We start from the raw sequence: 812,500 nt of genomic DNA, 5'->3' as shown, positions 1-812,500 counted from the left end.
TATACTGCCACCTGCTGCCATCAATTGTTACTAACTGCAACTAATTAACTGTAACTAACTGTTACTAATTGAACTTTCATTGTTCTTTTTTTCACTACCCAACATGTAACATATGGATACATTAAAGCATAGAGTATAAATCATTAACAAAGGTAAAACAGACTGTCTACAGGTAGAAAGGAAAGTGAAAGGAGAGAAAGGGAAGGGAAAGAAGGGGAGGCGAGAAGGAAGGAAAGAATAAAGAAGAGAAAATTATAGATGTCGCATGGAGTCATCCGAACAGATCACGGACTAACCTAGTTTATTAATCTATTTGTGGCAAGTCCAACGAGACACTACTGACATAGTGGATATTGCAGGGACTTGAGCAACAGGCCACAAGGATACTGCAGCCCGCAACCCACCCCCCCCCCTCTGTTTTTTTTTTTACTCCCAAGATGAGGGGCAAGTCCGGAAGGGGAGGCGGAGCTACAGTCAAATCCCCTCGCCGAAGTTTAAGCCCTACACACGGCCCGATGAATAGGTACGTGACTCAGGGAGGAGATGGTGAAGGGGCTACTTCAGCATCAGAAAAACAACTAAATACAAAAGGGCGACAATCAGAAAAAAAGGAAAGAAAGGGGCACACTAAGACACTGATGGATAGCAGTACCATATCAGAAATGAGAGAGGATCAGGAACTCGAATTAGACCCACCCACTAGAGTCGAGCAACAGAACACGGTCCAACTACCAACAAAAACAGATGTGGAAAGAAAGTTTGCGGCCTTAGAAAACTCATTAAAAACAGAAATGGCAGTAATCCATAAAGACATGGGTCATATGCTCACAAGAGTGGAAGAGGTGGAAAATAAAACAGATCTCCACGCAAAAATGATTGAAGAACTGAAAGGAGAAATTAAAACCCTGAAATTAGAGCATAAGGAGCAGGCTTACAGAGCAGAAGACCAAGAAAACAGGGATCGGAGGAAGAATCTAAGAATCCGAGGAATCCCCGAAACCCTCTCAGACAGAAAACTTGAAGGAAGTAATCGGTCGGGTCTTCAACCCAATCATCTTAAAGGAAGAATCCAACGAGATCAAGATTGAAAGAGTATACAGAACAAGGAGACCACAGGGAATGTCGATCGATACCCCAAGAGACATAATTGTCCGGTTCGAAAGCTGGGAGGTAAAAAATCATATCTGGAGAAACCTGAAGGGGAAACCGCCAATTACCTTAGAAGGAAAGGAAATCCAAATTTTTCAAGATCTTTTGCAGGAAACCCTGAGAAGATGAAGGACATTAAAACCCCTATTAAAAATACTGCAGGAACAAGAAATCCAATACAACTGGTGCTTCCCAGCATGCCTGATGGTAAAAAGACGCGAGAAATAGACTGAAATGGAGATAAAAAATATCAACTTCCTGACCTACAATGTTCGAGGTTTGAATTCACCTAAAAAGAGACGGATAATACTACAAGAACTAGAAAGAAGTATGGCCGGAATAATTTTTTTTTACAGGAAACACATATCACACAGGACTCAAATGTTAAATTATATTCTAAAAATATCCCAACGTGGTATTATGGAGATTCACCAATCAGAAAGGCAAAAGGAGTCGCAATAGGATTCAGGAACAACATCTGTTTTGTAACAGAGAAGAGAAAAACTGACCCAGAAGGACGCTTTCTCTTCTAAACAGGGTAAACAGTTTAAACAGGGTAAACTGATACTGGCTGGAGACTTCAATTTCCCCATGGACCACAAATTAGACAGTACATCAGAAGTACAGGAAAGAGAAAAATCACAATTAGGGAAGATCAAAAAGAAACTTTTCGAATATCAATTGGTGGACGCATGGCGGGTGCAACATCCGAGCATAAAAGACTATACATATTACTCTACAGTTCATGGAACGTACTCCAGATTGGATTACATCATGGTGGAACACAGAAGCTTAGAGGAGGTAATAGAAACAACAATAGGAGTCACAACAATATCAGACCATTCCCCAGTAGGGTTGAAGATGAAAATACATGGGGAACCCATGGGGCGAGGTACATGGAGAATCAATGAAGACCTATTAGATGACAGCGAAACCAAAAAAACTATAATGGAAGAGATTGCAAATTACTTTGCGGAGAATGATACTCCTGATTTGTCAAGAGCAACTATATGGGAAGCACATAAATCTGTTATTAGGGGTAAACTATTATCGATTGGGGTAGGAAAAAAGAAAGAAAGAAACGAAAACATGATGTGATTGATAAAAGAAATTCACAACCTGGAACAAAGACACAAAAACCAAGCTGAAAAAGAAACATATAGGGCTTTGACCCTAAAAAGAGACCAATCAAAAGAACTAATGGAACACGAAGAGAGAAAAGAACATAACAGGGTATTGCAAAATAGATACAAGGATGGAAACAAACCGGGTAAATTCCTCGCTAACATGTTAAAGAAAAAGAAGACTAAATTATATAGAGAAAATAAAAAACGATAAGGGAGAAGTAAAAAATACGACAACAGATATCGCGCAAGCCTTTTCGCAATATTATAGTTCACTTTATTCAATAAAAAAGCAAGAACCACAATCCAAAAAAGAAGCAAGAAGGAAGAAGATTCAAGCCTATTTAAAAAGAGCTAATTTACCACAAATCACATCTAAACAACTGAGAGAGTTGGAAAAAAAGATAACGCAAGATGAAATCAGGACGGCCATGAAAGATACACCTTCAGGAAAAAGTCCCGGGCCAGACGGGTTCACGATTAAATATTATAAAAAATTTCAGGAACAATTGATACCAAAGTTCTGTGAGTATTTGAACAAAATCGGAGAAGATGAAGAGGTAAGAAGAGAAACATTACGAGCATATATAGCAATAATCCCTAAGGAAGGAAAAGATAAAACCAATTGTTCAAGCTATAGGCCCATAGCCTTATTAAATGCAGATACAAAAATTTACGCAAAAATCTTAGCCAGTACATTTAAAAAATGCATGACTCTTTTGGATAGACCCAGATCAGACCGGATTTATTCCGGGTAGAGAAGGAAGAGACAACAGTATTAAAACATTATTGATGCTGCCAAAGAAGAAGCCCGGTGGATCCCCAGTATTACTCCTGTCGATTGAGGCAGAAAAAGCATTCAACAGGGTAGACTGGGGATTTATGATGGATACGATGCAGCATCTAGGATTGGATCAAAAATTTATATAATGGGCCTACGGCAACGGTTAAGGTCAACGGGAGACTCTCACCAATTTTTGAGATGTACAATGGAACGCGCCAAGGCTGCCCGCTCTCGCCACTCCTATATGTCCTGTCATTGGAACCCTTTTTGGCAACCCTGCGAAACAATCAGGGGATGGGGGGGCGAGAGTGGGGGATAAAGAATATAAAATAGCGGCGTACGCCGACGATATTTTAATGTATGTAACAAACCCTAAGGCGACTCTGGCGAATATAATTAAATAAAAGACTATGGAGAACTCTCTAATTTCAAAATAAACCCTATAAAAACAGAAATATTAAATATTGGATTGGGAAAAAACAAAGTTCTTGCTCTTCAAAGAGAATTTCCATTTACGTGGGTAAAAGGAGAACTATCATACCTGGTAATCAAAATAACATCAAACTATGAGAGAATATACTTGGCAAATTACATCCCATTAATAAATGAGATAAAGGTTGAAATAAAAAAGATAAGTCTACAAGCAACATCCTGGATGGGTAGAATAAATATGTACAAAATGGTGATATTACCTAAAATAATGTACAACTTCCAGATGTTACCTATTGTGATCCCTCAGAGTTTTTTCAACATAATAAAAAAAATGCAGATAAAGTATATTTGGCAAAATAAAAAGCTGAGAGTAAATCATACACTAATGACCAGGAAGAGAAAGCACGGTGGTTTAGCTTCTCCAGATATAATAAGGTACTACAAGGTGGTAATATTAGCACATATGGTAGAGTGGACAAAAGAAAATAGGGAAAAAAAGTGGGGTGAGATAGAAAACACTTTAAGTAAAACTATACTGCACAAAAATATTTGGACACCAAGTAAGTTTAGGAACACTGGATTTAGAATCACACGAATTGACTAAAAACGTATTTAAAGTATGGGATGCACTTCAGAGGGAAAATTGGGTGTATAATTCACCCTTGATTTCGCTCACAGGAACTAAATTTTTTATACCCGGAAAATAAATATATTTCAAAACAAAAAATCCACAAGTTAAAGACATCACTATAAAAGGGAAGATGAAAACAGCACTAGAATTAGAGGTTTCGAAAGGGTGGAAGAAGAGAGAATGGGAACTATTTCAATTACATCATTTTGTAAAGTCGTTGCGGCAACCAATTCGAGACGGAGGAGAACTAAACCCATTGGAAAACCTGTGTGCCACACCACGCCTGGGACATGAACACCATCCAGATGAATTATAAATTCCTGGCGAGGTGGTATCTAACCCCAGTGAGAATTCAGAAATATCAACCGGATAGCTCGCCATGTTGTTGGAGAAATTGTGGAGGGAGAGCTACGATGACACATATATGGTGGGAATGTCCAAAAATAAAGAAATACTGTCTGGAAATAGTCAATCTTATAAATGAGATAATAGAAGAGAAGATAGACTATAACATGTTGACATGTTTATTCCACATCTCTAAAACCCCACAAGGAAACAATACACAAAAACAATAATCCCAAAGCTTCTGAATGCTGCAAAGGGACTGATCCCAAAGAGGTGGCTAGGCCGCGAAGGACCAGATATAAGAGAATGGTTTAAACAAGTGGATTATTATAGCAAAATGGAATTTCCTAGGAGCAGGGACAAAGACCAAATCGAAAAATTTAATAATATCTGGGGCGTATGGAAAAAATTCAAAACCTCGGACAAATATTGGGGGAAGATGTTAGAAGGCACAGGGCCCTGAGGTAGGAAGACGGGGGACAAACTGAAACAAACCAGAGGGGGGAGGGAGGGTGAAAAGTTTGAGTAGGAAAAGGGGATCTTTTTGTAGTTTTTAAAACTTGAAATAAATATGTTTCTTTTTTCTATATAAACGTATAAAAGAATGGAAAAACCCACAATGATGTGAAAAAGGAAGGGATAAAAATTGAACTGCGAAGTTGAAATAACCCTCCCATCAAATCATAAATAATAATCAAATCACTGAAGTGGAAAAAACAAATAAAAAACAAAAGAGGGAATAGAATAAAAAGAGGAGAGAGAAAAGAAAGTTTAGAGAGGAAAGAGAGAGAGAAGAGAAGAAAGAGGGTGGATAGAGAGAGGGAGGGACACAGAGAGAAAGGGAGTAGAGAGAAAAGAGGGTAGAGAGAAGGGAAAGAGAGAGGGGGGAGAAAGAGAAGAGAGAGAAGAAATAGATAGAGAGAAGAGAGAGAGAGGGGGAGGGAGAGAGAGAGAGAGAGAGAGAGAGAGAGAGAGAGAAAGAAAGAACGAACGAGAGAAGAAAGAGAAAAGAGAGAGGAAAGTGAGAGAGAGAAGAAAAAGAGAAGAGAGAGAGAAGAGAAAGAGAAGAAAGGAGAGATAAAGATGAGGGAAGAAAGAGAGAAAGCAAGAGAAAAAAAGAGGGAGAAGAGAGAGAGAGAGAGAGAGAGAGAGAGAGAGAGAGAGAGAGAGAGAGAGAGAGACAGAGAGAGAGAGAGAGAGAGAGAGAGAGAGAGAGAGAGAGAGAGAGAGAGAGAGATATTCAAGTAGGACTTTAGACATTTTTCTTTCGAGATAACACTTGGAGTATATTTGTAGCATATGGAGGAGATGGTGTAAGGAAGTTAGTGCTATAAAATGATCTTAAAACCATAGATGAAAGGGTTGGGAGGAGAAGTATGTCTGCAGTCCCCTGCATACCGGTTATAATAAAATGTTACATATGGAAAATAGTGCACCAACTCCCTGCATATACTTTGTTAAACATATTTTCATTAATTAAAGAGAGCAAGAGAGAGAAGAGAATAGAGAGAAAAGAGAATAGAAAGAAGAGAATTGAGAGAGAGAGAGAGAGAGAATAGAATTGAGAGAGAGAGAGAATAGTAGTAGAGAGAGGGGGGAGAAGAGAGGGGGGAGCAGAGAGAGAAGAGATAATAGAGGGAAGAGAATAGAGAATAGAGGGAAGAGAAGAAGGAAAGAGCGGGGGAGAGAGAGGGAGAGAGAGAGAGAATAGAGAGCGATTCACCAAAAATACAGATAAAAAATTATAATTTAATTTTTTTTTTTACATATATGGGCAACATTATCAATATAAATAATTAAAAACAAAAAGAAAGAGGAGAGAGAGAGAATAGAGAGAACATGGACTTATGCCCATTCCCCTCTATATTACCCCCTTCTTTTTTCTTATAGAAACTCAACTGCTTTGGCAATGGTAACATGTATGTGGTCCTGCCAATAAAAAGCTTATTTGAATTTGAATATGAATAGAGTGAGAGAGAGAGCGAGAGAGAAGAGAGGAGAGAGAGAGAGGAGAGAGACAGAGGAGAGAGACAGAGGAGAGAGAGAAGAAACTAAAGAGAAGAGAGAATAGGGAGAAGACAATAGAGAAAAGGGAATCGAGAGAGAAGAGAGAATAGAAAGAAGAGAGAAAGAGGGGAGAGAAAGAGAGAGATAAGAGAGAGAAGAAAGAGGGAGTGAAGAGAGAGAGAGGAGAGGGAGAAGAGAGAGAGAAGAAAGAGAGGGAGAAGAGAGAGAGAAGAAAGAGAGGGAGAAGAGAGAGAGAAGAAAGAGAGGGAGAGAAATAGAGAGAATAGAAAGCAATTCACCAAAAATACAAACAGAAAAAAATTTATAATTACATTTTTTTTACATATATGGACATTATATAAAATAATCTATATTACATTTTGTTTTGCATGGCTTTGAAAAAAATCAAATCCACTTGTCTTCAATATGAAAAACAAACAGAAAGAAAGAAAGAGAGAGAGAGAGAGAGAGAGAGAGAGAGAGAGAATGGAGATAGAGAGAGAAGATAAAAGAGAGAGAGAGAGAGAGAGAAGAAAGCGAGAGAGAGAAGAGAGAGAGAGAGAAGAAAGAGAGGGGAAGAGAGAGAAGAAAGAGAGGGGAAGAGAGAAGAAAAAAGAGAGATAAGAAAGATGAGGGAAGAAAGAGAATAGAAAAGAGAAAAGAGGAGAGAGAGAATAGAGAATAAAGAGGAGAAAATAGAGAGGAGGAAGAAAGACAGAAGCGATTGAGAAAAAAGAGAGAGGAGGATAGAGAGACCGAGCAGGGAGAAAAGAGGAGCGAGAGAAGAAAGTGAAAGAGAGAGAGGAGAGAGAAGAGAGATGAGAATAGAGAAGAGAATAAAGAGGAGAGAATAGAGAGATGAGAATAGAGAGATGACAATAGAGAGAAGACAATAAAGAGAGAGTATAGAAAAGAGAATAGAGAGGAGAATAGATAGAGGAGAATAGATAGAAGAGAATAGAGAGAAAAGAATAGAGGGATGAGAATAGAAAGGAGAGGTGAGAAAGAGAAAGAAGAAAGAGTTTAGAGAAGAAAGAGTTTAGAGAAGAAAGAGTTTAGAGAAGAAAGAGTTTAGAGAAGAAAGAGTTTAGAGAAGAAAGAGTTTAGAGAAGAAAGAGTTTAGAGAAGAAAGAGTTTAGAGAAGAAAGAGTTTAGAGAAGAAAGAGTTTAGAGAAGAAAGAGTTTAGAGAAGAAAGAGGGGAAATAGAGAGAGTGTGAAGTAAGAGAGGGGAGGGACAGAGAGAGAATAGAGAGAGGGGGGAGAGAGAAGAAGAAAGAACAAGAGAGAAAAGAGAAAGAGAGAGAGAGAGAGAGAGAAGGAAGAGAGAAAAAAAGAGAAGAAAGAAAGAGCGAGAGAAGAAAGAGGAGAGGGGAAAGAGAGAGAAGAGAGAATAGAGAGAGAGAAAGAGAAGGGAGAAAAGAGCGGGGAGAGAGAAGTGACCCATCATTGGTGTAAGTGAGAGAAATAGAGACCCATAATTAATGTAAGTGGGAGGAATAGTGACCCATCATTGTGGGTGTCAGCTGAAGGAACAGTCCCCATCATCGGTGTCGGTGAAAGGAATAGTGATCCATCATTGGTGTTAGTGGAAGGAATAGAACCCCACTGTTTGTGTCTGGCAGGAAGAATGCCCCATCTTAAATGTCAGTGGAAGGAATAGTGATCCATCATTGGTGTCAGTTGAAGAAATGTTGACCCATCATTGGTGTCAGTGGAAAGAATGATGAGCCAACATTGGTGTCAGGATGAATAGTGACCCATCATTGGTGTCAGTGAGAGGAGTCATATCCTGTCAGTGGAAAGAATATTGAGCCATAAAGTGAAAGGAATGGTGACCCATTATTGATGCCAGTGGAAAGAATAATAACCCATCATTGATGTCAGTGGGAGGAATAGTTACCCATCATTGCTCTCAGTGGAGGAATTGTTGGTGTCTGTGGGAGGAAGAGTATCCCATCTTTGGTGTCAGTAGAAGGAATAGTGCCCCAACGGTCGGATAAAGGCACCATTAATGGCTCACTATTCTTTCAACTGACATCGAAAGTGGGGAATGTTCCTTCCACTGACACCATTGATGGGTCACTAATACTTTCTTCTTCCTGCTAGACACCCATAATGGGCAACTATTCCTCCCACTGACACCAAAAACGGGATACTCTTTCTTCCACAGACTCCAATTCCTTCCGCTGACATCAATGATGGGTCACTATTCCATCCACTGACACCTATGATGGGTCACTATATCATCCACTGACACCTATGATGGGTCACTATTCCTCCCACTGACAATAATGGGGACTATTTCTTCCACTAACACTGGCAAATGGGTAACATTCCTCCCACTGACACCAAAGACAAGGCACTCTTCATGCCAGAGACGCCAAAAATATTAAAGGGTTATGCAACTATCTCTCAACCTTTGAAATCCGTCCCATTTCTGTACTAAAAAAAACTAACATTTTGAAGATAATTTAATTTTCTCGCAGACCAGGGGTATCTGAACTGTGACCCGTTGGCCGGATGTGGCCCTTTGCTTGTCTTTATCCGGCCCTTGGGGCACTATTCCTTCCACTGACACAAATGATGGGTCAGTAATCCTCAAACTTACATTATGGGTCACTATTTTTTCCACTGAAACCAGTGAAGGGTAACTATTCCTCCCACTGACACCAGTGATGGGTCATTGTTCTATCCACTGACACCAATAGGGTACTATTCCTCCGACTGACACCAATGATAGGTTCCACTATTTCTTCCACTGACACCAATGATGGGTCACTATTTTTCCACTGACACCAATAATAGGGACTATTCCTCCCACTGACACTAATGATGGATTCCACTATTACTTCCACTGACACCAATGATGATTCACTATTCCTCCCACTGACACAAATTCTGGCTTACTATTCTTTCCAATGACACCAATGGGGTATTATTCCTCCCACTGACACCAATGTGTCAATTTTCCTCCCACTGACATCAGTGATAGGTCACTATTTCTTCCACTGACACCAACAATGGGGTTTTATTCCTCCCACTAACATCAATGATTGGTCACTATTCCTCCCACTGACACCAATGATGGGTCACTATTATTTCCACTCACACCAATGATGGGTCACTATTCTATCCACTGACACCAATGATGGGTCACTATTCTATCCACTGACGCCAACAATGGGGTATTATTCCTCCCACTAACACCAACAATTGGTTGCTATTCCTCCCACTGACACCAATGAAGGGTCACTATTATTTCCACTGACACCAATAATGAAGCGCACTTTCACTGCAGTATATTAAAGGGTGTTAGTGCCCTTTTACTGCAGTGTATTGAAGTGCATTAGTGCACTTTTATTGTAATATAAGTGCGTTAGTGCACTTTCACTGCAGTATATTGAAGTACGCCAGGGCACTTTTACTGCAATATATTAAGGGCGTTAGTGCACTTTTACTGCAATATATTAAGGGCGTTAGTGCACTTTTACTGCAGTATATTAAAGTGCGTTAGTGCATTTATACTGCAGTATATTGAGGTGCATTAGTGCACTTTTTGCAATATATTAAAGTGCAATAGTGCCCGTTTACTGCAGTATATTAAAGTGCGTTAGTGCACTAGTATATTGAAGTACACCAGGGCACTTTTACTGCAGTATATTGAAGTGCGTCAGTGCAGTTTTACTATAATGTAGTGTGTCAGTGGAGTGTGTCTGTGTAGTGAGTCCTCAAACTAAAGTGCACCAAACACCACTTTCCATTGAATAAAATGCATCCAAGTACACATTTCCCTGTCCATATTACATTTTGGTAATAAGCCCCCCCATCATGTCTGGAAGACCAACAAGGAGAGGCAGACATTCTCATGGTACAGCATCTGTGTACACAGGAAAAGGTGCACATGGTCCGTCCTCAGGCAGGACACAATTTCCTGTTTAGTAATGTTGCCTGTGCTATCCAGCCACAGCATGCAGAGGAGGTGGTGGACTGGCTTACTAAACCATCCTCATCCTCTATCAGCCAAGCAGAGACTAGTGCGCAGTCCACCACAGCTGCCAGAGCAGCTTATTGTGCCTCCTTGTCCACAGCTACTCCTGCCATAACCCCAGCATCATGCATGGAGGAATCAGCTAAGTTATTTGAACGCAGCATCAGCCAATTGCTCCTTGACTATGCACAGGCATTACTTGATTCTGAGGTTGAGGAAGGTAGGAACATGAGGCTACAGGGAGGGGAGAACACAGAAACAACAAATTGGCGTTAGTGTTCCCCCAGCCGCAGCGTATTGCCAGATTGGGGCTAGTGATGAGGAGGATGGGACCTGGGTGCCAGATAGAGCAGAGGAGAAAAGTGAGGGTGAGGCACAACCCCAATGAGGCAGCCACCCACCTATTTGATCAGATTGTGGAGCCGTTATCTCCCGGCCCACTTCGCACAGCTCAGCTGTCTGGGGCCTTTTTTTAGCACATGTGCAGCTCATCGCAATGTTGCAATTTGAAAACTTTGCCTCAAGCATGGCTAAAACATTAACCATTTGGGTACCACATGCTTGACAAGGCATTTAACCTTCCACCACTCAGCCCATTGGCAAGAGCACCTAAAAGCCACACAAGAGGCATGCAATTCTGCTCCTTTTCACCTTTCAGGTCTACCCCTGCTACATCTGATGACCTCTCAGCAGCCTCCGCTGACAAGGCTGATAGTATAGCGAAGGGTGTCACAGGTCGTTGCAGCACGTCTGCCAGCAGCGCACCACCAGTTGTAGAGTATTGCAGGCAAATTTCTCTGTTCCAGCTGCGGCAACAAAAAGAAAAAAAATAGTCACTGCCACCCACATGTCCAGCATCTAAATTCCAGCTAGTCAAAGTTGCTGGCTTTACAACTCCTGTCTTTCCTTCTGGTGGATTCTGCCCCTTCTGTGAATTTGTAGAATGTGCTGTACCACAATGGCAGGTTCCCAGTCTCTATTTATTTGCATGTAAGGTCATTCCAGCTCTGTACTATCTTGTGGAAGGCAATATTGTGGCATTGTTGGGCAAGGCAGTCAGCTGCAAGGTCCACATTACTGCTGACACGTAGTCAAAGTAGCAAGGTCAGGGACGATGTATTTCTTTCACAGCACACTGGGTAACTCTGCTTGCAACTTGGAAGGATGCAGGACAGGGCTCAGTGCTGCAGCTTATTTTGCCGCCAAATCTCCATACAGCAGGTGGTGATGTGAGATTTGTCAGTTCCACCCCCTCCTCTTCCATGCCCTCCTCAGCTGAATTGTCCTATGAACCACAAGTACCCTCTAAGCATTCAAGGGGCTTTTCAATATTTCAGGCTAAAAGATGCCATTGCTTCAGCTGGTCTGTCTAGGGGACAGGAGCCACACCAGAGCAGAGATTCTTTTAGCTCTGCAGGGGCAGACCTAGAGGTGGTTCATACCACGCCAGCTTAAGAAAGTGGTTCCACCTTCAAAAAAAACAGGTGTCTGAAAACATCGAATTTCCCCCTTGGAAGTGGGACTTTAAAGGCGACAAGCACACCAAATAGTTAAAAAAGTACAATTTTTATTACAAAAAGAAGTAGAACATTACAATAAAAGCATGTCTGTGCAATAACATATGTATATGGTAAATATTGAATTTATAGATGTGATACAAATACAGATACTTGATTGTCTCTAATGCGTTTCTGGCTTTAAACACCTTTCTTCAGGGGTAATAACAGGGAGATCTGTATTCACATATTAGTTCTATTAATAGAAAGCATACAGCATTATAAAATACATCAGATAAGAAGTAGTGAAAAAAGGCATATGTTCATCATTTAAAGTCAACATGCCGTTTAGCATATTGTATGATCCTGCAGTGAAGCGGGGGACTCCCCTCAGGGCGGGGGGAAATCCCCTCAACAACATGCAATGCAAGGGGCTTCGCGCCATGGCACACCACAGAAAACCCCATTTGTGCGCTGGGTATCGGGCAAATGCCACAAAAGGCAAGGCATCTCAATAGGTAGATAGGAGAGAGAGGGAAATGCCTCCTCTCCATCTTATGTTATAATAACAAGTTTTAATTCACAAGTGCATTAAAATACATACAACAGCACTGAAAAATAATAATGGCAGATCAAAAATCAAAAAGGGAGAAGGGTAAGGTTTTCATGTCCTTGATGTCTTACATTTTGCGGCTTCTTTTGAGGCGGACTTCCGTAGAAGAGTCTATGGCCTCAGGGGCAGTTGGCTCTCCAGTTTACTTGTCCCGCATACCCTGTGGCAATTGACCCCATCCAGGTCTCTTGCAATTATGTGCATGATCATACAATAAGCTTAACGGTATGTTGACTTTAAACGATGAACATATGTTTTTTTCACTATTTCTTATATGATGTATATTATAATCCTGCATGCTTTCTAATGATAGAACTATTATGTGAATACAGATCTCCCTGTTGCTACCCATGAAGAAAGGTCAGAAACGCGTTGGGTACATTGGAGACAATCAAGTATCTGTATATGTATCACATCTATTAATTCAATATTTACCATAGCACTGCACAGACATGCTTTTATTGTTATGTTCTACTTCTTTTTGTAATAAAATTTGTACTTTAACAATTTGGTGTTCTTGTCGTCTTTAAAGTCCCACTCCCAAGGGGGAAATTCGTTGTTTTCACCACACCAGCTTGAGCTAGGAATGGTGGTGTGTGATAATGGCACTAACCTTCTGTCCACCCTTCGACAGTGAAAGTTGACACGTGCCATGCTTGGCACATGTCCTCACTTTGGTGGTACAGCATTTCTTAAACAGGTACCACAGGTTGGAAGATCTGCTAAAGCAGGCCAGAAGAGTCTGTAGCTATTTCAGGCAGTCATACACAGCCAAGGCTCGGTTGGCTGAAGTTCAGCAAGAATTCCTCATGCCCGTAAACCGCCTGATTTGTGACATGCCTACCAGGTGGAACTCAAGTTTGGCAATGCTGCAGCGGCTGAACATGCAGCAGAGGGCTGTCAATGAGTACCTGTATGAGTATGGCACAATCACAGGCTCAGGGCAGCTCGGCTTTTTTTCCCCCCATGCCAATGGCTACTGATAAAGGATGCATGCACTGTCACCATTTGAGGAGGCAACAAAGATGGTGAGCCGTGACAACAAATGCATCAGTGACACAATCCCCCTTGTGTTATTGCTGGAGCAGAATCTGCATGGCATTATGGACAGGGCACTCGAGGCAGAGCAGCGGGAGGAAGAGGAAAACTTCCTTTCCTCTCAAGGTCCGCTTTATGCAGACACCATTCTTGCGATGCCACAGAACACACAAGAGGCGATGGGGAGGAGGATTCTGGCTATTTTGAAGGCATTGAAGCAGAAGACATACATCAAACCTTAAGAGATGGTTTTCCGTTCTCAGAACCCTTGGGTGTAGTATGTGGCTGGGAGGAGGCAGTTCCAGATAACGTAATGTTCAGTGACCACGGGGACTCCGCTTCTCATGCCTCCACAAACTTGTGGTGCATGGCTTGCTCATTCTTCAAAGCTTGCAAAAGGACCTGAGAATTTGTAGCATCAAGGCGCAGGATTCTTGAACACAGCTACAAGGGGAAAGTCTCAGAAATCATCCCATCCCCACAGAAGGAGGAAATATCTTGAGGACACCTTAAGAGGAGTTTATGTAACGCCTTTCCAGAATTTGGTAGGTTACAGTCTCATGAAAAAGCTAGTTTTGAGGCTTCTGTTGGTCAAGAGAGAAGGGGGCCGCCTTAGTGATGCATTTCAAAATTTTTTTAGTTCTCGGGGCCCAGGGCTGTCAGCTTCCACATCCCATCGGCAGCATCTGTATTCATATGGTGGGAGATTATCTAGGGGAGAAAACAGACATGAAGACCTTTCCAGTTGACGATCCACTGGGTTACTGGGTCATGCGAATAGACCACTGGCCAGAACTTGCCCAGTATGCAGTTGGGCTGCCCTGCATCCAGCATGCTTTCAGAATGGGCATTCAGTGTTGCCGGTGGTTTTGTAACAGATAAAAGAGCATGTCTGTCCACAGGCTCCGTTGACCAGCTGACATTTACCAAAATAACTCATTCCTGGATTAGCAGCAGCTATCAAGCTCCTGATGCTGATTAAGTGTTTTTGAGATGTGGAATCTGTGCAAGACTTTATTGTGAAGAAATATTTTGGTATACGTTTAATGGGCACAATTAACACTCAAGGACCAATTTTTCTGCACCCGTTTTATCCTTTCAATTGTTTACAGCAAGGCCAATTATTGCTTTCATCAAGAGTACCCCTACAGGGTTATGGTGTGAAGGCACCAATAACACCCAAAGCCCAATTTTTCTGCACCTGTTACTTCTATCTAAAGTCTGCGAAACAGACACCAGAATTTATCCAAAAAATCTTTAATCTTGTTCCAAGTGCACTGAATTGTGGTCTCATCCTACAGACTGCCCCCCCCCCCCCCCCCAAGCCGCTGTTTATAAAATAAAGTTTGCAGGGAAAATGTCAATTTTTTACTTTATAAATGTCATTTTTGCTGCAACAGATGCTATACATGGTACAGATGTGCCACTTTACAGGCAGACTAAGGGGACCCCCAGACACTTTATTTAAAGGAATTTTTCATTTATGTTTGTTTCACTTTAAGCATACGTAAATCACTGCTCATTTGTAAATGATCTTTTTTTACAAGCTTTTTTTCATTGATACATGTCCCCTAGGGCAGTGGTCATCAACCCTGTCCTCAGGGCCCACTAACGAGCCAGGTTTTATGTATTACCTTGGGGAGATGCAGACTAGAATACTGCAATCACTGAGTAGCAAATTATATCACCTGTGATGTATTTCAGTTATTTTGCAAACCTGGCCTGTTAGTGGGCCCTGAGGACAGGGTTGATGACCACTGCCCTAGGGCAGTACCTGGACCCTCATACCCTTTGTATGCCCAATAACTTGCATATAAGCCTTCAAAATGGACAATTTAGATTTTTCCAGTTCGGGTCCCATAGACTTCAATGGGGTTCGTTGTTCGGCTCCGAACATTTGCGATGTTACAATTACTTTATTAAAAAAGAAAAAAGTGTCCCGCGATGTACATCCATCTTCAATCACGTCGCCTGAGGGACACGAAAAATAGAGGCGTCCCACCGACTGCTGTCTCTTGGCTGACAGCTGTTATATAGGCAAGGGCGGGGCCACCCGGTTATGTAACCAAGTGACCTTGCCCCTTTTGCCATCATGTGCCGTCAGAGGGGGCGGGGTCACACGGTTACGTCAGCGAGGTAGCCCCACCTTTGCCTATATAAAACAGCGGTCACAGCGAAGAGACAGCAGTCGCTGGGAGGCCTCCAACGGAGGCAGAGTATTTTCGTTCTTTTCTCATTCTTCAGGTCCGTCAGGCGGCGTGATTGATGGATGTACATTGCCAAAAACTGTACAATTGTCAAAAACTGTCATTTGTGTTTTTTCCTTTTTGACAATTTTTTGGCGAATGGGTAGGGGGTACAATGTACCCGATATTCATTCACATGGGGGGGCAGGATCTGAGGGTCTCCTTTTTAAAGCAGGCTTCCAGAATCCGATAAGTCCCCCACAACCACTGAGTCAGGGTTGTGGGGACAAGGTGTTTTGGGGGACCCCAAAGCACCCTCCCCATGTTGAGGGCATGTGGCACGGTTAGGGGGGGAGCGCTTGCTCGTCCCCCCCCCTTGCTAGCCTGCTTGTTTGGATAAGGGTCTTGTGTGGATTTTGGGGGGGCCCAGGCCAATTTTTAAAAAAAATTTGGTGTGGAGTTCCCCTTAAAATCCATACCAGACCCGAAGAGCTTGGTATGGATTTTGGGGGGAACCCCACGCTGTTTTTTAAAAATTTTTTGGCGTGGAGATCCCCTTAAAATCCGTACCAGACCCAAGGGCTGGTATGGACTGGGGGGACCCACGCTGATTTTTTCCTTGTTTTTTTAATCTATATTGCCAGGAGCAGGCAATATTTACAGCTGCTAGCAATTTTAAATGACATTTTTCCTTTAGAAATGTAATTTTGCTGTGGCACTGTAAAACACATGACACAGATGCGCCACTTTACAGGCAGACACGATATTTAAAGGAACATTTCATTTTTATTGTTTCACGTTAGGCATGATTAAAAGTACTGCTCCTGAAAAAATGGTAGTTTTAATTTTTTTTTTGTTGCATTGATACGTCCCCTGGGGCAGTACCCAGGTCCCCATACACTTTTAATGGCAATAACTTCCACATAAGCCTTTAAAATTAGCACTTTTGATTTTCATGTTCGTGTCCCATAGTCTTTAATAGGGTTCGCATGTTCGTATAAATTTTTTGCGGCCCATCCCTACTTGTGAGATTTTTTCATTTTTCTATTGGTTTTAATTAAAGTTGCAGATTTATAAGCAGTAAAGCACTATGAAAGTTTTTGTATTTGCTTTGAGCAGAAGAGTTTCTTGATAAATATTGGTGGTTTGTGGCTGTTCTGAGAGTTAAGAACACAGGGAAATCCAGTATTAAAAAAGTTGTTGATATTCTAAGGTGATGGATGAGACCCCTTAAAAGGGAATGTGCATAGTGACCTAGAGTATTTGATAGGTCAATACAACCAGGTGAGCGCACTGCGTGAATGGTGGTGGAACTCACTTTGGAAATTGCATGTTGGAGGAGTTAATTTATGCACAGTGGATATAGTGTATCATCACAATAAAGATGATGAAATGTACACTCACCGGCCACTTTATTAGTTACACCTGTTCAATTGCTTGGTAACACAAACTGCTAATCAGCCAATCACATGGCAGCAACTCAATGCATTTAGGCATCTAGACGTGGTCAGGATGATTTGTTGAAGTTCAAACCAAACATCAGAATGGGGAAGAAAGGGGATTTAAGTGACTTTGAACGTGGCATTGTTATGGGGTGCCAGACACGCTGGTCAGAGCATTTCAAAAACTGCTGATCTACTGGGATTTTCACACACAACTAGCTCTAGGATTTACAGAGAATGGTCAGAAAGAGAGAAAAATATTCAGTGAATGACAGTTGTGTGGACAAAAAAAATGCCTTGTTGATGTAAGAAGAGAATGAGGGGGAGTGGCCAGGTAGTGTGAGCAAGTGAGAGGTTGATGTGTAACGTCATGCTCCCGCCGATGATCAGCTTAGCTAGGAGAATACCAGGCACTTTTTCTCCTTCTCTTATGGCTCGCTTTGTTGGGGATTTCCCCACTGACTACTGACTGACGTTGTGCTTACAGAAGCTTCTTCCACGCCCTGCTAATTGAGCAGACAGGGCTTCGTGTTATCTGCCTTCTACCTTCTGTGATCTACTACACATCCCAGAGTGCACCCTGCAGTCCCATACGGTCACGAGAGCGATGGGGAGGTGTCTCAAGGGAGCTGAAGAGAAAGGAACTGCTGGAGAGACGAGAGAGAAGGGCATACAGGAGAACATCACTAAGCCCCAGCTCCAGACAGGGAAAAAAGACACGGGAAAGGAGGCAGCAGCGAGGCTGGAAGGATTTTCCTGGAATGCGGCTCTGGACTTAAGCGGGATACCGAACAAACCTGGTATGTCTACAGCATTTAGCATTCCTAGCTGTCTAAAATGTTTACCGAAGCCCCAGCTGAAACAGCAGAGGTGTCAGAGGAAATTAGGAGATTTGGGAATTCTGTGAGTGCTGCGAGTTCTGTCCCATTTGAGGAGACGGAGGGGGCTATACAAATAGAGCAGACCGTGGAGGCGGGAGTGGAAAAGGAGGGGAGTACAACTTCAGTTGCTTCTGGTGCTGCTGCTCTGCCTCTTCAGGCTGATTTAATGAGAAAGCCGACAATTAGGGATGTGTTCCTGGCGGTACAAAATTAACTATACCCTGACATCTCTATCCACTCAGTTAAACTATCTTAGGAAGGATGTGATTGTTATGCGCCAGGACATGCAGAAAGTGCGTGAGCTAACATCAGCTGTGGAGGGGCGAGTTGCCACTTTGGAGGTCTAATTCAGAGAGATTTTAAGGAAATGGTTTTGCAATCTGGTCTCTGTGTAAATCGCATAGATGACTACAAGAATAGACTCAGAAGGAATAATGTTTGAATCCTTGGTATACCTGAATGCCTGGAAGGGGGGAAGCCAATTGAGTTCAAAGAGCAGTGGTTGCTGGAAGTGTTTGACAAACAAAATTTCACTCCTTTCTTTGCGGTAGAGAGAGTGCACCGTATTCCTGCTATCCCCCACCTCCAGGTAAACCCCCTAGGCAACTCATCTTAAAAATGCTCCTCTACAGGGACAGAGACAAAATTCTATCGTTGGCCAGTATCAAAGGTAACATTGAATACAATGGTTCCAAAATTTCCGGACTAATCTGCTGAGGCTCAAAGGCAAAGAGCTCAATTTACAGATGTTTAAAGACGCCTTCGGGATATTCAAATTCAATATGCCATGCTTTATCCTGCTAAACTAAGGATTATAGCTAGAGGATAAACTTTTTTTCTTTGATAGTTCCAAGGCGGCAGCATCCTGGCTAGATAAAAATGAGCAGCACATGTCATCAATTATCAGCAGTACTAGTTCTTGTGATGTGCAGGGAAATGGAACTGTTTAGAGAGGGGGGGGGGGGGGGGGGAGGGGGGAATACTCCCTTAACCACTTAAAGAGGAGTTCCCATTAAAAAAAAAAAAAATAAATAAAAGTCAGCAGCTACAAATACTGCAGCTGCTGACTTAATTGGACACTTACCTGTCCCAGGGTCCAGCAATGTGGAGGATCGAAACCCCGCCTTTTCTCCTCCGTTCGGCGGCACCAGCATTGCAACTGTGGGCGCTGGGCTGTGGCTTCACAGCCGGGCACCCACTGCGCATGCGCGAGCGGCGCGCCGTGATTGGCTGCTCAGTCATCTGGGACCTGTAATGCGTCCCAGATGATTGACAAGAGGGAGGGAGCAGAGCTGAGCCCTTCCTGTGCCGAGGGGAAGTGATGTCATCAGCCCACGAGGGACCCCCTAGACTACGAGGGACGCCCTAGCAACAGGCATTTAGAGGTGAGTAAAAAAATAAATTTCCAAATGTTTTTTTTTATTTTTTTTTTTAGGCACATTCATGTATTTTTTTTTTTTTGGCTGGAACACCACTTTAAGGACTAGCCTTGTTTTGGATTTTAGGTGTTTATATGTTTAAAACCGTTTTTTTTGCTAGAAAATTACTTAGAAAAAAAACAATATATAATGTTTGGGGGTTCTAACACCCTAGAGAATAAAATGGCAGTCAATGCAATACTTTTTTTGGCACCGTATTTGCGCAGCGGTCTTATAAGCGCACTTTTTTTGGAAAAAATTAACTTTTTTGATTAAAAAATAAGACAACAGTAAAGTTAGCCCAATTTTTTTTAATATTGTGAAATATAATGTTACGCCAAATAAATTGATACCCAACATGTCACGCTTCAAAATTGTGCCCGCTCGTGGAATGGCGTCAAACTTTTACCCTTAGAAATCTCCATAGGCGGCGTTTAAAAAATTTTACAGGTTGCATGTTTTGCGTTACAGAGGAGGTCTAGGGCTAGAATTATTGCTCTTGCTCTACCGGTCGCGGCGACCCCTTACGTGTGTGGTTTGACTACCGTTTTCATATGTGGGCGCTACTCACGTATGTGTTCGCTTCTGCGCGCGAGCTCGTCGGGACAGGGCGCTTTAAACAAATTTTTTTTTTCTTGTTTTTTTATTTTTTCACTGGATCACTTTTATTCCTATTACAAGGAATGTATCCCTTGTAATAGAAAAAAGCATGACAGGTCCTCTTAAATATGAGATCTGGGGTCAAAAAGTCCACAGATCTCATATTTGGACTTAAATGCAAAAAAAAAAAATTTAAAAAAAATTGTCGTTTGAAAAAATGACAAAAAAAAAAAGCCTTTAAAGACAAATGGGCGGAGCTGACATTACAGCCATCTTAGCCTCACTCGTCTCCATACTCAGGAAGTGACAGGTCCCAACCGCCTCCGCCGCTACCCGCCGGCTCCAGTAAGCGGTGGAGGGAGTGAGAGAGTGGCGGGAGGGGGGTGGCACCTCTCCCGCCGCCGATAACGGTGATCTTGCAACGAATCCGCTGCAGAGACCACCATTATCGGAAACAAGACCGGCTCCTGTAAAGATGGATACCTCGGTTGTGGCAGCAGTTGCTGCCGTTACCGAGATATCCACCTTCAAAGTGCCGACGTATATGTACAGGAGCCGGTCGGTAAGTGGTTAAAAAGCAACTAGGATGCGATAAGGAAATGTGATTGGGAAAAGTGTTGTTTTTGTTTTACTTCTCGTTTTTTTTTTTTTGGTTTCCTCTTAGCTCTCATTCCCCCCCCCCCCCCCCTTTCCTTCCCTCTATCTTTTTTTTTCTTTTCCTCCGTTAATTCTTCTTTTTTTAAAATTATATTAACAGGAGCTAAAGGCAGGTTTTTCTGTTGTGCACGGGTACTAATTGTATAGAAGGGATACACAAATAAAGAACACATCCACTGTAGGGCTATATGCCCAGGCTCAAGCCTGGATGGATTTTTGTTCTCCCTTATTTTTAATGAATATTCCTGCTGCTCTAGTACCCATCAGACATTATCAAGAATAGGTATGTCCCTGGGTACAGACAGTTCTTTCTTGGGTCTCTAATATTCAATATCTAACCAGAGGGTTATCAGACCATTCACCCATAGTTGTAACGTTAGATAAAATTAAGCCTAAAATTAGGACTAACTGGCAGGTCCCCGCTTTTTGGTTTAAAACTCAACATGAGGCGGATTCAATGAATTGGGTCCTAGCAGAATTTTTTCATATTAATGACAACTCGGCTTCACCACAGGTGGTATGAGATACCATGAAAGCCTTTTTGAGGGGACTTCTGCTTAAAACCATAAGTGCTTATAAAAAAACTAGAGCGGACATACATGCAATGGAGGACTTGGTGGCCACAGAGAAAGGCCTAAACGAGACATTTTCCATAAAATGGTTCTATTGGAACGAATTTTATTATTCTGAAGAATACGGAAGGCTGGTGCCTCAGCATCCCAGAGGGGGGTCCTCTATGGAAGACGCCGGGGGGGGGGAATGGCTGCGACTGGAGGATACCAACTCCCCGCTCTTCCATTTCCTTCCGCAACGCCCCCCCCCTTTTTTTTTCCCTTCCCTCCCCCTCCTCTGCACTTCCTGTCTCATCTTTTTTCTCTTTCCTTGTACTGTCTAAGCTTTCAGCAATAATATGCTATGCCCTCACCCCCCCCCCCTTTTTTTTTTGTTTATTTTTTTGTTGTTTGTTTCGAGCCACTCACTTACGGGCTCAAATCTTTCCCCTTTCTTTTCTTTTTAGTTCTACATACCCTAAACTTACAAAGGCATTTCGCTGTAAAAAATGGTCATGCAGGATGCAGAGGTGTCCAGTTACATTAATACATGATATGATTCCCCTCTGATAGTTGGGACCCCCTCTTTTCAGGGTGATCTACTTATGGGACTTGGGGGAATGTCTTCTTTATTGTGATGTGACTGATTTGGTCTCTGTATTTTTGCATGTTTACCTTAAATAAAGAATTTATAAAAAAAAAAAAAAAAAAAAAAACTAGCCAGGAACAGGAATCCCTGTTAGCAGCTGAGGCGCAGCAGAAAGAAGCTCAGTATATTCATGACTCCACTATTACTAATTGTGGGGCTTGGAAGGATGCACAATCATCATACTGACAGGTTTCTATGAAAAAGGACACGCGGTCTGGCGTAAACTGGAGGGATTAGAAAGCTGGCGCTCTAAGGGCCTCCAATATATAACACAATTGTACTCACATAATATTCTATGCTCCTTTCAGGATTTGCAAGAATCTTTTCATTTACCCCATGATAGTTTTTTTAAATACCATATTTATCGGAGTATAACATGCACTTTTTTCCCCTTAAAATCAGGGAAAAATCGTGGGTGCGTGCTATTTGCCGATCTCCCACTGATTGTGAGTGGAGGAGTGAGCCGCCGAGATACACATAGCTGAGTGTACTTGTCTAGACTCAGCTCCGCTCACAGTGACGCCCAGTCCCGCCCTATGATGGACACAACACAGGGACTGGGCGTGACTGTAAGCAGAGCCGAGTCTAGCCTAGTACACTCGGCTATGATCTCGGCGGCTCTCAGCTCCGCTCACAGTCACGCCCAGTAGCGCAATTGGACTTGTGTAATGTCCATCATAGGGCGGGACTGCGAGAGGAGCCAAGAGCAGCCGAGAGCCGCCGAGATACACAGGACATCCGGCTCTGTATCTCGGCGGCGCCATTTTTAAACTGGAAGGCTACACTGACAAGTCTGCAAATGACACTGGGGCAAGGCTGCAATGACAAGGCTGCAAGTGACACTGACAAGGCTGCAAGTGACACTGACAAGGCTGCAAGTGACACTGACAAGGCTGCAAGTGACACTGACAAGGCTGCAAGTGACACTGGATAAAGCTGCAGATGGACACCGATAAGGCTGCATTGATGGGCATTTAAATGTAAGTTTTTTCCTTAAACTTCCCTCCTAAAAGTTTTTTTCCATAAAATTCCCTCCTAAACGTGGGGTGCATGTTATACGCCGATAAATATGGTACTTACAACTACGACATGCGGTCCAATCTCAGTTTAAAGGGGAAAAGAAAGTGATAAAACCAATGCCACTTCTAACTTTATTAGCACGGACGACTGAAAAAAAAAAAAAAAAAAAAAAAAAAAAAAAAAAAAGGCTTGATCTCATCTCTATATGGTCAACTTACGAGATCATATCGAGATGAGGGTGTTAGCCAGGGCAGAAGAGGGTGGGAGCTAGATATAGGGAATATTTCAGATGATACTTGGCAAATAATATTAGAAATGATACCCCTAGTTTCATTATCACCAGCACAATGTCTGACCCAATTATTTATAATATACATGGTATATCGAACACCGGTCAAACTATTTAAGTGGGGTAGGCGTGATTCCCCGGACTGTCCACAGTGCCAAAAATCACCTGCTGATTTAATACATATGTTGTGGAATTGTCCTAAACTGGCTAAATATTGGTGAGAGACCTTTAATACAGATATCCATAAGGACCCTAAAATTTGCCTGTTGGGCTACCTTGAGGAAGAACTTATGCCCCATGAGAGTCTGATACCAATTAGCAGACTACTGTTTATGGCACGAAAGCTAATTGCCCTAAGGTGGATATCTCAGAGTGCACCTTCTTTTGAGGAACGGCGCCTTCAGGTAAACAACAATATTCTGAAGGAACGACAGATCTATTGTAACAGAGGCATACCCAATTACCTGTACAAACTGGAAACCATGGATTTCGGTTCCACGGTTATCCCCATCCTCACTGGCTTTTGCTGATCTTTAGAATGGTGGGCAAGCATAGTTACGGATAGTAAAAATGGTACCAGACCGAAAATGGAGGTAGAGGGTAAAATCAGCGGGTAGAGAAGAAACTACTGACTTAAGCAGCCGGCAGAGGTCACTTTTTACATAGGTACAGATACATAGAATGCTACAGTGGGCAGGAAATGTAAAAGTCATTTGATTTGCTTGTGGTGGGGTTTTTTTTGTGTTGTATATTTATGAATATGTTATTATTTGTGGTTAAATACTTGTTATGTGGATTAGAGAATATATGTAAGAAAAAGAAAGAAAAACTGAGAATTTGCAGAGGATTGACCATATGTAATATATTAGAAATAAGGAATTTCTGTACAAACTGTATAAGTGATAAGTACTATATCCAATAATAATAATAATGTATTTTGGTTTTTGCAATGATGAAAATGTATAATAAAGTAGTAAGGAATTAAAAAAAACAGAGGAGAATGGTTCAAGATGATAGAAAGGAAACAGTAACTCAAATAACCACTCATTACAACCAAGGTATGAAAAATACCATCTCTGAACGCACAACAAATCAAACCTTGAAGAAGATGGGCTACAGCAGCAGAAGATCACGCTGGGTGCCACTCCTGATAGCTAAGAATAGGAAACAGATGCCTTGAAGAATTAAGGAAGTTCTGCAGGAAAAAGGGGGTCCAACCAACGGTATTAGCAAGGTGTACCTAATAAAGTCCATACTCCTCCTAGAACTGTGCTACTACCCCAAAATATCCCATAAAAGACAGGATGAGATGGAGACTCGTGCTCAGATATGGGTAGGAAATACTGCGCCAATCAAAGAAATTCAAACAGCAGCCAACACTACAAATTGACCAAATTGTGCAAAGTATTAAAATGTGAAAAGTGTAGCGCTAAAGTGCAAAACCTCTCAGCAAGAGAAGTTATAAAATAATAAAAAAGATTCCAACACTCAAGTGAAAAAATTGTACCAAGTTGTAAAACTATACAGGTATGCAGGGTTAATTATAAATGTGTAGTCTAATTGCTTAGACAGACAATCATTCATAGGATAGTGCAAAAATGTGAAGCTTTTAAACAGCTCTAGGAAGTTACCGTGAACAATTAATAAAAAATATAATACAATAAAAAGAAAGAAGTATGGGTGACAAAATGAATGGTATTTACCCACTAAGTGATAATTTGAAATGACTGTCTTAGATATAAAAAAATGCAGCAGGTATACATGGCAATAATAAAAATAATGATAATGAGATGTCCATAATTCTAATAGGAGGTGTAGTCATCAAAAGGAAGCATTGAAACTTGTCTAGTCCCAAAATTACTTCGTGTAAATAGAATGAATTCAGTATAATATGGATGATATTTTGATAACTCTTCTGCAATACTCCGAATTAACTTATGGGATAAAGCACTCTTACCGACTTGGGTGGACTCACAGGCCGTCGGCGGTGAGTCAAACAGGCTTGCACTGTCTTAAGGTAACCGACAGTATGGGGATGGGCCGTACACTGCTGGGCTTCCTCCTCAGATGGGGGACCCGGGTCCTGCCAGGATGGTTCAGACGATCAGCAACCTTGCCAGCATTGGTGAACCATGTATGGGAAATAAGCAACAAAGAGCCTCCATATGGTGTAAATCCAAATAGATCAATTGGTGTTTATTTGATCAATTACGATCATCAGAAATTCCATAAAAGCGTATAAAACAGTAGAATCGATTCCAACAAATAAAAAAGTAAGCGTGGTAAGGGTGGCTGGGTACAGCAAAGCACGAGTCTCCATGAGATGGAGACTCGTGCTCAGATAGCCCCAGAACTCAGGCATTCATATTGACTTAGGCCTTTGTAAGAGACGTAACCATGTCAATTACAGGTATTGATTCCTTTTAATGGATGGATCTAATAAAATCGTATAGGTTTTATTGTTGCGACATCATGATGCAGGATTTTTTTTTCTCTTTGTATTGTATTCTATTGTACCTAAGTAGTGAGTAACTTCAGCATGTTCAATTAAACTTTGACAAAAAAAAAAACAAAAAAAAACTGGAAGCCGATTTCTGGTTTCTAAGCACAGCTGCACCAGGATTTTGCACTCTCCAGTTTTAGTAAATCAACCCCAATTGCATAATTAATTTTGAGACTTCACTTACAGAAACAGCGCACCCATATATTTGTATAGTTATTCTGGTGTCATTTATCTTGGCATTATAGAGAGTGCAGTGTTCTAATTTTATGTTTATTTTGTCTGGTTAATGTTCATACATTGTTTACACTGAGTGCAAGAGGAGTTGTTTTTATATACTTTTTTCAATATGCAAATACATAAAAACTTAATTTATGGACACCTTTACAAAATGTATGTTTACTAGCATGTTCAAAAATCTGTTCTTTTCGTTTTTTTGCAGTCAGTGAATTTTTTTTCTTTCAATTTTCCTCCGGGAATTTTTTTTCTCACTCCAAAAGAGCCTTCTGCGTCTTCTTCCTCTTCCCGTGTACGCTTTTTCTTTTCACCGTGTTCTCGTAACTCCTTGAAAAAAGATACAGTTTTATTCTCAGTATGGCATATACAAAAAACTAGGTTGTACTAATCAAGACTGAAAGGAACCAGAAGACCAAAATGAGTGACATAGTATACAATGTATAGGAAAGTGAAAAATATTAGAAATTGTATTGATACGTAAAAATCACTGTGAAACTCAATAGGGGAAGATAATGGGGATACTGAAAAAACAAGACAAACAGCCAGAGACGCCAGCATCAAGTCATCTCTGGATGTGGCTACGAACAGCACAGGTTTTATTGTTGCAACATCACAAACATGAAAAACAAATAAACAATCGTCCGGACGCCAAGAATCTGTATATGGATGCACATGCTACGTCAATGACGTATGAAATAAACCACAATTGTGAATGATAAGGCATTGGCATCCATATAGGGGTCCCTGGGAGGCTCAAGCCCAAGGTATAAATGGGAAGGGAGGGAGGTAGGGGAAAAGGGAAGAGGAAAAGAAAGGGAAGGGAACTGTGCCTTGAGAGAGAACCAACTGATATATAAGGGGAACTTCAGCAAAGTCAGTATCTACTGATGATGGAGAAAACAGCCTAGATAGAAAATGATTGCATCTGGAGGAAAAAACGTAATTGCTGAAAAGAAAAAAATGGTTTGTGATCATTCCATATAGATTGCCAGAAACAAAATCCTATGATAAAGTCATGGGGGCAACACCCCTATAATGGCAAAAAGGAATAAGGTTAGGACCAGGTACACCTGGATGTTGAGGGATTTGAGGCAGTTCATAAATACTGTCCTTTCCTGGTATGCTCTTGCATTGGATGTATCATGAGTAGCGATCAGACAAACCAGTGTATGATGTAAACACAAACAACTCCGGGGTCTGTTGCCAACAATCCTCTCTATCGTGCACAGTGTCACAAGCAATTTGAAAACTAAAGATTTAGCATACAATACCCCCCTGTAATGATGCGATCCATCTCAGGTCCACATCCGAGGTACTGCTTCGTAGATACGAACAGATGTCCTCCGTTATGCTTGAAAACATACTATAACGCACGATGCAGGTGTTAATCCGGTGCATAATATTCCTCTTGGTGGTAAACAATCTCCACCTGGAGATTGCTGTCAGCTTCCCCCAACCTCTCGTGCATGCTGTGGGTGGACTTCTGGGACACGAAGGAAAGGAGGCGTCACATGACGCTCATAACGTCAACGCGTTTCACAATGAAGATCACGTAGCTTGGTCTGGACGTACAGGCGGGCATCTAGCTGTTCCTTATAACGGCGTCACGCCGTAGAGGAAGACTGTCCAGAAAACAAATGTTAAAGGAACAACATGCATAATGTCCAATGCCCTTGCGATCGTTGTTCGTCTCCAATTTCAAACAACAATCATGTAATGCAAAACACATGGAATTTGTATATATCCGTAAGGGGAACTGATAAGGGGAAGGAAGGGGGTGGAGGAGAAAAGGAAAATTTACAGGAAACACTTAAAGGGAAGGAGGGGGGGGGGGCAAAAAACATGGAAGAGGTGCTATGGTCAAGATTGTATAGAACACATCCTGTATACAGTAACATAATGTATATGTCTGAAGTGTCCCATGACAGCAGACAGTACTCTAAATATACGCGCCCACATCCGCCGGCACCAAATGCATGCACAGAGTGAAAACATATGGGCGTGCCTACACAGGGTACAAACCACGCCGAGAACCACAAAATGGGTATGTCTCCAGAAAAACCTGCAAATTCAATTCGGTGTTCAAACCTAACGGGAAAAGCAATTTTAAATGGTAGATCCCCCATTTTTCTTTCTGCAATAAAATGCGATTAAAATCGCCTCTCCTCGGAGATAATTTCAATGTATAGATTCCTGTCACAGTCATGCCCTTCAAAATTCCATCATGGTACTGGGCAAAAATGTTTAGACAACGGCTTTTCAGGATTAGCTTTAATTTCACGCATATGCTCTCCTATTCTAATTCTTAGGGTGCGTTTTGTCTTCCCTATGTACATTTTCTTACAGGTGCATGTTATCATATAGACCGCCCCAGGCGAGGAGTAATCGATGAGATCCCTCATCTGAAATTCCCTCCCGCCAAGGGTATCACGGAATGACTCAGACCTATCCACGTAAGGGCACACCTGGCACTGTCCACATGCCCCTGCTTCTCGGAAAGTCTGAGAGCCATGTGGTATCATCCTTCTTGAGCTCAGATTTCATCAGTAAATCGCCCAAATTTCTGGCATGTCTGGCTACCATGTTGGGAAAAGGGCCTACCAGTTTGGCCAAACCTGGTGTACTTGTTAATATACCCCAATGTTTTTGGAGTATATCTCGGACCAACTCCCATTGCGCGCCAAACTGGGTGATGACCCTTATGGGGCCCTGGGATACAAGCCCTGATTTATGTGTCTACAGTGGGAATCACCAAAAGATCATCCCTACTCCGCATCGCTACCTTGTGTTTCGCTCTCTTAAGTTGATTATGGGCATAGCCACGTTCCCTAAACCTTTTGTAAAGATCTTTACTTTTTCTCCTGTATACTGTGGAATCAGTATAGTTATGTTTTTTATACGGAGGAATTGTCCCACCGGTATACTGTTCTTGAGCCAATGGGGGTGGTGACTGTCTGCTTGTAGGAGAGTATTGGCTGATGTGTCCCTCCTGAACGTACAAGTAGAAATGGTTTGATCAGAAATTGAGATCCATAGATCCAAAAATGAAATCTTAATTTTATCAAAATTATAGGTCAAATGAATGTTTTAAGTATTAACGTTAAGTTGGGCCATAAATTGATGTAGCTCAGTGAGGGTATCCTTCCATATCAATAGAACATCATCGATGTATCTTAACCAAGTATGTACATGGTCAAGATACATCTGTATTATAAAGACCTGCTCCTCCTCTCATAGTCCCAAATGGAGACACACATTGGCCGGAGCCCATGATGCTCCCATTGAGGTGCCCTTGATTTGTTGATAGAATTTAGATAGAAATTGAAAACAATTATTTTCAAGTGCGAAATCAAGAAGCTCTAAGATGAATTTTTTTTCGATAGGCACATCCCGGATAATGACGGTGCAGAAATTCTTCTGCTGTTCTCAAACTGCAATGATGTGGTATTGAGGTGTAGAGGGACTCTACGACCACCTCCACAAGCCAGACATCATCAGGGATTCGCAAATTGTTTTAGCCAGGACATCTCTGGTGTCTTGAACATATGATTGCAATTCAGTGACCATGTCTTTTAGTAATGCATCCAGATATCTACCGATCTTGTCCATAGGGCCCCAATGGCCGACACAGTATCCCTGTATTCTTTTTTCTTGTCTTTTTTTTCCTTTTTCTTTTCTCAAACCCCCCCTCCCTCTTTTTTTCCCCTTTTGGCCCCCCCTCCCCCCTCGATAATTATGAAGTCCATACAAAAGCACCACAAATACATATTCTATACTAAAGAGATAAAGGGTATTGATTTCAGCCTTGGTTATGCTTTCCCTTATCTACTTAAGTGTATTTGTTAGAATGACTAACTTTGAAGAATTGCCAATGTAAACTTTTTTCTTTGAAAGAGACACTGGTCCCTTTAAAAATTTAAAACTTGGGCGGTAACCATACGCTAACATCATGATAAAAGGGAGTATGGTTTGCCAGACCAAGCAAAGTCCGAGATGAAGCAACCAACAACGCTGCTTCGTCCTATGTGTGATGTGAGAATGATGGGATACTGGCGTCCGTGAGCTATGGCCACAGCAGTGATAGCGGGACACAGATGCAAGTGCTGGCTGAGTAACGAGTTAGACGAACACCGTTACGGATGTACAACCAGATGTATCATTAAAGCAATAGTAACAGCCACAAGAATAAAAAAATTGGGCCCCCCTGCAGGTTTAAATTATAATGTACTAATATGCTCTGCATACTAGCACATTATGACAGACTTACCTGCACAGCCCTGTCATTGCTTCCCGGCCCTTCATCTTTACCCGGTCTTGTTTGCGAGCTCCGGTTCTTTAAATGGCCACAGTGATGTCACTCTCAGACACAGGAGCCCCGACCACAGCACATCGCTCTGCATTCTATGGCATACTGGATGTCCTGAATGCAGAGCGTTACTATGCATGCGCGGGTGACATCATCGGCTATTGCCAATGTGAATATCTCCTAAAAGGTACACGTTTAGGAGATATTGATTGTACCTACAGGTAAGCCTGATTTGAAGCTTACCTGTAGGTACAATTAAAAAAAAAAGAGAGTTTACTAAAGATTTAAGCAGTAGCACATACTAGTGGCAGTCCTAGTTTGTCTTGATGCATTCAGCACCAAAGTACCTAGTCAATATTACCCAATAAGCAAGCACACCTGCATAAAATGTATAATGTAAATGTTTTATTTAAAAAGATGTTCAGATCAGCTGCAGCATACTTATGCTGCAGCTAGTCTGAACATCTTTTTAGAAAAAACATTTACATTATAGCATCTAAAGGCCCTGTTATTTACTTGCAACACATGTTCACTATTTTGGTATCAATTTCTTAAGTGATTTGCCTCACAAACTTGAACATCTATTTACCAGGTTAGGGGTCTCTAAAACTTGCAAAACAAAAATAATTAAAATACATGGTTAAAAAGAAATAAGTTAATTTCATCTATATACCTAGAGGCATTTAGGACATCCAAAAGCCACTGCAGGTGAAAGTAAAATTTCACTTCAAAGTTCTATGTATATCTTACACCTCACATTTTTTGTTTTGAAGCTAATATATTGTAGATTATTGTATCTTAAATAAAGGGTGACTCGAGAGAACTCTTTGGATAAGAGGAGCACGGCTGTTAACTTCTCACCTCAGTTCCGGCCCGCCTCGAATCCTGCCCACCTCACACTGCTTGCATGCATTGAGTGGTGTTCAGCGTGGCCGGATCTAGGGAGTGATGCACAGCACCCCCCTCCCCCCATGGATGCTGTGCTGGCCCCAGTGTTAAATTTGTCAGCAAATTTCAATTTAGTTATAGTCTTGATTAAAATTACATTTTAGTTTTAGTCTCATTTTAGTCATCTGCAATTGTTTTAGTTTTTAGACATATTTAGTCGACTAAAATCTCCAGTACATTTTATTCGAAAATTTTAGTAATCTAAAATCTAATGGATGTAGTTAAATTGTAATGCATTAAAGTGTTTGTTAATGTAATTTTTTTTTCTTCTATAGTTACCTCTGATATATCACAGTAAGCCCCCCAGTGGATGTCATTTATAAAAATATGCTATATAATGGCTTACTTCAGAGCGCCGTTTGGCGCTCAGCTGACTGTCCACTGGTCTCCTCTCCCGATGTGATAGCTGCAGGGGGAGGTGCTGGGAACCCCCCGCTGACGTCAGCCGAGACAAGGAGAGGAGAGGGGAGGAGGAGACCGGCGGGCAGTCACATGAGGGCCGAAAGGGGCCCTGAAGTAAGCCATTATACAGCATATTTTTATAAATGACATGCACTGGGGAGATTAGTGTTATATATCAGAGTTGAAGTATAGAAGAAAAATACTTTTTTTTTAAAGCAGGAGAGGATCAGGTGCTGTCAGGCAGAGAGCGGATGGGGGAGCGCACACAACACACAGAGCAGGCTTTGAATGACGGGGGCACGTACGGATGACTCCGGTGTCAATGCTCAGCAGCCCTGATACATCAGAGTCAGCGTAGAGAGGGGAGGGTAGAAACTAGCAAGATCAGCCAGTGTTTTTTAGGTGTTACAGGGGGCCAAATGATAGCACAAGCACTGTGCTGTATAACATGCTCTAAAGGAATAGGATCCAATTTTTGTTTTTTTAACACTAGTTTTTTTTTAACACAGGTTAACACTTTAAGCGTTTCTCTACAATTTCCAAACTCGTTATACAATGGCTATAAAAAGACTACACATGACTGTTATTATTATTATACAGGATTTATATAGCGCCGACAGTTTACGCAGCGCTTTACATTAGGGCAGACAGTACAAGTACAATACAATTCAATACAGGAGGAATCAGAGGGTCCTGCTCGTTAGAGCTTACAATCTAGGCGTTAAAATGTAATGGTTTCTGTGATGTAAAAACATGACAAAAAATCATTCCAGAACTTTATCCACCTTTAAATGTGACCTATAAACCCCGTACAACTCAATTGAAAAAGAAACTGAAATCTTTTAGGGGTTGGGAAGTAAAAATAAAAAACAAAAATAATGTGATTGCATAAGTGTGCACACCCGCTAAAAACTGGGGATTTAGCTGTGTTCAGAATTAAGAAATCACATTCAAACTCATGTTAAATAGGAGTCAGTACACACCTGCCATCATTTAAATTGACTGATTAACCCCAAATAAAGTTCAGCTGTTCTAGTAGGTCTTTCCTGACATTTTCTTAGAGCATCCTACAGCAAAAGCCATGGTCCGCAGAGAGCTTCCAAAGCAATAGGGGATCTCATAAGTAAAAGCTATCAGTCAGAAGGGTACAAAAGAATTTCCAAAGCAGTAGATATACCATGGAACACAGTGAAGACAGTCATCAGGTAGAGAAAATGTGGCACAACAGTGACATTACCAAGAACTGGATGTCCCTCCAAAATTGATGAAAATGCGAGAAGAAAACTGGTCAGGGAGGCTGCCAAGAGGCCTACAGCAACATTAAAGGAGCTGCAGGAATATCTGGCAAGTACTGGCTGTGTGGTACATGTGACAACAATCTCCTGTATTCTTCATATGTCTGGGCTATGGAACAGAGTGGCAAAGAAGAAAAACATCCAGGCCTGTCTAAATTTTGCAAAATCACATCTGAAGTCTCCCAAAAGCATGTGGGAAAATGTGTTAGGGTCTGATGAAACCATGGTTGAACTTTTTGGCCATAATTCCAAAAGATATGTTTGGCACAAAAACACTGCACATCAGCAAAAGAACACCATACCCACAGTGAAGCATGGTAGTGGCAGCATCATGCGTTGGGGCTGTTTTTCTTCAGCTGGAACAGGGGCCTTAGTCAAGGTAGAGGGAATTATGAACAGTTTCAAATAACAGTCAATATTGGCACAAAACCATTTAGGCTTCTGCTAGGAGGCTGAACACGAAGAGGAACTTCATCTTTCACCATAACGACGACCCAAATCATACATCCAAATCAACAAAGGAATGGCTTCACCAGAAGAAGATTAAAGTTTTGGAATGGCCCAGCCAGAGCCCAGACATGAATCCGACTGAAAATCTGTGGGGTGATCTGAAGAGGGCTGTGTACAGGCAATCTGACTGATTTTGAGTTTTTTTTGCAAAGAAGAGTGGGCAAATATTGCCAAGTCAATATGTGCCATGCTAATGGACTCATAACCAAAAAGTTTGAGTGCTGTAATAAAATCAAAAGGAGCTTCAACAAAGTATTAGTTTAAGGGTTTGCACACTTTTGCAACCATCTTATTTTGTTTTTGTTTTTTATTTTATACTTCCCTCCACCTAAAAGATTTCAGTTTAAAAGAAAAAGAAGGTATCCCCCGTGGGGTTTTAAAGCAGCAAAAAATTATGAAAATAATAGGTTGTTACTTGAGAGTTTTTTTATTAATGGAACTTAACCATAATGGTTAAAATAGGAGCTGTGCTACAGGAGATAACACAAATGAAGCTGGCACAAGTATTATACAATGATCAAGCGCTAAAATAGGATGATAATCCTGACGCGTTTCGACCCCGTTGGGTCATCTTCAGAGGATTGAGGCGCTGTGACAAAATTTGCGTATTAGAGTTCATGGATGTGACCATAAAAATACAATATAATATATATATGTTTAACAGTATAATTACCAATCACATTGTGTTTGAGCAATTTCTCCTGAGCTTGTAGTTCTCCGACGTCTCCCCCACCGGGTCCCGACAGGAGTCCCCTGCCGTCCACCACGTCAACAGGGGAAAAGGGGGGGTTAATCGTCCATGCGTGTCTTACAAGGAGTCACACCAAGTGGATATCTCCCAAAACTGGGGAGGAGCATAGGGGCAAGCGAGCGAGACCTGCAGCCAAAGCATCAAATAACAGACAACTGTACCGTCAGTGCGTTCGGTTTAGCACGGATAGAGATATATGTATCATGTGTCATTTTTTGAAAAAAAGAGATAACTCTGTAATTTATTTAATTAAATATTTGTTGGATGTTGTCTGTACTTGGGGTCAGCGATGTATGAATATTCCTATAGTGATGATAGTAACAAAAAGGGGGGGAGGGGAAGGGGTTAACAAGGGTAAGTAGGACTGCATATAGATATCAGTATATCAGAGTATGTAATGTAATAGGTAGATATACTGATATCTATATGCAGTCCTACTTACCCTTGTTAACCCCTTCCCCTCCCCCCCTTTTTGTTACTATCATCACTATAGGAATATTCATACATCGCTGACCCCAAGTACAGACAACATCCAACAAATATTTAATTAAATAAATTACAGAGTTATCTCTTTTTTTCAAAAAATGACACATGATACATATATCTCTATCCGTGCTAAACCGAACGCACTGACGGTACAGTTGTCTGTTATTTGATGCTTTGGCTGCAGGTCTCGCTCGCTTGCCCCTATGCTCCTCCCCAGTTTTGGGAGATATCCACTTGGTGTGACTCCTTGTAAGACACGCATGGACGATTAACCCCCCCTTTTCCCCTGTTGACGTGGTGGACGGCAGGGGACTCCTGTCGGGACCCGGTGGGGGAGACGTCGGAGAACTACAAGCTCAGGAGAAATTGCTCAAACACAATGTGATTGGTAATTATACTGTTAAACATATATATATTATATTGTATTTTTATGGTCACATCCATGAACTCTAATACGCAAATTTTGTCACAGCGCCTCAATCCTCTGAAGATGACCCAACGGGGTCGAAACGCGTCAGGATTATCATCCTATTTTAGCGCTTGATCATTGTATAATACTTGTGCCAGCTTCATTTGTGTTATCTCCTGTAGCACAGCTCCTATTTTAACCATTATGGTTAAGTTCCATTAATAAAAAAACTCTTTCAAGTAACAACCTATTATTTTCATAATTTTTTGCTGCTTTAAAACCCCACGGGGGATACCTTCTTTTTCTTTTTGACATTAATCGGGGTGTGCAGCACTTTATATCTTCTCAGTATGTGTCTCTCCCCTTTTTTCAAGATTTCAGTTTATTGTTCAACCGAGTTGTAGTTTATAGGTCACATTAAAAGGTGGAAAAAGTTCTGAAAGGATTTATCTTTGTCTAGTTTTTTTACATCACAGAAACCTGACATTTTAGGGGTGTGTAGACTTTTTATATCCACTGTATACTCCTGGAGTGAAAAATCTAAAATGTTATTTATGGTATTAAGGTTTGAACATGCACTACAGACACAGATTTAGTCGCTATACGTCTTTCTTTAAGCAAAACCAAGTTTTGTTACAAGAATATTGCTATTTTGACAGAAGTGTAACGTTAAAATAAAAAAAATGCTTTGCATGATGATGCTACCCACCATGCAGTGCACATTTACATGAACTTTAACAGTTCAAGAAACTGAACAGAAGTTCTGTTTAGTTTCTTGAACTGTTAAAGTTCATGAAAATGTGCACTGCAAGGTGGCATTATCATGCAAAGGGTTTTTGGGGTTTCTAGAACGCAGCAAAACATTTCTTTTACAAAAGGTTTTATTAATATGCAATCCAACAGTTAAAGAACAATATCTTGAAGGTTACAGCACATAATAAGCCAGACGTGACTAAGTACAAAGACAAAAAAGTAATACTACTCCAGTCCCATACACAGTGTCCCTAAGCAGGGGACAATCGATTGACACGGTTTGAAAGTAGGCTTTTAAAGTGGATGCATGGACCAGATCCAATAGGGTGAAGAAAAGAAAAGGAAAAGAAAAACAGGAATGAGGAAATAGAGAAAAGAAAAGGAAGGGGAGTCCACGGGGCCAGCGCCAGAAAAGCGCTAAATAGAGAAAACGGCATTATTATCAAACCTAGAAGGTTGGATATGTGTGACCGGAAGGAATTTACCGTGCGTGTCCGAGAGGATAGCTGTCAACTTCTCGTTCACCATATCATTCATGCGATTCTTAACCGCCTCAAAACTGAGTACAGGAGTCTTCCATTCCCTCGCAATGGTTAATTTAGTTGCAGTAAAAAGATGTTGAGCCAGTTGGCGCTCCGGACGAAGCAAATCGGCAATTGGTTTGCCAAAAAGAGCTTCGTAAGGATCCCTGTTGAGATTAAAATGAAAAATATAGCGAAGAAGAGCATAAACTCTGACCCATAACCTGTAAACCCTTGGACATGACCACCAAATGTGTTCCATAGTGCCCTCCTGCGAACATTCTCTGAAGCAAAGTGGGGAATAAGTGGGGATAAAATGGGCCAGTCTAACCAGTAGTACCATCTGTATAAAACTTAGTAGGCATTTTATAATGAGAATATTTTTGGAGCATTTTAAAAGTGCAATAGTCATGGTTTGCCAATTCTCTGGATCAAGCTGCCTCCCCAATTCCCTTTCTAATTACATATTATAAATTCTCAATTGATTCTCTTTAGAGGAGATTATTGATGAATAGATTATTGAAATTAGTCCCGGGGAGTGTGGACGGGCCCCACACAGGCTCTCAAAGGGGGTCAAAGTATACGGGGTGGGTCAGGATTTTATCAGCTGCTGAAAAAAAATGTCTAATTTGCAGGTAACTAGAATATTCTCGTAAGGGAATATCGTGGGAAGATCATAGGGCGTCAAATGGGGGTGGGGGTGAAGATAGAATATATATCAAGAAACCCATTTGCGACCCACCAGAATTGTGCAGGGTTTTCACACCCTGGGGGGAATAATGGGCAGCGGATAAGACAGAGTAAGGGGAGGTGGGGTGAGATCAAATCCACAGAGTATTTGACTGAATCCTACAGTTGAAGGGAATGGGCAAGACACGGTCCTAATATGGTCAGGCGATGAATTGGGGGAAGCCAAGGCATGGAAGATACGGGTATAGGGTGAGAATCCAGAACATCAATAGTAGCCAACATCAAAGTGGCAACTGGTATGTTTAATGAAGGTGGGCCAATGTGGCAATATTCATTGCTGTATAGTAGGCCTGTAAATTGGGAGCTGAAAAAGACAGCCAGCCATTTATCCTACGGGAGTACAAAACCTGTTGATTGATCCGGGGTCAATGGGATCCCCAGACAAACTGCAATAGTCTGCGTTGATGTATACCTAAAATGTGAGGGGGGGACTGTTACAGGCAATACTCGAAAAAAATAAAGTAATTTTGGGAGGTAAGACACACGGACAGCAGCTATCCTGCCAAACCAGGACAGTGGGAAATGAGTCCAAGAGGACATGACGATCAATCTCCTGAATAAAGGTGGAAAATTGGCTCGGTACAATCCTTCGTATTTTGGAGTAAGGCGGATTCCCAAGAAGGGCAAAGAGGAGAGCCAGTGAAATGGAAAAGCTTCTTTCAGGGCCGCCAACTCAGGAGGAAAGAATAACCGACATTGCCTTGGATCCAAAAGAGTTGACATGGAGTCCCCGAAAGGGACGCAAAAGTATCCAGGAGGGAATAGTAAATTGGGTAGCAACATTCTATGGGAAGTCAAGGACAACAGGTTATCATCTGCGGATAGAGATATATCTTATGTAGAGAACCTGCTACCCTTTATGTCTGGATGGGAATGGGCCGCCTCTGCCAAAGGTTCCAAAGCAAAAATGAACAAGCGTGAAGAGAGTGGGCAGCCCCGAGTACCCCTTTTAATAGAAAAGAGACAACTCAAATCCATAATACTTAATTTTAGCCTGAGGGGTTTCCATCTCAGGAAGGAGGCTCCGAAGCCAAAGTGGCGGAGTACAGTTATAAGGTAAGGCCAGGACACGGTATCAATTTTGTTCACATTGAGAGACAAAAGCATTGATGCTATGTGACGGTTATGGGCTACATGTTGCAGTTGTATTATTTAGGTGAGGAAGGAAAGAATTTAAATGGTTTTCATATCTATATTAATAAGGTAAATGGGCCTGAAATTGGCCCAAGATGAGAGGTTTAGGTATCATCACAATGTTGGCAGTCAAAAGGTTTGATGTAAAGGCCTGGCCGTTTTTAACGGAATTAAACATAGCTGTCAAGTGCGGAGCCAGAACGTCAGACAACTTCCTATAATACAGTGCCATGAAGCCATCCGGTCCAGGCCGTTTGCCTACCTTCAGGTTTTTAATACATTGGAGGACTTCCGACACTTGGATATCTTGATTCATAAGAGAAGTGTGGTCTGCAGACAACGTAGGTAGGGAGAGACGGTTCAGAAAGGAATCCGTATCTTGGGTGTTAGTCTGATCAGGAGCGGAATATAATGTGGTAAGACAGTGGCAAAATTCTTCTAGGACCCGCACTGGGTTACCAGCAAGAACATTAAGGCGAGTGCTTAAAGTGAAGGGGGTAAAAGTACGCAATCTGTTAGCCAGCATCTGATTTGGTTTGTTCGCCTTAGCCTACCATTGCTGGCGGGGACCAAAGCAAGGTGCGTTCGGCACCATCAGTATGGCAAAGACCCAGCTCAGAGCCAACTTGGTCAAGGAGCTTGCAGTTAGCAGGGGTAGGGGATAGCTTAAACCCTGTTGAGAGTGCCTCCAAGCGTGTCTCAAGGTTACATTGTCTTATGTGCCATTCTCGTTTCCGTTTAGCAGCTAATTGAATAATATGACCCCTAAGAACAGCTTTATATGCTTCCCAGAGGGTCATATGGGAGGAAATATTCCGCAGAGGCTTTCACGATATCCGCCTGGACCTCCTAAAATGACAAGTGCAAGTCTTTCATGACTCAAGGAGAGTACTGTGGTTTATTAAGGATAGCGTGACACGCGTGAGTTCATGATCCGACCACAGGGCCGCGAAAATGGACGCATATACTACCAAGGGAAGGTGTTTCCGCAACATAACCATATCATCTATTCTAGAGTTAGAGTGATGTAGGTGAGAGAAATGCGTATAGTCTTTGCCCAGAGGATGAAGCTCTCTCCAGAGGTCAACTAAATCATGAGATTGTAGAGTGATTTTTTTGGCATCAGGAGACGGAGCATTCTAGTCCGAAGCGGGGTGCAAAGCCACATTTGAATCGCCCGCTAGAAGGAGGGCCCCTTTTTGGTGGGATGCCAGCAGGCAGCAGATTCAGGTCAGAAAGGGTCCCAGGGCTGAATTAGGAGCGTAATAAGTCATGATTGTGACCTCCGTATCCTGAATGGTACCATGCAGCAAAAGATACCGTCCAGATCTAAGATCTGTTTAGTGCAACTAAAGGGTACTGATTTATGAAAGGCTACGAGCACTCCTTTTTGCTTGGTTGGGCCATTGTCCATAAAAACCTGCAGATACAGTGCGTCAAAATATTTGGCACAGGAGGAAGAAAAGTGGGCCTCCTGTAGGCAAGCTATATATGTTTTTTGAGGTATTTAAAAACCGTCACTCTGAGGGGAATTCAAACCCTGAACAACCAATTTAGTGTCATGGTGGAAAAAAGAAGTGACATATAGCAGTACTTTCCAGCACAGACCTCGCAGACTCAGAAGAGAAGGGAAAAAGGAAAAAAGAAAGTCTAGTAAAGGGCGAAAGGATAAAGGTCAAAAAAAAAAAGGGACATCAAAAGGCCAAGAAGAACTCTGGACATGGAGAAGCACTAATGCAATAAGAAGTGGGAAATTATCCCAAATGAGGTTTGAACATTGGCCAAGACAAATGTCTCAGCCAAGTTCCGGCAGAGTGGAGGGAGCAGTGGCCCGTAGGAACCACTCGGCAACATTATATAGTAAAATTGCGAAATGGAACCTAGGCACGAAACATAAAGGTTGCATAAAGGCACACAAGGCTATATATGCAGACTGGTACTCTACCAGACTGAGAAAAAAAAAAAAGGTCGGGGGTTACAAGCATCTTGGACCATCCCTAACTCAAGCAGGGGGGCCCAGGGCTACAAGCCCTGTAAGCAATATAGAGATTTTACAATGACACATAAGTCAGATAGGAACAATGAACATTAAACAGATAGGTCAGATAGGAACAAGAACATTATTAAACAGTAGGCCAAATATTGCCTGGGTCCATTCGACTGAGACTCAGTGGTGATGAGTGCACCCCCCTGCCAGCAAAAAGCAAGGAGTTGTCATCAGGCAGAGGAGACCGCCAGGCTCATAAAAAGTTGGTATTACCACCAGGTGGAAGAATGTCCTCACCCCCCGGAGTGCCCCGGGAGATCACTTAGAAAAACTTAGAACGAACAACTATAGCATTGGCCCCAAAGTGACGAGACATAAAAGGATGTGCACAAAGATTAAACACTGCATTAAATTTTCAGAGAAAAAAAAGTCTTAGCTGTAGCCACCCAGTTCTGCCACCTCTCAGCTTGGGCAGACCCCAGGTGAGAACTCAACATACAAAAAAATAAATAAATAAAAAATAGTTTAGATGTGGTAAACAGCCTTAGGGGATAAAAAGCACAAAATGACAGGGCCAGGGCTAGGCGATCTGGAGCCCAGAGATAGTATACCACGATCAATGGGCTATGGCCAGCACCAATCAAACAGCCTGGCTGGAAACCAGGCTCAAGGAGAAGCAATCAACCCTGAGGGGCAAAGGTGGGGGGTGTCATCCCTTTGGCTCATCCTGAAAACGTTGCGCTTGAAGGGAGCATAATGCTTGAGAAAAGTGTTGGGATAGTCGCGAAGGCTGAGATGATTTGCAGGGGGGTTGAGATGATCTTGGACAGGCTGATGAAGATAGAAACGTCCAGCTGCAGTTCCTGGAAGTGAAGTCTCAAATCAGGCATGGAAGAGGCATGAAACTGGCAGCCTTGGTGAGAAAAGGAGAGCTTAAAAGGGAACCCCCATCTGTACTTTATTCCTTGGGTCTGCAATATCCGCAGATACAGTTTCAACGACCTCCTTTTGGAGATAGTGACAGGAGAATGGTCTGCAAATAAATTGGAGGGAATTGCTTTGGAAAGAAAGATCTTGGCATTCCCTGGCTGCCTGCAGAAGACTCTCTTTAGTGCGATAATAGAATTTGATAATGTCCCTTGGCGGGCCGTCAGTTGGTTTGGGGGCCAGAGATCTGTGAATGCGATCAAATTCTAGATGCTCAAGGGGGATCCCAGGTGCCAGTTCCTGGAAAAAAAAAGCAGTGGAGGTGCCTTGTAGGTCTGTAATGGCCTCAGGGACTCCGCGCGGATGCAAAGGTTATCTCTGCGGGCCCCATTTTCAGCATCTTCCAAACTTTTCAAATAAGTGTTCAGCTTATCGAGCTCTTCATGACCCTCAAGGGCCATGCTTGGTAGGTCCATGCCTTGCTCTAATTGATTAGTGCGGTGGCCTAGCTCTTTAAGACCTTTCACTAGGTCAGAGGAGAGCTTGCGGGAGGCTGTGGTGATTATGTCCCGCACTATAGAGCAGAATTTTAATAGGGTATCAGAGTCTATTGGCAGATACCCTATTAAAGGGGAACTGATGAAGGCTGACAGCAGTAGAGACTGGGATCCGCCATGGAGAGCCGCATTGAGTCATCTGGCTCCGGAGGTTCGGGCACCATCTTGACTTTATCCCTTAGCAGCAGGGGAAGCCTTCGGCTGGGAGCAATGTTTCTGACAGTGCGGCGCATACCCGCTGGAGGCCTGTTACGTTCCGGAGCAGTGGGAGCTTACTTGCCAGTGCCTGTGAGGATGATGTGCCCTGTCAGCCGAGTTTAAGTAGTCCGACGGCGCGGAGCGAGGTATCTAAACCGCCATCTTCCCCGATTGCGCGCATGCACCCTCCCACAGCAAAACATTTCAACAGCTACAAGCACACTGCACAAGCACGGTCATAATAAACCAATACTCTAGGGTAATGCTTATTTCTACGATAAGAATCAGTTTACGGTCAGTTTATTATTATTCAAACAGTTCTAAGTCTCAGATACATTCAAAGAAATAGTGCACAGTTTACAATAATGCCATTAGAGTGTGGATCATAACAGTCACCATTTTTATCAACTTCCCGCTCTCTCTCAGCATTCGCAAAGAATAATAGAAGTAAATATCACACTAAAAAGACAACTAGGCGCAGGACCGTACCGTTAGGCTGCCTTTTTGACAGTTATGGATCTATTTTTCTTTTTCATTAGTGTGATATTGTCAAATTTGTCAATGCTAAGAGAGAGAGGGGAGTTGATAAAAAGTGGTGGTTGTTAGAGTTCCACATACTAATAGCATTGGTTGTTGTAGCCTGTGCATTTTTCCTTTGAATTTAAATTGAAAATTAAAGCTGTTGAAAATATTGATTCTTCCGCAATAAGCACAACCCACAAGTATTAGGTAGGGGTGTGGAAAATGCTCGGCGCATCGATGCATAACAACTCTGCCCTTCTCGATTCGGCATTGATGCGGTGACCAGCGTAATCGATTATGAATGATGTCATTCTGGCTCCTCCCCCTCACAGCAGTGTCTTTGCTGGTGATGACAAGCCACCAATCGGCTGGCTGTGCCTGACGTTGTTTCCCCATCATTGGATGATGTAGCCTCAGCATGCTGCCTCCATCCATGCTCTCCCCCTCCTCAGGATTTGTACCTGTGGACAACGACACCTGTCATCTCCCCGATGGGCGGGCGCAGAGCCGCACGGAGCTGTGAGACACAGATCACTGTAGCTGTCATCACATCCGTGGGATGAGGCATAGAGTCGGCTTCAGGAAATGAGCTGTGAGGAGAGGAGGGGGGATGGTAAGAGTGCTCCGGAGGCGAGAGATCAGCCTGTCATGTTTGATATATGTGCGGGGTGAGTGTAAAGTGGCACATCCCCCACCTCTGCTACACCTATCCAGTGTGTACTGTGTGCCTAACACATTGGGGCTGAAAAAAAAAAAAAAGTTTCACCAGTGCTAAACTGCAGATCATGCAATGATGAATAGACAACTGAATTAATGTAAACTGAACCCAGTGCAGCTGTACAACTGGAAAAAGTGACATGCAAAAAGTGACAGGCTCTTTTTAGTCATTCCTATTATATCTAAAAATGTACTGGTCATCTAGTCCAGTCCCTTCATGTTTTTTTTTTTTTTAATAAACGGTTTTTCTTTATTACTGCCACTGATGGATTGACTTCATTCTGCTCTTAACCCATTGAGCGCTGACTCACATTGGGGGCTGCACTGTGCACACTGTCTAATGTCTTCCTGAGATTTGCCTATAATCTCTCCCCTCTGGAAACATATACTGATCTGCAAGCAGTATATTTCTTGCTGATTGGAATGTCCTCCATTTTTTTGCACCAATGTTGACCTGTTTACTATAAGTTGCTGCCAAAAGAAGCAATGATTTGTTAGTGATACTGAATGGTATTATTTTTTCTTTTAAATAAAAACCTGTACTATGTCCACAGTCTCTGATCATCTCCTGCATCATGTCCACAGTCTCTGACCATCTCTTGTATCATGTCCGCAGTCTCTGACCATCTCCTCTAGTATTTTGGGGGGAGCCTGGAGCTCCTAAGTTGTTGCTGCTGTGTCTAGACTTTGCTGCATGCAGGGAGTGTTGTCTTTTTTTTTTTTTTTAAGAACGGATAAAATAAAAAAACTGAGTTCTCCTGACTGCTTGAATTTTTTTTAATGAAAACTGTGCGCAGTAATAGTGATGCATCGTGGAACTGAATCGAATCGTTGACATGATAATTGTAATCAAATCGAATGGCCAGTGAAGATGCGCACCTCTAGTATTAGGTATGCTTCTTATGTTAGAAATAGAAATACCTGGAGAATAAAAACACTTATATTTGTTTTTATTCATTTTAGGAAAGCACTTCGTACCAACATGTTCTATGCTGCCAGCCTCTAGAGGGGTGACTTGTGACACCGAATACCCTCTCTGTGTGTGGGGCAATGTGGATTTTATTACAACATACTCCTCTGCCTTTTTTTTTAAGCAGTTCCTGAATATTTTCATCCGCCACAACAAGGGTTTTACAAACAGTAGGGTTGACAAAACAAGTAGATGCTGCACGTGGCGAGAACACATCAGCTGGATCCAAGAATGAAGCAAAATGCTGGTTTACATTCCCTTTCATTCCCTGTGCAATTGTGACAAGGTCTTGGTAGATAGTGTTCTGTTTAAGGTCCTCAAGGTGGCTGAGGATATCAAAAAAGGGCAAGGACATGGAGTCACTCTGGAGGGTTTTAGTATGTTCCACAAAAGGCAGCAGTAGGTTATGCAAGGATATGACGCTTATGCGATTCACTGTAATGTCGCACAGTGCTCTGAGGAGGCCTGTAATGCTGCAGGGCTCTGGCTGGTGGTCTGAGGAGGCCTGTAATGCTGCACAGTGCTCTGGACAGTGGTCTGAGGAGGCCTGTAATGCTGCACAGTGCTCTAAACAGCGGTCTGAGGTGGTCTGCAATGCTACACACAGTGCTCTGGATGGTGGTCTGAGCTGAGGAGGCCTGTAATACTGCACAGTTCTCTGGAGAGTGGGCTGAGGTGCCCTTTAATGGTGCGCACAGTGCTCTGGGCGGTGGCTGCAATGCTATACAGTGCTCTGGACGGTGGTCTTAGGAGGCCTGTGATGTTGCACAGTGCTTTGGATGGTGGTACGCAGAGGCCTGTAATGTTGCATAGTGCTCTGGATGGTGGTCTGAGGGGAGGCCTGTAATGCTGCACAGTGCTGGTCACAGGTCTGAGGGGAGGCCTGTAATGCATAGTGCTCTGGATGCTGGTGGTCAGACGAGGCCTGTATAACGCTGCACAGTAATTGATGGTGGTCTGAGGGATGGCCTGTAATGCACAGTGCTCTGCATGCTGGTGGACTAGTCACTGGTCAGAGAAGGCCTGTAATGCTACACAGTGCTGGATGGTGGTCTCAGGTCTGGGGGATGGCCTGTAATGCACTGTGCCCTGGATGCCAGTTGTCAGAGGAGGCCTGTGTGCACACAGTGCTCTGGACTGATGGTGGTCTGAGAGGAGGCCTTAGGCCTGCTGTAATTGTAATGTACACACTTACAGTGGGTGCTCTCTGCTCTGGACGTGGGCAATCATTGTGACGTAAGTCAGGACTGGGACGCTCGTCGGAACTCGGGAGGCCTGTAATCCTGGCTGCAGTCGCTTGCTTGCTGGGAGCAGAACCAGGCGGAGCTCCATGGAAACCAGAATTTAATTCACAAGGGTAAACTTCCCTACCTCACATTTTCATTTTGTGTTCGTTAGTTAACAAAAACGGAATTGATTCCTCCTCCCAACCCGCAGAGTTCACAGGCTGGGCAGAGGACATGCAGGAGAGATCTTTGTCACGCACATAGCTGGGATCAGATTGTCTTGCATACAAGCTCCATCTGCACAGTATTTAGCTGCTTGCTATGTTGCTGTTCTGACCTGTGAAAGCCCTAGATTGGATCAGTAGCATAGTTTCAGTAGCCAGCTACACACTGTGCAGGTGGAAGCTACATTTGTAAGAGAAGCTGAGCTCAGCAATGTGCTTTGTGGGGACGAGGAACTGTCGAATGCCCTGCTAGCAGGGACTGCCCTGCTGACTCTTATCCTCCACCCTTTTGACCCCATCTGCCCTATTGGCCCCTCTCCTCCGCTTTACTGAACCCTGCACATAGCCCTGCTGACCCTGCCCTGGCCTCGCTGACCCCTGTACACTGCCCTGCTGACCCCATCATAGTAAACTGCAGTTGATGAAAGAAAAAAAAAATGTCCCTGCAAGGCAATGTCATAATGTGCTAGTATGCACCTAAAACAAAGCCCTCCAGCAGCACGCTGTCACTGGTGAGAGAGCTTCCACCTTCACCCGGTCTTCCTTCCAGGTATGGCAACTGTGCAGGTTTAGGAGATATTCACAGTACTTACAGGTAAGCCTTATAATTGTTTTACCACTTATACCTACAGGTAAGCCTACCACTATAAAATTGCAGGAATTGGGATGATCTGAGGTGTGAAGGAGCAGGAATAGGGACTGATCTGAGCTGCAAAGGTGCAGGAATTGAAACTGATCTGTGGTTTGAAGATGCAGGATTGGGAGTGGTCTAAGGTGTGAAGGTGCAGGAATTTGGGTGATCTGAGGAATGAAGGTACATGAATTGGGATGACCTGAGGTGTGATGGTGCAGGAATTAGGCTGATCTGAATTGTGAAGGTGCATGATTTGGGGTGATCTGAGGTGTAAATGTACATGCACTGGGATTTGAGATCTGAAGGTATATATATTGGGCTGACCTGAAGTTTGTAGGTGCTGAAATTAGAGCGGATCTGAATTGTGATCGTGTAGGAATTGGGGCTGATCTGAGGCATGAAGGTGCCGGAATATAGGCTGATCTGAGGAGAGAAGGTGCAATAATATGGGCTGATCTGAAGTGTGAAGGTGCAGGAATTGGGGTGATCCGATGTGTGGTGGGGCAGGATTGTGAACATCTGGTGAGCAAAGGTGCAGAAACTGGGGTGATCTGGTGAGCGAAGGTGCAGGAATTGGGGTGATCTGATGAGTGAAGGTGCGGGAATTGGGGTGATCAGATCACCTCAATTCCTGCACCTTAACTCATCAGATCACCCCAATTCCCGCACCTTCACTCATCAGATCACCCCAATTCCTGCACCTTCGCTCACCAGATCACCCCAGTTTCTGCACCTTTGCTCACCAGATCTCCCCAATCCTGCCCCACCACACATCAGATCACCCCAATTCCTGCACCTTCACTCATCAGATGTGTGGTGGGGCATGATTGGGGTGATCTGGTGAGCAAAGGTGCAGAAACTGGGGTGATCTGGTGAGTGAAGGTGCAGAAACTGGGGTGATCTGATGAGTGAAGGTGTGGGAATTGGGGTGATCTGATGAGTGAAGGTGTGGGAACTGGGATGATCTGGTGAGTGAAGGTGCAGGATTTGTAGCAATCTGAGATATGAATGTGCAGAACTTGGTACTCATTTGACCTGTGAAGGTGCAAAAATTGGGGTGACATGAGGTGTGAAGGTGCAGGAATCTGGGAGAACTTTATTAGGTTGACTGATATCAAGTCACATTTTTTTTCCAACTGTATACTTACACCGAATATGTCAGCTGGGTAAAGGTAGCAGTTACCATTTACTTTACCACATACAATTTGTTTTCGTGATTGAGCGTGAAAAATTTTAATTTTGTTTATGTAGCTGGCACTCTCAAGTTCTTTGAAAACACTCTGCTCAAAAGGTTGCCTACCCTTGCTTTAGAGATACATGTAAATGCTCTCAACATTGATAAACTTTTTACCCACATTTATTTTCTTTATTTTAAAAAAGGATACAGACACAAACTCTTCAAAAAAGAAAAACCTGTCAGAAACCGTGAATCAGACCGAGACAGAAGTGCAGTTAAAATCAAACTTGTTTAATAGTAAAATGTAAAACAGGTCAACGTAGTCAAATCATAGCCAGAGTTTGGTAAACGGGACGGATAGTCAGACAAGCCAGGATGTCGGGGAGCCAGAGATCAGTGTACTTCAGGACAGGCCAGGAAATCAGAGAATAAGCATAGTGAAACAGCAAGCAGGATCAGGAAGCAGAAGGGACATCAGCCAAGCAAGTCTTCAACGGGTACACAGGAGAGAGTCTGTGGATGTGTTGACCAAGGCGAAGGCAGAGAGGGACTGAACTGAGCAGCTTAAGTAACCAGCAGAATTAACAGGATAACATCAGGTGAGTCACTGTGGAAAAGATTGGAGCTAGCAATTAACAGACAGCTGAATGGCCTGCTCGGCGTAGGAAGGGCTGAGCTCAACCCTGATAGTACCCCCAGAATGCACGGAGGAGGACAGGGGCATGTACGTCCGAGGATGAGACCCAAGAGCGTTCCTCCGGACAGTACCCTTTCCAATGCACCAGGTACTGTATGCGCCCACAGAACCTACAAGTGTCAACAATGAACTGTACTTCATACTCCTCATGGTTCTCAACCTGTACTGGATGAGAACGTGGCACGGAGGTGGTAAAGCGGCTGCAGACCAAAGGTTTTAATAAGGAGACATGGAATACATTTGAGATACGCATATTGGAAGGAAGGTCTAAAGCGTAAGCCACTGGGTTAATCCTGCGGAGAATAGGGAAAGGCCCAATAAACCGAGGTGTCAAATTCAGCGAGGGAACACGGAGTTGGAGGTTGCAAGATGACAGCCAGACCCTGTCCCTAACTGCGTAGGAAGGCACAGGCAGACGCCTGCGGTCAGCATGGAGTCTGTACCCATCATTGGCAGGACGCAAAGCCTCCTGGACGTGTGCCCAAGTGGAACGAAGACCACGGAGGTGCTTCACTAACGCAGGGATGCTGTGCGGAACAAATGAGTCAGGCAACATGGAAGGTTGGAAACCATAGTTTGCCATAAATGGGGACAATCGGGGAACAGAATTCAAGACACTATTGTGAGCAAACTCTGCCCAAGGTAAGAGGTCTGACCAGTTATGATGGTCAGAAATATAGCAACATAGACACATTTAACATAAACTGCATTAAGGACTGGTTGGCTCATTCTGCGGTCCCATTAGACTGCGGGTGATTCGCAGAGGAGAAAAAGCTGAATTCCCAACTGCGCACAAAAGGCTCGCCAGAACCGGGACACAAACTGAATACCCCTGTCTGAGCTGATCACCTTGGGTAGCCCATGTAAGCTAAAGATCTGAGCAAAAATGGAAGCCAGTTCCTTAGATGTGGGCAACTTAAGTGGAATACAATGAGACATCTTCGAAAACCGATCAACCACCATAAGGATAACGGCGTTGCCCTGAGATTTGGGAACTCCACAATAAAATCCATGGACAGGTGGGTTCAAGGCCTCTCTCCACTGGGTATGGGTTGTAGGAGGCCCACTGGAAGGTGTCGTGGTGTCTTACTCTGAGCACACACGGAACAAGCAGCTATGAAGGCGGCTACATCAGCACATAGACTAGGCCACCAGAATTGTTGGGAAATGGCCCAAAATAGTTAATTCTTCCCAGGGTGGCCAGCAGCCTTGGGAGAATGGTAAGTCTGGAGCACAGCAGTATGGAGACTCTCAGGGACAAAACAGCGGCCACAAGGTTTCTCAGAATGAGCATGGACCTGAGCGGCAAGAATTTTGTCACCCAAAGGAGAAGTGAGACTGGTGCGAACCGTAGCCAGAATACGATCAGAAGTAATCATAGGAAAAGGAACAGAGTCCATCTTGGAAGTGGAGGATAACTGTCATGACAAAGCGTCAGCCCTAACATTCTTAATACCGAGTAAGAATAAGACAATGTAATTGAAACTTGACAAGAAAAGAGCCCATTGCGCCCTTCTGGGAGAGAGGCGTTAAGCCTCAGACAAGAACGTGAGATTCTTATGGTCAGTAAGAATGAGAACTGGCACACAGTGATACCTTCGAGGAGATGACTCCATTCTTTAAGGGCTAAAATGATTGCCAACAACTCTGTCCCCAATCTCATAATTGCATTCCGCAGATGACAATTTCTTGGAAAAGTAGCCACAAGGATGCATAGCGCTCTCAGAGGTAGGACGTTGAGGCAGAAGGGCGCCAACTCCAGTCTCAGAAGCATCAACCTCAAGGATAAAGGGTAACATAGGATCAGGATGTACAAACACAGGAGCAGAAACAAAGGCAGCCTCTGGAGACTCTCAAAGGCCTTAATGGACTCAGGAGACCAACTCTGTGGGTTATCGTCCTTTCTGGTCACATCAATCAAGGGCTTGACCAGAAACGAGAAGTTACGAATAAACCTTCGATAATAATTGTCAAAGACAAAAAAAATTGCAGACGACGTATACCCACAGGATGGGGCCATTGTAGGACTGCTAAAAGTTTCTCTGAGCCAATCGAAAAACTGGCAGTGGAAATGACATAACCCAGGAATGTAACCTGTTCACGCTGGAACTTGGACTTCTCCAATTTACAATAGAGATTGTTATCTCTCAGCTTCTGAAGCACACAACAGACATCTGTGTGGTAGCTCTCTAGGGACTTGGAAAAAATTAGGATATTGTCAAGATAAACCACCACACATAGCTGCAATAAATCTTGGAGGACATCGTTGATAAATTTCTGGAAAACTGCCAGAGTGTTATGAAGGCCAAATGGCATTACGAGGTACTCATATTGGAGTGTTCTGGTATTAAACGCAGTTTACCATTCCTCACCCTTCTCGATTCTCACGAGATTGTATGCTCTTCTCAAATCCAGCTTTGTGAAAACCGTTGCTCCCTTGAGGCAGTCAAATAACTCCATAATCAACGGAATTGGATAAGTATTCTTAATTGTGCAACGATAATCAATACAAGGTCTCAGTTCACCACTCCTCTTCTTCACAAAGAAGAAACCAGCACCAGCAGAAGAAGAGAATTTGCGGATGAATCCTCGAGAAAGTGCATCTGCAACATACGCCTCCATGGCCTTATCCTCCGAGACAGACAAAGGGTAAACCCGGCCACGAGGGGGTATGGCACCAGGTTGAAGGTCAATTGCGCAATCATGACCGGTGTGGAGGCAAACTATCGGCTTGACCTTTGTCAAAGACATCGCTAAAATTGCGGTACTCCTCCGGCAGGGAGGAGAGTGAAGAGGTGCATAGGACCTTAGCCACATTCTGGAAACATGTCTTGCTGCATTGTGGCGACCAAGAGAGAACCTCAGCACAAAGCCAATCAAAAGAGGGGTTGTGCCTCTGTAACCAAGGCTAACCAATAAACAGCGGAAACTTAGGTGAGGAAATAACTTAGAATTGGATTATCTCATGGTGAAGAACCCCTATAGCCATGGACAACGGAACAGTCTCATGAGTCACATGGGCTGGCTGTAGAGGATCATCATCAAGAGCCTCAATGGCAAGTGGAGTGGCACGAAGCTGCAATAGAATCGAGTGCTTAGATACAAAGGCAGCATCAATGAACAGGCCTGCAGCCCCAGAGTCAATTAGAGCCTGTAACTTGACGGACGACTCAGATCAAGAAAGGATTACCGGGACCAGAGGCTTATCCTTCTGGATAACTGGGGACGAAACAACGCCACCTAAGGTCTGTCTGCTACAGGACCTCAAGGTTTGGGCGTTCCCTGGACGGATAGGACAAGACTTAAAAAAAGTGACCTGCCTGGCCACAATAAAGGCACAATCTCTCCCTCCTCCTAAAGGTTCTCTCATCCGCAGTGAGACATGTGAAGCCCAAGTACATGGGTCCATCTTCACTGACCGACTCGGTAACAAGAGGAATGGGGAGCTGAGGGCGGCAAGGGTGGGACTGCAAAGCTCGGAGAAAAATGTACAGGAGGCTTCCGCAAGGGCTCCTTAAAAGAGAGAGTCTCTCTGAGTCTGGAGTCAATGAGGATGGTAAACGTGATCAACTTCTCCAGCTCAGTGGGTATATCTCGGACTGCTATCTCAGCTTTGATGCTATCTGAGAAACCATGAGAAAAAGCAGCCACAAGGGACTCATTGTTCCACACAACCTCTGCTGCCAGAGTACCGAATTCAATGGTGTAATCGGCAACAGTTTTCTTACTCTGACGGACATGAGGCACTTGGCAGCAGAAGCGGAGCATTCGGGAACGTCAAATACCCTTTTAAAGGAAGCCACAAACTCTGGGTAACTCAGGACAATGGGTTTTTGCGTTTCTCATAGAGGGTTTGCCCAGGCCAGGGCTCTCTCAGAAAGCAAAGATATTACAAAACCTAAATTGCTGCTGTCCGTGGGAAACGCCTGAGGCAGCATCCCAAAGTATACCTCAACTTGATTGAGAAACCCTCTGCATTGAACTGGATCGCCCCCAAATCATTGGGGAAGCAGAGCGGAACCAAACATACCTCTTATAGAGGTAATATTCAAGGCGGGTGCCTGCACAGACTGGAGCAGCAGCAGGGATGGCCTGCAACACAGGTTGTACCGGAGCAGCCAAAGTGGGAAATTCCAGGTGAGCCATGTGATTCAGGAGCGTCTGTAAAGCTAAGGCAAACTGATCCATACAGTGATCGGGGTCATCCAACCTGAAAAAAATATTACCAAGTTGATTGACTGCATCTTCTGAATTCATGGCCTTCGCCTACTTTTAGAAACCATGAATCAGACCGAGACATTAGTGCAGTTAAAAATCACACTTGTATAATAATAATAATAATAATAATAATAATAAAAGGTAAACAGAGCAATGTAGTCAAATTATAGCCATAGTTCGGTAACCGGATGGATAGTCAGACAAGCCAGTACGTTGGGGAGCTAGAAATCGGCATACTTCAGGACAGGCCAGGAAAATCAGGAAACCGGAGAATCAGCGTAGTGGAACAGCAAGCAGGATCAGGGACTTGAAGGGACGTCAGCCAAGCAAGTCTTCGACAGGTACACAGGAGAGAGTCTCTGGATATGTTGACCAAGGCGAAGGCAGAGAGGGAATGAACTGAATAGCTTAAGTAACCATCAGGACTGACAAACAGGATAATATCAGGCGAGTCACTGTGGAAAAGATTGGAGCTGGCAATTAACCAACAGTTGAGCTCTGAGAAGGAAAGGCTGAGCTCAGCCCTGACAAAACCCTCCCTGAATTAAAAAAAAAAAAAAAAAAGTCATCAAAACATTTTAATTACCATTTTCCATTTCTTGGTGTAGCAGATAATTCTCCAAATATTTGTATCTTGGCTTAATTTTATTACTCAAGTGGACCTTAAAACGCAGAATATTCACACACTCCAGGATGACATAATAGGGGGGGGGGGATTTATTAAAACGAGAGTGTGCAAAATCTGGTGCAGCTCTGCACAAAAAACAATCAGCTTCCAGGTTTTATTGTCAAAGCTTAATTGGCTACCATGCACAGCTGCACCAGATTCAGAGTGTTCATTTTTTTGGAAATTTGTGTGACAAATGCCTCTGTACATCTGTGGACCAGGGAGAGTCCTTTTTAATTATTTTTTTTCAAATATTTTTGAAGCTACCAAGATTCATCCGAACCTTAGCCACTTGCTTACTGGGCACTTAAACCCCCTTCCTGCCCAGGACAATTTTCAGCTTTCAGTGCTGTCACTCTTTGAATCACAGTTGCGCGGTCATGCTACACCGTACCCATATGACATTTTTATCATTTTTTTTTTTAACACAAATAGAGCTTTCTTTTGGTGGTATTTAATCATTTTTTTTTGTTTAGCAAAAAATAAAGTTTTTATAGTTTGTTATAAAATTTTGCAAAGTTAATTTTTTTCCTTCACTGATAGGCTGCACTGGTGGCTACTGATAAGGCAGCACTGATAGGCGGCCCTGGTGATGCGGCATGGATTGGAAGCACTGGTGGGCGGCACTGCTTAGCAGTACTTATGGGTACTGGGTAGGTGACACTGGTGGACACTTATCTGTGTGTGGGACAGATTGTCTGTTTACACAAGCCAGTAATCGGCTTTTCTTTTCTCCTCACACTGTTAGAGTGAGGGGAAAAAAAAAAAAAACAATTACCGTATTTTGTTTACATCATATGATCAGCTGTCATTGGCTGGGATCTTGCCAATTACTCTGATCTGTGATCAGCCGGGTCTCATGGACTTGCTGCAGGGAGCACATGCACGGGAGGACGTACATGGATGCCCTCCCGGCAATTTAGGCCCACGCTGTAGCCGTCTTTTGCCTATAGCATGCGCACGAAGAGGTTAAAGTGCCACTAAAGGAAAAACTTTTTTTTTAGCTGTGGATAAAGCAGAGAGGGGTTAGAAAACCTGTCAGTGGGAAGCCCACAAGGCAGTGATAAGGGGTATCCTTATACAACATGGTTCACGACTTAAAAAACAGAGGACTAAACAAATGACACTACTGATAAAGAAATTACAGACACTAGAGATTGCACATAAACAGACCCAGACCAGACAATTGGGGACTGAATTGGATACGGTTCATGCACAGATCAATGATCTACTCCATTATAAAGCCAAAGCAGCGATGCAAATTACCAGGAAAAGAGTATACGAATCGGGCAACAAATGTGGCAGAATGCTGGCACAATCTCTACAGACTAAAAGGACGGCATCCTATATACCACATATCTATTCACACTGCGGCCACAAAATGACACTTCCTCAACAAATTACAAATGAATTCAAATCTTTCTACGAAAAACTATATAACATCCCCACGACAAGCCCACCAACAGAGCGAATGAGGGAATATCTAACTAACTCCCTAATGCCCACATTGTCCAACGAAACATGCAACTTACTAGAGGACCCTATAACATTACCTGAACTACAAGCAGCGATAGGCAGCACCAAAACGGGGAAGGCCCCGGGCCCAGACGGTCTAACAGTACAGTACTATAAAACTCTTCTGCCATCCCTGGGGATCCACATGGTGGAGCTGTTTAATAGCCACACAGAGGGGGGCGGGTTCCATGACTCCTCCTTGCAGGCTCAGATCTCGGTCATCCCCAAAGAAGGGAAAGACCCGACCCAGTGCGGAAGCTACCGGCCAATTTCCCTGCTCAATACAGATATCAAATTATTCACTAAAATAATAGCATCTAGACTACAGCTACACCTCCCACACCTAATACATCTAGATCAAGTAGGTTTCGTGCCCACTAGAGAGGCGAGGGACAACACCATTAAGGTGTTGAACCTAATTCATATAACCAACCACACAAAAATACCGAGTGTCTTTGTCAGCACAGATGCTGAAAAAGGCATTCGACCGTGTAAACTGGGCCTTTATGTTCGAAACACTCCGACACGTAGGGGTTGGTAGTAAGATGTTAAGATGGATTATGGCAGTTTACACAACACCCTCCGCCAGAGTCAGAGCCAACGGGATGCTGTCAGACCTGTTTCCGATTACCAACGGAACGAGACAAGGTTGCCCACTTTCCCCCCTCCTCTTTGCCCTATCTCTCGAACCCTTCCTATGCCATGTAAGATTAAACCCCAACATTAAGGGGGTGGAGATAAACCAAACCCAATACAAGGTATCTGCCTATGCGGATGACCTCATGTTCTCACTTACAAACCCAACAATTTCCCTACCGAATCTGCTGAAAGAGCTCGAACTATACGGCAGTCTCTCCAATCTAAAGATAAACTTCGCCAAATCGGAAGCTATGGGAGTTGGAATACCACATTCACGGTTGTTGCACCTCCAATCCAATATTCACTTGAAATGGAATAACAAGACCCTAAAATATCTAGGTACACAGATTCCCCATAATCTATCACAGCTCTATGAACTAAATTTTCCACCACTACTTAAAACGACAAGGGAGCTTCTAAACAAATGGGGCGCGGGCTTACACTCCTGGGTGGGAAGGTGCAACATACTGAAAATGTCCATTCTCCCCAAATTCCTCTACCCTATGCAAGCACTACCCGTGAACATACCTACACCTTTTTTCAAGAAAGTACAATCGATGTTCTCGGAATTTGTTTGGGCTAAACAAAAACCGAGATTAGCTCACAAAATTTTGGTTCTCCCCAAGCAATACGGTGGCCTAGCACTACCAGACGTTCGTGCCTACTACCAGGCGGTTCATCTGGGTAGATTGATCGACTGGTGTCGACACCAAGAGACCAAGCTCTGGACTAGTTTGGAACAAAACCAAAGCCAAGTCCCTCTCCGGAGAGCTCCTTGGTGTCACACGACTATCCCGGCGGAGACCAAGAGACACCCTTTAATAGGAAACACCATACTTGTCTGCGCTAGACTGCTTACGAGGACAACCCTGTCTTCACTGAACACCCCGTTATACCCAATACTAGGGAACCCGGTGTTCACACCAGGACTACAAGATCTGGTATTTGGGAACCTGGCTAGGTTGGACCTTTATCAAGCCTCCCACTTTAGTGCAGGCGGGCGCTGGAAAACAACCGCAGAACTCACGGACCCAACAGGCACATACAGACTGGACTTCCTGAGGGCACTTCAACTGAGTCATTTTCTCAAAACCATTCAACCCCCAACGAACGAACAGGTACTCACCACATTCGAAGACATATGCTCAACCCCGGGGGCTCTACCACACACACTCTCCCTGACCTACAATATCCTCAATACTCCCCCAACAGTTTTTGTCCTACCGGGACTGACCAAATGGGAAAAAGAGCTGAACTGTAGGATTTAGCCTAGCCAAGAAACAACAAATTCTGAAGTTCACACACAAATCCTCTATATGTTTAAAACTCAAGAGACGAACTATAAAATTCTATCACACTGGTACAGAACCCCAACACAGTTAAGTAGAATATTCCCGGCAACATCTGACCTTTGTTGGCGATGCCAAACGGAATAAGGGACACTATTACACGTCTTTTGGTCATGTCCTGATCTGACAAATTTCTGGCAAACGGTAAAGCAGACCATACAGAAATTTACAGAATACATTATAGCTGTGACCCGGCATTCTTCCTCCTGCATGCGGCAAACATTCCTATGAAAATATATAAAAAGTCAGTGCTGCGCCATCTACTAGACGCAGCTAAGGCATGTATTCCCTTACATTGGAAGTCTACAACTCCACCACCCATAGCATTATGGATTAAAAAAGTAGAAGAGATTAAACATATGGAAGATCTCATCCATACAGCGCAAAACAGACAAGAGAAATTCTCCAAAACATGGCAGTTGTGGAACATGTTTATATATTCCAATGAAGGACAGGCTTTACAAACAACTATACCGACTTAACTCGGTTTGCTGCGTGCTGGACACAGGGAATTCAGTAATGCTGCTGCACTATATCATAATCTCAATTCGATCCATGAGCCTGGGGACTCTCTCCCCATCCACTTCCCCCCACCCCTGTTTTCCCTTATACTTCCCCCCACACTATACTTTTTCTCTTCTTCTTCTCTTTTCTACCTCTTTCTTTTCCTGCTTGCAGGACCTCTCCACCACTTATTGGAAAAAGGAAAAAAGGAGAGGGGGAACACATGGGACCGTACTAATTAATTCGCCATGATTCCGCAAACATAATAGCCTTGAATGTGTTGTGTCATGTAATAATCTGTGGTGGAGATTTACTGTTGGATGTATTGATTGGTCCATGTGGACCCACTCTGTCTGTTATAAATAAAAAATTAAAAAAAAAAAAGAAAACCTGTCAGATTTTATTGCTATCTATGCATCTGTTAGAGAGATTCACTCTATGTATCCTATTTACCGTCATCATCGAAAGTGAAAGTAAAAGAAAAGAAAAGAAAAGAAAAAAAAACAAATTTTGGGTTGACAACAGGAGAATAATAGTCTGGAAATCTTCCAATGGGGCCACCAGATCCAGAAACCCTGGTGACTTGCAGGGATTCCCTTACTGTTTTGGCTAAGGGACAGGAAGTGAAGGGAAATTTCCCCCAAGGGACACAGATTGCAAAAAAAGAATATGACAAGTATTATAACCCTTACTTATTCTATCCAAAATGAACAGAAAAGGTTTTGCCTTTAGTTACACTTTACAGTGACATTAAACCTTTTTGTTTTTTAATATAACAAACATGTCATACTTTTACACAGAGCAGCCCTGATCCTCTAATGCTGGGGTCCCCCCTGCTGGCACCTCAGTTGAGGCCCCTCCTCTTTGGTGAGGGCCACCACAGAAACCCGCTTTCTATGGGGGCACCCATGCAGGCATTTCGGACCTAACCCTCGCCACAGCATTTGATTGGCAGCAACGGGAGCCAATCTGGCCAATGAGGGAGACAGCGGCGAGACCCGTTGCTCTCGTGAACGTTGCTGGCTCAGATCGGGCTTAAGTTTATAATAAAAAAAAAAAAAAAAAAAAAAAAAGGGGGGGGGGGGGAGATTATGCAGCACAGAAGGTTTTTTTTACCTTAAGGCTTTAGAACAACTTTAACCCCTTCCCGACCAACCGCCGCAGTTATACTGTGGCAGGATGGCTCCCCTGCGCGAGCCGTCGTAGCTGTACGTCGGCTCTTTAAGATGCTTTTGCAGGCGCGCATAGCGTGTTGCCGATGCGCGTGCCCGGTGCGCGCATTGACTGCCGGGCACACAGTTAACCCCTTGATCGCCCCCACCTAGGGAACACAGTTAACCCCTTGATCGCCCCCATTTCTTGTAGTTGGCCACCAGGTTCACACACATCTCAGGAGAGATTTTGTCCCACTCCTCTTTTGCAGACCCTCTCCAAGTCATTAAGGCTGATGTTTGGTAACTAGAACCTCTAAGAACTTTCTATGGGATTAAGGCCTGGAGACTGGCTAAGCCACTCCAAGACCTTAATGTGCTTTTTTTCTTGAGCCACTCCTTTGTCATGTAATGCTGGAATAACCATCCATGACCCATTTTCAATGCCCTGGCTGAAGGAAAGAGGTTCTCACCCAAGATTTGACAGTACATGGCCCCGTCCATCTTCCTTTTGATGCGGTGATGTTGTCCTGTCCCCTTAGAATAAAAATACCACCAAAGCAAAAAGTTTCCAGCTTTATGTTTGATGGTGGGGATGGTGTTCTTGGGGACATAGGCAGCATTCTTCCTCCTCCTCCAAACACAGTGAGTTGATGCCAAGAGCTTGATTTTGGTCTCATCTGACCACAACACTTTCACCCAGTTCTCTTCTGAATCATTCAGATGTTCATTAGCAAACTTCAGACAGGCCTGTACATGTGCCTTCTTGTGCAGGGGGACATCGTGGGCGCTGCAGGATTTCAGTCCTTCATGGCGTAGTACCAATTGTTTTCTTGGTGACTATGGTCCCAGCTGCCTTGGGATCATTGACAAGATTATCCCGTGTAGTTCTGGGCTCATTCCTCACTGTTCTCTTGATCACTGAAACTCCACCAGATGAGATCTTGCATGGAGCCCCAGCCCCAGGGAGATTGACAGTTTTGTGTTTCTTCCATTTGCAAATAATCGCACCAACTGTTGTCACCCTCTCAGCTGCTTGGCGATGGTCTTGTAGCCCATTCCAGCCATGTATAGGTCTACAATCTTGTCACCGACATCCTTGGACAGCTCTTTGGTCTTGGCCATGGCGGAGAGATGGGAATCTGATTGATTGCTTCTGTGGACAGGTTTCTTTTAGACAGATAACAAGCTGAGATTAGGAGCACTCTTTGAGAGCGTTTATCTGTATAGAAGACACCTGGGAGCCAGAAATCTTGCTAATTGATAGGGGATCAAATATTTATTTCACTCATTAAAATGCAAATCAATTTAGAACTTTTTTGAAATGCGTTTTTCTGGATAATTTTGTTATTCTTTCTCACGCTGTTAAAATAAACCTACTATTAAATCTATAGACTGATCACTTCTTTGTCTGTGGGCAAATGTACAAAATCAGCAGGGGATCAAATACTTTTTTCCCTCACTGTGATTTGTTGTTAAAGTGGATGTAAACCTTCACACAGTGACCAGCCTCAGATGATACACAGAGATGAAACATATCTCCCTACAAAAGTTTTACATGTAGATCTGCTGTCTTCAGCTTGCTAAATTCTTTAGAAAGTGCACATTGTGTTAGAATTTTTTCTTCCTGTTCAGCAATTGGCATACACTGTGTGACAGCTGATTGGAGGAAAGGCACACCCCCCCCCCACTCCACATAGGCAGAGAAAGGAAAGAATGTGCAGAGTTGTGCTGTGAATTGACCAGGGTACCATCAGAATCAAGGACCCATCAGATTTGGTAACGGAAGTGACATTCCGACCCCCACTGTGCATGCGTCCCACATGCGTTCCAACACTTTTCCGACATCACACACCAGCGAAACAGTCAAATAATGTAAAGGAAGTGATGTTCCAAACATAAGAAATAGTTACTGCTCATGCGTGCCACCACTTCTATTTTTGCGGGGCAGGACCGTGCACCAATTACAGAGCCCCTTCAATAAAAAAGCCCATCCCAGCTTATATAAACAGACCTCCACAGAGCCCATCAGTTTGTTGGACTTGCTGCTTCAGTTTGCTTCAATTCATCTACTCTATATTTCCATGTTGGTAAGTATGAATTACTTAGCTTAAACTGATTATTGCCCTTTTTGTTTTCACAATTATTATTGTCTCTCTCTCTCTATATATCAGTGATGGCAAACCTTGGCACCCCAGATGTTTTGGCACTACATTTCCCATGATGCTCAAGTACTCTGCAGTTTAGTTGAGCATCATGGGAAATGTAGTTCCAAAACATCTGGGGTGCCAAGCTCCGCTATCACTACTCTCTCTCTATATTATATATATATATATATATATATATATATATATATATATATATATACACACACATATACACACACACACACACACACATATACACAAACATACATACACACAGTATCTCACAAAAGTGAGTACACCCCTCACATTTTTGTAAATATTTTATTATATATTTTCATGTGACAACACTAAAGAAATTACACTTTGCTACAATGTAAAGTAGTGAGTGTACAGCTTGTATAACAGTGTAAATTTGCTGTCCCCTCAATAATAACAACACACAGCCATTGTTGAAACCACTGGCAACAAAAGTGAGTACACCCCTAAGTGAAAACGTCTAAATTGGGCCCAAAGTGTCAATATTTTGTGTGCCCACCATTATTTTCCAGCACTGCCTTAACCCTCTTGGGCATGGAGTTCACCAGAGCTTCACAGGTTGCCACTGGAGTCCTCTTCCACTCCTCCATGACGACATCACGGAGCTGGTGGGTGTTAGAGACCTTTCGCTCCTCCATCTTCCATTTAAGGATGCCTTACAGATGCTCAATAGGGTTTAGGTCTGGAAACATGCTTGGCCAGTCCATAACCTTTACCCTCAGCTTCTTAAGCAAGGCAGTGGTCGTCTTGGAGGTGTGTTTGGGGTCATTATCATGTTGGAATACTGCCCTGCGGCCCAGTCTCCGAAGGGAGGGGGATCCTGCTCTGCTTCAGTATGTCACAGTACATGTTGGCATTCATGGTTCCCTCAATGAACTGTAGCTCCCCAGTGCCGGCAGCACTCATGCAGCCCCAGGCCATGACACTCCCACCACCATGCTTGACTGTAGGCATGACACACCTGTCTTTGTACTCCTCCCCTAGTTGCCGCCACACACACTTGACACCATCTGAACCAAATACATTTATCTTGGTCTGATGAGACCACAGGATGTGGTTCCAGTAATCAATGTCCTTAGTCTGCTTGTCTTCAGCAAACTGTTTACAGGCTTTCTTGTATATCATCTATAGAAGAGGCTTCCTTCTGGAATGACAGCCAAGCAGATCAATTTTATGCAGTGTGCGGCATATGGTCTGAGCACTGACAGGCTGACACCCCACCCCTTCAACTTCTGCAGCAATGCTGGCAGCACTCATACGTCTATTTCCCAAAGAAAACCTCTGGATATCACGCTGAGCATGTGCACTCAACTTCTTTGGTCGACCGTGGGGAGGCCTGTTCTGAGTGGAACCTGTCCTCTTAAACCGCTGTATGGTCTTGGCCACCGTGCTACAGCTCAGTTTCAGGGTCTTGGCAATCTTCTTATAGCTTAAGCCATCTTTATGTAGAGCAACAATTATTTTTTTTCAGATCCTCAGAGTTCACTGCCATGAGGTGCCATGTTGAACTTCCAATGACCAGTAAGAGAGAGAGCGAAACCACAAAATTAACCACGCATGCTCCCCATTCACACCTGAGACCTTGTAACACTAACGAGTCACATAACACCAGGGAGGGAAAATGGCTAATTGGGCCCAATTTGGACATTTTCACTTAGGGGTGTACTCACTTTTGTTGTCAGCAGTTTAGACATTAATGGCTGTGTGTTGAGTTATTTTGAGGGGACAGCAAATGTACACTGATATACAATATGTACACTCACTACTTTATATTGTAGCAAAGTGTCATTTCTTCAGTGCTGTCACATGAAAACATAATAAAATATTTACAAAAGTGTGAACTTCTGTGAGATACACACATATATATATATATATATATACACACACATATACATACATACATACATATATATATATATATATATATATATATATATATATATATATATATATATAAAATATTTTCTTATATTTTTTCATATGACAACACTGAAGAAAATGACACTTTGCTACAATGTAAATCTAAATACACCAAATAATTGCCTATTATGTGGTGTATTTTTCTGAGCTCACAGTCTTCTACATTTATAGGTATGGAGAAGTGGGAAGAATATAAATCGCAGAGATTCCGTCTTAAGAAGTACGCCTCCAAATGTACAATAAAAGGTTAGTATCAAAAACACCAGTAACTTAATTTGGTAAGATAGCTTTGTCATGAATATAGCTGTTAATTTCTCCCTTTCATTTCATCTTCGAAGGGAAAAAAAAGTAGTGAAATCCAAAGAAGTGAGGAGGCTCTTTAGAGAATTTCATTCATCTCTTATGGGCGGTCACTCAGGAATCGCAAAAACAAGGATGGGTGTGTCGTCAAGATTCTTCTGGCAAGGCATGACCAAGGATATTGAGAACTGGGTATTCACCAATTATTTTTGTGTTTTGCAAAGTTTGAAAGCGTTACACGTGTTAACAACTGATTTCTTACAGATCCAGGAATGTGACAAGTGCCAGAGGATTGGAAAGCCTTTTGCAGCGTCCTATATATTGCAGCGTATTAAGGTAAATATATGCTGTAGTTTTACTTTATAGATACAATTTTTTTTTTAAAGACACAAATGTAATCATCGTTTCATCACATTAGGAGTATGCTGTCTGGGAGCTCGTCGGTACTGACTTAACAGGCCCTTTCCCCAATACAGTGGATGGTTTTCAATACATCCCGATTGCTACTGATTACTTTTCCAAATGGGTGGAGGCTTATCATCTCAAATCAAAAATCTGCTGTTGAGGTGGTACAGCATCTTTGCTCCAGGATCTATCAACATGGTTGCCCCAAATTCTTTCAGACCAGGGCATTACTTTCCATTTACCATTGTTGTAAAATGACTTAATCTGTTTCTTTTGACTTTCTTATAACTGAACCCCCCTTTTTTTTAAGCTCAATGCCAGGATGTGCTGCCTTCTGGGAATCAAAAGGAGAGCGACGGCTGCATATCACCCACAGACTAACGGCCTGGATGAAAAAAACAACGATAACATCAAGCAGCAAGTTTTATTCCATTTCGTAATATTAGAACTTTGGTCCACAGGTTTCACTAGAGTAATGTTGTTCATGCATTTGACTTGTTTCTTATAGTTGAGAAATGCCACATTATTTGCAAGAGTTGTAAATGTGTTTATCTTGCATTTGGATTTATTCATTCATTCTAGAGCTCTCAGTAAACTAGTCAACGAATAGCAAAACAATTGGGATATGTATTTGGACGCCACGCTGTTTTTTTCTTTAGGATCGAAAGTCCAAAGCACAATGAAGCATTCCGCCCTTTCTTATAAATTATGGAAGGAGGCAGTTTTCTCCTCTGCAGTTATGGCTGACCTGCCTGTGAGTTTTATCTGTATTTATAATCATTTCATTTTTAACCACTTCAATACTGGGCACTATCCCCCCTTCCTGCCCTGACCAATTTTCAGCGCTGTTGCATTTTTGAATGACAATTGCGCAGTCATGGAACACTGTACCCAAACAAACTTTTTATAATTTTTTTCCCCCACAAATAGAGCTTTCTTTTGGTGGTATTTTGATCAACTCTGGGGCTTTTATTTTTTGTGCTACAAAAAGACAAAAAATTAAAAAAAGAAAAAAGTTTTTGTTTCCGTTACAAAACTTTAATAAGTTTTCTCCTTCATTGATGGGCACTGATGAGGCTGCACTGATGGGCAATGATGAGGCACTTATATGCAGCACTGATGGGCACCGATAGGTGGCACTGACATGCAGCACTGATAGGTGCACTGATAGATTGCACGGTTAGGCAGCACTGATCAGGAGGCACTGGCAGGCATCACTGATGGGCACTGAGTGCCATCCCCATTGGGCATTGACTGGCATACCTGGTGGTCCTGGGTGGGCATCCCTGGTGATCCTGGGTGGACATCCTCGTGGGGGCGGGGCGCACTGATAATCAGCGCAGACCACGTCAGGAAAGCAGCTGATCGGCTCACCTCTACTCGTGTCTGTCAGTGCGAGTGGAGGAAAAGCCAATAAACGGCTCTTCCGATTTACATTGTGATTAGCTGTGATTGGGCACCGCTGATCACGTGGTAAAGACATCAGAGGCTCTTCACCAAGATCGGAGATGCGGTATGTCAGACTGACACCACCGATTACCTCGCTGCGCACCCATGTCTGTCCTTTTAGCTTTATATAGAGTATTGAGGGGAGTGCCTTCGCGCTACTATGGATAAATGAAAAAAATTATTGAACAATTTAAAAGTGAAAGTGCATAAATAAATGCAGCAAAATCTGTTAGTGTAACACAAACCACTAATCAAATGAAATAGATATAAGGTGAATTCGCGCAAATATTAAAAATGTGTCCAGCTAATCAGTTAAAATATTTCAGGAGAGTATTTGACTTATTTCCATATTGGATAAAAACAAGTGATACATAAATATCTATCTCTACTAGAAAATATTCAATAAATAATATTAGTAACAATAGTGATATCCGTATGTGAATTCTCAGTGTTTTACATATAATAGTGTCAATAATAAATAAATATATGTACAGGCAAATGAAATATATATAGATGGAATAGATATAACCTTGTGAAGCTGTACTCAATAAGCTTCACTTTAAATTATCTCTATGACAGTGATGAGGGACAAAATTACGGAAATCCAATAGGTATTGTAGTGGATAGAGGATAACAAAGTTCTGTAAATGTAGGATCAGGTAAGGATGATTAATTCCAATGTTTCTACTGTGGCTCCTTTATCTATCTGGTCTCCCAGAACTCTTACCTCAATATTAATAATAGCATACAGTTACCGCCGTCACCGCTGGGGGGATCCTATACTTTTCCTAAACAGTGATCATCACTCCTCTGGATGGTATATCGTACTGCTATTTCCTCTCAGATAACCACGATCAGTCATCCACTCCTGTTATGCGGGGCAGTACCTCAGTGAAGAGGGGACAGGGAGAGAAAGGGGCCTCCAATAGTGCAGTATGTCAGGTTTTTTTTTTAAACGTATTTATTAACCACTTGCCGACCGCCGCACGACTATATACGTCGGCAGAATGGCACGGGCAGGCAAAATGACTTACAGGTAAGTCCTTGCCTGCCCGCGGGTGGGGGGTCCGATCGGACCCCCCCCCGGTGCCTGCGGCGGTCGGCAAATCTCCCCCGGCGATCGGTGGTGAGGGGGAGGCCATCCATTCGTGCCCCCCCCTCACGATCGCTCCCAGCCAATGGGATCATTTCCCTGCCTCTGTATTGTACACAGAGGCAGAGGAAATGATGTCATCTCTCCTCGGCTCGGTATTTTCCGTTCCGGGCCGAGGAGAGAAGACTGTAATGTGAGTGCACCAACACACTACACACACAGTAGAACATGCCAGGCACACAAAACACCCTGAACCCCCCCCCCCCCCCGATCCCCCCCCAATCACCCCCCCCCCCCTGTCACAAACTGACACCAAGCAGGTTTTTTTTTTTTCTGATTACTGTATTGGTGTCAGTTTGTGACAGTTACAGTGTTAGGGCAGTGAGTGTTAGGCCCCCTTTAGGTCTAGGATACCCCCCTAACCCCCCCTAATAAAGTTTTAACCCCTTGATCACCCCCCGTCACCAGTGTCACTAAGCGATCATTTTTCTGATCGCTGTATTAGTGTCGCTGGTGACGCTAGTTAGGGACGTAAATATTTAGGTTCGCCGTCAGCGTTTTATAGCGACAGGGACCCCCATATACTATCTAATAAATGTTTTAACCCCTTGATTGCCCCCTAGTTAACCCTTTCACCACTGATCACCGTATAACCGTTACGGGTGACGCTGGTTAGTTCGTTTATTTTTTATAGTGTCAGGGCACCCGCCGTTTATTACCGAATAAAGGTTTAGCCCCCTGATCGGCGGTAATATGCGTCGCCCCAGGCAGCGTCAGATTAGCGCCAGTACCACTAACACTCACGCACGCAGCATACGCCTCCCTTAGTGGTATAGTATCTGATCGGATCAATATCTGATCTGATCCGATCAGATCTATACTGACGTCCCCAGCAGTTTAGGGTTCCCAAAAACGCAGTGTTAGTGGGATCAGCCCAGATACCTGCTAGCACCTGCGTTTTGCCCCTCCGCCCGGCCCAGCCCAGCCCACCCAAGTGCAGTATCGATCGATCACTGTCACTTACAAAACACAAAACGCATAACTGCAGCGTTTGCAGAGTCAGGCCTGATCCCTGCGATCGTTAACAGTTTTTTTGTTAGCGTTTTGGTGAACTGGCAAGCGCCAGCGGCCTAGTACACCCCGGTCGTAGTCAAACCAGCACTGCAGTAACACTTGGTGACGTGGCGAGTCCCATAAGTGCAGTTCAAGCTGGTGAGGTGGCAAGCACAAATAGTGTCCCGCTGCCACCAAAAAGACAAACACAGGCCCGTCGTGCCCATAATGCCCTTCCTGCTGCATTCGCCAATTCTAATTGGGAACCCACCACTTCTGCAGCGCCCGTACTTCCCCCATTCACATCCCCAATCAAATGCAGTCGGCTGCATGAGAGGCATTTTTATGTCCTCCCGAGTACCCCTACCCAACGAACCCCCCCAAAAAAGATGTTGTGTCTGCAGCAAACGCGGATATAGGCGTGACACCCGCTATTATTGTCCCTCCTGTCAATCCTGGTCTTTGCATTGGTGAATGTTTTGAACGCTACCATTCACTAGTTGAGTATTAGTGTAGGGTACAGCACTGTACAGACTAGGACACACTTTCACAGGGTCTCCCAAGATGCCATCGCATTTTGAGAGACCCGAACCTGGAACCGGTTACAGTTATAAAAGTTACAGTTACAAAAAAAGTGTAAAAAAAAAAAAAAAAAAAAAAAAAACACAAACAAAAATATAAAATAAAAAATAATAGTTGTCGTTTTATTGTTCTCTCTCTATTCTCTCTCTCTCTATTGTTCTGCTCTTTTTTACTGTATTCTATTCTGCAATGTTTTATTGTTATTATGTTTTATCATGTTTGCTTTTCAGGTATGCAATTTTTTATACTTTACTGTTTACTGTGCTTTATTGTTAACCATTTTTTTGTCTTCAGGTACACCATTCACGACATTGAGTGGTTATACCAGAATGATGCTTGCAGGTTTAGGTATCATCTTGGTATCATTCTTTTCAGCCAGCGGTCGGCTTTCATGTAAAAGCAATCCTCGCGGCTAATTAGCCCCTAGACTGCTTTTACAAGCAGTGGGAGAGAATGCCCCCCCCCCACCGTCTTCCGTGTTTTTCTCTGGCTCTCCTGTCTCAACAGGGAACCTGAGAATGCAGCCGGTGATTCAGCCAGCTGACCATAGAGCTGATCAGAGACCAGAGTGGCTCCAAACATCTCTATGGCCTAAGAAACCGGAAGCTACGAGCATTTTATGACTTAGATTTCGCCGGATGTAAATAGCGCCATTGGGAAATTGGGGAAGCATTTTATGCACGTTTGTGCGCAATTGTAAAGCATGTCATGTTTGGTATCCATGTACTCGGCCTAAGATCATCTTTTTTATTTCATCAAACATTTGGGCAATATCGTGTGTTTTAGTGCATTAAAATGTAAAAAAGTGTGTTTTTTCCCCAAAAAATGCGTTTGAAAAATCGCTGCACAAATACTGTGTGAAAAAAAAAAAATGAAACACCCACCATTTTAATCTGTATGGCATTTGCTTTAAAAAAATATATAATGTGTGGGGGTTCAAAGTAATTTTCTTGCAAAAAAAAATAATTTTTTCATGTAATCAAAAAGTGTCAGAAAGGGCTTTGTCTTCAAGTGGTTAGAAGAGTGGGTGATGTGTGACATAAGCTTCTAAATGTTGTGCATAAAATGCCAGGACAGTTCAAACCCCCCCCAAATGACCCCATTTTGGAAAGTAGACACCCCAAGCTATTTGCTGAGAGGCATGTCGAGTCCATGGAATATTTTATATTGTGACACAAGTTGCGGGAAAGAGACAATTTTTTTTTTTTTTTTGCACAAAGTTGTCACTAAATGATATATTGCTCAAACATGCCATGGGAATATGTGAAATTACACCCCAAAATACATTCTGTTGCTTCTCCTGAGTACGGGGATACCACATGTGTGAGACTTTTTGGGAGCCTAGCCGCGTATGGGACCCCGAAAACCAAGCACCGCCTTCAGGCTTTCTAAGGGCGTAAATTTTTGATTTCACTCTTCACTGCCTATCACAGTCTCGGAGGCCATGGAATGCCCAGGTGGCACAAAACACCCCCCAAATGACCCCATTTTGGAAAGTAGACACCCAAAGCTATTTGCTGAGCGGTATAGTGAGTATTTTGCAGACCTCACTTTTTGTCACAAAGTTTTGAAAATTAAAAAAAAAATTTTTTTTTTTGTCTTTCTTCATTTTCAAAAACAAACGAGAGCTGCAAAATACTCACCATGCCTCTCAGCAAATAGCTTGGGGTGTCTACTTTCCAAAATGGGGTCATTTGGGGGGGGTTTGTGCCACCTGGGCATTCCATGACCTCCGAAACTGTGATAGGCAGTGAAGAGTGAAATCAAAAATGTACACCCTTAGAAATCCTGAAGGCGGTGATTGGTTTTCGGGGTCCCGTACGCGGCTAGGCTCCTAAAAAGTCCCACACATGTGGTATCCCCGTACTCAAGAGAAGCAGCAGAATGTATTTTGGGGTGCAATTCCACATATGCCCATGACCTGTGTGAGCAATATATCATTTAGTGACAACTTTGTGCAAAAAAATAAATAAATAAATAGTCACTTTCCCGCAACTTGTGTCAAAATATAAAATATTCCATGGACTCAACATGCCTCTCAGCAAATAGCTTGGGGTGTCTACTTTCCAAAATGGGGTCATTTGGGGGGGGTTTGTGCCATCTGGGCATTTTATGGCCTTCAAAACTGTGATAGGTAGTGAGGAGTAAAATCAAAAATGTACGCCCTTAGAAATCCTGAAGGCAGTGATTGGTTTTCGGGGCCCCGTATGCGGCTAGGCTCCCAAAAAAGTCCCACACATGTGGTATCCCCATACTCAGGAGAAGCAGCAGAATGTATTTTGGGGTGCAATTCCACATATGCCCATGGCCTGTGTGAGCAATATATCATTTAGTGACAACTTTTTGTAATTTTTTTTTTTTTTTGTCATTATTCAATCACTTGGGACAAAAAAAATGAATATTCAATGGGCTCAACATGCCTCTCAGCAATTTCCTTGGGGTGTCTACTTTCCAAAATGGGGTCATTTGTGGGGGTTTTGTACTGCCCTGCCATTTTAGCACCTCAAGAAACGACATAGGCAGTCATAAATTAAAGGCTGTGTAAATTCCAGAAAATGTACCCTAGTTTGTAGGCGCTATAACTTTTGCGCAAACCAATAAATATACACTTGACATTTTTTTTACCAAAGACATGTGGCCAAATACATTTTGGCCTAAATGTATGACTAAAATTGAGTTTATTGGATTTTTTTTATAACAAAAAGTAGAAAATATCATTTTTTTTCAAAATTTTCGGTCTTTTTCCGTGTATAGCGCAAAAAATAAAAACGGCAGAGGTGATCAAATACCATCAAAAGAAACCTCTATTTGTGGGAAGAAAAGGACGCAAATTTCGTTTGGTTACAGCATTGCATGACCGCGCAATTAGCAGTTAAAGCGACGCAGTGCCAAATTGTAAAAAGTGCTCTGGTCAGGAAGGGGGTAAATCCTTCCGGGGCTAAAGTGGTTAAAAAGCATATACTCTTACACAAAACAAAGTTAAAAAGCACAGGGAACAAATTAGGCGTTGTTCCTCGCCTTCTCACGTCACTTCCGGCCGCGGCTCTATCCGGCCAATCCCTACGCGTTCCGTTGTTTCACACAACTTCATCTGGGGAACTGGATTGTCTATTGGACCATGCCTTTATAGTTAAATTCCGGAAGTGGTTCAGCGGCCATTTTGGGGGTGGGCGATATGGAAACATCGCAGGCATTTTATTGTAGTCTATTATAGAGGTACATTGCGGTCACTATTTTCCTTGATGCTAAGTCTACCGTCGGCCATTTTTTGTTAGTTTAGTGTCCGCAATGTAGGTATAAGACCACGACCATTCTTACAATTGCAATATTAAGCTAGTCAGGCTGCACTCTATAATTCGGAAGCTATTTGAGGCCTGTAAAGTTAAATATAAATTTCTTACTAGTGAGTATATATCTCACTGGTGGGATAGGTGCCTGATATAGTCGTTCAGCTTCTGTTTGAGGAGATAATGCATACTGCTCCATATATATAGTATTAAACATTCTTGATTGCGTCATCTGATCAATCTTTATCAAAGTGTATATCATAAGGTAAATTTTTTGTATTTTACACACTGACCTATTAATACATAAACAAATAAAAATGATATTTCTTTATCTCTCAATGGTAAGTTATTATATGCTAAAATTAATTAGAATATTTAGTAAATAATTAAAATTCATTCATAAATGTATCCCAGAGCAACAATGTGATTACATTATGATTTAGCATATATATAAAATATATAATATATAATTTCCTCTTAGAGGTATCTATCTGTTTCTAGCACATATTGGCTACATATATATCCATTTTGTTATGAAGCTACTCATAAATGGGGTGTGGGTATAAAAATGGCGTAAATACAGTAAAAATAATGTGCATTAAAAATTACTTAAACAATTCAGATCGAACTCTACGTTCATTCCCCCAGGTGTTAGTGTGCGCATAGCGCATATCCATTTGGATTCCTTCTGGCTGATTGTCCTAATTTTGTGACTACTTTTCCATGCTTTTTGGTATTTATCAATGCCCCAAAATTGTTTTGAGGGATCTTTATGTTATGTTTCAGTAAAAAATGTTTTGATACAAAATGGCTTACCAAAACATAATGTATGTTTTGTATATGTTCCTTTATCCTTACTTTCAGTGCTCTCTTGGTCCTTCCAACATATTGTAAATTACAGCTGCACTGGAGAACATATACAACTCCTTCCGTATGGCAGTTGATAAAGTCATGAATTGTGTGTACTTGGCCCGTATTTGTGGCTGTAAACTCCGTTCTTTTGCCCTGAAACTTTTTTGCATGACGACAGGTGTAACAATTTTTGTAAGGGTAAAATCTTTGCCATTGAAGAAGGTAAATGTTGGTTTCCTTGGCGGTTCTATTACTGATTTGACAACCAGGTCCTTAATCGTGGGAGCTCTTTTATAAATAATGTTCGGACGTTCCGGTAGTATCTTGTTTAAATCTTTGTCATTTTTAAGGATGTGCCAGTGACGTTTAATGATCCTGGCCACATCCTTATATTGGGTATTATAGTCCAATATTAAACTCGGTGCTTCCGATAACATTTTCTTTTTTGGTTTATTTTGTAACATTTGGGTTCTCTCAATCTTTTCAACGTGTTGTATTTGATTTTTTATCCATGACTCTTTGCATCCTTTAGCTTTAAATCTTTCACCTATTGCCAGTGCTTGAGATATATAATCTTCATTTTTGGTGCAGTTCCGTTTCAACCGAATGAATTGTCCTTTTGGTATGTTGTATAACCACGGTTTGTGATGACAGCTCTTTATGGATAAGTAACTGATAACAAATAGTATGTATAGTAGAGACCAACATTTGCAGTGTATCAATTCCACAAAGGCCTTGCGTTAATCGTTTGCCGCAATAGAAAAGGATATCCCTATTGAGGTGCAAGCAAACTCGCTATTCTAATAGCTTCCATACATCTGCATTGCATATAAAGTGCCTTGTTCTGTTTCCTCAATCTGTTCTTCCTTCATGTAGTATAAATTTTATATTTTAAAGTTATGATACCTCTAATTGGTTAACTTAAATCTTGAATTTGTAAGCTTTCATTAGAACCATCACTAAATGTCCTGCAAACCATAGATGACAGGGGTTGCAGTCACTGGGTTCTTATTTTGCTAGTGTGACCCTGTTGGTTATTTGGCCGTGCCCTGTTGGTCTGGCCTTTTTAATCTGTTGGCTGCTCTGGCCAGCTGGTTTCAATATTATATCAAAAACTATAGAGGTTGAGTTATCGCCTTATCAGAAATGCCTGTGAATGTATGATTCAGATATAGGAATATTGCTATATATAAGGAAATATCTTGTAGATTGCACCCAAGTCTGAAGACTAAATCCATTGATATTTCACTTTCATCATGTAAACCTAGCCTAAAAGGTAATTTTATACAACATTTTAATAATTTAAAAGATCAATACATAGAAGTCTGGCTTTCCACATGGCCATCTATTATGCCATATTTTAATTAAAAGGTTTTGATCACTTAAATTTTTTTAGATCAGGCATACTCCACCTGTATTAGTTTAGCATACAATAACATTCCTGCAGTCCAAAGTTTTTTTTTTTTTTTTTTTAACAGTTAAAATGCTGTGGGCTGGAGAGGATGAGGGCTCGGTGGAAACAATTGTCGGACCATACAAGCTGTTTGTGTCGCCTTTCCATACGCTGCATGGGATAGAGTTGCTGAGTGATGAGGTAATAGACTACACTGTTTAAAAAGCAAAAATCTAAGCTGGTTTTATATATATATATATATATATATATATATATATATATATTTAATATATATATATATATATATATATTGTAATAGTGAGAGTCCCTGTCGCTATAAAAATGGGGTTAAAGTGGACATAGGGTATGCACATTTGCTTGAGGCAAGGCTTCAGAGCATAAATGTGGACTGGAGAAAACTGCTTTTGCAGCTTTCTCCAGGTTTTGAGATCCACCAGCAGATTGACTGGTCAGGTGTGTGTTGGGCTATTTGTAGACACCTGACCATAGTTCTGGGCTCCACCCTCCCGAGGAGTCCAGGCAAGCAAGGGAGAAGTGTGCATGTCTGCACAGGTCTGTCAGAGTAGACAGAGGGTTCAAGCCTATGGGCTGGAAAAGGAAGCTGGAAAAGAGTGCTGAGGTACTGGGTGTACAGGAAATCTGTTATAGAGCCGAGAGGGCTGAAGCATGTGTACAGGAAATCTGTTATAGAGCCGAGAGGGCTGAAGCATAAGTTTGAGCAGCAGTGCTGCTAAAGAGAGCCAGGTGGCTTGGTATTTCTGATTGAACTTACATTGTTGCTGTGGAAAGCTGAAACCCCTGTGTGGGCAACACTTCTGTTATCGGACATTTTCTTTCTTTAATAAAAGTGGGCAACTTTTACAAGCCCTTAAAACTGCATATCTGGCGTGGACTCAGCTCACTGGTAAGCTCTACCTTTAAGCTAAATGAACCCCCAATGTTACAATATATATATATATATATATATATATATATATATATATATATATATATATATATATATATATATATATATATATATATATATATATACACACACACACATATATATTCTCTCTCTAATATTACATACATACAACACATATATATATCGTTGCTGGTGGAGCACATTGCAGGGGCTTCTATCCCTAAGTGATTCTTTCTACAAGTGATATGCCCTTCAATCTCTGCACTTCAGCGATTGCACGAAGCAAACAAATATAGCAATCTGCACTGGAAAGCACCTAACAGACTGCAGGTGACCCTATCTCTCTATTAAGCTCTCCTTCCACTCTAAACATGCACTCTCTACCACTCCTTCTGACACTCATGTCCTCTCTCCTCAAACTCACTTACCTTCACCCCCCTCTCCACCCGCCTGCTTATACATATCACCCTGCCTTCTGTCCTCTCCTTACTACTGCTCCTATCAACTCTTGCTCATTCTACATCATATACTGATAAAACCTCCAGTACTCTGAGACATGTCCCTTCACATAAATCACATTCCCACATTACCTCCCTCACCCTCCTGCTTCTCCTAATCTCTGGTGACATATCCCCAAACCCTGGGCCACCATCATCTGTCTTTGCCCAATGCTCCCATCCCCCTACACCCTCTGGCAGGAGCCGCAACCCACAGACCTTGGTCTCTATTCCTCTTTCCAAAACCAGCCCCCCCTTTTCCTGTGCCCTGTGGAATGCACGCTCTGTCTGCAACAAACTCACCGCCCTTCACGACCTCTTTATCACAAATTCCTTTAACCTACTTGCCATTACTGAAACCTGGCTTCATGAATCAGATACTACTTCTCCTGCTTCCTGCTCCCATGGGGGCCTTCTCTGGACTCACTCCCCCAGACCAAGTGGATGGAAGGGAGGTGGAGTGGGAATCCTTCTAGCCCCATGCAGCACCTATCAGGTACTTCACACACCTCCCTCTCTGACCCTCTCCTCTTTTGAGGCACATTGCATTCGTCTACTCTCTCCCATTTCTCTAAGAATTGCTGTCATCTACCAGCCCCCTGGACCAGTATCAGCCTTCCTTGATGACTCCTCTGCCTGGCTACCCTACTTTCTCTCTTCTGAAATCCCCACAATTTTTCTCTGTGATTTCAACATCCCTGTTAACACTAACACTACTAATACTTCTAAACTTCTCAGTCTAACCTTATCTATTGACCTGAAGCAATGGATACAGGCTCCTACCCACTCCAACAGCAACACCCTTGACCTTGTCTTCTCCTATCTCCGTGCAACCTTTCCAACAATCCTCTCCCACTCTCTGATCACCACCTTATTAGTTTTGCTCTCTCCCTGTCTTCCACCTCCTCTCCCTCCAACCGCCTAACAGTTAGACATAGAAACCTTCGCCACCTCAACCCTTCTCTTCTCTGCTACTGATCACCTCTATGACAAAATCTTACCTCTGTCCTGCCCCAACCTAGCCACTTTCATCTACAACAGCTCACTGTCTTCCCCCCTAGACAAGCTTGCCCCCCTCACAACACGCAGATTTAGGCCCCGACTGCTACAACCCTGGCAAACAGATGACACCAGAAGTCTCAGAAAACGTATCCGCGCTCTTAAGCGCCTGTGGCATAAGACTAAGATCCAGGAAGACTTCACACAATATAAATCTGCCCTCCTAAAATACTATTCCTGCCTTCACACTGCCAAACAGACCTACTTCACTTCATTACACTCATTAACACCTTCTCATCCAGTCCACATCAACTCTTCTCTACCTTCAACACTCTACTGTCCTCCACTGCTTCCACCCACCAACTCACTCACTGCCCAGGAGCTCGCCAATCACTTCAAAACTAAGATTGATACAATTCATGAGGAGATTGCCAATGCGCAAAAACCTCCCCCATGCAACACCCCATGTCCACAGATACAATCATAACTTCCCTCATTCAACCCTGCTACTATTACTGAGGTTGCTAAACTTTTATCTAACACTCATCTAACCACCTGCCCTCTGGATCCTGCTCCCTCGCAAATGCTACGCTCACCCACTGACTCGATCCCCTTCAGTCTGGTTTTCGTCCTCAACACTCCACGGAAACTGCTCTCCTTAAACTCTCAAATGACCTACTAACGGCTAAAACCAGTGGACACTATTCTGTACTACTTCTCCTGGATATCTCTGCTGCCTTTGACACAGTGGACCACCCCCTCAATAAACTCCACTCCTTTGGTCTCCGTGACTGTACTCTTCGCTGGTTCTCATCCTACCTATTCCACCGCTCCTTCATTGTCACTTACAACTCTACTTCCTCCTCTCCTATTCCTTTCTCCGTTGGGGTCCCCCAAGGTTCTGTTCTTGGACCTCTCCTTTTCTCAATCTACACCACCTCCTTGGGTCAGTTGATTGATTCCCACAGCATTAAATATGAACTCTACGCTGATGACACCCAAATCTATCTCTCCACCCCCACCTCCCTCCAGCTGTCTCCTCACCCATTACCAACTTACTAGCAGACATATCAGCCTGGATGTCCCATCACTTCCTCAAACTCAACCTATCCAAAACCGAGCTCATTATATTTCCTCCCTCAGGTGCCACTTCCCCTGATTTCTCTGTCATTATCAACTGCTCAACTATCAACCCATCTCCCCACGTCAAGGTCCTAGGTGTAATCCTGGACTCTGAACTAACCTTTCGACCCCACATTCTATCACTATCCAAAATTTGCCGCCTCAATCTCCGCAACATCTCCAAGATACACCCCTTCCTAACCAATGTCACCACAAACATTGGTTTACCTCTAAATAGGCTATCCCCACTTCAGTCCATCATGAACGCTACTGCCAGGCTCATCCACCTCACAAACCGCTCAGTATCTGCTACACCCCTCTGCCAATCCCTCCATTGGCTGCCACTCAGTCACCGAATTAAATTCAAGATACTAACTATAACTTACAAAGCCATCCACAACCTGGCCCCCAGCTACATCTCTAACCTAGTCACAAAATACCAACCTAATCGTTCTCTTCGCTCCTCCCAAGACCTCCTGCTCTCAAATTCCCTTGTCACCTCATCCCATGCTCGCCTTCAGGACTTCTCCAGAGCCTCTCCCATCCCCTGGAATGCTCTACCCCAATCCATCCGATTTTCTCCTACTTTATCCACTTTCAGACGATCCCTGAAAACTCTTCTCTTCAGAGAAGCCCATCTGGCCCCCACTTAACAACTGTACATTAATCTTCTCAATCAGCACATCACCCACAGTTATTACTTCTTGTATCTCTTGACCTTCCTTCTTTGATTGTAAGCTCTAAGGAGCAGGGCCCTCTGATTCCTACTGTATTAAAGTGTATTGTATTTGTACTGTCTACCCTCAAGTTGTAAAGCGCTATGTAAACTGTTGGTGCTATATAAATCCTGTATAATAAAAATATATAAATATATATATATATATATATATATATATATATATATATATATATATATATATATATATATATATATATATATATATATATATATATATATATATATATACATATACATATACACATACACACATACATACACACACACACACACACAGTTGTGCTCATAAGTTTATATACCCTGGCAGAATTTATGAGAAATAGAATAACACAAAAACATTTAACTCATGGTTAGTGTTTGGCTGAAGCCATTTATTATCATTCAACTGTGTTTACTCTTTTTGAATCATAATGGCAACAGAAACTACCCAAATGACCCTGATCAAAAGTTTACATACCCTGGTGATTTTGGCCTGATAACATGACACAAAGGGGTCTGAATGGCTACTGACCACTTGCCAACCGCCGCATGCCGATATACGTCGGCACAATGGCAGCGGTGGCCAAATGGGCGTACCTGTACGTCCCCTTTAATTGGCAGGGCTAGCAGGTGCGCGCACCGCGTTCAGCGTGACCGTGCCCGCGGAAACTATGTCCGCCGGTCTCCCGGCGATCGTGCCACAGAGCCGCAGAATGGGGAAGCGCCTATGCAAACAAGGCACTTCCCCGTTCTGCCTTGTGACATGACAGAGATAACTGCTCCCTGTCATCGGGAGGAGTGATCACCATCATGTGAGTTGAAGCCCACCCCCCCACAGGTAGAAACACTCCCTAGGACACACTAATGGTTAACCCCTTCCCTGCCAGTGTCATTTAAACAGTAATTAGTGCATTTTATAGCACTGATCGGTATATAAATGACAATGGTACCAAAACAGCGTCAAAAGTGTCCGATGTGTCCGCCATAATGTCGCAGTCACGCTTAAAATCGCCGCCATTACTAATGAAAAAATAAAAAATAAATAAAAATGCCAAAAAACTATCCCCTATTTTGTAGACGCTATAACTTTTGCGCAAAACAATCAATATACGCTTATTGTGATTTTTTTTTTACCAAAAATATGTAGAAGAATACATATCGGCCTAAACTGAGGAAAAAATTTGTTGTTTTTTAAATATTTTTGGGGGATATTATAGCAAAAAAAAAAAAAAAAAAAAAAAAAAAAGGTCACTCTTTTGTTTATAGCGCAAAAAAATAAAAAAAACGCAGAGGTGATCAAATACCACCAAAAGAAAGCTCTATTTGGGGGAAAAAATAAGGACGTCAATTTTGTTTTGGTGCAACGTCGCACAACCGCGCAATTGTCAGTTAAAGCGTCGCAGTGCCGAATCACAAAAAGTGCTGTGGTCAGGAAGGGGGTAAAATCTTCCAGTGCTGAAGCAGTTAAAGGTAACCATCCTCACCTGTGATCTGTTTGCTTGTAATTAGTGTGTGTGTGTATAAAAGGTCAATATGTTTCTGGACTCCTGACAGACCCTTGCATCTTTCATCCAGTGCTTGCACTGAAGTTTCTGGATTCTGAGTCATGTGGAAAGCAAAAGAATTGTCAAAGGATTTGCGGGAAGAGGTATTTGAACTGTATAAAACAGTAAAGGGATATAAAAAAAATATCAAAGGAATTGAGAATGCCAACCAGCAGTGTTCAAACTCAAGAAGTGGAAAATGAGGGGTTAGGTAGACCAACTAAAATTTCAGCCACAACTGCCAGGAAAATTGTTTGGGATGCAAAGAAAAACCCACAAATAACTTCAGGTGAAATGCAGGACTCTGAAAACATGTGGTGTGGCTGTTTCAAGATGCACAATAAGGAGGCACTTGAAAAGAGATTTGCTGCATGGTCGAATCGCCAGAAGAAAGCCATTACTACGCAAACGCCACAAAGTATCCCGCTTACAATACGCCAAACAGCCCAGAGACAAGCCTCAAACCTTCTGGCACAAAGTTATTTGGAGTGATGAGACCAAAATTTTGCTTTTTGGCCACAACCATAAATGCTTAATTTGTAGAGGAGTCAAAAGAAGAGCACACACCGGTCCAGGCAAATCTTCAGGTGCAAATGGATTAGGTGCAGACCCCGTCTCACCACCATCCAATACGAATAAAATGAAGAAATGGTCACACTCCGAATTTCCAAAAAACTTGCTTGATGTACCTTTATTGTCACAAGTGTATCAGACAAACACAGGACAAGTAGCTGACATGTTTCACAAGCGATAGCTTGCTCGTGCACATCGCTTGTGAAACATGTCAACTGCTTGTCCTCTGTTTGTCTGATACACTTGTGACAAAGGTACATCAAGCAAGTTTTTTGGAAAGTCAGAGTGCGACCATTTCCTCATTTTATTCGCATTGGAGAGGAGTCAACAAGGCCTATGATGAAAGGTACGGAGGTAGATCGCTGATATTTTGGGGATGTGTGAGCTACAAAGGCACAGGAAATTTTGTAAAAATTGATGGCAAGATGAATGCAGTATGTTAGCAAAAAATACTGGAGGAACATTTTTGCCTTCATCAGCCAGGAAGCTACGCATGGGACATACTTGGACATTCCAACATGACAATGATTCAAAACACAAGGCAAAGTCGACCTGTCATTGGCTACAGCAGAATAAAGTGAAGGTTCTGGAATGGCCATCTCAGTCTCCTGGCCGCAATATCATTGAGCCACTCTGGGGAGATCTCAAACGTGAAGTTCATGCAAGACAGCCCAAAAATTTACAGGAATTGGGAGGCTTTTTGCCAAGAGGAATGGGCAGCTTTATCATCTGAGAAGAGAAAGAGCCTTATCCACAAAAGACTTCAAGCTGTCATTGATGTTAAAGGGGCAATACACGGTATTAAGAACTGGTGTATGTACAGTTTTGATCAGGGTCATTTGGGTAGTTTCTGTAGCCATTATGATTTAAAAAGAGTAAACACAGTTGGTAATAAACGTCATCAGCCAAACACTAACCACGAGTGAAAGAAATGTTTTTGTGTTATTTATATTCTCTGAAAAATGGCCAAGAAATCATAAATTCTGCCAGGGTATGTAAACTTATGAGCACAAAACTATTATATATACATACACACATATATATACACATACAAACACACACATACCAGAAGACATCCATGATAGAGAGGATATGGCAAATGGGGTGGTGCATTATCGCAAACCCAGAAATGTTGAATTTGAAGAAGTATGGGAGTTTACACAAACTGAGAAGGCAGAGTTAAGGTATTAAAAGACCAGCTAGCAGTTATGGCTATGGGAGTATTAACCCATGATCCACAATTGCGCCAGGCAATGCGAAAAGCCAGAGTTTTTTTTTTTCACAAGAAAAATTTTTTTATTCAAGATTTAAACATTACAAGCGATGCATAGGCACATTTAGATATGGTAACAGTATATATGTAGTCACAAGATAGATGATTAATTTTTCACATAGACAATAGAAAGAAGTATGAGAGCAGTACATGACATTTTAGCAAAATATTGGTGTAGAGGTAGCAGATTAAAACAAATCAATCAAGAAGGTCTTGTGGGAGGGGATGGGGGGGGGCGGATTAAGGATACTTAAAAGATGAGGGGGAGGCAAGGAGGGAACCACAAATACCTCAATAGCTTAACTGAGCATATACACTAGGTGAAGTTTAAAGAAAACTCAATCATGTTGTATAATCATACAGCTGGTACCTCAGCGGCAACTTGGACATCATGCACAACCTCAGCACCCCATGCGTCTATCCAACCTGACCATATCTTATCAAATTTCTTGGGGCAGTTACGATTAAGATATGTAAGTTTATATAGTGGGAGTATAGAATTCATTGCTATGCGCCATGAGGATACTCTAGGGGGTGATGCATCCTTCCAATGGAGAAATATTTCTTTTGGGGCATAGAACTAAGCATAGCTCAAAAATAGTTTGGTATATTTACCTCTAACATTGGGATTGAAAATGTTCAACAGCATTGCCTTAGGATGAGCCCCCACATCTACGGAGGTAACCTGATTGAGAGTGTTAGCTATTTCCATCCAATAGTCTCCGAGATGAGGACAAGACCACACCATATGGAGAAAGGAGGCGGACTCTAGACCACACCTGGCACAGGCCACTGGGCTGTCAGTTGTAATAATTGTCAGACATTTTGGGGTGTAATAGGCCCTGTGGAGGAACTTGACCTGCATAAATCGCTCTCTGGCCAATATCGTGTTAATCACAAAGGAGGATACACACGTTTCCCATTCCTCCTCTGATAAGTCAGGAATGTCTGCTTTCCACTTGACCAGAGTGTTCTCAAGTTTCTTTGTAGGGGGTATGGACAAATGAAAATAGAGAGTAGATAATGGTCTATCTATGATTTTGGCTGTAAGTAATCCCTCCACAGGGTCTGATTCTAACTGGAGGAGAGATAGAAACTGTTTTCTATAAGCATGTCGGAGTTGATAATATCTAAACAGCATTCAACCTGGTAGTGAGTAAGCGTTTTTGAGATCAGAGAAAGTTCTTAATATGCCACCCATCACAATGTGTTTTAGCTTAACAATTCCCTTTCTTGCCCAGACTTGGGGGTCTGGGACTGACTTCAAATGCGGAAATCGAGGGTTGCCCCACAGGGGGATGTGCGGGGAGAACCTCTCGGGATTGTTAAAACTATTCCTGGCCCTGTTCAAAACTGTAATGGTGGTGCTCATCAGATCCGTAATGCCAGGGTGGGATTACATCCCTCTGAACACCACATTGCTGAGAGAGGAGTAGGACCCCATGATGGCGGCTTCCAGGGTCACTGCCGGGTTATCACGTGGTTGAGAAAACCACCATCTAACCGTCACCAGGACGGCTGCCCAGAAGTATACCTGGAAGTCCGGTAAGGACAAACTCCCCTGAGTAACGGGCAGCTGGAGAGTAGTCATGGCCAGTCTTGGGGGTCTTCCGTTCCAGATAAAGGAGGATAATATACTTTTCCTTGTCAAAAGAAGTTTATTGAGTATACAATATTATAAAGATACATAAAGTAAGTTTACAAGGATCTATAAAGTAAGCTCATTGTTTTACAGTAGGGATTATATAGGTAAATATCATGAAATTTCAAATATTAAACATTGGGTTCACGTAAACCTAAATTAAAGATATATATCATTTCCTTAGTTACTTTTGTAGGTATTTAAATGATTTATACCTACTATATATATTGTTTACAGGTAGAGTGTATACAGGTCAAATAAATTCTGATAATGAGCTTTAATCGTAAGGTGGAGATAATATACTTTTCAATTTAGCAAAAAATGAGGCTGGGCGGATCAAGGGTGAATTTCGAAAAAAGTACAGAAATTTGGGCAGGTATATCATTTTAATTAAGTTTACCCTCCCTACTGGAGAGAGGGGAAGGGTTTTCCATGTTATACATTTTTGTGAGAGATTTTTTTAGTAGTGGCTGAAGATTCAGTTCAAAATATGTAGACAGTGGAGCTCTAACCCTTACTCCTAAATATTTAAATTCAGATGTCCAGTTTAAGGGGATAGCTTAAACAAAGGAGCGCCGCCGTCACACCACTCACGGCGTGCCGGCTCAGGAAACGCGTCGCATATCGTGTGACGTCATCATCCCGTGTCTGGATCGGCTGCTTACCAAGCCTCCCTTTGGTGCCTGTCTCCGGATGTGTATCTCGGCCGTCCACATCCAGCGTTCTTAGACTGCCCAGAGCTATTTAACATCCACCAGCCGAGAGATGACTCCACGGATCCCCTGGATTGCCCTGGGACAATTTTAAATGCCTGATACTTTCTACTCAAATGTGAGTGTATTACCAGCTGTTGCTGTTTCGTTTTAATAAATTGTTTTAACAGTCTGCACCCAGAGGCGCCTCCTTTTCCTTGTCTTACAGTGCATTGGGATAATGGCTTTCACTCCCTCCGGAAGGCTGCCCTGAATGTGGACTCTACACATTACCCCTGCCTTTTCCACCTGCAGCTCTTATTACGGACTCACCTTCCACTCATTGCTACTATGAACTGTTAACCCTTTCATCCATTATATACCTTTTATGTGCATCATTGTATTATTGGATTTCGCTGTCCATTGTTGCGCCGAATACTTGTTATACAGTTTAAGGGGATACCTGTCGGTAGGTTTTGACTGGATGCACTTAATGAGAAAATTATCGATTTTCCCCAATTTACCCTAATGCCCGAGAACATGCCAAACTCATCAAAAATAAAGGTTAAGGACGATGATAGTGAGTTATTTGTTCGTATGCGTGCTTAGGGATTATGGTATAGCATCTGCACCCAGCCAATGAAGCGAGGGCCAAATCCAAATTTGCGCAGGACAGCCCAGAGGTAGCGCCACTCCACCGAGTCAAAAGCTTTCTCCACATCAAGAGAGGCCACTACCTCCAGACCGTCCCCGCCTGCCCTAGAAAGGCGTGTAAGGAGACGTCTGATGTTTATATCCGTCCCCCTTCCTGACATGAATCCAGACTGGTCTGGATGGACCAGTGCCGTGATCAGAGTGTTCAACTGTCTAGCCAGTACTTTGGCGTCCACGTTAAGGAGTGATATTGGCCGATACGAGGCGCACTGATCAGGGGGCTTGCCAGGCTTAAGAATGACCACAATGACCGCTTCAGCCATAGTCGGGGGTAGTGAGCCCCTCTCTGTGGCTTTTTGGAGCATTAACCTAAACGAAGGAAGAATTTCTTCAGCGTATGTTTTGTAGAATTCGGCTGGAATTCCGTCTGGACCTGGTGTCTTACCATTCTGCAAGGAGGCTACTGCTCGCTGAATTTCTTCTAGTTGAATCGGGCCATCTAACGCTTCCCTAAACGTGGATGTCAGGCAAGGGAGCTCCACCCCATCGAGATACGCAATCAGTTCCTCATCCGAACATCCCATCCGAGAACCATAAAGGTCCCGATAGAATGATGCAAATTTATTGTTAATGTCTGCGGGATCAGTCAAGATCGTTCCGTCCGAATTACAAATAGTTGAGATAGTCACCGGGGAGGAGCTTTCCCTCACCAGCCATGCCAGCATACTGCCTGTTTTTTCTCCATGTTCAAAAATTCTTTGTGACTGGTGTAAGAATTTGGTTTTTGTGGCCGCCGTGCGTAATAGAAGAACATCTCTCAACGCTGCCTGGAAGTCTGAGTATATCCCAGGGGATCCCGTCGTGGAGTATTCCACCTCTAATGCTGCCACCCTTCCCTCGGCTGTCCGTTTCCCTAATCAGATCCTTCCGGATCTTACGGATATGTGTTTGAAAACTGCACCTAGTAAAGGCCTTAAATGCGTCCCAGGATGTGGTCAGAGTCACGGATTGGTCTAGGTCTCTCCAATAATGTATCACCTCGGATCTATAGGGTTCAGATACTCTAGAGTCAGTCAACCAGAATCTGGACAATCTCCATAGATTCTCCCCTGGGGCATTGGACACACAGAGCTTTAAAGCAAGCGAGCGTGGTCGGATATGCCATGGGGGAGTATATTGATGTCTCGAACCATGGGCAGGACAGACCCCCCCACATATGCAAGATCTATCCGTGACAGGGTCTTGTGGGAGTCTGAGTGACAAGTGTAGGCATGTCGAGAAGGATGACGCCACCTCCACACGTCGGTCAAGTTAGACGCCTCAGCCCATGAGGACAACTCTGATGGCGAACCCGTCCCCGGTGTGAGCCTATCCATTGCAGCGTCCGGGACCAGGTTGCAATCCCCCAGCATTACCACATTATCTGTACCAAAGGCAGCTATTTTTAGAGATAATTTGATTAAGTACCCTTATAGAGGCGGGGGGGCAGGTACAGTCCCACCACAACCAACTCTAATCTGTCTACAATGGCATATAAGATTACAAACCGACCGTCAGGGTCAAGCTCCAGCGCCAGCAATCTAAAGTTCACTAAAATGCTAACCCCCCTAGAGTAGTTAGTATACGTGGAATGGTATTGGTGTCCCCCCAGGGTCGCCTTAAACTCAGAAGTTTACTTCCCATCAGATGGGTCTCCTGTAGTATGCAGATTTGGGGGTGGTATGTTTTGAGGAATTGGAACACCAGTGACCTTTTAACGGAGGAATTCAAGCCCCTGGTGTTCCATGAAATTATGGTACAAACAGCCATCTACGCTCAAGATCAAATTTTCCATCCATATATCACCATATAAGAACAGATGCAAGGCCCGGACCTTTAACAAGGTCAGGACATGGCACCTGGCGCATCTTGTGACAAACATAAGTACATCACTTGTGAAAAAACAGCAAATCAACAAATTATAACAAAACTTTCCCAACTAAGCCCCCCAACCTCGGCCCAAACCTCGGGGAGGCTCAGGATCCCAACTCAGAGCCAAGGCAACAGCAACCACAGTGCAGCAGTCAGATGATGGAGAACAACCAGTCCTCAGCTGGAGATCGGATCATAGTAAGTGGGTGCAGTCTCCCGGCTGCAGCCGGGGGCACAAACTTAAACCTCAACGTTGCCCGAACAGTCATATTTTCTTGGCCATGACCGACATTATCGGGGAAAATGGGGGGGGGATATGCAAAGAAACAATCGACTCCCACTCCTCCTGTTAGAACAGCTCAGGGAGCTAATAGATATCTTGGAAGCCAGTGGACCCCCGGGCTCCGTCTACCATAAGGCACATTGGTATAAATCGCATAGGGAGCCGTCTGGGTCAAGAGTGTTGATCAGGCCATTAAATAAAGGAGGCACGTCTCTAAACCACCAGTCGGCCATGGCACACGTAACTAGAAATAAACAAAATTTTCTTGTGCGGTGAAACTTATCTGCGAGGTAGCGTGTCAATCCACGTGGAGGCATCCTCAGGAGAATTGAAGAACCGCACCGATTCACCATCCTCCACTCGCAATCTTGCCGGAAACAGCATACTGTATTTGATATGCTTGGCTCGAAGTCTGGCTCTCACTGCGTCAAAGGATTTCCGTTGTTTCTGCGTTTCCAGCGAATAATCTGGAAAGATCAGGAGTTTGGCATTTTCAAAGCGGAGTTCTCCCTGTGCCCTCGCCTCCATCACCAGGTCACGATCACGAAAGTGAAGTAATTTAAAGATGAAGGTGCGGGGTGGCGCACCTTGTGGGCCCTTGGTGAATGGTATGCGATGTGCTCTTTCCATGGTGAAGAATGGTGAAAACCGTGCCGAGGGGAGCAGTTGTTGCAATAGACGTTCAGCAAACGCAGTGGGGTCCGTACCCTCTGCTCCCTCCGGAAGCCCCAAAATTTGCAAGTTGTTCCTTCGGTTGCGATTCTCGGCATCTTCCGCCCTGGCCTCCAACACTTTAACCTTGGTTTTTAGCACATGCAAATCAGCCCCATGATCACGTACCGTGTCTTCATTTTGTGAGACCCTCTGCTCCACCTCCATGCGGCCTCTCAGGGTATCAAAATCCTTCCTGATAAACTCCACATGAGTCTGTTTATGATCCACTCTTTCTGTTAGGGAGGTTATGGCCTGCATTACAGCTTTGAAATCCGCCGCCAGGTCTGGGAGCCGCACCGGTTCGGTCGATCAGCCGGCCTGGTTCTCCATGTGGGCAGAGAATTTAGGCGAGACCGCGGCTTCGGCCCTGTCTGCGGTTCTCAGCGGTGCGGCCTTTTTCCGAGCTTTTTGCTGGGAGTTCCTCCTGTACATACCCCAGAAGTGTCTCAGGGATGAAGGGGGCACAGGACGGTTGTTCTGCTGGCGTTTGCACCCCAAGGAAGAGGATTTATTTCCGGTCCGCGCCGGCCTGGTTCTCGATGTGGGCAGGAGAATCAGGTGAGGCCACGGCTTCGGCCTAGTCCACGGTTCTCGGCGGCGCGGCCTATTCCAGAGATTCTTGTTGGGGGGATTGCTCCTGTACACACCCCAAATGTGTCTCAGCGGTGAGGGGGGGTACAGGAGGGTCTTTTCCCCGGTGTCTGCACCCCAAAATAGGAGGATTTTGCTCCGATCCGCAGGAGCTCAGGCCTCACACACCTGCTCCCTTCTGCCATCCCGGACATGCAGCTGGGGATATTAGAGACATTTCAAAAAACAGTTGGCAGGGCTTGTTACTTTCACCAGCACCCAGCCAGAAGAAGAAATTCCTGTGCTGCAGTCATCCCCCATTCAAGAGGCTCCACCCGCCACAGATGCCTATCCTGGGCATAAATGGACAGTAACAGCCTACAACCCAAGTACAGACACAGTCCAGCAGGAGACCAGAATTGGAGGGTCCAGTCAGTATGCAGAGTTGAAAGCTGTAGTGATGACTCTTCAGGAGGATCCTTCTTCCCATGTCACTATCTACACTGACAGCTGGGAGGTTTTTAAAGGACTGACAACTTGGATGCCCACGTGGAAGTCCAATGAATGGATGATTCATGGAAAGGTGGTGTGGGGAGGCAAGGAAGTCTGGGACTACATCTGGAAGGAAGCTCACTCTCGCACCATAAATGTGGGGCATGTTGATGCACATATGCCCCTATTCCCTGACTTTGATTACTATAACAGAGTTGCAGATGAAATGGCCAGAGTGAAGGCAATTGTGCCAATTGATCCTGTCTTGATGAACTTGGCCAACTGAACCCACAAACAATCTGGACATTTGGGGCAGAAAGCAACATATGAATAGGCACAGCAGAGAGGATTGCCTATGTCCATGGACATGATAAAGACTGTAATAGGGAACTGTACAGTGTGTGGAAAAGTGCAACAATGGCCATTGCAAAAGTACTCCACCGGGTCGATTAAGAGGGGAAATAGGCCTGCAGAGATCTGGCAGATTGACTTCATTGGTCCCCTGCCCCAGGGAAACAATAGACTGAGATATTGTTGCACTGCAGTGGACATCTATTCAGGACTTTTGCTTGTTCATCCTTGCAAACGTGCAGAACAAGCCGTAACGCTTCAACTGCGCCAGTAACTTGTCGTTGCTTATGGTTGTCCCAAACAAGTCCAAAGTGATAACAGCTCACACTGATCAACAGTACATCAGTAGGCCAAAGATTCTGGAGTGTACTGGTTGTGCCACAGTGCCTGTGATCGGGTCCTCACACAGGCAGTCGTGTTGTTAAATTCTAGGCCAATAGCCAAAAGCACACCATATGAGAGGATGGTGGGGGCTGGGATGCAGATTCCACAGCTGGAGTGCAGAGTTCAGTATTTACATAAGGTTCCTGAAAGAACAGGGCTCAGCAGGTACCATGTTACTGCTTCCCACGACCTAAAAATCAAGAGTGACAAATCTGAAGCTGAAGCCTATCTAGGAATGAGAGGGAATCTGGCAGGAAGGTTTGAAGTTATATTTGCATTGGCAGATGAGCTTCAGGATAGTGGCTGGGACTCTGGTTAGTGGATACTTCTCAGCAAGAGTGGAAAGTGAGGCTGTATAACATCAAACCTTCCAAAAAAAAAAAAAAAAAAAAAAAAAAAAAAAAAAAAAAAAAAAAAAAAAGATCTTCTGGGAAATATCAGTATATTTCCTTTCCTCCCTATTGATGTTCTTTGATAGGGTCAGAAGTGGATACAGGCAGGTGGCAAAGTGTTGGTCAGAGATCCAGACAAGACGCTAGCTAGAGGTGAGATTGTAACTGAAGGGCCGGGGTCTACTGTTTATATATCATTAGAAGGAACAGATAATCTGCTTTTTTCCCACTCCACAGGCTGTCTCTAAATTTGATCTATAGGAAGACCAGAGAAAAGTGGTTACATAATGGACAGAATGATGGAAGACCGCAAGAGCTGTGGAGAGCAAGGCCTTTCATGTATTACAAGCCTGGAGCTGTTTCTAAAGAACTTTAGAATGGACTTTCTAAAGGAACTTTTAGCCAAAGACTGAAACACCTTTTCAGTGACAGAAATATGGGAGGGGGTTGTATTCAAATAAATGAATGTGCAGAATGAGTTATTAGTAATGAAGAGATTTTCTGTATGTAGTCTGAGAGAAAAATCAAGGGTGGAATGTGTTGTGTTTGATGTGAAATATGATTTTTCTATAAGACTCATAGCATTCTGGTTTCACAGTAGATATTTCTCAAGCAAATGCTGTTGTATACAATGGGATCATAGATACCACTGTTGTATTCTGTTGGCAGTTTAAGAACAGCCTATTGTCTCTATAGCTACGGTAAACAGGTAAGAGAATGCCTTTCAAACTGAAGCTACCGAGATGTAAGTTAGTTGGTTGTGAAGGTAATCGAGTTTGTAACCATTGTGAACAAGCTGTTAATTAAAAAACATGACGCCTTAAACACATGCCTTAAACACAGGCCACTCATCATGCATTAACACCAAAAGACTCATCTGTAATCAGCAAACAAGAAGGTGCCTGATCTCAAAAAGCCTTGTTGTCAACAGAGATCACAAACACAGTAACTGGAGCTAAGTAACTTTTAAGTGTATTTCTACTGTTACAGACGATAGGCTGTTTATTTGCTAGGCATTTTATTTGTTATAGATATCTGTCAGTCTTGATTTGTATTCCCAATATTATAATAGTTTTGTATGTACAGCATTTTTGTATAGTAAAAGCACGTTTACACACTGCAGAGGTCTGAGTATACCGCAACGTAACCTTGCTAGATAGATGCAAGCAAAACACTATACGGTGCTACTACTTCCTCCATGTTCCAGCACTGAAAATGTGCTTTTATCACTTTTTAGCGCTGTAGCATTAAGGATATAGCAAAGCTTCCAGCTACAGCATGAAGTTGAAGAAAGCTTTTAACTATGCCCTGCATGCTCCAGCACTGAATCAAGGCCCTGGGCTGTTATTCAGAAATACAAATATAAGCAAAAAAGACGGGATTTTCCATATTGCCACCCTGGGCGGCTTTACAGTAAATCCTGGTAATAAATGTTAAATGCTGTTACAAATGTTAAATGTTATTTTACAGTTTGCTACGGAGTTCCTTTCGACAAGGACAATTAATACAGTGAAGACCTCTTCTGAAGCAGTGGCGAATGTACAACTGGAAATAGCTTGTGCCCTACTGCAGTATAAAGGTCAATTATATCACACACAGCATGAAAGCGGTGTCAGGCAAAATTGTATTCATAGGCAAAATCCACACATATCTAACCTCCCTGGCGGTATGATTATTTCGGATTTTAGGTGCTGAAAGCGGTACAATTATTTTGCATGGAAATTTGGCGTTTTATATTGTAGGCCTGTAATTCTTAACAATAACACACTTAAATCTGTCCAAACAAGAGTCTAGTAGATATCCCGGGTATGATAAAGTTTGAAACACAAAAACATAAATTATAATATAATAAATAAAAATAAATAAATAAAAAAAATATAGATAATAATAATAAAATAAATTTCCCCACGATTCACTATCGCTCAATTCTGCAAGTGTTCTAATTGACTATCGCTGTTTTCTAGCTGGTCTAAAGCCACTTTTGACGTAAAGGGACACTTTTTGGTTGCTATGGACAATCTCCTGGAAAGGCAGAAAGAACAGTATATATAATCTAAAACTGCATGCAGGGCAAAGGACAAGGCACTGGGGACAAAAGGGATGTGAAATAATTTCATACAGTACTGTAATCTGTAAGATTACAGTACTGTACGTGTTATGATTTTTACAATTTTTTGACGCTCGCAGGGAACGGAGCCTGGCAAGGAGAGGCTTTGGAGGAGACAGAGCCCACGGACACTGCGGGGGACATCGCAGGATCCTGGGGACAAGGTAAGTAACGCCGCACCAGGATCCTGAGATGTAATCCCGAGTGTGGCTCGGGGTTACCACTAATGGGACTGAATTTTAACCCCGAGCCATACTCGGGAAAACCACCAGGGAGGTTAATAGCCTAGCTAGAAACGTGTTTATTATATCACTCCAAAAATGGTAAATGTTAAAATACACATTGCCTGACATTTTTTACATGTTGCACACATATGCTGGGGGTGTGTGGTGGTTTGTTTTTTTAATTGTGTTTTTTCTTTTTTTTTTGGTGCAATGTAACTCCATCACAGTAGTAGGTATGGAGAGAATGTTGCGTGCCAATAACGATATGAAAGATGCGTATGGTCAGCAGTAGGTGCTGGAAGTCTTGATGCAAGAAAAGTATGGTGCCTACGTCTCTATATGAATGGAGATGCGTGAATATACAGTAGCAAGAGGAGAAGTCGTGATGTATGGAAAGTATGGCATGTACTTCTGTGTGTGTGTTTAAGCAGTAGTAGGGATGAAAGTCTCGAGGTATGTAAAAAAATGGTGTGTACTTAGTGTGTGAATTGAGATACGAAAGGTGTGTGAATGGTCAGTAACACGGGTTGAAGCCTTGGGCTTGGCGTTATTGCTTGAATTCATTTGCCAATTCAACCTACGTGAGTGACTGTGATACTTATGTGGTTAACCAGAGAGTGTTCTATTTTTGTGCAAAAAATAAAATACACATTTGTGTTAAAAACAAATAAATACTAATTACAGAGTGTGACAGACCTAGCCAGGATAGGTGCTTTTGGAGGGGACTAGGAGCAAGCCTCCTACCCACTGACTATGGGCCCTGGCTTTTAAGAAAAAACTACTCTTAGGGAAGTGGGGGCCCCTTAGAGTGGTCTTGTTAATATAAAGTTCATGTCTCCCCAAAACATACAGACTCTGGAAATCTAGCCCCAGGATGCATGTTTATGGCCCAGCTGACCCTTCAACAATAACTGCTTTACGGCAGCCTAAGTGGGTGCTCATGGCACTCCCAACACATTGACTGCTCTCAGCCAATCACAGCACTTACATGATAGAGATACCATACCACCTCCTGGGCAATAAAGTCTATCCATAGGATCACTGGGAGGCAGTGTGAAGGGGTTAAAGCCCAACTCTGGGCTCCTTAGTAGGGATAATTTTGGGTTTAGCTCTGGGTTTGTTTGACCCTGGAAGGCGGCTGTCAGCTCCTGGTCAATGACATTCAGGCAGGGGATACCCAGCCCACAGATGCATATACACAGGGGACGTGGATACTTATTATACTCTCGCCTAGCAGTAAGAAGGGTCGCTGGTTTGAATCCCGACCACGACACTACCTGCCTGGAGTTTGCATGTTCTCCCTGTGCCTGCGTGGGTTTCCTCCGGGTGCTCCGGTTTCCTCCCACACCCCAAAGACATGCTGGTAGGTTAATTGGATCCTGTCTAAATTGTCCCCGGTATGTATGAATGTGAGTTAGGGACCTTAGATTGTAAGCTCCTGGAGGGTCTAGGGACTGATGTGAAAGTACAATGTATATGTAAAGCGCTGCGTAAATTGATGGCGCTATATAAGTACCTGAAATAAATAAATAAAATAAAAAATACATTTTGGAAAGAGTGCAAGGAAGTATCGTGCTATCCATACAGTAAGACTCAAATGTTGTCAGTGGACGTCTAAACCTCGCAGGAGGTCCGAACGCGCAGGGAAAGTGATGACGCAGTAACGCCTCACAAAAATCCAAGGTGAAGCATCCACTCGGTTACATCAGAATTGATATTGAAGGCCATGTTTCAGTCAAAATATTAGAAACTTGAAAGCAGCCTGTCTCAAGTAACCCATGGAACCGGCCAACGACAAGACCCGAGGGCAAACATGGATTGCCCAAGATGGGGTATAGAGGAGAATAATGAAAAGTGTATACTGCACTGTGACCCCGCAATCCAGCAGCCGGCACGGCTGTAGACAAAGAGCTAAGTAGGTAGAAAATAAATAAGTGCAGCGCTATGATTGCAAAAAAAAAAAAGGTAAAAATTGTATGCGATTCAAACATATATGTGACAAAATGACACAAACTCTAACATAATAGATGTGAATGGATATTAAGCAATGTGCTAATATAGTGACTGCACTACACACAAATGTCCAAGTTGAACGAAATGATGAAATACAGTCCAGTTAGGTTTGTGATCCAACACACATGTGAGAAGTTCCTGGCATTCCTGGGAATCTTGGAGTGAAAAAATGGAAGCAAACACCACCACCGTGAAAGAGGGAGGAGGCTTACCAGATAATATTGACTTGGCGGGGCATATACCACCCAAGTCAACAAGGCTTGTTGGGTTCAAACCACCCAATGGGGGACAGCAGATCCTGGAACTCCGTCAGTCGATCAGCCTTAGACGGTCATGAGATGTTAGCTGGAGGCTCCAGGAGTCTCGGAGAGCATGGAAACCTATTGTTACAGGAAGGGTATCATGTAATAGAAAAAGGGGGCTGACATAGCGTGATACCGTTTAAAAAGGAGGTTTTTTTATTAAAAATATAAATTCAACACTCACATTTGGAAGAAATTGATACAGTATGTAAAAGCATGAGGAGTTGTTAATGGAAGGTCCACCCAATGCGTTGACTGCACAGTCGTCATCTGGCATTTCGACTGTGCAGTCGAAACGCATTGGATGGACCTTGCGCTAACATCGCTTTATGCTTTTACATGCTGTATTAATTTCTTCCAAATGTGAGTGTTGAATTTATATTTTTAATAAACCACCTCCTTTTTAAAACGGTATCACACTATGTCAGCCCCCTTTTTCTATTACATGATACCCTTCCTGTGACAATAAGTTTCCATGCTCCCCGAGACTCCTGGAGCCTCCAGCTAACATCTCCAGGATCTGCTGTCCCCTATTGGGTGGTTTGAACCCAACAAGCCTTGTTGACTTGGGTGGTATATGCCCTGCCAAGTCAATATTATCTGGTAAGCCTCCTCCCTCTACCACGGTGGTGGTGTTTGCTTCCATTTTTTCACTCCAAGATTCCCAGGAATGCCAGGAACTTCTCACATGTGTATTGGATCACAAACCTAATTGGACTGTATTTCATCATTTCGTTCAACTTGGACATTTGTGTGTAGTGCAGTCACTATATTAGCACATTGCTTAATATCCATTCACATCTATTATGTTGGGGTATAGAGGAGACCTGTTGGTGGAAATAGCTGGATAGTTGCAAGCAAGGATGCTGACAGAAGCGTGGGGCCTATGGTAGGGTGCTTTTTAAGAAGCGAGGGCAAGGCCTGAAAGCACTAAGGAGCCCTACGAGGGAGGACGGTGCTAAACTGCTGCTCTGAGTCCAGAGCTTTTAAGCACCGTGTTTGCACCAGTCAATTACCCGCACCAAGTGAACAGCTTGAAAGTACTTCTTAATTTCCAGGGCCACGATACTGCCGTATAATTTGGAAAGGGTTAGAAGACACCTTTGAAGCCTGGGCCGTTTAACTTAGTAAAGAGGGCTTTATCTGCCTGAAGTAGGAGGAGGGAAGATGGATAGGAAGAGCCTGAAACAGGTACAGAACTTGGGCAGTAAACTCATCTATACAATGTTACAACATCCAAACCATGAATGTAGGCCTTGATGCCACTTGTCGAGAAGGTTATGTACTGCACTTAGAAGATGAGGAAAGTTCAGCGCAAAGGCATTAGTTAAGACTAGGGGGATACGAGTACCAAAATACTTCAATGAAAAGGAAGTCCACTTGAATTTAAAACTGAGCTGCAAATTATGCAGCTGAGTGGAGGGCACCCAGACCCTCATGACTTCTGACTTGGAAAGGTTAATTTTCAGGTTGGAGAAGGCTCCATACTGCCAAAATCCCTGCAGGAGGTTAGGTAAAAAGACCAGAGGGTTGGTCAAGGAAAAGAGCATGTTGTCCACATAAGTAGAAACTTTGCAGTGAGAAGCCCCCAACCACAGGCCTGTAATATTCTCATTCAGCCCGACCCTACTCAGGAACGGTTTCAATGTGAGAGCGAACAGTAATGGCGAGAGGGGGAAACCTTGATGGGTACCATTTGATATTGCGATAGGTTCTGAGAACATGGCATTCATTTTGAAGAGGACTTTGGAGTAGTGTACACACTGGAAATCCACCGAGTCACCCTTTCTCTGATGCCCAGCTGCTGAAGGACCGCAAACATGAAGCTCCAATTCACCGTCAAATGCTTTTTCAGTGTCAGTACTCAGAAAAAACACAGGTATTTTTGGCCAACTTGCTCTTTTAATAAAGCTTCATTATTTGCTATGAGCCTTTTTCTCTGTGCTTTACTTATTACAGGTTTATGAGGGAATAAAAAAGGACCCAGGAAGCAATCCATAACCTTTGACTATATAGCATCATTGCACAGACCTGTTTGACCATCTTATAATGAGAGGTCAAACAATACTGGTGAATGATCTTGAGCCACCGGGAATGCACTTTTAAATGTGTGAACTACCAGCACTTAAAAGAGAAGGGATTGTAAAATCTCGCTTTTAAAAACCAAAAAAACCCAAACATGTTATACTTACCTCTGTGCAGTTGGTTTTGCACAGAGCAGCCCGGATCCTCCTCTTCTCGGGTCCCTCTTCACTGCTCCTGGCCCCTCCCTCCTGACGAGTGCCCCCATAGACCAGCAGCTTGCTATGTGGCACCCGAGCTGCAGCCCTGTGTGTCCATTCAGACACGCAGCTGCCGTTCGGCTCCGCCTGCTCTCTCCTGATTGATTGGTTAACTGACTTTGACAGTCGTGGAAGCCAATGGCACCATGGCTGTGCCCCAGCCAATCAGGAGGAGAGTGCTAGACAGCTGAGGGAACCATGGACATCGCAGGACAGAGAAGGGGCTAAGGGTAAGTGTGTGTGTGGGGGGTGCTGTTGGGCCTGCTACACACAGAAGGTTTATCTTAATGCACAGAATGCATTAAGACAAAAAACATTTTGCCTTTACAACTCATTTAAGAGTGGATTTTTTTGCACATTGTTGCACAGTGGACACAAATACTGTTATGGAATTGTGTTGATTTATGTGAATTTTGTTAAGCACAAACACAGAGAGGTTATACACATGAATTTTCAACATTTGTTTTAATATGTTTTAGTCCAAACAGAATATTTGCCACAGTTGAAGTTACCCATTTCTGACATAGGAAATTGAAGATGTTGGGATGAAGAGACAAATATTCCTGGTCAAGGTGGTCACCACTGGGGAAATCCACCTTCCAATTATCATTTCTTAGGATGTGAACAGCAGAGATTGCTGGACAATGTTTCCCCTTCCATAAGATAATCGGTCTTACTTTCTTTAACCACTTAAAGTAGAGTTCCACCCAAAAGTGAAACTTCTGCTCATTTGTCTCCCCTCCACTCTGGTGCAACATTTGGCACCTTTTTTGGGGGGGGGGGGCGGATAACTTTCTGGAGACCGGGCCATGGCGAATTACATCAGCAGCTCGGCTCCCTCCTCCTTGCCCCGCCGCTGGGCCAGTAGGAGAGCGCAACAGTGCCTTGTGCTTGCGCAGTAGGGATCTGGCGTGAAGCCATAATGCTTCACTACTGGATTCCCTTACCGGGATTGGCAATGGTTGGTGGCAGCACCCGACAGCTGATGGAATAACAGCTGCGGGGGCGACGTTGCTGGACTCCAGGACAGGCAAGTCTCCTATTAAAAGTCAGCAGCTGCAGTATGTGTAGCTGCTGGCTTCTAATTTTTGCAGGGGTGGGCAGACCTCCGCTTTAAGGACGGGAAGGATTTACCCCCTTCCTGACCAGACCATTTTTTGTGATATGGCACTGCATTACTTTAGCTGACAATTGCGTGGTCGTGCGATGCTGTACCCAAATACAATTTATGTCCTTTTTCCCCACAAATAGAGCTTTCTTTTGGTGGTATTTGATCAACTCTGTGATTTTTATTTTTTGTGCTATAAACAAAAAAAGACCGTCCACGTTGAAAAAAAACTAAATTTTTTATTTTCTGCTATAAAACAAGACGAGAGGCACCGATCTGGAAAACTGACACCCTCTGCCGCAGGGGCTTGATAAGGTTTGTAACTAGTCAGCACATTAAATCACATGTTATGATCTGAAGACATGTGTTCTGTACAGTACGATAAAGTAATATCCCAATTTATTGAAGGTTATTAAAATACAAAATGTAGAACGAGCCAAGGGGGTGAAGAAAACTCATGTAAAGTACCTTAAAACCTTCTTGTTGGCATCTTTTTTCCATAGTTCTTCCTTCACATTCTATGCATGGGGAGGCAATTTAAATCCATACATAGCAAGACAGACATTTTCTCATATATATTTCAATGCACTTAAAAGATAAATAATAAAAAAATAAATAAAATAAAAACTTACAACACGGGCAAATCTTTGAGCTTCTGCTACCCTTTCATTCAGCAACATCACTTCTTCTTCTTGTGTAGGGAAGGCTGGAAGCTTTTTACCAATTATATGTTCAATCCTTTGAAAGAGCTCAACATCATACCTTGGAAAGGAAGTACAGAACTTTTAAACAAACAACCTTTTTACAGTTTTAATTAAAAAAAAAAAAAGTGTCCAAAAATGTAACATTTCAACAATATCAAATCTAGTGCACCATTTAAACTATTTTTAAAACATGGTGGTCCCTATCTCCTTTTCACTGGCTAGGTAAACTCATTAATAAGAGTTACTAATACTTACCTATAGCCAGATTAGTTCTCACAGTGAACCGAACACCCCTCGGTTCGGTTCGCACCAGAACATGCGAACAGGCAAAAAGTTTGAGCGAACATTGGAACCCTAGTAAAGTCTATGTGGCACGAACATGAAAAATCAAAAGTGCTAATTTTTTCAGGAGCAGTGATTTTATTAATGCTTAAAGTGAAACAATAGAAATAAAATATTCCTTTAAATATAGTGCCTGGGGGTCCCCTTAGTCTGCTTGTAAAGTGGTGCATCTGTGTAATGCCTCAGCAAAATTACATTTCTAAAGGAAAATATTGCTTGTGGCTGTAATGTATTGCTTGTGGCAGTAATGTATTGCCGACTCCTGGCAATATATATAAGAAAAACAAGGAAAAAATTGGCATGGGCTCCCTCCCCCATACAAGGCCCTTCATGCCAAAATTAAAAAAAAAAAAAAAAAAAGCATGGGGTCCCCCTCAAAATTTGGCTCTGGCATAGATTTTGAGGGAAACTCCAAAAGCACCGGAATCTGGAAGCCTCTTTTACCATTGGGCCCCCAGATCCCACCCCCCCATGTGATTGGATAGGGGTACATTGTACCCCTACCCATTCACCAAAAAAAGTGTCAAAAAGTTAAAACCACAATAGACAGTTTTTGACAATTCCTTTATTAAAAAAAAAAAAAAAAGGTAAAAAGAAAAAAAAAAAAAAAAAAAAAAAAAAAAAGTGTCCCGCGATATACATCCATCGTCAATCCATTCAAACCATGCAATCCTCGCATACCGAGCTTACTGACCAATTAATTCAGGTGCAGTTACTCCTGGATGACCTAGAAAAATGCAGCCGCCGACAGAATATACACCTAAGGGGTGTCCCTGAGTCCATTTCACAATCGGAGCTCTGCTCTACTGTAACCTCGATTTTCAATCGCTACCTAGACTGCCTGCAGGATATGGAAATCATTATTGACTGAGTTCACAGGACACTGGGCCCACAATCGAACATGTCTGACAGACCCAGAGATGTGCACTGTTGCCAACACTCCTTTAACCTTAAGGAGGAAATCCTACGGCGGGCCTGGAATGTAGGCATCTTAGAGTTTGACGTTGCAGCTATTCACCTCCTCCCAGACATCTCAAGGATGGTCTTGGAGAGAAAGGTCTCACTTACAAATTGTCCGTAAAAGCCACAATATCTTCCCCATTTCAGTGCTCCTGAATCTCTTTACATTTGCGGAGATAGATCCGGTCCCCGTGCCCAACTGGCTCTTGATAACCATACCACAGAACCCGCAGCATCACCCCCCTGATGGCAGACCTCAGAGAAACCGGAACAACCGTCGCTCCCAAAGAGGCCTGTCTCAAGCTCACCTGGAACCGGTCCTGTGATAGTATATTGAGATAAATGATACTGGCAACCAGTGGCGTCCCGTCCATGGGCGCCGCCACCTCTCTCCAGCCACCCCCTCTATGACCAATGGCCGCCGCTGCCACCCCCTATTTAGGTGCCTGGCCCCTTTTCAGACTCCTGAATTACAGCAGCTGGGGGCGTTTTTGAAGCACCTGATTAGAGCCATAGGCTCTAACTGGCGTACAAAAAGGTGACCTACGAGCAAAATGCTTGGCACTCGCAGTTCACCCAGGTGTGTTAGAACAGCGAATGAATATTCGCTTTCCTAACACTGAACCGCCTCTCCGCCAATCAAGTGCTCGGGTCTGTTACCCGTCACCTGATAGGCGTCCAATCAGAGCGCCTGTCCTTTCAGCCAATCAGGAAGAGAGGATGGGAGGAGATGCATGGAGGACACCGCTCGTCGCCGTCACCCACTGCCCCACCAAGGCAGGGTAAGTCCCAGGCAGACAGCGAGCGGGCGGGGGGGGTCACAGCGGTGGCATTCGATGGCCACGGTGGCTGCGTTCGATGGCCGTGGTGGCTGTGTCCGATGGGGACAGTAACGGCATTTAATAGGCACAGTGGGGCTGCAATTGGGGTTTTTTTTCAGAATTTTTCAGTTTGCTTGCGCCCCCCAAAAAATTTTGAGCACCAGCTGCCACTGTTGTATGTTGAAATCCCCCTTTCCCTCCACCCTCATGTTGCTCCTGAGCCTCCACTGATGTTCTAGGCAGGGCCTACCTCAGGGCTCGTACAAGTAACCTGAAGAAACTTGAACAGCCTGCTTCGGCTTACCAGTGCACTAGAACAGGCACTACAGCGGGTTTACCTGCATATACAATGTGACTATCACCGTCGCCCCCTCCCCCCTTTCTCTTTTTTTTTTATTACTCCAAATGGTAAATTCGGCCTTTATATGCAATAGAGCATGTTAGTTGTGCTCACTGTTGAGTCATAGGGAATAGTCCTCTGCATTGGGTGGAGGGGCGGTCTGGTCCTGCCATCTCTGATCCACCTCTTATTCTACCCTGGTAGAGGGGCTGTTCGTGACCGGGGCGGGACCAGCCGGCACTGACCAGACGGAGGACCTGGAGACCTTGCACCTCAGTAGTATGGTTGGAGAGGAAAGGCTATGCCCCCTGACCAGACACTGATGGGGATAACGGGACTGCAGTGGACTGCTGCTGGGAGGCTGTGTCTGTTGAGTTAATATAATTTTTTTTTTCTTTGCTGCCTCTATCTTAAGACAGTTTCATAACCTCTCCTATGCGCTCATTAGCTATCCAGACCTCTGACATATACCACGACAGGTGGGACCCATTTTGTGGGTTGCTCCCTGACTTGCCACTGTGAGACAGACAAGTCTCTTTAATTTGGGCCTAGCTACTAATAACGGAGGCTTTTTGCTGGCTTACTGGACACCTACTGAGCCCCCAGCGAGCTATTGTGGTTACGGTCTCTGCTGCACATTCCAAAGGGGATCATGTAGCACACCAGGAGGCTCTTGAATTTTAGTTTCGGGACCTCCTTGTCCACTTGACCTGAGTTTTGCATCCCAGAAGGTCGCCATTGTCGGCACTCCAGAATATATTTCGGTGTTTTTTCAGATTTTCATGCGTTTTTGTTGTCTGGATTTCCAAATGTTTATCTGACACGACTGTTTTAACTTCCATGTTTATAACGCTACACCAGATGAATGTTAGCACTGTTGCGGGGGTCCAAAAGGTAGGGGCTCTGTGTCCAACTGTGCCCTACCACCTCCCACATTAAGGATACTCTGCCCTGGTGGCAGTAGTTCTCCTTTAAGGAATTCCTCTCTTTGCTAAACCTCATGTTCCCCTTACCCCATATATCTTTCTCTGCTCCATCTTTCCTCTTCTCTTCTATTTCTCACCCCATTTCCAACTATCACCTTCTCCCCTCCATTCTCTCTACCACCCCCCCTCCCTTTTTTTTTCTTCCTCTCGCCACCTAGGGAGTAGGTATCTGTAGACATCTTGATGTTATGGCTATCAAATTCCTTTCCTGGAATGTTAAAGGGCTGAATATCCTTGAGAAATGTACCAGCTGTCTAGCCAAACTCTGGAGACATGGGGTACATATTGTAACCAAGAGACTAATTTCAGGGCAGACAGGGTCCCCAGACTAGCTAACAAGCATTTCCCGATGGCCTATCATAGCCCATCCACACCTTCTAAATCTAAGGGGGCAAGTATTCTTATATCCAACTCCCTTGACTGGCAATTCCTTGATGAACACCGAGATCAGGAGGGTAGGTTCCTGCTCTTGAAGGTCAAATTCGATTCTCATACATTTACCCTTGCGAACCTCTTCCTTCCCAACATTAACCAACTTGCAGTTTTTGATCGCACTGGAGTCTTTCCTTGAAGGCACTTTAATCTGGGGGGGGGGGGTGTTAACTTCACCCTAGATTCCTCCGCGCACTCATCCTCCCTACCGAGAAGTGCATGGCTTCACACCTGAAAGACTTGTTGCATGATCAATTGGTTGATACCTGGAGAATTTTCCACCCACAAGAACGAGACTACTCCTATTCTCCCACCCAAAGCTACTACCTAATTGTTTTTACTAAAACACTCTGCGATAACATTAGCCTCTAGGGTGGATATCGGTCAGATGCTATCTGACCATGCTCCAGTTTTCCTGGAACTTACTATCCCACACCCTTCCCCTAAGACACCAACTTGGCGCCTTAATGAGACGCTTCTTAGAGACTCTGATACAACAGCAGAGATACTTAGAGAACTCCATTCATATTTTGCAAATAATGCTGGCTCCGTATCTAACCCTCTCTCTGTGTGGTCTGCTCATAAATGTTACATTAGAGGGCTCTTCATAAAGCATGACCATGTAGCTAAACAACGCCGGGCCAAAACTATCTCACCTAACAAAACTCAATACCCTGGAAAGGCAACATAAAGACAGACCTCACCGTACAACTGAAGGGGCGTTGGTCCAGCTTAGGGAGGCAATCAGGGCGCATTCCATGTATGAGGCTAAACATATCTTACTCAAGGGCCGTCGCTCCTTCTACGAGTACGGTGACAAATTTGGCTGTTTGTTGGCCAACGCCTTGAGAGTAAAACGTACTTAATCATACATCCCCGCTCTACTAACCGCTGCTGGGTCTAAAATACATGCCTCGCCTGATCTGGCAGAAACTTTGAGATTTCTACTCCGAGCTTTACAACCTGGACTCTAGTCAACAGCCCCTTCCCTTTCAACCATTCAGGAATACTTACAAGAAGCCAATCTTCCTTCTCTTACCAAGGATGACCAGGAGATGCTATCTCAGCCTCTCACGGTAGAGGAATTCACATCCGCCATAACGGATACCCAGCCTGGGAAGGCTCCTAGGCCTGATGGTTTTACACTGCTTTACTATAAAACGTTTCAGACTCAGCTTAATCCACAGTTTACCACGGCCTTCAATGCCATTTTAGAGGGGCATGATGTCCCTTCAGATATGTTACGTGCATCCATCTCTGTAATCCCAAAACCAGGAAAGGACCCACTGTTGTGTTCTAGTTACAGACCCATTTCTCTCCTAAATTGTGATATTAAACTTTTCACAAACATTTTATCCTCCAGGTTGAATGGCTTACTGCAACGCTTGGTTGGGACAGATCAGGTTGGCTTCATACAGATGAGAGAGGCAAGAGACTACACTATCCGGACATTGAATGTCAGAGAAAGCAAAAAGATCCCGCATCCCTCTTCTACTCCTGTCCACTGACGCTGAAAAGACGTTCAACAGGGTAGACTGGGTGTTTCTTCAGGAGACACTCGTACAGTTGGGATGCCTAGGCCTAGCCTGGCTTGGATCTCAGCGGTATACACTAATCCCACAGCTACAGTTCAGGTGAATAGACAAGAATCTGATGTTATCAATTTCAAACGGCAACAGACAGGGCTGTCCCCCTCTCTCCACTGCTATATATCTCTCTCTCTCTATATCTATCTATCTATCTATCTATCTATCTATCTATATATATATATATCTCTCTAGAGCCTTTCCTTCGCCATATAAAAGATAACCCTAATGTTGGTGGTGTTCAAACTGGCCAATACCAGCACAAAGTGGCAGCGTATGCAGACGACCTTCAATTTTTTTTATTACTAAACCCTTAACCCCTTTGCCCTCACTGCTGCAAGAATTGAAACCGTATGGCACTCTTTCCAAGTTTAAGGTTAACCTCCAAAAATCGGAGGCGCTTAATGGCTCTATCGGATCACACTCTGATGGGTCTACGGCCCTTTTTTCCATTTAAATAGGCCACTAGTTCAATTCAATACTTGTGAACTAGAATTCCTGCAAACTTGAAGGACGTTCTCCCCCTGAATTGTCGGCCCTTCCTGTCAAAGCTCACTTCATATCTGAAGAACGGGGACTCCCTTGCGCTCTTGGTTTGGCCGATGCAACGTTTTGAAGATGAATTTGATGCCAAAACTCTTGTATCTGTTACAAGCCCTGCCAGTTAAAATACCCCAGACTTTTTTCCATGATGTACGTTCAGCCTTTACCAAGTTTCTTTGGCACGGCAAACACTCTCAAATTGGCAGGGTGTTGCTGTTGAGGCCGAAGCTCAGGGGAGGAATTGGCTTCCCAGAACCTGCCCTATATTACACGGCGACACACATGACGTGGGTAGTTGATTGGCGTCATGGGGACTTGAAGCTTTGGGTAGCACTAGAACAGGAGGTTGCCCGTGTTCCACTGGCTGGCCTACCCTGGGCAGGCAAGCAAGCAACTTCCCACTTGCCTACTCATCCGCTAGTTGGTCCCACTCTTTCCGAGGTGGAAAGGTTCTTTTGTTTATCAAACTTGTTTAGCTTTCCCTCCCCCATGAATCCAATTGTTGGACATCCGGGATTCCATCCGAGCCTATTGGACCCGGCTTTTACCTCGCAAGCTCCAAAAGGGCTCTTACGTGCCTCCCACTTTCTATGGCCCACGGGCTGGGCCCTTACTAAGGCCATAGTAATGGGTCAAACACCTGTTGCACTAGACCTATGGAGAGCTATACAGCTCTCTCATTTCCTTAGCTTCATGCTCAAACATACACTCTTCTACCAGCAGCTCCACCCATTTGACAAAATTTGTTTGAGTGATGGCCCAATTTGTAGATCCCTTTCTACATCATACAGAATTTTGTTGGACCTTCACGCCACCACTGACCCTTCTTTCTTGGCAAAGTGACTTGCAAATCACATTTACTGATCCACAAAAGGAACGTATACCTTTCTTTTACGTAAAAGTCATCGCTCTGTAGTAAATATCAGGAAATTTCATACAAACTAATCAGTACAGTGTGAGAAGAGAGGGGGAGAGATTGGATGGCATCAGCGCTGTGGGCTGGATCTGTAGTGCCCACAGCGCTGCTCTGTGACAATTGCAGTCACATCCAGCCATCCATGCTCAGCCATCCCTCCATACCCTGCAATACCCAGCCATACTCTGCAATACTCTGATACCCAGCCATACTTGGCGATACCCTGCAATACTCTGCCATACACAGCCATACCCAGCCATGCTCGGCCGAACTCAGCCTCTGTATGTGGCCAGGCTGTGGAAGTCTCACACATGTGGTATTGCCGTACTCAGGAGTAGGAGAATCTATTTTGGGGTGTCATTTTTGGTATGTACATGCTAGAAATATTGTATAAATGGACAACTTTGTGTTAAAAAAAAAAAAAAAAAAATTAGTTTTAACCACTTCCTGCCTGCCGTCATACAATGTCCTTGACTTTGTGTGGGGATATCTGAATGATGCCTGCAGCTACAGGCATCATTCAGATACCAGCTTTTTCAGCCGGCGGTTCCCTACACCATAAGAACGATCATAGCAGCTGTTCCACTGCTTGATCGTTCTTACGGGAGTCGCCCTCCGGTGCTTCTACCAACTCACAGCTACGATCGAATCCAGGATCTTTTTTTTTTTTTTTTTTTTTGATTTCAAACTTCCCAGCCTAGGAGGTGAGATGTGGGGTCTTATTGACCCCATATCTCACTGTAAAGAGAACCTGTCATGCCATATTCCTATTACAAGGGATGTATACATTCCTTGTAATAGGATTAAAAGTAATCAAAAATTTTTTTTTTGGAAAAAAGTGTCAAACTAAAATAAAGTAAAATGAACAATAAAAAAAAAAAAAAATTTTTTTTTTTTTTAAAGCGCCCGTCCCGTGTGCTCGCATGCCGAAGCGAACGCATACGTAAGTCCTGCCCACATATGAAAACGGTGTTCAAACCACACATGTGAGTTATCGATGCGAACGTTAGAGCGAGAGCAATAATTTTGGCCCTAGACCTCCTCTGTAACTCAAAAGATGTAACCAGTAAAAAATGTTATAGCGTCGTCTATGGGATTTTTAAGTAGGGAAGTTTGGCGCCATTCCACGAGTGTGTACAATTTTGAAGGGTGACAGATTAGGTATCTATTTACGTGGTGTATCTTCATCTTTTACATTATGCAAAAACATTGGGCTAACTTTACGGTTTTGTTTTTTTCTTTTTTTTTTAAGCACAAAACTTTTTTTTTCAAAAAAAAAAAAAAAAACGCGTTCGAAAAAGTTGCAACAACCGCCATTGCATTCTCTAAGGTCTTTGCTAAAAAAAACATATATATAATGTTTTGGGGTTCTATGTAATTTTCTAGCAAGTAGATGATTTTTACATGTAGGGGAGAAATGTCAGAATTGGCCTGGGTGCTCCAGAACGCCTGAAGGTTCTCCCTGCATTTTGGGCCTCTGTTTGTGGCCACGCTGTGTAAAAGTCTCACACATGTGGTATAGCCATACTCGGGAGTAATAGCAGAATGTGTTTTGGGGTGTAATTTGTGGTATGCATATGCTGTGTGTGAGAAATAACCTGCTAATATGACAATTTTGTGAAAAAAAAAATAAAGAAAAAAAATCATGATTTTGCAAAGAATTGTGGGAAAAATGACAACTTCAAAAAACTCACCATGCATCCTTCTAAATACCTTGGAATGTCTTCTTTCCAAAAAGTGGTCATTTGGGGGGTATTTGTACTTTTCTGGCATGTTAGGGTCTCAAGAAATTAGATAGGCCGTCAGTACTTCAGTGATCAATTTTTAGATATTGGCACCATAGCTTGTGGACTCTATGGGGTTGATTTACTAAAGGAAAAAAGACTGTGCACTTTGGAAAGTGCAGCTGTACACTGCAAGAGCAATTGTTCCAGAGCTTAGTAAATGATCAGAAGCTCTGCTGACTTTCATCGACCAATCATGTGCAAGCAAAAATGCTGTTTTTTTTATTTTCCTTGCACGTGATTGGGTATTCTTTGCAAAGTGATGCTTTACCCCATTTACTAAGCTCTGGAGCAGCTGCACTTGCAGAGTGCAATTGCACTTTCCAAGGTGCACAGGGCTTTAGTAAATCAACCCCTATAACTTTCACAAAGACCAAATAATATACACCAATTTGTACTAATTTTTACCAAAGATATGTAGCAGTATAAATTTTGGCCAAAATTTATGAAGAAAAATGATTAATTTGCTAAATTTTATAACAGAAACAAAGAAAATTCATTTTTGTACAGAATTTTTTTTTCTTCCTTTTATAGCACAAAAATAAAAAACCCAACGGTGATTAAATACCACCAAAAGAAAGCTCTATTGTAGTATAGTGTTGTATGACTGAGTAATTGTCATTCAAAATGTGAGAGCACCGAAAGCTGAAAATTGGTCTGGTTAGGAGGGGGGTTTAAGTGCCCAGAGGTCAAGTGGTTAACCTAGTTCTGTCAGCCTGACAGAAGCCTCTCTTCGAAAACATTAGGATCTTCCTTTGGTAAATTTTTCCCTGAAGGTTGCTTTGTTTGGCGACTATAGCTTCTGTGCATTGTTTTGGAGCTAGTTTTCTTTCATAGTTTTGCATCCCCAACCTTCTTTTTTTTTCAAAATGAGGACCCTTTGTCACCCTGTATCACTTCCTAAGTGTCAGGAAGATCCTACCAGTAACAGGCATCCTGAGCGTTAGCACCAGGCAGGCTATTTAAACCAGACTTTCACACTGAGATCTTGCTGTCTGCTCTACAGCATTACGTGTGTTTTGATCCTTGAAAACCTGTTCCTGTGCTAATCCCAGCTTGCTCCTGACTATCCTTGTTGTCCTCCTGCATCCGACCCCGGCTTGTCTGACTACTATTCTGCCTGACCCTCTGGCACCTCCACTGTCTGCCTGACTTCCGACCCGGCTTGTCTGACTCTCCGGCTCCAGTCTGCTGCACCAGCCTGCTGATCCAGCTCCCTCCAGGTTCTGGTCTACCTTCCGGCTCAGTCTGAGGTTCTTCTGCACAGTTCTTCCAGAGTTCCAGACCCATCTCCTGCCATTGATCCTGCCAGGCACAAGTGCCACTCGACTCCTGTACTTTCTGTTCACCCTACCAGGGCCCTCGAGTCGGAGCCGGAAGAGAGGCCATCCCCTGCAAGTCGGGCTCGTCCACATGGTACGTGACACTAAGAAAATCGCTCTGCATTTTTTGACGTGGTTTGGATTGTACGTGTCTCTCATCTGTTATGGCCTCTTTCCGCATGTCAGACTTCCTGTGTGTGATATTTTTGATGGCCCATGTAAAAGACTGGCGGCTTCCTCTGCCATTGTTCCATGTTGGAATAGACAGACTGTTGTTCAAGCCTATGCCGTTAAGGGTCAGGCACAATGTTACAAACCAAACCAGGACAACGGCTTCTGGAGGAGACTGCAGGGTAGCCTCTTGACTACTGACTATGGGTGCTGGGTTTTGAGAGGGCTCTATTTTTTGGGAGGTGTGTGCCTGACCTTTTGGAGTGGTTTTGCTTTGGATTCGGGTCAGTCTCCCCGAGACTCTGGGACCTAGGACCTGGAAACATATTTGGGGTCTCTGTGCCCAAACCAGCAATGACTGCTTCAACCCCCTCCCCTAGACTCAGAACCTCTAAGCAGAAGATTATAATCAGCTTAAAACAACCTGATACTGAGGTCTCCATCTGCTATGTGTAATTTGTTTATTAAGGTGTCTTTGGCACTTATTGTATAATTCCTTATTGTATTCCTCCTAGGTGTGAACTACCATTGTTAACTGAGCCACCTATGGTTTTTGTCTGTCTGCTAATGCTCCAGTGTTGCCAACCTACCAGATTGAAATTTACTGACACAACACCCAAAATTTACTGGCACAGCCACGTTTTACTGGCATTTCCAAAAGTTACAAAATTACAATTTTAAGCGCAAATTACAATATTTAGGCTACAAACAAATACAATATGCAATTAGCAATTTGAATTAAGGTAGATAAGGCAAAAAACATATTTCTTATTTTATTTTTCGATATAGTAAGTAGCTCAGGGACAGGACTCGGGAGAGCAAAAAATTTGAATGGGGACACAAAAAATTGACTCTCACAGTAACACCGACAGCAGTGTGCAGCAGCACAGATGATGATGTGACCTCACTGACACAACACACAGGGCTGGTGCAAGGATTTTTGACACCCTAGGGGAAACCTAATTTTGCCGCCCCATTGGCTCCACCCCTGACTCCACCCCCCCTTTGCCCTGCCCATGTGACAGAAGGTGTTACTATACAGGAAGCATCGGCTTTGCTTTCTCTAGCGCTGGCTCCAGTGCCATGTTGCACCTCTAATTACACTACCGATTGTACTAAGTTAGTTACATGCTGCAGACTGCAAAGCATGCAGATGTGGAGGGAAACCAGCGGCCGAGAGCCCCTAGGCAGCAGTGCGCCCTAGGCGGCTGCCTTGTTTGCCTAGTGGTAGCACCGGCCCTGACAACACATCACCTCCTGAGTCACAGTGACAGTCTCTCTCCAAGCCAAGTGGTTCCTCTAGTACACTTCAGGCTAAACAGTAATGACAGTCCTGGTCCCAGCCCACCTTGCTCCCATACCACAGACCCGCACACGAGGCTCAGGCCGCTCTGCTTGGCTCCACTGCACCATAACATCACATGACATGCTCAGGTACCGCCTCCGCCAGAGCCACCCAATCACACTGTAGCAGGCACTCAGATGGTCTCAGCCGGCTCCGGACCAAGTCGAGCATCACAGCCATATTTTTTACTGGCAACATTTTACTTTTACTGCCAGGAGAAAAATTCCTGTATTTTACTGGCTGTCTGTAAAAATACTGACGGTTGGCAACACTAATACTCTTGGAGAGCGCTGATCACATGTGCTCTTGGATGTCTGAATGGTTCTATTAAGAATCATGGACTTCAAATCGGATCCATTCGAAAAAGTTGTCAGCCAAAATGGATGGTACCTGATAGGCCTGAGGAAATTAACGATTAATTCCTCGATTAATCGTTAATTTTTTTGATCGATCAAAATTTTTTTGATCGGTAGGCTGCCTGCCCTGGAGCCACTTTGGGCCAAACTGTGGCTGTAGCACAGCGCTCCACTCCCTCCTCCTCCACTATATGTCATACACAGTCTGCGTGCAGCTCCCGCTGTGTCTCCGAATGTGAAAACTTTAAAACTTTGGCCGCGCTGTGAGAAAAGTCCCTGCCCTCCTCCTAGATCAGCTCGTGTGATAGACGCAGTGTTCTGTTTATCACACGAGCTGATCTAGGAGGAAGGCGGGACTTTTTTCACAGCGCAGCCAAAGTTTTCACACTCAGCGGGAGATGCCCGCAGACAGTGTAATCTAGGGACAGGCACTGACTACAGCGAGGCTGCGATTAAGGACACGGCGAGGCTGCGATTACGGGCACGGCGAGGCTGCGATTACGGGCACGGCGAGGCTGCGATTACGGGCACGGCGAGGCTGCGATTATGGGCACGGCGAGGCTGCGATTACGGGCACGGCGAGGCTGCGATTACGGGCACGGCGAGGCTGCGATTATGGGCACAGTAAGGCTGAGATTATGGGCACAGTAAGGCTGTGATTATGGGCACAGTAAAGCTGAGATTATGGGCACAGTAAGCCTGAGATTATGGGCACAGTAAGGCTGAGATTATGGGCACAGTAAGGCTGAGATTATGGGCACAGTAAGGCTGAGATTATGGGCACAGTAAGGCTGAGTTTATGACGTGTGACATCCTAGCCATGCCCCGCTATGTCTGGCTTCGGCTGATGCCATAACAACGGTGCTAAATCAGCTAAAAGTAGTTGGATCTGTATGTGCGTTATAATTAATCAAAATTAGTTGATTAAAAAAAAAAAAAAATCGATTAATCGAACATGAAAATTTTAATCAGTAACAGCCCTAGTACCTGAGCCTCACTGGGTAGGAGAGAAGATTCCTTGAGGTTAGTCTGTAATGCAGCCGTAAGACGCTGGACCCTGCGTAATGGAACCCTGTGCATTGTTAGTTCTGACCAAGTTGCTTTCCTGCAGGGTACTATACAGGTCCAGGGGAGTGGACCCCATATACTGTGCTAACAGCTCCTCCCTGGCAGAATACATGATGCATTTTTTGAACTACAGTTCTGACTTCCTGAAAATGTAATTTGACTTTTCTCTTCAAATGGTAAGGAATTTCACAAATGTAATTAATAACCGTTTAGCGTTTTGTGTAGGGGGGGGGTGTACTTATGGGGGATTTTTGTCGATCCCGGAGTTCTGCTTTAAACACATGTTTAAATAAACATGTTTTGCATAGATACATGTGGCAAAAGCACATGTTTGAAAGAACATGGGTATCGGTGCACTTTAAGGAGTTGTGTGTCCAGAATAGCATGCATTTGGTCTGCAGGAACTGGATGCCTATGTACTTGGCTAATCCTGCAAAACTAGTATGGGACCAGGTGCAGTTGAGCAGGTGCATCACAATATACATGTTTTATAATGCTTACTTGCATAGGCACATGTTTGCAGGGGCACGTGTTTGCATAGTGTGTTTACATAAATGTATATACATATTGCATAGTTATATGTGTTTGCATGGATGCAGGTTTGCGTAAACGCATGTTTGCATAAACACAAGTTTGCATAGATAAGTGTTGCATAACATAGGTTGCATAAATACGTTTCATAAACGCATGCTTATCACATAAATGCATGTTTGCATGGGCACGTGTTGCATAAGCGTGTGTTTGCATAGACACGTGCTTTCGTATTTTGCATAAACACATACTTGCGTGCTTCCATAAATGCATATTGCTTAAACGCATGCCGGCATGTTTTCATTTGTACTGCATACGTATATGCTTACTTGCATTGTACTGCATACATATGGGCTTACTTGCATTGAACTGCATACATATGGGCTTACTTGCATTTAAACTGTATACATTTGTGTTTATTTGCCTTGGGATACATACATATGTGCCTATTTGCCTTGAACTGCATGCATAAAGTGAATGAATATTTATATACCTTCATGTTTGCATACCTAGGTACCTACATAACAGCATACCTGGGTACATGCATACCTAAAGGGTTGCATAGTGGTAAACCAAGGTTGTTTTAGGCCTGCATCCTTGGAGGACTGTGTACCAAGTTGCCTAATATAGTCGCTATGTTATTTACCTGTTATACCAGTTGAATGGTTCCAGATGAGAGAGGCAGCTGGGGGAGGCAGGTGCACCGCTCTCAGGTTCAATGATCTGGCAATATCCACATCTCCCGATGGGTGTCAGGTGCATCAGAGCCACTGTGGTGTTTCACATGGTGGAGTTTGGCATTGCAGTGTTTTCTGACGCATTCATTTTTCATCCGATGGACTGCGGCCGCATCATCTTTATCATGCCTGATCTCTGTTGATCAAAGCCTAAGCAGGATCAAGCCTGGTTAGTATATGGATGGGGAACTGCCCGGGAATACCAGATGCTGTAAGCTTTTCCCCACCTGTGTGAGGGAGGCATCTGAGGCTGCTGTGTTTTGAGAGTATCTCAGGCTAGAGGATCTTAGGGCAGTTTCTGAGGTGGTTTGCTCCATTTTTAGCCGGCAAAAGCTTGGAGGTTAGGTACACTTCTTTGGGCCTTCTGGGTCTGCCACAGAGTTGTCAGTCTTTTGCCTTGCATTTGACTCTTAGAGCAGAAGGTATGGGCTCATTATGAAAAAAAAAAAAAAAAAAACTCAACTGGTAGCGGTCCCAAAACCAAATGGGGACATAAGGCCTATCTTAGATCTTAAGCCGCTGGACATCTTTTGGTTTCTTTTGGACTCTGTCCATTTAGTGTTGACCTCTCTGTGAGAGGTAGATTTCGGGGTCCATAGTCATCAATGAAGCAAATATTTATGTGCCGCTTTTTTCCAGGCTCATCGAGGGTTTCTGCAATTGGAGTGCAAAGTCGCCTTTTTTCATTTTTGTGAATCTGCTCTTCGGGCTCCCAGCCCCAGTGCTGGACTTGCTGAAGATGCAGGGGGTGCCAATCGCAGTATACCTCAATCGTTGCTCAGAAAGCAGTCCGTTCCAGTTTTTCCAATGATACATTTCTACATACAGTCCTACTCCAGGTCTTTTGTAGATGAACGCTCTCTGGTCTGGAGCATGAGGATCCAAGCATTGGTTTGCCGGGGGACTCTGTTCCCCGGGTGGTGCAGAGCTCAGATTGGTGGTTGATGGTTTGGAATCTGGAGAAGGTAAAATTCTTCCTTTCAGGAGTTTGGAGAATAATAACCACTAATGCCAGTCTCTCCAGTTGATTTGAAGGCGACTACGGTTCAGTGGACTTGGTCACCACAGGAGAGAATACTGCCCTTAAACATCTTGAAACTTTTGGCCAGTACACCTTGCTCTGGATTATTGAATGAATCAGTTGTAGATTCAATCCAACAATGACTCTACAGTGGTAAACATCAACCATCAGGGCAGCACCAGAAGTTGTGCGGCTCAGGAAGGTGAACCACATTCTGCATGGAGGGCAAAAGAGCAGGTGCTGTCTGTCACCAGTACATATCCGAGATATAGAGAAATGACAGGGAGGGTTCCCAGTCATCAGCAACTAATGCCTGGAACACCCGGCCCCAGTTTGAGACATTTTTTGGCAATCTGCCAATGTTGGGGAACTCTGCAGGTGAATCTAATGGATTCCAAGTTCTACAACAAGTTGGACAAGATGTGTCCAGGACAAGAGTCCCACTGGCAATAGGGGTAGATGCACTGTTAACACCTTAGGGACCAGTTCTCCCTAATTGACACCTTCCCTCTGTTTCAACTACTGCAGCATCTTTTGAATCCGGGAGGTGGTAACACCGATAATAGCATTATCCAAATTAGCCCAGAAGGGCTTGGTACACTGACTTAGACTTGGAAGTAGTCGTTCTTGGTCTTACATCATGATAAAGGCGACGTTTCTTCCGCATCCATCTTTAATGCCTAGAGTGGTTTTTAGGTTTCACTTGAATCAGGACAGTATTTTGTCTTCTTTTCTAATCCTCAGTTGGCAGGAGTAAGATCGCTGGAGGTAGTTCAGGCAGTCAGGATTTACTTGAATTGTCAGCGCAGGTCAGGAATCCTGGTTTGTGCTTGTCAGGACTATTGAGGTTAAAAGAATTCCTAAGGCCTCTGCATATCGTATATTTTTCATATATATTTTATGAACAACTCAGAAGCCATCTTGTTCCTTTACGGAGTTCATGTTTTCTTTTTTAGAGTCCTTCACAAGGAGACTTAGAGTTTTATCCTGAATTATCCTAGGTCAAAAAAATTAAAGGGACCAACCTCGGCCTGAAAGCTAATGTTGATGTTAAAGGCTAATGTTATGTTAAAGATGAGGTTAACGCCAAGATCTCAGATATCACTGAACAGAAAGACATCTATATATTTTTTCCTTCTTAACTGAAATAATAACAGTGTTTAAAAAAGTGCCTTGTATAATCAAGTACAAATCATATTAGCAATAAGTTATATGGTTATTAGAGTAATTATATATATTTTTGAGTGAATAGTTTTACCTATATATTTGGTTAGTGTATTTTTATATATTTTCCAAAATATAGTCACAATATATTATTTTGATATATTCATAAAATATATTGGTATATCTTTTTTTCATATTAACATAAGGATCGCATGATTGTAACATTATGAATATTTTAAAATGTATGGAGTTTCTGGGAGTAAGAATTCTCCTGAAAGAATACATGAGGTTTTTAAGTACCCCATTATTTAACTCAAGGAATTTAAAGGGAAAAGGTAATTTATATGGGCTACACATTCTAAAAAAAAAAAAATAATATCTGAGTTTTAGCCAAGAAGTCTAGGAAGTTGACACATAAGAGACAGCTCTAGATATTGAATAGTCTCTTTAACCAGTTGCCGACCACCGCACGCCGATGTACGTCGGCACAATGGCACGGGCCAGCATAAGGGCTTACCTGTACGTCCCTGCCTGCCCGCGGGTGGGGGTCCGATCGGACCCCCACCCCCCATGCCTGCGGCGGTCGGATTAGCTCCAGGAGCGATCCATGCTGAGGGGGAGGCCACTGATTCATGGCCACCCCCTCTCCCCCAATTCAAATGACAAGCTTCCTCTGCTTCTGAATTGTAAACAGAAGCAGAGGAAGTGATGTCATCGGTCCTCGTGAAGCCTTTTCGTTCCGGCTTCCGAGGAGAAAAGACATCCAAGTGCACCAATACTACACTAACAGTAGAACACGCAGGCACACTATTCACCCCCCAATCACCCCCTGTCAACAGTGACACCCCGTTTTTCACCGAAGATCTCTATAGATCTATTGTGGACCAAAGCAATTTGTATGCTGGTCAATACATCACCACTAATCCCCAGTTCTCCCTTGCCAGTGATTGGAAATCAATTACGGTTTGCGAATTTAAGATCTTTCTGGGCCTATCCCTCCTCATGGGCATAACCAAAAACAGTGAGTTGAGGTCATATTGGTCCACTGACCCAATTCACCATATGCCCGTGTTCTCTGCCTCCATGACCAGGGCACGATATGAGCAGATGTTGCGGTTCATGCACTTCAACAACAATGAACTCTGTCGTCCTCGTGGAGACCCTGGATACGATCGGCTCTACTAAATTCGGCCCCTCGTAAACCACTTCAACCAGACTTGCAGACTTGTTTACTCCCCATCAAGTTGTCTGCGTTGATGAGTCCCTGATTAAGTTTTCTGGCCGCTTGTCATTCAAACAGTACCTTCCCAGTAAGCCTGCCAGATACGGGGTCAAGATGTATAAGCTCTGTGACAGGGCCACAGGCTATACATGTAGTATTATGGTTTACGAGGGAAGAGATAGTCACGTAGAGCCAACAAACTGCCCTGACTACATAGGAAGCGCTGGCAAAATTGTGTGGGACTTGGTGTCACCCTTATTCGGAAAGGGGTACCACTTGTACGTAAACAATTATTACACGAGCGTGCCACTTTTTAGTCACTTGTTTGATCACCAGATTGGAGCATGTGGCACAGTGCGATCTAATCACTGGGACTTTCCCCAGCGGCTTGTAGATTCCCGTCTTAGGCTGGGTGAGAGAGCCTGCTTGAAGTGTAATTAACTTGCTCGCTATGAAGTGGAGGGATAATAAGAATGTTTTCGTTCTTACCTCCCTTCATGCAGATACGACGGTCCAAATTACTACGGCGACTGGTGTTGGAGAAACCCCTCTGTGTCCACGAATATAACCAAAATATGGGAGGGGTGGACCTCAATGACCAGTTGTTGGCGCCGTACCTAGTTGCCCGTAAGGCCAGACGCTGGTATAAAAAAAGTGTCTGTATACTTATTTCAATTGGCTTTGCTGAACGCTCACGTGCTATACAGGGGTTCAGGACGGACTGGATCCTTCCTTAAATTCCAGGAAGAGATCGTCAGAACCCTTCTGTTTCCAGACGGTGCTCCACCTCACCTTCCCAAACCAAATGCAGTAAGCCGGCGGCATGAGATGCATTTTCCTTATGTCCTCCCGAGTACCTCTACCCAATGAGCCCCCCAAAGAAAATGTGTCTGTAGAAAGCGCTGATATAGGCCTGACATCCGCTATTATTGTCCCTCCTGTCCTGACAATCCTGGTCTTTGCATTGGTGAATGTTTTGAGCGCTACCATTAGCGTAGGGTACAGCATTGCACAGACTAGGCACGCTTTCACAGGGTCTCCCAAGATGCCACTGCATTTTGAGAGACACGAACCTGGAACCGAACCGTTAAAGTTACAAATAAAAGTGTAAAAGAAAAAAAAAATACACAAAAAATATATAAAATAAAAAAAAACAAAAATAGTTGTCATTTTATTGGTCTCTCTCTCTCTATTCTCTCTAGTGTTTTGCTCTTTTTTATTGTATTCTATTCTTGCTTTTCAGGTATGTATTTTTTTTTTTTATACTTTACTGTTTGTTGTGTTTTATTGTTAACCATTTTTTTGTTTTCAGGTACGCCATTGAGCTGCAGCGGGGATTTATTTATCTTGACAGCAACAGTGTTTGCTCCCACGATACATAAAGCCGTGACTCCAGTACTGTTGGAGGTGATTTCACCACCACGGTTAAAAAAAAGAGCATATACGCCCTAGCATGGGGGCAGCAGGGGTGGAGGAGCAATTTGCTTCTAACTTTTGGGGCGGATGCCCCCATGTTTCGGCATATATAAATGGTGCATGTATGCCCATCATTAGAAGTGGGTGGATGAAATGGAGGTATTCTAATGGTGGGCATACCCACCGATCAATCTCTTTTTCGTTCAGTCCACAGGCTGCATGAAAAAAGAGATTACAATATATGCCCAACAAGGACTAGCAACGTACTGGTATGTTGCTGGGACTTTGAGTGGTTATACCAGAATGATGCCTGCAGGTTTAGGTATCATCTTGGTATCATTCTTTTCAGCCAGCGGTCAACTGTCATGTAAAAGCAATCCTAGCGGCTAATTAGCCTCTAGACTGTTTTTACAAGTGGGAATGCCCCCCACCTTCTTCCATGGTTTTCTCTGGCTCTCCTGTCCCAAAAGGGAAACTGAGAATACAGCTGGTGGTTCTGCCAGCTGACCATAGAGCTGATCAGAGACCAGAACGGCTCCAATCATCTCTATAGCCTAACGAAACCGGAAGCTACGAGCATTTCATGACTTAGATTTCGCCGGATATAAACAGCGCCATTGGGAAAGCATTTTATCACACTGATCTTGGTGTGGTCAGATGCTTTGAGTGCAGAGGAGAGATCTAGGGTCTAATAGACCAATTTTTTCGAAAAAAAGAGTACCTGTCACTACCTATTGCTATAATAGGGGATATTTACATTCCCTGAGATAACAATAAAAATGATAAAAAAATATATAAATTAAAGGAACAGTTTAAAAATAAAATAAAAAAGCAAAATAAATAAAAAAAAAAAAAAAAAAAAAAAAAAAGCACCCCTGTCTCCCCCTTGCTCTTGCGCAAAGGCAAATACAAGCGTCGGTCTGGCGTCATATGTAAACAGCAATTGCACCATGCATGTGAGGCATCACTGCGAAGGTCAGATCGAGGGCAGTAATTTCTACAGTAGACCACCTCCATAAATCTAAATTGGTAACCTGTAAAAGGCGTTTAAAGGCTTTTAAAAATGTATGTAGTTTGTCGCCGCTGCACTTTTGTGTGCAATTTTAAAGCATGTCGTGTTTGGTATCCATGTACTCGACCTAAGATCATCTTTTTTTATTTCATCAAGCATTTGGGCAATATAGTGTGTTTTAGTGCATTCAAATTTAAAAAAGTGTGTTTTTTCCAAAAAAAATGCATTTGAAAAATCGCTTCGCAAATACTGTGTGAAAAGAAAAAAATGAAACACCCACCATTTTAATCTGTAGGGCCTTTGCTTTTAAAAAAATATATATAATGTTTGGGGGTTCAAAGTAATTTTCTTGCAAAAAAAATAATTTTTTCATGTAAACAAAAAGTGTCAGAAAGGGCTTTGTCTTCAAGTGGTTAGAAGAGTGGGTGATGTGTGACATAAGCTTTTAAATGTTGTGCATAAAATGCCAGGACAGTTCAACCCCCCAAATGACCCCATTTTGGAAAGTAGACACCCCAAGCTATTTGCTGAGAGGCATGTCGAGTCCATGAAATATTTTATATTTTGACACAAGTTGCGGGAAAAATACTTTTTTTTTTTTTTGCACAAAGTTGTCACTAAATGATATATTGCTCAAACATGCCATGGGCATATGTGAAATTACACCCCAAAATAGATTTTGTTGCTTCTCCTGAGTACGGGGATGTGTGAGACTTTTTGGGAGCCTAGCCGTGTACAGGACCCTGAAAACCAAGCACCGCCTTCAGGCTTTCTAAGGGTGTAAATTTTTTGTTTCACTCCTCACTACCTATCACAGTTTCGGAGGCCATGGAATGCCCAGATGGCACAAAACCCTCCTAAATGACCCCATTTTGGAAAGTAGACACCCCAAGCTATTTGTTGAGAGGTATGGTGAGTATTTTGCAGATCTCGTTTTTTGTCAGTTTAAAAAAAAAAAAAAAATTATTTTCTTTCTTCATTTTCAAAAACAAACGAGAGCTGCAAAATACTCACCATGCCTCTCAGCAAATAGCTTGGGGTGTCTACGTTCCAAAATGGGGTCATTTGGGGGGGGGGGGGGGTTTGTGCTATCTTGGCATTTTATGGCCTAGCCTCCCAAAAAGTCCTACACATGTGGTATCCCCATACTCAGGAGAAGCAGCAGAATGTATTTTGGGGTGTAATTTCACATATGCCCATGGCCTGTGTGAGCAATATATCATTTAGTGACAACTTTGGGCAAAAAAAAAAAAAAAGTTTCTCATTTTCCCGCAACTTGTGGCAAAATATAAAATATTCCATAGACTCAACATGCCTCAACAAATAGCTTGGGGTGTCTACTTTCCAAAATGGGGTAATTTGAGAGGGGTTGTGCCATCTTGGCATTTTATGGCCTTAAAAACTGTTATAGGTAGTGAGGAGTGAAATCAAAAATGTATGCCCTTAGAAATCCTGAAGGCGGTGATTGGTTTACGGGGCCCCGTACGTGGCTAGGCTCCCAAAAAGTCCCACACATGTGGTATCCCCGTACTCAGGAGAAGCAGCAAAAAGTATTTTGGGGTGCAATTCCACATATAACCATGGCATGTGTTTGCAATATATCATTTAGTGACAACTTTTTGTAAAAATTTTTTTCTTTTTGTCATTATTCAATCACTTGGGACAAAAAGATAAAACATTCAATGGGCTCAACATGCCTCTTTGCAATTTCCTTAGGGTGTCTACTTTCCAAAATGGGGTAATTTGGGGGTGGGTTTGCACTGCCCTGCCATTTTAGCACCTCAAGAAATGAGATTGGCAGTCGAACTAAAAGCTGCGTAAATTCCAGAAAATGTACCATAGTTTGTAGACGCTATAACTTTTGCGCAAACCAATAAATATACACTTATTGACATTTTCTTTTACCAAAGACATATGGCTGAATAAATTTTGGCCTAAATATATGACTATATATGACGCACCGATTGGGAGGAAAACTGGCGCTGCTCGCGCCACCAACACCGCGTCAAACGGCCCGGAAGATGAGGCCACCCCGCCCGCGGACTCTCCTGAAGCCACGGCCTCGAGTTTGGAGCTCCTCTCGCCCCTTCTTTCAGGTGAGGCAGACCTGTTCTCGGATGCTGACAGTCAGGCAGAGGGATCTGTACCACGGCAGCCTCCCTCACAGAGATGCTGAGCTGCTTCTATGTTGTCTGCAGCTACCACTAAGCTTTCCAACCAACTCACTAAAGAGATCCGTGAGCTGGGGAGCTGCACCAATGATCTAGATGACAAGATGGATGCGGCCATAACTGTGATTGTAAATCATGAGCAAGATATAGCTGACATCAACCCTGCTGCGGCTTGAGGACTTTGAAAACCACGTTCGCCGCGGTAACCTCCGTTTGCGTGGTATCCCTGAGATGATTACAGACCTAACCTCTACCGCGATGGCGCTGTTTCAGGAACTGGTGCCCGCCATTCCTATTGACCGCATCCATCGGGCCCTGGGAACAAAGAGGCAGGAGGGTCCCCCCAGGGATATCATTATCAAGTTTATATATCGCACAAAAGAAACCCTCCTGATGGCGGCCAGAAATAAACCGGAGCTGTGCTTCCAGGGCCACCGCTACCAGCTTTTCTCTGACCTTTCCCAAATTACTCTCCAGAAGAGACGTCAGATGAAGCCATTCACTACAGCCCTGCTGAATAACCACATCAAATACGCCTGGGGTTTCCCTTTTCGGCTGTCCTTTGACTTTAGGAACAAGAGCTACTCTGTTGGCACCCCTGAAGAAGCCCAGACGATGCTGGAAGCGTTACACCTTCTTCCCCCCCCCCCCGGAGGAACTGGCCCTGGCCCGTCACAGCCCCCAGGCTCAACAGGCCCCGAATCAACTTGGCCACCTTTGGGAGAAATCTGCACGCAAGAGATCCCGACACCGCTCCCCTTCACGTCCTGGTCCCCCTAGTTCCTCTCCGGGCTGAAAGTACTACTGGAATGCCATCCTGGTTTCTGCCTTGGAGTCTGACCTCCTGACCCTGCCACCTCTTGTCGTGGCTGTGTAACCTTCTTCCAGTTAACCCATTGCCATTGGGTTCCTCTACCTTCTTTTGATGGCTGCGTTACATTGTTTTCCCCCACTTTTTTTTTTGCTCTGAAAAAAAGCAAAAAATTGCACTCTCTCAAGACTACTCCTGAGTGACTGTGTAAACTTACTCGACCCCCTGAGGAGCGTCCTACCCTTACCCAAAGTTGCCTAGTCCATGCTCACTGACTATACCTACTGCGCTAGACATGCTGCCCTGAGCAAGTTACAAGTTACTGTTGAATGCTCTACTCCCATTCTTTTTTTTTTTGACATACTGCCGTTTTTTGGTACTACTGTTGACCCCCCTTTTTTTTTTTTTTAAAAGAAGCCCACTATGGGTTAATGACGTACAATTTAATTTTCTAATGTTTACCGGGTTCTGGGGACTGAATTGTTATGCTATTGTTTTCTGTATGTCTGCATCATCCTAGACTGACCCTTGGGCTTGCCTTCTCCCCCCGCCGGTACCTTTCGGGCTGGCGGCGGTGTGAGGGCCTGCCTTGCTCTTTATGTGCTATACTTTGCACGTCATGCTCGGTGACATCTTTTCTCATGGTCTCTAGGATCCTGCAGTTGATCCCGGGGAGATTGGGGTTACAGCACCGGAACTGTGTCTCTCCCCCCCCCCCCAATCTCTCAGAGAGTTTATGGTTTGAATTCATAGTTCATGATCTGCTGACCTATGTGGCTCTCCCCTTTGTGTATGCTATGTATGTCCCCGAATTTTTTATTTATTTTTATTTTATTGTTTTATTTTATTTTTTTGTCCTGTATGACTTCCGCGTCATGGACTGCATTTTCTCAAGACTCCTCCTGAGTGTCTGTGTAGACTTACTAAATCCCCTGAGGAGCGCCTTACCCTTACCTAAGATGCCTAGCCCATGGTCACTGGCCAGGCCTACTGCGCTGGACACGGCACCTTGAGCAAGTTACTGTTGAATGCTCTAACCCTTTTTTTTTTTTTTTTTTTAAAGAGGCCCATTATGGGTTAATGAGGTAAAGTTTAATGCTCTAATGTTTACTGGGTACTTAAGACTGAATTTTTATACTACTGTTTTCTATATGTTTACGGCATCCTAGATTGACCCTTGCGCTGACCTCCCTGCCCCCGCTGGCCCCTTTTGTGCTGGCGGCGGTGTGGAGGCCTGCCCTGCTCTTTATATGCTATATTTTGCACATCATGGTCTCTAGGATCCTGCAGTTGACCTCGGGTGGTTGGGGTTATGGCACTTGAACCGTGCCCCCCCCCCAGTCTTCACTCATAAAAGGAGTTTATTGTTTGAATTCATAGCTCATGATTTGCTGACCTACGTGGCTCTCCTCCTTGTGTATGCTATGTGGCCCCCCTTTTTTTTTTTTTAGTTTTGTCCTTTTCTCTACCTAAGGTGCATATTCCCCCGTCCTCTTCCCTTCCCCCTCCCTCCTCCCCCCTTATCGTAGGTTGGGCGGAATTCTGGCTTCCTGCTACTCCTAATACCCTTCTCCCCTATCTCCACGGGAGCTATAATTTGTCATGTTTGCAGCCATGTGTCCGGTGGGGGAGTTACCCCCCTGGACGTCCCTCACTACTGGGATGTATTCCACCTGTTTGGTGGTCCCTTCTCGCAGCTTCTACATGTTCTTTTCTCTCCAGTCTTCACTTCCCTTTCTTCTCTTTTCTTCCTCCCATCCTTGTTCTGCTCACTCCTTGGGTCCCAGGGCCCGTCGGGGAGCCGGCCAGTCACCTTCTAGGGAATCTGTAGGGCCTCTCTCTGTTGGGGAGCCCTTTTACACCTCCACACTATGGCCACCCCTCAGTTGAAAATACACTCACATAACATCCATGGCTTTAATTCGCCCATCAAGCGTTCCACCATCTTAAATCTCAACTGGTAGATATAATATGCCTACAGGAGACAAGGTTCGCGCAGTCTTCCACTCCTAGGTTCCACTCCTCACATTATCCTCAGTTTTATACTGCCTCGGCCACTGAGAAACAGAGGTGTCCTGATCGCATTCAAACGCAATCTTTCTTTCAATTGCGCATTGGAGCTTGCTGAACCTACGGGCCGCTATCTACTCTTACAGGGGATATTATGGGACCAAGAGGTAACAATTGTCTCCTATGCACCTAACCGGTTTCAGCACAGGTTTTTCTCCCACCTCTCCAATGTCTCTCTCTTTCTCAGCACCAGAAGGGTTTACTCCTTTTTATGGGTGATGCCAATATCACTCTCAACTCGACCTTGGACAGACTATATGCTCAGGGGTCAACCCCCTCTCACGAGGCTCAGACGCGTGCAGTCCTGCAAACCTTTGGGTTAATAGATGTCTGGAGGTAACTCCATCCTACGGACCGTGATTTTACCTACTATTCCAACACTCATGACAGTTTTTGCAGGATTGACCACATTTTCATGAAGATAGATCATCTTCCATTGGTCAGCAAAATCTATATTTTGTCTTCACCATGGTCGGACCATGACCCCTTGGTTTTTTTGTTGTTCTCTCAGGCCCTGCTAGATGCCCGTTTTTATGGCGAATTAATTCGTCCCTACTGTCTACCCAGGCCACGAATCTACAAATCCAATCTTTCATACAAACATATTTTGCTGACAGCGTCGGCCTGGTCGCTTCAGTTGTGTCCCTGTGGGAAGCCCATAAGGCTACAGTGCAGGGTCACATCATTCAACTCGCTTCAGCACGTAAACAAGACAGAGAACGTCGCATCACAGAGTTACAGTCTCTCCTGACAGGCCGCGGATGCACTTTGGAAGACACGTCCCACTGCTGCACACAGAAAAGCACGCGACACTCTGGCGACAGAGCTTGACCTTCTCCCCACCTCCCGAGCTGAAAAGGCCCTGTGGTGGTCTAAACACAGGTAATATACCTGTGCAGACAAACCAGGTCCTATGCTGGCCAAGAAACTGAATTCGTTTGGGAAACCATATAAGCCTATTCGACTCCGGATGAGATCTGGGGGGGTCTTACCTCTAACCCTGAGCAAATCCTATCTAGATTCTCTGAGTTTCTCTCCGCGCTCTATACTAAACCAGGTCCATTCCCTCTACAGCAAGCAGAACAATTCTTTCGGGACCTAAATCTTCCTTCGCTTCCAAGTGACGCACATGAAGCTCTCAACGCAAACATCTCAGAAGCTGAAGTCCTTTGAGCAATCAAGTCCCTGAAGCCCTCTAACGCTCTGGGCCCAGATGGCTTCTCTGGGCTTTATTATAAGTCGTGTCCTGCATTGTTAGCACCTCACCTTGCTAACTACTTCAACGCTCTAAACCAGGGCTCCTTGCCTTCTCCTGATGCCTTCAGGGTCCACATCGCAATGGTCCCTAAGAAGCCTGTCGATGCGAGTGAACCCCAGGCCTCCAGGTCGTCATTCAGAAGCAAGATCGGTCGGAAGATTCTAGGTATAATCTTGAGCGGCCACATTAATCAATATATAGGCCGCCTGGTCCACAGAGATCAAGTGGGCTTCGTCCCAGGGAGGCAGGCTGGTGATAACGTCCGCAAGGTTGTTCATCTTATGCAGCATCGGAAGATCCCGGGCTTCTTTCACTCCTTACATATGTATAAAGCCTTCGACACCTTGTCATGGGAATATTTGCAATTTGTACTCTCTCGCTGGGGTTTTGGGGAAGCCTTGCTGACTTGGATACAGGCTCTATACTCGGTCCCTACAGCTACGGTGAAATATGCAGGGCACTTTTCAGAGCCCTTCTCTATCCATAGGGGCACGAAGCAGGGGTGCCCCCTTTACCCTGGCTTTGGAACCCTTAGCACTTGCACTTTGTGCAGACCAGAACGTGACGGGAATCCCCTATGCAGGTCATGAGTTCAAGCTAAGCCTTTTTGCCGACGACGCTCTTCTGACCTTGACTAACCTCCTTACTACCCTCCCTAACTTGTTACGCCTCTTGACACATTTCTCATCCATTTCAGGCCTTCATATCAACTTAGAGAAATCTGTAGCTCTAAATGTCTCCCTAGACCTTGACCTGGTAGCATGCCTGCAGTCCCACTTCTCCTTTCGTTGAACAACCACTTACATTGAATATCTGGGAATCCGACTGATGCCCACTTACTCTTCTCTATTCTCTGTTAACTACTATCCCCTACTTAGATCCTTAACCACTCTTCTGCAGACTTGGCAATTTCCACACCTGTCCTGGTTAGGTCGAATCCATTCTGTAAAGATGACAATCTTACCAAAATTTCTGTACTTTTTCGCACCCTACCAGTACGGGTCCCCTCCCATTTTCTCCGCCTACAGAGCAGGATCATGTGCTTTATCTGAGCTAATAAACGCCCTAGAATTTCTAAGGCTACTCTCTTTACACATAGACTGCAAGGTGGTTTGGGAGTTTCCCCAAGTCTCTAAATATTATCTGGCAGCTCAGATGTCCCAGAAACTTCGGCCAACCTCATTGAGCCCTCTTACGATACATAGCCTAAAGCTGTGGGACTCAGATATACAAGCTCCCTTATGTCCCCCTTCCTGCTCCTGCTGCCCGTTACAAATAACCCATTGTTCACCCGGGGCTCGGCCAGCCCCATGCGTTCGCGTGGTGGACCTCACGGGGCCTTACCCAGATACGCCATCTACTGACTACACGTACTCCATCGTTGTGGTCTGCATTCTGCGAATCCTATGATGCTCCCCAGACAGAATTCTTTCGTTTTCTTCAGATTCAGCACTGGATAGCTACGTTCCGACGTACCCCCTTTCCAGACATCTGCTTTTGAACACATCTGTCTACATACCCCGGGTTTCCCGGGCCTCATCTCCACCCTCTACATAGCTTTGAGTAATCGATCATCTCCCCCCTCACTCTCGTGTCCCAGTGGGAGCGGGATCTGGGACATGGGATTGATCCGGCGGACTGGAGCAAGGGCTGGTCTTCTGTAGCCAAATGTTCCTTTAATACTGCTATCTTGGAGGCAGCAAACAAAGTGCTATTGTGGTGGTATTGGGTCCCAGCACGTATTGCACATGCCAACCCCACCTCTAGCGATTGCTGCTTCCGGGGATGTGGCCATCGTGGGGATGTAATTCACACCTGGTGGGCCTGCCCACAAATAGTGGGGTTCTGGTCCAGAGTATTTGGTTTGTTTTCTCTGTTCCATTTAAATGTCCGTAAAGAGGCCAAATTTGCACTATTACATTGCCCCATACCGGGTTTGTTTGCTCGTCAGCAGAGATTGGCAACCTATCTGTTCATAGCGGCCAAATGGGCGATTGCTCAAGCATGGAAAAAAACCTCAGTCCCCCTTCCAGGAAGTGAAAAACCGCTTGACATCCACGATGTTCAATGAACAAATGTCTAGTATACTCAAAGACTAGACATGTGCATTCGTTTTCGTCCGAATGCATTTCCGTCCGAATGCATTTTCGTCCGAATTTCAAGTATTTTCGTTATCGTTTTAACAAACGATAACGAAAGTGCAGAATCCGAAAAATGAAAGATCCGACATAAACAAATGCTTTGTTTTCGTTGCTACAACAGTTTGATATAGATAGGAGATTCGACATGATGATGACAATAACAATCTGTGTCCATCAAACCTGTGGTCGAATGTGCCTAACCTTAGCTCTATTAGTCCAAGATTATTCTACATAGAGAGAAAAGATTCGACGCAGGGGAGAAAAGATTCGACGCAGGGGAGAAAAGATTCGACGCAGGGGAGAAAAGATTCGACGCAGGGGAGAAAAGATTCGACGCAGGGGAGAAAAGATTCGACGCAGGGGAGAAAAGATTAATAAAAATAATAATGATGATGATGAATGTTATTGGCTGATTGTAACCAAAGAGGAGGAGCAGTAAAATAGCTAGAACTAAGTACACACGTACTTTGGCTTATGGTGTCTGTTGAAAGTTCTAAGAAGATTCGACGGAGCAGGTAAACTATACGGCGTCGTACAGTTTAGCTGCTCCATCGAATCTTCTTTGAACATTCGACAGACACCATAAGCCTTCAATGACAGATTCGACCTTAATCACTTGCCAACCGCCCCATAGCCAAATGACGGCTGCAGGGCGGCTGGATAACTCTGGGATCAGGTCATATGACGTGATTCCAGAAAACTGCTCCCGCGCGCCCCCTGGGGCGCGCACACGGGAACATCCGTGACCGCCGGGTCCTCCATCACGGTAAACGGCCGCTATTCGTGGCCATTTACCATGTGATCGCTCCGTCAAATGACGGAGCGATCACATGTAAACAAACCGGCGTCATGTCATGACGCCGGTTCCTCCCTCCCCTCTCTGTACCGATCGGTACAGAGGGGGAGAGATCGGATGGGAGCCGCGCTGTGGGCTGGATGTGTAGTGCCCACAGCGCAGCTCAGTGACATGTACAGTCACATCCATGCTCAGCCATCCCCACATGCTCTGCAATGACCCTGTGCAATACTCTGCAACCCTGTGCAATACTCTGCAATGATACTGTGCAACCCTGTGCAATACTCTGCAATGATCCTGTGCAACCCTGTGCAATACTCTGCAATGATCCTGTGCAACCCTGTGCAATACTGCGCCATGCTCCGCCAAACTTTGCCATGCTCAGCCGTACTCGGCCATTGTATGTGTAGGAGGAGCAGGAGAATCTATTTTGGGGTGTCATTTTTGGTATGTACATGCTATGTGTTAGAAATATTGTATAAATGGACAACTTTGTGTTAAAAAAAATGTGTTTTAACCACTTCCTGCCCGCCGGCCGTCATACGACATCCTTGACTTTGTGCGGGGATATCTGAATGATTGGTGCAGCTACAGGCATCATTCAGATATCATCTTTTTCAGCCGGCGATTCCCTACACCATAAGAACGATCATAGCGGCTGTTCCACTGCTTGATCATTCTTACGGGAGGCGAGAGGGGACGCCCCCCCCTCTCGCCGCCCTCAGGTGCTTCTACCGACTCACCGCTACGATCGAAGCCAGGATCATTTTTTTATTTCAGGCTCCCCAGCCTAGAGGTGAGATGTGGGGTCTTATTGACCCCATATCTCACTGTAAAGAGGACCTGTCATGCCATATTCCTATTACAGGGGATGTTTACATTCCTTGTAATAGAAATAAAAGTGATCCGAAAATGTATTTTTTGGAAAAAAGCCTCAAACTAAAATAAAGTAAAATGAACAATAAAAAAAAAAAATAAAAAATTTCCCCGTGTGCTCGCAGTCAGAAGCGAACGCATACGTAAGTTGCGCCCACATGAAAATGGTATTCAAACCACACATGTGAGGTATCACTGCGATCAGTAGAGCGAGAGCAATAATTTTGGCCCTAGACCTCCTCTGTAACTCACAACATGTAACCAGTAAAATTGTTTAAAGCGTCTCCTATGGGGATTTTTAAGTAGCGAAGTTTGGCGCCATTCCACGAGCGTGTGCAATTTTGAAGGGTGACATGTTAGGTATCTATTTACTCGGCATAACTTCATTATTCACATTATGTAAAAACATTGGGCTAACATTACTGTTTTGTTTTTTTTTGAAAGCACAAAACGTGTTCGAAAAATTGCTGCGCAAATACCGTGCGAGATAAAAAGTTGCAACGACCGCCATTGTATTCTCTAGGGTCTTTGCTAAAAAATATATATATATAATGTTTTGGGGTTCTATGTAATTTTCTAGCAAATAAATTATGATTTTTACATGTAGGAGAGAAATGTCAGAATTGGCCTGGGCACTCCAGAACGCCTGATGGTGTTCCGTGCATGTTGGGCCTCTGTATGTGGCCACGCTGTGTAAAAGTCTCACACATGTGGTATCGCCATACTCGGGAGTAATAGCAGAATGTGTTTTGGGGTGTAATTTGTGGTATGCATATGCTGTGTGTGAGAAATAACCTGCTAACATGACAATTTTGTGAAAAAAAAAAAAAAAGAAAAAAGAAATCTTGATTTTGCAAAGAATTGTGGGAAAAAATGACAACTTCAAAAAACTCATCATGCATCTTTCTAAATACCTTGGAATGTCTTCTTTCCAAAAAGGGGTCATTTGGGGGGTATTTGTACTTTTCTGGCATGTTAGGGTCTCAAGAAATGAGAGCCGTCAGTACTTCAGGTGTGATCAATTTTCAGAGATTGGCACCATAGCTTGTGGACTCTAACTTTCACAAAGACCAAATAATATACACCGATTTGGGTTATTTTTACCAAAGATATGTAGCGGTATACATTTTGGCCAAAATATATGAAGAAAAAATTACTAATTTGCAAAATTTTATAACAAACGAAGAAAAATGCATTTTTTTTTACAGAATTTTCGGTCTTTTTTCTTTTATAGCGCAAAAAATAAAGAACCCAGCGATGATTAAATACCACCAAAAGAAAGCTCTACTGTATTTGTGTGAAAAAAAGGACAAAAAATTCATTTGGGTAGTGTTGCATGACTGAGTAATTGTCATTCAAAGTGTGAGAGCACCGAAAGCTGAAAATTGGTCTGGTTATTAAGGGGGTTTAAGTGCCCAGTGGTCAAGTGGTTAATTTGGATTTTCGGATAAATGCAATTTTTAACGAAAAACTAAATAAATAAAAACGAATTTCGGGAGTAACTAAAATTAATTTTTCGGATGAAAACGAAATTCCGAAACAAAATATTTCAGTGTGCACATGTCTATCAAAGACATGCATGCCAAGTTCCTTAAAGTTTGGGAGCCTTGGCTGGCATATGGCTTCCCCGAACTTCCTCTGGCTAGCATGGGTCGACTGACTGGTTTCCTGGATGGTCCCGGGCGCCCCCCTCTTTTTTTGCTTTCCCCCTTTCTCTTATTCTCCCCTTCTCTTTCCTATTTATCTCTGTTCTTCTCTTACCAGGGCTCCTAGCCCGCCATTTTTTTTTGATTACTAACAGAAGCCCAAGACGAACTTACTGCAGAATGCATTATGTCCTGGTCTTTCCTGCACTTCTGGGGGTCACCCCAAATTACGTAAGTTGTACCCAGGATTTCTATGACTGTTAATTAGGAGGCTGCCCTCCTTGGTTTATGTTGTAATCCCTTTTGTTTTTGTCTCTTATGTGCCAGTTCCAGCCCCTGCGTGGGCGATCTAGGTGCCTTTGACACTGTATGCTTAATACTACTTTTGTAATAAAACATATTGAACCAGAAAAAAAAAAAGTAGAAAATATAATTTTTTTCCAAAACTTTCGATCTTTTTCCATTTATATCGCGAAAAATAAAAATCACAGAGGCAAATACCATCAAAAGAAAGCTCTATTTGTGGGAAAAAAAACGCAAATTTCGTTTGGGTACAACATTGCATGACCGCGCAATTACCAGTTAAAGCAGCACATTGCCAAATTGTAAAAAGTCCTCTGGTCTTTGGCCAGCCAAATGGTCTGGGGCTGAAGTAATTAATAGTTTAACTCAAAAGGTTATTCAGAAATTAAATTGGGTATGTTAAGCAATCCAATAACGCCACCTATTGGACACTGTATAAAGGTTCGATATTGCCCCTATAGATTTTGGGCAGTTAATTACATATGTTTGACATCACTTACGTCGTGAAAAGCATTACCACACCCATTCCTGGGGGTTATATAGACTGGAAACATGACAGGGAGGAGAGCTTTAGACGGAGGGACGAGAGGAGAAAAACCAGAGCGGAGAGATGTAGGAATGAGGATAAAAGATATCCTTTGGGACACCCAGCTGATATATCTCAAAACAAAAGAGTCTTAATCTCTGGTAAAGTATTAATCTTATATTTTTACCTGTTGGTGATTGAAGTGTTTTAACATATACAAAACCATTTATAATTATGGCATAGCAAGCATATAGCATGATATAATTATATTCCAAATATTAACAGAAATACACATTTTTGTATGTCTTTATAAAAGCTAATACCAAAGTCTGCACAATGGATTTGTCGTGATGTGTTTAAAAATAAAATCTAAATTTATTTTTACTTTAAAATAAGTCTTGGTTAAATCACTAAGTTTGTATACGGTTAACAAAATTGTCCATTTACTGTAAAAAAAGAGGTTTGAGCTTGAAGGCCTATTTGTTTGAAAAGATATCTCAACGCCTTAGTTTGTTTTCATACGTCTGTAAAGCCACGGAAAGCTATTTACGAAGCCGTCATGAAGTGTTTGTAACAAGAGCTTGTGGTAAAATTTCTCTTCCTATGCATCACCCATATAATTGAAGGTATATTTTTTTTGTAGCATCACCAATTATATCTGATATTATTTTATACTGAGCTTTTAGTAATATATATTATAATATATACACACACACACACACACACACACACACAGCTGTATTCCCCTTTTTTCTTCAAACTAGCATGGATAAACAAATTTGATTTGGTTGATTTGTGGAAAGATGTGAAAATCTCCTGCATAATTCCATAAATGTGATAAATAAATGCAGCGCTAAGTGTCATTAACCATGCGTTTTTCTGTGGTTAAACAAACGTATAATCAAACATGCGTTTTCAGTGATTATACAAACATATATTCAAACCTATCACCTTTCATAGGTAATAAGGATGTTCATCCGAGAAAATGTGATGGTGATTCAAAAATTATAAGTGAAAAATAAACAAATTATAAGTGCAGTGTCTACACACATGAATCATCTAATTAGAATAATATATATCACCCTACATCACAGCAGTGTATAGTAGTATATAAAGGAATAAAGTCCATACATAAAAAACTCTAGCAATAACGCTGTGCAAACTGTGGCACTGATGAGATCCCGTAGTGATTGTTACATCTGGTGGGCAATCTTCCTGCATACAGATTTCATATAGAAATAGTAAGGTGGATGCGCTTACCAGAAGGGATGGACACTCTCAACCTACGGCGGGGTGTCATAAGGGCTTGTGGATCCAGATGATCCTATGGGTGTTCACTGGAAACTCGGTGAGGCGTGCCAATGGACAGTACCGGAAATTGCATACACAGCGACTTCAGAGACAAGGTAGACTGTAGGTCATCGGATGGATGGATGGATTCACCTCTCCCAATACGCTGGTGGCCGAAAGGATGTAGTTCTCACCACGTCACAATGTCATCCACATAGGGAAAAAAAAGGGAATCTCCACATGGTGCATGAACCGATAAAAGCAGGTTTATTTGAAATCATCAGCGGTACAGCAGACGTTTCACAAGCATCAGATAAAAAAAGTTGAACAAGTGATCACAAGTTGAATAAAAATAGGATTGGAAATTAGCATGGTAACAGAGTAACAGCAGTCAGCAACCCGACATGTTTCGGACGATTGTCCATCTACAGGGGACAATCGTCCGAAACATGTCGGGTTGCTGACTGCTGTTACTCTGTTACCATGCTAATTTCCAATCCTATTTTTATTCAACTTGGGATCACTTGTTCAACTTTTTTATCTGATGCTTGTGAAACGTCTGCTGTACCGCTGATGATTTCAAATAAACCTGCTTTTATCGGTTCATGCACCATGTGGAAATTCCCTTTTTTTTCCCTATGTGGATGACATTGTGACGTGGTGAGAACTACATCCTTTCGGCCACCAGCGTATTGGGAGAGGTGAATCCATCCATCCATCCGATGACCTACAGTCTACCTTGTCTCTGAAGTCGCTGTGTATGCAATCTCCGGTACTGTCCATTGGCACGCCTCACCGAGTTTCCAGTGTACACCCATAGGATCATCTGGATCCACAAGCCCTTATGACACCCCGCCGTACGGTGAGAGTGTCCATCCCTTCTGGTAAGCGCATCCACCTTACTATTTCTATATGAAATCTGTATGCAGGAAGATTGCCCACCAGATGTAACAATCACTACGGGATCTCATCAGTGCCACAGTTTGCACAGCGTTATCGCTAGAGTTTTTTTATGTATGGACTTTATTCCTTTATATACCACTATACACTGCTGTGATGTAGGGTGATATATATTATTCTAATTAGATGATTCATGTTTGTAGACACTGCACTTATAATTTGTTTATTTTTCACTTATAATTTTTGAATCACCATCACATTTTCTCGGATGAACATCCTTATTACCTATGAAAGGTGATATGTTTGATTATATGTTTGTATAATCACTGAAAACGCATGGTTAATGACACTTAGCGCTGCATTTATTTATCACATTTTGTATACGGTTATCATACTGGTGATGCTTGCTGCTGATTTACACTTTTAAGAGAAAACATTTTTTAGTAGCGCAACAATACTTTTCTCTCTTTATAATTCCATAAATATAATACTGTTAATATTTCAGTATAAATATCTGACATGCTGCAGCAGAGCCCAGGAAGAGCAAGAGGCATCCAAGTTAACCATTTTTTCATTGGATCCACCAGTTAATTATTCAAGCCTATGGCCCTTTTTGGTGAGAACGCTCACTACCAGGTGTGTGGCCATCCGCCATCAGGTGTAAGTGGCTCAGGTTTTTAAGGCTACTACATGGTCTTTGGTTCATACATTCACAGGATTTTACCAGATGGATATAAAAGCCACGGAGGATACTGCTTTGGCCTTAGTATGTTACAGGCGGCAGAATAAGTCGTTCTCAGGTGGCAGTTTCTGTAAGTGTCTCCCTCCCCTCAAGGGCATTGCTTTAGGACATCCCACATAGTAATTATTATGGCTGCTATGTGACCCGTGATGTTCAATAAAGAAAATTGGATTTTGTCTACAGCTTAAATGTAAAATCCTTTTCTTGGAGTACATCACGGGACACAGAGGTTTTTTTAATGAGAGCCCAGGCTGCCACCAACAAAATGGCCACCTTGTGAGGCCACATAAAAATGGCGGATGACTTCAGCCAATAGGGCCCCCAGGGCTCGCTCCCCCCCCTTGCAGCGAGTGCCGCCCTCATCACAACAGAGGGCGGCTGGCCCATAGTCAAGATGGTGGCACTGGAGCCTGCCCAGTAGGCTGCAGAGCTGTGGACTAAATTTGTGGCCAGTCCGACCACGTGGTGCACTCTGACCCACGGGCGGGGCCAGTGATAGACACCGGTCCAGACAGCAGCTCCGAACAAAAGCCCTAGCTCATGGCTGGAGGACCAAAACACCCTCAGGGGGCACCGAAGCAAGCCCACACGTCATGATCCCTCCCCGAAGGGAGCCCACCTGCCGACAGCCATGACAGGATGCCACAGGGCAGTCAAGGCTGCCCCCGCACCCACTACCGGACCACCAGGTGACATTCGCCCACCAAGGGACCCAGGTAGGACATGCGATCGACAGCACTGCAGGCAAATCCAGCGTCTCAGGGGAAAACTGGGGTGGGGGGAGTAGACCACCACAAGGTTAGAAGGGAAGAAGGGGACCCCACAGGACCGACAACCCCAGGGACTACCCATACCCCAAACCGCGTCCAGAGGTGGAAGGGAGGGAAATTTTCTACTTAGCAGTCGAGCAGAGCGTACAGGTAAGGCTTCTGTGACAGATCATCCTCTCCACCAAAGAGGAGGGCTGTCAGCCAGGGGTAGCACAGACTATAGGCGCCCAATCATATATGTCCCCGTGAGACATTTAACTCACTGGCTGCCCTGGTCCGTGGAGCATTTAACTCGCGGCCAACCGAGTGCAGAGCTAAAGAAAAAAAAAAAAAGCTGTGGAACCAAAAGATTCAGCAGGACAACAAGTCTATACTTTTGAAGACACTAGGCACAAAATGACTGGAGGCCTATAGCTGAGGGGTTTTTTTGCCCAGAGAGGACTACCCATAGGAGGTGCCAAGTCTTTTTCTGCCTAGTGTCCTACTCCTGTAGGTGGGGCTATAAAACCTGTCTGGTCAAGGATAAAGAAGAGGCAGCTGTGTCCGTCAATGAACGTAAGAGAAATACACTTCATGGAATTTTAGTGCACACAAACAATATAATACCCAACTGTTTGGGGAAAATATAAAAGATGTTACGCTGAGTCAAGAGAGACCTTACATGTCACGCTTTAAAATGGAGCACGGCCATGGAATGGCGACAAATGATGATACCTAAAAATCTCCATAGGCGAAACTTTAAAAGCTTATACAGGTTACCAGTTTAGAGATACACAAAAGGTCTGGCGCTAGAATTATTGTTTTCACTCTGACATTCTCAGCAATATCTCATATGTGTGGTGTGATCATGTATCAAGTACGGGTTTTCATTTGCACATGAGCACAGGGGGATGGGGCACTTTAATTTATTTTATTTTTTATTATTTATCATCAACTATATAGCTATCATAAGGACAGAACAGAGAAAATTGAGTATTGTTCGTGATACTGTTTTTATTTGCACTAACATACAATTTTTCAGGACAAGCTTCCGGGGTATGTCCCCTTCTTCAAGGTCCAAGCAGTACTGATTCACAAATTTTTAAGCAGACTGGTAAAAAACAAAACAAAAAAAAAAAAAAAAAAAAAAAACACCACATCTCTGAGGGAAAGGAGAGAGAAAAAAAAAAGAGAAAACCAAACACATACAAATCAATGGTAATAAAGATAGCAGAGATAATAAGATAAGACAGAGGGAGAGCTATAGAATGGAGGGGGAGGGGGGAATGATAGTCATAGAGGGGGTCGTAAAACTTTAGTATAATGGGTAAGGAAACCAATATCTAAATTCAGGCCATTATTTTTTGTGTCAAAAAGAATTATTATTGTGTTTTTTTTTTTTTTTTTTTTTTTAACATTCTGCTTAAAAATGTGTGAATCAGTACTGCTTGAAGAAGGGATCATACCCCGAAAGCTTGTCCTGAAAAATTGTATGTTAGTGCAAACAAAAAAAGTATCACGGTACTCAATTTTCTCTGTCACAATTGCACTAATACGGCTACAATCACATCAAGTACAAGGGATGAAGAACATTCCTAGTGAGCGCATGGGCAGTGACAGAATTGGGGTCTATTAGATCTCTCCTCTGCCTTCAAAGCATCTGATTAAACCAAGATAAGTTTGCCCTGATGCTTTACAAGCCAGGAAAGGCATGTAAACAACCAAAACTGGAAGTGATGAAATCTTGGTCTATTCCGGTCTCATAGACTAGCCCTCTAAATTTCCACTAGTCTGCTTGCATTTGGCGAGTGAAAAAAAGCTTAAGGGCAAGTGAAGCGGCATTGATGAGCACAATTGAGGTGGCAGTGATGGGCACAGTTGAAGCGGCATTGATGAGCACAGGTGAGCACTGTGGAGCCGCTGGGATCACTTTTACATTATAGAGCATTACCAGCAACAGCCATGACCCTGGCACTGAAATCTAGTACGTCCATTAGCAGAAAAAGATTAATGCGAGTGTGCACTTTTGTTGTAATAAAATGGATGGCTTTACACGCTGCTACACTATGGGGTTTTCTCCCGTCTCTTCTTCATATTTTTGAGTACATTTTTCCTGACCAACTCAAGGGATACAGCCCAAAGGGTACAGCCAGAAATGGAGGCATTTACCTCATGAGGGCTGATGACCATTTTGCAATAATTGTCATATTATTCTGATAAGCGGGTTGGATGTGGTTGGTTGGCACAATGCTGAGATTTTTTCATTCACTGGGAAATACGAATTGAAGTTTGGAGTGCATTTACAGCGGCATTCACTTCCTACCCCCCCCCCCCCCCCCCCCCCCGGCTCTCCATCTGCCCCAGGTGAAACACTATATTTACTTAAACTGCATGGTGCAGAATCTGGTGCAGCTCTGCATAGAAACCAATCTGCTTCCAGATTTTGTCAAAGCTTAACTGAACAAGCTGAAGTTAGAAGCCAATTGTCTACCATGCACAGCTGCAACAGATTCTAAGTGCACCTGTTTTCGTAAATCTCCCCCCTATTGGCCTTCCAGCCCTTAACCACTTAAGGACCAGCCTCATTTTGGAATTTAGGTGTTTACATGTTTAAAACAGGTTTTTTTGCCATAAAATTACTTAGAACCCCCAAACATTATATATTGTTTTTTTTTTTTTTTCTAACACCCTAGAGAATAAAATGGTGGTCATTGCAATACTTTTTTTCACACCGTATTTGCGCAGCGGTCTTACAAGCGAGCTTTTTTTGGAAAAAATTCACTTTTTTGAATAAAAAAATAAGACAACAGTAAAGTTACCCAATTTTTTTTATATTGTGAAAAATAATGTTACACCGAGTAAATTGATACCCAACATGCCACGCTTCAAAATTGCGCCCGCTTGTGGAATGGCGTCAAACTTTTACCCTCAAAAATCTCCATAGGCAACTTTTTACCCTGTAAAATTCTGTTTATTGAACAAATACAGGAGATTACATACAGTGTAAAGTCTTGACGTACATTACATTCAATATATAAAACTGAATATGTAAAGAAACTTTTCCCCTATTTAAATATATTTTCATGTAAGACATTCACATTGGTATCTTATACATTCTGCTATATTATATTTGACTCCATTTCTCTATCATGAGCACATTTTGTAATATGATGTGGGAGAGGGACCCCGATCGAGAACAGAAACACCGTAGGTGCAGGGCCCGTAAGCCAGGGTGGCCTAGATCCTGTCGATGCAGGTATCCGGGGAACTGAGCCACCTCTCCCACACTTTTTCATACTTGGTGGGGCATCCTCTATGGGAGTAAATTATTTTTTTATATGGCAAAGAATTATTTATTTCTAACACCCATTGTGAAAATTCTGGTGGCGTGGGTCTCATCCATACTTTGGCTATTACCTTGCGAGCCGAGAAGAGAAATTCATGTAATAATATTTTGATAAATTTGTTAAGTTCCGGGTCAGGAAAAATTCCTAATAAGCACGGTTTTGGTTGTAGCGTGATGGGTGAACCCATGGTATCGTGCAAAAATTTTATAACCTGGGACCAAAACTGTTGGATCTTAGGGCAATGCCAGATTAGGTGGAAGAAGGTGCCCACGGCTTGGTTACACATTAGACAGTTAGCAGATTGGTTACTTTTGTATCTTGAGATCCTAAGTGAAGTGAGGTAGGATTTGTGTGTGATGAAAATCTGTGTGAGCCGGTCTGATATTTTAGGGGATACTAATTTACATGTATCTAGTGCATCGCTCCACTCATCATCTTCTATAGAACCCACTTCATCCTCCCATCTAGTTTTCAGAGCATAGGCTTGAACAGTTGCCTGTGGAATAGTTAACATGGCATAGAATTGAGAGATCATTTTTTTGGGGTCTGGGAATTTTATGGCAGCCATTAATGGGTTATCTTTTAGGGTAAGGTCATCTGCGGGGTATTGTGTATGAAAAGCATGCCTTAGTTGTATGTATCTAAAAAACATGGAGTTAGGTAATGCAAATTCAGATTTTAGAGTTTCAAATGTTTTCAATTTCCCATTGTTTGTTATGTGCGTCAAGTATATTATTCCTCTAGAACTCCACACCTCGGTGTCCTGCATGCGTCTAAACTCAGAGAGGGACTCATTGTGCCATATGGGAGTATAAATGTTCGGTGATTCAATATGAAGTTTTTTGGATGCTATATCCCAGATTTTCTTATATTGATATAGTGAAGACCTGCGGTCCGTCCCCACACCCTCTCCAGCTCTCCCCCCCATCATTGATAGCACTGGGTCTAGAGTCTGTTGTATCCATTTTGGGCATACAAGGAATAAAAATCTTTTCCGGTCTGTTTTGTCAATATGAAAAATTTGCGAAAGCTGGGATGCGAGATAGTACATATTGAAGTCAGGGAGTGCCAGTCCAGCAAGGTCAGTGGGGTTCAACTTTTGCCAAGGGAGTTTGTGCCTAGTTTTACCCCAGACAAATGGCTTAAGTAGAGTTTCCATTATTTTAAAGTGTCTGAGTATCAGGTATACAAGTGAGTGCCAAATCATGTACAAAATTTTTGGTAGTAGGACCATTTTTATTAGGTTAATTCGGCCCGTCACTCCAAGTGGAAGACGCGCCCATATCTGGGTTTTCTGTTTAATCATATCGATCAGTGGTGTTATATTGAGTGTGATGTATTCTGATGAATCCCGAGTCGTTTGTACGCCTAGATATTTTATTTTGTCTACTCTCTGCAGAGCAAGTGTGGCCCTGTCTCTGTTTAGTGGGAAGCTATCTAAAGGAAGTATTTGGGATTTATCCCAATTGATCCTTAGACCAGAGAATACTCCAAAGCGTTTTATCAGGTCCAAAGCTATTGGCAAGGATTCCTGTGAGTCATCTAGGTACAGCAGAGTATCGTCCGCATATGTGCTGATTTTTTCCACTACCTCACCCCTCCGAAGTCCCACTATACCCGGGTGTGCACGTATTGCAATTGCCAATGGCTCTGCTGCCAGGGCATATAACAAAGGCGATAGAGGGCACCCCTGTCGCGTACCTCTAGATAGGGGAAATTGATCAGATGGCCAGCCATTTGCCACTACTCTTGCAACTGGGTTTTGATAGAGGAGTTGGACCCATTTTATAAATCTGGGACCAAGTCCAAATCGAGCTAGGCAGGTCCAGAGATATTTCCATTCGACAGAGTCGAACGCCTTGGCTGTATCCAGGGCCACAACTATTCTGGACCCTGGATTGTCATGTGTTGCTTGCAGATTGATAAACAATCTACGGAGATTAAAAGATGTATTTCGCCCTGGCATAAAACCAGTCTGGTCTTCATGTATTAGGGACAAAATGACTGTATTTAGATGTATGGCTAGTATTTTTGCTATTATTTTTACATCCACCTGTAACAAAGAGATGGGGCGGTAGGACTCCGGAAGGTGCGGGTCCTTACCGGGTTTGGGAATTAGTACTATTGTAGCCTCTCGCATAGAAGCTGGCAATTCAGAGTCAGTAAAGATGGAGTTGTACAGTTTTAGCAGTCTAGGAATAAATATTTCTAAATGGGAGGAGTAGAACTCTACTGGTAGTCCATCGGAACCAGGGGCCTTAGCTTTGGGGAATTCCGCAATGGCTTTAGTGATTTCTTCTGCTGTCAATGGGGCCTCTAGGGTCTCTATTTGAGCTTCCGTTAGGTGGGGGATAGTAATATCGTCTAAGAAAGCTTCCATTAAAGTATTATCAGTTGGGGCCTTGGAAGTATAAAGTGTAGTAAAGAAGTCTCGAAACATTGTTGTGACTTGGGCCGGTTCCGTCATCAGAGTACCGTCAGAGGAGTAAAGCGAAATTACAACTGGGGGTCTGTCTTCGCAATGTACAAGATAGGCTAGTAGTTTACCTGCTCTTTCCCCTTGCTCAAATAACCTTTGTTTTTGGAAAAAAAGTTTTCTTTTAGTTTTTTCGTACAGAAGTTGATCAGTGGCCCTAGAACAAAAAGTTTGGGATTGTTTGCCTTCTCTGGAGTGGGGTCTTCTGTAAATGCCTTTTCTGCTGAAAGCAGACTCTCGGTGGCAGCAGTAATAGCTGCCCCAGAGGAACGCTTTAATTTGTTAATGTGTGTGGTAAGTGTCATACGAGCGTGTTTCTTGAATGCTTCCCAGACTATCTGAGGGGACGCTGAGCCCTCATTGGTCTCAAAGAATTGTGTCCAGTGTGAGGAGAGGTCATCTTCTGCTGGAAAAAGAGTCAGCCAAAAAGGGTTTAGTCTCCAAGAGAATGGTGGTCTATTATGATGGATGGAGAGTTTGACCCAATATGGGCAATGGTCAGATAATGATCTAGGAGAAAAACCTGCATCAATTAATCTGGGGAGGAGTGTTTTAGAGATTAATATTAAATCAATACGAGACATAGTTCGGTGGGACGCGGAGAAGCACGAATACACCCGAAGCGAGGGATTCCTGCATCTCCACGTGTCAACCAGACCAAAATCCAGCAACAGTCTTGCAAATCTTGTTTGATACTGAGGGGCGTTAGATATGGAGGAGCTAGTCATTCTGTCTAGTGTGGGGTCCAAAACATTGTTGAAATCACCCAACCACATCGCTGGCACATTAGGGTGTAAGGCCATAAAATTAAACCCCTCTACCAGACTGGAGGTCTGAAATGGTGGAGGTACATAGAATGCCATTAATAAAATCATTTCACCATATAGCTTAGCCTTTAAAAAAACATATGGACCTTGTGGATTTGATACCAAGCCATGGAGCTCAAACTGAGTGTGTTTGGCAATAAGAATTGAAACTCCTCTAGAGTGTGTGGTGTGCACAGAATGGTATGCCCACCCCAACCAAGGGCGTTTGAGCGCTCTTTGAACTGAGCCCTCTGCATGTGTCTCTACCAAAACCATTACGTCTGCTCGTTGCTGCTTGAGTAAAGCAAATACCGCCGACCTTTTGATTGGATCCCTCACTCCACGTACATTCCATGTGAGAAATGTCAAAGCAGCCATGAGGTAAGATATTTGGAATGTTGAGCTCCATGACTTCCACCCACCACTAAATATTTTCTGAGAGTCAGCATGGTCAAATAAACAATAGGGTGCATCACTGCATCTCCGACATCTTGATGCCAACGTAATATTAGCATACTGAGCCAAATATAGGGATTTCTTCTTACAATATAGTATATATTACATCCCCCCCTCCCTGCCCAGCACATTTCCCAACCGGTGCGGGCTTTGCCCTGTAACTGCCAACGTGGCATGAACATCGTCCAACCTACAAAAAGAGTATGATGAACAAAAAGAGTAAGAAAAATTACTGGTGTTGCCAAGGCAGAGAGAGTAAACCTCATCTCCACGATGGCAACAACTACACGCTGTATGTCGTCAAGTGTTGTAATCCATCTTGGGTTGGATATCATAGGGCGAAACTTCGCTGCATAACAAAGCATAGTGTAGAACTGAGCCCACTTGCTGTAGTGAGCCCATTAGCCAATTGCTTCCCTCCGCCGGAAAGGTATAGCTAAAAAATATATAAGATCAGGTTTTCACACCAGACGTACTTTTTGTGGGTCATGGCGCCCTACAAACTTTCTGACCAGTTATGTCTTCGCAAAAAGGGAGTTTAACTGACCCCTGTCGCACCAATATCCATCCAAGTGGCACACATACACGGAGGGCCTTACCGACACCTGATGTTCATGAATCGTGTGCGAAGTTTTTACCGCTTCAGGGCAAGTATAACAGAGAGCAATGTCCATATGCAGTCAATTGCCCCATCTCGCTGACACGAATTAGGCAGGGTCATCCTCCAAATAGACATAAGCAAAAACCATGACAACCAAAACTGAGAAAAAATAATAAGAGAAAAATGTGAGAGATTGAGTTTGGTATTTAAAGGTTAAGGCACTTATCTCTATGCATCCCTCCGCTCCAGCCACGCAATGGCCGCTTCAGGATCCTCAAAGAAGTGAGCTCTGTCTTCTCCTTCTACTCAGGCGGGCTGGAAAGAGCATTGCATATTAGATATTTTTAATGCGTAGGCGGCGCTTCGCTTCCGTGAAGGTCTTGCGCTTTCTTTGTACTTCTGCAGAAAAATCTGGGAAGACAGCTATCATTTTATTGCCAAAGGGGATATTGCCTTTTTCACGGCTGAGACGTAATTCGTTGTCCCTGTAATTGAGGAATTTGGCGATAAAGGTGCGAGGCGGTGCACCCACCGGTGGGGGTCTACCTGACATTCGATGTGCACGTTCAACAGTAAATGTGGAGGAGAATGCTGCTCTGCCGTATGTGTCACATAATAAAGTTTCCAGGAACTCCGGGGGGTCCCTTCCCTCTACCCCCTCTGGGAGGCCTATGAATCTGAGGTTACACCTCCGGATTCTATTTTCCAGGTCATCTTGTTTTTGTAGGAGCTGGTTCACCTGTGTCTGCATGGCCTCGCTAGAATGCTGAAGAGGGGGGAGGGAGTCCTCCATCATGCTGATTCTAGTTTCTGTGACCCTCTCCCTGAGCTTCTGGAAGTCCTGCCTCACCAGTGAGATATCCACTTTAACCTCCTCTATTCTGGCTGCGAGGGTGGATTGGCACGCAGCAATAGCTTCCTGACAAGCAGTGATCGCTTCTAATACCTTAGTGGTGTCTGCATTTGCGGCCGTCTCCCCTCTCCTCGTGGCGCCGCCATCTTGGCCTGGGGAGTCCCGCTCCTGATGGCGATACTGATCGAGCTTGGCTGTCGTGGTGGCCGTTTTTTTGGCGGCGACATGATGCCAGCGATTGCCCTGTGTTGGGTGGTGTTTTTGGGGCGTCTGGAAGCAGCGATGCCGGCAGGATGTGCAGGAAAGGATAGATGTCCGGCGGAGCTCAGCGGCTCAGCGTCCTATTCCATGCCGCTCCAGGCCATGCCCCCCTCCATAGGCAACTTTAAAAAAAATTCTAAACTCCCACCACCGATAAAAGTGATCTTGCGGAGAATCCGCCGCAGAGACAACTTATCTGAAAGCCGACCGCCGCACGAAAATGGGGATACTGGTGTTAAGCAGCTAGCTGCTGCCATAACAACGATATCCGCCAGCAAACTTTGGACGTACATCAGCGTGCGGCGGTCGGCAAGTGGTTAAAGGAAGCAGGAAAGTCACATAGTCCCAAAGTTTAACGAACAAAGGGAAGTCTGTTCCTAAGATAAACAATGGTCTGATGAATCACATTTTCTCTTAGAACATGTGGATGGCTGGGTACCAATTACCCATTGGGGAAGAGATGGCATCAGGTGTCACGATCAGGCTCAAAGATCAGTTGCTATAGCAGTACTTCCACCGACCAGCAGGATAGGTATACAAGCGGATCACCCTGGTGGACGACGCGGGCCCACCTGCGGTGTGGGGTCTAAGTACTAACCGGGGTTCACCAGAGCTCCTGATGGTGAAGATTAACTTAGCTGCATGTTAGTACCAGGTCACGGTCCTCAGGATTGCTCCATTAGGCAAGTAAGCCAAGGTCCAGAAGTGGATATAGCTGGTAAGGATCAAACAGAGGCGTAGTCAGTAAACAAGCCAAAGGTCAGTAACGAGTAGTTGCTGGTTTGGATCAGGCAGAAGCATAGTCGAGGAACAAGCCAAGGGTCTGTAATGAGTGGTAGCAAAGATAGGAATTACAGCAGGAAAGAGAGCGATATGGGCTGGAGAGAGCACAATAATCTGGCAAACAGGAAGTGCAAAGACATGGCTTAAATCAGGAAGTTCATGGGAGAAGCAAAGGATTCAAGGTTCAACAGAAGTCAAGGCACAAGGCAGGGTTGTCCAATGGATCAGACAGGGTGCTGTCGTCCAGCATCTTAGGTACTGTAGTTCAGTGAGAATAGCCATTGCCAGTCACAGCAGAAGTCCAAGGCTGAAGACTAGGCCCTGACAGGACTCCCCCCCCCCCCCCCCCAAGGATGCCCCCTTACGTCTTAAAGCCAGGTGTGTGAGAAAATCTCTGGTGCAACTCTTATTATTCTAGGGGCATGAACATTCTCCTCAGGCTCCCAAGAATTTTCTTCTGGCCTATATTCTTCCCATTGGATCAGATATTGTAATTTGTTCCTAAAGACTCTGGAATCAAGAATTTTCTCCAACACAAATTCTTCTTTACCCTGTACCTTAACAGGTGGAGGAGGTGGAAGAATTCTTCCAAAAAAAGTATTTTTCACCAAAAGCTTTAAGTAATGATATGTGAAAGGTCCTACAAATTTTTGCCCCAGTTCAGCAGTTGCTAATTTTTAGTAGATAACCAAACTTTGTCACCCACATGAAATGTAGGAGGTGACATGCGATGTCAGTCAGCAGCCTGCTTGTAACAGTACTAAGCCTCATTCAGGATATCAATTTTCCCCGAAACTCCTGTAGTGTAGTCCATGGGTAACAGCAAGAATAGGAGTTGAGATAGGGAAATCAGGAAAAAAAACTGGATGATACCCGATGTTTAGGTAAAAAAGACTTTGAGAAGTGGAGCCATGTTTAGAATTGTTATAAGCAAACACTGCTGTAGGAAGATTTTCCACCCAGTCATCCTGAAGATAACTGACAAAACATTGAAGGTACTGCTCCACAGTTTGATTAGTCATCTTGGTAAAATTAGTCATCTTGGTGAACGGCCACCGACTAAGATAGTGGTCATTTGTTTTAAGGGAGGTAAAGCTACCACAAAGTCAATAGAAATTGACCCCCACGGTTTTGATGGAACAGGGAGCGGCTGGGCGAACCCCAAAAGAGAAGCTCGGGGGGTCTTATTGCGTGCACAGGTCAGGCATGAGGCCACATTGCTTTTGAAATTTCTCTTGTAACGAGGCCACCAAAAGAAACGTGATAAAAGTTCTTCTGTCTTAGAAAACCCAAAATGTCCCACAAGTTTAAAGTAATTAATTAACCTGAGGGCTTCAACCTGTGCCAGGTACATAAGCACATTGTCTCTGAGTCCAAAGGCCATTCTCGTATTCAAGATTAATGTCCTTAGGAGGATGATTGACAAGTGGGTCATTCTCATAGCCCCCTTTGAACTAAGGATGTCTTGAAACTTGTGGACCCTAGGAAGTTCTTTTGAGAAAGGATTGTACATTCAGAGTCGCCTTCCTGGAGAGGCTTAGACAGCATCCTTGATACGGCATTGGCCTTACCATTCCTTGATCCAGGTCAATATGAGATAATAAAATTGAACCTGCAAAATAGAGACAAACGTGCTTGTCTAGAAGACACTATTGGCAGAACGACTGAATTCTATCAGGAACCATGAATCAGACCGAGACAGAAGTAAAGTTAAATCACACTTGTTTAATAATAGGGTAAACAGAGTAAGCATAGCCAAAACAAGCTAGAGTTCAGTAACCGGATCGGGTAGTCAGCCAAGCAAATGTCAGAGAGCCAGAGATAAACGTATTAGTACAGTAAGCAGGATCAGGAGCCAGAAGGAACGTCAGCCGAGCAAGTCTTCAACAGGAACGCAGGAGAAAGTCTCTGTGATGTTGACAAAGGCGAAGGCAGAGATCAAGAGAGCTGGACGGCTTTAAGTAGGCAGGACTGACGAGCAGAATCAACAACAGCTGGGTAACTGTGGAGAGAGATGGGAGCAGGCAATTAGCCGACAGCTGAGCAGCCAGCTCAGAGAAGGAAGGGCTGAGCCCAGCCCTGACAAATTCCAAATTTTTAGGATCAGTGAGAACAGTTACAGGATAGATGCCTCCATTCAGAAAAGGCTTCCTTAATTGCCAGCAAAGTCATAATTCCTTTGGGCTGAAGACATTAAAATGAGAGAAGTAAGCACAAGGATGAAGCTGCATCTTTTCTCTGAGAAAGGATAGCTCCCAAGGCAGAGTCTGAGGCATCCACCTCCACGATAAAAGGTAGTTTGGGATCAGGATGTACCAATACTGGTGCAGAAGTGAAGAGTCTTTAGCTTACTAAAAGCAGTCTGTGCCTCAGATGACCACACAAAGAATACCCCTTTCTTTGTCAGCTGTGTAAGTGGTGCTTTTACCTTAGAGAACTTTCTTATGAATTTTCTGTAGAAGTTGGCAAATTGTTGCATTTCCTTAACATTCAATCTACCACTGCTTTGATCTTCTCGGGATCCATTTTCTCTCTCTCTCTCTCTCTTGGGCTTAGGGATAATGAGTTCCCCGCCTTAGGTGCATTGCTTTAGGACATCCCACATAGTCATTATTATGGTGCTCTGTGTCCCGTGATGTACGATAAAGAAAAATGGATTTTTAAAACAGCTTACCTGTAAAATCCTTTTCTTGGAGTACATCACGGGACAAAGAGGTCCCTCCCCTCTTTCTGGGATCGTCATTGTTTGCTACAAAACTGAGGTACTTCCGGTATAGGAGGGGTTATATGGGAGGAACCGTCTTACTATTGGTTGCCAGGGTCCAATCACCTAAAGGTAAGCGTATAACCCACATAGTCATTAATATGGTGCTCTGTGTCCCGTGATGTACTCCAAGAAAAGGATTTTACAGGTAAGCCGTTTTAAAAATCAGTTTTTTCAAGCACTCCTGTCCCCGCGACCTCATGCGCCAAAGAAACCACGTACGCAAGTCATGCCTGTAAACATCAACAGTGTTGAAATAACACATGTGAGGCACCGTCGCGATCGTTAGGGTGAGAGCAGAGAGCACAGTGATGCTCCTTCAGGTTACTGGAAAAGATGAGAATATTATCCAGATAGGCAATCACAAACTGGTCCAACATATCCCGAAAAACATCATTGATGAAGTGTTGAAAAGTTTTAGGAATGCTGCAAAGGCCAAAAGGCATAACCAAAAACTCAAAACGCCTATATCTGGTTCTAAATGCAGTTTCCCATTCAGCTTCTTGACAAATGTGGACAAGGTGATTTACCTCTGCAAGTCTAGTTTTGTAAAAATTTTTGCAGAACGGAGTCTTTGCAACATTTCAGAGATCAAGGACAGTAGATAATGTTTTTTAATAGTGATATTATTCAAGTCCCTGTAATCGATGGATGGCCGCAAGGTAGAGTCTTTCTTTTCAACAAAGAACAGGGCTGCTCCTGCAGATGTTGAGTGTCTGATAAAAACCCTTCACTCTAAATAGGTTGTTTGCCCCACGCTGGCCCAAATGAACTATTTCCATAACTAAGCTATTCTAGAGCAGTCAGCACTGCATCATACTGTTGCAGCATCATATACATACAGTATGCAGCACTGTGCTCCAGCAGGAGTATGGCATATGTTGCCAGAACAAAATCGATTTGGGCTGAGTGCTTCTCAGACATTCTTAGGAAGCCTTGTATAATTATGCATAAATAGAAGGCTTCCTCTGTTTATCTGATGTGGAAATTATGACATCATCTACCTGCCTCTACACTAGTTATCATATACTCGAGTATAAGCCAAGTTTTTCAGCCCATTTTCTTGGCTGAAAAACTCCCTCGGCTTATACTCGAGCGAACTGTACCTTTCATTACAGAAACAGAGTGTCTCCCGCTGTGCAATGCATTCTGTTCGGCCGTCCATTGTAACAAAGCCCCGCCTCCACCTCGTCTGTGATAGGGGGAACACTGATACAGTTTCTCAGCATCGTATCAGTGTTCCTCTATCACGGACGGATGAGGAGGAGGTGGGGCTTTGTTTCAATGGACGGCTGAACAGACTGCATTACACAGCGGGAGACGCACGCTGTTTTAGTAATGAAAGGCATCTCCCACTGTGTAATGCAGTCTGTTCAGCCGTCCACTGAAACAAAGCCGCACCTCCTCCTCGTCCGTCTGTGATAGAGGAACACTGATATGATGCTGGGAAACTGTATCAGTGTTCCGCCTATCACAGACGAGGAGGAGGCGGGGCTTTGTTACAATGGACGGCCGAACAGAATGCATTACACAGCGGGAGACGCACGCTGTTTTAATAATGAAAGGTACGGCTGCAAATGGGCACAGTGAGACTACAACTGGGCACATTAAGACTACAAATGGGCACAATTAGACTGCAAATGGGCACAGTTTACCCAGTAGCTGCTGCATTTTTCCACCCTAGGCATATACTAGAGTCAATATGTTTTCCCAGTTTTTTGTGGTAAAAATAGGTGCCTCTGCTTATTTTCCGGTCGGCCTATACTAGAGTATATACGGTAACCACTTCATGGAAAATCACGTACCTGTACTTAATTTTATTGAAGTGGCTGTACTGGGGCGATGCCTGCAGCCAGAGGCATCACCCCGGTACCGTTTTTTTAGAGCTAGCAGACGGCTTTTGAGTGAGAACAGCCGATACGTCTAATGAGCCACTCGGCTGTTCTTACAAGCAGCAGGAGGGGATGTCCCCCTCCTGCCACCTTATGCGGCTCTGCCCGGGTCTCCTGTCCCACTGGGAGACCCGAATGACCACCAGGCACGCATTCCGGCTGGCCGGAGTCCCGATTCGGCTTTGATCGGGCCTCCAATGTAATAACCGGAAAGCAGCGTCACTTCCAGTTACTCGGCAGCCAACTGCACCAATTTTAAAAAATCTAAGGTATTCAAAAAATAGGATTTTTTCATCATATTTACCTGTAAAATCCTTTTCTTTGAAACGGGACACAGAGTTAGGCTTATTATTCCTTACTTACTGGGTTATACCCTATCTTTAGGTGAATGATCACTGGTAGAACAAAGGTCTTAGACAGGAAGTCTGACCCTATATACGCCTCTCATAAGGAAGTATTTCAGTTTTGTAGCAAGCACTGAACTCTCAAAAGAGGGGAGGGACCTCTGTGTCCCGTGATGTATTTAAAGAAAAGGATTTTACAGGCAAATGTGATGAAATAAAACAATTTTTCTTTATCATACATCACGGGACTCAGAGGCTATTATTCCTTACTAACTGGGACGTCCCAGAACAATAGTCTTGAGGGGAGGGAGACACCCTGCCAAAAATCAAATCAAAATAGTCATAAGACTTTATACGGCAGCCTGTAGTACACTACGGCCGAAACCCGAATCCTCGGCTGCTCTAACATCCACTTGATAAAATCTTGTGAATGTATGCACTGAAGACCAGGTAGCAGCCTTTACAAATCTGAGCCATAGATGCCTGATGGTGAAAAGCCCAGGAGGTCCTCACACCCCGGGTAGAATGAGCTCTCACCCTAAAGGGAAGAGCCTTATATTTCAGACCATAGGCCTGAATGACCAACTGGCAGACCCAATGGGCAATGGAAGCTTTGGAAGCTGCCTGCCCCTTCTTGGGTCCCTCCGGCAAAATAAAAAAGGAGTCTGAACCTCAGATCTAGACAAATAAACACTGACTGTCCAAACTACGTCCGAGGAATGCAATCGTCTCTCTTCCGCCGAACCAGGCTGAGAGAAATAGGAAGGCACAATGTCTTGATTCAAACACCACCTTTGGCAAGGATGGAATAGGATGCACCACCACCTTGTCATGGTGAAGGATGAAGTATGGTTCCCTACATAAAAGTGCCGCCAACTCCGACACCCTTCTAGCCAAGGTGATGGCCATCAGGAGGTCTAGCTTGCATGACAGCAAAATTAATGGAATTTCCTTGATGGGCTCAAATGGTTGTTTCTGTAACACAGACAGCACCAAATTTAAGTCTCAAGGACACATAGGTGACTTAATGAGGGGAAGCAAACTAGTTGCCCCCTGCATAAAGGTTTGGATCAGCGAATGGGCAGCTAAAGGCCTTTGGAAGAATGCAGACAAGGCTGAAATCTGACCCCTGATTGTACTCAAAGCCAACCTAATTTCCACAGCCAACTGTAGAAAAGAGATCTCTCCCAATCACATATTTCTGAGGATGCCATTTTCTGGTGTCACACCAAGCAATATAAGTCTTCAAGACCTTATAATAGATCTTCCTAGTGACCGCTTTCCTGGCATTCACTAGGGTAGACACCACCGGTCCTGAGATGCCACGATCCTTCAACACCTTGACTTTAATAGCCATGCCGTCAAATTTAGAGACTGAAATTGGAGTGGAATATAGAACCTTGAGACAGTTGATCAGGGCAGCACAGAAGCGTCCATGGCCCGTCTATTTCCAATCCCCCGATCCCTAGGAACCAGGGCCTTCTGGGCCAGGGCGGTGCTCCCAGAATGACTGGAACCCCTTCTCTCTGAATCCTGTGCAACAAATGTAGAAGGAGAGGCATCGGGGGAAAGCATAAACCAGGGAAAACTGGCTCCATGGAACTACCAAAGCATCTGCTCTGATTGCCAGGGTATCCCTTGTTCGGGACACAAACTAATGTAGCTCGTTGTTGAACCTGGATGCTAATAGATTGACATCTGGCCATCTCTAGCACTGGCAAGTTTCCCGGGACACGTTCGTGTGTAGGGACCACTACCCTGGGCAGATCTGCTGAGATAATCTGCCTTCCAGTTCTCTACCCCAGGGATATGGACCGCAGATATTCCAGACCAATATGTGGTTCACCTCCTCCTGAGCTGAACGACTCCTGGTACCGCCCTGTTGGTTGATATAGGTCACCGCCGTGGCATTGTCGGACTGAACCTCGATAGAACAGTCCTGAAGCTCCACCCATCCAGGGCCGTAGGGCCAGATGTACCGCCGGCAACTCCAGGATGTTGATGGGCAGGCTCTGCTCTTGACTATCTCCTCTGAGCCCCTATAGCAGAGATATGCAATTAGCGGACCTCCAGCTGTTGAAAAACAACAAGTCCCGTCATGCCTCTGACAGCCACAAGCATGACACCCAGAGGCAGAGTCTTGCTATGCCTCATGGGACTCGTAGTTCTGCAACAGCTGAAGGTCTGCTAATTGCATATCCCTGCCCTATAGGGTCGCTCTCCAGCCTGAGAGGCTGGCGTCTGGTCAGCACTCTCCAAGACACCCGAAGAAAGGATCTTCCCCTTTGTAGGTTCTGATGCTGCAACCACCAGCTTAGGCTTAAGCACGACCGGGAAGATAAGGACATGGGATAATCCAGGGCCAGCGCTCTCCTGGTCCAAGCCGACAAGAGGTCTTGCTGTATAGGCCTGGAATGGAACTGGGTGTAGGGAACTGCCTCGAAGGAGGACACCATCCTTCCCAGAAGACTCATACAGAGCCGAATGCAGGCTTGTCTGGTGCTGCTTACCCGACACACCTGATCCTTCAGGGCACAGATCTTTACAGGAGGCAAAAATACCCTTACCTGGACCATATCTAGGATCAGACCTAAATACTTCAGACTCTGAGCTGGTCCCAAGGCTGACTTTTCAGAATTTATGACCCAGACCAGTTTTTCTAAATACCGCACTGTGCAGGCTACGCTCGGTTCTAGGGCCTGCAGTGAGTGATTTCTGAGCAGGAGGTCATCCAAGTATCCGGGCACCAAGATCCACTGAGCCCTTAAAAGACCTAGTACTGGTGCTAGGACCTTTGTAAACACCCAGGGTGCTGTGGCAAGCCCAAACGGCAGTGCCACACACTGGAAAGGACGTTCCTCTGCTGCAAATTGCAGGAACCTCTGATGAGGTTTAAAGATAAATAGATGAAGGCTAAAAAGTCTACCATCTGGAGTGAGGCTACTACCGAGCAGACTGACTCCATTCGAAAAGGACTGGAATAAATACTGGTTCAGGGATCTTAGATCCAAAATGGGCCTTGTGTACCCATTTGGTTTTTGAACCGTGAACAGGTTTGAACAAAACCACGCACCCCTTTCGGATACAGGGACCTGTATAATCACTCCCTGATGCCCGAAATGATCTAGTGCCTGAAACAATAAGTCTTTTTGGTGAATCTGAAGGAACGTTGGATCTTAGAAACCGCAGAGGAGTAAACCGCCGCAATTCCAGCTTGTAACTGCGGGATACTGTCGAAATGACCCACTCGTCCGGAACCACTGTTCTCCAAACGTCCGCAAAGTGAAGCAGCCTTTCACCCACCAGATAAGAGTGGGGGCACCCCCTCAAAAGGAGGGCTTGGTGCCGAGTTTAGAAGAGTTTTGGACCCAGGGTTTCCTCTGGCCGTGCGGCTTGCCCCTGGCTCTAGCGCCCTGTTGGTGGCAGAACTGCCTTGGTGCTAAGACACCTGAGGAAGCAGTCCCTGAAATTTTAAATGAGGGACGCCTGGTCCTTCCCTTCACAGGAAGTAGAAAGCTCTTCCCTCCAGAAATCTTTTGGATATATTTGTCTAAATCATCAAACATTCCCCATGGAAGGGGATCCATGCCAACAACTTCGTACAAGGAAGCTCAGCTGACCAGTTCTTAAGCCACAGAAGCCTGCACATGTGTACAGACAGGAGAGCCAAAGGAGAGACCTGCTGCATTGAATCATTCAAGGCATCTACAACAAAACACAGTGCTCGAGGTATATCCGCCTTACTATGAGCAGGAACATCTTCCTGGTTAGATCCGTTAGGCAGTCTGACCTGATCTTTTAAGGGCTGGCAGACTCCAATTACTGCGACAGCTGGCTGAATAGCTGAACTGGCCAAAGAAAAGGAAGCCCTTAATAGTGACTCCGGTTTCTTGTCAACAGGGTCCTTCAAACCCTGTGCGTTATCCACCGGACAAGTTAAGTTCCTGTTTAAGGAAGAGACTGCCGCATCTACGGATGGCATGCTCCATTTCTTAAACTTTTCCTCCATGGGATATAAAAAGGGAAAACGTCTTAGGAAGAATGAAAATCCTGTTAGGATGTTCCCAGTCAGCATACACCGCCTATTCCAATAGTGGGTGCAAGGGGAAAGCCTGTGCAGCCTGAGGAGGCCTCAGGGACCCCAAAGAGGACCACGGAGGCTCAGAAACCTCAGCAGGAGGTAACAAAGGCAGAACAAACCATCTCGGTAAGAGCCTGGATCAAAAGCCTCTGCGACTGGGAGGCAAATACCAACTAGACATCATCTGGCCCAGATTCCTCAGAAGCAGACTCACCTGTCTGGCCCTCCACAGAATCCTTAGCATTTAGCTCTTCCCCTTCATCAACCCATTCCTGCTCCAATTTGGAGGATCAGGGGAGGGGAATCTGTCACGCTTCTTGCCACCGCAAGATGGAGGCCATCATGCCAGCAATCCTGTCCTCTAACCCGGCTAGAGCTGAGGACAGATCATTCCTGGTGACAAAGGCTGTAGCAGCAGCGTTGGCAGTATGCACAATACCAGACAGGTGCAGCGGCTCAGATTGCCCGGAAGTCTATGGTCTTTCAGGGGATACAACCCTAGGGTATTGACTAGGCTCCTCAGGATCTACTGACAACATAGATGTGCCCTTCCCTGTAGTATTAGCTTAGCCCGTTTCCTTTTTTTTTAAGACATTGAAAGCCACAAGAAAGTAGTACCTGGGCTTAGTATTTACACCACCTCAGAAGGGAAACCCTTTAAAAAGTGTAAGTAAACCCCCTTCTCGTTTTCAGCCAAGGAAGCTACCATCTTTGCCTCTGTTTAATCTACAACTGCCATGATGCTGCATATGTGATCAGTTATGACACTAGCCATTAGATGGTTTGACAGTTTGGTTGAGAACACAACCAATGGGAGTGTTACATTTCCACCTGTTTTATAATTTTGGGTTTACTTCTGCTTTAATAGGGCTCACGAAGTCCCTATGCAACAATTCTGCTAAGCACTTTACCCTACCAACCAACACCTGGAGGACTTGCATGACCCGGGTAAGGAGAAATGAACGGCTTTAGTGAACTGGCTTCAGAGCCTGCTCTGTGTCCCACAGCTGTCCCTTGGAAGCTCCGCATGTCAGCCACCTTCTGTTTAAATAAGATGGCTGTGCGCCGGGACACGCGGTCACGGCAGAACTGCGCACGCCTACGTGCTCCATGGAGAACACGCGTGCGCAATGGCGAATCCCCGTGCGCGGACTCATCCATAAAAATGGCAGCCAAAGCAACAGGAAAAGGTACCAATAAAACGACAGCAGCTAGCCCAAGCTCCCGCCTGCGATCACCGCCCCACTGGTGTCTAGCACAGATTGTTACAACACATGGGTAACCCCACAATAAATAATAAGGGGGTTTCACTTACTCGTTCAGGCGCAGGGCAACCTTAGAAACTAAGAGCCCAATATTAACCCATCATGGCGGGTTCTGTCATTTGAGGACCTTCAAGGACTGAGTACCCTTTTCATGTTTTAGGGTCCACTCGCTTGGACCTGTACAGCACCCTGCAGGAATGCATTAGCTCTGTAGTGTCCAGGACACCACTACACAGGGTCCAGTGCCTGAAGGTCGCGTTACAGGCAAACCTCGCAGGATCCTTGCAAGGCTTCTTTGCAAGGTTCGGATGCCATCTATTTAAGCTTTTCTCCAATGAATCAGATCGGTCAATCCCTTGATTCATTAAAGAACCAGATTTTGGGACTCAAGACCTGGAGCTCAAGAGAGCTCAAACAAACGTGCCCACCCACCTTGCAGACACTGGTAAAAAACATAAGTACTTCATATATGGGAGGGTTCATATAGGGGCAGACTTCCTGTCTAAGACCTTTGGTCTACCAGTGTCCATTCATCTAAAGATGGCATATAGTCCAGTCAGGAATAATAGTCTAACCCTGTGTCCCACAATGTACGATAAAGAAATGCCGATTTTGCAGAGGAGGGGTTTGGGGTTTAGACCCCAGATGCCTCCATAAAAAGAATACCTGTCACTACCTATTACTGTCCCAAGGGATGTTTACATTTCCTATGACAGAAATAAAAGTTAGCAGAATTTTTTTTTTTAAATGAACAGTGTAAAAATACAAAAAAATGTAAACAGTGTTCAAATCACACATGTGAGATATTGCCGCGATCGGTACAGTGAGAGCAATAACTCTAGCAAAACACCTTCTCTACAACTCTAAACTGGTAATCGTTAAATTTTAAACGTCGCCTATGGAGATTTTTAAGTACCGTAGTTTGTTGCCATTCCATGAGTGCGTGCAATTTCAAAGTGTAACATGTTAGGTATCTATTTACTCAGCGTAATATCATCTTTCACAATATGCAAAAAAAATGGGCTAACTTTACTATTTTTATTCAAAAATTTGTCTTTTGAAAGATTGCTGCGCAAATACTGTGTGACATAAAATATTGCAACAACCACTATGTTATTCTCTGGGGTCTTTGCTAAAAAATGATATATGTTTGGGGGTTCTGAGTATGTAGTAAAAAATACTGGTTTTAACTTGTAAACAAGTGTCAGAAATATGTGTGTAGGTGAAGGGAACCACTGACAATCCAATTAAGTTTGCTGCACCTGAAAAACCCTGAATACCAGGAATGAAAAGTGATTGATAGTGTAAAGGTGTGCCGATTCTATGTAAAAGGTGGGAAAGAAACACAGGGATATAAAATATATTGCACAATAATGTTCCCAACGTGGATACAATGGGATAATAGGAAACAAGTGTGTGGTCTAGATTGACCTGTAACACATGTGTATAATCAAAAAACAAACAATATGCAATTCAAACACAACGTGTATATAATCTAAAAACGGAAAAAAAAAAAAAAGCTGACAAGAGTAAATATATATCAGCAGTCTCTCTTAGCTTCCAAAAAGTCTATGTGAAAGCAAATCAAATTCAGCAGAGTGAATGGGATGAATTGAAAACACATCCAATTATATTGTGAGTCCAAAATCGAACAGATGCCGATCCCAAGGTGTGTGGATCCTTTAGTATGAAGACACCACCATGCTCAAAATTAATAAAAAATTGGATGCTTACCAGACCCACATTGGTCACAAGCATGTGTGCTGATCCACAGCTTAGGGATGCATTCCTCTGTCTGCCGTATTTCAGAGATTCACATTGGACAACAGCTCCCAGAAGACCCGGGTGGATGAGTAAGCATGGATGCTCATCTGCGCCTGATAAATTGGATTCCTCTATACCTTCCTTGAATGGCTCAAGTGGATCCCCGGTTAACAGCTCGTGATGAATGATGAAAAATTGGAGGAAGACTAATAGTGCATTATCTTTTGATAAAAAATCTATTTAAAAAGCACTTAAAAAATGTTACAGCAAAAAATTGCAGTGCAGACCGTGTTCTCTGATGTTACAACTGGCTCCTTCCAACACGTTAACCCTAAGAAGGCATAAACTGGGATCTCCCATTGTGTCCACATTATTGTGCAATATATTTATCACTGTGGGTTTTTTTTCCCACCCTCTACATAGAATCAGTGCACCTTTACACTATCAAACAAGTGTCAGAAATAGGCTTGGTCTTGAAGTGGTTAAAGTAAAATTAACCTTGAATTTGGCTTTGGCTTTAACAGGGGATTTCCCCTAACTTATATCTTTAGGATCCTCTATCAACAGAAGATAGTTTCAGACAGAGACATTAAAAAAAATCTGAGTGATATTAACCATTCCATCTCTATCCAAAACTTGAAAAAATAGCTTTAGATATACTTTTAATAAGTTTGTATCATTGTATTTATAGCTGCAATGATTAAAACTACTTACTGTGTTACAAAAGTAATTGCTTTTCCTGACCTTCCAGCACGCGCAGTCCTTCCCACTCTGTGTATATAATCCTGTGAAAGAAACAGTATTAGAGTTCTAACCAAAACTTTCCCATCACTGCTGTCACCTTATTTTTACCATAACAAACTAAATAGATTACAAATCAACTATGCATCACTATACATCTAATATATACTGTAAGCAATTAATGGAAAATATACTATAACTGTCAAATGTCTGAGAAAATAAGTACTGGAAATGAGCTAAATGAACTGTGTGCATTGACAGCGAGGGTTTCACTTGTTGCAGAAAAATGCTGATAAGTGAAGGAGGAAAAAAATAACTTACATAAAAAAAAAAAAAAAAAAGTGTGTATATATATATATATATATATATATATATATATATATATATATATATATATATATATATATATATATATCTGCTTGAGCCCCTGCCACAAATAACCTATAGAGTAGACAGTGCACGCACCCAGACCTTGACTGGGAACCTGAGCTGCCTGTGCAGGTCCCTGTCAAAGGAAGGGGAGGAGCTGCTTCCAGATGTGGCCTTCACCAGGGACAGAAAGAAAAAGGGAACCAAGCCACTTCCTTCCTATACCAAGGAGGGGTCCTGAGGGGCAATCTAGCACAGAACTCTACCAGTTGTTCCCAAAGAAGCCAGTAAGGTAAAGGGGCGGTTGGAAGAAAATGATAGTCTTGATGACTTTAAGGTGCAAGGAGTACAAAACTTAAGGCATGAAGGCCTGGATCTCAAAATCTTTGTACAGATAAAGAAAAAACACCCTTTAAGAAAGGCCTGGCAGCTCAGAGACCCTCCTAGTGTAAGTGATAACAATAAGTAAGGTTACTTTTTGAGAAAGTGTTGCAGCTTACCAATCCTTTTTTTTTTTTAAATCAGATAATTTTTATTGTAAACAAAAAAACAAAAACAAACAGTGTATACATGTTAGGACACAGAGGTAGCAATTTTGATGACCAGCCGGTCTTACATATATGTTTATACTGTAATATTTTTAACAGCATCGTCAGAAGTAAAGATAGGAATGTATAAAAAGGCAACTACGTTTGTGATTCTTTGGTCTTGTTATATGTCGTGTGTGTCCTCCTGGTGTCTTTGTTCCCCCTACTGCTTCAGGGCCTACCAGGTCCACTGAGCAGTACGGGGACACCGCCATCCCCTAAAGAGCGGGGGTCAGCTTACCTATCCTTAAATGCTGGGGCTGCATTTGTTTTATTTCTTTTGTTTTTCCCCCCTTATATTCACTTAGAGATTTGGCCAGTAACACTTCCTGTCTTAGAGTGCCTACACTCTAGATCAGGGATATGCAATTAGTGGACCTCCAGCTGTTGCAAAACTACAGAGGTGCTGTTGCAAAACTACAACTCCCTTCCTGCCTCTGCCCCGGGTGTCATGCTTGTGGCTGTCAGAGCTATGCCTCATGGGACTTGTAGTTCTGCAACAGCTGGAGGTCCGCTAATTGCATATCTCTGCTCTAGATGAAAGATCACAGGCACCTCTGAAAAACAGCAAGGTTAATCTGGGGGGGTGTCTGGAATATAACTGAGTGAGGAGTGTGCATTAGGAGCTCCTGCATTCCGTTACTTTCAAAAGTGATCCAGGGCACTCATTCTTTACTTTAGAGCCTCAGGTATATAATGTCAGGGGGGCAGGAGTACATGGGAGAGACATCAGAACCTAAATATCGGCTGTTATTTCTCTTCTCCCCTAGCTACAACCAATTCCCCCCCAGCAGCCAAAATGGCGCTGGCCTATGCTGCTTTCTCCAAGGTGCTCACTCACTGGGGACACGCTCTCCTGAGCCTTGCGACTGGACGAAGCCACACTCCCAGGACTTCACACCCATGAAGCCCACATCATAGGACACTCTCCCTAAAACTGCTACGATAGCGCCTCCAACACCAACTGCTGACTCCCCCTCTATCCCTGCCAAGCTGCCAGCCGACCTGGGGGAACTCCTGCTGCATTTTTCCATTTTTTTTCTTTTTTTAAAGAGGACATCAATACCACCCAGCGGTCGTCCCACATGAACAAATTGGGGGCGGCATCTCAATTGCTCCAGGCAGTGGAAACATGGATTTCAAGACAGCCTGTCTCAATTAATCCAGCTGCAGCTGCAAATTGAAAATCGCAACTGCCAGCAAAACCTACACCTTAGGGGGCTCCCCAAGGCCACCCCTCCTGTTCATATACAAGACAGTTCTGAGCATCTTTACCCGGTTGCTAGGGATATGCTGGAAGGTGACACTGAAATAGACTGGGTTCACCAAGCCTTAGGCCCACAATCCAATGATCCCTGGTGTCCTAGAGATGTCATACGCATACACTTATACGCTATAAAAGAAGCCGTACTGGATGATTAGTGAAGGTAGTAGCACTGCATGCAATGTTTCCACTTTCCATTTAGATGACTGGCTGCTCTACCTTCATGACATAGACACCTGCTGTCCGAGGTTTGCGCATCAGATGGGAGTTTGTTACACTATTGTACGCTGTTTGAGGGCTTCTTCAGCCCACAGGTTTCTCTCTAATGTTATTTGTTGAGAAGTACTGTATATGACCGATTATTTCCATATTTAGATCCATGACCGTCTATTCAACCAACACAAAGTGGCACATTGTGAAGTGGAAGAAAAATGATAAATGGTTTTCAAAATTTTTTACAAATATGTGAAAAAGTGTATTCAGCCAAAAGTCAATACTTTGTAGTACCACCTTTCGCTGCAATTACAGCTGCAAGTCTTTTTGGGAATGTCTCTACCAGCTTTGCAAAATAGCCCAAGCTCTGTCAGATAGGATGGAGAGTGTCTGAACAGCAATTTTTAAGTCTTGCCACAGATTCTCAATTGGATTTTTTTTGCTTTGATCTAAACAATTTCATTGTAGCTCTGGCTGTATGTTTAGGGTCATGGTCCTGCTGGAAGGTGAACCTCTGCCCCAGTCTCAAGTCTTTTGCAGACTCCAGTAGGTTTTGGTCTAAGATTGCCTGTATTTGGCTCCATCCATTTTCCTATCAGCTCTGACCAGCTTCTCTGTCCCTGCTGAAAAAAAGCATCCCCACAACATGATGCTGCCACCACCATGTTTCACGGTGGGTGTGGTGTGTTCAGGGTGATGTGCAGGGTTAGCTTTCCGTCACACATAGCGTTTTTCTTTTAGGCCAAAATGTTCAATTTTGGTCTCATCTGACCAGAGAACCTTCTTCCACATGTTTGCTGTGTCCCCCACATGGCTTCTCGCAAATGGGACTTCTTATGGCTTTCTTTCAACAATGGCTCTCTTCTTGCCACTCTTGCATAAAGGCCAGATTTGTGGAAGGCACGACTAATAGTTGTCCTGTGGACAGATTCTCCCACCTGAGCTGTAGATTTCTGCAGCTCCTCCAGAGTTACCATGGGCCTCTTGGCTGCTTCTCTGATGAATGCTCTCCTTGCTCGGCCTATCAGTTTAGGTGGATGGCCCTATCTTGGTAGGTTTGCAGTTGTGCCATACTCTTTCCATTTTCAGATGATGGATTGAACAGTGCTCCGCGAGATGTTCAAAGCTTGGGATATTTTTTTATAACCTGACCCTGCTTTAACCCCTTCATGCCGACCATACTCAAATATGCATTCTCGGCTTGAAGGGGGTTATATCAGGGTGATGCATGCAGCTGCATGCATTACCCTGGTACCATTTTTTTTTAGCGCCAGCAGTTGGCTTTCAAGTGATAACAATCAATGTGGCTAAAAGCTGCTCGTCTGTTATCCTAAGGAGCGGGAGGGGACATTCTCTCTCCCCCCCCCCCCCCCCCCCGTTCTCCTGTCCAGCCAACACGTCTGCCACCTGGCCAAAGACCCGAATGAAGCTGGAAGGTGTGAATCTGCTTCGATTGGGTCTCCACTCTAGGACCCGGAAGCGATGTCATGACATAACTTCCAGTTCACTCGGCTACCAATGGTGCCGATTTTAAAAAATCCCTAGTATTATTCCAAAAGGCCGATGTTGGCGTTTTGAATACTTTTAAGTGCAAAGAAGGGCCTTGGGGTCTTATAGACCCCAGATCCCTCCATAAAGGGTACCTGTCACAGGCTGAGAAGTGGTAGGTGACCCTGCGCTACGGTTTCTCCAAGCAAATATAGGTGGGAGTAATAATAAACGCAGAGGAAGTAGGTGTCCTGATATCCCAAGTATGTAAGAACACATTTCAGCTATTTCTTTATATTTCAGGCGGCTTAAGACCTTGACACTTGGACATTATAACATTTCTCAACGCCCAATTCAACTTTATATTTTATTTTTTTACATTAATGAGGCAGAGGGTGTAGCACAACACCCCATTTTCATTGTAGTAAGGCTGTTTCACTGTTTACATTGACTTTCTGCTGAAGTATTTTTTAACATTTGGCTTTAGGTCTGGTGGCAGGCCAAGTCTCTAATAATTTCATTTTATTTCTTGGCTCCCAACTGTCACTCACCTTTCACTCTACCTTACTAAAGAGGAATAACGCCACACCTACACCTTTCCAACTCAATTTTACCTGTCACGGGCTATTACTGTCACGAGGGACGTTTACATTCCTTGCGACAGCAATAAAAATGATCATAATTTTTTTTTTTTAAAGAGACAGTGTAAATAACGGACAAAAAATAAAATGGCAAAAAGAAAAAAAAATGTAAAAGCACCCCGTCCCACCGTGCTCACGCGTAGAAGCAGACGCAAGTCACGCCCGCAAATGTAAAGGTGTTCAAACCACATGTGAGGTATTGCCACGATCGTTCGACCGAGAGCATAAATTCTAGCACTAGGCCTTCTCTAACTCTAAACTAGTAGCCTGTAGAAATGTTTAAAGCGCTGCTATGGAGATATTTAAGTAGCGTAGTTTGTCGCCATTACACAAGTGTGTGCTAGTTCAAAGCATGAAATGTTAGGTATCTATTTACTTGTCGTAACATCATCTTTCACATTATACAAAAAAATTGGGCTAACTTTAATGTTTTGTTTTTTTTAATTCATGAGTGTCCTTTTTCCAAAAAAAAAACGATCACCATTTTATTCTTTAGGGTCTTTGCTAAAAATATAATGTTTGGGGGTTATAATTAATTTTCTAGCAAACAATATGGACTTTAACTTGTATATATATATATATATATATATATATATATATATAAATTATATACATATACACACACACAAATAAATGACTGCTCAGTCCATATCGTGACTGAAGTAACTGGAGTACTGCTTGGACCTTGAAGAAAGGGACATACCCCGAAAGCTTGTCCTAAAAAATTGTATGTTAGGTCAAATAAAAAAAGTATCACGGACAGTACTCAATTTTCTCTGTGACTGAAGTAAAAAATTCATCCAGTGGAACAAAAGAAAAAAAAAGCAACCACCGCCACCAATGAATTAAATGGCAGCTCACCTCTGGGAATGACCGTAAGGTAACATCTCCTATCTCTGAGGAAGTCATGTGCCCAGGGATGCAACATGTCGGTGGAGCCTTGTGACGTCACTTCCGGTGTCTACAGTGTACGGAAGTGCGGTTGTTTTTCTCCATACCTGTAGTGCGGATCTTACCAAATTTTAATGTAAGTAGTTATTGAACAAATGTGTTATACTTTATTGGCAATAGAGCGCTATGGTTATTTTTGCTCTCTGAGTGATTATCGATCAAGAGGCATGGTACTGGAGAGTTCAAGCAGGCGTGTTGGAGCTTTTGCAGTGGGGACCCTAGCAGCTATTAATTGCGTTTTAAAGCTTTGTTTGACCTTACGGTCATTCCCTGAGGGGAGCGGCCAATTCATTCATTGGTGGCAGTGGTTGCTGTTTGTTCCTTTTGTTCCACTGAATATATCTTTTACTACAATCACGATATGGACTTAGCATTTATATCTACAGTATCTCACAAAAGTGAGAAACACCCCTTTACATTTTTAAAATATTTTATTATTATTTATTATATCTTTTCATGTGCATGTGACAACATGCTAGGAAATGACACTTTGCTACAATGTAAGGTAGTGTGTGTACAGCTTGTATAACAGTGTAAATTTGCTGTCTCCTCAAAATAACCCAACACACAGCCATTAAAGTCTTAACCGCTGGCCATTTTCCCTCCCCAATGTCATGTAACTCGTTAGTATTACAAAGTCTCCGGTGTGAATGGGGAGCAGGTGTGTTAAATTTGGTGTTCTCGCTCTCTCTCTCATTCTGGTCACTAGAAGTTCAACATGGCACCTCATGGCAAAGAACTCTGAGGATCTAAAAAAAATAATTGGTGCTCTACATAAAGATAGCCTAGGCGAAAGAAAAGACCCTGAAACTGAGCTGCAGCACAGTGGCCAAGACCATACAGCGGATTAACAAAACAGGTTCCACTCAGAACAGGCCTCGCCAAGGTCGACCAAGGAAGTTGAGTGCACCTGCTCAGCGTCATATTCAGAGGTCGTCTTTGGGAAATAGACGTATGAGTGCTGCCAGCATTGCTGCAGAGGTTGAAGGGTTGAGTGTCAGTGCTCAGACCATACGCCGCACACGGCATCAAATTGGTCTGTGAGTGGACAAGAAAAAAAGCCACCAAATCCCATCCTACCACAACTGTATGGTGAATAGTAACCTGATGCTAGCTGCCACTTTAAAAATTATATATAGAAAATCTGAATCACCCCTAAGGGTCCTTTCACACTGAGGCGGTTTGCAGGCGCTATTGAGCTAATAATAGCGCCTGCAAACCGACCCGAAAGTGCCGCTGCTTTCATTCCAGTGTGAAAGCCCCGAGGGCTTTCACACTGGAGCGATGCGCTGGCAGGACGGTAAAAAAAGTCCTGCTAGCAGCATCTTCAGAACGGTGAAGGAGCGGAGTGTATACCGCTCCTTCACCGCTCCTGCCCATTGAAATCAATGGGACGGCGCGGCTATACCGACGGCAAAGCGCCTCTGCAGAGGCACTTTGCGGTGGTTTTTAACCATTTCTCGGCCGCTTTACCGCCGCCGCCCACTATCATGGAGGTTATCATGCGACCAATGGTATCCACTGCTAAGTGCACCGAACACTTTCCTTGAGATAGTGATTCCACATATAAAATAGGAAAAAAAATGCTCCAATGGCGTGATATCGTTTTAAAACATTTAATTCAAACTAAAATCAACACATATGCACTCACATGGTGAATAAAATCAACTAGGCACTTCACAGCAAATGGAACTGTATCACAGCAGAACACAGCAGAGCATGCAGTAACACTAGCACAGGACGGCCACAGCGGACCCAGGGAGTGTGAATGCCGGCGATCGTCTCACCCGTTCGCAGCCCATGTTCCTCAGCTGATCCCTGCTCCATCACCCGTCACACCTTCCTCTAACAGACGTCTACTTTTGCCGTGTAGCCACGGACCGACATGTTTCATCACAGGGACTTAATCATGGGGTTGGCTACTCGGCAAGGCAATCATGGCTTTATGCAAATTTCGATGTACAATGGGCGGGCGTCAATCGTTTGGCGTCTACACACTTCCTGTGTCCCCGTGTCCATAATACATCAGCAAAACTCCTCGAAGATCAAATATATAGGTGGAAAGCATTCATTATAACCAAAAGCCAGACCAGATCTATATACCATTACTGATGAGCCACCTTAGATCTGGTCCGGCTTTGGGTTATAATGAATGCTTTCCATTGTACATCGAAATTTGCATAGCGTTTGAATCAGTCGCTGACAGTCAGGAGCTTTTTTTCCTGTGAGTCTCACTAGTGTACCAGTAAATTTAGAGACCAAAATGTCAAATCGAAGGTACACTAGTGAAGAGGCCTACAAGTTTCTGAGCATGACAGATAGTGAAGAGGAAGTCACTCATCTGTCAGATTCATGCTTATAATAAGATCCTGTAGACAGCAGAGGCACCCTGACAGATAGCTCTGACGACAGAGTTGTGGTCCCTGCCAAGGTCAGGCGTACCCGACCCCGTTCTGCTGTCGTTGAGGTGCAAGAACCGCAGGGCTCTCGTATGGAGCAGAGCGGTCTAGTGCACCCTGGTCGTAGTCAAACCAGCACTGCGATTGTGTGGGACTTGGTGTCACCCTTATTCGGAAAGGGGTACCACTTGTATGTGGACAATTCTTACACAAGCGTGCCACTTTTTAGTCACTTGTTTGATCATGGAATTGGCACATGTGGCACTGTACGATCTAATTGCTGGGACTTACTCCAGCGGCTTGTAGATTCCCGTCTTAGGCTGGGGAGAGAGCCTGCTTGAAGTTAAAAATTTGCTCTCTGTGATGTGGAGGGATAATCGGAATGTTTTCGTTCTGTCCTCCCTTCACGCAGACACAACGGTCCAAATTCCTATGGTGATTGGTGTTGTGGAGAAACCCTTCTGTGTCCACGAATATAACCTTAATATAGGAGGGGTGGACCTCAATGACCAGTTGTTGGCACCGTACCTAGTTGCCTGTAAGGCCAGTGTCTGTATACTTATTTCAATTAGCTCTGCTGAATGCTTATGTGCTATACAAAGCTTCAGGACGAACTGGATCCTTCCTTTAATTCCAGGAAGAGATCATCACAGCCCTTCTGTTTCCAGACGGTGCTGTGGCCCAACTTCCAAATACATATGCAGTAAGCCAGCTGCATGAGAGGCATTTTCCGTATGTCCTCCCTGGTACCCCTACCCAACGAGCCCCTCAAAGAAAATGTTGTGTCTGTAGAAATTGCAGATATAGGCATGACACCCGTTATTATTGTTCCTCCTGTTCTGACCATCCTTTACATTGGTGAATGTTTTGAATGCTACCACCCACTAGTGGAGTATTAGCATAGGGTACAGCACTGCACAGACTAGGACACACTTTCACATTGTCTCCAAAGATGCCATCGCATTTTGGGAGATCCGAACCTGGAACCGAACCGTTACAACCGTTACAGTTACAAATAAAAGTGAAAATAAAATCAAAATCAACCAAAAATAGTTGTCGTTTTATTGTTCTCTCTCTCTCTCTCTCTCTCTATTATCTCTCTATTGTTCTGCCTTTTTTTTTACTGTATTCTACAATACAATATTTTATTGTTACTATGTTTTATCATGTTTGCTTTTCAGGTATGTAATTCTTTTATACTTTACTGTTTACTGTGTTTTATTGTTAACCTTTTGTTTTCAGGTATGCCATTCAGCTGCAGCACTGATTTATTTATCTTGACAGCAACAGCGTTTGCGCCCACGATCAGAGACTCCAGCGCTGTAGAAGGTGATTTCACCATCAGTTTAAAAAAAAAAAGGTCTACTGCAATTGCTGTTTACATATGACACCAGGCCAACGCTTGCGTTCGCCTTTGCGCGTGAGCACGGGGAGGACAGGTGTGCTTTTTTTTTTTTTTTTTTTTTTTTATTATATTTTTAAACTGTTCCTGTAAATCTAAAAAGGTAACCTGTAAAGGCTTTTTAAAGTATAAGTAGTTTGTCGCCGCTGCACGTTTGTGCGCAATTTTAAAGCATGTCGTGTTTGGTATCCATGTACTTGGCATAAGATCATCTTTTTTATTTCATCAAACATTTGGGTAATATAGTGTGTTTTAGTGCATTGAAATAAAAAGTGTTTTTTTTTTTCCCCAAAAAAATTGCGTTTGAAAAATTGCTGAGCAAATACTGTGTGAAAAAATATTCCAACACCCATTATATAATCTGTAGGGCCTTTGCTTCAAAAAATATATATAATGTTTGGGGGTTCAAAGTATTTTTCTTACAAAAAAAATCATATTTTTCATGTAAACAAAAAAAAGTGTAAGAAAGGGCTTTGTCGTCAAGTGGTTAGAAGAATGGGTGATGTGTGGCATAAGCTTCTAAATGTTGTGCATAAAATGCCAGGACAGTTCAAAACCCCCCAAATGACCCCTTTTTGGAAAGTAGACACCCCAAGCTATTTGATGAGAGGCATGTTGAGTCTATGGAATATTTTATTTTGCCACAAGTTGCGGGAAAATTACAAATTTTTTTTTTTGCACAAAGTTGTCACTAAATGATCTATTGCTCAAACATGCCACGGGCACTTGTGAAATTACACCCCAAAATGCATTCTGCTGCTTCTTCTGAGTACGGGGATACCAAGTGTGAGACTTTTTGGGAGCCTAGCCGTGTGCAGGACCCCGAAAAACCAATCACCACCTTCAGGCTTTCTAAGGGCGTGAAATGGTGATTTCACTTACTTACTACCTATCACAGTTTCGGAGGCACTGAAGATAAGATAGCAAGATAGCACAAAACCCCCCAAATGCCTCCATTTTGGAAAGTAGACACCCCAAGGTATTTGCTAAGAGGCATGGTGAGTATTTTGCAGATCTCATTTATTTTTGAAAAGAAAAAGAAAAAAAATGTTTTCATTTTGCAATTTTCAAAACTATTTACTTTCCAAAATGGGGTAATTTGGGGGGGGGGGGGGGGGGGGGGGGGGGGGGGGGGGGGGGGGGGGGGGGGGGGGTGCTATCGTGCTATCTTGGCATTTTATGGCCTAAAAAACTGATAGGTAGTGAGGAATTAAATAAAAAATTTACACCCTTAGAAATCCTGAAGGCGGTGCTTGATTTTCGGGGTCCTGTACGCGGCTAGGCTCCCAAAAAGTCTCACACATGAGGCATCCCCATAATCAGGAGAAGCAGCAGAATGCATTTTGGGGTGTAATTCCACATATAACCATGGTATGTGTGAGCAATATATCATTTAGTGACAACTTTGTAATTTTTTTTTTGTCATTTTTAAAACACTTGCGACAAAAAAAATAAAATATTCAATGGGCTCAACATGCCTCTCAGCAATTTCCTTGGGGTGTCTACTTTCCAAAATGGGGTCTTTTGAGAGGGGGGGGGGGGGGGGGTTTGCACTGCCCTGCCATTTTAGCACCTTAAGAAAATAGATAGGTAGTCAAACTAAAAGCTGCGTAAAATCCAGAAAATGTACCCTAGTTTGTAGGCAAACCAATAAATATACGCCTATTGACATTTTTTTTACCAAAGACATGTGGCTTAATACATTTTGACCTACCGTATATACTCAAGTATAGGTCGATCTGAATATAAGCCGAGGCCCCTAATTTACCACAAAAAACTGGGAAAACTTATTGACCTGAGTATAAGCCGAGGGTGAGAAATGCAGAAGCTACTGTAAGTGGAAAAGAGGGTCAACAATGCCCATCTGCAGCTGCATACCTCAATGTGTCTATTGCATACCTCCCTGTGTCCTGTGCATGCCTACCTTTGTCTATTGCATACCTCCCTGTGTATGCCTACCTGTTAGAGCTGCACGATTCTGGCCAAAATGAGAAATCACAATTTTTTTGCTTAGAATAAAAAGATCACGATTCTCTTGACATAAATTCTTTCACATTATACAAAAAAAAAAAAAAAAAAAATGGGCTAACTTTACTGGTTAGTGTTTTTTATTTATTAAAGTAATTTTTACCTAAAAAAATTGCATTTGAAAGACCGCTGCGCAAATACAGTGTGACATAAAATATTGCAACAATCACCATTTTGTTTTTTTAGAAAAAATGATTTTAACTTGAAACCAACAAATGTCAAAAAAAGTTTAGTGTTTAAGTGGTTAAACTTTTTTCACTTATACACAAAGTCTATTCCATTGACAAATTGTTACAATGTTTATACTTAAGTTCAACTGATAAAGAATGTTTTGATTCTTGGCAGACTGCACAGTTTTTCTCTTCCTTTCTTTTGGGCTGTGGCTTCAGAAGAGCAGAGAGAATGCATAGAAAAAATTGTGAAACACTTTAGTCAAGATCGCGATAACGATTCTTGACGATTAATTGTGCAGCTCTACTACCTGTGCAGATCTACCTACCTCACTGTGTCATGTGTATACCTCCCTGTGTCCTGTGCATGCCTCCTGTGCCAATCTGTGTCATGTGTATACCTCCCTGTGTCCTGTGCATGCCTCCTGTGCCAATCTGTGTCCTGTGCATGCCTCCTGTGCCAATCTGTGTCCTGTGCATGCCTCCTGTGCCAATCTGTGTCCTGTGCATGCCTCCTGTGCCAATCTGTGTCCTGTGCATGCCTCCTGTGCCAATCTGTGTCCTGTGTATGCCTCCTGTGCCAATTTGTGTCCTGTGCATGCCTCCTGTGCCAATCTGTGTCCTGTGCATGCCTCCTGTGCCAATCTGTGTCCTGTGCATGCCTCCTGTGCCAATCTGTGTCCTGTGCATGCCTCCTGTGCCAATCTGTGTCCTGTGCATGCCTCCTGTGCCAATCTGTGTCCTGTGCATGCCTCCTGTGCCAATCTGTGTCCTGTGCATGCCTCCTGTGCCAATCTGTGTCCTGTGCATGCCTCCTGTGCCAATCTGTGTCCTGTGCATGCCTCCTGTGCCAATCTGTGTCCTGTGCATGCCTCCTGTGCCAATCTGTGTCCTGTGCATGCCTCCTGTGCCAATCTGTGTCCTGTGCATGCCTCCTGTGCCAATCTGTGTCCTGTGCATGCCTCCTGTGCCAATCTGTGTCCTGTGCATGCCTCCTGTGCCAATCTGTGTCCTGTGCATGCCTCCTGTGCCAATTTGTGTCCCGTGCATGCCTCCTGTGCCAATCTGTGTCCTGTGCATGCCTCCTGTGCCAATCTGTGTCCTGTGCATGCCTCCTGTGCCAATTTGTGTCCCGTGCATGCCTCCTGTGCCAATCTGCAGCCTCCGTGTGCCGCTCTGCATCCACTGATCAGCGTGTCATAAAAACATTCGACGGCCATTCCAGTGTTCAAAAGCCACGCCTCCTCCTCGTCTGTGATAGGCAGAACAATCAATTTCCCAGCAGTCAGTGTTCAGCCTATCACAAACATCCTCTCATCCTCATACCACGGACGAGGATGAGAGGATGTCCATGATAGGCTGAACACTGACTGCTGGGAAATTGAGTGTTCTGCCTATCACAGACAAGGAGGAGGCGCGGCTTTTCAACAGTGGAATGGCTGCCGTCTGTCTGCATGACACGCTGATCAGGTAGGCAGACGGCGGTGACTTTATATATAACTCGAGGGGGCTCTTTCAACCTAAAAAAAGGGCTGAAAATCTCGGCTTATACTCGAGTATATACAGTAAATGCATGACTAAAATTGAGTTTATTAAAAAAATTTATAACAAAAAGTAGAAAATATAATTTTTTTTCAAAATTTTCGGTCTTTTTCCATTTATATCGTTTAAAAAAAAAAAAAAAAAAAATCACAGAGGCAATCAAATACCATCAAAAGAAAGCTATTTGTGGGAAAAAAGGACGCAAATTTAGTTTGGGTACAGCATTGCATGACCGCGTAATTACCAGTTAAAGCAGTGCAGTGCCAAATTGTAAAAAGTGCTCTGGTCATTGAGCAGCCAAATCCTCCGGGGCTGAAGTGGTTAACTGAGCAAGTGCACCATCTACATTATTATGAAGGCAATTGGTTCCACTAGATTTTAGTTCAGCGTATAAGAGTAAGAGTAAAAGGGGAAGAATATAAATGCATGCCACACTTTTCACATATTTGAAAAAAAATGTTGAAAACCATTTATCATTTTCCTTCCACTTCACAATTATGTGCCACTTTGTATTGATCTATAACAGGGGTCTACAAACTTTTCAAACAAAGGGCCAGTTCAATATCCTTCAGACTCTAGGAGGGCCGGATTGTAGCCAGCGGGGGCAGAAAATATCCCGGACATGTATACTGTCTTTTAGACCTGTGCTTCCATACCAATGCCTAAAGATCAATGATCCCTCTTAACAGCTAAAATTCCCTTCCTATACAGATTACTACCAGTAAAGCCTAGTAAGCACGGGCCGAATGTCGGGCGGCATCGGCCAGCTCAAAACCAGCCGACATTCGTCCCGTGTTTGACAGTCTGACAGAAGCCGAAAACATGACCAAAAAAGGTCTGCCGGTGGGCTCCCGATAAGCGTTTTCAGCCAATGGCTGGGAATGCTGACTGGGAGTGTTCTGGTGGGGGGGGGGCGGAGTCCCCCAGTCAGAACACAATAACACAGCAGGGGAGATCACTGTACTAACATCACATAGTTGGTACTGCAGCTACTCCTGAGCTGTCAGTTTTTTGTTTTTTTCTTTCAGCTCTGCTGGGTTGAAAAAAAAAAAAAAAAAGCAGTGTGTAGTAAAACTGGAAGGGGTTTCTGATTCGCTGACCAAATATTTTCTTATTTAAACATAAAAACAACACTACTTGCATTCTACTGAAAACAAAAATTAAGGCCAGTTACAATGTTTACACCCCTCGTTACCCAGGTAAATAATACACTTCTGAGGTGAATGGAGCTCTCCTAGCTCTCCTTCTGGTTGTGAAGGGAATGCTGGCGCATTTGGCTGCCGCTCCTCACACCAATTACTATTTTTTTTTCAACTTTTTGACTTTCTTAAATTCTGACTTAAATTCCTGAAATTCTTTTTTTTTTTTTTTTTTTTAACAGAAAAGAAGTTTTATTGAACAATAAGACAGTACAGGTTTAGAAGGAGTCATACATAGGATTGTTGATACATACAAATTTAGAATTTTCCAATAATATCATTTTGTTTCTTTATATGGGTGTTGACTATTAATATATCATATTATCGAGTAACCAAGGAACTTATGAGATTCACATACGCTAATACGGGTGAGGTAACCACATAATCATTCACCTGAAAACCAGAACAAAGGAGGGTCAGAAAGTCTCCCCCTGTGTGATATTGATTAGTCCCCAGCTCTCTGGCAGAGAAAAGGAGGAGGTGGAAGGGGAGATGCGGAGAGCGGGGCAGGAATAGGAGAGGATGGGGGGGGGGGGGGGGTGTGGGGCTGGAGTGGGGGTATGGGGAGGACGGGGGGGGGGGGAGAGGGGGGAAACACCATCCACCACATCACACTTTAATGATAAGTAATTTTTATTCCCCCTTTGTCCCTCCTCCCTGTCTCTGTCTTCTCTTCTCACCCTCTTCCTTCCAACTTCCTCGTGTCACATCAAAGTTAGGTATTTAACATCATTTAGGTCACAACTCGTTATGCAAGCTAAATTACAAGTGTTCGCCAGCCTAGTAGGGCGATAAACCACGACAATGCTCATCCACATGCATTTACCCAATTTGACCAAATTTTGTCATATTTCTGTGGGCAGTTCCTGCTTTCATAAGTGAGCCTATACAGAGGCAAAACACCATTGATCGACTTTTGCCAAGCTGCTATAGATGGGGGTTCTTTTTGTTTCCACCTAAGGAGTATTTCTCTCCTAGCGTAAAATAGGGAGTAAGTAAGGCAGAGTTTAATATAGCGGTCTCCCTCTATATCTTCTAAGTGACTCAGTAGCATAGTAAGTGGGTTAAGCGGGATTTTGATTCCACACATGTTACCTAAGGTATCTGCCACTGAGGTCCAATAGGGGCGTAGCTTAATGCATGACCATACTGTATGAAAGAAGGAGCCCACCTCTACTCCGCATCTGTTACAACTGGGGCTGAGCCCTGGGTAGATGTTAGCCAGCCTTTGTGGCGTGTAATACGCTCTGTGGAGGAATTTTAGTTGAACAAACCTGTCTCTAGCTGCAATCATAGAGGGGATAAAAGCCGTCAGGCACTCCTCCCATTCCTCCTCCCCCAAAGAAGGGATATCAGCTTGCCACTTTGCCATTCACCTATTTGTTTTAACATCGTGTGCCACTGTGAGGTACATGTATAGAGTTGAAAGAGGCTTGTCCAACATTCCTGAAATTAGGACACGCTCAATCGGGTCTGGTTCGAGCGTTACCTGGGAGGGAAACTGTGCTCTAAGAGCGTGGTGTAACTGCCTATATCTAAAGAAAATGTTTTGTGGCAACGCATGGCTCATCCTCTCGGAATGAAATTATACCCTCCCTGCGGATAACTTGTTTTAATTTAACAATCCCTTTTTTGGCCCAACTTGCCGGATCGGGGATAGTCAAAAGGTGGGGGAGCATGGGATTCGCCCATAGTGGGGTATGTGGGGAAATAGAGGATCCCCCCAGGAGGGCGGCTCTGGAAGATCTCCATACCTGAATGGTAGCCCTCATAGGACCTGTAACCTCAGCACTAGCCTTTACTCCTCTATACGGTAGATTAGACAAGGCTGCGTAGGAGCCAAAGATAGCTGCCTCAAGGGTGACTGCTGGGTTAAGTTGGGGTTGCGCGAACCACCACCTCCCCGTTACTAGAACAGCAGCCCAATAGTACATCAGGAAATTGGGTAATGCCAAGCCACCGCTAGATAAGGGAAGGTGAAGTATGTGCTTTGCAACTCTCGGGGACAATCCTGCCCAGATGAAGGAGACCACTATACTTTCCAACCGCAGAAAGAATGACTTAGGGATTGTTACAGGAGTGTGCCGAAAAAAAATATAAAAATTTTGGCAGGTATTTTTAGGAGATTTCCCCTCCCTACTGGGGTCAGCGGGAGAGACTTCCAGGTAGAACACTTCTGTTGAAGTTGAGAAAGTAAGGGGAGGATATTCTTGTCAAGGTAGCCTGCCAAATCCCTACCCACTCTCACTCCCAAATATTTGAGTTCCTGTGTCCACTGCAAAGGGGTACCAGTGTCTAGCAGGGGCATTGTTGGGTTCAGGGGGAAGAGGACTGATTTATTCCAATTAATTTTGATTCCGGAAAAGTAACCAAATTTGTCGATAATTGCTAGGGCATCCACCAAGTACAAAAGGGAGTCATCCGCGTACAATGAGAGTTTCTCCACCAGAGGGCCTACACGCAGTCCTCTGACCGAGTCATCCGCCCGCAGAAGGGCTGCAAGGGGCTCCAATGCCAGGGCTTACAGCGCCGGGGACAACGGACAACCTTGTCTCGTACCTCTCCCTAGCGTGAACGCCCCGGAAAGCGTCCCATTAGTGCGGATTCTAGCAGTTGGGTGGGAGTAAAGCAGTTTGAGCCACGTTAAAAATTTGGGTCCGAACCCAAATCTGCCAAGGACCTCCCAAAGGTAGCCCCACTCGACCGAGTCGAAGGCCTTCTCAGCGTCGAGTGAGGCCACCACTCCCTGCCCATCCGAGGGGGTTATTGCTAAATGTGTGTGTAAGCGTCGGATATTTATGTCTGTCCCCCTCCCAGGCATAAATCCCGTCTGGTCAGGGTGAACTAGGGCTGTAATGACCGAATTTAGTCTGTTTGCCAAAATTTTTGCAAGAATTTTTGTGTCTACATTAAGTAGAGATATGGGACGGAAGGATGAACAAAGGATAGGGTCTTTTCCGGGCTTGGGGATAACAATTATTACCGCCTCATGCATGGAGTCTGGAAGGTGTGCTTCCTTCATGGATTTGGCAAATAGTGTTTGAAGTTTAGGGGCAAGTTGTTCGGCATAGAGTTTGTAAAACTCTACCAGGAAACCGTCCGGTCCCGGTGTTTTGCCTGTTTGCATCATTTTCAGGGCCTTGTGTATTTCCGCAACTTTAATGGGGCCATCCAGCTTGGCAGCATATGTTGGGGTGAGAGTCGGGATGTCTACCCTGTCCAGGTACTATACAAGTTCCTCCATTTCATAAGACACCCTAGAGCTATATAGTGATTGATAAAAGGAGGTGAATTCCCGGTTAATTTCGGCTGGGGAGGACAGCAGTGAATTACCTGCCGCCCGAATCTGTCCTATAGACATTACCACCGTCTGCTCCTTAGAGAGCCAGGCTAAAAGGTGACCTGTTTTTTCCCCTTGCTCGAATATTCTTTGTGTTTGATGGAGGAGCCTCTTCTGCGTCAGAGATGTCCTTAACAGGAGAGTGTCGCGCAAAAGAGACTGCAGCCTGGCATAGGACTGTGGACTCGAGGACCTAATATATAATGCTTCCTGCCTTGTCGTCTCGAATTCTAGGTTAGTGAGTTCCTCCCTACGTGCCCGACGGACCTTGGTTATTATTTTTTGGTATTGTCCCCTAGAAAATGCATTAAAAGTGTCTCATACGGAGGAGGCCGAGGCTGTACCCGCATTTATCCCCCAGAACGAGTCCAGTTCCTCTTTGTATTTCGGCTCCACCTCCATATCCGAGACCCAATACCTTGACAGTCTCCAAAGTCTGTCTGAGGGAGCCAGCGAGAGACCTAACTCCAGTAGGAGTGGAGCGTGGTCCGAAATACCTCGGGGAAGGATCCTAACATCACGAACCTTGGGAAGAACCGGACTACACGCATAGACAAGGTCAATGCGGGAGAAGGTTTTATGAGAGGCAGAGTGGCATGTAAATGCTCTATCCTGAGGAAATTTCCATCTCCACAGATCAACAAGGCCATATGTGTCAGCCTGGAGGAGGAAGGTAAAGGCCTGCTATTACCCAGGGAGTATGGTGGATCAGTGCATGAATCACCACAAACCTACCATTAGGGTCCAGAGCCAGATCGAGGAGCCTAAAAGGGAGTGATTTGAGGATTAGAATGCTTACCCCTCTGGAAAAAGTGGAGTAGGTCAAATGGTAGTGGTATCCCACCCACGGCTTTTTAAGGGACAGCGTCTTCTTTCCAATCAAATGCGTCTCCTGGAACACACAGATGTGAGGTTGATAGGACTTGACAAATTGGAATACCAATGACCTTTTAATAGGTGAGTTAAGTCCTCTGGTGTTCCAGGAGATTATCTTAAGAGAAGACATCTAAATGACTAGTGAGTAAGTTAGGGTGACTAATATGCAAGAAGCAGTCCCCGATCTGGCCCTCAGACCCACCAAGATCCATAAGGGAGTTTGAAAACAATAGTTCTGTGACATTAGCAATTATCATCAGTACTGTCTTATACCATAAAGAGAAAAAAAGAAAAACAAATAAACAATAAAGGCAGCACAGGGCCTGCAACGACAGACCGAAATAACCAGTGAACCCTCCCCCCCACCCCGCCCATCCCCCAATGCAGCAGAAGGGCATCTCTCCCCAAGAAAAAAAAAAAAAGAGCTAGCTAGCTCAACTTGAGGGCAATGTGCAAAAGGCGCACCTCCTCTTTAACCGATGTGCATAGAACAGTCCGGCAAAAAATAAAAACGGAAGAATAACTTGTGTAAATCACCCGGATCCCCGGGGGCTCATACTTCAAACCTGGGGGTCTTGGTAAACCAAACTAAACGACAAGCTGGAAAAACAAAGTCAAAAATCTCCCCCCAGATTTGTACTGCTGAATCTGGCTAAAGTTCCTGGTCTGCAGTGTCTTCATAATAAACTCAGGCTTCCCACCGACCCTCAAGCTTGCACACAGGATAGTCAAGTTCGTCGGTATGCATGGCCTCCCAACCTCGAGGGTGGGTATATGATGTGTCTGTTAGTAAGGAGTGGAAGCAACTATGGGATAGATTTCAGAGGCAGTGCCTGACGCTTCCCCCCTAGCGTCTCAACGGTTTCCTACGAAGCTAGAATCCATGGCAGGAGCATGCCTTCATAGAGATAGCAGGGGAAGCTGCTGCTACCGACTCCCCCTCCCCCCCCCCCCCCTCCTCAAGGAACAGGGGTGAGCAATCTTGCCTACCCGGAGGGTCAGTTAGAAAACGTGTCCTGATGGGGATGCAATCTCAAGCCACATTTCTCCAGTGTAGGAATGCAGGAGGAGGGGGGAGGGGTGTGCGCCCGCCATACAATCACCAGAGCCACGCTTTTTAGTTCACTGCAACGTGTAGACTCCCTCTTACATGAGGCTAGTTACCAAGTTCAGGGTTGGGAGCAGGGATTGCAGACCAGCAATACACCAGGAAACAAAAGTTACAACATACCACATTACGGCTCAGTTAGGGAGCGACTTGACCCACGCCGCGGCATCTCTTGGCGAGGTGAAAAACTGGACACGTTCCCCATCTTGAATGCGTAACTTCGCGGGGAAAAGCATGCTTTATTTTAAACCTTTCTGGCGTAGCATTCCGCGTACATGATCAAATGCTTTTCTCTGGCGCTGAGTCTCCACTGTGTAATCAGGGAATATAAGAAGTTTCACGTTTGCAAATTTTAGCTCTCCCTGCAGACGAGCTGCCCTCAGCACAGTATCCCGATCCCGGTAGTGTAGCAGCTTAAATATAAATGTGCGAGGTGGATTCCCCGGGGGCCCTCTGGTAGCTGGGATGCGGTGAGCTCTCTCAATAGAGAAATGTGGAGAAAACTTTGCCCGGGGAAGCAAGGTTGGTAGTAGGCCCTCCATGAATCCCACCGGATCTTCTCCCTCTGCTCCCTCTGGGAGGCCAAGAACCCGCAGGTTGTAACGTCTGTTGCGGTTCTCGGCGTCTTCCGCTCTGTTTTCCAGGTGCTTTACCTTTAGTTGTAGAGCTCGGATGTCCGGGTGTTGTTCCCTCAGGGCGTCCTCCGTATCTGAGACCCTTCTCTCCACTTCCATCACTCGTTCCTGAAACTTATCCATGTCTCTACGGATGAGCGCCGTCTCTGTCTGAACATGCTCTATTTTAGTAGTCAGAGCAGCCTGACAGGTGGAGATTGGCGTCATGAGGGCCTCAAACGCCGCCGAGCCCGCCTCTATAGCACCGGCAGGCGGCGGGTCCGTCTGAGTTTCCATGTGGGACGCCTCATGGGGGGTAGGCCGCGACGTGTGTCGGGTGCTTACAGGGGTGGCAGCGTTCGATTTTGTCCCTGCTTTTCTGCCTGCGGGCATCGCCCGAGCCTCTCCCCAAGTAGCCACTGAAAAGTATGTGCAAGACGAGCCGTTTACACCAGGATTTGCTCAGGATAATACCGCCGGAGAGAGGAGCGCAGTTAACAAGCGACCGCTCTCTGCACCATCTTGGACACCCCCCAAAATTCCTGAAATTCAAACTACTAGGATAGATTTATCGGATTTTTAGATCCCTGGATTGATGTCTCTGGTCTTTGTTCTCTGTGATTGGTTCTCCATAAGTGACTGCTCCCTGTCTCACAATCTGCCCTAGGTTGCTGCTGATTCTCCTCCAAATCTTCCCTGGATAACTGGACCTCCATCCTTGCCCTGCATTGGACCCATTTCCTTGCACTGCACGATGAACAACTGGACATTTTTTTACCCCTGCTGTACCCAGATCTCTCAGTCATGCTGCTCAGGTACACTGCACTGCAACTTCTGTAACTAAAACAGAACTATTTTTTGGCTAAAGGCGCATATGATCTCTGATGGAATATCAGGATTTTACATCCCAATGTTACAAGCATTGTGGCTCAGGATGCGGTCTCGATTCCTGCTCATCAGCGTAAGGCTGCATCCCACACTGGCACCAACTTTCACTGACATTCTCTGACTCCACTCAGATTCCCATGGATCCCCAAGGAAGGCCAGATAAACACTTCTGAACACTTGCTCTGCTAACAATAAAATTTATAAAACTCTGGTTCGGCCACATCTGGGAGTATTCTGTCCAATTCTGGTCACCAATCCTCAGAAAGGATGTGCTGGAGAGAGTTCAGGGAAGGGCAACAAAATTAATAAGGGGGCTGGAGGACTTTAAATATGAGGAATGACTATAAGCACTAAATTTATTCTCCCAGAGAAGAGACACTCGAGAGGAGATATGCTAGCGATATACAAATATCTCTTTTCGAATATTTTATTGGTAATTAACAAGCATCTGTTACAAGCATTTCAGTGCAAGGTATTGCGTGTACATAAAACAATGTGCATCTCGACAAAACAATATAACGGTGGTATAATACAATTAGGGTTTCAACAAGTGGGCACTCTGTCAGATAACACAGGGTCCAGTACTAGCCGACAATGTAAATATTAAGAGGGAGCAAGGTCCCTAAGTTAGTTATAGAGGGCTGTTGGAGGCTATTCATTTGGAGTCGGGCACAAAAGCAGCCAAGACCATCTCCAGAGACAGAGTACAATACCAATGGTTATTGAAGGTAAAAAAAGGGGGGGGGTATAGAGGGGGAGAAAGGAGAGCAGGGTAGAAGGGATCAGAAAGGAAGAAGTGAGGGATAGCTGAAAGGGGGGATAGGTCGGTCGGGCCACACGGCACAGGTGCAATTTCAATAATTGTCGATGGTATTTATAATGGTCTCAGGGTTCTAAAAGGCGTTTGTCTATATCAATGGGCAAAAAATGCTCTATCCATGGTTGCCAGATTTTAAACTGCTGGGGGGCCTTTTCTAGGTTTGTCGCTTCAATCTCGCTATGTATCATTGCCTGGGTGATCCTATTTTTCAGTTCAGCTATATTGAGTGTGGGTGTCTTCCAGGCCTTAGCAATCGTTTGCTTGGCTGCGGTGAATAGGTGAAGGAGGAGACGTAGTTGTGCTCTGGTGTAGTCTTACGGAATAAAATTAAGCAGGGCTATAGTTGGGTTTGGGGCCATGGTTATTTGGTGGAGAGTAGAGGCCATTTGGAATATTGTCGCCCAGAAACGCTGCACAAGTGGGCACGTCCATCAGATGTGCATGTGCGTGCCTCTGTCCTTGCAACCCCCAAAACAATTCGGGGGATACTCGGGCAGAAATTTAGAGATTCTGGTTGGGACTAGATACCATCGCATTAGCACTTTATAGTTTGCTTCTGAGGCTACAACATTTTGGGATTAATTTTTTGTGTTGGTCCAAATGGTTGTCCAGTCTTCCACCTCTAGATCAATGTTTAAGTCTCTAGACCATCGCTGAGCATAGGTGGGGAGGGACCAGGGTGGTGACGTGAGATGGGTATAGAGGCGAGAAATAAATACCTGGGGCATGCGGGTCCGAGTCGCACATATTCTCAAATTCGGTTAGATTATCTAGTCCAGAGCTAGATTTTATAGTCGTTTGAGCGAAGTATACAATTTGAAGGTAACGGAAGCACTCTCTGTGTGGTAAATGTGCTTGCGATTGAATAGCTGGAAATGATTTTAAAGTATTGCTACTAATTAAATCACATATGCGAGTCAGACCCGCCTGGGCCCAGGCTTGGAATGAGGCTGGTTCGGTGTACGCCGGGTAGAAAAGAGGGTGACCGAGAAAGGATAGGAGTGGAGAGTGCGGAGAGATCAATCTGAAGGGGATCCTCAACTTGTCCCAGAGTTTAAGAGTGTGTTGCGTTACTGGGTTGATTATAGGGCTACGTGCCGTAGGGGGCAGCCATAGCAAGTTGGTTACAGTGATTGGGTGAAGATCAATAGCTTTAAGAGGTGTTTAACACTTTAAGAGGTGTTTCGGACTTAGAATGATATAGTATGGACTGGGCCAGTCGGGCCGCGTGGTAGTATTGTAGAAAGTTGGGTATACCAAGGCCTCCACTCAGCTTGTTACGAAGTAAAACCGGCCTAGCAACTCTGGGTTTAGTAGGGCCCCAAATATACTTGAAGACTTGGCTTTGTATGACCTATGGTAGTAAGGGGGGATCGCAATCGGGAGAAATCTATATAGATACAGTAGTTTTGGCAACAAAGACATTTTCACAGCTGCAACACGTCCTAGCCAGGAGACACATAAGGGCTGTCAAACGTTAAGTAGGGAAGATAGCTGGGTTAGCATTGGGAGATAATTAGATTGGAACAGGTTAGATGGATCACTAGTCAATTTAAATCCCAGGTAGGGTAATGATGAGGAGGACCAGTGAAAAGGGAAGTTTTGTTGGAGCAGCTCGAGATCAGCCTGTGGAAGACACACATTGAGGGCTTTGGATTTCGTTTGGTTAACTTCCAACCCGGAGACCAAAGCAAACTTATCTAAGGTATTCATAAGTTTAGGTAGGGTAGTGTGAGTTGACGTAACAAACAATAGTGCATCATCGGCAAAGAGACACAATTTGTGTGTGGTTGAAGCTACCTCTAGACCTCGGATATCAGGGTTCGCTCTGATCAGGGCCGCTAAGGGTTCGATCACGAGAGCAAAAAGTAGGGGGGATAGGGGGCAGCCTTGTCTTGTTCCTCGTGAGATGGGAAAAGGTTCTGAGCGAAACCCAGAGTATTGTACGTATGCTTGTGGGTGGGTATATAGGGCTCTGATCCAACCAAGAAATTGCGGGCCGAAGTCCCTGCGTTGGAGGATGTAAAACAGATAGGGCCAGGAGACTGTCGAAAGCCTTCCTTATATCTAGGGAAAGGAGATGCATTGTTATTTTGCGAGAACGGGCTAAGTGTTGCAGAAGGACTACACGTCTAACATTATCACTGGCTTGCCGTTTAGGTATAAAACCTCATTGATCTTTATGTATCAATCATCCAATAATCGGATTAAGGCGTAAAGCTAAAATTTTGGCCAGGATCTTTATATCCACATTTAAAAGATATTGGTCTATAATTAGATCACAATGTATTATCAGCATTTGGTTTTGGAATCATAGATATGAGCGCCGTCAATGTGTCTCGACCAAAGGAGTCCTGTCTGAGCAAAGCATTAAAAGAATTAGTGAGAAAGGGGGCTAGCTCGGTTGTAAACTTTTTATAATAGAGACTGGGGAGGCCGTCCGGGCCCAGACGTTTGTGGGGTTTAAGTGTCTTGATGGCTGATATAACTTCCTCGACTGTGATCGTACTTTCCATAGACTCACGATTGGTGTCTGATAGTGTAGGGATTGGCAGGTTAAGAAAAAGCTTCTCTGCCTGACGCAAAGGAAATGCAGCCTTTGCCTCATATAGGTTCGCCAACTGTTTACGGAACTGAGAGTACCTTGATCGGGTTACTAGTAACCGTGTCTTTAGCCAATCTGAGTCTAATGGGAACATGAACACGATCCGGCCTACGAAGGCGTAAAGCTAGGAAGGTATCTGGTTTATTAGCTTTAGTGTAAATCGTGTGATTGGATCTACGAATAGTTTTATCAGCCAATTCGGATAGAAGCATATCTAGTTCAAGTTTAGTTTTTTCTAAAATGATTTAATGTGCATCGGTAGGAGAGGATTGAAATTGGAGAAAGCTATTATGGAAGTCTGACTCAAGCTGCTGCAGCTTAAGGATTCTATCTCTCTTGAGATGTGATGCAACTGAGATACATGTGCCTCTTATCACTGGTTTATGTGCCTCCCAAAGCAAGATGGGGGAGATGTCCGGGGTAGCATTGTGTGTAAGGTAGTCTGAGGGCGATTTGGATATCCAGACAGTACGACTGGTTGGTTAAGTGTGTCATTCATGCACCATGATCTATTGGTGGCTTGTGGTATCAAGGATGATACCGTGGTGACCACAGCACAGTGATTCGTCCATGTAATTGGTTGGATATGGGAATGAAGTAGGAGTGGTGCGGATGCTATAGGAATAAAGATATGATCAATCCTGGAGAAGGAATTATGGGGGTGTGAGTAAAATGTATAATTTTTCTTTGTGGGGTTGCATTCTCTCCATGTATCTAGGAGGGTGGCCTTTTGTAATTGTCAGCGAAATTGTGTAGAGGGGGTGTAATGCTCTGGAGTATAGGGTGACTTATCCATGTGTGGCTGAAGTAGCGAGTTGGAGTCGCCACACAGGAACAAGGTTCCCTTACAATGTGTCTTTACTACCTGCAGTAAGTGTGAAAAAAAGGGGTTTGGATTTGTATTGGGGGCATAATAGGAGACAAAAGTTGTTGCAACATCCTGCAACAAAACCACTAGAATTAGGTACCGACCTTCTGGGTCTTTTATTTTAGACAATAGGGTGAGTGGCATGGAGTGATGGAAGGCCAGCAAAACCACTCTATGTTTTGTTCCCACAGAAGCGGTAAATACCTGTGGGTATTTAGAGCTAAAAAAGCTCAGGGTGCTACGTGTGGAGAAATGGGTTTCCTGGAGGGCTATTACACTGGCTTTTAGAGATGTAAACGTTTGAAAGGCCTTCACCTGTTTATGTGGAGAATTAAGTCCCTTAACGTTTAAAGTTAATACATTCAACGGGGCCATTTATGGGTGCATGGGGAGATGTTATTAGGGGACCCGAGGCCCATGTGAGCCAACCGACCAGAGAGAAGAAAAAAGAGTAATAGTGTAGAGTAAGAGGAAGAAAAGTGAGAGAAGAGGGGAGGGGTGAACAAGAGGTGTAGGGCAAAGTACTGAGACATCTTCATAGTGGGGAGTCAATGGGTCAGTAATGCCCGACCAAGTAGCGCACCAACCCTGCGACCAGCTGGCTAGTCAGACAGCGGGTGTGCCGTAGAGGGGGGGAGCAGTGACTGCTCCCTGCTGCAAATGGGGATAATAAGATCAATTTAATACGTTTAACGCTGCAAATATCAAAGGTGTATCGAATAACAGCAAAAAATTGAGTAGAATTACGTTTATAAAACAGAAAACTGCATAAATAGGTGTCCTCTTGGTGCCATTCCGATGAAAAGATGAAATGTGGGTGGGTAATAAGGGAGTGGAAAAGGGGGTAGGAGGGAGAGGGGGTGGGTAATTGGAGAGGGAGGGGAGGGGGGAGAGGGAGGGGAGGGGGGAGAGGGAGGGGAGGGTGGAGAGGGAGGGGAGGGGGGAGAGGGAGGGGAGGGTGGAGAGGGAGGGGAGGGAGGAGGGGTGAAGGGAGGAGGAGAGGTGGGAAGGGGATGGGGGAGTAATCTGAAGGGATTTAGTGAGGTATACTGGGTCTGAATGAGTATCATGCCTAAAGATATAAACGGTAACAATACTAAACTGCTAAAGACTAAGGGTGGGAATGGCAAGGTTGCGGGGTTAGTCAGGCTTGCTAAATAAAGACCTGCATAAATTTGAGTAACAGTATACAACTTAAAATGGTATAATTTAGTTTACAAAACAATAAAACAACTGAACCTGAAAGGGCCCTGAAGATTAACATCCAGGGCGTTGAGAGAACATAACCGGCTGTAAGGCGTCTAACAGGTCTCGGTCGTAGGAAAGTCCTCCTGGTGCACTTAGAACTTAGTCAGTTTCCGTGGGTGCAACTGAGAACCTGCATGCAAGAAAGGGAATAAGAATAAGACAGCTTTTGTATGCTCAACGAAGAGCTTGAGATTTCGGGCTGAGATGGCTGTTTCCAAGTGATCGAGCTGGGGTTCCTTTCCGGATTGAAGTAGGGTCAGGATAGCCTCATTTCGGGGTCGTGGTGTACGGGTGGGAGGCTGAACGGGCCGGTGTGCGAGGAAGCAATGTTTCCGACTGGTGGACCGGAGGGGTCAGGTGAAACGATTCCAACAGCCGTTGTAGCGAATCTGCCGTGGTGCAAGAGTGCTGTTGTCCTTGATAGGAGAACTGCAGGGCAAATGGGAACCGCCATGTATACTTAAGCTGGTGTTGTAATAAAATTTGCAGTTGGGGTTTCATGGCGCAGCGCTTTGCAATGGTGAGGGGTGCCAGATCAGAGAACAACTGATATGTGTGGTTCTGGAACTGAAGGGAGTTCTTGTTGCGGGCTGCTGTTAGTAGCTGTTCCTTCGTGCGGAAAAAATGCAGCTTGACAATAATGTCCCGTGGTGGTCCATCCGCCTGGCAAGCGCCCTGTGGATCCTATCAAACTCAAGGTGCTCGACAGGCATGGGGGGTGCAAGTTCCTGGAACTATGCAGTGGTAAATGATTGTAGATCATCAATCGTCTCCGGTATACCACGGAGGCGTAGGTTGGATCTGCGAGAGCGATTCTCTGCGTCTTCCAGGCGAGAAAGTAGCATGGAGTTCTCCTCACGGAGGGCTATTTGCTCCTGAGCCTGTTCCTGTAAAGTTAGTTCCATATCGTCAACCCTAGTTTCTAGATCTGCCGTGCGTTGACTCAGCTCACGGATTTCACGTGTCAGACTGTTAGTGATCTGGTCTGAGGTTGTCTTTAGGGCCTTATGGAGCATTGTCTCCATGAGTCTGAGAAAGTCAGATTGAGACATACCTGACTGTGGGAGGAGAGGGGAACCACCAGGATTAGATTCCATTTCGTTTTCGTCATCGCTGTCTGCTATGTCAGAGAGGGAGAGGGTGCAGATTGTTCTGTCAGGGCCCGGGCCTTCGCCGCCATCTTGGAGGAGGCAAGGGCTAGCTCTTTGATAGGTTTTGGCTTTGTTTTGCCTCGATGCCCTGTTAGGACCATACTGGAGGGTACACTGGTGATCGGGGAGGCGATCTCTGGAAAAATGAGGCTGAAGAGACGGTTCAGTTGACTGTTCGGGTCCCGTATATGCAGCGGGGAGTGCGGAGCTCTACAGAGAAGCGTCTGCCATGTCGAGCCTCACGCATGCGCCCCCCGATATACAAATATCTCAATGGTAATCCCTGTGTAGGTAGGAAACTATTCAGCCTCTGTAAAGAGGACGCATGGCCACACGATGAGATTGGAAGAGAAGCAGTTTAACCTTAAGGTGCGTAGGGGGTTTTTCACTGTCAGGGCAGTTAAGGATGTGGAACTCTTTCACAACCAGTGTTGTCAACAGGAAGTATTGATAGTTTCAAAAGACTCTTGGACGTGCATTTTATCGAACACAATATACAGGGATATGGGAAATGATTATCTACACGAACACACACACACACACACACACCAAAACAGGTTGGACTGGATGGACTATTGTCTTTATTCAACCTTACCAACTATGTAAGTTTAAGATCACACCTCCAAAACACGTCAGTATCATTTAAGACCACATAAGCAACAATTTAATATTTGACCAATAAAGGGTCACTTGTGAAGATTACAGAATCCCACTATTCCAAATACATATTGTATTTACAATTTATCATTGCAATTAAATTAGCCACTAATAACCAGTATATCATGGAATTTCTTATCCAAAGGTGGGCTACTCTACTCCCCGGTTCTTTCAGGGGAGTAGAGACAGATTGTGTGTTCATAAGTATGAACACCGATCTCTCTCTCCTCCTAAACAGTCCCATCCCCCCTACAGTTAGAACACACCTAAGGAACACAGTTAACCCCTTGAGCGCCCCTCGTGTTAACCCCTTCCCTGCCAGTGACATTTATACAGTAATCAGTGCATTTTTATAGCACTGATCACTGTATAATTGTCATCAGCCCCAAAAATGTGTCATAAGTGTCCAATTTGTGTCATAAGTGTCCAATTTGTCCGGTGCAATATCGCAGTCTCGATAAAATTCGCAGATCACGGACATTACTTGTAAAAAATAAATAAATAAATAAAAATGCCATAAATCTATCCCCTATTTTGTAGATGCTAAAACATTTGCGCAAACCAATCAATATACATGTATTGCGATTTTTATTACCAAAAATATGTAGAAGAATACACATCGCAAAAAATGGCCTGGTCATTGAGCAGCCAAATCTTCCGGGGCTAAAGTGGTTAAACTCACCTTAGAGTGGGTCGGAATGTCGAAATTTATCACAACATCCACATGTGGAATATCAAGACCACGACTTGCAACATCAGTGGCAAGGAGAACTGAACGAGATTTTGCCTTGAACTTGTTCAAAGCTCCCAGCCTTTTGTTCTGGAGACAAAAGAAAAATAATATAAATAAAACAGCTGCAAAAGGTCATATCCATAGTGTACAATTAACCATTTTGTTAAGAATGTGCAAAAAGCCAATGCTCGGTTTTAAAAGATAAGGTCACCTTTGGGAACACGTTAAATGTTCCAGCCATTTTTTTTTTTTGTTTTGTTTTTTTGGAGCAGGTCTTTGGGCAGCGTTCCAGCCATTTTTAGGGTAGAACACATAATATGTTCCCACTCCAACAGTGTCTCGCCAATCTGCTGTATCTAGTGACAGCAAGCGGGGGTTATCGGTTTTTATTACTCTTTGGGCGTTCTCCACATGTCCACTTGAGTGGACAGCATGCGTTTGAGGTTTGAACTGAAGAAACAATTCAGATGGTATTTGCTTCATTATTCTTTAGGGCTTTCTAACACGCTCTGCACGTGAACTATTAGGCCTCATTCACATGGGATGTTTTTCTTTTCCAATGTAGTTATTGGTTTTGACATAAGAAAATACAAGATACATTCTGAAAATCCCTGAAACTAGAAACATATCTTGGCCAACACGGCCTACAAGACATAAAGAAGTAAAGAAAATATAATGCGAACATAACTATCACAATAGTTAGAGTGCCACACATGGGATGTTTTTAATGTTGCGTCTAAGGGCGTCTGCCAATTTTTTTTTGCGTCTAAGACGCCTCTGCATGTTAGTCTATGTGTCCATGCACACATAAACGTCTAGAGGAGTTTAGAGGCAGAGGCATTTAGAGGCGGAAGAAAGCCCACTGTCGGCACATCCAGGAGCAGCTGCTCTTTGGCACAAAAAAATGCTCGACATGTGTACATGCGTGTTAGCGCGTGGTAATGCTAGGCACATTTAGGTCTCGAGAGTCAATTCATGTCAAAGACCAGAATACATTCTGATAAAAAATAAATTAATGCCCAAAACACTTGATGCGCCACGTTACACGTGTTTACAAGCGTCAAGCATTTTTTTGAAGCCAAAACGCTGCTGCCAGGAAGAAGCAAAACATCCAGTATGCATGAGGCCTTACTCACATAATGGAACTTATCTGCACAAAATTACCGTATTTATCGGCATATAACACGCACTTTTTTCCCCTTAAAATCAGGGGAAAATCGCGGGTGCGTGTTATATGCCGATCCCCTGCGATCCTGACCTGTCAGAACTAAAAAATCGCTGACCGCGATTTGAAAATGGCGCCGCCGGCGCCGAAATACACAGTGCCAGTCCTCGGCTCTTCTCGGCGGCTTTCGGTTTCACTCGAGCGCCGCCCGAACCTAGCCGAGTATACTCGGCTAGTTTCGGATAGCTCCGCTCACCGTCCGAGTGGAACCGAAAGTAAACGAGAGCCGCCGAGAAGAGCCGAGGACCGGCTCTGTGTATTTCGGCGCCGGCGGCGCCATTTTCAAATCGCGGTCGGCGATTTTGAAGCTCAGAGGCTTCAGCAAGACTGCACTGGGGCAAGGCTGGACTGGACACTGGGGAAGGCTGCACTGACATGGCTGCACTGACAAGGCTGCACTGACAAGGCTGCACTGACAAGGCTGCACTGACAAGGCTGCACTGACAAGGCTGCACTGACAAGGCTGCACTGACATGGCTGCACTGACATGGCTGCACTGACATGGCTGCACTGACATGGCTGCACTGACATGGCTACACTGGCAAGGCTGCACTGGCAAGGCTGCACTGGGGCAAGGCTGCACTGAGAAGGCTGCAATGATGGGCATTTAAATGTAAGTTTTTTTCCCTTCAACTTCCCTCCTAAAAGTTTTTTTTCCTTAAAATTCCCTCCTAAATTGAGGTGCGTGTTATACGCCGGTGCGTGTTATACGCCGATAAATACGGTATGTTTTTGTTACAAAAACTGCAAATTGCATTCTGATGGCAGAAATACATCGATTTACAGGCAACAAAAGTGCATTTTAAGTGTATTAAAAAAAAAACTGTCTCAGTAATTGTATGAACTGTAGCTGAAATATATCCAGTAAAGCATTTATTCCAGTTTAGTCGACACATGATTCATTGTAATTTCCACCTAAGATAGGACACAGTAAAATAGTAAAATATAGTTACAATACAGTATGTTTCTTTAGGGGTTAACATTTTTTTTTTCCTCCAATGGTCCCCTCCTATAGAAGTACTGGCAAGATATTCCTAAGCTGTTCAGCCTTTCCGACTTTGTACGCCATCTTGGTTTGGAGAAATTTTTCTTGCACTTACAATGGCTTTCCAGTGGGTGGAAGAGTATGGGGTGACACACTAGAGTCCACTGTAATGGATGATATGCAACTATACAATTAGAACCCATGCATATACAAGAAAACCGCTTTTAAATAGCTGTCCACCTTAGTGACCATTGTGCATTAAAGGGGTAAAGAATGCCATGTGTAAGCTGTTTTTTTCTTGTCGATTTTGAAATGTGGCAAAAGGTACTATTATGAGTTAACTGAGAAATATACCTAATTCCTTTGGTGGCTCACCATATTATATGTGGATGATTGTATAGTTACTTTAGGTTAGAAATGCAATATAATGGAGAGCATACTCGGTGGTGGTAGCCCAGCAGACTACAGAAAACTCAGACCAGTGCCTGGTGCAAGGCTACCACTGAAAGCATAATCAGAAATTCATGCTTGTAAGGATTGACTGTAGTTCTTCTGTCTCTGCAGGTAGACAAGCGTGTCCACCCTCTGCAGCAGTGGTTAACTATGGGGACTATCACAGAATAGACCAGGTTTAATCAAAAATAGTAAACTTTATTAATAATCACATTAAAAAGTTAGTGTTAATGCATAAAGAACCACATCCATCACCAAGTAAAAAGTCAACGTCCCCACAACAAATAACCCTCCAAAGACATTAATTGGTAACCACATCATGTGGATGTACGAGTCAGAACCATCCTTAACCACTGACTCATCAATACCCTATAGTGTGTATCACCTCCCAGGAATAGCTAATAAGGACAGTAGTGGCAAGCCAAAATCTGAGTAAAAAGTACAATAAATGTGTTGAAGACTGAATTGTGTAGATTACAGTGCCTTGATAAAGTATTCATACCCCTTGACATTTTCCACATTTTGTCATGTTACAGTTGTGGGTACTGTGGGGGGCCTCCGGGGGTTGCAAGGGTGTCCCAGTTGGATCACAGGGTGTATGCTGGCTCACTGTACAGCCCACTTAGACCGAGATATAGCTGCAGGCGCTGTCAACGGATCTGTCACTGTTGCTGGGTGCGTCTGTCAGCTGGGCAACAAATAGCCAGATAGAGAGTGGTGGAGGTATCAGGGCCTCGGGTGCATAGATGTGAGCCTCAACTTCTCACTGGCTCAGTAGCAGACCCCACGCTTCCTCCCACTAGGTGGAGCCGGTGCTCAGCGGCTTGTAGTTGTGGGTACAGTGGCCGGTGGGGGAGGAGGGCCAAGGGATTTAGTTTGAGCATTAATGGGGGTGTGCGGAGGCAAAAACACCAACATGTTTCGTCCACTAGCGTCAAATAGCGTCAGGGTTAGTTAGCACCCCTCCCAGCCAGGGTCAGTTAGTGCTAGATCAGTGCCACACTATCGCAGTCACAATATAAAAGTCACTGATCGCCACCATTTCTAGTATAGTGTCTGAATGCATTAGTATGATAGCAATCAGAACTATACTAGTTTCCCCATTAGTATAGCGTCCCCAAAAATGCAGCGTTAGCAGGATCAGCTACAATCACTGCCAGCACTCGCATATAGCCGCCCCCAACTCCCAAACAAGTGCAGTGTCAGTATAATTTTTCTGATCACTGCCACCTCTGATACACTGTACACAAAACTGCAGTGTTAGAAGATGAGGCCCAATTTCTCCTAGCACTAGTGGATAATGCTATTTCTAGATCGTAAGCAGTCTAAATGCTAGCCAAGAGCTCTTTTTCCCATTGTCACCACTAGATACCTGTAAATTTAACACCGAAAAAGTCCTAAAAAAGGTAGTGCGGAGGCCCACAGAATTTTGAGCATGACCGATGAGAGCAAAAGACCTCACTGTCAAAATCCATCTCGAACCTGTAGAAAACAGCGGCACCCTGACAGCTAGCTCAGACAAATGGAAAACAGGTCCCTGCTAAAACTGGGCATACTTGACCCCAAGATAAGGGGCTAGAAAAGAATAAATAATGCTTATATGCAGCAAAGTGCCAGTACTAGAGCTGCACTACCTTTTGGTGATCTGGCAAGCACCAATGGCCTAGTATATCCTGGCCTTTTAGACACCAGCACTGCAATACCCTATGGTGAAGTGGAGGTCACAAGCAGTGCAGTACAAGCTGGTAAGGTGGCTTAACACTCGTAGCGATATGCAACTGCAGCCAACAAACCCCTAGTAGCCTTCCAGAGATGGCCTTCGAGAGATGTTTGCAAACCCCAATTGGCTGACCCCAGATTCAACAGCACCTGTTATGAACCCATTCACAGCCCAAACCAGTGTTTAGGTGAAATCCGCAAACTTAATGTTCACCGAAGACATCTACAATTTGATTGTGGGCCAAACTAATGTTTATGCCCTACAGTACATCACCACCAACCCAAATGCACACCTTGCCAGGCCACCTGAGTGGAAACCTACCACGTTTTCTGAATATAAAACTTTTTTGAGCCTAACGCTTAACATGGGCATTACAAAAAACATGAATTACTGTCGTATTGTCCCACAGACCCGATTCATCATTTGCCCATGTTCTCTGCTGCAATGGCCAAGCATAGGTATGAGAATTACAATTACATGCATTTTTATTACAATATCCTCTGTCATCCTTGTGTATACACCTCAACAAAACATCTGCATGGACGGGTCCTTTGTAAATTTTACTGGCAGGCTTTCAATTAAGCAATATTTCCAAAGGATGCGGTGCCAGATATGGAGTCAAACTGTATAAGCTCTGTGAAAGGGCCACAGGCTATATATATGTTCTAGAATTTACGATGAAAAAAAAAAAAAAAAAAAAAAAAAAAGTAAGCTGGTGCCCCCCGGATGCCCAGACTACATGGGAGCAGTGGCAAGATAGTATAGGACTTGGTGTCACCTTTGTTCTGAAAGGGGAACATGGACAACTTTTACACAAGCGTGACACTTTAGATATTTGTTCATTAAAGAAATTGGCTGCTGTGGCACATGCAACCCAGTCGAAGCGGCTTCCCCCAATGGCTTAACACCCCGATTAGAAAGGGGGGAGAAAGCCTGCTTGCGGAACGAAGAACTACCCGCGGTGAAGTGGAAGGACAAACAGTCTTCCATTCACGACAATCCAAATTAACACAACATCTGGTTTCGTTTAAAAGCCTCTGTGTTTACGACTATAATCTTTATGCAGGAGGAGTAGACTTCAACAGCCAAATAATGAAGCCGTATATAGCTACCCGCAGAGCTAGATATTGGTACAAAAAAAGTGTCTATATATTTATTTCAGTTGGCTATATGCAATGCTTATGTAATTTACAAAGCAACTGGAAAAACTGGATCCTTCCTAAAATTTCAGGAAACGATCACAGCCCTTTTGTATCCAGAAGGCGCTGTGGTCCAAAGCCCAAACCCAGACTGAGTTTGCAAGCTGTTTTAGGGGCATTTTCCAGATATCCTCCCATCAATAGACTGATGTGAATGGAAAACATTAGATATACATACACCCAACATTAGAAGAGTGGGTGAATGTGTGGTGGAAGCTTCTAATAGTGGGCAATAGTGCCAGAGATTTCTTCATCCACAATCGATTGAATGGAGGAATCTGAATGAAAAAAAAAATTACATCTCTGCCCAACATTAGGAGTGTGGCAGAAACTCCTAATGCTGGCCATACAGGTAATGTTTTTAGAGGCCCTAAGATGCCAGGACTGTAAAAAAAAAAAAAAAAAAAAAAAAAAAAAAGGAATCCTTTTTGTAAAGTAGACACCCCAAGGGATCTGCTGAGGGGCATGTTGAGTCAATGGAAACATTTTATCTTAGCCACAAGTTTTTGGAAAATTAAAATTTTTTTTTTTATTTTTTACACAAGGTTATCACTTTAATGAGATACTGTATTTCTCACAAATGCCATGGGTATACATATAATTACAACCCTAAAAACACATTCTGCTACTTCTCCAAGGTATTGGGATACCACGTGTATAATTTTTTGGGAGCCTAGCCACGTACAGGGGCCCAAAACAAATGACCACTACCTGTTAGAGTCTGAAATGATGAGGAAGGCTTCTTTTACACCTTACTTGGGACCCCAGGTAGTGCGAACAGAAGGCGCAAGAGTGCAGAGTGGTACAAGTGACTGTAGGTCTTGCAAGTAGCAGAGCAAGTATCCATGCCAGGCAGGAAAGGTCATCAGTAGTCTTCAGTGAAGCGGGCAGGCTGGTAGACAGCTGGTGAATAGCAGGCTGGTAGACAGCTGGTGGATAGCAGAATGAAGCAGGCTGGTACTGGCAACAGCGGGCAGGTGAGGCATGCAGTGGTAGCAGACTGTAGAACAGCAGGAATTGTCAGGAAGCAGAGTCAGGCAAGATGGTCATACACTGGCAGGGCAGATCAGGTACAGAGAAGCAGACAAAAGCGCAGTTTGGGTACAAGCCAGGTCAGGAGCCAATCAGTGGAAGAGAAACAAATGGAGCAGACAGAAGCGGAGGTCATGAACAAGCCGGGGTCCGTGCGGGTTGATGAAGCAGAAGCACTGGGAGCCGTGGTGGGTGAAGATAATGCCTGGACACATTCCTGAAGACGGTTGTAACCTTCCTGCAGGTTTTTAACTGCTTGCGTAAGTGCTGCAAGGTGATCACACCGGTGGTGGCTGGTGAAGTTTTAAGATGGGGGGGGGACCAGACCAGCCCCTTCCTTTTTGACCCCTCCCACTTCTAATAAGCCACACCCCTTATAGAATCCACCCACTCCGTCCTCTGTATTCCACCCATAGTGTCAGGAGTATTCAGCGCAGCCTCACAGGACAGAATATACAGCTCAGCCTCACAGGACATATTGTATACAGCTCAGCCTCACAGATCTTGGTAAGATAGACAGACTCCAATTCCTCAGCTCAGCTCACAGCACCAGAAGACATCCACTAAAGCCCGTCAGCCTTCCCTGTACTCTCAGTTGTGTGTGAGGGCAGAGAAGGGTTGTTGGTGCAGGGGGGCAGGGTTATCGCAGGTCTATCAGTGTACGACGTTCAGCTGCTTGCTCTGCTCAGACTGCCTCCTCCCCTTATTTTTACATTACGTTCTCTCGTTCCTCCAGCACAGAATGCCATCCTCTGTCTCTCTATTCCTGGCTCTCCTGCTCACAGCTCTCAAACTTTTCCATAGTCACTGTGAGCAGGGCGGAAGCTGGAGAATAAGGAGCAGCTCAGTAGAAGGAAAGTGGAGCAAAGAGGATTCTGAGCCAGCCGTGATGTGGCCCCAATGCACAGGCAGCGAGGGACACTTACAGACTCCCTTGAAAGCAGCCTGTCAGAGGAGCCCGGGGGGGGAGAGAGAGAGACACTCAGCGATGCACATTACTGTCACCTCCGATCCCCGCACTCACCTTAAATACACCTCAGACTCAGCACTGCCAGCTCCGTGCCCATCCGCCGCATCAGTGATCCGCTCCCTGCCTTGCCTCACATTACAGGGTCCCAGTCCGTCACTCTCCGCAAAACAGTGAGCCACCTGGGAAACTGGAAATGATGCTGCAGTGCCAAAAAAGCACCGCCCATTCGTCCTCCGGTCCCGGCCAATAAAAAAAAAAAAGCACAGGAGCCAGAGGCAAATCAGTTTAGAGTGGGGGTGTTTGCGGGTGCATAGCTTGTGCCCCGAACATGCCCTAAACACAGACAAATCAGCTGATTGCAAGCTGGGAAGCTTCCCATAGACCGCCATGTGTCTGGCGCCTGGAAAGTCTTAACGTGACCTCTTTTTTTTTTTTTTTCATTTTATGTTTGTGAAAAGCTTGGGGGGGGGGGGGGGGGCGGTGCCAATGCGCCCCTATGGACGGGCCGCCACATTTCAGCCATGGGAGAGGCCCCGCATTCAGGCTCGGACGTTGCTGCTTTGTACTATCACGTATACATGTGTGGCGCAAAATCTTAAAGCAGATCCTATTGTACTCAAATGTCTATATAGTCTTTTGTCAGACAGCTGCAATGCAGCAACCATGAGAATGGGGTAAGAAAGTCCAGTGTATCAGGGCCAGCCTCATGCAGGGAAGCAGAAGCTATCTCCAGGATATGCAAGAAAAGAAAAGAATGCAGGCGCCTCTGAGTACAGACTGTTACATTTTATACTGGTAAGTCACATAGTAAACTCACATTTGAGATTGAAATGACAGACACATCAGTGGTGATTTACCCAGTGAAGCATCCATGGCACTGGTCTGCAAGGGGAGTCTTCCTGGCCGGCAAGATGGTGGTGTAATGAAGGAGAGCTAGAACTCTCCTTGGACGCAGCGCTGGTCAGGATGACGTCACTGGCTTGGCCGTGATGCATTTCTGAGCTAGGGCACTCTGGTGGTGGAAGGTGTGCGTGCTCCTTTCTCAAGCTATCTAGCTTGAGAAAGGAGCATGCATACCTCCCATCACCAGGGTGCACTAGCTTGGAAATGAGTCACGAGCAAGCCAGCGACATCATTCCAACCAGCGCTGCGGTCCAAGGAGTGTTCCAGCTCCGCTCCATTACACCATCTTGCCATCTATGAGAGTACACAGAGCAGCCAGGGCGGCTCCCCTTGCGGACCAGTGCCATGGATGCTTCACTGGGCGAATCACCAAAGATGTAGGTCTCACCAGTAGCAGAGCGGGTATCCATGCTATGTAGGAGAGGTCACCAGTAATCTTCAGTGAAGCGGGCAGGCTGGTAAACAGCTGGCGAATAGCAGGCTGGTAGACAGCTGGTGGATAGCAGACTGAAGCAAGCTGGTACTGGCGACACTGGGCAGTTAAGGCATGCACTGGTAGCAGACTGTAGAACAGCAGACACAGCAGGATGTGTCAGCAAGCAGAGTCAGGCAAGCCGGTTCATACACTGGCATCTGTCACCTGTGCACGCTGATGTACACGTGTGCGTGCACCTCTGCGTGTGCTCATATGCATGTGCATAAGTATTAGCCAAATTCCTACATGTACGAGAGGAAGCAGAAATTATCTTGTGAACAGGCACAGAAGTCCGTCCAGAGGAACCAAGTTATCTACTGAAACAAAAGGTACCGTGAGCACTAGGGAAAACTTGGCTGCTAGCACTAATAGATGACAAAACTCCCTTGGATATAAATACAATATAGTGCAGAGCTCCACAACGCTATAAAGAATCCCAAATATACAGTGGGTATAGAAAAGAATCCACCTCCTTTAAAATAATCACATTTTGTTGCTTTGCAACCTGAAACAGACAGTTTTTATATTATCCAGCTGTATTTACTAGTGCAACTTATAACATCCAAGTTTAAAATAGAACACCAACATGTCAGAAAAAACAGACCCACTTATGTCAGTATTTTGTTGCACCACCTTTTGCTTTAATTACAGCCTTTAGTCTGTTGGGATAGGTCTCATCTAACTTTGCACATCTAGACTTGGCAATATTTGCACACTTTTCTTTGCAGAACTGTTCAAGTTCAGTAAAATTTGATGGTGACCATTTGTGGACTGCAGTCTTCAAGTGATTCCACAGATTTACAGTGGTTTAAGTATGGATTCTGACTAGGCCATGCAAGGCTATTTACCGATTTCTCCTTCAACCACTGTGTGGTTGTCAGAGAACTCACAGTTTCCGTCTCGGTGCAGCAGTGACTAAGGGCCAAGTGCGGTGTCCCCGACAGATGCGAGCGAGTTCCGGATTGAACGTGCACACCTGCGCACCCGTACAAACGTATGCACGCACCTGCACAGCCATACGAGCGGGTGTACGTTCTCACGCACGTTCACATCCACCAATTCCGGCGTTCAGCGCCATATATAAACAAAGTCTTTGCCTGACACTAGTGCTGGATCGTCTTCAGCTAGTTCCTAAGTTCTTGATTCCTGTGTGACCTGTTACCTTGCTCCTGACTACCCGGCTTCCTTGACTACTCTTCTGGATTTCCCTTGTCTGTCACCTGCCTCTGCTGACTATACGGACCCTGGCTTGGACTCTACTGCGGCTCTGCCTCCTGACTTTGTACCTCGCTGCCTGCCCGTTGCCGACCTCTGCCTGACCTTGACCACGAACTTGCCTACTGTTTTGGATACCTCGCTGCCAGCCAGTTGCCAACCTTTGCCTGTCCTGATGTTGCAGCTGTTCTTAAATCCACACCTACCTGCCCGGCTTCTACAAAACAGTTCTGGTGATCAGCCTTCCCATCTTCTCCTGGAGGATCCTGAATCTCCTAGTTCCAGTTTTCCAGCCGCAGGCACCTGCACCCTTCCGTGCCCCGGCACTCCCTGTCCTCACTACCAGGGGTGTCAGGACCGGAACCGTGCGAGAGGCCTCCCTCAGCATTCAGACTCCGCTGTAAGGTACGTGACAGTGGTCATTTTTGCTATGTGCTTTGGGTCATTGTCATACTGGAAGGTAAACCTACTTACCATTAACAACTTTCTGGCAGAGGGCAGCAGATTTTACTTAAGAATTTGACGGTATTTCGCCCCATCTTTTTTTTTCTATCCTAACACATGCTCCAGTCCCTGCTGCAGAGAAACATCTTCATAACAGGATATTACCACTGCCATGCTTTACTGTAGGAATTGTGTTATTTGAATGGTGAGCTTTATTGGATGTTCGTCAGACATATCATTTGGTGTTAAGGTCAAACAATTCAGTTTTAAACTCATCTGACCATAACGCCTTTTTCCATGTGACCTTAGAATCTGCAAGGTGCTCTTAAGGTGGTCAGATGAGACTAAAATTGAGAATCAGATGCGGCGTGTCAGGCTCCTCCCACGCATTTTGTGCGCATGCATATCTTCAGGGGACTGCAGGCCTTGAAGGGCAGGTTAATTTAAGATTTTGTTGTGGCCAGCCATACCTGATCACCAGGCCTAAGATCAATTCCCTCCGTATTTTTTTTTATCAAAAAAAAACTTTGACTTCCTGTGCCTTAGCCATGGTTTCTTGTAATAGTTTATTATTAGAACCGAAAAAACGTACTGTATTTTCGACAGCAGGAACAGGACATTCAGGAACTGCAGCATTCAAGAACGAAGGAGAAAACCCATAATTGGCGAAAAATAGGATTTTTGTACTTGCCCTAAAATCCATTTCTCTGAGTTTATTGATGTACACAGTGCTCCATATTCAGAACCATAGGGTTATATCACCCCCCTACAGGAGTAGGACACTAGGCAGAATAGAGACTTTGCTATGCCTATGGACAGTCCTAGCTGGTATACTTCCCCCTCTCGGCTATAGGTCAGTTTAGTAACAAGCAGTGTCAGCAGTATCAAAACTGGGTGCTGTGTCAGTCAATGAACTCAGAGAAATAGATAATACGGTAAGTACAAAAATCCTATTTTATCTTTCGTTCATTGACGGACACAGAGCTCCATATTCAGAACCATAGGGACGTCCCCAAGCAGTGCCAAACATGAGGGGTGGGACAACAAAAAAATCCCAAGGCTAAACACAAGAGCCAACCAGGTAACAGGAGCTCAAACAAAAACACAAAAAAAAAACCAACACTGTAGCCCAACCTGAACAATACACCCCCACAGAGGGAACAGACCTTCTAAACAGCAGTCTGAAAAACCTTGTGGCTAAAAGGAAGCATCCGCAGATGCCAATACAAGTGTGCACCGATGACCAAATGGCGGTCTGGCAAACCTGCACCACTGGCACCGAAAGACGGAAGGGCCAAGAAGCACCAAGCGCCCGAATAGAGTGCGCTATTACAGGGAAAGAAGGAACCTGACCCTTGATAGGATAGGCCTGAGTCACAGTCTGTCTGATCCATCTAGAAATGGGTTGAGGAAGAAGCGGCCTGTCCATGATCAGAGTGAGTCTGACCTCCGAAAAGATTCTGTGGGATGAGCAGGCCTAGGACACAAAGAACTAGGGATGCACCGAATGGTTTTTTGGTGCCGAAACGGATACTGAAAACCGATACCGAAACAGCACCGATACTGAAAGTGACGGTTTTCAAAAATATTTTATATATTATTATATAATTATTATTAAATATATAATATATTTTTATACAGGAGATGGTCAGAGACTGGGGACATGGTACAGAAGATGGTCAGAGACTGGGGACAAGGTACAGGAGATGGTCAGAGACTGGGGACAAGGTACAGGAGATGGTCAGAGACTGGAGACGTGGTACATGAGATGGTCAGAGACTGCAGACATGATACAAGAGATCAATGCAGCCTCACCAGGGTCCCCCACTGCAGCCAGCCAGGGTCCCCCACTGCAGCCAGCCAGGGTCCCCCACTGCAGCCAGCCTGTGCAGGGGAAGAGAGAGGAGAGCCGCCGCCTGGTTGATTAGAGCGCCGGGAATATCACAGCTTTCATTTCAATAGCTGTCTGTTCCCCGCAACGCACCGTCACATACAGCCCCCCCCCCACATCCGGGGAACTTTCATAGACAGATCAGCCGTCCAATCTTGGGACGGGTGATCTGTCTATCAAAGTTCCCCCAGACAAGGGGGAGGAGCTGTATGTGACAGGTGGCTCCCCCCTCTTCTACGCTATAAGAAGCCCCGTGATAGGCGGCACCAGGGGTGGGTCGGAGCCTACCCAGGCCCCGCCCCATTTTCGGCTCCATTATCGTCCGTTTTTCTCTTTCGGCAAATTGCAGAAAATGCCATTTTCGGCTATGTGTCGGCGGCCGAAATTTCGGTGCATCCCTACAAAGAACGCAACACAATGTTCTCATTCAAATGAAAGTCAGAGACCACCTTAGGTAGGAACGACAGGTGTGAACAAAGAAACACCTTATCTTTGTGGACCACCAAGCAGGGGGTACGACAAGATAACGCTGCCATTTCCGACACCCTGCGAGCAGAGGTGGTAACCACCAAAAAAGCTACTATTTGTGACAGTGTAAGCAGGGGAATCTCCCAAATATTTTCAAAGGGAGGCTTCTGAAGAACTGCGAGCGCCAAGTTCAAATCCCACGGCAGTAGAGGAGACTGCACCGGTGGAATTAGATGACGAACCCCTTGTATAAAAGTACACACCAAGGACTGTGTGGCCAAGGGTCACTAAAAGAATATCGCCAAGGCAGACCCCTGGCCCTTGATGGTATTCAAGGCCAACTTCTACTCAACACCTTGTTGAAAGAAGGTCAAAATCAGCCACCGAAAAGGAACGAGGGAGAACACTAACAGACTCACGCCACGAAATGTACGCTTTCCACTTATGATGGTAGATCCTCCTAGACTTAGACTTCCTAGCCTTCAGCAGTGCCGAAATCACCTGGCTTTCGACAGGCCATCAAAGCCAGCGATTGTTAAGCAGGATAGAAGATCGGCCCTTGAGATAGCAGGTCCTACCTGAGAGGCAGTCTCCAAGGGACGTCGGCGACCAATCGCACCAGGTCGGCGTACGACTGGCAAGGCCAGTCCGGGGCTACCAGAATGACTGGAATCCCTTCGGTCTCGATCCTGGGCAGAAGAAGAAGCTTGATAGGAGAAAGATCAGATCATATGATACTGGCCCCATGGAGCCACCAGAGCATCTGTGGCATTCACCAGAGGATCCCGCGACCTTGCCACAAACCTATGTACCTTTCTGTTGAGCTGTGACACCAACAGATCCACCTGGGGGGTTCCCCACCGCAGATATATCTGATTTAACCAGTCCGGATGAAGGGACCATCCCCTTGGTCAAACGCCTGCCGACCGACATAGTCCACCTGCCAATTTCCACTCCTGGAATGTGTACAGCGGAGGGGGCCGGAACGAAGCGTTCTGACCACCGGAGAATGACGGCTACTTTCAGAGCCCCTAACACACTTTTTGTTCCGCCCTGGTGATTGACATATGCCATCGCCGTGGCATTGTCTGACTGGATCCGTACCGGGAGCCCCCGGAACCAATCCATCCAGTGAACCGGGCATAGACTGATCACCCAAAGTTACAAGACAATGATCGGCAGCCTGGATTCCTATAGCGTCCAACAACCCTGAGCGGAGCTCAGTCCCTGGACATTTCCCCACCCAGACAGACTGGCATCTAGTGACAACCGTCCGAAACAAGGGGAGAAAAAGCTTGCCCTGTCGAAGAGCTGGAGAGTGAAGCCACCAGACCAGGGAACCCCTGGTTTCCCGGCTCAGCCAAATTAGATTGTCCAGAGACTTTGGACACTTGTCCCATTTCACTAGGATCTCCCATTGGAGGGCCCTCGTATGGAACTGTGCAAATGGAACCGCCTCTAAGGCAGACATCAGGCCCACACGCATGCAAGTCCAGAGGGAGGACCACCTGCTGGACAACAATAGATGAATCGCAGCATGCAACTTCTGAAGTTTGTCTAGAAGAACAATGGCAAGAGCTGAATCTGGAGTCAGACCCATATAATCCAATTTTCTAGAGGGAAGCAGGGTAGTTCAGAAGCCAACCAAACTCCTACGGGGGGGGGGGACGTGTCCTGGAGTCCAGTCATCCATCCTTCTAATAACCGGTGCCAGTGCTGTAAAAGTGCGAAGCGGGTGCCCGGGTGATTGGCGGAAGCTCCGGGTCATGCCCAGCGGCAAACCTAGAAGGTCCAAGTCGGCAGCGGCGCACTCAGACGGGGCAAAGACCAGAGGCCAGGCCGCCATTACAGCGCACATGGCTTCCCAAACAGAGGCAGCAGATTCTCCTCCAGCCACGGCCGCTGATCTTGCTACAGCCATGCAAACAATTGCCACGGGCCAGGCCGTGCTGATGGACAAAATTGATCATGTCCAGACTAACGTGGATGTCAGGTCACCTGTATCCAGGTGACAGATGCACCATGTTGGGGTCAGGAGTGCACCTCTATGATAGTGGACCCTAAGGCTGACTGCTGCGGATGGAACTCGGGGTGGTTCAGGAAGGCAGGTCCCCTGGAGCACCAACACGGATCCCACAGTGAGTTCGAGCATAGAATCCCCAAGGCGCGGAGTCTAAGAGCCAGCAGGTGTTCACCAGAGCCTCTAGTGGTGAGGATGGACTGGGCTGCAATTGGCTCCAGGTCGCTGCCCCCAGGGTCTCCCAGCTCACACTCACAATAGGCTACAGGAGGATGGAGAGGAAACAGCAGCCCAGGACAGCAAGGGATAGTAAGGAGGAAGCCAAATGTCGGGGCGACTAGCAGACAAGGATAACAGAGAACACGCCAAAAGTCAGGGTCACAGGCAAACAGGGATAGTCGAGAACGCGCCAAAGGTCAGGTCACAAGCAGACAGGGATAGTCGGGAACACGCCAAGATCGGTAACAGAGACAAACTTAGAGCACACGGCAAACAGGAAGCCAAACACACAATATTGCAAGGCAGGCTTGGAGAATACGGTGTTAAATAGTGGTTCCTGTTGAGGCTAGGGTGGAGCTACACAGAGGGAAGATTACTTAAGCATGCAGGTGTGAGAGTACAAGCCTCAAGGCTGATACACAGACCAGGTAAGAGACAGACAGGTCATGAATGTATTACTGCAAGGTCATGACAGTGGACTTTATCCACAGAGACCTTAACTCCTTCCGCGGCCGCTTGGTGGAGGTGGAGCAGCGGGTCTCGGTGACGGAGGACACAGTGCAGGACCACTCTGGAGACCTGCACACACTAAAGGCAAGAGTGAAGGCCCTGTGAGAATTCTGCAGAGGACGCCGAAAATCGTAACCGGCGTAACAACCTGTAGATCGTCGGCCTCTCGGAAGGAGCTGAAGGTACAGACCACACCGCCTTCACAGAGCGCCTTCTTAAGGAACTGCTCCCCAGGGCATGCTTCTCTCCCTTTTTCACTAATGAAAGAGCTCACCATATGCCAGCTATGCGAGGACCGCAGGGCTCCCCTCCTCGCACATTTATTTTCAAATTGCTGCATTTTAAGGACAGGGATATGGTACTGAGAGAAGCCAGAGCAATACAGGCTCTGAAATTTGAGAACACGCGGCTAATGATATTTCCTGATTTTTCCATGGAGACCCAACGACAGCGTAAATCATTTGATGCAGTTCGCGCCAAATTGGGGGCCAAAGGAATTAAATACAGGGGTGTTGGGTTTTTTTGTTCAGTTTGTACACAATTCTACATTTAAAAGTCAGTTTAACCAATGTATTACATACTGGGTATTACACACGGAGGGGGATCTGCAGGTTGGTACAAATGGTGTGACGGTGGGCGGTCCATTAGCTATGGTAGTGTTCCCTCTTATTTTTGAAGTGATGATGTGGTTCAATGTCTATGTGTAAAATAGTGTCCTGGAACACCAGGGGCCTAAATTCTAAAATCAAACGGTCATTGGTGTTCCGGTTCCTACAGAGACAGTCCCCTCATATCTGCATACTCCAAGAGACTCATCTGATGGGAGGGAGAATGATGAGTCTCCGTTGACTGTGGGTGGGCCACGCGTACCATTCCACATACTCTAACCTGGCAAAAGGGGTGAGTGTGCTGGTGCGTAAATCCCTCCCCTTTCAATTGTTAGCACTAGATGTGGACCCTGGTGGGCGATACGTAATTATTCATGCACATATAATGAATCTGGAGACTGTATGTCCCCCCCCAGCTTCAATCTACTTCCTATACCAGCTGGTCTCCAAAATCTCACAATATGCCACTGATAATGTTCTGCTGTTGTGAGACTTCAACATGGTCCCGGACCCTGAGATGGATAGACTGTCCCAGTCGTCTGGCTCTGCTACTGACCTTAAGGCGTGGGAAGAGGCATTTAATTTTACTGATGTATGGCGGTGGAGACAACCCCAACTGAAGGCCTTTACCTGCCACTTACAAAACGTTTTCCAGGATAGACCTGGTTTACTTTGAGGGAATGGTCCTGTCCAGGATAAAAGACATTACTATCCTCCCCAGGGGAATTTTGGATCATGCCCCGTCTCCCTGCAGCTTGAACTGGGGTGCCCTGCTTCGGGGGGTTTGTGGCGATTCTCTAGATTCTGGCTGACTCGAGGGTAGATGTCCCAGGCAGGGCTGATGTGAAAGAATTTTGGAACACCTGGGATAGGTCTGTCCCCGTCCCTGATGTCTGGAATGCATTTAAAGTTTGTATGAGAGGCAAGTTAAGGGAACATATCGGCAATGTTCGCAAAGGAGCCCGCAGGGAGCTCGTGGGGGCAGAGGCTAGGGCTGCAGAGTTGGAGGCTGCTTATGTTAGAGACCGTACCCCACAGGCATATTCATCTTTTACAGGAGGCCTTGAGGGACGTCTCCCTCATACGTACATCCATCACAAAACTACACCTCCTACATCAGAGTCAGAGGATCTTTGAACAGGGGGAGAGGAGCGGTCGCCTATTGGCTTGGTTGTCAAGAGAGTACTCCTCCCCAGTGTCCATATCCCATATCCAGTCTCCCGACGGGGAAATCCTAACGGATTCTTCCCAAATTAATGACCAATTTGCAGCTTATTATCAAGAACTTTATAGTTCTGGAGTGCGGTTCACTGAACCAGAGCTGCAGGCATATCTGGAAGGGATGGATTTACCATGCCTTACAGAAACTAGCAGGGAGAGACTGGATAGCCCCCTCACCCTTAAAGAAATCAAACTGGCAGTCAGATCCCTGCAGAGTGGGAAGAGGCCGGGACCGGATGGATACCCGGCGGAATTCTACAAATATGCGGACGGGAGGTGTTGCTGAAGGCCCTCTAGGGCGGAGCCCTCCCCCCCTCTATGTTGGAGGCAGTGATTGTTGTCCTCCCTAAGCCTGGCAAAGATCCTGAACTGTGTTCCTCCTACTGGCCAATTTCACTTTTAAATGTGGATTTAAAAAAACTTGCTAAAGTTTTGGCCGTTGCCTAAATTCAGTAATAACAGCCCTAATCCATCCTGACCAGTCTGGGTTCATGCCGGGCAGAGGGACAGACATAAACATACGCAGAATTCTGATACATTTAGATGTTGCACCGGGGGACAGCCCAGGGGTGGTGGTGTCTTTGGACCCCGAAAAAGCGTTTGATTCAGTTGAATGGGAGTACCTCTGGGCTGTCCTTAGGAAATTTGGATTCGGGACAGCTTTTATTGGATGGCTGCGTCTGGTGTATGCCTCCCCCGAAGCCAAAGTGAGTACTAATAACTCACTTTCGAGAAAATTCCCACTGGGCAGGGGTATCAGGCAAGGGTGCCGATTGTCACCTGGGCTGTTTGCTCTGGCTGTGGAACCCTTGGCATCGAGGATTCGGGCAAAGCCTGCGATCCAGGGTATCCAGCTGGGAGTGGTGGAGGAGAAAATATCCTTGTATGCAGATGATACTATCCTGTACTCCTCCTCACTCCCAGTGGCCTTGAAACTGGTCAATGAATTTGGCTCTTACTCAGGAGTTAGGGTTAATTGGGGAAAATCCCTGATCTATCCCCTAGATCCTACCAGGCCTAGGCCTCCCATTCAGAGTCAGTTTGGGTCGACAGCTTTAAGTATCTGGGAATTCGTCTGGGGGGACCGGTGGCCAAGTATATGGATCTTAATCTAAATCCCTTGTTGGCGCAGTTTTTGAAGAAGTGCGCAGACTGGAGGTCACTTCCTCTAACGCCAGTAGGGAGAGTGAATTTAATTAAGATGGTTTTCCTCCCAACGTTTCTCTACCCGTTTAGGAATAGCCCAATACCGATCCCGGCCTCTTACTTTACTAAAATAAAAAGCATAGTCAGCTCTTTTCTGTGGTTGGGAAAAGTGCCAAGATGTCCACACTACAGTTGACGGTGGGCCGGGGTGGGGGGGTTATCCCTCCCCAATTTTCAGGTATATTACTGGGCAGCCATATTAGTGACAGCCAGATGGTGGTTCTCGCAACCCAGGGACAACATGGCAGTAACCATGGAGGCTGCGATATTAGGATCATATGCCGCACTCAGTAACCTGGTGTTCTGGGGAATCAGGGCCTATCCCAATCTGACGACCTTAATGCGCACTACCATTACAGTCTGGCATAGGGCTAGGGCGAGTTATCGCTCCACAGGTAAATTCTCCCCTCGTACACCTCTATGGGGCAACCCTAATCTCCCTCATCTGCATAGTGTACTAGACCCACAGGTCTGGGCACCTAAAGGTATAGTGGGACCTAAACACCTGGTAACGGAGGGTAGGCTGCAGACATTCCCGGAGCTTAAAGAAAAATACGTACTGCCCAACTGGATGTTTTTCCGCTTTTTGCAGGTAAGACATGCATTTCAGCATCATTCTCCTGGTGGTATTACCCTTGAGTCGAACCCTGTGGAACGATTACTGACCACAAAAATTTTGACAGCGCCCCTTTCATCAATTTATTTTCACATATCAACCTCTAAGCCCACAAAACTTACTAAAACATTTATGAGATGGAAACGAGATTTGCCATCTCTTGAGGAAGAGGATTGGGAGACATGTGTCTCTTCATACGTCTCTAACATAATCTCTGCTAAAGACCGATTCCTGCAACTAAAATTCTTGCACAGGTGCGGAGACTCGGAGGCCTCCTTCATACATATGACATGGTGGTCGTGTCCCTTGTTGCAGGGGTTCTGGGAGCAGGTTCTGGCAGACATCATAAGAGTGTGAATATAAAGAAATGAAAAAATGATAGTTCATATGGGAAATGATGGTATCAAACCGGAGGTGTGATTCCTCTTTAAGTCTTCAGTAAATCTTCTATGGATCTTCCAAGACAGTGCAGAAATAGCAAAAGGGGGCCACTTACTAGATTTGATGGATCCCCACCACAGAGATCATGCGAGCCTGAACAAACTCCTCTGAGGGTCAGGAACAGCTGGTCTTTGAGTAGAGACAGACTTCCCTCCATGCTTGGTAGTTGAAATTTCAGAGGCGGCAATCAGGAACACTCTCCTCCATTAGCTGCTCCAGCAAGACCACTCGTAGTAGGAAATCGTATATTTTAAAAGAAAAAGAGGCGCTTCATTGTGCAGTAGTTTAAAATGCTTTAATCCATGAAAAGACAACTGACATCAAAGCATTGGCAGGGTAAAACACCGTAGCAATTAAAAAACACAGCCGACGCCGAAACCGATCAGCTGAGAGTGTGGTGACGTCATAGTAAATGCTTCACTGGAAGATGCTATATTCGCTGTTTTAGCAATAGGACTCTGAATATATCGCTTTGGTTGTAATATATTAGGGTTTATGAAATTATATACATTATCTGTGATGTGCTTTAGCTAGAACATACTAATTTTGTGGCTGACAAGGAGGATGGTTGGTTTCATGTCCATGCACATAGTGGGCTGTGCAGGATGTGATCCCAAATACATTTCCGGTGTCAACAATGCACTGAGGTATTTAAAGGTGTGGTGGGCGACGTCTGGCCATAGCCTCCTCTCCCAGTAGATGCCTGTTTAGGAGAAACGTAGCGTTGGGTGGAGCCAGAGGACCTGACATCACCACACTCTCAGCTGATTGGCTTCGGCTGTGTTTAATTGCTACGGTGTTTTACCCTGCCAATGCTTTGATGTCAGTTGTCCATTCATGGATTAAAGCATTTTAAACTACTGCACAATGAAGCGCCTCTTTCTTTTAAAATATACTATTTCCTGCTACGAGTGGTCTTGCTGGAGCAGCTAATGGAGGAGAGTGTTCCTGATTGACGCCTCTGAAATTTCAACTACCAGGCGTAGAGGGAAGTCGGTCTCTACTCAAAGACCAGCTGTTCCTGACCCCGAGAGGAGTTTGTTCAGGCTCGCATGATCTCTGTGGTGGGGATCCATCTAAATCTGGTAAGCAGCCCACTTTTCCTATTTCTGCACTGTCTTAGAAGATCCATAGAAGATTTACTGAAGACTTAAAGAGGAATCACACCTCCGGTTTATGATACCATCATTTCCTATATGAACTATGTTTTCATTTCTTTATATTCACACTATTATTTGGTTTTAATTTGAGTAGCGCACTGAACTTTTCTCTTTATACTGTACAAAACCTCATGTTCAAGGTTTTTTAGTTGCAGCACTCAGGATTATTTATGTTTCATATATTTGCGATTGTGTGTTTTTTATGCACTTTTAAAATAGATTTTCACTAATTTAAATTTCACATTGGTTTATCACAGTTGGGGGTAGCGCGGAACGTTTACCGTATATTCTGGCAGACATCAACCAGGCAGCGGGAACTTCGATCCCACTGTGCCCTCGAGCTCTGCTGTTAAATGTGTTGGCCGACTCTGGTGTGGTTAAGTACACAAAATTGTTTATAGCATACTCTACATATTACGCCCGCAGGGAAATTATGCTGAAGTGGAAGTCGGATGCACCGCCCACTGTCACCACCTGGAGAAATACTCTAAATGCTGTCTTACCCCTGTATAAGATAACATATCAACAGTAATTGTCCGAGTATATTCAAAAAAACATGGTCCTCATGGATAGACTCCTGGGGATCCCTCTCGCTGGAGGTTCCTCCACCCAGTCCAGAAGTGGACCCTTAGGTTAACCCCGCAGGGGTTGGATGAATACTGAATCAGTGAGTGTTAAAGGTGCCCTTCCCCCCTCCTGCCCCTCCCTCCTTCCCGATCCTGTCTTGACCCCACCATCATACATATTTCATAGCCAGTCGTTCTGGGTCATCCCCCCCATCCCCTTGTATCCCTATCCCCTTCCCCCCCCTTGGGGATAATCCTCCCACTATAACCATTTGGAACTCACTGGTTCGGGTGAGGGAGCCCCCCTGCAGTGATGCTATGCTAACTGAATTTGCAGATTTTACTAGAAATTTGATAAATGATTACTGACAATGCAGTTACCTGTGAGATAATTTCTGTAACCGTGCTAAATCTATATGCCTTTTCCTCTTTGTATGATATATTGTAAACTGACGTGTATATTTTGGTTGCAATAAACTTACCTTTGTTATAAAAAAAAAAAAAAAACTCCTACAGGGTCTGAATAGTGATCTCCACCTCGTCCATCAAGGCAGAAGAGGACTTAACCCACAAGAGGAGATCGTTCAGGTAGCCCAACACTGCAATCGCCCTCTGACGTAGCAATGCCAGAACCAGGGCCAACACTTTTGTGAAGACCCTCGGGGCGGAGGCAAGACCAAAGGGTAATGCCACAAACTGATAGAGGAAACACTGATGTTGGGCACATATTGGAATGTGCAAGTAAGCATCCTTGATGTTGATAGAGGCTAGAAAATCTACCTAATGTAGGGATGCCACTACCATGCGAATGAACTCCATTCTGAATTTCTGTACCCGCACAAAGCACTTCAGGGCCTTGAGGTCCAGAATCGGACGAACCTTTCCCTGTTCTTTGGGACCGTAAACAAGTTTGGATAAAAACCTTGAAACCGTTCCGATACCGGGACAACCAATCCCTGAAGCAACAGGTCCTGCACAGCCCCGAAGAGAGCCTGCAATCAGTCCAGGGACAGAAGTACATTGGAAGTAAAGAATCTTTCCGGAGGGCAAGAACGAAACTATCTTGTAAACGGACAGAATCACTTTGTGGACACATTTGTCGTTTACCAGGGATGTCCATGGATCCGGAAAACCAACGAAGACGTCCCCCCACCCTGGGCATGGGTGATGGCGCACCTTCATGCTGACAGAGCCTTGTCCGTGAGTCTAGAGAATTCCGTTCTCGGCTTGCCCGACCAGGGCTGCTTGGAACCTTCCAAGGAGGGCTTGACAGTTTTGGATCCCTTGTCAGACCCTAAGGGACGAAAAAAAACTTTGTGTGCTGAGAAAAAAGGGCGACAAGGTTTTTTTTAGCCTTCCGAGACTGTGGAAGAAAGGTGCTCTTAACCCCCTGTGAGACTTAATGATGTCATCCAGGATAGCCCCAAACAGGCGATCGCCTTGAAAGGGCAAATCAGTCAGAAGTTTTGTTCGCAGACAAACACTTAAGCTACAACACACGCCTATGCACCACTGATGGCTTAGAAAGCAAGGGAGCCACCTCCTAAAGAGGCATCGCAGACAAATTGCAGCCCCTGGACCAACTGGTCCACCAACTCAACAAAGGCAGGGGAAATCTGCTCACCCTCCAGACCATGGCGCAAAAGTTTAGCCCAGTCGGAGTTTGTGACACCAAGGCAATGGCCAGGACCGGCCTCAGCACTGAACCAGCAATAGTGAACATATTGTGAGCCAGACTCCACATTTCTGTCAGCCAGATCCTTAAAAGCCAGGGATTCCTCTACCGGAATCATGACTGCCTTGTTCAGCCTGGAGACGAGGTCCACCACTGGTGGGACAGTCCGCTTCTTTAAAGGGATACCTTACCATAAAGCATTTAAGAACCACAAAAACATTTTGGTTGCTCCCAATCTTTATAGACAAACTTGTCAAAATAGGAGGGATAAGGGAACACCTTTGCCGTGCAAGACAGCTTGTTGGTGCCAAAAAGGACTGGCCACCTCTGCAACCACTTCAGCTGCATCCTCCATCTTCAAAGTCTCCCGCATGGATGTAATCAGTGCATTAACCAGCGCCCTCTCGGGTGCAGTCACAGCTGTGGAGGAATAATCCTCACTATCTGAGAGATCAGGGAGAGTGGCTACAAACCCCGAAGGGTGGGCCCCATCCGCAGTGGCAGAGCCAGATTCAAGATCTGACGAGACAGATGAGGCAGGGGAGGGCGCTTTCTGCCGGCTGGCCCACAGCCAAGGCCACCCGGGAAACAAAGGACTCCGGGACCGCCATCAGTGCATCAATGGAAGGCTGGGACCCTGAGGGACCTGCTGCCTCCAAGAGGGAGTGAGGTGGGGGAAGCATGCTCCTTAGACTCCATGAGTTAATGGGGAACCCACCAGCAAAAAGTGTCTAGCACCTCTAGGGGACTCACTCACCACACCAGTATCACCACAGGGCACCCGAAGCAGAGCACCCCACAACCTGCAGCAGAGAGAGGCAGGGACCCCACCAGAACTCACCACCCCACCAGAATAGCACCAGCGTGCACCAGAGATGGCCTGTATCCACGTGCAGCATCCAGGGAAAAAGGAAAACCCAGGCGTCAATACCAGGAGAAAAGGAGGAGCCCCCACAGCCATAATCGTCGCCCAGAGGCTCTGCCATCATGGCCGCCACTCCTAATGCAAGCAAGACCAACCAAAAATGGCGGCCGGACTACACAAACATAGGCGCCGGCACATGGAAACACTCATGCCTCAATGCAATGGCGCCAACCACGGCAAAATGGCTGCCACACACGGCGCCCACGAAGCTCCCAGGAGGGACCCCTGGATCCCAGGCCACATCCACAAAGGAAGGAGGGATCCGGGCACAAGACCACCACCAACTGCCAGTGCCCACCCCAGCTGGGAAGTTTGTCTCAGCGGTGGCATGAAATGGAGCTGTCGGCCAGGAGGAACGTTGCGACTCGGGCCAAGACCCGATCGTATGCGACCTCTCAAGGTATTTAACTCGCAGGCCAGCCCACGCCCATGTCAGGAACCATGAATCAGTCAGAGACAGAAAATGCTGTAAAAATCACACCATTTAATATAGTGGTAAAAAAGATACAAATAGTAAGTGTAGTCAAAATATAGCCAGGGTTCGGTAACCAAATTGGGTAGTCAGAACAATCCAGGAAATCAGGGATTTAGAGATCAGAGTAGTCAGAGCAGCAGACAGGATCAGGAACCATAAAGGACATCAGCCAGGCAAGTCTTCAACAGGAACACTGCAGAGAGTCTCTAGATATGTTGACCAAGGCGAAGGCACAAGAGATCTAACCAAGCAGCTTAAATAGCAAGCAGGGCTTGTTAACGAGCAGGATATAATCACCAGGAGAGTCACTGAGAAATGATCAGTGCTGACAATTAATCGACAGTTGAGCAGCCTGAGCTCTGACAAGGATGTTGCTGCCAACCTAGCACGGAGCTCTGGTCTACGTGTGCTCGCTGGCCAGATTGGGGGGCCCATTGGATTTAGCTATCCAGCTCGTCACCCGGCAGTTGATTGTAAATCTTACAGAAAAAACTAGGAAAAAAAAAAAAAAAGGACATTCAAAAGGAAAAAAAAAGTGTCAGAACCGGAGATCCCGGGAGGGAACTAGGTCCTTACTCCTGACTTGCAGAAAAAAAAAAAAAACTGAAGATCTATAGCGAAGAGGGGAAAGAATACCAGCTAGGACTGCCCATAGGCCAAGTCTCTTTTCTTCCTAGTGTCATACTGTTGAAGAGGGCGATGAAAACCCTCCGAATATGGAGCGCTGTGATCAGTAGTTTTATGGTTTCGGTGTGCCGCAAATTTTCGGGTACAAAAATTTTATCCTCATACCACAACAGTCCATTCTTTACTTGCAGGGTTATCCCAGAGGGTGACAGAATTCCTACAGATGCCTGCTTAAATCGAGACAACAGGTCCTACTGCAACAGAAGGAAGTTCACAGAAGGCGGAATAGTATCCGAGGAAGCAGATTCTTCAGTAATGCCAAATATGCGAGACAGAGCGTCTGGCTTTGTGTTTTTTGACCCTGGTCTGTAGGTAATATGAAAACTAAACCTGGAGAAAAAGAGCCCAAACTACAAAACATCATGAAAGAGGGCGCACCGACCTAGTGCATTATCATAACTAAATCTTTATTAAGAAAGTAAAACAAGTGGGTACTTCACAAACACGTGTTTGACAAAAGCATGTCCGGAGACACAGACGGGACCGCCTCCAATACACCATACTCAGCTGATGGCATGGGAAGACCTCTAAGTGTCCACATATTGCTAACTTGTTTGGATGGTCAGGCCCTCTTCCTCAGAGCTAAAATTTGTGAATCATACACTACCTACTTATATACCATATTGTGTCATTGCAACGTTTCATTAGTGCCACGTGTCATCAGTGCCATCTGCCAGTGTCACGTGTCATCAGTGCCATCTGTCATTGACACCTGTCAGTGTCACCTGCCACATCAGTGTCACCAGTGCCACGTATCAGTGCCATCTGTCACCAGTGCAATCTGCCAGTGTCACGTGTCATCAGTGCAACATATCAGTGCTATTTGTGATCACTAAGAATGTCACAAATTATTTTCAGCCAAAGAGGCAAACAATATTCTTGCGGGCGACGAGAGCAACGGGGAGCTCTCCGCTTTGGATTCCTCACAGTCGGATTCTAAATCTGACGTGGACTACAAGCCTGTCCCAAGCAGTGGAACACTGACAGCCTCAGAGGAGGATGAGAGTCTACCCGCCAGACGAAGACGTACTGGTGAGGAGGCAGTGCCATCCACCAGCACCGCAGTGCCATCCACCAGCACCACAGTACCTCGGCAAAGGTCACGTACCAGTGGGGTGTCACCTCAGTCCCAACGGGTTAGGTCCCATGCCAGCCTTCCCTATTCCCTTCAGAACCCTTTATGGCTTCCTCCTAATTCAGGAGAAGCCATCATTCCCCCTTTCACTGCCCAGCCAGGAGTCCAGGTGGACACACAAAATTTTTCACCAATTGATTTTTTCCACCTTATTTTTACTGAGGACTTGCTTGCATCAGTTGTGGCCCAGTGCAACCTATATGCCCAACAATTTGTAGCAAGTAACCCAACATCCTATTATGCCCGTCCCTACGAGTGGAGAGCCCTAACAGTGGAGGAATTAAAAAAGTTTTTGGGCCTCACATTCTGTATGGGACTAACCAAAAAAAATATGTTTTACGTTCGTATTGGTTTACCCTCCCCATCCACCACATGCCCATCTTTTCCTCAGTAATGCCCAGGACCAGATATCTCATGATTATGAGATTCCTACACTACAATGATAATACCCAGTGCCCTCCCCGAAATGACCCAAATTTTGACAAGCTTTATACAATTCGGCCATTGCTAAATTATTTTGCTGATATCTTCCCCCAGTTTTTACCCCAGACCAACACATATGCGTGGATGAGTCCCTTGTCAAATTTACTGGCAGACTGGGCATAAAACAATTTATTCCCACCAAAATGGCTTGCTATGGGGTGAAGATGTATAAATTGTGCAACCGAGCTACAGGGTATACCTATGCCTTTATGGTATACGAAGGGAAGGACACCCAGCTACATCCCCCTAATTGCCCAGAATACATTGGATCAAGTGGGAAAGTCGTTTGGGAACTCGTAAACCCACTCCTGGAGAAAGGCTACCATTTGTATGTGGACAATTTTTATACTAGTTTGCCCCTGTCCTGCAACCTTCACAGAAAAAACACTCCAGCATGTGGCACCGTAAGGAAGAACAGGAAGGGCTTTCCTCAAAACCTCGTCAACAAGAAGCTAAGAAGAGGGAAATTCTGGCTGTGAAGTGGAGGGACAGAAGGGATGTATACGTTCTCTTATCGATCCACAATAATACCTTCGTGGAGATCACCAGGAGGAATGGCCGAATCCAAAAGCTAACATGTATCCACGAATACAACATGTTCATGGGGGGGTATGGACTTAAACCACCAAATGCTCGAACCCTACCTTGCCACAAGACGAACATACCAGTGGTATAAAAAAAAGTTTCCATTTACTTGTTTAAGTTGGCCATATACAACAGCTACGTTATTTATCACAAATCAACTGAAAGCCCCAAATCCTTCCTTGGCTATCAGGAGGAAATCACCACTGCCCTTGTATTCCCAAACGGCCCACAGAAACCATTCGATCTGATGTGATTAGCAGACTCACCGAACGTCACTTTCCTAAAAAAATCCCTCCCAGACAAACAGGCCAAAAACGGCAGAAAAAATGCAGGGTGTGCACCAAAGGAGGAGTGAGAAGAGAGACCATTTTTTATTGTCCCCGATGTCCTTCCCAACCAGGCCTCTGCATAGTTGACTATTTACGCCGTTACCATACTAAACTAAATTATTAGTGAAGTATGGTAAACATAACCCTCACTTCCTGCTATTTACCTTCACACCCCTTATGCCTCTACTTGCTCTGTAACTGACCCTGGCTTGTAATTTGACCACGCTTCTGCCTGCCGATTCTGTTCATACCTCTGCCTGATCTGGAACTGACCCTGGACTGTTTGACCATCCTTTTTGCCTGCCTCTTGGACTGATCTTGTACCCTGCCACTGGACTAGTGGGATTCATAACACAGGGGTCTCACATAGGTGAGGGGCTCCAGAATTGTTTTTCTGGATGAAGAAAACCTTTTTTTTGTTTTCTCATTCCTAGATTAGGGTCTGGAGACTCGGAGGCTTCAAAGAGATTTGGGTGGGAGAAGCCTCTACCCCTGTCCTCATTCTGTCCTGAACGAGGCCCTACTTCTGCATGCTGCCTGTAGGACCTATGCCATCATGACTCTACCTGTCGCACAAACTGACCACACCACATGGATGGACCATGTTCCTGCCTACTATCAGGATCAATATTTTGGCACTGCTTACAATCTCTGCCTGCACTGACCCTGGACTGTATATGGACAGTATCCCTGCCTGCTGTTTGTACTGACTATGGACAGTGTTCCTGCCTGTTGCCTGGACAATTGCGTTGGCTTTTGCTGACCAAGTCCCTACCTGCTGCCTGGACCAGTGCTATCCTCCTGTGGACAACTGTGCTACTAAAACCACAGGTAATTTTTTTTACTCTTTGCTCAGCAGAATGTATTTTGGGGTGTAATTCTTGGTATGTGCATGCTATGTGTTCCCTGTATGTGGCCAGGCTGTGTAAACATCTCACACATGTGGTATCACCGTACTCAGGAGTAGCAGAATGCATTTGGGGTGTCATTTTTGCTATGTACATACTATGTGTTGGAAATAGCTTATAAATGGACAACTTTGTGTAAAAAAAATGCTTTTTCATTTTTTTGCTCGTTTTTCAAAAACTTCTGGAAAAAAATTAACCGTTCAAAAGACTCATTATGCCTCAGATTATACGTTGGGGTGTTAGCTTTCCAAAATGGGGTCATTTTGTGGGCGTTTCCATTGTCCTAGTGCTCCAGGGCCTTCAAAAGTGTAATAGGTAGTCAACAAGTCAGATGTGTCATTTATGCTCCTAGAACACCTGATGGTGCTCCCTGCATGTTGGGCCTCTCTATGTGGCCAGGCTGTGAAAAAGTCCCACACATGTGGTATCGCCATACTTAGGAGTAGCAGAATGTATTTTGGGGCGTCATTTGTGGTATACACCTGCTATGTGAGAGAAATAACATCGTAATAAATTACAATGACAATTTTGTGGGAAAAGAAAAAGACTTCATTTTGCAAAGAATTGTGGTAAAAAATTACAACATCAAACGCCTCACCATGCATCTTACTAAATACCTTGGAATGTCTGCTTTCAAAAAAGGGGTCATTTGTACTTTCCTGGCTTGTTCGGGTCGCAAGAAATGATAGGTCACCAGTACATAAGGTGTGATCAATTTTTTATGATTTGCACCATAGCTTGTAGACTAACTTTCACACAGACCAAATAATATCCACTAATTTGGGTTATTTTTACCAAAGATATGTAGCAGTATAAATTTTGGCCAAAATTTATGAAGAAAAATTAACAATTTGCAAAATTTTATCACAGAAACTAAGAAAAATTTGTATTTTGTTTTTCAAAATTTTCGGTCTGTTTTCATTTATAGCACAAAAAATAAAAAACCCAGGATGTGTTCAAATACCACCAAAAGACAGCTTTATTTGTATGAAAAAAAAGAAGGACAAAAAATCATTTGGGTACAGTATTGCATGACTAATTGTCAAACTGTGAGAGCACTGAAAGCTGAAAATTGGTCTGGTCACGAGGGGGGTTTAAGTGCCCAGTTGTCAAGTGGTTAAAACCTCTACTGCCTTAAGTAGTGCACTAGCATGAATTTAAAAGGGTAATGTTATATATACACCAGTCATATCTTTATTAACCAGTTGCCAACCAGGCCATAGCCGAATGATGGCTACAGCACGGTCATAACTCTGGGAGGTCAAGGGTGTGCACATGGGAATGTTCGTGACCGTCGTGTCTCCCAGATCCGGCGTATCACAGATCATGTTAAAGGGCCAATGACAACTGCCCTTTACCACATGATCAAGCCGTCCAATGATGGCGTGATCACTTGTAAACAAACCCGAGCATGTCCGGTTCTGCTCCTCCCCTCTCCTCACGCCAATAGGTACAGCGTGTGAGGAAAGGGGGGGAGCCAGGTGCAGCAGCGCTGTGGGTTGGTTTTGAACTTTCCACAGCGCTGATCTGTGCCCATCCATGGCTCATCCATGCTCCATCCATCCCCATCAACGGCTCACCCGTGCCACATCAGCGCTCATCCGTGCCAATATCCGTGCTCATCCGCGTCACATCAGTTCCTCACAAAAGTGTAATAGGTAGTCAAATTAGATGTGCAATTTATGCTCCTAGAACACCTGATGGTGCTTCCCTGTATGTTGGGCCTCTCTGTGTGGCCAGGCTGTGAAAAAGTCTCACACGTGGCACCGCCATACTCAGGACGAGTAGCAGAATGTATTTTGGGGTGTCATTTTTGCTATGTACATGCTAGGTGTTGGAAATAGCTTATAAATGGACAACTTCGTGTAAAAAAAAAAAAAATGCGTTTTCATTTTCTTTCCACATTTTCCAAAAACTTGTGGAAAAAAAATTACATGTTCAAAAGACTCATCATGCCTCATAGAATATACGTTGGGGTGTTTGCTTTCCAAAATGAGGTCATTTTTTGGGCGTTATCATTGTCCTGGTGCTCCAGGACCTTCAAAAGTGTAAGAGGAAGTCTAGAAATTATATGTGTAATTTATGCTCCTAGAATGCCTGATGGTGCTCCCTGCATGTTGGGCATCTGTATGTGTAAAAGTCCCACACATGTGGTATCGCTATACTCAGGAGTAGCAGAATGTGTTTTGGGGTGTAATTCGTGGTATGCATATGCTGTGTAAGAGAAATAACTTTATATGACAATTTTGTGAAAAAAAGAAAAAAAAATCATTATGCTAAGAACTGTGGGAAAAAAATTGAAACTTCAAAAAACTCACCATGCCTCTTACTAAATATCTTGAACTATCTACTTTCTAAAAAGGAGTCATTTGGGGAGTATTTGTACTGTCCTGGCCTGTTAGGGTCTCAAGAAATGAGATAGATATAAGAAAAATTACTACTTTGCAAAATTTTATAACAGAAACGAAGAAAAAAAAAAAAGTATCAAACTTTCAGTCCTTTTTCATTTATAGCGCAAAAAATAAAAAACCCAGAGGTGATCAAATACCACCAAAAAAAGCTCTATTTGTGTGAAAAAGGACAAAAAACTTTCATATGGGTACAGTGTTGCATGACTGAGTAATTGTCATTCAAAATGTGAAAGCACCAAAAGCTAAAAATTGGTCTGGTTAGGAAGGGGGTTTAAGTGCCCAGCGGGCAAGTGGTTAATAAAAAAAAACACCTTATGATGGCCATGCCTCTTTCCAAAAAGGGGTCATGGGGGGGGGGGGGGGGGATTTGTACTGTCCTGGCTTGTTAGTGTCTCAAGAAATAAGATAGGCCGTCACTACATCAGGTGTGATCAATTTTCAGTGATTGGCACCATAGTTTGTAGACCAACTTTCTTTTCACAAAGAATATGATATGAAGCAGTACAAGTTTTGGCCAAAATTTTGAAGGAAAAATTACTCATTTTGCAAAATTTTGTAACAAAGAAAAATGCATTTTTTAAACAAATTTTTCAGTCTTTTTTCATTTATAACGCAAAAAATAAAAAACCCAGTGGCGATTAAACACCACCAAAAGAGCCGTATTTACGTGAAATAAAGGACAACAATTTCATATGGGTACAGTGTTGCATGAATGAGTAATGGGCATTCAAAATGAGAGAACACTGAAAGCTGAAAATTGGCCTGGTTGGGAGAGGGGGGAAAAGTGTCCAGTGGGCAAGTGGTTAAAAACACTATAAAAACCTGTTAAAACTTCATTATGTACCAATATGATAAACAAGAACAATAATAATAATGATGATAGTAATAAGCGCATATTTGTGTCACATCACAGATACAATAAATCCATAAAATAACATCATTATGGCTAAGACAGATATTGACACGGAGTAAATAGAGTAGATACAAGGTTACAGGAATGGGGGAAGTATATACCATCACTCCCATAATGTGATCGTCGAGAGTAATACGTAGGAGGGGGAAGGAGAGTCCATGTTTATTAATGAAGGTAAATCACAGCTTTGGACCGCCATGGGCATTCGCAGCACATACCTCTATGTCTGATATTACATAACCCAAAAGTGGGATGCGTATGAATCTTGCATGGTCTCCCAAAGATACATCAACTCTGCACCTCCTATTTCTATGACTTCTGTAGAAAGAATTAGGCCAGAGAACTGAATACTCTGGCATTCAAACTCACACTTCTCGGGCTTAACTTATAGTTCATGCTGTCAAAGTCGGGCCAGAACACTCCTGACATGTCCCTGAATCTCCAACATAGCAGAAAATATCAAGATGTCATTTAGGAACACAATGACAACAAAATCCAAGTAGTCTCAGAAAATATAATTAATGAAGTGCTGAACTGTTTCCGGGGCACTGCAAAGGCATTGCCGTATACACAAAGTGTCCAAATCAGGTGCGAAAAGCAGTCTTTTCATCACCCTCATGTACATGCACCAGGTTGTATGCCCCACATAGACCTAATTTCCTGAAGATGGTGGCAGATCGGAGCCGCTGGAATAGTTCTGGTACCAAGGGTAAAGGGTCACAATTCTTGACCGCGATTTTGTTCAGTTCACGGTAGTCCACACAAGGACGAAGGGAATGGCCTTTTTTTCTACAAAGAAAACCCCAGCTCCAGCTGGGGAATGTGGAGGGAGCCTTTCCTCAAGCTGTCATCACTGTACACCTTAAGTGCTGAAAGCTCAAGTTCTGTTAAAAGAAAGATTCACCCAAATAGTGTTTACGCACCAGGTAGAAGCTCAATCAGGCAATCGTATTGTCTGTGGGGAGGAAGAGTTTCGGCTTCCTTTTTACTGAATACATTCCAGGAAATCACAGTAATCTGCAGGAACCGATAAACATGACTCAGCATCAGAGTCCATACACATCAAAGTAGGCAGGTTAATTGGTGGCTTGGAGAGGCAGTGCTGCTGGCAGTAAGAGGATAGAATCTTGATTCCTCCCATGCCCCAGTTAATGCGGGGGTTGTGCACCTGTAGCCAAGGCATACCCAAGATAACAGGGAACAGAGGTGAAGCTATGACATCCAGGCGCAACAGTTCTTTATGTATTACAGATATAATGGCAGGTGATGGAAGTTTCTTGAGTAACATGGCCAGATTTAATGCGTGACCCATCTGCGAGCTGAATGGACAGTCCATGAGGCTTTAAAATGAGCAAGAGTTCCGCACTTAGGAATGAGATGAACTGCTGCCTCCGCAAAACAGATTTCACAAGTATATATATAGCTCTATCTCTCTCTAATATATATATATATATATATATATATATATATATATATATATATATATATATAGCACTTTTTTGTGCTTTTGCGCATTTAATGGACTTTCTAATAACTCAATATCCCAGTTGAATTGGATTATTATGTTTGTACACTAATTGATACCTATACCTCATTAATAGGCACACATTACACCATTTAACATTTTTTGGATCACTATTTTGGTATTATCACTTGTTCACACAGACACTGGGTATACATACTTACTCATACCATATCTGGGCTGCACCAAATAATTTGTATACCCATTCATTTATTTAATGTGATTCTTGCTGGATTTTACACACTAGTTCATACACGGCTTCTCAAATTTGGGATATATTTTCCTTCTTATCCCTTTCCATTTACCACACATGTGAAGCTCTTAGTCCATGAGACTTTGGTTGCAGGGGAATCTTGTGTTGTGTGGCATATGCCAGATCAATGAAGCAGCTACAGGCTCCAGAATCTATTATAGCAGGTGCCTAGATGACCCCTGCCGGAAGCTGCAATGAGATAAGGATAGGCAGGTGAGAGGAGTTGTGCGATAGCAACAACTGGCTGGTAGAAGAGAGAGTTAGACACTTATGGTGCTTGGCTGAACAGGTCCTCACATAGTGGCCATTCTCTCCGCAGTACAGACACAGATTTTTCTGAGAGGGAAGGGCGAAGCATACTGAGTTGCATAGGTTCTGATGCATCAGGAGCAGGTGCAACACAGTGCTGGACCCAGAGAACTGGCAACTCATGGCATCATCCATATAAGCCGGGATGGACCAGATGATCTCTCTGACCTGCTTTCTCTTAAGCGTCGATCGATCTGGACCGTCAGGTTTATTAAAAGCTTCCAGAGAATCAGGCACCCCCACTCAAGCCAACTCATCTTTTAACGGCTTAGAGAGAATTGATAGCGGAGGTCTGCATCATTCTAATTGGTATCGGCACTGAAGTGTCTGAAGTCCGTTACAGAGTGGTCTGCCACTCTTGCTGGAGCGTATGGAGAGCCGTCTCAGAAGTTGGTCTGCTGGGGATCCTTATACAACTGTGCCATGGCATTGAATATTGCCAGAGTTGACGGGGACAGATTTGCCTGTTCAAGCAAGTGATGGGCACTGGACTGGGTTCACCTTGCAGTAGGGAGAGGACATACCCCACCTTGGCAGCTTCAAGTGAGAAGGTTTGGGGCTGTAATGCAAAGTACAGTTCACAGGCATTACAAAAAGCTCTGAATTTACTGCGATAGCCCAAACATTTTTCTGGAGTCAGGACTCTGGGTTCCAGGGGTAACCTCACCACAGCAGGTGGTCCTCCAAATGCAGTTGATGAAGCAGAAACACTGGGAGCCGACGTGGGTGAGAAAAATGCCTGGACACATTCCTCAAGCCGGTTGCAACCTTCCTGCAGGTTTTTAACCGCTTGCGTAAGTGCTGACACAGTTCATCCATGGGAGAGGTTCCTCATTCAGGCTCGGACATGGCTGCTTTGTACTATCGCGTAGGTACCAGGTGGTAGCAGAGCCTGAAATGATGAGGAAGGCCCCTCTAACACCTCTGAACTCTGGGCCCGTTAATATGAACAGAATGCGCAGGAATGCAGGGTGGCACGAGTGCCTGTAGGTCTTGCCAGTAGCAGATTGAGTATGCCAGGCAGGAGAGGTCATCAGTAGTCTTCAGTGAAGCAGGCAGGCTGGTAGATGGCAGGCTGAAGCAGGCTGGTACTGGCGACAGCGGGCAGTTGAGACATGCACTGGTAGCAGACTGTAGAATAGCTGGCACAGCAACATGCGTCAGAAAGCAGAGTCAGGCAAGCCAGGTCATACACTGACAAGATATTTAAGGTACAGAGGAGCAGGCAAAAGTGTGGTCTGGGTAGAAGCCGGTTCAGGAGCCAAAATCGGTGGAAGAGAAGCAAATGGAGCAGACAGAAGCGGAGGTCAAGGACAAGCCGGGGGTCGGTGCAGGCGGAGTTCAGAGGGTGGTCACACAAGCCAGGTTAGCAACTGGAATCAAGATACAGAATAACAGGGTCACAGGATACAGGTAAGGCTGAAAAGACAAAGCAGCATTGATCCTGAGCACTGACACAATTTAAATAGCCCATTGGGTGCCAACATCTGTCACCCATGCACATGCGTGCGCCCATATGCATGCGCATACTTATTAGCCAAACTCCTACATGTATGAGAGGAAGCTGGAATTAGCCTGTGAAGCAGCACAGCAGTCCGTCTAGAGGAATCCTGTTGTCTACTGGCAAGCCCTTCCTGAAAACCACCTTTATGCCCCGTACACACGGTCGGACTTTGTTCGGACATTCCGACAACAAAATCCTAGGATTTTTTCCGACGGATGTTGGCTCAAACTTGTCTTGCATACACACGGTCACACAAAGTTGTCGGAAAATCCGATCGTTCTGAACGCGGTGACGTAAAACACGTACGTCGGGACTATAAACGGGGCAGTGGCCAATAGCTTTCATCTCTTTATTCTGAGCATGCCTGGCACTTTGTCCGTCGGATTTGTGTACACACGATCGGAATTTCCAACAACGGATTTTGTTGTCGGAAAATTTTATCTCCTGCTCTCCAACTTTGTGTGTCGGAAAATCCGATGGAAAATGTCCGATGGAGCCCACACACGGTCGGAATTTCCGACAACACGCTCCGATCGGACATTTTCCATCGGAAAATCCAACCGTGTGTACGGAGCATTAGGCTTTCAAGGGGGGGAATTTCACTAGGCTCTCAAAAAAGTCTCACTTTTGGTATCCCAATAAACGGGAGAAGTAGCAGAATGTGTTTTGGTGTGCAATTCCACATATAGCCATGACCTGTGTGACAATTATCTCAAAGTGACAACTGTGCAAAAAAATTCTATATTTTTCAGGAGGGCGAGTCATGGACAGCCAAGTCTCTCATGCAACATCGCTGGATCGAGATGGGGCTTAGTTAAAGTGGAGTTCCACCCACTTTTACAACTCTTCAGCATCCCTCACTAAACTGTGCACTGTAAACAAATTGGATATTTTTTTTTTTTTCTCAGCACCTACTGTATATCTGCTGTATTCATTTTTCACTTCCTCCTCCCTGGCCGTGGCCCATCGCATCATTTCCTGTTTGCAATGCCTTCTGGAAAGGGGTGGCAACTTCCTCTGACACTGCCGTTGCTATGGAAACCTGACCTGAAACCTATTACACTGCTTGTGCTGCACTGCGCATGTGCGAGATCTGCAAGGATGAGATCCAGGAAGAAACACAGTCTGGCTTCAGATGCCCACACTTAAGATGGTCACGGCCTGCTGTAAGTTTATAAAATGACAAACTTCTGCTATAAACTAACAAAACAGACCTTGGTTTACAGACTAACTTTACTAGAATACATTAAGCTTGTGTATTATAGGGGTATTTTTATTTAAAAAGTATAATTTCGGCCGGAACACCACTTTAAGTATTAGGGGGGCTGAGGGGTGCTGTTGCGCACTGAAGGTTTTTTAAATAAAAAAACCTTCTGCCTTTTAAGATAAAGGTTTTACATAGCTAAAAACAGACCATTATAAGCACCCATGCCAGTGATTAACGGTTTGTCTCATCCCTGTAAACAGATACATCTGCAGGACAGCAAACTCTTTTGAAAAAAAAAAAAAAAAACAGCCTTAATGGGCAAAGAAAAAAAAAAAAAAAAAGGAGGGACTTTGGACTTTTTAGGCACAGTAACACCAAGTATATCACAAAAATAGTTTATTGAAAAAACAAACATAGATAAAACATTAATTGTTAAAAAACCACAAGTCATCTATATACATGAATACTTAATAAAGTTGTTGCTATACAGAACCATCTATATGTATGAGTACTCGGACATGAGGATAGCCATCCAAGGTAGGTAGAGGTCCGAGAGAGTGGCTGGATAGCAGATCTGTTCTATATCTGTTGTTGCTAGTGATGGTAATGCTGTGTCTTTGATATATTGTTGTATATTTTCTTGATATCTTACCGGATCTGTATTTGCTAATTGGTTTGGTAAATTATATAGATTATTATAAAAAGTATGGAATGCTTTCAAGATACCTTTTGGATCATATATCATTTCATCATTATCTGCTTTGATTTTAACAATGGATGAGGCGTTAATTCGCTGACGTAAAGCTCTTGCCAGTAATTTACCCGGTTTATTGCCATGTTGGTAAAATAACGTACGATTTTTATCCCTAATTTGTAATGTCTGCTCATTAAGTAGATTTTGCAGTTCCGTTTTCTTTTCTGTTAATTCTAATAATATTTCTCCAAGAGGATTTTGCTTATGCTGAGTTTCCAGTTTAGATATCTCCTTCAGGAGGTGGGTCGTTCTATTCCTTTTTGCCTTTTTTAGTCTAGCCCCATGCTTTATGAATAGGCCCCAAACTACGCATTTCAACGCTTCCCATTGGATCAAAAGGGAGGTAGTATCGCTTATATGATCTTTAGAAAAGTTTATTATTGCCCTCTTTATTTCTGAAACGCATACCTCATCAAATAGCAAATTATCATTCAATTTCCAGGTACCTCTTGAGCTCCTCTCCCTGGAAATATCTAATACTAGAAATATCGGTGCATGATCTGACCATATGGCACTGCCAATTTCAGAGGAGGAAGTCACAGCTACTCCCAGCTGATTTATCAGAAAGAAATAGATTCTGTGATAAGTACCATGAACCTTGGAGTGGAACGTATAGTCCCTTTCCAGGGGATGGAGCGCCCTCCATATATCGACCAGATGATGCTTAGCCATTACTTCCCTAAATTTGACTTTATCCTTAGCCTTCTGAATTATTAATGTTGCTGAAGTATCCCTATCATTATCCAATATAAAATTAAAGTCTCCCCCAATTATCGTAATCCCTTCCGCTTTTTCCATAAGATCTGTGATCAATTGTGCTCCTACTTTAGATTGTCCCTGGTTAGGTAAATATACATTAATAAATGTATATTTCTTACCAAATATTAGGAGCCTAAGAAATATTGCCCGACGGTCTCTATTTCTCCATTCTTCCAAAACCTGATGTTGGAATGACTTATGTATCGCTATAGAGGCTCCTCTCGATTTTGAATATGCGAAGGAGTCATGATACCAAGCGTTATAATATCCCTTTTGCAACTTGGGTATATGGTCCGCCCGAAAATGGGTCTCTTGAAAAAAAAAAAATCACATTTACTTTTTGTCTGTGGAAAGAGTACAGAACCTGCGCCCTCTTTGCCGCTGAATTGAAACCTCTAACATTATAAGAGCATATTTTAATTGAGTCCATACGGAAAAGGAGAAAAAAAAAAAAAAGCCACAAATCTGTTACCACTCACCCCAATCAACCCAGCCACACAACCTATCTACTCACTATCTATTCGACTCCTTCGAGTCTAACCTTACCAAGTAAGTTCCCTAGATTGGGGAATAAAAGGATATCCTCCCCAGGATTGAACGTGCCTAGCCCAGGCTATATTTTTATTCCAAAAAAAAAAAAAAATTACCCCACCATATCAGTTAAAAAAAAACTCCTCTAATCGGGCATATTATATAAACATGTATCCTTAAAGAAATATATATATCATATATCACCCATATATCCTTAAAGAAAAAAGATAAAATAAAAAAAAAAAAAATTATATAAAAAAAAATAGATTAATAAATAAATTCTGTATCCATTACAAAATTTAGTGGGAGAGGGAAAGAAAAAACAAAAAAACAAAAAAACATGAACCCCCAAAATAGTCCCCCTATCCCACCCAGTAAGTTAAAGAACCTCAACCGGATCAACTATCTAGTGTGATATACAAAATAGTGCACATATAGGAACAACATTTTCATTTTTCTTGCCATAACCCCTACCCCAATATATATCAAGCCTTGTACGAATACCTTAAGGGAAAAAAATCCCCCAACCCCCACGCCCTCCCCACGCCAAATACCAGTCAAACCTTGTGCATCACTGGTGCCTAGTGAGTTATAGTGGAATATTGCCAAACATAAAAGAAAAACATGAAAACCCTAAAAAAAAAACCCTGTCCCACCCAGTAAAGTGTAAACTTGAGGACAGTCAGCCATATCTACTGTCCAGTGTAGAAAAAACATGAACCCCCAAAATGGTCCCCCTATCCCTCCCAGTGAGTTAAAAAACCCTCAACCACATCAGCTATCTAGTGTGATACACAAAATAGTGCACATATAGGAACACCATTTTCATTTTTCTTGCCTTAACCCCTTCCGCCATATACATCAAACCATGTACAAATACCTTTAGTGAGGAAAAAAAAAAAAAAAAAAAAAAAAAAAAAAAAGGGGGGGGGGGGGGGGATCTCCCGACCCCCATGCCCAAAAAATAAAAATAAAAAAAAAAAAATAAAACCCCACCGACCAAACATGATAAAGATAATGCGCATTTAAAAAACTCTGAAAAACTATCAGGAACATATTTTAACTTCTAACAAATAATCCATCTCAATCATTTGCAAAAAAAAAAAAAAAAAAAAAAAAAAAAAAAAAGATCCTCACCAACCCAACCTAATAAAATAATGTACAATTTTACTCTAAGAAATTATCAGAAACATATTTTGACTTATAACATATAGTCCATCTCAATCATAATACTAACTAACAAATAAAAAGCAAAAAAAAAAAACACAACATTTTCATTTTTCTTCACTTAAACCCTGCCCCAGTATACACCAAAACGTATTCCAATACCTTAAGTGGGAAAAAAAAAAAAAAATACAACAACAAGGACCCCCCCTCCCATCCACCACTAAAGCTTTCTATCTTTCTCTATGTTGTCTCCAATCCAATCCCTGATATGAATGTGGCCAGTCCAGCAAATGAATCAGGGGTAATTGCAGAAGTCTAGAAAATTCAGGGAGATCATTAATGTCCCGAAAAATAACCCTTCGGCCGCCTTGATGAACAATGACCTGGAAAGGAAAACCCCATCTAAATAGGATTTCCCTTTCCCTCAACACATCCAACAATGGTTTCACTGCTTTTCTTCTTACTAGCGTGTATTTTGACAGGTCCTGCAAAAATATAATCTGCGCACCCTCATATTCAAAATCCCGGTGCCGCCGTGCCGCTATCATAATTTTTTCCTTAACCTGAAAAAAATGTATTCTACAAATCACATCTCTAGGTTTTCCTGAATCATTGACTTTAGGGCCTTGGATTCTGTGGACTCTGTCAATCTCTATTTCTGTCTCCCCTGGACGCTCCAGCAATGAATTAAATATATTTTGGAGAGTTTTCCTAAGGTTCTCTACATTCACAGTTTCAGGAAGTCCTCTGACTCTTATATTGTTTCGTCTACTTCTATTTTCGAGGTTGTCCGTGATATTTATTATGTAGCTCAAGTATCGATCGTGTTCTATCTTTTTCTCTTCTAATAAAATCATTTTTTGATCCAGATTTACAATTTTAGTGTCCATGATCTTATTTTGCGTATCAGTCAGAGATGTTTTCAACGTTTGTATTTCAGATTTATAAGATGATTCTAATCTGTGTATGTATTTATCCATATCTTCCCTGGTTGGTAGAGCTTTTATATATGTCTGTAAATTCCACATGGGGCCTCCTTCTGCTCCCTCCATATCCATCATAAGATGCTGTGTGTGCTCACTAGGGCTAATACTTGTTCCATGCTCTACTTCTCCAGCTGGAGATGAGAAATTTAGCTCAGTTAGGATAGAGCTATTTTGTTGATCCTGTGGTTGTTGAAAAAAACCTTTAATATCTGACTTTTGTGCTGATGCGGGTTTAGGGGAATATTTAGCTGACCCTCCCAATGATCCCCTTTTTGTTTTCTGGGAATGCGTGCTTTTAGGAGGCATGCTATATTTAAGGTATACAGCTATAAGTGAGTAAAGCTCTCACTTGTACCCAAATTTTACCGCCCTTATTTCACTATGTACACTGTCTCTTTTAGAGTTCGTTTCAACAAATGTAATATTCCTTTACCTCATTTAACAGAACCAAATCAGGTAATGTTCATCAGATCAGATCAGATATTAATAAATAAAAGGCACTTTTTACCTTGCCTTATCCGACTTCTTATAGTCTCTAGTAGAGTACCTTGTATATATCTGGAATAACACTATTCCCCACTGCTGTTATGGAGACTCTTGAGAAAAAATCATCCAGGGTTATATCAGTAACACTGTTACCTCTGCACTCCAAGGGGATTAGTTTTCCCTTTTCTTTTCCTCCTTTTTCTTCTGTCTCCACTCCTTCCTTCCTCTCTCAAAAAAAAATAGAAGAGAACTTTCTGCACACGCGGACTCTCCCTCCACCCGGTCTGTGGGATCCCTCTCTCCGAGCGGTTGAATGAACGCGGTGGAGCTCGAATCGGCGGGACTCGGTTTAGCTCGTGCTACACGCGGACTCTCCCTCCACCCGGTCTGTGGGATCCCTCTCTCCGAGCGGTTGAATGAACGCGGTGGAGCTCGAATCGGCGGGACTCGGTTTAGCTCGTGCTTTCACGGTGAGACTCGGATCTAGCCGCTCATTCTCACCGCTTCCTCCTTCCGCAACACCTCGTCCTCGATCCTCCGTGGATCCAATAGCCTAACACCAGGGCTTGAGAGCAGGAAAGGGCACAAAGACAGGCAGCTGGCTTGGAGAATTGTTTGTTAAGCAGTGTGCTGTATGGGAGGACTGGGGAGGTCTATGGAATCATTAAAGACATGCAACAGCCGATTGCCTGGGCTAGTGGAGCGAACTCACTGCACGTCCATCCTGGTCAGTTCCTCCTCCCCCACTCACTAACTTCCTCGGCTGGATAGCAGATTAACAGAAAAAATATTTCATATTAGGAAAGTGCTCAACATATTACGCGTGCCTTCACGCTTCTTCAGGAGCGAATAATATTGTGGCTAATGAGATAGAGTAATATAAATTACTATACAGTAATCTAATAGCAAAGTAAACAAAAAAAAAAAAGAGCATAAAAACAGTAGTACAAATAATTCAAAAAACCCATGCTGGCCAGACCACATCGGCAAGGGGCAGGCAACCAAAGGGAGCAATGAAAAGTCACCACGGGGGGTGTGCAGAACATGGTATTCTAGTGTATATAAGGTATAAATAGTAACTGAACATTTGCAATTTATTTTATTTTATTTAATTTTATATTTTAATTTACTTTTATATACTTCCTTGTAGGCTAGGTGAATTTCTTATACATATATTGGACCACACGTGTTCTATACTCTACCCAGTCTTTGTGTACCGTCCCCTTCTTCTACAACTTTGTGTCTCTTTTTATGAATATACATATATCTACCATAGTAAGTATCTATTACCTTCCATTTTTTCCCCCTTTCTCTCCTTTTAACCCCTTCCTTCCTCTTCCCCCTCCTCCTTACTTTATAGATACCTTTTCCTACCCGGCCACCATTTATGGGCAACTTATTGCAAATGTTCAGTTACTATTTATACCTTATATACACTAGAATACAATGTTCTGCCCCCAAGGTGACTTTTCATTGCTCCCTTTGGTTGCCTGCCCTTTGCTGATGCGGTCTGGCCAGCATGGGTTTTTTAAATTATTTGTACTACTGTTTTTATGCTCTTTTTTTGTTTACTTTGCTATTAGATTACTATATAGTAATTTATATTACTCTATTTATCTCGTTAGCCACAACATTATTCGCTCCTGAAGAAGCGTGAAGGCACGCGTAACATGTTGAGCACCTTCCTAATATGAAATATTTTTTCTGTTGATCTGCTATCCAGCCACTCTTTCGGACCTCTACCTACCTTGGATGGCTATCCTCATGTCCGAGTACTCATACATATAGATGGTTCTGTATAGCAACAACTTTATTAAGTATTCATGTATGTAGATGACTTGTGTTTTTTAACAATCAGTGTTTTATCTATGTTTATGTTTTTTAATAAACTTTTTGTTATATACTTGGTGCTACTGTGCCTAAAAAGTCCAAAGTCCCTAATTTTTTTCTTTGCTAATTTAGTTCTAGGACGTGGCACTTTTTTACTGTCCAGGTATCCACAGTACCACTCTGTGTTATAATACATTTACATTTGTGATTAACAGCCTTAATGGGTGGATAACCAGATGAAAATGGAAGAAAGAAATCCTAAAAAAACAAAAAAAACAAATGCAGACAACATATCGAAGAATTTTTAAGCTGCAATATAATAAATGTTGTCATTTTATTAAAAGCAGTATTAAACCCAAAAGCAAACCGGTTTAAAGAAGTGGGCTGCCAAAACAAAGAAGTGTCGAAAAATGTATTAATCCACATGGATGAACTGGTTGTAGCCACTTATTCATTACCTTGCCATAGCGAATGGTTCAGATGGCAAATTTTCTATATCAATAACTGAATGATAATGGGAAATGCTTAGAACAGTTCATAGTCCAGAAAGACATGTACCATATTCCTTAAACACAATCAATATGGGTTAGTCCTCTCTGGAGTAGCATGAAAGCATATGTCACCATAGTTTGCCATTAGCATCCTTTTAATGCAACAATGACACAATCAAATCTAGTCATTCATTCTCTAGCAGACCTTGATCTAGTGGGGAAAAGAAAAACACAGCTCCTTCCTCCGTGAATCTTAACAACTCTTTGCTCTGTGTGTTGCTATAAATTCAGAACAGAAAACCATAGTTTAACTCTGTATCATTTATGTCATAACAAGTAACATACAGTATGCCCCAGTGAATGGGATCAAAATGTAACGCTGCAGAAATGTACTGGTAATAGGAATACAGTCAGCTCAGTTTTACAAGTTAGCTGTGCACAGCTCCAGTCAAGCAGACACATACTGTACATGCAAACTTAGCCGACCCACACAAAAGGCAATGAATTCCTCTATAATGTCAATAAAGCAGCCAGCTGTTCTTACCCACCACCAAGTCTTGGAACTGTGGTGGGGAAGCTAATGGCCAATCCTCCAAAAAGGAGTTAGTGTGCATGCTGGAATCATATTATATTCAGTTATATGCCATCATCTCCCTCAAGATGTAATCTGCTGTTGAGGTGTTCATTGCAAATACATATGTGGACTCATGTTTGCAGAGTTCAAAAATCATAATTGGCAGCAATTTCCTAAGAAAAAATTATCCTAACTGATGTAAAATTAAGTAGCGAATTGTGTCCCTTCACTGACCAATCAAACATCCTCAAATATCTGTGCATTAGTCCCTTAAAGGTGCTAATAAATTTATTATCAGAGACAGGGCAAAATCATAGGCATTGGTTATATAAGTTAGTAAAACATGGCCCAGTTTGGGAGAAATCAACATCCTCTTAAGCTGGTTATACATTATACAATTTTCTTATTAAATTTCCTTTACATTTAACTATGTAGCATAAGGGCCTGCCTTGCATACAGATTGAAAGTGTTTAGGTTTCACATATTATATAGTTTTGGTAAATCAAAAGGAAAATTATACAAAATAATTGTATAATGTATGGCCAGCCTTAATTTCTGTTCACATCTCACAGGTGCAATAGAGCACATGTTATTTTGTGCGTTTTCGTGCATTACATTTAGGGCAGCCTATCAGTGGCGTAGCATGGGGGGGGGGGGGGGGCAGGGGGACCGTTGCCCCGGGCGCAGTGACAGGCGGCAGATTACCAGTAGCTCTTCTCCTGCACTGTGCAGTTTAGGAGACTGTGAGCTCTTCGCTATGATGAAGAAGTAGTTGCGGTGCGGCTTAGGCTCCAGCAGTAACACTGACACCGCAGCGAGTGAGTGACTGAACAGTGAAGACGGTGATGATGCCAGGGATTGTGACCGTGCGGCGAGTGGGGGGAACTTATGGCAGGCGACGCTCTCCATTACACGTCACTCCCAACACATCTGGTCCAGGATCCCCACTCGCTGTGCCCGTTCTCTTAACCCGCCTCACAGCCCGGACTTCCGCCGCTCTCCTGAGTCTGACTCCTGCTTGTCACAGAGTGAGCTGCTACGCAGCCCCGGCACTCTGACCCTGCACCGACCGCCCCAGGACTGTCTGGAGAAAACCCAGGCCAGGAGGAAGAGGATGCGGCATCCACATAGACAGAAGCCCTGGCCCCCTCCACGCAGCCTGCACGGACACTGAGTACTCGCTCTGTATTGCATGGTGGCAGCCGAGCCAAGGAGGGGGGCTGAGCTGAGGGGAAGAGAGCTTTGTATTTGAGGGGGGAGATGTACACAGATGTAACTCCTCAACCCTCGCACACAGCGCACCCACTCAACCCTGCATGCCACGAACAGTGCACCCACTCAACCCTGCATGCCACGAACAGTGCACCCCCTCAACCCTGCACGCCACACACAGTGCACCCCCTCAACCCTGCACGCCACACACAGTGCATTCTCCTCAACCCTGCACGCTGTATAGGGTGCACCCCGCTCAACCCTGCACGCTGTATAGGGTGCACCCCGCTCAACCCTGCACGCCACGCACAGTGCACCCCCTCAACCCTGCACGCCACAAACAGTGCACCCCCTCAACCCTGCACGCCACAAACAGTGCACCCCCTCAACCCTGCACGCCACAAACAGTGCACCCCCTCAACCCTGCACGCCACAAACAGTGCACCCCCTCAACCCTGCACGCCACACACAGTGCACTCTCCTCAACCCTACACAGAGTGCACCCCGCTCAATTCTGCACGCCACACACAGTGCACCCCCCTCAACCCTGCAAGCCGCACACAGCGCACCCCCTCAACTCTGCGCACAGCACACTCTCCTCAACCCTGCACACTGTACACAGCGCATCCCCCTCAACCCCGCACGCCACACACAGTGCACCCTCCTCAACCCTGCAAGCCGCACACAGCGCACCCCCTCGACCCTGCAAGTCGCACACAGTGCACCCGCTAAACCCTGCATGCCGCACACAGTGCACCCCCTCAACCCTGCATGATGCACACAGCGCACCCCCTCAACCCTACATGCCACACACAGCGCACTCTCCTCAACGCTGCACGCTGTACATAGCGCACCCCCCTCAACCCTGCATGCCACACACAGTGCATCCCCCCTCAACCCTGCATGCTGTATACAGAGCACCCCCTCAACCCTGCACTCCATACACAGAACACCTCTGAACCCTGCACTCTGTCACCTCCACAGTCTGTGGTGTGCAGGCAGTGAGATGATATGCTGTAACCTTAAGCAACCAATCAGTGGGTTGTAATGATGTGCTGTAACCTCTAGCAACCAATCAGTGAGCTTTAATGATGTGCTGTAACCACTAGCAACCAGTTAGGGAGCATTAATATTGTGCAGTAACCTTCAGCAACCAATCAATGAACAATAATGATCTGCTGAAATCTCTAGCAATCAAGTGAGCAATAATTATTTGCAGTAACCTCTAGCAACCAATCAGTTAGTAGTAACAATGTGCAGTAACCTCTAGCAACCAATGGGTAAGCGTTAATTATGTGCAGTATCGTCTAGCAACCAATCAGTGAGCAATAATGATGTGTGTAGTGGGCAGTGTAGGAATCAGGTAGTGTAGTGGTCAGTATAGGAATCAGGTGGGTCAGTGTAGTGGTCAGGTAGGTTAGTGTAGAGGTCAGTGCATAAATCAGGTAGGTCAGTATAGGAATCGGATAGGTTAGTGTAGTGGTCAGGTAGGTCAGTGTAGAAATTAGGTTGGTCAGTACTACTGTACTAGTGGAAGGGACTCAGGGAGTGTTAAAAGTCTGCGGGTTAGGGGGCGCAAAATTTCTTACCTTGCCCCAGGCGCTGACAACCCATGCTACGCCACTGCAGCCCATTCATTTCAATGGACTGCCCTATGCATGAGAAATGTGCAAAAGTGCCTGACCTGTTTTAAAAATTGTGCTGCACCAAAACCTATGGTAAAGCAATACCCTGCATTTTGGCGAGCAAATTTGCAAGATGCGTGGGGGTTCCATTCAGGGTTGATGTCATCACTGCATGTTTGCAAATGGGCAGCACGTTTTTGTGCAATACAGGAAAGCGTGCAATAATTCAAACATTCCTGCAAATCACAGGGGTAAACAAAACCTTACTACATAATCCCCTCTACCAGTTTTTGGTTTCTTTTTAGAAAGAAAATCAGGGGCTAACCCCATTTTAACCTCATGTGGTTGATTTATAATGAACTTGTCTGTTCCCTCAGTCAAAGAAACAGACAGGCCCCTATTGCATAGGGTTATATAAATGGATGCTCAGAGGTAAATATGATAGATCAGGGCTCAAAATTTCAAGTCCTGAGCTACTAGCCAGGACTCAAGGGTTACTCGTCACCATTTGCCCCACCCAACCCCTACCCTGCCCCTAATTCTGACCCTAAACACGCCCTCATAAATTATCTCCTGAAATTACCCTTAAAATGTTTTATGCAGAATTAAGCAACTTGTCCACCAATGCAGTCTCACCCGTGTCCACCAATGCAACCTGCCCGTGTCCATCGTGCTGCCTACCTGTGTCCATCATGCAGGGGAGCAGAGGAGAAGAGGATTGCTGGCTGGATCATAAGAGCGCCGAGGGACATTACTGGAGCAGCTTTGATTTCAATTGCTGTGTGTTCCCGCCGCTCGGCGTCCCATACAGCCCCGACCCCTGGCCAGGGAATTTTGATACACATCACTCGTCCCGGGTTGGACGGGTGATCTGTCTATCAAATTTCCTGGGACCAGGGGGCGGGGCTGTGTGTGACAGAGTGCGGGGAACACTCGACTATTGAAATGAAAGCAGCTAGTGATGTTCCTCGCTCTCTGAATCATCCAGCCAGCTCTCTCCTCCTCTCCGCAAGCGCTGGGAAAAGGACTCCAATACAACCGGCCGGCAGTGCTCGTCCATCCCCCTCGCTCCCAGGCAGCCCTTCCTCGCCAGCCCTCAAAATTCACTCGCAAAATGCAAGTAGGTGAGTCATTTTTGAGGGCTGTGATAGATTACTTTATTTTTCACCTCTGAAAGATTCTTTCCCTGGACACCCAATAACTGTACTTTACTTGTCCTTTGTTGCTCTTGTACTTGAAGTTGGCTGTTTTTCGACTTCCTATTGATTCTTTCCTAATTGTTGTTCGTCAAAAAAAAAAAATTCTTTCCAGTCTTGTCGTCACTGTTTTTCTTGTGGTTGTTAAAAAAAAAAAAAAAAATAAAAATCAAGTTATACTTACCGGTAACTTGTTTTCCAAGAGTCTTTCAGGACAGCACTTGAGAGAGTGACTCCTCCCCTTGCAAACAGGAAACCCCTCTTACACCAAACTTTAAACGGAGGCTCCTTTCCACACATGGTCAGTAGTAGTAGTAGAGAACCTCCGGCCCCAAACTGGAACACATAATCGAGATATGATTAGTCACAGTATAATAATATTTATATATATATATATATATATATATATATATATATATATATATATATATATATATATATATATATATATATATATATATATATATATATATATATATATATATTACATATATACACACACACATACAAAAGGGGGGGTGCTGCTGTCCTGAAAGACTCTTGGAAAACAAGTTACCGGTAAGTTTAACTTGAATTTTCCCTAAAACGTCTTTCAGGACAGCACTTGAGAGGATAATAGAGACTTACCCCCCTAGGGAGGGACCACAGCCTGCAGAACCTTTCTGCCAAAAGCCTGATCCCCTGCTGACAGGAGATCCAGTCTGTAATGACGGACAAACGTTAATTAGCTTGACCACATAGCCGCCTTACCAATCTGATCTGGGGTGGCACCAGCTCTTTCTGCCCATGTAGTGGCCTGGGCTCTCGTTGAATGAGCCCTAACTCCCAGCAGGGAAGATAAACCCATTTGAGAATATACTACAGAAATAGCTGTCTTAAGCCATCTAGCCAATGATCCTTTCGATGCTTGTTGGCCTTTTTTGTTTGCAGAAAAAAGAACAAATAATGAATCTGAAGCTCTAAACCCTCCTGTTACTTCCAAATAATGTAATAGGATACGTCTTACGTCCAAGTTGTGAATCTGCTCTTCCTTTTCAACCGAAGGGTTAGCACAAAAGGTTGTTAGAGTAATCTCCTGAGACCTGTTACTAAAGCTTGCCACTTTTGGCAAAAACACTGGATCTACTTTTAGGACAACTCTATCAGGAAAAACTGACAAAAAAGGCTCTTTTACTGATAGGGCATGCAGTTCGCTAATTCTTGTTGCTGAAGTAATTGCGACCAGAAAAATAGTTTTCCAAGTTAAATTCTTTAGGGATATGGCCTGTAAAGGCTCAAATGGTTCTTTTTCCAGAGCTTGCAGAACCACCGAGAGATCCCAATTTGGGAAATGCCTCACCGGGATGGGTCTAGACCTGGAAAGTGCTTTGAAAAATCTCATGATCAGAGTTTCTGAAGATAAAGATCTCTCCAGATAAACTCCCAAAGCGGCCACCTGCACTTTAAGAGTACTGACCGCAAGATTCTTGTCTGCACCTTTTTCCAAAAACTCCAGCACTGAAACTAGGTCTTTAACCTCCCTATGTTCTGAAAGACAGAAAGAAACATAGACTTTCCATACTTTGGCGTATATATCCCTGGTTACCTTTTTCCTACTGGAAAGCAACGTAGTAGTTAAATGTTCTGAAAAGCCTTTGCTTCTCATTAATTGCTCCTCAGATACCAGGCAGTGAGATTTAACCTGCCTACATCTGGATGATGCACTGGTCCCTGAATCAACAGATCCTGACTGAGCGGAAGATGCCAACATGGTTTGATTGCCAACTGAAGAATCGTGGAAAACCAAGCTCTCTTTGGCCAATATGGAGTAATCAAAATTATTGATACTCTTTCAGTATTTTTCTCAACACTAGTGGGATTAACCGGAATGGAGGAAAAGCATACCCCAGGTGAAAATCCCACGGATGTGCCAGAGCATCTATCCCCTGAGAGCAATTGTCTCTGAAGGGAGAAAAAATTTGGGAACTGCGTGTTTTGTTTTAAAGCAAACAGGTCTACCTGCGGAAGGCCCCAAGTACTAGTGATTAATGCAAACACCTCCCTGTTCAGACTCCACTCTGATTCCTGAACCTTCTGTCGGCTCAGATAATCTGCTACTTCGTTTAATGTGCCTTTGAGATGGACTGCGGATAGAGATAGTAAGTGGTTCTCCGCCCACTCCAGAATCTCTACTGACAGTAAGTGAAGAGCCCTGCTTCTTATGCCTCAGTTTGTTCAGGTAGGCTATGGTAGTGGCATTGTCCGACAAAATCTGGACATGGCAACCTATGAGGTCTTGAGAGAAGACAGCTAATGCTAGGGCAACCGCTTTTAGCTCTCTCCAATTTGAGGATTTTTGGGCCTCGAATTGGGACCATGTTCCCTGTGCTAAGGCTAGACCCATGTGGGCCCCCCATCCCCGCAAACTGGCGTCTGTAGTGACCAAAGCTGACCTCTTTGCAGTACCACCTGACTTTTCCACCACCAAAGTGAACGTTTGACTCTGGTGGGGATCTTTTTTTTCGTATCCAAACTCTCTGTCCTGTGGTTCCATGTTCTTAGAAGGAACCTCTGGAGAGCCCTGAAATGCAGCCTTTCCCATTGGATGGCTGGCATAGAAGAGGTTAATGTCCCCAGAGCCGACATAACCTGTCGGACTGAAATCAGTTGATTTGTAGTGTCGTCATTACCCTTTGAACCTTGATCTTTTTCTCCTATGGAAGAAAAATATTTTGCTCCACCAAATTTATCAAGTAACCCAGAAACAGTACTTGCTGAGCTGGAATGAAATTCGATTTTTGAATATTCACTATCCTCCCATGTGACTCAAAATGACTGCGGGCTCTGTTCAGATCCTCCTGCAACTTTTCCTTGGATGGAGCAAAAAAAAAAAAAAAAAAAAAAAAAAAAAAGGAGGAGGTCGCCCAGATATGGAATTACCGCAATCCCCTGGAGTCGAAGAGGGGCGAGAGCTTCCGCCATTATTTTCGTAAAAATACGAGGAGCTGACGACAGGCCGAAGGGAAGGGCCCTGAACTGAAGATGTATAATCTCTTTGCCCATATTCACCGCAAACCTCAGGAATCTCTGGGACTGAGGTGCTACAGGAACAAAGATAAGCATCCCTCAGATCAATTGATGCCATAAAGCAATCTTTTGTCAGAATGTTCCGGACTGTGAAAATTGAGTCCATACAAAACTTTTTGTATAGGACTGACTTGTTCAGGGGTTTTAGGTTGAGGATAAGATGGAAGTTTCCGGATGGTTTTCTTATCAGAAATATGTGTGAATAGAAGCCCTGACCCTGTTCTTCTGGGGATACTGGTATCACTACCCTCTGGTGCCTCAGATCCTTTAAAAGGTTCTTCATGGCCAGAGCCTTTGTTAGATCCCTTGGTAAGTTTGTTACAAAGAATCTTTCTGGCGGGCGATCCGAAAACTCTATTCTGTAACCTTGGGACAGCATGTCTAAAATATATTGACTTTCTGTCATGCTGGCCCAAAGGGGGAGGAAACTTTGAAGCTTTCCCCCCCCACTGGTACACACAAGTCATTGCGTTTTACTGGAGGCTGCAGGAGGATGGAAAAGGACATTTCCTTTTCCCTTCTGCGATGCCCAACTTTTTCTTTTCTCCTGGGGTTTGGTTTGTTCTTGAGCCCTTTGGGAAAGAAAAACATTTAACTGGCTGCTTTTTCTTTTTGATAGGGAAAGACTTCTTTTTATCAGCTGTTTTATCTAGAACCGCATCTAAGTCAGGACCAAAAAGCAAGTCTCCCAGGAACGGTATCCCACACAGCTTGTTTTTGGATGCCGCGTCCCCCGGCCAAGTTTTCAACCACAGAGCCCTTCTAGCCGAGTAAGCTATGGCAGTAGATCTAGCTGTCATTTTAATTGATTCCACTGATGCATCAGATATAAATTCAACAGCATTGGTGAGTCTGCTGAGATATGGGCCTTAAGTTGATCTAACCAGAACTCCATATTCCTGGATACCACCGTAGTCGCCATAGCAGGTTTAAGATTTCCCATGATGGATTGCCATGCCCTTTTTAGTAGCTGGTCCATCCTTTTATCCATGGGATCTCTTAACACCCCCATGTCCTTGAATGCCAAATCTGTTGACCTCGAGACTTGGGAAAACGCGGCATCTAGTTTGGGGCTTATGTTCCAAACCGCCGCTGGATCATCACCAAAAGGGAAACGCCTTTTTAAGGCTTTGGGAAAGAAAGGTTCTCTATGGCTCTGTCCACTCTTTCTTAATAGTCTCAGAAATAACAGAGTACTGGGAAATTGCGATTTTTGTGTTCGCTGAGCCCTGCATACATTTTGTCATGCAGAGATAACTCCTTTCTTTCCTCTTCCAGACCCAGTGTGGTATAGATTGCCTTTAACAGGCCATCTACCTGTTCTAAAGACAATTTAAATTTTGAAGGTAAATTTTCTCCTTCCTTCCCCTCATCAGAATCCTCAGATTGAGAGGGGGAATGTCCCTCTGGGGTAGGAGATGCCTCAGTCTCCACCGTCTGGACTATAAGTGAGCCTTGAGAGGACTGTGAGGTGGTAGGCTGACTCAGGGATGGGTTTGCTAGCGAAGAGCGAAATGATTGGATAGTCGCATCAAGTTCTTTTTTAACAGATGCAATCAAGTCGCTGCAAGCAGAAGAAGCTTCTTCTTTAACTAGCAAATCAATACAGGCTTGACATAACGTCTTCCATCCTTCAGGTAGTTTGGATTTACATGAAGGGCATTTCCTTTTTGCCACTGGATCAGAGCTCTTGGCCTGCCATAAGACAAAATGAAGAAACCATCCCAGTGAGACAACCTGTCCTTTTTCCAAGGATGCTCACCACAGGTGCACAGTAAGAACTAAACTGCTTCGTGCCTAGACAGGCCCCTGCCACCGGGGGGGGGGGGGGGGGGGGGGGGGGGGATATAGAGAGAGAGACCCCACAGTACAAGGAGGACAGTATACAACTGCCCCTTACCTGGGCCTTGCTGGTGCCTGTGCCTGACCCACTCGCTGCCGCCATCGATTCCATCGAGGAGCGCTTGCTGTGTTGTGTGGCTAAAACGCTGGTTCCGGACTCCAATAGCGCCAGTCCGGAACCGCTAAATAAGCACCAGCCCCATTCCTCCCCTTTCCCTCTGCGAATTCCAGTGGAAATGACGCCTGTTCCGTGGGTGCCGCCCCCTTCCCGGATGCCTCACTTCCGGCGGATGGAGCCCTGCTGCCATCCCCAAGATGGCGGCGGTGAAATAAGCAACAGGCGGTGGACCGGAGTAAATAATAAACGGCCACCGCCTGCCTTACCGCTGCCTAGGATCAGGTGCCCACGAAAGTCAGACTCACCCTGAGCCCAGATGAAGAGGGGAGCCCAGCCAGCAGCACCTAACCTCAGCTGTGGAATGGGAGGAACCGCTCTCATGAGGTAAAAAAAGCATTTGGTGAAAACACAGGAAACCTGAGCTCCCAGGACCGCACCTGAGAGCCCTGACTTCCCCACGAAGTGTTCCCTCTGGAGGAAACACAAAAACTGACAATGTGTGAAAAGGAGCCTCCTTTTAAAGTTTGGTGGAAGAGGTGTTTCCTGTTTGCAAGGGGAGGAGTCACTCTCTCAAGTGCTGTCCTGAAAGATGTTTAGGGAAAAATGGATTTTTAAAACAGCTTACCTGTAAAATCCTTTTCTTGGAGTACATCAAGGGACACAGAGCACCATAATAATGACTATCTGGGTTATATGCTACCTTTAGGTGATTGAACACTGGCAACCAATAATAAGAAGGTTCCTCCCATATAATGGAAAAAAGGGGGGGGGGAACTGCACTAAGTGATAGGTTGTAAATGAAACACCTAAAATATGATAATATATCAAGTAAATAGCATAGTGAAAAAGCAGCGACTGACAATATGACACCCATATATCACTAAAAATAAAAAAAACAGAAGAATCGCGCTAATCTAAATTACAAATAAGTGCATAGAAACAGTGAACACAAAAATAGGAACAGTGTCAAATGCAAGCTAAACTGAAATTCAATATAAATGAACTCAAAAAATACGGCGGCATCCAGGGTTGACCACCCATGCGACCTATAAGTCCATATAAATAGTGAACTAAATAATAGTCTCAAATGGTGGCATCTATGTGTAACCACCCATGTGAAAGGGGATCCAAGTGAATAAATAATATTCCTCCGTGAAAAGCAGTCCACCACCAAGAATGGAAGGGGTTACTCCTTACCGGAAAGCCATGATCCCCCACTACAGAGGATCATAACTAGCAAAACAGCTGAGACTTGAAACTTGCATCGGTATCAACTACGAGGTCATCAAATCATTAGGGGTAGTGGACCAACTATAGATCCAGTGTCTGTTCTGTCCTTCAGAGTCCAGCCATCTTGGTATGAAAAGCAATTATAGATGCCTGCACTCTCCACCATCGACACTAGCAATGGAACCATCAGCTGTAAATGACAGCTCAAGTCCAACAATAAGCCCACGAATTGAAAGGATCTCTTCCTGGGTATTTTATCTTGCTACACAGTTCTGCTACACAGTTGAGGGGAGGGAACAGAGTATTCCTAGACCACTTTTTAGGCCCAGACTTCTAAAGCTGCTTGCAGCACACTGTGGCCAAAAACAGTCTCCCTTTGAGACCTAACATCCAGTTGATAAAACCTGGTGAATGTATGAACCGAAGACCAGGCGGCCGCTTTGCAAACCTGAGCCATAGACACCTGTTGGCGGACTGCCCATGATGTACGAACTCCTCTAGCAGAGTGAGCTTTGAGATATCGAGGTGGAACCTTGTGTTTCAACTCATAAGCCTGGATAATGACCTGGCGAATCCACCTAGAGATAGTTGAACTAGTTGCTGCCTGTCCCTTTTTAGGACCCTCTGTCAGTTCACCACATCCAGTGCGTGAAGCGACCTTTCCTTCTTAGACCCAGGGTTGGGAAAGAAGGAAGGTAAAATGATATCCTGATTTAAGTGAAAATTGGAAACCACCTTAGTTAAAAAATCTGGGCGGGGTCGCATTACCACCTTGTCCTGATGTACAAACAGAAAGGGTTCTTCACAAGAAAGGGCGGCCAATTCTGACACCCTTCTAGCCGAGGTTATGGCCACCAAAAAGACCAATTTCCTAGTTAATAGGATCAAAGGAATATGCCTAATAGGTTCAAAGGGTTGACTCTGTAGAGCTGATAGCACCAAGTTCAAATCCCAGGGGCATAAAGGCAGCTTAACTGGCGGCCTTAAGTGCAGCACCCCGTGAAGGCTCGTACCAAAGAATGAGATGCAATTGGCCTCTGGAAAAAAAACAATAAGGCTGAAATTTGTCCCTTAATGGTCCCTAGCGATAGATTTAAATCAATTACTGTTTGAAGAAAGGCAAGGACCCTCCCAATCGAATACTTGCGACAGTGGTGTATTTAGGTTTTGTGCTGCCCTAGGCCTGATTAAACTCATGCACTCCCTAATTTAAATACGACCCACCCTTCCTGTCCAGGCCACACCCCTTCCTATTTAAGACACGACCTGTCATCTGTAAACCACACCCCTTCCTCTTTCGTTTCATGGGCACAGCGGCTGCGTTTCATGGGCACAGCGGCTGCGTTTCATGGGCACAGCGGCTGCGTTTCATGGGCACAGCGGCTGCGTTTCATGGGCACAGCGGCTGCGTTTCATGGGCACAGCGGCTGCGTTTCATGGGCACAGCGGCTGCGTTTCATGGGCACAGCGGCTGCGTTTCATGGGCACAGCGGCTGCGTTTCATGGGCACAGCGGCTGCGTTTCATGGGCACAGCGGCTGCGTTTCATGGGCACAGCGGCTGCGTTTCATGGGCACAGCGGCTACGTTTCATGGGCACAGCGGCTGCGTTTCATGGGCACAGCGGCTGCGTTTCACGGGCACAGCGGCTGCGTTTCACGGGCACAGCGGCTGCGTTTCACGGGCACAGTGGCGGAAATTGATGGGCACAGCGGCGGAAATTGATGGGCACAGCGGCGGAAATTGATGGGCACAGCGGCGGAAATTGATGGGCACAGCGGCGGAAATTGATGGGCACAGCGGCGGAAATTGATGGGCACAGCGGCGGAAATTGATGGGCACAATAGCTGCGTTACTAAAGCTGCCTGGGTATATAATTTTAATTGGTCCTGACTCCTGGCTCGCTGTTTCAATCCATCTATTTTATATAGATGGATTGAAACAGCAAGCCAGGAGTCAGGACCAATTTAAAAACTTGAATACCCAGACAGCTTTAGTATATATCTATTCACTTGCTCACATCAATTTGTACCTGAGGGTTCCCGACGCCACCGTCCTCTCTCGCTCCTCTGTTAACAGAGAGACCCGTCCCGACTCCCGCCCCGAGCTGGAGAGCATGCAATGATGCCACACAGAGGTGGGTAGGTGGAGCATTAGGCTCCACCTCCACCAGTTAAGTTATGTCCAGGGCACCAGGTATGGCCATTGGCCAGTGACACCTAGTCAGTCATGGTCCGTTTTATGGGGGCGGAAGTTGCTCCCCCCTCGCCGGCCAAGTACGCGCCCATACTGCCAGTGGTGAGTGCCGATATATAGCAAGGCAAACTGGCCGCGGGAGGCTATAACTGAGCGGGACATGGGGAGGACGGGTCGAGGGGGTTTTTGTGCGGGGGGGGGGGGGGGGGGGCGGCAAAAAAGCCGCCGCCCCCTGCAAAGTGCCGCCCTAGACCTAGGCCTTGTTGGCCTAGGCCAAGATACAGCACTGACTTGCGAGGGTATCATCTTCTCCTCTCGCACCAGGAAATGTATGATTTCCAGACCTTAAGGTAAATACTTCTAGAAATTGGCTTTCTAGCATTTATCAGAGTAGACAGAACAGACCCTCTGATACCACGGTCTTTCAGCACCCTGGTCTCAATAGCCATGCCATCAAACTCAGCGACTGTAAAGAAGGATGGTATATGGGACCTTGAGACAGCAGGTCTGGACAGTATGGGAGGCACAAAGGGTCCTCCACCGCCATCCTCACAATCTCTGAGTACCAGGACCTCCTGGGCCATCCTGAGGCCACCAGAATTACTGCTTTCTGTTCCTCCTATATCCTGCGTAACAAGTGCGGCAGCATCTGGATCAGAGCAAAAGCGTAAATTAGGGAAAACCGATCCCAGGGAATCACCAATGCATCCGTCCCTACAGCAAGTGGATCCCTGGTCCTGGATACAAAGCTGTCCACCTTGGCATTGAACCTGGAGGCCAGGAGATCCACCTCTGGCACCCCCCAACGCTGGCAGACTTAGGTAGTCTGCCCGCCAATTGTCCACACCTGGAATAAAGAATGCCGACAAACGGCACGTGACTTTCTGCCCAAATTAATATGTGATTTACTTCCCTTTGGGCTGCCCGGCTTCGGGTGCCCCCTTGGTGGTTGATGTATGCCACAACCGTGGAGTTGTCGGACTGGACTCTGACCGGAAACCCCCGCAAAATAGGAGAGCCAAACAGCTGCCCGGATTTCCAGCAGATTGATGGGCAAGGTCTTCTTTACTTGGGACCATTTTCCCTGTACTGAGTCCTCTTCCAGGACGGCTGGCGTCCTAGTCACCACTTTCCAGGTTACAGGCGGAAAGGATTTTCCACCCTTCAAGTTGTTGGTTTTTGACCACCAAGAGAGGTCCTGTTTTACCTGTAGGGATAGAGACATGGGATGATCCAAGGTTTGAACAGACTTGTTCCAAGCTTCCAGGATAGTCTTTTGGAACAACCTGGAGTGAAACTGCGCATAAGGAACTGCGCTGAAAGATGCCACCATCTTGCCCAGCAGCCTCATGCACAGTCGAATTGAAGGCCTTCCTACCCTTGTGACTTCTCGGACCAGCTCCACTATGGACCTGACCTTTAAGGGAGGTAAAATTACCCTTTCCTGGGTTGCATCTAGGATTAGGCCTAGATATGTCAAGACATGAACTGGCCGAAGGGCTGATTTGTCCGTATTCAGGATCCAGCCTAGGAACTTCAGGAAACGAACAGTAGTTGAAACGTTTTCCACTAAGGTGGAGTAAGACTGGTCCCTTAACAGAAGGTCGTCCAGATATCCTACCACTGAGATCTTTTGGGACCTTAGAAAAGAGAACACTGGAGCCAAAACTTTTGTGAAGACTCGAGGGGCCGTGGCTAGACCGAACAGAAGTGCCACAAATTGGAAATGACACCCCTCTACTGCGAAGCGGAGAAACTTTTGATGCGGACCGAAAATTGGCACATGTAGGTACGCATCCTTAATGTCTATGGATGCTAAAAAAATCCTCTCTTCTCAAGGATCCGATTACTGAACAAACCGACTCCATACGGAAGGTTCGGACGTTTAGAAAGGAATTTAGGGACTTGAGGTCCAGAATGGGCCTTACCTCCCCATTTGGTTTGGGCACTGTGAGAATAGGTTAGAATAGAATCCTTTGAATTTTTCCTTGTGTGGAACCTCGATACTTACCTTCTGCCTTTCTAGCTGTTCTAAAGCTAGGAATAGGCTTTTCTTTTTTATTGGGTCCGATGGGACTCTGGATACCAGAAAACCGATTCGGAGGAAAATCCCGGAACTCTATTTTGTAACCTTGTGTTACAGTGGAAATGACCCACCTGTCCTGAATCAATTTTCCCCAAGCGTCTGAACAGCCGCAGTCTGCCCCCCACTTGCAAGAGTGGGGGGCACCCCTTCATAAGGAGGACTTGGAATTGGTTTTGGCTGGCTTCTGGGTCCAAGGTCTTTTTTGACCCCGAGGTTTCTTAAAGGTAGGCGGTTGAGGCCATCACCTCTCGGGAGAAGAGGTGCCTGGCCCGGGAGTGTTGGGAATCTTAAAGGAAGGCGGCTTATTCCTTTTAACTGGAAGCAAGGAGCTCTTTCCTCCTGAGATCTTTTGGATATATTTATCCAGATCTTCTCCAAACAAACGCTCACCATGAAAGGGAAAAGACGCGAGTAGCCTTTTGCATGGCATCTTGGCTGACCAGTTCTTTAGCCACAAGACCCTGCGCATATGGATTGAGAGTAGCGCAAAATGAGACATCTGCTGGATCGAGTCCTTTAATGCGACTACCGCAAAACATAAAGTGTGAGGAAGTTCTGGCAATTCGTCAGAAAACTCCTCCTGAACAGGTAAGTTCCTGACCAATCTTTTAAAACGGTCCTTCAAGGACTGACAAATATCGATAGCCGCAACTGCCGGTTGTACTGCTGACCCAGCCACTGCAAAGGAGGCTTTTAGTAAAGATTCCAGCTTTTTATCCGCCGGATCTTTAAACCCTTGGGCATTATCCACTGGACAGGTTAAGCTTTTATTCACTGATGAAAATGGCGGCATCAACCAAAGGCGTATCCCACCTTTTTCTGAATTTTTCCTCCATAGGGTATAAAAAGGAAAACCTTTTTGGAGGCAAATATATTCTGTCCGGGTGGTCCCAGTCAGCGTACATCACCTGCGCCTGGATGCACAGGGAACGCCTGGGAACCTTGCTGAGGCCACAAGGATCCCAACGTAAAACAGGAAAGTCCCAGTTCCTGTACTGGGAGTAACTTAAACCCTGCTCTCACCATCTCAGCCAAAGATTGGATGAATAATTTTTGGGATTGGGAAGCTGACATTGGTTCCTCGGAACCTGAATCCCCCGCCGAGGATTCTTAAGCCTCTGCTTCCTCCCTATCTTTTACGGCCACCTCCTCCAAATCTTCTGCCCATTCTGGATTCAAATCACAAGGACCCAGCTGGCAAAGAGTCCTGGTGCTCTAGTGATTCTCCACTGGGACCAGGCTCAGGAGATAGAGATCTATGACGTTTCTTCCCTCCCTGCGTTACTGAGGCAATCATACCCGCTATTTTGCCTTCAAGGCCAGCTAGGGCTGATGCCAAGTCATCCTTAGTAACATAAGCCGATGCAGGGATATTGGTAGTGGCCACAATGCCTGACAAATGCAATGCCTCAGGCAGGCCAAATGCCGCAGGTCTTTCAGGGGAGATTGACGCTGCGGTGGCCTGAGGTTGATCTCCTGTTTTTGAAGGAGTCACTTTAACCCTTGGACTTGCCCTGCTCCCTGTACCTTGTTTTCTGGAAGACATTGCTTACAGGGTTTGAGGGAAAATAATATATATATATATATATATATATATATATATATATATATATATATATATATATATATATATACATATACACACACATACACGTATATTCATATATATACACATACACACACTCTTGTGCTAAATAGCTGAGCCAAGCGTATAGCAACTATCCCGGCCTTTAACGTGTTGCAAATGCCCAACTCACGTGCCCAGACCTTTGTGTCCCACCGCACTAGGTTCCTAGCTCTTGCGAGCCTACACTGACAAGCAGCAATAACACACGCGGACGCTGACTTCCCTCATATGCGCGCCGCCTCGTGACACATGCGCACGGCCGCGGGGAACATCACGGCGCCCACACAGCCATGCCGCGATGCATGCGGCAACCTCCCCGCTCCACGCACGCCGTATCGCATGCGGCGCATATCCCCGACGCACGCTCCTACTCACGTGCCCGGAACCCACGCCACCATGCGGGAGACACCCGCCTAAGTGCACCTTGTGGTAGTTTGTAACCTTCCATACAGAGGGAACATAAGGCACAGAATTTTGGCAAAAACACCACATGTTATAGCAACACAGTAATACAGTTTAGTCCTCCAGAGGGAGCACTCACCGATCCTCGCTGCAGGGCCTGGAACAGGCCCAATCTTCCCCCATCACCATGGGTAGCGCCACTGAGGACCTTCAAGGACCGGGTCCGCCTTTGTTTCTGGGTCCACACCCTTGGACCTGTAAAGCACCCTTCTGATTTCCTTGGGCAGGAGATAGACCAGGAATACCATACAAGGGTCCAGCGCCATAAAGGACACATTACAGGCAAAACCTTGTTCTTGAACCAAGGCTCGGGTACCATCCACTTTAGCTTTAATATGCCATCCGAATGGATCCAATTATAACATCCTCACTGGGACATTATTGAAGAATCACTTTCAAGAAACTGGCAAAAAACTAAAAAGGTACTTCCTGTATGGGAGAGGGTTATATGGGAGCAACCTTCTTATTATTGGCTGCCAGTGTCCAATCACCTAAAGGTAGCATATAACCCAGATAGTCATTATTATGGTGCTCTGTGTCCCGTGATGTACGATAAAGAAAACTCAAATTTACTTTGGTAATTACCTTCACTGTCACTTCATGTTATCTTCCTTTGGGATAGTCCAACTCCTCCCCTTAAAAGTTAACCTTCTTTTCAACCTACTCCTCCCTCTTGCTGAGGAGAGTCTGAATATTTCTCCCTTCTCCCAATCTTCCAAGTCACTCAGATTGTTTAGTCACTTTTAAGTACCTTCCCATCATCTTTTCTTAAAAAATCATTGTATCGCAAAACTTTAACTTTCCTTAACCACTTGCCGACTGCAGCACGCCGATTTACACCGGCAGAATGGCACAGGCAGGCAAAAGGGCGTACCCGTACGTCCCTTTGAATTTAGCGCCTAGCGGGCGTGTGCCTCGCTAACTCGATGTTCGCCGGTGACCCGTGATTGCAGCGAGAAGAGGCAGAATGGAGAGATGCCTATGTAAACAAGGCATTACCCTGTTCTGCCTAGCAACATGACAGGGATCTACTGCTCCCTGTCATCGGGAGCAGTGATCTCTGCCATGTTGTAGTGAGCCCACCCCCCCCTACAGTTAGAGCACATCCAGGGAACACACTTTACACCTTGACCACCCCCTAGTGTTAAACCCCTTCCCTGCCAGTGTAATTTATACAGCAAACAGTGGCTATTTGTAGCTCTGATCGATGTATAAATGTCAATGGTCCCAAAACAGTGTCAAAAGTGTCCGATCTGTCCGCCATAATGTTGCAGTCCCAATAAAAAACAGATCACGCCCATTACCAGTAAAAAAAACAAAGATTAATAATAAAAATGCCATAAATCTATCCCCTATTTTGTAGACGCTATAACTTTTGCGCAAACCAATCAATATACACTTATTGCAATTTTTTTAACCAAAAATATGTAGAATACATATCGGCCTAAACTGTGGAAGAAATTTGTATTTTTATATATTTTTTGGGGATATTATAGCAAAAAGTTAAAAATATTGCTTTTTTTTTCAAAATTGTCGTTTTTTTTTTTTGTTTGTATCGCAAAAAATAAAAACGCAGACGTGATCAAATACCACCAAAAGAAAGCTCTATTTGTGGGGGGGGGGGTGGGGAAACGTCAATTTTGTTTGGGTACAATGTCGCACGACCGCGCAATTGTCAACTAAGGTGACGCAGTGTTGAATCGCAAAAAATGCTCTGTTCAGGAAGGGGGTAAATCCTTCCAGGGCTGAAGTGGTTAAATTGGTCTAATGCTTTGTCTTTTTTTTTTTTTTTTTTTTATATAATAGTTTGCAGGTTACAGGTTGGCATCCATGAACTGGGGGAGGATTTGGTGAACACTTCGTTTTATTTAGGTGTACGTTAGGTTTAAGCCCAGCATGTTAACTATTTTTGACTACTGAACAACCCATTGGTTTAATGATACGGTCCTTTCAATGTATGAATACGAAACAAACACGCACTATTATACTACCATTTGGACCACATTCAAACACCACTTGCATAGGAGTTTTGGTAGATCCTGAATCTCAGCATAGCACAACTAAAGTGCACTGCTAACTACTAAACCACAAAATCACTAAGTACACAATTGTAATATTCAATTCCATGTTTAACAGCAGTAACCCTGGATAGTTAGAGAACAGAATATTTTTACACCGCTTCTTTAACATAGCCACAAATAGAAGTAATATATTTTCAGAAATCAATTACCTGACTCATTTGTCCATGAAGAGGGATGGCAGTAAAACCAAGATTTCGCAATAATGAGGACACTCTCTGAGTGTTGTTACATGTGCTGCAGAATATCATAAAAGAGTTTCCAGCCAACTCATTCAAAATGTACACTAAATAACTGTCCTGGAAGAGAAAAACACACAAAAAAAAAAAACTTACACGATGAGAACATTTTCATTTCTAACTTGAAGTGGTTGTAAACCTCAGACATTAAATCTGAATAAAGCACATATTACTATAGCCCCTTCCCTCCAATCAGCTCTAAGGGTTCTTTCACAATGGGGCGAGGGTCCGGGTAAAGTGTTGCAGCCTCAGCGGCGCTTTGTAGCCTCTAGCGGCCGAAAAAAGGGTTAAAAGCACCCATGTTGCATCGCTTCGGAATCGCTGCCCATTCATTTCAATGGGTAGGGGCGGTGTGGGAGCGCTGTATACAGCGCCCCCGCGCCGCCCCAAGGATGCTGCTTGCAGGACTTTTTTTCCCATGCCTCAAGCGCACCGCCCCAGTTTGAAAGCACTCAGGCTTTCACACTGGGGAGGCATGAGAGGCGCTTTTCAGGCACTATTTTAAGCACTTAAATGCCTGAAAAGCGCCTCAGTGTGAAAGGGGTCTAAGAGTGCTTGTACAGTGTGTAACTGCAGATCTCCACCCCCTGATTTGAGAGTCTGACAAATGCTTTTCATCCCTGAGTTTTACAAAGATGTACAGAACAAATGGCTGCAAATACACAGGTACAGCTTATATGGGAGGATGTGTTCCACTGGGTAAAAAAAAAGGGTTTACAACCACTTAACAGGACCCAATGCACGAAATGAGCCATATAATTTATCACAGTGTGTATAGGAAACATATTTTACAATGAAATGCCAAAATACAAACTAGAAACCTTGTCATCAACTTAAGAAATTACAGGTAAAAGCAAAGAGAAATGTAAAATATTAAATAACTATATAGTGATATTAATTATAATAAAAAAAATTAAACGCTGTCCCCTTAAGCGAGTCTGCTGCCTGACAACATATCAGATCACATCACAGATAGCAGGGACAAGCAGCAATCTTAGCGCTTTGTCGATGCAGGCTTTTGCAGGCAAAGAACATGCAAACAATATTTTAAATTCACAAATAATCTTAGGGGTAGATTTTTGTTTACAGGGTGTCCCTTACCATTTCTGGCGTCAGCATGATGGGAACATGAATTACTTTTTGGTAGTTGTAATAAATAGAAGAAAAGTCACTGAATATTTATTGTTTCAAAAAGAAATGTACACAAAAATACGTGCCCATTTTTGCCGTAAAATCCAGGTATTAATTAGGTTTTAATGAAGCCATCTCTTTTGAAAGTTATTTTTGCCAGTCAATTGCATTGATGTACAAGTATATACACATTTAAGGACTATTGAACCTTTACTGGAGGTATTGAGTGAGACAACACACTAAGCTTCATTCCCAACAATGCCTTTTTTGTGATCAATCTTGTATAGACGTTTTGGTAAATGTGCATCATACGATACATACAAGGGCAACATCATAACACTGAAATTTTAAGTATAGATATTCCAAACAAAAATTAATCATTTATGCTCTATATTTTATGATACATACATATGTAGCTGTAGCCAGGTCCCAGCTAAATTGCTTGTGCCAGTGGGGGGGATACACTAGCCACAATGCATCCTGAATGCAGAGTGAGAACCTACAGAAGAGCACAGCATCTAGGGGCACGTAGTGCAAAGAGCCAAATCTGCACTGGGGACTGATAGTCGTAGACTACAAGTTCCAGCTGGCTGAATGGAGAGAACATAATGCTGGGGGAGGTGATAAATAGTCATTCAGCTAAGAGGAGAGACCTAGACGATCGGAGGAATGCAAAGCTAGCACTGAGGCCTAGGCAGCAAGGGAGAGCCTCCGTTTGTCGTGTGTGGACCCATCTGTCATTGGCAGCTTCTCGTCGTTCAGGTGACAAATTGGGGGTCACCCTCAGATCATAGGATCTTCAGGAGTCTGCTTCACTATCTCCCCACTATTCATTTGAGCCTGCTATCATCTGGATTGGTGAGCAGGCAAAATCCTATCCCCTTTACACCCCAAGAGTCACTGCATGCAGACACCTTTACCTTGTTTCTCTTTGCTAAAGTCCTAATAAGGAGACACTTTACATTTTTCAAGGTGATGCTTCAAAAAACTGAGTGCCCAAGTTGATGTTTTTATTTACTATGTTGAGTGGCACCAAAATCGGGCTCTAATTAGAGACATTAAAAGGTACTGACTTTTGTCTGATATCTGCCTGCTTCCCTTGGTAGCCTTAAAATTGATTTCCATGTTTCCTGTCACTTTAGTTTGTTGGAACCAAGCTGGTTCAAATTAACAATTTCCTTCACTAACTGCTGCACAGGCTCTTAACACTTTATGTACTGCATGTAGCTTCTGCTACAACAGTACACAATGCAGGGTTCCAGCTGTGAGACAGACTTCCCATCTCACAACCAAAACAATATAGAGTCAGTCTGAGTGGCGCTCAGCCATTCAAAGGCAGCTTTGTATTCTATGAATGAAAAAAAATGAGTTGGACAGCGTGATGTCATCAGCCTGCCCCTCCAACCCCAATTAGAGGAAGCTTTGTATTCGATCACGAAAAACAAAGCTACATATAAAGACTGACTCTGCATTGTTCCAGGTGTGAGACAGGAGGTCTGTCTCTGGACCCCAGCTCTGTGTACTGTGTGTAGCTGAAGCTACAAAGCTACAAAGTGCAGAACTTTGTGACGGAAATAGTTTGGACCAGCTTGGTCCAAACTATTTAAAGTGACAGGAAACATGGAAGTCAGCATTAAGCCCACAGCAGTCCCCCTGTCAGAAGACAAAGGCACAGCAGGGGAGATCGCCACGCCAATATCGCTTTTGTTAGCACAGCAACCTGTTTTTTTGGGGGTTTAGCCCACTGGGATTTAACCAAGGTTGTTTCATCTCTGGTTAATATTGACCAAACAGGTTTTATGTAGGGAAAGTCTACAGATACGAATTTAAGTAGACTTTTTACCTATTTACAACTTCCCAACATGGAATCACCCACTAGAATTATAGCGTCTATCGACATTGAAAAAGCTTATGATTCAGTCGATTGGCAGTTAATGCATAGGGTGCTAGAACAAATGGTTTTCGTGCCTGTGTCTAGAAAATGGATAACCATGTTGTGCAGATGTCCCAGTGTGGAAGTACATCTGGGGCTTTCTATCTCCCCCTTTGTCTGGAGGGGCACCAGGTAGGGGTGTCTCCTATCCCCCTTCCTTTTTGCCCTAACCATGGAGCCCTTGGCGATTGCCCTTAGGTTATGACAGGAGGTTGACGCTATTAGGGTGGGTAATATTAGAGGATGTCTTGCACTGTATGCAGACTATTTGATTTTGTTCTATAAAGACCCGGGAGGCTCCCTGCACGCTGCATTGAACATTCTGAGCGAGTTTACATTATACTCGGGCTTAAAAGGAAAATTGGAACAAGTCATCTATATTGCCGTTGGATTAGGGTGCCAAGGGGGTAGCTGAAACTAATCTTCCATTGCGATGGGTTTTTCCCTTTTGGGAAAAAATTTGGGAGTAAAAAATCACCGCAAAGGTTCAAGATTACATACCTCAAAATCTACTTTCCTTAGTGACATTTCTTAAACCAAAATCCAGGCCTGGAAGAAGTTAGCCTTGTCCTTGATAGGGAGCATAAGCTTACTTAAGAAATATAAAATAACTGGAAGGATTTTCATTTTAAGACATTCTCCGACATGGGTGCCCAAATCCTTTTTCAAAAAGCTAGACGGGATCATTGGTTCTTTCCTATGGGCGCCTAGGTCCCCCAGAATAGGGATAAAGGTATCACAGGAACCCTGGGGTCAGGGGGGTCTGGCCTTGCCAGACGGACAAAAGTATTACTTGGCAGACCAAATGGTGTTCGCCCCTCGTTGGCTGCTGGCAAATGATGGGAATTTGGCTATTGTGTTTGAGGCGGCACAACTGGGGTCATATGAAAGTCTACGGTTGGCTCTCTATAGAGGTCCTAAATACAATCTCTCTCTTACTTTAACTATGAAGGTCACTATTAAAGAATGGGAAGCAAACTGGCATGTCCTAGTCATCTGGGCATTTCACCCTCTGCTCCTTTGTGGATGAATCCTAGATTATTTCACTTCTATGACCTACCTGACTACATAGTGTGGGAGACCAAAGGCATTATAACTAGAGAAGGGGAACTTTTAACTTTTGAACAGCTTAAGGAAAGACAACCTCCCAAACTCCTATTTATTTAGATTCTTTCAACTACGCCATGATTTCCAGGTTCCATTTTGGGACATGGGGGTTGAACCACTGCCTTCTGATCTAGAGACTTTACTAATGGATGAAGATCTTTCTAAAACCCTATCGGTGACATTTAAGAAATTCTTTAAAAAGATGCCTTTGGGAGGGCGTGGCCGGATGTGAAGGAGAGAAGACGTGCTGCGGCTGAGCTCCGCTCTCACATAGATCCTGATACCGATCCTGGCTCGAAAATCTCACCTACCTCCACCTAATCCGGCACCCTGGGGTCCAAGAGGTCCCTCAACACCAAGCGGACCCCCCCGCCACCTCCGGGTAAGACCCGTTCATCATCCGCGGCCTATACCCGCTCCTCGGCCGCCGCCATCTTGTCCACGAGGCCTCCTATCTCCACAATGTCGGCTGGTACACAGACACAAACCCTCTCTGAGCTGTCTGCAGCACAAGCAGCCTCACATGCAGAGCTTCTAGCCGCCATAAAAACGGGCAATGACTCGGTCATGGTTAAGATAGACCATCTAGTCACCGATGTCAGCCTTATAAGGCACGACATGGACAAATTTAGGTCCCGGTTTGCTGAGGCTGAAGGCCGCATTTCCCAGCTAGAGGACGATACCAGAGCTGACTCCAGGGACCTCCGTGCCCTGCAATTGCAAGTGAAAGCCCTGCAAGAAAAGTCCATAGACACTGAGAACAGACTGAGGAGGAACAACATTCGTGTCATAGGTCTCCCTGAGAGGGCAGAGGGGTCTAAACCAGCTGAATTTGCAGAATCCTTCCTCCTCTCTCTCCTGGATATCCCTGCCATGCCTCCCACATATGTAGTGGAGAGGGCCCACAGAGTTCCCCCTGCTCCCCCTATACCCGGAGCCCCGCCGAGACCATTCCTCCTCAGGCTCCTTAACTACAGGGACCGGGATAAACTGCTTGCTGCAGCCAGGGAGAAGCAAGAATTACGCTTCAACAACGCAAAGATAATGCTCTTTCCCGACTATTCCCCAGAGATACAGCAAAGACGCCGATCGTTCACGGAAGCAAGAAGACGCCTGAGAGACAAAGGATTAAAATTCAGCTTACTTTACCCTAGCAAGCTTCGAGTGATCGATGGCGAAAGAGCTCACTTCTTCATGGATCCTGAGGCAGCTCTCTCCTGGCTGGATGGTCGTGGCTAAATGGCAGCTCTGTATCCCCAGGTACTGTGACTTGACTTAATTAACCGGCAAGTTCCAATCCTCCTATTTTCCCTCTTTCCACTTGGATCTACCATCAATAATCTTTACTTACCCTCTGGGTCATATTACCTGCTGCGGATTTCCATTTTTCAAGGTTTCCAAGGGATACGCTGAGATTCTGACCCCATCTTCACTCGCATTCCAAGATGATCCCATACTTTTTCTTTCTTTTTTGCTAGACTTTTATTTTTCTCCCTCCTCCCCCTTTTTTCTTATGTCACTATTTCATTCCACAGCTCCAATTGAATAAGTCATTCAACGTGTGTGTGAACTGAGCACTATATTGAGAGCCGGACTGCTCGGCCTCCGGTTGAGCGAACTACACAACTGCCCAACAGGTTTTCCACGCAGCAGAACCTCACTTCCCCTCCTGCACTCCCCCTCCATCTGCCCCCACTTGGTGGCTTTATATCACTCCACGGTTGAGGGGAATAAAATAACTTTCACACCCCCTACCAAGACCACGGACTGGTCTCTAGTAAAAACATTACTGAGTGATAACCCTATTTAAGGGTACACCTACAGTTAGAAGTTGGTTTTTTCTTTTTTGGGTAAAACTATTCCCGCTCTCCTCCCCGGTTTTAATTTCTTTTTCTTTTGGAGAGGAGATGGGAATCAGTAGGATAAGCACTCAGTGCTTGGGTTGTTTATGTTTTAGTTTGTTGTTTTTATTGTTAGTGTTTAAATGGTTGCTGCAGTGGTCAATTGCTACCGCCACACGGTGGGGTTACTCGGGGATTTTGCTGTCTGTGAGTTGCCCTCCCATATGCCCCTCCTACTATCCTGTCCTACATCGGTCCCCCTTCTACGAATGGCTACCTCCCTAACTGAAAAATTTACTGTCCTCTCATGGAATATCAGAGGCCTGAATTCTAAATTCAAACGCGCACTATTAACCAAATACCTGAAACTCCACTCCCCTCATATTATTCTTCTCCAAGAGACTCACCTCACAGGCAGCAAGGTTCTGACACTTAAAAAACCCTGGATACAGAGGTCCGTGCACGCTACATACTCCTCCTATGCAAGGGGGGTCTCAATACTAATTGCCAAGAAATTCCCATGTACAATTGAGGAGGTATGCACTGATCCCCAGGGTAAATTTGTTATTTTGGTGTTTAAACATTGGTCTCAGAGATATATTGTGATTAATATTTACATACCTCCACCCTTTTCTCCAAGCCTTCTCTATACAGTCCTGGAAAAAGCGGCCCCCTTTTGCCCTGGGAAACTTTTGGTAATGGGGGATTTTAATGCTATTCTCTCCCCAGAGATGGATAGACCTGCCCCTCCTAAAAGCCACAACTCTGACTTACTCTCCTGGGCACAGGCAATGGGCTTGGAGGAGATATGGAGATGGAGACACCCTGCCCTTAGGGCTTACTCGTGCTTCTCGGCTTCCCACAAGACTGCCTCAAGGATAGACTTAGCCTTCTCTAACCAATCACTGTTAACAGACGTAGTGGAGGCCTCCTATCTTCCCAGTGGCTTATCTGATCATAGCCCTCTGGTTGTGGAGTTCCGCTCGTCTGCATGTCGCGATGCGGCTTTGTGGAGGCTGGGGGCACAGTGGATCTCTCACCCTGAGGTGGCTGACATTATCCCGCCCGGGTTGGCGGATTTTTGGGATCACAATAGGGAATCTTCATCTCCGCAAATAGTCTGGGACACATTCAAGGCCTACACCAGAGGCCTATACATTTCCACCATAGCCAGTGTTAAGAAACAGCAGGGCCAACAAACTCAGCTACTCCAACAGTCAGTTGATAATCAGAGTGCAGTGTTCAGTGCAGACCCCTCGCCCTTTCACTTTGATTCGCTTAATGCAGCACAGAGTGCATTAAACATACATATGTCAGAGGTCACCAGGCTAGACATACACAAAGGTAGACAGAGGTTCTTTGAGCAAGGGGACAAGAATGGTCGCCTCTTGGCTATGATGGCTCAACATGACCATCCACTCACAACTGTCTCCAGTTTACGCTCCTCTGAGGGAGATGTAGTGACGTCCCAATCTGCAATATTGGAGGCTTTCGGTGCTTTTTATGGGAAGCTTTATGACTCCTCTCTCCCCTCCGATTTCCGACCCGAATCACTACAGGACCTCTTGGATCCGCTGGCTCTCGGTTGGCTCTCGGACGCGGAGAGACAGTCACTGGTCCAGCCTTTTACGGCACAGGAAGTCCTAAATGTTATCCGCTCCTTCCCCACTGGCAAGGCACCAGGGCCAGACGGACTCCCAATTGATTTCTACCGAACTCACTGTGAGCTGCTGGCACCCATTCTAGCCCAGCTATATACTACCTGCTTGTCCAAGGGTGATTTACCCCCATCAATGTACCAGGCATACCTAACCTTAATTCATAAGCCCCCCAAGGACCCGGAGTTATGTGCATCATACAGACCGATCGCATTATTGAATAACGATCTTAAAATCTTAACCAAACTCCTAGCCTCCCGTCTTTATCCTTTGCTGCCATCAGTAATCGATCCCGACCAAACAGGATTTATGCCCACGAGATCTACTGATGTAAATCTCAGAAGACTCTTCACAAATATCCATACCCAACATGAAAATTCGGGGACAAGGGCCATTGCCCTGTTGGACATAGAGAAGGCTTTCGATACGGTGGAGTGGCCCTTCCTCTGGGAAACCCTCCGGAGGATGGGCTTTCCACTGAAGTTCATTTCGTGGTTACAGACTATATATAAGTGCCCCACCTCTTCGATACGCCTTGGCTCCAGTTTGTCATCTCCCTTCAGACTGTTTAGGGGAACTAGGCAGGGCTGCCCTCTCTCCCCGGCCCTGTTTGCCATAGCCATTGAGCCGGTTGCTGAAGCCCTACGTACATCGCCCCATATTAAGGGGCTGCGTGTTGGCTTGCTGGAAGAGAGGGTAGCCCTGTACGCAGATGATATGGTCCTCTTTCTTGCAGATGCAGGCCCATCGCTCCAAGGAGCACTTTCAGTTCTAGACACATTCTCTGAAGTTACAGGCTTGAAGGTTAATTGGTCAAAATCCACCCTATTTCCAATAGACCAGGAGGCTAGGAACACCTCTCCCCCTGACAGTCCATTAAGTTGGGTAGACACCTTCAAATATCTTGGGGTTCGGGTCTCATCTCATGCCCAGGACTTCATTAAACTAAATCTTGATCCAGTGTTGGATGATATGAGACCCAAACTCAAATCATGGAGCAATTTACCCCTGTCAGTTTGGGGTAGAGTAAATCTCCTCAAAATGAAAATTATTCCCAAACTCACCTATCTTTTTCGTCACTCCCCGCAGTGGATCCCCAAGTCATTCTTCACCAAACTCAACCAAAAATTCTCAGATTTCTTGTGGGGCCCCACCCCACCTAGATACAAACTGTCTACCTTGATGAGGCCAACATCTCAGGGCGGCATGGCTTTCCCGGACTGTTATAAATATTTCATAGCCTCACAGTTAGTGATGGTGGTCTGGTGGTTAGTCCCTGACAAAACCAATGCGGCCTCAGCTTTGGAGGCTACAGTGGTGGGTTCCTGGGAGACCCTCCAGCTCTTAATACATAGAGGTCCACGCGCCCCTCACCCACTAACCCCATCCATGCACACTACCCTGCGAGCATGGCGAACGGGTCTTAATATTAGTAAACACAAACACTCTGAACCCTCCCCCAACGCCCCGTTATGGTCAAACCCCAATCTACCACATTTCCTTAAGCTTTCAGACCCCCAAATATGGACTAAATATGGCATCAAACTAATTTCACATGTTATATCACAGACTTCGTTGCTTTCCTTCGACCAGTTGTCCGCAATGTATAACCTACCGAAACACTACCAGTTCCGCTATTTTCAACTTGCACATGCATTTGCTGCCCAATTTCCTCACTCCTCTTGCATCCTGACTCAGTCCGAGCTGGAGAGGACGCTCAGATACGGCTGCACTGAAAAACCTACTTCGCGTTTGTACGCGCATCTGGTCTTTGCGTCCGTACCATCTCTGGATGGACTCTGGTCCCGTTGGCAACGCGATATCCCTGCGTTGGATGACGATGACTGGGATGACGTCTGGGATTTCCCCTTCAGGTCACTCGTTTCCATAAGAGACAGAGTGGTACAATTTAAAATTGTCCACAGGGCCTATTATACCCCACATAGACTACACCTTATGAACCCTCAGCATTCTCCGGCATGCTGGAGATGTGGCATGTCTCCAGGAGACTTCGCACACATCTTCTGGCACTGCCCAAGACTACAACAATACTGGACAGAGGTACTTGATCTAACTAACAAAGTGGCCTCAACCAACCTTTCCCCTCTGATGGAGATATGTATACTGGGTTTGTTAGAAAATCTTGTTCATACCATAGCCAAACGCACACTGATCAGTCTACTACTCTTCTATGCCAGGAAAAATATCACAATGCAGTGGAAAAAATCTAACCCTCCATCAGTTACGCAGTGGAAACATCTAGTTAATGGGAATCTCCCGCTATACAAAGACACTTATGCTAACAGAGGTTGTCCTTTGAAATTTGATAGAGTCTGGCGCAATTGGATGGAGAAAATGAATATTTCTTAACAAACATGGTTTTACAATAACTGTCAGGTCAAAATACTGATTAGAATAGCGTGCTTCTAGACCCTTCTGTCTGTAATTTCAGGCTTGTATATCTCATGGTATTTAACTGTCTATTTCCCTCTGAGGAGGACCATTTGTATACCTTTACTATTGCTATGTAATTTGGCAACCAATGCTGTCGGACGCCTTATGTAACTAGATGTGGTGTTGATGTACTGTAGCAACCAAGTGTAACTGTTTGTTTGTTTGTTTCAAAATCTTAATAAAAATATATTTAAAAAAAAAAAAAAAAAGATGCCTTTGGCAGTAAACAGATGTAGAGAACGATGGGTATCTGAAGTACCTGACATCCAGGGAGAAGACTGGGATGATATGTGGGATCAGCCATTTAAACATCTTGTATTAGCCAGGGATAGGTTTATACAGTTCAAATTTATACACAGGATTTATTATACCCCAACTAGATTAGCTAATATATACTCTTCTTTTCCAGCCAGCTGCTGGAGGTGCTCCTTTTCTCCAGCTAATGCTGACCACATTTTTTGGAGGTGTCAGCAGATTCAAGTTTTTTGGTCTGAAGTCACCTCCTGTACAGCGGACATCCTGCCAGTTCCAGTTCCTGTGCCATCAAGAAAATGTCTGTTGGGCCTGGTGAAGGAGGTTGTACCTTCCCAGGCACACAGAACTTTATTAAATATATTATTAATTTTATGGGAGGAAGGCAATACTTTTACATTGGAAGAAGACGGGTGCCCTTACTTTGTTCTTTTGGAAGGGGTTGGTGAATTCTGTGATGCCCTACTATAAAGGTGACCTATGTATCCAGAGGATGTCGAAAAAAATTTGATAAGGTTTGGCAAGCCTGGTAGAATTCTGATGTCACTGTAGGATAATGTGGCTGGTTGGTTCTTAGTTGCATTAATAGCCTATTCAGTACACAGGCATTAGTTACTTTTCAAGAGTATATAGTAATGACAATGTGTTTCCAGTCACCCTGTTTACGTTGTTTACAATGTTTATTGAATGCAATTGTTTTAAAAGGTCATTGTTGATTTACATTTAAATATCTGGTGCATATTTTCTCCTAGCATGGACAATATACAAGTACTGGACTAAGCTGGTGGTTGGGGTTGTTTAGGGGGAGAGGGGATAGTAGACTGGGGTGTTTGGCAGGTTTTCTAGTCAGTTGGACTAAGTTAGTTAGGTGTAAATTGTTGTATGTTTTTGGGCCCTGCGTGGTCTCAGAAGCGGATTGGTGTTGTGCCAGCGCAGCTTCAAGTGTTGTATGAGGTGTATAAAAAACTTAATAAAAATAATGAAAAATAAAAATAAAAATGATTTGAATAAAGGTTCTAACAAGGGAAAGTTAATCCAAAAGTTTATGAAACAGAATGCATAAAGCAGAAACCTGCTCCTTTAAGAGGTCAACAGAATCAAACGTGCACCAATAGAAGGGGCGCCAGACCATATATTCTAGTCCATTTAATGTACTGGTTTATGCAAAAAAAAAAAAAAAATACATTTCAGGGACCAAAAACTCCCCCTTCAGATCTACAACAGAACACAATATAATATTAATGTGACTAATATAATCATAAAAGTCTAACATAGAAAATCATGGGTAACACTATATACACAGACACCAGAAATAATCATATGCATTATTTGTCACACCTAGGAACAAAGGTGCTGGTATATTGTTTAATTAGGTGCATCAAATAATGCCTCTTGGCCTAGAACATCTGCAGGAATATTGTTTAAGTGTCACGGTACTATTTACAGTGAGCTTACAGGTGAGCAGGTGACACGGGATCCCCCAGGGCTTGAAGTCTAAGGGCCAACCAGTATTCTGCCAGAGACCCCCTCACGAGGGTTTGGGCTTAGCTGCACACTGACCCCAGGTCACGACCCCTGGGTTCACCCTGCTCGCTAGGGTAGTACCAGAAGACAGTGTCAGACAAGGATGGATGGATGAAGCAAAGGATAGCCGGAGAGCGAGCCAAGGTCATGGCGGGCTGCAGACAAAGTAATCAGAAAAAGCCAGGTCAGTACACAAGAGATCAGTTCACGAGAGGTCAGGTTAAGGCAGGTTACACAAAGGGAGCTCAGAAACAAATGTTTCTCAAGCAACCAGTAGCTGGTCAGAAGGGATTAAAATAGAGAAGCACATGAGGAGCTGGACAGGAAGTAGCAGGAAGGAATCATATTAAGCAACAGGTGGAGCCGGCGACACCAATAGCTTCAGAGTGCAGCAGAGCTGAACACAAGCTAGTGGAACAGGAGGTGCCAGTCGGCCTACAGCAGTAAAGGTGAGACACAGATCAGCTCCACAGCTGATCTGTGACATTAAGGTTAAAACCTAGTATACACAGGCCGAATGTCGGGCGATATCAGGCAGTTCAACAGAAACCAGACGACATTTGGCCCATGTGTATGGTAGCCGGGCCGGCTTCCGAAGGGTAGTGACTGGAAAACAGTCTGCCGACCGGCTCCTTGTCAGCGCTCTCAGCCAATGGTCGAGATAAGATAAGTGCATTGTACAAAGAATTTGCCTATATAGGGTAGCTAATTGAACTACAAGAGTTACTAGCTAGCAGCATTTGTGTGAGCAATCAAGCCAAGAAGCCACTCAGGCTTGGTGACCCTTATTTAAATGAAATGGTGGGGGATATCCAGAAGCTCAGACTGGTAGGATTTAGAGCGTATATAATTACTATAAGATGCAACGTCATGAGCAAGGCTTTTTTTCTGGCGGAACGCACCGGAATGCCATTCCGCCACCTTTCCCGGAGCATTAATTTGCCTCCTCTCCTCCTAATTGTATAGCCTGCACCCTGACCTGCTGCTCGCGGAGGGATCAAACACAGGGGAACCTCCGTCAGAGCACTCCCCCTGTATCCTGTTTAGCCCAGGCTCCTCCTCCTCCTGTGTAGCCTGCTGTGGTGGTCTGAACTGGGCTGGGTGGTCTGTGGACTGGGCTGAATGGTCTGTGGACTGGGTGGTCGGTTTCCTGTCTGGGCTGGTGGTCTGTGGACTGGGCGGTCTGTGGATTGGGCTGTCTCTTTGAGGGACTAGACTGGGCTGGTCTGTCTCTTTGCTGGACGGGTCTGTGGCTGTCTCTTTGATGTACTTGGTTCCCTGTTCTCTAAAGGGGCAGTTCCAGGGGTGGGTAGGGGCATGACCTAGGTGTGTTCTTGCACCCTTTCTCTGAGAAAAAAAGCCCTGGTCATGAGTAACAAAAAGATAAGTGTGTGCGCTAGGGAATCAATGGCGGAATCAAACAGTAAAAAAAAAAAAAAAATGTGATCCACCAGAAAATAATAGCTGGTGCTCAAACGTGTTTGTGTCCAAGAATCTTGTGTCCAAATTTCATATAAACCTCAATGTGTTTGTCTTTTGCTGATTCATAGAAATGTTCAAAGTATAACTAAGGCAAAACTTTTTTAGTTTTGGATGGAGTGGGGAGGGAATAGAACTCCTGTCAGTTTTTTAATACCGTTTGTGCCCCCGTTAAAAGTAGATGTAAACCCAAAATGTATTTATTTATTTTTTTGATGTCATAATGTACAGTATAAAATTTCCTATCATTTGTGCCCAGTCTTGCCACGAAGAGTTAATCCAGCTCTGAGCAATCCTCTTTTATTGTTCAGTGAAATAAAAAGACAAACAGAGAAAAACTTTGTCAAATCCTCCCTCTTGCTGTGAGTGACGTGTGATTTACATATCTCGTGCACTAGCCTAAAACATGCATTATTTTTTAATTCCCACCCCCACTCCTTTCTTCAGCAGCTCTGCAAGGATTGGCTGTTTCACGCCTCAGCATGATTTGGCATGCTAAAGTCATGTGGTTACTTTCCCGTCTTTTCACTGGATGTTAGAGATCATAGCAGAAGTTCAGTGTAAGAAATACACTGGAGAAAATGCATATTGACAAGGGGAGTGTAGAGGTGGGCGGGGAGTCTACTGACATCATGACTCCACCCACCTAGCTCCAGACAACAGACCCACCCACAGAATCTGCAGTTTTTTGGGTCTCATAACAGGCAGAGGGGAGACATTTGACAGGTAAAGATTCATGCAGGAGGCATGTATAACCTTATAGATAACCCCTATGGCAGTAGTTTAGAAAGGATGGCATTGGGTTTACATCCACTTTAAGTAGATTCAACCTCTCTAATTTTCCTGTTTACCATTATCATTAAAAGTGAAAGTAAAAGAAAATCCTAAATTGTTGTCCCCAGAAAAGTAAGAGCTGGGAAATCTTCCAATGGGGACACTAGTTCTGGTGACCTGGGGGTCCCCAAGAAATTCTCTAAACTTGAAGGGATTTCCTCTCACTTCCAATTTGGCTATTGGACAGGAAGTGAAGGGAAATCTCTGCCATGGGATACAGATAGCAAAAAAAAATCTGACAGGGGTTAGAATGTTCTACTTTAAAAAAATGAAGTGTCCAAAAAAACATTTTTTTAAATCACTTTGTGTGTTCCACAAGTGCTTAAGCAAACGTGGATATTTGTAATCCTTAGAGTCCCACCAAAACACATATGGGTATACTCTCGCCTGAAAGAAAATTACCTTTCAGCAATAAGGACTTGCAGACATACCCTTTTAGAGCCAGGATAAATGCTATCACTCCTCCAATGGGGGTAAAGATGTTGAAGCTTCCATGATAAAACCGCTTAGACAAACTCAGGGAAAAACACAAAAGTAACAACATAGTGCTCACCGTATAATTGGTATTTAACTGAGTAAAATAAACATGTGAGATTTAGCATACATGAAGCTGAACATTGGAGTCAGGCTGTGTATCAGCATAACGCAAAAATCAAAGCCAGTCTACTCTCTCCCAGGGCAGTTCCTCCTTCTCACTGCGATCACATGTCAGTTGTACAGTTTTCATTCAAAGCCATTGTGTACTATTGTAATCTCTCTGATTGGTCATAGTATCCACACGGTACAGGGCCAAACACAGCAGACCATACCATGTGACAGCTGTTTTACAATTGTACAAGATGGCACATGAATGCATGCCATTCATAAAACTGATTGCTTATACAGTGATCATCACAGTAATAAGCAATTATACTGTAAAAAAATCCTGATCACCTCCACAGAGCAGTCAAGTGTTCACTATCGTGACATTATGCTGCTCTGTTCCCATTATGTAAAAAAAAAAAAAAAAAGGTTGGGGGCATAGCCAGCACGCTCACCGGATGGCAGGATAGGAGCCAAGGTCTGGAGCAAACAAGGCTACCAGCAACGATTGAGGGATCCGACTAATACCCGCATCACCTCCGCACCTGCCTGGCTCATGCAGGAACACAGTGGCAATGTCCAAAAAACAGAATGATCGGTGCACTTAGAAACCGACAGCATTCTTCTTTCAGCCCACGCGAGGAGGACAAGATGTTGCTGCTGCTACTCTGGCCCCTGCATCCTCTCTTCTCTGCTTACAGGGCACTATACAGACCTACCAGATGAACAGCTTGGGGCTGAAGGAAACCATGGTGAGGCCTCCTCACCAAACCAACCCTTATTGCCTATTCCATTATGTGCCAGCCCAGCTCAAGCTAGCATATGACTGGATGATGACCTGCAAGAGAATGAGCTGAGCCATGCTGCCAGTGAATCCACAATGCACACTCCCTACCGCACCTCCATAGCCTTCATTCCTACCCCAAATCAGCCAGTGTTGGATACTCTGCTGAAAGACATGCTATTATCCCAATTTATTACACGCTGATTTTGCCACCCTGACTCACAAGTTCTCTGAAATACACTCATAAGGTGAGAGAGTAAACTATAAGAGAATTCTATGGGGGAAATAACCACTACAGTAAACAATTTAGTGGACACCCATGACTACAACTTGGAGGCAAGGCAGTGGATACAAGAAAAAATAGATCTGGAAGATAAGTAAAGACCAAATTCATTTAAAGCTGCAGAGGATTACTGAATCAGTAAAAACAGGCGACTTAATGCGTTACGCCAAAGATATGTTCAGTTTCTTCCTACCTGAAGCAACTCCTTTACATCCGACTATAGACCGCATCCATCGCCTGCCCAAGCCTCCTTACCTACCAGAAAACATTCCGTGTGATGATATCACGCGCATCCATTTTTTCCACATTAAAGAGCAACTCCTAGTGAAGTCCAGATCTCTGACACTTTCCAGCACCCTATGCAAACACCCAACTGTATGCTCTCTCCACATAAATCCTGGTAATAAGGAGACAACTCGATATAGTGCCACAATCACAATATCCCTCTACAAATGGGGTAACCCCACTATGCTCACTATTTAAAAAAATGGGATGTCACATAATATTACTAGAATGTAAAAGAGGGGGATACTAATGCGCAAACCAAAAGGGCAAATTTGTTAAATAACCTAACAAAGTAGCTGCCAACATAAAAGTGATCTCAAACTCAACAAAATTTTAGATTGTAAGCTCCTATGAGCAGGGCCCTAAAATCCAATTGCTAAATGTAGCACCATATATCCTGTCCAAATTTTTTTTGAAGCTATTATTATTTATTTCAGGTACTTATATAGCGCCGTCAATTTACGCAGCGCTTTACATATACATTGTACATTCACATCAGTCCCTACCCTCAAGGAGCTTACAATCTAAGGTCCCTAACTCACATTCATACATACTAGGGACAATTTAGACAGGATCCAATTAACCTACCAGCATGTCTTTGGAGTGTGGGAGGAAACCGGAGTACCCGGAGGAAACCCACGCAGGCACAGGGAGAACATGCAAACTCCAGGCAGGTAGTGTCGTGGTTGGGATTCGAACCAGTGACCCTTCTAGTAAATGTACATTTTTTTTCTGCTGGTAAAATAAAAGTACATTATTGAGCTTTGTTGTGGTGACTTTTTTTTCTCTTTAGTTTTTGTGGTTTTGGGAAAGTGCAATATTTCTTATCTTATTTCTATATGTATTTGTGCACCAAAAAACAAATCGCTTCGCCCTGCTTCACACTGATGCTACTTTGAAATCACGCTACTTTGCTGGAAGTAGCACGATTTCAAAGTAGCAAGGTCAGCGTGATTTCAGGTGCTACTTGATAGACATCCATGTGGCTTCATACACAGATGTCTATTAAAGTTGCACCTGAAATCGGCAAAAGTAGTGCAGGAACTACTTTAGCAAATTGGTGTGGTGCCAAAGTCGGTGTTGCATCGATTGAAACATTACAAGTGCTGTAAATAGTCATGAGATTTGATCTCTCAAGTCGCATGACAAATCGCTACAATGTAAACCTAGGCTTCTGCACACCTGCAAGTAAATGATAAAGGTGGAATCTTTATATATAACAGCTGTGGAGAATTGCAGGTAATGAATTCAGCTGGTGGATAGGCAGTGTTGTATGTGTCAGCTTTAGTTCACATTGGTGCGATTTGACATGTCAAATCGGTGGCAATTGCAGTGTTTTAATTGGTGCGACTTTGGGGTGCAATTTGTATTGGTATCAGTGCAGAAACCTGCACAGATGTCTCTGAAATTCCCCCTGCAGTCAGGACAGACATGCGGGAATCAAATTGGGTGAGTTCAGCTGAACGATTTCCTCCCACTGTCAGTGTGAACCAGGGCTCAAACTGGGCCTTTTGTTTTTGTCATTCACCTGCTGCTATCCCAGGGACACCATTTCTTATCGAACGCCTTGAAATATGATAAATACAAATTTGCATGTTTGCAAATAAACAAATAAAATTCTAATCGTGGTTGCGATCAAATATTCGCAGCAGCGATCAAAAGAGCGTGGTTTCGCCTTCTGACCCAGAAGTAAGTCATTGTAATCACCCGGAAGTTCATGTGCTGGTCAGGATCTCCATTTAGGTGGATATGGCGATGTCCCTCTTTAGCAAAGAGGAGGTGCTGCTCATTTTTCCAGATAAGGGTATGATATGTACTTGTGCTTAATAATTTTGGGGTGGATGTGGTAGTTAGATTTGGTGTGGGTGGGGTTCATTGATTTGTTTGGCATCCCCACACATTTGCTTCCAGCCCATGAGCACACATCACTTCCTGCATTTGTTCTGCTGATGTAAATGCAATTATAAATGAGAGCTCTTTTCTATTAAAATATATATAACTTGTTTCACAGTTGGGTGACTTTGGACCTCCGAGTTGCTTGACAAGTTGTACCCCATGATTCTCAATGATAACTAGGGATGGGCCGAACACCCCCCTGTTCAGTTCGCAGCAGAACATGCGCACAGGCAAATACTCACACAAGTGAAGGGGGACCCCTTCTTAATGAGTATAACTCAATACTGCGACCCTTATGGCCACTTTATCATACTACAGGGACTCTGGCATACACAAGACATCACACTATGTGCCCTATACGCACCAAATGTTAAACATAGCTGTCTAAGGTTTATGCTCGTGTTTTCAAATCAAATACCGGAGTTTTGGTGGTGGGCGGAGACTTTAATCTCATCCAATTATCCATGGATGCCTGGAGGGCCCTCCACGCAGGCGATCGGCAGTATACATTTTACTCCGCATCCCATCGCACACACTCTCGGATTGACTCCTTTTTTGTTAATAATCATACACTTAAACTAACGCGCACAGCTCAAATACTCACTATTTCTTGGTCAGATCACGCCCCTATTTTACTCACCCTGGATTTGGGCAACCCTAACCGTAGACCCTATAATTGGAGGTTAAATACATTCCTTCTCCAACACCAGCCTGCCCAAGTAGAATTAACCACTACTCTCAAACATTCTGGGAAGCCCATAAGGCAGTTCTTCGGGGCAAGTGTATAGCACTTTCTTCTGCAATGAAAAAAGATTCCCTAGCCGCAAAAGTAAAAGTGGAACAGGAACTTGTAGTTCTTGAACGCAAACTCCAAGTCACCTCCACAATACCCCTCCTCAGGAAAATAATCCATCTACGTTCAACTCTCAAGGATCTCGCCCTAGGTCGCATAGAAAAGGCACTGACCAGAATGAAACAAATATTCTACGACAAAGGAAATAAAGCACATACCCTTCTAGCTAATAAATTACGCGAAAAGTCTCACGTGCAAACACCACACCAGATTAAAAACAAATCTGGCCAATTGATATCCCACCCTACAGAGATTGCCCATATCTTTGCAGACTTCTATAAAGATCTCTACAATAACCCGGACATACCCAGTAACCCTCCCTTCTCAGAACTATCCCAAAATATGCGAGAATATTTTGAACGAAGCGGAGTCCCTCAGCTCACACCATCTGACCTGTTGTCGTTGAATGCACAGGTCATTGACGAAGAGATAGAATTGACTGTTAAGTCCCTACCAACTCACAAGGCCCCAGGCCCAGATGGATTCCCTTATGAATATTATAAGACGTTTCTTCCCATACTACTCCCATATATACGCAAACTATTTAATGCTTACCTTCACGACACTCCCATACCTCCAGATATGCAGCGTTCCTTTATCACTTTAATTCCTAAACCAGACAAAGACCCCTCCTCATGCGCTAACTATAGACCCATAGCCCTACTGAATTAGAACCTTAAAATTTTCACCAAATTACTCTCCAACCGCCTTAATATGATTTTGCCCTCACTGGTCCATAAAGACCAAGTGGGGTTTGTCCCACTTCGGCAAGCAGGCGACAATACCAGAAAGGTTATAGATTTAGTGGAAGTGGCGAACAGGGAAAACATGCCGTCCTTGCTACTAAGCTTGGACGCAGAGAAAGCTTTTGACCGCTTGGGGTGGCCTTTCCTGTTCGCCACGTTACAACATATGGGATTCCGGGGCTTGTTTTTACAAGCAATTAGATACCTTTACTCCAACCCCCCCCTCTCAAGTCAGGACCCCCTTTGCACTCTCCACATCTATTTCTGTTGCAAATGGTACTAGACAGGGGTGTCCACTCTCACCCCTGCTATTTGCACTTTGCGTCGAACACCTGGCTGCGTCCATTCGAAATAATCCAGACATACGGGGAATATCGGTAAGGGGTAAGGAGTTTAAAAACTCCCTCTTTGCCGATGACGTTATTCTTACATTGACCCAGTCCCATACTAACCTCCCGATTTTGCATGTAAGAATTGGATCGCTTCAGTCTTCTTTCGGGTTATAAAATGAATGCATCAAAGTCAGAAGCATTGCCTATTAATATCCCCGAAGCAGAGGTCACACTTTTAAAAACCAACTTTCCCTACACTTGGAAATCGACCGCTCTGAAGTATCTGGGAAACCACATCACCTCAAAATTTAACACTTTATACCAAGAAAATTTCCCTCCCCTCTTCCGCTCCATCAGATCCTCACTGCTTCAGTGGAAAAAACATCATATTTCCCTACTAGGATGAATCGCTTCAATTAAAATGACCATCCTCCCGAGGCTCCTATATCTCTTTCAAACGTTGCCCATTCCAATTCCATACAGCTGAAAAAACTCCAGTCTGAACTACTCCATTATGTCTGGAATTACAAAAGACACAGGATACCAAGCTCAGTGATGATGGCGTCACGTAATGAGGGGGGGTTTAGCGGTCCCCAACATCCTCAAATACTATCAAGCAGCTCAGTTTCGAGCAGTAGCCTCATGATTTACCCACAAATCACATAATAAATGGACAGAAATTGAAAAACTATGGCTAGCCCCCATACACCCGAATAATCTACTGTGGAGTGCAAATGCGGATGTAGCCCCTGATCGTTTGCTAGGTCCCATGTCCCAACTGAGACGGACGTGGCGTACACTGGCTTACTCTCACGGACTGTCATCAGATAAATCACTTCTGACCTCTCATCTGTAATCCTAAGGTGCCGGATAGCCTCACTTACCAGATGTCCCATTCTTGGACATCCTGGAATTTATTCCATTTTGGGAACTTGGTAGACCCCAGGACACGCAAACTATTAACATTTTCTGACCTACAGGCCAAATATGAACTCCCCAAACAGGTATTCTATGGATACCTGCAAATCCGACACTATGCACTCACTATAGCTCCTGATCTACAATTCTCCCCTCCATCTCCATTTGAAATTATAATTTTAGCTGGTACTGCACAGAAGGGCCTCATATCGAGTATATATAAGATTTTGAATGCATCTTTTCTAGAAGAACGAGGCAAAACATTCATATATGATTAAATGGGAGAAGATCCTCGACGAGGAAATCCCTATAACACAATGGCAGACGATATGGTCCCAAGCTGCAAAGAGCTCAATATGCACATTATACAAAGAGAATTCCTATAAAAGTCTCCTACTCTGGTACATGACCCCAGAGGTGATCCATGCTATTTTCCCCAATAGCTCTGATAAATGCTGGAGATGCCGGGGAGCAAAGGGCACTTTTCTACACATATATTGGAGTTGCCCATTATTAACCCCATACTGGACCGCTGTCCAGCAGTTATTAGCTCACCTTCTGCAAATACATGTCCAGGCGTCCCAAAAATTCTTCCTGTTAGGCTTATCGCCGCTAAAACTCCCTAAGCCACACAAGAAATTAGTACGCCATTTACTCACAGCAGTGCACTGCCTTGCAGCGTTACACTGGAAAAGCTGTACTCCGCCCTCTGCTGAGGATCTCTACACCAGAATTAAGGATGTAGAACTGATGGAGAAAATGACGACCAGAATACAGAACAGATTGGAGACACATAACAGGGTCTGGGAGCTATGGCATCTCCGGGAGGACCCACCATCATCAGCTATTACCCCCACTTGGATGACTTCTATACCCCCTCTATTCCTTTCTTTCTCTATTACCTCCTATTTTTCAATACTGCATACTCCTGTGATTCCTATAATCACAGACTATAAGTTACAGTTTAATAAAAGTATTAGCAATACCTACATGTCACACTTTCTTGTACCAGCTTCTGGCCTTACGGGCAATTGGGTACGGCGCCAACAACTGGTCGTTGAGGTCCACCAATCCCATATTTTGGTTATATTCGTGGACACAGAGGGGTTTCTCCACAACACCAGTCGCCGTAGTAATTTGGACTGTCGTGTCTGCATGAAGGGAGGTAAGAACGAAAACACTCTTATTATCCCTCCACTTCATAGCGAGCAAATTATTACACTGCAAGCAGGCTCTCTCCCCCAGCCTAAGACTGGAATCTTCAAGACGCTGGGGAAAGTCCCAGCGATTAGGTCGCAGGGTGCCACATGCTCCAATCTGCTGATCAAACAAGTGACTAAAAAGTGGCACGCTCTTGTAATAATTGTCCATGTACAAGTGATACCACTTTCCGAATAAGGAAAAAAAAATCAACTGTTTCCACCTGAATGCCGGGTTGGCCAGTGAATGGGGGAAGTACGGGTGCTGCAAAAGTGGTGGGTTCCCAATTAGGATTGGCAAATGCAGCAGGAAGGGCACTATGGGCACGACGGGCCTGTGTTCGTTTTCTTGGTGGCAGGGGGACACTACTTGTGCTTGCCACCTCACCAGCTTGAACTGCACTTAAGGGACTCCGTGTTACTGCAGTGCTGGATGTACGACCAGGGTGTACTAGGCTGCTGGTGCTTGCCAGTTCACCAGAAGGAATAGCAGCGCTAGTACTGCTCTGCTCCATATGAGGGACCTGTGGTTCTTGCACATCGACAGAAGAAGTTCGGGGTCTGGTACGCCTGACCTTGGCAGGGACCACAACTCCGTCGTCAGAGTTATCTGTCATGGAGCCGTTGTCGTCTACAGGATCGTATTCTGAGTCGGAATCTAACAGATGAGTGACTTCCTCTTCACTATCTCATGCTCAGAAACGTGTAGGCCTCTTCACTAGTGTACCTTCGATTTGCCATTTTGGGCCCTAAATGTAATGGTACACTAGTGACCACGACCTCTTCATCACAAATTCCTTTAACCTACTTGCCATTACTGAAACCTGGCTTCATGAATCGGATACTATTTCTCCTGCTTCCCTCTCCCATGGGGGCCTTTTCTGGACTCACTCCCCCAGACCAAGTGGACGGAAGGGAGGTGGAGTGGGAATCCTTCTAGCCCCATGCAGCACCTATCAGGTTCTTCACCCACCTCCCTCTCTGACACTCTCCTCTTTTGAGGCACACTGCATTCGTCTTTTCTCTCCCATTTCTCTAAGAATTGCTGTCATCTACCGGCCCCCTGGACCGGTATCAGCCTTTCTTGATGACTTCTCTGCCTGGCTACCCTACTTTCTCTCTTCTGAAATCCCCACAATTATTCTTGGGGACTTCAACATCCCTGTCAACACTAACACTACTATTACTTCTAAACTTCTTAATCTAACCTCATCGCTTGACCTGAAGCAATGGATACAGGCTCCTACCCACTCCAACGGCAACACCCTTGACCTTGCCTTCTCCTATCTGTGCACTCCGTGCAACCTTTCCAACAATCCACTCCCACTCTCTGATCACCACCTTATTAGTTTTGCTCTCTCCTCGTCTTCCACCTCTTCTCCCTCCAACCGCCTAACAGTTACACGCAGAAACCTTCGCCACCTCAACCCTTCTCTTCTCTACTCTGATACTGATCACCTCTATGACAAAATCTCCCCCCTGTCCTGCCCCAACCTAGCTACTTTCATCTACAACAGCTCACTGTCTTCCTCCCTAGACAAGCTGGCCCCCCTCACTACACACAGAATTAGGCCCTGACTGCTACAACCGTGGCAAACAGATGACACCAGAAGTCTCAGAAAACGTAGCCGCGCTCTTGAGCGCCTGTGGCATAAGACTAAGACCCAGGAAGACTTCACACAATATAAATCTGCCCTCCTAAAATACTACTCCTGCCTTCACACTGCCAAACAGACCTACTTTATCACACTCGTTAACACCTTCTCATCCAGTCCACGTCAACTCTTCTCTACCTTCAACACTCTACTCTGTCCTCCACTGCCTCCACCCACCAACTCACTCACTGCCCAGGAGATTGCCAATCACTTCAAAACTAAGATTGATACAATTCATGAGGAGATCGCCAATGCGCAAAAACCTCCCCCATGCAACACCCCATGTCCACAGATACAATCATTACTTCCCTCATTCAACCCTGCTACTACTACTGAGGTTGCTAAACTTTTATCTAGCACTCATCTAACCACTTGCCCCCTGGATCCTGTTCCCTCGCAAATGCTACGCTCACCCTCTGACTCGATTCTACGCTCTCTAACTCACATTTTCAACCTCTCCCTCTCTTGTGGCATCTTCCCAAACTCTCTAAAACATGCGCTAGTCACCCCCATACTAAAAAAGCCCTCACTGGATCCCACCAATCTCAACAACTTACGTCCCATCTCCTTACTCTCCTTCTCCTCCAAACTTCTTGAAAGACTGGTCTACAACCGACTAAGCGACCATCTGACCATGAATAAACTTCTTGATCCCCTTCAGTCCGGTTTTCGCCCTCAACACTCCACGGAAACTGCTCTCCTTAAACTCTCAAATGACCTACTAATGGCTAAAGCCAATGGACACTATTCTGTACTACTTCTCCTGGATCTCTCTGCTGCCTTTGACACAGTGGACCACCCCCTCCTCCTCAAAAAACTCCACTCCTTTGGTCTCCGTGACTGTACTCTTCGCTGGTTCTCATCCTACCTATCCCACCGCTCCTTCAGTGTCACTTACAACTCTACTTCCTCCTCTCCTCTTCCTTTTTCCGTTGGGGTCCCCCAAGGTTCTGTTCTCGGACCTCTCCTTTTCTCAATCTACACCACCTCCTTGGGTCATTTGATTGCCTCCCACGGCTTTAAATATCTCTACGCTGATGACACCCAAATCTATCTCTCCACCCCCCAGCTCTCTCCATCTGTCTCCTCACGCATTACCAACTTACTAGCAGACATATCAGCCTGGATGTCACATCACTTTCTCAAACTCAACCTATCCAAAACCGAGCTCATGATATTTCCTCCCTCAGGTGCCACTTCCCCTGATCTCCCTGTCAAGATCAACGGCTCAACTATCAACCCATCTCCCCACGCCAAGGTCCTAGGTGTAATCCTGGACTCTGAACTAACCTTTCGACCCCACATTCTATCACTATCCAAAGCTTGCCGCCTCTGTCTTCGCAACATCTCCAAGATACGCCCCTTCCTAACCAATGACACCACAAAGCTTCTAATCCACTCCTTGGTCATCTCCCGCCTTGACTAGTGCAACTCCCTCCTCATTGGTTTACCTCTAAATAGGCTATCCCCACTTCAGTCCATCATGAACGCTGCGGCCAGGCTCATCCACCACACAAACCGCTCAGCGTCTGCTACACCCCTCTGCCAATCCCTCCATTGGCTGCCACTCAGTCACCGAATTAAATTCAAGATACTAACTATAGCCTACAAAGCCATCCACAACCTGGCCCCTAGCTACATCTCTAACCTAGTCACAAAATACCAACCTAATCGTTCTCTTCGCTCCTCCCAAGACCTCCTGCTCTAAAACTCCCTTGTCACCTCATCCCATGCTCGCCTTCAGGACTTCTCCAGAGCCTCCCCCATCCTCTGGAATGCTCTACCCCAATCCGTCCGATTTTCTCCTACTTTATCCACTTTCAGACGATCCCTGAAAACTCATCTCTTCAGAGAAGCCTATCTGGCCCCCACCTAACAACTGTACATTTATCTTCTCAATCAGCACATCACCCACAGTTATTACCTCTTGTATCTCTTGATCTTCCCTCTTAGATTGTAAGCTCTAAGGAGCAGGGCCCTCTGATTCCTACTGTATCAAATTGTATTGTATTTGTAATGTCTACCCTCAAGTTGTAAAGCGCTACGTAAACTGTTGGCGCTATATAAATACTGTATAATAACAATAATAATAATAATAAATAGTGAGACTCACAGGTAAAAAAAGCTCTTGACCGTTAGCAACTGTATCAAAACGCTACCAAAAAAAAACTGTTAGCGATCGCAGGGATGAGGCCTGACTCTGCGAACGCTGCAGTTATGTGTGTTTAGTGTTTTGTAAGTGACAGTGATCGATCGATACTGCACTTGGGTGGGCTGGGCCGAGGGGCAAAATGCAGGTGCTAGCAGGTATCTGGGCTGATCCCGCTAACACTTCGTTTTTGGGAACCCTAAACTGCTGGGGTCGCTAGTATAGATCTGATCAGATATTGATCAGTTCAGATACTATACCACTAAGGGAGGTGTCTGCTACGTGCATGGGTGTTAGTGGTACTGGCGCTAACCTGACGCTGCATGGGGCGACGCAGACCCCATCTGACCTTAAATCCTAACTTATATCACCGCCGGGCGATCTGGGGGTTAAAACTTTATTAGGTAGTATATGGGGGTCCCTGACGCTATAAAATGCTGACGGCGAACCTAAATACTTACCTCCCTAACTAGCGTGTCGTGTGACACTAATACAGCGATCAGAAAAACGTTTGCTTAGTGACACTGGCGACGGGGGGTGATCACGGGGTTAAACCTTTATTAGGGGGGTATGCTAGACCTAAAAGGGGGTTAACACTAACTGCCCTACCACTTATAACTGTCACAAACTGACACAAATGCAATAATCAGTAAAAAAAAAAATGCTATTGGTGCCACTGTGACAGGGGGTACAGGGGGGTGATGAGGGGTGAAAAGTGTGCCTAGAGTATTCTACTGTACGTATGTTTGGTGCACTTACTTGATGTCTTCTCTCCTCTGCGCCAGAACGAAAGAACGACACGAGGAGAGATGACATCACTTCCTCTGCCGCTGTTTACATTACAAAGGCAGAGGAAGATTGTCATTCGTTGGGAGCGATCACGAGGGGGTGGCCAGCAATGAGTGGCCTCCCCCTCAGCATTGATCGCTCCCCTAATGATGCCGACTGCCTCGGGCACCGAGGGAGGCAGATCACGTACCAGGTACATGATTTTGCCTGCCCGTGCCATTCTGCTGCAGTATATCTGTGTTAGGCAGTCAGCAAGTGGTTAAAAGTGCTAGCGCTAGTGCCGGCTATTAATGAATTGTCAGTCCCGACAATACAAAAAAAAGTTAATTGATAAAAACGGCCAGGGATCCCCCACAGTGCATTACCAGGCCCTTTTGGCATGTAATTACTACGGCGACTGGTGTTGTGGAGAAACCGCTCTGTGTCCACGAATATAACCAAAATATGGGATTGGTGGACCTCAACGACCAGTTGTTGGTGCCGTACCCAATTGCCCTTAAGGCCAGACGCTGGTACAAGAAAGTGTGGCATGTAGGTATCGCTGATACTTTTATTAAACTGTAACTTATAGTCTGTGATTATAGGAATCACAGGAGTATGCAGTATTGAAAAATAGGAGGTAATAGAGAAAGAAAGGAATAGAGGGGGTATAGAATTCATCCAAGTGGGGGTAATAGCTGATCATGGTGGGTCCTCCCGGAGATGCCATAGCTCCCAGACCCTGTTATGTGTCTCCAATCTGTTCTGTATTCTGGTCGTCATTTTCTCCATCAGTTCTACATCCTTAATTCTGGTGTAGAGATCCTCAGCAGAAGGCGGAGTACAGCTTTTCCAGTGTAACGCTACAAGGCAGTGCACTGCTGTGAGTAAATGGCGTACTAATTTCTTGTGTGGCTTAGGGAGTTTTAGCGGCGATAAGCCTAACAGGAAGAATTTTGGGGACGCCTGGACATGCATTTGCAGAAGGTGAGCTAATAACTGCTGGACAGCGGTCCAGAATGGGGTTAATAATGGGCAACTCCAATATATGTGTAGAAAAGTGCCCTTTGCTCCCCGGCATCTCCGACGCTGGTACAAGAAAGTGTCTATTTATTTCAATTGGCTTTGCTGAACGCTTATGTGCTATACAGAGCTTCAGGACGGATTGGATCCTTCCGTAAATTCCAGGAAGAGATTGTCAGAGCCCTTCCGTTTCCAGACGGTGCTCCACCTAACCTTCCCCAACCAAATGCAGTAAGCCGGCTGCATGAGAGGCAATTTCTTTATATCCTCCCGAGTAACCCTACCCAACGAGACCCCGAAAAAAGATGTTGTGTCTGCAGCAAGCGCGGATATAGGCGTGACACCAGCTATTATTGTCCCTTCTGTCCTGACAATCCTGGTCTTTGTATTGGTGAATGTTTTGAATGCTACCATACACTACTTGAGTGTTAGTGTAGGGTACAGCACTGCACAGACTAGGCACACTTTCACAGTCTCCCAAGATGCCATCGCATTTCGAGAGGCCCGAACCTGGAACCGGTTACAGTTACAAAAAAAAGTGTAAAAAAAAAAAAAATTATATATAAAATATAAAAAACAAAAATATCAACAAAAAATCCTTTTATTGTTCTCTCTCTATTGTTATGCTCTTTTTTACTGTACTCTATTCTGCAATGTTTTATTGTTATTATGTTTTATCATGTTTGCTTTATAGGTATGCAATTTTTTTTATACTTTACTGTTTACTGTGTTTTATTGTTAACCATTTTTTGTTTTCAGGTACGCCATTCAGCTGCAGAGCAGATTTATCTTGACAGCAACAGCGTTTGTTCCCACGATACATAAAGCCGTGACTCCAGCGTGTCGGAGGTGATTTCACCACCACAGTTAAAAAAAAAAAAAAAAAAAAAAGAGCATATATGCCGAAGCATGGTGGCAGCAGGGGCAGAGGAGCGATTTGCTCCTACCTTTTGCGGGTGGATGGCCCATGCTTCGGCATATATATTTTAAGCACAGGTTGCGTTAAAAATTTTTTATTTTTTACTATGTTGGTTTTTTTTGTATTTGCTTTGCAGGTATGGTAAGTCTTATGCTAGGATTTTCCAATGGAAAATGTGTGACAGGACCTTGTTGGAAATTCTGACTGTGTGTAGGCTCCATCACACATTTTCCATAGGAATTTCCGACACACAAAGTTTGAGAGCTTGCTATAAAATTTTCCGACAACAAAATTCGTTGTCCGAAATTCTGATCATGTGTACACAAATCTGACGCACAAAGTGCCACACATGCTCATAATAAATTAAGAAACGAAAGCTTTTGGCTACTGCCCCTTTATAGTCCTGACGTACGTGTTTTACGTCACCACGTTCAGATTTTCCGACAACTTTGTGTGACCGTGTGTATGCAATACAAGTTTGAGCCAACATCCGTCGGAAAAAATCCATGGATTTTGTTGTCGGAATGTCCGATCAATGTCCGACCGTGTGTACAGGACATTACTGTTATACTGTAATGTTACTTTGTTTTATTGTTAACCATCATTTGCTTAGCAGGTACGCCATTCAGTTGCAGAGCGGATGTATCTTGACAGCAACAGCGTTTGCTCCCACGATACATAAAGCCATGACTCCAGCGCTGTAGGAGGCGATTTCACCACCACAGTTAAAAAAAAACAGCATTTATGCCGAAGCATGGGGGCAGCAGGGGCGGAGGAGCGATTTGCTCCTACCTTTTGGGGTGGATGCCCCCATGCTTTGGCATATATAAATGGTGCATGTATGCCCATCATTAGAAGTGGGTGGATGAAGGGAGGTATTCTAATGGTGGGCATACTCACCGATCAATCTCTTTTTTTTGTTCAGCCCACAGGCCACATGAAAAAAAAAGTTTACAATATATGCCCAACAAGGACCAGAAACGTACTGGTATGTTGCTGGACTTTGAGTGGTTATACCAGAATGATGCCTGCAGGTTTAGGTATCATTCTTTTCAGCCAGCGGTTGGCTTTCATGTAAAAGCAATCCTAGTGGCTAATTAGCCTCTAGACTGCTTTTACAAGCAGTGGGATGGAATGCCCCCCCCCCCACCGTCTTCCATGTTTTTCTCTGGCTCTCCTGTCCCAACAGGGAACCCGAGAATGCAGCCGGTGATTCGGCCAGCTGATCAGAGACCAGAATGGCTCCAATCATCTCTATGGCCTAAGAAACCTGAAGCTATGAGTATTTCATGACTTAGATTTCGCCGGATGTAAACAGCGCCATTGGGAAAGCATTTTATCACACCGATCTTGGCGTGGTCAGATGCTTTGAGGGCAGAGGAGAGATCTAGGGTCTAATAGACCCCAATTTTTTCAAAAAAAGAGTACCTGTCACTACCTTTTGCTATCATAGGCGATATATACATTCCCTGAGATAACAATAAAAATGAATAAAAAGAAAAAATGAAAGGAACAGTTTAAAAATAAGATAAAAAAGCAAACTAAAGCACCCCTGTCCCCCTCTGCTCTCGCGCAAAGGCGAACGCAAGAGTCGGTCTGGCGTCAAATGTAAACAGCAATTGCACCATGCATGTGAGGTATCACCGCGAAGGTCAGATCGACGGCAGTAATTTTAGCAGTAGACCTCCTCTGTAAATCTAAAGTGGTAAACTGTAAAGGCTTTTAAAAATGTATTTAATTTGTCGCCACTGCACGTTTGTGCGCAATTTTAAAGTCGGTCTGGCGTCAAATGTAAACAGCAATTGCACCATGCATGTGAGGTATCACCGCGAAGGTCAGATCGACGGCAGTAATTTTAGCAGTAGACCTCCTCTGTAAATCTAAAGTGGTAAACTGTAAAGGCTTTTAAAAATGTATTTAATTTGTCGCCACTGCACGTTTGTGCGCAATTTTAAAGCATTTCGTGTTTGGTATTCATGTACTCGGCCTAAGATCATCTTTTTTATTTCATCAAACATTTGGGCAATATAGTGTGTTTTAGTGCATTAAAATTTAAAAAAGTGTTTTTTTTTCCCAAAAAAATGCGTTTGAAAAATCGCATGCGCAAATACTGTGTGAAAAAAAAAAAAAAATGAAAGACCCACCATTTTAATCGTAGGGCATTTGCTTTAAAAAAATATATATATGTTTGGGGGTTCAAAGTAATTTTCTTGCAAAAAAAATAAATAATTTTTTCATGTAAACAAATAGTGTCAGAAAGGGCTTTGTCTTCAAGTGGTTAGAAGAATGGGTGATGTGTGACATAAGCTTCTAAATGTTGTGCATAAAATGCCAGGACAGTTCAAAACCCCCCCCCCAAATGACCCCATTTTGGAAAGTAGACACCCCAAGCTATTTGCTGAGAGGCATGACGAGTTCATGGAATATTTTATATTGTGACAAGTTGCGGGAAAAAGACAAAAGACAAAATGATATATTGCTCAAGCATGCCATGGGATTATGCGAAATTACACCCCAAAATATATTCTGTTGCTTCTCCCGAGTACAGGGATACCACATGTGTGAGACTTTTTGGGAGCCTAGCCACGTACGGGACCCCGAAAACCAAGCACCGCCTTCAGGCTAAGGGTGTAAATTTTTGATCTCACTCTTCACTGTCTATCACAGTTTGAGGCCATGGAATGCCCAGGTGGCACAAAACCCCCCCAAATGACCCCATTTTGGAAAGTAGACACCCCAAGCTATTTGCTGAGAGGTATAGTGAGTATTTTGTAGACCTCACTTTTTATCACAAAGTTTTGAAAATTGAAAAAAAAAATACATTTTTCTTGTCTTTCTTCATTTTCAAAAACAAATAAGAGCTGCAAAACACTCAGCAAATAGCTTGGGGTGTCTACTTTCCAAAATGGGGTCATTTGGGGGGGTTTTGTACTGCCCTGCCATTTTAGCAACTCAAGAAATGACACAGGCAGTCAAACTAAAAGCTGTGTAAGTAACAAAAAATGTACCCTAGTTTGTAGACGCTATAACTTTTGCGCAAACCAATAAATATACGCTTATTGACATTTTTTTTACCAAAGACATGTGGCCGAATACATTTTGGCCTAAATGCATGACTAAAATTGAGTTTATTGGATTTTTTTTTAATAACAAAAAGTAGTTTATAGCGCAAAAAATAAAAACCGCAGAGGTGATCAAATACCATCAAAAGAAAGCTCTATTTGTGGGAAAAAAAGGACGCAAATTTTGTTTGGGTACAGCATTGCATGACCGCGCAATTAGCAGTTAAAGCGACGCAGTGCCAAATTGTAAAAAGTGCTCTGGTCAGGAAGGGGGTAAATCTTTCCGGGGCTGAAATGGTTAAATTACTTTTTTTTCCTTTTAGAAATATCATTTTGCTGTCAGACAGTTCTAAACACGGGAAACATGCGCCACTTTACAGGCATACTATATATAGTATAGTATATATATATATATATATATATATATATATATATATATATATATATATATATATATATATATATATATATATATATATATATATATAGGGGGGGTGTCTATATATATATATATATATATATATATATATATATATATATATATATATATATATATATATATATATATATATATATATATATATATATATATATATATAGACACCCCCCAGGTACAAAATTTAAAGGAATATTACACTTTTATTGTTTCACTTTAAGCATTATTAACCACTTGAGCCCCGGACCATTATGCTGCCTAAGGACCAGAGGTCTTTTTCCAATTTGGCACTGCGTCGCTTTAACTGCTAATTGCGCGGTTATGCAATGCTGTACCCAAACGAAATTTGCGTCCTTTTCTTCCCACAAATAGAGCTTTCTTTTGATGGTATTTGATCACTTCTGCAGTTTTTATTTTTTGCGCTATAAACGGAAAAAGACCGAAAATTTTGAAAAAAAATGATATTTTCTACTTTTTGTTATAAAAAAAATCCAATAAACTCAATTTTAGTCATACATTTAGGCCAAAATGTATTCGGCCACATGTCTTTGGTAAAAAAAATGTCAATAAGCGTATATTTATTGGTTTGCGCAAAAGTTATAGCGTCTACAAACTAGGGTACATTTTCTGGAATTTACACAGCTTTTAGTTTATGACTGCCTATGTCATTTCTTGAGGTGCTAAAATGGCAGGGCAGTACAAAACCCCCCCAAATGACCCCATTTTGGAAAGTAGACACCCCAAGGAAATTGCTGATAGGCATGTTGAACCCATTGAATATTTATTTTTTTTGTCCCAAGTGATTGAATAATGACAAAAAAAAAAAAAAAAAAAAAAATATTTACAAAAAGTTGTCACTAAATGATATATTGCTCACACAGGCCATGGGCCTATGTGGAATTGCACCCCAAAATATATTCAGCTACTTCTCCTGAGTACGGGGATACCACATGTGTGGGACTTTTTGGGAGCCTAGCCGCGTATGGGACCCCGAAAACCAATCACCGCCTTCAGGATTTCTAAGGGTGTAACTTTTTGATTTCACTCTTCACTGCCTATCACAGTTTCGGAGGCCATGGAATGCCCAGGTGGCACAACCCCCCCCCAAATGACCCCATTTTGGAAAGTAGACACCCCAAGCTATTTGCTGAGAGGCATATTGAGTCCATGGAATATTTTATATTTTGACACAAGTTGCGGGAAAGTGACACTTTTTTTTTTTTTTTTTTTTTTTTTGCACAAAGTTGTCACTAAATGATATATTGCTCACACAGGCCATGGGCCTATGTGGAATTGCACCCCAAAATACATTTAGCTGCTTCTCCTGAGTATGGGGATACCACATGTGTGGGACTTTTTGGGAGCCTAGCCGCGTACGGGGCCCCGAAAACCAATCACCGCCTTCAGCGTTTTTAAGGGCGTGAATTTTTGATTTTACTCTTCACTGCCTAACACCGTTTCGGAGGCCATGGAATGCCCAGGTGGCACAAACCCCCCCCAAATGACCCCATTTTGGAAAGTAGACACCCCAAGCTATTTGCTGAGAGGCATGGTGAGTATTTTGCAGCTCTCATTTGTTTTTGAAAATGAAGAAAGACAAGAAAAAACTTTTTTTTTTTTTCTTTTTTCAAATTTCAAAACTTTGTGACAAAAAGCGAGGTCTGCAAAATACTCACTATACCTCTCAGCAAATAGCTTGGGGTGTCTACTTTCCAAAATGGGGTCATTTGGGGGGGTTTTGTGCCACCTGGGCATTCCATGGCCTCCGAAACTGTGATAGGCAGTGAAGAGTGAAATCAAAAATTCACGCCCCTTAGAAAGCCTGAAGGCGGTGCTTGGTTTTCGGGGTCCCGTACACGGCTAGGCTCCCAAAAAGTCTCACACATGTGGTATCCCCGTACTCAGGAGAAGCAGCAGAATGTATTTTGGGGTGTAATTTCACATATTCCCATGGCATGTTTGAGCAATATATCATTTAGTGACAACTTTGTGCAAAAAAAAAAAAAAAAAAAAAAAAAATTTGTCTCTTTCCCGCAACTTGTGTCGCAATATAAAATATTCCATGGACTCGACATGCCTCTCAGCAAATAGCTTGGGGTGTCTACTTTCCAAAATGGGGTCATTTGGGGGGGTTTTGAACTGTCCTGGCATTTTATGCACAACATTTAGAAGCTTATGTCACACATCACCCACTCTTCTAACCACTTGAAGACAAAGCCCTTTCTGACACTTATTTTTTACATGAAAAAGTTTTTTTTTTTTTGCAAGAAAATTACTTTGAACCCCCAAACATTATATATTTTTTAAAGCAAATGCCCTACAGATTAAAATGGTGGGTGTTTCATTTTTTTTTTTCACACAGTATTTGCGCAGCGATTTTTCAAACGCATTTTTTGGGGAAAAAACACACTTTTTTAAATTTTAATGCACTAAAACACACTATATTGCCCAAATGTTTGATGAAATAAAAAAGATGATCTTAGACCGAGTACATGGATACCAAACATGACATGCTTTACAATTGCGCACAAACGTGCAGTGGCAACAAAATAAATACATTTTTAAAAGCCTTTAAAAGCCTTTACAGGTTACCACTTTAGATCTACAGAGGAGGTCTACTGCAAAAATTACTGCCCTCGATCTGACCTTCGCGGCGATACCTCACATGCATGGTGCAATTGCTGTTTACGTTTGACGACAGACCGCCGCTTGCGTTCGCCTTAGCGCAAGAGCAGGGGGCGACAGGGGTGCTTTTTTTTTTTTTTTTTTTTTTCTTTATTATTTTTTTGCTTTTTTATCTTATTTTTAAACTGTTCCTTTCATTTTTTTTTTTTTTAAATCATTTTTATTGTTATCTCGGGGAATGTAAATATCCCCTATGATAGCAATAGGTAGTGACAGGTACTCTTTTTTGAAAAAATTGGGGTCTATTAGACCCTAGATCTCTCCTCTGCCCTCAAAGCATCTGACCACACCAAGATCGGTGTGATAAAATGCTTCCCCAATTTCCCAATGGCGCTATTTACATCCGGCGAAATCTAAGTCATAAAATGCTCGTAGCTTCCGGTTTCTTAGGCCATAGAGATGTTTGGAGCCACTCTTGTCTCTGATCAGCTCTATGGTCAGCTGGCTGAATCACCGGCTGCATTCTCAGGTTCCCTGTTGAGACAGGAGAGCCAGAGAAAAACACGGAAGACGGTGGGGGGGGGGGGGGCATTCCCTCCCACGGCTTGTAAAGGCAGTCTAGAGGCTAATTAGCCGCTAGGATTGCTTTTACATGAAAGCCGACCGCTGGCTGAAAAGAATGATACCAAGATGATACCTAAACCTGCAGGCATCATTCTGGTATAACCACTCAAAGTTGTGAATGGCGTACCTGAAGACAAAAAAATGGTTAACAATAAAGCACAGTAAACAATAAAGTATAAATAATTACATACCTGAAAAACAAACATGATAAAACATAATAACAATAACAATAACAATAAAACACTGCAGAATAGAATACAGTAAAAAAAGAGCAGAACAATAGAGAGAGAGAATAGAGAGAGAGAACAATAAAACGACAACTATTTTTTTTTATTTTATATATATTTTTTTTTTTTTTACACTTTTTTTGTAACTAACTTTTATAACTGTAACCGGTTCCAGGTTCGGGTCTCTCAAAATGCGATGGCATCTTGGGAGACCCTGTGAAAGTGTGCCTAGTCTGTGCAATGCTGTACCCTACGCTAATACTCAACTAGTGTATGGTAGCGTTCAAAACATTCACCAATGCAAAGACCAGGATTGTCAGGACAGAAGGGACAATAATAGCGGGTGTCACGCCTATATCCGCGTTTGCTGCAGACACAACATCTTTTTGGGGGGGGTTCGTTGGGTAGGGGTACTCGGGAGCACATAAAAATGCCTCTCATGCAGCCGACTGCATTTCGTTGGGGGATGTGAATGGGGGAAGTACGGGCGCTGCAGAAGTGGTGGGTTCCCAATTAGGATTGGCGAATGCAGCAGGAAGGGCACTATGGGCACGACGGGCCTGTGTTTGTCTTTTTGGTGGCAGCGGGACACTACTTGTGCTTGCCACCTCACCAGCTTGAACTGCACTTATGGGACTCGCCACGTCACCAAGTGTTACTGCAGTGCTGGTTTGACTACGACCGGGGTGTACTAGGCCGCTGGTGCTTGCCAGTTCAATAAAAAGCTTCCAAAAAAACTGTTAGCGATCGCAGGGATCAGGCCTGACTCTGCGAACGCTGCAGTTATGCGTTTAGTGTTTTGTAAGTGACAGTGATCGATCGATACTGCACTTGGGTGGGCTGGGCCGGGCGGAGGGGAAAAACGCAGGTGCTAGCAGGTATCTGGGTTGATCCCGCTAACACTGCGTTTTTGGGAACCCTAAACTGCTGGGGACGCTAGTATAGATCTGATCTGATCGGATCAGATATTGATCCGTTCAGATACTATACCACTAAAGGAGGCGTATGCTGCGTGCGTGGGTGTTAGCGGTACTGGCGCTAACCTGACGCTGCCTGGGGCCGGTGCTTGCTAGTTCACCAAAATGCTACCAAAAAAACTGTTAGCGATCGCAGGGATCAGGCCTGACTCTGCGAACGCTGCAGTTATGCGTTTAGTGCCTTGTAAGTGTCAGTGATCGATCGATACTGCACTTGGGTGGGCTGGGCTGGGCCGGGCGGAGGGGCACAACGCAGGTGCTAGCAGGTATCTGGGCTGATCCCGCTAACACTGCGTTTTTGGGAACCCTAAACTGCTGGGGACGCTAGTATAGATCTGATCGGATCAGATATTGATCCGATCAGATACTATACCACTAAGGGAGGTGTACGGTGCGTGCGTGGGTGTTAGCGGTACTGGCGCTAACCTGACGCTGCCTGGTGCTTGCTTGCCAGTTCACCAAAATGCTACCAAAAAAACTGTTAGCGATCGCAGGGATCAGGCCTGACTCTGCGAACGCTGCAGTTATGCGTTTAGTGTTTTGTAAGTGACAGTGATGGATCGATAATGCACTTGGGTGGGCTGGGCGGAGGGGCAAAACGCAGGTGCTAGCGGGTATCTGGGCTGATCCCGCTAACACTGTGTTTTTGGGAACCCTAAACTGCTGGGGACGCTAGTATAGATCTGATCAGATCAGATATTGATCCGATCAGATACTATACCACTAAGGGAGGCGCATGCTGCGTGCGTGGGTGTTAGCGGTACTGGCGCTAATCTGACGCTGCCTGGGGCGACGCATATCACCGCCGGGCGATCAGGGGGCTAAACCTTTATTAGGTAATAAACGGCGGGTGCCCTGACACTATAAAAAATAAACGAACTAACCTGCGTCACCCGTAACGGTTATACGGTGATCAGTGGTGAAAGGGTTAACTAGGGGGCAATCAAGGGGTTAAAACATTTATTAGGTAGTATATGGGGGTCCATGTCACTATAAAACGCTGACGGCGAACCTAAATATTTACCTCACTAACTAGCGTCACCAGCGACACTAATACAGCGATCAGAAAAATGATCGCTTAGCAACACTGGTGACAGGGGGTGATCAAGGGGTTAAAACTTTATTAGGGGGGGTTAGGGGGGTACCCTAGACCTAAAGGGGGGTAATACTCACTGTCCCAACACTGTAACTGTCACAAACTGACACTATGCAGTAATCAGAAAAAAAAAAAAAAAAAAAAAAAAAAAACCTGCTGGTGTCAGTTTGTGACAGGGGGGGGGGGGGGTGATTGGGGGGGGATCGGGGGGCGATCGGGGGGGGGATCGGGGTGTTTTGTATGCCTGGCATGTTCTACTGTGTGTGTAGTGTGTTGTGCACTCACATTGATGTCTTCTCCCCTCGGCGCTGGAACGGAAAATACCGAGCCGAGGGGAGATGACATCATTTCCTTTGCTGCTGTTTAGCATACAGCAGCAAAGGAGTGTTCCCATTGGCCGGCGGCGATCGCGAGGGGGGGGCCACGAACGGATGGCCTCCCCCTCATCTCGGATCGCCGGGGAACAGAACGGGACCGCTTCGGGCACCGGGGGGGGGTCCGATCGGACCCCCCACCCGCGAGAGGCAAATCACGTACATGTACGTGATTTTGCCTGCCCGTGCCGCCTTGCCGACGTAAATCGGCGTTAGGCGGTCCTTAAGTGGTTAAAATCACTGCTCCAGAAAAAAGGCCGTTTTTAAAACTTCTCCAATCAGGTCTCCAATCACTTTTTATGACAATAACTTACTTTGGATTTTGCAGGTTCGACTTCCACTATTCCAGCATATGTGATCTGACAGGCATTATTGCCAGCAATAGCGCTGCTTTCCATTTGCATTAGCGCTCAGTTTCTGAGAGTTGAAGTCTTTTTGGCCTTTTTTGAGAGCTATTTTATGGCACTGCAGGATGATTTTTTGGCGCTATAGTAAATGACCCCCAGTGTGTCCAAGATATTCCAATGGAGTGCCCAAAAGTTATAAATAATAATCATCAGATGAAGATTCGTGCACACGTTTAAAATTTGTGAAAAAAGTCCCATACACAGTGCTATCCAATTTGTGACAATCTCTTTAAATGTGAGATGTAGTTCATCAAATAAACGAGTGACACCGTCCAGCCAATCTCAGGTGTGCGTGGTAATATTTCCCCCAGCCTCTCACTTCATAAGAGAACAACGAGCCTTACTGACTGATCCACACCACTCCTATGGATCCCTTTTTATACTGTGCCAGGTCTATCTCCAGAGCGTTTCAGACTCTCAGCCAAAATACCGTCAAATACCGTTCAGTATTATGAAAAGGAAAGGGAGGTCTCCATGGTGTAGTAATTAGATCAACAAATTTAATAAAAGGTAATTCACTTACAGTTAATAGGATAAAAACCAGTGTGTATCATGTATTATTCCCGATCTCGGCCGCGTCCGGAAACAAACGTCGGGTGACATTACACCTTTATTTGCACATGCGTTTATGCCATCGATGCATGTCTTTTATTCACTTATTGATGTTCTTGGTTTGGACTTATTATTGAATTGGATCTACATGCAATTATGCGAAGCTTAGTCACTTCTTAGGACACTATTGAACATAGTTTTGAAAGCCGATTTTTGTTTGCACATTTATTCATGTATTGTTATAGCATTGGTTTGTTAATCATTTGCTATACAATTTATATGAGAGATTAATTTCTAGGACGCTCTCATTTATTTGGATCCTTCCCTTTGAAAATTTCCAAGTAATCGTTTTATACATTAGGGTTATGAAAATGAATTACAAGTTTTAGATGTTTATATTTATCCTTTATGAAGCGTCACATTTATTTGTATTAGTAAGCGCCACATTACCTGCTATTACTAACATAATATTAATACTGTGAGCAAAGGCTTGGCGCTCATTCATACCTGGGGCATCATACCTGAGCCGCTACCACAAGCGTCTACGCATATACCTCTAGGGAAGGTATTGCCCTCCTGGCACAATACCTCTCCCAAACCGCAATGCAGGAACAAATAACTTTCTAACGGGTCCCTCCTTCACTTCAAGCTTCAACCATATTAGACCTTGGCTCCAGATGATGCCATAAAGTGTCGCAGCCTTGGCCTTATGGACTCTTACCCCTTTGCATAGTTGCTGCGTATGCCGCCGCAGTCTTAGTCTTGTTTTGTTCAACTTCAGTTTCTTATGGTTTTCTTTCCTTTTTCAGTTTCACTATGGAATGCACCACCTACCACATCTGTTCAACAAGTAGGAATTCATCTCAGGGCAACTGTGCATGTGGATGTCATTCTTCATATCTCAAGACAACGTAATTGCTCAAGCACTGGCAAAGGTCCTCAACTGTCATGGACTTAAAATCCTCTAACATCAAGGGTTTAAAAACGGCCAAACGGGCCTCACTGTGGAAAACTGCCTTAGAGCAGGACTGTGACATCATATGTGCATATTTCCAAAGCACGGCAGCTCTGCGTACGCGATACAATTGTCTTTCATCTCCTGGACTGTAGTCTAGATCCCAATGGTCGCCACACCATTCTAGTTTACACAATTGATACTGTCACTTATACATTGGTCTCTCTATGCTCCCAATTCCCGACAAATGCACTTCCTGAATAAACTCAAAGCGAACAAGACGCATTCAAAAAGGTCATATTCTGCTAATGGGTGGACTTTAACATTGTTCCTGATCACCAGCTAGATTCTTCCTCTTCTCACTCGAGGCTGCAATCTCCCATGTCTAAATTCATTAACACCAACGATCTCTGATGTTTGGAGGTGTCACCACCCACTGGAACACACCCACTATACTTTATTTTCAGCGACACATAACTCCTATTTGCGTATTGACCAATTTCTGGTGGAAAAATAGCTACTTCAAAATCCGAACACCATCTCCTGGTCAGATCATGCTCCCATCTGCATATCTCACAACGTGAACTTCTGTTCTACTATCCCTACAATTTGGGGAGCCAACACGTTTGTACTTCGATCATCCCCTTATGCTGAAAATCTCCATAAACTGCTGAAAGAATTTTTGCAGCATAATGTGGGATCCATACAGGAATCTACAACTTTGTGGAATGCGCACAAGGCGTTCATCAGGCGTTTACTAATACAAATGAGTTCAAAACATTTGACAATAAAAGGTCTAAAAACTCATATCAAATGTCATATTAATACCAACAAACATTGTCCACTGCAAATATGCATGGCTATTAGTCGAAATAGAGAGCTTAGGTTAATACGTTTCGTGGAAAGCATCGCTTCCTCAAGACCTCCTGCCTTTTACATAATATATTCTAAAGACAAGGGAAATGTAGAAATGAATATTTAACCGCTTGCCGACCAGCCACCGCAGTTATACTACGGCAGGTTGGCACGGCTGTGCAAATCCCCGTAGCTATACGTCGGCTCTTTAAGACACTATAACAGGCGCATGCGTGCCAGCAGCGTGTCCCCAGAGCCAATGCGTTCTCGTTCTGTCAGGAGCGATCGCGGGTGCCTGGCGGACATCGTGCCCGCCAGGCACGCGCAATCGCTCCTGACAGAACGAGAAATGGGATCTGTGTGTGTAAACACACAAATCCCGGTTCTGTCAGGGGAGTGGAGACAGATTGTGTGTTCCTACTAAGTAGTACAACGATATGTCTCCTCCCCCAGTCAGTCACATCCCCCCACAGTTAGAAACACACCTAGGGAACACACTTAACCCCTTGAAGGCCCCCTAGTGTTAACTCCTTCCCTGCCAGTGACATTTATACAGTAATCAGTGGCTATTTTTAGCTCTAATCGCTGCATGTTAATGGTCCCAATAAATTGTCAAAAGTGTCCGATCTGTCCGCCGCAATGTCAATCCCGATAAAAATCGCATATCGCTGCCATTACTAGTTTAAAAAAATAAAATAAAAATGACATAAATCTATCCCCTATTTTGTAGACGCTATAACTTTTCTGCAAACCAATCAAAATACGCTTATTGCGATTTTTTTGTTTTTTACCAAAAATATGCAGAATACATATCAGCCTAAACTGATGAAGAAATTTGTTTTTTTACATTTTCTTTTGGAATATTATAGCAAAAAAGTACAAAATATTGTGTTATTTTCAAAATTGTCGCTCTTTTTGTTTATAGTGCAAAAAATAAAAACCGCAGAGGTGATCAAATACCACCAAAAGAAAGCTCTAGTTGTGGGGGGAAAATGGCCTGGTCAGGAAAGGGACAAATCCTTACGGGGCTGAAGTGGTGAAGTTACAAATCATCAAGAAACATAATTGAGTTTGTTTATAATAATCATTAAGTTAGAAAGGCACATGGTATCTATCCCCAAAGAGAAGCATGGGTTGGAGAGAAAAGGAGAATATATATAATTATTCTACCTTTGTCCAGGATGATTTCATACATGTATAATAAAAAATTTTCAGCTGCCAAATTGTATACGAAGATTTAATAGTGGGAAACCATGTGATGTTGGTAAAGGTCTCGCCGTTCTGTGGGAGAGTGATCATCCCCAGAGTGGAGAGCTACAAAGGATGTAAAATATACAGTATAATAAAGGAGCATATGCCGATAACTGGCAGATAGGTTGAAAGTGAGAAATTGTGTTAAAGGGTGTGAGAGGTTTATGGATGAGGGCGTATAATGACACAACACAATGCAGCATAATTATGGTTTAACAGGTGTGAAAAGGTAGGCTTAAGATATTAGTGAGACCTGCGAGCAATGTGAAATGTTGCCTTATAGGTGAAAAACTAATAGGTTTGTGAGCGCTTGTTTGTAAGGTTATATGTGAGTGAAAAACAAAAGCAAAACTCTAAAGTAAACTCAATAACATGGATAAATCAATATGTGAAGGGTGAGCAAGTGTCAGAAGAAAGGAATAAAGAGTGATGGTGAAACCAGCCTAATGTAATATAATCTAAGAGTGACTCCTTTCCATTAATGATAGCATGGTAAATGCTGCAGTATAAAATGCTTGTGGAAGAGCACTGGAGCAACCACTCAGTGTGATAGTAATATGATCAAGGCTGGTTTGATTGCCCAAACCTGCCTGTATATTTACACCTTGGGAGGGGATCGTCTCCGGAGGCCTCCCATAGCAGTCGGGCGGGGACCAATATAATGGTCCCAGGCACGATTGCAGTGGGAGGGCTCCGTCCCCACATCAATTCATGAACCCCTAATGGAAATAGGGTAAGGTGTGCCCTGGAAAAAAGGGGGTGATGGGGACATGCGTGCCTGTGTGTGCTGGGTGGGGGTGAGTGCCTAGGGTGATGCGGATGAAATCGCATCTTCTCGGCGTATGTCAGAAGTTACAACTCGAGGAATGTCACTTCCGGAGGGTAAAGCGTTCCAGAGTGGAAGCGATGATCCAAATCGCAGCAGCAACAAATCCAGACTCCACAAACGTTGTTAGTTGGGAACTGATGGACCCACCGGAAGTGACGTTCGAGTTGTAACTTCCAGCACAGGCCTAGATGATGTGGTTTTGTCCGCATGATCCTCGGTACTCCCCCCTGCCCAGCACACATGGGGATGCATGTCCCCATCAGCCCTTTTCCAGGGCACACCTTACCCAATTTCCGTTGGGGTTAATGGATTGGGGTGGGGAAGGAGCTCTCCCACTGCAATCGACCCTGGGACCATTGTGTTAGTCCCCACCCGACTGCTATGGTCGGCCTCCGGGAGAATCAAAAAGGAGGGGGGAACAAGTGCGCAAAACCAAAGTGAACAAAAGGAATAAATTAAGGATGAGAGAAGCCGACAAACATATAAAAAGTGTTCCCACACAAAAAAACAATAAAAGATAAAAGAAATATGTGGCGCTAACTAGAATATAGAAGTAAATCAAATATCATAAAAATAATGTGACTAAATTGTGTAGCTAATGACAATTCTTCAATGTGACATCAAGTGGCTAACAGAATAATAACGTGTAGAAATAAATCCAATAAACCTCATAAAGTGCATAAAAGTGAAAAAAAAATTGCATAAAGTGAAAAAAAATTAACATGAATAAAAAAAAAAAAAAAAAAAAAAAAAAAAAAATCGCATAAATAAGTCCAAAAATGTAGAAATACAGTCTGTGAATCCAATAAAACTCATGAGGCACATAAAAATGAAGAAAATCACATATGAAAAAAATTGCATAAAGTGACAAAAGTCGCATATAATAGAATAAAATTGCATAAAGTGCAAAAAAGTGCAAGAAAACCACTAAGTCACCCTTTGATGAAGTCACGTGAGCAGTGACGCAACGTTTCAGGGAGGAGTCAGGTGTTGTCACTTTCAGGTCGCGGCCGAGACCAGAAGTACTCTGTCCTGTGCTGTTTATCCAGTTTTTTTTAATGTAAGTTACAAGGTTATGTTTTGATAAAACTGTGTTGGATTACTACACGATGGGGTTATTCCTTTATAATGCATGCCCCCACCTTATTACTTGGCAAGCCTGAAGCCTTCCATCAGAGACCCGCCAGTACTGGGACGATTGAAGGAGATCGATCATTGGATCACATCTGCTTCCAGACTGCAGGCTTGACTTGACCCGTAGGGGTCTTTAATAGAGGTGAGTGGCTGGGGGAATCATGTGGTGCACCACGGTTTGTCGGTGATTGGAGGAATTTGAAACCGATCATTCTCTGCACATGCAATTTGTTTTTTTTGCATGAACTGTTATATGAAGATTGCACATGTTGGACTACACACCTTTATTTATTGAATTAGTGGTTTTCTTGCACTGTATGTGATTTTTTTTTTTTTTCATTTTTATGTGCCTCGTGAGTTTTATTGGATTCACTGACTGCATTTCTACATATTTGGACTTATTTATGCGATTGTTTTATTCATGCAACTTTTTTCACTTTATGCGATTTTTTTTTTCACTTTTATGCACTTCATGAGGTGTATTGCATTTATTGAAAGTTATTTTCTACATGTTATTATCCTGTTAGCCACTTGATGTCACATTGAAGAATTGTCATTATAGCTACACAATTTAGTCACATTATTTTTGTGATATTTGTTTTTCTATTATATTCTAGTTAGCGCCACATATTTCTTTTATCTCTGGGAGAATCACCTCCCCAGGTGGGGTATATGTACAGACAGGTTTGGACAATCAAACCAGGCTTGCACCTCTTACTATAACACTGTGTGGTTGTGCTTCATGTCATTACACACCCTCATCCATAAACCTAACACACCCTTCAACACAATTTCTCACTTTCAACCTCAGCCAGCTATCATCATATGCTCCTTTAATTATTATATATTTTTTACATCCTCTGTAGAGCTCCACTCTGGGGATGATCACTCTACCACGGGCCAGCTAGACCTTTACCAACACCACATGGTTTCCCACTACCATATCTTTGTATACAAAATATATATTATGAAATAATTCCGGACAAAAGGTAGAATATATATCATTTTTAATTGTTCTCCTTTCCTCTCCACCCTATGCTCCTCTTTGGGGAGAGACATCATGTACCTTTCTAACTTACCGTATATACTCGAGTATAAGCCAACCTGAATATAAGCCGAGGCACCCAATTTTAACACCAAAAACTGGGAAGACTTGAGTATAAGCTTAGGGTGGGAAATGCAGCAGCTACTAGTAAATTTTCAGGATGCGGTGCGGCACGGACAACACAGACTGCCGGCATCACTGCGCCAATCAATGCAGCCTTACTGCCCATCATTGCAGCCTTACCATGTCTCACTGTGCCCATCACCGCAGCCTCACCATGCCCATCCTTGCAGTCTCACGCCCATCATTGCTGCCTCATTGTGCCCATCATTGCAGCCTCACTAGTATCGAGTGCAACTGTACCCATTCATGCAGTCTCAGCAGTCAGTACCTGGATTGCACAGCGGGCATCTCCCGCTGCATCTCGGAGCTCGGTCTGAAATGTTTGGCTGCGCTGTGACAAAAGTCCCGCCCTCCTCCGACACCAGCTCGTGTGATAGACGCAGTGTTCTGTCTATCACACAAGCTGCTCTAGGAGGAGGGCGGGACTTTTGTCACAGCGCGGCCGAAAATTTCAGAGTCATCTCCGAGACACAGCGGTCTCCCGCTGTGTAAGGGAGGGAGAGAGAGAGGGAAGTGCTGCAGCCACAGTTCAAAGCGTCACTCGAGTATAAGCCGAGGGGGGCTTTTTCAGCATAAAAAATGTGCCAAAAAAGTCAGCTTATACAAGAGTATATACGGTAATGATTATTATAAACATCCTCAATTATGTTTCTTGATAATTTATGTGCACTTATGTGAGAGACAGGCGGTCCCGGGGAAGTGCTGTTTTCTACAAAAAGGTGCCGACCTAAGCTCTCTATTTTGACCAATAGCAATGCATATTTGCAGTGGACAATGTTTGCTGGTATTAACATGACAATTGATATGTTTTTAGACATTTTGTCAGAAATAAAATATTTGTATTTTTGTATAAATGAATGTGTGATCACTGCAGGGGTATTTTAAGTCCTACCATTTACGGTTTTGTGCTATATATTTTTAACAAGCATGACACATATTTAGTCGAAAACCTCCCCTACACACTTCCAACAAATAAAACAAATAAACTTTTGTTAATACAAATGAGTTCACAAGCTAAAAAAAGGACACAATGTCTTGACCATTTACTCTCTTCTATTAATAGAATAGAGAAATTAAATAAATCCCAAACCCATTGTGACCACAAACAACATCTACTCTCTCTCCACCAGGAGCTTAGAACTCTGTTGGATTCTTATGAGATATCACAACGGAAGTTGCGTGCCACTTACTACACAACCAGTAATAAAGCTGGCAAAGCCATGGCCGCGCACATACGGGGTGCGAGATGTTAATCCAAAATCCCATTTTACTCCACCCTGTAACTAAAACCAAATTTGTTGACCCCCCCCCAAAAAATAGCAGAAACCTTCAATTGGTACTACAACTCATTAGACATCATTAAGGATGAGCCGAAACCACACAACCCACCCCAGAATTTATTAATGCCTTCCTAAATAACATCAAATTGCCCTTCTTATCACCTGAGCAATTGCTAAACTTGAATAAGCCCTTCACCCAGTCAGGGATCTGTTCCGCTATAGATTCCCTACCCAACAAGGCCCTCGGCCTGATGGACTACCAGGGGAATACTACAAGCAATATAAAACTATCCTGGCCCCATATCTTTGTAATCTATTCAACAACACTGCCTCCTTTTCTGTATTTCCTGAGGATATGTTAAGAGCACCGATTATAAATCAACCAAATCCAGGAAAGGATCCCTCTGTCCCTCAATTTCCATCCCATTTCCCTGCTTAACTCTGACCTTAAAGGGGATGTAAACCTGAAAATATTTTTTTATGAAGACTTCTACCTGGTACAGTACAGGATGTCAAGTCATCTGTGCCCAGTCTTGCCATGAAGAATTAAAGGGGTTGTAAACCCTCATGGTTTTTCACCTTAATGCATTCTATGCATTAAGGTGAAAAACCTTTTCTGCTGCTGCAGCCCGTTCCTTCCGATGACATGGACAAGCACAGCAGCTCCAGCCACTGTCTTTGGTCCTCATTGGATAGATTGATAGCAGCAGAATCCATTGGCTCCCTCTGCTGTCAATCAAATACAGTGACACGGCGGCCAGGGCTGAGTCCTGCTGTCTGTGTCAATGGACGCAGCAGCAGGACTCGGAAGGCCGCCCGCCCGCACGAGTACCCCCAGGGAGAGTGACTCTCTATGGGGGGCACGGGAGAAGAGGAGGAGGTGCCAGGAGCACCACATGGGGGGACCCCAGAAGAGGAAGATTGGGGCCACTCTGCAAATTCACTGCACAGAGGTGGTAAGTATAGACATGTTTGTTATTTAAAAAACTAACCTTTACGATCACTTTAATCCAGCTCTTATTTTTTTTTTTTTACTATGATAAAAAATGACACACAGTTTGTGTCGCCACTTTCCCTACTGCTGTGACTGACATCTGATTTCCTTATCTCATGCACAGGGAGCAGACAGTCTCTACAATTCCAGCTTCACATCCCCCTCCTTTCTTCTCCAGCTCTCCCAGGATTGACTTCTCCACACCTCAGCATGACTGGGCATGCTGAAGTCATGTGGTGCCTTTCCTGCGTTTTGACTGGAGGTTACTAATCATGAGGCATAATCCATGGGATCAGTGTGACAGAGAAGGAAATATATGGTGCTGTGCACCTCCCAGGACGCAAGCACAAAAAGGGGACACAGACAATTGATTGAGGGGAGGTGGATCTAGTCAGAGCTGGGCAGAGAAGTCACATTGATTTGTTTATTGCTGTGGTGAAGTGTGTGTGTTTCTGAGGTAAACTGCTACCAGTTGCAGCATTGATTTTAAATCACAAGGCTGTGTTATGTGGGGGTGGGGTGGATGTCTCACTTTTCATAGATTAGACCCAGTAAGGCTGGGTGGGCTCAAAGCTTACAATCTACCCAGGTCACCTGACTGCTCCCACCAAGTCTATATCGAACTTTATTTTCTTGTACAGACATCACACTCTGTACATGACTGAGCTCTCTTCTGTACCTGGCCTCTGTACCTGGCCTCTGTACCTGGCTGTGCCCTCCTCTCTAACCAACTGTGCTCTCTGTACATGGCTCTCCTCTTTATGGCATATGCGATGTCTCTGTACGGCACATTGTATATTCTGTCCCCTCTCCTTTATGTGCGAGGTGGATTGTCGCTGCAGTTTATTGTTCTTAGATTTAACTTCTGAAAAATGTGGACTATTAGGCTATAATGTGACCCCAACACTTCCCCATCGCCTCTATAGATCTTCACACAGCCGATTACTGGCGTTTACAGAGCGAGGCAAAATCTGACTGTCACATTCTGCCTCCGCGCTTTACAGATAGTCGAATAACGCCTTCAGTTGGATAATACATCAGACGATCGGCGCATGCGCAGTATGTAACGTCACTCCAGCTGGTCTCCTGATCAGCTGGAATCACGTAACTGCGCATGCGCTGTTTGTCGATGCATTATACGACGGGAGGCATTATTCGACAGGACACCTTTTTACTTTGATAATTACATAAATAACTGGAGCCAGCCGGAAGGCCGCCGCAGTGACATCAGTTGGACATTCCACCAACCCCTTGCTATGTCCAGTTGCAGTCACTGCAAATGCACATTGTGTTATACAGACCTCAATGTGTACTGTGTTATGTATGGTACAATGTATAACATTAATAAGGGGCATGCTGATGGGTACATTTTATGTTAAGGGGCACTCTGATGGCCACAGCAAAATGTGCCCATCACAGTACTCCTTTACATTAGGTGTCCCCATTACAGAGCCGCCTTACATCAGTTATTCCCAGAGTGTCCCCCTTACATCGGGTGCTACCAGCAGAGTGCCCCCTTACACTGGGTATTCGCATGCGCGGAGAGCGATTCTGACACCCGACGCTCTCCGCGGTTTGCCTCTCGTCAGATATTGCATCTGATGAATAGCGCATGCCCAGCGTAAACATCACGCCAGCTGATTGGAATACTAGCTGAAGTGTGCATTCGCAGTTCGTCAGATGCAATATCTGATGGGAGCCATTTTGACAGGGGGGCCGAGAGCAAGCTCGGCTTCTGCCTGGAACATGCTCTGCTTCTCCTGTGCGTGCACTTTTCACTCCCCAGGCGCGAGGTTAGTCACTGCGACGCTGCCTGGCCAAGGGGAGTGTAGAGGTGGGCGGGGAGTCTTGTGACGTCACGACTCCGCCCGCCGGAAAATAGACCAGCCCACTGATTACAGAGTTTTGTGGGGCTCCTACTGCAGAAGGAGGTGACATTTTGAAGGTAGGAATACACGCAGGAGGCATGTATATACATATAGATGAAACCTATGCCATTAGCTTATACATGATGAGCGGTGGATTTACATCCACTTTAAAGTATATACAAAGATTATAGCTTTCAGAATTATGCATATCCTACCTAACTTAATCCACAGGGACCAAACCGGTTTTATTGGGGGGAGACAGACTTCCAACACCACCAGACGCTGATAAACGTTATACATTTTGAACACAAACTCCTCCTCTCCTTGGATGCAGAGAAGGCAATTAATAGGAGTACATTGGGCATACCTGAGAGCTGTTCTCCAGAAGTTTAGATTTAGAGACAGAATTCTGTCGGCCATTATGGCGTTATATTCGAATACTTCAGCCCAAGTTTATGTTTCTGAGATGCTCTCCACATTAGGGCTGCAACTAACGATTATTTTCATAATCGATTAGTTGGCCGATTGTTTCGATTAATCGATTAATCGGTTGATAAGCTTAAAAAAAAAAAAGTGTTGTGCATAATTTAGTTAATTTGTAAAGTTTTAAAAAAAAAGGCAATGTATTCTTAAATATCTCTTTGCAGTGGTAAATATAAATAACTATATAGTTAGGGGGCAACATATCTAATCCACTCTGAGAATAACAGACAGAAGAGACATACTGTATATACTATTAGAGGAGAGATATACTGTATATGCTATTAGAGGATATATACTATTAAAAAAGGGGTGAATCTGGTAAATATCATCAGACTCAGAGATCAATTTTTTTTTTTTTAAACAATGTCTTCCTTCAAAAAAAAAAAAATGGCATTTTAAGAACGTTTGTTCGATTTTCTAATCGTTAGTGGGGTCAAATTGACGTTCATTTTCAACCACAGTGACAATTTGGAAATGTTAGAAAACTTCTTGGTCAAAGGAATTTTCAGACGGTGTATGTGGTTTTCGTTCATTTTAAAAACAATGTTAAAAACAAGTAAAAATTTCAAACATTCTTTCATTCAGCAAATGTACAAAGATTTTTCGTCTGAATATTCTTGTCTGAAAATTGATCCCTGTGGCCAGCATAAGGCTCGCTACACACCTATGCAGTTTGCTTTTGATATGTTTCTGTAGTGCTTTTTGCTGTGCATTTTGATTTTTGCTCACGTGATTTTGCTGCAATTTGCATTTTTTTGCATTTTATGGCCAATTTGTTGTTGGGCAGATTAAAAAACACAAATTGCTACAAAAACGCATTACATGCTTTTCTGCAGCTTTTCCATTGAAGTGTATTGAACCAAAAAAGCACAGTTTTGCATAAAAAAAAGTCCCTGACCTTTTCCAAATACGCAGCGGCTGGAAAAAAGCATAGATGTGAATGTGTCCCATAGGAAACCATGTAAATGAACTGCAGTCCGTTTCTGCAAAAAGCACCAAAAAACACATAGATGTGAACCAGGTCTAAGACGTTTAGTAACATAATGGGGTTAAAAAAAAAACTAAAATTAGCCCTTTATAGTACAAAAAAAGCAAATAATCTCTATTGTAAGGGGTTCATTTTTTTTACTGTAGAACGGTGATAGTAACATTTACAGTAGCGATTATTTGCTCTTTTTTGTACTATAAAAGGCTCAATTTAATTTTTTTAACCCCATTATGTTACTGGCCGATTAATCGATTATGAAAATAGTAATCGATTATTTTCATAATCGATTAGTTGTCGATTAATCGATTAGTTGTTTCAGCCCTACTCCACATATCTAAAAGGCACCAGGCAGAGGTGTCCACTGCTCCTCTTGATGTTTAATTTAGTTATGGAACCCCTGGTGGAAAGCATTAAATCTCACCCCTACATTACTGGGCATCAAATTGGTTCACATGCACACAAAATGAGTCTCTTCGCAGACGATGTTATCCTTATGCACACAAATCCCTCTGTTTCCCTGGCTGCAGTACAAGACACGCTGACACAGTATGGTAACATTTCATACATTTAAGGTGAATTCAATCAAATGCCATATTCTCGATCTCAATATTGATGGCACGACATGCAACTGGCTGCAAGTAACCTATCCTTATGTGTGGGTATATGATACCTAGCAAATACTTCAAGTCCACTAAGGGGCTGTACAATTAGGATTTCATACCCTTTAGATTAAAGTTTGCACAGGATTTCGCTAAATTAGCTCATTTTGAATTCTCCTGGGCAGATCTCACCTAGCACCATTCATAGTTACATAGTTGGGAAGGTTGAATAAAGTAAACACTAAAGATAAGGGAGCCCTCAAGGTGCTGCCCAATACAATTGTATAATTGCACTGCTAATTCTCAAAAATGAAAATGAAAAAACAGGGAAAAGGAAATAAATATGGGATGGGAGCTCTCGGTAAAAGCCATATCTGTAAATAAATTATAAAAAACCTGATTCAGCTCAACCATCCCAATAACCATTAACCGATAACGCAACTCACTGTACATATCAAAAATATAAATATTTTATTATATCTATATAAAGACAAAAATGAGAACCAAAATTAAAATCAGTATCAAATAGGCAGTGACATACATACCGTAAAAACACTGACCACATCCTGTGAACATAATATAACCACAGTATCAAAACCAATATTTATGATGTATGTAGAGTGCCCCAGGCTCAATGGGCCCCTATAGGGGAATTCATTTAAATAGATATATGCAAGAAACCAAGGTATATGGCTAGTGATCCTGTGAAAAGGGGCTGTTCATAAAGGATCCTTGTTGGTTGAACATTGTAAACAAAGTCGACAAATCCAATGAATGCTCAAGGAAGTGGACACAGTCCAAGCTATAAGCAACACAATGGGATGATGATAGGATAGCGTAGCTAGGTTTGCTAGGTATAATGATGGTTAGAACAGTGGTCCAGAGGAGGTATCAAGATTAAGGGTTGTAAAAGGTTTTATAGACGATATCAGAGGTCTGCTGTAAACTACTCTGTATCCTTTAACTGCCTCCCTCACACCGTATTTATAATCGACAGACAAAATCACAGCTACCAGTTCCGGTCCTGTAGGGAAAAGTTGTAATCCATGATAGAAATACACGAGAGGAATGATCAATACCAAATCCAAATGTTTGTGTGTATACTTATCAGATCCCATAGAGCAGTGGTCATCAACTCCTGTCCTCAGGGACCACTAACAGGCCAGGTTTTATGTATTACCTTGGGGAGATGCAGACTAGAATACTGCAATCACTGAGCGGCAAATGAGATCTCATTTCAGTTATCTTGCAAACCTGGCCTGTTGGTGGGCCCTGAGGACAGGGTTGATGACCATTGCCATAGAGCATCATTGTCTTTGAATGGGTAAGAAAATCTTTCTTTAAGATATGCCGTTCCTTAGGTGTCAATATGAATAAATGGTCAAAAGCAAGGAGGTGGTCAGTGGGTATAGTCTGACCAGTTTCGCCGGTCTCTGCTGGCTGCTTCAGAGGCAAGATTGAATGCGGTCCTGTCACCACGTGCATCCCCCAGGCTTAAAATGGCTACTGTGGCATGCCTCCAACACCCCCACCCACGTCACAGCATATCATGTGCGGGATCACCGTAATAAGACATGTGTAGCGGCATCACCACCGCAAACATTGGGAGACACCCTCCCGCATCCCACACGGCAGCACAGGCGCACTGGATAATATCACTACCTATAAAATTATACAGATTGAGCATTAGTGAGATTCATGTTAATCTCCACCAGAGGGAGTCAAATCACATGCGACATATACATAAGGCGCAGCAAGTTTGGAAACCGCAACAGAGCGGCAGGACCCACTCCCCAATTCAAGCACCATGGTGAATGAAAATAGAAAAAAATTCACATATAACAAAAAACTTAATATGTACAGTGAGTTAAGAAAAAAAAAAAAAAACAAATAATCAAAGCCCCAATTATTTAAAAAAAAAAAAAAAAAAGAGACAAAAAACTCAAACTGTAATTTAAGACAGGGGCATTAGTGGCCTCCAACTCCCAAATCCAACTGGCTTTGGAGGACCAGCTGATCAAAAATTCCCCCCCCCCTTTTATCTTGGGGGATCACTTCAAGAACCAAACACTTGAGACAATGGGGGTCCCTATCATGTTGTAAACATACATGTCTAGGGTAGGCGTGGCTGGATGTGATTGAGGCAGGACAGGTTTCCATTGAGCTCCTCAGCATCCTGATTAATCCGACTCCATCATGGGGTAATCCTTCTCCCCTGTGCCTTATCATCCCTGCATCCGGGTGACTAGCGGGCTCCATTCAGACTCGAAATTCGGCGCCAGCACAACAGACTGCCCGGTCTCAGAAAAACAAACCCGCGTGGGTGGCTGTCGCCATCTTGCCAGAGCAACCAGTGTGGTCCCCGTACAGCGACAAGCCTGCAGAGAGAATGGAGGGAATGAGAGAATGGAGGGAGGTAAGCTTGCCGCAGGTGGGACCTCATCGCCTGCTCCTTCTCCCCCTTCTACCTTTAAGGGATCTGCCAGTCAGGGAGCCGCCTCACAGCGGGCGGGGGACCTTCCGGCGGATGACATTACTGGGCCGATCCTGACAGCCATTGATGCATCCAGGGCAGCCCTCATGCTGAGGATCGACCATCTGGCCTCTGAATGTACCCCAAGACATGATCTTGACAAAATCAGGGGCAGGTTGACAGGAGCAGAGGGGCGAACATCAGAGGTGGAAGACTCCTCAACCACACATTCTGCTCAACTGGCTGAACTGCGGGCCCAGGTGGGTGCGATGGCGTACAAAATGGAAGATGCTGAAAACAGACAGCGTCGCAACATCAAAGTGGTGGGCCTTCTAGAAAAGGCTGAGGGGAATAATCCGGCTCAGTTTTCAAAACAATTCTTTCAATATCTACTCCAGCTGCTGCTCCCCTACTTATGTGGTGGAAAGGGCTCATCGTGTGGCCACAGGCGAGCGCCCTCCAGGAGACCTTTCCTGGTGCGGTTCTTGAATTTTAGGGACCAGGACCATATCCTGACAGAGGCACGCAAACGGGATGAGTTGCAATATGTGAATGCCAAAATAATGCTTTTTCCTGATTTTGCTGTGGAAATGTGGTAGAAACCGCTCTTACACTGAGGTTCGCAAGCGTTTGAGGCTTAAAGGTCCCAAATATAGCATGCTGTATCCGAAGTAAATTACAAGTGGAATACCAAGGTACTGTAAAGCTTTTTGAAACATCAGGAGATGCCACGGATTGGCTTAATACTATAAGTTTGTTTTCTTGCTGCTAACTCTGTTACAGGAGTTGTTACGCTTGAACATGCGGCCAGGCAAGGTTCCTGATCTATCAGCCTTCCACATTTGTGCTCATATGTTTCTTTTATGACATTATTTTGTTCAACCTTCCTAATCTGCCTTCTTTATTATGCTGGGTGCAGCTGCTGTTCGTTTGTATCAGAAATGTCTGAAGCCTTATTGCCTATCGGAGTGGGATGACGCATCCTGTGCTCTGGAGTCAAAGCATGAGCTCATGGACAGCTCTATAGTTATATACTTTTTTGTTTTTCATTTTTTTTGCCTGTGTTATTTTTATTTTTTGATCTAAAGGAGGATGTTTCCACTCAGGGACTTCTGCAGATAACCACTGAGTTGTCACAGATAAGCTGCGAAGCTGATCTGTATCTCACCTTTACTGCTGTAGGCCGGCTGGCACCTGTTCCACTAGCTTGTGTTCAGCTCTGCTGCACTCTGCAGCTATGGGTGTCGCCGGCTCCACCTGTTGCATAATATATGATTACTTCCTGCTACTTCCTGTCCAGCCCCTCATGTGCTTCTCTATTTAAATCCCTTCTGACCAGCTACTGGTTGCTTGAGCAACATTTGTTTCTAAACTCCCTTCGTGCAACCTGCCTTTAACCTCACCTCTCGTGAACTGATCTCTTGTGTACCGACTCGGCTTGTTTTAATTATGTTGTCTGCAGCCCGCCCTGACCTTGGCTCGCTATCCGGCTCTCCTTTGCTTCATCCATCCATCCTTGTCTGACAGCGCCTTCTGGTACTTCCCTAGAGAGCAGGGTGAACCCAGGGGTCGTGACCTGGGGTCAGCACGCAGCAAAGCCCAAACCCTCGTAAACTGGCCCTTAGACTCCACGCCCTGGGGGATCCTGTGTCACATGCTCGCCTGTGGGCTCACTGTAAGTAGTACCGTGACATGAGTGCTGACACACTAGCCATTGTCCAGAGATTGTTACTATGGGTTTTGGGTATAAGCTGAATGCCAGGTTTACGTTTCCCTTTTTTGTTAGGTATTACAGCTATTTATTCTAGTTACCAGGTGCCATCTTGTGGGGAGTCTATGCAACTACATCTTACCAACTATGCTTTGCAGCCTCTCTGGAGTACATATTACTGGAGTCCTTAAATTGCACTAATGGCTATGTCGGTTAATGTACTGTCATGGAATACAAGGGGCCTTCATGGTAAATTTAAAAAGAGCGGCTGTTTGCTTATTTGAAGGCAGCTAGAACACATTTTCTCCTGCAAGAGACCCATTTGGATGGGAGCAAGGTCTTGTCCCTACATAGGCCATGGATACAGAAAATGTATCATGCCTCATACTCCTCTTATGCCAGAGGAGGGACTATTTTGCTTAGCAAAAGTGTCCCTTGCACTGTTCAAAAGGTGATTTCTGACCCGGGAACGCAATATGTGCTGGAAATTTCCAAGATAAAAATGGTGCTAGCCTGTGTGTATGTTACTCCAGCTTTTCACTCACAATTATTGTGTGATATGTTGGTAATCTTAGCTCCAAATATAATACTACCATTTCCTCTCTCCTAACTTGTGTTTTTAATGCCAATCTAGATGGCGGGCTAGACGCTACAAATCTATTATGGTGGATGGTTTTCAGGTGGGATGGTATAGGAATATTCTGATACACTAGGTACTAGTTTACAAACCTTATACTTGTACTGCTTTGAGAATAGGGCCTTGCCTTCCTCCATGTTGGACGCTTATGTGGTTCTCATACCGGGTAAGGATCTAATATGCTGTTCCTCATATGGACCAATAGCCCTCCTAAATGCTCACGAAGGTTTTGGCCACTAGATTGTCTGTAGTGCTTCCATCCCTAGTGGATTCTGTCTTTTCTATGTTTTCCCGCCTTGCGTGGAGAGGTTGTTTACTTTTTTCCTCTTTTTTGTGTTTTTTATACTATGCAGAATATTAAAAGAAGAAATCTGAAAAAAAAAACAAAAAAACAAAAAACAAAAAACAAAAAAGAAAAAACAAAAAAAAAAAAAAAAAAAAAAAAAAACACACCCCATCTTAAGGCCCCATTGGCTAGATGTAAGTCTCGATCACATAGATGTGTTCTTGGAACAGTTTATGAACAGGTCTAATGGTCTTCTGCACGTAAAATAAGTTGCAAGAACACATAATTACATAAACTACCCTAAAAGTGCCACGATTGGCCTTCTGTCTACAGTCCCTTTTCACAGGATCACTAGCCATATACCTTGGTGTCTTGCATATATCTATTTACATGAATTCCCCCATAGGGGCCCATTGAGCCTGGGGCACTATACCTTACATCATAAATATTTTTTTTGATACTGTGGTATATTCTCTTCACAGGAGGTGGTCATGGTGTTTTTACAGTATGTATGTCATTGTCTGATACTGATGTAAACTTTGGTACTCATGTTTGTCTTTATATAACTATAATAAAACATTTATATTTTTGGTATGTACAGTGAGTTGCTTTATTGGTTTAAGATTATTGGGATGGTTGAGCTGAATCAGGTCTTTTAGCATTGAGTTACAAAGGTGGAATAAAAGACAACAGTCCATCCAGTTCAACCTGTGTAGGCAGAATGCATGTATAAAAATAATTTCCCATATCCCCGTATATTGTTTTCGCTAAGATGCTCATCCAAGAGTCTTTTAAATCTAACCATACTTCCTGCCCACACCACCGATTGTGGAAGGGAGTTTCACTTCCTTAAAGCCCTGACAGTGAAAAACCCCCTACGCAGCTTAAGATTAAACAGCTTCTCCTCCAGTCTTAACGTGTGGCCCTGGGACTGAAAGTTTCATACATACACTGGGATCATCATTGAGATATTTGTATAACGCCATCATATCTCCTCAAGCGTCTCTTCTCCACGGAGAATAAATTTAGCGCTTGTAGTCGTCCTCACAATTAAAGTGGCTGTATTGTCCGCTTGTACATTTTTACCTACAGGTAAGCCTATAATAAGGCTTACCTGTAGGTAAAACGAATATCTCCTATATCATCTTGCATGCAGCTGTTGACGTCAGCGGCGCCGCAGTGAAGGTCTGGCGTATCGTGTCGGAACGGAGGGCTACCGTGCGCATGCACAGGAGTGACGTAAATTGCGGCTCCAGTCACGCACATCGTTGGACCCAAAAGAATCGCCAAGGAAACATGTCAGCTGTGACCGATGGGCCCTGTGGGAGCATCGTTCCAAGGTAAATATTTTATAATGAGCTAGTATACGCATACTAGCTCATTATGCCTTTGCCTTACAGGTTTTTTTTTTTTTTTTGGGAATACAACCGCTTTAAGGTGCTCCAGTCCCCATATTAATTTAGTTGCCCTTCTCTGGGCTCTCTTCAGCACATCCCTTATGAGGGTTGGTGACCAGAATTGGATATACTCTATATATACTCTAGATGCGTCCGAACCAGAGACTTATAAATTGGCAGAATAATAGTTTTATCTCTGGCGTAAATTCCCTTTTTAATGCATGCTAATATTCTGCTGGCTTTAGTAGCCGCAGCTTGACACTGCAATGCTATTGCTCAGTCTTTCTTCTACTAGAACCCCTAGATCCTTCTACATCCTGGCATCCCCCCTAGAGGTTCTCCCCCTAATGAGTAACTTGCGTTTATATTTTTTTTCCCCCATTTACCTTACATTTTTCAATGTTAAACTTCATTTGCCATTTATTCAGGACCTCTTTTAAAGTTTCTATATCCTGCTGTGTTATTGCCCTGCATATTTTTATGTCGCCAGCAAACACTGAGATTGAGCTATTTATCCCAGCCTCTATATCATTTATATGAAATTAAACAGAATTGGTCCCAGGACAGAGCCTTGGGGTACCCCACTAACCACTCTAGACCTTTCTGAGTATACGTTATTTATTACAACTCTTTGGACACAACCCCATAACCAGTTTTCTATCCAAGAACAAACCTTATGGTCCATGCCTACAGACCTCAGCTTGTAGATTAGCGTTCAATCAAGATGAAGGTACTCCTCAACTATTGTATTTCTTTTGCACTCTCCCAATACACATTCCAAGCTCCTACCTCTCCTCTCTACAAAGGCTCCTAAACTCCTATGTATGGCAGGGGAAAAAAATCTGTAGTGTGCATAACAGACTCCTTAAAAACAGGTTGGTTTTGCCACTAGCGGTGATTAGAGTATCCGATAGAGTGTCACCAGCCTTCACACTGGGAGAGGGGAACCAGGCAGGGCTGTCGCCCCTGCTCTTTGCCATAGCGATTGAACCCCTGGCCACTTTAGTACATATTAGTTCGCATATCACCGGGTTTCAGTATGGAGAGCTACATAAGATCATTCTCTACGCCGATGATATGATGCTATCCTTAGGAGACACTTCCTCATCCCTGATTAGTGTCATGTCCATAATCTCAGAGTTCAAAAGGTTCTCATGTCTTCCCATCAATTGGACTAAGTCAGTCTTAATGTTGCTGGACAGCACTCCCGGACAAGCAGAATCTATCACGTTCCATCCCATTAGTGACTTTTCAGATATTTGGGCATTCAAATCTTCCCTACTATTCCCTACTACTATACTGCCATATTAACTATTCCAAATTAAACATCTGGAATCATCTCAAATGTCCCTGGCGGGGAAATCTAACCTAATTAAAATTATACTTATGTCCCAACTCCTATATGTTCTTCCTAATACCCCTGTGGTAGTCCCCTTAAAATTGTTTCGGGTGGTTTATCACCTGTTCCGGTTGTTACTTTGGGTTGCCCGTCCCCCCAGAATTAAGCTGAAACGGCTACAATTTCCCAAAGACAGCTGCGGCCTTCCCATCCCAAACCCATGGATCTATTACACAGCCGCTCAACTCAAAACACCTTATAGGTGCCATGTCTCCTGCCCTTGAGGGTTCTTCTGCCTGTCTCCTGCTTGTTGGCACTGGTGTTGACTTCATCCCAGCTGGACTTGAGTCTCAAGCATTTCAGAAACCCAACAGGGGGAAGCCTACCTATGCTTTGATCCAGAAGATCTAGAATAAATCAAAGCATTTGCAACGGCTGGTTACACGGCATACAGCCCGATCTGGGGAACATTTATGCTGAACTCGACAAAATCTAACAGGAGGGGCGTGGCTTGGACATGGCAGAGTTTAGAAGCTCATGGCTAGAGCTCCCGACTCCCGACCAGCTTAACACGGCTGAAATAAACATATGACACACACTGTGGCTTGAAATGACCTACCAGAGACGACAGAGAACCGGGGGATCAATGAAAGTGAGCCCAGCGGCATCTATCACCCATTACATGCAATCCCCAGCGGCCGCAGCGGCCTCCACTGCAGCGACACGTGGCGGGAGAGGACCGGTGGACATCCCTACTACATCAGTGGCCTTTCTAGGATTTATGTTCCGGACTCGCTGGAGGGATTTCCATCTCTTCTGGCACCCCCGCTCAGCAGCCCAAGTGGACCGGAGGAGGCCTCCGCGGTGTCGCTGCAGGCCGACGCAGACATGAGGACCCTGTTGCGGGGACTCCCCACAAAGGCCAACAGAGGCCCTGATGATGAAAATGGAGCTCTCATATCTATCTTCCTGGATGTGTCCAGAGCAATGCTGCAAAGGAGGGCTATGCTTAAGACCCTGCTCGAGCAGCTGCGGCGGGCTGCACTGCCATACCGCTGGGGTTTCCCACTACAGCTAACAGTTCGTAAGGGTGGTTCCTCGTTTACGATCCGCCGACATGCAGATCTACCGGACCTGTTCAACTTTCTGGACATGGAGCCTGTCCCCATACCGGATTGGCTCCAGCTGCTACCCATCAGGGAACCACGCTCTGCACCTCGGGCTTCCAGACCGGGCTTGCCTCGTCAGTCTTCCAGAAGAAGAGGTGACCAGCCGCCAGCAGGAGCACAGGAGCCTGAAATGTAATCTTCCGAAGCCACTACCATGAGCCTGAAATGTAATCTTCCGAAGCCACTACCATGAGTGCTTTTCCAGGGTCACACACATCACAAACTAACATTTATCTTTATCTTTGGTTTGGGCCCATGTTTAACATTCTGAGCCGCGCTGAGAGAAGAAGCCCATAGGCCTCATACCGAGTGTCCTGGGCGCCCCCCCTTCCCTCCATCCTGGGACCGAGCCTTATATGCACCTCACAGACATGCGAGTTACTGGCAACTTATCTGCAAGAGTACTGCAGCAAGGATCCTAACCCACCTAGAGATCTCTGACTTTGGACTTCGAGTTGGGGGGGTGGGGGGTAGTGGGTGTTTGATGCCGCAGTGCTGTAGGACTCAATGTCTATGCTGGGGGTGGGCTAGGTGGGGAGGTTGCAGGCCTTGAAATGCTCCATGTTTATTGTATGCTCGTGGGGGGGTCTGTTGGGGGAGTAATGCATTTGGATCTAGAGCTGCAGCACTATTGTAAGGGGCCATGAAGGGGCTTCCAGGGCTGGGTTTCCAGGCCCCTGCTTTCCTCTCTTCCCTTCCTCACTCCACTTCCCTCCTCCTTTTCCCTCCCTCCCATTGCCCCTCCTCCCCTTCTTTCCCTTACTCTTTCCATCTTCCTTCCTCCCTTTCCCCCCTTTCTTCCTCTTCCCCCTAACCTTTCCCTTTTCCCTCCTTATCTCCCCCCCCATTCTCTACTTCCTTCTCCCACTCTTTTCTCCTCTCCCTCCCCCCTTCTTCCGCCTCCCCGCCCCCTCTCCTCCCTTTTTGTTTTGTTTCTTCTCCTCCCCTGGTTCTCGTGGACCACCCGCCCCCCCCCCCTCCCCTCGAAATTTTGGGTCATGTTCGCACAGGATGGGAGCATATACCCTATACACAGCTTTCATTGGGGAACTTTTCTCGGGCGCCTGAGTCATGTAAGGATGCTTCCGTGGCCTTAACCCGTGCATCCCATTTGGACTACCAGAGGGGAGCAGTTAGCTGGACACAGAAGGTATCATATCTGACTAGCCAGTGGGGGATCCACTTCGTGGGAACCACTCCAGGCGGACTGAGCAGGCCGGCTCCACTCTCCAGGTAGCTCCTATCTATCTCTCAACTGGTGCAGGGGACAGGAACACCACAATTTGGTTGTTAATAATGATGTGTGTTTTGCACCCTTACTGAACTTTTTCTTTTTAAATATAAACTTTCAGTTGTTATGGGTTCTATATTTTGTTGATCTCTTTTTATTCAGCTGTTTAACTGTTTAGATACAAGAGCTTTGTGAGGTGCTTAGCTCTTCGCAACCCATTGGGTGGGTCAGATAGGGAGCCTCCAACCCCTGTTGTGTTCAACCACTTTCCTCATGGGGTGGCACCCATTCAGTGACCTTTGTTTAAGGGTTACAGGGGTGCCATGAGACTAGGTCTCTCGTACGCCCAATGCGTATTAGTCTTCCTTTCTTGTTTTTCCCCCTTTTTCCCCTCTTCACCTGCTTTCTCTAGTTCACAGTCACTTCTTCCTTGTACTCTCTAGTCTCCGTACCCTTTCCTGCCTCCCCCTTTTTTTTTTTACTTTCTCGTTTGCATCCTCCAGTCGCAGTCATGCCCACAGGTAAAACGGAGCCTGTTCGCCTTGTTTCCATCAATGTGAAGGGACTGAATACCTCTGAGAAGCGCTCCATGGTGTTAACTAATCTAAAACATATGAATGCCCAAGTGTGTTTCCTTCAGGAGACCTACTTCCGTGTGGATAAAACACCAAGACTCCATGACCGCCTTTTCCCGACAGTGTACCACGTCTGCTCCTCTGACTCTAAGTCAAGGGGTGTAAGCATCTTGATCCGAGGCTCTACCCCATGGCAGTTTAAGGATCGGTGGGACGATGCAGAGGTAAGAGCTCTCTTCGTGAAGGGGACGCTTGGGGGATTTCTGATTACCCTGGTCAAAATATACCTCCCCAATTCCAACCAGATCTCCTTTCTGGAATCAGTTATGTCTAAACTGGGAGACATCGCTGAAAGAATGGTGATTTTTGGTGGCGACATGAACTTTGTCATGGACCCGTCTTTGGACTCTACCAGGAACACATCTCAGATCTCTTACGCAACACTGAAGTGCCTTAAAAGGAACTTCCATGCGTTCCACTTGGTGTGGCGGATTCTTTATCCAAATCACAGGGACTAAACATTCTATTCGCATCCTCATAATTCCTCTACCAGAATTGATTGGTTCATGCTGCCACAAGCACTCTTGTCTAAGGTCACCTCATCCTCGATTGGTTCTATTACTTTTTCGGACCATGCCCCGGTTTTTGTAGACAACGACTTGCTCCAGCCTGCAGTGAATCAGTGGACATGGAAGCTTAATGACTCACTGATCCAGATGCCTGAGGTGGCCGAAGAGGTGTCCAGGGAACTGAGACAGTTCTTTTCCACGACTGTGGGCCCCGGGGTTGCCCCGACAATAGTCTGGGAGGCACACAAAAGCTACATCAGAGACCTTCTGATCAAAATAGGATCTCGAATCAAGAAAGAGCACTCAAAACATATCGCAGACATTTTGGAAAAAATCAGATCCCTAGAAACAACCCATAAACATTCTTTAGCCTCCCAAACCCTCCTTGAATTGACTCCGCTCCCTGGCCCTGTTTAGGGCAAAGGCGGTGATATCTAAATGTTGCCGATCATTTTATGAAAACAGCAACAAATGTGGGAAAATGCTAGCTCGGGCCCTGAGAGCTCAGCGGGCTCGCACATTCATTCCTGAACTTCTTAACGACACCAACAACAAAGTCCACACTACAGAAGGTATCGCTAAACTGTTCCGGGAGTATTATACAGCTCTGTATAATCTCCAATGCCAGACATCTGAAGAGGAAAAATCTTCCGAGCGGAGGAAAATCTGAGAATACCTGCATAGGTCTGGCCTCCCCGGTCTTTCGGAGGTGGAGTTGTCCGAATTAGAAAAACCTATCTCAGCGGATGAGATGACCTTGGCAATGGCGCACATGCAATTAGGCAAGGCACCAGGCCCAGATGGTCATTCACTTCTTTACTACAGGACCTTTGGGGACCTGTTGACTCCACAATTTCTCTCAGCATATAATGCGGCAGAAGGGACACCCCTCCCAGGGGACGCATTAAGAGCACACATTACAGCGATCCCGAAAGAGGGTAGGGACCCATTACGTTGCCAAAATTATCGGCCGATCTCATTGCTAAATGTAGATCAAGATTTTTACAAAAATGTTATCTATGTGTCTGATCGACCTGATACCACAACTGATCCACTTCGACCAAGTCGGATGTGTCCCTACAAGGGAGGCGCACGCCAATACAAGAGCAATCAACATTATCCACGCTGCACGGACGCGGAAAATCCCACTGTTGCTCCTCTCGACAGATGCCGAAAAGGCATTCGACAGGGTGAGCTGGCCTTTTCTGTTTGAAACCCTCCGTTGTATAGGCTTGAAGGAGCGCATGTTGAATTGGGTACAAGCTAACTATTCTTGCCCATCAGCTCAGGTCAAGGGTCACCTCTATTCTACAATTGGGATAGCAAATGGGACGAGACAGGAGTGTCCCTTAGCACCCCAGATATTCGTTATCACTCTTGAACCCTTCTTACGTCTCATCAGGGACAACCCAAATATCACTGGTCCTCGCCTCAATGCCACACTGTCCCCGAAAATTGCGGCATTCGCAGACGACCTGCTTTTCTTCCTGACCAGTCACCTTGCTTCTATCCCAAACTTGCTTAACCCTTTCATGACTATAGCATGATATGACACGTGTAGAGTCTGACAAGCTGCACACCCCGGATAGTAAATCTAAAAAAAGAGAGAGGAGTTTTCCCTGTGGTTTTTTTTTTTTTTTAGCAGCAATGAGAATCACAAGAAAGTTATTTAAAAAATGTTATTTATTATCAAAAAACAATTGGACAAAAGTATACAAAAGTTAAAACATGAGCTCTGGTATACCTTGTGCGAAACCATGGGATAGGGAAAAGGGGAAACACATAGTAGACAATACCAATTGCAATACAGATATAGAAATCCCTTCTTAGATTCTCAACTTGTAATAATCAAATTGGTTGTATAGTCTCATGTACGAAAAAAGCCCCGAAGCATTTCGACCTAAGTGTCTACGGTCTTCAAGGGGTTCTCATATTTCTATAGATACATCAAAAGTCTAGTTACCATTATGCATATTATGATATGCAGTTAAAATTGTAGTACATCTCTGATAAACATTAAAGATGGTTGTCACGTCATATTTACCCTCTCCATCGAATAGGCTCGCTTAACCAGACACTTCTTTAATAAAAAACACACAGGAGGTAGCAAGTAGTTTCCCCATTGAAGATCCTGGAAAGTACTGCTTGACAGTCCTCACCTCCACCGCGAAGGGGGCTACCCCCAGCCGTGAGGCTTACAAGTGGTCACACCTATTCGGGCACCCCAAGGGATGAGGCGGCTGGGAGCAGGCAACACCTGGAAATCATCACAATCATAATTAATATCTACTGAATTTCATAAATTGATGGTAGATATGATATATATAATATCTACTGAATTTTATAAATTTATTGTAGATAATATGATATTTAGGCTTAACGGGAAAATAATTACTAAAGAACAACAAACCTCCTTAGGGGTTGAATCATACTGAGTATATGTATCCTGAAAAAACATGAACTTTCAGATGATAATATTCAATTCTCGTGTAATATTGGATATTAGCATGTGCACTTGACAAATGCTAAAACTGCTAGATTACGACTAATGTGATATTCCAGCAAACATTATTATGAAATGTGGTGGTGAATTTACTAATGTGAAATTAACATATAATGAAATCTGAGTTCCTGACACGTGATCATATATGATTCATAGTATATTGTAAATATACTGTGTGTAGTGTTCACAAATGTGAGATAATTTAATGAGGTTATAAGGTTGTTGGGATAAGTGAAATGAAGTGAAGAATAAAAATAGATTAGCCATCAGTGTAAAAATATGTGCTAACAATTTAATGATTGTGTACCATTAATACATATGGTGCTCAAAAAGAAAAAAATATAATAAAAAGAGAAACTAAATTACGTGCGTGAATAAACAAAGTGAAGATGCAACCGTGAAAACATCAAAAAAGTGCACTTAAAAAAATATATAATAATTAAATACAGGTGAGTGCTAGTGAATGCAAAAAAGACCTTATTTGATACCCGATTGTTGTATGGGACTTGTTTGGAACGTTAAGGCCCCTCCAATGTGAGGCATCAGGCCCATAAATTTGGTTTAGGTAGACTCTAAATAGAAAAAAGGGGCATACAAATTGCTTAAAAGAGGTATGTGTAAAAAAGTGTGTACAGCAGCAATGGTGCTCAATCACCATCTGCTGCCATACATTCTTACCAAGTAATCTCAGGGGTGCCTGGATTCAGCATAGATGCCTGGACTCTGCATCAGCTCTGCTCATCAAGGGTGAAACAGAAGTATCAATGGTATGTGCATCTGTTATATACCCTACTTGCTAAATAGATGATCATCCACAGGTGGCCAACCTCCCAGTATCCCTATCCCAAAGAAGGAGGGGCCACCAGGCCGCTAATCGCGGCTCTGTTGTGGCCACCTCGGCGTTCCAGAAGGCAAATGTGCCACGGACTTTTCCGTCGCCTCCGATGCAACTGGTGTGAATGAGGGTGTGCATCGCGCATGCGCGGCCAAGGTATACCTCCGCGACGTCCAGGAGACCGTACCGCGCAAGCGCGTGACGTCATTCCTCAGTCCGGCGGCGAACACAGAATGCCACCGGCAGGGTTAGAGCTCCCCACAGTGGATGATGGACAAACTGTAGGTGCTATTCAGTAGGGGGAGATGCTTATAATTTTCACGTCCCCCCCACCCTGCCGGGAAGCCAACAGGACTAGGGGGCACCCCACTGAGGGCAGAGGGAGGGAAAGGTTGCAGCAGTCCAGGTTCTGGGGACAAACAAAAACATTAAAACATGAAGAATCAAGAAGTAATGCAATGATATTAACAGGTACATAATTATTTTAAAATTTGTACATTATTCAAAATTGATAGAGTATAATCATTACATTATTCATGAATTAGTGTTATACTGTATCATTGCTTTATTAGTGATATAACTGATATGTTACTATTCCTTATATTAAATATTGTAATCATGAGTAAGATATATATATATATATATATATATCTCTCTCTCTATATATATATATATATCTCTCTCTCTATATATATATATATCTCTCTCTCTATATATATATATATCTCTCTCTCTATATATATATATATCTCTCTCTCTATATATATATATATCTCTCTCTCTATATATATATATATCTCTCTCTCTATATATATATATATATATCTCTCTCTCTATATATATATATATATCTCTCTCTCTATATATATATATATATCTCTCTCTCTATATATATATATATCTCTCTCTCTATATATATATATAATCTATCTATCTATCTCTCTATATCTATATATATATATCTATATATATATCTATATATCTATAGATATATCTATATATCTATAGATATATATCTATATATATATAGATATATCTATATATATCTATATCTATATCTATATCTATATCTATCTCTATATCTATATATATATATATCTTACTCATGATTACAATATTTAATATGATATATATATAGATATATCTATCTATCTATCTATAGATATATATATATATATAGATATATATATAGATATATATATATATATATATATATATATATATATATATATATATATATATATATATATATATATATATATATATATATATATATATATCTATCTATAGATAGATAGATAGATATATATATATATATATATATATATATATATATATATATATATATATATATAAATTAACAGTACATTGTGAATAATCCATATGGTAGGTATAGGCATGAATGTACGAATATATACAAACTTTTTAAAAATGTATATTCGAGATATGTAATAACCAGTATTAGCCCCGCGTATTCACGGGCATGAACACAAATGCATAAAACACAGGAGCCCCCCCTACAATGGCAAAAGTGTTTATTCACCTATAAAAATTATTATTAAGAAACAGAACAAGCAAGGCTCTAAGGGTTTAAGTTTTTGCCCTGAACAAAATTTTGACTTATTCGAATTGGTCACTCATCTGCATCTTTTTGCTCGTAAGTTACGTTTGAAATGTCAGTATGACACTATACCCAATGAAACAGATACCATTGATTGGTCCCAATACACCATGAAGGAATTCAAAGCATTGCGTGATTTGACCTTGTTTTTCCAAGAAAGTAACTCTGATGACTTGATAGATCAACTTGATCTGGACAAGTTATTTGAAGAAGTTAATAAGTCCACCATTAATCCAATAACATTGTTCAAAAAACAGTCAACCAAATTTCCACCCTTGCACACCAATCCAAATGTACCCTCTTTTTTGCGACAAACACTAAGGGATATAGCTAATATTTCCTGTAGCTCCAATATTCCAGGCAATTTATCGGTAGAAGAGAATAAAGCACTTAAATCCCTATGCATGAATGACTCTATAGTAGTGAAGCCATCGGACAAAGGAGGCAATGTTGTCCTGATTGGACAACAACATGTACAAAACAATGTGCCGCAACATACTTGATAATAGGGAATGGTATAAAACCATTCATATCAGACAACTAGAAAAGTCCAATCAGGCATTTTACAAATTGATGGATAATGCATACAAAAATGGAACCATCAATAAGGATCTTTATGACTTTATTCATATAAAACATCCCAAGACACCCACCTTTTATAGTATTCCTAAAATCCACAAAAACCCCACCCATCCCACAGGTCAACCCATAGTGTCAGGGAATGAGGGAATTTCTGAAAATTTCAGCAGGGTGATTGACGCATATCTTCAGCCTTTCGTAACAGCATTGCCTTCCTTCACGAAGGATACAATACACTTTTAACAGATGATAAATGAATTGAAACTTTCTGAAAACTCCATCTTGGTCACAATAGATGTGGAAGCCTTGTATTGCTCAATCCCACACGGGAAAGGACTCTTGGCTATCCAAAATGTACTGCAGCAGGGATCACGCGACAACAACGCTCTTAACAGTTTCATCTTAAGTTGGACTTGACCACATTTTGAATAACAATTACTTTTGTTTTGACGGCTCCCACTACCTCCAGGTGCAAGGCGTAGCAATGGGGACTTGTGCCCCATCCTACGCCAATTTGTACCTGGGGGAGTGGGAGCGGTCACTTTTCAGTGACGATCCTACGCGCATTATCATGCGCTTTTTGCGACAGCACAAACAAATTCGCAAAACATCATTGAGAAACACTGGTCAATTCTTACAGACGATGATATTGTTAAGCATTTTATCCCTTCAGTTCCCTCGATCACTTTAAAAAAGTTGCGTCCCTAAAAGATAAACTGGTAAAAAGTGAATATCGAAAAACTCGGAAAAAACATTGTTCAATATATGGAACATTTCCATGTGGACATTGTGCTCATTGTCAATGGATTAGAAAAGAAAAAAAAGTCTTCGCTCTCCCTAATGGTCAGGTGTTTAAACCCAAAACACTATGTGGACTGCCAGACTCCAGCAGTAGTATTTAATGACATGTGAGTGTGGCGCGTTTTACGTAGGCAAAACAAAGCAAAGGTTCTGGTGTAGAACATCCAAGCACGTCTACAACATGGAAATAGGGAATATCTATCTCCCCTTTGGACGACAAGTGGTCACCCAGCACCATTACAAAATGCCAAAATTTGCTTTCGCCGCCCTTGACCGGATACATATTCCGGCGAGGGGCGGCGATTGGAACAAAAAGCTGTTACAAATTGAACAGAAATGGATATACAAACTTGGGGCTACTATATAGCCAGGCCTCAATGAGGCAATTTCATATGTTCTATTTCTTAAAGGTTACAGTTCAGGAAAGACCAGTTAATTTTATGCGACCGTAGTGGCATGAATATGGATGCATTGGATGGAGGAATTTTCTCCATCATAGAATATTATCAGCTATCACCGATCTCTGACTTATGAGATTTTAGGTGACAGATGGATTCTCTTAATAACATACATTTTTGATAGGTGGGATTTGAAGCTGCATTTCCTCCTAGCTTAGGAGCAAGCATAGAATTGCTTGTTCTCTTAATAATAATAATTTTTATAGGTGAAAAGACACTTTCGCCATTGTAAGGGGCTCCTGTGTTTTATGCATTTGTGTTCATGCCCGTGGATACGCAGAGCTTATACTGGTTATTACATCTCTCAAATAAAATTTTTTTAAAAAGTTTGTATATTCGTACATTCATGCCTATACCTACCATATGGATTATTCACAATGTACTGTTGTTCATTAATATATTTATCTTACTCATGATTCCAATATTTAATATAAGGAATAGTAATATATCAATTACATTACTAATAAAGCAATGATACAGTATACCACTATATCATGAATAATGTAATGATTATACTGTATCAATTTTGAATAATGTGCAAATTTGAAAATAACCAATTATGTACCTGTTAATATCATTGCATTACTTTTTGATTCTTCATGTTTTAATGTTTTGTTTGTCCCCAGAACCTGGACTGCTGAGACCTTTCCCTCCCTCTGCCCTCAGTGAGGTGCTCCCTAGTCCTGTTGGCTTCACGGCGTCTTGCCGAGAAAGTTCCCCCGGTGGATAAGGACCCCCCTCTACTGCGCAGGCGTTGCGCTTGCGCAGTACGATTGACTAGGAGCCGCTGAAAATAGCCGAAGCTGAAAAACTTCAATCAGCTGTACACAGCACCTGCACCCTGGATCCAGGTTCAAGCCCCACCATCCAAGTGGACCTAGAGGGAGAAAAAAAAAGTGCTGAGCGCAGCAAGGCGAGCCTGCGAGGGGCCCTCTTACAGGCACCGTGTACAGATGATTTCTATTCTATTTGGCTTCGGCTATTTCCGCCGGATCCTACTGCGCAAGCGGTAGAGGGGGGTCCTTATCCGCCGAGAGGAACTTTCTCGGCAGAACACCGGCAGGGTGGGGGGGACGTGAAAATTATAAGCGTCTCCCCCTACTGAATAGCACCTATAGTTTTTCCATCATCCACTGTGGGGAGCTCTAACCCTGCCGGCGGAATTCTGTGTTCGCCGCCGGACTGAGGAAGGACGTCACGTGCGTGCGCGGTACGGTCTCCTGGACGTCGCGGGGAGTACCTAGGCCACGCATGCGCGATGCACACCCTCAATCACGCCAGTTGCATCGGAGGCAACGGAAAAGTCCGTGGCACATTTGCCTTCTGGAACGCCGAGGCGGCCTGGTGGCCCCTCCTTCTTTGGGATGGGGATTCTGGGAGGTTGGCCACCTATGGATGATCATCTATTTAGCAAGTAGGGTATATAACAGATGCACATACCATTGATACTTCAATTTCGCCCTTGATGAGCAGAGCTGATGCAGAGTCCAGGCATCTATGCTGAATCCAGGCACCCCTCAGATTACTTGGTAAGAATGTATGGCAGCAGATGGTGACTGAGCACCATTGCTGCTGTACACACTTTTTTACACATACCTCTTTTAAGCAATATGTATGCCCCCTTTTTCTATTTAGAGCCTACCTAAACCAACTTTATTGGCCTGATTCCTCACATTGGAGGGGCTTTAACGTTTCAAACAAGTGCCATACAACAATCAGGTATCAAATACGGTCTTTTTTGCATTCAGTAGCATTCACCTGTATTTAATTATTATATTTTTTTAAGTGCACTTTTTTGATGTTTTCACGGTTGCATCTTCACTTTGTTTATTCACTCACGTAATTTAGTTTCTCTTTATTATATTTTTTTCTTTTTGAGCACCATATATATTAATGGTACACAATCATTTCATTGTTTGCACATATTTTTACACTGATGGCTAATAAATCTATTTTTATTCTCCACCTCATTTCACTTATTAACCCAACAAACTTATAACCTCATTAAATTATCTCACATTTGTGAACACTATACGCACAAGACAGTTTATTTACAATATACTATGAATCATATATGATCATGTGTCAGGAACTCACATTTCATTATATGTTAATTTCACATTAGTAAATTCACCACCACATTTCATCATAATAATGTTTGTTGGAATATCACATTAATCATATTCTATCAGTTTTAGCATTTGTCAAGTTCACATGCTAATATCCGATATTACACGACAACAACACCAGAATTGAATATTATCATCGGAAAGTTCATGTTTTTTCAGGATACATATACTCAGTATGATTCAACCCCTAAGGAGGTTTGTTGTTCTTTAGTAATTATTTTCCTGTTAAGCCTAAATATCATATCTACAATACATTTATAAAATTCAGTAGATATTAATTATATATATCATATCTACAATAAATTTATGAAATTCAGTAGATAATTATAATTGTGATGATTTCCAGGTGTTGCCTGCTCCCAGCCGCCTCATCCCTTGGGGTGCCCGAATAGGTGTGACCACTTGTAAGCCTCACGGCTGGGGGTGGCCCCCTTCGCGGTGGAGGTGAGGATGGTCAAGCAGTACTTTCCAGGATCTTCAATAGGGAAACCACTTGCTATCTCTAGGTGTATGTTTTTTTATTAAAGAAGTCTCTGGTTAAGCGAGCCTATTCGATGGAGAGGGTAAATATGAAGTGACAACCATCTTTAATGTTTATCAGAGATGTACTACAATTTTAACTGCATATCATATTATGCATAATGGTAACTAGTCTTTTGATGTATCTATAGGAATAGGAGAACCCCCTGAAGAAGACCGTAGACACTTAGGTCAAAATGCATCGGGGCTTTTTTCGTACATCAGACTGTACAACCAATTCGATTATTACAAGTTGAAAATCTAGAAGGGATTTCTATATCTGTATTGCAGTTGGTATTGTCGACTATGTGTTTCCCCTTTTCCCTATCCCATGGTTTCACACAAGGTATACCAGAGCTCATGTTTTAACTTTTGTATATTTTTGTCCTATTGTTTTTTGATAATAAAAAATAAAATTTTTTTAATAACTTTCTTGTGATTCTCATTGCTGCTAAAAAAACCCACGGGGGAACGCCTCCCTCTTTCTTTAGAACCCTTTCATGACTAAGCCCATTTCTGACATTTAGTGTTCACAAGTTAAAATCCGTATTTTTTGCTAGAAAATTACTTAGAGCCCCCAAACATTATATATTTTTTTTAGCAGAGAATCTAGAGAATAAAATGTCGATTGTTGCAATATTTTATATCACACGGTATTTGTGCAGCTGTGTTTTAAATGCAACTTTTTTCTTATTTTATTTTTATGTTAATAAATTGTGTTTAAAAAAAAAAAAAATTGATCACTTTTATTGCTGTCACAAGGAATGTCTAAAAGACCCCCGATCCCCCTTTGCAATTCAAAGTATTCAGATCGCCGTTTTCGGCAATTCTGAATACTGTATATTTTTTTTTAAAACCGGCGCCATTGGCAGCCGAGTAAACGGGAAGTGGCGTCAATCAGTGTTTACAATCAGGAGACTGGAACAAAGCCGTTTCCGGCTTCATTCCAGTCTGTCACTAGCAGCGGGAAGTGGCGGATGTTGGATTGAACCTCCTGGGTGGACGGGCGGCCCAGTAAGAGCGGCAGGAGGGGGGGGGGGGGGGATGTCCCCTCCTGCTCCTCCGGGATAACAGCCCAGAGGCTTTTAGCTGCATCGGTTGTTGTTCCTGGAAAGCCGATCACAGGCTCTAAAAAATGGCACTGGAATGATGCCTACAGCTGCGGGCATCATCCCGGTATAACCCCCGAAAGCCGAGGCCGCACATCTGCGTAAGCTCGGCGGGAGGGGGGGGTTAAAGTACTGAAGATATAATGAGGCTTTGTCATGGTTCCGTATTTACTACTAAAAACTACCAGCACTTGCTGTCTCTTTGCCTCCATCCCTAGCTGCATTGCTCCGGGTAGACTTTCCTTTTAAATGGGCAGCTACCCACATTAAATACCTGGAGATCCTGTTGTCAGACAAGAAAGAGGAACTCTTCCTCCTCAACTTGCCTCCTCTTCTAACAGCCATAACGAAAGATCTACAGGAGTGACAACATGGGCTGTTCTCCTGGTTCGGTCGCTGCAGCATAGTAAAAATGAATATCCTGCTTAGACTGTTATATCACTTCCAAGCACTACCTATACAGGTGCCGACCTTCCTAAAAGCGGAGAACAGAGTGTTGGTTCATTTTGTGTGGGCCCGGAAACCGACACGGCTAACCCAAGCAGATCTCAGGCTCCCAAAGCTGAAGGGAGGCTTGGCCCTGCCGGATGCCTATCTCTATCACACGGCATGCCATCTAACCCGTATACTAGATTGGTGCTGCCACAGCTCCCTGAAACAATGGGTGCAAATAGAACAATCCCTAACAGGGGCCCACCTCGGATCGTTGCCCTGGTGCCAGAAGCCCTTGCCAAAATGGATTTCAGACCACCCCACGGTAGGGGTGACAATACAGACGGCTTGGAAGGTTTTCCGAGGCGTGTCGGTCACGCCGCCCCCATCCCCACTCACCCTGGTAGTGAGCAACCCGGCTTTCACTCCGGGTCTCCATGATCCTAGAATTCGTGGATTTGAAACAGATTGAGAGATCACAGGGTCGAAATTTCCTCACTAATGGACAATGGAGAAATAGGCAGCAAATAATGGACGATCCGGCCCTGAGTGGGCTCTTTCTGGCAAAAAGGTCCAGCTGTCCCACTTCATTGGCTCATTCCCCTCCCCGGCCGCCTATGAGAGGCAATTAACCCCCTTTAAATCACTGTGCCTGGATCAGACACCTTTGAGACATGCAATATCCCTGACATAACTACTGGTATCGCCGCCCCTGGAGTATAGGCCTCCCTATATTTCCAGGTGGGAGCATGAATTGGATATACAATTGACGGAGAAGCAGGTAGACAGGATCATTCTTTTCACCCATAAGTCCTCTATTTGCGCAAGACAATAAGCGGGATACAAAATACTGTCCCGTTGGTACTATACATCAGAAAAGATACATAGGATGTTCCATATGCACGGACCTATGCTGGAGTTGCGGGGAGGAGATCGGAACGCTCCTGCATGTCTTTTGGATCTGCCGTATCTTACAACCCTTCTGGGTAAAGGTACACCGCATCATCCAGAAATTCACAGACTGGATGCTGCCAATGTCCCCCAAGAAATTCCTTTTGCACCACCATGAGATCCCAAGTAAGAGATATAGAAAATCCATATTGCCGCTCTTAATCACTGTGGCAAAGAGCTGCATCCCTTTGAATTGGAAACTCAGGTGCTACCCTATGGGAGGCACACAAAGCTTACATTAGGGGTGTCCTCATCTCCATTGACGCGGGGAAAAAAAATGAATATTTTAATAGAAGGGATACACAGATTAGAACAAGGACACAAAAAACATAAAGGACAACACCAGGAGATATTCCACAAATTAGTAAATAAGAGAGAGGAAATTAAGGATATAATGGAACAGGAGTCCAAAAGGACATTCAATAGAATAGCAAAAGAAAGATACCAATGGGGAAATAAAGCGAGCAAACACTTAGCGAGAATGTTGAAAAAGAAAAGAGAAATTGATTATACTGAAAAAATTCAAAACAAGAACGGGGAAATGGCATATACAACTAATGAGATAGCGAATGTGTTTAGGAGCTATTATGGGGCCCTATACTCCTTAGGTCAGAAGGGACAACAAGAAATAGAGAAATCTGAGAAGAAGATCAAAGAATTCTTAAAAAACGCCAGACTGCCTCACCTATCAGCAAGCAACAGGTCCATATTGGATAGACCCATAACAGAAGAGGAAATCCATAAAGCATTAAAAGATTCTGCCCCGGGTAAAAGCCCAGGACAGAGGAGTTTACGACCTATCTCAAAAAATATAAAGAGATTTTAGTCCCGAAGCTTTGTCAGTATATGAATGGGCTAGGTGTAAATTATGAAATGGGCGGGGAGGCACTGTCTGCGTCAATAACGGTTATTTTGAAGGAGGGGAAGGACAGTACGCTTTGTTTGAACTATAGGCCAATATCCTTATAGAATGCAGATACCAAATTGTATGCAAAGGTATTGGCAACTAGGTTGAATGAGTGGATGACCGACCTGGTTCATCCGGACCAGGTTGGATTTATCCCAGGGAGAGAAGGGAGGGACAACGGTGTGAGAACGTTGCTCCTACTTCAGACTATTAAAACTAGGATGGGGACGTGGCCGGATGTGAACGAGGCAGCACGCTTTTCTCAGAAGCTCCGTTCATCCTGGCATACTCCGTGATAAAGGAGCACTTTATCAGCAAATCTGCCATCACAATCTTGCAGGGGAAGGTGTCTGGAACACAGGAATGCATTCCTCGGCTTTCAAAAAGAACCAGAAGGCTGCTAAAGACCCACACCAAACACGCTCCATGAAGGAAGGGGACAGAGACTCTGCCCCCGCCATCTTGCCTGCACGGAGCTCAGCAAAGCGCGCCAAGCAGTCAACTGTGACGATGGCGACGGAGAGGGCTGCTGTGGAGCTGGGACCAGACGCTGAACTGGCAGAGGACACACTGGGGGCTGTGGGCACAGAGGCTATTAGACTGATCCTAGAAGCCATAAATACCAGTAAGTCAGAACTAATGGGCAGGATTGACCATCTATCTTCAGAATGCACGCTGATCAGGAATGACAGATAAGATCAGGGGGCGGCTCTCCACGGTGGAATCCAGGGTCTCTGATGTGGAGGATGTTTCTCACTCTCAGGGGGTTAATCTGGCTGAGCTAAAGGACATGGTGCTTTCCCTTCAGCGCAGAGCAATAGATGCTGAAGACAGACAGAGAAGGAATAACATCAGGGTGGTGGGCCTGCCTGAGGGTGTTGAAGGTGACAAGCCAGTCATGTCTGCTGAGGCCTTTTTCAAGCAAATACTATCGCTGGAGGATTTACCCCCAATATACGTTGTGGAAAGAGCACATGGAGTACCCAATAGGCCGCAGACCGCCTAGAGCTTTTCATAGGCCCCTGCTGGTTCGGTTTCTGAATTATAGGGACCGTGACATGATCCTGGCCGAATCCAGAAAACGCAAGGAGCTCAAGTATGAAAATGCCAGAGTAATGTTTTTTCCGGACTTCTCGGCAGCTACGCAACAGCAACGCAGATCTTTTAATGATGTCCGCAAGCGTTTAAGAGACAAGGAAAGCCAATACAGCATGCTGTATCCAAGCAAGCTCCGGATTCAATTCAAGGGCAGTGTGAAATTCTTTGAAGACCCCGGAGAAGCAAGTGATTGGCTGGATAAGGATCTTTCCTGACCTGTCATGGTAAAATGGCCAAATACTCCTGGATTCTACAGTTGCACCTGTTGTGTTTGTTCTGGGCTCTTGTTCTCGATTTCCCAAAACTAGAGCATCCATGGAGCAGGGTACAAAGTCCTTGGGGTCTATATTCAGATATATGCAATGATGAACCCCGCAGTTTTTTTTTTTTTTGTGTCTTTGAGATCTGCATCTAACTAGGTAAGCTGAAGTAGTTTATGGTGGTAAGGGACCAAGGGAGCCTCCTCAGGTCCCCAACAGTAATGACTTTGGATGTTTCTCATAATTTACCTGACTAGTCTATCATGCTGATCGGGGGAGACTACTGGTTTAAGTATGTTCTGTACCCGCAAATGTCGGAAACACATATGATGGTGGTGTAAGTATAACTGTTCACAGAGGATTTTCCCCTTGCTATCTGGATATAGATTCATTTCTAATCAATCACTATCTCGGTTGCTCCATTTGTTCATGAACTGGAGTGAAAGAGTCAAGCGGAATTGACACAGTGCTGCAGAACTGTTTGCAACGACCAGACCTTACAGGAAGTTTTTTGCTGTTTTGGGAAGAAGCTGCATACCGGAACTGTTTTTGTGTTTATTTTTTTTTTTTCTGGTATAATGGCAGGGGGGGGGATGTTTTATTCGTCACAGCTCAGATATTTGTACCCACTGTTTGGAGTAAGAGTTCTGCACGGTTACTAATAGTCAGTACCGTTGTGAGGGAACAGGTAGGTCCCCTGGCGTTCCATAATACTGGTCCTACGGACCTTTGCATGTCATGGCTGATAAAGTAAACAGTGTCCTGGAACGTCAGGGGACTCAATAATAAATTCAAACGGGCCTTAATTTTCCACTATTTGATGCATTATAAGCCACACTTAATTATATTGCAGGAAACCCACCTAAAGGGAAGCAGAGTTATGGCACTGCGCATACAGTGGATCCAAAAAGCTGTACATTCTACATATTCTACATTTGCGAGGGGAGTCTTCATTCTCATCAGTAGGTCGATCCCATGTACTATCCACCAAGTGATTACGGACCCTGGAGGCAGGTTTGCTGCAGTGGTACTTGATATCTTCAATAGTCGTATATTGATCATGTGTATATGCCTCCTCCTTTCCAGGTTCAAATTTTGTATGATATGTGGACTAGGCTGGCTCAATACATTCATTTACCCCTGGTTGTGTTGGGGGATTTTAACGTGGTACTAGACGCGGCGTTGGATTCCTCCAACCCGGCCAGGGCAAGCTCTGCAGATTTGAGGGGCTGGGCCTCAGTGGCTGGAGTGGTGGAACTATGGAGGTGGAAACATCCATTGGATAGATGCCTCTCTCATGTTTCAACAGCCCATGGATCCGCAGCAAGAATAGACTTAGCATTTGGCAACAATCTGATAATGCCGTCAGTGGAGAGCATTGACTATCTGGCTGGGGTTCTGTCAGATCACAACCCTCTGTCCCTTACTCTGACCTTCCAGTCGGGGGGGGGCTGGCGTTTATCCCCTAGTTGGTTGCAGCACGAACAAGTTGCTGCCCAGCAGTATTGGACTGTTAACATTGACACGGCAGATCCCCCAGTAATTTGGGATGCCTTCAAGGCGGTTGCCAGGGGGGAATGTGTATCGGCCATTAAGACTGCTAGAATTAATGACAATGAGGAATACAAAAATTTACAACAGGAGGAGAGAGAATGTGCTAAGGCATATGCAGAGTTCCCTGAGGAGAGCTCTTATAGTTCCCTTCTGGAAGTCAGAAAGCGACTGTCACTATGGGTAAAAAGTCAGACTAAGGCAGAATAGTCTCAGAAAATGCACAAGGTTTTTGCTGAAGGAGACAAAAATGGGAAGCTCCTGGCTATGATGGTGGCGGATCACCCCCCGATGGCGCATATTCCAGTTATTAAGGACAAAGGCGGGGCGTTGGTAAGTGATCCGACACTCATTATGCAGAAGTTTGTTGATTTTTTTCTCCTCACTATATTCTTCTATTCTCCCATATGATGCGGCGGAGTTAGATAATATACTTCAGAAACTGCCTATACCCAGATTGTCGGAAGAAGACTGTGCCCTATTAGAGACCAAAATCACGGTTAAGGAGATCGAGGCTGCAATGTTTGCTTTCCCACCTAACAAAGCCCCCGGGCCTGATGGCTTCCCTGCAGATTTCTATAAGGCTAATGCTGAAGTACTGGCAGTTAGATTTAATTGATTACAAGAACACTGTCTAGAGCGCTCCTCTCTACCGGATTCAATGATGGAAGCATATATGATTCTTTTGCCTAAACCTGGGAAGAACTTGACTGACTGTGCATCTTACCACCCAATTGCCCTCCTGAATACAGACCTTAAAATTCTAACCAAAATATTAGCAACCAGACTTGCCCAAGTTATACTAACAGTAGTTAACATAGACCAAACTGGGTTCATGCCAGGCAAGTCGACCGACACCAGCCTTAGGAGACTGTTCACGCACCTACAACCCCCCCCCCCCCAAAACTCTGAATCTAGAATTGTGGCTTCCATAGATATAGCAAAGGCCTTTGATTCAGTAGACTGGCAATTTATGAGTAAGGTATTGGAGGTTAGGATTCGGCCCATACTTTAGGAAGTGGATCTCCATGTTATACAAGAAACCCAAGGTGGCTATACGTATGGGTAAGGCAGTATCCCCTTTCTTTACAATTAGTAGAGGTACCAGACAGGGCTGTCCATTATCCCCTTTACTTTTTGCCCTGGTCAAGGAACCATTGGCTATCGCCTTGCGTGCCTCTAAAAAGATTCAGGATATTAGAGTGGGCACAATTCATGAAACAGTAGCATTATATGCTGACGACATGCGCCTGTTTCTTGAAGACCCTAGGAACTCACGGAAGGTAGTACTGGACATACTAGAGGAGTTTGCCAGGTTCTCGGGGATACAGGTGAACTGGAGTAAATCTTCAATCCTCCCATTAGATGCCAAGTCAAAAAAATGGGGTGGATCCAGAGTTACCATTACAATGAGTATCGTCAATGAAATACTTGGGGGTAAAGGTTACAGCTAATATAAATATGTCCCTGAATCTGCTCCTTTTGGTGACTTTCCTTAAACAAAAAATTCAGGCGTGGACTAGACGTCCATTGTCCCCGATAGGCAGGATCAGTCTGCGTAAAATGAAGGTCCACCGGTAATTTTATATTTTTTGAGACACGCACCAGTGTGGATTCCAAAATGGTATTTCAAACAACTAGACAGATTGGTGGGCTCATTTTTATGGGCCTCCTAGAGTCGGGCTCAAGGTACTTCAGGAACAGGGGGACAGGGGGGGACTCCCAGACTGGCACAAGTACTATCTGGCAGGGCAAATGGTTTTTGCCCACAGATGGTTAATCAAGGATGAGGGTGACGCCGCCACAATGTTGGAGGCAGCTCACTTGGGGTCTTTCGAAAGCTTACGCATGGCACTATTTAGGGGTCTTAAATGTGAATTACCGTTAACAACTACTATGAAGGCCACGATTAAAGCGTGGGAACTGGCGGTGCATCTTGCATCCCCCGGCTTTCAGGGCTTTTCACCCACAACCCCACTGTGGATGAACCCCACGTTACAACACACCGGATCCCATGATGTGGGCGGTAAAGGGAGTCAAAACACTAAGATATAACCTCCTTTGGCGACCTTCTGACTTTTCCCCAGTTAAAGACGAGACATGACTTGGAGAATACATACTTTTTCCGTTACTTACAAATTAGGCATGCATTCCAGTCAATTCAGGGACCGCAAAGTGGAATCTATTCCATCAACTCTTGAATCCATATTATCAAAAGAGGATCTATAAAAGCCCCTTTCTAAATCATATAAAGAATTTTTTAAAAATACACCCAAAGCTGTAGCTAAAGTCAGAAGTAGTTGGGAAGCTGAAGTTCCTGAGTTGCGGGGTGAGGATTGGGATGAGATGTGGATTCAGCCGTTTCGCCATCTGGTATCAGCCAGTGACAGGTTGATCCAATTCAAATTCCTTCATAGGAGCTATTTCATCCAGCCAGGTTGGCTAAGATTGTTGGGACGGTGTCAGCGGAATGCTGGAGGTGTGCTTTTTCCCCAGCAGACGCCAGCCACATTTTCTGGCACTGTCCACACAAAAAGATATTGGGAGGAGGTCCTTTCATGTGTTTCGGACCTTCTCACAGTCTCCATTCCACTAAATATCAGGGTTTGTCTGTTGGGTTTGGTGGTGGAGGAGGTGGTTCAGACTAGGGCTTTGAGAACATTGCTTACTATACTGCTGTTTTACGCCAAAAAAGCAATATTACTTAAATGGAAAGATCCAAAGGCTCCAGAAGTTGCTTTCTGGAAGATGCTGGTGAACATGATGCCCTTTTATAAATCTACATACCAAGCTAGAGGGTGTAGAAAGAAATTTGAAAAAGTTTGGCAGGCATGGTATGGTTCTGATAATACAGTGGGATAACCAGATAAGTGTAATGATTAAGCCTTAAAATGAGGTGTCATTAGGATTTAACGCAGGAATTCTCCAGATAGTTATGGGTAATGGTGGTGAGTACTGTTAACAGAGGATTGTAGGCTCATAATGTAATATAGATCTGTAATATCTCAGCGGTGTGTAGATTAGTCATGAGATTGGTGGAGAACTCAAATCTCATTGTTCAAAACTGGGCTGTGACGTTAAGGGGGGAGGGGGGGTTACTTTAAGAAATAGTTAGAGGACTATGTTAGTTTAGTCTTCTTTTTTGGGCCCTGCGAGGCCAAGATTGTAGGGTTTAAGCCAATTATGGCTGTCCTAAGGTTGTTATTTTTATGTATGTTTTTAAAATCTGAATAAAAAGAATTTTCAAAAAAAAGACGATTAAAACTAGTAGGCCCCCAGGTCTATTCCTGTCGAAAGATGCCGAAAAAGCATTTGACAGGGTAGACTGGACTTATGATAAAAAGGTTGTAAGTCCAATGGATTGAAGTACTGTACAATCATCCTTCCGCCTCCGTAAAAGGTGAACAGCGCGTCCCCCCCCCCCTTTTGTTATGGAAAACGGAACCAGGCAGGGGTGTCCGCTGTAACCACTTTTGTTTGTGCTGACTTTGGAACTCCTGCTGGCTTCAATTCGTAATAACCCAGATATCAAAGGGATTAAGACGGGGGAAGAAGAGCACAAGCGTTTGCTGACGATGTGCTGTTCTACATCTCAAACCCAAGGATTACGATTCCAAATTTACTAAGGATACTAAAACAGTATGGCGACATTTCAAACTTCAAAATAAGCCTTAGTATATCTGAGATCTTAAATATAAATATAAGTAGACAGGAAGAAGCGAAATTGCAAAAAGAATTCCATTTGCTATGGAGGAAGGACTTAAAATATTTGGGAATCAGATTACCTCTCTAAGGAAAATATATTTAATAAATTACATCCCCTTGTTAGATGAAATTAAGAAGGAAATACAAAAAAATATCAACTCGACCTCTTTCCTGGATAGGGCATATTAACACGGTCAAGATGTTATTGGTCCCGAAAATTTTATATAAGTTCCAAATGTTGCCTTTATCACTACCACAACAATATTTTAAAACTCTAAAAAGTATAATATTGAAGTTTATATGGCAAAATAAAAAAAACGAGAATCGCATCCGCCGTACTTGGATAGGGGAAAAAACAGGGGGGCTTAGCCGTCCCAGATCTCAAAAAGTATTATATTGCACCAGGGAAAAGGTCTATTGGGGGGAATAGGATAAAAAAAAAAAAAAGACAATGCACAGTTGAAAGATTAAAAGATGGGCAAAATAAGCACTTATCAAGAATTAAGACTTGACATGGATTTAATAGTGATTGACAGATTGCGGTACCGCCAGTTGTAGTTATGTAGTAGTTAGTAAGGTTGAATAAAGACACCAGTCCATCGAGTTCAACCTGAGCGAGTGTGGGTGCGTGTCTACAATTATCCCTATTTTTATTTAAGGTACCCATATATATCGTACACTGACATCGGTCCCTACCCTCAAGGAGCCCACAATCCAAGGTCCATAACATTCATATACTAGGGCCAATTTTGGACAGAAGCCAATTACCCTACCAGCATGTCTTTGGAGTGTGGGAGGAAACTGGAGTACCCGGAGGAAACCCACGCAGGCACAGGAAGAACATGCAAACTTCAGGCAGGTAGTGTCGTGGTTGGGATTTGAACCAGCGACCCTTCTTACTGCTAGGTGAGAGTGCTACTCACTACACCACTGTGCTGCCCACAGTGGTGTAGTGAGTAGCACTCTCACCTAGCACTAGGAAAAAATTGCCTCACCCAATAAGAAATGGGGAAGATTATAGGCCGCTGGAGCGGCTTTGCATGAGGGAAAAATCAAAGAATAATATAGCTCGTATATACAAAATAATAACAGCCGGGGATGACCTGGAAGTTCTGCCATATATCAAAAAAATGGGAAAATGAATTGGAATCACGTAGCAATAAACACACTATCGAAAAGATTATGAAACTAACACATAGTTCTGCTGTAGATACAAAGACGGTTGAGATGAACTACAAGTGCCTGGCAAGGTGGTATGCGACTCCAGATAAAATAAGTAAATACCAACCGCGGAAATCCTCTGAGTGCTGGAGAGGGTGGAAGGCAGTAGGAACAATGGCCCACTTGTGGTGGGACTGACCCATAACTAAAAAAAACTGGAAAGAGGTTTTACAATTAATACAGGAAACGACCAACAAAGTAATACTGGAAGATCCTTGGACATGCTTGTTCCATGGGGTGAATGGCTCCATTAAACAATATAAAGCATCTGTAATCCCCACTCTGATTAATGTAGCATAAAGTCTCATACCTAAAAAAATGGCAGGAAGCTGGCAGCCCCAAAATTCGGGACTGGATACTCGGTATAAATGAACCATATAACCTGGAGAGTTTAAATTATAGTTGGGAAGAAGCTGGGGTAGACCTAAAGGACAAATGGGAAAGTTGGAAAGTGTTTAAAAAGAGATGGAGATACGTCGAGGTAGTAAGTCAATTACAGAAGTGGGTAATGGTCGAAATGGGGGAAAATAATAGCTGTAATAGTAATTGTCCCTTAAGCATGGGGGGGGGGGTCCCTGAAGCATGGGGGGGTGATGCGGGGTGGGAAATAAGAAAAATGTTATGTAAAATTTAAGATGTAAGTAAACATGTGTTTTGTATTGTACAATGACATTTTTAAAAAATAAAAGAATAAAAAAAAAAAAAAAACAGTATGAATGGCTAAGTGCCAGAGAAAGTACTCACTGTTACGCTGTTTCAGTAAAACTGGGGTTCAATGTACCAATGATAGGATCTGTTAGATGATAGCCATGAAGCTGTATTTCAATCCTTCAAGGTTATCTTCACATAAAGTTGTTTTAAATGAGGTTTTGCTTGGTAGTAGTAGTTTTCAATCTTTGAAATACCCTGTCAATACCCAGTGATGCTCTATAAAGCCAGAGACAGAGCAGGCCAGCCGGCCTATCTTAAAGTCCCTTTTCAGAGATCTTGAGGCTTGTGTGTGAGTTCCATTGCTGGACTGAACAATGTGATGACGTCACTTGATTTATGCGTTTCGTCCTCCAATCAGAGGACTTCAGAATAGGGAGGGGTTATGCAGATGCTCCTTTTATCTTCCTTAGTTCGGACTTCATTGAGCTCCCAATTAGGCTAATTGTCAACATGTTTTTCCACTTAGATCAAGTACATAGAGATTAGGCATCAATAATGGTGGACGGCTTAGCATGCTCTTGTATAAGTGATAATTGCATCTTGTGGCCAAATTTCATATCTAAGTTAATGTAATCTCTCATATGGTATGTCCAAAAAACATTTAAGAATTAATTTATCATACCGCATACTGACTGATTTTGCTATTGTTGACACTTGGCGCCACAACCATCCGCACACTAAAGTTTTCTCGTGCTTCTCAGCCAGTCACAACACAGTGTCACGCATCGATTTCATTTAAATTTAAAGGTCCCTGACACCTAAACTGGGAGATGTGGGCAGTGCTCCAAGAATACTTTCGGATCACGCCTCCTACTGGGTCACGCCCCAGCTCCTGAAAGCCTCCCCTGCTCCAGTGTGGCGGTTAAATCCATTTTGGCTGTTAAATCCATTTTGGCTGACGGCTCTGCAGGACCAGGATGACATTCCCGCGGAACTACAATACTATTTCACAGCCAACAGGGACTCAGCCGCTTATGACATGGTGTGGGAGATGTTTAAACTCCACGTCCGCTCCCTCCTTTCCACCCGTATCAATAGAGTTAAGCGGTCATCGAAACTTATTGTCCAACAGGCTACAGAACATCTACAGGTATTGGAGGAGGCATTCAATCAGGACCCCTCACCCAGCACTGCCAATGATCTTAAAATTCAGACGCGACAGGTCTCCCAATTACACATCGAAAAAGCTAAGCAACGCATCTTTTTCTGTAAACAAAGGAGTGTTTGAGTATGGAGAAAGATCGGGCAAACTACTTGCATATCTTGCTCATCTAGGTGCGCGTCCCCCTGTGGTGGTGTCGTTGATAGATCCACAGGGGAACGACATTGCTGATCTGCAACAAGTGGCGGAGGACTACCTAGCGGGAGTTAAACTTCCTAGACTGACGAACAACCAGCTTGAACTCTTGGAAGCCCCTATTACTAAGGAGGATATCTCCTGTTTGGCCGCATCTAAGGCCCCAGGATCGGACGGCTTACCACTCAAATTCTTTTTTTTTTTCTTTGCAACCTCAGTGATTCTATTAGAGACTTAATCCACTTTGTCAGTGTCATCTATGTCTCTTCTTTTTTCACATCATTTGTAGCTTTCTATGCAGGTATACAAAACATTTATTAACTTTAGCGAATACAAATTCATCATACAAATCTTCCTTTCTCTTTTTCCCCCAAATAACCCCATCCCTTACCCCTCTCCCCTACCCCTTCACCTCTCCCTCCCTCCTACTTCTGTGCACACTTGGTTGATTTCGCTCTTTAATCAAATCTGGTTCTCAAACCCTCAGTAATACTCCATGATTTTTTAAATTCCTTCCAACTTTGCCAGTTTTTCCCCCTACTGAATCGGCTTCCCACCCATATCCTCCTTCCTCCATATAACGAATGCCTTCCACTGCATCAACCCACTCCCAAATTGATGGGCATTCTGCCTTCTGCCACTTTTTTGGGATGATTTTTTTTTAGCCGCATTTAGCAGGTGTGGTACCAAGGTATCTTTATACTTTTTGACCTCCCCTCCTATTCCATGGTGTAATACTATCCAGGGGTCTGCTTTTACTTCTATCTTTGTTATTTCTTTAATAAACCCCAGGATTTTTACCCAGTAACTTTTAATTTCAGGGCAGTCCCACCATATGTGGGCAATATTGCCTATTCCTTTACACCCCCTCCAGCATTCCGATGTTTTATCCTTTTGGTATTTACAAGCTTTATCTGGGGTGACATACCAGCCCATTAGAATTTTATAATTCATTTCAGCAACATTGGTGTCAATCGACGAGCCGTGGTTCAGTTCCAGTACTTTCCTTAACCTATTACTATCTATCTGCGATCCTAATTCTTTTTTCCATTTTGTGATGTATTAAGCTACCTCCCTACTACCCACCGTCAACCCCATTTTATACATTTTACATATTATGCCTTTAGTACTATTCGCCAGACATAGCTTTTCCAACTCTGATAACTCCTCCCCTGACCTTATTGGCTGTGGCAGGCGATTGACAAAATTACTTAGCTGAAGGTATCTCCAACGATCTAACACCCATGTTTCTTTGTTGTGCTTTAATTCGTGAAATGCAACAATCTTCCCTTCTTTTATTATGTCTCTCAATTGTGCCTTTTCATTCTTAATCCAGCTACCGCCAATTTCCCTTTTCCCCGGTGCAAAATAATCGTTTTCCCAAAGTGAAATTAAAGGGGAATTATATGTCTTGTTTACTTGTTTATATACTGTGTCCCACACTCTAAGGACCACCTTTGTCAGTGTGTGTGTGTGTGTGTGTTACCATCTAATACTCTATAATGTGGGGGATTCCAAATTATGTGTCGTAAGTGTGCCTTACTCAAACTATTTTCTATATTCACCCATCTCTTCTGTTTATTCTCTCTAATCCACTCGATCGCTCTTGACACCAATATTGCCTTATAATAGCCCTGGATGTCAGGCATCGCCAGACCCCCTTTCTTTTTTTCCTGTTTTAAAATATCAAGAGACACTCTAGCCCTTCTATTTTTCCAAACTGTTTTCATTATAATTGATTTAAGTTTTCTAAGATAAAACTGTGGGATAGCCAGTGGGAGCATCTGTAGTTTGTAGATGATTTTAGGTAGTAATATCATCTTTATGGCATTAATGCGTCCTACCCATGATAATGGTTTACTTATTATCCTTTTACTCTCAGCTTTTATTTCGTCTAGCAATGGAATAAAATTTAATTTATAGATCTTTCCTAGTGAGTTTGCCAACTTTCTGCCCAGATAGTTTATTTCTTTTTTTCCATATAAATTTAAATTCCTTTTTCAGCTTACTTTCCTCCCTCTTACCCAAATTAATATTTAAGATTTCAGATTTTGCCGAGTTTATTTTGAAGTTCGACACTCCTCCATACTGTCTCAAAACTCTGAGTATGTTTGGCATTGTAATTCTCGGGTTAGTTATGAAGAGCAGAATATCGTCGGCAAAAGCCGCGACCTTATGCTCCTCATCCCCAACCCTAAAACCCCCAATATCCAGATCCTCCCTAATCACCGACAACAAAGGCTCCAGGGAAAGGACAAAGAGCAAAGGAGACAGGGGTCACCCCTGTCTCGTCCCATTTTCCATTTCGAATACCTCCGAAGGGGAACCACTAATTCTTATCAAGCCCGTAGGATGGTTATACAAGGCACGTATCCTATTAATCATTTTCGGGCCCACTCCCATATATTTAAGGGTTTGGAACATGAACCCCCAGTCTACTCTGTCGAACGCTTTTTCAGCGTCTATAGACAAGAGTAGACCTGGGGGTCCCCTGTCCTAAATATGCTGCAATAAAAGGAGCGTTCGCACACCCTTATCTCTCTTCTCTTTTTGGGGTAAACCCTACTTGATCTGGGTGTATCCATTCGCTCATACTCTCTTTCAACCGGTTTGCTAAAACTCTAGCATACAATTTCACATCTGTGTTGATCAGCAATATTGGCCTATAACTAGAACAGATCGTAACGTTTCCCCCCTCTTTTGGAATGACCGTGATCTCCGCTTTAAGTGCCTCTCTACTTAGCTCAAAATCCGTGCCCAACCCATTCATGTATTCGCAAAGTCTAGGGGATAATATATCTTTAAATTTTTTGTAATAAACGTTAGTAAATCCATCTGGACCCGGACTTTTCCCTGGAGCTGACTCAGATAATGCTCTATTAATCTCCTCTACCATTATCTGGCTTTCTAAGTTGTCCTTATCATTCTCAGTAATCTTCGGGAGGTTAGCTTTATTAAGAAATTCTACTATCTTCTTTTTTTCTGTACTCCGTCTTGCCTTCTAATTTTGCCTACTGAGTATAAATCCTTATAATATTTCCTAAAGGATTCCCCTATTTCTTTCGTTGTATGAACCATAACTCCTTTGCTATTTTGGATTTTTTCTATATAGTTTCTGGCTTTTTTTCTTCTTAAGATTTTAGCTAGTAGTCTGCTGCTCTTGTTTCTACTCTGGTACCTTTCTTTGGCCACCTTGTAAAATGCTTTTTTTGTTTCTATGTCTATACGATCTTTTAGTTCCTCTCTTTTTAGAATTAATTTTTGATGAACCCTCTTATCTTGGCCCAATCCTTTCTTATGCTCCTGCTCCAGATTATATGTTTCTTCAGTTAATTGTTTGATTTGCTCTTTTGTTTCCCTTTTCCTTCTTGCTCCCATTTTTATTACTATCCCCCTAATGTAAGCCTTGTGGGCCTCCCACAGGGAGGACCCCGAGATCTCTCCTGTATCATTTATTAAAAAATATTGTTTAAGTTCCTGCTCTATTTTCTTTACATTTATTTCATCTTGTAAAAGATCTTCTAATCTCCAGCTTACTGGGGTTCTCTGGGTTTCTGAAACATACATTCCCATACTGACCGGGGCATGATCTGACAAGGTAGTAGCCTCTATCTTGGATTCTACTACTCTATCTAAAAGTGAATGTTCAGTCCATATATAATCAATCCTAGAGTACGTCCCGCGCACTGGGGAGTAGAACGAAAAATCCTTATTTGGGTTCATAATCCTCCATATATCCACCAATTGACAGGAATATAACTTCCGTTTTAACTTTCTCAATTTCTCGTTCGTCATCCCCAGTGCACGCGACGTACTATCTACCTCCGGTACCATACATAGGTTGAAGTCTACCATCATAATCAGACCACCCTCTTTAAACTCCATTAATTTTTCCAGTGTTTTCACTAGGAATCCACTAGCCTCTTTATTCGGTGCATATACATTAGCCAGCGTACATTTCCATCCCTCCAGGGAGCCCTTCAGGAAGATATACCTCCCTCCTGGATCTATTAATCTCTCATCAACCTTAAAATTTACACCCTTTGCTATTCCTATTGCCACTCCTCTTGCCCTTGTTACTGAATCCCCATAAAACCAGTTTGGAAAAACTTTTGACCATAACTTAGTCTTTGAATAACATGTTAGGTGGGTTTCTTGGAGGAACACAACCTTGGCTTTGCATCTCTCCAATTCCCCCAATATCTTGTGTCTCTTCATGGGCGTGTTAAGGCCCTTTACATTATAAGTCATAAAATTTAACTTCCTCATCTCCTCATGTTTTTTATGTTGGACAAGCTAACCAAAAATTTTTCCTTTTTCTTTTTTTTTTCTTTCCTCTTTCCTTTTTTCTTCCCTGTACACAGAATTTCCTCCCTCCCCTCTCCCACCCCCCTCCCCCCAGCCACCTCTTGGCTCCCCATTCACCAGGCGCCATGGATACCATGGAGCTTAACGAATCTCGTATTGAGGTGAGAGTCCGAGTGTGCCCCTTACCCCCCCCCCATGCATGATGTTTTTAGCAGAAAGGGGTAGTCCAGTATCCACGGTATCTCCTCCCCCACCTTCCCCGCATTGCCACTCTCTTCCCAGCTCTACTTCAACAACTTTCTTTTATCTCTGCTCTATTCCCCCTACTCCTCTTCTCCTCCCCCTCTCCCCCCCCCCACGTCTTCTCTCTCCCCTTTCTTCTCTTTCTCCCCTCTCTCTCTCCCTTCTGTAAGCTCCAGATCATTCTTCCACCCAACCCGGCAACTCTGGCTCTTGCATATCCAGTCTGTCACAGAAATCCTTCAGTTCTTCAGGGAACCTCAGTCTTGCTGATCTTCCATCTTTAAAGCCCATTAGACACGCCGGGAACCCCCAGCTATATTTTATATTTAGATCTCTCATCTGATCTAACAGAGGTTTCAGGAGCCTTCTCCTTGCTAGAGTTTCGGGCGCGAGGTCTGTATACACTTGAATCTCTGACCCTTCAAATTTTAACGGGGGTTTACTTCTCATTTTAGATAGAATTGCCGCTTTGTCTTCATAATATCTGAACCTAATTATTACATCTCTGGGCCTCTGGTGTTCTGAATTATATAATCTTCCCACACGATGAATCCTTTCTGTTTTGGGGAACTCCACTACTTCTTCTCCAAGTAGTGGGCCTAATAGTAAGGAAACCACGTTCCTCAGATCTTCTCCTTTATTTTCTGGGACAAAGCGGAGTCTTATATTCTGTCTTCTTTCTTTGTTTTCATGATCCTCGATCTTGTATAGGATTTTCTTCTGATTTTGTCTGGAAATTTTTATTTGCTCTTTGAGAATCATTATCTCCATTTCTAATTCCTCTGTTTTTTTCTCCATTGTTTCTACTCTTTCTAGAAGGCTTCCCAGGTCTGCTCTCACCAGGCCTATTTCTGATTTTATTGAATTCTCAAGCTTTTTGAGCATATCACACAATTCCCCTTTTGAAAGCATCTGGACACTTGTTCTTCTTTCCTCCACCCGACTTATTTCCACTTCGCTTTCCATTATTGAGTTCTCCCTGGACTGGGCCATCTTGTCCCCGGCTTTGTTTGGGGTTCCCCCTTTTCTCTCCGTCCTTGATCCTCCTTGAGCCTCTTGCTCCCCACCTCTTGGGCTCACTCCTTGGGACAAACTGTTTTATCATGCTTCCAGCAGTCTTGTCCTTTGGGGTTTTAGGTGCTCCCCCTTTTCCTGACTTGGCTGCTGCTTTATTCATCGCTCCCTTCTTTCTTGGCCCTCCTGTTTGTTTCCCCAGTCTTGAATCTGGCTTTCTCCCTTCACCTGTGAAATTAGCCTCCTGCGGGGGCTGGACCAAGTGAATAAGCCCAAGAGATAATTTAAAAAAAAAAAGAAAGGGGGTGGGTCTATTTTTTTGGGGGAGTCCTTATTCCGGGCCATATTTCAACCTGTCTCTTCTCCTTTCTATAAGCACGAGTGACCGGGGGGGTAACAATTTTGTGACCAACAACCGGATCCCTCCACACACCCGCACCTCAAAGATACCTCGGTCAGTCTCTCCCCACCTTGAGCTCTTTTATTAGCCCTTCCAGATATATATAATTTCACAGTCCTCCTTTCATTTTTATATGCAGATCCTTTAATTTGTATATTTCTTTCAATCCCTTGTTTTATTGAGCCAATACATAAGATGGAATTACTTGCTCTTTATGCTCACCTCCTCTCTACAACCCCTCTCAGGTTTACAAAGGGTGAACTTCCATAATTTCCTCATTCCCCCCTTGCAGTTACAAACAGGCTACTATTACCTAGATCAGCAGAGAATTCAGATGTTCCAGTACCTTCAACTGCGAGCCTCCTTATTGACTCCTGGCTTCTGATTTAAACAATATACCGGAATATCACATAGAGAGAGAGGAGAAAAACAAAGCTGTTTCTACGTTACCAACTTCTGGGTTCAGGGGAGATCAATGCTGGTTCCACAGCGCTTAGAGAGAGGTGCGGGTGAGGGGGAGGGGGACGTCGTCCAAACCTCATGTACTCGCCGTCTGCTTCTTCGCTTAGCAGCCGGACGCCGTATTCTTTGCTTCCTTCTCTAGTCTGCTCTGCAGCGGCATGTGGAGCTCTTTCTCCTCCTCCCCCGTTGGGGTCTCTCAGCAGCGGCGTACGGGGATCTTCCTTTCTACCTCGTAGGTGTGCATAGTTCTCCTTATGCAGCGGCAGCCGAGAGCGCACGCTACGGGGATCCTAGGAGAGCCCGCTTCTCCGGCAGACACTCTCTCCTCCCTCCCTCCGTGATGCGCGCTACGTCATCACGCCCCTCTTGAGACACAACTCGAATTCTATGCCACCTACTCTGAAATTCGAATCCCTAAACTCTACGACCTGTACAAATCCATATTTGATACAGGTATTCTACCCCCCCTCCATGAGAGAGGCCCAAATTGTAATGATTCCAAAGCCCAGTAAGGACCCTAAATACCCGGAATCGTATAGACCTTATAACCTGCTACAGGTTGATGTTAAGATACTGGCTAAGATTTTAGCCTCCCGCCTTAACCAGGTTATTCTGTCACTGGTCCACCCTGACCAGACAGGCTTCATGCCAGGCAAAAATACTGCAATGAACATTCGCCGCCATTTCATGAACATTCAGGGGTCCCATGATGAAATCGGCTCGAGGGTTGTGGTGGCTCTGGATGCCGCCAAGGCCTTCGATTCTGTGGAGTGGAATTACCTGTGGGAGTGCCTCTCGGGATTTGGCCCCAACTTTATTCGCTGGGTTCAGCTCCTATATCAATCCCCAAAGGCTAAGGTGTTTGTGAACAGCTGGCTTTCCGAACAATTCCCGCTAGAGAGAGGGACCTGACAAGGCTGTCCTCTTTATCCCATGCTGTACGCACTGGCTGTGGAGCCATTGGCCATCATGATTTGTGCAGACACTAGCACCCGAGGCCTTAAGATAGGGAACCTGGAAGAAAAGATTGAGATGTATGCCGATGATACGCTCCTATACCTGGTGGACTTGGGTCCCTCTCAGGTTGCAGCCCTCTACTCCATAGAACGCATCAGTAGCCACTCGGATTTGAGTATTAACTGGTCTAAATCCCAAATGCTTCCAATTGACCATTTCCCTTCCTCGTCCACATCCCCTCCACTGACCCTCCCAAGGGTCTCCTTGATCAAGTACCTTGGTGTGCAGGTCACCAGATTGCAAGTAGACTACACATTCTTGAACATTGAAACCCCGTATGCCCTGATCAAGACCAAGACACAGACTTGGGCAAGACTACCCCTGGGTGTTATAGGACACGTCAGTTTAGTCAAAATGATACTCCTCCCAAAGATACTTTATTTAGTGTGGCATGCCCCCCTATATATACACCACAAAATTTTCTCAAAACAATCAAATCTATTCTTAATTCATTTTTATGTCGGCACAGTAGACACAAATTATCTTGGAAAATCCTGAAGAACCCGGTGACGCTGGGAGGAGCCGTCCTGCCAGACTTTCAGGAATATTACCTTGCCTCCCCAACTGTCCCATTTTTATATCATTTTGACGAACGCGAGCTACCACGATACCAGTTACTACTCTGAGCACCCTGATGACCTAGCCCATACCCCTCTTCAGTCAGTCCTCAGAGCCCTGTTGACAAGACGTTCCCCCCACCACAAAACAGACATGCTGACGCACCACCGGAGGGTATGGCGGGCGACACTACAAAAACTCGGGACCCCGCTGGTCCGCTCCCACACACCTCTCTGGTTCAACAAGCATCTACCTGAACGGTTGTCCATCCCAGACCCTGCAGTGTGGATACGCCATGGGATCTTGAACATACAACCAGGTCATGACCACTACGGGACTTAAAACATTCCAAACGCTAAAGTATGAATTTTCCCTCCCCAACTGCCTTCTTTTTAGATATCTACAACTCCGCCACGCTATACAAACCCAGTTTACTGGCTCCAACCCATCCCTGGCAGTTCCCTCTATAGTAGACATAGTCACAGGTACTGAGCCAGCCAAACTATTCTCCACTCTATACTCCGCCATCCGTCTCCCCAGTGCCATGGCTGCCAAGACTAGATGGAAGGTGGACGTTGGACTGATTGAGGATGGGGATTGGGATGAGATTTTAGAGGACGTGAAAAAGTATCCCCCAAACTATCAGACCGCCTCACGCAGCTGTATATTATACATAGGACGTATCTGACCCTCCAGAAGCGCGTTTTAAACTCATGTACAAACCAGGATGCTGCCAATGCGACCACACCCCAGGCTCCTTCTACCACCTTATATGGTCCTGCCCAACTATCCAAGCATACTGGATGCAGGTGATACGCTTCTTGCACGACCAGATGGGCTCTCCTGCTACCCTAGACCCAAAAATGTGCCTGCTCAGTCTGTTGCCGGACTTAGACGCTGACAAACCCCTCCGTACCTTTTTACATGAGACACTATTCTTGGCGAGGAAAGCAGTGGCCCGTAGGTGGATGCAGGCCCTGCCCCCTACAATCCAATGCTGGAAAAAAGAGAGGTTAATGACACTCTTTCATATAAGAAACTGATCTATGTACATAGAGGGTGTTCGCTTAAGTACAAAAAGGTCTGGAGCAGATGGTGAAACGTGTACTTAATATGCTCACTCCTCATTTTCCCCCTTCCTTTTTTGTTTTCTCCTTTATATATATATATATATATATATATATATATATATATATATATATATATATATATATATATATATATATATTAGGGCTGAAACAACTAATCGATTAATCGACAACTAATCGATTATGAAAATAATCGATTACTATTTTCATAATCGATTAATCGGCCAGCAACATAATGTGGTTAAAAAAAAAACTAAAATGAGCCCTTTATAGTACAAAAAGAGCAAAGGATCGCTACTGTAACTATTTCTTTCACAGTTCTACAGTAAAAAAAAAAAAAAAAATGAACCCCCTTACAGTAGTGATTATTTGCTTTTTTGGTACTATAAAGGGCTAATAAATGGCACCTTTATATCTTGAATCGAGTTGAGAGGTCAAATCGATTCAAAATTTAAGCAAATTGATTTTCTTAGATTTTTTTTTTTTTTTTTCACCGCGCCGGTCCTGAGGTGCTGCGGGCATGAGTTTTTAGGCGAGGCCGCGGCTTCGGCCTAGTCCGCGGCATCCGGCCTAAGTCGTGGACTAGGCTGAAGCCGGGCCTCGCCTAAAAACTCATGCCCGCAGCACCTCAGGACCGGCGCGGTGAAAAAAAAAAAAAAAAAAAAATCTAAGAAAATCAATTTGCTTAAATTTTGAATCGATTTGACCTCTCAATTCGATTCAAGATATAAATTGATTTTTTCCCCAGCCCTAGCAGAAATAGTCTTTTTTCTTGTGGGGTCTCTATGGTCCAGTAGAGATTCTCTGTCTGTTTCCATTGCCCTTTTTTTGCCATTCACAATACTCTATGTGAATAGCCTCTCTCTGAAGTGTTTGTACATCTGATATGCTTCTTTACGAAATTGGTTGATGTCAGAGCAGTTTCTTCTGATGCGAAGAAACTGACCAACAGGAATACCATTTTTCAAGGGAATCGGATGGTGACTTTCTGCGTGGAGAAGTGTATTTGCTGCAGTTTCCTTTCTGAATGTTCGTGTAACAAATTGATTTCCTGCTATCGCGATGTTTAAATCTAAAAAGGAAATTTCCCTGGTGTCAAAGGTGAATGTCAATTTGATAGTCTTATTGTTATTGTTTAGCTTTTTGATAAAGTCCAGTAAATTGGATTTCGGTTCCACTCCAAACAATAAGATCATCATCGATGTATCTTAACCATTGTAAAACATGGCCAAGGTACATCTCTGCAGGATAAACATCGATCTCCTCCCAAAATCCCAGGTGCAAACAAGCATAAGCCGAGGCAAATGGAGCTCCCATGGATGTCCCACGGATTTGATTTTTTTGTTAGTTCTAAGAAATTGGAAATAATTATTATTCAATAGAAAGTCTAAAAGTTCCAGAATTAATTCATTCTGGTTCTCCATGATAGGGTAATGAGTTTCCAGAAAATGTGCCACAGCTTTAAATCCCGAATTGTTCGGGATGGATGTGTACAGCGATTCCACATCCACCCCGACCAAAATGGCACCTCTTGGGGTTTCAATCTCTTTAATTTTTGTTAGAACATCGCGTGTATCTTGTACAAAGGAAGGCAAAACCATTGCTTTGATCATGTCATCTAAGTATTTACCTATTCATTCTAGAGGGCCGTTGACAGCTGACACAATGGGTCTTCCCGGTGGACTAATGGGATTCTTGTGCACTTTGGGTATAATATAGAAAGTGGGAGTATTAACCAGTTGCCGACCGCCGCACGCCGATGTATGTCGGCGCACAGGCAGGCATAAGGGCTTACCTGTACGTCCCTGCCTTCCCGCAGGTGGGGGGGGGGGGCGATTGGATCCTTCCCCCGGTGCCTGCGATGGTCGGATTAGCGTCAGGAGCGATCTGAACTGAGGGGGAGGCCACTAATTCAGAATGTTTTCGTTCTTACCTCCCTTCATGCAGACACGACTGTCCAAATTACTACGGCGACTGGTTTTGTGGAGAAACTCCTGTGTCCACGAATATAACCAAAATATGGGAGGGGTGGACCTCAACGACCAGTTGTTGGCGCCGTAAGGCCAGACGCTGGTATAAAAGAGTGTTTGTATACTTATTTCAATTGGCTTTGCTGAACGCTCATGTGCTATACAGAGCTTCAGGACATACTGGATCCTTCCTTAAATTCCAGGAAGAGATTGTCAGAGCCCTTCTGTTTCCAGACAGTGCTCCACCTCACCTTCCCCAACCAAATGCAGTAAGCCGGCTGCATGAGAGGCATTTTCCTTATGTCCTCCCGAGTACCCCTACCCAACGAGCCCCCCAAAGAAAATGTTGTGTTTGTAGAAAGCGCAGATATAGGTGTGACACCCACTATTATTGTCCCTCCTGTCCTGACAATCCTGGTCTTTGCATTGGTGAATATTTTGAGCGCCACCATACACTAGTTGAGTTTTAGCGTAGGGTACAGCATTGCACAGACTAGGCACACTTTCACAGGGTCTCCCAAGATGCCATCGCATTTTGAGAGACCCGAACTTTAGACTGGTTACAAAAGTTACAAAAAAACAAAAAAAAGTTGTTTAATTGTTCACACTCTCTCTATTCTCTCTATTGTTCTGCACTTTTTTACTGTATTCTATTCTGCAATGTTTTATGGTTAGTATATTTTATCGTGTTTGCTTTTCAGGTATGTAATTTTTTTATACTTTACTGTTTACTGTGTTTTATTAACCATTTTTTGTTTTCAGGTACGCCATTCAGCTGCAGCGCAGATTTATTTATCTTGACAGCAACTGCATTTGCTCCCACGATACATAAAGACGTGACTCCAGCGCTATCGGAGGTGATTTCACCACCACAGTTAAAAAAAAAAAAGAGCATATATGCCGAAGCATGGGGCAGCAGGGGCGGAGGAGCAATTTGCTCCTACCTTTGCTGGTGGATGCCCCTATGCTTCGGCATATATAAATGGTGCATGTATGCCCATCATTATAAGTGGGTGGATGACGGAACATTTTCTAATGGTGGGCATACCCACCGATCAATCTTTTTCGTTCAGCCCACAGGCTGCATGGAAAAAAAAAAAAGATTACAATATATGCCCAACAAGGACCAGCAACGTACTGGTATGTTGCTGGACTTTGAGTGGTTATACCAGAACAATCATCTTGGTATCATTCTTTTCAGCCAGCTTTCATTTAAATGCAATTCTAGCGGCTAATTAGCCTCTAGACTGCTTTTACGAGCAGTGGGAGGGAACATTTCCCCCCCCCTCCACCATCTTCCATGGTTTTCTCAGGCTTTCCTCTAACAGGGAACCCGAGAATGCAGCCGGCGGTTCCACCATTTGTCCAAAGAGCTGATCGGAGACCAGAACAGCTCCAATCATCTCTATGGCCTAAGAAACCGGAAGCTACGAGCATTTCATGACTTAGGTTTCGCCGGATATAAACAGCGCCATAGGGAAATTGGGAAAGCAATTAATCACCAAGCTAGGCAGTGGAATAACGTCCTTACAGGATGTCTCCAATTTACAAGCTGACCTCAAAGCACTGTCTAATTGGGCGACTATGTGGCATATGAGGTTTAATGTTGATAAATGTAAAGTTATGCACTTGGGGGCTAAGAATATGCATGCATCATACATGCTCGGAGTACAACTGGGGGAATCCATAGTGGAGAAGGATCTGGGGGTTTTGGTAGATCATAAGCTCAATAATAGCATGCAATGCCAAGCTGCGGTTTCCAAAGCGAGCAAAGTCCTTTCATTAAGAAAGTACTTTCTTAATGAAAGTATGTATTATGTATTAAGAGCGGTATGGACTCCAGAGAGATATAATTTTGCCCCTGTTCAAATCATTAGTAATACCTTACCTGGAATATGCAGTTGAGTTTTGGGCATCAGTTCTCAAAAAGGATATCGGGGAACTGGAGAAAGTGCAGAGAAGAGCAACCAAACTGATAAAGGGCATGGAGGAGCTCAGCTATAAGGAAAGATTAGAGGAACGGAATTTATTCACTCTTGAGAAGAGGATATGATAAACATGTTCAAATATATAAGGGGTCCATATAGTGAATTCGGTGTTGAGTTATTCTCTTTACGGTCAACACAGACGACACGGGGCACTCTTTACGTCTAGAGAAAAAGAGATTTCATCTCCAAATACGGAAAGGTTTCTTAACAGTAAGAGCTGTGAAAATGTGGAATAGACTCCCACCAGAGGTGGTTCTGGCCAGCTCAGTAGATTGCTTTAAGAAAAGGCCTGGATAATTTTCTAAATGTACACAATATAACTGGTTACTAACATTTATAGGTAAAGTTGATCCAGGGAATATCTGATTGCCTCATGGGGGATGAGGAAGGAATTTTTTCCCCTGCTGTAGCAAATTGGAGCATGTTCCGCTGGGGTTTTTTGCCTTCCTCTGGATCAACTGTGACTATCAACTGTTGGGTATATTGGATTGTACGATATTTTTTATTTATTGTTTTTAACCTCCCTGGCGGTTTTCCCGAGTGTGGCTAGGGGTTAAAATTCAGGACCATTAGCGGTAACCCCGAGCCACACTCGGGATTACATCGCAGGATCCTGGTGTGGCTTTACTTACCTTGTCCCCGGGATCCTGCGATGTCCCCCGCTGTGTCTGCGGGCTCCGTCCTCCTCCGAAGCCTCTCCGTGCCAGGCTCCGTGGCTCCGTTCCCTGCGAGCGGCGCGACGCACGGGGGCGGAGCCTGGCGGCAAATTCAAAAAAGTGTAAAATCATAACATACAGTACTGTAATCTTACAGATTACAGTACTGTATGAAATTATTTCACATCCCTTTTGTCCCCAGTGCTTTGTCCTATGCCCTGCATGCAGTTTTATGTTATATATACTGTTCTTTCTGCCTGGTAACTGGAGACTGTCCATAGCAACCAAAAAGTGTCCCTTTACATCAAAAGTGGCTTTAGACCAGCTAGAAAACAGCGATAGTAAATTAGAACACTTGCAGAATTGAGCGATAGTGAATCGTGGGGAAATTTATTTTATTTATTTATTTTTAATTATTTATTTTTATTTATTATATTATAATTTATGTTTTTGTGTTTCAAACTTTATCATACCCCGGATATCTACTAGACTCTTGTTTGGACAGATTTAAGTGTGTTATCGTTAAGAATTACAGACCTACAATATAAAACGCCAAATTAACATGCAAAATAATTGTATCGCTTTCAGCACCTAAAATCTGAAATAATCATACCGCCAAGGAGGTTAAGGTTTAACTGGATGGACTTGTGTCTTTTTTCAACCTAACTATGTAAATCACACCGATCTTGGTGTTGTCAGATGCTTTGAGGGCAGAGAAGAGATCTAGGGTCAATTTAAAAAAAAAAAAAAATTATTAATATTAATAATAATAATATTAATAATATTAATAATAATAATATTAATAATAATAATAATAATAATATTAATAAAAATATTAATAATAATAATAATAGGTACCTGTCACTACCTATTGCTATCTTAAGGGAGATTTACATTCCCTGAGATAATAAAAATTATAAAAAAATAAATAAAAAAATGAAAGGAACAGTTTAAAAAAAAAAAAAAAAAAAAAGAAAAAAAAAAAAAAAGCACCCATCCCCCCGTGCTCACTCGCAAGCGTCGGTCTGATGTCATATGTAAACAGCAATTGCACCATGTAAATATAAAGTGGTAACCTGTGAAGGTTTTTAACCACCTCAATACTGGGCACATACACCCCCCTTCCTTCCCAGACCAATTTTCAGCTTTCAGTGCTCTCACACTTTGAATGACAATTGGGGCGGCACAGCGGTGTAGTGGGTAGCATTCTCGCCTAGCAGTAAAAAGGGTCACTGGTTCTAATCCCAACCACGAATCTACCTGCCTGGAGTTTGCATGTTCTCCCTGTGCCTTGCGTGGGTTTCCTCTGAGTACTCAGGTTTCCTCCCACACTCCAAAGACATGCTGGTAGGTTAATTGGCTTCTGTCCAAAATTGGCCCTAGTATCTGGACTTGAGTTGGGGACCTTGGATTGTGGGCTACTTGAAGGTAGGGGCCGATGTGAGTGTGCGATATATGTGTGGAGCACTGCGTAAATTGACACTATATGGGTACCTTAAATAAATAGGGATAATTGTGGACACGCACCCACACTCACTCAGGTTGAACTGGATGGACTGGTGTCTTTATTCAACCTTACTATGTGACTCAGTCATGCTACACTGTACCCAAATGAAATTTTTATCATTTTGTTCACAAATGGTGGTGGTATTTATTAACCACTTCATTTTTTATTTTTTGTGATACAAGCGAAAAAAGAGCAAATATTTTGAAAAAACAAAACAAAAACAAAAAAAAAAAAAAAAATCACATTTTGTCGAAAATTTAGGCCAAAATGTATTCTGCTACATATCTTTAGTAAAAAAAATCCTGATAAGAGTATGATCATTGGTTTGTGTGAAAGTTATGGAGTCAACAAACTAAGCTACGCATTATTGAAAATGTATCAATCCTAATGCACTGATGGCCTATCTCATTTCTTGAGGCCCTTAAAATGTCAGGACAGTACAACTACCTCCCAAATAACCCCTTTTTGGAAAGAAGACAGTCTGAGGTATTTAGTAGGAGGCATAGTGAATTTTTTGAAGTTGCAATTTTTTCCCCACAATGCTTTGGAAAATTAACCCCTTCCCGCCGACCGTACGCAGATGTGCGTACTCGGCTTTCCGGGGTTATACCGGAATGATACCTGCAGCTGCAGGCATCATCCCAGTACCGTTGTTTAGAGCCGGCAATCCGCTATCCGAGTATAACAACCGATGCGGCTAAAAGCCGCTCGGCTGTTAAACCGGAGGAGCGGGAGGGGACGTCCCCCCCTCCCGCCGCTCTTACCGGGCCTCCCGTGCGATCGGGAGGCCCAGTGTCCAATCGGCGGCTGGGGGCGGGCTGGAACGAAGCTGTGGGCGGCTTCGTTCCAGCCTTCTCATTGTAAACGCGGAAGCGACATCATGACGTCACTTCCCGTTTACTCGGCTGCCAATGGCGTGATTTAAAAAAAATATACAGTGTTCAGAAATGCCGTTTTCGGCGATCTGAATACTTGAAGTGCACAGGAGGGACCGGGGGTCTTTTAGACCCCCGATCCCTCCATAAAGCGTACCTGTCACCACCTATTACTGTCACAAGGGATGTTTACATTCCTTGTGACAGCAATAAAAGTAAAAAAAATAAAAGTTAAAAAAAAAAAAAATTTTTTAAACACAATTTTTAAGTATAAAAATAAATAAAATAAATTAAAAAAAAAAAAATGTTTAAAGCGCCCCCGTCCCTGCGAGCTCGCGCAGCAAAGAAAACGCATACGGAAGTCGCGCCCGCATATGTAAACGGTGTTCAAATCACACATGTGAGGTATTGCCGCGATCGTCAGCGTGAGAGCAATAATTCTAGCACTAGACCTCCTCTGTAACTCAAACCTGGTAACCGTAAAAAAAATTTAAAGCGTCGCCTATGGAAATTCATAGGTACCGTAGTTTGTCGCTATTCCACGAGTGTGCAATTATAAAGGGTGACATGTTTGGTATCTATTTACTTGGCGTAACATCATCTTTCACATTATACAAAAAAATTGGGGTAACTTTACTGTTTGGATTTTTTAAAATTCAAGAAAGTGTCCCTTTTCCAAAAATTTGCGTTTAAAACACCGCTGCACAAATACCGTGTGATATAAAATATTGCAACAATCTCCATTTTATTCTCTAGATTCTCTGCTAAATATAAATATATATATATATATATATATATATATATATATATATATATATATATATATATATATATATATATATATATATATATATATATATAATGTTTGGGAACGCTAAGTAATTTTCTAGCAAAAAATACGGATTTTATCTTGTAAACACCAAATTTCAAAAATAGGCTTAGTCATGAAAGGGTTAAGAAATATATTTTTTTTTTCTTCACTAAATTGTCATATTTACAAGTTATTTCTCACACACTGTGCAGGAGTAATTGCAATTACACCCAAAAATACATTCTTCTACTCGTCCCGAGTATGGCGATACCCCATGTGTGAGACTTTTCCACAGCCTGGCCACATACAGAGGCCCAACATTCATGTAGCACCATCAGGCGTTCTAAAGGCATAAATAACACCCCAAAATACATTCTGCTACTCGTCCTGAGTATGGCGATACCCCATGTGTGAGACTTTTCCACTATCTGGCCACATACATAGGCCCAACATGCAAATAGCATTTCATTTCCTGAGTATCTATCACATTTTTGAAGGCCCTTTAGCACCAGGACAATGGAATTACCCACAAAATGACCCCATTTTGGAAAAAGAACACCCCAATGTATATTCTATGAGGCATAATGGAGTCTTTTAAACAAGTAATTTCTTTCCACAAGTTTTTGGAAAATGTGGAAAGAAAATGAAAACTTATTTTTTTCTCACAAAGTTGTCAATTTAGAAGATCTAACACATAGCATGTACATAGCCAAAATTACACCCCAAAATACATTCTGCTACTCGTCCCGAGTATGGCGATACCCCATGTGTGAGACTTCGACTACTTGGCCACATACATGGGCCCAACATGCAAGTAGCACTTTCAGGCTTCCAACACTTGTATACACCAAAATTTTGCACACCAAAATTACACCCCAAAATACATTCTGCTGAGCAAAGGGTAAAAAAAAAAAAAAAAGGCTCATCTGTGGTTTTATCAGGCAGGAATACCGTTCAAGAGCAGTTAAAGCATTTGTCCAGCCAAAGGAAATGTCCAGGAATTGTCCAGGCAGCAGACAGATAGGGAAAAGTATGAACATGGTTCAGTACAGTCCAAGGTTTAGCAGGCAGATCAGGCGGCAGGCAGAGGCATGGCCAGTTCAGGCAGGAGCACTATAACATTGGGCCTTGGTCAGGTAAGACCTGAGGACAGGGGTAGAGGCTTCTTCCCACCCAAATCTCTACGAAGCCTCCGAGTCGGCAGACCCTAATCCAAGAAAACTAAAAACCCGGAGAAAAACGTTTTTTCCACTCGGAAAACCTTTTCTGGAGCCCCTCACATATGTGAGACCTCTGTACTGTACAGTGGCAGGGAAAATGATCAGTTCAGGAGGCAGGCAAAAAGCATGGTCATTTAACAGGCCGAGGTCAATTCACATTGAAGGCAGAAACTTGTTTGGCAGAGGCATATTCGTTACCAGTCCGGGTCATTCAAAGAAATGGCAGATAGTGGAAGCTGGAAAAAAAAATCATCTTCACTTTACTGATAGTGTAGTGAAGTATGATAGCTCCGATATCACTCTCCAATACAGAGGCCTGGCTGGGAGGGACATTGGGGACAGTAGTATCGGGTGTCATGGCGAATTCCTCTACTTAAACACACGCATTTTTTGGGGGGGTTTGCAGCCTGTTTTGGTAAGAGGGAGGATTTCGGGAAAGTGCCTTTCATGGAGTCTGGCTAATGTATCGGAGCAAATTAGTTGAGAGGCTTGGCCACGGGGATAGAGAATGGCTGTGATAATGTCTTCTTGGAATTTTAGATAGGTTAGGGAACGTTGGGTGCGCTTAGAAAAAATAATATGAAATTGAACAGTGCTAGGTTGCATCAAATAAATGGCAACTTTCTTGTACCAAAACAGTGATTTCCTGGTGGGCAAGTAGGGCTGCATCATCTGGTCGTTCATATCCCCCCCCCCTGTGTATAGGTTATACTATATATGCACACATTTGGCTTCTGGATGGGGCCTTTTCTTCTCTGCAGTTCCAAGGTGTAATCATGCATTGTGCAAAGGATGTAGACATCTCTTTATCTCTCCACTTCAGCACTAGTACCTCTTCAGTCCGCATACTGGCCATTTCACCCCGTTTCAATTCCTTGGCGACCTATCTCTGTGGGAAGCCTTTGCGGTTGGTCTGTGCTGTCCCACAGGCCAGTGTCTTCTTTTGGTACAAATGGCGGAAAAGTGGGAGACTTGTGTAGAAATTTTCTACGTATAGGTGGTAACCTGTCCCAAGCAATGGTTCGATCAGCTGCCAGACAATTTAACCACTTGTTCCCATGTAGGTAGGGCATTCAGGGGGGTTTAGCTGTCTGTCTTTTCCCTCATAAATGATAACGTCATATGTGTAACTCGTAGCCCTGTCACACGCCTTATATACACGCCACATTGGGCTCTTTTACTGAGGAGGTATTGCTTCCGGTGAAGTGTACTAGGGATTCATCTACACAAATATTTATATCAGGGGGTAAACATCTGCTTGAAGCTGGCGCAAAAAAATTGATTAGGGGCCAAATTTTGAATAACTTATTATAACTGGGATGATTTTGAGGGGGCATTGGGCATTGTTGTTGAAATGTAAAAATCTCAATCCTCTCGTAACGGGTTCTGGGTATCAATGACGAATAGACTGGCATGGGGTAGATAGGTTGGGTAGACCAGTAGGCATGGAGTTAATTTTTTGTCAGCCCCATGATGAAGGTTAGGCCAAGGAAAATTTTTAATTTTTCCACGGTGAGGGGTTTCCAAACAAAAGGATGGGCATATAAAGAATTTGGATTGTTGGCTGGTGTATAGATTACATTGCTCCAGAATGTAATTTAGGAGATCATCGGTAAAAGATAAGTGAAAATAATAAATTGAGGTTACATTTTCTGACTGTATCTGAGGGCCTGGCTGGGCTGTAAAAGGGGGAATTACAGGTTCTACTGATGTATCCGGAAGCCATGCTGGCTACAGTATCACATCTGGGAGGCTAGTATAGGCCCCTGCCTCATTGATGGGATGCTCCGTTGCTAGCATCTGGCCTATCCTCTAGGTAGGTTGCAGAACTACTGGTGGATGCCTGCCTATCCCGGAGTGCTGCACTACTGGTGGATGTCCTGGAGTGCTGCGCTGCTGGTGGATGTCTGCGCCTGCTCATATCTCCCAATTCTCCTTGTCAGGATTCCATCTTCCTCAATTTCCATCTCGGGGCCACTGTCTTCCATTGGCTCATAGTCGCTATCAGAGTCTGACGGAGAGTTCCCAGCTACTCTCGTCCGACATACTCTGGAGTATCTGGAGAGCCTCCTCGGCGTTGTAGAATCTTTTGGTCATGTTGGCGGGAGGAAGATGTGCCAGATGGCGGGCGGCTAGATGTGCCTGATGTTGGCGGGCAGCTGTGCCTGATGTTGGCGGGCGGCAAATGTGTCAGATGGCAGGCGGCAGATTGCCAGATGTTGGGCAGATGTGCCGATGATGGTGGGCAGATGTGCTGATGATGGCGAGCAGATGTGCCGATGATGGCGAGCAGATGTTCACTTTATGACAGGTGTTTTCACTGTTCTGGGGACACTGATCTCCCGGCTGCAGCACAGATCTCTCTTCCTCTCCTCACTGACAGGCTCTGTGTAAGGAGAGGAAGAGATGAGATTAGTTACAACCGCTCTCTATTTACATTACATGACGACTGATTGGACACAGTCATCATGTGATCAGGAGGGCCAATCACAGAGCCCTCCTGTCTTGTTAAACTCTCCTGTCTCTGGGGGGCACAGGCAGATCAGGATCGCACCGCTGCATAGGTACGCAGCGGCACGATCCTTGTTAGATGTTACCCCTCCCCCTATGTTTACATTACGATAACTGTGATTAGACACAGCCATTGTGCGGATCAGGAGGGCAAATCACAGTGCCCGCCTGCCGTTCCGAGATGCAGCGTGTCCAGTGGATAGAAAAATCGCTGTGCAAATACTGTGAGAAAAAAAAAAGTTGCAACACCCACCATTTTAATCTGTAGGGCCTTTGCTTTGAAAATAAATATATAATGTTTGGGGGTGCAAAGTAATTTTCTAGCAAAAAAAAATTTCATGTAAACAAAAAGTGTCAGAAAGGGCTTGGTGTTCAAGTGGTTAGAAACGTGGGTGATGTGTGACATAAGCTTCTAAATGTTGTGCATAAAATGCCAGGACAGTTCAACAACCCCCCCCACCCAATGACCCCTTTTTGGAAAGTAGACACCCTAAGCTATTTGCTGGTAGGCAACCAATCACCGCCTTCAGGGCAAAAAAATAGTGATTTCACTTACTCACTACCCATCAGTTTCGGAGGCCCTGAAATGTAAAGAAAGCACAACCACCCCCCAAAAAAAAAATGACCCCATTTTGGAAAGAAGACACTTCAAGCTTTTTGCTGAGAGGCATGTTATGTCCATGGAATATTTGATATTTTGCCACAAGTTTTGGGAAAATTAAATTTTTTTTTTGTTTTTGTTTTTTTTTTTTACACAAAGTTGTCACTAAATGATACTTTGTTCAAACATGGCATGGTTATATGTGGAATTACACCCCAAAATACACTCTGTTGCTTCTCCTGAATATGGGGATACCACATGTGTGAGACTTTTTGGGGGCCTAGCTGCGTACAGGACCCCAAAAACCAAGCAGCGCCTTCAGGCTTTATAAAGGGATAAAATTGTGATTTTACTCCTCACTACCTTTCACAGTTACAGAGGCCCTGAAATGTCCCGATAGCACAAACCCCCCCCCCCCCCAAATGACCCCATTTTTGGAAAGTAGACACTCCAAGGTATTTGCTAAGAGGCATGTTGAGTATTTTGCAGCTCTCATTTATTTTTGAAATCAAAGAAGAGAAAACTTCTTTTTTTTCTTTTTTCAAAACTTTGTGACAAAAAGAGATCTGCAAAATACTCAACATGACTCTCAGCAAATAGCTTGAAGTGTCTTCTTTCCAAAATGGAGTCATGGGGGGGGGGGGGGTTGTGCTATCTTGACATTTCATGGCCTCTGAAACTGATAGGTAGTGAGGAAGTGAAACCACCATTTCAAAAGCCTGAAGGCACCATTTAGAAAGCCTGAAGGCGGTGATTAGTTTTCGGGGTTCACAGCTAGGCTCCCAAAAAGTCTCACACATGTGGTATCCCCATACTCAGGAGAAGCAGCAGAATATGTTTTGGGGTGTAATTTCACAAATGTCCATGGCACGTGTGAGCAAAATATCATTTAGGGACAACTTTAAATAATTTTTTTTGTCATTTTTCAATCACTGACAAAAAATAAAATATTCAATGGGCTCAACTTGCCTCTCAGCAATTTCCTTGGGGTGTCTACTTTCCAAAAAAGGGTCATTTGGGGGGGGGTTGTACTGCCCTGCCATTTTAGCACCTCAAGAAATGTGATAGGCAGTCAAACAAAAAGCCGCGTAAATTCCAGAAAATGTACCCTAGTTTGTAGACACTATAACTTTTGCGCAAACCAATAAATATGTGCTTGACTTTTTTTTTTACCAAAGACATGTGGCTGAATACATTTTGGCCTAAATGTATGACTAAAATTTAGTTTATTGGATTTTTTTTATAACAAAGTAGAAAATATCATTTTTTTAAAAATTTTTGGTCTTTTTCCATTTATATCGCAAAAAATAAAAATCGAAGAGGCAATCAAATACCATCAAAAGAAAGCTCTATTTGTGGGAAAAAAAGGATGCAAATTTTGTTTGGGTTAAAGATTGCATGACCACGCAATTACCAGTTAAAGCAGCGCAATGCCAAATTGTAAAAAATGCTCTGGTCATTGAGCAGCCTAATCTTCCGGGGCTGAAGTGGTTCATTCGTCTTAATTCAAATTGTTATGATCATCCAACTGCCAATCAATGGATTTTAGATCTGTTTGCACCAGTTCCAAGAATACACTGATCCATTTGTTTTCACTTATATTTGGCATCTGTCAGGTCACCTGTATCCAGGTGACAGATGCACCCCGCTGGGGTCAGGAGTGCACCGCTATGATAGTGGACCCTAAGGCTGACTGTTGCGGATGGAACTCGGGGTGGTTCAGGAAGGCAGGTCCCCTGGAGCACCAACACGGATCCCACAGTGAGTTAGAGTATAGATTCCCCAGAGCGTGGAGTCTAAGAGCCAGCAGGTGTTCACCAGAGCCTCTAGTGGTGAGGATGGACTGGCAAGACAAGGATAACAGAGAACGCACCAAAAGTCAGGGTCACAGGCAAACAGGGATAGTCGGGAACACGCCAAGATCGGTAACAGTGACAGACAAACTTAGGGCAAAACAGGAAGCCAAATACACAATATTGCACAGCAAGGCAGGCTTGGAGAATACGGTGTTAAATAGTGGTTCCTGTTGAGGCTAGGGTGGAGCCACACAGAGGAATGAATACTTAAGCATGCAGGTGTGAGTACAAGCCTCAAGGCTGATACACAGACCAGGTAAGAGACAGACAGGTCATTAATGTATTACTGCAAAGTCATGACAGCATCTTTTTAGATTTAATTATCAGATGCATTTTTCTTTTCCAAGGATTCGTTATTCTATCGGTTTCATCTTCAGGGGGGTCATCATCATTTTCATCCAGCAGTTCAATAAGTTCCTGCAGGGATTGTTTCTCCCTTTCACTTTCAGCTGAACTTAAATCTTTATGTCTTTGTTCATGCATCATTGTACGCAATATCTTCCCCAAAAAGAGGCTGATATCTTTAAAGACCTCAAATTCCTTCATGTTAGTGGATGGAGAAAATGAAAGACCCCTCTGAGGTAATCTGATATGATTTTTCTCTAGATTGAATTCTGATAAATTAGTTTCAAATCCTGTTTTTGGTTGCTTTCTGAAATTACTTTATCTATTCCTTCTGACTGCGTGTGCATCTGTGGGTCTTTCCCTGCATTTTGAAATAATTGCTGGGTATTTCCTTGTTTGATTGTTTCAATTTGTTTATATTTTGTTTGGGATTTAGATTTTTCTGTTCCTCCTGAGAGGTTTCCTTGTCTAAAAAAACAAAACAAAAAAAAACAACATCTGATCTCATCGCTATCAGACGATAGTGAACCCTTTTGGCGTTGGTTTTGTCTATTGCTTCTCAATCCATTTTTCCTTCCAATGCCGCGTACACACGATCGCACATTCCGACAACAAAATCCATCCCCCCCCCCCCAAGATGTTGGCTCAAACTTATTGCATACACACGATCGCACAAAGTTGGTCGGAAATTCCGAACGTGAAGAACGTGGTGATGTACAACACGTGCAACGAGCCGAGAAAAATGAAGTTCAATAGACAGTTCTGCTCTTCTGCGGCACTTTGTGCATCGGAATTGTGTACACACGATCGAAATTTACGACAATGGATTTTGTTGTGGGAAAATATGAGAATCAGATCTCAAATTTTGTGCAACGGAAATTCCGATGGAAACTGTCTGATGGGAGCCTACATGGTCGGAATTTCTGACAAAAGGCTTCCGTCGAACCTTTTTCCGTCGGAAAATCCGACCGTGTATATGGGGCATTACTCTTGTTAAATCAAAAATGTAATCTTTGCTCCAGTCATCTATATTGCGATTAAATTTTTGTTGTTTAGTTATGCGCAAGTTCCTTTGCATTTTCTCCATTTTTTTTTTAAATGTCATTGTATTTAATAAACTCTAAATTATCTTTAAAGGCATCTAATGCCTTTGAACTCTCATCAAACTGATCTGCTAATTCCAAAAGCTGTAGTTCCTCTTCTTCAATAATAAGTCACATAATCTCAATACCGTGATTAATACACTGTTTTTTTCACATTTTTCGAAGAATCTGGGATTATGTAAATGTTCAGCGGGTATTACTTTCTCTCTAAGGCCCCTAGGAATTATGTTATTTTCTATGTAGGAATCAAGAGATGAAATATCCCTTTTTCCTATTCAGATGTTTTACAGTTATTTTTTGTGATTTTTACATTTTTAATTGTGTCCCCAGTATCATCAATTTCTTGTTCGGGGTCTCTAGAGAATGCTAATTTGATATCTGTGTCAGTATCACCTATTTTATAAGCCATCAGTCTGTATTGAAAAAAACACATAAAATGTTTTCAAGTAGTATACAGGTGTCTGTTGATCAAAAGGTCGTAACTATGCCCTCTATGAATGGTTTAAAGAAACCCCATAACTATGAATAAAAAAAAAAAAAAAAAAAAAAAAAAAAAAAAGAAAAAAGAAAAAAGAAAAAACGGAACACCGTTTATAGAGGGGTAAAAAATCCACTGACCCACCTGTGTGGTGTGGTTGTTCTTTTAATGATTAGCATAAATTAAATTGGAATAGTGAAACCACACTATCAAAAAGAAAAGCACCATAAACCAAGCAGTGAAGTCTGTATAAATGACAGACTTCCCAAATAGGACACCTTTATACTTTTATTCTCTGAAAAGGGACTAAGATAGGCCGGCTGGCCTGCTCTGTCTCTGGCTTTTTAGAGCAACACTGGGCATTGACAAAGGGATTGAAAACTACTACAGTGGAACCTTGGTTTATGGGTAGTTAAGCGTTTTGAAAGACAAGCAACTTTTTTTTTTTTTTTTTATTTCACACTTGGTTTGCGAGTGTTGTCTCGCAAAACGAGCAGAATTCAAGCTATCGTGCGGTGCAGTACCGCATTTGGCCAGAGGTGCGGGGACGCCGAGGACACTCGGAATGGTTCAGAGCCGTTCGGAAATGCTCTGAAAACACTCCGTTCCCGAGTATTTCCGAGTTCAGCTGAGCTGTTCCGAGTATTTCCGAGGCTCTCCACCCCCCCCCACCTCTGGCCACATGCGGTATTGCATGTAATAGAAGTCAATGCAAAACTAATTATCTTTGTTTCCGTTGACTTCTATGGGGAAACTTGCTTTGATATGCGAGTGCTTTGGATTACAAGCATTCTCCTGGAACAGATTATGCTTGTAATCCAAGGTTCCATTATATTACCAAGCAAAACCTCATTTACAGCAACTTTATGTGAAGATAACCTTGAAGGATTGAAATACAGCTCCGTGGCTATCATCTAACAGATCTCATTGGTTCATTGAACCCCAGCTTTACTGAAACAGCGTGTACTTTCTCTGGCAATTAGCCATTCATACCGTTTTAAATAAGGCTGAATTGCTGAGTTTTTGACTGGAAAAATTATGATACTTTACTTTAGCCACTGTGAAATTAATACATCTACAAACACTGATCTGTATCCATTGAAATAAAGAAATCTGCTGTCTTGAAAACACAAGCAAGATTCCACATCAGCGGTCTCTAATCCTCTCTAATCAAGGATTTAGTATCTATTGCTATCTTCACTGTGAAATTTATAAGGAATGGTTTGTACTACATAACTGCCACATTCTTTGATCAACATTTAATGTGTTTTGCCACAACCATTCAATATCTATATTGAGGAAATATTTGCTGCTTTAAATCAATGACCAATTACAATACATAGGATTACAAGGAGATATTACTCGGTTATACACAGAAAGTTACCTCCATCAGGACTTGATAGAACCGTGTCTATTTTTGATTCCATTTTTTTGGCCATTTTTGAGCTTGATCTTGGTTATTAAAGATATCCCTTTGTCTTCAATATAATTTTGGCAATTGCTACCTCTGCTCAGTGTGCACTTTATCATAAATGGGAATTCCTATAGTTTTTTGATATCTGAGATAATTATGTTTATCATTAAATTTCCAGCATGTGGGTTGATAATTGTCTTTTTAACAATGTTTTGTACATGTTATATGTTTTATGTTTTCTAAAAGTATAAAGGTGTCCTATTTAGCAAGTCTGTCATTTATACAGACTTCATTAATAAATTATTTGAATCAAACTGCTTTTTTATGATGCTTTTCTTTTTGATAGTGTGGTTTTACGATCTCAATTTAATTTAAGCTGTAGATGCAACCTGTCCATGTATGTATCAGACTTGCTTGAACTGTGATTCGTTTATAGATGTGTTTAATGGTATTCTGGGGGGACATGAACGGATGTGAAGGCAACAAGTGTTTCTCAGAAGCTCCACATCTTTTCTGTAAAACATACGTTTTGGTTTTTTTTTTAGCTTTCCTGCCCAGTTTCCATCTCTGGTGGTACAGGATCACATCTGCAACATCCTGGACATGCAAACGGCGGCATCCAAACTGGGGTACCAAGCGCAGAAAGATCAGCGTCAGAACCGCTCTGCACGAGGCCAGGGACAAGGCTCCACCTCCGCCATCTAGCCTTCTCCCCAGACATCCAAGAGCACCAAGAAACAGGCAAAGAATGGAGAACGTGACTGCGGATCACAGCCCTGGGGCTTCCTCATCAGCTTCTCCAGAGCTGTTGATTGCTCTGGAGACCATAACCAGACCCATCCTAGAGACTATCGACACCAGCAAGGCTGCAGTGATGGTAAGAATAGATCATCTAGTCACTGAATGCACGCACATAAGGCATGACTTGGATAAGATCCAGGGCCGGCTCACTACAGCAGACGACAGAATATCTGAATTGGAAGTTGCCTCCCATTCTCAGGGCTCTCAATTATCTGAGCTTCAAGATATGGTGAGATCAATACAAGGGAGGGCCGATGAACACATTGCGAAAATCAAAAAGGGCTGCATTAAGCACAGTGTTTCCCAGCACTACCAGGAGTGCCACAATAGGGACCCTACGGGTACTTCATTTTTGATCATCGACAAATTCGTCCCACATTGGAGGGGCGAATCTCGTCTCAGGGGTGTGTCGGGGCTATTCACCACACGGCATGAATGTTGAGTGGGACATTGTTTCATTAGCCGTGCGTGATGTGCACCTCCGCTCTGGAGCCGCGACACATCTCTGGTTCTTTGCCTTTGAATACATTATATATGTTTCTGAATTAACGTGATGTTCGGGGGCTGATTATAATCCATGCTTTAGTGCATGGTCTGTGGGGGACAGGATCATTGATACTTTCCCCTTAAGGGGTGGGCTATTCAGGGGGGGGTCACATCCACTGGTTACCCAGTCCTATACCAATGTTTATGTTGATAGAAATAAAAATAAAAACTGAAAATAAAGGAATCTATCATACTTTTTATGTCCTCTTTCCCTTTGAGGCTGGCATTGTGGCGCTGCCTCGCACTCATATGGAGGTTTGAGCACGTATTACTGTGCCAGGGCCGTAGGGTTTGAGAGATATGGTTATTTTCCCTTTCTGACCCTTTTATTTTGGCTATTCATGCCAATTCCTTTGTTCCTTGTGCTGGTAGGTTATCTGGGGTGACACCTTCAGTGCTTTATATGTGCGCTGCTCTATGCTAGAATGTTACCGGACTTAGGAGGGTGTGGTTTGGCTCCTTAGAACGAGTGGCCAATCACTAAGAGCCAGGGGAGATGACGTCAGCCGCTGTGCTGGCCGCTCCACACGAGGCTTGGAAAGCAGGCTCTGTACGTGTGGGCGGATGAGACACCAGCTGCTGATTGGCTGCTGGTGACCATTTCCTCCCTAATGACAGTGTATACGAGGCTTGGAACGCAAGCCGCGCTGCTATTACAGTGCCTACCTTTCCTTAAGCTCTATAGGCATTAATTTTTATGATAGGATCATTTTTGTCATTTTCCCCACATCTTTGGTTTCTTTAGTTGTGTCATTATACATTGAATATGTATTTTATATGGATGTTTATGTCCTCACTGATTTTATACTTCGGGTTCCGCCATGTTGGGGGCGGTCCCAGGTAATTTGTGAGCTTTTGTACAGTCTGTACGTAACAATGTGGGGAGGCTGTTTTATGCCCCTGTTGAAGACTCTGTAGTTGAAACGCGTAGGGATAGCGTTCTCAGCTTCCCACATTGCTATTTTTTAGTCGCTTGTCATCACTTTTTACCTTGTAAAGGTTTTTATCCAATAAAACCCCTCGTTTTGACCTACACCATGTGGAGTCCCCTTTTTCTTTTTCTCCATGGTTCCCATGTTTATTAGTTCCTCCCGACCTGTCTGTTCCGGAACTGGAGGGTGCATGTGATAGTGGCCCGGCTTCCATCCATGACAACTACTTCACATCGGTGACCGTGATCTACAGGACATCATTCGGGTGGACCATCACGGGAGGTTACCTCCTCATGCCTAATAGACGTACTGCTATACGGCAGATACATCCTACGGATCCGGTAAGGGTACCCAACCTCCTTCATTGAAGATGTGTGGCCTGTTACCTACAGTTGCCTTCTATGAGTGTCAATCCATCCTCCAGGGTTTACAGCTCCTCTCCCACTAAGAAGATTTCCACTGACCCTATTTTCATGGACTCTGCTCCCCGGTTATCTCACATTTCACTATAGACATTTTAATCATACCTGATCGGTTGTTTTTTGCACTCTTGTCACTTTAATTCACTTTTTCACAGGTGTACATAATTTTTCCACCCAGGTTTCAAAGTTCATGCTGGGTGATCTTAGCACTGCACTTATTTGTACATTGAGCGGACTTGGTTTGTTTGTGTGCCAGCTGCTTTTTTATTTATTTTGTTCTGAGGGCTAGTGCATTTCTTATATTCTGTTAATTTTCCACATAAGGCTGCCCGGCCTGATGTTTCCCTGCTGACTTTTACAAAACTTATGTGGATGTGCTGGCTCCTAGACTTAATTTATTTTTAGAGCATTGCTTGAAACAGTAAAGGCTTCCGGAGTTGATGCTAGATGCATATATGATTCTATTGTTAAAGCCTGGTAAAGACCCTTTGCAATATTCATCATACCAGCCTATTGCCCTTTTTAAACATGGATTTAAAAGTATTAACAAAAGTGTTAACGAATAGGCTTGCTGGGGTTATTTCCTCACTAGTCCATATTGACCAGACGGGCTTTATGCCTGGTAAGTCTACAGACACAAATATACAAAGACTTTTTACACACTTACAACTTCCGAATCTTGACCCCCTCAGTAGAATTATAGTGCCAATCGATATTGAAAAAGCGTTCGACTCGGGCAAATGACAGTATATACTTAGGGTACTGGAGAGGATGGGCTCTCACTCAGGTCTCCCGACAATGGATCTTCTTTATTGTATAGTAATCCTAGGGTGGCGATAGGGCTTGGGCATCTAAGTCCCTTTTCTTTTCAGTGGGTAGGGGCACTAGGCAGGGGTGTCCCCTGTCCCCTTTGCTCATGATGGAAGCACTGGCGGTTGCACTTAGATCATCCCGGGAGGTAGAGGCTATTAGAGTAGTGAACATAAATACCTGGCACTTTATGCAAATGACTAGCTGTTGTTCCTAAAAAAACCCAGGGAAATTGCTGAAAGTGGCACAGAACATAATGAATAACTTCACTACTTTCTCGGGTTTGAAAGGTAACTGGAACAAGTCATCTATCTTGCCATTGGATGAAGGGGCCAGGGAGGTGGCGGACCCTGACCTGCCGCTGCGGTGGTTCTCTTCCATTACATATTTGGCCATTAAACTCACGGCAAATATCACTGATTATATGTCCCTTAACTTGTTACCCCTAGTAACCTTGCTTAAACAGACAGTCCAGGCCTGGCAGAGGCTTCCTTTGTCCCCGAAAGGGGGAATAACTTAAGATGAAATTCTTCTGTCATAATATTTTTTTTTTTTTTTTTAAACATGCCCCTACATGGATTCCTAAATCCTTTTTCAAAAAACAGGATGGAATCACAAGTTAATTTCTATGGGCTCTTAAACCACCCAGAATAGGGGTAAAGGTATTGCAGGAGCCATGGGGTCAGGGGTGTCTAGCCTTGCTGGATTGGCGGAAATATTATTTAGCAAGTCAGATGGCATTTGCCCATCGCTGATTAACTTCAGGTGATGGGGATTCAGCTACAGTATTAGAGGAAGCTCAATTGGGGTTGTACGAGTCCCTGCGTTTGGCCATCTATAGGAGGTCCCAAGTCTGATCTTCCCCTTACATTGAAAGCCACTATTAAAGCTTGGGATGAAGCGGTCAGGTTGGCTTGTCCCAATCATCTGGGCTTTTCTCCTTTGTGGATGAATCCCAGACTGCCTCATTTTTATACTTTTACAGATCCCATGGTGTGGGTGATTAAAGGAATCAAACTCCTTAAGGATATTACTAGGGATGGGGAATTGTTAACCTTTGATCAGCTCAAGAATAGACATGACCTTCCAAACTCATATTTCAGGTTCCTACAACTCAGTCATGCTTTTCAGGACCAGTTTAGTGACAAGATCATGGAGTCCCTTCCTTCTGATTTAGAAGACCTGCTCATGGTTGAAGAACTTCCTAAAATGCTTTCTGTAATGTATAAAGAATTATTTAAAAAGAGACCATTAGCTGTAACAAAATGTAGGGAATGTTGGGAGGCGTCTGACATTCAAGGGGAGGAGTGGGATGACATGTGGGACCACCCCTTTCAACATCTTGTTTCTGCATGAGATAGACTGATACACTTCAAATATTTGCACAAACTTTATTCTACACCAGCCAGATTAACTGTTATTTATCCGTCTGTCCCAACTGACTGCTGGAGGTGTTCCTTTTTGCTGGGGGCTCCTGACCACTTCATCTAGGGGTGTCCCCAGATCCAGATTTTTTGGACTGAGGTTACCTCCTGCATTGCGGAGGTTCTAGTGGTGGCAATTCCATTAACGATTAGAGTATGTTTACTGGGCCTGGTGGAAGAAGTGGTTCCATCACAGGCACATAGAACTCTACTTCATATCCTGTTGGTCTATTGTATGAAGGCCATTTTGCTACGTTTGAGGAAACCGGGTGCCCCTAGCTTGCCCTTCTGGAAAGGGCTTGTGAATTCAATGATGCACTATTACAAGGAGACTTATCTATCCATAGGATGTGGGAAAAAAGCGGACAAGGTGTGGCAGGCAAGGTATAATTCTGATATTACTGTGTGTTAACAGGATTTGAAGATTTCTTAGGCCGAGTACACACGATCGGGATTTTGGTCGGAAAAAGATATAATGGCTTTTCCGACGAGATTCCGCTCAAGCTTGTCTTGCATACACACTGTCACACAAAAGTTCTGTAAATTTTCGACCGTCAAGAACGCGGTGACGTACAACACTACGATGAGCCAAGAAAATGAAGTTCAATTCCGAACATGTGTCGAATTGTTTCTGAGCATGCGTGATTTTTTGCGCGTCCAAATTGCATACAGACGATCGCTCTTTCGGATAGGAACTTTTTCCGACCGAAAAATAGAGAACCTGCTCTCAATCTTTTGCTGGCTGGAATTCCGCCAGCAAAAGTCCGATGGAGCATACACACGGTCACATTTTCCGACCAAAAGCTCACATCGGTCTTTTGCTGGTGGCATTTCCAATCGTGTGTACGGGGCATAAGAGTTCATCCCTTTAATCAACCGTTTTAGGGGCGGGAGCTACTTAATGTCTTTGTGTATAATGGGGTCAAAATAACCTCTGGGGTTTTTCAGTTGCTATAGATGGAGTTTACTGCAGGAGATGAATGATCTATGCACTATTAACCTCAGTTTCAATTAGATGATTGCTGCATTTCTCATTTCTCCGGACAAAAAACTGTTATATGTGTGCATGAGTGAACTGAGCTTTGGGTTGTTGGGAGGTGGAGGGAGGGGAGCAGGGGGAGGTTTCTCTAAAAACTTAGGAGTTTGTTAGTTTGGCTGTTATCTGTAACTTGTTGGACCATGCTTGGCCGTGTGAGTGAATTTGCGTTGTATCGATTATTTTCTACTGTATGCCTTTCATAAAACGTAATAAACAGAATAAAAAAAAAAAAAAAAAACCTGGAATGGGAGGGAGAATGTCTTATGTACCCGTTTCTTTATACCCTTTGTACCTGGTGTTTTCTAAGTAAAAACCTTGTTTTTTTGTTTTTGTTTTTTTTTTTTAAATCAAACACCACATGTTGGTTGACGGCTCTGGGCTGGTTGACATTGAAGATTATTACCACTCCACGATCCTAGCCTAGATGAGAGATTGTAAATATGTGTCCAAAAATTTGTAGAGAAAAATGGGACTCTAATTGTGCCTCGGAGGAGTATAAACAAAATGAGTTACAATATATTTATACAAGAGTAATCAAATTTTTATTATTTAAAGAAGTTTAAAGTACATTACAGTCTTAGTAATTTAATTTGAGTTCAGGGATGTGCTGGTTCCCAACAAATTATACAAGGAATGGCCTACGCGTTTCACAGATATTCCGCTTCGTCAGGGCCTTGCGGATACCACAGATGAAAGAGTCATGTGAATTCTACAAATAGAGTCTTAATTAGTACCATACATCATGATTAGTATGAATACATAATGATGCAAATAACATACATGTGTTGATCTGTTTGTCTTTACATGGATTCATATCTAGAAATATATACATTGCAACGAATATTAAAAAAAACTTTTTTTTTATATTAAAAAATATTGCACATATAAACACAACGATAATCTCTATATATACCCATTGGTGTACAGTCATGTTTTGCCTATAGTGGTTTTAGTATGGAAAATCAAGTAGATAGAATTACATATTTATGTGGTAATCTAATAAAATGCAAAATGCGAAGTTTTAAGGACATGCCCCTCAACTCACAGAAAAGGATCGCACATGGAGAACACCAGCTCAGTGGGACAGAGGAGGCCTGGGAGCCCGTGGGAATACTCCTCCCCAACCTGGTCAGACGATAGGAGGTAGTGAGTTCAGTGATCAAAAGAAAAAAAAAAAAAAAAAAAAGAAGAAGGAAAGATAGCCCCTAGGGCAAGAGAATATATATTGAAGATTACTCACCAAGTAAATATACTGGGATTAGACCAAACCTAATTGAAAGGTTGAAGCACCATTAAGGGCAAAAAAATGGTTGTTTCCAAAGATTATACCGTTGGTTTCAATTATGATGAAAGGTGTTGTATATGCGAGCTTTAAAACACGTCCCAGGATTAGACTATCATCAGCTGTAAACTGTGCCCTCTTTTCCACTCTGGGACGTGTTTTAAAGCTCGCATATACAACACCTTTCATCATAATTGAAACCAACGGTATAATCTTTGGAAACAACCTTTTTTTGCCCTTAATGGTGCTTCAAGCTTTCAATTAGGTTTGGTCTAATCCCAGTATATTTACTTGGTGAGTAATCTTCAATATACATTCTCTTGCCCTAGGGGCTATCTTTCGCTTTTTTTTCCTTTGATCACTGAACTCACTACCTCCTATCAACCATCTGCATGTTTAGGGGCCCCTCCTTTTTCGTCCATCCAGGTGTGGGAGGAGTATTCCCACAGGCTCCCAGGCCTCCTCTGTCCCACTGAGCCGGTGTGCGGTCCTTTTCGGCGAGTTGAGGGGCATGTCATTAAAAGTTCGCATTTTATTAGATTGCCACATAAATATGTAACTCTATCTACTTGATTTTCAATACTAAAATCACTTTAGGCAAAACATGACTGTACACCAATGGGTATAGAGATTATCGTTGTGTTTAAGTGCAATATTTTTTTTTTTTTTTTTTTTTAAATAAAAAGTTTTTATTAATATTCATTGCAATGTATATATTTCTAGATATGAATCCATGTAAAGACAAACAGATCAACACATGTATGTTATTTGCATCATTATATATTCATACTAATCATATGATGTATGGTACTAATTAAGAATCTATTTGTAGAATTTACATGACGCTTTCATCTGTGCTATCCGCAAGTCCCTGACGAAGCGGAATATCTGCAAAACGCATAGACCATTCCTTGTATAATTTGTTGGGAACCAGCACATCCCTGAACTCAAATTGAATTACCAAGACTAATGTATTTTATACTTTATTCTTTAAATAATAAAAATGTGATTACTCTTGTATAAATATATTGCATCTCATTTTGTTTATACTCCTCCGAGGCACAAATAGAGTCCCATTTTTCTCTACAAATTTTTGGACACATATTTACATACCTTTCTGGGATGGTGCCTCTGTAGGAGTATTAGTGTTCCACGCTCACCCCGCTCCTATACATAAATGAGAGATTGGTTCACATCGCCATCTAACACCCACTGGTGCACCCTAGAACAAACAACAGTTCTGGAACACAATCTGATGCTGTAGTTACATAGTACGGGCCCAAATCACCTCCCACTAATTACAGATCATACTCTAGCTGGGTGAAAGTTCTTAGCCTACCACTACCCCACAGTTCCACTGAACATACCCCTATCACTCCTACGTCTGTTAATACCAGATGCACGTCTTCCATCCTTACTAATGGCCTCCCATAGATTGCTAGTTAATATGTACATTTTTTTTTTAAAAAGGGTAATTTATTCTTAAATATCTATATGCAGTGGTAAATATAAATAACCAACATATGGTTAGGGAGCAAAATCTCTAATCCACTCTGAGAATAACAGACAGAAGAGATATACTGTATATACTATTAGCGGTTGAATCTGGTAATTATAAGACATCACATTTTTAATTTAAAGGAAAAAAAAAAAATCAAGACTGGTTTGCCGATTTTCAGACAGAACTGTAATATATTATATTATATTATATGTTTTAATTTAAAGAAAAATACAATGTCTTCCTTCAAAAAACAAATGTCATTTTAAGAATGTTTGTTTGATTTTCTAATAGTGGGGTCAAATTGACGAAGAAGCAGAATAGAAAACTTCTTGGTCGAAGGAATTTTCACACAGTGTATGTGGTTTTCATTCAGAAACAACATTCATTTTAAAACTAAATGTTAAAAGCAAGTAAGTTTCAAATGACATTCTTTCATTCAGCGAATGTACAAAGATTTTTCGTATGCATATTCTCGTTCAAAATCAATTAGTGTATTGCCAGTATAAGGCTTGGTTCAGACCTATACAGTTTGCTTTTGATCCGATCCTACAGTGCTTTTTGCTGTGCATTTTGCATTTTTGCGCACGCGATTTTGCTGCTTTCAGCGTTTTGCATTTTTTATCCTTTTTTGGCCAACTTGTTGTTGGACAGATTAACCACTTCAGCCCTGGAAGAATTTACCCCCTTCCTGACCAGAGCACTTTTTGCAATTCGGCACTGCGTCGCTTTAACTGACAATTGTGCGGTCGTGCGACATTGCACCCAAGCAAAATTGAGGTCCTTTTTTTCCCACAAATAGAGCTTTCTTTTGGTGGTATTTGATCGCCTCTACGTTTTATTATTTTTTGCGCTATGAAAAAAAAAAAAAGAAGAGCGACAATGGCGGCGATCTACAATTTTTATCATCACTGCGATATTATGGCGGACACATCGGACAATTTTGATACATTTTTGGGACCATTGGCATTAATACAGCAAACAATGCTATAAAAATGCATTGATTACTGTAAAAATGTCACTGGCAGTGAAGGGGTTAACACTAGGGGCGATCTAGGGGTTAACTGTGTTCCCTGAGAGGTAATTCTAACAGAAGGGGGAGGGGACTGACTAGAGGAAATTACGGATCGTGGTTCCTAGCCAATAGGAACACACGATCTGTCACTCCTGTCAGAACAGGGAAGTGTGTGTTTGCTCACACTCGTCCCTGTTGTGTCTCCTGCTCACAAACATCAGCACCCCGAACTTCTTCCATTTAAGGATTATGGAGGCCACTGTGCTCTTAGGAACCTTAAGTGCAGCAGGAATTTTTTGTAACCTTGGCCAGAACTGTGCCTTGCCAAAATTCTGTATCTGAGCTCTTCAGGCAGTCCCTTTGAGCTCATGATTCTCATTTGCTCTGACATGCACTGTGAGCTGTAAGGTCTTATATAGACAGGTGTGTGGCTTTCCTAATCAAGTCCAATCAGTATAATCAAACACAGCTGGACTCAAATGAAGGTGTAGAACCATCTCAGGGATGATCAAAAGAAATGGACAGCACCTGAGTTAAATAGATGAGCATTACAGCAAAGGGTCTGAATGCTTAGGACCATGTGATATTTCAGTTTTTCTTTAATAAATCTGCAAAAAATATCAACAATTGCTGTGTGTACATTGAGGAAAAAAATGAACTTAAATGATTTTAGCAAATGGCTGCAATATAACCAAGAGAAAAATTTAAGGGGGCCTGAATACTTTACGTCCCCACTGTGTAAAATGTGTGTGTGTGTGTGTGTGTGTGTGTGTGTGTGTGTGTGTGTGTGTGTGAGATATATATATATATATATATATATATATATATACACACACACACATACATACATATACATACACAGCCAGAAGTAGGATATATGGGCATTATAGCTAGGCGTCCGACATAAAACTATATGAAGGGTGGAAGGGAGATATACTTTTTTTATATTAAAGTAGTACTTGTGCGTGTGCCCAACGGCCGCGATGTCCGCCGGGCACCCGCGATTGCCCAGTAACCGAGCAGGACCGTGGATCTGTCAGATGGGAGGAGACCGATGGTGTGTTCCTTGTACAGAGGAACACCGATCGGTCTCCTCCCCTTGTGAATCCCCTCCCCCCATAGATAGAATCACTCCTTAGGAACACATTTAACCCTACAGCGCCCCCTCCTGGTTAACCCCTTCATTGCCGTCACATTTATACAGTAATCAATGCATTTTTATAGCATGGATCGCTGTATAAATGTGAATGGTCCCAAAAATGTGTCAATTGTCCGATGTGTCCGCCGAAATATCGCAGTCACGATAAAAATCGCAGATCGCCGCATTTACTAGTAAAAAAAAAAAAAAAACTAATAAAAATGCTATAAATCTATCCCCTTATTTTGTAGACGCTATAACTTTTGCGCAAACCAATATAGGCTTATTCTTCTACATATTTTTGGTAAAAAATAACGCAATATGTATTGGCCTAAACGGAGGAAAAAATTTGTTTAAAAAAAAAAAAAAATTGGATATTATAGCAAAAAGTTAAATATTGTGTTTTTTCAAACTTGTCATTCTTGTTTTGTTTATAGCGCAATAAATAAAAACCGTGGGGGTGATCAAATACCACCAAAAGAAAGCTCTATTAGTGGGGAAACAATGATAAAAATTTAATTTGGGTACAGTGTTGTATGACTGCGCAATTGTTATTCCAAGTGTGACAGCGCTGAAAGCTGAAAATTGGCTTGGAAGGGGGTGAAAATGCCCTATATGGAAGTGGTTAAAGTATTTTTTTTTTTTTTAAACAAACATGTTATACTAACCTGCCCTGTGCAATGGTTTTGCACAAGACAGCCCTGATTTTCCTCTTCTGGGGTCCCCCATCGACGCTTCTGGCTCCTCCTGCCTTCAGAGTGCCCCTATAGCAAGCTGCAAAGTGTAATATAGAGTGCCCCTATAGCAAGGTAAAAAAACATCTGACTTTAGAACAGTGGTTCTCAACTCCTGTCCTGAGGACCCACTAAGACCTGATTCACACCTATGCATTTTTAGTGGTTTTTGCATTTTGCAGATTTGCACTACAGAACGTGTTCCATAGGAAACCATGTTAAATGGACTATAGTGCAAATCTGCAAAAAGCACTAAAAATGTATGGGTGTGAATCAGGCCTAAAAGGCCAGATTTTAAGTATTACCTTGGGGAGATGCAGACTAGAATACTGCAATCACTGAGCAGCAAATTATATCACTTGTGATGTATTTCAGTTATCTTGCAAGCCTGGCCTGTTAGTGGGTCCTGAAGACAGGAGCTGAGAATCACTGCTTTAGAACCACTCACTTCCTGCCCAGGACTACATGTCCCATGAGGCATTGCTCCTCACACATTCACATTTACAAGTTCTCAGGCACTTACAGCTCAGTACACCGTCCATACATGTCAGTATGTGTGCTGCACTGCATTTCCTGATATGTAAACTAATAAGGCATTCTGTATGCTGGCCGATTAATCGACTATGAATATTAGTTGACAACTATTTTCATAATTGATTAGTTGTTTCGGTCCTACATTTGATTGCTCTGCATTAGCTATGTCATGTTGTTTTATATGTATTCCTTTTTAAAACTCAAAAAAAAAAAAAAAAAAAAACTTATTGAACAGGAAAAAAAAAAAAAGTAATATACTATTAAAAAAAAAGTATTTTTACATATTGTCCCCACTCAGTGTCTCTGATCACTGCCACACAAGTCATATGGTGACGCTGTACTGCTCTGGTGACAGTATGTTGTTGTGGACATTTTATTAAGATGTATTTAATATGTATTGTCACAGTGTCTCCCAGTGTTAGTTCTCCTGCAGCCTGCTCTAAAGAGCGGACTGGGGCAGACGGACGCCAGTTGAGACCAGTTTTGGTAGTGAAAAGCTTCCTGTAAAATGTACAGAAGTATTTGCAGATTGTGGCTATGTCCGCCAGCGAAGGGCCCCTGTGCAGGGTGTGTTCACTCTGCAAGACATTATCGGTTATGTGGGATGTACACTCGTGTGTATCTGATCAGCATGTAGAGAGGCTATGGCGTATTCCTGCAGATAATCTCCCATCCTCAGGAATGCTAGTATAAACTGCATGCGTTGTTCTCTGAACATTGCAGACTAAGGAATTACGCCAACGGTAAAAACGGGAGTCTTTGGGAGCGTTATGGTCGGACAGTGTTCATGATTTCAAGGCCAGCCATGTGGTTTTCTTTATCTAGCTGAAGATGATGACTTAGAGACGGGGGCAGGAAATCATACACACTGCCCCTGTACAGACACGCCCAGACCTTGCCCTAATCATTGTTTGAGATTTGTATTAATCCTGTTTGAAGGAATGCCTGTGCTTGCTTGGCTGATTGTGAAGCTATCAAGCCTCTATTGTTAAGTACTATAAATAAACAAAACACAAAGTCTCCAGAAGAGAGTCTGCCTGTGGAGCGAAGGATGGTGGATCATGTCTTTACTTGGGAAGATACGGGAAACAGGGGTTTACTAAAATGCATTATACCAAGAGGCTGAAAGGGCGCTTGATTAGCACAGGAGACATGGATTACGCATAGTGTAAAGTGGAATTCCCACGTCAATGTAAAAAAAAAAAAAAAAAAAAAAAGTATTCGATTTCTTAATTTTCCCCCAAAAATTGTGACAAAATTAACAGCTTGGGAAAAAAAAAAAAAAAAAAAAATCACCATGCCTCTTACCAAATACCTTGGACTGTACTTACCAAAAAGGGATTATCTTGGGGGGTATTTGTACTGTCCTGGCATTTTAGGGCCTCAAGAAATGAGTACAGTACATCAGAATTGATCCATTTTTAAATACATATACACCATAGTTTGTAGACTCCATATGAATATGCTACAATTTATAATGTTGCACATTAAATGACAAAAAATTTGAAATAAAGTGACATAGTACAATAAAAGCACAAAAAAAGTATTTAGTGCAATCTTGAGTGCTTCGTGCTTAATCCCAGGGACCTCCCTGTATATTCCACCAGGTGCTGTAATAGCTATACACCACACTCACCAGGTGTCGGTGGTGACTACCTTGCCTTACAGCAAGGAGAGTCAACAAGGCTTTTAGGTCTCTAGGGGGACCTGTCCCAAGGTTCCTGATATCTCCTGTGGCTCTCAGGGATCCTTGCTTCTCCCCTTTGCGATCCATTATATTCTCTCCAGCGTTGTTGGGCAGGTAGAAAATAAATGGAGAGACAGCCTTTCATCGTGTAAAATTCTCTAGGTATGTTTATTTTAAAATCACGATTAAAAAAAGGCATAACAAATGCAAAAATAATAAAAATCAGCCATGTAGAATGTGCAAAAAAGAGACGCTGCCTATGCTCTGGCGTGCATTCCACTTGCTAGGGCGGAAGTGAACGCAAGGGAATTTCCCGCTTTTGAAGACGTTGCTGATGACGAAACGCATCAAAATGGTGCTCCTGTGCGTCACTTCCATCCCAGCAATTGGAACACACACTGGAGCATAGGCAGCTCCCATCTTTTTTGCACATTCTACAGGGCCAATTTTTTAGGATTATTGCATTTGTGATGATCTTTATAATCGTTATTTTAAAACATACCTAAGAAATTTTACACTATGAGAGGCTGTCTCTCCATTTATTTTCTACCTGCCTAACCACACTGGTGAGAACATACTGGATTGCAAAGGGGAGAAGCAAGGATCCCTGAAAGTCGCAGGAGTTAATCAGGAACTGAATTGTGGGACAGGTTCCCCTAGAGACCTAAAAGCCTTGTTGACGCTCCATGCTGTAAGGCAAGGGAGTCATCGACACCTGATGAGTGCGGTGTGTTGCCATTACAGCACGTGGTGGAATATACAGGGGAATCCCTGGGATTAAGAAAGAAGCACACAATATTGCACTGTTACTTTGTTTCAAATTTTTTGTCACCAATGTTACATAGTAAGGTTAAATAAACCAGTCCATCCAGTTCAACCTCAGTGAGCGTCCACAATTGTCACCATCACCACGTCCCATCAACTATATATTATTTTTTATATATTTAAGGTACCCATGTAGCACCATCAATCTACGCAGTGCTCCGCACACACCCACACCGGTCCCCACCCCCAAGGGGTCCACAATCCAAGGTCCCCAACTCACACCCATACACCAGGGCCAATTTTGGACAGAAGTCAATTAACCCAACAGCAGGTATTTAGAGTGTGGGAGGAAACCGGAGTACCCGGAGGAAACCCACGCAGCCACAGGGAGAACATGCAAACTACAGGTAGGTAGTGTCGTGGTTGGGATTCGAACCATCAACCCTTTTTACTGCTAGGCGAGAGTGCTATCCACTACACCACTGTGCTGCCCTATCCACTACACCACTGTGCTGCCCAAAGTGTAACATTATCAATTGTAGCAAGTACTAGCATATTCATATGGTATAGCAAGCGCTGCCTGAGATTGTTGATTAACCCTTTTCTGGACATAACAGACAGCAGCTGCACACATTAGTACCACCGCCTGTGCATCCACCTTGTGCGATCTAACAAGGACCCCGGGGGGGGGAGCAAATAGAGGACTTCAGCTGTTGGCAAATTATGTGTTTGAGTCCTATTTGCTGCAACAAAGTCCCTTGGGAGATTCATGTGGTTTTCAATCAGGGATGGAGTATCTAACCCATGATACAGTATGTCACAATAGTGAGTACACCCATCACATTTTTGTAAATAATATATCGTTTCATGTGACAACACTGAAGAAATGACACCTGCTACAATGTAAAGTAGTGAGTGTACAGCTTGTATAAACAGTGTAAATTTTCTGTCTCCTCAAAATAATTCAACACACAACCATTAATGTCTAAACCGCTGGCAACAAAAGTGAGTACACCCCTAAGTGAAAATGTCCAAAAAAGGCCCAATTGGCTATTTTTCCTCCCCAATGCCATGTGACTCGTTAGTGTTATCAAGTCTCAGGTGTGAATGGAGAGCAGGTGTGTTAAATTTTGTGTTATCGCTCTCACATACTGGTCACTGGAAGTTCAACATGGCACCCTCATGGTAAAGAACTGAGGATCTAAAAAAAAGAATTGTTGCTCTACATAAAGATGGCTTAGGCTATAAGAAGATTGCCAAGACCCTGAAACTGGTCTTGGCCACCTTGCTGCAGCTCATACAGCTGTTTAACAGGACAGGTTCCACTCAGAACAGGCCTTGCCATGGTCGACCAAAGAAGTTGAGTGCACATGCTCAGTGTCATATCCAGAGGTTGTCTTTGAGAAATAGACGTATGAGTGCTGCCAGCATTGCTGCAGAGGTTGAAGGGGTGGGGGGTCAGCCTGTCAGTGCTCAGACTATACGGTTATCCCAGAAGGAAGCCTCTTTTAAAGATGATGCACAAGAAATTCCAAAAAACAGTTTGCTGAAGACAAGCAGACTAAGCACATGGATTACTGGAACCATGTCCTGTGGTCTGATGAGACCAAGATAAACTTATTTGGTTCAGATGGTGTCAAGTGTGTGTGGTGGTAACCAGGTGAGGAGTACAAAGACAAATGTATCTTGCCTACATTTAAGCATGTTGGTGGGAGTGTCATGGTCTGGGGCTGCATGAGTGCTGCCATGCACTGGGGAGCTACAGTTCTTTGGGGGGAACCATGAATGCCAATATGTACTGTGACATACTGAAGCAGAGCATGATCCCCTCCCTTCGGAGACTGGGCCACAGGGCAGTATTCCAACATAACGACCCCAAACACACCTCCAAGATGACCACTGCCTTACTAAAGAAGCTGAGGGTAAAAGGTGATGGACTGGCCAAGCATGTCTCCAGATCTAAACCCTATTGAGCATCTGTAGAGCATACTCAAACGAGAGGTGGAGGAGCGCAGGGCCTCTAACATCCACCAGCTCTGTGATGTCATCATGGAGGAGCGTAAGAGGACTTCAGTGGCAACCTGTGAAGCTCTGGTTAACGCCATGCCCACGAGTGATAAGGCAGTGCTGTAAAATAATGGTGGCTACACAAAATAGACACTTTGGACATTTTCACTTAGGGGTGTACTCACTTTTGTTGCCAGCAATTTAGACATTAATGGCTGTGTTTTGAGTTATTTTGCGGGGACAGCAAATTTACACTGTTATACAAGCTGTACACTCACTACTTTACATTGTAGCAGGTGTCATTTCTTCAATGTTGTCACATGAAAAGATAAAATAAAATATTTACAAAAATTTGAGGGGTGTACTCACTTTTGTGAGATGTATACGCACCCATTTTGTTTGTATTACAGAATATAACTAATAACTAAATTGAAAATGATGGTAGGGTTACTTTAAGTCATTAACTAAAATATGTAATTTTATATAGACTTCACAAATAGTGATTAGGAGAAGCAGTAATACCTTAAACTTGGAAGGGATGAAAATGTAAAACTGTTGAAGTTTTTCCACTGTCTGGTACTTTGAGGATACTGCACATTTAACTGGGTCTTTCAATGCAGCGCGTTGTAATTTTTGCACCTGTTTCAAAAAAATTAAAATAATTTTAATGCTGGATCCCAGAACAAAATTACTCAGAAAGGGGGGGTGGGGGAAATCTGACTATTTAAACTTTGTAACCTCCAGATAATCAAAATAAAGTTATGATTTTGTATAGAATATCAGTATGAAAAACTGTTCATTATCTCTTTTCTCCAATACCATAACAATTTGTAATTTCCATATAACTAATTAATCAAGATGGTGAGTCCTTCAGACCTATTCAATGTAATAGTTTAGATGTCCTAGTGACCACACAGATGCCTGCTATACTGTAAGGGCAGCCACTTGCATACAGCAATACTGCAGTCTCCACACAAACACATCCACGAGCAACATGTTGCAGTCAGGCAACTTAGCTTAAAACAAGGTCCCAAGTCTCTGGGTTCCTCTAGATTTGCGGTCTGCAACCCATCGATCGTGAACCACCTGAGGACCGCGGGCAGGTGACAAGTGGATCACGAAGAGATCCCCAGGTTGCCAGTACTGCTTTTCTCTGACAGCTTCAGAGCGCGCAGGTGCACACTCAACCAATCCCAGCCTGCAGAGACAGCCCTGCGGGGCTGATGCAAAATGTGGACAAGGAAAGATTACTCCTGTGCTAGTGAAGGGTGTGTTAGGTTTGGATTGGTAGTATTGTAAACTGTAGAGGAACTGAAAGGGATGGTATTGCGTGTCCCGCTGCCCAAATTGACCCCGGGGTGGTCAGAGTAAGACTATATGGAGAAAGGTGGATGGAGGGCGCGTGATCAATTGCTCACATCAAAGTGTGTATAATTTATTCATATATAATGAAATAAAAACAAATAAATAATACCAATACTACGTTTCATGCAAACAGGTAACAAAATATGCAAAAAAAAGGAAAAAATAGGTTAAAAGTAACACAAGCCCATGTAGTCTCTTCACTAGCTCTGCATCATGCTATGAAGTTTCATTTGTCTGCTTACCAGTGTCCTGAGGGATCCCTCCCAGGTCACCTCCCTGGTCTTTTCAACACTGTGCCTTCCCCCTCTTCAGGTCCACCCCACAGTCTCACATCAACAATTCAAAAGAGAACACACATACCGTTAACATACCACATAGGTAGGTGTGTTTACATATCTAGTTACCAGTCCGTCATCTCCCTCTTTTTTTTGTTTTTTGCAACCAATACCTCTGCATCTTTTTCGCATGCACAGCTCACATGCACTGTTACTCTCTGATTCATTCACATCTGCCACGTGTGCATGTGTATATATATATGTGCATTTATATACATAATTGTATACATATTTAAATGTATGGTTGTATCTGTATTGCCACTTCTGTGCACTTAGGTGTGCAACTTATACTTACCAGCTTGCACCCATTTTCTGTACCCATTAACTTGCACCCATCTGTACAAATACACATACACACACACACATATACACACACATATACACACGCACGTACATACATATACTGGGGCACTGGCCCTCCCCCCCGATCCATCAAAGGCATACGTGGCTGCGCGTGACGTGTGAGAGGAGGGCCTGTGGGGATCAGAATATGGAGCTCACTTTCCTGCGCCATTCTGCATAAGTAAAGTATGTTTGTGCCTTTCTAACCCCCCCAATACTACACCCTCCTAACCTCCCTGCACGATGCCGTACTGACCTGCCGGCGCCACACACTCCTGACCTCCCTGCACCATGCCCTCCTGTCTTGCCTGCAATATGCCCTACAGACCCCCCTGTACTTAGCCATCCTGTGCCCCTACACCATATCCTTCTGACCCCCCTGTACCGTGCACTCTTAGCCCCCCAATACCATGCCCTCCTGACCCCCCCCTGGACACTGCCCTACATACTACAGACCCCTGGACACTGCCCTACATACTACAGACCCATGGACACAGAACTACATACTACTGACCAGTAATCAGAGCAGATAGCCAGGCCTGAAACTAATCAAAGAAATCAGCCTGCATTACCAGATGTTCTGCTGTGAGGGTAACCAATTACTCCAGCCATGAAAAGACAAAATTGTGAGTGAAAGTCAATGCCGAATTTCTCACTGAAGCTAAATTATTCATTAGTCCGTCTTTACTTTTCATTGGGGCTTGCTAGTCCATTTCTTAAAAAGAAAAAAAAGGGCCACCCGGTGATCTTTGATCTCTTCCATGTTGTCCACCTCTCAAAAGATTGCTTACCCCTGCTCTAGATGCTCATCCGCAAGTAATGCATGGCTATTGATGGGAAACACAGATAAAACAAAAAAAAAAAAAAAAAAAACACGCTTGGAGGCTCTGGGGGACATCTGGCTACCTAGTCGAGTCTACTGATGGACAAACATGCCTGTCCTTACCAACCCCTATTGAATGCAATCAGATCCCTCATCACAGATCTGAAATTCCTATACCAAACGTAGTGGTTTATCACCCACATTTGAAACGCATAGCGCACTTGATACCAAAACTTGATCCTTAAGCTCAGATAATCCTACTCCTTAGGAAAGGTATCTTTCAAGTTCATAAAGCAAGAGCTCAAATTAAATGGTCCTCGTTCGACCACAAACAAGCCCATTAATGCAAAGTTCACTATAATCCTCAAAACAGATTTCCTTGAGAAATTTTTTTAAAACATTTGTTTAAAAAAAAAATACAACACAAATCTCAGTTTACCTTTTTTGTCATGGTGGCAGAGAAAAGAAAAGTTTTACGATCTTGCGGAATAACCTTTAGAATTTTATCTACCTGAATATAAAAAAAAAAAAAAAAAAACACACCTTTTATTAAAGCATATACATCTTCCTACCATTGCCAAGCATTACAAAACAGCAAAATAGATAAATTAATGGAATCTAGGTTCCCCACAAAGCGCATCTTGTTTTCTGGAAAAAGATAGGCATGCCCTATGGAGCAACTAACACACATACAACAGATCCAAAAAAAAAACAAAAACGAAAAATTGTATACTCACATTTCTGCAATTTTCTTTTATTGAAACATCTTCATGGCAGCATACACTGGGTTGTGACTATGCACCCACAACCTGATAGGGCTGGTTAGCTATACATTTTAGACAGGAACCCACTGCAGCATTCTCCGTATCCATCACCTCAAATGGTGGGAATCTGTATGCTTCCATGAAGATGAGCCAGGAAAGGAAAATTACGGAAAGGTGAGTATACAATTTTCCAATATGCTGGCGCATCATGGCAGCATATACTGAGAATTAACTCGCCAAATGGGTGGGTGCTAGAAAGTACAATTTTATTAAAGAGAAACAGAAGAATTAGCTTGAATAACTGTTTCCCCAAACTCCACAGGTTTGAGCGGAACAGGGTCCACTCTTTAATGTGACAAAATGTTCTTGGAAGACAAAGTTACAACCTTACAGATCGTCTCCAGACATACTCTGCAATATGCTGCCCAGGAGGTTCCACCGCCCTAGTAAAGTGAGCCTAGAAGCCCTCAGTTACCCAGAGTTGCTGTACAGAATAGGCCTTTTTGATGTTTTTTTAGAAGCCATCGTGCATGAAGATGCCACTTGACCTTTCCCAAGGCCATGAGGGATTATTAGGAGATTGTCCATCTTCCTAAATGAGTTATCCAGCGTACACACGAGCTGACTTTTCTATCGGACTGGTCCGACAATTGTGTGTGGGCTTCATCTGACTTTTTCAGTCGAAAATCTGACGGACTTTAGTTTGGAACATGCTTCAAATCTTTACGTCTTAACTCCGCCGGACCCAGAAATCCGCTTGTCTGTATGCTAGTCCGACGGACAAAAAACGACGCTAGGGCAGCTATTAGCTATCAACTTCCTTATTTTAGTCCAGTGTATGTCATCACGTACGAATCCGTCAGACTTGTGTGATCATGTGTAGGCAAGTCCGTTCGTTAAAAAGTCAGTCGGAAGTCCGCCGGACCAGTCCGGTCGAAAAGTTTGCCCGTGTGTACGCGGCCTTAGTTGCCAATAGATGGGACTAATGTTACATTCGACGTCCCAAGGATGTGGTTCTCCCTGCTAGTTAAGCAATGCTGGTAGTATTATTTCTTGGTTGAAGTGGAACGAGGTGGCCACTTTAGGTATGAAGCGATCTGCGGGTCTCAGAACCACTCTATCTGGGAAAAAAATAAAACTAGGGGTTCTTTATCATTAATACTGGCATCTCAGACACTGAAGTTGCTAAAGTTATGGGACCTAACATTAAACTTAACCTTCCTCATCGCCATAAGGAGATTGAATCAATAGGGTGAAAAGGAGAACACGATAGTGCCTCCAGGACTACAAACAGATCCCATGATGAAAATGTTGGCTTTCTAGGGGGCCTGAATTTTAAGCATGCTCTCAGGAATTGTATGACAAGAGGGTTCAATGCCCATTTTACCCCTGTCATGGTGGATAAGGAAGAGACCTGGACTTTTAAGGTACCTAAACATAGGCCTTTGTCAAGCCCTAATGGAAGGGATTTAAGAATTTGCGATACATCAGGAGACAATGGATTCCAACATTGCTGTTGAGCAAATAAGGTCAATCTTTGCCACACTTTCCAATAGGTATTGTTTGTAGTACTCTTCCTGGCTTGTAGCAAAGTAGATACCATCTCTCGAACACCCTTGCTCTAAAAGCCTATTCCTTTCAACTTCCAAGCTGTCAGGTGTAGTCTTTCTGCCGCTGGGTGTAGAAACTGGCCCTGTGAAAGCAGGTCCAGTGTTACTGGAATAGGCAATGGGTTCTCTATGCTCAACTGTAGGAGTGTTGTGAACCATGGGTCTTCTCGGCCAAAATCGAATTACTGCCATCACTGTGGCCATCGGTCTCCTAAGTCTGGATAAAAATCTTGCAATCAGGTGTTGGGGAAAAGATATACCCCAGCTGAAAATTCCAAGTATGGTGTAAGCAGTCTATCCCCTCAGCTGTGAGATAAGGAGCTCTTGCTAGTTACCTTGCACACTTGGCATTCGCAGGAGTTGCTGCCAGATAGATATCCGGAACACCCCAGGATTTGGTTATTAGAGAAAAGGCCTCGTGACTCAGACCATTCGTTGTTTGATAAATTCCTGCTCAGATCATCGGCCAATTGGTTCTGTGCTTCTGGATTATATATAGCCTTCAGATCCGCTAGATGCACCTGGGCCCAGTCCAGAATAGGGCAGACTGCCCTCGAGTGTGCGACTTCTGGTGCCACCCAGCCTTTGGACATAGGCCACCGCAACCTTGTTGTCCATACATAGCAGGACACTCTTCCACCTCAAGGATGAGCTGAATGCTAGGAGTACCTGAAAGGCTGCCCTGAGCTAAAGAATGTTTGAGACTATGCCTTATGGCTGGAACTGCCAATGTCCCTGGGATGCCTTGATTGTGGGCACCCCCACTCTTCCAGGCTGGAATCCAATGTGACCATCTCCAGCTGCAGAGGGACAATATGACAGTGTTTCTTACAACTGTGAACATGAGTCCACCACCACAGACTGTTTCACTTCCTCTTGGATGAAGATCTTTTGACGCCTTGATGCTCCATTCCACTGCAAGAGAAAATAATTTTTTAATATTCTTGTGTGCCACTTTGCCAGCTGGGAAGGTGGCGGTCATTGATCCCAGTACACTTAGACAGGCTCTGGCCATTAGAGAAATGGCTGCCAACATCCTCTTCACTTTCTGAATTAAAGGTTATTTTTTTCTTGGAGAAGCTCTATTACGTTAGCCTGGGTATTCAATTTTGCGCCCAAAAAGACCATCTGGGTTGGTTGAATATTGCTTTACTTCTAGTTTATTATTCAGTCGAATCGGAGTGTGAAAATCTGTATTTTCCAATGAGAGATTCCTGGTTGACGGCTAGAAGGATGTTGTCCAGATAATGGACTCTCAATCCTTTCTCTCTCAGGAATGCTATTACTGGCAATAGAACTTTTGTGAAGGGTCTGGGAGCAGTTGAGATTCCAAATGGCAAACTTTGAAGCTTAAATGTTGTCGATTCATCTCAAACCGAAGAAATCTTTGGAAGACAGGATGTATGTGCACTTCAAGATAAGCTTCCGATAACTATGGACAGCATCCAGTCTCCTAAGTTCATTAGTAGTAGAAACAACTGAAGGCTCTCAATTTTGAAGGATTCAACCTGAATTCTTCTTTTGAGACTTTAAATCTAGGACTGTACGAAGGTCTCACGTTTTCTTCTTCACCAGGAGCAATGGAGATTAAAATCATAAATCCTTTCCCCTTTTGGGGGAACGGCATCTCCATAACTGCGCGCTTTTGAACTAGCTCCAGCACATACTTAACAGCTTTTTTTTCCAATGATGACGGAAGTCTCACTGAAAATGGCCTCTGGGGAATCTGCCTTTGAATCTCTATTTGTGACCCAAATGAATGCTGAATATTGACCAAGGGTCTCCTATGTTGTCCGCACAAACCTGTACAAATAGTTTTAGTCTGGCTCCCACTAACATAAGCAAGACGGGCGTACCTTTCAAAAGGACTTCAGCTGGTCCCCCAAAGAGGAAAATCTGGATTTTTTGCAATCTCGTAATAAAGACCGGGCATTTCTCCTATTTCTTACTTATATACTTATTTACTTACTTATTTACTTACTTATTTTCTTTCCGGGTCTAGAACGCTTTGCATCCTTGTATCTTTCCAGGTGGTTACATCTGCAAGATGGGCCCTACTGTGGTTTCCGCTGCCCGCCAGCAACCTTGGACATGGCCGAACCTAGTTTAGATCCAAAAAGATTAGTTCCATCACGGGGTATCTTGCATCAATTTGTGCATCCGCTACCGAGGGCTTCAGCCACAAGGCTCTTCTAGTTGTCACAGAGGCCAACATTGTGCTGGTGGAGGATCTATTTACATATACTGATGCCTCTGCCACAAAATCTCCTGCCAGCTCAAGTTCTTGAAGAGCCGTTACAACCTTTTCCTGGTCTGCACCTTCCAGTAGAGACTTCTCGATATTGGAGGTCCAGCTGGAAATCGCTTTCCTCACAGCAGCTAGAGAAATAGCTGGTCTGTAAGCACCACCTGCTGCTGTTTATGCCATTTTAAAGTGATATTAAAGTTGTTAATTTGGTTTAAAAATAACAAACATGTTATACTTGCCTGTTCTGTGCAGTAGTTTTGCACAGAGCAGCCCAGATCCTCCTCTTTTTGGGTCCCTCGCTGGCGCTCTTGGCCCCTCCCTCCTGCTGAGTGCCCCCATAGCAAGCAGCTTGCTATGGGGGCACCCAAGCTGAGCCACTGCTCTGTGTGTCAATTCAGACACGGAGCCACAGCTCAGCCCACCCCCTCTCTCTCCTCATTGGCTCACTGACTTTGACAGCAGCAGGAGCCAATCGCGCCCCCTGCTGTATCTCAGCCAATCGGGAGGAAGCGTCCTGAACAGCCAAGGCTCTTGTGCAACATTGCTGGATTGAGATAGGGCTCAGCTAAGTATTAGGGGGGCTGCTGCACGCAGAAGGTTTTTCATCTTAATGCATAGAAAGCATGGAAAGCATGGAAAGCATGGAAAAAAAACAAAAAAAAAAAAAAAACCACCTTCTGTCTTTAGAACCACTTTAAAGTGGAGTTCCAACGACATATAGCCATTTTTTTTTTTTTAAATCCATCTATTATCATCATACTATTATAATGTGCCACTCATTAGTCTTCTAAATTGCGCCGCTATAGTTAATATTTTATAGAAAAACAAACCTTATATTTCTTCTTGTGTGCTCCCATCTTGCTTGTGGGCAGGCGAAGCCCACAAGGATAATCAACTGGGGAAATAACCAGCATGCACTGCCCGATATCGTGAATGCGCATTATCCACACCTCGCAGCACAGATACTGAGCGGCGGTGATGCCCACTGCCTCCTGGGAATCATGACAAACATCTCCCAGCAGATAGTGCGCCGCCGGATATGACACACATAGCTGTGGGTGGAAGAAGGCAGAAGTGATAATAAAAAGCTTAGAATCCTGGCAAGATAACTAAAAAAAAAAAAAAAAAAAAAAATGCCCATTGCTGACACTATGGCCAATATCAAAGCTATCGAGAGGAAGATAAAAAAAAGTGGGTGGAACTCCACTTTGAGGTCGAGATCTATCTTGTAGTCCAGTACATCTCTGAAGGTTACAGTGTCCTTCATGGGCAAGGTTACATGTCTGGCCAGGTGCATTCGCGAGGCATCAACAACTGGTGCAGAAATTAATAGATTAACATTCGGTTCCTTTAACAGATATAATTTTGCTAGCCTGTTAAAGCTAGTTTTCTCATCTGGTTTTTGCCACTTGTCCTTAATGAGGTCTTCCAATTTGTCTACAAATGGAAAAGATTCCGGTTCCTTCTTAAGATTCTGAAAATATTTCCTGACTTTGCGAGGGGTTTCCCTCAGCTCCCATCAACAAATCGCTTCTTTGACTGACTTGGCAAATGCCTCAGCCAATGTAAAGTCGAATCCTGCAGAAACGTCTAAATCTTCACTATCGAACAAATTATCTGACCTTTGAGGTACACAGGGAACTGCAGAAGATGTACTCTGAGCTAATACTTCAAGGATTGACTCCCGCACTGATTCTCTAATGCCATGTTACTTCTCTAGCATTCGTTTCTTTCTCTTTGGTCGTCTCCTCAAAGCAATAACGACAAGCCAATTTTTCTGGAGGTGAGGAGGCCCCGCATACCCAAAAGGCGTTTGCCGCAGGACAGGCGTATTGACTGCGGGATGAGGGACGGTGATGAGACGAAAGATTTTTCCATGAGGTGATGATGGCAGGAGGCGGACCTGGATTGGCTTCTCTTTGATCATACGCTTTGCGTCTTGAATTTTAAGATCTTGATGACCTGATAGGGCTGTCCAAAAATGACAGCATTAGTGGCAAGGCTCTCTTTTTCGCACAATACTCACTACTTACCAAAACCCCCTACCTTGCAGGTGCAGGATGGTCTGCTTGGGCAGCAGCCTCCATGAGCACTGAAATAGAAAGCTTCAAGACCTGAAAGATATAAAAGATACTCTAGAAGGAAAGAAAATGGCAGTCTACAGACTTGCATGCAATTATAGCAAAGGAAGTGTCGTTAAGAAAGAGGAGATAATACAGTAGTCCCCAGCAAACCAGCTGCAAAAATACCAGCAGGAGATATAAGGAAAGAAGCAAGTTTATTAAATATACTGCTGAACCGGCAGAAATGGCATCATGCCCGTGCATGTGCACTAGTAAGACGCAGGACCCGGTGCCATCTTAGAAACTGGCAGAAAGGGTTCCTGATGTTACATATGCACAGAAGCTGCAGAACACCTGGCCGCCATTTTGGAAGAAGGCAAGAGAGACCTGAAGGACTACAAGGCCCAGAGAAGAAAGTAGGAAAGTAGGGTGATAAAAGGGGTGAAAATTGGAGACCACTGCAGATTTAACAGGCCTATTTAAAATTTGTATAAGTCTAGCCAAAACATACCCCCAAGGCCATCAGACTCGGGTTCCTCCCATCTAGCTCATTTAGAGACTGGACAGGCAAGGATTTCTACCGGGGGGGGGGGCTCTGAATCTGGCTGGGGCAAATGGGGCAAGGGGTGCCGAGCTATCCATCCAGGCCTAATCGGGTAAAGACAAAAAGGAGAATGCTGCGGTGGGTTCCTCTCTAAAATGAATAGCTAACCAGTCTTTAGCTGGTTGTGGGGCAGAGTCCAAACCCAATGTAAGCTGCCATGATGCGTCAAGAAATATAATTTTTATCTTAACAGCATCCTTTTCTTTCAGCACATTACAGGAAACAGGACTCAGTATACTGGAACACTGGGTTATACTTTTACCTTCAGGAAATTGGGCACAGGCACAGCAGCTCTGACAAGACAGCCCAGTAGAATGCCTCTGTCAAGGAAATCGTATGCATAGTCATGCACAAAGACATGCACTTGCTAATAAGAATTCCCGAGTGATAACTAAAGGTTCCCATAAGAATTTGCGAGAGACAACTAAACGGTCCTTGACTCACTAACGTACCTGCGCACGTGCTCATGCGTGTTAGCGTGAATGAATACTTGGCTCCCTCTTGTCTATTTAAATTGGCTCTATAGACCAGGAGATTGCTGAGTGGTCATCAGCTTCTGCTGTCTGTGACCTGATCCTTTGCTTGTTCTTGTGTATATCTGGCCTGTTTGACTCTGCTCTTTCCTGATAAACGTATTTCTGACCACACCGTTGTGCCCGTTCCGGTGCCTTCTCTGCTCGCCTGATACCAACCCTGGCTTAGCTCCGACTCTTCTCTGGATTCGATTTTGTGCCTCTGCTGCTTGGCCATTAACAACATCTGCCTGCCTGACCACCCGAGACCCTGAATCTGCCTGCTCACCCGCCTGGTTGCTGCCTGCGGTACTGCACCTGATGCTGTGTACCTGCATCACCAGTCTGCCTGCTGTTCTGCATCAGTCCACGAGCCTGCCCGCTGCTTGGCACCTGCAGCAATTACCGTCTGCCCAGGATCTCCAACCAGGCACCCATGCCACTCTGTGCCCAATTATGTCCTGTCGCCACCTTCAAGAGAAACAGGACAGGAGGTGTAGGGGAAAGCTCTCCCATCAGCTCAACCAGGTACATGACATCCCCCTACTCCCAGCAGGCCTAAATTTTGTAGCAGGCAACAATAGGAATAGATCATTAAGACACAATGGGGTAGAGATCTGTATCCACTAATCTACTCCAAGAAAAAAAAAAAAAAAGATTAAACAGGTGTAAAAAAAAGCCTTTTTTTTATTTTACAGTCCCTGTCCACAGGGACTGTCTGGAATGACAAACCAAACTGGACTGACGAAAGCTAAAGGGTAAACTTTAACAGAACACCTGCTAACATTTGACTCTTAAAAGTACTCAAGGGCATATATGGATCAAGAATGGAGAAACAAAAGAATGCTTCCCACAGAGTACTTTCTGGGATGGAAGGCACATGCCTCACACCAAGCGAAGTAAACCATCCAGGTGTGACAGTAGCCTTTGCAAAAATGTTCTAGCCTTCAAGAACGTAAGGATGAACAAATCTTAGAAGCCCCTGTCCCTCAAGACCTGGGCTTCAACAACTAGGCTGTCAAAGGCAGCTAACTAGGAGGAGGATGGTAAACCATTTATTGAGAGAAAAGATTCAGGCAACTCAGAAGAGCCCACATAGAGTCTGCCAGGAGCCGTCCAAAATAATGGGATTTTTGTACTTACCGTAAAATCCCTTTCTCTGAAGTTCATTGACGGACAAAGCACTTTGATCTTGACCTTAGGGTTATATCGCCACCTTTAGGAGAGGAAGAACACACACAAAAAAAAAAAAAAAAAAAAAAAAATCATAAGCACAGTACCGCCCAGGGGGCGGTCCTACTGGCTATAACCCCTCACTCTGCTCCCAGCAGCTCAGTTCGTCAAAAAGCAGTACAAACAAATAGGAGGGATGGGTGCTGTGTCCGTCAATGAATTTCAGAGAAAGGGATTTTACAGTAAGTACAAAAATCCCATTTTCTCTTTCGTTCATTGACGGACACAGCACTTTAATCTTGACCTTAGGGACGTCCCCAAGCAGTGGCAAAAATGAGGGGTGGGAACACAGAGAAAATAAACTCCAACCACAACAAAAAGAACACCCCATCAGAGGAGCCGCAACCCCAGGCGGCCGTCTGCAAAACCTTACGGCCGAAGCATGCATCCGAAGATGCACCAACATCGACCTTGCAAAATTTGGTGAAAGTGTGTACCAGGTAGCCGCCTTACACACCTGTGAAATGGACGCTTGATGCCGGAAAGCCCAGGAAGCACCAATTGCCCTGGTGGAATGCGCCGTGACGGGAAAGGGAGGCGCCCGCCCCCTTATGGCATAAGCCTGAACAACAATCTGTCTGATCCACTGAGAAATGGTAGCCGGCGAGACCGCCAGGCCCTTCATCGGACCAGCCACCGAGACAAACAGACTCTGACCTCCGGAAAGGAGCCGAAGCAGATAGATACACCCGCAGAGCCCGGACCACATTCAAAGAATGTAAAGCAACCTCCTTGGGATGCGACGGCCGAGGACATAAGGACGGAAGCACAATGTCCTCATTTAGATGGAGGCTGAAACAACCTTCGGAAGAAAAAGAGGGCTTGTGGATGATCAAATAAGGAGACTTGCATTACAAGGCTGCCAACTCAGAAACCTATCGTGCAGACGTAACAGCCACTAGAAAGACTACCTTCTGAGAGAGCGTCAATAAAGGTATCTCCCTAATGTTTTCAAACGGCGGTTTCTGAAGCACCGAGAGCACCAGATTCAGATCCCACGGGGGCAGCGGCGGGCATACCGGAGGAGCCACATGCCGAACCCCCTGAACAAACGTACGCACCAATGAGTGAGTCGCCAAGGGCTGCTGAAAAAAAAAAAAAAAAAAAGAAAACCAAAAGGAGGAGCCTGAGAGGGGGAAAGGCATAAAAACTAGCCGATAATGCCCCCATGGGGCCAACAACGTGTATGACGCGTCCGCCCAGGGATCCTTTGACCTGGCCACAAATCTCTGCACCCTCCGATTGAGCCGAAAGGCAGATCCACATCCGGCATGCCCCACCGTAGGCAAATGAGCTGAAACACTTCCGGATGCAGTGACCATTCCCCTTGGTCCATTAACTGACAACAGAGGTAGTCCGCCTGCCAGTTTTCTACACCCAGAATGCACACGGCTGACAGAGCTGGGACGCGCCGCTCTGCTCACTGTAGGATGTGGGAGACCTCCAGCACCGCCGCTGAGCTCCTCCTTGTCCCTCCCTGAACATTGACATACGCCACCACCGTGGCGTTGTCTGACTAGATCCTGACCGGACGACCCTGCAGCCTCTGCGACCATGTGGGAGAGGCACCGCCTGATCACTCGCAGCTCCAGCACATTGATCGACAGATGGGATTCTTCTTGCGTCCAGCGACCCTGGGCCGACTGGATGCCCCCAATTCCCCCCCAGCCGGTCAGGCTGGCGTCCATCGTGATCAACGTCCAATAAAGAGGAAAGAATGATTTCCCGGACCAAAGGGCCAGGGACCTGAGTCACCAGAGGAGCAAAGCCCTGGCTAGCTGGCTCACCCAGATTTAATAATCCAGGGATGTCGGAGACTTGTCCCATTTGGACAGGATCTTTCTGCAAGACCCGAGTGTGGAATTGAGCATACGGTACTGCCTCGAAAGTGGCTACCATGAGGCCCAGAACTCTCATGCAAAAACGCAGCAACGACCACCTGTGGGACATCCGCAAACGCACCGCAGATTGGAGAGTCTGCAGCTTGAAGGAAGAAAGACTCATGCCTTCGAGGAGTCCTGAATCAACCTCAAGTACTCCAAGCTTTGTGTCGGCAGCAACACCGACTTCTGGAGATTCAACACCCAGCCAAACTCCTGAAGAGTCTGCATGGTGATCTCCACATCCTCCCTTAGTTCTGAGGCAGAAGCTGCTCTCAGGAGGAGGTCGTCCAGGTAACCCACGATCGTGATCCCTCGTTGTCTCAGCAACGCCAGAATCAGGGCCAGCACCTTGGTGAAGACCCTTGGTGCTGACGCTAAGCCAAAGGAAAGAGCTACAAATTGGTAGTGCTCGTCCCTGAACACAAATCGCAGAAACCTCTGGTGTCTGCCGTATATGGGGACATGCAAGTATGTGTCCTTGATGTCCAAAGATGCCAGGAAATCCACCTGATGAAGTGCAGCGACCACAGAAGGAACCGATTCCATCCTGAACCTCCGAACCTTCACAAAACAATTGAGGGCCTTAAGATCCAGGACCAGACGGACCCCTTCCTTCTTCGGGATTACAAACAGATTGGAGTAGAATCCCTGAAACCTTTCCGACATCAGTACAAGCACTATCACCCCCCACAGTAGTAAGTCCTGTACTGCCCCAAAAAGGGCCTCCAGACGAGCCAGAAGAAGAAGGTTGGAGGGGAAAAAAACCTGTCTGGCAGACAAGAAAGAAACTATCCTGAAAGAAAGAGTCCACCGGTCTGCAAACAGCTGAAGGCGACCTCCCACACGAGATTCGGGCGGGGGCAAACCTTCATGCGTAAGCTTTGTTCGCAGGCTTGTTCGGCTTGCGATACCAGGAACGCTTTTGTCCCTCAGCGGCCACCTTGTCGGACTGGGAACGCTTACCCGTCAACACGGGCGGACGAAAAAGCGGCTTCTGAGCGGAAAAAGAGGGCCCCTGCCTACGGCGTGGCTCCTTAGCCTTTCTGGACTGTGGGAGCAAAGTACTCTTTCCTCCAGTAACATTTTTAATAAGGTCATCCAGCCTCCCACCTTTGAAGGGCAACTCCACCAGCGCTTTCTTAGATGTCTGGTCCATAGACCAACACTTGAGCCAAATCAGCCAACGCAGCACTACTGCTGATACTGAGGCTCTAGAAAGCAAAGGGGCCGTATCCAGGGCCGCATCACAAATATACTTAAGGCCATGCACCAACTGGTCTGCCAGTTCCACACAAACTGGGGAAACCTGCTCCTTCCCCAAGTTGCGGTGCAACAACTTAGCCCATTCAGTAAGTGTTTGTGACACCAGAACCGTGGCCGAAGCGCCAACCCTATCACCGTAAACATGGACCGGGCAACCGCCTCGGCCCTTCTGTCGGCAGGGTCCTTGAAAGAGGAGGACCCTTCCACCGGAATCGTGGTCACCTCATTTAATCTAGATACCGGGGGGGTCAATTACCAGAGGAGATGTCCATTTTTTCAGAAAACTCTCCTCAAAGGGGTAATGCACTGCCATTCGCCTCAGTAGAGAACCAGCAAGTCTGGGACAGCAAAAATAGCAAACTGTGCAGATAAAATATATAATATAATAATTACAAAGTATTTAAGAGGTATAAGGTGGTATGGAGGACAATGTTGGTGGATATGGGCCCGGGGTCATAACAGGATATTAATTTCGATGCCTTCATTTAGGCCTCCTGGCGAGAAAGTGTGTAGATCCTGCAGTTCTCTCGTTCGCACAGCCGCTTATAGCGTTCGGCGGTAGGGAAAGTATGTGAGAGAGATTCTATAACCCACACACGTAGTCCAGAGGATTTTTGCTCGTGACATTCTTTAAAGTGTCTAGGTACACTGTTTGTCACAGCCTCTCTCTACAAAGTTGCGATGCTCTCCAAACCGTTTGCAGAGTGTACGTATGGTGCAGCCTACATAAAGTAGGCCACGCAGTCATGTGGGACATTAAACAATGTTTTCAGAACTGCAGGCAAAGAAATCGGGAATTATGAATTGCCTTCCTTTGTCAGGTAGACCAAGAAAGATTGCAGCCACAACTGGTGGAAGAATTGCTCAGGATACAAAGGAAAAAACACAGGTAACCGCAGGAGAAATACAGGCTGCTCTCCAAAAAGAAGATGTGGTTGTTTTTAACCACTTAACCACTTCAGCCCCGGACCATTTGGCTGGCCAAAGACCAGAACACATTTTGCGATTCGGCACTGCGTCGCTTTAACTGACACTTGCATGGTCGTGCAATGTGGCTCCCAAACAAAATTGACGTCTTTTTCCCACAAATAGAGCTTTCTTTTGGTGGCATTTGATCACCTCTGCGGTTTTTATTTTTTGCGCTATAAACAAAAATATGCATTATTTTTTACTTTTTGCTATAATAAATATCCCCAAAAAATATATTAAAAAAACAAAAACTTTTTTCCTCATTTTAGGCCCGATATGTATTCTTCTACATATTTATATTAATATATAGGCTATATATTAATTAATATATAAAGGCTTCCATCAGATCAGTGCTGTACTGCTCTGGACCTGTAAAGCACTCTGCTTCTAGCTACACACAATATGTGGGGTGGTTGGAGAGTTCCATCAATAGAACACAATGCTTGTAATGTGACTTACAGGACTCACATCCTCCCTCTCGGGGGACTCCAGGTAATGCCTTTAACCAGAAAGCTGCACCTTATAAGCTCTTTCATTTAAGGATTCTTGCTTGAAGAAAAAACATCTCTTTGTAAATACAGAAAGTAATTGGTTTGCTTCTCTTAACAGGTAGAAGACTTTAATTCTCCTAGAGCATTAGCAAAAAAACTGAGGTATGTTGGGAGTGACAGGAGTTATTTCTGAGCGATTCCAAAAGCTTTGTTGTTTGGTAGCCAGTGTTGAGTCTCCTGAAGGTAACTGCATCTCAGAAAATCTTCTCAGTTCACCCAAAAAATGGTTTAGAGAACTAGATTAAAACGCCTTTTATTCCCATGTGGCAAGTGAATATAATATAGAATAATCCCTTCAATGTATAGATAATGTCATGGTACAGAATTTATGGGAAGCTACCCAACGAATTGCAAGTTAAAGTGGAATACAGTTAATGCATGGCATTAGACTTAAAAGCTCAAACCTCTGTTTCAAAATCCATGTTGAGAATTCGGTCAGCTTCATCCATTACCAAGTACTTAATGGATCTAAGGTTGAATCCTTTTGTGTTCTCTAGGTGGTCAATAAGACGTCCAGGTGTAGCTGAAGAGAAAAATAAATTTTTTCAGTTCAGAAGACAGGAGCTAATTGTTGTTAGCCTTTGACAATGACAACATTTTAACAAACAGTCAAAGTAACATTAAACACATTTTATGCAACGTAATCTTTATTCTCTAGTATTTCAGAAACCGTTAACCCATTGCTCCAAAATTGCACATTCCACTTGACATTTAACCGGTAACCACCCAGCCTATGGCAAGGACGTCGACTGGAACCTCATCGTCAATCCGAGCAGAAATCATATTACGTCCTACCGGATCGCGCCCAGCACAGCGGTGCGATCTGTCACCGGCTGTGTCTACCAAATATAGCCAATGACCGGTAGCCACACTGGCAGCAAGCATGTGACTACTGTAACCAATCACTGCAGGTCACATGACAGTTGTAAACAATAGATGGCTTCCTTTCAGGTCATCCACTGTATGCAATTGTGTTGCTAGCTGTGATTGGTCAGTGTGATCACATGGAACAGACTGGACCATTCCCAGCCCATCTGTACTATGTGATTAGCTCTGACCAATCCCAGCTAATCACAACAAAAGAAACTGAATGAATCAACTTCATTCAGTAAAATGTTTGCATATAGCAATCTATATGCAAAAAATGTGTAAAAAAAAAAAATTTAGCACTGATCACTTCCCCAGAGGAGTACTTTGTTACTATGGTAACAATGTAATGCTCTGGTCAAAGTGTATTATAAATATATAAAAATTGTCCCTGATCACCGCCACACCCCTTATATGATGCTGTACTGCACTGGTGACAGTATGTGAGCACAAATTTAAAAAAAAAAAAAAAGGTTTCTTTAACCACTTGACAACTGGGCACTTAAACCCCCCCTCCTGCCCAGACCAATTTTCGGCATTCAGTGCTCTCACACTTTGAATGACAATTACTCAGTCATGTAATACTGTACCCAAATTATTTTTTTGTCCTTTTTTCATACAAATAGAGCTTTCTTTTGGTGGTATTTCATCACCTCTGGGTTTATTTTTTGCGCTATATATGAAAAAAGACCGAAAATTTTTGGGGGAAAAAAAAAAAAAATCACACTTTTCTTAGTTTCTGTGATAAAATTTTGCAAATTATTAATTTTTCTTCATAAATTTTGGCCACAATTTATGCTGCTACATATATTTGGTAAAAAAAAACAAATTGCTGGATATTATTTGGTCTGTGTGAATGTTAAAGAGTCTACAATCTGTGGTGCAAATCTCATTTCTTGCGACCCGAACAAGCCAGAAAAGTACAAATACCCCCCAAATGACCTCTTTTTTGAAAGTAGACATTCAAAGGTATTTAGTAAGATGCATGGTGAGCTTTTTGATGTCATTTTTTCCCACAATTCTTTGCAAAATTAAGATTTTTTTTTTTCCTCACAAAATTGTCATTGGTTATTGCTCTCACATGGCATGAGTATACCACAAATGACACCCCAAAATACATTCTGCTATTCTTCCTCCTGAGTATTACGATACCACATGTGTGAGACTTTTTCACAGCCTAGCCACATAGAAAGGTCCAACATGCAGGGAGCACCATCACGTGTTTAAGGAGTATAAATTACACATCTAACTTGTTGAGTATCTATTACACTTTTGAAGGCCCGGGAGCACCAGGACAATGACACATGGCACTAATACGTGGCACTGATTCCACATGACACTGATGTGGCACTGATGACAGATGGCACCAATACGTAGCACTGATGACACGTGACACTGATGACAGATGGCACTGATATGTGGCACTGGGGACAGATGGCAGTGGGGACAGATGGCACTGACAGGTGATGTGGTCACTTTATTTTTTTTTTCCCCTGACACTCACCGCTGCAGCCATTAGCTCTCCCTCCACACACGCCGTCTCTGTGAGGAGGGAGAGCCGGCGATGAGAGATGATCTCATATGTTTACATATGAGAACATCTCTCATTGGAAGCTCCAAATCGCGCTGTAATCGGCCGCTGTGATTGGCCATTTATAGCAGTCTGACTGGCTGTGTCCAAGGTACACGGCCAGCACAGAATTTCCTCAATGCGGGAGCGTGCATTGCGGAAGTAAACAGGAGGATGTCCAGGGACGCCCTCCCGGAAATTGGCGTCCACGGTGTAGCCGTCTTTCGGCTATAGCGCGTGCGTGAAGTGGTTAATTTTCCAAAAACTTATAACCAAAAATGACAACTTCAAAAAACTTGCTATGCCTCTTAACTAAATACCTTGGGCTATTTACTTTGCAAAAAGGGGTAATTTGGGGGATATTTGTACTGTCCTAACATTTTTGGGCCTCCAGAAACCAGATAGGCTGTCAGTACCATCAGGATTGATCAACTTTCATATATATTATAGTCTGTTGACGCTATAACTTTCCTACAAACTAAATAATATACACTGATTTGGTCTATTTTCACCTAAGTATAAAGCAGAATACATTATGGCCTAAATTCATGAAGAAAGATTATTTTCAAAACTTTCAGTCTTTTTTCATTTAGCAAAAAACAAAAAACCCAGCGGTGATTAATAACCACCAAAAGAAAGCTCTATTTGTGTGAACAAAAAGATAAAAATTTAGTTTGGGTACAGCGTTGCGTGATCGCAATTGTCAAATTGCGGAAAGCTGAAAATTGGCCTGGGCAGGAAGGGGGCATAAGTGCTTGGTATTTAAGTGGTTAAAATGAAAACAAAAAAAAAAAAACACAAGGTTATTTCTCCTTTAGAATTTCTACATACAGTATAGTTCTTGTAAATGTTCAAATTAAATGTAATGCCAAAATGCTTGCAAAAGAAAAGGAATTTTAACTTATCCGTAAAGTCCAGATTTTGGAGGACAGCACGGGATAGGCTGGATATTCATAGACCCTGGGTTATAGGCAGCTATCCTACAGGTGACTGGACACTGGCAAAACCTTGTTGGACACACCCTTTGGTCATACCCCTATAACCCTACCTAACTGAGTCTCCAGGGTTTTTTTTTTTCAATCACTTCAATACAGGGAACTTTCACCCCCTTCCTTCCCAGACCAAATTTTCAGCTTTCCAGCACTGTCATGCAATGCTGTACCCAAATTACATTTTTATATTTTTTTTCCCCCACAAAATAGAGCTTTCTTTTGGTATTTATTCACCACTAGGTTTTCTATTTATTACTAAATAAATGTAAAAAAAAAGACAAATATTTGAAATATTTGTTCTAAAATTTTGTTTTCTCCTTCACGGACGGTCACTGATGAAACTGCAGTGATAGGCACTGACAGGCATTTTTGATGGGCACTGATTGACATCCGTGATGGACACCGCTGATGGGGGCTGTGCCTCAGGAGATCCGCCGATCGGCTCAACTCTGCTCACGCCTTTGCAGCGCAGACTGAGGAAAGCCAATTACTGGCACTTCCTGGTTACTGTTGTGATCAGCTGTGATTGGTCACAGCTGATCATGTGGTAAAGTGCCTACGTCATAGGCTCTTTATCAAGAGCAGAAATGCAGTGTGTCAGAGTGACACACCACAGCTGAGCCACCTTGCGGACCTCATTCCGCAATAGGCCGGTAGGGAAGTGGTTAAGCAAGCAATGCAGAGTAGCACAGGATCAAAGGGCTGATTGCCAGTGTCCTATTCTGTACTTAAAGATATGGAATTTACAAGCAATCTAATAGTACAGGATGGATATTCATAGACCCTGAGACATCCCCAAATAATTAATGAGAAGGATGGGCAACAAGGCAAAGAGAACTGTGCTCTTAAGCTCAACAAAAACAAAATGTCAAACTTAAAGTGCTGCTACAAGAACATTGCAGCCAAATACTGCATCTGCGCAGGCTTGGACGGCCACCTGATAGACCTTGCAGAAGGTATGAATTCAACTGAAGACCAGGTAGCAGCCTTAAGGAGCTTAGCAACAGAGGCTTCATTTTGGAAAGCCCAAGCACATCTACCGATCTGGTGAAGTGGGCACATAAAAGTGCTGGAGACGTTTTATACATTTGAGGGAAAGCTCATGAGATATCTAAATCCATCTAGAAACACTGGATTTTGAGGATGAATGTCCTTTATGAGATACTCTTGGTAGGACAGAGTCCATTTCCCCAATAGTTATTGGACAGGCCCTTGATGTCTCTAAAAATACCCAGACAATGAAAATCAAACTCTTTGACATTGATCTCAAACATAGCCAGAGTTTGGTAACCAGGAGGGGTAGTCGGAACAAGCCAGAGAAAAAGAAGTCCAGAGATCAGCAAAGTCGGGTGCAGCAAACAGGATCAGGAACCAGAAGGGAAGTCAGCCAAGCAAAAGTCTTTCACAGGACAACACAGCAGAGAGTCTGGATATGTTGACCAAGGCAAAGGCACAGAAGATCTGATCTCAGGAGTTTATATAACCAGCAGCTCTAGCCAACGAGCAGGAAATGAAGACCAGGTGAGTCACTGTGGAAGAGGAAGGAGTCTTTGGCAATTAACCGACAGCTGAGCACAGAGCTCTGAGAAGGAAGAGCTGAGCCCAGCCCTGACAGGTTTAAGGTTGATATGAAAATTAGGTTTTTACCTACAAAAAGTGCATTTATTTATTTTATTTATTTGAAGTGAACTTATCCTTTAAAGGAGCTCAAGACCAAATTCTGGTCAAGTCCTTATTGTAGGAAGACCAAAAGCGAGGTAGTGTGATATTTCTGGGAACTAAGTATCTGTGTTTACACCAGGCAAAAAAGATCTCAACAGCATCTGATGTCAGTGCTAGAAGATCCTTTGTCCTGACTACAAACAGGGGTAAACTGCAGTTTAACCTGGAGGTCAATATGTCCACATCTAGGGTCCCCCATTTCTGACACAGAGAATAAACATCTTGGGATGAAAGGCCTATTGCCCTTGGTCCAGGCAGTAACCATGGAGGTAATTTGTTTAAGTTTCCACTCTTGGGATGTGAACAGCAGAGCATACAGGACAGTAGTTTTCCACCCATAAGATGATCAGACTTACTTCTTGTAGCCCTGTTGATTGATATAGGCCACAGTTGTGTTGTCTAAATGTAAAACGAAAAAAAGAGGTCAACTGATGCAGAGCTAGATTTATTGTTTTGAGCCCAAGGATATTGGAGAATGATGTTTTCTGAACTGCTAGAGAATGGGAACCCCCCACCCCAGCCTTTGAGGCTGGCATCTGTTACTAACCCTACATGGGCATGGTAGAAACAACTTCGCTATTGTCAAGGCTGGATTCAAGATGCACCAGGCAAGGGAGTTCCTTGCTTAATTCAATTACAGCCTAGGGAGATAGAGCAGGAGCATGTTTGTTCCAGACCAACAGGATGTAGGGTTGGAGAGGCCTTGAATATCATTGAGTGAAGGAAAAAGCCTCAAAATGAGGACACCATGAGACTCAGAACGCTCAGAATTTCATTGAGGGATGTCTATTAGAACTCTAAAGGCTTCAGCATACCAAGACATTTTGGACAATTTCATGCTTCCAACTTTGTAGGAACAGTTTGTGGATCGTCCCTTCCTGTTACAAAATGACTGCACACCAGTGCACAAAGCAAGGTCCATAAAGACATGGATGAGCGAGTTTAGGGTGGAGAAACTTGACTGGCCCGCACAAAGTTCTGACCACAACCCGATAGCACACCTTTGGGATAAATTAGAGCGGAGACTGCGAGCAAGGCCTTCTCATCCACATCAATGCCTGACCTCACAAATGCACTTCTGGAAGAACGGTCAAACATTCCCATAGACACACTCCTAAACCTTGTGGACAGCCTTCCCAGAAGAGTTGAAACTGTTATAGCTGCAAAGGGTGGGCCAACTCAATATTGAACACTACAGACCAAGGCTGTGATTCCATTAAAGTTCATGTGCGTGTAAAGGCAGGCACCCCAATACTTTCGACAATACAGTGTGGATATACAGTTATGCTCATAAGTTTACATACCCTGGCAGAATTTATGATTTCTTGGCCATTTTTCAGAAAATATTAATGATGACACAAACTTGCATTTCACTCATGGTTAGTGTTTGGCTGAAGCAATTTATCAACTCTTTTTAAATCATAATGGCAACAGAAACTACCCAAATGACCCTGATCAAAAGTTTACATACCCTGGTGATTTTGGCCTGATAACATGCACACAAGTTGACACAATGGGGTTTGAATGGCTATTAAAAAGGTAACCATCTTTACCTGTGATTGGTTTGCTTGTAAATAGTGTGTATTAAAGGTCAATGAGTTTCTGGACTCCTGACAGACCCTTGTATCTTTCACCCAGTGCTGCACTGACATTTCTGGATTCTGAGTCATGAGGAAAGCAAAAGAATTGTCAAAGGATCTGCAGGAAAATGTTGTTTAACTGTATAAAACAGGAAAGGGATATAAAAAGATATCCAAGGATTTGAGAATGCCAATCAGCAGTGTTCAAACTCTAAATCAAGAAGTGGAAATTGAGGGGTTCTGTTGAAACCTAACCACGGTCAGGTAGACCAACTACAATGTCAGCCACAACTGCCAGGAAAATAGTTTGGCATGCAAAGAAAAACCCATAAATAACTTCAGGTGAAATACAGGACACTCTGAAAACATGTGGCTGTTTCAAGATGCACAATCAGGAGGCACTTGAAGAAAGATGGGCTGTATGGTCAAATCGCCAGAAAAAAGCCATTACTATGCAAATGCCACATAGTATCCCACTTACAATAAGTCAAACAGCACAGAGACCTTCTGGCACAAAGTCATTTGGAGTGATGAGACCAAAATTGAGCTTTTTGGCCACAACCATAAACGTTACATTTGGAGAGGAGTCAACAAGGCCTATGATGAAAAGGTACACCATTCCTACTGTGAAACACGGAGGTGGATCGCTGATGTTTTGGGGATGCGTGAGCTACAAAGGCACAGGAAATTTTGTAAAAAATGGCAAGATGAATGCAGTATGTTATCAAAAAATACTGGAGGAACATTTGCATTCACTAGACAGGAAGCTGCGCATGGACATTCCAACATGACAATGATCCAAAACACACGGCCAAGTTGACCTGTCATTGGCTACAGCAGAATAAAGAGAAAGTTCTATAGTTGCCATCTCAGTCTCCTGACCTCAATATCATTGAGACATTCTGGGGAGAAGTCAAACATGCTGTTTATGCAAGGCAGCTCAAGAATTTCCAAAAACTGGGAGGCTTTTTGCCAAGAGGAATTGGCAGCTTTACCATCTGAGAAGGTAAAGAGCCTCATCCACAAATACCACAAAAGACTTCTAGCTGTCATTGATGTTAAAGGGGGCAATACACAGTATTAAGAACTGGGTTATGTAAACTTTTGATCAGGGTCATGCGGGTAGTTTGTTGCCATTATGATTTAAAAAGATTAAAACACAGTTGATTGGCTTCAGCCAAACACTAATCACGAGTCTAAGAAAAGTTTGTGTTACCATTCATATTCTCTGAAAAATGGCCAGGAAATCATAAATTCTGCCAGGGTCTATAAACTTATGAGAACGTGTGTGTGTAATATATATATATATATATCTCTCTCTATCTATGCAGAGAGGGAGAGAGAGAGAGATACACATATACACACACAGGGAGCATATCGCTATCTTCATAAAGGGTGAACAAGCAAATAAGGAAAGGTGTACAACATCTAAACAATGGATGCAAATCTAGAGTGCTGTGAAAAGCCAAACCATACTCTAATAACGCACATGAATAATACAGTAGATGAATAAAAAAAGTGTCCATAAGTGATGTCACACAAAACAGCAGTCCATAAAAATATTAGTAAAAATGCCAAAAGTCAATTCCAAAACATTAAAGTGCATGTGCAAAAAAAACAAACAAACAAACAAAAAAAAAAAAAAAAAAAAAACAGAGTTAGGTACCTGGTAACTCTTTTTCTAAGAAGTCTTCCAGGGCAGCATCCGAGAGATAGGCTCCTCCTCCCTAAAACAGGAAACACATTAGTCCACCATTATAAATTTCACAGTCTTGCCTGCATGCCTCAGTTGTGTTAAAGCACCGAAGGAATTCCCCGTAAGCTCAAAGCTCCCCCGCTGTACCTGGTATCTGTCATTTCAAGGGTGGGAACTAGTGCTGCCCTGGAAGACTTCTTAGAAAAAGAGTTACCAGGTACCTAACTCTGTTTTCTCGAATCGTCTTCCAGGGCAGCATCCGAGAGGATGTATCAAGCAATACTTACTAGGGTGGGGTTAGAGACTGGAGCACTTTGCGACCAAATGCTTGGTCTTGGTCAGACAGCTGGTCTATCCGGTAGTGCTTTGCGAAGGTACTGAAGCTCGACCATGTCGCTGCCCTGCAGATCTGCTCCGGAGTTGCCCCTGCCTTCTCTGCGACCGAGGTTGCCCAGGTTCTAGTTGTGTGCGCTCTGATTTCACTAGGTGGCGTGAGATTCTGTGCCTTATAGGTAATCTGTATGGCCATCCTTATCCATCTGCTGATGGTACTTTTTGAAGCTTGTTTCCCTCTGTTGACTCCTGCATAGAGAACGAAAAGGGAGGTCATTCTACGCCATTCCTTCATTCTTTCGAGATACGCTATGAGCGTGTTCCTTACATCTAGTTTACTGTAAATGTCCCTTTTCCTACTATCCATGGTTGTTGGAAGTGAGGGTATGACGATGTTTTGGGTTCTATGGAAGAAGAGACCTTGGGTAGAAAGGCCGGATCTGGAGAGAGAATTATCTTGTCCAGATGTATCAGACAGTATGGTTCTATTGTAGACAGAGCTTGGATTTCGCTCACTCTTCTGGCGGATACTAGGGCTAGAAGGAGCGCAGTTTTTAACGTGAGGTTTTTGTCTGAGCTTTCTTCCATAGGTTCAAACGGAGAGGAAAGAAAGCCCTTAAGTACCGTGCCCATGTCCCAGGTGGGAGTTCTGTACACTTTGTCTGGTCTAGTTCTTTTAAGTGCTATAAGGAATCGTCTTATCAGCGGGTCCTCCGCTAGTCTAGTATCCATGACCGAGGAGAGTTCAGCAACTTGTACCTTCAGGGTACTTGGCGATATGTTTTTGTCTGCACCATCTTGTAGGAAGTCCAAAATTGTTGTCATTATCCCGCTGTTGGAGATTGGTCTGTTTCTGTACCAAGAAACAAACTTTTTCCTTATTTTCTCATAGATAGCCCTCGTTACCGGCTTCCTGCTGTTTAAGATGGTGTTGATCACTCTGTCTGACAGTCCTTTGTTCTGGAGTTTTACCCTCTCAGTAACCAAGCCGAGAGCTTCAGGATCTTGTGGTTCGGGTGGTTGACCGGGCCCTGTGATAGTAGATCCGGCCGGTCCGTCAGTGTCAGCTGAGGTTGTATGCTGAGGTTTTTCAAGTGACTGAACCATGCTCTCTGGGGCCAGTGCGGTGCTATTAGTATCACCGTTGTTTTCTCTGCCTTGATTTTTTGAATTACCTTTGGGATTATGGCAGTTGGAGGAAATGCATAGCACAGATGCCATTTCCAGCTTTGGTTGAAAGCATCTACCCCGCTGTTGCCATCTGTAGGGTCCAGGGAGAAAAATATCGGAGATTTTGCATTTGTGTTGGAAGCAAATAGATCTACTTTGGGTATTCCCCATTTTTGAGTGATTTGAGCGAAGGTTGTTTGGTTCAGTGACCATTCTGTTTGTCTTATCGTTTTCCGGCTCAGGAAATCTGCCAATGTATTGTCTGTTCCTTTCAGATGAATACCGGATATCGATCTTGTGTTCGCTTCTGCCCATAGTAGGATTGATTGTGTCAGCCTCATCAAGTTTTGGGACTTTGTACCACCTTGTCTGTTTAGGTATGCGACGGTCGTGGTGTTGTCTGATAGTACTTTTACATCTCTCCCCTGTAATGCTGGCTTGAAAGCTTTTAGTTTTCTTTTTTTTTCCTTTTTTTTTTTTCTTTTTTGCCACGTCAGTAAGCTTTGATTCAGAGACTAATTTTCAGAATGGTGTTCATATATGTCTCTACATCAGTAACATCATTGTGGCATTTCCAAATTTGCTCCATTTCCCCCCCCCCCCTTGAGTATTATTGCGGCATAAATTACAAGATATATGTGATTATAGCAGTACCACGCTGCAAAATACATATTGTACATTCTATACCTTTAAAAAAAAAAAAAAAAAAAAAAAAAAGCCACATTTTCACGAACCCTCGTATTACTGCTATAGGTATAATGTAGTTAATACTTTTCTTTCTAAGAAATCCCACCCCCCCTCCCTCCTATGACCCCCCATCCTCCCATAATCCCCTCCCTTGAACCCCTGTGATTCCAGAACACGTCCGGTAGACTGCATAAGGTCGTGTTTTTATTTTCTCTCCGCTCTGGGCTCTAAGCTAATCCTAACTCGGCCTCTCCCCATTAATGGGGAGGCAGGTATTCTCAGCCCTGGGATAGCACTGTTGACGGACAAGGCATTGTTTGAGCCCACAAATTCCACGTTCTTGCAAACTTGTTGTAGTTGCCAGACCTAATGTAGAATGTTCTTTCGCTCCACACTGAGGAGTTGACAGCTCCTGTCCACTCTTCCGGGGTAGGGGGAGTCCTGGATTGCCAAAACTGTGCGATTAATTTTCTAGCTTGAAATAGACATCTTGCTACCGCTACCTCAGTACTGCTGTCTCTCAGTCCGCTGGTAACACATCCCAACACACAGATCTTAGGGTCTAGCTCTAGATTAACTTTAAACGTGATGTTTATTTTCTTTAGAATTTCGGGCCAATACCTAACTAGTTTTGGGCACCTCCAAAACATGTGGATCAGGTCTCCTGTTCTTCTGCATCTAGGGCATTCGTCATTAGTTCGGCGACCGAACAGAAAGAGCTTTTTTGGTGTGTAGTAGGCTCTATGCAGCAGCATCAGATGGGAGGCCTTTTGTGAGGGAGAGACCGACACCTCTGGTCCCAGATCAAGAATCCTTTTCCATTGTGTGTCCGTTATCTCCCCCACATCAGCCGCCCACCTGTCTCTGCCCCCCGAAGAACACACTTGCATATTTGTTTTCTTTATTAGCTGGGTATATATCTCTGAGATTAGCCCCTTGAAGGTCACTGATTTAATTATTGTTTGTAATAGTGGGATCTTACACCATGTGGGGGGTAGCCTTGCGAACTGCTTTCCCAAGGCGTGTCTAATCTGTAAATAACTGTAGAATGCACAGTTTGGCAGCCGGTACTCTTGCCGCAGTTCCTCAAAAGGCTTCAGGGTGTCCCCCTCATAGATCTGTATCAGACGACATACCCCATTCCTCTCCCAATACTTGTTCCTATCCACAGATAATAGTTCCTGCAAGTGCTTGTTGTTCCATATTGGTGAGTATTCTGTTATTCCCTTATACCCCATTATTCGCTTGGCAGTCTGCCAGACCCTAGTGATCATTTTAAGTATCGGAATCTCTCTTTGTAGTGAGTCTGCCTCAAGCGCTTCTACTAGAGAACTATGTGGACTTCCCTGTAAGATAACCTGGGCGTTCTTGCTACCCCCTCCATCGATGGCGCATCCCCCGAGTTGCTGTAATTGGGCTGCTAGAAAGTAAGTAAACGGGTGGGGGACCCCCAGTCCCCCCTCCGTGACAGGGCACTGCAGTTTTTGTAGGCCTATCCTGGCCTGCCCTTTTTTCCAAATTAGTTCCCTAAAAAGGGATTGGATTTTTTGGAACCACTTCTCCCCGATCCATACTGGGGAGTTGTGGAGCAGGTATAACAACTGAGGCAGCCATACCATTTTAATCAAATTGGCCCGGCCTGCCACAGAGAGGGGGAGTCTACTCCAAATATCGCATTTTTTTCTAAATTTTAATAGAAGAGGGGCCAAGTTATCCTCGATAAACGCACCGGGGTCCTTGGACATCACAACGCCAAGGTACTTCATTTTTCCCGTGATTCTCAACTGGGGCAGGCTCGTTGGAATAGCATTGGCCAATGGGTCGACCGGCAGGAGCGATGATTTCTCCCAATTGATGGTCAATCCTGAGAATTTCCCGAAGTCCTTCACCAGGTGCATTACTTCCTCCAATGAGGAGGTCGTATCCCCAAGAAAAAATAGGACATCGTCCGCGAAAAGGGCTATTCTCTCCTCCTCGCCCTTCCTGTGGAAGCCCTGCAGTACAGGTGATGATCTCACCGCTCCGGCCAATGGCTCCATGGCCAAGACAAACAACAGAGGGGACAAAGGGCAACCCTGTCTAGTCCCTCTTTCGAGGGGGAAGCTTTCAGAGTAATCGTTATTTATCTTAAGTCTTGCCTTTGGATGATTATATAGGATTTTTAACCAGCTAATAAATACGGGGCCGAATCCAAACCTCTCTAATGCCCACCAGAGGTATTCCCACTCCAGGCTGTCAAAGGCCTTGGCGGCATCCAAGGACAGTATGGCTCTAGACCCCGCGTTCTCCGCTGGGACCTGAAGGTTCAGGTATGCCCTTCTGATGTTAATGCTGGTAGACCGACCGGGGATAAACCCCGATTGGTCTGAGTGTACAAGTTTTACAATGCACTTATTTAACCTGGACGCCAGCACCCTTGCTACAATCTTAGCGTCTGAGCACAGCAGTGATATCGGTCTGTAAGAGGTGACCTCCAATTGGTCTTTCCCCTCTTTTGGTATCACCACTATGTCGGCCTCCGACATTGACAGAGGTAGCCTTCCGTCCCCCGTCGTCTGTTCCAGTACTTTTAAAAGCTCCGGAAGTAAAACCTCCCCGTACTTCCTATAGATTTCTAATGGCAAGCCGTCCGGGCCAGGAGATTTCTGGCCTGACAACTCTGCAACAGCCATTTGCAACTCTTCCAGGGTCAGAGGAGACTCCATCTCACTCCTGTCCCCCTCCGAGAGCACAGGCAGAGCTACCCCCTCCAGAAATCTATCCATATCACGCCGGTCCGACCCCCGGCGTGACCTGTACAGGTCCTTATAAAACGTGGAGAAAGTTTCTAGGACCTCGGCAGGGTCTGAGGTAATCTCTCCAGCCGGCGTCCTAATTGAAAAAATGGCCGATGGGGATAGGTTAGACCTGGTTATAAGTGCCAACATCCGGCCTACTTTCTCCCCTTCGCCATAGTAATTTTGTTTCTGGAAGAGTCTTTTATTTTCTGTTCTTTTATTAATTATCTCTCTGTACTCCTGTTGTTTGCTGAGCCATACCTCCTGTTTTTCAGGGGTTGGGTCTGCCACGTATTGTGCTTCTGAGTCCATGGCTTCCCTACTGGCTCTCGCCTCCCATTCCCTTGACATTTTCTTTACTGCAGTGACCTGCTGATAGAGCAATCCCCTGAGGTATGCTTTTAAGGTGTCCCACACTATCCCCGGAGGGGCTGTACCTGAGTTAAATGTTACAAACTCTTTTAATTTAGATATAACTTCTTCTGGACTGCTTATTAGCTCCAACCATATTGGCTTTATTGACCACCTTTTCTGATTGGGTCTAATGCTAAGATTTAGAGTCAAGGTCAAAGGAGAATGATCAGAAATACCCCTCGGCCTATACTCTATATTCCCTATTAGTTGCAAAGCCTCATTATTGCCTACTGCCATATCTATACGCGATAGAGTAGAATGTGATCCTGAATAGCAGGAATACTGCCGAGTTTTTGGATTATGGGATCTCCATAGATCACACCACCCAACCTCTGCCAGGAGTTGGCCTAACCGGCCCTCCGATAGCCTTTCCACCCGGTTCAAAGGTGGAAACCTGTCTATTTTATTATTCAAAACTGCATTGAAATCTCCCACCAGTATTATCGGTACGTCTAACCTGCTTTCCACAAATTCCAACAGATCTAAAATGATTTCTGTTTTAAACGGAGGAGGAATATATATATTTGCTATTACTAGAGGCATATTTTCCACAACGCAGCTCAGGAAGACATAGCGTCCCAGCTCGTCAATTCTGGCTTCCCTGCAGGAAAACGAGATACTTCTCCCCACCAGTATGCTCACCCCTCTTGAGTACGAAGTGTAAACTGAATGGTACTGTTCTTGAAATTTGTAGTTCCGAATATGCAGTTTAGTATCATTGGTAAGGTGGGTTTCCTGCAGGCAAGCCAGCTCGACGCCATAGGCTTCCAGTGCCGCAAAAACTGCTGCCCTTTTGGCGGGGTCAGCCATGCCCCTGATGTTCCAGGAGCCTATCTTTAAGGTTTTAAAAGGCATCTAAACAAAAAAAAAGAAAAAAAAAATTGAACAAGAAAGGTCCAGAGAAAGAGCAAGAAGAAAAAGTGCTATTCAGAAAGAGAAAAAAAGGCAACTCCTTAATACATTTGTGAATATCAAAATTAGTCGTGGGCGCTGTGGTTGTGCTGACAAAAAAAAAGGAATAGAAAGAAAAAAAAAAACAAGAAAAAAGAATAATAGAAGGATAAGTGGAAAAGGGCGGGGGGGCCCCCGCGTCCAGGGACCCCCCCCCCCTACATTTCTTTGACTGCGAATACAGACCACCTGTGCTTATATACTTTACTTTTGCTATTGTGAGCCCGCCTGTCATAACTCTGTGTACCTTACGATCCCCCCGTTGTCTACCCCAGTGACTCATTATAAGCCCCCCTTCCCCCCAACCCTCTCCTTTATGCAACCCCCTTCTTACCGCCCTACTTCGTGACCCCCTCCCCTGCCTAATTAGGCTAGCCCTAGGGGCTACGCTTGTGACCTTTTTCCCCCCTCCCAACCACACAAAATATACCTCCCCACGCATGCACTGATCCATGCCACTCCCCCAAACCCCCAGTGCAACATTTGGGACACACAAAACTAGTGGAATCATGTTTTTCATCCATGGTTCCATCTCACATACCCCCCCCCCTTCCCCCCTCCTCCGTGCCAACTGCTCATTATTGTGAGAAAGGAGAGATAACAAAAAAAAAAAAAAAAAAAACCCCGCTCCTTCCTCCTTTCTTGTCCAAGTTTAGATAGCCTTGTTTAACCCCTAGCCCTGCAGACCCGCCTTGTTATCCTCCAGCCACTTTGTTGCCCCCGCTGATGTGTCGAAAAAATGGGTAGTCCCTAAGGCGGTAATGCGTAGCCGTGCAGGATACAACAGGGCATATTCTATTTTATAAGTCCGTAGGTTGCGCTTAATATCCCTGAATTCAGCTCTCCGCTTCTGGAGGTCCGGGGAGTAGTCAGGAAAGAATGAAATTCTGGCTCCGTTATACAGGATCTCCCCCAACTCCCTGGCCCTACGCATCAATGTCACCTTGTCTCTAAAATTAAAGAGCTTCATTATTATTGGCCTAGGATGCCCCCCTGACGGCGAGGCCCTGGTTGGCACCCTGTGGGCTCTTTCAATGGCGAAGAGATGAGAGAAGGTTTCCGTCCCGAATGTTCCCTTGAGCCACTTCTCCATGAATTCCTCCGGGTGGGGGCCCTCGCACCGTTCTGGTAGGCCTACCACCCTCACATTGTTCCTGCGGGATCTATTTTCAATTTCCTCCATTTTAACTTTATGCCAACCCAACTGTGTTTTCAATGCCTTGAGCTCTTGCTTCAGTGGGGCTAGTTCATCCTCAGCCTGACTAACTCTCTCCTCCAGAGCAGCAGTTCTAGCAGTAGTCCTTTGCAGTTCTTGGCTTACTCTAGATAATTCTTCCTTTAGCCCCGTCAACTGATCGCACAAGTCGCTTAGGGAGGCCTTACAGGCATTAACGGCACATAGGACGTCTTTTAGAGTGGGTTCAGCTTCTGCTGGTGTATCTTGCGGAGCAGCATTGTTAGTTGCTAATCCCGCAGGCTCACCCACGGAGCTTTTACCGCTCGTCATTTTTGTTGTGTGCGTTGCTGCTGGTCCTTTTCCTAGGCTCTTCCTGTCCCCTGAACCCCCCGCGTGTAATCTGTCCTGCTGCTGCTGAATGTTTTTTGATGGTGATGAGGCGGAGGGGTGCGCAAATTTTTCCAGTTTAGCCGCCGCGGCAGCTGCTGCCTGGTTCATCTTTTCTTTTGAGGTACGGGTCATTTGGGAACAAGTATTGTCCTGCTGCTGCAGTTCCTCACCCTTCTTTCTGGTCATAGCTGTTTTTTATAAGCGAGGGGGAGTGTATTGGAGAGTTAAGCCGCTCTTGGAATTGATGTCTACCCCCCCCCCTCCTCTCGCCGCTCTCTTCGCCTTTCACTTGTTCTGCCTTCCTTCCCACTATATTGACTCAGCCCCAACAATGTCCTTCTGGTTTACAGCTGTCGCTAGACTGGCTGCCTGTCCCAGAGTGGCCGGTGTTTCAGCTCTGTTGAAATTATATAATATAGCGAAAAGGTTAAGCGACTTTTGCAGCAATACAGCCCTTCACCAACCGGCGAGGGGATATCTTCTCCCTAGTGTACGCAAATCGCTATGTGCCGGTATGTCAAATTGCCCCGGACTGCCAGGACCTGTAACCAGTAACGATATAGCCGGCTGCCCAAGCCCGCCCGTACCTCCACCCCCCCTCGTCCGTGGCAGTTCGCTAGTGTTTTAGAAAAAAGGCAGTCCACCTCTGTGTTGACCTGTGGGGGATGGTACCTTAGTGCTGCCAGGGCCTGGGCAGTGCAGGGACGCTTCTAGAGGCGATTCCTCACGCTAACGGCGCATGCTGTCCCCGCCGCCTCTTCCTGTTGGAGCCGTTGCCCGGGTAACCTAGCCCAAGCTCCTCCTCGCCGCTCCGAGGGCTCTCGTCCGTGTCCTTTCCAAGCGGCTGTACCGAGGCGCCGCCGGCACACTCCGGGCTGGGCGGCGGTGAGAGAGCCAGGCAGCCAGGCAGGAGAGACGCTGCGGGGGAAGGAAGACTCGTACAGCCAGTCCAGAGAGCCGAGATGGGTCCGGTAAGCACGGAGGTATCGGGCTGGGGGAAGCACAGTCAGCCCTCCTCTCACTCCTGCATCCGGTCACGCCCCCCTTCCACTTGAAAGCTTTTAGTGCTTCCCCCACAGCTTTCAGCTCTCTCAAGTTTGAGGAGGCTTGGGACCATTTGGATGTCCATTTCCCTTGTGAGCACAGCCCTTCCATGTGTGCTCCCCATCCCAGGGCGCTTGCATCGGTGGTGATCCTGACTGGATCGACTTGAGCCCATCTGCGCCCCTCGATGTACCGAAGTGGGTTGAGCCACCAGTGGAGTGTTTGTTTGACTGTGGCTGGGACGGGAATGGACTTGTCTAGGGATGCTTGCCTGCCATCCCACTGAGACAGAATGTAGTTCTGTAGGGGTCTCATGTGAATCTGTGCCCAGGTGATGGCTGGAATGGAAGACGTCATCAGTCCTAGTATGGACATTCCGTGCCTGATTGTTGTGGAATGATTCCTTAACAGGGAGGTAATTGCCTGTGTAATTTTTTCGTCCTTTTCCTTTGTTAGGAAAATTTTTGACAGTCTGGAATCCAGCACATATCCCAAGTATACCACTCTCTGGCTTGGGGTCATTTGAGATTTTTCTGCATTCACTATCCATCCCAGGTTTTGCAGATAGAAAACAACTTGCGCACAAGTATGGCCTAAGATTTCTGCCGAGTCCGCAAAGAACAGTAGGTCGTCTAAGTACGGTATTATTCCAATACCCTGCTGCCTTAAACCCTTTAACGCTTCCGCCATTTTTGAGAATATTCTTGGTGCCGAAGGGGAGAGCTGTGTACTGTAGGTGCAGAGTAGATGCTGGCCCCTGAATTGCGAACCTCAGGAAATTTTGATGATCCTCCCTTATGGGGACATGTAGGTAGGCATCCTGTAGGTCTAGTGTTGCCATGAATGTCTCCCGCGGCAGGATGTTCCTGATCGAATAGATAGATTCCATTCTGAATCTCTTGTATTATATCCCTCGGTTGAGTGGTTTGAGGTTTAGTATCAGTCTTAGTTTGCCTGACAGTTTTCTTTTTGCGAAGATATGAGAGTAGAAGCCCCTTTGTTCCTACTCTTGAGGAACGTGACGTATCACCTTCTGATCCAGCAGGTTCTGCAGGGATTCTAAAAAACCTCTTGCTTGGTTGTTGTCCTCTGGTAGCATGGTTGCTAGTTATTTGGTTGGGGGGCGGGTGGAGAATTCTATTGCGTAGCCGTCCGCTATGGTGCGCAATATGAACTTGTTTTTTGTCTCCTCCCATTGGCGGGAAAAGGCCGCAAGTCTGCCCCCCACCTGGAGACAGTCATTGTTTTTTGTTCTTTTGGTTAGGAGGCTTGGGGATGAATTCACCTTTGCCTTTTTTGTTTTGTTGACCCCAGCGCTTCTTTGCCCCTGGCTTGTTAAATTTCTTAAAATGCAGAAAGGGCACCTTCCCTTGTTTCTTCTTGGTTTGAGGGAACCCCTTATTCTTTGCTGCAGTCCTATCCAGGACTGTTTCTAGTTCAGGTCCAAAAAGTAGGTCTCCAGTGAATGGGATCCCACATAATCGGTTCTTGGAAGGGGCATCCCCTCCCCAAGATTTCAACCACAGGGCTCTGAGGGCTGAGTTCAGTAGTGCTGTGGTCCTAGAGGATATTCTGACAGTTTCCTCTGAGGCATCTGCTAAGAAGGCTGCCGCTCTAGTCAGTGTGGGGATGGTTTTTATTAGTTCTTCCCTGGGCGTGTCATTTTCCAGCAGTTCTTGTAGCTGGGTTAGCCAGATTAGCAAAGTCCGGGCTGTGCAGGTGGAAGCAATAGCCGGATTTAGGTTTGCCGCCCCTGCTTCCCATGCCCTTTTCAGGAGGGCTTCTATTTTCTTGTCCATGGGGTCGCTTAGGGTACCTGCGTCATCAAAGGCCAAGTCAGATTTGTTTGTAATTTTTGCCAGAGAGGCATCCACCTTGGGGCATTTAGCCCAAGTTTTGATGTCTGCTTCCGCAAACGGGTATCTGCGTTTGATTGTGGCGGGTATAACGTTTTTTCTCTGGGTCTTCCCATTCTTTTTTGACTATGTCTTTAAGGGTTTGGTGTACAGGGAATGTTCTTGGCTTCTTGGGCTGTAGCCCCTTGTACATCCTGTTGTGTATAGTGAGCTCTGCGTTTTTCTGTTCTTTAATGCCTAGAGTGTCTGTGATGGCTTTAAGAAGACTATCTGTGTCCTCTGAGGGAAACAGGTTGCAGTCTGCAATGTCATCTTCCTCCTCTGAGTCTGAACAGATTCCATCTTCCGATTCAGATTGCTCGGATTCATCTGAATCCACCGCTTGTTCTGCCTGTACCTTGTTACCTGCCGGAATGTATGTTCCGCTGGTAGATGGGATACTGGCCTGACCGACACTTGATGGCGCTTTTAATTTTTCAATGGCTGAGCATAGTGGCGCCATGGTGCTCTGAATTTCTTTCTTAAAAGAATTGAGCAGGTCTTTCAAAAATCCCTGCGATTCTTTGGCCACCATTTTGTCTATGCATTTCTGACATAGGGGTTTTTTCCAATCTGGGGAAAGCCTGTGGCTGCATGAGGCACATGTTTTGCCTTTCGCCTTTCTTTCCTCGGGGTACTTAAAAGACTTAGACAGGAGGGTGGGACTTTGAATGAGGCGCGAGGTGTGTAGGGCCAGGCGCCTCCATCCCCAATAATTTGGACAAGGAACAAAAAAGGTGGGACTTTAAATGAAACATGCACTCCAGGAGACAACACCGCCACCATGAATATGGCAGGTACCCAAAAATAGAGCAGAACCAAAGACGTTAAGTAGAAGCATCACATGACATCGATTAGCATAAAATAATTTAATAATGTAAGATTGTAGAAAAGGTACACATTGTAACATGGTCCATATTGGTACTATAAACAACCTGGATCTAAGAGAGCCGAGTCTTACATCATACATAAAATGTATCATAAATACAAAAATAGTTTTATATTGTAAACATTGTATATTGTAAACATTGTAGAAAGCAGTTTCATAGATAACAGGTCTCAATAACAATCCATTGTATTCTTAGTTGGTAAAAAATATATCCAATTTAAATGTAGAGTAGGAATAAAGATAAAAGCTGATGCAATTATAAACAACGGGGGGCCAAATAATGGCTCATAATCCCATAGTAGAACAACTTAATTGGTTCATGCCATAAATAATGTAGATAGCCAAATTCACTGAGGTGTGTCTCCATAGTAGGTGATTATCGTCATCGTTGATTGGTATGGTCCAATTAGTATGTATATAGTAGTAGGGTAATATGGTATAAACGTAGGGGCATCTATTGGCTCAACGCGTTTCGTGGCGAACGCCACTCTTCAGGAGCAAGTATGAGGTAGGTGTCTATGAGTATTAAAGAACATCCATATTAAAAAACAACTAAAATAATATTGTATATTTAATCTGTGTAAGTGTGGAGGAGGGGAGTCTTTGCCTAGAAGCAAGCATAGTAAACAAAGTCCCCGTGAGGCAGGTGGTGAAGCGTCAGACATGATCAGCCACCAGGATCCTCTGCTTAGAGGGCCTTTTTAACTGCTTCCTGCATAAGCTCCGGCCCCGCCCCCAGCTGACCCCGTGCAGGTTGGTGGATACACCTGCACATGCCGCTGCCTTTTGGTATACTCCTCCATGGTACTGATAGGAAGGGACATGTATCAAAGGTTAATTTGTAACCTAAGTGTATATATTTGCTTTTTCTTTTTTTTTTTTTAAACTCTAGCCCCCGGAAGTCCTGAGTGTCCCGCTCTATCTCCTCCCGGAGATAGGCTACGGGAAAATGGCTGCCACCCGGAAACGGTACCGCCTCTGCTCCGGCGCCATCTTGGCACACCCACAGAGCCTCCATGGAGAGGCCTGCATGGCGGCGTGCCGAGGACGCCACCGCGCGGAGAGCGGGCGGCCGGCCGGACCAGCAGCATCGCTTGGGCATGGGAGGGGATGACAGAGTCCTCCTGCAGCCTGGGGGGATGATTGCAGACCCCTCAGTAGGGGCGAAATCTCAGGCTTGAGCAAGGTTGCTCAGTGCTGCTCCTGCTCGCCCTCCCAAGGCCCGTTGGGCTGTATGGGATGCTGGCAGGGGGGTCTCCTGCAACAAGCACAGAGATACAGTGAAAAAATAACAAACATTCTTTGCAGCTCCTGTGGGTCCGGAGGAAACACAAAACAACTGAGGCACGCAGGTAAGACTGTGAAATTTATAATGGTGGACTAATGTGTTTCCTGTTTTAGGGAGGAGGAGCCTAACTCTCGGATGCTGCCCTGGAAGACGATTCGAGAAAAATAATAGCATCAGCGTGCAAATAGTGCAAAAAAATCCACATGCAAAAAGGCAATCAAAAATAGTGTAGTCACACTTGCTTCCACCATGCAAAATTCACCAGAAATATGCCCTAGCACAGGGTTTCTTAAATAATGCAAAGCCTGAAAACATGATTTGTTTGGGCACCTTGAGGACTGCAGTTGAGAAACAGTTTCAGCTCACCTTAATCAAAGGCAACAAGGGTCTGACAGTGCTTTTGGTATATATATATCCTTAGTGGCAGATCACATTCCACTCTCTTCTCCTTTCTTCAGAACATAAAGCCAAGGACAAGATAAGTGGGGCAGTAACTATGATGGTGAGCATTAATAACTCTCCCACTGTACCGTAATAATCCTCCTCCACTCATCCATGCTATAGGGGCCTGCGTGCAAGTTGGAAAGCAATGCAGACTTTCTAGGTGGTGTTTTCTTTGGGCTTAAAGTGTTGCAGGAGAAAGACATTTTTCCCATTAGTCTACTGGACTGCAGTGCTACACCAGGAATCCCCTTTAACCACTTAAGGACCATGTCTCATTTTTAAACGTGATGTTTACAAGTTAAAAATTGTTTTTTTTGCTAGAAAATTACTTAGAACCGCCGAACATTATACATATATTTTCTAACACCCTAGAGAATAAAATAGCGGTCGTTGCAATACTTTTCACACCGTATTTGCGCAGCGGTCTTACAAGCACACTTTTTTTGGAAAAAATACAACAGTAAAGTTAGCCCAACTTTTTTTTGTATTGTGAAATATGTTATGCCAAGTAAATTGATACTAAACATGTCACGCTCCAAAAATTGCGCCCGCTCCTGGAATGGCGACAAACTTTTACCCTTAAAAATCTCCATAGGCAACGTTTAAAAAATTCTACAGGTTGCATGTTTTGAGTTAGAGGAGGTTTAAGACTAGAATTATTGCTCTACCGCTCGTGGCGATACCTCACATGTGTGGTTTGAACACCGTTTTCATATGTGCAGGTGCTACTCACGTATGCGTTCGCATCTGCACGCGAGCTCGGCGGGACGGGGCACGGTTAAAATTTTAATTTTTTTCTTATTTAATTCCACCTTTAAAAAAAAAAAAAGTGTCACTTTTATTCCTATTACAAGGAATGTAAACATCCCTTGTAATAGAAAAAAAATGCATGACAGAAACTCTTAAATATGAGATCTGGGGTCAAAATAACCTCATTTACACTTAAATGCAATTAAAAAAATTATATATATATATATATTATATATATATATATATATATATATATATATATATATATATATATATATATATATATATATATATATATATATATATATATTTTTTTTTTTTTTTTTTTCATTTTTAAAAAAATATTTTAAAAAATGGCCCTTTAAGAGCTATGGGCAGAAGTGACGTTTTGACGTCGCTCCCGCCCCCCCACCGCAGAGCTTAGTAAACACTGATGTCCCTCATAGATGGAAACAGGCCGGTATGCATCTTTGATGTCTCTGGACACCAGAAAATTCACCTAATGAAGAGAAGCCACTACCGAAGGGATGGATTCAATTTTGAACTTCTGCACCCGCTCAAAGCAATTTAAGACCATGTAGGTCCAAAATCAAGTGAACCCCATCCGTTTTTGGGACAGTGAAAAGGGTTGGAGTAAAACTCCCAGAACACTCCAGGCTCTGGCACAGGAACTATCGCTCCAAGGCGCCAAGACAAAGGGCAAAGATTGAAGGGAAAAAGTTTCTCTGAGAAAACAACCCTTCACCCTGAAAACGGGTGGTTACAAACCTTCATACTAAAGAGGACTTGTCCACAAGCTTGGTGGATTGGTGCATCCAGGAGTGCTTGGTCATCACCCACAGGAGCCATGAAGGGCATGGAGCCTTGTTCAAGGAGCTAGGGGAATGGAAAAGCCTCATGTGAGCAGCAAATGGAGGGCCCAGACTACCGAGGCGGTTCAATCTCCTTCCTGGCCTGTGGGGAGGTAGGTACTCCTCTTCCACGAGGCTCTTGATAATGTCATCAAAAGGTAGCATTGAAGAGACGGTCTCCCTGGAAGGGCAGATCCGCCAAGGCCTATTTAAAAGTCTGGTCAGCACACCAGCATTTGAGCCCAAGCCCCCACTGAAGCACTACTGCCGAAACGTAAAAGAATGGATGCAGCACAAATTTCAGGCCCTGGACTAAGTGGTCCACCAGATCCATGTACACCTGATCCACTTGGTACAGTGGGCAAACTTTGCTGCAGGACCTTGGCCCATTCAGTAAGCATCTGAGACACCAGGACCATGGCCAACACAGGCTGCAACATCGACCCCGCAATGGTAAAGATAGAGTGGGCGACCAATTCTGCCCTGTGATCTGCAGCATCCTTAAAAGGAGGGAGACTCCTTCCCCAGTATCACAGCTGCTTTATTTATCAAAATAGGGGGATCCACCACAGCAGGCGAGGTCCACTTCTTCAGAAGGGCCTCCTAAAAGGGGTAACGTACCGCCAAATGCTTCAGAAACTTCCAATCTTTGTAAATAAACTTTCAACGTATGCGGGGTACGGAAAAACCTTGAGGGACATAGCCAGTTTGTGCATACCAAAGGGGACAGTTGCATCATGGGGCACTTCAGCAAAGTCCTCAAATTTAACCACCAATTTTGCACCTTTCTCCTGTGTGATTAGAGACCAAACTTGACCTTGCTGTCTGAGGAAATAGGACAGATCTTCAGAGCCCGCAGAAAACACATAGCCTGCAGCAGCGGAGTCCAACTCTGGTTGCCTCCACCCAGGAAATAAACAGCTCCAGGGCCGCCATCAGCACATCTAAGGGGATAGAGGACCCTGCTAGACTGACCATCGCAGGGAGTACCCACACCTCACACTGTGCCAGGCAGCGAAGGGAGGTGACATCTAATAACCGATCCAGCGAAGCACGAGGGTAAGGCTCCCATGACAGAGCCTCCTCTTCACCAAAGTGAAGCTGGCGGTCGGGGTAACATTGTGACACAGACTCAAGGCCCCTTTCATGTGTGTCCCCACGAGACATTTAACTCACTGAACGCTCCGGTCCAGGATGTCTGCCAATAAATGGAAGATAAATATATATTATAAATTGTTTATTTTCATCAATTTACAAAATGCAAAGTGGGCAAACAAAAATGTAAATCATATCAATATTTGGGGCGACTATCCTTTGGCTTTAAACTAGCAACAATTCTTCTAGGCATACTTGCACACAGTTTTTGAAGGGATTTCGGCAGGTAGGTTGCTCTAAACATCTTTAATTAACCACAGATTTTCTGTGGATGCAGATTGCCTCAAATCCTTCTGTCTCTTCATGTAATCCCAGACAGACTCGATGTTGAGATCAGGGCTCTGTGGGGGCCAAACCATCACTTCTAGGACTCCTTGTTCTTCTGTACGTTGAAGATAGTTCTTAAAGTGGTTGTAAACTCAGACCAAAAAAAAAAAAAACCCTGCAAGACAAAAAAGGCATAATGAGCTAGTATGCATCGCACACTAGCTCATAAAATACTTACCTTAGATCAAAGCTGTTGCATACCGCTGTGACCAGCGACATGTCTCCCGGAGTTATTTCCGGCTCTGCGGGCTCCGGTACTGTGATTGGCTGGAGCCACGATGAAGTCACTCCCGCACATGTGCACATGAGCCGCCGGTCAAAGCGCAGCTACTGAAGAAAGGGCACGAGCAGCCGTTTCTTCAGTGCCCATGTGTCGATGACGTCGGCACATGTGGATACAGTGAATATCTCCTAAACTGTGCAAGTTTAGGAGATATTCACAGTACCTACAGGTAAGCCTTATTATAGGCTTACCTGTAGGTAAAAGTGGTCTAACAGGGTTTACAACCACTTTAACGACATTGGTTGTAGGTTTGGGGTCATTGTCATGCTGCAGAATAAATTCAGTGCCAAACACCTCCCTGATGCTATAGCATGATCAATAGGTACCCTACATGAAGGGACAGAAGGATTTTAAGCAACCTACATCCACAGAAGATCTGTGTTTAGTTTATACATATTATAGTATGCATTGCATACTAGCACATCATGTTAAACTTGTAACAAAGAGATTGCCCGTGCCCCCACCTATAACTGGCCTTCAGAGCAAGGAGCACATGGAAGAGCAAACACATGAAAGACAAAACCAGAGAATATTCCCAGCTCAACTCACCAACCTGTCTGCTTACCAACCAAATTAACCTGTCCAACAGTATGCGTTAAAAACAGGGGTTAAGTTCGCACACCTTTGCAAATGCATGCGTAAGTCGTGCCATTGTGCTATGAGTGTTGTCAGGTATGCTCAAGAAACCAATTTTAATGCTGCGTACATAATCTATATTGTCGTTTTTAACCTTCCTGGAAGCCATATCTCTTCATTTTCAATAAAAACAATCAAAATAAAGCATGCTTATGTGTTTACTTTAATGAGCAGAAAGTCAAATATTAAAATTTCCAATGCCTTTACCTATAATTATGTGAGGCTTTTTTGCAAGGGTCAGGGCTTGCGACATCATATCAATTCCACCTACAATAGCCGCTAAAATGACAAAAAAAAAAAAAAATTAGTCATGCAGTTAAACCAATTTTGACCTGTAAATTATGTATCTTGGAGAACAGTGCAGGACACAGACTGGATATTCATAAATCATGGGCTATAGGCAACTTCCTTCAGGTGATTGGACACAGGCAAAAGAATTTATAACAATATTTGTTTGCCCATGGGACACATCAATAGAACGTGCTACTGATTTGATTGCATGAAAACATAATTTAAAACATTTCAATGGAAATATACCGTAAATACTTAAGTATAAGTGGAATTTTTCAGCCCTTTATTTGGGCTGATAGTGCCCCCCTCGACTTATAATTATAACTTACAATATTATTGGCACTGCGCTACTTTAACTGGTAATTGCTTGGTCATGCAACGATGTACCCAAACAAAAACTAGAGTTAGACTTACCGGTAACTCTGTTTCTAGGAGTCGTCCAGGACAGCACTAGAGAGACAGGCTCCCCCTTCAGAGGCAGGAAACACATATTCAGATCTTTAAAGGGCGGCTTCCGTCCCTCTTCCTCTTCTTTAACCGAGAACTTCCCCGGAACGGCATCTGAAACAAAAAAAAACACTTGTCCAAAGTTATAACAGCATGTAGGGAATCCCTGCTGTCCTGGATGACTCCTAGAAACAGAGTTACCGGTAAGTCTAACTCTAGTTTTCTCTAGTCTGTCCAGGACAACACTAGAGAGGATCAAGAGAGAACATACCAGATTTAGGGAGGGGGGACTACCACTTAGAGGACTTTTCTCCCAAAGGAGCTTGGTCTTGCGCTGAGATAAGGTCCAATCTACTGTGTAATGCTTCATGAAAGTCCAGTAGTTTGACCATGTTGCTGCTCGACAGATTTGTTTGTGTTGCTCCAGCTCCCTCCGTCCAAGAAGCCGATAGTGCCCATGTGGAGTGAGCCATGGGGGAAAATGAACATTCCTTTTTTTTATTTTGTAAGCTTCCACAATAGCTTGTTTAATCCACCTTGCGATTGTGCCGTTTGAAGCTTGGAAACCCAATTTTTTTCCCGAATGCAAAATAAATATAGCATTGGATCTTCTAATGCTTTTCGATAGTTCCAGATACCGTAAGACACAGGTTCTCACAACCAGTTGATGCAATTCTATTTCCTTTGGATTGGTTGGGGACCCACAGAACGAAGGCATAACAATTTCCCGAGTCCTGTGGAATTTTGACACTACTGTAAGGCAAAAAACCTGGGTCTGTGCGTAGTACCAGCCTGTTCTAAAAAATCTGCTGGAAAGGCTTCTTAATGGAAAGTGCCTGCAGCTCGCTAATGCGTCTAGCTGTGGATTTGGCCACTAAAAAGACAGTTTTGAGCTTGACCCATTTTAATTACAGCTCTTCCTTTTGTGACCATTTTATCCAACCTTGCAATACTGGTCGACAGGTCCCATTTTGGCAGAATCTTGAATAGAACAGGTCTAATTCTGGCTAACCCCCTTAAAGAACACGCTAACTAAGCGGGTCTAATGGCAAAAATGTCAAGGCGGTGGGGATACCCACAGACACCTTCTTGGTATTTAACCATGAACAAAAAACTTTCCAAAATTTAACATAAATTGCTTGGGTTACTTTCTTTCTACTTACTAGAAAGAATTGTGTTTATCACCCTGTCCGAGAGCCCCTTAGACTTCAGGAGGCTTTCTTCAGACACCAAGCTGACAATTTTGGAGTCTGTATTTTTGGTAACAGAACTGGGCCCTGGGACAGCAGATCCTTCGGCTAGTGGTTCTGTATTGGCAGAAGAGGCTGTGGTTTTCCAGCGTGGAAAACCACAGCCTCTTCGGCCAATACGGTATCACTGGTACGCACTTGAACAAATTTCCTCAAGACCAGAGGAATACATTTGAACGGGGGGGGGGGGGGGGGGGGAGTAACATATGGGAAAGGCCCACCTCTGGGCCAAGGTGTCTATCACCTTGGCCCCTACTCCTCATTCTAGCGAGAAGTACACCGGAACCTTGGCATTTGATTTATTGGCGAACAAATCCACCTCTGGGAGTCCCCATTTTTCTACAGCTAGACGGTCTCCCTGTTTAGTAACCAGACTCGTACACTTGGTGTCGGCTCAGAAAGTCTGCCAGATGGTTGTCCACTCCTTTTAGATGGACTGCGGATATTGGACTTCAGGTTTCTCTCTGCCCAAAACAAGATGGCACTCATTAGTGATTAAGGACGGACATCTTGTTACCCTTTGCTTGTTTAAATAAGAAACTGCTACCACACTGTCCGAGAGGACTTGTATGTGGTGACTTTACAGCTCTCTAGAAAATGCCCTTAGCGCTTCCCAAATTGCCTGTAACTCCCTCCAGTTGGCTGATCTTTGGGACTGCACCTTCTCCCAGCGCCCTTGGGCTACTCTTGACCCCCCAGCCCCAAGCAATGGCATCCGTAGTAATATGGACGGGCACTGGAAGAGACCATAATAGACCCTGCACAAGGTTATCTTCGTCCCTCCACCACCACAGAGACCTCTTGGTCTTTGAAGATAGGCGGAAGGTTGTGTCCAGTGATTCCTGCGCTCCTTCCCTGCTGTACAGGATACCCACTTCAGCCCCGGAAGAATTTACCCCCTTCCTGACCAGAGCAATTTTTGCGATTCAGCACTGCGTCGCTTTGACAATTGCGCGATCGTGCGACGTGGCTCCCAAACAAAATTGACATCCATTTTTTTCTCCCACAAAGAGCTTTCTTTTGGTGGTATTTGATCACCTCGGCGATTTTTACTTTTTGCTATAATAAATATCCCCCAAAAATATATAAAAACTATTTTTTCCTCAGTTTAGGCCGATACGTATTCTTCTACATATTTTTGGTAAAAAAAAAAAAAAAAAAAAAAACGCAATAAGTTTATTGATCGGTTTGCGCAAAAGTTATAGAGTTCACAAAATAGGGGATAGTTTTATGGCATTTTTATTAATTTTTTTTTTTTTTAAATGGCGGCGATCAGCGATTTTTATTGTGACTGCAACATTATGGCGGACACATCGGACATTTGACACATTTTTGGGACCATTGTCATTTATACAGCAATCAGTGCTATAAAAATGCACCGATTCCTGTGTAAATGACACTGGCAGTGAAGGGGTTAACCACTAGGTGGCAGTGTAGGGGTTAAGTGTATTCTAGGGGCGTGTTTCTAACTGTGGGAGGGGGGGTGGCTACATGTTACATGTCACTGATCTCTGCTCCGATGACAGGGAGCAGAGATCGAGTGACACTCACTAGGCTGTTTACATCAGCATCTCCCCGCGACCCGACTCACAGAGCTTGGCGCGGGCACACGCCCGCTGGCCACCTCTTAAAGGGCAACGTATGTGGTTTCGCCTGTACGAGCCCTTCTGCCGCAGTATATCTGCGTGAGGCAGTCGGCAAGCGGATAAAGACCCGACATAGCTGAGCGGAGGGAAAACTGCCAGATTGTTTTGAAAAAAGGCGGCAGTCGCCTTCACCTTTTTTACCTTCTCCTCTGATAGATCTTCTGTGTCACAGAGTTCACCAATAACCCCAAGTACTGGAAAGCCTCGTACACGATTTGATTTTCCGCAAAGCGTCAGAAAGGCGTTGGCCAGGAATTTGTGTTGCATACAAACGGCACACAATTGTTGGCCAACAAACACGAACGTAGTGAAGTACTAAGTGGTTTTTCATCTCTTTAGCGCCACCCTTTGGGCACCTTCTGCTAATGTTGTATTTGGTGAGCATTGATTCCGAGCACGCGTGTCTGTACTTTGGACTTTTGTCCAATGGACTTGTGTACACACGCTCAAAAAATCCAACACACCATTGTCCGCGGATAATTTCTAAACCTACCATCCAACATTTGTCCACGGAAAGTTGGCCAACAATTGTCCGATGGAGCGTACAAACAGGTCAGATTTTCCGCCAACAGCCTGTCATCACACAATTCTCGTCGGAAAATCCAATCGTGTGTATGAGGCTTTAGACCCGTGTCAGGGTTAGGTTCAACTTCTCCCTTTTTATCAACCACACCAGTTTCTTTAGAAAGGAAATGGCCACCCGCAGATTTCCTTGTAATTGGAGCACGGAGGGTGCAAAAAAATAAAAGGTCGTCCAAGTATGGGATGACCGGTACCCCTTTCAGTCACAGGGGAGCCAGTGCCTCCGCCAGGATTTTCATAAAAATCCTGGGGGATGAGGATAGGCCGAATGGTAGGGCCCTGAATTGAAAATGTCGGACCTGCCTTCCCCACTTGATTGCCACCCTCAAAAATTTGAGATTCCTCGGGGATCGGGACGTGTAGACAGGTGTCCCTCAGATCGAAGGAGGCCATGAAGCAATCTGGGGGAAGAATTTACTTTACCGAAAAGATTGTTTCCATCCGAAATTTTTTGTAGGTCACCCATTTGTTTAGTGACTTGAAATTCAATATTAGGCGGAATTTGCCCAGCGGTTTCTTTACTACAAAAATGTGAGTAGAAACAGTGGTTTACTTCTTGCTGTGGCACTGAAACAAGAACCTGCTGGTCTATCAAGTAGCCAATTTGTGACAAGGCTGTAGTCTGAGGATCCCTGGAAGGCGTGGTTACGAACGTCCTTGGGGGCAGAGTGCCCTTGAACTGGATTCGATAGCCTTCCCCGATTATCCTCAGTATAAATGTGTTTGGGGTAGTCTTTTGCCACTGTGGGAGGAACTGCCCCAATCTCCCTCCCACGGAAACCAAATCACTGGGATTTGGTGTTTTTTTTTTTTTTTTTAGAAGAGAACCTTTAGGTTTTCCCCTTCCCCTCTGTTTTTAGGGCTTGATCCCTTAGAGGTCAATCCCTGCGACGGCCCTAGTCTTTGGGGACAAAAAAAAGTTTCCTAGGGGCTTACTTTTGATTGGGAAAGTCTTTTTCTTGTCTGCAGTACGGTCTAGAACTTTTTCTGGATCCTGCCCAAACAAGAGGTCTCCTTCAATTGGGATGCCACACAGCCTAACCTTTGAGGCCGGTCCTCCGACCAGGATTTTACCCATAAAGCTCTGCGAAGGAATTGATAAGGGCAACAGTCTTCGCCGATAGCTTGACTGACTCAGCAGAGGAGTCTGCTATATAGCCTGCTGCATTGTGCAGCATGGGAAGGGAATCCAAAATTTCCTTCCTGGGGAGGTCACACTTTCCAAATGGCCTTGTAATTGGTCCAGCCAGACCTCCAAATTAAGAGCCACTATTGTTGTAGCCATTGCTGGTTTTGGATTTGTCATGGCTACTTCCCATGACCTTTTCAGTAGTACCTCCATCCCCTAATCCATGGGTTCCCTAAGGACACCCATGTCCTCAAAGGCGAGGTCTGTTGATTTGGCGCACTGGGAAAGGGCTGCGTCCACTTTGGGCATTTTGTTCCAAACACAGGCGGAATCCTCACTGAAAGGGAATCTCCTCTTCAGACTTTTGGGGGAAAAAAATTTTTTTTTTCTCCGGTTCCACCCACACTTTTTTTAATAGAGTCCACCAGTGCACTGTGTACTGGAAATACCCTGTTTTGGTCTTCTTTGAGGGCCTGATACATCTGGTCATGTAGGGACAAGGAGGCCTGCTCTTCTTTGATCTCTAGCGTCTCGTAGCTCACCCCAATAAGGCATCCACCTCCAGGAGTGAGAGCCTGTATCTGGGTGAACTTGTCCCTTGGCTCGGAATATCTTTGGATGATGCAGTCTCACTTGGCTCATCCAAAGAATCCGATTCCTCTCCCCATGATTCGTCACCCACCTCTGGGGCAGAAGGGGGGGGGGGATAGCAGCTGGTTGTTTTGGGGTTTCATGGTTTGCCAGCATCAACTTAATGGCCTTCATTACCTTCTGAACACCAGAAATCAATTCTTTGCAAGCCCCGTTGCCTCCTTGTAAACCAATTTATCAATGCAGTGCTTACTAAGGGGCTTGTTCCACCCTTCCTTGAATTTGTTCGTACATGACGGACACCTCTTCTTCCACCCTGACCTCTCCGGTTCTTTGGGCTGGGCCTGAGACAAGAGAAGAAGAGAAGGGTGGCATAGGAAGGGAGAAAAAGACAAGCTGCCGTCAGAAAAAAAAACCTTAGCCAATCAGTGAGTGTACCTTCACCAAACAACTATGTGCACCCCACCAGCTGCTGACAGGATTCACATGACTCTTTAGCCCAGATCGAGTCTAAAAAAAAAGAGTGCCGTAGGTGAAAGGCACCCCAGTGTCTGACTACCTGCACTGGGTCAGCCCCACTGCCACCTGGTTCAGCTGGATCCATGCTGTCTTTTTCTTGTTGGAGCATTGCGCTGTGAAAACGAATAGCTGGCATCCTATCTTTTGGCAGGCGTTTTTAAAAGAAGCACCATGGCTCCGGCGAGCCGCGTGACACGGAACCGGAGGTGGTGCGCCAGAAGTCCCCGCCCTCCTGCATTTCACAGACCTGAACTCTAGGCCTACGCCCGCCCCCTGCCAGAATATAGTATCCTGCCAGCCATGCGGGAAACGTCAACCCTCCCCGGGCTATCGTGGAGTAGGACGCTAGTACCAGCTCACCTGCAGCCTGACCGGGGGATCCAGATGCCTGCCACCTTTGCCCAGGTATTTGCAGACCTCCTTCCCTTCTACCATAGGTAGCACCCAGACTCAGGGAAAGGAGAGCTCCATCCAGCCGCCTCCTCTGGTAGAGGAAACACAAAGACTGAGGAAAAGGGACAGAAGCCGCCCTTTAAAGATCTGAATATGCATTTCCTGCCTCTGGAGGTGGAGCCTCTCTCTAGTGCTGTCCTGGACAGACAACTAGAGAAATTTATGGGGTTTTTTTCACACAAATAAAGCTCTCTAGCGTATATTTATTGCTTTGCACAAACATAGCATCTGTAAACTATGGTATACAGAATCTTACAAGAGCGAGTAGACCACTCACAATTTTGTAAATATTTTATTATATCTTTACATGTGGCAACACTGAAGAAATGACACTTTGCTATGTAAAGTAGTGAGTGTACAGCTTGTATAACAGTGTAAACTTGCTGTCCCCTCAAAACAACACAGCCATTGTCCAAACCACATGCAACAAAAGTGATTACACTACTAAGTGAAAATATCCAAATTTGACCAAAAGTTCAATATTGTGTGGCAACCATTATTTTCCAGCACTGCCTTAACCTTCTTGGGCATGGAGTTCACCAGAGCTTCACAGGATGCCACTAGAGTCCTCTTCCACTCATCCATGATGACATCATGTCTTTGTACTCCTCGCCTGGTTACTGCCACACACGCTTGAGACCATCTGAACCAAATAAGTTGATCTTGGCCTCATCAGACCACAGAACATGGTTCCAGTAATCCATGTCCTTAGTCTGCTTGTCTTCAGCAAACTGTTTGCGGGCCTTCTTGTGCATCATCTTTAGAAGAGGCTTCCTTCTGGGACAACAGCCATGCAGACCAATTTAATGCAGTGTGTGGCGTATGGTCTGAGCACTGACAGGCTGACCCTCCACCCCTTCAACCTCTGCAGCAAAGCTGGCAGCACTCATACGTCTATATCCCCAAATACAACCTCTGGATATCAAGCTGAGCATGTGTACTCCACTTCTTTGGTCAACCATGGCTAGGCCTGTTCTGAGTGGAACCTGTCCTGTTAATCCGCTGTATGGTTTTGGCCACCGTGCTGCAGCTCAGTTTCAGGGTCTTGGCAATCTTCTTATAGCCTAGGCCAGCTTTATGTAGAGCAACAATATTTTTTTCAGATCCTCAGAGTTCTTTGCCATGAGGTGACATGTTGAACTTCCAGTGACCAGTATGAGAGTATCTTAACCACAGATGCTCCCCATTCACACCTGAGACCTTGTAAATTAACGAGTCACATGACACCGGGGAAGGAAAATGGCTAATTGGGCCCAATTTTCACTTAGGGTGTACTCACTTTTGTTGCCAGCAGTTTAGACATTAATGGCTGTGTAGAATAAAAGATGAAAAGCAAATATATAACTGTATGTAAGCATATATATATATATATATATATATATATATATTCCACAGTAGCACTCTTAAATGTACAAAAAAAAAAAAAAAAGTCTTTTATAGTGAAATATATTTTTAATATATATATATATATATATATATATATATATATATATATATATATATATATATATATATATATATTTTACGGTGAAAGTGTCATTTAATATATAAACTATATATTACATCTATTATATGTCTTGTAAATCCACACCAAAAAAAGACCATCCTTATCAAAAAGTGCAAAAGCAATAGGTGTATATGGGAGATCAACTCCAGTTAGTTAACAAGCTCACCAAATGAACAACTGCTGTAAAACGCCACACTCCATTCACATGCTCTGTGTTGCAATCTCACCACTACTTCATTCGCACAAATGAAGTAGTGGCGAGATCGCAACACAGAGCCGCTCGGCAAGTTTGGTACCATGTTACAAAAGGGCTGGTTTTAACTATATTTGTATGTGCAATATGTATTTTAAATGAATCAATAACAGGCGTGGCTTGAGCATGACCAAGTGAGGCAGCATAGCAGCATAGCACCACAGCTCCTCACAGAACGCAGCTTCAAAAAAAGTGTCCACTGGGGCTTACACAGCCACTTTTGGGCACACAGAGGGATGTCTCAAAGGCCGCAGGGCATACTCGCAGCCATGCAACACAGTGAAGGCTATCCAGGGCCATCCATAAACGCCTTCTTCACCGATGGAGGACAGCCAGCCACATAGTGGGGTTTCCAAGATGGCGTCCAGCCGCAGCAGAGGTAAAGATGCTCCTCCCATAGCCCACTCCTCTCTGCAGTTGGCTGTCTCACCTATCACATTGCCGAGGATGGTGAGTGATACGGCCTCTCCAGAGTCCCCTGCCTCCTCCACCTCCCAAGACCTGTGCTCAGAGGTTTCAGAGCTGCATGGGGACAGGGATCTGAGGCAAAATATATGGTCTCTCCCTACCAGGGAGGACCTGGAGCAATTTGCCTGTGGGGTATAGAGAAGGCCCTGACACGGGAAACTGAGCAACTTAAGACAGATACCACTCAGCTGGGTAATAGACTAGAGACAATGGAACAAAGATTTGAGGATTCCCTTCCCACTATTACCCAGCTCAGAGACAAGCGTATGACACAGGATCAACAGATTGAGGCCCTGTTGTGCCAGCTAAACGACTATGAAAACCGTAGTCGCCGTTCTAATGTCCGCATTCATGGGCTGCCCGAGGCAACTGCTGCCAAGGACATTAGCCCTACACTACAAGATATATTCAGGGAGATCCTGGATTTGTCGCCCACCGAACCTACTGAAATTGAGAGAGCGCACAGGGCCCTCAGACCAGCGTCGCAGGATGTTGCAAATCCCAGAGCCATAATTTGTAAACTATACAAAGTTTACGGTCAAAGAACAAAATCATGCAACGCATGCATAAGCGCCCTTATTTTGATTTTGATGGGGCTCGCCTGTTTTACCAGGATTTGTCTCACTGCACACTGATGCAACGCAGAGCTCTTCATCCTCTCCTGGACATTATGAGGGCGGCGGGCGCAACTTATTGCTGGGGATTCCAATTTCAACTCCAAGATACGAAACACAGAAAGTCTGCAATGTAAGCACTAAGGATGACCTCCCCCACTTGCTCTCTCATCTCGGATTGGAGCCTGTGGATTTCCCGGATTGGCGTCACTCCATGGATGTACCTCCCGCAGTGGCAGCACAACCCTGGCTCCAGGCATGACCTAAAAGACGCTCCAGAGGCCATAAACATACTTCACAAGGTACCTCACAGGCTGCTGCCCATTGAGAGGTCTCAGGATTCTAGGCTGAAGAAATGTGCTCCCCTTGAATTTCCAAGTGTCCTTAAAGCCATAAGAGACCCCTTGTCACCCTTCTCCACCTGGACGCCTCTGATTAGCCATGGCTACGGTTAAGGTAGTGTCATACAATGTTCATGGTCTCTGTTCTCCAAATAAGCGTAATAGGTTATGGCTCGAACTGAGGCGACTTAAGGTGCTGGTGCCATTTCTGCAGGAGACACACTTTACAGATGGTTTGACTCCCAAATTGCTTACCCACATTTTTCCACAGTGGTACCTTAGCAATTCCCCAAAACCAAAATCCTGCAGCACAGCTATCGTTACCCATAAGAACTGTCCATTACAACCCATAGACCACTACACAGACTCTCAATGGCGTTATGTAATTTTGAACGGAACCATCATGGGACAGTTATACACATTTGTGACACTATACGCCCAAAACTCACAACAGCTGACATTTATAGACTCAGTTCTAGATAGATTAGCTAACTTTAGGGGAGGGCAAACTGGTCCTGGGTGGGGATTTTAATGTCAGTCCAGACACTTCCTTGGACACCTCAGTGAACCGCTCAACGCATTCTTATGCTTTCCTGAGGCACTTTCACAGTTCCCTTCAGAGCCACACATTGATAGACTGTGGGAGGGCCCAGCATGCCTCAGAAGGACTATAGTTACTATTCAAAGATCCACGGGGTATAAACACAAATCGACCTACTGCGGACAGATCAAGACTACCCTGGAACTGCTGGTGGATTCCACTATAGAACAGATAACCATGTCCGATATGCCCCAGTGACCCTCATGCTTTCATTGCCTCACCAGTTGGCCAAGGCCTGGCATTAGAAGCCAAATGAGAACCTGCTAGATGATCTCAGGGTAGTGACGGGGATAGGGGAGACTTTAACCCACTACTTAACCAAAACACTAACGGGGAGGTCACCGACGGGATATTGTGGGAGGGCCACAAGGTGAGGCTCCTTCATTGCTTGGGGCTCCGATCTGAAGGAGAGGCAGGCGAATTTCCAGCAGGTCCTTGGGGCCCTGCAACAAGCTGAACTGGGTCATAAGCATAAGAACTGGGTCATAAGCTCCGACGCTTGACAAAATTATGCACACTCTTCTCTAAACTCCTAGATCATCGAATTAGCCAGCGGTTGCGTTGTGGCACACAAGTACTACGAGTATGGTAACAAATGTAGTAGGATGTTGGCTCAGGCACTCAGGAAAAACCTCATGTTGTCACATGTCAAAGAGCTACACTCTTCCTCTGGTGAACGGGTACAACACACCTCAAGAATCGTAATAATGTTTCATGACTATTATGCAGCCCTATATGATCTAGACTCGAACACCTCCCCAACAGAAACCGCACATAAGCAAGCACGCATTGAGGCCTATCTTTCCTCCTCGGGCTTTACTAACTTGTCCTCTGTGCAGAAGCCCGATTTGGAGCTTCCTATATCTCCCTCCGAGTTGCTGGCTACAGTGCACTCTCTCCCTAACAGAAAAGGCCCTGGTCCTGATAGATACACGAAGGCTTGCTACTTAAAGTTTTTTTTACACAACTGCAGGCCCCTACGTGTACTTCTTTTTTTAACTCTTGCTACTAATGAGCACTTTCCGCTGCGGGCCTCGCTAGCTTACATCTGTTCTAACAAAGGAGGGGGAAGGATCATAGCCTCTTGCAGAGTTACTGTCCGATTTCTTTACTGAACACAGACCTGAAGCTATTTGCCAAGATCCTGGCCAATCGTCTTAAACACTTACTTCCTGAGATAGTCCACCCTGACCAGACAGGGTTTATAATAGGCCGGGAAGCAAGAGACAACTCCATCAGAGCTCTCCAGCTCATTCATTGGGCCCATACACACAATCATCTGCCTATTTAATTCTTTCAACTGAGAAGGTATTTGATCGTGTGGACTGGGATTCCTTAGGACTGTGCTGGTGAGGCTGGGCTTAGGCCCGCATATTTTGTGATGGAATGCGGCACTTTAGACGTCTCCCACGGCACAGGTTAAGGTGAATGGAGGTTTATTCTCAGTGTTCCCTATTGGGAATGGCACTGGCCGGGTCCTGGAGCCCTTGTTGCAGAGAATAAGATCAAATCTGAATATCAGAGGGGTCCCCGTAGGCCACACGGAACATAAGCTTTTCAACTTATGCGGACAAAGTCTTTTTCCACATTGTGAACCACACTGTCTCACTGCCTAACCTACTGGAGGAATTTTCAGCCTATAGCCAAGTCTCCAATTTCCAGAATAATTACACCAAATCAGAAATTCTGCCCATTACTGTCCCTTCAGCGATTAACTAATTTTCTCCAAGTCCCTAGAGAGCCACCACACAGATGTCTGTCATGTGTTTCAGAAGCTGAGAGAGAACAATCTCTATTGTAAAATCGGAGAAGTGCAAGTCCCATCGTGAACAGGTTAAATTCCTGGGTTATGTCATTTCCACTGCCGTTTTTTTTTTTTCGATGGACCCAGAGAAACATTCAGCAGTCCTACATGGCCTCAACCCGTGAGTATACGTACTCTGCAACATTTTCTTGGCTTTGGCAATTATTATCAAAAGTTTATTCGTAACTTCTCATCTCTGGTCAAGCCCCTGACTGATATGACCAGAAAGGACGGTAACCCACAGAGTTGGTCTCCGGAGTCCATTAAGGCCTTTGAGAGTCTCAAGACTGCCTTTGTTTCTGCTCCTGTGTTAGGACATCCTGATCCTAGGTTACCCTTTATTCTTGAGGTTGATGCTTCCGAGACTCGAGTTGGTGCCCTTCTGTCTCAACATCCTACCTCAGAGCACTACAAGTCCTTGTGGCTACTTTTCAAAGAAATTGTCACCTGCGGAATGCAATTACGAGATTGGGGACAGATTTGTTAGTGATCATTTTAGCCCTTAAAGAATGGAGACATTTCCTTGAAGGTACCACTGTGCCGGTTCTCATTCTTACTGACCATAAGAATCTCACATTCTTGTCTGAGGCTAAACACCTCTCTCCCAGAAAGGCGTGATGGGTTCTTTTATCAAGTTTCAATTACATTGTCTCATTCTTACCCAGTACTAAGAATGTAAGGGCTGACGCTTTGTCGTGACAATTTTCCTCTACTTCCAAGATGGAAAATTTTCCTGCGATTCGTCCCGATCGTATTCTGGCTACAGTTCGCACCAGTCTCACTTCTCCTTTGGGTGACAAAATTCTTGCCGCTCAGATCCATGCTCCCCGAGAAACCTTGTGACCGCTGCTTTGTCCCCAAGAGTTTCCGTACTGCCGACTTACCATTTTCCCAAGGCTGCTGGCCACCCAGGGAAGTATCAACTATTTTGGGCCATTTCCCAACAATTCTGGTAGCCTAGTCTACGTGCTGATGTTGCCGCCTTCGTAGCTGCTTGCTCTTTGTGTGCTCAGAGTAAGACGCGACGCCTTCCAGTGGGCCTCCTACAACCCATACCCAACAGAGAGCGGCCTTGGACCCACCTGTCTATGGATTTCATTGTGGAGTTACCAACCGCCAGGGCAACACAGTTATCCTTATGGTGGTTGACCGCTTCTTGAAATTATGTCCCATTGTATTCCACTTAAAAGGTTGCCCACATCTAAAGAATTGGCTTCCATTTTTGCACGGGAGATCCTTTGTTTACATGGGCTACCCAAGGTGATCGTCTGACAGGGGTAGTCCATTTGTGTCTCGGTTCTGGCGAGCCTTTTGTGCACAGTTGGGAATTCAGCTTTCTTTCTCCTCTGTGTATAGCCCACAATCTAATGGGGCCGCAGAACGAGCCAACCAGTCCTTGGAGCAGTTTCTACGTTGCTATATTTCTGACCATCATAACAACTGGCCAGACCTCATACCTTGGATGGAGTTTGCTCACAATAGTGCCATGAATTCTGCTTCCCGATTGTCCCCGTTTATGGCAAACTATGGTTTCCAACCATCGATGTTGCCTCACTCATTTGCTCCTCAGAGCATTCCTACGTTAGGAGAGCATCTCCGTGGTCTTCGTTCCACTTGGGCAGAAGTCCAGGAGTCCCTGCAATATGCCAATGATGGGTACAGACTTCATGTTGACCGCAGACGCATGTCTATGTCTTCCTACCAGGTTGGGGACAGGGTCTGGCTGTCATCTCGCAACCTCTGACTCAGTGTTCCCTCACTGAAGTTGGCACCTTGGTTTATTGGATCTTTCCGTATTCTCCACAGGATTAACCCAGTGGCTTACGCTTTAGACCTTCTTTCAAATATGCGCATCTCAAACGTATTTCATAACTCCTTATTAAAACTGCATCTGGTCTGCAACCGCTTCACCACCTCGGTGCCATGTCCTCATCCAAAATAGGTTGAGAACCATGAAGAGTATGAAGTACAGTCCATTGTTAACTCCCATAGGTTTCATGGACGCATACATTAACTGGTGCATTGGAAAGGGTACGATCCGGAAGAAAACTCTTGGGTCTCATTATCAGACGTACATGCCCCTGTACTCCTCCATGCTTTCCATAGAAGTTTTCCCCTCAAACCTGGTGGTCCTCCAGGGGGATGTTGAGGAGGGGGTACTAGCAGGACTGAGCTCAGCCCTTACTTCTCAGAGCAGGCCGCTCAGCTGTCAGTTAATTGCCAGCTCCAATCTTTTCCACAGTGACTCACCTGATGTTATCCTGTTAGTCAGTCCTGCTGATTACTTAAGCTGTTCAGTTCAGACCCTCTCTGCTTGTGTACCTGTTGAAAACTCGCTTGGCTGACATCCCTTCTGGTTCCTGAGCCTGCTTGCTGTTCCACTATGCTGATTCTCTGGTTTCCCGATTTCCTGTCCTGAAGTACGCTGATATCTGGCTCCCTAACGTCCTGGCTTGTCTGACTATCCGTTCTGGTTACCGAACTCTGGCTATGATTTTACTTTGTTGCTCTGTTTAACATTATTATTAAACAAGTATGATTTTAACTGCACTAATGTCTTAGTCGGATTCATGGTTTCTGACAGTACGTGAGTGCAGGCCGGGGGGTTTAGGATACAGCTAAAGAGCAAAACCTAAGACTCTCCAGCAATTGTTCAAATAGATAAACATTATGCATAGCATCAATCTGTTGAAAAAAACCTCATAGAAAGCCCAAATATTGGCTCCCGCCAAAGAGTGAGAAATTCACCCCTTGGGCGACAGTACAACACCCGCAGATTCACCCAGTCGAAGAAAGCGCTGACGCATCTGAGAACGCACTAAGAACTCCCCATGCCCGGACATAACTTGGGCCACATTCATAGATGAATTGGGCCGCATGCAGCCCATGGGCAACAGGTTGGACACCCCTGCTCTAAATACAGTTTCATTAGATATTTGAACTTGAAATCCCTGCTCTTTGAAAATACTAGATTTGGTCACTAACTGCTTTTGCTATAACTCAGAAATATCTAAAAAAAAATATAATATAATATAATATAATATAATATAATATAATATAATATAATATAATATAATATAATATAATATAATATAATATAATATAATATAATATAATATAATATAATATAATATAATATAATATAATATAATATAATATAATATAATATAATATAATATAATATAATATATATATATATATATATTTGCAGTGCTGTCCTTTAAATAAAATATACCAAAAGTTCAAATCATACCTGTAAAGTGCACAAATAACAGTTTTGCAAAATATAAAAATATAAGTAGGTAAGCAAAATAGAGTCCCAAACTCTAGATTTCAAACAAAATGAATGTGTTAGCACACCATGTGAATTGCAATTCAAACAAAATGAATGTGTTAGCACACCATGTGAATTACAATCCAAGGAAAATCTTCCACCGCCACAAATAATTAGACCCCCTTATCACATGGAGGTCTACTGCTCTTTTCCCACATACTCTACATGGGTATCAGGGTAGCCAGCTTATGACCGATCTCCCTCAAAACCTCTCCTCAGACCAATTTGCTCCATATACCAAATGAGAGAGTTAAGAAAAGCAAACGCCACATAAAATAACTCAATCCACCAGTTCCACGCAAGCCAGGGGAACTTGCTCCCCACCAAGGCCATGGGGAAGGAGTTTGGCCCACTTCGTAAAGGTCTGAGACACCTGAGCAGTGGCCACAAATGGCCGAAGGGCTGAGCTGGCAAATAGTAAACATTGTGCGTCCAATTCCGCCTTCCTGTCTGCCAGGTCCTTAAAGCGGTTTTAACCTCCCTGGCGGTATGATTATTTCGGATTTTAGGTGCTGAAAGCGGTACAATTATTTTGCATGGAAATTTGGCGTTTTATATTGTAGGTCTGTAATTCTTAACAATAACACACTTAAATCTGTCCAAACAAGAGTCTAGTAGATATCCCGGGTATGATAAAGTTTGAAACACAAAAACATAAATTACAATATAATAAATAAAAATAAATAATTAAAAAAAAAATAAAATAAATGTCCCCACGATTCACTATGGCTCAATTCTGCAAGTGTTCTAATTGACTATCGCTGTTTTCTAGCTGGTATAAAGCCACTTTTGATGTAAAGGGACACTTTTTGGTTGCTATGGACAATCTCCAATTTCCAGGCAGAAAGAACAGTATCTATAATATAAAACTGCATGCAGGGCATAGGACAAAGCACTGGGGACAAAAGGGATGTGAAATAATTTCATACAGTACTGTAATCTGTAAGATTACAGTAAGTGTTATGTTTTTACAATTTTTAGAATTTGCCGCCAGGCTCCGCCCCCGTGCGTCGCGCCGCTCACAGGGAACGGAGCCTGGCACGGAGAGGCTTTGGAGGAGGACGGAGCCCACAGACACAGCGGGGGACATCGCAGGCTCCCGGGGACAAAGTAAGTAAAGCCACACCAGGATCCTGCGATGTAATCCCGAGTGTGGCTCGGGGTTACCGCTAATGGTCCTGAATTTTAACCCCGAGCCACACTCGGGAAAACCGCCAGGGAGGTTAAACTGCGGCTGTGTGGCTTGTGAAAAAATAAACACACACCAGCAAGGCAATGGCATAATGTGCTAGTATGCATTGCATACTAGCACATTATGGAATATTTTCCGTGGAACAAAGCCGTGGTCACAGCTGAGAGAGCCGACATGTTCCCCCCAATCTGTCTTCTAGGTTTGCTCGCTCTGGCTATGCGATTGGCCGGAGCCAAGATAACGTCACTCCCAGGCATGCGCTCCGGAGCCCTCGGTTACAGCACGAAACTCTGAAGGTCTGGCAAGGCATGCCGGACCTTCAGAGTTCATGCGCCAGTGATTTAACTGGCTGTTTGCAGGGTGAATATCTGCTAAATGGTGCACATTTAGGAGATATTCCTTTTACCTACAGGTAAGCCTCTTTATAGGCTTACCTGTAGGTAAAAATTATACAATGGAGTTTACTACCGCTTTAAAGACTACTCCACCGGGATCATAGTGGCCTAATTCAGCTTAGAAATAGGAAAGTCCACAATATGCGCAGTCCACTTCTTCAGAAGCGAGTCTTTATAAGGGATAACGCACGGTAAATCATTTTGGGACCACAAAACAGTTATAGGACATTACCAAACCTTATAAAAAAAATTTGTCAAAGTAAGGAAGATAGGGGAACACCTTTGCCATGTGAGGTGGTTTGTGCGTGACAAAAGGAGACAGACACATCTGCAGGAATCTGTCAACTTCAATCTCTCTCACACCGATGTGTGTCCCCCATCAGCAACAGCAGACTCATCCTCACTGTCGAAAGGGTCAGGGACTGCACTAGCTGGACCGTGCAGGACTGCGTCTGTAGCGGCAGAGTCAGACTCATGATCCAACGAGGCCCATGAAGCAGGAGCGGGCGAGGGGGGTTGCTTTTTGATCGCCTAACACCACTTCCACCCAGGAAACGATTGATGCCCTGACCACCACACAGACGGATAGACCTAGCCATCAACGTAGGGAGGGGACAAAGGAGACCTGTAGTTCATCAGGTACTGCACACAAACAGCATGGGACAAAAAGGTAAAGCAGGAGGGAGGAGAACCTCACAGGGCCAACCATCCCAAAAGGAGCACCTGCACCTCACATCGCATCTGAGAGAGAGGGGAAAGTTCTACTTACAGTCCAGGGAAGCGAGTACACTCCATACAAAAAAAAAAAAAAAAAAACACCTCTTCGCTGAGATGGGGGGGGGGGGGGGGGGGGTTGTCAGCCAGGGAAAAGCTATTACAGACTTAACTGACTGGTCACCCCAGTCTGGAAGAGGCTTTATCCCAACATATACAGCGCTTGGCTAGGGTCTACGTGCTCTCACTGGCCAGGCTGGGGTGACCACCGGATCTATATTATCCAGCCCATTGCCCAGTCTGGCTATTGATATTAGATCTTAGCAAGCAAAAACCCCAGGAAACAAAAAAAAATAAAAAGGGGGGGGGGGATGCTATGGGACCAGAGGTTCCAGAAGGGAACCAGGTCACTACTACTGACACTTGCAGAAAAAACTGCAGTGTCTTTATTGCCTGTAAGCGTTTGAAGTTATTAGGTTTGGAATAAAATTAAGTTTGGACTTCATTTAGTGTGCTCAATAGTGGTATTTACTGCATGTGGTTGTTGGAAGCATGGGGGTCTCCTTCTTGGCCGGTGTGTGTTCTGTATATAATGCATTTCATCTCAAATCAGACTGATTCCTGGTTCCCCGAGTACGTTATGTATAACAAAACGCATTGAACAGGGCACGTTGTCCGACGTCATCATGCACCGTGCATGTACGCTGCACAGCAAATCTCGATATGTGCATTTGTTTGAGCTCATAGTCAAGTTTGGGACTCTATTTTGCTTACATACATATATTTTTATATTCTGCAACACAATTTGTCTATATGCGTACTACAGTGACATTTAAAGTGATAGCACTATTTTCATACCATTTGAACTCAGTATATTTTATTTAAAGGACAGCACTACACAAATATGTTTATATCATTTAAAATAACTGTTTGCAGATACTTATGGGAGCAGCTGTTCTTTTTTGGGTATGAGCATGATCAAAATAACATTAACATATGTAAGTGTACGGCATTAGCGCAGAGTTCATTATAATTCAGAAATACACATAATCTTAAAGGGTAACTACCTCAATTCTTTCTTCTTATATATGACTCAGACATTACAGCAATCGTGTGGTATTTTGTGGGTATAACCAAACCTCCTGACTTTGGTTGTGGCCTCTGTTTGGTCACTGCGCATGCACGGATTTCCAGCATATGTGCAGTTGGGAAACCGGATTGGATGACTTTACAGGCTGGATTTGGCCAGCTGATGTGCGCTGGATAGGAGCTGCTTATTTAAGCAGTCTGTCTCGCCATTTCTACAGGAACAAGTAGTTTGATGGTTTGACTACATTTCTTTGGGATCATCGGATACTGGTATGAGCTTGTTTTTCTTGTGCTTTTCCCACTCATATCCTCCCCTTGCTATAATAGCTCCTTAACCATTATGGGGCTGTTTTTAGAAATACTGGATGGTACAATGCTAGATAGAGCCTGATTGGTAAAAACGTAATGTAGATTAGCATTAATTTCAGGGGATTTCTACTTCCAGACTATTGTTTCTGCAAACATTCAGCTGTGAAACATGACTATTTTCTGAATATACATTTCCATCTGAAATTCTATCTAAGATTAGGTAGATGGTAGGTATTATGGACCCTTTTTCAGGATTATGCCCTATATTTATAAAGAGAGGGAGTAAGGAGGACTATTTATTCATCTCGTTTTATTTGGCCCTCTTTTTGACATCTTTCAGCATTTACTTTGGGGATCATTCCTGGTATATGGTAGCTCCAATGTCTGCCCCAGGGGAGAGTTGGTTTATGGATCGGTGTTCTCCTTTCTCACTAGTTGTTTCTGTCACTTAGGTAAGCCCTGTGTTCTCCTTGGGGCTGGACCACTACATTGTGGTGTTTAAGTACTGTATATTACGTTAAAATGTGTGCTTTTGTAGATCTTTTTATTTTTTCAGATGTGCTGGATGCCCCCCTCTGCTTCCCGTGATCATTGTCACGAAATATGTTAATACCTGATTGTTCCCCTGCATATTTATCATAATGTTCCTCATAACACCCAAACTAGGCTGGGAACTTCAGTGAGTGAAAAAGGTATTTGATACCTTGCTGATTTTGTACATTTGCCCACTGACAAAGAAATGATCAGTCTATAATTTTAAATGGTAATTTTTTTTTTTTAACAGTGAGAGAATAAGAAAAAAAAAAAAAAAAAACAGAAAAACGCATTTCAAAAAAGTTTTAAAAGGATTTGCATTTTAATGAGTGAAATAAGTATTTGTCCCTGGGTACTGATTGGCACAGATCGGGCATAATTTGCATGTGGATGGCCATTGGGTACATACCTGGCCATCCACGTTGCCCACTTCCCTGGTGGTCCAGTGTGGTCTTCTGAGGGGTGCTGCGCTGATAAACAGCGCAGACCCCCCCCCACCTCAGAAATGCCGCCGATCGGTTCTCCTCTACTCGCGCTCTTCCTATTTACATCGTGATCAGCCGCAATTGGACACGGCTGATCACGTGGTAAAGAGCCTCCGCTGGAGGCTCTTTACCGAGATTGGTGGAGCGGTGCGTCAGATTGACACACCGCTCCACAGATCGCCTCGATGTGCGCCCCCGATGGCTGTTATCCTGAAATAAGTGATATGATGCCCAGTCAGGATAACTGAACCACTGCCCGGCCGTCATTTTGCTATAGGCTGGGCGGGAAGTGGTTAAACTCCCTCCACATATTTTCTATGGGATTAAAGTGATTGTAAAGTCTTGTCTTTTTTGTTGAAAACAACAGGTTATATTTCCCTGCACTGTGCAGTGGATTTGCGCCAAGCAGCCTGGATCCTCCTCTTGTCGGATCGCTCTTCGGCTCTCCTGGCACGTCCCTCCTGACGAGTGTCCCCACAGCAAGCAGCTTGTTATGGGGCACCTGAGTCAAGCCACAGCTCCCTATATCCATTCAGACATGGAGAGCAGCCTGGCCCCGCCCCTTTTCTCTCCCAATGGCACCATGCTGCTGTCTCAGCCAATGGGGGGGGGGGGGGGGGGGAGGAGTCCAAGGCAGCAGAGACAATCCTACAACATCGCTGGATAGAGATGAGCTCAGGTAAGTGATAGGGGGGCTGAGCAGAGCCGCTGCACACAGAAGACCTTAATGCATAGAATGAACTAAGATAAAAAACCTTCCGTCTTTACAACCAAGGTCTGGAGACGGGCTAGGACACTCCTGGACATTAATGTGCTTCTTTTTAAGTTACTCCTTTGTTGCCTTGGCCGTGTGTTTTGGGTCACTGTCATTCTGAAATACCCATCCACGACCCATTTTCAATGCCCAGGCTGAGGGAAGGAGATTCTCACCCAAGATTTGACAGTACATGGCCCCGTTCATCGTCCTTTTGAAGCGGTGAAGTTGTCCTGTTCCCTTAGCAGAAAAACACCTCCAAAGCATAATGTTTCCACCTCCATGTTTGATGGTGGAGATGGTGTTCTTGGGTTCATAGGCAGCATTCCTCCTCCTCCAAACAAGGCAAGTTGAGTTGATGCTAAAGCGCACTTTCACCCAGTTCTCCTCTGAATCATTCAAACCTTCATTAGCAAACTTCAGACGGGCCTGTACATGTGCTTTCTTGAGCAGGAGGACCTGTGGGCACTGCAGGATTTCAGTCCTTCATGGCGTAGTGTGACCAATTGTTTTCTTGGTCACTATGGTCCCAGCTGCCTTGAGATCACTGACAATATTCTACCATGTAGTTCTGGCTGATTCCTCACCGTTCTCATAATCATTAAAACTCCACGAGGTGAGATCTTGCATGGAGACCCAGACCAAGGGAGATTGACAGTTATTTTTGGTTTCTTCAATTTGCAAAAAATTGGATTTTTGTCTTATACTTACCTATAAAATACTTTTCCTTTTTCATACATCATGGGACACAGTCAGGCTAATATTCATTACCTGCTGGGACGTCCCAGAGCAATAGCCTTGAGGGGAGGGAGACACCCTGCCAAACAGCCAAAACTTATACGGCAGTACACTGTGGCCGAAAGCCAAATCCTTTGCTGCTCGAACATCCACTTGACAAAATTTTGTGAACGTATGCACTGAAGACCAGGTAGCAGCCTTACAAATCTGAGCCACAGATATCTGATGGCGAAAAGCCCAGGAGGTGCCTGCACCCCTGGTAGAATGAGCGCTCACCCTAAAGGGAGGAGCTTTATGTTTCAGACCGTAGGCCTGAATGATTAATTGATGGACCCAATTGGCAAAGGAAGCTTTGGAAGCTGCCTGCCCCTTCTTGGGTCCTTTTGGTAAAACAAAAAAGGAGTCCGATCCTCGGCTGTCCACAGATCTAGAGAAATAAACCTTGACTGCGCGGACAAAGTCCAATGAATGCAGTCTCTTGCGCCGAGCGAGGCTGAGAGAAAAAAAAAAAAAAAAAAAAGGCAAAATAGTGTCCCGATTTAAATAAAAGGCCGACACCACTTTTGGCAAAAAGGATGGAACAGGTCGTAAAACTACCCTGTCGTGCTGAAGGATCAAGTATGGTTCCCTGCACAAAAGGGCCGCCAACTCAGACACCCTTTTAGCTGAGGTGATGGCCATCAGGAAGGCTAGCTTACGTGACAGCAAGATCTATTGGAATTTCCTTGATAAGTTCAAAATGGTTGTTTCTGTAACACAGACAGCACCAAGTTCAAGTCCCAAGGACACATGACCTAATGGGGGGGAAGCAAACGAGTCGCCTCCTGCATAAAGGTTCAGACTAACGAATAGGGAAAGGCCTTTGGAAGAATACTGACAAAGCCGAAATCTGACCTCTGATTGCACTCAAAGCCAATCTGAATTCCACAGCCGACTGTAGAAAAAAAAAGAGAATTTTCCCAAACATGTATTTGAGGATGCCATTTTCTGGCTTCACACCAAGCAATACAAGTCTTCCAGACCTTATGATAAATCTTCCTAGTGACAGATTTTCTAGCAATCACTAGGGTAGACACTACTGGTCCCAAGATGCCATGGTCCTTCAGCACCCTGGCTTCAATAGCCATGCCATCAAATTTCGAGACTGTAAATTGGCGTGAAATATAGGACCTTGAGACAGTAGATCGGGGCCACATAGAAGCGTCCATGGCCTGTCTATTGTCAATCTCACAATGGCCGGGAACCAGGGCCTTCTGAGCCAGGCTGGTGCAACTAGAAAATCAAATTGGAAAAATTCTGTGAGCCACAATGATCTTATGCCTTGCTTGTGCTACCTCCAGCTGCATGCGCTAATCACGCTTCATATAACGTGCATAGGATAAATTTACAAGTTATGCGCTGCGCTCGGGTGACCCCAAAAACAAAATAATAACCAACTCTGTGCTTACTAGTGCGATAATATTAAATACAAATAATATGAATGTTGAATAAATAAACAAGGTGTGAAAAAACAAGTGCTTGTTACACCATAAATTAGTGCTTAATAGTGTGTTTGTTACACCCATACATAGTGTCTTAACATAAAAAGTGCTTAGTGCTCAATATACAATATCCTTGCTTTTTTAAATGAAAAAATTAATAAATAATTAAATAATGAAAAAAAAAAAAAGTTCTCTTTGGCACTCTAAATAGTGCGTGCAAATAATGTCCAGCAGTGATAATAAAACAATGCGTGCAGGTGGTGTTCAGCTGTGACAACAATCCAACATCATGCCGAAGATATCCTGAGTGCTGCAAAACCCTGATGATGACACGTGATCCCTGTGTCGAAGACGCGTAGGGGAGGGGCCAGGACGGAGAGACTGACACGGACTTTACACCAGCGCTGTCTCAGCACAGCATACCGCACCAAACATCCAGTGATTTTGCATAGAAAGCCGTTATAGTATGGTGCACTGACGCACCAGTGCCATGTGAGTACCCCAGTGTGGGGAGCGTTTTCTTTTAATAAAAGCATTTTGACTATATTACACTATATAGATTCCTTTTCATTTTATGTATGGAGCCACATTGTTTCCAGCTGGAGGAGTGCAGCAGACACTGAGACTGAGCCCAGGGGTGGCTCCAAAGCATATTTGGACTCAGGGTAGAAGCTGAGTCACACGCTCTGAGGTGAGCACATTAGCTTAAGGGGGTCACGAAGGAGCACAGGAGCATGTTTTGCAGCACTCAGGATATCTTCGGCATGATGTTGGATTGTTGTCACAGCTGAACACCACCTGCACGCATTGTTTTATTATCACTGCTGGACAATATTTGCACGCACTATTAAGAGTGCCAAAGAGAACTTAATTTTTTCATTTAAAAAAAGCAGGATATTGTATATTGAGCACTAAGCACTTTTTATGTTGATTAAAAGACATTATGTATGGTGTAACAAACACTATTAAGCACTAATTTATGGTGTAACAAGCACTTATTTTTTCACACCTTGTTTATTTATTCAAAATTCATATTATTTCTATTAAATATCGCACTAGTAAGCACAGAGTTGGTTTTTAATTGTTTTTGGTGTCACCCAAGCGCAGCGCATAACTTGTAAATTTATTTGGTGCAACTAGAAAGACTGGAACCCCCTCTCTTCCAAATCCTGTGCAACAAATGTGGAAAGAGGGATCAAAGGGAAAGCAAAGCATAAACCAGGGGAGTACTGGCTCCATGGAACTAACAGAGCATTGCTCCGATTGCCAGAGGATCCCTTGTTAGAGACACAAACTGCTGTAGCTTGTTGTTGAACCTGGATGCAAATAGGTAGACCTCTGGCCATTCCCAATGCTGGCAAATTTCCTGGAACACCCCTGGGTGTAGGGACCATTCCCACGGGGAGATCTGCTGGCGGCTGATAATCCGCCTTCCAGTTCTCTACTCCCAGGATATGGACTGCCAATAGAAAATCGGCACATGTCCCCCTGCCCAGGCTAATATGTGGTTCACCTTCTTCAGAGCTGAATGACTTTTGGAACCCCCTTGGTGGTTTATATAGGCCACTGCAGTGGCATTGTCAGACTGAACCATGATAGGGCAGTCCTGAAGCTCCACCGTCCAGGACCGTAGGGCCAGATGTACAGCCCGTAATTCCAGGGCGTTGATGGGCAGGATCTGTTCTGTCCCTGATCATTTCCCCTGAGCTGTGAGCCCTTCTAGGGTCGCTCCCCAGCTTGAGAGACTGGCATCTGTAGTCAGTACTCTCCAAGTTACCGGGAGAAAGGATTTTCCCTTTCGCAGGTTCTGATCCTGCAACCACCAGTTTAGGCTTAAGCGTGCTCGAGGAGATAAGCACATTGCATAATCCAGGGTTTGTCATCTTCTGTTCCAAGCCAACAAGATGTCTTGTTGTAAAGGCCTGGGATTGAACTGGGCATAAGGCACTCCCTCAGAGCATACCCTAGAAGACTCATACAGAGCTGAAGGGAGGGTTGTCTGGTACCCCTTAGCTGACGCACCTGAACCTTCAGGGCACAAATCCTTACAGGTGGCAAGAATACCCTTACTTGGACCGGATCTAGGATCAGACCTAAATACTTTAGATTTTGAGCTGGTTTCAAGGCTGACTTCTCGGTATTTATGATCCAGCCTAAGCTTTTCAAATACTGCACTGGGCATATTATGCTCTTTTCTAGAGCCTGTAATGAGTGATCTCTGAGCAGGAGGTCATCCAGATACCCGAGCACCAGGATCCCTTGGGCCCTTAAAAGACCCAGTACTGGTGCTAGGACATTTGTGAACACCCAGGGAGCTGTAGCAAGCCCAAAAAGTAGAGCCACAAACTGAAAATGACGTTCCTCTACTGCAAAACGTAGGAACCTCCGATGAGGCTGAAAGATAGTCACGTGTAAATACCTGTCTTTTATATCAATGGAGGCTAGAAGTCTCCCTTCTGGAGTGAGGCTACTACTGAGCGGACAGACTCCATCCAAAAAGGACTGTATCAGTAAATACTTGTTCAGGGATCTTTGGTCCAAAATGGGCCTTGTGTCCCCTGTTTGGTTTCTGAACCGTAAACAGGTTTGAGTAAAACCCTGTGCCCCTGTCGAATACCGGAACTTCTACAATCATTTCTTGATGCACTAGATGATGTAGCTTCTGAAGCAATAAGTCTTTTTTTGGATGATCTGTGGGAACGCTGGATCTTAAAGACCTCTGAGGGGAATCCCCCACAACTCCAGCTTGTAAAGGCGAGATAATTGAGGTGACCCACTCGTCCTAAATTATTGTTCTCCAAATGTCTGCAAAGTGCAGCAGCCTTCCCCCCACTCGATGGAGTGGGGGCGTCCACTCAAAAGGAGGGCTTGGTGCAGCCTTGTGGCTTGCCCCTGCCCCTAGCGCCCTGTTGGTGGCGGAACAGCCTTGACGCTGAGACATTTGAGGAAGCAGTCCTTGAGGTTTTGAACAAGGGACGTCTGGTGCTTTTCTTCACAGGAAGTAGAGAACTCTTCCCTCCGGAAATCTTTTGGATATATTTTCCAAATGTTCACCAAATAAACGTTCCCCATGAAAAGGGAAACCTGCCAATAACTTAAGGAAGCTCAGCTGACCAGTTCTTAAGCCACAAAAGTCAGCGCATAGGTACAGACAAGAGAGCCAAATGAGAAACCTGCTGTATTGAATCCTTTAAGGGGTCAACAGCAAAAACACAACGCTCGAGGAATATCTGTCTTACTTTCAGGCAGATCATCCTTCTGGTTAAGCTTATCAGGCTGTTTGACCTGATTCTTTATGGACTGGCAGATACCAATTGCTACAACGGCTGGCTGAATAGCGCAACTGGCCAAAGAAAAGGAAGCTTTTAGTAATGACTCCAATTTGTCGACAGGGTCTTTCAAACCCTGTGTGTTATCTACTGGACAAGTTAAGTTCTTGTTTAAGGAAGAGACTGCTGCATCTACAGCTGGCATGCTACATTTTTTAACAAACTTTTCATCCATGGGATATAAAAAAGGTAAAACCTTTAGGAGGAACAATAATCCTGTCAGGATGTTCCCAATCAGCATACACCACCTGTTCCAACAGGGGGTGTAGAGTGAAAGCCTGTGCAGCCTGAAGGAGGCCTCAGGGATCCCAAAGAGGGCCAGGGGGGCTTAGTCACCTCTGCAAGAGGCAACTTAAAGGCAGAACGAACCATTTTGGTCAGTCAGGATCAAAAGCCTCTGCGACTGAGAGGCAGACATCAATTGGATATATTCTTGTCCAGATTGCTCAGAAGCAGACTCATCTGCTGGGTCCTCCACAGAATCGTGAGCTTTAAGCTCTTCCCCATCCTCAAACCATTCCTGCTCCAGACTAGGAGGCTCTGGGGAGGGGGGGGGGGGGGAATCTGTCACACTTCTTGCCACCCTGCAGGATGGAGGCAATCATGCCAGCAATCCCGTGCTCTAACCCGGCTAGGGCCAAGGACAGTTCATCCTTGGTGATAAAGGGTGAAGCAGCAGCGTTGACTGTAGGCACAATACCAGATAGGCGCAGCGGCTCAGATTGCCCTGAAGCCACTGGTCTCTCAGGGGATACAACACTAGGGATACGACTAGGTTCATCAGGAACTACTGACGACATAGGTTTGCCCTTCCCTGTTGTGTTAGTCCTGCTCCTCTTTTTTGAAGACATTTACCAGCCACAAAAGGAGTACTTGGGCGCAGTATTAAAACACCTCAGAAGGGAGACCCTTTAATAGGGCTCAAACCCCTATGTAACAATCCTGCTAAGCACCTTTAGCCTGCCAAGCAACACTTGGTGACTCACGCGACCTGGGTAAGGAGAAATGTACCGCTGAAAGTGCCTGTTTAGAGCCTGCTCTGTGTCCCACAGCTGCCTTCTGGAAGCACCAAATGCTTGGCCTACACAGCTTAAATAAGCTGGGTGTGCACCGAAATGTTCTGTGCGCGTGCAGCCCCTGCGAACGGGCGTGGCTGTATTCGCGTCTGACGTGAATCTTCGTGCGCCCAGATAAAGGCTACTGCGTATGTGCAGCAAAGCCGCGCGTGTCATAGCCGCCAAACTACTAAGTCCAACTGCGCTTTTGCAAATGAACGTGCGCCATGGCCGCCAAACTGCTGAGTACAGCGGCACTCTTGCGAACGCACGTGCGCCATGGTGAACCAAGGCAAAATGGCGCACCGTTGTGCGTCATCATACAGGTAAAAACAGCCAGACACAAGCAAAAAGGTACACTTTGCAAACACCCACAGCTAGCCCAAAACTCCCCTGTATAGTCCTCACACACGTGTCCAGCCTCTAGCTAGCTTGACTGCTTGTTACAGTCACTGGGACACCCCACAATAATAAGTAAAGGGGTTTCACTTAAACGTCCATGTGCAGGGCAGCTTAGAAACTAGGAGCCGAAACTTCACCCCTAACAGCGGGTTCCTGTCATTTGAGGACCTTCAAGGACTGGGTACTTTTTTCATGTTTAGGATCCACTCCCTTGGACCTGTAAAGCACCCGGCAGGAATGCTTTAGCGCTGTGGTGTCCAGGATTCCACTATGCAGAGTCCAGCGCCCAGAGGCCACATTGCAGGCAAAACCTTGCAGGACGTTGAGTCTTCTTTGTGAGGCTCGGGTACCATTTATCTAAGCATATAAAGCCTGTGTCAAATGCATCCGATCGGTCAATCCCTTGATTCATTTAAGAACAGTTTGTAGGTCTAGAGACCTGGAGCTCAGAGGGCTCAAACAAACCATGCCATCCACCTTGTAGACACTGGTAAAAAAAACAAAAAAAAAAAAAACAAACACTGAAGTACTTCCTGTATGGGAGGGGTTATATAGGGGGATCACCTGTCTAAAGACCTTTGGTCTACCATGTCCATTTACCTGGAGATGTGTCCCATGATGTATGAAAAAAAAAATCTGTTAGTCTGTCTCTCACTGTTAAAATAAACCTACCATTAAAGTATAGACTGATCATTTCATTGTCAGTGGGCAAACGTACAAAATTAGCAGGGGATAAAATATTTTTTTTCCCAGTGTAACGGTTACACCCCATTATAAACTTCATGTGTCGATCTTGAATTTTTTTTTTTAATTTGATGTTGTAATAAACATTTACATATTTTTATACACAAGTGTTCTATGTTGATGGGGTACCGAGAAAATCCATTTTCTTGTTCTCTTCAATAAATCTCATGCCTGGTTTGATCCCCAAGCTTAGGACCGGTTAATTGTACTTTTATGTGCTTCCCTGTAGGGAATTTTATTTAACTTCGTTATTGTTCATATTGTGATTGCCAGTCTACCTTTGCTACAGTTCTCGATAAGGTCAGATGGGGGGAGGCTTGGTGCTGGCATGGGCATTGTTTTAGTTTGTTCATCTAATTTTTCCATATCTTTTTATTTTGCTTTTTTGTCTGCATGTTTAGATCCATTTGCGTTTCGGTCTCCTTAGATAGGCATAATAAGAGCCAGCAACTCTAACCTGTATTCCAAATTTATTGGCTACATCAGAGAGACATTAAAATTAAAAGCTAAAATGTTTCAGCAAGAGCCTTAGGTCATAGCATATTACAAACTGGAATTATAAAACATTTATACATGTATAGACTCCACCCAAATGGAATTCAGCATAATTAATTGATCCAATTAACTCATACAATTCTAATTATATATGCCTCCAGGGCGTGTCCAAGATGGCGATGGGAGCGGACGTGTTTTAGCTCCGCTCTGCCGTCCAGATAAATAATCCTGCAATCCTGGGAGCAGGGAGCCCATCCACCGCCACACCAGCTCAGTTTTGGCACCTGGCAGTGCCTGCCCATGCCGGGATACAAAAGAGGGGGAACAGCGCGCCGACAGAGCCACAAAAGACCCGGGACCACACAGCACACTGTGGAGAAGGCCGCGGCTGTCCCCATCAGCATGTCAGCTCAGGGGAAGGAGGTGAGTCACGAGGCTGCAGCTCCTCAGGCCCCCCCCCTGAGGCTGCACTTGATGCCAAAAAGGCATTCGACCCCGTCAAATGGCTTTTCCTTTGGGAGGTGCTGGAACGTTTTGGATTTGGGCCCAGGTTTATCTCCTGGATTCAACTTCTCTACAGGGATCCGACTGCCCATATAAAAGAGTCAATGGCCTGTTGTTTCCCCCCCCCCCCCCTTTAGGCTGCATAGCGGTACCAAGCAGGGTTGTCCCTTATCCCCAGGACTCTTTGCCCTGGCAATTGAGCCCATGGCGATCCTCCTACAGCAAAATCAACAAGTAAAAGGGAAAACAGGTTGGAGTACTCCTGGAAAAAAAATCTCTAAAAAAAAAAATCTCTAACACCCTGCTGTATCTGGCTGACGCAGGAACCTCCCTAAGCTCTGCACTTGAGATAATAGACCAATTCAGGAAATGCTCTGGGGTTCGTGTCAATTGGGATAAGTAAGTCCTTTTTTCCCTCAACCATTCGAGCCCCAATGCGGTTACTAACACACCACTCCAATGGGTAGACAAATTTAAATACCTTGGGGTAACTGTCAGGGAGTCCCCTCAGGCCTACATAAGATGACAACCTCGGGCGTGGCCTGGACATGGCTGAGTGAGGCAGCTTTTCATTGGAGCTCCCGGCCTGTCCCGAAAACCCCGGCTAAATACACCTTGCCAGAGGCATGCTACCGACCAAACGGCACAGGACAAGAGCATCTACCCGGGGTACACCCGTTGGAAGGAGCCCAGGAGAGATCCGCCACTATTGCCAGCAATTACAAGGCACATCTCCGGGAGCCACTGTAGCCGCGCCGCAAGGCCTACCACGCGGTGGGAAGCAGAAGGCCTCTAGACAGAGCGGACATCCAGTTTTATCCTACCCCCGGGATGCTGCTAACATCTCCCCGGATATCAACAGAGGTCCTACGAGGGGCATGATGGCAACCCCACAATCCCCTGAACCCATTATGCTTGATCAGGACATTCGGGGTCTGCTTCGGGCCCTCCCCACCCGTTCCGACATTGAGGCGCTCATCCTCAAGCTGGAAGAGACCCACCGACGAGATATGCAATTAGTACGAGGTGAGGTGGCTACGCTGGCGGATCGAATGTCCCCAGGCGAAGCCTCGGTGTCCTCTTTAGAGGGAAGAGTAGCAGCGCTTGAGCAAGAGAGAGATCTACACCGAGACTCCACCGTTGCCTTACAGTTACACCTGGAGGACATCGAGGACAGGAGTCGCAGGAACAATCTGCAACTCCGGGGGATCCCGGAAGAGACAAATGCAGAGAACCTAGGAGAGACGGTCAAGGAAATATTCCGCACTGTGCTGGATGATCCTGAACTCAACATCAAGCTAGACAGAGTACATAGAGCTCTCGGCCCCAGATCTGAAGACCCTAGCAGACCGCGAGACGTAGTATGCAGACTGCACCGCTACACTCAAAAGGAGGCTATCCTCCGCCGAGCCTGGGAATATGGTGAGGTGGAAGTGGGAGGCAAGCAGGCAAGAATACTGCCAGACTTATTGAGGGACACACACAGACGCAGAGCCCTCCTCCATTCTCTCCTGGAACTTGCTAAGCAAAAAGGCTTGACATACAGATGGGGATATACGTTGTCAGTAACGTTCCGCAATGACACAGGCTCATTCTCCCTACAAAGAACCGCGGACCTCCCGGCGCTCTTCAGGTTCATGGAAGCAGAACCAATACAAGTACCCGACTGGCTCCAGTTCCTACCACGTCCACAAAGCCGATCGGGCCCCCTCAGGCTGCATGGACCCCTCCCTCCTCGCCAATGGAACAGAAGGAGACGCAGGACGGCCTCAGAGGGAGAACCGCGTGAGTAGGCCCTGTGGCCACCCCTTCCCTATCCAGCTTTACTTACTCAGGACAGATCGAGAGGAACTTAGTCCCCGCACACAGGGAATTGTAACTTGGGCAATTTTATCTGTTAGAGGGGGAGAGAATCAGACAAACTTTACCTTTACTTCCCCCCTACCCAATCTCCCCCCACCCCCCTCCCTCCAGCCTCAGTGAGCAAACCGGGCCTGAAAGTGGTCAGGGATGAGAGCTGGAAGATCCCCTGAAATGCTAGAGGGGGAAAATAAAGGACTAGTATCTAACGGTTCCGCCCCACCCCTGGACATAAGCCACAGCAGAACTTGTAAGACTTGGGGCACGGAACCTGTCCTCTCCTGTCCATCGAAACTGGTCCTACCCCGCCAACCTGATCAGGCTTATCTAAGACACTCAGAGCCATTTCCCCTGCAAGTGTTGGAAACCATGCAAACTCTGTGGGTGTAGGAAGCTGTGTGACATGGTTACGACAGGGGATGAGACCCCACCAACACTCACCACTTTACGCCTTGCACTTGGGAGAAGACATACTATGGAACTACTAATGTGACAGGAGCCATGCACAGTGGGACGACCCAGCTTCAATCAGCAGTTACTGGTATTTACCATACAGCTAGTGTACAAGCCGGTATTTAAGATCTGACGCCTTATGCTGTGGGGGGAGGGGGGATCCCCCATATGTTAACCAGTTGAAGGTTATGGGCCACGAGAAAACTTGACCTCTCCGTCATGGCCCTGTGCGGGACTGAACACTCACGAACTTGATGTCTTGTCCTGTACATGGAGAGGTTGAGCTCAGGCTGGCTATGCACCTTACCATACAGTTCACTCTCAGTACATTCCATCTGGTTCAACTATTCTATGCCGCTGGATGGGGAGGGAAATATTACTTACTTTATTGCACTCGCTGAGTTAATATGTTTATTCAATTGTGTTCTTTGGGCTCTAGATATGAGAGCTCCACTTTATCACACTTCAATTTTTTTTTGTTTTGTGTTGTTATACCATGCCTCTTGTAGTGCTTATGTTTAGAACGCTAGTCCGTCTGCAATGTTACAACTTATTAGCCTGTTATGTAATTGCTAGCGGCACTACGCACACACACATAAAAACCATAGATAGCCGGGGGTGGAAGGGGAGGTCCGGGAGCTCACTCCCCGGCCCTGTCTATCCACCGTCCCACATAGGACAGCGCTCCAGTCCCAGTATAGTATCTGGGGAGCGTAATAGCCTGATTGGCTAATTTAGTATTTGCACTAAGCTGCACTATCTAGTGACAGCCTTTCAATTTTCACCTTCACTCTTTCTTGAGTTCATTCATTTTTTCTTACTTAACCTGCTCTTTACCCTCTTTACTCACCCCTTACTCTTTCCTCCCCCCCCCACCCCCTCCTTGTGACCTAGAACATCAACAAACCCACCACCCACGATCATGACCTCCATAAACATAATCTCTCTTAATGTAAAGGGCCTAAACACGCCTGAGAAAAGACGCATGCTAACTAACGACATGAGACACATGAGGGCTGATATTGTTGTTGCAGGAAACCCATTTCAGGGAAGGTTCTCTACCGACACTTTGGAACAGAACAGATTTTTTCCGGTGGTATACCACTCAAGGTACACAGAAGCGAAATCTAGAGGGGTCTCCATTCTAATCTCGTCTAAAATCCCATGGTCACTTACAGAAGTAAAGTATGATAGGGAAGGCAGATTCCTCTTTGTAAAGGGGAAAATAGGAGACACAAAAGTAACTTTAGCTAACCTGTACGTTCCCAACACACAACAGGACAGATTCCTCAAACGACACCTAGACCAAAATCATTATTAGAAGACCCCATTACGCTGAACGAACTGCAAATCGCTTTAAAAAATTCTAAGCCGGGTAAAGCGCCAGGCCCAGATGGGCTCACAATACCTTATTACAAGACCCTTCTCCCCTCCCTCGGTCAACACATGGTTAGACTTTATAACAATCTAGGCTCAGGGGGAAAAAGTTTCATAAATCCACACTACAGGCACAAATCTCCGTTATACTTAAAGAGGGTAAAGATCCAGGCCAATGCGGCTCCTATCGCCCGATCTCCCTTTTAAATACGGACCTAAAACTTTTCACAAAGATCTTCGCCACCAGATTACAACACCACCTTACCTCACTAATTCACCTAGACCAAGTAGGTTTTGTCCCAACCAGGGAAGCTAGGGACAATACGATTAAGGTCCTTAACCTACTCCATATAGCTAACAGCTCCAAATCTCCATGCATTTTCCTAGGCACAGACGCCGAAAAAGCGTTCGACCGGGTCAGCTGGAGGTTCATGTTTGCAACGCTGAAACATATAGGACTAGGGGACAAAATGATACACTGGATCTCCGCAATTTATTCAGACCCAACGGCAAGAGTAAGAGGGAACGGAGTAATCTCGGAAGCTTTCCCAATTACAAATGGGACCCGTCAAGGCTGCCCCTTATCACCATTGCTTTTCGCGTTATCCCTAGAACCTTTCCTATGCCACATTAGATTGAATCCAGACATTACAGGAGTAGAAGTAAATAAAAAACAATTTAAAGTCTCTGCATATGCTGATGACTTGATGTTCTCCCTCACGAACCCAACTATCTCTCTCCCCAACCTTATGAAAGAATTTCACATCTATGGCCAACTAGCCAATCTGAAAAATAACTTTAATAAGTCTGAAGCGATGGGACTGGGAATTCCACAACTCAAAAATAGTTTCCACCTGAAATGGACCACTACAGCTTTGAAATACCTCGGTACACACATACCCCCGACATTCTCCCAATTAAGCTTAACTTCCCTCCCCTATTAAAAAAAGTTCAACAAATGTTAGATAAATGGAATGGGGGGCTTCACTCCTGGTTTGGACGTTGCAATATCCTAAAGATGACAATCCTACCCAAATTCCTGTACCTTCTACAGACCATCCCAATACAAATACCCGTAGACTATTTCAACCAAATACAATCAATATTCATCAAATTCCTCTGGGCAGGGAAAAAACCACGACTACACAGGAAGACCCTTTCGTTGCCCAAACGATACGGAGGACTAGCAATGCCTGAACTCCAGACCTACTATAGAGCAGCACATCTAGGAAGGCTCATTGACTGGTGCCGACATACAACCACCAAACTATGGACGCAACTTGAACAAGCGCAAAGCGCAAACCCTATACACAGGATCCCATGGTGTTACACTGCACTCCCAACAGACCTTAAACGTCACCCGTTAATAGGTAACACGGCACGTATCTGCGCACATCTGATTGACTCGTCTTCCCTCTTTTCCCGTAATTCACCACTCAAACCCATACTAGGAAACCCTTTATTTGAACCAGGAATGAGCGGTGGGAGGTTTCGGGAACTAAGGGAAGCGGGACTATACCAAGCCTCGCACTTCAGTGTTAGAGGTAGGTGGAAGACCATCATGGAGTTGACCGATCCAGAAGGACAGTTCCGTCTGGATTTTTGGAGTTCATTACAGCTCCATCATTTCCTCAGTAGTATGCCAACACCCAATGATACTGATCAAACCCTCACACCTATGGAAGATCTATGCTCGGGTACGGGCCCTTGCTACACTCACCCTCTCTAACCTATAGTATGCTAATCACTCCAACAGAAGATTATAAATTACGGGGCCTCTCCAAATGGGAGAAAGAACTAAAATGTCAGTTTTCCACCAACAAAAAACACATCCTGCAGTTCACCCACAAATCCTCCTTATGCACCAAGATCCAAGAAACGAACTATAAAATCCTTACTCATTGGTACAGAAACCCAGCATTGCTTAGCACAATATACCCCTCGTCATCAGATGTCTGCTGGAGATGTCAAGAGGGGAAAGGCACACTCCTCCATATTTTCTGGTCCTGTAGGGTCCAGGACTTCTGGAGAGAAGTTCGCCAGTTAACGCAAAAATTCACAGACCGGGTTGTACCAGAAGACCCGTCATACTTCCTCTTACATGCCAACGACACCCCCGCAAAGGTCTACAAGAAATCAGTGATACGTCACTTGCTAGATGCGGCAAAAACTTGCATCCCAATCCTTTGGAAATCCACCCAATCACCAACCATAGCCCTCTGGCTCCAAAAAGTGGAGGAAATAAATCAGATGGAGGACTTAATCCTCACAAGCCAAAACAGACAGGAAATGTACACCAAAACTTGGCAGTTATGGAATATGTTCAAGTACTCAGAAGAAGGTCAGGCACTCCGAGGCAGATGAGGTTATAATACACTCTGTTCCTAGCAGGAATCGCAGATAGATGCAGGCAAAAATACATACTTGTGAATCACCATTCGAATTCCCTACCCCCTCCCCCCTTTTCTTTCTTACTCTATCTATTCCCACTCCACCTTACCAATCTGTTCTTTGTCTCTTTAGATACTCTTTCTCTTGAAATAATAAAATAAATGGGGAGCCGCTCAATCCGGGATTAAGTTTCAGTACAGTACTGAATTCACATACAAGACACACTGACAGACGGAGGACTAGCAGAAAGCACGTGATAGATGGTTTCATAATTTGATGCCTTTAACTGGGAAATAGGTCGGAAACTATGTTGTAGTAAAATCTGTAGACGATCACCACTGTAAAATCTTTTTATGCCTCCAAAAATTATAGAAAAGAGATGTTATGTTTTCCATTTTATGCCAGTGTACGGTATACATTGTTCCCATACCTATGTATGTATTGTTGTTGATTGCAGTCACAATATTGATGTATGTCCCGGTGAACCGGTTTTCTAATATAAATAAATTTAAAAAAAAAAAAAAAAAAAATAGATGACAACCTCTCCCCCCTCTTGACCCAATTTGGCAAAAAGTGCCAACTTTGGAAGACTGCTGCTGTCTCCGGTGGGCAGAGTGAATTTGCTAAAGATGGTCTATCTTCCCAAGTACATATATTTTTTCAGGAATACGCTGTGCCTCATCCCCAAATCCTGTTTTCAAAAACTGGACTCCATTGTCTCCACTTTTGTCTGGGCCGGGAAAACCCAGAGACTGGCAAAGAGGACGCTCCAACTATCCCTGTCTCAAGGGGGACTGGCAATGCCCCACTTCCAGCTTTTCTTCTGGGCGGCAGTCTTAGAAACTGTCCGGTGGTGGCAGAAGCCGGCGGTGACCCTTGAGGCAGCCATCCTGGGATCCTCTGCAGTGTTAACTAATTTACCCTACAGAAGGCCCAAGGCCCACCCCCAAATAACGACTTTAATGCGCACAACCATACAGGTGAGGCAAAGAGCAAGAGCTATTTATAAGTCAGACTCTGCCATCTCCCCCCATATGCCCCTGTGGGGCAATCCCTTGCTGCCACACCTCTATGGGCTTCCAGAGCCTCAGTTGTGGGTGGCCAAGGGGATAGTCACTTTTAAACATATTTATACTTATGGGTCCTTCTCCTCCTTTGAGACGCTGAAAGCCAAACATAGTATCTGAACTTCATGGAGGCAGGGATATTATCAACTCAGACATGCGACACAAGCCCAGTTCCCTGACACCCCCTGACCCTTCAGACTGACGCGGTTGAACAACTGCTCATTGTTAAAGTCATGGTCAAACCCCTGTCCTCCCTCTACTTTTACCTTTCCATTGCATATATGACATCCCTGACTAAGGTTTTTAACAAATGGAAGACTGACATCCCAGAGCTGACAGATGAAAGTTGGGAGGACATCTGACTACACCACAAAAATGATTTCAGCTAGGGATCGCTTCATCCAAACTAAGTTCTTAAACAGGGCATATTATACCCCCCTTGAGATTGGCCAGCATATATCCAGGAACGAGTGCACTCTGCTCCAGATGTGGTGTGTCTCCCGGTACCTTTTTCCACATGGTATGGTCATGCCCTCTGCTGCATCCATACTGGGAGAGAGTGCTGTGTGTCCTGGTTTGTGGACTGGTCCCTCAGATTTGATCCGGCCTTGGCACTACTAGGCAATATGGAAAACATTGAAGCATCCAGACACGACAAACTGTTGCTGTTCTATGCTCTATACTATGCCAGACGGGAGATTCTCCTCAGGTGGAAGCCTCCCCACGCAGCATATGTGGACGACCACAATAAACTCTGTCCTACCTTTGTACAAGCTAACATACGAGAGTATAAACTGCCCTAAAAAATTTGATAAGGTCTGGTCTCAATGGGTTGATGCACATGGATAGGAGCCCCAGAGCAAACGGCGGAATCCCTGATGCTCTGGCTCCCTCCTACAGTGTCTCATGGCTGCAGTTGGCAATGTTGTTCTAATGTGGGATCCATATGACCCCCCTCTCTCCCCTTCCCTCCACCCTGCCCCTCCCCTCTTCCCCCCCCCCTTTTTTTCCCTAAACCCCCCTCCCACTTTGATTCCGTAAATGCTACTAGGAATATGACTGCTAAAATGTTTACACTGTTAGACATTATCAAAAGCTTGGGTAAATAACTACTAGCTGTAGCTATATTGTCAACTCAGACCTTGTGACCTAATGTATGCACCTGATGTCCATGTACTGTGTCATTGTCACCTTTTATATTTTTAAATAAAAAAAAAAAACAACGTTTACTATATATGCCTCCATTTTCATTCATCTAACCTATCGTATCTCCTAATATTCAAATAAGACATATATATTTTACATATTTATCAGTAATAAACATTACATGACTACAAGTGATGTACCGATACTGGTATCGGTACCGTAGTAATGTACTGTAACGGTATCTGTGACGATACTAAGCATTTTCAAGAGTATCTGTACTTGCATAAATATTCTGACACTTTAAACCTATACCAGAAGTTACATCAGCTGTGGGCGGGCTGCTTCCTCCTCCTCCCCTCCGGCAGTGGAGCAGTACACATCACGCCAGGGTGGGGTGGGGGCGATCCTCAGCCACTTACACAAGCGGAAGAGCTGGCTCCCATCACGCTCAGCACTGACTGAGCATGGGGGTCAAGCAATTCAAACATGCAGGAGCACAGTGGGAACAGTGTAACAGCTGGCCACACTGACACTCCTGCTTCTGGCTGTCTTCTTTCATTAAACTGGTCTGCCGCGATCCTCTCCTGCCTCTGTAAACAGGAAGAAGGTGGGAAATGTCATGACTCCTATCTTCCTGCCCAGAGAGAGCTGGCTGCTAGGCTGGATGGCTGGCTGATTGACTACTATCCAATGACAGAGTGGGCGGGTCATCAAGGGCAAGGGGCTACACAGCATCGGCACATGTGTTTCTATAGTGTGAGGCAGCTGTAGAATCATCCCTGCAAGCAGAACTGAGTACTGAGGGGAGCAACTGGAGCAAGTCCTTCAAACAGGTTAGTGTAGTATGCACAGTGTCAGCAGGGCACAGACTGGTCTTATACACTAGCACCGTACATTATATACAGACCAGTCTGTCCACTGGCACTGTACATAATATACAGACCAGTCTGTACCCTGACACTGTACACCATACTATATGTTATACAGACACCAATCTGTATATAATGTACAGTACAGTGGCAGTGTATAAGTCTGGTCTGCACCCAACGCCTTGTACTATACCCTCCAAACCCCATGCTGTGCCCACCCTATGTTGCCTCCCCCTTCACACCACCAGCTGTCACCTCTGCCCCCATGTCTCCCAATGACCTTCCCATCCCCATCCCCATCCCCCAGCGATCACCGCCTTTTCCATCCCAACTCTCCCCCCCACAATCCCTATTTAACCTCACCCTCAACTACCCTGCCATCACTCCTCTACTCCTCCCCCCCCCTCACACAAATCCCTAACAACCCCAAACCACCCCCCACCTACGCGATAGGTATCAGTAATTGGTATCGGCGAGTACTTGCAAAAAAGTATCGGTACTCACCATCGGTGTTAACCACTTCCATACAGGGCATATTTACCCCCTTCCTGCCCAGGCCAATTTTCAGCTTTCAGCGCTGTCGCATTTTGAACAATTGCGCGGCCATACAACACTGTACCCAAATGAAATTTTTATCATTTTTTTCCCCACTAATAGTGCTTTCTTTTGGTGGTATTTGATCACCCCTGCGGTTTTTATTTCTTGTGCTATAAACAAAACAAGAGTGACAAGTTTGAAAAAAAACACATTTTTTACTTTTTGCTATAATAAATATCCAAATTTTTTTTTTTTTTTTTTTTACAAATTTTTTCCTCAGTTTAGGCCGATACGTATTCTTCTACATATTTTTGGTAAAAAAAATAGCAATAAACATATATTTATTGGTTTGCGCAAAAGTTATAGCGTCTACAAAATAAGGGGATAGATTTATAGCATTTTTATTATTTTATTTTTTACTAGTAATGGCGGCGATCTGCAATTTTTATTGTGACTGCGATATTGCGGCGGACATATATCGGACAATTTTGACACATTTTTGGGACCATTCACATTTATACAGCAATCCGTGCTATAAAAATGCATTTATTACTGTATAAATGTGACTGGCAATGAAGGGGTTAATCAGGAGGGGGCGCTGTAGGGTTAAATATGTTGCTAGGGCGTGATTCCAACTGTGGGGGGAGGGGACTCGCAAGGGGAGGAGACCGATCGGTGTTCCTCTGTACAAGGAACACACCATCGGTCTCCTCCCATCTGACACGAAGTGGATCTGTGCGTTTACACACACAGATCCACGGTCCTGCTCTGTTACCGGGCAATCGCAGGTGCCCAGCAGACATCGCGGCCGCTGGGCACGCGCACCGGGACCCGAGTGATGCGGCGGGCGCACGCCCCCTGGGCTGCCTGGAAGGCTGCGCCGTCATATGACGGCGGCCCAGAACAACAGCTGCACCGTCCCGCCGTCGCGGGCAGCAAGTGGTTAAAGTGGTATTGACTAAACATTTTCATTTATCTCAACTACAGCCAAATTTTAAATAGTCCTGAATGAGTGGAAAATGTTAACCTAACGACATTCTACACTAAATGTTTCAAATATAACTAAAAGCAAAACTTTTTTTTTTTTTGAAAGCTTTGGATAGAGTGGCAAGGTAGTAGAACTTATCAGGTTTTTATTGCAGTCTGTACCCTCCGTTCGAGAGATTCACCCTCCCTATTTATACTGTTTACCGTTATCGAAAGTAAAAGAAAATCCCAAAATTGTGGGTTAATACCAGACAGGATAAGAGGAGAACTCCTCCCATGGGGACACTAGTTCTGGTGATCCTAGTGGCACCCTGGGATTCCCTCACTTTGGAGGGATTTCATCTCACTTTTGGCTATTGGACAGGAAGTGAATGGAAATCTCCCCAATGGGGCACAGATTGCATAAAAAACTGATTTCACCCTATAACCCTCCCTCATCCTATACAAAATGAAAAAACTAAATATTATTGAAGCATCTTTTATGAGAGTGTATGACAGCACCTTTGTAAATACAACATAAGCATACCACATTTAATGCCAATGGAAGAACCAAGAGCTTCAAACTGTTCAGAAATCTGAAAAGCCAGTTCCCTAGTTGGTGTCAGAACCAAAGCATACAGCCTCTGAGGACCTTCCAGCAAGGTTTGAAGAATAGGTAATGCAAAGGCACCCGTCTTTCCAGAGCCAGTTTCAGCCAAACCAATAATGTCACGACCTGTAATGAAGTAAAATAAAAATTCTAATTGAGTCAATAACTGTCAGTCAACAAGCACTAACATTTACAGGAAGTATATAATAAGAAGCAACGAGTTGTAATGTTGAGAAACACAAGTACACATAAGTCCAAATTTAATTTCTACATTATATGCATTTACTTTCATTTAAATTAATGTACACACAGCCCAACTCAAGCAATGACATGCTGTAGGTAGCAAATCTTGATCTGCAATAATTATGTAGCTTAGCCAAGTTTTAAAATAAACCTGCATTTTGCACAACGGAAGCCAAGGAAAAGGTTTACTTTGATTACACACCCCACTAAAATGCACTTTACCCATCACTGCCCTGCCACTCTGTTTAGCAATGAGCAGCCCTAGGTAAGCTCTAAAAAACTACTTGGAGCCAACAGATTTCTAAGGATTCTCTTGCTGTCCCCATGTGGCAGCCTGGGTTCCTGAACAGCCAAGCATCAGCACTAACAGATGGGAGAAAAAAGAATGAGCATCCTGGAGACATTAACAAATCAAGTAAATTTACCCTTCTGAGCAAAGCACAGGTTTGGTGTAGGCGTTCCGCTAGGCATTTATCAGGTATCATTTTTAAAGCATTATTAAACCCAAAGTCAACATTTTAAAATATTGCAGTTTACCAACTTGGTCTGTTAAAAAGGAAGTTAAAACAAACACACACACACAGTCCGGTTAACTAGGTAAAAAATAAATAAAATAAAAAAACAAAATGCATTGACCACACCTAAGGATTAGTAAACAGCAACATGACACATTTTTGCTGTTGGAATTAATTGCTTTAACATTTTTCAAAAGAATAACCATCTTTATCATCACTAGAATAGGCTGTGAGCCCTAAACAGTATTTGGTAAGAGACCATGCTTCTAAATCGTAAATATCATCTGATGTAATTTGCAAATAATTCAATGTTACACAGTGCTGCGCAGATTCATAAAACTTAAACCAACAATTTCTCCAAATGTATCTGCGACTAGTAAACATATTATATTACTTATATCTAGGGCTGAAACAACTAATCGATTATGAAAATAGTCGTCAACTATTTTCATAAACGATTAAATCGGTAGGCTGATTAGTTGGCCTGATCCCTGCGATCGCTAACAGTTTTTTTGGTAGCGTTTTGGTGAACTGGCAAGCGCCAGCGGCCTAGTACACCCTGGTCATAGTCAAACCAGCACTGCAGTAACACTTGGTGACGTGGCGAGTCCCATAAGAGCAGTTCGACCTGGTGAGGTGGCAAGCACAAGTAGTGTCCTGCTGCCACCAAGAAGACAAACGCAGGCCCGTCGTGCCCATAGTGCCCTTCCTGCTGCATTCGCCAATCCTAATTGGGAACCCACCACTTCTGCAGCACCCGTACTTCCCTCATTCACATCCCCAATCAAATGCAGTTGGCTGCATGAGAGGCATTTTCTTTATGTCCTCCCAAGTACCCCTATCCAACGAACCCCCCCCAAAAAAGATGTGTCTGCAGCAAGCGCGTATATAGGCGTGACACCCGCTATTATTTTCCCTCCTGTCCTGACAAACCTGGTCTTTGCATTGGTGAATGTTTTGAACGCTACCATGCACTAGTTATTAGTGTAGGGTACAGCACTGCACAGACTAGGCACACTTTCACAGGGTCTCCCAAGATGCCATCACATTTTGGAGAGACCTGAACCTAGAACCCGTTACAGTTATAAAAGTTACAAACAAAAAAAAAACAAAAAAAATAAAATAAAACAACAAAAATAGTTGTCGTTTTATTGTTCTCTCTCGCTCTATTCTCTCTCTATTGTTCTGCTCTTTTTTACTGTATTCTATTCTACAATGTTTTATTGTTGTTATGTTTTATCATGTTTACTTTTCAGGTATGTAATTTTTTATACTTTACTGTTTACTGTGTTTTATTGTTAACCATTTTTTTGTTTTCAGGTATGCCATTCACGACTTTGAGTGGTTATATCAGAATGATGCCTGCAGGTTTAGGTATCATCTTAGTATCATTCTTTTCAGGCAGCGGTCGGCTTTCATGTAAAAGCAATCCTAGCGGCTAATTAGCCTCTAGACTGCTTTTACAAGCAGTGGGAGGGAATGCCCCCCCCCCCCCCACCGTCTTCCGTGTTTTTCTCTGGCTCTCCTGTCTCAACAGGGAACCTGAGAATGCAGCCGGTGATTCAGCCAGCTGACCATAGAGCTGATCAGAGACCAGAGTGGCTCCAATCATCTCTTTGGCCTAAGAAACCGGAAGCTACGAGCATTTCATGACTTAGATTTCGCCGAATGTAAACAGCGCCATTGGGAAATTGGGAAAGCATTTTATCACACCGATCTTGGTGTGGTCAGATGCTTTGAGGGCAGAGGAGAGATCTAGGGTCTAATAGACCCCAATTTTTTCAAAAAAGAGTACCTGTCACTACCTATTGCTATCATAGGGGATATTTACATTCCCTGACATAATAAAAAAAAATAAAAAATAAAAAGGAACAGTTTAAAAATAAGATAAAAAAAGTAAAAAAAAAAAAAAAAATAAGAGCACTCCTGTCCCCCCCTGCTCTCGCGCAAAAGCGAACGCAAGCGTTGGTCTGGCGTCAAATGTAAACAGCAATTGCACCACGCATGTGAAGTATCACCGCAAAGGTCAGATCGAGGGCAGTAATTTTAGCAGTAGACCTCCTCTGTAAATCTAAAGTGGTAACCTGTAAAGGCTTTTAAAAATGTATTCAGTTTGTCGCCACTGCACGTTTGTGCGCAATTTTAAAGCAGGTCATGTTTGGTATCCATGTACTCGGCCTAAGATCAAATTTTTTGAAACATTTGGGCAATATAGTGTGTTTTAGTGCATTAAAATTAAAAAAGTGTGTTTTTTCCCCAAAAAATGCGTTTGAAAAAAATTGCTGCGCAAATACTGTGTGAAAAAAAAAAATGAAACACCCATTTTAATCTGTAGGGCCTTTGCTTTAAAAAATATATATAATGTTTGGGGGTTCAAAGTAATTTTCTTGCAAAAAAAAAAATATTTTTGCATGTAAACAAATAGTGTCAGAAAGGGCTTTGCCTTAGAAGATTGGGTTATGTGTGACATAAGCTTCTAAATGTTGTGCATAAAATGCCAGGACAGTTCAAACCCCCCCCCCCCCCCCCAAATGACCCCATTTTGGAAAGTAGACACCCCAAGCTATTTGCTGAGAGGTATAGTGAGTATTTTGCAGACCTCACTTTTTGTCACAAAGTTTTGAAAATTGAAAAAAGAAAAAATTCTTCTTGTCTTTCTTCATTTTCAAAAACAAATGAGAGCTGCAAAATACTCACCATGCCTCTCAGCAAATAGCTTGGGGTGTCTACTTTCCAAAATGGGGTCATTGGGGGGGGGGGGGGGTGGTTGTGCCATCTGGGCATTTTATGGCCTTCAAAACTGATAGGTAGTGAGGAGTGAAATCCAAAATTTACACCCTTAGAAATCCTGAAGGCGGTGATTGGTTTTCGGGGCCCCGTACGCGGCTAGGCTCCCAAAAAGTCCCACACATGTGGTAGGAGAAGCAGCTGAATGTATTTTGGGGTGCAATTCCACATATGCCCATGGCCTGTGTGAGCAATATATCATTTAGTGACAACTTTTTGAAAATTTTTTTTTTTTTGGTCATTATTCAATCACTTGGGACAAAAAAAAAATTAATATTCAATGGGCTCAACATGCCTCTCAGCAACTTCCTTGGGGTGTCTACTTTCCAAAATGGGGTCATTTGGGGGGGTTTTGTACTGCCCTGCCATTTTAGCACCTCAAGAAATGACATAGGCAGTCAAACTAAAAGCTGTGTAAATTCCAGAAAATGTACCCTAGTTTGTAGACGTTATAACTTTTGCGCAAACCAATATACGCTTATTGACATTTTTTTTTACCAAAGACATGTGTCCAAATACATTTTGGCATAAATGTATGACTAAAATTGAGTTTATTGGATTCTTTTTATAAACAAAAAGTAGAAAAAAATTTTATTTTTCAAAATTTGCGGTCTTTTTCCGTTTATAGCGCAAAAAATAAAACCCGCAGAGGTGATAAAATACCATCAAAAGAAAGCTCTATTTGTGGGAAGAAAAGGACGCAAATTTTGCTTGGGTACAGCATTGCATAACCGCGCAATTAGCAGTTAAAGCGACGCAGTGCCAAATTGTAAAAAGTGCTGTGGTCAGGAAGGGGGTAAATCCTTCTGGGGCAGAAGTGGTTAAAGTAAACTGTTACCAGCATTGTGCATAGTATTTAAAAGGATTAACCTATATCATTACTCTTACTGTTTCACAATATGAATGAGCCCCTTATAGTAGCGATCTGTTTTTTGTACTGTAAAAGGACTAATTTTAGTTTTTTGAACCCCATTATGGCAAGTGATAAAAAAAAAAAAAAAAAAAAAAAAAAAAAGCATGCTGCTGCTGCTACTAAACATCTTAGGCCTGGCTCACAACTATACATTTTTTGGTGTTTTTTTGCAGAAACGTACTACAGTACATTTAACATGTTTCCTATGGGACATGTTCACATCTATGCTCGTTTCAGCTGTTGCATATTTGGAAAGGGTCAGGGACATTTTTCAAAGCAAAAATGGTGCTTTTTTGCTTGTTTGGTTCAATAGACTTCAATGGAGAAGCTGCGTAAAAGCATGTAGGTGTGTTTTTGCCACGATTTGCGGTTTTTAATCTGTCCAACAAATAGGCCAAAAAAAGCATAAAAAAAAAAAAAAAAAAAAACACATTCAAAAACGCAAATGGCAGCAAAATCGCACTGCAGAAACGGATCAAAAGCAAACAGCATACGTATGAACCGAGCCTAATGCTGGCCATACACATCAATTTTCAGATGAGAATATTTATACTTTGTACAATGAACACGCTGAAAGAAAGAATGTTTGAAAATGTCACTTGCATTAAACATTCAGTTTTAAAATGAATGCCATTTCTGAATTATTATACAGGATTTATATAGCGCCGACAGTTTACGCAGCATTTTACAACATTAGGGCAGACAGTACAATTACAATACAGGAGGAATCAGAGGGCCCTGCGCATTAGAGCTTACAATTTAGGAGGGAGGGTCAAGTTATACAAAAGGGTAATAGCTGTGGGGGATGAGCTAATGGAGAAAATAGTGCAGTTGTTAGATGGAGGCAGGATAGGCTTCTCTGAAGAGGAAAGTTTTCAGGGATCGCCTACAAGTGAATACATTTGGAGACAGTCTGACAGATTGAGGTAGGGAATTCCAGAGGATGGGCGAGGTTCGGGAGAAGTCCTGGAGGCGGATATGGGAGGAGGCGATGAGGGAGCTAGAGAGCAGGAGGTCTTGGGAGGAACGGAGAGGGCGATTAGGATGGTATTTTGAGACTAGGCTAGTGATGTAGCTGGAGGCAGAGTTGTGGATGGCTTTGTAACCTATTGTTAGTATTTTTAATTTAATTCGTTGGGCGAGTGGCAGCCAATGGAGGGATTGGCAGAGAGGGGTAGCAGACACTGAGCGGTTTTTGTAAGGTGGATGAGTCTGGCAGCAGCATTCATGATGGACTGAAGGTGGGATAGTCTATTTAAAGGTAAGCCAATGAGGAGGGAGTTGCAGTAGTCGAGGTGAGAGATAACCAGGAAGTGAATCAGGAGCTTTGTGGTTTCATTGGTTAGAAAGGGACGTAATTTAGGGATGTTGCAGAGGTTGAGGCAGCAAGCTTTGGAAAGGGATTGGATGTGGGGCCGAAAGGAGAGCTCAGAATCCGAGATAACACCTAGCACCCTGACATGTGGGGATGGGTGGATGGTTGTCCAATTGCTCTTGACAGACAAGTCAGGGGAAGAGGCACGTAGGGGATGAAATATTATGACCTGGTTTTGGACAAGTTGAGTTTGAGGAAGTGGTGTGACATCCATACAGATATGTTGGTTAGTAAGTTAGTGATGCATGAGGAGACTGATGGAGTGAGTTGAGGGGTGGAGAGATAGATTTGTGTGTCGTCAGCGTAGAAATGATATTAAAAGCCGTGAGAGGCTATTAGCTGACCCAGGGACGAGGTGTAGATTGAAAATAAAAGGAGGTCCAAGAACAGAACCTTGGGGGACCCCGACAGAGAAGGGAAGAGGAGTGGAGGAAGTAGAATTGTAAGTGACACTGAAGGTGCATTGGGATAGGTAGTATGAGAGCCACTGAAGAGCACAGTCACGGAGACCGAGGGAGCAGGGCCGGTACAAGGGGTGGGCAGAAGGGACAGATGCCCTGGGCGGGACCATTTACTGGAGGAAGGGGGCCGCAGTAGAGGCCACGCTACAGACCGCTTAGATCTGTGGCTGCAGCGCTCCCCTCCCACCTCCTCCTCTTGTTTGACACACAGCGCCGGGAGCACTGTTTATCACACAGCTGTGTGTGTGTGTGTGTGTGTTTGTTTTCAGCGGCGCCGTAAAAAGGACCCGCCCCCCTAGACTGGCTCATGTGGTAGCAGATTGAATCAGTGTTCCGCCTATCACACGAGCCAGTCTAGGGGGACCTCAGTGGGACCTTGTTACACCGCCGAACACACACACAGACCCAGCTGTGTGACACACAGCGCTGCAGGAGATGTCGGATGTGTGATGCATCCAGGGCAGGCTATGGTGAGTCTACATTCATAGGCAAAGTGAGGCTGAAAATATGGTCACAGGGGGGGCTGCAATTAGGGGCACAGGGGGGGCTGCAATTAGGGGCACAGGGGGGGCTGTGATTATGGTCACAGAGGCTGCAATTATGGGCATAGTGAGGCGGCATTGATGGGCACAGCGGTAGGCTGCATTTGATGGGCACTGGTGAGACTGCATTGATCTCTTGTATCATGGCTGCAGTCTGAGGGGAGTTTGCTTAATTAGCAATGGTATTGGTAATATGCAGCAGGAAGGGGGTTAATGCACTGTCACTGATGCATTAGTATAGATCTCAACGTCTGTAGGCACTGTAGCTTCCCACGGGGGGGCGCAGTTATTCATCTTCGCCCTGGGCACCGGATGACCTTGTCCCGGCACTGCAAGGGAGTTAAGTTTTTTTTTGAGGAGGGGGTGGTCAACCATGTCAAAAGGCAGCTGAAAGGTCCAGAAGTAGGAGTACAGAATAGCGTCCGCTGGTTTTTGCAGTTAGTAGGTCATTTGTGAGTTTTAAAAGAGCAGTTTCTGTGGAGTGTTGAGTGCAAAATCCAGATTGAAGGGGATCAAGAAGTTTGTTCTTAATGAGGTGGTCACTCAGTTGGTTGTAAACCAGGCGTTCAGGGAGTTTAAAAGGAAAAGGGGAGCAAGGAGATAGGGCGTAGGTTATTAAGATTGGTAGGGTCCAAGGACGGCTTTTTAAGAATGGGGGTGACTAGTGCATCTTTTAGAGCATTGGGGAAGATGGGGGTTAGAGAGTGTAGGATGGAGTCAGAGGGCAACCATAGCATTTGAGAGGGACTAGGGTCCAGGGGACAGATGGTTAGGTGGGCGATAGAAAGGAGTTTAGCAACTTCGTCTGTAGTAGCAGATTTGAATAGGGGGAGTGTCAGTTGTACCTGTTGACATGGGGTCTTAGCTGGGGGAGATACCTGTAGAGTGGAGGTTTCATCACGGATTGTATCAAACTTGTTTTTGAAGTGATTCGCGATCTCCTGGGCAGTGGGTCAGTCAGTGGGTGGAGGACGAAGTAGAGAGTTAAAGGTAGAGAAGAGTTTATGGGGACTGGATAAGAAGGTGTTAATAAGAGTTGTAAAATAGGTTTGCTTGGCAGTGTGGAAGAAAGAACAGTATTTTTGGAGGGCAGATTTGTATTGGTTGAAGTCTTTGAGAGACTTAGTCTTGTGCCACAGACGCTCAAGAGCGCAATTACGTTTGAGAATTTTAGTGTCATCTGTTTGCCAGTGTTGTAGGGGTCGAGGCCTGATTCTGCGTGTAGTGAGGGGAGCGAGCTTGTCCAGGGCGGAGGACAGGGATTTATTGTAGATGGACGTGGCTTGGTTGGGTTAGGACAGGGGAGAGATTTTATCATAGAGGTGGTCAGTAGCAGAACAGAGGAGAGAGGAGTTGAAGTTGCAAAAGTTTCTACGGGTGATGGTTAGGCGATTGGAGGGAAAGGTGGTGCAAGACAGGGGGAGAGAGAAACTAAGGTGGTGGTCGGAGAGAGGAAAAGGACTGTTTGAGAAGCTGCATGGAGTGCATTAGGTAGGAGAATACAAGGTCAAGGGTGTTGCCATCAGAGTGAGTAGAAGCCTGTACCCATTGCTTCAGGTCAAATGAAGAGGTTATACTAAGAAGTTTAGAAGTAGCAGGAGTGTTTGTATTAGCAGGGATGTGGAAAACCACATACACTGTCTGAAAATTCCTTTGACCAAGAAGTTGACCAAGATATTTTCTGCTCCTTTGAATTTTCCTGTCACTGTGGTCGAAAACGAACGTCAATTTGACACCACTAATCAAATGAATGTTCTTAAATTGACTTTTTTAAGGAAGACAGTGTTTTTGTATGGCCAGCATAAGTGACAGCAGGCACAGATAGCTTTTATCAAGCCCCCTGCCTATGACAAGGGAGTCTGTCATACATAATACAGTCAGGTTTGAGCTGTACAATTAAATCGTTAAATTGTGATTTCGATTCACCTCCCCTGACAATCTCTCCTGCAGAGGTTGCCGATTCTTTCACATAAACAAGTGGAGAGACTTTATCTGCTCACTCAGCTGTCAAAAGAAAGCATCTAGGCATTCTACCAAGTCTTTTAACTTAGCTTCCTTCTTAGATCAAAGGGATAGAACTTCTGTGTAAATAAATAATCCAGGCAGTCTGCCAAGTTTTCAACATGTAAATGCAGGAAGTTTAACCACTTAAAGTCTAAATCTTTTTCTGACACTTCTTTAAGTTAAAATCAATATTTTTTGCTAGAAAATTACTTGGAACCCCCAAAAACATATTTTAGCAGAGACCCTAGGGAATAAAATGGCAATTGCTGCAATATTTTATGTTACACGGTGTTTGCCCAGCAGTCTTTCAAATGCAATTTTTTTGGAAAAACACACTTCAATGAATAAAAATCAAAAAAAAAAAAAAAACGAAACAGTAAAGTTAGCCCAATTATTTTTGTTTTAATGTGAAAGATAATGTTATGATGCGTGAATCTATCTTCTAAGCAAAAAAAATTGTGATTCTCATTTTAGCCAGAATCGTGCAGCTCTAAGTCAGGTCCATATATATTGGGACATCGACACAATTCTAATCTTTTTGGCTCTATATACCACCACAAAGTATTTGAAATGACACAAGATGTGCTTTAACTGCAGACTTTCAGCTTTAATTTGAGGGTATTTACATCCAAATCAGGTGAACGGTGTAGGAATTACAACAGTTTGTATAGGTGCCTCACACTTTTTAAGGGACCAAAAGTAAATGGGACAATTGGCTGCTCAGCTGTTCCATGGCCAGGTGTGTTATTCCCTCATTATCACATTTACAAGGAGCAGATAAAAAGGTCCACAGAGTTCATTTTTAAGTGTGCTTTTTGCATTTGGAATCTGTTGCTGTCAACTCTCAATATGAGATCCAAAGAGCTGTCACTATCAGTGAACCAAGCCACCATTAGGCTGAAAAAATAAAACAAACCCATCAGAGAAATAGCAAAAACATTAGGTGTGGCCAAATCAACTGTTTGGATCATCCTTTAAAAAGAAAGAACGCACCGGTGAGCTCAACACCAAAAGACCCGGAAGACCACGGAAAACAACTGTGGTGGATGACCGAAGAATTCTTTCCCTGGTGACGAAAACACCCTTCACAACAGTTGGCCAGATCAAGAACACTCTCCAGGAGGTAGGTATATGTGTGTCAAAGTCAACAATCAAGAAAATAATTCAACCGAGTGAATACAGAGGGTTCACCACAAGAAGTAAACCATTGGTGAGCCTCAAAAACAGGAAGGCCAGATTAGAGTTTGCCAAACATCTAAAAAAGCCTTCACAGTTCTGGAACAACATCCTATGGACAGAGGAGACCAAGATCAACTTGTACCAGAGTGAAGAGAAGAGTATGGAAAGGAACTGCTCATGATCCAAAGCATACCACCTCATCAGTGAAGCATGGTGGTGGTAGTGTCATGGTGTGGGCATGTATGGCTGCCAATGGAACTGGTTCTGTTGTATATATTGATGTGACTGCTGACAAAAGTAGCAGGATGAATTCTGAAGTGTTTCCGGCAATATTATCTGCTCATATTCAGCAAAATGCTTCAGAACTCATTGGACGGCGCTTCACAGTGCAGATGGACAATGACCCGAAGCATACTGCGAAAGCAACTATAGAGTTTTTTTAAGGGAAAGAAGTGAAATGTTATGCAATGGCCAAGTCAATCACCTGACCTGAATCCGATTGAGCATGCATTTCACTTGCTGAAGACAAAACTGAAGGGAAAATGCCCCAAGAATAAGCAGGAACTTTAGACAGTTGCAGTAGAGGCCTGGCAGAGCATCACCAGGGATGAAACCCAGCATCTGGTGATGTCTATGCGTTCCAGACTTCAGACTGTATTTTGACTGCAAAGGATTTGCAACCAAGTATTAAAAAGTGAAAGTTTGATGGATGATTGTTAATCTGTCCCATTACTTTTGGTCCCTTAAAAAGTGGGAAGCACATACACAAACTGTTTTAATTCCTAAACCGTTCACCTGATTTGGATGTAAATACCCTCAAAATTAAAGCTTAAAGTCTGCACAAAGCACATCTTGTTCGTTTCATTTCAAAACCATTGTGGTGGTGTATAGAGCCAAAAAGATTAGAATTGTGTCGATGTCCCGATATTTATGGACCTGACTGTATATTACAGTTCTGCCTGAAAATTGGCAAAATAGTCTTTTTTACATCAAAAATTTGATCTGCATCTGATGATATTTACCAGATTCAACCTCTAACAGTATCTCTCTTCTGAGTTTTTCAGAGAGTGGATTAGAGATTTTGCTCCCTAACCATATTGTTGGTTATTTATATTTACCACTGCATACAGGTAAATAATAAATTGCCTTTTTTTAAAGTTTACATATTAACGAAAATTATACACCGCACTTTTAAAAAGGTTATTATCCGATTAATCGAAACCAAAAAAAAAGGCTAACTAATCGATTATGAAAATTATCATTAGTTGCAGCTTTACTTATATCCCCAATCATGTGCATCAAAAAAAATAAATAAAAAGTCTCTCAATTATAACAAAGCATGTCCATTATTATTTTCCTTGCATTTGTGCTGAAAAAAAATGTGTGCGAGGAAGTCAAGTGACTGACAACTAGTTGGGAGGAGCCTATGCCATCACCAGAAGATTGAAAAAGAAAAGACTACCGCGCTACATGTGACTACAAAATAATAATATAAAATTAATAAACCCTAACAAAAATATTGAAAAAGCATATGAAAGAAAATGGAGTGACAAAATCAATAAATGAAATTAGAGCGCCCTCTAAAAGTGGGATACACACACTATAACAATCAGATCAGAAAAAAGGAGCAGCGCTGTGAGAATTAATTACTTATAGGGTTAAACCCATAAGTTAAACAAATAGGAAGTGAAAATAACCCAAAATTAGGTTGATAAGAAATTCAAAATATGCATTACAAATTGATTACAAAAAAACAGTCCTAATCTGTGACCCAATCAGATGGATGAGATGATGTGGGGAGAAATGGGTAAAAGTCCCGGTTGACAGGTAGAAGTACAATTAAATTGATTGAGACCTTCACCGCACCACTGTGAAAAATAATAGGATTGCGCGCTTACCAAAGGCAAGCTTATAAGAGCTTGCGACCTTAACCCGGTCGGGGCCTTTCGTGGATTGGAGACAACAACGCCCCACTTCAGCTTTAGGATAGGTACACTGTCCGTCAGATGCCAGGCATTCACTATTTAGGTAGATCAATAAAGCATAAATAGCCGGCCAGCTAGAAGCGATCACCCGTCCTACAGACGGTATATGCAGCACGTCAGCACGCCCGACGCACGTTTCGTCACACTCTGACGTCGTCTGGGGTGATCACTTCTAGCTGGCTGGCTATTTATGCTTTATTGATCTACCTAAATAGTGAATGCCTGGCATCTGACGGACAGTGTACCCATCCTAAAGCTGAAGTGGGGCGTTGTTGTCTCCAATCCACGAAAGGCCCCGACCGGGTTAAGGTCGCAAGCTCTTATAAGCTTGCCTTTGGTAAGCGCGCAATCCTATTATTTTTCACAGTGGTGCGGTGAAGGTCTCAATCAATTTAATTGTACTTCTACCTGTCAACCGGGACTTTTACCCATTTCTCCCCACATCATCTCATCCATCTGATTGGGTCACAGATTAGGACTGTTTTTTTGTAATCAATTTGTAATGCATATTTTGAATTTCTTATCAACCTAATTTTGGGTTATTTTCACTTCCTATTTGTTTAACTTATGGGTTTAACCCTATAAGTAATTAATTCTCACAGCGCTGCTCCTTTTTTCTGATCACCAGAAGATTACGCACCTCCATCTTCTGTGAGCCAATTTGTATAAACTTGCCTGTATCCTGTTATGCACCAGTATAGTGCATTATAAAATTTGAGTTTTCATTTTATTGGGTAAAAAAAAAAATTTAAAAATAGTCTTATGTACAGTTAGGTCCATATACATTTGGTCACAGGCACAATTTTCATACTTTTGGCTCTGTATGCCACCAGAAATGAACGAAAATATCCAAAGGAATTTTAAGTACAGACTTTCAGCTTTGATTCAAGGGGTTGGATATAAAATATCAAGCACAAATTTTAGGAACTGCAAACATTTTTATACACAGTCCCCATTTTCAGGGGCTCAAGTGTAATTGGACAAATATATATATTTTATATTTTAAAAGTGAACATTTTATTTATGTATTTTCTTGAGAATCCTTTACTGGCAATCCTTCACTGGCAATTCCACCTTTCCGATGCTTTGCCAGGCTCTAATTGCAGTTGTCTTCAGCGGTTCTTTGTGAGTCTTTCTGTCTTTAATTTTGCCTTCAGCAAGTGAAATGCATGCTCAATTGGGTTGAGATCAGGTGATTGACTTGGCCACTGCAGAATATTCCACTTTTCCTTTGTAAGCTCCTGGATTGCTTTTGCAGTGGGTTTCGGATCAGTGTCCATCTGTACTGTGAAGCGCCGTCCAAATCAACTTTGCTGTATTTGGCTAAATCTGGGCTCTAAACACTGCGGAATTCATCCGGCTACTTCTGTCTTCTGTCAAATCATTAACAAACACCAATGACCCAGTGCCACTGGAAGCCATGCATGCCCATGCCATCATACTGCCTCCACCATGTTTTACAGATGACGTTGTGTGCTTTGGATCATGAGCTGTACCAAGCCTTCTCCATACTTTTTTTCTTCCTGTCATTCTGGTACAGATTAGTCTTAGTTTCATCTGTCCAACGAATGTTTTTCCAGAACTGGTCTGAGGTTTTTTTTTTTTTTTTTTTTTTTTTTTTTTTATATGCTTTTTGGCAAAGTCTAATCTGGCTTTTCTATTCATCAGGCCTATGATTGGTTTGCACCTTGTGCTGAACCCTCTGTATTTGTACTTGTTAAGTCTTCTCTTGATTGTAGACTTTGACAATGATACTCCCACATCCTGGAGAGTGTCCTTTACTTGTCTGGATGTTGTGAATGGGTTTTTCTTTACCATAGAGAGGATCCTGCGATCATCCACCACTGCAATCTTCCGTGAACGTCCAGGCCTTTTTAGGTCGCTGAGCTCACCAGTGCGTTCTTCTTTCCTCAGAATGTACCAAACCATTTTTGCCACTCCTAATGTTGCTGCTCTCTCTGATGGATTTGTTTAGTTTTTGAAGCCTTACAATGGCCTGTTTCACTTGCATGGACAGCTCCTTTGAACACATGATGTAGGTTCACAGCAACAGATTTCAAATGCAAATACCACACTTAGAATCAACTCCAGACGTTTTACCTGCTTAACTGTAGAAACAAAAGTAGTAGCCCACACAGGGCCATGAAAAAGCTTTTGTTTCAATTGTCCAATTACTTTTGGTCCCTTGAAAAAAGGGGGGGGTGGCTATTAATAGCTGCAATTCCTAATCCCTTCCCCTGATTTGGATGTACATACCCTCATGTTCAGCCCATATCCATTACAAAACTATAGTTTGAATATGTTTTGCTAAATACCTGGAAAAAAAAAAAAAAAAAATCTAAAATTGTGCCTGTGTCCAAATATATATGGACCCAACTACACACACACACACACACACACACACACACACACACACATTCCTACTCCTTCACACCTCAAAGCAGTGCCAATTCCTGCACCTTCACCCCTCAGATCACCCCCATTCCTTTACAACATCCTAAATTCCAGGACTTTAACACCTCCGATCAGCACCATTTCCTGCATCATCAAAACACACAAAGGAACTGCAGCTAGCTGCTGACAGGTGTAAAAACCAACAGTAAGAATCAACAGTTTCCGGCCACTGCCATTTGCATCATGCCTAAACACTCATGTGAATGTAAAACAACATATGGGAGCTACTACTTTAAAACAACTTTTGGAACTAGTACTTTTGAACAAACGGAATTTATAAAGCAGTAGTTACCAAACTCTTATAAAGTTGTAGTTCCCTTTAAAACTTCTATAGCAGTGGTTAGAAAGCCTGCACAAAGCCAGTTATTTACTATTGCGCACAAAGCCAGTTATAAATCAGTACTCCTTTATAACTAGCTATGTGAGTACTGCAAAGCCAGACAAAAGCATTTCTCACAAATGCTGACATACAGCATTTCTCACAAATGCTGACATACAGCATTTCTCACAAATGCTGACATACAGCATTTCTCACAAATGCTGATATACAGCATTTCTCACAAATACTGATATACAGCATATCTCATTGGTCTCCCCTTCTGCTTGAGTCTGTTACATGGCTACTTAAGCAGAGGAGGGTTCAGAGACAGCAGGTGCACACATGGAAAAGCCCAACCATAAGCCTGCTGATTAGGAGACTGACAGAGGGGAAAAAAAGTACATAATTACCACCATGAGCAGCGCTGCTGGCCCCAGGACACCCGATTGCCTAACTTTTGAGAGACACTGATGGGCACTGTAGTGGCATGGATGAGGCACGGATGAGCACTGATGTGGTATGGATGTTGCACGTATGATAACTGATGTGGCATGGATGAGGTACAGATGAGCACAGGTGTGGCATGGATTGGCACGGATGAGCAATGAATAGAGCATGTATGGGCAGGAATTAGCACAAATCAGCGCTGTGGGCACCTCAGATTCAGACCACAGCGCTGCTGCACCTGGCTTCTTTCTCTCCTCGCACACTCTACCAATCGGTGCAAGGAAGAGCTGAAGCGGACATGCTCTGGTCTGTTTAATGGGGGTGATCACGTGGTAAAGGGCCGCTGTCATTGGCCCTGTACCCCGTTATGTAACGCGCCAGATCCAGAGGATCCAACGGTCACGGACATTGCCGGGTGCATGCTCCAGGGGGCGCAATTCCAGGAGGACGTCATATGACCGCGCCGTAGCCGTCATTCTGCTATGGCCCAATCGGCAACTGGTTAAACTAATACTTTGTTGATTACAGCATTACATTTTATTTCAGCACTCAGTCTTTTTGGGTATGAGTCTACCAGCAAGGCACATCTTGACATGGCAATATTTGCCCACTCTTCGCAAAAACACTCCAAATCTGTGACATTGCGAGGGCATCTACTGTGTATAGCCCTCTTCAGATCACCCCACATATTTTCATTCAGATTTAGGTCTGGGCTCTGCCATTCTGGGGAATCCATTCCTTTGTTGATTTGGATGTATGCTTTGGGTCATTGTCATGCTGAAAGATTAAGTTCCTCTTCATATTCAGCTTTCTAGCAGAAGCCTTAAGGTTTTGTGCCACTAATGACTGGTATTTAGAACTGTTCATAATTCCCATAATTCAAATGTTCCAGCTGAAGAAAAACCGCCCCAAAGCATGATGCTGCCACCACCATGCTTCACCTAGGGTATGGTGTTTTTTTGGTGATGTGCAGCGTTTTTGCGCCACACATCTTTTGGAATTATGGCAAAAAAATTTTAATTTTCGTTTCATCAGACCAGAACACATTTTCCCACATGCTTTTGGGAGACTTCAGATGTGTTTTTGCAAAATTTAGCTGGGCTTGGATGTTCTTCTTCATAAGAAAAAAGGATTTTTATAACAGCTTACCTGTAAAATCCTTTACTTTTGAAGTACATCACAGGACACAGAGCCATAGTAATTACTATGTGGGTTTTAGGCCACCTTCAGGTGCTGGACACTGGCACACACTAAACAGGAAGTTGCCTCCCTATATAACCCCTCCCATACCAGGATTACCTCAGTTTTGTAGCAAAGCAATACACGTGTATACTAGAAAGAGGGGCGGGATCTGTGTGTCCCGTGATGTACTTCAAAAGAAAAGGATTTTACAGGTAAGCTATTATGTCTTATGTATTATGTAAGCTCATGTCTTTTTACATCCACCTGATAGAATCTGGTAAACGTATGTATTGAAGACCAAGTTGCTGCCTTGCAGATTTGAGCCATGGAGGCTTGGTGGTGCACTGCCCACGAAGCACTAACAGCCCTGGTGGAATGCACTTTAATTTGAGAGGGTGGAATCTACCTCTTTAAACCATAAGCTTGAATGATAACTTGTCGAATCCATTTCGAAATAGTAGATTTCGATGCTGCCTGTCCTCTTTTAGGAGCTTCAGGCAACACAAACAAAAACATCAATTTTTCGAATCTGAGCATTTGCCTTTAACCACTTCAGCCCCAGAAGGATTTACCCCCTTCCTGACCAGAGCACTTTTTACAATTTGGCACTGCGTCGCTTTAACTGCTAATTGCGTGGCCATGCAATGCAGTACCCAAATGAAATTTGCGTCCTTTTCTTCCCACAAATAGAGCTTTCTTTTGATGGTATTTGATCACCTCTGCCGGTTTTATTTTTTGCGCTATACACGGAAAAAGACCGAAAATTTTGGAAAAAAATGATATTTTCTACTTTTTGTTCTAAAAAAAAATCCAATAAACTCAATTTTAGTCATACATTTAGGCCAAAATGTATTTGGCCACATGTCTTTGGTAAAAAAAATGTCAATAAGTGTATATTTATTGGTTTGCGCAAAAGTTATAGCGCCTACAAACTACGGTACATTTTCTGGAATTTACACAGCCTTTAATTTATGACTGCCTATGTAGTTTCTTGAGGTGCTAAAATGGCAGAGCAGTACAAAACCCCCACAAGTGACCCCATTTTGGAAAGTAGACACCCCAAGGAAATTGCTGAGAGGCATGTTGAGCCCATTGAAAATTCATTTTTTTTGTCCCAAGTGATTGAATAATGACAAAAAAAAAAAAATTACAAAAAGTTGTCACTAAATGATATATTGCTCACACAGGCCATTGGCCTATGTGGAATTGCACCCCAAAATACATTTAGCTGCTTCTCCTGAGTATGGGGATACCACATGTGTGGGACTTTTTGGGAGCCTAGCCGCGTACGGGGCCCCGAAAACCAATCACCGCCTTCAGGATTTCTAAGGGCGTAAATTTTTGATTTCACTCCTCACTACCTATCACAGTTTTGAAGGCCATAAAATGCCCAGATGGCATAAAACCCCCCCAAATGACCCCATTTTGGAAAGTAGACACCCCAAGCTATTTGCTTTGAGGCATGTTGAGTCCATGGAATATTTTATATTTTGACACAAGTTGCTGGAAAGTGAAATTTTTTTTTTTTTTTTTTTTTTTTTTTTGCACAAAGTTGTCACTAAATGATATATTGCTCACACAGGCCATGGGCATATGTGGAATTGCACCCCAAAATACATTTAGCTGCTTCTCCTGAGTATGGGGATACCATATGTCCCACATGTGTGGGACTTTTTAGGAGCCTAGCCGCGTACAGGGCCCCGAAAACCAATCACCGCCTTCAGGATTTCTAAGGGTGTAAATTTTTGATTTCACTCTTCACTGCCTATCACAGTTTCGGAGGCCATGGAATGCCCAGGTGGCACAAACCCCCCCCCAAATGACCCCATTTTGGAAAGTAGACACCCCAAGCTATTTGCTGAGAGGCATGGTGAGTATTTTGCAGCTCTCATTTGTTTTTGAAAATGAAGAAAGACAAGAAAAACATTTTTTTTTTCTTTTTTCAATTTTCAAAACTTTGTGACAAAAAGTGAGGTCTGCAAAATACTCACTATACCTCTCAGCAAATAGCTTGGGGTGTCTACTTTCCAAAATGGGGTCATTTGGGGGTTTTTTTTGCCACCTGGGCATTCCCTGACCTCCGAAACTGTGATAGGCAGTGAAGAGTGAAATCAAAAATTTACCCCCTTAGAAAGCCTGAGGGCGGTGCTTGGTTTTCGGGGTCCCGTGCGCGGCTAGGCTCCCAAAATGTCTCACACATGTGGGGGTGTAATTTCACATATTCCCATGGCATTTAGTGACAACTTTGTGCAAAAAAAAAAAAAAAAAAAAAAGAAATTGTCTCTTTCCCGCAACTTGTGTCACAATATAAAATATTCCATGGACTCGACATGCCTCTCAGCAAATAGCTTGGGGTGTCTACTTTCCAAAATGGGGTCATTTGGGGGGGGTTTGAACTGTCCTGGCATTTTATGCACAACATTTAGAAGCTTATGTCACACATCACCCACTCTTCTAACCACTTGAAGACAAAGCCCTTTCTGACACTTTTTGATTACATGAAAACTTTTTTTTTTTGCAAGAAAATTACTTTGAACCCCCAAACATTATATATTTTTTTAAAGCAAATGCCCTACAGATTTAAATGGTGGGTGTTTCATTTTTTTTTTCAAACAGTATTTGCGCAGCGATTTTTCAAACGCATTTTTTGGGGAAAAAACAAACTTTTTTAAATTTTAATGCACTAAAACACACTATATTGCCCAAATGTTTGATGAAATAAAAAAGATGATCTTAGGCCGAGTACATGGATACCAAACATGACATGCTTTAAAATTGCGCACAAACGTGCAGTAGTGACAAACTAAATACATGTTTAAAAGCCTTTAAAAGCCTTTACAGGTTACCACTTTAGATTTACAGAGGAGGTCTACTGCTAAAATTACTGCCCTCGATCTGACCTTCGCGGTGATACCTCACATGCATGGTGCAATTGCTGTTTACATTTGACGCCAGACCGACGCTTGCGTTCGCCTTAGCGCGAGAGCAGGGGGGACAGGGGGTGCTTTTTTTTTTTTTCTTTATTATTTTTTTGCTTTTTTATCTTATTTTTAAACTGTTCCTTTCATATTTTTTTTTTAAATCATTTTTATTGTTATCTCAGGGAATGTAAATATCCCCTATGATAGCAATAGGTAGTGACAGGTACTCTTTTTTGAAAAAATTGGGGTCTATTAGACCCTAGATTTCTCCTCTGCCCTCAAAGCATCTGACCACTGCTCCCACTGCTTGTAAAAGCAGTCTAGAGGCTAATTAGCCGCTAGGATTGCTTTTACATGAAAGCCGACCGCTGGCTGAAAAGAATGATACCAAGATGATTCCTAAACCTGCAGGCATCATTCTGGTATAACCACTCAAAGTCGTGAATGGTGTACCTGAAGACCAAAAAATGGTTAATAAAGCACAGTAAACGGTAAAGTATAAAAAATTGCATACCTGAAAAGCAAACATGATAAAACATAACAATAAAACATTGCAGAATAGAATACAGTAAAAAAAGAGCAGAACAATAGAGAGAATAGAGAGAGAGAACAATAAAACGACAACTTTTTTTTTTTTTTTTTTTTTTTTTTAATATTTTTGTTTGTGGTTTTTTTTTTTACACTTTTTTTTGTAACTAACTTTTATAACTGTAACCGGTTCTAGGTTCGGGTCTCTCAAAATGCGATGGCATCTTGGGAGACCCTGTGAAAGTGTGTCCTAGTCTGTGCAGTGCTGTACCCTACCCTAATACTCAACTAGTGTATGGTAGCGTTCAAAACATTCACCAATGCAAAGACTAGGATTGGCAGGACAGGAGGGACAATAATAGCGGGTGTCACGCCTATATCCACGCTTGCTGCAGACACAACATCTTTTTTGGGGGGGTTCATTGGGTAGGGGTACTCGGGAGGACATAAAGAAAATGCCTCTCATGCAGCCAACTGCATTTGGTTGGGGATGTGAATGGGGGAAGTACGGGCGCTCCAGAAGTGGTGGGTTCCCAATTATTAGGATTGGCGAATGCAGCAGGAAGGGCACTATGGGCACGATGGGCCTGTTTTTGTCTTCTTCTTGGTGGCAGCGGGACACTACTTGTGCTTGCCACCTCACCAGCTTGAACTGCACTTATGGGACTCGCCACGTCACCAAGTGTTAGTGCAGTGCTGGTTTGACCACGACCGGGGTGTACTAGGCTGCTGGTGCTTGCCAGTTCACCAAAACGCTACCAAAAAAACTGTTAGCGATTGCAGGGATCAGGCCTGACTCTGCGAACGCTGCAGTTATGCGTTTAGTGTTTTGTAAGTGACAGTGATCGATTGATACTGCACTTGGGTGGGCTGGGCCAGGCGGAGGGGCAAAACGCAGGTGCTAGCAGGTATCTGGGCTGATCCCGCTAACACTGCGTTTTTGGGAACCCTAAACTGCTGGGGACGCCAGTATAGATCTGATCGGATCAGATATTGATCCGTTCAGATACTATACCACTAAGGGAGGCGTATGCTGCGTGCGTGGGCGTTAGCGGTACTGGCGCTAATCTGACGCTGCCTGGGGCGACGCATATCACCGCCGGGCGATCAGGGGGCTAAACCTTTATTCGGTAATAAACGGCGGGTGCCCTGACACTATAAAAAATAAACGAACTAACCAGCGTCAACCGTAACAGTTATACGGTGATCAGTGGTGAAAGGGTTAACTAGGGGGCAATCAAGGGGTTAAAACCTTTATTAGGGGGGGGTTAGGGGGGGTATCCTAGACCTACAGGGGGCTAACACTCACTGACCTAACACTTCTAACTGTCACAAACTGACACCATGCAGTAATCAGAAAAAAAAAAAAGCTTGGTGTCAGTTTGACAGGGGGGGGGGGGGGGGGGATCGGGGGTGTAAAGTATGCCTGGCATGTTCTACTGTGTGTGTTTATGTTTTGTGCACTCACATGTCTTCTCTCCTCGGCGCTGGAACGGAAACTGCCAAGCCGAGGAGAGATGACATCACATCCTCTGCCTGTGTGTACTATACAATGGCAGAGGATGTTTCTCATTGGCTGGGAGCGATCGCGAGGGGGGGCCACGATCGGATGGCCTCCCCCCTCATCACGGAACGCTCCCAGACAAAAGCCGACCGCCGCTGGCACCGGGGGGGGGTCCTATCGGACCCCCCGCCCGCGGGAAGGCAATCACGTACCAGGTACGTGATTTTGCCTGCCCGTGCCACTCTGTTCACGTATATATGCGTGAGGCGGTCGGCAAGTGGTTAAGTAGACCTTGACTGCTCTCACCACATCAAGAGAAGGTAGTGATTTTTCTTCCATAGAACAGGGTTCTGGAAAAAAATTAAGGTAGAAAATATCCTGGTTTAGATAAAAACCTGATACTACCTTTGGTAAAAAGTTAGGATGAGGACGTAATACTACCTTATCCTTGTGAATAATAATAATAATATGGCTCTTCACAAGAAAGAGCAGCCAACTCGGATACCCTTCTTGCAGAAGATATGGTTACCAGAAAAACTGTTTTCCTTGTCCAAAAGGACCAAGGGAATATGTTGTATCGGCTCAAAAAAGGCTGTTTTTGTAATGCCGACAGAACTAATTTCAAGTCCCAAGGGTTCAGGGGTGACCTAACGGGAGGATTAAGCCATGTTACCCCCTGAATAAAGCTACGAACCAAAGAATGTGAAGCAAGTGGTCGTTGAAATAATACCGATAAGACCGAGACCTGTCCTTTGAAAGTACTCAAGACCAGCTTTATTTTATCCCCATCCGCAGAAAGTCAATGATTCTACCCATGACCTAGTTCCTGGGGTGCCAACCCCTGGTTTCACACCAGAAGACATATGCTTTCCAGGCTCCATAATATATGATTATGGAGGCTGGCTTCCTTGCATTAACCAAGATAGATACCATTGAACCTGACAGCCCAAGCTTCTTCAGAATGTGGGTCTCAATAGCCAAAATATAAATTTAGCGTTTGTAAGGCAAGATGGAATACCGGACCTTGCGAGAGGTTTGGACATGGTGGTAGGGTCCATTGGACCCCTACCGCCATCCTTATGATCTCTGCATACCAATATCTTCTGGACCACGCTGGGACCACAAGAATCACAGACTTCCCTTCCTGCTTGATCCTGCGAAGAAGTCGTGGACGCAGGCAGAAAAGGAGGCAATTCATAAAATCAGTCAAACTGATTCCACGGGAACACCAAGGCACCTGTTCCATATGCTAGCGGATCCTTTGTTCTTAACATAAAGTTGTCGATCTTTGTTGAACCTGGAAGCAAACAAATCTTCGTCTGGGATCCCCCATCTTTGACCTATTGTCAGAAAGATATCGGGGTGAAGGAACCATTCTCCCACGAACAACTGCTGGCGACTCAAATAGACCACCTGACAATTTTCTATTCCTAGAATTTAAAACTGCCGATAGGCAAGGTACATTGTTTTCTGCCCAAGATAGGATATCATTCACCTTTCTCTGGGCCGCACAACTTCTTGCGTCCCTTTGGTGATTGATATAGGCCACTGCTGTGGCATTGTCAGATTGGATGCTGACAGGACAGCTCCGTAAAGCAAACGTCCAGGCCCTCAGGGCCAAGCACTCTGCCCGAATCTCTAGAACGTTAATAGGCAAGGTCAATTCTGATCTGGACCACTTCTTTTGGACAGTTGCCTCTTCCAGGACTGCTCCCCAAAAGGTTGGCTTATTTTACCACTTTCCAGGATAACTGGTAGGAAGGATTTTCTCTTATCAACCACAAACTGAGGCTCCAGCGCACCTTTAGAGACAGACACATTGGGAAATCTAAAGCTTGGACCTTCTTGTTCCAAGCCGAAAGGATACTGTTTTGCAGCAGCCTCGAATGAAACTGAGCATAAGGAACGGCCTCAAACAAGGCCACCATCTTTCCAAAAAATCTCATGCAAAGCCGAATCAAAGGATTCTACTTTGCTTTGATCACAGGAATCAGTTCCTTTATGGCGCCGATCTTTCTCTAGGTTGAGAATCCAACCAAGTTATCCCAGGTAGTTGACTGTGGTGACCATACGTTGGTCTAAGCGGGCTGCCGATTGGTCTATCAAGAGCAGATAGTCTAGGTAAGCTATAATCGTTATACCTTGGGCCCTTAATTTGGCTAAAGGAGGGGCCCAAACCTTTGTAAACACTCAAGGTGCAGTAGCTAGACCGAAATGCAGAGGTACAAACTGAAAATTAAGGATTTTCTACCTTCAAAAAGTAAATATTTCTAGTGAGCGGGGAAATATGCCCATGGAGGTATGCACCCTTGATTGTCGATTGACGTCAAAAGTTCTCCTTCTTCGGGGCGTGACCGGAAGCCATCCTGGATGGAAGCCTGACTCTCCTGCTCTCTCTCAGCCCGTGGTCCAAAGGCACATTTGGGGACGTTTCGCCGCACTTTAATGGGCAGATCCAGGACCACCCGATCCACAAAAGCCCGGGGATCATCACAACCGCCGCCTGGTTCCTCCTCAGACCTTAGGTCCTTCTTTCCGCCGACGGACATGCCACCTGGTGGAACAGACAAAATGTCGCCGGATGCCTCCCCGGGCCCGCTCCCGGACCTCAATACAGCTCTCCCCACCGGCTTACATATCAAACAAGACCTCTGAGGGTTCCCCACTGGCTCTGATGGGCACCATGGACAAACCTTCTTTCTCAGGGGACCTTGCCACATTGTCTGTAGCCCGCCATGCTCGATCCCCCTCCTCCAGAATACACCCAATGCTCAGATGTATATCCTCGATTGCTGAGGACAGCGTCAAACCCCCGTATGCATGGAGCTGATCCTGGATCCCCGGCATACTCAGATTTCTCTATAGACTTCCCAGCCCTGCCAGGCTCTGTGCATCCATCCAGCCACATACTACAAGAGCCTGGGGGGAGCCATGCAGCCTTCAGTACCTCTGCACCTGAACCACCTCCCACTAAAGCCCAGAGACTCTGACCCACAGGCCTTCAGCTCCCCCAGGGAACAGGCTTCACCACCAGCCACATATGCACAAAAAGGTGTACTCCCCTGCCCAGCACCCCTCTGGAGCAGAAGGCACAAGGGACCAAGCACAGACCTGGGGGGACCCATGGAGCTCATCACCAGGACTAGCATACTTTGCCCAGGGCAATGCTACCTCACATCCTCAACCAATGCTACCTCGCCCACCTCCATCAGAACAAACCCCAATGCCAGCCCAAATCCACCCTGTACCCCCACAATAGCACTCGTATCTAGAGGCGATGCCCACCAAGGAAGACTTCAAGCAGTGAATAGCAGATGTAAAATCCACATGCCGCTCCCAGCATGCAACTCCCAGAATGAGATCTTGTGGCAACTCCACCTCCGCCACCCACAATCTGGCAGAAGGTCCCCCCCATCTAACCGCTCCCGGAACGTGGATGCATTCCGCAAGAGCACCAAACATAGAAACAGCTGAACTAACTGCACCCCCTCTTCATATGTTACCTGCTAATGGACTGACCTGCCATTCACCAAGGCTGGTGAATCTGTCCTGGACATTCTTGAATATTTAGTCCCGCCCCCCCCCCCCCCCCCTTGTGCTCCAGTTTTAATCCCCAGTTTACCCTATGGGCATGTCACTGATGAGACCCGAGAGAGTAGGAACTTTCATGCTTCCCTCCCCCCACTCCCCGGTTAAGCGACTAAAGTTAATATAGTTTTGTTGTTTGTATTCTATATGATCAATCTAGGGCATCAGCCTGACCCATCCCCTTGGATTAGGGTTGGGAGGATCCCTGGGAAACCGTACTGACGGTCTCTAAAGGTCATGTGACATTTGCTCTAATTACTCAGTGTTTATTGTGTATTAACTCCTCCTTTCTCTTTCAGCTACCTCTCCTCTTTTCTACTCCCTTCCATCATTGTGTAGCTCACCGTGCAGGTCGCGGAATTTGCCTGGATCTCCTCCTGAAGTATGTCTGCTTCTGGCCTTCAATTTTCGGAACCTCATCTCCACAACAGGTAAGATACCCTCCCCCTCCCCTTACCCGACACCATGACTAAGATCCTCTCTGAACGTTCACCGACTAAATTCCAATAGAAAAAGACATCTGGCACTGAGGGAGTTTTGACAGTCAGGCGCAGAAATTATCTTTGTCCAAGAAACACACTTCGATAACGAGGGCCCCTTCGCGTTAGTCTCCAAACAATTCCCCCAGAGCTACCTTTCCTCAGGACCTCATAAACGTGCCGGGGGGTCACCATACTTCAAGCACGGGTCTCCATTCACCTGTTCAGAACACTATAGTGACCCACACGGTCACTGTCATCCTTAGGAGTCTATGGCAAACACAGGAGGTCACCTTATGTGCCCTATAAGCCCCGAACATTAAACAATATAGATTCTTGTCTAAAGTGTTTGCCTGCCTCTTTCGGTCTGACCACAGGTTCTTAGTGGTGGGAGGAGACTAACTTAACCCACTCTGCAACTGCTAATCGCCACGTGGTGAGCCCCCTGGACATCGGCTCGAGCCCTCAGGGACTCAAAGCTCTTCTGCCAACTCTCTAGACGATATGCTCTCTTCGATGCCTGGAGGGCTCTCCACCCAGGGGATCGGCAGTACACATTTTACTCGGCACCCCACCGAACATACTCACGTATTGACTATTTCTTTATCAATAACCCCACACTTAAAACACACGAAGCACGGATACTCCCTCATGGTCTGCCCACGCCCCTAGGCTCCCCCAACCTTAGGCCCTACAACTGGAGGTTAAACGCATTCCTTCCCCAGCACCTCCCATCAAAAACGGAGCTAACCTCCACTCTAAAATTTTACTTCGCGAAAAACACTACTGACATCTCCCCCCCCCGCCTACACTCTGGGAAGCCCATAAGGCGGTCCTTCAATGCAGATGTATGGCACTATCCTCTGCCATGAAAAAAGATGCTCTGGCCACAAAGCTCCAAACCGAGAAAGAGCTTAAGGTTCTAGAACACCGACTACAATTGTCCCCTACCCTATCCCTTCTTAAGAAAATTACAAAACTACAGGCGACTTTAAGTGATTTTGCACTCGGCCGTGTAGAAATGGCTTTGCTTAGACTAAAATAAGTATATTATGATAAGAGGTAATAAGGCCCACTCCCTACTGGCGAAGAAGCTGCATGACAACTCCCATATGTCCACGCCTCACCAGATTAAGAACAAAACAGGCCACCTACTATCCCACCCCAAAGACATTGCCCATACCTTTACAGAATTTTACACAGACCTCTACAAAAATCCTGACATCCCCAGTAACCCCCCGCCTCCCCCAGACCTATCTCATCGCATGCAACAATATCTCGAACGAAGCGGAGTCCCCCCCAACTCCAAGCCTCTGACTTAGCAACCCTAAACACACCAATTACCGAAGAAGAAATAGAACAGACTGTTAAATCTCTACCATCCCACAAGTCCCCAGGCCCAGACGGACTACCTTATGAATACTCTAAGATCTTCCTTCCCCTCCTGCTCTCCCACATGTGCAAACGCTTTAATACCTTCCTCCGGGACACCCCCATCCCAGCAGACATGCAACAATCCTTTTACTCGGATCCCCAAACCAAAGACCCTATCTTATGCGCCAACTACAGACCCATCGCTCTGCTGAATTCAGACCTCAAAGTTTTTACAAAACTGCTCTCAATCCGCCTGAATGCAGTCCTCCCCTCTCTGATCAACAAGGATCAGGTGGGCTTTGTCCCACTCAGACAGGTGGGCGACAATATCAGGAAGGCGATTGATCTGGTGGACGTGGCGAACAGGGAGAATTTGGCATCCTTGCTACTCAGTCTGGATGCCGAAAAGGCCTTTGACCGTCTTGGTTGGCCCTTCCTGTTCACCACGCTACAATATGCTGGGTTTAGGGGACCTTTCCTACGAGCGATTCAGCACCTTTACTCCCACCCCACATCCCAGGTTAGGACGGACTTCGTTCTCTCCCCCTCATTCTCCGTAACTAACGGCACCCGGCAGGGGTGCCCACTTTCACCCCTGCTTTTTGCGTTGTGTGTTAAACCCCTAGCAGCCTCTGTTCAAAATAATCCTGATATCCGGCGTGAAACAGTCAGGGGCAGAGAGTTTAAATATTCACTGACGACATTATCCTCACCCTGACACAACCTGGAATCTCCACCCCAATGCCCCCCAAATGTTTACTTGGATCTAGGTCTCAACTATGCCGGCTCTGGCGCAAACTATGCCTCCACATGGGCTATCCTCAGGAAGATCGCTTTTGACCTCATTTGTCTGCAATCCCAAGATGCCAGTCTCTCTCATCAATTATCATATCCGTGGTCATAACAAAAATGTATTTCACTATGGGAACCTAATGGACCCTAGATCACACAAGCTATTACCCGTCTCCGAACTTCAGACTAAATATGAAGTGCCTCGCCAGGTGTTTTATAGTTATTTACAAATACGCCACTACACCTTGACCATAGCGCCTGACCTGCAATTCTCCCCCCCCAACCCCTTTTGAAAATGTATTACTAGCAGGCTCTGCCCAGAAGGGTTTAATCTCCGACATTTACAAAATACTAAATGCTTACCCACTAGATACAAAAGGTACACACCTATATGATTAAGCTTGTTAAATTTTACTGTTTTTCAAGCGCACAAAAGATTACAGAAAACAAAAAACAGAATAATTACAGAGAACGCCAAAAAGCACATGAGGTAATAAAGAAGACAATTCTCAAAAAGCATACAATCTGATATGCCAAACAGATCAGCCTAATCTAGCTCAAAAATACAAGTTGAGTCAATAGAAGACGTAAACCAATGAATGGCAGGTTAGCCAATGATAGCTGTAGGGATTCTTTGCAAACAAAAGGGGGGGGGGGGGTGTCACAATCCGCCACCTTTACACCTTCCCAAAAGAGGTGCTTCAGTGACCACACGTGATAGCAGTCAAGTGTGGACTATTACAGAAACCAGATAATGGGAAGTTATTTGGGGGGGGGGGGGGGGGAGAGTGGGGTCACCACTCGACAGCCCTCATTTCTTCATGATCATATGGAAGATATCAGGGTTCAATCGCCACCCTGCTTGGTATACCTGGTTTCTGCTGAGGAAGTCAACTACCCTGTTCAGAGACCCTTTCAGGTGGTCCGTGGTCAAGGATAGAATATGGAGCTCTGCCTATCTTAGAAAGCTTCCTGCTAGGCACTGAAGAACTCTGCTTCTGGTGCCCCCCTGTCTGTTTATGTAGGCCACCGCCGTGGCATTAACAGGATCTGTGTATGCAGTCCCTGAACTTCTTTGGCAAACGTCATTAAGGCCATTTATATTGCCTTTAGTTCCTTCCAATTTGAGGACCTTACTGCTTCTCTTGTGGACCACAAGCCCTGAGCCCACCGACCGCTCATGGCGAGTCCCCCAACCCCAAGAGCTGGCATCCGTTGTTAATCTTACTTGGACCGGGAATGACCATAACAGTTAGTGCTGAATACCTTGTCTGGTTCTTCCACCACCAAAGACTCATTTTCACCATGATGGACTTGCGAGTCCAGTGAATCTTGCTGGTGATCCCAGATTAAAAAAAAAAAAAAACAAACACACACACACACACACACCTTTGTAGAGGTCTGAAGTGGAGATTTGCCCACTGAATTTCCGTTATGGAAGAGGTCAGGGTTCCCAATGCCGACGTGAGCTTCCCAATGGACAGGAGCTGACTGGACTATAACGACACCACTTCCATCAGCTTTTTCCGTTTTTCTTCTGGAACAAAGATCTTTTGCTCCACTGAGTTGATACGGAAACCCAACAATAACTCCTGTGAAGGAATCAGATTCGGCTTTTGAAGGTTTAAAGACCTATCCTATGGATTCTAGGCGCGCACGAGCTCTGACCAAGTTCTTCTGAAGCACTTCTCTGGTTTGAGAGAAAAACAGCAGGTCGTCCGGATAAGGAACCACTAAAGATTCCTTCTAGACGCAAAGGTGCCAATACTTCGGCCATTACCTTTGTGAACACTATTGGGGACGAGGACAGGCCAAATGGGAGTGCTATGAACCGCAGGTGTACCACTTTCCTCCCTACATTTAATGCCAACCTCAGATATTTCTGGGACCTGACGACAACAGATATGTGGAGGTAGGCATCCTGTAAGTCTATTGATGCCATGTAGCACCCTTGGTTCAGGAGGTTTATGACTGAGAACATTGAATCCATCTGAAATCTTGTGTACTCTACCGATCAATTTAGCAACTTGAGATTTAGGATGAGACGGAACTTTACTGAGGGTTTCTGAACGAGGAATACATCCGAGTAGAAATCCTGGAAGAACTACCCTGCAGAGACCGGAACAATGACGCTGGAATCTCAGTTGCTGGATTAGGGTCTTCATGGCAAGAGCCTTGGCTGGATCCCTTGGGGCGTTTGTCACCAAGAATCTTTTTGGAGGTTTTTCTGTGAATTCGATCACGTATCCCTGAGAGAGCAGGTTTATAATAAAATGGTTTGATGTAATGCCTCTCCACTGTGGAAAAAACTCCTGGAGTCTTCCCCCGACCGGGAGGAAGGAGTCACTGCGGCTATCCGGAAGTTGCAGGAGGATTGAAGAGCACTCCTCTCCTACCTTTGGGCTTCTGGAAAAACCATGGTTTTCTTTTGCTTGGGTTTTACCTTCCTGCTGTCCTTTGAGGCCGAAGAAAAAAAGCTTATGGGTCTGCACCTGCTTCTTCTTGACCCAAAATGATTTTTCATCAGCCGTTCGGTCAAGAATGGATTCTAGTTCAGAACAGCAAATCCCCTGCAAAGGGAATGCTACACAGCCTGTTTTTTGATGCAGCATCCCTGGGACAGGTTTTTAGCCATAAGGCCCTCCTAGCAGAATTCAATAACCCTGTGGACCTGACTGACAGGTGTATGGATTCTGCCGAGGCATGCGCAATATATGACACTGCTGCAGATAAAGTTGTAAAGGAGTCCAAAATATCCTGTTTCTGTGAATCCGCAGTAACATGGGCCTTCACCTGTTTAATCCAGTGTTCTAAATTCCTAGCAACGCATGTTGTCGCCATTGTTGGCTTCAGATGGTTCATCACTGATTGCGAGGCTCTTAAGAAGCAGGTCCATCCTCTTATCCATGGGGGCCCATATCTTCAAAGGTGATTTCAGTTGACTTTGAGACCTGTGAGAAAGTGAAATCCAGTTTTGGAACCTTATTCCATATCGAGTCAGGATTTTCCTCAAATGGGAATCTTCTCTTGTGAACCCAAGAAAAAAGAAAAAAAAAAAAAACAAACAACACCACCACAAATGGCTTCTTCTCTGGTTCCAGCCATTTTTTTTTTTTTTTGATCATGTCTTGATTATTGCATGGACCAGAAAAGTACAGCCTTTTGAGTCTCCCAGACCTGCGTACACGCAGTTGTGCAGGGAGAGCTCCTTTTTTTCCCCTCCTCTATCCCCAAGGTAGCATAGATTACTTTCACGAGTCCTCCTACCTCTTCTAGTGACATCTTGTACTTAGAGGCAGCATCTGCTTCATTTTCCTCATCCTCTTAAACTGTTCCATCTGGAGCAGGGGAAGCAGGTTCTTAGGAAGTATCCTGGGAGATTGGACCTCCCGCCAGTATTAGGGAACCCCCTTGGGATTCTGAAGATGGCTGTGGAAGCCCTAGGTTCCCCTGAGGGACCTGGTTTTTCTCGGTTTGACCTAAAGGCTTGAAAGGTGGCACGGAGCTCATCCTTAATGGTTGTAACCAGATCACCACAAATGGATGGAGACTCCTCCCTGACTAAATCTGAGATGTAATCTGCATAAAGATTTAGTCCAAGCTTCACTTAATTTTTCTTTGCAGACAGGGCACCTTCTCTTGACGGGTTGAACAGAGCTTTTGGCCTGGACAAACAGAAGAAAAAAACAGAAAGCACCACGCTAAAAGGCTGCTGCACAGCACAAGTAAAACACCCAGGTGCACTAGGAAAGAAACTTAATTCCCTGTGCACAAGCCACTGCCACCACCTTTTTGTGGAGTCCTTTACTGCTAGGCAGAAGTGATAACCCACTAGCCACTGCGCTACACATTCACCAAGGAGAGCTCTCACTGGAGGGGGGTGAAAAAACCCACAGGAGAAAACGGCCCAATAAAAGGACACAGTCCCTTACCTTGGCCTTGCTGGTGCCTTGGCTTGCCCCTTATCCGCTGCATTGTCCTCCATATCAGAGTGCACTGCGGTAGCGTAGTTTGCAGAGAAGACAGTTCCTGGATTAAATCTTGGACCAGGACCCTTGTGCAGTCTGGCCATGTAGGTGGGCTCCCCAGCCCCAAGCGCTCACATCTGTTGTCAACCGTTTGCCCAGAGTGAAATTCCAGGAGAAACGCTCTGTCAGATTGGCCTGATCTCGCCACAACCAGAGAACCCTGCTCACTTTTGAGACGATCATGATCTGCTTGTCTAAAAAGGTTCCTGGTGTGACCATTTTTGAAGCATGTCCATGTACATCTGGAGAGGGCGAGAATGTAGCCTGGCTCATTGAATGGCAGGTATAGATGCGGTGAGCAGCCCTGAGACTGTCATCGCCATCCGCACTGTCATTGAGAGGTTGGATCTGGTTTACAGCAGACAGAACTTTTTCTACCTTGTCCGTGGGAGGAAAAAAAAAAATCTCTCTATATCTTCTGAAGTAATGAATTTATCACGTACCCCAAAAACAGCACTTCTTGTGCTGAAACCAAATAGGACTTCTTCAAATTTAGGAGCCATCCTAAGCTTCTGAGGTGAGTCTGTAGGTTTGTTAACACCTGACCCTTGGCATCTGCAAAGTTTAACAGATCGTCTAGGCAAGGCACAATAAATATCCCTCTTAATTTCAGCGGCACCAGCACTTCTGCCATCATTTTTGTGAATACCCAGGGGGAGGAAAACAGTCCGAAGGGTAGAGCTCTGAATTAAGGATGCTATACAGAATTCCCCAGGTTGACAGCGAGTCTGAGAAGTTTGAGAAGTCTGGGCTATTGGGACATGTAGGTAAGTGTCCCTCAGATCCAGAGATGCCATAAAACACCTTGGGGACAACAGCTTAAGGATCAGCCAATATTTTCCATAAGGCATCTTCACCAAAAAGACGTGCGAGTAAAAACCCAGCCCTTCCTGATCCCTGGGGACCCTGAAGGAGATTAGTCATTGTGGAAGCTCTTTGTCCCTTGGAAGACTGGTGACACAATATCTGCTTGGAGGGGTCTCTGAGAACTCCAGGCTGCAACAGTGGGTGAGGTTTTTGATAAAAGGGCTTGAGGTCGTTCTTTCCCATTGTGGGAGGAAAGATGATAACTTTCCTCCCACCAGAATGAGATTGTCCCTTTCCTTTCCCCTCCCAGAGGACCACCTGTTCTAGTCCTGGCCTCAACATCCGAGACCGTGGAACAGCACAAAAATTATTCTTAGGAGGCGATTTCTTCTTAGAGGGGAAGGCTGTTGACAGTTCTATCCAAAACAGACAGCCAGGTCCGGGACAAAAAGAAGTCTCCCAAAACAGGTATCCTGCACAGCTTAATCTTGGATGCCGAATCCCCTGTCCAAGTTTTTAGCCAAAAAGCCCGCCTAGCCGAATTGACTAATGCTGAGGATCTTGCGAACATTTTGACTGATTCTGCAGATGCATCAGCCAAATACTTTAGAGCTTTCAGGATGAGTGGAAAGGATTCCAGTAAGTCTTTTCTCAATGTCCCAGCCTCCATGTGCCCTTTAAGCTTTTCTAATCAGCATTCCAAGTTTCTGGCAACCACTGTGGATGCCAAAGCAGGCTTGAGGCTGGATGAGGTGGAATCCCATGCTTTTTTCAGGAGGGAATCCGCCTTTTTGTCCATTGCATCTTTTAATATGCCCGTATCCTTGAAAGCCAAATCCGTGCGACGAGAAACTTGTGAAAAAGCTGCATCAATTCTTGGCTTTTTGTTCCATCCCTCGGTCTCCTTTTCTTTGAAAGGGAACGATAGAGATTAGAGAGATAGATAGAGATAGAGATAGATATATATATATATATACACACACACACAGACAGAGAGAGACAGAGAGAGACAGAGAGAGACAGAGAGAGACAGAGAGAGACAGAGAGAGACAGAGAGAGACAGAGAGAGACAGAGAGAGAGAGAGAGAGAGAGAGAGAGAGAGAGAGAGAGACACACACAGAGACAGAGAGAGAGACAGAGACACAGAGACAGAGACATACATACACACAGTATATTAAAAGAATTTCCAATTTAAGGAAAAACTACTAAAAAAGCAGAGCACCATTTTCAAGCAATATGGAGAAGAAAAAGGATCTCTCTGCTGCCAAAGAGAGTGAAATAGTTCAATGCCTTGGACGAGGTATGAAAACATTCGATATTTCATGAAAACTTAACCACTTGAGCCCCGGACCATTATGCTGCCTAAGGACCAGAGGTCTTTTTCCAATTTGGCACTGCGTCGCTTTAACTGCTAATTGCGCGGTTATGCAATGCTGTACCCAAACGAAATTTGCGTCCTTTTCTTCCCACAAATAGAGCTTTCTTTTGATGGTATTTGATCACTTCTGCAGTTTTTATTTTTTGCGCTATAAACGGAAAAAGACCGAAAATTTTGAAAAAAAATGATATTTTCTACTTTTTGTTATAAAAAAAATCCAATAAACTCAATTTTAGTCATACATTTAGGCCAAAATGTATTCGGCCACATGTCTTTGGTAAAAAAAATGTCAATAAGCGTATATTTATTGGTTTGCGCAAAAGTTATAGCGTCTACAAACTAGGGTACATTTTCTGGAATTTACACAGCTTTTAGTTTATGACTGCCTATGTCATTTCTTGAGGTGCTAAAATGGCAGGGCAGTACAAAACCCCCCCAAATGACCCCATTTTGGAAAGTAGACACCCCAAGGAAATTGCTGATAGGCATGTTGAACCCATTGAATATTTATTTTTTTTGTCCCAAGTGATTGAATAATGACAAAAAAAAAAAAAAAAAAAAATATTTACAAAAAGTTGTCACTAAATGATATATTGCTCACACAGGCCATGGGCCTATGTGGAATTGCACCCCAAAATATATTCAGCTACTTCTCCTGAGTACGGGGATACCACATGTGTGGGACTTTTTGGGAGCCTAGCCGCGTATGGGACCCCGAAAACCAATCACCGCCTTCAGGATTTCTAAGGGTGTAACTTTTTGATTTCACTCTTCACTGCCTATCACAGTTTCGGAGGCCATGGAATGCCCAGGTGGCACAACCCCCCCCCAAATGACCCCATTTTGGAAAGTAGACACCTCAAGCTATTTGCTGAGAGGCATATTGAGTCCATGGAATATTTTATATTTTGACACAAGTTGCGGGAAAGTGACACTTTTTTTTTTTTTTTTTTTTTTTTTTGCACAAAGTTGTCACTAAATGATATATTGCTCACACAGGCCATGGGCCTATGTGGAATTGCACCCCAAAATACATTTAGCTGCTTCTCCTGAGTATGGGGATACCACATGTGTGGGACTTTTTGGGAGCCTAGCCGCGTACGGGGCCCCGAAAACCAATCACCGCCTTCAGCGTTTTTAAGGGCGTGAATTTTTGATTTTACTCTTCACTGCCTAACACCGTTTCGGAGGCCATGGAATGCCCAGGTGGCACAAACCCCCCCCAAATGACCCCATTTTGGAAAGTAGACACCCCAAGCTATTTGCTGAGAGGCATGGTGAGTATTTTGCAGCTCTCATTTGTTTTTGAAAATGAAGAAAGACAAGAAAAAACTTTTTTTTTTTTTCTTTTTTCAAATTTCAAAACTTTGTGACAAAAAGTGAGGTCTGCAAAATACTCACTATACCTCTCAGCAAATAGCTTGGGGTGTCTACTTTCCAAAATGGGGTCATTTGGGGGGGTTTTGTGCCACCTGGGCATTCCATGGCCTCCGAAACTGTGATAGGCAGTGAAGAGTGAAATCAAAAATTCACGCCCCTTAGAAAGCCTGAAGGCGGTGCTTGGTTTTCGGGGTCCCGTACACGGCTAGGCTCCCAAAAAGTCTCACACATGTGGTATCCCCGTACTCAGGAGAAGCAGCAGAATGTATTTTGGGGTGTAATTTCACATATTCCCATGGCATGTTTGAGCAATATATCATTTAGTGACAACTTTGTGCAAAAAAAAAAAAAAAAAAAAAAAAAAAATTTGTCTCTTTCCCGCAACTTGTGTCGCAATATAAAATATTCCATGGACTCGACATGCCTCTCAGCAAATAGCTTGGGGTGTCTACTTTCCAAAATGGGGTCATTTGGGGGGGTTTTGAACTGTCCTGGCATTTTATGCACAACATTTAGAAGCTTATGTCACACATCACCCACTCTTCTAACCACTTGAAGACAAAGCCCTTTCTGACACTTATTTTTTACATGAAAAAGTTTTTTTTTTTTTGCAAGAAAATTACTTTGAACCCCCAAACATTATATATTTTTTTAAAGCAAATGCCCTACAGATTAAAATGGTGGGTGTTTCATTTTTTTTTTTCACACAGTATTTGCGCAGCGATTTTTCAAACGCATTTTTTGGGGAAAAAACACACTTTTTTAAATTTTAATGCACTAAAACACACTATATTGCCCAAATGTTTGATGAAATAAAAAAGATGATCTTAGACCGAGTACATGGATACCAAACATGACATGCTTTACAATTGCGCACAAACGTGCAGTGGCAACAAAATAAATACATTTTTAAAAGCCTTTAAAAGCCTTTACAGGTTACCACTTTAGATCTACAGAGGAGGTCTACTGCAAAAATTACTGCCCTCGATCTGACCTTCGCGGCGATACCTCACATGCATGGTGCAATTGCTGTTTACGTTTGACGACAGACCGCCGCTTGCGTTCGCCTTAGCGCAAGAGCAGGGGGCGACAGGGGTGCTTTTTTTTTTTTTTTTTTTTTTCTTTATTATTTTTTTGCTTTTTTATCTTATTTTTAAACTGTTCCTTTCATTTTTTTTTTTTTTAAATCATTTTTATTGTTATCTCGGGGAATGTAAATATCCCCTATGATAGCAATAGGTAGTGACAGGTACTCTTTTTTGAAAAAATTGGGGTCTATTAGACCCTAGATCTCTCCTCTGCCCTCAAAGCATCTGACCACACCAAGATCGGTGTGATAAAATGCTTCCCCAATTTCCCAATGGCGCTATTTACATCCGGCGAAATCTAAGTCATAAAATGCTCGTAGCTTCCGGTTTCTTAGGCCATAGAGATGTTTGGAGCCACTCTTGTCTCTGATCAGCTCTATGGTCAGCTGGCTGAATCACCGGCTGCATTCTCAGGTTCCGTGTTGAGACAGGAGAGCCAGAGAAAAACACGGAAGACGGTGGGGGGGGGGGGGGCATTCCCTCCCACGGCTTGTAAAGGCAGTCTAGAGGCTAATTAGCCGCTAGGATTGCTTTTACATGAAAGCCGACCGCTGGCTGAAAAGAATGATACCAAGATGATACCTAAACCTGCAGGCATCATTCTGGTATAACCACTCAAAGTTGTGAATGGCGTACCTGAAGACAAAAAAATGGTTAACAATAAAGCACAGTAAACAATAAAGTATAAATAATTACATACCTGAAAAACAAACATGATAAAACATAATAACAATAACAATAACAATAACAACACTGCAGAATAGAATACAGTAAAAAAAGAGCAGAACAATAGAGAGAGAGAATAGAGAGAGAGAACAATAAAACGACAACTATTTTTTTTTATTTTATATATATATTTTTTTTTTTTACACTTTTTTTGTAACTAACTTTTATAACTGTAACCGGTTCCAGGTTCGGGTCTCTCAAAATGCGATGGCATCTTGGGAGACCCTGTGAAAGTGTGCCTAGTCTGTGCAATGCTGTACCCTACGCTAATACTCAACTAGTGTATGGTAGCGTTCAAAACATTCACCAATGCAAAGACCAGGATTGTCAGGACAGAAGGGACAATAATAGCGGGTGTCACGCCTATATCCGCGTTTGCTGCAGACACAACATCTTTTTGGGGGGGGTTCGTTGGGTAGGGGTACTCGGGAGCACATAAAAATGCCTCTCATGCAGCCGACTGCATTTCGTTGGGGGATGTGAATGGGGGAAGTACGGGCGCTGCAGAAGTGGTGGGTTCCCAATTAGGATTGGCGAATGCAGCAGGAAGGGCACTATGGGCACGACGGGCCTGTGTTTGTCTTTTTGGTGGCAGCGGGACACTACTTGTGCTTGTCACCTCACCAGCTTGAACTGCACTTATGGGACTCGCCACGTCACCAAGTGTTACTGCAGTGCTGGTTTGACTACGACCGGGGTGTACTAGGCCGCTGGTGCTTGCCAGTTCAATAAAAAGCTTCCAAAAAAACTGTTAGCGATCGCAGGGATCAGGCCTGACTCTGCGAACGCTGCAGTAATGCGTTTAGTGTTTTGTAAGTGACAGTGATCGATCGATACTGCACTTGGGTGGGCTGGACTGGGCCGGGCGGAGGGGCAAAACGCAGGTGCTAGCAGGTATCTGGGTTGATCCCGCTAACACTGCGTTTTTGGGAACCCTAAACTGCTGGGGACGCTAGTATAGATCTGATCTGATCGGATCAGATATTGATCCGTTCAGATACTATACCACTAAAGGAGGCGTATGCTGCGTGCGTGGGTGTTAGCGGTACTGGCGCTAACCTGACGCTGCCTGGGGCCGGTGCTTGCTAGTTCACCAAAATGCTACCAAAAAAACTGTTAGCGATCGCAGGGATCAGGCCTGACTCTGCGAACGCTGCAGTTATGCGTTTAGTGCCTTGTAAGTGTCAGTGATCGATCGATACTGCACTTGGGTGGGCTGGGCTGGGCCGGGCGGAGGGGCACAACGCAGGTGCTAGCAGGTATCTGGGCTGATCCCGCTAACACTGCGTTTTTGGGAACCCTAAACTGCTGGGGACGCTAGTATAGATCTGATCGGATCAGATATTGATCCGATCAGATACTATACCACTAAGGGAGGTGTACGGTGCGTGCGTGGGTGTTAGCGGTACTGGCGCTAACCTGACGCTGCCTGGTGCTTGCTTGCCAGTTCACCAAAATGCTACCAAAAAAACTGTTAGCGATCGCAGGGATCAGGCCTGACTCTGCGAACGCTGCAGTTATGCGTTTAGTGTTTTGTAAGTGACAGTGATCGATCGATACTGCACTTGGGTGGACTGGGCGGAGGGGCAAAACGCAGGTGCTAGCGGGTATCTGGGCTGATCCCGCTAACACTGTGTTTTTGGGAACCCTAAACTGCTGGGGACGCTAGTATAGATCTGATCAGATCAGATATTGATCCGATCAGATACTATACCACTAAGGGAGGCGCATGCTGCGTGCGTGGGTGTTAGCGGTACTGGCGCTAATCTGACGCTGCCTGGGGCGACGCATATCACCGCCGGGCGATCAGGGGGCTAAACCTTTATTAGGTAATAAACGGCGGGTGCCCTGACACTATAAAAAATAAACGAACTAACCTGTGTCACCCGTAACGGTTATACGGTGATCAGTGGTGAAAGGGTTAACTAGGGGGCAATCAAGGGGTTAAAACATTTATTAGGTAGTATATGGGGGTCCCTGTCACTATAAAACGCTGACGGCGAACCTAAATATTTACCTCACTAACTAGCGTCACCAGCGACACTAATACAGCGATCAGAAAAATGATCGCTTAGCAACACTGGTGACAGGGGGTGATCAAGGGGTTAAAACTTTATTAGGGGGGGTTAGGGGGGTACCCTAGACCTAAAGGGGGGTAATATTCACTGTCCCAACACTGTAACTGTCACAAACTGACACTATGCAGTAATCAGAAAAAAAAAAAAAAAAAAAAAAAAAAACCTGCTGGTGTCAGTTTGTGACAGGGGGGGGGGGGTGATTGGGGGGGGATCGGGGGGGGGATCGGGGTGTTTTGTATGCCTGGCATGTTCTACTGTGTGTGTGTGTTGTGCACTCACATTGATGTCTTCTCCCCTCGGCGCTGGAACGGAAAATACCGAGCCGAGGGGAGATGACATCATTTCCTTTGCTGCTGTTTAGCATACAGCAGCAAAGGAGTGTTCCCATTGGCCGGCGGCGATCGCGAGGGGGGGGCCACGAACGGATGGCCTCCCCCTCATCTCGGATCGCCGGGGAACAGAACGGGACCGCTTCGGGCACCGGGGGGGGGTCCGATCGGACCCCCCACCCGCGAGAGGCAAATCACGTACATGTACGTGATTTTGCCTGCCCGTGCCGCCTTGCCGACGTAAATCGGCGTTAGGCGGTCCTTAAGTGGTTAAGCATGATCATCGCACTATTGAGAGCACAGACTGGTTTCGTGCAGATAAAGGTACATTGAGGAAAATTTCTGCCAGATCTATGCATCGGATCAAGAGAGCAGCTGCTAAAACACCATTACATAGCAGCAAACAGATATTTGAAGCTGCTGGTGCCTCTGGAGTCCCACGGACATCAAGGTGTAGATTTCTCCAGAGTCTTGCAACTGTGCATAAACCTTCCATTCCGCCACCACTAACCAATGCTCAGAAGCAGAAACAGATGCATTGGGCAGAAAAATACATGAACACTAATTTTCAAACAGTCCTGTTCACTGATGAGTAGCGTGCAACCATGGATGGTCCAGATGGATGGAGTAGTGGATGGCCACCCTGTTCCAACAAGGCTGCCACGTCAGCAAGGCAGTGGTGGAGTCATGTTTTGGGCCGGAATCATGGGAAGAGAGCTGGTCGGCCCCTTCAGGGTCTGCAAAGGTATAAAGATGACCACTGCAATGTGGAGTTCCTGACTGACCACTTCCTTCCCTAGTACAGAAGGGAGAACTATGCTTTCCATAATAAAATAATCTTCATGCATGACAATGCACCATCTCATGCTACAAAGAATACCTCTGCATCAATCTCTGCTATGGGGATAAAAGGAGAGAAAGTCATGGTGTGACCTCCATCCTCCCCTGACCTCAATCCTATTAAGAAACTTTGGAGCATCCTCAAGCAAAAGATCTAGGAGGGTGGGCGTTAGTTTACAGCCAAACAGCAGCTCTGGGAGGCTATTCTGACATCTTGCAAACAAATTCAAGCAGAAACTGTCCAAATAATATATAGATATAGATATAGATATATACACACACTCAAAGCGTCCGCAAGTTCTTTCACAGATAACAGATCTTTACATTGTTGACATTTCTTCCTCAGTGGGATCTGCTATGCAAGTTCTGCACATAGGCTTTGGCCAAGAATCTGAGGAGATTTTTGCACAAAAGGGCATTTCCTTTGAACTGGGGGGACATTTAGCTTTTGCTTATGTCTTGACCTAAAAAGCAAACCTACAGAAAACACACAGGACCACACGTCACCCAACCTGCAGGGAAATCTACATATATATAACCTCAAGGGAGACAACCCCCCACCTAAGACATCCAGGGAAAGAAAAAAAAAGGGTCCTCCGAAAGTGCAGTAGACCAGCCGCCCCCGACAGACCCCCTGTCCAGACTGTAAGGCCCAAGCGCCCTCACCTCCGGCCCTGCAGTCGCAGGCCCCACCCTGCAAGGGAAGGACAGCAGATACACAAAAATATACATCCCATTTGGGGAAGATAGGGGCACCACTGTACCCTTCTTACCCGGGCCTGGCCAGTGCTTACGGTGCCTGCTTTTGCCGATGCTGCTGGTCTCTCCTCCATCTTGTAGAGAGTGCAGCCAAATACTGGAGAACAGTTTGTTTTTAAATTTGTTCCAGTGTCCTCACGCTCCGAAGGACTAGAAACGGAGGAACTGGCCTACGGACCCACCCCCTGAACTTTGAGTTCCAGGCGGACAGAACCGCTGCCGCCATGCACTTGCAGGAAGTCCCGCCTACCAAAACCAACATCACCCGCTGGCCGGGACCCGGGTCTGACATGGGGACTGCCGTGAGCCGCGGCCCCCCCGGGCAGACAGACCTGGCCCTTCCTGCAGGCCGTTGCTCCCCCGAGCTAGAAAGGCAGGAGGCTCCGGAATACCCTCCTCTCCCTACCGAGGGTGGTGCTGGGATGGTCACCAAAAGAAAAACCACCAAGAGGTAAGCCTACCCCCCCCCCTCCACCTGGAGAGAGCACAGCCCCCCTACTTAGTTTCCTGCAGCGCTTCCACCATGGCAGAGGAAACGCAGTAACTGGGGCGATGGTGGATGAGGAGGGATTTTAAAGACTGCAAGTGTTTCCTGGGAAAGTAGGCAGAGCTATGCTCTCTCCAGGTGCTGTTCTGAAAGGAAATTTATTTGAGATAAAGGCATTTATCTAGGTAGGGGTATAGCACCAGATTAGAGTCCCCAAATACTAATGTTACCCTTTTGTGAAGGGCACATTACTATTATTTGAATACTCTAATCAGGTCCTGCAGTAGGTGGGTGAAGTAGTGAATGGGGTTTGTGTTGAGAGCATTATAAGAAACCACAGCGACCTTGGAGTCTTGGAGGTAACCAGACAGGAGCAAGTATCTATCTTCTGGGATTCTAAGTTCGATCGGGTGAACAAAAGGTGAGCTACAAGGAAATGCAATTAAACCAACGTGCTTAGCTAGGGTAGCAGTTGAGTAGATTTGTGGGTATTGTGAGCGGCAATGTGTTTCCTAAAGGCAAACCATATGAGTTCTTAAATTCCTTATTCCACAAAGACCTGTGATACCTGCTCGTTACACAGATCACGGCACAAGAGCTTAGTCCACTCACCAAGTGTCTGAGACACAAGTGCCATGGCCAAAACTGTGGCCTTCCTATCCACAGAATCCTTGAAGTAAGATGAGCCTTCCACCAGCATTACAGTTGAGATGGGAGTATCCAGGGCAGGAGGAGAGGTCCACTTCTTAAGGAGGGTCCCAACAAAGGGGATAACACACCGAAAATCGTTTTGGTACCACAACAGGCTGCTTCGGGCATTCCCGATCCTTGTAGATAAGATTGTCAGGTAGGTTAAGGAAAAACCTTAGTGGCACAAGCCGCCTTGTGAGTGACACTTCCTAGCAGCCCCTGGTGCATCCTCAGTTCTTAAGGTCTCCCGCACAGATGTATTGAGTGCAGCCACCAGCGTCTTTTCATGTGCAGCAACAGAGGCAGATTGTCCTCACTATCTGAGACCATGTCCTTTGGGTCCACAGTGAACACTGGACCCGCAGCGGCCAAGCCAGCCTTCAACTTGAATCATCTGGAGGCGGGGGGGGGCCTTGGAGATGTGGAGTTGGGCAGGGAGGGTTTCTTAAAATGGCCGCCATAGCTACAGGAAAATAGCCATTGGCGGCTGGAGGAAACATAACAACCGCTCCGCCCCCCCCCCTCCCCCCCAACATGCCAGGGAGCTGGAAAAAAGGAGGTGGCCAAGCTATCCATGTGAAGGGGAGGAGAAAACTCCACACTGCTGACCACCTTGGGGAGTACCTGCAACCTACCACCAACTGTCTTTTGTCTACTTGCTGATCCAGTAAAGGATGTGGGTAGCAGTCCCAAGACCGATCAACCTCTTAATAAGGTGCAGGGCTGTCAACCAGGGGAACATTGTGACATAGACGTCAGATGCGTACCTGCTAGAGGTTTAACTTGCCAGCCACTTAGTCCAGGACAGGGCTGTTGCAGTGGACCCAGCACATAGCTAAAAGGTCTTAAGCGCTTTCTGGCCAGACTGGTGTGACTACTGAATTTAAATAATCCAGCCTGTCGCCCAGCTCAGGTAATTGAAGATCTCCACGGGGGAAAAAAAAAAAAAAACACAGAAAAATAAGACAATAGAATCACAGGTTCCAGCAGAGAACTAAGTTTTACTACTGACACTAGGCAGAAAGAACTGAGCTTCTTATAGCAGAGAAGGAGTTTACTATCAACTAGGATTGCCCATAAGTAGCTTTTTTTGCATAGTCAAGATTATTATGTGATGTGTCAATGAATGAAAGAGAAATTGGAGTTTTGACATACCTGTAAATTCCAGATCAGGCAGCAGACAGACAAATGCATTACATTCAGGAGATTGGACACTTGCAAAAGCTTTGCTGGGTATGCCCCCAGTGCACCCATATAGCCCCACCCACTTTGCAGGACTCCAGTTTTGTAGCAAGCAATAAGGTTTAACAGAACAGGAGAGGAGGGACCCATGTCCTATACTGCTCTCCAAGATATAAAATATACAATTAAACAGAGCTGCACGATTCTGGCCAAAATGAGAATCACAATTTTTTTGCTTAGAATAAAAAGAGCACGATTATCTCACGATTCTCGCTACGTAAAATCTTTTGCATTATACAAAATAAATTGGGCTAACTTTACTGGTTATTTTTTTTATATTCATTTAAGTCATTTTCCCCCAAAAAAGTTGCATTTGAAAGACCGCTGAGCAAATACAGTGCGGCAAAATATTGCAACAACCACCATTTTATTCTCCAGGGCAGCGAACCTTTTTCAGCCCGAGTGCCCAAACAGCGACACAAAACCAACTTATTTATTTCAAAGTGCCAACATGGAATTAAACCTACTAGCGGCTCTGTACAGAGGATGGGACTGATCATCCCTCTGAATGAGCCCTAAGGGACCAAAAATGTACAATTCTGCCCAGAAAAAACTTTTTCTGCTTTTTCAAAGGAGTGCGTTGTGCTCAGAATACAGGGATCGGGGGGTGATGTGAAGGCCAATAGAGGACACTGCTATGGGGATGACCCTTCCTAAAGCAGTGTCCTCTGGCCCCTTCACATACCCACCACATACACAGAAGTGTCCTCTGCGCCCCCCTTTCCCCCATAGCACTGTCCTACCTGTGTATGTGCAGACAGAGTCCTCCACATTGTCATGCTTTAGCGCTCTTCGCCCAAGCCCCTGCATAGGAAGCTGCTATCCTATTGGCCTCAAAGTCCAGGAAGGGAGGAGTCATTCTTCTCTTCCTCTGTATCGCGGCGCTGCTTACAGAGGCAGACACTCAGTGTCCTTCCCACTGGGCTGCCCTCAGTGCATGCAGGGAGGGTTTTGCTTACATCTGCCGCCCCCACTGCCTGTTCGATCGCACTGATGATAGGAAGCGAGCGGACTCCTCCGCGCCTGCACTGCCAGTGCAAGAGGCTACCTTGCTGGGGGATTCCCTCCCCTATCCTGGCAGCGCACTGAGTGCCCACAGAGAGCGCTCAGCGTGCCAGCTGTGGCACGCGTGCCATAGGTTCGCCATCACTGCTCTAGGGTCTCTAATAAAAAATATATATAATGATTGGGGTTCTAAGTAATTTTCTAGCAAAAAAAAAAAAAAAATAAATAAAAAAAAATATTTTAACTTGAATCCAACAAATGTCAGAAAAAGGTTTAGTGTTTAAGTGCTTAAACTTTCTTCATTTACACACAAGTCTATTCCATTAACAAAATTGTTACAATGTTTATACTTAAGTTACACTGCTAAAGAATGTTGTGATACTTGGCAGACTGCCCTTTTATCTTCTTCCTTTGACGGCTGTGGCTTCAGGAGAGCAGAGAAAATTCTCTGCATAGACAGAATCGTGAAATACTTGTCAAGATCGCAATAGGGAAAAAAAAAAAAAAATCACGAGAAGCATTTTTGACAATTAATCGTGCAGCTCTACAATTAAGTCTAAATTACAGTTATCTTCATCGTACAATACAAGACACAGAACCTGTATTCATAGGCCATGAGACATTACCAATCAGCAAATCGAGTGATCAGCAACGGCAAACAGGCCCACAAGGAAACAAAGTTCAAAGACGCAAAACTTAAGCTTAGTCTGTATGTGGGGTATTAGTACTTTCCTCTCAGTGACTTAATAAACTTATCATGAATTTCACTGAACAAGTGTTAACCATTGAAAAGCATGCCTAAAAGATGCCTTTTCAAAGGCAGACCAAGCCTGTAAAACCACAAAAATCTGCCCATGTGCACAGAAATCTGCCATCCTAGAGTTCCAGCAAATTAGATTCTCCAGGGCATTAACGAAAAAATAGCAGCGCCAAACCATAATTATTTTTTGTTGCACCTTGTTTTCACTCTCCTCTTTTGCTCCCTATGGATATACTCTGATGATTTGTTAAATTAGTTTCAGAGGTGCTCTTTTTAAGGATCATCGGTGTTAAAGTGGATGTAAACCCAGAAATTTATATTTACTGTAGAGTATAAGATTTGCTATCATTTGAGCCCAGACTTGCCACACAGAGTTAATCCATCTCTGAGCAATCCCCTTTTATTGTTCAGTGAGACAATTCTTGACAAACAGAGCTTGCTGTGAGTGACAGGTGATTTACATCTGTGCACTAGCCTAAGACACGTGCAGTACTTTTTCATTCCCTCCCCCACTCCTTTCTTCAGCAGCTCTGCAAGGATTGGCTGTTCCACACCTCGGCATGATTTTACATGCTGAAGTCATGTGGTTACTTTCCTGTCTTTTCACTGGATGTTAGAGATCATAGCAGAAGTTCAGCTGAAGTTCAGTGTTAGACACACAGAGAAAATGAATATTGACAAGGGGAGTGTAGAGGTGGGCTGACATCACAACTCCACCCACCGAGCTCCAGACAACAGACCAACCAACAGAATATGCCGTTTTTCCGGGTCTAATAACAGACAGAGGGGAGACATTTGACAGGTAAAGATACATGCAGGAGGCATGTATATCCTTATAGATAACCCCTATGGCAGTAGTTTAGAAAGGATGACATTGGGTTTACATCCACTTTAACATCAACCCTTAATACATAGATATAGGCTTTGCACTCTCTTCTACTTTTAAAGATACAAAAACATGCATCTTGTTTGATCTTGACTGTATAATGGAATTGAGGGCTGTTTTCCTACTACATATGTATATGGTCTGATTTTTCTTGAGAATTGTATTCTTACTATGCATTACCCACATATGCAGGCATGGATATGATCAGGCTCCTCTGACCTCTTTGTATTTTACTAACATGTTATCACTTTTATTGTGACTGCAAAATCAATAGAAAAAGAACAAACATAAAAATAGCAGTGCCAAAGGCTCAAAATGCAGGTCCAGAAAAATTGGTTATATAAAAAGGGAAAAAAAAAAAAAAAAAAAAAAAAAGAAAAAAACCTTAGTTAGACTTACCAGTGACGGTATTTCTACGAGCCTTTCAGGACAGCACCTTGGAGAGAGCGCAGCTCCACCTCTTGATAGGAAACACTGCGTGACAACGCCCCTTTAAAAAGCAGCTGCTTCCACCATGCCCTCAGTTGTTACCGAGAAATCCTCCGACATGCTGGAAAATATAATCAGACAATTACCAGGTCCTATAATTATACTTTACATATGATAACGAAGGGAGGGAAGCAGGCTGCTGTCCTGAAAGGCTCGTTGAAATACCGTCACCGGTAAGTCTAAGGTTTTCTCCCTTCGCCTTTCAGGACAGCACCTTGGAGAGGATAACCGAGAAACTTACTTCAGGGTGAGACTACTGCCTGTAAAACCTTCCTACCAAAATGATTGGTCCGAGGCTGATAGTAGATCCAAGCGGTAGTGCCTTATGAAGGTCGAAAAACTGGACCATGTGACAGCCTTGCAGATTTGCTCAGTAGATGCCCCGGCCCTTTCTGCCCATGATGCCACTACTGCTCAAGTAGAATGAGGTAATACCCCTTCCGGAGGTTCCAGACCCAAAGATTTGTATGCCTCTTTAACGGCTTGCTTTAACCATTTTCCGAGGGTGCTCTTGGAAGCTTTACCTCCTTTGTGAGTACCTTCCATTAAAACAAAGAGTGAAGATGACTTTCTGATTTACTTTGTTCTTTCCAGATATTTAAGCAGACACCTCCTGACATCAAGGGTATGGAAAGCTTCTTCTCCTGCCTCCGAAGGTAAAGGACAAAAAGTAGGGAGAATGATTTCCTGTGTACGGTGAAAAACTGAAGCAACCTTTGGTAGAAATGCTGGACCCGTCCTTAAGACTACCCTATCCCGTAGACCTCTCATAAAGGGCTCTTTAATTGAAAGGGCTTGTAATTCACTAATTCTACATGCGGAAGTTACTGCTACCAGTAAAATAGTCTTTAACATCAAAAAAACTTAATGATGCTTCTTCTATGGGTTCAAACGGTGCCTTAGTCAGTCCCTGAAGAACTAAAGATAAATCCCATTTGGGAAAACAACAGGTCTAGGCTTTACCTTTGCCATTGCCCTAAAAAATCTGATTAGTAAAAAGGTTCCCCTGACAGGGTTCTTTCCAAAAAAACTGATAAAGCAGCTACCTGCGTCTTGAGCGTACTTGCTGCTAACCCCTTCTCCAATCCCTCTTGAAGAAATTCCAAAACTGAAAACGTGGTATGAAAATCAAAGTTTTTACTGGAACACCAAGAATTATAGATCTTCCAGACTTTAAAGTAATTGTCTCTCGTCACTTTTTTTCTACTTGCAAGAAGGGTAGAAATAAGCTTCTCTGATAAACCCTTCTGTCTTAAGATTTGTTCTTCAGAAACCAAGCTGTTAGTTTCAGATAAGCTGGATCCGGATGGAGAATCTGGCCCTGACTCAACAGAACTGCCCTGATTGGTAATCTCCAAGCAGGTTTCATTGAAAGGTTCATCAAGGTTGAAAACCAGGGTCTTTTCGGCCAATAAGGAGCTATTAATATTAGCTCCATGGACTCCAATCTGAATTTGGCTAACACCTTCGGTATCAGTTGAAACGGGGGAAAAGCGCAGTACAGATGAAGTCCCACTTGTGGGCTAACGCATCTACTCCGAGAGCTTGATACTGTCTCTGAAGAGAGAAGAAGACTGGTATTTTTGCATTTTCCTGTTTTGCAAAGAGGTCCACCTGGGGATAACCCCAACTCCTGGAAATTGTTTCGAATAATTCCTGATTGAAAAACCACTCTGCTTCCCTTATTTCTTTCCTGCTGAGATCTGCTAAGGTGTTTTCCGTCCCCTTCAGATGGACTGCTGATAGAGAGGCCACATTGTTCTCTGCCCATCTTAGGATCTGATGAGCTAGACCCATTAGAGTTCTGCTTTTTGTGACCCCTTGCTTTGTTAAATATAATACTGCCGTCATATTGTCTGACAATATTTGTACATGTTGATTCACTAGAAATTCCTGGAAGGAGAGGAGGCTTAGGCGAACAGCCTTTAACTCTCTCCAATTTGAAGATCTTCTCGCCTCTGGCTTGGTCCAAACTCCCTGAATTGTTTTCTCTTCCAGATGAGCTCCCCATCCACTGGCATCTGTAGTCAGCCTTCTGGTTACCGGAAAGGCCCAAGGAAGCCCATTTGAGATGTTTCCTTGGTTCCTCCACCACCAGAGCGATCTTTTTGCTCTTGCCCCCATGTTGAATTTCTTTACAGAGGTTCCTGGTATGACCAATTCATCAGAATATCTGATTGCAGAGGACGAGCATGCAACCTGGCCCACTGTACCGAAGGAATTGCCGCGGTCAACAGTCCCAGAGCGGACATGGCTTGATTACAGAGATCTCTGCGTTGGATTGAAGTGTTTTCAGGGTCAACTGCATCTTCTCTATTTTCTCCTGGGGTAGAAAAATGTTCTGTTCTATCGAGTCTATTTCATACCCCAGAAACCTTACCCTTTGAGATGGTATTAGGTTTGACTTCTGAAGATTGAGAAGCCATCCCAAACTTTTTAGATGTGTTTGAACTGTCTGTAGGTTGACCTCTACTTGACCCTTTGAGTCGGCAAACAGTAGCAGGTCGTTCAAATAGGGTACTATTGAAATCCCCTTCAGCCTCAGGGGCTCCAAAGATTACGCCATCACCTTTGTGAATACCCTGGGGGAGGAGGAAAGTCCAAAAGGCAGAGCCCGAAACTGCAGGTGCCAAATATCCCCCCCCCAGATTGACTGCGAGACGCAGGAATCTTTGTGATGGGGGCGCTATTGGTATATGGAGATAGGCTTCTCCCAAAGCGATGGAAGCCATATGACATCTGGGGGTTATTAAGTTCCTCACTGAGAAAATCGTATCCATCCTGAATTTTTTTTATTTTATAGATTGATTTAGAACCTTCAAAATTGAGAATCAGGCAGAACTTTCCTGATGGCTTTTTGACCAGAAAAATGTGGTAGTAAAACCCCTTCCCCTCTTGATCTTTCGGAACCTGGAAAATGATCTTCTGTTGCATCAGTTCCTCTAACAGAGACTTCATGGCCAGAGCCTTTTCCTGATCCTTTGGCAGGTTTGTGATGTAAAACCGATTTGGGGGGCTTTGTGAGAATTCCAATTGATAACCCTTTTTGATTAACCCCATAACAAAAGGACTCTGTTGTTTTTTCCCAAATTGGTAAGAAGTCCTGTAGTCTCCCTACTACTAGATGGTCATTGTTTTTTTAGGGGTTTGTTCCTCTACCTCTCTGAGAAGACCAGGGTCTCTTCTGTGTCTGGTGCTTTTCCTTATCGGCTTGTCGAAAAGGACAAAAATTTTTCCTCTGCTTTATCATTTTCTTCTTCTGTGGGAAAGCTTTCTTCTTATCTGCTGTCCTGTCAAGGACAGTTTCCAATTCTGGTCTGAACATCAGGTCTCCTGAAAAGGGAATTCCGCAAAGTTTTACTTTAGAAGCTGAATCCCCTGGCCAGGTCTTTAGCCAGAGTGCTCTTCTTGCTGAGTTAACAAGCGCAGAGGACCTGGCTGACATCCTGATAGAGTCTGCAGAGGCATCTGCCATATATTTTACTGCTTTAAGCAGGGTAGGGAAGGACTCCAATAAGTCTTTTCTGGGAGGTACCTGCAACCACATGATTTTTAAGTTGATCTAACCAACACTCCAAATTCCTAGCCACAACTGTAGCCGCCATTGCTGGCTTAAGATTAGCTAGAGATGAGTCCCAGGCTTTCTTCAGTAGCCCATCTGCCCTCTTATCCATAGCATCTTTGAGAATACCCATATCCTCAAAAGCTAAATCAGTTTTCCTAGATACTTGAGAAAAAGCAGCATCTATCTTAGTTTTTTTATTCCACAACAGTTCTTCATTCTCCTCAAAAGGAAACCTCCTTTTGAGGGCTTTAGAAAAGAACTGTCCTTTCTCTGGATCCTTCCATTCCTTTTTAATAGTGTCTATTAACACTTTATGCACAGGGAACACCCTGTGTCTAATTTCCACCAGCCCCAAGTACATCTTGTCATGCACGGACAGCTGGGCTTTTTCTTCCTGGATCTCCAGGGTAGTATAAATTGCCTTGAGTAATTCATCCACCTCCTCAAGTGAAAGCTTATCTAGATGATCTTGTCTCTTCTTCCACCTCCTCCTCCTCAGAATCAATGGTTGAGGGTGGAATGCTTTCCCTTTCCTCCTCCGACTCACTTTCCATCTGTCTGGAAGTGGACTGAGGGAAACTGGAGTGAGAACTCGGTTCTTGGCTGGAACTCTGGCCGCGCTTCACAAGGGAACGCACTGTCCCTAGGGCCTCTGCTAATTCTTTCCTCACAGAAGATAAGAGTTCTTTGCACTCTTGTGAGGACTCTTCTTTTACTAAATCTGCAATGCAGGATTTGCACAGTGGTTTGGGCCAAGAGTCCCTTAAAGGATTTTTGCACGAGGGGCACTTTCTCCCTGTTCTCTGATTTGGCAGTAGCTTTCTGAAACAGAGAAACAGGAGAAAGCCAGGTCCTTAGAACTAAGGCCTCAGAGAAAAGTAGTACCCCCAGCCAACACCCAAAGTGCCCAGAGTCTCACTCCTTTGCTGAGCTGCTAATGGAAAAATTTTACCCCATAGCAGACAGCAGCAGGCTTTGAACCACATAAAGATAAAAACACGCAGTGACACAAAAGGAAAGAGGTGCCATCGCACCTCTCCTACCCGGGCCCGGCCGGGAACCTAGGCGCCTGCATCCGCCATTGCTGCTGACGATTCCACTGTCTCCATAGTGAAATCCGCAGCAGCCGCACTGTGTACAAGGCTCCATGTGCCAAACAAAAGGAAGTCCCGGCCAGAGGACCCGCCCCTTCCTCCTGCATTCCAGCAGTAGGAACTAATCGCTGCTACGCCCCGCCATAAGTCTCCGCCCACCGGAACTGGCGTTATCTGCTGTTCGGGTTTCGGCGCCGCCATGCAGAGGCCTGGCATGGACGCTCTTACTGAGCATAACCGCGGCCCCCCAAACATCCCGGGTGGAAAACTTCTGGCAGATCATTACTCCTGTGACCCGGAGAAGGAAGGGACACCGGAGCACCCCCCTCACGTGCGGGAAGGAGCTGGGCTGGTCTGAGTACCCAAACGTGGAGGTCCTGCCAAAACCCTCTCCTTGGAGAGAGCGCAGCCCCTCTGGTTCCCCAAACAGTGCTTCCACCATGGCGGAGGAAACACTAAAAACTGACGGCATGGTGGAAGCAGCTGCTTTTTAAAGGGGCGTTGTCACGCAGTGTTTCCTGTCAAGAGGTGGAGCTGCGCCCTCTCCAAGGTGCTGTCCTGAAAGGCAAAGGGAGAAAAAAAAAAAAAAAAAAAAAAAGGTAGAATCATGTTCTCTATCCATTTGTTCAATCAGCACTCTGATAAATGGACATGATTGCAATCATAGATGTAAGGAAAGACCAGCGGGATGCCTTTCCTAGGGTTTCCAAGCACCTATCAACTGAATACTTAACATCAAGAGAACAGTGAACTACTTGCTGAGATCCGAGATAACAAAATTCACTATGGGAAGAGAGCAGTTTTTTGTTTTTTTGTTTTTAAGAAATTTAATTTTCCATATTAAAGCCAAGTGTGTGGAGGAACAAGTACCATATCAAGATTTTGAAATTCATCAAGCAAAACACAATTAACCTGCACGTACAGAGGAAATGTCTCTAGATTTCACTGTTTAGTGTCTTTGTAGACTTGTTTAAGCTGAGGAAATTTCAGTGCTGCTACAAAAAGAGTAGTAAGCACCAAATCAATAAGGGAGCTTGCTGTAGAAAACACTTGGTATAAGACCTTAGCTTGTATCTCAAAAATAGGATTTTTTCGTCATACTTACCTGTAAAATCTTTTTCTTTGAGTACGTCATGAGACAGAGTTAGGCTAATGTTCATTACCTGCTGGGACGTCCCAGAGCAATAGCCTTAAGGGGAGGGAGACACCCTGCCAAAACAATAGCCATCAGACCTTATACATCAACCCACAGTACACTGCAGCCAAAAGCCGAATCCTCAGCTTCTCAAACATCTACTTTATAAAATTTTGTGAATGTATGCACGGAAGATCAGGTAGCAGCCTTACAAATCTGAGCCACAGATACCTGATGGGGAAAAGCCCAAGAGGTTCCTACACCCCTGGTAGAATGAGCTCTCACCCAAAAGGGAGGAGCTTTACGTTTCAGACCATAGGCCTGACGTACCAAATTGGCAATGGAAGCTTTGGAAGCTGCCTGCCCCTTCTTGGGTCCTTTTGGTAAAACAAAAAAGGAGTCTGATCCTCGGATCTCCGCAGATCTAGACAAAATAAACCTTGACTGCCCGGGCAACGTACAAGGAATGCAGTCTCTTCCGCTAAACAAGGCTGAGAGAAAAAAAAAGCAAAATAATGTCCCGATTTAAAAGAAAGGCTGATACTACTTTTGGCAAAAAGGATGGAACAGGTTGTAACACGACCCTGTCGTGGTGAAAGATCAAGTATGGTTCCCTGCAACTCCAACAACCTTCTAGCTTAGGTGATGGCCATCAGAAAGGCTAGCTTGCATGACAGCAAGTCTAATGGAATTTCCTAGATAAGTTCAAAATGGTTGTTTCTGTAACACAGACAGCACCAAGTTCAAGTCCCAAGGACAAATAGGTGACCTAATGGGGGTAAACGAGTCTCCCCCTGGATAAAAGGTTCAGACCAATGAATGGGAGGCTAAAGGCCTTTGATAGAATACTGACAGGGCCAAAATCTGACCTCGGATTGTACTCAAAGCCAGTCTGCTTTCCACAGCTGACTGTAGAAAACAAAGAATTCTCCCAATCAAGTATTTCCGAGGATGCCTTTTTTGGGCTTCACACACCAAGCAATATAAGTCTTCCAGACATTATGATAGATCTTCCTAGGGACAGCTTTTCTAGCATTCACTAGGGTAGACACCACTGGTCCGGAGATGCCACGGTACTTTAACACCCTGGCTTCAAAAAACCATGCCGTCAAATTTAGAGACTGTAAATTGGGGTGGAATATAGGACCTTGAGACAGTAGATCGGGGCGACATAGAAGCGTCCATGGCCCGTCTATTGTCAATCTCACAATCTCTGGGAACCAGGGCCTTCTGGCCCAGGCTGGTGCCACCAGAATGACTGGAACCCCTCTCTCCAAATCCTGCGCAACAAATGTGGAAGGAGAGGGATCGGAGGGAAAGCATAAACCAGGGAGTAATGGCTCCATGGTTCTACCAGAGCATCTGCTCCAATTTCCAGAGGATCTCTCGTTTGCGACACAAACTGCTGTAGCTTGTTGAACCTGGATGTCAGTGATGCTTGATCTCAGCATGTATGTTGTCCAAAACGATAGAAATCCAAACCGATATCCTCCTTCCTTTATCCAGACATGGGACTTAACTCAGGTCATTTGATTGCATAGGAGAGAGAAGGATCGGACATAGCGTAATCTCCTTTATATCAAATTTTATTGTAAAAACACACACAGAAGAGGGGAAGAACCCCCTTTCAGATGTACACTTACAAGAATGTGCAAATAATAAGCAGTATTCACATAAAAGCATCAGACTAAGATCAAGTTCCACAGCGTTTCCTACTGCCCTCAACGGATATCTTCCACGGGAGTCAGAGCTGTCTTTTCCCTAAATTAGCTGATGGGTCTACGTCGTGTGGCTCCACTATGACGCATTTCGTCACTCATGACATCATCTGAGGGTGGAGTCACAAGACACTCATTCTTTTAAATATCAGCGGCGGGTATATCCAGATTAACCCCTTTGGAAGCTACTGCGTAGTGCTTGTACAGGCATCACACTGCGGACTAAATAAAATTTGCTGAGTGAATCTACTATTTAGGCATTGCCATTTACTTATTCAGTGGCGATACCCTTATTTAGTACGATCAGTCAAAAACAGCGGCGGCAGGTAGGGGACTAAGCGATGCACACCATAGCGTGGCTCCCCTATACACGCCGATATCAATCGATCGATCAAAAAATGACTTATTTTATTCATCAGCTTATGTTCCGCAAAAGAATTGCAGTAACAGACTGCTTCCGTGATCAGCTATGTTGGTGATATAATATATTATATAGCTAATGGGCCATATAGTACAAAATTAATATATATATAAGGCCAGCCAATTAATTATAATCTAACAGCCAAAAGGGTTTTCAGAAGGTGTACAATATGCACGGCTGGCATTACCTTCCATAGACACTGTGGAACTTGCTCTTAGTCTGATGCTTTTATGTGAATACTGCTTATTATTTGCACATTCTTTTAAGTGTACATCTGAAAGGGGGTTCTTCCCCTCTTCTGTGTGTGTGTTTTTACAATAAAATTTGATATAAACGAGATTACGCAATGTCCGATCCCTCTCTCTCCTATGCAATCAAATGACCTGAGTTACGTCCCATGTCTGGATAAGGGAAGGAGGATATCGGTTTGGATTTCTATCGTTATCGACAACATACATGCTGAGATCAAGCATTTTTCTGGTAAGAGTTTTACTTAGAGGGGGGTTTCTTGCACACCCCCCTCTTCACTCGAGCACGTATGGTGTCTGGACTTTGTTCTTTTTGGTAACAGCCACTCTCTTTGAGAACGGTGCTGTGGAAGACTGTTCCCTTCTAAAAGGAGTTTCATTCCCAAGGACTTTTCTCGTTTATCAATGAATGTGTGAATTATATAGGATTACATTTGATCTTATTGATTATAATTGATTTATGGATTTGAATGTAGTAATTTATATTATATTTTAGATTGCTCATTATTCATGCATCAATTTTATTTATAAGCGCTGCTCGAGTCCATTGGACTTTTCTGTGTTGATCATTGGTATCTTTTCACCAAGGATAGGACTGTTTAAGGCAGCAGCTGTTGCCATTCAGTTTGGCGAGTAACAATTATATATTGGCTAAAGATAAATTAATTTCCCCATAAAAGCGCTTGTTTTATAAAAGAGACATTAGGCCTCGTCTCATTTACATCATATTAACAGTCCTGAACTATTGCTCTCCAAATATATATGAAATAGCTCAATTCTGGTGGGGAATTGGAGAAATGACCCACATCCCTAATAAAGCATAGAAACAGCAAAACAAGAACCCTCTGGCAGGACTTTAAAAAGGTGATGACTCCAAAAATTATGTATGCAAACAATGAATGTATAAAATTTATATAAAAGTTTAATACAAATTCTAAAAAGATAGAAACATAAGGAGTTTGTATCACAGGTTTACAAGTTCAATATAATGTATCCACATGAGATCATTAAAAAAAAAAAAAAAAAAAAAAAAAACGTAGTTTACATCACTCTTGTGCAAATGTACAGAGTGAAACTACACATTTCAAGATTATGCATCATTTCTGTTCATCCAGAGCAAGTGGTATAGAGGTTTATGATATCTACAATTCAAAAAATACAATGAGTACAGAATATATGCATACAACTGTTTGAAAAAACAGAAAATTACTTTATCTACAGGCAGGCACTTGATTATATAAAATTAAAAACCATGTCTACTAACCAAAATATGTAGAAGCAGATATCTTGAACAGAAAGAACGTACGTTCTACGCCGGGTGCAATATGCACGGACACCTGTAACCCTGCAGCTGTTGCGCGCACAAACTGCCCAGGGGGAGGGAGCTATCCTGGGGATGCTGAACCCCCTCTTTGACTGTTCAGTGACATTGATTGTGATGTCCCCTTCTTGACTTGGCGATGTGCGCATTCTCTTCCCCCACCCTCCCATCTTTCTGACCCATCCTTACTTTTGGTGGGTATATAAGGTCAGTTTATGGGTTGTTTGTCTATGCTGCGGTGCAAAAAGTGGGGATATCGGCTAGGGGTGCACCGAATGGAAATTTTGGTGCCGAAATGGAAAATGAATGATGCACTAGGCTGAAAATAGAAAATGATACCTAAAATGACAGTTTAAAAAATATTTAGATTTTTAGAATTGTATTATTTTCAACTTATTAATATCATCAGATTCATATGAATTTATTGTAGGCTATTATTGGCACCTTTAGTGCAAGAACAAAATGCAGTCGGCAGTCTCTAAGCATCATGTATGCAATCTCTTACTTAAACACACTGCTGATAGTATTAGCAAAATTTCCATTCGGTGCACCTCAAGCAAACATCATACAAGAGAACAATGCATCCTCACTAGTGCCCAGAATTATCAAAGGACCTCCTCCTCCTCTTGATATTCCAGATATCTGCTTCTACATATACTTGGTTCGTAGACATGGTTTAGTATTTTATATAATCAAGTGCCTGCCTGTAGATAAAGACATTTTCAGTTTTTTAAAACAGTTGTATGCATATATACAGCAACTTTAATTCCAAGTACACTTTCAAGAGCACTTGTAGTGCAAAGTGGATTTGCCTTTAGTAAATAACCCCCATAGAGTTTCACTCTGTACATTTGCACAAGAGTGATGTAAACTGTTCTTTTATGATCTCATGTGAATACATTATATTGAAAGCCCTGTGCATTATTTACTGGACAAGTTAAGTTCTTGTTTACGGAAGAGACTGCTGACTCTACAGCTGGTGGCATGCTCCACTTCTTAAACTTTTCATCCATGGGATATAAAAAGGGAGGAACAAAAATCCTGTCAGGATGTTCCCAATCAGCATACACCTACTGTTCCAACAGAGGGTGAGAGGGGAAAGCCTGTGAGGCTTCAGGGACCCCAAAGAGGACCAGGGGGGCTCAGTAATCTCTACAAGAGGCAACTTAAAGGCAGATCGAACCATCTCAGTAAGAGTCAGAATCAAAAGCCTCTGTGACTGAGAGGCAGACATCAACTCGATAGCTTCTTGTCCAGATTGCTCGGAAGCAGACTCATCCGCCAGGCACTCCACAGAATTCTGAGCTTTTAGCACTTCCATCTTCAACCCATTCCTACTGTAAACTAGGAGGCTCTGGGGAGGGGGATCTGTCACGCTTCTTGACTCCCTGCAGGATGGAGGCAATCATGCCAGCAATCCTGTGCTCTAACCCGGCTAGGGCCAAGGACAGTTCATCCTTGGTGAGAAAGGGTGAAGCAGCAGCATTGACTGTAGGCACAATACAAGATAGGTGCATCAGCTCAGATTGCCTGGAAGCCTCTAGTCTATCAGGGGATACAACTAGGTTTATCAGGAACTACTGACGCCATAGGTGTGCCCTTACCTGTTGTGTTAGTCCTGCTCCTCTTTTTTGAAGACATTTACTAGCCGCAAGAAGAGTACCTGGGTGTAGTATTAACACTCCTCAGAAGGGAGACCCTTTAATAGAGCTCACCAAGACCCTATGCAACAATCCTGCTAAGCAGCTTCAGCCTGCCAAGCACCACCTGGTGACTCAAGTGACCCAGGTAGGGAGAAATGACCTGCTGCAAATGCCCGGTTCAGAGCCTGCTCTGTGTCACACAGCTGCCTTCTGGAAGCACCAGATGCTTGACATACACAGCTTAAATAAACTGGCTGAGCACCCGAACGTGTGAGGTCCCGGGGAACAGGCGTGGCTGTATTCACATTTGACGCCAATCTTCATGTGCCGAGATAAAGGCTTTGGCGCGTGTGCCATGGCCGCCAAACAAACTGCTGAGCACAGCGACACTTTTGCGATCCAAGGCGAAATGGCGCATGAGGTAAAAAAACAGCCAGGTAAAAGCAAAAAAAGGTACACTTTGCAAACACCCACAGCTAGCCAAAAACTCCCCTGTATGGTCACTGCACACAGGTGTCCAGCCTCTAGCTAGCTTAACTGTTTCTTACAGTCACTGAGACACCCCACAATAGGTAAAAAAGGGTTTTCACTTACCCATCCAGGCGCAGGTTCCTGTCACTTGAAGACCTTCAAGAACTGGGTACCCTTTTCATGATTAGGGTCCACTCCCTTGGACCTGTACATCACCATGCAGGAATGCCTTAGCGCTGTTGTGTCCAGGATTCCACTTCACAGGGTCCAGTGCCTGGAGGCCGCATTACAGGCAAAACCTCGCAGGATTTCGAGTCTTCTTTGCAAGGCTCGGGTACCATTTATCTAAGCATTTACAGCCTGTGTCAAATAGATCCGATCGGTCAATCCCCTGATTCATTTAAGAACCGTTTGTGGGAATAGAGACCTGGAGCTCAAACAACCATGCCATCCACCTTGCAGATACTTGTAAAAAAAAAAACCACTGAAGCACTTCCTGTATGGGAGGGGTTATATAGGGGGATCACCACTTCATGTCTAAAAGACCTTTGGTCTACCGGTGTCCATTCACCTGGAGATGAAGTATAACCCAGTAGGTAATGAATATTAGACTAACTCTGTGTCCCATGATGTATGAAAAATAAATGTAGAATGTGATCAATCCTATGGACGATCCTCTAATGAGTACCTCACCCTCCTCAATTTCCTCCCCAAAAAGGGGTTAAAAAGATCAGGGTCATAGGACAGAAATTCTTAAAGAAATAAGACATAAGTGCAGTGAACTCTGCATTCAGATAGGTTCTTTGTTGCGCGCCTGAAAAAAGGAGTTATAATTTTGTGGGGTTTCCTTGAGTAATCTATAGCCCAAATACTATTAAGCCCTCTTATCACAGCTCTTCTGCTTCTTGACTCAATCATTGCTAAGTGAGGGTATCCCCTGTGAAGTCCTCATTAAATTAATTTGGAACAAGGGGGTATTTGTATGTCCAGGAAAGGGGCTGGCACTGACCAATGTCCTGTCTGTGTCACTGGAGAGGCAGCTAGTAAGGGACAGACATGCTTCTTGCTTACTCAGCGAAACAAAGGCAAGCAGAAGGGCCTCCCCCCAAGCAACAGTGTTACATATAAAAAAACCTGCCAAGTTTTACAAGGTAAATGATACCTCCCATCAATGTAATAGAGCAACGTACTGAGAGGGTAAACACGCTGAATGAAACATCACACATGTAAAACAGGAAAACCCTGTCTTACCTTGGCCATGCTGCAGGTTCCCATAGTGAACCACACTCCACCCATCATGGTGGGTTATGTATACCCCAAAGGGGTCCTCAGACTGTGAGCCTTTAGAGTGAACCATGGCCCAGGATCTGTATAGCACCCTTTCAACCAAATCCACATGTTCCACTATGTGCCAAGAGGAGACCCTAAAGGAGGATTCAGTGCATGTCAAATGCCTCTGCATTTTCCATCTGACACGGGGGTCCGGGTACAGGTCCTCCAAGGCTCTGCTGAGGGGTCAACTGTTCCTGAAGGTGTAGCAGTGGCTATGGAGGAATCATCTTGGTGTATTATTGTCAGTGAAAAAAACCTCCATAGCAAGCTAAGTTTCTCATTAGAGAAAAGCAGTCCATTACCCAAAGACAGCAGAAAAAAATAAATTTAAAAAAAATCAACCTGAGGCTAGCTTTTTTAAACTTAAAAAAGTAAAAGTCATGTCAGATAGATTTGCTTAAGTTGTACGAAAATATGTAACTGACCTTGTAAAGCTACAGGAATTGCCTCATTTTGGATTTTTGTTGGCAGTTTCCATCCCAGTTGTTCACATGTTTCACATAACACATCAGTAATACCCTACAAAAATATAAAACAAAGATTAAAAGGTTGTAAAGTATTTTTTATACTTGCCTGCTCTGCACAAAGTGGCCCCGACCCTCTTCTTGGGTCCCCTGCTGGCGCTCCTGGCTCCGCCTCTTGCTGGTGCACCAAAAAGAAACAGATTCCCAAGGGGGGCACTCTTGCGGGCTCGCTCCAGAGCCCCATTGCTGCATCCATTGACACTGACAACGGAACTCAGCCCTACCCTCCACTCCCTCATCACTGGAGTGGATTGAGAGGAGCAGGAGCTAATGGCTCCCACTGCGATTGATCTCCCCAGGGCGGAGGGACAGAGCCAGGAGAGCCGCAGTGCTCATGCACAGTACTGGATTGCGATGGGGTTCAGGGAAGTATAAGGGGGCGAGTCCAAGGCCTAATGTACACTGCTGCTGCTAAACAGACGTTTAGGAGCAGTTGGGCATTTTTTTCAACTGCACCTGAACTCTCCTCTATGTTATCTTATCAATATATGTACACTGGTTAGTTTACGGTCGTTTCTAGGCAGTGGAGTTTAGAGGCTGTTTTTGGAACGCAAAAAAAAAAAAAAAATGATTTCAGAAGCGGAGTTGAGAGGCCTTTCATGCGCCAAATGCAACTTAATGCAGTGATTTTTGGCTATTTTGAAAAACACTGCAAAACGCCAATAAACGTGGCATGTAAACGTGGGTTACTATCTGTCAAGTTAAATTGTTCAGGAGAGGTTGTAAAAACGTCCCGTGTACATGAAGCCTAACCCAGAATTTTTTTTTTACCTTAATGCAATAAGGTAAAAAACCTTAAGGCCTTAGAAGTTAAAACCACTTTAACTCCTTCAGATCCGCGCTATAGCCCAATGACGGCTACAGCGCAGATCTGCTTTGCCGAGAGGGCGTCAATAGACGTCCTCCCCTTTGCAAGCTGGCCACGCCCCCCCTGAAGGGGGTGCGCGCTGTGATTACTTGAGTCAATGAGGCTCGGGTGTCCACAGATTGGAATAAGGGGTCGTTCCCGACCCCTTACTATGTGATCAGCTGTCAGCCAATGACAGCTGATCATGTGATGTAAACAAAAGATCGGTAATCTGCTTTTTTTTTTCTTCTCATGCTATCAGCATGAGAAGAAAAAAAAGCCAAAGGCTTCTGTTGAACGGACATCGGTCCCAAGCAGGGAGAGGCGAAGCCGACTCATATGTGCCTGCCAGTGCCCAACAATCAGTGCTAATGAGTGCCACCTATCCCACCAGTGGTGCCAATCAGTGCCACCTAGCAGTGCTGCCCAGTGCCCATCACTGCCACCCATCAGGGCCACCTCATCAGCGTACATCAATGAAGGAAAAACATTACGAGCTGGTTCACACAGGGGCGACTTGTCAGGCGACCTAGCCGCCTGACAAGTCGCCTCCCGTTCTGTACAATGGAACCGTTCTAATAGGAGCGACGCAAGTCGATCAGACTTAGAAAAAGGTTCCTGTACTACTTTAGGGGCGACTTGAATAGACTTCTATACAGAAGTCGTTTGCAGGTCGCCTCGCTGAGGCGACCTGCAAGTCGTGCCGCTCCTGTGTGGACCGGGGCTACCTGTCTGCAAAATTTATTAACAAAATATAAAACAGTTTTGTATCTTTTTTCTAAATTCGGTCTTTATTTTTTTAAGAAGAAATAAAAAACCCAGGGGTGATCAAATACCACCAAAAGACAGCTCTATTTGCGGGGAAAAAAAATGATAAAATTTCATTTGGGTACAGTGTTGTATGACCGCGCAATTGTCATTCAAAGAGTGATAGCACTAAAAGTGGAAAATTGGTCTGGGCAGGAGGGGGGGTTTAGGTGCCCAGTTACCAAGTGGTTAAGCTAAATATAAACCATCATTGCAGTTCATAGTAACAATACAAAACTATGGCCAAGTCATGAACATTGTGTTAATACCTGTTGGTATCTAAGCTATTCATTGGTGCTTTGTTTTTCTGGGAGTGGAAAAAGGAATCTGACTTGACTGCAAATTCCATACTTTGGAGGAGCATAGTACAGGACACAAGCTTGATATTCATATACCTCACATTATAGGCTAGTACCATCCGGCAATTCAGGGCTCAAAATTTCAAGTCCTGAGCTACTAGCCAGGCCTTAAGAGTTACTAGCCACCAGTTGCCCCACCCAACCCCTACCCTACCCCTAATTCCGCCCATAAACACGCCCTCGTAAATTATCTAATGAAACTACACTGTTAAAGGTTTCATGCAGAATTACATTACAAAAATAATTAAACAGCAACTTTAACAATATTAACATAAACCATCTAAGTACCCATCAGTTCAGCTCATCACTGCATGGGGATCACAGGGAGGAATCAGGAGGAGAGCCAATGTATGACAGAGAGAGGAGCCAGCCTCCTGCACTGATTGAATTTCCTTGCATTGAACCAGTGCGCTATCATAGGAGCCAATCCAGGAGGTGGAACTTGACAGCAGCATCCAAGATGTGTCAGTGTCATCCAGTCAGCTCTTCCCCCAACAGTTGTGGTGAATTTCTTCTGGAATAAGTGGTGTGGCCTTTTTTACAGGGCATCAAAAGCAGCCCAGGGGGCATGAAGGCAATTGCCCCCTGGGCCACTCATGCCAGATGCGATACGCCAGAAAACTGGCAGTACAATCCACCCCTGCTACACACTTGCCCTCAGCTTATTTCCACTTGCCAAATGCGAGTGGAAATTTTGAAGGCTGCGGCAATTAGATGCTGGCAAGGCTTTGCTGGACACTGTTGCACTCCCGAGTTTTGTAGCAAGTAGGGTTGCACCAATACCATTTTTATCAGCAAGTACCGATACTTGTGCTCAAGTACTTGTAGATACTGATTACTAACACTTTTGTGCTGCAAGTACTCGTGCAAAACACTGCGAGCCCTGAAACCGAAATATTTGAGCCTATACAAAATGAATGGGCTAAAATTGCACTGCAAAGAATTACATGTTATTTGAACAGGAATGTGGTGCGATTCCTGTTCGAATGGCACATGGTTTCCGGCACCACTTCTGTGTGAACGCAAGCTTGTCATAGTGACTTCAGCATGGGTTCACTCAGAAGCTGTGAGCGAAGCCACATAGAATTCAGACATGAATTGCACCACATTCCAGTATAAAATCACATGATTCTTTGGAGTGCAATTGGAGCCCATTCATTTTGTATGGGGACAAATCGCACCCCAACTATTTCTGTTTTAGGCATCGGAGCATTTTCATGAGTACTTGTGCAAATGCTTAGTATTGGCGGAACCCTAGTAGCAAGCAATGCCAAGTAACAGGATTAAAATAGGGGTTGGGCTGTGTCCTGTACTCCAGTATATGAAAATTACAGGTAATTCAAAAAATACTCTTGTCCTAATCGTACAGTAAAGCACACATGCTAGGGTCTCTGATAAAAATTAAATAAAAATTATACATAAATGTTTGGGGGTTCCTAGTAAAAAAAAAACACTGATTTTAACTTGTAAAAACAAGTGTCAGAAAAAAGGTTTAGTCTTTAAGTGGTTAAACTTACCTCATTTACAGACTGAAGTTCATTCCTTTGATTTAAAAGTACCAAGTGTTACAAGGTTTCTCTTAATCTCCAGCTAAGCAATGTTGTGATAAAAAAAAAAAAAAAAAAAAAAAGGCAGCTTGTCAAGTTTGACAGCTGTGAGCAGAAAACTCTACCCTGAATCGGGAAAATTCTGCTTTAAGATCAGGGGGGGGGGGGGGGGGTAGAATCGCAATCCCAATTCTCTAACGATTAATCATTAATCGTGCAACTCTACTTTACAATCCCTTTAACAATCATTAAGAAAGGAAACAAAATACATTTTGGGTAAATAAAACTTCAAACTTTTTGACATATGTAAAAAAAAAAAAAAGCCTTGCAGCCGGTTTACGAACCTGAGAACTTCTGTACTCAGAGGGAGAACAGAGGAGTTTTTCTCTGAAAAAAGGCTGAGATCTGTGTAGAGAGTAAAGGAAATCTCCCTGCCGAGCAGAAGGATGACATGTGTGTGTCCACTCCGCCATGTAGAGCGGACACGGACACAGCCCCGCTGCTCTTTATGGAGCCGTCAGATGGAAATGGACCTGTCTGTTTCCTTTCCACGGTCATTTGATCCGATGTTTTTGGCAGACAGAATCGGATTAGATTCTGGCAGGTCTCAGTGTACACCTGTCAACTGACATCTGCAGCTCCATAGAGAGCATAGGATGGTCCGATCAGGTGCACCAAAAAAAAAAAAAAAAAAAAAAAAAAAAAAAAAAAAAAAAAGGACAGGCTGACCTGATATCAGACAGCCTGTGTGTAATCAGCCTAACTCATGAGACAAATGCACAGCTGAAGCTCTCAAGAGGGTTCTGGAGTGTGCACAGACACTTGCTGTTTAACCACTGGAAGACTGGCAAGTTAAGCCTCCTTCCTTTTCAGGCCATTTTTCAATTTTCAGCAACGTGCTACTCTGACAAATTAAGGCAAAACCCTACCATACAGAATTGTATAGATTTATGGGGGGCAGATAGAGCTTTTTGTGATTTTTACCACAGGGTATATTTGTTATTACAAAAATTTTATAAAAATATAAATATCAACCAGTTTCCTATAGTTTGTTATAAAACTTTGCAAGCAAACAAATATACAAAAAAAAATAATTTAGTTTTTAAAACACCAAAAAATTAAAGAACACAAAAAACACCACACATGTATATTATTAATCACTTCAGCCACGGAAGGATTTGATCCCTTAATTACCAGGCCATTTTTTGCGATACAGCACTGCATCGCTTTTGCTGACAATTGCGTGGTCGTGCAAAGCTGTACCCAAACAAAATTGATGTCGTTCCCCCCAATAAAGCTTTCTTTCGTATAGTGATTTTTGCAAAAGTTATAGCGTCTACAAAATAGGGGATATATTTATGGCATTTTTATTTTTACTAGAAAAAGGCGGCAATCTGCGATTTTTAGCAGGACTGCGACATTGCGGAGGACAGATCGGACACTTTTGACACTTTTTTGGGACCATTGACATTTACAGCAATATAACGCACCGATTACTGTGTAAACGTTACTGGCAGGGAAGGGGTTAACATTAGGGGGCAATCAGGGGGTTAAATGTGTTTAACTGTGGGGGCAGTGTACTGACTGGAGGAGACATATCGCTGTTGCTAATTATTAGGAACAGCAGATCTGTCTGTCAGAACGGGGATTTGTGTGTTTACACACACACACACAAATTACCCATTCTGGCAATCGTGGTAGCCATCAGACATAGCGCACGCCAGCTACGCGCATCAGGTCCCCTGCTATGCAGCAGGCATGCGCATGCCTGCTATGGCTTTTAAAAGGTCCTTAGTCCAGATAAACAAAAGTTCGAATACTCAAAGCAGTGCCCCAATCAAATGAAGTATTACCAGCATATACATGTAAAAACAGAGAAATCAGTAGTATGTTGATAGGTGATGAGACAGTTCAATTGATATGTGAAGGATTCTACTTAAAATCATTGATAGGCGTATACTAGACATGTCCAAAGTCCAGCCCATGGGCCGATTGCGGCCGTGTTCCTGTTTAAGGCGGCCCACTGGTAATTTGGAGATTTTATGTATAAAATGAATCCCTGAGCACCGCTCAGGGATTTGTTGAGGGGGGCCCAAAAGATATATACCGTATTTATAGTTAAGTTCTGGCAGCCTCAGAGGGGACAGGGAGGGGGCAGGACGAGTGCAATCAGATTACATACAGGAGAATCTCCGGTTTACTCAGTGGCCTCTGTAATAGGAAGTCGTGTCTCCTGGGCTGGCGTTGGGTGACTGTTCTGTACATCATAGGAGGTGGGACTTTGTATTAAAGAGACCGCTGAGTAACAGAAGATTCTCCTGTATGTAATCTGCTGGTTCTTGTCCTGCCCCCCCCTCCCTGTCCTTCAAGGCTGCAGATGGGCATGGATCAGGCTGTACTCATGGCAATGGTGAGGCTGCACTCATGGCACTGACCCTTATTTTGTTTCACAGTTACTTATTTAAAATATAGGTTTTTCCAGAAACTTCCCTCTTAAAAGCGAAGATGCGTGTTATACACTGATAAATACGCTATATCCAAAAAACACACCCAAGCTCGTCCTTAGACTGTTCACCACACAAAGCCACAAAAGGCAAGAGAATTCATGCTGGTTAGTGTATTAATTTGCATTTAATTTTGATCAAATTGGTTCAAAGATTGTCGGGCAAAATGGTCGGCCCTCATGCATGTTCACTTCATTAAATCTGGCCCTCTTTGGAAAAAAAAATAGTTTGGACACCCCTGGCGTATACCATGCACCTGAGTCCACACATGAAACACACTCCCCTAGGGGTTTACACTCAAAGGCATGCAATTCAAAAGCCTTGAACACACCAGGTGCCTCCCATTCATCTCAAACAGCTCATTGCCCAGGGTGGTTTAGTCATGTTAAAAAAAAAAAAAAAAAAAAAAAAAAAAAAAAAGCGCCCTGTCCCAACGAGCTCACGCACAGAAGCGAACGCATACGTGAGTAGCGCCCGCATATGAAAATGATGGTCAAACACCACATGTGAGGTATCACCGCGATGGTTAGAGCGAGAGCAATAATTCTTGCCCTAGACCTCCTCTGTAACTCAAAACATGCAACCTGTAGAATTTTTGGAATCTACCGACGCAACCTGCTCCACGGTTCCCACGACGTTGCCTCCAACGGACTCACGGCTGGACATCCCGTTGGACGGCTCATTTTGGTGAAATGCTTACCTGTTACATATCTTTGTGAGTACCATACATCCTGTGTCCAAATAAATTGTATGTTATACTGCACTTAGAGTGGCGCTTTTTTTGTGCTTTCTCCTCCATCAGTTTTGCTTCTAATACTCCACGGAAGCTGCCTTCAAGTGCTTACTCAGACTTCATGGACTATATTTAGTCACAATATTATAATAATGTTGTTTCTTTTGCTATATGATCACAGATTGGGGGGAAAAAAAAAAAAAAAAAAAAAAGAAATTTCCTTTAAGTGGGACTTTAGATAGGGCAGATGCTAAATGAAGTATGAAAAAAGTGTAAAAAAAAAAATAATATATATATAATTTTATTAAGGGAAAATATTTAAATTAGCGCATAAACAGTACACATAACAATGTCAAAATGATATTCTGGGAGATGAATGATCATACTGTTACAGTTCAATTTGTACAGACAGTGATCGCAGAAGTCTGTTGAGTTGGGAGTGAACGCAACAGAGATACCCAATGTGTTTCGAAATTGCCATTTCTTCATCAGGGGTGTATGCGATTTGTCGCAGAACGTAAAAACGTCTGCAATTAAATAAGCAAACACAGATTCAATACATAATAATGATTGTACAAAGAATACAGCTTAGAGAGTAAACACGCATATAATCACACCTTGATTTCAATATGAATGTTTAAAAACTAACCGTACAAGCTGTATGGCTCTTGGAATAATCTCATATCCAGATTGTATTTTTTAAAAACAAGATGTATTGCTGCTGTTGGCCAGGAAGGCCCCCGACCCGGTAGGGTAGATCAATACATCACCACAAGATGGTAGGTCCAATGGCAACAGGAGAGGGAAAGAGAACAAGGTCCCACACAAAGGACAACCCGGTATGGCCCTCCGAAGTAGACCCCTTACTGTAGATATATGGGGAGAGAAGGGAAGAAAAAGGATGGAGTTATTGAGCTGGTACATGGGGCTCGTACTGACCATAACACCCAGCACAATATAGGAATAACTCTTGGGTCCTATCTAACCAGCGATATTAAATATATATGTATATATAATAAGGCTGTTGAAATTAATCGCCAAATAGATGCATCGGCATTCGACATCAATGCTACAGCTTTAAGGCATCGATTATGGAGGATGACATCATCCTCGCACCGTGCCCTGCCTCCAAAAGCAGCCGAAGCTTTTGCGCCGTTTCCTCCCGCTGATGTCATCCCCCTGTGTCGCGGCTCAGAGAGAGGAGAGGAGAATGCAGCAACAAGTGTTCGTCCGATCTCCTCTAAGTCCCGAACTCCCGGTCCCTCCAGAGCTTTCCTTTCCTACCAGTGGGCTCCCGCTAAGTGTGTGCAGTGAATGAATACTGCACAGCTGAGCAGGCTGTAGTGTTTCGGGGGAGAGGGAGACTGGCCTCGTTCACTGCTCAGGGGACACAGGACTGGGAGAGACCTGAGCTAGCCAGGCCGCGCTGATTTTGTCCTAGTGACTGTGTCCTGTCCTCAGTCCAGGCAGCAGCAGGAGAGGAGGAGACCAGAAGTGAGTGCCAGTCGTCAGAGATAGACAGACACAGTGCCACACTGTCAGTGTCTGCCACACACACACACACACACACACACACTGTATGAAATCAACGAAGTAGTACACTCACTCACTAAACTTGTTATTCTGTCCACTCCTCAGACTCAAGTCCTCCGCACTCGCAGGCAGCGCAGCAGTAGGAAAGGATGAGAGAGAGACCTGCTGTAGCAGTGAGTGCCACTGCTCAGCTTGTCATCATCACAGGTAGGTAACTCTCTGTATCTCTGATGCATTGCATTGTGTGGACTGTGTAGTTGATTGGACTGTCTGTCATTTAAAAAAAAAAAAAAATGCAAATGCCAAATTCATGAATGTAAAAATTAAATGTTAATAATGATGGTGCTTGCCTTGCCATTCTGTATTCCTAAACATTAACCCCTTTACGCCGAGCGGATGCATTTGTGGCTTCGGCTTTAGGGGGTTATACCGGGATGATGCCCGCAGCTGCACTGCTGCAGGCATCATCCCGGTACCATTTTTTACAGCGGGCGCCACAATCGGCTTTCCCATGGATAACAACCAAAGCGGCTAAAAGCCGCTTGGTTGTTATCCTGGAGGAGCGGGAGTGGACTGGACAGTGGACAATGACATCCCCTGCCTTCTGCCGCTCTAGCCTCTTAAATGAAATGCATAAGAAAAAAAAATTTAAATAATTTTATAAGCGCCCCGCAGCAAAGAAAACGCATATATGAAGTTGGCTCGGCAGGTTGCACCCGGCACGCATAACACGGTGCTCAAATACCATGTGAGGTATCGCTGGGATTGTCAGAATGAGAGCAATTATAATTCTAGCACTAGACCTCCTCTGTAACTCTAACCTGTGGTAACCGTTATTTTTTTAAAATGTGTCGCCTCTGCGTATTTTTAGGTACCGTAGTTTGTCACCATTCTATGAGTGTGCGCATTTTTAAAGCATGACATGTTTGGTATTTATTTACTCGGCGTAACATCATATTTCACATTATACCAAAAAATTTAGGCTAACTTAAGCTTTGCAGTTTCGTTTTTTTTAAATCCATGAAAGTATCTTTTTTCCCAAAAAAAGTTGCATTTAAAAGACCGCTGCACAATAAAATAGTGTGACATAAAATATTGCAACAATCGCCATTTTATTCTCTGCTAAAATATATATATAATGCTTGGGGGTTTTCTAAGTAATGTTCTATCAAAAAATATGGATTTTTACCTTTTAAAAAACACCAAATGTCAGAGAAATAAGCTTAGTCATGAAAGGGTTAAAGAAAGTGAGTTTAAGTGACCAAGACCATGACCTTTGACTCATTGACCAATGCCATTTAATGAATTATGGCTTATGTAGGTCTATCGCTAAACTATTGAATGTCCAATGTCTTGTCTTAGTGATTGATCACAATACCTTTTGTATGGTGTATGGTTTTGCTCATCACTGCCCCACACATGCTGCTGCAGTGCATGTGTGGGGCAGTGATGAGCAAAACCATAACAAACAAGATAACTAATGAGGTTGTGATGTCAATCACAAAGACAATGAATGAATACATAAAACTATAAATAATTAAATGGCATATGTCGTCATTTGGGGGGGGGGTGTTGGCGGGACAGGGACATATGTTGTTGTTTGTAGCCGTTTGTGATTGTGATGTGTTCAAAGCCAGTGTGCCACGAAGATTGGAGGAGGAGAGATAGAGAGATCACATGACTGACCACTGACCAGCTGTCGTAAACTTGCCGAGTGACCAATGATGAGTAGTGCAGTTGAGGTCTGACCAATGAGTCTGGCAATGACCATGGCGGTTACACCGGTTAGCCTAGCAGTAGCACAGATCACAGATAAGAAGAGGGCGCATTTTTAACACAGAGAGATCTGAGATAGTAGCATGATAGTAAGCAACTAAGTGCGACTGCGATGCGAGTAGCTAGTGACGGCGTGTGTGGGGTAGGATTTTGTGACAACTATTTGTTTAACATATCAAATACAATTACATGCACTTGTTACTTTTCTGGTGATCTTGTGGCAGGCTTTAGGCTTAATCACTTAATTTTTTTTTTTCTTATTTTTTTTAATACTGACAGATTTGGTAAACATTGTCATCATCACCCCTGTCATAATTACATGGCATGCTAGACTAGTAAAAATGGCAGGAGACCAGAAAGAACTAGAGAAAAAAAATGCACCTAGCTTTTTAAAAGCAAATATCTGGGCACATTTTGGCTTTTATGAACAAGAACATGAACAAAGTGGGAAGCACAAATTGGACAAGTCATACGCCGTGTGTAAAGCCTGTCACACAAAAATTAAATATATAGGGAATACTACTAATATGAGAAACCACGCTAGCCATTTTCACTCAGAGATGCTAACACCTGCCACCGCCAAGTCAATAGACCCAGCTCAGCCAAGAATTGATGCAATACTCTCAACTTTTCCGCCGAACTCTGAAACGGGGAAGAGAATAACAAAAGCTGTGGCAGCTTTCATAGCTAAGGACCTGCGCCCTTACTCTGTTGTGGACAACACTGGATTTTGCTACCTGTTGAAGACGATAGAGCCACGTTACAATATCCCATCACAAAGTCACTTTACAGAAAACGTTATACCTGCACTCTACCACGAAACTAAAGCTCAGATAATTGCGTCAATGAGCCAAGCAAGTCGAGTCGCAATAACGTGTGAGTTATGGACTTCAGTCACGACAGAGTCTTATGTTACAATAACAGCACATTACGTTAATGATTGGCAGATCTTGTTGCATGTGCTGCAAATGAGAGCCATTTATGAGTCTGAGGAGTGACTGAGGAGGCTGCATCCTTTGAGGTAATTCAATTAATTTGAATTTCATCATGTTTCTTGAAACTAACTAGTAGCTAGCTACAGCTTGCTACATAGCGCAAGCCACCCTTCTGAATCTGATGCGGTGCAGGAACTACACCGTCCGTTTTCTGTGCTTTTTCATCACCCCATCAGAATCATAGGCAATTGACAATGTGTTTTATTGTTTTTTTTTCCTATTCTTTTTTGTTCAAACACAGATTACATCTAAGAGGACACATGAGGAGGATCAAGTCCACTGCCTAGAAGAAAAGAAACTCTGGAAGAAGAAAAAACGTTCACCTGTCGACGACAACCATTCTCCATCTCCTCCCAAAAGAAAGGCCAGATCGCTGCTTATGAGTTTGCTGGGGCAGTCTTTCACTGACACTGAAGGTACAATAGAACCCAAGACCCACTTATGCCAAGGCTGAAGAGGAAACGGAAAAATATTGTAAAGCCCCACCTCTGCCTCTCACTGAGGACCCTTTGAACTGGTGGTATGAGCATGAGGTCATATTTCCCCTCCTTTCTCAGCTGTCAAAGCAATACTTGTGTATCCCAGGCACAAGCATGTCTGCAGAGCGGGTTTTCTCCACTGCAGGAGATGTGGTAACTGCAAAAAGAAGCGCACTCAAAGCAGAGCATGTGGATCAACTAGTGTTCTTACAGAAATATCTACACAGTCCCAAATCCTGAGCAGCATTGCTTGCGCCTTGCAGTGACCCTTTTTTATTTTTTTTTTGGGTTATTTCATGATTTTTGGCATATCCAGGAAGCGCTGATGTACTATTGTGTCTGCCAGTGCCACTGTTAATTTTATATATTTTGTTTATAGCACAGCACTGTCAGTGTCTGCCACTGAGGTTTTGATTTTTGAAGATTGTCAAAAAAAAAAAAAAAAAAAAAAAAAAGGTAGGGGTTACTTTAACCCTCAGCCAAATACTAAAAGTTCCAAACAGCTGATGCCAATTGCCAAACAAGCCTCATCCCAGTCTCACCCTCTCCCTAGTCCCTCTACTCCCCTTCAGGCCCTCTTCCCTCCCTTCTTTTGAGAGAGACAGAGAGACAGAGAGACAGAGAGACAGAGAGACAGAGAGACAGAGAGACAGAGAGACAGAGAGACAGAGAGACAGAGAGACAGAGAGACAGAGAGACAGAGAGACAGAGAGACAGAGAGAGACAGACAGAGAGAGACAGACAGAGAGAGACAGACAGAGAGAGACAGACAGAGAGAGACAGAGACAGACACAGAGACAGAGAGCTACTCTCACTCTTTATCTCTTTCCCCCGTCCCCTTTACCTCCTTTACCAAATACCAATGCCATACCCCTCTGCCCCCACCCCCCTTCTCCAACCATCCCCCTCTCCCAAGCCCCACCATTCCCCGTCATCTCTACATCCCTTTTTTTTTTTCCCCCTCTCGAGTCCCTCCTGTCTATTACCTATGTCATTGTCAACAAGACCTTATAACGCCAGTTATGCCACTCTAGTCTAGCATCAACTCAACGCAGTCACAGTCACACTGTTTGACTGACTGGTGGCAGCAGGCCTGCAGGTGGATGTGGCATTGGCAATTGCAAACGATCAATGATCATCACAGTGAACTGAACCTGGGGTATACTATATGTATGTCACATAAATATTATATTTGTTATAGCTTTTCTAGCACTGAGGAGATGGAGAATGGTTTTCTATTGTTGTGTCCAACTGTCCATTTAGAATTTTTATACTAGTGTCGTCGTGTGACTGTGGCGTGTTCAATGTCACAGTGTGTCTGTCATGCTCTGTGACTGCCTGTCTGTTTCCAGGGGTTTAACCTTCAACCAAATCAATTTCTGTATTTAATTCCAGACAACTAACGCCCGCCAAGCCACCAGAGGAAGGCAAATCCTTGAAAGAATAAATTGAATCTTAAAACTTGGAGTAAATCTTTATTGGATCACACAAATATACATACACAAGAAAAATCACACAGCGACCTGATGAGTGGCTGACTGTGCCACTTGCCTGCTTGTTCACACAGTGGCCTGCCCTTTCTCATGATTCACGAATGACGCGTGTGTTTTTTGTTGGTATTGTGTGTTCATATTTTTGATCCCATAACGGTTTATCTCAAGGTTTTAAGCTTCAATTGATAATTTATTCTGTCAAGGATTTTTGGGCTTCCTCTAATGGTGACTTGGCTTGGCTTCAGTTACAGGTGTATCGTGGTAGAGTGCAGGTAACGTTTTCTGTAAAGTGAGTGGATGACAACTGAGAGCTTATAACGCCGATCTAGCCATCCATCTGTGTCGACTCACTGGCGCTGATTGTGGTGGTATCGGCAAACAATCATCACTGTGAACTAGGAAGTTCTGCACCACACTGTGACTGTGTTACAGGTTCACTGTAATGTTTGGCCAGTCAATAACTGGAAATGCTCTGTTTTATATAGATGTAGGTGTTACTGTTTACAAGTTATAGTTTACATTTTAATATTTTCTTTTATGAAGAAGTAAACTACTGCACCAGGCCAGCACTGTATGTATGCATTATACACAACAGTTTGATGTCACAGTACTCTTAACCACTTGCTTACTGGGCACTTAAACCCCCCTCCTGCCCAGACCAATTTTCAGTGCTCTCACACTTTAAATGACAATTAGTCATGCAACTCTGTACCCAAATGATTTTTTTGTCCTTTTTTTTCATACAAATAGAGCTTTCATTTGGTGGTATTTGATCACCTCTGGGTTTTTTAATTTTTGCGCTATAAATGAAAAAAGACCGAAAATTTTGAAAAAAAAAATTGCTTTTTTCTTCGTTTCTGTGATAAAATTTTGCAAATTAGCAATTTTTCTTCATAAATGTTGGCCACAATTTATACTGCTACATATCTTTGGTAAAAATAACCCAAATTAGTGGATATTATGTGGTCTGTGTGAAATTTATAGATTCTACAAGCTATGGTGCAAATCGTAAAAAAAGGATCACATCTGATCACACCTGATGTACTGAGGCCCATCTCATTTCTTGAAACCCTAACAAGCCAGGAAAGTAAAAATGCCCCCCAAATGACCCCTTTTTGGAAAGTAGACATTCCAGGGTATTTAGTAAGAGGAATGGTGAGTTATTTGAAGTTGTAATTTTTTTTCCCCACAATTCTTTGCAAATTAAGGTTTTTTTTTTTATTTTTTATATTTTTTTCAGAAAATTGTCATTGTAATAGCTTATTTCTCTCACATGGAATGTGCATACCACAAATGACACCCCAAAATACATTCGGCTACTCCTCCTGAGTATTACAATACCACATACGTGGGACTTTTTCACTAACTGGCCACATACAGAGGCCCAACATGCAGGGAGCATCATCAGGTGTTCTAGGAGCATAAATTACACATCTCATTTCTCACCCACCTATTAGCTATTTTGAAGGCCCTAGAGCACCAGGACAATGGAAACGCCCACAAAATGACACCATTTTGGAAAGCTAACACCCCAACGTATAATCAATGAGGCATAATGAGTCTTTTGAACGGTTCCATTTTTTCCAGAAGTTTTTGGAAAATGTGGAAAAAAATTTAAACTTTTTTTTTTTTTTTTTTTAACACAAAGTTGTCCGTTTATAAGATATTTCCAACACATAGCATTTACATAGCAAAAATAACACCCCGAAATACATTCTGCTACTCCTGAGTAAAACGATATCACATGTATGAGATTTTTACACAGCTTGACCACATACAGAGATCCAACAGGCAAGGAACACCATCAGGTGTTCCAGGGACACATAGCATGCACATACAAAGAATTACACCCCAAAATACATTATGCTGAGCAAAGAGAAACAAAAGATTACCTGTGGTTTTAGTAGTACAGTTGACCACAGAAGGATAGCACTGGCCCAGGAAGCAGGCAGGGACTCAGTCAGCAACAGCGAACACAATTTTTCAGGCAACAGGCAGAAATACTGCCCATAGTCAGTACAGGCAGCAGGCAGGGATACTGTCCATAGGTCAGTGCAGCGCAGGGTCAGTGCAGGCAGAGATTGTCAGCAGTGCCAAAATATTGGTCTTGGTAGTAGGCAGGAACATGGTCTATGTGCTGTGGTCAGTGTAATAAACAGGCATGACGGCAGTATGTCCTACAGGCAGCAGGCAGAAGTAGGGCCTTGTTTAGGACAGAATGGGGACCGGGGTAGAGGCTTCTCCCACCCAAATCTCTTTTAAGCCTCCGAGTCTCCAGACCCTAATCTAGGAATGAGAAAACAAAGAAAATTGTTTTCTTCATCCAGAAAAACTATTCTGGAGCCCCTCACATATGTGAGACCCCTGTGTTGAATCCCACTAGTCCAGTTGCAGGGTACAAGATAAGTCCAAGAGGCAGGCAAGAGGCAGGCAAGAGGCATGGTCAAACAGTCCAAGGTCAGTTCCAGATTAGGCAGCGATATATACAAAATCGGCAGGCAGAAGCGTGGTCGAATAACAAGCCAGGGTCAGTTACAGAGCAGGCAGTGGCATAAGGGGTGTGAAGGCAGGAACTGAGGATTACGTTTACCATACTTCACTAATAATTTAGTGAAGTAAGGTAACGGCAGAAATATTCGCCTATACAGAGGCCTGGTTGGGAAGGACATTGTGCACAATAATAAGATATGTCTCTTCTGACTCCTGCTCTGGTACACACCTTATATCTTTTTTGACGTCTTTGGCCTGTTGGTTTGGGAGTCTGGAAAGTGGCGCTCAGAGAGTCGACTAACATCTGATCGGATGTTTTCTGGTGGGCCGTTCGGGAATATAAGGGCAGTGTAAATTTCCTCCTGGTAGCCAAGGAAGGGTTGGGGGTTTTGGGTGGAGTTGCGGTAAATGATATAGGAGTTGTATATGGCCAATTGCAAAAAATAAATTGCTACTTTTTTGTACCAATGGTATGTCCTTCTTGTGGCAAGGTATGGTTCCAACATTTGATCGTTGAAGTCGACTCCCCCCCCATAAACGAATTGTATTCATGGATGCATGTGGGTTTCTGGATGGGGCCATTCCTTCTGGGCATTTCCACATAGGTGTTATTGTGGATGGAAGACAACATATACACATCCCTTCTGTCCCTCCACTTCACTGCCAGAATCTCTTTGTTACGCAGACTTGCCGTTTCTCCTTTTCTCAACTCCTTATTAACAAGACTTTGAGTAAAGCCCTTCCAATTCTTTTTTACAGCGCCACATGCTGGCGTCATCTTCCGATGAAGGTTGTGGAACAGGGGCAGATTAGTGTAGAAGTTGTCTACAAACAGGTGGTATCCTTTGTCGAGTAGGGGGTATGAGGTCCCAAACAACTTTCCCACTGGTTCCCAAGTAGTCCGGGCAATTAGGGGGCTGCAGCTGGCTGTCCTTCCCTTCGTACACTATGAAGGAATATGTGTACCCTGTGGCTCTGTCACATAGTTTGTACACCTTCACCCCATAGCGGGCCCTTTGGCTGGGGATAAATTGCTTAATTTTAAGCCTGCCGCTAAATTTCACAAGGGACTCATCCACACATATGTGTTGGCCAGGGGTGAACAGCTGGGGGAATACTTCAGAAAAAAAATGTAATATTGGCCAAATTTTGTAAAGCCTGTCATAATTTGGATCATTTTGGGGAGGGCACTGGGTATTGTCGCTGAAATGTAGGAACCTCATTATCATCAGATACCTGGTTCTGGGCATTACCGCGGAGAAGTGCGGCATGTGGTGGAGGGGGTGGGTTGACCAGTAGGAACGGAATTTGTTTTTTTTGGTGAGCCCTATATTAAATGGGAGGCCCAAAAAAAACTTTGAACTCCTCCACTGTCAGGTCTCTCCACTCATAGGGACGGGCATAATATGATGTGGGATTTTGCAAAATAAATTGCTGTGCATACAGGTTGCACTGGGTAACAATTGACGCCAACATGTCCTCCGTAAAAATTAAATTAAAAAAATTAATTGGGGTAAAGTTTTCTGTATCCACCTGGACTCCTGGCTGGGCAGTGAAAGGGGGAACGCTAGCTTCTCCTCAATTAGGAGTTAGCACAAGGGGTTCTGGAGGGTATAGGGAAGGCTGGCATGGGACCTAAACCTTTGGGGCCGAGGTGACACCCCACTGGTACTTGGCCTTTCTTGCCAAGGTACTGCAGTGCTGATGGATGCCACTGCGGTGCTGGGGGGTGCCACTGCCTCCTCACTAGAACTCCTTTGTTTGGCGGGCCGAGTTTCTTCCTCCTCTGAGTCTGTTAGTGTTCCACTACTGAGGACTGGCTCGTAATTTACGTCAGAATCCTAATTGGAAAGGGAATCCGAAAAAGAGAGCTCCCCGTTGCTCTCGTCGGCCATGGAAAGAATGTGGTATGCCTCCTCGGCGGAAAAGCTTTTTTTGGACATGGCTGCTGGTGGTTATGAGATTGCACAGGTGTGTGATAAGCCTGCACTGATAAGGTGGCACAGATGTGCACTGATGAGGCAGCACAGATGGGCGCTGATCGGGCAGCACAGATGGGCACTGAGGAAGCAGCACAGATGTGCAGTGATGTGGTACTGGTGAGGTGGCACCGATGGGCACTGATTGCACAGATGCGCACAGACGGGCACAAGTGGGCACTGATGGGCACAGATGGCACTAGATGGATGTCACTGTGGGCACTTTTTGGGTACACTTACTTTCTGTCACAAATTTACTCACAGAAGCTCTCTCTCTCCTCACACGCTGACTCTGTGTGAGGAGAGAGAGAGCCAGCAATGAGAGATGATCTCAATTGTTTACATTTCAGATCATCTCTCATTGGAGGTGGCGATCACGCTGTAAACGGCCGCTGTGATTGGCCGTTTACAGCGATCTGTGATTGGCTGTGTCCAAGGGACACAGCCAACACAGATTTTCCCCGAGGCGCGCTCATGAGAGCGCGCTGGGAACGAGGAAAGGGGACAATGTCAATAAACGTAGTCCCGGTATTTTAGATCTGCGCTGTTGCCGTCATTTGGCAATGGCCCGGATCTGAAGTGGTTAAATAAATACCGATGTCTGCTGCACTGTTCATGTTCAGACTTTGCTATATGCAGGTAACTTTGGGTAATTTGTTTAAATAGCAGATACAAATAAATATATTTCTTCAATTTCTGACTGCTTGAATTAATTTTTTGAGGAAAAGTTGAAAACCATGGGCACTTGGGTATTAATCGTGATGCATAGTGACGCATCGCGGAATCGAATCGTGGATGGGATAATCGTAATCGAATCGTAAGGTGAAGATGCGCACCCCTAATATATAACAGTCATGTATATAACTGGATGACAGGGAGAAAAAGAAAAAATGGTTCATTGAGATAAAAACGCCACACTGAAAGGGGGGGGGGGGGTTGTTATCTAATGACATATTGAAATCCTAGGTCTTATATTAAAAGAGCACTAGAGAAAGTACCCCAACAAAAACGTACCAAACCCTGCATCTAAGCATATGAATTTGTGGACAACACGTTAAATAAGTGGTATCTACCTTGCCAAAAGGACACCAAGGAGAGGGGTGGAGAGAAGGAGATGGCCAAAAAACAAGGACCTGCTGGTTGGAAGCTGTGCAGACAGGTATACCAAGGGACTTGACAAGGCCCGAAGTCAATCAACGAACTGATCTACAATAAAATGCCATAGACAGTACAATAGGGTTATTCGAGTAAGCATGGTGGCTAAGTGAGGACCTACCACACCTGTGCTCCCATACGGACTAGGTATCCATTTTGGAGTATGGTGCCTTTTGCTTTAGTTTGCTGTGCCCAAGGGGGTTGCGCCCAGGCTTCTGTCCTGGGCACTCTCCTCTGGTTAGCCACCATGCTTACTCAAATAACCCTATTGTACTGTCTATGGCATTTTATTGTAGATCAGTTCGTTGATTGACTTTGGGCCTTGTCAAGTCCCTTGGTATACCTGTCTGCACAGAATCCAACCAGCAGGTCCTTGTTTTTTGGCCATCTCCTTCTCTCCACCCCTCTCCTTGGTGTCCTTTTGGCAAGGTAGATACCACTTATTTAACGTGTTGTCCACAAATTAATATGCTTAGATGCAGGGTTTGGTATGTTTTTGTTGGGGTATTTTTTCTAGTGCTCTTTTAATATAAGACCTAGGATTTCAATATGTCACTGACACAAGCTTAAACGGGGGGTGGGGTTAAGTGTGGGTTTTTATCTCAATGAACCATTTTCTTTTTCTGCCATCATCCAGATACATATATACACACACACATATACATATATATTTAATATCGCTGGTTATAGGACCCAAGAGTTATTCCTATATTGTGCTGGGTGTTATGGTCAGTACCAGCCTCATGTACCAGCTCAGTAACTCCATCCTTTTTCTTCCCTTCTCTCCCCATATAGCTACAGTAAGGGGTCTACTTCGGAGGGCCATACCGGGTTGTCCTTTGTGTGGGACCCTGTTCTCTTTCCCCCTCCTGTTGCCATTGGACCTGCTATCTTGTGGTGATTTATTGATCTACCCTACCGGGTTCGGGGGCCTTCCCGGCCAACAGCTGCAACACATCTTGTTTTTAAAAAATACAATCTGGATATAAGATTATTCCAAGAGCCATACAGCTTGTACGGTTAGTTTTTAAACATTCATATTGAAATCAAGGCGTGATTATATGCGTGTTTACTCTCTAAGCTGTATTCTTTGTACAATCATTATGTATTGAATCTGTGTTCGCTTATTTAATTGCAGACATTTTTACGTTCTTCGACAAATCGCATACACCCCTGATGAAGAAATAGCAATTTCGAAATGCATTGGGTATCTCTGTTGCATTCACTCCTAACTCAGACTTCTGCAGTCACTGTACAAATTGAACTGTATTTGTATGATCATTCATCTCCAGAATATCATTTTGACATTGTTATGTGTACTGTTTATATGCTATTTTAAATATTTTCCCTTAATAAAATGATATATTTTTTACACTTTTTTCATACTTCATTTAGCATCTGCCCTATCCAAAGTCCAACTTAGAGGAAATTTCTTCTTTTTTTTTTTTCAATCTGTTGTCATTTAGGGATGTGGGGCAGGTTAGTGCAATTTGTGACAAGTAGCACTCTTCAATTATTCTTTTGCTATATTAAGGCGTGCAATTAGCCAGGTGGATCTCTTCCTAGTTGATGTAAAGCGCCAACTTTTTCCCATTTGTATTTTTTTTTTTTTTAAACGTCGCCTATGGAGATTTAAGGGTAAAAGTTTGACGCCCTTCCACGAGCGGGCGCAATTTTGAAGCGTGACATATTGGGTATCAATTTACTTGGCCTAACATTATCTTTCACAATATAAAAAAAATGTGGCTGTTGTCTTATTTTTGTATTCAACAAAAGTGAATTTTTCCAAAAAAAAAAAAGTGCGCAAGACCGCTGCGCAAATAGTGTGAAAAAATGTTTTGCGATGACCACCATTTTATTCTCTAGGGTGTTAGAACCCCCAAACATTATATATTGTGTTTTTTTTTTTCTAAGTAATTTTCTAGCAAAAAAAAAAAAAAGTTACGCTTACCGGTAACGTCTTTTCCAGTAGTCTTTCAGGACAACCACTAAGATGTAGTCTCCTCCTCTTCCTCAGGAAACACTGCACCAGCACATAAATTCTCACTTCCTCTGCCAGACCTCAGTTTTTTCAAGATCACCTCTGGCCAGCTGGGGAGACACAAGAACACATTAATAACATACTATCCCCCATCATTATGTTGCGTTCTGGTCTTTTAGAAGACCCCCCAAACTTGCGGGTGGGTAACTTGGGCCGTCCTGAAAGACTACTGGAAAAGACGTTACCGGTAAGCCTAATTTTCCCTTTTCGTCTTTCAGGACAACCACTATGACAGGATAAACTAGCACTTAGGGTGGGACTAAAGCTTGCAAAACCTTTTGCCCAAAGGCTTGCTCGCCCGTTGACACCAGGTCCACTCTAATGTTTTACGAAAGTGGAGTAGCTGGACCATGTTGCTGCCCTGCATATTTGTTCTGGTGTTGCGCCAGATTTTTCTGCCTCAAAAGCTACCATAGCTCTGGTAGAGTGTGCCTTTATACCCATAGGGATTTCTTTCCCTGCCAATGCATAGGCCTGGCCAATGGTTGCTTTGAGCCATCTGGCAATAGTGCGTCGAGAGGCTCTGTATCCCTTTCTGGCCCCAGAAAATAAAACAAATAGAGTCTGACTTTCTTACTGTTTTGGTCAGCTCTAGTTACTATAGGATACATCTCCTTACATCCAAAGAATGAAGTTCCAGTTCCCTTTCCCCTGAGGGGTTGGGACACAATGAGGGTAATACTACCGCCTGGCTAATGTGAAATCCAGAAGCCACTTTAAGCAAAAATGCCAGATCGGTCTTGAAAATGATCCAATCTGGGAAAATAATGCAAAAAGGGGGTCTGACTGATAAGGCCGTAATCTCGCTGACCCTTCTGGCAGTTGTCACTGCTACTAAAAACCGTTAGACTTACTGGTAACGGTATTTCCAGGAACCTTCCAGGACAGCTACTTAAGAGATGATTGGCTCCGCCCTCTAAAGGAAACACAAATCAGATACAACTTAAAAAGCCCCTCCCTTTCCTCTGACCCTCAAGTTGTTAAGAAGATCAAGTAACCTCCACTAAAAGTGCATTCGGCAGAGGAAAAAAAAAACAGAAAATCAAAAACACACCACCAGGTTAACAAGGTCGATCAGTGAAAAAAAAGTAGAAAAAAGTGGGAATATAGACGCTGTCCTGGAAGGTTCCTGGAAATACCGTTACCGGTAAGTCTAACGGGGGTTTTCCCCCCTCACCTTCCAGGACAGCTACTTGAGAGGATAAAAAAGATTCTATACCTTAGGGAGGGACGACAGCCTGAAGCACTTTCCTACCAAAGGAGAGGTCCTGGCTGGAAAGCATCTGTACTCTATAATGTTTGACAAATGCATGAGAGGAGGACCAGACGGCAGCTTTAGAAATGTCTTCCCATGAAGCCCCCGCTCTCTGCCCATGGATCTCGTTGAATGGGCCCTAATTCTAGAAGGAGGGGTGCGACCTGATGCTTTGTATGTCTCACAGATAAATCCCCTAATCCACCTAGCAATAGAACTTTTTGATGCTTTGGACCCCTACTTGGGGCCACTGAACAAAACTAACAGTTGGGAGGAACTCCTAAAACCACTGGACCTTCCTAGATAAAGCAGAAGACATCTCTTTACGTCTAAAAGACTAAACCTTTCCTCCTCCGCATTCTTGGGAGAGACTATCTGGGACCTATGAAAGTTGGAAGCAACTTTGGGTAAATAGAAAGGATCAGGTCAAATCACCACCCTGTCCTCTGGAATCCTCAGGAAGGGGTCTTTGCAGAAAGACTATAGGACAGAAATCCTTCTCCTCGACGTAATAGCTAAAAGGAAGGAAATCTTCAAGGAAATAAATTTTCAGGGAAGCCTCATGCAAAGGCTTAAAAGGAGCCCTTGTTAGTGCATTTAACACTAACGACAGATCCCAGGGAGGAATATGTTTGATGACCCTGGGAGCATGTCTAGATCTGGCTGAAAGGAACCTCCTGACTAAGGGATTCTCCGCTAGTCTTCTCTCTGAAAACAAAGATATGGCAGCAATCTGAACCCTAAGGGTGCTGACAGAGAGCCCCTTTTTCACTCCCCTCTGCACAAAATCCAAAATACAGGGAGTGGAGAAGAAAACTGATTTAGATTCTCTTTGCCAGGAAATAAAGTTTTCCAAACTTTCCCATAGATACTTCTCGTGACCAACAGCTGTCCAGGATAGTTTGAATAAGCCTCCCTGAACACCCCCCTAAACTGTAGGATGCCCAGCTCAGCCTCCAGGCCATCAATTGGAAGGTCTGAGGGTTTGGATGCAACACTGGTCCCTGATGGAGCAGATCCTTCTGAACTGGTAGGGGCCAGGGAGTATTCATAGAGAGGGCCTTCAGACAGGAGAACCAACTCCTCCTAGACCACCAGGGGGCAATCAGAACTACTAGAGGTAAGAGGAGAAAAGGAGGGAAGGCGTAAGCCAGAGTGAAATCTCAGGGGAAGGAGAGAGCATCCATCCCTAATAACTGTCTCTCTCTCCAGAGAGAAGAACACCAGCAGTTTTCTGTTGAGACCGGAGGCAAAAAGATCCACTGTGGGAAGACCCAATCTTAGCACTACCTCCCGGAATGTGCCTTGATGTAGTTCCCAACCGCTGGAACTGATGCTCACCCTGCTCAAATAGTCCACCAGCACATTTTCTGACCCCCTGATGTGCCCTGACTGAAGTGACATTGATCTCCGCCCAGGATAGAATCTGCTGTTTTAATGACAGAACCGACTTTGAGCGAGTGCCCCCGTGCTTGTTTAGGTACGCCACTGTTGTGGCATTGTCTGAGGAAATTAATAGGTCTTTTGATTAGACAGTCTCTTCCAGAGACACAAAAGCTTTCCCCAGCGCTAGAAGTTCTCTGAAATTCAAGGAGCGGCCTGCCTCCTCTGGCAACCAGGCTCCCTGGGCCTGCCAGTCCAGTGAGCACCCCAACCCCACAGACTGGCGTCTGTGGTAATTTTTTCCCGGGGAATGTTGTGCCCAATCCTTCCCTCCCTGTAGATGTTCTCGTTACTCCCACCCAGAAAGATCAAGAAAATTCTCTCCTGGAAGCTGTACCAGCTGATCTAGAGAGTTCTTTCTGCGATCCCAATGGAGTAAAAGAAAAGCCTGAAGGGGTCTGGAGTGTAATTGGGTCCAAGGCACCCCTGGAATGGCCTCAATAGTCAACCCCAGCCACTGCATGATCCGCCTAAGGGAGGTCTGAGGGAGAAATCTTTTCCTCAGGAAGAAAAATTTTGGACAACAGAGTCTATAAGATAACACAGGAAAAGTATTTCTGAAAGGTCCGCAAAACCAACTGCAGATCCCGAACAAGGGACTCTGTCTCAAGCAAAAATCAAAAAATCGTTTAGATATGAGACGATCAATACTTTGAATCCAAAAAAAAGCCATGACTTCGGCCATAATTTTTGTAAAAATTCTGGGTGCTGCCAAGAGACCAAAAGGAAGGGCATAGAACTGCCAGTGACTTGGCTCGTTTCTCATGAGAACCGCAAACCTGAGGAACCTACGGTGACTCTGGCAGATTGGTACATAAAGATAAGCATCCTGAAGATCCAGGGTAACCATGAAGACCCCTGGTAACAACAGATTCTTACAAAATATATGTTCTCCATATGGAAACGTCTGTAGACTATGTATTTGTTCAGGACGCTAAAATTTATGACCATATGAAACCCGCCAAAAGCTTTGACCAGAAAGACGCGAGAATAAAATACCCAGAACTTCTGGGCGTGGGAGGGGGCGGGGATTTTTTAATTCCAACCTGTAACCCCTTTCCAATGTTTGAATAAAGTAATTGTCGGAAATCTATCTCTGCCCCTTCCTAGATGAAATGGGATAACTTTCCTCCTACCCTATCATCACTGTTGATTTTTGGAAGGGGCTGAAGGAGCAAAAGAGAGCGCCCGCTTTTTGCTCATCTTTGTTAAGACCATTTCTTCTTTGCCTGTTGCCTTTAAAATGAGCTTCGTTTTGGAAGCCACGAAAAAGCCTCTTATTCTGGGGTTTATACCTTTGGGAAGAAGGAAACCGTTTACTCTTCTCAGAGGAACGAGCTAGGACCTCCTTTAAGGAGGAACCTAATAAGACCTTGCCTTCAAAGGGAATGCCGCAGAATTTATTCTTGGAGGTAAGATCACCTCCCAAGATTTAAGCCAGATAGCTCGCCTAGCTGAATTAATGAGAGCAGAAGCCCTGGCTGCAGATTTCACTGAATCTGCTGCTGCACCAGCTAGGAAGGCAACTGACTTGGCAATGAGTGGGAGAGACTCCCTAATCTCTTCTTTGGCGGTGTTGGATGAAAGAAGATCATCCAGACACTGAACCCATACGTCTAAATTCCTAGCCACACAGGTGGATGCTACCGCCAGACCTAAAGAAAAGGCTGAAGCATCCCAGGCCTTACATAGCAAAGAGTCGGCCTTTCTATGCAACATAGGGGCATCTAATCTAGGACACCTAAAGAAAATTTCCTTGAACTCAGACTGAAAAGGAAATCTGGACTGGAACAACCTTTTTTTCAGATTCTCCCCACCCCACAAATCATGTCCTTAAGTGACTGGTGTACCGGAAAAGCTTTTGATTTCCGCCACTGTAGACCCCTATACATTTTATCCTGTACAGATTGGGCTTGCTGTGGCATCTCAATCTGCTCCAAGGTATATATTGTTGACTTTAGTAGTTCGTCAATATCTTCAACTGGAAAAAGATATTTAGATGAGCTAACCGAATCCTTCTGATGCAGATTCCTTATCAGATGAAAAAACTGGATTCTCACCTTCTTCCAGATCAGAAGTATTGCGTGAACTAACGGTCTCAGAGACTAACAAAGGAAGGGATTTAGCAGAGGCTGAAGGCTCTTAAGCTATGGGTCTAGATGAGGAAGACCCCAAACCAGTAACCCTGCCATTAAGGGACCGAAAGAAGACAAACTCTTTAATAGAGGAAGTCTCTGAACTAGCTTTGGATGGAATACAATCCTCACAAAATAGTTTTTTATAACTATCAGAAACAAGAACTACAAATGATAAAGTTACATACAAAAAAAAAAAACCCTGCTATGGCAACTAACCAGACAAGGTTAGGGGCAGTATGGGACCCGAGTGCTGGAGAATTGCCATAGAGTAGAGTGCTGCTGCTCCGCTATGCTTCTATCCGACGTTCAGCAGGCTGTTCCCCCAAGCAGCATGAACTCAGTGTATCTATGCTTCTATATAAAAAACGGCGTTCCGAAGTGCGTCATGTGACTTCCGGTGCCATCTTGCCACGTCACCGGAAGTCCTCCGACGCCATCTTGGTGCACCGCGGTGAAGCACGAGGAGGACACAGCAGAGCTGGGGGAAAAAAAAAAAAAAAAAAAGATGAAAAGGGTGGGGTTACCACAGGTAGGAAAGTAATCCCAAAGGGAAGCCGTTGTCGGGACCAGCCTCGGCTGGGGGGAGAATGACAGCCGGAGTGGGCGCCGTCCGTCTCGAAAGGCGGGTGGGCCCGGAACTATCACCCAGGACTTGGCCACAACCAGTCCTGGATGAAACTGGAGAAGGGGGGGTCCACCAACCACAGTTACCAGAACCAGGAAAAAAAAAAAAAAAAAAAAAACTTGTCGGTGCTCCTGGAGGGTCTGGAAACACAAAAGAACTGAGGGTCAGAGGAAAGGGAGGGGCCTTTTATCTGATGTGTTTCCTGTAGAGGGCGGAGCCAATCATCTCTCAAGTAGCTGTCCCGGAAGGTGAGGGGGAAAGTACTGTTTTTAAAGTAATCTCCTTTAGTAAACATCCTTCTAAAGGTTCAAAGGGGGCTCCTGTTAAGCTCTGCAAGACTAAAGAGACCTTTTTATAAATCCATCGTGTCTCCTCCTTTCTGCTGTTGAGGAGGGTGAAGATTAATCTCTCTGAAAATCCCTTAGATATTAATATACCCTCCTCAGTAGCCAGGCTGGGCCCTGTGAGGAAATCCTCTTGAGGTGGTAGGAATAGGGGAGGTTCTACAGCTAGTTGCTTGAGAACTGAAAACCATGCCCTTTTGGGCCAATGTAGTGCCACTAGAATTAGACACGCTCTCCATTTGAAACTCTCAGAATTGCCGGCAATAATACCAGTGGTGGGAAGGTATAGCATGTCTTTAAATGCCAGTTCTAGTCCAAGGCGTCCACCCCCAGTGCTCCTTCCCCTCTGTTTAGGTAGAAAAAAAAAAAAAAATAGGGGGCTTTCGCGTTTTCCTTTGACGCGAAGAGGTCCACTTTCGGGGCTCCCCACTTTTTGGATATGAGGTTGAAGACCCAATCCCCCTCCCTCAGCTTCCTTCGGCTGAGAAAGTCCGCAATCACATTCCTCTCCCCTCTCAGAAAAAAATGCTGAGAGTGTTGGTCTCAGCCCAGCTCAAAATGTCCGTTGCTAGGGCCCGCAGGACTCCGCTTCTGGTGCCGCCCTGCTTGTTTAAGTAGGCCACGGCAGATTAATTGTCCAACCGCACCTGAATGTGGTGGGCTTGGAGTTACTTTTTGAAAAACCTGAGGGCTAGCCCGACTGCCTTCAGCTCTTTCCAATTTGACGATCTTTTTTAGTTCGTCGTCATCTTTCCAGGTGCCCTGTACTGGAATGGAACCTAGATGTGCCCCCCAGCCCTTGCCGCTTGCATCTGTGGTTACCACCTGAGAAATTGGGATGAGCCACAGATGTCCCTGCGACACGTTCACTACCTTCCTCCACCACCAGAGAGATCTTTATCTGATGTGGAACGTGTACTAAGGTGTCTAGATCCCTTTGACTGTGGTCCCTTTAGCACAAAAAAGACTGCAGGGGACGAAAGTGTAGTCCTGCCCACTGCACTGCTGGGAGTGTAGAGGTTAGCAAACCTAGTGTTGACATTAAGGACCGTTTGGAGACCTGCTGATTGCTCTGGAGAGATGCTACTGCTCTGTCCAGTTTTACTATCTTCTCCATCAGGAGAAAGTCTCAAGAGTGTTGAGTCCAGTAGGTAACCTAGGTACATAATACGTTGTGAAGGTATCAGGCTGGACTTTAAGTCCAGCAGCCACCCTAGGTTTGTCAGGATCCTTTTTGCTAGGTCTAGATTTTTGACTAGTTGCTCTGGGAACGCTGCAAATAGGAGCAGGTCATCCAGATACACTATTACTAACACTCTCTGGAGTCGTAGAAAAGCCATCACCTCCGCCAAGACCTTGGTAAATATGCGGGGCGAGGAGGATAGCCCAAAGGGCAGCACTTGAAATTGTAGATGCACCGTTAATCCGTCTAAGTCCACTGCCAGTCAGAGAAACTTCTGAGAGGTTTCTGCGATAGGAGCATGTAGATACGCGTCCCTGAGGTCCAGTGGAAGCATGAAATAATAGTGGGGTAAGAGGTCTTTGACCGTGAAGATTGACCCCCAGTCTTACTCCCACCGTGTCATTGACTGTTACGGGGCTGCTCAGGAGGGCGAAAAAACACCCCTCTTCTGCTCTTGCCTCTTTGGCCCCAGGGTTTCTTTTTTCCCCCGTTTAGGGATCTCTCTACTTGCGGACGAAACCCCTTTGTTTGTGCTGGAGCTTTCCGCTTGAGTGGGAAAGACTTTTCTGTCTGCCGTACAGTCTAGGACTGTATCTAAACCTGGGCCAAAGAGGTCTCCCATTAATGGTATCCCGCACAACTTGACCTTGGAGGCGCTGTCGCCAGGCCAAGTTTTCAGCCAGAGTGCCCTTCTGGCAGAGTTGGCCAGAGCCGCAGATCACTCCGACATGTGGACCGACTCTGCCGAAGCATCCGCTATGTATGCGATTCCTCGCAGAAATGTGGGGAAAGATGATAGAATAGTTTCCTTGGCAGTACCTGCTTCAATGTGCTCCTGAATTATTTTGGAGAGCCAATGTTCTAAGTTGCGGGCCACAACTGTAACCACCATCTTTGGCTTTAAATTACCTATTGTTCAGTCTCAAGTCTTTTTAAGCAGAGATTCTATCCTTTTGTCCATGACGTCCGCCAAGGCCCCCCCATGTCCTCAAAGGCCAGATCTGTGTGCCTAGAGACCTGTGAGAAAGCGGCATCTAGTTTGGGACATTTGTTCCAAATGGACACAAGATCCTCTGAAAATGGGAGCCTTCTTATTAGGGACCTCGAGAAAAAGGGTTTCATTTTAGGATCCTGCCACTCTTTAACTGTTTCAACCAGTACATCATGTACTGGGAAAAAAAAAAAAAAAAAAAAAAAAAAAAAAAACCCCTTTCCTCTTCTGTTCCCCCAATCCCTTGTACATTAGGTCCATGGAGTGTCAGGGGTTTCTTGTCCACCTGTATACCAAAGGTTGTGTAAATTGCCCCTAGGAGGTACTCTACCTCCTCCAAGGACATTTTATATATAGAGGATTTCCTGGACCCTCCGTCCTGGTCCTCTCCCTCGGATTCCTCCTGGGAGTCAGAGGTGCCACTGTCTGGCTGCCTATGCTCCACCTCGAAAAGGGCCTGAGACTTCCTCTGCCATAACTGTAGTAGCAGGTTTGGCAGGTGCAGAGCCCTGAGCCTGTGGCGGGGTTGTATCCTGCGGAGTGGGATTAGTGGAAAGCTGAAATTTTTCAACAAGAGATTTGAATGATGAAAAGGTGGACAAGAGCTCCATTACAGAGGCTGCCAATCCAGACTGTTGTTCAGATTCCTTTTCCCTAACCAGGGAGTCTATACAGTTCCCCAAAGTGACTCCCCCAAAGTATCTCTACAGGAGGCACACTTCCTTTTAGAGCTATGTGTTGACTCTCTTTTCTGTAGCTTTCTGAAATACATGTTAAAAAAAAAAATTTAAAAAAATAATAATTTGCAGAAAAAAAAAAAACCTTTACTTTAAAGTAGACATAGTACAACCCAGGGAGTGCTCTAGACCCTCTACACCTGAGGGGATCTGAGCCTCCCCCCCCTGACCACCCAGGGGGTCTGCCCACCCCATAGATAGGAACCATACATGGAGGGGCAATCCTAGATAAAGAGGACCATTCTCCAGGGTGCTCTTACCTTAGGAAGGCTGGAGGCAGTGTCACTGTGTGGTAGCAGCCGATTCTGACATGACTGCAGGTGGTTGCTTCTACACGAGTCTCATGCTGCCTATGCGTGTTCCAGACTCAACTCCAGGCTATGCCCGGCCCCCCAGGAAACGGAAGTCGCGGGTCAAAGAGAAGCGTCCGCCCTCCGCCGGAAATGACGCTGCCCGTCGTCCGGCCCACTGGTTCCAAAAGCATACGGCCTATACAGTGTACAGGGAGAGCTGACTGCCTCCATGCTGTAGCCCTGTGGACGCGATAGGGGTCCCCTGCATCCTGCTGCCGCGCTTGACAAAGAAGGGGTAGTTTTTGATGGTGTTAAGTACCGCACCTTTTGCTCCCTGGAAGCCCCCTGCTTCCCCTAGGAGGTTTTTCATTGCCACAATCTCCCCATTTGCTCAGCCTGGTCCCATGCACAGTGTCTCCCCACCAGAGGAAACTAATAACTGAGGTCCGGCAGGGGAAGTGAGAATTTGTGGGCTGGTGCAGTGTTTCCTGAGGAAGGAGGAGGAGGAGACTACCTCTCATAGTCCTGAAAGACAAAAAGGGAAAACTATATGTTGGAAAAGTGTAGGCGTGACGCTGTTTCTCCTATGGTCTAGTCAGAAATATATAGGAAAATAAAGAGGATTAGGACCTGGTGGCATACCTCAATAAAGGTGGGAATAGAATGATAATGGCTTATTTATATAGATGCAAGACTTTGAACAGATATGACGAACTACCATATACCATCTGGTGCAATACACCCTTTTGTGCTACATCCCCTGATGCTATATGTCAATGCTGTGTTATACTCCCTGGGGTGTGAAGACCAGAAACTGTCCTGCTCAAAAAAAAAAAAAAAAAAAAAGTGTCACCCCTCTGCCCATAAATTGCAGAGTATGTAAAATAGGTGCTGAACTGAAAATAAATACGGCTGGCCACCATGTTACACCCTCTGGTGTAAAACCATCATCTAGTGTGTTACACCCTCTGGGGTGTGTAGACCAAACCTGTTCTGTACAGTAAGCTAGGATTATAGAGAGTGAAAGTTCTCTATTCCATAGGTGATCAATGTGATTAACCCTCTGTATCAAAAATCAGAAGCAAAAAAAACAGATATAGAAAAATAAATAAAAAACAAATAAAATGTGGAAGTAGAAATAGAGTTAACATAAAACTGAATGTGCTTCTCTGTTTCACCACAGTATCTACCCAAAAACAAATACTATACTTCAACCAATAATTCAATGGCAATCAGTCCATTCAATAAATAAAGTGACTTGTGCTCAAGACAGTGTCCAGTGCTTCATCAAATATTCGTGCTGGTTATCCTTTCAAGCGACAGTAGTGCCAGGTGATATTATCCATATTGGTAATGTGATTGCACTCACCGGATAACATTACCCCCCCCCCCCCCCCCACCCCCAGGGGTAATATGCCTTCACAGTATGAGCCACTGTGCAGCTCTCTGGGATCCTGCTGGGCAATCTTTAGAACTGTTTTTGCTGGCTTTCAACCGAGGTGTCACATGAAGGAGAGAGGAATGCCCATAGCATAATATTGTTTTAAAAGACTTTATTATATAAAAACAGGAGATATACTCACATTTATACAGCTCAAAACATGCAAATATCGAAACCAGAGCCGGCGCTGTGTAAACAACAATCGTCGCTCAGACCGGAAGGGACACATTGACACTCTCTCTGTATACACTGAATATTTTTTCCTCCTCCCACAGGTTTAGGAACAGGTTAGCGACACTGGGGGTGTACTTTGCCCCCATGGCTACCCCTTTTGTTTGTGTATAGTAGTCTCCCTTGTGCCAAAAATAATTGTGGCTCTTAGCTAGCTTTAGAGCCCTCAGAAATGTAATCAATCTGTTAATTTTTTAGATCCGTTAATTTATGCAGTGCCATTCCACACTGCTCTGTCCATCTTCCTGTTTGATATTGGTGTATAAGGAATTCACATCTATTGTTACTAAAATATTCTCCTCATGTGTTTCAAAGTGTTTAAGTTCAGCAATGAGTTGTTTACTATCTTTCAAATATGACTTGCCTTCTGCTACCAACGGTTGTAAATACCCGTCAATGTATGCCTCTAGTCAAGAGAATAATTAATCAATCCCGCTTATTATTGGTCTACCAGGGGGATTCAGTTGGTCCTTATGCATTTTTGGCACATAATAAATGACTGGGGTTTTTGCTGCTTCTGGGGTTTAAATTTTGCTTCTTTCTTCGTCAAAATGCTGGTTTCTTCTCCTTTTTTGACAAATGATTTCAGCTTTTTATCATATTCCCCCTTTGGGTTTCCTTTGAGTTTTTTTTTATATGTGTCTGGGGTTTTCAATAGTCTGTTCATCTAATTTTTATAGTCAATTTTATGGAGTATGACTAAACCACTGCCTTTATCTGCTGGGCGTATGATCATTTGTTTCTTCTTTTCCATTTCTTTTATTGGTTTTCCATATGTTGTTCTTTCTTGACTTTTTACCTTTAGTTTCCTTATATCCTCTTCTACCATTTTTTTGAAAACCAATAGACTCTCGTTCTGTTGTATTTTAGGATTAAAATTGAGTTGTTCCTAAAGTTGGAATGTCTGAACTGGGTAGTCTCCTTTACCTTTGTACTCTGCTCCTTTGAGGCAAAAAACTTTGATGTTCATTTTCCTTACAAACTTCTGTAAATCTATATAGGCCTCAAATTTATCTAGATCCTTATCTGGGGCATATTTCAATCCCAGATCCAATACTTTAAGTTCCTCCTCATTAAAAACCGCCTCACTTAAGTTAAAAATGCCTTCTCCAAATATCGCCTTCTTTTTCTTGATACCTCCTCTCTTTGCTCTTGTCAGTCTTCTCTTCCCCACCTTTGTGGTCTGTACGTGTGTTGTCTCTTCCCATTGAGTTACTCCTGGGTCTGTGTTGTTCCTTCTTCCATCTATGTGTCTGGTTGTTCTTGGATTCCATCCATGTTGTCCCCCATATACAATGCCTATAGACTGGCATGTAACCGAAAACTTGGGTTTAAATAGACGGCCATTAGGGAGCAAAATGCTACGTGCTGCATAAATAAACCTGCAAAAATTGCATTTGTGACAGGGCTTGCTGCCTAGGTTAGATTCGCCAGATATTTTAGTTTGAGTATCATAGTGGCTATGCACCAGGGTGTCCCTAAGGGATCGAGATCGCCTGAATGAGATCTCGGGATAGGGTTTTCAGATGTTTGGAGACTTTGGGGTCCCCCATCAGTAAATACCAATATTTACTCATAATGTCTCGCACCTAATGGTGCTGACCCGAAAATCTGGTAATGAATCGAATGCCCAGATTGGCCTTTTTGGTCTTGGGATCATATACAAGGGAGGCTCTGTTTTGATTTTTGGTCTTCAGATAAGCCTTCTTTAGGAATTTGTTGCTGTAGCCTCGCTTTTGCAAACGAGACTGCAGCGACCTGGCCTCCCTCTCAAAGTCCAAGTCTGAGCTGCAGTTTCGCCTGACTCAAATATTGCCCATAGGGCACATTGGCTATGAGGGGAGCGGGGTGGGAGCTTTTCGCGTGGAGCAGGGAGTTACCTGCAGAAGGTTTTTGATAGAGAGTTGTGCCTATGCTCCCATCTTTGTTGGCCAGGATTTGAACATTCAGAAAACTCAACTTTTGTTGGCTCAGTTCATATGTAAATTTAAAGGTTATATTGGTTGATTTTTAGGCTATCAAGAAATGAAAGAAAAGTGTCCCTGGTGCCTAGCCAAAAGAAAAAAAAATATCAATAAACCCTCTCCACACCAGAATCTGTTCAAAAGAGGTCTGCATGTCTCAGAAAAAAAAAAAAAAAGTTTGTGCTCCCATAGCCACTATGATACTCAAACTAAAATCTCTGGCGAATCTAACCTAGGCAGCAAGCCCTGTCACAAATGCAATTTTTGCAGGTTTATATATGCAGCACGTAGCATTTTGCTCCCTAATGGCCGTCTTAAACCCAAGTTTTCGGTTACATGCCAGTCTATAGGCATTGTATATATTATTCGGTGTGAATGCCATATGTTCTATATTGGCAAAACAAAAACGACCTTTTTTCTGTCGAATAAGGGACCATGTTTCCTTGATACAAAAAAAAAAAAAAAAAAAAAAAAAAAAGAAACTGATTAGCCGGCACATTGGGTTACATCACAACTTGGACAATAGTAAAATGCACTCTTTTGCCTTAGAACACATCCCTCCTGGTGACAGAGGAGGAAATTATGATAAGTTACTTTTACAAAAAGAGGCACGCTGGATACATGAACTATCAGCTTTAAAATTTCCTGGCCTTAACGATGCATTCAGCTTCAAACCTTTTCTTTAAAATGGATTCTTCACATTCTTTTATTTTATCATTGCCTCTTTCTCCTTCTCTTTCTTTCAACATTTGTTTTTTCAATATATTGGTTTTTGAGTATGGAAATCAAATAAAAATTCTTCTGTATATTTATTTGTTATATGCTCTTCCTGCTGCATCTGACTTGATTTTCTTACAGGCTTTTTTTTTCAATTCGGCATATTCGTCCTATCCTTATTGGATTTAGACAATTCTTGTCAAATTACATTATCAGGCATTCCATGGACCCTCATTTATTTGCTTCCTTGTCCTTTTTTTATTGGCTCACACGGATGCTAGGGGCACCTGTAGAAAGGGGCAAATAATCAATCACCCTGTCTCCAGTTGCCCTATTGTTGTTAGTCCCCGATATGGCTAGTTTGTGGATAACATTAATATTTTCTTACATTCATGTGTCAGCGCCATCTTTATAATTAGTAACATTTTCTACTTATTCCCTTTCTCCTTGTATAGGCCTGTACTGGTGGCCTCTCTCGGAAATGGGGTTTTCTCGTTTGGTTTTTGCGTTTTTCTTTTTCCCTTTCCCAAGATGGTGTTCTCAGCTTCCACCGTCTTAAGGACGTGCCTTGCTTGATTTAATCCTTCGGGCATGCACATTGAAGAATGTGACGCAACGAGCATCATTCTGCGATGGCCTCCACCTCCCTGTTCGTCCACACGCCCATCGGGGCTTCCTTATTATACGTCCGCAACCCCGGCGGTGACGTCAGACGCCGCCGGGATGGAAGCACTATAAGAATGCGGCCTGATGCCACCAGCCCCTCTGTCGCAGGCTGTCTACACCAGGTAGAGATCATCTCTCTCTCCCACCCACAAGCCTGTCTGAATTTACTTTATGGGTAAGTGTCTCATTTCTGGCTCTGACTCCTTGATGGGTTACTTACATGGATTTTTCTGACTGGGGACTTTTGGTTGTGTTTTGTCCTCCAGCCAGATAGAGGAAGAGATAGAGAGGAAGAGATAGAGAGGAAGAGATAGAGAGGAAGAGATAGAGAGGAAGAGATAGAGAGGAAGAGATAGAGAGGAAGAGATAGAGAGGAAGAGATAGAGAGGAAGAGATAGAGAGGAAGAGATAGAGAGGAAGAGATAGAGAGGAAGAGATAGAGAGGAAGAGATAGAGAGGAAGAGATAGAGAGGAAGAGATAGAGAGGAAGAGATAGAGAGGAAGAGATAGAGAGGAAGAGATAGAGAGGAAGAGGGATCTCTCTATGTACACACATATTATATTAGGGCTGCAACTAATAATTATTTTCATAATCGATTAGTCAATTGTTTCGATTAATCGGTTAATAACCTTAAAAAAAAAAAAAAAAAAAAAAAAAGTGTGGTGTATAATTTAGTTAATATTTAAAGTTTTAAAAAAAAGGCAATTTATTCTTAAATATCTTTATGCAGTGGTAATTATAAACAACCAACTATATGGTTAGGGAGCAAAATATCAAATCCACTCTGAGAATAACAGACAGAAGAGATATACTGTATATACTATTAGAAGAGACATACTGTTTTTTGGCCAATTTGTTGTTGGGCAGATTAAAAAAACTCAAATTGCTGCAAAAATGTTTTACATGCTTTTCTGCAGCTTCTCCATTGAAGTAAGCACTGCTTCGCCTTCAAAAAAAAAAAAAAAAAGTCCCTGACCCTTTCCAAATACGCAGCGGCTGAAAAAAAGCACAGATGTGAATGTGTCCCATAGGAAACCATGTTAAATGATGTGTAGTGTGTTTCTGCAAAAAGCACCAAAACACACATAGATGTGAACCAGGTCTAAGACGTTTAGTAACATAATAGGGTTAAAAAAAACTAAGACGAGCCCTTTATAGTACAAAAAAAAGCAGATAATCACTACTGTAAGGGGTTCATTCTTTTACTGTAGAACTGTGAAAGTAATATTTACAGCAACGATTATTTGCTCTTTTTTTAATATAAAGGGCTCATTTTATTATTTTAAACCTATTATGTTACTGGCCAATTAACCGATTATGAAAATAGTAATTGATTAGTTGTTTCAGCTCTATAATTATAGACCGAGAGATCTATATACACACACACACACACACACACACCTTTGGATCTCTGCTTTGCCATCTATGGGCACCTGATTGCTGATTATGGATTCTGCTCAGCATATGAATTCAACCTTATTTACTTTTTTGCAATGAGGATTTTTCACCTTTAGCAAAAAGCCTTTTGATTCTACTGAAGGTAATCTCTACACAAACGGTGTCAGACTTTTTGTCCCCCTTTGTGCATAAATCTCTGTTTCTTACATATATCGTTTTGTCCTTTCCATTTAAGGACTTACCTTTATTCTTTGTCCTTCTGTGGACGGACGCTTCTATCTGAGAGAGAGACCTACGTAATGCCTGTATATTTCTGATGTTTTTCACCGGCAATATTTTTACTCAATACAATTCACATTCAACCTTTTGGCAGCCTGGTAAGATTATAAAAACTGATCAAGTTTATTTGATTTTTGATTGATTCCTCTTTGATTGTTTTTGTTATAAACTCATGTATGATATAGTATCCATATATAAAAAAGTTTTTTTCTTTTTTTTTTTTTAATTTTTGTAATAAGTAAACTATTTCTTTATGATATCTCATCCATGTTCTCTTATTATTCCTAGTACTCCTTTATATTATACCAATTCTGCTGAATAAGCTCCCAATGAGCAAAACATGTAGAGTGGTATTCTGCTGAGTGGTATTTCTTTGACTGCTTGCCCCTTTTTTGAAATGTGGATAGAGATACATTTTTAATTATGTTGTGTAATTTATACCAATTGTAAAAATCTTTATGGATAAATCATACATGTCTATTTACCTTGTCTATTACCAATATATCAGCACCTTAAAAGTCATGGGGGTCCCAAAAAAAAAAAAACAAAACAAGTTAGACTTACCGGTAACTTGTTTTCCAGAAGTCTTTCAGGACAGCACCTGAGAGATAGCGACTCCACCCACGGAAACAGGAAACACCTTCTTCCTCCAAACTTTAAAGGGAGGCGCCTCCCTACCATACCTCAGTTGTAGTAGAGAAGACCTCCGGCCCCGGCTGGAACACATAAACACATACGTTAGTCACAGCATAGTATATACAATACAATAGGGCGGGATGTTGCTGTCCTGAAAGACTTCTGGAAAACAAGTTACCGGTAAGTCTAACTTGGTTTTTCCCAAGGCGTCTTTCAGGACAGCACCTGAGAGGATAACAGACTTACCCCCTTAGGGCGGGACAACAGCTTGCAGGACCTTTCTGCCAAACACCTGATCATTAGCAGTTGTGAGGTCCAGCCTGTAATGTTTCACGAATGTGTGAAAACTCGACCATGTTGCCGCCTTGCAGATTTGTTCAGGGGTGGCACCAGCTCTCTCTGCCCAAGTGGCCGCTAATACTCTTGTTGAGTGTGCAGAAATTCCTGCTGGAGGAGGCACACCTGCATGCGAATAAGCCTCTGAAATGGCTAGCTTCAGCCACCTTGCTAAAGAGATTTTAGAAGCCTGGCAACCTTTCCTGTTGCCCGAAAATAGCACAAACAGAGAATCTGAACGTCTAAAGAGCTTTGTCCTTTCCAAGTAACATAACAAAACTCTTCTAACATCCAACATGTGAAAACAAGTCTCCTTCTCCCCTACTGGGTTGGGGCAGAAAGTCAGAAGTACAATGTCCTGAACACGATTCTGCACTGAAGCTACCTTTGGTAAGAATTTCTGATCTGTTCTAAGTATAACCCTATCTGGGAAGATAGATAAATAGGGTTCCTTAACTGATAAAGCATTAGGCTCACTGATCCTGCGTGCAGAGACCATGGCAATCAGAAACACAGACTTAAAAGTAAGATATCTGAGTGGCGCTTCTTCCAAAGGTTCAAAGGGACTCCTTGTTAGAGACTGGAGGACTATCGACAGATCCCATTTGGGAAACAACTTAAGTGGTGCTGGTCTGGATCTCGTAAGGGATCTGAAAAATCTGGTTACCAACGGATCTGAGGCCACAGATCTTTCTAGGAACACTGCTAGCGCAGCCACCTGTACCTTCAAGGTACTAACTGCTAGTCCTCTGTCAGCACCAACCTGTAACAATTCCAGAATGGTAACAAGACTCCCTGGGTCCTGGGCAGATGAATTACACCATGTATTGTAAACCTTCCAGACCTTGGAATAGATATTTCTAGTCACCCTTTTCCTACTGGATAATAGCGTTGAGATTAACCGGTTGGAAAAACCTTTGCTCCTTAAGAGCTGCTCTTCAGATACCAGGCTGTGAGCGCCAAAGTGGCTACCTCTGGGTGACTTACTGGCCCCTGAAATAGTAAATCGTGCCTGAGGGGCAGATGCCAATAAGGCCTGACCGCCATTTTCAGAACGGTTGAAAACCAAGCCCTTCTTGGCCAAAAAGGCGTGATTAGGATAACTGGTACCGATTCCCTTTGAATTTTTCTTACTACTAAGGGAATTAACTGGAATGGGGGGAAAGCGTAGCAGAGATGGAATCTCCAAGGATACGCCAAGGCATCTGTTCCTAGTGACCCGTCGTGATTGCTTAGGGAAAAAAATTGCGGAACCAAGGCATTCTCCTTTGAGGCGAACAGGTCCACCTCTGGCAGCCCCCACTTCTCGACAATCATGGCGAAAACCTCTGGGTTCAGCGACCATTCTGCTTCCTGAATGGGGTTTCTGCTCAGAAAATCCGCCACCCTGTTCAGGGATCCCTTTAGATGGACTGCTGATAAAGACAGCAAGTGTCCTTCTGCCCAACGGAGAATGCTCATGGCTAGTACTTGCAGCGATTTGCTCCTTGTACCTCCCTGCCTACTTATATAAGCCACAGCCGTGGCATTGTCTGTTAGTATTTGAACGTGCTGGTCCCGGAGCCCCTGAGCAAATGACTTCAGAGCCAAGTCGATCGCCTTGAGCTCTCTCCAGTTTGAGGACTTGGTCGCCTCTTTCCTGGACCAGTTTCCCTGAGTGAAACCCTTTTCTAGGTGGGCTCCCCAACCCCAGGAACTGGCATCGGTTGTCAACCTTTTTTCGATTGGAAAGGCCCAGACTAACCCCTCCGATAGGATATCCTGCCTTTTCCACCACCATAGTGACCTCTTCACTTGGGTTGGAACTCTTACCTCTGAGTCTAGGGATTCCAAATTGTGATCCCAAGATCTCAGAAGAAAAGCCTGCAGATGTCTGAAGTGTAGTCTTGCCCACTGAACAGCTGGCATTGACAAAGTCAGAACACCCAGGGCTGACATGACCAATCTTACCGTCAGCTGCTGGTTGGTCTGCAAGAAAGACACTATCCTGGATTTTTCCTTTTTTCTCTGAAGGAAGAAAAATTCTTTGGCTTACCGAATTTATTATATACCCTAGAAACCGAATCTCCTGAGATGGTTCCAGGGAAGATTTTTGGAGATTTAGGATCCAACCTAGAGACTCCAGATGGCTGCATGCTCTGCTTAAATTGCTCCTCAATTCCTCTCTTGAGGGGGCGAAAAATAGCAGATTGTCTAAGTAAGGAATTACTGCGATTCCCTGAAGACGCAGCGGAGCTAGGGCCTCTGCCATTACTTTGGTGAAAATTCGGGGTGCGGATGATAGCCCGAAGGGTAGGGCTCTGAATTGCAGATGCTGAATTCTGCCTTCCAACCTTACCGCCAACCTGAGAAACCTCTGGGACTGGGATGAGATTGGAACATGCAGGTATGCATCCTTTAGATCCACTGACGCCATGAAACAACCTGGAGTCAGAAGATTTCTGGCGGTGAAAATTGAGTCCATCTTGAACCTTCTGTATTTGATGGCTCTGTTTAGTGGCTTTAAATTGAGAATTAAACGAAATCTTCCTGTTGGTTTTTTTACCAGGAAGACATGTGAATAGAAGCCCTCGTGCCATTCTTCTGGTGGCACTGGGATTACTACACCCTGTTGCATCAGTTCCTCCAGAGAGGATTTCATGGCCAGGGCCCTTACTGGATCTCAAGGAGCACTTGTTACCAGAAACCTTCTTGGGGGACTTCTGGAAAACTCGAGAGTATAACCCTGCGAGAGAGAGTGGTCAGAATAAACTGATTTGAAGTTATCCCTGACCACTGCGGAAGAAACTCTCGTAATATTCCACCGACCCGCAGGGATGAGTCATTGTGAGTTTTCGGCCTGTGAAGGAGGACGGAAGAGAATTCCGCCTTTTCCCTTCGCCTTTTGCGCAGACCAATTTTTTCTCCTGCCCTGAAACTTATTTTCCTGCTGTTGCTGTTGAGTTTTTTGAGGTTGAAAAAGAAGTTTTGGGGTCTGCTTTTTCTTTTTGACCAGGAAGGACTTCTTATCGGCAGTTCTGTCTAGGATATTATCTAGATCAGGGCCAAAAAGAAGGTCACCTGAAAAGGGAATACCACAAAGTTTACTCTTTGAAGCTGTATCACCTGGCCAGGTTTTTAGCCATAAAGCTCTTCTCGCAGCATTTGCTAAAGCTGCAGACCTAGCTGACATTTTGATAGCTTTAGCCGACGCATCTGCAATATAAGCAACCGCAGAAATCAGGGTAGGAAAGGAATCTAAGATCTCCTGCTTGGGGGAATCTGCCACTATATGAGATCTAAGTTGGTTCACCCAGTATTCCAGATTCCTGGCTACACAGGTTGTGGCCATTGCTGGCTTTAAATTGCTCATGATTGATTGCCATGATCTCTTGAGCAAAAGATCCATGCGTTTGTCCATTGGATCCCTTAGAACACCCATGTCTTCAAAAGACAGGTCTGTGGATCTAGAGACCTGTGAAAAGGCCGCATCCAACCTGGGTACCTTATTCCACACCGCTGAATGGTCCTCCTCAAAAGGGAAGCGCCTTTTGTGGGCTCTGGAAAAAAAGGGGTTTTTCTCTGGATCTTGCCATTCTTTAGTAATGGCGTCAGAAATGACCGAATGAACCGGAAATGTTCGCCCCTTAGGCTCATTTAACCCTGCATACATGCGGTCATGAAGAGATAACTCCTTCTTTTCCTCACTTACGCCAAGTGTAACATGGATAGCCTTAAGGAGTCCGTCTACCTCCTCTAGGGAAAGCTTAAATTTGGACGGAGCCACCTCCGCTTCCTCACCCTCCTCCTCCGAATCTTTAATGGAAGGAGTAGGGGACTGCTCCTCCCTGATAGAGGGGCCTTCAGGTAAAGCTTCTACCATGGGGATAGAAATAGAACCCTGGGAAGCCTCAGAAGTGGATGGCTAACTAGCAGCTGGATTGACTAAAGAGTCACGAAAAGTCTGAATCGTGGCGTATAGTTCCTTCTTTACAGAGGCAACCAGGTCATCACAAACTGAAGCTGATTCCTCCTTAACTAAAGAAGTGATGCATGTACTGCATAAGACTTTTTTCCAATTTTCTCCCATTTTGGCCCTGCAAGAAGGACATCTCTTTTTTGGGTCAGAGCTTTTAGCCTGTGAGAGAAAAACAAAAAAAGGGAAAAAAAACCAGGGGACCTTTTAGTGAGACCCGGTCTCAGCTACACAAGAATCACCCACAGGTGCACTAAGAAGAAACCAGTCAGCCTCTAGTGCCCAGACAGGCCCCTTGCCACTAGGGGGTAGAGAAAAAAGAAAATAGACCAAACCCAGGAAAAGGAAGAAAGGGCAGACTTAAACTGCTGCTCCTACCTGAGCTTTACTGGCGCCTGTGCCTGTCCCCACCGCTGCAGACGCCGAGTCCTCCATCTCTGGTGTGCAGCTCCTCACTTGTGGCTTTATATGCCGCTTCCGGACTCCCATAGTGCATCTGCACCGGACCGGAAGCGGAAGTAGGCGCCAGTTCCTGTCCTCCCTCCTCCCCCCTTGCATCCACGCCGGAAATGACGCTTCTGCTGACCCAGTGACCTCGCCCTGTCACTTCCGCCGCGCCTGCCGGGCAAAAAACATGGCGGCGGCGAACGCGCACCTACGACCGCACGGTTCACCGGGTCTACGGCTCTCGCCGAGCACCAGGAGGGGAAGAGGAGCCCGATTACTACCGCTGCCGAGGCTTGGGTAGGCCGGGAGGACAGCGGGTCTCCTGAAGGAGGAAAAGAGAAAGGAAGCCCCGTCTCCCAGGAGCACCTGAGAGAACCTGACTCCCCCTCAAAAGATGTTCCCTCCGGGCCGGAGGAAACACAAAAACTGAGGTATGGTAGGGAGGCGCCTCCCTTTAAAGTTTGGAGGAAGAAGGTGTTTCCTGTTTCCGGTGGGTGGAGTCGCTATCTCTCAGGTGCTGTCCTGAAAGACGCCTTGGGGAAAAAAAAAAAAAAAAAAAAACTTTTCCCCCCCGCTTTCCTTTTTGTTTACATTGAATGGACTGATTACCATTGAATTACTGGTTGAAGTATAGTAATATTTGGTTTTGTTTTTGGGTTGCCACTGTGGTGAAACACAGAAGCACATTCAATTTTATATTAACTCTATTTCTGGTAGGGGCGTGACCGGATGGGCGGGTGTTTGATGAGCGGCCGCATGGAGCGAGTGTGAGCAGTGACGCTGTGTGTTCCGTCCCACCCCCGTTCTCATCTCTCCCCCCCCCGGCCACATGAACGGCATTTCGGACAACTTTGGCTCCTTAACAGATGCCTGTATCTGCGAGCCCGGCGTCATGCTGCCTCCCCTGTCTCTCTGCTAAGGGTCCTTTGATCTCCGAATGGGCGGCGAACGCTGAGGAATCCTTTGGGAGAGACGTCATCCCCTGCACGCTGCAGTAGCTTTCACTTTCACTTCCTCATGCTAGACACGGAACAGAAGTCGGCTGGAGCTGGTATAGTATTGTGTCACAAATACGGTAACCTGATGCTGTTGTAAAAATGTTTGACAACCCTTGGTTCAGAAGTAATTCCTGGTAATTCTTGGCAATGTGGTATTTGTGCAGTAACATAATTATTTATGTAAATATCTATGTGTGTCAGCATTTTGCCTTACTTGCTGCTTTGGTAGTATTAAGTGTGGGAACAGAGTGAGCTAATATAGGAAGCAAAATATACTCCTTTTTCTCTCTTTTTTTTTTTGTTGTACTGGTTGTGTTGCCGATACGGGCGTAGGAATAGGGGCAGTGGGGGCTCCCCTTGGGGTGTTATTAAGAATACACCAACCCCCCCACTTTTAGGCAAGGCCATTATAAGCTAGCTAAAGCCCTTGGCTCCTCAGTGGCTGCATATATACCTTACTAACCGTAGACTGCTGGCGACTGCCCTAGCGGCATTTAACCAGCTGTGCAAAACTACGGTGAAGGAGGGAGGCTGCATTAAGTATTGCCGTAACTGAGGTGCGTATGGGTGTAGGGAGCTACCCCACCCCGGCCACTTAAGGTACGGTGGTCTCCCTTTGTTTGAAATTCTCCTTCTCCATATCGGGGTGTATAGGAGTGGAGAGAGCTGCCCCGCTTCATACACTCGTCATACACTCCACTTTTTAGAGTAATATGGTAGATATTCTATTCAGCGGGTAGTTGAGTGTAGAGAGGTGCTGCTAATCTCTTGCTGTTAAAGTATACGTATACCTATAGGAGTAAATGATGCAGAATCTACGCTCCTCTAAAGAGAAAAACTCGCAGCACGCTGCAGCAGCAAAACTGGAGCAATATGCTCATGCCTCTGCTCTGACCCCTCCAAAAAAAGGGACGCAGCAAAAGGGTCAACAGGGGGGGACATCGGATAGGAAAAGCCAGGGCCAGCCACATTCACAGCCCTCAGGGGGTGCGTTGGCTACCCAGTCTTCCAAATTAACATGTAATAAAGGTCCAGAGCTAAGTGATCAAAACACAAACGTGAACTTGGAGCTAATAAACGACCTGAATCTACCCTTGAATAGAGAACCAACCTTAACGGATGTATTCATGGCTGTAGGGGTGTGTAATAGCTCGCTTAAAGATCTCTGAACAGATGAAAGGGGTTAAAGCAGATCTCTTACTGGTTAGACAAGATCTACAGAAGACAGCAGAGAGAACAACGGCCCTGGAAGAAAGTCAGTGGGCTAGAAGATAAGGTGCTCCCAATAATCAAAGAGATAAAATGGCTGAAGGAACAGTTATCTAAACAAGCTTCTAAAATGGATGAGATGGAGAACAGGAGTAGAAGAGATAATGTGAGACTGATAGGTCTACCTGAAAGGAGTGAGGGCGCCAATCCAATTGTATTTCTAGAAAAATGGTTAGGGGAGCTAATCGGGAAAGAATCACTCTCGGCTTCGTTCATCATAAGAGCTCACAGGATCCCTTTCAGGGCACCACCGGAGGGGGGCCACCCGAGACTCCTCCTCCTGAGATTTCTTAATTACCAGGATAAAGTGACTTTACTGCAGAAGATTAGGGAAGCAGGGGAGGTCTTTTTTAAAAGGGGCAAAATTATCATTTTATTCCGACTTCTCTTCGGACTTGCAGAGGCGTAGAGCAGAGTTTACCCAGGCAAAACGCAATCTACAAAAAATTAAGTTGCCCTATGCTCTTTTATACCCGGCAAGGTTGCGGATTGCGTCCCTGGGGGACGGGGTGGGAGGGTAGGGGAGGTTAGGTGGGGAGGGAAGGGAAGGGGTGGGAAGCTGGGAGGGAGGGGAAATAGGGTGGGTAAATCATTTTTTACGAACACCTACATCACTAGAAATCACACTGGAGGTATCCAGGCCTCCACTTACAGATTATTTTTGCACATGCAGGCACTTTTTGTTGTAAATTTTAATAAAGCAGGGTAGACGTGACAAAATTAAGCGTGTATTTTAGAATCCACAATAGGCACATAATCAGAATTAATACAGCACTCGCTGGGAGGGGAGGAAGGGGAGGGGGGGGGGGGGGGAGAAATCTTCCTTTTTCTTTCTTTTTTTCTTCCCTTTTTCTTTTTGTTTTTTATTTTGAGTAAAGAGGCGCATAAATTTCACTTTATAAAAGCAACGGGACATATACGGTAATACTCGTTGCGACAAGACAGGCTCTTCAGAATCCAGATGTTAGCTAAGCCCTTGAAAATAGGATCCTGGAATGTTAGGGGCCTGGGTTCTCCTCTTAAAAGGCTGGCAATGTTTTCTATGCTGGAGAGTTGTGGGGTAGATCTGATCTGTCTGCAGGAAACTCACCTAACTAAGGATACCAGCCAGCAGCTACAGATGAAAAAATTTCAATACCAATTCCATGCATTCCACTCCTCTTTTAGCAGGGGGGTGAGCATCTTTGTGAAAGCTGGGGTAAAATTTTCCTGCAGACAGACCAGTATAGATGAGCTGGGTAGATATATTTTTTTATTCTGCTCTATTGATGGTGTCATGTATGGGGTGGCAAACATATACATCCCTCCCCCATTTAATTTCGATATACTGCTTAAACTGCATACATTTCTGTTGGATAAAAAAAAAAAAAAAGGAGTGTCCGATTGTAGTCGTCGAGGACTTTAATGAGGTCCTAGATAGAAAGTTGGATAGATTCCCGATACGACAACTCTGAGGAATCAGGGAAGAGCCGTTTAAGTTTATTCCTGGAGGAAGTGGGGCTAGTAGATTTATGGAGGGTGCGAAATCCAGGTGCGCTGCAATATACCTGCTGCTCCGTGTCACACTCCACGCTCTCAAGGATAGACCTAGTCCTGGGAAATGCCAGGGCACTCCAGTTGCTAGAAAAAATAACATACTGGCCAAGAGGTATTTCAGATCACTCCCCTATGGTGGCTACACTAAGTGTAGGAGAGTCTAAGCCTAGGAAGAGTTGGAGCGTGATCTCACACTGGTTCGAAGTAATTAAAAAAATCGGATGGGATTCTCCCCACCTTAAGGGATTTTGTGGAGTTCAATCAGGGTTCGGTGGCTCCCCCTGTGCTATGGGACACCCTCAAGGCGTTTCTTAGAGGGGTTTTAATACAGCAGATGGCTAAATTTAATAAAGAGGCTAGGAGTGAGGAAGAGGGTACTCTGAGGGACGCTCTCGAGGCCGAAAATAACTTTATTAGAAATCCAACCCCGGAGCTGGAAAGTACTTGGCAAGAGAAACAACAAAAGTATAAATTAGTGGTCATGCAGAAAGTAGAGACTAGGCGCCTTCTTCAGAGACAGGAATTTATGGTGGAAGGCGAAAAAGAGTGGGAAAAACATTGGCTATGCTTGCAAAATCAAATGCAGCTCCATCCACGGTCCTCGCTATTAGATCAGAGTGGAGATATAACATCAAGCACCCCAGAAATTGTACAAGCCTTCAGGGTTTATTATAAAAAAACTCTACTCCTCGCAGAAAAAGGGTAAGGAGGCTTTGATGGAGGACTTTTTGGAGGGGCTACCGATTCCTACTATATCACAGGAAGAAAGTGCCATATTAGACTCCCCAATAACGGTGGCAGAACTGCATCAAGCAGTAGCGGGCATGGCAAGCCTTAAGTCACCCGGGCCCGATGGCCTTCCAAGCGAGACATACAAGCAGTATGGTGAAATGTTGATCCCTGAATTACTAAAAGCTTTGGAGGGGTCACTTGAGGGGGGCCAATTGCCTGCCTCAATGCTAGAAGCAACAATCACTGTATTACAGAAAGAAAGGAAAGACCCACTGGATGTGGCCGCCTATAGACCAATCTCTCTACTTTGTACTGACGTAAAAATTCTCGCCAAGGTACTAGCAGTAAGATTGAACGGAGTTATTCATAAATTGATCCACGAGGACCAGGCGGGCTTTACAGCCAACAGATCTACGAGCCTGAACATTAGAAGAGCGTTTTTGAATTTACAGTCACCATCGGAGAATGTAGGCTCGAGAGCGTTAATGACCCTCGATGTATCTAAGGCTTTTGATAGCGTGGAGTGGGGCTATATATGGCGCGTGTTGGAGAAATTCGGATTTGGCCCGTCCTTTATAAGGTGGATCAGAATGTTATATACCCGCCCTAAGGCAAGACTAAAAATTAACAACGAATTTTCAGATTGGTTTGAGTTGGAAAGGGGGACTAGGCAGGGGTGTCCTCTTTCTCCTTTGTTGTTCGCATTGGCGATGGAACCCCTGGCCATCTCCATAAGGGGAAGCAGTGCGATAACTGGTTTTCTGAGAAAATCGGGTGAAGAAAAAAAAAAAAAAAAAAAAAAAAAAAAAAAAATCGCGCTTTATGCGGATGACATTTTGTTATTCCTGGGGGACTCGAGAAATTCACTACTGGGTGCGATGAGGATAGTGAAGGATTTCGGCAGCTTCTCTGGTTTAGAAATAAACTGGGAGAAGTCCGAGTTCATGCCGATAGATCCCATTAGCGAGCTAATAGCATGCGATATACCCCAGATGGTAATGGTGGATGCTCCGAAATACCTGGGAATAGTTCTGACGAAGGATCCAACCCTGTATATCAGCGCAAACCTCGTCCCTCTTTTAACAAAACTGAAACAAAAAATAGGAATCTGGAGGCGTCTGCCCCTGTCCGCCGCAGGAAGATGTAGCTTAATAAAAATGGTTTGGATGCCACAATTGCTATGCATTCTGCACAATTCGCCAGTCTGGATAGGCAAGAAGTGGTTTAAAAGAATTGATAGCCTCTTTAGGGAGTTGATTTGGAAGGGGAAGCAAGCCAGGATTCGACTTCGAGTGCTTCAGCTTCCCACTCGGGAGGGGGGCTTTGCCCTCCCACACCCCGAGCGCTACTTCTTAGCAACTCAGCTACAGCAGCTGCTGGGATGTGGGATACCGAAAGGCGGCACCCCCAATGGCAAACTGCTATTGCTAAGTACTCCACATAACACTCTAGTTGAAACTCTAGAGGCGGATATGTTCCATGACGATTATCCAACTATCAAGCTGCTAATTAAACTCTGGAAAACTGTCAAGATGAGATATGAAGATCCAACAGTTTATTCTCCTATCTGGAATAACCGTAATTTACAGGAAGTTCTTAAAATAGGCACTTTTGGGGAATGGGTGAATCTTGGCATCAGAAGGCTAAGCCAGCTTTATAATGACACCAAGCTAAAGAGTTTCCCTGAATTAGTAGGGGAATTCAAGCTACCGCGGAGTTCTTTCTTCCTATATCTCCAGCTAGAACATGCTCTTAAAGCACAATTTAAAGCTCAGACTCTGCGCTGGGAAGAAATGCCTCTATTTCAGAGCATAATGCAGGTAAACCCTACTAGAGGGCTAAACTCAAGAATTTATGATCAATTAAGTAAATCAGACAACAGCGGGGGGATACTCTACAGACTAAAAGCCAAATGGGAAGAGGATATAGGGGGAATGACCCAGGAACAATGGGCGAAAACCTTGGAATTGAGTGTCCAAGTCTCGGTGTCCCCTTCACAGCGGCTCTCTCATCTACTCTTGTTGAATAGAGCCTACTATACACCTAAAAGACTTTTTAAATTTGGGAGAAGGCCTAATGACAACTGTCCCAGATGTCAGAGGTCGGGAGACCTCATCCACATGCTGTGGAGGTGTCCCAAGTTATTTAGATACTGGGAAGAGGTGACCGGAAACTTGGGAAGTATCTTTGGCACTATAGTAGTAAAGGAGGCCATAACCTGTATCCTGGGGTATAGAAGAGTTCTGGGTGAGAGACTGAGCACCACGCTGGCCATCACGCGGGCCTTGTTCCAGGCCAGGAAGATGATAACACTAAGATGGCAATCAAAAGACAGCCCCTCGGTGAAAGACTGGATCTCTACTATTAATGATACCCTGAGTAGGGAAAGAGTGGAGTACATAAAGAGAGGCAACCTTCAGGAATTTGAAAGCATATGGAAGCCATGGCTAGAGAAAGCAGGAGGTCCCTAATAGGCAAGGCGTAGGATTAGACCAAGAGAGGGGCCTAACACAGATATATAGGTAACTGAGATCCTTGAGGACAAGGAGCGCTATAGCGAAGTGATTTTGGTGTGCATATTTTCTTTTTTTTTCTCTTTTTTCTTTCTTGTGTCTTATTTCTTTTTTTCTTGTTTTTTTCTTACTTTGATTAAATAAATAATCTAGATGGATGCAGGTTAAATTTTGAGGGGGGGTGGGGGGGGGTTGATTTGGGAATAAGTAAATTTTTCGTGAAATACTGGGCAGCTCAGCAAAGGACGGGCATGGGGAGCCCATAAGTCTTCTATTATATATCCTTCTCCTGTTTTTCCTTTATCTTTCCTATATTTTTACTTCCTTTTATGAGTTCCTTTCTCCTCCAACCTGGCCCAGAAAATGATAAAGTCCCACTTGTCACTGGGCTTTAGCGTTGCTACAGACTGAGCCTAGGTGTTTGGAATAAGGGAGGACTTGATGCTAAAGTGATACACTAAAGTATTCAGAGGGATGGCACAAAAGGAATTGAGGTAATGCATGATCCACTCTGATGTAAACCGGAGAAGGCGACAGTCAATGAACATCGAGCTGATTTAGCCCTCTGCTTATTGGTTACTGAAGTGGAAAAGGAAAAGCGAAGGAAGGGGAAAAGGAGAGGAAAAAAAAAAAAAAAAACTCTATTTCTATTTCCACATTTTATTTATATTTTTATTTATTTTTCTATATCTTCTTTGATCACCTAGGGAATAGGGAACTTTCACTCTCTAGGATTCTAGCTTACTGCACAGAGCAGGTTTGGTCTACACACCCCATAGGGTGCAATACACTAGATGGTGGTTTTAAATTTATGATTTTCATTTTTATTTTATTTATTTTTATGTATGTGTTTTGCTTTTGGTCTTGATACAGAGGGTCAATTATATTAATCACATAGAGAATAGATAATTTCTATTCTTTATAAATTTTAGGTTTACTGCACAGAACAGGTCTGGTTTATACACCCCAGAGGGTGTAACATACTAGATGGTGGTCTTACACCAGAGGGTGTAACATGGTGGCCAGCCATATATATTGAAGTTCAGCACCTATTTTACATACTCTGTAATTTATGGGCAGAGGGGGGTGACACTTTATTTGAGCAGGACAGTTTCTGGTCTTCACACCCCAGGGAGTAGAACACAGCATTGACATATTGCACCAGGAGATGTAGCACAAAAGGATGTATTGCACCAGATGGTATAAGGTAGTTCGTCATATCTGTTCAAAGTCTTGCATCTATATAAATAGGCCATTATCTTTCTATTTCCACCTTTATTGAGGTATACCACCAGGTCCTAATCCTCAGTATTTTACTATATATTTCTGACTAGACCATAGGAGAAACAGCACCACGCCTAGTTTTCCAACATATCGTTTGCTCCACTTAAGTGGTAGTTATTTGTAGAGGCAGCAAATTTCTCTTTTGGAACACTAAGGCATTGATTTGTTTATGTTATATCCTATTCTATCTTTTTGTCAACTGTGTTTGTGGATTCCGTGGATTGAAAAGGGAAAACTGTTTTAAACTTGTAAACATCAAAATCTCAAAACGAGGCTAGTCCAAGTGGTTTAAAAAAATATATATATATATATATATATATATATATATATATATATATATATATATATATATATATATATATATATATATATATATATATATATACTTTTAAGGGCTCTGAGGGGAAGATCAGCATCTATACCCAGAGAAGGTGGAGGCTGATAGACTGGAGGTAATAGAAGGCATTACAATTACATTTAAACTAAATTTTTACCAGTATTGAGCATTATATTTAAAATGATCAGATCCATAAAAAAAAAAAAAGTCCCAGCTTTTAGTATGAAAAATGTATATCTCCCTTCCACCCTTCATTTAGCTTCATATCTGTCTCCTAGTTATAATGCCTATATATCCTACTTCTGGAGATATATCTCTAGATACACACACACACACACACACACACACACACACACACACACTGGAACCTTGGATTATAAGCATAATCCGATCCAGGAGAATGCTTGTAATCCAAAGCACTCGCATATCAAAGCGAGTTTCCCCATAGAAGTCAAGGGAAATTAAGATTATTTGTTCTGTATTGACTTCTATTACATGCAATACCGCATGTGGCCAGAGGGGGTGGGGCACCAGAGAGCCTCAGAAATACATGTCTGTGTGAAAAATTTTCACTTTGTTTGTAAACTGCATAAATTTACATTGAAAGAGGCAATTATGAATGCAGCCCGCAAAAATCCTAGGATAGAGCATGAAGGCTGTCAGATATCCCTGTTCCCAGACCTATCATACCGAACATTGATGCAACGCCTGGACTGTTAGACCCCTATTAGAAGCCAAGCGGGCTGCTGAAGTGAAATACAGATGGTGTTTCCCTTTTCGCTTAATGGCCACCCGAGATGGAAAATCAGCAGTCCTCAGATCTAAAGATGACCTACAAGGCCATCTAAAACCTCAACTAGGATTTCATGTAACAGAATTTGATTTGTTGGGGCGTGACCGGATGCGGATGTTGTTGGAGTGTTGGAGTGTTGGAGTGTTGGAGTGTTGGAGTGTTGGAGTGTTGGAGTGTTGGAGTGTTGGAGTGTTGGAGTGTTGGAGTGTTGGAGTGTTGGAGTGGAGTGTGCGGTGGTTTGTGAACCTCCTGTGGTTTAGCACCGCTGACTGAGTTCACGGCCGGCATTGACAGACTGCTCGGTGCCTTGCGGGGTGCCCTTATACTGAAAAGGACGGGTGTGGAAGAATTCCCCGGCGGAGGAACCGGCGCCCGTGACTTGAAAGCTGAGGCTGTTGCCGCTACTGCGCTTGCGCAACCGGAGCCCGGGGAGCTGTAAGCACTCGTAAATCCCTGGAAGCAGTGGAGGGTGAAAGTGGGGGGGCCCCCGCCAGGAGTCAGCTTAAGAACCTCCGCAGAAGTTAGCTGGTATTTAGACGCTGTGCCGCTGAAGTCCGGGGATCAGAGAGGACAGGTGAGCGGGACTTTTGAAACAGGGCACAGTCCCTGACAGTTTGCTGTTTGCTGCAGTTCCCATAAGAACGGAATAAGTAACGGTGTACAGTTTAAGTATTGCCTGATTGAACATCACAGTGCTACTTGAATTGTTTTTGCTATTACAGACATTTGCCATTTGTGACCATTTGTGAACACTCTGGGTTCTGCTACGCACTGTGCCCCCCCTTTATTTCTTTTCCTCCTGTGTGACCTACATATCTTAAGTTAATGATGTCAAGGAAGAGAGGGGAGGAACCAGGTAACACGGAGAATCTAGGGCCTCAATCACTGCGATCTGCAAAAGAAAAGGGAAGTCAGGCGGCAGCAGCAGCAATAAAGCTGGAGAAATTTGCACATACCCCTGAACAGAGTCCCACAAAAAATGGGCAAGCAATGCAAGTTAAAGCTCCAGGGGATAGGAAAAGTCAAGGACAGGCCTCATCAGCTGCAGCAGGAGTGGGGCTTAAGAGTGTGAATAACAAAGGTATAGGGATGGTGGAAAAAGAACATATACCGTTACCAAAAAATGCTCCCGCCATAGACCCAGAACCCACCTTGCGGTAAGTACTGCAAGCAGTTAACGCGTGTAAAAATTCACTGGAGGGTCTAAGCTGTCAAATTAAAGAGGTTAAAGAAGAACTGTTAGCAATAAAGCAAGAGCTGCAGAAGGCAGTAGAGAGGATAACAGCTCTGGAGGGAAGGGTGAGCCAAGTGGAAGATGATGTATTCCCACTACAGCAAGATGTAAAAATCATGAAGGATCAATTGGGTAGAATCACTGAAAAAAATGGATGAAATGGAAAACCGTTTAAGAAGGGATAATGTAAGGGTAGTGGGGCTTCCAGAGGGGTGCGAGGGACATACTCCCAATGTTTTTTTGGAAGGATGGCTCATAGAAGTGTTCGGAAGAGATGTATTCTCTTTACAATTTGCGATTGAAAGGGCCAACCGGGTCCCCTTTAGGGCTCCGCCTTCTGGAGGTCGGCCCAGGTCTCTATTAATGAAGTTCCTGAACCACTACGACAAGATAACATTATTGCGCAAAGCTAGGGAGATGGGGTTTATTTTTAACAAAGGAGCTAAAATTTCATTTTTTTTGGACTTTTCACCAGAGCTGCAGAGACGCAGGGAGGGGTTTGTGGAGATCAAGCGCTCCTTACAAAAGTACGAAGTTAAGTATGCTCTATTGTATCCAGCTAGGTTGCGGGTAGAGGCAATTGGGGAGGTTCTCTTTTTTGATTCCCCGACAGGAGCAACACGCTGGCTCAAAGGAAATAAACAGAGACTGAAACTCAAGGAGAGGAGGCAAGAGAGTTAGGATACCCGACATGAAGATTTGGGACATTGGGAGAACTATGGACTGGACATAGGGTGGCTGGGGAATTTGTATGTTTAGTAGGAGTGAGAGAAGGGGATAGTATCATATTTAAAAATGTGGCACATGGGTGTATACTTTAGGGGTGGTTGAGGGGAATATGGGTGGAATGGGTATGGCACCAGGAGTGTATGAGGTGGTCACGATTAAAGCCCCTTGGGCGAACCTGGTAAGGTGGGGGAAGGGGGGGGAGAACGGGGGTTAGTAAAATTAAGACAGTGTAAAAGTAGCACAGATTTAGTATATCACGTAAAGAAATAAGGGAGGGGGATTCAGGATTGAACACAAGTGTGGTAAAAAGAAGGAAGAAAAAAAGAAAAGGGGAAACACTTGGGGATAACCACTAGTATGTATAGTAATAAGAGGAATAGCAAGGTAAGCCCCATAGGCATCAAAGCACAGAGTGCAATTATAGATATAAAAAAAAAAAAAAAAAAAAAAAAAAAAGATATATCTAATGCACCTCACGGAAATGGAAGTGGGATTCTTTGTTAGCTGCCCTACGGGTATGGAGTCACAGTGGGCGTGGAGGCTTTTTGCACAATATATTGTATTAGGCTTAAAATTGAGTCACTTTATTTTTTTCCTTTTGGTTTTTGTACTATTGGGTCTTTAGGAGCCACTTCTTGCTCTTTGTTCTCTCGATGCAGTCTAGGGTTTTTAAGATAGGCTCTTGGAACATACGGGGGATGGGGAACCCAAACAAGAGATCTGCCATCTTTTCGCTTTTAGAAATGAGGGGGGTGGGGCTGGTCTGCCTGCAGGAAACCCACTTGACAAAGGACACGATTAAATATCTTCATAATAGGAGATTTCAGGCCCAATATCACTCGGTCTACTCCACGTATACTAGAGGGGTGAGCATACTGGTGAAACGAGGCGTGGTGTTTTCCTGTCGGCAGACCAGTATAGATGATATAGGTCGCTATATTTTCCTGTATTGTTCAATAGAAAACAGAATGTATGTCTTAGCTAACATCTATATCCCTCCACCTTTTAAACTCGAAGTGTTGTATAAACTAATGGAATTTATGTTGGACAAAAACGGACATCCCGGTAATAGTAGTAGGAGATTTTAATGAGGTGCTGAACAAAGCTCTGGATAGATTCCCACCGAGAGTTCAAACATATAATCTGGCAGAAGGCCGCTTAGGCCAGTTTTTGGTAGAGGCAGGATTGACAGATGCATGGAGGGTTCGGAATCCGGGAATAAGGCAATACTCCTGCTTCTCGGCCTCTCACTCCACCCTATCTAGGATAGATTTAACCCTGGGGAACGCAGAAGCGCTGCCGATAATAAAAGATGTAGCATACTTCCCCGAGAGGGGTTTCGGACCATTCCCTGATGGTAGTCTCAGTAAATATAGGGGGTAGGGAGGCTCGGGGATCCTGGAAATTGAGCCCATACTGGTTGGAGTTATTGGGGGAACCTGAGAGGATAATAACAAAGCTAGAAGACTTTGTAAGATCTAACGAAGGCTCAACCACAATGGGTATACAATGGGATACCCTGAAGGCATTCCTTAGGGGTATACTGATCCAGGGGGTGGCAGGGGTTAAGAAAAAAGCAAGAGAGTGGGAGGAAGGGATTAGAAGGGACCTGGAGATGGCAGAGAAGCAATTTTTGGACGATCCAACACCAGTGAGGCAGAAACTATGGGAGGATAAACAAGAGTCTTATAGAATAGCAGTACTGAGGAAGGGGGAGAATAGGCAACTCTTTCAGAGTCAACGAGTCTTTGGGGAAGGAGAAAGCGTGGGACGCATGCTGGCCTATTTAGTGAAAACCAATTCCTCCTCCTCGACAATTCCTGCAATTAGGGTCCCAAATGGTGAGATTTCTTCTCATAGTTCAGAGATTACGGACGCTTTTGGGAAGTATTACGAAAACCTGTATAGGTCACAAGGGAGGGTCGGAGAGGAGGTCATGGATACATTTTTCAGGAACATGCTAGTCCCCACCATTACAGTGGAGGACAAAGAGGGACTAGACGCGCCAATAACGTTAGCTGAACTAAGGCAAGCAGTGAATGGAATGGCAAACCAAAAATCACCGGGGCCCGACGGTCTCCCGATTGAGACCTATAGGCAGTATGGGAAAATCCTGTTACCAGAACTGCTTAAAACTCTGAACTGGGCACTAGAGGCAGGGAGGTTGCCCGACTCTATGACTGAAACTACTATTATCCTGCTTCACAAAGAAGGGGGGAACTCGCTAGAACCGTCGGCATATAGGCCAATATCCTTGTTATGCACGGATGCCAAGATTCTGGCAAGGGTGTTGCCGTCCAGACTTAATAAAACTATCTCTAAATTAATACACTCGGACCAAACGGGGATTTATCCCCCACAGGACTACTAGCATGAACATAAGGAGGGCATACATGAATCTCCAGACCCCGACAGAGAATATGGGGTCAAGAGCCATTGTGTCACTAGACATAACCAAGGCCTTTGACAGCCTGGAGTGGAGTTCTCTGGCGGGTTCTGGAAGAATTCGGCCCAAGTCCCGTTTTTATTAAATGGATAAAAATACTGTATAAGGGCCCGAGCGCGAGGATTAAGGTTAATAACGAAAGCTCACAAAAAATTTGGAAAGAGGGACGAGGCAGGGGTGCCCTGTCCCCCCTGCTCTTCGCCCTTGCCATGGAGCCACTAGCAATTTATCTCAGGTCCTGCCCAGGGGTGAGGGGGTTTATTAGAAGAACAGGAGAGGAGAAGATTGCCTTGTACGCCGATGATGTTCTGCTGTTTCTTGGAGATACTGCAGGTTCCCTTGGGCAGGTAATGGACACGATGGAGAGGTTCGGTAACCTATCAGGACTAGTGGTGAACTGGAGGAAGTCGGCACTCCTGCCAATAGATACCCCTAATAATTCTTTGACACTGGGAATCCCCCAATTAAAAGTAGTTGCAACAATACGATATCTGGGTATAAACATGACAAAGGATCCCAATCAGTATATTGAAGATAACCTAGCTCCATTACTGGTTAAATTTAAGCGCAAAATAGATATTTGGAACTGGCTCCCCCTAACAGCAGCAGGGAGATGCAACTTAACTAAGATGGTCTGGCTGCCTCAGCTATTGTATTTGTTACACAACTCACCGGTGTGGGTGAACAAAAAATGGTTTAAGAAAACTGACACACTATTTAGGGAGTTGGTATGGAGAAGGGGTAAGGCTAGGATTAGCCTCCAGAGTCTGCAATTGTCAGTCAAGGAGGGAGGAATGGCACTCCCGCACCCAAGATGTTACTTTCTGGCGGCACAGCTGCAGCATATAAGAGGCGGAAGTGCAGATAGGGGGTTGTTGACTCTGGAGGCACCACACAAGACAGTGGTGGAGGCATTGGAGGCAGACTCTCTCCCTGGCAGCGGCCCCACAATTAGGATGATAACAAAGGTCTGGAAGGCAACAAAGAGGTTAATGGGATATGCTGGGTTCACCGAATATGCCCCTTTGTGGCATAATAAGAATCTACAGGAAGTGGTGGCCATGGGGGAGTTTAAAGAATGGGAGAGATGGGGCATAAATAGACTATCCCAGCTATACAAAGGGAACGTATTAAAATCTTTTGAGGAACTTCAAACTGAAAATGGAATCCCGAGGCAAACTTTCTTTAGATACCTACAAATGAGATCGGCTTTGAATGCCCAGTTTAGGATATGCCCCTTAGTATGGAACGAAGCAGCATTGCTCCAAAAGGTGGTTAAATCTGGGAAAATAAAAGGCTTTATATCTGAAATATATGCGCAACTGTGTAGCAAAAGTATTACAAGGCCAGAACATCTTGGTTGTAGGAAAGGATGGGAGGCGGATGTTGGGAAAGTAACAGATGAACAGTGGAGAAAAATATTGGAGACCGGGCAGGTAGTCTCAGTATCCCCTGCACAGAGAGTCTTTCATCTAATGCTGGTATATAGAGCATATTACACCCCAAAAAAATTATTTCGATTTGGACTAAGATTGGATGCTAAATGCCCCAGATGTGGTGAGGAGGGGGACTTGATACATATGATCTGGAGATGTCCCAAGCTAGTTAGATACTGGATGGAGGTAGTTGAAAGCATTAATGGCAGGTGGGGGTTATCTTTGGAAACAGAGGTCAGATTATGCATCCTGGGATATAGAGTATGGGGATCAGAGGAGTCAGTACTAAAAAGCAGCAGTCTTGAGGTGTCTGTATCAAGCCCGGAAGATGATCATGCAAAGATGGCAAACAGTTGCACCCCCGACAGTTGAGGAGTGGGCAAGAACAGTAAATGAGACAGTTTGGAAGGAGAGAGCCTTATATATTAGAAGAAGGAATCTAAAAACATTCAAAAATATGTGGAACCCCTGGTTGATAAGCATTGGTTGCAAGGAATAGTTGAAAGAATGTGAGATCCTGGATAGGGTGGGAGGGAGGGGGGAAGGGTTAGAAGGTAGGGCTGGGATAAAATGGATATTGTATATAAAACGGCCATGTTAAAAGGTAATTTGGGGATAGGGTAGGTTTGTTGGTATGGAAGTACTCTATATACGGACGTGGGGTTAGACGCCCCCTCCCCAGAGAGCTCTGTTTAAATGAATTATGTGTTGTTATTACATGTCTGTTGGAAGGTATGTAAATTTTAAGAAATGTTAATAAAGAGTATTTAAGGAAAAAAAAAAAAAAAGGATGACCTACAAAAATGTACAGAAATACTGGGCTTGCCGTTGGTTGACTTTCCTGATTGGAGAATGAACAGCATTAGATCTCCTTTGCATCGCCCAGAGAGTGGAGTCAAATCCCAATTAGAAGTAGAGGGAGAAAGACAAATAAGGATGGACAAAAAATAACTATAAATGGGCACAGTTAAAAATGGAACGGGTCCTAATTAGAGAGGAAGCTGGTTATAAGGGGAGGTGAGGAGAGGGATGGAAATGTATACTCCTTGGAAAAAGGGTGAAATATTAGGAGGTAGGATAAGAAGGGAACTTATTTTTCTCTTTCCCACCCCCCTTCTCCTCCTCTCCCCGTCCTTGACCTCCTCTTTCTTTTACATATAGATTTCTTTAGGCAGGTGCTTTTTGCTCTCGGGGCCCGGGGAAAAACCAGGTATCTTCTCCATACCATTAAATATCTTTACCCCAATAGGAAAGTCCCAAAAGGAGGACTTTTTATTCTGCATTTTGGCAGAAGGGAGGACAATCCCAGGGAAAAGAGGTACACCCTCAGGGGGGAGTGGTCCTCCCTTTAGTGGAATAGGAATTATTCTTTTTTTTCTTATATATAAATGTGTACATTCGGGTTTCGCAATATGGAAGGGAGGGGGGTGTGTGAAGGGGGTTGTGGGTTTTTTTTTTTTCTCTCTTTGTCTCCATCCCAGGCACTTTTTTCATGGAACGGATATATTCAGTGGAGATGACAAGGAGAACCCCTGGAATGGAGTGGCACAGAAGTGGACACAGGAAAGTATATATACTCAGGATTGAATGGCAGAGGTAAAGATAGTATCATAAAATCTAAGGGGCCTGGAAGCTCCAAGCAAGAGGAGTCGTCTCTGGTGTGAACTGCGTACCCTGGGAGAAGATATTTTATTTCTCCAGGAGACGCACTTCGCAGCAGGGTCGACCCCCCATATGCCCTGTTTTCCATTCGACCTCTCCTATTCGTGGAGCTAGAGGAGTCACAATAGCCTTTAACAGGTCGTGTCCATTTTCACTTATGGAAGTGGAGGTGGATCCTGAAGGTCGCTTTTTGTTTGTAAAGGGGAGAATACATGGACAGTGCTATACATTTGCTTCAATTTATGCCCCTAATAATTGTACGGTAGATTTTTTATCAAAAACATTGAAGAAACTGGGAGAGGACTAGTACTGGGGGGTGATTTTAATCTTACATTGGAGCCTGAAATGGACACTTCATCGGGTAAGACAACATTATCCTTTAGAGCCCAAAGACATTAAAAAAAAAAAAAAAAGGAGTATAAGATCTCTCCATCTGGTGGATAGTTGGAGGGCATTGCATAGCCGAGAAAAGGATTATAGCTATTACTCGAGAACACATAATACTTACTCACGGATCAACTTATTTTTGGTTGACCAATTTTACTTACATCTTGTGCAATCTTCTGTAATTGGATCAATTACGATATCTGATCACGCCCCAATAGCTTTGAGCTTACGAATGAGTGGGGTAAGAAGAAAGGACCTGGCGATTAAATGAGTCCCTTATGGACGAGAAAAGGGTTTTTGAAACCCTACATAATAAACTGATATCGTACTTTGAAATCAATATACCAGGTGAAGTGTCCAATCAGTCAGTGTGGGAAGCGCATAAAGTGTTTATGGGGGGGGGGATGATCGCACAGGGCTCGCGTCTTAAGAAGGAAAAACAAAAGGAAATTATGGATCTTTAAGAAAGAAATACATAAATTAGAAATTAAACATAAAAATAGTCGGGACCCAGAAGCCGCCAATAGGTTGGGAGAACTGAGACTCATCCTAATTAGATGTTTAGATCTAAAGGTCAAAAATAAATAAAGGTATTATGCTCACCGCTTTTACGAACAGGGTAGTAAAGGGGGAAAGTTGCTGGCGAGACAATTAAAGAAACAGGAGGCAAGGCATGACCATAAGTTAATAGCTAATAAACAAGTAATTGACACCCAAAAAATAGCAGCTGAGTTCCAAAGCTATTATAAATATTTGTATAATATAGATGCGGTTTCAACAGGAGCTGGGGACGGAGGGGTGCGGAATAAGATTCGAGAATACCTAAGGGCCTCTGATCTACCTGCTATTCCAACTGCAGACCTTGAGGAAATGGAACAGCCAATTACAGTGGAGGAGTTGGGTAAAGTAATAAAGGGACCATCACTGGGTAAAAGTCCAGGCCCAGACGGCTTTACGAATGCATATTATAAAAAGTTTCTCTTGGTTGTAATACATCCCTTATGCGACTATTTCAATTCTATAACAACATCTAGCCCCTTGCCCCCAGAAGCATTAATGGCGCATGTGACGGTTCTCCCGAAAGTGGGGAAGGATCCTCAGTTTTGTGTCAATTATAGGCCCATCTCCCTCCTGAACTCGGACACGAAGATCCTATCAAAAATTTTGGCCCTCAGAATGCAAGATCATATAGCAAAGATAGTACACCTAGATCTAACAGGGTTTATAAAGGGCCGGGAGGGCTAAAAAAAAATACAATCCAAGCTCTACAGATATTACATTGGGCCCAAAATGGACCAGAGTGAATTCCAAGGGTGGTGCTGTCAATGGATGCTAAGAAAGCATTTGATAGCGTCAACTGGGTCTTTATGTCCAAGGTCCTGAGGGAGGTGGGTCTAGGAGAACGCATGATGGGTTGGGTTCTGGCACTATACAACAACCATAAAGCAAGGGTTAAGGTAAATGGTGGGTTATCAGATTATTTTAATATTCGCAATGGGACTAGACAAGGGTGCCCACTTTTCCCATTGTTGTACGCCCTGGTCTTTGAGCCTTTTCTATGCAAGATTAGGAGGAACGGGGGGGGGGGTCACAGGGATCCGCATTGGGGCAGTGGAGCACAAGGTGTCGGCATATGTGGAAGATCTTTTATTCTACCTATCTAAAACCTCATTAGAAGAATTAATGCAGGAAATAGATACATTTTGTCCAATTTTAAGATAAATTTTGGAAAATCAGTTTTGATGCCAAGCCATGTCCCTACTAGGATGAGGACCTCCATCCAACATTAAATTCCAAATAAAAGGGAAATTGACTCATTGGTATACCTGGGGATACATATTACAGCAGATTTAAAGAAGTTATATGATCTTAATTATGGCCCGTTGTTAGCGAATATACATAGGGATTTGCAAAGTTGGAAGGGTCACCTGCTGACCTGGTTTGGAAGAGTGAATGCTCTCAAAATGAATGTATTCCCGAGAATTATTTATATCTTAGTCACGGTCCCAGTGACGCTCCCACAATCCTTTTTTAGGCAGATGAGAAGGGCTCTATCGAACTTTGCGTGGGGTGATAAGCACCCAAAGTTGTCATATGATAGATTAAGGAGAAAATTGGAGGGAGGGTTAGGACTCCCAGACATAAATCTGTATTATAAGGCTATGGCCTTAGTACGAATAATGAACTGGCCTCATGATTCCTCAAACAAACTTTGGGTAAATCTGGAGAAGACAATAGCTGTCAGGAATTAGGGGATTATCGGAATGGACATCTCCAATAACTAAAACTACCTTATTAGTATGGGATAAGCTAAATGCCCTCAGCAAGTTCTCCCCCGTAATATCCCCATTAGCACCAATGGAGGGATCCCCATGGTTCCAACCAGGGGAGGATGGAAGAAATTTAGAAGGTTGGGGTAGAGGGGGGGGGGGGGGTAACGTGTGCTAGGATAGCCCCATCAGACACACTGGTACCCTTAAATGATTTAATATTGAACTGGGGAGACATCCCAATGTCTACCTGGAGATATTTCCAAATAGCAGATTTTTCCAATGAAAGGAAATCACTGATCAGACCCCTAAATACCCTCACCACGTTTGAATCTTGGTGTATAGAGAATCAAGAAACTAAGCATTTACTATACAAGATGTATAAATTGATACTTAAAACTCAAAATATATCAACACCTTATTATATTAAAGAGTGGGAAAGAGAAATAGGACAGAGGTTCTCAACTTTACAGATACAAAAGATGGATTAAAATAACCCATAGCTCCTCAATAAGCTCCCATACCCAGGAGATGGCATATACATTTTCGACCAGATGGTATCTTACCCCAGCCCGTTTAGCACAAATGTTCCCAAAAGCTGATGCATGCTGCTGGAGGGGATGTGAGTAAAGGGGTACATTCCTCCACTCATGGTGGACATGCCCTAAAATTAAAACATTTTGGGAGGCAGTGGCCCCCTGGATCAAGAGGTTGACTTTAAGACCAATAGAATTCTCGGTTATGCACTTCTTGTTCCACGGAATGCCATCCTCGAATAAAACATATTAAAAAAAAAAAAAAAAAAAAGTATTACCCCACACTTGCTGAATGCGGCAAAGGTATTGATACCAAGGTATTGGAAGCAATCCAACTGCCCCACATTGCTTGACTGGAAAAGGGAAGTAGATACAATAATGGAAGCGGAAAAATGGGTATATATGATTAACCACTTGAGCCCCGGACCATTATGCTGCCTAAGGACCAGAGGTCTTTTTCCAATTTGGCACTGCGTCGCTTTAACTGCTAATTGCGCGGTCATGCAATGCTGTACCCAAACGAAATTTGCGTCCTTTTCTTCCCACAAATAGAGCTTTCTTTTGATGGTATTTGATCACCTCTGCGGTTTTTATTTTTTGCGCTATAAACGGAAAAAGACCGAAAATTTTGAAAAAAAATGATATTTTCTACTTTTTGTTATAAAAAAAATCCAATAAACTAAATTTTAGTCATACATTTAGGCCAAAATGTATTCGGCCACATGTCTTTGGTAAAAAAAATGTCAATAAGCGTATATTTATTGGTTTGCGCAAAAGTTATAGCGTCTACAAACTAGGGTACATTTTCTGGAATTTACACAGCTTTTAGTTTATGACTGCCTATGTCATTTCTTGAGGTGCTAAAATGGCAGGGCAGTACAAAACCCCCCCAAATGACCCCATTTTGGAAAGTAGACACCCCAAGGAAATTGCTGAGAGGCATGTTGAACCCATTGAATATTTATTTTTTTTGTCCCAAGTGATTGAAAAATGACAAAAAAAAAAAAAAAAAAAAAATATTTACAAAAAGTCGTCACTAAATGATATATTGCTCACACAGGCCATGGGCCTATGTGGAATTGCACCCCAAAATACATTTAGCTGCTTCTCCTGAGTATGGGGATACCACATGTGTGGGACTTTTTGGGAGCCTAGCCGCGTACGGGGCCCCGAAAACCAATCACCGCCTTCAGGATTTCTAAGGGTGTAAATTTTTGCTTTCACTCTTCACTGCCTATCACAGTTTCGGAGGCCATGGAATGCCCAGGTGGCACAAAACCCCCCCAAATGACCCCATTTTGGAAAGTAGACACCCCAAGCTATTTGCTGAAAGGCATGGTGAGTATTTTGCAGCTCTCATTTGTTTTTGAAAATGAAGAAAGACAAGAAAAAACATTTTTTTTTTTTCTTTTTTCAATTTTCAAAACTTTGTGACAAAAAGTGAGGTCTGCAAAATACTCACTATACCTCTCAGCAAATAGCTTGGGGTGTCTACTTTCCAAAATGGGGTCATTTGGGGGGGTTTTGTGCCACCTGGGCATTCCATGGCCTCCGAAACTGTGATAGGCAGTGAAGAGTGAAATCAAAAATTCACGCCCTTAGAAAGCCTGAAGGCGGTGCTTGGTTTTCGGGGTCCTGTACGCGGCTAGGCTCCCAAAAAGTCTCACACATGTGGTATCCCCGTACTCAGGAGAAGCAGCAGAATGTATTTTGGGGTGTAATTTCACATATTTCCATGGCATGTTTGAGCAATATATCATTTAGTGACAACTTTGTGCAAAAAAAAAAAAAAAAAAATTTGTCTCTTTCCCGCAACTTGTGTCGCAATATAAAATATTCCATGGACTCGACATGCCTCTCAGCAAATAGCTTGGGGTGTCTACTTTCCAAAATGGGGTCATTTGGGGGGGTTTTGAACTGTCCTGGCATTTTATGCACAACATTTAGAAGCTTATGTCACACATCACCCACTCTTCTAACCACTTGAAGACAAAGCCCTTTCTGACACTTATTGTTTACATGAAAAAGTTTTTTTTTTTTGCAAAAAAATTACTTTGAACCCCCAAACATTATATATTTTTTTAAAGCAAATGCCCTACAGATTAAAATGGTGGGTGTTTCATTTTTTTTTTTTCACACAGTAATTGCGCAGCGATTTTTCAAACGCATTTTTTGGGGAAAAAACACACTTTTTTTAATTTTAATGCACTAAAACACGCTATATTGCCCAAATGTTTGATGAAATAAAAAAGATGATCTTAGGCCGAGTACATGGATACCAAACATGACATGCTTTAAAATTGCGCACAAACGTGCAGTGGCAACAAAATAAATACATGTTTAAAAGCCTTCAAAAGCCTTTACAGGTTACCACTTTAGATTTACAGAGGAGGTCTACTGGAAAAATTACTGCCCTCGATCTGGCCTTCGCGGTGATACCTCACATGCATGGTGCAATTGCTGTTTATGTTTGACGACAGACCGCCGCTTGCGTTCGCCTTAGCGCGAGAGCAGGGGGCGACAGGGGTGTTTTTTTTTTGTTTTTTTTTTTTCTTTATTATTTTTTTGCTTTTTTAATCTTACTTTTAAACTGTTCCTTTCATATTTTTTTTTTAATCATTTTTATTGTTATCTCGGGGAATGTAAATATCCCCTATGATAGCAATAGGTAGTGACAGGTACTCTTTTTTGAAAAAATTGTGGTCTATTAGACCCTAGATCTCTCCTCTGCCCTCAAAGCATCTGACCACACCAAGATCGGTGTGATAAAATGCTTCCCCAATTTCCCAATGGCGCTATTTACATCCGGCGAAATCTAAGTCATGAAATACTCGTAGCTTCCGGTTTCTTAGGCCATAGAGATGTTTGGAGCCACTCTGGTCTCTGATCAGCTCTATGGTCAGCTGGCTGAATCACCGGCTGCATTCTCAGGTTCCCTGTTGAGACAGGAGAGCCAGAGAAAAACACGGAAGACGGTGGGGGGGGGGGGGGGGCATTCCCTCCCACGGCTTGTAAAAGCAGTCTAGAGGCTAATTAGCCGCTAGGATTGCTTTTACATGAAAGCCGACCGCTGGCTGAAAAGAATGATACCAAGATGATACCTAAACCTGCAGGCATCATTCTGGTATAACCACTCAAAGTCGTGAATGGCGTACCTGAAGACAAAAAAATGGTTAACAATGGTTAACAATAAAGCACAGTAAAGTGTAAATAATTACACACCTGAAAAACAAACATGATAAAACATAATAACAATAACAATAAAACATTGCAGAATAGAATACAGTAAAAAAGAGCAGAACAATAGAGAGAGAGAATAGAGAGAGAGAGAACAATAAAACAACAACTATTTTTTTTTATTTCATATTTTTTTTTTTTTTTTACACTTTTTTTGTAACTAACTTTTATAACTGTAACCGGTTCCAGGTTCGGGTCTCTCAAAATGCGATGGCATCTTGGGAGACCCTGTGAAAGTGTGCCTAGTCTGTGCAATGCTGTACCCTACGCTAATACTCAGCTAGTGAATGGTAGCGTTCAAAACATTCACCAATGCAAAGACCAGGATTGTCAGGACAGGAGGGACAATAATAGCGGGTGTCACGCCTATATCCGCGCTTGCTGCAGACACGACATCTTTTTTGGGGGTTCGTTGGGTAGGGGTACTCGGGAGGACATAAAAATGCCTCTCATGCAGCCGACTGCATTTGGTTGGGGATGTGAATGGGGGAAGTACGGGCGCTGCAGAAGCGGTGGGTTCCCAATTAGGATTGGCGAATGCAGCAGGAAGGGCACTATGGGCACGATGGGCCTGTGTTTGTCTTTTTGGTGGCAGCGGGACACTACTTGTGCTTGCCACCTCACCAGCTTCAACTGCACTTATGGGACTCGCCACGTCACCAAGTGTTACTGCAGTGCTGGTTTGACTACGACCGGGGTGTACTAGGCCGCTGGCGCTTGCCAGTTCACCAAAACGCTACCAAAAAACGTTAGCGATCGCAGGGATCAGGCCTGACTCTGCGAACGCTGCAGTTATGCGTTTAGTGTTTTGTAAGTGACAGTGATCGATCGATACTGCACTTGGGTGGGCTGGGCCGGGCCGGGCGGAGGGGCAAAACGCAGGTGCTAGCAGGTATCTGGGCTGATCCCGCTAACACTGCGTTTTTGGGAACCCTAAACTGCTGGTGACGCTAGTATAGATCTGATCGGATCAGATATTGATGCGATCAGATACTATACCACTAAGGGAGGTGTACGGTGCGTGCGTGGGTGTTAGCGGTACTGGCGCTAATCTGACGCTGCCTGGGGCTGGTGCTTGCCAGTTCACCAAAACGCTACAAAAAAAACTGTTAGCGATCGCAGGGATCAGGCCTGACTCTGCGAACGCTGCAGTTATGCGTTTAGTGTTTTGTAAGTGTCAGTGATCGATCGATACTGCACTTGGGTGGGCTGGGCTGGGCCGGGCGGAGGGGCAAAACGCAGGTGCTAGCAGGTATCTGGGCTGATTCCGCTAACACTGCGTTTTTGGGAACCCTAAACTGCTGGGGACGCTAGTATAGATCTGATCGGATCAGATATTGATCCGTTCAGATACTATACCACTAAGGGAGGCGTATGCTGCGTGCGTGGGTGTTAGCGGTACTGGCGCTAATCTGACGCCTGGGGCTGGTGCTTGCTAGTTCACCAAAATGCTACCAAAAAAACTGTTAGCGATCGCAGGGATCAGGCCTGACTCTGCGAACGCTGCAGTTATGCGTTTAGTGTTTTGTAAGTGACAGTGATCGATCGATACTGCACTTGGGTGGGCTGGGCGGAGGCACAAAACGCAGGTGCTAGCAGGTATCTGGGCTGATCCCGCTAACACTGCGTTTTTGGGAACCCTAAACTGCTGGGGACGCTAGTATAGATCTGATCGGATCAGATATTGATCCGTACAGATACTATACCACTAAGGGAGGCGTATGCTGCGTGCGTGGGTGTTAGCGGTACTGGCGCTAATCTGACGCTGCCTGGGGCGACGCATATCACCGCCGGGCGATCAGGGGGCTAAACCTTTATTAGGTAATAAACGGCGGGTGCCCTGACACTATAAAAAATAAACAAACTAACCAGCGTCAACCGTAACAGTTATACGGTGATCAGTGGTGAAAGGGTTAACTAGGGGGCAATCAAGGGGTTAAAACATTTATTAGGTAGTATATGGGGGTCCCTGACGCTATAAAACGCTGACGGCGAACCTAAATATTTACCTCACTAACTAGCGTCACCAGCGACACTAATACAGCGATCAGAAAAATGATCGCTTAGTGACACTGGTGACAGGGGGTGATCAAGGGGTTAAAACTTTATTAGGGGGGGTTAGGGGGGTACCCTAGACCTAAAGGGGGGTAATACTCACTGTCCCAACACTGTAACTGTCACAAACTGACACTATGCAGTAATCAGAAAAAAAAAAAAAAAAAAACTGCTGGTGTCAGTTTGTGACAGGGGGGGGGGGTGATTGGGGGGGGATCGGGGGGCGATCGGGGGGGGGATCGGGGTGTTTTGTGTGCCTGGCATGTTCTACTGTGTGTGTGTGTGTTGGTGCACTCACATAGATGTCTTCTCTCCTCGGGCCGGAACGGAAAATACCGACCCGAGGGGAGATGACATCACTTCCTTTGCTGCTGTTTAGCATACAGCAGCAAAGGAGTGTTTTCATTGGCCGGCGGCGATCGCGAGGGGGGGGCCACGAACGGATGGTCTCCCCCTCATCACCGATCGCCGCTGGACAAAAGACGACCGCCTCGGGCACCGGGGGGGGGTCCGATAGGACCCCCCACCCGCGGAAGGCAAATCACGTACCCTGTACGTGATTTTGCCTGTCCGTGCCACTTTGCCGACGTACATCGGCGTGAGGCGGTCGTCAAGTGGTTAAAGATAAAATATGAGGAATTTAATGATATATGGGAAATATGGAGATATCACTCACCCGAGATACTATAGATTGGAATAGATGTGTTGGATACTTCCGTGCCTCTCTGTTCAAAGAGGGGGGAGCATTTGCCTTACCGAGATGCCCTTGGGGTAGAAGGGGTAGGGGAGTATGGGGAGATAAGTCCCCGCTCTACCCAACTATCCTTAATGATTACTGGAGAGAAGGATGAGGGAAAGGGGGGGGGGGGGTTGTTGGGAGGGGGTCTTGATTATGTTTGTGGGTTTTTTTTTTTCTCTCTTCTCTTCCATCCTCTCTTCATCCCCTCATACATGGAATGGAGAGGGAAAGGGGGAAGACATATGTATGCACAAAGGGGGAATGTGTTTTTGTTATGGAGATACTTAAGAAGAAATTTGAATTTAAATATAAAGACAATGGTGGAAGAGTGAAAGAGATTAAGAGCACAGGAGATATTTGAGGTGCACAGGGAGGGAGGGGGAAATACACGGATGAAGGGGACTTGGTGGAAAGATTATTGAATTAATCAGGTGGAGTGGTTAAATATAAAATGAGGGGAGGGGGTAAAGGTATTTTGGTGGTGTAGACTTTTGTTTAGGTAATGTGAATATAATGATGTAAAATTGTTAAGTATACAGCTACTGGGGTAAATAAAGGGAAAGGTTCAAGAACATAGAAGATATATGGGGAGGGGGGAATACACATCTATAAAAGGGGGAAAGTATTTTTGTGGTGGTGATTTGGATTGGGGATGTTTATTTTTATGATGTGGTGTGGTTAAATTTAAATGAATGGTGGGGGGGATAATTATTTAAAGGGGAAGTGGGGGGGGGATGGGGTGTGTTTGGCATTTAAAATATTGGGGGGGGGGGGGGGGAGGAGGGATTGCAAAGGGGAACATTTTTTTTTGTTCTTTTCTCATGTTAATGTATAAAATATTGATGGTGAAACATTGAATGTACACAGATATAAGCTATAAATATGAGATGTATTATGTGAAAATTAAGCAGAATTTAATATATGTTTAAAATAAATAAAAAAAAAAAATAAAAAAAAAAAAAGCTGTGTGAGCCTTCTTCAGGCCATCAGGAAGAACAAAACAAGTATTAGCTTGTTAAATCGACACCAACACTAGGTAAACTTTTCCACACAAACCACATTAAAAAGTATGAAAAGCTGTCCTCTGGAGTCTGAGGTTTAGGACAAGCAACACAAAATCTGGAACCAAGAAATGACTTTAGGCAAAAAATAAATTATTAGCACTGAGGTCTTGTGACCACTTTATTCCTATAAAGATGACCAAGAAAGGTCCTTCAAAAAAGGTAAGAATAGCCAACTCCGAAGTAATAGCAACCAAAAGAAGACCACCTTCCTAGTTAGATGGAATATCTCGGATAGGCTTAAAATAGAAATTTCTCTAATAACCTGTAGAAAAGCACTTACTAAAAGAATGAAAGGCAATTGATCTCTGGACTAGAATCACCAAGACAGCTCCCAAATGTCCACTCCTGTCATAAACCAGATGTGACCAGAACTGTGTGACTGCGACAGAGTGAACCAGACATAAATAGGTGAAAGAAAGTTTATTTAAGGAAAATGCATATGTGAACACACCACAAATACAAGTGAACAACCAAACAATCAGTGATATAAAACCAACCAGCATATGTAGCAAGAGGGAGTACCAGAATCGTAGTCAAGCCAGGCCAGGGTCAAACACGGAATCAGTAGCTGGGAAGGGAGATAAACAGGACAAGAGGATGGATGGATACAGGAGGGACAGGTCAGGTACAAAGCTCAGAGTCCAGGGTTCAGGTAACAGACAGTTAACAGGATCAACAGGTTCCAGGTTCAGGCTACAGGATGCAGATCAGGGCTCAAGGACAATACCAGGGCAACATAAGTGTGCAATTGCCGGGTATTTATACTGCAGCTCTGCTAATTAACGTCAGGTGACACCTGTCTGCAGAGGGGAATACCTGCTCCATACTGCCAGGATCCATCCGCTGGTGGACGCCAGTACTGCGGCCCAAAGATGACATAACATTAACAGGGAAAAGCTCTCCTGACAGTTCCAAACTGCCAGGAGACACCTGCTGGTGGACCTCAGTACTGCATGCCGAATAACAGATATTACCAGCGGATGGAACATTTCCTTACAACTCCCAAATAAAGAAAAGCCAGAACTCATCCCACAATGTACTTGTGAGGGGAATGTTTATGTGCCTCACACCATGCAAAATAAGACTGTTCTGTAATAAATCTTGCAGGAAGCTGCCTTCCTAGCCTTGAAAGACTTGGGGACAACAAAATTGAGAATACCCAGCTCTCAAGACCCTGGCCAGCAAACAGAATGGGATATCGGGCCCTGGGACACGAGGTCAGATCAATCCAGAAGGGGCCATGGACAGGTTTGCTTTAGTCTCTTAGGCCAGGCTGGCACTTCCAAGATTATTGGAATTACCTAATTCTACCATATCATGGAAAGCTGTCGGCATTACTTGTGGTGAGAAGGTACAAATATGGGGGGACTCTTCCAACATGGTCACCAGGGCTTCTCCCTGGTGCTGGACGTGAACTTTTCTAGTTTTGTGTTTCCGGGACACTAAAAGACTGACATCTGGCTATCTTCATCAGTGGTAAAGTGCCACAAACAACTTAGTGTAGGGCCCTATCCCCAGGATTGAGCCATAGTCAGTTGAGAAAATCTGCCTGCCAATTATCCACACAGGGAACATGTACAGCAGACAGGACAGTAACATAACTCTCAGCCAAAGTCAAAATCAGATCTGCTTCCTCCGAGCAGCATAACTTAGGGCTACTCCCTGGTGATTAATGTAGGCTAAAGCAGTGGCATTGTCTGATTGGATACCTACCGGGAGACCCTTCGACCAAAGGGGTTGTTAAGGCAGTGCAGCTCACAATCACTGCCAGCCCCTCTGCTAGCATAATCTGTAATACATACTGCATGCCGTTTTTCTTTTAAATTAATCTTCTAAATACCTTATTTATTCTCCTCGATCAGCAGTCACGTGACCGCCCTTCGCTCGCTCTCTCCCTCCGATGTATTCAATACACAGGGAGGGGCTGATATCTCACTCTGACGTCTGCTGGGCGGTCACGTGACCTCCCTCTGTAGTGTATACACCGGAGGAAGAGATTGATGGCAGTCACGTGATCACTGATCAGGGGGAAAAAAAAAAAAAAACCACCACATGGCATGCAGTATATATTACAGATTATGGTAGCAGAGGGGCAGAGGAGCAACAGTCATCTGTCCTTCAGCAGCTCCTCCTCTGACCCGATGTTGACTCACCAACAGTCCCATTCACTTAAATAGGATGGCTGGTGATGAGACAGTGACACAACAAGGTGAGGGACGTGGCGGCAGCAGGTGGGTAGATGCCCACTAATAGGCACTGCCATGATGGATCTGAAATGACAGGTCCCCTTTAATTGCAAAGACTTATGCCCTGTACACACGGTCGGATTTTCCGATGGAAAATGTCCGATCGGAGCGCGTTGTCAGAAATTCCGACCGTGTGTGGGCTCCATCAGACATTTTCCATCGGATTTTCCGACACACAAAGTTTGGGAGCAGGATATAAAATTTTCCGACAACAAAATCCATTGTCGGAATTTCCGATCGTGCGTACACAAATCCGGCGGACAAAGTGCCACGCATGCTCAGAATAAATAAAGAGATGAAAGCTATTGGCCACTGCCCCGTTTTTAGTCCCGACGTACGTGTTTTACGTCACCGCATTCAGAACGATCGGATTTTCCGACAACTTTGTGTAACCGTGTGTATGCAAGACAAGTTTGAGCCAACATCCATCGGAAAAAACCTTGGATTTTGTTGTCGGAATATCCAAACAAAGTCCGACCGTGTGTACGGGGCATTATTCTTGCTGGTAGTTAGAATCTTTAATATTTGCAAACAAAACGAAGGTCTCCTATTTAGAATAAAAAGCTGTAAGGTTAGTAAAACAGCGATATCAAAACCAATTCAGTCAGTTTGTAGCGTACATAGGTTTGAAAAACAACGGGATAAAGGAATTTTCCTGAACTTTGTTTCATTGCATGGTTACTGTTAAATTGTATGAATGCAGTGCAGGTCATCTCAGCTTGGATTCATTGAATAAGTTTACCAAAAATGTAAATATTGCAGAATATGAATAAACTAAATTATTAACGTATCATAAATAGAAAACCATCTTTGGATTTATGTTTACTCCAAAGGCATTTTATTAAAATTAATTTGATAAGAATCGATTTAAATTTAAAAAAAAAAATTGATTTATATTCACCCTGCTAGAGGGGGAATTTCTCCAACGCTATTTTTTTCTGCTGACAAAGCTGTCTACGTGCCCAGTTACTGATTGAATTATTTGTTGAAAAGTTTGAATGTACAGTTTACCTTGCTCTGTGTCATTATGCAAAGGGGTAATTGTCATAGAGTGTCCCTCTCTTTGTGACAAAATTTCAATATACAGTTTTATGTTTTGGGCCACCCTACACTGTGTCCCGGACAAGTGACTGGATGAGCTAAGGGATCTAGGATTGTTCCGTTAACAAGCAAGGGAAGCTTATACAATGGACATACTCCTCGTGAGTACCAGGGTTCGTCAAAGTTATTTTCTGTCGCTGTCAGGCTGGGGATGCTGTTCAGCCTCCATAGTGTCAAAGCGCTCACTGGAGGTGGCCTGCGGACTCAGGCCAGGCCTAGGGATTGTCTGTGGTGTGAGGAGGGGAAAAGGAGCCGAGTAGGAGGCAGCGCTGTGTCGGGGATGAGTGTGTCACTCAGCCAGGACACTGCCTGGTGAGGGAGGTGGGAAGGGAGCAGAGTTGAACCCCGAATTCGGGGTATGTGTGCTGCGCTATGCCCGGGCTTCATCCACACTGAGCCCTGAGACCAGTCATCTCCATCCTTATATTACAGTTATAACCAGAAGTGTTATCTCCATCTATATACCTAGACTAGGATCCAGAGGAGCCATCTCCATCCCTGCCCAGTGTTAAAACCATAGGTGTCAAATACATCCTACAATGTTATTATACTTAGATCAGTGATGATGATGATGATATTAATTGACAAGTAGAATATTATCTATATAATAGGATTTTTTCGTCATACTTAACTGTAAAATCCTTTTCTTTGAGTACATCACGGGACACAGAGTTAGGCTAAGATTCATTACCTACTTGGACGTCACAGAGCAATAGCCTTGAGGTGAGGGAGGCACCCTGCCAAACAATAGCCATCAGACCTTATACGGCAGCCCACAGTACACTGTGGCCGAAAGCTGAATCTTTGGCTGCTAGAACATCCACCAGATAAAGTTTTGTGAACGTATGCACTGAAACCAGGTAGAATCCTTACAAATCTGAGCCACAGATAACGGACGGTGAAAAGACAAGGAGGTTCCCACACCCCTGGTAGAATGAGCTCACACTAAAGGGAGGAGCCATATTCATTTCATTTCAGACCGTAGGCCTGAATGTTTAAAAGGAAAACTGTGCTATTATCTAAAAAGGACCAAGCTGCAACTCAAGCCGTTATACTACGCCAAAACAGAAATAAAACAAGATGAAGCTGCACTAAGGATTGATATTAAAAAAACAAACCATTGGAATTGGGCCAATGCGTTTACCAATAGCAAACAGTAAATGCAAAATACAAAGGCAGATGAAACCCAATGCAAATACTGTGTGAATGTGAGCACAAAAATTATTATATATTTAACAATGTAACTGCAAAAACACTGAGTATGTATATGGATGGGTTGGTGAAACCCAATCTCAAAGAAATACAGTGATGGCAAAAGGTATGGCGAGAAAGTAATAAAAAACATTAGTGACAAAATGTAATAGACAAGTGAATCCTGATTGACAAAAAGAACAAAAAAGTGAGTCCATATAACATGTGATATCTGATGGAAAAAACAGTTAAAGAAAAACAGATCCAAAATAAGTCCACACACAATATGTGAAAAACTTGATCACGGTGAAAAAAATCCAAAACACCACAGAAACCGTGCAGAGTGTAAGAAAGATGCCTCCACCTACAGACACTGCCGCTTACCGGAACGATACGGTCCCTTATGACATGGGACCCAGGAGCGCAAGTGGCTTATAACCAAGCCGGGAGTCTCAACGGGCAGGCACAAAACTCCTCAATCCCAGCAACGGTAATCATCATCTCAATGCAGCCAGATGGTTGAATCCCCAAAGAGATAAAAGAAAGCTTGCATAGTGTAAAACCTTATAAATTTTATGGCCCCTTTCACACGAACGGACCGTTTAGGTCCGCCTATTAGTTTTGTCAGTGAACCTGAACGGGCGCTCCATGCAAGGCTATGGAGCGAGGGATGTCAGCAGTGACATGTCCGCTGACATCCAACCCGGTACGATGGCCCTACGTTCACATCCGTCCCTGGCGGATCAGGTGAGATCGGACAAAAACAGACATGCTGACCGCTTTCGTCCGATTTCTCCATAGCAACCAGCAGCACTCGACAAGCCCCTCCCCGCTCAGTGAGCAGGGAGGGACCTGTCATCCACCAGCTCAACGGAGAGATCTCCCGCTGAGCTGGCAGACAGAGGCAGACTCCGTGGCAGCTGATCCGCCTCGTGGCAACGAGGGCTATTAATCAAAAAGACAAATGGACACTTACAAAATCGTTGGTCAAAATCAACAAACAGAGAACGATCAAGCCGGCGGCTCTCGACAGCAGCCTGTTACTTCCGGGACTAACGCAGCACGCTGTTCCTCCCAATGACCAACTCCTCCCAGTGACCAACTAACAGACCCAATTGGCAATGGAAGCTGCCTGCCCCCTTCTGGTAAAGGAAAAACCCCATTAGACTTACTGGTAACGGTATTTCCAGGACAGCTACTTTAGAGATGATTGGCTACGCCTTCTACAGGAAACACAAATCAGACACAATTTAAAAGGCCCCTCCCTTTCCCCTGACCCTCAGTTGTATGAAGGTCAAAAGTGAACTCGGAAGAGAAATAACAGAGAGACTCATTAATACACCACCACCAGGTTAAAATAAGGGAACCAGTGAAACAAGAATAAGGTGGAAATATAGACATTGTCCTGGAAGATTCCTGGAAATACAGTTACCGGTAAGTCTAACAGGGGTTCCCCCCCCCTCATCTTCCAGGACAGCTACTTGAGAGGATAAGCAAGATCTATACCTTAGGGAGGGATGACAGCCTGAAGTACCTTCCTTCCAAAGGAGAGGTCCTGTCTGGAGAGCATCTGGACTCTATTAAGCCTGACAAATGCATGAGAGGAGGCCCAGACAGCAGCTTTGGAAATATCTTCCCATGATGCACGCGCTATTTCTGCCCAAGAGACAGCTAGAGACCTAGTAAAGTGAGCCCTAACTCTGGAAGGAGGGGATTGTCCTGAAGATTCGTAGGCCTCACATTAAGCTTCTCTAATCCATCTGGAAATGGAACCTCTGGAAGCCTTTGAACCCTTTTTGGGGCCACTTAAAGTAATCAGTAATTGGGAATCTTTACTAAATTCACTAGTAACTTCCAAGTAGTGTAGAAGACATCTTCTTACATCTAAAAAAACCAAATCTTTCTCCCTACGGATACCTGCAGGAGGAACAAAAGCTAGGAAGAACTACTTCCTGGGATCTGCGCAAGTCAGACGAAACTTTGGGCAAATACAAAGGGTCAGGCCTGATCACTACTCTGTCTAAAATCCTTAAAAAGATCTTTACACGAGAATGGTCTCTGATTTAGGTTCTTTCTCCCAGAAGTTATTGCCAAAAGGAAAACCATCTATAGGGTGGCTAATATTAAAGAGGCGTCACGCAGTGGCTCAAACGAGGGTCTGGTAAGGGCATTTAATACCAATGACAAATCCAAGGGGGGAACCTGCTTGACTACTCTGGGTGTACATCTAGCCCTAGCTAGGAGGAATCTCTTTATTAAAGGCTCCTCTGCCAGCAACTTAAACCCTAAGAGTGCTGACAGCAAGCCCCTTTTCCACTCCCTTCGGTAAAAAGTCCAGAACATAGGGAATAGAAAACGTGTCTACCCCAGCCCTTTTTTGCCAGGCTACAATGGTCCTCCAAACTTTGCCATAAATCTTCCTTGTGACTAATTTATGGCTGTCTAGAATAGTCTAAATACCCCTAGCTGAACATCCTTTCAATTGTAGGATGCGCCGTTCAGCCTCCAAGCCGTCAGACAGTAAATCCGGGGGTTTGACTGTAGCATTGGCCACTGGTGTAAAAAGTCTTTTCTCTCTGGCAGGAGCCAGGGTGACTCTACTGAGAGTGCTCTCAGTGCAGAGAACCAACTCCTCCTGGGCCACCATGGAGCAATCAAGCACTTCTGCTTGTTCCTGCACAATCTTTCGGAGCACCAGAGGCAATAGCGGAATTGAAGCAAAAAAACGTAGGCCAGGGGAAAATTCCACCGGAAAGAGCGCATCTGTCCCTAGGGACTTCGCTTCGCTCTCCAGGGAAAAATAAGCTGGAAGCTTCCTGTTGTGGGTGGAAACAAACAGCTCCACTTTGGGCATTCCCCACCTGACCACTAACGCCCGGAAGATTTCCTGGTTCAGCTCCCAACTGCTGGAAATAACAGTTACTCTGCACAGATAATCCACCAGTATATTTGCCGACCCACTGATGTGGACTGCCCTGATTGAGGCAACATTGTCCTCTGCCCAGGAAAGGATCTCCTGACTCAACCCTAGAAGGCTGTCTGAGCGAGTACCCCCCTGCTTGTTGAGGTAAGCCACTGTTGTGGCATTGTCCAAAAAAAAAAAAAAAAAAAATCAACAGGTCCTTTGCATGAACCCTGGTTTTTAAAGTGACCAAAGCTTTTCCTACTGCTAACATTTCCCTGTAGTTTGAGGACTGGGCTGCCTCTTCTGGCTGCCAGGCACCCTGAGCCTGCCAATCATCTGAGTGCGCCCCCCAACCCCACAAGCCGGCGTCCGGTAATCTTTACCGGGAAACGCTGGGCCCAAGCCTTCCCTACCTGCAGATGCTCCGGTCGGACCCACCAGGACAGATTGAGAGAATCGTCTCCTGAAAGCCACACGACCTGGTCTAGAGAGGCTTTTCTGCGATCCCAATGCAAAAGAAATGCCTGTAGGGATCTGTAATGCAATCGGGCCTAGGGCACTCCCGGAATTGCTGCAGTCATCAAGGCCAACAGCTGTATTATCTGACGCAGGGATGCCTGGGGAATCGCACCTGAATTTCTGCATGGAAAGGAGGAGGATCTTGGAGATCTTCTCTACCGGTAAAAAAATTCTTTGGGCGACTGAGTATCAGGTAGCCCAAAAAAATAGGATTTTTATAACAGCTTAGCTGTAAAATCCTTTTCTTGGAGTAGATCATGGGACACAGAGCCTAAGTTAATAACTTAATGGGTATATAGGCACCTTCAGGTGATGGACACTGGTATACCCAATCCAGGAAGTTCACTCCCTATATAACCCCTCCTTCCAGAAGTACTCAGTTTTTTTAACTAAGAAATATACCCAAAAAGAGGGGCGGGACCTCTGTGTCCCATGATGTACTCCAAGAAAAGGATTTTACAGGTAAGCTTTTATAAAAATCCTATTTTCTTTATCATACATCATGGGACACAGAGCCTGAGTTAATAACTTATTGGGACATCCCATAACAATGCTACTTGAGGGGAGGGAGACACAACCCATAGGGTACCCCCAGACTTGAGGACCTATACTGCTGCCTGCAGCACACTGCGCCCAAAGACGATAACCTCATACCTCCATACGGCCACTTGATAAAACTTGGTGAATGTATGCACTGAAGACTAAGTTGCGGCCTTAGAGATCTGATCCATGGAGACCTGGTGACGCACTGCCCAAGAAGCACTAACCACCCTGGTTGAGTGCGCCTTGACTTGAAAAAGGTGGAATCTTACCCCTTAAATTATAAGTCTGAATGATAACCTGCTGAATCCACTTAGCAACACTGGATTTGACGCTGCCTGACCTCTAGCAGAATAAGTAAGACATTAGTCTTACCAATCTGAGCACTTGTCTTTAAATAGACCGTCACTGCTCTCACCACATCATGACAATGTAGTGTCTTTTCTTCCCTGGAACATGGTTTGGGGGGGAAAAAAAAAAAAAAAAAAAAAAAACTTTGGCAGGACATTATCTTGGTTCAGGTGAAAACCTGAAACCACTTTCGGCAAAAAGTCTGGACGAGGGCATAACACCACTCTGTCCTCATGAATAATCAAATATGGCTCTTTTAGAAGAAAGAGCAGCCAATTACGAAACCTATGGAATTATGCTGTATCGGTTCAAATGGCTGTTTTTATAAACACAGACAAAACTAAGTTCAAGTCCCAAGGGTTCAAAGGAGGTTTGACTGGCGGATTAAGCCGCATCACCCCTTGCATAAAACCGTGGACTAAAGAATGTGAAGCAAGCAGTCTTTGAAATAAGACTGATAAAGCTGAGACTTTGCCTTTAATAGTACTCAAGGCCAATTTTATCTCTACCCCTAATTGTAGAAAGGCAAGAATTCTGCTTATGATATATCTCCGAGGGTGCCAACTCTTGGATTCACACCAGGAAACATAAGCCCTCCAGACCCTATAATATAGTTCTGCAAGCTGGCTTCCTTGCATTAATCAAGATAGAGATAACAGACCCAGAAAGCCCATGTTTCTTCAGAATGTGGGTTTCAATAGCCAAGCCCTTAAAGTTAGAGACCTTAAGGTAGGATGGAATATCGGTCCCTGTGAGAGCAGATCTGGCCGTAGTGGGGAGGGACCATGAACCCTCCACTGCCTTCTTTATGATTCTGCATACCATGACCTTCTGAGCCATGCTGGTGCTACCAGAACAACTGGCTTTCTTTCCAGCTTGATCCTGCAAAGAAGTCGAGGCAGCAACTGAATAGGGGGGAATCCATAGATCATCCAGAACTGATCCCACAGAGTCACCAACGCATCCGTTCTGCATGCGAGTGGATCCCTTGTTCTGGCAACTTCATGCAAAGGCGAGTGGAGGGATCGCCTTTTGACCTGACCATCCGCACCAGCTCTCTTAAGGAGTTCATCTTTGCCTGAGGCAAGAACACCTTTTTCTGGGCGGTGTCTATGATCAGACCCAAGTAGTCCAGCCTTTTTAGCGGTATTAAGGAAAACTTCTCTAGGTTGGAGAATCCAACCCAAACTTTACAGGTAATTGGAGCAAAGCGTATGCATTACAACCAAATGAGCCACCGACTGGTCTATTAGCAATAGATGGTCTAAGTACGCCAAGATTGTTATGCCCTGTGCCCTTAACCTGGCTAGAGGTGGGGCTAGGACTTTTGTAGACACCCAGGAGGTGCTGTAGCTAGCTCGAAGGGCAGAGCTACAAACTGGAAATGCTGCTGTTCTACCTCGAACCGCAGAAACCTAGGAACATGCAAATATGCATCCCTGATGTCGATAGACGCCGGAAGTTCTCCTTCTAGTAGGATAGAAACTACTTATCTGATCGTCTCCATGCAAAAGGAGCAGATCTTCAGGAACCGATTTAGATTTTTTAGATCTAGAATGGGTCTGACATGTCCATTTGGTTTTGGTACCATAAAAAGGTTTGAATAAAACCCCAAACCTTGCTCTTTTGTGGGGATCTGTATGATCACCCCCTGAGATATTAGTCTAGTGTCCGAAACAGATTGCCTTTTATCTGGATCTTTGGGAACGCTTGACCTCAGGAAACGAGACAGTGGAAAGTCCCCGAAATTCCAGCTTGTACCCCAGCATTACTGTGGAGTTGACCCATCTGTCCTGAATTTCCTCTTGCCAGACTTCTGCAGAAGTCTTCCCCCCACCCTGGCGAGGGGGGGGTGCCTCTTCATGATGAGGCTTTAGGATTCTGCTTTGCAGATTTCCGGCCCCAGGACTTCTTTTGAGCCTGGGCCTGACCCTGAGGTTTTCCTCTAGTCAGACGGTGGAGGCCGTCGCCACTGCCTAGTGGCGGAAGCCCCTGGTGCAGGAGAAAGTGCCGTTTAAATGAAGGGTGTTTATACTTTCTTTTGACTGGCAAAAGAGTACTTTTCTCACTAGAAATTGTTTGGATATATTTGTCCAAATAATCCCCAAATAACCGCTGAAAAGGGAACCCAGTTAGGTTTTTACATAGTGCTTCGGCTGACCAATTTTTTAAACACAGGATTCTACACATGTACTAGCATAAGCGTAAGGCAGGACACCTGAATAGAATCTTTAATGGCATCTATTGCAAAGCACAATGCTTTTGTTAGTTCAGCAAAATCCCAGGCTTGCTGTACAGGAACCTCTTTAAGGGCCTGTCTAAATTGGTCCTTTAGGGATTGACAGATGCCCATTGCAGCAACTGTGGACTGAGTAACCGCACCTGCAAAAGACAGAGGATTTTAAACAGGAATTCCAACCTTTTATCTGTTGGATCATTAAGCATTTGTGCATTGTATACTAGACAAGTTAGACTTTTATTGATACTGGAAATCGCAGCATCAATTGCTGGTACCTTCCATTTTTTTGGTGAATTCCTCCTCCATGTGATAGAGAAATGAAAATCTCTTTGGAGGAAGGAAATGCTTATCCAGGTGATCCTATTCAGCATAAATAAGCTATTCTAGTAATGCATGGACAGGAAACACATGCAAAGGCTGTGACGGTTTTATGGAACCCAAGGAAGAAACCGAGCTTTCAGCAGACTCCACTAGGGGTAGCATGAAGGTAGAACAAACCATTTCTGTAAGAGATTGTATCAGCAATTTCTCAGATTGAGGCTGAAAAGGGTTCATCTACCATTGTTTCCTCAGAGGAATCATCGTTTTGTCTTTCCTCCTGATCGCCTGAGGGTAACACCCCATCCTGTGCCCACTGTTCCCCTTGCAAAGGATCTAAAGTGGGGGAGGGGGGATCTAGCACGCTTCCTATCCATTTGAATGGAGGATGCGAATAAAGCTAAACTAATCTTCCTTCCAGACCATGCAGGGTGGAGGAAAAGACATCTTCAGTCACGTATACAGGGGCTGAGATGTGAGAAGCAGTTGCACCATCAGTTTGTGCCAATGGCTCACCATAATTGGTAATTCAGGCGAGGATGACAGTGTGGAGATGTGACTGGTTGTGAAACCTTTGATACCTTTTTGGTCTTTGTGGTGTCTTTTTTGGTACGCATAGTCCTAAGCACAAAAGCAGAGGCACTATTAAATTGCACTTAAAATCGCTCAACATAGTCATGACAGTAATGCTGCTATTAAGCTCAGCCTAGTACTGGGAAAAAAGTCCTTCCTGTATCAGGAATGCCACTTGCCACCCTTCCGTGCCCCACCGCTCCTGTGTCTAAGTGTAGGCTGCTTGCTTCCTCCTCGCTGCCGAGGAGAGACTGCTCCAGCTGATCCTTTAAGCCTCCGTGCATCCTCTTGGACGTTACACGGCGCCGCCCCCTTCATAAACCGGGCGCGGGCAGCTTTCTGGTCTGCAGACCCAGCAGGGGGGGGGGGGTGTGAGTCAGAACGCATTACACAGCAGGCAGAGGAAACAACTTTTCATGCAAAAAAAAAAAAATGGGACCTCCACACCCCCCGTAGGGGGGGGGGCAGACAACTACAACCACAGCCGTCTCCCTAACCCTTCTGGTCCTTTCAGGGGGGGAGAAAAGCATTCGGCAGATCTCTTACCTTAAGAGGAATCCCCCTGCACAAGCTGCTGTGGCCACACACAGACTGACACTGAGCTGAAGTGAAGACAACAGATTAAGGTATGTGTACAGACTCCCTCTAGTGGAGTTTTAAGGCATAACCTAATTTTTTCCCTTGAAGAAAGCATGGGTGGACTTTTTAGTTCCTAAGTTACTTAGGAACTAAAGTAAGTTCCTAAGTAAGGAAGGTAGTTCCAACCCTCACCCATCCCAACAGGCTACGTTTAGCAAACCTTCAAGGACCGGGTCCCTTTTTATCGGGGTTCCACTCCCTTGGATCTGTAAAAAGCACTCCACCAGGAAAAGCTTTAGGTAATGTAGCATGACCAAAGCCCTGGGTCCCGAGGTCCAGCCCTGCAAAGAGGCTTTGCAGGAAAAACCTTGCACTTCGGGTACGAGGCCCAGGTACCATCCACTTTGGCCTCAGTGGCACTTTGGATGGATCTGGTCTATGGAGACTATTTAAATCCAGCATGGATCCCTCCTTGGGCTCCTAAGAGCATATCTTCACTCGTGACTAACACGTTAGACACTAGTGGAAAAAACTGAGTACTCCTGGAAGGAGGAGGGGTTATATAGGGAGTGAACTTCCTGGATTGAGTATACCAGTGTCCATCACCTGAAGGTGCCTATAAACCCATTAAGTTATTAAATTTAGGCTCTGTGTCCCATGATGTACGATAAAGAAAAAAAAAAAAAAAAAAAAAAAAAAAAAAAAAAAGACAGCTCTGGAAGGGAACCAGAGCAGATTTCTGCAGATTGACTTTCTTTGGAAGGTCTGCAGAACTACTTGTAGATCCCGACCCAGGTCCTCTGACACACGGAAGCGCTCTCTGGGTATACCAAGGTGGATCAGGACGCTGGGGGGTGAAAGTTGCAGAAGAGTCCCTAATGCCACCAGAAAAACAGGGGGAACCCTTATCAGACTGCTGAAACAGCAGAAAATACTGCAGACATGGCCACAACCAGTCTGAGTAATTTGAACAAGGGGGGGGGGTCCGCTAACCAGTCACCAGACCACACAAAAGAAAAAAAAACATGGCGGTGCATACTCCTGGAGGCCTAGAAACACAAAACAACTGGAGGGTCAGGGGAAAGGGAGGGGCCTTTTAAATTGTGTCTGATTTGTGTTTCCTGTAGAAGGCGGAGCCAATCATCTTAAGTAGCTGTCTTGGAAGATGGGGGGGGGTTTGATCCTCGGATCTCCACACATCTAGACAAATAAACCTTGACTGCCCAGACAACATCCAAGGAATGCAGTCATCTCTCTTCCCCCCGAATGAGGCTTAGAGTTAAAAGGCAAAACAATGTCCTGATTTAAATGAAAGGCCAACACCACTTTTGGCAAAAAGGATGGAACAGGTCGTAACATGACCCTGTCATGGTGAAAGATCAAGTATGGCTCCTTGCACGAAAGGGCCGCCAATTCCAACACTAGCCAAGGTGATGGCCATCAGGAAGGCTAGCTTGCGTGACAGCAAGGCTAATGGAATTTCCTTGATAGGCTCAAATGGTTGTTTCTGTAGCACAGACAGCACCAAATTTAAGTCCCAAGGACACATACGTGACCCAATGAGGGGAAGCAAACTAGTTGCCCTCTGCATAAAGGTTCGGACCAGCAAATGGGAGGCTAAATGCCTTTGAAAGAATACCGACAGGGCCAAAATCTGACCTATGATTGTACTCAAAGGGAGTCTGATTTCCACAGCCGACTGTAGAAAAGCAAATTCTCCCAATCACATATTTCCGAAGATGCCATTTTCTGGCTTCACACCAAGCAATATAAGTCTTCAAGACCCAATGAAAAATCTTCCTGGTGACAGCTTTCCTAGCCTTTACTAGGGTAGTCACCACTGGTCCAGAGATGCCACAAACTTTCAGCACCCTGGCTTCAATAACCATGCCATCAAATTTAGCGACTGTAAATTGGGGTGGAATATAGGACCTTGAGACAGTAGATTGGGGCGGTGCGGAAGCGTCCATGGCTCCTCTATTGTCAATCTCACAATCTCCGGGAACCAGGGCCATCTAGGCCAGGCTGGTGCCACCAGGATGACAGGAACCCCCTCTCTGAATCCTGAGCAACAAATGTGGAAGGAAAGGGATCGGGGAGAAAACATAAACCAGAGAGTACTGACTCCATGGAACTACCAGAGGATCCCTTTTTCGGGACACAAACTGATGTAGCTTGTTGTTAAACCTGGATGCCAATAGATCAACATCTGGCCATCCCCAACGCTGGCAAATTTCCTCTAACACCCTTGGGTGTATGGACCATTCCACCGGGCAGATCTTCTGGCAGCTAAAATAATCTGCTTTCCAGTTCTCAACCCCCAGGATATGGACTGCCGATAGAATCGGCACATGTCCCTCTGCCCAGGCTAACATGTGGTTCACCTCCTTCAGAGATGAAGGACTCCTGGTACAGGCCTGGTGGTTTATATAGGCCACTGCAGTAGCATTGTCAGAATCAACCCTGATAGGGCAGTCCTGAAACTCCACCGTCAGGGACCGAAGAGAAAGACATACTACCCGCAACTCCAGGATGTTGATGGGTAGGTTCTGTCCTTGACCATCTCCCCTGATCTGTGAACCCCTCTAGGGTTGCTCCCCAGCTCGATAGACTGGCATCTGTGGTCTGTACACTCCAAGATACCAGGAGGAAGGATCTTCCCTTTAAAAAGGTTCTGATCCTGCAACCACCAGCTTAGGCTTAAGCGCGCTTGAGGAGATAACATGGGATAATCCAAGGCTTGCCCTCTCCTGTTCCAAGCTAACAAGATGTCTTGTATAGGCCTGGAAAGGAACAGGGCATAGGGCACTGCCTCGAAGGAGAACTCAATCCTTCCTAGAAGACTCACAAAGAGCCAAATGGAGGGTTGCCTGGTGCCCCTTATCTGACACACCTGATTCTTCAGGGCACAGATCCTTAAGGGTTGCAAAAATACCCTTGCCTGGACCGTATCTACTCGCTCCTCCGCGGTGATATTCGTTCCCCCCCTTCCCACGGCACTAACCCCTCTACAGTGACAGTCCCCCCACCGCACTGACCCCTCCACAACTTCCTCAGCTTCTCCTCCTAGCCAAATCATTCCATCCTGCTTGGCCAGGAGGAGAAGCTGGAAGACAATAGCTAATACTTAGCTACTGCCACAAGTGGGTGGGTGGGTTCTGCGCCCTGAGCCCAACCTTTTAAGCCAATTAGAGCCTCAGGCTCTATTCCCCACACATACAAATGCCCCTGCGCCCCTAATGGACCGGCCACTCCTGGCAAGACCCCTTTCACATGGAGCGGACGGACTCTGTCAAGCAGATCTGCCTGCTGATCCCCACTGAGTAGGCGGATGACAGGTCCATGTCCGCTATGCTGATGCAGATGGACACAGCCCGCTATTCTCTATGGTGCGGTCGGATGGAAACAGACTGCCTGTCCATGTCAATCCGATACGATCTGCTAGATGGATGAGGCATAGAAACCCCATCTGTCTGTTTTTAGCAAACTGGACTGGATCGGATGTAAACAGGCCATGTCAGATGACGTCCATTTACATCAGCCTCTCCATAAAGAACAATGGGTGGTCCGACTGGGCCCGCCTGAAAAACGGACAGACAGACCCAATTGGTCTGCTTGTGTGAAAGGGGCCTAAGGCCTTGTTCACACAGGGAATACACAGTATACATTTACAGGGATGTACAGGTGTTCCGTGCATCTCTGTGCAGGCAGTTCCATTGATGTTATTTGGAACGTAGCAACTGCACAAACAGAGTCATTTCTCCCAATTTTACATCCATGTAGGTCCACATGCATGTCCCTGAGCTCACACTGTATGCATTCGGGGTCATGTACCCACACGGATGTCAGATTCGAAACAGCAGCTATGCATGTGCAGCAGTTGCATCCCAATTGACATAAATGGGACTGTCTGTACAGGGATGCACAGAAAACCTGTGCATCACTGTACAGGGTCCTCCATGGGTGTACACTTTAGTATACCATATGTGAACAATGCTTTAGTAGCAATTTAGCAGGAATTTTGTTATGTTGCATTTATGTACACTATTTACGATTTTAATGCATTTTTAGCGAAAATATTGATTTGATAAACATTTGTGCAAAATATCGCACTGCCTTAAAAATCAGTAGCACCTTCTTTTTATTCTACTGGCCACGTGCTTTCAGAAAACGTATGGTTTGGACGGTGGGGTCTTTTACAAATTCTAAAAGCTAAGTGAAAAATGAAAACCTCAAGATTGTTGGAGAAGTTTTTGGGCACATTCAATTTTCACCATTTTGTAAAAAGGTGCATTTATTAACTCAATACAGGTTAAGCTTTTATATTTGATAGGAATTTTGTTAACTTTGAAGATAAAAATGGAGCACAGGGCCTAGCAGCAAAAAAGTTAAGGGGCAGCTGGAAAAAAAATATAAAAAATTAAACCACACAACTGCTCCTAAACGTCCATTTACCAGCAGCATTGTTCTGAATTTGTCCAAACTTGCCTGTTCTGATATTTTTCTTTGCAATGGTGACTGATAGAATGCTCAACTGCACAAGCAAAGAGCAGCAGACTAGCGGTTTATGTTACCTGATTCAGCAGCCAACACTTCATACCAGAGTAGTAAAAGATTCTGTTTCCAGCAGGCATGTGCTACCCCAACTAGCAACCAATGGCACTACACCACTCATCAACGGGAACTATTCTACCTTCAATAATTCCACTGCTGTGCCAATATCAACACACACCTCCTACTCAGAATAGCACACTTCTGCACCAACCACCACTGAACCGATGGGGAAATCTACTCTCCTCCATTCAACAAACAGGTATACATATCCCAATATTCAGTAAACGTTATCAGACCAAAGAAATAACAACATAAACCAGATGCCAAAAGAAACGTGTGTCCATATATTCTGCAAGATCACGTTGAGCCATACATCACAGCTAGCCTATTTAATACAACGGAAACCAAAAGAGGGAAAAAAAAAAAAACAAACATATGCTTAAAAGCCATTTAATGACACGTATCTCTTACCAGCTCCCGAAAAGTTTTAATATCTTCACTTGACTCCTCGACATGCGCGTGGCCATCCATGTTTCTTAAGAGGAATGCGTAAAGTATGATGCGATGCCACGTGACAGGATATTGTAGAAAGCTGGGCTTGCGATTGGCCCTAAATGCGCCAATTGTGAGGATTTTTACGTAAGGAATTCAAACTGCAAAAAAAAAAAAAAAAAAGAATGCAAAATGCAAACACGTTTTGTTGTCCCTCTGATGTATCAGTTATGGCGCGCTTGCAGTTTTGTGGAAATCAGAGTAATATAAACTGCTGTCTATGTATTCAGGTTTGTTTGCTAGGGTGGCTTTAACGAATTGTGATTGGTGTCCCAATACAAAGCAAAACATTTTTGACGAGGCTACTAAACGTGTATGTGTATTATGTGTAGGTAATTTAAGTGTGTGGTTGAAGTTTACTCTGTGATCTGCAGGAGTACTTGGGTACAGTAAAAAAAAAAAAAAAGTATCTGACCGCTAGTATACGTGTGACTTATTTATAAATCTAAAACTAATGCGTTATAAAACGGACAGAAACACTGGGGGACATTTACCAGCCTTTTTTCACACAGCAAGGCAAGGTGACATGAACAAAGAAATAGGGAAATAGGCATGGTACTCTTTTTAACCACTTAAGGACAGAGCCTCCTTTTGAAATTTGGTGTTTACAAGTTAAAACCATTTTTTTTTTTTTTTGCTAGAAAATTACTTAGAACCCCCAAACATTATATATATATATTTTTTCTAACACCCTAGAGGAAAAAAATGGTGGTCCTTGCAATACTTTGTCACACCATCTTACAAGCGCACTTTGGCAAAAAATACACTTTTTGTAATTAAAAAAAAAAGGATAACAGTAAAGTTAGCCCAATTTTTTTTTTTTTTGATTGTGAAAAATAAATGTTATGCCTAGTAAATTGATACCCAATATATCATGCTTCAAAATTGCGCCTGCTCGTGGAATGGCGACAAACTTTTACCCTTAAAAATCACCATATGCAATGTTTCTATGGCTGCTTTCACACAGAGGCGTCAGTGGTAAAGTGCCGCTATTTTTAGTGGCGCTTTACCATCGATTTTGCTGAGGTTTTTGGCCGCTAGCGGGGTGCTTTTAACCCTCGCTTGCGGCCGAAAAAGGGTTAAAACAACCCACAAAGCGCCACTGCAGCGACGCTGCCCATTCATTTCAATGGGCAGGGGCGCTTTAGGAGCGGTATATACACCGCTCCAAAGATGCTGCTTGCAGGAGGTTTTTTAACGTCCTGCCAGCGCATCGCCTCTGTGTGAAAGCACTCGGGCTTTCACACGGAAACTGCAGGGGAGCCGCTTTACAGGTGCTATTTTTAGCCCAAAAACGCCTCGGTGTGAAAGGGGTCTGAATGTTACCAGTTTTGAGTTACAGGGGAGGTCTAGGGCTAGAATTATTGATCTCGCTCTAACGATCGCAGCAATACAGTACCTCACATGTGTGGTTTGAACTCACGCCTCACATATGCGTTCGCTTCTGCACACGAGCTCGGCGGGACGGGGCGCTTTAAATATTTTTAATTTTTTTTCTTATTTATTTTACCTTTTATTTTGACACTCATTTAAAAAAAAAGTTTAGGTCACTTTTATTCCTATTACAATGAATGTAAACATCCCTTGTAATAGAAAAAAAGCATGACAGGACCTCTTAAATATGAGATCTGGGACCTCACACTAAAAAGCAATAAAAAAGAATTAAAAAAATGTCCACACGCATCAGCTCCCCCGCTGTGCAGAGGGCGCGCGCGCGCCCGCTATAGCTGTTAAAGGGACCAAGCTAAAGCTACAGCGATGTGCGGGAATGAGCCGACCTGCCGCAGTATAATGACAGTGGCTGGTCGGCAAGTGGTTAAGTGTCAAAGTTTGTCGCCATTCCACGAGCGGGCACAATTTTGAAGCATTGGGTATAAATTTACTGGTAACATTATCTTTCACAATTAAAAAAAAAAATTGGGCTAACTTTACTGTTTTAGTATTTTTTAATTCCAAAAAAGTGTATTTTTTCCAAAACTATTGCTTTGTATGACTGCTGCGCAAATACGGTGTGACATAAAGTATTGCAATGACCACCATTTTATTCTCTAGGGTGTCTGAAAAAAAAGTTATATATATGTATTTTGGGGGTAATTTTCTAGCAAAAAAAAAAAAAATGATTTTAACTTGTAAAGCACCAAGTCTAAAAAATAGGCTTAGTCCTTAAACAAAAAAGTTATTATCTTTTTTTTTTAATAGTGGAGGGGAAAGGATTAAAACCTGGCAACAGGTTTTTTTAAATGGAGGTCCACTTTAACCACTTCCGTACTGGCGCACGATGATATATGTTGTTATGGCAGCAGATAGCTGCCATAACCCCGGTATCTTCTTCTTCAGCCGGCGGTCTGCTTTCAGATAAAAGTGGCCTTAGCAGTGGATTCACCGCAAGATCACTTTTATTGGGGGCGGGAGAGGGCACCCCCTTCCGCCGCACTCCGGTGGTCTCCGGCGCTGGTAGCGCTGGAGACGATCGGGTCCTATCTCCTGCTTGGCTGGCTGCTGAGTGAGGGGAAGATGGCCCCCACGCCACTCCATATTATTGATTGGCATAAGCAACGTCAAACGTCACTTCCGCCCAAATACCACCCCACATTATGTAATTCAGGCAATTCCTCTCCAGGCACTAATTATATGCACTTCATCTCCGTATCCTGGTCTTTACTAAGCAGAGGTGTTCTCCCCCCTCCAAAGGTACCCCCGTCCTACCATCAATAATGTTTACCGCAAAAGTCTATCCATTATAAGATCAACGGGGGAGAGGCCCGGGGTATCCAGCCAGGGTGCCCACAGTTTGTCAAATTTTCCCGGGTGTCCCCTATGTTGGAAAATGTATTTCTCTAACCGTATGGTGTCTCCCATCTGAGCAATCCATTCCTTCAACGGAGGTTCAACCACCTTCCATTGTCTAAGGATCAGCTTGCAAACTTGAAACAGAGCCCTGGTTGTGGCCTATTTGAAGTTGTCATCCATAGGGATGTTGTCCAATATCCCCAATATAAATGGTTTTGGTTCTATTGGTATAGTAGCCTGGAAAACTCTGCCAATGGTGGACAAAACTCCTGTCCAGAACAAATGAAGCTTGGGGCTCCGCCAAAGCAGATGTATTAGATCCCCGTCTCTCAAGCACCTGGGGCAATTAGAGTCCGGTCTCACTCCGATCCTGAATACTTTTTATTTTTACACTGTCCCTTTAAAAAAAAAAAAAAATTGGGATCACATTTTTTTTCCTATTACAAGAAATGTAAACATCCCTTGTAATAGAAAAAAACATGACAGGACCTCTTGAATGTGAGATCTGGGGGCAAAAAGTCCTCAGATCCCACATTTACACTTAAATGCAATAAAAACAAAGAAAAAAGTTTTTTTTTTTTTTTTTCAAAAAAAAAATTGTCCCTTCAAGGCATTGGGCGGAAGTGACGTTTGACTTTGCTCCCGTCATCCAATGGCATAGAGTCGAGTGGGGGCTCATCATTCCCTCACTCGACTTCCTGCCTCTCAGGGGACAGCATCAGATCGTCTCCGCCAATATGGACGGATCCAGTAAGCTGCGGAGACTAGGACGTGGCGGGAGGGGGATGGGCACCTCTCCCACTGCCGATAAAAGTAATCTTGCAGCGAATCCGCCAGGAGACCACTTTTATCGTAAAGTGGACCCCCCGCCGTTGAATAAAATACTGGGGTTATGGCAGCTATCTGCTGCCATAACAACAGTTTTTACCGTCAAAGTAGCAACGTAAATCCACGGTGGGTGGTCCGAAAGTGCTACTAAACCCAGGACCCTGCATTCACTATAGCTGGTTTCCCACAGTACACAGAACATAAAAATGCAATTATTTTAGTAAATATAAACTGCTAAATACCTTTTCTCATAAGCAGCTACAGCAGTTGTGTGACTTCTATCAGTGTGTATAGAAGGAGTTTCCATTCTCCCCTGATTGCCCTGTGAGGCTGCAGGACCACTGACCTTCTCTCTGGACAGTGCTGATTGGCCCTGCACTGATCACATGCACTCTCCCAAGAAAACAAAAAAAAAGGAATACACACCAAACTGAGCATGTGCAACTTGCCCCGGAGGCTCTGTTCTATCAGCAGATAGATTGGGGGACTGTGGAAGAAAGGGAGGATTAGAGAATACAGGATCAAACAGCCTTTTTACACAGTTCAGGGGATTAACCCTTTAGGTTCCACAGTGAGTATAACAAGCACGCTTTATTCATATACAAACTAATTTTACTGTTGTGGGTTTAGTAACACTTTTTTTTTAATGTTTCTCCTGTAATATTGATATCCCTAGATGCATTACTTTCCACCATAAAACAATATGTAAACAGAGGTGGTGTATGTGCAAGACAGATCTGACAATGTTGGTTCTATGAATGGTGGAAAGAAATGCCTCCTGGGATATGTGACATCAGTATCCCAAGAGGCATTACTTTCATACCATTCATAGAAGAACATGTAAACAGACAGGAAGTGACAGCTGGCTCTCTATGACATGAAAAAGGAAGATGGCAGGATGGGACCTGTAGCAGTACAGCGGTGTGATAGAAGAGGACAATGCTGAATCCACTGAGCTAAGTATATCAATACAGCAAAGAAACAAAACCAAAGAAGGTAATGGTGAAAAAGAAAGACATTTTCTTTGGGAGGGTGACATTCCCTTTAAACCCCTGCCCCCTCCTTGCTTTTTAGGAGAATCTAAAGGGTAGGAGGTGGGCATTCCGATCATGTCACCACTGTAATTGCCTGTCACAGCAGTCACATAATCAACCACAATTACGCATTGGGAGCTTACCATGACACTCTAGTTACTGTGCTGGGAGCACGAAGTGAGCTTACAGAATGTGTAAAAAAAAAAAAATCCTGTCCATTTTCCTTGTTACTCCTGTAGGTGCAGTATGGAGAGAGAGAGATGGAACATGGGATAACAAGACCTTAATGCCCCGTACACACGGTCGGATTTTCCGATGGAAAATGTCCGATCGGAGCGTGTTGTCAGAAATTCCGACTGTGTGTGGGCTCCATCGGACATTTTCCATTTCCGACACACAAAGTTGGAGAGCAGGAGATAAAATTTTCCGACAACAAAATCCAATCGCGTCAATTCCGACCGTGTGTCGCCTGTTCCAACGCACAAAGTGCCACGCATGCTCAGAAGAAATTCCGACACGGAACAGCTCGTTCTGGTAAACTTAGCGTTCACAATGGATACAGCACTTTCGTCACGCTGCAATGTTAAAAATGGTTTAATACAGCTGTGAGAAGAATGAAGTAGTTTTGCTGCTCATATTCACACAGACTTCTCACAAACTTATTTTGTTACTATTTATCGGGATTCCCTCAATATATTTTGATTACTCAGATCTGACAACATAATTTTGTTGTATTTTTTTTTTTGTTTGGCTTTAATGTAGATTCTTTTTTTGTGTTTGTATTTTTTTGAAGGGTGTTATTTTTTTTTTTGGATTTTTATTTGTACTCCCGAAAATGTTTGTGTGTGTTTTTTGTGTCAAGTTACCACAACACCATTGATATGTTGTTCTATTTAATCTGTCGGAGATTGATTGGTGTTGGTGTCCCTAGTTATTTTCACATTTTATGTTAGAAATGTACCTGAATCGTCACCAACAAACTGTCCTTTTTGGATTAAAACACACACAGGAGAGTAGAATTTCCCTAAAAAAATTTAATTAAGGGGTCACAACTAAACAAAGAGGGAGGCAACGCTGGAGAAACAGCAGAAGTGGGTGAAGCCTTGGACCCCCAGGGCAGATATCAATAATTTTAAAGCAAAATTGGTGGCCTGAGGAGTCCTTATCTAAGGGAGTGCAGTCTGGTCCAGAAGTCCCAGAGATCCGGAAAGCAGCAGATGACATCTGTGTCCCCAGGCTGTGGTCATACAAGAGACTGCAGCTTTTGTCAGACCATACTGAACCCTTGGGCCATCACTCTCTTGTCTTCCTTCCACGCTTCCTTCCACGCGGTGGCTCTGGTGGTGGAGTTGTGGCAGCAGGAGGAGGAGGATGGTCCAACTCAATGACGTCGGACTTCAGGAGTGGGTAAGGCTCGGAGGGACGCAGAAGCCTCCTGAATCAGCCTGAGCGCAGAATCATGCACGGGAGTCGTCTTCCTGGCTCTTTTATATGGAAGGCGGAGGGGAGGAACCTGTGATTCTGTCAGGCTGCGACTGGTCCCAGGCTTCTCTTGGCTGACACTTAGCCCCGCCTCCTCCTGGCTGCCACTAATCCCTGCCTCCTCCTGACTGCCACATTCCACAACCTCCTCCTGGCTGAGGTCTTCCTGTGTATGAAAAAGGGACATAGTTTTAGTTTTTGATTCATCAATCACACACAGTTTTCACCTCCTGACTGTTGCAAATGGACTGTTACCAAATATAACAGACTATCCTTCTGAGCCCAGCATTTTTCATTCTTGTCCCAATTTTGGGTGCCCACTACTGTATATTGATATGTAAAACACTTTTTGCAATCAGCAATTAGTGATCAATAATAACATCTAATAAACATAATTTATTTATTGACCAGAAATCTGTAGAACAATGCTATACCTGGCTCCAGCTGGGCTCCCCCATTTCTTCCTGGCTGGAAGGCCCAGGTTGGACATCGGAAGCCTCAGCTGGGGTGGAAGGAAGAGTGGAAGGAAGGGTTGAGAGGGATTCCCTGACTTCAGTGTGGTCTGACAGAAATCGCAGTCTCTCATAGTACCACAGCCTGGGGACATAAACGTCATCTGCTGCAGCTCCGGATCTCTGGGAATCCGTGACCTTCTTGCGCTCCCTAAGATAAGTGCTCCTCAGGCCACCAATTTTGGTTTTTACATAGGGGATGGTTGCTGTGGGGACCACCGGCTACACCAACTCCAGCAGTTTCTCCAGCGCTGCTTGCCTCTTTTGTTTATTATTATAATGAGGATGTCTCACCTGCCACAGACAGGGCAGCACCCTGTACTTGTCTATGAACAGGGGGAGGAAATTGTGGTCGTTGAACACATCCATTTTCTCTGCAAGACAACACAAGACAAACCCTAATGTCAGGCCAAACTCCCCTAATCTTGTTACAATATAGGCTTCCATTTCAAAGCAGTATAGGCCCAAGTTTAGATCCTACCTTCGTTATCACGGTCGGCGCCTCCAATGCTCCTTCCTCCGCTCACAGATCGTACGTAAGACGCACGCGTGTTACGCTTTATACACACTGCGCATGCGTGTAACTCCGCCCGCCCCTGACGTTCTTTCTAGCCTATTCCCCGCCCCTTTTCGTTCAGCACAGTGGGGGAAGAGCACATGGCGGATACACAGCAGGATCGTGATAATTGTAGCAACAAGGAGGAGGAGGAGGAAAGCACGGATCCGGAAACGTCCCGATCCAGAAGGAGATTTAAGGCCTCAAATATGTCCTTTGGGGAGATGTTGGAGATGGTGGACATCCTGAAGAAGGCCGACTAAGACGGAAAGTATGGACTTTACCCCAACCCCAATATCAGAAAGGCCAAGATCATGGCGAAAGTGGTCAGGAGTCTGCACCGGAAATTCGGGGTACGACGATCGAAAGATCAGCTCAGGAAGCGGTGGTTGTACCTCAAATTAAGAGAACATAAGCAGTACAGAAAGATCCAGAGAGTGCTGCAAAAAAGTAAGTAGTTGTGCTGTGTTCCTATTCTTTTGATGTTTAGTACGTTCGTGCTGCTCCATGTGCTTTTAGGAACTGTTGTACCGTTTAAAATGGCAACTTTCATATTCATGGGCACATTATTCGTTCATATCAAACATTTTTCTTTCGGACTATAAAACACCATTGTTTAGGCCATATGCATTTGGCCACCATTTTTACGCCCTATACTTGTCTTAAAAGAATTTGGTTGTGTAGATGGCTTTGTTACTAGAATGAAATGCAAACTAGATTCTGTGTAAGGAGAGGACACTCAGCAGCAGTTTACACATCTGGACGCTGGAGCACTAGTGTGGGACACAAGAACACCATTTTTATTAGGGGGCCACACAGGTGCTCCAGTGTATACTATAGGGGGGGGCTACATCTGTGAAGCTTGTACCAAACAGGTAAAGTATTGCAGCTTGACAAAGGACACTGAAAATGCTACATTTTGGAACTCTGCTAAACTTGCCAATTGTACCCCACTTCCAAGCAATGTTTCCTATTTATATTTCTGCCATCAAATATCTGTGTGCTAATTATACCTTTTTGTTTTACATAGGGGAGAAAAGACTCGGAGGACACCCCTCATCCGAGGAGACCAGAGCCCACCCCCCTCTGGAAGAAGGGGAAATCCCCCCAACACAAGCTGAGCAGGAGGAAGAAGACGTGGTGGAACTAGTCACCACAACAGGTGAGTGTCTGCGACCACAGGCTCAGGTAAGAGATGGATGCCGGCAGATTTTTGAGACCTAATTTTTTTTTGGGGTTCCTCTCTTTTTAGGTGATCGTGATGTTGTGGATCCAGATCCTTTCACATCCGAAAGTGCCCAGATCCTGATCGGGGAGATCATGGGGTGTAATTTACAATTGGAAAACATCAAGAAAAACATCAATGATGTTATTCCAAAAAATAAAAACATCATTGATGTTTTGGAGCGAGTTTAAAGCCCCTCCAAATCCCTTTGTTTTTTGGTGTGCTACAATGTGCAAAATGTTTTTGTGATTTTTCCAAAAGCCAAATTTGGAGGATGCACACAGTGTGTCAACATGTGCTATCTGCCATCACGGGAGATCAATGGACGCGTTTTGGGTGTGCAAACCCTTCCTCAATAATAAAGTAGCTGAGAGGAAGGGGTTTCTCATCCCAAACACGTCCCTTGATCCCCCGTGATGGCAGCTATCACATGTTGAAATTCGTAAATTGCTGTGCATCTTCCAAATTTGGCTTTTCCTGGGGTGACTTCACACCATCTGAATGCAATTATCAAACACAGTTCCTAAATACTCATGTCTGATATTGCCTTCAAGTTCTACAGTTTGTAAGTTCAAGATTTGTGTCTTTCTTGTTGGTTTTACACAGGCCTGTTTTATCGTAAATGGACATTTCTATTTTTGAAAATGCTACCCCAAAAATTGTTATACAACAAACATGTTGGTTTGTTTGAAAAACCTTTGGTAAATGCACATGTGATTGTGCAGGTATAAAAAAGTTTGTTAATCAAGAATGTGTGGATTATTGTCTCAACGCTACAACACTTTTAGGGTGATGTCATTGCTGTTTTCAGAGAAAATGGGGGTTATTTCCTAAGGGAAAATTCTCTTGGCACTACAAGTGCAGTTTCAATGCAGTTGCAAGTGCACTTGTAGTGAAATGTGTCTTTGCATTTAGTAAATAACAACCAACAGTGCTTTGTATAAGGTTACACAATCACGCCATTTTCTTGACTCAACACATTTCTGTCAGGGTCAGCTAAAACAAACACAAGCGGTAAATGTCCACAAAGAATGTCTTTTTTTTGTTTTTTTATTATAAAAAGGCTTCACATATTTGCTGGCATATTGATGGCCCCCCTACCCGCAAAGAACTCCAGGTATCGTAACCAGACATCACGGGCACTCAGGGAGGGCAAGCCAGGACGGCCGCTTTCAAGCTCCGTCAGTGTGGTTTCATGTATCATTCCGGCCTCAGGCCCAACTGAGCCAGCATAGTTGGCCGAATGTTTCCTTAAAAAGTTATGGAGAATACAGCACGCCAGTATAATATGGTTCAGTTTATACTCCGCCATATGGATAGGTGTCAGAAATAGGCGGAACTGGCTGGCCAGGATTCCAAATGTGTTCTCCACCACTCTTCGGACTCTGGCCAGCCGGTAATTAAAAACCCTCTGTTCCGGGGTGAGAGTCCTCATCGGGAATGGCCGCATCAGGTGGTCCCCCAGCGCAAACGCTTCATCAGCAACGAACACGAATGGGAGTCCTTCCACAAGTCCAAGCTGCCATTCTGGAGACGCCTGTAGAACTCCGTCTGGGCGATGACTCCACCATCGGACATCCGGCCATTCTTCCCCACGTCCACATACTGTAGTGATTTATTGATATTGTGGTATAGCGTATAGTGGTATGATAATTAACGGCACCAATGTAGTGATCTAATATATCGTGTGGTATTATAGTGGTATCATGGGTACGATACTTAATTAGTAAATACTCTTCCGCAGCAACCCAATTCTTCCAGAGAGATGCAATTTATTGACTTCCAACACAGAACAAAGTCCAAAGTCCACAGATGACAAAAAATATCCGACAGAGTATATCATTCAGAGGCCCATGTCTTAGGTCTGAGTGTGCATACACAGACAAGCCTAACTTAAACTATAGACTGAACATCATGTTATATTCACTAGACACTGAATGGCTGAGCAATTTGATTGGCCATTTCAATTTAGGTCTTTGATATACCTTAGTCTTTCAGACAGACAACTCCCAGCCGTGAACAGCTGTAGTCATAAACCACCCCAATTTGCACTCCCGCATATCAACATCAACAAGTCCCCTTAGATATGTGTAATTAGATTAGATTAACAGATACCACCTGAACACCCTTTGAAATGTTCAAATAGACTTGCATAAGATTAACACATCAAAGGGTCTTCAGCTGTCCCCTTGCTATGTTAAAATTCAGTTGGACAAATCAACCATTGTCAATTGAATTCTGGCCTGGTCAATATTGACTGTATGTGTACATACATATAATAATGTCCCACATAAATCGGTGAACATATTACAACATATACAACACGGGTCCTATCTTGTTCGGCTTTTTTCCGATCACGGCCGGGATCGGGAATCAGCTGTTGTGTGTGCATGTATATCGTATTTTAAATGTAAGTGGATACTTTTAATAAATGTAATGTTATTTTGATACTACACTATGGAGTACTCCTTCCCTTCTTTCATATTGCCTGGCTGAGCTACTGAGGTGCTGTGGGAGCAGAGAGCGTTCTTACTAAATAGGAGATCCTGGAGTTGCCTGTCCACCCGGACTTTACTTATTGGGCTGTTATCGATCAACCTTAAGGTGAGAGGCTGGGGGAACTGCACAGGGGAGCTGTTGTTTGCACTAAATTGCACCATTTCCTGGGGAATGCCACAATTCGGATTGCACAGTATATGGGACTTGTTATTAAGTGCACGATTTATTGCATGAATTGAACATTTTTGGACTGTTTCTTTTTATACACTGGTCTTTATTAATGTAACTACATTGTAACTGTTACATACTTTCACTGATTCGGATTGCACAGTATATGGGACTTGTCCTTTAGTGCACGATTTATTGCATGAATTGAATATTTTTTTGGACTGCTACTTTTTATACACTGATCTTTATTAATGAAACTACACTGTAACTGTTACATAGTTTCATTGATTGTATATTTGGCATTTTTGCACTTTATTATGGGATCTTGGCGGGATTATAGCCACTTTTGAATAATATTTTTTGGAAAGTTAATTCATGAGTGATTTATACTTATTTATATTATAGTTAACACACCTATTTATTGTTGTAGCGATGGTTCATTGTAACCTTTATTACACATTATGATGGTAGATAAAATTTTTGTTGACACAATTAGTATTGGGATTTTTTTGTAAAATCTCCATGTATCTGGTTGTTTCACATTCTTTATATTTTTATTTGATATTTTATTGTTTTTTCACTTTGCTGGATTTTTAAATGATTTAGCGCCACATTTCCTATTATTATTTCAGCTGAAGATTTATCCTTTAACATCACATTTTATTGTATGTAATGATTGATAATATATTGTATTTCTTTCCTCATTCCCTAATTACCATGATTGTAATATGCTGTGAATGTCCCCTTTGTCCTCATGCATGCTGGATTTTTATGTGATTATTTTTTTGTCCTTCATACATATTTGCCTTCACTTACCTCCCCAGCATGGTCTCCTGGCCCTATATTCACCTCATGTAGTCACTTAACAATGTATTTTATCAGCTCCATAGTAGTGCTTTACCCCAAACACCCCCCAAAATGTTTTAAAATGTGATTTGTGCTTAAAATTCAGGCAGAGTGCCAGAGGCTTTTTTTGGGGGGTCCCCAAATCATTTGGAACCCTCCCTCCCCCCAACTGCTTAGTCAGCCGATACCAATTCTCTATCTATCCTCAATGATCTATCTGCTGACTTTGCCAAACCCATACACACTACACACATCTCTTTTGTGCTCAGATTTATGGATGAATTCCCCAAAGCATGTAGTGCAAGGGCCTGAATGTATACTTTCAAATGGTACTGTTTCAAGTTTTTGTATCCTATTATTATCTTGATAGGTAATAGCAGAATGTCCAAATGTGCTCAAATGTGTACAATATGTATTTATATTTTTGTATTATGACACTTCTTACCTGTCCAGTGGGCTGCCAATGGTGTAACTAAGGAGGGGATGGCAAAAGGAATACACATTATTTAGGCATTCATCTCTCAATGAAGTGGAGAAGGTTACCTGTCCAAGAGCTCCCCCCCCATAATGTTAGAAATGGCCCATGAGAGGGGAGGGGAGGAGGAATCTGATAGGTGGACCTTATACCTTGGTTTTTCCAAACTCCATAAACTAAATGTTATACTGATGTTGGGCAGGAATGTTTGTATCTAATCTGCTTTCCCTGTTTATGTGCAAAATGATTAATAATATTTTTTTCTTGTTTGTCTCCACAGTTTCCTTCCAACCCACAGGAATGGCAGACTGTGGCCTCCCACTTTGCCCAGCGGTGGGACTTTCCTAACTGCGGAGGGGCAATTGATGGGAAACACGTCCACATCATCCCACCACCCAACTCGGGGTCATACTATTACAACTATAAAGGGTTCAATAGTATTGTGATGTTGGCAGTGGTGTCGGCTACTTACGAGTTCCTGTATGTGGATGTGGGGAAGAATGGCCGGATGTCCGATGGTGGAGTCATCGCCCAGACGGAGTTCTACAGGCGTCTCCATAATGGCAGCTTGGACTTGCCACCTCCAGAAGACAATGTGGAAGGACTCCCATTCGTCTTCGTTGCTGATGAAGCGTTTGCCCTGGGGGACCATCTTATGCGGCCTGCGGCCATTCCCGATGAGGACCCTCACCCCGGACCAGATGGTTTTTAATTACCGGCTGGTCAGAGCCAGAAGAGTGGTGGAGAACACATTTGGTATCATGGCCAGCCGGTTCTGCCTATTTCTTACACCCATACACATGGCAGAGTACAAACTGAATCACATCATCCTGGCGTGCTGTGTTCTACACAACTTTTTAAGGCAAAATTCTGCCAACTATGCTGCCTCAGTTGGGCCTGAGGCCGGAATTCCTAATGAACCAACCAACAGCGCTTGAAAGTGGCCGTCCTGGCTTGCCCCCCCTGAGTGCCCGTCTTAGATACCTTGAGTACTTTGTGGGTAGGGGGGCCATCAGTATGCCAGACAATGTCTGAAACATTTTACAAATAAAAAAATCATTTTAACTACTCAAATCTTTGGTGACATTTCCTGCTTGTGTTTCTTTTAACTGACCCTGACAGAAATGTGGTGAGTCCTGAAAATGGCGTGATTGTGTAACATTACAAAGCACTGTTGGGTGTTATACTAAAGGCAAAGACACTTTGCACTACAAGTGCACTTGAAACTGCACTTATTGTGCAAAGTGGATTTGCCCTTAGGAAATAACCCCCATTGTCACAGTAAACACCAATTAGAGCACAACAAAAGTTTTGGAGCGTTGAAACAATAATCCACACATTCTTGATTATCAATCTTTTTAATACCAGCACAATCACATATGCATTTGTAAAAGGTTTTTAAAACAAAACAACATGTTTGTTGTATAACAATTTTTGGGGTCACATTAGAAAAAGTAGAAATGTCCATTTAAGATAAAACAGGCATGTTTAAAAACATCAAGAAAGACACAAATCTGGAACTTACAAAGTTCAACTTTTGTAGAACTTGAAGGCAATATCAGACATGAGTATTTACAAACTGTGTTTGATATTGCGTTCAGATGGGGTGAAGTCGCCATAGGAAAAGCCAAATTTTGAAGATGCACACAAATTGCCGAATGTCAACATGTGCTACCTGCCATCACTGGGGATCAAGGGACATGTTTTGGGGGTGCAACCACTTCCTCCCAGCTACTTTATTATTGAGGAAGGGGTTGCACCCCCAAAACGCGTCCATTGATCTCCGGTGATGGCAGATAGCACATGTTGACACACTGTGTGCATTTTCAAAATTTGTCTTTTCGCGAATATGTCAAAAAATGTTAGAAATTTTTAGATCACAAAAAGCACAAAAAAAGGAAAGGAATTTGGAGGGGTTTTAAACTCTCCCTAAAACATCAATGATGTTCTTCATTTTTTTTAACATCATTGATGTTTTTCTGGATGTTTTCCAAGTCCCTATTACACCCCATGATCTCCCCAATCAGGATCTGTGCACTTTCAGAGGTGAAATCATCTGGATCCACAACATCACGATCACCTAAAAAGATAGAAACAAAAACACACCATGTATTATAAATATGCCGGCATACATCTCTTACCTGAGCCTGTGGTTGCAGACACTCACCTGTTGTGGTGACAATTTCCACCACGTCTTCCTCCTCCTGCTCTGCTTGGCTTGGGTGGATTTCCCCTTCTTCCAGAGGTGGGGGGGGGGTCTGTGGTCTCCTAAGATGAGGGGTGTCCTCCGAGTCCTTTCTCCCCTATGTTAAAAAAATAGGTATAGTTAGCACACAGATATTTGATCGCAGAACTAGGAATATGAAACATTGTTTTGAAGTGGGGTACAATTGTCTGTTTTGGCAGAGTTCCAAGACGAAGACATATTTTGTCCTTGGTCAAGCTTGAATACTTACCTGTTTTGTACAAGCTTCACAGATGGAGACACACCTATAGTATGCACTGGAGCACCTGTGTGGGACCCCCTAATAAAAAGGGTGTTCTGGTGTCCCACACTAGTACTCCAGCGTCCAGATGTGTAAACAGCTGCTGAGTGTCCTCTCCTTACACAGAATCTAGTTTGCATTTCATTCTAGTTACAAACCCAAATAGACAACCAACTTATTTTTAGAGAAGTAGGCCATAAAAAAACTATTCAAATGCATATGGCCTAAACAATGGTGTTTTCTAGTCCGAATGAACAATGTTTCATACGAACGAATAATGTCCCCTTGAACATGAAAGTTGCCATTTTAAACTGTACAACAGTAAAGAAAAGCACATGGAGCAGCACGAACGTAATAAACATAAAGAATAGGAACACAGGACAACTACTTACTTTTTTGCAGCACTCCCCTGATCCTTCTGTACTGCTCGTGCTCCCTTAATTTGAGGTCCGACCACCGCTTCCTGAGCTGATGCTTGGATCGCCGTACCCCGAAATTCCGGTGCAGACTCTTGACTACTTTCGCCATGATCTTGGCCTTTCGGACATTGGGGTTGGGGTAAGGTCCATACTTCCCGTCATAGTTGGCCCTCTTCAGGATGTCGACCATCTCCAACATCTCCCCAAAGGACATATTTGATGCCTTAAATCGTCTCTTCCGGGATCGGGACGTTTTAGGCTCCGGGCTTTCCTCCTCCTCCTCCTCCTCCTCCTCGTTGCTGTAATTAGCACACACCTGCTGTGTCTCCGCCATGTGCTCTTCCCCCACTGCACTGAATGAGAAGGGGCGGGGAATAGACTAGAAAGAACGTCAGGGGCGGGCGGAGTTTCACGCATGCGCAGTGTATATAAAGCGTAACAAGTGTGCGTAGTATGTACGATCTGTGAGCGGAGGAAGGAGTATCGGAGGCGTCGATCGTGATAACGAAGGTAAGATCTAAACTTGGGTCTATACTGCTTCTAGATTGAGGCCTATATTGTAACAAGATTAGGAGAGTTTCGCCTGACATTAGGGTTTGTCCTGTGTTGTGTCTTGCAGAGAAAATGGATGGCTTCAATCACCACAACTTCCTCCCCCTGTTCATAGACAAATACAGGGATCTGCCCTGTCTGTGGCAGGTGAAACATGCTCATTATAATCATAAACAAAAGAGGCAGACAGCGCTGGAGAAACTGCTGGAGTTGTTGAAGCCGGAGGTCCCCACAGCAACCATCCCTTATTTAAAAGTCAAAATTGGTGGCCTGAGGAGCACTTATCTTAGGGAGCGCAAGAAGGTCACGTATTCACAGAGATCCGGAGCAGCAGCAGATGACATTTATGTCCCCAGGCTGTGGTACTATGAGAGACTGCGATTTCTGTCAGACCAGACTGGAGTCAGGGAATCCCACTCTACTCTTCCTTCCACTCTTCCTTCCACCCCAGCTGAGGCTTCCAATGTCCAACATGGGACTTCCAGCTAGGAAGAAGTGGAGGAGCCCAGCTGGAGCCAGGTATAGCATTCTCCTACAGATTTCTGGGCAAGCAATAAATGATGTATACTATATGTTATTATTGATCATTAATTGCTGATTTAAGAAAGTGTTTTACATATCAATAGACAGTAGTGGGCAAAAATAATTGGGACAAGAATGAAAAATGCTGGCCTCAGAATGATAATCTTTTTGTTAACATTCAATTTGCAACAGTCATGAGGTGAAAATTGTGTGTGATTGATGAATAAAAAACTAAAACTATGTCCCTTTTTCATACACAGGAAGACCTCAACCAGGAGGAGGAGGCTGTGGAATGTGGTACACAGGAGGAGGCTGTGGAATGTGGCAATCAGGAGGAAGCGGGGGTTAGTGGCAGCCAGGAGGAGGCAGGGCTAAGTGGCAGCCAGGAGAAGCCTGGGCCCAGTAGGAGCCTGACCGAATCGCAGGTTCCTCCCCTCCGCCTTCCAACCAAAAGACCCAGGAATGGGAGTCACGTGCAGGATTCAGCACTCAGGCTCATTCAGGAGGCTTCTGCGTCCCTCAGAGCCACCCCCACTCCTAAGGAGGCCTTTGCCTGCATAGCTGCCACCAAACTGAAGGGCATGCAGGAGGGCCAACGCCTCATGTGTAAGGACCTTCTTTATAAAGTCTTAACTAAGGGGGTGAGGGTCGAAATCACACCCAATACCCACCTGAGTGAGTTGGACCATCCTCCTCCTGCCACAACTACACCACCAGAGCCACAGCGTGGAAGGAAGCGTGGAAGGAAGACCAGAGAGTGATGACCTGGGTTCAGTCTGGTCTGGCAAAAGATGCAGGCTCCTGTATGACCACAGCCTGGGGACACAGATGTCATCTGCTGCTTTACGGATCTCTGGGACTTCTGGACCAGACTGCACTCCCTTAGATAAGGACTCCTCAGGCCACCAATTTTGCTGTAAAATAATTGATGTGTGCCCTGGGGGTCAAAGGCTTCACCAATGTCTGCTGTTTCTCCAGCGTTGCCTCGCACTTTGTTTGGTTGTGAGCCCTTAATAAAGGTTTTTTTGTTTCAATTATACTTGCCTATGTGTGTTTTCCATCAAAAAGGGCAGTTTGTTTGTGAGGAGGCAGGTACATTTCAAAAATACAATGTGAAATTAACAAGAGACACCAACACTAAGCAACCTCCTTGAGGTTAAAAAATACAAGATAATAATGGTGTTGTGGTAACTTGACACACAAAACACACACAAAAATATTCTGGAGTAAAAGAAATAAAAAAATAAAAAAAACATCAGCCTTGAAAAAAATACAAAACAAAAAAAAAAAAAAAAAAAAAAGATTTTTGGTCAGATGTGACAAATCAAAATATATTGAGGGAATCACGATAAATAATAAAGAAATAAGTTTGTGAGAAGTCTGTGTGAATATGAGCAGCAAAACTACTTCATTCTTCTAGCATTATAAGGAAGAAGAGAGTGCGCTGTATTAAACAATTTTAAACATTGCAGCCTGACGAAAGTGCTCTATCCATTCCGAACGCTAATTTTACCAGACCGAGCTGTTCCGTCTCAGAATTTCTTCTGAGTATGCGTGGCACTTTGTGCGTCGGAATTGTCCACACACGGTGGGAATTGACGCGATCGGATTTTGTTGTCGGAAAATTTTATAGCCTGCTCTCAAACTTTGTGTGTCGGAAAATCCGATGGAAAAAGTCCGATGGAGCCCACACACGGTCGGAATTTCCGACAACACTCTCCAATCGCACATTTTCCATCGGAAAATCCGACCGTGTGTACAGGGCATTAGAGTTAAGAATTTAACCAGCCAAGCTTCTGATGCAATGTTACATTTGAAATAGCCATTTAATATTTTTAAAGGGATGGTGAACCCGCGCAGTGGACATAAAGACTTAATTGGTAAAGTTTGGAACTGCTGCCTCCCAACAGGCAGTCACCCTAAAATGGGGACAGCTGAGATATATTAGAAATGATAGAAGGGTTTGGCACTGTTCCTATTTAGTTTCCTACCTCCATATAGGTTACTAGATTAAAATAAATTCTTAGGTGCACCGTGCATATATCAAATATTAAATACAAATTAACAATATGAATTCCCAAGTATACCGTGCATGTGTCAATTAAATATTCTGTTGCAATATTGTGCAATCATAGGTGATACATAGACATAACTTAAATGCTTACATAGTAATATTGCTAGGGAGGGAAGAAAGGGGGTGGGGGGGGGGAGGAGGAAAGGGGGGGGGTGAAAGGGAGAAGGGAGTGAGATAGGGAGGTGGGGAGGGGTGTAGGAAATCTGTTCCTAAGGAAAATTACAATAACAAAATAAAGTGCAAATGTGCTGGTGCAATCCAAAAGGCAACAGTGACAAGATAAAAGTGCAAACGTGCTTCAAAATTCTTTAGTAAGTCTCTTGTGTCATATTCTTGTGCTGTGGTGATAATCCTTCACTTATAATATCTCTTTGCTCTAAAAGTGCAGCCACTCACCAGATCACTTCACCCCTGCGGGGGTAGTAGGCAGTTACAGTTTTATCGCCACTGTACAGCGATCGCTGGCGGGCTCAGGATCGTGGTATATCATATATAAAAAGAGAGGGAGTGCCCATAGCGTAAAATTGCTTTAAAAAAGTTTTATTACACAAAATGAAAGGGTACTCACACTTTTACGGTAAAAATCAAGCGAAATGGTAAAAACGTCAAAACCGTCATTAATATCCTTCAGCGCTGGTACAGGAGGTGATGTTTGGGAAGCACAGATTAGGCCACGCCCTACGCGTTTCGTCGTTAGGACGTCTACGGGAGCGGGACCGGAAGTTCGTCCGCGGCCATTTTGTTTGTATTTTGCAGACAGAAGTCCGACTTCCTGTGTTAATAGCAGTGGGACTACTGGTGGCCATTTTGCCTGAGCTATTTTTAGACAGTAGTTCAAGTTACCTGTCTCTGTGTATTTGTATTGCATAGTCCGGCGGCCATTTTGCCTGTGTTTTTGTGGACAATGGAGACCGGCGGCCATTTTGCCTATGTTTTTGTGGACAATGGAGACCGTAAACAATTCTCCCCATTGTTTGTATTGCATAGTCCGGCGGCCATTTTGCCTGTGTTTTTGTGGACAATGGAGACCGTAAATAGATCTCCCTATTGATGAGACCGGCGGCCATTTTGCCTATGTTTTTGTGGACAATGGAGACCGTAAACAATTCTCCCCATTGTTTGTATTGCATAGTCCGGCGGCCATTTTGCCTGTGTTTTTGTGGACAATGGAGACCGTAAATAGATCTCCCTATTGATGAGACCGGCGGCCATTTTGCCTATGTTTTTGTGGACAATGGAGACCGTAAACAATTCTCCCCATTGTTTGTATTGCATAGTCCGGCGGCCATTTTGCCTGTGTTTTTGTGGACAATGGAGACCGTAAATAGATCTCCCTATTGGTGTCAACTGCAGATATATGGTGTTAAATCTATCACACACTATAAAAGGTTTATTGTACATTAATCGGCTTGCTTTATATGACGCTAAAAATCATACTAAATTCAAAATGATTTAAAACCCATAAGAAATACATAAAGAAACGTAAAGAATACATAAAAATCAATGCAAGTAAAAATTAAAATTAAAATTAAAATCATGAGGAGCACATAGAGGATCATGAGGAATACTTAAATGGGAGCTTACTAAATACATATCGTTCTTAAATTAAAATAAATAAAATAAATTGGAAAAAATTGGAAAAAAATTAATTAAATAAATAAAACTTAACTTCATATATTATATGGCATTTTTTGTGTATCTGAAGAGAGGGGGAACATATTTTTATTTTTAAGGGGGCTTGTTGTATATATTAATCTTTTATGGTGTCCACATTTATACATTATATATCCTTATTTTTAAGAGTAATTACTTCTATAGTGCGTACGTGAGAAAGGAATCTTAGATTTTTTTATATTTAGCATTTCTTTCTGGATATTATGTCCCATACATGGACTATATGAAGAAGATATATGTAAAAAATTATAAAAAATATTATAAAAGACAGTATAAAAATATATATATACTAGTATAAAATGGCTTAAGGAAGACAGGAAGAATAAAAGAAAGACAGGAAGAATAAAACGGGAGGAGAAGGGTTAATTTCGAAATCTGTATTATACTATTCGTGCGTGTATATATATATACTAGAGGGTGTACTGGGTCTGTTGGTTATTTTTCATGTTTATATCCTATTGCGGTACTTTCTGCTCGTTTATAGGGAAGAAGGAAAAAGGGGGTAATTAGATGTCAGAGTGTTTATGTGTCGAGAGTATAGGTGCTCTATGTCTCCCATATTTGATATGAATATTAATAATTTGTTAGGAAGCAGTTGAGGTCGAGGTCAATGTTCATGCCCATAGGCTGCAGGGTATCTAATAAGAATATCCACTTGGTTTCGTTTTGTGAGACCTTAATTTTTTTATTTTCGCCTCTCCAGTGACCCTTGATTTTATCTATTGCGTAAAAGGTCATCTGTGCCGGGTCTCTATTGTGTGTGATGGAGATATTGAATTCCATATTTATATCAATGAGATTCAAGCGTACCATCGCGAGGACTTTCTAATTAGATTACCAGGCCCCATTTTGTATGATATGTACGTGTATGTATGAATATATCTATCTATCTGTATGTATGTGTATATGTATATATATATATATATATATATATATATATATATATATATATATATATATAATATATATTTATGGGTGTATTTTTTATAGGAACATGTGTACTAGAAGGTGGGCCTATTTAACTGATTGGCATCTCAAATACACCTTTTGTGTTGGCCTGCTATCCGCATAGTAACTAAGTTACCCTATTGTTCGTAGAGAGAGCCAGGGCAGACATTGCGTCTCTTGAGTCCTTGTAATGCTAATTTATGGTATATCACAGAGGGCTGACGGTTGGAAATCAAGAGATAGTTAAAAAGGTACTCTTCAGGGGTAGCCAATCAGGATTCAATGCCACTTCTGAACCAATGAGGTGACCCTGAGTTCTGATTGGTGGGAGTGGGTTCTAACAACATACAACCAAATACCTGGGGAGGGCTAGGTCTCTTCTCGGGCGGACGGTCTAGATGCAGGATGGTTACGTAAGACTTCTCCATACAATGTATCTCTATGTCTCTTTTCTTTCCTGTAACCTTTTCTATCGTAGGATTTGGCCGTAATACCTTATTAATCTCTTGATAGCATGGGTATGACCATTATGGCAATATTTATTATCATTGGTAACATTGTTGTTTTAAGGTTATATCATTTATGTTATAGTTGCTAATCTCATATTAACACAAGTTTCTTTTCTGTACAATAGTAAGTTTAAATAAATTAGATTGTTACCCTTTTCGAACAGATATCATTCGTTCTTAATTTCATGGGTTGATTCATATATAGATAAAAGGTTTTAATCACTTATGTATCATTAAATATATAAGTGAGGTAGGTATAAAGGGATCCACGTCAAATGGTGCCCCAACGTGTGAGGAAGCTTCACGTTTGAGTGATTTTGCGGCTGGAGGACAAGTCTAACTCCAGGAACGGTAAGCATTTTTATGTCTCTGTTTGTATGTCTGTCTCCCCTGTATGAACACCCAAACTAGCAAGCTTCTTTGAACATTGTTTATATATATAACCTTTTGTCTGTACTAATACTTTGATGAGACTGATATGAACAGTATAAGTGAAATAAAATTGTACTGAGAGTGTATGAGAAGGCATCCTGCTCGGTTGGGCCAACACTGCAGGAGGGTGTCTGCGTGAATGATAAGGGGCTCTGACTGGACGCTTGAAGGCAGTGGAAAAAAGTAGGATCTGGGCCTTTCTGCCAACAAGCGCTTCTGGTTGACCCTTGCATGAGTCTAGGTCAAGACGCTTCCCGGTCTTTGAGATCGAATTGCACCTGTGGGCCTAGTACACACTGAATGATCTTCGATGTATGTATCTATCTTTCTGTGTAAACTACTAACTGTGGATGGTGAGCTTTGTAATTAGACCTGTATACACTGGCTATATTGTAAACTGATACCAATCATATTGAAATTAGGTGTGCATCAGTTAACTGCCTCCTGTACCATAGGGTCCTGATTATCCAAGTTTATGTTAATCATTATGGAGATAACAGAAGTAATAGCCCTTCGTTAAGCATTTCCTTTAGAATACCTCTGAAAAGTCCACGGGGGAGATTGAACTATTATAGTTTGGAAAATCTCCACGCTATTTTTTTTGAAGGACTATAGTCAGAACAGGGAACATTAGGAGTAGTACGCTAGCAGCCCGCTCAGGCCGTGTAAAATAATCGGAATGCGGGGGCCGGTTATCGTGATAAAGGCGCAAACCATAACCACTCCAATAGTAAAGCGCGGGGTTCTCTGTACGCAGAGTCCGGGAAAAAATTGTTCTGACAAGTAGTGAAAAAAAAAATCGGCAAGGGTGACAGGGGCGGTACCTGTCAACCCAATTCTTGGTCAGAGAGTAGCTACCTCTGAAGTAAAGGCAACCTGTAAAAAGGTTGGGGAATCAGTTCAAGGTCCGGAGTCCTTAAAGGATGGGTAATCTAATCGCTTCAAAGAGGGGGTCTGAATGGGGTAAACCCTATCAAATGACCCCAAGGGAAGAGATGATAGATAGATATGGACCTTGGGTTGTGAAATATTTGCAAGATTGGGATCGTTGGACTGGGAAGAAGTATTTTAAAAGAGGTAATTTTAAGCCAAAAAGCTTGGGAAAATCTGTACCTTGCTCACCACAGAAAGATGATACGGCCATATGAAAAAGACACGTTATTTATATGGATGCTGGAGTCAGCAAATAAAACAGAGGAAGTGAATGTTATTACTATGGGATTTAAGGAGAAATCATTCCAAACTCCTGAGAATGCGTCCATACAGCTGAGAAGGGGCTAATGAAATGGGATGGATCTCTGAAAGAATTTTAACCTTACCAAACAGATGTTATGGGTTTAAGAAGAAGTACAGGGTATTATAGAAAACATGCTGATGTGTGATGTCTAGAGCTCATCGTTAACCTAGCCAATTGTGTAAGGGTGTGTGGAGTATGTAATATATGTCGTATTGTGTGACGTTTGTTCTCAGCTGCTGACAGCCCACCCAAATGACCCCCCTTCTTTCTCACCAGGTCTGTGAAAAGGTGCAGCGAACTGTATTGACATGCAAATGACCTGAGCCAAGATAATTATCTGTACTAGTGAATTATAAGATACATGTACTAAAATGACTTTGTTTTTCAGGAAAACAGTACTGCAGAGGTTCTTTGTGGTGAGGTATTATGATCTGTTGACAAATGGTACTGCTAAAAGTTTTTTTTACGGATTGCTAATTTTTTTCAACCATGGTGAATACATTTTTTTTTTTTGGAATTATTGGTATACCATAAAACAAAAAATCCACGTGGTATTAATGTGTATTAAGTAATACATATTAATGATAAGTTGAGCTCAACAATTTTTTGGTATCTTAAAAAAAAAGTGCACTGTTTATGTAATGTAATGTAATGTATATTTGTGTTTCATATGCTAATGTATTGTTACAGGTATATAACCATTGGATTATTTTGTTTCTAGGAGGAAAATTGAATATTTATTACTAAATTTTATTGGTGTTTTATTTTTCAGATTCGATAATTGGGTTTCCTGGCTTTAAAGGGTCGGCTCGTGTACCCACTACTGTTCAATGATCCCGGCGCCTCAGTGCTGCAAGGGATATTTCTTTGCCCTTTGGCCAGTTGTGTTTGGTAGCAGAAGTTCCTCGAGTTGGATACACATTATGCAATTTTTGTTTTCCAATTTCCTTCAGATTTACCTTCAGATGTGTAGTATGAGGGCCTGCCTGATGGCATACAAGTTGAGAGTGTACTATTTCCCATCCTTAGGAAAGAGAGGCTTAATGGAGACTGTCTTTGGAGCTGGAGGTGGGACACTGGGTACCTTAAAACACTATGGAGCTGGAGCTATTCAGGATCACATTGGGGGGTCTTGTGCTACATATCAGGGAAGGGGTTAGGAAAGCCAACTTGCTCTGTCCAGCCTCACTTTGCAGGGACAGACAGGTGGGGGTAGTATCCAGGTTGCCTATGAGTCGTAATAGATTGGTGGATGACTCAGTTCCAGGATCGTCAAAAATCTTACTTGCACTGGTCTCATCCCTAATGGCAGGGATGGAACATTGTGCAGATATCACGGTCAATCTGGGTACTATCCTATCAGACTCTACTGGATTACACCCTGGAGTCCATCTTGTTCTGATGGTTTGAGTCTGGACAGCCTCAGATGACTGGTACTGATGAGTGCTAGAGGAAGGTAAGGGTTGTGCTATGGGAAAAGGCAATAATGCTGGCACAGGGGGGGTCATGTCTAATGGATGCCGGGGTAGTGTCCCAACTGGTCCTAAGCAAAGTTAAAACTACTTGAGACTGGAGACCAGGGTACTGGTGCTAGTATCACATGTCTAATGATGCACTGTTTTCAGCATCAGGTTAAATGGTACCCAGCAGGGTACACTACCTCGGGGAGTCTATAGTACACCTCCTCTGGCCCGTGGCATAGATATAGCAGAAACACCGGGTTGTACCCCGATCACCCCTGAAGAAAGGTTTTATAGCAAACCTGACATCCCCTTACACCTACAGAAACTTCCTCTGGGATTTGGGGCTGAGTTAAAAGCTTGGCTGATGGATTTCGGACAACAGGATGAAATATTAAATGTACTAGGAGATGCTGAAAAACAAGCCACCATACGACTCACCCATGATCAAAATAGACTGATCCAAGTATCCCACGCTTTAGACGCAAATGCTAAGATTTCCTGGTGGGAAAGTTTATTTGGGTATAGTCTGAACGCTACAGCTTTCCTAAACATTTTGCTCCACCCTGTTGTTGTCCTAACCTGTGCAGCCTTATTGCTTTTCCTGATGCAGGTAATAATGTGCGTTACTATCAGGAGAATGAATGCCAAAGCTATGAGAATGTGTACCTCAACAAGGTATCTTCTCTCAAGGAACAGAAAGGCCACTAACTCAGAAACAAATCTCTGAGGAAGCCATATCCAATCCAGACCAGTACAAAGAAGTTGCGCATTTAAGAGAGGACCCTAGAACTATATTTTTCTTGTTCCAGGGATAAGCCTCTTCAATTTTTAGTAATAAAGTGCAGTCAGGTTTACCTAAATTCCAAAAGTTTTAATCATTTTTTATTTTTTATTTTTTTTTCCCTCTCCCTTTTGTTGTTAATATCTGTGTACCTGACCTGCAAAAATACTGTTAATGGGAGAGGAGTTTTTTTTAGAAAAACATTTGTTTTGTTTTTTGTTTTTATTTTTATTTTTTTATTATGTTTTTTTAACCAATGTATTCATTTTTTTTTATATACAGATTCAAGGCTCTTTAACAGTCTTGGTTGGAGCAGCGTTCAATCTGTAGTTTTTTCCGTTTTTTTGTTCTTTTTTTCATTATTATTCCCACTATTTTTCCTGTTCATTTTCATTATTCACCTCTCTTCTATTCCTTTTTCTTCTTTAATATTATGCTCTCTAAGTTTTTCCTTTTGGTTTCTATCATTTATCTTCTCAAGATAATGTAACTAAGACATCAGTCATATCATTTTTCTTTAAAAAAAAGACTTTGCCTGCCCGCAAGTACCATATTTTAACTAAAGTATCCCTGGACATCCAGTTTTATGTCTTAATGTAATTTCACCTCCCCTAGTCTACCTACTACTTTAACCTGAGCCCCGTGAGCAGGCGTGGTGAACCCAGGGACCTGGCAATAACAGACAGTATTGTCTATCCCTACCATCAAGGGCCATGGATGATACTGGCTGTTGCTCAGACTCTGTACCCTGTGGGGAACCCACTCTACTCGTCCACATTACACCCTTTATGAGTATTTAGTTTTAATGGCCAACACTCTGTTCCTGTCCAGAATTTCTCCAATATCTGTACACTAATGTTCTTCTCTCTCTTTTTGTATTCATGCACAACTGTCTGGAGGCCCGCCCGACCCCACCTGAAGAAGCAGCGACCACCAAGTTATTTCTTAGAATATATGTGTCACGAATAAGACTTTCCTGGACTTTCCTTCACCATGCTGAAAAGTGCTGTCTCGCGGTCCGATCCAATCGATGCAACCATTACATGGTCTTACAAAGATACAGGACTAGATATGCCAGGATCCCGCCATCAATGTTGGAGTTCCGCTCCTCCAAGGCAGAGAAGTGATGAAACATTGCAATACAGACACTCATGGTTTGGATGTGAAGTCTCCAAAGGACCAGGATTTCTTTACTATCTTAAGCCTACTTTGAGGAGTTCCGGCGTGTTCAAGAAAGGAAGAGGAGGCCGCAGTGGTGGTGGGGAAGGGTCGGGGCTTCTGGGCTTTTGTGGGTGGGTGCAAGATCATTGAAGGAGGACATAAGTTCAAGAATGAATTTCAGGGGGAAATGTGATGGAGATATTGAATTCCATATTTATATCAATGAGATTCAAGCGTACCATCGCGAGGACTTTCTAATTAGATTACCAGGCCCCATTTTGTATGATATGTACGTGTATGTATGAATATATCTATCTATCTGTATGTATGTGTATATGTATATATATATATATATATATATATATATATATATATATATATATATATATATATATATATATATATAATATATATTTATGGGTGTATTTTTTATAGGAACATGTGTACTAGAAGGTGGGCCTATTTAACTGATTGGCATCTCAAATACACCTTTTGTGTTGGCCTGCTATCCGCATAGTAACTAAGTTACCCTATTGTTCGTAGAGAGAGCCAGGGCAGACATTGCGTCTCTTGAGTCCTTGTAATGCTAATTTATGGTATATCACAGAGGGCTGACGGTTGGAAATCAAGAGATAGTTAAAAAGGTACTCTTCAGGGGTAGCCAATCAGGATTCAATGCCACTTCTGAACCAATGAGGTGACCCTGAGTTCTGATTGGTGGGAGTGGGTTCTAACAACATACAACCAAATACCTGGGGAGGGCTAGGTCTCTTCTCGGGCGGACGGTCTAGATGCAGGATGGTTACGTAAGACTTCTCCATACAATGTATCTCTATGTCTCTTTTCTTTCCTGTAACCTTTTCTATCGTAGGATTTGGCCGTAATACCTTATTAATCTCTTGATAGCATGGGTATGACCATTATGGCAATATTTATTATCATTGGTAACATTGTTGTTTTAAGGTTATATCATTTATGTTATAGTTGCTAATCTCATATTAACACAAGTTTCTTTTCTGTACAATAGTAAGTTTAAATAAATTAGATTGTTACCCTTTTCGAACAGATATCATTCGTTCTTAATTTCATGGGTTGATTCATATATAGATAAAAGGTTTTAATCACTTATGTATCATTAAATATATAAGTGAGGTAGGTATAAAGGGATCCACGTCATGTGGTAATCTCTGAAATGCCTGGACACGCTGTGTTTGTTAAAACCTTTCTTGATGTTTTTAATGTGTTCTCTGACCCTGACATGCAGCTCTCTCGTTGTCCTTCCTACATATTGCTTCCGACATGGGCACTCTAACACGTAAGTGACGTGGGTACTGTGGCAGGTAATGAGCTCTCGAATATTGAACTCTTTTCCATTAGCAGTAGACCTAAATTTCGTTGTTTTCTTGCTGGTTCTTTTACTGGTTCTGCAAGGTAAAACAATGGTACACAATGCAATAGATCCACCTAGGGAGATAAAAATAGGAAAAGGTTTAAAAGGGTTTTTTAAATGTGGCAAATGTTTACCTTGCAGAACCAGTAAAAGAACCAGCAAGAAAACAACGAAATTTAGGTCTACTGCTAATGGAAAAGAGTTCAATATTCGAGAGCTCATTACCTGCCACAGTACCCACGTCACTTACGTGTTAGAGTGCCCATGTCGGAAGCAATATGTAGGAAGGACAACGAGAGAGCTGCATGTCAGGGTCAGAGAACACATTAAAAACATCAAGAAAGGTTTTAACAAACACAGCGTGTCCAGGCATTTCAGAGATTACCACAATAGAGACCCGGCACAGATGACCTTTTACGCAATAGATAAAATCAAGGGTCACTGGAGAGGCGAAAATAAAAAAATTAAGGTCTCACAAAACGAAACCAAGTGGATATTCTTATTAGATACCCTGCAGCCTATGGGCATGAACATTGACCTCGACCTCAACTGCTTCCTAACAAATTATTAATATTCATATCAAATATGGGAGACATAGAGCACCTATACTCTCGACACATAAACACTCTGACATCTAATTACCCCCTTTTTCCTTCTTCCCTATAAACGAGCAGAAAGTACCGCAATAGGATATAAACATGAAAAATAACCAACAGACCCAGTACACCCTCTAGTATATATATATACACGCACGAATAGTATAATACAGATTTCGAAATTAACCCTTCTCCTCCCGTTTTATTCTTCCTGTCTTCCTTTTATTCTTCCTGTCTTCCTTAAGCCATTTTATACTAGTATATATATATTTTTATACTGTCTTTTATAATATTTTTTATAATTTTTTACATATATCTTCTTCATATAGTCCATGTATGGGACATAATATCCAGAAAGAAATGCTAAATATAAAAAAAATCTAAGATTCCTTTCTCACGTACGCACTATAGAAGTAATTACTCTTAAAAATAAGGATATATAATGTATAAATGTGGACACCATAAAAGATTAATATATACAACAAGCCCCCTTAAAAATAAAAATATGTTCCCCCTCTCTTCAGATACACAAAAAATGCCATATAATATATGAAGTTAAGTTTTATTTATTTAATTAATTTTTTTCCAATTTTTTCCAATTTATTTTATTTATTTTAATTTAAGAACGATATGTATTTAGTAAGCTCCCATTTAAGTATTCCTCATGATCCTCTATGTGCTCCTCATGATTTTAATTTTAATTTTAATTTTTACTTGCATTGATTTTTATGTATTCTTTACGTTTCTTTATGTATTTCTTATGGGTTTTAAATCATTTTGAATTTAGTATGATTTTTAGCGTCATATAAAGCAAGCCGATTAATGTACAATAAACCTTTTATAGTGTGTGATAGATTTAACACCATATATCTGCAGTTGACACCAATAGGGAGATCTATTTACGGTCTCCATTGTCCACAAAAACACAGGCAAAATGGCCGCCGGACTATGCAATACAAACAATGGGGAGAATTGTTTACGGTCTCCATTGTCCACAAAAACATAGGCAAAATGGCCGCCGGTCTCATCAATAGGGAGATCTATTTACGGTCTCCATTGTCCACAAAAACACAGGCAAAATGGCCGCCGGACTATGCAATACAAACAATGGGGAGAATTGTTTACGGTCTCCATTGTCCACAAAAACATAGGCAAAATGGCCGCCGGTCTCATCAATAGGGAGATCTATTTACGGTCTCCATTGTCCACAAAAACACAGGCAAAATGGCCGCCGGACTATGCAATACAAACAATGGGGAGAATTGTTTACGGTCTCCATTGTCCACAAAAACATAGGCAAAATGGCCGCCGGTCTCATCAATAGGGAGATCTATTTACGGTCTCCATTGTCCACAAAAACACAGGCAAAATGGCCGCCGGACTATGCAATACAAACAATGGGGAGAATTGTTTACGGTCTCCATTGTCCACAAAAACACAGGCAAAATGGCCGCCGGACTATGCAATACAAATACACAGAGACAGGTAACTTGAACTACTGTCTAAAAATAGCTCAGGCAAAATGGCCACCAGTAGTCCCACTGCTATTAACACAGGAAGTCGGACTTCTGTCTGCAAAATACAAACAAAATGGCCGCGGACGAACTTCCGGTCCGCGGGAAAATGGATGCCAATTGAAAATTTAACAAGGGGACACCACACACACTATATAAGGATGGGAAGACACAACACAGGTCACGCTCCCGTAGACGTCCTAACGACGAAACGCGTAGGGCGTGGCCTAATCTGTGCTTCCCAAACATCACCTCCTGTACCAGCGCTGAAGGATATTAATGACGGTTTTGACGTTTTTACCATTTCGCTTGATTTTTACCGTAAAAGTGTGAGTACCCTTTCATTTTGTGTAATAAAACTTTTTTAAAGCAATTTTACGCTATGGGCACTCCCTCTCTTTTTATATATGATATACCACGATCCTGAGCCCGCCAGCGATCGCTGTACAGTGGCGATAAAACTGTAACTGCCTACTACCCCCGCAGGGGTGAAGTGATCTGGTGAGTGGCTGCACTTTTAGAGCAAAGAGATATTATAAGTGAAGGATTATCACCACAGCACAAGAATATGACACAAGAGACTTACTAAAGAATTTTGAAGCACGTTTGCACTTTTATCTTGTCACTGTTGCCTTTTGGATTGCACCAGCACATTTGCACTTTATTTTGTTATTGTAATTTTCCTTAGGAACAGATTTCCTACACCCCTCCCCACCTCCCTATCTCACTCCCTTCTCCCTTTCACCCCCCCCCCTTTCACCCCCCCCCCTTTCCCCCCCCCCTTTCTTCCCTCCCTAGCAATATTACTATGTAAGCATTTAAGTTATGTCTATGTATCACCTATGATTGCACAATATTGCAACAGAATATTTAATTGACACATGCACGGTATACTTGGGAATTCATATTGTTAATTTGTATTTAATATTTGATATATGCACGGTGCACCTAAGAATTTATTTTAATCTAGTAACCTATATGGAGGTAGGAAACTAAATAGGAACAGCGCCAAACCTTTCTATCATTTCTAATATTTAATATTTTTACCTGGTAACACCTTAATCACATCCATTACACAGTAGCCTGACTGAATCCCAGGTTCCTCCCCTCCGCCTTACAACAGGAAGGTGAGGAACCTGGAGGAGTCAGCAACTAATTTGATTTGGCAGGCTACTGTGGTCCTGTAAGAGAACTGCTCTGGCGCACACACGTGCGCATGCACGCTTTCGGACAACAGCGGACTTCCAGGGCACTGACGTGCATGCACGTGCGCAACAGACTGCGTGCACGCGCAGGAGTGCGTCCCTAACTCCCGTTCACGCCAGATGACCTATTTAAAGGGTGCTCTGCTCACAAACAGCGCTGACTGGTCTTCAGCTGTGTCCTGATCTTCTGATTCATGTTATACCCTGCCTGATACCTGTTGCTGAACCTGGCTTTCCATGACTCTGCCTCTGGACTCTGATACATTCCTGATTACCGGTTTCTGATCTCGGCTTCCATTAGACCTTGCTTCTGCCTCATACACCTTTGTACTTCGCTGCCCGCCTGTTAACGAACCCGGCTATCTTTGAGACCCTGCTCCTGCTCTTCATCTGGCTCAAACACTGCCTGTTGTCCTGCCTGTGCCACCGAGCCTACAACTCTATCTGCAAGTTCTGCAAGCAACACCTACAGGCACTCGTGTTCCTCCTGGCCTTAGCCACCATCTGTTCCACCTTCACTGGGGCTTGGGCTGGAGAGACAAGGGAGGCCGACCTTGTCATATCAGACTCCTACCAGGTATGTGACAGGTCCTCACAAACACCCCTAATGTCCACGAGGTCTTTGGTATATGACAGCCAGTAAAATCCAAGTAATGGAGGAGGGCCAACGCCTCATCTGAGGAGGTCATACTGCAGGCCCTAAATAAGGGGATGAGGGGCCAATAAAAGCCAAGTCTGTGAGTTGGACCATATGACTCCTCCACCACCTCCTGCGACACCTCCAACACCACAGCCACAGCCTGGAAGGAAGCGTGCAAGGAAGTCTTGAGAGTGATGGCCTGGGTTTGGTGTGGTCTGGCAAAAGACGCAGACTGTTGTAAGACCACAGCCTGGGGACATATATGTCATCTGCTGCTGCTCCCGATCTCTTGTAGTCCTGGACCGGATTGTGCTCCCTATTAAATGGACTCCTCAGGCTACCAATTTTGCCTGTCAAATAATTGATGTCTGCCCTGGGGTACACAGGCTTCATCAATTTCAACTGTTTCTCCAGCATTGCCTTCCTCTTTAGTTTGTTATGACCCCTAATAAATTTATAATTTTTGTTTTGACAAATACTTGGCTTTGTTTTACTTCAAAAAGGACAGTTTGTTTGTGAGTAGGCATGTACATTTCAAAAATACAAATTAATAAGGGACACAAACACCAACCAACCGCTTTTGATGTTAAAAAATACAAGATAGTAACGGTGTTGTGGTAACTTGACACACAAAAGGACCAAAAATATTATGGAGATCACTATTTAAAAAAATTAAAAAATAAAACTTCAGGAGATCTTGAGGAAGATTATTCTGGAGATCTTGCGAAAAAAAACAAACAAAAACAAAGATTATTAGGGAGATCACGAGAAATAATTATAAATCAGTTTGTCAGAACTCTGTGGGAATACCAGCAGCAAAGCAACTTCATTATTCTAGCATTATAAAGAAGAAGAGAATGCGCTGCATTGAAAGATTTAAAAATTTGCAGCATGATGAATCTCCATTTCGAACACTAGTTTTACAAGACTGAGCGCTTCCGTCTCGTACTTGATTCAGAACATGCGTGGAACTTTGTGCATCTGCATCGGACTTGCGTACACACGCTCGGAATTTCCGACAACAAAGTTTTTTGTCAGAAAATTTGAGAACCTGCTCTCAAACATTTGTGTGCGGAAATTCCGACAGCAAATGTCCGATGGAGCATACACACGGACAGACTTTCTGACAACAAGCTCACATCGAACATTTCCCGTCGGAAATTCCGACCATGTGTACGCGGCAACTTTTCCTAGGCCTATATGGACATAGGTTGTACTTATAAGGTATAAATAACACTCTAACTTATTGGTACATTTTGGTGTCCTGATTCTACTTATTGGCTGGATGTACTTATGTTTTATTTAATGGTATACCACTGTCTCTTTGTTATTGTCTTGTTGACATGGAACTGCCTTTCTGATGAAAATAAAATATTTGAAAAAAAAAAAGAAAATATGCTGGCATGGTATGGATTTTAAGGGGGACCCCACGCCAAAATGTAAAAAAAAATAGGCGTGCCTCACCCCAAAATCCATACCAGAACCTTATCCAAGCATGCAACCAACCAGGTTCAGGAAAGGATGGGAATAAGTGAGTGCCCTCCCTCCTGAACCATACCAAGCCACATGGGGGTGCTTTGGTTGTGGGGTGCTGTTGATGGTTACAAGGGCCCCTACTTATTCACCACAAAAGTGTAAAATGTAAGTAAATACACAGCAGGAGTTTTTGACAAGTCCTTTATTAAAAAATAAAAAAAAATGTCTCCCGATGTAGACCCATCATCAATCACGACGCTCGCCACACCACTGGACCCGAAAAAAGATGGTGCCCGCCCCCTTGTAAGGTCATTGGCCAGGAGCATGTCTCTGTTCCGTGAATCGGACTTAAGAGCTTATTGCATGGTTTTTTTTGCAATTATTACTGGCACATTTTTCATTTTACCGCATAATCTTTTTTTTCTGAATTGGTAATTTTTTTATTGCATGTGAATCCCAATTGTGTATTGCATGCTGCAAACGTTAGTGACTTGATCCCCCAGCCCTATGAAAGTTAAAAATAACAAGAAGACAAACAAACAAAAGTGTCAGCAGATGCTCACACAGACAAAAGCATGGTCAGACAGGAAAAATACACATAAAATTGTAGCCTTTCACAGAAAAATTTAAAATTCCCTATTAAATACTTACCGCAATTTTCCTTTCCTGATGGACTCCATGGAAGCATACGTATGGGTTTAGCCTCGCCTCCTCTCCTACCCTATAGGACCACACTCCCAATAAATTTTGCCTCAGTGCCAGAGGCTATGTTCCATAACTAGCCTACTCGAGCCATTGGGTGGGTACTCCTGCTGCCATGGAGTCCATCAGGAAAGGAAATTTACGGGAAGTATTTGATACAATATTTTCTGTTTACCTGAAAGATTCCATGGCAGTATACATATGGGAAATAACTAGCCGCACACACACGGGTGGGCAGTTGCAGAAAAAAACATAACAGAGGATAAAGAGGCAGGCTCAATACAGTAATGAGCCATAAAAGTGTTGATTGAGGACCATGAGGTAACTCTACAAATCATCTCAGGGGCGACATGCTGCCACAACATAGACACACCCCTGGTTGAGTGTGTGGTCATCACCCCAGTCTTTGGTCCTAGAAGGAGGACAAAAAAGGAATGTGACCTCTGCCACTGGGTCAAAATGTATTAGGAGTGGGGTCCTATAGGGTAGGAGAGGAGGCGGGGCTAAACTCATATGTATGCTGCCATGGAGTCTGTTAGGAAAACCCACTCTTGAGGGTAAAAAACAATTACAGCAAACACACAAGCACATAAAACAAACATAAAACCACTGCCTTAGTGGGGTTGTGGTCATTATGTAAAATCCCCCCCCCCACAAAAAAAATGTATCACCCTCTAGTGTGTGCTAGAAGTTAGAATAGGTAAAACATAGATTAGCTCTGGGGTAAGCCTAAACTATGGAATCTGGGTCAGGGTTTACTAAGGTTCAGTGCTGGGTGACTCATCCTGGCAGCTCTGGTGCCTGCCTCAGGTCTAGAAGTTTGGATAATCTTTTGGAATTAGTGGGTGGAGGTTAGGAGGAGCTGCCTTGAATATTTATGGAGCCTCAGCCAATCCTCAGAGGTAGGCTGGCAGGGTGCTGAGACCACTCCATAAATAGACTTGGGTCATGCCAGCGGAGCAGTCAGGTGGAAGATGGAGATTCAGTGTTGAGGAGGCTGTCGGTGGCCCTCAGGGGTGCCCTGTAGTCCGGGGAGAGAGGGGTGTCCTGCCTTGGGCTGGGGCTTGGGTGCTGGAAGGATCCTGCCTAAAACACATGGAAGGAGGCTTTCATGGAGACACGGGAGCAAGAGAGAGGACAGAGTGAGTAGTCAACACTTTTGGGGACTAACAAGGGGGAGACTGACACATGTAGCCAGTCTCCCTGAAGACAGCAGTGTGCTTAATTCTTCATCCTTCCCTGAGAGATCTCCTGAGAGTCAGCCTGGTGGGCTGGTGATGAGTCAGTCAGGTGGACTGGTGTGGAGAGTTAGCCTGGAGGGCTAGTAAAAGGGGCAGCTGCAGCCAGGTGGGTTGGCAGTGCCTGAAGAGGTGGCGCTGAGATCAGTGGCCACAGAGGAAGGGTTACAAGATGTTTCACTACACTGTGGTACACAAAAATGGGCTATTGCTAATCAGACTGGGAGCCTGTCAGGTAAATCAAAGTGATTCAGCTGGAGCAAGCAAGTGCTGTGCAGGAGGAAAGTGAAAGAGACTGTATATAGACTTATATAGATGGAAGATGTCCCTGAAGTTTTGCTGAAATCAATTGGGTATCCCGTAACCTCCCATCCCTATCCAACTTATTAACCTCAATAAATAACAAAAAACAACATTGCGGACTGTTGGGTGCTTGTGAAAATTTGAAGTGCCTGGCTGTGCAGGAGTGGGGGATCCAAGTTCATCATAAGTCCCTACGGCGGTGTGCTTTAAAAAAAAAAAAAAAAAAAGGGGGAAGGATTGAAAGCAAATAATCTGGCCTCTTGGCTAGGGTTGCCAACTTTTCTTTAAGCCAAACCCGAACACTTTTGCGGTGCACGGCAATTTTTCTGTAGTACAAGCTATAGGATTGTAAAATACCTTGGGTTATCCAAAGAGAGTAATAATGAGGTGTGCTACGGTGAACAGTGGCTGTGGCCAAATTGCATTAACAATGGGGGGGACTTAAAGGGGCGTGGTTAAATAAAACAAAAGCATTAGTGTACTCATAAAATATGATTCGATTAATAAAAGAAAGCCTACCTTAAAAGTGGACACTGTCAGCCAGTAGAGCAGTGGATGGTGTCATTACAGCAGTGGACGGTGTCAGCAGAGCAGTGGATGGCATCAGTAAAGCAGAGGATGGTGTCAGTAGGGCAGTGGACGTGTCAGTAGGGCAGTGGATGGTGTCATTAGAGCAGTGGATGGTGTCAATAGGGCATTGGACGGTGTCAGTAGAGCAGTGGATGTTGTCAGTAGAGCAGTGGATGGTGTCAGTAGAGCAATGGATGGTATCAGTAGGGCAGTGGACGGTGTCGGTAGGGCAGTGGATGGTGACGGTAGAGCAGTGGACGGTGTCAGTAGGGCAGTGGACGGTGTCAGCAGACCTGTGGACGATGTCAGTAGGGCAGTGGACGGTGTCAGTAGAGCAGTGGATGGTGTCAGTAGAGCAGTAAACGGTGTCTGTAGAGCAGTGGACGGTGTCAGTAGGGCAGTGGACGGTGTCAGTAGAGCAGTGGATGGTGTCAGTAGAGCAGTGAACGGTGTCTGTAGAGCAGTGGACGGTGTCAGTAGAGCAGTGGACGGTGTCAGTAGGGCAGTGGACGGTGTCAGTAGGGCAGTAGACGGTGTCAGTAGGGCAGTAGACGGTGTCAGTAGAGCTGTGGACGATGTCAGTAGGGCAGTGGATGGTGTCTGTAGAGCAGTGGATGGTGTCAGTAGAGCAGTGAACGGTGTCTGTAGAGCAGTGGATGGTGTCAGTAGAGCAGTGGACGGTGTCAGTAGAGTAGTGGACAGTGTCAGTAGGGCAGTGGATGGTGTCACCCGGTGAGAACTGTATATATGGATGGTGTATGGGGGGGTGGAGAACAGTATATATGGAGGGTGTATGGGGTGGGGCTGTATATGTAGGGAGATTGTATATATGGATGGTGTATGGGGGGAGAAATGTATATATGGATGGTGTATGCGGGGGGGTGGGATGTATGTATAGTGTATGGTGGGGGGAGAGGGGTATATGTATGTATAGTGAATGGTGGGGCAATACAGATGAGAGTACGTTGAAATCCTGATATGGCAAAAACTTACCTTAGAAGTTTGGCTGCATTCCCAGTGTGATCTCTGTACACATTCCAGAGCCCTTGTCCCTTCTGTAACCAGCCAGAGGATTCGAGGAGAGCACCCGGCCAGCAACATGGAGGCTCCACCTCTGCCTCCCGACTCTTGTCCCGCACTCTGACAGCTGTCAGCTGAGCAGGAGCAAAAATCAAGAGGTGCTGTGGACCCAAAATCGAGGAGACACGGCTGTACTGATGGCACAGGGAGCCACTGGCGGGTCTGAAATGAATAATATCCCCGGGTCTCAGGTGGTCAGAGACCCTGGCACGTGTTTCAAAACCCATACTGTCTGGGTGAATCCAAAGGACACACCTACCATTTTAATTTATTCTGACTCTTTATGTATGCCTAAGGCCTCATGCACCCTGGATGTTTTTACAGCTGCTTCTAGGGGCATCAGGCATTTTTTTCCTGCCTCTAAATGCCCCTCCATGTTAGCCTATGTGTCCACGCACACATAAGCTTAAGCAGCATTTAGTGGCAGGGGCTTTTAGAGGCAGGAAAAAACCCACTGCCAGTGCATCCAGGAGCAGCAGAGTTTTGGCAGAAAAAAAGCACTCAATGCTGCTAAACACACTTAAATTGGAGTTCCACCCACTTTTACAACTCTTCAGCATCCCTCACTAAACTGCGCACTGTGAACGAATTGGATATTTAAAAAAATGTTTTCTCAGCACCTACTGTATATCTGCTGAATTCATTTTTCTCTTCCTCCTCCCTGGCCGTGGCCCATCGCATCATTTCCTGTTTGCAATGCCTTCTGGGAAGGGGTGGCAACTTCCTCTGACACTGCCGTTGCTATGGAAACCTACCTGAAACCTATTACACTGCTTGTGCTGCAATGAGCATGTGCAAGATCTGCAAGGATGAGATCCAGGAAGAAATACAGTCTGGCTTCAGATGCCCACACTTAAGATGGCCACGGCCTGCTGTAAGTTTAAAAAATAACAAACTACTGCTATAAACTAACAAAACAGACCTTAGTTTACAGACTAACTTTACTAGAATACATTAAGCTTGTGTATTATAGGGGTATTTTTATTTAAAAACTATAATTTCGGCCGGAAAACCACTTTAAAGAGGAACTGTAGCCTGCTCATATAATTTGTAATAAAAACATCTTTGCCATTATGAAGCTTCCCTCCAACCATTTTGCATATATTTTTTTATATACTGTGATTCTGTACTTGCCAAATATGCCACATGTTATATTCTCTGAGTTGTGAGAGACACAAGACTCTGGTCCAGAACAACTGATGTTTATTACAGTACTCACTGTACACTCCAACATGCATCTCAGGACAGGTATATCTTAGTGTGCTCCCTTACATGTGCTCTAAGATGGCTACTATGCCCCTTGACCCCTGTCATCACTCATGGGTGGAGCCAGCCTTAAAGTGACAGTACATGTGGAACCCTTTAGGTATAACACCTTCCATCCAACCTTAAAAAAAAATAACAAAATGATAACAGGCACAAAACAGTAACTAATAACTGTCCAATAACAGTCCTCCAAACATTGGGCCTGCAAAGTCCAAGTGTAGGCGAAACCAAGGAACCGTGGGCCAAGTCCAGGGCTGGACGCACACTCAAGGAGGGACTCTTGCGGTTTGTGCACATCCAGCACAAGCATTCACATATGTTGTGATATCTGAGTCTAGGTTCAGCCACCACACATAGCCTCGGGCCTTTTGTTTCATACGTGCCCTCGGGATGACCAGTATGTAGCAAGTCCAGAATGTGTCTCCGGAGGGTCTGTGGAATGATCACTCAGTCTTCTCATAAAACACAGTTGCCAGCCACAGTTAATTCCATACGCCTACGGAAATAACGTTCATAATCCTGTGCGACGGTTGCAGGCCAACCGTACCGTACCCAGGAGAGTATTGTTTTCAGGAAGGTATCCTTGGCTGTATGGGCTGCTATCACCCCAAGACAAGAAGGACGGGCTGGTGTAACGACAACTTTTGACAGGTGGAGAAAAGTCTGCCGACGTCCCTGTCAGTCGGGACATTGCGTCCGCATTAGCATCCAAAAATAGGGCATAGCGTTGAAGGCGGGCCACAGTCGTCTGAGAGATGCCTTTGTCAGGGTTAAAGTTCTGAAGGAGTGGTTTATGGTCCGTCGGTATGGTGAATTCCCTACCATACAGGTAAAGATGAAACTTCTTAATTGCCCATATCAGTGCAAGAGACTCTTTGTCAATGTGTGAGTAATTGCATTCTGCTTTTTTCAAAGACCTGGAGACGAATGCCACTGGATTTTCTGACCCATCTGGTAAGATGTGAGATAGTACAGCCCTCAGACCATAGGGTCTGCATCACAAGCCAAGGTGAGAGGCTTCTGGAGGTCATAGTGTACGAGCATGCATGGACGCCAACAGCTTCCACTTAGAAACTTCGAAAGCACGTTGGCATGCAGCAGACCAATCCCACCTGGAGTCTTTCTACATTAGCTTGTTCAACGGAAACAAGGTGTGTGCCAGATCAGGCAGGAATTTGTGGTAATAGTTCAGCAAGCCAAGGTATGATCGCAGCTACTGGACGATGGTTGGGGCTGGAGCTTTGACTAAAGCATCAACCTTGGCTTCCGTGGTGTTTATACCCTCCGCATCCACAAGGTGGCCACAAAACTCCAATTTAGGCACCATGAATTGGCATTTCGCTAAGTTCACTTTTAGACCCTGCTCTTGGAGTCTCGCCAACACAAGCTCCACGTTCTGCCTGTGTTCCTGGTCCGTCCGTCCTGTGATGAGCATATCATTTAGCAGGCACTGTGTGAAAGGAATGTCCCACAAAATCTCATCTATTTTTCGTTGCCAAATGGCTGGGGCAGAGGCTACACCAAACACCATCGGATTGTATTCATACAGTCCCTTGTGGGTGTTGATGGTTAGAAACTTGCGGGAAGAAGGAAGGACCTCAAACTGTAAATATGTTTGTCTGAGATCAAGCTTGGTGAACTTTTGACCCCCTGCAAGAGAGGCAAAAATGTCATCTACTCTGGGTAGGGGATACTGGTCTATCTCCAGTTGGGAGTTTAGTGCCATGCGGAAATCGCCACAAATGCGTAAGTTCCCATTCGCTTTATTTACTGGTACCACTGGTGATGCCCACTTGCTGTGCTCTACTTTTGAGATGACACCTTGTTCCTCCAGCCGACTTAGTTCAGCTTCCACTCCTGCTCGGAGTGCGAAAGGTACTGTCCAAGCTTTGAAGAACTTAGGCTGAACGTTTTTAGCCTGAGTCTCACACAGTCATGCTTTATTTTCCCTGGTTATCAAAGATCTTTGGGAACTACTGCTTCAGGGACACCACCCATCCCTCATCATCTCCTAATGGAATTGTATTAGTGTTACAGGGGTTTATGGCGATGTCTGGCATACCAAAGTGAGCAATCCAGTCTCTCCCGAAGAGAGGGGGTCCCCCAATTTCTAAGATATATAATGGAAATCTCTTTGTCTGACCCTTGTACAATACCTGTACTTTTGCGTAACCCAGTGGGTGGAGTAACTGCTTTGAGTATGTCTGCAGTTTGATTGGTGTTGGGCGGACAGTTGTTCGGGTCTGAAGTTGTCTTTATTGTTTCTGGGTGATAACTGAAACTGCTGCTCCTGTGTTTAGATCCATCTTGAGTTTCTTTCCCTCAATGGTTACCTCTACAGTCATTGCAGAGGGTGCTGAATGCATATAATGTATGTCTAATCTGTGGAGCACTTCCTCATCCTCTGACTCAGATGATGATGTATATCTTCCCACCATATATGTCTTTGTCTTGGGGTTCAGAGGTTGTGTATCTTGCAGCTTCTTGCTACGGCACACTTGTTTAAGATGGCCTGTCTTACCGCAATTATGACAGGTCTGATCCCTAAACTGGCAGACTTTGTGGTCATGGTCTGTATTGCCACAATGATAGCAGGCTTGGTGGGGATCTGTATTTCCAGTTTGCGGCAGTTGGCTTGACTGCTGTTCTGAAAACTTCCTGTTTCACCTCTTCCCTTCTGCCCTCTATCCTTCTTTACCCTGAAGTCTTTGCTGGTATTATATTAGATTGCAAATCTAAGAATCCGTGGAGGAACATATATCCCATCAATCGCTTATCCTGAAATTTTAACCTGTTTCACAGGCACCCTGCTACACCTCGTAAACCATAAAACTATATGTATAGCCTGTGGCCCTGTCACACAGCTTATAGTGGGGACAGAAAGTATTCAGACCCCCTTAAATTTTTCACTCTTTGTTATATTGCAGCCATTTGCTAAAATCATTTAAGTTCATTTTTTTTCCTCATTTATGTACACACGGCACCCCATATTGACAGAAAACACAGAATTGTTAACATTTTTGCAGATTTATTAAAAAAGAAAAACTGAAATATCACATGGTCCCAAGTATTCAGACCCTTTGCTGTGACACTCTTATATTTAACTCAGGTGCTGTCCATTTCTTCTGATCATCCTTGAGATGGTTCTATGCCTTCATTTGTGTCCATCTGTGTTTGATTATACTGATTGGACTTGATTAGGAAAGCCACACATCTGTCTATATAAGACCTTACAGCTCACAGTGCATGTCAGAGCCTTGGTGAGAGAGGTAAAGAAGAACCCAAAGATCACTGTGGCTGAGCTCCAGAGATGCAGTCGGGAGAAGGGAGAAAGTTGTAGAAAGTCAACCATCACTGCAGCCCTCCACCAGTAGGGGCTTTATGGCAGAGTGGCCCGATGGAAGCCTCTCCTCAGTGCAAGACACATGAAAGCCCGCATGGAGTTTGCTAAAAAACACCTGAAGGACTCCAAGATGGTGAGAAATAAGATTCTTTGGTCTGACGAGACCAAGATAGAACTTTTTGGCCTTAATTCTAAGCGGTATGTGTGGAGAAAACCAGGCACTGCTCATCACCTGTCCAATACAGTCCCAACAGTGAAGCATGGTGGTGGCAGCATCATGCTGTGGGGGTGTTTTTCAGCTGCAGGGACAGGACGACTGGTTGCAATCGAGGAAAAGATGAATGCGGCCAAATACAGGGATATCCTGGACGAAAACCTTCTCCAGAGTGCTCAAGACCTCAGACTGGGTTGAAGCTTTACCTTCCAACAAGACAATGACCCTAAGCACACAGCTAAAATAACGAAGGAGTGGCTTCACAACAACTCTGTGACTGTTCTTGAATGGCCCAGCCAGAGCCCTGACTTAAACTCAATTGAGCATCTCTGGAGAGACCTAAAAATGGCTGTCCACCAACGTTTACCATCCAACCTGACAGAACTAGAGAGGATCTGCAAGGAGGAATGGCAGAGGATCCCCAAATCCAGGTGTGAAAAACTTGTTGCATCTTTCCCAAAAAGACTCATGGCTGTATTAGATCAAAAGGGTGCTTCTAATAAATACTGAGCAAAGGGTCTAAATACTTAGGACCATGTGATATTTCAGTTTTTCTTTTTTAATAAATCTGGAAAAATGTCAACAATTCTGTGTTTTTCTGTCAATAATGGGGTGCTGTGTGTACATTAATGAGGAAAAAAAATGAACTTAAAAAGAGTAAAAATTTTAAGGGGGTCTGAATACTTTCCGTCCTCACTGTATACATCTTGATCCCATATCTGGCACGCTTGCTAGGAAGATACTGTTTGAATGACAAGCAGCCAGAAAACTTAATCAGGGACTTAATCGGACAACTTGATGGGGAGTAAAGAAGGCTGCAAACTGTTAGTTGAAGTGGTTTACGAGGGACCAAATTTTGTAGAGCTGATGAAATTCACGGTCCCCCCGAGCACAACATTATCATTGAAGTGCTTGAACCGCAAGATCTGCTTGTATCATGTCCTGGTCATGGAGGCAGAGAACACGGGCATATGGTGAATTGGGTAAGTGGACCAATATGACCGCAACTCACTCTTTTTAGTTATGCCCATGAGGAGAGATAGGCCCAGGAAGGTCTTAAATTCGGAAACAATAATTGGTTTCCATTCTCTGGCAAGGGTCAGCTGGGGATTAGCGGTGATGAATTGACCAGCATATAAATTGCTTTGGTCATCAATAGATCTATAGAGATCTTCCGTGAAAAACAGTGAATAAAAATCAAGTGACATAAAATCAACTGTTTCCACCTGAATTGCGGGTTGGCCAGTGAATGGGGGAGGTACGGGTGCTGCAGAAGTGGTGGCTCCCAATTAGGATTGGCGAATGCAGCAGGAAGGGCACTATGGGCTCAACGGGCCTGTCTTTGTCTTCTTCTTGTTGGCAGCGGGATACTACTCGTGCTAGCCACCTCGCCAGCTTGAATTGCACATATGGGACTCGCTATGTCACTGTGTGATACTACAGTGCAGGTTGTATGACCAGAATGTACTAGGCCGCTGGTGTTTGCCAGTTCACCAGAAGGATGAGTGGAACTAGTACTGGTTCTCTGCTCCATACGAGAGCCCTGCGGTTCTTGCACCTCAACGACAGCAGAAGAACAGTGTCTGGTACGCCCAACCTTGGCAGGGACCACAACTCCATTGTCAGAGCTATCTGTCAGGGTGCCACTGCTGTCTACAGGTTCGTATTCTGAGCCTGAATCTGACAGATGAGTGACTTCCTCTTCATTATCTGTCATGCTCCGAAACGTGTAGGCCTCTTCACTACTGTACCTTTGATTTGACATTTTGGTCTCTAAATTTACTGGTACAGTAGTGAGACTCACAAGAAAAAAAGCACCTGACTGTCAGCGACTGATTCAAACACTACCAAAAAAACTGTTAGCGTTCGCAGGGATGAGGCCTGACTCTGCGAACGCTGCAGTTATGTGTGTTGTGTTTTTGTAAGTGACAGTGATTGATTGATACTGCACTTGGATGGGCTGGGCGGAGGGGCTAAACGCAGGTGCTAGCAGGTATCTGGGCTGATCCCGCAAACACTGCGTTTTTGGGAACCCTAAACTGCTGGGGATGCTAATATAGTTCTGATCAGATCAGATATTGATCTGTTCAGACACTATACTACTAAGGGAGGTGTATGGTGCGTGAGTGGGTGTTAGCGCTACTGGCACTAATCTGACACTGCCTGGGGCGACGCAGACCCTGACTGACTCTAAAACCTAACTGATGTCACCCGCCGGGTGATTAGGGGGTTAAACTTTTATTGAGTAATATACGGTGGGTGCCCTGACGCTATAAAAAAAATCTAGCTAACCAGCGTCACCCGTGACACTTATACAGTGATCACTGGTGACAGGGGGTGATCAAGGGGTTAAACCTTTATTAGGGGGGTTTGGGGGGTCCCTAGACCTATCTGGGCCTACCACTAATTACCCTAACACTGATTAGTGTCACTAATGACACCAGTACAGTGATCAAAAAAATAATCTGAACACTGCACTAGGTGGCACAGTGACAGGGAGTGAAGGGGTTAACTGGGGGGGTGATCGGGGGTGGCAAGTATACCTACGTGAACTGGTGTCAGTGTAATGTTGGTGCACTTACTCTGAGATGTCTTCTCTCCTCGGTCTAGATACGGAAAAGACCGACACGAGGAGAGATTACATCATCTCATTCGCCAGGAGCGATCACCAGGTCCAGGCCAGATTTCATTGGCCTGGGGATTGATCGGTTCTGGATCGAATCCGATCGTCGCGGCCGCCTTAACATAACGACGATTCGCCTGCCCTTGCCATTCTGCCATAGTTAAACTGCAGCGGCTGGTCGAGAAGCGGTTAATTGCCTTTGTAAGGGTAAGGTATTTTTCTGTTAACAGTCTGTTTTGGCTAGACTCACTGTTCAGTCCCATGACAAACTTATCTCTCAGTGCAATAGGTAAGTACTCTCCAAAAGAACAGGTAGAGGCTAGTCTGCACATAAGCCTTAATTTCTTCACCTGGCTGCTGCTGCCACTGATAAAACCGAAATCTCTGCCAATGTCTTAGTTGCTGGTTTTACAGGGGAAAGGAGATCCCGAATGCCCCGTACACACGGTCAGATTTTCCAATGGAAAATGTTCGATGGGAGCTTGTTGTCGGAAATTCCGACTGTGTGTAGGCTCCATCGGACATTTTTCATCGGAATTTCCGTCACACAAAATTTGGGATCTGGATTTCAAATTTTCCAACAACAAAATCCGTTCTCGTAAATTCCGATCGTGTGTACACAATTCCGACGCACAAAGTTCCACGCATCCTCAGAATCAAGTACAAGACAGAAGCGCTCGGTCTGGTAAAACTAGTGTTCATAATGGAGATAGCACATTCGTCACTCTGGAATTTTTTTAATCTTTTAATGCAGCGCATTCTCTTCTTCTTTAGAATCTAGAATAATGAAGTTGTTTTGCTGCTGATATTCACGCAGAGTTCTGAAAAAATTATTTCTTTATTATTTCTCGTGATCTCCTGAATATTTTATTTTTTGGTTTTCGTCAGATCTCCATAATAATGTATTTAATTTTTGTTCATAGTGTTTTATTTTTTTATCAAGATCTCTTTGTTTTTTTGTTTTTTTTTCTAGTGCTCTCCATAATATTGGTTTTAGTTTTGTGTGTCAAGTTACCACAACACCATTATTATCTTGTATTTTTTTAACCTCAAGGAGGTTGTTTGGTGTTGGTGTCCCTTGTTAATTTGACCTTGTATTTTGGAAATGTACCTGCCTACTTACAAACAAACTGTGCTTTTTGAAGAAAAACACATAGGCAAGTATTTGTGAATACAAAATAGACATTTTTCATGGGTCATAATAAAATAAAGAGGAAGGCAACCTTGGAGAAACTTGTGAAATTGGTGAAGCCTTTGTACCCCAGGGCACACATCAACTATTTTACAACCAAAATTGGTAGCCTGAGGAGTTCATATAATAGTGAGCACAATCCGGTCCCGGACTACATGAGATCAGGAACAGCAGCAGATGACATATATGTCCCCAGGCTATAGTCACACAACAGCCTGTGTCTTTTGTCAGACCAGACTGAACCCAGGCCACCACTTTCCTGTCTTACACAGATGTGTTTTGGTTGTGAGTTGGCCCCTCAACCCCTTATTTAGGGTCGTATACATAATTTCCTCACACAAGAGGCGTTGGCCCTCCTCCATTTCCTGCATTTTGCTGGTAGTCATGCAGCCAAAGGCCTCTTGAGGAGTGGGGGTGGCTCTGAGGGCCGCCTTAGCCTCCCACATCAGCCCAAGCGCTGCCTCCTGCACATTACTCCCCTTTCTGAGCCTTTTGGTTGGAAGGCGGAGGGGAGGGACCTGGGATTCTGTCAGGGTACTACTGGGCCATCTCCTGGCTGCCACTTTCCCCCGCCACCTCCTGGCTGCCACATCCCACGCCCTCCTTATGGCTGAGGCTTTCCTGTGTATGAAAAAATAACATAGTTTTAGTTTTTTGTTCATCAATCACACACAATTTTCAGCTCATGACTGTTGCAAATTGAATGTTAACAAAAGACTATCATTCTGACACCAGCATTTTTCCTTCTTGTCCCAAACAATTTTGGCCACTACTGTCTATTGATATGTAAAACACTTTAATAAATCGGCAATTAGTGATCAATAATAACATCTAGTTAACATCATTAATTTTACGACCAGAAATATGTTGAACAATGCTATACCTGATTCAAGCCGGGCTCCTCCACTTCTTCTTCCTGGCTCGAAGGCCCAGGTTGGACGTCGGAAGCCTCAGCTGGGGTGGAAGGAAGCGTGGAAGGAAGAGTGGAGAGTGATTGCCTGACTTCAGTCTGGTCTGACAGAAACCGCAGTCTCTCTTAGTACCACAGCCTGGGGACATAAATGGCCTGAACCTTATTGCGCTCCCTATTATAAGTACTCCTCAGGCCTCCAATTTTGTCTTTTAAATAGGGGATGGTTGCCGTGGGGACCACCGGCTTCACCAACTCCAGCAGTTTCTCCAGCGCTGCCTGCCTCTTTTGTTTATGATTATAATGCAAATGTTTCACCTGCCACAGACAGGGCAGCTCCCTGTACTTATAAAAACAAAAGATGCAGCGCTAGAAATAACATGTGAAAAAAACTTTGAAATAAAATTGTGACTGGAGAAAACTAAGGCAGAGTCTCATAAGTATACTAGCATGTAGTCAATGGTGAAAATTCACATGAAACATAATCTGGTGAACAATAATACAAAGACGTGTATAAAACTTTACAAGTGAGAAATGTAAAGAGGAAAAGTCCCATCAAGTATCAGTCCAAGAGTAAACAAGAAAAAACATCCATCCGTGGGGATGCAAGAAATCAGAAAAAAAGAAAGGGTAATCTTCCGTGTAGTTTCACACCCAAGGTGAGTAATATAATCAGATGGCGATGACTGCTATTATGGCAGTCTCGCCCAGCCCAGGGAAATCGGTCTCCCCAAAACCCAAGGCAGAATACCGTAACAGCAACTAGCGGCGGATAATTCTCGGGAATATGAAACAAAAAACTTCCATAGTGTAATATGTACAAATTAAGTGATTTATTGAAATTAAAAAGAATCACACTTACAATGTTGCAGTCAGGAGCGGTGGGGTATAGCATAAGAATAAGTAGCAGTTTCTCCGTCTGTTGAACTTCACTTTGTAAATTTGTTTGTTAGTCCATCCAAAAAACTTAATGACGTCACCATTGCAGGCTCCTCCCTGCGCGTTTCATCACGATAGGACGTTGTCTGGGGATTGGCCAATCCCCAGATGACATCCTATCGTGACGAAACGCATAGGGAGGAGCCTGTGACGGTGACGTCATTACATTTACTTATTCACTTCACTTATTTTGTACATATTACACTATGGAAGTTTTTTGTTTCATATTCCCGAGAATTATCCGCCGCTAGTTGCTGTTCCGGTATTGTGCCTTGGGTTTTGGGGAGACTGTTTTCCCTGAGTTGGGCGAAACTGCCGTAATAGCAGTCATCGCCATCTGGTAAGCGGATTATATTACTCACCTTGGGTGTGAAACTACACGGAAGATTACCCTTTCTTTTTTCTGATCTCTTGCATCCCCGCGGATGGGTGTTTTTTCTTGTTTACTCATGGACTGATACTTGATGGGACTTTTCCTCTTTACATTTCTCACTTGTAAAGTTTTATACACGTCTTTGTATTATTGTTCACCAGATTATGTTTCATATGAATTTTCACCATTGACTACATGCTGGTATGCTTATGAGACTCTGCCTTAGTTTTCTCCAGTCACAATTTTATTTCAAAGTTTTTTTCACATGTTATTTCTAGCACAGCATGTTTTGTGTTTTTATATGTACTTTTGGAGTTTGATACTAGACTTTCAGGTGCTGGCAGCTTTAATCAATTTATTTTGACACTCATTCACTATTTGTTATTTATTTATTATTTCTAGCGCAGCTTCAGCCTTTGGGCTTTTTGTTCTTTCTAGCTCCCTGTACTTGTCTATGAATAGGGGGAGGAAGTTGTGATCATTGAAGCCATCCATTTTCTCTGCAAGACACAACACAAGACAGACCCTAATGTCAGGCTAAACTCTCCCAATCTTGTCCCAATATAGGCCTCAATCTAGAAGCAGTATAGACCACTGATGCCCCAAGTTCAAATTGTACCTTTGTTCTAACGATCGGCGTTTCCGATACTCCTTCCTCCACTCACAGATCTTACGTACGACGCACGCGTTTTACGCTTTATATACACTGCGCATGTGTGAAACTCTGCCCGCCCCTGACATTCTTTCTAGTCTATTCCCTGCCCCTTGTCTTTCGGCGCACTGGGAGAGCACATGGTGGAGACAGAGCCAGTGCATGCAGACAGCAGCAACGATGAATGCCCGGAGCCACGAACGTCCCGATCCCGGAGGAGATTTAAGGCCCCAAATATGTCCTATGTAGAGATGGTGGACATCTTGAAGAGGGCCGACTATGATGGGAAGTATGGACCTTACCTAAACCCAAATGTAAAAAAGGCCAAGATCATGGCTAAAGTTGTGAAGAGTCTGCGCCGGAATTTTGGGGTACGGCGATCCAAGGATCAACTGAGAATATGATGGTCAGACCTGAAATTGAGGGAGCACGATCAGTACAGAAGGATCAAGAGAGTTCTACAAATAAGTATGTTGTTCAAGTAATTTTTTGTTGTGTGTTCCTATTATTATTATTATTTGCATGCTGCTCCATGTGCTTTTCTTTACTGTTGTACAGTTTAAAATGGCAACTTTCAGGTTTATGGGCACAGTAATCATTCGTAGTAAACATTGTTCGTTCGCCCACTAATACGATGTTTGGGGCAGATCCAGGTTAACTAAATTTGTTCATGCCTATTTGTATTAAAAGAAGTTTAGTACATTGTTGTCTAGATTGGTTTGTAATTAGAATGAAATGCAAACTTGATTCAGTGTAAGGAGAGGTGTTTACACATCTGGACGCAGGAGCACTAGTGTGGGACACCAGAACAAACTTTTTAGGGTGTCCCACACAGGTGCTCCAGTTTCCAGCTTTAGAAAGGGAAAAAAAATGTCTTCAGCTTGGAACTCTGCCCATAAAGACAATTGTACAACACTTCCAAGCAATGTTTCAGATTCCTATTTCTGGCCTCAATATCTGTGTGCTAAGTACAGGGGGTCCCCGGGTTACAAACAAGATAGGGACTTTAGGTTTGTTCTTAAGTTGAATCTGTTTGTAAGTCGGAACAGGTACATTTTTTTAAGTGTAGCTCCAGCCAAAAAATCTATTTTTAAGTTTTGTAGATAGCATAGGGAAGGGTTATCACCCCTGTAACGTTTGTTTTGCTGTCTGTGCCCCTGTTCAGAAGATTTCACCTCACTTTCTGTCCCAATGACAATTGGATTTAGAAAATTTGGGGTTATTAGGGAAATAAGGATAGGTGATAAAGCATCAGTGGAGACACCTTTTTCCCATATTAACTCTTACAGGAGTGAATTTCCCTTCCTAGGGGTAGATTTCCTCTTACTTCCTGTTGCCTCCCTCCGTTTGTAAGTAGGAGTCGTTTGTAAGTCGGATGTTTGTAAGTAGGGGACCCCCTGTATACCTTTTTTTCACATAGGGTAGAAAAGACTCGGGACATCTGAGGACACCAGGGACCCAAAACCTCCAAAAAAAGGGGAAATACCACCAACACAACCAGAGGATATGGAGGGAGACATTTATGAAGTTGGTGAAATAGTGACCACAACAGGTGAGTGTCTGAGACCACAGCTTCAGGTAATAGATGTATGCCTTGTTACCCTGAAAAATCTATATTTAAGATTTTTCATATCTCATAGATATGATGTGGGTTAAATAAGAGTTCTTTTCGATCAAGAGTGAAAGCTTAAAATATAATAACATTTATTAGGACACAGTTGAAAGTCTAGCTAATACACAATCGTCTATCTATCGCCTTACACCAAGGAAGAAAATATTAGGTTGAAATAAAGTATTTACATGAAGGAATACAGGGTATATTCCTCAATACAGTAATCTACACACATATTTAGTTACAAGTAAAAGGGCATTCCTTTCCCATAATTACCCATCCTTACCAAAGCTCCTTTCAGCTCGCTGGTCTATCAGAAAGAGAAGGGTTACCTCCCCCTTGGCTCTGAGTATATCAAACCAAGCTGATGTCTCATTGGTTGGCCTAGCTTGGATCATGATTGGAGGGCTTACTCCATAAGTCGGCCCCCTTTCATGCAAATCCTTGTGACTATGTTGGCCAAGTGTGTTAATTGTATTTCCCCAGTAAGTTAGGTCCATTGCATATCCCAGCATGGCACCCTTTCAAAGGAGTAGGTGTAGAACAATGGAATTGGCTCTCCCTTGTTTGCATATACAAGCCTTGGCCCACATTCTCTGCTCTTAGCAAAAGCTTAAATGAAACCCTTTTTGAAATATATTCATTATTACAATATTTTACAGTTATTAATGGAGATTTCACATAAACTTATAAGGCAACAGATGGCCCCTTGTGGCCAGTTGAGAATATGAGACTCGGCCACACCTAGAATAATGGTTTATGTGCAATCTCCTTTAATATTTGGCACTTTCGGCTTTACCCTCTGAAATGAAATAAAACTCTTTGAGAAGAAAAAAACTTTTAAACTCTCCATCTCTACAGTTCACACTTCTGGATCCCAGTATTGGTAGTCATCACTTGTTCTGGATGTCATAAGTCCAAAATAGAAATCATGAGAAACAGCACCAAAACAATAAGGAAAAAAAAAAACAAAAAAAACATGAGGATCCTTGTTCTCAACAGTCCAATAATAACAATAGTCCGATAATAACAGTACGAAAGTCCATACGGCGAATCTGGTCCTGTTGCCCTTGCTTCTGGGACGGCCTTCACTGGTGATTCCAAGTGGATACAGCATACAATAATAGCCTGGGGACCAGCTTTTCCTGGCTTTCCAAGATTATACTTTATTAATGTGGACAAAGGTAGAAAAATAAAAACACAAGTACATTTAAAACATATGCATTCAACTGAATGCTTGTCTGGTAAGTCTGAGCCGTAAGGACCTTTGATTAGAATTGCCATAGATATACTGCGCCATACTAATGAGACCCCTTTCCCAGTGACATGTGTAACAATTTGAATGGTTACGCCCTTCAGCCAGGTGTCTGATTTTCATCCCCCCATCTTTCTTCCTCCATTGTCATATGCCTGCAAGTACCTCTGCCCCACCTTCTGTGGAATACCACATTGTGTGTGCGTGTATGACCCTTCACGTGTTCCGGGGAGTTTTGTTGCCATCGCAACTCACCACTAACCCCTTTTACTGGAACTGTGTTCCGTTCAACCTTGGCTGGTGCCAAACCTTTGGGCATATAGCTCCGTCCTTGGCTACAGTGTGTAGCTACTGTATGAGTCCTGCCTTTAGCAGGCTACAGAAGAGGTCATCACTTTAAGAGTTCTCCGTGCAGATTAGGCAGTGTCGCCTACGCAGACAAAAATAACTTGATTTCAGAATACGGATGAGTGTGATGTCATCAGTCACTAGTGGCTTCAGGAACAATCAAACTAAATTACTCTTAAGTACAATTGTATTATACTCCCTGATATTTGCCAATCACTATGAGTCTCACCAGTCCCAGTATATCTATATGATATTCACACAATGCTCTTTGAACTTGGTTATGGCACAAAAAAGAAAACTGACCAACAAACAAAAAATTGATCAATGACCACATATGATGACTGCCCAATATTAGAACTGTAGAGAGGATTGTATGTCACATATACAAAGAAAATAGTCACATGACTGCTGCTAACACCCAGGTGTTACTGTCATAGTTGGTAATATCTACAATCACATACATTTATATAACAATTATCCAATGTTGAAAGAGAGAAGAAAAACTTTGGAACTTGGTCCATCCCCAAAATGCTATAGGGAAGCTTTAATATTCTATATCAACATTTCTAACCATTTTAAATGTTCTCCATTTAATGTTCCCCCTACTCCCCTCTTTTTTTTCTTTTCTTTATTTTACCCTAGTGAAAGTAAACTCAAGAATTGCCAAACAAAAAAAAAAATAGAGGTACTATAGGAAAGAAAGAAAAATAGAAAACATAAAAAAAAGGAATTAAAAAAAATATATATATAAATAAAAATCTTTCTTCCCCCTTTGTTTTTTTGTAAACAAAAAAAATTACCGTTAAGAAAAAATAAAAAAAAATAAGAATAAAAATGAGAAAAAAAAAAAAAAAAAATTAACAAGTTAAAAAAAAATTGAATCTGTATCCTGTCAAAAAAAAAAACATTGAAATTGCCTTCAAACATTGTAGCTATTCAAAAGGCAACACCCTCTGTCGGTGGTGATTAACATATTAATTGACTCTCAGTGCAAATCTATTTGCAATTCAATCAGGCCACAAGAACTTGTATTACAGAGAGCAGGATCTCTGTTTTAAAAAAAAAAGTTTAAATGTTTTTCTTTTTAGAATTTAGTTGGGCCTGACTGCAATTAATTGGATTCAAGGCTTCTCCTTAAAACAAAAAAAAATAAAAATTATGTTTCAAGGTCCTCTGTGTTTCAAAGTACTTTGTCCAGTCTGGGTCCAATCATTTGTCCTTGTCTGTGTATGTCTCCTAAAATACAAAACTCAAAAATTAATAACACCTCACTGTACCTCTCTGAGAGGTTCATAATGGACTAAACTAGTAGTGGATGATTGGAACAGACTTTCAGCTGAGATAATGCGTCCATCCACAGTAAGTACAGTCGAAAATGTACAGACACACCCACATATCTGTACTCTGACAAACAAAAAGTTATAGGAAAACCTGGTGTGTTTGTAAGAACTTAAAGTTTAAGAAGACAACCTGTAGACATAAAACCTTTACACATATTAACAGCACATGCGTCAATTTGGAAGGAAAAACAAAACACCAGACCTACTGAATCCATAAGATGCCACAAAGGTGCAAAGCAATGCATTGTTATGTGTTTTCCATGTATCAGAGTGAATGAAATTTCACTCTAAGCCACAGGAAAGGAAAAATTATCAAAACAAAATCCCTACTCAGAGTTATAGGGATCGAGATCTCTTATCTGTGCACAGGTTATTTATTCGCGAATACATATAAACTTGTAAAAAAAGTATTAATTTAAACTGGTACCAGTATTGAGCTCATTACAAATGAGAAAAATTAATAAAATAATCATAAACAGTACAAAGCATGCGCATTAGTGTGATCACACTTATTGATGGCCATGAAAACAATGTACACCCCTACAAAAAAAAAAAAATCTTTCTTTACATATGGACAGTTCATACCCATGCATTCCATCACTCAGACACACACATTCATTTAGATTGAACCCATACATTGTGGATAGAGCTTTGTTAATTACAAATGAAAAGCTAGGAGTTTCAGGCCTCTGGGAGAATACAAAGGAAAGAAGAGAGAGAAAGAAAAACCAACACAATGGACTGTTACACCTTACCTTTGTTAGGCGCGTATTTTACGCATATGTACAGCAACCTACAATACAGCTGCTTTATATGTACATTTATTTTCAGGAACTCACTTAACCTGAAAAAAAACTTGTAGAAAACAGTTATTAACTCTATCCCCCTCTTTTTTTCTCTTTAACTTTATTTAAAGCAAACAATACATCATTCATACGTGTATATTGGTAAATGGTCCATAACATTCCTGTCTGGATATAGTGACACTTAAATGCCATAGAACTCTATAACATAACTTATATATTGTATTGCCACCCCGGCTTTTTTTTTTTTTTTTTAAATCAGAAAATTCTTTATTGAGCCACAAAAGACAAATTACATAGTAGACAGTCAAGCATTGAATATGGCACAATATATGGTATGAACACGGATCATTCAGTTCTGTCTTGACCATGTATATTCAGTGAAAATAAAAATTGTTGCTACAGCAGTGGCATCTAATAAATTTTACATTTATATACCAACAAACCGCACTGCGTAAGAGAACAAAGATTCTCCCACCCAATGCAGCTACCAGATGACAAACTGGCCATCTAACCATAAACCTTGCTCCTGGTCTGTCCAACTAGGTTTAGTTTCCCGGATACACATCATAAGTAGACCATTTACCGCCTCAATTAAACAAGCTGTATACACTTAAACTTGAAATATTCTGTGCATAATTAATTGTGGGGGTGCCAATCCTGGGGAATCCAGCCAAGGTTGCCATATAGAGTTAAATTTTCGAGAGGCATTTCTATGCTGATATGTTAGGTGTTCTCTGATAAGGATATAATTTACTTGCTCTATCCATTGTTTTTTGGTGGGGACATTTACAGATAACCAGAATCTGGCTATCAACTTACGGGCCAGATATAATAATCTGATAATTGCTATGTTGTTAGGAGGGGGATATATTTCTTCATCAATTGCTCCTAATATACATATCAGAGGATCCAAGGGGATCCTAATTTGGAATACTGACGAAATTGTGTCGGTAATATCGCCCCAGTAGCGGTGTAGTTTGGGGCAGCGCCACATCAGATGGATCAGTGATCCCTCCTCTCCACATCGTTTAGGGCATAAGGGGGAATCCCTTCTGCCCCATCTATGTAGTTGTATTGGCGTACGATAAGCTCTGTGTAGCAAGAATAGATGCGAAAGTCTATGTGTTTGTGATACAGAAGTTAATGGCCCTGTCTGAAGGCATGTGTCCCAGACATCCTCACCCACCTCTCCCAGATCCTCTATCCATTTACGTCTGCATGGTAAATTAGCAGTGTCTTGTAAAGCCAAAAGCAATTGCGAGTAAATGTGAGAAATAAGACCCTTTTTATCCTGACCATAGAAAATGTCATTAATCAGAGGATGGGTAACAAGCACTAAAGCAGCTGACCGGCCTTGAATCTGAAGGGCATGACGTAACTGTAGATATCGGTAGAATTGGTGTCTAGGGAGCCCAAACTCCGTCTGCAATTCCATAAAGGATTTTAAAATATTTTGGTGAAATAATTGAGAAATATTCTGAATTCCGGCATTCCTCCACATCTGGAAACCCTCTAGTTTATATACTTCTGTTAGGTTCGGATTGTTCCATAGGGGAGTCTCTGTCAGGAAGCCCATAATCTGTAGTTTAGATTTGACCGTAGACCATAATTTTTTGAGAAGAACTATGGTGGGGGCTGATTGTGGCAGGTGTGATAATCCCGCCTCCAAAATTGCCAGCACCGTTGTATTTAATGTTCCAGTTCGCAGCATGCTTTCGACCGAGTCAGAGTCGTTCAACAAACCAAGACCACACAAGTGTTGCAATTGAGAGGCATAAAAATATAGTTTAGGGTTGGGAACAGCAGCTCCACCCCGTTCTTTACCATACTGCAAGGTGGAAAGACTTATTCTAGCTACTTTTTTCCTCCATATTAGAGATCTAAACAATGTCTCAATACGATTAAACCATTTTCGAGGTATCCATTGTGGAGAATTGTGCATGATGTATAGAAGCTGAGGTCCCCAGACCATCTTAATCAAATTTATTCTACCAATTACTGATAGGGGGAGCTTACACCAAGTATTGCATGTCATTTGAAGTTTTTTGAAAAGAGGTAGTAAGTTATCTTCTAAGTATTTTTGTGGGTTGACTGTCACCTGAATACCTAGATATTTAAATGAGGAAACCATTTTAAGTGATCTTGCACTAGCCGGCAGATCAATCGTTGGCTCATCTACCGGAAGAATTACGGATTTACTCCAATTAATGGAGAATCCCGACAGTGTACCAAAATGTTGTATTATCTGCATTACGTTTGTGAGTGAAGCCTCCACATCCCCTAAGTAAAGTAGAGTGTCGTCCGCATAAAGAGAGATCTTATCAGTAAATGGGCCTCTGACAAAGCCCATAATTGACTGTGATGATCTTACCATCACTGCCAATGGTTCAAGGGCCAATGCGAATAACAGGGGTGAGAGTGGACACCCCTGCCTCGTACCTCTAAAAAGAGGAAATGAGTCCGAAAGATCACCATTTATGCGGATCCTGGCTGTGGGGGCCGAGTACAGCAGCTTAACCCATTGAATGAAGTTAGTTCCTAAGCCGAAACGCTTCAAGGTTTCCCATAGGTATGGCCATTCGACACTGTCGAAAGCCTTGGCAGCATCCAATGATAGTATTGCTCTTTTGCCAGGGTTGTCGACAGGGATCTGGAGGTTAAGAAAAAGTCTTCTTATATTAAGGGCTGTGGATCTTGAAGGGATAAACCCCGATTGGTCCCTATGTATCACTTTGTGTATGACTTTAGCGAGTCTTGTGGCTAGTACCCTTGCTAGCAATTTAACATCTGTTGTTAATAAAGAAATAGGCCTATACGAGTCAGGTAGGTGGGCCTCTTTGCCCGGTTTAAGGAGAAGAACGATTATTGCTTCATTCATGGATTGGGGTAAACTTCCAATGTTTTTGGCATCCTCAAATACTTCCTTTAGGTGTGTTATCAGAATTTCAGAGTAGCGCTTATAGACCTCCGCCGGCAAGCCATCCGATCCCGGAGACTTACCAGGAGAGGAAAGCGCTAACGCCTCCAATAGCTCCTCATCCCCAAGAGGAGCATTCAGTAGTGCTACGTCCTGGGGTGGGATCTGCGGTAACTGGCATTGGTCTAAAAAAGAATTAATTTCCGACTGGGAAGGATTGACTTTCGTGGAGTACACATCAGCATAGAAATCTCTGAACGTGGACAATATTTCAGTGTGGGAGGAAACCAGAGTGCCCAGTGGGCCCATGATTGAGTCTATATGGGACGACCCCTTTTGGGATCGTATCATCATAGCAAGCATATGCCCCGTGGTCTCTCCCTCCTCAAAATATTTTTGTTGAAGAAAAAACCTCTTCTTCTCAGCAGTAGTTAATATTAGATGGTTGGCCGCATGCTGCGCCTCAAGAAAAGACCTCTCAGTGCTCTCCGAGGGGAATTCAATAAAGGCAGCTTCAGTCCTCTTAACCTCCCTCAACACAGTTTGTTCCCAGTTCTTGGTCTCGGTCTTAATGGCATTAATAGACTTGATAAATTGGCCTCTCAAAAATGCTTTTAATGTGTCCCAAAAAATACCTGGTCTAGATGAAGGTTTGTTAAACCTAATAAAAGATTCTAAGGTATCAAAAATGGGATCAGGTATAGGAAACAGTGACAACCAAAAGGGGTTGAGTTTCCAGTAGTTCCTCTTTAGAACACCCGATGTGGAAATCTCTATGCACAGGGGAGAATGATCAGAGATAGTTCGTATTTCATATTTTGTAGAAGTTACCAATGGGAGCATCAAATCATTACCCAGACCGAGATCAATCCTGGAGAGAACTTTATGCGTAGCAGAAAAACATGAATAACTTTTTATCTGTGCGTGATTCATCCTCCATACATCTCTCAATCCTAGTTCCGCAATAAGGCGGGCAAAGGACGTCTGACCTCCCCTCACCCCACCCAAAGGAATCTTTGCGGTCATTTTGTCCAGCTCCGCATCTAGGTAATTGTTAAAATCCCCAACAATAATTGCTGGGATCCCCGGATGCTGTGAGAGGAAGGAGGCCAGCGTCTTAACGACTTCTAACGAAAAAGGAGGCGGGATGTAAATATTCCCAATAATGCACTGTAACCCATCTAATGAACATACCAGGAAAACATATCGACCGTGAGGGTCAATGACCGACAATGTATACGTAAAACTCATGTTTTTGCCTATCAGAATGCTGACGCCCCTAGCATAGGAAGAGAAGGCAGAGTGAAACTGAGCAGCAAATAATTTTGTAGAGAATGGGGATTCTTGATCAGGTAACATATGCGTCTCCTGGAGACATACTACTGAAGATCCCATGCGTTGAAGCATATGCAATACAGCTAGGCGTTTCACTCTGTCTCCCAGACCCCTAACATTCCAGCTAGTAAGCGTTATCTGTTTAGCCATAAAGCATTAGAATGTAAGTATATGAGGGTAAGTCATATAGGACACATAGAGAATGCTCCTGAGAGCCTTCAGTGTTATATTGAACAAAACTAAAGAGATTGGGCATTTGGTAAAGTTTCCTTGGGGTAGGTAGAATTCGTTGGAGCAGTACCAGGACCATTAGGGTAACTGTGTCCCTAGGGACAAAACTGAAAAAGAAAACAACATAATAAAACAGAAACTGTAGCGTCCACGTAGGACCCGTAACTGGGGGGCTAATTTCAGTAGCCGGCTTTGAAGAGCCAAAAGGCAACAGGCCTTGAGTTACTGGCATAGACTTAACTATCAGCAGTAAGTTGTCCATGCGATATCCTCCGCCTTAAAGCAAATATTGTCATCTTGTGACTAGAACTATTATGGACGGATAGTAATTGCACCAACATTGCATTATTCAAAGAGATTTTCCCTTTTGTTTCTCAGAGGATCAGGAGGGGTATTGAACTTCAGGTATTTCTGCGTCTTCTGCCTAAATCTTCTCGTAAGGATTTTTCCCCTCTCTGTCCAGCCATTGTACTGCCATCGCAGGTCTCTCAAAAAAGTGCACCTCATCTCTGGCTACTACACGGAGACGAGCCGGATAGAGCATAGAATATTGTAGGTCCAGAGAGCGGAGTCTCTTTTTAATATCATTGAACTGGGCCCTCTGCTTTTGTACATCCGCCGAGAAGTCTGGAAACAGTGATATTTTGGAGTTTTCGATCACCAGTGCGTCTCCCAGAGTGCGAGCTTTTGAAAGAATTATGTCTCTGTCTCTGTAATGAAGCATTTTGAAAAGGAAAGCTCTAGGAGGATTACCTGGGGGCAAGGGTCTAGACGGAACCCTATGTGCCCGCTCCACTGCAAACATAGGGGAGAACGAGTCTTTCCCAAATTTATCAAGCAGCCATTTTTCAATAAAATCAACTGGGTTTCTGCCCTCCATTTTTTCAGGGATACCAATAGCTCTGACATTATTTCTGCGTAATCTGTTTTCTAAATCGTCGATTTTCGTAGCATGTTTGGCTACCATTATTTGTTGAGCATGCGAGTCCCTTTGCATGGGGGCCCAGTCATCTTCTATGGTACTAATACGTCCCTCAATGGCAGAGGTCCGATCCCTTAATTTTTGCATATCCTGACGCAGGAAAGACATCTCTGACTTCATCCCCTTAACCTCTAATGCGAGTGCCGTGATAGAAAGATTACATGACGTGACCGCTGAGAAGATATCCCTCAGTGTAGGTTCCTGTTCAGGCGAGCTCGCGGTTTGGGCCTTGTGTGATCTATGGGGCATAGGTAAGTTACTCACAGTGTCCCAGGGCAGCAGAGCAGCATGCGGATCTTCCAGGGGAACAGTGTCATCTGCCTCCGATTGCGACCCGCCGCGGCTCTCCGCTCCGTTGCCGTTCGTTTCTGGTAAGTCCCATATTTCAGATTGCGGGAAAAGCTTCTGCACGGCCTCCCTGTGTTTCGCTGCAGCTGACTTGGATGCCGCGCCGCCATCTTGGGCCTCGTGGCCCGGAGCGGAGCGAGCCGTGGAGCCGCGTCTGGGGGGTTTAGCAGTCATGCTGTGATGTCTCCGTAAACGGGCGATCGTAGCTGGTGTACCGGGGGGTAGTCTGGTGCAAGAACTGGTCTGTCAGCAAAGATTTGCAGGATTTCTGTACGGATTTTCGGCGGAGCTCACAAGATGTGCGACTGACTACATCCGCTGCCAAGCCACGCCCCCCGCCACCCCGGCTTTAGTGTAGTGTTTGTCTCTCGATGGACAAATTACTCCCTCCATTTTTCCAATTCAAGGAGTCAATAACATTTCTTTTAAAGGATTGGAATTCTTTCACAAACTCATCCAGTTCCTGTTTAATTTGCCTAATCTCCTGCTGTAAAGCCTCATTTTCGGCTTTAATAGTTGAGGAAGGGATGTATGATTTTGCATTTTCATATTTCCTAGGCCCTTCACCCCAGCGCAGTGAGTATACTTCCACATCACGCCTCTTGGTTGTATATTGCTTGTGTTTTAATAACTTTTTCCCAGAAGACAAACAAAACTGCGAAATATGCCCCCATAACCCACACGTGTAGCACTTTACCTTTTGTAAAGTATTAAAGCATCTCTTAACAACTGGTGTGGTTTTAGGCCGAGAATATTCCATGGCTCCAACTTGATTAACCACTTTTCCTGTCTTCCTAGGAGGTCTAGGGGTATTTACAAAAGAGCTCTCACCTTTTAATGAGTTGTTGAAATTAACAACTTCTCCAGGAGGAGATAACTTCCTGTTGTCTCTAGAAATACTCAACCTGGTTGCATTACAATCTATGGTATGTGTAGATTGCACGCGCTGCCCTGGGCTGGAAGATGCCTTAACCTGGCCACTAGGCCTTCGCCCATCTAAGAGCTCACAGCTCTGTTGTACATTGGTTGTGTGTGGAATGTGTTCATTTGTTTTAATTTTGCCACTGAAAGCAGCCACACTCTTGAGGGTTTTTACTGGTTGAATTGGATATACCTCTGAAATCCCCTCATTTCCTTTACCATCAAACCCCAAACGTGTTTGATTTCCTTCAGGTGAGGAGAGGGTCTGGATCCTACCCATGATGGGGAACTTGTCTTGCTCCTCCTTTGTGGATAGCTGGCCCCCATTGTTTAGTGGGTCTGTGACCATGGTGCATTCTCGATTTTCCTGTGGCTCCGCGATTTCTCCCATCGCCACAGGAAAAGTAGAATTAGGACCCATATCTTCACCTCCCCAGTACTTTTCATATTCCTCTGTGTCCCCTATTTTATAGGCACAAGTAGGTGCCGTAGCATTAGCATGTTCACATCTGCTAGCCCCAGCCACCTGTCCTTTGAGAATTGAAATTGTTTGTAGCAACCGTGACTCTGTTTGTGTGCACTGTGTGTGATCTATAAATTTTCCTTTCTTAGTTTCATGTAACTGATTTTGGATCACTTTATATGCAGTAATTATGTGGTCCAGTTCAGTTTCCACTTTGGTTAGCCTGTTTTTATATTGTACCACTTCTTTTTGAGCCAATTTGTACTTTTTTACATTTTCCTCCTGTGAGGCATTAACCATTTGATTAAGGGTAGTCAAGGTTTGTATTTGGTTATGTAAAGCTGTATTCTCCTTTTCCCTCTCAGAAATTGTAATATTTTTATTATTGACTATATCTTCCAATTGCTGTATTTTAGCATTCATAGCCATACAAGCCGAATACATGCCTGCTACAGCTAAACCTTTGAGCTTTTTATCCTTTTTGGATGTTTTAAATTGTTCTTCAAATAACTCTTGGACATAGTCCCAAGGCGAACTTTGTACTCTAGCATCACATGCAAATTCATTGCTCTTATATTTAAGAGTATACGTTGCTACAAACTTTTCTAGAGAGGACATGGCTGCCATTATCAACAAATAATATGCACAATTTGTAAGCTAGATTAAGTTAAATGTTCCCCTGTACTATACCGTCACTATAGAAGGAGGGAAAAAACAATAAACAGAAACTCAAATAGAATAAAAATTCTGAAAATACAGTAAAGTGAAAATACAGTAAAGATATTTCCAGCTCTCAATAACACTATCTTTCAGCTTAGTGGAGACACACTCACTAGCCTGTAGCCTACACACAATAGATTGTAGTTTACCTTGTCTGAGCCTACACCCGCAAAACAATAGGCCCGGGGGATAAAAGGAACAATAGTAAAGCCACCAGGATCAAATAGGGTTGGCAGCCCTCTAGGTTTACAATAGAAAGGTAAACACAGCCGTGTTTACACCAATGTTTTTTTTTTTTTTTTTTTCCACTTCAGCGAAAATTTTTCTGAGAGACATTATTTCAACTTTATATGTCAAACTTTATCTCTTCTCATTTTTCACATCATTGTGGATTATTTCCGTCACATCTTTATTGTTTTCCCCTTCTAGGATATTATTTAATAATTTTAAAAATCAACAACAAAACGCCTCCTATAAATATGAACCAACTATTATCTTATTCTTTCTCAGTCCCTCTTATTTCCCCCCACCCCCCCTCCCCCTCCCCTGTGTTTGGTCCGTTCCTTTATGTTATTTATTTATCCACTTGGCTCTGCACCTATTCTTTCTTTTATCTTATCTAAATAAATGTCTGAGACTTTGTATTTTTTCCAACTTTGCCATCTACTATTATCCCTTTTCTCTCCTCCTTCCATTTTGTAGTGATAATATATTTCCTTTAGCCAGTTTCTAATGTCTGGTTTTCCACTTTTTAGCCAATTCTTGGAAATTAAGGCCTTGGCCGCATTCAGGAGGTTAGGTACTATTGATTTTCTATATTGTTTCTTAGGTTTATTATAGATATGGAAGAGGCAAGTCCAGATGTTTTGTTCTATTTCTTCTTCAGTTATTTCTTTTATGTTATTTAACACTTCCTTCCAGTACTCCATTATTATTGGGCATTCCCACCATATGTGTATGATCGTTGCTATTTGGCCACATTTTCTCCAACACAAAGAGGTTTTGTCTTGATGAAATCTGTGTATTCTTACTGGGGTCATATACCATCTTGCTACTAGTTTATAATTCATTTCAATAGTCTTCATGTCCCAGGCCTTATTATATCCCATTTCTATCATTTTTTCCACTTTGTGGTTATCTATTTTTATATTCATTTCTTTTTCCCATTGATTTATGTATTCTGGTCTTTCTTGTGCTTCCAAATCTGTCAGTGTACTATAAATTTTTGATGTTCCGTTTTTCAATGGTATTTCATTGCTACATAGCTTTTCCAGTGCGGTTAATTTCGTTTCGTCTCTCAGTGGGTGTGGTATTGTGCTTACTAAGTGCCTTAGTTGATTATAATTCCATTCATTCATCTTCCATCCATTCCTTTCCTCTATTTCTACGCGTGTTCTTATTTTGCCATTTCTAGTGATATCTTTCAATTGTGGGTTACGTATTCCTTGAATTCCAAATATTTCCTTCCCAGGGGTAAAGAAATTCGATCCTGCGAGTGCTAATAGTGGTGAATTATATTTCCATTCATTCTTTAAGTGAATAGTGTCCCATATTTTAAATACATTTTTTGTTATTTCGTGTGTGTCAGTGTCCAATGTTCTATATTTCCGTGGAATCCAAATATTCTTATGTAATGTGACTCCGCTTATTATGTTTTCCATTTCCACCCATTTTTTTTCATTTTTCTCATTTGTCCACTCTAACATTCGTGTTAAAACTATGGCTTTATAGTACCTACTTATATCTGGAGCGGCCAGACCTCCGTGCTCCTTTTTCCTTGTAATCAGCGTGTATTTGATTCTTGTTTTTTTATTAAACCATATGTATTTTAACAAAATTGTTTTAATTATTTTAAAAAAGCTCTGCGGGATCTTTACTGGTAACATCTGTAATCTGTAATTTATTTTGGGTAGTATCATCATCTTGAACATATTTATTCTTCCAATCCATGAAAGTGGCTGTATTCTTAACTTTTTCATTTCTTCTTTGACCTCATTGATCAATGGGATAAAATTTGCCTGGTAAATTTTTTCGACTCTAGGAGTTATTTTAATTCCAAGGTAATTTAGTTCTTTTACCCACGTAAATGGGAATTCTTTTTGTAAAAACTGAACTTCCTCTTTCTCTAGTCCTATGTTTAATATTTCCATTTTTATTGGATTAATTTTGAAGTTTGACAGTTCTCCGTATTTTTTTATTTCTTTCAATATGTTTGGGAGTGACACTCTTGGGTTGGATACGTACATCAAGATGTCGTCCGCGTAAGCTGCGATCTTATGCTCTTTTCCTCCTAGTCTCGCTCCTTCTACCTCTTTGTTATTGCGGAGTGTTGCTAATAATGGTTCTAAAGCCAATACGTATAATACTGGAGACAGTGGACAGCCTTGCCGTGTTCCGTTCTGCATCTTAATTTTTGGAGAGAGTCTACCGTTTACTTTTACGACTGCTGTCGGGCCATTATACAAATTTGTTATCCACTTCATCATTTTTGTCCCGATACCCAAGTGCCGCAATGTATCCATCATGAAACCCCAGTCTACCCTGTCGAATGCTTTTTCTGCATCCAATGACAGGAATAGAACTGGGGTCTCATTCTGCACCTTCTTGTGCAACAACAGTAATGATTTTAGGCTGTTGTCCCGCCCCTCTCTCCCTGGGACAAAACCAGTCTGGTCCGGGTTGATCCACTGTGGGATTAGTTTTTTTATCCTAGTGGCCAGGATCTTGGAGTACAGCTTCGTATCAGCGTTCAATAGGGCTATTGGCCTGTAGCTTGAGCAGTTAACTTTGTCTTTCCCTTCTTTTGGTAGTATTGTAATATGAGCTAGTAGCGATTCACTTCTTATTTCTTCATCTTCCCCTAAGGAATTCATATATTCTAATAGTTTTGGAGTCAGCTGTTCTTCAAATTTTTTATAGTATTTGACCGTGAACCCGTCTGGTCCTGGACTTTTTCCTACGGGAGTTTCCTTTAATGCCAGTTTTACCTCTTCTTGCGTAATATTTTTTTCCAATTCTTCTAGTTGGTCTATTTTTATTTTTGGTAAATTTGCTTTTTTTAGATATTCTTGTATCCTCTTTGTTCTTGTATTCGCTTCTTTCCAACTTTCCTGTCCTTTTATTGCATATAGGGAGCTGAAGTATTTTTGAAATGTTATCGCTATATCTGTAGTTTTATTTACCACTTCTCCTTTTTCATTTTTGATCTTCTCAATGTAATTCAAAGACTTCTTTTTTTTTACCAAATTTGCTAGGTATTTTCCTGGTTTGTTACCCCATTTGTATTTTTCTTGTACTACTCTGTTGTACTCCTTCCTTTCTTCTTGTTCCATCCAGTCTTTTAATTGCTCTCTCTTTTGAGATAATAGGCCGAAGATTTTGTTGTTTACTTGATTTTTGTGTTTTCGTTCCAATTCATAAATTTCTTTAATTATTTGTTGCATGTTTGTTTTCCTTTCCTGTTTTTTTCTTGCCCCTATGGCTATTAATTTGCCCCTAATAACAGATTTATGCGCCTCCCATATAGTTGCTTTCGATACCTCTGGTGTATCGTTTTCCTCAAAATATCTTTTAATTTCTTCTATGATACTTTTTTCGGTCTCGCTGTCTTCTAATAAAGTTTCGTTTATTCTCCATGGACCCCTTTCAAAGACTTCTCCTTTTATTTTCATTCTCAACGTTACTGGGCTGTGATCTGAGGCGGTTATTATACCTATTTTTGTTTCTTCTATTTCTTCCAAGTTTCTATGTTCGACCATGATGTAATCCAATCTGGAGTAACTTTTGTGTACTGTTGAGTAGAATGTGTAGTCCTTTGTGCTGGGGTGCTGAATTCTCCAAGGATCTATTAGTTGCTGTTCATATAGTGTTCTTTTTAATTTCTTTAGTTGTTTTACCTCTTTGTCCCTTACTATTGAGGTGCTGTCCATTTTGTTATCCATGCTGAAGTTGAAGTCTCCGGCTAGTATTAATTTTCCTTGTTTGAATTCCATTAGTATTTTAATGATATCTATCAAATATTTTTTAGGGTTCTTATTAGGACAATAGACATTAGCCAATGTATATTTTACCCCTTGTATAGTTCCTGTAATAAAAAGATATCGACCCTCCGGATCTATTTTCCTTTGATCTATTAGAAAACGTACATTTTTCCCTAAACCGATGGCTACTCCTTTGGCCCTTCTTATTGGCGAGTCTCCTTGATACCATGTTGGTATGTTTCTTGAATAAATTTTGGTATTTGAGTTTTGGGTTATATGCGTCTCCTGTAGGAAAATTATTTCTGCTTTACTTTTTTCTAGTTCTCGGGGAATGATATTTCTCTTCCCTGGGGAATTTAGTCCTCGGACATTATAGGAGTTTATTTTTATGCTGTTTACGTTTTCCATTCTTGTGCCTTTTCTTCCCCGCCCGTCCTCCGGCCCTCCCCCCCACCCGATCCTCTTAGAAGGCCGGGTGGAGGGGACACCCAGCGGACGCACGGGGTCTCCTCATCTCTTGTCTCAAAATAGGTGCGCCTATGTAACCACTCATGTGGATCAGACCTTTCCCTCCCCTCCCTCCTTCCCTCCCTTTTCCCTCCTCCCACCCTCCCCTTTCCCTCCTCCCACCCTCCCCCTCCCTTTTTTCTGATATGGGTTTTTTACCCCCATATTCTCTAGAGCTGAGAGCATTTTACTTTGTTTTGTGGGGCACACCCTGCCCCCTCTGCTCTATTTATTGTGAGGCGGAGCTCTGTGAGACACCCTATTCCCCCCTCGCCTAAGCACTAATAGGGCGACCCCCTGTCCACTCCGTGAGTCCCTGTCTTCCTCTCCCTGCATTTTTGTTGTGTTTTACCAATCCTTTCACTTTCCTTTTTTCCCATCCCATCAACCCCAGCCCCCCCCCCTCTCCACTCTAAGGCCCCTTGCACTAATGTGTGGTATTTTCTCAGTTATTAATTTCCTCGAGATTCCACATCTTGATGTCTGTTCCTTGAATTTAATTGCCATTGCAGGTCATCTCCTGCCGTTATTCGCTCCTGTCTATTTGCATATTTTTCCAGTTCTGGGGAGGGGATTTCTAGTTTGTTGCAAAAGTCCGGAATCTCCTCCACATATCTTAGCCTCGCACTTATTCCGTTTTTCTTTGCTATTAGACATGCTGGAAAACCCCATTTGTATTGAATTTCTTGCTCCCGGAGGATTCCTAATAGTGGTTTTAATGTCCGTCGTCTTTTCAACGTTTCTTGAGACAAATCTTGAAATATTTGTAATTTACCTTCCGCAAACTCTATTTGTGTTTTCCTCTTTAGGTTTATCCAGATCTGTTTTTTTTCTTCCCATTTTTCGAAGCGTACTATTACATCTCTAGGTGTTTCCCTTGAGAACCTTTGAGGTTTTTTTACTCGAAAGACACTTTCTATTCCTATTATGTTGGTTGCATCCTTTCCCAAGATTTGGTTGAAGAGATTGTTCATTTTTTCTATTAGGTTTTCTGCTTGTTCTGTTTCCGGTAACCCGCGTATTCTCAAGTTTTTCTTTTTATCTCTATTTTCTTGCTCTTCTATTTTATATGATTGTTCCTGTTGTTCCCGTTTTAGTTTCTTTATTTCCTCTTCCAGTTCCTTTATGTTTTTTTGATGTAGGTCTACTTTGATCTCTACTTCTTCCACTCTGTTTAACATATATCCCATGTCTTTATGGAGTGTTGATATCTCTGCTTTTAGGGAATTCTCTAGTGCCGCGAACATTTTTTCCATATCCTGTTTTGTTGGCAACTGTGGCCCTTGTTGTCCTTCCTCCTTTCCTCTGTCTTCCTCTCCCATTTCTGGCTCCATTCTGGGTTCTGAGAGGTGGCTGGTTTCTGTTTGTACTTTATACTGGCCTTTTTTATCCTTGTTGTCCTTCTCTTTTGTATCTATTTGTCTGCCCTTTGAACCCACTTGTTTCTCTCCTTCTCCGATTCCTTGCTGTATATACCTGTTCATAGGGCCTGGACTTGGGCCTAGGCTGGTCCTAGGTGATTTCGGTATTGCTCCCGCACTTCTTGTTGTTTTCCCCTTCATGTTTGTTTCTATGGCTGGATTTATAAGATCTTCGAAGCTGCCTTCCAGAATACCCCTTGGTTGGGGTCTCTTAATGATGAAAAAATCTCCCAGCCTTCTTAAATTGACTTATTTTTACTAATATTTCTTTTGTTCCTTTCTCATACCCACCATCCTCCTCACAATCCAATAATAGAGATAATTAATGAGATATGAGTAGTCTCCGTTTCCCAGAAGTTATGTTACTACCTTAAGTACATTAAGCATTCCTTGGTGCTGTTCAATTGTTTAAACCATAGTATTAAGTCCCCATGCACACGGACATCTCTACAGCTGCTTTTCTAAGCCCTTTCTGCAGCTCAAAAAGGCCTGTCTATGCTAGTCCATGGCCCCACGCCCACCCAGGCGTCTCCGAGCCGCAAGTGGCACAGGCGTTCCTAAGCTGCAAAAAAAAAAAAAAAAACCCAGGCCCAATGGGCTCTGAGAGACGCCTTCCAGCTGCAAAAACGCTCCATCGCCAAAAAACGCTCAAAAACGCCCAAAAACATCACTCCCCAACGTCCTCCAGCGCCTTCGATCCACTGAAGAAAAAAAAAAAAAAAAAAAAAACGCTCAAAAACGCTCAAAAACGCTATTGCAAAAACGCTGCAAAAAGCTGAAAAAAGTTAAAAAAAGTCACTGCAAAGACACCGGCGTCTTCACATCGCTTTTCTAACAGCCCATGTGCATGAGGGCCCAGGTGCTCAGCAAAATAATTCAAATGTTTTAGCGATATAATGCAATCTAATTCAAGTATTCAGCAAGATGATTTATATATTCAGCAGTATAGTTCCAGTATGAGCTTATATGTTCCACATTTTTGTTACTATGAAATTTCTTCTTATTCTATAGTTTGTACTATCAAACCTATAGTTAGTACCATTTGCAAAAAAAAAAAAAAAAAAAAAATCCCAAGAAAGGGAGATACTGCAGCAGCAGCAGCAGCAAGCAGGTGGGGGCTGGGAGACAACTCTTCCGTTGGCTTGTCTCTCTTTCACCTTCTCCTTCTCTTCTCCCCTGTTCCCCCCCCCTGTTTTTATTGTTTTTCTTAGCTCACTTGATTCAACTTTTTCAGCTCTTTCGCCTTCATTTACTTTCACTTTTCATTCCATTTTATTTCAATGTGTTCTTTCCCTTTCCCTTTCTTTTGTTCTATTACTTTTCCTTTGCTTGTTCACTTCAAAAAAACAATTGCAATAGAAAAAAGCCAAAAGAGGAAAAAAAAAAAAAAGAGAAAAAAAAAAAAAAAACGCTCAAAAAACGCTATTGCAAAAACGCTGAAAAAAGTTAAAAAAAGTCACTGCAAAGACACTGGCGTTTTCACAACGTTCTCCCAACAGCCCGTGTACATGAGGGCCTAGGTGCTCAGCAAAATAATTCAAATGTTTTAGCGATATAATGTAATCTAATTCAAGTATTCAGCAAGATGATTTATATATTCAGCAGTATAGTTCCAGTATGAGCTTATATGTTCCACATTTTTGTTACTATGAAATTTGTTCTTATTCTATAGTTTGTACTATCAAGCCTATGGTTAGTACCATTTGCAAAAACCAAAAACAAAAAAAAAAAAAAAAAAAAAATCACAAGAAAGGGAGATACTGCAGCAGCAGCAACAGCAAACAGGTGGGGGCTGGGAGACAACTCTTCCGTTGGCTTGTCTCTCTTTCACCTTCTCCTTCTCTTCTCCCCTGTTTTTATTATTTTTCTTAGCTCACTTGATTCTACTTTTTCAGCTCTTTCGCCTTCGTTTACTTTCATTTACTTTCGCTTTTCATTCAATTTTATTTTAATGTGCTCTTTCCCTTTCCCTTTCTTTTGTTCTATTACTTTTCCTTTGCTTGTTCACTTCAAGACAATTGCAATAGAAAAAAGCCAAAAGAGGAAAAAAAAAAAAAAAAAAACACGGTACTTATCTTTTAGTTGTTGTTGAAGTTGGGACACAAAGGGACGCTCACTACTGCTTGCTGCTGCTCTCTGATGCTGCGAACGCTCAGGTGCTGTCTCTGATGTTATCAATCTGCCCAGGTCTGTCTGACCCGCTGAAGTCGCAGCTGTTCTCCGCTCTCAGCTCTTCAGTGTCTGCTGCCGCTGCTCCTTGCTCTGCTCACCCACCTTCCTGGCTCTCTCCTCCGAAATTCCCCGGTGCACTTCAGCTGGTTCCTCCGCTCTCCGCGGCCGGCAACACCACTGGGGACTTGAAACAGCCCCCAGCAGCGCACCATTTTCCCTGCTGCCGTCGCTTCCGAAGCGCTCCGATCTCCGCGGTTTTCCAGTTCTCCTAACCCCCCGTCCTCGATGAGCCTTCTAGCCCGTCCGACTACGGAGGGGTGGGGGGGGGGGGGCGATGTAGGCAGACGCAGGTACAAACTTCCTCTGGCTTACACCGCAAGACAGCTCAGAGAGTGATGAGAGTGATGAGTAGGGGGGGCGGGGAGGGAAGCTACCTACACCTTCCCATCAGGCCGATCATTCCTCTCAGCTGCAGGGAGAGGGTTCTCAGGATCCTCACGCCGTGCACAGAGCCATTACCAGGCTCCTCCCTCCTACCCCATCTGGTGGGGGTTAACGTGTTTACACCAATGTTAAACCAAATTCAGTTTAAAAAAAAAATCTACCACAAACTCAGATTATCAAATTATTTTGGATAGGGTTTATCCTTAACAAAAAATTTCACGGTATAATACAGTATGCTAGAGGCACCTTATACCCTATAATAATAATAATCTTTATCAAATATTAGCTTCAGTAACAAGACGTTCACCGTTTTGTACTTTAACTCACGCCAATGAAAATATTACTGCTTGTAAATTCTCACAGCTAAAAAAAACAAACAAATAAACCAAACTACTCTCTTGTAGCTCATTTCCAATGTCCTTCACACAATACTATGCCTTTAGTGGACACACCATTTAAATTAAAAACAAAAATCTGTTGAACCTTTTCAACAAACCTAAGACCACCCTTAATCGGTGTCTTTTCAATGAAACACATGTACTCACCATACAGCACACTCCAACCCTGGTTAGATAGAGAGCAATGAAGCTTGGTGAGCCCAAAAGAAACAAAAACAAAACAAAAAAAAAATTTTTCCCGCTCTGTACTTCCTCCCCATTACATTTAATCCGGATTATAATGGTACATCCAAAGTACTTTTTTCAAGTATAATTACGGGATATTAAGCAAAACAAAATATGTGGTGTATCCTCCCTCCTTTTTAGAGTTCATCTAATACCCACTAATAAAACAAACATTTACCTATATTTTTCCCTAGATAAAATTGTTCTGACCTCCAATTTCCGGGACAAACTGACTCAGTTTAAATTCCCCCCAATAACCTTAATCTGCCTTACACAAATCTCGGTATTATATTAAATACTTTCAGTCTTGTAATCTACTCCAGTGGTCGCCATTCTGTTACCCTGAAAAATCTATATTTAAGATTTTTCATATCTCATAGATATGATGTGGGTTAAATAAGAGTTCTTTTCGATCAAGAGTGAAAGCTTAAAATATAATAACATTTATTAGGACACAGTTGAAAGTCTAGCTAATACACAATCGTCTATCTATCGCCTTACACCAAGGAAGAAAATATTAGGTTGAAATAAAGTATTTACATGAAGGAATACAGGGTATATTCCTCAATACAGTAATCTACACACATATTTAGTTACAAGTAAAAGGGCATTCCTTTCCCATAATTACCCATCCTTACCAAAGCTCCTTTCAGCTCGCTGGTCTATCAGAAAGAGAAGGGTTACCTCCCCCTTGGCTCTGAGTATATCAAACCAAGCTGATGTCTCATTGGTTGGCCTAGCTTGGATCATGATTGGAGGGCTTACTCCATAAGTCGGCCCCCTTTCATGCAAATCCTTGTGACTATGTTGGCCAAGTGTGTTAATTGTATTTCCCCAGGAAGTTAGGTCCATTGCATATCCCAGCATGGCACCCTTTCAAAGGAGTAGGTGTAGAACAATGGAATTGGCTCTCCCTTGTTTGCATATACAAGCCTTGGCCCACATTCTCTGCTCTTAGCAAAAGCTTAAATGAAACCCTTTTTGAAATATATTCATTATTACAATATTTTACAGTTATTAATGGAGATTTCACATAAACTTATAAGGCAACAGCCTGCATATTATTAATACATGGTGTGTTTTTGAATTTTAGGTGATGTGGATGTTGTGGAAGAAGAAACTCATTTCACAAGTGCAAGTGCACACGTCCTCATCGGGGAGATCATGGTGTGCAATCGTGATTTACAGAAGATCAAGGAAGACATCAATGATATTGAAAAAAGACTCAAAAACATCATTGATGTTTTAGGCAGAATCTAAAACACACCAAAATTCTTTAATTTGTTGAGATTTTCTAAATATTTTAAACATTTTTGAAGCGTATTGAAAGCCAAATTTTGAAGATGCAAACAGTATGTCAACATGTGCTATCTGCCATCACGGGATATCAAGGTACGCGTTTTGTGGGTGCAACCCCTTCCTCACAACTAAAGTAGCTGAGAGGAAGGGGTTGCACCCCCGAAACACGTCCATTGATCCCCCATGATGGGAGCTAGCACATGTTGACATTAGACATGGGATCAGGAGTGAAATCCCCATTTTGACTCTCAATTTGTGTGCATCTTCAAAATTTGGCTTTTACAGGGGTGATATCACCCCATTTGATGAAGGCAATATCAACACAGTTTGGACATGTCTGATCTTGCCTTCAATTTATCAAAGTTCAACTTTGTAAGTTCCCGGGTTGTGTATTGTTTTATGGTTTTAAACATGCCTGTTTAACACAAAAAAAGGCTATTTGTACTGTCAAACGCAAAAATGTCATTCCAAAAATACGTTGGTTTGTTCAAAAACCCTTTTCTAAAGCACACGTGAATGTGCACAGAGTAAAAAATGTTAAAGTCAACAATGTGTGGCTTCTTCTTTCAATGCTCAATAGCAGTTTTGGTACTAAGTTGGTGTTTACAGTGACAATGGGGGTTATTTACTAAAGGCAAATCCACTTTGCACTACAAGTGCACTTTTAGTGCAGTTTCAAGTGCACTTTTGCAGTGCACTTGGAGTGCAAAGTGGATTTTCCTTCAGTAAATAACTCCCTTAGCGTTTTTTAATTTGCCACGATCACGCCACTTTCTTGACTCCCAAAAATTCATTGATGGTGCTGAAAATGATGATTCCTTTTATCATTAATGCATTATATACATTAACAACAAAAACAAGGTGTGTGTGTAGCAGACCCACAACATAATAGTTCGCTGAAGAAGAGATTGTCACCCCATGTATCAAATAAATTACGTTTGCACTATTGAAGAAAATGGCCAAAAAGAAAAGCCCATTGGAGAACCTAGGAGACAGCTAAAAGAAACACAAGCATTAAATCAAAGGAGATATTATTTCAGTTTAACAAAAAAATGTATTTTTTAAAATGTTTCTTAAACATTGTCTGCCATATAAATGGCCCCCCCTACCCACAAAGTACTCTAGATACTTTTCGTAAACTTCACGGGCGCTTTGGGGTGGCAAGCCAGGATGGCCAGCTTCAAGAGCCGTCAGATGTTTTGGATCTGGTAATAAGCCGGCCTCAGTCCCAACTGAGGCCACATAGTTTGATGCATTTTTTCTTAAAAAGTTATGTAATACGCAGCATGCAAGAACGATGTGATTGATTTTATATTCTGCCATGTTTATTGCAGTGAGGAATAGGTGGAACCGGTTTGCCATTATCCCGAAAGCGTTCTCCACCACTCTTCTGGCTCTGGCCAGCCGGTAGTTAAAAACCCTCTGGTCTGGGGTGAGGGTTCTCATTGGGAACGGCCGCATCAGGTGATCACCCAGCCCAAACGCTTCATCAGCGACAAAGAGGAACGGGAGTCTTTCCACGTTCTCTTCAACAGGTGGCAATCCCAAGCCACCATTCTGGAGACGTCTGTAAAACTCGGTCTGGGCGATGACTCCACCATTCGACATCCGGCCATTCTTCCCCACGTCCACATAGAGAAACTCATATGTCGCCGACACCACTGCCAACATCATAATACTATTAAACCCCTTAAAGTTGTAATAGTATGACCCCGAGTTGGGGGGTGGGACTATGTGGACATGTTTCCCATCAATTGCCCCTCCGCAGTTGGGAAAGTCCCACCGCTGGGCAAATTGGGAAGCCACAGTCTGCCATTCCTGTGGCGTTGAAGGAAACTGTGGAGTCAAACAAGAAAACAAAATAGTAATTTTGCACATAACATTGCAAGCAGATTAGACACAAACATTCTTGCCCATCATCAGTATAACATTTATTTTAAGGAGTATTAAAAGACAAAAATATAAGGTCCACTTATCAGATTCCTCACCCCCTCTGATGGCCCATTGTAAAAAAATTAGGGGGGAGGGGGGAGATGTTTTGGACAGGTAACCCTCTCCACTTGACTGAGAGCTGAATGCATAAATAATGTGTGTTACTTTGGCCAGCCCCTCCTTACCTCCTTACTTACAATATTGGCAGACCACTGGACAGGTAAGAAGTGTCATATCAAAATAAAAATAATATAAACTGTCCAAATTGAAGCACTTTTTGACATTCTGCAATTACCTATCAAGATAATAGGAGAACACAACTTTAAACAGTACCATTTGAAAGTATTCGGGCAGGCCCTTTCACTACATGCTTTGGTGAATTCATCCATAAATATGAACACAAAAGAGGTAGGTATAGTGTATATAGCGTATGGGTATAGTGTATGGGCTTGGTAAAGTCAGCAGAGGATTGGTATCGGTTGACTTAGTGATTGGGGGGAGGGAGGGTTCCAGATGATTTTGGGACCCCAAAAAAAGCCTCTGGCACTCTGCATGAATTTAAGCACACAAATAATATTTAAACACCTTTTAGGGGGTGTTTAGAGTAAAGCAGTACTATGGAGCTGACAAAATACATTGTTAAGTGACTAGGCTAGGTGTGTATGGGCCCAGGATAGCATGCTGGGGAGGTTAGTGAAGGCAAATATGCATGAAGGACAAAAAAGGAGCATTAAAAGCTTCCAGCATGCATGAGGACAAAGGGGACATTCACGGCATATTACAATCATGGTAATTAGGGAATGATGAAAGAAATACAATACATTAGCAAATATTAAATACATAGAATGTGATGTTAAAGGAGAAATCTTACCTTAATATAGTCCTTCTGCAGGACCTGTATGATGGCAGAACAGGACTCTAGAATAATGATCCCCAGAGCCTGGGGGGAGATGCCTGTCGAGAACTTGATGTCCTGCAGACTTTTCCCTGTCGCCAAGTACCGCAACGTGGTGACTAGCCTCTGCTCGGGAGTGATGGCTTGCCGCATGCAGGTGTCCTGCTTGGTAATCTAAGGGAACAGCAAAGCCAACAGACAGTGGAAAATTGGGTCCATCATCCGGAGATAATTCCTGAAATCATCAGGATTATTCTCCTGAATCTTCCGCAACAAAGGCATGTGCAAGAATTGGTCATGCTGGAGTAACCAATTCTTGTGTGTGTGATGTGTGTGACCGTGTGTATGCAAGACAAGTTTGAGCCAACATCCGTCGGAAACAAAACATGGATTTTGTTGTCGGAATGTCCAATCGTGTCATATGTCTTAGCACCAACCACTGTCAGAAATACTGCTACTTGCCTGTCGCCTGGGATGGCATTTGCACTGAAATTACTGTTCCAGTCTCTCAACACAGGGACTCCTGGATGTCTCTCCCCCATCAAATTCACTTAATGTCCCAATCAATGACATTCTTCCTGCTGGGCACTGTGAGTGCTTTTATCCAGTTGACAATCCACACTGCCTTTGTCTCTCTCTCAGACTGATAGACACTTTGTAAATCCCATCCTCGTCGCCACTGTTATATTCTCTGAGTTGTAAGAGACAAAAGACTCTGGTCTGGGACAACTGATGTTTATTACAGTACTCGCTGTACACTCCAACATGCATCTCAGGACAGGTATATCTTAGTGTGCTTCCTTACATGTGTTCTAAGATGGCTACTATGCCCCTTGACCCTTGTCATCACTCCTGGGTGGAGCCAGCCTTAAAGTGACAGTACACGTGGAACCCTTCAAGTATAACACCGCAGATATCTCCCTCCACTGAGTCTGGCTGCAACCATTTTAACTGTGGGCATCTGAAGCTGCTGCCTGTTCACTTCCTGGATTTACACAGACACACAGAGGCACATCTCCAACTCTGCAGCCCTGCAGCTCTCATCGGCCCTCTTATGACTCATCCCCCCTCCCTTCCTGGCAAACTCTCATGAGAGTAAGAGAGAGAGCTCTGCATAATGTCATAAGCCCAGGCTAATGACCAGACAAGAAACAGGAAGTGGGCTGTATAAGGTATTTACTGGCAGAAAAAAAATGTTTTACTATCTGAAGGGATATTTAGATTAACTGCATCTATTTTATAATAATCAGTTTCCATTTTGTGTTTTTCCTGTACTCCATTTCACAAACAGCTGTGTGCACGTACTGCTTATTGTTCCTGTTATCTTCTTTCTAGTTTTGTTTCTCATAAGTTACTTTCCAATTTCTTGTAAAGCACGTGATTTCCTAGAAATAATGCTTTTGCTGAGATTCAGTTTTGTCACAAATTTTGCTTCTGTCTGATTGGATAATCTGTATGACGTAAAGAAGGCTGTACCTTCTGAAAGCACCCCTTTATATTCACAGAGACAGAATAAACTTTTAGATTTGCTCGGAGAGACCTTGTCATTGTTTTTTTATCATTGTCTCGATGGGCTAATCTCACAGGCCTGTGGGGATTGTAAATCACAACTTAGTCAGAGGTATCAAGCGTCTATATACCCCTAGACCATCAACATTCCTAACACTATCCAAAGTTAAAACAACAAGGGCAGAAGATTTAATAGATGGAAAGTTGAAAAAATGACTAATGTTCCGCTTTAATTATTATTCTGGTCAATTAAATTAATTAGCTCCCCAGCTCTTGATGCCTGTAAACGTGCCTAAAAGCTTGTAAAAGCTTTAGAGACTTTTACAAGTGTCAGGCTTTTTTTCTGCCAAAACTCTGCTGCCAGGAGGAAAGGCTTCTAGGAGAATTTGCAAAACATCCTGTGTGCAAAAGGCCTAAAGTGTTTATCTCCTGATTAGTAGGAACAAATACTCTTTCCTGACGCATCATGGCAGCACACACTGGTTGTGACTCCGCCCCCACAACCTGACAGGATTGGTTAGCTATAAATTTGAAGGAGAGGCACCCCACTTCATTCTCTTTTTTTTTTCCTCATCTGACAAGATAGGAAAGACAAGACTTTGCGCCCTTACCATATTCGCCCCACCAGGCTAGCCTCTCCTGGCTGGAAGTCTCTCCTGTTCAGCCTCTAAAGGAGTCTTTATGGAGAGAGTCCCACTCTGGTGGTCTCAGGGGTAAGGATTTCTGGTACATACAAGCTTTAAAGAAGCTTTAAAAATCTCAGTGGCTTCCTACCTGTCTCAACTCCTGTAAGTATGTCATTTCCTTTCATTTTTGTGTGTTTTAAAGTTCTGCTGGGCTCTATAGTTCCACAGGCAAGGGGAATCTCCAAGGTGGCTGCAGTGTCCTCATTAGCTCTCTGCACAGGTGCCGGGGGAAGTGAGGTCATACTACTGGAACTTTTGCCCTTCTCCAAGAAGGCGCTTGGGACTACATAGCACTACTGCACATGTGTGGTGATGTCATTTCCAGCGCGACGGAGGAAGGGTATTTAAAAAGCCTTGTAATCTGTAAGTTTATGCTGATGGTTACATATTACAAAAGGATTTTCCTTGCCATTTTTGCTGCCCTCAGTCTCAGGTAAGTCCACATCTCTTTTGCTTGTGCTAATAAGTGATCTTTTTATGTCTGTGACTACTCGTGCAATCCTGTACTGTATGATTTCTAGATACTGTCTTCTGGTGCACTGTTTTCATGGAAGCCACTGCCCAAGCAGACCATCCTCATCATATGAGGTAAGAGGTGCCAGCATTCATGGTAGGTATGAAGGAGAGAAAAAAGAGTGCATATTTGCTAATCATGGGATTTCTGGTAGCCCTTCCAGGGTTAAATCTACCAATTCCAAGCATCACAGATGCTCCAGTCATACTTCGAGTCATGGGAGATCTAGGAGAAGTCACTCAAGATCTTCATCTCGCTATCGTCACTCTGGTCGCAACCACTCTCATTATTGTCGCTCATATAGAAGGTCACCTTCTCCCTGTCACGAAAGGAGCTATCACACCCGCCCTGCAGCAAACGCTTGCTGGGTGTGCAAAGCTCCAGCTTTGCCAGACAAATTAGCCTGCCAGGCATGCTTCAATGAAGCAACCAGAGAAAAGGAATCTGTTGTAAGAGAGGTGACTGACTTCATCAAAGAGTCTGTACGGGAGACTAACCTGGAGACATCACTTCCTGAACAAGACCAGGCCGGCCCAAGCACATCTTCCGTAGCTCAGAATCTGTCCATAGATTCAGATTCAGATTCCGACAAATGTTGAGGCGGAGACCGCTACTGGATTTGACTTTACTCTAGTGGAGCCCTTCATAAAGTCAGTGAAGGAAGCCATAGGATGGGAGGAGGCGGAAGAGACCCCTCACAAGGTTCATAAGTACTTCCCTAATCTATAGAGGGAACCAGAGTCCTTTCCCTTTATTGAGGAACTGGAAGATCTCATCAGGGATGAGTGGGAGAGAATGGACAAGAGAGCTAATCTGAATAATAGATTTACTAAACTGTATCCTTTGAAAGAACAAAAGGTGAATTCGCTATCCCAACCACTGGTGGTCGATGCTATCTTGATGCGACTTGCAAGACACGTTACTTTACCCATAGAGGATGCAGTAACTTTCCAGGACATGTTGGATCGAAAAATCGATCAAGACATGAAAAAAGCATATTGCACAGCAGGTGGTGCATGTTAACCTGCGATGGCATCAGCTGTAGTAGGAAAAGCAATTTCTTATTGGTCTGCCAATATAGAGAAATCTGTTCGTGAGAGGGCTGACCAGGAGAAGATAATCAGTTCTCTTCAAGAATTGAAACTGGCAGGTGATTTTGTGGCAAAAGCTGCAGTGGATGTAATTCGTTCCTCTGCCAGGGCTATGCTGGCATCAGCTACGGCCAGAAGAGCTCTATGGCTCAAGCCATGGGTGGCAGATGCTGCATCAAAGTCTAACTGGTGCAAGATCCCTTATAATGGAGTTAACCTCTTTGGATCAAAGTTGGATTCGGCAATCTCCAAAGTAACAGGTAGAAAGTCGGGCCTGATTCTTTCTGACCGGCGTCCCAAACCACAGAAGGGTCCTACTTTCAAACGCAATCTCCTGGAGAGATACAGGGAGGCAAAGACATACAGACCAGGTAGAGAATTCAAAAGGAATTGGAAGAATCCACAATCATCATTTTTGAGACTTCAGAAGTCTAAGACAACCTTGTCAGGGGAAAACCAGAAGTCTTTTTGAGGGTGCACCCATCCTACCTGAGATAGTGGGAGCCAGACTCAAAAAATTCGAGCAGGTATGGACGGAACACATAAAGGACGCGTGGACACTGTCAACAGTAAAGTATGGTCACAGATGGAAGTTTATAGAAGGAACACCAAAAAAACATTTTCAGTCAACCAGACTGCCATCTCCAATCAAAAGGAGATTACTGCTCAAGTATGTGGTGGAGCTAGTAATGAAGGGGGCAATATTGGAAGTTCCAATTTCCCAAAGAGGAAGGGGGTATTACTCCCCTCTATTCCTGGTAAGGAAAAAGACAGGCGACTTACGGCCTGTTATGGACCTAAAGGGACTCAACAAAAGCATTCAACTAGAAGCTTTCAAAATGAAGAGCCTCCAATCAATTTTGTTAGCTGTAAACTTAGGAGATTGGATGCTTTCCGTAGAGTTATTGTATGCTTATCTTCACGTGCCCATACACCCCGCTTTTCAAAAGTATCTGCAATTCTCGGTCAACCATCATCATTTCCATTTTCAGTGTCTCCCGTTCGGTATCTCTTCCGCTCCCAGGACATTTACCAAGACTCTTCTTCCTGTGATTGCGTTCTTAAGAGAGAAAGGCCTGCGGCCCCATCATTATTTAGACGATATCCTGCTCTTAGCGGGCAGTCAGGAAACACTGATTCTTCATCAAGATATACTGATCAACACGCTTCAAAATTTCGGGTGGTTGATCAGTTGGAAGAAGAGCAGTAGTCTTCAGCCCACTCAAAATATGACTTTCTTAGATGCGGAACTCTACACGTTATTAAACAGAGTCAGCATACCTCAGGAAAAGATAGGGCCCTTATTACAGAGGATAAGGAGTAGGGATGAGCCGAACACCCCCCTGTTCGGTTTGCACTAGAACATGCGAACAGGAAAAAAGTTTGTTCGAACACGCAAACACCGTTAAAGTCTATGGGACACAAACATGAATAATCAAAAGTGCAAATTTTAAAGGCTTATATGCAAGTTATTGTCATAAAAAGTGTTTGGGGACCTGGGTCCTGCCCCAGGGGAAATGGATCAATGCAAAAAAAACTTTTAAAAACTGACGTTTTTTCAGGAGCAGTGATTTTAATAATGCTTAAAGTCAAACAATAAAAGTGTAATATCCCTTTAAATTTTGTAGCTGGGGGGGTGTCTATAGTATGCCTGTAAAGGGGCGCATGTTTCCCGTGTTTAGAACAGTCTGACAGCAAAATGACATTTCAAAGGAAAAAAGCCATTTAAAACTACTCGCGGCTATTGCATTGCCGGTCCGACAATACACATAGAAGTTCATTGATAAAAACGGCATGGGAATTCCCCACAGGGGAACCCCAAACCAAAATTAAAAAAAAATGACGTGGGGGTCCCCCTAAATTTCATACCAGGCCCTTCAGGTCTGGTATGGATATTAAGGGGAACCCCGACCAAAATTTTTAAAAAAATGATGTGGGGGTCCCCCTAAATTCCATACCAGACCCTTCAGGTCTGGTATGGATTTTAAGGGGAACCCCGCGCCAAAAAAAAACAAAAAATGGCGTGGGGTCCCCCCAAAAATCCATACCAGACCCTTATCCGAGCACGCAACCTGGCAGGCCGCAGAAAAAGAGGGGGGGACGAGAGAGCGACCCCCCCTGAACCGTACTAGGCCACATGCCCTCAACATTGGGAGGGTGCTTTGGGGTAGCCCCCCAAAACACCTTGTCCCCATGTTGATGAGGACAAGGGCCTCATCCCCACAACCCTGGCCGGTGGTTGTGGGGGTCTGCGGGCGGGGGGCTTATCGGAATCTGGAAGCCCCCTTTAACAAGGGGACCCCCAGATCCCGCCCCCCCTGTGTAAAATGGTAAGGGTGTACAAAAGTACCCCTACGATTTCACTAAAAAAGTGTCAAAAATTTTAAAAATGACAAGAGACAGTTTTTGACAATTCCTTTATTTAAATGCTTCTATCTTCCTTCATCTTCTTCTTCTTCTTCTTCTGGTTCTTCTGGCTCTTCTGGTTCTTCCTCCGGCGTTCTCGTCCAGCATCTCCGCGGCGTCTTCTATCTTCTTCTCCTCGGGCTGCTCCGCACCCATGGCATGGGGGTGTGGCTCCCGCTCTTCTCTTCATCTTCTTCTCTTCTTCATCTTTATCTTCTTCTCTGCTTCATCTTCTTCTCTTCTTCTCTTCTTCATCTTGTTCTCCGGGCCGCTCCGCATCCATGCTGCAATGGAGGGAGGCTCCCGCTGTGTGACGGCGTCTCCTCGTCTGACGGTTCTTAAATAACGGGGGCGGGGCCACTCGGTGACCCCGCCCCCTCTGACGCACAGTGACTTGACGGGACTTCCCTGTGACATCACGGGGAATGCCACAGGGAAGTCCCGTCATGTTCCGTGCGTCAGAGGGGGCGGGGTCACCGTGTGGCCCCACCCCCGTTATTTAAGAACCGTCAGAAGAGGAGACGCCTTCACACAGCGGGAGCCTCCCTCCATGCCAGCATGGATGCGGAGCGGCCCGGAGAAGAAGATGAAGAAGAGAAGAAGAGAAGAAAAGAAGAATATGAAGAAGAGAAGAAGATGAAGAGAAGAGCGGGAGCCTCCCCCCATGCCATGGGTGCGGAGCGGCCCGAGGAGAAGAAGATAGAAGACGCCGCGGAGGAGATGCTGGATGAGAACGCCGGAGGAAGAACCAGAAGAGACAGAAGAACCAGAAGAAGAAGATGAAGGAAGATACAAGAAAGAAGACGCATTTAAATAAAGGAATTGTCAAAAACTGTCTCTTGTTATTTTTGACACTTTTTTAGTGAAATGATAGGGGTACTTTTGTACCCCCTCACCATTTCACACGGGGGGGTCGGGATCTGGGGGTCCCCTTGTTAAAGGGGGCTTCCAGATTCCGATAAGCCCCCCGCCCCAGACCCCCACAACCACCGGCCAGGGTTGTGGGGATGAGGCCCTTGTCCTCATCAACATGGGGACAAGGTGTTTTTTTACCCCAAAACACCCTCCCAATGTTGAGGGCATGTGGCCTGGTACGGTTCAGGAGGGAGGGGCCGCTCTCTTGTCCCCCCCTCTTTTCCTGCGGCCTGCCAGGTTGCGTGCTCGTATAAGGGTCTGGTATGGATTTTTGGGGGGACCCCACGCCGTTTTTTTTTTTTTGGAGCAGGGTTCCCCTTAAAATTTAGGGGGACCCCCACGTCTTTTTTTTTTTTTACATTTTGGCCGGGGTTCCCCTTAATATCCATACCAGACCTGAAGGGCCTGGTATGGAATTTTTGGGGGACCCCCACATCATTTTTTTTTTTTTTAGTTTTGGTTCGGGGGTTCCTCTGTGGGGAATTCCCATGCCGTTTTTATCAATGAACTTCTATGTGTATTGTCGGACCGGCAATGCAATAGCTGCGAGTAGTTTTAAATGGCTTTTTTCCTTTGAAATGTCATTTTGCTGTCAGACTGTTCTAAACACGGGAAACATGCGCCCCTTTACAGGCATACTATAGACACCCCCCAGCTTTGAAATTTAAAGGGATATTACACTTTTATTGTTTGACTTTAAGCATTATTAAAATCACTGCTCCTGAAAAAACGACCATTTTAAAAGTTTTTTTTGCATTGATCCATGTCCCCTGGGGCAGGACCCAGGTCCCCAAACACTTTTTATGACAATAACTTGCATATAAGCCTTTAAAATTAGCACTTTTGATTTCTCCCATAGACTTTTAAAGGGTGTTCAGGATTGGTTAGCTATAAATTTGAAGGAGAGGCACCCCACTTCATTCTGTTTTTTATTTTCCTCATCTGACAAGATAGGAAAGACAAGACCTTGCACCCTTACCATATTCGCCCTACCAGGCTAGCCTCTCCTGGCTGGAAGTCTCTCCTGTTCAGCCTCTAAAGGAGTCTTTATGGAGAGAGTCCCACTCTGGTGGTCTCAGGGGCAAGGATTTCTGGTACATACAAGCTTTAAAGAAGCTTTAAAAATCTCAGTGGCTTCCTACCTGTCTCAACTCCTGTAAGTGTGTCATTTCCTTTCATTTTTGTGTGTTTTAAAGTTCTGCTGGCCTCTGTAGTTCCACAGGCAAGGGGAATCTCCAAGGTGGCTGCAGTGTCCTCATTAGCTCTCTGCACAGGTGCCGGGGGAAGTGAGGTCATACTACTGGAACTTTTGCCCTTCTCCAAGGTTCACATCTATGCAGATTGTAGTTGATGTGTTTTTCTATTACGTTTTGCAGTGCTTATTGAGATTTTGAACACTTGTTTTTGAGGTGTTTTTTTTTTTTTTTTGGGCTAATAGGAAAGTATTACAGTTTTGTTCCTGTAGTGCAACTTTGATGCAACTTTGGGCTTCATGCACACTGCAGCTCAAAGAAGCCACCTCTTCAGGCATTTTGTGTCAGGGGAGTTTATAGGCAGAAATAAAACTGCCACTATACTCCTGAAAACACCAATATTGTGTATGGACACATACAAAACAAAACCAAAGAAATTCCCAGTTCACCTTACCGACCAGCCTGCTACCCAACCAAATTGTCCTGTCTAACAGTATGCGCTAAAAACAGGGGTTTAGTTTGCACACATTTGCAAATACATGCCTAAGCTACAGAGCCCTGTCAATGCACCCCGGTATTTTCTGTAATCCTAACTCAAAATTTTGAGAGCCTCCACAGTGGAAGCACATGCATTATAATGGATAGGCAGAGGGCAGGTGAGCCTGGAGGGTGCCCAGCCCTCCTAAAATGCACAGGGGCACACTGGACACCCAGCATATACCACAATGGCAGCAAAGATGCCCAGTGCATCCCCTCACCAGTATTTCAACAGTACAAACAAATGGCCACTGCCCTCACCTATAAGTGGCCTTTGCAGCAAGGAGCACATGGAAGGGCAACCCATGCAAAACAAAACTAAAGAAATTCCCAGTTCAACTTACCAACCAGCCTGTAACCAATTGAATTGTCCTGTGTAACAGTAAGCACTAAAAACAAGGGTTTAGTTTGCATACATTTGCAAATACATGCGTAAGCTACAGAGCCCCATCGAGGCACCCCCTGGTATTTTCTGTAATCCTAACTCTAAATTTTGAGAGCATCCAGAGTGGAAGCACTTGCATTATAATGGATAGGCAGAGGGCAGGTGAGCCTGGAGGGAGCCCACCCCTCCTTAAAGTCACAGGGGCACACTGGACACCCAGCATATAGCACAATGACAGCGAAGGTGTCCAGTGCATTCCCTCACCAGTGGATGCTCTCAAAATGGAAAGTCCCTGGGCATGCTCAGTGCTCAAAAACATAAAACAAAAGTTGTAAGTCCTTGGGCATGTGCAGAGTACAAAGCAGGAAATCTCAAATTTGCACCTTCAAAGACACGGTTGCCTTTCAACTTTATAGCGCAGAAGAGGACCCTCTAGGCTATTTTCTTATGCTTTCTGTGACCATAAATAACTCCCCTATTATCATAGTAAACCTATATGCTATTAATACATTCCAAAAATGTTTTTTACAAATCCCTGCTGCAAAAATTAGAGGCCTACAAATCTCAATCACTAGTTATCCGTGGTGATTCTAACGCCGTACCAAACCCCTCTGTAGATTCTACCAATCCTTCCTGTAAACCTACCCCAACTTTCTTCTCTCTTTTATATGATGAAGATCTGTATGATGTTTGGCGCTGTATCCATGGCAACAAAAGAGACTATACCTTTTATTCCTCTATGCATAAAGTGTATTCTAGAATTTGTATGTTTTTTGTTGTTGATAAGTTCACCTCTGCTAAAATTAGGATCATAATGTGGTCTGACCATGCACCTATTTTCATAGATCTGGGACTTCTAATTCTTCCTGCTCATCCTCTCTGACCCAACTACCCTATGTAATACCCATAAGGCCTTCATTAGGGGCCTCTTTATTAAAATCCCAGCCCATGAGAAAAATGATGCATGTGACAGGTCTCCCAGCTTACTGCCAAATTCGGGACCTGGAATCCTGTAATTAAACTTGTTTCGACCCCCCTCCTTGTTGATCAGATATGATAACACTGCAAACAACTTAGCTCCTTATTTAAAAAAAAACTCACAATTTTGATATTAAAAGACTTTGCCTCTTTAACTCCCATGTCCTAGGGAACAAACCTGGAGCCTACCTCGCAAAACAATTTAAAAATCAACAGGCAGCGTCAAAAATTCCTTTCCTGTTATCTGCGATATCAGAGGCTGTAAACACATCAACCCCTCTGATATCGCAGAACAGTCATGCAGCCATTACTCTGCCCTTTATAACTTAAAAGACTCAACTGCTGCTCACCCTCCTGACCCTTTAGCAATACAAATCTTTCTGGATTCCATCCAGCTCACCAACTTAACCACTGAACAACTTCAAGATAATTCCTCCCCATTCTCTGAAGCAGAAGTTTGCAAAGCTATCAAATCCTTACCGCTATAGTACATAAATCCCCAGTATCATGAATCTACGGTAATGTTTCATGTCCTGTTTGTCTGCTCACCTCTCTGGTCTGTGTATCAGCTTAGGGACCGTACCCTCCCACTTGTGTGTTTATAGGGTAACTCCACTTTTGTGGGTAAAAAAAAAAATCAAATTAAGAAAAAATAATATAGCACATATAATTGTGACACTAATCATATTGTAATTAAGTGTTAATAAAAGTTCCCTTTCCTTTTCAATCTGCAGCCACTGTAATTTTCTGAGAATGCATTGCAATATGGCTACCTGGAGTGTGAACTGACCACTCCCCAGAAACATAATTTCCTGCTTGTGTGATTGGCTCACCAATTTTCCCAAAAGTCTGCCTAAGATACAAGTCAGATTTCAGGCATCCCCTGCAACAAAAATGTCAGGGATGCAGGCCCAGCAGATTTCCTCATTAGTGCCCTGCAGCTGCACACCTGACAGTTAATTATGAAACCACTCCCATTAGACCCACTCGGTACAGAGGCACAGACAAACACACATGGATTTCTTCAGAATAACAAAAGGTAGGAATCCGCAACAAATGTTGTTATAATCCTTGCAATGTACATAGATCACCAACAAAAGTGGAGTTACGCTTTAAGTAATTTTCTCTCAGCATGACTCCACCCCAGACTCTAACAGTAAACACTATTTAACCATGTGCACTGCAAGCCAGTCTTGCCCAAGCAACAGTCGTGTTTAGGCTTCTGTGTGGCGTCCTGCTGTGTGTTTATCTCTGACTTCTGTGTACCGACCTTGGCGTGTCCTTCCGACCATTCCTGTCTGCTAGTTCCCCTGACTTTGGGGTGCCTTCAGATTATTCCTTTCCGCTAGTTGCCCCGACCTTGGCGTGCCTTCCTGACCATCCCTGTCTGCTAGTTGCCCCAACCCTGGCTTGTTCTCCTTGTTGTAATATGTTGGTCGATTTATGTAGGACAACATCATATTGACCAAGAATTCAGTTGAGTTGTCCAAGCCAACTCAATTTTAACATATCAAAGGGACAGCTGATGACCCTTTGATGTGTTAATCTTATGCAAGTCTACCTAGGTATGTGAGGTATGGACTGTTAACCTAATTGAACATTTCAAAGGGTACATTGTTTACATACTTAAGGATGATAAAGCACCATAGAAGAGGTATATATTGATGGTAATTAGATTTGAGGGGGTATTCAAGGGAAATAGTGATATGTTGGCCTATTAAACATTTTAGAGACCCTAAATTCCATTGTCAGTAATTACTAGTTGAGTTTTTTCATGTTAAAGCGGAGTTCCGGCGAAATTATTTATTTTTTTTAATTGATCCTGTCATTATTACTAATAAAATTCAAAAACTATTATACAATGTTTATTATGTATTTAGCAAAAATATAAATTTCTTACTGAATATTTGCTGCCTCCTGTTGTGGCTGTTTCCATCATGATTGTGGGCAAGTGAAGCCCAATCGAGATCTCTTCCTGGATTAGTTTTGGAGAGGTGCATGCTGGGTAACCAACATGCACCTCTCGATTTTGCGCATGCGCGATTCGCCGGCCATAGCGACGATTGTTTCTAAAGTTGCCATAACAACGGGTGTCGACGGAGGAAGGTCCCGCCCCGTTGTTATGGCAACATCACAGTACTGCCCACAGACTCCTGGGAAATGATGACACGTCATTTCCCAGGAGCACTGGCGAGGGAGGAAGTAACGAGGAGCTCCGCGGACCAGGTAGTGGCAGATTCTGGTAAGTATAAAAAAAAATTTCCTCCAATTTTTTTTTTATAGGTTTAGAGGAGTCTGATTCTGAAAAAAAGAATTTCAGGGTGGAACTCCGCTTTAAGAGCTAGGCCAATTTGATTGACCTAGCAGAACCCTCCCCCCGTCAGACCAGTACTTGAGAGGACATTCAAGCTGGCATTCATTCAGTCTTTTCATTCTCCATGAAGATGAAGGCACAGGTCTAGAAATAGTCTAGGACAAATGGGACTCTGAAGGCTACTGTTCGTTGTCATATTTACTATGTTGGATTTTGTCATCTGTTGTAAGTATCTTATGGACTTTGTTCTGTCTGAAGTTTCAATAAATGCATCTCTCTGGAAGAATCGGGTTGCTGTGGGAAATTATTCACATTTTAATAATAACTAAATAATTATCATCAGTCCACTGCATTACTATATCACTACAACGGGGACTTGTTGATCAAAGGGGATACTGACCAAACAATATTTACTTCACATATCAAAGGGGACAGATAGTGACTCTGTGCTATGTTGATGTTATTAAGCAAGAATGCAAATTAGGGCAGTTTATGACTGCAGCTGTTTACGGCTAGGGGTCATTATCTGTCACTCTGAAAGACTGAAAGACAGAAGCGGGTCAAAGGCCTAATAGAAATGGCCAATCGAATTGCTCATCCCTTCGGTGTATAAGGTGGCAATCAGTCTTTTCATTCTCCATGAAGAGGACAGACGGAACTGGGTTCTATGAAGGTGCCTGTCACCTATTTTATATTTATTCTGTTGGATTTTGTCATCTGTTGCAAGTATCTTATGGACTTTGTTCTGTGTGAAGTTTAAATAAATGCATCTCTCTGGAAGAATCGGGTTGCTGTTGGAAATTACTCACATTATAATAATAACTAAATAATAATCATCTACCACACGACTACTTCACTACACTTCTGACTATCCTGTGTTTAACCCTGAACTGCTGCTTCTACTCTGTCCACCAGAGCCAGTCCGTGAACATGAGCTCAGGGACCCCAGGGGCCGTGACCTGGAGTTAACTGCAGCCAAATCCATCCTCACCACAAGAGGCTCTGGTGAAAACTTGCTGGCTCTTAGATTCCACACCCTGGGGAATCTTACGCTCTAGTTCCCGGTTTGGCCCGTGTCAGTGTTCAGATGGAGCTGCTTTCCTGAACCACCCAGAGCTCCATCTGCAGCAGTCAGCCAAAGGGTCCACAACCTTAGTGGTGCGCTCCTAACTCCAACAATGTGCATCTGTCACCTGGCCTCAGGTGTCCTGACACCCAGGCCCTGACGGTTTTGTAAATGAATATTACAAGCCCTTCACACTCCACTTAGTACCATGCCTCACTACTTCTCTAAAAAGTATAACTGAGAAAAGATCTTGCCCCTCTGAATTCTTCGAATCTATTGTAGTCACTATCCCTAAACCAGGTAAGACTACAGACTTCTCAGCCCATTTCCATCCCATCTCTCTCTTAAACACAGATACAAGGTTGTATACCAAGCTAATAGTCAACCGCCATTGTTAAATTTACCCCTATCCTAGTAAACCTAATAAAGTGGTTTTCGTCTTGGGCAGACAGACTTCTAAAGGCACCAGACTGTTTATCAACTTGATATAATGGGCGGAACACCACTAAATACCTTTCCTGCTAGTCTCACTCGATGCTGAGAAAGCATTTAATCAAGTGCATTGGCTCTACATCAGTGTTTCTCAACTCCAAGTCCTCAAGGCGCACAGGTCATGTTTTCAGGATTTCCCTCAGAAGAAACGGCTGTGGTAATTACTAAGGCAGTGAAACTGATCAAATCACCTGTACAAATGAAAGAAAAGCCTGAAAACATGACCTGTTGGGGCGCCTTGAGGACTGGAGTTCAGAAACACTGCTCTACATGAATGCTGTATTGTCCAAGTTTGGCTTTTCCAGATGGATCCTTTCAGCTATCTGTATGGATAGCTGGATTCTGTATGGATTAGGACCGAAACACATTGCACATGTCTAATAAGAATCCTGAGGTCCATACCCTGACTCTGGGTTGCATGTATGGATTTTAAGGGAAATCCCATGCCACAATTGAAAAAAAAAAAAAAAAAACATAGCCCCCCCCCCCCCAATCCATACAAGACCCTTATCCGAGCATGCAGCCTGGCAGGCTAGAAAAGGGGGGAAGAGCAAGCACCCACCTCCTCCTAAACCATACCAGGCCACATGCCCTCAATATGGAGGGAGTGCATCTTGTCCCCATGTTGATGGGCATGTGGCCTGGTATGGTTCAGGAGGAGGGGGCGCTCGCTCTCCCCCCCCCCCCCTTTTGTAGCCTAGCAGTCTTTCATCCCCAGTGTATAAAAATCACAGGAGGGTTGAGGCATCACATTCTCACATTAGCATGTATTGGGGCAGTTTGTGCTGGTGTATACACCATTAAGGCATTTACTTTGTATCCTGTTACAGAATATGGCTCTGGGCAAGATTTGGACCATGTCTCCATTATGATTATACTCTACTAGCCATCCTTCAGCTACTTGGCTTTTACTATCTAGTTGAACATATGCCTCAACCCACTGTGACTTTTATACATGGAGGATGGAAGACTGCTACAATATTGCTATATATGGAGTTACTAGCTTTTCACATTCCTTTATTCATTTCCAGGTATGCTGTACTTTTTAACAACTAATATACTCCTATCCACCCTATTTGTTATATACCTTGGAAAGGGATTGTTCCTATCCGTGGAGGTTCAGCATGGCTGCATCTAATTTATTATTGTCACAACTGGGACCAACCATATTTTCTAACTCTACTGTGCTGGTATGTAGAACTGATATTTCAGTCCTTATCATTTAATATTCTCAGAAAATTCATAGGTTCTACTTGTGTATTTTGTTATGATTAATGGGCTATATAAACTTACATATACCTGTACAGTATAACGTGCACAGAGAAGTTTCAGTGGCCTTAGTATGTCTGCTCCCATGCTTGCCAGGGTCCTTTTCCTTAATGCTGCCCCTTGTGGCTGTGTGACGGCTAGGTTGGATCTTAGGGTGAGTGTTGCCGCATTACTCTGATCTTGAATATGGTCTAAAAGGTGCACAATATGAACTTGTTATGATGATCTTGTGTGTATATGTATTTATCATTTTTTATTTGTATTTCAGTATTTTCTTCCCCTCTGTATTCTGAAACATGTTGAGATCCTGGTGGCCTACAGCCTAAACTCCTCTGGAGATATTTTCCTTTGGAGGTGACTCCTTTAGTGGGGGTGTAGGAGTAGGAATTGTATTTTATGTCCCAAAAGGATGGTTTATTAATGTAAGTGTACGTTAAATAAAATGTATTGATTTTAATAAACCTTGAAATGTCTTTTTATGGTAGCATGAAAAACCTGCTGCCCCACTCTTTTCCCAAAAATTGTTCTTGATATTAGTTAGGATGTGGGTATCCATATTTTAGAGATTTTTGTTTCCTCTGAGTAGCTATTCTTATTTTTTTTTTTAAATAGCTGGGCTGGTATTTGCAACCCCAAGTCAATTTAAATGTGATTTGTTAAAGTGGGGACCCCATACAGTTTTTTTTTTCAGAATTTTCTATTGCCAGCATTGTTTTGTTTAGTAACATAACAAAATATATCCGAAACGAAACTAAGCTAATTTTTCCATTCTGCAAATGTCTAATTCTTATCTTCTTCCTTTCCTATTCTACATGACAGGGGTGTCCCCTCTCCCCTATAATTTTTTCTGTAATCATGGAGTGTCTTGTGGAACATGTTAGATCTCACCCTTCAATCTTTGGTCTAACTATAAATTCAGTTAAACACAAAATAGGATTATATGCGGAATGATCCCTACCACCCTTGTGCAAATTGCTTGATAATTTTGGACTGATCTCCCTGTACAAACTTAACCACTCTAAATCCCATATGTTATCTATTGGCCTAGATGCTGGACTTTGACCCTAAACTTCTTCTGGGAGCAGCATTGCTCCAAAAAGCACCATAAAAACACTTTTTAGACACTATCACAGCTGCCTACAAGGTGTGGAATTCCATTATGGATTTATGACATGGACTCTCTCAAATGGCATTACAACCCCTCCTGTTAAGGTCTTTGGAGCCGATCATTCACGATACAGTAAAACCTTGGATTGAGGGGGCGTGGTCTGGACATGGCTGGATAGAGACGTGTGTCTGCTGAGCTCCCGGCCGTCTCTCATCCACCCCGGCTGATTCAACTTACTTGGACATTATGTATGCCTCAAAGAAGAGGTCAGCAAAAAGAAACAACAAACCCACAAAATCATCACCTCCAGCTCTGCCAGCAAGCGATATTCAGAGGTTATTTCAAATTTCCCAGCTAAACTCACAAGAGCCCAAGATGGTGGACACATGTGTCGAACAAGCCAGAGATCAGGCCTCCCATACTCTGCCGGCCTCACCTGCAGAATACTCGGAATCTGAGTAATTGTTCGACATCCCATCAGCTTTCCTCTCAGATCCGGGAGGACCATCACACTCTCCCTCTTTGACATACCGGGCAGACAGGGAGCTAAAATCCCTCCTGCAATCGCTCCCGACTAAGGCCGACATGGCGGCCCTAATCGAGAAAATAGAGGCAGCTCACAGGAAGGAACTGAAAGCAGTGAAGGCCGATGCGCAGGCAACCTCAACAAGGCTCACGGCAGGGGAGACCTCTCTATCCACACTGGGCCACCGAGTGACCACACTGGAAACACTCGCAATGGGCACACTCAGAGGCACTGGTGATTCAACAACTCCACCTTGAAGACATAGAGGACCGGAGCCACAGGAATAATTTTCGGCTCCGCGGACTGCCAGAGGCCACCGCAGCAGAGGATCTAGCCGATACGGCCATCGCCATCTTCCGGAGCATAGCAGGGGTCGAACTGCCAGACCGGGTCCAATTAGACCGGATCAATAGAGCATTGGGCCCCAAATCGACTGATCCCTTGAGATCCCACGATGTGATATGCCGGCTACACCACTATACCCACAAAGAACACATAGCTCGCAAAAGCTTGGGAAGTGGACAATCCAGAATTTGATGGGGCAATGATAAAGATCCTACCGAACCTAACCAGAGCCACCCTGCAGCAACGGGCCATGCTGAGGCCGCTTTTAGAGTTAGCCAGGAGAAAGGGGGTATCCCCATCTGTATGTGGCGTCCTATCGGTCACATTCCGTAAAGGACAAAGATCGTTCACGATCCGCACTCTGGACTCGCTGCCTGCTCTCTTCGAGTTCCAGGACACAGACCCCATAGTGATACTGAACTGGCTGACACTCCTACCGAAGTTCCAGGATCGACAAACTTCATCCGCGGGAAGAGGAAACTTTCCACCCAGACCACAAAGGAATTGCCACCAGCAGAGAACACCATCCCTGGAGGCTGCACGCGAGTCATAAGGCAAGTAAATACTACACAGACTGCCCCCCCTTACACTGCACTATATAGAGCACCCTCCCTGACCGTTCCCTTGCATCTTACCTCTCCTGCCCAGCCATACTCCCCCTCCTCCCTGGAGCTGGTGAACCACGAGGCAGTCTCCTTGAAATACTCGCTAATAGAGTGAGACACCTTCAAGAGACAGACTGCCTACCAGTGTTACCTGGGAATTCTCATTTACCTGCGATCTCAGAGGTGCCAACCCTTTACTCCAGGGGATGGATCCAGCTGCCCACAATGCCTACTGAGGATCCTATTGTGAACACCCCCTACCTGAGGTGACCACATCAACACTCCCTGATGTTACAATGCCCCACTTTGTCAACAGAACATCAGCTTTAGGCACCTTAAGCCAGGACACTTTAAGCTAAGGAACCTGTCTCAGGACGCTATGTAGCTACTCACCTGAATAGACAGGGCACAAAAACACCTACCTGTTGACTTAACTAACATTGACAGACATTAGATACCAAAGAAGAAAGGATAACATGCTAACAGGAGCATAAGAGTGTATCCCCTCCCCCCACGGTTTGCAGGGCATTACCGAGATGAGCAGGTTGAACCCTGCTAAGCCCCAGGTGAACACTACCCATCCCAAAAATATAGGTCACAAAGGAACATTAATTCAGCCACGAGAAGAGGCTACAGGAGAGGCCATACTGGTGGCGAACAATAGGGGAGATGGGCAGTCACACCTCACAGTGGTACTGACATCCTTATCTCAAGGGGGATCATACACACCCCAATGTTGGTTGCACAATGTACCCACATAACTGAAATGCCACTATAAGTTTGTTTTTCCTTTTGTTTTCTTCTTACAGAATTGTTTTCGTTTGTTATATCATTTTGTTACATGCCGGGGTGGGAGGGGTGGCGGGGACCTCAATATTTGAGCCTTGTTTAACTCCTCCCCCACTTAGGTTAGCATATCTCCTTAGGAGGCCTTTGGTTGCCCTTCTGGGGATTACATGCTTTACATTCTTAGTAAATACCAGAATTAGTGCAATTTCCCATCTCCCTTCCCTCAAGCTATGGTGCTGGACAGCATAAAAGTGATGTCACTGAATGCAAAGGGTCTCAATACACTGGAAAAGAGATGCATGCTACTACATGACCTAAAGCGATCCTATACTGACATCGCATTTATCCAAGAAACTCACTTTAAAAAAGACAAACTTCCACTATTTCGCAATAGGTATTACCCTTTCAGATATCACTTCACTAAGCCGACGGCCAAGTCAAAAGGGGTCTCCATATTGCTATCAAGTAGCTCCCCTGGAAATACCAAGACTCTCTCATAGATCCAGCGGGATGATACGTGTTCCTGAAGGGATCTATGGGCGAGTCACAGGTGGCCTTAGCAACTATATATTCCCCAATGAAGGCCAAGACACATTCCTTAAAAATGCACATGAGAAACTTATGGAATTCACAATGGGACACTTAATCCTTGGTGGGGACTTTAATACACCTCTACTCCCGACAGCAGATACCTCCTCAGGTACATCCTCTATTTCCCCAAGCTCCCTGAAACGAATAGCCAAATCATTACACAGAGCCCAATTGATAGATGTATGGCGTCTGCAACATTCAGGTGAACGTGATTACACCTACTCCAAACCCCACAAAATCTACACCAGAATTTACTATTTTCTGATCCCTCATACACAACTACACGCATCAATAGGAAATATAACTTGGTCTGATCACGGCCCCATCTTCCTGACATACACGCTCTCTGATACATCTTCACCTAGACATCACTTTTGGCGACTTAATGAAAGCCTATTTCAAACCCCAAGGTGCTGGCGGATGTGACAAAAGAACTAAACTATTACTTTCAGATGAATGGACTACCAGACTGTGACCTGGGCATCCTTTGGGAAGCCCACAAAACAGTTATACGAGGGGTCCTTATCAAGCACGGCGCCCGTATCAAACTGGAACGCAATGCACAACTAACCCAGCACTTACAGGAACTTTCGACCACAGAAGCCTGTCACAAACATGCTCCATCCTCCTCCTCAGAGAACAAACTCACATTATTACGTAGACAGATCACAGATATGCTACATTATAGAGCTAAAGCGGCCTTACAGTACTGCCGCAAAGCTATGTATGAATTGGGTGACAAGTGCGGAAAATTATTAGCAAAGATGGTTAGAGACCACAAACTCTCCACATACATACTCCAAATCATCACCTCTGAAGGCCACAAAATGGTCCTTCCCACACAAATTACAAAAGAATTTTGAGAATTTTACTCCCACTTGTATAACTTGCCACAAGAATCTCCATCCGAAGTGGACATAGAAGAATATCTGGCGTCATCTCAAATCCCATCCCTTTCCCCTGAAATCTGGGAAGAACTAAACTCCCCAATAACATTGCTGGAAATCCAACAAGCCATAGGAGCAATGAAACCAGGTAAAGCCCCTGGCCCGGATGGCTATACCTTACAATATTATCAGACACTTCCCCCATTATTAGGACCCCATATGGTCAAACTTTTTAATGCAGTGAGTTCTGACTCTGACTTCACTAGGGATACCCTGAGGGCACACATCTCAATAATACACAAGGAAGGGAAAGACTCCACATCATGCCGTAGTTACAGACCCATATCCCTGTTAAACATAGATCTTAAGGTGTTCACTAAGATCCTAGCTACCAGATTGGCACAACATCTTCACAAGTTGATACATCTCGATCAGGTGGGCTTTATCCCCACCAGAGAGGTGAGGGATAGCACGACCAAGGTATTGAATCTCTTACATATTGCACAGACTACAAACACCCCATGTATCTTTCTGAACATCGACGCCAAAAAGGCATTGGACAGGGTGAACTGGTCGTTTATATTATCAGTACTTAAACATGTTGGTCTGGGACAGGGGATGCTCAAATGGATTAATGGGATCTATTCAAATCCGACCACTCAAGTGAAAGATAATGGAGTTCTCTCCGACCCATTCCCTATAAAGAATGGGACGAGACTATTTTCCCTCTCCCTAGAACCATTTCTGTCCACTATTAGACTTAACCAGTACTGACAGTTGGTACAGCCCAACATAAAATTTCTGCCTATGCAGGTGACCTACTCTTTTCTCTGACAAATCCGACAATCTCACTACCCAACCTCCTGAGAGAATTTGATAAATATGGAGCACTATCTAACCTAAAAATAAATGTCACCAAATCGGAAGCAATGGGCATAGCTCTCCCACCACACATAACTCCAATCATACAATCCAACTTCCGTTTTAAATAGACCACATCCACTCTAAAATATTTAGGCACATACATCCCGCCTGACTTTTCCTGTATATTTGCTCACAACTACCCACAATTACTAACCAAAACTAAGGACCTATTGGACAAATGGCACACAGGCCTTCACTCATGGTTTGGGAGATGTAACCTAATAAAAATGAGTATTCTATCAAAATTTTTATATCTCTTCCAAGCCCTACCGATTCAAATACATCTCTCCTATCTCAAACAAGTCCAGGCCATGTTTACCCGCTTTGTTTGGGCAAAAAAAAAGCCACGTATACCAAGAACCCAGCTATCCCCCCAAAAACTCTACGGAGGCATAGCACTACCCGACATTCGTAAATACTATCAAGCAATCCATCTAGGTAGAGTCATCGATTGGGGACGACATTCTGACTTAAAACTTTGGGTACAGATAGAACAGAACCAGTCGACTATCCCCTTGAAAGGCGCGTTATGGTGCTACGACTCACTACCCCTGGAAATAAAATCCCACCCACTGATTGGAACCACACTGTGACAATGCTCCCAGGTTACCTTCCCAACGTGCAACAACAACTGCGACAACTGCTGACTTACCTTTGACCCCGATACTCAGAAACCCTAACTTTCCCGCGGAGCTATCACCAACCTCATTTAAAACGCTACGGGAGGGGGCGTGGCTTGGCGCATGGAGCTGTAGGACGCACATCGCGGCAGCTCCCGGTCCTGACGATCTCCACGGGGCCCTATCTCCTCTACCATCACCCATCCAGCTACCAAGACTGCCCAGATGGGTAAAGGAAAGCCCAGGGACCACTCGAAGCCCGCCGGTGACCGGACACAGAGCGATTTGGGGAACTTTGTGACCCGTTCCTCCGCGGCCTACCAGAACCAGAGAGCCTCCAAGATGGCGACGGCGCCTCCGTCTCCGGCCCGCTCCTCACATACAGACGCCGAACAGGTACGATCTAGAGGCCGCTCAGCCTCCCTCACAGACATGGAGCCCCCACTATACCACCCACGCAGCCCCCAAAGCCTCTCACAGGCCTCCCTGTGCTCCGGGGACGGGTGGGACATGGAGTCGCAGATGCGATCCATGCATGCCTACCTCCGCTCTTTACCCACTAAAACTGACTTTGAACATTATGTCTCCCGCATGGAGAAGTCATACAGGAAAGAGATTGCTGAGCTTAAGAGGGATCTAGGGACTAGAATGGAAGATGTAGAAAATACCACTGACGGCATGTGCAACACTTTACAGTCCCATGAAGAGATCCTTAATACCCACACTAACATACTACAACAACTCATGTACCACCAGGATGACATCGAAAACCGTAGCAGACGGAACAATATTAGAATCCGTGGCATACCAGAAGCTATAGATCACAACGATTTACATGGAGCAGTCACTGCCATATTTAACCAAATCCTACAGCAACCCAAAGATACCCCTATTGAGCTGGACAGAGTTCATAGAACCTCAGGCCCGCGTAATACTGATTCCTCTTTTGTTCGGGACACACTATGCAGGGTGCACTTTTATAAAGTTAAAGAGGAGATCATGAAAGCAGCCAGCACACAGGACTCCATTCGGCTGAATGACACCCCAGTAATGCTGCTGCCTGACCTATCACGTCAAACTCTGGCCATGCGACGTGCACTTAAACCGATTACATCTGTCCTCCAGGAAAGAAAAATCAAATATCAATGGCGGTTCCCTTTCCAATTACGGGTTCATCATGAAGGCAAAATGGCCCTTTTCCGCACATTAGGAGATCTACCAAGGTTCCTGAGCACCCTGGAGCTACCCCAGATCTCCCTGCCAGACTGGCCCCTTCCCTCTGCTACTCCGGGACTTCCATTCCACACACAATGGCAGAAGACGAACAAGAACAAGCGACCAAGAAGCTCTCCTCAGAAGTCTCCAGACGGCTGACCGGTCTCTAGATCCTGCAGACACCACATCTTTACCTTACCACCGTGACTATTATATTGTTCTTTTTGATCTCTTCTCCCCTTTTTTTCCCTTTTTTTTCCTTCCCCTCAAAGAAGGAAAGAAGAGGAAAGCGGTGCAGGCCACATACCCTTGAACCACTGTTAAGTGGCAAAAAACTCCCTGGACTACCTACCTGTCTACTACATTAGTAGTGCTACAGATCCAACACCCCCCCTCCCCCCCCCCTCCTTCTTTTTTTTTTTTTTTTTTTTTTTTTTTTTGCATCAACATTTTTGCAGATGCCTATCTGTCCCCCCACATTATCCTAATTGGATGTCCTTTTCAGGATGATCCTTTCACCATTTTTTCTCTATTATTATCTACTGTTTATTTTATTTTTAATATATATTTTTTCTCTTTTGTGGGGACAAGGCTGGGGTGGATGGGTCCTTTAATTATGACTTATCCCCCCCACCCATATAGGAACTCGCTCCTAACTACGACTTAATATGTGAAAGTCTAATAGCAGCGCTTACATGGTTTTTTTTTTTTTTTTTGTTAGGGAGGATGTGGGGGCACACCCGTTATATGTGACAGGTTGTTATTTATATGTTTTTACCATGTTACCTTATGACAACAAGTTGATGGTTATATAATGTTTTCACCAGCTTCTACTCCCCCCGTGGACCCCGGGACCGGGAGGCGCTCTAGGTGCTCACCACATTCCCCCCCTTAGGACTTGTAGTGCCTGTTTGCGCACTTTATTGATGCTAGTTTATAAGCACTTTACAGAAATATTTCTACATTTAAAAGATTACCTAATGCTACTACCCAGTGGCTTACCTTTTTACCTATTTCTCTTTCTCACTTTATCCCTCTCTTTACCCCTTTCCTTTTCCACTTCTTCTTCTTTCCCTACCTACCCACTTACTTCACTCCTCTATCCTTGGGCTGGATGGACCTCGGCGCGGCTGCTATTAACATATGCTGTTACCTCTCCTCATTACCACTATGTCGTCACTTGAGCATCTAACTCTATCGTCCTATAATTGTAGAGGCTTCAATACCCCCGAAAAAAGAAGCCAGGTGTTATACCACTTTCATAAGACTAAAACTAAAATCCTTCTTCTACAAGAAACGCATTTCCGGGGTTCAGAGATTCCATCCCTCAAAAACCCTCATTTCCCCCAATGGTTCCACAGTACGAACCCCCATACAAAATCCAAAGGGGTGTCTATAGCTTTTCATAAATCATTCCACCCAGAAGTCTTAGACTCCCTGATAGACCCGCAAGGGCGTTATTTATTTCTCAAACTTAAATTTAATTCTTCTATCTTTACAGTGGCTAATGTCTATGGACCAAACCAGGAGCAGGGGAACTTTCTATCCAAGGTTCTAAACAAATTGCTATCATTCGGGGGTCCTTGTGTCATCCTAGGTGGTGACCTCAACACAACTCTTTCTCCAGCCGTGGACACTTCTTCGGGTAAGTCAGCCATGTCCCACACGACCCTTACACACATCAAATCCCTTCTACACTCGGCACAGCTCGTAGACATATGGAGGATACAACATCCCCTAGAGAGAGACTACAGTTGTTACTCAGTAGCCCATAAATCCTATAGCCGTATCGATTACTTTTTAATCTCCCAATCCTTACTAGACATACCACTCAAGGCCTCCATAGGAAATATCCTTTGGTCGGACCACGCTCCCATACACCTCAACCTAGCACATCCACCAAAATCCCGCACTAGGTCCTCATGGCGACTTAATGACAATTTATTGACTGACTCGGTATGTGTTGCAGCAGTTAAAAAAACGATTAGTGACTTCATTACAGATCACCGCCAAGATGATACTAATCCCCTCACCAAATGGGAAGCTCTGAAATGTGTAATCAGAGGAACACTAATCCAGCATGGCTCTCGGCTAAAAAAAGCCAGAATGGCCGATATCTCACGTCTCTTATCTCTGATTAAAACGCTTGAAGTTACACATAAGCGAGACTTAGACCCTGCAACATATACTGACCTATCTAATGCACGCAGAGACCTGCTCCGTTTACTCGATGCTAATTCCCTTATAGCCAGAGACCAAGGACGCAACCGACATTACACTCTAGCCAACAAATGTGGACAACACCTTGCGAGAGTTCTCCATCCTCGCCCCCCACGCCGACCTATTCCACAAATCTGTACATCTGACCAACGAAAAATTAATAATCCCAGTGGCATTTCTGACGCATTTAAACAATACTACTCAAATTTATACAATCTCCACACTCCAAACGGGACGACCCCTACTAACGACACACACCTATCCTCCATGCAAGACTACATCTCTGACACAGCTCTACCACATCTAAACCCTGAACAGACAGCTACCATGGACGACCCCCTTACAACAGAGGAATTCACTGCCGCTATTAAAAACCTGAAAAATGGTAAATGCCCTGGCCCCGATGGGTTCTCCCCGAGATTCTACAAATACTTTGCTCAACATCTGACCCCGTTACTAACTAGCGCGTTTAACTCTATAGACGATAACCATCTTCCCTCTAGAGACCTCCTAGCAGCTAATATTTCAGTAATACCCAAACCTGGTAAAGACCCCGCTCAATGCAGCAGTTATCGCCCCATTTCACTCCTTAACCTGGATATTAAACTTTACGCCAAGGTCCTGGCTAACCGCCTATCCCCTATTCTACCATCACTAATACATAGAGACCAGGTGGGATTTGTCCCTGGCCGAGAAGCCAGGGACAATACCACAAAGACTATTCACCTCATTTCCTATATCCGAAAACACAACTTAAAAGCTTGCCTGCTCTCGTTTGATGCCGAGAAGGCCTTTGACCGGGTCAATTGGGACTTTTTACGCCTCTCTTTGCAACAGATTGGACTTGGCTCCACTTTTGTCTCTAGGGTCATGGCCCTATACTCACGTCCCTCAGCATCAGTTCTGGTCAATGGTTCCTCCTCCGCTTCATTCCAGATTTCAAATGGCACACGACAGGGCTGCCCCCTGTCTCCCCTCCTTTTTGTTTTAGTGATCGAACACCTAGCCCAAGCCATTAGACAAAATACATCTATAGTAGGAATTCAGACACCCTCATCTCAACACAAACTCTCGCTTTACGCAGATGATTTACTAGTCTATATACAACACCCTCACACTACTCTGCCCTCCTTGATGTACGAATTTCGTAGATTTGGACAGTTTAGCAACTTCAAACTGAACATGTCTAAGACTGAGGCCTTAAACATATCATTACCCAGTACCACCCTCACTCAACTACAGACTAATTTTCCCTTCCAATGGGGTTCCAGAGGCATCTCCTACCTAGGGATCACGATTACTACCAATCTCTCTGATCTCTATACTTTAAATTATATACCCCTTCTAACCAGGATTAGAAAGGAATTAGACTCATGGAACCCCTCCACATTACCTTGGTTTGGGCGCATTAATACATTGAAAATGGACACCCTACCAAAATTGCTATATTTATTTCAAACCGTTCCTATTCTGGTCCCTAAACAATTTTTCACGTCTCTCCGCTCTATGTCCATAAGATTCATATGGCAAAATGGCATGTCCCGCATTCGCCACAACTTACTCACATATCCCAAAATACAAGGCGGAGTAGGCCTACCTGACTATGAGCAGTACCATAGAGCTGCATTGTTATCCCGGGTCTTAGAATGGTTTCCCCGCCCTTTCCCCAAAGCATCCACCATGGTGGAACAGGATCTAACCACTTTGGATCTCAGGGCCTTGCTTTGGGGATACGGACGACATTTACATTTACTCTCCTCTACTTCCCCACTGACGATTGCAGCTTTACACTATTGGTATAAGAAAGGCATACAGACCCTCCTATCCTCAGACCCTTCTCCACTCACTTCCCTATTTGACCACCCCGCACTCCCTCAGGATGAAGGCACTACCACAATTGGCCCATATTTACGCTCTATATGGCCTGTAGCGAGATCATTTGTAAACCCTACCTCTGGGGCACCCATCCTCCCAAATACACAAGGTAATTGGCTCACAGCCCTCCGTATATCTTCCTATTGCTCTGACCTGTTCTCCACATCCAAAATCCACAGACCCTTAACGGAATTTGAACAACTGTGTTCCCTAGCGGAAACCCCCAGACATTTACTTTCCACCCTATACACGATACAAATTACACTACTCCATAACCGACCCCCCTCATACACCAAGAGGTGGGCCACGGAACTGGGAAGAGAACTTCATTCAGAGGATTGGCAAAAATCATATTACTTTACACATAAATCCTCAATTTCCTGTTATACACAGGAAAAAAATTTTAAGATTCTTTCCCGATGGTACAGGGACCCCCAATCCCTCAACAAAATTTTCCCCTCGGTCCCATCCTCCTGTTGGAGATGTGGCTCAGAAGATGGAAGTTACCTACATATATGGTGGAACTGCTCATCTATTCAACCACTTTGGTCCCAGATTTTCTCCATTTATAGTAGTCTCTATGATCAACCCCTGCCACCCTCCCCAGAAATAGCATTACTGTCCATGCTCCCTGGTTCCATCACTTCACAGAAACGTTCCCTTTTACGCTTTTTTTTATCGGCTGCCAGGCAAATCATACCCTTATTTTGGAAAACCCCCACTAAACCCCCACTTACTTTGTGGGTGACGACAATGAATGACATTATGCGCATGGAGGAAAGGTTGGCCTTAGATAACGATACTTTTGATAAATTCAAAACTTTATGGCTTATCTGGATTGAATACTCAACATCAGGCGCCTTGAAAACTTTATTGACTACCGGAGATTAGACACATTTGTTCATCTTTAATACTTTTTGCATGTACTGCCGTGCCGGGGTCTGCTCCACGCCCCTCCCCTTCCCCCATATCCTATCCCTCTTTTTCCTTTTCCTTTCGTTTCTCTTTTCCCTCTCCTTGCTTTTCTGAACTCTGATATGACCTTATAGTCAGTGATTACAGTCTCTCCTAGACTAATTTATAAGTCTTTATAGAAAGTCTATTACTATACTGTATTACCGGTTGATGATAGTCCCCTTCCACGCAAGATTTAACCAAGCACTGTATGCTGGACTAAGAAATATTCAATGATGTCTTTGTCATCAATAACTGACTACCAATGTTTGTGTATAAATATTCTTTGATATTGTTAATAATAAAAATATATTTGACACTAAAACGCTACGGGACAACTATGAACAGGCCTCCAGGTTTGTGACTGAAGGAAAATGGCCCACCATAGCGGAGCTGGGGGACCCCACAGGACCCTTTCAGCTCACGTTCCTTTTTTTAAATATACGTTTTTATTACTTTTCAAAAAAACAGACAACAAACAAAAATGAATATTTGCAGCAATTAAAGAAACTATATACATAGCGAACAAAACACAAAAAAACAAAAAAGAAACAAAAAAAAAAACAACAAAACAAACCCCACATACATACATACATACATACACTGGTCATATCTGGTTCCTATGCCAGTTTAATTTTAGAGAAAGGTGTCATCCCGTGTTACATATGTACACCTAGAGCCCAATAACTAATGGAGAGATTGCAAAGAGTCATATTCCTCTAGGAGGCTATTGAGGCTGTAGAGGGGTCCGTGAGCCATTTGAACCAAACCTTTTCATATTTGAGGAGACAACCCCTATTTCTATATGTTTCTTTGTATAATGGTAAGCTATTATTAATGAGTTGTTTCCACAAAGTCAGCGATGGGGGGGTGGTTTTCTTCCAGCTGAGAGCTATGGCTTTACGAGCATAGAACAAAAGCAGCCCCACCAAAGTGCGCCCTGCTGTTGTAGGAATAAATTGCTCTATCAGACCTAAAATACATATTGGCATTGATCGTTGCAGTGGGATATATGTTATTTTGAATATAAAAGCTAGTATTTCTTCCCAATACCTTACGATAGCTGGACAAGTCCATAATATATGGGTTAAGTCTCCAGGAATCTCCCCACATCGCCAACAGCCATGTCAGAGGATTTAGTAGACCAGACCGTGTGGACTACACAGAGGAAACCAGAAACGCATGTAAGTGAAATAATGGTGTTTATTAAACAAGTGACAAGTAAAAGGAATATAAACAGTGCAAAACCAACACAACAAACCCACTACAAACAACAATATATACAAGTAAAAGGAGATACCGGAATCGTAAACAAAGCCAGGCCAAGGTCATACACAGGGAGGTCAGCAGATGGGCAAGGACGGGAAACCAGCAGGACAGGGAGAGGATGGATGGTTAGGCTGCAGGACAGGGATCCAAGGGAATCAGGAGGGACAAGAACAGGATGGGCTTGGGATAGGGATCGGATCGGATCAGAGCAGAGCAGGACAGAAACAGGTTCACGATCAGGATACAGGCAGCAAGGTCAGGGCGCAGGGAGAAAGATACCAAGGCAAGCATATGAGGGCTTGCCGGGTATTTATAGGACTGTCTATGATTGACTCAAGTCACACCTGAGCGCAGGGAGTGTTGTCTGCTCCATACTGCCAGGATCCATCCGCTGGTGGACATCAGTACTGCGGCCAAAAGATGAAATGACACCAGCAGGGAAATATTCTCCTGACAGTTCAACACTGCCAGGAGACACCTGCTGATGGACCCCAGTACTGCATGCCAAACGATATATCTTACCAGCGGATGGACCCTTTCCTGACAGTACCCCTCCCTAAAGGAGCGGCCTCCGGACGCTCTAACTAGTCTTAATTGTCCATGGTCTATGGCATCAGGCAGAATGGTGGAAGAAGGCATTTCAGGCTGGTCGTCAAGCACATCCGGGCAGACGGCTGGCATGTCAGAGTCATTGAGCTGGGCAGCGGACAGGAACAAGCCGAGCTGGGCAGCAGACAGGAACAAGCCGAGCTGGGCAGCAGACAGGAACAAGCCGAGCTGGGCAGCAGACAGGAACAAGCCGAGCTGGGCAGCAGACAGGAACAAGCCGAGCTGGGCAGCAGACAGGAACAACTTGAGCTGGGCAACAGGCTCCGGGTCATCGAGCTGGGCAGCAGGCTCCGGGTCATCGAGCTGGGCAGCAGGCTCCGGGTCATCGAGCTGGGCAGCAGGCTCCGGGTCATCGAGCTGGACAGCAGGCTCCGGGTCATCGAGATGGACAGCCGGCTCTGGAACATTAGGCCGAACAGCGAGCACCGTAAGGGCAGGCCGGATTACAGGCACCGGCTCAGCAAGCTGGTTAACGGACCCCGGCCCAGTGGGCTGGGTAACAGGCCCTGACTCAGCGAGCTGGACATCGGGCACTGGTTCGGCAAGCCGGATAACGGATACTGGCTTGACAGGCAAAGTGACGGACTTTGGTTTAGCAGACTGGGTAACGGGCACCAGTTCAGTAGACCGGGTAACGGGCACCGATTCTTCAGACTGAGACACTGGCACCGAAACCTCAGGCTGAGATACCAACATCACGACATCAGGCTGGAAGACAGGTACCAGGATATCAGGCTGGAGGATGGACACATCAGATCGGAAAGCAGGCTCATCAGGCTGAACAGGGGGCACATCAGGCTGGAAAGTGGGTACCGAGACATCAGACCGGGCAGCAGGTGCTGGAACTTCAGGCTGGACCGCAAAAACAGGCGCTGGCACATCAGGCAGAACAGCAGGTACTGGCACAACAGGCTGAACAGGTACATCGGACTGGTCAGTAGTCGCTGGAGCGTCAGACTGGAACATGGACACTGGGATTTCGGGCTGAGCAGCAGGCACTGGGACCTCAAACTGGGCAGCGGACACAGGCATTGGCACAACTGGCTGAGTAGCAGACACTGGCACATCAGGCTGGAAAGCGGACTGGAAAGCCGGCACCGAGACATCAGACCAGGCAGCGAGTACTGGAACTTTAGACTGGGCGGCAGACACAGGCGCTGGCACACCGGGCAGAACAGCAGGTGCTGGCATACCAGGCTGAACAATAGGTACATCGGACTGGACAGTAGTCACTGAAGCGTCAGACTGGAACATGGACACTGAGATGTCAGGCTGAGCAGTAGGCACTGGGACCTCAAACTGGACAGCAGGCACAGGCATTGGCACAACAGGCTGAGTAGAAGACACTGGCGCATCAGGCTGGACAACAAACAGAAGGTCATCAAACTGGGAAGCGGGCACATCAGACTGGAACACTGGTAGCAAAACTTTAGGCTGGAACATGGACATAAGGTCATTAGACCGGTCAGCAGGCACTGGACTGTCAGGCTGGGTGGCAGGCACTGGACCGTCAGGCTGGGTGGCAGGCACTGGAACGTCAGGCTGGGTGGCAGGCACTGGAACGTCAGGCTGGGTGGCAGGCACTGGAACGTCAGGCTGGGTGGCAGGCACTGGAACGTCAGGCTGGGTGGCAGGCACTGGAACGTCAGGCTGGGTGGCAGGCACTGGAACGTCAGGCTGGGTGGCAGGCACTGGAACGTCAGGCTGGGTGGCAGGCACTGGAACGCCAGGCTGGGTGGCAGGCACTGGAACGCCAGACTGGGTGGCAGGCACTGGAACGCCAGGCTGGGTGGCAGGCACTGGAACGCCAGGCTGGGTGGCAGGCACTGGAACGCCAGGCTGGGTGGCAGGCATCGAGACATCCGGCTGGGTAGCAGGAGCAGGTTGGGTTACTGGCAAGATGGTGTGGGTCGGGAAGAATTTTTGTTTCTTTTTTGGTTTAGCCCGTGCAGTTTTGTATGTAGGTGCAGGGCTGTAAGAAAAAAAGGTAGCTGGATCGAAGGAAGACCAAGGAACTGTAGCTAGAGAAGGGTTTTGTGGGACTGTTACAGGTGGAGGAGAAGAGACAGGTGGATTGAAGGCAGGATAGGTGCGACACTTGTAGACTGGGTGGTAGTATTTGGTAGGGGGCTGATTAAACTGGGCTGTAGCTGAGGTTGCCATAGGTGACGGGGAGATAGGTTTTTGGGAAGGCAGATGATTAATGGCAGAGCTGGAATATTGTGGCTTAGCTAAAGACAGGAGATCTGACCATGCCTGCAGCACAGGTTGAACAAACACTGATTCACACACAGCCTGACTAATCAAGGATTGCACCGACTGGATGCAATTGGACAACACTTGCTGTGAACAGGAGGAATAATGTTCCATAAAATAGGCTGAATCATCCTCTAACAACCAAACCAGGGATTCAACTTGGCCATAATTGAAGGGGGGCGAAAAATCATCACTTCCCTCGGGAATGCATGACAGGGTTGGTTTTGCACATAACTGGATCAGGGTCTGAACATCTTCAAAAGACATATACCCCTGATCCACTAGGGAATGAGCTGATCGGATAGTTTCCATCAGCTGGTCACTAGTCCACCCTTTTAAAATCTGGCGACAATATTCACCATCCTCTTCTGCTAGCAGAGAATAATAAATGATTTCATCGAAATCCATATTAGCAGACCCGACAAACCAGGATGGTTTCCTTAATGCAGCCACGTCTGGTCAGGGATGGCCTTGGTATACTGTCAGAGGATTTAGTAGACCAGACCGTGTGGACTGCACAGAGGAAACCAGAAACGCATGTAAGTGAAATAATGGTGTTTATTAAACAAGTGACAAGTAAAAGGAATATAAACAGTGCAAAACCAACACAACAAACCCACTACAATCAACAATATATACAAGTAAAAGGAGATACCGGAATCGTAAACAAAGCCAGGCCAAGGTCATACACAGGGAGGTCAGCAGATGGGCAAGGACGGGAAACCAGCAGGACAGGGAGAGGATGGATGGTTAGGCTGCAGGACAGGGATCCAAGGGAATCAGGAGGGACAAGAACAGGATGGGCTTGGGATAGGGATCGGATCAGAGCAGAGCAGGACAGAAACAGGTTCACGATCAGGATACAGGCAGCAAGGTCAGGGCGCAGAGAGAAAGATACCAAGGCAAGCATATGAGGGCTTGCCGGGTATTTATAGGACTGACTATGATTGACTCAAGTCACACCTGAGCGCAGGGAGTGTTGTCTGCTCCATACTGCCAGGATCCATCCGCTGGTGGACATCAGTACTGCGGCCAAAAGATGAAATGACACCAGCAGGGAAATATTCTCCTGACAGTTTAACACTGCCAGGAGACACCTGCTGGTGGACCCCAGTACTGCATGCCAAACGATATATCTTACCAGCGGATGGACCCTTTCCTGACAGGCCAGGAGCAGAGTCTGAATTAATTTTATTTAATATATGGGGGTGTAGTATGCCCTGTGGACTATCTTAAACTGAATAAGTCTGTCTCTCAAGGAGACTAGAGAGTTGAAGGGAGAGTCCCATATATTATCCCAATCATCCTCATTAAGTTCAGGGATATCCTTAGACCATTTTGATCTTAATTTCTCTAAATCAGGGAGAGAGGCAGTTATTAAGTGAAGATACAATTTAGATGCGGCATTCTTTGTGCAATCCAACCTAAGAAGCTTCTCTAAGGCAGATTGGACTAGTTGTAGAGGAGAGACTGAGAATTGACAGCTGAAGGCATGGGAGAGTTGAAGGAAACGAAAAGAATACGACTGAGGGATATTGAAATCAGAGATTAATTGGGAAAAAGAAATCAAAGATTTATCCAAAATGATCTGTGTCACTGTTTTTATCTTAAAATTAGTCCAAGCATAGGGGTCGGGTAGTGAATAGAAATGCTCCAGAGTGGGATTTAACCAGAGGGGAGCATTAGGTGATATTGCCTGTAGGGGATATCGTTCAATTTTGAGGCCCTCTCCCCATACACGTAGCGTGGTAAGCATAGATGGTGTCAATGAATATGGAGCACGAGGGCCCCGAAAGATCAAAAATTTCAGCGCCTCTAGGGATCCCAGCACTGCTGCTTCTACCTGAGTAGCAGAATTTGAGGTATCTGGGTTAAGCCACCAGGCCGTAGTTACTAGCTGAGAAGCCAAGTAATATTTATGGAAATCTGGACATGCCAGGCCACCTTGGGAGGTTGGGCGTACCAATGTTGCCCAGCTATACCTAGGGGGCTTTGATCTCCATATGAATGCTGAGAAAATACGATGTAGCCTTGCAAAGAAAGATTTAGGGATCCACTGGGGAGAGTGTCGAAATAAATATGTGAATTTAGGTAATACATTCATTTTTATTAAATTTATTCACGTTCCTGAATGCAGCACAGATACACCATTTCCTTCACTCTATACCCAATCCTCTGAACTTCAATAGACAGTTGACCACTTTCGAGGAGTATTGCTCAGGGACGGATCAACTGCCCCAAGTTCTCTCCAAAACGTACACAATCCTGAACACCCCCCCCGAAAAACCACCACTACCATGCCTAGCAAAATGGGAAACTGATCTCCAATGTACCTTCACAACACCACAAAAACAAAATATAATAGGTCTTGCCCTCAAATCATCGCTGTGCACCAAAATTCAAGAGACCAACTTCAAAGTACTGACGAGATGGTATCTGACGCCTTAGTCGTCTACATACCATCTTTCCCGACACATCAGAACTCTGCTGGAGATGCCAAAAAGAAATAGGGACAATTTTACATATATTCTGGACTTGCCCTAAACTGACAGAGTTTTGGACGACTGTCCGAACTATCTCCCAAAAATTTACAAACCCTTCAATCCCGAATGAACCAGCGTTTTTTCTGTTACATGTGTCAACAATATCCACTAGAGTCTATAAAAAATCCATTCTGCGACACCTATTAAATGCCGCTAAGTCATGCATTCCCCTGTTCTGGAAGCAACAAAAACCCCCCAACCACTGTGACCTGGCTAAGGAGCACAAAACAAACATGAGATATACAAAAAGACATGGGATCTTTGGAATATGTTTATATTCTCAAAAGAAGGACAAGCTTCATATGGAACATCCTCTGCATGCAAGCAAAAATCAAAGTAGCCCTGGACAGCCATACCTTTCCCCTTCTCTCTCTTATCTCTAGCTGCTACGCTCTATATCCCCCCTCCTTCTTTTCTTTCTTCTCCCATTCATTAAGGGAAAATTGGAAAATAGGATTGGATGACCCTATTTCTAGAAGGATCACATTACACAAGTTAATTAAGTGATAAGTTGATATATAAAAATGCAAAATGTTTAGGAAAAAGATCGCTTGCACACGTATACTCGTTCTTGTTTACATCCTTGTCTGATGTGATCTGATGACACTAGGCTGTGACCTCGTCTTTGATGACTGTTAATATTGTATTATTGAGGCACCGCCCTTTCCTGAGGTTTAACCACTTGCTTACTGGGCACTTAAAACCCCCTCCTGTCTAGACCAATTTTCAGCTTTTAGCGCTGTCGCAATTTGAATGCCAATTGTGCGGTCATACAACACTGTACTCAAATGAAATTTTTATCAATTTTTTCCCACAAATAGAGCTTTCTTTTGGTGGTATTTGATCACCTCTGTGGTTTTTATTTTTTGTTAAAAAAATTGAAAAATACCGAATTAAAAAAAAAAATTATATATTTTTAATATTTTGTTATAAAATTTTGCAAACAGGTAATTTTTTTCCTTCATTGATGTACGCTGATGAGGCGGAACTGATGGGCACCAATAGGTGGCAGTAATGAGCACTGATGGGTGGCAGTGATGGGCACTGATGGGTGGCAATAATGGGCACAGATTGCTTACACTGATGGCAGCACTGCTTTGTGGCACTGATTGGCACCACTGGTGGGCATTGATAGGTGGCACTTGTGAACATTGATAGGTGGCACTTGTGGGCATTCATAGGTGGCACTTGTGGACATTCATAGATGCAACAGCTGGGCACTGGCAGGTGGCGATGACAGATGGCACTGGCAGGCTCAGATGAGGCATATGTGCCTCCTTCCTCTTCGGAACCGATGTCCCTTTAACATAAGTCGGTGATCGGCTTTTTTTTCCTCCTCACGCTGTCAGTGTGAGGAGAAAAAGAAACCAATTAATGAACTTTTGTTTACATCATGTGATCAGCTGTCATTGGCACATGATAAGGGGCCGGGATTGGCCCCTTACTCGGATCTGTGATCATCCGAGTCTCCGTGCGTGCACAGGGGAGGACGTCCCATGACGGCCTCTCGGAAATTGAGGTCCGCGCTGTGGCCGTCATTCGGCTATGGCCTGGACCTCAAGTGGTTAGTAAAATAATATTTGAAGAAAAAAACTTGGATTGAGAGTAACTTAGTCTGAGAGTGTTTTGCAAGACAAGCAATTTTTTTTAATAAATTTTGACTTGATAAACGAGCGATGTCTTGATATACAAGTAGCGTCATATCACAACTGTGTATAAAAGAGAAGAGAGGTGCCTCCAAGTGTAGCAATATGGTTACATTTAACAAAGGTACAACTCACGTGGTTGATGATAAAAAAAGGCACATCTTATGCCGCATACAGACGGCCGGAATTCCCGACAGAAAAAATCAGATGGGAGCTTTTGGTCGGATATTCCGACCGTGTGTATGCCCCATCAGACTTTTTCTGTCGGCATTTCCGATGGACTTAGAGAACATGTTCTAAATCTTTCCGTCGGAAATGCAAACGGAGGTTATCCCATTGGCAAGTCCGACCGTGTGTACGGGGCATAAGAATGCAGGCCTCCGGGGTAAAGCTGTCCATATAGACCGTCCTCCACACCGCCATTGACGTCATCCTTTCCATGCTGCGCTCCACGAGCACTTCAAGCCTCGCTTTCAGATCGCTCTACTGCAGGGTCATCTTCCCGGTCATGATTGCAGACTGACATCGGTGAGAGCTGGTGGTTGCGAAGGACGGTCTATGTTGACAGCTTTAGGGTGTGGAGAAAGGAAGCACCACCTGAGTGTAGTATTAATATTACTAATATTATATTATTAATATTATTATTATTATTAATACTACACTCAGGTGGCGCTTCCTTTCTCCACCCCCTCTTGCAATACCACAGAGCCAGCTCTCTGAGGACAGCAGCCGCCTTTAGGACCAACCACCCCACTAGTCAGCTCTTCATATTCTGAACGGCCAGAGACTATATTAACCCCTGGACTGCCGTTACTATGGCCATGGACTTTATGCTTGGCTAACTTTATATACCCCCAGTATTGTATGCATCTTTTGTATATGCGTTTACAGTTATCATTACCTTTATGTTGACAGCTTTACCCCAGATGCCTGCATACTTAGATGTGCCTGTTTTATTCCACAAACATGTGAGTTGCTAAATGTTGTACTTTTATTAAATGTAACCATATTTCTACACTTAGAGGCACTCTCTTCTCTTTTATACTTTGTAGCTCCTGCTGATCTTGCTTCCAATCCCCTTGTGGAGTCTGCTATTTGTGAATGGACATTATATGGTTACACAACCTATCACATTGCTATAATCTTTTTATAAACTATAGACTATAAACTGAAGGATTTATGAATAAATGGTTGTGGAACAAATCATCTGAGTTTCCATTATTTTTATGGGGAAAATTGCTTTGATATACGAGTGCTTTGGATCACAAGCATGTTTCCAGAAGGAATTATGCTTGCAATCCAAGGTTTTACTGTATTTCCTTGACAGTGTCAGGAAAGGACTCACCTGCTGGTGGCACTGTGTCTCTCAGATCCATAGGCTGCAGTTCTGGTGTCCACCAGTGGGTGTCTCTCAGGAGCCAAAAGATCATCTCATGTAATCAGTCATCACCTGATGCTTGTTGCAGGATGTGTATTTAAAACCCTGCCTCTGCTCTTCATTCCTGCCTTGTGTTCTGTCTCCATGTGCCCCTGACCTGTGTTCCAGTGTTCCTGCATCCTGTTTCCTGATCCCGACCTTACAGCCTGATCCCTTCCCACCTGCTCTCTCTGTCTCCTGTTACCTTCTCCCTGTCCTGTCTTGCTGCCAGCTCCCTCTGCTTGCTCTCCCGTGTATGACCCTGTGTAATGCCCTGTACACACGGTCGGACTTTCCGACGGAAAATGTGCGATCGAAGCTTGTTGTCGGCAATTCCGACCGTGTGTGGGCTCCATCAGACTTTTTCCGTCACACAAAGTTTGAGAGCTGGCTATAAAATTTTCCGACAACAAAATCCATTCGCTTAAATTCTGACAATTCTGACGCACAAAGTGCCACGCATGCTCAGAATAAATTCCGAGGCGGAAGTGCTCGGTCTGGTAAAATTAGCGGTCGTAATGGATATAGCACTTTCGTCACGCTGCAATGTTTTAAATTATTTAATGCAGAGCACTCTCTTCTTCTTTATAATGCTAGAAGAATGAAGTTGTTTTGCTGCTCATATTCACACAGAGTTCTCACAAACTTATTTCTTCGTTATTTCTCGTGATTTCATGAATATAATATTTTTATTCGTCAGATCTACCGAATAATTTTTTGGGTTTTATGTTTTTAGATTTTTTATTATTTGTTGTTTGCTTTTTTAGTCCAGATCTCCTGTTTTTTTATTTCTTTTTTTTCTGGTGATCTCCATATTTGTTTTGGGTGTGTTTTGTGTGTCAAGTTACCTGGTGCTTAAAATTTTTTGGGGGGTGCAAACAAACTGAAAAATTCTGAAAAAAACCCATCAATCGCAGCCACTGTGCCATCAAACGCAGCCACTGTGTCATCAAAATGCTGCCACTTTGTCATCAATCACAGCCACTGTGTCATCAAAACGCCGCCACTGTGTCATCAATTGCAGCCACTGTGTCATCAATCGCAGTCACTGTGTCATCAAAACGCAGCCACTGTGTCATCAAAACGCAGCCACTGTGTCATCAATCGCAGCCACTGCGTTATCAAAATGCAGCCACTGTATCATCAAAACGCAACCACTGTGTCATCAAAACGCAGCCGCTGTGTCATCAATTGCAGCCACTGTGTCATCAAAATGCAGCCACTGTGTCATCAATCGCAGCCACTGTGTCATCAAAATGCAGCCACTGTGTCATCAAAACGCAGCCACTGTGTCATCAAAACGCAGCCACTGTTTCATCAATCACAGCCATCGTGTCATCAAAACGCAGCCACTGTGTCATCAAAACGCAGCCACTGTGTCATCAATTGCAGCCACTGTGTCATTAAAACTTAGCCACTGTGTCATCAATTGCAGCCTCTGTGCCATCAATCGCAGCCACTGCGTCCACTGATTCCATACACCATGATTGTCTCCTTAATAGCATCCAGCATCTCTTTGAACAAGGGGGGAAGGGTGGCAAGTCATCAAAGAAGGATACTCACAGTGATTTGAGGGGCTGGAAGAGGATGTTGTATGTGCTAGGGGCCACTTTGGGAGCAGAGAGGATTTGTGCTAGAAGGGGGGTCTAATTTTATATTCAACCCCCCTTCTAGCACAAATTTTCTCTGCTCCCAAAGTGGCCCCTAGCACATACGGCATCCTCTTCCAGCCCCCCAAATCACTGTGAGTATCTTTCTTTGATAACTTGCCCCCTTCCCCTGCAAGTGTCATATTCAGACCTCACCTCAGATCAGCACGTCCTGTTGATGTTGTGTTCATTCTCCTCCCCCTCTGTCTCTGTCTGTGTATAGGAAGGCACTCGGAGGTGGCTTCACTCTGTGTGTTAGTGTGAGACAGGAGGTGGGGAATGGGGAAGAGAGGGACAGATGCAGCTGTGCTGTGCTGGAGCTCACCCTCCTTGTGACTGCTAGATAAACCAGACCGGAACCCGTCCCTCATGCTGAGTAGCGGCGTGCTCTCTTACCTTCCTCCTGCAGCTCCACTCGGGCCGAAGAACGGAGCTGCCGACGTCACTTCCTGCTTTTGTCTGTTTCACGAAATCCAGAAGTGACCTCAAGATTTGAAAAGCAATGCTTCCGCCCATAGAATCACACTGATTTTACGGGCGGAAGCTACTCGGCGCTTTGTATTGAGCTGTAAGGCGGGTTAAAAGCCCGCAAATGAAGCACCACGTGATTGCATTGACATGGCACTTCCCATAGTGCACTGCGCCCGGCACCACAGTGCGCTTTGTTAAAGGAATTTTTTTTTTGTTCTTATAGGGGCCGTTTAAGTGTTAGTGTTAGTTTAAAAAAAAAACTTTATTAGGGGTCATAACCAAATAAAGAGGGAGGCAACGCTGGTGAAACTGCTGAAATAGAGATCAACTATTTTAACGCAAAATTGGTGGCCTGAGGAGTCCTTATCTAAGGTACAATCTGGTGCAGAAGTTCAACAGATCATGAACACCAGCAGATGACATCTATGTCCCCAGGCTGTGGTCATACAAGAGCCTGCATCTTTTGTCAGACCAGACTGAACCCAGGTCATCACTTTCTTGTCTTCCTTCCACTCTTCCTTCCAGGCTGTGGCTGTGGTGTTGGAGGTGTGCAGGAGGAGGATGATACACCTCACACAGGTGGGTATTGGGTGTGATTTGGCCCCTCAACTCCATATTTAATGTTTTATAAATTATTTCCTCACACATGAGGCGTTGGCCCTCCTGCATGTCCTGCAGTTTGGTGGCAGCCATGGAGGCAAAGGCCTCTTCACGAATGTGGGTGGTTCTGAGGGCCGCAGAAGCCTCCCCAATCAGCCTGAGCGCTGACTCCTCCACATTACTCCCCTTCCTGGGTCTTTTGGTTGGAAGGCGGAGGGGAGGGACCTGGGATTCTGTGAGGCTCCTACTGGGCCCGGCCACCTCCTGGCTGACACTAACCTCCTCCTGGCTGACACTAACCCCTGCCTCCTCCTGGCTGCCACATTCCACAGCCTCCTCCTGTGTGCCACATTCCACAGCCTCCTCCTGGCTGAGGTCTTCCTGTGTATGAAAAAAGGACATAGTTTTAGTTTTTGGTTCATCAATCACACACAATTTTCAGCTCATGACTGTTGCAAATCAAATGTTAACAAATATAAAAGACTATCATTCTGACCCCAGCATTTTTCATTCTTGTCCCAATCATTTTTGGCCACTACTGTCTATTGATATGTAAACACCTTTATTAAATCAGCAATTAGTGATCAATAATAACATCTAGTAAACATCATTTATTTTTTGACAAGAAATCTGTAGAACAATGCTATACCTGGCTCAAGCTGGGCTCCTCCACTTCTTCCTGGCTGGAAGGCCCAGGTTATTATTATTATTATTATTCAGGATTTATATAGCGCCAACAGTTTACGCAGCGCTTTACAATATAAAAGGGAGACAATACAGTTATAATACAATAAAATACAAGAGGATTAAGAGGGCCCTGCTCAGAAGAGCTTACAATCTAATAGGGTGGGGCAGGTGGTACAAAAGGTTGTAACTGTGGGGAATGAGCTGGTGGAAGTGGTAGGAGATTAGTTGGAGACATGATAGGCTTTCCTGAAGAGATGAGTTTTCAGGGATCGCCTGAAGGTAGCAAGAGTAGGGGATAGCTGGATAGATGGAGGTAGCGAGTTCCAGAGGATGGGAGAGGCTCTGGAGAAATCCTGAAGATGAGCATGGGAGGAGGAGATGAGAGAGCTTGAAAGCAGGAGGTCTTGAGAAGAGCGAAGAGGTTGATTTGGGTGATATTTGGAGACAAGATTAGTGATGTAGCTTGGGGCAGAGTTGTGAATGGCTTTGTATGTTGTGGTTAGAATTTTGAATTTAATTCGCTGGGTGATTGGGAGCCAGTGTAGGGATTGGAGCAGAGGGTAGGCAGACACTGAGCGGTTGGTAAGGTGGATAAGTCTGGCAGCAGCATTCATGATAGACTGAAGAGGGGATAGCCTATGTAGAGGTAAGCCAATGAGAAGGGAGTTGCAATAGTTAAGGCGAGAGATAACAAGGGAGTGAATGAGGAGCTTGGTGGTTTCATTTGTTAAAAAGGGGCGAATTATAGAGATGTTACGGAGGTGAATTCTACAAACTTTTGACAACGATTGGATTTGAGGCTGAAATGACAAGTCAGAGTCTAGGATTACACCTAGTACACTGGCGTGAGGGGAGGGACTGATGGTTGCATTGTTGATTTTGATGGAAAAGTCATGGAGGGGGGCACGGGCGGGGGGGAATATTAATAGCTCAGTTTTAGAGAGATTTAGTTTAAGGAAGTGGTGCGACATCCATGCTGATATGTCAGTTAGTAAGTTAGTAATGCGAGAGGAGACTGAAGGAGTGAGGTGAGGAGTAGACAGATAGATTTGGATGTCATCAGTGTATAAGTGGTATTGGAAGCCGTGGGCAGTTATTAAGTGACCAAGGGAGGAGGTGTAGATAGAGAAGAGAAGGGGTCCAAGAACTGAGCCTTGGGGGACCCCCACAGAAAGGGGCAATGGAGAGGAGGAGACAGAGTTGTAGGTGGCACTGAAAGAGCACTGTGATAAATAGGCAGAGAACCAGGATAGAGCAGAATCTCGGAGGCCAAGGGAATGTAGTTTATTGAGAAGGAGCGGGTGGTCAACAGTATCAAAGGCCACAGAGAGGTCAAGCAGTAGGAGTATGGAGTACTGGCTGTTGGTTTTAGCAGTTATTAAATCGTTAGTGAGTTTTAGTAAGGCAGTTTCCGCGGAGTGCTGCGAGGGAAAGCCAGACTGTAAGGGGTCAAGAAGGTTATTTTCATTGAGGTAGGAGCTAAGATGGGTTGTAGACTAGGTTGGACATCGGAAGCCTCAGCTGGGGTGGAAGATAAGGGTGGAAGGAAGAGTGGAAGGTAGGGTTGAGAGGGATTCCCTGACTTCAGTCTGGTCTGACAGAAAATGCAGTCTCTCATAGTACCACAGCCTGGGGACATAAACATCATCTGCTGCAGCTCCTGATCTCTGGGAATCCTAGACCTTCTTGTGCTCCCTAAGATATGTGCTCCACAGGCCACCGATTTTGGCTTTTAAATAGGGGATGGCCTTGGGGACTTGCATCTGCAACAACTCCAGCAGTTTCTCCAGTGCTGCCTGCCTCTTTTGTTTATGATTATAATGCGGGTGTTTGACCTGCCACAGACAGGGCAGCTCCCTGTACTTGTCTAGGAATATTGGGAGAAAGCTGTGGTCTTTGAACCCATCCATTTTATCTGCAAGACACAACACAAAACAAACCCTAATATCAGGCTAAACTCTCCTAATCTTGTCCCAATATAGGCCTCAATCTATAAGCAGTATAGGCCCAAGTTAAAATTGGGGAGGAGCGGCGTGCTGACGTCACCACTAACCACGCTGATCCCGGAAGTGACGGGCAGCAGTCTGAAGTCAGCCGGCTATTGGTTTTAAACGAGTCTTTTACACTACGATATTGTAAGTGCATTTCTTTATTATTTTAATAAATTGGTTAAAACGTGTTACGCTATGGAAGCCTCTTTTATACATTTCTTCATGAGGGACGAGTGCCCATCCATCATCTAGAGGATTCTCGGTGAGGGGACACATTGGGATCCGTCTGCATAAAAGACCTGGGGCTGGGGTAGATAGCCACACGCCTACACGCCTACACGCCTACACGATCTCCTTAACAAGAGATCAAAGGAGCTGGTAAGGGGCAGCATTTATATAGGTGGAGGAACCCTTCTGTCATCACGCTTTCCTGGGTGATATGGTCGCATGTTGCACACAGCATGGATGCTTGTCATTTCGTCCTTTGAAAGATTACTCTGCCAGTGAACTTTTTACTCTATGTACTTTGGAATTGGACTGTATATGTTCATTGATCCATGGGTCATTTCATCACATTTGATTTATGATGACAATCAAGTTTTATTCTTCACTGTTAGTCACACTATATTGGGTGCAATATCTGTATATATAGAGGTGATTACTATATTTTCATATTATTTGCAGCGCAGCTAGTTTTGCTTTTTTTGGTTTATTCAGTGGATGTGTCTCACATTTTTAGTTGCAGCTATACATTTTTCACATTATATACACACTGTATATTCCTGTATACAGTTTTTGGGGATAGCGCAGTAATTTTACCTGGTTAAGTTAAAATTGTACCTTCGTTATCACGATTGGTGCTTCCGCTACTACTTCCTCCGCTCACAGATCGTACGTACCACGCACACGTGTTACGCTTTATATACACTGCGCATGTGTGAAACTCCGCTCACCCCTGACGTTCTTTTTTAGTCCATTCCCTGCCCCTTCTCTTTCGTCACAGTGGGGGAGAGCACATGGCGGAAACAGAGCAGGTGCATGATAATAGCAGCAACGAGGAGGAGGACGAAAGCTCGGAGCCAGAAACATCCTGATCCTGCAGGAGATTTAAGGCATCAAATATGACCTTTGTAGAGAGGGTGGAGATGGTGGACATCTTGAAGAGGGCTGACTATGATGGGAAGTATGGACCTTACCCAAACCCAAATGTGAGAGAGGCCAAGATCATGGCTAAAGTTGTGAAGAGTCTAAATAATGTGTCCAATGTGATGTCTGGGTGGCACAGTGGTGTAGTGGTAGCACCCTCACCTAGCAGTAAGAAGGGTCACTGGTTCAAATCCCAACCACGACACTACCTGCTTGGAGTTTGCATGTTCTCCCTGTGCCTGCGTGGGTTTCCTCCGGGTACTCCGGTTTCCTCCCACACTCCAAAGACATGCTGGTAGGTTAATTGGATCCTGTCTAAATTGTCCCTAGTATGTATGAATGTGAGTTAGGGACCTTAGATTGTAAGCTTCTTGAGGGTAGGGACTGATGTGAATGTACAATGTATATGTAAAGCGATGCGTAAATTGACGGCGCTATATAAGTACCTGAAATAAATACTGTATTTATCGGCGTATAACACGCACATTCATTTTAAGAGGGAAGTAGCAGGAAAATTATTATAAATTATAAATAAGAAACTTTGAAGCAAAATAAGGGTCAGTGCCCATCTGCAGCCTCACCATTGCCATCAATGCTGCCTGATCAGTGCCCATCTGTGACCTCACAAGTGCCATCAATGCAGCCTCATCAGTCCACATCAATGCAGCCTCACTGTTGCCATCAATGCAGCAGGCTTTACCATTGGCATCAGTGCAGTCTGATCGATGCCCATTTGCAGCCTAGAGGGGACAGGGAGGGGGGCGGGACGAGCGCCGACAGATTACATACAGTGAGAATTTCCTATGATAGACAGATCAGTGGTCCAATGGCGGCCCAGGAGATGGGACTTCCTGTTACAGAGGCCGCCAAGTAAACAGGAGATTCTCACTGTATGTAATCTGACGGCCCTCGTCCCACCCCCCTCCCTGTCCCCTTCGAGGCAGCTAAAATTGAAGTATTGGCGTATAACACGCACCCGCTATTTGCAGCCGATTTTCATGGTGAAAAAGTGAGTGTTATACGCCAATAAATACAGTAAATGTCTTACTTTTTGATGTAATATCCGCTGATATGTATTATTAGCTTGTTCCATTCCTTCCCCCCCTTTTTTTTAAATATTTTGTAACTGTATTTTTTGTATTGAATCTTTTCTCAGACGGAGATAAATAAAAACTTTTCTGTTAAAAAAAAAGTTGTGAAGAGTCTGCACAGGAATTTTGGGGTACGGCGATCCAAGAATCAACTGAGGAAATGCTGGTCGGACCTGAAATTGAGGGAGCATGATCAGTATAGAAGTATCAGGAGAGTGCTGCAAAAAAGTAAGTAGTTGTCCTGTGTTCCGATTCTTTATTATTATTACGTTCGTGCTACTCCATGTGCTCTTCTTTACTGTTGTACAGTTTAAAATGGCAACTTTCATGTTCATGGGCACATTAATCGTTAGTAGGAAACATTATTCGTTCGGCCACTAAAATATGATGTTTTGTGCAGATGCAGTTCAATACATTTTTTTCTGGCCTACTTCTATTAAAAAAAGTTTGTTGTCAACCCCCGGGCCGCGGCCCACTACCGGGCCGTAGCGTCTTTGCAGCCGGGCCGCGGCAGGCAGCATGACATTTTGGGGCACCGGTGAGAAAAGCGGGCGGGCGAATGACAGAAAGGGCTGGCGAGCAGAGATGACATCTCTCTCCGCCCGCATAGCATCACCGCTCTTCCGCCCTCACAGCGTGAGGAATGTCGGCGGTGCAGCAGGGAGCAGAGAGATGACATCATCTCTCATCGCCCGCCCCGCATCTCTGCTCTCCTGCCCTCATTCAAGAACGATCACTGGACCAGTGTCACCAATGCAGTGAAAATCCTCATCTGGTGGCACTGGCAGGTGATGTGGAAAGTGGCATTCCTCATTTGGTGGCAGGCAGTGTGGCAAGTGGCATTTCTCATCTGGTGGCACAGGCAGGTGACGTGGCAAGTGGCAATTCTCATTTGGTGGCAGGCAGCGTGGCAAGTGGCATTCCTCATCTGGTGGCACAGGCAGGTGACATGGCAAGTGGCATCCCTCATTTGTTGGCAGGCAGCGTGGCAAGTGGCATTTCTCATCTGGTGGCACAGGCAGATGATGTGGCAAGTGGCATTCCTCAACTGGTGGCAGGCAAGCGTGGCAAGTGGCATTCCTCATTTGGTGGCAGGCAGTGTGGCAAGTGGCATTCTCATCTGGTGGCACAGGTAGGTGACGTGGCAAGTGGCATTCCTCAACTGGTGGCACAGGCAGGTGACGTGGCAAGTGGCATTCTTCAACTTGTGGAACAGGCATGTGACGTGGCAAGTGGCATTCCTCAACTGGTGGCACAGGCAGGTGATGTGGCAAGTGGGATTCCTCAACTGGTGGCAGGCAAGCATAGCAAGTGGCATTCCTCATCTGGTGTCAGGCAGCGCGGCAAGTGGCATTCCTCATCTGGTGGCAGGTGACGTGGAAAGTGACACACTCAGGGCTCCAACTGATTCTGCATTATGGTGAGTGGAACTATTTCATTTATATTACAAAGTAATATAAGAAATAATGCACTTCATTCATTCTGATACTATACCAACCATGGTGCTGTGATGATTGAAGTACCAACAGCAGAACACCAGCTATTGCCCCGATAAATTGCCTGCGAAATTCGCCTACCCCCCCACGTGTGCGTACATTCCCCCCCCCTTGCCGGGCCTTGGCACAATTTTCTTCCACGCAGCCGGTCCCGGTGCCAAAAAGGTTGGGGACCACTGGTTTAGATGGGTTTGTAACTAGAATGAAATGCAAACTAGATTCTGTGTAAGGAGAGGACACTCAGCAGCTGTTTACACATCTGGACGCAGGAGCACTAGTGTGGGACACCAGAACACCCCCTTTTTAGTAGGGGGTCCCACACAGGTGCTCCAGTGAATACTATAGGGGTGTCTCCATCTGTGAAACTTCCACAAAACAGGTAAGTATTCCAACTTTAGAAAGGGAAAAAAAAATCATGTTTTCAGCTTGGAACTCTGCTAAAACAGACAATTGTACTCGACACTTCCAAGCAATGTTTCATATTCCTATTTCTGCCATCAAATATCTGTGTGCTAAGTATACCTTTTTTTTATCACATAGGGGAGAAAAGACTTGGTACATCAGAGACCAGGGACTCCACACCTCTGGAAAAAGGGGAAATCCCCCAAACCCAACCAGAGGAGGAGGAGGAGGGAGACGTCTTTGAAATTGGCGAAATTGTCACCACAGCAGGTAAGTGTCTGCGACCACAGCTTCAGGTAATAGATGGATGCCTGCATATTTATAATACATAGTGTGTTTTTTTGTTTATTTTTAGGTGATGGGGATGTTGTGGAAGAAGAATCGCATTTCACAAGTGAAAGTGCCCAGATCCTCATCGGGGAGATCATTATCATTACCCATTGGGTGCAATTGCAATTTAAAACAGCTAAAGGAAAACATCAATGATGTTCAAAAAAAAAAATGAAGAACATCATTGATGTTTTAGGGAGAATCTAAAACACCTAACTTTATTCTATTTTTTTGTGTGGTTTTTATGACAATTTTTTTACGTATTTTAAAAAAGAGTGTGTCAACATATGCTATCTGCCATCAGGGGATATCAGTGTACGCGTTTTGTGGGTGCAACCCCTTCCTCGCTACTAAAATAGCTGAGAGGAAGGGGTTGCGCCCCAAAACCCGTCCATTGATCCCCCATGATGGGCGCTAGCACATGTTGACATTAGGCATGGGATCAGGAGGGAAATCAGCATTTTGAATACCAACTTGTGTGCATCTTCAAAATTTGGCTTTTACAGGGGTGACATCACCCCATCTGATGAAGGCAATATCAACCCAGTTTCGACATGTCTGATATTGCCTTCACTTTATAAAAGTTGAACTTTGTAAGTTCCAGAGTTGTGTATTGTTTTATGGTTTTAAACATGCCTGTTTTACCTATAAAAGGCCATTTATCATTAATGTGACCTAAAAAAAGTTATTATACAACAAACATGTTGGTTTGTTCAAAAACCCTTTTATAAACGCACATGTGATTGTGCTTTGAGTAAAAAGTTTGATAATCAACAATGTGTGGCTTCTTCTTTCAATGCTCAAAAGCAGTTTTTGGAATAAAGTTGTTTTTTTCAGTGACAATGGGGGTTATTTACTAAAGGCAAATCCACTTTGCACTACAAGTGCAGTTTCAGTGCAGTCTCAAGTACACTTGTAGTGCAAAGTGGATTTGCCTTTAGTAAATAACACCCACAGTGCTTTATAATTTTACACAATTTTACACAATCACGCCATTTTCATTACTCCCCAAATTTCGGTCATGGTGCTGAAAATGATGAATATTTTTGTCAGTAATGCATTACATACATTAACAACAAAAACAAGGTGTGTGTAGCAGACCCACAACATAATATTAATAGTTAGCCAAAGAAGAGGTTGTTACCTCATGTCTCAAAGAAATTTTGTTTGCACTGTTGAAGTTTTTCTTTTTGGCCAAAAAAATAATACCATTAAAAGATAACCGAGGAGACAGCTAAAAGAAAGCCAGGCAGTAAATCAAAGCAAATATTACTTCAGTTTCTAAGATATTTTTATTTAAAAAATGTCTCAGACATTGTCTGGCATATCGATGGCCCCCCTACCCACAAAGTATTCAACGTATCTTAAATGGACCTCGCGGGCACTCTGGGGGGGGGGGCAAGCCAGGACAGCCAGTTTCATGCGCTGTCAGGGTTGGTTCATTATGAATTCCGGCCTCAGGCCCAACTGAGGCAGCATAGTTCAAAGAATTTCTCCTTAAAAAGTTGTGTAGAACACAGCAAGACAGGATGACGTGATTCAGTTTATATTCCGCCATGTGTATTGGTGTAAGAAATAGGCGGAACCGGCTGGCCATTATTCCAAACATATTCTCCACCACTCTTCTGGCCAGAAGATTAAAAACCCTCTGGTCCGGGGTGAGGGTCCTCATAGGGAATGGCTGCATAAGATGGTCCCCAGCGCAAACGCTTCATCTGCAACAAAGACGAATAGGAGTCCTTCCGCATTGTCTTCTGGAGGTGGCAAGCCCAAGCTGCCATTCTGGAGATGCCTGTAGGACTCTGGCCGGGGCAATGACTCCACCATCCGACATCCGCCCATTCTTCCCCACGTCCACATACAGGAACTCGTAAGTAGCCGACACCACCGCCAACATCACAATACTATTGAACCCCTTGTAGTTGTAATAGTATGACCACCAGTTGGGGGTGGGACGATGTGGACGTGTTTCCCATCAATTGCCCCTCCGCAGTTAGGAAAGTCCCACCGCTGGGCAAAGTGGGAGGCCACAGTCTGCCATTCCTGTGGCGTGGAAGGAAACTGTGGAGTCAAATAAGAAAACAAAAATTTGTAATTTTGCACATAAACATTGAAAGCAGATTAAACACAAACATTCTTGACCAACATCAGTAGAAAACATTTATTTTATGGAGTATTTAAAGACAAAAGTATAAGGTCCACCTATCAGATTCCTCACCCCCTGTGATGGCCCATTGTAAAAAATGTTTTTTTGGGGGGGGGGAGATGTTTTGGACAGGTAACCGTCTCCACTTCATTGAGAGCTGAATGCATAAATAATGTGTGTTGCTTTAGCCAGTCCCTCCTTACTTACACTATTGGCAGCCCACTGGACTGGTAAGAAGTGTCATAATACAAAAATATAAATACACACTGTACAAATTGAAGCACATTTTTACATTCTGCTATTACCTATCAAGATAATAATAGGAGAAAAAAACTTTAAACAGTACCATTTGAAAGTATTCAGGCAGGCCCCTTCACTACATGCTTTGGGGAATCCATCCATAAATATGTATAGTGTGTATGGGTTTGGCAAAGTCAGCAGATAAAGTATTGGTATCAGCTGACTTAGCGGTTGGGGGAGGGAGGGTTCCAAATGATTTTGGGAGCTCAAAAAAAAGCCTCTGGCACTCTGCATGAATTTAAGGACACAAATATCATTTGTACACATTTTAGGGGTGTTTAGGGTAAAGCACTACAATGGAGCTGACAAAATACATTGTTAAGTGACTAGACAAGGTGGATATGGGCCCAGGAGAGCATGCTGGTGAGGTTAGTGAAGGCAAATATGCATGAAGAACAAAAAACAAACTTTAAAAAATTCCAACATGCATGAGGACAAAGGGACATTCACAGCATATTACAATCATGGTAATTCGGGAATTATGAAAGAAATACAAAACATTAGCAAACATTAAATACATAGAATGTGATGTTAACCACCTCAATACTGGTCACTTTCACCCCCTTCCTGCCCAAGCCATTTTTCCGCTTTCAGCGCTGTCACACTTTGAATGACAATTGGGCAGTCATGCAACGCTGTACCCAGACAAAATTTTCATCATTTTTTCCCCACAAACAGTGCTTTCTTTTGGTGGTATTTGATCACCTCTGCGGTTTTTAGTTCTTGCACTATAAACAAAAGAAGAGGGACAAGTTTGAAAAACACAATATTTTTTACTTTTTGCTATAATAAATATCCAATTTTTTTTTTTTTTTTTAAACAAATTTTTTCCTCAGTTTAGGCCGATACGTATTCTTCTGCATATTTTTGGTAAAAAAAAAATGCAATAAGTATATATTGATTGGTTTGCGCAAAAGTTATAGCGTCTACAAAATAGGGGATAGTTTTATAGCATTTTTATTATTATTATTTTTTTTTTTACTAGTAATGGCGGCGATCTGCAATTTTAATCGTGATTGCGATATTGCAGCGGACATATCATACACTTTTGACACATTGGGACCATTCACATTTATACAGCGATCTGTGCTATGAAAAAGCATTGATTACTGTATAAATGTGACTGACAGGGAAGGGGTTAACACTAGGGGGTGATCGAGGGGTTAAATGTGTGTCCTGGGAGTGATTCTAACTGTGGGGGGAGGGGACTGACTGGGGGAGGTGACCGATCGGTGTCCCTATGTACAAGGGGCACACCATCGGTCTCCTCTCCTCTGACAGGACCTGGATCTGTGTGTTGACACACACAGATCTATGGTCCTGCTCAGTTACTGGGCAATCGCGGGTGCCCGGCGGACAATGAGGCCCCCGGGCACGAGCATTGGATCCCCAGTGACGTGGCGTGTGCGCACGCCCCCTAGTGGCCCGGGAAGGCGATCATGTCATATGACGGCGGCCCAGAACAATAGCTGCCTCGTACCACCGTCATATGACAGTGGGCGGGCAGCTAGTGGTTAAAGGAGAAATCTTACCTTAACCACTTCAGCCCCGGAAGGATTTACCCCCTTCCTGACCAGAGCACTTTTTACAATTTGACACTGCGTCGCTTTAACGGCTAATTGTGTGGTCATGCAATGCTGTACCCAAAAGAAATTTGCGTCCTTTTGTTCCCACAAATAGAGCTTTCTTTCGATGGTATTTGATCACCTCTGCGGTTTTTATTTTTTGCGCTATAAACGGAAAAAGACCGAAGATTTTGAAAAAAAACGATATTTTCTACTTTTTGTTATAAAAAAAAATCCAACAAACTCAATTTTAGTCATACATTTAGTCCAAAATGTATTCAGCCACATGTCTTTGGTAAAAAAAATGTCAATAAGCGTATATTTATTGGTTTGCGCAAAAGTTATAGCGTCTACAAACTAGGGTACATTTTCTGGAATTTACACAGCTTTTAGTTTATGACTGCCTATCTAATTTCTTGAGGTGCTAAAATGGCAGGGCAGTACAAACCCACCCCAAATGACCCCATTTTGGAAAGTAGACACCCCAAGGAAATTGCTGAGAGGCATGTTGAGCCCATTGAATATTATTTTTTTTTGTCCCAAGTGATTGAATAATGACAAAAAAAAAATTACAAAAAGTTGTCACTAAATGATATATTGCTCACACAGGCCATGGGCATATGTGGAATTGCCCCCCAAAATACATTTAGCAACTTCTCCTGAGTATGGGGATACCACATGTGTAGGACTTTTTGGGAGCCTAGCCGCGTACGGGGCCCCGAAAACCAAGCACCGCTTTCAGGATTTCTAAGGGCGTAAATTTTTGATTTCACTCCTCACTACCTATCACAGTTTTGAAGGCCATAAAATGCCAGGACAGTTCAAACCCCCCTCCCCCCATGACCCCATTTTGGAAAGTAGACACCCCGAGCTATTTGCTGAGAGGCATGTTGAGTCCATGGAATATTTTATATTTTGCCACAAGTTGCGGGAAAATTACAAACTTTTTTTTTTTTTTTTGCACAAAGTTGTCACTAAATGATATATTGCTCAAACATGCCATGGGCATATGTGGAATTACACCCCAAAATACATTCTGCTGCTTCTTCTGAGTATGGGGATACCACATGTGTGGGACTTTTTGGGAGCCTAGCTGCGTACGGGCCCCGAAAACCAATCACCGCATTCAGGATTTCTAAGGGCGTAAATTTTTGATTTCACTCCTCACTACCTATCACAGTTTCGAAGGCCATAAAATGCCAAGATGGCACAAACCCCCCCAAATGACCCCATTTTGGAAAGTAGACACCCCAAGCTATTTGCTGAGAGGCATGGTGAGTATTTTGCAGCTCTCATTTATTTTTGAAAATGAAGAAAGAAAAGAAAAATGTTTTTTTTTTCTTTTTTCAATTTTCAAAACTTTGTGACAAAAAGCGAGGTCTGCAAAATACTCACCATACCTCTCAGCAAATAGCTTGGGGTGTCTACTTTCCAAAATGGGGTCATTTGGTGGGGTTTGTGCCATCTTGGCATTTTATGGCCTTCGAAACTGTGATAGGCAGTGAGGAGTGAAATCAAAAATTTACGCCCTTAGAAATCCTGAATGCGGTGCTTGGTTTTTGGGGTCCCGTATGTGGCTAAGCTCCCAAAAAGTCTCACACATGTGGTATCTCCGTACTCAGGAGAAGCAACAGAATGTATTTTGGGGTGTAATTTCACATATTCCCATGGCATGTTTGAGCAATATATCATTTAGTGACAGCTTTGTGCAAAAAAAAAAAATTGGCTTTTTCCCGCAACTTGTGTCACAATATAAAATATTCCATGGACTCGACATGCCTCTCAGCAAATAGCTTGGGGTGTCTACTTTCCAAAATGGGGCCATTTGGGGGGGGATTTGAACTGTCCTGGCATTTTATGCACAACATTTAGAAGCTTATGTCACACATCACCCACTCTTCTAATCACTTGAAGACAAAGCCCTTTCTGACACTATTTGTTTACATGAAAAAATATTTTTTTAAAGAAAGAAATAATAAAGAAAATTACTTTATTACCCCCAAACATTATATATTTTTTTTAAAACAAAGGCCCTACAGATTAAAATGGTGGGTGTTTCATTTTTTTTTACACAGTATTTGCGCAGCGATTTTTCAAACGCATTTTTTGGGGAAAAAACACACTTTTTTTTTCATTTTAATGCACTAAAACACACTATATTGCCCAAATGTTTGATGAAATAAAAAAGATGATCTTAGGCAGAGTACATAGATACCAAACATGACATGCTTTAAAATTGCGCACAAACAGTAGTGGCGACAAACTACATACATTTTTAAAAGCCTTTAAAAGCCTTTACAGGTTACCACTTTAGATTTACAGAGGAGGTCTACTACTAAAATTACTGCCCTCGATCTGACCTTCGCGGTGATACCTCACATGCATGGTGCAATTGCTGTTTACATTTGACGCCAGACCAAAGCTTGCGTTTGCCTTTGCGCAAGAGCAGGGGGAGACAGGGGTGCTTTTTTTTTTTTTGCTTTTTTTTTTTTTGCTTTTTTATCTTATTTTTAAACTGTTCCTTTCATTTTTTTTAATCATTTTTATTGTTATGTCAGGGAATGTAAATATCCCCTATGATAGCAATAGGTAGTGACAGGTACTCTTTTTTGAAAAAAATGGGGTCTATTAGACCCTAGATCTCTCCTCTGCCCTCAAAGCATCTGACCACACCAAGATCAGTGTGATAAAATGCTTTCCCAATTTCCCAATGGCGCTGTTTACATCCGGCGAAATTTAAGTCATGAAATGCTTGTAGCTTTTGGTTTCTTAGGCCATAGAGATGATTAGAGCCATTCTGGTCTCTGATCAGCTCTATGGTCAGCTGGCCGAATCACCGGCTGCATTTTCAGGTTCCCTGTTGGGACAGGAGAGCCAGAGAAAAACATGGAAGACGGTGGGAGTGGGGGACATTCCCTCTCACTACTTGTAAAAGCAGTCTAGAAGCTAATTAGCTGCTAGGATTACTTTTACATGAAAGCTGACCACTGGCTGAAAAGAATGATACCAAGATGATACCCAAACCTGCAGGCATCATTCTGGTATAACCACTCAAAGTCCAGCAACATACCAGTACGTTGCTGGTTTTTGTTGGGCATATATTGTAATCTTTTTTTACATGCAGCCTGTGGACTGAACGAAAAAAAGAGATTGATTGGCGGGTATGCCCACAATTAGAATACCTCCCTTCATCCACCCACTTCTAATGATGGGCATACATGCACCATTAATATATGCCGAAGCATGGGGGCATCCGCCCCAAAAGTTAGGCGCAAATCGCTCCTCCGCCCCTGCTGCCCCCATGCTTCGGCATATATCACCTCCAACAGCGCTGGAGTCATGGTTTTATGTATCCTGGGAGCAAACGCTGTTGCTGTCAAGATAAATAAATCCGCGCTGCAGCTGAATGGTGTACCTGAAAACAAAAAAATGGTTAACAATAAAACACAGTAAACAGTAAAGTATAAAAAATTGCATACTTGAAAAGCAAACATGATAAAACATAATAACAATAAAACATTGCAGAATAGAATACAGTAAAAAAGAGAAGAACAATAGAGAGAGAATAGAGAGAGAGAGAACAATAAAACGAAAACTATTTTTGTTTTTTTTTGTTTTATATATTTTTTTGTGTTTTTTTTTTTTTTACACTTTCTTTTGTAACTGTAACTTTTATAACTGTAACAGGTTCCAGGTTCGGGTCTCTCAAAATGCGATGGCATCTTGGGAGACCCTGTGAAAGTGTGCCTAGTCTGTGCAATGCTGTACCCTACGCTAATACTCAACTAGTGTATGCGTGAATCGTCTCTCACCAAACTTTTACTAACACGAGATTAGCAAAAGGAGCCCAAAGGGTGGCGCGCTTGGTATTGAACTGCCCTTTTATAGTCCCGTCGTACGTGTTGTACGTCACCGCGTTCTGGACGTACGGAAATTCTGACATTAGTTAATTAGTTAATTCTGACAACTTTGTGTGAGCGTGTGTATGCAAGACAAGTTTGAGCCTACATCCATCGGAATGTGCAATAGTGTGTACAGGGCATAAGAGTCCAGGGCGCCAACCCGCACTTGCGCAGAAGACTTGATGGAAAAAGGCGGGAAAATACCCAGAGGCGCAAAGGATCAACCTGATGGAAAAAGGCGGAAAAATACCCAGGAGGCGCAAAGGATCTACCTGATGGAAAAAGGCGGGAAAATCCCCAGGAGGCGCACAGGAAGTGACCTCAAACTTCCCTATATAAGCCAAGCCCAGACACTGCCAAATTGCTGGATTATCTTCAGTCCCCCTTGCTCCTGTGCTAGTGTCACGTACCTGAAGGGAGACTGAAATGACGAGGTCAGCCTCTCTTGTATCTCCAGCCCAGGTCCCGCTGAGAGTGAAACAGAAGTAGCCGAGGGACAGGAGGCACATGAGTGTCTGCAGATGAAGACCCGGAAACCTGTAGCAGGAAGTCGCAGCTGGTCGCAGGACAGTAGTTGCAGAGCAGGAAGTTGCAGCTGGTCGCAGGACTGTAGTTGCAGAGCAGGAAGTTGCAGCTGGGTTAGTTAACAGGCGGGCAGCAGGGTACCGGAACATCAGGCAGAGACAAGTCAGAGGGGAAGCTGGGATTGTTAACAGACAGGCAGCAGGATACCAGAACATCAGGCAGAGACGAGTCAGATGGGAATCAGGAACCAGAGATCAGGTATAGCAGAGTCCAGAGCAGGGTCAACAGGAGCCAAGGTCAGCAATGGGAATCAGACAGAACAAACACAGGTTTCAGGATAACAGGAGCACAGCTGAAGACCAGTCAGCACAGATCAGTGGTTGGGGCTCCCTTTAAGTAGGCCGTTAGGCGCCAATTGGTGCTAGGGACGTGCTCCTGCATGTTCACGCTCATAAACAGGCACGGCATTTGCAGACACCCGTAAGCTTGCATGCATGCCAGTGATTCACTGGTTTCCTTACATTGCCCCCCCTAAGGACACCCTCCGGATGCCCACTATGGAATTCTTCTCAGGATGGAGGCGAAAGATAGGCTCGAACCAATCGTGGAGCGTGCACATTAGAGCAAAGTTCCCATGAATTATTTTCAGGGCCATAGCCCTTCCACTTAATGAGGAACTGAGTTTGGCCCCTTCTCTTCCTGCAATCTAGGACAGCTTCCACCTCAAATTCCTCATTCCCTTCAACCAGCAGTGGAGCAGGAGTCTCAGGTTCTTGCTCAGGAAAGGGATTAGCCACAGACCGTTTCAAGAGGGACACGTGAAAAATGGATTTTTAAAACAGCTTACCTGTAAACTCCTTTTCTTGGAGTACATCATGGAACACAGAGCACCATAGTAATGACTATCTGGGTTATATGCTACCTTTAGGTGATTGGACACTGGCAACCAATAGTAAGAAGGTTCCTCCCATATAACCCCTCCCATACAGGAAGTACCTTTAGTTTTGTAGTAAGCAATGAAGATCCCAGAAAAAAGAGGGGAGGGACCTCTGTGTCCCGTGATGTACTCCAAGAAAAGGATTTTACAGGTAAGCTGTTTTAAAAATCCATTTTTCTTTATCGTACATCACGGGACACAGAGCACCATAGTAATGACTATCTGGGATGTCCTAAAGAAATGCATTTGAGGGGAGGGAACATAGTATCCCTAGACCCCTTTTAGGCCCAAAATTTAAGAAGCTGCTTGCAGCACGCCGTGGCCAAAAACTTTTGAGACCTAACATCCAGTTGGTAAAACCTGGTAAATATATGAACCGAAGACCAAGCGGCCGCTTTGCAAACCTGAGCCATAGACACCTGCTGGCGCACTGCCCATGATGTACTAACTCCTCTAGTAGAGTGAGCTTTGAGATATCGAGGTGGAACCTTGTGTTTCAACTCATAAGCCTGAATAATAACCTGGCGAATCCACCTAGAAATAGTTGAACTAGTTGCTGCCTGTCCCTTTTTAGGACCTTCTGGCAGAATGAAAAGAGAGTCAGTCTTCCGAAAAGGAGCTGGCATATCCAAGTAAACCTTTACTGCTCTCACCACATCTAGTGAGTGAAGTGATCTTTCCTTCTTGGACCTAGGGTCGGGAAAGAAGGAAGGCAAAATAATATCCTGATTCAAGTGAAAACTGGAGACCACTTTAGGTAAAAAATCTGGACAGGGTCGCATCACCACCTTGTCCTGATGAACAAACAGAAAGGGCTTTTTGCAAGAAAGGGCGGCCAATTCTGACACCCTTTTAGCCGGGGTTATGGCCACCAAAAAGACCAATTACCTAGTTAATAGAATCAAAGGAATATGCCTAATAGGTTCAAAGGGTTCACTCTGTAAAGCTGATAGTACCAAGTTCAAATCCCAGGGGCATAACCGGCGGCCTTAAGTGCATCACCCCTTTGACGAAGGCTCGCACTAGAGAATGGGATGCGATTGGCCTCTGGAAAAAAATTGATAAGGCTGAAATCTGTCCCTTAATGGTCCCTAGAGATAGATTTAAATCAATTCCCGTTTGAAGAAAGGCAAGGACCTTCCCAATAGTATACTTGCGAGGGTGCCATTTTCTCCTCTTGCACCAGGAAATGTATGATTTCCAGACCCTATGGTAAATACTTCTAGAAACTGGCTTTCTAGCATTTATCAGAGTAGACAGAATAGACCCTCTGATACCACGGTCTTTCAGTACCCTGGTCTCAATAGCCATGCCATCAAACTCAGCGACCGTAAAAAAGGATGGTATATGGGACCTTGGGACAACAGGTCTGGGCGGTAAGGGAGGCACAATGGGTCTCCTACCGCCATCCTCACAATTTCTGAGTACCAGGACCTCCTGGGCCACCCTGGGCCACCAGAATTACTGTTTTCTGCTCCACCTGTATCCTGCATAACAGGTGCGGCAGCATCTGGATCGGAGGAAAAGCGTAAATTAGGGTATACTGATCCCAGGGAATCACCAATGCATCTGTCCCTACGGCAAGCGGATCCCTGGTCCTGGATACAAAGCTGTCTACCTTGGCATTGAACCTGGATGCCAGAAGATCCACCTCTGGCATCCCCCAATGCTGGCAGATTTGAAGGAAAACTTCGGGGTGTAGGGATCACTCCCCCCGGTAACAATTGCTGACGACTTAGGTAGTCTGCCTGCCAATTGTCCACACCTGGAATAAAGACTGCCAACAAAAACGGCACGTGCCTCTCCGCCCAAGCTAATATGTGATTCACTTCCCTTTGGGCTGCCCGGCTCCGGGTGCCCCCTTGGTGGTTGATGTATGCCACAACTGTGGAGTTGTCGGACTGGATTCTGACCGGAAATAGGAGAGCCAAGCTAGCTGCGCAGATTTCCAGCAGATTGATGGGCAAGGTTCTCCTGGGACCATTTTCCCTGTACGGAGGCCTCTTCCAATATCGCTCCCCAGCTGAGACGACTGGCGTCTGAAGTTACCACCTTTCAGGTTACCGGCGGAAAGGACTTCCCACCCCTTAAGTTGCTGGTCCTTGACCACCAAGAGAGGTCCTGTTTTACCCTTGGGGATAGAAACATTGGATGATCCAAGGCTAGAACAGACTTGTTCAAGCCTCCAGGATAGTTTTCTGGAACAACTTGGAGTGAAACTGCGCATAAGGAACTGCGCTGAAAGATGACACCATCTTGCCCAGCAGTCTCATGCACAATTGAATTGAGGGTCTTTCTACCCTTTCGACTTTCCTGACCAGCTCCACTATTGAGCTGACCTTTAAGGGGGGTAAAAACACCCTTTCCTGGGTCGTATCCAGGATCAGGCCTAGATATGTCAGGATTTGAACTGGATGAAGGGCCGATTTGTCCATATTCAGGATCCAGCCTAGGCCTCTCAGAAAATGAACAGTAGTTGAAACATTTTCTATCAGGGCGGAATAGGACTGGTCCTTTAACAGAAGGTCATCTAGATATCCTATCACCGATATTTTTTGGGACCTTAGAGAAGCCAATACTGGAGCCAACACTTTTGTGAAGACTCAAGGGAGCCGTAGCCAGACCAAATGGAAGTGCTACAAACTGGAAATGACACCCCTCTACTGCGAAGCGTAGAAATCTTTGATGTTGGCCGAAAATCGGCACATGCAGGTGTGCATCCTTGATGTCTATGGATGCTAAAAAATTCCCTTTTTTTAAGGATGCGATCACTGAACAAACCGTTTCCATATGGAAGGTTCGGACCTTTAGAAAGGAATTGAGGGACTTGAGGTCCAGAATGGGCCTTACCTCCCCATTTGGTTTCGGCACTGTAAATAGGTTTAAATAAAACCCCTTGAATCTTTCTTTGTGCGGAACCTTGATAATCACCCCTTGCCTCTTTAGCTGTTCTAAGGCTAGGAATAGGCTTTTCTTTTTCTCTGGGTCCGATGGGACTCTTGATATCAGAAACCGATGGGGGAAAATCCTGGAATTCTATTTTGTAACTTTGTGTTATAGTGGAAATGACCGACCTGTCCTGCACCAACCTTGCCCAAGCATCTGCAAACCGCCGCAGTCTGCCCCCCACCTGTAAGAGTGGGGGTGCCCCTTCACAAGGAGGACTTGGCATTGCCTTTGTTCGACTTCTGAGTCCAAGGTCTTTTTTTGACCTTGAGGTTTCTTAAAGGCAGGTGGTTGAGGCCGTCGATACTTCTTGGGAGAAGAGGCGGCTGGCCCAAGAGCATTAGGAATTTTAAAGGAGGGCTGCTTATTCCTTCGCTTAACAGGAAGCAAGGAGCTCTTTCCGCCTGAGATTTTTTGGATATACTTATCCAGATCCTCTCCAAACAAACGTTCCCCATGAAAGGGAAAAGCCGCGAGCAGCCTTTTACATGGCATCTTGGCTGACCAGTTCTTTAGGTGCTGCAGTAGCTTGAGGTTGATCTCTTGTTTTTAAAGGAGTCTTTTTAACCCCTGGACTAGCCCTGTTCCCCATGCCTCGTTTTCTGGAAGACATTGCTTACAGGGATTTAGAGGAAAAACAATAATCTCTCTGTGCTATAAGGCTGAAAAACAGTGTATAGTAATCACCACGGCCTTAACTTTCTATGTGTTGCAAATGCCCGACTCACGTAGCCTCTGTGTTCCACCGTATACAAGTCTAATCTGACAAACAGCCTTAACACACGCAGGCGCTGACTTCCCTCTATATGCGCGCGTCGTCACGTGATGCACGCGTGCCCCGGAATCTTACTGCACATGCGCACGCAGCGCCATATCTTCACGCCGCCATGCACGTGGTGACCGCTACCCGCGTACGCAACAGCGAACACAGATGGATACAGGCGCCCAGGCACGCGGCGCACTCCTGACGCATGCGCACGCTTCCCGCGCGCGCCCAGCACACGCGGTCCCCATGCGGGAGACAGCCGTCCTAGTATGTCTATATGGGACTAACAGTGGAACATAAGGTATGAACATTTGGCAACAACATGTCATGTCAATACAGTAATATTACTTTTAGGCCTCCAGAGGGAGCACTCACCGATCCTCTCTGCAGGGCCCGTACAGGCCCAATCTTCTCTCATCACCGCGGGTAGCGCCACTGAGGACCTTCAAGGACCGGGTCCCCTTTTTATTTGTTTAGGTCCACACCCTTGGACCTGTAAGGCACCCTTTAGGTTTCCTTGGGCAAATGAAAGACCAGGAATACCATACAACAAGGGTCCAGCGCCATAAAGGACACATTACAGGCAAAACCTTGTTCTTGAACCAAGGCTTGGGTACCATCCACTTTAGCATAATATGCCATCCGAATGGATCCGATTATAACATCCTCACTGGGACATTATTGAAGAAATTTGAAGAGCTTCCATAGTCGTGACCATCACCTTCAAGACACTGACACAAAACTAAAGATACATCCTGTATGGGAGGTGTTATATGGGAGGAATCTTCTTACTATTGGTTGCCAGTGTCCAATCACCTAAACGTAGCATATAACCCAGATAGTCATTACTATGGTGCTCTGTGTCCCGTGATGTATGATAAAGAAACACCGGATGAACTCTTAGATTCTCTGGCAGACTTAACTCGGAGGCAACAGCGTTAATCCTCCTTTTTACAGAGAATGGACCAATGTATCTTGGTCCTAACTTCCTTGAAGGGCAGGCCAGCTTTAGATTTGTGGTAGATAGCCACACCTTATCTCAGGGTTTCAGATCCAGATTACCTCTCCTTCTTCTATCATAGAACCTCTTGTCATCTACCTGGGACTTGGAGATAGCTTCTTGCAGGAACTGATTGTTAGCTCTCCAGAACTCCAGACGATCCTGTACTGCTGGTACCGGGGATTCTTGGGGAACATCGGGCAAGAAGATTGGGTGAAACCCATAATTAGCAAAAAAGGGAGTTTGCTTGATAGAGGAGTGTATTGAATTATTGTAAGCAAACTCTGCTAACAGCAAAAGAGATGCCCAGTCGTCCTGTGCAAAAGAAGAAAAATATTGGAGATATTGTTCCAGGGTCTGGTTTATTCTCTCTGTTTGGCCTTTCGTCTGGGGGTGGTAAGCAGATGATAGGCAGAGTTTAATGCTCAAAACTTCACATAAAGATTTCCAAAACCTGGAAGTAAACTGTACTCCATGATCTGACGTGATGTTAACAGGAATACCATGTAGACGCACCACTTCCTTGACAAAAGATGAGGCAATCTCTGCAGCGGAAGGGGTACCTTTTAGGGGCACAAAGTGGGCCATCTTGGATAAGCGATCTACTATGACAAAGATGGTGGTGAATCTCTCGGATGGAGGTAACTCGACAATAAAGTCCATGGAGATCATGCTCCATAATTTATCTGGTATAGGGAGAGGCTCCAGCAGACCCCAATTCTTAGTTTTGTCCGTCTTGTTTCGTTAAACATGTTGTACAAGATCTCACAAAACTGTATTAAGTCTGGCCACCAAAAAGAGCGAAGGACTAGCTTCGAAGTTTTGTGTACTCCGAAATGCCCTGCCAGAGGATGATCGGGGCACATGTAGAGAACTACTGTCCGTAATTGTTCCGGAACAAAGATCTGCTCACCGTGGAAGTAGAGACACTCCTAAAGTTGGAAGTGAAGTTCTTGGGAGGGAGGATGTTTCAGGACTGCTGTCTTGATTTGGGAAATTAGATCAGTTTACAGCAAAAGGAAGTTTTTAGCAGGTAAAATGGTATCAGATTTGGGGGATACTTCAGTGTCTTGAAACATGCGTGAGAGAGCATCAGGCTTCCCATTCTTGGATCCGGGCCAGTAAGTGATGTGAAAGCAGAATCTTGCAAAAAAGAGAACCCACCTAGCCTGGCGGGGTCTTAATCTTTTTGCTGTTCTCAAGTATTCTAGGTTTTTGTAGAATACAAGAATAGGGTGTGCGGCTCCCTCTAGCAGATAGCGCCATTCTTCAAGGGCTGACTTAATAGCGAGTAATTCCTGATCACCGACATCATAGTTCCTTTCGTGGAGAAGAAAGCGACAGGGTGAAGTAGGGACAATATGGCTCCCACAGCTATTTCAGAGGCATCAACCTCAAGGACATAGGGCAAAGCAGGATCTGGGTGTTTCAGGATGGGTGCAGATGTGAAAAGGCCTTTAATTTTTTTGAATGCAGTCTGAGCTTCTGAGGTCCATGTGAAAGTCATGCGTAGCTTGGTGTTGATTGGGTGATATGGGATATGATACTGGAAAAGTCTTTAATAAATTTCCTGTAAAAATTAGCGAACCCCACAAAGGGCTGCACAGATTTCTTAGCAGTAGGGGTAGGCCAATCGAGTAGTGCAGATACCTTCTGTGGGTCCGTGGCAATTCTGTCTGCGGAGATAATGAGCCCCAAGAACTGGATGGTGTACTTCTCGAACTCACACTTCTCTGCCTTGGCATAGAGATGATGTTCCCTTAGTCTACTTAACACCTTCTTCACATGAACCAGATGGGACTCTAAAGAGGTGGAAAAAATTAGAATGTCATCCAAATAAACAATAGTAAACAAATCAAGAAAAAATACATTGTTTACAAAATGCAGGAAGGTGGTTGGTGCATTACAGAGTCCAAAGGGCATCACCAGGTACTCAAAGTGCCCAAAACGACACCTAAAGGCCGTCTTCCATTCATCACCTTCTCTTATTCTGATCAGGTTATATGCTCCCCTTAAGTCTAATATGGGAAAATACACAAGTTTCTCGTAGCCTCTGGAACAGTTCAGGAATATTTAGTATATATTTAAGTTTTTTTTTTCCACAAAGAATATTGTCAAGATTTTCATCAATGTACTTCCACAACTCCTCCAGTTCAAGTTCTGAGAGTGGGTAGATCCTGCCAAAGGGAATTTCTGCACCAGGTAAGAGTTCGATAGGACAATCATAAGGTTTGTGAGGGGGGAGTCAGCATTCTTTTTATTGAAAACGTCCAGAAAGTCATGGTAAACAGAAGGCACAAGTTTAACGGTTTCAGGGTCCATATTGATGCAGAGGAGCGGTTCTTCGGGATTGGGTGAAGGAAGAAGGCAGAACTCTCAGTAGTAGTTGGAAGGAAAAGTCACTTCCGCTGTGGCCCAATTGATGAGGGGGTTATGTGCCTTCAACCAGGGCTGCCCAAGGATGATAGGGAATAGGGGAGATGTAATGACATCTAAACATAGACGCTCACGACGCCCAGAAGCTGTGAGACATAGGATGGGTTCAGTCTCTAAAGTGACAGGTCCCGATTTAATACCTGAACCATCCGCCAGGTGGACCGTGAAGCTGTTTCTCTTGGCACACAGGGGTAGTTCATGCATGGTTGCGAAGGCAGAGTCCACAAAACAGCTACAGGCCCCAGAATCCACAACGGCGGAAACAGCAAGAATCCTTCCAGTTAACTTAAGAGAGATTGGCAGCAGGGTGTGGTATTGGCTGGAACTTAGTGCCGCAACTGTAGGAGATGGAGGGAAGGGTTTCCTACGGTGTCTTTGGGAGCAAGTCTGTAGAAACTCATCGCCACAGTAAAGACAAAGGTTGTTGCAGCGACGTCGAGACTGCTCTTGTTTGGACAGAGGAGGCCTAGGAAAGCTGGCATGTGGAACCTTCTTGACGTCAGAAACATTTTTAGTCATGGTCGAGAAGGAAGCAGGTGATGGGTCTATGGAGCAGGCAGGCATTAGGTGAAGATTCCCGGCTCTTTAAAACTGTCTTTCACGCAGGCGATGGTCAATTTATATACAGAGGTGGATTAAGTCATTCAGGGAGGTGGGTATTTCCACTCTGGCAAGTTCATCCTTGATGGCTTCTGACAGGCCAAGACAAAATTGGAAGTGTAATGCTCAATTATTCCAGTCGGTATCGGTACTTCACAAGCGTAAATCCGAGACATATTCCTCCACAGGCCTGGAAGCCTGTTGTAAATGGTTCAATGAGCTTTCAGCCGTCTGGTGACGAAAGGGATCAGCATATAATTGGGCCATAGTGGTAAAAAGGGAATTGACCAAAGCCAGGATAGGGTCGTGTTGTTACCGAAGCTGAAGTGCCCAGGCCTGCGGTTCCTCCAGCAACAGAGAGATGAGGAATCCCACCTTCACTTCCTCGGTAAGGAATGTATGAGGTAGTAAGGAAAAATACTGTTCACAGGCATTCTGAAAAGTCCTGAATTTCCTATGGTCCCCAGAAAATGGTTCAGGCAATGCCACTCTGGGTTCAGGAAAGTAAGATAGTTCAGCTTGGTCAAAGGTCAGGGTTTGAACAGCGGAATCCTTGATTCTTGAATGCTCGGAGGTGGAGGTCAAGCTGGATGCATGCTGTAGTTGGTTATGGATGCGGGCAAAGTCCATATGCAACCCTTGCACTACATGGGAGAGTGCAGTAACAGTTCGACAGAGGGTTGACAACAGAGAGACCTCCCTTTCAGACTCCATCACTGGCTAGTAGTGCTGAGCCGAGCGGGGGACTGGAGCAAGGTCACAGGGATAGCCGGGTTCGTTAACAGGCGGGCAGCAGGGTACCGGAACATCAGGCAGAGACAAGTCAGATGGGAAGCCGGGATCAGGAGCCAGAGATCAGGTATAGCAGAGTCCAGAGCAGGGTTAACAGGAGCCAAGGTCAGCAAGGGAAATCAGACGGAACAGTGGTTGTGGCCCCCTTTAAGTAGGCCGTCTGGTGCCAATTGGCGCTAGGGACACGCTCCTGCACGTGCACGCTGGGCGGCGCGCACGAGCATGCACATAAGAGGGCATGGGCATTTGCAGTTGCCCGTAAACGTGCGCCAGGTGATTTCCACTGGTTTCCTTACAGCTAGTGTGTGATCTGTCTGAACCTGTTGTGACCTGGAAACCTATTTGACTACCCTTGATTGCTGCTTGCCATTGACCTCATATTTGTACCTTAACCATTCTACTACTTTTCCCCTTTTGTACTCAGCTGCCAGATTGGAACCGACCCCGGCTTGGATCTCTTATTCGGATTAACCCTCTTATGCTTCGTTGCCTAACTGGACTTGACCTTGGCTCGGATCTGGGACTAAGGCTTGCATGGTGCTCCGCACCCCTGGCACCCCGGCCACTCGGTGTCCACCAAGTCTCTGTCTCCATCTCCAGAGGCTTTAAGGACCTGAGGTGCAAGGGAGGCCTCCCCACTAATTCGGTCTCACATCAGGTACGTGGCCCTCGTGACAGAATAATCCAGCCATGTCTGAGACTGAGGGGAGTGCTTTCGCCTTCAAAGTCGTGTGCCAACAAGTGGCCTCTGTGTCTCAGGCCCTGACGTCTATACAGGAGGGGTACTTTAAACTGGCAGGTTGGCTGACTGCAATAACCAATCCCTCAGTTCTGAGCCCTGTGGAACCACCTGTTATGGCTATGTAGCAGCCCATCTCTACTCCAGCTCCTGAACTACAGGTTCCTATGTCGGAACGCTTTTCAGGGGTTCGCCACAAGTTCCGGGCTTTCAGGAACGACTGTCGGCTATACTTTACCTTACAGTAATAAGGAGAGCCGGCAAAACTGTGATCCTTGAAGTGTCGTTTATTGGTACATCAGAGTGTCAATAAAACAATAAAGTGGACCTGGTGTATGGATTGAGTTGTCCCTGCAGAGAGCGCTGTTACCTTTCTACTTTACCTTACAGTCTAGGACCTTCTCTTCAGAGGATACACAGGTTGGGTTCGTATTTGCCTTGCTTACAGAAGAACCTCAAGCATGGGCTCATCAGCTATTGGAAAGGGAGAATCCTATACTGCACTCACTGTCTTCTTTCTTCGATGCTATAGCGATGAACCACAACGAACCACCACGGCTGAAACAGTGTTGACCTCTCTACAACAGGGGAAACGCCCTGTTGAGGACTACGTAACAGAATTCCGCAAGTGGCTGCAATCACTGCATGTAACGAAGCTGCCTTGCGCCATCAGTTTTGCTCGGGCCTGTCCGAGCCCCTCAAAGACGAATTAGCAAGTGTGGGGCTCTCTGATACTTTGGAACCTACAATTTAGTTGGCTATCCAACTTGATCACAGACTCACTTGACTCAGAGTACGTCGCAGGGAACGATCCGGTATGGATGCTCCCACGAGTACCCATGGCTCCACACCTGAGAACCCCTGAGACCCACGCATCAACCCCAATTCATGACGCAGAACCGATGCAACAGCTTAGTTTGTGCACCCCTCACACCCGAAGAGCGACAACGCCATCGCTTGAACAATCTATGCCTGTATTGTGGTGGAGCAGGTCACGTTCTCCAGGGATGTCCCATTAGGCCAAGTAAGTGGATCGCACCCCCATCTGTTTCACCGTACGCTGTTAAATCTTCACATATCTCCTGTAGTATCTCTGCAGTCTCTGACTGTCTCCTGTAGTATTTCTGCAGTCTCTGACCATCTCCTGTAGTATGACTGCAGTCTCTGTAGGGTTGCCACCTTTTCTTCAAGTCAAACCCGAACATTTTAGTGGCACACAACAACTTTTTTTTTTTTTTTTAATAGTATAAACCAGGGCTCAAAATTTCAAGTCCTGAGCTACTAGCCAGGCCTCAAAGGTTACTCGCCATCAGTTGCCCCGCCCAACTCCTACCCTGCCCCGCCCCTAATTCTGCCTCTAAACATGACCTTATAAATTATCTCATGAAATTACACTTAAATGTTTTATGCAGAATTAAGTTATAAAAATAAATATTAACAACTTTATCCGTGTTCACCAATGCAGCCTACCTGTGTCCACCAATGCCTGTGTCTGCCAGTGCAGCCTGTGTCCCCCCAGCGCAGCCTGCGTCCCCCCGCAGTGCAGTCTGCATCCCCCCAGCGCAGCCTGCGTTCCCCCCAGGGCAGCCTATGTCCCCAGTGCAGCCTGCATCCCCCCAGTGCAGCCTGCGCCCCCTCAGTGCAGCCTGCGTCCCCCCAGTGCAGCCTGCGTCCCCCCAGTGCAGCCTGCGTCCCCCCAGTGCAGCCTGTGTCCCCCAATGCAGCCTGCATCCCCCCAGTGCAGCCTGCCCCCCCCCAGTGCAGCCTGTCCCCACCCCCAGTGCAGCCTGTGTCCCTCCCAGTGCAGCCTGCATCCCCCCAGTGCAGCATGTGTCCCCCAATGCAGCATGTGTCCCCCCAATGCAACCTGTGTCCCTCCAATGCAACCTGTGTCCCCCCACTGCAGCCTGTGTCCACTAGTGCAGCCTGTGCCCCCCCCAATGCATCCCGTGTCCACCAAATGCAGCCTGCGCCCCCCCAGTGCAGCCTGTGTCCCAGTGCAGCCTGTTTCCCCCCCAGTGCAGCCTGTGTCCCCCCCAGTGCAGCCTGTGCCCCCCCCCCCCCAGTGCAGCCTGCATCCCCAATGCAGCCTGCGTCCCCAATGCAGCCTGGCCCCCCAGTGCAGCCTGTGCCCCCCAGTGCAGCCTGCGGAGCCTGCGCCCCCCCAGTGCAGCCTGCGTCCCCCCAGTGCAGCCTGCGTCCCATCATGGCAGCCTGTGTCCCCCCAATGCAGCCTGTGTCCACCAGTGCAGGCTGTGTCCCCCCCAATGCAGCCTGTCCCCCCCCAATGCAGCCTGTGTCCCCCCCCAGTGCAGCCTGCGTCCCCCCCAGTGCAGCCTGCATCCCCCCCAGTGCAGCATGTGTCCCCCAATGCAGCATGTGTCCCCCCGATGCAACCTGTGTCCCCCCACTGCAGCCTGTGTCCACCAGTGCAGCCTGTGTCCCCCCAATGCAGCCTGTGTCCCCCAAATGCAGCCTGCATCCCCCCAGTGCAGCCTGTGTCCCAGTGCAGCCTTTGTCCCCCCCCAGTGCAGCCTGTCTCCCCCCCTAGTGCCGCCTGCATCCCCCCAGTGCAGCCTGCGTCCCCAATGTAGCCTGTACCCCCCCAGTGCAGCCTGTGGAGCCTGCGCCCCCCAGTGCAGCCTTCACCCCCTCAGTGCAGCCTGCTTTCCCTCAGTGCAGCCTGCGTCCTGCCATGGCAGCCTGTGCCCCCCCAATGCAGCCTGTGTCCACCAGTGCAGGCTGTGTCCCCTCAATGCAGCCTGTTTCCCCCATGCAGCCTGTGTCCCCTCAATGCATTCTGTGTCACCAATGCAACCTGTGTCCCCCCAATGCAGCCTGCATCCCCCAGTGTAGCCTGTGCCCCCCCCAGTGCGACTGTGTCCCCCCCAGTGCAGCCTGTGTCCCCAACAGTGCAGCTTGTGTCCCCCCCAGTGCAGCCTGTGTCCCCCCCAGTGAAGCCTGTGTCCCCCCCAGTGCAGCCTGTGTCCCCCCCCCATGCAGCCTGTCGCCCCCCTAGTGCAGCCTACCTGTGCAGGGGAAGAGAGGGGAGAGCCGCCGCCGCCTGGTTAATTAGAGCGCGGGGAACATAACAGCTTTCATATACAGCCCCTCCCCCTTGTCCGGGCACTTTGATAGACAAATCACCCGTTCAATCCTGGGATGGGTGATCTGTCTATCAAAGAAGTTAATAACAAGAGTCCCCCTTTACATCAGAGTCCACAGTGTTCCCCTTTTTTTACATCTGAACTTGCAGAGTTCCCTTTCACTGTAAGGGGGACTCTGTAGACTCTGATGTAAGGGAGAACACTGGGGACTATAACGTAAGGGATGCTCTGGGAACCTTGATTTAAGGGGGAACACTGAGAACTCTGATGTACGGAGAGGACTCTGATGTAAGGGGGAACACTGTGGCCTCCGGTGTAAAGGGAAACTCTGATGTAAGGGGTGCTCTGAGAACCCTCATTTACCTAATGCCCTGTACACACGATTGGACATTGATCGGACATTTCGACGACAAAATCCGTCTGATTTTTTCAGACAGATTTTGGGCCAAACTTGTCTTGCATACACACGGTCGCACAAAGTTGTCAGAAAATCCGATCGTTCTGAATGCGGTGATGTAAAACAAGTACGTCGGGACTATAAACGGGGCAGTAGCCAATAGCTTTAGTCTCTTCATTTATTCTGAGCATGCGTGGCACTTTGTGCTTCGGATTTGTCTACACACGATCGGAATTTAAACGATCGTATTTTATTGTCGGAAAATTTTATATCCTACTCTCAAACTTTGTGTGTCGGAAATTCCGACGGAAAAAGTCCGATGGAGCCCACACACGATCGGAATTTCGGACAACACAATCCGATCGCACTTTTTCCGTCGGAAAATCCAATGTGTACTCATTTAGAGGCAGGAGAGAGAAGGGGGGAGACAGACAGGGATGGATTGTGAGCTCTCTCACCCCTTGGCAGTCAGCACCTCTCATCCAGATGTATCTGAGGCTGCTGGACTTCAAATTTCTGGCCCCCATGTTCCTTCTCTGAGGCACAGCACTGGGGATTGGAGCTGGCTTTGGGCAGTGTGAAAGAGAGTGTAGCAGACACTCTCAGCTTAGACAACTGTAGCCAGCAACCCTGCTGGGAAGCCATAGTCTAGTCTGAGTCATGTGTCCGGGTTTCAGACGCATGATTCCAAAACCGAACTGTCCCGGTGAATCCCAGACAGGTGGCAACCCTAAGTCTCTGACCAGCTCCTGTAGTATGTCTGCAGTCTCTGACCGTCTCCTGTACTATGTCTGCAGTCTCTGACTGTCTCCTCTAGTATTTCTGCAGTCTCTCTGACCATCTCCTGCAGTATATCTCCTGTAGTCTGTATGCAGTCTCTAACCATCTCCTGTAGTGTTTCTGTGGGGGGAGGGGCAAGAAAATATTTGCACAGGGTCCAATTAACATTAAAGATGACCCTGCGTACAGTGTATGTTATAAATAAAATGTGATAATTTACAAGGGCGTGTTTAAGGGTGGAATTAGGGGTGGGGCAACTGGTGGCAAGTAACGCTTCATTTACACGGGACGTGTTTACAACCTCTCCTGAACGATTTAACTTGACAGATAGTAACCGACAATTAAAATGTCCGTTTTGCCGTATTTACATGCTGCGTTTAGCCATGTTTGCATTTAGAAGCTTTTTTTTTCAAATAGCCAAAAATGAAAATGCCTGTAAACTAAACGCGGCTAAACGTGAGTTACTGCGTTTACAATCTGTTACAGGCATTTGGGGTTTCAAATGCCTCTGAACATCATTCCTGAACGCATGTTTTTGCATTCCAAAAAATGCTGCTAAACTTAACTGCCTAGAAACAACTATAAATGACCCTGTGTACATGTACTGATAAGATAACATGGAGAAGAGTTCAGGGGCTGCTAAAAAAACCCACCTAACTGGTCCTAAACATCCGTTTACCAGCAGCAGTGTACATGAGGCCTAAAGCCCCTTTCACACAGGCGGACCGTTCAGGTTCGCCTGTCAGTTTTTTAGGTGGACCTGAACGGACGCTCCATACAGGTCTATGGAGCGACGGATGTCAGCAGTGATATGTCCACTGACATCCGACCTGCTCCGATTTGCTAAAGTGTGACGAATGGAAACCCTATTTTGTCATCCGTCTGGCGGATCGGATGAAAATAGACTCTATGGTCCGTCTTCATCCGATCCCCCATAGAGGAGAGCGGCGCTCTGACAGGTCAGTCCCTGCACAGTAGGTTGGTGCCTGCTCAGCAGGGATCGATGGCGCGATCCCCCGCTGAGCAAAGCGGAGCCCATACACGGACACGTCCGTGTGAAAGGGCCCTTACACTTAAGGCCTGGCTAGTAGCTTAGGACTTGAAATTTTGAGCCCTGTTCTACACTTTACTTTTGCCTGGTATTCTCTGTGGCAGTCCACACATTTCTGGTCACACCTGTTCCTGACAACACCTAGGCAAGTCCTGACCAGAAGTGGCTTCACAGGGAAGCCATCTTAGCTCTGCTGTTGTTTGTGGCAAGACGCATCCTGAGGAGGTTATATACTTTTCTTTGCTAGTGACACAGGAAAAAGAATACTGCTGCCAGATATTGAAGAAGTGGGCCAGTGACCAGCTATTATAATGCATTTGTTTTGCTCATTCCCTAGTTGATCAGGGTAGAAAGGTGTTTGGTGACGTTCAGCCAGTGTATTAACACAGTGCAGTCTCTTGTCAGACAAGCAGAGAGTAAACTTAATTTTGTTCAACCATTACTACAAGCATGGTCAGATATATTGCACTCAGCATCAGTCAGCTTGCAACAACCCATTCTTGCTGCTAGACACCTGCCTTCTCAAGTATCTCCCTCTCCATTATCCACAGTTGCAGCCCAGTATACCCTGCTACCAACTACATGTTAGTACCCTACCCTGCCTTTAACCCGTTGAAGATTACCTCTTCTCCGCTGCCTGCAGAAATCTTCCTTAGCAACTGCTCCCTCTTTTTCACCATCCCTCAGTTCTTCTCTTCCATCAGCTGCTCCCCCACTCACACCTCTGCATTCACATGCAGAACCTCAGTGACTAAACCCAAAAAGAAACTGACGTTTTTCCCAACTTGCACAATCCTGCCACTATCTATTCCTGCTTCCATGCCAGCTGAACTTCTCTAGTCTGCTTCAACGCCAGCCGAGCTGCTTCAGTCTGCTTTCACGCCAGCTGAGCTGCTCCAGTCTGCTTTCACGCCAGCTGAGCTGCTCCAGTCTGCTTCCACACCAGCTGAGCTGCTCCAGTCTGCTTCCATGCCAGCTGAGCTGCTCCAGTCTGCTTCCACACCAGTCAAGCTGCTCCAGTCTGCTTCCATGCCAGCTGAGCTGCTCCAGTCTGCTTCCATGCCAACTGAGCTGCTCCATTCTGCTTCCACGCCAGCCGAGCTGCTCCAGTTTGCTTTCAAGCCAGGTAAGCTTCTCCAGTCTGCTTCTACGCCAGGCGAGCTGCTCCAGTCTGATTCCACGCCAGTTAAGCTGCTCCAGTATATGCCTCTGTCTACTGTGCAGCCTGATGTGCCTCTGCCTGCTACCCAGCCTGATGTGCCTCTGTATGCTGCCCAGCCTGATGCCTCTGCCCGCTGTCCAGCCTGATGTGCCCCTGTCCCTGCCCAGCCTGTTGCGATGATCCTCTGACCAATGACCAGCCTGATCGTAGTTATTTTCTACCTACCACCCAGCCGGGTTCTACTGACTCTATGCCAGCTGCTCAGTTGGATTGTCGTGCAAAGGCTATGTGTCCACCTGCTAATGGGTCTGAAAGGGCATGTGGCCTGGTATGGTTGGGGAAGGGGGGGGGGCACTCGCTTTCCCCACTTCCCCTTTCTTTCCTGGCCTGCCATGCTGCATGCTCGGATAAGGGTCTGGTATGTCTTTTGAGGGGACCCCCTCACCATTTTTTAAAAAGATCTTGGCGCTGTTTTTTTCTCAAGTTTTATTGCCGGCAATTCTTTTGTTTACATTTAGCTGTCAGCAGAAAACTCAGATGACAGCTGATGAGTCATCAGTTGTTAAGGGCGCAGTGGCTGGCTTTCTCCTTAAAGCGGTAGTAAACCCGCAGATTTTTTTTTTTTTTTTTTTTTTTAACCTGTAAGGCAAAAGGCATAATGAGCTAGTATGCACCGCATACTAGCTCATCATGAAATACTTACCTTGGAACAAGGCATCGGCAGGTGATACAAAAGGTAAAAGGTACAGTATATATACTGATTTTTTCAGTACAGGGCTAGATAGGTTAGTGTTAGAATGTTGGTGTCTATAGATGCAGGGATTTTAGTTCTAGCATGGACTTCCACTTTAAAGTAAGTTCACCTTTACAGAAAATATGTAAGGTGAACTTACAATGGACCCCCTTCCCATTTCACCTGGTCCTGTTAACCTGGAGTGCAGTGATCCTCCACACTGACAGATCGTATCGCCGCTGTACTGGTCTGGGGATTTGAAATCCCAGCGTCTTTCTCTGCTTTTCATCTGTGGTGACAGGATGGTCGAGGTACGTTTTGGGGATTAAGCTGCAGGGGATTTCTAAGCCCTGGACCAGCAAGGCAGCAACCAAATGTCTCCTAGAGGGTGATCGCCGTGCTCCAGGTCAGCGGGACCTGGGTGAGGAGGGGGTCCTATGTAAGTTCACCTTACAGATTTTTCTGTAAAGGTGAACTTACCCTTTAACCACTTCAATACCAGGCACTTACACCCCTTCCTGCCCAGGCCTATTTTCATGTTTCAGCGCTGTGGCACTTTGAATGACAATTGTGCGATCATGCAACACTGTACCCAAACAAATTTTTTATTATTTTGTTCCCACAAATAGAGCTTTCTTTTGGTGGTATTTGATCACTGCTGGGGTTTTTATTTTTTGTGCAACAAATAGAAAAAATAACGAAAATTTTGAAAGCACTAATGAGGCTGCACTGGCGGGCCTTGATAAGGTGGCACTGATGAGGTGGCACCAATGAGGTGACACTGATGGGCACTGATGATGGGCACTGATAGGCAGCACTGGTATGCAGCACTGATGGGCATTGATAGGCGGCACTGATGGGCACTCATAAGTGGCACTGATGGGCACTGATAGGTGGTACGAATGGGCACTGAAAGGCTGCACTGATGGGTACTTTGTGGGTGGCACTGATAGGTGGCACGGATAAGCACTGATAGGTGGGAATGGATGGGCACTAATAGGTGGTACTGATGGGTGGCACTGATGGACACTGATAGATGGCCCTGCTGGGCATCACTGATGAGGAGACACCTGGCAGGCATTAGTAGTGGGCACTGACTGGCACCATTTGTGGCAGGAATTGGCATATTTTGGGCACTGTGTGATATCCCTGGTGGTCATGGGGGGGCATACCTGGTCATCCATGTGTGGTGGGCATCCCTGGTGCTCCTGGTTGTCCAGTGTAGGCATCTGCGGGGGGGCTGTGCTGATAAACAATCAGCGCTGATCCCCCCTATCAGGAGAGCTGCTGATTGGCTCCCCTCTACTTGCCTCTGTCAGCTGTGATTGGACACGGCTGATCACCGTCAGAGGCTCTTTACCGTGATTGGTGGAGTGGTGTGTTAGACTAACACGGCCCACCACCGATCGCTGCGCTGCGCTGCTCCCACTGCGCCGGCAGTTATCCTGAAAGATGTCATATGACGTCCAGTCAGGATAACGGAACCACCGCCCGACCATCATTTTGCTATAGGCTGGGTGGAAAGTGGTTAAGGAAGCCCGCTCCTAAAATTTGCATCAGAACTGTAACTAAATCACAGCTGATCTGTTGAACAGATACTATGGAAATTCGCAGTGAAAATGGGCCTGAAATTTGTACTGCACATGCCTGAACCCGGTCTTACACACCCTCTGAGTTTATTGTAATGAGAGTTATTTTATTTAGTAAAATGAATAATCTTTTAAATGTTAATGCACAATAAATGAGCAGTTCTTTACTATTATGATAATCGCTGCCATTCAATAGAAGAGAGGTGATCTTAAAGGGAGGTGAAAAAAGTGGCTCTTTACAAAAGGAACAAGTAAGACCTTTATAAGCGCTGTATTCAATAGTTAAGATGAGCAGACATGCTGCATAGGGTGGAGAACCAGAGAGTGGTGGATCACCAGCATATCACTATACGTTAACCGTGTAAAGCTAGTTAGATGAACTTTATTTGTTGTTTTATCACAAGGTGAACTATTGGATGCTTTGTGGAACTGCGATTGTGGACTGTGTAAACTAGTATACATGGATTTGGGGATATGCCTTTAATTTTTGTCTTATCCAGTTTGTTTCACAATAAGTTTTTATTTGCAATATTTACAGCACAGGTTTTGGCTTTGGGTGTTCATATTGCTTATAATTGCATAGATGCCAACATTGTAAAAAAATTTATAGGGACACTTTTTTGGCGGTAGGCGGAGTTTTCTTATAATTAGGGGGCGGGGCAAGCGTTTGTAGGCGTGACATAGCAAAAAAAAGTGCCAAAAATGGGTGTGGTTTACGTGAAATAATGAGCGTGGCTTATATGGGCGTGGTTCAAATGGGGGTGTGGTTAGAGTTTGAGATGAATGAGTGATGGAGAAAGAAAGGGGAAAAGAGGGAGAGAGGGAGAGAGATAGAAGGAAAGAAGGAAAGAGGAGGGAAGGAGAGAGAAGGAAGGAAAGAGGGATGGAGTGACAGCAGGCCCAGATCCTACACCACAATAGAAATGTGTAGTCCAGAGTTTAACAAATCAGCAGATAAAGATACTCCAAACACCTGGTGTTAGCGCGTTAATCATCCCAGCACCATGGTTGTTGTGGTGTCAGGATGATTGAAGCGCATTATTACTATTATTACATTGTAATATAGAATGAAATCATTCAACTCACCATAATCCAGAATCAGTGGGACCCCTGAGCGTGTCACCTACCATGTCGCCTGCCACCAGATACCATCAGTTTCCCCTCAGCAGAGTCTGTCCTTGCATCATGTGCCCCCAGCAGAGTCTGTCCTTACATCTGGTGCCCCCAACAGAGTCCGTCCATACATCAGGTGCCCCCAGAAGCAGAGGCCCTCCTTACAGATCTGTGTCCCTGGCAGCAGAGCCCCTCCTTACATCTGGTGTCCCCAGCAGCGGAGCCCTACTTTACATCTGGTGTCCCTGGCAGCGGAGCCCTCCTTTAAATTTGGTGTCCCCGGCACTGGAGCTCTCTTTTACATCTGGTGTCCCCCAGCAGCGGAGGCCTCCTTACAGATCTGTGTTCCCCAGCAACAGAGCCCTCCTTACTTCAGTGTCCCCAGCAGCTGGCAGCAGTGGAGCCCTCCTTACAGATCAATCTGTTTCACCATGCTACAGTGCCTCTTACATCAGGTGTCCCCAGTACAGTACCTCTTACATCAGGTGTCCCCAGCAGAGTGCCTCTTACATCAGGTGTCCCCAGCAGAGTGCCTCTTACATCAGGTGTCCCCAGCGGAGTGTGCCTCTTAAATCAGTGCCCCCAGCGGAGTGCCTCTTGAATCAGTGCCCCCAGCGCAATGTTGGCTGCAGACGGAGTGTTGGCTGCAGTCTAGCTACATCTCCTCACGTTCCTCGTGTTCAGTGGGGAGGGGAGGGACCGATCCGTGAAGCTATCCCCGGCTGGAGAATTGTGAAGAGAGAAGCATTGGCTGCACGGATTGGCTGCTCCCCTCTCCACCGAACACGAGGAACGAGAGGAGATGTAGATGAACACAAGGGGAAAGCTCTCGCTACGGCACTTGTGTTGGTGTTTTGTTGGAGCCAGGAGCCAGAACTGCTGCAGCGCCAAACATTCCCGTTTTCCATGGACAAAAGGCAAAATCCTGAATCATGATGGCCTCCGATCGGGACGAGGGTCCAAATATTGGGATTGTCCCGTGGAAATCGGGACTGTTGGCAACTATGTAATTGTGATGACACTCAGATCAATTTATTGTATTCATGTCACTTTATGATTTGTATTTTTTTTTCAGGAGGCTATTTGTGTCATAACTTATAGTATTTCTGGGTATATAGAGGAATATTAATGATACACAGTCACTTGCAGCAAGGAATATTAATGATACACAGTCACTTGCAGCACTGAGATTGTGGTTACACACACATTATAGTGCAGTTTGTTTATTTATTCAGTTATATTTTTTATTTGTACAAAACTGCCTCATAATAAGGAAAACATCAAGAGTAGTGCTACACTATTTATTCACATATTTGTTTGACATATGTGAAACCATATGCATAGTTGCCAATAGTCACGAAATTCCCGGGACATTCCCGGGATTTAGACTGTGACGGGAGGGCCCGTGGAACTCAGAATCCCTTGGAAAGTAGGGGATGTCCTTGTTTCAGCTCCCCATATACCTCTTATGTCTAAGTCACCCTGTGCTATCCTGGCACAGGGTGAGTGAGAAAATATATCTTGGACTACATAAAATGGGACAGTAATATTTGTCCACGATATCTCCTAGGATGTATGTAGAGACTATTATTGGTTTGTTTGATTCTGAACTCAACATGTTAATTGAGTGAGCTGATCACATTAGCCTCCAGGACTGGCTAGGAGACGAACTGTTGATGACTAGGCTGAGGAGGGGGGGAGATTGTTGTTTGTATTGTTAGTTGTAATTAGCTCCTGCTATTGTGTTTATACTACTGTGTGAAGCTCGGTGCCCACAAGTCTGTGTCCTACAGGTCATATCTCTGAGTCATCTGGTCTGGGTAAATTTTTTAGTAAAATAGCTCATGTCAATTAGGTTAGATTAGAGTCATCCTGCTTTATAAATTTGTGTGAGATCTCAAATAAAGAGTTAGTCCTAAAGTACTCCAAGACTGGTGTTGTCTAGTTCTTGGGGGTTCCTATAGCCAGATCCATTGGACTCGTGTTCCAGAACTTAGGAAGCGGTATACTGACGGAAGCACTCAAGCGGAGTGTCGGACGTTCCGTGACATAGACCCTTTTCCCGATTTTAGTGTTTCCCGGGAAATGTCCTGGGAAATCCCTTTTTTCACAATTTTTTTTTTTCGGTAAAGGTCCGCGGCCGGCGGAGATAATGTCTCCGCCGGTCGCCATTTTCCAGAAGACCAGAACGTCCATGCGCTCTGTGTTTGAGCAGAGCTCAGAAATGGTCAGCGGTGGGTGTCCTGTGATGTGTCCGAGCAGGTCATGTGCGGGGCAGACGGAGGACATGATTTGCCTGGAGGAGCTGGACTGTGTCTGTGAGTAATCGCGCCAGCCCTGCATGCTCCTGGAGTGTCCTATACTCGAGCTGTGCGTCACTGTCATCTGCTCTGTCAGCTGCCCTCCCTCCTCTCTGTCAGCCGCCCTCCCTCTCCTCTCTGTCAGCCGCTCCCCCTCCTATCTGTCAGCCGTCCCCCCTCTCCTCTCTGTCAGCCGCCCCCCCTCCTCTCTGTCAGCCGCCCCCCCTCCTCTCTGTCAGCCGCCCCCCCTCTCTTCTCTGTCAGCCGCCCCCCCTCTCCTCTCTGTCAGCCCCCCCTCCTCTCTGTCAGCTGGCCCCCTCTCCTCTCTGTCAGCCGCTCCCCCTCCTATCTGTCAGCCGTCCCCCCTCTTCTCTCTGTCAGCCGCCCCCCCTCCTCTCTGTCAGCTGCCCCCCCCCTCTCTATCAGCTGCCCCCCCCTCTCTATCAGCTGCCCCCCCTCTCTTCTCTGTCAGCCGCCCCCCCTCTCCTCTCTGTCAGCCCCCCCTCCTCTCTGTCAGCTGGCCCCCCTCTCCTCTCTGTCAGCCATCCCCCCTCTCCTCTCTGTCAGCCACCCCCCTCCTCTCTGTCAGCCGCCCCCCCTCCTCTATGTCAGCCGCCCCCCTCTCCTCTCTGTCAGCAGCCCCCCCTTCTCTCTGTCAGCTGCCCCCCCTCCTCTCTGTCAGCCGCCCCCCCTCCTCTCTGTCAGCCGCCCGCCTCTCCTCTCTGTCAGCCGCCCCCTCTCCTCTCTGTCAGCCGCCCGCCTCCTCTCTGTCAGCCGCCCCCCTCTCCTCTGTCACCCGCCCCCCCTTCCACTCTGTCAGCCGCCCCCTCCTCTCCTCTCTGTCAGCTGCTCTCCCTCTCCACTCTGTCAGCCGCCCCCCCTCCTCTCTGTCAGCCGCCCGCCTCCTCTCTGTCAGCCGCCCCCCTCTCCTCTGTCACCCGCCCCCCCTTCCACTCTGTCAGCTGCCCCCCCTCTCCACTCTGTCAGCCGCCCCCCCTCCTCTCTGTCAGCCGCCCCCCCTCTCCTCTCTGTCAGCTGCCCCCTCTCCTCTTTGTCAGCTGCCTCCCCGCTCCTCTCTGTCAGCCCCCCTCTCCTCTCTATCAGCCGCCCCCTCCTTTCTGTCAGCCGCCCCCCTCTCCTCTTTGTCAGCCGCCCCCACTCCTCTCTGTCAGCCGCCCCCCCTCCTCTCTGTCAGCCGCCCCCTCTCCTCTCTGTCAGCCGCCCCCCCTCCTCTCTGTCAGCCGCCCCCCCTCCTCTCTGTCAGCCGCCCCCCCTCCTCTCTGTCAGCCGCCCCCCCTCTCTGTCAGCCGCCCCCCCCTCTCTGTCAGACCGCCTCTACTCTGTCAGACCCCCCTCTTCTCTGTCAGACCCCCCTCTTCTGTCAGTCTCCCCTCTTCTCTGTCAGACCCCCCCTCCTCTGTCTGACCCCCCTTCTCTGTCTGACCCCCCTCTTCTCTGACCCGTACAGCCTAACAGCAGCCCTGTGAGTGAGTGCACCAGACCCCCCTCCTCTCTGTCAGACCCCCTTCCTCTCTGTCAGACCCCCCTCTTTCACCTCTCTCCCCTCCTCCCCCTTTCTCTTATCCCCCCTCACTACTGCCTCTCTCTCACCTCCCTCTTTCCCTCCTCAGGCTGTACGGGGCCCCGATAATTTCTAACAGCAGCCCTGTGAGTGAGTGCACCAGTTCAGATGTGTCTTGACCTACCCCCTGTTATAGAGGCTCTATGACAGGGGGTAGGTCAGTGTGGAGTGTAGGGGTTCCTCTATGACAGGGGGTAGGTCAGTGTGGAGTGTAGGGGTCCCTCTATGACAGGGGGTAGGTCAGTGTGGAGTGTAGGGGTCCCTCTATGACAGAGGGTAGGTCAGTGTGGAGTGTAGGGGTCCCTCTATGACAGGGGATAGGTCAGTGTGGAGTGTAGGGGTCCCTCTATGACTGGGGGTAGGTCAGTGTGGAGTGTAGGGGTCCCTCTAATAGATGCCATCAGACATCTATTAGAGGAACCCCTACACTCCACACTGACCTACCCCCTGTCATAGAGCCTCTACCCCCTGTCATAGAGCCTCTATGACAGGGGGTAGGTCAAGACACATCTGAACTGGTGCACTCACAGGGGTCCATCTGTGACAGGGGGTAGGTCAGTGGGGAGTGTAGGGGTCCATCTATGACAGAGGGTAGGTCAGTGTGGAGTGTAGGTCAGTGTGGAGTGTAGGGGTCCCTCTAATAGATGTCTGATGGCATCTATTAGAGGGACCCCTACACTCCACACTGACCTACCCTCTGTCATAGAGGGACCCCTACACTCCACACTGACCTACCCCCTGTCAAAGAGGGACCCCTACACTCCACACTAACCTACCCCCTGTTATAGAGGGACCCCTACACTCCACACTGACCTACCCCCGTCATAGAGGGACCCCTACACTCCACACTGACCTACCCCCTGTCATAGAGGGACCCCTACACTCCACACTGACCTACCCTCTGTCATAGAGGGACCCCTACACTGCACACTGACCTATCCCCTGTCATAGAGGGACCCCTGCATTCCACACTGACCTACCCCCTGTCATAGAGGGACCCCTACACTCCACACTGACCTACCCTCTGTCATAGAGGGACCCCTACACTCCACACTGACCTACCCTCTGTCATAGAGGGACCCCTAAACGCCACACTGACCTACCCTCTGTCATAGAGGGACCCCTACACTCCACACTGACCTACCCCTGTCAGAGGGACCCCCACACTGACCTACCCCCTGTCATAGAGGGACCCCTACACTCCACACTGACCTACCCCCTGTCATAGAGGGACCCCTACACTCCACACTGACCTACCCTCTGTCATAGAGGGACCCCTACACTCCACACTGGCCTACCCCCTGTCAGAGGGACCCCCACACTCACCTACTCCTGTCATAGAGGGACCCCTACACTCCACACTGACCTACCCCCCCTGTCATAGAGGGACCCCTACACTCCACACTGACCTACCCTCTGTCATAGAGGGACCCCTACACGCCACACTGACCTACCCTCTGTCATAGAGGGACCCCTACACTCCACACTGACCTACCCTCTGTCATAGAGGGACCCCTACAGGCCACACTGACCTACCCTCTGTCATAGAGGGACCCCTACACTCCACACTGACCTACCCTCTGTCATAGAGGGACCCCTACACGCCACACTGACCTACCCTCTGTCATAGAGGGACCCCTACACTCCACACTGACCTACCCCTGTCAGAGGGACCCCCACACTGACCTACCCCCTGTCATAGAGGGACCCCTACACTCCACACTGACCTACCCCCTGTCATAGAGGGACCCCTACACTCCACACTGACCTACCCTCTGTCATAGAGGGACCCCTACACTCCACACTGGCCTACCCCCTGTCAGAGGGACCCCCACACTCACCTACTCCTGTCATAAAGGGACCCCTACACTCCACAATGACCTACCCCCCCCTGTCATAGAGGGACCCCTACACTCCACACTGACCTACCCTCTGTCATAGAGGGACCCCTACACGCCACACTGACCTACCCTCTGTCATAGAGGGACCCCTACACTCCACACTGACCTACCCTCTGTCATAGAGGGACCCCTACAGGCCACACTGACCTACCCTCTGTCATAGAGGGACCCCTACAGGCCACACTGACCTACCACCTGTCAGAGGGACCCCCACACTCACCTACCCCCTATCATAGAAGGACTCCTACACTGCATACTGACCGACCTGAGATGTAAGGAGGCACTCCGCTGGGGACACCTGAGATGTTGTAAGGAGGGACTCTATTGGGGACACCTGATGGCATCTGGTGGCAGGCGACGTGACAAGAGACACACTCGGGGCTCCCAATAGTTCTGCATTATGGTGAGTTGAACTATTTAATTTTATATTAAAATGTAATAATAATGCGCTTCAATCACCCTGACACCATAACAACCATGGTGCCGGGATGATTGAAGTGATATCAGGTGTTTGGAGTATCTTTATTTGCTGATTGTTAAACTTTCTGACATACACATATTTCTATTGTGGTGTAGGATCTGGGCCCGCTGTCCCTCCATCCCTTTCTTTCTCCCTCCATCCCTCGTTTATCTCAAACTCTAACCACACCCCCTTTGAGCCACGCCACTTTAAGCCACGCCCACTATTTCACGCAAACCACGACCATTTTTCAGCGCCGCACGCTCCGCATTTTTCTCTTTCCCTATGCCACACCTACTAATGCATGCACCCGCTCCCTAATTATAAGGTTACTCTGCCTACAGCAAATTTTTTTTTACAATGTTGGCAACTATGCATATGTAAGTGGTAGCGGCAGATTTCCATGAAGTTGTTTGGAATTAAGAATTGCTGAGTGGCAGCAAATAAGTATTACAATACACATATTTTATAGAGTTGTAAACATTAGAATAGGAGAAACAGTCTGTCCAGATGAGAGATATAGATGAGATCCCCTTTACAAAATTATGGATAAGTGATTAAAAGCTATGTTTTCATTTAATCATTTATTGCTCAGGAATTTATGGTTGTCCTATTTTTGCCAAGAGCACAAAATAAAAAAATAAATAAAAAGCTGCGCTTAATATTTTGAAATAGAAAGTACGCACATTATTTAGTGAAATGCATGATGGTTCTTAGTATTCTGTTCGCGTTGTTGCGTCCTGCCGTCATTTGCTATAACGTAGGCTTCCATAGCGGAAGGGGCGTGCGTTAATTATTTTTGACAATATGGAGGACGTGTCGTTGGATGAACTGATTAGGAGACGCAGGTTTGTGTCTGGAATAAACGACAAGTAAGTTGGAGGTTCTCAGCCTTGTTTTTTTTTGTCCGCTGTATTCTCAATGCGGTGTTCTGTCTTGTTTCTTAGGTGAGCCATTCGAAGCACATACTTATCTACATAAACTCATGTTGTTGTTATTTTGGCACTAACGGTTTTTATCTTTGAAAACCTTAAACTTTGCAACGTTTTTTTTTATTATTGGCTTGGCCTAGCAAAGCATTGTGTTAAAGTTCTGTCATTAAACAAAATGCTTAAAACACGTTTTATACCTGGGGGATGAAATAGTCTCGCCTCCAGGAGTGAACGAAATCTGCTCCACTCTTGCATGCTGTGGTTTCTTCTGCCTAGGTTTATGCCAATACAGGCAGCAGTAGTGATGTAGGGCTTGTGTATCAAACCACTGAATGCAGTGGGGGCGGCACAATTTTAACTGGGGTTTTTATTATTTGCTGTTTGCTTAGGGTTCTATGTTGGTGATCCGTAAGTGGGGGAATGGAACACATGAGGTTTGTTTCTTGGCATTCATTGGCCTTGAGAAGTACCAACCCTGTTCTAATCATGCTTTCATGTGTGAAACACAACTCACAAATGTAAATGGTCCCTAAGTAAGTTAAGAGAGCCTACCTGCCAGCATTTTTTTTTTTTTTTTTTTTTAAACTAAAATAAACCATTTCTACTTTAACCACTAACAACGCGTGATTTTCAGCACTCCCTATCCTACATGTAAAAATCATCTCCTTCTTTTATTATTTTTTTGCTAGAAAATTACTCCAGAACCCCTAAACATTATTTTTTAGCAGAGACCCCTAGGGAATAAAATGGCGGTCACTGCAACTTTTTAAGTCACACGGTATTTGTGCAGCACTTTTTCAATCGTGTGTTTTTTTTTTTTTTTTTTTTTTTTTTTTTCTGGGGGAAAAAAAAACTTTTCAGAAATAAACAAAACAGTAAAGTTGGCCCAATTTTTTTTTTTTTTTTTTTTGTCTGTGATGAATGATTTTATGCTGAGCAAATTGATACCTCACATGTCACACTTTTAAAATTGTGCCCACTCATGGAATGGCTCCAAAATTAGGTACATAACAATCTCCATAGGTGTCACTTAAATTTTTTTTTTTTTTTACAGGTTACCTGTTTAGATTTAGAGGAGATCTTTGGCTAGAATTATTATTCTCGCTTTAACGTTCAAGGTGATACCTCACATGTGTGGTTTGCACATATATGTATGACCTATATATGCACTTTGTATCCAAGCACAGAGGAGCTTTAATTTCTATTTGTTTTTGTTTTTTTTTTTTTTTATTATTTAAAAAAAAAAAAAAAAAAAAAAAAAATTTATATAGATTTATTCACTTTTATACTTCTTGCAAGGAATGTAACCCTCCCTTGTATTGTGCATGACAGGCCCTCTTTATGGAGAGATGTGGGGTGTATAAGCATTGTCTACTTCTGGCGGGTCGGATGTGACATCATGACATCGCGTCTGGGCCTCCCGAGAGTCAAAAAGACTGCCGTGGACCATTTGGCCCTTGGGTTTTCTCTGACTAACTTCTGGTGCCGGCGGATTCCTTTTCTGGTTCGCCGATCGCATTAAGAAGCACCGTAAGGCGGCGGGAAAGCTGCACAGTTTGTTTTAATCTACAAACATCCCTTACCTGCGTAGGCAGGTTTTTTGTAAAGGGAAAAAAAGGTTAACTGGTAGTTTTTCATGCTCAAGGTAATGTGGGGAGAATATAATCATTTGCAACACTTTTCCTTATCTTGTAGCAGTCACATTTACATAAGTAAGTGTTTGTAAAGTCTCTTATTTTTTATTTTTTTATTTTTTTTTTATGTTCAACAAACATGTTATACTTGCCTGCACTGTGTAGTGGTTTTGCACAGAGCATCCCTGATCCTCCCCTTCTCGGGTCCCTCTTAGCTGCTCCTAGACTCTCCCCTCCTGTTGAAGCCGGCTTGCTATGGGGGCACCTGAGCCAAGTCACAGCTCCGTGTGTCCATTCAGACAAGGAGCTGCTGTCCGGCCCCCACCCAATCTCTCTCCTGATTAGCCTCAATGACTTTGACAGCCGCTGGAGCCAATGGCACCACTGCTGTGTATCAGCTAATCGGGAGAGAGACCCGGATGGCCGAGGGACTCGTGGACATCGCTGGATAGAGATTGAGGCTCAGGTAAGTATTAGCTGGACTGAAGGGGGTGCTGCACACAGAAGGCTTTTTATCTTCATGCATTAAGATAAAAATCTGCTGGCTTTACAACTCCTTAAACATCTGCTTAGTTCAAGAGTGCCTTGAAACTGGTTTAAAGTGTTAACCCACTTCATATTCATGATGTGTGCCTGCTGTACCATGTACTTTGCGTGGAAGAGAAAGTATCCTGTTCTCTTTGTATTGCTTCCTTATGTGAAATCCCTCTTTTTCTACTAAAAACTGACCACGCTAAGCAGGAGAGCACACCGTGGTCAGTTTTCTAGTTATGCTGGGAACTCGGTGTACTCGCCTCCAATGATCAGACCCTGTTCTGACATGCCCCTGCTGTACAGCTATTCACTGGGAAGCTGTGTGCTCTGCTTTTTCTCCTCCCCCAGCTCTTATGCAGCTTTGAACAGAGGGAATGTGATCAGTTATAAAAAAGGTATTATTATTATTCTTTTTTTTTTTTTCGTTACAAAACATTTTTTGCCTTTTTGTTTTAAACTGAGTAGGTTGTTTTAGAATGTGATCTCTCTCTCTCTCTCTCTCTCTCTCTCTCTCTCTCTCTCTCTCTCTCTCTCTCTCTCTCTCTCTCTCTCTCTCTCTCTCTCTCTCTCTCTCTCTCTCTCTCTCTCTCTCTCTCTCTCTCTCTCTCTCTCTCTCTCCTCTCTCTCTCTCTCTCCTCTCTCTCTCTCCTCTCTCTCTCTCTCTCTCTCTCTCGTACAGTTTCGACGTTCTAGTCTTAGTGGTTGGCAGCCTCATGATCGTAATGTCCCTTTTTTCTCGATAGGTACTTGAATTTTGTTGCTTGCACTGACTGACATTTGTGTTGTGGAGCTGCAGCGGACTTCTAAACGGGGTTTATAAATTCAACTGTTCATGTCCTCAATCTTCTTCCTCCCCCTTTTTTGGCCTCTAGTGGAGACGCTGTGTAGTCCATTGCAGTGCCATTTGGCACAGGGTCACTTGTGTTCGAAAGCTTAATTGGCTTTTTTCATTTATTTGTTGAAACGCTATAACTTTTAGCTTCTTGGCCACTGCATGTGTTCCACGTGTGTGTTTGTGAAAATATCTGCCGCTCCTGATGAACGTTGTGGTTTCTCTCTCAGGAGCTGGCAGAAGGGATTGACAGACTGGCAGTGGAAAGCATGTGTTCAACCCACCCAGTGGGGTCAACTACTAGGAGTGGCGATGATTCTGTGGCGTTTCTGTGATGCTAGAAAGTTAAGTATCTTTTCCCCAGTTGTCTTCCAGGACAGCCCATGAGAGAGAAGCACCTCCTCCAACAGGAAACGCATCACCAATACACTTTTTAAAAGGCAGTCCCTCTGCTGAACTGGTCAGTTTATTGTTTCCTCTGGACGGAGGAGATGCATAACCTGGGTGAGGGAGGCCTCTGTTCTCTGGTTTTCCTTTTGTTCGACCCACATATCTACCTACTTGGTTCCACTGGGAGCCGCTAGTAGAATTTTCTGCAAGTTGACCCTCCAAGCCCACTCCTTGGTTTCTCCTTCTGTGCCTGGCAAAGGCCATGACTGGAAGTGGCATAGGCAAGCATGGTTTTCCAGTCCAAGTGTCTGGGTGCGGGGGCTTGTGCAGTAGCTACGTTGGCTTGTGTTCTTGTGTGACTGGATGATGCTCGGGCAGTAATCCTGGTAGGAAAAATGTAATTTCCAGGTGCCGGAGGCTTTGGTTCCAAGCATTTTTTCAGCGTAGCTGGTGCATTTTAACCACTTCAGCCCCGGAGGATTTGGTTGCTCAATGACCAGAGCATTTTTTACAATTTGGCACTGCGCTGCTTTAACTGGTAATTGCGCAATCAAGCAATACTGTACCCAAACAAAGTTTGCATCATTTCCCCCCCCCCCCCACAAATAGAGCTTTCTTTGATGGTATTTGCCTCTGTGTTTTTTTTTTTTTTTTTTCCGATATAAACGGAAAAAGACCGAAAATATTGATAAATTATATTCTGCTTTTTGTTTTACAAAAAATCGAACAAACTAAATTTTAGTCATAGATTTAGACCAAAATGTATTTAGCCACATGTCTTTGGTTAAAAAAAAATGTCAAGTGTATATTTATTGGCTTGCTCAAAAGTTATAGCGTCTACAGACTAGGGTACATTTTCTGGAATTTACGCAGCTTTTAGTTTGACTGCCTATCTCATTTCTTGAGGTGCTAAAATGACAGGGCAGTACAACCCCCCCCCCCTCCACCTCCACCCCAAATGGCCCCAATTTTGGAAAATAGACACCACAAGGAAATTGCTGAGAGGCATGTTGAGTATTTTGCAGATCTCGCTTTTTGTCACAAAGTTTTGAAAAAAGAAAAAATACACTTTTTTTCTTTTCTTCATTTTTCAAAAATAAATGAGCTGCAAAATACTACTATGCCTCTTGGCAAATTCCTTGGGGTGCCTACTTTCCAAAATAAGGTCATTTGGGGGGTGGGATTGTTTTATCTTGACATTTCAGGGCCTCCGAAACTGTGATAGGTAGTGAGGAAGTGAAATCACCATTTTACGCTCTTAGCCTGAAGGCGGTGATTGGTTTTCGGGGTCCTGTACACAGCTAGGCTCACACATGTGGTATCCCCGTAGTCAGGAGAAGCAGCAGAATGTATTTTGTGGTGTAATTCCACATATAACCATGCCATGTTTGAACAATATATCATTTAGTGACGACTTTCTGCAAAAACAAAACTTAAAATAAAGTTTGTAATTTTCCCGGAACGTGTGGCAAAATATGAAAATATGGACTCAACATGCCTATCAGCAAATAGACTGGGTTGTCTGCTTTCCAAAAAGGGGTCATCTGGTGGGGGTTGAACTGTCCTGGCATTTTATACACATTAAAAGCTTATGTCACACATCACCCACTCCTTCTAACCACTTTGTAAAACTTTTTGTTTACATGAAACATTTTTTTTTTTACCTAATAGTCTTTCAGGACAGCCACCTGAGACCTTGGCTCCTCCCCTCTGTAGGAAACCCAGCGCCAGCCTTCTATAAATTTTCTCCTCCCCTGCTGGCTCCTCAGTTATTTGTTTCCTCCAGAGGGGAGACACCACAGGAATCAAGCCAGGAGAGCCAGAGGGAGGCTCAGGCAGCAGGTCCTAAAAGAGGAGTAGAGACTCCTGGGACAAACCAGGGAAGATTAGTGTGCAGTGTTCAAGACCCACAGCGGTCAGCATGACACTAACCTGGGCAAGGAGATTTCTTTTATGTCACCCCCCGCTTCCCTGAGTGCAGGTGGAGGGGGGGGGGGTGCCTTTTCAGCACCGAGTTCGTTGGAACGGAGTGCGGGTCCAGCAGTCCCAAACCCTAAGCAGCGTGTAAGAGCAAATCACGCCGGGTGATGTCATATCCGGCCGAGGGGGCATGCACTTCCGCATTCGCGGCTTCTGGTTCCGGCCTCAAATGAGGAAAAGGAGCCAGGCATGGGCTGTGGAGAGGAGTTGTATATGCTGTAGAGACAGCAGAGGCTCCAGAGGTGACACCAAAGGAGGAGAAGCAATGGTGGACGCATAGGGATCGGACCATACTGCTCCAGCAGAGACCAGCTCCATCCATGTGAAGGTAAGGGGAACCTAGTGTGGAGCTCCCCTGCCCTGAACCCCCCCCCCCTTTACAATGGGATAGATAAAAAGGGGGGGGGTAGGTAAAGGACCCTCAGGTGTCAGAGGGTGGTTCATAGGGCCCCTGATGAGGGAAGCCCGTATGAAGATACTGCACTCCTGCAGTTGTGCAGGGGAGGGTGATAAATTAACTTTTGTGGGGTGTTCTTTTCTTCTTTTTTTTTTTTTCTTATGTTTTTTCAGAAAACAGACAAGACCAGGACCCCTCATATTTCAAAAAGGAGGTGCCCCTCTTTCTAAACTACACTTAGAGAGTCCTGAGGAAAAGTGTTATGTAAATAATGTATCAGTAAATTAGCACAAGAACATTCCACAGAGCAGAGTGAGCTAGCGGCATCTGTTAAAGAATTATCCAGTACTTTTGAATCCTTTAAAACCCTTTTTTGAAGGGTTTCAGATGCCGCAGCTTCAAACTGCTCCTCTCCCAGTACAGGCAGTGTTATCAAAGACGCAGGCAATACCCTCCACTAGTGCAGGTCCTTCAGTTGCCCCTAGAGAGGAGGCAGAAGAGGAACCTGACAGTGCAACATCTGGCTCCCAAGATTCTGAGGGTGAAGCTCTGGATGGGGATTCCAGAAAGCCATCCTGATACAAACTCTCATTAGAGGAGGTTGACCATCTCTTGGGGACCATTTATATCACACTAGGTATACAAACGGAAAATAAACCTCTATCCTTACATGATCAGATGTATGAGGGCTTAGGAGAACAGGAAAAGAAGAATTTTCCTGTTCATGAGGTTTTAATAGAGGCAATTAAAGAATGGCAGGAACCAGAAAGAGAACCATTTTTTTTTTTCTAAAGCCTTAAAAAGACAGTTTCCCTTCTCAGAGGATCCAGCATCAGTATGGGACAAAACTCCAAAATTAGATGCAGCTTTCTCACAAGTATCGAGGCACACGGATTGAGCATTTGAGGATATGGGAGTCTTATCCAAGGCGATGGATAAAAGGATGGACTCCTTAAAGTCATGGAGCTCGACAGTGGGATGCCCAAAGCCAGCGATTGCAGTCACTGTGGTGGCTAGGAATGTAGAGTTCTGGTTGAACCAAATACAGGCTCACATTGAAGAGGGAACTGCAAAAGAGCAGATCCTATCTTCTTTCCCCACACTTCTGCGAGGCATTGCATATATCGCAGACGCTTCAGCAGAACTGGTTCGGGTGGCAGCCAGATCCTCCGCACTAGCCAACTCCACAAGAAGGGCCCTATGGCTAAAGACATGGCAGGGGGACTGCGCATCCAAAGCCGAACGCTGCGGGATTCCCTTTACAGGAGACCTGCTGTTCGGGCCAGGGTTGGAGAAAGTGCTGGACCATACAGCAGATAGAAAGAAAGCGTTCCCATTAAAACGCAAAGCAAATTGGAGTCAACCACAACAGAATAAAAGGAGGCAAAGAGGGGGCACAAGATCCCGCTTTACAACACCCAAGGTGGATAATCAGAGAAAACCTTGGGTTCAGAAAGGGAAAGGCAAGGGAGGAGCAATTTTTCGTCGTCCTGAGCAAACCCACAACAAAAAATGACAAGGTAGTCACAGTGGGAGGAAAGACTGGGGGCCTTCCTCCCACAATGGGAGAAAATATCCTCCAACTGCTTTATTCTGAGGACAATAAAGGAAGGGTATCATCTAGAGTTCTTAAGATCACCCCCAAACAGGTTATACACCACCAAACTTCCAAAGAACAAGGAAAAGGCCAGAGGGTCAGTGAGATCCATAAAGGAGCTCAATGAACGAGTAATCGCCAATGTACCAAAGGAAGAGAGAGGGCAGGGCTTCTACTCCCACATATTCGGAGTATAAAAAGCTTTGTGGAAAGTCAGACTGATCCTCAACCTCAAACCCCTAAATATGTCCATAACCTACAAGAGGTTCAGAATGGATTCCATATACTCAGTGTAGGTGCTATTGCCCCCAAACTGTTATATGTTTTCCCTAGATTTAACCAGTTCACATCCGCGCTATAGCCGAATGACGGCTACAGCGCGGACCCGAATTCTCGAGAGGCCGTCATGATGGCCTCCCCTGTGCACGCGCTGTGATCACCGGGTCACTGAGACTTGGGTGATCACCAATCCAAGTAAGGGGCCGGCCCCTTACCATGTGATCAGCTGTCAGCCAATGACAGCTGATCACATAATCAAAACAAAAGCTCTATGATCGTTTTTTTTTTTTTTTTTTTTTTTCTCCTTGCGCTGACAGTGCGAGGAGAAAAAAAAAGCAGATCGGCTCATCAGCAAGGGAAATCGGTCCCAAAGAGGAGGAGGCAATAATGCCTCATACGTGCCACCTATCGATGCCCACCAGTGTTTCCTATTAGTGTACCAGATCAGTGCCGCCTCATCAGTGTACATCAATGAAGGAGAAAAATTACCTTTTTTTTTTTTTTAAAAAAAAAAATTTTATAACAAAATATAAAAAAAAAAAAAATGTATTTTTTAAAAATTCGTTGTTCTTTTTTACATATTTAAAAAAAAAAAAAAAAAAAAAAAAAACGCTGAGGTGATCAAATACCACCAAAAGAAAGCTCTTTTTGTGGGGAAAAAATGATAAAAATTTCATTTGGGTACAGTGTTGTATGTCCGCGCAATTGTCATTCAAAGTGCGTCAGCGCTGAAAGCTGAAAATTTGGTCTGGATAGGAGGGGGGTTTAAGTGCCCAGTAAGCAAGTGGTTAAAGGACGCGTACCTCCACATTCCGATACACTAATGCCCCGTACACACGGTCGGATTTTCCGATGGAAAATGTCCGATCAGCGCTTATTTTCGGAAATTCCGATCGTGTGTACACAAATCCGACGGACAAAGTTCCACGCATGCTCAGAATAAATAAAGAGATGAAAGCTATTGGCCACTGCCCCGTTTATAGTCCCGACATACGTGTTTTACGTCACCGCGTTCAGAACGATCGGATTTTCCGACAACTTTGTGTGATCGTGTGTATGCAAGACAAGTTTGAGCCAAAATCCGTCGGAAAAAATCCATGGATTTTGTTGTCGGAATGTCCGAACAAAGTCCGACCGTGTGTACGCCCTATAAGAGTGTCAGAAGTTCCTAAGCTTAGCAATAAAAACAGAAAAGGAAATCATGCACCTTCAATTTCAGGTTCTACCCTTTGGCCTCTCACCCAGAATTTTTACAAAATTTCTGGCTGAAGCTCTGGCACCATTATGGGTCAAAGGCATATCCATCATTGCCTATTTAGACCTTCTCTTGTTTGCAGAAATGCCCGGGAAGTTACTAGAAAACCTTAAGTACTCGCAGACATTCTTAGAGGGTCTAGGTTGGTTGATAAATTTAGGGAAATCCAATCTACAACCCACTCAACAAATATACCTGGGATATATCTTAGACTCAACAAAGAGTTTTTCTACCCAAGCAAAAAATAGAAAAAATTCAAAGGGAAGTGAGTATTATGCAGGCCAGTCTACCATGTGCCATAAGGCAGATAATGTCAACACTGGTTCTATTGACATCTGCAATCCCAGCAGTTCAGTGGGCAGACCTGCATTTTCAACCACTGCAGATGTTCCTGTTAAAGATATGGGACCACAAGCAGGAGTCCTTAGATACCAAAGTTCTGATACCAACAAAGGTAAAAAGAACTTTATGGTGGTGGAGGAGAACAGTAAATGTGAACAAAAGACGGCTGTGGAACCTACCCATTTCCTGTTTCTTAACCACAGATGCAAGCGGCATAGGGTGGGGAGCACATTTAGGCTCTCAGATAACTCAAGGGACTTGGCAAAAGGAGGAGAGGATGAGATCATCCAACTGGAAGGAATTGAAAGCAGTATGGTTTAAACTTCAAACCTTCCAGAAAGAGTTGAGAGGACATCATTTGCAGGTCAGATCCGTCAATTCGTCGGTGATCACCTACATAAACAAACGGGGGAACAAGAAGCGGAACCCTGTGGACTTGAGCAGAGGAAATCTTGAAATGGGGAGAAGAAAACATACTCTCATTGTCAGCAGTCCACTTGAAAGGGGATTTTTTTTTTTTTTTTTGTTTAATACATTTTTATTAAAGGAAAATATAACAAACAGATTATATATATATATATATATATATATATATATATATATATATATATATATATATATATATATACCCACACACACACACACACACACATTTTTATTACATACAGAGAATTAACGTTCAACCTAATTAGGAAGAGGATTGTTACTATGTGAGCACTATAATCCAAACGCTTTTAAAACCAAAAAAAAGAAAGATGTAACTTTGGTTTAATGAAAGTACTGAATATAAAAGGATAGTAGAGAGAGAGAAACAATAAAGAAGAGTGAAGGATGGAGAAATGAAGGGAGAGATAGAATAAGGAAGGAAGAGGGGGAAGGTGGGTTGCCGGCATGCATAGCCACATATTAAAAAGGTGGGGAAGGTATCAGAGGTCAGATGTATGATAGCTGAGTTTGAATAACAGGTTTTAAGGGGTTTGTGCAATGAGGTCTCTATATGAGGAGGAGGTTTGACATTTTTTCCATGGATCCCATATTAACGAATGTTTCTGGGAGGTCCCTCTAATATTGTGAGTGATGCTCTCCATGAGGTGAACATTGTCAACTGTATGTAGCCACACTTTTATAGAAGGAGATACTGGTTGACCCCAAAGAGTGGGGATTAGGGCCTTGGCAGTATTCAACAGATGAGGGATGAGTGAGCGTTTTATACACCCTTATAGGAGTTGTTGTAACATGAAAAAGGATAGCCCAGGGGTCATTGGGTATATCGACTTCAGCAATCTGGACAATCGGAGCATGTATGTCATCCCAATATGATCGAATAAGTGGACAAAACCACCATATGTGTGCATGAGTAGCTTTGTTCCCACAGTTCCTCCAGCACAATGGGGAACTGGCGGGGAACATTTTGGTGCAATTTAACTGGTGTGTAATGCCACCTAGTGAGCAATTTATAGTTTACCTCTGACATTTTTGAGGCTACGGATGAAGTGTGGGCTAATTGTAGAATCCTATCCTTTTGGTTATCAGTCAAAGGAAGATCTGGATTGGTTTCCCATTTTAGTCAAGAAAGGTGGGAAGTCGGGAGTTTGAAGAGCAATGAGGGCTTTATAAAATAAGGAAATACTATGTAAAGGGGGGTCCTTTGGATGAAATATCTCTATATCGTTTAAGTCGCTGACACCCCTAAGTGGAGTAGGAAGAGATCTTACGAAGTGTTGTAGTTGGTGGTATCTCCATTTATCTAGAAACGTGGCATGGTTAGGTGCGAGGATCATATGTAATGGTTTAAGTATATTGCCATCTAAAATATGATGTAGTAAGAGAGGCTCTTCCGGCCTCCATGTTTTAAAGCCTGGGTCAAGAAGGCCTGGAAGAAAATATTTGTGATTAAGGAGAGGTAGTAGGGGGGAATCATAGTTCCAGGAAAAATTTTTATGTATGGCGTCCCACACATCCAAAGAAGACCTGGTAAGAACTGAGGTATTACGATCAAGGTTCCTGTGAGAACGGGGTATCCAAGGAGCCACTGAAAGATCCACTCCGCTCAGGAAATATTCTATTTGTACCCATAGCTTCGAGTTAAGAGCGTATTTCCAATCAGCTAGCCTGGCTAAAACTGTCGCTTGGTAATATGCTTTAAAACTAGGAAGTGCCAGACCACCTGTGCATTTGGATCGAAACAATAGCTCCCTGGATATTCTGGCGTGACCGTTTCTCCAAATGAAGCGGGAAATCATGGATTGTAGAATAGTAAAAAACCCCACTGGGACACATAGTGGAAGCATTTGAAAGAGAATGAGAACGCATGTTCATTTTGATTATTTTTACCTTCCCTAACCATGTGTGGGACAGGCTAGACCATTTTCGCAGGTCACCTCTAATCTTGTTTAGCAAGGGAATATAATTATATTGAAAGAGGGATTGGAGATTAGAGGTAAGATAAATACCTAAATATTTCAAACATTTTGTTTCCCACTTAAAGGGAAAGAGGGGCTTGAGAGAAAGAGCCTCGGACTTAGGAATGTTAATGTTTAAGATTTCGGATTTGGATAAGTTTATTTTGAAGTTAGAAATTGAATGAAATGTGGAAAATGCAGACATTAAATTGGGGATCAAAATGCGTGGTTGTTGGATGAAAAATAGTACATCATCTGCGTAAGCTGCGTATTTATGGGATCTGTTGCCTATTTGTATACCTTTTTTAATATTATCATTATTCCTAATTGTAGCTAAGAAGGGTTTATTTATTTATTTTTATTTCAGGTACTTATATAGCGCCATCAATTTACGCAGCGCTTTACATATATATATTATACATTCACATCAGTCCCTATACCCTCAAGGAGCTTACAATCTAAGGTCCCTAACTCACATTCATACCTATACTAGGGCCAATTTAGACAGGATCCAATTAACCTACCAGCATGTCATAGGAGAGGGGGCAGCCCTGCCTAGTACCATTGTGTAAGACAAAGGGGTCACTTAACGTACCATTAATTCTAATTTGTGCTGAGGGATTGGAATGCAGGGATGAGATACGATGAAACATTTTAGGACCCAGCCCTAAGTGTCGTAAAGTCAGCTTAAGATACTCCCAGTCCACCCTATCAAAAGCTTTTTCTGCATCCCTGGAAAGGAGTAGGGTGGGCTGGGAGCACCGCCGAACATATTGGATTAGAGAGATTGCATGAAGGGAATTATCTTTTGCTTCTCTGTGGGGTATGAAACCTGACTGATCAGCCGAGATCCATCTGGGTATGAGGGGGAGTAACCGGTTTGCCATTACTTTGGCGAATAATTTAATGTCAACATTTATTAGTGATATTGGCCTGAAACTGTTAGAGTAGGGTCCTTATCTGGTTTGGGAATGACAGTAATGTGAGTTGAAAGCGACTCTGGGCGTAGTCCGGAAGATTTGAGAAATAGAATTTGCATATATGCAGGAAGACGAGGGAGTAGGATGTCGCTGAATGTTTTATAATATAAAATAGTGAACCCGTCAGGTCCAGGGGCTTTACCAGATGGGGAGGACTTTAATGCTGCCTGGAATTCCTCAACCGAAAAGACTTCCTCCAGTTCTTTAAGGGCAGAGATGGGCAATTTAGGAAGATTGGCGTCTTTTAAGTAGGAAAGCATGCGGTTTCTTCTCTCCTTGTGAGGAAGATTTGTTAAGTCGTTTTTGACATTATATAGGTCTGAATAATATTCTCTAAAGGCTTTAGCAATGTCCGGAGTTGCATGGGCCAATTCACCTGTTCAGAGTTTGATTTTGGGGATGAATGACTGCGACTGTTTAGTCTTTAATGATCTAGCTAATAATCTACTTGGTTTGTTCCCCCATTCATAGAATTTCTTTGACAAACGTTGAAACTTTCTCTTGGTGTCTAAATTAAGGAGAGATTTTAATTCCTCTCGCTTAAGTGTGAGGGACTTGAGGTGTTCAATATGCAAAGAGAGTTTATGTTGTTTGTCAAGAACCGCTATCTGTTGTAGCACCTGGTCAATTTGTTGACCATGCTCCCTTTACTTCCGAGCACCAAGCTCAATAAGTCGGCCTCTAATAGTAGCCTTATGAGCTTCCCATATAATAGAGGGGGAGGCGTCAGAGGGTTTGTTTTCCTTAAAGTATTGCGACAAGTGAGAGGCCAACATGGAAACCTCTGCTTCATTAGTAAGAAGGGAGTCATTAAGTTTCCAATTGGTGATATGACGCGGTAGGGAAGGCATGGTCAATGTCATTGACACAGGAGCATGATCTGAAACAGATGCGGTGCCAATGTGAGTAGATTGTAGAAGGGGGAGATGAAAATGGTCTAAGAATATGTTGTCTATTCTAGAGTAAGATTGGTGTGTTGAGGAAAAATGTGAAAAATCTTTCTCTTTGGGGTGAAGGAGATGCCAGACATCCATTAACTGAAGATCCAGAAGCCTTTTTTTTTTTTTCTTTTACAAACTTCAGTCGTTTAAAAGAAATGTTAGAGCGGCCCAATGACGTATCAATAGTGGGGTCTAGTGACATGTTTATATCCCCTGCTAGGATAATAAGTCCCTTGGCAAAGTGTGACAATTTAGTCAGTATTTGGGAGAAAAAAGCGGGTTGATTATGATTTGGACAATAAATATTTGCAAGAGTGCATTGATTATTTCCAATAAATCCTTTAAGAAAAAGAAAGCGGCCATGATCATCCGCCAGCATATCAGACAGCCTAAAGGACACATTTCTGCAAAAACCAATGGCTACACCCTTGGCCTTATTGGTGTCCGATAGGCTATAATACCACTGCGGAAAATTAGGTGATGTTAGTTTAACAGGTGTCGTGTGGGTTAGATGCGTTTCTTGGAGGAAGGCAGTGGAACATGTGGCTTTTTTCAGTTTCCGAAAAATTTGATGTCTTTTAGCAGCGACATTAAGACCCCTAACATTATATGATACAATCTTTACCGTAGCCATTAATAGAATAAAGTGTAGGTTTTCAGCCTATCCTGCCATGCATGCCAGCAGGGAGGGGGAAGAGAAGGGGAGAGAGAGGAGAAATAGAGAGAGAGATGAAGAAAGAAATAAAAAAATAAGTGTATACATAGAGTATACACACAAATCAGAAAACTTTTGGGCAACATATAAATATCATGCAGGAACCTGCAGTGGTCCCATTGGGGAAAGAGAGAGCGAGAGGCCATCCCAATCCCTGAGCAGGGATTAAATAGGATAATTACTGGGCCTCCCACTCTCACCAGCCCCAGAAGGAGATGGGGACGGGGTTGCGCTGTAGGAGAGGCAGCTAAGGAGGTGCACCTCTACAGCACACGGCCTGTAAAAAAAAAAAACAATTTGTAACTACAAGTAAATAGTTCCAGTTAGAAGTGTGAGACACTATTCATGTATATCCAGGATCAATATAAACAATATACATCCTACAAGAAAACATATAAGTAGACCAACTGGGAACGTGAACCAAAAAACAAAAGAAAAAAAAAATTGAACAGTGGTCGGTATAATGGTAGGTCCGCTTTGAGCATATAAAGGTAAATAAAAGTAGAAAAAACCTGCAACCAAAGCTGGACTCTAAATTTAAAGTTCTTGGAGGAGAGAGGTTGTTTACATTATTGACATTGGTATGGGTGAAAGATTAAATTTTTCAACCATGCTTTTGTGCAGATCCCGGAAGGCAAGGACGCCCTTTGTTTGAGGGGGTCTTTTTCCAGAGAAGAATCCATTGGGCATGAGAATTTAGGGATTGGATCCTGCCAGCCTGGAAGCTCTATGGGCGAGAGATGAAGATCCTGCAAGAAAGTTGGGAGTTCCTCAGGAAACCGTAGTGTATGGGAGCGGCCTTTTTTCGTGGCGATTAGGCAGGCAGGAAAGCCCCATCTGTATGTGATCCCATCAGAGCGTAGGTGGTCAAGAAGCGGCTTTAGGGTTCGACGCCGATCCAGAGTATCTTTAGAGAGATCTGGATATATGGTGATGGTAGCCCCGTCAAAGTCAATATTAGGCAGACCCCGCATCTTCGTCATGATAGCATTTTTATCTTCCAAGTAGTGTAGGCGACAGATCACATCTCTGGGCAGGTCAGAGTTAGCAATACGGGGTCTCAGAGCCCGGTGTACACGGTCAAAACATAGCGGTGCAGTGACAGGGTTACCCAGAATGGAATTAAAAATGCCTCTTATGGAAGGTTCAAGATCCGAATCTCCAGTTGCTTCCGGCAGACCTCTAACACGTATATTATTTCTACGGTTACGGTTCTCGAGGTCTTCAAGCTTGTACATAGATGCCCGATAGGCAAATGCCAGCTGGGTAACAGTGTCCTGTAAATCTTTAATGGCTACCGCCTGTGTGTCTTGCCGTTGTTCCGTTTCCTCCACTCTGACCAGGATATGTGACATATCAGATCTAACAGCAGTAATTTCTTTTTTGATGGATTTCTCCAAACTATGAAACATACCAGCCAGTTCTTTTTTAAGACCGCTCATGAGTGTAGACATTTCAGAACCCGCGGGGGAACCGGGATCGTCAACAAGGTCCGAACCATAAGAGGATGCCGGAGAGCTCTCTCTCACCGAAGCAGTGTGAGACGATGGAAAGACACTTGTTCTCGAGGTTCGGGCTTGGTACTTGAAAGGGGATTTAAACAAAGTGGCAGATTTCCTCAGCAGGAAAAAAGTGAAAGAAGGCGATTGGGTACTAAAGCAGGAGGTATTCGAGCAGATTGCTCAAATGGGGAATACCTCAGGTGGATTTGTTTTGCCTCAAAGGAAAACCTGAGAAGTCAGTGTTCTTCTCCCTGAAAAGCGAGGACAGAGCGCTCGGGGTAGATGCGTTAAAACAGGTGGGCATTCAACAAATGCTATGCCTTTTCCCCCACCAGTACTACTACCAGCGGTAATAAGGAAATTACGTACAGTGAATACAACACTAATTCTCATAGCACCTGACTGGCCCAGGAGACCATGGTTCTCTATGCTCAAAGAACCCCCCTGGTTATTACCAATCCAGGAAGATCTACTCTCCCAGGGCCCAGTACACTGCCCCCAAGTGGAAAGGTGGAACTTGGCAGCATGGTATCTGAGGAGCAGCTGCTGGAAACAAAAGGGTTCTCAGGCCGTCTAATAGAGACACTGCTGAAGAGCAGGAAGGTTGAGACATGTAACATCTACCAGAAAGTATGGAAGTGCTTTAACAGATGGTGCGCAGACAATAATTTAAATACGCAAAGCTCAGTGGCAGTCTTGGAGTTTCTACAGAGCGGTATAGACAAAGGACTAAGTCTTAGCACATTCAAGAGTCAGGTGACAGCTCTTTCGGTTCTCCAGGAAAGGAGATTGGCATCTAATCCGTGGATAATCAGACTCTTTAGATCTGTGAGCAGTCAAAGACCGATACAAAGTACAGTCTTTCGAAAGCGGGATCTGTCATTAGCGCTGCAAACTATGACAGCAGATCTCATTGAACCATTAGATAATTGCAACCTGAAGATGCTGACGCTTAAAGCAGTCCTTTTGGTAGCAATTACTACAGCCAAAAGGGTCTATGAGATAGAGGCCCTATCAATCAGGCCCCCCTTTTTTCAGATTTTTCCAGATCGCGTAATCTTTAAAATGGATCCGGGATTTCTGCCTAAAGTGGCCTCGAAATTTCAGAGACCAGGAAATTGTTTTCCTTCGTTCTGTCCAAATCCCTCTAAGGAACAAGAGGTAAAGTTTTTAATAATGTAGACGTCAGGAGATGCGTTTTACGTTATTTACGGGCAACCAGAGATATTAGGAAGACTGATTCCTTATTTTAAGTTCTGGAGCAAAGAAAGGGCACAAAGCCTCAAAACGTACCAAAGCCAGATGGCTAAAAGAAGCCATTGAACAGGCTTATAAGTTAGGAGGTATGCAGATCCCAGAGGGTATCAGGGCACACTCCACAAGGGCAATGGCAGCGTCACAGGCGGAGAGAGCTGGTGCAACGCCGGAACATATTTGTAAGGCGGCAACCTGGTCCAGCTTTGCCACCTTTTGTAAGACGCTATAGAGTGGATCTTTGGGCGGCTAAAGATCACACCTTTTGGACGCAAGGTCTTACAAGCCGTGGTCCCGCCCTACGGGTAAGTGCTCGTTTATCCTCTCAGGTGGCTGTCCTGAAAGACTATTAGGGGAAAAACGAAGTTACTTACTGGTAACGTTGTTTCCCGGAGTCTTTCAGGACAGCCGGGTACCCACCCAAATGTGTATTAAGACATGAAGATTTCCTTACAGGAAATGTGATATAGTTAATTATGTGTATCATATGTTCTGTTGTCTCCCCAGCGGACTGGAGGTGCTCTTTAAAGAACTGAGGAGCCAGCAGGGGAGGAGAAAATTTATAGAAGGCTGGCATGGTGTTTCCTACAGAGGGGAGGAGCCAAGGTCTCAGGTGGCTGTCCTGAAAGACTCCGGGAAAGAACATTACCAGTAAGTATATAGTGGTTATTCCTGCGCTATCAGGTATAATAAAGCGGAGCGAGTGGAAGAGCTGCTTGCACCGAATAGGGTACAACCAGACCCTAATAATGAAATGGAATAATGGGGTGGTGCTGCGCTAATCCAGCAAGAAAATTAAATATGCTAAAGTGACAGTGCTAGTGGGGTACAACACCTAAAAGACAAAAGAACCCCAGGGGTTAGGCCTCATGCACACGAGACGCTGTTAAACTCGTGTTCAGAGGCAGTTGGACACTTTTTTTCAACTGCCCCTGAACCCATTTAATGTTATCCTATGTGTCCATGTACACAGTCTAGTTTTTAGGCAGTTGCGTTTTTAACCTCGTTTTTCCAAAAGCAAAAAAATGGGTTCAGACGCAAGCGGTTTCCACGTTTCAGACGCCCAACGCGGTACCGCGTTTAGCCGTGTTTGCGTTTATAAGTGTTTTTAAACAAACATTTTATGACCCAACTTTGGGGCCCCATATCTCGGGGGGCCACTTGGTGCTAGGAACCCCAAGTCTGGTGTGCAAACACAGTGGAACTAGCACTACAACATACCAAATTTGGGGATCCTAGCACCAAGTGGCCCTGAGATACGGGGCCCCTAAGTCGGGTCACAAAATGTCATTCTCTGCTGCAGAAAAGTGCTTGACTTTTTGCGACCCGACTTTGGGACCCCCATATCTCGGGGACACTTGGTGCTAGGAACCCCAAATTTGGTGTGCTAACACAGTTGGACTAACACTATAACATATCCAAATATGGATATGTTGTAGTGCTACTTCCACTGTGTTAGCACACCAAATTTGAGGTTCCTAGCACCAAGTGGCCCCAAAGTTGGGTCGCAGAATGTCATTCTCTGCTCTGCAGGCGCTTTTAGGCGCAAACACAGTAAAACGCGGCATGCAAATGCGGCAAAACGGGCGTTTTTAAATGCTGGTTTTAGCTTTTAAAAACGTGTTCAGCAGAGTTTGCACCGGCGTCTCGTGTGCATGAGGCTTTAAATAGCAACTAGTACCAGTGATAAAAAGTAAATACGTGACAGATAATATATAAAAACAGTTGCTGAAGTGTTAAAAGTGCAATCACAACAAACATAAATAGCACTAATGAGTATCCCTAATAAAATTGAAAAAAATCCATGTGCAATACAAAAAATGTGCAAAATTCTGCAAGTTAACACCTTCCTGTATAAAGTGCAAAATGTACAGTGTAAACAGTATGATGCTGTGCATGACATGCACACAGCAAGTGTACAGTAAAAACAAAGTGGTGCAACAAGAAAGTCCAGGTGACAAAATATTTCAAACAGTCCACGATATCCAAATGTAAGTGAACACAAACGTATGGAAAATACTCCTTCACGAGGTGAATCAACTTTCTGACATGCACATACTATAGTGTAGTGCTTGAATCAACGAAAGATAGTGCTCCTCTTTGTGCAAAAAACCACACACTAGTAGGTAATGGCCCCTTACCTTAAGGTAATAGGATATCTGCATATAACCAGTGCTGGGAATAGCAGCCTTTTCCTCTATTCTTAGACCCGGATTCCAGATCCAAGAACTTGGTCCCTCAGAAGGTACAGGGGGCACAAATAGAAAAAAAGAGGGTCCCAGATAGTGTAGTATTGTATGACCAAAAGTCAGTTTCATTCAAACAGTAAAGGGTACTCGCATAACACAGAAAAAAAAACTAGGGCTGCAACTAATGATTATTTTCATAATCGATTAGTTGGCTGATTGTTTCGGTTAATAACCTTAAAAAAAAAAAAAAGTGTGGTGTATAATTTAGTTAATATTTAAAGTTTTAAAAAAAGGCAATTTTATTCCTAAGTCATTTTAAGAACGTTCGTTCGATTTTCTAATCGTTAGTAGGGTCAAATCGACGTGCGTTTTCAACCACAGTGATGGGAAAATTTGGAAATAGAAAACTTCTTGGTCAGAGGAATTTTCAGACCGTGTATGTGGTTTTCGTTCAGAAATGACATTCATTTTAAAAACAATGTTAAAAACAAGTGAAAATTTCAAACAACATTCTTTCATTCAGCGAATGTAAAAAGATTTTTTTGTCTGAATATTCTCGTCTGAAAATGAATCGGTGTGTCCAGCATAAGGCTCAGTACACACCTATACAGTTTGCCTTTGATCTGTTTCTGCAGTTTTCTTTTTGGCCAATTTGTTGTTGGGCAGAGTAAGAAAACACAAATTGCTGTATAAATGCATTACATGCTTTTCTGCAGCTTCTCCATTGAAGTATATTGAACCAAAAAAAGCACCGTTTTACGTTAAAAAAAGTCACTGACCCTTTCCAAATACGCAGTGGCTGAAAAAAGCATGTGAATGTGTCCCATAGGAAACCATGTAAATGAACTATAGTGCGTTTCTGCAAAAAGCACCAAAAAAACACACGTGAACCAGGCCTAAGACGTTTAGTAACATAATTGGGTTAAAAAAAAAAACTAAAATTAGCCCCTTTATAGTACAAAAAAAAGCAGATAATCACTACTGTAAGGGGCTCATTTTTTTTTTTTTTTTTTTACTGTAGAACTGTGAAAGTAATATTTACAGTTGCGATTTGTACTATAAAGGGCTCATTTTAGGTTTTTTTTTTTTTTTTTACCCCATTATGTTACTGGCCGATTAATCGATTAGTTGTTTCAGCCCTAGTTTAAACACTTTCCACTTTTCCCACCTCTTATTAAAACCCTCTCTACCTCCTTCTTCACAATGCTTAAGTCCTTCCATACTACAAGTCGTCTGTATTTTATCGAACCATTCTCTTATTTTTGGACAGTCCACTTCCTTATTTTTCGGGATCAGGCTCTTAGCAGCATTAATCAGATGTATCATCATTGACTTTCTATATTCTTTTCAACCCCATGGAATAGACCTATCCAGGGATCCTCGGGTAATAGTAATCTATACTAGTATTCTCTTTTATGTACCCACTTCAAAACCGGGCCATAGTAAAAAAAAGTCCTCACTTTGTGAGGGGGGATATCTAAATGATGCCTGTAGCTACAGGCATCATTCAGATATCATTCTTTTCCGTCAGTGATTCTGTGCACGATAAGAACGATCATAACGGCAGTTCCGCCGCTTGATCGTTCTTATAGGCAACGGGAGGGGACGCCCGCCGCCATCCGGTGCTTATCCAGGCTCTCCCGTGCCATCGGGGGCCTGGATAAAGAATCTGCCAGATGACAATGATAGAGGTGACCAGATGGTCACCGGTCATCTCTATGACCGTCGGAGGCCTGGGTGCGACGTTATGACGTTCCACCCGGGATCCCGGATGTCAACAAAGCTGTAATCGCATGAAGATCGGTGAATTTTTTTTTTTCATGATCTAATGCTTTCCAGCCTGGAGGAGAGATGTGGGGTCTCATTGACCCAGCATTTCTCCATAAAGAGGACCTGTCAAATTCCTATTACAAGGGATGTTTACATTCCCTTTTAATAGGAATAAAAATGTAAAAGTAAAAAAATTTAAGTAAAATTTTTTTTTTTTTTTAAACACCCCTGTCCCCGGTAGCTTGCGCTCAGAAGCGAACGCACACGCAAGTCCCGCCCACATATGTAAATGCCATTCCAACCACACATGTGAGGTTTCGCCGCGTGCGTTAGAGCGTGAACAACAATTCTAGCACTAGACCTCTAACTCTAAACTGGAAACCTGTAAAAATTTTCAAAGATTCACCTATGGAGATTTTTAAGTACCGAAGTTTGGCGCCATTCCATTAGTGTGCGTAATTTTAAAGCGTTTGCATGTTAGGTATCTATTTACTCGGCGTTAAATCATCTTTTACATTGTAGAAAAAAATTGGGCTAACTTTACTGTCTTGTTGTTTTTTAATTCATTAAACCGTTTTTTTCCAAAAAAAGCATTTGAAAAATTATTGCGCAAATACCATGCGAGATAAAGTTTGAAATGACTGCCATTTTATTCCCTAGGGTGTCTACTAAAAAAACATAAATAATGTTTGGGGGTTCTGAGTAATTTTCTAGCAAAAAAAAATGATGATTTTTACATGTAGAAGAGAAGTGCCAGAATAGGCCCAGTATTGAGCTGGTTAATATTTCCTTCCAATACGCTTTGATTTTAGGGCAACTCCACCAGATGCGGGCCATAGTCCCTGTTTGTTTACAACCCCTCCAGCATTCCATTGTTAGCCCCGTTTGGTATTTTGCTACTATGTCCAGGGTTCTATATCACCTTGTTATACACTTCTATAGTTCATTTCCGCAACTCTGATGTTTACTGATGACCCATGTACCAGTCTCATAATTTTCCCAACCTCTTGGTTCTTTCCTCGCTGTCCGATTTCCCTCTCCCTACTTTTAATAAATGACTTCCGTCTCTTTTCCTTCAGTAAGGATTTTATATTTCTGCGAAATACCTCCCCGTACTGTTTCCATGTCGCATAAGCGCTCCATAGCTGTCAGGTCTTCCCCACCTCTCACCGGGTGTGGTAGAGCTGAGCATCAGGCTGAGTTTAATAGCAGCGGCAGTTGCTGGTCTATTGCTCAGCCGTAGGTACATCTTTCTGACAGTATCTCTGTGTTTGTGCTCAGCACTATGACCAGAGGGTGTGGTACAAATACCACAAAAAGCAAGGGCACAAAGGGGTCGCCCCCTGGCCTCAAGGACCCCCCCTCTGCAACACCATCCCCCCTGATAGATCTAGGGAGGCTGGTCAGAGTGAGTCATCAGGGGCTGCAATTGCTTCTGAAACTTCAGTCCCTGTCTATATAACTGAGGAGGTTTTCTCCTCCACTATGAGTGGATTGGAAGAAAGGTTAGCGGCATTAATCACATCTTCACAGAGTGGAAGAAAACACATTAGGTCACCTTCTACCACCCAGGATCCTCAAACAGAGGAACAGTGGGAGAGGGAAGATGAATCCCCCTCAGGAGGGACCGTGGCGAGACTGATGACTTCTCTTCTGAGGGGTCAAGTGGGGAAGGACCTTCTTCACATGCTGAGAACTGAACTTGCTGGTGCATTCTCTTAATGATATGGTCTGCTCCACTTTTAAGCTACCCTTAACTGAGTCGGTTGAAGAGCCCACTTGTTAGGGTTCACTAAAGCCTCCTCAAGCTTTGCGTGCCTTTCCTGTCCACTCATTGCTGGAAAAGCTTATGTATTCTGAATGGGATCACCCAGATAAGCATTTTTTTTCCCTCAAAAGTTTTCAAAACTTTATCCTATGCAGGAAAAATTCACTAAGATGTGGAGTATACCAGCAATTGATGCTGCTATATCCTCTGTGAATAAAAGTTTGACTTGTCCGGTTGACAATGCGCAAATGCTTAGGGATCCAACTGATAAGATTGGAACATCTGTTACAAAAACGTTTTTCCTTGGCAGGTTCAGTTGCTCAACCTGCAGTGGCAGCAATTGGGGTATGTCAACCCTTGAGAGATCATTTGAAACAGGTGCTCAAGGTTTTCCCTAAACAGCAGGCCCAGGAGTTAGCCGAGCTGTCAGCGGCTTTGGGTTTTGTGATTCTATTCTTCAAACCTCTCGTCTTAAACTGGGGTTGGTACATATGCGTAGAATCTTATGGTTGAAAAATTGGTCAGCTGAAGCCCCATGCAAAAAGCTCTTTGTTGGGTTTCCTTTCCGTGGTGAGAAGCTGTTTGGGGATGATTTGGACAAATATATCCAAAAAATATGAAGTGGGAAAAGTACCCTTTTGCTAGTTAAAAAAAAGAGTAAACGTCCCTCATTTGAACAGGCTCTTTCTCCTGTGCCAGGGGCATCAGCCTACAGGCAGTCGCTATGGCCTCCACCATCAGGTTCAAGAGGTAAATCTCAGGGTCAACCCCAGGGACAAAAGAAATCCTGGGGGAGGAACCCCACAAGACAGAACGCTAAAGCCTCTTTATGAAGGGGATCCCCCACTTATTCGAGTGGGGGGAAGACTTCTGCAGTTCAAGGGTCTGGCAGGAAGAATTTCGAGAGAGATGGGTGGTCTCCACAATAGCTCTAGGTTACAAACAAGTTCAGAGAATTCCCATCTCTTAGTTTCCTCAGGTCAAATGTCCCCAAATTTCCAGAGAAAAAGAAGTCTCTTTCTAGTGTTAGCCCGACTTTTGTCACAAAAAGTGATCATGGTGGTCCCCATGGAAGAGCAGGGGTTGGGGTTTTATTCAAACCTTTTCACAGTGCCAAATGGAGATGTCAGACCCATTCTAGATCTGAACGATCTAAACCAGTTACTGAAAATTTAGCTCTATTTGCGTGGAATCAACCGATCAGTAGTCTCCATCCTACAAGGAGGAGAACTTCTGGCATCAATCGACATCAAGGATGCATACCTGCATATACCTATTTTCCCTGCTCACCATAAATATCTGTTTTGAAGTAGGAAAAATTCATTTTCAGTTTGGACTAGCCTTGCCTTTCGGTCTAGCTACTGCACCTCGAGTGTTTACAAAACTTCTGGCTTTTCCTCTGGCCAGATTAAGGACTCAAGGTATAACGATAATAGCATACCTAGACGACCTGCTCTTGATAGACGGTCGGTAGCCCGCTTGGACCAAACCATGGTCACCACAGTCAACTACCTGGAATGCCTAGGTTGGGTCCTCAACCTAGAGAAATCTTATTTAGGGCAGGGCTTGACAAATTTGCTTGGAATCTAGGAGCCAGCTAAAAAAGTTAGGAGCCAGGTTTTTTTTAAACGACCGACAAAGCTTTATTTTCAATATAAAAAAATAACTATTCTTAAATTTACACAGAAAAAGACCGCCCCGCTAGAGGCCCGAATAGCGTCACTAAAACGACGGTAAAGCAGCGCTAAAAATAGCGCCGCTTTACCGCCGACGCCCCCTGCGGCTCGTTGTCAAAGGGCTCTAAGGGTCCGATCAGGTCCGCCTGAAAAGCAGACAGGTGAACCTGATCAGACAGCCCGTGTGAACGGGACCAAGCAGGGAGATAACAAATTAATTTTAATTAGGAAAAAAATAAACAGTTTTTATATAAATATAAATAAATTAAAAATAAAATCTATTATGAAAAAAAAAAAAAAAAAAAGGCTATCCCCACATTCACTTCCTTCTCTTCTCCACTTTTTGGGAAGGAGATGGGCAGTGAAAACAGGCAGGTATTTCGCATTAGCATGGCATTAGCATTGCTGGTTGCAATACCAACGGCCACCACAAGATGGCGCCAGATTTCAGAAGGACTCCAGAACTACTGAAGAAGGCCGCAAAGCCGGGGCCTCAATTACCGGCCGGCGCGGCCCGACGCGATCGCACGGGGGGGGTCGGAGTCCGCACAGAGACAGGATACCCCCAGCTGTGCCGCCCCAGGCGCCAGGTTACTAATTCTAGTCGCAAATGCGACCTGGCGCCCGGGGTTTGTCGAGCCCTGATTTAAGGCCAGTAAGAAGATTGGAGTACTTGGGTCTGGTTATACAGCCCAGAAGAGTGTGTTCTTACCCCAGGCAAAAATCAGCACCAAAGAGGAGCTGGTTCAGGTGGTCAGGGCAAAGAAGGGTTTTTCTATCCGCCTTTGTATGAGGTTGTTAGGGAAAATGGTGGCTTCATTCGTAGCAGTTGCCTATGCTCAGTTTAATTGGAGACTGCTGCAAAACCGTATCCTGACGGCCTGGAACAAAAAGATACAAGCACTAGATTTTCTGTCACCAAAAGTGTGCCAGAGCCTCAGTTGGCGGAGGTTACCCGAGAATCTGCAGAAAGGGAAATCCTGGAAGCTGGTAACAGATGCCAGCCTTTCAGGTTGGGGAGCAGTCCTGGAAGAGGCGCCTGTCCAGGCGAAATGGTCCAGAACCGAAAGAACCTTGCCCATCAACGTTCTAGAGATTCGGGCAGTGTACCTAGCCCGAAGGGCTGGACATTAAGGTTGTGGAATTCTCCTGTCAAGATTCAATCCGACAATGCCACAGCAGTGGCTTATATCAATCACCAAGGGGGCACAAGAAGTTAGGCAGCCCAGGGGGAGGTAAACCATATCCTAACCTGGGCAGTAAAACATGTGCCTTGCATATCGGCAATCTTCGTTCCAGGGGTAGAGAACTGGCAAGCGGACTACTTAAGTCACCAGCAATTGTTCCTGGGGAAAAGATCCCTTCACCCCGACATCTTCCTGGCTATATGTCAAAGATGGGGGATCCCGGATTTAGATCTGTTTGTGTCCAGGTTCAGCAACAAAGTTGACAGCTTTGTGTCAAGAACAAGTAATCCACTTGCATGCGGGACAGATGCGTTGGTGACCCCGTGGGATAAGTTCTCACTGACTTATGCATTCCCTCCTATTCTGCTGGTACCTTGACTTCTTTGCAGGATCAAGCGGGAAAGGAAGTCTTTAGTTCTTGTGGCCCAGAAGATCATGGTATGCAGAAATAGTAAAGATGGCGGTAGGGGCCCCGTGGCCCCTACCACCACATTCAGACCTGATATCGCAGGGACCATTGTTCCGTCCTACTTTTACAAACGCTAAATTTAACAGCTTGGCTATTGAAACCCACATTCTGAAGAATCGTGGGCTTTCAGGCTCAGTGATGTCTACTTTAAATGCAAGGAAGCCAGCTTCCAGAGTCCTTTTATTATAGAGTCTGGAAGGCATATGTTTCCTGGTATGAATCCAGTGGTTGGCATCCCAGAAAGTATATCATAGGTAGAATCCTTGCTTTTCTGCAAATGGGGTTAGAGATGAAACTGGCCTGGAGTACGATTTAAGGACCAGGTCTCGGCCTTATCGGTATTGTTTCAACGTCCGCTTGCTTCGCGTTCTTTGATCCAAAGCTTTATACAGGGGGTAACGTGGCTTAATCCATCGTTTAGGTCACCCCCTGAACCCTTGGGACTTGAATTTAGTTCTGTATTTAGTTCAGTTACAGAAACAGCCTTTTGAGCCTATATGACATATTCCTTTGGTCCTTTTAACAAGGAAGCTAGTTTTTTTGGTAGCCATATCTTTTGCAAGAAGGGTATCAGTTTGCGGCTCTTTCTTGTAAAGAGCCCTATTTAATTATTCACAAGGATAAGGTAGTATTGCGTCCTCATCCTAACTTTCTACTGAAGGTAGTGTCAGGTTTTCATCTAAACCTGGATTTTGTTCTACCTTTTTTTTTCTAGAACCCTGTTCTACAGGAGAAAAATCGCTACATTCTCTGGATGTAGTGAGAGCAGTCAATCTATTTGAAAGTGTCTGCTCAGATTCGGAAAACAGATGTTTTGTTTGTGTTGCCTTTAGGTCCTAGGAAAGGACAGGCAGCGTCGAAATCTACTATTGCCAAATGGTTTCGACAAGTTATTATTCAAGCTTATGGTTTGCAGAAGAAAGTTCCACCTTTTCAAATCAAAGTGCACTCCCCCAGGGCTGTTAGTGCTTCGTGGGCAGTGCGTCATCAAGCCTCCATGGCACAGATCTGCATTGCCGCAACTTGGTCTTCAGCCCATACATTCACCAGATTCTATCAGGTGGATGTAAGAAGGCATGAGGATATCGCCTTTATGCGAAGTGTGCTGCAGGCAGCAGTATAGGTTCTCTGGTCTGATTGCACCCTAATTTTGTTTGTGTCCCCTCCCCTCAGGTGGCATTGCTCTGGGACATCCCATACAGTAATTACTGTGGCTCTGTGTCCTGTGAAGTACGCTAAAGAAAATAGGATATTTATAACAGCTTACGTGTAAAATCCTTTCCTTGGAGTTCATCACGGGACACATAGGTCCCCCCCTCTTTTTGGTTACACGTGTATTGCTTTGCTACAAAACTGAGGTACTCCCGGTAAGGGGAGGGGTTATATGGGGAATTGAACTTCCTGTCTAGGGTGCGCCAGTGTCCATCACCTGAAGGTGCCATATAACCCATGCAGTAATTACTGTGGCTCTGTGTTCTGTGATGTACTCCCCAAGAAAAGGATTTTACAGGTAAGCTGTTAAAAAAAAAAAAAATAGGATTTTTATAACATTTTAGTTTAAATATGAGATCTGAGGTTTTTTTTTTGACCCAAGATCTCATATTACAAGGTCCTGTCATGCTTTTTTTTTTTTATTGCAAGCGAAGTTTACATTCTTTGTAATAGGAATAAAAGTGACACTTTGTTCTTAAAAAAAAAAAAAAAATAAAATCAAAAATTAAAAAAAAGTGTAAAAATAAGAAAAATAAAAAAATGTTTTTAAAGGCGCCCCGTCCAGCCGAGCTTGCATGCAGAAGTGAATCATTAGAGCGAGAGCAATAATGCTAGCCCTTGACCTCCTCTGTAACGCAAAACATGCAACCTGTAGCATTTTTTAAATGTCGCCTATGGCGATTTTTAAGGGTAAAGGTTTGTCGCCATTCCATGAGTGGGCACAATTTTGAAGCGTGGTGTGTTGGGTATCAATTTACTCGGCGTAACATTCTTTCAAAATTTAAAAAAAATTGGGCTAACTTTTACTATTTTTTTTTTTTTTTTTTTTTTCAAAAAAAGTGCTCTTGTAAGACCGCCGCGCAAATACGGTGTGACAAAGTATTGCAAGGACCGCTATTTTATTCCCTAGGGTGTTAGAACCCACAAACTAATATTATAATATATATTATTTATTTATTTATTTTTAAAGGAAAATTGTTATCCATACTTACCGAAATTTTCCTTTCCTGGATCCTCCCCATGTCAGCCTACTATGGGTCAGCTTCGACCCCTCCAGGGCCACCTCTTTTCTAGCCCATAAAAGGGCGGCTGTCTGCCCACACCAGTGTTAAAAAAAACAAACCCTGCCTCGCGACGGATAAACTGGGTGGGAATCCTCCGGCTGACATGGGGAGGATCCAGGAAAGGAAAATTACAGTAAGTATGTATAGCAATTTTCCTTATTCCTGGACCTCCCCATGTCAGCCTACTATGGGATGTACCAAGCAATATTAAGAAGGGAGTGAAGACAAAAAATAAGCTAAACCCTCAATGCAATGCTACTCAAAATTTTTAATGGGCAACAGCTGCCGTAATAACCGTAGAGTCAAATGTTTCCTCAGGTGGACAAGCCATATTAAGCCTGTAATGCCTAATAAAAGGTGTTGGGTGCACTCCAGCTTGCTGCTCTGCAATCTACCTCAGGGGCGACCTTTGCGTATGCCCAGGATGCTGCCATACCCCTCGCCAAATGTGCTTTGATCTCTGAAGGAGGAGGAAGGCCCAGCGTTTTCTATGCACTATGCATGGTCTTGACAACCAGGAAGACACAACTCTGGATGTTGCTGGCATACCCTTTTTAGGCCCCATTGGGAAAACCTACAGCTGATCTTGTTTGCCAAAGCTTTTAGTCCATTTCAGGTAGGTTGAAACCGCAGAGACCAGGTCTAACCTACTCCACTCATCAGCTGTATCCTGACACTGGACTTCTTAAGGATTTGGAAAGGAGGCAATGTTTGCAAGGATATATAGGGGAGCTGTTAGCAGCAAGGACCATCCTTCCGGTTTCAAGGCACGAATTTGGTCAAAGAGCATGTTCCCCTCTGTTTTTGGTCCCAGAGGCTTCAGGGGGTTTCGGACCAGTTTTTGACCTCAAAGTCCTGAATTCTTACATGAAGGTTCCATCATTCAAAATTGAGTCATTGGAAACTATTATTTGGGTTGTGGAATCAGGAGACTGGTTTCCATCGATCCGGCGGATGCGTATCTTCATGTCTCCATAGACGCATCTCACCATCGCTTTCTCAGGCCTTCCGTGGAAGGCTCTCATTTTCAATCTCTCCCATTCGGTCTCTGCACGACTCTGGGAACGTTTTAAAAGCTACTGTCTGCTGTTGTTGTGACTCTCAGGGTCAAGGGAGTGCAAATATTCTATTATCTAGATGACATGCTACTTCTGGGTTCATCAAATGAGCTCCTTCTAGTTCATGTGAATTCACCTACAAAACACTAGCTTGTTTCGGTTGATCAACTTTCGCAAGAGCCAGATGCATCTGACCCAAATGTTGGATTATTTAGGAGTACATGGGTTATGCAAATTCGCCAGCGGAAGCGTAATGTGGCGGACAAATACATGTAGTGAAGCATCCTTAACAGCCTCCAACAAGGGGGCAACTAGTGCAAAAATCAAACGTATGCGATTCTGAGACCATCTCAGCCTCAGATGGATCCGAATCGCTATCGACTAAAGAGTAAAAGCACACTGAAAACACCCCTGGATCTGCAGATGGTGAAGATACAGCAGGATGAGCAGGCTTCCTTGAAACACTTTTTAACCCTTCCTTGACTGTGTGCTTAATGTAGGATTTAACCTGGCATGCTTTTGCAGCATTGTCCTGAGCCGTCTGATGGCTTGACCTCTCTTGGTTTGGGTCCGAGCGACTAAAGTGAGGTAAGAGCGAGGGAGATCTGGAATGCTGTGACAACAGGCGTCCATCCAGCTGCATGCAACTCTGCGATTTGTCATGTCTAGTCCCTTCTTTACACTTTTGAGGCTGGAATGCTGATTTGGAACCTCTTTGCGGGAGTTTATCTCGCATTGGGCCCTTCTCTCTGTAAAACACAGAGGATGTGCTCTCTTTTAAAAAATAAACAATTTTTTTTTTTTCTCCAAACAAAAATAAATACAATTAAAATAAACTTCTCCATCCAAATCTTCAGTGCTAAGGCAGCTAGACAGGCAGGAAGGAAAAATTCCCCACTGCTAGAAGGTACAGGATAATAAAAATACTCTGACGGACAAGTAACACAGCAGAAAGTAATGAGAGACCTGGAAGGAGGCTTACCAGAGCAGAGTAGCCGATTGACTAGCTGGTGACTGAGATCAGCCTAGAAGACAGGGGCTGCTGCAAATCAGCAGTGAGCATTCTGGTGTTTGTTAGGCAACCCAAAGAGGATTTTTTTTTTTTTTTTCTTTTAAGTAGTTTTCAAACAAAAAAAAAGTAACCGCTTCAGCCCCGGACCATTTGGCTGGCCAAACACCAGAGCACCTTTTGTGATTCGGCACTGTCGCTGTAACTGACAATTGCGCGGTCCTGCGACGTGGCTCCCAAACAAAACTGATGTCCGTTTTTTTTTTTCCCCACAAATAGTGCTTTCTTTTGGTGGTATTTGATCACCTCTGCTTTTTTTTTTTTTTTTTTTGCACTATAAACAAAAAAAAGCGACAATTTAAAAAAAAAAAGCAATATTTTTACATTTTTGCTATAATAAATATCCCAAAAAATATATAAAAAAAAAAAAAAAAAATTTTTTTCCTAAGTTTAGGCCGATACATATTCTTCTACATATTTTTTGGGGAAAAAAAATCGCTATAAGCGCTCGGTTTGCGCAAAAGTTATAGCGTCTACAAAATAGGGGATAGTTTTTTATGGCATTATTATTTATTTATATTTTTACTAGTAATGGCGACTATCAGCGATTATTTATTTATTTTTTTTTCGTGACTGCGATATAATGGTCGACAGATCGGACGCTTTTGGCACTATTTTGGGTCCATTCATTTTATACAGCTATCAGTGCGATTAAAAATGCATTGATTACTGTGTAAATGTGACTGGCAGTGAAGGGGTTAACCACTAGGTGGTGCAGAAGTGGTTAAGTGTCCTAGGGAGTAAGTCTAACTGGGGGGGAGGGGCTACGTGTGACACTACACTGATCACCGCTCCCGATTACAGGGAGCTGTGATCAATGACAGTGTCACTAGGCAGAAAGGGGAAATGCTTGTTTACAATAGCATTTCCCCGTTCTTCCTCTGTGAGATGATCGCGGGTATTGTCCGCGGGACCCGCGATCCTACTCACGGAGTTTTCGGTGGGCGGCGCTGTCGACTTATATCTACATACGGCGGTCGGCAAGTGGTTAACTTGTTAGGGACCAAGTTTCTTTCTGAGATTTGGTGTTAAGTGGTTAAAGGGGAACTCTCGCGTTAAATGTTTAAAGTGATAAATTGCATTTTTGGCCTATTGCCTCACATTTAATTGCCTGGGTCTGTGATTTCTGGATTTGAGGGAAACAGACTGACTATTTTTTTTTTTTTTTAAGTCAGATCAGTTCCCCTTTATGCCTGAGTGCATAGGCCACTCTAGACCTATTGTAAGTTGTTTGTTCTTATGAAGTCTGCATTTTCAGTTTAACACTGTTAAATACCACAGTTTGCCATTCTTGATTATTGAGTTACCAGATCACTGTTTGTTAGATTGTGTAAAGTCAGTAAACAAACTTCCTGTTCACTACTAATAGTGTCTGTTTTACTGTGTTTGCAAGTACACTGTTTGCTAGGTGTGCCAGAGGGGCTGAGACACTTCATTGGGGTTGAGAGGCAGAGTAACGGACTGAACAAACAAAAGCAGTACCTATGGGGGTATCGTGTGTGTAAAAGTAGTAGTAAAGTCTCGTGTTTTTAACTAAAACAAACAAATAATGTTATACTTGCCTGCTCTGTGCAGTGGTTTTGCACAGAGCAGCCCAGATCCTCTTCGGTCCCTCGCCAGTGCCACCACAGCAAGCTTACTATGGAGGCAGCCAAACCACAGCTCCCTGTGTCAATTCAGACAAGGAGCTGCAGTCTTGGCCCCACCCCTTTCTCTCCTGATTGACTGAATGACTTTGACAGCAGCTGGAGCGAATGGCGCTGCTGTGTCAGCCAATGAGGGGAGTCCCGGGCAGCTGAGGCACTCCAGTAATATCGCTGGATCTAGATGGACCTCAGGTAAGTATTAGGGGGGCTGCTGCTCACATAAGGCTTTTTATCTTAATGCATTTAAAATAAAAAACCTTCTGCCTTTACAATCCCTTTTTAAAATAAGTATTAACAACGTCACCATTTTTCCAGGTAAATCTATTTCTAAAGGTGTTATTGACATGAAATTTTCCCCAAATGTTGTTAACAACCCATGTAATCCATACATACAAATAAGTTCAGAAATGAATTTGTGTAATAAAATGGAATGACACAGGGAAATAGTATTTAAAATGCTAACTGAAATTCAATTAATTTTTCGTACAAAATCCTTTGTTGGGAATGACAGCTTCAAGACGCCTCCTGTATGGAGAAACTAGTCGCATGCATTGCTTAGGTGTGATTTTTGGCCCATTCTTCCACACAGTCTTTGAATCTTGAAGGTTCAGTGGGCCTCTTCTATGAACTCCTCCTTTTTTTTTTTTTTTTTTTTTTGTAATTTCTTTTTATTGAAGAAAATTTTTTTTAATGTAGAGGTACAAAACAGGGCCATACCCCGGCCAATTGGTGCGCATAACAGCGTACAATTCACAATGCATCTCAAGACTAAACAATTCTAACTACAGTTATAATTACTAACAACGTATCTAGTACCCAGTTTCAACATGGAAGGATGTTAATAGGATATATCTGATCTTGCAGGACCTCTCATCCCTCTTATCTGTCAGAGCCAGATGTTGTAAGGACAGCTAGGGTCGAGTTAAATCACTCAACCTCTGGACTGACTCCACCGCCCACCCACCTGGGGGCGGACCCAAACACTCAACAGGGCCAGATAGCCACCCAGGTCATCTAGTCAGGGCAGTTTCCAACAGGTTGGTCATCTGTCGTGGACTCTGAATCTGTACACAAGTGCCAGACTTTTTAAAATTTTTGGGGGCATCCTTGGGATAAATATGTTGCTTTGTATAGGGGGATAATTTTGTTAATTAATGTTTTCGATGACACGGTAAGGGGGTTGGCTGATTTCTATTTTAGTACTATGGCTTTCCTGGCATAAAATAATAGAATACCTATTAGGGTGCGGGTTTCTTTAGCTAACGCCAACTGTTCCACCAGACCCAGGAGACGGACATTAATTGTCAGAGGTATTGGTATAGTAGTCAATCTGTGGACAAACTGAGATACTTCTTTCCAATATCCCTTAACCTGTGAGCAATCCCAAAATTTTATGTAGGAAACCAGCAGGAACACCAGAGCATTTCCAGCAAGCTGCCACTGAGGTTGGGTATATGTGATGAAGTTGTTAGGGTGTGTAATATATTCTGTGCAGGATTTTGAATTTATTAGCTTGTCCCTAGTTGCAACTAGTGGTTGTAATGGGTAATCCCACATGTCCTCCCAGTCTTCGCTGTCCAGCTCCTGCACCTTCCCCCGCCACCCGTCTCGCAGCCCATCCAATCTGACCTGAACGGATGGCAGCAGAGCTTGGTATATTTGAGTTAGTGGCTTACGGAGATTAATGTCATTTAGCAGAGTTTCAAGATCGTCGTGCTCAACCCGGAGCTGAACCGATCCGAATTGTGAGCCAAAGGCGTGGCGGAGCTGCAGGAACCTGAAAAAAGAATTTGGGAGTTGAAATTTGTGCTTCAGTCTGTCAAAGGCGAGCAACCCCAAAACATTGCATATATCCTTCAAGTATTTGATGCCCTTGCCAGCCCACAGGCCGGGGTCCTGCAAAGAATGAAATTCCTTCAGCCTGGGATTACACCAAAGTGGTGTGTCAGGGGACCATATGCCTTTTACCAGGTTAGGTTTACCTACCACTGTGTGCCAAGCCCTGACAACCGCCCTCATAGCTTGTGTTAGGGTTATCAGTGACCCCCCTGTCCCCCTGTAGAGGGCGTTGCAAAGAGCCTCATAAGATCCCAGATGTGCTGCCTCAAGGACTACTGATGCGCTGGTATCATCTGAGACCAGCCAATTGTGGGCGTGGGTGAGCATTGCTGCTAAATGTGTGAAAGTCAGGGCAAGCAAGTCCCCCCTGTGTCTAAGGCCTACGTAGAATTTTCCTGCCAAATCTGGCTGGATGTGATTGCCACAGAAAGGAAGCCATTTGGAAATCTAGTTGTTGGAAGAGTGATTTAGGTATTAAGACTGGGGAGTGCCTTAGTGTATATAGTAGAGCCGGGAGCATTTTCATTTTGAGTAAATTATTTTTCCCTATAAGTGTTAGTGGGAGATTTGACCAGGCCTTTAATTTAGACTTACACCATTGCAGTACCGGGGACAGATTAAGCTTACTGAAATCCTGGGTATTGGGAGAGATATTGATCCCTAAGTATCTAATGGAGTTTGCCCATTGTAGAGGTAAGTTAGAGTTACTCTGTTGTTTCGCCCCTGGATCTATGGGAAGGATGAGTGACTTGCTCCAGTTGGTGTGGAGGCTAGAAAGAGCAGCAATGCAGTCCAGAATCTGGAGCGCTGCTGAAAGTGAGGGGCCGGGATCCTGCAGAAAGAGGATTAAGTCATCCGCATATAGAGCTAATTTCTCAACTACCCGGATCCCTGACACCTCCTCTGATCTCCGCAGGGTCTCCGCCAGAGGCTCCATCGCCAGGGTGAACAGTGCAGGGGAAAGAGGGCACCCCTGCCTTGTCCCCCTCTTAATTGGGATGGAGGGCGAAAGCTTACAGTTTAGTTACAGTTTAGTTTAATATTGGCCGTGGGGGATTTGTAGAGTAGACCGATCAATTTCCAGGAGGTTGGGCCAAAGCCGAAACCCTCGAATCTGCATCATGTATGACCATTTGACTGTGTCAAATGCTTTCTCTATGTCGAGAGACACCAAGACCCTAGAGGCATTCTCCTCAGCCGGAAGCTGGAGATGGGTGAAGACTCGTCTAAGATTTATGTCTGTGGACTTGCCGGGCATAAAACCGGTCTGGTCTATGTTGACAATGGATGGTAGCACCTGCATAATCCTATTCGTGAGTACTTTAGTGAGTATCTTAAGGTCATAATTCAATAAGGAGATGGGCCTGTAGGATGAGCAGCATATAAAAGATATGAAATTCAATCAGTATGCCCTCTGGGTCTGTAATTTGATCACCCTTGCAAGTCTGGATTCTAGGAATTAGTTTGGAGTGAGGGTTCCACTACCAGGTTGGCCAATAATTTTCAGTTCTTGTCCCCTGACTCTTAAAGCTTGGCGACAAATTTCCTCGTATCAGACTGTACCAGCGAGGTGTAATGGAACCTCAAGGCCCTCCTCGCCTGACCTAGGGAGGAATAGTTTTCAGGTGATGGATGCGCCGTGAAGAGCCCCACTGCCACTTTTTCATCCTGCTCCAGTTGAGTGGTTTGTGCTGCAAAACCGTATGACACTGTCTTTATAGAGGAGACATATTCCCTTCGAGCGTGAGCCTTGCCTGCCTCCCAAACCATATCAAGGTCGAACCCTCATTAATAGCCCAATATTCTGTAAGCTTGGGTCCCACTATTTCCTGGATTTGTGGATTGTCTATCCAATGTGACGCCAGCCTCCAGCATCCGGCTCACGAGAGGTGCCAAGAGACGGGCACAACTCCAATGGGCAATGATCGGAAAGGCCTGCCGGGAGGTAGGAGGCTGCCCCGACATGTGGCAGTCGAAGCAGACCCAAACAACAAAACAAATCAGGGTCAAGGAAGACCTGTTCCACCAAGCAAGGTAGGGACTTGCTCAGCAGAATAGTCACCCCCTTCGCATAGGAGGAGTATGTGGCATGAAACCCGTCTGACCCATGCCCTTTTTAAGAGCCAGGATCTTTCTGCCCATGAGATGAGTTTCTTGCAGAAACAAAACATGAGGTTTATGATACTGTAGAAATGTAATCAATAGAGATCTTTTCACTTTGTCATTCAGACCTCTGATATTCCAAGAGATCAACTTCAGGTCTGTACCCATTGAAAATAGAGAAAATTTACCACCTCAGGAGCTAGAAAGGTCTGTGCTCAGCAGTGTCCCACCCCGAGGCCAGAGGGAGAGGCAGTCCAGACGATGCAAGTATCCAGGTATTCTGAGGGGAAAAGAAGGAAGGAGAAAAACATAGTCCAGCAAAGAAAACAATGTAAGAAACCTGGGTAATCAATTACAACTAAAACTAAATATAACTCCCTACTGCCTGACATTTCCCCAACTGTCGCCAGGGCAGTTTCAATCCCCAAACTTGATTGTAGAAAACGCCAACTCAAGGCTCAAAGTTCCAGGGGAATTCCCATCTCTTGTGCAAACCGTAACAGTAGGCGAAGTTGGAGGGGCATGTATCCTTTCACGGTTAAGGGGACCAGGTGGGAATTCTTCTAAGTAAATGGATAACAGGTCCTCCACTCAAAACATGGGGGTCAAGTGTGGAGCTCGTGTTGATGTATCCTTGAAATGGTTCCGGTATTTATAGGATGTTTGGTGGGGTGTAGCAGGCAAGGATATGGGGACATGCGTGCGTCATATAGCTTTATGAGGAGAACCCTTTAATGCAAATTGGTCAGCCAGTCGTCGGCATCCACCGGATTGTCGAAGAACCGGACTGTTCCTTCATGCTAAACCCACAGGCGGCTAGGATAGAGCATGTTATATTTTATGTTTTTGTCTCGGAGCCGTCTACGGACATCGTTGAAGGTTTTCCTCTCCCGCTGCAAGTCAGCCGTGAAGTCAGGGAAGAGAAGAACCGAGGCGTTGCCATGTTTGAGAGCGGGATGTTTGCGGGCTTCAGAGAGGATCCTGTCCCTGTCCCGGTAATTAATAAAGCGGACCAGAAAAAGCCTGGGGAGGTTCCCTGGGACGGCGCGGCCTGTGGGCATCCGATGGGCCCTTTCGACCACATAGGTGGGAGGGACTTCCGTTAGACCTAGAAGGTTTTTAAAGAACTCCTCCACAAATTCAGCGGGGCGATCCCCTTCCTCCCTCCCAGGCAGCCCCAGGACCCTGATGTTACGCCTGAGGCTATTTTCAGCGTCGTCAGACTTTGCGACAAGGGACTGCACTGTGCGCTGCAATTCAGCAATGGATGTGGCATGTGTGGCTGTAAGATCTTCGGTGGCTGACACTCTAGATTCGGTTTCTGTCATTTTCCCTCTTATTTTGTCAAGGTCATTTCTTATAAGGTTGCACTCTTCAGCAAGATGATCTATGCGCACCGACAGTGAGGTCTTGCTTTGCTCAGTTGCGGCAAGGATTATGGCAGTACCATCCGGGGGCAGCGGGGCTGGCCCCTCCACTGCCAGGGTCCCACCGGAGTAAATAGATATTAAGGAGATAGAAGTGGCGCTGCCCTCTATATTATTTGCATTATTTATTAAGTATTACAATCTATACCCTAAGTTCAGATGTCTATGACATGTAGGAACTCCATCACTATATGCCGTATCCCGGTCACAAGATAGAATATCCCTATGATATGAGAAAACCGGAAAAATTGTAATATAAAATAAAATAAATTAAAACACCTATGATGCAAAAGGTATTAAATTAGTGCTGGGTAGATTTTGTAAAAATACCCTACTGAAAAAATACAGTCTAACATGTGTTGTTGTGCTGACAAGGGTGAAACAGTTCAATATTCTTTACAATAATTAAAAAAGAAACTTAAAAAAAGAAAATACACCCCAAAGTTCAAAAGTTTTGGGACAAAATGGCGCCAGAATGTAAAAAATTTTTTTTTAAATGAATAAGAAAACATCAGTGAATTATAAGTGTCAGTGCAATATCTATTAAACCAGTCTCAAATTATAAGTGAAATAATGAAATTGGGTAGTGAATAACCCCAAGGTTCAAAAGTATTGTGACAATAAGCGCCGGCTAAGAGTAATGTGTAAGAAACTTATTAGAGTGAAATATAGGGTAAACACTCCCTGAACATAAAATACAGTGCATATAACAGTCCCAAGCTTATCATGCACAAAATATAAATTTCAGTATCTTATATATCATAGCTGGTGATGGTTCATTTCTAAAAAGTTAGTTTATATATACATATACTCTATATAGTAAGATTTTCAGCCAGATGGGAAAAATAAGTACAGTGTATATATTATATATTTTTCACCCTTGAGGGCATTGCATCAGTGACTTCTGTGCTTATTATTCAGGTAGTGACTTGAAGTGCTCACCCCCCAGTGCTCCCCCACTCACCAGAATTAATCACCCCTGCAGGGGTACCGAGCGATAGAGTGGGTGCCTTAGGGTGGTTGGTGATCTCTCCTGTTATGCTGCTGTTACTCTGATGCGATCCTTGCAAGTATTCCAGGGTAAGCTATGTGCTCCAATATGACCAGGTTACTCCATACCACCTTTATCTGTTAAACTCGCCGGAAATCCAGAGACAAGAGAAACACAAGGAGGCTTCCTTCGTGAAGTATGTCAAATATTTATTGCACAAGAGCTTAAAACAGTCCACTATAGCAAGTGATAATAGAAAAGTAGCAAGTCTTAATAGAAAAATAGTGAAACCGGCACCGCTGTATGCAAGGATGGGACCAGAAGCGAGCTGTAAGCGTGCGTCCCACCTTGCGTTCCAGCCTCCACTTCCAGGTATGACGTGTGAGCGTGACTCCGCCTTACGCGTCCCACCAGAGTCCATCTCCAGATCCGCCAACAAGGCCCGCAATCTACCGATCAAGGTGGGATCCGACTGCCGGGGAAGGGGCGGCAGCGGCCGGAGTGGCGTATTCGCTTTTTGTTGCTTTTGGAGTCCCCCCCCCCCCCCCCCCATTCTTTGAGGACATCTGGTGGGGCTCCCAAGGGGATGCAAGCAGAGGGCAGCCCTCAGGCCCAAGACAGCAGGCAGTAGGATGATAAGTGTGGACTGCAGGTAATGAGCCCCAGGAGTTCACAGGCCAGAGATGTGAGTTGTAGTCACCAGCTGGCCCCCTCCCTCTGACAAATCCGCAGGTGATGTCAGTCTAGTGAGGGTGTCCAGGCAAAGTTTATCAGGCACGGAGGGAAGGCCAAGGGAGCTGGTAGGAAAGCGGGAGAATTGGAGGGACGCTGGGCCTCAGGACCCCCCAGCCAGCCTACAGAGGCAATCTCCACCGGGCAGCCTAGTAAATTTCAACAGGGAGGTGGAGGATAGTGGTGTAGCTGAGGGCAGGAGCATCTGCAGCTCGTGGTTCCGTTCAGGCTGACCGTGGCGCTCCTCCGCCGGCCGGTGCCGTAGGAAAATGCGGTGGGCGGCAGGCTTTACTAGGCCGGACCAGGCCGCGACCTCTACAGGCGGCCACACGGACCACCGGACCTTGCCAGGCACTCGGAGGGTCGGGCTGGATGGTGAGGGGAGTCCCTTACCTCACTGTCAGGCCAGGAACGGCTCCCCCTCCAGCAGGATGCAGGCCGGAAAGATGGCGGCCACGGGCTTGTAATAGCAGCTTCTCCCCGGCTGATCCCGGCCTGATTCAGCACAATACTGGCTCAGACTGTAGCAGGAAGTGTGGAGGAACAATCGGGCAGGTACAATCGTGCATCCGTTAGATGCACGGATGGCTAATGATGGGATTTAGGATAGACTGAGCTCTCTTCTCACACGTCTGCTGCCTTTCACATCCGGACACGCCCCTATGAACTCTGATCTTTAGTTCTTTACATAGATTTTCTATTGAATTCAAGTTGGGTGATTGGCTGTGCCATTCTAGCAGCTTTATTTTCTTTCTTTGAAACCAATTGAGCGTTTCCTTGGTTTTGTGTTTGAGATCATTGTCTTGCTGAAATGTCCACCCTCGTTTTTATCTTCATCATCCTGGTAGATGGCAGCAAATTTTTTGTCAAGAATGTCTTGGTACGTATTTGCATTCATCCTCCTTCCTTCAATGATATGAAGTTTGCCAGTACCGTATGCTGAGAAACAGCCCCACACGATGTTTCCATTGCCAAACTTCACTGTTAGTATGGTGTTTTTGTGTTGATGTGCAGTGCCATTTGACCTCCAAATAAGGGAGGTATTATGGCATCCAGAGTTCAATTTTGGTCGCATCTGATCAGACTATATTCTCCCAGTATTTCAGGCATGTCTAAATGTTGTGCAACAAGCTTCAACATGCTTTTTCTTGAGCAATGGAGTCTTGCGAGATGAGCGTGCATATAGGCCATGGCTGTTGAGTGCTTGACTTTGTTTCAACGAAAAAAAAAAAAAAAAAATTGTACCTGTTATTCCGGGTCTTTCTGAAACTCTCCAAAGGTAGTCCTGGCTCTTGGACAACTCTTCTAAAAATTTTTTTCACTCCCCTGTCAGAAATCTTGCAAGGAGCACCTGGTCGTGGCTGATTTACAGTGGAATGATTCTTTCCACTTCCGGATAATGGCCCCAAAAGTGCTCACTGGAACATTCACAAGTTTAGAAATCCTTCTGCAACTAATGCCTTCAGTATGTTCTGTAGTGACGAGGTTGTGAAGGTTTTGACTCAACTCTTTGCTTTTACTCATCATGAGATGTTTCTTTTGTGACACCTTGGTAATGAGAAACCTTTTTTATAGGCCGTCAGTTGAGACGGAACCAGCTGATATTAATTTGCACTGACAAAGGGCAGGATTGTTTTTGACTTACTTACCAATGGATTTCAGCTGGTGTCTGCTTTCCATGCCTTTTTTGCACTTCCTTCTCCATCTGTTCAATACTTTCCCTGTGTCATTCCATTTTATTACACATAACTTAATTTCTCAGCTTATTTGTTTTGGTTTCTTTGTATGTATTGCATGGGTTGTTACCGACGTGGTGAAAATTTCATGTCAATGGCACCTTTAGAAACATATTTATGTAGAAAAATGGCGACATGTTCAATACTTGGGTTACCCACTGTATGTATGTGCCTGTGCATTTCTAAAGTATTTTAACCCCCTTCACTTTCACAATTTTGTTTATGCTGCAGCCTTATGCTACAGGTTTTTTTTTTTTTTTAATTTTTTCTCCTCCTTTTAACGGCTTGCTGACCAGCTGCCACAGTTATACTGTGGCTAAATGGCTCGGCTGCGCGAATCGCCATCATGTTGCGTCGCTTCCAGATTTGGCCACTAGTTGGGCGCGCGCCCCCTGCTCGCCCAGAGCCGATGTGAGTGCACGGCGGTTGTTATCACCACCAGGCTCCCGCGATTGCACGAGGCACACCGGGATCTGAGTGTGTTAACAGTTTCCGGTTCTCTGAGGGCAGAACAGACAGATCGTCTGTTCATACAGAGTATGAACAGCGATCTGTCATCTCCCTTACACAGTCCCCTCCCCTCTTCAGTTAGAACACACACTAGGGAACACAGGACGGGGGTAAAATCTTCCAGGGCTGAAGCGGTTAATCTACACTCTCTCTACCGCATAAAGACAAAGTGAAACCAGAATTTTAGAAATGCTTGCAAATGTAGGAAAGGGGAAAAACTGAATTCTCATACTGGTATAAGTATTCAGACCTTTGGCAACAACACTTGAAATTTAGCTTGGGTGCCTCCAATTTCTCTTGATCATTGCTGAGATGTTTGTACAAGTTGATTAGAGTCCACCTGTGGTTAATTGATTGGACATGATTTGGAAAGGCTGACACTGCTCTATAAAAGGCTTCACAGTTGACAATGTGTACTGTATCAGATCAAGAACTGCCTGCCAGAGACCGTATTATTGCAAGGCATAGATCTGGGGAGGGGTACAAACATTTTCTTCTACACTCAAGGTCCCCAAGAGCACTATGGCCTCCATAATTCTCAAATGGAAAAAGTTTTGCATATCTAGTTCCAAGAGCTGGTCGCTTGGCCAAACTGTATCGGGGGATAAGGGCCTTCGTAAAAGAGGTGACACAGAACCTGATTGTCTCTCTGACTGAGCTCCAGAGATCCTGTGGAGATGGGACAAAGTTCCAGAAAGACAACCATCATTACAGCCCTCCACCAATCTGGGCTTTGTTGCAGAGTGGCTAGATAGGAGTCTCTCCTGACTGTAAAACACATGAAAATTTGCTAAAAAGCACCTGAAGGACTGAGGAACAAGATTCTCTGGTCTGAAATTTAAGATTGAACGGTTGTGCCTCAATTCTAAACATTATGTCTGAAGCAAACCAGGCACAGTTTTTCACCTGCCCAATAGTGAAGCATGGTGGCAGCATCATGCTGTTGGTGTTTTTCAGCACCAGGGACTGGCCAGGGTTGGGAGAAAGCTCATTGTTGTAAAGTACAGAGATATCCTCAATGAAAACCTGTTCCACAGTGTTTTAGAACCTCAGTCTGGGCCAAAGGTTCACCTTCCAACATGACAACGATCCTTAGTGCACAGACCTGACAACACAGGAGTGGCTTAGGGACAACTCCGTGATAGTCCTAGAGTGGCCCTGACTTGAACCCTATTGAACATCTCTGGAGACACCTGAAAATGGCTGTCCACCTCCGGTCCCCATCTAACTGACTGAGCTTGGGAGGATTTGTAAAACAAAATGGCAGAAATTTTACCTATCCAGTAGGGCTGTTGAAATTAATCGTCGAATCGATGCATCGCGATTCGGCTTTAAATCGATTATTGAGGATGTCATCCTCGCGCCGACGCGCCATGACCTGCCTCCAAGTGAAGCCGAAAGCAGCCGAAGCTTTCGCGCCGTTTTCTCCCGCCTCCCGCTGACGTCATCCTCCTGTGTCGCGGCTTAGAAAGAGGAGACAGACAGCGGAGCAACACGTGTCCGACCTCCTCCAGCCTCCTCCGTGTCCCAGACTACCAGTCCCCCCAGAGCTTTCCTCCCAGTGGGCTCCCGCTGTGCAGTGTGTGCACTGCAGTGAGTGAACAACACAGCAGGCTGTCACAGGGGGAGAGGGAGAAGGTCCGTCAGTGCCGTCACCCGACTCAGGGCACGGACGGAGAGACCCGAGCTAGGCCGCACTTGGTTGTCCTCAGACTCCAGTCCTCACCAGGCTGAGTGTCCTGTCAGTGTGTCCAATGAGTGCCCTCACTCTGAGTCCACTCCCAGTCCTCACAGGCAGCAGCAGCAGGAGAGGAGACCCGCTCCTCCAGACCAGCAGCAGCAGTGAGTGCCAGCCAGGCCAGCCAGTCATCTTGTCAATGCCAGCCAGCCACTCTACCACTGCAGTGCTCAGCTCAGTAGTACCACTACCAGCACCACGCCACCATCATCTTAGGTAGGTAACTGACTGTGTGTGTGTCACATCATCATGTTAGTGTCTCCATATCACACAGACACACACACACACACACACACACACACACACACACACACACACACACACACACAGTATGAACGAAGAAGTGACACTCAGTAAACTTGTCATTCTGTCCTGTCCTCAGACTCCAATCCTCATCCTCACTCACAGGCAGGTAGCAGCAGGAGAGGAGGGGAGACCTGCTCCACCAGCAGTGCCAGTGAGTGGCTGAGTGCCAGTGCCACTGCCCAGCTCAGCTGTAACACGTCACCGACTCGTCATCACAGGTAGGTAACTCACTGTCTGTGTCACACACAGTAGTATTAGTAGTAGTAGACAAATAGTAGAGGACGGTGTTACACTTAAACTAAGATAATATATTATAAATAAAATATCATATAATCTGTATCTCTGATGGATTATGGAAGGAGTGGACTGTGTCATTGCAAAATGCAAATGCCAAATGTATTATTGTAAATAATAAATATTAATAATGATGATGGTGCTTGCCATGCCATTCTGAATTCCTATTCCTAAACATTAACCCCTTCGCGAGTTCGCGCCGAGTGGACGCATTTGCGGCCTCGGCTTAGGGGGGTTATACCAGGATGATGCCTGCAGCTGCACTGCTGCAGGCATCATCCCGCCCGGTACCGTTTTATGTAGCGGGCACCGGGGTTGTTATCCCGGAGGAGCGGACTGGACATCCCCTGCCTACCGCCGCTCTAGCCTCTCAAATTTAAGACATAAGAAAAAAAAAAAATTATAAAAGCGGCCCGCAGCAAAGAAAACGCATATGGAAGTTGGCTCGGCAAGTCGCACCCGGCCCGCATAGTTAGTTACAGTGTTCAAATCTCATGTGAGGTATCACCGGGATCGTCAGAGCGAGAGCAATAATTATAATTCTAGCACTAGACCTCCTCTGTAACTCTAACCTGTTGTATCCGTTATTTTTTTTTTGTCTCCTTTGGAGATTTTTAGGTACCGTAGTTTTTTCACCATTCTACGTGTGCGCAATTGTAAAGCGTGACATGTTTGGTATTTACTCGGCGTAACATATCATATTTCATATTATACCAAAAAATTTAGGCTAACTAACTTTGCTGTTTTGATTTTTTAGAATTCATGAAAGTATTTTTTTTTTTTCCCCAAAAAGTTGCATTTAAAAGACCGCTGCACAATAAATTAAATACAATGAGACATAAAATATTGCAACAATCGCCATTTTATTCTCTAGGTTCTCTGCTAAAAAATATATATAATGTTTGGGGGTTTTCTAAGTAATGTTCTATCAAAAAAATATGGATTTTAACTTGTAAAAAACACCAAATGTCAATAGGCTTAGTCATGAAAGGGTTAAAGTGAGTTTAAGTGACCATGCCATTGCCATTTAATTAATTACGGTTTAGGTCAGTCTAACTCTATTCTCTAATCTATTGAATGTCCAATGTTTGTCTTAGTGATTGATCACAACTAAATTGATACCTTTGTATGATTTATGGTTTTGCTCATCACTGCCCCACACATGCTGCTGCGGTGAGTGCAGTGCATGTGTGGGGCAGTGATGAGCAAAACCATAATAATATCATACACAAACAAGATAACTATGAAGTTGTGATGTGAATCAAATTCAATCACTAAGACATTGACAATGAATACATAAAACTATAAATAATGAAATGGCATATGTTCTTATGTTGTCATTTGGGGGGGGGCGGGAGGATGTTGGCGGGACAGGGACCTGGAACAGGTACATAATATGATGTTGTTTGTAGCTGTTTGTGACGTGTTCAATGCCAGTGTTCCACGAAGATTGGAGAAGGAGAGATAGAGAGATCAAGTGACCGTCTGTCGCTGAGTGGCAATGACCCCAGTGCAGTTGATGACCCATGGTGGCTAGCAGTAGCACAGATCACAGATAAGATGAGGGCACATTTTTAACACATAGCAACTAAGTGCGAGTAGCTAGCGACAGCGTGTGGGGTAGAATAAGGGTTTTGTGACAACTATTTGTTTATAACATATCATGACATACATACAATCATACTACTTACACTAGTAGAGGAAACTTGTTACTTTTGTTTTCTGGTGATCTTGTGGCAGGCTTTAGGTTTAAACACTTAATTTTTTTTTTCTTTTTTTTTTTTTTTTTTTTAATACTGACAGAGTTTGTAGACGACAACATTGTCATCATCACCTCTGTCACAATTACATGGCATGCTACACTAGTAAAAATGGCAGGAGACCAAAAAGAATGAGATAAAAAATGCACCTAGCTTTTTAAAAGCAAACATCTGGGCACATTTTGGCTTTTATGAACATGAACAAAGTGGGAAGCACGAATTGGACAAGTCATACGCTGTGTGTAAAGCCTGTCACACAAAAATTAAATATCTAGGGAATACTACTAATATGAGAAACCACGCTAGCCGTTTTCACTCAGAGATGCTAACACCTGCCACCACCACCACCACCAGTGCCGCCAAGTCAATAGACCCAGCTCAGCCAAAAATTGATGCAATACTCTCAACTTTGCCGCCCAACTCTGAAAAGGGGAAGAGAATAACAAAAGCTGTGGCAGCTTTCAT

General features: G+C 44.1%; 2 protein-coding genes and 1 long non-coding RNA gene across 4 annotated transcripts in view; 2 read left to right on the top strand and 1 right to left on the bottom strand.

Moving 5' to 3' along the window:
* Window positions 1–25,467: 25,467 nt before the first annotated feature.
* DDX47 (DEAD-box helicase 47) lies at window positions 25,468–607,701 on the bottom strand. Of its 2 annotated transcripts, XM_073592663.1 has the most exons (12): window positions 607,549–607,700; window positions 520,788–520,881; window positions 460,787–460,975; window positions 419,731–419,802; window positions 394,040–394,158; window positions 380,375–380,446; window positions 377,593–377,709; window positions 248,462–248,608; window positions 185,077–185,214; window positions 155,940–156,010; window positions 97,107–97,236; window positions 25,468–26,365 (listed from the first exon to the last, which is right to left on the bottom strand). In XM_073592663.1, exons 1-12 carry the CDS (start codon window positions 607,606–607,608, stop codon window positions 26,213–26,215), a joined length of 1,362 nt encoding a protein of 453 aa, XP_073448764.1. In that variant the 5' UTR covers window positions 607,609–607,700; the 3' UTR covers window positions 25,468–26,212. The 2 variants fall into 2 exon arrangements, with proteins under 2 accessions (XP_073448764.1, XP_073448765.1); XM_073592664.1 differs by lacking the exon at window positions 248,462–248,608 and having other exon boundaries at window positions 607,549–607,701.
* Window positions 506,653–680,862, top strand: LOC141103265 (uncharacterized). Its single transcript, XR_012235275.1, has 3 exons — window positions 506,653–506,841; window positions 529,322–529,423; window positions 680,047–680,862. It is a non-coding gene; the product is annotated as an uncharacterized lncRNA (long non-coding RNA).
* Window positions 680,863–698,274: 17,412 nt separating this feature from the next.
* The window catches only part of POLDIP3 (DNA polymerase delta interacting protein 3), a gene marked incomplete in the record, with an annotated part of 573,953 nt that continues 459,727 nt past the window's right edge, over window positions 698,275–812,500 (top strand). Inside the window, 3 exon segments of the mRNA XM_073592662.1 lie at window positions 698,275–698,355; window positions 728,534–728,696; window positions 810,058–810,199. Of these exon segments, the coding sequence (XP_073448763.1) occupies window positions 698,290–698,355; window positions 728,534–728,696; window positions 810,058–810,199 (371 nt within the window).

The sequence above is a fragment of the Aquarana catesbeiana genome, linkage group LG07, assembly GCF_042186555.1.
Source record: "Aquarana catesbeiana isolate 2022-GZ linkage group LG07, ASM4218655v1, whole genome shotgun sequence".
In the NCBI taxonomy this organism is placed as follows: Eukaryota; Metazoa; Chordata; class Amphibia; order Anura; family Ranidae; genus Aquarana; species Aquarana catesbeiana.
Note: the sequence above shows the minus strand (reverse complement) of the source record. Positions and strands in the feature narration are given on the sequence as shown.

Bases quoted from the DNA above. Each gene is read 5' to 3' on its own strand.
- DDX47 (XM_073592663.1), bottom strand. From the start codon at position 607,608: ATGGATGGCCACGCGCATGTCGAGGAGTCAAGTGAAGATATTAAAACT. The intron at 156,011-185,076 runs GTGAGTTTAACC...TTTCTTTCACAG, and splicing joins ACATTCCGACCCACTCTAAG to GATTATATACACAGAGTGGG. The intron at 26,366-97,106 runs GTAAGTTTTTAT...TCTTTTTTCAAG, and splicing joins CTCAAAGATTTGCCCGTGTT to GAGTTACGAGAACACGGTGA.